The 1,080,084-nt window shown below is 43.4% G+C and overlaps 8 protein-coding genes across 43 annotated transcripts; 4 read left to right on the top strand and 4 right to left on the bottom strand.

Moving 5' to 3' along the window:
• Nucleotides 1–1,504: 1,504 nt before the first annotated feature.
• On the bottom strand, nt 1,505–73,928 carry NINJ2 (ninjurin 2). The gene is made up of 4 exons (XM_048829026.2): nt 73,787–73,928; nt 8,130–8,361; nt 6,220–6,400; nt 1,505–2,712 (listed from the first exon to the last, which is right to left on the bottom strand). Exons 1-3 carry the CDS (start codon nt 73,817–73,819, stop codon nt 6,243–6,245), a joined length of 423 nt encoding a protein of 140 aa, XP_048684983.1. The 5' UTR covers nt 73,820–73,928; the 3' UTR covers nt 1,505–2,712; nt 6,220–6,242.
• A 42,009-nt stretch (nt 73,929–115,937) lies between these two features.
• Nucleotides 115,938–287,882, top strand: WNK1 (WNK lysine deficient protein kinase 1). 17 transcript variants are annotated; one of them, XM_048828839.2, is made up of 32 exons: nt 115,941–117,527; nt 175,743–175,915; nt 186,833–187,053; nt 189,026–189,183; nt 212,707–212,795; nt 214,004–214,223; nt 214,497–214,833; nt 216,032–216,219; nt 225,306–225,383; nt 227,008–227,133; nt 228,155–228,628; nt 229,824–230,105; nt 230,253–230,306; nt 230,795–230,892; nt 234,350–234,512; nt 235,314–235,430; nt 243,268–243,441; nt 244,044–244,101; nt 244,261–244,401; nt 246,420–247,894; nt 250,682–250,765; nt 256,695–256,781; nt 257,936–258,005; nt 261,191–261,264; nt 262,364–263,040; nt 272,290–272,492; nt 277,055–277,249; nt 278,409–278,480; nt 281,194–281,235; nt 281,889–281,933; nt 284,250–284,437; nt 284,768–287,882. In XM_048828839.2, the coding sequence occupies exons 1-32, from the start codon at nt 116,751–116,753 to the stop codon at nt 285,080–285,082; spliced, it is 7,455 nt and encodes a 2,484-aa protein (XP_048684796.2). In that variant the 5' UTR covers nt 115,941–116,750; the 3' UTR covers nt 285,083–287,882. The 17 variants fall into 17 exon arrangements, with proteins under 17 accessions (XP_074978544.1, XP_048684796.2, XP_048684788.2 ...); XM_048828831.2 differs by having other exon boundaries at nt 278,409–278,501; XM_048828871.2 differs by lacking the exon at nt 250,682–250,765 and having other exon boundaries at nt 278,409–278,501.
• Nucleotides 282,077–329,367, bottom strand: RAD52 (RAD52 DNA repair protein). 7 transcript variants are annotated; one of them, XM_075122499.1, is made up of 12 exons: nt 329,023–329,367; nt 312,214–312,302; nt 308,590–308,691; nt 308,020–308,113; nt 298,349–298,416; nt 297,956–298,074; nt 297,775–297,850; nt 294,875–295,071; nt 293,842–293,975; nt 292,729–292,806; nt 291,809–292,048; nt 282,077–283,548 (listed from the first exon to the last, which is right to left on the bottom strand). In XM_075122499.1, exons 2-12 carry the CDS (start codon nt 312,298–312,300, stop codon nt 283,544–283,546), a joined length of 1,200 nt encoding a protein of 399 aa, XP_074978600.1. In that variant the 5' UTR covers nt 312,301–312,302; nt 329,023–329,367; the 3' UTR covers nt 282,077–283,543. The 7 variants fall into 7 exon arrangements, with proteins under 7 accessions (XP_074978600.1, XP_074978593.1, XP_048684935.1 ...); XM_075122492.1 differs by lacking the exon at nt 282,077–283,548 and adding an exon at nt 290,676–291,302; XM_048828978.2 differs by lacking the exon at nt 282,077–283,548 and adding an exon at nt 290,676–291,305 and having other exon boundaries at nt 329,023–329,365.
• Nucleotides 329,368–329,450: 83 nt separating this feature from the next.
• Nucleotides 329,451–867,550, top strand: ERC1 (ELKS/RAB6-interacting/CAST family member 1). 12 transcript variants are annotated; one of them, XM_048828736.2, is made up of 21 exons: nt 329,451–329,619; nt 352,332–353,167; nt 440,346–440,762; nt 459,655–459,729; nt 475,963–476,118; nt 478,026–478,109; nt 480,936–481,103; nt 497,165–497,332; nt 524,618–524,755; nt 526,294–526,434; nt 527,622–527,762; nt 538,796–538,831; nt 552,687–552,880; nt 582,868–582,879; nt 617,254–617,389; nt 646,487–646,618; nt 678,475–678,635; nt 780,753–780,897; nt 812,883–812,984; nt 827,495–827,683; nt 860,234–867,550. In XM_048828736.2, the coding sequence occupies exons 2-21, from the start codon at nt 352,499–352,501 to the stop codon at nt 860,369–860,371; spliced, it is 3,402 nt and encodes a 1,133-aa protein (XP_048684693.1). In that variant the 5' UTR covers nt 329,451–329,619; nt 352,332–352,498; the 3' UTR covers nt 860,372–867,550. The 12 variants fall into 12 exon arrangements, with proteins under 12 accessions (XP_048684693.1, XP_048684731.1, XP_048684750.1 ...); XM_048828778.2 differs by lacking the exon at nt 860,234–867,550 and adding an exon at nt 814,636–814,702 and having other exon boundaries at nt 329,452–329,619; nt 827,495–827,633; XM_048828774.2 differs by lacking the exon at nt 646,487–646,618.
• Nucleotides 867,551–876,720: 9,170 nt separating this feature from the next.
• LOC125626039 (uncharacterized) lies at nt 876,721–882,293 on the bottom strand. Its single transcript, XM_048828724.2, has 2 exons — nt 882,120–882,293; nt 876,721–879,996 (listed from the first exon to the last, which is right to left on the bottom strand). The coding sequence occupies exon 2, from the start codon at nt 878,055–878,057 to the stop codon at nt 877,344–877,346; it is 714 nt and encodes a 237-aa protein (XP_048684681.1). The 5' UTR covers nt 878,058–879,996; nt 882,120–882,293; the 3' UTR covers nt 876,721–877,343.
• A 15,507-nt stretch (nt 882,294–897,800) lies between these two features.
• WNT5B (Wnt family member 5B) lies at nt 897,801–997,092 on the top strand. Of its 2 annotated transcripts, none has more exons than XM_048828701.2 (5): nt 897,801–898,202; nt 976,982–977,130; nt 977,879–978,126; nt 987,604–987,896; nt 995,537–997,092. In XM_048828701.2, the coding sequence occupies exons 1-5, from the start codon at nt 898,197–898,199 to the stop codon at nt 995,993–995,995; spliced, it is 1,155 nt and encodes a 384-aa protein (XP_048684658.1). In that variant the 5' UTR covers nt 897,801–898,196; the 3' UTR covers nt 995,996–997,092. The 2 variants fall into 2 exon arrangements, with proteins under 2 accessions (XP_048684658.1, XP_048684668.1); XM_048828711.2 differs by having other exon boundaries at nt 897,802–898,079.
• Nucleotides 950,080–954,211, bottom strand: FBXL14 (F-box and leucine rich repeat protein 14). The gene has a single exon (XM_048828693.2). It carries the CDS (start codon nt 953,488–953,490, stop codon nt 952,288–952,290), a length of 1,203 nt encoding a protein of 400 aa, XP_048684650.1. The 5' UTR covers nt 953,491–954,211; the 3' UTR covers nt 950,080–952,287.
• A 10,096-nt stretch (nt 997,093–1,007,188) lies between the features above and the next one.
• On the top strand, nt 1,007,189–1,077,365 carry ADIPOR2 (adiponectin receptor 2). 2 transcript variants are annotated; one of them, XM_048828674.2, is made up of 8 exons: nt 1,007,189–1,007,370; nt 1,038,914–1,039,151; nt 1,064,178–1,064,297; nt 1,066,326–1,066,497; nt 1,069,702–1,069,888; nt 1,071,066–1,071,253; nt 1,073,273–1,073,466; nt 1,074,547–1,077,365. In XM_048828674.2, exons 2-8 carry the CDS (start codon nt 1,038,987–1,038,989, stop codon nt 1,074,676–1,074,678), a joined length of 1,158 nt encoding a protein of 385 aa, XP_048684631.1. In that variant the 5' UTR covers nt 1,007,189–1,007,370; nt 1,038,914–1,038,986; the 3' UTR covers nt 1,074,679–1,077,365. The 2 variants fall into 2 exon arrangements, with proteins under 2 accessions (XP_048684631.1, XP_048684638.1); XM_048828681.2 differs by lacking the exon at nt 1,007,189–1,007,370 and adding an exon at nt 1,053,863–1,053,983 and having other exon boundaries at nt 1,039,023–1,039,151.
• The last annotated feature ends 2,719 nt before the right edge of the window (nt 1,077,366–1,080,084 follow it).

The raw sequence follows: 1,080,084 nt of genomic DNA, 5'->3' as shown, positions 1-1,080,084 counted from the left end.
TGACAGTCATAATGATAGGCCAATCTCTGCCTCAGCCAGCAGGGGCCATCTCATGAAGTAAGGAGCAGGAGGGAACACAGAGCTTAGCCCAGTCTCTGAGCCAGACAATGGACAAACACTAGATCAGTTCTTCCATAGATATTGTTTATTTAAAAGGTTGTGGGTTTTTTTTTTAAAAAAAAAACCAACCTCCCTGCTGCCCATGGGAGTGCAAGCAGGTCATAACAGAGCTGAGGTCTGATACATAGAGGTGAGAAGGCAGCCAGGCGTGCCAATGCTTCTGGCTCCATGATCAGGAGGCGACAAAGTGCAGACCACCCTACTCACTGTGTGCAGGTCTCCTGCTCTGTCATGTTGGGTAATGGGAAGCAGGCCCCACACAAATATGCCTCACATGCAGCACTACATGGCTTGGCATCTCTGTGAGAGAGAGGAGGACATCCAAGTAAACTTTTGGTGATGGAGAGTCCCTCACCTCTTCCTCCTCTGCTGAGCAGGCTGCGGCCATGAGGGAATGGGTGGATTGGCACCTGAGAAAAGGAAATGAAGCTTGTCCCCTTTGCCTAAACCCGGTCAGGTCTGTAGTAGTTGAAAGCCATGACTTGATAGTTCCTTTGTGGACTGTGTGAAATAGCCTCACTCTAGCTGCTAGTGGGGAAATATCCACCTCATAGAATCATAGAATATCAGGGTTGGAAGGGACCCCAGAAGGTCATCTAGTCCAACCCCCTGCTCAAAGCAGGACCAATTCCCAGTTAAATCATCCCAGCCAGGGCTTTGTCAAGCCTGACCTTAAAAACCTCTAAGGAAGGAGATTCTACCACCTCCCTAGGTAAATCCTCATAAATCCTCACTGCTGCTAGCAGCTTCTTGGCTGGCTCTGTAGAGAGGTCAAGGAGTGAAATAAGCACAGAGAGCAAACAACCCTCTCACTTTTAGAGATGGTGCCTTCAGGATGTAGACGAGGCAGCTTTAGTTACCCCTGGGCAAAATAAACAAAGGTGGATGACAACAAAGTAATCACTAATATTATTGTGTGTATAATCTGAAGCAGGAAAATCGAAACAGTCGATCATGGCTACTACTAAGAAATACCCACCATAGGGCTTTCACCTATAGAAGAGCACTCAGAAGGATCAGTAGGCAATATCCTATAAGGCAAATTACTGGAGCATTGGGAATGTAATGATGCCCCTGCATTTCTACGGTCAGCTAAAGTCTCATTGAGATTCATGGGTGGAATATGCTATAGAAATGTCATTTGGCCCTGTCTCCAGGATGAAGCCAGTACCTTTGATTTAAATTGAAATTCGACAGAGTAGATTTCTGGAAGGGGATCTGAAAAGTCAAACACACAGAAGGTTGGCTCAGCTTGTGGGAGGTAAACAGTGACACCAGCCAAAGTCATGGCAGCAACAGACATATTAGTGGTATCCAGTATCTCTCAGAAGCTCTTCTGAGGAGAATATGTGAAAATCGTCATGCAATTGCCATTGCAACCATGTCAACCTTAGGAATTTTCTATCAGTTTATTGGATACACAGTATTTCACCCGTATTGAAATCTGGCTCTGCCTTTGAGTGAAAAATCATTTAATAAACAGGAAAACATAGTACTCAAGTATGCAAATAACTGACAAGTCAAAAATATCCAATTTTTGAGTGTGACACCAATAATCCAAAAATCAGGCTGCCAGAAAGAACCTGCTAATTCAGAGTGATTTGCAGATACACAACCTCAAAGCAGTAATTTTTAAAAAAAAGTAAAACCACTTTCCAATACAGTAGAATTCTCATCAGGACTAGTACGATAAAAATCATGTATTTAATAACATACCTGTTACTGATAACACCTTAAATTACAGTGTAACACTGAAAAAGGTTTTAAACCCAGTTTACTCTTGAACGTGTGTATGCTGTTTGTTTACTTTTTGCACCTAAGTTAATATGGACAAGTGAAGCTAGACTGGTCTGTTTCACTTTCTGTGTTTAGTTAGATTCAGTTCCTATTTCTCCTGCAGTACCCCTATGTTATCCATAGAGGATTTCTAACAAGGTCCTTGTGGTGGTATCTAAGCATAGTATCTATTTTCTGTGGGGTTTAGGTTTCCTGCACTGCAGAGGAATGTTTATTGGTTTTCAAAAAAGCATCTCATTTGATTTTTTTAAACAACCTTGAAAACATTTGTTTTCCTATTAGTCATTGTAACACTCACCCCACTCCTTCCCTCCCACAAAAACAATCAACCAACCTATATTTGCAACATAAGCTGTTTGATAGTGTTACTTTAAATATTGCCAGTTAGAAAATATCTGGACACGGTATGGTTACTTTTGCTTACCAAATAAATATAACTGAGCGTAGAACTCAGGCCCCTGTAGAAAATTAGTTAATATTGAATATGAGAAGCAGACAATTAAAATCAGAGAGAAGGTGCTGTTACCTATGCACAGGAGCATGTTTGGAAAATGCTTTTTTTGCAACTTTTTTGTGAAGCTCTCTAGAAATCACTGCACAACTTGCACCAGCTTTGAAAAATCAATGGCTATTTCACTCCTGCAAAGCTACCCAAACAACCTGCCTAAAATACTTGGCACACAATTGTTAAAGATTAATTCAGGAATTCTCTGTCTCCACTCAGCTGGTAGGTGTCTGCTGTCGTCAGTAAAAAAATTGAAGGAAGGGACCTAAAGCTCGTGCCACACACACAACCTGCAAGAAAAACAAAAGATGTAAGATAAGAATCCACTAGGTTCCTCACGTCAGCAAGTATTTCATAGAAGATTCATAAGCAGGATCCCAGCGCAGCTTTCCCTCTACCTGTGTTACTGCTCGCAATCCATTCCCTCCACACGTACACACACACACCATCTACAGGGCCATTCCTTGAAGAAAGCATGCCAGCATTGTAACATTTTTTCATTCTATTTGCTGTAAGTAGTTTCCTTAATTCGTACTGGAGCCCCCGTTAGGGCAACCACCTGCCCCTTATTTTAAGGGATGTCTCTTGACCCTTTTAAACATTGAAGGTTATGATAATTGCATTGTAAACCTGAAGACATTCGAAATGTACACTTGAGAGAAAATACATCTTATGCTAAGGGAAATGGTGGTTTCCCTAAAACATCCTTTAAAATAAAGCACTGTTCTCTTAGTTTTTATGTAGTTTTCCCTTATGTCCATCCAACAAAGGGAACCACCCTATCCCCATCACTTCTTGCACTGAATCATTCTAGTCCAGTGGGATGACTTCTGTTCTTGTAGTTAACATGCACATAAGCATTTGCAGGATCAGGGCTTATGGCAGCATTCAGAGGCCTTACAATGCTATTTTGTGCTTTTCAAGCTGAAGACTCTCAATGCATTCTATGAACCAGTCCTGACTGATTCCTATGGGAGGAAAACCCAGAGAGGGGAGTTAAAAATGTTGCATGGTTCCCTGTGTATTAATCTGTAGGGGTTGCTCTCTATCACACTCAAAGGTAATTGTCACCGCAACAAATATGACGTTCAGCCCCTAAACCCCACGTATCTCGCAAGATCCAAAGCCAGTGCCATCTTCATGGAAGCCATGTGCCTTTGCACTGAATCCAGGATCTCACCTCCCTCTCCAATCCAAATTTCCATGGGACTCTCCTGCTGGCCATTGCCCCAGCATCCTTGGTGAGTAGGGTGACCAGATGTCCTGTTTTTAAAGGGACAGTCCCATATTTAAGCCCTCCTGCAGGTGTCCAGATTTTTTATTAAAAACAGACAAATACTCCTGTATTTTCTGTCTCTCCCACTCCCCCCCCCACCCTCCCCCCCGCAACCCACAATCAGTACTGGCAGGTCCTGCTGGTGGCTGGATCCCTGCTCGCCAGCCGCTCGCCCACCAGTGGTGAGTATGGGGGTCCAGTGGCTGACGATCGGGGTGGGTGTGCGAGGCTTGTGGCGGGGTGAAGATGCAGTGTGCAGGTCTGACCACTCCCCCTGCTGGTCCATCAGCGCAGCCCCCGTTCTCGGCCAGCAGGACCCCACCCCCCATCCCGTTTCCGGCCGGCACTGGCTGCGTGCTGCGAGCTGCGAGGGTTGGTGAGTGTGGGCAAGTGCCAGAGGGGCATGGTGGCTGGTGAGTGTGGGCAGGTGCCAGAGGGCCGCAGTGACAGCTTACATGTTGCCACTGCTGCTCATCCATCCGCCCTTTACATGCTCCCCCTCTTGCTGTCCTCTCCCTGCTTTGCCCCTTGGCTCCCCTCCCAGCCCCACTGCTCCTCCATAACCCCCCTGGTGGGACATGTCCCACTCCCAGCACTGTGCAGAGAACCAGCCCCTGGTCAGAGCACTCAGCACACCAACAGCCTGCCTGTCAGGCTCCTTCCTTCCCCCACTGCCTCTGGCTGGGCCGGTGCCCGGGGAAAGCCCAAGACCTTTTGGCCCGGGGCAGTGGCCAGGGGGAGCCGAGCCCTGCATGTTGCAAAGCTCCGCACAGCGCTGGCATGGGGAAGCCTCTCTGCCCCTCAACTAAGCTCTGGAGTGGGAGGGGGGAAGTGATTTCCAGCCTGTTCACGCCTCAAATCTGCAGGCTCCGCAGCAGCCCCCAGGGCAGGGGCTTAGAACCCTCTTCACCCGCGTCTCCCCATCCCGCCCTGGGTCCTGCTCCCAGGGAGCGTGGCACTGCACCATCCCTTAGGCACCCTCCTCTGCTGAGCCACCTCTCTGGCCAGGTTCACTGAAGCAGTCAGGTTCCCCGGGCCCTGGTGCACAGTGCATCCTTAGGGCTTAATCCCTTCCTGCCCACACTGTAGCTGGGGGACAGGAGGTGGCTGGGTTATAGGGGTGGCCAGCCTGGAGGTGTTAGCTGCCTTTCAACACTATGTGGGCAGGAAGGGACAAGCTGCTTCCAGCCACATGGGAGGGGGGCAGGGGAAGAAGAGAAGAGCTCTGCAAAGACACAGACCAGGTCTTGCCTTCCCCTCCTCCTCCTCCTCCTCTTTCTCCCCTGCAGCTGGAAGCAGCTCGTGTCCCTTCCCTCCTGCACAGTGCTGAAAGGCTGCTGCTGGCCACATTCTGATTTGAACCCTATCAGAAATCTGGGAAGGAGGGGCAAGTGACCCGCCATGCCCCGCACCCACGTGTTGCCTTGGGAAGACACGGTGCCAGGTACCAGGAGACGTGGGTCCATCCCAGCCAGGCATGGAGGGTGGAGAGCGCTGGACAGGGAGAGGAGAGTCAGTCGGTCACCTCACCCTGTATGAGAGAGGTGTACGGGAGTTTGTGGGTCACCTCTCCCCGTGCATGTGTGTGTGTGGTAGGGATAGGGTTGGGTGTGTGTGTCACCCCTCTCCATGTGAACCATAAAGCCTTACAGATAAGAAGGTAAATAAAAATTATTCAGCTACACAGTATTGCTTCTTAACAGGGGCTCAGTCAACTTGATGTTAATTTGAACATTTGTATGACTGATTGCCACTGAAGTCCCTTGAATACAAGTAATTTTACCAGGTGTCCCATATTCAATACAGGCAAATATGGTCACCCTATTGGTGGGAACCATTCGGGCAAGAGCTACAAGCCATTAGCTGCCTCTCAGGCTTGAGATCCCACTCTAATTTAAAACTGTGATCCCTGGTTCGGATTTGATTTGCAAACCCAGTCATTTGTCTGGACACCTAGTCACATGACTCTCATCCAGGAATAAAAGTTAGAAATCAATTTCTTAAAATGGCCACCACCACATAGCAGTGGCCATTTTGAGGATCTCCCTCCCTACTGCCTCTCTTTCCTTCCACCACTCTTGCCAGCACTGGTCCCTCTTCTGATCTCTCCCACTGCCTGAATAGCTCTTGGCAGCCAGGTCCTTTCCCACATACACGCTACACCCTCCTTTCCACTGTCTGACTCCTCTCCCATAGTACCTATCACAATCCAGGTTGGGATTTGCTATCTGCTGGAAACCGACTGCTGCTATCAGCTATCTGATGAATCCCATAAATGTGGTCTCACGACATTCTAGCTTTAGAGATGGAGCAAGGACATTCCTTTTCCTGAGGGATCCTGTCACACAGCCCACGCGTCCCATGGGACAAAATTATGCACAAAGGGGCCATGTGTGTATGTGTAGGGCTGACCGCCACCTTTCTTTCCACAACAGCGCTGATGATTTCTAAGACCCTTTGACGGCAGAAGCAGTTGACCCTTCCAAAGGTGGGTGGTAGTGGACCCTCATCCCTTCATTACCTGATTCCCTTGCTCTCCAGGCCTCAGTAACGTCTCCTGGTAGGGTAGAGACCAGTCTTCTGCACACCAAAGCCAGTGATGAAGATGTTGAGAATGACGGTGATGAAGATCAGAGCCGTGGCAGCATTATTGAGCACATTCAGGTGCTGCTGCTTTGACACGTCGTTCAGGTTCAGCCGAGCTGAGACACAGCACAAAACCCAGGGAGAATTGAAAACTGGCTCAAAGTATCCCAGGGGAGAAAACTGGCTCAAAGTCCTGGTCAGACTGCTGAACACATGTGAGGTAGTGACAGCAAGTTGGCCCAGGGATTGGAGCTGGGAGGATGATTTTATTAACTCTACAGGGTTTGTGAGTGGCGGGGAAGAGGGCAGAACAGTGCAGGTTAACCAAGAGGGGCCTAGTTTTCTGAAGTGCACCCTCAGCTCCCGATGAAGTCAATCTGACAATCAGGCCCTATGTAAATAACAAGCTGTCTATAGTCCAGGCTCGTGCTCCATTTTCGTTCCTCACCGCGCTCAGCAGGAGCCCACACCAGGGCTGAGAATGACAGGCCTTTGTTTATAAGCTGAAGGGAGGCTCCAGGCCGGATGGGGTCTGTGGAGACTTTTGCCAAGTAAGACTATGTCTACGCTAGAAACACTACAGCAGCATAGCTCTCGCTGTGCTGCTGCAGCACTGTAGAGTAGACTCTTATTACCGTGACGGAAGGGCGGGGTCTCCTGTTGCTGTGGTAAATCTGCAATTTTTTCACACCCCTGAATGACCTAGCTGGGTCAACCTAACTTTCAAGCATAGCCCAGCCCAGAGGTGCAAAGGAAGGGCCTCAGGCAGACTTCTGCCAACAGCCTATTACATTTAGGGAGGGTGGGGAGGACAAGGCTCTTGGCATCATGGGAGGAGGCAATGGGAGGCTTTTAGACACATGATAGAGGCACTGGTGTGCTAGTCAAGGAGGGTCAGGAAAGGTTTCGGCAAGTGGTGGGGGCACTGGATGAGGTGGCAGTGGGAGGGGAAAGGTGCTTAGGGAGAGCTGGCTCCTGGAGCTCCTCCTTCAAAGTGTGTGGGTGGAGAAGGGGGCCAGAGCAGGTGTGGGAGGCCCTGGGGATGTGTGTGCTGACAGAGCAGGCACCCTGTCGTGAGGCAGAGTGCCCTCCCTCTGAGCCTGAGGGGGAGGAACTGCCCCATGCTCCTGGTGGGCAAAGCCAAGACAGCCCTGCCCCCTGTGCTGGAAGCAGGGCAGGACAAGCCGAGCCCTTCAGCTCAGTTGCTGTACCTTGCTGCTGAACTCTGGACCAGGGACCGAGCTGTGCAGTGCCCTGCCCCCGGAGGAGAGGAGAGGAGATGCTGGGATTACCATCCACCAATTACCCGGAGGAGCCTGAGGACCCGTGGGCTACGGAGCCATGCCAAGGATGGGTGGTAGGAAGTAGCCCAGGGGAACCAGACATTAGTCCGCTTGTGTTGCTGGGAAATGAGTCAGTGTGTTCTGGTGACTTCCCCGCTGGCGGGATCACCTGACACTGTTAGGGCCCTGGGCTGGGACCTGGTGGAGCAGTGTGGGCCTGGGTATTCCTACCCCCTGCTGCCAAACCCACCCCTGGGGAGGTGGCCTACTTACCTTAGGCTGGCAGGCCTGTGCCCTGTTTGTGGCCTGTGCCCTGTTTGTGGGGAGATGCAGAAACAATTGCCCATCCCTAGTACAGGGGTGCAGTGATGGGAAAGCAGAGGAGTGAAGGAGTGGTAAAGCTCGGGGCTAAGCTGGAGGAGGAAGAAATGCATTTGCTGGTAGATTCTCTAATTTGAAGGAAAAATAATGCTGGTCTTTGCACCAGCCACCCCATTCCTCTTTCCATGACCCTGATTGCTGCTGGCAGTGGAGGCAAACAGAAGCTCAGAAGATATCTTACCAATGATGATAAGAAGAATTCCAATCACCACCTGGAAGAAGAGAGAGATACTGATGAGCGATATCAGGGTGGCATAATACTGGAATGAAACCCCCTGCTCCAGCACCGCTTTGAGTTGTGTGACATTGGCCATGAACAGCGCCACATCCAGCATGCTTTCTGCCACACTCTTCTTAGTCGCATAGTGGTTGATGTTGATTGGATTGTCCCTCCTTGGGCCAGGATTCCCCACCTGGGTAGAAGGGAAAGTAACATCAGTAAGATTCCTAAGCAGACTGACCAATCCATTCTGGCTTGAGTATTAGTGTTATACCAACAAAATAAAAACCAGCAGGATCTTATTAAAGGGGAAAAGGCAAAATACCACATTTATTGTGAATACAGAAAGAATCATAGTAAGCAGGTTAGTTATAGCTATAACGTTCCAGTCAATCTCATATTTATTCACACATTCATACAAACATACACACACAGAGGTTCTGCAAGGTTGTTATCATAGTTACCAGCCTTAGAGTTGCTCATGCCAAGCCACTGGCCAGGTGGCCTGGACATGAGGAGGGAGCAGGGCCTCATCAGATGCACATCTGATGCTCCTGGAAGTTGGTTTGCAGAATCAGACCCCAAAGTTCTCACTTTCTAGAGTCCATTTTTATAGGAATTTCTTCCTATGCCCGTCTATGGGAATTGCTTCATCATGCTGTTGCTGAATCAATCAGCAGATGGCAGATTCCTGACGGCTCCGTGCTGCCAGATGTTATCTTGTTCTTTGGTTCTCCCATTCTTGAGGCTGTTGGGTGGATTCCAGTCTGCCCTCCGGGGGTCCTCTGGTTATTTCCACTTGACGCCTTCTTCAGCCGATGGACACTGCATTCTTAGGCTGGCACCTCCCTGATCATTCAGTTATTATTCACACCAAGCATCCATCCGCATACATCCTCTATTTCTATTTTAATCACAATTGTTAACAAAGCGAGATGAATGCAACAAAAGGGCGGGGAGTCCCTGGGTGCTGTTTCTGTTGTTTCAGAGTATTGCTTTGAGTCTCTCTCTGTGCGAGTAGTTGTTGTTACAAAGAATTGCTCTGAGAACAGACTCTGTCTTAGAATGTACTAATGCAATTAGCAGCTTGCAAGTTTCACACATAGAGGGAGAGAAACAGTACCAAAGACCAAGAGACCTCTTAACCAGTAATACCCTGGAATTCAAACCATGGGGAATCAAACTCATTTGTGACTTTAATACAGAACTTCTTTAATGTGATCCAACATTAGCCCCACCATGGGGGTAAATCTAGAAAGCTTTCAGAAGGCACATTCCATGAACGTTAAAGGCAGAAAATTTAAAACTGTTAAAATTTAAAACTTCATACACACACACACAATTGACCTGTGGATCTCATTGCCACAAGATAATTGTGGAGACCATGAATTTAGCAAGATTAGGAAAAAAAATTGGACATTTGTATGATTAATAAGAATAGCCAGTGTTAATCATATGGATTAACAAAACCCAGGAGTTATGAAAGAAGGGATAGTTAACCCTTATTCTTCAAGGCACAAAGCAACCTTACATTCATGGGGGATTAGGGAGCAATATTCTCCGTAGACAAGATACTCCAGGTCTGCCTACAGCAGGGTTCTTACACGTCTCTGAAGCATTTGGTGCTGGCTGCAGTCAGAGACAGGATACCAGACTCAATGGATTATGGGTCTGATCCAGTCTGGCAATTCCTATGTTCCTACTCTTGAAACAATTACACTCCACTCATCTGAACTGTCAGCTGTTTTAAAACACAGACAGGCAAGGTCTGTAGATGTATGTCAGCCTCTGCAGGGAGCAGCAGAGGCATGGAGTGATGGGTACACTTGTACATATACCAGATACTAGCCAAGCTCAGTCAGAGAAGTTGGGACTTGCAGTCTGTGAGCTGCAGCTTTGTAGTGGACATGAAGGCAGCTGTGGGATGGTGCATTTTAGGGCTTTCTGGGCCACGTTCAGCCTGCAGATTGCACCTTTGGCTACCCCTGACTTAACAAAGTACAGAGGAGAAGAGCCAGCTACTGTTACACCCAGTCAGCTCCTTCCTCTCCCTTGCCTTTGTCAGCCATCCTGACTGAATTCTGAGTTCTGCAGCTTGTTTAGACTCATTGCCCTGACCCACCTGGGCACTGGCCCAGGAGAGTGTGAGAGAAAAGCAGCAGGGAGAAAGAGATGATGATCTTTAATTAAATATTCACTGGCAGCATGGTGACAAGGTAGCAAATTCTCAAGTGAAGGAGAGAGCCAAGATCTTGAAGGATCGGATTATATCAGCAGAACACCATAGCAAAGTAAAGGAAAGATATAACTAGTTTAAATCTGTAGCATGCTGGGCTGCAGTTCTGGAAAACACAGGCTGTTTCTCACCCATATCCACCAGAGCCTTTAGAAAGCAGGAAAATCAGCCCCTTCATGATTTTCTGACTATGTGGCCTTACTGAACTCCCCATTTTGAGTTTACCACCTTATCTGAGCTTTTCCTCATAGACTCTCCCATTAGCTGACCCTTTAAGTTTATGGGAGAGAACCAGCTGCAGCCTGAAGGTGATAATTTTAGCTCCATGTGCTGTAGACTGTTGATCCCTCTCTCCTGGCAGGAGAGTACTCTTGTGACACAATAGGATATGTCTGTATCAGATTATGATCTCTTTTTGTGGAGATGTTGACTACTAAGCTAACCTTGTATGGGGGCAACCTGTCGTACTGTGTTCCAGCCAGCAGCCCAGCTCAGGAGAGTTGTTTTAACACCTCATTGAAGAACTGCACTAAGAGCCATCACACAGCAAGCTAGGGCCACTGATTTTGTTTGTCTCTCAATTATTGACCCACTCCCATGAAGCAATGTTTTTTCTACATGAGCCCACATGGGGTGGGGACACAAACCTGACTGCTGGATCTGTAACTACACCATCTGTCCACATGGCTCAGAGACAGAAGCTTTATTTAAGAGCAGGGCTCTTCTGCTCTGTGCAGGACAGAGGGGGGCCGACCATTGCCACGTTTAAGTACTGGCAGGAGACAGAGGGCAGGAGGGCCCCGTGCATGCTGAAAAACTGCTGACCCTTGGACTCAAAAGAAGGGGTGAGCTCCGACTAGTGGAGGGTGCATCTGAGGACTTTTGTTACGTCTAATGTTCTGTAACTCTCAAGTGCTTTAGGATTAAAGACTGTGGTTAAGAAATTCCTTTGCTAAGCCTGTGTTCCTTGCTTTCCTGCCACTTTGTTTCAGGAGGGGTTATTCTAGAAGCCCAGAGTGCCCACAGCCAGGTGGAGCTCAGAAGATACACTGCTTTCAAGGTCTAAAGCAGCTCGACAGTGGCGTCCCATGTCCCAAGGAAAGGCGTCTGACAAGCAGTCGGAGCCTGGGAGGATGCCCTGGAGTCCCAGAGCTAAAAACAGTGACTAGACTCTACCTGCATGTAGTTGAGCTGGAATTATGTGGGACACAGCGAGTGGGTCCACTCACAACAGGTTGGTGGCCATGCAGTGGGGTACTGAGGCAGAGTAAAGCAAGTCTATTTTGTTCCATTGATATGGTTTTCTCCTGTGGTTTTTCTCCCATTCTCAAGGAGGCAGCACATCATCCCAGTGGGATAACACTAGGCAGTGATAGCTTCTTTGTGGAATGAGTTAAGGATGTGAGAACAATGAAACTAAGCAAACAAGACAGTGCTTCTATCAAACAAGTGACTGGCACAAGTAGTCTTAACCATCTGTTCCCAGTCACTTACCCAGACACAAATAAAGCAAACTGGTGAGAGTTAAAGTTGGTTAAAGGAATCAAATACATACAGCAATTGCAAAGTCCATGACACTGCTATCCTTAGTGTAAAACTCTCTGTGATCTTGGACAAATTCCCTTTATTTTCCCTTACTTGTAAGTATGACCCAATGATATTATTTATTAAAGGGACAGACTTCAGTTGCTTGCGTCCAATGTTTAAGTTTCGTGTTTAAGAAAAGGGGAAAAAAAGGTTTTACAAAACCTCAGTCCTTCATTTAAAACAAATGCATTTTAAACGTAGGTTTGATTGACTTTTTTTTTATTGATGGTGTTAGAAATGAGAGCAGGGAAATGAGGGTGGGTGAGTTTAAATTGTGATTTTTTTGAGTTGAGAGTGTACTGTAGCAAACTATGAAGTCACAGTGAGAGCATATTCTCAATATGGCCACAAGAGAGTGCACCAAACCGCCTCTGCCTACCACTGTACTGTGCTGTACTGACATAGGCCAACTCCACTGCAAGAAAGGCTAGTAGAAAAATGTCTGTTTACACGGTTTTCAAAGGAAATTGGGGTTTTGATTAAACAAAATTTTTTTGTAAAAATTATCTGCTTTTCATGAAGACTATTTTTTTTGTCAAAATATTTTGGCCAAAGACTTCCTGGTTTTCAGCCAAAATCTTGAAAATGTACATAGAAAATTTCAGCAGAAGCAAAAGTTTTCTTTGTTGGAAATTTCCAGGAGAAGGAACACTTTTTTCAGACCAGCTCTTATTGCAAGTCTTCTTTTTATTACACTTGTGAGGAGAGACTAAAAGATACACTGGGACAGCATGAGACAGAAAAAGAAGGATGTGAATGATAATCCTCTTCACGAGAGTTTGCCGGCAGAGAGAATGTCTAGGGAGACACTGTATTATTGACCATCAGTTCCAAAGGAGTTGCTGTTGAATGCCAAATAAACCACACAGGGAGAGAGAGAGAGAGAGAGGTACTGCACACACAGGGAAAGAAGCAGAGACGTACATTTCACTCATAGATCCTGGCAGATAAACGTCTGAATGCAGATGAACACACATCAGCAAACATATGAAAACATGCATAGAGAACACCACACACAAATATTTGGCACTTCCGTAGCATTTTCCTGCTGACAAAAGTATTTTGTAAACACTTATTGACCAAGCTAAAAAAAATATAATAACCTTGAAACCTGTGAAAGTATCCTTATCTCCATTTTGCAAAGATGAAGAAATTGATGCAGAGATTAAAGGCCACATTTTCAAATACCCCCTCTATTTTTAGGTGCCCTATTTTAGACACTTATGGCCTGATTTTCAGAGATGCTTAGCACCTACAGCTCCAGACCACTTCATCTGGAGTTGGGGGTGTACGGTTCAGTAATTCTGAATATTGCCTCCAAAGTGAGTCACGTTTGGGCACTGAAAATAAGAAGCCACTTTAAAAAATGTTGGCCTGAATAACATGCCTAAATACACACAGGATCAGTGATAGTGTTGGGAACAAAATCTGGATACACCTGATTTCCCCTACTCTACTCTAGCCAGTAAACTATGCTTCCCACCATCCCTTTTCTAACCACTAAACCATGTTCCTCTCTGTGACGGGATAGTCTGGTCTCCTTAAGGGTAGTGTGGCATAGTGGTCAGACCACCCTGTCCCTTGGTGTGGCCCTTTAAGATTTTGAGGGGTCGGATATATAAAAGGACCTAGGAGATATCAAATAGACAAGATAGAGGTAATATCTTTATTGGATCAGCTTCTGCTGGTGGATTAGACAAACTTTCGAGCTACACAGAGCTCTTGTTCAGGTACAGAAAAATGGTAAAAGACAAAAATTGTTGTTGGTAGAGAGGAAGCTGTCCTGGGAACAAATAGTGTTTGGAAGGAAATCCCCCATTACTGTTTCTTTAAGAGCTGGGGACCAGAAGCCTTGCAGAAGTGAGCTGGGTAAGGTTCCCTTCTCTCTCAGCCAGTTGGGATGAGCTTTGGGAAGGGGCACTGCATATATGCTGTCTCTTCCCTTGTAACAGGATGAAGTCTGCCTGGTAAACCTTCTGAGACTGAGGACTAATTGGAAAAGAGAGGCCAGCTGAAGGAGAAGCTAGCCCCTCAGTATGCCAACATTTTTATGGATGACTTAGAACAATGCTTCCTTAGCTCTCGTCCCTTACACCCCTACTCTACTTGTGCTACATTGATGACATCTTCATCATCTGGACCCATGGGAAGGAAGCCTTTGAGGAATTCCACCAAGATTTCAACGATTTCCACCCTACCATCAACCTCAGCCTGGACCAGTCCACACAAGAGGTTCACTTCCTAGACACTACAGTGCTAATAAGTGATGGTCACATAAACACCACCCTATACTGGAAACCTACTGACCACTGTACTTACCTACATGCCTCCAGCTTTCATCCAGATCACATCACACGACCCATTGTCTACAGCCAAGCTCTAAGATACAACCGCATTTGCTCCGATCCCTCAGACAGAGGCAAACACCTACAGAATCTCTATCAAGCATTCTTACAACTACAATACCCACCTGCTGAAGTGAAGAAACAGATTGACAGAGCCAGAAGGGTACCGAGAAGTCACCTACTACAAGACAGGCCCAACAAATAAAGTAAAAGAACGCCACTAGCCATCACCTATAGCCCCCAACTAAAACCTCTCCAACGCATCATCGAGGATCTACAGCCTATCCTGAAGGCCGATCCCTTGCTCTCACAGACTTTGGGAGACAGGCCAAGCAACCTGTCGCTTACAGACAGCCCCCCAACCTGAAGCGCCAGCAACTACACACCACACAACAAAAACACCAACCCAGGAACCAAACCCTGCTACAAATCCCGGTGACAATTCTGTCCACATATCTATTCAAGGGACACAATCATAGGACCTAACCACATCAGCCACACCATCAAGGGCTCGTTCACCAGTACATCTATCTATGTGATATAAGCCATCATGTGTCAGCAATGCCCCTCTGCCATGTACATTGGCAAAACCCGACAGTCTCTACACAAAAGAATAAATGGACACAAATCTGACATCAGGAATCGTAACATTCAAAAACCAGTAGGAGAACACTTCAGTCTCTCTGGTCACTCAATAACAGACCTAAAAGTGGCAATTCTTCAACAAAAAAACTTCAAAAACAGACTTCAGTGTGAAGCTGCAGACCTGGAATTAATTAGCAAACTGGATACCATCCGATTAGGCCTGCATAGAGACTGGAAGTGGTTGGGTCATTACAAAACCGAACCTTTATTTCCCCAATACTAATTTCTCCATGCTGTTGTTACTCACACCTTCTTGTCAACTGTCTGTAATGGGCCAATCTCTTACCACTTCAAAAGTTATTTTTCCTCCTTTGGTATCCTGCTGTTAATTGATTTATTTTGTTAGACTGACCTCACACTTGGTAAAGCAACCCCCATCCTTTCATGTATTTATGTCTGCTCATGTTTTTTCACTCTATGCATCTGATGAAGTGGGTTCTAGCCCACGAAAGGTTATGCCCAAATAAATTTGTTAGTCTCTAAGGTGCCACAAGGACTCCTCGTTGTTTTTGCTGATAGAGATTAACACGGCTACCGCTCTGAAACCAGTGATTAAAATGTAGATTATAAATCCCTTTAGGTAGGGATTGTGCCTATTTCTGGGTTTTGAACAGCACAAACATATTGGCACTGTTTAGCAGGTCTTCAGGGCCCATTCCCTCCTCTTTCCTCTCTGCTGAGGCTTCTAGCAAGGAGGCCAACTGTAGTGGTTGGTTTTTGTAATATGACCACCTGTTCTTCTCACTAGGGGTCTGATCCAAAGTCCATTAAGTCAATGGAAACACTCCCATTGACTTCAGCAGGCATTGGATTAGGCCCAGGAACCAGGACAGAGATACCTTTCTGGTATGTAAAACCCCTGGGGGGCCTTAATCATGAACCCCTCTCAGAGAGTTCATATATCCCGGTGATGACGAGGTGCAGCCCTCCTGGAGTTAGGGCAGCCTAAATGTGAAGGAGCGGTCTTCGTAACCAGATGCTGAAAAAAGAACTCTGAAGCCAGAAAGGAACTTTCCAGCAAGCTGACAGCAGCCTGAGGGGCTAGAGCCAGCTCCTCTTCTGGAATGGGCGGTCAGGCAAGCGGCCTGCTGAGATGCCTATTTTTCTACTAAACCCTGTTCAGTTTCTCACACTCAGACCCCTTTATCTTCTTCACCTGTTACATCCTGTCTGACCCTTAGACTGTAAACTCTCTGAGGCAGGGAATGTCCTCTTCCTCTCTGTATTGCACCTAGCACAATAGGCCCTCCTCCTTGATTGGGGTTCCTAAGCACTGCTGTAATATAAAAAATGGGTCAGATTCTCAGCCAGTGTGCCAGCCGGTTGAAATCGATGGAGCCTCCATGATTTATACCAGCTGAGAGTCTGCCCAATAGCTCATCTGATTACCTCTTACTATATTGAAGATATCCAGGAACAGAAGATTAAAATGGAAACCTAACACCACACAAAGACAAGGAATTTAGCCTTTAAAATCTCCAGGGTAATGTCTGGAAAGGAATATTTAAGCACAGGCTGTCTCCTGGCTGTGGCTTGCAGAAGGGACCTCTGACTAGTTGGAACTCAGAAGAGCAGCCTGGGTGAGTAATGAAGTAACATAGCTGCACGTAGACTCTCACTCCTCCTCTTGCCCTTGCCCTCCGGCTGACACTGCAACAAGATTCCACTTCCCAGCTGTCTGGCTGGGTGCTCGCAGCTTGCAGAGACCTGCTTGTTGGCTCAAATGTGTGCTCTGCCTCTCTCCAACTCCTCTTATCTTTTTGTCTCAGTATCTGGCTTGCCCCATTGGCTTCCCTTTCTCTCCTCTCTCCCTTGATCTTGCATCGCCTTCCCTTGCTTGCTTCCTCACTTAGTACTTCCCTCTTTTCTCTTTCACCTCTCCTTCCACTGAGTTCTGACTTTCTCTTGTGCAGATCCATCCCCCTTTTTTCCCCTGCCTCCTGTCCATAGGTGCTCCTCCTTTCTTCCTCACACATAATGGCACTCTGCACTGCTGTGCTAGGATGTTCTCAGGTCCATTCAAATCTCAACTGCCATTATGTCTTTCTGTGCTATAGAGCAACATAAATAATGTATCACTCAAATAACTGTCCTATCAAATAAATAAATAAATATCTATATATCCATCTTCCTAGTTAAGTGTATTTACGATACTGAATTGAAGATGTCCAGGAATCAACTGGCAGGAAGCAGGATTGAGCTGCAATTAGAAGAAAGATAACTTTCCTTCCTAGGCTGTCAAGATGCCTTGAGGGGGGGGTGCTGGTGGGGAGCCTATTTCCATAATTCAGAGAAATTAATGAACTTGAAATCCAAGAATAGCATGGCTCCAGCAATCACTACTTGCTGATGGGGGGCGGGGTGAGGGGCGGTTGTTGAACAGAAGTAGTTGGGTGGAGGAGGAACCCCTTTTAATATGCGGAACACTGGGAGTGCACTGAAAAGGATTAGCTGGAACAACTATTAACAAAGCCAGGATGTACAGGCTAGATACTCCAGTAACTCCTATTTAGCACCCGAGGTAGATTTATCCTAGCGCTTGAAAGAGCAAGTAGAAACTAAAACCAGCCATCCAGCTTTGCGTGAGAAATTTAAAAGTAGGTTAGCAGAGAAAATGAGCCTATACAACAATGAAAAGCAGCCGGGAGGCACAACAATAACGATTGCATCATGCTTACGAAGCTAAAAATGTAAAGATGAATAAATCCCCTGGCCTGAATAGCTTACGCTCTGAAATATTCAGAAAAGGTGGGCCTGGGCTGCATAGATTGAAGACAAATCCAAAAGCAAAGTGTGTTCAAGCCCATCGTTTTAGTTACACCCACTAACTAGTGTCTATCTATCTGAAGCTTGGTTCCCCAAATCTGAAAGAAGTTCAGATTTGGGTGACTGCTGCTCGGGGTCAGGTCTATTTCTGATATTGAGAGAACACGGAGCTTCTCGTGGCTACTTCATTAGTTTGCTAAGGTATATTGAGAAAACATGGACAACATGGTGGACAGGGTACTGGGCTTCAAGTCAGGAGGTCTGGGTTTATTCTTGTCTCTTGTCACTTACTTGCTGTGTGGCAATTGTACTGCTCTGTGCCTTGGTTTCCCAACTTGTAAAATGAAATTAATGAGAATGACTCACCTTTATGAAGCCCTGTGAAATATATGGCTAAGAAGTGCTATATAAGTGCCAAGTATTATTTCTATGTGCTCATAAATGGACCAAATAATCTCTGACTTAAGCCCATTGAAGTCAGGAAAGTTACACAGGTGATTGATTTAGTCTTATGACTAAAGAGATCTTTGGATCTAAAAGGCCAGATCTACTCAATTCAATGGAGCTAGATCAACTTACACCAGCTGAGGAGCTGGCCCCGTGTCATTTAAAAGCAAAAAACAGGTGCTGTTGCCCATCTAGACTTTAATAAACCCTTGAACAATATGCAAATGGTTGGTGTGGGGGTGGGGTTGTTTTGGGCTTTTTGTTAGATATTGAATAAAGATAACAAGCTGGTTAAATGGGCAGGTAATTATAATTATCAATGAGTGGTAGTGTAGGGAAGCCCACGGTGGGCTACTTCTTTTCAGTGTGGTATTTAATAACACTTGTGCCTGCAGAGTGGCATTAAAAAATGGAAATGTCGTTAGCTTGAGCAGCAGACTGGATTGTTTTTGGAAAGAGATTTAAACATATTAGGGGAGTGGTCTAGCAAATGGCTACCGCATTTTTATGTGAGAAAATACACAGTGCTGCACAGCAATGGCTTTTCAACTAAGTTAGTATTAAAGACGTCCATTAAACCAGCCTGCTTGAGAGGCTGTCTCTGTTTCTAGATGTTTTGCTGTGGCAATAGTTATTGAAACTGTCTTGTCAAGACTGGAACTGCTGATCTCTCCATAATGTAGTCTGGAAAGGACAAGAAACACCATGCTTAGCAGGAGGCACATTTCTCCACTGTGTCCATGTGAGCACCTCCAGGTGCCCCAGAGTATACCTGAAACATCCTTCCGAGCAAGGCTTAAGACTTTGCTTGGTTTTGTCCTTATGTTGCTGAGTTTGTGTTGCCTTTTGTGGGGTCAACTTATTGCACATATGGGTACGTTCTGTTTATTATCTGAGCTAGGGTATTCCACCTATTCTGGGATTTATTTTGGCAAGCTGCCAATTTATTAATTATATTTTTAGTGGTGTGTGGCGTTTTTTGTTTTTGTTTGTTTTCTGAGTGGAAGGTTGGCCTTGTGGGTTAAGGCATTGGACTGAGACTTGAAAAATCAGGGATAAATTGTGGACTATCATAGAATTCCTGCAAGTCATTGGGCAAGTTACTTAAACTCTTCACCTCAGCCCTTCATCTGTAAAAGGGGATAATACTACTTTTGTTTATCTTGTCCATCTATATCAAGAGATTTTCAGGGCAGGGAATGTCTCCTACTTTATGTATGTACAGCAGCTTGCAGAGTAGGGGTCTGGTCTCAGTGGTAGCCTTAGATAATAAGGTGCAGATGAGATTGGAGGAATAGGGTTCTAAAAGTTTAACTTTCCTGTTAATAAGGATTACTACTTTACTCACACACAGCACTCATCATCCAAGGAGCTCAAAGCCTTTCCCATGTGACCATTATCCCCTCTTCTGTAGATGAGGAAACAAAGGAGCAGAGAGGTACAGTGATAGATTGTGGCAATTGGAAGTAGAACCGAGGCCTCCTGCCTCCCAGTCCTTGGCTATCAGCGCTGTTACTTCCCTGGGAGAAAGCAACTTGCCCAGCAATAAGAGGTGACATGGCCCCCATCAATGAAAAGTAAGTACGATTTTTATTTTCTCATTAATATAGCTGAGTGTAGCTAATGCACAAAGTAGGAGATCAAACCTTTATTAGCTACACTTGGGGCATTGATACTTCAAGGTCTGTCCCTAAGCTTTTTCACTGAGCAGAGATTCATTCATTTAAATTCCATTTCTTTTTTTGTGTGCCAGTGGACCAAGCAATTGTTTGGAAGCACATTGTTTAGGTGCTGCAAAGCAGGTCAGTCGATGACAAGGTTGTATCAAATACAGTATTTGAAACCAAATATGGGAAGGTATTATTCCATTGTGCAAGGCTTTGGTGAGATTTACTTTCAGTTACGGGTATCTTGGGTGTAATCAATGGGAGATTTGCAATTGAGGTCCGTGGGTGCAGGATTAGCCCTCAGGTTGGTCACATTCTGGACAAACTGTGAGGGGGTGACTGAGGTTGGAACTCAGGTGGCACAGGTAGGTGGCGAGGAGGGCCAGGGCTGGGCAGGGTTGAGGTGGTCATTGTTATCTTTACTCATATAATGCCTAGAGAAAACCACTGAGATTGGGACCCCATTGTGCTAGACCAGTGGTTTTCAACCTTTTTTTTTCCCTCTCATTTGCAGACCCCTAACAAAAGTAAAATGGAGTGCAGACCCCTTTTAAAATCTTACACATAGTCTGTGGACCCCCAGGGTCTGCAGACCACAGGTTGAATACCACTGTGCTAGACCTGTACAATCACCCTGTCAGAGAGAGTCCCTGGCTTGAAGAGCTCTGAGTCTAAATACACAAGACCAACAAAGGCAGGGAGAGAGGATTATATATTCCCAATCCTTAGATGGGGATCTGAGGCACAGACTTGCCTGAGGTCACATGGGAAGTGTCAATGGTAGAGCTCAGAGCTGAAGCCAGAATCTGAACAAGCTTTCTCTGAAACATACAGCTTTGCCTCACTTCCTTTAATCATCATCCTGAGTTCTAGTCCAGTTCCTTCAGCCCTTTCTCTCCAGCTTTCCCTTCTTTTCTCTGCATGCTTAATCCTCCATGACACAGGCTTTTCTGGGCAGAGATATTGTGCTAGGGATGAGATATCACCATTGAAATGCAGAGGTTTGCCCTGGAATTCAGCTGTTCAGAGAACTTACATTTCTGAACCAACTGGAAAATCCAGGTAGGGCCATCCCCCTTCTCTGAACTCTCACCCTGAATTGCAAAGCAAGATTGCTGATGCAGGGTTACCATGATACACTCATGCTGTTTCCTAGATTAGACTGCTCAAGCAGCAGGCATCTGTCATAACCAGGATGTGGACGGTCAGCCCTAGTGGTCAGAGCAGGAGTTAGGTACTGGGAGGTCAGAGTCCAGGGTAGGCCAAACAGGTGTCAGGCAGGGTCAGAAGTCAGATTCTAGGGTCTCCCATGACCAGGGTCTGGAACAGAGACAGGCAGGAAGTCTGTGTTGCCTCTCTGACAGCTCCCCTTCATGGCTTCCCTGTATAGATAGTGGTATCAGCCAATCAGGGAGGTGTCTGAGGCCACCACTCTGATCCTACTGGGCGGTATTTCCCGTAGAGCCCAGCTACACAGGATGCTCCCTTGGGAGCCCAGCCTAACCTTCTTTTGGCAAGGCGGAGGCATCGGTGGCCCTGAACCCCCATGGTTCCAGCCCTATAGGTTCTAACAATCTATCAGGAGGTCAGCCCTGGAGAACAGGGTGGCGAGAGAAAGGATTTTTCATGTTGAAATATTTTCCTTCCCATCCAGACAGAGAACCTACATAAGAGCAGCCGGGGCCTTGGATCAAAGTTCTGCAGCTGGACTAGCTTAGCTCTCCTTCCCAGGGAGTGAACACTTCCATCCACATAGAGCGATTACATCCAAGCAGGTCCTTACTATTCCACAAGAGGGCAGCAGGGCACAGAAACCTAGCAACACAATCCACCCGTTCACATCATGAGCCCTTCACTAGTCACCAATGACAGGATATTTCACTGCAGTTTCTTAACTTCTATCCATCCGCTTGTCCATGGGGAAAACTTGAGCTCAGCACAACTGAATATCATGCTTCTTCTATGTGGGTGTTAAACTTCAGGCATCTACGTCGGAAATATTTGATTCCAGTGTTCAGTGGTCACCTGTGAATACTTATATTGTAAGTTGGGATTGTACACTTCTTTATGATGAATAGTGAAGGCCAGGAAAGTGGTTTTTAAGGTGGGGGAGAGGGTATGGGGAAGGGTGTTCTGCTTGTTTTTCCTTAGCATTAGAAATGTCAGGTTTGGTCTTCTCTGGTTTTGCTGGTGGATTTCTTGTGTGGGTTGCAGAGTAGCTTGTGTTTAGAATATGGCACACACAGAAAGCACATCTCCTTCCAGTCTCCACCCCACCCCAATGACAATAGGAAAGCCAACTGTAGAAAACAGAGGGAACTAATATGAGACTCTATATAAGGAACACTGATGATAAAGTATAGTTTACATTATGAATTGAAGTGGTGTATGCATCAGAATGGAAATGGCTACTGGACAAGAATGTCTTATTTCTGAAAAATTATACAAGATTAAGACTTATACAGGCAAAGCACACCAGGTGATTTAGCCATACAACTCCTATTGAAATAATGGAAGTTGCATGGCTAAATCACTTAGCCAGCTTTGAATATCTTAACCTAAATTCAGACATCTTAAATTGTAACCCATCATTGTAGTTCTGACCATTATTGACTGTGCAATAGCTAGAATAGTGGGCAAAATGCCAGTACAAGTAAGTTGTAGGCTCAGATGATCTAATATTGCATTGATAAACAACATTTGTGTTCTTTTAGTCAAAATTAGATGAAGAAATTAAATTTAGACTGGCCAAGAGTTAACCAAATCACTGAAACATAGAGGAAGTGGGTACTTATGTTCAAATCAATGATGGTTAAGGGACATGGGACTAAATTGTTTTTCAAGGAAAGCCAGTTAAGATTTCTGCAAACCAGGCCAGTGCCTTACTCACTGAGTGGTGCTGGGAATCAGCAACTAAAGGTACTAGCTAGAAAAGGAAGGAATAGCTTCTGCTTTTTGTTCCTGGTTAGTGGGCTTCATCTTTTGTGTATGTACCTACAACAGGGTGGAATGAAAATTTTGTGAGGAACATTTGGTGACAATCATAACACATTCTAGAAGAGGACGGGCATTTATCCCTGTCTAGAGGTTGGTCCATGTGAGGTTTGTGTATTGTTTCCAGCTTAGTCTTTTTCTCAAGTGGTAGAAGCTCGCAGGTACAAACTTCACTATCAGATCAAGCAGGTTCAGTTAAAACATTTGATCCTTTATGGATCTAGGCTTGGCAAGCTGGTCAAATAATGTCTACAGACTAGTGAGCCAGCCACATATTTGACCACAGTCAAATATTCCAGCAAGAATGCCTTGATGTAGGGAGTGGCCTACCTTTCTGATTACATCATGGAATGGTTGTTAAATAAGATAATATCATTCTGAGGTGTATTAACAGACATGTCATATGTAAGACCTGGGAGGTAATTGTCCCACGATTTGGCACTGGTGAGGCCTCTGCTGGAGTACTGTGTCCAGTTTTGGGTACCACACTTTAAGCAAAATGTGGACAAACTGGAGAGAGTCCAGAGGAGAGCAACAAAAATGATAAAAGGTGTAGGAAACCTGACCTATGAGGAAAGGCTTTTTAAAAACAAACACACACTAGGTATGTTTAGTCTTGAGAGAAGACTGAAGGGGAACCTTAAACCAGCCCTTAACATATTTGATAACCATCCTCTTTATAACAATCTTCAATTATTTTCCACGTTGACTGAAGATAACCTGCAGTAAGGGAGATTTAGGTTAGGTATGTGACAGGGTCGGGCTAGATGGTTATAGGAGAGTAATAGAAGGCAGATATATTAGCCCCAGGCTAAGTAGGTCCCTTTTCCCTGGGTAAGGTAACGGGGAAGGTTCCAGAACAATCAGGAACCTTCTGGAGACAATTAAGACAGGCTGATTAGAACACCTGCAGCCAATCAAGAAGCTGCTAGAATCAATTAAGGAAGGCTAATCAGGGCACCTGGGTTTTAAAAAGGAGCTCACTTCAGTTTGTGGTGTGCATGTGAGGAGCTGGGAGCAAGAGGCACTAGGAGCTGAGAGTGAGAACGCGGACTGTTGGAGGATTGAGGTGTACAAGCATTATCAGACACCAGGAGGAAGGTCCTATGGTGAGGATAAAGAAGGTGCTGGGAGGAGGCCATGGGGAAGTAGCCCAGGGAGTTGTAGCTGTTGCACAGCTGTTCCAGGAGGCACTCTAGACAGCTGCATTCCACAGGGCCCTGGGCTGGAGCCCGGAGTAGAGGGCGGGCCCGGGTTCCCCCCAAATCCTCCCAACTCCTGGTCAGACACAGGAGGACTCAACCTGGACTGTGGGTTCAGAAAAGCGGCCAAGCTGAGGGCTGCCGTGATGTTCCAAGGCAAGCAAATCCGCCAATAAGTGCAAAACCTACCAAGGTAGAGCAGGAACTTTGTCACAGGTATTAGGAAAAACTTTCTAACTACAAGGATAGTTAAGCACTGGAATAGTTTTTCAGGGGAGGATGGAGGTTTCCATCGTTGGAGTTTTTTAAGAACAAGTTACACAAACACCTGTCAGGGATGGTCTAGGTTTTCTTGGTCCTGCCTCAGCACGGGGGGGGATGGATTAGATGGCCTCTTGAGGTCCCTTCCAGATCTACATTTCTATAATTCTTTTTATTTTACTTTTTTTAGAACTTAACTTCATTGTTTTGTATTTGAGTGTATTTGAGTTAAAATAACTCAGTTAAGTAACCTGTCTCTTATAATTAGGCATAAATATCTATCTAAGGTTAAACCTGTTAGAGTCCATAGTCTTATGTTGGTTTTTCATTTTTTTGTTGATGTTCTTATAAATTAGTCCTTTAAAATATTTGACTTGTTAATTGACTTGTTAATTGACCAATTATTTTGAACTGGTCAATGCCCAATCCTACATAGATAAATATTCCTAAAAATCAAAATTTGTTTCAATGTTTATGGGGAGAGGGGGGTCACCAAATTAGATTTGACACCAGCTAACCAGCAGGTGGTGCTAGGTAGTAAATCTAAACAATACACTTATGAATGCATTTGAAAGGATTATATTGAAACATAATCAGTTACCCTGTGCTGTGGCTAATGTACCAGCAGTTTCTCAGTGCATTATGGATTTAGATAAAATGACTAAAAGGGGTCGTATGTTATCTGGATAATATCCTAGTTCTGGGAGAAACCACAAGTGCATTTGTATAATTTGGAAGCTGCATTGAGCAGTCTACGTGATTATGGGGTGAATCTATGGTTGAAGAGTTCAGAAGGAAAATGTTAGTTTTTATTTCAACATATGTTATGTCCCTTATTTAGGATTCAGAATTGATGCTGTTGGGTTTTAAACAGTTGAAAATATAACATCTCTGAGCTAACACCGTGTGAACTTTCCTGATATCAGTGATCTATGAAAACAATTATGATGAGAATAAAATGAAACCTAGAATCCTGGAGTAAATTGTAACTAGAATATTAAACCTTGGTGGTAATTCCAGGAAGGCCAAAGCATTCTAATGATGTAATAATTCCAGTTTTGTTTCATTGGATGAAGGTACCACTCAGTAATTGTCCTGCTGGGAGAGTTCTCCATTTTGATCATGTAGGTTAAATTGGAGCTTCATAAATTTGTGGTGATTTTTCTAAGTGCTTTGTGGCTTTTTATACTATCCTTCCAAACACCACATTGTCCCTGATTTCTCCCTTCTTCCCCTGACTCCTTCCAAACACCGTCCTGGTAAAAACTTCCCCTTTTGTCTTCAAGCTAAGACCTCTGACCCTCATAGGCTTGTCTGATCTCTACCTGACAAACCTCATGGGCTACACTTCTTGCTTCCAAACCTAGTCCCTGTCAGTTTAGGGCTATATTGTCCCTAGTCACAGCTTGGGTGTACAGGAGCCTTTTCCCTTCTCACTACCACCTCTGAAAGGTCCATAATAGTAGCTTCCTGCTGGAGCCCCCAGGAGTGCAAATCACTCCAAAATGGGGGAAATGTGGGGGTCATGGCTGTGCCATCCCCTCTGCAGTGGTGCATCAGATAAGAAGGCAGCACTAGGAGCTGGGGGAGGGATTGTGCCTCAGGCATAGTCTCTCCCATCAGTGCAGTTCTATTTAGAGTAATATTAATTATCAGATTTTTGTAGTGTCTTAGGACCCAACTCAGCCTTGACCTAAACATCACTCAGCTTGATGATGATAAGGGTAGGAGCAATGGCAGCATTTCATCCCGCTGTCTCAGTTTTGGAAGCTATTCATCCTGCCCTGAATGTTCCAATCAAATTATTCAAAGGCAAATCTACTCCTGACCGGAGTCTGATGGAAGAAGGAACACACAGCATTTGCCAGTAACCCAGAACATACTTTATGGAGCTTGTGGATGGGAGAGCAAGGGAAGGGAATAGGCTGTGAAAGAGGCTCATTAGAGTCTCAGAAAAATGGGACTGTCTAGGTTTTGGTATTTTTAGTATGGCAGGTGCTCTGTGGAAACCTGAAGAGAAAGGAGTTAATTAATCCAGCATCCTGACTGACATTGGCAGGCTATTGAACACACTCACATGGCTAAAATCCAGTCCATTACAGCACTGTACAAACATCAGGCATGTGTTGAGAGGAAGGTACATATTGACTTCCTAGCTGGACTTCGCAGAGGCCTCTCTCTGATCGTTCCAGCAGGGTGTGTAAGAGAGCCATGCCTGTCATGCCACCCATCCTGAAATTCGTGGGACAGTGGTAAACGAGACCCATGAGAAATGGAGCTAACAGTGTAGAGTCCTTGGTGCAAGGAACAGTAGTTGATTTATCCATAGTACTTATTTTTAATTTTGTAATAGACAAATTGTTAATCTCCTCTCAACCACAAACTGTTCTCTTTAGCAATACAGCAGAGGGTTAAACTGGAGCTTGTGTACAACTGTCAATTACCTAGTCCTTTGGAAAGAGGCTGAGATTGGAAATGTGCAGTGAGATTCACACTGCTGGTGTATCTGAAGTTCAAAGGGAGACACTTTGCATCAGGCTAGCCCAGGCCGTATTTAAGCAAATTTGTTTTGAACGATGAGTCAGTTCCCGCAACACTAAATCAAAGACCCTGTTGGACACTGACCAGACTCAGTGCCTGACAATACTCCTACTGAAAGCTAGGAAAAAGTTCCATTGACTTCAGAGGGAGAACAGGATCAGGCATTTAATGGACAGTAGTGGTGAGCCCCTGCACACCCTGCTGACTTCAGTGGGATTTGTGAATACTGGTGCTTGTGTGATTCATAACATATTTGTGTAAATGGAAACATCTTCTAACAAAACATACACATTTTAATTATTTACTAGATGCTCTTGTGCCTTGTGACATATGAGGCAACCCAGTCTTTCCACCTTTACCTGTCTGAGGCCATATTTCTTGCTCTGTTATAACCTGTTCCCATGACAGCTGCATCTTTCTTAATGGTTTTCTTATGTCATCAATTGTCCTTCTTTCTGTCTTCCCACCAGAGCTTTTCACCTTCCCAGTCCAGAGCTAGGAATATAATTTTTTGACATCCATGCAACATGTCCAAACCACTTCAGCCTTCTTTCTCCAATCATTGTCTTTACGGTTTGCTGTCCAGTCCTTTTGTAACACATCAGCATCGGGTACTTTATCCCACCAGCAAATACAAAGTGTTCTTAACTTAATGCATCCCATCAGAGATGCTTGTAAACTGTTGTGGGTTACTAGCATTTGCCAAGTTTCAAAAGAATATAACAATGTGGGGTATCACAATAGCATTGTATAAATTTCTTGGTTCTTGTGTGAATCTCCTTATTTTGCCAGATATTTGCCAGTCTTAAAATGCCAGGCATTCTAATTAGGTCAGAGGAATAAATTAAGAAAATGAGGACAAATTTGACATTTGTGGAAGAGAACACAACTTCATGGAAGGCAGGAAAGTTGTACATGCTTAGACTAAGCTGGGATTTGGCATAATTATTTTAAAATTTTTCTAACACTTAAATTTCATTAAGGATATTTCCGATAACTGGTCCTCTGACAGCAGAAATATATTCTCTGTGGAAATTGCTGTGTCAGTGCATTGAGCAGCTCTTGAGGGAAACAGGCTGAGATCAGACAAATATGGACTCTAATATGGTCACATTATAATTTATGGTTGCTAGCCAAACTGTTCATTACAATGTGTAGGCTTTTCATAGCAACTGTGGATTGGAAAGCACTGACGCTAAAAGAATCTAGCTGGATGTTGAGATTCCTGGTGGTGTGCAGCACTGGAAGTTAAAAAAATAATCTTTAGAGTTGGGAAATGGGGGGTGGGAAGGAAGTAGAAGGAAATAAATATAGAATGGCCTGTCAACTTCACAGATTTGTTCTTCTGCATTTTAACTATAGTCTCCACTCTAACTAGAGATACTGCAATTCAGCTGTACTTCAACCTCTCTACTCTTCTCACTCACACACTCCAGGGTCTGGCAAGTGATGCAGATACACTGGATCTGAAAGGCTGAATGTCCTTCAGGAAATATCCTACAGGAGGCTCCAGGAAAAGGGGTGTTTTCAGGGCCTTACCTTAAGTAAAGCAGTCAGAAAAAGAGTTACTAGGTCTGATTCTTCTCACATGGCTTTTATGTCACTGCAACTCTCTTGATTTCAATGGAGTTACTCCTGATTTGCATTGTTGTAAATGAGATCTGAAATTAGCCTTGTCTTTAGGCATAATGGCATTTTAAATAGTAACAAACAGATGATTTGTTACATTTCGCTAGTGGGAATCTCTTCTGCATCCAACAGTCCCACCAGATTCACTGGTCTGTGAAGAAACAATGTAACTGAAAAATTCAGGAATAATTCTTCAGCCTCCAGTAAGAATATAGACTGCATTGCACAGCATCACTTCTCTGTTTATTTATACCAACCCTGAACCCTCATCTATGCTTAGAATGTCAGCCCACACTACAGCTATGGGACCACAGGACAAGCTCTTGGGGAGATGAAACAATGCCCATTTGGCATTCCTAGCATTATCTTGATGAGGCAGACGGGTCTATAAATTATTGCATGCAGTCGGATCCATGCTCCACTAGTGCAGTGGGAGGGACACATAATGCCTCTACTTCCATAATTGAAAATCTCAGTGCACACTCCAGACAACTAGGACCAGCATTCATACACTCAGACCCTGGGCCTAATCTAACATCCTAGGAGTCAGTGGAAAGGATGGTTGGGTTCACAGATCAGGGACCAGGTAAGAAGACACATCCCTCAGCCTCTTGAGTACAATAAACTCGACTAGCCAGTGTGCTGTCACCACAATTCAGACACACACAGTTCACTATTGTTTCACATTGATCTGCCTCTTTCCCAAGCCAGACCTGCATTGCCATTTTCAATGTTTATTCTGTAAAGGTAAACATTTAAAATGACAGACGTTTATTTACAGGTGTAAACAGAGAGACAGCTGTCTAAAAAAACCAGTCTGGTTAGTCAGCCTGTGTGGTCACAGGATGGAAGGAAATTGTTAAAGAAAATTGCATCTCAGGTGCAGTAATTAGCTGGGCAGTTGGCACCAAACAATGGAGGATTATGTAGAGCCTGGGGAATGTGGAGATAACTTTACCTTTCCAAACAGGAGGGCACTGAGTTCTGCTTTATTGCATAAGAAGTAGGTCAGGAGGAAGTAATCCTTCACTTCACATTCACCTCATAATTATTTCCCATGTAGAAAGCAGCACACTCCCCGTCTAGGGGAAAGATGAAAATTGCTTCTGGTTTCACCAGACAGCCTTTTGGAAAAAAGATCCTCCACTCGCTGAGAAACAACATGCATATTTTAATACCACAGTGAGCATCAGTGCCAACCATAACTGCCTCCAACATGACCTTTTAACTAGCATTTTCACTATTCTCACCATCCCCAGCAGAACTCAGCATCTGTATGAACATTACCACTGGCAAAGCCACAGCACTGCTCTCAACAAAAGCACCACACAAACATGCTGCATCACCTTCCCAGTTAGGAGGCAGACCAAAACAAGAAATACATAAACATTCCCCTTATGGAAACCAATAACCTTCTGTTAGTGGCACTACTGGAGAAACTATTTGTACCTAGCAGAAACCTACATAAAAGAAAAATGCGTTATTTTCCTCGCCTGCCCGGCAAGAAATCCAAAAAGAGAATTGTTTCAGAGTGGTAGCCGTTTTAGTCTGTATCAGCAAAAAGAACGAGGAGTACTTGTGTCACCTTAGAGACCAACAAATTTATTTGGGCATAAGCTTTCATGGGCTAGAACCCACTTCATCAGATGCATGGAGTGGAAAATACAGTAGGAAGATACAGATACAGAGAACATGAAAAGATTGGGGCTGCCTTACCAACTCTAATGAGACAAATCAAGAGAATTGTGTCTTAAAAGAAGTTACTTTCAACATGCATGTATGTCTGAGTTAAGGCTGCATGGTAGATTATGAAGCCTTGAGTGTGTTAAGTGTGCTGTAGAAGGAGGACAGTAATAAGTAAGAACTGATAAGTTTTATATTGGTGTAGGTAGACAAAAGTGTAGCTCTTGATCATAACTCTGTATTTCCTAGCTTGTCAGTGTTTGAGGGAAATGTTATGAAAGTAGCCCAGAGCACCCATAACTTACCTTAAACAAAACTTTTCTTTGAGACTTTCCCTAATTTTTAAAGAAATTGTAAATTGATGATGGGTGCGTGGGAGTCAATATAAAAAAGCAAACTGTCATCATTCTTTGTAAGCGATTATGTAGTGAATGAACATGGCAGCTGCAGTGCAAGTTCGACTATGGAGAAATGTAAACATTAGATTAAATGTGGCTATGTAAACTGAATCTGTTGTCATGTGTAAAAGAGATGGACTCTAAAGAAAGTCACCATTAGTTAAAGCTTTCTTTAGTTTTCAAACTGGTAACACTAAAGTCAATGTTGACACTAAAGTAAATGGGACCATTGGAATTTGATGAATCTGCCGCTGTGTATCTGCACAGGTGGCAGCCCATGAAGCACCATTATTATTAATATGGCAATTTCAAATTGGTGCAAATCTGTTATTAAATAAAAATCATTGTTCTCAAATTCTAAAATAGAAAAAATGTGGGTGTAAATGTAAATACAGTATTTACTGTAAAGGTCACACAAACTAGACCAGAAGTTTAGTGTGGAGTCTTCATGTGTATAATTTGCAAAAGGTTTCCAAAAATAGTGAGATACTAAAGACCCAATATTAAAAGCCATCTTTTCTTATTTCCAAAATACTTTACTCCTCTACAAATTCCAACTGCACAGAAAAATAAAAGCCCTCTTACAGTCTATTTCAGCTTTTTTCCTGTAGTAAAATATTTATCAGGTATCAATTTCCCTCCATGTTAGACACAATTCTGGCACAATCTTACAGGCTTTGTCTTCACTGCGCCAAAAAAAGGGGTCCCATTAAGATAGCTATTTCATCTTAGCTAGCAATGTAAAATCCGAGTGGAGATAAGGCACTGTAGCTTTTACCCTGACATAGCCAGTTGAGGTCAACCCCCAGTGAAGGGTATAGGGTTGACTTCAACTAGATATGTCAGGGTAAAAACTTTAGAGTCTTGTCTCCAAAGGGATTTTACATTGAGTTAGCTAAGATGAAATAGCTATTTTGATGAGAAACTTTTTTTTGTTGTTGTTCAGTGAAGACAAATCTAACTATAGGTTTCAGAGTAGCAGCCGTGTTAGTCTGTATTCGCAAAAAGAAAAGGAGTACTTGTGGCACTTTAGAGACTAACCAATTTAAATTTAAATTGGTTAGTCTCTAAGGTGCCACAGGTACTCCTTTTCTTTTTGCAAATCTAACTATGGTTTTGCTATTACTACACTATAATACTATTGGTAAGTACACACCCCAGCCCCAACACTCATTATACTGCCTGCAGTAGTAGTATAAAATATTTCTGGGATGAGTCAGTCAGTTGTTGAAACTCAGGATTGTTCTTTGCTTTCTGACCAAGTGTCTCACATGTGCATGTCACTATTAGCCAGACCATTCCACACACAGTGTCTCTCTCATATCGTTAACTTTCCCACCTACTCTCTTCTCCATGGGGAAGAACAACAGCCATTTCCCAGTGTAGCTATTTTCTCATGAGCAACAGTGCTCCGATAGAACAAAACAGCTATTTAGGCCCAGATCCTGGAAGTTAGGAGCCTAAATACCTAAATACCTTAGTCTCTTTGTCATTGGCCACGCTGTGGGCCCTGCTGGAATTCAGTAGCCTTCTGCTACAGTGCCAAAGACACCCAGTTGCTGCTTCACTACATTCATTCAAGGCCACAGCTGGGTGGTGAAACAGTGGAATCCCTTCTCTGCTGGCATGACAGAGGGGTGGCTGAGCCAAATTTGAGTGGCATTGTGACCCTGTGCACAACAATGCAACACCACTCAAATTTGGGGTGCCCGTGCAGGTAATTTGGTTCCTCTCTTTAGAAAAATTCTGGGTTTTGCCCCTGCTCACTGCATTCAGCCAGGGCCAGGATTCAGTAGCAAAGCAACAACAAGACAGTGACATCATCCATTTTTTAAATGTTCCGTGCTGCTTGCTTCAATGAACAAGATGTTCCAAATTTCTTTATAGATGATCTCGCTTTAGCAACCCATAGCCAGAACTTTTTCTGATAAAACTCTAATGCACCCATAGCTCATTAGGAACAACACCTGGTCAGTCATTGCCATTAATGACAGGAAGACCTCCAGAAGGTGTGATGGGTAAGCACTAAAATTTGGATGCTTTTCTGAGCCTTTCAGGTCTCTTTTCTCTAGCCTCACCTTTGTTCCAGCAACTGTATCACTAGACATAAGAAATTTTTGAATGATCTTATAACTAAGCAGAGTTGCTCTTGATTAATATGTGGATGGAAGGCAACCAGGGAATGCCGAGGGACATTGGTATTAATGATTCAGTTTGTGATGCCTTTGAGCCAGTACTGAACCTATGTCCCAGCCTAGTGTGAAAGAACGCTAGAAGCGCTGTATTTTTCTCTGAATGGTTAAAGCAAGGCCCTAATTTCCTGTGCTCATTATTCCAGTGCAGTTTTTTTAAGAGTTGGTGTGTTAACCACAGGGCCTTGGCCAAATTTCACTCAGGTACATTATTTACTTTATGCCTCAGTTATATCTGAAATTTCAGTAGGATGCTCTTAGTGCTTCAAAATGGTTGGTTCCCCAAAAACTAAAGAAATTTAGTGAAATTGATTGAGGAAAATAAATCTAGATAGAAAAATGTGAATGAACCCTGGGAGTTATTTAAGATGGCCAAAATGCTACACTTCCACAGTTGTGAAAGTAGCCAGCCCACCTGGTTAAACGGGGAACTGAAAATAGCCCTTCGAAACAAATATATACAACAAATGGGAAAAAGGGGGAAAAGGTGGTAATCAATAGAAAACTGAAAAGAAAAAAGAGAGAAACTTGGCAGCCATGGATTTTTCCCTAAGGACAGTAAGAAGGAGTTTTTAAGTACAGCAGGAACAAAAGAAATCCTAACAAATGTGTAGGCCCATTTCAAGAGGAAGATGGTAAGATTGTGAAGTGTTAAATAAATATTTCTGTTCTGTATTTGGAAAGAAGCAGGTTAATAGACTCATATGCCATGAGGATGATGAAGTACATTCCAGTTCATTAGTAACTGAAAAGCATGTTAGAAAGGTTCTACTTTAATCTATTTAAATCAGCAGACCCAGATAACCTGCACCCAAGAGTCCTAAAAGACTTGGTTTAGGAGATTGTTGGCTCTCTGATGTTAATTTTTAATAAGTCTTGAATATGAAGGAAACTCTAGATGAGTAGAAGACAAGTGGAATAACCTGTGTCATTTATAGGAGGGTTAGCCTGACCTCAGTCCTGGGCAAAATACGGGAAAATATGTTGTGAGATTCAATCAATAAAGAATTAAAGGATGGGAATATAATTAATGCTAATCAACATGGTTTTATGGAAAAGAGGGCTTGTCAAACAAACCTGATCTTATAATCTCATCAAAAAATAAATTTGGTTTATACATCTATGCAGTGACCTAACATACTTAGACTTTTGTAAGGTTTTTGACTTAGTACATGATACATAAAGTAAAAAATTCAATATAAATAAAGTATGTTAAATGAATAAAGAACTGCTTAACTGACAGATCTCAGATAGTAACCATCAAAGGGGATAGTAATCAAATAGGAGTGTTTTTAGTAGGATGCTACAGGGATCAGTTCTAGGCCCAATGCTATTCAAAATTTTCATCAATAAGCTGGAAATAGATATAAAATCACTGCTCATAAAATTTGTGGGTAGCACAAAGATTGGCAGTGGTAAATAATGACGAGACTGGGCAATCAGACAGTGCAATCTGGATCACTTCATAAGCTGGGTTCATTGAAATAAAATGCAAGGTCATATACCTAGGAACAAAGAATGTAGGCCAGAGCTATAAAATAAGGGACTGTATCCAGGAAAATAGTGACTATCTGAAAAGAATTTAGGGGTCAAAATGGATAATACAGTTCAACATGAGCTCCCAGTGCAGTGCTATAGCACAGTGGCTCTCACCCATTCCCGACTACTGTACCCCTTTCAGGAGTCTGGCTGGTCTTGCCTACCCCCAAGTTTCACCTCACTTAAAAACTACTTGCTTACAAAATCAGACATAAAAATACAAAGGTGTCACAGATTACGATTACTGAAAAATGGCTTACGTTCTCATTTTTACCATATAATTATAAAATAAATCAATTGGGACATAAATATTGTACTTACATTTCAGTGTATAATATATAGAGCAGTATAAACAAGTCATCGTATGAAATTTTGGTTTGTACTGACTTTGCTAGTGCTTTTTATGTAGACTGTGGTAAAACTAGGCAAATATCTAAGTGAGTTGATGTACACCCTGGAAGACCTCTGTGTACCTCGAGGGGTACCTGTACCTCTGGTTGAGAACCACTGCTATAGCATAAAGAGCTAATACGATCCTTAGATGTATAAACAGGGGAGTGGTGCATAGGAGTATGGAGGTGATTTTTACCTCTATGCGGCATTGGTGAGATGGATACTGGATATAATTCTAGCGTCAACATTTTAAGAAGGATGTTGAACAACTGGAGAGAATTCCAAGAAGAGCTTAAAAATTATTCAAGAACTGGAAAAAATTGACCCTCGCATTGAGAGACTTAAGGAGATCAATCTCTTTAGCTTATAAAAAAGATAATCAAGAGCTGATTTTGTTATGGTGTAGAAGTACCATCATGAGAAGAAAACATCAGGTACTAAAGGGCTCTTTAATCTAGTGGAGAAAGTCCTAACGGGACCCAAGGACTAGAACTTAAAACCAGACAAATTCAAATTAGTACTAAGAAATGTTAACAATAAGGATGATTAACCACTGGAACAAACTACCAAGGGAAGTGGTGGATTCTCTATCTCTTGATATCTTCATATCAAGACTGGATGCTTTTCTGGAAGATATGCTTTAGCCAAACCCAAGTTATTGGGCTCAATATAGGAGTAACTGTATGAAATTCTATTGCCCACTAGATATTGTCAGACTAGAGGATATAATGATCCCTTCTGGCCTTTTAACAAAAAAAATCTATGAATCTTCACTTTCTCTTCTAAACCCTTGAAAGGTGTTGGTGGGCACTGTTAAAACAGTGTTGCCTTCCACCCTAAAGATGCCACATTTCAGTGGCGGATGAAGCCATCCATCTAATATTAGAGGTGTGGTGTAGACTTAATTAGTTAGTTTTTTTCATTTTACCAACTAAACCAGTAGGTATATCAGGTTTTGTTTTTAACTATCTGGGGGCTGGACATGGCTGAGATGTAGGAGTAAGAGATTCCAGCATCAAGTGTGTTCATAGGTGGAACTGTCCTGTGACAAGATTGAAGAAACAAAGTCACTTTTCTTCCTATGCTGAACAAGGAGTTTTATTAGTATAAGGGAAACAGGATTCTTCCTAAAGCTTCTCTCTCTCTCTCTGCTTTGTGGTGATAGAGCTTCTGCCACAAACCTTCCCCATCCCCACTCCTGCAATTGAGTTAAAGAAACAGCACGTATATCCTCAGATTTCTGCCACACCCTCCCTCGCATGCATACCCCTTTTATTTTTCCTGTGTAAGCAATCTAACAAGACTTAATATTCAATAACATAAATCTAGATGAGTCACTGTCTTGACCACTCATCCAGATCTGTTTATCTTCTGGCACTGAGGATTGCTTTATCGATTCACCTAGATTATCAAATTCCAAAAGATGGAACTCCTGTTCAATAGGATTTAGCAAAACTCTTCTCAGATTGATTTTTCATCTCTTCACAACAGCTGGGTTGTGCAGTACCGTTGCCACTAGCATCACATAGCAGTCCAGCTGGGTTTGGAAACAGCAGAAAACTTCCCTTTTTTTCTGTACTGATTACCTTGATCAGTCCAACTACTGCTGAGACATTTGTAGACTTGGAAACACCACAACATGCCAGCACTGGGGTTATGGTCAATAGATTGGTTAAATACTTAGCAGTACACTCCTGGGCTTTTATGCCAGGTCCACAGAGAGTCTGTTCTAAGCAATTCATAAAGAGCTTGGCCTTTTGAAAACAGGTTAAGAATTGATTTGGTTTGTGTCGTACCAAATAAATATGCATCAGTTCCAAGCATTTTTTTAGGTGGATTTCCAATTATCACTTCGACTGTTATCATGGATCTGTTTGTACCCACTTTTTATCAATCACATCCTCCAACCATAATATTTGATTGTGTAGTATAAACTTTTCTTTAATTTTAGTCCAGCAACTTCAGTTACCTTCAGACCTTGTTGTAGCCTTATATTACGCTCTTCCTCCGACTTGCCATATGTTTAAAGTGTCATGCATGTAAACTCCCCATGCAAAGTTTCAGTGATGTTACTTTGGAAGAGTTCTGGTGTGTTTGATGCTCAGTGAAAGGTGTCAAAAGCTGTACCTTCAAAATAGCATTAGAAAAGTTGTCAGCTTGGCACTGTCAAGGGGGACCAGAATTTGCCAGAATCCACTAGCTGCACCTAGTGATAAGAATTACTGTTGTACCCATTATGTAGGAGTTTATTTTCCATGGCAGGAAGAACATACCTTTCCCTCCTTCCTGCTTCGCTGAACCTCTTTAGTTCTAGGCAGATATGGATGTCTGTTTTCTTTCATAACAGTCATTGTAGGGGGACAGAATGCTGTCAGCCCAGTGATGATCTCTATTCTTTGGAAGCTGCAGAGTTAGCATCTTCTGGGATGAGCTGAGCACATAGGACACAGACCCCACTCTCAGTTGAACCTGTACTAGTTTTTCTTTAAGAAGACTATTTTTACTAAATACTGTCCCAACTTCTTCTGTGCATTTTGAGAGGCCTATCTCAGTGGCTGAGGTTCAGTCTTGCCTGTTACTTGTGATGCAATGACAAAAGTGTCAAATACACACTCCTTGTCTTTTCACTTTATGAACTGTCCCAGGCAACTTATCTGTTCCACTGGGCTATTGAGCACTACAAGTTAGGGGTTGGGCTTGTCTTTCTATAAATCAGTTACTTTGCCCCCGGATCAATTTTAAATATGATAGTATTGCAAACCTTGAGATGAAGAGTCCAAGCCTATGTCATGAATGCCACTTTTGGACACAGGTTGCAGGAAATAGATCAGAGCAAGGTTCCATGTTGCCTGTTCCTTTGTGTAGGAGACATGTCCTTTCTGGTAATTTCTCTTACATTTCCTTCATGTGAGTCCACCTGCCTGGGCAGACTGCATCTGTCCTATCTATTCTAACATTATGTAAGTTCTTATACCATGCCTATCCCTATAGTATCTGAGCACCTTCTAGTAGGGCACTGAACAATGTGACTAACGTTTATCATGTGTATCTTCTCTGTATGCTTCCCTGCCACAATTGCTGCATTTTTGCCCATGGAATTTAGTCCTTTTAAGAGCCATAGGTTTTTTTAATGGTACTTCTCTTTTCCCCGAGGAAATTATTTCTTTGCTACTTCTTGGACCATAGTGCCACCCACTACTCTCTCTCGCTGGGTGACTTGCATTTTCACTAGCTCAGATGTCCATGCCACTGACAGCACCTGTTCCAGGGGGCACGCCAAAATTAACTATAATTTCCCTTAAAGTTCCTGGTTTAAAACTTCTACTATTGGACAACTGCTCACATGTTCTTTCTCACTGATGTCAAAGTTACAATGCACTACTTGCAGATATAGGACCCTCAGAAAGGTCCCACGCTTTCTCTGGGCCTCTGCATGCAATGGTAAAAGCATGCCAATTCGTGTATTATGTTCCTTTTTGGAATGAAATGTTCCTCAACCTTCTTAAGAACAATGTCTTAGCTATTCTTATCTGGTCCCTTAGTCAGGATGTCACAGGATACTCACCGCAGGTGGTACCTCCACCTGGCTGTTCTGGGGATTATCTCTCTTCCAGGTCCAGTGCCTCTCCTTGCGATCTCTCTCTCTGCGGCCCCTCCCTCTTCATGACTTGGTCTTCCAGACAGGTCACTAAGTGGCATCCCCTTCCAGGGTATAGAGTCTTAGTGGATCGGCTGTCTAGTAACATAGCCACATCAGTGGCTAGTCGGGGAACCTGGGCCCACCCATTATTAGGGATTCCAGCCAGGGACCATACAACACAAAGCCACGGGTCTGCTCAGTCTCCAACCTTGCTGCTCATTCCCTGGGCTGTCTCCTACCCACCTCCCACAGGCTTTTTTCTCACCCTTCTCTCTCTGCGTATGCCCATCCCTCAGGGCCAGGGTCCTGTTCTTTCCCTGGGTTCCCTCCTTCCCCCTCCAATGCACAGACTCTCTCACTACAGCCACTTCTGTTTCCAGCTTCCTGGCATCATACTTGCCTAGCCCACATCTGCTCAACTGAGCTTCATCTTTCAGTTAGGGGTTTGTTGTCCAGCCTAAGCCCCTTGTGTGGTCTATCTCACTAAGTGGCCTTTTCTCAGCTTCCTTAACCCTTTCAGGGAAGGTATGAGGCAAACACCCCATCACAGAAGGCAAATGACTTAAAATTATTTCCAGATTCACTGCCCGTTGCGTAAATTAATGAGCTGACCTACACGTCACTTCTCTGTGTGTTGAAGCTTCATCCACATTCAGGATGTGGTGACCTACTCCTTCTGCTCAGGCTGTATTACGGGTTTCTCACATTGAAAGGCTTGGGAAGGGCTGAACTCTGTCATGTACTTTTCTTGATATTCATGCTTGTTCAACATGAGCCCACTATGGACACAGTCATTTTGCAATTATCAAGAAGTGCTCTAGTTAAGTTTGTTTATGATAGCATCCATAATGTGATTTCTAGACATTCAAGAAAACATAGTCTCTGCCCCAAGGAACTCAGAGTCAGAGGACAGACAGGTAGGCAGAGAGAAGTTAAGGGAAGGAGAACAACAAAAAGAGTGTGGGTGTTTTTTTTTGTTTTTTTTTTTAAAGTCTGCTCTATCTCCTATAGGGAGCACGGTATAGTGGATCCTTAAGAGGTACTTATCTGTGGATAGGATAGAGGTTTTTCAGATGAGCTCAGGTAGGTTGTATCATGCATAGGGACCACATGGAAAAAGGCATGGAAGGGACTGTGTGAGAAGTTGACAAAACAGATAGATAAGGCAGGGAGTACTGGAAGAGCACAAGGGAACTGGTGGGGGAATCTGAAGCTTGACAAGCTGTGATAAGTTGGGAGGGGCAAAGTTATATAGAGCTTTGAAGGTGGTGACAAGAAGCTTACATCTGATGTGATAGTGGATGAAAAGCCAGTAAAGGAATTTGAAGAGGGAAGCAATGTGATTAACTCAATGGGCAGTGAGTAGAGCTCCGTGTCTGTCACGGAGGTTGTGGAAGTCACAGATTCCATGACTTTCCACAACATCCGTGACTTCTGTAGCAGTCAGTGTGGCTGATCCCAGGACCACCCAAGCAGCTGGCTCCAGGGCCAGCTGCTCAGGTGTTCCCCAGGGACAACCACACTGGCTGCTTCTGGAGTGGCTCTGCAACCAGCCACTAAAGTGCCCTGCAGCAAGCTGCACTGGCTGCTCCCCAGGGGTGGGGTGGGCCAGCTGCTCCCCCGGGCACCGCCAGAGCAGTGGTCCTGGGATGGGCCGGGCCAGCCGCTCCCCTGGGGACCGTCGGCAGTTGGTGCTGCTGGCCCTGGCCCCACTTTGCCCCCAGCAGCACCCCTCTCCAGGTGCCCCTCCAATAGGCCCTCCCGCCTCAAGATTTAGTCAGGGGAATTTATAGTATAAGTCATGGACACGTCACGGGCTGTGAATTTTTGTTTATTGCCCGGGACCTGTCCATGACTTTTACTAAAAATACCCGTGACTAAATGGTAGCCTTAGCAATGAGTTTAGTAGTAGCATTATATGTTTAGAAGGTTAGAGAGGAGGATGTTGTAGCAATGGAGGCTGGATAAAATGAGGGCCTGAAGGAGAGATTTGGCCGTGAAGAACGAAAAGGAAGAATCTTGGAAATATTGAAAAGAAAGAAGTGGCAGGATTTGGAAACTGAGTGGATGTGTGGCGGGAGTCAAAAATAGCCCTGATGTTGTAGACCTGAATGGTGGGGAGGATAGTGGTGGAGTAGAAGTTCAGTTTTGTCCACATTAATTTTAAGCTCATGACAAGACATCCAATAGGAGGTTTCAGAAATGGATTGAGGCACAAATATTGAATGGAAGGAGAGAGAGTTGAGTCATCAGCATAGAAATGGTAGCTGAAGTAAGCCATGTATCAAGGCTGAATCCTCACTCTGGCACTTTGAATGCAAAAGGTGAGGGCTCACAAGGATTTTAAAAATTAATACTGGCCACTCCAGGCTTGTATTACACTCCCAAGGTTACAGCTTTTCTCTGACCTTGGCTTGGTAAACGCTGCCACCACCCAAATGCAAAAACCCCCTTGAGCCCAGGAAGGAGCACTTGCGAATTCCTCCCTGTGGGGTACCCTCAAACCCTTTCACTCCCCACCCAGTTTTCTACCCAATGCCCTTTTGGAAAACCTGAAATTTCCCGTTGTCATTGAATCAATCAAAACATTTTAATTTTATTTTAACTGCAAAATATTAGCTCAAGACATATTGATACACAGAGTAGAATTTGCTCTGTGATTACTAGGAACAACCAGCCCAGTGGAACAAGTTCTCAGTGTGATTAACAGTTCTGGAACTGAAAATCCCATGAGGATAGATTAGAGCTGGTGGAAAAAATTGACAGTATTTTTCCATAAGAAAATGTTTTGGTTTTGACAAAAACTTCTTCCTGTGCGTACATGTAGATCTCAATAAAATTTTGTTTCGGGGGGAAAAAAATGAAACAAATATTTACCGTATATACTCGTTCATAAGCCGAATTTTTTTAGTAAAAAAAGGAAGCATCAGAGAAGGGGGTCGGCTTATGAAAAGGTATAGAGATGGGGCGAGGTGGGACACAGCTCCCACACCCCAACAGCGGGGCAGCACAGCCAGCAGAGCCAGAAGGGAAGAGGCGCGGCCAGAGTCTCTTCTCTTCTGGCCACGCTGCTCTCCCCCCCCAGCCTCCAAAGCAGCTGCAGCTCTGGGGCTGGCAGGCTGCAGCCACGCCGCCCAGCCTGCCGGAGCAACTCTGGCCAGGCTAGAGACATCTTCCCCTGGCCCACTCCAGGTAAGGTGGGAAGGGATGGGATGGGGAGAGTGTGGGGGTCCCGGGCTAGGAGTGGGGTGGGGAGGGGTTACACAGTGAGGGGTCATGTGGGGAGGTCCCGGTTAGGGGTGGGGTCATATGGGGTTGGTCACAGGGATTACTTCCCTGATCCCCAGCTTCTCTCACCCCCCGCCAACTTTTCCCACCAGTTGCTGTCCCAGCCCATCAGGGTAAGCCACTAGTGGGCCGGGACATTTTGTTTACTTTGTTTACCTTGAGTGTCCGCAGGCATGGAGGTAAACCTAACCATCTCGGCCCGCCGGCTGCTTATCCTGATGGGCCAGGAGCCAAAGTTTACCGAATCCTGAATTATAGGGTCGGCTTATGAATGGGTCATAAAAATTTTCCATTTTCACTTATTTATCTTGGGGTGGTCGGCTTATAAACGAACCGGCTTATGATTGAGTATATATGGTAAATAAGGTCAAGATTTTCCATTTTGACGCTTTTGAAATGTAACCTCTTGATTTTTCATTTCAAAACTACTTTTCATTTCTAAAATTTCTTCTTATAATATAAAAATAAAGTTAAAGCATTGAAACTGAAACAAGGTTTTGATTTTATTGAAATGAAATGTTTTGATTGACACACACCACCTTTTCCTGAAATTTCATTTCATGGAAAATTTCAAAATTATTTGTCTTCTTTCCAAGTGAGAACAAAACAAACGTTGAACTTCCCCAAAACAGAAATTCCAATTCCTGCACAGCTCTAGTATAGGATACTATTGTGTGACAGCTGCCATTTGAGCCGACTCTGGGGATTCAACTGGGTATCTCCAGAGGGGAAAGCATAAGTCTCTACAGTTTGAGTTTAAGAACCAGGCTCTCAAGCTGAAAAAAGCAGTAACAGACTTGCATCTTCTGTGGATCAAGCACAGAGGAAGATCGATAATACACACTGACCAGTTGTTTTTTTTCTCTAAGTGACAGGTAACAACACTTGTTCAATTTTTCATGAAAAACTCGTTCAGAACACTCTAAACTCCTGGAAAAAAATCCTCCTCCCCAAGAAATATGCCTCTGTCACTGCTGAGGCGGAAACTGGCAGTAGTGACAACAGCATACGTTTAAGAATGTGAACAATTGTCTTTTGTAGAGTATTTTGCCACCCTAAAACATGTTGCTATAACATCTGCTTTTGTTTTTGAAAACATGGTCAGCTAATGAAACAATTTGGCCTTTATGTAATGAACACAGAGTGTGAATATGTAAAACCACATCTGATAATGCTGACTTTTAGTGATGTAGAGAGCTGAATGGAAAAAGATAGGGGAGATCATTATTTGTTGTCTATAAATAACTTTACAGACTTATCTTAAAGCTGAGGCTGCTATCCAGTGTTGTGGTACAGAAAACGTGTAGTTCAGCAGTGTGAAACACTAGGGGGAATTGTTTTAGTTTTTTCTGGCCTCTTAACTTGTTAACATGTACCCATCCATAGAGCCCTGCAAATCTGTGGATATCTGTATACACGGATGCAAATGTGGAGCTCTGCGGACCAGTTCTGTGGATCGGATGTGGATACAAAATTTGTATCTGTGCAGGGCTCTATCCATTCATACAATACCTGGACATATATACAAAAAACTGCAAATACACAGAACTGGTTAATATCACACAAAATGGACTCCAATCTATTAAAATAAAAAACACACACAACTTGATAACTGCCCAGCAATCAGCTCCCACTCAGGTAAGAGCTCAAGTGATTAGTATCTCGCACCGTGAAGATAAAACAATTTGGGCCCCCATGGACTAGTTGCACATTACAGAACCAGGGGCTCTCTGTCAAAACAGCTCTGCTGTTGAATGCCCGAGACATTCAAACCTATAGAATGTTAGCAGAATCACCCAGCTGATCTGAATTATTGTGGCTATATACACAGGGTGAGAGGTGGCCTCTCTTACAGACAGAACGTAAACTATGCAGAACTTTAAAGATCACAGTCAACCATTTGAAATTATATCTAGAAGTGAATTGGAAACCAGGGAAGCTATTAGAAAGCAGGCCTTGTATGCTTGCTCTGGCTGACATGGGTAAGTAAGCCAGCATTCTGTACTCTCTGAAGCATCTAAGAAATTTGCAAGGGCATACCCTTTTGTAGAGCATATTGCAGGAATCTGTTGGAGAAATCATTGCACTGTAGAACTGGGGTCTGCATCAGAGAGAAATGGGATGCAACTACCTCGCCCAGTGCAGATGGAAAAGAGGCATTTCTGGCCACCAATTCTGCCTGGAAATTCAGGATCACTTGGATATAAAGGAATGGAACCATAAACAAAGCTAATATTACAGTCTAACACAAACAACTTCATATTCTCCATTATACATGCTTCATACTGCTGACACAACACAAAAGGCTCCAGTACCATTCCCATTCTCGCAATACAATGTAATACAGTACCCCTGGCTTGCAGATTTCTTTGTAAAAGGATGGACATGCCCCTTTATAACAGGAGTAGATACCACACCCACTATCCTCTCCTAATCCTTCTCCCTGCCTACCAGCAGCAGGTTTCTTTTTTCCTTGACAAAAAGTTTTGCTGCTTCAGCACCGAGTGGCGATAGGAGCTTCGATAAGAGAAAGCTAACAAAGAGACTGCACCATCCAGCTCTGATTTCAAAAATAAGGGGGGTGTCAGTCTGTGTATCCACCACATGCTGAAGGCATTTCAACCCAAACCATCTTACCTCCAGTGTCCTGACATGGAAGTTCAAGAGGAGAGGTAATAGGTGGGGCCTTTCAGGCAGCTGTTTAATTTGTCTAATTTCCACTTACACACCTGCCCTCACTCATACTACACCCCTGCTCATGCACTACATTCTGCCAATGCCTTTGGCCACACCAAGCCATTCCTTTCCTTTTACTCACATGTCTGTGTCATGTTCAGTAGAACTGAAGTCAGACAGCCCATGGAATGTTATTGAGGAGACACCCAGGAAACAAGGAATGTGGGGAGTTAGATTGGAAACAACTCAGCCATGTGGACAGAGCAGTCTACGAGCTTAATAAAGTTCCATTTGTTCAAATTAACCTCCATGCAGCTTCACTCTTTGCAAATGCAACCATCTCCACAATTGTTTCCTGCTGCCCAGTATTCCTGGAATCGCCTCTCTGTTTCACAACAAGCCACCTTGCGTGCCTCCTTCAAATCCCTCCTAAAAGCTCACATTTTTTAACACCCAGTATTTTCAGAAAGAAAATTGTGGAGCTACACGATAACTGCCAAACTTCAAAAATGCATATTAAAATAGCCTGTTACATCAATTCCCTTTGTCTAATTTAGGGATCAATGAGCATCCTTCGTTCCCATTGAAGCTATTAAGAATGCAGGGTGTTCATCACCTTGCATGACTGTGCCCTGAATTCGTAAACTCTTGGGGGCAGGAGACTTGTCTTCTTTCACCTAGGGTGCTTTGGAGATAAATACAGCTGTGGTGCTGTAGTAAATAACACATCAGTATAATTAATAACTACCTTCTGGATGCTCTGTGTAGGAGGAAAGACCAGAACCATTATTAAAGAGTATTACTGTCTGCTACTGTGAGCTACAAGGGAGTCAACAAAACGTCAGTGTAAATAGTATCCAAGCCTGCTCATGCAGCCAAAAGGACTGATATCAACACCTGACCTTGTTGGTCACTCAGAGATGCTGGGCAGCTATCAATCCTATCTCAGACTGAAAGGGGCCAAGAAAATCAGAGGACTCCAAATGATACTGAAGTTGTTTCATCACAACTTTCTTGATAGCCTTCCCCAAAAAAGGAAAGTCAGAACAATGTTTGCCAACTCTTCCCACATCAGGAGATGGGCTGTTGAGCTGGTCATCAAACAACTGTTTACCTGAGGCAAATCCCCTACCTATCCCATGGGAGTGGGAATTGGCAAACTCCACCACTAAGGGATCAGGAAAAAACCAGCAGTTCAGGATCACTCCAAGGTTCTGCAAGGTGGTCTGTACACTCCTAATATGTCCAATTTAACCCTGCCCTAGGACTCACAAATAAGTTGGACAGACACTAATCCATTTATGGAATACAAAACCTTTTACCTCTAAAGTCTCATGGAAATAACACTTTATTTTCACTCCTGTCTCAGCTCATGCTGAACTGAGTGTCTGTCTGGAGAAGCCTGAACTGAGAGAGCCCCAGTCATGCAGCCAAGTGTCTGAATTACAAGCAGTGCCAGAGACTCAGGTATGGTGATAGTCTGATTACCCACCTACCTTGAAGTAAATTGCATGAACTGAAAAGCAGGGTCCCTGTCAGCTGTTTCCCTGAACCTTGGAAATGAAATTTCAGATGAGTTTAGCAGGATTGTTTACAAATGTCAGCCTCCTAGCCTACATCTGGAATGTTTATTACTGCCTAGTCTTCTCCTGCCTTTCACAACAGGGACTGAAGAACCCAAGCCTATGTACGTCAGAGCCAATAAAAGCAAGGTGTTTAGGGTGACCAGACAGCAAATGTGAAAAATTGGGACGGGGGTGGAGGGTAATAGGAGCCTATATAAGAAAAAGACCCAAAAATCAGGACTGTCCCTATAAAAGCGGGACATCTGGTCACCCTAAAGGTGTCAGAATCAGGAGGTAAATCCGGTCTTGTTTGTATCAAGAGTCAATGAAGCCTGCTCTGCTGAGCAGAACTTGGTTTTGAGAAGGCTCAAGAATGAAGCAAAAAATCGATCCAGTTGAGGCCCTGAGTGCTATATTCAAACCATGGATGCGTTTGGCTGAAGACACTGAGGCACATAGGTACATTTTCTGAAATAGTCCAGACCACCGACTTTTACACTGAGAGACGCTTTAAAGCAGCAATTCAGTTTAAGAACCTGGAAGATGAAGGAATAATCTCCCTTTTTCTTTTAGTTAGCCTCTACATTACTAAATGAGAGACTGGAATATGATTTTGCTGGGATTATAAAGTGATCATTAATCCTCAAATGCAGATCACTAACCTGTTGCTCAAGCTCAGTTTGTTCTCTTTGTTAGTAGGGGATAGGCGTTCACTAAATTAGATTTGCCAAAGGTTACCATCAGATGGAGCTGGCTAGTAAAGTTCTCAGTCCCTTGTCACAAAGGTATTAAAAAGAATATGCCTATGTAACAGGTTATCCGTTGGTACAAGCAGAAAGTTTGAGGAACTAGGCTTGGTACAGGCCCATCTTTTATCTAAATAACTAATTATGGAAGAAATAAAGACCTGCACTTGTGTCACTTGGAAGTGGTATTAAGTGGACTACAAGTTTACAGGTTCAGAGTAAAGGGAATAAGTTGTTTCTTTTTTGAGACACTATAATTTAGGACACAATTGATGCTGAAGGAATTCACCCTCTTAAATTTGTAAATTGTTTGGGACAGATACTGTCTTTGTTCTGTGTTCGTTCAGCGCCTACCACAACAAGGACCTGGCTCACGACTTGGGGCTCCTAAGAGCTGTGGTAATACAAATAATTATAATAAAGTTAGCATCAATATTGTGCTGACCAATGTGACTGAGCTGAGCGTTTTTTGCAAACCACCACGGGAAAATTTATTTTGTGTGTATCTAACTGGTAAGGATTTGGGCAGATGTTTTATACAGCATGAAGAAAATAATCATGGGACAGTGTTCCCTCTCTCAGAAATGCTGTGGATCATTCACTGAATATGCTGTTGATCAGGACCCAATCCTGCAGGTGAGATGCTGAGTGCTTTCTGTGGCATCACAAACGACAAAAGCCATTTGGTGCAGATAAGCAGGCTTAGCCACTTGCACAGCTGTCAATACCTTTGGGCACATACTGTACCTGAAATCTTTGCTTGGGAGGTTTCCCCCGTTGAAGTAGAAGCTGTGATTGCTCACAGTGCCTGATGACAGAGAGAAGCCCAGTGAATATGAATCACACAGATGGATAAGATCTGAAAGGATTTATACCCAAATAAAGAGGCATTAGGTATAATGTATGGAGTAATGAGATTCCATGAACACGTGTATGGTAGAAAATATATCTTGATAACTGAGCATAAAATCTTTCTTATGATTCTAAGACAGGAAGCTGCAGAAACTTCTCTAGCGAATGACACAGACAGTGGTGACGGTCTGTTCTTTCTCCTGCTCTAATAGTTGAATTTAGCTTCTCACTAAAGCAGTTATTTGCTAATTCACTTCCAGACTGGCTATGTCTACACGACCATGTATATCGGTATAACTTATGTCGCTCAGGGTTGTGAATAAGCCACATGACTGCCCCATGAGTCACCTCTGGGCTGAGGAGCAGCAGCAGAGCCAGGAGCACCAGGGCAGCAGCGACCGAGCACCTCAGGGAGCATCTCATGGCAGCTGGGTTCAGCAGGCAGGGGCCAGCTCCAGTGGGCATTGCTGACGAGCGCTGGGCTTCTTTGTGGGAGAGGCAAGAGCACATTGGAGTGCAGCTTGGAGCTGTGCCATCCACCCTACCTGGGGCGTGCCTGGCCGTGCAGAGGCAGCCAGGCTCGGGAAGCAGGGCAGGGAGGACTGCTGGGCAGCCAGCCAGCACCCCAGCTCCCACAGCATGTAGAGCCAGGAGCCCGAGTGGGCTGGGCAGCTTCCAGTCCACCAGCTCCTGGCAGGAGGTGATGGTTTTCAAACTGTGAGGCCTGTGCTACAAGAAAGGCAGAAATCTGGGGGGGAGAGGAAACATATTTGCACCTTGGGCAGCTGCCCCACTCGCCCTGCCTCTGGTAACAGCCCTGACTGTTACTCCAAATGCCAAGAGAAAAAAAAGTTCAGTCATCCACATCAAAGCAATTAAACCATAAACAAAGTGAATAGTTTGACATCTGCCCAGCTCTGATTTTCATTCTCTCTGTTATTCATGTCTCAGACTGATTACCATGCCGTAGGCTTCAGCGTTATTACCATAATGCAATACAGAGAAATATCTCACATTGTGCAACTTCTTTTATGCAGACTCTGGATGGGGATTTCAAAAGTGGCTAAGTGATTTAGGGGCACAAGTCACAAGGCTCTGGCACTTTCTCATCAGCTCTTGCCATGTGAAATATGGTGAAACTGTGTTAAGAGACAGAAATAAGGACAGTGGTGAATGAGTAGAGAAAGCAAGAGGTAAGGGGCCAAATTCAGAGGGTAGTCTAAAGGCTTAAGCCACACTCCAGGATATTCAGTGTGCTATTGCAGTGTCCACATGGTATATTACTGTGTGGCAAGCTGGTTCACTGTAGCTTCACATTCTGGCTTGTAGTAAAGTGCTATGTAGACAAGCCGTGTGGTGTAATTTGTGCCCAGTGGCCTGAAAGAAGGTGTAACTGTACACTATCTTAGCCCTGGTCTACACTAGGACTTTAGGTCGAATTTAGCAGCGTTAAATCGATGTAAACCTGCACCCGTCCACACGATGAAGCCCTTTATTTCGACTTAAAGGGCTCTTAAAATCGATTTCCGTACTCCACCCCTGACAAGTGGATTAGTGCTTAAATCGGCCTTGCCGGGTCAAAGGTACTGTGGCGTACTGTGGACACAATTCGACAGTATTGGCCTCCGGGAGCTATCCCAGAGTGCTCCATTGTGACCGCTCTGGACAGCACTCTCAACTCAGATGCGCTGGCCAGGTAGACAGGAAAAGAACTGCGAACTTTTGAATCTTATTTCCTGTTTGGCCAGCGTGGCAAGCTGCAGGTGACCATGCAGAGCTCATCAGCAGAGGTGACCATGATGGAGTCCCAGAATCGCAAAAGAGCTCCAGCATGGACTGAACGGGAGGTACGGGATCTGATCGCTGTATGGAGAGAGGAATCCATGCTATCAGAACTCCGTTCCAGTTTTCGAAATGCCAAAACCTTTGTCAAAATCTCCCAGGGCATGAAGGACAGAGACCATAACAGGGATCCGAAGCAGAGCCGCGTGAAACTTAAGGAGCTGAGGCAAGCCTACCAGAAAACCAGAGGGGCGAACGGCCGCTCCGGGTCAGAGCCCCAAACATGCCGCTTCGAGGCTAGTGAAGATTAGAAAGAAAAAAACGCACTCGTGATGAAATGTTCTCTGAGCTCATGCTGTCCTCCCACACTGACAGAGCACAGACGAATGCATGGAGGCAAATAATGTCAGAGTGCAGGAAAGCACAAAATGACCGGGAGGAGAGGTGGCGGGCTGAAAAGAGTAAGTGGCGGGCTGAAGAGAGTAAGTGGCGGGCTGATGACAGGGCTGAAGCTCAAATGTTGCTGCAGCGTGATGAGAGGAGGCAGGATTCAATGCTGAGGCTGCTGGAGGACCAAACCAGTATGCTCCAGTGTATGGTTGAGCTGCAGCAAAGGCAGCTGGAGCACAGACTGCCACTACAGCCCCTGTGTAACCAACCGCCCTCCTCCCCAAGTTCCATACCCTCCACACCCAGACGCCCAAGAACGCGGTGGGGGGGCCACCGGCCAACCAGCCACTCCGCCACAGAGGATTGCCCAAAAAAAAAGAAGGCTGGCATTCAATAAATTTTAAAGTTGTAAACTTTTAAAGTGCTGTGTGGCATTTTCCTTCCCTCCTCCACCACCCCTCCTGGGCTACCTTGGTAGTCGTCCCCCTATTTGTGTGATGAATGAATAAAGAATGCATGAATGTGAAGCAACAATGACTTTATTGCCTCTGCAAGCAATGATTAAAGGGAGGAGGGGAAGATGGTTAGATTGCAGGGAAGTAGAGTGAACCAAGGGGCGGGGGGTTTCATCAAGGAGAAACAAAGAGAACTTTCACACCGTAGCCTGGCCAGTCATGCAACTGGTTTTCAAAGCTTCTCTGATGCGTACCGCGCCCTCCTGTGCTCTTCTAACCGCCCTGGTGTCTGGCTGCACGTAACCAGAAGCCAGGCGATTTGCCTCAACCTCCCACCCCGCCATAAACGTCTCCCCCTTACTCTCACAGATATTGTGGAGCACACAGCAAGCAGTAATAACAGTGGGAATATTGGTTTCGCTGACGTCTAAGCGAGTCAGTAAACTGCGCCAGCGCGCCTTTAAACATCCAAATGCACATTCTACCACCATTCTGCACTTGCTCAGCCTGTAGTTGAACAGCTACTGACTACTGTCCAGGCTGCCTGTGTACGGCTTCATGAGCCATGGCATTAAGGGGTAGGCTGGGTCCCCAAGGATACATATAGGCATTTCAACGTCCCCAACAGTTACTTTCTGGTCTGGGAATAAAGTCCCTTCCTGCAGCTTTTGAAACAGACCAGAGTTCCTGAAGATGTGAGCATCATGTACCTTTCCCGGCCATCCCACGTTGACGTTGGTGAAACGTCCCTTGTGATCCACCAGAGCTTGCAGCACTATTGAAAAGTACCCCTTGCGGTTTATGTACTCGCTGACTTGGTGCTCCGGTGCCAAGATAGGGATATGGGTTCTGTCTAGGGCCCCACCACAGTTAGGGAATCCCATTGCAGCAAAGCCATCCACTATGACCTTCACATTTCCCAGGGTCACTACCCTTGATATCAGCAGATCTTTGATTGCGTTTGGCTACTTGCATCACAGCAGCCCCAACAGTAGATTTGCCCACTCCAAATTGATTCCCTACTGACCGGTAGCTGTCTGGCGTTGCAAGCTTCCACAGGGCTAGCGCCACTCGCTTCTCAACTGTGAGGGCTGCTCTCATCTTGGTATTCATGCGCCTTAGGGCAGGGGAAAGCAAGTCACAAAGTTCCATGAAAGTGCCCTTACGCATGCGAAAGTTTTGCAGCCACTGGGAATCGTCCCAGACCTGCAACACTATGCGGTCCCACCAGTCTGTGCTTGTTTACCAAGCCCAGAATCGGCGTTCCACAGCACGAACCTGCCCCATTAGCACCATGATGCATGCATTGGCAGGGCCCATGCTTTCAGAGAAATCTGTGTCCATGTCCTGATCACTCACGTGACCACGCTGACGTCGCCTCCTCGCCCAGTATCACTCTGCCAGGTTCTGGTGCTGCATATACTGCTGGATAATGCGTGTGGTGTTTAATGTGCTCCTAATTGCCAAAGTGAGCTGAGCGGCCTCCATGCTTGCCTTGGTATGGCGTCCGCACAGAAAAAAGGCGCGGAACGATTGTTTGCCGTTGCTCTGATGCAGGGAGGGGCGACTGAGGACACGGCTTACAGGGTTGGCTTCAGGGAGCTAAAATCAACAAAGGGGGTGGCTTTACATCAAGGAGTATTTCAGGCAGGACTTCATGGAGGGTTCCAATAAGAAATGGTGCACCTAAGTTATTGTTCTTACTGGAACAAGGGGGTTAGTCTGGCCTCTGATTGATACATGGCTAGATTTACCTCACTGCACCTTCTCTGTGAGTGACTGCAGTGTGACCTAGAGGAATGAGTCCCCTAGACAGGGTAGGGGGGGAAGCAAATGAGTACAAAACAAATCTGGTCTATTTCTTGTTTTGATCCACTCCATCTATCTTTTACATCTTTGGCGGGCAGCAGACGGTGCAGAAGGACTGCATGCCATCCTCATCTCTTGCCTGCTCAGAAGAAGATGGTGCAATATGACTGCTATCCATCCTCATCTCATGCCTGCCCGGCAGAAGATGGTACAGTACGACTGCTAGCAATCTGTATTGCCTGCCTGCTCACCGTAAGACGGTTCAATAGGACTGACTGCAGGACTAAAGAGAATGACCTGGTCAAGTCACTCCAAATTTAGTCCCTGCGCCCATGTCTACCCAGGCGCTCCCGGCCGACGCGGCCAGGAGCACCTCGGACATGACGATGACGGCTACCAGTCATATTGCACTGTCCGCTGCCAGAAGGCAATGGGTTGCTGCTACTGTGTAGCAATGCAGTACCACGTCTGCCAGCACCCAGGAGACATACGGTGACGGTTATCTGAGCGGGCTCCATGCTTGCCGTGGTATGGCGTCTGCACAGGTAACTCAGGAAAAAAGGCACGAAACGATTGTCTGCCCTTGCTTTCACAGAGGGAACGGGGGCCTGACGATATTTACCCAGAACCACCCGCGACAATGTTTTAGCCCCATCAGGCATTGGGATCTCAACCCAGAATTCCAATGGGCAGCAGAGACTGTGGGAACTGTGGGATAGCTACCCACAGTGCAACACTCCGGAAGTTGACGCTTGCCTCGGTACTGTGGAAGCACTCTGCCGAGTTAATGCACTTAATGCACTTAGAGCATTTTCTGTGGGGACACACACACTCGAATATATAAAACCAATTTCTAAAAAACCAACTTCTATAAATTCGACCTAATTCCGTAGTGTAGACAAACTGTTAGACTACCTTAGACTCCCATGTGTATTTGGCCCAAGGTGACTAAGGTAGGATGGAGCAAATCCTTGGAAGGTTTTTAAAAACGGAGGGACATTTTGAATTGTATCTTGAAAGGGACAAGAAGCCAGTGGAGTTATGTGAAGGATGGCCCTGTTTCTTTGTTCTTGTGAAAAGGCAAGTAGCATAGGCTAGAGCTGCTTTCTAGTAGATATAGTCCTAAACTGAAAAGTTTGGGTCTGGATTCAAAGTCTGGGAGTACTTAGAGATAGGGTTTCAGTCTGGGCCTCTCTCTCTCCTTTCATATGGATATCTTTCAAAAACAGGTCACTGAATTCATCCCAGAAAACATATGTAAATCAGTGCATGCAGGCAACTGCAAGTGCAGTATACAAAAATGCACATTCAAAACCAGGTAGTTGTACATGCAAGCACCGAATGCCTCTCTAGTACATGCAATTTAATCTTTTGCTTGCGTGGTTACCTGATTACACACACGCACACACATTTTTGCATGTAACCACTTAGGCATCTGGGTTATTAAAAATATAAAATACTGGCCTATTAAGTTTACCCAAGTCTGCTGCGAAGAATGCTTACACGGCCTCCACACAAATACTAACATGGGGACCCTATCTCCTCTGACATCAGGTATACATAAAAGCCTACTCGACTCTACTCTGCCTTTCAACATCAGTGAATCTGTGGCATCTACCAAATTATCAACAGTCTCTATTCCCCTTTCTTCCAGAGCTTGTCATTAATTATTGTTTGTAAAAGCCGTTTTGGTTCTTAAATGAAAGGCACTACCTATGTGTAGAAAGTATTATTCTTATTGTTAGTTCAGTGCTTGTTGTTTGAACCTGATGTCCTGCCAAAAGGAACACCCTCTGAATCTTTCAACAACTGTTCCTGGGTATCCTCTATAAATTTACTGTTTTCTCATGTGTCCTCCAATTGAGCTCTCAAATTAGATCAATGTCAGCCCCCTTCCTTTTGTAGTTCAGGTGTCACATTTAGAGTTTAGCCTGTTTTTTTCCACTATCTTGCTTCTAGGGTTTTTTAAAAAATAAATACTTGTGCCAAATGGACTTAAAATGCTAACACTGATGTAAGTGAGTGGAAAATTCTGATTTGGTAGCATTTTGCATCCAATTTTGCACAAGTGTATAAGGGCAAACTGGTAGAGAAACAGGCCTATGATTTTACAGTGCACTCTAAATGCTGTGAAGAGGTTGAACACTAACGAACTGACCTGGGGAGGCTGATAAGTGTGCGATGGAAGCTGTGGCACAATACACCCGGATATCAGTGAGATCCCCCTGTCATCTCAGTGAGGACTTTGTTTTGCAGAGGTCACTTTTGTGGATATCACTTTCAGGGAACTTTTGGGCCATGCTGCCTGAGCGAGTATAGCCAATGAAAACTTAGTGCAAGGTGGGGGAAAGTCTGAGTTAAGGGAGCAAGTGCCTCTGAGCTGGGATGTCAAAGGGAATGCCTATCATCTAGAACATTATCATTACGTAATATGCAATTCCTTGAAGTCTGGAAAGCACTTAAATTTCAGTCACCAAGACAAGACAAGGAAGCAAACAGGAACACTCAGAAACTGGTATGCATTTGTTAATATATCTGATATCCATCCTCTATTGAGTCTGTATAGGGGGGTCAGTTGGAGGGGAGCATGTCAATGCTGATGCAAAACAAATGCCTCTGATCTCTGATGAATTTCAGAATCGGAACTCAAATTTTGCAGCAAAAGCTACTTATTAGAATGGGTTGAACAAAACTTTGGATCCAAACAACTTCTCCCATTTTTTGGGAGTAGGTGGGTGGGAAGGGAAGTGATAGGAAGTCTGAATCTGGAGCAGACATTTTGCCTCAGGGCTATCTCGAGATCCTCAAAGAAGTCAGGACTCCTGTGCTCCCATTGCTCAGTAGTACATCTAGTTAGATACACAAGTCCAGGCACAAAGGCAGGGTAGGCAAAGGTGGCAGTAATTCCACCACAGTGTGCTGTTTTGCAGTAATTCTCTTTGTCTCAGGGTCTTTACTTCTCACAGTGTTGTATGTCCTATAAGCTTTACTTCCCATAAATTGCACAGTGTCTCATGAAGCTGCTTTGTGCTGCCCTTCTCTTCCCCGCTCCCTGTCCCGCCCCCGCCAGTCAGTCTCCCAAGCTAAAAATGCATGCAATTAGGCATCCTTCCATCATGTTGTCTATGGGCATTCCTAAACATAGGAAACTTCTGCAGATATAATACTCCATCAGAGAAGGGGGTACGGGAAGAAGTTCCCTTCCCTCATTAAATTAGAATATTATTTCCAATAATCCATCTTCCTAAATCTACATTCCTCCATACATGCTGGACACCCCTGCTCGGGAAGATATTTATTTAGTAGAATTTTCACCCTTGTTGTCCTCTGTCCTTGAATTGGGCACCAAATGGTAATGTATTTGTTGATCCTTCTGAAGAAGTCAAGCATATTCTGAAAAAAATTATTCTAAATAATTCCTTCCAAAACCTATTTGAGGCTCTTAACTCTGCCAACCCTCTGTATTTAGCTGTTGTTAAAAGGTTTGCCCCATTCTTCTTCCTATACATCTCCCTATTTACAGTTTTTCAAACTTAGCATGTACCAACCTTCCTAATATCTTCACCCCTGAGAAACAGCAGCCCACATTCACCTAACATAGCCCTCTCTCTGTTCCCAGGCTACGGTATATTAGTGCTGACTAAAAGTGTAAGAGGTACCTCAGGTGAAAATCAGAACAGAGGCTGCTCAGTAACTAATCTAATAGTCCCAGAGTTTTTGGTCCAGAGAGACTATCGACAGAAGTCAGAAAGGTATATTCTCCCTCCTTAATGTATTCAGAGGAGAATAGGCCCCGTGGTATATACATTATACACCCGAGGGAATTCTGCACCAAAAAATACAAATGATGTGCACAATATTTCAAAATTCTGCAAATTTTATTTGTCATTAAATAAATGTGGCTCCAGCATGGCAGTGGGGAGCACAGGCCACTGGCTGCACTGAGGTGGGAGATCACCCTGAAGCCCTCACCTACCCCGGTACAGAGACTCGGCAGTGAGGCTGCACAGTGCAAGGGTTGGGCCTGCCCCAGAAACACCCTGGGGCCCTACCCCTTTGCGCCAGGTGTGGGTGGGCAGGCTCAGCCCAGCAGGATCCAAGTGGGCTTAGTGTGGTGGGATCTAGGTGTAGGGTCAGAGGTTTCTGTGTGGGGCAATTTGAGTGCGGGCGGCTCAGTGGGAGATCTGGATGTTCAGAGCACATTGGGGGGTTCTGGGTGCAAGGCCAATGGGACTCTGCAGAGGATCCTGATGAAGGTGGTTGGGGCTCATGAGAGGGGGCTGGGTGTGGGAATATGGGGCTCGGTGGGGAGTCTGTGGGGATCCAGGTGCTGGGGGAGTAGGGCTTGATGGAGTGGGTATCCAGGTGCAGCTGGTTGGGGATCAGTGGGGTGCCGGAGTCAGGGTGTAGGGGGCTCATTGTAGGGATCCCGGTGTAGGGGGGTAGGGCTTGTCAGGGTGAGCGTTCGATGGGCCTGCTTAACAGGGGAGCCCCAGCTGCTGCCGAGGGGACACCGCATGCCGGGCTCCCACTTCCCCCTGCTATTCCCCTATCCCCTTCCCTATTCCACCCCCTTCCTTCCCCACTGCCTCTTCCCCTCACGACCCCTTACCCAGCCCCACCATGGGCACTCACTGTTGCACAGAATAGAAACTGGGAAGGCTCCCAGCACACAGAAGGGGAGCTCGACTGGCCCTAGGACCCAGGAGGTGGCGGAACTGAGACACAGACAACCTCCTTCAGCTGGGCAGCTCTGTGCTTGCGGGATGGGGCGGGGGCAGTGGCATGTAACCCTCTGTGCCTCGCCTCTGTTTGGAGTGGAGAAATCACCCCCCAAAACTGTGCCCATAGTCGCCCTCCGTGGCTTCCCTGCCATTTTCTGTAGGGAAACACAGGAAATCGCAGGCGGGGGTGTTGTGTTTCTTGAGTGCACGCAGTCCTGCAGAATCCCTCCAGGAGTAACACAGATCTTCCCAGAAGAAAGCTGTGATCCGTAAATCCCAGATTCCTTTGTCTTTGTATTTTCCCTGTCCTAAGAAGGGCTTCCCTCCCGCAGGTGTCCTTCCTCAAGTAGTATCAGTGAATCTGCTTTAGAAGGTGGACAGGTAATAAGAAACTTTGTCTGGTTATCCCAGCAGAGTGTGTGCAGGGAACAGAGTCTGAAAACAGCTGAAGTGGTACACGGTGTACTGTGCTTCTCTAGCAGACTTACACTTTGGACATGTATAGTACCTTTCATTTGAAGATCACAAAGCTCTTTATAAGTACATACACACACACTTAGGGTATGTCTACCTTGGAATCAGAGGTGTGGTTTGCAGTTCATGTAGACATACCTGAGCTAGCTTTAATCTAGTTATCACTTCTGAAAATAGCCGCAAAGATGCGGCAGCACAGGCTGCCCAGAATCCTGGGTACCTACTGGTGCCGTGAGCCCATGCCAATGTCTGTGTGCCACTCCATCTTCCCTGTTATTGGTATGTGTGCTAGCTATTAAAGCTATCTTTAGGCATGTCTACCCAATCTGTCCTCTGATTGTAATGCAGACGTACCCAAACATGCACACAGTAAACTGAGGCACAAAAAAATTAAGTGACATCATCAATGGCAGAGTATGGAGCAGAACCTAGGGCTCATTGCTCCCACCTTATGTTTTAACTCCAAGATAATAGTCCAAAACCATTTTTACCAGTCTGAGTTTAGCATGTGCATTTTCCTTTTTAGTATGGCATTTAATATATTAAACAAAAGCAGAAGCTACTTTAGGGTGCAGGTACAATGATGTTGGACACATTATGAATAGATAGACTGGATACTGCTTACTCTTAGCCCAGTGAGAAACAAATTCTCGTCAGACAGGGAGAAAATAGAGGGGGTGAACAAGACAAGAAGGTGAATTACGCTCAGATAACAGTAAAGAGGGGTAGATTTCTCTCATATATGCCCAAGTGGTGATGCATCTCTTCTCTGCTTTTTGCCATTGGTTGTCATGGGAGTATTAGTCTGCTAGACAAACGCAGCCAAGTGGCTGAGTCAGCTTCTCCCACAGGAGATATAATGTTGCAGTGTATACATTGTGGGAATGAGCCAACAGGAAATGATTTAAAATGACCTGTTAAAATCAGCATTGCCCCACCCAAGCTGTAAACACCTGAACTCACCAACACATTGGTCTCACTCCCAGAGTTCTGAGACTGTTCCCCCACTCCTCGTCCCCAGCGAATCACTGTTTTGCCACTCAACTGGCCCGGAGAGTGAATCCAATAATGCAGACTGAGCTCAGTAGCTCTGAATTGCCCTTGGAGGTTCATTGCCAGAGATAGCTCAGAGGGCTGGTAATGGGTTGCAGAGCCATTGAACTCTGAACATCACCAGCTGAAAACTGATTCAAGTGAAAAGAAGAGGAGTACTTGTGGCACCTTAGAGTCTAAGGTGCCACGAGTACTCCTTTTCTTTTTGCGGATACAGACTAACACGGCTGCGACTCTGAAAGCTGTCATGATTCAAGTTGGTTGTCACCAAGAGCTGTTGCTATCTGTTCTTCAGTGGCCTTTGTGAAATGAGCCCAGCGCCTAGTAGTTATTAGGAGCTCCGTGTAAAGATACAGACATAGAACACTTCTGTAACAGTGTCCACAGCTCAGTTGGTGCTAACTGTCCCCTTTGTTGCAGCAGACTCAGACTAAATTAACCTCCCACTTTTGATAGAGTCACTCCAGCTCAGGCTAGTGGCAGATTGGCAGGGTATCATGGGGAAGTCTGTGCTGTCCCTATTCTGTGGATAGAGAATTTCAGTCTCCAGGTCTGCCCAGTCCTCATCCCATGTCCCTGTTTTGTCATTCGTTGCCCCCTATATTTAGTAGTTTCCTCATCCTGTGGCCCCTGCCTCCTCCGAGGGAGGTGGGCCTTTGGTTCTTGTAGGCTCACACCTGCCTTTCCCAGAAGAGACACTGATTGCACCCTAGCCCTGTTTTTTCATTCTTTGTCCCTGTATTCAGATAAGTTCTTAGGCCCTGCCCTCATTTGTGCAAGGGTTTTCCATTGTTCTGGTGGGCTTTGCCCACCATTCCCAGGATTTAAATAGGCTGGCAGTTTTCACAAGTACTCAATCTATTTCAGATGCACCAACTTCCCCAATTCCCAGGGGGGTGCTCATCCCCCACTCCATTCCAGGCCCCACTCCACCACAAGCCCCCACCATGCCTCTTGCCACCCTGCCCCGTTCTGCCCCCTCCCCTGCCTATTCTTGCTCCCGCTCCTCTCCTCCCCCCAGCGCCTCCTGAACACTGCTGAACAGCTGATCGGTTCTCGGTGGGTGGGAGGCGCTGGGAGGGAGGGGGAAGTGCTGATTGGTAGGGCCTGCCAGTGGGCGGGAAGCACTTGGGGGGAAGGGGAGGAGCTAATCAGTGGGGCTACCAGTGAGTGCTGAGCACCCACTCTGTTTTTCCTGTGGGTGCTCCAGCCCCGGAGAACCCATGGAGTTGGCGCTCATGATCCCCTTCACAATGTTTTTTAAAGGTTACGCTGCTCAGCCAGCTGAACAGCAAACACCAGAGGGAGAATGACAGTTTGTGAGAGCTCCAAATTCCTTAGAAATATATGTGGAGCCACCATGTCAAAGCAAGAGCCTTTTGATAAAGCTCACCAGTAAGACTGAAACTGTGTATGTTCCTCAAGCAACTTTTTCACGATTACATGCCAAAAATGGGGACTGCTTAAGGAATCAGCCCAGCATCAGCTCCCAAGAATCTAGCACATGAAGATAAAGACAGAGGTCAAAGCTAGTCTGATCCACAGAAAAAAAAAAAGTGGTGGTGTATTCTGTTTACTTGCAACGCATTAGTCAGTCACTAGCTGTTTCCCTGTGCTGTACAGAGTTCCAGAAAGGGTGTGGTTCCTGATCAACAAACCAGAAAGATCTGGAGTTCATGTGTGGAAATCCCTTTCTTTGTGCCTGTATTTCTAGCTTTTTCTTTATTAAATGCCTCCTGTTTAAGAAGGGCCATAGATTCCATGTAGAGTGACCAGAGAGCAAATGTGAAAAATCAGGACAGGGGGTGGGGGGTAATAGGATGCTCAGGGTTTAGCTGATCGCCATATTTGGAGTCGGGAAGGAATTTTCCCCCAGAGCAGATTGGCAGAGGCCCTGGGGTTTTTTTGCCTTCCTCTGCAGCGTGGGGCACGGGTCACTTGCTGGAGGATTCTCTGCATGAAGTCTTTAAACCATGATCATAGCACCTACAAGCCCCGGTCACAGACCAGGACCCCATTGTGCTAAGTTCTGTACAACAGAACAGACAGTTCCTGCCCCAGAGGGCTTACAGTCTAATGTATACGGCAAGAGACCACAGATGGGAGAGTACAAGGAAACAATCAGGCAATATCATCTAACCAAGTGTAACCAGGCTGCCTAAGCAGTACCCTCCTGTGGCCCATCACGGGGCAGCTCACCCAGCTGCAGATCCCCAATAGTTAAGTATCACTCCTTGCAGGCCCATTGCTATGGTGCTTTAGCCCTCTGTCTATGGCACACCTGAGTCTTATCTCTTAACTAAACTTAGGGCTGTCCCTAGCTATTTTCGTGCCCTACGCACCCCTCTCCCCCGCGGGGGGAGGGAGGGCTGTGTAGGGCCCCAGGCTTCCACGGAGGGGAGCGCGGGAGGGGTGGGGAGGCTTCCCCTAGGCCTCCGCTGGGGGGCTGTGTGGGGCCCAGCCCCATGCCTCAGGGTGGGGGCTGGCCCCAAGCCTCCGTTGGGAACGGGGACTGGCCACTTCCTGTGGGAAGCGGAGTGACCCGGCCCTAGCCTGCTCTGCTCCCTTGGCTCCCAGGCTTGGGGGAGAGGGGAAGCACCCCGCAGCACTCGCCGGTGGCACGGCTGGGAGCTAGGGGAACGGAGCAGGCTGGGGCCGGGTCACCCTACTTATCGATGCGTGCAGGGAGCCCGACTGCTTCTGGAGTCCTCAGGGGAATGGGGGTGGGGCTGGGGTGGAGCGGGGCAGAGCGGGGGCCCTGGGGAAGAGCCAGAGCAGGGGCTGGAGCAGGGCTTCCTGGTACCCTATGCAGCTGCGTGCTTTGTGTATGGGTAAGGACAGCCCTGCCTAAACTCATCAATTTTAAGGCCAGAAGGGACCAGCCTGATCATCTAGTCTGACCTCCTGTACATGGCAGGCCACAGAACCTCACCCACCCATGCTTGCAATGGGCTCATAATCTCCGGCTGAGTGACTGAAGTCCTCAGATCTTGATTTAAAGACCTCTTCTTGGATATTAGAGTCCAACATGAAAGGAAAACCAGTGAACTCAAAATCAGGCTAGTCTCGGGATTAGTGGGCAGGACCTCATCCTTCTACACAGAGCTTGTCTCAGTTAGTCCTTTTCTTATCAGTCTTCCTGAGCCTAGTTGTCGCATCCAGTGGGAGGCTTGTCCAGGTAGCAAAGCCTCCCAAAGCCTCAGGATCTTGGCTGGAACCAGGCTTCTTTCATCAAGGACGAAGCAGAGCTGTGCACTCCTTCCTGTTCAGCCCTGAGCTGAGCTAGGTCTCCTCCTTTTAACTCCCCTCTTCTTGCCTGACGTGTATTGCAGATGTAGCAGAGTTGGGCCAACAGACTCTCCTTAATCCTCTGGTGGCCAGAGTGAGCCTAGCTGCCTCATTAACCCCCTTGTTGCCCGTGTGGGGCCTCTCTGCCCCATCACAGCAAGAGAGACACGGGATGGGGGAAGGGGTAAAACACACAAGCAGAGTGAACAATGGGATGGTGGCAAATGTCATGTTAGTGCCACAATTATCAATTTTTTTTTGGCTGTGTCAGCTACATAGAAAGGGAAGGGAAGGAGGGTGAGAGAGACAGGGAAGGGGAGGAACAGGCAAGAGGGGCCGGTCACGTGGCGTGAAGCTGAGGTGAAGAGACTGTGAGGGAGAGGGAGGGGGGAGAAGGAGGAGGGTTGAAGCAAACAGCCAAATCAGCACAGGACCTCGACCCACCGCCCGAAGGGAGCCAGATGGTAAAATGATCAACAGTGAAATAAACGTAGTCAATTAAATAATCATCATTATGTTGTATCATCATTATGCCTTTTTAAATAGCTATCATTTCATCTGTCCGCAGACTTGGGAAGACGGGAGGGCACTGGTTATTCTTTGGAAGGTTTCCTTCCTTCCCAACTTGAGGCCTGATTCTCAGTTACACGAAGGCTTTGGAACTGCTCCCTGCAGAAACATGGTTAAGCATGAATCTGGCCACAGAAAAGGTGCAAGACACACCTCTGTGCCTTCCCAATTTACCTAGGCTATGTCTACACTACAGCTTGTGTCAGCATAACTTATGTCGTTCAGGGGTGTGAATAAACCGTCCCGCTGAGTGACATAAGTTACACTGACATAAGCACCAGTGTGGACAGCACTATGTCAGCAAGAGATCTTCTCCCGCCAACATGGCTACTGCCTCTCATGGAGGTGGTTTTATTAGGCCGACCAGACGTGTTGCAGTGGTGCAGCTGCCGTGCTTTATCTGTAGACAAAGCCCTAAGTTTGCTTCCTAGCTGACTGGTAAAGCTACAGGTAGCAGAAGAGTGATATGTTCAGCCTCTCATTGACATCTTCAATTAATATTTCACTTTAAGATTTGTGAGGTGCCCAGATACCATGGTGATGGATAAAAAAAAACAATAATTTTTTTCAAAAACTGGTGGTGTCACCAGGACCACCAAGTACTAATCAATCCGAGCCACGTGCCAAAGCTCCAACCAGATTGCCTAGTTGGTACTACTGCTTTATTTAAGAAAATCTATCACACTATAAGTTGTTTAAAACTCATGCCGAGGTGAGAGGAGACCTGTCTTCCATTTCTGGTTCTGCCACTGACTTTCTATGTGACCTTGGGCAAGTCATTTATCCATCTGGGCCTCAGTTTATCCATCAATAAAATAGGTCTAAAAAGACTTCCTACTTCATAAGGGAATTGTGAGGCTGAATTCATTGATGTTTGCAAAGAGCTTTGAGATCTTGGAATAGAAAGTGCTGTGGAAGAGTAAAGCATCACTGTGCTATTGCCTGTGAATAGGCATCCTTTCAATACAAAGACACAGTATACTGAGGGCACTTTCGCTTTCATTTCTGTTGAAGAAAAACTAGTCCTTCCAGAGGAATAAAGTTTGTGGTGAGTTTGGGCTCTTTAAAAAAAATGCTGTATTTGCAGTATCTGTGTGCAAAGTAAAAAACCTAAAAATATCTTTAAATGGCGAAACCAAAACCCAACAACTCTTTTTCATGCTGTGATCACTCAAAAACAGCTGATGGGAGTTCACAAAACTTTCCAGAATCAATTTACCTTTGAGCTGAGAATATGCATGAGAAATTTCAGCCCAAAGGGTTATTTTGGGGGAAACTTTATAAGTGCATGAATATAAGAGCTTAGGATAGAAATGCTTTTACAACCATAATTATAACATCACACAACTTCATTGTGTAATATGACAGGGAATTATGACTTGCCCAGTGTACAAGCTGCAATGAATTATAACTATAGCCATTAACACGCAAATCTCTTGCAGCATCCATGAGTGTATCCTTCTCCCAGGCAAAAAGAAACTAGTGTCAGATTTCTGTAGCTGTAGTTCAGACACTCCTTATTACATAGTCCCAGCCTGGGGAGTATCCAAAATGATAGAGCTGGTGAGTGCTATGAGGTATAGATGATTCAGGAACATCCCATCCTTCCAGAGATGTTTTTATACACATTTGACTCACAAGCCATATTTTCAGATGTGGACCCAATGGAATGCCACTAAAAACACCGCTGTACCCTTTGTACCAGCACAGATCCTGCACTTGTGGACATATCTCCATCTGTGCATGATGGTATACACACAGGCAGATTTTTGCAGGCACTTTGTATAATAATAGCTAGCCCTTTGGTAGTGCTTTTTAGCTAAGGATCTCAACATGCTTTACAAATATGAACTCTCAGGCTCCTCATAGGATATCAGGGTTAGAAGGGACCTCAGGAGGTCATCTAGACCAACCCCCTGCTCAAAGCAGGACCAATCCACAATTTTTGCCCTAAATGACCCCCTCAAGGATTGAACTCACAACCCTGGGTTTAGCAGGCAAATGCTCAAACCACTGAGCTATCCCTCCACCCACTTGCCTGCCTTACCTGTGAAGCGGGTAAGTGGTGTTATCACCATACAGACAGGAAAGCAAACCCTGACCAGTTTAAGCAGACAAGTTTGAAAATGTTGGCTTCAAGCTATGTCCCTACATCCATAATCAAGCACCCAAACAAGTGGCCTGATTTTTTAGAGTTTCTGAGCACCCTTGGCTTTCGCTGAAGACCATGAGAGCTGCAGGTTTGGTGTTCAGCTCCCTCTACTTCCTGAAAATCAGGTCCTTTATTTAGGTCCCTAAATAGCAATCTTGGGGCCTTGCTGTGTGGCTAAATTTGAAAATTCTAGTCCAGATTGTTTGCTGAAATTAACACAATGGGTCTGATTTTTTCTTCTTTTTTTCTTCTTCTTTTTTCTGCCTTTCTGCCATCATTAACACCTGCGCAAAGTGGGGATAAAATGCTACAGGATCAGAACGATAGCTCATGTCATCCACTTTGAACAGGTATGCGTTTAGGTCACGGAGAATGAGAGCCAACACCTCACTTGAAGTGGCAGGTGTAGAAACCACAACTTCTGAGAGACATCACCAATCTTCTGAGAGATTGTCTTACATCCCCTAGATCTAGTGGCTACTGCAGCAGATTTAGCCACTCTTTCAGAAGCCATGAAAATTGGATGGGCCCAGCTCCAGCAGGGAAGGAATCAAGATGCACAAAAGCTGGTACTGAGGGAAGAGACTTAGAGACTTGCTGTCCATCTAAATATGTATTTCTAGAGCACCCATCAGCATACTGTCTAGGCACCTGAGATCCGACTAAGGGTCGAGGACAAGAGCTAACACAGAGACTCGCACCAAAAATGAGACTGATTCTCAGTTGCACTAAGGTGACTTTACCCCATTCTAACAGTGTAAAGAGGTATTAAAGTGGATGTAAATGACACCTACTAGAAAAGGGGTCTTGGTGTAATTGAGAATCAGGCCTAGTAAAAGGCTTATGCACTCTCGGGGGCAGTTCGGGCATAAGAGTTTGGCTCACAGAAGAAGGACATGAAGAAAGATGAAGATAGTTAAATTCTTGTTTAAATTGTTGGGATGACAGGGTAGGTGATGATAATTATATATTATTTGTATTGTCATAGCACATAGATCCCTACTTGGGAAGATGAATGGGTACAGCCTCTCAATTCTTAGGAGCTGGGAGAATGTTCTCATTGGGGAAGGACATGGAAACCAATGTGAACTGTGATTCATAATCTGCTTTGGTTTTTAAGTTACAAAGGACACATTTACTCGCAAAAACCATCAACTCTGGGGAAGATTTGTTTTATTTTATTCTGAGATCACAATTCATCATCTTAGCTGGACGATCAGGAAATCAGCATAGCCTTGCTTAGGCTTATGATTATACGCTGAACAAAACCCATTCTTCACTCATACCAACTGGCACTGAATAATGAGGAGTCCAGTGGGGTTGCACCATAGGTCTCTGTATACGGCGCATGTGGCAGGGGCTGCATTGCGGGCTAGCAGGAGCATGGAGGAACTCTTAAGGGATACACTGAGGCTGGAGGAGAGCTGCTTTTCCATCTGGAAAAAAACAGAGAAGACTACACTCCATGCTGGTGCTGAGGGTGAGAGCCCCTAAAGGGGTCTTTACCACAGGATGGCCCTTAGTTCAGAGGCATGCAACTGTCCCTCTGATGTTAAGCAGAAATCAAGGGCTCATTCGCTGTTTGGCATTTGGACTGTCAGCCTTGTAGTGTTACTTCCTGTGAGCAGGTGGGGGAGTTCACAGGCCATGTGTTCTCCTCTGCCCCTTTTGAGGGAAGGGAGCTCCCAGGTGGCTTTGGACTGCCTCCCACTTACCGTGTGCTGAGGCGGAGTCTCTAAAACTAAACAATAAAATACCAGAGGTCACTGACCTACAAAAGCTGCCAAACAAACCAGGATGGGCTGGAGGGAAGAGCACGGGGAAAAGGGATGTTTTTGTCCCCAGGCGTATTTACTCCTCCTGTCAGCTGACCTTGTTTTTCTAAGCTGCCCCTCGTTCATGGTCTTGGTGCAGCTGTGCAGATGTGCTGCCTCTTTCTGCATGAAAATGGTGCCACTCAATTCAAAGGCCCTCGGCATCCCCATTCCTCTCCGCAAGAACCACATGAGTTTGTCTTGCCTCTTCAGCCACAGAGTCTCATCTCTCTTTCCATGAGTCTGCTGTTTTTGTGGTTCCCCCAACATTTTCATCCCCTTCCACTACCTCCTCCCCCACTCTTGTGAGTTTTAACGACAAAGAAAAACGCTTATACTTTATTCTTAAAACGCTTTCTTTCCCCAAACTCTCTGTGTCTCACCCTGCATGCCTCCAAACATTTCAGGGCCCCCCTCTCCATAGGAAGCACTGCTGACAAAGAATCATGTGCTTCCATCTCATTCAACCTATTGGCTGATTTTAGTATCAACACCCTATGCCACTACATCCACAAGCACTGCTTTTGGTCACCCGGGGGAATGTTGCAGCATTGGATTTGAGTTGTTGCTGGAATCCCCCTAACACAAGGCATTGTGATGACTCAGCTGCACCATTGTCCTCTTTAGGGACGGGCAAATTACTCCAGATTATTGTACAATAAACTCCCAGAACCTTTGCCTGTTTCTAGTTCCAGACTTGAACTAACTGTTTTTTGGTGGTTCTGAAATGTTCAGAAAAGGTTTTGTTCACTTCAGGATTCTGGCTGGGAAAGGAGGACTTGTGAGGCAGTGAAAAAGCCTGTTCTCAGAGTATTTCTATGGAAGCAGTTGATAGTATTTTTATATAATGAGCTCTGGCTGAGTGCTCAGAGCTGTACAAACATAGTACGAGCAGGATTGGGCTCATGGTCTGATACTGCAGAATAGGGACAGACTAAACTTCTGCTCTAGTTTGTCATCTTGTGTCCCATATTGGTTAGAGCTGACAAGGGATCTCGCACCAGTTGTGCAAAGGGTTCACAAAAACTCTTTGGTGCATTTCGTATATGTTTGTACAGTGCCTTGTATGATGAGGCCCTGACCTGGCTGAAGTCTCTAGGCAGTACTGCAATATAAATATTTAATAACCATAAAGAAGGGTGTTCTAAGAAGGCATCCACAATCTGCTGAGAGAGCCTGTTGTCGCATGAATTTCAGATTTAAGGGATTAAATTTATCCCTGAGGTAACGCCATTGATATCAGTAGAGTTACCATAAGGATGGATTTGGCACCTGAAGGCACTCTGAGAGACAGGTTACCTTTTAGAAACCTGCATAGATACAATGTTTGGATCTACATTCAAACCCTGTGAGGCTTGCTCATCACTACCCCTTTCCATTGCGTAGAGAGGGACACTGCTTATGCAACAGCTACAGCTGCTCAGTCCTCCACTCAGGCAGGCCAAGGGTCAGAATTCATTACCAGAATGGCTTAAGTTTAAGAATCTTCAGGATCTGTTTCCTCTCATTTGAGTAATTTTCAGCATGGCAAGTGACTTTTACAGGCACTGGAGGGAAAGTTCACTGTACCATTTGTGTTGAGTCATTGACTTTTTCCTCCTCTAATACTGGTGTCGGTAGTAGCAGGAATTATGCTAATCTTACCCATGAGTGAGGCCATGGATTATTCAAGATGTTGCTTGGCAGCACAGAGTAAACATAACATCTTATATTCATGTACAGTAGCACTCTCATCACAAAGTACTTTATAAACTAATCTTCAGACTTGACACAGGATTCACTCCATCCACCTCTAGGGTTAAGTGGAGTGGCTGTTTAACAGCACACAGTAGCCTTATACAACAGTTAAGAACTGGAAGTCAAGAGTCTGCAGTTTCTGCTGGAAACAGAGGCAGTTTAGGTAGGAGAACACAACTACCCCCGTTGCACTTTGACCAGAACAGCAGGGCCAGATCCTCAAGTCATGTAAATTAGCAAAACTCCATTGCTTTGAGTAGGGGCTATGCTGATTTACACCAGCTGAGGATCTGGCCCAATATATCTTTCAAAGAATGCTATGGATTCTATGATGCCCACAAATGATCAAAAGTCCCACCTACTGTATCATTAAACACCACTTCCTCCTGCAGTTAGGTATCCTTGAGGATCTCCCATCAAATTACAATGCCAGAACATCTCTGCTTAGCATGTGGGAGGAGACAAAACAAGAAGAGAATGTTGCTGCATTGATGCCTATCAGAAGATTAATTGGGGTAGTGCAGCACTGTCAATTTCCACATAATGTCAGGACACAGAGGGCCAGATTCTCTCCTGCACAGCAACCCACTCAGTGAGGGAGCCCATGTGCACAGCATATAAGAGGTGAAATACATCTAACAGGAGGGCATCTGGTTAGAAGGAGGGAGAACATGGTTTGATGGGGTCTCTGAATGTGGCATTTGGGGGAAGATCAGGTATCCAGTGATCCCTCTTCATGCACATTGTTTCAGGGAGAATTACAGACAGTCAGCAGGATTAATTCACTATTTAGTGTGTTCTGCATATAATTGGAGAATACCCATTAATATCCTCCACTCCCATATATATTTTCACATTTGTAACCCTATTGTGGTCCTGTGCTTCTGAAGGAGTAGCATGGATAAGACTCCTCAATATCATTCGTTAAATGTTGATACCTTTCTTTCACCAAACCTCCCTGAGGTGGAGCACCTGGGACCAAATTAATGCCAGTTGAAGGCCTCTGATTTTAAGTGGAGTTACACCATGGATGAATCTGGCCCCTAATCTCTGTGTGTGTATGCATACCTCATACTGCACAATGCTCTCAGCTTCTACATCTCCTTTACCACTGATCCAATTTCTTCAAGACACCTCCCCCCCAAAAAATACTGTGCTTGAAAAATTGCCATTGTGCCCCTCCCGTTCTAAGTAAAGTTGTCCACACCCAGGGAGAGAAATTGAGGGGGAGCAGGAGGAATTTGTAGGAGTGAGGAGAAATATCACAACATGATTTGAGAACAAAGAACAAATTAGTACTGCTGTAAAAAAATCTCATTCTGCACAGTGATGTGCTCGCACCACGTCTCCAAGCCATCTAGTGTCAGTGTGACAGGCAGCCTGGAGAATAGCCTCTGTAGTGCTGTGCAGAATCACAGTCCCCATGACTTGGGGAACAGACATAAGACCTTTCCCTTTCTCCAGTCTGATATCAGATTTCACATCTCTTGTTTTGCTGACTACATTAGAAGAGCTTTGTTTTCACAGTGAATTTTCTCCCTAACTCTCTACACTCCTCCCATCCCACCCTAGACTTTTTGTTATATACAGTCTGTTCTTATTCCTAAATTTCACAGTTTGAGTTAATGATATTTAATAGTTAAGAGGCTGGGGGCACGGGAGATCTCTTGGACTCTATTCCTATCTCTGTCATTGAATCGCTACCTCACAGTTTGATAAGTCACTTATGTGACTGAGTTTCTCCATCTGAAAAATAGGGATAATTGTTCCCTACCTTCCAAGGATATTATGAGGCTTACTTACTGTTTGTAAAGTACTTGGAATCTTCACATGAAAGGATCTGTATGAATGCAGAGTATCATTATGAAAATACAGTATTATAAATTCTTCCCAGTGCCCAAATGACATAATTGAAGCCCTCTGGGACAGGAACAGTGCTTGGACTATAAAATCACATTATCATATTTTTTGGAAATTGCTGAATGAGGGTAAAAGTTTCTGCAGCACTAGAAAGCACAAATTGGCTATTCCTGCAGAAGCAGCAGACAACTATGTACCCAGACAGAGAACTTGTAACCACAATGCTGCCTGAGGGCAAAACTTAAAGCCACAAAAACAAGAATAAACAGAAGTCTCATCCAGTTGTGAACAAACCCACTACATTCCGTCATCAGGCAGTATGAAAGTGAGATGTGGGAGAGAGAATTTATGATTTATGTGGGACTTTCCATTCATTTTGTGAATGTTTTAGAAAAGTCCCAGCTGTCAGGTTGATAGCCACTCATTAAAGTCATGCAAATTCTATTCATTTGCCTGTCTAAAATCTGTTTAATCTAGATTTAGTCAAACTATCATTTGGGAGTAAATTATGTAATGTATTTAACTCTTTTTTCTGGTTACAAATTGTTTATAAATCCATCCTGATTTCTGGAAATGTAGTTGATATTCACAAGTATTCACTGAACAGTTTATGCAAGCAAATTTCATCCTATGGGGTGGTGTCAGACTGCTCACTTCATCTGTTCATTCTTTGTTATTTATACTGTCTGATCAATCACTTAGTTTGCAAGGTATCATTTCTGCCCCATGCACTGGATGACTGGAACTTTTTAAGAAGAACAGCAATCTAAAAAACCGACAGAAGTGAACAGAGGACACTCATCTTCAAATATCATTGTTCCCATAGGAATATGAACAACATTCATTCTGTGAGCATCCCTTTGAACCCAAACCCATTCACACAGATATATATGAACAGCAAATAATAAGGTGGCAACTATAATCTCATTGAATGGCCAATCGGAATTGGAGCATATGTTCACTGATATTATCTTGTGGTATTCAACTAACTCTAATCTAATTCATTTTACCAATCTCTTAATTTCTAATGCACCCATCACTATGGTATCAAACACCAACTCTGAGGCAGGATGGGCTGTCTGGTGGCGGGTTTTGTTTTGTTTATGTCAATATCCCAAATGCTGTTTCAGCTCCCGGTTATCTCAGCTTGGAATTTGCCGTAACAGATCAGAAAACTGATCCACCTAGTCTGACTTCCTGTCAACAGCCAATACCAGATACTTTATAGAGAAAAATGAAGCTGCCATTGCGGGCAAAATCTGAAAGCCATAAATAGAGATGTTTGGGGTGAAAAATACGGACACACCTTCAAATTCGGGTTATAGTTTTATCTGTTTACTCAGGTTTTTGCTGAATGGGAGTGTATCAAGCTTGATATAGAGCATTTTTCATGTTGACAATGTCTCATTTTAGGATCTGTGTGCAGTTTGAAATTTTGTATGTGTGCCTAGAAGTGGGAGTTGAAAAATAAACACCATAGAAGTGCTCTGGACTTGGAGAGTTTTGGGGCAGGAGAGAGTAAGGAAATGGTAGCTACTTTGCTTGTTAGGAAAGCAGCTGTGGCTCCTATACTGGGACAGTCAGCAGGTATCCTTTTTAATGCACCTGATCAATTATACAGTGTTGTTTGGAGGCAGAAGGGTTAATCTTCCTGATGCTCATACACCATTAGCTGAAATAGGGGATTTGAAAGTGCTTCATGTAGCTTGCATAACTCCAAATGTTGTTATTGGTCATAAAATTATCCTGTCCCCTATTTAGTGCCAGCTACAATATTTAACTCTCTGACCTGCTCCAGGACACAGTGAATTCCACAGGCTGACTACATGCTGAGAGAAGAAGTATTTATTTTTATTCTGTTAACTTCATCTAGTGAGCTCTTGTTCTTGTATTATGGGACAGGCTAAAAAAGAGGAGACTGATCAGTTCTCACTAGAGCCTTCATAATCTTAAATACCTCCTCTATTGCAGGCTAAAGCATCGTAAGTTTTGCATTCTTTTCTCAAATGGAAAGCCTCTAAATGTGATGCAATATAAAAATTCTAGTTGGCAGTGAGCAGCCATTTGGGCACAGAATGCCTACAAAATAAAACCAAATGAAAGCAATAGAAATATACGTTAGAATTCTTGTCTGTTACTGTAATAGCATACAGTAGTTCTTTCAGATAAAGATTTATGCAGCAGCTGTGGGATTGCCCCAGAATGTGCAGTGCTTATACCTGCAGGGGCCTCCAGGGCTGTAGCTGTTGGACTTCAGAGTGGGCACCTGCACTCCATTAGCCAGAACAAAGAACCAAGGGGTACTGTCAAAAGTGCCTTTAATTAAAGAGTGTATTCACTATCTTTCCCTCACTCCTCTTTTTTCTCTCTTTCATCTCCTGCTTCCTTTGCTCTGCCTTAAGGACCCCTCTACTTCCTCACTTACATGATCCATAATGCTCTCTTTCCTTTGCCAGTATCATCCAGGAGGTTTCCTGATGACGAGTATGCAGGAACCTATGAATATTTGTGTAAGTTTTGTAAAGTCTGGTTTAGCAAAATCCCCATGAGGTGTCATTAGGAGAATCTCAAGAAAACATTCTGTCTTGTGGGATTTTGCAGAGAAGCAGATGATATCCTGCACTTGCCTGGTTCAGAAACAAACGTTCATTTTAGTTTTGAAATTCAAACCACCTCTCCCTTCTCAGTTACTCACATACTATCTCCCTTGACTGAAGCTACCCTTAACAGCCCTTCAGTCACACTAGAGATGGGCCCAAGCCACGAGGTCCAAATCTGAATGCAGAGCCAAACTTTTCTGAATCTCAGGAGTATTTGGATCCAGGGGGTTGTTTTGTCCTGTTATGGAGGCTGGGTTCATGCACAAAACTGAGATACAAATCTGAATTTTTCCCAAGTGTGGTATATTCATATGCAGGGGTTTTGGTTTGTCTTTAGTTTATATATCTTGACCTGTTTCCCATTACAACTGTTCCTGGTTTGCATACCTCTGCCTTCACCCTTTCTACCTTGTTTTAGGAAAGATCAGCCTTCTCTTTTTTGTGGTCAAACAGAGGCATCCGTAGCAGTATCCAGCTTCACCAGTTGTCAAAGCTACCTTTGAATACTTCTCAGTTTTTTCCTGTTGTGTCTGAGGACACCCATTCCAGCCCTTTAAGATCTTGCACTGCATCTCATTCCTCTGCTGAAGTGACCTTGTGAAGCTGCCTGCATCAGGCCCCTTCCCCAGTCAGTCACTCTCTTTGTTCTGCCATTCCATGTTAACAAATTCTGGGATTGTGGGAATGAGTCCTCTTTATTACTGCTTTGATGATTTCCATAACAACAGGCCCAATTCTTTGCATTATAGTCTCTAGCGATTTTGACTTAGATCTGAACTTCCCTAAGGTTTTGCTGTGTTCAGTTCTAAGATTTGGCTTAGGCCACTATAAAGATGGAGGCCAACTGCAAAGTTTGGATACTGGTTCAGACTTCCCAAATCTGGGAGTTGAGTCTAGGGCTATGCTTGGAGTAGTTCTAGAGAAGGGGCCAGCTGCCAGGTGCAGATCTGAATCTGAACTTTCCCAAGTTTGGCAAATGTTTCTGATCAGGGGGTTTGATTTCAATCTCTAATAACTTCTTTCTAAACCCTTGGAGAGTTGCCCTTTACTAAAGGACACACTGAGTCCAAAGAAACACCCTCCTTAAAAAACAAACACCTGCAAAGGAAACACATAGGACTGAAGGAGTTTTACCAATGGGTTTTGTTTCTCTATCAACTCCGCATAGGAAACCCTGGCTCATGCTTTCTCTCAGCATTTGCTGTATGTATTCTTTTCTTCCTCTCTAGACGGGGAGCACTTTCTGCCAAACACAGAAGGGCTTTGTGAGGAGGGGAACAGCTCAAACTCTTACAGCTAGTAAAGTTTGCACTGCCTCCCTCTCAGACCTGGACGCTACCGCCTCTGGTGTTTCACTCTTTCCACAAAAATAGTTCATTCTAGTAAGATCCTGCAGCTCTTCTTTCATCCTGTCTCCTTCACAATAAGGAGCTAATGAGCCCTTTCATTAGCAGAGTGTTGAGAAGAACGTGCAATCAGCTTCTCTCCAAAGGGAGCTGAAAATGTCAGCAAAGAGGTTTCAAAACAGTACCAAAACAGAGGAGTAAATGACAGGATTTGATATTGTCTCCCTCTACCCTCCCACTTCCCTCTTGGTAATTCCCCAAGATGGACTCACTTGAAGGTTGATGATTTCCCCTTCTGATGCCATCCTTTTGCCCTTAGGTCTCTTCGCAGCCCTCTGCAGACTGCACAGTAGGTTGGGACTCTGCAGTCCCAGGGATTCTATAATGATTCCTCTGGGTAGGAGAGCACAGCTGCTGAAACAGACCTGCTATTCATTGGCCTGATGTGAGACGCCCGTCTTGGCACAAACGTGCGGGGGAAGAAGGGGATGGCATACAAATTCTTTGTCTTCAAAATGCTGAATGGTCCATGGAATAAACATCCCTCTTAGATTCGCTATGACAGTTGTGTTCACTATGTATCTCTACTAACTCCCTTGGTCCAGCTGAGCCCTGTGAGATCACTCAGGCTGGAATTCTCTGATGCAGCTAGCGTACCATGAGGGTCATGGCACAGACAGTACAGAGCATTTAGCAACAATCCTGAACCCTCTCTGTAGCCACAGAGCCCCTCTGTTCAAATCAGGGCTATCATATGAAGATGGTTCGAAAACTAGTGGCTGAGAAGGTTCAGGCCAGAAAGTTATGTTCCTTCACTGTTGAACAGCATTTCAGCAAAGCTCTAGAGAAGGCGGAGGTGGAATTTCCATTCTAAACCCATTCTCAATTACTTCTCACTTTCTCAACCAAGAAAAACATCATTTAGATCTTGGAATTTCTATTCCTGGTATCAGCCCCAAATGAGGTTCTTTTTTGATTGGTAAGTGAGAAGTGACCAAAAGTTGATTTAGAATGGAAATGTACACAGCCAAAATCAAGTCACAGAGCATGAACACAATATAGGTGGGATCCTCAGCCAGTGAAAATCAGCATAGCCCCATTGACTTCAGAGGAACTATGAAATTTTACATCAACCAAGGTTCAGGTGGAGAGGTTTTGTCCTTTGAAGGACAACTTCACTGATCAGTTACAATGGCACAGAAAGTTATATTTTTTATAAAGATTATCTTGTTAAGAAGCATGCTATGTAGTATGTATGTAGTTAACCAGTGTTCATCACAGTTTCTGTATCTCCCGGTCTATGAAAGATCATAGAATCATAGAATATCAGGGTTGGAAGGGACCTCAGGAGGTCATCTAGTCCAACCTCCTGCTCAAAGCAGGACCAATCCCCAATTAAATCATCCCAGCCAGGGCTTTGTCAAGCCTGACCTTAAAAACTTCTAAGGAAGGAGATTCTACCACCTCCCTAGGTAACGCATTCCAGTGTTTCACCACCCTCCTAGTGAAAAAGTTTTTCCTAATATCCAACCTAAACCTCCCCCACTGCAACTTGAGACCATTACTCCTTGTCCTGTCCTCTTCTACCACTGAGAATAGTCTAGAACCATCCTCTCTGGAACCACCTCTCAGGTAGTTGAAAGCAGCTATCAAATCCCCCCTCATTCTTCTCTTCTGCAGACTAAACAATCCCAGTTCCCTCAGCCTCTCCTCATAAGTCATGTGTTCCAGACCCCTAATCATTTTTGTTGCCCTTCGCTGGACTCTCTCCAATTTATCCACATCCTTCTTGTAGTGTGGGGCCCAAAACTGGACACGGTACTCCAGATGAGGCCTCACCAATGTCGAATAGAGGGGGACGATCACGTCCCTCGATCTGCTCACTATGCCTCTACTTATACATCCCAAAATGCCATTGGCCTTCTTGGCAACAAGGGCACACTGCTGACTCATATCCAGCTTCTCGTCCACTGTCACCCCTACGTCCTTTTTCGCAGAACTTCTGCCTAGCCATTCGGTCCCTAGTCTGTAGCTGTGCATTGGGTTCTTCCGTCCTAAGTGCAGGACCCTACACTTATCCTTATTGAACCTCATCAGATTTCTTTTGGCCCAATCCTCCAATTTGTCTAGATCCCTCTGTATCCTATCCCTGCCCTCCAGCGTATCTACCACTCCTCCCAGTTTAGTATCATCCGCAAATTTGCTGAGAGTGCAATCCACACCATCCTCCAGATCATTTATGAAGATATTGAACAAAACCGGCCCCAGGACCGACCCCTGGGGCACTCCACTTGACACCGGCTGTCAACTAGACATGGAGATGCTGAAGTCTCTCTCAGTGGGAACTGCCACTGTACTGATACTTCCCAACAGAAGGCCTAATTTGACAATGATATTAACGCTTAGCCATTCTGTGGCACCATTTCAAAGCATTGATGAATTTAGCCTCACAATCTAACTTTTAAGTAAAAGTAAAAAACATTTTTGGTTCTCTTAAAAGGTGACTACTGTTTACATCAGTTTACATAAAAGACTTATCTAACAACCATTTTGAAAGTCACCTGTCCATCACATGCAATCATGCACAATTCATGAGCCTCATTAGCATGGAAATCAGTGACGATTACATTTATCCTGTGAGGCACGGGTTGGGGGTCAGATTGCAGGCTTCTGAGTCCTAATCTACATCAGACTGTCATGACAGCAGCTTCCCATTTGATATTTTTAATTCTACGTAAGAAGTTTTGAAAACAAAATGTAGAGGTTTGCTCTTCTTGTTATTTAGCGGTAGGGATTGAAATCTCTTTCTATATTGCCTACCTGTTTCCCTATAAGCATACTATTGCAGAGGCACTAATACAAAGAATTACCTGTTCTAAATTATTTTCCTTGAAGATGTCTATAATAAGATGCCGCAGCTCAGATTATATATAGATGCAGTCTGTTAATGAATAATTTATATGATTCTGGCATCCACCACATCTTTCAAACTTACTCCTGAGAGGAGTTCATGCTATGCTTGTTCTTTGTGAATAGGGTCTATCAGGAAAGACCCAGGAGTTCTTGCCAAAGTTTTGCTGTCCTTAGGTATCTTACCTATATCATGGTAGGCCCAAAATATCATTCTGTGGTAAGAAGTGGATGAAGTATCCAGTTATTTTTTTAGAAGACAACCAAAGACTAGTACTGAGCTAATTTCAGACAGGACCACAAGATATATAACAATGTGCCTTTTAAACCAGTTTCTCTCCAGCACTTATCTAAGTGTTATGCTGAAACTTTTGCTTTGCTCTCCAGGGAGATGTCCCAAAGAATAATACTCTTAAACTGTGTTTTCAAAATATCCAGAGAAATTAAGCAAGACCTACAGTAACTCCTGTGTCCTTCCAGACAAGCAAAGCTAAATCAAACCAGATTCCCTCTCCCACAATAGCATGAAAGAGTCTTTCTGCAGGAGCATATTAGTAATAATGACTCTATGCAGCTTCTCTGAGAGCATCTGGAGCCAAATGCATTAAAATGATACAACTTCAAACAGCAAAATGTCTCTTGGAGATTATTTTTGTATGTCATTTTAATAGTAAAGCTATGAGTCTAAACATGTAGGAAAATGGGTCTGTTTCCATTTAACTCTCAGAACTGCCAGGGGAAGATGAAATTCATCAAAGGAAAATCCCAGTGTAACAGAAAAGGTTTTCTGATCACTACTTCTGATTGCAAAGAAGAGTAAATATGGCTTTTTAAAATGCCTTTAATAATTCTTAGAGAGAAAGGTGGGTAAGGTGATATTTTTTATTGGACCAACTTCTGTTGGTGAAAAAGACAATCTCTTAAGCACCATGGCTTTTCTTCACAACCAACACGGCTACAACACTGCAAATGTTTAATAATTATTAACTATCATACAAGAATCTGCCATTGTCTTGGTCTGAAGGTGTAAATTAGGGCACATAAAATACTGCACAGAGTTTGAATGCACCAGAAAGACAAGAGATTTCCAGAGTTGGTTGCTGGTGTAACTAATGGTGATTGAACAGAGTAGAAGAGAGTAACTCTTATATGCACTTAAGGAGGCAGAAGGGAGTTTGATTGGAAAAGAGTCTCTAAAGAGAAGAGAGCAGTATGAGGTGACTATGGAGCTATTTGCCATTTGGGGCCAGATTGCACCCAGCTCTTGTGCTATGGGGTGAGAGGGTACAGGAGCCTCTTCCCTTTATTCTCCACTGCTCACACAGGGTCCAGGTACAAAGGGAGTTCTTGCACTTAAGGTGCTAGTACCACTCGTGGTGCTAGTCCTTGCAACAGGGCTGGGTAAGAAGGTGGCGGCATGACCCTGTTCCCTCAGCACCAGCCAGCAGAGATTGCTGGTTGGCAGGGGGGAGTCCATGCTGTCGTTAGGGAGGTACAGAAACATTCCCTGGGAGCTCTAAGATGCATCACGATGCTCCAGAGGGACCTTCAATCTTGGGCCTTGGTTAAGAGAACAGAAGTGTTTGTAGGGTGGTAGGTCTCAACCTTTTCCATACCGTGACCCCATGTTACAAGAGAAAATATTTTTGAGACTCTCCCTCCAACAGTTTTGGGGAACCTTTTCAATCTTGTCACAAAGAAAAGGAGGATGATCATGACCCATTTGTGACCCTCCCTGGGGCGTTGTAACCCCCAGACTGATAACCCATATTGTAGGGCATACTAGAGAGGCTAACATTATCAAAAGCACCTATGTGATTTTGGAGCCTAAGTCCCAGTTTCAAAGTTGACGTAGGCATTTAGGAGCCTATGTTCCATTGACTTTCAATGAGATGAAGGCTTCTAAGGGCTGGTCTATACTACAAAACCTCACACCCCTGAACAATGTAGTTAACCCAGCCTAAGCCCCTGGTGTAGACACCACTAGGTTGATGGAAGAATTCTTCCGTCAACCTAGCTACTGCCTTTTGCGGAGGCAGATTTCCTATAGTGATGGAAGAACTTCTTCCATTGCTATAATAAGAGCTTACAGTGCTGCCACTTCAGCATTTCTAGTGTAGACATAGCCTAAGTGTCTAAATATTACCTGTCAGGATCAGTTCCTCCTGTGGTGGCGATTGGGAATATAGAGTGTATTGTATTGACTGGCGGAAAACAAACTTATGGAGAGTTAGAAAAAAAACAACTTTTCTTATTAAGAGATTGATTTAATGTTTTAACTGAAACTAGAAGGACCAAGGATATATTTGAGTTCAGATCCATTCTGCAGGAAGTCCACCTAAAAGATATGCTCTAGTTCAAACAAATTAATTCAGGGAAGTCCTATGGCTTCAGACTAGATGCTCATAGTGGTCTCTTCTGGCTTTATAATCTATAAACTTTCCCTGCAGGCTACCAAGTGAAAACATGCTCAACCAATGAAAACAAGATAGAAGCACTGTATCAAAAGACTAAACTCTCATTGGCTGATCATACCCTAAGGCAGAACATTAGCATCCTACTCACCTACTTGCTCCAGATGAATGTTTTTTTAATAGACAAGTAAAATGTCATTAGCTTGTGTTCCTTAAGCAATTTCCAAGACCTGAAGGCTTTACAAATTAACCTGTTCAAGAATATTACATTACAGCACAGGTAGCCTGTGAAATGAAATTCTGCAGGGTTCACCTTTCAAAACTCCTGATGTTTAGGCTCTGGACTCAGTTCTCAACCTGGCTAGTAGGGGAGGGTGAGACTATGGGGCAGATCTTCAGCAGGAGTAAATCACTGTAGCTCCAATGAAGCCAATGGAACTATGCCAGTTTACACTAGCTGAGGATCTAGTCAGACTAGAGATGGATAGTGGTTGTGTGGGAGCAGGGAGGCCCTGGGTCCGATTTTCCTCTGAATGCACCTTGTGTAGTCATTCACACCCAGGAAGAATGAGTGTAAAAGGCTAGCAGCATGATTCTGATTTGGTGGCATTTTACAAAGGTGAAAATGGCAATGCAAGGTTCTAGGCAGTGGAGAAAGCAGCTCCTGTATGTGTAGATTAATAGTGGGAGTTCAGGCACAGTCTACAATTACAGTGAGGTTTGACTTAGAGTGAATTGCCTGCCCTTTAGAGAAAAACATTACTTCCAGACAGAAGACCCAGGATAGATACTAGACAAGAAAGAGATTGTTTCTGCATAATTAAATTTATTTTAATTTTGTGGTGAACTATAAACAGAGAGTGAGAATGCTGTGAGGGTGGGTCAGGCTACAAGAGATCAGCTCCCAATTATCAGATAAACCTCTTGTTACTAAATGGCTCCTGAAATTCCCAGAAAAACTTTGCAATCTTGTTTTGTTTTGGTTTTCAGCTAAAGAATTCAAAGAGGTGAAACTGTGATCAGTTGGGGCAGTAGATCTCAGTGAAGCCTCAATTTAAGGCTTTGATTCCAGACTGCTTATCATTTTTCCTAGACAATCACCTGCCCTGGGAAATGGGGATTAAGGAAGCTGAACCAGCCTCTGCCCCATGCTGGCATTAGAACCACAGCAGTGTCAGGAGAGGCTATCAACTCAAGAAATAGACAAAATGTTGTCACCCTGGTTACTTTGAGAAGAAGTGAGCAAAGCCTTCTGCTTGGATCAAGATGGAGCAATGCATGCTACGACCTGTAGACTCCACACACTGCATAGGCTTCCATAGGCTGCATATGTTCTGGAATTTATAGCTGAATGGTTTCAGCTGGCTCTTACTGATTCCAAATGACAATTAGGATTAGGAATATAGCAACAAGTCTTCTGGGCTACAGGTTTGTGGGGCTATGAGTTAATATGGTTACGGATTCTTCAGTTCAAACTGGGAGACCAGTCAAAGCAAATGGAGACCAGCAGAAATCAATAGAGACCAAATAAAGGATTCTAATCAATCTGATGGAAAATTTTAAAAGGCAAAATACTAATATGTGTCAAGGGAAGGGTGATTGCGATCTGCAAGATGCAGTCTTCAGTCTCCGAGCAAGTTGATATTATGGTCCCCAGTCAGAGTTAGGTGCCCTTGTGTTAGAAAAGAGAAGAAGATGAAGAAGCTAGGGAGCGAAGGAACCTGTAGATATGAATTATAAGACTAAAGGGAATGTTTCAGTTGTTCCCACACCTGTGATTTAGTTTCTTTCTGTGTTTATATTCAACCACAGAGTCTTCTTTTACATACCTGTTTCCCACCCCCAACTCTGGAGAGAGCCCACCTACTGCTACCTTATAGTTACCAGCAACTCAGCCTTTCAATAGCCATCATAAACCCTCCCTCTCTAACTCTCCAAACATTCAGAAGAACTTCTCCTTCAGTAGGATCTCTGAATCTAAAATCTCACTATCTTCAAAGGGATAAAATCATCCTTCATGTATCTCCATTGACCTTAATGCAGTTAGACCAGTTTACCCCAGATCTGACTCTGACCCTCGTAGTGTTTCCTACCCTGCTGTCACTATTGGAGAGCTGCCTAGCAGCCTCTTGTTCATATTCCGACCTATTCATGATGACGACAGCACCTCTTTTGTCAGCCTTTTTGATTATGATGTCAGAGTTGTTTCTGAGGCTGTGGATGGCATTGTGTTCTGCACGGCTGAGGTTATGGGGCAATAGATGTTGCTTTTCCACAATTTCAGCCCGTGCACGTCGGCGGAAGTACTCTATGTAGAAGTCCAGTCTGTTGTTTCGACCTTCAGAAGGAGTCTACCCAGAATCCTTCTTTTTGTAGTCTTGGTAGGAAGGTCTCTGTGGGTTAGTATGTCATTCAGAGGTGTGTTGGAAATATTCCTTGAGTTGGAGACATTGAAAATAGGATTCTAGGTCACCACAGAACTGTATCATGTTCGTGGGGGTGGAAGGGCAGAAGGAGAGATCCCGAGATAGGACAGATTCTTCTGCTGGGCTAAGAGTATAGTTGGATAGGTTAACAATATTGCTGGGTGGGTTAAGGGAACCACTGTTGTGGCCCCTTGTGGTATGTAGTAGTTTAGATAGTTTAGTGTGCTCTAATAAATTGGTTAGTCTCTAAGGTGCCACAAGTCCTCCTTTTCTTTTTGCGGATACAGACTAACACAGCTGCTACTCTGAAACCTGGAAAGAACAGATAATTGATTCCTTCTTTCAGACTCTCATGCTTCCTTCCGGTGTGCTCTCCTGAATGTGGGTTAGGAAAATGACAGGCACGGTAAGGAATTAACCCAACAATGAAGTTGCGTGGTAAACCTGAAAAAAAATTCATGGAATTCCCTTTGCTGAACTGACACGTCTTTCTTTATTCCCTTGTGTAATGTTTACTGAATGACAGGGTCTGGATGTCCCCTTCGGCAGCGTCAGAGGAATCAACACTCACACCAGATTAGTCTATCGGAGGTCTTGGCTTGCAGTCGGGCAACTGCTCCTGAATGAGGGCTGATCAACTCGTCAGTAGCTCAGGCTGTCCGGCCTAAGAGTTAGCGCTCACCCAACCTCAAGTGCAGAAACATGGGGTCACTGCCTTACCTCCTGGCAACACAACAGGACCAATGTCTGATTTCCCTGGGCTACTTCCTACCGGCATCTGTGGGGCCTGCTCCACGGGCTTGCCTTCTCTTCAGGCCAGCTCTCAAGAGTCATCACCCACCACAGCCAGTCATGGGCTCCCTGGAAAGGACATCTGGCCTGGCTTTCACTGAGCAGAAGGGCCCTGCTCTTATACTTCCTGCCCCAAACCTGCACTTTCTGCGAGGGGGACGGGGCAGGGTTAGCTGAGTCCAATAGGGTGATTTAACCCCCTCTGCACCAGAATGAGGCCACTCCGCCTCAGTACACCAGGTTAATGCCCCAGTTAAATATGTAAAAAACTTCAGTCTCCTCTATTCTCTCCCTTACCCGGCCTGACAAAATCCATAGATAAAACACAGAAATAAAAAATCTGATATATCAGCTGTGAAATCTGTAACCAATTAAGGATCCAGGAGCCAGTAACATAAAGCTTTTGTCTCAAAACCCCAATGTTTCTTACTGAACTTCTAGTCTTAGGGCCAAGGACTCTACTTATTGTTTAACTGATGCCCACTGCACTCAAAGTCAAATAACCTGAGACCCCAGGCAGGTTATACTTCTGTTTACAATATGTTAGATCCTGGCAATGTGGACATTAAGAGGATATCTTGAGGCAAGTGGGTATTATGTGGTAAGAGGAGAGTAAAAAGGCAGAGACACAAGTCTTTCTATACATCTCTGCACCTGGAACACTGCATTTAGTGCTAGACACCTCATTGCCAGAAAGATATTGACAAACTGCAGGCAACTCAGCGAAGAGTAACAAAAATGTATTGGGAAAGACTAGTTTATGAAGAAACATTTTAAAAGTTAAGTATGCAGTGCTTGGCTAAATGATTATTAATGGCCTGATCCAAAGCCCCTTGAAGTCAACTGAAAGACTCCCACTGATAACAGTGGGCTCTGGCTTTAGCCCTGAGTGAAGGGAGCTGGGAGAGAAAAATATTCTGCACATTTTGGAAGCATGTAAACATCAAGGTAGGAGGGGAATTTAGGGAGGTACACAGGGGTATAACTAGGAGCAAAGGAATCAAATTAAAGGAATACTCTGGCTGAATATCAGAAAACCTACCTAACAGTATGATTTATTAGGCTTTGCAACAGATCCTGGCTAGTAAGTGTGCAACAACAACAGGGAAAAATCCTACAAAGGGAGATAAGATGGGAAAACTTAATGTGGTTATTGGTATTATTTCTAACTTCTGTATTTGTTTGATCTTTTGCCATCCGATTCTGGGCTGAAGACAGAATTCTCAGTCTCGGGGATAGAAAAGGTTTCATCATGGTGAGCTATAAACACGCTGTCCCTTCTTGATAGGATCTGTGTGTCCCCAAATAGGGAACTAAAAGGATTTAATTTCTAGAATCTTCAAAAAGTTTCTCCAATACAACTGAGAAATTCCCACCTTTTAAAAACAATCTATTTATTAAATTGCCTAGTGTTACAAATGCTATGGTAAGGACAGGGCATAAAGCCAAGACAAAAAATAAGAAGAGCAGCTACATATAGCATTCAAAAAGTGATGGTATTGAAGACATTGCACTTAGGGCCTGTCAGTGGAAATACTCTCTTTTGGCTTCAGTAGGCTTCAGACAATCAAGTAACTGAATGTCAAATGTGTGTTTAACCTGCAGACAAACTTCATTTTTTTGCTGTAAATTACAAATCAAAAACTTATTCTTATCTGCCTGACAGGTACCTTGCATTTTGCAGTGCTTATGTGAAGCCTAGTAAAATGTTTTGGCTTTTGCATTGTCAGTTCCACAGCATTTATGACATTTGTTGAAGAAACTTTTTGAAGAGCCTTGCAATTAAAGTTTTGTAGTTCAGGATGGAGGAATTTCAGTCCCGACAGTGTGTGTTTTCTTCTGCTTATTTCTGAGGGCTTAATTCAAACACACACAGTTATTGTTGGAATCACTTTTCATTTGCACCGGTGTGAAATCTGAATCAGGCCCAGTGTGTGTTCATTTCTCATTTGTTGTCTTGGTTCTTGAGTACGTTTACTACAGTTGAACACAATGCTCCTAAAACACCAGATGTGCTTGTGAGTTGAGTGGATACTCCAAAGTGTCGGACCGGAAGGATTAGTGAAATGAAACATGGTCTTTTTTCCCCGGGTGGTCCCGTTTCTGATCTAACTCTCACCAGTTTTGCACTAGTATAACAACTCCATTTACTTCAGCAAAGTTATTTCTGATTTACACTGGGGGAACTGAGGGAATAACAATTAATATATACATATTTCTGTTATAGTAGCACTCAATTAGGATCAGAGACTCATTGTGCTAAGCATTGTACGAACACATACAAAGACAAGTGAAAAGTTAACAATATAAGAAACTGGCCCAGAGTTCTCTACATATATAAAAATTCATTCAAATTTTGTACAGTAAATTCTGGACTTCAGTTGCTTTTATGTTGCATTAACAATGATGCACTTGCTTTCTGGTTTAAGGGTATGAAGGGATTGATACTCCATTCATACCAAGGTAAACCAGGCATAATCCTATTGAAATCAATAGATACATAAGTATAAATCTGGTGTGAGATCAGAATCATCCCCTGTGTATCCAAAGATTTCTTGGAGGTGTTAGGGAGAATGAATTCAATACTGAAAAGTGCTGAGCACTCAGGTTCTGATCCAGCAAAGCACTTAAGCATGTGCTTAACTTTAAGTACATGAGTAGTCCCTTTGACTTCAATGAGGGCTAAATAATCCTTTTGCTGGATCAGGACCAGACTGCTCAGAACGTTGCATGATCGAGCCCAAAATGAATATGGAAGCCCAGGTGCATGTGCCTACATAGATTTGAGCACAAAATAACACATAAGCTCATCATAGCTGGATGGCCATGAAGATGTCTCTGGTTAAAAGACCTGAGGCACCCCAATTTCAGCTAGGAGTACCACACCATGGGAAGTGTGAGGACAGTCCCTGCAGGCATTACCAGTGCACATGTTCAGCACCTTTTGCAACCAGGTCTGGGACATGAATTCATGGAAACTAAAAACCAGAGAGCATCAACAGCAGTATTCATCTGTGTATCCCAAGTCAGAAATTATGTTTCTGACTGTAAGGACAAGCAGTTGTTAAAGCATTGTTTCTTTAATTAGTCTTCTGGGATGAGAAATTTTTAGAATAATTTCTTGTAGCACGGGGAATCATGCATAGAGCAGGCCTAGCTAAAGTATTGTGGGGCCAGATTTTGTTTTCATTTACTCTGGTGTAAATTTGAAGTAACTCACTTGGTTTCACTGGAGATTCTCCAAATTTACATGGGTGTAGCTGAAATCTGAATCTAGTCCAATGAATATCTTTAAGTAAGCCAAGTCCTGCTCTCCACTGCACCTGTGAAATCCCATCACAATTACTAAATGAGAGCAGAATTGGGTGCAGTCTGTCTGCATAGACACCTTTCACTGAGCATGCATGAAGAAAGCCACTTCTGGGTCAGTGTGATGACAGCCAGCTTGGCCAAGATACCAGGGATTGAACCAGGGACTTCTCGAATTAAAAACATGAGCTGCTACATCACAAGCTAAAGTAGCAAGGCTACTGAACTGGGGGCTATAACAGATTCATATCTCTGCAGATCAGCCCTGAGGGAGGACCTGTAACATATTACATCAGCATATCCATTCCTCTGTGTGTGTGCGTCTGGAGGTAAACTGAAAAAAAATTGCCATCAGTTTGGTCTGCCACACCAAATACAATGTATAAGCTCTCCTTGCTAGTCTACAGCCAGCAGATGACTGATTAAACCTATTCCCAGGATTGTGTAAATCATGCTGATATCACTGAGGGGAACTGGTACAAAATGAAAGAAATCTCCTGTCCTATCTGTTTTCAGTGGACCTGCAAATCCATCTTTAATGGTGCTACCAGTTGGGAGATGGGGTTACATCCCCCAAGGAAAATCTAGTGCCACAGAAAATGATGTTGGTATTTCAATAGATACTCTTGGGTATGAGTTAAGTGGTTAAAAACTAGAAGTATTTATTTTATTTACTGGCATGTACCCAATACTCTTTCTTGTTAGTCAAAATTGAGTTAATTCCCAGCAGGCTGTTTATTGGAAGGTCTCGTCTTTCAGGTCAGCATTGAAACTAGGGTCCTCACTATCTGTGACAATTAAGAATCCCAGGGACACTTTTTTTGAAGAGCAGGGGTATCATTTATGCTATTATCCTAACTAAATTCTAGATGGGTAATGAAATTCTGCCTGTCTAAAATTCCCTTTTAGTTTCACTTGGAAGATGGTATTCTCCACTTTCTGCCCAGAACAATTAAGTAGTATAGCTATGCCCTATTTAAAATACTACCTTTCATCCCAAAGATGGCTGAATTTCAGTGGTGAGTGAAAATCTCTTTGTATATAGAGTTAATATGCAATTGGTAAAGTTTATTAAGTGCGTTGAGCTCTTTGGATGAAAGGTACTATATACACACCAGTGATTATCTGGTAGAGCGCTTGTAGAATCTTTGGATGACAGGGGCAATAGAAATGTTAGGAGTGCTGAGAATCCAAGAACAGTCAGTCCTAGGCCTAGAGTAAGAAATCCTTAGAATGATTATTCATATTTCTCCTCTTTCTGTTTTATTTCTATATTTTTAAAATTATTATTTTCTTGAAAAAATAAAAGTAAAAAGAATGTGGTACTGTACTTGTGGAAAGTGCTAAATAGACAGCCCCAAAAAACTAAGTTCCCTCTTTATCTATAATATGGCTACAGAATGAGCAGTGGCAGCATAAATTTTCCTCCATGCTACCCTAACAATCTGCCTCATCCCTAACTTGAAGGGACCACCTCTAGGAATGAGAGAAGTTCAATGCCAAGTGCTCAAGTTTCTTGAACTCTGGTGCAGTGATGGTTTTGTGACATGGATGTTAAAGATGTCATAAGACCGCACACATGTATACTTCAAAAGTTCTAAGGGCCGTGTGATGCTGTATGCTAACCCCATACCGGGCAACACTAAGTTAATGAGTTACTGTGGGCTTAGGGGGCCCCACCGCACCACACCTGTGAGAGATGTCAGACTGGGAGGGAGGAGCTTAAAGAGAGAAAATGCAGCACAGTTGGTGGCAGACCAGAGAGGAGAGCAGACCTGAAAGAAGAAGGCTGGGGGGCCTGATGCTGAGCCACCTCTTATGAGACTATTTCTCCATTATTTGGGGGAGGTTGGTTGGGGCCATAGCTTAACAGAAGCCCTTTGAAGAAAGAGACCCTTAGTCGACCTGTGGAACAATTCATTTATGTTAATTTCTTTTTGTGGAAGGGGTGGACTGTCCAGGGCTCAGCTGGAGGATGGAGCCTCTTACAACTGGACAGATGTGGTAGAACACCCAGACACAGCAGAGCAGAGGCCTGAGTGAGTGCAGGGCCCAGCCCAGAGCCTGGGGGCACCCTGCAGAGGGAACACTGTGACAGGCCCGATCCACAGGGCACTGAAGTCAGGGGAAAGACTCCCATTGACTTGAATGGGCGTTGGATCAGGCCTTAGGTTGAATCATGCCCAACCTACAGCCCATGGGCCATACACAGCCCACCATTTCATAAGGCTCATGGCCTGCTTCAAACAGTATACTAATGGCCGGTTCATTAGTGTTTTGTCGTCATGTTTACATCATTTTAGTTTACACAAGTGTGTAAATACATAATACTGTACATAGAAACAACCTATCTAAATACATACGAAACAAGCTGAACTTAAAATATAACTCAATACAGGTGACTTTATATCTTACTACAATATGTAGAATCTATTTGGCCCACACAAGGTTGTGCTTAGGTTTATATTGCCCTCCTGTGTAATAGGGTTGGACACCACTGCCGCCACCCTATGTAATTAAAAGATCGAATTTCTGTGCTCCAAAATCTTCCATTCCCAGAGGCTGGTTACATGTGCCTAGGGTTGCCAACATTGTATTTCAAAAATAAGGGACTGTTTTCTTAGCACCCCATCCAACCCTTCCTACCAATATTAATTATTATTGGGAGGAGGGATGGGGCAGGTGTGCTAAGAAAACAGTCCCTTATTTTAATTATAATAAGCAGTACTCACCTACATTTGCCGGGGTATTTCTTGATGCTTTTTGCAGCACTCAGCAATTCCGAACCTTCTTGTACAGAGATAAAAAAATAAGGGACATCCTTTATAATAAGGGACTGTTGGCAACCCTACATGTGCCAACAGTCATATACTAGGTGATAAGCACCCTAGACATGCCAGTAAATAAAATAAATACTTCTTGTTTTTAACCACTTAACCTATTCTTAGTGAATTTCATACTTTGGAAGGTGCCAGATTGATAGCCCTGGACAATGGAGTCCTCTTTTCATCTACAGAACAGTTACACCACAAGCAACCCTAGAACCCAACTTCATACTGGTCCCTGATAGTATGTCTTAACCCTGAGCAGAGTTCAGAAGCCAGGCCCATTAAGTCTTTGACCTCTCTGCTGAGACTGACAACAAAGGTGTCAATTGCTTTTTGTGATATAGCTGTCACTAGTAACTGGACTGAGACCCCCAACTGGTTTCTCACAGACTAGTGCTGTAATGTATTATCATGACTGGGGCTCTGGAAATACTTTAGATAGATTAGATTAGACAGAAACCTACAAAAGACAGTTTAGAACATTAACAGTTTATTTTGGAATAAACTAGGAATTTTTCTAGCTAACCCTATCATTATGCTCGAAAAAATTTGTTCCCAAAGGAAAAATATTCTATTTTTTCATTTGCCCATTAAACAACATTGTTATCGTAGGACAGAAAAGCCTGAGTTGAAGATGCCAAGAAATATGATAATAGAGCCATTCCACACAAATATCACAGTTTCATAGAAATGCTAAGTACAACATTGACTATGTTAGACATCTGTGATCCTGTCACAGAGGTAGTCACTCTCTAGACTGTTCCAAGGTGTAGGTGTTACATAGAACACTATGACATAATCATAGTGTGACATAATGGCCAGCAACCATACGAAAGGGGGACTGGGAATGTTCATTCTGGCAGGACTGTCACTCATTTTGGTTCTAGAGTAACAGCCGTGTTAGTCTGTATTCGCAAAAAGAAAAGGAGTACTTGTGGCACCTTAGAGACTAACCAATTTATTTGAGCATAAGCTTTCGCGAGCTACAGATGCATCCGATGAAGTGAGCTGTAGCTCACGAAAGCTTATGCTCAAATAAATTGGTTAGTCTCTAAGGTGCCACAAGTACTCCTTTTCATTTTGGTTCTGTAACTCTGAAGTCGGGATAAAAAAAAAACACATTTAAAACCCCTCTGTACTTTATTCTGGATAAGTTTTGTTTTTTCTCTACATCAATATATGAACTATTTTTTCATGAACAGTCATTTGTTTCCTTGAACACTGTGCTTGAAAAATTCTCTGTCTGACAGCACAAAGATTCAGACTGATATGTCTTCCCATGAATCTGAAATTTTATTTTGATCACCTGTAAATACAGGCTTGGAGCCTTAAGCACCTCCCTACCTTGAGAGCGTCAAATCAAGCTGTTCTCCTCTAAAGGTTTCTGGCAGTGTGCTGGGCAATACTGGGCTGGCACAGAGGGATGTGGGCTGGAGAAGAGTGAGAAAAAGACTGGAATGGCCTTCTCTTTATCAGCAGCCAAGAAAAAGAGGATCCAGTGGTGGGCAGAGGAGTGCTCCTTCTCTTAACCAGCAGCTGAGATGGGACCATTTATCTTCCCCCCCACCAGTTAGGAGAGAGAAAAAAGCATTTAATCTTTCAGCAGACATGAAGCAGAGGTGGGGAGGAAGAAGGGAGAGTGACTTCCTACCCAGAAAAGGGAAGAGGAGAGAACCCTCCTCCCACTCAGCAGGCAATGGGAGGCAGAAACAGATCTCTCCTTCCATGGACAGCTGGCTGTGTGGCACGGAACAAGCCAGGTCTGCTTAGGAGTGGAATTTGCGGAGAACTGAAGTATACAAATGGACTTTTTTGGAAGCAGAGGAGAGAAAAGGGAAACTTCCATCACGCCTTGGATTATGGCACATGTGTAGGGCCCTACCAAATTCACGATCCGTGTTGGTCGATTTCACGGTCATAGGATTAAAGAAATCGTAAAGCTCATGATTTCAGCTATTTAAAACTGAAATTTCAGGGTGTTGTAATTGTAGGGATTCTGACCCTTACTTCTGCGCCGGTGCTCTGGGCAGCTGGGGAGCGACAGCTGCTAACCAGGAGCCCAGCTCTGAAAGTAGAGTCGCCACCAGCAGCAGCGCAGAAGTAAGGGTGGCCTGGTATGGTATCGCCACCCTTACTTCCGCACTGCTGCCCGCAGAGCTGGGCCCTCCGTCAGCAGCCGCCACTCTCCAGCCGTCCAGCTCTGACGGAAGCACAGAAGTAAGGGTCGCAATACCGTGACCCCCCCTAAAATAACCTTATGACCCCCCGCAATGCCCTTTTGGGTCAGGATCCCCAATTTGAGAAACGCTGGTCTCCTCCATGAAATCCGTATAGGATAGGGTAAAAGCACAGAAAAGACCAGATTTAACAGGGGGATACTAGATATCATGGTCCGTGACACGTTTTTCATGGCTGTGAATTTGGTAGGGCCCTACACATGTGTGTGCGTTTTTGTGTATGTAAAACTGAATCACTCTGGGCTTTAAACTATCCCTGATGCCTATATGTTAGAGTGCCAGGTTAAACAACAGAAAAACATTATGTAAGCGGGGGCATAGTCCAGCTATTGTGGGGAACTTTCCTGGCTTCTGCACTACCCCGGTGAAGTGGGCTAGTGAAAGGATCTGAGTCCTCGCTCCCACTTCCTTTACCCAGTGGCCTCCCTGCCCTTGAGGACTCCCCTTCCACTCTCCTGTCTGGCAGAGTCCTCGTAACCCCAACAAGGCTGGGCCCAGGATTCCTGGGTGGCTCGACCCCCAACCCTGCTGTGGTCACTCAGGACAGGGGCTAGGGTGTCCCCACTCCGGGGTACTCTCTCTGCACTGGCCACTTCTCTGACCCACTGACCATTACATACAAGTTAAAGCAAATGCAAGTTATTTAATCAACAATTAATTTGAAAAAGAATAAGGAATAAAGGGAAAGGTGAAAGGAAACACATCAACCCGCTCTGTGGGTGGGAACATCACAAACAGTGTCTCTGGAATGTCAGGGCAGTTCACAGCCTGTTCCTTGTAAGTCCCCAGGCCTCCTTCTCAGGCCCTGGCTGTGCTGCAGGGATTCTGTGGGTTGGACACTCGCTCTGGTGGTGGCCACACGCTCTCAGGCTCTCAGTGGTAGGACCCTTCTTTCCAGTGTCGCCCCTGCCCTGTCGGGGTTACGATCCAAGCCTGGCCTGCAGAGCCTCTTGGCTGAGGCGTCTCCCTGTGCTGGGCCTGCTGCCCAGGGTCCCCCTCGTTCTCCCCAGCTGCTCACTGCACCCAGCTCCGGACTGCTCCAGCCCCAGCTCCACCACTCTGTCTCAGCACTGCTGCTCTGCCTCCAGCTCCCTGGGCTGCTTCTTTGGCCCATCTGCCTCTGCTTGCTACAGCTCTGCTCTTGGGACAGGTCTGCTCTGCAGGCTGCTTCTGTCACTCTGCTCCCAGCACTGACCTGCTTCGTGGGCTGCTTTTCTGGCCCCTCTGACTCTGGTTGCTGCAGCTCTCCTCCCAGGGCAAGTCTGCTCTCTCTGGGCTGCGCCTCTGGCTTTGGGGCTGCTGCTCTGCTCCCAGGACAGGGTCTGCTCTCTCTGGGCTGCTTTTCTGGTCCCTGGATCTGGCCCAGCTCTGCTCCCCAGCTTAGCTTGAGCCCCTGCTTTCTCCTTAGCTAGGCCCCACTCTGACCCAGACAATTCCAGCTCACATGGAGGACGGGACCTCCCTGGCCTCGTGTCTCCCTGGTAGTCTGCCCGCCCTGTCATTCAGGCTGACCTGGAGCATTGGCCTCTCCCCATTGCTCCTAGGGACTGTCAGTCTCAGGGTCCTGATTCCCCATCAACCCTCCCCCCTTTTTAGTACTGGGAGCTAGCAACTAAAACACCCCCACGGAATGTTAGTAAGGGGGCAACAGTCCCCTTACAATTAGAAAACTGAACTGCAGAAACAGAAGCAGGAACTAAAATGTAGCACAGTTTTTTAGAAATAATCACATTACAATGTATATTTGTAGAACACCTTTCAAAATGTAAGATAACAAAAGCATTTTCAGAATCAGTGCCATTGAACCCTTGAAGTGCAGCCTCTTCTGGGATTGAGGGCAGCAGCCCGCTTGTGCACAGCATGTTGCACGATAAATGGGAAGGAGAAATTTTATTCAATCACATTTGGGCGAAACTCATCTTGTAAGAAAAGTGTAGAGTGGACTGGGCTTTAGTTTTGAAAGTCTGAAAGATCCCCACACAAAAAACTGCTGGGACGCTGTTTAGTTCAGACCTGGGTAGAGCCTGCCAGGAATGGATCTTGCTGTTCCACAGCTATGAAAACCTAAACACCAACAAACAAACAAAAACCCACTTCAAAAGCCCATTTATTATATTTAAATATTTTTGTTCATATTTTAAATGCCTTCTACTTTATACATGCATGATTCTCCTTTCCTATTGTCAATCAGGAATCACTCCAAAAAATTCAGTGGTGTTCAACTGGTGTAAAAGTAAATAAGAATCCTACATATTTTGCTTTTCCAGCAGCACTGGCATTTCCTATTCCTCCTTCATCCCTCCCCTTTTTCCACTCATCTACTATTTTATGTTATTCTTAAGTACACCAATAACAATACTGATCTCACTGTACAATAGGAAACCACAGGCAAAACTCTTCACTTATTTTTGTACTCTGTATGGAACCTTTAGCACAAAAGTTGGCAGCTGATCATGAGGAATCCCATTGGGGAGACCCCTCGAACACAGAGCTGCTTGTAGGGTCTGATCAAAAGCCCATTGGAGTCAATGAGAGTCTGTCATACTTGAGAGTACCATGATTGTGGGAGAGTTTCAGATTTTATGAGAAACTGTAATGAGCTAATTTTTCTTAAGAGATAAAAGCAATTTGCAGCTGGAGGGGTATATATATAGAATTCTGGAAAATTTAGATACAGCAAAGAATATTTTCACCCTTTGATAACAGAATGATAGAGTATTGTAACACATGCAGAAAACTAATAATGGAGCCAAATTCTTCTCACAGATATGTACATGCAAACCTAATTGGTTTATTCAGGAGAGATAATTTGGCACTTGAACCAGAAGAAGAGCTACAATGAAAACGATGGCCCAGCCTGCTGTGGGGTGCTATGTATTTCAAACATTGCCTGCAGAATTGCCAGAAAATATAGTGAAAAATCTTCAGAAATGCATTATGAACTTTATAGACAACAGTATACAAGACAAACTTAAAGGGTAAAATTCTATTCTCAGCTACACCTCAACAATACCATTGGCCTCAATGGAGGTTGCATCAGTGAAACTAAGGGCAAAACATACATCTTAAGCTAAAAGAAAATTGGGAGGGATTAGCTGATGAATAGCAAGGAGTGGGGGGTAGGGGGAATCCAAAGGACATGACCCCTGTTAAAATAATAGACAGAGCTACAGATACTGTACTTGGAAAGTGTTGAGTAACCAAAAATGAGAGTTGGTTGGTGGGCTGTTTTTTTCCTTTGTTTAGAAGCTATATAAGGGAGAAGGGAGAGCAGACAGATGTTTGAGTCATTGCTGATAATGAGTTGGTAAGTTTGAGGTAGGCACAGTAACTGTAACTCAATGAACCCTGTGAAAAGCAAAAAAGAGGATTTCCAGTTGGATTTTCCAGTTCCTTGAAATCAGATGAAGCAAGGATGGCACCATAATTATTCTCAAGTAGAAGCAAAGAATGGAATTGTCAGGGGGTGGGAGATGATCAAGAAAGATGGAATAATGTGATAAATATCAGGAGTAGTTAGAGTGGCAGAAGGGAAATTTCATGAAGTCACTATGCAAAATAGGTACTCTACCCTTGAAAAGGAAACATTAGCTAAGAACTAGCCAAAGACAGACAATAACCTACTCAGTGAACAAGAAAGAATGGCTGAAAGGGAGCCACCAGAAAGAAGCAAGAGGCAAGTGCTTCTGTTTACTGCATTGTGAATAATCTGGTCTGAAAGAAAAGGAGTACTTGTGGCACCTTAGAGACTAACCAATTTATTTGAGCATGAGCTTTCGTGAGCTACAGCTCACTTCAGAAGTGAGCTGTAGCTCACGAAAGCTCATGCTCAAATAAATTGGTTAGTCTCTAAGGTGCCACAAGTACTCCTTTTCTTTTTGCGAATACAGACTAACACGGCTGTTCCTCTGAAATCTGGTCTGAGACATCCATAACAAAAATAAAGAGAATATGGTGGACAGCACAATAACAAAGGCAAAGGAGATTGTAAAGAATACTGAGGAATTTCCATAAACTGGAGTCCACATGGGAGCAAATAACATAAGTGAAAGGAGATTTGATAAGATCAAAAATGACATCAGGGACCATCAAGAGAAATGAAACTTCGATTGACACAAATGATCTTTACAGAGAATCTTCTGATACTGAGTAAGAATAAAAGAGGAAGATTCATAATGAGGACCATTTCTGAAGACAGAAAGGGATTTGGGTTCCCTGAGCATTGGAATGCCCTCTGTGATGGCAGGTGATTGGATAGGGAAGTGATGAATCTTCTGATGATCTTTGATATTTACAAATATTCATTTTTTGGTGAACCAGTGATCACTTGAACAGGAGTGACCAATGAACAGTCACATTAACTTCAACTTTCTACTGATTCATAGAGCATGGTTTGTGAACTCCTATTGTAGTGGAATTGCAGTCCATAGTTTCCTCAACTGTTGTGGATACAGATCTGTCAGTGTATCTGACAGACCCATGAGTAGGGTCCACAGGGTCACCATTTCAGTGACTACGTAAAAAGGTGAAAGCACTATGCTATCAAGGGTGAAATTTAGCTGGTGCCATGAGGTCATTTCTTGGAGCTCTGTCAAACTGCGTTCCCTCTGAGAGGCTGTTGAACCACTGAGGATCTTTATGCTGATCACTGCTGCAAACTTCTTCCCAGGCCTACAAGATTATTTTTAGATGTAGTTTAACTCTGCTACTACTACGACCACTACTACAATATGTGAAGAAAGAGAGGAAAGGGGTAGAATGGAGTAAAATCGGAAGCGGCAGCTCCTCAGCTGTTTTAAATTAGCATAGCTCCACTGAAGTGAATATACATACTTGCTGAGTATTTGATCACAATCATCTAGCGTTGTTTGATAGGTTTTTATTTCAGAAGTGTAGAAAAGAATTCTCAGATGGGCCCAGCAACATGGGTAAAGGAGGGGAACAGAAAAGGAAACTGAATAGAAAAAAAAACAGAGAGGCTGCAAGAAGGTCCCAGGACCTTAACAGCTGAAGCTCTTAAACTCATTGAAAGTGGAGGATATCCTACCAATCAGACACCACTATCCCATGTGCTGAAGAGGAGCCTGCTGTCCTGGGGTCAGACTCTACCTGCACTTCAGCTGAAAAGTTGCAGCCCTAAAAGGAGGAGGCTATCCTGGCTAAAGAGGAAGGTCAGAAAACAACACCCTGCTGCCTGAAACAGATTCTCATGCCAGAGGCAACCATCACTTCCCTGAAAACTGAAAATATAGCCAACATTCTGGTGTCAGCCATTCCTTTACCCCAGAGAAACCCTCCTTGGTGCAACAATAATTTTTAATTCAGACAATTTTTTTCCTATGCCTCTAATAATTTCTGTGGCTCATCTCTGAATCCCTTCTCTTTCTGCTATATCTTTTTTTGAGATTAGGGCCGGTGACCAGAACTGAGCAGAGTGAGGACGCACCATCAATTTATATAATGACATTATAATATTTTCAGTATTATTTTCCATCTGATTCCCTTTGCATCCTAACATTTTGTTTGTATTTTTAATACCACAGTGCACTGAATGGCTTTCATTGAACTGTCCACAATTACTATAATTGCAAGAAAGAAGGTATAGAATGAGAATGGAAGAATGGGTCAAGTCAAACCCCAACAAAAGAAAGGCTGCCACCTGGCCTGAGGATGGCCCAGGGGATAGAGTAGAGGCATGGCTAACAGAGGCCTAAACCCCTTACAATTAGGTGGTGCCACCAGCAAACACCATCCATCACAAAGGACTCTGCCTTGTATGAGAAGGGACAGAAAGGGACACTCTTCCCACCACAAACCAGAGAAACAAGGGGGTCTGTGTTCACATAACCTTGCCTGGATTATACCACGATTACTCCACCTTCTGTTTCTGCTAGAGTCAAAAGGTGAACTGACTCTGGAAGAAAAATCTGAGGCTGGAGGTGCCTTCTCTGTCCATGATATTATTTTGCTATGTTTTATTTGACCCAGCATTTGGGAAAACAAAGTGGAGGTTTTCTGTAAGGACTGGAATGAGGAGTCCGGAAGGGTTACTACATCTCACCATCTGGAAATGCCAAGGGTGCTAGAGTCCAACACTGCTGCAAGTTTCACGAGATCTAATGGGAGACAGGAGGCCTTCTGCCAATGTTTTGCTTCTGCAGCAGCAAATGGAGAGAAAAATATAAACTGACATCCAGACCCAATGAGCTTGATTTCCTCTTGGGTCCCTGTGTTCCAGAGAGATGCAGCAGCAGAAAGTCTGCAGCTGCTGCTTCAGGAGGGAGCCTGAAGTTGGCTAGCACACTGCACCAAAAATGGACAGTGCTGGCCAGGGAGGGTCATGGCCAGGGTATACAGGGGACATGCTGAGTCAGAACATTCCATTCTGCTGATAGGGTCTTGTGGAGTCCTGGCTATAGTTTAAAAGTATGCTCTCCCAAGAGAACCTCTGGGACTTAATTTGCCCTAAGGCCCTAGGGCTACAAATTGCACCCCTGTGTGCCAGCAGGTATGAATCAGTCCAGTAACTGCTGTGGGCAACAGATTGAGCAGTGAATTAGGTGATGTTAGTCATCATTTTTCCAATTATCTACAATATGATGTTTGGTTATTTCATCATGCATGTGGGAAGGGGTGGAGACATGGAACACTTTTCTGACAGCATAATCACCAATTATTTTAATATACCTCTCTTGTTGACACTCATCAAAGCATTTAAGATAAGGTGTCATTTCCTCGAGTAGAACAACAAAATGACACCACAGATTTTATAAAAAACACTGAATACACAATAACCAAATCTGACAAACCAAGGCTCAGATAAGGATATAATCTGTAGGTTACTTTAGAGCAGAAGTACCATGTCCAAACAATCAGAATAATATGTGGAAGATGAACTGCTTGAGTAGATGGGGAGAGGGTGCAGGAGTCAGTGGTTCGGAAGAGGGAAGTCTGGAGCGTGTGAAGAGTACAAAGGAGGAGTTGTTAGACTGGAAGATACAGTACTTAACTGAAGCTGGTGGAGGAGATGCTATGTTGTTATGCTCAGCTGAGAACTTGGTGTTCCTTTCTCATGACATCATGAAATCTCTCAATCTTCTGCCTAATAAATTAAGGCAAACTTTTTATCACCGTCTGCCTGATATAGATCTCATGTTCCATGCACTATTTTAGATGTTATTAAAGTTGTTGTGTTCATTTGCAATACTATGACAAGCAAACTGTATAAATAGGAAAAAAAATAATACTGTAAATAAAAGTATTTGTGTTGGTTTAGGTCCCCTTCTTTCATCTGCAGCCTCAGTCTCTAAATTGAAAAGGAGTACTTGTGGCACCTTAGAGACTAACCAATTTATTTGAGCATGAGCTTTCGTGAGCCACAGCTCACAAGTGAGCTGTGGCTCATGAAAGCTCATGCTCAAATAAATTGGTTAGTCTCTAAGGTGCCACAAGTACTCCTTTTCTTTTTGCGAATACAGACTAACACGGCTGTTCCTCTGAAACCAGTCTCTAAATTGTCATTCTGCGTTCTGTAATCCGCCAGATGTCTCAGCACCCTCCTTCTCTCATTCCCTCTCCTGCAGCTTTAACTCCTTCCTTATCTCCCACTTCAGCTCCAGGAATATTTTATCCCTCAGCATCTTTTCTCCTTTCTCAGGTTGCTAAGAGACTGTGTGTTTGTCCTGCTTTGTCTCCTCAAATTGTCACTAGTGGGATGTGGAGACATCTTAGGGAGCCATTGACATTGTCTCCTTTTTTGCATTGGCATCATCGTATTTGCATCAGCGGGAGCTACTGGAAATTTAGAAGGAAAATAATTAAGGTTGCACTAGGGTTCTGAGTTGTCCCAGTCTTGTGAGTTTAGAATGAAGGTGCTTCTGCATAGATAAAGTGGTACAGGCTACATTAAATACAGTCCTTGGGAAAATACAAAATGTATTTTCCTAAATACCATCAGTGCTTTAAGGCAAAATGTTTCATTCTTACTTGGGGCACTTGGGGGGGGGGGGGAAGAGGGGGGAGGGGAAAAAGGAACCAAACTACTACAGTACAAAATAAATATACTTTCCTAAAAATACTTAGTCCAATGTTTGGGGCATTTTGTTGAAAGTTTGTACTCCTACAAAATCTGTACCAAGCCAGCTGAGTAAATTGAGCTGGTAACAGCAGGCCACTTACATATGATGGTGATTACTCCCCTCTTCTGTTCAGGAGTACCTTACACGTGCTACCAGTCTGTACAGATAAAATGATGATACAGTCTGATACCCTGGCATAGTATTCAGGACATCAATTTTAAAGGAATACAAAGAGAGGACAACCAGGTCTTAAATCTGGATATGTAGGATGGCTGTGGAATTGTCCACAATTACAATGTGAGAATGGAGGGGGAAAAATGAAATCCAAGATATACTTTTTCTGAATGAGGTACCTGTCCCAATACCATTCATTAGCAGTTATGAGCTCATTCCATTGGTAGTGTTAGGGCCACTAGGTTCTGTTTATAGGATTTAGTGCAAATAATAAGTATAGATTTTTAATAGGCTTCAATTATGTATGTCTCTTATTTAAGCTTTTTTTTAAACTCAGCAGAATGTGGACACTGTTTGGGGGTTGTCACCCAAAGCATGTCAAGTAAAGGTGCATCCACTCCCATCTCTTGGGAGACTATTCCACAGCCAGAAACATCAGTCAGAAAGCTCTTCCTGGTATTCTGTCTGCATACATTTTCCTTTTCTGAAAGTCATCCCAGTATTCCTGTTGCTTCTTTCTTGTATCACCCTATAATTAACTCCTCTCTTGGATGTTTACAACCCACTCCCCACCCTCACCATACACACCCCATTCAACTGCCAGGTGGTTGTCAGTGAAGGTATACTCTTTCTAGTCCATGTAGAATTAGGTGACACAAGTGATGATTTGATACAAACAAGAATGATTAGAGGGGCTGCAATAAAGATGAAATGGGTTGATTCAGGTGATCTTTACAAAGATCCTTCGTTGCCACATACAAGTGAGGAAAAGAGAAGATGGCTAATGGAAACTAACAAGTATTTATATTTGGTAATAATAATAATAAATAATACCTAGCTTTTTATATAGCACTTTTATCAGTAGATCTCACAGTGCTCAAAGGAGTTAAGTAGTGATCCCCCACACAAAAATAAAATAGCCACATGGTTGTTTACTTGGTCCTTCTTTGATGATCTGACAGTAAATCTGATCATTAATGAGTGACATATCATTTGTCATGTGGCATATTGAAAAGTGCAGTGATAGGACACTGACAATTCAAATGCAAGGAATAATGAGGCTTGTCAAGGGTGGGCTCCATTTTGAATTTTTGTGAGCGAAGCAGAGCTTTGTCTTGGAATTTTTCACTGCATACAAGAACTCCTGCAACGTCTGAGTGCAGAATTTACACAATCTCAGTCTTTCATGGTATGTCTGCCTCAGTTTATGCTGAATCTATCTGGCACTGAAGATCATTTCTTGGACCATGACAAACAGTGTTTCTTCAAAGAGGCTGTTCAGTACAGCAGAGGAGATCTATGTTGCAAATATGTTCCCAGGAACACAAGATGTTTTGGAAATGTAGTTTACCACTAATAAATTAGAGGTATTAATATTTGTGTCTGTTTACTGCAGATTTAAATTTTTCACCTGAAATTCACACCAAATAGCCAACATTATGATCTTGTATTGAAATCTGTTTAGCTACTGATGTTTGATTTCAGGGTTTTCAGGACTTTTAATATATTCCAAGAGTTTAAAACTGCATTGGCATACTTTGCTGTGTGTTTTAATCACAGCACTTGGAATCATGTCATTATGAACAACTTTTACTGATGTCACCTGTGTCCCCACAATGCATAGTGTTTTCCCAGTTGCCATGGTCTGCAGTTAACAGTTTGTGGAGAGAAGCAATTGAGGAGCATGGCCGTTTTTTTCAGAGAACTGCTTTAGGAAAGTTTATGTTTTACAAAATGTCCTCTCCAATGAAAGACAGGAGAGAGAACAGTCTGAGGGAAGAAGAAATGCTAAGAGAAAAAGTAAAATTCCTGACAACAGAGTTGTTAATAGCCAGAGAGGAAATCGGATCACTCCAAAAGAAAGAAGAGAAGAGGATGGAAAAGAAGGATCAGAAAGATTTGGAAGAGGATATGAGTCTGAAAAACTAAGTTCAATGCCTGCCATTGGAACTGGAGCTGATGATAACATTAAAAAATTTTAAATCAAGACCTCAGGCATAAAAACAAGAAACAGACAATGGGTCAAATTAACAGAATGATGGAAACTATCAAATATATGGAGTTGGAGTCACTAACTCAAAGAAAAACCAGCTGAATTATCACTTGGAGAAGGTGAACAGGGAAAAAGATGGGAAAGAATATGAAATGAAGCAGAAAGATCCAAAAATGGCTCTAAGATGGTGCAAGGCCCTGGTTCTCATGGGAGACTTCAATCACCCTGATATCTGCTGGGAGAGCAATACAGCACAGTTTTGCACAGACTGTGCACAGACAATCCAGGAAGTTTTTGGAAAGTGTAGGGGACAATTTCCTGGTACAAGTGCTAGAGGACCAACTAGGGGCAGAGCTCTTCTTGACCTGCTGCTCATAAACCAGGAAGAATTAGTAGGGGAAGCAAAAGTGGATGGGAACTTGGGAGGCAGTGACCATGAGATGGTCGAGTTCAGGATCCTGACACAGGGAAGAAAGGAGAGCAGCAGAATATGGACCCTGGACTTCCATAAGGAGAAAAGCAGACTTTGACTCCCTCAGGGAACTGATGGGCAGGATCCCCTGGGAGAATAACATGAGGGGGAAAGGAGTCCAGGAGAGCTGGCTGTATTTTAAAGAATCCTTATTGAGGTTACAGGGACAAACCATCCCGATGTGTAGAAAGAATAGTAAATATGGCAGGCAACCAGCTTGGCTTCACAGTGAAATCCTTGCTGATCTTAAACACAAAAAAGAAGCTTACAAGAAGTGGAAGATTGGACAAATGACCAGGGAGGAGTATAAAGATATTGCTCGGGCATGCAGGAGTGAAATCAGGAAGGCCAAATCACACCTGGAGTTGCAGCTAGCAAGAGATGTTAAGAGTAACAAGAAGGATTTCTTCAAGTATGTTAGCAACAAGAAGAAAGTCTAGGAAAGTGTGGGCCCCTTACTGAATGAGGGAGGCAACCTAGTGACAGAGGATGTGGAAAAAGTTAATGTACTCAATGCTTTTTTTGCCTCTGTCTTCACGAACAAGGTCAGCTCCCAGACTACTGCACTGGGCAGCACAGCATGGGGAGGAGGTGACCAGCCCTCTGTGGAGAAAGAAGTGGTTCGGGACTATTTAGAAAAGCTGGACAAGCACAAGTCCATGGGGCCGGATGCGCTGCATCCGAGAGTGCTAAAGGAGTTGGCGGACTTGATTGCAGAGCCATTGGTCATTATCTTTGAAAACTCATGGCAATCGGGGGAAGTCCTGGAAAAAGGCTAATGTAGTGCCCATCTTTAAGAAAGGGAAGAAGGAGGATCCTGGGAACTACAGGCCAGTCAGCCTCACCTCAATCCCTGGAAAAATCATGGAGCAGGTCCTCAAGGAATCAATTCTGAAGCACTTAGAGGAGAGGAAAGTTTTCAGGGATAGTCAGCATGGATTCACCAAGAGCAAGTCATGCCTGACTAATCTAATTGCCTTCTATGACGAGATAACTGGCTCTGTGGATGAGGGGAAAGCAGTGGATGTGTTGTTCCTTGACTTTAGCAAAGCTTTTGACACGATCTCCCACAGTATTCTTGCCAGCAAGTTAAAGAAGTATGGGCTGGATGAATGGACTATAAGGTGGATAGAAAGTTGGCTAGATTGTCGGGCTCAACGGGTAGTGATCAATGGCTCCATGTCTAGTTGGCAGCCGGTATCAAGTAGAGTGCCCCAAGGGTTGGTCCTCGGGCCGGTTTTGTTCAATATCTTCATAAATGATCTGGAGGATGATGTGGATTGCACCCTCAGCATGTTTGCAGATGACACTAAACTGGGAGGAGAGGTAGATACGCTGGAAGGTAGGGATAGGATACAGAGGGACCTAGACAAATTAGAGGATTGGGCCAAAAGAAATCTGATGAGGTTCAACTAGGACAAGTGCAGAGTCCTGCACTTAGGATGGAAGAATCCCATGCACCGCTACAGACTATGGACCGAATGGCTAGGCAGCAGTTCTGCAGAAAAGGACCTAGGGGTTACAGTGGATGAGAAGCTGGATATGAGTCAACAGTGTGCCCTTGTTGCCAAGAAGGCCAATGGCTTTTTGGGCTGTATAAGTAGGGGCATTGCCAGCAGATCGAGGGATGTGATCGTTCCCCTCTATTCGACATTGGTGAGGCCACATCTGGAGTACTGTGTCCAGTTTTGGGGCCCACACTACAAGAAGGATGTGGAAAAATTGGAAAACGTCCAGCGGAGGGCAACAAAAATGATTAGGGGGCTGGAACACATGACTTATGAGGAGAGGCTGAGGGAACTGGGATTGTTTAATCTGCGGAAGAGAAGAATGAGGGGGGATTTGATAGCTGCTTTCAACTACCTGAAAGGGGGTTCCAAAGAGGATGGATCTAGACTGTTCTCAGTGGTAGCAGATGACAGAAGAAGGAGTAATGGTCACAAGTTGCAGTGCGGGAGGCTTAGGTTGGATGTTAGGAAAAACTTTTTCACTAGGAGGGGTGGTGAAACACTGGAATGGGTTACCTAGGGAGGTGGTGGAATCTCCTTCCTTAGAGGTTTTCAAGGTCAGGCTTGACAAAGCCCTGGCTGGGATGATTTAGTTGTGGATTGGTCCTGCTTTGAGCAGGGGGTTGGACTAGGTGACCTCCTGAGGTCTCTTCCAACCCTTATATTCTATGATTCTATGATTCAAGGAGGTCTCAAGACTGAAATAGTGGAAGCCCTTGCAATGATCAGAAATGTGTTGGTGTCAGAGGACAAGACTATCCAGTCAGTGTCATGTCCACCACCAGAAGAAAAGGCTGCACACCCTGGTTCCACCACTGATCCCCCCTGGCTGAAGAGGAAAATGCCCAGCAACTCTCAACCACCACTCTCCCATTGTCTCAAGAGGAAGGCCACCATGCAGAGTTCAGATTCCTCCCACCTGCCAGCTAAAAAGAATGCCAACTTGTCAGGGTCCAGCTGTTTCAAAGAATGAGGCAGAAGATATCACTACATCAAGGAACATAGTATTGACAGTCTATACTTCACACTAAGTTATGTCAATAGTTGTATAATCCAAGGAAGACCTTATATTGAATTTACACTATTTCAATATTACATTTGTTCTAGAACAGTATGATTAAAAGTATTTTTATAAACTGCCACAACTGTGTAAAAGACTTTTATACTTCATACACTGGATTGCCTGGTTTATGATATTACTTGTATTAGTTCTCTCCTTCATTTGCTTCAGGGATCATTTTATTTTTTTGTGAAAGGAGTTAAAAAAGCATGGTAGAAAAGAGTATTAACATATATGTTATCAATGTTATAGCTCAATTTCCTTTAACTTGCACTGGTTTTACCCTGGTGTAAATAATTTATTTCATTTGAATTACTCCTAATTTATATTGGTGTAAGTAAGAGGAGAATCAGGTTATGTATATATATATATTGAGTGTGATTCTGCTGCTGCTATAGTAATAGTGGTCATTAAATTTTCCATGTGTGGTCTTTGGCCAGAGGAGTGTTTTTATGGAAATGTTGAGACAAATAGGACAAGTTGTTTCTGAGATAAGGACTGTAGAAAACAATAGGTGTTATTTCATTATTGAAAACACATCTACATTTTTTGTCACATTGTTTCTCAAAAATGGTTTGGCCTAGAAACTTCACATTTGTTTTAATCAAGTGTTCTTGATGAGATCTAGTGCACAACCATGGTTTGGAGAGGACAGAATGTTTTGTGATGAAGTTATTCACTAGCAATTTGCTACAGCCCTGAAAGTCTGTCAGTGGGCTGCCTAAGGGTTTGAAGCCCTGACGCCGGACTAACTAAATTAAGTTATACTAAGGGGCCAGTTAAGTTTGGGAACTGTGCCAAGGATCTAACTTATGTATGCACACCCTTGCAGATATCTCCTCCAGATCCCTTCTTTCGCACATTGATTCTTACGGCACTCAGAAGCGTTATAAGAACTCTGGAAGATATGAACTAGATTCTCTGCTGCATTCAGCTTACACAGCTTACACATTTCTGCATGCAGCAGAAAGCAGGATGTTCTCAGTGAGCCAGTTACAGCTCTTTGATTTTCCTGTCCAGCGTTGGGTGCCGGTTAGAGCGATCTATTCTAACCTATGCTAACAATCGGTCATTCTTAGGGGCTGGTTTACACTGCTGAGTTTTGCAGCACTATAGTTAAACCAAAGTAATGACACCAGTGCAAGCACACTGCACTACTGTAAAAAGTGACTTATACTGGTGCAATTGACGTGGGTTTCAAAGCTGCACTAGTGCAAGTTAATTTTTACACTGGTGAGGTATACCTACTGTAAGGGTTTGCTCCATTGCAAAAGTCACCATAACGGACCAGCCCTTAGGGACCACCCACCAGCCTGGGATTGCCAGAGTGCAGGATGTTCCAGCCTCCCTTTCTCCCCACTCCTGACACCCACCGTGCTATGCTTTTTCAAAGACTCACACAGACAGCAGGGAAAACTGATTAACTGACTCTGCAGCAGAAACAATTAAATTAACCAGACACAAACTTCTGTAAAGTGCACAAAATGAACAATATTTCTTCCAGTAACAGTGTTCTAAATGCTTTCTGAAGAGAAAAGAAGGAATGATCCAAGGAGCTCACTAAAGATCGATAAAACTGTCTTTGATCAAATGATCACATACTGTGTTTTCCATAGTATCCCTACCTCATTAAAGGCTTGTTCCTATCAATTACTGAGCACTGCTGTAAGGTGCTGAGTGCTTGTAACTCCCACTGGCTTCAATGGGAATTGAGACCACTCAGTTCCCCTCAGGCATGTTCAGCATCTTCTAGTATCACAGCCAGGATAGAAAGCGTAGAAACAGAGTCATGATTTTCCTTGGGCCAGTGCATCATGCATTTGAAGGACGTGGAGCAATGGTTTGTGCTGTGCGCTGGGCCTGTTCCTCCTCTGATTGAAATCAGTGGTATTTCTGAGCTACTCTACACAAGAAGCCCTACAGTCGTGCAGCTGCTGTGCTGCTGTAGCGCGTCTGCTGAAGATGCTCTGTGCTGATAGGAGAAAGCTCTCTCAACAGCATACTAACTCCACCTCCATGAGAGGTAGTAGCTATGTTGGTGGGAGAAGCTCTCCTGCCGACATAGTGCTGTCTACCCTGGCACTTAGATCACTGTAGCTTACATCACTCGGGGTGGCTTATTCACACCCCTGAGCGACATAAGTTATACCGACATAAGTGGTAGAATGTACAAGTCCTTTGTTTTACATTGATGTAGAGGGGAACAGGACTGAGCTCCCCATGGGAAATCCATTGATTTTCAGTAGCTGTAGTTGGAGGATGGCAAGAAAGCCAGGTTGAAGGTGCCATAGCACCATTAACAGATACAATAAAAGCACAGTATCATCCCCATGTGAAAAGCCATCACTTTTCACACCTTCCTCTATCCCAGGGTGGGCAAACTACGGCCCGGGGGCCGCATCCACCCTCCAGATGTTTTAATCTGGACCTTAAGCTCCCACCAGGGAGTGGGATCTGAGGCTTGCCCCATTCTTCATGGCTCCTGGAAGCAGCGGCATCTCCCCGCTCCAGCTCCTACGTGTAGGGGCAGCCAGGGGGCACCGCATGCTGCCCCTGCCCAGTCGCCACCGCACAGCTCCCATTGGCCAGGAACTATGGCCAGTGGGAGCTACAGGGGTGGTGCCTGCAGATGGGGCAGTGCGCAGAGCTGCCGGGCCGGGCCTCCACGTAGGGGGGAAAATGCCACTGCTTCTGGGAGCTGCTTGAGGTAAGCACCGCCTGGAGCCTGCACACCTGACCATCTCCCACGCCCCAACCTCCTGCCCCAGCCCTGATCCCTCTCCTGCCCTCCAAACCCCTATGTCCCAGCCCAGAGCATCCTCCTGCACCCCAACTCCCATCTCCAGCCCCACCCCAGAGCCCGCACCCTCAGCTGGAGCCCTCACCCCCTCTCATACCCCAACCCCCAATTCATGAACATTCATGGCCTGCCATACAATTTCCATACCCAGATTTGGCCCTCGGGCCAAAAAGTTTGCCCACCCCTGCTCTATCCCTTTTGTCTTGCACAGCTTCTCCTCTTCATTGAAACAGTGCCTCTGCCTTTCCCTTTCCCTTAGCTATATTATGATGCAGAAACACAGTCTTCTCTCAAGCCTAAGAGGCAATAAATCAATAAACAAACTAATTAAATAAATAAAACAATCTGATAAAGGAAGTAACTCATGCAATCACCACAGGGAAATAGAAGTGCAGAGTAAAAGGTTCATTTTGGCAAACACTCATGATCCCATAACAAACATTCACTATCCAGACTTGTAGCCTGTATAGATGGTGTTTCCTTGTGTTATATAGAAATGTGTTGCTGTAAGTAGGCCCAAAAATCTATTTTCCCAAAATAGGCTTGACAATAGTCAAACAAGGCTTGGAAAAATGAGTCAAGTAAAGTGAGCCAATGCAGAGGAAAATTAGAGCTAAGTGAGAGCATAACCTCAGGTCATGTTGTAAACATGTTTTGATCCTAGCTGGTTTTTACAGTGTTTTAAATAAAACATTAATATTTTGGAAAATGCTATCTATATTGATAATTATTGGTGTGACATTTATGCAGATGTTAATTAAGACTATGCTTAATGTTAAATAGCCAGTGAGACAGTATAAAATTTAATTATGAAAATATAGCTATGGTAAAAGGTGGATTTAATGTTAATTAATTAAGAGGCATTATTATAATTGATTATAAAAAGGGTAGCATGCTAACTTTAGATTAGGTACATAAAGGTACTGTTAGAGAAAGGATTATACCCATTCTTACTATCCTGGGTCTGGTAATCCCTAGGTGCATCATTTCATCTTAGAATGTGAATATAAATGCAGTGTATGGTTATGCTGCAATGGCTGTTTGTTTTAACTACTTTGTTTTAGATAAATTCTTTCATTTTATCACACGTTCATTCACAGTCCTCCACTAAATTAAACTAAATTATCTGTAGCCGCCCTAGAGGCTGGAATCTTAAAGAATTCACTTTGGCTTTATTCCTTATCTGTAAACTATTAATTGGGAATACATAAATCAAAGGTTACAGGCTGCTGCATTACCCCCATTCTTCTCCCTTCCCCCATGCCCCTCCCCAGCCACACACGCTACATAGAGAACCATGGCATGAAGATGAAACACATAATACACAGAGCAATCAACTATCATAAAAAGTGGAGGAGATACTGAATTTGATCAAGGTGGCTACCATTATGGTTTGGTAGCTCTGAAGTAGGACAGTAAAAATAATTTAACTTTATTTCAGGTAAGTATTATATCAGGTGGGGTTTTTTAAAATATTATTGTTTTCCCCTGTGGTTTGACCTCTGTTTCCTTGGAGGGACCATGTTTTTGTAGATATGTTGATAGATTAATAATAAAGAAAATGTTTGATTAAATATAAACCACCAGTAGCCAGCAATGCAGCCTTCAAAGAGATCCCGTCTAAAAATGGTTGTTAATGTAGCTGAAAATTGTATTTTGACAATCAAAGACTTTGGTTAGGAGCCACATGTGCATTGCTGCACCAGCTCTTTGAGAGCAATGTTGCTTTCAGGTAGCTGGGATATACGCTTACAAAGAACTTTGATCAGTTCTCTCTTCGCTCAACAGGAATGAGTGAGAGGGACAAGAGAGAGAGAATTAAACTTCTTCTTCCAGCAAACAAGACAAAGGAATGTGAAGGAAGCCGAGGCTCAGGGCTGGGCTTAGAGGCAGGCGAATCAGGCAAGTGCCTGAGGCGGCACGATGGGGTGTGTGTATGTCAGGCTCTGGGTGCTGTAAGGTGTTCAAAAGCTTAACAAGATGCCGAAGACGCTCCTTGCCTGGAGCGCCATTTGGTGTAGGGCTGACCCTACCTAGGCTTCAACTCAACCAGAAAGCACATGCTAAAGTACAATGTCCCTTGTCTGCACTACAGCATTAGAATGTGGTAGCTAACATATTCTTCACAACATCTTTTTATTCTAGTCAACACATACTCTCTACTGAAGTCCTACTCCTATGAAGCTTATAAACTTCATGTAAGGCCCAATTTTGCTGTCTCTCTCTGGTCCAGTGGAGCTCATAGTTTCTGCAGGTGTTCTAGCCATAGTGCACTCTGAGTTCCTTCAGAATTTATAAACTATGAAGGGCAAGAAAGGTGCTAGATAGGGGATTTCTTTAGAGTTTTAAGCCCTGCAGGACCATAAACTCTTGGGTTATCCAGGTTCCTCTGTGCCACAGGCAATGTTCCCTCTAATTTTTTACATCCATGTGCGGAATGAATTTTGTTATGTGCACCAATATGGAGGTGATGTGTGGTGTGGGTGGGGCCGAGGAGTTCGGACTGTGGGAGGGGGCGCAGGACTGAGGCAGAGGATTGGGGTGCAAGGGGGTGAGGGCTCTGGCTGGGGTGTGGGCTCTGGGGTGTGGCTGGGGATGAGGGGTTTGGGGTGCAGGTAGGGTTGCCAATTTTCTAATTCCAGAAAAACCAAACACACTTGCCCCGCCCACTGCCCCGCCCCTTCCCTGAGGCCCTGCCCCTGCCTGAGGCCTGATCATCTCTCCGTCCCCCATCCCTCCATTGCTTGCTCTCTCCCATCCTCTCTCATGTGTTCATTTTCACTGCAAGGCCCAAACAGGCATATTTATTTTTTTGACAGATGTATTATGCTAAGTTCAGGGTTTATTTGTTACAGGATGGTAGAGCTGGCAGCAAAATAGTCAAAAAGGGTAATTTTGAAAAAAATGAAATTTCACAAAGGTTTTCATGATTCCTTCCCGCCCCTCTTCCCATTTTTCGTAACCAGCTCCATATTTTATGTTTTTTGTTCACGAAAGTTATTGTCATTTTATGTGTGGAATTAGGACCACACATTATTACAGCTGCAATGGGTCCATTAAAGGCCCCTTCCTGAAGCCCAAATACAAATCCATAGAGCACAACCACAGAAATGCACACTTGTCCAAATACCTATAAAAATAAATCCGTAGAAACTGACTCCCCCACCTACATGCAGATACACACATATGCAGTCAGGTGGATGTGGGTGCAGGGGGGTTGGGATGGGGAGGGATGCAGTGATGGGCGGATGGGAGTGCGGGGAGGGGTTGGGACGGGGAGGAATGCAGTGATGGGGGGATGGGGTGCAGGAGGGTTGGACGGGGCGGGATGCTGTGAGGGACATGGGGGTGGCAGCTCTGGGAATGAAGAGGATGGGTGAGAGAGCGCTGTAAGGGGTACAGGGCTGGGATGGGTAGGTGAGGGGGGCAGGATGGGCTGGGATGGGGAGGGATGCAATGATGGGGGGATGGGGAAGACGGGGGATGGGAGAGATGCAATGAGGGGGATGGGGTGCAGGGGCGTTGGGATGGGGAGGGATGCAGTTATGGGTGTGTGGGGGAGGTGGGACGGGGAGGAATGCAGTGCGGGGGATGGGGGTGCAGCCCCATTCCCAGCACTCAGAGAAGGGGGTACACATTCCTCCAACTCCTGGGTGCCGCAGCTTGAGCCCAGCCACACGAGGAGCACGAGGAGAAGAGGGCTGGGCAGCAGCAGGAGAAGTGCGTGCCCGGCAACCCCTCAACAGCTGCCTGCTGAGCGCTCGCGAGTGGCGCTAGTTCTTTCCCTGCCCTGACCCAGCCAATGGGAGCTGTGCCTGTGGGTGGGGGGACGGGGCAGCAGGCAGACCGCCCCTGACAGCCCCTAAAGCTAGGAGCCAGACATGCTGGCTGCTTCCAGACCCAGGAGCCACGCAGGCCACAGAGTGGCGCAAGCAGGGATTCTGCCAGCCCTGCTATGGCGCTGCGAACTGGACATTCAACAGCCCGGTCAGCGGTGCTGATTGGAGCCGTCAGGGTTCCTTTTTGACCGGGTGTTCCAGTCTAAAACCAGACACCTGGTCACCCGCGGTGCAAGGGTGCTCAGGGCTAGGGCAGAGGGTTGGAGTGCAGAAGGGTGAGGGCTCTGGCGGGGAGTGTGGGCTCTGAGATGGGGCCCGGGATGAGGGTTTGGGGTGCAGGCTATGGCGGGGAGAGAGAACTCCCCCCAGCCCTCTCTCGTCTCAACAGCCCGGGGCCAGGGGAGAGTGCCTTTCCTTGCCGCAGCCCTGCACGCCCCCTACCTCTCTCCTTTCCAGGCCAGGTACCTGTGGCTGTGGGCCTGTGTGACCCTTGATAGCCTTCTGCGCAGCCGTGCAACTTAGAGGGAACTTAGGCCACAGGGAATTATTATGTTCCCAGGTGTCACAGTCCTGAAGGTTATCTTTGCTTCTGCAGTCTGTAAACCCTTCATAAGTCCCATGTAGGACACTGAAGACTTCATTAACACTGCCAGGGACCTTGGAGACTTAATTAAGTCCATCAGAGACCCTGGAGGCCTCTCAGAGCTTCCAATCAATATTTCTAAAATGAACCAGCCAACCTTCCAACAGGACTGTAAGGCCCTAATCCTCATTAAGGACAAAGAAATAAAATAAATGTGAAGATTTTCAATCAAGATGTCAATGAAATGTGATATACTGAACAAATTAAACTCTCCAGAAAGTGAAACTCTTACTCAAGTTCTTGTAGTTCTGAAATAAGTCCAAGTAACCTGTAGCTTTAAAAAAAACCAAATAAATAAATACTCTGACCGAAGCGTAGACGTGATAAAAGGCAAGAAGAAAGGAGTTGTTCTGAGGAAGTTGTGGTGGAAAGATTGTGTTGGTTACATTCTTAATTATGGAATGCTATCATAGCTCCATAATGTGCAATCAAACTTTGAGATAGTGGAAAGCACATTTTTAAATAAACTTCTAAATTATGCAGTAAAATCACAAGACGATTGTACTGTGTAAGGTATTGCATAAGTGGGAAAATATAATAACTGTTTCACATTAATATTGTGTCACATGGACAAGTCAGGAATGCCAATAACAAATGAAATCTGCATTATACAAAATGAAACAAAACAGAACAGCTTCTGGTTCAAGAGTCCCTGTCAACTTTAAAATCACATGCATATCGGAATTATTGTTATCTATTGTTGTTACAAGTAACAACAAGATGACTATCATTGGAACAGATTAGCGAAAAAATATATGTTTTTACTTTATGTATGTGACAGCACTTTGGGCCTAATCAAAAGCCCATTGAAGTCAATGGCAGTCTTTCCCTTGTATATAGTTTCTACATTATAGTTAGACTCTTCTGTTGTTTGTGTGGGTCTTTCCCACAGCAACAGGAGAGAAAAATACTATTAAAACATAGAGAAAACTGATTGTAAAACCACAAAAATTGGCAGAAGATCTTAATGACAGCTGAAGAACTTGAAAGTACTTTTAACTGAATTGTTTTAATTAGCTATATTTCAAGCTGATAGTGTCCCTTTACAGTTGATGGATTGTTGACAGGGACCTGATCCTACATCTTGAAGACAGGGAGGGTTTTATAATTGGCTGCCATGGGCCAGATTAACTGTCATGCTATGAGCCCATTTTGCTGGCCCCATTAGGCAAACGGACAGTAAAACTGGTAAATCTGGCCATCAAGGAATTCTCCCAGTATAGGAGGAATCTCCATATGGCATAAAGATGCCATAATGTCTCTGTGCTGCTTCCCCTGTTGCAGAGAGTTGGTAGGGTCCATGATTAGGAAAGAGGGAGTTGCTGGAGAGCAAACGTTGGGCCCATAGGCAGCCAGGTGCTACTTAGGTCAGCCCTGAAGCTGCATAACCTTCTAGAGGCCTAATGAGATGCCAGAAGAATCCAGGAAAGGGAAGGAGCAAAGGTAGTGCTAATCCTCCCCTCTGCTCTCACTCACCTCCGGGCCAAGTGGAACTTGGCTGGACATGAGAATGAAGCCCATTTGGGGCTGCACCAAGCCCTATCAGATGTACAGTATTATACACCATTTAATGCCAAATCCTATATCCTGCAGTTCTGTCAGCTAGAGAAACCAGAGTAAGTTGTAGGCTGGGGAATTTTGTTGGGTTCCATTGGGAAAAGAGTTCTCCCCATTCCAAGCCATGAAATGGCTGTTTCTGCAGCCTCAGGATTACATGGATCCATGTATGAACATAGCCAGTGGTTCTGCCCTCATCCTTTTGCTACCACATCCTGTCCTCTGATTTCCTGGCAGTAGGCAGAGCTAGCAGCCACAGAGAAGATGTTTGTGGGCCAAGGTTAGTGCAGGTACTGCTGCAGGCTGGTTGTGCTGCAAGAGGTGAAGCACCAAATACATCTGTTGTACATCATGTATATAGCAAGGGGCATGTCCCCGCATGCCACTTAATGCCTAGGAGGCATTTTATGCCTTTCAAAGGCAGAGCGCTACTCCCACTTCTTACCAATGGAGTTGCTAGTGAGAGGAGTTAGGAAATTTGGGAGTCAGTCCTGAAAATATTGGACTCAGGTGAGTAACCCTATTTGACTTTAGTGGGATTACTCATGAGTTTAAGCGTTTGCAGAATCAGACCCTTGGGATGACATGCTTATTTACATAATGCTCCCAGTTTCTGATTTGTCAGCCTCAGGCCCTTTTGTGTTTAGACTCTGTAAAGCTTAAAGTTCTCTGTGAAAGGGTTTCACTTAACTAACACTGGGAAAATATAATCACTGTGGGTGACATATATCCCGGAGCAGAGGGCCCAGACAAAGCCCTACACAACACGTAAGCCCCACTTAAACCCTGTGTTAAGACCAAGAGGTTTGATTTATCCCAATGCTATTTCAGCTTTATGTTCATAGAGTTACACTGGCATAAAACTGGAATAATGTAAAGATAAATCAGGATCAATGTTTTTTCCTCAGCACCCAGCCTGGATAACAGGTTGGGCTATGAATCTTTTTGGAAGGCAAGAAAGGAGGATTCTTGTCTCCCAGGCCATAGACCTGCAGCAGAACCATTCTTCAGCCACTGCTCCAGCCTAGTAGCTGGAATAGCTTGCAACCGTACTTCCCCGCTCACCCCTCCCTGAAGAGGAAAAGAACCAGAAGATCTGTATAGCTGTGGATCTTCCATCCATGTCCACTCTCTGTCCCAGGCTCCCAAACACAAACCTGAACCTGGAGCCCTCATAGATTGGTCTCCATGCTGTTCAGGGACAGGGATTACAAACTCTCTGTATGACCTTCCCAATCCTATTCCCTCTTTTGCACAGTGGAGCTGCACTTATTCCACTGCAAAAGGAGGGGCACTTTCTATACTTATAGGCAAATCCTGCCCCACCACCCATAAGGATCTATGTGGTGCAAGTACGACTTTACATGGGCCCTTTGCCATTAGTTGAATTTCATTATTTATGTATTTGTATTATTATTTTTATTATTAATAAGATATGTATATGGATATACAGAAAATAATGGGTGCTCCATTTGTAGTGCAGTATTACAATCAACATCTATAAAGACTGTATGTATGTGAGAGAATCACTGTCACATCAAGTTCAGTGTCATGTATTGTTCAGTGTTGTGGACCACCTGAAAGTCACTAGTGTTCTGTGTAGGCACAGAGATTCAATCAGGACCTCTCTGTGGGAGATGTAATTCACAATTTCCTAATATTAGCTGGTTTTAAACTTATTTTTAATGATGTATTTGAAATATATATGTTAATTTGTCCAATATAAAATCTATAGTTTATACAGAAAAATCTCCAAAAATATTTCTATTACAGTAATTTAAAAAATGCAGTTGCATAAAAGACTTGTCCAAACCCTTTTACTTTACTCATGAGAGTAGTCCCATTCACTTTAGTATATTGCTGTTCTGTGTAAGAAAAAAAGTTTGTTCTTGGTGTATTATACAAAGGATGAATACTTTATAAATAAAGCACATGAGTAGTTTCTACCAGTGTCTCTTACTCTCTGGAAGTTCCTGATCTGTGTGAATGTTCATGCTGGCTTCTCTTTCTATTCTGAGTATTATATCTTCCCCATTTGAACTATAATAACTGGGGTTGAGTCTCAAACTGTGACAGTTAGACTAATGATAATTTTTAAGGGTCAGATTTAAGAATGCTAGCCTTTTAGGATCTGCAAAATAATTGGGGGCACACTTTTTCACAACAGTTATTTGCTCCTGCAGTTTAGGTCGCTTATATGTGGTCACAAGTCCAAGTGACCTAAACTGTGACTACAAAATAAATAAATAATTGTGGGTGCAACACAGCTTCCACAATTATATGTGCCTATGGTTTTGTGGAAGCAAAATGGGAGACCTGCTAGAGGCCTGGTTAAAAATATGAAGCTAAATGCCTGATAATACATACAGCAAAAATTGTTCATTGTAGGAGGGGAACTTGCAACACCACTTTTAAGGGACTTAGGGCTTGATCATGCAAGGTGCTGAACACTTTGGCCCCGATCCAGCAAATGATGTGTTTAATGGTTAACTTCCCTCATAGTTGAAATCAAGCATATACCTAAATGCTGAGCTCATCTTGCAGGATTGAGCCCACAGGCAGATTAAAAATCATATATTTAAAATATATTGTACTTGTATGGTTACATGTAACACCTTGTTATGAAAATTGAATTTAAAATCTATCATACCCTTTGCTATTTATACTGTTTGTTTATCTTTTTCCATTGTGCTCAGCATGTACAAATGAAAATACACTGGTCAGTTTCACTTTTGTTTATACTCATTTTCTGTCTCAGGCATTAGTTGCTTGCTATGATGTGTGGGCTGGAGAAACTGCTTCAGAGTGGGAATTGTTACTAGTTGAAGGGCCTGTTCTGCATTGCTATGCCAATTCACACCAGCTGAGGAGCTAGCCCTGAATCCTTTTTGGTTAGATAAAAACTATTTTTCTTTTAATGTATAAAAACAAATCATGGAAACATTTTCATTGCTTTTAGATTTTGAAAAAGAACCCTGAGAGTTGGGGGCAGGTTTGAAAACAGTAGCATTCAATCTATTAAAGCATATAATTTATATTGCATTGTAGCCCTGAGTCGACTGAGTATGATGAGAGATTCCTTTCTTCTCCGAGAATTAATCCATATGTAATGATTCCCTCCCCTCTCTTCCTGCCCTGCCCCAGTCAGCACAGCTTCTACCACAGTATTGTGTGAGGAGCAGCCAGGCTCGAGCTGTAAGTAGCCCGCAAGAAGGAAACTACAATTCCCGTGATGCCGTGCATCAGCGCAGTGCGCGATGGGAGTTGTAGGTTAACTGCGTTTCTGTTCCCTCAGAGGAGGGATGAAAAAACTACCATTCCCAGGAAGCGCGGCGCTATAGCGCAGGCGCAGAACGGGGTCGGAGGAGGGGGCGTGCTCCACGGGGCTGTCTATGTCTGTCGGTTTCGGGCGCTAGTCGCCATTTAGCGCGGAGAATTAGCCGGGCCGGGCGCAGCGGTTCCTCCCCTCTACCCTCGCGAGGGAGACACCCGGGTTCCCCGGGCCGGGGCCTTGTGCAGGAGGAGGCGGCGGCTGCGGCAGCTTCGCGGGCGGCCCCGGTGAGAGACCCGCGAGGGGGGTTTCCGGCTCGCTGTGAGGCGCCGGCAGGCAGCGAGGGGGCCGGCCCCGCGGCGAGCGGTTACTTCCTACCGGGAGGAGGCCGAGGTCGCCATGGGCGCCGTGTGAGGCGAGAGCTCCCCCGAGTGACCGGGCCGCGCTTCTCCCCCCAGGCGGGGCGTGCCGGGCCTGCCCTCCCCTCTCGCGGCAGGGGTGTGCGGGGCCTGCGCCCCCGGCGCAGTCGCTTCCCGGCCTGGGCCTGCCCCGCTTCCTAGCCCGGGGGGGCCGGTCGCTTTTCCTCTCCGAGAGCAGCTGGGCTGTCCCGCTCCGGGCGGCCAGCGGCTGCTCCCGGCCCAGCACCTGCCTCGGGCTCCTCTCGACTTCTCCCCCCTAGTCCCGTGTCCTGGCCCCGCTGCTGTCGCTCCATGTCGGCCCCGCTGCACGGCTCCCCGCGGCAGGATGGATGTGGACGCTAAACAGGGACCCACCCCGCCGCTGGCTCAGCCGCCGCCGCCAAGCCCCGCTGTGAGGAGCCCTTGGGACCCTCCTCTGTTGCAGCCGCAGCCGGACGCGCTCCCTGCTCAGTGACACCTCCCACCCCGCATCCTCTCAGCAGCGCTACCCCGAGCCCCGCAGCACCATGTCGGAGGGCGCCGTAGGGAGCAGCAGCCTGGCCCCCCGCTTCCTGGCTCCCCCGCCGCCTCCGCCCAAGAACGGCTCTAGCTCGGACAGCTCCGTGGGGGAGAAGCTAGGAGCCGTCGCTGACCATGATGGCTCGGGGGCCGGAGGAGCAGGCGGCGAGGTGGGAGGCGGGGGCCGGAGCGAGGAATACCGGCGCCGCCGCCACACCATGGACAAGGACAGTCGTGGGGCTGCAGCCACCGAGCACCGCTTCTTCCGCCGTAGCGTGATCTGCGACTCCAATGCTACAGCTCTGGAGCTGCCTAGCTTGCAGCCCGCAGCACCCCCGGCCGTCGCCGCTCCCGGGAGTATCACCCCGCTGCTGGGCTCCCCTCCTGAGCCTGCTAGCCAGACCTCCTGCATCTCTGTCACCCACGTCCCCCTGCTACTGTTGCAGCAGCCGTCTCTGTCGCTTCCCCCCGAGGAACAACCCATTCAGGAGCCCGCTGCAGCAGAGGACACCGCCCCGCTACTGCCCAAAGGAGAGGCAGAGGAAGCCACCCCCCTACTCCCTATTAGCACGGTAGGCAGCGCGGCCACCGCCAGCCGGGAGCTCCAGGAGGGGCGGAACCGACAACAAGAGGATATCGAGGAGCTGGAGACCAAGGCGGTGGGCTTCTCTCTTGACGGCCGCTTCCTCAAATTCGATATTGAGATTGGAAGAGGCTCCTTCAAAACAGTCTACAAGGGGTTGGACACCGAGACTACGGTGGAAGTTGCCTGGTGTGAACTACAGGTAAAAGAGGTGCAAATTCCCCAAGCACAGTCACTCCCCTGCTGCCAGCCTCAAGAGAAGGGTAGGATCCTCAGATGACAGGTCAGCTGTCCTTAGGGATGGGGGACACAGTTTTCCCTAGGTGCCACCCAGCCAGCCATTCCTTGAATGGAGGGAGCAACTCCTCCCATGAGCTAGGCTGCCTGTTTGATTCCCTAAAGGCCTCTTCGCCCTTATGAGGTTGTCCAAGTGCTGAGTCTTCAGAATCAGTAACCTCTTTGAGTTTGCTGGAGCACTTAGCCTTCATGTCTTCTAAAGGTAATTTGGAGTGTTGCACAAAATCCTTTACCTGAGGGAGTCCAGATAAAGGGGTTCAAGCTATAAAATTAGCATTCACACTTGTTGAAGTCTAGTTCAAGTCTACCTCCAGCTAAAATATTTTTTTTTCAGAGGATTGGCATTTTACATTAATTTAAGAGAAATGTATATGGTAGGGGAAACACTTGCATGTGTAGCTTAGGTCATTTTACAGGAGATGCTCAAGAAATATGCTAGCAAAGTGCACATAATACAGAGGTAAACCAACCAATGTAAAATTAAATTTGAGCTGGTAATGTACTATGAATCAATCCCCAGTAGTTCAGCCTAAGTCCCATGGCTGCCTGTTGATACACTGGGAAGTAAATGCTTGCCTGTTGTAAAATTGTGAAGGCTAAAATTCAATCTTTCCAGGTAACTATCTGGTTAAACTGGTACAAAGACGTTGCCGTACCTGCCAGCTCTTCACTTCGACAGAGCTAAGGTTGTGCCGAACCCCAGTCTCATGATGGCAACAGCAGCAACTTCAGCTCCATGGCGAGTTGGAGCATGTATAACTGAATGAGAGGTTGCTGTGCAACAAGGTTAAGGGGGAGGGTAGAGCTTGGCCTACCAGTTACAAATAGCTGAAATAGGGGAATGGAGAGTCTCTGCTCTTGAAAAATTGGAGGGGGCAGAAGAAAGGCAGCAGTGGAAAATAATCTTTCCCATTGCTTCTGAGGGATCAAGTGCATGATCTCAGTGCTCTTTCCTGAATGGCTGCAGTATCTCATGTGCCAAAATTCTTTCTCCTCCACAGAGCAACTTACCTACTGTCACAGTAAAACTGAAAAATGACTGAGACCACTCTCAGCTTGTATTTGTAGCATGCATTCTGAAAGCAAATGACATCTCTGCCAGTGTTCTGGGTAGCTATGCATCACCACATACCTAATAGGTTTGTGGTAATAGCTTTGCAAGTTTTTTTTCTTTTTCTTTTCTCTTAAACAAATCATAAGACCTAGCAGTGTACTCAGGGTATTGTTGTTGTTAGTCCTGTCTATGTTTAATAGTTGATGCCCAGTCAGATGCTAGGCGCTACTTAACGCACCACTCAGACTGCGCATTGAAAATTTATCTGTTTTCTGTATGCAGTCTGATGTAATTTTGATTTGAAATCCTAACCTTATTCGCTGTTTAAAAGGCTCTTTGAGTTACTCTCAGATTCATCTTAATATTCAGGTATTGTTTATTGTCCTGAAATGATTGTCAGCTTGGTAGTGATAATTTCTGACTTCAGCAGATGATATGACAGTCAGAATGTACTAATGGTTTTGGGGTACTACAGGAACAAATTGGCTAATAGAAACATCACATACTTTTTATTTACAAATAAGTCTGTTCATAAAACAGACTTAACAGATTTTGAAGTTAAACATTCTTTTATCAGACACTTCAGAAATAACATAATTGTTGGAATAACAATGTAAAACAGGGGGAAGAAAATCTTTACAGAGTAAGAAAAGGGTGATAGCCCTCCAGCAAAACCTAACTGGAGTTCATGAGTGGTTTGTAGATTACATTATTACTTATATTTCACAGTTTGCAGTTTGAGTACCAACTGTGTGATAACTCCACAGGGTGAGTGACAAAGGTACAGGGCGTGAACAGAGAACTGTCCTGTAGGCAGTAGAAATAAATTAGCAACTACAGAAATGAGAGCCTGTGATGCATGGTACGTAGGATATTTTAAGGCCATGAATCTGCTGATTCCTCACTGCCTTCAGTTTTGACTGAAGAGGGACTCTGTAGTGATACTACACATTAACTTCAGTAATAATTATAGGAGGATGTCATTGCTGTTCTGTCACTTACATTGAAGTTTTCTTGGTCTGCTCACTTCACTCAGACTCAACTGTATGGCTTTGCAAGGATGAACTGACGCTTTATAAGGATCAACTGATTCAAGGAGTGTTGCAGAGAGGAGGAATTAGTGAACTCTATGCCAACCTCAGGTGGATTAATTTCTTTTGTGAGCACAAATGAGCTCTGATTCTTTTAGGTCTGTCTTGACTTTGTGACCAATTTATGTTTAAACTTTTCATCATTTTGGTGCTTTGATAAGTATTATTTGAAAATACAATAGCTACCTCTTGTCTATAGTTGAACCTAGTAAAGTTGGGGAAGAAATTCAAAGAATTAAATCTTACTTTTTCTTTTGAAAAGAACTCTGTCCAAAATGTTCAGTTTATTTCTAGATCTCAACACTAGCACTGCTATGTAATTTGGGAGCTGAAAGGGCATTCTAGACATAGGAGAGGTGATGAGCATGGCAGGTGTTCCTTTAGTTCAGGAGGTTTTTTTTTTGTATCCAGTTCTACCACAATAAGTCACATCTGAACTTGGTAAGAATTTACTTAAGCATAGCGTGTAGCCACAGACACCGTTTTCTGGCTGACGCTCGTTTGCATGATATAGCAGCCTAACCTGGTGTAAGTAAAACTTGCTATATACATGGTATCACACAATTTGAAAAGATGATAGAGGAATAAAACATCACAATTCTTATTTGGAAGGCACATGATGGGGGGGAAAAACTGCAAATGCAGTGTATGGAAGCCTACCAAAACTTCTATATGTATTTAACTTTTGAGTATACATTTAATGCCTAAGTTATCTGAATCATCTTTGCTGATAGGAAAGGCTAAACTGCCAATCTTTTTACTGTTTATCAAAATTGTTAAATATTTTTCATCATGAAGTGTTCAAATTATATAGCACTGAGGACACTCCTGCTAGAGCATTCAAGGATTTGGTGTATTACGCAGGCAAGCCTAGAATGGACTTGGCAGTAGAATGTCTGTTTAACTGTGGGGTTTCTAACTGGATGACACATCTGTCTTTGACTCTAAACTAGGAACCAGGTAGGGAGATCAAGGGTAAAATTTTTGGGAGTGTCTCATTTTTCAAAAGGAATGTAGATACTTAAATCCATTTTGAAAAATGACTTATTTTCCCAAGTCACTTTGGAAAATCTCACCATGTCTTTCAGAAGACTGGATGACTGCATGGTGGTGTACCTTGTGTTTGTCAGGCTGAGAATTGTAGCATAAATGGAAAAGTAAACTTATTTTTAGTTCTCCAAAAGCTACAGATGTGTAGCTTAATGGCAGTTCTCCCTTTTTTCAGGTAGGAAACGTGGGTGAAATTTCTGTTTTTTCTTTCCTTATACAGGGAAGTGGGAATCTGTGATCTGGAGGCTCTTGTAGTGATTCAATGGTAGACCACTATGCAGCCTTGTAGCATATTTTGGCTTTGCTCCAAATGCTTGGTTCTCACTTCTGCTATTCTTCTTCCACTGGTTACATGGGTTGAAGTGCATCTTCCATTGTCATAATTGGATGTGTCACAACCTCTTTCTAGATGCAGTTAGGGTCAGCACTCTAATAGACTTCATGATGTAGATGGCAAGCACAAAATCAGTTAAATATCTCCTTGTGAATGGAATGGCAGTGATTGAAAGAGGGGAAAATAGCTGTGTGTAACTCGTAACATGGCTGGTTAATCTGATAGTTAAGAATTGTTTTTCATTTTTGAACAGCCTCTTTTGGTTCTAGTGGCATTGCTACTAGGAAGAATACATGATGCCTTATTCTTTTTACATTAAACTTAACTCTGTTATTGAGTAACTGTAGGTCAGAGGAAGTCACAGTTGCAGTTGATTATTCATGTAAACTAAGTCTTAGGTGTGGTCTGTGAACGTCCAGGTAAGTCCCTTCTTTCCTCTCATTGAGTCAGTTTTGAGTGGGATTGTGTAGTCTACTTAAATTCATCAAATAACACAGACCTGCAGCATAACTGGTTTGAACTGAGAATCTTCCGAGTGATGTTGGATTGCTATGGGAATTGATCACTTGTGAAAGAGCACTAATACTGAGAAACATGAAAGTGCGGTGGGTGTTAGTTAATTTGCCAGTCTGTGCAGACTGGTTCATTCTCATGCTGTTGCTTGGACAGTTTAGGGTCACTGAATGTATTATGAGCCTCCATGATGTTCTGTCCTGAGCCAAATCTGGTGGATTACGGGGTAGGATGCCAGTAAGAGATGGGTTTTAGGTCTTACAGGGCGTGTCTTTCATCTGCTTTCATTGGATCATAGTAGAAGATGATTCTTGGAGAGAAATTGGTAGGCATTCAGAGCAGATGAACATACCACATGAGTGTGTTGGGTGACCATTTGAGAAAGCAGGACCTGTTTAGTTAGAAAACAGATCTCTTCATTCAACTTGAATTTGTCTCCTTGAGGCTTTTGATTATTTGAACATGCTTTACTTGAATGGTGTCCAACTTCTTTTCAGTCATGATAGTGAGAGGCCATGTTTCAGTCTCACGTTTCAGAATACGGACCACCAAAGCATTGTATATGCTTAGCCTCATCTCCCTACTTAGCAGGGTGGTCGGTTTCCAGAAGATGCTCTTAATGAGGTGCCCCACTACTGACTGTGCTTTTGCAATGCTTTCTCAATGCTGCCCATGTTACTGATGCCAAAGGCAAGGTTGATGAAATCACTGACAGTCTTGGGTGGCTGCCCATTAAGGTGCTTGAGCACTTGGTGTTCAGAGTAATCAACTGGAAGAATTTTGCTTTTACTCCAATTAATTTTTGGGCTGACTTTTGCCACTGCGCTTTCCCAGGACTTTAAATGCTGCTACTAGCTTGTCTGTTGATTCAACAGCTAGTGTTGTGTTGGTGAGGTTCTTATCAAGGCATATGTCAAAAGTGCATTTACTAAGTGTCTAATCAAGTGCATAGTCTATGATGACATTGAAATGTTCTGGGGCAGCAAAGCATCTTTGTCAAATTCCCAACCTAATTTGGAAAAAGGCAGTTCTTTTCCCATGTAAAAGAACACAATTTGAGGCGTCTCCATGTGGGAGATGGGACACTACAGAGGACAAGTATGTTGCTCCAAACTGAGGAACTATTCTGGAGATCAAGAATATCCAAAGTTATCGCTTCCAAAATTTGCTATTGATGATATTTATTCTCATGCTTTAGGTTTAAACCAGTCTCTAACTGCTAGAGATGGGGATGAGACTTACATAGGGGGCAGATGATCTCACATCTGCATACTGTGGGTTTCTTTCACCTTCATCTGAAGCATCTGATAATGGGTCATTATCAGAAACAGGATACTGGACGTAAATTGACTTTGATCTAGTACGGCAAGTCCTCCGTTACTGTGCCTATCTAGTATTACTTGTGTAGTTTTAACTAGATAGATACAAAAGAAATGAGGTTCACTGTCAAAGTAATAGCATTAAAGCACTAGAATTTTTTTTGGCAATCGTGTATAACTTGAGACAATTGCCCAATCAAGTATAGGAAAATGCTGAAGGACCTTACGATGGAGGTAATATACCCACTAAAGTTTAAGTATTGTCTTTTCATAAACTTGAATGCATATAACTGTGTGCAGCACTTATGAATGCAGCATGATCATGTGAAGACACACCACAGAGAGTGGCTAGATTTAACCCTTCCTCGAATAAGTCATTAACTGACTGGCTAGGGATGACTGGGAGGGAAGAGGAGGATCACCAGGACAATCCAAATTGGGTCATCCACCATCCTTGTGGACCTTTTACGTTGTCATCTGATCTAACCCTTAGCCTAGTGCCCCACCAAGTGGTTTTAAGGCATTCCAAGGTGTCTTGCCCAGAATTGTTGAGACACATGCTCTAAGGGGTGCAAGAAAAGGTGCACATTCATGGCATTCTTCATTCAGAACAGAGTGGGCATGCTGTTAAAGAAACATTCTGCAGCTAGCTAAAGATCTCTGGCTCACTCCAGACTGCATTATTGTCAAGGTTTCTTAGAAAATGCTCTTAAAATACTTGGATTTTTTTTTTAAGTGATCAAGGATTTTTCAGTAGAAGAAAACTTTGAGAATATTGGGGTGTAGGTGGGAGAGCTCTTATTAGACTTTCATTTGTAAGTTTGGACTGTAACTTAAAATTTCAAGTCTGAGCTTAAGCTTGCATTGATGTGTCTGAGCTTACCTGAAAAGTGGAAATTTAGCAGGCTGCAGAACATATATCCTTATTTTGAAGCCCATCTCCTGGTTAAAATGACCAGGTACTGCTGAGTGACACATAAGAGAACCTGGCATGTTAGCAGGCTTATGCTGGGAGGAAGGAATTGTTGTGGGGGAAAAAGCTAGTAATACTTTCCGTGCAGAAGGAGATATGGTGCCCTCTGCTGCTTGTTTAGTGCTGTTTTAAATGCCTGAACTTGGGATACTAGAGCCATCTAGTGATTCACAGGATAGGCTGCAGCAGTACAAGCTTGTTCCCTCTATTTTACCAGTAAGACTAAAAAGAGGTGGAAGGCCCACCAAGCCTCTTCAATTCTTGGCATGTCTGAGACAGCCAACACAATTTTTCTGTGCTGATTTATGATGTGGAAACTCTAATGGGAATAGTTCAAGAACCAACAGACTTATTTCAACTAGGTCAATGAGCAGTCAACAGACTGTGAAACTTTTGATAACTATCAAATTGAGTGCCTATTCTCCCAGTGCAGGGTAACTCCCATTGGCTGTGATGGGAGAATATGGCTCCTTAAGCCACTGATGCAGAAAGGAGAGATTCTGTCTCATGACTTTTCAACTCCCTCTTTATCTAAATGGCTGTACCAGTTCCTACTTTCGCTATACTAGTAGCTGAATATAGGTTGTGAATCTAATCTGCTTCTTTCCCTGCCAGATATACTTTTTTCATTTTTAGTTGTCTGCCTTGTTTCTCCCCCTGAACCCACACAGTGAATGACTGTGAAACGTGCCCATAATCTGTAGTATGCCTCTGTTCATTGGTAGTAGAGGGATAGGACCCTTGGTTTTTGAGTGTTTTGGCATAAGTTAGATAGAATAGTTGAGATGGGATGCATTTGGATGACAGACAATACCATGTGTGACAGATGACTGTAGTCTGGTATTGTTAATACAGCTGGTCAGACCAGACAGTCTTGCTTAGCCTTTAAATGTCTACTCAATTGGTATCAGTTACCCATGCTTGCATCTCTTTTTTTTTTTTTTTTTTTTGCCGGCTGATCTCTGTTATGGTGTTAACTGCCCTAGCAGGAGATGGATCATTTCTGCCTTACTGACTCTTTCTGGTGAGTTGCTTGGACCAATGCATATGAATCTTGAACGATATGAAAACATTGACTATTTCTCACCTTGTTAAGATGGTGGACACAAACTAGAGCATATGAGTATTACTATTAAAAGATGAAATCCAGGCGATTATCTTAAGGATTTAAACATCTGCATATGCTTATGTAACCTACATCTGTTAATAACAGCTTCTGTGTTACTGCTAGGATTTGGTTAAATGTTACAGAATGTCAGCATTTCTTTATTTTCCAGATGAGTTTTTAGAGTGGCTTTATTTCTTAAAGCCTTGATATATTTCACCAAACAACTATTTTTAGTTTTCTCTCCCCTGGTGCAACTGTTTACAATTTAACTTCAAGACACTGCCCACATTCCTTGGGGTAACAGCAATTTTTTTCTGAATAAACCTGTTTCATCAAGAGTTATGCATATATTGGAAGCATTAGCTTCTAAAATCCTGTAGGTACTCTATGCTGAAATGATCTGTGCTGTTTTCAGTTGGCTTGGACCCACTCAACATCAGATACTTTTAGGCAGGGGAAGGAACCGTGAGAAATGATGTCTAACTTGAGTTGAAGGGAGCAGTTGAGACTTACTGAATGCAGACCTCATTCTATCTCACTGTAGGTTAACTACATCAGAAATACTGGTGGGAAAACTGACTGAATTTATTAGAAATCTCCCATGTTGAGCTTCCAGCAATATTTTTCACTTCAGTATTGCACTCAGGATCTAGGCAAGTAGGGAGCTATTGTGTATAGAGTGGTCGTTGGAGGAAACCTAATGCTGGTTACATGCAGAAAATAGCATACAATTCACTGGTTTAGTGAGTTGTCAGATTTACCAGAAGCAAGTAGTGTGCTGGAAACTTAACAGCAAAAATTAAAGTAGCTGATGGCAGAGTGAGCTCTAGTTTCCTCTTCGCGCCTTTTTTTTTAGTGAAAAAACCACAAACATCCTTCACTTGCTTATTGATTCAGCTGCTAATCTGAAAATGGCTTGGCCTTTTCTAAGGTGTTTGCATCTGAAAATTTTACTGTGGACACTTGCATTTTTCATCTTGATGGAAACTACAGGCCAATTCAAATTTTATGATGAGATTTTGCTGTTCAGATACATAACAGGCTAAGGGAGCAACTCCTGACAGAAAAGCCCCACTGTCTTATGGGTGAACTTGGAAGAATGTAAGGTTATGAGAGAAAACTCAGATAGGAAATCTGGAATGGAATTCAGTATCTTTCTGGCAACTCCTGCAGCAGATCAGGTACTAGATGTATTGGTGTTTCTTCTCCACTGGGTTTTACTGGTGATGTCCAGAAGGGGGTCCTGATGCATGGGCAACTCAGGGCCTCCATATCATTTGCCCAGGCTTGTGCCCTGGAGACATACACAAAACACTATATTCCCCTTCATCAGAAAAAAAAATACATTACTATGGAATTTTTCTAGAGTGAGAGTGGTGAAAGGCCTGGTTCTGGAGTGCAAATGCATTCTAGGACTTGTCTGCACTAAAATTTCTGTGCTTCACATGGCTCAGCTGTAAATTAGTGGTCCCCATTGTTGATCTCTGGGTTGGTGTTGCCCTTTGTTGTGTGGACTGGCTCTGGGTTGCTCTATGCAACATGGTGTTTAAAACATCAGTTGCAGCCTGAAGCTTTAAGAGCTGTAGAAATTAATGTTCTAGAAAGAGTGCTCATTTTGAGACTACATTAACGAGTACAAGGGAACTCTTCATGTTTTCCAGCAAGGTCCACATGTGCCAGTTAGCGCAGGACACTCCAGTGAGCACTAAAACTTTCACTCCTCTAGTGTGGGTGAAAACATGGTGTAGATAAGCCCTAAGTCACTTTTCATATGGCATTGGACAGGGCAAAACTTAATGACTTGGTATGACAGATGACTTCCTTTATTGTCTATTTGGTAAGTTTTCAGTCTGCTGATCTTTGGAAGCTTCTTCCAAGGGCCTTAAATTGTAAATCTTTACTTGAGGGACTGTCTGGTGATCTTACTGTGTGTAGACCAGGCCTTACATGTGGGCACTATTGTAATGGCCTGTGATTTGAATTTTTCACAAAGCTTCTCAATTTCTAGTATACCAGAGCTAAAATAGTCTTTTTAGACTGCTTACAAAGTAAAGATGCTTTCAACCTTATTTGAGTACAGCAACTCTTGTTTAAAAAAACAAAAAACCACAGCTCTCTGCTTTTTTGGTACCTCTGCCAGATTAGTAACCTTCAAAGTGTCAAGCAGCTTCTATAGTTAAGAGAAGTGTGCTGTAATACTTTCCCAACATATATAAAGACAGACAAGAAGGAATATAAAGTGCCTGTCATGGACCAGGTATAGGCAATATTTAAAATACTGAGTGGGAAGAAAAGAAAACTGGTTCTCTTGCTGCACTCTCAATTTGACTGGCAAAGTGACTTATTTTTTTAGAGGCTTTAATGCATGTGATGGCACTTGCTTGAAATAGGACAAATGTCCAATCTTATAGCTAATGTTTCATTAAAACTAGGAAAATACATCATTCAAACAAATCTCATCTTTCCAGCCTGAGACTTTATTTGTCTTAAGCTTGGGGACTCATAGCAGTTGAAGCTCCTTTTATCCAAAGTGTAAAATAGAAGTGAGGTCTGCTGTCCAGATATTAGAGACCTGAAAATAAAACTAGTTATCACCCAGTGCTGCTGACTGTGCAATTCCTCATAAGAAACTTTGAAAGCTGATGAAGCATTTGAAAGAGAAAGTTGGAGAATTGCAAACAGTTCCACATTTTATATGGTCTTGTCTTTTTAAAAACAAAAAAACACTTACACTTTAAAATGTGTGAACCAGGATGGCATAAATCTGCCAGTAAATGTTCAAATGTGAAAATTGCTAGTCTACATGAAAATAAGTATCTGCTGCTTGTGCTCAAACTTCTAGACTAAAACTTCAATTTCAGATTCTGCTTCTCGCTTCAGTGACTCTCACAGATTTTGATTAAGTCACTTAATCTTGTCATGCCTGCATTTACCCATATAAAATCAGTCTCAGGCTTATTTGACTCACAAGGCTATTGTGGATTTAATATTTGTGAAAGACTTTGAACATGAGAAGCACTGCAGTTATACATGCACTCACAATTTCCAAAATGTGTGGTACCAGGGTCAGGCAAAGTTAATTAGAATATCTGGTGACTTACTGGATTATCCTGTTAATGTGTTTTGCCTCTGATCACATATTATAGAGCGAGCTGTATGGCTCATCTTTTGCACAAGGTGAGATTTAAAGCAATTATAATTAGATGTCTATGAAGCAGTTTATTTAATTGGGGAGAAAATGAAACACTTAGTCTTGCAGCAATATCCATGTATTGGTTAGTGCTAAATGACTAGAAAATTCGTAGAAAACTGCATGGTGGTTTTGACCTCTCTGAAACCTCTAAAGAGAACATGTTTGGTGTACTGATGAAGGACACAAGTGTTAAATAGAAACTCTTGTAGTTACAATTAAACTACTTAATGTTGCTCCCCCACATTTGGGTCAAGTGGAAAAATGGGGAGACTTTTCCAATCATAGAAAGTCTTACTTTGTACATTGTTTCCTCCAGCCAAATAATGGTACTTGACCTATCCCTTTTCTCTTGACAACTTGGGACAAAACAACTGCGATCTAGTGACTACTGGTTAAGGCACTGATTAACCATTACAGTGTTGCTGAATTTTAATGAACCCGTACATATGCTGGGTTTAAGACTTGGCAAGAAATTCTGGTTGGTGCTAGTAGGTTCCCACACTCCATGCTTCCCTACTTGAAGGGCTTATCTACCCTTAAAATGCTACAGCAGTGCAGCTACACTAGGGCAGTGCTTCAGTGAAGACAGTACTTATGCCGATGGGAGAGGTTCCCTGATTGGCTTATGTAATCCATCTCCCCTAGAGGCAGTAGCTAGGTCAAGGGAAGAATTTTCTAATCTAGCCAGGGCCCTGTTTGGACCTATATTCTTCGATGGCCAGTGACAAATTCTGCAAAGCAGTAGAATTACTTAGTTGTGGGAACTTTAATTTCAACTTGTAAAACTACAGTGGATAACTATTCTGTAGTTATTTGGACAGTAAAACTCACAATTAATATACATACATACATACACACACACACATATATTCACATCCCACTTAATAGTAAACTTTCTCAGATTAAATATCAAATTACAATAGTTATCTTGTTATGCTTTTAAAAACTTGTTGAAAATAAGTAACATTCTATTCACTTCAACTTTTTCTAACTTACTGCCAAATTCCAGTTGAAGCTCAAACAATGCATAATTGCATTGTGGAGGGCAATCACAGTGGACAAGGAAGATTTAGAAATAGGGGAGGGAACTAAGTGAGTGGCTTTTGTCTGCTGGATTGGTGGTGGTGTAGGGCTTTTTGTCGCTTGGGATGGGAATAGAATCTGAATATGAGGGATTTCAGCTTGTGTTTTGGGGGGAGGGAGTTAGATGACAGGTTTTTTTTTAATGTGCAGAAAGATTCCCCCCCCCTTCACCCTCTTTTGCATGAATCCCCTCCTTACTTTCTGTGATGATGGTGGGGGTAATGTTGGCCTGTAGGTATAGCATCTACTTCTACCCAGGAGAAAGATGCAGGAGAGATTTCTCTTCTGGTTTCTCACCTATTTCAAGCAACATGCTGCTTGCCTCCATCAAAAGTGTGAGCAAGGAAAGGTATCTGGATGGTGCCTGAAATAGTGCTTTGTCCCCAAGACTGCCCATCATGAATCTGCATTTAGTCCCTCCACAAGCCACTTGGCAGATCAGGGAATATTTTTTTCCTGTGGTGACCATTCTGTGGAAGAAAGTGGATTCTGCAGCCATGGAATTGTGGTATTCACAGAAGTTGTGACTACAGTTCACACCTGTATAGATGTCTTGACACTTAGATCTATGTGCTTCCAAATTTAAAACTACCAGCTGGTAATCTAATCCACAGTTGCATTTCAGTAGGCTGCTTCTTTCCCCAAGAATCTACTACTTATCCTTGCTTCTCCCCCCTCCTCACATTTTTTTCTAGGAACAGGGAAAAAAAAAATCCAAGTACTAGACTGGACTGTAGCTGAAAGGATATCGTATTTCAGATCTGCCTTCTCTTACTTTTCAGATGACCAAAACATAAGCAATAGCTGAATTTTCTCTTTTTGCGGGGGAGGAGGGAGAGGTCAATGGCAGTCAAACTCAGCAATTTCCTTTTCCAATTCCCTGAGTTTGGTGTGGAAGTAGCTGTAGTTTGCCATTTTGAATAGTCATACTCACGTCATTAGTATGGGATGGAAATATGTCAACTGTTTCAAATGTAAATATTCAGTGCAACAGCTGTAAGTAATCAAGCTCTAAGGTTAGTAGCTAAGGCATCACTTTCTAGGACTGCAGGCATTGCTTTAACAAAATTGGAGAAAATATTTGACAGTTCCAGAACTGTTTTGGTGAAATAAAACTAATGAGCAGCTTTTGTTACTGGCAAGACTCAATAACACACATTGTTTTTTGTTGGGGGCAGAGGGTGAAGTGGGCCCTCTTAGAACTGTGAGTTCCACCTTCCATCATTCCTCAGAAAATCCTCTCTTTTCGAGCCATAAGTCCTCATAGTGACCACGTCCTGTGGGCTGTTGGAGGATGAGAAGCCATTGATGCTGTTTCTAAAGCAGCCAGAGAGGTTGCTGTTAAGTAACTTAAACTCCTTCCCTGCCTCCCCGCTTTCAGAGTCTGTCACTATACTATTCTTAGTTTTGGGGATGGACTCTTCTGGCATTGTTCAGTCTCCCTCTTCAACTGAAAACTACTGATATAGCCCTAAATGAGTTACATTTAAGGAAAGACAGGGATGCCTGACTTTATTTAGTTGTAAATAGCAAGGAGCCACTTATCAACAAATCTTTTTTTAATGAGTCTACCTGACATTGATAAATGGAGGGGTCAACTTTTATTTTTCAGGTTAAGGAAGGTATCTGCTTCCCTCAGACTGTAAATGAGACTTAATTTATTCATTAGTTTTGGGAACAGGGTTTGGGAGACTGCAAATCGCCATTGGCCATGTGTTACATGCACTGCTGAACATAATGTGAAACTAAGTGCCATAAAAAGTTAAGTACCAAGTAAATGGTTGAAAAAAGCCTTTAATGGGAGAATGGCCATGGTCATTAATTTGGTAGAATAGTTCTTGTGAAGACAAATTTGTGAGGCTGTGGTTCTTGGCTAGTGAAGACTGAAATGATCAGAAAAATTAATTTAGTTCTTGCTTCTTTTGCTCTCCCTCCCTAGAATAGTAATGTGCTCATGCTAAAAGCTAGGGCGGGGGGTGGGGGGAGATGGGACTAATCCTGTTCCAGTTGAACTTACTAGCTGTCAGAATTTTGAAGTGAGCAAAAGAGCCAACCTTGTAAAGTTTCATCTGGCTGAAAGGGATACTCCTAAAGGTGCTCTTGAATGTATGGTTCTATAGCAGACTACCTTCTATAAATAAATCATGTGCAAGCATTAACCATAACTGGTTCCCTTTAGTTTGCCAGTATTCACTGGCTTGATAAGAAAAAGTTACCTATCTTACATGAACTATATAGTTTTTGGAGATGTTTTGTCCACATGGATTCCATTCTTGATGTGCATGCATCCTCTGTGTGTGAGATTGGATTCAGTTGGTCAGCAGTGTTCTTTGGGGCCCAAACCAGTGACCTCCCTATCTAAAGGCATGAAGGGCTCAACTCCTAATTTCCTTCACCAATACAGAATCCTAGAGGAGTAGAGCTACCTGGTTGTGGGATCTGATACGGATCTGATCTGGAAGATTCCCGTGAAGATTAGTGTCTCCTCAAAAGTGTGGACTGTGCTCCACGTAGTTGCCCTACAGATTTCAGAAATGGACTCATAGTTACAGGGGTAGTGGCACCTGTCCCCTTTTGTGGTCTCTGAGTGCACCCATTCAGGTGTCAGACCTCATGCCTTTACCTTCCTATGGTGGAATTCCATACTTACTCTTAGTCCAGTCCCTAGGCAATGATATCCTGTGTATTAGTTGTGCTTATCCATCTGACTGAGTTCTGACATCTGCAGTTCTTCAGAGTCTGTGACCAGTAGTGTTCAGTGACAAAACAGCCTTATTAAAATCAAAGTATTGTTTTTTGTTACTACGTTAAAATAATTTAAGATTTAAAAAGGATTTCAAACCCAGCCTCCTACCTAAAGGCTTGCCATCCCTGAGGCTAACCTAGGCGGGACTAACTTAAGACACCACAGCTGGTGGGTGCTTGTGTCTCCGCTTATTTCCTTTAACAGTTCCCTCATCACTTCATAGTAGTCCTTTTTAAACCTGCCACAGTTCTTTTGACCTCTGCTGTGCACAGATCTTTTCCTGTCCTGACGCTGTCACTTAACAAAATCAAATCTTTCTCAAGACAAGTGACTTTTCAACATTCTTTTCCTTCCTGCTTAGGCTTTCCTTAATCCCTATTCAACTACACCAATATATTCATACAGTAAAGCTTCCAATAACTAGGTTAGCAAAGAGCATTCATAAATTATTACAGAACAGCTCCCCATCTATCCTCCTCCTGTTCTTCCAGCAGGCTGTTGAGACCGCCTGAGATCAGGTGGAATGAGCTTTAATAGGTGGGTGGATCTAACCTGGCTAACTCCTAACACGTTCTTGTACAGTTGGAAGACCCGTATCTGCAAAGCCCATGCTCAGTCTAGGCATGTCCCTTGTATATCTTTTGTCCTGTTAAGGTAATTTCACAATGCCCTTACTACATCAAGTGTATGAAGTTTGTTTTCCGTGAGATTGTGTGAGGCTTGAAAGAAACTGGGAGGTAACTAATTGGTTCATATAGAACTCTGAAATAACCTTGGGAAGGAACTTGGGATGAAGCCTGAGAGTAACCCTGTCCTTCTGAAACACTGTAAAGGGGGCATGCCATGAGGGCCCAAATCTTCCCTATCTTTCAAGATGAGGTCATGGCTACTAACAGGCAGCTTTTATCTATAGGTGGTATAGGGAACAGGTTGTTAAGGACTCAAAGTGTGGGGACCCATCAACTCTAGCAGTTTGACGTCTACGAGGGAAGGGAGCTCCCAAACAGGGAAAATCATGGGTGGGCGATGTGCAGATACCGCTGCTAATGGACCCTTGTGGAATTAATAGAAAATCCATATTGTTGCAGGCTTAACAAATAGCCATTTCAGCAATATTGGACTATTGTCAAGGAAGACACTGGTGCTAAGATGCCTAAATAGAAAACCTCTTCTCTTTATAAAACTGAATCAGTTTAGTTGAGGCTTTACTGGTTCGGAGCACAATGTTCAGAACTTCACCTGAACACTTCTTTTGTGGGCTGCCAGTCAGCAACCGGGCTATCAGCTGTAAAGCAGCTGGGTCTGGGTGCAGGATTTCTGTTCTGTATAATTTGGCAGAGCAGATAATCAGGGCAGGCTGTTTTGAGAGGTTCACCACATCTGAATACCAAAACTCACTGTGCTGGGACTATCACCAGGACACATGGTATTCACCCAAGAGTTCTGAAGGAGCTCCAATAGGAAATTGAAGATGTAACAACTGTGATATGTAACCTATCCCTTAAATCAGAGACTCTACTAAATGACTGGAGGATAGCTAATATCTGAATTTTAAAAAAAGGGTCCAAAGGCAATTCTGATGATTACAGGTTGGTAAGCCTAACTTCAGAATTAGGAAAATTGTTTGAAACTGTAATAAAGATCAGACTTAGCAGACATGTCAATGAGCATGGTATGTTGGAAGAGTCAGCATGGCTTCTGTAAAGTGAAATCATGTCTCGCCAAGCTATTACGATTCTTTGAAGATGTCAACAGGTATGTGGACCGGGGGGGGGTCCAGTGGATATAGTATACTTGGACTTTCAGAAGGCCTTTGACAAGGTCCCTCACCAAAGGCTCTTAAGCAAAGTAAGCTGTCATGGGATAAGAAGGAGGGTACTCTCATGGATCAATACCTGGTTAAAAGATGGAAACAAAGGGCAGGAATAAATGGTTGGTTTTCACAATGGAGAGAGGTAAATAGCAGGGTCCCTCAAGGTTCTGTACAGGGGCCAGTGCTGTTCAACATATTGATAAATGATGTGGAAATGGGGATAAACAGTGAGGTGGCAAAGTTTGCAGATGATACAAAATTACTCAAGATAATTAGGTCCAAAGCAGACTGGGAAGTGGTATAGCTGGCTTCACAAAACTGGGTGATTGGGCAACAAAATGGCAGATGAAATTCAGTGTTAAGTGTAAAGCAATGCAAGTTGGAAAACGTAATCCAAACTATACGTACAAAATGATGGGGTATACAAAAGCTGTTACCCCTCAGGAAAGATTTGGAGTCATGGTTGATAGCTCTCTGAAAACATGAGCTCAATGTGCAGTGGCAGTCAAAACAGCTAACAGAAGGTTAGGAACTATTAGAGAAGGGGTAGATATTAAGAGCGTAAATATCATAATGCCTATATAAATCCATGGTATGCCCACACCTCCACTACTGTGTGCAGTTCTGGTCTCGCAATCTCAAAAAATATGTATTAGAATTGGAAAAGGTACATAGAGCAACAAAAAGGATTTAAGGCTATGGAACCGTTTCCATATGAGGAGAGATTAAAAAGACTGGGACTGTTCAGCTTAGAGAAGAGACTAAGGGGGAATACGATAGAGGTCTATAAAATCATGAATGGTGTGGAGAAAGTGAATAAGGAAGTATGATTCACCCCCTCACATACCACAAGAACCAGGGATCACCCAATGAAATTTAATAGGTTTAAAACAAACATAAGGAAGTACTACTTCACACAATGCACAGTCAGCCTGTGGAACTCATTGCCAGAGGATGTTGTGAAGCCCAAAAGTATAACTGGATTAAAAAAAGAATTAGGTAAGTGGACATAGGTCCATGATGGTCACAGGATGCAACCCCATGCTCTGGCTGTCCCTATACCTCTGAGTGCTAGAAGCCGAGATTTAGAACAGGACAATTATTGAGTGATCTCTCATCGTTTATTCCCTCTGAAGTGTCTGGCACAGGCCATTGTGGGAAGATAGGATACTGGCCCAGATGGACCATTGCCCTGACCCAGTATGCCATGTTCGTTCTTATATTGTGATAATGGACCCTGCATTTTGCCTCAAGATCTCCAGTGTCATGGGGATTATCAGGAAGGTGTTCATTAATCCCTGGCACCAGGGGATGAAAGAGGCATTGGATGGACAGTGAGCCTGGACGGGAAATCCTTCTGGAAGAGAATGCATGACTCTTTTTGTTCTGGCTTGTGGCAAATAAATCTATTGATGGGAAGCTCTGTTTATGAAAGATGTTCTGCACCACTGCGTCTTTGACCACACGGTTGTCTGAGATCTTGGAGAGTTATGAATACCTGCGAGATTCAGGGCCATCAGTATGATCCAGTGATGAATACATCAAGTATAGAGCCAAGTAACCTCCTGACATATCGAAGATGACTGGCTCCTTTTTCTCAGTCATAATACATAGCTGTAGTGTTATCAATCAGCATGTGCAGAGTAGGGATCCCTGGAGTAGAAGTAGGAATTTTTGCATGCCAGGAAGATGGAAAATGTCCCAGAATATTTATTTGCTGGGATGTTGTAGCTGTGTTGGTCCCAGGATATTAAAGAGACAAGGTGGATGAAGTATTATCTTTTATTGGACCAACTTCTGATGGTGAGACAAGCTTTCTAGCTACACAGTTTCCTCTGAGGGAGCCTGAAAGCTTGTCTCCTTCACCGACTGAAGTTGGTCCAATAAAAGAACATTTTATGTGCAGAAGTACTTCTTGAAGGGACCATAGCATCTGTCTGAAGGTGACCTAGATGAATCTCCCTTCCCTGAGTGGAGACTTCTGTCACCAGTCTCTTGATAGATAGGTGGAGTTTCAGAGAAATTAACTCCTTTTACCTACCTCAAGTGGATTTTTCTACCAGTTTAACAAGGAGAAGATTTCTTGCAGGACCATGACTATATATTGTTTGTTGGATAGGTACGCTCTGTGCAAGCATGGTTGAGGTCAGTGTAGGTGAAGGAGAATTCTGACATTATCACATAGATGCACGAGGCCATATGTTCCGTAAGTCTGAGGCATGCTCTTACTAATGTCTTTGGGGGAAGTTAGTGGTTGAGATCCTATAATTTGGAATCTTTCTTGTGGAAGATAAGTTTTCACTGACCTGACCTGGAATCTAACGTGGCTCCTATAAACACTGCTGTGAGTCAGTGTTTGTTCTGAATTTAAAGCCCAGTGTGGTGAAGAGCTTTAAGGTTATTGGGACAGAGTTCACCACTTGCTGAGGTGAACTTCCCAGATTGACCTGTCAATGGTATATGGTAGAGCTGGATGCTACGTCTCAAATGATCATCTAACTGCCAACCATTTGGTGACCACTCTGTTGTGAAAGGACCAAAGGGTGGGACCCCGTACTAGTTATTAGATGTTCCTACTAGGAACCTGAGGTATTTCCTAGGGCCAGATGTACAAATTATGAAAATAGGCATCTTGAAGGTTGAGAGCTGTGAACTGGTTTGAGGATCTAACAAGGGAATTAGGAAGCTAGAGTGATCATCCTAAACTTGAAATGATTGATAAATTTGAGATGTTGAAGGATTGGAATAGGACACCAACCCCTTTTCTTTGGAATGTGGGGGGAAAAAAAGGCTTGCCCTTGAACTTGAAGGGCTCTTTTTCTACTTCTCCAAGATGCAGGAGAAGAGTCCACCTTTTGCTTCAATAGTATCTCATGAGATGAGGTTCCAGAAATGGGACAGAACATGGGTGGTTCTGGGTAGGTATGGACTGGAATTGTAGGTAATACTTGTTGCTGACAATCTCTGACTCAACAGTTGGTGGTGGTCTTAGTCAAGGCTTCCTGTGGCAGGGGGAAGAGGCTTTTGTCAGAAGGGGGTGTAGGAAGGAGTATAGAGCCTCCAAACGTTTTTTTGAGGGGCTGTCAAGAGTTGTATGAAATCTGTTGAGAGGAAGACCTTGAGGTGCTGAAGAGGCAGTGGCTAGTTTTCTTTGGAACTTCTGTGTCCTCCCTCTGTGGGTTATCATAGTGTAGAGCAGAGGGATCTGAAGTAGGTTTGAATCTGGCTTGCTGTCTCCTTGGGGTTGAGGTATAGAAGTCCAGAGGATGCAGAATGGCTCTAGAATACTTTAATGAGCAGAGGGTCTCTTTGATTTTTGAGTTGAAGAGATGGAATCATCGAATGGAAAATCCTCTCTCAAGGTTTGGACCACTATGGATATTCCTGATGACTGGTGGTGATGCGAAGATCATCCTGGCTCCAATGAGGCTGTGGTGCATGCAGCTGTATCAGACTCCTCTAAAGCAGCCTGTAGGGAAATTGCCCCGCTGGATTTCAGTTCTTCCCTATGCATGAGACAGCTTGTCCCAGTGCATTCATATTTTGCAAGAAGCACCTGGTAGTTAGAAATACTCATCTGGAGGCTGGAAGAGGAGTAGACTCTTTTGCTAGACAGATCTAGCGTCCGGCAACTTTAATAGGCGGTGCTACTAGCTCTGAATACTCTAGTCACTTTAAGGGCCTCTAAACCATTTTACGCTCCACAGAATTGCAGAGAAGCAGGCAGACACTGGAAAGGTTGTCTCCATTGCTACAGCTAGTAAGAAGGAACAGAGGGGTGGAAGGACCTGCTCCACCATTTATGCTCTCAGGTATGAGGGCAACTAGGAGGGTGCAGGCATGCCTCAACAGACACTGCTGGTTACAATAATCCATTCTTGGCTAATGAGGTGCATGAACACTAAGAGTGTTCTAAGGGATACATGTGGACAAATACTTAAAGAATAATTGATACCTGTCATTGAAATAGAATTGGTGTCAAACACTTACAGGTGAACCATAGTACAAATGAGGTCATAAGGCCCTTGCATTAATGTTAAAATGGGTGAGGTAGGCAGAGACTCATAATTATGTCTAAAATCAGACTGTCAAAATGATTAGCAAGCTATATAATTGCAGCTCATTATGTGAAACTTCATCTTCTGCAGTGTTCCATCAGTATAAGTTCTGCTTTCTGTAATTTGGTCACCATGCTACAAAATCATGGTAGGCATGGTTCTCATAGAGAATTCTAAAGCCTTTTCTACAGTAGAAAAAGAACCCATTGCTTACAATGGCATGGTGCATATACTGTCTATCCTCAGTTATACTTGGACAGTATGGATGGCGTCCAGTACTACAGAAGCCATGCAAGTTTTAACCAAGGCACTGGAGAAGAGCAACAGTCCAAAATCAAGTCCTTGCTTTCTGAGAACTTAGAGTTGAGGATACAGTTATACCTATAGTCTCTCTTAAATTCTTGCTTAGTACAATTCTGCATAACTGTGCTTCAATGTCAAATCTTAAAAGATGCTGTTTCTACGAAAGAGCAATTTCATTTTTTTAGCGTTTAGAGTCAAGTGACATGGTTTGTTATACCTGCTCACTTTTATCTTACGCTTCTGAACTGAGGTGGGATAATGGAGATTAAATTGGCAGCATGAATGCACAATTTTACTGAAGGCATGGTCCAAAGTTGTTGAGGGGTTCTCAAGATGAACAGTTAATGTGAAGCAAGCTGGAGTGTAAATCTGCAATGCTCTAGTGTACCTCACAGTAACTGTCCGTGGGGATCCTGCTGTTTTTAGTGCACTAGTGCATTGATGAACTCCCATTTCAAAGTGGAGTGCATCAGTGTGCACTAGAGACCTTCTAATGTGCCATTGCAGGGTCCACACGGTGTGCAGCTTGATAGTGCACTGTAGATTTATAGTCCCAGCTTGCTGCACACAAATTAGTCATCTAGATAAGCCCTGATAAATCTCTTAGAAGCTGACTTTGGAAAAAAGTTGCTGCTGATGCTCTGGCTTGGTCCTGTAGTAGTCTCTATTCTTGGAGCTCTCTATTGCTGAACTTGTGTTGCTGGGAGTCTTGGAGCCATTATTCTAAGCCAAGCCTGTTAAGGTTGTCTGCCACTTTCCAGGATAAAGTCTTGTTTTCAGTTGCTTGTAAGGTTGCCAAACTTTAACCCTTTGAACTGAAACTTTCTGTTCAGGGTGTCTACATCTACATTCTCAGGCTGAATTGTTTTGAAGATTTTCGGTCAGAGTTCAGTCATTTTAAAAAGAGGATAGGGCAATTTTTTTTTTTTTTTTTTTTTTTACTGTTGTACTCCAGAGACCTTTGCCTTAGAAAAAGTCTAGCACCCCCATGCTGTGGAGCAGGGATTTAAAATCTAGTGGGTGGTGGGCTTTGTGTTAAGGATGTGCCTTTTGCTGGCCCTATAAAAAATCTGCCCAGATTTACCAAGTTAAAAATTTTGCATTTTAAAAATTGAAGTTCACTTGTACTCAGTAGAGACTTGCTAGAACTCCAAGATTCAGTCCTATACTGAAAACTTCACTGGAGTGGGTGGGTGGTGAGTGGGTTGTACCAATATCGTTAAAGCAGTATAACTCATGTTTAGACAGAGCCTTGGCTTAAGCTGTCTGAGATGTTCTTTGCAACCAGAACAGCTAAATACTTATTTTTTTCAAGTGAAAGCTGACATTTTTGAAGAGCAAGACAGTTGCCAGAGATGCCAGTATGGAGTGCCTGGCTGTTTCAGAGCCTTGATGTAATTAACTCTCCATTTTAGTTTCATGTTAAATGAAAATACTAATCTTCCAAAAAATGGTTCCATTGATGATTTGGGGACATGTGCTGCCTTCTAAATTGTACTGGGTAGTATATTAACGTAGTGTTCACCTCTGCCAGGTAGAGTGATTTCTTTTTCAAGTCTTACGCCAGAAGTGGTAGTATGTAAACTTGCTGTTGGGTTGCTATTCCCTTGCAGCTTCTTGACTTTCCTCTTCTTTTGTAGCAAGACAAAAAACAGCTTCAGCACATACCTTGCAACCTTAATTAACTTGTGTCACTCTAGCTGTTTTTATACATGACAAATGACTGTTGCTGTGCATCACTCCATAATTGACAAGTGATGATAGGGTTTATAGTGGAAAACAATTTCAAAGGCTGTCTCTTGTTGTTGACTTGATTTCAAAAGAGAACTGGTGTGACCAGGTTTCTAAAGCGAGCTGAAAAAACAAATTTGGTCATATGCATCCGTTAGGGGGTCTCTTGCATAGTTTGTCAGCAGGATTCGAACCCTTAAACTTTTAGATTCCCAGCATACACCTCTACTACTTGAGCTACAAGGCAGTAACTGTTAGCCTGTGTGGATAAGCCACTAGAGAGGATATAGTATGCCCTTTGTCATTGGGTTATATAATAACTTGACATAGCAGTAGAACGTTGGGTATGAGGGTTCCCTGGATTCTTATTTCTGTCTGTGCGTGGTTATGAGAGCTAGTGGTTAAATAGCATAGACAAGCATGACACTGTAACCTTGTTCTGAAAGGCATTGTCTGCTGTCTCACAAATCTGAATTCTGTTCTGAGCTATGCCAGAAGTGGACTTCTGAAACCTCTCATTTGCAGGAGGAGAATAATACTTTGCTACCTTTTTAGGGTAGAGATATGAGGCTTCACTTACCCAAAGCTATGAAAGTGCATAGAAATACATATGGCAGTCAGACTTGAGACTTGAAATGAAGGTATGACTGAGATCCCAGTTGTGACACTTATGGGGGCACCCATGGTTGAGGCACGTTATTACCACCTGCCTTTAGATTGAGGAAATCCTTGCCTATGCTTGCAGGGAGTGAAGTCCCCAATTCTACAAGCACTCCCTCCTAGGCCTTGCAGGCCCTTCTGTCTCTCTACAGGTTAATGATAGGCACAAGCCAACCCTTAAGCCCTCCAACCATTTCCCTGGACTATCAGGCCCCTGAATACTGATGCTCGCAGTATTCAAAGATTGGCTGCTTTCAAAGAACTGAGCACCTCAGTTTACCAGTTTCACTTCAGATCGCTGCTCTGCTTAACAGGCAGCACTTAGATATGTTTGTAATGAAATCAAATATCCGTTTATTTAACAAAGCATAAAAATGTAAGTAAAAGTGTTCGAAACAAATGGTTACATATGAAATAAAATCATAAAAGCATTCCCTAGCCTAGACCAGTGGTCCCCAACCTTTCTGTGGGAATAGCATATTCCTATTCCCAGAAGACTGTGGCGGGCACCAGATACCTCGCTGCTGAAATGCCACCAAGCAGTGGCAAGAAGCGTCGCCGCCAAAATGCCACCAAGAGACGGCAACACTTTTTGGCAGCATTTCGGCAGGCAGTTTTCTGGTGGCTGCGCGTGGTGGCATTTCAGCTGCGCAGTTGTCCTGTGGGCGTATACAACTGCCCTGGTGGGCACCATTGCACCCGTGGGCACCGCATTGGGGACCCCTGGCTTAGACTTAATTAACTAGCTACACTCATCTTGTAGGATGTGGGTTACCCAAAGTCCTTGCAGCACTTTTCAGCCAGGCTTCACTGTGATCCTCCTTTCATGAGACAAGTACTCTGTCAACTTGCTTCCCAGGTGAGGGATCCTCTGTGTTTTTCTTGTACGCACCCAGATATACCTTAACAATCCTCTTGTTTTTAAGTCATAAACAGCAATCCCCTGCTGTTTGTTTCATCCTGTGAATTTTCTCTCTTGTAGATCGCACAGTCTCTTCTTTTGACTGTGGTGCAGTACATACTCCTGGGGTGATTCTGCACCAAAAAATTAAAAAGTCTGCATATTTTATTTTGTCAAAATAACACAATATTATCACACCAGTTCAATTATTTTGGTAATTTTTATCAAAATACCTGTCAGCAAGTGTCTGTAACAATACAGATGACAAAAAAAGTGAATTCCTTACTAGGCATACTAATACAGAACTTTGAGTAATAAGTCATTTAAACTACAATACAGAAACTTATTTCCTATACCCCTCAGAAGCAGTGCAAAGGCTTGAGGGAGTCTGGGGAAATGGAGGAGCGGAGGGAGAGGGAAGTAATTGCTGGGAAGAAGCCTGGGAGTGAATCTCTGTAGGGTTGTTGGGTGTGGGTGTGGTGGTTTTTTTTTTTTTTGCTGGGGTGGGGGAGAAAAGGGATTGTTAGGGAGTTTGGGGAACCTCCCCCATGCAGACCCTGGCTGACCCTTAGCCTATCTCATTCAGTGAGGCACATTTGCCCTGTCCCCATGTGTCCCTGCACTCACTCCCATTCAGCCCCTGTCGCAGTCTGTGGCCCCTAAGCTGCCCCATGTTGCCATCCCCTGAAAGCCGTGCCACCTCCACTGGCCCCATGGACTGGGCGCTGTGAGGAATGCAGCCCCTTCTCCTCCCTTTCAGCGATTGGCTGCTCCCATGTGGGAGCATCTGCCCTCTGTTCTGCTGCCACAGTAGCCTCTGGTGGGCAACAAGTATAACTGCAGCACCTCTCTGGCAGAATGTATTTTCTGTGGAGAAAAAAAATTCTTTTGGGGACATGAATTCTGCATGTGCGCAGTGGCAGAGAATTCTCCCAGGAGTAAATATACAAATAGGCCTACATTTTGAGACCCACAATTCTCAAGTGGCCAGATGGAGAGAGAGATGTCTGCTGCCTCCTGAATGAAAAGAACATTTCTGAAGTATGTCACTTCCTTTTGGATTACTGGGTTTCACAATAGACACCATAGATTCATATTTGTATATGGATTACATGTGTGCACACTTGAGGCACTAGGTAGCAGTCATTCAGATAGAACACTTTATTAACATGCAATCTAGCACACTGAGCACCCCATTATTTTTCAGATTTCTGAAAAACAATATAGCCAGAAACAGCTCTTGAACTCTCTACACTGGTCAGACATATTTCACCCTGTAGAAATCTGTTATAAAGAACTTAAATTTTTATATCCTTTTAAAATTCATTCATTGTAAGCTTAGCTTAAAAAGCACAATCATGTTTGAAGCATTGATTAGATGTATTCAATCTGGCAGAGTATAGTGTGTGAATTGAAAAGGAGGAAGCTGTGTAGAGGGTGTGGTGACCGATTTTAATGTAAGCCTCCTGGACCATGACAGCCTCGAAGGTTATAGACTGAGTCTTGACAAAAGTCCTCCAAACTGTTCCTATTCAAGATATTGAAATATGAAATGGCATCAGACCAAGGACAGTGTGTGACTAAAGGACAATGTAATGACAAACAGGCTTTTCTGAATAACTGATTCATAGGTATTTTTCAACTCTGATTCCTGATTTCCTTTAAGACGTGTCAGTCCTCCTGCCGGGTTGTTCGTGATAATGTTCCCCAGTATTTCCCTGATTTTAAATAGATTCTTTCCACAGATGTATTAATTAACTTAAGTATTTAAATTGCATACAGTCAAACACTCTATGCCCCAAGTAACAACAGTTGTACAGTCTGTAATACCTAGTAATGATGAAACAAAGCTGATACTCAGGAAATATTTCCTATTTTTTTTCTAGTTGTTTGCTTTGGATCATTCCAAATTTCTTACGCCTTAATAGAGGCAAGGTAGATGAGGTAATACCTTTTATTGGTCCATTAAATAAAAAATTGGTCCAATAAAAGATATTACCTCACCTATCTTGTCTCTTTCATATCCTGGGACCAACATAACTACACCATCACTCCTTGATGTCTGTCCTTGATAAATTTACAGGGGACTGTCCTATGCTGCTTCCTTGGTGGTTCAGCCACACTGTACATATTTTAGCTCTCCAACACTTCCTGTAAAATAAATGATCAAATGCCTTTTAAGTTTTTCTCTGAACTCTGTCCAGCTTCTATCAAGGTACCTTCTCTTATGGTGTAGAAGGGGCTGTCCCTTTCCTGGTTTATTTGTAATCCAAAAATCTCTCCTTTTTCTGTATTGCATCTGAAGCTTGTTTATATGTATTAGAAGCATGTTCCCTTTATCTGCACTTTAGCAACTCTCTCTCTATATGTTGTCTTTGTGTGTAATCTGAGCATAATGTTAAAATCTTCAGGGTTGGGTTATGTAAACTCTAATACCTGGAAGCATGTATAGCATGCTTCATAAACTCTCTCTCTCCCTCCCTCCCCCGGCCTTTCCAAATACAGTGTGGCCCCCACATCTAAGATCATTTAATGTGCAACATTACAACCAATGCACAGATTTCCTCGCCTCCAGCTGTCTTGATTTCTTTCAGTCTGGCTTTTGAAGTTTCCACTCTGTAGGACCCACTCTCACTATGGTCTAATGACCTCTTCCTGGAGGAAACACAGAGCTTCTACTTCATTCACATCCTCCTTTGCTTCTCTGCTGTTTTTGATACTGGCAAACATCTCCTCCTCCGTGACATCTTATCCTCATGGGGCTTTCAAAGTACTGTCCTCTCCTGAGTCTCCTTCTAGCTCTGACTGTTCTTTCAGTGTCTTTAATGGTTTGTCATCCTCCTCTGCTCCCATGTTGTGTCAGGATTCCCCAGAGCTCTGTCCTTCACCCTTTGCTCTCTTCACATTACACTCCATCTCTAGATCATCTCATCAACTGAGTCACACCTAAATACTGCTCTGTTTGTGAAGGCAAACTAAGTCTTTCAGTTTTCTGCATATATTTCTTTGACGTCAGCATTACAGACTTATCACAATTCTCTCAAAAAACCTAGAAGGTCACCAGGTGGAAAACGGAGCCTGCTCCCCAGTTCATGTAGTATGAAAATACAAGGAGAGATGATTGGTTGATTGCCTCCCACTTTTTCACAGAAGGGGCTTTTTTCCCTGTTGAGTGCTGTCTTGCAGTTCTCATTTGCAGAATCTAGCCCAATAAATATGAACAGATTATGAAGCCTTTCAACTGAAATAACAGCAAGATTTGTATTAAAAGAAATAATCTTGAAGGAAAACACTGTATTCAAGTGTTCTGATCACCTAATTGCAAAGAATAAATGTTTATCTATTGTGAAGCTCCCATCCTGACATGTAGATTGAACTGGCCAGTTAACTGGCTCCCACTTGAATACATGGGAAAGAAGGGCACACATTGTATGGTAAGCTTTTAAATTAACTAAATGTTGAAAGACCTTGACTCTACAAACTCAATTCTTTTCTATGCTTTCAGATGAGAGATGAATTATCTAGCCCACTGTACATAAATGTTAATGGAAGCTTCTCTTAATTTTTCTGTTCTGTGTAAGGTCATCAACAGTTAATGACTTTTTTGTATGATCTTTCATTTAAAAAAAGAGCACAGTTAGCCTGAACATCATGCTTAGAAATGTTGGAGATACTGGAAATAATGATACGTTTCCATAAAAATCAGTCTATGGAAAATTTTGGACTACTTGGAGAGGTCTAACACATCACTGACACTTGTTTGTCTGTAATGTGAATATTTTGAAATTGCATGTTTGATTTGTTCCAAAACTTCAGGGAAGGTACTAGGCATCAGTGGGCACAGGCTTATTGATTTTGGTGCAGATCGAAACACTGGAAAAGAGTGATGCACAGGAAAATCAGTGCCCCTGACTACCAGGTGCTGCTGGCAGGGGAATCTCTGATGTCCTCTGGTGCTTACACATCAGAGGGAACAGCTTAATAAAAATAAGACATCCTTGCAGGCCAGCTTTGTAAAGGGGGATGGGAACCTGGAGTAGGAGGAGTCAAAAACAGGAATAGGGGAAGCATCAGGGGCTGGAGGGATGAGGCAGTGGTAAGGCGTGGTGTAGGTTAATTGAATCACTTCAAAATGATATGCAGTACAAACTCCAGAAAACTTTGCTGATAAGTCATCTGAGTCACAGATGTGATGAGACATTCTGGCTGGTCTCTGGACCATGCAATAAGGCCAGCAGGAATCCAATTAAAGTAGCATTTCAGTTCCAAAATCGGAGTGTAGCGCACATATTCCTGCATTTTGGAAATCCATCTTACCTCTATTTTCTGGGGATCAAATAGCCATTTTTAAGGAGAAAATAACCAACACACAGGGCTTTCTACACGGGGAAGCTATTGTGAAATAAAATAGGGTGCGAATTTAAAGCACAATAGCTATTCGGCACTAGCTCGCCAAATGGGCACTCTTATTCTATTTTGAGGGCTTGTCTACACTTAAAACACTGCAGCAGGTTTTTCATACTCCTGTGGGATATAGCTATACCAAAGTAAATACCTAGTGTTGACCAGGCCTAAGGATATCTTTGTAGGGTTTAGCTTAATCCACTTGAAGGTGGCCTGTGATTAAGTGGCAGTAATCTAAAGCCACTTTACTTCTGAGTGAGAGCATCCACATGGGGTTTAATGTGATTTAATTTGTGCATTGATTTCACACCTTTATTTGATTTGCTTGATTTTTACTTTCCTGAGGGTCCCTGTGGAGATGAATCCAAAGTGCAAAATAAGAGCATCCATATGGGAAGCTACTGAAGAATATTTGTTTATGTAAACACACCCTCAGCTGTGTAACTTCACTGTGATTGGGAACATCAAAATCCATGTAAAGATTGTCCTGTAACAAGCTAATGGCCTTTTGGGGTTAGTTTTAAAATGAACAGATCACGGTAGCTCTTTAAAACTTTTATTGCAAGGAAGCACAAACGCTGCTTGGGGAGGGGCAGTGGGAATAAAAATTGCTGAAGTCTAAGCAGTTTCTCATTCTCAGACAGGTCAGATTCCTGAGGATTTTGAGTGATTCCATAACAGGTCATGATGACATAATAAGGGGCATATTCATCTCCATTACTAGTCATGGGTAGAGGGCTGAAGATAATAATAAACTATATATATGAATTGATTGGGAGAAATTCTAAACATTCTTTAAAAGACTGGGTGGTTTGTATTACATTGAAATTACTGCTGTTCTAGAGATGAAAGCAGTTCTGTGTCTGCTGTTGTCTAGTTTCTAAATGTGCAAAAATATTTTTCACAGTAGCTACTTTTAGATAGTCATACGTAACTTGTTAGAAAACCAGACCCATCAATTTCTGCAGAATTAAAGCTTTCATTTCAGAAAATTAAGCTTCCAGCCTTGGTGATTGTGCAGGTAACCTACAAATGTAAACTAATACAGTGATTCTTCCTGAGACTGCAGATCGCTTTAGTGCGATGCTGTTGCTTGTAGTTCTGCCTAGTAGTTCATTGAAACTGACGTTTTCCCTATTACGTGTGTTATAACCCTGTAGGCAGCAGTGAATTGTCCATCTTGTTATAGCAGCACTTGTTTTAGGATGCTGCTTTGGTAAGTTGCGAATAGTGGCAGGCAGTAGTTTTTCAGAGGAAGACCACGCGGAGAGAGAAGCTAGGGAAGGGGCACTCTTCGTTTATGGGATCTAGTGGTAAGCTGTGGAAATGTAAATCAAAGCTGTCTGCTGGGCATGTGTGCAGTAGCGCTTGCGCAAAAATGACAGCTCAGCCTGTATGGGGGGCACCCCTCCCCACAACTGCCTCAGTGGTTTGCTGCCATAGCAAAGAGCTAAATGGAAGAACTACTCTTTATGTTCTTGAGCTAGTTAATCTGTCATCTTACTGTTAGTTTAGTTACTTAATCATAGTATAGTTGAAGTATTTTGGGCCACTGGGGTTATACCTAAGACTCTGCATCCAGAATCCTATAAGGGGTTCAAAAGGTGATTAACCTGCTCAACCTTCTTTCAAGAGACAGACCACATATTTGGTGTCTAATGTGCTTGGAACAAATAGCTTCCCCTTTACACCCCAGATGAGGAACGACAGATAGTTAAGACTGCAGGTGCTCTTGCCTTTGCTAAACCTTTAACCAGACCATCCTAGCATTCCTTCAGACTTTAAGGTACTCCTCTTTGCCAAGGTCTTTGCTACCATCTGTTAGGCACAAGATTAACTTCCCCAAGGCAAACACTTACTGGGGCTGAACCTTCTGTCTGGCACTGTCCAGCACCATCAAAACAGATTGCTGTAGTCAATGATCCCAGTGTGTATGCTTCCAGATTGTTTACCCGGAACAGGGTCATGAGAAGGAAGGAAGAGAAGAGAAGAGTATTCTGATCTGTGAAAGGAGTCCAAGGAGAAAAAAGGAGTCATTTGTTCTTTTATCTACTGATGCATATCACTTATGGAGACCTCTTACTGGTCTCAATACTGTCCTTGGTACACACCCTTCCTCTGTTTTGAGGCCTCGGTGCAGTCATTTGGACACCTCCCTTGTGCACATATCTCTAGCACAGTCTCTTTCCTCTCACAAATAGGGGTCTTCTATCAAAGGTTTTGGCTACACCTCTGTTTCCTGGCTCTGTGCAGCTGTATTCAGTGGTCTTGATTTGGTATGTCCTTGAGACATAATATCCCTTTAGAACCAAGTACACAATCTCTTGTGACTTGCTACAGAGAGCCTCGCTGACTCCCTTGCCTAAAGTTCTAGCTTCCTGGAAGGAATTTATGCAGGGCCCACTCCAGTTGTTCATGTGGCCTTAAATTCAGGAGTCAATGAATGTTCTGCTCCAATACTTTCAAAATTAGAATGGTGCTGAGTTCACTATCAGTGACTAATATTGACACCAATATCCCCTATTGGTGCCCAAGGCAGCTCCATCGATGCCTACAGTTTTCTTGGCACTGTCTCATCTCAGGCACAACACATCTGATTGTGCTCTTTGATGTAATGGAAAGGCAGACAGGACAGTCTCATTCCATATTCTCCCAGGACTACTCAGTCCCGCAGAGGACATTTGTGGTGTTCAGATGGGCTCTCTACCAGTATCAGTTGTGGTCACCAGTTCTTGTTACAACATCATGCAACTGATTCAGTATTCCAGAAGTAACAGGACGCCCCTAACTACTCCCTCAGAGGAGAATAGACTGGATGCTGTCGGAAGGGAAGTCTCTCTTCTTCTTTCACTTCTTTGAGCCTGTGAGTGGCAAATTCCTAAGATGTCATGTCCAGGTACAACTATGCAGCTAAGTTTGATCACTGAGGGTAGAACATCAGCCAGACATGCTCTGAGGGGAGCTAGTGACACCTTAAACTCTGCTGCCAGAACTCTGGCCAGCGGCTTAGCTCTAAAGAGATATTCATCGCTTAGATAATTAGGCCTTGTTCCTAATTGACACAAACTGGTAGAAGACCTCCCTTTTAACAATTCAGATGGCTTTAGGGAGAAAACTGATGAGATTTTGGTGAGAATTAATACCAAAAGAGGTATGGGCTAATCTCGAGGGCTTTCCCAGTCCTAGCCAACATCCTATTGATAGAACTCATGTGGCTGCAGCAGTATAGGTACACAAACCTTCAGCTGACCAGAGAACAGCTGTTCATCTTGCTCTGCACCCAGGCCTCCTTTCCCAGCAACAAAGGAGGATTCTTCATCTGAATCCAGAGGTGTGCTTCATCTGGTTATGTGGTCTAAGTTCCCTGGACCAATTTTATGTTCAGAGGGTTAAAGCAGTGCTGTTCCTTGAAAGTTCATTTAGTTGCTATTTCTGCTGATCACAATTTTTGTTAGACAATCCTTTATTCTCTGACCCTGCAGCCTTTAGATTACTTAGAGGGATGATGAATGCCTTTCTACTAGAGGACCTTCTCTAGCCTGGGTATTAAACCAAGTTTTTAATAATGTTGATGTGGCCCACACTGTGATCTCTTGTCTCAAGCTCTGTTAGAACACCTGTTTACCGAAACTTCCTTTTTAATAGCCAATATCTTTTGTTAAGAGGGTTAGTGAGAGTTCCGTGCTTTGATGGACAATCAACCTACAAAGTCCTATATTGAGACAGTTACCTTGAGACCTCACCCTAGTTTTTTGTCTATGTTGGTCTCAGATTTCCATTTGTCACAATATCTCCCTATATATTCCCCAGACCCAGTGTTCACCTGGGGATTTCTGCTTAATTTCCTCAAATGTGTAAAGACCCTATGGCTATGCTATTATCTGGACAAGGCTAATTCCTTAGGAAAAATCTGACAGATTTGTTGCCTGTAGGGCAAGGTGTAAGGAAGAACCTATTAAACACTTTTCCACTGGCTTAAGAAAGATTTCAACATTGCCATACTTGAGCAACAGCTGCCTTCGTTGCTTGTCTGAAAGGCATCCATGTTGTAGAGATTGTACTGCAGCAATGTGAAGTTTTGTTCATACTTTCACTAAGCATTATTGTTTTAGATTTGACATTCCACTGCAATGCTCAATATGTTAGTGATATTATGGTCTAATTTTTTGCCTAGAATTCCTTGTCTGCTATTCTCAAGGGGGGTTCTGCTTGCTAATCTCCATAACTGGTAATGCACAGTCTGACGCACTCGGTATGATTTTATAAAAATATGCTAATGAGTGTGAATATAATGTAACTGGAATATGCTTCATGCAAAAGGTCTCTTATAAGGTATCATTGCAAAGCTTATAATCTACTGAGTGTGGTCATCCTATTTGTATAAATGTATCACTCTTGTATCTGAAACTAGAAATATAAAATATAACTCTGAGGGCCTACTGTAATTATGCAATGTGTGGGCCATTAATGGCAGTTAGGAATCTTGATGGCTCCCATTAACCAGGACAATTGTCTGTAGATGGCTCTTTCACTTGTAAGTCTTCCTGTGTGTGTGTGCTGGCAAGTGAGTAACGAAGTCTTACAGTCACATGTGATCATGTCACCTGAACTGGAATCTATCTTTAACCTGGTGCTTTTCCACTGAGAAGGAGGGCTGGGAACCCAGAGGCACAAAGGATTCCTGCCTTATGCAAGAGATATATATAAGTGGGTGGAACAGAACAAACTGAAAGCGCCATCATGAGAGCTCCTCTAGCTACCACTTGAGCTGGAACAAGGGCTGTACCAGGGAAAAGGATTGTTCCCAGACTAGGAAGGCGTCCAGTCTGTGAAAGAAACATATCGAAACATCTCTGAGGGTGAGATTTTATCTGTATTCGGTTTTATTACTGTACAAGACTTAGACTTGCGTGTTTTATTTTATTTTGCTTGGTAATTCACTTTGTTCTGTCTATTACTAACTGGAACCACTTAAATCCTACTTTCTGTATTTAATAAAATCACTTTTTTTACTTAATGAACCCAGAGTATATATTAGTACCTGGGGGGGGGGGGCAAACACCTGTGCATATCTCTATCAGTGTTATAGAGGGCGAACAATTTGAGTTTATCCTATATAAGCTTTATACAGGGTAAAATGGATTTGTTTGGGGTTTGGACCCCACTGGGAGTTGGGTATCTGAGTGTTAAAGGCAGGAACATTTCTTAAGCTGCTTTCAGTTAAGTCTGCAGCTTTGGGGCACGTGGTTCAGACCCTGGGTCTGTGTTGGAGCAGACTGGCACGTCTGGTTCAACAAGACAGGGTGCTGGAGTCTCAAACTGCCAGGGAAAGCAGGGGCAGGAGGAGTCTTGCACATCATTTGGTAGCCGCAGGGGGTTTCTGTGATCCAACCCATCACACACAGAACCCCTCAAAGAGGGGTTATTTAGTAGTAGTTGTTCTTTGAGTGTCGTCTGTGCATTTACACTATCTACCTGCCTTCACCTCTGGAGTTGTTTGCATTTCTGGACTCTGTGGTCTAGGGAGAGGGGACCATGGTGGTTGGGGAAGGGCAGCGTGAGAGTGCACTCCCTTTATATAGACAGAGCTTATGTCTTCCTAGTATGAGTGCTTCTGCACTCCACAGTGCATTTGGCTTTGTTAGACAGTTCTGCCCCTGGATTCTATAGGTGCGAGATCCAATTATTGTGAATGCACACAGAGGCAGCTTTTTGAGAACAATAATTGCTAGTAAGTAAACCACTTTTTTTCTTTTAGTTGCACCTGCAAAAAGGTTCTAGAGAGGGGAGAAAGATTGGGACCACCTTCTATACCAACTAATATAGAGGGGTGGCACTTCAAATTTGAAGTCTCTTCTAATAATAAAAATAATGTAAGAGAGGTTCTGGGGCAGCACAGTTTTTATGGCAGTGGTTGGGTTTCTCTCTGCCTTAAGGTCTTGCTGGTTTCTCTGCCCCCTTGTTTCATATAATGCCTTGAGCCAGTAGGTTTATTTCTTTTAGTTATATTGTTCATACAGTACTCACGTTTGAGCCAAGCAAAAGAGATGTATTGAACATTGCTATGCTTGAACAACAGCTGCCTCTGTAGCTTGTTTGAGCCAAGCACCTTTCAGTTCTTCTGATGATGGAACAGTGTGTGCTGCAGCCATCAGTTTTCATGGGCCACCTTGTAGCTCAGCAGTGCAGGCTGTGTTCTGAAGCCAGAGACCTACGTGCTGGCCATTCCTGATATAGTGGCTTCTTCAATAATACATTTGTGTTCCATCCCTGTCCCCAAACTTTGTAATGGTCAATATTAAAATTAATGGCTGAGTTCAAGAACTGACAGCTTAGATAACTATCTTAGCGGTGTGTTTTCGATTTTACTTTCCAAATATGCGAGTGGAACCACAAAACTATTGGAGCCCCCCATTTCCATGGAGACCAGGGTCTGAGGAGATCACAACCTTGGGAGGCTCCCCATCCACCCAGCCCGGAGAGACCAGGGTCTGAGGAGACCCCATCCCTACAGGGACCCAACCTCAGAAGCTGCCTCCCCATGGGGAGGCTAGGCCCTGAGGATATCTGACCCTGGGAGCACCCCTTTCACCTGAGGAGCTTGCCCTGGGAGCACTGCTGGATCCAGAGATCTCCTCCCCTATGGAGACCAGGCCGTCAGTGGCGTTCCCTGCCCCAAGGACCCTGCCCTGGTGAAGACCCCAGTAGGTCCCCCAATCCTGAGCAGACCCCTGTTTCTGGATGGACCTAGATGTAGCTAGGGCCCACACTTTTTTCACTGTACTGAGGTCTGACTCTAAGAAAACCCTTCCCACCACCCAATAACATCGTGCTCCCAACCCTGTGTGAACCCCCATATCACTGGGACCTTCACCCTGCGGACTTGGTCCCAAAGAAGCACCCCCCCACCCCCCCGAGTCAGGATCATTCTGCCACCACAGGAGACTCTCACCGGTGTCAAGGCCAGCCTGCTCTCTAGCACTGCTGTGAGAAGACGGCTTTAACCTATCTTCTTTCCAGTGAGATCATTTCTTTCCCCTGATGGGCCCCATCTTAATATCCTCCTGGATGAGTTATGTTCCAGCTGACACTCAATCTCCAAATAAAGGGCTTCCCCTCTGCTCTCAGTGAGCTGGTTCTGGTGACCCTTCTGCCAATTACCAAATGGCTTTCAAAGGTGAGACTCCCAAGGCCTGGAAACCCCTTGGACACACTTCATTTCAGTCAGGACAATCCCACCCTTAGTGGTGCCTCCCTCCAGTGCAAGGCAGGAGAAAGCCAGCAGTTTGCCCGGGACAGGCAGTTGTCCAGCTCTAAGGAAACCCTTGCCAAACTTCAAGGTGGCATATTCCATGAGGAGAGACGCTTCCTCAAAAAATTTGGGACTTCTCTAAGGGGAGATCCCCTGGAAACCTATCTCCTTAGGGACCCTGGCAACCTCCTTTTCCTTAACCAGGCATCATCTGTAATAGTAATGAGCACATATATGTTGCTTCGATATGGCAATTTTGGTACCTGAAAAGATACTAGAACAAATTGTTAAACCATCAATTTGTAAGTAGCTAGGTTTATAAGGAATGGCCAGCATGGATTTGTCAAGAGCAAGTCATACCAAACCAACCTAATTTCCTTGTTTGACAGGGTTACTGGCCTAGTGGGGAAGCAGTAGACATGATATCTTGATTTTTAGTAAGACTTTTTTGGCATGATTCCACATGATATTCTCATAAGCAAACAAGTGGAAATGTAGTCTAGATGAAATTACTATAGGGTGTGTACACAACTAGTTGAAAGACTTCACTCAGTGGTTTGTTGTCAAACTGGGAGGTTGTATCTGAAAAGGTCAGTCCTGGGTCTAGTAGTAGTCAATATTTTCATTAATGGCTTGGATAATCAAGTGGAGAGAGTGCTTATAAAATTTGTGGATGACACTAAGCTGGGAGCTGTTGCAAGCCCTTTGGAGAGCAGGATTAGAATTCAAAATGCCCAAGACAAATTCAGAGAATTGGTCTGAAATAAACCCGGTAAAATTCAATAAAGACAAATGGAAAGTACTACACTTGGGAAGGAAAAATCTATCTCATAACTACAAAATGAGGAGTAATTGGCTAGGTGGTAATACTGCTGAAAGGTATCTGGGTGTTACAGTGAATGTAAGTCAACAGTGTGATACAGTTTTGAGGAAGACTACTATGCTGGAGTGTATTGACAGCTGTGTTTATATGCAAGACACTGGAGATAACTGTTCCACTCTGCTTGGCACTGGTGAGGCCTCTGCTTGAGTACTCTGTCCAGTCTTGTTTAGAAAGATGGGATTGGAGAGTCCAAAGGACAAAAGGTTTAGAAAACCTTACCTATGATGACAGGTTTCAGAGTAACAGCCTTGTTAGTCTGTATTCACAAAAAGAAAAGGAGTACTTGTGGCACCTTAGAGACTAACCAATTTATTTGAGCATAAGCTTTCGTGAGCTACAGCTCACTTCATCGGATGCATACTGTGGAAAGTGTAGAAGATCTTTTTATATACACACAAAGCATAAAAAAATACCACCTCCCACCCCACTCTCCTGCTGCTAATAGCTTATCTAAAGTGATCGCTCTCCTTACAATGTGTATGATAATAGAGTTGGGCCATTTCCAGCACAAATACAGGTTTTCTCAGGTTTTCATGCTTTGTGTGTATATAAAAAGATCTTCTACACTTTCCACAGTATTCATCCGATGAAGTGAGCTGTAGCTCATGAAAGCTTATGCTCAAATAAATTGGTTAGTCTCTAAGGTGCCACAAATACTTCTTTTCTTTTTACCTATGATGAAAGATTAAAAACACATGGCATATTTAGTCTTGAGAAAAGGTGGGGGGGGATCTGAAACAGTCTTCAAATTAAAGGCTGATACAAAGAGAACATGATCATATGTACACTGAAGGTAGGACAAGAAGTAATAGGCTTAATATGCAGAAAGGAAGATTTAGCTTAGATATTAGGAAGAAATATAAGTGTAGTTAAGGTCTGGAATAGGTTTCCAAGGGAGGCTGTGGAATTCCCATACCTTTTTAGGGATGGTCTAGGTTTACTTGGTCCTGTCTCAGTGCAGGGGGCTCTAGGGCTCAACTTGATGACCTCTCAAAGTCCCAGCCCTACATTTCTGTGATTTTTATCTTCAAAGAAGGTTCATATGCATATATCTTGGAAATGAACCTTGGGAGTATTGGGACATGGATTCTTCACCTGGGAATGGCAAGGAAACGGGAGGGTAGGAGAATTTGATCTGGAAGCTTGCACAGAGCCAAACTTTAGCAATAAAAAGTGAATGCTTTTTACTAGTTGTGCAGGTGTGACTTTTTTTGTGATTAGCAATACTGAATGGATATAATGTTTGTAAAAGTACAACATTACAAAACATGGGTACTTGTAAGTAAGGGGTTGACTATATGCTATGAACACTTAAGCATCTATAATGAAAAACCTGTCACATACATTTGGATCCACAGCTGTTGTTCAGCTGCTTTTAATTACTCTTTCATGCCTTGTCATCATGAAGGAGCTAATGCAGAGATCTTTGATCCATGTTTGAGCCTGTGGCTATATGGAAATTTTGGCTACGGAAGGCTCTTTTTTTCTGAAGAGTATTTGACAGATCCACCTGATACTTAGTAGAGTTAATTTCTGATGTGGCATTTAAAAAAAGCTAATGCAATTGTTTTGTGTATTTGGGCTTCCACTTCTTGGTTCCTCACAAGAGAGCTGAACGGTCTTTGACATTGAGTTCAGTGGACTCTTTGTTCAGACATTTGCTAATCTAGTTTTGTGGACTGTGTCGTTTTCTTCCCTGTAGTGCTACATTTTTATTCAGGATAAGTAACTTGCGGCCCACAAAGCCTCCACGCCATTAACAAACTCCATTTGAATTTCTGAGCTCTGGCTTGCTAGCCTGTCCCTCTGTGACCTCTTATTGACCTTGCCTAAAAGCCTTGGAAAGCATTTCTTTATCTACTGCAGAAACCCACTCAGAGCAACACTTGTTTCTACAGTGTAGCACTTCTTCCTCTGCATGTTAAGCAAGAAGACCCCCCCCCGCCCCTTCTCCCCACCAACAACCAACATCTCCTCTTCCTCCCCAGACGAGGCCATCATGCCTCCACCACCTACAACAGGAGACTATTTTAAAGGATTTCAGGAGCTGTTTAAAGGAATTGCCGATATGCTCCAAATACCTCTGGAAGAGGTTGCTGAGTCCCAGCACAAGTTGTGTAATATGTCCAACATGTTGGCCTCATGCAAAACTGCTTTTCTCATAAATAAAGCACTCATAGATCCTGCCAAGACCATCTGACAGACTACCGCAGCAATCCTTCCTACTTCTAAAATGGTGGATAAAAAGTATTCCATCCCATCGAAGGGCCTAGAATTTCTATTTTTCATAACTCCAACCAGTCTCACTGGTGGTAGAGATGGTCAACGAATGGGGCAGGCAACACCACTCAAGAACCATTCCATATGATAAAGAATGGAAAAGACTGGACCTCTTTGGCCACACGGCCTATTGGGAGTGACTTTGCAGTTCAGAATAGCCAGTTATGAATTGATGGCCAAATACAATCATATAAATTGTTCGTTTTTTGTCTTCAGAGATAAAGTTAATACTTTCAGACATTTTGGAGTAATTTAAGACAGTCATCTCTGAAGGCCATCTCCTTGAAGAACAGCTCTGCAGGAATCCTTAGATGCAGCAGACATGGTGGCAAGATCTATTGTGACTGCCTTAGCGATGCATTGTTTCACTTGTCTGGGTTCCCAAAGGAGGTACAATCCACCATAGAGGATCTTCTCTTTGAAAGCCCAGAATTATTCACGGGTAAGACGGAGTCCCTTCACACACTGAAAGACACTAGAGGGACTTCTTGATCTTTAGGAATCTACGCATCTGCACAAAAATGAAAACAAGTCAGATATTAACCAGCACAATGGTTAAAATGGGTGCCTTACACTCAGCCACAGAGGCAGTACAACGCCCAGGGTCAGAGGCAAAGACCCACAAAACGTAGGCCACTCCCATCTCAACCTTGTACGTTGCAACAGCCTCTCTCGAAACATCAAATTTGAGAGTTTGGTTGAGGGGGGCAAGAGACTTGTTTCAATTCCAGGTGCTGAAACCACTTTCTACCATCCGTCCCTTTACAGACTGTTTAACACCTTTCTGCCCAGCATGGCGAACTATTACTTTGGACAAATGGGTGCTGGAAATTCTCAACGCTGGTTACTCCATCCAGTTAACCTCCATTCCCCCACCATCCCTCTTCAGGGACCCCTCTCATGAGCACTTTTTAAAGACAGGAAGTACAGTAGAACCTCAAAGATACGAACACCAGAGTTATATACTTTATTGGTCAACTGAACAACATGTGGAACCGGAAATCCTCACTCAGGCAGTAGTGCAGATGACAAAAAAAAGGGGGGGGGAGGCGGCAAATACTGTATGGGGGGGTGCCAGTGCTCCAGGCCAGGGGGGATGGGGGTTGGGGCTTCTGACCCGTGGGAGCACTGGCCCTCATAGCTTTAGACCTGGGGGGAGCACTGGGGTTTGGGGCTTCGGCTCCACTATTGGTTTCAGCTCCATGGGGGGCACCGGGACTTTCGCTACAAAGGGAGCATAGGTTTCAGCCCCAGCGGTCCCTCTGTAACTAAAGCCCAGAGCCCTGGCTCCCCCCACTGAAGCCAGGGACGAAGCTGTGGGGAGTCCCGAGCCCTGGCGCCCCGTGCAGGGCTGAAGCCAGGAATGGAGCTGTGGGACTGAACCCCCAAGCTTCAGTGCTCCTCCCAGGTCTAAAGTGCTGAACCACAATGCTATGGAGGGTCAGAAGCCCTGTGGGGCCCTTCCTCCCCCACCCGCCTAGTTGCAGCCCTGATTCCCAGTGTGGCTGAAGTCCGTAACCGCCTCTTCAGAGTTATGGAACGTTTCAGAATTATGGACAACCTTCATTCCTGAGGTATCCGTAACTCTGAAGTTCTATTGTATACCATTTCCTGCAATTGGATGTGATAGAATCGGTACTGTTACAGCACAGAGGCAAGGACTCTTGTTCCCACTATTTCTTAACCCAGAAAAAGAGAGGAAGTTGGAGGCGCATTCTCTACTTAAGCAACCTCAACAAGTGCATCAAAACACAATGGTTCAGTATGGTTACTTTAGCAACCAGGGGACTGGTTTTCAGCCCTCGACCTTCAAGATGCATACTTTCACATCACCATACATCCATCACACAGGCGATTCCTCTGATATGTTTTGGGACAAGATCACTATGAGTACATGGTACTGCCATTTGGCCTCTCCACAGCCCCTGAGTATTTTCCAAAGTTCTAGCAGTGGCGGTGACCCACCTCCATGAAGAAGGTGTCGTGATATACCCATATTTAGATGATATTCCCCCCCCCCCCCGCAATGATACAAAGGACGTCTCGTTAGTTCGCTCAGGTGCCCATCTGAACGACATCAAAGAACAGGGCAGGTGGTGGTTTTCCTCGGAGTCAGTACTGCACATAAACATGTTGGAACTGCAAGCAGTTTGCAACACATTTTCACACTTCCTGTCTGTTAGGATCTGTATGGTTTGGTTTTGTTTCTGATCATGGGCAATGTTGCTTGCATATTTTACATAAACAGGGAGCAGTGAGGTCACATGCCCTCTGCACTGAGGCATTAAGACTGTGGAACTAGCACATCGATCACACGTCACCATATCAGCTTCCTATTTCCTGGACCACCAGAGCAGACATGTTAAGCAGAAAGTTCTCCCATGATCCTGAATGGGAAATAAATGCCTTGGTGATACAGGACCTATTCTGACAATGGAGCTTCCCAACCAGAGATCTGTATGCCACAATTCAGAACAGCAAATGTCCAAAATTTCCTCAAGAGTGGGGTTGAGGCCAGGATCCGTGGGCGAGGTCTTCCCCCTCAGATGGGACACATCTTTCCTTCCTACCCCGTTGTCCAGTATCATACAGAAGATCAAGACCAATCAATCCACAGTCATCTTAATAGCCCCCATATGGACCAGACAGATTTGGTTCTCATACCTGCAGCAGATGTCTGCATGCATGCCGTATGTTTCCCCCTTCTTCCACATATCCTGTCACAAGATGCAGGCTGGATCTTGCATCCGAACCTGGAGATACTCCACCTGAGGGCATGGCTTCTCCATGATTCCAAGGTGAGGAGATGACCTACTCAGAAGAGGTGAAGGATATCTTGTTAAACAGTAGGCAGTTGACTACATGCTCTACTTACCTCCACAAATGGAAGAGATTCCACACATGGTACCAGAACAAACAAATCAGAGCTACCATCTTCGCTCTACCACTAGTTCTGGACTATATACTTGAACTAAAAAAATCAGGTCTTTCATTGAGCTCAATTAGAGTACATCTTGGAGCTATCACAACCTTCCACCATAAAGCAGATGGCTCTTCAGTCTTCACCCATCCAATTACAAAACAATTCTTACAAAGTGTCTGGTACCTCTATCCTGAACTCAGAGTCCCAGTGCTTCCGTGGGATTTTAACTTAGTGCTTCATTCTCTTACCTGACCTCCATTCGAACCTTTTGTTACATGTTCACTATTATATCAGTGAATGTGGCCTTCCTTGTCACCATCACATCCACAAGATGCATGCGAACACTTGGGATTCCCATGGCATACCCCCCGTACATGATCTCCTTCAAGAACAAAGTCACTCTAAGACCACATCCTAAATTTCTACCTAAAGTACACTTAGTTCCACCTCAACCAACCCATCTATCTTTCTGCCTTCTTCCATATACAGGTAAGAAGCGGTACTCCATACTTGGATGTCAGAAGGGCACTAGTTTTTTATCTTGAATGGATTAAACCATTTAGGAAGGCTCCAAAGCTGTTCCTCTCTAATAAGGAGAGATTGAAAGGAGAAGCCATATCCAACCAGAGATTCTCCAAATGGATTTCAGAGTGCATTCACCTCTGCTACCATCAACACAAACTACAACCCCCAGTGGGGATTAGAACACATTCCACCAGGTTGGTCTCCACATTGATAGTCTTCCTTAATAAAATACCTATTATGGACTTATGTAAAGCAACCACTTTGGGATCAGCCCACATGTTCATTCAGCACTATGCAATTGAGCAAGACTCAACATTCAACCCTTTATTAGGCTTCATGGTCCTATAATTGATCACAGATCCCTCTCTGAAGCCCCTCCCTTCCATTGCGGGGCACTACTCTACAGTTTCCTGAAGTGGAGGACCCGCAGGGACATCACTTGGAGAAAAAAACCTTGTATAATAACTGAGGTTCCTCGATATTTCCCTGTAGGTGCACCATTACCTACTCTCCTCCCCTCTACTTTGGAGCTATCAGAAGGTCCTCTGTGGTAGAGAAGGAACAGGGGGTTGGGGGCGGGAGGGTTGGTCACACAGTACTAGTTAATCACCACTGACGGCGTGAGATGGGGAGAATGCATGTGTGGCCCAACTGGGCACTGCTGTAGAAATTCTCCGACTAGAGGCGCCGGAGTGCAGTTACTTGAAGTGGAGCACCATCGGGGGACACATTTTGAAGAACCTCAGTTACTGCAAAGGTGAGTAACCTTCTCTTCCTTACATCTACCTCTGCATAGTGTTAGGTGGTGGTTTTGCTTCTGTGCAGTAACTTCTTTTAGAAAAATATTGATTCCAATCTTGTGTGTGTGTATGTATATGGAATTCCTGAGGCAGCATATCAATGTGCACAAGACCAAAGATCTGGTGATTTCACAGAAAGCTTTAGATTAGCTCTGTTTTTGAGCTATTATTGTGTCAGTGTTGTGCAATGATTTTAGGGTGCAGGAGGAGGAACAGTTCTTTAAGGGGATCAACTGGGAACTGCTGGACAATTGAAAAATCCCAAGTCCTGGAAAAACTAAACTCTGAAAGTCAATGCATACTGCTGCAATTAACATTTTATTTATCAGGAGAAAAATTGGGAAGTCAATACCTGGCATGGTAAAGTATTGGAGTACTGTTGTGGGAGTAGGTATTTTTGTTCACCAGCTAGGACAGTTATCTGAATCAATTATGCAGGTTATCAAAAGTGAAGACCAAAAATTTAGAAGCGGTATTATTCATGAGTGGGAGGAGGTTGCGGGGAGGGATGTGATGCAGGGCTGAATAAGTTGGCCTAGTGCAGGGTGTCTCCTTTTAAATCGGTCTTACCAAAGACTGTGCCCTTAAATGGCATGTTGTCAGGGAGGCTTCCAACAGGCGGTCTTTTAGAGGAGCAATAGAACACAAGTGGCTATCACATAAACATTGACTGTAACAAATTCCAAGATAAGAACTATGCATAAGATTTCTACTTCACTCATGTTATAAACATGCAGCCAAGGGTAGCGTGAAATCTTTTACCTATAAAGGGTTAAGAAGTTGAGAAAACCTGGTTGGCACCTGACCAAAAGGACCAATAAGGGGAGAAGATACTTTCAAATCTGTGGGGGAAGGTTTTTGTTTTGTGCTCGGTGTTCTCTCCAAGACAAAGAGCGACCAAGCAAGTAATCCAGCTCCGACTGAATACTTCTAAAATTACAGAAATAGTAAGTAATAGCAAGGAAATGCGTTAGAAAATCTTTTGTTTTAGCTTGTGAATTTTCACTAGGCTAAGAGGGAGGTTTATTCCTGATTTTTGTTTTTGTTTTGTTTGTTTTTTGTAATTTTAAAGTTTTTTACTTAGAGGGGAATCCTGTGTTTTTTTGAATTTGATAACCCTGTAAAATTATTTTCCTGATTTTACAGAGGTGCTGCTTTTATTTTGTTTTTATAATAAAGGTCTCTTTTTAAGAACCTGATTGGTTTTTAGTGCCCTAAAAACACAAGGGTCTGGTCTGTGCTCACCTTGCTAACCTATTTGGTTGGTGTATTATTCTCAAGCCTCCCCAGGAAAGGGGGTGAAGGGGCTTGGGGGGATATTTTAAGGAAACTAACTCTAAGCATCCTCTTCCTGAATCTTTGTCTAACTCACTTGGTGGTGGCAGCAGTACCCATCCAAGGACAAGAAAGGATTTGTGCCTTCGGGAAGTTTTTAACCTGAGCTGGTAGAAATAAGATTAGGGGGTCTTTCATGCGGGTCCTCACATCTGTACTCTAGAGTTGAGAGTGGGGAGGGACCCCTGACAACTCAGAACTTGCTCATTTGGCATTTCATGAATATAGCAACTGACAGGAGCTTGGTCTCTAGCTGTCTACGTGAAGGCCCATTTGGGGTGCAGTTTTTCATTGAGGGAAATAACCTAGTGATATGTGAAAGGTGTATATAAAGAATTGGACCCTAAGTCTAAGCTCTCTCTTGACTTTGTGAAATGAGATGAACGAACTAAGGTTAAAAAAAGACCTAATGTGAACACTCTTTTGTTGTCCTGCTTTGTTCCCTCTATACTAGAACTTTCTTCTAATTGCTTTCTTCCTGCCAGTCCCCTGTGTTCCACAGCATTGTGTACAGGTGTCAAAAAAACCTGATGGTTTGGTTGTTACAAGCAAGTAGGCAGAAAACTGATAACAATTAAAAATTATTTGTAAGTCCTTCTATTGTATAAGAATTTTGCTGTGCATTATCCTGTTCACTGCTTCTGTGTTGGTTTTTGGTAGAGCAAAATGCAATGTGGCTGCAATATGTAGCTCTGTTTGAATAGCTGTCTGTCAGATGTAAACCAAGCTAGGCTTTACTGTAAGTGTAAACAATCACTTGTGTTAGAAGGCTTACTATTCTGTTTTAGTATTGACTATTACAAAAAGGGAAATACTGAACTCCGCCACTACCCAACCCTGAACCTCTCCAAATCATGTACTCAGAAGAAACGCTACAGAGAGATGCTGACATGTGGATTTTCCAGACAGAATGAACTGTTGAGTTGATTCAGAATGTGGCCCAGTCCACTGTAGTATTTCATGATCTAAAAGGCAGTGGTAACATACACATATTGGTTAAATGATATGTTTAGCAATCCCCTTTCCTTTCATTGTACATGAAGCTACCTATTGGGGATCTCAAATGTATTAACTGTCCCTAAAAACAGGAAAGCCAAATAAAACATATCAAGACCCAGCTGTAAATGTTCACTGGATGTGTGCATACTTTGGGCTGCCAAGAGGCAAGTATTTTTATGGGAACTTAAGCTACTGCATTATCTGTGTCAGTGCCTCATATAAGGTACCTTAGAGGGGAGGGTGATGGTTGTTTCAGTTAGTGTTTTCAATGTACGAACATAATACAAGAGGGAAAGGAGTTGGTGAGGCTATATCTTGCTTGGCATGGCTGACTAAAGTGGGTCTTTCAAATGTTTTACCAGTCATTGCACAATGTACAACAGCTCTGATACAGCCATCTGTCTCCCAACTGAAAGAAATTGCAATGGAAAATACATGGATAAATAGCATCTGCCAAGAAAAAAAAATTGAATGGTACTGAGCTGAACAATTGTTTCTCTTGCTGCGTGTCTCTGTTCCAGGACCCTGGCTCTACAGAAGTTCAAGTCATGTGCTGGGTAGCCTTGCTTTTTTGTTGTTCTGGCTTGTCAAAACAATTTAATGTAGGTGGAAAGGAATGAATGAAATGAACAGTGTAGGCTTGATGCATCTGCTCCAGTTTGTTCTGAAGGCAACCCTGTCGTTGGGATATGACACTGAGACCTTGGGGGTAGATATCAATTCAGGAAGAACAATGCTGTCCATTTTATGCAACACTAAATATACAGGCTGTCAAACCCTTCTCAATTTCACTTCCTAAAATGGATTTAACTGCTTGTTTGTCTTGCCTGTGTACCCCAATGGCTTGAAGATACCAAATGACTGCATTATTTCTTCTAAATTCTAGATTTTGATGTTTGCTTTATTCTGTCCTAAGTTGTCTTAGTTGTTTTTGCTCAAGTAAGTTTTTTCCATTTCAGTGAACGAGTCATTTTCCCCCACTTAAAGGGTGCTTATAGTGACAGTAGCATGGGTTTCTATTAACTCATTGAAGTGAAGGATGTCAAGTTTCCAGTCCTTTCTGTTTCTCCTTTCACTAAAATTGGATCTATACTGCTGAATTGAGTGCAAACACCTTTCAGTTGCTTTCCTCTTTTTGTGTGTGTGTGTGTGTTCTGGGTGCTTGACTTATTCCTTTACTTACCCTACTTGCAGTTGGTTAATGTTAACCTGCTGGCTTTTAAACATCTAGTCAGAATACCTGGAATTGCTAGTGACTCAGAGCAGTAGGTATGTGCTGAAATGATCACTTTAGATGCCTATTCAGATTTACAAAAATGCTAAATAGGGCTTCTGTCCATATAATTCAGGTGCCCTTGAAATCCCTTAACCCAAGTTCAGGAATTTATCTTAAACAACCTGCCACAAACAATCTGCTCTTCTCCCTCAGTTTCCCACCCTTAAGTACAATACTTCCCGTTTCAAATTTTGGGAGATAAAAGATGAGCTTTGTAACATGCCTTGACAGTCATCAAATATGTGGAATCTACAAAAAATGGAAATTTTTATGTTCAGTTAAGATAGGTAGAATTGGGGTAATGATTCTCCTGCAGTATAGGTTCTCAACCTAGAGATCATAACCCTGCCCTTCCCGTATTCTTGAAAGTGAGGGCATTCTAGCTCCATCTTGGCTAGATGGCAGGGGGAGGAGTCCTGATGTAGAAAAAGTTGAGAACCACTGTCTTAGAGAAGTTTCTTGTATGTCAATATTAGTGATTTTTGTTTAATTCTTTCATCTTGCCACTTTTCTTCATAGCTTTCATGCCTAATGGTACCTCTCTAACAGGATTGGCCACATCGGGGGTGGGGGATAGGTGGACTATTTCATGGATTCAATAAAGGTGTCCAATTGTTCAGCAACAGTGGCTATTAAGACTATTGCTTTTCCTGAAGTGGTATGTTTGTACAAGGAAGATTAGGGACCTTAAGATAGAGGCTGTCAGGTTTTCACAGACTCACCCCTGTCGACACTACAAACAAATGTGTAACTGCCTCACTTGGGTGTGGAAAATCCACACGCCTGAACAACGTAGTTATATCAACCTAACCACTGATCTGTAGACAGTGATATGTCGACGGGAGGGCTTCTCCTGTTGACATAGCTACAACCTGCTGGGGAGGTGAAGTACCTATACTGATGTTAGAAGCTCTCCCATTGGTGTAGGCAGTGTCTTCACTAAGCACTACATTGGCACAGCTGCACTGGTGCAGCTGTGCTGCTGTAAATGTAGACACTCCCTCAGACAGCTCAGTTTCGACAGAAGAGTGTCTAAAGGTGAATATGCGATGGGAGTTGCTGTAGCTCATCTTCACACACAAAGAAGTCTACTATAGAACTAATAGGTTTTAGGCTCTAGAAATGTAAAAAGGCTAATATTAAACTTGTGCCAGTTGTTACAGTATTAGGGGACTAATTTTTTAAAATACAAGTTATGCACAACTAAAGGCAGTTTGTTGCATGTGCAAATGACCAGTTTGGTACATAACTAGCCCTTTGGGAGTGTGCAAATACATGGTTTGGTAATATTTGCATGTGCACAAACTAAGCACACAATTGTGCATGTGCTCTTGAAAAATTAACCTCTAAATATCAACATGTTTCTGCTATAAGCCTGCATGGATATGTCTTAACAGTGAGGGGAATCTTAAGGCTTGTAGCAGTTATGGGTGTGATTATGGAGAGTGGAAGGGAAACTGTGACTAAAGCAGGTCTACACTACAGAGTTACATCAGTATAACTGGTTTCAGAGTAGCAGCCATCATAGCCCTGGTCTACACTAGGACTTTAGGTCGAATTTAGCAGCGTTAAATTGATGTAAACCTGCACCCGTCCACATGATGAAGCCCTTTATTTCGACTTAAAGGGCTCTTAAAATCGATTTCCTTACTTCACCCCTGACAAGTGGATTAGTGCTTAAATCGGCCTTGCTGGGTCGAATTTGGGGTACTGTGGACACAGTTCAACGGTATTGGCCTCCGGGAGCTATCCCAGAGTGCTCCATTGTGACCTCTCTGGACAGCACTCTCAACTCAGATGCACTGGCCAGGTAGACAGGAAAAGAACTGCGAACTTTTGAATCTCATTTCCTGTTTGGCCAGCGTGGCAAGCTGTAGGTGACCATGCAGAGCTCATCAGCAGAGGTGACCATGATGGAGTCCCAGAATTGCAAAAGAGCTCCAGCATGGACTGAACGGGAGGTACGGGATCTGATCGCTGTATGGGGAGAGGAATCCGTGCTATCAGAACTGCGTTCCAGTTTTTGAAATGCCAAAACCTTTGTCAAAATCTCCCAGGGCATGAAGGACAGAGGCCATAACAGGGACCCGAAGCAGTGCCGCGTTAAACTTAAGGAGCTGAGGCAAGCCTACCAGAAAACCAGAGAGGCGAATGGCCGCTCCGGGTCAGAGCCCCAAACATGCCGCTTCTATGATGAGCTGCATGCCATTTTAGGGGGTTCAGCCACCACTACCCCAGCCGTGTTGTTTGATACCTTCAATGGAGATGGAGGTAACACGGAAGCAGGTTTTGGGGACTAAGAAGATGATGATGAGGTTGTAGATAGCTCACAGCAAGCAACCGGAGAAACCGGTTTTCCCAACAGCCAGGAACTGTTTCTCACCCTGGACCTGGAGCCAGTACCCCCCCCGAACCCACCCAATGCTGCCTCCTGGACCCGGCAGGCAGAGAAGGGTCCTCCGGTGAGTGTACCTTTTTAAAATACTATACATGGTTTAAAAGCAAGCATGTGAAAGGATTACTTTGCCCTGGCATTTGTGGCTCTCCTGGATGTACTCCCAAAGCCTTTGCAAAAGGTTTCTGGGGAGGGCAGCCTTATTGCGTCCTCCATGGTAGGACACTTTACCACTCCAGGCCAGTAACACGTACTTGGGAATCATTGTACAACAAAGCATTGCAGTGTATGTTTGCTGGCGTTCAAACAACATCCGTTCTTTATCTCCCTGTTACCCTCAGGAGAGTGAGATATCATTCATGGTCACCTGGTTGAAATAGGGTGCTTTTCTTCAGGGGACACTCAAAGGAGCCCGTTCCTGCTGGGCTGTTTACCTGTGGCTGAACAGAAATGTTCCCCGCTGTTAGCCACGGGGGGGGGGAGAGGGTTGAGGGGGTAGCCACGCGGTAGGGGGAGGCAAAATGCGACCGTGTCATGTTGTATGTATGTAATGTTAACAGCAAGGTTTACCCTGAAAGAGTGTAGCCACTGTTTTATAAAATGTCTTTTTAAATACCGCTGTCCCTTTTTCTCCACCAGCTGCATGTGTTTCAATGATCACAGGATCTTCTCCTTCCCAGAGGCTAGTGAAGATTAGAAAGGAAAAAAAACGCACTTGTGATGAAATGTTCTCTGAGCTCATGCTGTCCTACCACACTGACCGAGCACAGACGAATGCGTGGAGTGCAGGAAAGCACAAAATGACCGGGAGGAGAGATGATGGGCTGAAGAGAGTAAGTGGCGGGCTGAAGAGAGGGCTGAAGCTCAAATGTGGCGGCAGCGTGATGAGAGGAGGCAGGATTCAATGCTGAGGCTGCTGGAGGACCAAACCAGTATGCTCCAGTGTATGGTTGAGCTGCAGCAAAGGCAGCTGGAGCACAGACTGCCACTACAGCCCCTGTGTAACCAACCGCCCTCCTCCCCAAGTTCCATAGCCTCCACACCCAGACGTGCAAGAACGCGGTGGGGGGGCCACCGGCCAACCAGCCACTCCGCCACAGAGGATTGCCCAAAAAAAAGAAGGCTGGCATTCAATAAATTTTAAAGTTGTAAACTTTGAAAGTGCTGTGTGGCATTTTCCTTCCCTCCTCCACCACCCCTCCTGGGCTACCTTGGTAGTCGTCCCCCTATTTGTGTGATGAATGAATAACGAATGCATGAATGTGAAGCAACAATGACTTTATTGCCTCTGCAAGCAATGATTAAAGGGAGGAGGGGAAGGTGGTTAGCTTGCAAGGAAGTAGAGTGAACCAAGGGGCGGGGGGTTTCATCAAGGAGAAACAAAGAGAACTTTCACACCGTAGCCTGGCCAGTCATGCAACTGGTTTTCAAAGCTTCTCTGATGCGTACCGCGCCCTCCTGTGCTCTTCTAACCGCCCTGGTGTCTGGCTGCGCGTAACCAGCAGCCAGGCGATTTGCCTCAACCTCCCACCCTGCCATAAACGTCTCCCCCTTACTCTTACAGATATTGTGGAGCACACAGCAAGCAGTAATAACAGTGGGAATATTGGTTTCGCTGAGGTCTAAGCGAGTCAGTAAACTGCACCAGCGCGCCTTTAAACGTCCAAATGCACATTCTACCACCATTCTGCACTTGCTCAGCTGTAGTTGAACAGCTCCTGACTACTGTCCAGGCTGCCTGTGTACGGCTTCATGAGCCATGGCATTAAGGGGTAGGCTGGGTCCCCAAGGATACATATAGGCATTTCAACGTCCCCAACAGTTACTTTCTGGTCTGGGAATAAAGTCCCTTTAACAGACCAGAGTTCCTGAAGATGCGAGCGTCATGTACCTTTCCCAGCCATCCCACGTTGATGTTGGTGAAACATCCCTTGTGATCCACCAGAGCTTGCAGCACTATTGAAAAGTACCCCTTGTGGTTTATGTACTCGCCAGCTTGGTGCTCCGGTGCCAAGATAGGGATATGGGTTCCGTCTATGGCTCCACCACAGTTAAGGAATCCCATTGCAGCAAAGACATCCACTATGACCTGCACATTTCCCAGGGTCACTACCCTTGATATCAGCAGATCTTTGATTGCGTTTGGCTACTTGCATCGCAGCAGCCCCAACAGTAGATTTGATTCCCAACTGACCGGTAGCTGTCTGGCGTTGCAAGCTTCCACAGGGCTATCGCCACTCGCTTAACTGTGAGGGCTGCTCTCACCTTGGTATTCATGCGCCTCAGGGCAGGGGAAAGCAAGTCACAAAGTTCCATGAAAGTGCCCTTACGCATGCGAAAGTTTTGCAGCCACTGGGAATCGTCCCAGACCCGCAACACTATGCGGTCCCACCAGTCTGTGCTTGTTTCCCGAGCCCAGAATTGGCGTTCCACAGCATGAACCTGCCCCATTAGCACCATGATGCATGCATTGGCAGGGCCCATGCTTTCAGAGAAATGTGTCCATGTCCTGATCACTCACGTGACCGCGCTGACGTCGCCTCCTCGCCCAGTATCGCTCTGCCAGGTTCTGGTGCTGCATATACTGCTGGATAATGCGTGTGGTGTTTAATGTGCTCCTAATTGCCAAAGTGAGCTGAGTGGCCTCCATGCTTGCCTTGGTATGGCATCCGCACAGAAAAAAGGCACGAAACGATTGTCTGCCCTTGCTTTCACGGAGGGAGGGAGGCAACGGGGGCCTGACGATATGTACCCAGAACCACCCATGACAATGTTTTAGCCCCATCAGAGTGCTCCATTGTGACTGCTCTGGACAGCACTCTCAACTCAGATGCACAATTGTTTGCCGTTGCTCTGACGCAGGGAGGGGCGACTGAGGACACGGCTTACAGGGTTGGCTTCAGGGAGCTAAAATCAACAAAGGGGGTGGCTTTACATCAAGGAGTATTTCAGGCAGGACTTCATGGAGGGTTCCAATAAGAAATGGTGCACCTAAGTTATTGTTCTTATTGGAACAATGAGGTTAGTCTGGCCTCTGATTGATACATGGCCAGATTTACCTTGTTGCACCTTCTCTGTGAGTGACTGCAGTGTGACCTAGAGGAATGAGTCCCCTAGATAGGGTAGGGGGGGAAGCAAATGAGTACAAAACAAATCTGGTCTATTTCTTGTTTTGATCCACTCCATCTATCTTTTACATCTTTGGCGGGCAGCAGACGGTGCAGAAGGACTGCAAGCCATCCACATCTCATGGCTGCTCGGCAGAAGACGGTGCAATACGACTGCTAGTTATCCTCATCTCTTGCCTGCCTGACAGAAGATGGTACAGTACAACTGCTAGCAATCCATATCGCCTGCCTGCTCACCATAAGACGGTTCAATAGGACTGACTGCAGGACTAAAGAGAATGACCTGGTCAAGTCACTCCAAACTTACTCCCTGCGCCCATGTCTGTCCAGGTGCTCCCGGCCGACGCAGCCAGGAGCACCTCGGACATGACGATGACGGCTACCAGTCATTTTGCACTGTCTGCTGCCAGAAGGCAATGGGTTGCTGCTACTGTGTAGCAATGCAGTACCGTGTCTGCCAGCACCCAGGAGACATACAGTGACGGTTATCTGAGCGGGCTCCATGCTTGCCGTGGTATGGCGTCTGCACAGGTAACTCAGGAAAAAAGGCGCGAAACAATTGTCTGCCCTTGCTTTCACGGAGGAAGGGAGGGAAGGAACGGGGGCCTGACGATATGTACCCAGAACCACCCGCGACAATGTTTTAGCCCCATCAGGCATTGGGATCTCAACCCAGAACTCCAATGGGCAGCGGAGACTGCGGGAACTGTGCGATAGCCACCCACAGTGCAACACTCCGGAAGTCGACGCTAGCCTCGGTACTGTGGAAGCACTCCGCCGAGTTAATGCACTTAGAGCATTTTCTGTGGGGATACACACACTCGAATATATAAAACCGATTTCTAAAAAACCGACTTCTATAAATTCGACCTGATTTCGTAGTGTAGACATAGGCTTAGTCTGTATTCACAAAAAGAAAAGGAGGACTTGTGGTACCTTAGAGTCTAACAAATTTATTTGAGCATAAGCTTTCGACTGAATGCATCCGATGAAGTGAGCTGTAGCTCACGAAAGCTTGTGCTCAAATAAATTTGTTAGTCTCTAAGGTGCCACAAGTCCTCCTTTTCTTTTTATCAGTATAACTATGTCACTTGGGTGTGAAAAATCCACATGCTTGAGTGATGCAGTTATACTGACCTAGCCCTCAGTGTAGACAGCACTAGGTCTGCAGGAGGGCTTTTCCTGTTGATATAGCTACTGTGTGTCATGGAGGTGAATTAGGTCCCGTTGGTGTAGTAGTCTTTACTGAAGTGCTACTAGCTGCACCGCTTCAGCATTTTAAGTGTAGACCTGCTCTAGAATAGTATTAAGGTAAAGTTGGTACTTACTGGTGGTTCAGTGGACAAGTGGTGTCTCCTCCCTCTGCCCTTTCCCCATATGTCTTTGAAGATAATATTGCATTAGAATACTGGAGCAGCAAAACTTAAGGCCTCCCCCTCTTTATTTTCCTTCCATTGTGAAAATACAACTACTTACCCCAGCTTGAAACTTGCTGGCATGCATTAAGTGTGCAAATGTGTCCCAAACTATTAGCACAGCATGACTTCTTAAGCAGATGCTTAATTACTCACTTCACTGCTTTTGCCATGACTTCCTGCCAGTGCTCAGTGTTGAGTGTCTGTCTTCAGCACAACAGTTATATCTATAGGGACATGACATCAGCATTGATGTAACCAGTGAGGACAAAATGGCTCAACTTATGCATGCCCATTATGGGTATGTATGTAACCAGGAGCAACATTAGTTAAATTCTCTTTTGAGCTTTGGTGGTAGTATTGCAATGATGTGAGGAAGTTGAATCATCTGAGTTTGGGATGAGATGTAAGGTATTTACAATATGAGAACTTAATATAATGGTCTAAAACTGATTTTAGCAAAGTTTGTAATAAAGCACTTTAGGTAGCATAAAGTTTATTTTTACAAATGCATTCTGATGAACACTATACACCTAGAAAATTATAGCATTGGGAATGCTTTAAGCCAATTTTAATAGAGAAACTCAAGACAGTAGTAGAGAGAAATAAGGTTATTTCCTGACTTAATCTTGAATGGTTTTGCTAAGTTTGTGGCTATAATTTTTTATTATAAACTTAAAAGCTTGATAGACTTTTTCAGTAATAAAAGCTGGTCTAAAGTACAGTCTAAATATTCACGTACTGAAACGAGTTTAGTTTGCAGATTGTCCAAAAACAAAAACAAATATTTATTGTGTAGTATCAACACAAGTACATATATATTATATAATTTTTCTTAAAAGTATCTATATTTGGAGTCAAGGCCGTGGAGCAGTGGCCAGGAACATGGTACACCTGATATTGAGAGCAGAGTGTCTCATATTGGAGATTTTATGTGCTGGCCCAAATATTGAGGGCTTCTGCCAGGAAGCATGTGTATATGATGCAGTTCTGCTGATACACGGATATGTTGATTGTGTGTTTAAAAATGTGATGCATTGCTTTTACTGTCATTCATTCATATTGTAGAAAGAAATGCTATTTAACCTTTAACTGGTCCTTACCTGGAGTCTTTACTGTCTCTTATTTTTAGGGAACAGAAAAGTCTTATTAGTTTCAGTCAGACTGCAAAATCAAATCTACACTTGAGACATACAGTGACATGAGACCTATAAACATACACTTGCCAAAGACACATATGCAGTAAGCATGTATGCTCTGTTTTTACTTGGAAAGTAACCATAATTGGCATACATTCATTCCTGAAATGGGAAGAATTAGAAATATTGAATGTTAAGTTACCTATAAGCCAAATAACTTGTCATGACCCTTCAGTCATATCACTTCATTCTTTTGTTTTACGATAATGCTCAAACAGGATTATAAAATATAATTCAGTATTTGAGATGCACATGTTTTAAAGTAGGCCATTGTGGCTGAGTAGTTTTTACAAAGTAGGTAATGGTGAGCTGTATATATAACTCTGGGTCGGCAACCTTTTAGAAGTGATGTGCCAAGTCTTCATTTATTCACTTTTAATTTAAGGTTTCGTGTGCCAATAATACATTTTAACGTTTTTTAGAAGGTCTCTTGCTATAAGTCTATATATTATATAACTAAACTATTGTATGTAAACAAGGTTTTCAAAATGTTTAAGAAGCGTCATTTAAAATTAAATTAAAATGCTGATCTTACACTGCTGGCCTGCTCAGCCTGCTGCCGGCATGGGGTTCCAGCTGGCAAGGGGCCGGCAGCCAGAACTCCAGACCAGCAGCGGGCTGAGCGGGGCTGGCGGCCGGTCTGGGGGTCCGTCCGCTGGCTCCTGCTGGCCCCGCTGCCGGTCTGGGGTCCCAGCCCTGTCCACAGAGAGTAGGTACCTACCTTCTCCCTGGTTCTAGCCATTCTCTTCTTCTCTCTGCACTGAGATGAGGATGGGAGTGTGCTGAGCACAGGGCTGGGGGTTGGGGTGCAGGGTCTGGCCAGGAGCTAGAATGAGGGAGGGGGCTCAGGGTTGGGGCAGGAGGTCTGGGTGTGGAGCGCTTACCTCGGCAGCTCCCATTTGGTGCTCAGGGTGTGGGTGGGGATGTGGGGGGTGCACGAGTCAGGGCATGGAGTGTGGGGGTGCAGGAGTCGGGGCTGGGTGTGTGTGTGTGGGGGGTGCAGGAGTCAGGGCAGGGGGCTGGGTGTGTGTGTGTGGGGGGGTGCAGGAGTCAGGGCAGGGGGCTGGGTGTGTGTGTGTGGGGGGGTGCAGGAGTCAGGGCAGGGGGCTGGGTGTGTGTGTGTGGGGGAGGTGCAGGAGTCAGGGCAGAGGGCTGGGTGTGTGTGTGTGTGGGGGAGGTGCAGGAGTCAGGGCAGAGGGCTGGGTGTGTGTGTGTGTGGGGGAGGTGCAGGAGTCAGGGCGGAGGGCTGGGGGTGTGTGTGTGGGGGGGGGGAGGTGCAGGAGTCAGGGCAGAGGGCTGTGTGTGTGTGGGGGGGAGGTGCAGGAGTCAGGGCAGAGGGCTGGGTGTGTGTGTGGGGGGGGGGGAGGTGCAGGAGTCAGGGCAGAGGGCTGGGGGTGTGTGTGTGTGGGGGAGGTGCAGGAGTCAGGGCAGAGGGCTGGGTGTGTGTGTGGGGGGGAGGTGCAGGAGTCAGGGCAGAGGGCTGGGGGCGTGTGTGGGGGGGTTGTGGGGGTGCTCCCAGCCCCCTGTCCTGAGTGGCTCACGACAGGGGGCTGGAGGGGATATGTCGATTCCACCCCCTTCCACAAGGTCCCCGGAGCAGAGAGCATGAGCGCTCTGTGGCTCCGCTTTTCCCTCTCCCCCTCCGTAGCAAGGGTTGTCAGCTGATCGGTGGCAGGGAGGGAGAGAAGGAGGGGCAGGAACCCAGCACACCGGGGGGACAAGGGAGAAGTTTGCCTGCCCTGCAAGGAGAGAGCAGGGGGGTGGAGAAGAGCGGGCTGGGCCAGGCAGGATTTTTAGTGGCACGCTGCTGTCTGCTGGGGTCCCTGACAGACAGCAGCGTGCCATTGAAAATTGGCTCACGTGCCGTGTTTGATTTTTTTTTTTCCTCATTTTCATCTGGAAAATCTTTACACTTCTTGCACTTGTCTTTAAATTATAATGTTCCATCTGGAAAATAGCCTCAGTTCCTCCATAACATAAGGCTTCAGTGGAGAGACTTTTTGAAATAGTTAAAGATCTCTAACTGAATAAAGGATAGTTTGGAGAGATTAGCATGGCTGTGGCTGTGTCTACACTACAAGTTACTTTGTTCACACTTCTGAGTGAAGTAAATTATACCAATCTACAGGTCTTCACCAGAAGCCCTACATTGGTGCATCTGCGCTGCTGTAGTATAGATATAGCCTGAATACTATTTGGAAGTCACATTTAGGGAATATCTACTTAACATTTTGGAGCGAGCCTCCTAGCCCAGGTTGATGGATTCAGGCTATTGGGGCTTGGACTAGTCCTCTAAAAGTAGCTGTAGAAACAATGTTTTGAAGTTGCGGCTCGCACTCTGAAGACCAACCTTCCTCCTGTAGGCTTCAGAGCCCGAGCTGCGACTTCAAAGTACTGTAGTGAATCCATCCTCGTAAGAGCTGGTAGTTAGGCTGATGCAAGAATTCTTCCATTAACATAGCAGTGTCTGTAATGGGGCTTAGGTTGGCATACTTTTTCTCACCCAAGAGAGAGGTCGAACTAGCTGTCAGTCAGGGGTGTTAACTAAGTTTTAGGTGTGGACCAATCATAAATCTCTAAATGTAGAGTTCAGTCCTATACTCTTGATATTGATCTGCTTGCAGCAGGGAAATACTAACATGTTTAGTCTGCATACAAAAGAGGCAATTCTGAAGCATATTTCTTAATGTTTGGGTATCCTTAAATGTATTGGACCACTGTATCTGCTTCCCGTAAGCAATAGTAGCTGTGAATCTGATTTTTGGCCAGGGGGTGGGGAGAATAACTGACTCGAGGATGAGTGAGCCCTAGTTTATACTACAAACCTATGATGGTATAACTACGTTGCTCGGGTGTAGAAGATACCGACCTAACCCCTGGTGTAGATAACTCTGTCGACAGGAGGACTTCTCCCATTGACATAGCTACTGACTCTTAGGGAGGTGGAGTACCTGTGCTGACAGGAAAAGCTCTCCTTTTGGCATAGGTAGTGTCTTCGCTATGTGTTACAGCAGCACAGCGTCACTGGTGCAGCTGCGCTGCCATAGTGCTGTAAGTGTAGACAAGCCCTAGGAATAATGACTCTCTAGAGAGCAATTGTATGGCATAAACTACTAAATCCGGTAAAAAGCTGGAGTAACAGAATGCATCTGCAGTTATATAGTGCATTTTTAAAAAAAAAAAAAACACGAAATATGCAGTTGAATGACAATTGGGTGGAGTGAATTGCTTGTAAGAGAATAAATCTGAGTGGACTTCAGAATCTTACTAATGTGCAAGAGTCCTGTCACGTTTTCAGCTTGCTGCCCTTCCCATGTTTAAAGTGGACTATTTTCGTATAGGTTTTTATATATAACCTTTTTATTTTTTTTGCTAGGATCGGAAGCTGTCAAAGTCAGAGCGACAGAGATTTAAAGAGGAAGCTGAAATGCTGAAAGGGCTCCAGCATCCTAATATTGTTCGGTTCTATGATTCCTGGGAGTCTACAGTGAAGGGAAAGAAATGTATTGTTCTTGTGACGGAACTTATGACATCTGGAACGTTGAAAACGTAAGTGAGCTCAAGCACAAGAGGGGTGTGTGATAATGATTAGCCATGAGATCAGAAAGTTGAAATAAAATGGAAACCAGTGTTTCTTTTCATAATATCGAAGGCCAAAGACCCATTGCTGGAAGGGAGGCAAACTAAAGCTTTCTCTGTAATCCTAAAATTACTGCTCAAGTTGGATGCTATTAGCCCCATAATTAGAGTAATTGGCCATCCTTTGAGGTAGTGAGATTGATAAATTGTCTCATACCACTTTCTAGTATACACAGGCAGAAAGTTATATTTAATTTCAAGGATTGAGGATACAAGCAGTGATCCTATTAGTCTCTTTTCTCCTGCTGATAATAGCTCATCTTCACTAATTAGCTTCTTACAGTTTGTATGGAAACTTCCAACTTCTGTGTGTGTGTGTGTATGTATATGTTCCATTCTATGCATCCGATGTAGTGGACTTCAGCCCACAAAAGCTTATGCACTAATAAATTTGTTAGTCTCTAAGGTGCCACAAGTACTCCTGTTCTTTTTGCGGATACAGACTAACATGGCTGCTACTCTGAAACCTATTAGTCTCTTTGTATCTCCCCCGCCCCCGTCTTACACTTAAAATGTAGTGGTGTTACAGCCATCTTTGTCCCAGGATATTAGAGACAAGGTGGGTGAGGTAATATCTTTTATTGGACCAACTTCTGTTGGCGAAAGACAAACTTTTGAGCTTGAACAGAACTCTTTGAGTTTCCTAGCCCTGAAGAAGAGCTCTATGTAAGCTGGGGGTGGGGGAGATACAAAGAGACTAATATGATCGCTGCTTGTATCCTCAATCCTTGAAATTAAAAACAAGACAATAAAAACAATTTTTTCTGCCTGTGTATACTAGAAAGTGGTTTGAGACAATTTATCAATCTCACTACCTCAAAGGATGGCCCATTACTCTAATTATGGGGCTAATAGCATCGAACTTGAGCAGTAATTTGGGGCAGGGACTGCTTCTTTTGTACAGTGCCATAGTCAGGCCCTGATATTTGATTGGGGTCTCTGGGTGCTACCGCAATACAAATAATGCCTAGAAGTAAGAAAAGTTATTTGAAAAGCTTTCTATTTAATGGAAAATTTATGGGGAATTTCTAAAGTCATTTCTGAAAGTAAGTGAATGTCTGAACTTCCAGACTGTAATTGAGCTCTCTGTGAAACTGTAAATCTGTTTTAAGCCTGAGCTGAAGTGAGCATTAGGAAATTGAGTTGCAAGGAAGCCCTCTAGTGGTGACTACAAGCTTACAGAGAACATTATACTTCAGTGCAGCTTTGCAACTTCCCTCGGTTTAGGCTAGACATAATTGGGTGTTCATTGAACATGTGCACAGTTTTTGCCTATTTGGAACTGGAAATCCTTAAAATTGTGGTGTGTGTGTGTGGCTTTTTTTTGGGGGGGGTGAGTGGGTAATAAAGAAGAGATTAAATAATTCATTTAATTGTCCTTTTAAGTCTTTAACAGGACTTGAATTCTAGTGAATAAATAGAGCTGGAAACAGTCTGTGTAAACAAGTTCATAATCCATTCAGTCAAAATACCCTGACGTGCTTGTTTTTGTGAGGTTTACTGATGGCCACAAATGAGCACAGAGCAGGAAAAATACCTTTTTTCAATGAGAATTCTAGATTATGTTCGTAGGGGAAGTGCTTATCCCTTGTGCTGCATCTGTTTCTCTGAAATGTTACAATCATGAATGCTTTTCTACCTGTGCCATGCCAAGGAACTGTTCAGGAAAGGGTTGTGTCTCTCATCTACCCCCGTCTCTCTTCTCTCCTCCTCCCCCCCCCCCCCCCCCCGGTGGTTCAGCCTTCAAACAAGGCTATGCTCTAGGTTTATTGTTATAGATCCTTAATGTAGACTAGTTGTTGGCCTGTTGGAAAGATTTGAGGTGGTTGTCACAGTTCAGGGCAGTTGCACCTGTATTTCCCTGCTGTGGTACAGCAAGGGCACCTGCTCCCGGCCCCTAAACTGTCCCTTTTCATGGGTGGAGACATGGCTTTCTCCCCCTCTGGACTGTGCTATTTCCAGGCTGAACACTTCCCTACCTTCGCTGTCTCATTCCCCAGTATAAGAGTGCTTTGCTTCTCTGCTCCAAGGTGGTACATAGTATACATGCCCAGAGTTTTAAATTACCAAACTGCTTTTATGAACAATCACATTTTTTCTCAAGGTAAAAGCATTACAGCGAAAACACTTTAAAAACAGTAAAAGAATCTACACATGTTAATAAGCTTACCAGACATCACCCCCTCACTCCAAGAAGGGCCCAGGGTGGTGATTAGTCCTTCAAATCCTGCCTCTCCCCCCAGTTTTTCATTTGGACACAAGTTGATCACATCTTCAGCTCAAACACACACCTAAGTCTTATGGGCAGGGCCGTCCTTACCCATATGCCAAGTACGCATCTGCGTGCTGCTCCAGCCCCTGCTCCAGCCCTTCCCCTGAGGACTGCGGCAGGGGTGTGGCCTGCCCTGTGTTCACCAGGAAGTGGAGCGATCTGGCCCCAGCTCGCTCCACTCTGCCGGCTTCCAGCCATGCCACGGGTGAGTGCTGAGGGCTGGTGTCCCCGTCGTCCGTCTCCCCCCCCCCCCCCCCCCCCCCGCCAAGGCTAGGAGCCAAGGGAGCAAAGCAGAGTGGAATGGGCTGGGGCTGGGTCGGTCCACTTCCTGCCGCCCTGTGAGTGTGGGGTCGGGCCTGCCCTCCACTCACCGGGTGGCAGGAAGTGGAGCGACCCGGCCCCAAACTGCTCAGCTGTCCCGTGCTGGGGGGGCACTTTTCCTCCCCTGCCCCACAACCTGCTCCTGCCCCCCAGGAAGGCCTGGGGTCAGCTGCCCACCCTCCCCTACGGTGGGGCTGCGTAGGGCACCAAAATGGCTAGGGACGACTCTGCTAATGGGGTTGCAGTGGGCCAAAGACCTTCCATCCTTCCCTAAGGATTGGGGCTCCCTAGGTTCTATCTGTCTGCTGGATCAGAGAGAAGGCTGAGAGTCCTTTTTAACTCAGGCTATTTAACTGAAAGTCCCTTCTTTCTGTTGATCCCTGGATAATCTAGTTTGATTAATCTATATGCGAGACTCTTTCCAGGTGGTAGCTCGGAGGAGGTGATACAACCTGAGTGAATTTGCTTAACTATCTCCTGCTGTTCTTAGTTCCTGGAAGGTTGTGGTCTCCCTCATGGAATTACATACAATCCATTGTTAGTACATAAATATTTGCATTTTTAATTAAAAAAACTCCTAAAATACTTAAACTTAATTCAGTTTTATATTAAAGTGGTGTCTCTAATAAATGAATGGCTCTGCAGAGCCTTTCTTGTGAGAAATACAGTTGAAGTCTTGACATAAAGCTCTGGATATGCACCCATGTTTCAAGTGTGTTAGGAGAGAATTTGGTGCATTCTATTTGTTTTTGCTATTGGGATTTGGGAATAAAGTTTGTGTTAGGTTGAGTTGTTGGAAGTTTTTTCAGATGGATGGAAGGGTTTTGGCACTTGAGGAATTGTGGGAGGCAGGAAAGGACTGGATGTTTATACTAAAACAAGTAAATAGTTAACAATGACACTTAAAGATAATTTAGGTTGCAGACATAATCCATTATGCTGAATGGGTCAATTAACATCTTTCCAATCTGCAGACTCAAGAAAAGGTAACACATTTTTTTACACTGTATAAGTCTGAACCGTTCTTGTTTGTCTTGTTCCAGGTTACACACATCCTAGTTGGTAGGCTATGCTGATTGCTAGTGATGCCAATATTTCTGCCTCTCTATTTTGTATCTTACACGTTTTTGAAATCAATCTCCCTTCTGGGATTTTACACATCCTTTCATCATTTGTTCGGGTTTGACAACAGTTTTCTGCCCCAGAATCTCTCCAGCCCATGAGTCTTCCCATTAACCTTCTGTTCCCACTGGGGATCAGATGAGTCTGAGCCCAGGACAGTACAACAGGACAAGCACACTAGTTCCTGAAGTGGGAGCCTATCTGCCACCGCACCGTGTGCCCCAGGCTGTGTAACTGCTTTCCTCTAAAATTCATTCACATAGTTGACTCTCTGGACAGAAGGAATAGAAAACTTTTAGGTGAAACATCTTAATCATCATTTTACTGGATCAGATTTGGAAACTTAAATGGACTGAGCTTCCGCATTGCCTAATGGGAAGATAACTCAGTCCTGGCTTACCTCAATTCATGGGTGGCGGGTACAATAAGCCAGGGGAGGCGCTGCCTCTCCTGGTGCTGCTGTGGCCACTGGACCCCTGGTTGTGGGGTTTGGTGGTGAAGTTTTTGCTTTATTATGCCCTATGCAGGTTCGGAGCGGCTGAGGAGGCACATACCGCCTCCTCAGCAGCCTTGAAACCTGCATGGGGCATATCAAAAACATCTTATGCAGATGCTTTTCCCCTGGCTAGTGGGCAGGTTGGGTCTGGGGAGGGGAGGCACCGCTGCAGCCAGCCCCAGGCTCCTCCAGGCATGGGAGGCTTGGCTCAGCTCGGCTCAGGGCTTCAGCCAGCTCAGCTAGGGCTCCTCCGGGCAGGGGAGACTCGGCTCAGGGCTTTGGCCAGTCATGCTGGGGCTCCTCTGCTTTGGCCAGTTGTGCCGGGGCTCCTCTGCTTGGGGGGGCACTGGGCTGCAGCTGGCCTGGGGCTCTTCTGGTCAGGTGTGGGGGTTGAAGGGGCTCGGGGCTTCGGCCAGCCCAGAGCTCCTCTGGGCTGGGGAGGGGGGCTCGGGGCTTCGGCCAGCCCAGAGCTCCTCTGGGCTGGGGAGGGGGGCTCGGGGCTTCGGCCAGCCCAGAGCTCCTCTGGGCTGGGGAGGGGGGCTCGGGGCTTCGGCCAGCCCAGAGCTCCTCTGGGCTGGGGAGGGGGGCTCGGGGCTTCGGCCAGCCCAGAGCTCCTCTGGGCTGGGGAGGGGGGCTCGGGGTTCCTGCGGCCGGAGGGCCGGGGGGTAATCCTGATGACCCTTTTGGTTTGGACTGTCATTTAGCTAAACTCCATGAGTAGGGCCTTACCAAATTCATGCTTCAGAGCCCAGTTGTGAAAGCAGCCGCTGCGAAGTTTCCTGGAGCTGGAGGAGGCTCCCGGAGGTGGAGGTAGGCCTGATCTCCCCATTGCTGCTGGGAGCACCCTAACCAGGGATCCTAATTGCTAGTCAGGGCTAGTGGTGGATTAACACATGGGGCCTGTGCCCAGGGGCCCCAGACAATTTGAAAAATGGGTGCCCAGCCCTGGCAGGAGCCATGGGGTGGAAGCTCCAAACCCCAGCAAGAGCTGCAGGGGCTGAAGCCCGAAGCTCAGGTGCCCTGAGTGGAGCCATGGGGGCTGAAACCCCAAGCTCTGGCAGGAGCCAGCAGGAGGGGCAGAAGCCTGGAGCCGGGCAGAAACTGTGGCGGGGTAGCAGCCCTCAGCCTGAGCACCCCAAGTCCCAGCTGGCGCCATGGGGGGTGGCAGCAACCCCAAATCTGGGCAGGAGCGGTGGGGGGGGACGGGGTGGAGCTGTGGGGCGTGGCAGCCCATAGCACAGGTCCCTGAGCTTGGGCAGGAGCTGCAGGTGTGGAAGCCCTGAGTCCCGGCTGGAGCCTGGGCACAAGGCATGTGGGGAGGGAGTGGAAGCCCCGGATCTCCAGCGCCCTGAGCCTGGGCAGGAGCTGTGACGGGGCGGGCGGTGGTGGCAGCAACCCTGAAGTTTGGGCATCCCAAGCCTTGGTGGTGGAGACGGCCCTGAGCTGGGCAGAAGCTGTGGGGGCTGGAGCTGCTGGGGGTGGCAGCCCTGAGCCCCGGCAGGTCTGTAGCCCTGGCAGGAGCTGCAGGGGTGTGTGGGAGAAGCAGTAGCCTGGGGCTGCAGCAGGCCTCAGCCCGGGTGTCCTGAGCCCAGTGCCCTGAGCACTTGCAGGAGCTGCGGGGGGCAGAAGCCCCCCACCCGGCGACCTGACCCACAGCAAGAGCCACAGGGGGTGGAAGCCCGGAGTCCAGTTCTGGGGCTGCTGCAACGCAGAAGTGAGGGTGGTACATCCTCACTTCTGCACTGCCTGTGGAGGTGGGTCTGGTCTTCCTCCGATAACAGCTGTGCAGGGGAAGGACAAGTCCTGTGCCTCCCCAGGCCGGCTGATTTCGGGAAGATCAGATTTGATGGGAAGGGCTTATTTGCAGTCCTTGACATGTTTTTCACAGTCATGAAATTGGTAGGTCCCTAGCCATGAGGGAGACTTACCAGTCTCACAACTTTATGCTGCTACCCATGATGGTAGTGTCTGAGTGTCTTCCACATTAAATTGCTATAGCAAGTTGCCTAGTGGACTTCATAGCCTTCTGCTCATTTCCTTTATCTGAATGTGGGAAAGTCTGCTTTATTGTAGGGCTGTACTCTGGTTTTTTTGAGAGGGATTGGGAAGCGGTCATCACAACCTATTTTGATTTTTTTTTCCTTAAAGTTTCTAATACAGCAAGAGAATAACTGTGTTTGTAGACTCTTATGGCTTTAATTTCATGTTACTTTTTAGGCCCTAATCCTGCTAAGGAATCTGCCTGTCCAAGTCCTAATGAATGTCAGGGTTGTCTGTAACTAAAATAAAACGTGTTTCCATATCTTTGGCAGAATTTGAAAGGGACGGTCAAATTTGTCTGTTAGTTTTGTTTTGTAAAGCAAGCCTATAACATTCTAAAGAAAGTGTTTTACTAAATAAATTCTAAATAAGTAGTTTATTAAATAAGACCTGCAGTGTTCACATGCATTCAAATGGGCTGCAAACAAAACTAAATTATCTGGTCTATTTTCATTGTGAAAGATTAGAGAAGTGTAAAGAGCATAAATATAATTCAGATTTAAAACTATTTTAGGTTTAATTTAAATTATCTAACAGGTCAGGATACTTAATGTGGCTTTTTAAAAACTAATGTTCATCTAAGAACTGCTTCTTAAAGCCAATGAAATGTTCATTGCTGTTTTTTAAAAGAGAGATGCAGTGTTGAGTTGGCTGAGCCATTTATAAGACAAAGATATTCAGTTTTCAAAACTATGTTTAGAAATGGTGTTCTCTTTTTCCGTTAACTGAATGGGGCTCACGTAGCTCAGAGGAAGGATTGCACTTTTATGTCAAAGACGAGACTTCCTACTGGTTCTCTCTTTAAACAAAATTTAACTGTTAAAAATAAATGATTGTGACGGGTTCCCCCCAGGGTGCCACCTGGAACTGGGGTATCACTGAGCCCCCCTGACCCACCAGCCTGGGCTCCCTTTACATTGTACTGCTGTGACAAGCTGCCTACATACAGGTAGGGACACACCCAGCTGCAGTTACATGCAGACGCTGTGATCTTCCCTGCTTGGGAAGACTCCAGCTAGGGAACTTCCCAGCTACTCAGGAACGCATCCCCTTTGGAGTGTAAACCCAAAATTATACGGTCTTGCGCTGCACAGGGAACTATACAGTGTAAGCTCATGAAATTTTCCCCCTTCCTCAATGTGAAGAGGAATACACAACAGCTTTCTGCCCCGAGTTAAGACTCCCACACACTGGTTTTAGACAAAGCAAAAACAAGTTTATTAACTACAAAAAATAGATTTTAGGTGATTATAAGGGATAGTAAACAGATCAAAGGAGCTTACCTAGCAACTAAACAAAATATGCCTAATACTCCGAACTTCAGATTCAAAAAGTTCCATGATCCAAATAGGATAATCATATTCAGTAAATCATAACCTTTTCAATGATACCTCACATGATTTATCTTGCATAAAATACATTGATTGTCATAATTATATTAAAATATCACTGAAGAATATGGGGTGCAGTATTCTGTGAAAAGGTCTAATACAGTTATGTGGCTTTTTCTGCTTGGGTTTTACTTTCAAAATATTGGGAATGTCCATTTTGGCCTTGTTGAGGGAGTCTCAGTGTAGCATAGACTCACACTTTAGTTGAAGGAGAGGATGCCCAGTTTTTACAAATATGACCGTTTTCCAGGAATGATAGTGCCAACAAAAACAAACCAAGTTCTAAACAGTCTGACTAAAATCCCTTCTCCTTTCAGTTGTTCAGCTTTCATTCATCTCTTGTGGTGATAGTTCTCTAGTTTCTACAGTCGTCATTTTTCCAGGCTAGACTATCTGACTTTCTAGTATAAAAATCAAGCAGTGAGGAGAAAATAACCTTTTCAGGTCCTTCATACACCATAAAGGGATTAAGACCATTCCCCCCCCCCCCCCCCCCTCCTTGCAGGTAGTCTTTTAAACGAATACTTAACAATGCACAGTTTGCAAATCTGACTTTCCATTTGTTCGGATTTGCTGCTGATGTCCGAAACAATGTAATTACTGTTAGGATAGCAGGTATTTGCCTGGTAACTAATGTTTGTTTTAAGATGCATTGTCTCCATTAGAAATGGACTAGAGTAACGTTTTCTTTTTCCTTTTAAAATGTTGTCTGTGCGAGGTTTAAAAGTGACGTGATTGGTAACTTATGACAGTGTTTTTGGAAACTTACATCAATCTTGCAGGGATGCAGGATGATATGAGCCCAGTTCCTTTAGGAGTGAGGAGCTGGCAATAGACCAGCATATTTGAGAATCAAGAATGTAATTGGAGATCCCAAAAGCTGAACTAGAGTGCAACTACCATTTGACCCTTGGAACAGGCATTAAAGAGATGAATGACTGTGTCAGTAGCAAAAAGTATTTTGGCCAAAATCATGAGTGGTAGCTGATATGAACCAGAGCCTCTTTCATTCTTTCTTCCTGGACTTGCTTTCTTTCTGCCCTTGTTCTCTCATTAAATTGTGCTCTGATTTCCCTCTGGATTTGGCTCCTGATTGCTTTTACAGAGCTGTTTTACAGCAGGATTATCACTAGGAGCTTGATTTCAAGGGCTTTCTTTGAACCAGAGGAATTGTAGTAATGGGAATTAATGTCTGTGAGCTTATGCAAGCACTGGTCCAAATGATTTAATCAAGACCAGTTCTTCTAATGAAGTGTATACACAGAAACCAGCACTCACATTGGTGGTCTGGGGTAAACATGATAATCCCAGTCTTGTAGCATCACATAGTACTGACCTCAGTGCTGGTCTTAGGAATTAGGACAACTGTCTTGGAGTGGTGCAGGAGACAGCTTTCTCAAGGATTGGTCCAAGACTGGAATAAACTAGGAACCATCACAAATGTCACCACCTTCCTCTGCATGTGCAAAGCACATTTCTTCAACCTTTCTTTCTCTAATATAAACACACAGCCACGTGTACGTTTTTAAAACTAAGAAAACCTTACACTGCATACACAATTCTCCTCCTAGGGAGAAGATGAGAACACCAACCCATGCATGACAGATGTTAGTCATATTACTTAATGCACTACTTGTTGGTGTTCAGAGACAATGGTGATGAGGTTGGTATAAAAACCTGTATAGAAGTGGACACAGATGAAGCCTGTTAACAAGCCTGGAAACAAAAGTTCCATCTCTGGCCTGACTCTTGTATTTAGACCTTTTTGAAACCCATGTCAGAGACCAGCAATAGAGTGTCAAGAAACTTGAGACTGTGCCATGTCTTCTCTGAAAGGTGGTTTGGATTTGTTGAATTTGTATTGTCCATTCAGTAGAGTGCATCCTTGGGACTAAAAGGTCCCTCCATCTTTCCAGTGTTCTGTAATGAGTCCAGATGGTGTTTTCAGTTGGGTTTTAAGTGATCAAATCCTTTCCTACATCTCTTGAGAGACCTTTGAGAACAGCTAACTTGATTAGTCAAGTTGAGGCAAGTTTGAACTGTACCCTAGGTCCCTGGCTGAGTTGCTTGGATTAATATTTCAATAGCTGAGTGGTTGCTGTGGTGACTTCATAGCAGTCACTCACTGCCCAACAAAACTTCTATTCATTCAGAATTTGACATTCTCCAGTGTTCTTTTCCTCTGCTGTGTCCAGGAAAAGGCATATTTATATAAGATAGTGGTCAGAACTAGCTACTTAAACACTACATTAGAGGAAAAATGAATGGTGGGCAGGGGGCGGGGGAGAATAGCTTTGCTGAGCCAGTGGTGCAGCATGGAAGATATCAATTTTAATAAGGAATAATTGGAAATAAAGGGTTTTAGAACCTGAATAAAAAAAAGTGAAACCTTCAGCTATCTGCATTTGAAGTCATATTGTGTCAAATCAGCAATTTTTACAACTATAGAATTGGAGTTCCATTTTATCCATCAGAACATTCAGCAGTTACCTCCTGGGTAGTAAACAAAATTAAACAGCAAAATGTAAAGTAACTAGATAGGCTAAGCCAGCTCTTAGGCTCACTAAAAATATGTACCTTATATGGAGGTTAGCTTGGCAACTTGCTTAAAGACTCTGGTCACATTGGGGCGTGTAGGCAGACTTAAAGTAGAAGGCAAAGCTGAGATTTGGTAGAGGACAGAACTAGCTATTTATGAATTCTTGAAATCTAACTAGTGTCTTTCCTCTTCTGAAAGTTTTAAAGAACTGCAGTCCTGCCTGTCAGCAGGACCAGACTAATGTAGCTGTCTAAAAGACAGCATGAAATCTATTTGAGTCACAGCTGTTGCTGTCCACCCTTGCCAAGGAGGGGAATGATGAGTGGATCTGCAGAGCCAGAGTCACCATTCCTGTCCTGCCTATCTCCAAAAACCTGCTTGCTGCTTCCATAGCTTATAGCTCTGCAGCCAATAGGGAGCGCTGACACTCTGTCATGGAATGGTACTGTTCCAGAGCATTCAGTACACTGAAAGTGGACCATTCAATGTAATAAGTAGGCCACGTATAAATTGTAGTATACTCTCTAGATTACTAGATTCAGTTCTGTACATTAGTTGTTTTTATATGTTAATAGAATTAATGGTGAAAACATAGCAAATGAACCTGAAATATATGTTCCCTTTTTTACTCTGTTCTTTTTCTCAGGTATTTGAAAAGGTTTAAAGTGATGAAAATCAAAGTACTAAGAAGTTGGTGCCGTCAGATATTGAAGGGCTTGCAGTTTCTGCACACACGCACTCCTCCCATTATCCACCGGGACCTAAAATGTGACAACATTTTCATCACTGGCCCCACTGGATCAGTCAAGATAGGAGACCTGGGTCTGGCAACCCTGAAACGAGCTTCCTTTGCCAAGAGTGTGATAGGTAAGCCTATATTGTTTTTGGAGGCTGGTAGACCCAGTCTACTTACTTGGAAACTTGACCCTCCCAGCAGAAATTTCACTCAAGTACTCTTCTTAAAGTACCTGATCTGAGCTCAGAAAAGTGATACTGGTTTTGCTTCGGAGTTGTGGGGCTCATTCTGCTGTACTGATTAAATATCTTTTTTGTTGCAGGGTTTTGATATCTGTGCTCCTAGTATTTGGTTACAATCTGTGGAAGCATTTTGGGAATATAGGCTTATTATGTTGCCCCCCAGGGCTTAGTTGAACACTGTTGATAAAACCACTGTAGCTGGATTATGGGGTATTAAACTGATTTAAATCTGAAATTGTATTTATTGCCAGTTTGTTTGATGGGTGCACACAAAGTAGTTTTGGTGACAGAGGTCTCCCTTTCTATCAATAATATATCTTGATACCTATCTTAGCATCTAGCCACATACCCAAATCTGCTAGGTTGTCAATCTAACATTGTAGAGTATCCTATTTTAGTTTGAGCTAGTTTGAAACTGACAAACTAAACATTGGATTATCCAGGAAAATTGGTTTTATCAACTTTTGTTCTTATAGTCTGCATTATATTCAGACTAACAAGGGAGCAAGGTGGTCCTTTTCAATGTGCTGCTAACACTGATTTAGTGTCAATATAGTTTATTAAAATACAGCAAACTTATATTGCTGAATGGTCCTATACCTGTTCTCCTGAATACACTGTTGACATAAGTTTGCAGATGTTTTGCATGCTGTCACTATTAAAATGTTTCCTGCTTCCTGACCAGGGTAGTATTTAAATATTGATAAAAGTGGAAAAATATACAATGGCAATATATAAAATTTCCTTACAAAACACGCCCGTACCATGTTAGTTTTCTGCTTTGAGCTTCAATCATATCACTTTGTGTTCTTGCTAACAATTGTTAGCCTATGGCTAATTGGATATAATTGACTTCTGGATTATGGGTTTTGGGGAAGGATTAGGGAAGCTAGGTTGACTGATCTTCAAACAGTCTTAAATCTGGTTAGTTTGCAGGAAATAGTTCACTGCTTAAATTCTTGCATCTCTGACTTGGAGGAGCCCTGATCATACAGTGCTATCTCTTCACTTGTGGAGAGTGTGCTGTGATTGAGGGTTAGGGGGCAGTGCATCTTCTGCAAACTATTTACATTGGGACTTGTTGAATCTCACGCTCTGTGCCTGTAACTCAATCTCTCTGTATTTCTAAGTATTTTTTTGCCTGTAGGATGTTCCTCACTATTGCCTGTATCTGCAGTAGGCCTATAAAATATACTGCAGGTGAGAAGGTAAGTATGTGAAGAAAAGGGCTCTGGTGAGTGGCCTTTGCAGAAAATTACTTTTATTCATTCCTTATGAAGCTCTATATCTGTAGTGACTGGGTTTTTCATTGCAAGGCCTTTTCTGAACAGTTCCACTTCAAAAAGTAAATGGAGTGTTACAGGTCAGAGACTAGCTGTGGGCTCTTACCAGTACTACTTTTTTGCAGCAGAGGGCGGATAGGTATGTGGAAACAAGCCTCATTGCCTCCTTTCTTACAGGGAGGAAAGGTAAGTGTGTCTAACTTTACCTAGTATTTGGTTTGCAGTCTTGCTAGTCTTTTACTTTTTTTCTCCATATGTCTTCAATTTGATCTTCATCTCCTGATCCAATTTTTATTGTAGCCAAAGTTTCCCATTTCTGCCCTTATGTTGAGTAACATATGTGAAAAGCAGTCAAAATATGGACCCTTTCATCTCATTTCTTACAAAGGCCTTGCAGTGGGACACCCGTGGGGTACATTGATGCAACAGAGTGACTAAGGGTTTCCTCCCTCTTCTTTTTGCCTCCACTTTCTCTTCTCTCACAGGTCTGCCCATCCACTTCCTCCTGCGGTGAGTAACGCCAGCAGCCTCTGCTCGCTTTGAGACATTTAGAGTCTGAATCGTTCTTTTAATTTAAGGTACCCCAGAGTTCATGGCACCCGAGATGTATGAGGAGAAATACGATGAATCCGTTGATGTATATGCTTTTGGGATGTGTATGCTTGAGATGGCCACGTCTGAATATCCTTATTCTGAGTGCCAAAATGCTGCGCAGATCTACCGTCGAGTAACCAGCGTAAGTCTCCCATACCTCCCTGCTGATTCGAGAGCTGGTGCTACTGCTAACAAAGGAAGCTGGATAGCTTCATACTGTGCAAGAAGTAAAAAAGGCAAGCTGACACATCTTTAGGTGAAAATGTAGAAGTTACTTTGCTTAGCCCAACCTACGGAAATGCTAGAAGTGTGTGAACAGTGCTCAAAGGAAAATCACTTACAGGACTTAATATGTTATTAGAAATCAGATCTTTAATACACAGTCTGTTGATATCCTACATTCAGGTAAAACTACATAACAAGGTACTATATCAAAGTAAAACTCACTCCAATATCACAGGATATTTTCTGACCCATTACAATTTTGTGCTTTTGCCTTGGAAGAGTAGTTTGAAACTTCCGTCTATGGAATAAACAAACTTGGGTCACAAATCTAGGAAACTCTGGATTAACTGACTGCCAATGCAGATCCTCATATGTTTATTTTTATGAGTCATTGTAAGTTAATACTTTACTGCATCCTAAATTGCCTTTGGCTACTTTGCTGTTCGGCCACTTTTCATAGTTACCCACTGGAAATCTTTTACATTATCAGCAGGTAAGTAGCTCACAGAATGAAGTGAAAAAAAGATGCCGAATGGAGTGCTTGTAAAAATGTCACTGGACCAAGCTAGGGAGGTTTTTGTTTTCCCTAGACATTCAGATGGTGATATTTGAATAGTCTGAGCCACCTGCCTTGGCACCAAATCAAGAGTGTAATTTTGAGTAGTTGGGAATGATAGGACCTCCAATTAAATCTGTGTCAGTGGTGGCTTTTTTTAAATATAATGTTGTGAAATAGTTGAAGGTCTCCTAATGAGGATGATACTGCTGTCTTGCAGCATGCTGGATAAGTAATCAGTCTTCAGAGCTAAATATTCAGAAAAATAAGAATGAGGTGGTGATAGTAACCCTCAGAATTGGAATTTCTGGCATCTATAACTTGTCTGTCTGTTTCTTGACTGATTTTTGAAAAAAAATTAACTTCCAGTTGGAAGTAGAGAACCTTGTTTGCCAACAGATGATTTCATTATCTACTGGTGGGAACCCAAGAAGTTTCCATATGTTTTCTTGTTAACCTTGTGGAATGGCTTTAGGGGTGACGATTTGTGAATGAAGTGCTTAGCTTTGGATGGAACACCAATACAGTCCATGTTCCTAATGCCTCACAATCTTAACAGGTGGATAGTGAGAAGACAAAATTGACTAGGAAATAATGTGCAGTATCTTTTTGATCTATATCATTTCAATTGCTCCTTCTCACCTGAAGTACCTAAGATTTATGAGGGCACTTCCAATTTGTCTTTTTTCCATCTGGCCTGTCATGTGGCCAGCAAGTGTTAATGTATGTCATATAGCAGTAACCCTCCCTCCTTCTCCTCCCCCCGCCAAGAGGGTTTGGTGTCCTTTTTTGAAGGATTGGTTTATTTGGAGACACTCACAAGACTGTGCCAATTAAGCAATGCAGGAGATACCAGAATTGTTTGATTTGCTTGGTCTTGTAGTAAAGTGGGGAGTGGGGGAAAAGTACCTTCATTGCATTCCCTTAGGTCCTAGCCAGAATACACATTGCCTTGGATGTGAGCCTGTGGGTGAGAAGATCTCCTGGATGACCTGCTCAGTGCAGAATGACCTGCTTCCTAAGGGAGATGGCTGCACATAAACACCCTCAAAGTGTACTGGCTAATATAGGGAACGTATGTGTTAAATGCAAAACTGTGGCTGTAGTTGTGGTTATGAACCACCTGGGTTTCTTTTTTGTACTGTCTTGCTAAGGGAGCCCTGACCTTTTTGTTCTCTTGGGTGGAGGCAATAGTCAGTAAGACCCTACATGTTTTCTGACACTAACTGTACAGCAGACTGCTTATGTTTATCTAAGACATTTCCAAGAGTGATTACCAAAACAAGTACTGCAGCAAATCCCCGAAAATGCGGAATTCCTGTTGTAGACCGAACCACCAAGAAATTCAATACCAAGTACTCTCTTATCAGTGGATACCCAAACACTGCAGTCCCAGACACTGCAGCACTGACATGGGATGCATTTACTATTCCTTGGAATTTCCACTGGGCTTCACATTCCTCCTCTGTCACTTACATTAATGCTCTAAGGGTATATCTGCACTGCAGTTTGAGGCTTCTGTTTTTGCTAGCTCCGATTGAGCTGGCATGGGTATGTCTACCTAAGATGGAAATTTCTTTAATCCTAATTACCTGGTGAAGATGGAGTTGGTAGGCAGACCTGCTAATGCTCACCCAATACCTAAGAATTTCTCCCCCCTTACATCAAGATTTTCCATAGCCAAACCAGGTGCCCTAGGTCTCTACCTGGTTCATAACAGAACACTGCTGCAGGAGTTTGGGATTTGCATTTGGGTGGCCCAAACGATGCTGTACCCATGAAAAATGCCTCTGTTGCTTTATATTAGAGGGTTTTTTTTTAAACTTGTGTGAGGATTTCCTGCCTAAGTTGGGATTCTGGTCTATCTTGAGTATCCTACTGAAATTTTCGGTCAATAGCCAGCTCAGCTCTTTTAGGATTTAAGTCTTTGTGCTAAACTTTTTAAGGCCTTATTAGTAGGGGACCTCTTATGCTAGTTATACTTTGAGTGGCATAACTTTGCCCTCTAGCTAGCTCTATATTGCCTCTAATTAGTTGGAAGAGGTTTTCCTCAATTTTGTGAACCTCCCTTTGAACCTCATCTCTGATTTGTGGTTCTTTTATCCACAAGGTAGTTTTTGAATAGCAATCAACTCAACCAGGAGCATGGGAGAGCTCTCTGCTCTTTCCAGTCTTCCTCCATCTTTAATCTTTAATGATGACAGGGTGCTTCTGTGCATCTGTCCTAGCTTTTACAGGAAAGCCTGTCCCCATTTCAGCTAACCACGATATTTCCTTGGGAGTTTTGGTCCCAATCTAGAACATGAAGGGAAAAGCCTGCTGCTACCCACTGGATTTCAAGAGCAGACCTCCTCTGTACTTAGATCAGAAATATTCAGGGGAATGGACAGTCATTTCCTTTCTCTTTTTCAGGGTTCAAAGAAAGACCTCGGGCAGCCAGATTCATTATGGATAAGGCTAAGCTTTTGTCACGGTTATTTTTAGTAAAAGTCACGGACAGGTCACTGGCAATAAACAAAACATTCACAGAAGCCATGATCTGTCTGACTTGCTGCTGCGGGTCCATGGTTTCCCCTGCCACCATGGTAGCTGGGAGCTGCGTGGTTCTCTCCCCCCAGTCCCTGCAACCCTGAGTAAGGCCACCTGAGGAGGCTGTTGCTTGTTGCTGGAACCCTGTCAGGGCCCCGCTGGCTGCCAACTCCAGTCCTGCAGTCCCAGGGGCTGAAGCAGAAAACGTCACGGGAGGTCTCTGGAAGTCACAGATTCTGTGATGTCTGACAAATGTAGACTTAATCATGGATAATTTAGTTTAATCAGATGCAGACTCTAGAAGGCCTACAAACCCTCAGAATTTCGCTGGCCAGTATCAATTAAAGCTCAGTCTGCCAGAGCCATGAATCATAGAATATCAGAGTTGGAAGGGACCTCAGGAGGTCATCTAATCCAACCCCCTGCTCAAAGCAGGACCAGTCCCCAATGTTTGCCCCAGATCCCTAAATGGCCCCCTCAAGGATTGAACTCACAATCCTGGGTTTAGCAGGCCAATGCTCAAACCACTGAGCTATCCCTCCCCCCCATCATCTGGGCTGGAGAGGGGAGATGGCAATAGACAAGCTTTGTAGAGCTGTAACCTGGTGTTCCCTGTGCTCTCACTCTCTCCATGCACAAATTATGCAGGTGGTTGTGGACCCAGCCCTTGCTTGCAGGATATTTAGAGCAGGGCTTCCCCGAGAAGCTTTCTTCATGGGGAGCAGCTGAAGGGTTTGGAGGTTTCTATTCCTCCTTCCCCTGCTCCTTTGCTCTCAAGCTCCCTCTTAAAGTTGAGCCTGGAATCTTTTGTTCTCCTTCCCTACTCTGGGTTTTCAGTTAGATAGTGCTTTCCAGAATCTAGTATGTGTATGCTGTCGGACTGATCTACAGCAAGGCATGTTCTCGTTTGCTGGGTAACTTGCTTTCTGTGGCTCAGTTGAAACAGAGCCATGGACTCTCATCCTACCAGGCTTTCCAAGTTCAAGCATTGTTAAGGAGATAGAGCGGGCAATTGGCAAGCATCACTCTGGAAAAGTGGAGGGGGGGAGCCCTCAAGGTGGGCAAATCCTTAATTGCTCAACATGTCAGAGCAAGTGAGGAGGAAGAGCCAAATCAAGCACCGAAAGCAAATTAGCTGGTAAGTGAGAATATACCTCTGACCCAGTGGACAAAATCACTTCAGATGGGGTTTTGTCTGTAACCCGCTTGGACAAGCGAGAGTATTAAATGAAAACTTGAACACCAACCCAAGTTGTACCCAGGCTACTGTTAGTTTCTCAGTTACCGTGTGCTACTGAGTGGACAGCAAGCATGCTTAGTTTGCTCTTCCAGCATATCTTTCTGGTTTTGCTTCTCCTTGGTTTAATTAGATCTCACTCCTACGTATCTAAGAATGCCAAGAAGAAAACAAATGCTCTGCTTGTGTAGCAGCTCTGTCAGTAATTCTTCTATGCCAGACTTCTGAACTAGTGGCTATGTTTAATTTTTAAAGACCATCTGCTTTGCCAGACCCGCAGTTGTCAAGTAATGAAAGAATTTCACACGTTGAAATGTATCAGACCTGGGTAGACCCTTTATGAACTTTAAACAAGAAATTATTTCAGCAGTGTGGTTCTCCTGTTTTGTTTAGGGTTTTTTTGCCTCCCAGATGTGGCATCCCTGGAGCTAAATCTCCATATCCGCTCTCAATCACTATTTTGGGCCTTTGCTTGCCTCTCATTTATCTCCTATGCTATATGCAAGATTGATTTAACTGAACCCAGTTTCTGACAGGGATGGTCTCTAAGGAAGTTTGATAGTCAAGATGTTGTGCCAGAATATCACTAAACTACTGCTAACCTTCTTTGCTTTTTCTTTTCCTCAAAGTTTTTTCATATAGTATTTGAGGAAAACAAACTGGACATATATCTGCCTCTTGTGGGCCTAAAGCTAGTTGCTAACGTGACATTCATTTCACCCTCAAAACTATTTCTTCCAAGCCCTAAAAAGTCCTGGCTGAGAACATACAGAAGTTCCTGTGATGGGTTCCCCTGCAAGGTGCAGCCTGGAACTGGGGTACCACTGAGCCCCTGGCCCACCAGCCTGGGCTCCCGCTCACACTGTACTGCCGTGACAAGCCACGGAGCCATCCAGCCTGCACTTTCACCAGCATACATACAGGTAGGGGGACACCCAACTGCAGTTACAAGCAAGCTCTATGACCAGCCCCTGCATGGGAAAGCTATACCCAGCTCCGAGGCATGCAACCCCTCTGGAGTATAATCCCAAAATTATACTGTCTTGCGCTGCACAGGGGACTGTACAGTATAAGCTCATAAAATTTGCCTCCTCCCTCAATGTGGAGAGGAATATCAACAGCCTTTTGCCCCTGAGTTATGATTCCCACACTGATTTTAGATAAAGCAAAAACAAGTTTATTAACTACAAAAGATAGATTTTAAGTGACTATAAGTGATAGCAAGCAGATCAAAGCAGATTACTTAGCAAATAAACAAAAAATGCAAACTAAACTTAATATCCTAAATAGGGTATGAATAGCAGATTCTCACCCTAAGAGATGATACAAGCAGGCTGTAGATTCTTTAGGGGCAAGCTGCACTTTACAGCTTGGAATCCCCAGGTGTGTGTTTCACAGGCTAAAAATCCCTTTAGCCTGGGTCCAGCACTTCCCCCAGTTCAGTCTTTTTTCCTCAGATGTTTCCAGGAGTCCTCTTGGGTGGGGAGTGAAGAACACCAGATGTCACTCCCCGCATTAAGCTTTTGCATATGGTAAGAACCCTTTGTTTCAAAGCTTAGTTCCCAGACCAGTCTGTGGAAAAACACTGACATCCCAAGATGGAGTCTAGAGACATGCAGTCACATCACAGGTCTTTGAAGAGTCATAGCAGCCATTACTTGGAGGCCATCTGTAGTGTTCTCAGGAAGGTTCCCCAGGTGGGAGATAAGCTTCTCTTAAGGCCTATTGTTTTTTTCCTAATGACTCATTGCCCTGAGTAGGCCCTTCCCCACTCACTATCTAGACTGAAAACATCTTGTCTCGTGTAACCTGTGTAACTAAATTTGAGATAGATATATAGTCAATATTCATAACTTCAGATACAAAAATGATACATGCATACAAACAGAATAATCATATTCAGCAAATCATAATCTTTCCAATGACATCTCACATGACTTGTCTTGCATAAAATACATTATGATGTCATAATTATATCACAATATCACTGTGAAGAATATGGGGTGCAGAGTCACAGTTCCTTTAAAGTAGATTGTGCTATAGTTAACTGTGCTGAATAATCGAGGAAGACGAGCTATCCTCCAAGATCTAGGTAAGTGCATGTATATCCTTCTGAAGAAATTCTAGAAATTATTTTGTTCCCACTAAGGCATGGGCTGTGCACCAGCTGCTGTTGCTGTGGAGACTTAGGTTGAGTTTTTTTGCAATGTTGTGGAGGAATGCCCTCTCGGGGCGAGGTTGGTTGAGGGGTGGAGAAATCCGTGTTAGCGTGCGTTACATTTGGGCACTTTTTGAAAAGTGAAATTAGTTTGGTCCCATCCTCGTCTCTAGTGGACACTCTGCCATGACATACAGCTTTCACACAATTCTGTACGGATGACACCATTCCCAATTTCTGTTTGGGAAGGTCTGGAACTGGAATAGGAATGCTGTGTGTCATTACTGAGCTTCTTTGGTAGAGAGAGAGACACAAGTGAAACAACTTGGATGGCACTTGGCGCTTTTGTTCTTGACCAAGAAAAAGTCAGCTTAATGCAAACTAAAATTCATTTAATCGCTTTAAATTAGAGATGGAAAGAAAAAGACTGGGATGAAATTAACTTCTGTTGTTGCATTGTGCTATATAGGCAGTAAGAATTAAAGGTGGAAGAAGCAGGAGCAGAAGTACCTAAGACACTAATTTGTGATCCTGTTGCACAGAAGTTATAGGAAAATTAGCCACCTTTTAAGAAGTGTGCACTGATTTTCCTTCAACTACAAACATGAGAGCTGTGCAGAAGCTGGAGTGACCTTGCAAAGGTATAAAGATCAGGAAAAATAACTTTGCAAGATGAAGGCTTAGTTTCTCTCCCACTCACCTCCCAATACATTTTTATTTGTGCAACCTGGTTCAGTGCAACAAGTAGAGTAACCCACATGCTACTTCAGAAGGGAACAGGACTCCTGGAGCTAGAATTGCAGGCATGCCAGCTTTTTATATCTTCTGTTGAAGTCTTTGCAAAATCTGAACTCCAAGTATTACTGAGAGTGGTAGCAGACTCTGTGTTTGTGAAAGAGAACTTGCAGCTGCTTAGAGGATTCAGTTACTTCTCAAAGGACACTCTGTCCTTGAGCTTCCTGCGTTGTTGTTCACCTTGAAAATTCATATGCCCTCAGCTAAGTGTTTTAGGTATTTGTCATCACATGTCCATTTTGTGTACTCCAGGTTTCATTAAGTTAGTCAGTGTTTTCATCTCTAAAGTGGCCTTACGAGTTTGGAAGGCTTCAGTATTCCATGTGGGAGACCAAGGGCTGATTGTGTAAGACTTGATTACATTTTATAGACAGCCTGTTGAAATGTTCATCACCAACTTGAAATAAAATAAAATCTGGTTTACAGACCTGAGTTCATGCTCTAGGATCCACTAATAGAAGAGTACTGTATGCATAGAAGACCAGGGGCTTTGTTCTGGTGTAGAGTCATAGGTCCTTGGTGCTATAACAGCTGGGTGGAGAAGGACCATGAAAGTAGGGACAGCAATGAAAAGTGGGCCATTTCCCTGGCTGGTGGGGAGCAGCATAGCTCCTTGGTTTGCGTTTGGTATTGTCAGTTCCAACTTAATGTCCTAGTTCCTCTAACAGTGGCCCATTTTTCTCTGGATAGATGAACATTGCCTAAACATGGATCATACTAGTGAAGTAAATTCTGGGTAGTGAAAATGAAGACTTGTCCCTGTGCTACACCTTGGTAGTGAAACTAATAGTGTGAATCATGTTTAAAATGAGTTTGACTAACAAGGTTTGGCTGCGTTAACTTTAGACAGTCAGTGTTAAACCTGGTTGTAAAACGCTTCTTAAAAATAGCTGTGGATGGTGTAAGTGGCCAGGCAAAGAAATGGTTTAAGCCGTTTTTAAGGCTATTTAAGTTGACTGATTCCGCTGACTGTTCAGGGTTTTCAAATCCAGTCCTGCGTGGTAGTGGTTTTGGAGTAGCTCACTGAATGGAGAGTAAAATTGACTCCCTAGGCCTACCATTAGATTATAAAATACTCCGTAGAGCACATAGGAGGTACATGGTTATATGTCTTCCTCTTTGTTTTCTACTCTTTACTAGACCCCTTTATTTTTTTTGTTGTGGTGGTGCCCCATGGCCCAGTCAAGATATGTGCCGTTACAAAAGCTCAGAGGGAAAGCTACTCCCTGAAGATGTGATGGGGAGGAAAAGGGCCAGTCACTTCTTTGAGTTGATTCTTTTCTGAAAAGCAACTGTAACACACAGATCTTTATAAGACTGCTTTTAATGACTCCAAGTGTACCCATGTTACAAGTCAAAATGTCTCATCAGTGCCTGGCCTGTAAACTCAGCCAGATGTCAAAGATTCAACTTGAGTTCTTTTTGGCTCATGTACCACAACTACTAGATTGCGTGGACCAATTTTGCCCTAAATTACACCAGTGCAGTACTACGAAAAATTACTTTACAGCAGCCAAAGCTGTGCTAAAAACCTCATATACCAGATAAGGTGCTTCCCTGTACAAAAGAGCATAAATCTGGAGATGGGATATGACCTATATGACCTACATGAGGGAAAACAAAACAAGAAGGGGCTTTGGATTGTGCTACATAAATAGTCATAGGGAGACTACTGAATTATTAAAAACTTGGGCTAAAATTTACTAATTAAGTGCCTAAAGCAAGATTCCTAAACCTATATTAAAGCAACTTTAAAGAAGTGGCCTGATTTTCAGAGTGCTGAGTAATCCAGGTTTCTTTGCACTTAATGGGAGTTTCAGGTGTCCAACACCTTTGAAAATCAGGCTGCTTTGAGGTAGGAGGCTAATTTTAGGCACGCATGTTCCAAAAATTTTGTTCATAAGCTGTGCAGCCCTTCTGTCTTCATAACAGAACTGCACAAGTGTGAGCCGGATATCTTCACTGTGGCTGCAAAGGTGTAAGTGAGGACAGTATTTGGCCCTGCAGTTGGAAGATAACGCTTCCAATGGGGTGAGCCAGAAGAAAAGGCAGCTTGGCTCTCTCAGTGCTAATAGAAATAAGTAATTAAATTGTTTTTGTTACTGGAATCACCAGAATGAGTACAGCTCCTCCTATAAGTTCTTGTTGTACTTCTGTAACATAATTAGTTTCTCCCACCAAGCCACACAATTTTCTGATAAATTCATAATGCTAAATATTCAGCCATATGGAAGTTGCAAGGCATAACTTCAGTTTGTAATTTACATAATGTCCTAATGCCAGTGCAAATAATGAATGTCATTCTCATAATCCTTGGTAACAGCCTTTATTGATGAGCGCTGCAAAATCATATATTCAGTAACTTCCAGATCAGATTAATATTTTTCTAAATTAACTCCTTAAAGCAGTTGAGATCAAACCAGTGTAATTCACACAGCAAATGTCTGTTTTATCCTAAGAGTAATATCTTTGGACTTGAAAAATCTGATGTTGCCAGTCTTTTGGTTTCATGTATCTTCTATGGCTCTACTATAAATAAACATCAAGTATAGACCGTTCAGTTTTTAAGAGATTGTTCATATTGTGGAGTAGAATGGGTATTTTCTGGTTTTTGAGCACCAAGTAATCTTATTCCCCAAATTAGTAAAATTTATAATTGAGAGAAACAAGAAAAGGTAAGCCAGATGTTAATAGTTGCCTCTTAATACCAATTCAGGGAAGTGTTTCCCACTGTTTGCCATTCCTTAGGAGACTCTACAGTTTAAAAACAAGCAAAACAATGACGATCATCTGTTTATTTTATTAAAGGAAAAGAGAAAAACGACACAGACAAGCAATAATAATTACTTCAGCTGCAATCCCTTCTGTGTGTCTGGTGAGCTCTTAATAGAGACTATACCTTTGAAAGTGGGCCCATTTCAGTTGGGTCAGTCTTCTTTTGGTGAGTTAAGACCAAAGTATATTTTTTCCCCAAATTGATAGTTAATCCTGTCTAAGGATTAAGTGGTCTACACTTAAAACTTAGGCTGAGATAGCTGTGTCGCTCAGGGATGTGAAAAACCTACACCCCTGAATTCTGTGGTTATGTTGACCTAACCCCTAGTGTAGATGCAGCTAGGTCAACGGAAGAATGCTTCTGTTGACCTAGCCCCCATTACTCAGGGAGGTTGTGTCCCTAGAGTGATGTGAGAAATCCCTTCCATCACTGTAGCCTGTGTCTACGCTGTGGAGTTATGTAGGCATAGCTGTGGTGCCATAGGTATGCTGCTGTAGTCCCCATAGTGTAGACATGGCCTCAGTGTATCATAGATCACTAAAACCACATATAGATGGGCGAAGGAGGGTTGGTAAATCCTGTTTGGTATAGCGTGGATAGACTGAACTGTTTATAAATAGGCAATGGTAAGTAGTCCTAATTAGGTCCTATGAAACTAAAGAAATTATTTAAATTCAGTTTCATGAACGAAGCTATTCAGGGAGCTGTCTTGAGACAGGGATGTTAGGATATAGATATTCAGGCCTGTCTGTAAAGGCCTATACTCTAAGAATTTAGGTGTATTCTTCTCACTTGGCTAGTGATAGAGGTATAAAAGAAAGAATCAAAACCACTGTCTGCCAGTGTAAGGGCCTTCTCTTACTGTGACAGTTTGTGGCCCTGTGCTTAGGCTCAGGCCTTTGGCTAAGCAGCAGAGGCAGCCATAAGCTGGGAAGCGACCGGTCACATCCTCACATTCCAAACTAGTCACATTGAAATAAGGTGCTATTGGGCTGTTAGGCACTATCAGGACAGGATTGTATTCCTATCACCTCCAGAGAAAGGGAAGTGCCTAGAAAATGTAAAAGGAAACTTAGTTTGATAGCATCCTGTCTGGCAAGAACTCACTTATCAATAGCTGGGATGTGAAATCCTCACTTCTGTATTGTTTTGTCATTATAGTTCCCACTTTGCTATTGTTTGTCTGTATAATCTCTGTCTGGTTCTCTGATTGTTCCTGTCTACTGTATAATTAATTTTGCTGGGTGTAAACTAATTAAGGTGGTGGGATATAATTGGTTACATAATCATGTTACAATATGTTAGGATTGGTTAGTTAAATTTCAGGAAAATGATTGGTTAAGGTATAGCTAAGCAGAACTCAAGTTTTACTATATAATCTGTAGTCAATGAGGAAGTGACTGGGTGTGGGTGGGGGTGGGCATGTGGGTGTGTGAGATGGGAACAGGGAATGGGGGTAAGAAAATTGGAATCATGTTTTGCTAAAGGGGGAAATGGGAACAGGGAATGGGAGTAAGGAAGTTGGAATCATGTTTGGCTAAGGGCAGGAATGGGAACAGGGACACAGGTGTAAGGCTTTGTGGTGTCAGAGCTGGGAAGGAGGATACTAAGGAAGGAAACTGGAATCATGCTTGCTGGAAGTTCACCCCAATAAACATCGAATTGTTTGCACCTTTGGACTTCGGGTATTGTTGCTCTCTGTTCATGCGAGAAGGACCAGGGAAGTAAGTGGGTGAAGGAATAAGCCCCCTAACAAGGGAAACAAATGAATATTAAGAATCTTACGTTCTAAATTTAAATCCCACTACTTACCTCTGTTTACTAAGGCCAGCTTGTTTCCTAACTAGGGATACATAAACCAATCATTAATTTTAAATAATCATGATTAACAGGAGAAACTGTTACTATCTTATTACAATCGCATTTCAAAATTAAAATCATTACAAACATTTTAAATCTAATCCCTTGGCAATGCTTTTACAAATTTCATCTTCCCCATGATGCTGAAGAAACCACTCTGAACTAGAAGGTTGTTGCTTCTTGATGCTGTCCTGGACTCCTTTTTGTTGCAGTTTGCTTTCTTTCAGAGATCAATAAAATTAGCTGTGAGGAGGCCTATATAGTTGAGGGATGGGAGCAGAGTATGCTGCTGGTTGGTAAATTCAGAGATATTTTGTATTCTTTCCTTGTTTCACTGAAGGAGGAAAACCCCCGTTCTGGAGTCTGACAAGATTAAAAAATTAGCTGCTGTCATACCTTCTGGGCTCAACACTTTGTGGGTTGATCATGGCAGCATCTTTAGCACAAAATATGCAATCTGTTAATACATACGCCACATGCTATAACTGCTCTTCTTGATGGTTATTTTACCTTTGTGGCAGGAAGTTCTCAAAACATCTTTAAAATTAGTTTTAACTTTTTCTTCTATTCAATCCATTTTCTGAGAGCCTTTGAGTTTCATCAGGGTTTAAAAGAAGTTGAAATTCTGCTTCAAATGGATCCAAACACGCTTATATTTTATATAAGGTTTTAGCTCCCAAAATAGTCTCTCTTTAAGAATTAAGTTTAATCATTAATTTTAAATAGTCATGTCAGTAGGCATTCTCTGAACAGGCTTGGGAGGGGTGATTCTTGTCTTTCTAAATTTGGTAAGGAAGTTGCTTAAGCATTGCCAAATAATGAATTCATTTTCCAATTAATATAAATATTCTGTACTTAGATGGCTTCTGTTATTAATAAACAATTGTAGCAAGGTCACCGGATTCTGTGTTGGTATATAAAAATCTTACCATTTGCACAGAAAGCTGCTACATTAAATGTTTGTGTTTAGAAATAACATTTTGAAAATACACATCTTGATGCCCTCTTAAGTATTCAAGGAATTGCAAGCTTTTCACCTTGAAGGGGAAACATAAATTGAGAGGTTACTAAGGTCTTCTACAAAACATTTCCAACTACCAACTATTTTACTTCCAGAATTCTTTTGTAAAAGGAAGGGGTTTGTGAAAAGGCCTATGGCTGTTGATAACTCAGTCCATCCCTAAACTTTCCTACAAGATATGTTATTTGAGATACAAATCTGGTATAGAGATGAGTTTTATCTTGTACCAGAGGGGTTTGGTCATTGATCAGACAGGTTATAGCTAACTGCAATTCAAGGAGTGATTGCAGCTTAGGTAAACGTACTTGCACTAGCTTTACCTGTGTTAGTATGGCTAAAATAGCAGTATAGATGTGATGGTTCTACAAGCATGCTGCGGACCCTGGGGACCTGCTTGGGTTGCTGAAGCCCATGCTACAACATTTACATCACTGTTTTTAGTCATGTGAGCACAGGTAAGTATGTCTGAACTGCAACTGCACCTGGGATTATAGTGTAGACATACTCACAATCTCGCTTGTCTGCTAACCTTTCTGACCAAAATGGTCCTGGGACTTAAGATCTGCTATTTGCAGTACATTCATATCTTGCAATTAAAATCTTCTCGCAAAACGTACCATGAAATAAAATAACACAGAAAATAAAGTAAAATAGAAGTTATAAAAACTGTATTTCAGAATCTGTGTAACCAGGTTTTATGGATTGTGGGGATGTGTTATTGATACCGTGGAAGTCTGTCATGTTGACGGAAAACTGAAATCCTAGAGATTTCTTAAAATTCAATCAAGGCAAATGCAAGTTTGTAATAACCAACATTATAATTATACTTTCTTTAACAGTTTTTGCACAAATTATTGAGGTTTTTATCTCCCACAATATTTTTTAAACTTTAGTAAAAGGAAAATCGCTATAGATGAATGTACATAGTCTCATCATCATAATCTTGTGTGATGGCTATTTATTACTTATTATGGTATTGATCCTGTTTGTTAAATATTGGTTGACCCTTTGAAGGTCAAGAAAGCAGCAAATAAAAGGGGGAAAGGGAAGGGGGGAGAGGATGTACATATCACTTTGTAGAAGCGTCCAGAGAAGAAAAGTTAATCCAGATGGTTGATTCTTGTGGCCTTTGCCTTAGGGAAGGAGGGTTTGGGGCTTTCCAGTGGCATGGACGAGGTCTTCTGAAGAGTCAGTGATAAGACGTGCTGTGGTGTCTGATGGAGGAAGGTTGATTTTACATGTTTTTTGGGGGAGGAGGTAAGCTAGTCTTCAATATAGATGCTGTTCTGCTTGCTGAAACTATCTCTGTCATAGTCTGCAGCATTTGAAATGTATTTGTATTGTGACAGATTTGAGTGGTAGCCATGTTAGTCTGTATAAGCTTTGTGGGCTAAAACCTCTGAAGTGGGTTTTAGCCCATGAAAGCTTATGCCCAAATAAATTTGTTAGTCTCTAAAGTGCCACAAGTACGCCTTGTTGTATTTTTATTGTAATCTTTGTGAAAGCCTATAGCAAGTGTTAAGAGGTAAGTAACTAAGTCTGACATCCTGTGGTCACTTTTTTTAAAGTAATAACTGTAAAATTCAAGTACGATTTGTTGCTGTTGCTCTTCTCCCCCAAAGCACTGGCATATGGAGTCTCTTTCAGGGCTCATTCCTATCGCAAGGTGTATTCTCATCTATATAGCCCCACTTTTACAGAGGTATAATATAAGGGTACAGAGATGTTGATGAGATTCAGTTCTGCTGATGTTTTTTTTATCTGGCATAGACTCCTATCTCTCATGCTTCACTGTGTGGGTAGTGGGGGAATTGAAGTGTCGGTGCTGAATTAAATCCCAGAAAGACTGAAGTCCTGTTAATAAGTAACTGTTTTGATGTGCTTATAAACTCTACTACCTTTTTCGCAATGAAGGTCACTTGCCCTGTAACACGTAGAAGAGTATTCAGCGTAGGACATACAGGGCTCATTACTGACTCTGGAGAGTCAAATAACAGCAATCACTAGAGCACACCATCTTCATTGCCTGCTAGTGAGAAGACTCCATCTGTTTGTCTTATGGGAGGCTTGATGATAACATGCATTCATCACCTCCATGCTGCAGTACTGCAACTTGTTCTACATTGGGTAGACAAAAAAAAATTTGTGAAGAAACTTCAAACTTCTGTGAAGTAGATTGAAGAAAGCATATGTTTGGGCTCCAGATGTCCTTGTGTTATAGGTTTGAGTTCAATGCTGTGATTTTTAGTTTTGGGATAAGTGCCCAGAGTACACTATGTGTACAATAGATAGCTGTATTTATAAATTTGTAAAAAAATAAAATCAGGTAAATCTGGATCACTAACAATTATTCAAGATATGAAGTTAAGCTGGCTATTTAATGTGGACCTGCAAGGATGCATTGTTAATGCATTGTTCTACCCTTGGTTTCAAACAAGTTTTATCATCCTACTCCATTTATGCCTATTGCCAAAAAATACAACTTGGCATGGCTGACCATCCATGCTGCGAAGTGTAGACATGGAATAGCAAAGGGCGCTGTAGGTCAGGATTAAGTTGCATTGGCAGAGATGTCCGGGGGTTTCATACTTAAAGAGCAGTTGGGGTGATGCAGGGCTCAAGTACGTTGACAAGGCTACATGGGGAAAGCTTTCAGAAACAGTGAGGAGACGGACACTTGTCCTTTTTTTTTTTTGGTAAATTGTGAATTTATGAAAGAATATCAAATTGTTGGCCGAGGAAGTACACTTCTTCACTTCTGTGAACAGTCAAATTAATTTGAAAATCTGCATTAGGATGTGCTTTGGCTTGGTCTTGGTAAGAAGGAATTCTAATTTTTTTAATCCAGGGTTTGAGGTAAATTTTGGAAAATTTTATATTGTAGTAGAAAGTAGAACCCTCATTTTATGCAGTATCTCATAGTGGTGGCTTTACTGTTTTAGATACTCATTTTGAATTCTTGTTGAAATAATGGAGTCAATGACGCTAACTTTCTTAAACTGTCTTTAATTTAGTCACTAAATCAAAAATACTGTAATTTTAGTACAGATCTAAACTGCAGCTTGTTCAGGTCACTTGTCTTTGACTGAATAAATAGCTAAAATGTCCCTTTTTCAAGTCAGTAAAGGGGAATGTGGGATGTGATTGGACCAGCTCAAGGATCAAGATTAAAATTGATCTGGGAGGTGAATTTCCACATGTAGATAGTAGTTTTCAGTACTCTTCAGTTGTGCACAAGGAAAAAGCAGAGCTGGAAGGGCAGCTTCTGGAAAGAGCCTTCTGAGTTTCATAAATTCTATTTGCTTAGGGTAAACTGGAGGGGGTGGGGAAAGGAAGAAATGGTTAAGTTTATTAGGCTTCCTGGGTTGGAGAAGTAACTAATAGCAGGTGTTGGTATTTTAGAGTATCATGGGGTAAACTAATTTAATTGCCTTGCATAGTTTTGCCTAGGGTGCTTTGGGGGATGAATTGGAGACTTGTTTTCCATTGGAATCATTGGCTGTGTTTGAATTCCTTAAACTAATGGTTTGTAGCAGCCCATATCTGGCTCAAACCAGCAGTTTAACAGCCTAGCAAAAAAATAATGGAGATTTTAATTACTTTGTTTGTGTAATTTGACTTTGTCACTGATTCTATTAGCCTCTGGACTGCATAAATCTGAACATTATGTTTGAGGAGAAGAGATTAAAGCAGTTACTGTAAAATTCCTTTTTAGGTTGTGTGCTTAAACTACTTTTTTCAAAGGAATAAAGCAAACACAGAATGTTGCGGTAGGGGGTTGAGAAGTTGGAATACTAAAGTGCACAGTGCAACTTGCATAGCATGCCAGAAAAATGCAGACAGAATTCCATGGAGCAGAATGAAATGGAACAAGGAATAAAAGAAATTCTATTCCTGTGAAATCAATTTCAGACTGTTTTGACTGCAAAAACAGGCATTTGTGTTCACTGAACAGCACTGCAGGAGTAACTACCTTAGCATGTCATACTTGCCAATGGGTTACTAAACTCCACGCTGTAGTATGTATCATAACAGCAAAAGCATTAAGCAAAAATGGGAGCTGATATTTGTGTGCAAAATGTCTGACTAACAAGGCTATGAGGAGCAGTCAGCACAGCAGTGTATTTCAGATGACCTTTTTACAATTTTCTCTTCAGTGATTGCCAGTAAATAGATCTTCAAGGAAGGTGTCCTAGAATGTGCTATCAAATGTCTCATTGTAACATAGAATTTGGATGTGCTTAATGTGCTATCGGAATGTGCTCCGATATTATGGTGATAAGCACAGTATAAAATCCTATACAGAATAGAATGCATTTATATAGTCAGTGAACCAGGATGTACCAAGAAGATTTTTGGGGTGAGGTGGTCTTCAGAGATTTAAGATAACCTTTTAAATGATGTGCAGTATGTCCTCATCGATTTGCTCACATCAGGCCTTAATTTGGTGGGGGAGGGAAGAGTAGGTGGAGATGGAAGGTTGCTTTTAATTTCACCTTAAAATAGTGGCTCTGCAGCTGTGAACAAAAGAGATTCACAGCGCTTGTTGTAGTAACTACTAGGGAATTGGTACAAGCCTTGTTCATCTTGGTATGGTCTCAGTACTTTTTTTGTCTAACATCTGTCATGTGACAGGTTTCAGAGTAGCAGCTGTGTTAGTCTGTAGTCGCAAAAAGAAAAGGAGTACTTGTGGCTCCTTAGAGACTAACCAATTTATTTGAGCATAAGCTTTTGTGAGCTACAGCTCACTTCATCAGATGCATAAAAGTGGAAAATGCAGTGAGGATGTTTTTGTACACACAGACCATAAAAAAAAGGATGTTTATCACTTCAAAAGGTTTTCTCTCCCCCCACCCCTATTACTTCTCCTGCTGGTAATAGCTTATGAGCTCTCCCAAGTTCTTAAATTACTAGAGTTGAATAGATGAATGATAAAGTACTTAGTTAGGTAATCTAGTACAGGATATGTGAGGCTGGGGGATGGAATTTAAGATGTATAGGCAAGGGAATAAAATGTATTAAGTATGGGAGTCACCTTAAGAATGATTGCAGCCGTAATATGTTACCTGTTCCTGTGGTAGACTGTTAGTGCTGGCCAGGAAGGATGCAGAATGTGTAAGGTGCTTTAATTATCAAGGAAATATTCTTTAACTGTTGAGAAAAAGGGCACTCCTGTTGAAGTAGGTATTGGATTGACTTGGTAGGCAGAAATATGTCCTGTATCACAGATCAGTGTCTGTTGCTTTCTTAATATATTAAATAGTGCCAACAAACTTTGGTCAGGTTGTTATACTGGACATTGACCCATTCCTTTCAGTTCAGTAGTATCTAATTTACTAGGGTGGGAGTTAAGCCAAACGTGGTTCTAGTTTATGTGCAATGTTAACTATTGCAGCAAACATGTGCAGAGAATGAGCAGACCATCTAGGCTGGAGGTGGGGCATAAAGCAAGCAAAGATCCCCACTCTGCTTGCCCCTGTAATGCCTTTGCTATTAGGGGAGGGGTGGAGGAGGAGGAGCACTTGAGTAAGCTTACCTGCTGTTGAGCATTTAGCGTTTCTGTTCTGGGGTCTGGAATGGAGCAAGCAGCCATCAGAACAGAGCTCTGATTTCTGCAAACTCATGTACAGGACTAAGGGAAGCACAAGTGGCGTGAAACAAGAAACCATGCTCCCCTTTAATTTTGATGTCTGCTTTCCTTCTGCTGTGCGCTAAGTCTATACCTAACAGACTCTCGTATTGGAATATTTTTTACCTTCATCCCATTTTTAGTGTCTGTCTGTCTGTCTCTGTCTCTCTCTCTCCTGATGGATTTTACAAAGAGAGAGATTTGTCCGGTGTTTGTCATCATTAATTCCCACTGTTGCTGCTGCTCTCACAAGGACAGTGCTAAAGAGGTGGGTAGGAATTTCTACTGTACTGGATAGGCACATGTAGCTCAAGTAAAGAATGTTGCAATTGCAGCAGGAGCCCTTCAGGAACAAGTCTGCTGGACTGGTCTGACTTAACATAAACTGTGCTTTGGTTCCAGTTAGTGGGAAACCTGATTTTGTATTTAGGAAAAGCTTAAATGTCTTATGTGGGGGGTAGGAGTTTTGGGAACAGCAAATACAATGGAATAATGAAAACTCAGGCTATTTCTCACCTTACTTTGTTTGTGCCTGGCATAGAGGTGATTTGTTCTCTTCTGAATAATTATAACAAAACTCTTATACTGTCATACAGATTGTTGCTGTACAGAAACTGAGGGTGAGTGAAGTTTGCAGCTCCTATGAACTTTTAAAATTGATCTTCAGGAATATCTTATTGAAAACATTTCTTTACATAGCTTATGGTTTTGCACAGATAACTTTTTGTTTGGTGCTTCAGTTGCAAGTAACAAAATAGTGCTAAGTAAGTTAAATATTATTCAAAATCCAAACAGAACCATCCTAATTCATGATATGTAATTTTTATCTATCCTGTTTGCACTACTTTTAGCTTAATTTGGTGTTAGAATCATTTAGCATTGACTATTTGCTCCATAAGAAAACATAAAAGTGACTTCTGAATTGGTAAGGGAAGATAATTAAGTATTTATTGCTACAATTTTCTAGATGTAATCTGAATCTGAACAAAGTGATACTAATCATGCAGAGTACAACAAGGTTGTTTCTCTTCTTGGTTTTCAAAACTATTTTGAAAGAATGTTCTGGAGTTTGTTCAGTTACCTATGTTAGCTTGTTTTGATTTGTTCAAGGACATTAGAGAAAGCTGCTGGATTTTAAAGCACCCTTTCTATTTGATTTGATAAATTCACAAATTTACTCTGAAAGATGTATAAAATATTCAACTAGTGATCTTGCTTTTGTTGTAAATGTGGATGCAGATTGTAAAACAAGAGTAGCGAACTTCATTTTTGACCAGTTAAAATATCCACTCTATCTGCCTCATCAAAGCCCTTCTAATTATACATCAGCTGGCTCTTGTGTTGATTTCTGAGCTAATCTCGATAGCTTCTGTATTACAGCTTGGTCTATTATGTGTTAATAGCTAAAGACCTGACTATTAGTGCCTGGGTATCATGTTTATAGGCACGTTAACAATGCACGGAAGTATTTAAATGCTCTGAGTGTACACCCAAAAGACTAATTTTTTGTATTAAACAGGTCTAGAACAGGTATCTGTAACAAGTATATGTCAGTTCCTTAAATCTGCCATTTGTAAGAGCCCATGATTCTTTGTAACAAACACCGGTAAACCACAAAAGTCGTGGCAGGTATTCAGTGCTGTTGTAACTGAACATTGCCACTCAGGAGTGGGAACCCATAGTTTCTAAAAAAATGCATTGGCTTGTCCTCACTGCTGATTCTTCCTAATGGGCTTGGAGAAGGCGAAGAGGTGGGAACTGTGCTTCTAAATACATGACACCATGCATACCCTCAACTAGTTAATATGAACTGCTTGAGCCAAGAAACTGATAAAGTATGTCCTTGAGTGTCTTCAGCTTTCTAGGGCCTGTTGAAAGAGAGTATAGTTGCACACAGGACACACCAAGGTCACTTGAAGCACAGGACCTCTTTCCTCATTTCTCCCTTGTTACAGTATGTTTAGAAATTATGTTGTGTGCAGTCAGGCCTTTGATTGAGAAGGAACTTCCTGACTGATTACAGCTTAAGGCAGTGGGTAATAGTAAAGGTACTTGAAATCTCTTAATGTTAAATATCCAGGAGTATTTTTCAGTTGTTAACCTGGTAACGTTTGTAGTTCTGGGACCCCCTTATTAACTTCCTCATCACTTACAAGATTGATGCAGTTACAAGGATGGAGCATAGAATAAAGTACCATGAACAGGAAACTCTTATTTATTTCCTTAAGCTTATGTTCAGCTGTGCCAGCCATTTTATATTTCATTTCTTTGCTTTTCTGAAATGAGATTTTCCCAAAGATCCTTAACTGACATCTTACCTCTGTTGCTGTTGTCGGTGATGTAAATTGGGGTATATGCAGGCTGTTGCTACTTTCAGGACTCTAGTAATTTATGATGCAGCTGGGAGTGCGCCTCTCAGCTCGGGTAGAGAGAGGCACACTAGCTCTGTTGGAGCTAGTGTGCTAAAAATAGCAGTGACTGTTGTGGCATGGGTGGTGGAACAGGATAGCTGCAGAGTATAAATCTGCCTGACACTCACTACCCCCCTCCCCCGAGTCTGTACTCGAATGATTAATCTGTGCCACAATGTCTGACTGCCATTGTCGTGTGTCCATCTATCTGGGCTGGGAGGCGCACTACCAGTTGCAGTGTAGACATAACCTTAGGAGCTCCCTGTGCTCGAAATACCTGATCTCTGGCTGGGAAACTGAGATATAAATTACACAATGGATCATGTAGCCAAAGTAACCACCTTAGAAGTTTGAATACCTGGCCTCAATTTAAGCTTGGAAAGTGACTATATTTAAAGAATTTAGCTTTGCTAATTGTTGGTACTTTAAGCAGTAAGATGATTAGAGATGAAAAAAGAACCAGGAATTTGGGGAGAAAGTTAAAGATTAAGATAATTTTAAGATCTATTGCAATGCAGTACAATCTTGCTAACGTCTTGCTGGAAAACTGGGAGATTATACGTGCCCGCGTTGCTGTATCAAGTTTACTTCTATCTTATCAGCTGGGCCATTGGCCTCTAATAAAGTTCTCATTTTCAAAAAAACTTTTAAAAAAGCATTCTTAATGTTCACTGAGAGGCCCTGCTCCACGGCTTACTTTTATCACACTATACTCTTCAACTCTATGAATCTTAGTTGCAGGGATCTGTAAGCTAGAGCAAAGTTTAGAGTAAGGAAACAGGCCCTCCAGAATAGAATCAACCAGATGTTTGGATTTTTTGTGTGAAATACATCCAGCATGCTTAATTTTTGGTTATTAAACACACCTCTCCATTTTGCTGGATGCATGAACAATGCATACTAAAACTACAACTAATAACAATAGAAGGCATTAGAAATCTGGACTCCAGTGCTTCCCTCTCACTCATTTATCCCTGTTGGAACCCACTTGTCCCTCGCCTGGGAGAGAAAATAGGCAGTGCAGCGTGCCTGGAAGGTCCTCAAACCAATAGAGGAAGGAATTTAGTGTAGGAAATCTACTGAAAATATCATGAAGTTAGCCCCCTTCCATTTAAATGAGGGACTGTTAGCCTGAATTTTAGTTCAGTGGCTCTCAACCTTTTCCCTATGACCTCCCTCCCATTACGCAGGGCAGAGTGGTATGTTGTAACCACTAGGTTGAGAACCTTTGCCCTAGCTGATATATCATACAGGGAGAATGTCTCTAGGTGCTCAGGACACCAAACCATGAAGGTTTGAAGTACCTCATATAGCCCTGTTCCTTGACTGCTACTTCAGGGCTGGCTCTGTGCTTGGTTTCATTGTGATCCGCCAGAGGTGCAGGCTGATACTTCGGGTATACAGATAGTGCAGTGATCGACACCATAAGTAACAGATCTGTTAGCTGAATTTAAGTTTATAGTTTACTTGGCTGCAAACTGAGACCTTAGATAACCAAAACTATGAATAAACAGAATTAGCTGCTTCCTCTTTCAATGTGTTGCCATCTTTAATATTAAGTTGAGATGAAGACTGAATAAAGTGAAGTTCTGTGGGCCCAATTCTGCTTTCCTTAATGTGTGCACAGCTCCCACCAAAATCAGTGGGGGTGTTGGTCACATGTAAATAAGGGAATTTAGCCCCATATATATCTGCACTGGCTTCCATGGGATCCTTATGGAAAAGGTGCTGTAAGAAGTGATTTTGCTTACTCTTTCTCAGGAGTATGCCCTTGTGTTGCTAAAACTCTGTGAAGTGTTGCCCGTTAGAGCTGCCTGTGTAATCTTAACATCTGTTTGTTCTGTCAGACTGTCCTGCTGCCTTTTCAGATTTATTTTTGACTGAGAGGCTGAGGAAAAGGGAAGTCCCCCCCCAATCAATCTCAGTCTAGGACACTGAGCAATTTACATAGCCATCCAGACAGATTGTCAATATAGCTGAATTCTTTCCTATATGATGAATCTAGGCCTAAATCTTTCTGCATGACCATAATTTGGAACAATTCGAGGAAGCAACAACTCTTTGCTGAGTGTATTCAGGTAATCATGTGGGTTAGTGCACTGGAGCTGCACAGAAGACGCTCCCTGCTGAGATGACATGTGACCCTCTAGCCAACAAATTCTTCTAAAGTTTAAAATGGCTGAGTAGCACATAACTGCTAAAGCCCTCAAACTACATAGGGGATGTCTGGTAGAGAAAAAGGACGAATCTGTTTTTGAAAGATCAGTAATAAATGATTGAGGAACAAGATATCCTGTGCCAGATTGATCTTTGTAGTTCACACCGGGGATATGAACTTGGCCCTGTATATACAGAATATGGGTCTGTGTTAATATGAAAGTGGTTTCTGCAATTCTTAAACTTCATTATAAATGAATTAGTGGGCTTCCTTGTTGCTGTATCCCCACTGGTACTTCTGTATGTTTCAGGGAGTCAAGCCAGCTAGCTTTGATAAAGTAGCAATTCCTGAAGTGAAGGAGATCATTGAGGGATGCATCCGACAAAACAAAGATGAAAGGTAAGCTCTCCTTCTATGGGTCCCAGACAGTTGTATTTCAGCACAGAATAAGGCACTGGAATAGTCCTATAAGGCTTCAGATACTATGTATTGGAAACTTTCCAGATAGTGTTGTACATATACTTCTGATAAAATGTTGAAGTCTTGAGAGCGGTCATGACTGACATGATGCTGAGTGTGATTTGGACTATTTTATACTGATCACATTGAGTTAGCTGATTTGATTATTCACAACTGTGTTCAAACCCAGTCACTCTTTGTAGTAGAGAACATTGATGCTTTATCTCACTGTGCCTGTACAGTTTGACATCACCATTTGTACTCAGCAGGGATGTATTGTTTGGAATATAATCTGCACCAGTGCTTCCCAAATAGCACTAAAGTTGAAGGCCTGAATTTAGGGCATAAGACCATAATTAAACCTAGGTAAAAGGAAGTGTGAAGTGGAGCATTATTCCTTTCATCAAATACCCATCTCCCTTCCACTTAGTCGCTGAGGCCTGGTGTCACTGGCATCTGCCAGTTGTGGGAAGGAAGATAGGTGAAGCTCTCTCCAGCATTGGTAATGTTACTACTTGTGCTGAGAGGGATGATGGAGATCGTTGGTCACTGATTCGTTGCCAGGGCTGTCAGAAATAAATACAGATCTCAAATGGAATGAGACAGTTGGGTAACCAGTGCGGAGATGACTGGTCGAGGGTTTGGAGACCATCTTGAATAGAATACGGACTAGTTTATTTAAATGGTAGTGTCCACTGTGCCCAATATGTGGAGTAACAGATGCATTATGGTACTTTAACCTTCAAAAAGCCATACAGTTTCAAGAGTTTTTATGACATGCTGTCCATTATTTTAAGTAATTAACATGATGTTGTGCTGCTAGGATTAGGTATTTGTAGTTGAGATGCAAGTGAATTTTAAGCCACTGACTGTTGCATGCTTTTGCATCATCTTGGGGTTAATCTTTGATTGCATCTTAAAAAGTTTCAAAAATTGGCACTGGAAAAGCAAAATTGAAACAGTGATTTAATCCCCCCTCCCACATCCCACAAAACAAACAGAGGAGTTAATGGGAGGAGTATGAAAAGCTGAGAGTAACCTTTTTGGGATCACCATTCAAGGAAGATGATGTTCCTTGCTGATTTTGTCAAAACCTAATTATTGTGTATCTTCTCTCCTTTTCCACTTCTCTACCCTGGTATGTGTAGATATGCTATCAAGGACCTTTTGAACCATGCTTTCTTCCAAGAAGAGACCGGTGTGCGGGTAGAACTAGCAGAGGAAGATGATGGAGAGAAGATTGCCATCAAGCTCTGGTTACGAATTGAGGATATCAAAAAGCTTAAGGGCAAATACAAGGACAATGAGGCAATAGAGTTTTCCTTTGACTTGGAGAGAGATGTCCCAGAGGATGTAGCACAAGAAATGGTAAGGGCTCTTGTGCCCTTTTGGGGCATTTGTAAGTGTTTTTAGATCAACTGACACACTTTCTTCTGAGGTTAGGGTGTAACCTGCCATCCTTTTATTGCCCTGGCTGATGTAAGGGGGTGAGGGATTGGTTGTGTTTGGAGCTAACCTTCAGAGGAGACGGGGAAGTTGAAGATTATACAGCAGAGCTGTACTTGTATTGCTGTGGCAAGATGTGATATTACCATTGCTTGGTAATATGACTTCTGTGAACATCCATGTGTCTTGCTTTAGGTGGAGTCAGGGTATGTCTGTGAAGGGGATCACAAGACAATGGCCAAAGCAATCAAGGACAGAGTGTCTCTGATCAAGCGAAAGCGAGAGCAGCGTCAGTTGGTGCGAGAAGAGCAGGAAAAAAGAAAGCAGGAAGAAATCAGTCAGAAGCAGCAGTTGGAGCAGCAGCTACAAACAAATGCTACCCAGGCAGGGGCAAAGCACCCTCCATCTGCCACTGGCATCACTGCCATCCCCACTACTTCAGCATCAGTGTCCACACAAGTAGAGCCTGAAGAGCCAGAGGCTGATCAGCACCAACAGCTGCAATATCAACAGCCCGGCATATCTGTTCTGTGTAAGTATATTGCCTCAGGCCATTCAGGATGTACTCCCACTTCCTTTAATTTTACTTTCCTTCCTTCTGGGGAGTCTTACTGATTTCCCTTTCAAGTGAAAAATCAGGTTACATGATGCTGATAATTCTGCCCACAGTGGGGTATCCAAAGTAATGAGTTGTTGCTTCATTTCTTGCTCTCATATCTGGAACTCTCTAGTAGTATATGATTGTAAGAGGAAGAGAAAATAGTGAGAAGCTAGTTGATCTCCCATCCATATATGCACTACTAAAATGAGAGAAACCTAAGTTACCATTTGCCCTATATAGGCACCTGGATATTAAGATTTTATTTTGGATATACTCAGACTTGAAAGATACACCTATGTGTGCAAGGCAATGAAGCTGTTCATCCTCTTTGAAAATAATAATACTAAAGAACCCCTAGTTACCAGAGAGGACCTGATAACATTTTCAAAAGAGCCGGTGAGGTCCAGAGCAAGGCAGAATTGAAGCAAATTTCTTACTTCCACATTTAGTTGGGAATAACTTTTTGATAACTCTGTCTAGGTAAAGGAGCTGTTGAAATGATTGTCAGTGGCTTTCCACGCTCATCTCCTGATACTACGGATCAATTTAGTTCAGAGTTGGAGATGGAGCGCTGAGACTGAATACTCAGGGTTATATCCATATATAGGCTTGCTATAGTGGAGGAAGAGAATCTTTGTTTTGGATCAGTTTTCCTCTTAATAATTAATAAAATATTTTAAAACTGCCAGTGTACTGTAGATGACACAATGAAAGTAAACCCTGCCCTGAAGACCTTAGTTCAATATAGGACATGTTGCGGAGCCTGGAGGAGGTGGGAAGACATCCTGTAATCAGGGCAGGTTGTGTGACTGACATTATTTACATGCAGTTACTAAAGTTTTTAGGGCCAAGATTTTCAGAAGGCTGCCTAAAGTTAGACTTCCAAATTCATACTTAAACACCTGAATAAATGGCCTGACTTTGACAGTGCAAAGTACTTGTAAGCTCTGACTTCACTTAGGAACTGCTGGGAGCTTAGCGCTTCGGAAAATCAAGCAACATATATTTCAGAGCCTAACTTTAGGCACCCATTTTTGAAAGTCTGGACTTTTAATATTCAAGCAAGACTAAAACTTGTGAGTCCACAGTACTGTTTTTGAAACTAAAGTCTTGTGGTCTTTATCTGCAGCTGATGGGGCTGTTGACAGCGGGCAGGGATCATCTGTTCATACTGAATCATGTGTGAGTAGCCAGCAAACTGTGTCCTATGGTTCCCAGCATGAACAGACTATTTCAACAGCTACAATCCAGGGGTACACAGCTTCAGTTGGCCAAGCGCAGTCTCAACAACATGGAGGATATCAGCTACCCACAGTGGTAAGCACAAACCTCAAAAGGCACACAGAACACTATGGATTATTTCATTCTGTTTGTCTGTTTTTGTTGCAAACTTTCCTCTTGCCTTTCAATCTGCAGTGTATATATTTAAGCTTGGAAGGATAAGATTTTTGTTGGTAAATGTTGATTTACCATACACGCAAATGATGAAAAAATATTTCCATAGATGATCAAAATTGACAGATAGGCAAACAAAGAAAAATGCTGCTTGAGAACTTGAGCCTGATTTAGGGATACTTACTTTGTACGTTTTGGCATGAGATATTGGCAGTTTGTGTTATAATAGTTATAAAGCTTAACTTTTTGAATCTCACATCTGTCTGCCATAATTTTCCACAACTCTGAAATTTAAATTGATAAAATTAATATTGAAAAGTGCTTAAGCCTATAGTTTTGCACAACTGACAATTTAAATCTATAATAAAAATGCTTAAAATATACATTGCTATTATGTCAAAATTTATATAAAAAAAATACAGCTTGAATTCTGCCAAGCCTGTGCATATTGTATGCAAATGCAGAATCTATCTGGGAGGTGAAACACTTCAGGCTGTATGCAGACCTTCTCAAATGCAGCACTTCACTTAGGATGAACAGGAAATAATCTGGGGTGTCCCGTCCCGTGTGTCGTGTCCCTCCCCCCCCCCCCCCCGCCCCGGCATGCATTTAGAGTAAAATGGGTGGATTAGTATCAGTCTTGACTGATGCAAACCTAAGCTGAGAGTATTATCTCACATTTAAGTCTATGCTTAGTCTCACTCAGGATAGCTGTGCTTCTGCTACACTTAACAGTAAGTGTGGAAGTTCCAAGCACCAAGAGTTCTTGAAAGGACAGACAGAGGTATTGGAATAACTTAATGAGAGCTGCTCTATAAATATGAACTTGCTACATGTATATTCTGTAAGGCTTTGATTACAGGTGTCACAGGTAAGAATTTTGAACCATTATAGAATGCTGCATGTAAGCACTCCAGATTGGAGAGATCCACGTTTGTGTGTTCCCATTTTATTTATAGCTTGTGTTGAGTTGCTTGTCAGTTGCCATGCATATTCCTTTCCCTGGAAAGTCTGCAAAGGCCACAAATACCTTTTCCACTATTCATCTGTTACCCTTTATTTGGCACCCCTTTTTTCCCCCCTTGATACATTTTCAATGCTGACTTTGTAGGAGCTCTTAAAAAAAAATCCTGCCTCTCACCGCTGTAGTATTTATATTTCCATTCAGCTGTCATTGCTGGCTCCTTCATTTGCAAACTCAGAGGCAAATAATGGTACCATATCTGGAGAATACAAAACCATTTTCTGTTGAGTCTTGGGAATCCTCAGGTTTCTGTTTTGGCATCTAATGCAGGGAATTTTATTGCAGTTGTTAGTGATGTCAGCCTTTCTCTTTGAAGAAACTTACCAATTGCATTGATGAATAAATGGCCTCTCCATCTTTTTCAAAGGCACTTAACCTGAAGGTTTGTGGCGCTGTTGATTCTTAATCAAATTAAGCTTCTAAGCTGTCTAAAGTAGTCCTTTGCTTACTCTCTTACTTTTCCATACTTCAATCCAAGGATGTGGCTATGATGAGAAAACATTCCAGTCTTGACATGCCTGGCTTCCAGATTGAATGGCTAGAGTAACAGTAGGGAACCCACTAACAATTCTTCTGAGCAGTCCAGATACTAATCTGAAAAATCTTGCTAAAATCAGTGGTAGGCCTCCAGAAAACCACCAATCTGGATTTTTCTGGATTTTTTTACATTCTGAGTTCAATTGTCTTTGAAGGCAAAGGGGCAGTTCATTGTGAGACATTTCAATGACTAGAGGAACAAATCTTGAAATTATGGGCTGGCTGCTATACTAACACTTCCATCTTTCCACTTCTTTCTTTTTTACAAGTATTTAATTGGGTCAGATTTTGACCTAATGGCTTCTGGGTTGTGTCAAAATCACAAAATCTTGGCTCTTTATTTAACAAAGCCATCTTCTAGAAAATGCAATAAATCTAATATTAAAGAAGCAATTTTTTCCAAATATTAAACTCTAACTTTTTGCTCCACAATTCACGTTGTGGATGATGCTTAATTTCTTAGGATAGATTTAGGACTTGATTCAGTCAAGTTATTACCATATCAGTCCAGTTATATGTATAGGAAGCTAAAATCCTTCATAGAAAATGAAATAGGTTTTGTGCAAGCAGAAAGACTGGAGAGACAAGTATCACTGACTCTGACGTACACGCCTTCCCCCAGTCAACCTAGTGTGGACATCTGAAGGCTGTGAATTAAGCACCGAGGGTCTTTCATGTATAGAGTTGCTTGGTACTGGAAATACTGTTTCAAAGCTTCCTGAAATGAGTGTACAGTGAGAAAATATCTCCTATCTGTCAGCCCTGCTCTTCGTGTGCACATACAAATTGCTTTTGGTAGGAGAATTAATGGAACACTCTTCACTGTTGAATAATCCAAGGCAAGCAAGTCCTCAGAGGTGCACACTTCCTGTTCCCTGTGTGCTGGCCTTCATTAAACTCTCTCATATCTCTTTGCATACATAGCAATCAGCATTAGTCTTATCATGTATGTGTGACTTTTTGTGTTAGCTCATTACAGTTGTCCAACTTTTCGTTTTTAAAGCATTCATGTCTTAATTTTGTTTTCCTCCTTAGCCTCAACGTGGTCGTAGCATGTCAGTTTGTGTCCCCCATCTTTCTGCTGTTCCCTCTCTGCCCTGCATCCCTCCCAGTATTCCTTCTACCCCACCACCAGCATTGTGTGCACCTCTTTCTCCTTCCTACCTTCGGACTGCCCCTGAGGAAACCTTTGCAGAAAAGCTTTCTAAAGTACTGGAGAATGTCCTGCCCATGCACTCTGCCTCTCCACGCAAGCACCGACGCTCCAGCCTGCCTTCCCTCTTTGTCACTCCTGTATGTGTTACTGTACGCCTCCTGGCACACAAAGATAAGTTACCATTAAATACATCCTGGTTTGGTTTAATAAAAGTAAAGAGGAGCAGATTTTTTTTTAAAATCCTATGCCCTATGCAACTAGAGTGCTGATCCCTTCTCTTTGGGAAGCACCATGCTTATCACAGGAGTGGTGGGTGAAATTCTGTGGCCTGCTTTGTGCAGGAGGTCAGACTAGATGATCATAATCGTCCCTTCTGACCTAAATATCTATGAATCTATGTAACAACCAATAAGAAATGTTGGCACCAAGTTCAATTAAAGTTTTAGGGAAAGGACTAAATGTATCACAGAAGATAAAGAGAGAATCTGCAATCTAGTCTGTCCCATAAGGTTAGTGCACCTGCTTCTGCTTTTAGGCAGTCAGTGACATTCTTTCAGGTCCTGGATAAAATTGTTAATGTCAAATATGACCAGGTATTAAAACTTATTAGTAGCAGCTGGTTTGCTCCAGAGGATTGTTTTAGTGGGGACAGTGACCTTTTAGATTTATAATGTTAAAACAAATCAGTAGGAGTAGCAAACAGTTCAGCATCCTTCTGTTTGATTCTGGAGGGAAGTTACAATTAAGTTTCCATTGATTCCTATATGAATATTGTGTTTTGAGGTGGAAAGACTGCTTCTGTTAGAGCAGATGTTAGATACTAAGGGCATGAATGGAAGGCTCTTTCTAGAGTAATTGATTCTGTTTGAAGTTAGAAGTGTGTTTGGCTTCAATTTATTCTTTAATTTGAGGAAATATTTCCTTTTAAGGGGAACTTTGGGAATATGGAATCAATTTCCAGAACACAGGAATAGAGTATAAAGGACATGTCCTTATACACTGTATTGTGCACTATGGGAGTTTGCTGCTGCTTTTCCAGAGGGGAAATTAAGTGATCTGTTTGATTCTTTGAGCTCACTATAATCAATCACAATGTCATGGAGAAATCAGTTGCTGATAGCTCTTGTAGAATCCTCCTAAAAGAGAGGCAATATTGCATCATGGCTCAATACGCTGGGGCAAAGTGAGATGAAAGCATCTCACTGAACATTTGGAAATAGATGCTCTTGATTGTTACCCTGCTGTTGAATTATCCTTGAACCAGATCTTCCTAACTGACTTGAACTTCTAGCCAATTGGAAGCAGTTCTTGGCAATTTCTTTGACTTCAATAGCCTGTAGTAGTTGTCAGTGATTGCACGGTTGCTGCTGTTCTCCCAAGAGGAATTAAATTAAATATGTAAGTACTGTTGGTGTAGAAAGTATGAGGTGCTAATGAAAATAAGTAGTGTCATATATAGTGAAAATGCATCATGTTACAAATTACAGTACAACCTTTCCTCACCCTTCATTTTGACCCTTGGGGAAAAAAGCCAGGATGAGCCTAACCTAACACTTAAATCAGAAAGTGTGTAACTTGCTTTTGAGAACGTCACTGCTGGTTTAGTACAGGTCTATTCAGATTGGAGATACAGGAGTAGTCAAGTCAATTCTAATGAGTGTTAATGGCTTGCCTATTGAGTACCACAAATAGGAAGGGCAGTTGAAAAAAACTGAGTCCAAAGATGATGCAACATAATGAGTGACTCTTAACAGATGGCTTAATCTTGCAACCTTAGGAGGGTCATTCCATTGCCTTTTAGCGTGTAACAAGTACTGAATGGTTTCTGAGAGGGTAACAAAAATATATCTTCATGGGAGATAATCTGAGTTAAGTAACCAAAAACTGAAGATCTCTTCTCCTCCCTTTCTTGCCTTTTTTGTGGACCTTGTAAACACAAAATCAAGAGATTGTTGCCTCACTGCTAGCTAATTCAGAATTTGTTCTTTAGGTATAACTTGCACACAGATCAGTAACTCAAAGGCTTAACTTAAAGCAGTTGCAGGTACCGTGAAAGTAAGTCTGTTTCATTCTTTCGTGAATGAGAAGAAGGGCGTTGTTATGGAAAAGCAGCTTCTAACAAAAGCAAATACTTCTATATGCTGTCATAAGCCCTGGATGGGATGATTTAGTTGGGGATTGGTCCTGCTTTGAGCAGGGGGTTGGACTAGATGACCTCCTGAGGTCCCTTCCAACCCTGATATTCTATGATTCATGTTCACCATGGATGTATTTAATGGATATTTCTTTTTTTGTAATTTCCAAAGCATTGTATGTGTTGTTGATCATGAACTTGGAGTAGTCACTCTATAAGGTTACTACACAGCTGCGTAGTGAGCTGTGCATGTTCATGTCCTTTCATTTCTAAATGTATGAATTACTTGTCTTGTTCATATCAATACAGCCTCAGTCTCTGGTGCATCCGTGTGGGGGAACACCAACGTTCCCAGATTCACAGATATTTTTCCCAACCATTCATGAACGGTCAGTGTCTTTCTCGCCACCACCTATCTGCCCGCCGAAGGTCACCATTTCTCAGCGGCGCAAGAGTACCTCCTTCTTGGAAGCCCAAACATGCCACTTCCAGCCCTTGCTGAAAACTGGCCAGAGTTTATTTCCACCTGGTGGTAGCCCCACAAATTGGACACCAGAGGCAGTCGTTATGCTGGGCACTACAGCTCATAGGGTCACTGGAGAGCCCCTACACGTTCAAGTCAGTTCAGCACCTCCTGAGGATGCTCACTATAGAATGCCTCAAGAAGCAGTTTACTTAGTGGGCATGCGCTACCAGCCACAGTTGCCAGAGCATTACGATACAGTAGCATATAATTCCTATGGGACTGAAGAGTACTTGAAACAGGTGCCTGAACAGAAGCAAGTGGTAGGTGGCCCTCTTCAGAACTCTGTTTATGACTACCAATCTGGGCAGACCTTCCTGCCAAGACATGTACAGAGCTTGAGGCTGGATTCTGGAATCAGCCCACTTTCACCATTGTCCAGTGTTTCATCTCCATTAAGTGCAGATTCCACACAGATGAAGTTTCACCAGGTATTTGTTCCTCATTCTGCACCTGCTGTGCTTACTCACAGTGGTGATGGCAGAACAAGCTGTGTTTTTGAGTTCCATGTACACACAGCAAATTCGGCTTCAGGAGAAGGGGGTATCTTACCTCAACGTATTTACAGAACCTGCCGGGGGTCGATGGATTTTAATCAGGAGGAGTCCACTCAGGCAACAGGGTTGCATGGTCGCCTCCAGCCTGTGACAGAGGAACAGTACAACTACCTTGTTCCCGAGCTAACAGTGCCCAGAACAGGATCTATCAGACACAGCTGGCCAGAGGGAAGTCCAGAATACTCAAGTGATTCATCACAGCTGACTTCCTCTGACACTGGTGATTTCCAGTCTCCTCCCCCGACAGGAGGGTCATCTACAGCTTTTGGTTCAGATGTCTCGTTGCCCATTGTCCCGTTGCCTCAGAAGGTATTTCAAGAATCACAGCTCTTCATCTGTTTCCAACAGGGAGCCTCAGCTCAGCAGGCCTTGTCTACCTCGCTTTCATTAGGACCACCTACACTCTACCCTCAGGTTACAGGAGCAACCATTCCAGAATTTCTCTGCTGTTTAAGTCCTCCTTTACACAATTAGGAGCCAGGTTTCCCTTCTTTCTTTCTCCTCCCTTCCCCACTCAAAGTTGTTCTAGATCTTGGAATTTAGAGGATATGTTCCCGCTATATCAGTAATATACTAGGATCTCAGTATCTTAAAAGGTCTCACCTAAATAAGTGAGACATCAACAGCTAATCATTATACCTTCAGCCCAGGCAAAATCTTGGTAGTTGGGGCCTTCTGATGTTTGTGGCAAATAGTCAGTACTCCTTATCATTATTTCCTAGCTGATGTTCAGCTCAGAGATGCAGGGGACTGAAATGCAGGGTTGGCTTTTCATCCTGAAGAGGTTATGAATTGGGTACAATAAGGTATGACTAATTCTGTGGGAAGAAATATGGTGACCAAAGAATCGTGCGTTCTTTGGTCATGCAGTCAGTGTCTTCAATTGAAGAATTTAATACTGTTTAACAATATACTATTCATACAATGAAGGATGGAAAAACTAAAATGCCAATTGATCTGTCCACTGTCCAGAAGCAGGTGTAACTCTTACTAGATTTCAAAGGGATTTCAGGGGATGAGGTGTGTCTGTAAATATGCACAGATCTGGGAATGTATTTATTGAAGGAGCGCTCTGAAGATTACTTAGGAAAGTTTATTTTCCAAGTTCACTATTTTGATAAATTAAAATGTAAACAAAAGCCAATTGCACAAATTGTCTGAGCTTGATATTCATATGGTATCACTTCCACATAATGGCAGAACCTGGGACTATTAAAAATAAAACAAACTTAAATGTTGTTGGAATTTACATATTTTATTGGTACATGTAGTACTTTCACTTGCAATAGCCAGGAGAGGAGAGGACCTAGCTAGAAGAAGACTTCTCTTCTCCCTCACTCTCCTCATTTCAGCAGTGAAGTTCGGACTTTCTTCACTGTTGCAGTTGCACGTGGAGCTAGCCCATTTTTTGGAGTGGAGGAGATGTTGTTTAGGAAGAAAAGGAGCTTTGTTATTCTGCAGTATATAGATGTAGAAAGGTCAGGAACCAGGGATTCAGTCTGAATGCTGTCCTCATGGGGTAGTGGAGACTGCTTTTCTTCCCACCCACTCAACACAAGTAGAGGATTGTGGTGATAGCTGTTTCAGAATGCAGCTTCTAAGCACTAATCTGTTGACAGTTGTTGCACTCGAAGGGAGCATAGTGAACCTTCACTGTAAGCAGAGTGAAGTGGAGTGAAAGTCTAGTGAAGTGCTTTGAAACAATGTGGGATTATACTACCCTATAAATATTGTTACATAGGAAACCACTTACTGAAGTTTGTTGTATGTTAAAGACTAAACAAATGGCTGGGAAGGTAGCCCAAAATAAGGAAGATAATCCATACATGAGATATTTTATTAAGAGCTCTTGACTAATGTGTTAAAATAGTGCATGATTTAGGACTTAGTGTGTCCTCATATTGAAGAGGTATTATCTTGGTATGTACCATTTAAATTGTAACAAATAGGCAAAGCCTTCAAGAAACTATTAAGAGTAAAAGAAAAAGCTTCCCTGGATGGTGGTATGCTTTCCAAGGTTTTTTCTTAAATCACAGGCTTTCCAAAAGTATTAATGGAAACAATATACTGCAGGTTTGTACACTGTCTAAGGGAAATCTTGTGGCTTTAATAATTTGAAGGAATAATATTTCATACAGTACTTTATGCAACTTTCTAAATGCACTAGACACTTTCTACTTTTTAGCCTTCCCACTGAAGAGTGACAAACTAAGAAAGAGAGCTGGGTGACTGTCGCTTTCTGGGCTGTACTAAGGTGTATAGTTACTGTATGTCCCAGTTTCTGATACAGAAAGATATTTAGTCAAGTGGGAACAAAACTGCTGAGGGGCTAGTTACCATACCGTTTCTTCAGTCTCTTCCACATTCACTTGTAATGTCATTCATCCATTCTTTTATTTGCTTATTTATTCAAAGATGTCTTTTTGTATTAGCTAGGACTCTGTGGACTGGAACCCTCTGTCTCTCCGACAGCTGATCCAACTGATAGGCTCTGAACATTTATTAGTGTTGAGAATCTGGAAATGATTTGGTTTGGATTTTTGACATGTCTTTCAAAGTGAGCCCAGGACACACACACACAGGCTTGATTTAATACTGGTCTAGAACTCTGTATCTTTCTTCAGCTGATGCTCAAGGATACAGATTTCATATCCTTTTTTCATTGTCTTTCTTTTACCCCTGGCCACCTAAGTGTGCTCACAGTATGTAAATGTAAAGTTTAATGCCTTCTGTTCCCGGCTATTGTACCAGGACAGCTTGACGCAGATCCTAAAGAAACACTGCGGAAGGATGAAACTGATAGACTGACTTGCCTAATGTGGAGGGCTGTTTTAGTTTTCACAGGTTGTTTTGTTTTTTTTTGTATTAGTTTTTCTGGAAAGCTTAACAAAATAGAGCTCATCACTTCCCCATAATGCTCTGCTCTGTTGAATATCTCCATATTAAACTTAAGCCATAGTATTGTTTAGGATTCACTAGAAATTTGTTCCAATTAGACCATCCTAGTCAGAAATTATAGATGCTTGTTGCAGAAATGCCCAGTATGATTCTACCCGTTTCCATTTTTTCCCCTGTAGACACAGGTGCAAGGCCAGTCAGCCTCAAGTAGTATATCGGTGGGAGTACCATCCCAGCCTACACAGACAAGTCAGCAGGTAAGAATAACTGTTCCTAAAGGCGGGACTGATGTGTAGTAAGTTTAACTTGCAGCTTGCAAATACAGACTAACACGGCTGCTACTCTGAAACTTGACTTCTTTGGACAGGCTTAATGCGAAGCAGCTATGCTTGGTGTAACTGTAGGATAATGTGAAATCACAGTCTTACTAGCTGTTTAATATACAGTAACTCCTCACTTAAAGTTGTCCCGGTTAATGTTGTTTCGTTATTTTGCTGATCAATTAGGGAACATGCTCATTGAAGGTTGCGTAGTGCTCCCTTATGACCTTGTTTGGCAGCCGCCTGTTTTGTCCACTGCTTGTAGGAAGAGCAGTCCGTAGCAGCTAGCTGGTGGGAGCTTGGAACCAGAGTGGACCGGCAGCCCCCCATCAGATCCCCTAAGTTCCCTGTGCGGCAGCTGCCCAGCAGGCTATCAATTGCTGGCAATTCAGCTGTCCCTCCCCGCACTGCCATGTGGTGCTCCTGCCCTCTGCCTTGCAGCTGCTCCCGGGAGCCTCCTGCTTGCTATGCGGGGGGAAGAAAAAGGGGGGCTAATGTCAGGGTGTCCCTCTGCTTACCCCTTCTCCATATAGAGCAGGGTGGGGACACGACAGGGCTCAGGATGGAGAGAGCTTGCTGGCTGCAGCTGCTGTCTCAACTTCCTGATGTACTTAAAAAGGCAATGTACTTAGAGTGGTGTTAGTGTACTTAAAGGGGCAATGTGCATCTCTCTCTCTCTCTCTTCCCCCCCCCCCCCACACACACAGGGTGTGTCTTTCTGTTTCTGTCTGTCTGCCATGCTGTCTCCCCTCCCTTCATTTGTGCTGCCTTGTAGAGTGTGAGGCTACATTAACAACAATGTGTTAACCCTTAAGGGCTCAGCCGAATGCTAGTTCCTCATTTAGCAGAAAGGCATTCCCTGGGAAATATCCCACCCTCTTCCACCCTCTAACTTCACCAACTCTACCAAGCTTCACAATCACCATTGCTGTGTACGGTATTAAATTGCTTGTTTTAAACTTTGTGTGTATGTATATATAATATAGTTTTTTGTCTCATGAAAAAAATTTCCCTGGAACCTAACTCCTCCCCCCCCCCAATTTACATTAATTCTTATGGGGAAATAGGATTTGCTTAACATCGTTTCCCTTAAAGTCGCATTTTTCAGGAACATAACTACAGTGTTAAGCGAGGAGTTACTGTACTTGTTCCCACATCTGTGTTTCTGATAGGTACACAACAGGGGTTCCACTCAGAAAAACTGTACATCTTCTCTTGACATCTTTGACATCTGCCTATTCTAGGTAGCCCTGTCTGATCGTCTGGCTTTCATGATATGAAATATTTTCTATGCTGAATAATATTCTGTTTGTTTTTACATTTACACTGATTCTATTAACAGGATGTGTTAGCTTCCATTGTAACTAGTGAAATATTAGGGCTCAGTGTTGGTGCCAGAGCTATTTTAATACTGCCGAATAACAGCTATCATATATGGTTATCTCCTGTATCTAATGAGAGAGTGAAAACCTAGGAAAAATCTACACAAATGCATCTAAATCTGAGGAATGTTTTTATCTGAAGAGAAATAATCTCTTGCCGTCTTTCCTCCTTGCAACAGAGTGCACAGCAGCTGGCTCCTTCCCAGCAGACAGGACAGTACCAGCTGCAGCAGTCATCAGTTTCCAGTGGATCTACCCCATCACAACCAGTTTCTCAGACTCCATTGATTATGCCGATGCCTCAGGTACCAGCTGGGACTCAAGTAGTTAAAGTTGGTCTTTTGCAAAGTTAGGAGATTTCTCTTCTCTTCCTTTGTTGGCTGCCTCTTTTATTGGTCTGCCTTCTTTCCTAATGGTTCAGAAAATACTGCTGGAGGTGACACGATTATCATACTATGTTTTAAAAAATTTGTGCCTGGAATCTTTCTTTGGAATATGTGGCAGAAGCTCAGTGGTTCAGTTGAGAAGTGACAGCACTTAAGGAGGCCTTTCTTACATAGAGATCTTTGTCACATTGTCTAAAATGTGACAAGACACAACTTTTGCCAAGATTAAAATAATGTCACTTGCACTTTGAGGAGTTTCATGTGGCATTGTTGACACTTTATGTAGGAGAAACCTTCTCCGTCCAAATTACATTTGTGTTCATAATCAAAAATTTGTTCTCCAGTTAATGAGCCATGTACACTGCCTCTTCTGAACTGTCCTCCTCTTTTCTACCAGCCTTCCTCCTTCACTCCTTGGCCAAAATGCTTCTGTTACTGAATGGTTTTATTTCAGATTGGCTCATGTTTTTTGATACCATGAATGTGAGCTTTGATAAATTAAAAGGGTTTTTGTTGCTTGTACGTTTGAACTTCTTTTCCAGTTGATTGCTGGCTTCAGTTGACATGACCTTTGCCATTCTCTGTATGCTGACAGTGGCAAGGGAGAGAGGATTGATTGTAGAATTAGAATGAGAGAGGACCAGAGTCCGTTTACATACATGTTGATGCTGCAGCAGTGTTCAGACCTTGCTGTTCCACCCCAACACAACGTACGTGTTGCAAAAGGTGGTTTAGAGATCCTCAGGAACGAATTGCAAAATGAGAACCCTTTGGAACAGCAATCCACTCTCCAGCCTCTCTACCAACTACTTTCCCCACTCCACTCTTAAAGGGTGTGATAACTTAAATAATTCTATTTTCTTTGACTCATACATTAAAAATCTGCTTTCTGCAACCCTGCTTCCTAAAAAGTCTATATCTATTTTCTTTGCATCCCCAGCTTCCTGTTTCCCAAGCAGTGCCGATCATCCAAGGCGAACCTCAGTTACCTGTTGCAGCACCTTCTCTCCCTCAACCATCAGTTGCCCCAACCATCCCCATTGGCTCTCATTTTCTCCCTATGGGACAGTCCTTGTCAACCTCCCTGCTCCCCCAATTCTCAGTCTCTCAGCTCCCCATAGCGGCACCTCATGCGTCAGTGGCTCAGCCAGGCTTCCAGTCTCTGCCTGTCTCTATGGCAGCTGGCATTAACCAGCCATTACTCACTCTGGCCACATCTGCTGCAGCAGCTGCTATCCCTGTAGGATCAACCATTGTCCCTAGCCAGCTTCCAGCTGTTCTACAGTCTGCGGCCCAGCTGCCCAGCCAGGTTCTCCCACAGCTCCTGCAGCCAGCTGTTCAGTCCATGGGATTACCAGCCAGCCTTGGACAAGCTGCTGAAACTGCACTTCCGGCTGGAGATGCTTTGTATCAGGTATTGTTGCAAGCCAGCAAGAGGTCTTCTCATCTTCTGTTCCTCTGGGGCACTAGACCTGATCTGCGTGCTGCAGATACTTGCCAATACCCAAATTTGGCTGGAGAGAGAACAAGCCACATTTTGTCCTTTTTTTTTTTTTAAAATGAACAGATGAGTTCTCTCATTGCACTTGTATGCAAGAGGGCATAGTTTCATGAAATTTTATTTTGTTTTTGGACACCTAACTATGGATTTATTGGCAATGGAATTTCTCTAAAAGAGCTAGTATTTTTTCTGCTATATGTGACAGCTATGAATTTGAAAATTGATAATATTTTATTACCCCTGCCAAAGACATCAAAATGTTGGTCTGTGTCCTGGAAAGACACTGTGTGGGGTGTCTGGCAATGCCAGTCTTTTGGCACAACTCATTGGGGGAAAATTGATATCTTAACAATAAACCAAACTGTGAGCCCTGGACATGAGTGAAGTATCAGATGCAAACATGGAATGTTGAGATGATGGACAGGAGCTAATCAGTGTCTGATTATTTAGAAGTTAAACATTTACTGCAGTCAGAGTGTAAAAGGGACAAACTGCGTAGTGATGGGAATATAGGTCCAACATATAATGTTTACCACTATTGTAATGTAATATATATTACATTGAAATGTGCTGTTCAACAGCAGATAATAGCAAGTACTATTTACTTGAGGTGTGTAGAAATGTTTGGCACTCAGGCCAGCCCACCTCCTGAGATTGGAAAGGGGAGAGAGATTGTAGGAACACTATTAGTTAAGAGAGATTACAAGCAGCAGTTGCGTATCCTGTCTGAGTAGTGGCCATTCAGCCTGCAAGCTCTTCAGATTTTCCCCCACTTCATGATTTCATGGATAACTATGGGGGAGTTGGAAGGTGAGGATTCATTTACCCACTAGGGACTTTGAAACTCTTCTCTTTTGTGAGAGCCCTGAGAGAGAATTTGCTGTTTATACTATATGATTGTTCTGGAGGTGAACTTGTTTACCTGGGTAGTCTGCTCTGTTCCTCTTGGAAAAATTATTTTTAGAGGTGCTTGAACATTCTGGAAGGATTTCAGGTTGGAACATGCCCCTGCAGCTTGACTTGCTATGTTTTCTTTTTTCAGCCTTTCTTGCTGATTTCCTAACTTCCCCTGAAATGCACTAACTCAGATTCCTCATTTCTGTCACAGGGCTTCCCACCTCGGCTGCCGCCGCAATACCCAGGAGACTCAAATGTTGCTCCCTCCTCTGCTGTGGCCCCTGTTTGCATACCTTCTGCAGTACTGTCCCCTCCCTTACCCACTGATGCATTGGCTCAGCCAGGCTATCTTGCTGCAATGGTGCAGCCTTATGTGGAACAGAACATTTTAGTTCCTCTGGGCGGTCTAGGAGGACAGGTTCAAGTGCCACAGCCTGCAGTGAGTTTAGCACAGCAGGTCTCATCTGCATCTTCACAGCAGGGAGCTTTAGAGGTAAATGTAATCTCTGGAAATTCTGTGTAAATTATAAATTTCAGGGCATGAACTACATTGCACTGTTTGTGGGGGAAATTAACCCCTTCTGTGATGGTATTCAGTTGGACATAATGAACTAATGTCTCAAATGACTTTTTCTTACAGCAGAATGTCATGCCAATGTGGGGACCTTGTTGCCATTGGCTGTTCTGTTGGGAAGTGAGTGTGCCCCCAGAGGCAAAAACCTGTTAACACTTCACTTCTTCTTGCTAGTGCTCTAGATCCTTTTTTGTCTTCTGAGAGACACTCTGCCATTGGTAGCCCTTGAGAATCTCTCTTATACATGTTCCCTGCAGCCTTGCTGTTGTTGGGGGGAGAGATTTGAATTGTCTGTGTGCTGCGTTGGCTTCCCTGTTGCACATTCTGCTAGTAAGACGCTGGCTGCATGGCAAGCTGTAGTATCACAATGTAGCAGGTGGGATGGCTGACCTCACCAGGCGCTCTGTATGAAACTTGCACTAGAGCCCTCTCCCTTGGGTGTCAGATTTGAGCTGACTAGACCCTGGTTGTTATAAATTATTCTGGAGAAATGGTGCTTTCTAGCTTCAAAGTTTGATTGGGGAAAAAAATATTAAAAGGTTGATTGTGGTGAGAAATGAAGATATAACTCATTGGCATGCTTGAAGAATGTTTGTTTTCTCTTCTAGGGTACTCAGGGGGCCTCACAGGCTGCTCCTTCAGAAACTGTACCACCAGCACAGCAACATCCTGCACTGACTACCCCATTGGTCTCCTCACTAGACAGGTAACCAGTGGGTTTTGCCAAGTTGAACTTGTTGGTTGAGAGGAGTTTCTTCCATTGGTGGCTCTCTGGCATCTGTTCTTTACTAGGGATATTTTCTACATAAACCTAGGAAAAAAATGGAAGTTATTTCCTCAAAGATTTCTCTTGAACTCCTACAAACCTCTTCTTTTTAATCAGGGCCTGGAGAAGGCACACAGATTGTGTGCAATGACCTGCTGTTACTGTGCCTCAGTGGGTCACAACTGAGAACACCAGATTCATGACAAACTGCTGAGAATTAGGGCAAACACCCCCCCCCCCAAACTGCTGGTTATTCTTCCATAAGATATACCAAACCATCAACAAAAATAAATTTGTCTCACTACATTGGCTAATGAGAAGTCAGAAATGGTCTCCTTAGGCATCCCAGCCTTTGTTCCAACACCCAGACACTAGACTTAATGATGAGTGGTTATTTAAAACCAATTTCATCAACCAAAGGGTTCTTCTTATTCCAAAGGACCAGCCACATACCCAGGTCAATATATAACTCAGATCTTACCAAATAATCACACTGTTGCCAATCTTTTAGTATCTAATAATTGCAAAGTTCTTGGATCAGGCTTGAAGCAGTGATGGCATAAAACTGCTGGCTTAAGTCAAGTCTCTGGTTCCTTCCAAAAGATTGGAAGGTCCTCAATCTCTTGGTTAGAAAGCTCCCATTAGTATAAGTCCATAGTCCAGAGATCAGAGTGGGAAAGAGGCCAAATGGAGATGTTTCTGGGGCCTTTTATACTTTCTGCCATATGATGGGTTTGCTGTCAGTACAGTCAGTGGGAAAAGTACAGGCACAAGATGGAGTCCAGTATCACGTGAGCTGGTCACATGCCCTTGCATGTTTCGATGAGTCATAGCAGGGGCCATTACCCATATTTTGCTTGGAAAGTTCACAGGAAAGTCTATCAGGTGGGGATAAGCTTCTTCCATGGCCCATTGGGTTCGTTGATGGACCATCAACTTGAATAGTCCATGCACAGTTTGCTGGCTAGACTGGATGTAAACTACCTTGTGGGAAGAAAAGGAGTACTTGTGGCACCTTGGAGACTAACAAATTTATTTGAGCATAAGCTTTCGTGAGCTACAGCTCACTTCATCGGATGCATTCAGTGGAAAATACAGTGGGGAGATTTATAAACACAGAGCATGAAACAATGGGTGTTACCATACACACTGTAATGAGAGTGATCAGGTAAGGTGAGCTATTACCAGCAGGAGAGTGGGGGAGGGGGACCTTTTGTAGGGATGATCAAGGTGGGCCATTTCCAGCAGTTGACAAGAACGTGTGAGGAACAGTGTGTGTGGGGTGGGGGTGGGGATAAACATGGGGAAATAGTTTTACCTTGTGTGATGACCCATCCACTCCCAGTCTTTATTCAAGCCTAAGTTAATTGTATTCAGTTTGCAAATTAATTCCAATTCAGCAGTCTCTTGTTGGAGTCTGTTTTTGAAGTTTTTTTGTTGAAGAATTGGCACTTTTAGGTCTGTAATCGAGTGACCAAAGAGATTGAAGTGTTCTCTGACTGGTTTATGAATGTTATAATTCTTAACATCTGATTTGTGTCCATTTATTCTTTTACGTCGAGACTGTCCAGTTTGGCCAATGGACATGGCAGAGGGGCATTGCTGGCACATGATGGCATATATCACATTGGTAGATGTGCAGGTGAACGAGCCTCTGATGGTGTGGCTGATGTGATTAGGCCCTATGATGGTGTCCCCTGAATAGATATGTGGACACAGCTGGCAAAGGGCTTTGTTGCAAGGATAGGTTCCTGGGTTACTGGTTGCTGGTGAATATTTGCTTCAGGTTGGGGGGCTGTCTGTAAGCAAGGACTGGCCTGTCTCCCAAGATCTGTGAGAGTGATGGGTCGTCCTTCAGGGTAGGTTGTAGATCCTTGATGATGCGTTGGAGAGGTTTTAGTTGGGGGCTGAAGGTGATGGCTAGTGGCGTTCTGTTGTTTTCTTTGTTGGGCCTGTCCTGTAGTAGGTAACTTCTGGGTACTCTTCTGGCTCTGTCAATCTGTTTCTTCACTTCTGCAGGTGGGTATTGTAGTTGTAAGAATGCTTGATAGAGATCTTGTAGGTGTTTGTCTCTGTCTGAGGGGTTGGAGCAAATGTGGTTGTATTGTAGAGCTTGGCTATAGACAATGGATCATGTGGTGTGGTCTGGATGAAAGCTGGAGGCATGTAGGTAGGCATAGTGGTCAGTAGGTTTCTGGTATAGGGTGGTGGTTGTGTGACCATCACTTACTAGCACTGTAGTGTCCAGGAAGTGGATCTCTTGTGTGGACTGGTCCAGGCTGAGGTTGATGGTGGGAAGGAAATAGTTGAAATCCTGGTGGAATTCCTCAAGGGCTTCTTTTCCATGGATCCAGATGATGAAGATGTCATCAATGTAGCGCAAGTAGAGTAGGGGCATTAGGGGATGAGAGCTGAGGAAGCATTGTTCTAGGTCAGCCAGAAAAATGTTGGCATACTGTGGGGCCATGCGGGTTGATTTGAAGGTATACATTGTCCCCAAATGTGAAATAGTTGTTATGGGTGTGGACAAAGTCACAAAATTCAGCCACCAGGTTAGCCGTGACATTATCGGGGATACTGTTCCTGACGGCTTGTAGTCCATCTTTGTGTGGAATGTTGGTGTAGAGAGCTTCTACATCCATAGTGGCCAGGATGGTGTTTTCAGGAAGATCACCGATGGATTGTAGTTTCCTCAGGAAGTCAGTGGTGTCTCAAAGATAGCTGGGAGTGCTGGTAGCGTAGGGCCTGAGGAGTGAGTCTACATAGCCAGACAATCCTGTTGTCAGGGTGCCAATGCCTGAGATGATGGGGCGTCCAGGATTCCCAGGTTTATGGTATACAGTCAATATTCATAACTTCAGAAATGAAAATATGTGCATACTAATAGGATAATCATATTCAGCAAATCATAACGTTTCCATTGACACCTCACATAACATACTTTGTACAAGATTTGTTGCAATTGTATAACAGTGGTAGCAACAATGATATACATGGTCATATCTTAATCAGATAACATCACACCAGATATGCCAATCTATTGTAATTACACATCAAGCAAGGGGATTACTCATTCCTGTGATACTCATACTTACTCAGGGGTTGAGCCTTGTAGAGCTTGATGCTTCATCCAGAAGATATATTTAAATGGATTACTTCACAAAAATATTTTATGGATCCCTTCCTTTCATGTGTGGTTACATATTTATTATTCAAGCAACCATTTGTGATTAAAGGATTATCCTCCTCAGACCCTGTCCTCACAAGAATAACCAATGGTGCTCTTAAGAGGCCACCCTCTCTTGGGTTAAGAGGGGAATTCAGTCATCACACTCTTAAGAAGTTCAAATATTTGTGAAAATTATTAAAACTTAAAATTAATTATTTTGGTTTTTAGTGCACATTCTGATGTTGCTTCAGGGATGAGTGATGGGAATGAGAATGTGCCAGGATCTAGTGGGAGACATGAAGGGAGGACCACCAAACGCCATTATCGGAAGTCTGTACGCAGCCGCTCTCGGCACGAGAAGACTGCTAGACCAAAACTGAGAATTCTTAATGTGAGTTATGGCTTACTTCAATGACTGTAGTAGTGGGTAATGTCTTTCTTGAGCTTTTCAGGATGGTGGGTAGGGAAGTTCTGTAAGAGGGGTATCCTTTGTTTCCTTTGTATCCTAAATTCTGATAACAGCCTCCCATGTGAAGTGGCTAGGCTTCACCCCCATCTTTTTTCTTGGTGCTGGACACTATATAGGGGTGTACAAAATATTCTTCCTGCTTTGGAGGTCAGATAGTGTTCCAAAGATGAGCAATTAGATATTCTGCAGAGCATTAAGCACAGCAGAACATGGTCATTCAGGGAGCACTGATGCCAGTAGTTGCTACAGAATATTTGCTTTGCCATTTGCCTTGCCCTCAGACTGTGTTGACTGGGCTGGAGTTCATTTAAGAAACCTCACCCTACCTTCACTATTACCATTAATGACTTTCCTGAAATGTTGGGGCAGACTTTTTGTACTGTTTCTTGACATAAGCAGGAAAGGTTTACACTGTCAGTCAGAGTTCTAGAGAAAGATGGTCTATGTTGAGCAAGAGGGCTTGAAGGGTGATGCAGTTGGGAATCCCTTAGAGGATCATTTGCCCTTCAGTGCATCTGATCTCTGTTTGAAAATGGAAAGTGAATGGCTCATGGAGGAGTACAGTACAGTTGGCCCTATTGGAGATCTCTTGTTGCTTTTGTGCACCTGGCCTTCCCGGGCTTTAGGAACAAGAGATGTCTGCACACTTGTGCTCAGTAGTTGTTTGTGATGTTCCATTGTGTTCCGCAGTTCAGGCTGGAAAGCATATTTCTTTTCTTTCAGGTTTCGAACAAGGGTGATCGTGTGGTTGAATGCCAACTAGAGACACACAATCGGAAAATGGTTACTTTCAAATTTGACTTGGACGGTGACAACCCGGAGGAAATAGCATCAATTATGGTGAGCTACGTCTCCAGTGCAGATGGAGAATTGACTGTGATCTTGTTAACTGTATTAGTTGTACAAATCACCTTAGATTAGAGTTCATCTAACCTGCCTTCTGGAATTACTACTATTCTTATGGCTTCCCTGTGCACTACAGTCTGTCTCCTCTTCCAGTCACGTTACTAATATTAGAAGCAAAATCTTTCCATAATAACTGAGTGGTAAAGAACAGTGTCCAAAGCCAACATGTTTGGTCCAGTATTTGCAAAACTAGTTCATCTGAGGATTTGGGTCAGCTTCTATCTTCAAACTTCAGTGTCTTCAAGTAAAACAGTTTTAACTTTCTACTCTAGGATTTTAAAAATCTCTTACTGCTTCTTGTGAGCTGAACTAATAAACACTAAACTCCATTTCTGGAAATACAATATAAAACAAACTCTTCCAAGTGCAGTTCCGTTCGTGTCACTGGGGAACTTAATTTTCTTCTTCAAGTAATGTCCCTATGGGAGCTCCAGTGTAGGTGTATCTGAGCCCCTGTGCCTCTATTCGAAGATTTTAGGTTGTAGTGTCCATTCTGCCCGCATATGTGCTTTTCTTCCCTCATGATCTGCCCAGAAGCTATCTTGTGCGGGCAAACTGCCCACAGTTCCTTCTTGACTGCCTTTGGCCTCAAATGGAGCAAGCAGGTGTCTGATCATTCTCTGCATCATTAGCATAAGTAGTAGTTTTAGTCCTTTTGTTTCCCTTAATGGTTAGTTTTCCAGGATTTAAAAAAAAAAGGGGGAAAACCCCTTCTATGTCATGTTTCCTGCCCTTTCTGGGGAACCCTCTGCCCGCCCCCTCCCAGAGGGCATTTAGTAGTTTAGGCTTTCTAACCTCTCCTTTTAATTAAAAAAACAAAAAACAAAACAACTCTTCTGCTCTCTTTGCTTTTGAAGGGTGATATCACTGTGTAAAGTGTCTGGGAGAATCGTATATCCACAAAAGTGCACCCTCTGCCAGCAGCTCAAGGCGAGGTCTCAAAAAAAGCCAAACCAGGATCTGAAGTTAAAACTCCTCCTGATGGAGAGAGCACTTCAGCCACCAGCTGACTCCAGTGCTAGATGTTATCCAGGACACATGTTGTCTCCGGAGCCTTCGACTTCCATTGGGGTAGAATTGTGGAAAAAACCAGCAGATTCCCTCCTTAAGGGCTCAAGAAAAAGGGCTCCAAGCCCCCAGACAGAGTCTTTGGCCAGCCAGAGGGGTTCCCCGGTGCGCTCAGCCACCTCTATACCAGTGGCTCCGAAGTGCGGTACCCAGAAGTATCAGGGTGTCTTCCCTATGAGCTTAGCTGCACTGCCTAAAGACACTGGAGCTGGGGTGGGCAAACTTTTTGGTCACATCTGGGTATAGAAATTGTATGGCGGGCCATGAGTGCCCACGAAATTGGGGGTTGGGGTGTGGGAGGGGGTCAGGGCTCTGGCTGAGGGTGCAGGCTCTGAGGTGGGGCCAGAAATGAGGAGTTCAGGGTGTGGGAGAGAGCTCTAAGCTGGGGCAGGGGGTTGGGGTGTGGGGGGAAGGCTGTGGGGTGGGGATTAGGAGTTTGGGGTGCATGAGGGTGCTCTAGGCTGGGACCAAGGGATTCGGAGGGCAGGAGGGGGATCAGGGCTGGGGCAGAGGGTTGGGGTGCTGGAGGATGCTCTGGGCTGGGACTGAGGGGTTTGGAGGGTGGGAGAGGGCTCTGGGCTGGGGCAGGGTGTTGGAGTGTTGGGGGAGGGCTCTGGCTGGGGTTGCAGGTTCTGGGGTGGGATTGGGGATGAGAGGTTTGGGGTGTAGGAGGCTGCTCGACTCCGCTGTGTGCTACCCCATCCCCAGGTATTGCCCCTGCAGCTCCCATTGGCTGCAGTTCCTGGCCAATGGGAGCTGCAGGGACCTCGCTTGGGGTGGGGGGCAGCGAGTGGAGCCCCCTGGCTGCCCCTACACATAGGAGCTGGAGGGGTGACTTGCTGCTGCTTCCGGGAGCCACACGGAGTGGCCCCCTACTCTGCTCCCCAGCCGGAGCAGCAGAGTAGGGCTATACCACTGCTTCCCCGAGCTACGTGGAGCAGCCCCCAACTCTGCTCCCCGGCTGGAGCTCTGGAGCTTGGCAAACCCCAGACCTTGCTCCCCAGCAGGAGCTTGAGGGCTGGATTAAAATGACTGGCGTGCTGGATCTGGCCCATGGGCCCTAGTTTGCCCACCCCTGCACCAGAGGCTCAGACTCCTAGGTAGTGGTACTGCCTCCTAAGGAGAAGGACAAAGTACATACTGCTTCCAAGTGAGTGATACCAAGTAAAGCATCGGTACTGATTGTGGCAAAGCTACTGTCCCTGGAGCGTTCTACACACAAGCAACCATCGGTACCTGCAAGTTACCACCGACACTCATCCATGGTACCAAGTGAGTCAGTGTAACTGCAAGAATTCCTGTACCCTAGAGATCTGGAGGTCACGGAATAAGCACAATCCCCATTAATTGGAACTGGAGCCTCATGCATGGAATCACTGGGGCCATTTACTGCCAGTGCTCCAGTCAGCACCACCCTTACCCTGTGATGAGTATGACAGTGACCAGGAGCATGTTATTTCCATGACCTCTCACTGTGGCATGCTGTCACAGTACTGGGGACCTCCTCAACTCCACCCTCATGCTGACCTGCAGTCTTGGTGTGGGCCTCCTTGTGCACTTTCACTACCCCTCACCCTGCCATATTGGGATCCAGGGGTGTTGTACAGATCCCACAGTTTGTTGACGTCCATGTCTCTCAGAGAGTTGGTGAGACTGTCTCCTGTAGCTTCACTATCTCTGGTCCCTGAACTGGAGGAAGAAGAAACTTTTGAAGGACAGGAGGAAAGGCTTGAAACGGAGGCTACCTCTCCAGCCAACTTCTCTTCATCTTCACCAGATAAGGCTTTAATGCCTTCCCCCATCACTAGCTGATGATTTTAAGATCTTACTAAGAGGGTGGTGGATGAGCTGCAAATTCCCCTTCAGGAGGTAGCAGATACACATCACGAGCTGGTAGATATTCTGCATACTTCCTCCTTCTCCAGAATCACCCTCCTGAGGTGAGGCGCTTCTGGATCCTGCCAAAGTCATCTGGCAGACACCAGTCTCCATTGCATCAACCTGCAAGAGAGCCGACAAGAAATATTACATCTCTCACAAAGAGGCAGACTTTCTGTTTCTTCATAGAATATCGGGGTTGGAAGGGACCTCAGGAGGTCATCTAGTCTAACCCCCTGCTCAAAGCAGGACCATTCCCCAACTAAATCATCCCAGCCAGGGCTTTGTCAAGCCTGACCTTGAAAACCTCTAAGGAAGGAGATTCCACCACCTCCCTAGGTAACCCATTCCAGTGTTTCACCACCCCTCCTAGTGAAAAAGTTTTTCCTAACATACAACCTAAACCTCCCGCACTGCAATTTGTGACCATTACTCCTTGTTCTGTCATCTGCTCCCACTGAGAACAGTCTAGATCCATCCTCTTTGGAACCCCCTTTCAGGTAGTTGAAAGCAGCTATCAAATCCCCCCTCATTCTTCTCTTCTGCAGATTAAACAATCCTAGTTCCCTCAGCCTCTCCTCATAAGTCATGTGTTCCAGCCCCCTAATCATTTTTGTTGCCCTCCGCTGGACATTTTCCAATTTTTCACATCCTTCTTTTAGTGTGGGGTCCAAAACTGGACACAGTACTCCAGATGAGGCCTCACCAATGTCGAATAGAGGGGAACGATCACGTCCCTCGATCTGCTGGCAATGCCCCTACTTATATATCCCAAAATGCCATTTGGCCTTCTTGGCAACAACGGTACACTGTTGACTCATATCCAGCTTCTTGTCCACTGTAACCCCTAGATCCTTCTCTGCAGAACTGCCTAGCCATTCGGTCCGTAGTCTGTAGCGGTGCATGGGATTCTTCCATCCTAAGTGCAGGACCCTGCACTTGTTCTTGTTGAACTTCATCAGATTTCTTTTGGGCCAATCCTCTAATTTGTCTAGGTCCCTCTGTGTCCTGTCTCTACCCTCCAGCGGATCTACCACTCCTCCCAGGTTTTAGTGTCATCTACAAACATCCTCAATCCAATATCCTCAACATCCTACATCCTCAACCCAATTCAATTGTAGTAGATGTGGTTAATGCACCTGGCAAGCAGCAACATGCCAAGTCGACCCCATATGATGGAGATTGGAAAAGGCTAGATCTCTTTGGAAGGAAGACATATTAGTCTGAGACATTGCAGCTCAGGGTAACAAATTGGTGATGGCCAAATATGATTTAATTATGGAAAAGTCAATGTGTTCATTGAACATTTATCAGAGGCACAAAAAGAGCACCTTCAGGTCATTGTCATAGAGGGTCAGTTAGTGGCCAGGACTAGGCTACAGACGGTGTTGGATGCAGCAGATACAGCAGCCTGGTAGGTCTCCATGGCAGTGATAATGAGGCAGGTGTCATGGTTACACCTTTCTGGGTTGCCCAAAGAGGTACAGACTATGGTTGAGGATCTCCCATTCAAAGGGCCCAAGCTCTTCATGGATATGACTGGCACCTCTCTCCATGCCTTGAAGGTTTCCCTAGGAATCTATACAGCGGGACAAAAGAGGAGCTATGGCTCTCAATCACAGTACAGGTCACGATCTTCTCAGTATCCACCCTCACAGTGCTATTACGAGCTGCAGTGCAAGAGGCCCAGGGTACCTCCCTCTTCACAGAAGCACTCAGACTTCAGAATTGGTGCATCCGACAGAGCATGCTTATCTCAGTCGTCTACCTACCTGGGATGCAGAATGTGACAACCAACAATCTAAGTCGGAACTTCGCTCACGACCACAATTGGAAACTGAACTCAGAGGTGCTTCATGTCTAAGGCTACAATTCAGTCACAGGTATTTTTAGTAAGTCTCATGGGCAAGACCCACACAATCATGGGCCTGTGATCTGTCCATGACTTTTACTAAAACTAGCCATGACTAAATCTTAAGGGGGTCACTGCTGTTGGGTGGAGGTGGGGGGGCAGTTGCATCTGGAGAGGCTGCTGCTGGGGGGCAGTTGCATCTGGAGAGGCTGCTGCTGGGGAAGGGAAAAGGGGGGGGGGGCAGCCCGGGGAAGCAGCTGCCAGCGGCCGACCAGACTGGCACCTCCGGCAGCGGCTCCGCTGGCCACCCAGGTGCTGCCCAGGGAAGCAGCTACTCTGGCTGCCAGCAGGGGGACCATTGCTTGGGCAGTCCCTGGAGCTGACTGCACGGGGCTGCCTGAGCAGTCTGTGGGGCTGCTCCAGCAGCAGCTGGGGGTGGCTGTCCCTGGGGCCACATGGTCAGCTGGTCTCAGAGCCAGCTACTTGGGTGGCTCTGGACTCAGCCACACTAACCTCCGCAGAAGTCACAGCGATAGTGGAAAGTTACAGAATCCGTGACTTCCGCGACCTCTGTGAAAACCACAGAGCCCTATTCATGACATTTTTACCCCTTGGGGGAACCCTGACTATAGATCTCTTCACTGCGTATTGGAACAAGATATGTCCTCATTATTGCTCCAGAGCAGGCCTGGGGAAACAGTTTGCGCTCATCCTCCCATGTGACAGGAACCTTTTATAGACCTTCCCCCATTTCCTCTACTGTCCAAGGTACGATGAGACAAAGCAAGACTTATTCCGATTGCCCCCTCCTGGCCAAGGCAAGTTTGGTTCCCTTATGTGGCATAGATGGCACTATGTTCTCCAGTTCCTCTTCAACCCATTCCTCACTTGCTCTCTCAAAACAACAGACAGCTCATTCACTCCAACTTGTAGATCCTCCGCTTCCAGGTGTGGCTCCTTCTTGGTTCCAGGATCTAGAGGTAGAATGCTCTGATGAAGTAAAAGACGTGTTATTACACAGCTGAAAATTGACCACTCGGCATACTTACCAGCAAAAATGGAAGTGATTCCAAATTTGTGGTGGTCTAAGCACATAGACCAAACATCTTCCTCCCACCCTCTCATCAAAACTCTGTTCCTTTAAGGTACATCTTATGACTATAACGGCCTTTCACTGTCAAGTAGACCAATACTCTGTTTGCTTACCCACTGACGTGTAGATTACTTAAGGGTGTTGGAAATCTCTTCCCACACATGAGACACCCACTCCAACCTGGGATCTTAATTTAGTTCTCTGAGCCTTGACTAGGCCTCCTTTTGAGCTCATGGTGACTTGCTCTTTCATGCCTGTCCGTGAGCAAATAGCCTCCCAGCTACTCAATGCTCAGTTGGACAGGTGTGTAGTAATATTTTTAAGGAAATATTGTTTTTTACTAACCTGCACAAAACACACACTAACCCTCCCGCCACTTAAAGAAATACATATACATTGATAATTGTAATACATTTACAGAAACTTTTCATTGTTGCAAATGTTTTGTATAACCCTTGTTACTCATTCATAGGTTTTTCTTGAGGTGGTAACAATATACATCAAAAATCTTTGAATGAGAGAGACACAATATTGTAAAAGGAAAATTCTTTCAAAGGTGTCATGAAATGTACACCTATAAGCTATTAAATTACACTATCCACATTATATACATTCAGCATACACCGGTTACCTCAGTTATTGTTTCCAAGGAAGTCTGAATTAATTCTTGTTGGTTTTGTCATGTAGAAAGTAAACTGATTGGTCAGGGTTATATATGCTGGATCCCATTTCATTTCGCAGCATCAAGGATAGAAGACTATTAAAGATTTTATCTCAAATCATTCTGTGGGAAATTGTCTTGGCATATCTTGAAAAACTAGTGCATACGGCTCATGAAATAGAACAGCATGGCATTGCCATCCCAGTAGTAATATCCATTCTCAGTCAGAGTGAAAAACAGATGACTGTTAAAAAGACACTTATCAGTCTTTGAACAGAAGAGTTTGTAGTGACTGGTTTTGCACAATTGAAATGTACAGCTGGTTTATGTGGCTAGTCACAGAATTAAGCTTGTGAAGTTATTTTCTCTCTTCTCTGGGAGATACGGGTTCAACTTAAACGTAGTTTGCTAGTGCAGAGCAACTTGGTTCATCACGATTGTTTGGCTCTGGTTACGAAAGACTCTGAACAGGCAGAGAAGAGAATTTAGAAGTTCATTTCCAGCACTTTGTGAGGAGATCGTGCACAGTACTTTCAAGTTTCAATGACCATAGTCCCTCATTCCTTTTACTGCAGCTAAACATTTGAGTTGTTTTGAGCACTTACACAATATTAATCAGTAGACGTAATAGGAATTAGTTTGACTGCCTGACTTCAATTATGCAATGATTTTGTAGCTGTGTTGGTCCCAGGATATTAGTCAAGGTGGGTGAGGTAATATCATCTTTTATTGAACCATCTTCTGTTAGTGAGAGACAAGCTTTAAGTCTATACAGACCTATTCTAAAGGTCTGGGAAACTGTGTGTAACAGCTAAATACAAGCTCGAACAGATAGTTCGACAGAAGTGGTAAATTTCAATTAAACAATTTATGCCAAGGAGAAATCCTGTGATGAAGTGACAGTAGCTTACCTAGATGAGTGAGACTTTTAGTGCTACTGTAATACAAATAGAGGACCAAATAAGAGTCCTGTTACACTTGAGGCTATAAAAATACAGACTATCCCTTTCCCTAAAGAGGTCACAGTCTAAATTAAAGCAAGATGCAACAAGTTGGTGTGACAAAAATGGCCAACGGAGAATAAGGGTAACACTGAAAGGAAGGCATAGTTGCATAGACAGAATCCATGTACAATATAGGTTTGAAGGGGTTTAAAAATATAAATAGACAAGGGACTTTAATGATGACAGTAATCCTTGTTGTTTTGTTTCATTTACAGGTGCAGAATGAATTTATTCTAGCAACTGAGAGAGATTCATTTGTAGAGCAGGTACGAGAGATCATTGAGAAAGCAGATGAAATGCTCAGTGAAGATGTCAGTGTGGAGCCAGAAGGCTATCAGGGCTTGGAGAGTATGCAGACGAAAGATGACTGCTTCTTTCCAGGGTCCCAGGTAAGTGGGGACCTGGTTGTTTCAGCCAGACTGTTTACAACCTCTGTTTTGAGTGCAGTGGAAGTGGTGGCATAAGTAGAGCTGGCCAGAAACTGGAATTCCCGGAAATTTCAGAATTTCAAAAAATTGCTCCAAAATGGAACAAAAATGAAATGGTTTAGAAAAAAAATAAGACCCCTTGTTTTGACATTTTTGTAGTGATTCCTCTGCTTCTCCAGTTGTCCAGCATCCTGGCAGCCCACCAGGCAGGGGAAAGGGGTTGCGAGGGCTTCCTGGACTGCCTTGGAGTTGGGACAACTACAACCTATGGGAGTCCTGGTTCCAGGGCAGTCTGCCCGGCAGGAAAGCAGATAGGTTTCCAAACTTTCCTGTCTTGGTAATTTAGATGTAATACTGACATGTTCCCATGGAACAGAGTTTTGAGGGGTGCGGGAGGGGTGAAGTGAGGTAGAACTAGATTAGATTGATAAAGTACTCAAATTCACAGTATTGCTTACAGTAGCAGTACACTGAATACCATAGTTATGCCACTGAACTTGTTTAAGCTTTTTTGGAAGACTGAGGTGCTTGAATGTAAATTATACTATTTTATCTTTTTGCAGAAATTGGAGGGAGAGTTCAAACAGCCAGATCCTGTATCTTTCATACCGCAGAGAACGGGTAAGCTTTATAGTACTTATCCAACAGTTTCCTACTACGGACTTTGGTCCAGCTGAGGAGCGCAACCTTTGTATGCTTGAGTGCATGATCTGGTAGGACATGCTGTGATGAGTGAGATGCAGCACATGGCTAAATACCTAACTTCTCTTTATTGTTTAGGTGTTCCTCCCAGCTCTTTCACCCAGGTTGTCCATTCTGCTGGAAGACGATTTATTGTCAGTCCTGTCCCAGAGAGTCGGTTAAGAGAACAGCAGTTTTTCACCTCTTCTATTCCTTCAGGAAAGGAACTTCTAGATATTGGTAAGTTACCTAAAGCTCTCTGGAGTTTTGACTGTTAATATTTGATACCAGCTACAAGTTGTTTAACCTGAGTGACCAGTTCTTGTCGTAGTTGTGTAAGTCCCAGGATATTAGAGAGACAAGATAAGTGAGGTAATATCTTTTATTGGACCAAATTCCATTGATGTGAGAGAAGCTTTTGAGCTTACACAGAGCTTTTCTTCAGGTCTGGGAAATGCACACAGTGCCTCTCAGTTAAATACAAGGTGGAACAGATTGTTTAGCATAAGTAGTTATCACACATTTCAAGGGACCGTTCAAGGTGAAGTGGCCCATTAGCATGCCTCCAATCATAGGGGGAAAAGGAAGCTCCCTTCTCCTCCACCCTCTTCTTGTGCAGAAAAGGGTTACTAGGATGATCTGAGCAATGGAAAACCTACCTTATGAGAGGAGACTCCAAGAACTTGGTTTGTTTAGCTTAACCAAAAGAAGGCTGAGGGGAGATATGATTGTTCTCTATAAATACATCAGAGGGATAAATACCAGGGAGGGAGCAGATTTATTTAAGTTATGCGCCAATGTGGACACAAGAACTAATTGATCTAAACTTGCCATCAACAAGTTTGGGCTTGAAATTAGGTGAAGGTCTCTAACCATCAGAGGAGTGAAGTTTTGGAACAGCCTTCCAGGGGCAGCAGTGCGGGCAAAAAACCTAGCTGGCTTCAAGACTGAGCCTGAAAAATTTATGGAGGGGATGGTATGATGATACTGCCTACAAAGGCATGTAGCCAATCTGTGACTGCTAATAGCAAATGTGACACTAGATGAGGAGGGCTCTGAGTTACCTGGGAAAGAATTCTCTGTAGTATCTGGCTGGTGGGTCTTGCCTACGTGCTCAGGATCTATCTGATTGCTATATATAGGATCAGGAAGGAATTTTCCCCCAGGTCAGATTGACAGAGACCCTGGGGGTTTTTCACCTTCCCCAGCAGCATGTGGCATGGGACACTTGCAAGTTTAAACTAGTGTAAATGGTAGATTCTCTGTAACTTGAAGTTCTTAAATCGTGATTTAAGGATTTCAGTAACTCAGCCAGAGGTTAGGGGTCTATCACAGGAGTTGTTGGGTGAGGTTCTGTGGCCTGCAATGTGCAGGAGGTCAGACTAGTTGATCATGATGGTCCCTTCTGACCTTAGTCTGAGTCTGTGAATGGTCCCTTGAAATCAGACATGCCAAACCCATGGAAAAAACACAGAAATTGGGCTTGTTTTTGGCTTAATTGGCTTGTGAGTTGCTTGTTCCTTTTTTAATCAGTTCCTGGAAAGCAGGGGCAATGGTGGGAGAAATTCAGGGGACCCACCACAGTCCCAGACTGCACGCCGGGGATCTAGTCACATAGTGTTAAGATTCTTAGGGATTGGCTTATTTTGGAATGGGATTAACTTGATTTTTGGTTTATTGTGAAAGTCGAGGTGCTTATTTACCATGTGAAAGTTGGCAGCTATTCTTGAAATGTATGTTAACTACTTAAGCTAACAATCTGTTCCACCTTGTATTCAGCTGTGACCCTGAGTACTTTTCCCAGACCTGAAGAAGAGCTCTGTGTAAACTCGAAAGCTTGTCTCTCTCAACAACAGAAGTTGGTCCAATAAAAGATATTACCTCACCCACCTTGACCAGTTCCTAACATTAGAAAAAAACCCACTGAAAATAAGGAACTGACTGCTGGTTAGAGCCAAAAATGCTTTTGGGCAGCATTATGCAAGATTTTCTTCCTCTAGATCTGTCTGTTAACTGATACTACCCATTGCTGTTCCAGTGCTAGTCTCCTATAGGGTTCACAGCACATCTTAAATTGTGATTTGCAGTATATCCCCTGGCTCTGTACTCCTAGGTCTCTTTTGAATAGCCGACGTAAAGCATGCTATAATGCACTATATTGGAATGGTGTTAATCTAGCAATGGTAGGTAAACCATGGTAAACTTCTCTAGGTGGCCTGACTGGATATATATATATATATATATTTTTTTCCCCCCAGTTACTTCCTCTCCATCACATGGTCCTGGGATGAACCTCTCTCATTCTGCATCATCACTCAGCCTGCAGCAAGCTTTCTCCGAGATCAGGCATGCTCAAATGACAGAAGGACCCAGTACAGCTCCTCCAGTTTTTAACCAAACTATGCCACCATTTCCACCTGTACTTTCTAACATAGTTGGAAGTCTACCATCTACATCAGTGGCTCCTCTCCCAGCATCTCCTCCCTCCACCACTGGTATTTCTCTTCCAGTAGCTCAATCTGTTGTTCCCCTGCCTACAGAAAAGGTGCCAGCTGGAGTTACACCAAGCACAGGTGTTTCAGGCTCCAGCTCTCCCACATCATCACAGTCTGGGCACCAATTAATTGGTGGAGTGACTTCCAGTGTGAGTGCACCTGCTTCTTTTTCATTAACTGTTACATCACAGTCTGCTCAACCACTGACTGAAGAAGCTGTCCCTAATATCAGCACACCTGCTTCTTTAATGTTGCCACCAACACAACAGATTCCTGTCATGGCTGGCCCCAGTGTTAGTGCACCAAGTGCTGTACCCCCACCTGTGACCTCTCCTTCTGCTCAACAGATTTCAAGTAGTATGGAGTCTGTGGCAGCTCCGCAAACATCTGTAGCCCCAACTATGGCTCATAATGTGACTTCACAAATGCCTCAGCTCAGCAGTAGTAGCTCCACCCCCAGTCTGGCAGAAACAGTTGTAAGTGTGCTACACTTGAAGCCTGAGGATGGGCAGTCAGTAGATAAAGCGCAGCTGTGCAGTGCAGCTGGCTTGTCCCTTCCTATCTCTGTACCATTGTCCTCTGCAGTGGCATCAAGTATATCTGGTTCAGTCCCTCAGCCTGCTGTGGTGCATCCTTTACTCATTCCGTCAGCAGTTGCGTCAACACCTGTCCTACCCCAGGCAGCAGCTGCAATCTCTACCCCCATAGTACCCCAGGTTCCTTTATCTGGCACCCTACCACTGACGCAGCCAGTTGCTAACTTGCCTGCAGTACAGCAGACCTTGATACACAGTCAACCTCAACCTGCTCCGCTACCCAATCAACCTCATACTCACTGTCTGGAGGCTGATGTTGACACTCAGCCCAAAGCTCCTGGCATCGATGACATAAAGACCTTGGAAGAAAAGCTACGATCTCTATTCAGTGAACATGGCAATGTTGGAGCAACGCATCCACCTGTATCTCTGGAGACATCACTGGTAATGGAGACTACAGTCATGCCTGGCGTACCAACCACTGCTGTTGCACCAACTAAACCTATGACAGCCACGACCAGCTCTTGTATACCACCAGTTAGTTTGCCCCTTGGACCAGCTGGCTTACCAGTGATGACACCAGTTGCCACACCTGGTCAAGTGGGCATTCCTGTCACCTATGTTCCAGCATCAGTCAGCATTGCAACAACAGCAGTGAAACCAGGGACTCCTCCTTCAAAGCCACCTCTTAGCAGGGTACCGGTAAGGAATCCAACACTCTTGTGAATGGTGTTAAGTATACGAGAGAATAACCTTTTGGAAAGGGCTCTTGTTCTGAAGCAAGGCTGAAACAGAATGTTTATCCAAACTGATTTGTACAGTGTATTAGTATATTATCTGTTTTTAGTGCAGGTACAGTATTGGCATGATTTTTTCCTCTCAAGCCAAGTACAGGCAGCCTGACTCAAGTTCCTCTTGACTTGATTAGCTCCTATAACAATCTTAGCTTAAGGTTTCCAGCCCTCCTTATTTCCATCTGAATGTCTCAAGCGCTCCTAAGGTCTGCAGGTTTCCATGACCCAAGTGGATCCCACAGCCCTGCTAGCTTCTGTCATCTGCTTCTACTTCCTTTCCTCCTCCCCCAGGTTACATATTCCTGCTCCCTGTCTCAGATTTGATAAAATGTACAGGTGCTGCTGAGGCCAGGAATCCATACTGGGCCCATGGTTTCTGCTGACTTGCCAAGGTCCATAGTAGATCTCTTGGTCTTCAACAAGGCTTCAGGAAGGTGAATCAGAGACTAGCTGTATGTCTACACTTCCAGCCAGAGGTATAATTTCCAACTCAAGGAGTCATACATGTGCTATCTCTGATCAACCGGGCACACTGAAATAATGTAGCCGTGGAGGGGAGGCGGGAGAGTAGGCTGAAGTTAGGGCTAGCCACCCCAAGTATGTGCCCATTCACCCCACCATCACTACCTCTTGCGCTGCTGTGCCTACACTCTGTTTTTATTGCACTAACTTGATCAGAACTAGCACAAGTATGTCTCCTTGAGCTGGAACTCTCACCCCCAGCTCAAAGTATAGGTGTGCTCTGGGGACGAAAAGTAAAGGTATAGAAGTAGAAGATTGTAGTGGGGCTGATGTGCAAAGGCTCAGGAGACTGATCATGTAGAGCTCTTAACCACCATAAACTTCCCGCTTCTTTCTGGCTTCCAATAATCTTCAGAGGTTTGGAATTTCACTTGGTGTCCTGTTCCCTGTCTCCTGTGTAGGGCACAAATATATTTTAAAACTTAGGTCTTAAAACACCCCAAAGCAAAAATTTCAGTATGCTGGACTGAAAGTACTTTTTTTTTTTTAAAGTTTCTAGCAATTGTATTACAGAATCACTCAAGCACCAATTGGGCCCAGGGTCTCCTTGTGCTTTTCTGTTGAAACACAAAGTAAGAGAATCGCCTGCCTTGATGTAATGATAAACAGCTTTACAAGAAAGTTGTAGAGGTAGTTGTTTGGTGTGTGAAGAACACTTAAAGCATAGGAATTTCAGATTAAACTAAAAAGGGAGCCAAGCATCTTACCAAAAAAAAAAAAAAGAGAGGCAAAAAGGCAACAAAAAAGAAGGATGGATACAATTTCAAATGGTTAAATTTAAATCCAAACAACTGAGTTCCTTGGATTTTTTTAATGTTGGTTTTGGAAAATTACATCTTTGTAAAGTTCTTTATTCTTAAATTAGTGATATGTACTTTAAAGCTTAACTTTAGCTTTATGAAGTTTGGCTGGGAGTAATTCATACAGTTAAGTAATATGAAAATGGAGTTCGGGGAGAGCACCCATTGCCTTCAAATGGTTAATGTAGCTTAAACAGTTGGTGCTGTAAAACACTACATGCATGCATATTCCAGTGGCTTACGTGTATCAGTTTCAAGAGTAAATGCACCTTGAATTTTCTTGTGAATTTGTATCAACTAGATTCTGCCCCAGTTAGTTCCCACTTGTTTAAAGACCGAAGAAGGGTTTATTCAACAAGGAACTGTCTATCATGGTTTGCTGCCATAAAAGGCTACCAGCCAAATATCATTAGGTTATTATGCCACTTACTGTGTGCGTTTCCTGAAATCAAGGAGACACATCTGCACTAGCTCTGATCAATCTAGTGTACTAGAAATAATAGAATGCAGGCAAAGTGATGCAAGAGGTGGGGGAGATCTGGACATAATTGAGGGGAGGAAAGCTGAAAAAAATCCATACAGAGCCTCTTAGTTGTTAGGTCCTCCCACATTTGTAACTATTTGAAATAACTAACTGGAATGTGCTGTCTGACTTTTGCTGTGAGACTTGTGTGCCTCGTTCTGCGCTTTCCAGTTGCTCTAACACTTTCCACATAACCTGGCTGGATTTTTTTTTTCCCCCTTACCAAGATGCATGTTCTGGTCATCTGCTTGGGCAGTCAGCAGCTTCAGGTAGCTGTTCATGATGGGTACAAAAATTGACACCGGGAGGTTAAAAATAATATATTTCTTAGTAGATGGAGACCTCCTCAGATAGTAAAAGCATTTCAGGTTCTTTATTAATTGCTTAGAGCAATTTACTACAATCACATGAATATTGCCACTCTTAAGCAGCAGTGGAATCTCAATATAGAGCTGTCAGGGAAATTGGGTAGGGGCCACATCCTCTTCTGGATTGCCCTGCTCAGTTGTCACTAAGCTTTCAGCTGGAAAATTATGATTGTAGCAGCAGTTCTCATGGATTTGCTATAAAGATGTCAAGATTCCTGGGTTTTTTTACAAATAAAAACAAAACCACTTGCCTCAGTCATAAACACAGATTGTTTCCCTGTGGACACTCAAAGAAAAAATGCAAGTGGATATCCTAGCTGCAATGAATTCCTTCTTGACAGTGTTCCTTGCTTCCATAGGAAGTCTCCACAGGGAAATTCTTAAAGGTTTCTACTAAGTGATATGACTTACTGTAACTTGCTGACTGCTCCTACTGTTGTTCTTTGTTTGATGGACTTGCATTTCCTGTTCATTATCCATAGGTGCTACCGGTAGGTTTTGAACTTCCAGCTGGCACTCCATCCAGCGAACAGCTGCCACCCTTTCCAGGACCTTCACTAACTCAGGTGCTACATGACTTGGCAGATTCTGTCTGCTACTTCTCCTTTCTCTTTCAAAGAGCATGTTACAATTAAACTCTCCATTGCATGGTCTTGGCTTCTTCACTTTCTCTTTTGACTGAGTAACCCCTTCTGTGTAGCAGTGACCAGAGTCACTCGTACACTGGAAAGGCAGCAAACTTACCCTTTGGATTACTGGACCTTAATGTTTGAACTCTGGGTGCAATGACTCAAGCTTATGCTTTTACTTCTGTTTTGAGCTTGAGGGAGAGCTTCATAAAAGCCCTTGTTTTACAGACAAGTATGTTCAGTGTTGCACAGTAGCTGTGTTTCAAAGTTGGTTATGTGCCAAATATGTCTTCATAACAGAGGATTTGCAAGGCAACAATAATCACTGGGTCTTTGAGTGCTAGTTACACCACCTGCAGAGCTCAAGGGGTGAGACTGAAGGTGGTGTATTCCATAAGATGTAGCTATTTCAAATGTTCATTTCATAAACTAAGTACAGAAACTTCTTTCATCAAATCCCAGTGTTGGCAGAAAACACAGTGGGAGTGGCCAGCCCTGAGGAGGACAGCGAGATAAAGCAAAACTAGTAAATTAATTTTCCCAGTGATTCCTCTTTCCTAATAAAATGCGCTTGATGAATTAGTTGTGTGTAAATGAAGAGTCATGAAACTTAACTTCAGAAGTATTACACCCACCTGTCCTATGATTAGAATAAAAAGAGTATCTGGTAGCAAAGTTCTAGCTCTGCAGAGAGCAACAAATATTGCAATACCCAACTAGCTGTTGAAAACCCAAGACTGCTGGCTATGAGAAATCAATGGGTTTTTAATAGTCTCCTTTTTCTAGTCTATCAGAGTTGGTGCAGTTCTATAAATCTTCTAATGCTGATTAAAGATTATAGTTTAAGCAAACTGTTGGGATATGCATTTGGCCACCTTCTGGTGTACAGATAGCTGAAAACTTCCAGGGAGACTGGTGGATGTTTTCCCTTTTCTGTGAACTTTTGAGGTTGTTACTTATTGCCTTAAAGACCAAGACACACCTTTCTGACTGACAGCTGCCACTTCCTTCTGTAAAATAGAAGGAAATTCATAGACGGGGTTACAGAACTCAAGAGAATATAGGGGAAAAAAGCAGTCAAGACCTGCAATGAAATAGAAAGATTTCTAGATATCTTAAATTGCTGTGCAATGAGGTAGTATGGAGAAAATTTAAGCACATCATTAAAGAAGAAACATACAATATATGATGAAAGAAAAGCTAAAAATAAAAGCAGTGAAGATGGAGACTTATAAACAGTCTGTATCCTGTTCTTAGTGTGTTTTAGAAACCGCATGTTTAGTGTCAAAAGGTTACTTACAGAATAAACACAAACTGGACTTTTCGTCCAGTGTACTTGCCTGTAAATGTAATCCCCAGTTCTCAGATTTAGATTTATAAAGAAGAAGGTATTATGTGTTAAAGCAGGCATCTGGTAATACCTGCTTTAAAGCTGCAAAACAATTTCAGTTATAAACTTAATGTTCTGTACACACAATTTTCTTAAGTACTCACTTTTTTAACTTAAATTTTCAATTTGTGGTTTGTGCCAAAGGTGGCCTAGTTTTGGAATATTTAAGCCAAATCCCTTCAGCCAAATTAGAGTTATGCCATGAAACAATACTGCATTTTTAAAGACATTGTTTAAAAAAAAATTAGGTTAGAAGTACTTTAAAAGTTATAGCCAAAATGTCTTGTGGGCTATTGCCAGTGGCTGGATGAGCAGGGAATAAAAATTAAATGAAAATTTACCTCTGCATATTCTCAGAGATACCAACTAAGACTTTTATTGGACCCTGATGGAAGCTTTGCCCATTGGCATCACAGTGTGTTCTCCCTTTTCCGCCTGACATGCTCAAGGGCTGTAGGTCTCGGGCTGTAGGTCTCAGGCTTCTTCTGAGGAAAGTAACACAAAATGGGCCCTTCTAACTCATCTTGTTCCCTTTCAAGCCATGTATTAGAGAGGAGCATGTACCCAACAAAGGGAATTTACTTTTCTGTGTGTCATGCTAGTTAAATAAATGTGATATAAATGCCAGTTCCTAACTGAAACCATTTAAATGTGCATATCAAGCATAAAGTCATAATCGTAAATAAGAAAAAAGTTTATACTACATAGCGCAAACTTAATATTAAATCCCTTGACACTGTGGTGTCATCTTAGCTGTTGCACTGTTTCTGAAAGCTGGGTTGACATACTGGAGGTTATATTTGTTCTTGCAAGATACCATGTGGGCAGGTTTTATGCTTCCAAATGCATGAAAAGGAGAATTACCCAAGTTCTAAAATTGTTTGTTTTCAAAGAGTAGTAGTAGTATGGTGGGGTATGAGCTGCTCCCTTACTAGTGGTCATACATTGCCCAGGGCTTTAACCATTGTCTTTGTAACCTTCCAGTCAGTTCCTTCTCGAATTGTGGTAAGCAAAAGAGCTCCCTTCATGAGCTGTGGTTATTCAGACACTGTTCTGGCTCTTCAGCTCATCCAATGACGCATTGTTTTGGAATTCTCTTAGTGTCCCTTCCTGACTCCCATTAAAGTCTACATTCCTTCCTTTTATTGTGATGTTGACATTTTATTTTCAGGAGTCAAGGCCTTTTGGCCCCCTCTAACTAGGGAGCACTGATAGGTCGCCAGAGACACCAGAAGATCCATGACCTATTCTAGTCTTTGTTTAGGCATTTACATACTTTGTTGTGTACATGGGCTTGCAGCACTTCGATGTCATGCATACAATTTTTTTTATGAAGACTTTTTGGTATTGGCTCCTTTTGTTTCCCCAAAGGACTATGGTTAAAGGTAGTCATGACTTATTGCCCAGGCTGGGAGTGCACATATTCCTTTCATCTAACAGGATGATCTAGAAGCTGTCAAAAGATCAATCTGTATCATCATCATCATCTGTATCATCACTGGGATCACTAGGGCTCATGATAAACTATCCAAAGTCACAGCTTGTCCCTAACAAACAAATGGAGCATATAGGAGTCCTGCTAAATACAGTTCAACTCAAAGCCTTCCTGCCCCATGTCAGGAAGAATCCAGGACACCACCAGTTCATCAGAAAGGATAAGCAATAACCAGCACCTGACAACTTGGACCATGGTAACAGTGCATTCATAATAGCCTGATAGAGAGAACTTGAGTGGATACCAAAATACTAATGGAAGCAAGCAATATAGGGGACATGTACTGCATTTTGCAGAAGAATGACTTCTCTGGCTTGGTGGTAGGCGGGGGATGGTACCTTCATTTAGGAAAGCATGTGTAAGTAGTAGTGAGTATGGATGCAGATTGAGGAATCCACGCAGGACTCCATATCCAGGGAATTTTGTTTTTTCATGAACAAGTGCTCCTCAGTGCTTCAGAAGAAGAGGAGCTCTGTGTGGTTAGAAAGCTTGTCTCTTTCACTAACAGAGGTTGGTCCAGTAAAAGATATTACTGCACGCACCATCTCTCTCTCTTTGTGATATGGCAGATATCCACAAACTACTGGTAATTCAGGGACTTTCCGATCAAATCTTCTTCCAGTGTGAGACAAAAGAAGGTGGATGTCTCTTCTGGACTGAGCAAGAAGTTGCTGGTATTCTGATGGCCCCATAAGATACTTAGCAAGCAATGCATTCTCCATCCAATTTTCTATGTAGGCTTTTATACCATGCTCATTACCCTAGTATCTGAGCACTTTCCAGTAGTGCATTAAGCTATGTGACTACACATCTATCATGTTCGATGTTTGATTTTTCTCTCATCTTGTCCCTAGAGGGAGAAATGCATGCAGTGGAGTGTCTAGTTCTGGTAGGATTTTTTATTTATTAAATAACTATACCTGTTCCTGTATATGCGCCTTGCACTTGGAGAAGATTGTGAGGTTTGTGATGGTCCGTAATTCCTGGGGGAATCTATTCCACAGTCTGGCCAACCTCCAGAAAAGGTTCTATTTCCCTCACAGACAAACTTTACTCTTCCTGAGCTCCACTGTGCCGGAGAAGCCAAGGTGTGAACTGCGGTCTTTTTAGGTATCCTGCAGCGTTCTGACGATAAGGACATGGAGCGCTTTGAAGATAAGGACGACTACCTTGAACTTGATTTGAAATTCTGTGGAAAGCCAGTGTAGAGAGTGGAGGGGCACGTGTGATGTACTCATGGCAACTTGTGTTACTGACGCAATGTGCTGCAAGGTTTTGTACTAGTTGGAGTTCCCTAAATGCACGAAGGTTTCATGCCTGGATATATTGCATTGTTGTAATCTAGCCAAGAGGTTTTGAAGGCATAAATAACTGAGGGCTGGGATGGGGTGGAGTCTCCCAGCCAGCTGGAGATGGTAGAAAATGTTACCCAAGTCTGTTGCGATGGGAGAACTCAGTGTTAGCAAGGAATTGGAGTATTCCTAGACTATGGACTGAATTGAATAATTGTGGATGTGAATCTTTAGTTGAAGGAGATTGTACCATGGCCACAAACTCCTCAAAATCTTCTTCTCTGGCCATCAGTAACACCCCTTTTGTTCTTCATCCAGTAGCTGATATTGTCCAAGCAGTAGGCCTTCTTGGTGGTAATGGTGTGATCACTTGTCGTGCTGTGGCAGTAGAGTCCCTGTTGTCTGACTAGTTCACCTAGTGGTTGCATGTAGATTGATCTTTGTGGAACTCTACAAATCAGAGGTCTAGTGGTGGAGATGCAGTTTTCCATCCCTACTTTCCAGGAAGGTCTCAAACTATTTTCGCACTGTAGTCTGTACCTTTGCCACCTCTCTGATCAGAGACAGCATTATTTCATGGTCAACAGCGTTGAACCCTGCAATGCGGTCCAAAAGAGAATGGACATCGGTCTTCCCTCCACTGACAGGAGAAGATCATCAGTGCCACTAAATTAGTTTCAGTTCTGCCTCATGGGCTGAATCCTGATAGTGCCAGGCATAGAATATTAGTTTGTTAGATGAACTTGTAATTTTTTTTGTTAGCTTCTTTATGAGCTTTCTCAGGAATGGGAGGGTGGATAATGCCATTGCTCAAAAGATTAGTGTCTATTACTGATGCATTGCATTTCTCATTGCTTATGATCTGGCTGGTTTATTTAGTCCAAGACAGGGCAGTCTCTGATGTCTGCCTCAGGAATGTTTCTCACTCAGATATGTGGTCCTCCATTCATATGTTTACAAAAATCTATTGCTTGGATCCTAGTCTCTGAGGGGAGAGATTCTTGATTGTCTTGCATAACCTGTTTCTGAACTAGAGTCCGAACTTTCTTGCCTTTTGAATTCTTTTATTTTGGATGTCCTCTTTAGAAGTCTCTTTTTAAGACACCACCTCAGGCTGTTGAAATGTTAAACCTGCTACTTCTGGAGATACCTCACCATTTTTTTTGAAGCAGCACCCTGTCCATGTACATAGTTGGCTTTGGTATAGCTCTTGTCTCCATTTGCAGTGTAACTGTTACCCTTTTATTTAGGGATAACCCTTGAGCTACTTTTACTCCTGCCCACATGGTATCTTCAGAAGAAGACAAATTAACCTGGTTTGGTGACGTGTGTATTGAGGAACGTTTGGGATGGCCCATGCCGTGAACCACTGCCCTTGGAAACAAAAAACATGAGAGTTCGGGGGCTCTTAAACATTCAGTCCGTTCTCAAGAATGAGAATCCAAACACACTATCTTCAGAAAAACAGAGCTACCACTTAACTTTTCCTTTCTATTTTTTGGTTTAAATGTGTAGCTTAATTTATTACCTGTATATGATGAAGGAAGCAGAGGTAATGGAGATATTGAAACTCTATTTTTTGCTATACAATTTTGCAACCTTAATATTAAGTAGCTTTCGATGTTAAATTTTGCCATGTGCATAGCTGGTGCCAAGGGACAGCTGCTTATTTTTTTCTTGTTGATTCAGTCCCAGCAGCCTCTAGAAGATCTGGATGCTCAGTTGAGAAGAACCCTCAGTCCAGAGACTGTCCCAGTGACATCTGCTCCTGCCTGTGTAAGTTTGTGGTGTTGGCGTTTAAAGCCTCTGGATAAGAGTGCTTCCTTAAGTTTATGCTCTTGGATCATTGCCCTCAGAAGCAGTGTGTCAAACTCTCTCTGGTCTTTGAAAATAAAAATGCTTTGATGCCTCAAAAGCTGGTGAGTGCTGTGCAGGGAAACATACTTGTATGACTTAAAAACTAATAACTCTTGTAGGCTTTTTAATAGATTTTCTGGCCTGTTGCTAGAGGTATCCTGCTAAAACAAACCTTCATTAAGAAACAGATTTTCTGAGGTTGGAACAATATAGGAGATCAGAATAAAGAATGACCTGTGACTGTCTTCTGAGTCTACAAGAAAGTATTCTGATGTACTTGGGGCAAAAGGTGCAGCTTGTGCTGGATTTTGTATTCCCTCATGGCTGGCTACCAAGTGATATGGTCCTTAAGGAGCTGTGCAGTAAGGGGTGGTTGCAAATTTTAAGATCTAATATGAAATTAAAACTTGTTAAGGATCTTAATCAGTGCTGTTTAGCAAATGGGAGTGGTGAACCTTGGCATGCACCCTAGTCATTTGGAAAGAGGTACTATATTCTGATGAATGTAGGCTCCTGTTACAGTAAATAAAAACTTGTCTACATGGGGAGGGGGGAACTGGAATACCTAGTGTGAAGTAGGTATTCTGCACTAACTCCCTGTGTGGACATACTTATTCCACACCAAGGGGTTGTCTACATGGGTACAGCCAGGAAAATTAATCTGAATTTAAAGGTATGAATTTAAAGCAAATTAGTTAAATCGCATTAAACCTCTGTGTGGACTGTCTCATTCAGAATGCAAGTAGCTTTAATTTAAATAGCTTTTGCCCTTTAAACTTGGACCCTTAGCTATTTCATACAGACTTCCCCATGTAGACAGTACTAAAACTCCCTCAAGTTATCTAAAGGAGGAGGAGCTCTGCTGAACCATTGAAGATAAAATTTGAAAACACAAACATATATCCTTACAGTTGGTAATGCAAGATTCACTGAGATTACTTGTTACTTTTGCCCAGGGTCATTCCTTTATCCTTAAGTAAGATGGAAAAATATTTAATATTGCAGGATGCTTTAGGTAGGCTTTGTGGTAAGGATCAATATAACAGCTAAAGGATTTTCTTTGGTTTTTATAGCCTGTGCCAGCAGTGGCTTCTACAATGGTTACTGGAGTGGTGTCTGCACCGGCACAGCCCCTGAGAGAAGGTATTTATACTGACACTTGCCACCTCAGTCTTCTGAGGAATGTGAATTGACTTGCTGAACAAGAGGATTTGATGTTAAATGGCTGTCCTAAAACTGCAGGCTTTAGTAGAGGAACTGGAAAGTCACTGGCTTTTGATGAACTAGACTAAAACTATCTTACTGCAGGTCAAGAGGTACAAGGGATATGCTAACTTATTTAATTTTTAAAACTCTCCAAAAATAAGCTAAATCAAGATTTACAAGGACTCTCCGCTAAACTTACTGCTAAGGAACAATATCCAGATTTGTGGAGTGAATGCCTCCTGTCTCCTATATTACACCTCTACCCTGATATAATGTGGTCCTCGAGAGCCAAAAAATCTTACCGTGTTATAGGTGAAACCGCGTTATATCGAACTTGCTTTTGGCCTCAAGCATTTCCATTATTAATAGTCACTTCCTGCCCCTGACTGACCACCTCAGAACCCCCGACCCATCCAATCCCCCCACTCTCTGTCCCCTGACTGCCCCAACCCCTATCCACACCCCTGCCCCCTGACAGGCCTCCCGGGATTCCCACGCCCTATCCAATGCCCCCATCCCCGGACCACCCCACCCCCAGAACTTCCGAACCATCCAACCCACCGCCGCTCCCTGTCCCCTGACTGTCCCCCGAGACCCTCTGCCCCTTATCCAACACCCTGGCCCGGCACCCTTAACATGCCACTCAGAGCAATGTGTCGGAGCCTGACACGCTGATCTGCTGGAGCGTGCAGTCCTGCCCCCCAGAGTGCTGCTTTACCACGTTATATCCAAATTCATGTTATATCAGGTCACCTTATATCAGGGTAGAGGTGTATATAGTCAGCAAGAGTGAGAAGACGATATTGCTAGTTTTGATCCTTCTGTGCCTTATCAACAGATCTTTAGGTATTTCCCTTCTTTACACTGTGCAAAGAAGTGGAAATCTTCATATGAGCAGTGTGCGGGAAAAAGATTTGCTTTCTGGTTTCATTTAGAGAAGTTGAGAAGCAGACCGTGGACTTTCCAATCCTAAATGTATATCCAGCTGCTAAACAATTAGTGATTGTACAGTTCTGTAAAGGTTCCAGAATGTTTCAGGTATAAAGCGCACACATTTCTGCCAAAAAAAAAAAAGGAAAAAAGATGCCGTAGCTAGCCAGCTCACACGCTGGCTTACACTAGCTTGATAATGTATTCACTTGTAGACCAAGAGGTTTTGTGGGGGCCTGGGAACATATATTTCTAACATGTTCTCCTGCCCAGTTTAGTTAAGCAAACTTTTCTTACCTTTTTATGAGAGGAGAGTGCTGCTGTACTGTTTAGAGTATTTCAAAACCAGTTAGGAGAGCTAACAATATTCTGAGAGATTTCCCTTCTGCAGCCAGTGTTTTATGGCAGACCTTCAAGATTTATTACAGTAGGAAAACAAAATCACATGTTGGGCTTCCTGCAATAGATTCCCCTGGAAAATTGCTTCCCTACCTGAGAATAAGTTTCCCACCCTGCTGAAGTTTAGTAGAATCATTTTAATTGGAACGCCATGTTGGACCTTCTGCCAAATAAGGATGACACAACAATTTTTAAAATTTTGAATGCCAGATCCACAGTTGCACAACTAGTGTGATGGGCAGTGGTTGTATGCCCCCAGACCAGAACCAGGCCAGCCTTTGTTAGAACTTAGCACACACTCATGGTGACCCAGTTGCATCCCAGCTGCACGTATTGCTGGAGTGCAGAGGTACTCAGTGCATGTCCTCCTTCCTCAGCCACAGCCCCCTGCATCACAGGCTGAGAGTAGTTGTGTAGAGCCATTATGGCCACCCAAGAATTTCTCCCTCACTAGAGGGACCTCTAGGTAGCTAGTTCCACAAGTCCAACAGTGCAGTGCAGCTGGAGTGCGGGGGCAGGGAGTCCAAGAATCTGGCCCTGAAAATCTACAATGAGAATCTTATACTGACTAAAAATGATTCTCAGCATTTGATTTTTTTCTTTTAATCTTATTTGTTCATTTCTGTATTAATATACTCATTCTAAATTTTATACTGGTTTAATGCTTGGGTAATCAACATTTGGCAGTAGATAAAAAATGCCTAAAGGAGCTGGCCTTAACTGAGTTTGCCACTATTGTCCCATTTAAACAGCAGTCTATATCATTCACTAGTAAGCTACATAACTTCCCTGAGTGACATGCCAGTTAAATATAATACATGTAACCTGGAAGTATAATTAAGTGCCATAATAAGATGAGTGGGATAACTATAGTGAAAACCAATTTGTCTTGAAATTGTAGCATGGCCCGGTGTACTACATAATGTTCCTATGGGTGCCGCACTTCAGGTGCGCATGTGCCTTTGATAGGAGCCTTTTGGTAGCAGTGTCAGGTCCACACATGCACCCAATTATCTTCATGCCCCATACCAAAGGTATGTAGGGCAGTGTCAGATGAAGCACCTCTTTCTACCCAAAGAGTCTCTAAGTGGATTTCTGGTTGTAGCAGCCTCATAGGAGGGGGGGATAATGTTCGGTCTTCTTCTAGGGTTATAGCCCATTCCACTAGGTTTCAGTTTGCTTCCCTCGCTCTGAGAGAGGTTCTCATTGAGGAAATATGCAAAGCTGCCACATGATCTTTGGTCTGTACCATCTCAAGACATTATGCCTTAGTACACACCTCCTAGGGGAGACACTGCCTTTGGGTCTGCAGTTCTGCAAAAAGTCTTAGACTAGGTTCTAAAGCATCCAGCTCCTTCAGGGAATACTGCTTGGGAGCTAAGTGAAGTTACTCCTGGATGAATTCTGTGCCACTGTGCAATGCAGAATTTGTACAAAATTTCATCCCCCCCCCCCCCCCCCCCGCCCTGCAGTATTGGTGCGTTAGAGCAGGGGGCTGCCGGACCTGGCCGAGACTGGCTCCCCAGCTTATATTGTGCAGGCAGGCTGCAGTTCCTGGGTTTGCCAGCTCTGCTTGGTCACATGATTCAGGTGGCCCCCCTCCCTCCATGGCAGCTGCTGGAGCTTGCAAGCTGCATCCCACAGGGACAGGCAGGAGCAACAACTGGGAGCTTTGGGGGCGGGGACCACTGCTTTCTGGGAGGGGAGACTGAGGATATGGGTGGGAGCCTGCCAGGGAGAAGTGTGACTGGAGCTGTTCTCTTCCCTGCCACCCTCCTTTTTCTCAATTTCAGCATCACAGGATGCAGAGAGCAGTGAAACAACTACCACTGCAGGAGCTGGAGTTTTGAAGATGGGACGATTTCAGGTAGGAAAATGTTACTTTGTAGATTTACTCTGTGACCAGGGCATTGATCCAGGAATCTCACTTTTTGTTATGGCAAAGCAGTAGGACCCAGATTTATCAAGGTATTTAGAATTGCTGCACTCAGCATTGTAATGCCCAGCTGATTTTGGAGCCTAAATCTCATTTTCAAAAATGGTTTAGGCACATAGGTGCCTAAAACCCATTGGCTGTCAATTGGATTTAGGCTTCTAAGTGCCTAAACCACTTTTGAAAATGAGATTTAGGTTCCTGAATCAGTTGGGCATTGCAATTCTGAGTGAAGCAGTGCCTAAATACCTTGAAAAATCTGGGCCGCCTTGATTGGTACCAGCTCCTGGCACACCATTTTACTGGGAGGAAGTGCCAATATTGAGTTTGATATGAGTTCAGCTTTCTATTCATGAACTCTACTCCCAGTCAGGGTTAACATCACACTTTATTGCAGCGATTTCTGGTTTGTGACCATGGCATTCTGTGACAACTGAAGCCTTGAAATAAGTTTTAACAATGTGTTGACTTTGCTGTTAGTAGTTCAGATCTTTAATGTTAGCTACATGATGGCTAATGTGACATTGGTGCACTCTGTTGTATCATTCTCTAAATCTGGTTGTGAAGGAATCTTACTGAAAGATGTAGTTCTTGGAAGAACAGATGTGGATGTGTATGAAACAAGTCGAGATGGCTTAGCTCAAGAACAGAGGATACATCTCTACCCTGATATAACGCAATCCGATATAACACGAATTCGGATATAATGCGGTAAAGCAGTGCTCTGGTGGGGCAGGGCAGTGCGCTCCAGTGGGGCAAAACAAGTTCAATATAACGCGGTTTCACCTATAAGGCAGTAAGATTTTTTTGGCTCCCAAGGACAGCGTTACATCGGGGTAGAAGTGTATTTAGCCTGCCTTTACCTCAAACTATGGGATGAGTGGATATGTGGCCAGGAAATGGAGACGGCAGCTTGCTTTGCTGTGCTCAAGGCAGCTGGTTAATTTTCCTGTTTGACATGTTTCTGACCATAGAGGTCAGCTAGAGCCTGTTTTATATTGCTGTGCTCACTTAGTGTTTCAATCACTTCTAGGTGTCTGTGGCAGTGGATAATGGACTGAGAGAGGGTGATGGTAAACCTGAAGAAACTAAGCCTGTGCATTTTGAGACAACCTCCTCTGATTTATCTTTGTCTGGCAGCAGTCCAGAGAGTACGCTTGTGAAGCAGACTTCCAGTGGGACAACAGAAGCTACCACTGGTACCTCCTTAGATGTGACAGATGGTGTTGTTTCACAGACATTTCCTGCCATACAATTGCCGTCAGAGGCTGGGCAGCCAACTAAGGTTGGGCGCTTTCAAGTGACAACAACAACGGACCAAGTGGGTCGCTTTTCTGTGTCCAGGACACAAGATGAGGTCACTTGTGTGGAGAAAGAACCCCCAATGACTCTTCCTCTTTCTGTGGATTCAGAACAAGTTTTTCCTCCATCCATGTCTCCAGAGAAAGAAGTGCCAGAATTGGTGGAGTCCAGGGAGTCTCCACTTATGAATGGGCCATCATCTGATCTGGAGGCCGCCTTCCTGAGTGGAGTGGCAAAGGAACTGGATGATGGCTCAGGTAGCCCAGACTCTCGTCAACCACTGGGTTCAAAAATCAGCCTCCCCATCCAAAGCTTTAGCAACTCATTGAATTCTTCCTACATGAGCAGCGACGAGTCAGATATTGAAGATGAAGACTTGAAATCAGAGCTACGCCGGTTGCGGGAAAAGTAAGATTTCTTCTTTGAGAATGTTGTTTGATGCGTGAACTGTAACAGTTGCTTATTGTGAATCTCTCCTCTGTACGGCAGGTCAGAGCTCTCATAAAGGAAGGAGGAAAAAGGACTGATTTTTAGAATGAGACTCTATTAAATATATTTTTCTGTAGTAATTGCCAGAGTTTTTTCACATAGGGTAAAATTAGTTTACTGATTAGATGAATGTGATGGTGGTTCTTCAAGGGATTGCTCCTAAAGAGTGTGTGTGCACCATGTGCACAGTCATTGGAAAGCTTTTACCCTAGCAGTGCCTGTTGGGTCGGCTGTGGAGCCCCCTGGAGTGGCACCTTCATGGAGCTCAATAGAGGACCCTGCGCGACCCAGTGCCGCCTCAGTTCCTTTTTACCGCCGGTGATGGTCGTTGGAACTGCAGTGACTTGCTTAGCAAGCTCTCCTCTTTCCCTAGCTTTCAGTTTAGTTAGTTCAGTTATTCCTATCCTTGTTCAGTTTAGTTTTAGTGTTTTTGGTTGTTACAGCAGATAGCGGTTGGTAGTGGGGGGTCTTCCCCTGCACCCCCACCACGTTCTCCGTTGGGACTCAGGGTATGCCTAAGTCCCAAGGGTTCAAACCCTGCAAGTCCTGCAACAAGACCATGCTAACGGGCAACCCCCACGACGCTTGCTTAAAGTGTATGGGGGAACCACACAAAGCGGACAAGTGCAGGATTTGTACAGGGTTTCACTCCAGAACAAAAAAAGGAGTGAGATTTTTGCCTCAAGCAGCTCCTTATGGAGGCGGCACTTAAACTGCAACCTACATCGGCACGGCAACTCCCGGCACCAAACTCATGGGTGCACAGCGCCCCAGTGGCAGTGGTAGAAGCGGCACTGTGGAAAGACTCTGGGAGAGATCTGTGGCATGGCTACTCACCGGTGCCGAAACCTGTGGGATTGAGCTGGCACCGGTCCCATTCCCTGATGCAGAAGTGGCACCAGAAGCAGGGGAGGAGAGGATCTCAGACTCAGAGACCCACCCCTTCGGAGCCGGCCAATGGGATATGTCCCAGAGTGGAGCACCCAGGGCCGTAGACTTTGGAGCCAGCACCGTCAATTTTGGTTCCGCAAGGGGGACCATCGAGTCTGGTGCTGTTGGACTCTCCGAGCTAGGTAATTGAGGAGGTGGAATTGCCATCCTCCCCAGACACCTTTGAGGCCGTGAGGGACCTCATCGCCATGATAGCACCGTGGTCCCCAGTCCTTCGAGCCAAGCCTCTGGTACCACAATGTGTGGTACTGTCTTGAGGCAAACCGGCGATGCTTCGTCCCTCAGCACCGCTGGTGGAATCCCTCGGCATGGCTCCAGGACATGCCAGTGCTCCTGATAGCGATACTGATCCCCGCTGCACAGAAGGTCCCGCTCCTGGCACTGGTTATCCCAGGCACTGCTCCTGGCCATCGCAGTCCTGGTCCCCATCTTTGGACTCAGAGACGGGGTCTAGATACTTAGAGCGGGGCTGCACCAGTCAAGCTGTGGAAAGCCTGAGGTGAGGGCAGGGCCATGGCCTGTGCAGTGGCAGAGCCCAGTGCAGTGGAAATTTTGGACCCTGTGTGTATACCACCAGGCCCAAAGTGCCCAGTCCAAGGGTTCCTATTTGGTGGCCTTTGAACCGTGGGTGCTGGAGGCATCCGCCAGTCACCCCACCCCTAGGAGTGCGACGGGTACCTCCTCGGCACCACCTCCCCTGGAACCAACCCCGGTTCCTAAGCCTGATCCAGGTGTGGTTGGCCCTGACAGAGGCAGGACACGAGGCCCCTGGAGACCAAGAGGGTCAGGAGGACCCTGTTCCTCCATTAGCCTCCTCGTCATCCTCCCTGGATGAGGCAGTTGCAGGCACCTCCATCTCTGGACCGCCCCCCCCATAGACAGTCGTACTCACCAGTACTTCCTTCACAGGGTGGCGTGAAATATGCAGGCCGAGGAGGTGGTGGAGACTGAGGACCCGATGGTCAACATCCTGGCCCCAGAAGGCCTGTCAAGGGTGGCTCGACCTCTCCTTAAGACTATACAGACCAATGCTAAGACAATTTGGCAGGCCTTGGCCTCCATCCCTCCCACTGCGAAGGGTGTGAAGAGGAAGTATTTTGTCCCATCTAAGGGGTAAGAATACCTCTTCACAAACCCACAGCCTTAGTCATTGGTTGTGGCTGCAGTAAATTATAAGGAGAGGCAGGGACAACAAGACCCAGGGCCTAAGACCAAGGATGCCAAGCGCCTAGATTTATTTGGGCGCAAAGTGTATTCTGTGTGGGGGTTGCAACTCAGGATTGCCAACCAGCAGGCAATTCTGAGTAGATACAGCTTCAATTCCTTAAACTTGAACAACGAGTTCCAGGAGCTGGTGCCAACAGAGTCCAGAGAGGAGTTTGGAGCAATAGTGGAGGAGGGCAAGGCGGTGGCATGGACCTCTTCACAGGCCTCACTGGACGCTGCACACTCAACGGCACGCACCTAGTTCTCTGGTATTGCCATGAGGTGTAGCTCATAGCTGCTGGCCTCGGGCCTTCTGCCCGAGGCTCAACAGACCATGTAGGACCTGCCTTTTGATGGGGCAGGTCTGTTTTCAGAGCAGACTGACTCTAGGCTGCATAGCCTGAAGTACTCCAGGGCTACCATGAAATCCTTGGGTATGTACACCCGGCAACCCAATGTAAAGATTTCAAGCCTTAGCAGCAGCTCTCCTATGCTCCTTGGCTGAGGCAGGACTTTTATAGAAGAGGGGACAGGAATGGCAGACACAAGCCTTCCCACCCCGCATCCGGGCAGGGGCAGGGCCTGACTAAACCATCATCTGGTTCAAAGCAGGCCTTTTAAAGGTGTGCCTGAGGACAGCGCACCAGCCACAATTCCGGATCCTTCCCAGTCTTTCTTGAATCATCTGTCCCACTTCTACCATGCTTGGGCCCAAATGACTTCAGGGTTCTCCGTACAGTAGAAGTGGGATCTTCCCTCCAATTCTGCTCCTACCCTCCCTTCAGGGACCATTCTCTTGAGCAACTCCTTATCCAGGAGATGTGGGTACTCCTCATCATGGGAGCGGTGGAGGAGGTTCCTCAGGAGCTATGGGGCAAAGGATTCTATTCCCGATACTTCCTAATCCCCGAAGCCAAGGGGGGTCTCAGACCCATTGTAGGTCAGTGAGGACTCAACAAGTTCGTGGTAAAGTTGAAGTTCCACATGTTCTTCCTGGGCACAATTATCCCTTCTCTGGATCCGGGAGACTGGTACGCCGCCCTTGACATGAAAGACGCGTACTTCCATATAGCTATTTGGCCTGCACACAGATGATTCCTACGATTCGTGGTTGAACACAAACATTGTCAATTTACGGTCCTTCCATTCGGCCTCTCAGTAGCCCCCAGAGTGTTCACTAAGTGCATGTCAGTCGTGGCTGCTTTCCTTCATTGGAGGTAGGTGCAGGTATCTCCCTACCTTGATGACTGGCTGCTTTGGGGCCGCACCAGGGGGCAGGTGGACTCTCACGTCCGATTGGTCAGATCCACATTCGAGAGACTGGGTCTCCTCCTCAACTTGAACAAGTCAACCTTGTCACTGACCCGAAGAATAGAATTCATTGGGGTGGTGTTAGACTTGGTTCAGGCAAGAGCACTTTTGCCAGAATCCTGATTCCAAGCCATGAGGAACCTCATTCAAGGCCTCAGGCAATACCCAACCGCTACAGCAAAGGGATGCTTGAGTCTCCTCGGCCACATGGCAGCCTGCACTTATGTGACCCGGCACGCCAGACTGAGGCTCAGACCTCTACAGGCATGGCTGCCTTCAGCCTATTGCCTGGGACGCAACAGCCTGAACTCAGTGGTTACAGTGCTGGGGCAGGTGCCAGAGTCCCTTCAGTGGTGGCTCGACCCTCAGATGGTGTGCGAAGGAGTCCCCTTCAACAGCCCTCCTTGTCCCTAGTAATGGATGCGTAAGCTCTGGGATGGGGTGTGCATTTGGGAGACCTCCAATAGCAGGGCCTTCGGTTGCAGGACTAGCTCTACATCCGTAACAACATCAAGGAGCTGAGGACAGTGCGACTAGCATGCCAGACCTTTCAGGCCCGACTACAAGGTCAGTGCGTAGCAGTTCTGACTGACAACACCACTGCTATGTTTTACATCAACAATTACATTACGTTACTTCCTATGTTGGGAAGCCCTCTGGCTGTGGGAGTTTTGCATAGCTCACTCCATTCACCTGGAAGCATCCTATCTACTAGGAGTTCAGAACGTACTGGCGGACCACCTCAGCAGGTCCCTCTGCAATCACGAGTGGTCCATCCGCCCGGATGTCATACTCTCCATCTTCCAAAGGTGGGGGTATCATCAGGTCGATCTGTTTGCCACCTGGAGCAACAGAAAGTGCCCGATGTTTGTGGAAGGAGCAGAACACAGCCCAGGCTCAATCACTGACACGTTCCTGCTACCCTGGGGAGGCTGCCTGCTCTATGCCTTTTCCCCCATTCCCTCATCTGTACAAGGTCCTACTTAAGGTCTGCAGGGACGGGGCAGAGATAATTCTGGTGACACCAACGTGGCCTCGACAACATTGGTACACCACGCTCCTGGAACTCAGGGGATGCCCTGATCCGTTACCTCTCCTACCCGACCCATCATTCAGGTCCACAGTCCTCTTCATCACCCCAACCTGCAGTCCCTCCACCTCATGGCTTGGAAGCTTCATGGACGAACCCCATGGTGCTTCTGTGCTCAGAATAGCTAAGGGAGGTCCTACTCGGCAGCAGGAAGCCCTCTACTACAGCCACATATCTAGCAAAGTGGAAAAGATTTACTTCTTGGTAAAAAGAAAAGGAGTACTTGTGGCACCTTAGAGACTAACCAATTTATTTGAGCATGAGCTTTCGTGAGCTACAGCTCACTTCATCGGATGCATACCGTGGAAACTGCAGCAGACATATACACACAGAGATCATGAAACAATACCTCCTCCCACTCCACTGTCCTGCTGGTAATAGCTTATCTAAAGTGATCATCAAGTTGGGCCATTTCCAGCACAAATCCAGGTTTTCTCACCCCCTCATCCCCCTCCAAAAACCACACACACAAACTCACTATCCTGCTGGTAATAGCTCATCCAAAGTGACCACTCTCCCTACAATGTGCATGGTAATCAAGGTGGGCCATGTCCAGCACAAATCCAGGCTTTCTCACCCCCCCCCCCTTTTTTTTCTTTTTTTTCCCCGGGGACGGACACACACGCACACAAACTCACTCTCCTGCTGGCAATAGCTCATCCAAACTGACCACTCTCCAAGTTTAAATCCAAGTTTAACCAGAACGTCGGGGGAGGGGGGGGGTAGGAAAAAACAAGGGGAAATAGGCTACCTTGCATAATGACTTAGCCACTCCCAGTCTCTATTTAAGTCTAAATTAATAGTATCCAATTTGCAAATGAATTCCAATTCAGCAGTTTCTCGCTGGAGTCTGGATTTGAAGTTTTTTTGTTTTAAGATAGCGACCTTCATGTATGTGATTGCGTGACCAGAGAGATTGAAGTGTTCTCCGACTGGTTTATGAATGTTATAATTCTTGACATCTGATTTGTGTCCATTTATTCTTTTACATAGAGACTGTCCAGTTTGACCAATGTAAATGGCAGAGGGGCATTGCTGGCACATGATGGCATATATCACATTGGTGGATGTGCAGGTGAACGAGCCTCTGATAGTGTGGCTGATGTTATTAGGCCCTGTGATGGTGTCCCCTGAATAGACATGTGGGCACAGTTGGCAACGGGCTTTGTTGCAAGGATAAGTTCCTGGGTTAGTGGTTCTGTTGTGTGGTATGTGGTTGTTGGTGAGTATTTGCTTCAGGTTGCGGGGCTGTCTGTAGGCAAGGACTGGCCTGTCTCCCAAGATTTGTGAGAGTGTTGGGTCATCCTTTAGGATAGGTTGTAGATCCTTAATAATGCGTTGAGGGGTTTTAGTTGGGGGCTGAAGGTGACGGCTAGTGGCGTTCTGTTATTTTCTTTGTTAGGCCTGTCCTGTAGTAGGTGACTTCTGGGAACTCTTCTGGCTCTGTCAATCTGTTTCTTCACTTCCGCAGGTGGGTATTGTAGTTGTAAGAAAGCTTGACAGAGATCTTGTAGGTGTTTGCCTCTGTCTGAGGGGTTGGAGCAAATGCGGTTGTATCGCAGAGCTTGGCTGTAGACGATGGATCGTGTGGTGTGGTCAGGGTGAAAGCTGGAGGCATGTAGGTAGGAATAGCAGTCAGTAGGTTTCCGGTATAGGGTGGTGCTTATGTGACCATTGTTTATTAGCACTGTAGTGTCCAGGAAGTGGATCTCTTGTGTGGACTGGACCAGGCTGAGGTTGATGGTGGGATGGAAGTTGTTGAAATCATGGTGGAATTCCTCAAGGGCTTCTTTTCCATGGGTCCAGATGATGAAGATGTCATCAATATAGCGCAAGTAGAGTAGGGGCTTTAGGGGACGAGAGCTGAGGAAGCGTTGTTCTAAATCAGCCATAAAAATGTTGGCATACTGTGGGGCCATGCGGGTACCCATAGCAGTGCCGCTGATCTGAAGGTATACATTGTCCCCAAATGTAAAATAGTTATGGGTAAGGACAAAGTCAAAGTTCAGCCACCAGGTTAGCCGTGACATTATCGGGGATAGTGTTCTTGACGGCTTGTAGTCCATCTTTGTGTGGAATGTTGGTGTAGAGGGCTTCTGCATCCATAGTGGCCAGGATGGTGTCATCAGGAAGATCACCGATGGATTGAAGTTTCCTCAGGAGAAGTCCAGCAGAAATCCAGGCTATGGCCCACCTTGATTACCATGCACATTGTAGGGAGAGTGGTCACTTTGGATGAGCTATTACCAGCAGGAGAGTGAGTTTGTGTATGTATGGGGGTGGGGGGGTGAGAGAGCCTGGATTTGTGCTGGAAATGGCCCACCTTGATTATCATGCACATTGTAGGGAGAGTTGTCACTTTGGATGGGCTATTACCAGCAGGAGAGTGAGTTTGTGGGGGGGGGGGGGCGGAGGGTGAGAACCTGGATTTGTGCTGGAAATGGCCCAACTTGATGATCACTTTAGATAAGCTATTACCAGCAGGACAGTGGAGTAGGAGGAGGTATTGTTTCATGATCTCTGTGTGTATATAATGTCTGCTGCAGTTTCCACGGTATGCATCCGATGAAGTGAGCTGTAGCTCACGAAAGCTCATGCTCAAATAAATTGGTTAGTCTCTAAGGTGCCACAAGTACTCCTTTTCTTTTTGCGAATACAGACGAACACGGCTGTTACTCTGAAACCTGTCATTACTTGTTGGTGTGACTAGCATAGTACACCCCCTCTTCAGGCACCTATGCCTCTTAGCTTAGAGTACCTTCTGCACCTGAAACAGCAAGGCTTGGCAGTGTCCTCCATAAAGGTACACTTTGCTGCTATCTTGGCTTTCCACCCAGGTGGAAAATGGTTGGTCGATTCCTCAAGGGTCTGGAATGGCAACATCCCCAGATCAGACAGCCTGTCCCTGTGTGGGACCTTCCTCTCCAGGCTAATCGGGGGGCCCCCATTTGAACCGCCGGCAACTTGTTTCCTTCTCTATCTGTTGTGGAAGGTAGCCTTTTTGGTCGCCATTACATCAGCAAGGAGGGTGTCTGAGTTAAAGGCCTTTACCGCAGACCCACTTTATGTGGTTTTCCACAGGTATAAGATGCAACTCAGACCTTACCCGTCCTTTCTTCCTAAGGTTGTGTCACACTTCCACACCAGTCAGGACATTTTCCTGCCTGCTTTTTATCCTAAGCCTCATGCCAGTAGCCATGAGCAGAGACTGCACTCCCTGGATGTTCGGTGAGCACGAGCCTTCTACATTGAGCACAGGAAGTCAAACCAGTTGTTCATAGCGGTGGCAGACTGGATGAAAGGACTCTGGTCTCATCTCAAAGAATATCTTCCTGGATCACGTCATGCATCCGTATGTGCTATGAGCTGGCAAAAATACCAGCCTTGGCTCTTACAGTACACTCCACAAGGGCTCAGGCTTCATCAGTGGTGTTCCTGGCCTAGGTCCTGATACAAGAAATCTGCAGGGCAGCAACTTGGTCCTTAGTACATACAATCACCTCTCATTACGCCATCATCCGGCATGCCAGAGATGATGCAGCTTTCAGCAGAGTGGTGCTCCAGTCAGCAATTCCATAACTCTGATCCCACTGCCTAGGTAGGGCTTCGGAGTCACCTAATTGAAATCGGTATGAACAATCACTTGAAGAAAAAATGGTTACTCATCTTCTTGTAACTGTTCTTTGAGATGTTGCTCATATCCATTCCAAACCCACCCGCCTTCCCCTCTGTCGGAATAACCGGCAAGAAGGAACTGAAGAGGTGCCTGGTCGGCAGAGTGGTATATCAAGCACCATAAAGGCGTCACTCCAGGGGGCTCCACAGCCGACCCGATGGGTGCTGCTAGGGGAAAAACTTTCCAATGACTGCACACAGCATGCACGCACCTAATTGGAATGGACATGAGCAACATATTTCGAAGAACTGTTACGAGAAAGTAACTGTATTTTTCTATACACACCCATACTTTTTATGCTCAGTTTTAACTGATACCTCTTGTGTATCACAAGTTGACACAGTCTGGTTCCAAAGTCTCCTTTGAAAATGGAACTTAGGTTCCTAAACTACCTAAGGGCACTTGAAAATGTTATCCTGAGCCCACAGGGATAGGGGTAAAGATGTCAGAGAAAACTGAGCTGCCTGAGTTCTTGTGTTATTTTCTAAGGTAGGCTAGACTTGTGCGTGCATGCGCGTGTGTGTGTATTTTTAAGGATAGCTGGCAGTTTTGGATCTTGTACATATAAAACATCAGAAGACGCTGAGACCATACCAAGCCTAGTGGAAATTTCAAAGCCCTCATGTCTGGGAAAGTGAGTGTGAATCTTGCCAGCCCTACAGTGTTTATGCTGAAGCTCCAGACCTTATTGATGATCTACCCTTGCTCCCCTTCCTGGCTTTATCATTGCTATGCTATAACAGGCAAACTGTACGTCAGAATTCTAGCCAATGTTACAATTTTTATAAGGGGAATGGAGCAAGTGATTTTTGTGTGTGTGTCATGGGCATCCAGCTTGTTAATTGTGGCCAAGATTTTCCACCCTCAGAAAGAAAGCAGTTCAATGGGGTGGGACAGGACTGTTAAGTTCTTATTCATGCTCTTAACTCTTTAGGCACTATAAAGAGATCCAGGAGCTGCAGAGTCGTCAGAAGCAAGAGATTGAATTGCTGTACACCAAACTGGGAAAGGTTCCCCCTGCAGTAATCATCCCCCCAGCTGCTCCTCTCTCAGGGAGGAGGAGGAGACCTACTAAAGGAAAAGGCAGCAAATCCAGTCGCAGCAGCTCCCAGGGTAATAAGAGCCCTCAGCTGCTAGGTAAGGCACCCTCAGGTTTCGGTACCAATGTGACACGCAGGGCAGATGGTTTATTAGTACCTTTTGATTCTGCCTTAACTCTTTTTACAATAGATCATGGGACACCCTCAACCCACAGATTGATGGGGTGGTTGGTTGAGGTGATCTCTTGCCTGTCTCTGAGGAATCTGACTCACTGAGAGTCTCATCTGGGTTTGTACATCTCACTGTTTTTGCACAGCATATGAGTCTTCTAAGTTCCTCTCAGTCTGGTCTTGAAGAATGGCCTTGTTCTTATAACCCTTACTAATGGTGTTTTGTAGTCTCACTGGCCACTTTGTTTTTTTTCGTAGGGTTGTCAAGTGATTAAAAAAATTAATCTTGATTAATCGCACTGTTAAACAATAATAGAATACCATTTATTTAAATAGTTTTGGATATTTTCTACATTTTCAAATGTTGATTTCAATTACAACACAGAATACAACGTGCTCACTTTTTACAGTGCTCACTTTATATTTATGGTTACAAATATTTGCACTGTAAAAAATCCAAAAGAAATAGTATTTTCAGTTCACCCAATACAAGTACTATAGTGCAATCTCTTTATCATGAAAATTACACTTACAAGAGTAGAATTGTCCAAAAAATAACTACATTCAAAAATAAAACAATATAAAAGTTAGAGCCTACAAGTCCACTCAGTCCTACTTCTTGTTTAGCCAACCACTCAGATAAACAAGTTTGTTTACATTTGCAGGAGATAATGCTGCCTGCTTCTTGTTTTCAATATCACCTGAAAGTGAGAATAGGCATTTGCATGGCACTTACGTAGCTGGCATTGCAAGATATTTATGTGCCAGATGCACTAACGATTCATGTCCCTTCATGCTTCAACCACTGTTCCCTAGGATATGCGTCCATGCTGATAACAGGTTCTGCTTAATAACCATCCAGAGCAGTGAAGACTGATGCATGTTCGTTTTCATCATCTGAGTCAGATGCCACCAGCAGTAAGGTTGATTTTCTTTTTTGGTTGTTCTGGTTCTGTAGTTTCTGCATCAGAGTGTTGCTCTTTTAAGACTTCTGAAAGCATGCTCTACACCTATTCCCTCTCAGGTTTTGGAAGGCACTTCAGATTCTAAAACCTTGGGTCCAGTGCTGTAGCTATCTTTAGAAATCTCACATTGGTACCTTCTTTGTGCTTTGTCAAATTTGCACCCAAGGTCATCACCCGAGACTGCTATAACATGAAATATATGGCAGAATGTTTGTAAAACAGAGTAGGAGACATTCGATTCTCTCCCCAAGGAGTTCAGTCACAAATTTAATTAATGCATTATTTTTTTAACGAGTATCATCAGGATGGAATGGTGGCCAAAGCATGAAGGAGCATATGAATGTTCAGCATAACTTGCATGTAAATACCTTGCAATGTTGGCTACAAAAGTGTCATGCGAACGCCTGTTCTCACTTTCAGGTGACGTAAATAAGAAGCTGGCAGCATTATCTCCCGCAAATGTAAACTTGTTTGTCTTAGTGATTGTCTGAACAAGAAGTAGGACTGAGTGAACTTTCAGGCTCTAAAGTTTTACACATTGTTTTGTGTTTGAGTGCAGTTATGTAAAAAAATCTACATTTGTAAGTTGCACTTACACGATAGAGATTGCACTACAGTACTTGCATGAGGTGAATTGAAAAATACTATTTCTTCGCCATTTTTACAATGCAAATATTTGTAATAAAAATAATATAAAGTGAGCACTGTACGCTTTGTATTCTGTTGTAATTGAAATCAATATATTTGAAAATTTAGAAAAAAATCCAAAAATATTTAATACATTTCAATTGGTATTCTATTGTTTAACAGTGCAATTTAAACTGTGATTAATCACAATTAATTTTTTAGCGTTAATCATGTGAGTTAACTGCGATTAATCGACAGCCCTAATTTTAAGATTAGAATTCAAATACATTGTCTTTCTTGGAAGAGCATTTTCAAAACCGTAGTTGCACTCTTAATTGATTTTTATAGGTATGCATTCTGTAGAGACCAGTCATAGTGCTTCTGCTGGCAAGAGCTGGGGATTCCAGTGTCAAAGGATGAATTCTAAAGCATAGGGAAACAGCCAGGCAAACTTATTTTTAGGAGGACCTCTTGATCCCTCCTGTTTAATTCCTGCTTGTTCTCGTCACATTTAAAGATGGACTTTCACAGTGGAGCTAAAGTTGCAGTAGACAACTGTACTTGGTGGTATTTCTGTTCCTTTGACTGCTGTTGCAGATGTCTTTTATTTTCTTTTAATAGGTGCTTAACAGCACAGCATCTCGTCTCGATGTTATAATCTCATTTTTGACATCAGTCTGCTGTGGAAGTGACTGCAGTGTCACAAATTAAGCATTTCATGTAATTACAGGATTAAATGAGGAAAAAGATGGATTATGAGGGAAGCCATTCTTATTAAAACACACAACAGTTTTCCTAACTAACAGTAGTCAGAGAAATAGGTCCATGAAAATCAAAGTTCCTTCCCCAGCACATGCGAAAATCCCTCTTAAAACCCCTTGAATGCCATTGAGCACATCAATATGGGAAGGCCAGCGTTGTGAATGGAAATATTTGTTGAAGTGGCTGTTATGTTCTGGCTGCAGAGTCCACAGGACACGGCAGGGCATGTATCTTCAGCAAGTGAATTTTCTTTCCACAAACTGCATCAGTGATCTTTGTGAAATGGGTTCGTGGTGCACCGAGCAATTTTAGCATTACTTGGCCTGCCTGTTAGTATCTCAGTACGAAGACTAAGGATTGAATGGAAGTTCAGTATCCATTGTCCATTTTACTGACAGAAGAGGTGCCTCCAGGTCAAGGTTGTAGTGCATTGGCAGGGTATTTTGGGAAAGCTTGCACTGTCTATATCTCTTTTGTGGATAAGTAGGATTTTTCAATCTCCAGTGCTGTCAGCTTCTCACATGATAACACCAAACTATTTTTTTTAAAAGATCAGATTTATAGATGACACTCCCAAAGACTTGTTTAAATATTTCACTATTCTAAGAATGAGATGCAAAAATCCCTGCTGTCATATCTTCTCTGGGGAGTGTTATGTGAGCGGTGTATTCTGATGTAAAGGGCTCACAGAACAGAAGATGAATCTCCATACCAATGAATGAGCTATGTCAGAGTTCCCTGCCCACTCTGAACTCTAGGGTACATATGTAGGGACCTGCATGAAAGACCCTCTAAGCTTATGTTCCACCAGCTTAGGTAAAAAACTTCCCCAAGGCACAAATTCCTTTCCTTGTCCTTGGACGGTATTGCTGCCACCACCAAGTGATTTAAACAAACATTCAGGGAGGGGCCACTTGGAGCCCTACCTCCTGCAAAATATCCCCCCAAACCCCTTCATCCCCTTTCCTGGGGAGGCTTGAGAATAATATATCAGTCAAGAGATTAACAAAGTGAGCACATACCAAATCCCTAGTTTTTAGGACACTTAAAATCAATCAGGTTCTTAAAGAAGAATTTTATAAAAAAAAAAAAGGAAAAGAATCACTCCTGCAAAATCAGGATGGAAGATAACTTTACAGGGTAAATAAAAAGATTGAAAACACAGAGGACTCCCCTCTGGACACTGCTTCCCAGTTACAAAACACAGGAATAAAACTTCCTCTTAATATAGGGAAAATTCACACACTAAAACAAAAGATAATCTAACACATTTCCTTGCTATTACTTACAATTTCTGTAATTTTAGATGTATCAGTTCAGGATCTTTTTAGGAGCTGGGTCTCTCTTTGTCCGGAGAGGGAACAAAACAAAAAGCACAAACAAAACCTCCCCCGCAGATTTGAAAGTACCTTCTTTCCCCCATTGGTCCTTCTGGTCAGGTGCCAACTAGGTTAATTGAACTGATGAACCCCTTACACATAAGTGATTCTGTACCTCTGGCCAGGAGGGATTTGATGTTACTGCATACATAAAGGTTGTTACCCTTCCCTTTATATTTATGACAAGCTAAAACTACTGTAAAGCAGTCTTTTTGCTTTCAAAACAAGATTCTCAGTAATAGACTGGCATCTGTCAAAGTAATGATACCTTTTCTCCTCATGCTCCGTCACCTGCACTGCTTAATTCTGCTCTTACGTGCAATGGATGAGCTATCTTGACACATAGTGAGGCAGAACAGGGCTGTAATTAGAGGCCTTTCTAAAAACCAGTTATTCCAAATTCCACTTCTGGCTCCTTTTTCAGCAATGGCAAAGTCACCTCTGTAGCCTTGGTAAGGCATGATAATCTAGATATAAGAATCCTTGTAAAAGGATAAAGGCCCTTTCCTTGGGTTTTCCTGCTGATCGTACAGTCTCAGCATTTCTCCCTTATCACTCCTACAAGTTCCTCCCAGTGATGGATTTTAGTTCTTATTTACTCACTGCAGATTTTTCCTGCTAAAACTCCCAAGCATTCATCAGCTCTAGACACACTTCCTTCTGTCCAATGGGAACAGTAGAAAAGCCTCTGAGGTGAAGTGGGGAAGCTGAATATCTATATTGTCCTGTGTCCTGATTCTTATTTCTTTTTATAGGTAACCTGTCTTCTCAGAGTGCCCCTTCAGTCTTGCCCCCCCAGCAGACCCTTCATCCTCCTGGAAACGTCCCAGAGACTGGACAAAACCATCTGTTACAGCCCCTTAAACCATCTCCTTCTAGTGAGAATCTCTACTCTGCCTTTACCAGTGATGGTGCTATTTCGGTACCAAGCCTTTCTGCACCAGGCCAAGGTAAGAACTTCTATGGAATTAATGCTAAGTCTTATACCAGGGAGTTCTCAGCCTCAAAATACAGTGGATTGACTTCAGGGTATGGCCTGTGCTTAGAGACTGATCAGGGTGTTAGTCTGTCTCTTTGTGAGGCCTAGCACACTATTTGCAGTTAGATTTCTAAGTTTTCAGGTTGGGAAAATTAGAGGTGAGGTAATAAAGGGGTAACATACTGCCCCTTCTGCTCTAATGGCAGCACTGAAAGGTTAGAAAAACCTGAAGAGGGTGAAAAAAACCCTTCAGAAAATGCAGCTAACTCTGCAGTTATATTGGCCAAAAAATTCTGGGGATAGGGATGTAAAATATGAGCACACAGTGGAAGGGGGTAGTTAATAGCACTCTTTTCCTTGTAGCCCTCAGACTGGGCTTTTATCCTTCTGCTAAGCTATTAGAGCTTTAACTAGTCTCTGGAAGGCTCTGCTTGGTATTAGGGGGCCTCCTTTCTTCCACTCATTAGGGATTGTTGGTCTATTTGTGTATTCCTTTATTCATTTCTGTGATTCACAATTGTTCGATTTTTCCCTATAAGCTATTTTACAAATATCTTATATTTGTAAATGTTCCCATGAGACTAGTTGAATGCAGCAGTGTCAAGAAGCTGCTGGTGTGTTTTGTCTGAATTACAGTTTGGAGTAAAATGTAGACATTGATAGAAAAAAAAGATCAACAAGCAAAAGAATGGAAGATGGAAAGCCGCTCCTTCAGAAACTTTTCATTCTGAGGATTCTCTTCCCCTTCTCCACTAACCTGTTTCGGAAATATTGGGGCTACTAATCTGTAACTTCCTGTGTCCTGAAGTTGTGCAGTGTCTTATGTAATTGAGAGAATGCCTTTGCCAGGATTTAGACTCACCTGTGGAGTGCAGCCTTATTCCTAATGGATTAGGTATTGGAAGGTAGCACTGTTTTAGTAAAAAAACAAACAAATTTGACCTAAGAGTGGAGGAAGAGTCCTTGTTCCTTGTACTGTGTACATATCCCCTACTCCATGTCTTGAGGCTTGTTCTTGTGTGCTGTGTTACTGCATTTCACCCATCCAACCTCAAGTTGCTAACATCTTGTAGTTGTGTTCTGTCTCTTCTCCTCTCCTTTCTCTGTTCTTCCCTCTTGTTTTATCACAGGCTGTGCGAAGTTTAACTGTGCATCTGAGCAGGTGACGTTCAAGCCTGGTGGCAGGAGGACCCGATTTCTGAGTACGCCCTGCTTGGCTCTTTGTGTGTAACACCTTTACTCCTTCGTCTTTGTTTTTTTTTTTCTGCTGCTTGGATCTGATGTCTCATGCAGCCCATTCTCTTCTGCCTCTTTGTATTCCCTCCACTTCATGGCTCTGCTTAACTGCTCTTAATACACCTTAGAAGTTTGGGTTCTCATGTTAAGTGTCCTGTTTAATATAGCCCTTAACAAGGGCCAAATAACTTAGATAAACTTTTAGGAAAACTTGTCTGTGGGAAATAGTGATCTTCAAGGAATTAGCAGAGAATATGGGGAGGGAATCACAAGGTATATGAATATATGGGCTTTTCCTTATGGTTTGACTTACGATTGTTACAGACAGTACTTGTTGACACCTGAAAGACTTCTGGGGAGAAAGTCTGCTTCTCCTCAGTAGCACTGACAAGGTGGCAGTGAGAGATGGCTGCCCATTCCAAATTATAGCAATGGGGGTATATGGTGTGTGCTGTCTTTCCTAATAGGACAAAGTAGCTGCCTTAATGAAAATGTTAAATTTGTATGGCTTCCTTCTACAACACATCTCCCTGTAGGGTGGGTAAATCTCTGCATGCTGTTCCCAGAAGTGCTCTGGGTAAATGCTGAGGTAATCAGAATTTCCTTTCTCATAATCACTGAGTAACTAGTGACTAAAACTGGCACTGTTTAAAGGTATTAGTCATGTGTGAAAGGAACACTAAGGCCAAATGATCACATTCCATATTAGTAGCCAAGGGAGCTGTGTTCAGAAAGGACTCTTCATATTGAGGACTGGAGCCGATTAAACATGCCATAGGTAGAGGGTTGTGGTGAGATGAAACTCCTCAAAACACCTCTTTCTTCCCACCCCACAAAAAATACTCCACATCCTTCTTATTTAAGGCCATTCCAGTTGTCCTAGCAAACTAGTTCAAGTTTAAAAGTGGAGGGGGCAGGGAGATAATAGGATGGGTTTTTGACCTATGAGCCTCAAACTTCTGATGTGGTTATTTGAAGTGTTTAAATGCATGGGCTAAGGCTTCAAAAACTATGCTTTTTTCCTGGGAGTGATACAAAATACCACTATGCTTCCAGTGTAGACAGGACCTTTGAATGCTGTGACACTCCTTCTCTTCTCCTCCTTCCCCCCCCACCCCCCACATCACTGGTACGTGAGAGCTGGAAGCCCTATGAAATGGTCTTCATTTGCCCCATTTCACACAACTTCCACAGACTTTCACATTTGTCCTCCTACAGCAAGCAGCAGCTCAGCTGGGCTAGGGATCTTTGTGGATGAACTCCAATGAACAAAGCAACAGTTACAGAGCAAGCCTTCTACAGAGACAGCTGCAATGGAACTGACTAAATTATCCTCTTTATATTGAGAGGAGGGTGAGAAGAGTTCTTAATTGTTGAGTTTTTCAGCAATACTTTAAACCCTGCCATAAACAAATTCCCAATATTGGGACTAAATGCACCATTAGTGCATAATTGCTTGTGTAACTTTTCTCCTCTCCCTGCTGCTTAGCCTCCAAACCACACAGCTTTAAAAGCTTTGAGCAGGTTGATTAAGGTATTGAAGGGATGTGTAAAGAATGTCCATTTGGATTTGCAAGTTTTATAGTTTCTTTTCCTGGAAGAAGTTAAATTCTTAGAAAATCTGGGAAAGCATATATTTTAGTCTTCCCTATGCCTTTTTTGGGAGGGTAATGTAAAGAACAGTAGGGGTGTCACTCTTTCACTCTCAGCCTCTGAGATTGGCATTGTGAGCTGGATGTACTCATCGTTACTGCTTTTTTACGTGTTAGTGTACCGCTAGCTTGTCACAACCTCAGTCCAGCTGTCAGTCCTCTTGAGGCAAACTATAAAGCCTCTCCTGAGAAGCAAGTACCATGCTGTGGTGGGATGGATTGTTTTCTCTTCTGAAATTTGACATTGGTGGATGGACTTTCTGAAAGGTTTATTGTAGCTGTCCTGTAAAAGTGGGTAATGCTTCCGATAGCGCAGCTTGGCTTGAATGCTCAGTTTGTTTACAGGTTGCTTGCTTCCTGGAATCTGATATGCTGCCTCAGCCACTTATGGAGGGTGGGGGAAAGACACCTAGTTAGAAACGGCAATGAAGAGGAAACAGTGCATTGATCAATAACATGCTTTTAACTATGCAGCTGGAGGAGCTGATTGGTACAGGCCTAGTAGGGGTATCTGTAACTGTTGCACTAACATTTTAGAAAAGATGCAAGGGGGATGTAGTAACAGATGGTGAGAGTACATGATCCACGCTTGGATCCTCTGAGTACCCCACAAATTCTCAGACCGATGAAAGCCATGAGGGACACTTCACCTTTCCAGATAGAGGTGGGAGATTTTTTTTTTTTTTTTGGCTGTTGCTCTTGTGGTAAACAGCCAGTGATTGAGATGTACCAGCTCTAAACATCAGCACATCCCTAACATTCTTAAGATACCACTAGATTTCAGAGAACTATTGGAGAACAAACATATTAGTCTCTTTTTGTGTGAGTACAAATGGTGAAACACTGTTTTGTGGTCTGGGTATTTCCATAGAACATCCCACTGGGCTCTCAATGTAACTGCAGCCAGTGGCAGTGTCCAGCTGTACAGTCTCCTCTTTCTCATTGGGCTTTGTGTGCTGTTTGCTGATATTAAACACTTCTCACTGTTTCTCTTATTTTAACAAATTACTCTTTCTTTGTGCTTCAGGGAAGATGGTGAAAAAAGTCTGTCCTTGCAACCAGCTCTGTAGTAATTATCTTATTTCTGTTATTTCTGGTCCCTGTTGATGAGGTTTCCCTCTGATCAGTGAAGCCTAACCTCTGTGAATCTGTCTCCAGCACAGCATCTGTCTCTGTCTCGGTTATCCCCTCTAACATGTGTTCCTTTGCTAACATGTTAATAGATTCTGGCTGCCTATTCATTTTTGCAGACTAGTGGGAAATTAACTGCTGCTCAGTACTGTAGAGGCTTGCAGGCCCTCAGCTTAGCTGTGGAACTCCTTGCTGATTGGTAATGATAGTGAACTGTGAAGTAGGATCAGTTGCACACAGCGCTGCTGAGGTGCTAAAATTACCCCTTTGTGCAGCAGGATTTGCTTGTAATGACTATGCTGAAGGGGTTTGCCTAGTCTTGTCTCCTGATTCCATTGCAGAGACTCCTTCAAGATCTTAAAGGGTAAGGATAAGCCATTAAATGGCTTCAACATGTGCCCCCAAAACAGGAATAGTTTAGATATGCCTAATCTAAGTGTGCTGGTATTATCTAAGATTATCTTTGAGGGTGGGTGCTCACGCTGGTTTCCAAGGGAGGAAATAAAAGGGGGCAGAGAATGAAAGCATGATGGAGTAATAGGCTGAGAGGAGAAGTCTGTTTTCATTTCAAATCCTTCATTATGTCACCAGACAAGAAACTGGGACGTTTGCTGTGGCTGAGCAGGACTGGAGAAGGTTGTTTCCATTGAATGCCATGAATCTAAGCACTCCCCTTTCAGACTCTTCTGGATGGCTCTAGATTTGGATTAGAGCAGAATAACCAACTTCTGAAATTTAAAATCCCTGAGAATGTTTAATAAGATGCTGTTGATAAGAAATGAGCCCTGTATTATTATTTATTAGTTCATGTTTTACAGCACAGGTTAATCCTACTCTGTCCCTGCTGTGAGGCTGAGACAGGTGCTCCTAAATTAACAAAATCACTTCGTAGACAACAGAAACTACTCAAAGGAAGCATTTCAAAATGTTTGTAAATCCCATTGCACATTTACAGAGGAATACGCACTCCGGTATCTCTTGACTAAATGTGCCTCTCTCTCCTAAACCTGTGTCTGTGGATTATCATGGATACATCAGGGTATGAGCTGTAATTCCAGACCAAAATGTAACTGGGTATACAATATATAAATGTATTGAGCAGGAGGGTGCAGATGACTGGCCATCAGGAAGGGGTTGAGAGGTGCTGTTCCTGCATGAACTCTTGACTATGGAATGTGGTGATCTTGCTGTCTGTTTTGGTACCTCCTCTTCAGTACCTTTTGCTTTGTCACTCTTGCCTGTTTATATGGGTTCCAACTTCACCCTTTCACTTGCTTTGCTGCCTTGTCAGATAATTGTTCCAGGTCTCTTTCATATTACACATGCTTGAAATTCTCATTGTTCGATCACATTTTCCTTAGCACACTACCCGGTATGGTCCTCTTACTCTGTTCCTTTTGAACTCCCACCACATATGTTTGTGAGAGGCCCTCTGTTCTCTTCCCCTTCATCTGTATTGCTGCATGGGGCTCCTTGCTCCTAATGATTACACCCCTATTATTAGGTACTATAGGTGGGGAGAGGGTTTCATGTTTTCTAGGCAGTGCTGGGAGAGGGGATAGCATTACTCACTCCAGTAGCACATTGCTCAGTTGCTACAGGTAATAAGTATGTTGTCTGTCTTTTTCAATATCGTAACAAGAGCCATTCCAGCCGAGATTTGGAGAGGTTGATGTTCTTTCCAGGTATGAGGGTCCTGAAGAGAGATGTCTAGGGAAGTGAGTAACAGAGAGCCACTTCATTTGTTTCAGTTGGTGGTTTTGGCTTCTAGCTTTGTTGAGTAGTGAGATGGTGATTTCGCTCATGAGGTTTTTGATGATTTTTGTCAGACATACCCGTTCAGCACACCTGGGTTATCCCAGATGCTGTCCCTGTTGTAACCTTAGTAGCAAGCCAGCGATAATTGTTGTGCAAGCCTCTTAACCCTGGTTGAGAGGCAGGTGTCCAAGGTATGCAGATACAGCACTGGTGAGCATCTTCCCTGTATTTTGAGGAAGAACGGTTCTTCTTTGAGTGCTGGACCCTATGTGCATTCCACTGGGGTAGACATGCACACCATGCGCCTGAGACTGGAGAGTTCTTGCGAGTAGTGTCCATTGAGTTGCACCTGTGCCTCAGCTCTCTTCATGATCTGCACCCTGTGTATAAGAGACTGGCAGACTGCCTGCCTGCCGCTCTGGTTCATTTTTACTGCTACAGGGCTGGAGCTGGAATCCTCCACAGTGTCCAGAGTTTCTCCTTTCTCTTCATCCTGTAAATATATTCAAAGTTACATTATTCTTAGGGTTTTTTTAAGTGTTTTTGAGAGTTATATTTAGCTAGTGTTTAGAATCCCCACCCTGGGGAAGCTTCTTGGCATGGGACGGGCTTACACCCAGACCTCTGCCTTTCATCCAGATGTTCTCTTCACGTAATCTGGGTTTCTGGTACATTCGGCATCCTGTGGAGTGGAGCTCATTGGGTTACAGAGCAGCCAACCTGTACTGCTGCTTACTCGGCGTTCTGTATCATATGGGCAGAGTTGGAAATGAACTGGGCGCAAACAGTAGCTGCTACTTACTCGTTTTTTAAAAAATGTGGTGCCAGGGGAAGGAAGCATTTGTTCATCACGAGTACTGCCGCTTAATATGAAACCCAGTCTTCCCTCCTCCCTCATTGCCAAAAGAGGAGCCTGGTGTGGGCAGCAGCCGCTCAATTCCTACACAGCTGCTGCTTGCAGCACTTCTTGGAAAACACACACATCTACAAAATACCTTTCTAATCTGAGAGACTAGCTAAATGAGGCCTTGTAAATTCCCCCTTCAACATGTCCAAGAATCGAAATGTAGAATTCATGTGCATGGCTTTTTAACTCTTGCTCCGTACTGTTCCACCATTGTCATGGTTCCTAAACTTCGTAGAAAACTAGCTGTAACCTGGCTCTTGATTCTGCTGTTGTCTTTGTACTTTTAGGGACCAGCAGCACTACCACAGTTGGGGGTACAGTGAACAGCCAGGCACCCCAATCTCAGCCTCCTGCCATAACTTCCAGCCGGAAGGGGACTTTCACAGATGACCTGCACAAGTTGGTAGACAACTGGGCCCGTGATGCTATGAACCTCTCAGGAAGGAGAGGTGGCAAGGGGCATAGCAACTATGAGGTAAGAGATTTCTCCCCTTTATTTCCCTCTTGAACATGCATGGATGGAGAGCTGTCACTGCTAACATAACTCGTTGTCTCAGTGTCAAAACACATATAAAGAAGAGTTTCCATGTAGCCAGGCCAAACTAGGGCTCTAGGAGGGAATGAGCCATAGCTTACATGTGGAAGGCTCCTACCACCTGTTCTGTCAGGCTCTAGAGCGAGGAAGATCATGGTATCTTTTGAGAAGCACCCATTTAACTCAGTTACATGGAAGGGGCTGTGGATGGAGGGGAACTGCTTCAGCCACACTTAAGTAACTTCTCTTTGGGGCTGGGTTTTCTTTCAGGGCCCTGGAATGGCAAGAAAGTTCTCAGCACCAGGCCAGCTATGTATTTCTATGTCGTCCTCCCTGGGTGCTACACCTATCTCTGCAGCATCAGCTACCTCTCTAGGTCACTTCACAAAGGCTATGTGCCCTCCACAGCAGTATGGTTACCCAACAGCGCCCTTTGCAGCTCCCTGGAGTGGGACAGGTAGTCCAGCACAACAACCCCTTGGTCAATTCCAGCCTGTAGGAGCTGCCTCTTTGCAAAGCTTCAACATCAGCAACTTGCAGAAATCCATCAGCAACCCCCCAGGCTCCAACCTGCGGACCACTTAGCCAGACCCAGACTCTGCTGTGTAGAACTTGGGACAGGAGATGGGGAGGGAATTAGGGCCCTGTATCAACTACTAGTGCTGCACTGAACTGGCTATTTCTGCCAGAATGGGAATGAGCTTCCCTTTTCCAACCATTGCTGTCAGCTCTCGGTAAGGAGAGTTTCCCCATTTCTGAAGGGGGAGGAGGGTGATGGGCATGAACACTCCTGCTCTTGTATAAGATGAGCAATGAAGATAGAAGTCACTGGATCAATGTGCTCTAACTGTAAAAGTACTTCGGTTTGAGTCTGAATCCACATGTGCTGAGATGGGAGAGTTTAGTCTTAGCATGAGGTTTTAACACACTTCTCATCTTCTCTGAAGAATCAAGGTCAGGAGAGAAGCTATCCAAATCTCCCTCTTCTCCCCAAACAATCATCCTTACCTCCTGAGTGGTAAGGCACATAAATGGACTTGCAGTGCAGCCCATGCTTGAGAGATAGGTCATTACTGCTTTAAGTAAAAGATATTAACAGCTTTGACTGCAGCATTAGAGCAATTTAAATTGTTTAAAAATAAATTTTAAAAAGTTCCCTGCGGACATGTACTTACCATCAGTTTTGATGTGGAAACACTGTGATATATAAATGTTGTTGGACAACAGTAGTTTAAAAATGAGTGGAAAATAGAGGGTTAAAAAAAGTTAAAAAGAAAAAATGGAAAAAAAGCTAGCTATATCCTATACTTATTGGAGACACTTTAACTTTTTCCTTTGTATTTTCATTGTATTAGATAAATGTGAATGTAAAATTGTATAAATTAATGTACTTGAATACTTGTCTGTTCTCCCAGTATGCTTGCTGGATATTTTAGTGCCTTGGACTTTTATTGCTTCTGCAGTTAGCATCACTTCCTCAGCAGGTCCCAGCTGGTCAGAGCAAGTTAAGGGAAGAATGGACTATTCTGTACCTAGTGACTGAGATACCAAAGGGTTAACTATATATAAAATCAGTTACAGTATGACTATATATATTATGTTAAATTGTGTATATATATAGTCACACTGTAACTTGGATAGGATAGGTGTTGGAAGGAGGGAGAGCCATTGAGGCTGAGGTTGGAACAGAGCTTTGGGTGGTGGGGAAACCTGTCCATGTTGACAGAGTAAGCAGTTGATGGCACAATGCTAGTGTAACAAGGGGTGATAGGCAGAAGTGATGGAGGGGGAAGAGGAAGCTCAAGTGAAACTAACAGATACTTCCTAGAGCCTTAAGAAGGCTGGATCAGAACAGAGGATGGGAAGAAAGTGCATATTTTGGAAAAGTTCAACTTTAATGGTGTTTTGACTATTAAGCTGTGACATGGAAAGTGGCTAGGTGAGGGTGTGTATGGAGGTGGAGCCATTACCCTTAGGGGGATGGAGTTATCTGCTGGGATTGCTTTTCTTACCCTTTTTTTATCCATTCGTGCTAGGAGTAGACTTTCCTGGTGCGATGTCCATTGCCGGCAATGGATGCACTCGAAACAGCCGGCATCAAGGAATTCCCTGTTTTAAGCATGCAGAGGACTTACGATTTTGTTCACTCTAAAGAATTTAAACTGGTACCAGGACCATAACTAACTGTGCCATCTTTTAGTAGCTGTATTGTACCTTCTACTTCTCAACTCATTTTCCCTTTTTCATACTGAAAAATACTGGTTCCCTGTTCAATGTAATAATACTGCAATCAACCAGTATTACTCTGTAGTGCTGCAACAAGCTGTGAAGGGTCAAAGTACTGCTTCCTGGTATTTGGGAGTAGCTCAGTGGTGTCCTGGAAGTGTCTGCACCAAGGAAATCTTACTCACATGAATTTTCTGTGAGCACTGCTCCCTTGTTGGGGGGTCTTACTAGGGAATTTATACTTTCTGTGGATGTTTTGCTCCTGTCTCTAAAAACAAATGCACAAGATGTGTTTCTTTCCCTTCACCTGGTTTTGATGTTTACAGCAGCTTTGTCAGCCAGGTTACCACTGGCATATATAGGGTGGAAATGAAGAGTCTGAGGTTGGAGACTAGTGGCAAGGTGGCTGGGTTCTAACAGTTTCTCAGTAGATTTTTTTTTTTAAAAAAATTCTTGGCAAATAACACAGGCGCTATAGAACCACAGAATGAGAGAAAAGATCTCACCGTTGTGTATGTGTGGTTGGAAGAGAATGTCTGCTGGTAAAATGAATCAGAAAGCCTCTGCTTTCTGGTTAAAATGACTGGAGAGGAGGCTCCTGAATACACCAAGTATGGGTAGGGAAAACAATGCTCTGTGTAATGGAGTAATTGTACGGCTGAAGCAGTAACAGGAGTCGGGCAACACTTCGTGGCAGAAGAACTGATCGGCTGAATGCAGCACATCGTTATTTAATTATTTTGATTTAATAGTTTGAGGTCGGTTTTTCACTTAATGTTATGCAAGAAGTGGTTTTATTTACCATTGATTTCCCTCCTGTGGATGAAATAACTGAAGTCTAGAGGAATAAACTAATGCTACTGAACTGTTAAATTATTTTGTGTTAATATTACACTTTGAGTACCTTTTTTCCACAAATCTGTTTCTGAATTACAAATGTTTTCTTTACATTATTTAACAATGTACACTGTAAAAAACAAAAATACACACAAATAAAATGAATTCAAACGTTAGGCTTCTGTGGCCGTAGTTAATTGTATGTTTTGCACTAAATCCAGGCATTGCGCTTCTTGTACGATTGCGCTTTGTGCTGCAGTTTGTTACCTTTGTAGAATATTTAATGAAATCATTCAAATAAACCAAACCTGCTTTTGTTGAACTGTGGGTTTTCATTTTCAGCTGGTTCCCACTTCTCCTTTCTCCTGTCACCTGGAGTATTTATTTAGCTGTAGATGGGCTCCTGTTACCTCGCCATTAGGGCAGTTTGCCACAGGAAAGTACTAAAACCCACTCTGAGACTAAACCTCTCAAAAGCAGTGATCAGTAATACTATCTGCCCTTTAACTGACCAAAGATTCTCCAAGTAGTATGGAACAATAAGTAGACACAGAAAATAGTTTCCACAAAATCTGAGTAAACTTTGAGGGGGCAAAGGCTAATTCATTTTTTTGACCTGCAGCAATGAGAATCTCTCTCCTGGTGTGGTTTTCTTAGGTTATACTCATTCATAACTTTTGAGAACTGGCAACTTTCCCAGTTTTCTGTAAATTGGATACTAGCTAATATCTAAAGGTTTTATGTTGCCTCTTGGTATTTCTATACCAAAGAGGAGTCTATATCTGCTGAAAAGAGGTTTTTCCCACATGCTCAGGGTCTAACTGATCCACCAAATTTAGTCAGGAAGGAATTTTCCCCGGGTCAGACTGGCAGAGATCCTGGGGGGCTTTTTGCCTTCCTCTGCAGCATGGGGCATGGGTCACTTGCAGATTCAAACTAGTGCAAAGGGTGGATTCTCTGTAACTTGGAAGTCTTTAAAACCAGGATTTGTGGACTTCAGTAACTTGGTTAGAGGTCTGTTATAGAAGTGGGTAGGTGAGGTTGTGTGGCTTGCAATGTGCAAGTGGTCAGACTAAATGATCATGATGGTCCCTTTTGACCTTAAAGTCTATGAATCTGAAAAATCTCCTTTCGGCAGTTGTTTTTGCTCTTCTTTCTCTGCTGTGCCCCTCCCCATCCTTCTCCCTAGAAACAGGATGTGCTTTCAGCAATGGGGAGAGAGGAAACTTACTGGAACAGAGCCCGGAATGATTCTATACCAAAAACTTCTGGCTACTGCCAAAAGGCATATGCTTTTTTTTCTTGTTCAAGGAGCCATTGTGGGAGCTAAGCTGACAATATGCTGACTCATTCGCAGTCTCACTGCAGTCGTCCTTGAGGCCCTGAGTTAGGTGGGCATTTCAGTGACTTGATCCAGAAGAGGCGTGGTTAATCAAGATTTGTCTTGTGGAGCGACTTTGGTTCTGGAAAGCTTTGGCTTTCTAAATATTCGTTTTTAACCATTAGTGTATTTCTTTTTAAAACTGCTTCTGTTTTGATTCATACCACCTCAAACTGTGGTCGTGTAAGAACTCAAATCAAGTAAGTGGAAGTCTTGTGAATACGTGCTGAAAGTCCTGTGAGGAGCAAGGTGTACAGGTAGTTCAGTGAGATGGGACACTTCCCTCCATATCTGCATCACAACACTGCCCCTGTATTGTGCCCAGGGTCAGACCACAGTTGCAGGAGCCTGGTCCTTACTCTGTTGAACTGCTATGACCACAATATTCCTTGGCTAATCTTGCGCTGCCTACATGTACCCTCTGCAAGTTCCCTTTCTAACAAAAGTGCTGTCTTATTTCAACAGTGTGGGTGTATGAACTCACTATTGTCAAATACTGAGATTTTTTCGTTATTGATAGGCATTCTCCTCCCAGAACTGTGGTGATCCCAGAAAGGCTGCAGTAGTGAACTGCTAAATAAGACTGGTCAACTTCAGCTGTACTTGGAGGGTTTTATGAATTCTCTGTAGACATACTGCTAACTACAAAAGCTCCAGAATTAGCTGAATTTTCTAGGAAGATGTGTTGGATGTGAGAGAGCTTCTGCCAGTAAAGTGTAGGCTACTGAGGACATTTACCTGTACTCACTCCTACAACTAGTTTCCTGCTGGAAACTTACTGCTTTTGAGAGGTAGGAAGTATATGTGTGGGAGAAAACCATGAGTATGTGTAGATGTTGAAAGGAGAAATGTGTAATGGGAGCAGCTGCAGGGCAGAGGAGCACAGAACACTCACTAAATCAGTCCAAATTAGTCACATATGCATTTTTCTACCTCATGTCATTTATGGTGTGCTTAACCTCCACTCCCACTGGCTCATTATAGCATTGTTCCTGTACTTGTATTGTTGCTGGACAAGTTACTGTTTCACATGTGACACCAATGTTACTATGAGACTGATGGAATTAAATGGACAGAAGAGCTGCTTCTTGCTTGGAACTTTAACTTCATCCCATTTAGGCTAGTGATATTCCTTTCCCATCCTTCAACTGGAATTGAAGCATCTGATCATTTTCACACTGTCACTTTAGGAGAGTAATCTTCCCTTTGAACTAAGCTAGACTGATTTTTGGTTTTAACCTGTACTTCCTCCTTACTCATTAGGTTGCTCTTTTTCATTTACCTCTTATTGGTCAAGTGCTAAGGCCCAGAATTAACCACAGCTGAACTTCCAGTGAGAATGAAGGTACAAGAGGGTAATAACCACCTTGCTTTATAGCTGTTTGTTGTCCCTGCTGCCCCCCTCTTAGAGGTGTAAACTCATTCCACTGACATTACTGCTGTCTAAATACAGTAGCTACTTTAGATTCTCTGATCAGTGTAGATCTTAGAATTTTAAAATGGGATTTGACACTTTGTGGTTAGTGACTGGGTTTTCAGTTTCTCACTTGTAAGGTTATGGTACAGACTTGCTTTCTTTTTCCTCAAGACAAGAGTAAGTTTTAACTGAGTTGCATTAAACCATGAGATGTTACTGTAACAGGAATATGTCCCCGGCCCAAATGACTGTTTTATCTTCCAAACATACATACTACTGTCCCCTTGCAGTTACAAATGAGATTATTCAACTAATGCTCTGATTTTGCACGTTTATTCACATTTTCTGTAAGAAAAAGTTTAATATAAAAACAAGTACCTAAAAAGAACTAGTCAACCTTAGTCCTTTATAACACATCCAGCCACATACTCTGTGTACAAGTCTCTGTTCAAATAATTCTTTCCAGGATCTGATCTTACTCAACGCTAGCCACATTAAAGGAAACTACTCCCTCTATGATGAAATGCAAAGTAGTAGGGCATCCTTCAGTTATCAGTAGAGAGTAGAGTTACATCTCATGTCATTCCAAAGGAGTTAAAATAAGCCTTGGCACTGGGCAAGCTCCCAAAGTGCGTGACTCATGAAGAAATGATGCATCAAACTTTCTAACCACAAGAGGGGACATCAAGCACATTAAAAGGGGCTAAAATAAGTAAAGAGTTATGACAGAAGATGGTCTATGATCAGCATTGCACGAAAGCCATGGATCTAATTAACTAGATTTTCCTTTGTGTTTAAACAGGTTCTTGAGATGTGCTTCTGAAAAGATGGTTATGGTCAAATTATCATGAGGAAACTAACATAATTCAGGTGCTGTCCTGTCTGTCAGGAGGGTTCCAGTTTCCTTTTCTTCATGCCTTGGCTCCTCCTGTATGGGCTGCACTCTGCTGAATAAGACAACAGGTCCTTCGTAGGCAAATTATTGTGCTTTTCTCTGCCTCCAAAACTTACCCATGTTTTTGTCAGTGCATTTTCTCTCTCTTAGATCTCCCCAGAAAATGGACTTGGCCATCCTTTGTGCCTTTCTGTCTTCCATTCTAGCCCTCAAGGAGCTTAAGTCTTATGTTCAGGTTCTGGTAAAAACAAACAAATCTCTCCCTCCCTTACCCACCCTCCTAAAAATTATAAGAGTGAAAAAGGAAGTGCTAGCTGGGATTTGAAAGTGTAAAGCAGTCTGTGTGGAAGGACAGCCACACAACTGAGTTCCATGCCAGGACAGTTACTTAGTCATTTTGCTGGAATGTGCTCAAAATGTTCAAACTTCATTAGGTGCCCTGCTAGTTTCACATGCTGCTACTCAGCACAATGCATGATCACTTCTACTTTCTTCTGTAGCTTCCTCCTGCCTACTCTTCACTGTCGCCACTTACACTCCTTTTACAGTACATACCTGGTGCACCTTGGTTGGAAGAGGGGCTGTACGGCCTGTGCCTAGGGGACACCTGCCATGGTGCAGCTCTCATTTGTGGTTTCTTATGGTTCATTGTTTGAGGGGTCTTGCTGCGAGTCGTCATGTGATAGTGTCCAAGAGGTGTTGCAGGAGCCTGGGCTGCTACAACTGCTTTTCGGTGGCTCTCTGTATCACTGAGAGCAGTGGTCTCCAGGGGGATGTCCCAAAGCTCAGGGTCATCTGGAACAATGCAAAGACAAACACAACAAAGAGGGAAGAGAATAGTGTGGCAGCCCAGCTCTTGTACCAGCCCCCCTTTTCCTCACTTGATGACCCCAGAGGGGTTAAACTAGAAAGGAGCTTGCTGTTTTCCTTTTGCCTGTTGATCTAACTCAAAATGAAAAATCACACTGCCCAAGAGAAGCAGACACTTCAAGGGTTCTGTCTTGCAGCTACAGGCAGTAAGATGGAAGGAGATGCAGCTGGGCTTTCTCTCTACTTTATACTTTCAGGTGTAAGGTTAAAGAATACAGGTGCAGCCCCAACAGACATTTCTTACTGAAAAGCATCTGATCTCACATGTATATGCACCAAGACTGGAATGTGTGTGAACCCTAATGGCTACAAGAAAAGGTTCCTAGAGGCAGGTTCCCTCTAGTGATCCTCTAATTGTAGGGGCTGTTAAACCCTCCTAGTGATGAAAGTGTGTGGCCATGAATCAGTTCACACCTCTGCCCATGTCTTTCTCTCCCTCCTTCCCTCCAAACTGCAACTACTTCCCCCTCTAAGGGTTCTTGTTGCCACTTCCTATTGCTGAAGTAAAGATGGTGCCCACACCCTTTCCCAATCCCTTCATTAACTCCTGCCTCCACCCTGTGAACTAACAATTTGCCAGCATTTAGCTGCCATTCTTTGCTGACCTGCAAAGAACTCCTCTTCTGCAGTTGGTTCCTGTTGTGCTGGAGTGCTGTGTTTCACCAGTGAGGGATGAGATGCTACTGGGCACAGGTAACAAAGGGAAGGTATTAGTGCTAGAAATGCAAAAGGACACCACCTAATTCTCTGGGGGTGAGGGGAGGGGGGAAGAGTCAGGTAAGATCAGGTTTCAGAGTAGCAGCCGTGTTAGTCTGTATCCGCAAAAAGAAAAGGAGGACTTGGGGCACCTTAGAGACTAACCAATTTATTAGAGCATAAGCTTTCGTGAGCTCACTTCATTGGAATGCAGCTGATGAAGTGAACTGTAGCTTATGAAAGCTTATGCTCAAATAAATGTTAGTCTTTAAGGTGCCACAAGTACTCCTGTTCTTAGGTAAGACCAGAAAGGCCACCAACACCTGATATCGGATACTAGCTGTCCTATAGCCACTCCTTACCCTTTGCTGGAAATGTGGGTATGGAGGTAAGGTAGGAGATGGTGTTTGGTAAGGCTTACTAGGGACACGGGAAACATCCTGAAATTTCTTGCACCATGAGCAGAGGTTTGGTTAGCTCAGTCTTTCCTACAGCAGCACTGCCTAATGTTTTCTAAGAGGCTATGGGTCAAGTTTGGTCACGTCCAGTTTGAGCCCACATCCCTGCCCTATAGGGAACAAGTATTAAAAACTTCAGCTTTCCTTTTTTATAGCTTTCTTCACTCAGACAAGAGCTGGTAAAATTAGGTAGCCAATGAGGGGTTAACCCTGTCAATCATGCTCATGCCCTGCACATAGCCTAACTCACTGGTGGGGGGGTGTTATGTCTACACTAGCACCTTTATTGGGCAGGTGATGAAAAAAACCACACCCCTGCCAGATATAAGTTAGACCAACAGAAGTGCCTGGGTGGACAGTGCTATGTTAGGCGGAGAGCATCATAGCTACTTTTGCTTGTTGGGGGTGGTTTAATTATGCCCAGGGAATATCTCTCTCCCATTGGCATAGAGCAGGTTCATAGGAGACCTTACAGCGGCGGGGCTGCAGTCGTACACCTGTGCTGCTGTAATGTAGACACAGCCTAGTTTGTTGGACTTGCAGATTCACAGTGGTGTCTCTTACTCTGTTTGCTGACTGGATTGGCTACTGTCAGCTGTTTTTTCTCCATTTGCTCCCGGAACTGCTGCTGAAGCTGCTTCTGCCGTAACTTCCGCTGGTAAGTGGCATCACTCCCACAGACTAAGGTGATGCTATGTCTGTCCCAAGAAATAAACACACAGTTGGATGGCGCTCCAGCTGCAGTTACACATTAGGAAGAGGGATGCTTAAAGCAATAGCATGCCAGGGAAAATACAATAGTAGTTAGCACTTCTATCACACCTTCCAAGAAGGGCCCTCCCCATCCCAACACGCTTTACAAGCATTAACTATTTACAACTTCAGAGGTGCTTGTGAGGCTTAAGTATTACCATTGCTTAGATGGATAAACTAAGGCACAGCTAGGCCCTGTCCAAGTTCATACAGGAAGTCTCTGGCTAGAACCCAGCTCTCCTGCCTGAATCATTTACACAAAACTATCCCATACTCCAGAGACTGATTTGAAGTTGGTATGAGACAGTATTTATCACACCTTGTAGAAGACTCTGCAATTTGAGGAGCTCAGTCCAATGAAAATATTGCATAGGTAGATGATTATTAGACACATTGTCTGGTTATGTGCAGCCAGAAGTAGAAATCTAACCCCCTTGGAACCTCTGGGTTCTCCTCCTGCCTGCTGCTGGACTCGTACTCTCTGGCATAGAGACCGTACTATGCACTTTGTAATGCAGCACTCCCTTAGGACTGAATGCCCCCTAAAAGCCTACTGACAGTCACTGGAGAAATGTATGGTATAATAGCTATGGATCAAATATAGAGTTGGTATTGTCTAAATTAAGGAGAGAACTGGCCGCAAGATCACTGACTCAGGGAGCTCCACTGAACATGACTCATTCATGCTCCTGCAGCTACAGCGATATGGAATTTTGGGAGTGATTGGGGGAGTTTGTACATTTTAAGTCCCAGGAGTGACCAGAATGTGGGCTGGATGCTCATTTATAGTACAATATAAATAAAAATAATTAAACTAAAAAAATATTCTCCAGTTACCACTCACCTGGAGCTGTTTTGCTGCTCCTGCTCAGCTGTGCTTAAGGAAGCCGCCTCCTGGCCAGGTTTGCATGGGGACATGCTCTCACAGTGCTGGGGTTGCCATGCACTCTGCTTCTGCAGACAGCTACTGTATCTAGCCTTCTCTATTGCAGGCTCAAAGTCTTGCCTTTTTGCTTTGGCCAAATCCAACTCAGGAGGCAGCTAGTATAAGAATGAATCACAATCCATTGACCAATTCCCCGTCCCCCATCAACTCAAAAGTTACAGAGACTCAAAGCATCTTATAATAACATTTCATGGTTTCAGAGTAGCAGCCATGTTAATCTCTAAGGTGCCACAAGTACTCCTTTTCTTTTTGCAGATACAGACTAACAAATTTATTTGAGCATAAGCTTTCGTGAGCTACAGCTCACTTCATCGGATGCATTCAATGAAGTGAGCCGTAGCTCACGAAAGCTTATGCTCAAATAAATTTGTTAGTCTTTAAGGTGCCACAAGTACTCCTTTTCTTATTTCATGGTTTGTCTCTCCCTCTCTAGCTGCTCTTAACCTAGGTTCTGGGGAGGTTTTGTCCTTTCCCATTTTCCAAGCACTGTTTGGGTTCTGAAGGGAGTTAATGTGGCTGTTTGCGGAGCACCATCACTAGCAGTGTCAGCACAGTGTTTGTTAGCTAGCACTGCCTCCATACAAACACAACAGAATTTTAAAATATAAAAGTAGTTGAATCTGGACAACCCCCACGGTATGGAGGCAGGCAAGGTAGTAAACACTATTACAATAATGTTCACTTTACATAAATGTGTGTACAGGCATGTATTAGATCTGGCCAGAGAATGGTCTTCACTCTCCAACCCAGGAGTAGAAATATACATCCCCACCCTTTAACTGAGCACACATTTGGGGAGGGAGGCTAGACAGAGCAACAGCGAGAGACACTGTACCACACAGCCTGGACTTCTAAGTGCAGAAATCTAAGAGAAGATGGCAATGTGCTACTGACACTAGCTTTGAGCAATTACCATACTTATCTCTGAACCACTATTAACCATGGCAAATAGCCTTCTTTAACAGAAAAGCCACAAAACGACTTATTCTAATGAAAACTGTTCCAGCAATAAACAGATTTCACATGTGAATCTCATTCTAATAATTAATATTCATTACAGAAAGTTAACTGATCCACCTATGGTGATGGATACCCTAGAAATTCTTACATAATAACAGTAGTGAAGAAATAACAGATGGGTGGGGATGCTGAGAAGGCATTAAGGGTTACAGTGGATGTGCCACTAAAAAGGGAAATGCCATATTCCATGTAAAAAAGTAAGATATTATTCTTCAGTGTTTAGCCTTGGTTAAGTTAAAAAGCTTAAGTCTAGCTTTGGGTACCACCCAAGACACAAACCAGAGAGTACCCTGAAGACAGCAACAAACTATAAGAGGTCTGGAAAATATCAGTCTGAGAAAAGATTGATTGAGATCTGGGCATGACCAGAATCTGGGAGAAAGACGAAAGACAATAGTTAAAGGGGAGTTCATGTAAGGAGTGCAAGGGCCTCCTCTCGTAATGAAGCACAAAGTTTAGTAGAACTCTAGCCTCAAATACTTTGCTTAAGGACTGGAGGTCAGATTTGTAGGGCCATGGCCCATTGGTTTCAACCAATCACTTCCCCCTCCAACTCTTCCATCATGTATTTTTGGTTTTAAACATTACAAAGATGTTACTCTAGCTGTCTCTGGCCTATCAAAACCAGCCAACCTTAAGATAATCAAAAGACAGCAGAGATCCCTCCTGCCCACACAAATTTGGGAGTTTGCAGTTTCCATATTAACTCCACAGGAAGCTGCAATACTGTGTTTCAGCCACCATGTGGTACTGAGTGAGATTATAAAACAGCACCTCCTAGCCCATCCACCTGATTCCAATATGGCACCCTCCAACAGGTACCAATGACTACTCCTCCTGGATCCTTCCCTAAGGTAAGCATGCCCAGGGCTCTACTTCTGTATATAAGACTCTCTAGTAAACTGGAACTAAAGTCCGTGGCAAACCCTTCTCATTAGACTGGAAATTCTATGGTAGCTTCAAGTATATCAAAAACTGGAGTGGTTTTATTATAGTAAATATAAAAATGAATAATATAATCAGTCCAGTAGACCAGTGCAGTGTAACATTGTTTATTTTTCTTAGTCCCTAAAGTTTCAGTTCTCTGTATGCTGAAGATTTCTGCACTGGTATTTTACAAGCCGTTGGGGAGAGCTGAAGCTTTCGACAGCTATGTAAGCTTTGTTTAGACTAGAGTTCCCACTGTTGCCTACAAATGTGAAGGTGGACTGAGGGCAGTAGCTGTGGGATACCATACGAAAAATTTCTAGTGTAAAAGAAGCTCTGCTGTACATAGCACACAGTACAGTGGTTTGAGTAATTTGGTTGATATGGGACTGGAAATAGTTCATCCCTGTCTACAGTAGTATTTAAACTATTATCAACAAGGGTGTTGCTGGACCCACTACTGGTAATGATACAGAATGGTCTGGTGCTCAGGTACCATTGTGAGGGGAATAGTATGACAACCTGACTAGAACAGAGTAAACAAGACTGGAGAGAGAGAAACAGCAATGGGCTTAAGCTTCAGAATGGCGTTATTTTGATGAACTACTGGGAAAATCTTTTACAAAGAACAGTTCAGACAACCGGCCTAGCAGCAATCGGAGGCTGTGGAATCATTGTCACTGAACACATTCATGGCTAGACACATTCACACACACGGCTAGCAAGTATGGTTTAAATATTATGGTTTCCATCCCTCTCGATACAGGGGGATGGAACCAATGACCTACTAAGTGTTCCTGGCAAACTAAATTACTCTGCTTTCTCCTTCTCCAAAGCCCCCCATATCGCACCTGACGAGGAAGTTTATTCACTGATCGCAGGTAGTCTTTGTCCAGAATGCAGTTCCCAAGAGCATTTCCAAAGCACCTGAGGGACAAGAGAGCTTGCCATGACTGAGAATTTAACGTTTTATTCTCACACCACTTGTGGAAATGTGCAAGTAGAAGGGCAACATACTGGTTCTCCACTTACTTGAGTGCCCTCTTCAGTCCATCCGTCACTGCTTCTTTCCTTGCCTTTTCTAGGGACAATGCCTTAGACTTCAGGCCCTCACTCACTCCGTAACCCACATCTTCATGGTACGATCCATCCTGTGGGGTGAGTTAAAAAAAATGCAGGGACTTTTGCCTTCATGCACCTGATTATAAGACTACATCTCTCTTATGTGGATTGTGTGTATTGAGTGGATTGGTATTTATTCCGTAGTAAGATCAGCTTTCCAGGGGCCCACAGAACTGTCTGGTTGGACACAGTAACACGGTGTGTTGCAGTCCGCTCCACACACACAGTAGTAGTGTCATTCATGGTTCTTAAGCAACGAGCAGTTCATCAACAGATGGAGCAAACAAAAATATATCCATTTACCTTGAGTTGGACTTTCACAAATGCACAAACTCCCACATAGAATTTGCCATTGTTGAGATCAACAAAATCTGGGAAGAGCAGGAAGGAGATGGAGTTATAATGGAGACCCAAACAGTATATCACAGGGTGAAATTTCTGTCTCATGCTCATCTTCCTAGGAAGCTTAAAAACTAAGCCCTGGTCTACACATAAAATTTAGATCAACCTACCTACCGTGCCCTGTGCACCACAGTTACACCCCCTGCGTACACATGGCTATGTCGGCAGAAGAACTCTTCAAAAACCCCTTCAAATGATGTAGGAAGCATCTGTGCGACGGCCCTATAGAGGCATAGTTGCAGTGCCACACCTGTGCTGCTATAGTGCCCATAGTATGGATATGCCCTCAGTGTGAACCACCTAGAACTTCTTTGCAAAAGTACCTGGTGTGAGGTTGGGGGGAAAAGTTTTAAAACCCTTCTCAGGCAACTAGAAAAATCAATACCACTGGAGAAATACCAAGTTTCTCTATTCTGATTGGCTGGTCACTCCACAGCATCTCTCTTTAAGAAAAGGGGCTCCAGATCCATGTGTTTGAAGCTTCATTTTGGTGTGCCCGTCTTTCATACGGAGTATAGATTTACAAATTAAACTTTTCCCTCCCAGAAAAAAAGGACAGTTTTAACAGACTGACCTTAATAAAAGCATGTCCTGATTTGATAATCTGAGTGCACTATTACAGGAGTTACACAAACAAATCATTTGATAAATGTATAACTGGTGACTTGTATATGCAATGGCTTATCTTGTAGGAATGAATTAAGCATGCAGTAATGATAACAGTCCCAGCTGAACTAATCCATCTCCTGTATTAGGATAAACTTCCAGTGTCTTTGAGTCTTTCAGATCAGCCGCCTTGCCTGACCCACCATTTATATTACAACCCACAACAGGTTAAACCAGGAGTTCTGACTCTCTATCCTCTATGGTGTGTTTTCAGTGTGACAGCAGGCAAGTGACTTAAGCTTTTGTGCCTCAACCTCTCCATCTGTAAAATGGGACTAGAGACATTAACTATCAGTAACTGTAGTTTGAGAAGAATGATGGTACACACCCAGATTCTTAAGCTATACATGAGCTTGGAAGTTTCTGGGTAGCAGTTTCTGTTGGAGATGAGCAAATGCTCACTCACTGACTGCTTGAGCCCAAGTGTATGAAAGGGACTGTGTCTCTAATCACCACTTGGTTCCTTCCTACCAGAAGGAACCTGATCACCTCTAGAAAAGGATGGGCCAGACTACTCTGGGCAACAAGATACTCAGAGCGCAATCCTTAAATATCCAATAGCAGAGAGGTTGAGTGATTGTTCACACTGATGCCACTCTTGGTGCATGTGTGTCCCACGCACATGAGATTAAATTATTTCAGCCAGCAGTGTCATTGGGGCTGCACGCATACCTGATGCCTGTGATCCCTCTGCTCACCCAAGGGCATAAATGGGAAAAACAGGCCCTACAGTCTCTATTCCATCTTACTGGCTGTAGCTGCAAGATGGGACATTTGGCAGTGTCCACTTCACCTGCATACTGTTTGATTCACCTTAGATTATTACAATTTAGTTTTCCACTGAATGCATCCGATGAAGTGAGCTGTAGCTCACGAAAGCTTATGGTCAAATAAATTTGTTAGTTTCTAAGGTGCCACAAGTACTCCTTTTCTTTTTGCGAATACAGACTAACACGGCTGCTACTCTGAAATTTAGTTTAGTGTTAGTTATGTTCATTAGTTGGTATAAATTGGTTCACGGCTCTTGATTTGCAAGATACCTATTTTCCATATCTCAATACATTCAGCTCACAGGAAATACCTCAAATTCCTGTTAGGAACATCCCGCTACTGACCCCGAGCCCTTGATTGCTCCCCCATCCAGCCTGCTCCTTTTGACACCCTCCTCCCCTGCCTGCAGCCTAGCGGGGAGGAGTGGTCGACCTGCTTCCCCTTTCCCCTCCTCTCTCTGGTTTTTCCCCCTCCCCCCTTGCTCATTATGGCGGGGAACAAGGCGGGTAGGGCCCCGCCGCCCCTCCCCCGCCTGCCACCCTGAGCCTCTACCTCTGCCACCGCAGCTGAACCACCTGCTACCGCCCCCGCTGGGGCACTGGCAGCGGTGGACACTGGGGTGACCTTCGCTGCTGCCACATCCGTCGCTCCTTCCGACTCTGGGGAAGCCCCACCAGCTGGCGGGAAGGGCCAGGGTAAAAAGAAGGGTAAGGGCCCCGCTAAAAAGACCAGTAAAAAGTCACGTGCTTGAGTCTTTCTATGGCAGAGGGTTTTCACCAAATTGTCTATCAGTTGTGCACTTAAACTAAGGAGACAAGAAATCCTGGTATAGCCTTATCTCAATGATTGGCTAAATTAAGAAATACCTGACAACAGGCAATCAGCTCCGTTTAAGCAATCCAAAAGTTCTTAGCTTTGCTAGGTCTCAAAGTCAAGAGAGAGAAATCTATTCGGACACAAAGCATAGAGTTCACAGGAGCAGTTAGGCTCTCAGTGATCTGGAGTCTATCGTCCTCAGGACAGATTCCAAAGGTTAACAAATCTTTGTCAATCAGTGTCAAATTCATCCAACACCAGCAATGAGGACACATCTCAGGCTTCTAGGTCACATGAGCTCACTTATGTCACATGACATGACAAACTCTACCTTCACTCCATGTAAGAGTGATTCAAATGAATACATCTACCCAACAGACATTGCATGGACATGATGATTACTCTCCCGCGAAGTCCTCTCTTTGTTAAAATGGAGGAAAGATCATCTTCAGGTATGCAATGGAGTAACCTTCTCCATACATCTATCTACAAAGATTCCAGTGAAAGATGCTTTTGTTCTTGAATGGGGGCTCATCTGGATCACATGCAAATTCAGGGACTATGATCCCTCAGGAAGCCTGCTTCCACATAACATCCTAGAGCCCACAGCAATCTGCCTGGCATGCAAGGATTTCCTGCCTCTTTTTCAGGAATCAATAATTCAAGTGCTGACATTATAGCAAAGCAATGCACTGTATCAGGCAAGGGAGAGCAAGACCATCTCCACTCTGTCAAGGAAGCCATAAGTTTATGAGAGTGGTGCATTATACACCAGGTCACACCAGTAGCTCTGCACCTTTCTGGCTTTCAAAACACACTGGCAGACCAGCTAAGCAGGAACTCTTTCAACAATAATGAGTGGCCTCTCTCAGACTCAGTCCTACAGAGCATCTTTTGCAAACTGGGATTCCCAAAAGTAGACCTGTTTGCAACAAACCACCATACCAAGTATTGCACATTCTGCTTGAAGGGATGTGAGGCCAGGCTCTCTGATGTACCTTCCTTCCTCATCTCTTAGACACTGGGGTTGATGTATGTGTTTCCATGACACCAAGTGTCCTGAGGAAATGAAGGCAGCACCCTGGGTGCATGATCATGATGGCTTTAGCACGGGCCAGGCAGTGCAGGGACAGGATGGGCTGGGCTCTTGTGGTCTGGGGGAGTCACTCCCTGCTCTCCCAGGTCTCCTCCACTGCCCTCCTCTTTCTCCCTATTCCCCCCACTCAAGCAGTACTAAGAAGGCCCCTGTCTCCTGCAGCTACACCCACTCCCTTTCTCCATCCTTGGGACTGAAAATCCTGATTCCCCAAATGAGCATGGCAGACATTGTTCATTCAGATAATCAGGATTTTCAGTTAACTGAAATTCGAATAAATAGACTTTACCTATACAAGGCATGACCAAAACAGAAGGAAAACAAACAGCAGTGCATCTCAGAACATGTCCCTGATTGCACTAGCAGTCTGTGTGCCATTCAGCCAACATGCGGTCTTTGGCATGGCTGCCACACATTGCCAATCCCTGCCAGCTATGAAAAGAATTAACATGATTTCACTGGAGAGTAAACACCCGAGGAGCCCTTTGGCCTGGGAAGGTTTGGACATTGCTTTGGCTGCCCACCCCCGACAATGTAATTGAATACCACTGACCTAGAGAATACTAAGTAATAGTCAACATGGACTTGTCATGAACAAATCATTCCAAATCAATGTAATTTTCCTTCTTTGAAAGGGTAACCACCATAGTGGATAGGTAGAAAGCAGTAAATAGGATATATCTGGACTTTAATAAGACTTTTGACACAGTCACACATGACATTCTTCTAACAAAACTGGGGAAATATGGTCTAGAGAACGTGAGTGCACAACCAGGTGAAAAAACGTATTAAAAGAATAGTTATCAAGGGTTTGCTGTCAAAACGGGAGGATTCATCAAGAGGGATCCTGAATAGGTCTTATGTCAGGTACTATTCAATATTATAATTAATTACTTGGATGATAGAGTAGAGAATATATTTATAAAATTTGCAAATGACACCAAGCTGGGAGGGTCTGATGGGGCATCTGCCCCACACTGGCAGAAAAGGGGTTAAAAGCAGCCCTAGGGAGGCAGCTGATCACAGAAGGGCTTATGGGAGCAGCTAATCAGGGCCAGGCTGGCCCATATAAGAAGGGCAGCAGAACAGAGCAGTTTCAGTCACTCCCTGGAGCTTGAGAAGGGTGGAGGACTGGCTGCCTTGCAGGCGGAGGGCAGCAAGCACCCTGGGCAGAGCAGTGCTGCAGGCAGAGACCCAGGAAACTAAAGACAGCTCCTGGCAGGCTGCAGGATCTGCAGACTGAGGTCCTGACACAAGGGCAAGGAGAGTGCTGGAGCCACTGAAGGAAGGGGCTAGACAGTGGACTGCAATTAGACCATGAACTGCAGTTTGCCACAGAAAGAAGCGGCTGGATCATGGACCCCAATTTGCCACCAGCAGGACAGTAGACTGCAGGTTCCCCCGGAAGGGGGGGGGGGGGGGGGGAGACAGAGTGTGGCACAACCAGAGGGCAATGTCATTGAAGAGGACACCACAGTCCTGGGAGCAATGTGGGTCCAGGAACAGAGGTGACAGCAGGCGAGACATCACCAGAAGAGGGCACAGCGCTAATTCCCTGGACAGCCAGCTGGAGGCGCCGCAGTGGTGAGTCGCACCCCGTCACAAAGGGGTTGCGAGCACATTGAAGGACAGGATCAGAATTCAAAAAGACCTTGACAAATTGGAGAATTGGTCTGAAATCAACAAGAGGAAATTCAATAAAGATAAGTGCAGAGCTCTGCACTTAGAAAGGAAAAAAAGCAAATGCACAAGTACAAACGGGGGAATAAGTGGTTAGGCAGTAGTATTGCAGAAAAGGATCTGGGGGCTATAATGGATCACAAATTGAATCTGACTCAAACATGATGCTGTTGTGGAAAAAGGCAAATGTTATTGTAGGATGTATTAACAGAAATGTTGTAGGTAAAATACAAGAGGTAATTGTTCCGCTCTACCTGACATTGGTGAGGCCACAGCTGGAGAACTGTGGCCACACTTTTGGGTTTCACGCTTTCAAAAAAAGTTGCGGACAGATTGGAGAGAGTCCAGAGGAGAGCAACAAACCTGATAAAAGGTTTAGAGCAGTGGTTTTCAAACTTTTTTTCTGGAGACCCAGTTGAAGAAAATTGTTGATGTCCACAACCCAACGGAGCTGGGGGATGAGGGGGGGTTTGGGAGGGGCTCAGGGCTGGGGCATAGGGTGGGGCCAGGAATGAAGGATTTAGGGTGTGTGAGGGGGCTCTGGGAAGGTGGTTGGGGTGCGAGAGGGTGTCAGGGCTCTGGGCTGGGAATGAGGGGTTTGGGGTACAGGAGAGGACTCCAGGTTCGGGGGGGGCCCAGGGCTGGGACAGGGGGTGCAGGCTCTGGGCTGGCGGTGCAGGTTTGGGGGGGGGCTCAGCGTTAGGGCAGGGGATTGGGGTGTGGAGTTGAGGCACGGGCTTACCTCTGGCAGCTCCCACTCAGCGGCGCAGCCGGGGTGCAGAGGCAGGCGGGAAGCAGTGGCCAGACCCGCGCTGCTTCCCACAGCTTCCACTGGCCAGGAACGGCGAACTGCGGCCACTGGGAGCTGTGGGCGGCCGTACAAATGTAAACAAACAGTCTGGTGGCCCACCACTGAGGTAGGGACTAGCCTGTTTTAGCTGGGCAGCACTTTTGATGGCAATTCTAGCAGCCCGGTCGGCAGTGCTGACTACAGCCACCACAACCCACTGTTTGAAAACCACTGGTTTAGAGACCAGGTTGAAAAGACAAGTTGAAAGGAGCGGGCTTGTTTAGCCAAGAGAAGAGAAGACTGAGTGGAGACAGTCTTTAAATACATAAGTGTGTTACAAAGAGGATGGTGATTGTTGTTCATAGTCACCAAGGGTAGGACAAGAAATAATTGGCTTAGCTAGCAGCAAGGGAGATTTAGGTTAGATATTAGGAAAAAACTTTCTAACTATAAGGATAGTTTACCCAGGGTGGTTGTGGAATCCCTGAGATTAGAAGGTTTTAAGAACAGGCAAAAGCCTGTCAGGGATGGTCTAGGTATATTTGATCCTGCCTCAGAGTGGGGAGATGGACTAGAAGACTTCTTGACATCCCTTCCAACCCTGCATTTCTACCATTTTTATGACTATCTCAACATCCCCATTCTATCCAGGGCCACACTGTAGTTTCCAGTCCTGTAGTGACTCATGCATGTTTTTCACCCAGTTGGGAAGCTCCCTTGTTCCTGAGACCTTAATGTAGTACTAGCAACGTACACGATTCCCCTTTTGAGTCCTCAGCAACCTGCTCTCTTTACCACATGTCAATGAGTAGTGCGTTTCTTGTGGCCATTACATCAGATAGGAGAGATTCAGGGCCCCCTGCGTATAGTGTACCAGTTACTCTTAGATCTCATCCGAAGTCCCCTCGGAGTTCCACATAAACCAGTCCATCCATTTCTTGGTTTTCCTTCCTAAACGTCACTCTATCCTGAGTGAGGAGAATATTCACACACCCAGTGTAAAGAGCACTGTCATTCTACCTAGGCAGAACAAGATCATTCAGGAACACACCCAGGGTATTTTTGGCATTTTCTGACAGGGTTAAGTGGCAATCTTTATTCATACAGACATTATCTGAATGGATTTCCGAGTACTTAAGAACCTGTTATGAGTAAGGGTAGGAAAGATCCACTCAGTCATATCAGAGCTCATTCCACTTGGACTTTGTTGCCTGTTTGAGGAAGGCTCCCATATCTGAAACATGTAATGCAGCTAGATGGAGCTCGATCCACATATTAGTCACTATTCCCTAGTATATGTTGGCAGGTCAGATGCCAGTCTTTGTAGGACTATCCTGGAGTGACTATTCATGTAGGACTCCTAATACCGCCTCCAAGGAAACAGAAACATTCTTGTTAGTCACTCTGAGTGGAATCCATGCAGACAATTGACAAACAACACATGGTTCCTTGAGCTACAGTAACAGTGGTTTTTCAAGATGTGTTGTCCATACAGATTACACAACCCACACTGCCTCCCTGCTACTTCATTCTCACACCTAAAGGATTCTGTACTGAAGAAGAAACTGAAGGGCAGTTGGGCTCACTCCACCCTTTTTGCCCTTTGGTGGGAGCAATGAGGGCCCCTAAAATGTAAACATGGCCTCAATGGACACCACTGGCACAAAATAATCTAATCTCATGTGTCAAGGGTGGAATCTATGTGGCCAGCACGTCTCGAAAAACCACAGTTACTGTAGGGACTATTGAGTAACTATTCTTTCCCTTGGGGTCTGTTATGGTTCAGTATCAACAAGTGACACTGTGTATCAAAGTATGGAGTGACATGAAAGGATCCCACTCTATTTCAATGTCATGAGAAACATCTAGCGCCAGCAGGATGCCAGTCCCTTAAATGTTGAAGATCCTCTAGACCAACACTTTTCTATCAATGTGCTTCTCAGATCTTTGCAACACCAAGTCAAAACTCTCCGGCTTTCTTATCAGAATTCATTACTGAGGAAGCGAGCACCAACCTTCCAATCACCAGGCTGAAATGTTGGTGCAGGTTAGGAGCTTCTCACTGTAATCCCTGCACCAGACTTAGACTTTCAAAGTGAATGTGCTGATCTTTCAGTACTGCACTCTGTTGTATGAACCTCAAGTGTCTTCTCCAACAGATGAACTTTGAGGTGGCTCTCCTTCTTCTTTCTAGTGTGAGGGGTGAAAATGATGCAGACCAAGCATCAATATGGATTTTGTCCTTTATTGAGGCATTTAAAAGCAATGCTCATGGTCACCATTGTCACACCGCACAATGCAGAGAGACTACAACTAGTCTTTTTACTGGCAACAGCCACAACATGAATGGTAAATGAAGAGAGACCACTAGGCCTGAACCATGTAACATGTACCAGACCTTAAGAACATAGGGGTCAGGGCCAATGGAGTCTGACCCCAAACAAACCTGCAATAGTTCCTCCTAACAATTAAGAGTGCAAACTTAACTGAAAGCTAAGGCTACCCTAACAAGCTCAAAGGAGAATAGACTGAAGAAAGCACTGGGGATACCACAGTGTTTCAACTTGCTGCTCCTGCAGTGTTCAGAAAGAACTCAGGGCAGTTAGGATTGGTCTTCTTTCTGCCATCTGCTCAATGCACAGCATCAAGCAGTGTGTGCATGGCTCAAATAGGCACTATTAGCCAAAACTTTCTGAGTTTGTGCACCTGGGTACAGGTATCCCAAATATGGGGACACACATGAGCAACTACCCAAAGAGTGTCTCAGGACCTGGATGCTGGTCACAAGGAGGTATTTTGCAGGAAGTTCCATAGGTGAAGTGGGGGATGCATAAGTTGAGATGTTTGTTGCAGGTAGCAGTTGCGTGTGGCCATGACAGTTGGCTCAGGGCCTAAGTTCCCCCTAAGCTGAGCAGCCGCCTATTAAGCGCTGCGCAAGTGCTCAGGGCTGCGGCAGGGAGAGATGCCTCTCCCCCAGCCCCAGAGCTGCTGCAGTGGGGAGAGGTGCCTCTCCCTTCCATCCCAGGTGCTGCTGCGGGGAGAGAGAGAGAGCTGGGGAGAGTCCTCTCTCCGTGCTGTAGCCCCAGGGCACCCCAGAACCCACACCCACAGCCGGAGCCCTCATCCCCCACCGCCCCAAGCCCCTCATCCTTGGCCCCACCCCAGAGCCTGCACTCCCAGTTCTCACGCCCCCGCACTCCAACCTTCTGCCCCAGCCCTGAGCCGCTGCCCCCCTCCACTCCGAACCCCTTGGCCCCGCCACATGGATTTTGTTGTGTGTCACACATCACCTCCATACTGGTGCACATAACAAAATTAATTCTGCACACACATAGGAAAAACTAGAGCTGCTAGCATTAAGCAGGTGGAAGAGTCCAGATGGAATGGTTTGGCTCAGTCATCCCCACTTAGCTGAATAAACTCATTTTCAGTAACTCAGAAGTGCCATTACATAAAGCTGAGCTACTGAACATAAACAGAGTTTTCTTTACATGCAGGACAGATACTGAAACACAGGTGTTTCACCATTATTCCATTTTGCTTTCTCCTAACTGTCAAGGAGCCTGTAGGCTCCAAAATTTCATCTGCATCTTTTACAGGGACTGTCATTTTAAAGGCATGTTTCCTGTTGTTTCAGCTGAACAGTTTACAGGAAAGATGGTTTCTCAAACAGGGACCACATTCTGCCACTACAGACCCTCAGTATGAAGCAACAGGAACATAAATTCTCAAAGCCTGGAAAAAGATACTCACCAACATTCTGCTGAGTGACCGAATGAGCCCAGCCATTGTAGCCAAACATCTCATTGGCCAGACTGATGACCCTGTGACCCTCAATATAACAAACCTGAAAAGAGGAAGAGTGAATTTTAAAAGGTCCTTTACAGTCATAGCTGTACTGCACTAAGAAACACTGTTCATTTCAAGAAACATTTGACTGCCTGTGTGCAAACAATGAAAAAAAGAACTTTTCCCTGCCAAGCCCAATCTCCAGAAGAAGATGGCACAACTGAGAGAGGTAGATTTAGCGAACACAAGAGAAAGGGGAAAAAAAACCCAAATAATTTACTCACAATACATAGCATTTATATAGTGATTTACATGTTCAAAGTACTGAACAATTAATTATTACTGCCCAACATCCTATGAAGTAGGTAAATATTATTTCCATTTAAAAGATGAAGAAACTGAAGGAGGAAGTTAAGTGACTTGCCAAAGGTGTCAAGAAATCAGTGGCTGAGCTAGGGACAGTTTCTTATAGTGAAGAATTCTCTGTCTTCCACTGCCTACCCACAAAGTTTCTGCATACACACTTGTTTGTACCTTCTGTCCTCCACCAGCCTGCCGGCTGCTGATGTACTCCGGACCCAGCCTCTGACGCAGGGCATTCTGGATGGCCAGGTATTCAGCTGCCGTATACCGGTACTTTAATAGAAACAGAGTCAGACAGCTTTAGTTTCTTCACTCTATTAGCTCCCCTGCACCTGTCTCATCCTATTTTTCTTTATTGCAGTCTTCCAGGAAAAGATGAGTATTCAACTCTCATGCTTCAGGATGTAAAGGATAGTCAAAGGGCTCAGGAAGGAATTTACCTTGCTCCATGGGGTAGGTGTATTATGCTGGGGTGATATTGCTTGCTCTTACAAGGAACTAGAATAGATGGATCAATGATCTGTGTTAAATTCTATACAACTGTTTTCCAATTCTCCCAAGCAGCAAACATCCCAATTACAAAGTGATAGAACTCAGCCAAGCACACCAGTTTGAAAGAGTACCCTTGCTCCCATCCCTATGAAATCCTACAGCAGTTGTAACATGTGCAAAGTCCAGTCCAGGCTGCAGGGGCATGAAGCATAGCGGGAATCTCTATCAGCACCACTCATATTAGTCAGAAGATCAACTAGGTGTCACTACTTATTGCACTGGAAGAAATGTTAGTTATCATCTATACACACTCTGCAAAAGATACAGATAGCATTAAGTATGTGTTCAGGAATGTGGAGTGAGTGTTCCTGTTCTGCACGGATATAGGTGTGTGTGAGGAAAATTCCAGCTCCAGTCTGAAGAGTAGTGTAGATGTCTCTCTCTACTCAACAGCACCACACTTCCACCTAACTAAGGAAGGGAGCTGGTCTTCTCCAAAGGGAATCTTGACTAATCCTCAATCTTGCTGCTCTATTCATCTGCAAAACAGAACTCAGAGTGAAATTTTAAGGGACCCTCAGAGCTGTGCTAATCCCCATCCTGCCAGGCAATATAATTCAAGCAAACAGCATGAAATTTAAACAAAAAAATTCTAATATACAATCATGAGGTTTTAACATTTATATTTCAATGTATTGTTCCATTTAACTTTTTTTAGGAATAACTGTCCATTTCTTTTTCTGGCAGTTACACAGAAATATACAACGTCAGGCAAAAGGGAAAGAGAGCATTGTGTACATATATATACAGACATCATATTCATTAGCTAACTGAAGAAATAATGACATGCATAGGAGAATTCACCATGCAAGGCCAAAGACAAACTCTGTCTATTGGTTTCTTCCAATGGCTGAATGAAAACAGCTACCTTCTCTCCACCAATAGAGGAGAATGCATGTTTTTATAAGCAAGCCTGGGGCATGTCATCCACTATTAAGATAAATTCAGTCTGTGATGGGGCGTACCTACCCTGCATTGGTTCAGAAAGGGTTAACCACACGCTGTGGGCTGAGGAAGCCACACCTCCATGCCCCTGCTGGGCATGCTTCAGATGAACCAGAGTATAAAAGGGAGTAGTATAAAAGGGACCAGTTGCGATGGATGGGCCTGGGTTCCCCTACCCCAGCTGCCCCGCTGGGATGAACTGCACTGCTGACTGTAGCCATTGGGCCATACTGCCCTGAGCTACAGGCCTGCTAGATAGACCCAGGCTATTAGGCCAAACTGCCCTGAACAACAGGACAGCCTTGTGGACTCTGGCCACTGGGCCGCACTGAAGGGCGGGCTGCATTGACTCTGACCACTGGGCCATGCTGCACACAGTGCATGTGACTAAGATGGGGCCCAGTGACGACCCTGAGACCTTTGTGACATTCAAACAGGTCGCCAGCCACAGTGGCCACCAGTACAGTGGGCTACCCTCCTGGCACTGTACTTAACTGGCCCAGCCCAAATCGCTTACCAGAACTTACACCCTCATCAGGCACTGCGATACAACAAAGTGAAGGCAGCCACCCTGGACCAGGCTGGTGTCAGTCCTGAGATGTACTGCCAACGACTCTACTGCAAATAGTCCCTGCCCAGGGCCAGGCCACAGCCCAGCAACTCTGGGACTACCGCTGGTGGTAACTGGAATCAGAGAAATGGACCAGAATCCAAGTGGTGGAGATGGTGGCACTGGAGCAGTTTACCCAGATCCTACCCGCTGGGGGAAGGAATGGGTGCAATGGCACTGTCCGGCAACCCTTGCTGAACTTGTCTTCTTATTGGAAGACCTCATGATCGCTGAGGGTCAGAGCAGCAAGCCTGTAGAGCAGGGAGCCCAGGAAACTGGGGTCATCCAGCCAAGTGGGGACCACAAAAGGCCAATGTAAGAACCTCTGCTGCCAACCCAGGCCACCAGCAACTATGACAAACCCTGACACAAGGTGACTGAGTGACCTTCCCGGGACAGACTAGCCTGAGGAGTCGCCGTATTATCACCATCCTAGGTCAGAAGGCACGAAATAACCACCGACCACTCCTTAAGAGGATGGCGAGAGCCATCCAAAAAGAACTGCAAACTAAGCTGTCCCTAAGGGTAGTAGAGGAATCTCAGAGAGAGTGGCGGAACCCAATAGTACTGGTCCCAAAGCTTGTTAGTGCCATCAGATTTTGTATCGATTTCAGGAAAGTTAATGCTATTTCCTGGACCGACACCTACCCAAAGCTTCAGGTAGATGAACTCCTCGTGTGGCTGGGTAGTGCTTAGTTCATCTCAACATCACATCTAACTAAGGGGTACTGGCGAATACCCCTGACACTGGCCTCCTGTGAGAAGGCTGCCTTCCCTACCCTGTTTGGCTTATACCAATTTATCATGATGCCGTTTGGGCAGCATGGAGCCGCAGCCACTTTTCAGTGACCAATGAACCAAATATTACAGCCACACAACCAAGATCTGGAAGCCAGTTGGGTTAAGGCTCCAGCAGACCCCCAGCTGACCACCGCTGCCGACAGAGGAGAGACAACAGAGGCCACAAGACTACCAGACTTGGAAGTAAGCGTAGGAAGCAACCCAGGGATCAGGACTAAGGTACTGGGTGACCAAGACTGATTGTGGAAGCACTGTTTCCTAGTCCTGGGTTGGGACCCAGTGGAGCAGGGTGGGCCTGGGTCCCCCTACGCTGGCTGCCCTACCAGTGGGGCAGCTGATGCCCAGAGGGGCGAACCGTGCAGCAGAATGCCTGCCCCACTGACCTTAGCCATTGGGCCATGTTGCTCTGAGCTACAGGGCTGCTAGAAAGACTCGGGCCATGAGGTCGAGCAGCCCTGAACAAAAGGACAGCCTTGGGGACTCTGGCCATTGGGCTACATTATCCTAGGGGCCAGAGCAGCTGTGGTGACATGGGAGGCCAAGCTACTTGGGCTGCTAAAATCTCTGCTTTGATCTCCCCACAACCCAGTGCCCCATAATGGGGTATACCTACTCCACGACACAGTCCAGTTCATCAGAGAAAGAAAAACATTCGTCCTGTCCTTTAAAAAATAATTCAAGGCCCTTTCTCCAAGTAATTCAGATAAAAGCTAGTAGTGTTGGAGAGACAGCTCTGCCACCAGCAGGGGAAAATGTAATGAGGATGAAGATTATCATGGTTATGACGACAGGTATGTTATGCATTAAAAACAATTAAGTGATTTGTGATATTTCCTGAAGTGCAAGAGGAAGACTTCCAGCTCTGTTCTAGATGAAGAGAGACTGACCTGCCCAAAGCACACAGCAGAGCTGCCACTGTTGGAACCAATCTTGCTGGTGTGGCTTCCATTGTTTGTCCCCTGACTTTCAGACATTCCTAAAGACAAAGGAAAGAAAACAAATCAAACACACTGAATCATCGTCATTGGCAAAAACAAAACCCAAAAAACACCTGAATAGAAAGCAACAGATACAATAGTCTCACTGAAGACTTTTAGGATTGTAGTCTAGAAGAGACTTAGTACGTAGTCCATCCCACTATAAGCATGCAGTAAAAAATCCCTTCATACAGGATGCATGAGATATTATATCAATATTTTACTTTGAATTCTAATGAGCAACCGCAGTTACAACAGAAATTCATTTTGTGATTAATTCATTTTTTGCTTCCCAAAAGCAAATCTAACAGATCCCAGCAACATAACCACTTTTCTTAAACATAATCTACAGTGTTATAACTTTGTTAACTTCTGGTAGAGATGGGCCTTTGCTACTTTTTCCCCCATCCATACCCTCAACCTGTTTTATCTCCCCCATTCATTGTTCCCCTCAGGGCTTTTTCCACATGGAAGTTATGGTGTGAATTTAAAACACAATATTTATTCTGCACTAACTCTCCATGTGGACACTGCAATTGCACTGAGAACCCCTTTGTCTGGTTTATCTTAGGGCCTGTCTACACTACAAAATTAAGTTGACTTTATCTAATTCAACCAAATTAATTAAGTTGATTGTGCATGGCCACACCATGCTCATTGTCTCAATGGAGTGCATCCTCACTAGCAGTGCCTGCATCAATGCACAAAGCAGTGCATTGTGGTTAGCTATCCCAAAGTGCAACTTGCTGCAGTGTGTTTTGGGAAGTTTGTGCAATGCTTCATGGGACCAAAACATTGTCGCAGGAGAGAATGGGAACATTGCGTCAGCATCCCATGATGCACTGGGCTCCCTCCCTCATATCAATGGCAAACAACCCAGTGGTTTTCGTGCCTTAAAATTGCCACGCATATGCCATAACCCCAGAAACATGGAGCCTGCTCGGTGTGAGCAACTCAAACACCTTGCGCCTTCTCCTGCAGAATTTCCAGAGCTGAAGTAGGGTCCGCCGTGCAGAACATAGCTATGTTCTGCTATCAGCCCTGTTGCAAGCCATTGAAAGAAACAATTCACAGTTGCTGCTGGCAGTCACAGACCAGCTGCACTCTATTGAGCGCCATTTCTGGTCCCATGAAACAAGCACTGACTGGTGGGACTGCATTGTTTTGCAGGTATGGGATGACGAATAGAGGCTGCAGAACTTTCGAATGCAGAAGGCCACCTTCCAGGAACTTTGTGCAGAGCTTTCCCCTTACCTGCAGTTCAGCAACACAAAAATGAGAGCTGCTCTGACAGTGGAGAGTTAGTGGGGATTGCGATTTGGATGCATGCAACGCCGGACAGTTACTGGTTAGTGGGGAATCAGTTTGGAGTAGGTAAATTAACCATGGAAGCTACTGTGCTCCAAGCGTACAGGGCCATTAATCGACTTCTGCTATGAAGGGTAGTGAGTCTGGGAAATGTGCAGGACATAGTGGATGGTTTTGCTGCAATGGGGTTCCTTAATTGCGATGGGGTGATAGATGGCACACATATCACCATCTTGGCACTAGACCACCTTGCCAAGGAGTACATAAACCAAAAGGGATACTTTTCAAAGTGTTGCAAGCGCTGGTGGATCACAAGTGCTGTTTCACCAATGTCAGCGTAGGATGGTCGGGGAAGGTTCATGACGAGTGCATCTTTAGGAACTTGGGTCTGTTCAAAAAGCTGCAATCTGGGATTTTCTTTCCAGACCACAAAACGTACACTGAAGATGTTGAGAAGCCTATAGTTATCCTGGGGAGCCCAGCCTAGCCCTTGCTCCCATGGCTTATGAAGCCATGCACTGGCCATCTGGACAGTAGTAAGGAACGGTTGAACTATAGGCTCAGCAAATGCAGAATGGCGGTTGAATGTGCCTTTGGTCATTTAAAAGGGCGCTGGAGAAGTTTACTAACAAAGTTGGACCTTAGTGAAGACAACATCCCCATGGTTATAGCTGTCTGCTGTGTGCTCCATAATATCTATGGGGAAAAAGAGGGGGAAAATTTTCTGCAGGGATGGGCACTTGAGACAGATGGCATGGCACCCATTTTTGAGCCGCCAGACACCAAGGCAATAAGAAGAGCCCAGCAAGGGGTGCTGCGAGGCTTTGAAAAGCTGTTTCAATAATGAGTCACAGTAATGTGAGCTGCTTGTCTACATTGTGCTTTCCCAAACCTTCACCTGGCTTGTATCACTGTCCCTGTAAAGCCAACCCCCTGCCCAAGCCCACTGCTTCTACTCAATAAAGAACATTTATTTCTCGAATCCATTTACTTTATTTAACAAACATAAGTAAAGAGGGAGAACAGAAAAAAAAGGTAACCTTGGGGAAAAGGGGTTGTAAAGTTGGAATGGGAGAAACATTTTCAGCTGTGTAATACAACACCACATTCCAGATCATCAAAGGTCTGTGAATGGGCACCTTCTGTGAGATCAGTCTCTTGAGGGTAAAAGAGGTGGAAAGGAAGGAGATGCTGCAAGACCCGGTCCTTATGCTGCTATGCTGTGTACTGCAACGATGCCAGCAGAATTAATTCAGAAGTTGCGTGGGAAAGTGCCCTACCATGGTGGAAGAAATAAGACTGCCCTGCCCAGAAACCTTCTGCAAAGGATCGCAGAGTACCTCCATGAAAGTTTCCTAAAGATATCCACGGAGGATTCCTGGGCTATCCCAGTCCACATAAACAGTCTTTTCTGGGGGCCACCCTTTGCATAGCTGGAGCGGCCTCTTGTAAGCAGAGAGCATCACCACCTCGCTTTTTCTTCACAGTAAACATGCAATAGCATCAAATGTGTGGGCCTGCTAAAGTTTAACTGGACTTTGATTGTATACTCACCAGAGGTGCCTTCCCTGGCATCATGGTCAGCCACAGTGATGTCCTGCAACCCACAGGGCTTTAGGGTTAAAAATATTTCCTGGCTCTCGGGGAGAATGGATCCATCGCTCGCCTGTCTCCCATTTTCCTCCTCCACCATATAATCCTCCTTGTTGTCCCTAGACTCTTACACCTGTGAGGTGTTGTCATAAATATAAAGGGAAGGGTAAACCCCTTTAAAATCCCTCCTGGCCAGAGGAAAACTCCTCTCACCTGTAAAGGGTTAAGAAGCCAAAGGTAACCTCGCTGGCACCTGACCAAAATGACCAATGAGGAGACAAGATACTTTCAAAAGCTGGGAGGAGGGAGAGAAACAAAGGGTCTGTCTATATGCTGTTTTTGCCGGGGATAGACCAGGAATGGAGTCTTAGAACTTTTAGTAAGTAATCTAGCTAGGTATGTGTTAGATTATGATTTCTTTAAATGGCTGAGAAAAGAATTGTGCTGAATAGAATAACTATTTCTGTCTGTGTATCTTTTTTGTAACTTAAGGTTTTGCCTAGAGGGGTTCTCTATGTTTTGAATCTAATTACCCTGTAAGGCATCTACCATCCTGATTTTACAGAGGGGATTTCTTTACTTTTATTTACTCCTATTTCTATTAAAAGTCTTCTTGTAAGAAAACTGAATGCTTTTTCATTGTTCTCAGATCCAAGGGTTTGGGTCTGTGGTCACCTATGCAAATTGGTGAGGCTCTTTATGCAACATTTCCCAGGAAAGGGGGGGGGGGTGCAAGTGTTGGGAGGATTGTTCATTGTTCTTAAGATCCAAGGGTCTGGGTCTGTAGTCACCTAGGCAAATTGGTGAGGCTTTTTACCAAACCTTGTCCAGGAAGTGGGGTGCAAGGTTTTGGGAAGTATTTGGGGGGAAAGACGTTTCCAAACAGCTCTTCCCCAGTAACCAGTATTTGTTTGGTGGTGGTAGCGGCCAATCCAAGCACAAAGGGTGGAATATTTTGTACCTTGGGGAAGTTTTGACCTAAGCTGGTAAAGATAAGCTTAGGAGGTTTTCATGCAGGTCCCCACATCTGTACCCTAGCGTTCAGAGTGGGGGAGGAACCTTGACAGGTGTCCACGTTGCTTGTGGGGGTGCTGAGAGAATCACATGCAGCTCATTGAAGAACTGGCATGTGTGGGGCTCAGCACCAGAGCAACTGTTCGCCTCCTTTGCCTTCTGGTACGCCTAGCGAAGTTATTTTATTTTCACACAGAACTGCTGCGTGTCCCCCCCCATTCCACGAGCGATCTTTGCACAGATGTTAGCTTTTCTTCTGATGGATCGGAGCTCTGCTTGCACAGACTCTTCTCCCCACACAGCAATGAGATCCACCACCTCCTGTGCAGAACAAGCAGAAGCACGTTTGGGGCGTGTAGTCTCTATGATCAGCTGTACTGAAGCTGGCATGCTCCCAATGCTGATCAAACAGGAAATGGAAAATCAAAAATTCCCAGGGTTTTAGCAGGGGAAGGGCTGTTTCCTGTGTACCTGGCTGCAGTGCAGCAGAATTGAAAATGATCTCCAGAGTGGTCACAGATGAGCTTTGTGGAACACCACCTGGAGGCCAATTAAGTTGAATTACACGACACTATATCTGAACTATCTCACAGCTGACCCATGAAAATTGAATTAAGGGCTACACCTCTTGCAAAGGTGGACTACAGAAGTCGACATTAGAGGCAATTTAGGTCAGCATAAAGGACCCGGTAGTGTAGACACATACATTAACAGGTCGACTTAAGGCGGCTTCCTTCGACCTAATTTTTTGGCTTATACCAGGGCCTTAGTCTACTTTAGAGAGGATTAAGCTAAGCCACAAAAAAAGCACTCTGAGGGCATGTCTACACAGAGCAGCAATCAGCACTACAGGAATGTGATTTCTAAAGCAGAATGTGTTGCGCACTAATTGGTCTGGGTGGGCTCTGCTGGTGCACACTAAAAGTCCCTTAGTGCACACTACTAGTCCGCTTTAGAAATCACATCCCCATAGTGTGCATTGCTGCACCACATAGACAAGCCCAAAGTCTTTGTTTCCAATTCTTTTGCCTTACTCATTGACTTCAACTGCTTTTCAAGCTCTTGACACATTTCAACCAAGAGATAGCCACATTTTTTTGTGGTGGGTGAAGTGACTCTTTCTATTCCAGCAGAATAGAAACCAGTTTGCACTTCATATATGTAGTTCCCTTGGTCTTCACTCATAAACAGGATTATTACACATGGGCTACCTTGAATACATCATCAGCTATTCTTAGTAGCAGCAGTTCTTTCTTTAGGAGGTCTCTTCACTTGTTGGAACAGGTGTGGCTACCCTAAGAAGTCCCATTTACAATCACCTTTCTTTGTAAGACTATTTGAATATTCTATATTTTATCAGCTTCTATCTTGACTAGCCATCACATCAGTAATATTCAGCACTTAATCCGCTATTAAGAGTAACTCCCTTTTGTTTACATTAGACTGAAAATATTAAGCTTATTTTATCCTTGTACAAAACCTAATGATTTTAAAAAATTCATTGAAATAGTTATTTTACTTCAACAGCCCCCTGCAGTCAGGATAGATAAAAATAAATCATTTTTAAAAGTCATTTTTATGTTTTAAAAGTAAACCTGGTTAAAATTAAATTTGACAACCTATGTTATGGCCTAAACTTATTATATTACAGTAATTTAAATTAAATACAAAAAAAAGTACATATTTGGTGCAAAATTTTTAAAGAAAGTTAGACAACTGAATTGGTGGAAATCACTGGTTAAGCACCTGGAACATAAGTTTGTTGCGGTGCTAAACCAGCTTTTGACAGCAGTATCCTCTTGTGCAGATCTTGACAGAGTATCTTCTTTTCAATTTATTCTACTAGTTCAATTCTAAATTAAGAAACCAACTGAAACTTGAAAAGGCAGGAAAGCCTGTTTTCCTCTTCAAATTTATGAATATAAATTAAGTGCGAGAGGATGAGATCTACTAGTTCTAAAAATCTTGAAGAGCCATAGGCCATATCTACAGTTACAGCAGCACATAGGATACAGGCACTACACATGTAGCTACATGCTGCAGTGAAAGGCAAGCTGCATCCACACTTGTCAGTTGTGTGTAGCTACATGCTGCAGTGGGGAAAGGCTCTTGCAGGAGGGAACTGCTAGAGCCTTTCACTGCAGTCTCAGCCATTCCCTGCTCCTGGAGCCTTTCACTGTGGGGGGATACTACACTGCTAAAAATAAGTGTAGAGGTCAGAAGCACTACTTAGGTCTGTAGAGAACCTATATAGGGTATATACCTTGGGGGTTCAGGAGCATAGCGCATGCTAATCTACTTGCTCAAGCCATCCCTCCTCATCTACACTACTAATTATTCCTGTGGTAGCTGATCATAAAGTGTCTGTACTCTACCCACCACTATAAGTGTAGATGTAACTACAGTGACTAGAAATAATCAGTACATTTCACTGAGTACTGATAAAACTTCCTTTGCTCAATAAATCTGTTAGTTTTAAATGCAAAAGATGTTTTGATAAATTTTTTTCCTTATGTTTCTAGCACATTTCAGGCTGTTTTATTTAATTAAATAAATACATAAAATAAAATGCAATTTTTGTGCATTTCATTGAATTTCCACCCAAATATAAATGGACACAAAAAATTAATCATCTACTAAATAAATAAATCATTCACTATTTTCCAAAATAAAGGTAAAATTTAAGAATCTTCATAAATATATATATAAAGCTGTATAACTGCTTAAATAAGTGTAGAAATATACTGTATCCTGCAGGTTAGCAAAAGGAAGCACCAAATTTAGTGTAAAGATTATATTTAGTTTAAATTAACATTTTAATGGCTACCAACATTTCTCTAGGAAAATAACTAAAGTTCAAATGCAAGCATGATTAAAACTGTTTATATCAAGGTTTCCTCTTGCTCACTTAAATAACAATTAAAATCACCGATTTAAATCATTTTGACTGAAATCAATCCATTCTGACCGAAGTACTGGAAATCCAATCTCAACAGCATCATGCTATTGCATATGAATCTGAGACCAGAAAACAAAGAGAGACAAAAATCTTGTTTCACTGCCCAAAATGAGAAATACAAAATGGTAAGAAATAAAACCTTTTTGATATACCTGAATGCAGTTTATTAACTCAGGTGAAGGTATTTAAAAAGATTATTCCCCATTTTGCCAATCTCCTTTAAACCTTCTCCCTTAATTACTGCCAATAATCATATAATACTTTGGAATTTTGTCTCTTCTTTTTATCACCCTAAGCTGCAACTGACCCAGAGGCCTGAGTTTCAGTCTTCATAAGGATTCCTGGCTTTATCAATTTTGCCTGCTGCCATACTGCTCCACGCTGTGATGTAATCATATTTCATAAATGATTCAGGGCTGTGAAACCTTTCGAACGCCTAAGTACTACACTCTTCCTACTGTGTTAGCACTGAACAAATAGCCAGCATGGTATTCTATGCTGTTGGATGTGCAGGCTTTTGGCTGAGACAGAAAACAGATACAAAAGGACAGGGTGGATTTGATTTTGCACGCATACCTGTCTTACCCACAGGTAGAGGAACTTCATTACAATATTCCCAAACTGGGTCTCTTTTACAGCCTGAGATTGTTATAGGTTTTCCCTTCTAGTGAGAGAATGGTATGGTAGATCTCAAATCAATGAAGGCTACACTCAGAAAGACCCCAAGACTTCTGGAATATGCTGCTCAAACAGTTTCACTTTTGTTTCTACTGCCTGTCCCTCCCTTCTCACATTTCTCTCCAGACTTCTTCTCCTTGTCCAAATCTATTCCGCCCCCAACAATCTTCTATTCATTGAACTTTTTGAAACTTTGCACTTTTAGAAAGAGGTAAGGGATTGACTCAGTGTACACAAATTTGCAGAGGGACAACAAGTTGAGGTCTGTTATTTCTCACCTCTACATATTATTTATTTAAAACCAATTTTTGCTGTTAACAAGCATGTTATCTCTGGAGACCCAAACCCACAGTTTGAGAACTGCAAACTAAGCATTTCTGATGATATCTTCTAGACTGAGCACTGAGTCCCACTGGGTAGATAAAGATTAACCTAAATAATCTATACAGAAGCCCGTGGAACTCCTTAAGATTGGGTCCCTAAACCATGAACTATTGGAACTCATTTGCAAAACTTTTCTTAAACATTCCATGAATAGTTTAAGAAAAGGAAAAGGACCTAGGGGTGACAGTGGACGAGAAGCTGGATATGAGTCAGCAGTGTGCCCTTGTTGCCAAGAAGGCCAATGGCATTTTGGGATGTATAAGTAGGGGCATAGCGAGCAGATCGAGGGACGTGATCGTTCCCCTCTATTCGACATTGGTGAGGCCTCATCTGGAGTACTGTGTCCAGTTTTGGGCCCCACACTTCAAGAAGGATGTGGATAAATTGGAGAGAGTCCAGCGAAGGGCAACAAAAATGATTAGGGGTCTGGAACACATGAGTTATGAGGAGAGGCTGAGGGAGCTGGGATTGTTTAGCCTGCAGAAGAGAAGAATGAGGGGGGATTTGATAGCTGCTTTCAACTACCTGAAAGGGGGTTCCAAAGAGGATGGCTCTAGACTGTTCTCAATGGTATCAGATGACAGAACGAGGAGTAATGGTCTCAAGCTGCAGTGGGGGAGGTTTAGATTGGATATTAGGAAAAACTTTTTCACTAAGAGGGTGGTGAAACACTGGAATGCGTTACCTAGGGAGGTGGTAGAATCTCCTTCCTTAGAGGTTTTTAAGGTCAGGCTTGACAAAGCCCTGGCTGGGATGATTTAACTGGGAATTGGTCCTGCTTCGAGCAGGGGGTTGGACTAGATGACCTTCTGGGGTCCCTTCCAACCCTTATATTCTATGATTCTATGAATATATTGTCTCATACTATAGAATTAGAATTTATAATCCCTATTCCATGATATCTTTGAGCTATAATGTATTTTAATTAAAATGATCTTTAGATAGCATTAAAAAGCATTTTATAAAAAAAATGATTTAAATTAAAAAACTGATTTTCAAAAATCATTGACTTTTATCCACCCTGCAAAACGATAGCATGGAAGAACTGGAGAGATACATATGTAAGCTCCTGGGGGCAGGGACCATCTCTTCATTATTCTGTGTTTGTACAGTACCAAACACAGTGGGGCCCTTATCTATCACTGAGGCTCCTAAATAGTACAACATACAAATAATAGACATTACAGGGAGCTCCTCAGTCATTCATGGTTAAAAAGGAACTATCTGAAATGTTTAAAAAAGCTCATTGTGTTTAACAGCCATTAGGAGCCTGGCTCACTCTGTGCTCTGCTTCTGCCATGTGAGGGTCCAACATTCTTCAGATGCTGAGGGAGTTCTGTTGGACTCACAGCAAGGCGCTAAAACCTAAGAGTGAGAATTAAGACAGACTATATTCAGAGAAGGGGCATTAGCTGTGGGTTCTTGAGCAAATACCAAATTGGGTAATTATACTGGGTCTATCTTAAATTCCACTTGCTGTTTTGGTTGGATACAGTTATTCTTCACTTGCCGTCCAAAACCAATGTATAGTTTTGATATACAATTTTAACTGCCATATTTCAATCCAGAGCAGAACACATTTCTGTAATAGATGAAGAGATTTTTCTATTTATAATATATGGTTTTCGAAAAGTCATTTTGAGATCTATTTGGTCGGAAGGGGAGATTACATATACTGTATACCTAAAAGGTCATCATCATGATATCAAACTCCTATGACGTTAAAAGGCTTTTCTTTTATTTAAGCAGAATACCTTGTTACAACAGCAGGAGAGCATTTAACAAATCATGCTGGTCAGCAGCAGCAGGAGTAAAAGTTTGAACAGTAACAGGTATTTCATGTTCATGATCTAGGCAAACAAAAGGATATACTATAGTTGCAAAGCCCCTAGATAGGCATGTTTTTACTGTTGAGGTGAATGTAGCATGTGTAAACAACTTAAACCTCTCGCTAGTTTGCCCAGAGTTTCCACGAATAGTGAGTGAAGACACTTTTTAGCAAAATGATTTTTTTAAATTGAAAGCAGTATTATGTCCTTTGACCTTCTATATGACATATACCAGTATAGGTAGTCTGAATTGCAAGGAAAGATACACCATAAAAACAAGTTCTGAGTAGGTTATGGGAGTCAGATCTCTCGTAGAATGAGAGGAAACTCAAAGTCCCATTCAAAAAGGTTAAATTATTCAATCACCGACAGTTAACAAACTGATCCAAATTCCAGCAGCCAAAAATCCTGACTATGCTACCAGTGCACATATATAATCTGGTTTGTATCCAAATGTAATTCTGACACTATCTTAGAAGCAGGTGCCAAAATCTTATAAGTGTGAAAGATGGTGTTGGTTTAGTCCACGGGTTGGCATCCTTTTTCAGAAGTGGTGTGCCGAGTCTTCATTTTTTCACTCTAATTTAAGGTTTTGCATGCCACTAATACATTTTAATGTTTTTAGAAGGTCTCTTTCTATAAGTCTATAATATATAACTAAACTATTGTTGTACGTAAAGTAAATAAGGTTTTTAAAATGTTTAAGAAGCTTCATTTAAAATTAAATTAAAATGCAGAGCCCCCAGACCAGTGGGCAGGACCCAGGCAGTGTGAGTGCCACTGAAAATCAGCTCGCGTGCAATAGATTGCCTACCCCTGGTTTAGTCTCTAACTCTGTTCTCATAGACAGCTCGCTTCCTCTCTGTGAGCCACATCCCAATTCCTGTGGACACAGTAATCTGGTTTGGAAAACCAGTTTCACTACTGCAGCAGAGTGTTTTCTGAACCCAATGGAGTGCAATACAGATGAAGTTCCACATTTTAGCACAGTTAGCTCAGAAGCATTTGAGAGTAACAAGTCTATACTTTTGAAATACCTGCTCTCTAACATTTTTCAAAGAGAGGGAAGTTTTATGAAAATGGGATCTATTAGAGACTCCTGGGGGTGCTGCAGTACCCCCTGGCTTGAAGTGGTTTCCATCATATACAGGGTTTAGAGTTTGGTTCAGGGTTTAGAGTTTGGTTCAATGGCTCTCAGCACCCCCACTATACAAATTGTTTTAGCACCACTATCTATTAATATCCCATCTGAAAATCAAATTTATTAGATGGGTGAAACAAGGCTTCCACTCCCAACGCAATTACAGGCCTCAATAGGATTTTTTCCAAAGTATCTTAGTCAGCTGAAACATTTTGAGAATTAGACACTGACAGCAATCATTGCAGTACACAAAGGTCTCTAATGTATGACACTGTGTGGGGGCAGGTACGTTGCCTAACTCACTTGAGTAGCGTTCAGAAAGCTGCTTTTTCCAGCGGTCACATCAACCATGTGAATCTAACCTACATGCCTATGCCTGTTTATTGTATTCCTCGACCTGATATCTGGACATCTAGGATCTACCAGTTGTCTCCTTTTGAGAATATAATTTCTATTATTTACAAGTAATTCTCTTCAAATTTGCCCTGTAATGGTCCCAGGCAGTTTTTTATCCTGACCTGAGCCGGCATGAAATTCCACAACCAAGTAGCCCATCTAGGTTCTTCTATAGTGCCTATTACTGTAGTACCTTAACACCCCATAAGCTTTTTAAAAATAAAATTCCCCTTCTTTATTCAATGTGTCAGAGTAATCTGCTTGTAAGTTGTTGTTTTTAAAAATAAAGTAATTGTTTTGAGAAGGCCAAATCAAAGAAACTAATTTTGAAAAGAGTTCTGAAAGTGGTGAGGTGAACATGGTTATTCTTATCTCTTGTGGTAATGAGTTCCACAGTTTTTAATCCAGCTGTTGAGAAAGTTCTCTCTGCGGTTCACAAGTTTCCCTGTAATGGTTATCAATTTCACTGTTCCAACTGAACACAGCTGTTGTGGGAAGTGATAGTCCAAGGGCCATACATTCACTATATATACACATGGCCTAAAACAAATTTTCATGCAATTTGTATTTCACAATACTCTATTTTCTTCCTCCCCAGCATGCTACCCATACTTTCTTCAGTATGCGATAAAAAGTTTCCTTCAGAGTAAGGCTATGGTTTGCTGAGTGAAAATCTCTTACATTCTTTCAATAACAATCATTCCATAGATCCCACCCAGAGCAAGCTAGTCAAATATGTGAGCTCAAAGAGGTACTTAGTTGGCTGGTACTGGAGACAATTCAGTGCATTCTGTTCTAAAATTCCTATTTAACCCACTTTTCTTATTTTTAGATAATCTACAATTATATAGGGTATTTCCTTCTACAGTATTTCCTTCCCACAGCATTTTACAGATAAACCAATATATAAACTATACAGAGATAGCTGCATTTCAGTGGTGGATAGAGCAATCTCTGAAGTGGAACATTGCACGTGTTTTTAACAGGGCACAAAAATACTGCATAACCGTTTAGGACAAACTGGGAATGACAGTATTGAACTGAAATTGCAGTGGAATTTAGATCGTGTATGTAAACTTTATAGGGGATTTTTTTTTATTACATGGTTTACCTGACACAAGTAACCTTTCAATTTGGTCACATCATCACAGTTTAAGTTTCACATTTGTAAAATGATGTAGAAGAAAATGACTTGTCCTGGAGAGCAGACCGTTATTGCGCACGCACTCGGTGTTTAAACATCTCATGAAAAATCTCAGAATAACTTTAATTTACATACCTCCTTTCTTTCAGAAGAATACCAAAGTGCTTTATAAACGCAGACTGAGATACCAGTTTTACACAAACCAATTCAGTCACCTCTAGAGTGAAAAACATAGCTGTGTAACAGAACATAGCAACACTGGATGATTGTTTGGGACTGGCAGTGAAGAATACAATATTCATGTGTAAGTGTCGTGGCAATTTAGTTTGGTAGAATTTAAATACCAGAATAGAAATTAATCCAGAAGTGTATCTGACATCCCTGCTTTCATAATATTAAAAGTAATATGAGGTCATTCAAGCCACAGGGACTTAAAAATGTAGTTGTTATATCAGGTACAAAGATAAAATTTCAAGCAGCAGGACAGTAAACCCTAAATGAAACTGGGGTAATAGTTCAGTAGTGACTACGCATCTCACTCTTTTGAGACTTAAATGTGCTTCTGTTCCACTCTAGCTTGTTGTTGTCTTTCTTTTCTGAAAATTATTTAAGTTAACAAATGTAGTCTTTAAACTTGAGGCTGTTAAAATACTTTAGTCCTGTACAAGACAGAGTACCCATTTCCTTCAGATTACTTTTCTCCCTGGGTTCCTGCTGACATGTATGGAAGCACATGTTGCAGGCTGCCATTCATGCACTGCTTTTCCTATTTTCTACAAGAGGAGAAGAGGCATGCTGTCTCAGGGTAAGTCTACACTTAAAACACTGCTTTGGCGCAACTGCCACTGCTATAGCACTTTAACAGAGACACTGTAAGTCGCCGGAAGAAAGCTCTTCCATCAGCTTAATTAATCCACCTCCTTAAGAGGCGGTAGTTATGTTGGTGGGAAAAGCGCTGTCTACACGGGGGGGAGGGGGGGAAGAATACGTGTTAGGTCAGTACAACTACAGCACTCAGGAGTATGGCTTTTTCATACCCCTGAGCGATGCAGTTATACCAATTGACAGGTTGCAGAGTAGCAGCCGTGTTAGTCTGTAGTCGCAAAAAGAAAAGGAGTACTTGTGGCACCTTAGAGACTAACCAATTTATTTGAGCATAAGCTTTTGTGAGCTACAGCTCACTTCATCGGATGCATTCAGTGGATAATACAGTGGGGAGATTTATATACATAGAGAACATGAAACAATGGGTGTTACCATACACACTGTAACAAGAGGGTGATCGCTTAAGGTGGGTAGCGGATAGAATACCCCAGGTCGGGGTTCCAGGGGTGTGTCTGTGCGGATTTGTTCTTGTGCTTTTTCAGGGAGTTTCTTGAGCAAATGGTGTAGTTCCTTTTGGTAACCCTCAGTGGAATCAGAGGGTAATGACTTGTAGAAAGTGGTGTTGGAGAGCTGCCTAGCAGCCTCTTGTTCATATTCTGACCTATTCATGATGACGACAGCACCTCCTTGGTCAGCCTTTTTGATTATGATGTCAGAGTTGTTTCTGAGGCTGTGGATGGCATTATGTTCTGCACGGCTGAGGTTATGGGGCAAGTGATGCTGCTTTTCCACAATTTCAGCCCGTGCACATTGGTGGAAGCACTCTATGTAGAACTCTGTTGTTTCGACCTTCAGGAGGAGTCCACCCAGAATCCTTCTTTTTGTAGTCTTGGTAGGAAGGTCTCTGTGGGTTAGTACGTTGTTCAGAGGTGTGTTGGAAATATTCTTTGAGTCGGACATGTTGAAAATAGGATTCTAGGTCACCACAGAACTGTATCATGTTCATGGAGGTGGAGGGGCAGCAGGAGAGGCCCCGAGATAGGACAGATTCTTCTGCTGGGCTAAGAGTATAGTTGGATAGATTAACAATATTGCTGGGTGGGTTAAGGGAACCACTGTTGTGGCCCTTGTGGCATGTAATAGAGAGTTTAGTGTCCTTTTTCTTTTGTAGAGAAGCCAAGTGTGTGTTGTAAATGGCTTGTCTAGTTTTTGTAAAGTCCAGCCACGAGGAAGTTTGTGTGGAAGGTTGGTATTTTATCGCTTCCTCAGCTCTTGTCCCCTAATGCCCCTACTCTACTTGCGCTACAGTGATAACATCTACATCATCTGGATCCATGGAAAAGAAGCCCTTGAGGAATTCCACCAGGATTTCAACAATTTCCATCCCACCATCAACCTCAGCCTGGACCAGTCCACACAAGAGATCCACTTCCTGGACACTATGGTGCTAATAAGCGATGGTCACAAACACCACCGTATACCGGAAACCTACTGACCGCTATTCCTACCTACATGCCTCCAGCTTTCATCCAGACCACACCACATGATCCATCGTCTACAGCCAAGCTCCACGATACAACCGCATTTGCTCCAACCCCTCAGACAGAGACAAACACCTACAAGATCTCTATCAAGCATTCTTACAACTACAATACCCACCAGCTGAAGTGAAGAAACAGATTGACAGAGCCAGAAGAGTACCCAGAAGTCACCTACTACAGGACAGGCCCAACAAAGAAAATAACAGAACGCCACTAGCTGTCACCTTCAGCCCCCAAATAAAACCTCTCCAACGCATCATCGAGGATCTACAACCTATCCTGAAGGACGACCCATCACTCTCACAGATCTCGGGACACAGGCCAGTCCTTGCTTACAGACAGCCCCCCAACCTGAAGCAAATACTCACCAGCAACCACACACCACACAACAGAACCACTAACCCAGGAACCTATCCTTCCAATAAAGCCCGTTGCCAACTGTGTCCACATATCTATTCAGGGCACACCATCATAGGGCCTAATCACATCAGACACACTACCAGAGGCTTGTTCACCTGCACATCTGCCAATGTGATATATGCCATCATGTGCCAGCAATGCCCCTCTGCCATGTACATTGGTCAAACTGGACAGTCTCTATGTAAAAGAATAAATGGACACAAATCAGACGTCAAGAATTATAACATTCACAAACCAGTCGGAGAACACTTCAATCTCTTTGGTCACTCGATTACAGACCTAAAAGTGCCAATTCTTCAACAAAAAAAACTTCAAAAACAGATTCCAACGAGAGACTGCTGAATTGGAATTAATTTGCAAACTGGATATAATTAACTTAGGCTTGAATAGAGACTGGGAGTGGAGGAGTCATTACACAAAGTAAACTATTTCCCCATGGTTATTCCCCCCCTCCATAGTTCCTCAGACGTTCTTGTCAACTGCTGGAAATGGCCCACCTTGATTATCACTACAAAAGGTTCTCCCCTTCCTCCCCCCCTACCCCCCTCCCGCTGGTAATAGCTCACCTTAAGTGATCACTCTCTTGTTACAGTGTGTATGGTAACACCCATTGTTTCATGTTCTCTATGTATATAAATCTCCCCACTGTATTTTCCACTGAATGCATCCGATGAAGCGAGCTGTAGCCCACGAAAGCTTATGCTCAAATAAATTGGTTAGTCTCTAAGGTGCCACAAGTACTCCTTTTCTTTTTGCGAATACAGACTAACACAGCTGTTACTCTGAAACCTATGATCACAAAAACACCAACCAATGCAGAGGTCTAGATCAGCCCATAGAGCCTGAAACAGTATCTCTGAAAGGTGTGAATTGCTCTATACCGCTCAGATGTTCAGGGATAGTAATTTAAATGCCCATAGTGTCAGTCATTTCATCCGCCTTGTAAAAAAGGAGCAGGAGGATCCTATATCTACACCAGCTACCGCAACACCCCACGTCGGGGTCACGAGGGGACTGGCCTTGGGAGACGCCCCCGCTCCTTCTGCTCTCCCAGTCGACGATCACGTTGATCTGAACGACCTCAGGCGAAGGCGTCTCATGTTGACAGCTCGTCGGGGGACGACGGCGGCGCTTAACCCTGTGGGCAGAGACACCGCCCCCCCATCACCACGCCCCCGCCCTTCCCCTCCGACTCCTCCCGAGCCTCTGCTCCCCCGCCTCTCCCATCCCGTGCGGGCGGGGAGGTGTCTCGTGGCCGCCCCCCGCCCCGGAGCGCGCGGAAAGTCGTTGCCGTGCCCGATGCGACACTAGCGCCCTTTCACCAACGAGGCCCCGCGTGCTCAGCCGAGAGCCGGCTTTGGAGTGGGGGCGGCGGCGTCCGCATCCCCCCGGCGCGATGCGGCAGGGCGCTGCCCCAGAGGGTCTACCAGCCAGTCACCGGGGGGGGGGGGAGGGAGTGGGGGCGGGAACGGCGCTTGTGCACCCACCGGGAGGCCACCTGAAGGGCGGGCACGACACGACCTCCCGCGCGGCTGGTCCCCCCCAATACCTGTGCGGGGGTGGGTGGGGGGGGGCGGGACTCCGCTCCTTCCTGCAGCAGCGCCTCTACCTTATGGACAACGTAGTGACGGCAAGCAGAAAAAGACAAACTTCCCGCCCACACCAGAGGCGCCAGGGGCGACGCTGAGCTCGTGACGGCGTTTTTGCAGCCACTTCGGCGCGCGCGCGCTAAGGGTCCAGCAGCAGCGGCCCCAGGGCGCAGCAGCTTCCTCGTCTCCCCAGCTCGCGCGGCGCCGGCAGCGCTCCAGCGGGCGAGGCCCGCGCAGGGGCAGAGCTTCGGCGCACAGCGTAGGGGGCGGGAGCTCGGCGTGTCGCGCGGCGGCGGCGGCGGCAGGAGGGCGGGGTTCGCAGGCTCGCGCCGGAGGCGGGACCGAGTGTCTCGAGCCGGGGCCGCGGGAGGGAGCCGAGCGTGAGGGAGAAGCGGGCGGGGAGGAGCCGAGTTTCAGTCTGGCTGGTGTCGCGGCCCCCTCGCTCCCCCTCCGTGGCTGACAGGCGGCAGCCGGAGCCCCCCGGGCGGGCAGCAGGTGAGAGAGGGGCCCCCGCGACCCGAGGGGAGCCTGGGCCGGGGCCTGCGGGGACCGGGAGCCGCCGGCTGCGGCTGAGGGGTAGGATGCGGCCGGGGATGCGAGGCTGAAGCTGAGGGGCGGCCTGGTACTGTAGGATCCGCCGCCAGCTCAGGTGGGTCTCGCCCCGGCAGTGGCCGAGACCCCTCCCTTTCCAGCCCCGCGCGCTCGGGCGGCCTGTCTGCAGGCTAGGAGAGCCGGGGGCGCTCGGGTGGGGCCGGGGGTGGCTGGCAGGGAGCGGGCTCTGCCTGGCCCCTTCTCTTCCTTGGTGCCGGGGGAGGCGCGGGGCCTGGGGCAGTCCTGCCGGCGCCTCGCACCCCCTGTAGCTCCTCGCACCCGTGTCTGGCTAGGGCGTTGTGTTTCTTCTGCCCTCGGGCACCTCTTCCCCCTGCGGGACAGCCCGGAGAAAGGAAACGGCAGGGATCGCATCGTAGCAACCTGCCTCTATTTCCTCCCGACGGAGACACAAGGGGGGTCTGTGTCTTCTCTGGTGACATTGCTCAGGGCTTGTGGGTGTAATAAATATATCTTGACTCTTTGATTTTTGTGACCATCACAGTAGCCCCCCCCCTCCGAATTTTGTATTCCAGTTATCCAACCCCAGTATTTGGATCTGCATTTACTGTAAAAAAAAAATTATTCTTAAATGGGGCAATAATATCTATTATATATCAGAGGGATAGCCCTTTTAGTCTGTATCCACAAAAACAACAAGGAGTCCCTTGGAACCTCTAACGACTAACAGATTTATTTGGGTGTAGGCTTTTGTGGGTAAAAAACCTACTTTGGATGCATGGAGTGAAAATTTCAGGTACAGGCATAAATATATATTGGTACATGAAGAGAATGGAGTTACCTTACAAGTGGATTAGCAGTGTTGAAGGTCAATTCAGTCAGGGTAGATGTGATCCAATCCCAATAATTGATGTGGAGGTGTCAATACCAAGAGAGGGAAAATTGCTTTTATAGTGAGCCAGCCAATCCCAGTCCCTATTCAAACCCAAATTGATGGTGTTAAATTTGCAAATTAATTGTAGCTCTGCAGTTTCTCTTTGATGTCTGTGTTTGAAGTTTTTTTGTTGAAGAATGGTTACTTTTAAATGTGTTACTGAATGTCATGTTATATATGGTATGAATGTCAGATATGTTGTTTGGCTTGAGGTATTTTTATCCAAATGCTGCAGAATCTAAAGTGTCATTACAAACTAATGAGTTTTTAATCTGTGGTGGCTGTAAATTAACCTTCTAAATGAAAAGTGAGTGTAAACTGATAGAGTGCTATGTTCCTGGGTCTGCAGACATCTTGAAACAATAGCTCTGGGAAAATGTGAATTTGCCTGCTCCCCATATCACTCTAACTAGGGTATTAAATCTAAAGCCTAATTATGAAACTACATGTTGTCATCAGCAAATTTTATCATGGATCATTTAATCATAGCCAATGGGGAATGGTGTGGGAGTAAAGCTGATGGTGTTAGGGAAAATTTGGCAGTGGCTTTAAGATAGCGTGTGTAGAGATAGAAAAAGAAAGCGGAGAGACCCACAAAAGACAAAGTGGTAGAGAAACAAAGTAAGGAGGATGGTGAAATAAGAGAAGAAGGAGACGTACCAATGCTGGTAAAGGTAAGAATATGTTTGTCATATTCTGTCCTTGATTATTTTGCAGGCCTCCCTTCGACGTCTGTGGTTGAATAATGGAAATGCATAGTTGTACACTTGTGCCCTGGCCAGCTCCAAAGAATGAATTTGACACCCCATAATGGTATTATCGCTTTGTCATTTAGCTCAGTACTGACTAGAGTTAGATGAGACTGTGGTTTAAAAAACCAAACAAACTAGCACCTTGACTATACTAATATGGCTAGGGCAGTAGTATAATAGTGAACATTATAAATAAATATAAATATACTGCAGTGAACATGGCCATTGGTGGCTAATCTATGATCACTTGTAGTGAGGGAGCTATTTGAAACTCAGCACACTGATAGTAATGGCACAGCCCAAAATCTTGGGATAGAGCATAGTTCTTGAATGCTACCAGAGTGGATAAAAATCAATGAATAAAAAAAAAAATCAGATTTTATTTAAATCAGATTTTTTGAAAAAAAGTTTTTTCCTCAAAAAGCATATCTTAAAGATAGATACATTATAGCTCAAAGATATCTCATCATGGAATAGGGATTATAAATTCTAATTCTATAGTATGAGACAATATATTCATGGAATGTTTAAGAAAAGATATGTAAATGAGTTCCAATAGCTCATGGATTAGGGACCCAATCTTATGGGGTTCCAGGGGCTTCTGTATAGATTATTTAGGTTAATCTTTCTCTCTACCCAATGGGACTCAGTGCTCAGTCTAGAAGATGAGCTCAGTGGTTTGAGCATTGCCCTGCTAAACTCAGGGTTGAGAGTTCAATCCTTGAGGGGGCCATTTAGGGTTCTGGGGCAGAAACTGGGGATTGGTCTTGCTTTGTGCAGGGAGTTGGACTAGATGACCTCCTGAGGTCCCTTTCAACCCTGATATTCTATGATCATTTGTTTCTCTCTTTATGGAAACCTTACAATACCATCAAAGATGCTTAGTTTTGCAGTTCTCAAACTGTGGATTTGTGTCTCCAGAAGTAACATACTTGTTAACAGCAAAAATGTTTTTAAATAAATATGTAGAGGTGAGAAATAACAGACCTCAACTCTGTTGTCCCTCTGCAAATTTGTGTACACACAGTCAATCTCTTACCTCTCTCTAAAAGTGCAAAGTTTCAAAAAGTTCAATGTTCGTTGGGTGCAGAATAGATCTGGACAAGGAGAAGAAGTCTGGAGATAAATGTGAGAAGTGAGGGACATATCCTTGTTTTGTTAAAATATTATATGTTTTCTGTTGAAGAAAACATGCAGAATACTTAACCTTGCTGTTTTAGTTAAATAAAACAATTTAAAAGTCTGTCTGGTGATGTTCTCCTCCTAATACAGCTTAGCAAGAAAGTCCTCTAAATATTAATGATTAACCTGTTGAATTGGAGATCGTTCACTTCCCAATGACTTCATAAATATCTGCTTCAGTTACCTTTGATAAATAAAATAACCAAACAATCGTTCATTTTCTGATATAGATGTAAATCTAATCTGAAAAGTTTTCAAAATAAATCAGTGTTTAAAAATGTATAGTGTGTACCTTCTAAAAATGAAACCTACATCTATCTCTGAGTTGTGAAGAATGTGTATTAAGGTTATAACAACCAACAAGAATGCACTTTTATGTAGAAAACCATGATTAAATCGAGTCTTCCTGACTAGTGATTTAAATCAAATCCACCCTGAATGCTATTTAATATGGTTGGATCTTTTCCATGTTGGCTGGCCAAAGTTTATTAAAACAAATTTAACTGGAACCAAGGCAGAATATAGACGTTAATAAGAGGCCCTGTTTATATTACAGGAGAAGTGTTATCCAGGAATGCTTTAAAATCTTTTTTAGATGAGAACTAGTACTGTTTCTCTGGCCATGTTATAAACGTTTATTAGGCCCTTATTTCATCAATAACTGGTTAGTGGCATGACTGGCTAAATGTTTACTAACTTGTGAATTTAATCATGGGCTACCCCTCAACTGGCCTCATCTGGCACGCAGTTGTTAGCCCAACACCACAACTAATAGTTTGCCTCAGATTTTAATAAGGGTAATGAGGAATTTAGAAGTAGTATCAGTGTGGCTAATTGGAATGAGGATATGGAGATAGAAATTACCATGTCTGAGGTGGAAGGCAAATGCAAACTGCTTGGGACCAAATCAGGGGGCCCGGATAATTTCCATTCAAGAATATCAGAGGACCAGGCGCATGAAATTGCAAACCCAAGAGCAAGGATTTTAATGAATCTGTAAACTCAGGAGTCATAACTTATTACTGGAGAATTGCTAAGATAGTACCTATTTTTAAGGGGGGGGGGCGGGAATTATCTGGGAAACTACAGGCTCGTTAGTTTAACCTCAGTTGTATGTAAGATCTTGGAATAGAGGTCCCCAAACTGCAGTGCGTCCCCCTAGGGGGCTGTGGAGGAATGTTTGGGGGGGCGCAGTGGGGCCAGGCCAGTGCCCACGGGAGGTAGGGAGGGAGTGCCACCTGGACCCTCCCTGCTTCCTGCTCTGCTCCGGTCCCACCCCTAGCCTGAGCTCCTGGCTGCAGCTCCATTCCCGGCCCAGGGCCAACGGTGGGAGTGGGTTGGGAGTGGAGCTGGGTCTGGTTGCTGACCCCCATTGCAGCCTGGCTGCGGCTCTGCTCCTGCCCCCAGCTTTGGCCCTTAGTCGCGGCTCCGGCCCCAGACCCACCTCCAGCTCTGGCACCAGCCTCGGCCCCCTTACCCATCTGCGACCCCCCCCACCCCTGAGCTGTGACCTCCCTCCCTGGCCCCGAGGGGGCACAGACAGTTGTAAGAGAGGGATGACCCTCAAAAGTTTGGGGACCACGGTCTTAGAACAAATTTTGAAAGAAAATACTTAAGGACATAGAGGTAAACAGAAATTGGAATAAAATGCAACATGGTTTTACAAAAGGTACATCTTGCCAAACCAACATTATCTCTTTCTTTGAGAAGATAACTGATTTTCTAGAAAAAGGAAAGGCAATAGATTAATCAACCTGGATTTCAATAAGGCATTTGATACAGTTCCACATGGGAAGTTATTAGTTAAATTGGGGAAGATGGGGATTAATACAAGAATTGAAAGGTGGATAAAGAACTGGTTGAAGGGGAGACTACAGCATATTATACTGAGAGGTGACCTGTCAGTCTGCATAGAAGTTACTAGTGGATTTCCTCAGGGATCGGTCTTGGAACCAATCTTGTTTTAACATTTTCATTAATGAACTTTGTGCACAAAGTGGGAATGTGCTAATAAAATTGGCAGATGACAAAAAATTGGGAGGTATTGCCAATCTGGAGGATGGGAATATCATACAAGAAAATCTGGATGACTTTGAAAACTGGAGTAATAGAAATGGGATGAAATTTAATAGTGCAAAGGTCATGCATTTAGGGACTACCAACAAGAATTTTTGCTATAAGATGGGGGCATATGAGTTGGAATTGGTGGATGAGGAGAAAGACCTGGGTGTATTGATAGATTGGAGCTCATAGTCGTCCTGCGAATGTGATGCGGCCATGAGAAAGACTAATGTAATCCTAGGATGCATTAGGTGAGATATTTCCAGTAGAAAAAGGGAGTGTTATTACCATTATACAAGGCACTGATGAGACCTCATCTTGAATACTGTGCAGTTCTGGTCTCCCATGTTTAAGAAGGATGAATTCAAACTGGAATAGGTGCAGAGGAAGGCTACTAGGATGATCAGAGGAATGGAAAACCTACCTTAGGAGAGGAGACTTAAGGAGCTTGCCTTGTTTAGCCTAACCAAACAAAGGCTAAGGGGAGATATGACTGCTCTCTATAAATATGTCAGAGGGATAAAAACCAGAAAGGAGGAAAAGTTATTTAAGTTAAAGAACAGTGTCGGCAAAAGAATAAATGGATATAATAAACTGGCCATCAGTAAGTTTAGGCTTGAAATTAGACGCAGGTCTCTAACCATCAGAGGAGTGAAGTTCTGGAACAGCAACCCAAGGGGAGAAGTGGGGGCAAAAAACCTAACTGGTTTCAAGACTGAGCTTGATAAGTGTATGGAGGGGATGGTATGTTGAGATTGTTTACACTGGCTTGTGGCCTGTCTGCAACTGCTAGTGGCAAATATCTCCAGCGGCTGGAGATGGGACGTAAGATGGGGAGGGCTCTGAGTTACTACAGTGAATTCTTTCCCAAGTGTCTGGCTAGTGGGTCTCACCAACTAGTTTAGGGTCTAACTGATTACCATACTTGGGGTTGGGAAGGAATTTTCCCCAGGTCAGATTGGCAGAGATCCTGGGGTGTTGGATTTTTTTTTGTTATTGTTGCCTTCCTCTGCAGCATGGGGCATGGGTCACTTGCTGGTTTGAACTAGAGTAAATGGTGGAGACTCTAACTTGAAGTCTTAAAAGCATGATTTGAGGATTTCAGTAACTCAGCTAGCAGTTATGGGCCTATTACAGGAGTGGGTGAGTGAGGTTCTGAGGGTTGTGATGTGCAGGAGGTCAGACTAGATGATCACGATGGTCCCTTCTGGACTTTAAGTAGGAGTCATTCCTGTAAGCAATCCAGTACTGGATTATCTCCCTGTGTGGATGAGCTTCCTTAATCATACCATTGTAACCAGTAAATTAAATCATCCCTTCTCCACTTACTGTGTGGGGTGAGGCATCCCACCCTGTACTTTCTTCACATATTGAGGGCATCACTCTGTCAATCTAACCCCTAGAGATTCTTTCCCTATATGTGAGCTATTCCAGAGCTCTTACGTAGCCGTTACCTGGAAGCTATGGGTAGATTTAAAGTATTTAACTTGTTTTGCTGGACAGCATATGTTCACTTTAGTATAGACACATGCAGCTATCCAGATCACAATAATTTCTACAGTGAAGACACTGAGACAGCAAAACCTTGTCCGATGGTGAGATTGAGACCTTGCTGACTCTTCTGGAGTGAAGGAGATTTAGTTTTTGCTAAACGTAAACAGAATGTGTTTCAGGGAAACCTCTAATCATTTTGCTGGAAGCAGGATTCAGCATACTGCTGACCAGTGATGAGAGGCTATAAAGAGCTTAACAAATAATATTGCTAACATATTATCAATGCTAGAAAACAATATTATTGCTCTTCTTGCAAGTATCTCATGTATCTATGGCTAAGACTGTTTCCTGGTACTGTAGTTGGCTTGTCACAGTGCAAATTCAGGAGGTGGCACATATGTTGCTCTGAACAAATGCCTTGTCTACACTAGTAAAAATCAGAGTTATAAATACCTACCTGTGTATATTTACTGGTGGTTAGCAATGGAGGAAGCAATAGTAAGAGCTTAGGCTTGTTTACCGCCATTGGCAACATGAAAAGGAGTACTTGTGGCACCTTAGAGACTAACCAATTTATTTGAGCAAAAGCTTTCGTGAGCTACAGCTCACATCCAAGTGAGCTGTAGCTCACGAAAGCTTATGCTCAAATAAATTGGTTAGTCTCTAAGGTGCCACAAGTACTCCTTTTCTTTTTGCGAATACAGACTAACACGGCTGTTACTCTGAAACCTGTCATTGGCAACATGGTTACAGTTATGATTCTACTGTTGTAGTGAAGAGTTAAGGGTCTACTTCCACCCAGAGAGAGAGAGAAACTGTATCATAATTGCTGAGGAAATATTTCTGTTACTGTGTGTGCACTATGAGAACGAGCTACATGTTGCTGCAAACTTCTAATCGTTGTCCTGATAAAATCCTGCTCTAAAGTTTACCAATCCATTTTGGTGATTAGAAGAGTGAGAATTATTTTAATCGGAGATAATATCACGGTTTGTTTTCATCCCTGTTTGACTTTCATTGTTTATTTGGGTTTTTTTGTTATTGCATCTGCTGTCTTTGATTTGTTGTCTTGTACATGTTAATTTTATATATCCCGTATTTCATGTTGGTTGGTGCTAAAACTGTGTTAGGGGCTTGACTTCTCCACCCACAACAGTCTGATTCTTAACTAGTGAGTAAGAAGACAGATGCCTCTGGAAGGAGAATTTAAATGACAACTCTAATTTGAATACATTCACCTGATTGTATTTGAGAATAAGCTGACAGTAATAAAATCACCAAGCTAGTGCTTTTGTCCAAGCCTGGAAAGGACACTGAGCACACAACAGTTTCAGCAAGGTAGGAAAGCAGTACTCAGTCTCCTTGTCTTAGCCTGGTATTAATGTATTTTAACAACTGAATTTACATAATGATGAAAACTTGCCTTATTTGTTGGGCACAGGGAAAAGATTATACATTCATTAAATAAGGTGGAGGTATGGTGTGGTCCAAGCTCCAGTTACCAAAAAAAGTTCCAGCCACAATGTGTGTAAAAACAGAATTATAGTGAGCCTTGTTTTGTTCTGAGCTGAATGTCTTTTGGACTAGAAAAGATTTAAACTAAAAAGGTTTTTTAAAAAAAAAACCTGAGCTGAGTGTAGCTTTTGTTTTTATAGTATATTTGATTATATAGTGTTTAAGAATAGTAAAAGGTCTAAAGAATGATGTCCGTTATTAGTAGAAACACCAATCTTTAAAGTGAAAATAGTATGTATCAGGTTATTCCTGATTACACCATATTTTATTGTTAATTCTAATAGATTTCATGATAGGGAATATGTATCTAACGCAAGGGTAGAGACCTGAACTGAGCTTTGAGGCAGAACGGGGCTCTGACTTTCATATTCAGAGGATTGTGGGTGGTGGGAGTATATTCTGATTTTAGAACAATGCCATTTTCTTCTCATTGCTGTCTTGCTTTAAGCTATGCTTTCCCGTGTGCTGATAAATGAAGGCTATAGGCCTCTCTCCCCATTTTTTCTTAGTATAAATATTCACGGATACAGTAACTAGTTTGAGGAAGTGTACAGCAACAAGGTGTAGCTGCTTTGTTTCTGCTATCTGCTAACAAAGACAAGTGACGAATTGGCAAATGGAAAGCAGAGCTGGATCCAGAAAGAGGAGATAAATCAGATTATCATATACTCCAGTTATTTCAGTGTGTGTGTGTGGAACATCTTACCTTTTATTCTTCTTTAATTAATCTGTCAAATTGGGAGACTGCCTAGGGTGACTGTCATTTGGGGTTACAAAACAAACACTTCTATCACAAGTGATAACACAATTGTACTCTTCCTCAGACTGTTAGGGTCAGAATTTGTTGTCCCTTCATGTTAATGAAGCAATTTTATGGCAAATCATGGTCATCTGGAGATCCTCTAACCAAATATTTCTTGAGAGATTTCTCTGGGGGAAATGAAAGAAATACAGTCACAAGTCAGATCCCTCCTCCTCACAGTGGTTTTTGTTGGTTGGCTGATGTTTCAGATAAGTGAATTTGAAAAAAAGAAATAACATTCAAATTAAAATAAAAACATAATTTATAAAAGAGATGTGGGAATTGGTGCCAAAGAATTGCATGTCTGGTAAAGATGGATCAATCTTAGTGTGGATGATTGCTATTTTTGTGTCTTCTTTCCTTCTTAATTTTCTTCATGCCTTTCATTCTCTCCTGTTGTCAGGGCCACAGGGATAACTAATATATTTGTTTTGAATGTGATAAATAAGTACAAATACCACTGATGTAACCCCTTGTTTATATAGTATTTTCAGCAAAGGTTGATTTGGAAACATTTCTCAAGACAAACTCCCTTTTTGTCCCTTTCCCAAATTTATTATTCATTAGTTCATTTTAACAAGGAGCAGTGATCCTTCCTCCCTTCTCAATTGAATTAACCCCCAAGATTCTAGAATATAGAAATAAGACAGATACTGTTAATTCTGTACTTGTGTGCTGTGCACAAGATAATAGCAGGTTTCAGAGTAACAGCTGTGTTAGTCTGTATTCGCAAAAAAAAAAAGGAGTACTTGTGGCACCTTAGAGACTAACCAATTTATTTGAGCATAAGCTTTCGTGAGCTACAGCTCACTTCATCGGATGCATACTGTGGAAAGTTTAGAAGACCTTATTATATACACACAAAGCATGCTTTGTGTGTATATAATAAGGTTTTCTAAACTTTCCCATAATAAGGTCGTCTTAACTTTCCACAGTATGCATCCGACGAAGTGAGCTGTAGCTCACGAAAGCTTATGCTTAAATAAATTGGTTAGTCTCTAAGGTGCCACAAGATAATAGCAGTTTTAGTCTCCTATTCATTTTGGTTGGGACATCTGTAAATTGTGAATTTTGTCTTTTTCTATGGCACTCAGTCACTATGTAGTGAACATTGCTATCTATAAAATGTCTGGAAGTTTTCACTTAAATGGAATTTTTAAAATATTTTTTGGGAAAATCCTTTCCCTGTTTTATTTCCTGACACTCCCTCCCCCCTTTGTTTTTAATTCCAGTATGTAGGCCACTTTCAGAATCGTTCCAGTGACTTCAGTTACATTTCTACCAGGCACCTAGTTCTGAATTGACTAAGATGGTATTGCTTTCCATGGGTCAGGTAATTCAATTCCCATGATTGGTAAAGGGGAATTTCCCTACCCACTAAGCAACACTGAATTAGCTCTTACACCTTCAGTGAGAATGAGAGGTGAAAGTATACATCTGTATGGTAGATATCACATCACTATGGTAGAGCAGATTGTGTGGCATCAGCTATCTTCTGTTACTTTTCTGTCAGGGACGTGAGTTATTTTCATTTTCTAAAGAAGCTATTAATAGTTTGACAAGATGCTGGCTAAGACAAAGAGGAGGCAGTTTCTCAAAGTGTGCCTTCTGGAGTGATTGAGTTACAATCAACACAGCAAAAGTTTTTAGTTTTTAGAGAGGGCATATGTTTTTAGGAAAGTGTTCTAATAAACTGAAATGCATAGGACAATACACTTTCAGTCCCTTTTATTTAGACTTAGCGCTTGTCTATACAAAAGTTTGGGAAAGAGAATCTAAATGAACTAAAGGTGTGAATTTAAAGTGGATTAGTTAAACCACATTAAATTCCTGTGTGGACACTGTCCTTCTGAATTTAAGGGGTTTAAACTGGGTTAAGTTAAATTTACCTGGTTTGAAAACAGTTGTGTACACGCGACACAATCTGTCACAAAAAGAAAAGGAGTACTTGTGGCACCTTAGAGACTAACCAATTTATTTGAGCATGAGCTTTCGTGAGCTACAGCTCACTTCATCGGATGCATACCGTGGAAACTGCAGCAGACATATTAACTTCACATTTATTGCAAACTCTGGAGTCCTTCTGCAAAGTGAACTAAGTTTGCTGCAAATTGTATTAGTTCTGTGTGTTTGTGTGGACACAATGCTGTTGTACACTATTTTGGCATGTGTCCAGCAACTATCGCACACTACGGTGCGAATGACAGTTACTGACCTTTCTCTTTATCTGCGTGCTCTCCTGTGCTTTGATATTAAGTTGCCAGGATGTCCCTGTCATAGTTGAGGGCAAAAGTACCTCTGTTTCCCCTCTGGTCCAGCAAGGACATGTACTTCTAGGCTTCTGGCTCCTCAACTGTTACCTCTCTTGGGTGGAGATCCATGTCTCTCTCCCTTCTAAATGTTTTTTTTCCAGGCTGCACAGTTCCCTGCGCACACTTATTCCCAGCTAGCCAGACTACTTAAACAGGCCAGTGTGTGTGTGCTTTGCTTTCTCTTCAGAGGCTATAAACATAACTGGCCACAATTAAGTTACCCACATAGCTCTTTATAAGCAAGCACATTTATTCTTTAGGAGAAAACATTAAAGAGAAAATATATTAAAAACAATAAAAGAACCTACATACATGCTAATAAGCTTGCCGGAGCTCACCCCCTCAGCTCTAGCAGGGACATGGGCAGGAGCCAGTCCTTTGGACCCTATAATGGGGTTTACTGTGGTTACAAGTTCATAACAGCCATAGCATAGAACAAATGCCCAGACTGCACAGCTCAGCCCATACCCTGTTTTTTTTTAATACAGCTTGGGACTTTGATCTCCAGCCTTTGGGAACAGGTGATCAGCAGAAAATGGTGCTCTCTTCAGGGCATAGATTCAAAAGTTTGGACTGCTAAATATCTGGTGGAAGGCATTTGGAGTCACCTCCCCCTAGATATTTCCCAGGAATTTCACTTTGCATACATTGTCCCAAAAAAATCATTCTTTGAATCATTGTTCAATATAGTCCTTTGGTTATCCTGACCCACAATAAATATAACCTTGGCATTTAATACAATGGACTCAAATATGTAAATAAACTTAGTTCAGTAAGGTTTTTCAAGGATACTTCAGGAAATGGCCACATTTGTCACAGTGCCCTCCACCATCTAAAAGCTGTCATAGGGCCAGATTTTGCCCATTTACTCCTGGATTCCACTGTGTCAGCATTGCTGTGATACCACAATAGAAGCCCCATAGCATGCTTTGCACAGCTGAATGGAGGTGTGCTGAGACAATGGTTCTCATCGCTATCTGAGATGAAGCATCAATACTGGAAGCTCTTGAGAACAGAACAAAAATAAAGATTTGTTTGTGGACATTGCAAAGCAGATGACTGGGGTGGCGAACAGTGCTGGATAAAGAGCAAGCAGCTCAGAAAGACGTATATTAAAATTAGCGATGGCAGAAAAATATCCAGCTGGGCATATATAGCCTGTCCAGTTCTGGAGGAACTGGACACGATTTTACGTAACTACGTAACCACCCAACACAAGAGTTTTGGAACCTGCTGCCTTTTCTCTTCTCCTCCTTCCTCACCTCCTCCTTCGCCCCCCCACCACGGATGACTAGCAAGACTACAAGGGAATAAGCACAAGGAGGCCAGTGAGGAGCTGTCCCCTAACTGTCAGTCTCCTGGGGACTGAGGTCCCAGGTAGAAAGCCAACCCGATTCCTGTCCTGCAGCAATGAGCCTGAATCCTAGCCAGAAATCGAGACCAGGACCCAAGAGGCAGATCATCTGGCAGGAACTATGGTGTGTAAGTGTGTAAATCTTTACAATTTATTATTATTGTGCTGCCATGCTAGATTCTGTTATGGGTGTCTCATGGCCTCAGCTATATTAGGTGGATGTGAGCTAAAATCCTTTGAGTCTCCAGTCCTGCCTCCCTTCTTTGCTCACACTGTCTGCTTGGCTCCCCTACAAGTGTTTCCAAGTTGGCAGCTGCTCCACCTGGTAATTTCCCTTTGTCATATGCTAAAGTATTGACTACTGACTATTTTGAATACCGTGGAGGGCAAATGCCCATCTACTTATTTTCCTTCTCAAATGCTCTTCCTCCCCTTTGCTCCCACCCTCCCCACAAAGCCTCCCCGAACAATTCCTGTTTGTCATCTCAAAATGGTGTCTGGCAGCATGGTGCAGCTGCAACCTCCATCGCACTCGCCTTCTGCAGCAGATTCAATGTGGGCAAAATTCACTGAGATGGTTACAGGAAAATTTTGGTTAGTATTCTCAGTTTACGTGTGGTACGCATGGATATTACATGCCTGTAAAGATACAAAAATTACTGCTCCCCGCTGAGGTACAAATGCCCTGTAACAAGCATTCTTATGGGGGAAGAATTGACTATCAATGCAGAATCCTATTTATTTTTCTCTGTACTTTCTGCAGGGGAGATAAAGCAGAATCTAAGACTAAGAAATTGCTCAATATTTGTCAGGATGTTATGGGGGATAGCCAAATGGTGACTTCCCCCTGGTAAAGCTCGCAACTCCTTTTTACTCCTGCAGCATTTCGGGGGGGGGGGGGGCGGCGGCATCTTAGTGAATAAACTTCACAGCATATCATGCTGACCTACCCTTTTTCTTTTTGAATAAGGCCATTCTTTGCCTCCTAGTCACTGGTCTCAGTGTAATGTCCTTGAGAGTCAGGACAGCCTAAAGGGGTTAATTACCCAGTTCGCATCCAGAAATGCTGCCCCCTGCTTGCCCTAGCCCATACCCATCCAATACCATGTAAGCACCTCCAAGGCACAACACAACTGCAAAGCCAGACAAGATACATAATTCCCATCCCCAGCCTCCAAGCCATAATGGCAAACCCAAACAGCATATATTGCACAAACACGTCAGTGCACCGAGCACTATCCTTACCATCTCAATATTGGTGGCCAGAGAGGTCGATCTCCCAAGAGATTGTGATAGTGGCCCAGGATAGTGTGGTAGTTGCCAGGGAATGTATTACCATGGCCAAAGAGAGTGGAAAAAAGAGGGAGATACAGTATTGAACTCATAGGTTCAATACTAAGCCAAAATGCTGTACTTAAAAGCATATTGCTGTTGGGGTAGCAGACACAGCTGTCCTGTAAACCAGGATTCAGCCATGTTCTTCAGCCCCTGGACAATACACAATACTAAAAATTATAGAAGATTAGGTTTGGAAGAGACCTCAGGCGGTCATCTAGTCCAACCCCCTACTCAAAGCAGGACCAACACCAACTAAATCCTCCCAGCCAGGGCTTTGTCAAGCCGGGCCTTAAAAACCTCTAAGGATGGAGATTCCACCACCTCCCTAGGTAACTCATTCCAGTGCTTTACCACCCCTCCTAGTGAAATAGTGTTTCCTAATATCCGACCTAGACCTCCCCCACTGCAATCTGAGACCATTGCTCCTTGTTCTGTCATCCGCCACCACTGAGAACAGCCTAGCTCCATCCTCTTTGGAACCCCCCTTCAGGTAGTTGAAGGCTGCTATCAAATCCCCCCTCACTCTTCTGCAGACTAAATAAGCCCAGTTTCCTCAACCTCTCCTCATAAGTCATGTGCTCCAGCCCCCTGATCATTTTCGTTGACCTCTGCTGGACTCTCCAATTTGTCCACAATACTCCAGATGTGGCCTCACCAGTGTCAAATAGAGGGGAATAATCACTTCCCTTGATCTGATGGCAGTGTTCCTACTAATGTAGCCTAATATGTCATTAGCCTTCTTGGCAACAAGGGCACACTGCTGACTCGTATCAAGCTTCTCATCCAATGTAATCCCCAGGTTCTTTTCTGCAGAACTACCACTTAGCCAGTTGGTCCCCAGCCTGTAGTGGTGCATGGGATTCTTCCGTCCTAAGTGCAGGACTCTGCACTTGTCCTTGTTGAACCTCATTAAATTTCTTTTGGCCCAATCCTCCAATTTGTCTAGATCACTCTGAACCCTATCCCTACCCTCCAGCGTATCTACCTCTCCTCCCAGCTTAGTGTCATCTGCAAACTTGCTGAGGGTGCAATTCATCCCATAATCCAGATCATTAATAAAGATGTTGAAGAAAACTGCCCCAGGACCAACCCCTGGGGCACTCTGGCTTGATACCGGCTGCCAACTAGACATCGAGCCGTTGAGCCAGACAATCTAGCCAGCTTTCTATCCACTTTATAGTCCATTCATCGAATCCATACTTTTTTAACTTGCTGGCAAGAATACTGTGGGAGACCATATCAAAACCTTTGCTAACATCAAGATATATCACGTCCACTGCTTTCCCCATATCCACAGAGCCAGTTATCTCCTCGTAGAAGGCAATCGGGTTGGTCAGGCATGATTTGGTGAATCCATGTTGACTGTTCCTGATCACCTTCCTCTCCTCTAAGTGCTTCAAATGGTTTCCTTGAGGACCTGCTCCATAATTTTTCCAGTGATTGAGGTGAGGCTGACCTGTCTGTAGTTCCCCAGGTTCTCCTCCTTCCCTTTTTAAAAGATGGGCACTGTATTTGCCTTTTTCCAATTGTCCAGGACCTCCCCTGGTTGCAGTGAGTTTTCAAAGATAATGGCCAATGCCTCTGCAGTCACATCAGCCAATTCCTTCAGCACCCTCGGATGCATTAGATCTGTACCCATGGACTTGTGCATGTCCAGCTTTTCTAAATGGTCCTTAACCTGTTCTTTCACCACTGAGGGCTGCTCACCTCCTCCCCATACTGTGTTGCCCAGGACAGAGGTGTGGGAGTTGACCTTGTCTGTGAAGGCTGAGGCAAAAAAAGCATTGAGTACTTCAGCTTTTTCCACATCACCTGTCACTAGGATGCCTCCCCCTTTCATTAAGGGTCCCACACTTTCCCTTTTTCTTTTTGGTAACATACCTGTAGAAACCATTCTTGTTACCCTTCACATACCTTGTTAGCCGCAACTCCAGTTGCGTTTTGGCCTTCCTGATTACACTCCTGCATACTTGACCAGGGAGGAGTATATGAATATTGCTCATCTGTCCAAGTTTCCACTTCTTGTAAGCTTCCTTTTTGTGTTTAAGCACACTGAAGATTTCACTGTTAAGCCAAGCTGGTCGCCTGCCATATTTGCTATTCTTTCTGCACATTGGGATGGCTTGTCCCTGCGCCCTCAATAAGTCGTCTTTCCCCCTCATATTAGCCTCCAGGGGGATCCTACCCATCAGTTCCCTAAGGTAGTCTATCTGGTTTTCTGAAGTCCAGGGTCCATATTTTGCTACTCTCCTTTCTTCCTTTTGTGAGGATTCTGAACTCAATCATCTCATGATCACTGCTGCCCATGTTGACCAGGAATACAAGTAGCTCCTCCCTGCTATTCCATAGCAGCCATGCTCCCAGCGGCCATTCCCTTCGCAGAGTGAACAGACAACAATTGCAGCTGGACGTGCAGCTCTTTTGAGCTCTCTAGCACCTCTGATAACTTTGAGCTGAATCATCCAACCTGTTAGCCAGGATATATTTATGGTGTATGGCACACCACATTAATATGTATTCAGGACTGACATTAACTACAACTGTGAATTGTATTTCTTTTCCCAGAATGCTGGTCATTCATGCTAAGGTATATCCCATAATACTGCAATAGCTGAACTTTTCTCTTGGCACAGGCAAATACAGAACTAGTCAGAAACAAAATGTATGAATAGTATGTCTTGGTACAGGTAGGTGCCTCCACACCCCAATAACCCCTGGAATGTGGTATCCAAAACAAAGGTAAGGGAGGTACAGGAAAAACAAGTACAGACTGGTGGGTGATGTATACCGTGCTCTCAAACTTGTAAGCAACTGTGCTGTACATATAGGTAATCCTAGATGCCTATTTTTGAAGCAGACCTTCCATGTAAGGTTAGTGCTGCGAGATCGCTTCCCAGAAAGCGTGGTATGTGTGTCTCCATTTCATGCTGTAATTCCTTGTTTTTGGCTAGTAAGCTGACTAAGTTTGGCAGTTGGTTTTCAGATATTTAAAATATCAAACCGTAACTGGTAATTGGCTATACCTAGTTAACAACCCCCAGAAGTACCATGAACAAGAAGAGGCGTTGGCAAGGCATATACTTGCCTGTCACTTTAACTGGTTTTCCAGGTTACTTCAACTTTCCTTCCCCCTATAATTTTAGAACATAAGAATGGCCATACTGGGTCAGACGAAAGGTCCATCCAGCCCAATATCCTGTCTACCGACAGTGGCCAATACCAGGTGCCCCAGAGGGAGTGAACCTAACAGGTAACGATTTAGTGATCTCTCTCCTGCCATCCATCTCCACCCTCTGACAAACGGAGGCTAGGGACACCATTCCTTACCCATCCTGGCTAATAGCCGTTAATGGACTTAACCTCCATGAATTTATCCAGTTCTGTTTTAGTTATATAGTTATAGTTCTAGCCTTCGCAACCTCCTCAGGCAAGGAGTTCCACATGTTGATTGTGCACTGAGTTCTGTGCTTTGTTCTGCCCTTTACTGCACAGTTGCACTTTCAGTTTTAGCTTCACTGTTTTAAAGGTTTGTTTACAGTTGTTAATTAATATATTTGTTTTAAAATATATTTTCATATTCAAAATTATTTTATTATTGGTTCAATTAAAAGGTAACGTTGCTATATTAGTTGGAATGTGTTTTGTTTTTTTTCCCCCTGTTTCCAATCTATTCTACTAACAGCACCACTTTCCTTTCAAACAACCAAATGCACACTCCCCTACTACTGTGTGTTTGCTGAGTTGGTAGAAAAAAATTCTTTCTGTCTAAGTGGCCTGAGAATGGTTTCATTAACCAGGGAAGGAGAGGTTAATTTGCATCTTCTAAGATAATTGGAACAACCTCCCCATTATTAATGTCCACAGTGATCCTGGGGGCAAATACAGTAACTCCTCACTTAAAGTCATCCTGGTTAACGTTGTTACATTGATGATCAATTAGAGAACATCGCCTTTAAAGTTGCGCAATGCTCCCTTATAATGTTGTTTGGCAGCTGCCTGCTTGGTCCACTGCTTACAGGAAGAGCAGCCCGTTGCAGCTAGCTGGTGGGGGCTTGGAACCAGGGTGGACCTGCAGCCCCCATCAGCTCCTCGCTCCCCTAAGTTCCCTGTGTTATGATTTCAACATCTGTAACTTGGCAAGTTCTTCTCCCGGCATGGGGTCTTTACCAGATAGTCATGGATGCTTCTTGATTGTCAACACCTCTGTGAGTTTTTATGTTGCCACTACAAAGGTATCCTCACAATCCGTGTGCAGCACTTCTGCTTACAGTGTCCTTCGACCTCAGCCCTCCTCTCCAGGGAGAGGAAGTGATCTCATCAGCCAGAGACCTGGCTTCCCCAGGGCTCTGCTAGCCCCCTCTCCTCCTTTAGATGCTTTTTAAGTATCTTCTCAGTTGATGGGATAATTAGCCCCTTAGCTCTGATTAGGTAATTAGGTCGCCTGTTCCCGAACATGGCTTTTCTGGGGGAGCTAGTTAGTGTCTAAAGGACCAGAGTGCTCGGTCAGCTGCTGGCTGTCAGCACTCTGTCACAACATTCCTTTTCTCTTTTCTGGGGGATGATGGGTCTTATGAGGGGTCCAGTCACTAGCTCTGTTTTTTCAGTACTTTCAGGCAGGACAACATTGATATTCTTGTGATCCCAGACTAGAAATGTGAACTTCTGTTCCAGGCCAGAGGAGGACAGCCATCTATGCTAAGGAGATATTTAGGCATCTATTGAGTGACCAACACATCTTGGAATGGAGGGGGCTCATGAGTTGCAGAGGTGGCCCTGAAAGTTTTCCCTGCCCTGGAAAGTACCTGAGCATCTGGACTTCCTACTACTTTAGAAGTATGCTTGTGTCACCAGCCAGCAATGGTTGAAAATTCATGGTAAAATCAGTAAGATGCTGATTTAGCATGGAGATGCAGTACAGCCTCCTCACTAGCATCTTGCATCTGTGCACAAACCTGACTGACTGCCAGCCATGGGGACTCCTAATACAGCCGGCCAGCCATCCTCTTCTCTAATTTGGACTCTCACACGGGTTTTGTTTGAACTCATAACAGCCAAGTTGTTTTGGGACTCAGTTTATAGGCATTCTGGGTGAATATGGGAGTGGCTGATTTATGAGGTGTGCTGTATTATTAGACTGCTGTTAGTTGTAGAGCCCAACCCATACTTCTAACAATCAGAGAGTAACAAGTAAAATATTTAGTAACTCCTTGTTTAACTTTTTTCCTCTTTTGTTGTGTCCATCCTGAATCCCACGTGGTGTGGGGAGGAAAAGTGGGGGGAATGCTAGAGGAATGGTGTGGCTTCCACCCTGAACAGAAGCACACCAGCACCCTGATTTGCATTAATAACTTAATAGGGTCATACGCTGGAAATCTATCCCATCCATATATCAATAAGAAACAACAGAGTGGCAGAAACTTACCGGGCTCTTGTTCTAGCGTTTGTTCCTGGTGCCTGTTCTGTAGTGGGCCCCTGCGCAGGGCTGTCCTCAAACAGCGCCTTCTACTACAGACCCAGGATTTGCTGTAGCTGCTCCAGCTGCATAGCTATTCAGTTATTGGCCTCAACACCAGTGTCACCTCTTGCCCTGCATCTGATGGCTGGTTGTCCTGTGGCATTGTCTGTGCCTAGGGGATCATAAGGGTGCCATTCTTGCTCAGCAGATTGTCAGGCATCACTGTGCTCCCACTGCTTGTTACAATTCCCAGTACCCCATCAAATTCTTTGTGAAAGGGACAGGAAGATGGGTATTTCAGAGGTGCTGTTAGAATCTTTGACTTTTCAGTAATTTGACTTCAGCCACTTGATTTGCTTTCTGCATTTTTCTGCGGTCTGATCAATTCCCAAAACCACCAGCTGCTCAAATATAGCTTTGTAGATCTGATCATTTCTTGTACTCTTAATGAAAATGAATATCTTTCTCGTTTTGTGCCAGAGGTTAACCAGAATCCATCTGTGTTCTGGCCAGCTAGCAATATGCTTGATGCAGGACTTTTTCTTAGAGTTGGCCATAGGTAGTACACACAAGGGTTAACCGTTTCCAAATGAGTGGTGGGTGTGGGTGTGTAAATGAAGGGTTAAATGCTGAGCAGCTACATTTGAACCAGGTGGTTTCTTCTGAAGTGAGTGGGAAGGTTTGTGATGGAAGGGCTGAGGAAAACAGCTCTAGAGAACTGTTGGATAGTGTTGGTGGAATCTCCAAACCTGAATCTGGTGACCTGAATTTGATCTGCATCCACATTGCAAACTGCTGGGCTTTGTCCCATGTCACAGCAGGACTTGGGCTCTGACCCACCTCCCTAGCAGGGTCTGCGGACCTGAGTTAGACTGGTTTCTGTGTCGATGGAAGGGTTTTTAAATTTTAAATCTGAGTCAGAGCCTGGGTTTAGTGTGCTATGTGGGCATACTCTTAAGTGGCCTTAATTAGGTATAGCTCAGATAAACCATATTAAGGCCATTTCAGTTCTGAATGAGCGGGTCCACACATATTTAGTGTGGTTTGATTAATCTGCTTTAAATTCACACCTTTAGTTAGTTTGGATTAATTTTCCTGAGGCCTCATGTGGACAAGCCCTCAATGAATGTGCTTCTTATACTGTTTTGGAAATAGTATAATCTGATTTGCATGCCCTTATCCAATGTGGCAGAGCAGGAATGAATAAACTAGTAGTCCAGACACTGAAGATGACTTAATCAAACTGATTTTTTGTCAAGTTCTTGTGCAAACAAATTGGCTACTTTGCTGTTTTATTTCAAGATCTAGAGCATAGTCTCTTGACAATTGACCAGCCTAATTTTATGACACTGTAGACTTTACTGTGAAAGGGAAGAATCCTCCTCTGATTCACATGGGAATAAGTGAACTAAGAAGGCTTTTCCATCTCTAATTCCTGACTTCAAAAAAAAAAAAAAATCCATGGGCTACCATGTTTTGGTTTTGGCACCCAAATAGCTTACTGTGTTATAAACTGCGTTCACTTTTTTTCTGTGCCTGAGCTTTTAGCCAGGATGGGCAGGAACGGTGTCCCTAGTCTCTGTTTGCCAGAAGCTGGGATTGCGTGACAGGGCGTGGATCACTTTATGATAACCTGTCTGTTCATTCCCTTTGGGGCACCTGCCATTGGCCACGGTTAGAGGACAGGATACTGGGCTTGATGGACCTTTAGTCTGACCCAGTATGGCCGTTCTTATGTTCTTTTAAAGTAAGCTTGAGCAATGCCAACTTAGTGCATCAGCCAACTGTTCAGATACATTGTGATCACTTGTTCAAGAAAGGGTTCAAGTGAACAAATACTTTCACACCTATTCACAATTTTGCTAGCAGTAGTTAGTGAACAGGACTTGAAAAACAGTCCATAGAGCAAGGTAAAAATTTCCTGTGCTATTGTCCCTTCTGAAATATAAAGGAAACAGCAGTATACTGTTTGTAAATTGTAATTTAACTTTCTATTTTTAAAATGTGATTCACTGCCTCTTGTTTTTTGTTGTTCCTTTTTCTGCCTTTAGTCCACTTTTTTCTTCTTTCCCTTAACAGTTCGTAGTTTATTTTCTTTGCATTGTTTTCAGTGTATGTTCCCTCTTTTTCTTCTCTTTACCTTTACCTTGTTATCTTTTCCCATATTAAGTTTTGTAACTCACCTATAATTTTTTCTCTTTCTATTTATCCAAGCATCTCCTTTAGTACCATATTCTCTCTCTTAACTTATCCCATCAGTCTCTTCCATCTGCTCAACCAGAAATATCACCTCATCACAAAACATATCTTCACTGATGGGACTTGGAAATTTAGTCAGACACATTGTAGCCAGAGGACCAAACATACTGGCCAAAAATAGGGTGGAAGGGGAAGGGAAGGGGCAGGGCAGTGTCCAGGTGAGAGTCATAGAATGGTAGGACTGGAAGGGACCTCACGAATTAGCTTGCCCGCACGTGATCTGCTTGGAAGGAGGAAGGTGCTGTCCTTGAGCCCTTCTCAGGTGCTCCATCTTTATCAGCCTCTGGCTAGTTGATGTGTAATAAACTTGGTCTGCTTTCCCTACATTTTCTGCAGTCTCCTCATATCTGCTGAAAAGAAAGACGGAACACTGTTGGCTTTATTCTCCCCTTTCCCTGAGTTGCTCCAAGGATGATGGTGGGGGATCTGCTTTCCTTATCATGCCTTGTTGTTTGTGGAGGGAGTCCTCACAGCATAATAGTTCTAGTGTGTGCATCTATTGCTGCTTAGAGCTTCACTGGCAGCAATGACTTGACTCTTGTCAGTGTCCCTGCTGACCACAGAGTTCTGAATGGCGGCAGTGTAGACTGATAAGACTCTCTCTGAGGAGTGACCGAGGCCCTGGAACTGTCTGCAAGTGAATTTAAAAAAACAGCACTGCATTAGTTTACACTAGGTTCATATTTGGAGGATCATTTTTACAGCCATGGGGTCTAGAGACTTTATTTTTAAATGAAATCTCAAGTTGCAGAAGCTGAGGCACTTGCCTGAGAAAGATTCATATTTGTTGAGTGGGTTCAAGTTTGTTTATGAAATTGAGTTTCCTGACAGAAGCTACAGTTTAGGGAGGGAGGGGAGCAATTTGAAAGGGGAAAAAGATTGTTCTTTTGGAGGTTAGACCATGCCCATAGCAAAATAAACGGTCTGAAAAATGATGGAGGCATCTCTTTTGGGTTTGTCATTTTACAGTGATGACAGCATAGAGAAAGAACCTATAACCATAAAACTCACTTTAAGTTTGATTATTGAGGTTTTGAAAAATTACATTTTTGACAGCTGTAACTAGTTGGAAGTATTATGGAGCAATTGGGAAGTAACTAATAGAGGACACTTTCCACTTGTGTGGGTCAAAGTGGAGATATATATATATTTTGAGATATTGGGTATTGAATGTGTGTTTTTTGTTTTTAATTGATACAGATACAATCTCGAACACCATGAGTACGTGACTTCAGAAATGGACAACTGGATCTATTATAAATTGTGATTGGCCTTAAGCTGACTTGCAACCATAGAAAAACCTCACAGTATCTCTCTCTCATTCCTGCTTGACACCTATATAGTCACCTTGCGCCACCAGTTCAATCATGTATGGAAGTGCTCGGTCAGTTGGTAAAGTTGAACCAAGCAGTCAGAGTCCTGGGCGTTCACCAAGGTTGCCAAGATCACCGCGCTTGGGTCATCGTCGAACCAACAGCACAGGTGGGAGCTCTGGAAGCAATGCTGGGGGTGGGAGTGGGAAAACACTTTCCATGGAAAATATTCAATCCTTAAATGCTGCCTATGCCACATCTGGCCCTATGTATCTAAGTGACCATGAGAATGTGGGTGCCGACACCCCTAAAAGCACCATGACTCTTGGCCGATCCGGGGGGCGGCTGCCTTATGGTGTTAGGATGACTGCTATGGGTAGCAGCCCCAATATTGCCAGTAGTGGGGTTGCCAGTGATACTATTGCATTTGGAGACCACCACCTCCCTCCAGTGAGCATGGCATCCACTGTGCCTCACTCACTGCGCCAGGCCAGGGATAACACTATAATGGATCTGCAGACACAGCTCAAAGAGGTGCTACGAGAAAATGATTTGTTACGCAAGGATGTGGAGGTGAAAGAAAGCAAGCTGAGCTCCTCCATGAACAGCATCAAGACCTTCTGGAGTCCTGAGCTAAAGAAGGAGAGAGCCTTAAGAAAAGATGAAGCTTCAAAAATCACCATTTGGAAGGAGCAGTATAGAGTGGTACAGGAAGAAAACCAGGTAAGTTATGCAAGGTCATTGTTGAACTTTGTGTGTGTGTGTGTGTGTGTGTGTGTGTGTAGGACTGAATCAGTGGGTTGTTTCTGTTTTACTCTTGGACTCTACATTGGATTCCACCTCTAAGTTAGTTAGGTAGAATGGGTTGGGGGCTTTCCCCAGGTAATGGAAGAAGTTTAAAAAAAAATAAGTATTTTCAAACCATAATGCTACTTGTTGAACAAAATTCTACGCTAGCAGAATACCAAGCCCTCTGAGCATGGGTCACCTGTTGTGCTGTTGGGTGTCATGTAGTATTTGGGTGTGGATTGATATTAACCAGTTAATTTATTTCCCTTTAAATATCAGGTTATTCTTAATTGATCTTTATTGATATTTCTGTAGTGCTTATTGCTGTAATATCTGAAGCATTTTATGTGTTTATGTGTGTTAAAAAAAGTATCAGTTCCTAACAGAGGGTACTGTTCAACTTCTGCTGAATATTGTCTAAGTGAAGCCAAAGTGTATTTGGTATCATTTTAGAAACTGGCTAAAAATTGCAGGTCTGGGGATTTCTGAAATGGTTCTGAATAGTTTGTCCTTGGCTATGCTTGCTGTTATACTTTATTCAGCACTTGTTCAGCTGCACCTGTTGTCAGCAACGGAGTACAACTTGTAGTATAGACTAGGTTGGAGTGCCTGACAAGATTAGATACATCATTTACCTCCAAGAAGTTAGCACTCAACTTTTAGCTTTAAGCTGGCTTCTTATCGGTAGTTTGTGCCTATTTGATTCCTTCTGCCATTGGTGTTTTATGACAAATATGTGATTTTTTTGTTTTTGTTTTGTTTTAGCGTGATAATGCAATCTGTCCATATTTACACAAACTAAATCAAACCATTTGGGCTGCAGCCATTTAACAACTGTTAACCTCTGATTTAGTAGGGCAGACTGGACCTTAAACTTTCTGTGCTGCAGTTTTACTCATTTGTAATGACTTGTCTAGCTATAAAGTGAATCAGCGGTAGAGAATTTTAGGAATCTAGATTTATCTTCTGGCACCCATAAAGATCAACTTTTCATTTAGGGGGTATTGGGGTTTGTTCTACTGGGCCAGAGGTGTTAACAAAAGCAATTCACTGTCTAGCATTAAACAGTTTTAAACATGGTTTGGGGTTTGGTATACAGAGGCCTCAGCCTGGTTAGTACTATGGTACACATATAATTCAAAATACTTTTGAACTTTTATTAAAGACACAGAAAAGGAAAAGCAGTTTGAAATGTAAAGTGTTAAATAAGGATTTCATTTTAACAGTATCTCCTGTTCCCTTTTCCTTTAGCTGGAAAGAGTTTTTAGAAGGAAATTTGCTTGACAGTCTCTAAGGCCTGGTCTACGCTGCAGGGAATAATTGATCTAAGTTACGCAACTTCAGCTACGTGACTAACGTAGCTGAAGTTGACATACTTAAACCTACTCACTGCGGTGTCTTCACTGCTGTGAGTCGACTGCTGCCGCTCCCCCGTCGACTCTGCCTGTGCCTCTCCCGGTGGTGGAGTACAGGAGTCGACAGGAGAGCGCTCGGGGGTCGATTTATCGCGTCTAGACTGGCTGCTCACCGATCAATTGCTGCCCGCCGATCCGGCGGGTAGTATAGACATACCCTTAGATAGACAAGGTGGGTAAGTAATATCTTTTATTGGGCTAACTTTTGTTGGTGAGGGAGTCAAGCTGTTTAGGCAATGGCTTTTAGCTGCCTCTTTCTGGTCATAGGTTTACAGTAGTGTCGTAAAATATACAGTCCTGGCTGACTAAGCTGGACTCTTGTTAGACGGAATGAAAAAGAAGAGAGATAGCAAAGTAAAGAAATAAGGTAGGGAAGGAAAAGGATATATAGGGTGGGGGGAGACAATCTCACATCCCAGATGGTGTTCAGGATTCAGCCAGAATTTGTGGAAGTGATAATGTCATTTGGTTCCCTTTCTCTGGCCCAGTCGGGTGCGGACACTTCTCAGGATGACGAAGGAATGGTTTCCCAGACCAGGGTGAAGATGGCAGCCATGACTGTGAAGGTCACTTCAGTAGCTGATTTTACTCCCACGGTCCTTTTTTTTTTTTTTTTTAAAGACCCCCAAAAGGGTTCCCCTCATTATTTTGTCCACCAATTAGGCCTCATTTCTGACATGATAATTTTGGTTAATTGGTTTTCAGTTTGACACTGTTCTTGTTTACCAGGCATGATCTTAATACAGTCCCAGAATTATATCTGTATGCCTGTTGATTTGTCCTAATTCAGTCTTCCTGTCTCCCTTTTGCAACTTTTCCCATCAGCAGGTTTATTATAGGTTATTGTGGCACTATGAACTTTCACTCACTTTTTACTGTTGAGCTTACAATTAAGGTTAATTGGTAGGCCTAATTATCACAACAAGTTATTACGGTTGAGGACTTTATAGTGAGCTCTCTAGTTAAAAAAATTCAGTATAGCTTCCCATCTAAACCCACACCAGCGAGACTAGCGGTATCTCCTTGGAATCTCATGTTAATTCTGAAGTCTTTGTTCCTCCTTTTGAGAAAATAACCTCCATCCCTTTTGATTGCTGTTCTTTATACCTTCTAGCTATTGCTTTAGCCAGTTGAGTTGGGGAACCATCCGTCTTCTCCTTTAAGAAAAACCTTTTTTTTCACATAGTAATCAGTCCTGTGTGCAGTCCCAGAGTTTACCCCTAATCTGGTTTGTTTTTTCACACCAATCAGGATATTTCCCTATTGAGTTTTCATCCATCTCACATCTTTTAAAGAAAATATTTGCTCTACTTCAGATGTGATTAGAGTCTCTTGAAGCTCTACTGGCATACACAGTCCTTTAGCCAATCCTTGTTTTAGCTTTGGGTATGGGGGAGAGTGCCACAAAAAATAAAGTGACTGGCACGTGTCTAAGATGCATTCTTTCTATTTCTAGGTCAGCATGGTTTAAAGTGAGTTATTTCAAGACTTGATGTTTCTGAACTTCCAGTCATTATGAAAATCTTGAAGGCAACATATAGCCTATGGCTGGCTTGTTCAGTAACTCAAATTCTTTGGAATGGAACAGTCAGATTATGCTATAAAGAACATGTGTAGAGATTAGAGAACACTAATTTTTCTACATAATTTCTCCCCTCCTTCCCCTCACCGGGACCCTAATTAAACACTTAAGGATATTGCCAGGACTCTTCTTTAGGCGCCCACTGTAATTATTGTCACAATGCTGGGATTGTATAACTTTGGTCCAAAAAAGGAAGGGTGCAATTTAAAAGCCAAGTGAAACATGCAATGAGATGTAGAAACTGGGAATGTTAATTAATAATTATAGTCAGCTAGCAGTATGCCCTAATTAAACTCTGCATTCATTATACTCTCTATAGCCTTCTGGAGTTGGTCATTTCACCCTTTATCAGGAAGATTAGTTTAATAGGATTAATCTGTAATTAAACAGATTTCTCTCTTTAGGCTCTGGACCAGGGATTTTTCTGTGATCTGTGCAGCTGGGATCTGTCCATTGCATTAATAACATTTGTTTAATTTGTTCCCGTTTACATTATCTTCCAGTAAGCTTGCAGGAGTTGGTTTGTTCGATGCCAACACTTGTATTTCAAGAGACCCTTTTTAATGAAGCTCTCAGATTCTGTGTAGGTAGGTGTAGGGCTTAAATTTTGTACAGAATCTAGTTAAGGATTCTAAATCCAGCTCTGCTTGTGGAGCCAAGACTGGCTGACTTATGCCATCTTTTTACTGTCATCTTGAGGTCTCCTTGCCCTTCCCACTATGAGTATATCTTTTTATTTTCATATGCATACCATATAGTCCCTGGATAGATTTTATTACAATGTTGATATCCTTTATTGACACCTCATCTTTCTTGAACATAAGGGATGGTTAAATTACCTTAGTTTTAGAAGATGTTTAAAAAAATAAAAAAAGCTATAATTCTATGGCCTTTAGAATTTTGTCAAACAGAATTGATCTTCTAATTTAAGATTTCCTTTTTTCTCCGATGCATCTATGCATCTGATGAAGTGGGCTGTAGCCCATGAAAGCTTATGCTCTAATAAATTTGTTAGTGTCTAAGGTGCCACAAGTACTCTTGTCCTTTTTTCTCTGACATAGTTTTGGTTAATAGCAATGCTGAATCTGTAAGGAATCTGATCATGCTGTAAGGAAGCATGATCATGTTGATCTTTATGAAATGTATATGTGGTTAGGTGGTCTTAGACCATTGCTGAATCTAGACAACATTTATAGAAAAGTTTAATAGTGAGTAGGTTGGATAGCATGCTGCCTCTCCTGGAACATTAGGGATCAATCAAATGGAGACATTAAGCAGATAATATGCTTGCAGTGAAAAAATAAGTTTTATTTAAAATGTTGTTTTTCCTTAAGCACCAAATTTGGAAAAGGCATGTAAATATGGATAGGTGGCTTTTTTTTTTTTTTTTTTTTTTGCTCTTTCTGTGCTACCCACATGCTTCTCTGAAGCTTCAAATCAGCTTCAAACTTTAGCTTTCAGGCTGGATGCACTGTCTGTCAGCGCAACCAAGATATTGAAGTGCACATGTGATCAACAGATGGTTTTTGAAGGGTCAGGCAATGCTTCTTAACTTCAATTAAATATTTGTATTGGTTACCAAAAGAGTAGAATTGCTATATTTTCTTGAACGATCAAATGTTTAAAATCTGAGCTTTTTGTCTCTTCAGCCTCCTGACTGCTGGCAGGCATGGTTTGTTCAAGTTGTGTGTGTGTGTGTTTTTGCAATAGTGTTGATATGCATGTGATACAGTACATGGTAAATATAATTTACCTTTTGACCACTTAGCCAGCACTCTGCCCACTAATACATCAGTACCTCTCTGTTGGGACCTTCCAAACTTTCACACCATAATAATACAAAAAAATCCCTCAACCTGACAAAACATTTCCTTCCTTCCTTCCCTTCCCATCCCATCAGATGTGGAATCTTCTCCATGCTGCAGTCTCTCAATGTCCTGAGACCCAGGGATGGTCCCTGTTCAATCCTGGATTAATGACAGATTTAAGGTTTAATATCTTAGAACACTGCAAGGATAGAAATGGGAGCTTTATATTATTTGGAAATGGGAGCTTCCCAGATTTCTGATGGGTTGTGTTTGCTTCTAGCTCTTGAAGGACCCAAGCAATCCATTCTTAAAATAATGGCATATTTATTCATAGAAGAGTTACTAGGACATTTTCAGAGGTTTGAAGTTTAGTAATTTTTTCTTTGAGATCTGTTCATTTGTACTCATGGTAACTGGGGCATTTAACATTACAGGTTAAGGGTTAGAAAAATAGTCCCAGTACAAATGTTTAAACATGAAAATATTTCTAGAATACTGTTATTTAAGCTTGTGGAACATACACTATTTCATCAAAATAAAGCCTTTATCTCCTGACTGAAAGCTTGAAAGAACAGCCAGGCACAAGTCCCATGTTAAGAGGTATTCTGATGTGTGTAAAAGACATTGGCTGCCTGATCCATCCCTTCTTCACTGTTGCTTATCTTCTGTGGTATAATTTCTTCCAGAGAGAGATTTTGGTAGCCATGTGCAGGGAAAAGAGGTTCTGTAGGGGAATTTGTCTGCTTTGTTACATATCAGGCATGTTCATTCAGTTGTTCAGTGTCTACCTTTTCCCATATATGGATGTAACATACCTGCTGCTTTTGTGAGTTAGTGGGATTGAAAAGCCATTTTTCGTCTGGAAGAAAGCTACGATTTCTATAGTGAACTCTAGGTAGGCAGAAGACAAAAATGAGAGCTAAATCTTTACTTCCGTAAAGAGAAATAGCCTGCCAGTTTGCTATTTACTTTAAGGTGTCTTCTGTTTTTTCTTTCATAGGAGAATATAGTTTCATTCACGTATTGTATGAACCCTGAGCCCACTGCAGGAGAGTAACAGCTGCAGAAACTCTGTTTGTGCTGTTGTGTGCCTATCAGTAGGTGGGCAATAACTGAAGTTCATAGATTTTAAGGTTAAAAAAAGACCACTGTGATCTTGTACGACCACCTGTGTAAAGAAAGCTATACGACTTTGAATCATTAGTTCTTGCTTCAAGTCAAATAGCTCTAGTTTAACTAGACCATATTTTTTAGAAAAACATCCAATCTTGACTTAAAGATTTCCAGTGATTGAGAATCTAACACAAGCCTTGGTATGTTCCAGCGATTAATTACCTTACAGTATAAAATGTGCATCCTATAAGTTCTTACAAAAGAAGAACTTATTACAAACTGCCAAGCTCCCTTTCCACATTTTTATTCCTTAGTCATCAGTCCCTTTCTTTCTTGAATCTAGGGTAATGATGCACCCCAAATCTGGTAGTCCAGCTATTCAGCCTCTCTAATGATCTGTAATGTCTATACTTGGCCACAAATCTTTTCTTTCAACGCAGCCACCAGCTTGCAATTCATACAGAAGAAGTCCCTTCTGACTTCTGGCAAGAAAACACATGACACATTCATTGCAGGTCACAATCATTGCTGGCTTTTATGTATTGAATATAGAATTTACCTTGGAAGAATGCTGCAGATCTTGGTTAGTTCTCATGCTGTTGCTTGGACAATCAAGAGGCCTCTGTACATATTATGCACCTCTATTATGTTCTGTCCTGAGCCAGGGGTCTGATGTTGTCCAACCATTATGTTTTAGATCATCCGGGGGGGGGGGGTCTTTTACATCTTGCTTTCATTGGGTCAGAGTCGAAGATGATTCTCACAGGCTTGTTGGTAGACATTTGGACCAGATGACCATACCACCTGTAGTTACTCTTCCATGAATTCTTATGGTAGGTTGTATGCCAGAGTTGCTAAAGCATTTAAAATTAGGTAGCAACTTTTCTCTTTGCTGGAAGCCAAAATGGTTTTCTCCAAGGTTAAAAAAGCCTTGAATGTTGAGGGAGGAATTTTTGGAGCTCATAGCAGAAACTTGTTTTTGGCATGGGATGACTCTTCTCTGTTTGAGGGAGCTAGAGTATTCTGATTACAAGAGTTGAAAACAACTTCTCAAAAATACCTTTTCAATGCAACTGGGCAGTAGTGGGCTATGTAAGATTTATGCTCCCACTTTGAGCCTGCTGTCATTAAGGGCATCTCTGATCTCTATCCTGGGGTGGAATAATAAGGTATCAGGTTCTGCAGTTTCAAAAACATCCTGCACTGAAATTTTTGTTTCCACAGTGACTTGTACATGTTCAGAATTACAGAATGTTTCTCCTGAAGGAATGTTTGGCTGCTGGAAAGAGTCTTTTTACTTTGATATATTGTCATTCAGTTGTTAGAGGCCCTGGATGTCTATGTGAGAGCTTAACCATGAGAATGTTTCTGAAGGGGCTTTCACCTTATTGAGGCAAACACTTCGAGAATGTAAAGAGCAGTCTAAAAAGTCTTTACATTTTCATCAGCTTCTCTATTCTTGGCTATGAGTTTTCATACCTTACTTCAATCTTTTTTTTTATAGATTAATTCGTGAATTATTGCAATATTTTTCTGCAATGTTCTTTGGATGTTTCTCTTAAGACTAGTCTTTAGTTGCACCCCTACCATTTGAAATAACCTCCATTTCTTATCATCTTGAAGTATGAGTATCCCTCAGTGCCTTTTAAAACCTAGTCTTTCGTTGATAGCCTCTAAAGGTTTTTTGTTACTAGTCCCTACTGCTGTGTTTAGCTGAGCTGTTAGTGGCATCCTTGTTCTGATTAACAGACTAACTGGCTGCACCAAATGGCTTTTTGGTTAATTTATTATTATAGTTCGTTAATATTTAGTCTGATTGCCATTGGTACATACTGTTGGATTGGTATTATAGTTCTTCCTCCTCCCTCTAGTTAGCTTTCTGTTCATTGATATCTACCTTGGCTTTTTCCATCCTGATGTCCCCTAGTCTTTTCTGTGGCATCTGTCTTTAAAATAATTAGTCACTTTGTGACAGTGTAAGGGGCTACCCTTGGAATTCCCTTCCACATAATTCTTCCTTTAGACCCAGGAACATGGCAGATGTTTGAGAACCGATCATTTTAAACTCTTTTCCAGCATTTGGAGCCTGAAATTATAAGTGTAAAATTCTTTTCCTTTTGTGGACAAATCAGTTTAATTTGGTTAAGTTTCTGAAGGGAACTTGCAGTTATTGGGGCCCTACCATGTTCCAGCAGTATCCAGTGATACAAAACAGTGAAATCAAAGAGATCATTTTCCAAAACAAAGTGTTCTTTGTACTCTACCCCAGTTGGTCCTACACCAATTGGCTGGTGCCCTGAGTTACTTTGAGCTACGAATGTATGGTATGCTTGCTTGGTCTGTCAAGTCCCAATCAGTTTTTACGTGACATACTGACTTCTTTGCATCTTGACTTGGGCATGAAGATCCCCTGGCAGCAGCCTCTGTCCCTAAGCTACACTGACAGAAGTGCGAAGATGGCTCTCTATTTCAACAGAGAAGAATGTTCATTCAGCTTCCGCTGCCACTACTCTGGACCACTTCTTCAGTCATCCAGCCCCTCATATTTTGACCTGACTCTACATCCATGTAAAGGGAGGCATGGTGGGGGAAACTATAGCTTTGGTCCCTTTCTTTGCTTTGCACCTCTTCCAAGGTCAAACCGGTGTATGTTGAAGAGAATGGAACAATGGTCTGCCAAGTTTCCTATCTTAAGAAAACTAGAGAAAAACAGGATTCAAGAAAAAGTGCTAATCACTTTTCCAAGATTCATTGTGCTCTGCCTCCTCATAAGAGAAGATGTCAGGAATGCCATTGGCTGTGGTTCTTAAACTCTAATTGAGGAAAGTAGTCCAATAAATTGTTGGCTCCCACAGGATGTTGCTGTCAGCCCTTATGAATGCCCTAGGGACAGTGGTATCTTGCATAGGTATTTTGCAGTGGTCCAAGCATTGAGACCCCTACAAACCTCTGTCCTATTTATTGTATAAGTCAACCCTGGTTTGAATGCTGATGCACTTTTTTCACTGGTAAAGAAAATTTCGTAGGAGGGCAAGCCATAAAGGATCCTGTGTGTGTCCACCATCATTGACACCATATAATGCTGGGGCGCCCGTGTTAAGAGCAGGTCAATTCAGGGAATGTGGTTGGGGACAGAAAATATCACAGTATTAATTAGGTGGAACTGAGTGATCATCTATGTGTCCTGTGCTTACTGGTGGACTTTCTCCCCAGTAGCACAGTGCTGATTATGATGGAAAATGCAATATCTTATGTCAACAAGTAGATAGGGATCAGGTCTGCCTCTCTACTGAAAAAAATGAGGTGAATAAAGAATTCATAGTGCACATTCAGCATAAATGAGAAAACATCAGAACTAGCTTGTTAAGCATGAGCAAGCTAGACCACAGAGAATGGCTCCTTCAACCAGAGGTCTTCCATCAGCTGGGAGTTTCCTTGGGAATGCCATTGCTGCGTTTACTCACATTATACCAAACAACAAAGTCCCCAAGTTTTTCTCGAGGAAAAGAGAACAAAGACAGTGGCTACTAATGCTCCCTTCCTAATTTGGCCAAACTCCATCCTGTATATGTTACCTCCTGTGCCCCTCATGTCCAGGATAATAAAGAATCAAGAAAGGTCTAGATTGGACAGCCTCGCTTTGGAGAGGGAATGTGTGAAGGGGACGCATTTTTAAAATAGGGTGATCAGTTCCATGCTGGTTTGCAGGAAGAATTTCCACCCAAGTTTGTGAAAGATTCTCGCATTGGTGCAATGAAGGAAGTACTTCCCCATTACCCAGACACTTCTAGGCTTCCTGCAAAATGCCTCAACCTTGATTTATCTCTTGGTCTGCTGACTGGTATACTCAGGGTGTAGATAGCAGCAGCAATTTTCTTTCAGCATCCTCGAGATTACGTAGGAGGATTTCATCACATCAGGACGTCAGGTTCCTTACGGTGACTGTGCTAACTACTCACCTAAGATTCTTAAAAGTCTGGTTTTGGATTTAAATCTGGTTTTGAATGCCTGCATGAGACAAAACACCTTTTAAAAGACTCCAGGAAATATCCTTTTTCTACTTTACCATCAAAGTATGCTGTTTTTTTCTTTAGGGTTTGGATGGTGTATGGTAAATAAGGCCTGGGGGCTACACATTAAAAAATGACATAAAATGAAATAATGAAAATCTGCCTATTCATTGAGCACTGTCTATCCTGTACATGGAATGAGGCGGGGTCCTGTGGAAAAAATAGTATGTATGTGGTCATATTAAAGACTGTATCATAATGCATGTGCTCAGAGGAGATAAATTAAGGTTGCACAGATCACTTCAGTTCTGGAATTTCCTAACTTCTGAGTGCTTGATTTTACAACCTGAATGTTCTTTTAAAGTGTGTAATATTAAACATAGCAGGATGGAGTCGGTGGAAATACATATGTTGTTTCCTCTGTGTGTTGCATCTGACTGAGTAAACATGAAAATTCTATACATGGCCCCTCCTGAAGATACTGTAACTGCAAGTCATCCTAAATGGGCAAAGGTTGCATGGGGAAGGATGGCAAAACCACCATATTTTTCTAGTAATCTTAAATAGATGAGAAGAAATCATGGTGGTGTTTGTCAATAGTCCCCTACTTTAGGCAACTGTCCCAGTTTTGCAGGCTGCTACTCAGTTTATACTAGTAAGCAAGCTCATGTTTTCCCTTCAATTTGTGAAAGTCATTAGGCAGAGAGTGGTGGAGGTCAAACTATTCAAGTGGGTATTCAATCCAACCTCCATACTGACCCTTGCTGTTCTGTTATCCTCCGTTTTAATGGATGTTTTAGCTCTCACTGAAGTTTGGGTGTTCTAAATCTTGGAAAGAAAAGGAGTACTTGTGGCACCTTAGAGACTAACCAATTTATTTGAGCATGAGCTTTCGTGAGCCACAGCTCACTTCATCAGATGTTTACCGTGGAAACTGCAGCAGACTTTATATACACACAGAAATCATGAAACAATACCTCCTCCCACCCCACTGTCCTGCTGGTAATAGCTTATCTAAAGTGATCAACAGGTGGGCCATTTCCAGCACAAATCCAGGTTTTCTCACCCTCCATCCCCCCACACAAATTCACTCTCCTGCTGGTGCTAGCCCATCCAAAGTGACAACTCTTTATTTTCTATTTTCTATTTCTATTTCCTATTTTCGACGTCTCCGTCTCAAGGAATATTTCCAAAATACCTCTGAACAACATACTAATCCACAGAGGTCTCCCTGCCAACACTACAGAAAGAGGGATTCTAGATGGACTCCTCCTGAAGGTCGAAACAGCAGACTGGACTTCTACATAGAGTGCTTCCGCCGTCGTGCACGGGCTGAAATTGTGGAAAAGCAGCATCACTTGCCCCATAACCTCAGCCATGCGGAACGCAATGCCATCCACAGCCTCAGAAACAACTCTGACATCATAATCAAAAAGGCTGACAAAGGAGGTGCTGTTGTCATCATGAATAGGTCGGAATATGAACAAGAGGCTGCTCGGCAGCTCTCCAACATGAGTTTCTACAAGCCATTACCCTATGATCCCACTGAGAGTTACCAAAAGCAACTACAGCATTTGCTCAAGAAACTTCCTGAAAAAGCACAAGATCAAATCCGCACAGACACACCCCTGGAAATCCGACCTGGGATATTCTATCTACTACCCAAGATCCATAAACCTGGAAATCCTGGGCGCCCCATCATCTCAGGCATTGGCACCCTGACAGCAGGATTGTCTGGCTATGTAGACTCCCTCCTCAGGCCCTACGCTACCAGCACTCCCAGCTACCTTCGAGACACCACTGACTTCCTGAGGAAACTTCAATCCATCGGTGATCTTCCTGATAACACCATCCTGGCTACTATGGATGTAGAAGCCCTCTACACCAACATTCCACACAAAGATGGACTACAGGCCGTCAAGAACACTATCCCCGATAATGTCACGGCTAACCTGGTGGCTGAACTTTGTGACTTTGTCCTTACCCATAACTATTTCACATTTGGGGACAATGTATACCTTCAGATCAGCGGCACTGCTATGGGTACCCGCATGGCCCCACAGTATGCCAACATTTTTATGGCTGATTTAGAACAACGCTTCCTCAGCTCTCGTCCCCTAAAGCCCCTACTCTACTTGCGCTATATTGATGACATCTTCATCATCTGGACCCATGGAAAAGAAGCCCTTGAGGAATTCCACCATGATTTCAACAATTTCCATCCCACCACCAACCTCAGCCTGGTCCAGTCCACACAAGAGATCCACTTCCTGGACACTACAGTGCTAATAAACAATGGCCACATAAACACCACCCTATACCGGAAACCTACTGACCGCTATTCCTACCTGCATGCCTCCAGCTTTCACCCTGACCACACCACACGATCCATCGTCTACAGCCAAGCTCTGCGATACAACCGCATTTGCTCCAACCCCTCAGACAGAGACAAACACCTACAAGATCTCTGTCAAGCTTTCTTACAACTACAATACCCACCTGCAGAAGTAAAGAAACAGATTGATAGAGCCAGAAGAGTTCCCAGAAGTTACCTACTACAGGACAGGCCTAACAAAGAAAATAACAGAACGCCACTAGCGGTCACCTTCAGCCCCCAACTAAAACCCCTCCAACGCATTATTAAGGATCTACAACCTATCCTAAAGGATGACCCTACACTCTCACAAGTCTTGGGAGACAGGCCAGTCCTTGCCTACAGACAGCCCCGCAACCTGAAGCAAATACTCACCAACAACCACATACCACACAACAGAACCACTAACCCAGGAACTTATCCTTGCAACAAAGCCCGTTGCCAATTGTGCCCACATATCTATTCAGGGGACACCATCACAGGGCCTAATAACATCAGCCACACTATCAGAGGCTCGTTCACCTGCACATCCACCAATGTGATATATGCCATCATGTGCCAGCAATGCCCCTCTGCCATGTACATTGGTCAAACTGGACAGTCTCTACGTAAAAGAATAAATGGACACAAATCAGATGTCAAGAATTATAACATTCATAAACCAGTCGGAGAACACTTCAATCTCTCTGGTCACGCAATCACAGACATGAAGGTCGCTCTCTTAAAACAAAAAAACTTCAAATCCAGACTCCAGCGAGAAACTGCTGAATTGGAATTCATTTGCAAATTGGATACTATTAATTTAGGCTTAAATAGAGACTGGGAGTGGCTAAGTCATTATGCAAGGTAGCCTGTTTCCTCTTGTTTTTTCCTACCCCCCCCCCCCAGATGTTCTGGTTTAACTTGGATTTAAACCTGGAGAGTGGTCAGTTTAGATGAGCTATTACCAGCAGGAGAGTGAGTTTGTGTGTGTATGGGGGTGGGGGGGATGTGAGAAAACCTTGATCTATGCAGGAAATAGCCCGACTTGATTATGTAAAGAGTTGTCACTTTGGATGGGCTAGCACCAGCAGGAGAGTGAATTTGTGTGGGGGGGTGGAGGGTGAGAAAACCTGGATTTGTGCTGGAAATGGCCCACCTGTTGATCACTTTAGATAAGCTATTACCAGCAGGACAGTGGGGTGGGAGGAGGTATTGTTTCATGATTTCTGTGTGTATATAAAGTCTGCTGCAGTTTCCACGGTAAACATCTGATGAAGTGAGCTGTGGCTCACGAAAGCTCATGCTCAAATAAATTGGTTAGTCTCTAAGGTGCCACAAGTACTCCTTTTCTTTTTGCGAATACAGACTAACACGGCTGTTCCTCTGAAACCTAAATCTTGGAGTCTTCAAGATTGTGCTACCCTAGAGATTGGAGCAGACCTAATTCCTATTGTGGCTTACTAAACACAGTACACAGAGGCTCAGCATAAGACTTTTGGCTAAGATGAAGTGCTGTACTAGTTTAATAGTGAATACGTCCAGGGGATTGTGTATTTGTATTGGGGTGGACTATGCAGTAGGTCATTTCCACAATCATGAATAAAATAGAAAAGGGAGAGGTGATTGCAGATGGGATGACAGGTAATGGCTAACTGAGTGTCAGTGGCAAAAGTATGAAGAAACATCACTGATACATGTAAGTATTTGAGTCCCATTGTTATAAATTGAAAGACTTTTGTGGCAATGTTAGGGATACATGAGCTCACATTTGCAGTAATAATAATATGAGGCCATATTTGGATATTACTAAAAGTTTCGTTGAAATGAAGAAGGTACAGCTGAAAAGCCAGATGAAATGCTACGCAGTCCCTAGAATCTTAATCAAAATGAGTAAGGAAATGAGATGGAACTTTATTTGCAGGGGAATAGGACAGAAAAGGCCTGATTAAGGTTTATGCAATTCTGGAGGGATTAGAAAAAAGAGAAAAATTCTCGTATTAATGCTAACTGTAGAAATGTATTTCTAAAGTAAAGGAAGGGTTAGGTAGCAAAATAATTTAGTTGATAGCTCTTAACTGTGAGAGTACTTAATATATGGAATAAATTACCAAAGATGCCAGTATCAGCAGCTAAACAAATATTTGAAGAAAGAAATCTTGTGACGTACTACTGTTGACTCAGCCAGCAGGAGGGATGGAAGAACTTGACAGTGTTTCTAGTTTTCTCCTGTCATAAAATTTCCAACATAAGCATTCTTTTCTTTTATTTCCTATATTTACCAGTTTTAGTTAGCTTAAGGAAATATTTGTGGCAGGCAGTGATCCACAGTGATGGAAACTCAAGAGTTGAAATCAGGATGCAGTGGTTTGTCCGCAGTTGGGTGTGAAAGGTTAGTTTGGCATCACATCCTTTGTGCTGCAAGGATAATTCTCTAGTTGTCCTCAGCCTTTGTCTTCTGTAAGTAGCAGAAAAATTGAAAAATGACAGTAGCATCACCAATACTTTCTTCTGACAGAGTGCCTGCTAGATATTTTTTGCAATCTGTGCTGTGATTTTCTGTAAAAGTTCAAAGCTACCTTAGATTGTGACCTCTTCCTGGCTATATTTTTGTAGGGTGGTTGGAGACTCACTTGTTCCTATTGAGTGCTTTGAGTCACCTTTTGTAGTGAGAGGAATACAGTAATGGACCTACCTACCATACTGCCTTCTAGGCCATTTAAAAATATTAATACTTAACACTTGCATTAGTGCCTTAGAGGATCCTACTGTGCTTTACAATTAACTCAGCCTCACAGACACCCCTGTGAGGCAGGTAACAGTGGTACAGATAGATTATATATAAACTCAGATGTATAAATGTGACCTGGTTATGATTTCAAAGTAAGTCCTTGACAGAGCTAAGAACAGAATCGGAGAGCTAGGAGTTGCAGGTCCCTGATCTACTACAACATAATTGTTTGTTGAAGTAGTGCTTAGAGGTCCTGTTGTGGTTTGGGGCCATTTTGCACTGGGTTCTGTGAAATCAATACTGCTTCCCCAAAATACTGATAAATAGCATAGATGGAGGAAGAAGGGACAGAAGAGAATCAGAGTATTCTAGCCTCTTGTGGTAGTCATGCGAAATACACAGGACTTGTCTACTCTTAAACTACTACAGTGGCACAGCTATAGCACTACAGCTGTGCCGCTGGAGCCCGTGAGTGTAGACACTACCTATGCCCATGGGAAGGGTTCTCCCATTGTCATAGGTAATCCACTTCCTGCAGAGGTAGTAGCTAGGTGGATGGAAGAATTCTTCCACTGATAGTGCTGTCGAACTAATTTTCTAGTGTAAACCAGCCCACATTGATGAAACCTTTTTTTGAGCTGTCTGGGAGCAACTGACACATACTGATATATTGAAGAGCACAACACTGAAAGGAGTCTTTACAGTTTAGACTTTTGTGAAGTGGTAGTGTATTTTAATGTAAATGAAAGAAATGTCTGTTGGGGAAGAAATCTGGCTTTATTACCCATAGCCAGGCAAATATTGTGAAAGCTTTTCTTATTTGTTTGAATTTTGGAATTAATTCGCCTCACTCATATTCAAGCCTTTTTGTGTGGGGTTCCCTTCCAATGAACATTTAAAACTGCATCAACAATAGCACAAGTGATCATCAAAAGGAATTTTTGAATTTTGGGCATTCAAATGTTTGCACAGAGCACATCTTAAGTGTACTAAAATAAGCATTGCATGAGAAACCTGACAAGTTATGCTGATGCAGTTATGGAATTAAAATACCATGAGACTTACTTGTCCAATTTCAAAAGAGCGTCTGAGCCCAAAATTAAAACTGCACATTTTTTTAAAAAAATGTAATGAAGAGTAAATCTGAGACAGACTGATGATCTCAAACTGTTCCTGGGTATCTCATGAACCAAGGTCAATAAAAATTGTTTTAAAATACCAAAAAAAATTTAAAATTTAAGTTGATTTCTTTATTTAAATATTTTTATTTACATGTTACTAATTATTTACTTCCCATTTTATAGTTTTACATTGCTAAAGTAGATGTATTTTACTTGCTACTTTAGTTTCCTAATTCAGTGGTATTTCAGATTTTACATAGAAATGTTTTCTATTAAGAAGGTTTACACTTAAAACACTCATCTATGCTATAAAAGGCAAGTTCAGGTCCCCATTAAAATTTGTTTTACGAGAACAACACAAACTCAAATAAAGAGATCTTCCTTGTCCTAGGGTCCACAAATCTGTTACAATGGGTGCCTCATGTTGCTTATGGCTGGGGGCAGAATCAGACCGATCAGTCCCCGGCAGCAGGGGAACAGTCCTCCCCTTGAAATTCCCTCTAGTTTTCCTGCCTCCACAATGACAGGCAGCCCAGCCAGAGACCTTCCCACTGCAGAGCTTTTTTGAGGAAAAAATCCAAACTTTATTTCAAATTTCTGACAAATAGTTCTAATGGGAGATATTTACCTGGAAGAATGGTCTCCACCCTATACAGGCCTTCCATAGACAGCCAAATCCAGGCAGGCATCACCTCAGCCTCCCTGCGCCCCCTCCCCCCCCGCTTTGGGCGTGAAAATTCTCAGATAACATCAGAATAACAAAAGTAAATAAAAAGTAGCTATTATCTGACACCCAGTGGTCACAGAGATGGACAGTATTGCAAATATAACACCACCAACCTCTTATATAGCATCGTCTGTGGATCTCCAAACATTTTACAAAGGAGATCAGTGCAGTTTGGCTAGGTTTAAAAGCAAGTCACTAGCAAACACCGGAGTAGCAAACAGCAGGGTTTCTCTCAGGGTTTGGCCTGAGAGGAGAGTGGTGATTTTTGTGTTCTGTTCTGGAGTGATTTGTTTCAGTGATTGGTTCCATGTGTGTGCCTTGATTCAATGCTTGCTGATATCCTTTATCAATGGGTGTCAGGGTTCCCTCCCCACTCTGAACTCTAGGGTACAGATGTGGGGATCCGCATGAGAGGCCCCCTAAGCTTATTTCTACCAGCTTATGTTAAAAACTCCCCAAGGCACAAATTTTCCCTTGTACCTTGGATTAGGTAACACTGCCACCACCAAGTGATTTAGAAAAACTCAGAGAAAGGACCACTTGGAGTTCCTACTCCCCTCTAATATCCCCCCAAGCCTCCACACCCCCTTTCCTGGGGAGGCTTGAGAATAAATGAGATGAGCACAGACCAGCCTTGGGTTTTTTTAGGACACTTAAAAAAAAAAACCCAATCAGATTCTAAAAGAAACAGAACTTTATTATAAAGAAAAAAGGTAAAAGAAGCACCTCTGTAAAATTAGAGGTTTCAGAGCAGCAGCCGTGTTAGTCTGTAGTCGCAAAAAGAAAAGGAGTACTTGTGGCACCTTAGAGACTAACAAATTTATTTGAGCATAAGCTTTTGTGAGCTACATCCGATGAAGTGAGCTGTAGCTCACAAAAGCTTATGCGCGAATAAATTTGTTAGTCTCTAAGGTGCCACAAGTACTACTTTTCTTTTTGTAAAATTAGAATGGAAGATAAAATTAGAATGGAAGATAAAATCAGGGCAATCAGATTAAAAAACACAGAGGATTTCCCTCTGGGCCAAACTTTTAAGTTACAAAAAGAAAACCAGGAATACACCTTCCATCAAAGATGACAATCGTGTCCCAGAGCAGAACCCCGTACTCTGCTTCAAGAAAGTGAAGGAGCTCTTGTTCACCAGTGGCATTGTTAAGAACTCCCACATCAGAGTTAGACATTCATCCCTAGAATCAACCAGAGTTGACAATGGAGGGAAAACAACAAACTCTGTCTCTACCCAACGAGCTATTATGGTTGCCACACCAGAGCTGTTATAGAGCCTACCGCTTTTGGAAGTTACCTTGCCTCCCTTCCACTACATTTGTACTACAATCTTACAGCTGACAAATGGCGACTGGACGACATGGGCCAGGGCTACTCTATCCACATCTTACCCCCTACCTAAGCCTCTTCCTTATCCCTCTCAGGGACCCTTATCTCAAGAATCTGTCACTAAGAGAAGTAGCCTTGTTACTTTAGCTAGAAGCTATAGAGGGTGAGTATAGGGGAAGAGGCTTCTATTCCCAATATATCTTTATCCCAAAGAAGAAAAGGGGTCTTCATTTAATCCTAGACCTGAAGAGACTGAACAAACACATACGCTGCCTGAGCTTCAGGATGGTTCGTGCTTACCTCCATCATTCTATTCCTTTTAGGCTTAAGAGTTGTTCATGGCTCTCCTTTTCGTAGTCGTACATCTGGACCAAGGGAAGTGTCAAGGTTCCTCCCCCACTCTGAACTCTAGGGTACAGATGTGGGGACCTGCATGAAAAAACCTCCTAAGCTTATCTTTACCAGCTTAGGTCAAAACTTCCCCAAGGTACAAAATATTCCCCCCATTGTCCTTGGACTGGCCGCTACCACCACCAAACTAATACTGGTTACTGGGGAAGAGCTGTTTGGACGCGTCTTTCCCCCCAAAATACTTCCCAAAACCTTGCACCCCACTTCCTGGACAAGGTTTGGTAAAAAGCCTCACCAATTTGCCTAGGTGACTACAGACGCAGACCCTTGGATCTTAAGAACAATGAACAATCCTCCCAACACTTGCACCCCCCCTTTCCTGGGAAATGTTGGATAAAAAGCCTCACCAATTTGCATAGGTGACCACAGACCCAAACCCTTGGATCTGAGAACAATGAAAAAGCATTCAGTTTTTTACAAGAAGACTTTTAATAAAAAATAGAAGTAAATAGAAATAAAGAAATCCCCCCTGTAAAATCAGGATGGTAGATATCTTACAGGGTAATTAGATTCAAAAACATAGAGAACCCCTCTAGGCAAAACCTTAAGTTACAAAAAAGATACACAGACAGAAATAGTTATTCTATTCAGCACAATGCTTTTCTCAGCCATTTAAAGAAATCATAATCTAACACATACCTAGCTAGATTACTTACTAAAAGTTCTAAGACTCCATTCCTGTTCTGTCCCTGGCAAGAGCAGCATACAGACAGACACAGACCCTTTGTTTCTCTCCCTCCTCCCAGCTTTTGAAAGTATCTTGTCTCCTCATTGGTCATTTTGGTCAGGTGCCAGTGAGGTTACCTTTAGCTTCTTAACCCTTTACAGGTGAGAGGATTTTTCCCCTGGCCAGGAGGGATTTCAAAGGGGTTTACCCTTCCCTTTATATTTATGACAGGAAGTATCTCAGATCATGTCCTGACCCCGTCATTGTCAGTGCAAGTTACTGCCATTTGGACTGTCACCTGCACTGAAGTTCTTTACAAAGTGCCTCGCTTTGGTGATGACACACCTGAAAATAGGGGGCATCCTTGTCTGCCTTTACCTGCGCAACTGGCTGCTTAGTGGCAGATCTCAGCAGGAGGTGGCAGAAAAATCTAGATCATGCCCTCTCCCTTATTGTCCTTCCTAGGCCTCCCAGTGAGCTACAAAAGTTTCACGTTGACCTCCAGTGGCCAGCCTTCTGTCAGCAGGGGAACTTGAGAGGTGTTCAAGTGTCCATCAGACTCATATTTCACCCTCTTTTTATACCCTATTGTTAGTATTACATAGCTTGTTCATAAAAAACAAACAAATGGCTGAGCAGAAGCTAAATTAAGTATGGTGTTTTCCAGCCTGTAGTGTGTAGCTTTTTGTCAGTTAACCAGCAGTATTTCACATAGCAATAGTTAACTATTGCCAGACTTTCTATCTTGCAAAACCGCATGCTTAGGAAAAAGCTCAAGTCAGGAGGGCACAGGGTCATGTGCACTCCTCATCGTCACTCACTTCCCCCTCCCCTCATGAACTGTTAGTTGTGCTATGGTTTCAGAAAGACCTTTCTAGCTGCTTTCAGCAATAAGCATAACAACTGGTATTCCAGTTGCGGTCGATGGTCTAGGCATGTTACTGGGTTATCAATATTTCCTCCTGACAATACGACAAGTTGAAACAGTCCTTGAAATACAACCAGAGAGACACCTCTTTGCAAGTGGTAGCTAGCACAAGTGCAGGTTGCTACGGGGAGGTCAGTAGTGGATCTCTATTGCTTCAGAGTTGTCTACAGGACTCTCAACCAGCCCTGTCTGGAATTAGACCCCCAGTTGGCACCAAGTTGGAAGCAAAAGAGTTGCCTATAATATCAAATGAGGTAACTGAACTTCGTCCAGAGAAGGTCTCCTGAAGGAGGTGTGCAAGAAGTGCAGGAAGAGATTTATTCCATTTCCAATTTCAGCAACCCATGGAAGTGCCAGGACATGAATGAAATCATCCATCAACTTCAGATTAGAATAATACAACCCACTCTCCGTCCTATTTCTAGTCTCAGAATTCAGGACAAACAGAGCAACCGCCTTCTAAAACATCTGAATAGGTTCCTAAAAGAGGTTTATCCACAAAACATTAAAATGTTACCCATCCCACAGACAATTCTTGTCTTTTATATATGATTGGCAGCTTTTTTCTTTTCCTAATTTCTGTCATTACCATTTTATCTGACATGCTTTTCCAGGGACTTGGTAGTATTAATACTGGCTTTTAAGGAAGAAGGAAATTCACTTTTTTCTCTACCTGGACAAATTTTCTGATCAGAATTCTGTACAGAAAGAGAGCGCTGGAAAACACATTGGTATAGTTCTTGGTGTATCTTTTGGATTGAGGAGAAATATACGTAGGCCTGGGCTGATAATGAGTACCATTTAGGTACAAAATCTCATCACAGAAGAACGATAACAAGACGAAGATGGACATAAAGGAAAACAAGTGGCATCATGGAAACAAAAATCCCGTTCTTTTTGTAGCCTACTGGGGAATGCTGATCTAATACTGTGGAACTCTGTACCTCAAAGCACACCCTGGAACCCCTATATTCACCCGTCATATAATTGATATCTTACATGGCATGATTTTTATGAAATATATCATATAAAAAGTCATGATCTGCTGAAACCCATTATTTTATCCAAATATGTATATCATTAGTGTGTATGAAGTTATGAGATTTTGCTGTATAGTTGTTACTGAAATATGTTGTAAGTTTGAGAGTGTCTAGTTCCCCAGTGACAACAAGAGTGGTGATCCACTTTCAGGAGAGTGTTAAGTTACCATTAATTAGGAGGGGAGTTGTAAACAAGGGATTTACAATTCTGTAAGAGAAGCACCACATAGTGGGGGATTGCTCAACCCTGTGGCTCAGCAAAGCTCTCCAGGACATGTCTGGGCTAGTTTCTTTCCAGGCACATGGACTGAGGACATAAAATAGGGGACTGTGGCATCATGCTTTTGTCTTTCTCCTCCCCCACCTATGCTGGAAGCAACAAGAATGCTGGGAAGACAAAGACTTGAACTGAGGAGACTGGTCCCAGGCTTAAAGGGGAAGTCTGTATTTTAAGAACTGTAATACCTAGTGGGTGGGGAAAAAACTGCTTGATCCAAATACTGTCTAGTCTAATAAGGTTTAAGATTTAGACTATGTGCTTACCTTTTATTTTCTTTGATAACTGTCTCTGACCTTTTGTGCCTACCACTTATCACTTAAAATCTCTCTCTTTGTGGTTCATAAATCTGTTTTACTTAAAACTGTGTGTTTTGGTTGAAGCACTTAGGAAATCTTAACTCAGTTTACAAAGGCTAGTATATGTCCTCTCCAGATTGAAGGAGGGCTGGACTGGGCAATGAACATACACTGGTCAGGCTTCTGACCAGAGGAAGATGGTATATTCTGGGGGCTTGGGAGATTTGCTGGGGCTTTTCTCTGTGTGCATGAATGCTTCCTGGGCCATGCACAAATCAATCTAGCTGGGACTCCACATGCTAATGTACTGAGTGATAACAGCACCTGGAGGGGTTTGCTGCTTGTCACTAGCAAAGCATTGTGAGAGACAGCCCAGGCCGAAGAGTTAAAAGGGCATAAAGGTGCCCCAGTTCCAGGTTGTACCCCAGGGATCCTGTGGCACATATACAGCCACATGAGATTTAACCAGTAATTCTGGTTATCTTCTCTACATTTCACCCAGTCTAAGGCCTGGTCTACTGCGGGGGGGTCGCGAGCTAAATCAGTCTAAGTTATTCAACTTCAACTACGAAAATAGCATAGCTGAAGTTGCCGTACTTAGAGCTACTTACTGCGGTGTGTTCACTGTGGTAGGTCGACTGCTGCCACTCCCCCGTCGACTCCGCCTATGCTTCTCGCTCCGGTGGAGTACCGGAGTCGACGGGAGAGTGCTTGGTGGTCGATTTATCATGTCTTCACTTGATGCAATAAATCGACCCCTGCTGGATCGATGGCTCCGGAGGTAAGTGTAGACATACCCTAAATCTGTTGGCAGAGATTTAGGTACAATTATATATTCTCTACTCTCTCAATCTGGAAACGCACAGAATCAGCCTTTTTTATTTTTAAGGGATCCTTCCAGTTTGGTTTTGGGCATGGATAACAGAAAGACCACACCAGTGAGTCACTGAGGTTTAGGAGTACTGGTCTTTCCATGGATAACACTTACTCTAGTCACAACTGTCAGTGTGTGGGGTTTTCATAAGTCAGCTAGGAAGAAGACTATCCGCTATATTCCAGAAAATTTCTCCTATTCTTAGCAGAGCAAAGTTTCCTGTTGCAAAGTGCATTGTCTACTGAGGGGGAAGATGGAACACCGAGACTTACGTGGCAGAAAATGGACTAAGCAAAGGGATCCTGCACCCAAAAATATCCGCATTCATTGTAAATCAGCTTGGTGTGCTGGTGATTGACCTCTTTGCATCTGGAAACAGTAAATAAAATGTCTGTGCTTACTGGAACATTTCCTTTCTTTTAAGTAGTGAGGTGGACAGATGTGGCAGACCCTGCATATAAATGGATCATCCAGTATAGATATAGAAATTGACAACTGAGGATTAGAGTTCATTGCCATTAAGGGGAATTTGCCATGGTTTGCAGTAGGAAATGTTGTGTTTTTGTGAGTTCATTTGCCAAAATAAATGTATTAATTTGTTAGAAGCAAAGCCCAGCCCCTCACTATGCCAGTTTGTCTTTTGGGGGGGCTGACCTGAAATCAAATGCTATACTTTGCATTTGTAAAACATCTTACATCTGAATCTCTAAAAGAGCTTTACAGATATAGATGAATTAAACATCAACATCCTGTGAGGTACATGTCATGCTATTATCTTTAGATAACGTCTTTGTACATCATTATTTACAGGTGAGTAAACTGGATCAGAGATTAAGTGATTTATCCAGATTAAGTGGTTAATTCAAAGTAATTATGGCAATCAGTAGAACTAAAGGAATCTTTTTGTCCCTTTCTCTAAACATTGGGCCAAAATATAGCCTTCTAGTATTAGGGCAGGTGGACATATTTTGCTCAGAGCTCTATACAAGTACTATTGAAGGACTTAGTGGGCCTGGTTGGTTGGAGTGTGGTCTTAAGAGTTCTGTAGAGGGTTTAATCTCTGCTTGTATGTAAAGGGCACTGTCTTTCTTCTCCTTCAATGTATTCCCAGAGTGTTTTCAGGTTTCATGGTTGCCATATTTACTACTTGGTCCTTGGGCAGTGCAGTCAGTTCAGTTTTTAGGTCCAAAAGCCATGGGTGAATAGAGGGGCACTATCTGTTTCTAGTGGCATGTCATTAACAATTACATTCTGTATGGGCTCCTATATAACTTCTTCACAGGAAGGACGAGGTCCTGTTGGATTCTCTCATATTGTTGCCTTCAGTCTGTGGATTTCATTTCCACTGAGCCAATGAATATTTCATAAATGGCATATAAAGCACTTATATTTTCATGAAGCATATAGCTGACTTTACTCCCTAAAGAGGGGTTCTTTTGACATACAGCGTTCATATATTGTCATTAGAGATAAAGGTGTGTGAGTTAATATGTTTTATTGGATCAACTTTTGTTGGTGAGAGAGACAAGCTTCTGAGCCACACAGAGCTCTTCTTCAGGCCTGAGAAAGGAAGAGCTCTGTGTGGCCCGAAAGTTGTGTCTCTCACAAACAGCAGTTGGTCCAATAAAACATACTATGTCACCCATCTTATGTTTCTAATATTCTGGGACCGACACAGCTACAACTACACTGCATATATGTATTTTCATTATTCTTTCCTGAAGAGAGACGCTGCAGCATTTATTTCTCAGTTCTCCCTTTCCAGTCTCGATGGTGCAAGTCCAGTGGTCAGTATCTCTGACTCTGGAAGTCTGTCCTGGATTACAATTTTGACTTTTGACTTCCTTGAAGCATAGGAAATTAACTTTTTTTTTCCTAAAGGATAGGTACGATATAGCTAGACAGTTGGAATTGAGGAGTAGAAAACAGTACAAATTGTGGAGAGACCCTAAATTAGCATAGTACATAACTATATTTAAGGTGTTGTGATTCTCCGGTCTTGATGGTAAGGTTTTCCTTTTTGGGGAGAATTGTACTGTTTCAGTGAATCACTTACTTTTTCTCATTTAAATTGTTGTAGCCTAAAAGCATCGTATCCTACCCTGAGACAAGACTTCCAGTCATGCCAGGCAGAGCAAGTCTGTAGTGGCATTGTAAAGGGGGCAGGATTTACTAAGGACTGCTAAAATCTTAACAGGTATGCACTGGCAATATTCAGAAATTATTTTTCACTCACTTATTTTTAATCTTCTTTCCCTCATCCAAGGAGGCCCCTAGTCCTCAGGTTAACATGCCAAGTTAAAAAATTAAAACAGTTTTGGCTGTTGTTTTTTTTGTGTGCAAACAATTACTATGGTTAGGATCTTTTATAATTGGAAAATTCATGTTTTCACTCTTCTGTACTTCAGAAATAGTCAAAGGAATTTTGCTCTACCTTAAAAATAAATCACCTTCTGACAGAGATCAAGCCCAGAAAATGTCCGCTTTAAAGAGGAACATATTGGAAAGGATTGTCTGTAAGGAAAATGTTATATAAATGGAAAATGTTTTGCCAGTATTTTTCTTCATACAGTGTTAAAAGTTGCATATAAAATAGAAATCAGGAATTCTAGGTTTTTATACCAGGCTTTTCATTTTTATTTTAACTGTGTGTACAGTCTTATCATTGAATTAATGGTGTTCACCTGTGTTTATATTCCTGTTTTTTTAAAGAAAAGTTGTATGTGTGGAAGGGGGTAGGGCTTAAGGGGAAGATAGATAAATGTGCACTTCCTGAAGAAAGTGTCTTGATATGAAGTCTGTATGCTGTAACTGCCCTATCAATACATTTACATTAAAAAAACTATTGAATGAAGATAAAGCTTGCAAAGTCAAGCATTCAGAAGTTAGCAAACACTAAATTTAAGGTTTCCAATGCAATTTTAATTCAACCTCTGTGTGCAAATGTATTGTGATGCAGTTTTTCAGGACATTATAATGTCCTATGTTTTCCCACAGGACTGGAGCCTCATTAAGTGTGCAAGATAGATGGTGCTCACTGAATGGGTAGCTTTTCAGTATTTTTTTATTATCATTCAGTGTGTGGTTGTGTGCCTTATTTTATCATGTACCATCCAAACCCTGAACTGAATACAGCCTGTTTCCTCATGGTTTACGGAAAATAGATCCTGTCCTCCTGCTTGTTTCAATGGTATTCAACATGGGTTTACGGAAAATAGATTCTGTCAAACTAACTTGATATCGTTTCTTGATGCAATTACAAGTTGGTTGATGAAGGTTAATAGTGTGCATAAAATATAGTTAGACTTCTTTAAGGTGTTTGTCTTGATGCTGCACAACATTTTGATTAAAAAAACTAGAACAATATAAAATTAATTTGGCATATATTAAATGGATTAAAAGCTGACTAATTGGTAGGTCTCCAAATTTAATTTTGAATTGGAAATTATCAGTAAGTGGCTGTGTTGCTAGTGGGGTCCCACAGTGTTAGGTTCTTGGCCCTATGCTATTTAACATTGTTATCAATGACCTGGAAGCAAATATTAAGAACATCATTGATAAAGTTTGCAGATGACTCTCAAATTAGGGGAGTGGAAACTAATGAAGAGGACAAGTCACTAATAGAGAGTGATCTGGCTTGCTTGGTAAGCTGAGCACAAGCAAAGAGTTTGCATTTTAATACAGGTAAAAGTGTACATCTAGGAACAAATAATGTAGGCCAGACTTACCGGATGGGAAGCAGTGCCTTTGAAAAAGATTTGGGGATCCCGATGGATAATCAGCAGAACATGAGCTCCCAGTGCAATGCTGTGGTCAAAAGGACTATGTGATACTTGGATGCATAAACAGAAGAATCTTGTGTAGGAGTAGAGAGATTTTTTATTTTATCTCTGTATTTGGCTGGAATACTGTGTCCAGTTCTGGTGTCTACAGTTCAAGATGGATATTGATAAACTGGAGGGGTTCAGAGAAGAGCCACCAGAATGACATAAAGGTTAGAAAACATGTAATGATAGACTCAAAGAGCTCAATCAATTTAGTATAACAAAGAAAAGGTTAAGGGGTGACTTGATCACAGTTGATGAGTACCTACACGGGGAATAAATATTTAATAACTGCCTCTTCAATCTCTCAGAGAAAGGTATAACACAAGCCAATGGCTGGAAGTTGAAGCTAGACAAATTCAGACTGGAAATAATGTGTAAATTTTTAAGTGAGAGTAATTAACCACTGGAACAATTTACCAAGGATCATGGTGTATTCTGTATCAGTGGCAATTTCTAAATCAATATTGGATGTTTTTCTAAAATATATGCTGTAGGAATTATTTTGGGGAAGTTCTATGGCCTGTGTTATACAGGAGGTCAGACTAGGTCACAATAGTGCTGTCTGGCCTGGGAATCTGATGCTATGACAACATGTTAAAATTTCCCCTTGAAAGGTTAAAGTTCCAAAATGTTCTATGAGCAGCTGAAAATGAGGTTTTTATAATGGAAATGTTAGCCAACCAGATCTAAGCATTATAAACATTATGTTGGTTCCACCAATGATTTCAAGGCATTTATGCTTAGATAGCAGTAGTGTCTTGTTAACTTGAACTGCACTGGTGTTTCCAAGAAATCATTGAGATTATATATTGGGGATGTGCTCCTCAACCATAATGGAGGCAAGGCCTCAAAGCTTTTAGGGATACTTCCTTGTTCTAATGGGGAAGAAAGGGATACCCTTACCAGTCACACATTTCAGATTTTCAAGGGTCTGGATGTTCTAATGCAGTTTGAAGTTCAAAGTCCTAGATGACCTGGGAAATTTGAACTGAATGTCTCACTTGTTGAGAGAGAAAATTAAACTACTGGGGGGAAACAAGCAAAATAATGGGGATGGAGAGGTGATTAGGAGGAAAGAGATAGCAAGAGTTACAGTTTCTGGGGATATTTAAATTATTCTTTGATTGCTTGCTCATGTTGATTCCATTTTAGGTGTGTGTGTGCACCCACGTGCGCAATTGCTGGGTATTTCTGCTTTAGCGATATCCGTAGGGCCAGCTGTGGTGCCCCCTGGAGTGGTGCTCCCATGTGGTGGTATAGCAGGGGCTGCTGACCCTGCACCTCCTCAGTACCTTCTTGTTGCCTGTGGTGATTAGTTGGAGCTCCTTTTCTTGAATAGCAAGGCGAGCAGTTTTATTCTTGTCCACAGCGGACTTAGGGCCTGTCATAAATATAAAGGGAAGGGTAAACCCCTTTGAAATCCCTCCTGGCCAGGGGAAAAATCCTCTCACCTGTAAAGGGTTAAGAAGCTAAAGGTAACCTCGCTGGCACCTAACCAAAATGACCAATGAGGAGACAAGATACTTTCAAAAGCTGGGAGGAGGGAGAGAAACAAAGGGTCTGTGTCTGTCTGTAGTCGTCTTGGCCGGGGATAGACCAGGAATGGAGTCTTAGAACTTTTAGTAAGTAATCTAGCTAGGTATGTGTTAGATTATGATTTCTTTAAATGGCTGAGAAAAGCATTGTGCTGAATAGAATAACTATTTCTGTCTGTGTATCTTTTTTGTAACTTAAGGTTTTGCCTAGAGGGGTTCTCTATGTTTTTGAATCTAATTACCCTGTAAGATATCTACCATCCTGATTTTACAGGGGGGATTTCTTCATTTCTATTTACTTCTATTTTTATTAAAAGTCTTCTTGTAAGAAAACTGAATGCTTTTTCATTGTTCTCAGATCCAAGGGTTTGGGTCTGTGGTCACCTATGCAAATTGGTGAGGCTTTTTATCCAACATTTCCCAGGAAAGGTGGGGTGCAAGTGTTGGGAGGATTGTTCATTGTTCTTAAGATCCAAGGGTCTGGGTCTGTAGTCACCTAGGCAAATTGGTGAGGCTTTTTACCAAACCTTGTCCAGGAAGTGGGGTGCAAGGTTTTGGGAAGTATTTTGGGGGGAAAGACGCGTCCAAACAGCTCTTCCCCAGTAACCAGTATTAGTTTGGTGGTGGTAGCGGCCAGTCCAAGGACAACGGGTGGAATATTTTGTACCTTGGGGAAGTTTTGACCTAAGCTGGTAAAGATAAGCTTAGGAGGTTTTTCATGCAGGTCCCCACATCTGTACCCTAGAGTTCAGAGTGGGGGAGGAACCTTGACAGGGCCTTTTGTAAATAGTTTGTTGATCAGGTTAGTTAAGTAGCTGTTAAGTATAGTCATTAGTTAGCAGTTAGAGTCCTGGCTGGGACTTCGCCCCAGGCAGGGCATACCTGGCTTCAAGTCATGTTTGACATGCAGCAGGCTGATGCCCATCAGGGATCTGCACGAAAATTTTCTCCAGTGTTTGGAAGAAAGCCACAGGAAGGACAAGTATCGGATCTGTAAAAACTTTTGCCCTCATACCCAGAAGGAGTGGGATATCCACTTGCGGGCTCTCCTAATGGAATCTGCTCTTCATCCTGCGCTGGAGTCCTCCACGGCCGACTCCTTCGGTGTGGAGTGCGCCACCAGTGCCAGACTTGACCCGGCACCACTCTTGTTCACCAGAGCCTAGGAAGTGAGGGAAGAAGACGAGCCCTTTGGCACCGAAGGACCGAGGGCCTACGTGCAAAGGACCTATGTCAGGCCATGTGCCCACTTTAGGGCTTCAAGGGGTGCCATGGTGGTTGGCCTCCCAAGCCCGGCCAGGGACCCATCCCGCACCTTGGGCAGTGGCAGGGGCTCCCAGCCCACAGTGAGGCCCTCAGGACCTGGGGCGGTTCTGGTGGCTAAAGAGCCTAGACCCATGTCGGGCAGTCCTCGATCCTCTCTAGGCCTCTGACTCACGTAGAGCAGAGTAGCCCAGCCGCTTCGGACCATGCCTGTCTGGATGCCCTCTGGTGCGCAGCGAATGTCTGGCGTCTTCGACCAGTCGGCACATGAGGCACAAGAAGGCAAAGGAAATGCCTTCTTTGCAGCGGCACCGAGGGAAACCAGGGGAAGAGACTAGACCCATGTCAGGCAGTCCTTGATCTCCTCCAGCCTCTAGGCCTTTGACTCACGTAGAGCTCTGCATGTGCCATGCCAAGGGACTGGGAGGGCTCCGCCCCTGGCACCGAAGAGCAAATCCACTGGAGTGCAGCAGCATAGACCGGACCGCAGGTGCAGGTCACCGGACCGCAGGTGCAGGTCTCCTTAGCCGGGCCCTCAGTCCCTGGCACTGTGCCCCAGCTCACTGGCCAGAAGACCTAGGTCCCCAATGAGATCCCCACCAACCAGGCATGGGATGCCTGCTTTGGGACTTTTGTCAGCAGCACGTCCATCTCGTAGCTGCTCACTTTCCAGAATGCTTTGGCGGATCACCTCAGCAGCACGTTCTCGTCTCGCCACGAGTGGTCCCTCCTTTCGGAGGTGGTCAGTTCCCTGTTCCACAGGTGGGGAGCTGCCCAGGTGGACCTATTCGTGTCCAGGCAGAACAGGAAATGCCATGTCTTCTGATTAGTTGGGGGCATGGACAGAGGATCCCTGTCGGATGCCTTTCTGCTCCCATGGTCGGGGGCCCTGATGTATGCCTTCCTTCCTCGCCGTTGTTACCCAGGGTCCTCACAAAGATCAAACAGAACAGGGCAAGGATGATCCTCATAGCACCGGCAGGTCCGCTAGCACTGGTTCAGCACCTTGCTGGACCTCTCAGTGGCAACACCATTCTGACTACGTCTCAGATTGGACCTGTTGTCCCAGAACCACGGCAGTCTGCTGCACCCCAACCTAGCAGCAGTACATCTGACGGCCTGCCTGCTGCGTGGCGGAACGCATAGGAACAGCAGTATTTGGCTGAGGTCCAGTGCGTCCTGCTGGGAAGTAGGAAGCCCTCCACCAGGGAGTCTTATCTGGCAAAGTGGAAGCGGTTCACCTGCTGGATTGCGGACAAGGGTGTATGTCCTGAATGAGCTTCTCTGCAGCTTATTCTTGACTACCTTCTGCATCTCAAGCTACAGGGCTTGTCCTTTTCATCAATCAAGGTCCATATAGTGGCCATCTCGGCCTTCCACTTGCTGTTGGGAGGGCAGGTTGGTGTTCGCTCAGGATATCATGGCCAGATTCCTTAAGGGACTAGAGCGTCTCACCCGCAGGTCAGGGATCCAGTCCCGCCGTGGGACTTGAATCTGGTACTATCGCAGCTCATGGGTTCCTTCCCGCCCCCCCCCCGCCCCTTTGAGCCTATAGCTTCCTGCTCTCTTCCTCCTTTCTTGGAAGGTTGCGTTCCTGGTTGCAGTGATGTCGGCCTGCTGAGTATCCGAGATTTGGGCACTCGCCTCAGAACTGCCGTACACGGTCTTCTACAAGGACAAGGTCCTGCTCAGACAGCACCCAGCATTTCTTCCCAAGGTCGTCTCTCCTTATCATTCAAGTCAGGACATTTACATACTGGTCTTCTTTTTGAAGCCAAATAAATCGGAGGAGGAGCGTAGTCTTCATGCCTTGGACGTCTGGAGGGTTCTGGACTTCTAGGTTGATAGAACCAGGTCTTTTCATAAGTCAAAGCAATTATTGTTCACCATGGCCGACAGGATGAAAGGTTGCTCCATATCCACTCAAATAATTTCTTCTTGGATCATGGGCTGCATTCGCTTCTGCTATGACCAAGCGAAAGTGGCACCTCCGGTGATGGTCACCGCCCACTCCACCAGGGCGCGGGCCTCCTCGGTAGCCTTTCTGGACCATGTGCCTATTCAGGACATCTGCAGAGCAGCCACCTGGTTGTCTGTCCATACCGTTACGTCCCACTGTGCGCTGACCCAGGAGGCTTGGGACAATGATGGCTTTGGCAGGGCAGTACTGTAAGCCACTAAACTGTGAACTCTGAGCCCACCTCCGTGGATACTGCTTGTGAGTCACCTAAAATGGAATTGACATGAGCAAGCACTCGAAGAAAAAATGGTTACCTACCTTTTCATAACTGTTGTTCTTAGAGAAGTGTTGCTCGTGTACATTCCATTCCCTGCCCTCCTATCCCGCTGTTGGAGTTGCTGGCAAGAAGGAACTGAGGGAGCGCGGGACCGGCGGTGCCTGATATACCGCCGCATGGGAGCACCACTCCATGGGGCACTGCAGCTGGCCCTACAGATACCGCTAAGGCAGAAATCTCCAGCAACTATGCACATAGGTGCGCACGCATCTAAAATGGAATAGACATGAGCAACGCATCTCGAAGAACAACAGTTATGAAAAGGTAGGTAACCATTTTTTAATCAAACTACACAGTCTTTGTTAGCGTAGTTTTTAATGTGTTTTGACTTTAACTTCAGAATTTTGTAACTGTTCCTTGTCCTGGCACTAGTAAATTATTTGATTTTTGCTCTGAATTTGTTCAGAACACAGCATTATTTGGGCAGAGAAGCAGACCATGATGGAACTTTTATGCTTTTTATATGAGGGAAACACCTTTATTTTTATATTGCAGTTTCCTATGAACCTTCAGTAGTTGGGTCTTTGAAAAATTGATTGAAAATAGCCTTTAGTTTCTGGAAATGATACTTCTTTTGAGAGAGCAGTAATCACTGATGTTTCCTCAGAGGATAGGAGCTGGAATTACTGCTCATTACCTACAGTGAGGTCTACCCATCTTAGGGGTTTGTCTACACTACAAAATTAGGTCGAATTTATAGAAGTCGATTTTTTAGAAATCGATTTTATACAGTCAATTGTGTGTGTCCCCACTTAAGACCATTAAGTAGGTGGAGTGCGTCCACAGCACTGAGGCTAGTGTCGACTTCCAGAGCGTTGCACTGTGGGTAGCTATCCCACAGTTCCCGCAGTCTCCACCGCCCATTAAAATTCTGGGTTGAGATCCCAATGCCTGATGGGGCAAAAACATTGTTGCGGGTGGTTCTGACATGTCGTCAGGCCCCTCTCTCCATGAAAGCAACAGCAGACAATTGTTTCGGGCCTTATTTCCTGGGTTAACTGTGCAGATGCCATACCACAGCAAGCATGGAGCCTGCTCAGCTCACCGTCACCATATGTGTCCTGGGTGTTGGCAGATGCGGTACTGCATTGCTACATAGCAGCAGCTCATTGCCTTGTGGCAGCAGATGGTGCAGTACAACTGGTAACTGCCATCGTCGTCTCCTGGGTGCTCTTGGCTGACCTCGGTGAGGTCGGTCGGGGGCGCCTGGGCATAAATGGGAGTGACTCCAGGTCATTCTTTCTAAAGTTTTGTCTCATGGAGATTGTCTGCCTGGAAACGATGATGGCTGCAGTTGTACTGCACCGTCTGCTGGCGAGCACCCAGGAGACGACAATGGCTAGCAGTCGTACTGCACCGTCTGCTGGCAGCCTACCCTTTGCTCCCCGCTCCCTCCCTCCGTGAAAGCAATGGCCGACAATAGTTTTGCGCCTTTTTCCGTGTGGGCGCCATATTGCTGTCAGCATAGTCATCCACCTGCCACTTCTGCTGCCACTGTGCTCTCCTCCAGATGCCATAGCACGGCAAGCATGAAGCTCGCTCAGATCACTGCGGCAGTTATGAGCGTTGTAAACACCATGCACGTTATCCAGCAGTATATGCAGAACCAGAACCTGCAAAAGCAGGTGAAGAGGCGATGGCAGCGTGGTGCTGAGAGTGATGAGGACATGAACAAACTTCTCTCAAAGTACGGGCCCTGGCAGTTTCAGACATCATGGTGGTAATGGGCAGGTTCATACTGTGGAATGCTGATTCTGGGCCTGGGAAAAAAGCACAGACTAGTGGGACCGTATAGTGTTGCAGGTCTGGGATGATTCCCAGTGGCTGCGAAACTTTCGCATGCGTAAGGGCAATTTCATGGAACTTTGACTTGTTTTCCCCTGTCCTGAAGCACAAGAATACCGAGATGAGAGCAGCCCTCACAGTTCACAAGCGATAGCCCTGTGGAAGCTTGCAATGTCAGACAGCTACCGGTCAGTTGGGAATGAATTTGGACTGGGCAAATCTACTGTGGGTGCTGCTGTGATGCAAATAGCCAACTCAATCACTGAGCTGCTGCTATCAAGGGTAGTGACTCTGAGAAATGTGCAGGTCATAGTGGTTGGCTTTGCTGCAGTGGGATTCCCTAACTGTGGTCTCTGCCCCTGGAGTCCTTCGGTGCCGCTGTGAAGAAGACGTTTTCTTTGCCTTGTGCCCTGTGGACGGGGAGCGGTGCTGACTGGTCAAAGGACTCCATCAGAATAGCCCGGAGCCTAATCTCTCAGTCCGAGGTTTAAACGACTTGCAAATCTTGCAACGATTGCTGATATGGGTTTCTCCCAAACAGCGTAAACAGTCTTTGTGCAGGTCACTCCGTGGCATAGATCGCCTACAAGTGTCGTAGGACTTAAAACCCAGGGCGTGGGTCATACCCTTGCCTGGGTACTCTAACTAACCGAACAGCTAACTAACTACAGGTACTAACGAACACTGAACGAACAAAAAGTTCTGGGGACAAGCTACAGCAAAGCTGGAGCAGAGTAGTTCCGACACACCTTCACTGGTGGCAAGAAGGAACTGAGGCTGGGGGGAGCATGCAGCTCCCCTTATACCGCGCCATGGAGGCGCCACTCCAGGGGTCACTGAGACGCTCCCCCTACGGGTACGGCTAGGGGAAAAAATTCCGGCACTGGTCCACGTGGTGAGCATGCACACCTATTGTGGAGTAGACATGAGCAACACATCTTGAAGAACACCAGTTATGGAAAAGGTAACTGGCTTTTCTCCGCTTGCTTGCTGTAAGCTATGTTCAACCTCCTCCTCCTCCTCATCTTCCTCATCCCCAAAATGCGCATCCCTTGAAGGAGTCAAAGCACCTGGGTGGGGTAGTGGTGGCTGCACCCCCTAGAATGGCATACAGCTCATCATAGAAGTGGCATGTCTGGGGCTCTGAGCCCGAGCGGCCGTTTGCCTCTCTGTTTTTTTCTGGTAGTCTTGCCTGAGCTCCTTTAAGTTTCACGCGGCACTGCTGCAGGTCCCTGTTACAGCCTCTGTCCTTCATGCCCTTGGAGATTTTTTTCAAATGTTTGGGCATTTCGTCTTTTGTAACTGAGTTCTGATAGCAAAGATTCCATACAGCAATCAGATCCAGTACCTTCCGTTCGGTCGATGCTGGAGCTCTTTTGTGATTCTGGGACTCCATCATGGTCACCTCTGCTGATGAGATCTGCACTCACCTGCAGCTTGCCATGCTGGCCAAACAGGAAATGAGATTCAAAAGTTTGCGGGCCTTTTCTTGTCTACCTGGCCAGTGCATCTGAGTTGAGAGCGCTGTCCAGAGTGGCCACAATGGAGCACTCTGGGATAGCTCCCGGAGGCCAATACTGTCGAATTACAACCACACTACTCCAAATTCGACCTGGCAAGGTCGATTTCAGCGCTAATCCCCTCGTCGGGGGAGGAGTACAGAAATCGATTTTAAGAGCCCTTTAAGTCAAAAAAATGGCTTTGTCGTGTGGACGGGTGCAGGGTTAAATCGATCTAATGCTGCTAAATTTGACCTAAACTCGTAGTGTAGACCAGGGCTTACTGTGGTGTGTCAGCTTATGAGTGACCCTCTGCCTCTTTAGCCAAAGCTCATAATCTTCTCAGGAAGCAGACCAACAAGTCAGCCTGCACTTTCTCCAGTTACTCCAGACTAAGGGGGATGCAGTTGACTTTGGTTGGTTGGCCCAGCAGCTGATTACCTTGGGTTTCCATTGATAAAAAGATCTAAAACCTTTGTTCCCTTATATAAATCGATATGCAAGAAGAACAGAAAGCAGCCAGGGGAGGAACTTGTGGTCAGACTCCCTGAATTCTGTTCCCTGGCCCAAAAATAAAATAAAATCCTAATGATTAGAAATAAGTACCAGAAAGTGTCTGTTATGTGAGGGTCCTCATTCTCTCTGCAAAAGGAAGAAGCATGGGATATTAAAAAATCACAACATATATCTCTTCCTCAGAATAAGAGGAATTAGATTGCTTTGGAAACCATGGAAGAGGAAACCCAGGAAAAGTTGTTTGAAGCTGTTTTGACCTGATGTTTGGCAAGCTAATTTCTAACTTTGGCCAGATTCCTGAAGTGGAAGAGGCCACACACCATACCCCTGCCAAAAGAAGTGTGGAAATCTCCAATAATAAAATAACCCAGACGTACCTTGCTCAAGAAACCTATATTAGTCCATTTGATGTTAGACAGTATTTCTGGGAGCAACCCATTTAGAATAAGACTTCCTATGCCAATCCGAAAGTTGTGCTCTTTCCATATCTAAAGTATACTGTCTCAATTTGCCCAAGGTTGATGTAGCAGTGTCCTCCCTGGTGAAAGTCTCACATTTGTGCTGAAAGCGATGGGAGGATGAGGTGGTAAAATTGTCAGTAATGATGCAGAAGAGATAGAAGTGTCCAATAATTGTTTATTTGGAACCAGGTCAGAACTACAGGTGATCTGGCTACATTATTGCTTTTCCTGTAAGATTTCTTATGGGGCCATCACCTTCTGATACCAACAGTGACAGTTTATGTGAATCAAGCTGAGGGGAGAAGCATGATTCCCCTTTCCTGAATATAAGTTCACCTATTATCCGTACACATTCAGGGTCAATTTGGAGAAATGTGCATTAAATTTTATGTATATAATATATATATTTTAATGCACATTTATCCAAATTGGAGTCTGCTCCCCCCCCCCCCCCCCCGGTGTCAGTAGAAATTGTCAGTCTCTGCTTTGTCAGGCCCACTTGATGGCTCCCATCAGAGAGGGTGCTTTCTCTCCTTCCATCCTCCTTCCCTGGCAGTTTTACCGTTTTCCCTATTAGAGGAAAAAAGAGGAGAGGAGAAAAAAGGAAGAAAAATGGCTAGAGAGCTTGGTGAATTTTAGGGAGAAAGATTTCAGCTTTTCTTTTTCTATTTCTCCTGTCTTTCTCCTTTCCTTCCTTCCTTCTCCCCCACCGCTCTCCTTCCATCCGAAAAACCCAACCATGAATCAGTTCTGACTCCCTTAAAACACCACCAGTAATCGCTTCAAACAGTAATTCTAAACCATACACACATACACATGCAGATCCCTCTGTTCGTTGTATATCTCTCCCCCATGTGCGCACACACACAGGCCCCTCATTTAATCCTGTCCCTCACCACACAGGACCCCCACTGATCTTGCTCCAGATACTTTTATGCAAGATGTGTGGTGGTACTGCTTCTTTCCTGGACCTTCTTGCCTTTCAGCTTCAATTGCTCTCGTCCTGGATTTGGTGGAGGGGTATGTGGGAGCAGAAGTAGGGCATTCTTTTGTCCCCACAGATCCAGAGTAGTGGGTGGTAGCAGCAACAGCCTGTTTAACTCCTCCCCTAAGTTACGGGGGTGTGGAGGGAGGCACAACAACAAAGTGCTGTGGAGGTGGCTGCAAGCTCCTGTTCCCTAGCGGCTTAGTGGGGAGGTTATTAGTTGCTACATGTGCTGATGGAATATGCTCTCTCAGCTCTGGTTTGGTGCATTTCCCCAAAAGGTAGGTACATTGGGAAGTGCAGCCAATCAGATTTTCCATAGACTGTGCATCTTCTCCAAACACATCCATGTCATGATCTGAAAATCTGTAGTCTGTGGGAAATCCTGTAGTGCTGTCAGGTCTGGCCTCTAACATACATATTTATCACCTGGAAAAACCAAGTTTTCACTGTTCTTCTCTGGACACAAATATTAAGAGGCCCTGGTTACTCTTAACTCCAACTTTGGCCAACAGGGTTACTTTATGCCGTCTCTTGTTGTGCAAATATCCAAGTCCTGATAACTGCATACTCTTCTTTTCCTCTCTCCTTCCACCTTCAGTATTACTAGACTGTACCAACCACTGCTCACTGACAGAGCAGCACTTCAAAAGGTATGGCTTGATGAGCTTCGCTTTGGCACCTGTCTCATTCCTTTGCAGCTGCTGGAATTTACAATCTGATTTTTTTTTCATTGTAGCTGTTATATATTAGTGACTGGATATTTTAACCTCAGTTTCCATACCTTAGTTTCACATGAGGTTTTGGACTATCAAATCTTCTGTTTTCTGGTTCTTTTGCAATGAAGTTTGGTGCATGCACTGCATTTTATCCCTCTTGGCTTCTAGGAGCCATTTATTTTCACACTAAATTCATTAGCCTCTGATTTCCTTTGTCATTTCCTTCAGATGATCCCATTACAGTTTTGTTCCAAAATGTCACTAACTTTCTCTAGTGAATGTGTCTGTGTCCTAAATTCTTATTTTTATTAGCACCTACATGTAGAGGGCTTTACATTTCAGAGCACTGAAAAATCACTAACTACTGTAATTTACCCTCAAAATACATCTACGAGGGAGGAATTTTTACAGATGGGAATAATACATTTAAAAACGTTAATCAGCATGTAATATATCTTTGAGAGTTGGTGGTGAGCCCTACTCTGTCTCAACACTCGTAAATTTTGTACCTGTCTTCCAAAACGTACCTAGCTACAGTCCGTGGCAAGGTACTGGAACTATTTGAGCACTGTTTACTCAAGCACTTATATTATTGCTAGCACCACTGCACCTGCACTGGTGCTGAAAAATGAGTAGAAAATTTATATTGTGCAGATACAGCCTTAAAAACTTACCACTATCAATACAACAGAGGAGTATACTGTTAGATTTTAGGGTATCCTTTTTTTGTTTCTTCAAGAGATAATGTTCATAACAGGTGTTATACAGTGAGCCATTTAAAGTTACTGTCTTTTCTCAATTTGGGTTTGATTCGACAGTGGGTTTTTGTTTTGTGTTTTTATTTTGTTTTGTTTTATAGACCTTAAATGTATCAAAACACTAGCAATAGGAACATTGCATATTTAGATTCTTCTTCGAGTGTTTGCTCATGTTGATTCCATTCTAGGTGTGCGCACGCCCACCTCCACGGTTATCGGAGGTTTTTGCCTTAGCAGTAAAGTTAGTGTCGGCTGTGGTGCCCCTTGAGTGCCACGCTCATGTGTTGTTATATCAGGTGCAGCAGGCCCTACGCCCTCTCACTTCCTTCTTACCACCAGTGATGGTTAGTCGGAGTGCCTTTCCTTGCATAGCAAGGGCTAGTGGTTTTGTCTCTTCTAACTTTGAGTCTTAGGACCTTGTAAATAGTTGTTTATAGTAGTTAGTGTTAAGCAATTGTTTAAGTGTAGTTAGACTCCCAGTGGGCACTTTGCCCCAGTCGGGGCAACAGTTGATGGCACTGGTGGCACTGGGCTCGGTGCATGCGACCCTCAGAGGTTAGGGCAGAGGAGACAGTGCCCCCCGCAAACCTCCTTGCCCCACGGGGGATGATGCCCCGGGGCCTTCCCCGGTGGTACAATCATCATCCTAATCCCCGGACGAGGCACTTGTGTGGGACCCCCAAGGGCCAGCCCACTGGACAATTTTAAAGAACACCAGGCCCTGCTTCAATGGGTGGCTGAGAGCTTGGGCCTAGAGGTGGAGGAGATGGCCAAGCAGGCGGATATCTTGTACAGTGTGCTCTCAGCCTCTACTCCTGCCCGTGTTGCACTACCAGTGCATGACGGGGTCCTAAAAATTGCCAAGGCCCTCTGGCAAACCCCATTGTCCATTCCTCCTACTTCCAAAAGGGCCGAAATGAAGGATTTTGTCCCGGCCAAAGGGTTCAAGTACCTTTATGCTCACCCATCTCCAGGCTCCCTGGTCATCTCTGCAGCCAACGAGAAGGATAAGCAGGGGCACACGAGTTCAGCTCCCAAAAATAGAGGCCAAAAAACTGGACCTTTTTGGTTGAAAAATTTATTTGACAGCCACCCTGCAATTCCTGGTGGCGAATCACCAGGCCCTCTTGGGCAGGTACAGTTTTAACTTATGGGACACCCTCTGTAAGTTAAAGGAGTCCCTCCCTCAAGGTTTGGCCCAGGAATTCGGCACCCTGGTAGAGGAGGGTACCGCTGCAGCAAGGTTCTTTCTCCAAATGGCGTGGGATGCAGCTGACTCAGCAGCGTGGGTGGTCGCTTCAGCAGTGGTCATGAGGTACAGCTCCTGGCCTCAGATCGCTGGCCTGTCCCAAGACATGCAGACCTCTATCCAGGACCTCCCATTCAATGGGAATGGCCTCTTTTCAGAACAGATGGATTCAAGGCTGCTTGCATTAAAGGACGCTCAGGCTACCCTTGTCAGCCTTATCAGGGGTCTGCAACGAGAAGGGATACAGACAAGAGTATTAGTTGTCACTGCCCTTCCTCCTCCCACTCACCCATGCAGCCCAGCCCGGGAAAGCATCCTGGGAGCCAGAAGTGCTCATTTTGAAGGTTTGCTCTAGAGCAACGTTCCAGTCAACTCCCCGGATCCACCTTGTTCTTTCCTTGACCGCCTTCGTTCCTCCCATTTGGCCTGGTCACGGGTTACCTCAGACTGCTGGGTGCTGACATAGTATCTTGGGGCTATACACTGAAATTTTCGGCCGCCCCTCCTTCCCGCTGCTCTTCACCATCCATCTTCAGGGACCCTTCTCACGAGCAACTCCTTGTTCAAGACATTGAGAACCTCTTGCACCTGGGCACGATGGGGGAGGTTCCTTGGGACATGAAAGGAAAGAGGTTCTATTCTCACTACTTCCTAATCCTGAAAGCAAAAGGGGGCCTCAGACCCATTCTGGACGTGCATCACCTCAGCAAGTCTCTCAGAAAGTTGAAGTCTCGCGTGGTTTCCCTGGCCTCCATCATCCCCCTCCCTGGATCTGGAAGACCAATATGCTGCCATCGAATTGAAGGATGCTTATTTCCATATTTCCATATTCCAGGGTCACAGGTATTTCCTCCATTTCATAGTGGGTGGACGCCATTTTCAATTCACGGCGCTGCCCTTTGACCTCTCATTGGCCCCAAGGGTGTTCACAAAATGTATGGCGCCAGTGGCTGCTTACCTAAGACATGAGGGGTCCAGGTCTTCCTGTATCTCAACGACTGACTCATCAACAGCAGATCCACCTGCCGCGACCTGGGCCTGTTAATAAACGAGGGAAAATCCACATTAACACTGGTCCAGCAAATAGAGTTCATTGGGGCAGTTCTCGACTCCATGCGAGACAGAGCCTTCCTTCCCGAAGTATGTTGTCAGGCCATGTCGGACCTCCTCTCCCATGTGAAGAACCACCCGCTCACAATGGCTCACACCTGCCTGCGGTTGTTGGGCCACATGCAGATACGTGGTCAGTCATGCCCGGCTCCGACCTCTGCAAGCGTAGCTGGCCTCAGTCTACATCCCCAACACGCATGATCTAAACTGGGTAATCTTGGTGCAGGATCACGTCCGGTCATCCCTGGATTGGTGGTTAAACCCCGGGTCAGTGTTGGAGGTAGTTCCCTTTGCGGTTGCGGCCCTGACGCTCACCTTGGTCTCCGAGGCTTCAGACCTGGGCTGGGGAGCTGAGCACCCAGGGCTGCTGGTTGCGGGAAGATCTGGCCCTCCATATCAATGTTAGGGAGCTCAGAGTGGTTTGCCTGGCCTACCAGGCTTTCTTGCCCCACCTGAAGGGCAAGGTGGTGCAGATCCTGATGAACAATACCGCCGCAGTGTAATATATCAACAGGCTCGGCGGAGCCAGGTGATGGGCCCTTTGCCAAGAAGCTCTCCGCCTTTGGGATTTTTGTGTGCAACATGCCATTCATCTGGTAGCCGTACACCTGCCCAGAACCAGGAATGTCTGAGCAGATCACCTCAGCAGGACCTTCTCAGCACTAGTGGTCACTCCATCCGGAGGCGGTCAGTATAATCTTAGAGATGGGGGAGTCCCCAGATGGACCTGTTCACGTCCAGACAGAAAAGGAGATGCCATGTGTTCTGTTCAATCTGGGGGATGGACGGGGCTCCCTATCAGACGTGTTTGTCATCCTGGGGTTGGGAGCTCTGATGTATGCCTTCCTGCCAGTGTCACTGATTCACAGGGTTGTTGTAAAGATCAAGTAGGACAGGGCGAAAATTATCCTAAAAGCCCCTGTGTGGCCTCACCAGCACTGGTTCGGCATGTTGCTGAACCTTTCAGTAGCTGCCTCGCTGCAGCTGCCCCTCTGGCTGGATCTGCTGTCCCAGAACCACAGCAGCCTTCTGCACCTGAACCTAGCAGCACTGCACTTGACAGTATGGCTACTGCATGGCTAAACCCGGACGAACGGGAAGGTTCGGCCCGTGTTCAGCAGGTCATGCTGGGTTGCAGGAAACCCTCCACTCGAGTGACTTATCTGGTCAAATGGAAAAGATTCACAGGATGGGCCTTGGAACAGCGTATCCAGGTCGAGCAGGCCTCACTGCAGGAGATCCTGGATTATCTGCTTCACCTCAGACTTCAAGATTTGTCCCTTTCATTGATCAAGGTCCACCTGGCTGCTATCTCGGCTTTCCGCCTTCCATTCTAAGGCAGGTCAATTAGCTCATGACATGATGGCCCGGTTTTTTAAAGGTCTCTACCCACACATCTGGGATCCCATCCCTCCCTGGGACCTGAATCTCGTGCTGTTGAGACTCATGGGACCTCCCTTCGAGACTCTGATTTCCTGCTGTCTCCTTCTCTTCTGGAAGGTTTCTTTCCTGGTTGTGATAATGTCGGCCTGCAGGGTGTCTGAGATCAGGGCGCTTACTTCAGAACCACCCTATACAGTCTTCTACCAGGATAAGGGTCCAGCTGCGACCACACCCAGTGTTTCTGCCCGAGGTAGTTTCCCAGTTTCATGTTGGCCAGGACATATACTTACCCATCTTCTTTCCAAAGCCTCAGATGTTAGATGAGGAGCGCAGGCTACACACCCTGGACATCAGGAGGGCGCTGGCCTTCTACATAGATAGAACAAAGCCATTCTGTAAGTCAGTGTGGTTGTTCGTTGCGGTGGCAGACAGGATAAAAGGTCACTCAGTGTCTGCTCATCGGATTTCGTCCTGGATCATGGCCTGCATCTGCTACTGTTATGAGCTGGCAAAGGTGCCTCCACTGGCGATAGTGACGGCGCACTTGAGTAGGGCACAAGCGTCGTTAGCGGCCTTCCTGGCACAGGTACCAGTCTAAGAGATCTGTAGTGGCGCTACCTGGTCATCTGTCCACACGTTTACGTGTCATTATGCGCTTATCCAGCAAGCTCAAGACGATGCTGGCTTTGGCAGTGCTGTGCTGCAAGACTGTGAACTCCGAGCCCACCTCCATGGATACTGCTTGTGAGTCACCTAGAATGGAATCAACATGAGCAAGTACTCGAAGAAAAAAGTTACCTACTTTTTCGTAACTGTTGTTCTTCGAGAGGTGTTGCTCATATCCATTTCATTACCTGCCTTCCTGCCCCTCTGTCAGAGTTGCCTGCAAGAAGGAACCAGGAGGGCATAGGGCCAGCGGCACCTGATATAACGACGCTTGAGCGTGGCACTCAAAGGGGCGCCACAGCCAACCCTACGGATACCGCTTTGGCAAAATATCCGGCTGTGCACGTGGATGCACACACACACCTAGAATGGAATGAACATGTGCAACACATTTAGAAGAACAACGATTATGAAAAGCTAGGTAGCCGTTTTTTACTGATTCAATCCACCTTGGTTGGGTAGTAGCAGAAAGTTATCTGATGACTGATTGTTCAGCAGCTTAAATTTGCTTAGTAACTAGTCTCAGTATAGTTACTAGTGGACAGGTGCCTATATAGCAAACTTGCAACTTTTGATAATTAAACTTACCCTTTAACTTTTAGATGTGGTTCTTCTAGAGCAGAGTTTTGTCATATTTGTCAAGGCCAATAAGGGGAAGTTTGACCTTCTGAGACTTATTCTTTGCCTTTTCTGTGGATAAATAGGAGATTTAAGTCTACAGGACTGTTGGAACCTTTCAGTTGCACTACATTTCTTTTTAAACAAAATCTTGCTTATTTGCTCTCAGAAGTTGCTCTTCATATTTGTTTCCTTCTCTCTGTTTTCCTAGTAGCAGGTGTTTGCAGCCCCAGCCAGCAAATGCTGACATCTTGATAAACTCCACTATGGTTTATAGGAATGTGCTTGTTTTGTCCCAAAGAGGTGGTGGTTTAAGGCAAATATTGATTTATTTTTAAAAAAAATGTGTACAGGTATTCATGCTTATTTCGTTTACAGCTTTCCCAGTGAAGAATCTTATTTTGATCTCTACATTTCTAGTAAAAAAAATTTTAAAAGTAACAAAACATAGTTTTAAGGTAACGTATCTTTCTGGTAGTTGGCACTGGAATCTCACTTTCATGCAGTACTGACTACTCAGTAGAGTGTACAGGTTTGGTGGGTGGAAAGGAGAGTGCTGAGTTGGGTCTTAGAGGATATGTCTACACTGCAATTAGATCCCTGCAGCTGGCCTATGTCAGCTGACTCAGGCTCGTGGGGCTGTAAAATTGTGGTGTAGACGTTATGGCTTGGGCTGGAGCCCAAGCTCTTGCACCCTCCCCCCTTCCGGGGTCTGAGAGCTCAGGCTCCAGTCTGAGCCTGAATGTCTACATTGAAATTTTACAGCCTCACAGCCTGTCCCCTCAAGCCTGAGTCAGTGGACAGAGGCCTGCCACAGGTGTTTAATTGGAGGGTATACATACCCATGGTTCCCTAGCAAGTGATTAGTGAATCATATTTAGCAGCTATCAATGCTGTTCTCTCCCTTTTTTAGTTCTGTTTCTGTGTTTAACTGTAAATTTTGGCTTGTTGCCTAAATCCTGGAAATTTTTCTGCTGAAATACTTAGTGACTGAACTCCTACAGGATCTGCTTCTAAAATACAGTGTTGGAGGCTTTTTGTCTGTCTGAGTCAAGCTATATGGAAAATAAATGGTTTCACTGTGGACAATGTTATTACTTCTGGTAGCATCAAGGAATGTGATGATTTGAGCAAGCAAACATGAAGAGGTAGAGTATTGAACTATATAAACGCTAGAGAAAACTTAAGTGAAAGTCTCCGAAAAGGCAGCTCAGGTCCCTCCTCCCCTTGGCAATAAAATACTGGAACATGTTATCAGCTTGACTTTATATGCTGCTTTTTTATTTGTTCTGTGTGAAGGAAAAGCAGTGTCAGTAGTTTAGTGTGTGTAAAGATTTTAGACTTAATTAAAACCTAATCTGCTGATGATTGAACCACCACCCTTCCCCCTACCTTCCTACCTGAGGCCGTGTCTACATTACAGTGCTACAGTAGTATAGCTCCAAGGCTGTAGCTAAGCTTCTGTAGCACTATAGTGCATATGCTTCCTACAGCAACAGAATGGGCTTTTCCATTGCTGTAGGTAATCTGTCTCTGAGCAGCAGTAGCTAGGTCAACAGAAGAATTTTCCATCAACCTAGCTGCATCTACACTGTGACTTAAGTTGTCTAAATACCCCGAGAGAATCTGCTTCAATACAGAAATAAAACCCACTCCAATGAAGCACCCCTAGTTGTCATCCGCCAACCCACACTGGAACCCATACAGGGTATCGTCAAACCACCACAACCCATACTCGATGGGGACCCCCCATGCTGAAAGAATTTTTTCGTGAACGCCCTCTTTTGGCCTTCAAACAATCCCCCAACCTCTCCAAGCTCATCATCAGAAGCAAGCTCCCCATAGACCAGGAAACACCAACTGAAAGCAGCACCAGACCCTGCCAGAACAACATGCAAAACCTGCAGACATATTTCCACTGCTACAATGATCAACACCTCCCGCAACACACATTTCAAGATCCAGGGGTCCTACATATGTCTATCACAACATGTGGTATATCTCATCCAGTGCACTAAATGCCCCAGTAAAAACTCTGTGGGTGAAACCAGACAATCACTAAGCTCTCAAATTAACTCTCACAGGAAAATGTAGCAAGAATTAGGAGCATAATGAAGGAGGTCAAGCCAGGCAAACATGGGCACATTGTAGTCCACTAGTGACTTAATCACCATTGTGTCTGAAGTATCAGTTGTCAAGGAAAGGTTTTGTTTCAGGCTTTGCAGAATCTAGAAAATTGCTACGTTGGGACTAGGAGCAATACAAAAATTCCTGGCTTTCAAAACTTATGCTTAGGAACAGCCAGTTTGAAGGTGTAAATACCTCTAGTCAGAACTTCAGAAAAATCAGATCAATATGCTTGAAGCTGCCATTGAGTATTTGGATTTAAGATTCACCAAGGTCTAGTAACCACTGTTAAAGTGGCTTCAATGCTTTGACACCATGTAGAACCCTAGTTATAGAGCAGTTAAAAAAAATGTGGATATTATGTAGTGTACAGAATAGACTGGTGATCTGTTAAATCAGGGGTGGGCAAACTTTTTGGCCCGAGGGTCACATCTGGGTGGGGAAATTGCATGCAGGGCCATGAATGTAGGGCCGGGGCATGGAATTGGGGTGTGCAGTGTGCAGGAAGGGGCTCAGGGCAAGGGGTTGGGGTGGAGGAGGGATGCAGGGTGTACGAGGGGGCTCAGGGCAGGGGGTTGGGGTGCAGGAGGGGTTCCGGGTGCGGGCTCTTGCCCGGCGCCACTTACCTGGAGTGGCTCTGAAGTGGCAGCGGAGCCACGCCGCTAAGGCAGGCTCCCTTCCTGGCCCCGCACCGCTCCTGGAAGCGGCCAGAGCCACGTTCCTGCGGCCTTGTTGGGGGGGAACAGAGCACTCCGCATGCTGCCCTCACCTGTGGGTTGAACACCTGAAGCTCCCATTGGCCAGGAACGGGAAACCGTGGCCGATGGGAGCTTCAGGTGTGGAACTCACAGGTGAGGGCAGCGCACGGAGCCCCCTGGCCCCGCCCAGGGCCAACGGGGATGTGGTGCCGGCTGCTTCCGGCAGCGGTGTGGGGCCCGCAGCACCACATTGCCGGGAAGGCAATCCTGTGGGCCAGCTCCAAAGCCCCAAGGGGCCGGTTCCGGCCCGTAGTGTGCCCACCCCTGTGTTAGATCAATTTACGTAGGCATTAAGTGAAGATCAGTGGTTGCCTCTAAAATTACACTTAAACGCTATCAAGTGACAATGAAAATGTATGTTTAACAAAACTTTTAGCCATACGCCACTTGCTTTTCAGAATATATTGTTCTTGGAAGAAGTACTGTTCTCATTGTGTTGCACTGCAGTTGTAGAATATAGATTTTTCCATAACAAACTTAATCAGAACAAGCCCCATGCATGTTCATATAGTAAAGCACACTCCAAGACTTGATGTATGGATGACCCAATAGTAGGTGTTTTCTAATTCCATCAGCCCCTTCTCTACAGACTTGGAGGAGGATCAGGAACAAAACCTATCTGTATACATAATATTGAGCACTCAGTAGCAACAACTGGCAATATGAATGGATGACTAGGTGAGTGCTGACTCTGTATGATCAGGTCAGATGGATTTCAGAATGGATGGATTTAACCATAAGGTTATGTAGGTATTCCAGTTTCCATTTGAATTTGAAATAAATGTATATAGCTTGAAATCTAATTCAGACTGCCTGACTGGCGGCAAAAGTGATACTTAGATTTGTCCTTGCTTTAATACAAGTGATAACATTAGACCTTGATAGTCTGACACACTAAAAGCAAGACCAATAAAATCAGAAACTCTGATATAATACTGCAAAACAGCAGAAAGAATACAGATAAATGTGTTCAGACAATCCAAATAACAAGAAAATTTGGCTGTCCTAAATTTTCTGGGTGCTGTCTTACTTTCTCAGGTAGATTAAAAGGAAAGATTTTTTGCTAAACAGCCACATTTGAAGTGTTAGCTGTCCATGGGCAAGTGTTCAAAATATTTCCCCTACTGTGTCTCCAGCCTAGCTAGATTCAGGAATGAGAAGTGCCTTAGTAGAAATGAGATGTGGGGGGATAAATTAGACTAGTATGGGTCATGGAGGAGTCTTGCAGCATACATAAGTTCTGCCTTGTTTTTGTGATTACTGTTAGCCTCTCCAATATGTGATAATCAAATGTATCTTCATTCTGTGTTTTCAAAGTAAAGACAGTGTCCTAGCTATCTTACCACTGAAATGTCAGTATGACAGGTTCCTTGCCATGTCTTCAGCTGACACCTGCAGTGCCAGACGGTCTTGGTAACATTATACTACAGAACACCTATATGCGAAGATGTTGGTAATCTTCTCAAGTCTCTTTCAGTTTAGTAGATTTGTCTTCTTAAATTCTGCTGATATAGCGTTAGCATTTTATGAATAACAGGTTTTGTCCTGTTGTTGAATTGCACGTGGGCATCAAGTTTGTGGTCTAATCTTGCACCATCAAAGTCCTTGTAAGTTTTACCACTGACTTCAATGGGAGCAGGAGCAGAATCAAATTTAACAACAGAACCTAAGATAACCTGTAATAACAGGAGGGTTGGTTACTATGCATATGTGGGTGTGGGAATATACAGTTGCTGTAATTTTGACAATGGAGTGTCTTATTGGGGAAACAGCTGTGGGCAGAAAAATCCTGCAGTCACAGTCAAGTAATTAATCTCAAAATCAGCTTGACTAAGAAATCCCACAATCAGTAACCCTAAATAACATCCTGCGAACACATTAATCTCTCCTGGTGAAGACATCTTGCCATTTGCTTTGGTGGAAAACTGGAATATTTCTTTTGGCAACTATTCCCTTTAAGTGAGCTAAATAAACAAGAATTTGAGTTGTTGAGGGGTTCAGGAGAAATAAGGCTTGTAATTCCTACTTCCAAGAAACATTCCTCTCATGCAACATCTGTTCTGCTAGGAGGATCAGAGGCTCACTGGTTTTGCAATACTATTTCCAAAATAAGGGTGCTCTAATAGTATTGTTGACCTTAATAGTTGCTTTGTACAGTGCCTATGAGTGGTGGTGGATGGCAAGATAGGAAGTTTTTGGGAGGGTTAAGAGAACTGAGTAGCAGTTGATGGGGAGAGTGAAGTGGTTTGTTTGAGATGGCTAGTTCATGCAGTATGTGTTTATTGCTAACACTGGTATGGAAGTTGGGGTCTCACTGAACCAGTAATAGCCTCCCTCATGGAAAACCCGGCACAAAACTCCTTCCCCACTTAAAGCAAGCTATGAATGTGGGGGAGGAAGAGAAGAGGGAATGTGCTGAGCCTCAGGGGTGTCTTCTCCCTTATGGTGGGTGGGGTCAGACCCTGCTCAGGATGAGCCTATATTTTGCACGTGCTTCTGCCAGCCAAGTGTCTAGTAATTCATGTTGTACAGGGTGGGATCTAAACACACGAAAAGGTTAATCCTCAGTTTGTAAGATTGTGTAGATACCTTGCAGCCAATTTATTCTTGCAAAAAGAACAGGAGTACTTGTGGCACCTTAGAGACTAACAAATTTATTAGAGAATAAGCTTTCGTGGCTACAGCCCACTTCATCGGATGCATAAATGGAACATATAGTAAGAAGATAATATATATACACATATAGAGATATGTTGGAAGTTGCCATACAAACTTGGAGAGGCTAATCAGTTAAGATGAGCTATTATCAGCAGGAGTGCACTGTACATTATAGGGTTGTTAGTCTTTCACATACTATTTTTTTTTTAATCTTCCTTTTTCCTTCCTCCTTAACAGCTAATGTAAAGAGATTGTAAAGTACAATAGCTCTCATTTCCAGTGAGTTTTAAAATAAACTACCCACAACTCCTCTATTATACTGATCTGGCTGCTACTTGAAAAATTTCTTACCTCTTTTGAAAAGCAGGTCAGGGGAAAAAGGGTTGGGACATGCTACGAAAAGCATAACATGTTACCTGTAGAAAAAGGAAAACTAGCCAGTGCATCTCAGCTCTCCTCGTTTGCTCCCTCATCCAGGTGTGCATGCATGTTCGCACTTACATGCCAGCTTTATCATTCTCATAGGTGTTCCAGTAAACTGATAATTTTTCCTCCTACCTTTTCCCTGTTGTGTAGTCCAACTTGCATTTTGCTAAGATGGTGTCAGCTCTCAAGTGTGTTGAGGTCAGCCAACGTTCCAGTAAAGATAAACAGAAAAAGAAATGAATCTGCCTGAGGGGAAGGGAGAAGAGTCCATTACAAAAGCAGGAGCCACTGCACTGAATGATGTAGCATTATTGATCTCTGGCAAAATCAGCAGCATTGCTGTGATTTGAAAGAGAGAAACCTTTTATAAACTGGATATTTTTTACAATAGAAGAAATTTTTTTTGCACTTCCCCAGATATTTATTGATTTGTTGGGACTTTACAAAGATTTTATATAGCAGATCCTTTTTGCTCTTAACTCCTCTCCTAATTAGAGCTTAATAAATGTTTAAATTTAAAAATAACTTAACAGGAAGGAAACTGACTCAGAAGATTTAATATTTAAGCTATGCCATCCCAATACATTCTGTAACGTGGGCATTCAAAGCTCTTGCTATTTTCAGGCAGAGCTGGGTAATCCTTTATGTGGGACTGCAGGTTTTTCTAACAGAGCACTCTGTGGGATAAAGCTTTGGTTTATAAACTGAACTGGGGTGGTGGTTATGAGCACAAGTAAACTCTGGGCAGTATTACTGTGCATATGGGATGTGAAGAGGATTTGGAATCCTAGCTGGAAATACTACATGAGTGTATGAGCAAGATTAAGAGATCTAGGTCTCTGGTTTTGTTACTTAAACATAAAGTATAAGTATTTGTGAAAAATAAAAGAAAATATTTGCTCTCACTTGAGGATACTTGCTTGAAATATGTTTATTAAACTGCTGTTCCTTGGTTTGTAACATGTTTATGTACAAACCTTTGCATAACATTGCATTTCTTTGGGGGTGACAATCATAGTAACACTTCTGTAGTTTTATTTGTGACAAAATAACATGGTTTCAGTGCAACAGCATTATCAGTAACTGAATCTGTATGCTCACAAGCTCTGAATTAGTTTTAACTTCTCAAAAGATCTACATGTAAGTGTGGACAGCTGAATAAAAACAACTGCTCATTGAACGGTAGTGATCAAAATGCAGTATTACATTTTATTACAGATACTATCAGTAAGTATTTTTAAAAAATTCTTTACTTTGTTTTGATTAAAACTGAAAGGATTTTAAAAATCCAAATTAATTTTCACTGTATTACTTTTAGTTTCTGCATTTCTTTCACCATGGAGAATGAGAACTGGTGGTGAATTTCACTTCTGTGCTTCTAGGTCATTTCTAATTGCAGCATCACTTGAAAGTAAAATTAATATTTGGGTTGCAAACATTGGGAAATGTTAGTTTAAAATATTCCCTGTAGAATTTTTAAAAATTAGATTTCAGAAAACTCTTCTGCTAAGCTTTATCAATCTTACTTCCCTCATCCGAAAGGAAAAAATAATATAGAAACTAGTCTAAAAGCCACAGAATGAAATGGCAATACATCCTCATTTTGAATACTAAGTCTACTCTTGGGGGAATTCTGTGCCGAAAAAATAAAAATTCTGCACAAAATATTTTAAAATTGTGCAGAATTTATTTGTCAAAATACCAAAATAATTGAAACTGGTGTGATTATATTGTGTTAATTTATTTCAAAATACCTATCAGCAAGTATGTCTGGAACAACACAGGCAATGAAAAAGATTCAGGAAATGTTTTTTGACAAATAGATTTGTTACTAAGCATATGAATACAGAACTTTGAGTAATTCATTTAAACTACAATACAAAACTGTATTTCCCACCCCCCTCAGAAGCAGTGCAAAGCCTTGGGGAAGTACAAGGTAACAAGGACCTGAGAGAGGGAATGAGCCTGGGAGTGAACCTGGTGGGTTGTTGGGTGCGGGTGGGAGAAATATGGAACGGGTTTTTTTGGGGGGTGGGGAGGGATTGTTAGGGAGGCTCCCCCATGCGGACCCTGGCTGACCTCTAGCCTTTACCATTCAGTCAGGCACATCTGCCCCTGTCCCCAGGTGTCCCTGTACCCACATGTGTCCTTGCACCCACTCCCCCCCATCCCCATGTGTCCCTGCACCTCCTCCTTCCTGTTCCCATGTGTCCTCATGCCCCCACTCAGCCACCCCCTTCTCCCATGTGGCCCTGCACCCACTCCCCCCATCCCCATATGTCCCTGTGCCTCCACTCAGCCACCCTCATCTCCCAGGTGGCCCTGCACCCTCTCCCTCCTGTACCCCCACTCAGCCACCCCCTTTCCCCATGTGGCCCTGCACCCCCCTCCCAGCTGCATGTGTCCCTGTGTCCCCTCAGCCAGACTCCCCAATCCCCATGTGTCCCTGCAGCCCTCCCCTATCCCCATGTGTCTCTGTGCCCCCACTCAGCCATCCCTCTCCCCAGTGGCCCTGTACCCCTTTCCCCCGTCCCCATATGGCCCTGTGCCTCCACTCCCATTTAGCCCTTGTCCCAGTCTGTCCTCCCCCAGTAGCTCTTATGAATTTGTCTGTGACCCCCGCCTCCCAGCATCCCCATGTGCCCCATGTTGTCTGTCCCCTCATATCCCCTGTCTCTTGACCTGGCCCCACTGGCAGGATGCTTCTTTCAGGAATGCAGCGTCTTCCCTATCACAGCTGGGGGAGGGCCCAGGAGCTGCTGCTCTGTTCTAGGGCCACAGTGGCCCATGGTGGGCAAAAGGCATAACTGCAGCAACTTTCTGACAGAGTTTATTTTCTGCTGGGAAAAAAAATTATGCACAGCACATGAATTGTGTACATGCAGTGGCACAGAATTCCCCCAGGAATATAAGTTGGGCAATTCGTTAGGAAGAAGTAACTCTTCTTCCCCACAAACCAAAAACTGGGTCTCAGATAAGGGTACAGTCATTAGAGATCTTTGGGTAGAGAGGCAGATTCTATAAAAATATATATTTTAGAACCTAGGACTGAGTAACATGTTAGGGAAAAGTAAAAGATATAAAGCAATTAATAGCCTAAACAAGGTGCATTTGGCAACTTTTGTTTATCATTCCTATAATAAAAAGAGAATTTATCATAGAATATTAGAATATTAGGGTTGGAAGGGACCTCAGGAGGTCATCTAGTCCAACCCCCTGCTCAAAGCAGGACCAATTCCCAATTTTTGCCCCAAATCCCTAAATGGCCCCCTCAAGGATTGAACTCACAACCCTGGGTTTAGCAGGCCAGTGCTCAAACCACTGAGCTATTGATGAACTTAAAAGGCTATTCTTTTAAAACTCAAATAAAATTATTAGAAAGCATATAACTTGTGAAGCTCATTGCTGCATAATATTTCAAAAGGTGAGCGGAAAAAAATCCCAAACTTAAATGTGGATTCATTTACATAACAGGGAAAATAAGCAAGATAAGCTAAAAATGATTCTCTCTTCCAGGCAGTACTGCAGTACAAATAATATTAGTGACTATAACTTAGAGATTGAAACTAAAACATGAGTTGAACAAGTTTCACAAGTAGAACATTAGCAATGATGAGTATAATCTATATAAGCAAGAGAAAGTGGGGTGGGAGGATGTCACTGGAAAGATCAGACTGAAGTGCTGCTCATTTCTCAGCTGCTACCTATTTATCATATGTATCTAGATCAGTTGTTTATTGTGTGAGATCTGTCAGGATCAAGATTCTTGTGCCACTCATCCGGAAGGATAAATGGGAAACCTCTCTAAGGATTTGCTGACAGTTAATAGTCTTAGGTAATTTGCATTCCTCCTTCCTAAAATTTCCCATTTCAGTTGGAGAATATAATTTCCATTTCTTAAAAAAATCTAAAAATCTGTTGTGCAGTGTTACTGGTGCAGGATGGCTGCAGTGTTATACTTATCCTTTTCAGTGGTGGATGGACCACTGTACTAAATAGACAAGATATTCTCTTGTACATTGAAAAATTTCGTAAGAGACTGGTGAATAGAGCAGCAAAAAGCAATTGTGTTGGAGAGGAATAGTAAATTAAAGATATACTGAAATTTTAAAAGTGGTAGCTATTGACTGTGGCTCTTAGCAAAAGTTTTACTGTATATAGTTTCTAGAACACTTTGGGGATTCTTGAGGATAAAAGGTACAGTATAAATCCTAGCCTGCTAATGTTTGTTAACTTATTAACAGTGAATACTGGAATGTAACAGAAAAGTTGTAAGTATTTGTGTCAAACCAGGATAATTCCTTTTACTAGTTGGAGATAGGAGATGTGTTGTTAATGCACTCCTAGAGCCTGTTAAGGTTCTCTGGAGCATGCTAGTTTCAGTACTACCTACTGCGAGGTGCATAGAGAAATGCTACTTCATACTGGTGCAGGGATTTGAGGGTTTTTACTCTGGTCCCAAACTCCCTGGTCATAACTGCAGTGAACGATAGAGACCAGCAGGCAGATTTAAATCCATTTGCAAGGATAAGGACTTCTAAACAGATGGACAGGAAGCTTTATACCTCCTCTTCCTTACAGATGTACATTGCTAATCAGTAGGCATTGCTTCCAAATATGACTTCGTGAACTGGACGGCTATGTCTAAGTTTGCAGATCAGCTGCCTGAAGCCTCAATGGAGGAGTTTCAAGCATTTATTACCGAAGGTTGCTCCTTGGCTAAGAGTTCTTTGCAGTCTGCGCTGGATGGTGCATTTACTTCAGCCAGAGTCATGGCCTTGGCAGTGAGCATGATGAGAATGGCCCCCTAGCTGCAGAATTGGGGCATTGCTCCCAATGTTCAACAGGCATAGAGGATTTGTCCTTTGATGGCAGAGTTGTTTTTCAGACAAGACAGATGAGCTTCTGCACTCCTTTAAGGACTGTAGGGCTACTGTACAGTGATTGGGGATGTGTATGCTGGCAGTGCAGAGGTCCTGCTACCGTGGATGTCGGCGGCAGCAGCAGCAGGATTATCTGCAGCTTTCCCCTCCCACTTGACAGCAGGACTACCCCAGAAAGGGGTATAAGTCCCAGAGGAGGAGGCAATTGCACCAATTGACATGCCTTCCCTTGGTGCTTCCCAAGGGCCCATTTTGACTCCTTAGTCCAGAGCACTTTTCCAGTCATTACTCCCTTTTCTGTCCTCTCTGTTTGGGGACAGGCTGGCTTGCTTTTACAGTGCTTGGAGTTGGATCTCCACTGACAGCTAGGTCCTAAGCACCATCAGATCAGGCTGTGCCATCCAGTTACTGTCTGTTCACCATGTCTCCCCTCACTTCTCCCGGTCCTGTTCAGGAACCCCTCTCTTGAGATACTGCTCCTTGAAGAGGTCTGCTCTCTACTGGCTTTGTGGAGGAGGTTCTGCCAGAACTCTGGGGTCAGGGCTTCTATTTCTGGTACATTCCCAAATCTAAGGGAGAGGAAAGACTCGTTCTTGACCTTTGCAGCCTTAACAAATATATCAGATACATATCATGTTCTGGGGTGCAATCTAGACCAGTGAGGGATTATGGGTGCCTTGCAACGCTCTGCTGTTGTAGCTCCCAATTTGGGCAGCTTACCAACAGCCAAGCAGCATGAAGGTCACACCTTGAATGTCTGTATATAGCAACAGTCCTGGTCCAGCAGCTCTAACCCCAGCAGCCTGTCAGCAACATATTAGCCACATTCTGGCTTCCAGCAGCCTTGGTTACTACCTGCAGGATGACCCCAAAAACATATGTTCTGTACTGTCCAGCCCTCTCCTGGGCAGTTCAGATATTAGGTCTATTGACTCTGTAAGGTGCCAGTATGCAACAGTTTGCTACTGTGAAGCAAGGAGATTCTTTTCCCCAAGAATCAGGCAGCACAGACAATATTGAAGAGGTTTATTCACGGCACCAGGAAGACTGATAAACAGCTTCAAAAATATGGTGTTACAGTTACCAATTATATACTTCTTTTATTAATTCATTTGCATTTATCTTGTACTTACAGAGACAAACGTTGTTTCTGAGAGAGAGAGAGAACACACTTAACATGATGATGACAGGAGCAGAACATACGCATAGAAACCATCCTGATTCCATCAATTATCTATGGCTACCCTTAAGGCAAAGGGGTGGAGTGGGAGTAGGATTGAGTGTTCACAGATATCCGGAGGGCTGTGGAGAGTTTGTACTTTTTTTTCTTACTGAGAGGCCAAGTTTCCGGGGGGGGACATCTGACCATTTAAGTTTTACAGCTGCCATTGTCCTTGGGCCTTTGGTATGCCTGCTTGTTAGTTATGTGGGTTTCTGCCTCAGCTGCTAACTGAATTTTTAACTCTTGCCTAGCACTACATTAACTGGAGTTACCCAAACAGCTCAATTTAAACACAACACTGGATATGTTTTGATTTTAAAATGTTAATTTAGCTACAAAGAGAGATTTTAAGTTAATTAAATGGTATTAAAGTCAGAAATGCTACAAGAGAAATAAAGATAAAATGCTTTCTTGTGGATAAAACTTACCTTGAACCAAGTCTAGTTTGTTAAAATCCTTACCACATGCTCCCAGCAACACTGCTGACCAAAATATCAAGACTGGATCCTCCTCCTCCTCCCCCCACACAGTTAAAGGGCTCGTTCCTTTGTCATCCTTGGTGAAAGAGCGTGAGAGATAGGGAGAGAAAAAGAGAGATGCTGGTGTGTTTTTGCCCTTCGCTTTTATAGTTGTCACCCTTTGAAATGCATTTTCCTGAGGGTTATCCTGGATAGTTCCTTCCCACTGTGAGGATGGAGAACATAGAGTCTTGAGGTGAAAGAGGTTCCATGTTGTTGCTTGCTAAAATGCGGTTGATCTGTTCCTGCCCCCCTTCATTGCCAAAGAATGGCCACTTGACTGTTGATTGTCAATCAACTTTGACACTTGGCTAGAGGCGTCATCTTGGTCTTTGTCTTTGATAAACAGACTTGTCTTGTCTGGTAAATACATTTTCAGTCATAATTTCAGCTTAGGTTTATAACTTTACATTTATTTCACCATGATATAGTTGACCAGCAAGGTATTAGTTTTCAGATGATACCTCACAAGGCAAATTTTGAACAAATATTGTTACAGTGGTGTATAGTGTCTGAATACAGGGGTGCATTCAGTCAGAACATGAGGTTCCAAATGGTCACTCGAGCAACTACTCTTCTTGCATTATCACAGAACGACTGATTTGCTGCTGTGGACCTTCTGGACACTTAATTTTCATGTGGTGATTTTGCCGAGCCACAGAAAATTCCTTCGGTTCATCGTAGCAAAGCACTACTCTCTGTATACAGTGCTTCCCTTTGGCCTCTAGGTTTTAAACAGTGCATGGTTGTAGTGATGGCATACCTCAGGAAGAAATGAATTCACTTTTTCCCATACCTGAATGACTAGTTACTGAGAGACAGCTCTAGAGGGAAGTCGTTTCCCATATTGACATTACATTGTGCTTGCTTGTCCTTCTGCTTCTTATCCTAAACACTAGAAAGTCAACTCTGGTTCCCACTCATAAAATCGAGTTAATTGGGGCCTTAATAGACTCTACAGGTTTGAGAAAAAAAAAAAGGAGTACTTGAAGCACCTTAGAGGCTAACCAATTTATTTGAGCATGAGCTTTCGTGAGCTACAGCTCACTTCATCGGATGAAGCTCATGCTCAAATAAATTGGTTAGTCTCTAAGGTGCCACAAGTACTCCTTTTCTTTTTGCGAATACAGACTAACACGGCTGTTACTCTGAATACAGGTTTGAGAGTGTTTTTGCCAACAACTTGTCACCTTTGCCTCAGTCTGCAGTCTCAGCCTTCCACGACAGCTCTGATTGCTTGAGGCTCTTGAGCAATGCATCCACTTGCATGCAGGTGGTCCAGTTTGCAAGACTGCAAGGTTCGCCCCCTTCAAATGTGGCTCAGGACAGTTTTCTGCCCAACTCTTCACCTTCCTTGAATGGATCGGTCCCTCTCCCTCCACTGGTCCTAGACTCCTTGCAGTGGTGGACATTTCCAGAGGATGTTTGTCAGGTCATTCCCTTTGTCCAGTCCTTACCAACCAGGACTGTTGTTACCAATACCTCCCTGATGCACATCTGGGGTCACTGAAAGTTCAAGGTATGTGGCTGGAGCAGGAGTCCTTTCTCCATATTAGAATTCTGGAGCTTGGGCCATCTACAATGCATGTCACACTTTCTGGACCATATTGGGGCTCAATGGTTTATATACTTATTGACAATACCATTGTGATGTATAGTATGTAACAGGCAAGGAGGAGCACACTTCAGGGTGCTCTGCCAAGAGGCAATCAGTTTGTGGCAGTTGTGTATCAAGGAGAGTATCGCTCTGATAGCTGACCACTAGCCTGTGATCCAGAATCGTCTCACGGACCATCTCAGCAGCAATTTTTTCCTGAACCTCGAGTTGTTTCTGAAGACTAGTCCTCTGGGTCATCTTCACAGCTTGGGGCATTCTGATGATCGACCTGTTTGCCACAAGGGAAAACAGGAAATGTCATCTGTTCTGCTCTTGAGGGGACCTCAGTCCAGGCTCCTTGTCCAACGTTTTCCATTTCAGCTGGCTATTGGCTCTCCTGTATGCTTTTCCTCCAATCATCCCACAGGTCATTCTCAAGCTGGAGGTGGATCGGCCAGGCTCATTCTCATTACTCAAGCATGGCTGAGGCAGTACTGATTCTCTGACTTTCTTGTGCTGTCAGTTCATAATGCCATCCCAACCTACTCACACAGTATCATGGTTGCACCTTGCAGCCCACACTCAGCTCCCTGCATCTCGTGGCATGGCTGGTTCGTGGCTAACTGAGGAGGAAGTGTGGTGTCCAGCAGCTGTTCAATAGGTCCTGCTTAACAGTTAATAGTCCTCTACTGGAATGGTCTATTCAGAGAAATGAAAGCGGATTTCAATGTGGTCACTGGTGCGCAGAATTCAACCGACACTGGCTTCTATCCAGGACATCTTGGAGTACTTGCTGCACCTTCCGTCACTGGGACTTGCGCTCAGCTCATTGCTGCCAGATGCGCTCTTAATGTCAGCATTTCATTCTCCCATTCAGAAAAGATTGGTTTTCTCCAGTACATTGGTAGCAAGATTCTTAAAAGGGCTTTTTTGTCTCCATTCTCTGGTCTGAGAGCTAGTTCCTCTGTGGGACACTAACACGGTTCTAGCGGTTTTAATAGGGCCTCCATTTGAGCCCCTGGCATCTTATCCCTTTCCACGTTTTTGTCAGAAAACTACATTCCTGGTAGCAATAACATCCACAAGAAGAATGTCTGAGTTGCAGGCTCTGATGGCAGAGGCTCCTTATGCACAATGCTCCAAGGACAAAGTGACTTTATGACTAGACCCCAAATTTTTGTCTAAAGTGGTTTTTCAGTTTCATTTAACCAGGCTGTATATTTACCTGGGTTCTTTAGTAAGCCATATTCATCTCTGGAGGAGCAGCGTCACCATATATTAAACATCAGGCAGTGTCAAGCCTTCTATCTGGACAGCACTAAATCAGTTCATGCTTTGGCTTGCCTGTTTGTGTCATATGAAGATTGTATGAACGGACAAGCAGTTTCTTCACAGGCGATCTCTAAAGGGATAACATTCTGTATGAACACTGCATATAAAATAGCTTCTGCTATGCCTCCTCAGCAGATGTGAGCTCATTCTATGAGTGTGCAAGCAACGTCATTAGCATTCCCCAGTGACGTCTCAGTATTAGACATTTGCAGGGCTGCTACATGGTTATCTGTACATATATTTATGATTTATTATGCCATTACTGGATCTTCCAGGGTGGATGCAAATTTTGGTAGGGCAGTCTTATAGTCGTTGTTTAGGTAGGCTCCGAGGTCCACCTCCTGGGGTAGGTACTGCTTGTGAGTCACCTAAATGCAATACAAAGCTGCATCTACTTGAAGAAGACAAAATGGTTATTTACTGTAACTGTGAATCTTTGAGATGTGATGCAGACATGTGTTCCAAGATCCACCCTCTGTCCTTTTTCGATTGGAGTCTAATCTCTGGGGGTGGGTCAGGCTGGTGCCGCCTCATATATCAAGGATGCTTTTTCCCCAGAAATTGATGAGAATTACATATTTTTTCCAATAAAAGAACCTCCTGTCAAACTTTGCAAGGCAAATACCTGGGTGTGTGGAATAACAAGGCCTCAACCTGGAAGACACTGATATTGTCTAGATTAGTCCGTGGCCCTACTGTAACTCAAGTTAACTCACATTAAATGGCAGTTAGTTAACTAACATGTATGTAAATACGAATACAGATACTTCACAAACATTGGTTCGAGGAAAAAAAATGTAAACCACAATCAATTAACTTGTTACAGTAGGGTCACAAACTTCAGTCTATATAAAACCTTGGATACAAACTAAAAGTGAGCTTTCTTCAAACTATTTTGAGTCTGATTTTCCATTTTGCTGAAAAATATGCTTTTCTTCTCCCCTTTTTTGCTTCTAGAGCGGTGTCTCTTTCCTGTTTGTTAGAAGTTGTGTATTCCTTTATCCAGCGCTTCCTCACTATGTCTTTATAGTTTTTTTACTCCTCCAGACTGTTGCCATTGATATGGGGAATTTCATCCTCGGTTTTTTTCCGTATTCTCCAAATTATTAGCCATTATTTGCATAGTGCAAACACAGAGTGAAATTTACTAAAAACAGACTTGATCAGCACTGAAACAGATGGCAACACCACCAGGACTGACAGCCTGGCACCGAAAGAGGACACTGTGAGAAGAATATTTTGATGACATCAGGCTCCACCAGAATTGCTCTTGTGATGAATTAAGGAATATTTTACCTTGCTAAAGCCCTGTGGCAAAACACCCACTACCATCTACATCACAGCACAAAAGGTGGAAAAGTGGTATCAGATCCTGCAGGAGGTGTTTGAATGTTTTTATGTCCATTCCAACCTGGGCTCCTTAGTCATCTCAACGGTGCAAGAAAAATCCAAATCCAACAAACGCACTCAAGAAGACAAAGACCTAAAGAAATCTGACTAGTTCAAGAGTAATGCCTATTTCTTTGGCTCCCTTTGACTATAGGGAGTAAATTGTCAAGTCCTTCTGGCCAAATATAATTTCCTGACTTGGGACAGTGTAACATCCTTTTGGACAAAGCTCCAACTCGACAGTAGTGACTCTTTAAGCAGCCATAGATGCTACAGACACTGTGGCCAGATCCATGGCTACAGTGGTGGCAATGTAAAGGGCCCTGTGGCTAGTGGTGTTGAACATTCTCAAGGAACTGCAAGCCACTACAGAGGATTTACCCTTTGAAGGGATGAGTTCAGCAAAAATGCAGACAAAGCTCTTCATTTCTTGAAGGACTCAAAGGCTACCTTGCACTTCTTAGGGATCTTTATTCCAGCCCCTTATCATAAACAATATTGCTTACAGCCCCGAACGAGACAGAAGAACCAGTCATATAATGCCAGACAGCCCAATTATTCTCCTAAGAAAAAAAACAAATACATCAGGAGATGCTGGTAGTCTTCCTTCTTGGTGACACTGTGTACCAGTGACATGCCAGCAAATTTGACAAAACTGTTGCGCATCACAGCATATCCGCTCCAGAGCATGTAAGCTTCCAAAGTCCTCACCCCCTTTCAGCAGGCGTAGCCTGTCATATCATTGAACAGATGGATGTTAGAGAGCATATCCAGTTTGACTCCATACACCCTAAGTACCTCTCTTCCCCTTTCCTCTTCAGGGTACCTTTTCACCCATTTTGCAGTTGACTAACAAAACTAAACTGGAGGTGGCCTTTCAGTATGAGATTGAGTGAGACTCAAACCCAAGATCTTAAGTGTTGTAGTTGAGCCCCTAACCACTCAGCTACTGCATGTCATAGAGGAAGTACTTCCAGAATATAGTAGAGGAAGGGCTTCAATTCCTGGTATTTTCTTATTATATTTCCTTATTCTGAAGGAGAAAGGGAGTCTTTGTACGATCCTAGACTAGAAAAGACTCAATAAATACATATAACATCTCTCATTCAAGATGGTAATGCTTGCCTCAGTCATTCCATCTCTTCAAGCTCGAAGTCTGGTTTGTGGCTTTCAGCTTGCAGGATGTGTACTTCCGTATAGCCATCCATTGGTCCACAGGAAGTACCTAAAATGCACACTATGGCCCAACCATTATCAAGGTACTGTTATTTGGACTCTCCATGGCAGTGAGATTTTTCATGAAATGCCTAAAGGTGGTGTCAGCACATTTAAGAAATCCACATCTTCCAGTACCTAGGTAATTAGCTGACCAGAGGCAGGTTCCAGTAGGGAGACTGTAACAGCCTTAGAGTACATCCTTTCTTTGCTCACCCAGCTAGGCCTCTTTGTGAACTATGAGAAAGTCTCTCTCCTTGTCACAGATGATAAAGTTCATAGGGACTATGAATGATGTCATCAGAAGCCTACTTCTTGGAGAACAGGGTTCCTGTCTCTTCAATCGATGATAAACCACCCAAAGTCAAGTATGACTACAACAGTGTTTATTTGCCAGGAACTAGTAGGCAAAATGTGGGTATTTGACACCATTTGTTCAAGTTCTCCTGCAGCCACTAAAACTCTGACTGAGGTCAGTGTATTGTCTGTCCAGACACCAAGTTTACAAGACAATCCCAGACCCACCTGAAGTCCTGTTAGTGTCTGGGCCCCAACAATAAATGAAAGGGAGTTCCATTCTTTGTTCCTTCTCTAACAGGGACACACATTATGGACACATCAGGAACAGGTTGGAGAGCCTGTCTAAACCATCTGTAGATGCAGGCCACCACATAAATGCCACATAAACATCTTATGGTCTTCAGTTACAAGACTGGCTTGTATGGCATTCCTGCCTGTTATTACAGTAATCCACAATGCAGATATTAATGAACAATAAATCATTAATTCAGTACATAAGCAAGGAGTTGTTTGTTCATCACCTCTCTGTAAGGAAGCCCTCAAGTGATGGACATAATGTCATCCCTATGTGATAATCCCACTGACTCTGTGCCTTCTAGGAGTCAGCAACTGCCTGGCAGACTTCATGAGCAAACATGCAGTAACCAATAACAAATGGCTGTTGTGGAGGTATTTTGCAGAGCTGATATTCAATCAGCAGATCTTTTTTGCCACCAAGGACAACACGAAATACTCAAAGCTTTGCTCCAGAAGAGTCATGAGCCCAGGTTCATTGTCAAATGCATTTCTACTACTTTGTACGCTCAGCCTCCTATATGATTGTTCACTGATTCCCTGGATTCCCAGAGTGATATCCAAGGTTAGATGGGACAAAGCCACATTGGTCCTTATAGCTCCTTATGGCCCAAGGCATTTTGGCTGTTAGACCTATTGCAGGTGTCCATTTGGCCTCCCATCTATTTTCCAGCCTGTCTAGACATGATATCTCAGAATCATGGTCAGATATTGCACCCAGACCTGGCATCATTGTATTAGATGGCATGGGATGATGGAGAGACTGCTCCCTACAGGTACAGGAAGTTTTCATGCAGAACAGAAACCGTACACAAGGAAGACCAACTCCTCAAAATGGAAAAGTTTCTCCATATGATCAGTCCAAGACCATCTGGACCCAGTAGAGGTTCCATTACAGAAGATCCTTGACTATATGCTGCACTTGAAGCATGCTGGCCTAGTATTTAACACTCTGAAGCTCCACCTTGCAGTGATGTCAGCATGTCATGTTGTGATGCAATTTGTCAAATGTTGCGCTCTTGACTTAGCGGTAGGGGAAATGCCAAGTTTGGGAGAAGAGTGTTTCAATCACTGTTTAACACATCTTGAAACTCCTCAGTCACACCATCTGATGAGGATACTGATTGTCAGGAACCTACTGTGGGATCCATACTGACACATACTCAAAGAAAGAAAGAATGGTTGCTTACATATAGTAACTGTGGTTATTCAAGATAATGTTGTTTTGTGTGGATCCCATAGCCCACTCTCTGTCCTTGCTTTTCACAGTCCTTGGCAACCACTAGCCTTCAATGGTGAGGGAAGGTTTGGGTTTCCCTGCCCTTTTATGCCCTTGCATTGGAGCATTAGGAGGCACAGGGCACGCATGTGGCCCCGATGGACACTGCTATTCTAAATACTCTAATTTGTCCAAGCTGCTTTCCTCTGATTACCCAAGGTAATCAACATTTAGCAAAGGGAAAATTCATAAGTTGAGAAAACAAAGATAAACTAATACTCCTTGCCTGGCTGTTACTTACAAGTTTGAAATAAGAGAGACTTGTTCAGAAAGATTTGGAGAACATGTTTTGATGTCCAATCCCTCTTAGTCCCAAGAGCGAACGGCCACAGAAAACAAAAACCAAAAACAATCCCCCCCCCCCCGATTTTAAAGTATCTTTTGTCCCCATTGGTTCCTTTGGTCAGGTGCCAACCAGGTTACCTGAACTTCTTAACCACTTACAGGTAAGGAGGAATTTAGGCTCTCTGTTCCTCTCCCACTGTCTCTACCATCTACTCCTTCCTTCGCTCTCTAAATGCTGTTCCATCAGCTAAGAACAACATTGCTTACAAAGGGCTTGTCTACACTGGCAAGTTTGGTCGCCAAAAACTGCCTTTTGGCAACAAAACAGGAAGAGCATACACACGACAATGGGACTTTTGTCGCAAAAAATGCCTAGTTTTGGCAACAAAAAACTTCCACCCCTACAAGAGACTTTTGTCTTTTCCCCTCCCTTTATTGTTGACAAAGAGCCAGTGTAGATGCTGCTGAGTGTTTTGTCCACAGAACTGGCTTCCGCCAGTATTCCACAATGCCAGCCCTGATTGCTCTGCTCAGTGTTTTGATCTTTGCTGCCCTGAAGGCATGCGCCCCTCCCCTTTCAAAGCTCCGGGAAGTATGTGTGTGCTGCTCCATTTGGGAAACAAAGAGCAAATCATTGGAATGCTCCTGTTCTGCCCTGCACTAGAAACACAGCAGCAGGCAGACTGCTGCTGCAGTGGGAGGGGGACAGACTGCAGTGCTGCTTTGCCACTCCTCAGCACGGAGAGCTCACAGAGCTCCTCATGATGCTGCTCTCGGCAGCTGAAGGGGCTGTGGAAGAACTTGGAGAGAATCCCAAGATATGCAGCGATCAGCTCTTCCTTCCCACAACACTGCTCTGTGAGATACATCCCCACGGTGCATTGTTTACCCTGTTGATGATAGTGTCCCCAAGGTGAACTTTATCTGTCGACAGAGGGAGCAAGCGTGAATGCTCTTGGGCGATTTTTGTTTTGTCGACTTTTGAGTGTCAACATAAGTTTTGTGAACAAAACTTGGTAGTGTAGACAAGCCCAAAGTGTCCACAGAGCAGTACACATTATGCCTTCAATCTCTTCTCATGCAGATTCCTATTCCAGCTCTGGAGGGAGGACGCTAGTCTGTATTACAGGATTTCAGCACAGTAGGGCATGGCTTCTAAGCCTGGCTAGGCATCTTAGGGGAAGAATTGGCTTGGAGACTGGATTTAACAGTAAAATGCACTCAGAAGCAGGAAACTGATGATACGTTTTATCTGCTGTGCTTTTTTCAGTGGTTTGTGCTTTTTTATCAGAAGCTCTGAATTTGATTGAATAGAGTTTCAATTTTTCAAGACTTTTTTTCAATTAAGTATTTTTAGGTGGAGTTAAAATAAATCCATAGTTTGCTGCTTTTCTGGAACAGTTGTTAAACTTGAATCCTAGGACAACTCTGACATTTGATGCTCATCTGCGAATAAAGAAATTATGTTAATCTGGTGTTTTACTTTTAAATACCAGTAGAATTGCAGGGAGAAAACAGTGTTGACTTGCTAATTAGTAATGATACAGATCCTTTCATATTGAGATTACTGATTCAAATCCAAGCCAGTCAATAGTGACCAAAAGTTTGCTCTCTAGTTTGATGCTCTGTGTCTGGTTCCCAACGGAAGAGTCCCTATGATCAGAAACACTCCTTAGTTGATACGCTTGTTAGAAGGCTAAGCGGAATCCAAGAACTGAATAAATATACAGTAAAACCTGCTTTAGTGACTAGCTCTGAAGAGAGACCACCTGTGACGAGTGACTACTTGCAGAGGCTATGGAATACCGCCACTCTGATGTGCAAACAGTTGAAGAGAGATGACCTCTTACAAGTAACCACTTTTGCTAACTCCCATGAGTGGTCGCTCTTGGCAGGTTTTACTGTAGACTGAACTACTCTTTCACCCTTGTGTAGATCAGAAGTTTTGGTTATATTTAACATTGATCTCTCTAACATGACTTGAACATGTCCTGTGCCCTAATGCAAAGATCCCTCAATAGTTTTTAAGCTATGCTACAAGTTGTCCTATATAGATATCTTCGGGTCCCCTAAGACGCACAAATAACCACAAATAAGATGAATTGTGCCAGCAAAGTTACGTTAGTGCCCATATGGCTGGCAGTCATTAGTGTATTACAGTAAATAAAACAATGTAGTCCTCCATGGGCTATTTATATTGCCTTAGTACACTACAAAAGTGGCCTCTCTAGCCATTTACCTAATCTCTGCTGTTTAGGAATCAGCCTGGCTGGAAGCCATCTACCTGCATAAATTTCCTAGCACTTACATACGAGTCCAGCTGGAAGCTGTTTCCCTGACTGACTAACTTGTTTGGTGACTGATCAGCAAATCGGTTCCTGATTGAGGTGTACTGTATCTATTTATATATTACATAGTCTTGATTTACCAAATTAAGCTTCATCACTATATATGCCCCACTACAGCCTATCTCTTTTAGGGGTTTGCATTAGTGTAACTAAATCAATATAGTTACATGGGTGCAATTTTTAATCAATGTAGACGAGGTCATAATAGCTCTGGTGTAGGACTATCAGTATAATTCAGTTATTTGGAGCAGGTCTATAAATGATCTTATCTGCTCTAGATCTACACTATCTGATGACCTGAGTTACAAGATAGATTTCACCTACTCAGTGGCAGATGTTAAGACTCAAATTGCCTTTTGGGCGAAGACATCTGTATATAGGACCTTGGGAAGAATCAAATCAAATGGAATATCTAGTCATCTCACGAGGCTGGACGTTAACAAGACTAGAGACTAGTGTTTTGAGAAAATCAAAGGTCAAAGGTGGCCTCGTATAAAGCTAAGGACAATAATATATCCAGGAGGGCAGTCATGCATTGTCTATTTTATGAGGAAATAAATCTCATTATGAGAGACGGTGTCCATTTAGTATTCTTGTGCTGAAACAACCATGACATGTAGGGTAATTGTGGTAAGGCAAGAAGATACCTCCCTTCGCAGTGAGTCCTCAGCCAATTCATGGCTGCATCCAAGATTCATGGAGCCAAAGGCCTCAAGACCAGTTTGGGAAGATATTATTCAGTATTTATATTGCAATAGCACCGAAGAGGCCCAATCGCAGACCAAGATCCCAGTGTGCTAGGTACTGTATACACACAGAACAAAGATGGTCCCTGCCCCAGAGATCTTAAAGTCTAACTAAAATGCATTCTGACCTACTCCAGGAGGTAAAGATTAATGAGGATGCCACCCAAACCTTGGTCCAGAGATAGAGGTAATTGGACACTGCCAGTGCCAGAGTGTAGTAAAGGACTTTCTAGCCAAGCTCTCTCCCCCTGATAAGAGACCATCTAAGGGTTCTCTACTGATATCTCAGGCTGGAGCTTTTAGGGGCAAAATAGGTCCATCTGGGTCCATTTGAATTTTGTGCACTACAGGGGAGTAGAACTTCTGGGAAGCCCATTCTTGTACCCTGGGCCAGTATCTTTCTTAAGGGACCCGTGTGGAGTTTGGAGACAATAAGCACAGACTCTTTTAGAGCTGGGAGATGGCTAGTGACAGTATTTTGGAACAAACTTTCAGTCCAATTTCATTCCTCACTCTGATACAGGATTATAGGGATGAACTCCTAGAATTGAAATGAATAAAATCAGCCAGTTTCCCTTGCATACCGTTGCAAAGTGCAGCACTGCAGATTAATCCATCAAAGACTAGGCCACTGACATGCTGATTCTTTTGGGCATGCACATGTATGTGCACACACACAAAGGAGGAATTTTTCTCCTTGCAAGCAGAAGGCCAGCTGCCCAAATCAGAGTCAGAGGCTCAAATAGTAAAATATATTTTAAAAAACAAAACACTGTGCCTTCCCCTCCTGCCCCGCCAAACAGATTCTTTCAGCTAGTGCATACTGAGTTTTGTGAAACTATGCTTACAATTAGGGCTGTCAATCGCAGTTAACTCTCGCGATTAACTCAAAAAAAGAATCACGATAAAAAAAATTACGATTAATCGTAGTTTTAATCTCACTGTTAAACGAATACTAATTGTAATTTATTAAATATTTTTGGATTTTTTTCTACATTTTAAAATATTGATTTCAATTATAACACAGTATACAAAATTGACAGTGCTCACTTTATATTATTTTTATTACAAATATCTGTACTGTAAAAATGGCGAGGTGAATGTATGAGATGAATTGAAAAATATGAAGTACTGTCGTGCAATCTCTCTATTGTGTAAGTGCAACTTACAAATGTAGGGTTTTTTGGTACATAACTGCACTCAAAAACAAAACAATGTAAAACTTCAGAGTGTACAAGTCCACTTAGTCCTACTTCTTGTTCAGCCACTTGCTAAGACAAACAAGTTTGTTTACTTTTACAGGACATAATGCTGCCCGCTTCTTATTTAAAGTGTCACCTGAAAGCGAGAACAGGCATTTACATGGCACTTTTATAGCCAGTATTGCAAGGTATTTATGTGCCAGTTGTGCTAAACATCCACATGCCCCTTCATGCTTCGGCCACCATTCCAGAGGACGTGCTTCCATCCTGATGACGCTTGTTAAAACAATAATGCGTTAATTAAATTTGTGACTGAACTACTTAGGGGAGAATTGTATGTCTTCTGTTCTGTTTTACCTGCATTCTGTCATATATTTTATGTTATAGCAGTCTCAGATGATGACCCAGCACATGTTGTTCATTTTAAGAACTCTTTCACTGCAGATTTGACAAAACACACAGAAGGTACCCGTGACGGGTTGGATCACAGAAAACCCCTTGGGAATTGCCAGCTGATGTGCTGAGACTCCCCTGAGCCTGTTTCCCCTGGCAGCCTGGGACTTCAGTGCCCTGCCTGGTTTGAGCCAGACCCAGTAGCCAACTGCAAACCCAGACCCAGGTCTGTACCATGTGCCCCAACAGCTGCAGGCTTAACTGAAAACAGCTTAAGAAGTGTTCCAGTCTCCAACACTCAGATGCCCAACTCCCGATGGTGTCCAAACCCCAAATACTTGTACAGCTTATACAGGATAAACTCATACATTTTTCACCCTCTATAACACTGATAGAGAGATATGCACAGCTGTTTGCCCCCCTGCCCCCAGGTATTAATACATACTCTGGGTTAATTAAAAGTAAAAAGTGATTTTATTAAATGTAAAAAGTAGGATTTAAGTGGTTCCAAGTAATAACAGACAGAACAAAGTGAATTACCAAGCAAAATAAAACACGCAAGTCTAAGCCTAGTACAGTAAGAAAACTGAATACAGATAAAACTTCACCCTCAGATGTTTCAGTAAGCTTCTATCACAGACTGGACGCCTGCCTAGTCTGGGCACAATCCTTTCCCCTGGTACAGCCCTTGTTCCAGGTCAGGTGGTTGCTAGGGGATTTCTCATGATTGCAGCCCCCTTTGTTCTGTTCCACCCCTTATATATCTTTTGCGTTAGGTGGGGATCCTTTGTCCCTCTCTGATTCTCACCCCTCCTTCTAAATGGAAAAGTTCCAGATTAAAGATGGATTCCAGTTCAGATGACATGATCACATGTCACTGTAAGACTTCAAGCCCTCATTTCCTTCCAGCCTGACTCACAGGAAGGTCTGCAAGCAAACAGAGCCATCCATAGTCAGTTGTCCTGGTTGATGGGAGCCATCAAGATTCCAAACCACCATTAATGGCCCACACTTTGCATAGCTACAATAGGACCTCAAAGTTATATTTCATATTTCTAGTTTCAGATACAAGAGTGATACATTTATACAGATAGGATGACCACACTCAGTAGATTATAAGCTTTGTAATGATACCTTACAAGAGATCTTTTGCATGAAGCATATTCCAGTTACATTATATTCACCTATTAGCACATTTTCATAAAATCATATAGAGTGCAATGTCACAATACCAATGTGAGATTTCTAAAGATAGCTACAGCACTCGACCCAAGGTTTAAGAATCTGAAGTGCCTTCTAAAATCTGACAGGGATGAGGTACAGAGCATGCTTTCAGAAGTCTTAAAAGAGCAACACACTGATGTGGAAACTACAGAACCTGAACCACCAAAAAAGAAAATCAACCTTTCTGCTGGTGATATCTCACTCAGATGATGGAAATGAATATGCATAGGTCCGCACTGCTTTGGATCGTTATTAGCATGGACGCATGTCCTCTGGAATGGTGGTTAAAGCATGAAGGGACATATGAATCTTTAGTGCATCTGGCACATAAATATCTTGCAACTCCGGCTACAACAGTGCCATGGGAATGCCTGTTCTCACTTTCAGGTGATACTTAAATAAGAAGAAGGCAGCATTATCTCCTGCAAATGTAAACATATTTGTTTGAGCGGTTGGCTAAACAAGAAGTAGAACTGAGTGGACTTGTAGGTTCTAAAGTTTTACATTGCTTTATTTTTGAATACAGTTTTTTTTACATAATTCTACATTTGTAAGTTCAACTTTCATGATAAAGAGATTGCACTACAGTACTTGTATTAGGTGAATTGAAAAATACTATTTTTTGTTTTTTTTACAGTGCAAATATTTGTAATCAAAAATAAAAAGTGAGCACTGTACACTTTGTATTCTGTGTTGTAATTTAAATCAGTATATTTGAAAATGTAGAAAAATATCCAAAATTATTTAAATAAATGGTATTCTATTCTTGTTTGAGTGCAGTTAATCACGATTAATTTTTTTAATTGCTTGACCGCCCTACTGAAAATATCTGACAACTGCCCTGAGCAAGCTATAGCTGTATATCCCTTCTCCTGCTCCCTGAGAAGTTGTCATGGAGGGATGGGGGTTTCTTGTCTCTTCTAAAAGCTGTGGGTTGTGATGCTCTAACTGTTGGGCTAATGTTTCTAGTTGCCACTGTGGGTGACCACACCCTAATATCCAGGTTATATAACCAGGTTCTGTTGCCCATTACCATCCCCCTCATCATCCTTTCCACCTTATTCCTCCAGTATCTGGCCATAGAGCGATGAGATGGACAGCAACCCAGATATGGAAGAACAAGCAGACAATAAGAGGCCTGTTGGCCCACCATTTTTCTTTATTTCTTCCTCCACTGGCCTCTCATTTCAGAAGGCCAGAAAGTTTCTCAGTGTGCGCCAGTCCAGATTGAACCTGTTATCACTACTGAAGCAAAATGTTGCCATCTCCCCTGATGGTCAGGGACTTGGTGATTTTAACTGAGGGAGATATTTTTACTTGAAAGAATGGTCTCCTCCTTGCACATGCCTTTCATAGGCAACTAAGATAATGCAGGAATCACTTCAACACCTTTTTTTTGGCATGAAAACTCTGAGGTGACATCAGGACAACCCCAATCAAACAACAAAATGCCTATGATTGGTCATTCACACCTTGAGTTCCTCTCGGTGCTTTCACAAGCAATGCTAACCTGCGCAGATGTTGGTCACTGGACTTTGTCCAGAAGGGGACTACTCTGTTGAGCAATGCAAAAATGACAGGAATAACTTTGTTCCATTATCAATCTCAAACAACCCATGAGAATGCTAGGGAATAAATCATCTCCCTGGCCTTTCAGCTGGCCAGTGGCACATTCCACTTCACCCACTGCAGATGTTGGAGGTTAGTCCAACTGTCTTCTACCTGGCTGCATTAGATATGACTTCATAACCCAGGGCAATAGTGGCTGTGCTGGGCCCCCAGAATGAAAATATGAATAAAGATTCTATTAATATCCTTATTTTTGTAATGGAATAGGTTTGTTGCTTGTCTGCTCCTGATCAATCAAGACTTTCTGATCACCCTCACATCAAACACTCCACCAGTGAGTGACTCAAGGAACACTCATGAAATCCAGGAAAAGCTTGGTTCTGAAATGGCAGCTCTTTGAGGCATTTGTGCTATATGTGTAGCCAGTTTGCTGAATTAAATTGGTTGGTTTGGAAGCCGCTTACCTTTCAGACCCACATTAGAAAAATTAACGATGTGGCTTCTACATACTTGGAGAATTAGGGGGTAGGTCCCAAGAATTTGGGGATTTCCAGGCTGGGATTGTAGAAATTTTGAGAGCTTGATTTCTCCTCTCTCAATCTCCATTGGGATCCAGGAGATCTTTCAGAGTGTAGTGTGCAATCATAGACAATTCCTTGCAGTTTGGAATGGTGTTGGGAACCTGCCTTAAGCTCAATATCGTAGACATATCCAGAGCTCTTTGATAGTGTATCAACAGGACTGTTTTCAGGTTGTGCCCATGTCTATTTGTGGCTATAGCTGGCTGTTCCAAAAGTAAAGCCTTTTCACCCCAGAAACTTTCAAAATGGATAACACATTGTGTCACACTGTCCTATGCTCCACTCCCGCTGACTGTCAAGGCTCCTTCCACCAAGGCTCAAGGCACATCTTCAGCCTTCTATTGCAACATCCCAATATCTGAAGTCTGCAGTGCTGCTTTGTGGAGCAACCAGCTCATGTTTGTCAAGCATTATGCAATGGACTTGGCTGCTGGATCAGTTGCAAGGTTCAAGTACTCGCGTCTGTTTGATGCAGCTGATATATCTCATGCTTACCAATCACCTACAATGGGATTCACACTGACACATACTTGAAGAAAGAACTGTTACTTACCCTACAATAACTATGGATCTTCAAGATATAGTCAGTGTGGATCTTAAGATCTACCCTACATCTCTGCTTTTGGAGTCCTCAGGTAACAGGGCTTCTGATTGTGAGGGATCTGAGTGAGGGTTGGGGACATGCCACCATTTATGCTCTAGTATGGGAGTATGAGATGACACAGGACACATGCATGGTGGCCCCAGTAGACATTGCTATTCAAAAGATCCAAGCTTGTGCACATGAGGTGCACACTCACCTACAGTGGGATCCAAACTGACTACAACATCTGAAAAGAAACCACAGTTTACTGTAGTGTAAGTAACCGTTCTTTTTTCCCTGTGTTCACATCTCTCATCTGGGATTATAGGCTAAACCTTCTGGCCAGCAGATGGAGCTAGATAGAAGGACTGGCCATTTATCATCTTATTCTGGGAATCTCATAGCTGTCTCAGCATGGAAAACGATCCAAGATCGCTGTCATTCCCTGGAGCAGAAAGAGAGTGAGTGACTAAGTATTAACTTTCCTCCCTTTTTTTTTTTTTTTTTTTAAAGAAGCAGACACTATAGTGTTTAACACTGTTTTTCAGCAGCTGTTGCCTCTTTCTTGTGTGAAGACTAGAAATTCTCCAAACATAAATGGAAGTCAAACCACAGGTAGTCCCATACCAGATTTGAATGTGAGAGAGAGCAGTCCTCAAGATTCTGAAGGTTGAGTCCTTGTAGCTGAGCAGGGCTCGATGATTTCTGCCACTAGTCTGGGAGCTCTCAAAAACTTTACTGTAGGGGTTCAGATTCCTGCAAGACTGCATCTGGTACTATGGTGATGAGCATGCTTCAGTAGAGACATCGGAGGGGCACAGGCCCACTATCCAAACCAAAAAGCCTTTAATAAATTCAAATATGTTGTGCAGAAGAGCAGTGGAAAGATGTTTTTTTCCTATGCCTTTTGTAAAAAAAGAGCTGTGCAGCAGTGAATCTTTCCACAAGCGAGATTATGAAGAGTGTAGTGTTCTGCAACCGTTGCAGGGACAGGCAATCTCTAGAAATGGTGTATCTCCTAATTTACTTCTTCCATGGACATTAGTCCCCTGAGTCCTTCAGTAATATAACTCCAAAAATCTGAATAAAATACTAATTCTTGTGGCACAGAAGAATCTGATTCTCCCAGTTAACTTTCTTCAAATTAAATTCTGTGTGCACTTCAGAAAAATATCCTTTCCCAAGTACCATTACTGTATTTGATTCTCTGGACTGGTTATTTGGCTGTTGAAAAATGGTATCTAAGGAAGGGTTACGCAATCTGTTCTTGAAGACTAGGCATACTTACACTTCTATGTCCCACATTTATAGGATCTGGACCTTCTTTCAAAATCGGTTCATAAAAAGGAAGATTAATCCTGAAAAGGTTATGGTCAGCCAAATTCTTTTTTATTGGACAGGATCATCAAAGACCTCGAGCTGAGCATCCTCCAAGCAAACTAAGCAGAAATTGTGAAGTGGTTTAGACATAAACTTCAGGGTTAAATGAAGAACCCTGTTCAGATGTTATAAAGTTCCCAGGATTGGCAAGTATTGTCAGATTCAAGAAAGGATCCTTTGTTCCCTTGTGGAAACTTAGCTTCATATGCAGGCTTTATTCGAACTTCTGTCTTGAGCCGCTTATCTATCAATTCTGCATGATTATCACTGTTCACCCAGACATACTAGTGAACTACAAGCTCTCTCAGCTAGAGACGTTTGTCCTTAAGTCCACATGAACAAATAATTTCAAGAAAAATTAAAGAATTTTTCTCAAGTTAAATTCATAATTTCATCTGAGCCAGGAAGTTGTTTTTGTTGTTGTTCTAGGCTAGAAACTCCTAAACATTGCTGAGATGTTGCAGTTCTGAAAGTGTATTTGAATAGGACTGAATGGTTTAGGAAGTTAGCTTGCTTTATTTGGTATCTCAAAGAATGTGTGGTATCCAAAATTTTACTTGCTTTGTGGAGGATTGTCCCTCCTTAGGTGGAGAATGTACTGAGATTCAGGGACGCTTACAAGAGCAAAGGCTTTAATGTTCTCAAAGGGGGAGGGGGGGAACCCCTTTAGCAAAAATGGGTGGTACTTTGATAAAGATTAAGGCTTGATTAGACCTATGTAGAACTACAACACGGAACACTGTTTGTACATATTTGTTATACAGAAAAATTACATTGAAAGAATCTTATTAGGGTTGCAAATTTGAGCACTCAAAAGGTAGGAATGACAGAATTAAGGTTGCCTCACAACTTGTAAGCATGCATTAGAATAAAGTCTTTAATTATGCAATCATATACTTTTTTTTAAAGGGCCTCTTCCTCATTCAGTACACACAGATGGTGCTCAGTTAATTAGCAGCTAGTCAGTATTTTAATTTCTCCTTATTTAGTATGTGGCTCTGTCAAGGTTCCTTCCCCACTCTGAACTCTAGGGTACAGATGTGGGGACCTGCATGAAAACTTCCTAAACTTACTTTTACCAGCTTAGGTTAAAACTTCCCCAAGGTACAAACTATTTTACCTTTTGCCCTTGGACTTTATCGCTGCCACCACCAAATGTCTAACAGGTATATAACTGGGAAAGAGCCTGTCTGCAAACGTCTTTCCCCCCAAAATCCTCCCACACCTACACCCCCTTTCCTGGGGAAGGTCTGATAAAAATTCTCACCAATTTGCATAGGTGAACACAGACCCAAACCCTTGGATCATAAGAACAATGAAAAAGCATTCAGATTCTTAAAAGAAGAATTTTAATAGAAGAAAAAGTAAAAAGAATCACCTCTATAAAATCAGGATGGTAAATACCTTACAGGGTAATCAGATTCAAAACATAGAGAATCCCTCTAGGCAAAACCTTAAGTTACAAAAAGACACAAAAACGGGAATCTACATCCCATTCAGCACAGCTTATTTTCTCAGTCATTTAAAGAAATCAGAATCTAACGCATATCTAGCTAGATTACTTACTAAGTTCTAAGACTCCGTTCCTGTTCTGTCCCCGGCAAAAGCATCACATAGACAGAGAGAGAGAGGCTTTGTTTCTCCCTCCCCCCAGCTTTTGAAAGTATCTTGTCTCCTCATTGTTCATTTTGGTCAGGTGCCAGCAAGGTTATCCTAGCTTCTTAACCCTTTACAGGTGAAAGGGTTTTTCCTCTGGCCAGGAGGGATTTTAAAGGTGTTTACCCTTCCCTTTATATTTATGACAGGCTCTGTGCCTTATTTTCTGAACATTATTCAAATCCTGCTCTGATAGAACTATTAATTTCCTCACAGGCTTTTCTACAATGCTCCTCACTATAGTCTGAGTACTTCACAAATATCAATAAATTTATCATCACAACACTATGTGAGGTGAAGGAGTTGTATCCCCATTTTACAGTTGGGGGAACTGCAGCACGGCGATTAAGGTCAAAAGTTTTCTTTCATTTTGGGTGCCCAACTTGAGAGCCCTAGAACCAGATTTTTCAGAGTATATAGAACTTTATATGTTCAAAGCACAGCTCCTGTAGATTTCAGTTGCAGCTATGGTTGCTCAGCACTTCTGCAAATTAGATCCCATCTTATCAGGTTGGGCACCCACAAAATGAAGAACACACAGTTAATGACAACCTACAAATAGTTTTGTTTTAGTGACTTGCCTAATATCCCATTGGAACTCTGTGGCAGAAGAATGGATAAAATCCAGTTCTCCAGGACAGCCTTCAGCTGCCTTAACCGTGAGACCATCCTTTCTTGTTTTGTAGTCCACTGCCTCATTTAATACACCTTCCAACTTCTATAACAAATAAGGTAGGATCCCACAGACAACAGCCTTCTTCATTCCACAATCTCGATCCACCACCAGAACAGGTCCATCACATGCACTAAATGAGACCAGGTCCTCTGGGAAACCATTTTTCTGTGATTTTGAAATTAAAAACTGCATCCCACAGATGCATGGGGTTTCATAAATATTTTCTGACATCATAGGAGTGATGAGACTCAGAAATCTTGGGTTCCATTTCATGCTTTGGAGAAGAATGTGGTCTAGTGGGCACAGATTTCTCTGTCCTTTCACTCCAAACTTGACCATATTTGCACTGCCATTCCAACCTGTCCCTGTGTCATTTCTGTGTCTTCCCCACCCCATCTTTTTTTCTCACAGTCCCATTCTCCTGGCTACTCAGTCACTGTCTCCAGTCCTCAGGCTTCTCATCCCAATCTCCTTGTCCAGCCAGTCCTAGTCTCCCACTTCGAGCTCACTGTCCAAGGCCAAACTCTGTCTTTCCTGCTCCCACACCCAGTCCCACTCTCTTTGCTCAATTAGATCCAGTCTCCCTTGAGCTTGACATCCAATCTGTCTCTCTCTTCTCCACCCTCCAGCTGGCTCCCAGTCCTTTTCTCTCCCCATGGGTTCTTCATTCAATCTTAGTCTCCTCCACCGCCTGCCTGGTTCATTGTTCCAGTCTCTTTGCCCAGCTACTTCTAGTTCTCTCTCAGCATCTAGCTCATCAGATCTTTCTCCCTTGTCCCCATTCCCTCCCCCCCCCATCAGTTCCTAGTCCCAGTCTTCTTGTCCATGCAGACCCAGTCTGCCCCCTGCCCTTCCTATAGCTCCTTGTCCAGTCTCAGTGTTCTCACCCTCAGCCAACTGGGTTCACAGCCTTCTTACCATCCAGTTTCCCTCACCATCTCCCAGTTGCAGCTTCTCCATCCAACCACTCCAAACCTCCCACTACCCTGGCTCCAAGTCCCAGTCTTCTTGCCCAGTTAGTCCCTGTCAGAGTTTTATCTCCCTCCTCTAGTCCCAGACTCCTTGTTCCAATCTACTCCTTTCTCTTCTTCCTGGTCTAGCTTTTGTCACCTCTACATTCGAATCAGGTGGCTTTCTCTTCCTTGTTGTCTTGGTGCCAGCAGACAGGATCATTGAGAGCACAGGAGAGAGTGGCTTTCTGCTCTCAGTTCCAGTGCCTGGACCCAGTCTGGCCCAGAGCAGCCATTACAGGGAAATTCCAGCTTCAGCCTTATGAACCTGGGCCTGAGGGAGCATGCTCAATTCCTGTATGGGGATGCAGGGCCGGCTCCAGCTTTTTTGCCACCCCAAGCGGCAAAGAAAAAAAAAAGAAAAAGAAAAACCTGATTGAGCTTCTGCCAAAAAGGAAGAGAGGGAATGGAGGACTCGCCACCGAATTTCCGCCAAAGACCCGGACATGCTGCCCCAATAACGCAGGGAGTGCCGCCCCTTTCTATTGCCCGCCCCAGGCACCTGCTTCCTTCGCTGGTGCCTGGAGCCGGCCCTGTGGGGATGGCACATGCACAGCTTGGTCAGTGCTAGGAGCTATGAGAGACTGCAGCACTCTCAGTGATGATGGAATCTTTGGAGACTGTAGCTGCTAAAAATCCAAGTGTCTACTAAGCATGTAGTAACTGGTTTTTTTAAAGGTGCATAAATTGGCCAAACCTATTCATACAGTTTAATTTTCAGAGGGATGGAAAAATGCACATCCTTGATGCAAAGGCACCCCCCTGCCAAATTTTAGATTCCTGATCCAAAGCATGGGGTCACTAGAGCTGTCAAAGAAAAGGTCTCAATTTTTTAACATGGGCAGAACAATGTATTTTTCCCACTCAACTGAACTGTTTCGACTAAAATTTTCCAAAAAACTTCAGCTGGAGGCAGACACCTGGCATGTGAAATTGCAGCCCAATTTCACATTTGCAAAGTTACAAGCAAATAAAAACAGGGTCTTATAACAAGAATTTTAAGGCAACCTTAATAATAGTGCTACCAGCCCTGCCTTGGGGGTGTGTGTGTGTGTGTGTACACACATACAAAAAATTACATTAAAAGTATTTGGTTGCAAAGTAAAGCGCTCGGAAGTTGGGAAATGCCAGAATTGAGGTTGTCTGTATATACTAAATTCGCTCCCTTGTCCACGTGCGTTGTTATATAATTTTGTGATCATATACTCTTTTTTTTTTTTCCCTACAGCCCTGTTCTTCTCCCCTCCCCCATTATTCAATGAACAGGGACAACACTCAGTTAATAAGCAGGTATCAATATGTTGATTTATCCTCATTGATTTGCAGACAGAATTATTCATTTGCTCATGGAGTTTTCTGTGATGATGATCACTATAGTATGAGTGCTTTACAAACAATGATTTTGTTTTCACAAAACCTCTGAGGTGAGTGGGTAGTATTAATCTTCAGTTTAAATGTGGAGAATTAGAGGTGCAGAGATTAAGGTCAAAAGTGTTTGCTAATTTTGAGTGCATAATTTCAGTTGCCTAGGGTTTGATTTTTTTCAGAGTATTTAGCATTTTATAGCAGATTATATGTTCAAAGCCCAGTTCCCAGTGACTTCAGATGCAGCTGTGCGAGTGTTCATTCTTAGAAATTGAAGAACACACAATTAGTGACCACCTGTGGAAAGTTTTGGTTTAATTGACTTGTCAAGCATCACTCTCTGGCAGAGGTAGGGAAAGAATCCAACTCTCCAGGGTAACATTCAGCTCCCTTTACCATAAGACCATTCTTTGTTTTCGTGCCATCCCTTATATATTCACTATACATCATCTAACTTCCGCAATAAATGAGGTCTTACAGTCAAGAGCCTCATTCACTACATAACCCTGATTCATTCCCAGAGCACAGTTCATCATGTGCTCTGTAAGAGGCAAGGGACCTATGGAAAATCATATGTGATCATCTTATTAAGGACTGTATTATAATGCATATTGACAAGGGGGCCCAATTAAGGTTGCCCAGGCAACTTTAATTCTGTAACTCACTAACTTTGTGTGCTTGATTTTGAACTGTTAATGTTCTTATAATGTAGTTTTTGTGAGTGATTTCTGAGGTTTTTAAAAAAGCAAACTGAAATAACCTGAATTCTATCATGTGGAAGCATACTGAACCTTACATGGGTCATCAGCAGGGTTAGAACCTTTAGATCCAGATCACAGCACTCTGAGCTAACTGAGTGACTGATAGCAGTAGTCAGTTGTCATCCTCTATGTGGTTCCTCCACTAGAGGAGGTTGACACACAACACTTTACCAATAATTTTCACAGGTATTTGCTGATTGCAGAGGAATGCAACTTGGATTTACTTCCAGGTTCTGGAGCAAGTGTGCTCTAAAGGGCATACATGCTTCTTCCCTATTTCTCCCTGAGCCTGACCCTGTCTGCCTATATCTTTTCCAGCCTATCCCTGTGTCAGTTCTTGTCTCCCTTTCCTTTGCCCCCAGACCTTGTCTGATCTTTAGCCTCCCCTCCCCTTCTTCTGGCTCCCTGTCCGTGTTCTTGCCTCTCTTCCCCCCCCCAGTTCCTTGTCACAGCTCCTAGTCTTCCCTCACAGACACCTTATCATAATTTACTTGTTCACCCCCTACTTCATGCCTCTAGCTTAGTTCAGCTCCTTACCCCTGTGCAATTCAGTCAATCGCATCCTTCTCTTTTATGGTATTGGGATACCAGCAGCAGGAACGTTCAGAACACACGAGACATTTTCCCTGTCCCTCAGTTCCTGTGCCTGGCAGCACAGTAACCCACCCCTCACCCATCATGAGCCTCAATTGTGGGGAAAATCCTGCTTAGTTCCTGCATCTCTGGGTCGGAGCATGCTCAGTACAGATAAAAATCTTCGGAGAATTTAGCTGCCAAATTCTAACCAGTCTATACTGAGCATGTATGCATTTAGATTTTTTTGAAAGGCTTATTTCTTGGCCCGATTTTAAAGGTTTTTTCATATTTTTGCACAACACAGAGTACTTGTCATCCTATGCTGTGTAATGCAACAGAAGGTATGGACCCACTTCAGGCCATAGATAGAAGAGCTGTTTTATCATATGGCTCAGATTATTCCAGTTGCCAGTGAAAGTGTGTATACTACCTTTTAAATTATGTAATGCCACCAAGAACACGAGTTTGCAAACATCTTTCCAAGATCCACTCTGCTTGGTATAGGAGAGATACCTGTTGGTAGTTGAGAGACACTCACACTCCATAGAAGGCATATTTTTTTTATTTCTCCTTACAGGTTGCCTTGGTAAGCCTTTGTATCCATCACGTAAGTGAATTGTTTTGTCCCTCCTGAAACCAAAGTTTCCCTGTTTTGTCCCCCCTGAAACTGAAAGCATCCAGTTCTGCGCAGAATGGAAGTTTAGGTTCAAGTCACAAGTCCAATCTTATTTCATAAGATATACTTGAAATTTCACCTGTATCAGTAGATTTAAAGCTGTTCCATGCACCCACCACTGGCACAGAAGATACTTCATCACAACTCTTGATGTTTTTAGTTAAAAAAATTAATCTGTTCAGGGAAATCTGTCTATAATAGCTTACCAAGAAATTAATCAAATAGAATCACATTTTAGATTTTATGTTTTCAGAAAGTCCTAGTGTTGAGGTTTCTCTTAGTAGAGTGAGAGTAGATACCTTTAGAAATTCAGACATGGAATGGTAGCTGGTACTGGCTAACTTAGAGTTATAAAAATAACTTTCCTTTGACTACTCTAGCATATTAGAGTGTTTGTGACTTCTGCCAGGAAGAACAAATTAATATATAACTTAGAAGCCCAGTGACCTGCTGAAAGTGTATTATGGTACAAAAGTGGTAGCCAAACAGAATTTTCAGGAAGCAGTTACTGGATCTGACAGCACTCAATTAAAATTTATTTGTTCTGCAGACTTTAAATTCTAAGAGTCAGATGTCTACATCTCAGTCTTGGTTTCTTTTGGACTACAGGAATATCAATTTGTTTACTCCTGTCTGTTCTTTTTTAGGATTTAAATTTACAGTGGGTGCTTTTTTCTACAGTTTCTTGTGGATGTGTGGTTGCTTCATGACACCCCCTTAAACCAGATGAGTCATTCATGAGAGTCTGGTTCAGCAGACAGATGTACTACCAACAATCTTAAGCTCTTTATCTATAGAATTTGTTTACCTCCTTGCTCTTCTGCTGTCTCAGAGATAAATCAGTGTAAGGTTTTTTAAATATACAAGTTAATTCGTTTGGCTCCCACTTAAATTAAATCCTGTTAGAATCATAGCTTTGCTTCCGAGCTAAGCTACACACTATAAAAATCACTTTGTCATTTCCATACAAATAAGGATCCTGGTGCCCCTGAGCCATCTTACAGTCGGCATGTAGTGTTTTTGGAATCAGCAAGTTCTGTTTCATCAAGGCCCTGCTGGACATCTGACATTAGCCCTTTTGTCAGTTTCTCTGCATGGGCTGCAGCTGAATGTCAGCAGGGACTCCCTTCAGATAGACAGGCTTTTGCCTTGAGTATGCATTCAGCAGAATCTGTATCTCAGAAATGTTGCCAAAATGAGAACACTTTGAGAATGAGAGAGAGAGAGAAAGACTTCCTTATTTTCTCTCATAATTTGCGATTGAGTTTTGCTTTAGTGGCCCTGGTTTCTCCTAATATTTGGAGCATGGTTGCTGCCCAGCTTTGTGTAGCTCATCCTTTTCCTGACGTTTGGAATACTCTCATTTCAGGGAAGACTTATAAAGATAGCTTTTTAGAGAGGACTTTTAGTTTTCATATGTGCTGAGATGCTGGCAGGAAAAGCAAATTCATGATCTCATGTAGATTCTGCCAATTTCTGTGACTACTAAGCAGCTGAGATAGGGAGAACTTGTGGTGGAATCCCTCTACTGGTAATGCTTATCTCCCTGTAAGACACCATACAGTCATTCCAACTTCTGTTCTCAGAGGCTTTCTTTAACCTTGTGTAACGGGGTTGGGGCACCTCCTTGTGGCCATGTCTGGGGATTAACTCCTTTCTAGTCTGATGCCCCCTTTCTGTTGGTTGCTCACACTGCATTCCCCCTCACTCTCCAGGACTCACAGTGCTCCTTCTTTGTGATTCAGCTCTTTGGAAGATCGATGCCCCTGAAGGGTAGGCCTATACAATGAAGTCCCACTGGATCACCTGTTTGTATGCTGTTCCAGACAGTCTTTCACTCCAAGGCTAGGTCCTGTGCCACTTTCCCAGCAGCTGGGAGGAAACCTGGAGTCGCCCACTACTATGTACTCCAGCCTAGGGACCCTATATCCAGCAACTATAGTCTGCTTGCTCCCAGACTCTGTTGTTGTTTCACTGGACTCCTTCCTTGCTCCCTTTTTTATCTTCTGTTCCACTACCCTTGGTTTGCTGACCCTCCCAGGGGACTACTTCCCCTATTTGACATCATGGCAGACACTGTAGCCCTGAACAAACCTCCCTTCTCCCAGGGAGCAACTACAGACTACTTCCCCTGCAGACCCTTTCTGTTCTCAGCTTCATCCTTTTATACAAGCCTAGCTTGCTCCCTTCCAGGTGAACTTCATCTTCCATTAGGCATTTTTGATTCCAGGCTGTGCTCCAAGTGCAGCATAAGAGGTTAATTGACCGAATTTAACCTGCTGTGTCTTGTGTGGGGTGGACATCCCATCACACCTTGATAAACCTAGTTTGCTATCATTTATATAGTATTTTTCTGTCCATTTTCCTTTTTCCCTTTAAGCTTTCTGTGCTCTATTGATCATAAAGGTACATGTACAAGCTACAGAGAGTACAAAGGTAACTCAGTCTTTCCCAGTACGTAGCATTTTGCATCTAGAGAGTTCATAGAGAGTAGCTTGGTCATTGAACAGAGCCGCAGAGAATCACAAAAAACTTGTGTGTCATCCTGGTGATGTACTGGCATCTACATGTCATTAATCTGTCACAGTAAATAATTAGTTGTGTCATATATTGACAATCATCGTGACACAGTATTATGTAACATTGGCATGGTTTTCCCCTTGCTGCTGGGATAGGCAAGGAACTCCTTCCTCCCTTCTGGCTGCTAAAAAGTCTTCCTCCTCATCTTCTTGACTGCTGGGAGGGGAAGGGGTGTGTCGCCTCTTTCTACCTTGACCTGACCTGGCTGCTGAGACAGAAGGAAAAAGATGTCTGTTGCTCTCTTTCTATTTTAGTCACACTTTCCTTCAACAGGAGGGAAGTCACACTAGGGCTTGCCACACCACCAGTTCATTTATCTCTGCTTTTGGAACTGCATTGAATACACTGAGCAACATAGTATGCTTTTGTGATAGTGCTTTTCTTTCTACAGGATTTTGATCAGACCCAGAGGTTCAGAGTTTTGTATGCCAGCACATCAAGAACTGAATGAGTTATATCAGCTTTGAGTTGACTATCCCGCTAAGACTTGCAGGGTAATCACTTGCATTTCCTCTCAAAGATTCTCTCTCTACCTTTTCATCTGCAGAGGGCTAACTCACTAAAGAGGGAATTCTTCATGTTCAGTGACATCTAAAGACACTGTCAAGTACTGTAGGTTTCAATTTTTACCTACTCTTAAAATTGAGATTTGTTAACAATATGTTAAAAACTACAGCATCTTCTTCATGGAAACTGAAAGTATTGAGTGTTAAAAATATTAAAGGCATTACAAAAATAGTCTTACATTTATTTTGAGATCATGTGAGACACTTGCAATGAGCTCTTTCAAGCTTGTGTGAGGTTTCAAATGAATTCAGGATCTGAAACTAGGCTTAGCTTTTCAGTGGCCAATATTAGGTGGATTTATAAATAATATGTTCCCTTTCTTTCCCAAGGAATTGCAGTGATTAAAGAATGCAGGCAGAGAAGTGGATGAGAAACAGTGGTAAAACTCAGTTTATGAGGGAAAGTGAGTATGTCCTATTTAAAATGTAGAAGAACAGTATGCCCACCCAAAGAACCACCTTATAGTTCATACCAATAGGGCACTGTTCCATTGGTATCAAAAACAGAAAAGCAGCCTATTAGCCAGCAGACAAAAGAACTCTAGAGAGCAATAATATACTGGGAAGAAGAGCGTATCAATTTTCCTGCATCTTAATTTACTGCTACACTGCATACTATCTTTTTTTTCTTCAGTTAAGTAGTTCAGAGTACGTAATTGTAAGCAGTAATTCATAAACCTATTGCTGATCTCTTATTTGCAAACTATTTAGCTCTTCTTTCTTCCTAGGAAACATACTTTGACTACATTTGCAAGTTACTGACCCTTCCACGGGGTACAGCATAACTCTGTTGTCCTCACCCATGAATCTGAAATGACAGGAATCCCATAAGTGCTGCTTCTATTAGCATCAACATTTTTCTCTTTAACTATTACCCTATTTGAACTACTTAAAATAGCTTTCAGTTTCTCAGCTCAGATGTTGATTGTTTGCGTCTGTGGAAAATCATTCATGTTGAATTTGGGGAGATGTTTTCCTGGGGTACAGCTTTGCCTGAGACATGATCCTACATCAATTAGATTATGAACATTCAAGTCTAGGAAGTTTGTTGTGGTGACTTCTTTTTAGTTAGGGTTATAAATAGCCTAAGACTGATTCTGTGGCAGTACAGGAAGCCACTCTGCTGTTCTAATGCATGTGGTGGCAATTCAGAGGAAGCTGCTTCTCCTGCCTTCCTGGAGGGAGGAAAGTGACAGAGTGGGGGCGAGGTCAGTGTAGATACATGTGAAATATGGATGTTAAGCAGACCATGCTCTGTGGTTGAAATGGGATGAGTATAGTTTCCCAAATAAAGATAAGTTCCATTTTGGTGTATAGACTGGCTACCTTAGGTATTTGCACTGAGCTTAGTGGAGCACTTTCCAATTGTTTGGTGCAAATTCTCTTGTTAGCAGTGCAGCCCCATTGGTATTGCAGTGGTGTAAATTAGGAGAATGTGAATGCATGAAATTTGTTTTTACAATTTAGTCTGCATGGATGAGTTGGATAAACTGTAGTAGTTTGGCTGCCCGCCTTCCTCCTCATTCACATAACATGCTTGCTGTTGCTCTTCTGAGCTTTAAAGTGTGGAGGTGTAATGACATTTTTGTCTGGAATGCAGCTTGGAGAAGTGACACTGGCAATTGTTTCAAAGAAGATTGAAAGCTAAAAGTGCTTTACAATTCCAGGTTGTGGTGTGCTCAGCGCATAAGTTTTCTTCCATTTTGCAAGTAAATGAGTGGGTAGAAATTCAGATTATCACATACACTTTACCTTACAGTACACAACAAATAATGATCCATATTCAGGAATACACCTGTGTGAGAGATCCAGAACCATCATTATAACTTAAGTACTATTTTCTGCTGAACTGAAACAGTAACTGTCAAGTATCATAAAATTACAAATAGAAGAAAAGGTCAAATAAGCCTCAAAAGCTTGAGATAACTCCCTTTGGGGGGGGATCCCAAATAACGGGGCTTGGAGTGTTTGAGCTCTCACATAGTGAGGAAAGTAGTACCGAAATAGTTGTTTACAGCCCCACAAACTGCCTTCATACATCAGTCCCTACAATACCAGTAGCTGTTAAAACTACAAAGATAGACTAAATTCATGTGTTTATGAAGTAGCAAATATCTCTTACTCCCTGTTCCCTTTTTCATAGGAATATGCAACAAACAAATTACTGGAGGAATCCTACAGTCTCCTTGATTACATCTCCTGTGCATTATACATCTTGCAGTGAAACTCACTTTCTGTATTTAACTTTCAAATAGAAGGTCGCTTCCCGGAGTGGTTTATTTGGATTTTATTTAGATTATAAACTGCTGGGCTATTTTGCCTTCTGTACATCAGCCAGCCAAGAGATGACACTCATGAAACCTGTCATTTCTAGTGCTTACACTATTGCTACCACTGGTTGCATCTGTGCTGTTTTTGGAAGTTGCTGTAATATAGGCACTTATTTTTCTAGTGTCGAATTCAATTCAGCTGGCCTGTTCAACGGCAAACTGAATGTTGTCAGTCCCTTTGCCTTTCCCAAGAAAAGAGGATAGTTTTGTGGTTGTCTCAGATTTGTCAGTCAGACCTCCTTTCTATTTTTACATCTTCTACAAACTTCCTGTCTTGCCTGGATATTATTTCATTCAGTGCCTTGTTTTTTTCTCTGTAAATGGAAATAATGCTTACCAGCTCACAGAGCAGGTACATCTACACAGCAAAACAAAAAAACAACTCTGAACCCCATGGAAGCAAGTCTCAGAGCTCGACTTGGATTCATGGTACTCACACTATGGGGCTAAAAATTACAGTGTAGACTTTCCCACTTGGGCTGGAGCCTGGACTCTGAGACATAGCTCCCTCACTGGATTTCAGAGTCCAGAACATCTACACTGCTATTTTTAGCCCCATAGCAGGAGCCCTACAAGCCTGAATCAGACCAGGCTTTGAGATTCTCTACCGTGTGTGTGTGTGTAGCTGCATTGTAATAGAGCGAATTGTTCTGCAGTCCTATGCTGACATCTTTTTAATAATAATGATTCTTGAGGGATGGGAAACAAAATGTAGAACTAACTTTTTTAAATAATTTGATATTGCTTGTTCATGATCTACCACAGTGTTTCCTCCCTCACTCTATTAGAAGGTCAGCACTAACAACCAGTGTCTCTTTACTCCTTGTTTGTTTGCTGATGTCCACAAGGAATTGCTCTACTTCTTGGACCTTTGATGCTGAAATGAGATGAACTGAGAATAACAGATTAGCGAAGTGTTCACTTATACTTTTCAGTATACTAATTTTTCCTGGTAATACTCTTCCATTCTGGACATTGACTTGCACAGGTGGGTGGAGATAGGGGAATTACATGTAAGAGGATCTTTCTCCGTCATTCAGGGCCTTACAATTTGCAGCTCAGTAACTCCCCAACCCCACACCCCCAAAGTTGGGGAAATTATAGTTATCTGCTGTCAAAAATGTTGAGTGTTGGCAGCTTTTGTGTATTCCTTCTGACTGATCGGTCAAGAGGATTCAAGCAGCCCATGTATTTACAATTTTTCACTAAGGAAGGGAATTCACTGATTTAGTTTTCTGCTTCCAGCACATGCAGATGACGATCCAGGCTCTCCAGGATGAGCTTCGGATCCAGCGGGACCTGAACCAGCTATTCCAGCAGGACAGCAGCAGTAGAGCCAGTGAACCATTTGTGGCAGAGCTGACAGAGGAGAACTTCCAACGACTTCATGCAGAGCATGAGCGCCAAGCCAAGGAACTTTTCCTGCTGCGCAAAACCTTAGAAGAGATGGAACTGCGCATTGAGACTCAGAAGCAGACCTTAAATGCCCGTGATGAGTCCATCAAAAAGCTGCTGGAGATGTTGCAGAGTAAAGGACTGTCTTCAAAAGCCACAGAGGAGGATCATGAGCGGACAAGACGGTTGGCTGAAGCAGAGATGCATGTCCACCACCTGGAGAGCCTGCTGGAACAGAAGGAGAAGGAAAACAATATGCTGAGAGAGGTGAGTGACTCAGACATTAGCTTATCTCAAAAATAATTCATTCCATGAGCGATCTTCCTGTCCCTGCTTTCCAGCGTTAATCTCTGCTAATTCATGCTTGTATACCTTCCATTCCTTTTCTGATATTCACCCTTTCACCACTGTGGGATCAGCATTTCCCATCATGGATAGGCTGCAGATTAAAAAATAATCTGATGGAGTTTGTCCCCTAAATTAAAACCTCTCAGTGGTTTCTCTTGTTTGTTTTTGTGTCCTGTCCCCCCGCCCCGTCCCCTCCCACCTCTTGTTTGCCTTTACTCCCCACATGAAGCTGTGGAAGTTCACTATCACGGGAATGTAACGTTCATTCAACTTTTTTTTTTTTTTTTTTTTTTTTAAATTGAGAGCAAACATCTACCTGTATTTGGGAAAGCACTGAGAGAAATCTTGGCAGCATTAATGGATGATCACTCTACAGTTTCCATGGAAACAGTTGACTTGCTGTGAAGGGTTTTTGTGATAAAAACATTAGCTACCTCAGATGCACAGCCAAAAAAGGTTATTTAAAGGAACACAGTTGCAAAAATTTATAACAAAACAGTACTTAGATATGTATTCTATATTGTGGACATATGATGACAAGCATTCTTAAGTATAAATCACCCACAACCAGTTATAATGAAATCTATACTAGTCCTTTAAACAGTACTTATCTATCTTAGAGAAATACATGAAAATCAGCAATGTGCATCCCTCAGTCTGCAGCCAGCGTCATTAAATTTCTTGTCACTGTATTTCCCCTATTACCTGTAGATAATGTAACAGGTAACTCTGAAAATGCTGGCATTTTCCTGTTGATACATGGATTCAACAAAGGCAAAGTTTTCCAAAAAGTTAGGGTTGCAGAATTATCATGATGGCACATAAAAATTTGGTAACTGAACATACAGTGACAAAGCTCTGTCCTTGCCTCCGTGGGTCCCATGTTTTCTGGTGGATTTCGCTAGCCTCAGAGGCTCACTGTGACCCTCCACATAACCCTTCTTTCTCTAGAGACAAGGGTCACAGTCTACTGAGCCATTTTCATCATAAGCCAGCAAGGGAGGTGAGGAGAAGTTATCCTTCCTTGCACAGTCTCTGTTGTCTCCCAGTCTCAGTGATTAATCAGGGGGCAAAGGTGGGGGTGGAGCCCAGGCCCACCCTCTACTCCAGGCTCCAGCCCAGGGATCCTAACAGTATCAGCTAAGGTAGCTGCCATTTTAGAAACATGACATGTACAATTCCCTGGGCTACTTCCCCCACAGCAGCCCTCACTTCCTCAAGCTCCACTTCACCCTTACCTCAGGGCCTCCTTCCTTGTGCCTGATATGGTGTGTACTACTCAGCCTCTCCAATAGCACAACTTCCTTCCACAGCTCCTGACATGCACACCCACCTGACTGACTGGGAGGCTTTTAACTAGTTTCAGCCAGCCCCTGATTGGCTTCAGGTGTCCCAATCAACCTAGCCTTCTCCCTGCCTTCTGGAAAGTTCTTAATTGGCCGCAGGTGTCTTAATTGACCGGGAGCAGCTTCCATTTCACTTAACCTGGTCTTATTGGGATTTGTTTAGCCTGGAGCTAATATATCTATCTCCCACTACTTTTCTATAGCCATCTGGCCTTGCCCCATCACAATACATATAACTAGGTTCATAATCTCAAATCAATGAAGGCTACACTCAGAAGGACCTCAAGACTTCTGGAATATGTTGCTCAAATAGTTTCACTTTTGTTTCTACTGCCTGTCCTTCCCTTCTCACATTTCTCTCCAGACTTCTTCTCCTTGTCCAGATCTGTTCCATCCCCAACAATCTTCTATTCATTGAACTTTTTGAAACTTTGCACTTTTAGAGAGAGGTAAGGGAGTGACTCAGTATACACAAATTTGCATATGGACAATAGGGTTGAGGTCTGTTATTTCTCATCTCTCTATATTATTTATTTAAAAACATTTTTGCTGTTAACAAGCATGTCATCTCTGGAGACAGAAATCCACAGTTTGAGAACTGCAAAATTAAGCATCTCTTAATTTTAATTATTATTCTAGACTGAGCACTGAGTCCTATTGGGTAGATAGAAAGATTAACCTAAATAATCTATACAGAAAATTGGGTCCCTAATCCATGAACTATTGGAACTTATTTACAAAATTTTTCTTAAACATTACATGAGTATATTGTCTCATACTATAGAATTAGAATTTATAATCCCTATTCCATGATGAGATATATTTGAGCTATAATGTATCTTAATTAAAACGATCTTTAGATGCTTTTTGAGGAAAAATCCTATTTTATAAAAAAAAATCCGATTTAAATAAAAAAAAAATCCGATTTTTAATTTTTTTTAAAAAGTGGTGTGACCGTGGGGGAAAGAGGGGGGATTTGTAAAGCTGTTCTAAGGAAGTTATAGGATTGCCACCTCACTTCTGTGCTGCCTTCAGAGCCCAGGTCTGAAGACAGCAGCTGCAGAGCTTCCTGGAGGTGAAGGTGAGTTTGATTTTGCCCTGCTGCTGGGAGCACCCCAGCCAGGGGCTCCTAGCTGCTCGTCCTGGCTGGCTGGGAGGGACAGGATTTGCTCTTCCCCTGCATGGCCACTCTTGACGGGATATGAGACCCAGCTCTGGGTACTTTCCCTGGCTGCAGGAAGCTCTGCAGCTGGGCAGCACCCCTGGAGCTTCCTGTAGCTGGAGGAGATTCCCGGAGGTGGGTCTGATCTCCCCTGTGCTCCTGGGAGTGCCCAACCTAGACCTCACCCACTGTAACTTGAGATCATTGCTCCTTGTTCTGTCATCTGCCACCACTGAGAACAGCCTAGCTCCATCGTCTTTGGAACCCACCTACAGGTAGTTGGTAATTGCTATCAAATTCCCCCTCACTCTTCTCTTCTGCAGACTAAATAAGCCCAGTTCCCTCAACCTCTTCTCATAAATCATGTGCCCCAGCCTCCTAATCATTTTCGTTGCCCTCTGCTGGACTCTCTCCAGCCATGTCCACTGTTTTCCCTATATCCACAAAGCCAGTTATCTCATCGTAGAAGGCAATCAGGTTGGTCAGGCATGACTTGCCCTTGGTGAATCAGTGTTGACTATTTTAATCACCTTCCTCTACTCCAAGTGCTTCCACCTGGATTCGTAGAGAACCTGCTCCATGATTTTTCTGGGTACTGAGGTGAAGCTGACCTGTCTGTAGTTCCTCTTATTCTCCATCTTCCCTGTTAAAAAGATGGGCACTATATTTGCCTTTTTCCAATTGCCATGAGTTTTCAAAGATAATGGCCAATGGCTCTGCAATCACATTAGCCAACTCCCTCAGCACCCTCGGATGCGTTGCATCCAGCCCCATGGACTTTTGTGTATCCAGCTTTTCTAAATTGTCCTTAACCTGTTCTTTCACCACTGAGGGCTGCTCCACTCCTCCCCATACTGTGGTGTCCAGTGAAGACTGAGGGGAAAAAAAAAAGCATTGAGTACTTCAACTTTTTCCACATCATCTGTCGCTAGGTTGCTTCCCCATTTCAGTAAGGTCTCACACTTTCCCTGACCACCTCCTGCTTGCTAACATACCTGTAGAAACCCTTCTTGTTACCCTTCACATCCCTTGCTAGCTGCAACTCCAGTTCAGCTTTGGCCTTCCTGTTTACACCCCTGCATGCTCAAAGAATATTTTTATACTTCTCCATAGTCATCTGTCCAAGTTTCCACTTCTTGTAAGCTTCCTTTTTGTGTTTAAGCTCACCAAAGATTTCTCTGTTAGGGCAAGCTGGTTGCCTGCCATATTTGTTGTTCTTTCTGCACATCGGGATGGTTTGTTCCTGCGCCCTCAGTAAGGCTTCTTTAAAATACATCCAACTCTCCTGGACTCCTTTCCCCTTCATATTAGCCTTCCAGAGGATCCTGCCCATCAGCTCCCTAAGGGAGTCAAAGATCAGACCCACCTCCACCTCCGGAAGCCTCCTCTGGCTGCAGGAAGCTCCAATGCTATTTCCCAGCCCTGGAGCTTCCTAGAGTAGAGGGAATTACCTGGCGGTGGGTCTGATCTCCCCCTGAGAATGGCCGTGTAGGGGAAGAACAAATCCTGTCCCTCCCCAGCCCAGCCGGGACTAGCAGCTACGAGCCTCCTGCTGGGGTGCTCACAGCAGCACAGGGGAGATTGGATTTCACGGAGAAGGACTTATTTCACGGTCCGTGACACGTTTTTCTCAGCTGTGAAATTGGTAGGGCCCTACTAATATATAATTGTCACTTCTAAATACTTATCAATCTTATACTTCTAGAATCCTAAAATTTAAATCTGTTTAGCATACAAAGATTATATGTGATATCACATGTTAATCTTGACATCACACAAGAAATGAATGATAAAATGAACTAGTAGGCTGCAATTGCTTAATGGAAAATAGGTCTTGTCAAACAGACCTTATTTCATTTTTTTTTTTTAATTTTTTTTTTTTGAGATTGCAAGTTTGGTTGGTAAAGGTGACTGTATAGATATAATATATCTCGTCTTTTGTAAGGCATTTGACTAGTTTCCACATGACATTCTGAGTAAAAAGTTAATACTGTATGGTACCAATGAAGTACACATTAAATGGGCGAAGGATTGGCTAACTGATAGATCTCAAAAAGTAGTTGTTAATGGGGAATTTTCATTGAATGGGAATGTTTCTAGTGGAGTTCCACAAGGATCTGTTTTAGGCCTGATATTATTTAACACTTTCATCAATGGTCTAGAAGAAAATATAACATCATTGCTGATAAAATTTATAAATGGCAAAAAGATTGGTGGAGTGGTAAATAGTAAGCATAGGGCAGTTATATAAAGCAAACTGGATCACGTAGTACGCCGGGCCCAATCAAATAGGCATTTTAGTACAACCCAATGCAATGTCATACATCTAGGAAAAAGATTTGCATTTAGTACAAATGCAAATCTCCAAGGTACCTTGGAGAGATGAGTACTCCTAAGCGTTTACTATTATTACTCTTGGATGAATTCTGCACCACTCTGTGGGTGCAGAATTCATATCATCCACAGATTTCTTTACTCCCTGCGAAAAATGGGGAAGCAAAGAAATCTTTGGGTGAGATGCATCCCTTCCCTGGCAGCCTAGGCGTGTCTGTTCGAGTGCCGGGAGCAGCCAGCGGAGATGTAAATCACCACAGGGGGTAGGGCTGGGCGTGTGTGCGTGGAGACACATTAATCACCACCAGGGGGCGGGGTTGGTTGGGCATGCATGGGCACAAGAGAGACTCTGTCCATCTAGCTCACCCAGAGTGGAGGGATAGGGCTTCTGGTTGTTCAGAGGTAGGTGTGAGGCAGGCTCTGTCCCCTCAGGCAGAAAAGAAATGTAGCAGCCTGCCTACATAGTTGTTAATGTTCCTATTCATCGATGAAGTGAGCTGTAGCTCACGAAAGCTTATGCTCAAATAAATTGGTTAGTCTCTAAGGTGCCATAAGTACTCCTTTTCTTTTTGCAGAAATTAATGTTGTGTATGCAGAATTTCCTCCCTCCCCCGAAATGGGATGCAGAGTTGCTGGCTGCCACTAGGGGCTGCTGCACCAGACAGAGCCCAGCTCACAAATAGAAAACACGGCTGGGGGGAGGGGGAGGGAACTGGCGGGTTCCCAGCAGCTGCAGTTCTTGGCAGGCCCTGAGGGAAGGCGATGGCGGTGCACAGGAAACTCCATACAAACCTGGGGCCCAGCATAAGGCTGTTTCTCCTTCTGGATCGCTGGGCAGGGAGGGGATACCAATGTCTGGGCTGGGTCGGAGAGGGTCTGTGGCTGGACTGTGTGGGGGGGCGCTGCAGCTGGGTTCTGGGTGCGGGGAGAGGGTGCAGGTGCTTGGGCTAGGGGGGCCCCTGCAGCTGGGCTCTGGGGGGGGGGACACAGCTGGCCTATGGGGGGGGGGTGTAGGTGACTGTGGTGGAGTGCCACACAGCTGGGCTCTGGAAGAGTGGGGGCAGAGAAATATATATTGTATGTGCTTTGTGGTCAAGTTGAAGTGGGGACCTTAACTTTTGCAAGTCCTGGATCTTCCCTCCACGCCCTCCCTACCCCCATTTTAACTATGTTGTATCAATGGATGTTTGGATTTAAAATTCCTATTTTAAAGGGGAAAAACTCCACCATACATAAGTGAGCATTTCAAGCAGTCACTTGAGTGATATGTACAAGAAATGTAACCGTGTCTCCAAAGTATGATTACTTTAACACCTGCGCGGCTTAAGTGCAATCTTAATGGCTCTGCTTCAGTGTTAATAGACAATTGAATTGATGTCTTGTAGTCAGCAGCAGAATGACTGGGCTGAGAAGGAGGTCAGGGTGTACATCTGCTTTACAGTGGCCTGTTTCAAATTTCCCAGGCTTTCAAGGCCACTGCACAATTTGGAACACCAAGTCCAACAGCTGTAGTATTTGAATTGAATGTGTTCTAATGACATATATAGACTATTGGGATGGGGGAGGAGTAAGTGGCTGAAGTCTCTCAACTGCTACCTCTTAACCTGTTCTTAAAATTGAAGATTCTACAAACTCTGCATATATGCACTAAATGCAATTTTAAATAGTCATAATAAATGTATATATAATTATATGTGGAGTTGATAGAACCACCAATAGTTAATGTTGCCTGACAGTTTCCATTACAGGACCCTGTTTTCATTTCCTTATGCCTTTGCCAAACTTTTCCAGAGGTCTGTCTTAAGCTGTTTTTAAGATTTAGCTAATACAGTTCTGTCATTTTTGAGAATGAGGTTGGAGAAAAATATGTTTTGCTTATGTTACCAAAAAACAAACATCCCCCTTCTGTCTCTTTTTGAGAAGTTCTTGCACCTCCACGATTTGAAGCAGGGATTTGAAATTTGGCAGGAGAGTTGCTCTTGTGTTTAGAGTGAGCCTTTTTCTGTCCTGGTGAAAATGTACTGAAATTTGGCCATATAATTAGCCTCTGAAAACATCTCAGTTCACACAGGGTTAAAAGAGAATTGTCAGAGTGGGGCATCTAAATTCTCCGATTTGGTCTTACTGAGCATGCTTAATCCCCTCACAGCTCCTGTATGCCAACCAGACTGTACATGTTCCATCCCACAGCTTGGGCATGGGGTGGTGCTGAGCAGGATTTCCCTGTAATTACTCCTCCTGATTACTGGAGGCCTCAGGGAGATTCTTCCATGTGCTCTCCTTCTGTTGGCATCTTGTCAGTCAGGAGGAGGAGGAGAAAGCATTTGATCAGAAAGCTGAGAGAAGTTTGTGGTGGGGATGAGGTTTTTTGTTTGTTTTTGGGGTGGATTTTTTTTTTTTTTGCATGAACCGATGGTGGAAAGGGAGGTAGCCCCAGGCATAGATTGCTGGCAACCAGCTACAGCAGATCCACCCAATGGCACCATTCGCAGAGCAGCTACTACAGATGGTACTCCCGCTCCTTTACACGGGACTCGTGGTCTCAGGCCTGGCACCGCTACTCATCCCCATCCTTGGATAGCGGTCATTCGTGCGTCAGCCCAGCCGCCCCTCAGAGCCGGCAGCCAGCGGACCAGATGAATCTGGCGGGGCAGCCTGCTCCAACAGTGCCGCAACACATGCAATGGCACCAGGCTTCCTGGCCAGCGGCCTAGTACCAGTGGACCCCACAGGCCCCGACGCAGACCCCGCAGGTGGCTCGCTTGGTAGCCAAGGCCTCAGACCATCAGCCTCCCTCACTCAGCCCCCCAGGAGGGGGTCAGTGGAGCGCTCCTCCCCGGCCCCTCATTCAGAAGGGGACCAGGCGCTGGGGACTGCAGCACCGGTGGGAACGCAAAGTGCCGCGCCTCCATCCTCATCCTCCCCAGATGAGGCCATCACGGTGCCCCCTCCTTCTGTTCCCCAGGAGGACACAAAAGCCCACCAGGAGCTCCTGAAAAGCCTCAATTTACAGACTCAAGAGGTGGAGGAGCCATCAGACTCCCTCTTTGATGTCCTCTGAGCCACAGAGCCGGCGAGGGTGGCCCTCCCCGTCTATGAAGGGGTAGTGAAAATCTCCACTGCCCTATGGCAGACCCCATCTTCCTTGCCCCCCATCTCTAAGAGGGCAGAGTGGAAGTATTTCATGCCCACCAAGGGGCACGAATATCTCTATACTCACCCTGCCCCTAGTTTCTTGGTGGTCGAAGCAGTCAACCACAAGGAGTGCCAAGGCCAGCCCACTCCCACCCCTAAGAATAAGGACTCGAGGAGGCTAGACTTGTTTGGTAGGAAGCTTTATTCTTCTTCAAGCTTTCAACTGAGGGTGGCAAACCACCAAGACCTTCTGGGCAGATATGATTTTAACTTATGGAGCTCAATGCCAACGTTTACATACTCCCTCCAGGAATGTGATAGGAAGGAGTATAAGGCCCTGGTGGAGGAGGGCACCGCTGCTGCCAGAGCAGCCCTTCAGGCAGCCTCGGACACAGTGGACACGGCAGCAAGAACCATGGCCTCTGCAGTGTCCATGAGGAGAGCATCATGGCTCCTGCTGTCCGGATTGTCCAGTGAGGCACAGAACTCCTTACAGGACCTGACGTTTGATGGCAAGGCCCTGTTTGCAGAACAAACGGACCTGAAGATACACGGTCTGAAGGACTTCCACACAACCTTAACGACTCTTGGCCCCTATGTCCCGGCCCCGGCCAGGACCAAATTCAAGCCTCAGCAGGTCCCCAGCCAAGATACCCACTCCCGGCATGAACCTTCTTACAGGAAATCTAGAACCTATAGGAAATGTCCACAGTGGCAGTCTCAGTCTGCCCTCCAGCCTGGCCCCTCTAAGAGCAAGCAGGCGGGTAAGCGCCCAGGGATGACTTACCAGTCTGCACCAGGAATCCGCCCACCTACCCTTCTCCAACCGTCTTTACACATTCCTCCCACAGTGGTCTCTGCCGTTCTCAGACCGCTGGGTCCTCAATACCATCTCCCAGGGCTATACTCTCCAATTTCTTCCTACCCCACCTACCCATCCCTCTTCAGGAACCCCTCTCACGAGAGCCTAGTCGAGGAAGAGGTGAGGTGGCTCCTTCACCGGGGAGCGGTGGAGGTGATGCCTGCGGAGTTCAGGTACAAAAGGTACTACTCCTGCTATTTCCTTATCCCGAAGGCCAAAGGGGGCCTCAGGTACATGGTAAAAGTCAAGTTCTACATGGTCTCCCTGGCCTCCATTATTTCCTCCCTGGATCCCAGAGACTGGTACGCTGCCCTCAATCTCCAAGACGCGTACTTCCACATTCACATATTCGGGGGCCACAGGCATTTCCTCCGCTTCACAGTAGGACAGGAACACTACCAGTTCACCGTCCACCCGTTTGGCCTCTTAGCGGCACCCAGAGTCTTCACAAAGTGTATGTCTTTGGTGGCGGCCTACCTCAGAAGTCGGGGTGGGTCCAGATCTTCCCCTATCTCAAAGACTGGTTGGTCAAAGGCAGCTCCAGATCGCAGGTACAGGACCATGTAACACTTCTCCTGTCCACATGCACCAGACTGAGGCTGTTGGTAAACAACATAAAATCTACATTAGTACTGGTACAATGAATAGAGCTCATTGGCACAATTCTTGATGCAACATCGGCCAGAGCTCCCCTCCGCTAGACAGTTTCGAAACCTTGAGGAATCTCATCCGGAGATCACGAGGTTTCCTGTGACAACTGCCAGGGCGTGCCTCCAGCTCCTGGGTCACATGGCAGCATGCACATATGTGGTATGCTATGCCAGACTCAGAATGCGACCCCTTCAGCTCTGGCTGGCCTCAACGTTCTCCCAGTCCAGAGACAGGCTGGACAAAGTCCTCATCGTGCCCAACGCTGTACTAGCCTCCCTCTGTTGGAGGACCACCCCGGAGAACGTGCTCCGAGGGGTCCCATTCAGGAGGTGCTCCCCAACCATAGAATTGGTGTCCGATGCATCAGACTTGGGGTGGGGAGCCCATGTGGGAGACCTCCAGACAGAGGTGAAAGTAAGCTGGTCCAGTCTGGTACGACGTACCGGACTGGCTTCCCCAGGCTGGCGATTTAAAGGGCCCAAGGCTCCCTGCAGTGGCTGGAGCCTTGGGCCCTTTAAATCACCTCCCAAGCACCGCTGCTGGAGCCCTGGGGTAGCGGTGGCAGGGCTCCAGCGGTGATTTAAAGGGCCCGGGGCTCTGGCCACTGCCGGGAGCCCCAGGCCCTTTAAATCACGGCCCGAGCCCTGCCGCCGCTACCCCAGGGCTCTGGCATCTGGGCTCGGACAGTGATTTAAAGGACCCAGGGCTCTGCTGTGGTAGCAGTGGCTGGAGCCCTGGGCCCTTTAAATCACCCCTGAGCCCCGAGGCTCCCAGCTGCCTCTGCAGCTGGAACTCCAGGGGTGATTTAAAGGCCCTGGGGCTCCCAGCCGCAGCCAGGAGCCCCGGGGCCTTTAAATCTTTAAAGTCCCCGCCTCTTCTGGTTGAGGCCACGCCGCCGCTCAGGACTCGGGTGTACAGGTAAGTCCTTTAAGTTACTTTCACCCCTGCCTCCAGACTCAAGGCTTGTGGTCTGTGCAGGAACTAGGCCTGCACATAAATGTCAAAGAGCTCTGAGCAGTCCATCTGGCCTGTGTGGCTTTTCGCTCGTGTGTTGCAGGCAGGGTAATCAAAGTTCTCACGGACAACACAGACTTGATTCTCTACATCAAGAGGCAAGGTGAAGCCCGCTCCACAGCCCTCTGCCAGGAAGCCCTTCGGCTGTGGGACTTCTGCATTGCTCACAATATCAACTTGGAAGCCCACCACTTTCTGGACATCCGGAATTCTCGAGCGAATCCCCTGAGCTGGGATTTCTCCTCCCAGCATGAGTGGTCGCTGCACCCGGGGGTGGCTCACATGATCTTCCAAACGTGGGGCACTCCCCAAGTGGACCTCTTTGTGACCAGGTTTTGTTCCAGGAGGGGCCTGGGCAAGGGCACGATTTCCAACGTCTTCCTTCTGTCCTGGTTGGGCCAGCTGCTATATGCCTTTCCCCCAATTCTGTTGATCAGCAAGGTCCTGGGGAAAAAGGCAAACAAAGCTCACATCCTCATGATTGCCCTGGCATGACCCAGACAACACTGGCATGGGACTCTGACGGACCTGTCCGTTGCACGCCCCCTTCTCTCCCCCCACCCCAAGCACACGGCCACTGCCAGCTCACCCAGACCTCCTCTCAGGAACAAGGTCACCTCCTCCACCCCAACCTTGCAGCCCTCGACGTCATGGCATGGTTGCTCAATGGTTAGACCAAGAGGAAAGGACCTGCTTGGAGGGCGTCTAGCGAGTCCTCCTGGAAAGCAGGAGGCCCTCCACGCATCAGGCCTACCTGGCAAAATGGTCAGGGTTCTCTTGATGGGCTGCTGATTGCAGCATCTCACCGGTGGCTGCTCCGCTCCAGCTAATACTGGATTACCCCTTCATCTCAGAGCCCAGGGTCTAGCACCCTTGTCTGACAAAGTGCATCTTGCAGCCATATCGGCCTTTCACCGCCTGTGCAAGGCCACACAGTATTTTTTCATGCCATGACCAGTCGATTCCTTAAGGACTTGAAGCGCTTTTTTCCTTATGTTAGGCCCCTTGTTCCACAGTGGGACCTGAACTTGGTTCTGGCCAGGCTGACAGGGCCTCCATTTGAGCTGCTTGCTACATGCTTCTGGTCCCACCTTTCATGGAAAGTAGCATTTCTTGTGGCAATCATGTATTCTAGGAGGGTCTCGGAGCTCCGGGCCCTGACCCCCATATACGGTGTTTCACAGAGATAAGGTCCAGCTCCGCCCACGCCCGTCGTTCTTCCCCAAGGTGTTCTCAGCCTATCATATAAGCCAGGACATTTTCCTTCCCCTACTCTGTCCAGAGCCACACGCGTCTAGTGATGAGCGCCATCTTCACATGCTAGATGTGAGACGGGCCCTGGGTTTTTACCTGGAACGGACAAGACCATTCAGAAAGTCTACATAGCTGTTTATTGCCACGGATGAAGGGTCGGCCAATCTCCACTCAGCGGCTCTTCAGGTGGATTACTTCATGTATCCATACTTGTTACGACCTGGCAGGAGTTCCCCCGCCACCAGTTGTAAGAGCGCACTCAACAAGGGCGCAAGCTTTATTGTCCGCCTTTCTTTTCTAGCTCACGTCTCTATACAGGATATTTGTAGAGCTGCAACATGGTCATCGGTGCACATGTTCACCTCACATTATGAGATCGTCTCCCAGACCAGGGAGGATGCCAGGTTTGGCAGGCAGTGCTCCGTCCTGAGTTTTCTGTGAATTCCTACCCACCTCCAACAGGTATAGCTTGGGAATCACCTACTATGGAATGCACATGAGCAATCACTCAAAGAAGAAAAGACAGTTACCTTTTCCGTAACTGGTGTTCTTTGAGATGTGTTGCTCATGTCCATTCCACATCCTGTCCTCCTTCCCCACTGTCAGAGTTTTCCAGCAAGAAGGAACCGCAGGTGGGGGGGAGCATGCAGCGCCCCTTTTACTGCGCCATGGTGGCGCCACTCCAGGGGTCGCTAGGGGCGCTCCCCTATGGGTACTGCTAAGGGAAAAATTTCCGGCACCGATGCACATGATGAGCATGCACACCTACTGTGGAATGGTCATGAACAACACATCTCGAAGAACACCAGTTACGGAAGAGGTAACTGTCTTTTTGTCTGAGGAAAAACATCCAAATATTTAATAAATTTCAATTGGTATTCTGTTTAACGGTGTGATTAATCACTATTAATTTTTTTGAGTTAATCGCGTGAGTTAACTGGGATTAAGCAACAGCCCTATTTTTTTCTAAAAGATATATGCTCTAGCTCAACCACAATTACTGGACTTGAAGCAGTAATTAATTCTATGGACTCTGTTATGCAGGAGGTCAGACTAGATGAACCCAATAGTCCCATCTATCTGATTTTGCATAAATCATTGTATGGAAAACCTCAGTACAATGTGTGTTCCATTCAGAACACAGTTTTCTTAAATTTATTTTTAGTTTGTGGAGTTAACATTTGTTAGAAGTATTATTAGGAATTAGTAAAAAGACATTCTGTTTGATTTTAGTAGGTACATATAGTACAATGACACAGTGGGTCACCGAGCTGGAGACTTAGTGCATCAGGAACTACAGCCATTTTACTCAGGAATGAGAGCATCCACAAGGGGGTTTACCATGCTTACTTATGCACAGGGACTTTATAGCTTTACTTGATTTACCGGAACTTTCCTGAGTGTCCCTGTATAAACAAGTCCTTTGAGCCTTGTGAGGCTCTGAGATGTACACATCTCACCTAGCTCTAATCTGTCCGGACTTCAGTAAAGCATCTGACATGGTACCTCATGGGAAATTATTAGTGAAGGTGGACAAGATAGGGATTAATACAGGAATTGTTAGGTGGGTAAGGATGAAATCAAACTGGAACAGGTACAGAGAAGGGGTACCAGAATAAGGGGAGTGGAGAGCCTGTTTTAGGAGAGGAGACTAAGAGAGCTTGGCTTGTGTTTAGCCTTAGCAGCATGAAGGCTAAGAGAGGCTGTGATTGCTCTCTCTAAATACATCACAGGGGTAAATACCATGGAAGGAAAAGAGCTATTTAAGATAAAGGACAAAGTTGACACAAATAGATATAAACTGGACATGACTAAATTTAGGCTGGAAATTAGAAGAAGGTTTCTATCCCTCAGAGGAGTGAGGGTCTGGAACAGTTTTCCCCTAGGAGTAGTGGGGGCAAACAACCTAACTATCATTTTAAGATGAAGCTTGATAAATTTTATGTACAGGATTATATGATGTGATTACTTTGTTCGAGGAAGTCCCTTCCAGTCCTATGCTCTTCAACCTTAATTTGTCCCCCTCTTGTGCATATGCATTATGATATAGTGTCTAATTACATGATCACATACTGTTTTTTTCCCCACAGGATGTCTCTGCCCCATTCGTTTATCAAGATGGATGGTACTTGGGTATGAGGCATCTGTTCAATATTTCTTTCTGTCTTCATCTCAGTGTGTGGTCCTATGTCTTGTTTACTGGTCACCATCCAACTCTGATCGTATATGAAATTATACATTTACATTGATGTTTTGTGGTGCTTGTCCACTGTAGCGTCTGAGTGCATCACAAATATTTAATGAATTTATCATCATAATGCCTGTGAAAGATAAGAACATTATCCCCATTTTATAGATGAGGAGACTAAGACAAATACAAAGGGAGTAGCCTGATGGCACACAGTGCAAATGGCAGAGCCAGAATTAAAATTCAAGACTTCCAGTCGTGGACTCATTCCACCAGACTATACTGCCTTACTAGCAGACGTGCTGAGCATTCAGAGCTTCCATTGACTTCATTTTGAGTTGTGAGTGCTCAGCACTTTGCAAGTTAGGCCTCAGGTGTCTCAGACTGGACAACCAGAAAATAAGGAACATGTAATTAGTGGCCACCAACCAAAATTTTGGCTTGTGAGTTGCCCAGTGTCCTATAAAAAATCAGTGGTAGAAGCAGGGTAAGAACAGATTTCTCCTGTGTGGCACTCCTCTCCCTTAATAGTAAATTCCAACTTCCTAGTATTATCAGTGGGGTGTAAACCATGAATCTTCAACACTGCAGGACATACTTCTACCATTTGAGCTACAGGACTTAGCCTTCTCCTGCTGGCTAACATAATTATCCTCTAAAAAGAAAAGGAGTACTTGTGGCACCTTAGAGACTAACAAATTTATTTGAGCATAAGCTTTCGTGAGCTACAGCTCACTTCATTGGATGCATTCCGTGGAAAATACAGTGGGGAGATTTATATACACAGAGAACATGAAACAATGGGTGTTACCATACACACTGTAACGAGAGTGATCACGTAAGGTGAGCTATTACCGCATGGCCCCACAATATGCCAACATTTTTATGGCTGACTTAGAACAACGCTTCCTCAGCTCTCGTCCCCTAATGCCCCTACTCTACTTGCGCTACATTGATGACATCTTCATCATCTGGATCCATGGAAAAGAAGCCCTTGAGGAATTCCACCATGATTTCAACAATTTCCATCCTACCATCAACCTCAGCCTGGACCAGTCCACACAAGAGATCCACTTCCTGGACACTACGGTGCTAATAAGCGATGGTCACATAAACACCACCCTATACCGGAAACCTACTGACCGCTATTCCTACCAACATGCCTCCAGCTTTCATCCAGACCACACCACACAATCCATTGTCTACAGCCAAGCTCTACGATACAACCTCATTTGCTCCAACCCCTCAGACAGAGACAAACTCCTAGAAGATCTCTATCAAGTATTCTTACAACTACAATACCCACCTGCTGAAGTGAAGAAACAGATTGACAGAGCCAGAAGAGTACCCAGAAGTCATCTACTACAGGACAGGCCCAACAAAGAAAATAACAGAACGCCACTAGCTGTCACCTTCAGCCCCCAACTAAAACCTCTCCAACGCATCATCGAGGATCTACAACCTATCCTGAAGGACGACCCATCACTCTTACAGATCTTGGGAGACAGGCCAGTCCTTGCTTACAGACAGCCCCCCAATGTGAAGCAAATACAACCACACATCACACAACAGAACCAGTAACCCAGGAACCTATCCTTGCAACAAAGCCCGTTGCCAACTGTGTCCATGTATCTATTCAGGGGACACCATCATAGGGCCTAATCATATCAGCCACACTATCAGAGGCTCATTCACCTGCACATCTACCAGTGTGATATATGCCATCATGTGCCAGCAGTGCCCCTCTGCCATGTACATTGGTCAAACTGGACAGTCTCTATGTAAAAGAATAAATGGACACAAATCAGACGTCAAGAATTATAACATTCACAAACCAGTCGGAGAACACTTCAGTCTCTTTGGTCACTCGATTACAGACCTAAAAGTGGCAATTCTTCAACAAAAAAACTTCAAAAACAGACTCCAAGGAATTGGAAATGCTGAAATGGAATTAATTTGCAAACTGAATACAATTAACTTAGGCTTGAATAAAGACTGGGAGTGGATGGGTCATTACACAAAGTAAAACTATTTCCCCATGTTTATTTCCCCCCCCCCCCCCTTCCTCAGACGTTCTTGTCAACTGCTGGAAATGGCTGACCTTGATTATCACTACAAAAGGCCCCCCCCGTCCCCCCCTGCTGGTAATAGCTCACCTTACCTTATCACTCTTGTTACAGTGTGTATGGTAATGCCCATTGTTTCATGTTCTCTGTGTATATAAATCTCCCCACTGTATTTTCCACAGAATGCATCCGATGAAGTGAGCTGTAGTTCATGAAAGCTTATGCTCAAACAAATGTGTTAGTTTCTAAGGTGCCATAAGTACTCCTTTTCTTTTTGCGGATACAGACTAACACGGCTGCTGCTCTGAAACCTATAATTATCCTCTGTGAACTATTTGTAGGAAATAGTATGTGATCAGTGTATCAGTGTTCCCTTTTAACAGACAGCATATCCAAGGACAAAGATAGGGCAGACTCTTTCCGTGAGTCAATGTGGTAAGACCATGGTATTTGGGTTTGATATATTAAAGAGCTGAGTTCTCTTCCCTTAACTATATAACCTCTCAGTGATTGCTTAATAAAGGACGTGAAAGGGTACAGAATTAACAACAGTCACCAGAATTGAAGTTTAGAACTTATGCTCTCCTGGTTCCCTATTATTAATTTATTATTTGCCTTTTCTCTGATCCATGGTTTCTTGCCACACCCCTGCGGGGGGAGGGTAGAGATGGTGCTCCTGGCCACTGTGGTGTCTTGGAGCCCAGCCTGTCTGTCTCTGTTGGTCCACTGCTGCAACAGCAGCATCTAGATTGAGTCTCTGCTCCTGGGGGGGTCTCAGTGCAGGCAATGCTGTAGCTGGGGCAGGGGAGCAAAATTAAACATTAATACTATACTCCAGAGATGGGAAATGGTGATTTTCAACACCTTATAGCTCAACAAAATCAGAGTGGAATTTTATAGGCTAAGCAAAAGGCTTCTCTATGCTGGTGGGAATTTTTCCTCTGCTAAAGAATGAAGTCCTATTGCAAATAATGTAGGTGTTAGAACTTCTCAAAAAAAGGTTGCAAGATTTAAAGATAAAGATTGCTATCGGCATCCCCTCAAAGAAGCTGCTTTTATGGTGCGTTATTTGTTTTCTGCCATTTAGTCATTGTTGTCTTTATTCCAGTTTTTATATTCTTGGGGCAGGGACCATTTTTGCATATTTGGAAAGTACCTAGCACATAGTGGGTACTTCTGGAATAAAAATAACATTCTGTACAATACAATTATTTGGCAGAGTCTCTGTATTTGCCCTTGGCTCTTCCAGGTCTCCCTCTTTCATTGAACATCTTGGAAAGATTTTTTTTCTTTTGTAACAAGTTACTGCATTTCCTCATAACAATAATACAGGAAACACTCATGTAAGTTGTGTGCCAGAGGCAGTTAGGGAAAATTCAGTTAGGGAGCCGCGATTGGCCAAACCTGCGGACACGGCAGATAAACAAACGGGCCCGGCCCACCAGGGGCTTTCCCTGAACAAGCGGTGGACCAGAGTTGAGAACCACTGGTCTAGAGATTGAGACATAAATTCCAGATTGCTAAATCTTGCTCTGACACAGGCTCCCATTGTGGTCTTTGTCAAATCAGTTCACCATTCTGCCTCAGTTACCCTATCAGCAATATAAGACCTACCTACCTGACAGAGTTTTAAATAATCTTTGCATATCTTTTGAAAGCACTATATAAATCAGCTTTGCAAATTCTGCTTGCTTGTTTATATGAAGGCAAGGAACCTTTTTGACTAGCAAATAAAATACAATCTTTTTCATTACCATTTTTATGGAAAGGCTGAGTGAATATTACTTTTTGTCTGGGCTGGGAAATGTTCATGACTTTAAGGCTTATACAAGTATTTATTTATTAGGTAAATTACAGTAACAATTTAGATTTGTGTACACTGCAGCACAGTGAACTTTGGGTATGGCATTGTTTTGGTTGCCTGCATTTCTCTCGTATTTAATATCATAGTGATACATACATGTAACATCTAAGGACCTGCTGTTCATTTTTGAAGATGAATACAGAGCAGAGGGACAGATAGATACACTATAACAGATCTGTTTTTTCTCCAGCTACCTATTTGTATCCTATAGCAACTTACAAAGTGGTGTAGAGCAGTTCAGCTTGCTGCCATTTGTATTCTCTAGGCAGCTCTGTGGAACACTCTAGCAACCAGAGTGCATGCCCTTTACATATCTAGAGAAATATCACACAGGTATTTGTCATCTTCCCCTTTGCACATTGTGAGCCTCTGGAGGAGCCTCTGTGAGCAATGTCATCCAATCATGTTTTTTCAGCTACTTTCAGCCTCTGTGTAGGGAGATCTTCATCATAGGTAACTAGGTGGTTGCTACTCTGGGGGTGGAAAATATGGAAAGGAGCATTATCAACACAGATGCTCACAACAGCGTGTTAAACATAAACCAGATTGCTGTTTTTATTAATCTTCTTTAATCGTTCTATCTTCTATGTAAAGACAATTGCCTTTCAAAAAACAGAGGATTCACTCACCAGCAAGGTAGTAGAGATTTTGAGTACGTCTGTTTTACAGTTTATTTTGGATATTTTTATTTTGGTAGTCAAAGACCAAGTTTCTATTGTGTCTGTGTAACTGGGCTAGAGTTCTGTTCACTAGACTGCAGCTTGTTGTCTATGATGTGAAAGGAAGATTGAAGGGCTGGGAACATCAGAAGGCTGTAGAAGGGTAGAATTCTGCTGCATTAGAAAGAGAGAAGATTCTGATAACTTTCCCTGGCACCCTGGAGTGGAGTGAAATATCATTGTTTTCACTCTTTCCTCCTTGTTCTTCTGTTATAGGAGATGCATCGTCGGTTTGAAAATGCCCCTGACTCAGCCAAGACAAAAGCTCTACAAACTGTTATTGAGATGAAGGTAAGAGAGTCCACATTGGCAGATGGGGGATCCTATTTTTTTTCAATGGAATATGGTGTCTTTCAGATAGCATAAAGCATGAGAAGTCTGATAACAGCAAATACAATGCATGGTCCAGTATTACTAATGAAAAAAAGCTTTGAGATTTTCATTGATCAGGCAGGTTAGAGAACTAGTTCATGGCATGATAGAAGTCTGCTTTTCATCTTCCTGGAATGTGATTTATAGTTTACAGCCAATAATCCATTGTATTATAAGGACAGTATGAGGAGATAAGTGGATGCTTTTAATGGTGGTGTGAATTCTTTCCCATCACAGTATTTTCTGAACTTTTGAAGGGGTATTGGTGATACACACAGTGCAAAACAACATTAGATATTCGCATTCCAAAACACCTTATGTGAAGCAGGTGATTCAGCCAGAAAGATTCATCAATAACACCTTTATCCTGAATTATAGCTAGATGCAGTTTTGTGGTTTGGTCTTTAAACTAGTGATGCAGGATTTAGAGCAACATAGACAACTTGTAGGAGCGTGACAAGGGGTAGGTACACCCTGTGATGGGGTGTCAGGTCACATGTGGTCAAAAGAAAGGTCAGAGGCGGTCCCACAACCGGTTAGGTCCTATGTTGATGACCCTTACTGTAAAATGTGGTCATATTGCCTAGTAACTGGAGTCAATGAAGTTGCACTTCCACACGGCGGCGGGGCCCAATGGCTAGAGTCAATAGAGTGACCCTTTCGTTCAGGGAAGAGTAACCGAATGGCTGGAGTCAATAAAGTGGCCCTTCCACTCAGGGTAGTGCGGCTTATTGGCTCATTGGGGTAGCGGGGTGCCACCAAGGGGGGTGTGGTGCCCAGGGTAGGGGGACTTGACAATCCTGCTACTACAGGTCCTCCCAGCTCCTCCGAGTCCCAGTGTAGGGCCCTGGCAGTGGTGAGGGGAGCTTACCACTGAGTCAGTGGGGTTACTCCCAAAACACTGTGACTGGTTCCCCAGTTCACTCATAGGAGGAAAGTTGAAGTCCCGTGGGCTGCTTCTTACCCTTTCTCCTTTGGCGAAGCTCAATGGTTTCCCTGGGTCTCTGGGGTCCTCAAGGGGTGTACCCTTCTGTTAGCGTGGTCTCTTCTCTGGGCTCATCAGGCAGACTGGTGTCTGTCTGGAACTCTGTGTGCTGTGGCTCTATAGTTGGGGCCTGTAGCCGCTCCCTGGTAAGAGTCTGTATCCTCCCCCTTCAGCAGCCTGCCCAGATTGAGCTGGGCTGCTTCCTTTTATACTCTGCCTTCAGGCTAAGCATGCCCACCAGAGTCGGAGGGGCAGGGCTTCCTCAGCCTGCAACAGTTAACCCTTTCAGGGCTGGTGCGGGGTAGGTACACCCCATCAGAGAGCCCAAGGACCACAAATGGATTGCATATATATTTACACAACTTCATGTAGTTGTATGCCAGATTGTATGTTCCATAATGTGCATGAAACGTGCAGTATAAATAAATATTTTCTCTTCCTACTCATCTTTGTATTCACACTCTTCCTTTTCACCACTTCCCACTCTTGTTCTCCAGTATTAACTTTCTCTGTAGCCATTTCTCTCTTTTCCATTTTGGAGTCTCCCAATACCTTCCCCATGCTTCCTAACAGGCTAGCCAGTTTTCCTTTTGAAAACATATCTGGTCTTTTCCCCTGTCTCTCTCAGATTGTTAGCTGCAGTGCATGCCTCAATAACCCCCTTTTTTACACTTTGAGATGTGCATGAATCAAATTCTATTGCATATATTATGCAAGAGATCAGACTGCATGATCATAGTCCCTTCTAGCCTTATCAATCTGTGCATCTAGCTGGGGAAAATAACAAGTAAAAGAAGTATGTGGTGAGCATAGGGTAGAAAGGTGGGTAGTGTCAAACCCTACAGTTTTTCTGGGGAATGAGTTTGCTAGTAGTCCTTGGAGAAACTGAGTAGGACAGACACGTCTGCTTTTAGAGGATGCATTTTATAAATGAATAGGTATGTGTGTAATAGTGAGCATAAGGGCTCTGTGTTCTGTGTGCATCAATTCCTTTTCAAGTGATTGCATGTGTCCATTCCATTTCAGGTGTGTGTGTGCATGTCATGTGCACTGTTGTCAGAGATTTTTCCCTCAGCTGTAACCCATTGAGACAGTGCATGTGCCCTCTGCTGCCTCGTGCTGCTGCACAATGGTATAAAGGGCACCCCCCAATGCCCCATAATTTCTTCTGACTACCCCATAATGGTTGTTGAAGTGTGTGATCTTGCTATTGCAAGTCTTTTCCTCATTTTGTGTTTTGTATATATTTGGTACTTGTTTTAGTACATTAGTAGCAATAATGTTAGGTACTGTAATTACAAAAGTAAGTTTCATTTTAAAGTGTTTTTTTTTTTTTTTTTAAACACTTCAGTTTCTGTTCCTGGGTGACTGGTGCTGGCGCATATCTAGATCATCGGGCTTCAAGCCCTGCCATTCTTGCAAAAAAAAACTATGCCCGTGAATGACCCACACTCCAGTTGCCTGAAGTGATTTTGGGATACTCACATTCACAATTGATGCCAAATTTGCAGGAGTTTTAAACCAAGTACCAAGAAGAGGCCAGGTTTAAGTTTCTGTGATGGAGGCAGTCCTGTGCACACCCTTGGAGCCTTCCCGCTCAGAGTAGGTACCAAACACATTGGAATCCATCAGAAGTGCGCCTCCTGGTCTTGCTGATCCTCCTGGCCATTCTCCCTCCTGGGTACTGAACAAGAGGCACCAGAAGATGGTGTCTAAGGACTCAATATCCGGGAGATCAAGGTCCCCTGGCTCAAATTCCAGCAGCAAGCGTGTGAACAAAGACTGTAGTGTGTGTTCAAGACCAAGGCACTCTCTGAAGCAGTCAACTGCTCAGGCAGGACTGTTGGCACTAGCCCTGGCCCTTTGAGACTGGCCAGTAAGTGACTCCTTCTAGTGCAACGGTGCTGCCCTTGATGTCTCAGCACTAAGACTTTCCCAGTACAGTTGACTTCAGAGCCTTATACAGTGGCTAGGGATCCTTCTGAGTCTCTTGGTACCAGTTTCATTGGCCATGCTAGAGACTTCTCGCCCAGCACAGGCAGTTGCTACTGTAGCCTTATTGGTGGCTTTGTCCTAGCATGTGCTACCGTGGACTCGCATGTGCCTTTTCATGCGGTGCTATCCAGAGGGAAGTCAGCTGTGTTCTCTCCAGGGCCACCTTTTCCAAGTTCCTGACATCAATCCCAACATCCAGGAACAATCCTCCACTTGGTCGGAGGAGGCTGATTCATCTTTTGATTCAGAGTTGGCTTATACATTTCACAGTAACATCATGTACCTCACCATTCTCCTTTGAGTGCCTACCACCCTTGGTATCCTCTAAAGCCTCTGTCATGGCCACCAATCGGGGACCCATGGCCAGGAAGAAATTGGACCGTGCCCTCTCAGTTCCTTCTTACCACCCGTGACAGTTGCTGGAATGACCCCTCTTGCTATAGCATTGCTTCTTTCCCAGTGGCTTGGACTTTCTCTCTTCATATTTTATATAGTTATTGTAGCTAGTGTATACAGTAATGTTAGTAGTTGTCCCCGTTGTCAAGGGACTTTTCGCCCCAGGGGCTGGGCATGCCTTGGTCCCTGGGGTTCAAGCCATGTGCCTCGTGCAGCAAGCGGATGCCATTTAGTTACCCTCACACTAGCCATCTAAAGTGTCTGGGGGAGTTCATGTTAAAGAGAAGTGCCAGATCTGCCGGGATTTCAAACCCCGCACGAGAAAGGATAGAGACATTCAGCTGAAGGCCATTCTTATGGAGGCAGCCCTCAAACCAGCCTCGGAGCTGAACTGCTCTGAATCGACACTGAGCACTTCGATACCTGTGCAAGAGCACTCCTTTGGCATTATGCTCTTCCCGGCACTGCTCTCCATCCCCAGTGCCAAGGAAGAGGCATAAAAAACAATGCACCAAGATAGGGTGTTCTCCAGTGCAGTGGAGAGACAAGTGGGGTGCAACCCCTGTCCCTCTTCAGGGACCTTTCTCAAGAGCAGATTCTCATCCAAGAGGTGGAAGCCCTCCTACATCTTGGGGCCATAGAGGAGGTTCCTCGAGATTTGAGAGGAAAGAGGTTTTACTCCCGATATTTCCTAATCCCAAAGGGGGGAGGTGGCTACGGCCCATCCTGGACCTGTGTCGCCTCAACATATATATCAAGAAACTGAGGTTCAGCATGGTCTCCCTGGCCTCTGACATTCCCTTCCTGGATCCAGGAGACTGCTGACCTCAACCTAAAGGATGCTTATTTCCACAACTCTCTCTTCCGCGATCACAGAGTATTTCTCAGGTTTGTAGTGGGTCAACGCAACTTCCAATTCACCACTCTTCCTTTTGGCTTATCGGCAGCCCCACAGGTCTTCACGAAGTGTATGGCAGTGGTAGCAGCCTTCTTCAGGTGTCAAGGTATGCAGGTCTACCCATATTATAGAAGAAGGTCTATCCATATCAGAGAAGAAGAAGATCAAAGGTCAGGCACATGTCCAACACAGCATCAGTACTGTATGGGCCACCTTCCAAGTGCTGGGTCTGTTGATAAATGAGCAGAAGTCAACCCTAGTCCTGGTTCAGAGAATAGAGTTCATCGGGCAGTGTTTGACTTGACCCAGGCCAAAGCTTACCTACTGGAAGCCCGATTTTGAGCTATGTCAAACCTGATTTCCAAGGTCACGGTCCACCCAATAATGACTGCTAGGGTCTGCCTTAAACTATTGGGACACATGGAAGCAAGTACATACATGGTGCAGTATGCAAGGCTGTGCCTCAGACCCTTCCAGATCTGTCTGGCATCAGTCTACTCCCCAAGCAGACCCCCCCCGGACTTAATACTCACTATTCCGCCTCCAGTCCGCACTTCGCTGACCTGGTGGAGAGACTTAGTATCTGTAATGGAAGGGGGTATCCCTTGCTGCCCCTTCAACGTCGGTAACCTTAGTCTTGGGTGCATCAGACTTGGGGTGGGGAGCCCATCTCAGCGGTCTCAGGACCCAGGGCGTCTGGTCCCAGGAAGAACTCTCCCTGCGTATAAACATAGGGGAACTCAGGGCGATACGCTTAGCTTGCCAGGTGTTCCTTCTCCAGATCTCGGGCAAAGTGTTGCAGGTCCTGACGGACAGCACTGCTTCACTGTTTTACATCAACAAGCAGGGAGGAGCTCTATCTTCAGCCCTGTGCCAGGACGCCCTCCAGCTGTGGGACTTCTGCGTGGAACACCCCATTCACTTCGAGGTGTCACATCTCCCGGGAGCCCAAAATGCGCTGTTGGGTTGCCTCAGCAGATTCTTTTCCTCTCACTACAAGTGGTCTCTTCACCTGGAAGTAGTCAGTGTCATCTTCCAGCGGTGGGGGCCTCCTCAGGTGAACCTGTCTGTCACCAGACAGAACAGGAAATGCCATCAGTTCTGTTCGCTGTGCAGGCTCAGCATGGTTCCCTATCCGATGCCTTCCTGCTCTTGTGGTCAGACTGCTACTGTACGCTTTTCCAGTGATCCCCTTGGTTCACAAGGTCCTCCTGAAAATCAAATGGGACAAGGCTAGGGTTGTCCGGATAGCACCAGCATGGCCATGCCAGCATTGGTTCATTATGCTTCTGGACCTTTCACTGGCAGCTCCACTCGTGCTCCCACTCTGCCTGGACTTGATTTCACAAGATCACGACCAGTTGCTTCACTCAGGCCTCACTTCTCTGCACCTGACAATGTTGTAGCTGCATGGCTGGACCCTGAAGAACAAGTCTGCTTGGATTAGGTTTTACAGATCTTGCTAGGTAGTAGAAAGCCTTCCACCAGGGCTACCTACCTGGCCAAGTGGAAACATTTCACTTGTTGGGCCTCTGAATGGAACCTTCTCCATCCCGTTCTTCTCTGCAGTCTATATTGGACACTCTACTCCATCTAAAGCATCAGGGTCTGGCTCTGTCAAGGGTTCACTTGGCAGCCATCTCAGCCTTGCACCCTCCAGTGAATGGCAGATCAGTGTTCTCCCATAAGAAGAGTCATGTTTCTCAAGGGGCTTGAAAGACTCTATCCTCAGGTTTGAAAACCGATCCCCCCCATGAGACTTAAATCTGGTCTGCTGATGCTCATGGGGCCTCCCTTTCATCTTTTATCATCATACTCCCTACTGCTTCTCTCTTGCAAGGTCACCTTCTTGGTGGTGATCACCTTGGCCAGAAGAGCCTCTTAGATCAAAGCCCTGATGTCAGAACTCCATTCTGTGGTATTTTTCAAGGACAAGGTCCAACTGCGCCCCCATCCCACCTTCCTACCAAAGATGGTGTTGCAATTCCACAACACCCAGGATGTTTTTCTACCTGTCTTCTTTCCAAAACCTCACAAAATCTCTGAGGAACGTCCTACATTGGATGTTAAACGGACCCTCGCCTTTTATATCAAGAGGATTAAGCCCTTCTGCAAGTCCACGCAACTCTTTGTAGCAATAGTGGAAAGGATGAGAGGACTACCTGTGTCATCCTAAAGGATATCGTCCTGAAAAATCACCTGTATCTGAGCTTTCTTCAAGCAAGCGAAGATTCTGCTTCTGGGCATTGTGATCACTCATTCCACAGGAGCCCAGACTTCATTTACAGCATTCCTCGTGCAGGTACCAATCCAGGACATCTTCAGAGCCCCAACCTGGAGATTGGTTCATACCTTTGCTTCCCACTATGCTATCATCCAACAGGCCCATGGTGATGCCTGTTTTGGGAGAGCAGTATTGCAGTCAACATGTCCATGAACTCTGAGCCCACCTCCGGGAAAACTGCTTGTGAGTCACCTAGTATGGAATGGATATGAGCAAGAATTGAAGAAGAAAAAATGGTTATTAACCTTTTGTAACTGCTGTTCTTTAAGATATGATACTCATGTCCATTCCATGATCAGCCCTTCTACCCCTCTGTTGGAGCTACTTGCAAGAAGGAACTGAGAGGGCGTGGGGCCAGTGGCGTCCTTTATACTGACGCATATGGACACAACTCCAGAGAGGGCTAATGGATACTACTTAGGGAAAAATTTCCAGCAACTGTGCAGGTGGCATGCACACAACTAGCATGGAATGGACATGAGCAACACATCTCAAAAAACAACAGTTACAAAAGGTTAGTAACTGGTTTTTAGAATTGGAAAATGTACAGAGAAGGGCAAAAGAAATGATTAGGGGTATGAAACACCTTCCATATGAGGAGAGATTAAAAAGACTGGGACTGTCCAGCTTGGAAAAGAGATGACTAAGGGGGGATATGATAGAGATTTATAAAATCATGAATGGTGTGGGAAAGTGTTTGTTATTTAAGCCTTTGTATAATGCAAGAACACAAGACGCCACCCAGTGAAAATAATAGGCAGCAGGTTTAAAACAAACATAAGGAAGAACTTCTTCTCACAATGCTCAGTCAACCTGTGGAATTCGTTGCCAGGAGATATTGTGAAGACAAGTGATATATCTGGGCTCAAAAAAGAATTAGATAAGTTAGTAAAGGATAGGTCCATCAATGGCTATTAGCGAAGATGCTCAGTGACGGAACCCCATGTTCTTGGTGTCCCTAAATCTCTGACTCCCAGAAGCTGGGACTGGATGATGGGATGAATCATTCAACAATTGCCCTGTTCTGTTCATTCCCTCTGAAGCATCTGGCACTGGCCACTGTCAGAAGAGAAGATACTGGGCTAGATGGCCTGTTGAGCTGATCCAGTATTACTCCTGGGGATTTCTGCACCACTGCGCATGCACAGAATTCATGTGTCCCCAATAATTTTATTTTTTTATTCAGAAAATACAATCTGCCCCAGAAGTGCTGCAGTTCTGTCTTTTGCCCATCAGAGGCCACTGTGGTGCCAGAATAGCCAACAGTAGGAATGCAGCAGGCTGTTCTGGTGCCACAGTAGCCTCTGATGGGCAAAAGGTAGAACTGCAGCACTTCTGGGGAAGATTGTATTTTCGGTGGGGGGGAAGGATTTTCTGTGTGTATGCAGTGGCACATATTTCCCCCAGAAGTAGAAGTTCATCACAGCACCTAGTCCATGGAGCCAGTTTAGGACAGAATATGGCACATGGGGCTGCTGGGGGTGGTCACAGACTGAGGTCTGGAATGGCTAGTGAGGGGGACAGACTGGGGCGTGGGCTCAGAAGTTAGTGGGATGACAGGATTGAGCCAGGGTCTGAATGGGAGTGGGGGTGCATGGCCACATGGGGAGGGAAGAGGAGGCTGCAGGGACTCATCAGGTTGGGGCGTGCGGGGACAGGGGCAGATGTGCCTGACTGAATGGGAGAGGTTTGGGATCAGCCAGGTCTGCATGGGTGAGGCTTCCCAAATACCTAACAATCCTGCCCCTCCCCCTCCCGCCCCCAAAAACCTGTGCCATACTTGTTATTAAAAAAAGTGCTTATATGCTATTTCATATAAATGTTCAATAAGTTTGTTCTTATAACTTAGCATAAGTTACTAACTTAGCATAAGTGATTAAAGTAGTTGAAGCTTTAGGCCGAGGTCAAGCTGACCTGAGAGGAATGCTGAAGAAGCAGCTGCTTACTTTTCTCAGATCCTGTGACAATCAGGGTATGTCTACACTACGGAATAAGGTCGAATTTATAGAAGTCGGTTTTTTAGAAATCGGTTTTATAAATTCGAGTGTGTGTGTCCCCACAGAAAATGCTCTAAGTGCATTAAGTGCATTAACTCGGCGGAGCGCTTCCACAGTACCGAGGCAAGCGTCGACTTCCGGAGCGTTGCACTGTGGGTAGCTATCCCACAGTTCCCGCAGTCTCCGCTGCCCATTGGAATTCTGGGTTGAGATCCCAATGCCTGATGGGGCTAAAACATTGTCGCGGGTGGTTCTGGGTACATATCGTCAGCCTCCCGTTCCCTCCCTCCCCCCGTGAAAGCAAGGGCAGACAATCATTTCGCGCCTTTTTTCCTGAGTTACCTGTGCAGACGCCATACCATGGCAAGCATGGAGCCCGCTCAGGTAACCGTCACCCTATGTCTCCTGGGTGCTGGCAGACGCGGTACGGCATTGCTACACAGTAGCAGCAACCCCTTGCCTTGTGGCAGCAGACGGTACAGTACGACTGGTAGCCGTCATCGTCATGTCTGAGGTGCTCCTGGTCGCCTCTGTGAGGTCGATCAGGAGCGCCTGGGCAGACATGGGCACAGGGACTAAATTTGGAGTGACTTGACCAGGTCATTCTCTTTAGTCCTGCAGTCAGTCCTATTGAACCGTCTTATGGTGAGCGGGCAGGCGATACGGACTGCTAGCAGTCGTGCTGTACCATCTTCTGCCGAGCAGTCATGAGATGTGGATGGCATGCAGTCCGTCTGCTGCCAGCCAAAGATGTAAAAGATAGATGGAGTGGGTCAAAACAAGAAATAGACCAGATTTGTTTTGTACTCATTTGCTTCCCCCCCCTCCCCTGTCTAGGGGACTCATTCTTCTAGATCACACTGCAGTCAAGGTGCAGCGAGGTAAATCTAGCCATGTATCAATCAGAGGCCAGGCTAACCTTCTTGCTCCAATAAGGACAATAACTTAGGTGCACCATTTCTTATTGGAACCCTCTGTGAAGTCCTGCCTGAAATACTCCTTGATGTAAAGCCACCCCCTTTGTTGATTTTAGCTCCCTGAAGCCAACCCTGTAAGCGCCCCTCCCAGCGTCAGAGCAATGGCAAACAATCGGGCATCTGAGAGTGCTGTCCAGAGCAGTCACAATGGAGCGCTCTGATGGGGCTAAAACATTGTCGCGGGTGGTTCTGGGTACGTGTCGTCAGGCCCCCGTTCCCTCCCTCCCTCCGTGAAAGCAAGGGCAGACAATCATTTCGCGCCTTTTTTCCTGAGTTACCTGTGCAGACGCCATACCACAGCAAGCATGGAGCCCGCTCAGGTAACCGTCACCCTATGTCTCCTGGGTGCTGGCAGACGCGGTACGGCTTTGCTGCACAGTAGCAGCAACCCCTTGCCTTCTGGCAGCAGACGGTGCAATACGATTGGTAGTCGTCCTCATCGTGTCCGAGGTGCTCCTGGCCGCGTCGGCTGGGAGCGCCTGGGCAGACATGGGCGCAGGGACTAAATTTGGAGTGACTTGACCAGGTCATTCTCTTTAGTCCTGCAGTCAGTCCTATTGAACCGTCTTATGGTGAGCAGGCAGGCGATACGGACTGCTAGCAGTCGTACTGTACCATCTTCTGCCAGGCAGGCAAGAGATGAGGATTGCTAGCAGTCGTATTGCACCATCTTCTGCCAGGCAGGCAAGAGATGGGGATGGCTAGCAGGCGTACTGTACCATCTTCTGCCGAGCAGCCATGAGATGTGGATGGCATGCAGTCCTTCTGCACCGTCTGCTGCCAGCCAAAGATGTAAAAGATAGATGGAGTGGGTCAAAACAAGAAATAGACCAGATTTGTTTTGTACTCATTTGCCTCCTCCCCTGTCTAGGGGACTCATTCCTCTAGGTCACACTGCAGTCACTCACAGAGAAGGTGCAGCGAGGTAAATCTAGCCATGTATCAATCAGAGGCCAGGCTAACCTCCTTGTTCCAATAACAACGATAACTTAGGTGCACCATTTCTTATTGGAACCCTCCGTGCAGTCCTGCCTGAAATACTCCTTGATGTACAGGCACCCCCTTTGTTGATTTTAGCTTCCTGAAGCCAACCCTGTAAGCCGTGTCGTCAGTCGCCCCTCCCTCCGTCAGAGCAACGGCAGACAATCGTTCCGCGCCTTTTTTCTGTGCGGACGCCATACCACGGCAAGCATGGAGCCCGCTCAGCTCACTTTGGCAATTAGGAGCACATTAACCACCACACGCATTATTCAGCAGTATATGCAGCACCAGAACATGGCAACGCGATACCGGGCGAGGAGGCGACGTCAGCGCGGTCCCGTGAGTGATCAGGACATGGACACAGATTTCTCTGAAAGCATGGGCCCTGACAATGCATGCATCATGGTGCTAATGGGGCAGGTTCATGCTGTGGAACGCCGATTCTGGGCTCGGGAAACAAGCACAGACTGGTGGGACCGCATAGTGTTGCAGGTCTGGGACGATTCCCAGTGGCTACGAAACTTTCGCATGCGTAAGGGCACTTTCATGGAACTTTGTGACTTGCTTTCCCCTGTCCTGAAGCGCATGAATACCAAGATGAGAGCAGCCCTCACAGTTGAGAAGCGAGTGGCGATAGCCCTGTGGAAGCTTGCAACGCCAGACAGCTACCGGTCAGTTGGGAATCAATTTGGAGTGGGCAAATCTACTGTGGGGGCTGCTGTGATGCAAGTAGCCCACGCAATCAAAGATCTGCTGATATCAAGGGTAGTGACCCTGGGAAATGTGCAGGTCATAGTGGATGGCTTTGCTGCAATGGGATTCCCTAACTGTGGTGGGGCCATAGATGGAACCCATATCCCTATCTTGGCACCGGAGCACCAAGCCGCCGAGTACATAAACCGCAAGGGGTACTTTTCGATAGTGCTGCAAGCTCTGGTGGATCACAAGGGACGTTTCACCAACATCAACGTGGGATGGCCGGGAAAGGTGCATGATGCTCGCATCTTCAGGAACTCTGGTCTGTTTCAAAAGCTGCAGGAAGGGACTTTATTCCCAGACCAGAAAATAACTGTTGGGGATGTTGAAATGCCTATATGTATCCTTGGGGACCCAGCCTACCCCTTAATGCCATGGCTCATGAAGCCGTACACAGGCAGCCTGGACAGTGGTCAGGAGCTGTTCAACTACAGGCTGAGCAAGTGCAGAATGGTGGTAGAATGTGCATTTGGACGTTTAAAGGCGCGCTGGCGCAGTTTATTGACTCGCTTAGACCTCAGCGAAACCAATATTCCCACTGTTATTACTGCTTGCTGTGTGCTCCACAATATCTGTGAGAGTAAGGGGGAGACGTTTATGGCGGGGTGGGAGGTTGAGGCAAATCGCCTAGCTGCTGGTTACGCGCAGCCAGACACCAGGGCGGTTAGAAGAGCACAGGAGGGCGCGGTACGCATCAGAGAAGCTTTGAAAAACAGTTTTATGACTGGCCAGGCTACGGTGTGAAAGTTCTGTTTGTTTCTCCTTGATGAACCCCCCCACCCCTTGGTTCACTCTACTTCCCTGTAAGCTAACCACCCTCCCCTCCTCCCTTTAATCATTGCTTGCAGAGCCAATAAAGTCATTGCTGCTTCACAGTCATGCATTCGTTATTCATTCATCACACAAATAGGGGGATGACTACCAAGGTATCCCAGGAGGGGTGGTGGAGGAGGGAAGGAAAATGCCACACAGCACTTTAAGCACAGCACTTTAAAAGTTTACAACTTTAAAATTTATTGAATGACAGCCTTCTTTTTTTTGGGCAATCCTCTGTGGGGGAGTGGCTGGTTGGCCGGAGGCCTCCCCACCGCGTTCTTGGGCGTCTGGGTGTGGAGGCTATGGAACTTGGGGAGGAGGGCGGTTGGTTACACAGGGGCTGCAGTGGCAGTCTGTGCTCCAGCTGCCTTTGCTGCAGCTCAACCATACACTGGAGCATACTGGTTTGGTCCTGCAGCAGCCTCAGCATTGAATCCTGCCTCCTCTCATCACGCTGCCGCCACCTTTGAGCTTCAGCCCTCTCTTCAGCCCGCCACTTACTCTCTTCAGCCCGCCACTTACTCTCTTCAGCCCTCCACCTCTCCTCCCGGTCATTTTGTGCTTTCCTGCACTCTGACATTATTTGCCTCCACGCATTCGTCTGTGCTCTGTCAGTGTGGGAGGACAGCATGAGCTCGGAGAACATTTCATCGCGAGTGCGTTTTTTTTTCTTTCTAAGCTTCACTAGCCTCTGGGAAGGAGAAGATCCTGTGATCATTGAAACACATGCAGCTGGTGGAGAAAAAAAAAGGGACAGCGGTATTTAAAAAGACACATTTTATAAAACAGTGGCTACACTCTTTCAGGGTAAACCTTGCTGTTAACATTACATACATAGCACATGTGCTTTCGTTACAAGGTCGCATTTTGCCTCCTCCCACCGTGTGATTTTGGTTGAATGCCAGCAAACATACACTGCAATGCTTTGTTCTACAGTGATTCCCCAGTACGTGTTGCTGTTAACATTACATACATAGCACATGTGCTTTCGTTACAAGGTCGCATTTTGCCTCCTCCCACCGCGTGATTTTGGTTGAATGCCAGCAAACATACACTGCAATGCTTTGTTCTACAGTGATTCCCCAGTACGTGTTGCTGGCCTGGAGTGGTAAAGTGTCCTACCATGAAGGACGAAATAAGGCTGCCCTCCCCAGAAACCTTTTGCAAAGGCAGAACCGCAAATGCCAGGGCAAAGTAATCCTTTCACATGCTTGCTTTTAAACCATGTATAGCATTTTAAAAGGTACACTCACCAGAGGTCCCTTCTCCGCCTGCTGAGTCCAGGAGGCAGCCTTGGGTGGGTTCGGGGGGTACTGGCTCCAGGTCTAGGGTGAGAAACAGTTCCTGGCTGTCGGGAAAACCGGTTTCTCCGCTTGCTTGCTGTGAGCTATCTACAACCTCCTCATCATCATCTTCTTCGTCCCCAAAACCTACTTCTGTATTGCCTCCATCTCCATTGAAGGAGTCAAACAACACGGCTGGGGTAGTGGTGGCTGAACCCCCTAAAATGGCATGCAGCTCATCATAGAAGCGGCATGTTTGGGGCTCTGACCCAGAGCGGCCGTTCGCCTCTCTGGTTTTCTGGTAGGCTTGCCTCAGCTCCTTCAGTTTCACGCGGCACTGCTTCGGGTCCCTGTTATGGCCTCTGTCCTTCATGCCCTGGGAGATTTTCAGAAAGGTTTTGGCATTTCGAAAACTGGAACGGAGTTCTGATAGCACGGATTCCTCTCCCCAAACAGCGATCAGATCCCGTACCTCCCGTTCAGTCCATGCTGGAGCTCTTTTGCGATTCTGGGACTCCATCATGGTCACCTCTGCTGATGAGCTCTGCATGGTCACCTGCAGCTTGCCACGCTGGCCAAACAGGAAATGAGATTCAAAAGTTCGCGGTTCTTTTCCTGTCTACCTGGCCAGTGCATCTGAGTTGAGAGCGCTGTCCAGAGCGGTCAGAATGGAGCACTCTGGGATAGCTCCCGGAGGCCAATACCATCGAATTGTGTCCACAGTACCCCAAATTCGAGCCGGCAACGTCGATTTAAGCGCTAATCCACTTGTCAGGGGTGGAGTAAGGAAATCGATTTTAAGAGCCCTTTAAGTCGAAATAAAGGGCTTCATTGTGTGGACGGGTGCAGGTTTAAATCGATTTAACGCTGCTAAATTCGACCTAAAGTCCTAGTGTAGACCAGGGCTCAGATTTCTAAAGGCTGTGAACTGATTATATCCCCAAGAGGATAGAGGATCCATGTCACTTAAATCTGCTGTTAATGAAGCTAATGAGTTCTCTGTTTGACCTGCTGGCTGCCTGTTCATTACTCCCTCTCTTAATGAAGGTAGCCTTTTTTTTGTCAATTATATCAGCCAGGAGAGTGGATGAATTACAAACTCTAGTGTCTGAATCTCCTTATGCTGTTTTCTAAAAGGACAAGCTGTACCTGTGCCCTCATCTAAAGTTCCTCACCAAAGTGGTGTCTCGGTTCCATATTAATCAAGCTATCTGTTTACCAGCTTTTTCCTCTAAACCTCATACTCATAAGGATGAGGAGAGTCTTCACATGTTAGATGTCAGGAGGAGACTAGGATAGTGTTGGTGTTTTACCTGGACAGGACTAAATCATTCCAATCATCTTCACAGTTGTTTGTGGCAGTTGCAAACTGGATGAAGGGCAGGTCCCGACTTTTCTCAAAGAAACTCATCCTGGATCTCCTCTTGTATACATTTGTGCTATGACTTGGCCAATGTAAACCCTCCAAAGAGAGTGTTAGCACATTCATCAAAAGCTCTAGAGGTTGCAAATGCCCTTCTTCCCCAAGTGCCTGTTCTGGACTTTGGCAAACTTGCATACCTTTGCCTCCTCTTATGATGTTTCTCAGCAATCTAGAGATGAAGCCAAGTTTGTTGGGTCGACCTTCAGTCTTTATTCAGGTAGACTCTGATCCTCCCCTCCAGATTGACCTGCTTGTGTGAATCACCTGAAGTGGAATAGACTTGTGCAATCACTCAAAGAAGAAACAGTTACTATCATGTTCTCTGAGACGTGTTGCATGTATCCATTCCACAATCCACTCTCCTTCCTCTCTCTACTGGAGTCTGTCTGGTAAGAAGGAACTGAGGGAGATTGGGCGCAGCTCTGTCCTTTATACCATCATGCAGTAGCAGAGGGCACATGCACCCACCCTGACAGGTACCGCTGAGGGAAAAATCTCTGACAGTTGTGCACTGGGCATGCACACACATGAAATGGAATGGACATATGCAACATATATTGAAGAACAACAGTTACAGAATAGGTTAACCATTTCTTCCTGTTATGTCTAACACCTGAGACAATAAACAATCAACAATAAATCAAGTAGATTGGAAGACCTCTATTTATTCTGTTACAGCATGAAAAAGACAACAGATTGGATTGTTTACTTGTAACATGTATGTATTTTTTTAACTGTGTAGAAATATTTGAAAAAGTATGTGTGAGGCTTGGACTAATTTAGCATCACTATATGTTCATCCACTCAGGAATAGATTGATATCAGTGCATCCATTCCGTGCTTTATGATGTTTATTGTGTTTCTCATTTGTCACGTAGACCACATCAGTAGAAGCTGAGACGAACTTGTTTCACAAGCTCTCTTTTCCCATACTTGTGGCACATCCATGGCTTAGGGTCACTATGAAACTGCTGTTTGTACTAATACTGTGCCATCATTATTTGTATTACTGTCACCATAATAATTTCTCTGGTGTATATATAACCTCAGGACTGCAAAGTGACTGTTTCACAGTCTCTTACTTAGTGTTCACTTCAGATGCCACCCATAGCAACAGCCTAGTTCACAGGCTTACACTCCTTTGCTTGCAGAATGGAGAGAACTGGAGAAAAGTGCCCTCTCAGGCAGTCAGTCTTAGTTGCTTAGAGATGATGTTTAAACAGGTGCAGAGTAATTACTCAGAGAATGTTTATTAAGGGGCAGTTACAACACTGGTGCACTCATATACATTGTTCCTCTTACAGTGTGTTAATGAGACGTTTAACTGCACGTTGGTTTCCCTCTCTTCTTACTCTTTTCAGGACTCAAAAATCTCCTCCATGGAACGTGGCCTCCGTGACTTGGAAGAGGAGATTCAGATGCTGAAGTCAAATGGAGCTCTAAGCACAGAAGAGCGTGAGGAGGAAATGAAGCAAATGGAGGTGTACCGTAGTCATTCCAAATTCATGAAAAACAAGGTAATTAGAGAGCAATGATAGTAGCATAATGAGTTCTGAGCCTTGGGGAACAGGTGGGAGAAGTACTCCTACTCATGTCATCGAATCAAGGGATAGATTTGGGACCTGCCCTGTACTGCGAGCATTGGGAGATAGGAGAGAGGAGGCATCTGCATTCTACTCTGAAATGACTGGACTAGCCTTAGAATATTTAACAAAGGAAAATGGAATGTTTAAGGAAAACTATAGAACTGTGGGCCAGATTCTGTCTTTAGATATACACTCACAGCTTCCATTGACTTAAGTGAGATTTGTCAATATCTTTGGTTCTTATCTAGTTCTTCTTATAGTTTGTGTAGACATGCCCTTAATTAACCTAAACACTTACTGCATGGCAAGCTGGGTTGTAGAGCTACAATTCTCTAACATGCCGCTTACTAACTGTGTGTGTGAACTCTGCTGATGCACACTAAAAGTTCCCTAGTGGGCATCAGCAAGGTCATATGGACAGTTAGTGTGTGGTATGTTGGAGAGCTGTAGATTGACACCCCAGCTTGCCGTGCAGTAAGTGTTTGTGTAGACATGCTCTTAGTTTAGCAGCCTTTTAAAAATACTTTATGGAGGGAGAAAAATATTTCTTCCCATTTGACCTGTTGGATCACTGTGACATGACCAAGAGATTTAGTGTTGTTTCAAGCCTGGGGTGAGCATGAACTGTAGTGAAGGAGTTTCTGTTGCACTGTCCTTCCGGTAGTGTTATCATAAAATGAACAGATTCTACTTCAGTAGTGGTGCCAAGATTTTTTCAAACTTATGAGTATGTTTGTGCTGCAAGGCAAGATGGCACTGAGAAACACAGGTACTTTGGCACAGAGCTTGGTATCAACACTGCTTGCTGGACTGTAGAGTTTAAGGTCACTTCCTATTTTGTTTCTACTGGATATTGTGGAGTGCTCACCACTGTATTTGTCCTTCAGTGAAATGATTTGTTTAAACAATATAGTTCTAACCTGTTGGAGAAAGTTAAACACAAGATTACAATACCCTAAAGCAGAAATATATGTGGTAATAAGACTTGTTAGTGCCTCCACCACTCCAGTACATTGACTCACCCCAGGGAAAACGCCTCTGTTTTTTAAATAGCGCTTTTTATCCTGTTGAGTTACCACTAGCAAATGAGGAGGAGGGGGGGAACATTTTAGGCATATGCAAAGGCCATTTGAATTACCAAGCTTTCGTACTACCTTACCATATCCAGTTATTTCCCCTTCACTGTGTTAGAAACTCACATCACATCATCCTCCCCATTTACAGACTTGATGAACCTATTTGCTTGTGATAAATTTCTGGATCTCTTCCATACATCACAGGCTCTTCTCTCCTGCTGACAACTTCCTCCCTACCCCTTGTTGATTTAACAGCCTTATCCCCCTTGTGGCTTATGACCAGCCACAATCCTGTTGTCTTCTCCTATCCCTCTGTCTTGTCTTGCTTAATAAATGTATATAGTTGTCCTTTTAATGATGTGCTTGTGTTAACATCAACAGCTGCTTCCTGGCATATTAGTCCAGTTTACACCTTTGAAGTAAATGATTTTTCTCTCACTATTTCTGTTTTAATTTTCTACTTGCTCCCAGTTTCAAAATGGTTGGGTAATATGCCCTAGATCTGAAATGTATAAACCAACTGTAACCATGTTTGTAGTGTTAATTTTTATAAGTATGGTGATGAAACTCTTGCCTGGGGACTTGTGAAAATAGAGGAACTTCAAACTCCTCTGATCATGACAGCAAGGATGAGGGAATGAGTGACCAGTCATGATCTTGCTGTGTAGTTCTTTGTCACGTTTCGTCACTATGATGGCTGAAATAGGTCAACTAGAAGACAACAAATGATAAACATTGAAAAGAATAACAATGTCGTGGCAGGTAGAGCAACTGAAGGAAGAACTAAGTGCCAAAGAGGTTCAAGGGGAGGAGCTGAAAAAAAGAGTGGCTGGTCTCCAGGCTGAGGTCTCTGCCGTAAGATTCATCTCTTTGTGTGCAGTGGCCATTCACTGGGTCTTTGCTAGGTCTGTGGCTTTCTGGTAGCTTACACTTTTCTTCTTTTACACTCTGCTAATTTACATGACAGTAGAACTAACCAGTTTGCTCTGCTCTGTATCTGCCTCTTGTTCACATCAGCTTGGCATCTGTAGCATCACTGTTCAAAACGCACTCTGAATACCTTATTTGTTGTCTTAAGTAGTATGATTCAACTTGATGGTTATTTGTTCTGTCATATTGGGGCAGATTTTCAAAAGTGCTCAGCACCCAAAATTGCAGTTAGATTTTTCAGAAGAGCTGCAGTTTTATTTAGGCACCAAAATGAGTGCATAGTTTTTTCTACAGCATGTGCTGAGCTCCTTTGAATATCTCTCCAAAGATGTAACAGTGGGAGCTGGTGGTGCTGAACACTTTTGAAAATATATCCTTGATGTAGTTGCCTAAATGAGATCTGTTCTCTTTTGAAAATCTGGCCCTATATCATTTCTGCAGTATATGTTTTTCCTTACTGGAAAGTACTGTGAATGCTCTGGGTGATCAGTGTGTGTTCAAGAGCAGAGAGATGTGAACACTTCAGGCTGCCTTCATTTCCTGTGCAGCTTTGATTGGTATGCAGTACATTCCTTCCTAAAGAGCTTGAGCATGATAGCTCGGGGGGCTCAAGGCTCTGAAATTTTGGATCTGGGGACAATGAATTTATGACATTTCCTGAGACTATTAATATTGCATATTATCTGTATGCAGGTAAAACGTCATCAAATTAAAATATCTGGGCTAAGAGAGTCTAAATTTCCTCTTCTTCAGGTGGAGCCAAAGTAAATTGTCTTTTTTCAAAAGCAAAACTGACCAGTGATTTTACTCTAATTTGTGTTGCCTCTGAATTGGAGAATGTAGTGCCATCTGAAGCTTACAAGGTTTTTTTGGTTGAGAGACAGTAAGAAAACTGAACTAGCCTGAAATTCTGTAATTCCTTTCCATTTCTTATGCTGTACCCAAGGTAATTAATGCATTTGGTTTTGGTTGTTATATAGGAACAAAAGTTTGAGAGGCTGACTGCAGAAACTGCTACAATTCACACTTAGGTGCCTCTCTGCTAAATGGAATGAGGAATCTTTTTATTGAAGTATTTTCTATCAGTAAAAAGAACTAATGTGTCTAGCATCTAGTGTAAGATGAACATTAAAGTCAGAATTAAGTTAATGACTTACCATTTAATAGTCCTCTAAATGAAATTCTCTTTAACTTCTCTCCAGTTTCTCCTTTAAAAAATGGAGAAAGAAATTTTAACCTGTCCCCAGTTTCTACACACCTACAGTCATCTCCCCTACACACCATTTTACTCCAGGACACACAGGTCTGAGGTGATGTGTTAGAAAAACTGCAGTAGATCCAAGAAAGAGGATTTTTAAAATATCCATTTATCAACAGGGTATTGTCAAGATATAAGGAAACTTGTCCACTTCCTTACTTTCATCTAAGGACTCAAAATATTATTTTTAAGACATCTGTATTGCCATTAACACCTCAGATTATTAAAATTGACATTTTTTAAAATATAGTTCATTCTTTTAAAAAAATAAGATTTATGCTTTTTTCATGTGTATTTCATTCAGTTTGGAAAACAAAATTGGACTGGTCAGTTTCATTTTAGTTTATAATCTGCTTCATTTTCTGGTTTGCATGAATTTAGCATGCTGTTGGGCTTGGGTTTCCAGCACTGCTGGGGAAGTTGTTTGTAAATAGTTCATGTTTGGCTTTATAAGGACCTGTTCCTCCTCCTTTGATCAAAATGTTAGGCCTAAATTAAATTGCCCTTTTTTAGGGGAGGAGGCAAAACCAGAAATTTCCAATTATAAGCCTGATTTATGTCAGTTTGTAGCCTCAACCAATCCCTCTCTTTAAGCATGTATTCTTGACTTCAGGTTTGGTTCCAAAGGTGTCCTGGGTGATGGTTGTTTTTAGTCTGAGGTTTTTAATCTTATCCCACTACTGTGCAGATGAAATTTTTCACTCATTATTCATTGAGATTCTCTGTCTCTTGAAACCATGGGAATTTTGCCACTGTCTTCAGTGAACTCTAAATCTGCATAGAGATTTTCATTGCATAGCAATTCCAAAAGCAGCTTTTTTAGTATGATTTGTTGTAATTTTAGTGTTAATAGTTTTACACTAGACTCAGACTCACTTTAAGAAAGATTCCCAAATAAAGGGATGTTTCTCATGTCAGGAAGGGTGAAATGCTAGTTTTACCAAATGTAAAAATGAAAGGTATGTTTCACTGACATTCTCTCTGGAGATGGGTTTGGATTGGTGCGCTGAAAGGGTGGCAGAAGAAACTAGTTCAAGTGACAAAAGGCAAACACCCATCAAAGAGATCACTCAGAGGTATACCCAAACATATCTAATCTCTTTAGGTGTTTACAATGCACTGTTACTACCTGAGCAATGTACATATCCAGTACAGTTCTGTTGCATCTTCATTAAAAGACTACCCCTGGTAAACAGTTGATTTTGGATTGTCCATTATAGGATAGCTGAATATGGGTTTCACTCTATTTAAATGCATACCTTTTACTAACTGAATGGGATTTACTTCCCCCTTTTTCCCCTGATGTTCTGTGGAGACCTTTCTGCTAGGCTTACAGGCAGCGAAAGACTTGTTCTTTAGAATATCATTTTCTTCTTTGGTAGTTTTATGAATGATCATTTTTTATTGCTGTGTTAAAGGTATAGATTGGTAACTATCGATCCTCTCTTCTTTTTCCTCTTCCCCATGTTCGTTTCCTTCTTCAGATTGGTCAGGTGAAACAGGAGCTGTCACGCAAAGACACTGAGCTGCTGGCCTTGCAGACAAAACTGGAGACCCTCACAAACCAGTTCTCTGACAGCAAGCAGCATATCGAGGTGCTGAAAGAATCCCTTACAGCTAAAGAACAGAGAGCTGCCATCCTGCAGACAGAGGTGAAATGGACACTTCTATATATGTGGACTATTTGGGACTTTGGAGGTGGGGAGGAAATCCAGAGAGGGTTGTGTGTTTTCTTTCTTGATTGTTTCCTGCCTCGGGACTGCAGGGCATTACAACCCTTCTCGCCTCTGGGACATTTTTGCTGCATTCCAGAATGTCCCATATTAGTGGCTGTGTTCAGTGTTGCTTGTACTGAACAAATCATTTCACCTATTAGAAATGTGGGATTCTGTAGGGAAGGACTTCTAGAAGAATGACAAGTGTGTGTACGTATGCATGTGTATACATGCTGTACTAATGTGCAATTAGCAATCCGTTCTTAGATACAGCTATCTTGGAATCTGCTATGGCTGGGCTGAGGGAAAGGGGAGGGGGTTTGCAATGGCTGATCATACAGCTAAAAAGAGAAGGTGGAGGAACTGAGAGCATTCTGGTGGCTGCCTTTGTGGTTTCTTTACCACCATCAGCACTTAGTGGAACTCCTGCACATAAGCTTTTGCTTGCATCTGAGACATGCGTGCCGTGCTTCAGAGAACAAACCACATATTCTGAAAATAGTTTTTTCTTAAATTTAGCAACTTCTGGGTTTGAGGACAAATCTTCTTTGAACTCTTGTTTTATATAGGGGAAAAGTGTACATCTGCACTTCTAAAGTTTAATGAACACTGGAATTAAACTGCTACTTCTGGAAATCCTTCAAGAACAGGCATAAATTGCTGTGACACTGTAGCATTTCAGTTGAGTAACTTGGATAAATACAGTGATGGGAAAGATCCAAAAGAGGGCGCCATTGTATCAGAAAAGGTTTTTCTGACATGCATGACAGAAAAAATCAGTAATAGGCAAAGAGTGGCTTGTGTTCAAAGTGGGGGCAGGTGTGTGTGAAAGAGTTGTAGGATAATGATGATACAAACATTCTGTATCACAGACTATGAAATGAGTTATATGTGCGATTTATTTTTTTCTTGATTAGGGATGTTTTTATTAGCTGTATCTGGTAAATGATTATGGCTATGATTGACACACACAGAGGAAAAGTTTTTTTACAGTGGATATTTGTGGGTACTCTGTAATAGCTTTTGTGAGAGATTGAAGCTGCAGAATCACAACTTTCCTATATGATAGGAACATGGTGGATTGATACAAATCAAATTGATATAAATCACTAATTGGAGTTGCCATTTAAATTAGCAAGCAAGAAACCTTGATTTAAATAATTGATTTTAATCTTGCTTAACATGTGTACTTTTTAGTTATCTCCGCCACCCCCTACCAGAAAAAAAGTTAATTCTCATTGGTTGGTATAACCATTAAATGCTGCCAATATGCAACTAAATATAGTCTTTACACTAAATTTGGTACTTTTTTTTTGCTATCCTCGGTGATACACTGTATGTATACATATTTATTTAAGCAATTATGTAGCTCAACGTAATTTTTTTTCAGATTCTTAATTTTTACATTTGTATTGTGTTAGAAAATGTTGAATGACTCATTTCTTATTTACTAGATTATAATTTTTTACTTGGGATTTCTGTCAGGCTGCATTTGGATAGAAATTGGATCTCAGCTAACAATGCACAAAGCTAGCATTTTCAATTTGTTTTAATTTAAATAAAATGACTTTAAATGTGCTGAATGCGTAAGGAAAACAAAACATGCTATAAAAACATAGTTTGCATTCAAAAAGCAACTAATATATTAAAAGAAGGAACTATTAACTATAGTTAGGGAATTGACCGTTGTGTCTCGTAACCCTGGGCCAGATTTTCAAAGATATTTAGTTGTCTAAAAATGCAGATAGATGCTTAGTGGGATTTTCAAAAGTGCTGAATTAGGTTAGCTGTCTTACTCCCATTGAAATCAATAGGAGTTAAGTGCCTAAACAGGATAAATACTTTTTAAAAATTGGTCCCATGTCCTTCAAGCTTTTAGAATTAATAGATCTCATCCTCTCCCACCTGTTTTTTATTCACAGATTGGAAGAGGAAAATAAACTCTTCTACTTTTTCAACTCCCAATTGCTTTCTCAGTTTTGAATGAACTAGTCCAAACAAAGAAAATATTATCTCTTCTAGCTAAACTGAAACCAACAGTCATAAAGGCAAAAGCCTTTTTTTTTTTTAAGCAAAAAAACCTTGAAGTACTTATATTTGGAAAAATGTGAATATCAACATGCATTGTGTAGTAAAGAATGAAAATAATATAGATTCTTACTTAATGCAGTACATGACTTTGTGTCATTTATAAAGCTTGAGTTGACCTCAAATTAAAGATGTTTTCCGTTGATTCAATATAAAAATAAAAAAGCAGAACCCTGAACTCATTAAAACTTGAGGAGGGCTCCTTTATGCAGCATATTTTTTCTAAATTGATCTAAATAAATTTACAGTAAGTCTAGGCCTTAACATATGTTGTCATAATTTCAAATTTAATATTAAACAGATGTATTTTAAAAATAAAATGTATTTAATTTAAATTTAAGAAATAATATTTTTTAAATAATTTTCTAAATTATTTTTATCCACGCTGATTAGGGAGAATATTTGTGTCTTAATTTAGTTGGGGCTTGTAACAGCAGTAATATTAAAGCTTTTGTCTTTTGATTTGGGGAATGATAACATTAAATTATCTCACCTGTAATATTAATCATTTAATGCTTGGAAATAACTTTCCTGTACTAGTATTCTCCAAGGCACCGTCTCATATAACATCAGTGTGCAATGCAAGAACAGATTTGGCTGTTTCTCTAAGCAATGAGCACCTTCCTTTTCTCAGGAGATTGAGAGATTATAGATTCAGCTCTGCGGTGCCAGAAACTTTAGCAACATTAGGATTTGAGGATGCTGTATAAAAACTTTTGTCTCTAGGCCGCTAGTTCAAACCCACTCCAAGGTGTTCTTGAGTGGAAGTTGTTACAATCTGATAGCTGTTTGGCCTACATAAAGAGATGATGATGATTCTCAGGTTGTTTCCCAGTATCCATGTAAGAAGAACATTGAAGTGAAAATCAAAGAATTACCCATTAGTGTTTCTATAAACCGTCTTCTTCCATACTTCTAGGGACAGTTGTTCCCTTTCCAACAACCACATTTGTCGCTAATTTGCACATTTGTAGACATTCTTCACAGAGTCGCCGAGGATTCAGTAGTCATGAACAGGTGATCACCTGAGATATACTTGTTCTCTAGATAAAAAGAGGACTTTAGTCTCATGACAATGAACCCAGCAACTTTCACCACCACTGAATTCACCAAAAGAGAAATTGGTAATGTGAGGAAGGTTAGAGGAGAGTTACCAGGTCTGACACTCTTCAGTATTAAAAAAATATCTAGGTCATTATTGGAACACGCTCTATTACTTTTCTGAAAGCTTGCTTGCTTTATTGTGCATAAAATTATAGAGTAGAGCGAACATAGGTTGATTAAAAATATTGACCTATGAGGGGTTTCCTGTGTTAGAGTTACTGTCACATCCTGTGGAGTGGGCTTTAACAGAACCTTTTGTTGATCTTAAAAGCCAATCATTTGGATAGCATTTTAGGAGTAGTTTTGGTTAACTTTGGCTGCTGTGCTTTTAGTTTGAGGTAGTGAATGTCCAGTGCAGATGATGGGTCAAAAGGAAATGAGAGAGAATTTCGTGACCCTTTAGTAGCTGGGGAGTAAAATACTTTTGGCCTCCAACTGGTAATACTGCAGTGACCAATCAGGAAATATAACTTGGTAGCTGTAGGAAACTAGAAGGAACTGTGGAAGAAATAAAATGTTAGCAAGGCACACTCTGCAACCGGTGATCCATTAAAACCAACTTTCGTAGGGAGAAGTAGTTTAAAGGTACTTTTAGATGAACATTTTTGTGGAAATGGCTTTCTCCCTGAGCCTCTGCCTTTTATTCTTCCATAAGAACAGAGTGCAGAGGTGATGCAGGATTCAGGCTTGATGGCCGAGAGATTAAACTTGGCACCTGCCTTATTAGAACTAAGAGTTACAGTGTCCTATTTTGGAGGAGTTTACCTTGAGGGCAAGTGGGTGGAGAGGCTACTATGGTTAACTTCTCAATTTGTAAATGAGCCTTTATAAATGGTGCTATGAATTTACAATATCTTTGTAAATAAAGAAAAAATCAATATTTACTTTAGTTAAAAGGTTCCATCAATATAAGGTTGTTCTTTTATCCTACTGAGCCCTTTTGTTTGGATCAGGGCTGCAAGGTATTCAACTTCAACGGGAAGTTAATTCGATATGTTGAAATATTGTGCATTACTTGTATATTCTATCCAAGTTGGCATGATTCTGTGACCTGAACCTATTCCATAGGGCAAGTGAGGAGATTCATATTCAGCAAAGAAACTAATACAGCCCCTAAGAAGTGTATTGTGTACACTGAATGTGTTAAATGAAAATATGAGTCTTTAAAGTCTTGTCCATGTTGGGGCTTGTAACAGTGTTTTGAAACTATGTTAATACACTGTTACACCAAAACACAGTTTCTGTGCATATTGGAATCTGTTTCAAACTATGGTGGGGGCGGGTTACGAGCCCTAGGTGGTAATCTGTATATAGGTTTGGAAGAATTTGTTTATCTGTAACTGTCAGTAAATATCAATTTCATTGTACACGTTCACACAGATGAAAAAATATTTCAGTGAATAACAGGGTGGATTTGATTTAAATAATTTCAATCACTAGTCAGGAAGACTCAGATTTCTTCATAAAAGTTCATTCTTGTTGTTATAACCTTAATACATATTCAGTTTGGAATGAATTAGTTCAAAGGAAGAAAATATTCTTTCTACACTGGCAGAAGAAGCTACTGCTGTTAAAAGTGAGATTATCACTTCAACAGTTCTGAATCCAAGTGCTTAAGTGACTTCCACCAGTTCACTGGTGTGACTTTCTTTAAAACATCATCAGCAAACATCTATTTCTTGAATGGTTCACCCTTAGCTCTGAAGTTTATTATAGTTGGCATTATGGGGGGATGATTGCTGGATGTACATGTTATAGCCAACTCCTCTTCTTCAGCAAAAAGAAAAGGAGTACTTGTGGCACCTTAGAGACTAACAAATTTATTTCAGCATAAGCTAACTTCAGCAGTTAGTTTGACCCTGGTACCGAATATTGAGAATATTTGTAAGAAAGTGAGCTGGAGATAGTGCTTATCCCATTCATTTTTAAAAAACAATAAAACAGTTATTTCCCTGCATTTTGTCTAAGGCTACAGAAATAGGCTTCAGGGTACTCAGCATGTGTTCAACATTTCTCATAAGCCCAATGTTGAGAACTTTGGCAGTGACAGTGCCATCTATTTTTGCATGATTTTGTTCACAAACTGTCATCAGATTCAGCCAGTTCTTGATATAGTGCTCAAAACAGTCCATTACTGAGTTCCATTGCACGTCTTGTGAGAGAGTTAGCTTAGTTCCTCCCACTTTTTTCAGAGCAGCTGCTGCAAAGTGGTTGTTATGGAAGTATTTTGCAATTTCAACAACATTAGCTGTTATTTCTGGAACACTGAAGTCTTTGTCTACAAGGTGCATCAAATGAGCACTGCAACCGTATGTTATTAGCTTGGGACTCTCTTCACTCTCTGCTAAATTTCTTCTCCTCTTGGATGCATTTGCAGCATTGCCTGTGACCGAGCTGCATACTAGACATTTGAATTTTTTTCACAGTTTGTTATAGCTTTTACTGCTACTACTTGTAAGTATTCTGCTGTGTGTGCATTTCCTGATGTATCAATTGTTTCTGTAGGGAAGACATTCCCTTCTTCTGTTGTCACACAAGCACATTCAACAGGATCATTGTGGACATTGCTCCACCCATCAAGACTCAGGTTAACAATTTCACCCTCTAGACCTTTTTGCACACTCCACAATTTCTCTTTCATACACTTTATTCAGCAGTTTGCCTGCCACATCTGCTCTGTTGGGTGGACTGTATCCTGGTCTTAATGACTGAACCATGTTAATGAAGTGTGGGTTCTCAATTATACGGGAAGGAGAGTTTGTTGCATAAAAAATCCGGGCAATTTTTTCATCAATTACCTCTTTTTATAATCTGCTGGTTCTTATCACAAACTTATCTTTGGTTGTTTCTGGATGATGGAGATTTTTTTTTCTTTTTGCTACAAGTGATATACTGTAGCTATGTGACATACATGATGTGACTGAAAAACTCTCATTAGCAGATAACTCTGAAACTATAGAAAATTATGGTGATCTTGAAGGTGGATAGTCTTCAGAATTCTGTATGTTGAGGATGGATTCTCCTAAACAAAATAAGTCAAGGCAGTTATTTAATTATTATTGCCATACTAAGGTGCCACAAGTACTCCTTTTCTTTTTGCTCATTTAATATTACTCATTGCATTCACTGACACTAAGTACTACTTTAAAGGTGAAATTGTAAAAGGAAGATCTGCCTATTTCAGCTGTTTATTTTTTATCACAACTGCATCTAAAATGATAGTACCATAGAGTAACAACTATATTTTTTGCTCAAACATGAGAATTCAAGAGTAGTCCAGAAAGAAGACAGGTAGTCCTTAAGAAAGAAGTCTGAAATAAAAAAGTTTACCAACCTGAAGATCTTGCATGTTCAGACATGTTGCTTTAATCATCTTCAACGCAGCTTTCTCCTGAGAAGGAGCACTTCTCATGGTGTTGTTTGATTTGGGCAACCAGGCCTTGCATTTCTTTGTTGCGCTGTTTGCATTTTACACACATGCCTGTCTTAGCCGCAGGTAGAGGAACTTCAGTAAAATACTCCCAAACTGGGTCTCTTTTACAGCCTGCTATCGTTATAGGTTTTCCCTTCTAGTGAGAGAATGGTATGGTAGATCTCAAATCAATGAAGGCTACACCCAGAAAGACCCCAAGACTTCTGGAATATGCTGCTCAAACAGTTTTTCACTTTTGTTTCTACTGCCTGTCCCTCCCTTCTCACATTTCTCTCCAGACTTCTTCTCCTTGTCCAGATCTGTTCCGTCCCCAACAATCTTCTATTCATTGAACTTTTTGAAACTTTGCTCTTTTAGAGAGAGGTAAGGGATTGACTCAGCGTACACAAATTTGCAGAGGGACAATAGCGTTGAGGTCTTTCTGTCTTTCGTTTCTCTTCCTTCCTTCCGTCTACATTTTTGCTGTTAACAATCATGTTAACTCTGGAGACACAAATCCAGTTTGAGAACTGCAAAGCTAAGCATCTTTGATGGTATCTTCTAGGCTGAGCACTGAGTCCCATTGGGTAGATAGAAAGATTAACCTAAATAATCTATACAGAAGCCCCTGGAACCCCAAAAGATTGGGTCCCTAATCCATGAACTATTGGAACTCATTTACAAATCTTTTCTTAAACATTCCATGAATATATTGTCTCATACTATAGCATTAGAATTTATAATCCCTATTCCATGATGAGATATCTTTGAGCTATAATGTTTCTTAATTAAAATCTTTAGATAAGTTTTTTCCTCAAAAAGCATTTTATCAAAAAAATCTGATTTAAATCAATAAAATGCATTTTTTTTTAAATCATTGATTTTTATCCACCCTGGTCAATAATAGGAAATTCACAGATAGGCAAAGTAAAAAGAATGCTGCTTAAGAGCTGGATTTAAGATGTTTGTACATTTTGACATGTGATGTTGACAAATTATGTTTTTAATGGTTGTAAAGCTTTAACTTTTTGAATCGCAATATCTACTGTCATTCAGTAATTATTGCCTGACACCCCGTCCATAATATCCTACCACTGTGAAAATTTAAATAACTAAAAAAAGGTTTAAAATAAAATAGATATTATCCAATAAAATTATAAAAAAAAAATTGAATTCTGCCAAGCCTATCTGTACAGCATGATTGTTTCATAAGTATTGCTTATCTTCGATAAAGCAGCAAGTCTTGCTCGTTACAGTTCTGTTCATAATTCGTTGACAAACATAGTTCGGTCTATGTTGGCCGGGGAAATAGTTTATCGCACCTCTAGCAAAAAGTATGTTTAATTATGATTTATTTGAAAGATGCTAAAACAGAGTAACCAGACATTGCTTTGATAACAGTTTTCAAATATAGTTTCATTTAGCAGTTTCATGCTTCAGCGGGCCTTTTCTACAGCAGAATAGAAGTATTGTGTTTGACTCTAGAAGCCAAATACAGCTTGCTTTTTCCCTTCACACACCCCTCAAACATCTTTGAACTCTGACTGCTGGCATAGACAAGACCAAACTGTGTTCAACACGCAATGAAAAATGAATAGTTAGCCCTTGTTAGAACCAGTTAGGGTGCATCTACATGAATAAAAGCTGGACATGTAATTCAGCACTTTAGTAGGTCCACTGGTGGCAACAAATTCTGTTGAAGCAGCATTAGACATTACAATGGTAAGTGTTGGTGCCTTGTGTACACTAGAACTTTTTCATTATCACCAGTGGAGTTGTACCAGTAAAGAAAGATAATTTAGAATTTTGCTATTATAGATAGGTCATAGGGTTTGGTTAGAAACTGTTAGGAGCTGTTCACACTTCCTGCATTGAGTGTTGATCAGGGGTTTGGCGTTATCTGCACAAGTGACTCACTAACTTATATTCAACCGTGGTTTGGGGAAGTGAGGGCAGGTAGGGGAGAGTCATTTAATATCACATATCAAATATGGCTTAATTTCTAGTGTAGACCTTGTAGATAGTTTCTTAAATGTGATTACAAAGTACCAGTTTCACAAAGAGATACTTCTCATTACTATACAACAAAGTTAACATTGCATAAAATTTTCAATAGTGCTTAAATATTTAGGGGGCTAAGTCCCATTAACCTTCAATGACACTTAGGCTTTGTCTACACTGGCACTTTCGTTGTTAAAACTTTTGTCGCTCAGGGATGTAAAAAAGCACACTTCCTCCGAGAGACAAAAATTTTAACGATGAAAAGCGCTGGTGCAGATAGCGCTTTGTCAGCGGGAGCCGTGCTCCTGCCAATGAAGCTACTGCCCCTCGTTGGAGGTAATTTTAATTTGTCGCTGGGAGATCTCTCTCCTGGTGACAAAGTGCAGCTACACTGCTTACCTTACAACGGTGCAGTTACAGCGGCACAGCCGCGCAGTTGTAAGGTGCGCAGTGTAGACATAGCCTTAGACTCTGAAGTGCCTATGTCACTTTTGAAAATGTAACTTATGTTCTTAAGTCACTTTGATGCATTTGAAAACTTTTATCAGTTTCCCCAAAATTTATAACCAGGTAATAGTCTCATGATCAAGCCTTTAACCTACCTACAGAGTCTCAGAAAATATAGTTTACTAAAACTCCCCCTCACAGTCATATAAATGTTATGTCATCTCTTGCATTTTTTCCATTTATATTCTTTCCCAGCAGAAGACACCGTATGCACAGGCGTACAAGCATTGGTGGAGTTATGGGTATTCTAGTTCCAGCTTCTTCTACAAGAAATTTCAGAATCAGAGTTCGTTCTGGTTTTGTCTATGACTATCCATACTAGGTAGTGAGATATACAACACTGCATCCTGCCACTGTATAAAATTTCCCCAAAACACAGGTGTTTGTATTGAACAAACAAACTTATAACAAGATAGGCATGAATCTTCAACAGACTAATTGTGTGTGTGCAAATGTCTGAGAAAAGTTGGTGATACCCTGTTGAGGAGAGGATTTTGGAGTCTGTTGTATTGGCTATGCGCCTTTCTGGGAAAGAGACTATGTGAAGTTTGAAAGTGAATACTGGCAACTGACCTATCCAGGATACTCCTGTGCCCTTGGAAGCTAGATGATTAATGCAGAAAGGTTGGAAAGCACATAATTGTATAAGAACCAGCAACCACCCTATTTCTCCATTAGTACTTTGCATGCCATACCATTAGTGCAACAGTCCCCAAACTTTTGAGGGTTGTGCCCCCACTTACCTCGTCTGCGCTGCCCCCCCCCCAAAAAGAAAAAAAAAAAAAAAAGCTGGGGCCAGGAGTGGTACTGCAGCTCCGGAGGGGAGGGATGTGGACAGGAATAAGGGGGCTGAAGCTTGGGGTGGTTCTGTGGCCGGGAATGGTGCCGCAGCCAGGGGCCGAGGCTGGGGGCAGGAGCAGAGCTGTAGCTAGGCTGCAGTGGGGACTGGCAGCCAGGCCTGCGGCTAACTGTGGCTCTGCTCCCAGCCTTGCCCCCAGCCTTTTCTCCGGGCTGGGAATAGGGCCAGTGGTCGAGGCTGAGGGCTGATGTGGGGCTGGGAGCGGAGTCATGCTGAGGTTGGGGACTGGGCCAGGGATGTGGCTGAGGGTGGGACCAGAGTAGAACTGGGGGTAAGGAGGGTCTGGGTGGCCCTCCTTGCCCCAGTGGGGGTTGGCCTGTGCCCCTCTACACCCCTCTACACCCCTCTAGAGGGGTATGCCCCACACTTGGGGGACCTCTGCACTCGTATTTAATTAAAGACATGACTGTCTGTTAATATGCAAATAGGCAGGTTAACCTTACGTTAAGGTAATACTGCATAAGGTGCAGAAATCAGGCTAGGGGTGGCAGAACCCAGGTGGTAGCTTTCACAGCCATTTCTGTGTGTGCAGAAGAAGCCTTGCACTGACTTCGTTGAAGTTGGCATCACCTGGCTGCCACAGACCTCAATTCTTGGCAGTCTGGGTGGATGCCATCCATAAACTGAGCTGGTGTGAATAAACAAGTGGATCATTTTGCCAAGAACAGTGGTAGGGTGATGACTGTGTGTCCTGCCAGCCTTTGAGGATTTTTCCTGAAAGTGTTTTCTGTGGTTCTCTAAGCAGGGACCTCACACAAAATAAACCAAGGAGTTCAATTTACTCCAAACCATAAGCCAATATAGAGTTCAAAGGGGTCAATCAGTCAGAAGATGGAAGGTCTTCTGAGGCGGAACCTTCACTTACACAAATCCACTGAAGTGAAGTACTAAGTGGGGTGTCTCATTTGATATATACCAACCATTTGAGGGGGCATGTGGCATTGCTTGTGAATGAAGGCTGTTAACCTGAGGATTAGAAGATTCTGAAACACAACGTATTTGATCTGTTTATGCAGGCTGAACACGAGGAGCTAGTAAAAATAGCAAAAACTGTGGCTTGTGAGATTCAGAAACAATCTTCAGCCACTTGGAAAAATAACTACTTTATAAAAAGAAAAGTAGTACTTGTGGCACCCTAGAGACTAACAAATTCATTTGAGCATAATCTTTTGTGAGCTACAGCTTACTGGGGGGGGTTGAGGGACTCAGTTTGTGGGGACCCTGGGACTTCCTGAGGGTTTGGGAGGTAGCTCACGAAAGCTTATGCTCAAATAAATTTGTTAGTCTCTCAGTTGCCACAAGTACTCTTTTTCTTTTTGCGGATACAGACTAACATGGCTGCTACTCTGAAACCTACTTTATCTATGGTATTTGTATGGTACGCATCACACTGGTATTCATTCACAATATATTTTGTGTCCCTAATAGTCTTACTTAATGGATAAGAAATTAGGAATGTGGTTTTAATGATGTGGAAGTGAGCAGGACGACTCAGGAAGTAGACAGCCAGGGCTGCAGTGCTGACTCAAAGACCTGGGTTGCTTTTTCCCAACAGGGGAGGGCTCACTGTTCCATATAGTAGAGATCAGACAAAACAGTGAAGGGTTTTCTTTGAGAGTTATACTATAGATGCTGTGGCTTTGACGAGTGTTTCCAGTTAGGAGAAAGAAATTAAGGAAATTGGACTGAGATACACAAAGCCTAAAGCATCTAACTTTCTGTTTGTTTAATTTCTTTCCCCATTTGGAGTTTGTCCACGTTTTCTTTTTACTTCACGTCTCTGTCAGCCTGAGCTGTGCAGAAGGGGCAAGGGATTCAATAAGCACCTTACTTACTCACCGTGACTGATGCCCTGTAATGGATTCAGCTAATGGGAACCAAATCTGATACTGTCAAATAGGATTAGCAGCCAAGCTGGCTGGTTTGAACTCTGCCTGAATGCCAAGCGGATAAGGGTCAGTGGGTTTCTTTTGGTATCTTGAGCAGCCTGTGTTGTCGGATTTCATATTCCACAATGGTCTTTGAGAGTGTTCTTTTGCTCTATGGTGGCCTTTTTCTACAGATTGAATTTATATTCAAAAGTCTAATTCCTTCTCCTGCCCCCCCCCTTTTTTTGTTTGCCTTGTGTGCTCTGTCTAGTTTAATAGGTGGAGAAGAGAAATAGAGGAAAAAACAGAGTCTTGTCAGTTTACAGTTCTTTGTGGATGCCATGGAAGTTCCATAACTTATTTTCCTTTGGGTGACACCATGGGAGGTGAAAGTGTGCTTATATGGCCAAATGATGGCCCACAAAGTTCTGGAATGTGGTCCTTTTTCCCCTTCACCTTCAGCATAAAGATATGTCCTGCAGAAAGACCCTCTTGTATTAAGGTGCTACATGCTGCCCATCTTTGACACTTCAGCTGCTGTTTAAACCAGAAACACTTTTGGAAATCTTCAGATAACCATAAGATTGTTTCCCCTCTTTTCACATATTGACGTGCACTAGTGAGAGATCCATGCTTATATTATCTCCAGGCTCAACTAATACAGTGTAGTGTAACTACAGATGATTGAACATGCAGCAGCCCATTTAGTACTGTTATTTACCATTTGTATCTCTGTATTTTGGGAATATTTCAAATGGGGGAAACTTTTCTTAAAATTGTGAGACCCTCCACTACCCAGAAGAAAACAACAATAATGGCATCTACACAGTAGAAAATTCTGAAATATTAATGTAAGATTATGATGTCAGATGAATGTCTGGTAAATGTAAAAGGGATATGTCTAAAAGATGTGGTAGAAGAGAAATGTATATATTACTTATTACACAATCAACCTGTGGATTTACTGAGGAGAGTCATGTACCGGAAATTGTGTCAAATCTCATATTTTAGGGCAGAATCATCCCCTTGTACAGTATTGCATTGCACAGTGGTGTATCTCATTGGAGGCTTAAAATTGTTGCTGCTGTTCTGAAGTATTGGGTAATGGCCACCATCAGTGACCAGTGAAAAACAAATGTCCTGATCTACAATGGAAAATCCTGTCTTCTGCCGTTCATATTTTTTTTAAACTTTTTGGTTTTGTAAGAACTGGGTTTTTAAATTTATTTTTAGGCAAGCAGAAGATATTCTGGTATATTCAAATTTTCTAGAACTTCAAAAATTTTAATTTTCAGTCATTTATTTTTCCTTACCTTGAACAAAATATTGCTTAAGCTACGGTTTTATGACCTTCAGAGGTACAGATCAGGTATTTTCAGTGAATATTTCAGGATATACATATAAAAGCCAATAACCAATGCCATGTGGGGTTAAAATCTGTGGGTTATGTTTTGATGTTTAAATATTAAGGCTGTCGATTTAATCACAGTTAACTCATGCGATTAACTCAAAAAAATTGATCGTGATTAATTTTTTTAATCGCGATTCATCACACTTTTTAACAATAGAATACCAATTGAAATTTATTAAATTTTTTTGATGTTTTTCTGCATTTTCAAATATATTGATTTCTATTACTACACAGAATACAAAGTGTACACTGCGCACTTTGTATTATTATTTTTATTACAAATATTTGCACATTAAAAATGATAAAAGAATAGTATTTTTCAGTTCACCTAATACAAGTACTGTAGTGCAATCTCTTTATCATGGCAATGTAACTTACAAATGTAGATTTTTTTTTTTTGTTATGTAACTGCACTCAAAAACAAAACAATGTAAAACTTTAGAGCCTACAAACCTACTCAGTCCTACTTCTTGTTCAGCCAATCACTAAGACAAACAAGTTTGTTCACATTTATGGGAGATAATGCTGCCTTGCTTCTTATTTACAATATCACCTGAAAGTAAGAACAGGCATTTGCATGGCACTTTTGTAACTGGCGTTGCAAGGTGTTTACATGCTAGATATGTTAAGCATTCATATGCCCCTTCATGCTTCCGCCACCGTTCCAGAGGACATGCTTCCATGCTGATGATGCTCGTTAAAAAAATAATGCGTTAATTAAATTTGTGGCTGTTCTCCTTGGGGGAGAACTGTATGTCTCCTGTTCTGTTTTACCCGCATTCTGCCATATATTTCATGTTATAGCAGTCTCGGATGATGACCCAGCACATGTTCGTTTTAAGAACATTTTCACTGCAGATTTGACAAAACACAAAGAAGATACTAATGAGAGATTTCTAAAGATAGCTACAGCATTTGACCCAAGGTTTAAGAATCTGAAGTGCCATCCAAAATTTGAGAGGGGTGAGGTGTGGAGCATGCTTTCAGAAGTCTTAAAAGAGCAACACCCTGATGCGGAAACTACAGAATCCGAACCACCAAAAAAAGAAAGTCAACTTTCTGCTGGTGGCATCTGACTCAGATGATCAAAATGAACCTGCATGGGTCCACTCTGTTTTGGATTGTTTTTGAGCAGAACCCATCATCAGCATGGATGCACGTCCTCTGGAAGGGTGGCTGAAGCATGAAGGGACATATGAATCTTTAGTGCATCTGGGATGCAACTATCTTGCAATGCCATGCAAATGCCTGTTCTCACTTTCAGGTGACGCTGTAAACAAGAAGCAGGCAGCATTATCTCCTGCAAATTGTAATTGTCAGGGTTCCTTCCCCACTCTGAACCCGGGGGTACAGATGTGGGGACCTGCATGCAAGACCCCCTAAGCTTATTTTTACCAGCTTAGGTTAAAAACTTTCCCAAGGCACAAATTCTACCTTGTCCTTCAACAGTATGCTGCTACCACCAAGTGATTTAGACAAAGAATCAGGGAAAGGACCACTTGGAGTTCCTGTTCCTCCAAATTATCCCCCCAAGCTCTTACACCTCCTTTCCTGGGGAGGCTTGAGACTAATATCCTAACCAGTTGGTTACAAAGTGAACACAGACCCAAATCCCTGGATCTTTGGACACTGGGAAAAAAAATCATTCAGTTCTTAAAAGAAGAATTTTATTTTTAAAAAAAGAAAAGGTAAAAATCCCCTCTGTAAAATCAGGTTGGAAGATAACTTTACAGGGTAACAAAAGATGCACAAAACACAGAGGAACCTCCTCGAGCCTTAGTTTCAAAGTTACAACAAAACAGGGATAAACCTCCCTCTAACAAAGGGAAAATTCACAAGTTGAAAACAAAAAGTAATCTAACGCACCTTGCCTTATTTACTTACTCTTTTTGTAATATCAGAGACTTGTACAGGATGGTTTATAGGAGAAGACTTTTTTTCACCTGATGCGTCTCTGCTTTCCCCAGAGAACACACCAACAAAGCCCTCCCCCTCCCCTGCCCCACAAAAGATTTGAAAGTATCTTCTTTCCCCATTGGTCCTTTTGGTCAGGTGCCAACCAGGTTATTTGAGGTTCTTAACCCCTTACAGGTAAGGAGGAATTCTAGGCTACCTTAGCTGTATGGTTATGACAGTAACCAAACTTGCTTGGCTGAAGTAGGACTGAGTGGACTTGTCGGCTCCAAAGTTTTACAATGTTTTATTTTTGAATGCAGTTATTTTTTGTACATAATTCTACATTTGTAAGTTCAACTTTTCATGATAGAGATTGTACTACAGTACTTGTAATAGGTGAATTGAAAAATAATTTTTTACAGTGCAAATGTTTGTAATCGTAAATAAATATAAAGTGAGCACTGTACACTTTGTATTCTATTGTAATTGAAATCAATATATTTGAAAATGTAGAAAACATCCAAAAATATTCAAATAAATGGTATCCTATTATTGTTTAACAATGCAGTTAATTATGATTAATGGCCATTAATTTTTTAATCGCTTGACGGCCCTATTAAATATTGATGTTTATATAGGCATCAGGTCTCCAAGTATTCTTAGTTTGATAAATCGTTCTTGAATAGTAACCATCTTTGCTGAGGCTGTTGGATTTCACAGTCTTAATGAAGTTTCCAGAATCTGTCTGGGGTTTGCCACCACTCATTTTATTGTGGAAGTTGTGTATTCCTTGTCTAATAACTCTTTCCTTTCCTATCTAACCCAGTCTTGCTTCTACATGTGTAAACTCAGGTGGATGCACTACGATTACGTCTGGAGGAAAAAGAGACAATGCTGAATAAGAAGACAAAGCAGATCCAGGAGATAGCAGAGGAGAAAGGGACTCAAGCAGGAGAGATACATGACCTCAAGGACATGCTGGATGTGAAAGAACGCAAGGTCAACGTTCTTCAGAAGAAGGTAAGTTTGCAGATGTACAAGGTTCTGTGTCCTCTGATATAGCCTCATTCCTGGTATAAAATATCCAAGGCTGCCAAAACGTCCCTTTGTTCCTTTATTTACGTTTTTGAGGTTAGTGGGTGAATTTGTTGATGTTATGGGAAGATTGTTCATGATAAACTTGTGAGCTTAGTCAAAGTTTTGAAGGGAAATTAAAAAACAGCCCAAAAGCAAAACAGAGCAAACACCAGTGTTAACCTTTCAGTGATCCTATATGTTGCTTGTGCTTCTACCTTACTGTTTGTAATGACTGAAGTATTTGTGTGGTGGACATGTCATCCTGAAAACTCATCCTTCCCCACCCATTGCCTTAATTGGGGTGGTGGGGGGGAGACTTTAGTAGTTCAAGAAAATGATTATGTGCCAGCTCAGCCAGTTTCTCTCACCTGGCCAACAGATTTTTATTTGCTTAAGCTATGAACTTTGAGGGCTCAAGACAATATTGAGTTCAGTTAGAGCTAACCTTGTACAAAAGGGGAAATTCATGTGGAGATTAAGCAATTTGACCAAGGTCACATACTAAATCAGTACTATTTATTAATAGAATCCAGGAATCCTAACTCCCAGTCCCCTGTTCTAACATTTAGGCCACATATCTTTTACTATGGACTTGGCTTTTTACTGAAAACTTATTACTTTTTGGGGATGTACACAAGTCTGATTTCAGTGAAGTTATACCAGGAGTGGCTTTGAACCATGTGTTTAAATGAGCCGTAGTGCATCATACTCAATACTGGTTGAGCTCCCTGTCATACTTTTTGACCAAGAAGCTTGGATATATAATAATTATTTAAAATGTTGCTAGACCATATATAGAGGTTGTGATAAATGAAGGGGAGGGGGGACAGCTCCCTTTTATGGACAGCCAGCCAGCCAGTTAGCTATAAAATTCCTCTTAGTTGCTGTTCTCTACTTGCTTTACCTGTAAAGGGTTAAAAAGTCCACAGGTAAAAGGAAGAGATAAGCACCTGACCAAAAGAGCCAATGGGGGGGCTAGAACTTTTTAAAATTAGGAAAAAACTTGCCCTTTGTCTGTCTGTCTGGTGTTCTCCAGGAGAACAGAGACAGGGCTGGAACTATGCTGTAAAAAGCTTTGGGCCAGGTATGAAAATCATCAGATCATACCTAGAAACTACTAATTTAAAAGCCCAGATATGTAAGTAGGTCATGAAATGTCTAGGAAGACGTGATTAGGTTTATCTCTTTTATTTCTTTATGGCTTGTGGACTCCACTGTGCTAACCCCAGGTGCTTTTGTTTTGCTTGTAACCTTTAAGCTGGACCTCAAGAAGCTATCATGATGCTTAATCCTTGTAATTGTTTTTTTAAAACCTAGGAAAAAGCCTAAGTTCCAGGGGTATTTTCTTTCTTTTTGTTTTTAATAAAATTTACCTTTTTTAAGAACAGGGTTGGATTTTTGTGTCCCTAAGAGGTTTATGCATATGTTTAATTAGCTGGTGGCAACAGCTGATTTCCATTATTTTCTTTCTCAGCTCTTCCCCAGAGCGTGGGTGAAAGCTTGAGGGTATCCCACAGCATGGAATTCCCAAGTGCGCCTTCCTGGGTTTTCAAGGAGTTTTTGCACTTGGGTGGTGGCAGCATCTACCCATCCAAGCTGTAACCTTGGGAGTTTAAATCAAGCCTGAAGTGGCCAGTATTAATTTTTAAAATCCCTGCGGACCCCCACCTTCGGGACTCAAAGTGCCAGAGTGGGGAATCCGCCTTGACAGAGGTTTATGAGGATGGCTTCAATCTTTAAGCTAATGGACTTGGCCCTCTAACGTGAATATCTTTATTTCCTGTACTATTTATTACATGTGGCAGATTTTTTAGCATTTCTTCTGAAGTGAAATTCATTTTCTGTCTTCATTTATACAAGTCAGAATTCTGCTGTTCGCAAGGATTGTCTGTCATATCTTTTAATGAAAGTTTGAATTGTCAGTTACAGAAAATGTGTACAGACTTTAGTCTGTTTTGTTTCTATCTGCGGTCTATTCATTTTTCTTTGCTGGCTTGATCTAGCCCCGCTACCCCCACCCCCTCACTAGCATTTACGACTGGCAATCCTGACGGAGTAGGCTTTAATCTGTATCTTCTAGTTGGATACACTATGAATATCAAAGGCCTTATGGCTCTACTCTAGTTTTAAACATCTCCTGATACAATGGCTGTTGCCAGTAAAACTGTTAATATTTCATGTTGTCTTGGCTGGTGTGATGCTGGAATCTTGTTTGAGATCTACCCATGTTATCTCGATATGGAACACAATAAGATCCTCTGAAAGGAAACTGGCAGAAGAACAAGTTTTCCCATTGTGCAGTGTTTCTAGATTTGCTTCTGTGGATATTAGGTGTGTCATCAGCAGCATCTGTCCGCTTCTGGTGGCAGTGAAGTGGAATTGGTGACATGTTGGATGAACTTGGTTGAACTAGGTGTTGTACAAGCATTTATTGTTTGTTCAACTTTTATTAAATGCTTCTCCCTCCCACCGGACATTTTCATTATAGAGAACTTCTTAGCTTGCACAGAAAAAATGATGACTAGGCAATATTTAAATTTGGAAATAATACCTGGAAACTAAGGGTCTTAAAGTTGAAAGAATCTGATTATTATTATAAGTAGTAGCAGTAGCAATACTGTAGCACAGAGGAAACCTGGTTATGGACCAGGATCCTATTGGGCTAGGCACTGTTTATCTAAATAATCCTTTAGGCAAAGTGATATGCTGTCTGTTAAAATTAAGAAATATCATCTCTAGCGGTAAAGTTGTCATAGCCAAGATGTTTTGGGGTAAATTATGCTGTTAGAGAATGATACTGTCAAGTATCTGTGGCCCAAAATTTGATCTGTTTTAAAACTGTTGGACAAAATCCTATGATTCTAAATAATTATTCTAGGTATTTGATCATCTGTTCAGATAACTAAAGAAATAGTTTTTTGGGGGATTCACAAAAATCTTTACTATGCTCTACCTACTCTCTTTGCAACAAAAGCTATCTAAAGCACTCCTTCTGAAGTTGTTGGATTCCTGCCTGGACTGGTTGGCATAGATAAATGTGTAGTGCGTTTTGTGCACTGCTAAGATCACTGCTGAGGCTGGTATATAAAAGAGGTAAACAAGGAACTATGCCTTCCAGTCATTCAAAAGATGGAAGAAAGAGGGATAGTGATGTTTACTAGCTGGCTAATGATAAAATCAAAAAGAGAAGATTAATTTTAATTCACCACTTTTAAGAGGGCTATTAATAATGCAGAATTTAAATAAGTATGAAAGTCCATTGGCATCACCACTTAAGTTGATATGCAACAAAACGTAATGTCTTGAATCTTTTCAGGCAAATCTCGTCTAGCTCACATTTCAGGTACTAGAATCACTCCACTTTGGAGTTCTTACAATTACAATGTTTTTGAGACAGCACCTTTATTTAATGCAATGTAAGGAGATATTATAAAATGTACTGAATATGGAGCCTGGAAAAGTGATGCACAGCTCTCTCTCCCTCTGTTTCACTGGCAGAAAATTAGTTTAACAGAACAGTCAATACCTTTGGAGGAGCCTTGTGTTTTCTTTTTCAATGAAAATAAATCTAGCAGAAAAGCTTATGCATTATGTTGGTTAGGGTCCACAGAAGGAGAGAATGATGTGGAGAGGACGAGCTGAGTATCACTAGCATTCACTCATTATCATCCTCCTTGCTACTTCAGCCTTGGAAGGTAGATGGGATCAGGAAGGAACAGAAAATTTTCAATACCAATAATTGAAGCAGTTTGAAAGAACCACCTCTGAGGCTACAGACACATGGCTATTACTGTGAGACTGTAAAGTATAATAACATGACAAACCTGTGCTTTTGTACATGTATCATTGAGCTGGTGACATTTCTAGTCAACATCATTATCTTGTTCATTATTATGATCTCTGAGAGTGCATAGATGGCATAGATGCCAGATGGCAGCAGGAGAGTGTTAGAAGGGAGCCTTATTCCCTGAGAGGGAAGAAAGTTTGCTATAAATTAATTAAAGCACCTGAAGCCAGTTAAAGCACCTGAAGCCAGTCACATGATAAACCGACCCCCCCCCCCCCCGCTTCAATCAGACAAGAGGAGGAGTTGAAGCAGAGTGGATTGGTGTTGAAGCAGAGCGGATTGGTGTTGGAGCAGAGAGCAGTTTGGAGGGAAGCAGAGGAGAGTTTGGAGAAGTGCTGCGGTGGGCTAAGAAGACCAAGACTCTAGGTAAAGGGACACCTGGTTTATGCAGAAGGAGGGCAGGAAGCCCCACAAGCTGAAGGGCAGGAGAGGGAAGTAGCCCAGGGGAAGGAACCGCTAGTTCTAGTGGTTTACCGCTATCCTAGGGGCCCTGAGCTGCGACACACATCTGTAGGGCCACGACATGGTCATCTATCCATACGTTCATGTCCCACTGTGTCTGAGGCAATGCTAGTTTTGGGGGGGCAGTGTTAGCTTATCCATGAACTTCGAGCACTCCTCCAAGGTACTGCTTGTGAGTCACTTAGCATAGATTCCAAATGAGCAAGCCTTCAAAGAAGAAAAAACGGTTACCTATCTTTCATAACTATTCTAGATGTGTTGCTCATGTCCAGTCCATGACCCATCCTCCTACTCTTCTGTTGGAGTTGATGGCAAGTAGGAACTGAGAGGGTGTGGGGCTGGCGATGCCCCTTATAAATGTGGGGCATCCAGGGGGTGCTAGGGCTGGTCCTACAGATACTGAACTTAAGGGGAAAAATCTCTGGCAACTGTGCACATGGGCACGCACACACCCTAGCATGGAATGGACACGAGCAACACATCTCAAAGAACTACAGTTTTGAAAGGTAGGTAACCATTTTTTTGCCTTCTTCATCAATGTCTCGTCCACCGCAGGCTGAGCCTCTGCCCGTACCAGAGGAGGAAGATGAGCAGGAGAACATTCCACCGCCACTCCACTTTTACTCTTCCTTCCTGATGAGGCTATCATGCCTACATCTCGTACTGCAGCTGATGACTAAACACTTTCAGGAGTTATTTTGTAGGATTGCAGGCCCTTTTCAGGTCCCTTTAGAGGGGGTGAAGGACTAACAACGTAAGCAGCTCAACATCCTGCATACGTTGTCCTCTTCTAAAATAGCCCCCTCTATCAACAAGGCCCTACTTGATCCTGCAAAAATACTCTGGCAGACCCCCGTGTCCATTCCACCAACTTACAAGCAGGTGGAAAAAAATATTATGTTCCTGCAAAGGACTTGGAATTTCTTTTTACTCACCCTACCCCAAATTCCTTAGTTGTCAATGCTGTGCAGGAAAAAGGACATCAATATCAATCTCATCAATACCCACCATGATAGAGACTGGAAACAACTTGAGCTTTCAGATGCAAAGTTTATTAGTCCGCGACTCTTCAGTTCTGCATTTCCAACTACAGCTAATGGCTAAATATAATTGTCAGCTACTCAAAAATACAAAAACTCTGCCACGACCTACCTGACGAAAGCCTATACATCTCTGGAAGCCTTTTGGGACTCTGGACATGGCTGCTCGTTCCATCACAACTGCCGTTGTTATAAGGCGGGCTTCATGGCTCCACCTCTCGGGCCTTCCTAAAAAGGTACAAACTACAGTAGAGGATCTACCCTTGGAAGGTCCCAAATTATTCGCGGAGCACACGGATAACTCCCTAGCTACTCTACGCTCTCTTGGCATTTACACACCAGTGTCGAAAAGACGACCAGGAAGTATCTTCCCCTGCGATCCCAACCACTGCAGTACACCCCACAGTGGCCCTATGATACTGAGAGCTGATGACAAAAGCCGCCTGCCATATGCAGACAGTGCTTCTCAAGGGGCCTCCAGCCCCTTCAATGCACCTCAAGCCAAGCAACAATTTTGAAGGTGTGGTCGAGGCCTGGAGAAGCCTCCCCATGCTCCAGTCATACCAACCATCTTTGACATCCCACCAGTTTGGCAAACGTTTAGCCCCCTTCCTTCTGTCATGGAGGCTAATACCTGAGACAGGTGGGTCCTCAAGATCATCAGGGAAGGATACTCCATCCCTTTCCTGTCCATTCTACCCCACCACCCTCCCTTCCTGTCCCTCTTCAGGGACCCTTCTCACGAACCCATTCTGCAACTGTGAGCCACAGAACTGGTCCCTTCCCAACACAGAGGACAGGGTTTCTACTCCCTTTATTTTCTGATCCAGAAGAAATCAGGCAGGTGGTGGCTGATCCTGGACCTTTGAAACCTCAACAAGTTCATCAAACTGCAACCCTTCAAAATGGTTACCTTCTCCACCATTATCCCAGCACTGGAACAGGCGGATTGGTTCTCGGCCCTCAACCTCCAAGATGTTGATTTCCTTATTACTATACCCCCTGACCACAGATGTTTTCTCCGGTTCACCATGGGCACTGATCGCTATAGTACAACGCACTGCCTTTTGGACTGTCAGTGGCCCCTTGTGTGTTCTTGAAGGTCCTGTGGTAGTCGTTGCCTATCCCTGCAAACTTTTTCTACTTAGACAACTGTCTTCTCAAAGTCCTGTCTGAAACTGATGCTCTTCACACCTTCCAGGTGACAATGAACCTCTTCATGGAGCTAGGCCTTTGTGTGAACTTGGAGAAATCTACTTTAACGCCAGTGCAACACCAGGAGTTCATCAGGGCACAGTTAGATGCCATATAAGCCAAAGCCTTCCTTCTATCACAGATTTTGGGCTATTGTCGACCTTGTATCCAAGGTACAAGCCTGCCCCCAGATCTCCATCAGAACATATCTCCCAGCTACTCGGCCACATGGCAGCAGCCACGTTCATGGTAAAGCACACGACTACACATACGATGCCTTCAAGTGTAGCAGCATACAGTATACGTCCCTCGCAGGCATAGCCTGCACAAATGCATATCCAAGCCAATGAGAGTAAAGGACTCACTACTCTGATTGAGACAGCCGAACATCATCTGTATCGGCATTCCTTTCCTGAAACTGTCACCTACCATGATTCTAACCACCGATGCCTGCTTCATCAGTTGTGGAGCGCACCTTCACGCTCAAATGGTGCAAGGAAGATGGTCCTTAACTGAATCTACCTTACATATCAACCTTCTAGAGCTATGTGTGGTCTGCAGTGCCTGCCGACACTTTTCTCCCACTGATCGCACACTGATCGCATCAGGGTCATGACGGCCAATGTGACCTGCATGTTTTACACAAACAGGCAAGGTGGAGTGAGGTCCCACTTGTTATGCTCGGAGACACTGAAATTATGGAACTGTACAAATACAACACTTATATCCTGTTTGTTATCATGGGGAGGGACTGTCATTTAGTAATTGTCAGAGTGTCTGTGACTTGGATCTGAGTTCTGCTCTCACTCAGCTTTGCCACTACTCCTTATGTTAACTTGAAAAAGTTACTCTAACAACCTGTAATACACATTTAGTGTACTTACCTATCTCCCAGGATGTGTTGAGGCCTAAAGTTGGAAAAGTGCCTTGCGGTTCTCATGTGAAAAGTGCTACAGAAGTAATAAGTTGTATATATTCACGTATTTTTGTTCTGTAGGGGAAACGACGATTTATGGCTGTTTTAGTAGTAGTAGTGCGAGGAACACCAGGAGATGGGAGTCCTGGTGCCACAGGTGAAGAACATGGAGCGCACCATCATCACTCGGAGAGCCAGAACCAAGCTGGAGAGGACCCTGAAGATGCCATCTGCTGCCAATTCGTGGAAAACCTGAAACAGAAGTCAGACCAGGGCAAGGCCTTTGAGGTAACATGCAAGTGGGCCACCAACAACCACTTCCTCCCTGGGGGCAGTTTCACCTGATTTGCCGGCTGGAGGTTCATGCACTGGGCCCGGCTCAACTGCTTCCCACTGAACGGAGCCGTCCACCATGGGAATCGGGACAAGCGATGCAGGAAGTGTGGCTATGCCAACTAGACACTACCCCACGTCTTGTGTAGCTGCAACCCCCATTCAAGAGCCTGGCAGCTGTGGCACAATGCCATCCAAGATTGACTGACTGGTCAGAGCCATCCCACCACCTGTGGGGAAGATAGCCGTGAACGCTGCCATCTCTGGAACCAGCAGCCAACTGCGACCAGACGTTGTCATCACCAACGAGGACCAGAAGATGATCATCATGGTGAACATCACTGTGCCCTTCGAAAACAGGACCCCGGCTTTCCACGATGCCTGATCTTGAAAGCTGGTGAAATACACCCCTCTGGCCGACATCCTGAGGGCTAGGGGCTACAAGGTCCAAACTCACGCTGCTAGTCGGAGCCCTGGGCGCATGGGACCCCGGTAATGAGCGAGTGCTGAAAGAATGTGAAGTCGGTCAATGCTACACTCAGCTGATGTGGCAACTCATGGTGTCGGATGCCATCAGGTGATCGAGGGACATCTACATAGAACACGTCACCGGACATCGGCAATATCAGGAGGAATGAGCTGGAGTGCCGATGAGAAGCGCGGTCAGGAAAGTAACTCAGATACTTTCCTGATGGATTGTTTTTTTTCTCTAAATGGACAACCTATCCTAAATTCTCAATTATTGAGGGACAGTCTTCACTCATTGATATATTTTGCTTTTCGCCACCAACTCTCTATAACTTTTTTCATGAGTAATGTAATCCGAATGCATGGATGCTAAATATCTAATCTGTATTCTTAAATTCGTTCACCTACGTTTGTGTTGTTGCTGATTATGCTCTGTGTATTTTATTACTTTAAAAGCAAACTTTGTAATTGTGGATAATCTAAGCACTGTACCTAGATGGACAGACACTCATTTCTCAACCTATGTATTATATAATTCTTTTAACATTAGCTTTGGAAAAAAATTATTTTCCCCTCTTATTTTCTAGGTACTCAGTTTCTAACTATTTACTTTGCAACTGATTTTCAGTAGACACTGCAGTGATGATTTGGGTGCTACAGTGCTTAGTGTAAAATGGAAAATAAATTTCTCAAACTACAGAAATAATGTAACGTATATATGTTCCCAAATTCGTTCCAAGCAGAGGCTACTAGTGAAGTAGGTTGTAGAGTTTTCTTTCCGTTTCCTGACACTGTGCTCTGAAGTGACCCCACAGTTTTAGTGATAGCTGATAGTTAACATAGAATGTGTATTCTAGAGTTCAGTATTTACAGTGTACCTATCTGTGTATCTCCTCCCTTCCCCCTTGTATTTTTTTATGTCTAGCGCATGAAACAGGACAATAGCAGCTGGCTGTGTATGCCTTACAATGGGATTAGTAAAGTTCCCCTCCTCCCTCAGGCTCTCCCCTGTGGTTTAATACAGTTTTATGTTGCAGTACTTTTCTTATCTTTGTAATAAATCATTGACTTAGAAAATGTAATTGAGTGTTTGAATCTGAGCCTCATTTAGAATCTATGTTAAAATTGTACTGGTTCCTGCTTGACTGATTCTAAATGAAAATGTAGATGAAAGTTTAATTTTTTATTAGCGTTCCCTTTGTATTCAGGCCCAAATCCTCTGTGCTTTCATTTTCTGCCTTCTTGATATCCTTCATCTATCCCGTACCTGGGCTCTTTTTTTTGCTTGCCTAACTCCTCTTTTATCTTTAGTACTCCTTTGGAAAACTTTCCTGCCCTTGGCCTCTTCTTAGCGCTGTCTGTGCCATAATGAGTTCGTATTGGAAAACTCGGGTGGTGGGGTGAAGTGCCATGCTCTGTGCATATCTGAGTTGAATTATTTTAGCATTTACTTATTTGTAGGGCAGTATTCATCCTCTGAATGGTGAGTGACATTAAAGGCAATGTAGGAAAAGAGCACTGCCATTCCTGTGTACACAGGACCAAAGTTGATGTGGAATCTAGGATATTTCCCTGGCAATAACAAACATTGGAACTCTATTCTTTGTTTCAGAGTAGCAGCCGTGTTAGTCTGTATTCGCAAAAAGAAAAGGAGTACTTGTGGCACCTTAGAGACTAACAAATTTATTTGAGCAAAAGCTTTCTCTTATGAAAGTGATGAAGTGAGCTGTAGCTCACAAAAGCTTATACTCAAATTTGTTAGTCTCTAAGGTGCCACAAGTACTCATTTTCTATTCTTTGCGTTTCTCCAAGTGAACAAGCTCAATTCACAGGTTAGTGTTTCTTTTCACTTCACACTTTTAAAAATGAAATAGCATAAATTTTATAATGCTCGTCCTTGATCATCATCTGAGCACCCTAGTCTCACCCTGCTTCATGCAGAATGATGAACAAAAGGGCTGAGCTTCCTTTTCCAGTTCCAGAGTTCACTCTTCCCTGTTAATATGGCTTCCACAAAATAGGGGTAATATCCACCATGTGGTGATTCTGACTTTACCTAGCTTCTCAAACTGGGAAAGGCCAAGAAAAAGACAAATAATATGTCAAAGACAAATAATAATGTGGCAAAGCTCTGCATCCTGGGATTTCTGTGTTTCTTTGCATCACACATGAACCCTCCTCACCAGTATAGTGTTTGCAGAGGCACTAGTGAGGTACAGTCATACATTTATCAAGGACCTGAGGGTCAGATAGACTGAGCTAATGTGAAATCAGATTGTCTTAAGGAATTTTATCCATTCTGTCTCCTATACGTGTCATATTTGCAAATGCCCCTATCCCATCCAGATTTAAAATAAAAACACAGAGGAAAAAATAGCCTCATTACTACATTGTACAAATTGAAAATCTGCTAGACACTTTACACAGGTACTGACTGAGCAGGAAAGGAGAGTGTCCTGTGTTATTGATTCTCTAAAATAACATTTAACTAACACCAAACTCTCATGAAATGGCAGTGCACGTGCATTTTTAACAGTACACACGCTTGTTTATTCACCAGATCACCTCCTTTCAGGATATATTGATCTTGGTAGAAATATTGTTCCTAGTTATTTTGTGGTGCTGCAGTGGTGTAATGTGGTTTTTCTACATTAAGCTAAGACAAAACAAGTCCATACACACACATTAGGATTCCAGAGTTTGACTCAGATATGGGTGCATGTCCCAAGTGAAACTACTTTCTAGCTCCATCATGCCATTTCCTACTGGCTGTAATGGGTGCCAGGAACATAACATTCAAAGACACAGTCACAATTAGCACTCACTAGCATCAGTAGGCAGCACTAATGGAGAACTAATCTAGTGCTATTCAGTGTGACTAGATTTGGATTTCAAGCCAAATGGATATTAATGAAAATTATAGTTTTAAGTATTATAATTTGTACTAGCATATAAAATAAATTATTGCAATGGTCTCAATGCTGATTCTCAGTATCTGGCAATTTAATTCCCACAAAGTGGGACAAACCTGAACTTATAAGTAGGGTTGTTGATTAATCACAGTTAACTCACACGATTAACTTAAAAAAAATTAATCACGATTTATCACACTGATAAACAGTAGAATGAATACCAATTGAAATTTATTAAATATTTTGGATGCTTTTCTACATTTTCAAATATTAGAATACAAAGTGTACACTGCTCACTTTATATTATGATTTTTATTAAAATATTTGCTCTGTAAAATGATAAAGCGTTTTTCAGTTCACTTCATGCAAGTATTATAATGCAATATCTTTATCATGAAAGTGCAATTTACAAATGTAGATTTTTTTGTTATATAATTGCACTCAAAAAAGCAAAACAATGTAAAACTTCAGAGCCTACAAGCCCACTCAGTCCTACTTCTTGTTCAGCCAATCGCTAAGACATACAAGTTTGTTTACATTTACAGGACATAATGCTGCCTGCTTCTTATTTACGTCACCTGAAAGGGAGAACAGACATCTACATGGCACTTTTGTAGCTGTCATTGCAAGAAATTTACGTGCCAGTTGTGCTAAACATTCGTATGACCCTTCATGCTTCATCCACCATTCCAGAGGACATGCTTCCATGCCTATGATGCTTGTTTAAAAAAATGCGTTAATTACATTTGTGATGGCACTCCTTGGGGGAGAATTGTATGTCTCCTACTCTGTTTTACCCATATTCTCCATATACCCAGTTCATGTTATAGCAGTCTCGGATGATGACCCAGCACATGTTGTTTGTTTTAAGAACAGTTTCACTTCAGATTTAACAAAAGGCAAAGAACGTACCAGTGTGAGATTTCTCAAGATAGCTTTAGCACTCGATCCAAGATTTAAGCATCTGAACTGCCTTCCAAAATCTGAGAGGGACGAGGTGTGGAGCATGCTTTCAAAAGTCTTAAAAGAGGAACACTCGGATGTGGAAACTATAGAACCCAAACCACCAAAAAAGAAAATCAACCTTCTGCTGGTGGCATCTGACTTAGATGATGAAAATGAATATGCGTCACTCCACACTGCTTTTGATCGTCATCGGCATGGACGCATGTCCTCTGGAATGGTGGATGAAGCATGAAGGGTCATACGAATGTTTAGCACAACTGTCACGTAAATTCCTTGCAATGACAGCTACAAAAGTGCCATGTAGATGCCTGTTCTCCCTTTCAGGTGACGTAAATAAGAAGCAGGCAGCATTATGTCCTGTAAATGTAAACAAACTTGTTTGTCTGAGTGATTGGCTGAACAAGAAGTAGGACTGAGTGGACATGCAGGCTGTAAAATTTTACATTGTTTTATTTTTGAGTGCAGTTATTTTTTTGTACATAATTCTACATTTATAAGTTCAACTTCCATGATAAAGAGATTGCACTGCATTATTTGTATTAGGTGAATTGAAAAATACTGTTTGTTTTTTAGTGTGCAAATATTTGTAATAAAAATAATAATATAAACTGAGCGCTGTACATTTTGTATTCTGTGTGGTAATTGAAATCAGTATATATGAAAATGTAGGAAATATCCAAAAATATTTAAATAAATGGTATTCTATTATTCCTTAACAGTGCGATTAATCACAGTTAATTTTTTTAATCGCTTGACAGCCCTACTGATAAGGTTAGTAATATACTAAAAACAAGAAAACAAAAAGGAGAAATCTGGGTACAATTTTCCAATCAAGAAGAATGCAGAGAGATGAGTTTAGATATTTAAAGCTGCAACATATTATTTTAATTTATTTGAGAGAATAGGCCTTAGCTCAGAAATTTGGGACAACTATATTTTCTTGTCAGACAACCGAATTTGAAGTCTTAGCTGCCTCTGGACAAATTAGAAAAACACCCTCCCCGCCCTCCAGCCCCCAGTCTAGTAAATGTTCTCATGGTACAAAAAAAAGAAGTTTAAAGATTAAAAAATCTGAAACAGAGAATATTTTTGTTCACGCATTGCACAATCAACCTGAGAAGTTCACTGCCAAAAATTATTGGTGAGGCAGAGAACTTAGTAAGATTCAGCATTCGATACCATAGTTTAAACATTCAAATTCAAATCATCATGTTTCAGGACATAAGCCATCCATTAACTTCCTGTGGTTTGAAAGAAGCACCCCACCTCTTCCCCTAATGTTTTACCTTCCTCTAAAGCTTCTGGTGTGCTTCTGGAAGCTTCTTGACCACTGTCAGAGATGGACACTGCACTAGATTTAGATAGATCATTGACCTGACCTGGTGTGGCAGTTCTCAAGTCTTATGATTGAACCTTGTCTGACTATTTTTTTTTTAATCTAATTTCTTTCTTTCTAGGTATTTAACTCATTCCCAGTTTGCATGTATTTTAAGCAAATGCTATGAAAGTCGCTGATGAAGTACTGTGGCAATACTCAAGGACATCTAGATTGGTGCCCCCCAAAATCCTGAACTTGTCAGATCAGAATGCAATTCCCAGTTTTGAAATCTCACTTCTTTTGTTAGTGGTGGTTTGGAGTACTCGAAAGGCTATTTAGATCCTTCTGAGGAAGAAATGCTTCTCAGTATCCCAAAACTGACGCCTCTGACTGATGGGACCTTGAAGAAGACACTAGTCATTTCTTTTGGTGGGATAGAAGGATTGTGGCTGTGCTGATAAAACACTGAGAATTTGGTTTTAAAATCCAAGAATGAGATCCTCTTGGGACAGAAATGCAGTGCTTTAAATTCTAATTTCACTTTGAAGTGGGAGATACCATAATTGCAATCCAGTTGTTTCAGTGCTTGTGTTGGGTCTTAGTGGGTCTGTTTGACTCCTCATTACACATTTATTAGAAGTGATAAGTATGCAGAGGAAAGTAGGGTATGAAGTAAACAAAGAGGAAAAAAAGTTCTTTAAAGAGGGATTTGTAAACTTAAATGAACTGTTCTTAAATTTGACATGAATTTGCTTGAAAAGTATCCTAACCTGTGAAAAGATGTAGAGTGGAGAATGACTTTTTGGATCCATGCCAGCTGTCTGTTAGCTGCAGCACCAAAGGCACGAAGTAATTAACCATCTGAAGAGGTCATTAAATCAAGCTTTGATGTAGCAGCTTCTCTTCTTTCTCCTTCTTTCTCTCTTCTCAAGTTGTGAGGGTCAGTCTTATAGAACAGATACCAAGGTGAGGTTAGCTTCAAGAACCAGACATGTATTGTATACTTACCTATATCATCTGCCAGTAATTGCTAGCCTTCTTGTTTATGCTCCTTTTCTTTGTTCTGTGAACTTTTTTAATACAATAACAGCTACATACATGTCTGAGTATAGGCTTTTCTGTAGAGAGTTCAGTCAGAAATTCTTGGCCAGTGAATGACCTGTAAGCTGTGTAGCTAAAATGCCTTACTTGTAAACTGAAATATTTTAGAACTTCATGCTAGTTTCATGGCAGTTTCTGTATATGTGGGATCGTAAGAGTGAAAAGGACACATTCATACCCCTGAAAATGCAAGAACAGATCCTCTTTCTGGTGCTATCAATATTCTTTGGAAACTAATTTTGATCTTAGAACAAAGGGCCAAGCAGCAGCAGCTGGGTATGCATTGTATGTGGTGTATTGTTGCATTGTGAAGCTTCCCCATATCAAACCCCTTTCCCCCTCTAACATCACCCTGGACCTTTTCTGTTTTCAAAAAGAAGTATATGCCAAACTTGTTAGAAGCTTTACTAGCATCCTGCTATGTTGGGTTTGTCAATGTCAAGGTAGTTCCAAAGTGCTCTGGAGATATCCAGTATTCCCTACGTAATACCTCAAAGGTGGTGGAATTTCAGGATGTTAGCAATGTCTTGAGAGACAGTGTTCTCTTCTAACCTGGAGAGGCAGTCTTGAGTAATGATTTTAATAAGACGCAGGTGCTTACTAGAATAGTAGTCAATTGTTTTTAAATATAGTACTTTGGCTGTCTTAAGTGCCTTTATATGATGCTCCTCTGGTTGGGCTTTTCTTGTAGGTTTATTTACTTTCTTTTGGACTTTCTGTTTTAAAACAAAATTCAAACGCATCTTTGGTAATGAACACCTTTAAAAATAAAGTGGGTGTGGTGGTAGAAGGAGAAGAGCTTGCTTCCGAGGGGAAAAAATAGGCAAAATTAAAATACAGTATCCCTGCCCAAATAGAATAAATGAGATGAATTGAACAAGCTTATCATTTTGTTTATGACCTACACTGAAGAATTGACCACTGCTATCTAGAGCAGATGACCCGGCCTGAGGGATTTGGAATGAGGGAAAGGAAAGATCAGGTATCTTCCATTCTAGTGCCTCAAATCCCAGATTGCTTTGCAAATTTAACTGGTGTATACAGGGATTATTTTTGTCTATCATGGAAGTGCAGTTATCCCTATGGTATAATTTGGCGGCTCTTTAATGGCACTCAGCACCAGCAGTTGGTATACAAAGTAAAGAAGCTTATTGAGCTTATTAAATCCAACTGAATCTTGCTATATAATCTAAACACTGTTTACCAAATTGGGGGTGGGGGAGGGGGAATTGCATAAGACCACCCAAATTTGAAAAAGTATTAAAAATCATGCTGCTTCAACAAGAGGATGTAAATTCCAGGGCCTGACAGTATGTGTTTTTCTCCTTATGGAAGGTACTTATCCCACTTTCTCTCTATGAAGTTACTTATACCACTGTAATCCTCCTGTACTCTGAGATGCATAGGGTGTCCTCCATTTCTGCCATTTATTTTGGTCTTGTGCTGGTTTGTTCAGGCATCAGATTGTCATGTTGATGGATCTGGTTTCTTTCTTTTTTGTTCTACATAATATTTCTCTACCTTGCCCCTCTTTTCAGGTGGTATTCATATTATCACTTGCTGTGGAAGTCATGATGGTGGCCTCTTTAAAGCATGTTGTAAATAGGTTCGTTGTTGTCTCCTTACCATATTTGATGCTTTAAATTGGTTTGTTCTACTTATAATTTCTGATGTTGCAAGAAATTCTTTCCAGTGATTCTGGATATCTTCCACAGATGTTTACTTTAGAATGAGTTGATCTTCTTAGCAATTTCTGTTGTAGATTTCCATGACTCTGCTCCATAAAGGAGGACAGATATGATTCTGGTGTTTGGCTCTGACACAAAAATATGAATTTTTAATCATGCTCCTTTTCCAAATCCTTTCAAGTTTATGGATATTGCTGCTTTTGATATCTGTTGCCTGATGTCTAGCATGGTGGCACCATCATTGCACATCTCACTCCCTAAATAGGTAAAAATGACATAACGCTCAAAGGTTACCTTGGGGCAGAGTTAGCCATATATTTTGTCTTCCCCTTGTTGATGAACAAACCAACTTGTTTTCCTCTTCTGCAAAAAAAACGGAGTTTTTCTTCCATTAAGGGATGTGTTGAACTAAGGACAAACATTGTCAGCAAAAGGAAGGTCATCCAATTGTGCTTTATCATTTGCCTTAAAATTCCTCAGTGCAATGTACAGAGATAAAATCAGCTCCCTTCTCATACTTACTTTACTCACCCTGTTTATACACCCAAGGATCTCATTAGCCCTTTTTGCTTCAGCATCCCACTGGGAGCGCTTGTTGAGTTTCCTGTCCATTATGACCTCTAAATCCTTTTCATAGTCACTGTTCTCCAGTATACAGTCCTCTATTCTGTAGATATAACTTCCATTCCTTGCTCCAAGATGCATAACTTTGCATTTGGCTGTATTAAAATGCATCTTGTTTGAATGGGCCCAGGTTTCCATGTGCTCCAAGTCGCTCTGTATGATTGACTGCCACTTTCCTCATCATTATTTTCCACTCCACCAATATGTATAATCTATAAATTTTATCACCAGTGATTTTATATTTATTTCCAGATCATGGATGAAAATATTGAATAGCATCAGGCCTAAAAGCAATCCCTATGGAACCTTGCTAGAAACACCCCCATTGACAGCTACTTCTTGAGATCTGCCCGTTACGTTATTAATACACTTCTTGTGTGCTTTATTGATATTTTATAGTGCTGATTTTTAAATCAGAAAGTCATGTGGTATTAAGTCAAACATCATACCAAAGTCTAAATATATTACATCTACGCAGATATCTTTATCAACCAAACTTGTGATCTCGTTTTTTTAAAAATTAAATCTGGTTTCTTTTAACAAGACTGATTTTCCATAAAACCATGTTGACTGTCATAAATTATATTTATATCCTTCAATTCTTTGATTGAATCCCTTATTACCTTTTCCGTTTTTATGCCTGTACTTGATGTCAGTTAGCCAGATGATCCCACTTGTCCTTTTTGAATATTGGCACTTTAGCACTCCTCCAGTCTTCTTGAATGTCCTGGGTATTCCATGATTTATTAAAAATTAACATCAGTGAGCCAGCGATTCCTCAACCAACTCTTTTAGGACTCTTGGGTGCAAGTTGTCCAGGCCTGCTGATTCAAAAATGTTTAGCCCTAGTAGATGATGATGATTAATATCCTGCTGAGTAATTAATGGATTGTGAAGTAGTTCTTCATCCTCATGTTTCAGTGCAGTGTTTCAGCAACTGTTCTTCTACATGAGAGTCCTGGAAGTAGCTTCTGTTTTGATCTTAATATTCATAAAGCAGTCAGAGTGATAGCTACGAAGTGACATAAGATACTCTCTGCCCACTTTACCTTCATACATTTAACATATTGTTTCTCCATTGCACTAGCCTCTGCCAGCCTAGGAGAGAAGGAATGAGTTAATCTTAAGTATTTGTTTTCAACTAAAAGATGCAATCTGTCAGTGAAACCCTAATTCTTTTTAATTATGGAGTGGCGATAGGTATTCCAGACCATAAATAAGACAGACCTTTTTTTGTTGTTGTTGTTGTTACATGCTCACCGCTTTCGGTATAAAAGCCCCAATAAAAGTTAGTGCAGCTTCAAATATGACATGTGTGGCCTGTGGGCAGTATACTGTTTTTTTATCACCGTATACTATTTTTTGTGGTCACTGGAACAAACAGTTTTCAAGATAGTGGCCATAGAAGACTGTTCAAACTGTGATTAAAACCTTTTTCAACACTTTTCTGCCATGTTTTAGCGACCAAACAGTCTGTCCAAAAGACTTCAGATGAGGTTGTGTAGGAAGACTTTGAAGTCTAGTGCACAAAACTATATATGAGAAGCTGGAAGCTACCAAAGTACTCTGTCTTTAATAATATCTAACTCTTACATAGTAGTTTTCAAAACTGTAGGTCCCAAAGTACTTTTCAAAGGAAGTAAATGCCATTATCCCCATTTTACAGATGATGACACTGAGGCACAGAGAGGTGATGTTACTTAAGCTCTGGACCAGCATTTAAGGATCTAGGGGACTTGTAAAACTTGGTAGCATTTCTAGTTTTCTTTTGGAATTTTGGTGTTGTCAAAGTTTTTACAAAGTTTTCCAGGCAGCTGTAAAGTCTCAGTGTACTCACAGATTACATTTCTGCATACAGTAAGGTCCAAAGGAGCAGGTTTCTTCTCCAAGAGACCTTAAGAGGTCTGTAGGAAGGGATCCTATGTTTGGTCAGAGGTCATGAGGGAAGGGAGCAGGAGACCTACAGTGGCTCTAGTGGCCAAAGATAGAGCAGAAACTGGGTGAGGTTTGCTGCAAGAGGCAGCATAAAGATTGTCACTTCCACTCACAATCAGAGCTTTCTGAATTCTGCAGGAAAGGTACCCTCCTCTGTGCAGATCTCTTAACCTTCTCAGGAGGCAAAAACAGTGAGGCCAAGTGAATATGTGGAGTTTAGGCAATCCACATGTGTTTGCATAATATCCAGAAATATGTTTGCTCCCTTCCTATCCCCATTTTTCTTCTCCCACACCCCACAACGTGTCCTCTGCATCCTTTTCCTCCTCCATGACTCCAGTATCCATCTTAAGATTTTCCCCTTATCCTTGATAGGTTTCTGGAGGTTAGTAGGTGTAAACATAGTTTTCCCTGGTCATATTGTTGGTTTCTGTGATTCCAAATCTTTGGGAGTCTGCCAAAGGATAGCACAGCCTCAGATTCTCATGTATGTATGTGTGTACCTTGAAGAAGAGGGCTTCTACCATTCTTTTGCTTTAAAAGCCAGCTGGGCTTCAGCCCTGCCTATTATAATCTGAAACGCAGGGAAATCTCCCCCTCAGTGGGAAAGATTTCCCTGTGCTGCCATGCAGCATAGTGAAAAGTTACACATTGTGGAGGGGCTTCATAGGGTTCTGCCTCTAAAAGTTGGGGTCTGCCAGTGAGCTCCACTTTCCTTCCACACTTCCCAGGAATAAGGGACTGGACTAGTAAACCCTTTCTATTGCCCCTTGCTGCTCCAAATCTCTTCTGAATCCCACCATCTCCCCTTCTCTTCCCTCCCCCCCCCACACGCTTCTTTCATAGCCTTGCTATAGTTAACCATAAGTCTGAATTTTCTGGCTTTCTAACGGTTTTTTAAAAAAAAACATCTAGAACATTCTTGTAAATGATTTTTTTGGCTATAAGTTATGGATATATATCTTAACTCAAGCTTTAATTACATTTTTCCCTACCCTCTAGTAATAAAAAATAAATCAGTCTTCCCCCAAGACTCTGAATTAACCCTGTCTTGACTAAAATGAGCCTGATGGAGTATGACTACTACTTTTTATGGGATTGAATCTGGTGAGCTGGCAGTTTGCAGTAGGTGCATCCGTGCCAGGGTCTCCGGGGCAAACAGCCTAATTAATAGCATTCATAATGTACCAGATGTTCCTTTTCTGTCAGAATATACAACAAAAGGGACAATTAAAGCATCTTGCAAGCAAACCAAGGGCTTGAGCAACCACTCCACCTCCTTCTAATTTTATTCTTTCAAATGAGGTCTTATTGGCAGCTGGTAATATTATGTCCAGGTTGATCTCTAGCCAACCTGTAGTACTACAATGAACAATCGTTTGACCCTGCAGGTTTGGAGACTTCATAGATTCTGTGAATATTGACTCAGATGCTGCCTCTTTCTAATTCCTGGGGTGATATTTTCCTTAGGTGTTTGCAAGAAATGGTCTAGTCTCCTTGCCCTTGGAATGCCAGCAATTAGGACCTTAAAGGCAAAGAATCGGATCCCCCTGACTAGGAATAAATCCCCTAGGTTGAAACATAGTGCCGGGCGACTGGCAATGTTGATAAAAAGCCAAACGAAAGATTTCAATATGTCTTTACCAATGAGGGACTTGGTATGCAGGGCAGATAATTCCAGCATGTACCTTATCAGTCAGCATCAATTTTTCATCAATTCCTGTCTTTTCCTTAAAGAAAAGGAGTACTTGTGGCACCTTAGAGACTAACCAATTTATTTGAGCATGAGCTTTCGTGAGCTACAGCTCACTTCATCAGATGATATAAAGTCTGCTGCAGTTTCCACGGTAAACATCTGATGAAGTGAGCTGTAGCTCACGAAAGCTCATGCTCAAATAAATTGGTTAGTCTCTAAGGTGCCACAAGTACTCCTTTTCTTTTTGCGAATACAGACTAACACGGCTGTTCCTCTGAAACCTGTCTTTTCCTTGGAAAATTAGAATTTACAACAGGAATAAAGGCCCTTGATAATCTAATGATAATGATATCTCTGTTCTCTTTTCAGCCTAGAAAATATAGGGTAGACATTTACATTCCTATGTTGAGAGGCCATTTTAGAGTAAACTTGTTACATGTGAAACTGTTTCTCATTTCAAATTGCTGATGCAAGCCTCCAACCCTTTGCATCTTCCAAGGAGGTGTATAGACCCCTGCATATTCTATTTCATTCTTTGTTGGGGACATGAAGCGTGGAGCATGTTTTGAGTACTTGGTTTGTTTCTGTTGGTTATATAGTAATTTGTTTCCCAAATATTTTTAGTGGGATGGAGAAGAAGGAAGATTAAAGCAAATATCCTTAATGTACATTGTGCAATCCTTTGATGGGAGTATGTTATGTTGCTTGTGGAGCCAGTAGGTAGAGAATGATGTAAATTTTTATTTTGTTGACCAGTGTGTGGGCAGAAACAAGGGATATTTTTGCCTAGTTTTTCTTGAGAATGTACAGTCTTGGAGAACCTGTAACTTTTGTTTCTGTATATGTCATTTCAGTTCAGGTTTTGGGGAAGATTAGAATAAAGATAATCAGACTTTCATTGAATACTATTTCAAAAAAGAAATTTGTTATTGAATGTGTGGAATTGGACCTGTTTCCCTCCATAAGCCCATCAAATGGCTATTTGCCATTTTAAAAGTATCTTTAAGGACGCATCCTTATTAGAGACCAGCCATTGTTTGACTCTGGAGAGAGCAGATCTGTTTGCAGCACACTTTCTTTGACGATGGATAGCTATTAACATGGTTTAAATATTTAATTTATTTTTTATTTATGGACTAGGACTCCATTGTGCTAGGCACTGTGTACAAACACAGAACTAAAGCCAGTCCCTGCCCCAAAGAGCTTATAATCTAAGAATAAGATAAGAAGTCGCAGATGTATACAGATAGACCGAAGGGGCAGTACAAGGAAACAATGAGACACCATTGGTCTACTTGATAGACACTGATTTAAATATATCTGTTATACCTACCAGGGATGAGTACCAGCTTCTTCATTTCCCAAAAATGTGAAAAAAATGCAGAATGGAAGAACAAAGTTATTTTTCAAGTCCTTTTGTATGTCCATTATGCTCTAGGAGTATGTGTGTGTTGTGCTTTGATGCCAGAAAGTTGGGGCACCCCCACCCATTTCTGGCTCCTTGTGAGCCTCACAGAGAGGGTATAAAGGACAGAGCAGCCCGACCCCTCCTTCAGTTCCTTTTTACCATCGGTGGTAGCTACTCAGTGTTGTGTGATCACAGCTTCACTCCTTGTGAACAAAGTTGTATTTCTTCTTTTATTCTTACCTAGTGGTAATGTTTTTCATCCACTGGATGGTTTTTCTTCCTTATTTTTATTTCATCACATTTCTCTATAGTTCATTTATTATTATTATTAATATTAATATTAATATTTTAGTCAGGTGAAACTTGCCTGATACTGGGAGAGCCTATGACAAGGTCCCTAGGTTTCATGGTGACATACATATGTGACCCCTCATGCGAGGCTCTATTGGCAGAGCAATGCAAGTTTGGCTCCAGTCAGTCAGTCACCCTCCGGTTTCCCATCTGGATAAGCTGGTATGTATCCAGGACAGGGTTTTTTTGTCTCTGATCTGGAGGATGAGCCAAGATGACGTGTGTCAGGGAGTTCCTGTCTCTCTCTCTCTCCCTTGCATGATCTTGGTAATGGTGGGAGCACATTTGGGTGATCTTCAAGCTCAAAGATTTGTGGGCCTCCCATAAGGCCAGATTGTGTATAAATGCTCTCGAGTTTTGTGCAATATTCTGTGCTTGTCAATAGTTCCTGCCTCACATTCAGGGCAAGACTGTCCAGGTGCTCACCAGCAGCACCACAACTATGTTTCATGCGAACAAACAAGGGGACACCAGATCAGACAGGAGGTAGTCGAGCTGTGGAACTTATGTGTTCAGAGCGCAGTCATTCTCAGGGCACCTGACCTGCCTGGTGTTCAAAATGGCCTGGTGGATCTCTTGAGCAGATACTTCAGTTTAGGCCACAAGTGATCTCTCAACACAGCCATCCTTGCTGTAGTGTTCTCTACAGGGGTTTGTACAATGGTGGATCTGTTTGTGACTTGGCAAAACAGGAAATGTTCCCATTTCTGTTCCAGGGTACGACATGGCCACAGGTCAATTTCAGGTACTTTCATGTTTCCATGGGCTATGTACCTCAGGTTTATTTTCAAGCGGAAAAAAGATTGAGGCAGAATGATCCTTATAACTGCAGCCTGACTGTGGCAGCTGGGGAGGGGGTGTCAAACTAGGAAACAAAGGACTCCTGCTTTATGCAAATCCTATTTAAGGGTGAGGAGTGGGGTATTCCAGGTCGTTAGTTCTCCCCTGCTACCCCACCCAAGATGATTGCTGGAAACAACTAAGACTGAACTGGGGGAAAGAACTGGACCCAGACTGGAAGGGTGTCTGGCTTGTGAAGAAAATTATTAGAACCACATTTAGGGTGAGAATTTACAAGTAACCAGTTTCTTTAGTGTATTAAGCTTAATTTGCGTGCTCTGTTTTATTTTTTTAGTAATCTGCCTTGCTCTGTCTGCTACCTTCTTAACTACTTAAAATACATCTGTTATAATTAATACATTTATTTCTAGTTTACAATATAACCCAGATTTCTAATGGTGGGGGGGGGAGAGAAGTTGTCCATACCCTCCTCCACACTGAGGGAATAGGTGAATTTCATATAATCTGGGGTTTGTACTCTAAGGGGGTGGACATCTGGGTGCTGTGGCAAGCCCGTTAAGGTGAGCCTTCTCAGAGCAGATCTGTCTCTCTGTAAAGCTGGGTGTGGTCCTGCCTGTGTGCTTGGCTGGAAAAGGCTGGGGAGCCTAGCCCAGCAAGACCAGGTAAAAGGGGGTCCAGGCTGACAGAATAGTCTGCCTCAGTGGAGTCCCAGCACACCAGGTGACATCCCAGTGGGTCCAACCTGTCACATTGTGTATTCAGGAATCCTTGCCCTTGTAACCACAAATCTGATAATTCAGAATCACAGGTGAGGGCTGTACCCGGATCCTGACATGCTGCACCTAACAACATGGTTCATCAGTGGTTAAATGGAGAGGTGGCACGCAACTCAATGGCAGTCCAGAATGTCCTCCTTGATAGTAGAAAACCTTCGTAAATTGAATGTTTTTCCATCTGGGCAACCTCCCATGATATGTCGCTTACTCAGTCCAGAATTATTTGAATCAAAGCTTATCTCTTCTATCTTAAGGAACCAGGTCTAGCCCTCTGCCAGTTCCATAAGGGTACATCTGGCTGCTATCTCAGCATTTCCTCCTGGTAGAACTGTTCTTATTAATCTTATTGAAACCTGTTTTCTGAAAGGTGTAGATAGATTGTTTCTACCTATTCAGGATCCAGTGCCAACTTGAGATTTAAAATTAGTGTTTTGTGCTTGTATGGACCTCTCCGTTTGAGCCTGTAGCTTCCTGTTCACTTCTGCATCTGTCAGCAAAGGTGTCAGTGGGCTAGGAGAGTGGGTGCGCTATGTGTACTTGTCCCAGTTTCACCATACACCATTTTCTACACACTAAGGGCTTGTCTGCTCTGCTGCTTAAGTCGATGCAACTTAAGTCCCTCAGGGGCGTGAAAAAGCCACCCCTCTGAGCGACATAAATTACATTGACTTAAAGCGGTGTCTATACTGTGCTATATCGGTGGGAGATGCTCTCCCGCTGACATAGCTTCCACCTCTTGTTGAGGGGGAGTAATTATGGCAACAGGAAAACAGTCTTCCATTGGCATAGCACGTTTTCACCAGACACGCTACAGTGGCGCAGCTGCATTTGTGCAGCTGTGCCTATGTAGCGCAGCAGCGTAGACTAACACTAAGCTTCTGTCTAAAACCAGAATATGCCACTATGTTTACCTGTTTACTTCATGCGGCGTCATGCTGACAAAGATGAACAAAGGCTGCACAGTCGATGTGCTTTGAGCTTTAGCTTTTTCCTGGACAGAACAAAGACCATTTGGGTTTTTCCAGCTATTTGTTTCCAATGAAGAATGAATGAGAGGTCAACCAGTTACAGCACAACTACTATCAGAGTGGATTATCAGCTGCATCATATGTGTTTTGCTGCCAAGGGCATAATGCCTCCTGAGAAACTGACAGCATGCTCTACTGGGGGTCATTCAGCTTCTGCAGCTTTTTGTGGAACATGTCCTTATTCTGGATATTTGTAGGGCAGCAATGTGCTTTTCCATCCACAATGCTTACTAGACACTAAGTACTTACTGCTTTACAAGGGAAGAAGGAAAGGTAGGGAAATAGTCATACAGTCCCTCTTCCAATGAGACTTGAAGCCCTACCACTTTGAGAACAACTTGGAAGTCAGCTACAGTGTAATGGACACATGCAACATATCTTAAACAACAACGGTTTTGAGAAGGTGAGTAACCATTTTTATTTTATTTTTTTGCCTACAAATACAAGGTTCATACTAAGTATAGTACTCAGTCACTTTCTGTAAATGCAGATAGATGGTTCTGCAGTAATGAGGGGGTGCAGTAGTCAAATGTTATAGTGTAGCTGAGATGTCACATGACCCTGGTCAGACTAAGCCGTGTATTACACATGCGAATGAACACATGCCTTTCAGTTTGTGTGCCTCCTTGGCCAGCTGGTTAACACATGTCTGTGTTTAGTTGCTTAGCTGTGCCTCTCCTGCAGTATCTTGCTCAGAGCAGAAAGCATCTGTGTGCACTGTCTGTCCAGCCTGTTGGAATCTTGCTTCCCAAAGTGTTTCCCCAGTAGAAGCAAACAGGAATCTAAGACAGGTTTCAGAGTAGCAGCCGTGTTAGTCTGTATCTGCAAAAAAGAAAAGGAGTACTTGTGGCACCTTAGAGACTAACAAATTTATTTGAGCATAAGCTTTCATAAGCTACAGCTCACTTCATCGAATGTATGCAGTGGAAAATACAGTTGGGAGATTTTATATTCACAGAGAACATGAAACAATGGGTGTTACCATACACACTGTAACAAGAGTGATCAGGTAAGGTGAGCTATTACCAGCAGAATAGTGGGGGCGGGGGACCTTTTGTAGTGATAATCAAGGTGATCCATTTCCAGCAGTTGACAAGAATGTGTGAGGAACTGTGGGGGCGGGAGGGGGAATAAACAAGGGGAAATAGTTTTACTTTGTAGTGTATTTTCATCACTAGCTATTTAAACAGTCGATATTTTGAGACAGCTGATGGATCTCTGAAAGCTCATGAGGTTGAAAGCAGCCACATGGACTACTGTATAGGATGTTACCTGGTTCAGCTGAGCTGCAACAGCATCTGTAAGAGCATATCAAGAGAAACTTTTCTTTCAGAACCTCTAAGAGTTCATTTTGAGGCTTATTCTGTTTTAACCCCCAGGTGTCACTAGTGCTACATGCAGATGCTAATAAGGACTTAATCTGTACAATGGAGTCTAAAGAAGGGGAAATCTTCAGTTTTCTCATACTTGTGTCTCCAGCAAGTTACATTATGTAACCTTTCATATCTGTGTGTCTCTCTTTAAAATATGTCCTCAGGTGACATGTATTGTGCTCACATTTAAAATTTAAGTATAAGCTTAGATGCTTACTGACTGTTAATACTTTAATTCCCCTAATTTAACATAAAAATGGTTTTCCTAGTATAGATGGTCTCATGGGCAAGGAGATCTGCTAGTTTTGTGTTTGAGGTGGGAGGACAATGATTGTGTAAACTTTTTTGCCCTAACTTCTAAACTTCCAGGTGCTGGAGTACATAGCCAAGAGCCTCCCATTTATGTTCAGAAAGAATTCTTGAACTACTCAGGGCTACTCACTAAATTATTCCCACTGATGTTCAGTTATTTGATATCTGTAGTGATGGTTCTTTGAACATCTCCTTTTGGAGTTTATTCCGTTTCCCAGTTACTTTGACAATATTTTCTTGAATATCAAAAGCGAACTTTTCCTTCCTTTCTTTCAGTACATTACACCTAATCTTACCATCTTCCAAGATTGCAAATAATTGCTTTCCTTCATTGACATTGTTACTTTGAAAGTATTTTTACACTGTGCTGTTGCTCAAAGTTCTCTTTCGTAGATATTAAAAATATTGCTCCCTGTCTCTCATGTGCTCTGTTCTTGTCCTCTAATTCTTGAATCATATTCTTTACCATTGATTGTATTTTCTGTTTTGATGTGGGATTCTGACAGATAAATCCCTGCATATGACTTTGAAACTGTGGGGTATTTCCCTTTGCTAAACACTGAATACTCATGTTGTTGTTTTAACAGCTGTATATTTCTTGTAGGAACATAGTATAAAGCTTTGTATACCATTAAACTTTTTCATTCATACTCTTCTTAATTGTCTTTTCTTAATTAAGATTGAAAATCTCCAGGAACAGTTAAGAGACAAGGAAAAACAGATGAGCAGTTTGAAGGATCGAGTAAAATCCCTGCAGGCTGACACCACCAACACTGACACTGCCTTGACCACACTGGAAGAAGCACTTGCAGAGAAAGTGAGTGTAAAGGGCACAAGTCCTTTAAATCCAAAATTCGTTCTTCTAATCATCTCTGTAAATCCAAACTTCTTCAGTACTGCCTTGAATTCTAGGTAACAGAAGAGATACCTTTACAGCACAGCTGGACATTTACTGTTCTCTAGGAGCTGGGGGAGTATGGGTCTCCATCTGGATGCTGTTGATCCAGTCAGAGCAGCTGCTATTAGGCGTAATGGATTTCTCACTAGAAGACATCTTAGGATATTTTGACTAGCCAGCCATGTGCTGTTGACAGGTCTAATCTGCATTAAGACAGCAGTACAGTTCTCAATACATATGCTAGGGATAGGACTTAGGGGGAGGGCTTTCTGTAGCATAAAGTCTTTACAGTGGAATGTTGTAGGGAGTTACGTCTCAAGCTGCTACCCCACTAATTAGGTCCATCATATAACTCTGTATGAAAAGAATTGCTGCTGCTTGTACTGTGCTAATATTGTATAGCCCTTTGTGGAGTATTGATTGAGCTGTCCTCTTTGTCTGCGGTGCATCTTTAGCACTGCTGCTGGAAGGCACATTCTAGGTTAGAGGCCCTGGATTCTTTGCCTTTTTATGTCAGGTTAATGTCTTATTTTTATTTTTTCTTCTCTCATATGTTTCGTAGGTTGTTTTTCGTTTTGTTTTTTAAGTTCACTATCTGAAACTTATGTTTTTGGTTCTCAAAACTAAATCACGCAGAACTCAGTGATCCTGACTTAACTACAACCCAGTCTCCTTTCTTTCTTGTCCTGTTGTTCTCATTGCATTTTTCATTCTTGCATAGCAGCGGATTGTTGACTGAAGAAACAGCTGGGACTGTTCTGTTCCTACAGGGGATCTCTTTAGCATTAGTGCATATTGTGTCTCAGTTCCTTCAGGGACAGGGCCATGGCTCCCTCAGTCTGTCAGACTCTGAATACAAAGCTTTGCTGGTGTGCTTGCTTGCAGTTGGGGCTTATTTTATAAATAGAATACTCACATCACTTCACCTTTCAACCTTGATGAGCATCTGTTGGCGCTTGGTGTACAGAATTGTTTTTATTGCCAATCCCATCCCCACATTGGTTTCATGTCTCACATCGTGTATATTGCATCTCTTTCTGTCTGAGGGGCTACAGACACATCTGCAAACTTTGGAAAAATAGGAATTGTATAAGTAAGTGTGCAATGCATGGTGCTTCTTGCTGCCAGGTGACCTGACTGAACTTTGTTTAGTCAGCAGCTGGATAAATGAGATAATACTATAATAATATTATTAAACATTCAGAGATTGGAGAGTTTGCATTAACAAGTAGCCTGGGTCGTCTTAATCATAAAACCAGCGAAGTTTCAAGATATTTTCTTTCCTCCTGAGGTCTGTTGGAGGAGAGTAGAGAGGATCAGCAACATTCTGCACACTTTCTCCCCTTAAACTAATAAGCAGAGATGTGGTATGATGTCTTATCAAAAATAAGCAAAATTTTACCTGTTAAGATGATTCAAAGGGATTTTCATCACAGGGTACTGTGTTCTTTTGTAAGGAGCGGACTATTGAGCGCCTGAAGGAGCAACGGGACAGGGACGAGCGAGAAAAACAAGAGGAGACTGACAACTACAAAAAAGATCTTAAGGACCTGAAGGAAAAAGTCAGCCTCTTGCAAGGAGATCTCTCCGAGAAAGAGGTTAACGTTGCCAAAATTAATCTTCTCTGTTGTTAGTTGTTTGCTGTGAAGGGTGTGTGTGGGGGGAAGAGTATGTTCTATAAACTTGATTCTGCAACACGTTTATGCACTGAAGATACACTTGTGTAGCACATTTCAATGTGTACATGTGTCAGAACTTTTTGTTGTCCCATTAAATGATGCGGTTTGACCCTTGGCATTCCCAGTGAAGTTGGAAGTTGGTAAAGTTGTTGGCAACACTAATGTGGATCTCAGTAATTCTGGAATAGAGCTAGTTAGTGTCTATTAAATATACTGAAGGGGATGGGAGAAAGAGGAAGGATTTATTGACCTTATGCTTTAGAAGTGCTGCAGATCAGTGACATGTGAAACTGCAATCAGTAGACAGGACGAGTAGCATCTTCTCAGCTCGCCGCAACATATATGCCATCTTCTCATTAAGTATATGGGGTAAAGAGCACAAGCAGCTAAAATCTGTGTGTATGGAAAATTCAGATAAAGGTGGTTCTTATAGATTTTGCTGTATCTTCTGCAACTTTATGCAAGTTATATTTCTAGCCCTTGTGGGTGTGAAGAGCCATCTTGCTGTTGATAAAATGGACTGCTGTGTCATGTCTGTAAAGCCAGACTAATTAATATAATTGCACTAGCAGAAGTATAAATTTCCTCCATTCATCTCCAGGGGTTATACACTCAAATGTACCTACAATTTTATTCTAAAACCCCAATTACTACAATTAAACAATGCAATTAAACCATGCAATTTTATATTTATATATATGAAAAGTTGGGAATTATGGAGAAAGTGAGATGGGGTTAGTGAGTTCCACACCCTGAGCACTACCACAGTAAAAACAGGATCATCTAGTCTATGATAAAGTGGTTGAATCCCTTAAAGGCAGCTGGTTTACTTATTTAAATACCTCTACTACTAAAATAATAATGCCATTTAAAAAAAAAACTTCAGTCATATCATTTCAACTGAATTTTAAGGGAGTTTTGACTAGGTTTTGTTCTTTACCCTGAGAATCTGAACTGAACCAAGCTGTCCTAGGTTATTTTCCAAAGCGGGAACCAGAAGTGTGGAAGTGGCAGGAAAACAAAGAAAAAAAAGAAATCTAAAGTCGTGGTATTGTGCCTAATGATCATTTACCCAATAGCAGCTGTGTTCTGCATGCTTGTTTTAGGCTTCCCTGTTGGATCTGAAGGAACATGCTTCATCTCTGGCTTCTTCAGGACTGAAGAAGGACTCCAGGCTCAAGACGCTAGAAATTGCATTGGAGCAGAAGAAGGAAGAGTGTCTGAAAATGGAAACTCAGCTGAAGAAGGTAAAAATTCATACTTGCTTCCCTGATTTACATGCATATAGGAAACTCTAGTGCAGTGTTAAACAGTCTCAGCTTTGCAATTCTTCCTTTTTCTACTGTACAAAATGAAGCAAACACAATCCTTTTGGTTAGCATCAACAAAGTATTGAGATACCATGGTGGGATTGTTCAGTTCTTTTATCCATAACCTGGGCTTCTTATTATACCCCCTACAGTGGGACAGCTGTATTCCAGAAATCCTGGAGGACCTCATCTATTTGCTTTCTGCTTCAGTTCTGTCTCTAAACCAAGCCTACCACCTTCAGATACTAGATCAATGTACCAATAATGATTATTGGGGAAATATTTAATATAGCTAAGAGCCCTATGTGATTGGTTATACAGATTCTTCTTCAAGTGCTTGCTCATGTCCATTCCAATGTAGGGGTGTGTGCACTGTGTGCACCTCCGCCAGAAAGTTTCCCCCTCAGTGGTATCCATTAGGTAGGGTCTGGTGCCCCCTGGACTGCGGTTTCTTTTCCCTGAATATAGTTAATAGATAGTGGTTAGTTGTACAGTTTTAGTGTTAGTTAGTGGTTAATAGAGTAGGATCCTGCTTACCGGGATTTCCCCTTCCCCGACACAAAGACATGCCTTGGTCTCCGGGGTTTCAGTTGTGTGAGGCTTGCCATAAGCCCATGACAATTAGTGACCCCCACTCTCCTTGCTTTAAGTTCTTGGGGGAGTCTCATCTGCGGGAGCGCTGCAGGATTTGTAAAGGGTTCAAACCTTGTACCAAAAAGGACGGGGACCAGAACTCAAGTTCCTTCTTATGGAGATGGCTCTCTGTCCCCCCACTTGGAACCAAATCATGCTGACTCTGCACTGAACACCTCTGCCTTGGTGAGAAGTGTACCGGCTTTTCTGAGAGACAGGCAGTGTAGCTCGGCCTCTCCAGCACTGAGGAAGGACTCCTTGTCTGTGTGCCAGGACTCTCAAAACTATCAGGGCTCTCTGGTGCAGAGGAGGTCTACGCCTCACAGGAGCACTTGGCACCGATCTCAGTCACCAGTGCCACAGAAGAAGCAAAGAAAAACGGACTGGGGGCACCCCCAACTCTAAGACTCATGAAACCAGCAGAGTGAGACCCGTGTTGGGCCATTCGGACTCAATCGTTGCCAGCTTAGTACTGTTGCCTCTGGCCCTTGAGTCTGGTACTGTTGGACTCTCCTCCAAGGTAGAGCCATCGGAGTGCAGCTCTAATGATTCCATCCACGCCAGGGGCGTTTGAGGCAGCAAGGGAGGACAGCGTTTGAGGACAGCAAGGTACTGTCCTCCCGGTACCGCCATCCCACACTAGGCATGAATCAGCTTCGGAAACGAGAGCGGCTATGGCACTGAGGCCCCAGGTGCCATCAAAGGGGAAAACTGGTGATGATGGGACAGGACCAGTCACCCCCCTTCCGGCACTGCTCTCAAGTACCAACCATTCTGTGGTCACTGAGGAATGACTCCTCGCAGTCAGATTCTGAGGTGGAATCCTACACCTCCTGCAGGAGCTGGCACTGGTCTGACTGCCAAAACCTGATGGCTGATGTGAGCCAAGAGTTCCCACCAGTGGCCTGGCCAGCACAGTGCAATAGCCTTTCTGGAATCTTTGGGCTTTCCATCCAGTCCAAGGGTCTCAGTTGCAGAGATTGTATTCCATCGCATCAGAGGATAGAGCTCCCCCACCACCTCCCTCAGTACGGGGATCAGGTCCTGGTACTGAGCCTGGCAATGAACTTCAGGACCCGGTACCACGGGATCCTTCAGGTGCCGAAGGACCTGGAACAAGGCCCTGTAACCATCATAACCTCTTCCTCCCCTGATGAGACGGTAGTGGGAACTTCAGTTGCTTCCACTCAGAACGACCACAGGGAACACCAGGAGTTCCTCAGGAGAGTAGCCCAGAACCTGGGGATCCAGGTGGAGGAAATCTCAGAAGCCTCCCATGCCCTGGTGGATATCTTGGCCCCTTCGGGCCCATCATGAATGGCTTTGCCTCTGAACGGTACCATTCTGGAACCTGTTAAGGCCCTGTGACAGACTCCAGCCTCCTTGCAACCCACGGAAAAGACGGTGGAGAAGAAGTATTTTGTACCCCTAAAGGTATTTGAATATTTATACACCCATCCTCCTCCAAGTATCGCTAGTGGTATCAGCAGCAAACAAATGAGAGAGGCAGGAACAGCAAGGGCCTCCCCCTAAGGCCAAGGACACCAAGGAGTTTGATCTCTTTGGCAGAAAGATCTACTCCACAGGGGAGGAGGGGCCTCCAACTTCGAATTGCCAAACAGGCACTCTTGAGACAGTGTCTGGATCCACCCTCCCCAAATATTGTGCATTGGGTGTCCCATTCTATCAGGGATGGGCCCACATCACCTCAGACTGTTGCATGCTATGCACGAAGAGACTGAGATACACCCTGCAGTACAGTTCTTCCCTTCTTTCCCACCCTCCCTCCCCATCCCTCTTCAGGGACCCTTCTCAAGAGCAGCTTCTACTCCAGGAAGTGCAAACTCTCTTGCAAGTGGGAATGGTAGAAGAGGTTTTCTCCGGAACTAAGGGGCAGGGAGGTTTACTACCCTTATTTCCTAATCCCGAAGGCCTATGGCAGTCTCAGACCCATCCTGGACCTGCGAAATCACAACAGATTCAGAAGAAGCTGAAGTTCTGCATGGTCTCCTTGGCCTCCATTATTCCCTCTCTGGATCCAGGGGACGGGTATACTGCCCTCAACTTGAAGGACGTCTATTTCCATATTTCAATCTTCCAAGGCCACAGAAGTTTCCTTCAATTTGTTGTGAACCAAGTACACTACCAATTCACTGTACTTCCATTCAGCCTGTCAGCAGCCCTTCATGTTTTCACAAAGTGCTTGGCAGTTGTCGCGGCTTTCCTAAGGAAACAGAAGGGTTCAGGTATATCCTTACTTCGACAACTGGCTGATCAGAGGGTCAGTCCAAGGCCCAGGTGGAGGTAGACATACTGCTAATACTGTCAACTTTCCTGAGGTTAGGCCTATTGGTAAACATGCAGAAATCAATGCTGTCCCCCATTCAAAGGTTAGACCTCATAGTGACAGTGCTGGACTCGTCCAAGCCAAAGCCTTTCTTCTGGAGGCCCAGTTCTGGGCCCTGCACTCGATCTTAGGGAGCTTCAGAAACCATTCCATCACAACAGCAAAAAGCTGCCTGAAACTCCGGGGGAATATGGCATCATGTACTTAGCGTGGTGAAACACACAAGGTTGCAACTCCGACCTCCTCAGGCCTGGCTAACATCAGTAAACCAACCAGGCCGGGACTTCTTGGACATGGTGGTCACACTTCCCCCTTCAGTGATCACCACCCTCCTATGGTGGATCGATCCGGAGACAGTATGCGTAGGTGTCCCATTCTCGAAACTGCAGCTGTCAATGTCTCTAGTCACCAAAGTTTCCACATTGGGTTGGGGGGCTCATCTGGGGGTTCTCAGAACCCAGGGCCTCTGGTCCCAGGCGGAGCTTTCACTACACATCAGCATGTGGGAGGTCAGGGCGGTGCACCTTCCCTGCCAGTCCCAGCTGGAAGGCAAATGTGTAGCGGTGTTTACAGACAATACAACGGCGATGTTCTGCAGACAGGGTAGAGACAGACAGGGTAGAGCATTCTGTCAACTCTGGGTAGAGCACTCTGTCAACAGACAGGGTAGAGTACTCTCCTCTCACCTATGCTAGGAGGCTCTCCATCTGTGGGACTTCTACATATCCCACTCAATCCACCTCGAAGCATCCTACCTCCCAGGGGCACAGAATGAGCTAGTGCAGCGGCTCTCAGACTGATGGTTGAGACCCCAAAGTGGGTTGTGACCCCGTTTTAATAGAGTCACCAGGGCTGGCATTAGACTTGCTGGGGCCTGGGGTCAAAGCCCAAGCCCCATCACCCCTGGCTAAAGCTGAAGCCTGAGGGCTTCAGCCCTGGATGACAGAGCTCAGGTTACAGGTCCCCTGCTTGGGGCTGAAGCCCCAGGCTTTGGCCTCCCCCAGCCCAGGGTGGTGGGACTTGGGCTTTGGCTTTGCCCCCCCATCTTCCCCCGCCTGGAGAGGTGGCGTCTCGGGCAGGCTTAGGCTTTGGTCACCCCTTCTGGGGTCATGTAGTAATTTTTGTTTTCAGAAGGGGGTTGCGGTACAATGAAGTTTGAGAACACCTGAGCTAGTGGATCACCTCAGCAGATCATTCTCCAATCACAAATGGTCTATCCGCCCAGACCTCGTGAAGGACATTTTCCAGAGGTGGGGAACTCCCTGGATAGATCTGTTCATGACCAGACACAACAAAGTGTCTGCAGTTCTGTTCTTGGCCTGGTCAATGCAGAAAGGGGTGTTGTCCACACAAGCATCAGTACCGTGTATTCTGGACTATTTGATGCACCTGAAGCAGCAAGGGCTATTGGTGTCTTCAATTAGGGTCCATCTGGCCGCAATTTCGGCTTTTCACCCATGGGTGAATGGCAGATCCATCTTTGCAAACTCACTCTGTAGTCGTTTTCTCAAGGGGCTGGACAGACTGTATCCCCAAGTGAGACAGCCGATCCCACGCTGGGACCTCAACATGGTATTGTCAAGGCTCACAGGTCTTCCATTCGAACTATTGGTAACATGCTGTCTACTCTACTTGTCCTGGAAGGTGGTCGTCTTGGTGGCCATTAACTTGGCCAGAAGGGTCTCAGAAATTAGGGCTCTTACTTCGGAACCCCCCCATACACAGTCTTCTTCAAGGACAAGGTCCAACTGCACCCTCACCCAGTCTTCCTCCCAAAGGTAGTGTCGCAATTCCACAATAACCAGGATGTTTTTCTTCTGATTTTCCACCCAAAGCTGCATGTCAACAGACAGGAACAGAGGCTCCATTCGCTAGATGTCAGGTGGGCTCTTGCCTTCATCATAGAAAGGACTAAATCATTTAGGAAGACTACTCAGCATTTCGTGGTGGTGGTCGCAGACAGGATGAAAGGTCTCTCAGTCTCAGCCAAGAGAATTTCATCATGGATCACCTCTTGTAGCACATGTAGACACAGTGTGGCAAAAGTCCCTGCTCCATTGCTGATGGCACACACCATGAGGGCGCAAGCATCTTCAGCGGCATTCATGGCACAAGTTCCAATCCAGGGTATCTGTAGAGTGCAACTTGGTCTTCAGTCCACACTTTTACAACTCACTATGCCGTCACTCAGCAGGCCAGAGACAATGCTGGATTTGGCAGAGCTGTGCAACAGTCTGTCCTTGAACTCTGAACCTTCCTACTGCGTCTTTTTGGGAGTCATCTACATTGGAATGGACATAAGCAAGCACTCAAAGAAGAAAGAACGGTCATTAACCTTCTGTAACTGTTCTTTGAGATGTGTTGCTCATATCCATTCCAAAACCAGCAAGAAGGAACTGAGAGGGCGGTGGGTCAGCAGGACTCTACCAGTGCTATGAGGGCATGACTCCAGGGGGCACCAGAGCTGACCTGACGGATACCACTGAGGGAAAAATCTTTCTGGTGGCTGTGCATGTGGCATGTGCACACCTACATTGGAATGGACATGAACAACACATCCTGAAGAACAAGAATTATGAAAGGTTAGTAATTGTTTTTGTTTACTGTCTAAAGAGACAGCAGTAATGGAGAAATTAGAGTTACACCACACTACTTATGCAGTAGTATTGCTGACTGCATGAGTATGCATGAAATAAAGCTATTCTTACTGCAAGAAAGATTGTGAGAATTAAGGTACGCAGATGAAGTGGTTGTTAATGTATTACTTTGTACTGCAATGTACCTACAGAAGTTACACTCTCAGCATATACGAGGGCACTTCACTTGGATGGAAAGAGTAAGGGAAATTGCTTAGCTCCAGTGAAACATTGTTAGCTAAAAGATGAAGATTGTTACTTTGCAGTGCCATGACAATACCTCTCTCTAATTCCCTCAGGAGCTGATTGTGCTCACTCACTCCATTTTAGAGATCCCTATGCTGGATAAGAAAGTCTATGCAATAGGGAGCCAAGAATGATACAAGGAGACATCGAGTCAGATCAGAAGCTAGATATTTTTGAAGTAATCCATTCTCATTTTCAGTAAATTTTAACAAGAACATCAGTTTGTCTGTGATCCTTTTCCTAAGGGTTAAGAATAGGAAAATAATTCAGGTGTAAATTGCATTCAAAATCTGCAATGGGTGACCTGAACTATGATAGGTACTTGTTTCTGAGGAGCGTTAATTTAGTTTATTGCACATAGAGGCAAATATATACTCATCTTCAAATTGAAGGAAATCTGTGACTTTCCATTCTGTTAGAATGGTAATAATTCTTTCTTGTATACATAGGGCAATTGTTGTTAATTGTATCCTGAGGGAAAGGGACTAAGCAGAGGAAGGAACTGAATAAGAGAAGAAAATGTGGCGGTGGGGAGGGGGAACTAAAGTGTGGGTAAACTTTTGGAATGTGCAGGTAAAATATTAAAACCTGTCATTGCACAATTAATGTGTGCTGTGTGATACCCTTCCACCATTATTCCTGGGGGAATTTCACGCCGTTGCGGCGCAGCAGAAAAATGCCACCATCCCATCTTTACTTTCTGCAGAAAATGGTTTCTGTGGGGAAGCAAAAAGAAGCTTCACCAGTGCTCACTCACCCCTCCACGGCAGCTCAGGCACGTCTGTTCGGGCAGCTGGGGAAGAGGCAAATCACTGTGGGGAGGATGGGCTGCGATGCCCCAGCTGCCCAGGAACATAAGTCCCATTTGGGTGCGGGGGGAGGAGGATGGAGGCAGCGTTCCCCCTTTTCTTCCCTGCACAATGCTGCCAGGTCTGGGTCAGAACAACACCCAGAAACTTCCCCTGGCTGCAGGAAGTTCTGCACCATGTGTGTGCGTGTGCGTGCACGTGTGTGCAAGTCAGGGAGGCTGGCTGAGGAGGTGGGGGAGCGTCCAGATGCACAGGGTTGGGTGGACAGGGGGAGCAGCTCCCATTACAGCAACTCCTCCCCGAGCCCCCCTACATCAGGAGCCCCCCACACCCAGAACTTCCGCACTGAGCCCCTCAAACCACTGCCCCGCCAAGCCTCACCCCCTGCATCGGCAGCCCCCCCACCCCACTGAGCTCCATCCAGCTGCACCTTAACCCCCCACCTCACCAAGCCTCATGCCCCCAGCTTCCCCCCTCCCCCCCAGCACTAACTACCTTCACCTGGACTCCTCTGCGGAGTCCCATTCCCCCTATACTCAGAACCCCCTACCAAGCCCCTGTGCATTCAGATTCCCCCTGCACTGAGCTGCCTGCACCCATTATTGCACCACACAGAACCCTTGTACTCTTGAGGGAATTCTGCACCAAAATTTTAAAATTCTGTGAAGTTCTGCACATTTTGTTAGTCAAAATAACAAAGTAACACAATAACAATATAATCACACCATTTTCAATTATTTTGGTAATTTATTTCAAAATACTTGTCAGCAAAAAATAATTGAAAATGCTGTGATAATATTGTGTTATTTTGACAAATAAAATATGCAGAATTTTAAAATGTGCACAGAATTTTTAATTTTTTGACTCAGGATTCCCCCAGGAGTACACCATGCATTCAGATATACCTCTCCCTCTGTATTCTAATGACCTGCTGCATGCTGAGGCTCTTGTGCAATTATTGACTATGAAAAGACCTCCCAGAGTTGTCTCTTGAGCTCTACTGAGCAAGGCCTGGAATGAATTTCTTCTCTGGGTGCTATTTTCAATACCTGATTCTGTTGTGGGTTTTCTGTGATCGTTTCTCTTTGTGCCATTGCATTCCTTTCATGCTGTGAAAAGAATTTCTGCTTTTCCTTCGAGGTGTTCCTAGCAGCTGGCCTATTTCCTTTCTTTCAGCAGGTTCTGAATGTTTATGTCAAAGAAGAGATTCCAATCAGGTGCCCAGATCTGCTTAAGTATAATCTTACCGAAGCTGTAATTGGGATAGTTTCCCTGTGAATGTATGAAAGAGCAACCTTAAATGAAAGTCTTCCACAGCCCCTAAATTCATGTCACAAATACTTATTGTTGCTCAAAAGATATAGCTGGCAGGCACTGCTATCGTACGTATTATAGTTATGGATACGTCCAAATATTTAATTAATATCCCCTCTCAGTTCCTCAAACTTGCTGAAATTTTCCATGTTTGGTCTTAATTCAGAGGTAAATCCTTTATAATTTAAGTAAAATCCATTTGATCCATTTTTGCCTCTTATAGAAAGGTGAAAAAATACCCTTTTAAAGTAAGTTTTTAAGATTTTTTTTCCCTGAAGTGCAATTCAAGTGGCTGTCAAAACAATTTGACATTTTCAGAGTGGATTAGCCTCTTTTAAATGTTCGTAAAACAATTAAAAATACATGAACCATATCTGACTGACAAACATTTAAAAACCAAATTTAATAAATCCACTTCAGTAACTTGTGCTAGTGTTGGGAGCTAAGATACTGTTTTAATTATCATGGCTAGTTAGTATTGCAGGTAAAGACTACATAGAAAATTTTCAATACTGAATTGAATTGGAGAAGGGGAGAAAGATCTTTTTGTAGTCACTAATAAAACTGTGAGGTCCTGAGCTACCGTTTCAGTAGCATAGGAATAAGAATTTGAGTAAATACAGGTACATTTGCATATAGAAGATATTGAGATCTTTAATGACATCTGTGGGAGTAGTGGTTCCCTTTTCTCCTCCACCTTTTGCTGAGATTAGAGCCACACTGGTCTTGTGCTGCATGAGAACTCCATATAAGTCAGTCTCTCTCTCTCTCTCCTCGTGGAGTTCCTAAACTGCACAGATCAAGGGAATCTCCTTTCAACACAACCCAATTGCAGTTTGAATAGTGATCTCTCTCTTGTCAAATTGTTTCCCTTAGTTATGTTTCCAATCCATAATTTAAACAGTTTCAAATAAGATGAAATATAGTGTCCTAAAAGTCATGACCATGGCAGCAAAGGTGAAACTGTTGGGCCATCAGGTGAAGGAGATTTAATCCTTTGTCAGTCCTTTTGAGAAATCTTTCGTTAATCTCTAAATTTTACATACTCCTTTAAGAAATCCACATAGTCACTACAGGCTTGCACTTCTGGTGTGGAAGGTATTTAACATTATAGTAAAATGGAGTAGTCTCTGTCACTAGAGTGCAAGCAGTGCTGCAAAGTTATTGATATCACTTGTATATTTTTCCTAGTTATGCAGTCCCCTGAACTCTGATTTTTAGGAGTCTGATTTTCATGGTTTCTATTTGTTTCCTTAACAGTTACTCTATTTCATCTGGATTCTTGTACTCTTTCTGGGTAGCAACAATAGTTAGCCAATCTGAATGCAGCTATTTTCATAATCACTGTATCCTTATTTTTCAGTAATGGTCTTGTGACTATACAGATCTCTGTATTCTGAACACTAATCCCTTTGCCGTCATTCACTCCTGTACTGAGAACTGTTGAGCTGTTTGCCAACAGTACGGACAAAAAAAAGTGGGAGGAAAAAGTAGTACAGGAGCTTCTGAATGCTGAAAGGACACCATGGTCTCTCTTGAGTTTGCATTCCAATGAGCTATGCTTATGGACCAGGTCTCCATTTTTGGTGTGATGAAAGAAGCTGAAGTGTCAGGGTAGGTGATAAGCCATATGGGGCCCTGGTCCAAAAGTTTCTCTTCAAAATTGTTTGCCTCTGCAGAGCTGTGCAATATCACCTTTAGGAAAATTTCATTTTCAAATATATATGCCTCCTTCCTGCTGGGGGATTGTTCAAGTGATAATCTTTTCCCCTTAGTTCTGAGTGTTCTCTTTTCCAGCTTCTCCTACTTGTTGCCTTTTTCCTCTAGTGTGAAGTGCTTTTTGTCTGCCTGGGGAGACCTAACAGCAATAAAATAGTCTCCAAGGAGGAGCGCATCCTCTCCTATAGTTGTTGTCAGTGCATATCTTCTCTGTCTACAGCCACTGAGCCAAGAGCTTTTTCTGCTCAGAGATAAGCCTATTTGGAAGGGGCCCACTGACCTTGGTGAAGATAAGAATCCTGCAGCAGCTGGTAGCAAAATTCCCCATCCAGAGCAGTTTTAGAGGCTCTGAACCAGAGGAGAATGCTAACATTGGCTCTGTGGCAGGAAAATCCCCTCCAGAGTTAGCAAGTCAATGCTTTGGGCATACTATTGAGAGTCTCTTCTGCTATGATGTCCTTGCTTCAGTTAAAGGATGTAATATCTTTCCAGGGAGAGAATATGTGAAGCCATAAATTCATGAAGTGTTCATCCAATTTGTGGGTTTCGTAGGATCTGACTCAGATGAGTCTGACTTGGTCTCTAGGGCTTTTCTCTTTGTGAAAAAGTGTTTCCTGTCATGACTTAGAAATCTTACAGATACACTTGTAGATTAGAAGAAAAGTGCTATATTTCATTCACAGCTGATTAATATTCAATTTTGGTAATAGTGATTCATTTATTAAAAAAGAAACAGGCCTAATGTGCTTGGTTCAGCAACCCAGGAAAGAAAGCTAGAGAATGGTTACCAGGGAAATCGGGCTTTCTGTAATTTTTCTTTTCCATCATCTATGTTCATCATTGTTTTGTTGTTCTTCAAGATAATTTCCTGAACCACTTACTTATTTGATAATTGATCTAAATGAGGCATTAGAAATAAAAGTGCTGCCCAATCTGTTAAGCTATTTGATGTGTTATCTGTAAGCCTGAATGCAGCATAAAACAGCAAAGTGTTTGAGGGTTGGGTAGAAACAGCTGGTAAGAGAGGGGGCATGAATTTTAGGATAAAGCCCTGAGTTCTGACCATGCCAAGGGTTAAGCGGTCAAATTCTATAATATTTCAAAGTTGTTAGGATTTATTACTAAACACCACAATTTTAAGTGCTGTAATAAATGAATGTGTTTACATCTGTCTTTAAATCGTTTTGTTGTTACACCTTTTTTTCTCTCTCACTCTTCCTTTTTCCCAATTTCCCCCTCTTTTTTCTATCTTTTTTCTCCCTTTAGCATCCTGAAGTTTTATTGACTCATCCATCCAAGCCAGTAAGTGCCCTGGCAAACAGGAGGGACATTGCCAGCCCCATTTGTTTTTGTATGTGTTGCATGAATATTCACTTGTGCCTTCATATTCCTGGATCAACACACACAATTTTTGGTGAGGTATTTTGGGAGTGTGTATAGAAAATAAGGGTGGGAGAAGGGATTTCAAATGCCTGAGCAGCTGTGCTCAAAATAACCTTGAAAGATGCTTGTACTTGTTTTGCAACTTTTGCTTAGCTTCACTTTCTATTTGGGCAGTTTGACGTAGTGCAACCCTTTTGTTTCCCCTCATGTCAGTTGCTTGTGGCATCCTGTAGCATTTCTGTCACTTTGCTGCCTGTGCATTGTCACTGCAAGATTGCAGTAGAATTTCCACACACGTAAGGCCTCTTGTGCAAAAAAAGCATTCTGGTTAATCACTCACATCAGTGCATTGAAAGATGATGATTAGCAACCTACCTCCTTACTGTAACGTAAAGTACTTGGATAACCATTGTTCCTGCTGATGCTATGTTGGTTTAGCTCTGGCCCCAATTATGGAAGCCCTCTACTTGAAGTTAGTGAGAGTTCTTTGCAGGGAAGGTTTGTGGAATAAGGTCTTCACATTGAAAATCACAATATCCAAGATGCTTTGCATCAGAGACTTTCCTTGTTTTTTTTTTATATTAATCATATTTTTAAACCTCTTAGAGAAGTGGGATCTCTACTGGTTTTGACAGCGTTTAGTGAAAATCTGTTTGTATTTGTGTATAAATACACATGAGAAGTATTTTGAGAGGTTTCGGGAGGTTATTCTTGGTGATTGTACACATATATCTTCCACTGCAGGTGTTTGCGATTTGGGTATGGGGGATACACTGGGATCCAATGAAAGCAAGGGTCAAGGTCACCTCCTCTGTTGAAGACAAGCTTTTGCCAGCAGTACCACCAGGCAGCTCTTGTGTCCCTTCTCTCCTCATGCTCTTAGACAAGGGCATAAAAAGGATATGTCCACCACCTCCTGCTCATTTCTTTCTCACCACCTGTGGGTAGAGTTGGAGCTACCTGTAGTATTTACTTTGACTCGTAGAGTTTAAGGTCAGAAGGTACCATTGTGATCGTCTAGTCTCACCTCCTGCACATTGCAGGCTACAGAACCTCACCCACTCCTGAAATAGCCCCATCACCTCTGGCTGAGTTACTGAAGTCCTCAAATCATGGTTTAAAGACTTCAGGTAACAGAATTCACTACTGACATTTGTTTAAACTGGCAAGTAATCTGTGCCCCATGCTGCAGAGGAAGGTGGAAAACCCCCATGGTCTCAGTCAATCTGAGCTGGGGGGAAATTCCTTCCTGACCCCAAATATGGAGATCAGTTAGACCTGAGCATGTGGGCAAGACCCACGAGGCGGATACCTGGGAAAGAATTCTCTGTAGTAACTCAGAGCCCTCCTCATCCAGTATCCCATCTCCAGCATTAGGGGATTTTTGCTACTGGCAGTCATTGATGGGCCACATGCTATCATAGACAGTTCCATCATACCATCCCTTCCATAAACTTTTCAAGCTCAGTCTTAAAGCCAGTTAGGTTTTCGCCCCCACTGCTCCCCTTGGAAGGCTGGTTAGAAACCTTTGTTTAATTTCGAGCCTAAACTTGTTGATGGCCAGGTTATAGCCATTTTGTTCTTGTGTCCACATTGACGCTTAACTTAAATAACTTCTCTCCCTCCCTGGTATTTATCCCTCTGATGCAGGGGTGAGCAAACTACGGCCCGCAGGTCAGATCCGGCCCATCAGGGTTTTGGATCCAGCCCATGGGATTGCCCCTGTGTGGTGCCGCAGGCCCTGCACCGCTCTCAGGAGTGGCCGGCACCGCGTTCCTGGGACCCCAGGGGGGCGGGGGCAGAGGGCTCTGTGCGTTGCCCTTGCCTCCAGGCACCGCCCCCTGCAGCTCCCATTGGCCGGGAATGGGGAACCACGGGCAGTGGGAGCTTCAGGGGAGGAACCTGGAGGTGTGGCAAGGGCAGCATGCGGAGCCCTGTGCCTCCCCCTCCCGCAGGGGATGCACAGGGACGTGGTGCTGGCCGCTTCCCGGAGCGGCACGACACAGCACGGCATGGGGCCAGGGAAGACATGCAGGGAGCCTGCCCTGGCCCTGGTGTGCGCCACTGCCACTCCAGAGCCCGAACTCCTCCTGCACCCCACCCCACAACTCACTGCCCTAAGCCCCCTGCCTGCACCTCGCACCCTTCCTGCACTCCAACTCCCTGCCCTAAGCCCTCTGCCTGCACCCCTCCTGCACTCCAACTCCCTGCCCTAAGCCCTCTGCCTGCACCCCTCCCGCACCCCAACTCCCTGCCCTGAGCTCCCCCCGCAATCTGCAATCCTGCCCTGAGCCCCCTCCTGCACTCCGCACCCCTTCTGCACCCCAACCCCCTTCCCTGGGCCCCCTCATACACTCCACACCCCTCCTTTGCCCCAATCCCTTGCCCTGAGCCCGTTCCTGCACACCGCATCCCCTCCCACACCCCACACTCCCTCCCGCACCCCAACCCCCTGCCCTGGTACTGCATACAATTTCCCTACCCAGATGTGGCCCTCGGCCCAAAAAGTTTGTCCACTCCTGCTCTGATGTATTTATAGAAAGTAATTATATCTCCCCTCAGCCTTCTTTGGTTAGGCTAAACAAGCCAAGCTCTGAGTCTCCTCTCATACAGTAGGTTTTCTATTCCTTGCATCATCCTAGTAGCCCTTCTCTGCACCTGTTCCAGTTTGAATTCATCTTTCTTAAATATGAGAGACCAATATCAAAATGAGGTCTCACCAGTGCCTTGTATAATGGTACTAACACTTCCTGTCTCTAACTGGAAATACCTTGCTTAATGCATTCTAGGATTCCATTAGCCTTTTTAACACTGTGATCAACTACTACATTCAGGTCTTTCTCCTCCTCTGTCACTTCCAACTGATGAGTCCCCAGTTTAAAGCAAGCATTCTTGTTGTTAGTCCCTAAATGCATGAACTTTCATTTTGCACTGTTAAATTTCATCCCATTTCCATTACTCCAGTTAACAAGGTCATCCAAATCTTCTTGTATGGTATTCTGATCCTCCTCCATATTGGCTATACCTCCCAATTTTGTGTCTCCAACTGCCCTTGATTCAAGGCACAAGTCTGGTGAGAAATAGTTACATGAGGAGAAACAAGCCAGTTCAAGCAGATATTGACATCTCTGATAGGGCCTCATGTTCCATGGCCACTGCAATTTCCATGAGGAAAACGATTTTCCAACAAAACAGATGAAACAGTTTAGGCCATATTCTTCAAAGAGAAGGTTAAGACCTCCTTGATCTTTCCAGCTGCCTTCATCTATGGGAGGCCCTTCTCACCAGACAGCTGCAATCTCCAGGCAGTCATTTTGACTAATTTGCTAACCATATCTCCTACCTGTGAAACATGCCGGTTCCTCTTCCACCCTGCTTGGGCAAACATCACATCTGGCAAGTGTGGCTCAGCACATTAAAAGAGGGATATATTATCCAATTCACCTCCCTCCCTCTTCCCAACCCCATTTTCCCCATCCCCTTTCAGGCCCCTATCTCATAAGACTCTATTACTTCAAGAAGTATAGTCTCTTTGGAAATTGGGAGTGATAGAAGAGATTCCTTACCAACACAGGGGGAAAGGCTTCTTTTCCCAGTTCAGGATGGTCACCCTTTGTCAGGGACTACATGTCTTGAACCTAGGTCCACAGGCCTCTTAAAAGTTAGGCAGTCTCAGCCTGCCACCCATTGACCAGGTAACAGCTGCTAGAATAGCAGCTGAACTCCAAAAGAGAACTCCAGTCCTGGGATCTGATTGCTGGAATCCTGGGGGTCCTGATTGGTCCCCAGCCTCTATCTAACCCAAGCACAGAAACAGAAAGCTGTCTATGCAGCTGGGTTCTCCCTATTTCAGGACTGTTGCTCCTTCACAATCTGCACAATGCTGCTGGTCTCTTGATAACCTGAGCCTGCCTGCCTGCCTCCTAACATCTGATGCCTGGTTTGCCCTCTGGCCTGTCTGATTCTGACCTCCAGGTTTCTGACTTTTGACTCCTGCTCTAACCAGGCCAAGTCATGATGTTACTTCCCCCTTTGTATCTTCCAACTTGCTGGAAAGATCTTTTGCTGTGACAAGACTCAAATAGTCTCCCTTGAGTATGTGCTATCTCTGAGAAGTTTCCATTGTTCACAGTTCCTGGAGTAATCCTTTTGAGTGTTTGTATTCTCCTCAATGAGCCATCAACGTTGTTTGGCCTTTTTATTGTTGTATCTGAAAGACTGCTTGTGGGTGTTCCCAACCTCACAACATGTTTCAGTGGTACATACATAGTGAAACTTCATATACAATGATAGCACATACAACTTAACAGAATATTAATGTTCTTTAAATATTAATTAAAGATTAAGACTTTTAAAATGATACCTCACAAGGTATTCTTTATACAAAATACATCATAATTCTATCACCGATGGTGAATATGGGGTGCAGAGTGTCTCTTTGGGGCACAGAGTGTTACAGTAACAAACCATTTTTTTCCTGATGTTTTATGAGGCACAGTTTTTCTGTCATTCTCCCTATTAAGAATTGACTGGATAGTAGAAACAAGTAGTAAATCTGGAAAAAAAGTTATTCTCACATGTTCAGACTTGGAGAAAGAGGTGTGTGGGGAATTCTGGAGAGAAGAACAATTGTTAAGCTACTTGGAGCACAAAACTCCCAATGACTACATTTATTAAAATGTATACTACATGCAAATAATAGACATTAATGAAATATTCTGACATCTTCCTTGCACAAAGATCAGGAAATTCATAATAAAATATGTCCTAAAAGAGATTCAGTTCCTGCGCCACTGTCAGCATGCAGAGTGGAAACCAGTCTTTTCCATTCCTCTTTGTCTTTTGCTGCTGCTTCCATTTGCTGTGTGGTGCTGAGATCAATTATTCTGCCTTCCATGCTAAGGGTGCTTCATTGTAGGGAGAGTGGTCACTTTGGATGAGCTATTACCAGCAGGAGAGTGAGTTTGTGTGTGTGGTTTTTGGAGGGGGGTGAGGGGGTGAGAGAACCTGGATTTGTGCAGGAAATGGCCCACCTTGATTATCATGCACATTGTGAAGAGAGTTGTCACTTTGGATGGGCTAGCACCAGCAGGAGAGTGAGTTTGTGTGGGGGGGGGCGGAGGGTGAGAAAACCTGGATTTGTGCTGGAAATGGCCCAACTTGATGATCACTTTAGATAAGCTATTACCAGCAGGACAGTGGGGTGGGAGGAAGTATTGTTTCATGATCTCTGTGTGTATATAAAGTCTGCTGCAGTTTCCACGGTATGCATCCGATGAAGTGAGCTGTAGCTCACGAAAGCTCATGCTCAAATAACTTGGTTAGTCTCTAAGTTGCCACAAGTACTCCTTTTCTTTTTGCGAATACAGACTAACATGGCTGTTACTCTGAAACCTGAATATAAAATGTGAAGGATAAAGTTATTTCATAAGAGATAACATTTCTTTCTCAGAGGTAGTATGTTATACAACTGAATTTGTTTTTGGAAAATTTCAGCCAAAATGGTTCGGTAGTTCCCAGAATGAAGATTGGAAAAAATATACATTGTTTTGCCCATGTTAAAAAATTCTGGCAACCTTTTCTTTTAAAAGCTCAGGTGATCCTATGCTTTTGGAGCAGGGACTTGAAATTTGGCAGAGGGTCGGCCTTTGTGTCAAGAATCTGCCTTGTCAGCCCTGTATTTATCCACTCAAATTTGGCCTTGTTATAAGCTTTTGAAAAATCACAGTTTACACATACTCAGTAGAGACTTCTTAGATCTTAGCAGCTAAATTCCCCTAAGATTCCGTCCACAATGAGTATGTTCCAGCTTGCTGCTGACAGAGACCTTCTCTGCAATTGAAGCTTTGGGCTGCTGCATTCTGGTTTAGGTCTGCGCTTCTGAATTGAGAGCAGGGACCATGTCTATCCCAATGGCCACCCTTCTGGGGCCAGGCAGCTGACTTATCCGGATGCAGAGGGGACAAGTGTCAGAACTGTGTGTGTCTGTGTGTTGGAGAGAGTAGATTAGGATAAGGTGCCAGGATGTAGGCAGAAACTGGGTTGGGAGGCTGGCAGTGGCAAGGACAGGGAAACTTTCACTGTGAGTTGGGGTGGGGCAGAAACTGGGGATTGGTAGGGCAAAGAGAATGGGAGCTGTTGGGGTGGACTGTGGCTGGCTAGACAAGAGGACAGAGAGACGGGATGGGCGAACTAGGAGGGAGACAGAGATTGAATGAGGAGCCAAGGACTGGGAGACTGGGACTGGCTGGACAAGGAGATTTGGAGACTAGGATCTGGGCTGGGGGACTGGGAAGGGCTGGGGGATTGGGACTCGGGGGGGAGAGGAGGCTTGGACTGTGGGGAGTGTAGTTGGGTGAGATTAGGACTGACTGAGCAAGAAGACTTGAATTTGGATGAGGAACGTGAGCAATGGAGACTGGGAGTGGCTTGATGAAGAGCATGGGACTGGGAGGAGGAGTCAGGAGTGGGGAAGAGGTACAGGACTGGAGAAACAGCAGGTTCAAGGTGATGGTAGAGAAGGGGTCTTGCGTCAGGGAATGGACAAAGGAATCTGTGCCACATAGAGCCCATTTCTCTCCAGAGCCTGTAACAGAATTCAAGATTCCTGAGTCTCATAATTCCTCTGATGTCAGCAAGTATCTGTGAAACTCACTTGCAAAGTCTGTCTCTCATCTCCCTCTTGATTTGGTCCACATAAAGGATGACCGCCTACTACAGCTATTAGTTAGCTCAAGTGGCAGAGATCTGCGTAGTGGATCTAAAGGTTCCAATCTTGCTAATAGTCATAGAGTTTAAGGCCAGAAGAGATCACCAGATCATCTAGTCTGATCTCCAGTATATCACAGGCCATCAACACTACCCAGTACGCACACACTAAACCCACCAGCTGAAATTAGACCAAAGTATTACAGCCTGCAGGAAACTAAACTGTTATGTCACAGATAGGGACTGAGGTCTGGTCTACACTAAAAGGTTAGTTTCACCCAGCTATGTCGCTGAGGGGAGTGAAAAATACACAGCCTTCGGCTTTATAATTAAGCCAATCTAACTCCTAATGTAGACAGCACTAGATCAATGGAAGAATTACTTTCAGGGAGGTGGATTACCTATGCTGATGGGAGAACCCCTCCATTGGCCTAGGTAGCGTCTACGCTGAAGCACTACAGCAATGTAGCTGCAGTGTTTCAAGTGTAAACAAGCCCTGAGGTGCACCACTTCTCGACGCTCTTGCAATGGCAAAGAATTGATTGAGAGATATATGCAGAAGATTCCAGCAAGTGGCCTGCACTCCATGCAGAGAGAGGTACTGGAAATTCTTAAGGCCAGATCTTTGCTATCTGGTATAGTTCTGGCTCTTAGTACTCCCATTGACTCATAAGTAGCAAGCACTAGGTTTGGTGCTTAGGTGTTTTGCATGATGAAGACCTTATTTGCAAGCTCTGTTAAGCAGGGATCTGTTTGCAAACTCCAAAGCCATGTGTTAAGGTGCTCCCTTTACTTAAGGGTCTTATAAAAACTTAATAAGCCTACTCTGAGTTTTTAAGTTGGTGACATACACACAATGAGAAACCAGGAGAACCTTAACCTTGTCTGTTTCTAAAGGGTCTATTGCACTTGCACAGCATGGGTCCTAAACACTCATTTAAAATACCCAACCAACCACTTGATGTTTTACTTCTCTTCGTATTTCAAGTGTTATATATATATATATATCTTCCTACTGTATTTTCCACTACATGCATCTAATGAAGTGGACTTTAGCCCACGAAAGCTTATGCTCAAATAAATTTGTTAGTCTCTAAGCTGCCACAAGTACTCCTCGTTCTTTTTGTTTGTGGTTTTGTTTGCTGTCTGTGTTGCTTTATTACTTATTTTTACTTTTCTATGTGTGTGAAGTATTAATCAAATTAAGAGTTGACATCCCATAGGAATTGTATAGGCCTGAGCGAATGCCCTTTACTCTCCTTTCCAGTATCAAAAAATATTGTATTAATATTTGCAATGAGAGCATGACTATTTCTAGTTGACTCAGATTTGTATAGCATCTTAAAGCTGAGCTATGTATGCAGATAACATGCATGCAAGAGGGATAGTTTTGGGAACTGCAAAAGTCGGTAGCATGCTAGTGTTTTGGAAGATGCTTCATTTTTTGAGAGCAGCTTTCCATGAAGACTTAGTGATCTATGGTAGGAGTAGGTTATTAAATTGGGCCTCTGGTGCATATTTTTTATGCTTACACTTAATGGCCATCGTTTTGTTTAAATAGCTGTTTTCACTATATCACATTTTGGTGTGTTTACTAGCTTGAGTTGTTAGAAAGGATGATAAAATACATGTACTCCAAGGGCAGTGTTCATTTTCTTTTTATTTGATTTCATATCAAACAGACATCTTAAGCAGTGCTCCTTGTTAATTATTCCTTGGTTTAATATTCTTTCTTTCTTTCTTTCTTTCTTTCTTTCTTTCTTTCTTTCTTTCTTTCATACCTATGAACTGTTTAAAAATATATATTTAGGTTTTTTGTTTGTACTGGTGGTGCACATCCGCACATTATCTCGATATTGGTGCTGTACATAACACAAAATTCATTCCGTACATGGATGGAAAATATTAGTGGGAACATTGGAGGCACTATACTTGGAGTATTTTGTGCAGTATTCAAATACCACATTGAAGAGCTATTTTTATTTTAAAAAATCAATGTAACAGCAGGAAAAGACGGTATACCAGAAATATATAGAATGTGCAACATGGCCAGGTTAACTTGGCAATAGAAATTTCAACTTTCTTGCATTTCACAGAATTATAGAATAGTAGAGTTGGAAGGGACATCAAGAGATTATCTAGTTCATACTCCTATGCTGAGGCAGGATCAAGTATACCTAGACCATTCCTGACCAGTGGTTTTCTAACCGATTCTTAAAAACCTTCAGTTATGGGGATTCTACAACCTCTCTTGGTGTAACCTCATATTTAACTATCCTTAGAGTTAGAATTTTTTTTCCTGCTATCTAACCTAAATCTCCCCTGCTGTGGGCTGACTAAGGTGATTACTTGTCCTAGTTTTAGTGGCTATGGAGAACAGTTGATCACCATCCTCTTTGTAACTGCCTTGAACATATTTTTGATATTCTTTTTTAATGGTCACTGTGCATCATTCCTTTTTTATTACATTTAAATGTAAAAACTGTCCAAAGAGGGCTAAAAAATGAAATTTCTTGTACTTAATGTTGATGTTTGAGTCTCAATTAATGTTTGAAGCTTGCACCTCCGTGAGATGATAGAGAATCAGATGATGAGAAGATGGAGTGGAAAGAGAGAAGTTTCTTCATCCTTGAAGTAAACAGCATGGGGGAGGAGTAAGACCTGGTCTGCACAAAGTTTTGTACTAATTCAACTATTTTGGTTAGGAGTCTGGATTTTTTTTTTTAATCAAAATAGTTAAATTAGTGCAAACCCTAGTGTGGACACAGTTATATCAGTATAAAGGTACTTATATTGGCGTAGCTTATTCCACTAAATTTATAACTCTTAAGGGTTGTACCACGTTAACTATACAGGTTTCAAACAGATATAGTTAAAGCAGTACAAAAAAGTTGTGTATTCAAGCCATAAATTTCAACTTTTGCCGCAGGTACCATCTTTGCCTGAAAACTCTGTTCTTCAAAGCTGGGTTTACAGGACACCAGCACAATGATTTATGTTGGCTCTTCCTTGGTAATAGAAGAAGACAGTTATTTTAAAGTTTAGAATTTGCCAAATATTACATCGAGCAAAAATTAGGGCAAAAGCATAAATTATTGGGATAAACAATATTTTAACACATAGGATTTTCTCCTGTTGATTGTTCCTGAAGTTAAAGCACTGGGGCTTCTTTTCAGTACTTTGCTATTTTCTTCACTGAGCTCTTTACAGTAGCCATAATGGAAATGAGCATACAGGAGCAGCTTGAGTGCAGCATATCCTGTGTCAGCTGAGTCATTGATAAGGCCTGGGAGGGAGAATGTACAGTGATCTATCCACCCAGAACAAAAGAAATATTTTTAGTTACTTTCAGTTTTTTATAATCTGGTCAGGGTTTTTTTCCTTCAAATTTGCTTGTGAATATGCTCCTCAGTGAAGATTATCTACATGCCATTTTAAAGCTATTTTTGACTCCTGTGTATGGGAGAAAATTTGTGGTAATTTTAGGAATTAGGAGAAAACGGTGTTTTTTATTGTTATCCTTGCATAACTCAGATAGCTATGTTCAAACTGCCCCTCTGTTCAACTTTTGTTCAAACTGCCCCTCCAAAACTCGCCATTGAACAGAGATGAAACATGGTTGATTTTAGTCCAAAAGCAATGTTCAAAAAAGTTTTATGTGTGAAAATGAGTCTATAAATGAAACTCTTTTTGCATTGTTTGTATTGTTTGCTATCGTACAGTTGTGATAATGTGAGTTAGATTGTGACAAATAGGCTATGAATTACACATTTAAAAAAGAGAGAGACTTGTGTTCTCATTAATACTTGATCATCCCTTTCTTTCAAGAATCTGAGTGCTTTATAACTCTGACTGTTATCCCGATTTTACCGATGAGAAAATCCAGACAAAGAAAGTTTAAATTACTTTTCTCATCTTTCACAGCAAGTCAATGTCCATAATAGAATCCTTATGTTATTTTCAGTCTCTAAATCTGACTACCGAACCATGCTGCTTCTGGTACCCAGGCACAATGGAAGAGCTGCCTTAATGCCTTTATTACTGTGTTCCATTGTACACTGAAGATTAAATTAGTGGATTATACCTTAATTGTACACTTTTTCCTTCTTTGTATATTATGGGAACGTATTGTTTGTATTTGAATTTCCTTTCTCAGTGTAAAAAATGTGCTGTTGAAGGGTGCCCATAGTGTTAAATTGGGATTATATCCAATTTCTGCTCTTCTACATCTTTATGCACGTTTGTGAAAAACCTAAATGCATTGGCTTTCTCTCTTGTATGATAACTGAATACAATAGGATTTAAGATATGGTGTCAACGTTCCTTCCCCACTCTGAACTCTAGGATACAGATGTGGGGACCTGCATGAAAGACCCCCTAAACTTATTCTTACCAGCTTAGGTTAAAACTTCCCCAAGGTAAAAACTTTTACCTTTTGTCCTTGGACCTTATGCTGCCACCACCAAGCGTGTTAAACAAAGAACAGGGAAAGAGCCCACTTGGAGATGTCTTCCCCCCAAAATATCCCCCCAAACCCTACACCCCCTTTCCTGGGGAAGGCTTGATAAAAATCCTCACCAATTTGCATAGGTGAGCACAGACCCAAACCCTTGGATCTTAAGAACAATGAAAAAGCAATCAGGTTCTTAAAAGAAGAATTTTAATTAAAGAAAAAGTAAAAGAATCACCTCTGTAAAATCAGGATGGTAAATACCTTACAGGTAATCAGATTCAAAACACAGAGAATCCCTCTAGGCAAAACATTAAGTTACAAAAAGACACAAAAACAGGAATATACATTCCATTCAGCACAACTATTTTACCAGCCATTTAAACAAAACAGAAATCTAATGCATATCTAGCTAGATTACTTACTAAGTTCTAAGACTCCATTCCTTTTCTGTTCCCGGCAAAAGCATCACACAGACAGACAGACCCTTTGTTTCCCCTTCCCCCCAGCTTTGAAAGTAACTTGTCTCCTCATTGGTCATTTTGGTCAGGCGCCAGCGAGGTTATCCTAGCTTCTTAACCCTTTACAGGTGAAAGGGTTTTGCCTCTGGCCAGGAGGGATTTTATAGTTCTGTATACAGAAAGGTGGTTACCCTTCCCTTTATATTTATGACACATGGTCATATAAAATGCATTGTCTGTGTAACCCACAAATTGGACCAAAGTCAGTCAGTAATTCAGAACCACAAACTGGTTTCCACTTTCCACAAGATCACATGCCATTTTTGTTGTGTGGTTGAGAGTATCTTACATACCAACATCATTTGTTATGTGTCTTTACCTGTAATGAATATAGTGTATAGTGTAAACAGCCCTCTAATTCTATCAGAACCAGACACGCTGACTTGTTCCGTTTTCTAAAATGGAAAATGTACTTCCTTCTTCTGTCGGTAGGGTCTCTTGGGTGATTGTCAAGATGTTTTTATTAACACAGAATAATATTAAATAGGAGAGTCCTCCTGACAATAGATCTCCATTAGCCGTTATAGCTTATTTGGGATTAGAGAGCTCAATAATCTGGCTAGCAGCCCAGTTTACATTTTTTCACATTTCCTGATTATCTGATTATGTATTTTGGATTACTTTAAAGGGTCTGGAGGAGCATTTGTTAAAACAAACATTTTGAGAGGTTGGAGATACAGCCATATTCAGTAGGGAAGAATTCAGGCTGTCTGTGGCAAAAAATCAGGCTTAACTCACTACTGTCTTATTTGTGATCTCTCCTAGGACGCATTGTTTATTGTACCTTTTATGTTTGTTCTATTAATGTATTATAATTGCTCCTTTTGGAAGCAGCAGATTCTAATACTGATATTTATATGCTGCTGTAGTTATAGCTTTGATTACATTTGAAAGTAGCTCTTGGACTCCCAGTATAGTGGGTTTAGGTTTGCCACACTTTGGGTCAAAATCATGGCACCTTGTAAATCTCCTTTCCACAGTAGTGGAAAGGGAATTGAAACATCAGCCATGTCATAGGTGTTAGTGTGCTCTGGTAGTCTTGGCTGGCAGAGCAGCTTTTGGGAAACTCTGATCCACTGGAGCATGTTTGACCAGACCTGAAACTGCTTTTACTTACATCAAGAACTGGTTTAGCCTCCGGGATCAAGGAGAAGTAGAAAGATCGCATAAATGTCCTCTCCACCTACTTCCCTCCAGATATGATGAAAACTGTTCTGTGTTAACTGGGTATTTAATCCTTGGTTTGTTAGTTTAAATTCCAGTATGTATATCCATTTCGCTTTATTTTTATCATGCTTGGGAACTATTGGATTCAAATACACTCTGTTAATACTCTAGTGACTTTTCAGTGGAACAAGGTTTAGTTCCAAATAAATTCATCGCACTGTTCCTGTACACAAAGCAGCGGAACTTTGCTGGGGTCACTTTGTCCTGAGCCTTCTCATTATAGTGTTTCTCTGTGCACTAAAGTGTGATTTCTAGGAGTCCTTGTACTTTCATCTCTCCACGTCCTAAATATACTCTCAAGCACATTCCTTTTTTATGAGTAAGTATAATTCTATCCCTTGATTTCTCCCTCCCCCCCACATCATTATCCCATTAACCTGCACTGTTTTTGTTCCTCATGAGGAGATCAGCTTCAGTTTTTATTTTTAAAGAGCATAGTTAATGCTGCTAACAGGTAGTGATGGGTGCACTGGAGTGTTATGGGTCAGATGCAGATTAGACTTCTGTTTGTCTAGATAGGTAGGATAGACTTGTGTTGGGGTGCTGAAAAGATGAGACTAAATAGGCATATTTGGAAAAAATAATTTTTGAAATTATTTATTTTATTTCTGAGCTTCCAGCATGGTGCAAATTGAATGTCAAAGCTCTCTTTAAAAACCCGTACAAAACATCTATTTCATTATTCATCTCCTATTAGCTATCCCACTGATGCAGTGTAACTTACAGGAACTTGGTGCCCATGATGTTTTCCATTTTAATGGATGCATTTATCATTTAGAAGTAGCTATTTGGGTACTTTGTGCCCTGCAATGATTGTGGATATATTATACATGTGTGAGAGATGGTTCTTGAACTGATTTCTTTGCAGGCTCATGAAGCTACACTGGAGGCCAAGGCCAGCCCAGAGCTGAATGACCGATTCCAGCAGCTGGAGCGAGAGGTGGCACTGTACCAGGAAGAAACCAGTAAGGCTCAAGCTGAAGTGGATCGTCTTCTGGAAATCCTGAAGGAGATGGAAAATGAGAAGAATGATAAAGATAAAAAGATAGCAGAACTTGAGAGGTGAGAGGGATATATGGGTGAAAGGGAGAATTGGGGCTGAAGAAAGTGGAAATTGATTATTCAATTTCTTCTTTTCTCAGTAATCCTTAAATGCCTGTGTTGGGAAAATCTGCTCTGGGTTTTGCTTCTTTGGTCCTTGACCTCAGTTTCTTAAACAAGTTTAAAGATGCCTGGCTGCAGTTCTCTGATTGGATGTTCAGAAAGTAGAGCTGATGCATCTGAACTATAAGGGAAAAGGAGATGGGAGGAAAAGTTGCTGAAATCGTTGTGGAAGAGAAATAAATGAAGTTTATGCTTCTAGTTAATAAACTGTTGAAATATGGCTGACCTCCAGCCCAGACTGGGCAAATAGACTTGTAGGGCCTGGAATGCTAATTGTTGCTGCAAGTCCCTTTGACAGATGCTGTGGAATTCCATGTACTCATAGAAACAGAGGTGAACTTCAGTTTACATGAAGCAGAGGGAACATTTGCTTTTGTCCAAACCATACTTAACTCCAGTACTTTTTTTCTCAATGATTTCTCTCTCTCTGCATTGGTGCCATGGTGCTTTATTTTTCTAAATCCTGTTCATTTTCTGGTTGAGGAATTATGTCGTACGGTGATGCCACTGGCCTTTAGGATCAGAATCACTAGCAATAGATTTCATAGAAGGCATGGAAACAGCTTCTGTCTCCTTAATGTAGTCTCTTCTCTCCCTCAGCAAAATGTCAGGATGGATACTCTTGAGGGAATTCTGCGCCACTGTGCATGTGCAGAATTTGTGTTCCCCACAGATTTCTTTGCTTCCCCGCAGAAAAATGACTTTCTGACAGGGAAGGAAAGGGAAGCCACAAGAGCAATCATGTGACCCTCCCCAGCAGCATGTTTCAGGTGCCCAGGGCAGCTGGCAGAGAGGTAAATCATTGTGGGGCAGGAGGCAGGACTGGGCAAGACCCAGCTGGTGGCTCCTATGCTGCGCTGGGATCAGAGCTGGGCTGGGGAGGATGGGACTTCTTCTTTTCCTGAACGGCATCTGGGGCCAGGTCAGACCCACCCCCAGATTTCTCCCCCGGCTGCAGGAAGCTCTGCAAACTCCCCCATCCCCTGCTTCCTGCACCAGTTGCTCCTCAGGTGCAGGGGGAGGGATCCCTCTACAGGAAGCTGTTCCCCCATCTGCCCAACCACTATGCATCCTGACTCCCTCAAACTCAGATTCTCCCACCGAGCCTCACCCCCCACACTCAGAACCCACCCCCACCCCCCGAGCCACACTCCCCCTGCACTTGGACCACTGTGGTGAGTCACATGCATCCAGATCCCCACCCCACTGAGCCCTAAACAGTTGAACCTGGATCCCCACCCCACTGAGCCACACTCTCCCAACATCTGGACCTCCCATTGAGCCCCCCCCCACACTCAGCCCTCCCCCACCGCCCCGGCTGAGCTGTATTCTTCCACACCCAGACACCCCCCCCCCCCCCGAGCCTCAACCACCTTCACCTGGACCCCCCTGCAGAGTACGATTACACCCAGAACCCACAACAAGCTGCTGTGCGTCCAGATCCTCCACTGAGCTGCCCGCAGCCAGATTGCCACACACAGAATCCTCTCAAACCACACCTGGATTCCCCCACATTAAGCCCCTCCACACTTGGATCCTGCCTTGCTGAGCCTGCCTGCCCACACCTGGTGCACCTGGCATGGAGGGAAAGGGCCCTGGGATATTTCTAGAGCAGGCCCAGTGCTTGCACTGTGTTAGGGTTGGGTGCAGCCTCACCGCTGAGTTCATGTCCCAGTGGGGAGCTGGTCAGTGATCTCCCACCTCTGTGCAGCCAGTGGCCTATGCTCCTCAGTGCCATGCTGGAGCCTCCACATTTATTTGACAAATAAAATTTGCAGAATTTTAATTTTTTTGGTGCAGAATTTTAAATATTTTGGCACAGAATGCCCTCAGGAGTAGATGTAAGATAAGTAGGCACAGCAATGTGTTACTTTCTGACTTTCGATTTTGTAATGTGCCAAGCACCTTTTGGGGCTTTTTAAGCTCTAGTATTGAAAATAACATATATTTTGTGTTTGCTTTGATATTCGCTTTTAAAAACAATTAGCCCGGGGCAACTAAATGGAAATTCTTATTTTTCACAAATGCCATGTGGCATGTTAAACACTTTTTTTTTTTATACTAGAGTGGCTTCTTTACGTTATCCCATCAGGATTTAACTGCATTGCATTCAGTGTCAGGAAAACTATACAAGTTGAGGAAGAGACCTGAGCAGAACTTTCATTTGTACCATCGCTAATGCCGCGACTGACGGGCCTTTCTAGATCTTCTTCATAGAATCATAGAATATCAGGGTTGGAAGGAACCTCAGGAGGTCATCTAGTCCAACCCCCTGCTCAAAGCAGGACCAGTCCCCAACTAAATCATCCCAGCCAGGGCTTTGTCAAGCCAGACCTTAAAAATATCTAAGGAAGGAGATTCCACCACCTCCCTAGGTAACGCATTCCAGTGTTTCACCACCCTCCTAGTGAAAAAGTTTTTCCTAATATCCAACCTAAACCTCCCCCACTGCGACTTGAGACCATGACTCCTTGTTCTGTCATCTGCTACCACTGAGAACAGTCTAGATCCATCCTCTTTGGAACCCCCTTTCAGGTAATTGAAAGCGGCTATCAAATCCCCCCTCATTCTTCTCTTCCTCAGACTAAACAATCCCAGTTCCCTCAGCCTCTCCTCATAAGTCATGTGTTCTAGTCCCCTAATCATTTTTGTTGCCCTCCGCTGGACTCTTTCCAATTTTTCCACATCCTTCTTGTAGCGTGGGGCCCAAAACTGGACACAGTACTCCAGATGAGGACTCACCAATGCCGAATAGAGGGGAACGATCACTTCCCTCGATCTGCTGGCAATACCCCTACCTATACATCCCAAAATGCCATTGGCCTTCTTGGCAACAAGGGCACACTGTTGACTCATATCCAGCTTCTATTCCACTGTAACCCCTAGGTCCTTTTCTGCAGAACTGCTGCCTAGCCATTCGGTCCCTAGTCTGTAGCGGTGCATGGGATTCTTCCGTCCTAAGTGCAGGACTCTGCACTTGTCCTTGTTGAACCTCATCAGATTTCTTTTGGCCCAATCCTCTAATTTGTCTAGGACCCTCTGTATCCTAACCCTACCCTCCAGCGTATCTACCTCTCCTCCCAGTTTAGTGCCATCTCCAAACTTGGTGAGGGTGCAATCCACACCATCGTCCAGATTATTTAAGAAGATATTGAACAAATATCTTCTTGCTGGTGTTACTAACTGTTATATGGGCTGGATGTTTTAGGGATGAACTCAAATTGTAGGATCTTCTGAAGGGCCTTGCACAACTTTGTATGGGTCTGTGCTGGTGGTAGGTCCATTCACCACTCCAGCTTCTGCTTTCTTTGTGTACTAGAGCTCATTACCCTGAATGTGCACATACATTTTATCCTCTTCTATGTCTGCCTCTATTCTGTGCACTCATGTTTTCGTCTTACAGTCTCCCCTTCTGTTATGGAGAAATGACTTGCATAAAAATTCCTCTGAATTCAATGGCAAAAACCTCAGCTATTGATTATATTATTCTGAAACTACTGAACTGGATGACTGTGCCAGCCCAGATCTTTGGGTGGCATTCATTCTTGTTCTACTGAAAATGAGTATTGAAGCAGTTCTACAGTCTTGTCAGTTACCTTTGGCTTCCACCTTTTCCCCTATGTTTTTAAATAGCAGCCTGAAATTTATTTTTCCAGGAGTGAAGTTTTATTTTTATTTTTTCCATAGGATCTTCTCTTTTACAAATCCAGAATTTTCTGTATCTGGGACGGCAGTTTGAGCAGATTAAATTGAGTAAATGCAGCCCCTTTTGGTCTGTTTTCCTTCCTTCCCAAACTATACAACCCTAGAGCTCTGTGACATACAATGTATTCAACAGGACATTTGGGCTGTAGGTCTAGAAACTAGGTCAATTGTGTGTGTGTTTATTGCTTAGACTCTTTTTTCCATGCACAAGAGTGATCTACTGTTAAAATCATTACCCTTCGTTTGGGAAAGACTTTGGAAATATGCACCTTTCCTTGTAACCTGATCCCCAAAAGAGACAGAGAAATAAGAAAGAAAACTGCATCATGTCTGTTTTTCAGCACTAGTTCTGAAGATTTATGATATGTTGTATTACAGGAGCACTTAGGGTACGTCTACACTGCAATTAGACACCTCGACTGGCCTGTGCCAGCTGACTTGGGCTCATGTGGTTTGGCCTATGGGGCTCTTTAATTGCTGTGTAGATGTTCAGGCTGCAGCCTGAGCTCTGGGACCCACTCACCTTGCAGGATCCTAGTGCCTGGGCTCCAGCCTGAGCCCATTCATCTTCACTGCAATTAAACATCCCTGCAAGCCCATGTCAGCTGGCATGGGCCAGCCGCAGCTTTTTAATTGCAGTGTAGACATATCCTTAGAAACCACAATCAGGATCAGGACTTCATTGCGCTAAGCAACATACAAATACGCAGACATGGCCTCTGGCCCAAGGAGCTTACGGTTTAAGACAAATATGAGAAATGGGACAAACCCTTGTTTCTGTTACAGTCTATTGCTGTAACAATCGTTCTCCAGCTCTTATATAGCTGGAGAACTACTTTATAAACGTCATTCCAAAGAGCTGCAAAATAATTATGGCATGATTTTGTGCTGCAGTGTTTGTTTCCTGCTGTCTTATACTCTTAAGTTAAAGTCTTCCCATATTGCTGAAAATGTAATATCAGAATGTTTGGAGATGACTCCATGATGATGATTTGGAATCCTGTGACTGATGAACGCTATCTACACTCCTCTCTGTTCCCTCTTTGCTCCTGTAGAGGGAAAAGTTGCTTCTTCTGTATTTATCTTGCCCTCCTTTTTGGTTGCTAGATGAAATGGTATAAGGTCATCATCCACCTTCTTATTCCTGGTGGTCTTGAAGGATGGGAAGATTGGTGTCAGTGGTCCTCTACAATGACTCAAGTATGTCAATAAAGGAAAGAGCACTCTTATGGTCAACACTTGAAGTATTCTGTCTAGGACCATGTAAATCAAGAGGAAATCAAATCAGACTCGTGTATTCTGAGAACTGTATATGGGGCCCAGAGAGTCTTATGGCTCTAGAGACACAAGCTGAATGTAATTGATCTGATCGGTTATCAAATTATCAATTATTGTGAGCAGATTTTTCCGATGGATCTATAATTTAATTTTTCTACAGCATGAAAAGAGTCGTAAGACTTTAGAACCTTATAATGAGGTTTTCTTCTTTGAGTGCTAGTTCTTACGTATATTCTGCTGCGGGTATTCATGCATTCTTCTTAGAGCAGTGCTCCGCTGTAGGTGTATTTGCACCCACTGCACCTTTAATTGGAGATTTTAGATAGCAGTGTCTGTTCGGCCCGGGCATACACCTCCTTCCCTCTTCTCCCTCCCCCCCGTGGTCTGCCTCAAGGCTATCTAGCACTGCGCGCGTGAACTTCCCTCAGTTCTTCTCGACCACCTTTGGCCTTGAACAGAACGAGTAGTCTCATCGTTCTTTGATAGTGTTAGTATAAGCAGTAGATAGTCTTGGAGTTTTTAGTTTCCTTCTAGTAGTTAGAGTTTCTGTTTTTTCATTCAATTTTTTTTCCCTTACATGTTTTCTCCCTCTATTTTGAGGGGGATCGTCCCACAGGGAAATTTAGTAATTTAGAGTTTGTTTCTTTCTTTATGGTTCTAGAAACAAAACAAAACCCAAACCTTTCACTTTTTCGTATCTTTTGGGGGTGGGGGGTCACTCTGCAGGCATACCCCTGGTTCTCCTGGTTTCAAGAGGTGTCTGTCCTGACCTTCCTCCGTCAAGTGGATGGATGCTCTGTATTCATTCACCCAATCGCACACAGATTCCTTAAGGGCATGGGAAACCTTCCTGCAAGTCAGACCATGCATGCCAATCTGGGACCTCAATCTAGTTTTGAGAGACCACCCTTCAAAGCCCCTGGCAACTTGCTCTCTGTTAACTTGTCCATGAAGACAGCATTTCTAGTGGTCATTACCTTAGCATGAAGGATAGGGGAAATAGCAGCGCTGATGGCATACAGTCGTTTTTAAAGACAGTTATGTTGAGCCGCTTCCCAAGTTCCTCCCTAAAGTAGCCTTCATCTTTCGTATGAATCAGCTAATTCACGAAAACCGCATTGTGATAACAGGGAGGCGATATTGCATATGCGAGATGTTAGGAGAGCTGTAGCATTTTATTTGGACAGGACTAAGGACTTTAGGAAGTCTCCTAAAACTCTTCCTTTCATTCGCAGAAAAATCAAAAGGTTCCACAATATCAGCTCAAAGACTCAAAATGGGTCTCCGGTTGTATTAATCACTGTTACCATGCGTGCAATCTGCTGCCTCGGTCGGGAATCCGCACACACTCCACAAGATCTGTGTCTACCTCAGTCATGTCTCTTAAAAATGTCCCCATCTCAGAAATTTGCAGGGTGGCAACCTGGGCCTCTGCCCATACATTCTCCAAGTATTCAGAATTCCTAGATTTTGAGGCCAACTTACCTCGGAGGGACAGACTCAATTTCAGGCCTTTATTTATGAAGGCAAGCTGCTGGTCAGAACCATGACTACAGTCTTCAGGGAGTTCCAGAACATTGTGGAGGACTTGCCCTTTAACAAGACTGACCTTTTCAATTAAATAGACTGATGAGTCTTTGCACTTGCTAAAGTATTCTAGGATAATCCTTCACTCCCTGGGTATATATGGTGTCCTCAAGGAGGAAATACCACAAACATCCCTACAAACCAAGGCCTATCCCTCAACCTTTTTACCACCAGCAAGCCTATGAACTGCCTCATAAAAGACAAAGTGCAGAAGCCACAATTTTCTGCACCTTCCACGCTGACCACATCAACCCAGCTTTACTCCCAGCCAGATGATACTTTCGATGGGATTCTTCTGAGTTGTGAACCACTATTGATGCCATCTTCACCCAATCCTCACATAACCTTTGATTGCCGTCTAGCAGTCTTTCACCACAACTGGAGTACAATAACAGGCAGGTGGGTTCGGGAGTTTGTTCATTCTGGCTACATCGTCGAGTTTCTCTCTCTGCCCCCTCCAAAACCTCTTCTCCGTCCCTCTTCAGGGACCTTTCTCATGCAGAGATTCTCCTCCAGGAGGTAGAATTTCTCCTCTATCAGGGAATATAGAGCAGGTACCTCTTCAACAACAAGGGAAAGGGTTCTATTTGAAATATGTCTCAGGTCCTAAAAAGAAGGGATCATGGAGACCTATTCTCAACCTGCGATGGCTCAGTGTTTTTATTTGTAAACAAAAATTCCATATGGCTCCACTGTTATCAATAACACCTTCCTTGGAAAAGGACCCGGAGTTCACAGTTCTCAATAGTAAAAATGCATACTTTCATGTGGGTATTCACCCTGCCCACAGAGGATTCTTCAGATTTATGGTGGCTCCCAAGCACTGTCAATACAGGGTGCTCCCATTTGGTCTTGCAAGCACACCCAGGGTCTTCACGAAAGTGTTTCTAGTAGTAGCAATGCAGTTCAGATGGAGCAGCTTCATTGTCTTCCCATATTTAGATGACTAGCATCTAACTGGCCCGACACTCCTAGAAGCCCTTGCATGAACCTCATTGCTGCTTCATCTTCTGTCATCCCTAGGAGTCTGTCTGAATGTGGAAAAGTCTATCCTGACCCTGACAGAGTATAGAATTGATAGGAGCAACCTTAGACTCAGGGTGAATGCTCATCTCCCAATGGATGGACAGACATGCCATTAACAACCTGATAGACCAGGTTATGCTCAATATCAGTTTGGGTTTGCCTTTCTCTCCAGGGACACCATGGCAGCATGTGCTTACATTCACAAGACTCCACTTCCATTGCCAGCAGGCTTGGCTCCGAACAGTATATACACCAAGTAAGCACAGCATGAACACCTTAGTGACAATTCCTACCAGGGTGAGGGCCTCACTAACTTGATGGAAAGATTCTGGACAAGTGTATGTAAGTGTTCCTTTCCTGTCCCCCAAACCTAATAAGACAATAATTAGAGATGCCGCCCTGTGAGACTGGGGAACCCAGATGGACAGTCACATGGTGGAGGGCATTTGGATACCCAAAGAGACCAGAATGCATGTAAATCTTCTGGAACTCTGGCAAGTCTGAGAGGCTCGCAAAGCATTCATACCATTCATCCAGTTTCACCATATACTCACAATATCGGACAGAATAAACATATTCTACATAAGTAATCAGAAAGAAACAAGATTTGTCTCCCTGTGTATAGAAGTGGTCACCCTATGGAACTAGTGTATCAAGAACCATATCATCCTATTGGCAGTGTACCTTCCAGGAACCCAGAATTTGTTGGCAGACAGCCTCAGCTGGCATTTCGCCATCTATCCTGAGTTGGAGTTACACATTTCAGTAGTGAATAGTGTTTTCACTCAGTGGAAAACCCCCACTGAGGACCTGTTTACCTCCCAGGCAAACAGGAAATGCAGCATATATTGCTCCAGAGGAGCTCAAGAAAATCATTCCAAAGGCAATGCTCTCCTACTACCTTGGACAGATCACTTCAGTTATGTCTTCCCTCCTGTCCCCCTGGTTCTATAGTAGGTTTGGCTGGACAAGGCACGAGTCATCCTAATCACTGCAAATGCCCAAGCAGTTCTTATTTCTAAGTCTTCTACAAATGGTGTCCAATCCACCTATCAGCATTTGATTATTCCTGGATCTCTTAACCTAGGAGAATGGCAGAGTCAAGCATCCTAACCTTGATGCACTTAATCTCATGGCTTGGTATTTGGATGGGCATCAAACTTAGAATGTTCCTGTTCTGAAGCCATGCAAACCATTCTTAATAAGAGCAAAAAGGACTCCATCAGGAAATATTATCTTGCCAAGTGCAAACATTTCTATGTCTGGGTTCAGCAAAACCATATTTCTCCAGAAACAGCAGACATTACTGCTATTTTGAATTATTTTTTTACTCTGAAGATGATGGGCCTTTCTTTTAGTTTGCTGTCTGTTCCCCTGGTGGCAATCAGTGTGTGTTACCTGCTTTGGATGGTTACTCCATCTTTACTCACCGAGGAACAGCCAATTTTTTTAAGGGTCTAATCAGAACCTTCCCACCAGTAAAAAAGCCACCCCCTCACTGGGACCTTAACTTAGTGTTTTCTGTGCTCACTAAGCCACCGTTTGAACTGCTAGCTACATATTGCGTGTCTCATATGTCCATGAATGTTGTCTTTCTTGTTATCATTGGCTCGGCCAGAAGGGTAGATGTATTCCGGGCCCTAAAGATTATACACAGTGTTACATAAGGACAAAGTCTTGCTACTGCTATACCCGAAATTCATTGCTAACATAGTTTTGGAATTTCACATAAACCAGTCAGTTCATTTACTTATGTTTTTTCTTAAGCCCCAAGCCTCTCCCAAGCAGAGGAGACTTCATTCTCTTGGCATATGACACGCATTTGCATTGCAGAGAACAAAATTGATCAGTAAGTCACCTAAACTGTTCATTACTGTAGCAGAATGAGTCCAAGGTCAAGCTATATCCTCTGAGGATCTTTAAATGGATCTCTGGTTGTATCCTACTCTGTTATCAGTTTTCACAGCTTCCTCACCCACACAGGGTAAGGGTTCATTCTGCAAGGTCAGAAGGGGCCTCACTATCATTACTCCAAGAGGTGCCCCTTCTTGATGTTTGCGGGACAGCTATGTCACGTTCCATCCACACATGCTTGAGACATTATGCTTTGGTCCAAGACTTCTTTGCTGACACATTTTTTGGGACAGAGGTTTTACAAACAAAACCACCTACATCCTTTCACCCTCCTCTCTGAGTACTGCTTGTCAGTCACCCACAGTGGAATACACAGGGACCAGCACTCGAACAACAAAGGGAAATTACTTACTTTTGCAACTGGAGTTCAAGATGTGTAGGTCCTTATCTGTATTCCAGTACCCGCCCTCCTTCCCCTATGCTTCAGTTATTGGCAAAATTCTCAGTAGAGATGGAACCAAAGAGGCAGTCTGTCTGCGTCGCCCTACCCCTCTCATTATACAGCACCAGGAGAGCAGGGGTGCACATGCAGCCCAACAGATTCTACTTGCAAGAATTCTCTGGTCTCAGGCATGTGGAACACATTCATGCCCACAGTGTAATACTCTTAGTTACTTAACTTTGAACCCAGTTACAAAGTTAAGTAACTTCCCTTCCTACAGCCTCATGTCAGTATGTCGCATGCTATTTGATTAGTGGTTTGTTGCCTCCCAGATAAGAGCAGCCTTTTCTCTTGTACCTCAACTGTTCTCACCTTCTCCCTCTCACCACAAAATTCTTCTTTGAAACTTTTCTTCCTCTGCCCTGAGTTTTCAGATAAGAGCAGAAGTAGTATCTGCTAAATGTATAGGTTGTTCCTGTTTTTGTCTTCCATGCTTGTTTGTGAAATGGTCTTGCACACTTAACTGATATCCATGTCACTGTCTGGTTTCTGTAGATTAGTGCTTGGTGCTTTAAAGCAGCCATTCCCAAACCGTGGTTCGCCGAGAATGGGCTGGTCAGATGTTGGCTTCTTCTGCTACTTTTACCGTTGTTCAAGCTCCTCAATGCAAAGAATAGCTTTATTGCCTGTTTGGAAAAAAAAAAAAAAGACAAACTAGTTGTCTTTGCTAGAAGCTGCTGCTCCATGGAGGTGGAGAAGAAACAAGTTTCATTCAGAGAACAAAACTATTAGTGCAGATGAGAACTTATAGCAATAAAGGATTGTCAGGAGCCCTGCAACACGTAGGGGGGTTTGTGTGGGACTTCCTGGGAACTTGTGTCGTATAAGTCTACTTTTACCTGCTGGGGTGGAGTGTTATGGCTAGCTGGCTGCTGCTGTTGAGGTTTGCTGTGATTATGCTTTCTTTGGATTAAAGAGGAACTAGTCTAGTTATGTCAAGTTCAACTCTAACCATTTGCATTCAAGTCATGTTGCAGTGGCTACAGACACAGTCTAAGGTTTGCTTCTATTTCTTAAGACTTAAACATAGCAAAACCTATTGCTTTTTATCCTTATTTTCTGCTCCTTTCCTTCCTCCACTTTTGGCCCAAACCTCTGTCGTACATACTGTCTCTACTAACTAAAACTCCGGTACTGGAAGCTGTCTCAGCAACTGCCTTGATAGAGGTCTGTATTGTCTCAAGCTTGAGTCTTCTCGTGACTGTCATCCTTCAAGAAACAGGCAGAATTAAAGTAGAAGCGAAAAAAAATTAAGGACGATATTGAGCATCAAAGTAATTGGAATGATTAAAATGTTTACACTACATCATTATGCTCACTTCTCAGTATCCATCCTCTGTCAAAGACAGGAAATATTAATAGCTATTCCCTTCCTGTCATGCATGCCAGCCTAAGCATAGTAGGTAGGTCCTCTTGGATAGCCAAAAGAAAGAGGTATAGTTGCCACCCCTTCAGTATTGCCACACACACACACACAGTCAAATTAATATCAGTCTGGTTCAGTGTTTCAGTGAAAACTGAGAAATTGTTCAGTGACCACATCTCTGGTAGTTTTCAGAATGACAGCCGTGTTAGTCTGTATTCGCAAAAAGAAAAGGAGTACTTGTGGCACCTTAGAGACTGACCAATTTATTTGAGCATGAGCTTTCGTGAGCTACAGCTCACTTCATGAAGTGAGCTGTAGCTCACGAAAAAGCTCATGCTCAAATAAATTGGTCAGTCTCTAAGGTGCCACAAGTACTCCATCTCTGGTAGTCTTATTCTTTCATAAAATAGTTTGAATTCCCTGAGATGCTTCATTCAGCCATTTGGATATTTCACTTCAGTACCAGGTTTGATGAGATTTCTGCAGATGGATTCTTCAAATGTATTCTGCATAGAGTTGGGGGGTTATTTTTGTAGCTACCATCGGGAACTGCATTCAGTGCTGAGGGAGCAGAAGGGTGAAGGGAAATTAAATCTCGATTGAATAAATAATCCTAGACTCTGCTAAAAAAAAAAGTGTCTACCATAGTGAATGAGTTCTCTCAAGATTTATGCCTTACTGTAAAAAATCTTGAATCGTTCCAGTTTCCCAGCAAATACACACACCTGTTCTCATTAATACTTTCACCATCATTTCGGGGAGTGGGTAATGAGGTGTGCATCTATAATATAATAATTCCATATATACATAATAGGTAACACTAAGTGCACTCAATATATATTACTTTTTAGAGAGGTAGGAGTACACATACACACCTCTCCAGTAAAAAAAAAAAAGTGTGTGCTGAAGGTATATAGTGTAACCTATTATATGAATATATAAGATGTACATGATATCTATATATATAATGCATATGGAAGCAATGATTGCAACTGCATATTTAAGGCTGAGTTGAGTTTTGCACTTTCACTATGTAGGAAAAACAATGTGTCCTCTCTCCTACTGAGGATGTAGTAGGCCACCATTTCTCCTAAAGGTAGTGTGGATTCACTTCCATTGGGAATAATGGAGGTCATTGTCCCTCTTTGTTAAGGGCAGCCTGTGTGGTGGGTCCTATTGAGAAAATGGGAGATGATGGCCATTTTGAAAGAGTTGTGGCTATATTGGTCCAGGATATTAGAAAGACAAGGTGGGTGAAGTTATATTTTTTATTGGACCAACTTCTGTTGGTGAAAGAGACAAGCTTTCGAGGTACACAGACCTGAAGAAGAGCTCGGTGTAGCTCAAAAGCTTTTCTTTTTCACCAACTGAAGTTGGTCCAATAAAAGAGATTACCTCACCAACCTTGTATATCATTTTGAAAGAGAACAGTTTGTGATGAATTTCTCTCAAGATTATTTAGGGTGCCATTCCTTGCTGAAAGAGAAACTTAATTTTGAAGAATAACTGCAAAAAACTACCCTTAACCCTAAATATTTCTTTTCAGATATACCCATTACACAAAGTTTATTTAACATGGGTAGGAGTAGCAATACAGGGTGATCAAGGGGAGATGGTAAAATATGGAAAATGGGATTGAAGGGAAGATTGGTTTGTGGGTCTACAGGAGTGGAAAGGGCAGAAGGGGTGGGGATTTGTGGTGTGTTTTTGGAGGACAGGAGGGAAAGAAAAAAAACTGAATTGTATGTTCCAGCTCCTTTATGCTGTTCCAGAGTGGTGTAAAGCAGATAGAGCTTACTGGTAAATCAGGCCCTAAAAGTTCATTTTTTAAATGGTTTTAGTTTGGTAGTACATATTTTTCTTCAAGTGCTTGCTCACGTTGATTCCATGTTAGGTGTGTGCGTGTCCACATGCACGGCTGCCGGAAATTTTTCCCTTAGTGGTATCGGTAGAACCAACTCTGGCGTGCCCTGGAGACCCGCACTCATGCACTGGTATATGGGGCGCCACCAGCCCTGCACCCTGTCAGTTCCTTTTTACCGCCCAAGACAGTTGCTTGAACGTCTCTTGCAATTTCAAGCTCCCTTGTGGCTTTATCTGTGGACTTTCCTGGACTTTTCTGTGTACAGTTTTTAGTGTTAGTAGTAATTGTGTTAGTTAGATAGAGGTCCCATCTGGGATGCCCAGGCCAGTGAGCAACCCGCATACAAGCTGCTTAAAGTGCCTCAGGGAAGCTCACATCAAGGAAAAGTACAGGATCTGCAAGGGCTTCAGGCCATGCACTCTTAAGGACAGGGATATTCATTTGAAGGCCCTGTTATTGGAAGCTACCCTTTGTCCGGGTTCGGAGCCGTGCTGCTCTGACTCATCAGCCTCAGTGCGCAGTGCTCCACTGGCATCAGGCTCTTCCCAACACTGTTCCTCTTCCCCGTACCGAAAAAGAGGCACAAAAAACAGTGCAGCGACAGGGGGCACTCCCCAGCACCACTGAGAGACATGTGGGGAATTCCTAACGAAGCACGACCTGTGCCAGGCTGCTCACCTTCCCCAGAGTTGCAGTTGGCAGCAGCTACGCCTCCTAGGAAACCCAGTCCTGTTCAGTACCCACCATCGACTCTTGGGAACTGTTGGGGCCCTCACACCTTCGAGCTCCTTTGATACCGGAGGCTTTTCAGGTGGCAAAGTGACCTCATGTCACTCCCGGTGGCACCCACTCACACTTAGAGACACTCGCCTGTCTGCAGAATCGGTGAAGGTGGTCACCTCAAGAGGGAAGTCTTCAGTGGGGCCTCCCTAGTGGGCTTCGACCCGGTGATTGTCCCCATCCCATCACCAGTCGCTGGATCCGTGGCATTGATCTCCAGCATCATGGGACCAGTCACTGGCTTCCCGGTCACCGGCCCCCTGGCACCGCTCCCCATTGCCAAACCATATGTCTCTGGCACCATGGCAGTGGTTACTGACTCCTCACCACCTGTCCTCAGTGTGGCACTGTTCTCCGTCTCCGCATCACAGCTGGCAGGAGATGGTAGTGACGCAAAGTCTTGGGAGGAAGCTACCCCTCCTGTCACAGCGCCGACACCAACCGTACACACTGGACTTTGCTGTGGGTCCGTCGACAGCTTGGCCGCCGGTGCAATGGCCTTATTGGACCCCGTGGGGGTTCCCACTGATGCCGGGACCGTATTCCCAGTCAGTGTTCTCAGTAGTCTGTGAGAGGTAGATCCCAATGCTAACTTGGCCACCACCACTGGAGACCGACTCGGAACCAGACCCCAATACTGAAACTCCAGCAGCCATGGTGCTGTTGACCCTGACTGTGGAGGAAGAGTCAGCCCCTCCCGCGGTGACAGCCTCTTCCTCGTTCTCTCCAGATAAGGCAGTCATGGGGCCCGCCAACATGCTGCCACCAGATGATTTTCAAGCCCACAAGGAGTTCCTCAAATGAATCACCTCGAACTTGGGTATGGAGGCATAGCAGCTTAAGGGGCCTATGGACAGCTTTTTTGATATGTTGGCTGTGGCACTCCCAGTGCATGACAGGGTACTCAACATGGTCAAGGCACTGTGGCAAATCCCATCTTCTCTGACCCTAACATCTAAATGGGCAGAGAGGAAGTACTGTGTCCCTGCTGAGGACAGGTACAGGTACTCCCACCCTCCCTCGGGGTCACTAGTGGTCTCTGCCACCAATGAATGAGACAGGCACGGACAAACAAGTGCAACTCCTAAAAATAAAGATGCTGAAAAGCTGGACTTATTTGGGAGAAATGTTTAATCGACGGCCAGCCTGCAACTGCGTATCTCCAACCAGCAAGCATTGCTGGGGAGATACAACTTCAATGTCTGGGACTCAGTGGCCAAATTTAAGGACTCCCTGCCTCAGGAGACGAGACATGAATTCTTGGCTGTTATGGGAGAGCACAGGCAGTGGCCAGGGCCTCTTTCCATGCCGCCTTGGACGCAACCGATTTGGCGGCAAGGTCGATGGCAGTTCATGGCTACAATCCTTGGGGTTCTTCCATAAGTTGCAGCAGCTGGTCCAGGCCCTTCCTTTCAAGGGCAATGCACTGTTCTCAGAACAAACTGACACCAGCCTATATGGTCTAAAAGATTCAAGGGCCACTCTGCGTTCCTTGAGCTTGTTCACGGTGCCGGCCTTCAGGATGCACTTCCAGCCACAGCCACCTCCTAGATTCTCGGGCCCATCTTGCTAAGATCCCTATAAGAAAAGGGACAGAGGTTATAAATGTCACGAACCCACTCCATCCTCCCCGGCTTCCTAGCTGGGCTCCGCAAGACACCCCGGTGGCTCGCGGTAGGCATTTTCAGGATGCGCCTGAGGATGGCGTACCGGACTTGCCTCAGGATCCATCCCACCATCTATTCCTGGACCGTTCGTCTCCTTTCCTTACTGCATTGTCCCACATTACCTCAGACCGTTGGGAGCTCAACACAGTAGCAGTTGAATACACCCTGCATTTCTCCTCCACGCCTCCCTCTCACCCACCAACCAACCCCCGTCCCTCTTCAGGGACCTTTCTCACAACTAACTTCTTGCCCAGGAGGTGGAAGCCCTTCTGCATCTGGGGGGCATAGAGGAAGTTCCTTGAGAGCTGAGGGGAAAGAGTTTTCATTCCCAATATTTCCTAATCCCGAAGGACAAAGCGGGCCTGAGGCCCATTCTGGACCTGTGTCAACTCAACAAATATCTCAAGAAGTTGAAGTTCCTTATGGTCTCTCTGGCCTCCATTACCGCCTCCTCAGATCCAGGAGACAAGTGCGCCGCCCTCGACTTAAGATACCTATTTCCATATCTCTGTTTTCCGTGGGCACAGGAGATTCCTCCGGTTTGTGGTGCGTCAATGCTGTTGCCAATTCACCACACTGCCCTTCAGTCTATAATCAGCTCTGAAAATTTTCATAAAGTGCATGGCAGTCATGGCAGCTTACCTGAGAAGTCAAGCCATGCAGATTTATCTGTACCTCAATAACTGGCTAATCAAGGACTGTTCGCAATCCCAGGTTCAGCACAGCATCAGTGTGGTACAGCTCAAAGTATTCTTTTCTCCCACCCTACACCCAACTCCCTGGTTCTTGAGGCCATTAACAAATGAAACAGGCAATATCAGGCCCGTTCAACACCATCTGACAAAGAGCTAAAAAGACTAGCTGTTCTGTGTTGTTCAACCAGTGCAATAACTATACAATTACAATGATTTCATTATGTGGTTTGGGGTCCTGTGTTGTTCAGCCAGACCATGAGAACAGCTAAATTGCCCAGGAAGAAGTCCACGTTCAGTAAGAAAGGACTGTCTTCTATGGTGACTTCCAGGGCAGTGACATCCTCAAAGTGACAGTTTTGACCCATTGGTCAAGGATCACAAACTCTCTCCTGGTCCGGATTCTATGCTGGACCTATCTACCCTCCACCATTATGGGATCATCTCTCCCATTTTCTACCTTCCTGGGAACTCATCACCATGGACAGGTCAATCCTAGGGGTGATATCTACAGGTTACTTCATCCAGTTCAGCTCTTTGCCACTCCACCACAACCCCTCCCCTTCCCTCTTCAGGGCCCCTTCTCCTGAGGGTGTCCTGAGACAATCAATATAATAAGTCCTAACATTAGGGGCAATCAAACCTGTTCCACTTGATTTCTTCAGAAAAGTTCTAGTCGAAAGACAAACGGGGCAGGGACCAAATCTGTACCTCAGGACTCTGGACACATTTGTCCACTCTTAATGGTGCAGAATGGTAATCCTAGCAGCGACAATTCCCTCTCTTGGTCCAGGAGATCAGTTTGTCTTCCTTGACCATCAGGTACTTATTTTCATATCTCCATGCTCCCCTCACACACGTTTCCTACATTTTGTATTGGGCAGGGATCACTATCAATATCACATCTTACCCTTAGACCTCTCCACCGTCCCAGGTATGATTACCAAAGCCCCCTCGGCTATGCTCTCAGGTTCTTCAAGCCTGGCAAAGAACTGTCTGCACCCACAAGAAGCGCAGTCTATCCAAGCAGGTGTCTGTACCTCAGAGAGTCCTTGATTGTCTAAACTGGTGGAAGGTATATGTGGGAGTTCTGTTCTTGCAGCTTACTCCCATGAGGATTATCACTACAGATGCTTCCCTGACAGGGTGGGATGCACTATTCCAGAAACCTCAGAGGACAGGGCAAATGAATCCCTCAGGAGGTGATCCTAAATATCAACATATTGGGGCTCAGAGCAGTTTGTTGCGCTTGCCAGTACTTCCTGCCTCACATCAGGGGCCACCCAACAACAGAGCAGCAATGTGTTATATTAATCATTAAGGAGGAGCAAGATCCCAGGTCTTATGCGTCAAATTCTTAAAACTATGGAACTGGTGCACATCACACTGCATACAGATCTCAGTGGTTTATCTACCAGGACTACAGAACACAATGGTGCACTACCTTAGCAGGCATTTTTGCGTTGACAGCAAATGGGAGCTAAACGACAAGATATTCCAAGAGATATGCCTTACCTGGGGTCATCTAGAGATAGATCTCTTTGCAGCACCATCCATTGCGAAGAGTAGATGATTCTGCTCAAGGGGAGGACGCAGAGCAACTCAATGGAAAATGCCCTAATCGTTCCATGGCCTTGCATGTTACTATATGGTTATCCCCCAACTCTTTTACTGCTCAAGGTCCTAAACAAATCAAAACAGGAAAAATTAGTAGCCATCCTCATAGCACCTTTATGCTGGATACAGGTGTGTCTCCCAGAGCAACTTTGCATATCTCTGTGACTGCTGCTCTTCCTTTCCCTGACAGCAAATTTCCTCCTCCGCCCCACCCTCTCAGCACTTGATCTCAAGGTATGGTTACTAGATGGCTCTCTAGTGTAGAAGAAGACTGCTCCCCAGTGGTACAAACAGTACTGCTTCATAATAGAAAACTCACAACAAGGAAAACTTACCTGCAGAAGTGGAAATGTTTCCAGACTTGGTGCAGCCACTGATTTATACTTCCTCTCAGGCTTGTCTAACACACGTTACCTGCTGCATTTAAAAACCACAGGTTTATTGCTGAGCTTCATTAAAGTTCCCCTATCTGCCCTCACAGCTTTTCACTCCCCCACTGAGGTGTTTTCAGTCTTCACCCACCTAACCATACTGAGGTATGTTTACAGGCCTGTTCAACCTCTTCCTTTCTGTTAAGGAACCAACTCTACCTCAGAACCTAAATTTAATCCTCAATGTGCTGAAGAAACACACATTTGAACCTATGGGTAATGGTTCCATCCTTCCTTTGTCCCTTAGCCATCACCTCAGCCAGGAGGGTAGGGGACCTTGGAGCATTGATGGTTGACCCAGGGTACATGGTGTTTTATCATGATAAAGTGACACTACATCCACGACCTTCCTGAAGTTTCTTCAGAATTCCACATTCATCATAAGATTTACCTCCTGATGTTTATCCCAAGCCTCACTCTTCCAGAGGAAAAAATGAGCCTTTTTACACTGGATGTAAGAAGAGCTCTTGCCTTTTACCTAGGCAGGACCAGGCCCTTTAGGGCTTTGCCTGGGTGTTTCATCTCCATTGCATAATGAATGAAAGGACATCCAATTTTCACCCAAAGACTGTCAAAATGGGTTGCAGGGTGCATCTTAACCGGTTAGGAAGCCGCCTCCGAGGGTGATTGTTCATTCCACCAGAGCTCACTCTACCTCAGTAGTCCTACTGAAAACCATTACTATCTCAGACATACACAGGGCAGCCAGGTCTTTGGTGCACATGTTTTGCCAGCACTACACTCTTGTGCTTGCTTCTAGAGCTGATGCAGTTTTCGATGATGATGTTCTTCAGTTCGTACTGAATTTGCCTCCTCGGCATCTTCACCATAATTGAGGTACTGCTCAGGAATCTGCTGAGTAGGGACTCTACTCAAAGGAGAAGAGGTTATTTACCTTGTGTCCCTATGGGTGCTCCACTACCCGCCCGCCTTCCCCTCTGCCTTGGCGTCTTTGAAGGGACTTTTGTGGTTGAGAAGAACTGGAGTGGTGGCAGGTCCACCCTGTCCCTATACACCCTTGCACTGGTGTAAGACCTGCGGTCCTTCGGATGCTGCTGACAAAAATCTCTGATGAAGAGTTCACAGGCACATGCACGTCCTGATGTGGAGCACCCACAGGGGGCACATCCCAAAGAAATACGGTTACTGTAGAAGGTAAGTAACTATTCCTTCATTCCTTCATTGCAAGTCTGTTTTGTGCACTGAATGAGACAAGGTTCCTTTTGGAAAAAATCATATATGATCGTGCAGGTAAGGACAGTATCTTAATGCTTACCACAAGGGGCTCCAATTAAGGTTGCACAGGCCACCTTTAATTCTGTCTTTTCCTAACTTTTGAGTACTTCATTTCATAATGTTGTTTAGATTTTAAGAAATCAAACAGAAAAAACAGAAATTCCAACATGTGGAATTATACTGGCCCCTACACCGGTCAACCATAGGACTGGGACCTTTAGACCAACAGTACAAACCATCCTATGAAATGAGCTGTAGCTTATGCTCAAATAAATTGGTTAGTCTCTAAGGTGCCACAAGTACTCCTTTTCTTAGTACAAACCCTGTACCACTAGAGCTAAGTAACTGTTCACAATAGTAGGCTGTGTTGTCTGCTATGTGGACCAACCACTAAAGGAGGATGAGACAAGTAAGTAGACAGTGAGGTTTCACACCTAAAGTTAACATAATATAAAGACGCAGGACTCTCCTGAGTTAAATTCCAGGTTCTGGAGGGAGTATACACTAGTGGGTTATAGACCCTCCATCCCCATGTGCCCCTAGCCTGTCACTGTCCCCACTTTCTGCTCCTATCCATCATAATATAAAGACGCAGGACTCTCCTGAGTTAAATTCCAGGTTCTGGAGGGAGTATACACTAGTGGGTTATAGACCCTCCATCCCCATGTGCCCCTAGCCTGTCACTGTCCCCACTTTCTGCTCCTATCCATCCTCTCCTGAGTTGCTGCCACTTTCTCCCCTGCTTTGTTCCCCTCATCCCTAGAACTATTGCTCTTGAAGCCTCTTCCTTGAATTCCTGCTCTGCTTCTATCCTTTGGCCCTGCTCTATCCCCTCTGCTCTTATCTCCCTCGTTCTAATCTCTCTGCTCCCCAGCTGCACCCCTGGCTTCTCTTTCCCAGTAACCCCTCTCTGTTCTTCACCCTCTCCTCCATACTGTCTTGAGCACCAACATTGAGAGGACAAGAACAAAAGTCTTCTTGTCTCAGTTCCAGTCCCTGGGCGGGAACATGCGCAGTCACTCTGTGGGGAGTGGCATATTTGCAGCCTGGGTATCATGTAGGAGCTGGGAAAGGATAAAGCATGCTCAGTGAAAATGAAATCTTAGGAAAACTAACTGCCAAACTCGTAATAAAGGGACAAGACATGAAAATTTATTTTATTGAACTAACTTCTGTTAGTAAGAGACAAGCTCTTTTTCAAGCCACACACAGCTCTTTTTCAGATTTGGGAAATGTAAACTCCCAACATCACAGCAGAATGCAAGGTGGGACAGATTGCTTAGCATACGTAGTTAGCACATATTATAAGGGACCATTCAAGGTAATGTGGCCCATTAACACCTCTGCAGCCAAAAAGAGGGGGTTAGTGGGTTACATATTGTTGTAATAAACCATAAATCCAGTGTGTCTGTTAAGTCCATGATTTTTAGTGTCTAGCAGAGTAATGAATTTAAGATCCCAGGCTCTTGTTTTGAAAGGGTCTTTCAGGTTTCCTTTGAGGATGGTCACTGATACGTTAGGCATAGAGTGATCACTTTGTGAAAGGTGTTCACCTACAGGTGATAGGATGTTTTTGTCTTTTATCATTTTCCTGTGTGAGTTCATTTGAGAGTGTAATGATTGTCTGGTTTCACCCACATAGTTGTTGTTGGGGCATTTAGTGCTCTGGGTGGGGTATACCATTTGTTATGATAGGCATGTGTAAAATCCATGGCTCTTGAAAGATGTGTTGTGGGGGGTATTGATCATCATAGGAGTGGACAGATGTGTACAAGTTTCTGTTGTTCTGGCAGGATCTGATGCTACTTTGAGTTGATGTGTCATGGTCTGCAGGGAGCTTGCTTCTGATGATGAGGTTGGAGGGTTGTTTGAAGGCCAGAAGTTGGGGTTCAAGAAAGATTTCTTTCAGGATGGGGTTCCCATTGAGTATGGGTCATAGTTGTTTCATGATACCCTGTATGGGTTCCAGTGTGGGGTACTAGGTGACAACTAGTGTTGTGCGGTCAGAGAGGGTTTTATTTCTGCATTGAAGCAGATTCTTTCAGGGTATTTGGGTGGCCCATTCCATGGTGGAATCTACTTCTCTGTTGGTGGTTTTGAAGGTAGTTTTAAGTGTGTTATGGTATATATCCTGGACTTTCTCTTCGGAGCATATTCTGTGGTATCTGAGTGCCTGGCTATAGGTAACTGATTTCTTGGTGTCTTAGGGGTGGTTACTGGATCCACGAAGGTAGGTGTGGTGATCAGGGGATTTCTTGTATGTGGTTGTCTATAGGGTTCCATTGTTGAAGCTGATAGTGATGTCCAGGAAACTGATGTTAGTGTGGCACTGTTCCAGAAAGAAGAGGCTGATGATTCTCTTTCTTTTTCGATAAGTTGTTCTAGTGTGAAAACTAATAAAGATGGGCTGGATTTCCTTTTAGCTATGATAGGATTGTCATAAATATAAAGGGAAGGGTAAACCCCTTTGAAATCCCTCCTGGCCAGGGGAAAGCTCCTCTCACCTGTAAAGGGTTAAGAAGCTAAAGGTAACCTCGCTGGCACCTGACCAAAATGACCAATGAGGAGACAAGATACTTTCAAAAGCTGGGAGGAGGGAGAGGAACAAAGGGTCAGTCTGTCTGTATGCTGCTCTTGCCAGAGACAGAACAGGAATGGAGTCTTAGAACTTTTAGTAAGTAATCTAGCTAGGTATGTGTTAGATTATGATTCCTTTAAATGGCTGAGAAAAGCATTGTGCTGAATAGAATAACTATTTCTGTCTGTGCATCTTTTTTGTAACTTAAGGTTTTGCCTAGAGGGGTTCTCTATGTTTTTGAATCTAATTACCCTGTAAGATATCTACCATCCTGATTTTACAGGGGGGATTTCTTTATTTCTATTTACTTCTATTTTTTATTAAAAGTCTTCTTGTAAAAACTGAATGCTTTTTCATTGTTCTCAGATCCAAGGGTTTGGGTCTGTGGTCACCTATGCAAATTGGTGAGGCTTTTTATCCAACATTTCCCAGGAAAGGGGGGGTGCAAGTGTTGGGAGGATTGTTCATTGTTCTTAAGATCCAAGGGTCTGGGTCTGTAGTCACCTAGGCAAATTGGTGAGGCTTTTTACCAAACCTTGTCCAGGAAGTGGGGTGCAAGGTTTTGGGCAGTATTTTGGGGGGAAAGACGCGTCCAAACAGCTCTTCCCCAGTAACCAGTATTAGTTTGGTGGTGGTAGCGGCCATTCCAAGGATAACGGGTGTAATATTTTGTACCTTGGGGAAGTTTTGACCTAAGCTGGTAAAGATAAGCTTAGGAGGTTTTTTCATGCAGGTCCCCACATCTGTACCCTAGAGTTCAGAGTGGGGGAGGAACCTTGACATGGTGGCACAGTGGTGGGATTAACCTGAAATCATCTGAGATCCAGTTGAGATTTTTTGAACTAGAAATACAGATTTTAAAAAGGAAATTTTTTTTTCTTTGGAAAGAAAGTCCAGAAAGCAGCTTTGAAACTGAAAGCAGCTTGGTTTCTCTCTGCTTTGTGGCCAAGCAGAGACAAAAGGGGATTATCTTGTGAATTGCAGGTTTTCTTTGCCTGGAGGCAGGGTACTTAACTCCAGCAGGGAAATTCACAGTCTTCCAACCCAGAGGGTTTTTTTTTCTTTTCTTCCTAAAAGTAAATAGGGGGGGTGTGCTCTACCCATTTGCCTGGAGACAAAAGTGGCAGGGTTTTTTTTTAGGATTTTGATTTTTTTTTGTTTGTTTGTTTTACAAGGAGCACAGGTTTGAAAAGAAATTTTTTTTTTTCCTTTGGGCTGCTGGTAAGCAGGTTTCCAAGTAGTTGGAGGTTTTTTGCTTTAATTTGGGCCCAGAGCAGAGACAAGGGAATTGTCTTTTTCTGTAGGCTGACAATCACTATCAGAGAATAGGTATTCTATTCCAGCACAGCAAAATTTTACAGCCAAGTTTTGTTTGTTTATTTCTAAACCTCGGGTGTAAAGTTAGTAAAAACAGAGAGGTTAGAATGGCAAAATCCGCGGCTCGACTACAGCTCGAATTAGCCAAATTTCAGGCTGAGGAAAGACAAAGGGAACATGAAAGTCAGATAGAACTCATGCAGCTGAAGAAGGAACAAGAAAGGGAGGCAGAACAACACCAAGAGGCTGCCCACAAGAGGGAAATGGAAGCAAGGGACAAAGAAATGGAAGCAAGGGCCAAAGAACTGGAGGAGAAGGAAAAAGAGAGGAAGCATGTGGAGGAGGTGGAGAAGATAAAGGCCCAGCAGAATATACCAACAAACCCTAGCAATCCTTCTCCAGGTACCACTTCCCATCCCAGAAAGTTCCCCACCTACAAGGCAGGTGATGATACTGAGGCCTTCTTAGAGAACTTCGAAAGGGCCTGCCTTGGGTACAACATCTCTACTGACCAATACATGGTAGAACTGAGGCCGCAGCTCAGTGGACCCTTAGCTGAGGTGGCAGCTGAAATGCCTAAAGAACACATGAACAAGTATGAACTGTTTAAATCCAAGGCGAGAGTCAGAATGGGGATAACACCCGAGCAGTCTCGTCGGAGGTTCAGAGCCCTAAGGTGGAAACCAGACATGTCATTTACCCGACATGCCTACCACATTGTGAAACATTGGGATGCCTGGATATCAGGAGCAAGTGTTGAATCTCCAGTAAATTTGCCCTTCCTAATGCAAATGGAACAATTCTTAGAGGGTGTTCCTGAGGAAATAGAAAGATACATCCTAGATGGGAAACCCAAAACTGTAATTGAGGCAGGAGAGATTGGAGCCAGATGGGTGGAGGTGGCAGAGAAGAAGAAAACTGGTCGCAGTTGGAGCGGAGAGCAGAAGGGACCACCCCAGACCACACCCTATTACCGGGGGCCGCCCAAAGCCCCACCTACCTCCCAAAGAACCCTCCAGACCCCTTATCGTCCCACCACCCCGTTCTCCAGCAACCCTCCTCGCCCCAGTGACCCGTCAGCTGGACGATGTTTTAAGTGTAACGAGCTGGGGCATGTGAAGGCCAACTGCCCCAAGAACCCCAACAGATTACAGTTCATTGCACCGGAATCACACCAGAGGTCCACAGGCCCAGATACCTCCCAGATACCCTTGGAGCGGAGGGAAACTGTGAGTGTGGGCGGGAAGAAGGTCACCGCGTGGAGGGACACCGGAGCACAAGTGTCAGCTATCCATGCTTCCTTAGTGGACCCCAATTTAATCAACCCAGAGATCCAAGTGACGATTCAACCCTTCAAGTCCAACTCTTTCAATTTGCCTACAGCCAAGTTGCCTGTCCAGTACAAGGGCTGGTCAGGAATGTGGACTTTTGCAGTCTATGATGATTATCCCATCCCCATGCTGTTGGGGGAAGACTTGGCCAATCATGTGAAGCAGGCCAAGAGGGTGGGAATGGTCACCCGCAGCCAGGCTAAACAAGCCGTGAGGCCTAGCTCTGTTCCAGAAACTTCTATCAGGACCCAGTCAGAGGTGATGGACCTGGACCCCAGGCCAATGTCTGCAACAGCAGTAGTGGATCCAGTCCCAGAGACCCAGACGGAACCAGTCCCAGAACCGGAACCAGCCGAACAACCAACACCAGACCCCGTGTCAACACTGAATCCAGTACTTGCAACCTCAACACCAGAGGGCCCCACCGAACCTGAACTGGCAGCAGCCGATAACCCGACCCAAGAGGCTCAGCCGGAGCCTGAATCCCAACATAGTGCACCAGCAGAGAGCGGTTCACAGTCAACAGAAACAGCTCCATCCCCTATATCGCTTCCAGAGGGACCAAGCCTAGGTCCACAATCCCATGAGGAACTGATGTCTCCAGCATCAAGGGAACAGTTCCAGACCGAACAGGAAGCAAATGAAAGCCTCCAGAGAGCTTGGACGGCGGCACGGAGCAACCCACCGCCTCTCAGCTCTTCTAATCGATCCAGGTTTGTTATAGAAAGAGGACTTTTATACAAGGAAACTCTTTCTGGTGGACACCAGGAAGACTGGCATCCTCAGAGACAGTTGGTAGTTCCAACTAAATACCGGGCCAAGCTCTTGAGCTTAGCCCACGATCACCCTAGTGGCCATGCTGGGGTGAACAGGACCAAAGACCGTTTGGGGGGGTCATTCCACTGGGAGGGAATGGGCAAGGATGTTTCTACCTATGTACAGTCTTGTGAGGTGTGCCAAAGAGTGGGAAAACCCCAAGACCAGGTCAAAGCCCCTCTACAACCCCTCCCCATCATTGAAGTTCCATTTCAGCGAGTAGCTGTGGATATTCTGGGTCCTTTTCCGAAAAAGACACCCAGAGGAAAGCAGTACATACTGACTTTCATGGATTTTGCCACCCGATGGCCGGAAGCAGTAGCTCTAAGCAACACCAGGGCTAAAAGTGTGTGCCAGGCACTAGCAGACATTTTTGCCAGGGTAGGTTGGCCCTCCGACATCCTCACAGATGCAGGAACTAATTTCCTGGCAGGAACTATGAAAAACCTTTGGGAAGCTCATGGGGTAAATCACTTGGTTGCCACTCCTTACCACCATCAAACAAATGGCATGGTGGAGAAGTTTAATGGAACTTTGGGGGCCATGATACGTAAATTCGTAAATGAGCACTCCAATGATTGGGACCTAGTGTTGCAGCAGTTGCTCTTTGCCTACAGAGCTGTACCACATCCCAGTTTAGGGTTTTCCCCATTTGAACTTGTATATGGCCGTGAGGTTAAGGGGCCATTGCAATTGGTAAAGCAGCAATGGGAGGGATTTACACCATCTCCAGGAACTAACATTCTGGACTTCGTAACCAACCTACAAAACACCCTCCGAACCTCTTTAGCCCTTGCTAGAGAAAACTTACAGGATGCTCAAAAAGAGCAAAAAGCCTGGTACGATAAACATGCCAGAGAGCGTTCCTTCAAAGTAGGAGACCAGGTCATGGTCTTAAAGGCGCTCCAGGCCCATAAAATGGAAGCATCGTGGGAAGGGCCATTCACGGTCCAGGAGCGCCTGGGAGCTGTTAATTATCTCATAGCATTCCCCACCTCCAACCGAAAGCCTAAGGTGTACCATATTAATTCTCTAAAGCCCTTTTATTCCAGAGAATTAAAGGTTTGTCAGTTTACAGCCCAGGGAGGAGACGACGCTGAGTGGCCTGAAGGTGTTTACTACGAAGGGAAATGTGCTGGTGGTGTGGAAGAGGTGAACCTCTCCATGACCCTTGGGCGTATGCAGCGACAGCAGATCCAGGAGCTGTGCACTAGCTACGCGCCAACGTTCTCAGCCACCCCAGGACTGACTGAACGGGCATACCACTCCATTGACACAGGTAATGCTCACCCAATTAGGGTCCACCCTTACCGGGTGTCTCCTCAAGCTAAAACTGCTATAGAACGGGAGATCCAGGATATGTTACAGATGGGGGTAATCCGCCCCTCTGAAAGTGCATGGGCATCTCCAGTGGTTCTAGTTCCCAAACCAGATGGGGAAATACGTTTTTGCGTGGACTACCGTAAGCTAAATGCTGTAACTCGCCCAGACAACTATCCAATGCCACGCACAGATGAACTATTAGAGAAACTGGGACGGGCCCAGTTCATCTCTACCTTGGACTTAACTAAGGGGTACTGGCAGGTACCGCTAGATGAATCTGCCAAGGAAAGGTCAGCCTTCATCACACATCTCGGGCTGTATGAATTTAATGTACTCCCTTTCGGGCTGCGAAATGCACCCGCCACTTTCCAAAGACTTGTAGATGGTCTCCTAGCGGGATTAGGAGAATATGCAGTTGCCTACCTTGACGATGTGGCCATATTTTCGGATTCCTGGGCAGACCACCTGGAACATCTACAAAAAGTCCTTGAGCGCATAAGGGAGGCAGGACTAACTGTTAAGGCTAAGAAGTGTCAAATAGGCCTAAACAGAGTGACTTACCTTGGACACCAGGTGGGTCAAGGAACTATCAGCCCCCTACAGGCCAAAGTGGATGCTATCCAAAAGTGGCCTGTCCCAAAGTCAAAGAAACAGGTTCAATCCTTCTTAGGCTTGGCTGGTTATTACAGACGATTTGTACCGCACTACAGCCAAATCGCTGCCCCACTGACAGACCTAACCAAAATGAAAAAGCCAAATGCTGTTCAGTGGACCGGAAAGTGTCAGAAGGCCTTTAACAAGCTTAAAGCGACACTCATGTCTGACCCTGTACTAAGGGCCCCAGACTTTGACAAACCGTTCCTAGTAACCACAGATGCATCCGAGCGTGGTGTGGGAGCAGTTTTAATGCAGAAAGGACCTGATCAAGAATTCCACCCTGTAGTGTTTCTCAGCAAAAAACTGTCTGAGAGGGAAAGCAACTGGTCAGTCACTGAAAAAGAATGTTATGCCATTGTCTACGCTCTGGAAAAGCTACGCCCATATGTTTGGGGACGGCGTTTCCACCTGCAAACCGACCATGCTGCACTAAAGTGGCTTCACACCGTCAAAGAAACTAACAAAAAACTTCTTCGGTGGAGTTTAGCTCTCCAAGATTTTGATTTCGACATCCAACACATCTCAGGAGCTTCTAACAAAGTGGCTGATGCACTCTCCCGTGAAAGTTTCCCAGAATCAACTGGTTAAAATCGTCCTTGAGATGTGGAAAATATTGTTAGTCTTTATGTACTTGGTAGTATGTTTAGAGATGCATGTGTCTTATTAACTCTGTTTTTCCTAGAGCTCCAGGAAGAAATCCCAGCCAGTGTTTCACCCTAGCTGAGATTTGGGGGGCGTGTCATAAATATAAAGGGAAGGGTAAACCCCTTTGAAATCCCTCCTGGCCAGGGGAAAGCTCCTCTCACCTGTAAAGGGTTAAGAAGCTAAAGGTAACCTCGCTGGCACCTGACCAAAATGACCAATGAGGAGACAAGATACTTTCAAAAGCTGGGAGGAGGGAGAGGAACAAAGGGTCAGTCTGTCTGTATGCTGCTCTTGCCAGAGACAGAACAGGAATGGAGTCTTAGAACTTTTAGTAAGTAATCTAGCTAGGTATGTGTTAGATTATGATTCCTTTAAATGGCTGAGAAAAGCATTGTGCTGAATAGAATAACTATTTCTGTCTGTGCATCTTTTTTGTAACTTAAGGTTTTGCCTAGAGGGGTTCTCTATGTTTTTGAATCTAATTACCCTGTAAGATATCTACCATCCTGATTTTACAGGGGGGATTTCTTTATTTCTATTTACTTCTATTTTTTATTAAAAGTCTTCTTGTAAAAACTGAATGCTTTTTCATTGTTCTCAGATCCAAGGGTTTGGGTCTGTGGTCACCTATGCAAATTGGTGAGGCTTTTTATCCAACATTTCCCAGGAAAGGGGGGGTGCAAGTGTTGGGAGGATTGTTCATTGTTCTTAAGATCCAAGGGTCTGGGTCTGTAGTCACCTAGGCAAATTGGTGAGGCTTTTTACCAAACCTTGTCCAGGAAGTGGGGTGCAAGGTTTTGGGCAGTATTTTGGGGGGAAAGACGCGTCCAAACAGCTCTTCCCCAGTAACCAGTATTAGTTTGGTGGTGGTAGCGGCCATTCCAAGGATAACGGGTGTAATATTTTGTACCTTGGGGAAGTTTTGACCTAAGCTGGTAAAGATAAGCTTAGGGGGTTTTTTCATGCAGGTCCCCACATCTGTACCCTAGAGTTCAGAGTGGGGGAGGAACCTTGACAAGGATAAACTATGACCTGCAGCCATATGCACTTAATTTTGTCATTCCATGCCTCTCAACAAACCTGGGTCATCGGCAGGGAATGTGGTTCCAGATAATGCATTTTTCTTACTCATTGAAAGAAAAGTAAAGCCTGAAAGAAAGGTAGACTAAAGAAACGTATCAGGGTTGTAGCGCCACCTTGTAGTTAAGATCCACACTTTAAAAAAAGGAAAAAAAAAAAAGTCCAGTTAACGTTCCTGAAGGAAGTTGGCTGGTGGTGTTCCAGTGCAATCCCAGAGGTATCTGAAATTGGTTCATTCCCCTGCCCCAAGAAACAATTTGTACCAGAGATAATGTGCCCTAGAGAAACTCATCTCTAAGTAGAGTGGTGTAATCTAATTATAATGTGTGTCTTGTTAACTGAAAGATGGCAAACCTTGGTGCACTTTGTTCTAGGAAGAACTTTGCTTGTGTGTGTGTTATTTTGTCTCTAATGCTGCACTGGTTGTTTTGTCCTGTTTTCTTGTGCTGTGTTACCTCTGAACAGGATTCTCATTAACCCTTTCTCTAACTTTCTCTTTCGCATCTCCTTCCTGGATTTGCTGTTCCCTTCAGCCTCACCTCAAGGTCAGTATCCACTTTTAAGAAAGATGTTTATTAGACTGCTGTGGGTTGATCTAAAATTGAGATCTAACAAAAGGCCAGAACCAACCACTTGAGGCATTAAAACAGAGAACCAGGAATCTGGTCCAATCTATGGAAGTGGGTGTGCTGGCTTTGAAAGGGAAAGAATGAATTTTAGAAGAGCACAAAACTTGAACAAATGACACAACTTTTTGTTTCCAAACCAGTATACGTCAAAGGGCATCACAAGATTTAAGTGTGCTTGGGGATATGGAGCATGGGGGAAGAAGATTGCTTGGTATTTAGGTCTTGAGGTCATGTGGTGGTGTACAGGAAAAATTGTTATAAAAGGCAAAAAAAGGCTGGAGTGAGACACTTAAGGTATATCTATACGTGCAGTATTGCAGTGGCACAGCCGTACCGATACAGCTGTGCTGCTGCAGCATGTCTGGTGAAGATGCTCTAAGCTGACGGAAGAGAGCTCTCCTGTTGGCATAAAAAAAACCCACCTCCGCAAGCAGCATAAGCTATGTTGGCGGGAGAAGCTCTCCTGCTGATGTAGCACTGTACACACAAACTCTTATGTCCGTGTAACTTATGTTGCTCAGGGATGTGAATAGTCCAGCTCCCTGAGCAACATAACTTTTGCTGACATAGGCTACAGTGTAAACACCTTAGTTCTGGTGCTGTTTGTTTTGTCTGGAACCTCAGGAAAAAAGATGTTTAATTGGTGATCATTGCTTCTGATTCATATTGAAGGTAATACTAATAGGTTAATATAAAACATCAACTATCCATGTTTTGGTAAAGGTTGGAGGCCCCCAACTTTGCATGTATAGCTGAGACCAGCCTGGATGATGCACCCAAACTGGTTCTGCAGTAGTTAATTCTATCTGAGTAATTAGTACACTCTGAATCCAAGAGGAGTTATCAACGATATGTATGACTGTGCTGTTTACATCCAACAGTAATTATGATGATCCCTTCTGACCTTAAAGTCTGAGTCTCCTGGCCTGAAATTAGATCCAATGGTGTATCTGTTTCTAGGCTGAAGTTAAATGGGGGCTATTATTGGTGTGCAGATTTCCCTTTTACACCCTAATGGTCCTCAGTACAGAGGAGTTTGGATATGTGAAGGTAGGTAGTGCTCAGTAACTTCAACACCCACATAGATCTATCTTCTAAGTGTGCACAATTATTTCATGGCTACCATAATGACAGTGGGGATTTCCCAGCTGGTTGCAGGCTCAGTACATACAGCTGGCCACATTCTAAATCATCTGGTATTTGGGAAAGGATTAGCAATTGGAGAGTTGAATATTACGCCCATGTCATGGATTGAACAGTGACTCCTGTGTTCTGAGGTTAGGGCACACAGCATACTGTTGGGACAAGGGACCTGCTTTCATTATCTGCTCCCAGGGACTCCGAATTAAACTTCAGTGATTCAAAAAGGCTGTGAAGGAGAGTACTGTATTGCTAACAGATGACAGTTATTGCTATAGTAATCCGTAGGCTTAGCCTTCCCTGGCTTCAACTTCACAAGTCTCCATGGTTTGCAGATGACCTGTGAATGAGGAGGTGAGAGGGAACATTGTAGAGAACTAATGGCAGAAGTCTCTTGGAGAACATGGTTGACTGAGTCATAAAGTTGTTTTGAATCCTGGTACCCTGGCCATGTGAGAGTCAAGGAAGTGGTTCTTTTCCTCCATTATAGCATCTGCAAAGTCTCAGTAGATTTTAAATATATCCAGAACAAAAGATAATCCTAACAATGGTTTAAACCCATTACTAAATGGAGATGGTAAAATTGACAGTTATGATGCAGAAAAGACAGACGTGTTCATTAAATATTTGCAGTCTGTATTTGGAAGGAAGTAGCATGATGTTAAACAATATCTACTAAGGATAAATATTTTTAAATCAGCAAGCCTAGATAACTTGCACCTAAGATTCCTAAAAAAGGTCTGCTTATGTTAATTTTTAATAAATCTTGGAATATTGGGGAAATTCCAGAAGACTGGGAAAGTGTTAATGTGCCAATATTCAAAAAGGACAAGTGAGATGACCTAGATAGCTATAGGCCAGTTACCCTGACATTAGTCTTTGGCAAAATAACAGAAAAACTGATACAGGATTCCGTTTTAAATGGTCAGAGTATAATTAATGCCAGTCAACATGGTTTTATGGAAGATAGGTGTTGTCAAACAAATCCGGTTTCATTTTTGAGGAGATTACAAGTTTGTTGATAAGGGTCACTGCATAGATGTAAAATACTTTTTTGTAAGGCATCTGACTTATCTCTCCACATTCTGGTTTTAAAATTGGCACTATCCAGTATCAGTGAAGCACATGTGAAATGGATTAAGAATTGGCTAACTGACAAATCTCAAAAATAGTTGTCAAAGAGGAATCCTCACCAGATTAGGCCTGAATAAAGACTGGAGTGGCTGGGTCACTACAAAAAATAATTTTCCCTCTGTTGATACTCACACCTTCTTGTCAACTGTTGGAAATGAGCCACATCCATCCTGATTGAATTGGCCTCGTTAGCACTGACCCCCCCCCCCCCCATTTGATAAAGCAACTCCCATCTCTTCATGTGCTGTATATTTATACCTGCTTACTGAAATTTTCACTCCATGCATCTGATGAAGTGGGTTATAGCCCACGAAAGCTTATGCCCAGACAAACTTCAGCCTCTAAGGTGCCACAAGGACTCCTCGTTGTATTTGCTGATACAGACTAACACAGCTACCACTCTGAAACCTGTTATCAGATGTGGGTGGTTCTAGAGGGGTACTCCAGGGACTAATTCTAGGTGAATGGTATTCAACAATTTTATTAATGATCTGGAAGTAAATATATAACTATTACTGATATAATTTGCAGATGACACAAAGATTGGTGTAGAGGTAAATAATGATGATGACAGGGTGTCCTACAGAGAAAATTTGGTAAGCTGGGCCCATTCAAACAAAATATGCTTTGATACGGTCAAATGCAAAATCATAAACATCGGGGAAGAAAGAACGCAGAGCATACCTACAGAATGAGGGACTGGAAAACAGTGACTGTAAAAAGGATTTAGAGGTCATAGTAGGCAAACAACTGAAAGTGAGTTCCCATTTCAGTGATCTGACCAAAATGGCTAACTCAATACTTGGAGGTATAAACTGGTGAGATGGAGTTGGCAGGTGAGTTTGCCTTTATTCTCATCAAGTGGGGCTTAGCTTACTGTAATAAATATAAAGACCCTGAGTTTTCAGCAGGTGTATTGGTTGATCTTTTATTGTCTCCTCAACAAAATGGCCCATGGTTTATAACCTTCGTCATGGTACTAACTTCTTGCCCTCTGGCTGACAAGGGGAGCGTGATATTTTACCTGACAGGAAGAACCATATCAATCACAGATTCTCCTATGTAAGTCATTGGAAAGAGGTAGTACAACCAAATAACTTTTTAAATGAAACATTTATATGAACAGTAATAACTATAGTTATATTGGATAGCATCAAAGATAATGAGGGATAGGATACTTTCATATTTCATGGCATAAATCATCTTGAGATTAGGAAGAAATTTTAGGTCGGGGTTTGGCTTCCATTGCATCTGTACAGGATCAAATACAGCAAGGCCCCAGTCCTACTTGGGGCCTGTGAGTATTCTCACAGTACAATTAAAAATAGTAACAATTCTGTGCCTAATAGTTTTCTAGAATTTTTTCTATTTAATCTTAAAGATCATCTTACTATTAATTAAGCATGACTACTCCATGGTCTGGTTACTAGCTGGTGACAAAAATCTTGGGAGTGATTGCTAAATATGAGGGGATAGTGAAATACATGAAAAGGAATTTCACAACAAAATCACATATTTACAATTTCCTGTTTAAAATATATTCTGACAATCATATGAGTTCAGTTAAATTAATTGGGGGTTAATTGAAGTCCCTTTAAGTCAGTTACACCAAAGATGAATATGGCTTTAGTTGTTTTTCATGTAATAGGATATGTGTGATTATTGTTCTCTACATAACTAAAATACTACTTTTAATGTGCTTTTTGCATGCAGTACAATCTAGAAGCAAATGGAAATCCATTTATCTGGATTTATCTGGACATATCTGAGGCCATGTAGTGAATCTGTGATTGAACCATATTAAAACTCATGACTCAATTCTGTGTTCATTCTTCTACATTCCACCTCTTGGCTACCAGAATTGATGAGAATTCATTGCTTCCATTCACTTCAGTTGCTGTTGTGAGCACTCAGCACTTCTGAAATCAGACTCCTTGTTTTTCAAGTTGTACACCGGAAAATGAGGAACACCGTGGCCATCTGTGAAAATTTCAGTGTAAATGACTTGACTAGCATCATGTCAGAAGGCTGTGGCAGAGACAGATAGAATTGAGTTATCCTGTGTGGTATTCACCTGTCTTAATCAGAAGGCCATCCTTGCTATTCTGTTGTTTCCCTCATTTGCTGTACATCTTCTAATGTTGAGACTGAATGAGGCAGAAATCCTACAGATAGCAGCCTTATTCACTACACAACCCTGATTCATTCCATGAATGAGTCAAGGGTCCTATGCGAAAAATAATAGTTGATCATTTAGTTAAAAACTGTATCATAATGTGTCTGTATAAGGGGGCCAAATTAAGGTTGCAAAGGCAACTTTAAACCTGACATTTCTTAATTTTTTCCTGCTCTTACAAGGATAACTTCATTGATGCTTGTGAAGAACTGAAATATTATGGTGGTGGAAGCCATATAAGTACAGAGAGAGAGTCATTTGCTAAAATGAGGTTTTCCTGTGGGGAGTGGGGGCTGATTGGAGCTAAATGAAGTTTGTTACAGAGTTGGGAAAGCCTTTTAAGAGTGATTCTTTCCATGTGAAGTTTCAGAGTAACAGCCATGTTAGTCTGTATTCGCAAAAAGAAAAGGAGTACTTGTGGCACCTTAGAGACTAACCAATTTATTTGAGCATGCTCAAATAAATTGGTTAGTCTCTAAGGTGCCACAAGTACTCCTTTTCTTTTTCCATGTGAAGTATTTTCGGTTTGCTAATTTGCCCCAAACTGTTAGGGCAAATTGGGATTATGGGATGGTTATGAGGGCTGGAGAGGTCTTTATTATATGTGATTATAATGTGTTTAAAATTATATCACCTAGAAAGTTTGACGGGTACAATAATAATTCAAAGTAAATAATAAAATAAACAGAAGCTCTGAAAATATTACTGGTTAAGCAAATTTACCACAGAATTTCATGCTGAGCTATTAAGACTTCCCGCTGGTGGTGGTAACTGTCCTAGTGGAGTTATCTAGTGCTTAACTGAGGGAGTGAGAATTACATTAACACCCTACAGTAGGAGGGAAATAATAAGAAACACATGGTTAAAATCAGTCATATCCTGTGATCCTTTCAATATCATAAAAGTCTAGAAAATAGCAACTGCCATATAGCGACAGATAGTGAACTATGGAAGGCCAGGCTAGCAAAATCTGGTGCTGTACTGGTCAGGTATATTTCAAGTTAGGATTGAAATATATTGGCATAGCTGAAGCAAGAAACCATAAAGCATAAGTACAAGGGAGATTTAAAAACAAACTAGTAGTTTCTACCTTAAAATTAGATAACCTATTAATGGCGAGGGAGGGGGAGGGAAAGCTTATCGCACTTCACCAAACTGAGCAATATGAAGTAATTGTGTACACCCTGAAGATTTGTGCCAGGATACAGTTTTAAAAGGATCTCAAATGTTAATGAAACAATTTAAACAGTTGTTTAAACAATTAAAAATATAAATAGAAGCTCTTTTTTCATCTATTTTAAAAGCAGAAACTAAGATATGACAGAGGAAAATTAATTTATCCTTCCAGACCAACAAGGCTAATATTGACCTATTGGTACTCAAGTCTGAAGTCCTGTTTTTGCATAGCAAAGGCTTTTTTCAAGGCCATTTTTATAATTGTTTTTTAATTCATCCGAGCACTCTTCATATTGCCTCTGGGTGCTGAGCAGTATTAAAATAAATAACCTAAAATACATGTTGACAAGTGTCAACTTTGTAAAACACCATTAAGCCAGCATAAAAGTGACTTGATTTTTCAGAAGTGCTGGGCAGTGTAAGATTCCTTTAACTGACGTCATTGAGAACTGATACAAAATTACGCAAGATGGTTAAGTCCAAAGCAGACTGCAAAGAGCTACAAAGGGATCTCACAAAACTGGGTGACTGGGCAATAAAATTGCAAATGAAATTCAGTGTAGATAAATGCAAAGTAATGCACATTGGGTAACATAATCCCAACTATACCGTTCTCAGCACAAACTCAAACTTAAGTACAATATCACCTTTTCAGGCAAGTAAACTAGGATCTTAAAAGCACAAGGTTTTCAGGAACTGTTTGCCCTCTAAAATAGAATATTAATTCCACTAGGAAACACTGAAGAGCACTCTATACCTTCTATAGCTAAGTGGGAAGGAACTGTTGGTGGATAGGTGATATAGGCCATTAGTCAGGTATACAATGTAGCTCCAAATAAGAGCCCATTGAAAGATGTCTGTATAAGTTGAGTGGCAATCTGAACAACTCCAGACTGCCATAACCTGGTAAAAGAAAATTTAAAATATAGTACCAGCTCAGAATAGAAGCTTCACTCTACCGCTCATCCCCAGTCCTAATACATGCTAAACGGTATATGACTAACTACTAAGTAATATTTATATCTAGAATCTTTCGACAAGAAGGACCACTATAGACAGTGACAGCAGTCAGTACTACATAAAAAGTGAAATAAACGTCGGGGGCTCAGAAGAATATCCACTAGGATATAAAACTCTAAGTAGTTACAGTTACAGGCACATTGTTGGACAGACCTCCACTTCACTGTGATGTTTTTATTGTAACATAAGCATCCTTGTGTCCTTCATAAGAAGGTGGGCACTTTTGGGTCATTTGAAAGGGAAGTGACTGGCCTTCTTCTCAACTTCATGCTGCACAATGGTGTTGGATATTTGCCTCATGAGGTAGTGATGAAAATGTCTACCACATCAAACCTGTAGTGACACCAACGTCAAGCAGGCTGTTTTTTGTCTCTGTTGTTGTGTTCAGCTCTAATAGCAAATGACTCCATGAATAGGATTTTGCTACTTAGCAAATACTTAGTATGTTTCCTTTCAGAGTAGCAGCCATGTTAGTCTGTATTCGCAAAAAAAAAAGGAGTACTTGTGGCACCTTAGAAACTAACCAATTTATTTGAGCATAAGCTTTCGTGAGCTACAGCTCACTTCATCGGATGCATGCTGTGGAAAATACAGAAGACGTTTTTATACACACAAACCATGAAAAAATGGGTGATTATCACTACAAAAGGTTTTCTCTCCCCCCACCCCACTCTCCTGCTGGTAATAGCTTATCTAAAGTGATCACTCTCCTTACATTGTGTATGATAATCAAGGTGGGCCATTTCCAGCACAAATCCAGGATTTAACAAGAACGTCGGGGGGGGGGGGGTAGGAAAAAACAAGGGGAAATAGGTTACCTTGCATAATGACTTAGCCACTCCCAGTCTCTAGTCAAGCCTAAGTTAATTGTATCCAATTTACTTATTTCATCAACTGAGCCTCTGAGATGGATTGGAAACTCCCACTGAGAGTGATTGGGGCTGCAACCACACCGCAAACCTGAGAGAGAGCCTGGAGGTAGAAAGAAGCCCGGGGTGGCTGGTGAGGTGCACTAGGAAGAGATGGCTGAGACACTCCATGCCTCTCTTCCTTAGCCCTTGGGTTGGAACCCAGTGAAGAGATAGGATCCAGGTTCCCTTACCTCTCTCCCCTTCCCCCACATCCATCTGGGGAACAACAGACCACAGTTTGACTGCAGGGCCTACTGACCATCAGCCCATCCCAGGACTTTGAGGGGTTGAAAAACTATCAAGCCATGGCCTGCCCACTGGGCCTTCTGGCCTCCATGGGAAACACACTAAAGAGCAGGAAAAGGCATTGGTCTCTCAAGAAACTAGCCTCCTGATATCCATCCTCTGTGTCCCTAAGTCCAGTATCCATATGCTTTTATCAATCATAGACCTACGGGACACCAAAGGATATGCAGCCGCATGTGAGCAAGCCAGCATACTCTGCCCCACCTTTTCTGCAGTTAGAGTCCCTTCCTTCCCAACCAGGTCAGTTAGAAAGACAGGAGGGAGAGAAGTGAAGAGAATCAACAAGCAAAGGGAAGAAACAATTGATCCTGGCACCAATTTAATCATTCTCCCTCCAATTAGTTATTCAGTATTTCTGTGCCTTTTTCCAAACAGACGTGCCAGGAACTAATGAAAGAACCACACCCAACATGGCAGTAGTGCAAGAGGAGTCACTCAAGCTGTTACCTTTCCAAGCCGGTAGACTCTCCACACCTATTAGTGAGAGATTGTTAGAGCCTGCAAAGGACTTGGGGCACATTCCAGCATCAATACATGTCAGTTCCAAGACCAAATTTAACCCAAGGGCTGTGACTACCTTTTTTCACATCTGGTACCAGGATCAATTATCACAGCAGCTGTCCAGGAAAGATCCAAGTATCAAAGGCCTTCTAAAACAAAAAAAAAAAGAACCCGAAGAGACTAGATCTGTTTCACAGAATAGTCTAGTCCTTTGTCAGTCTCCAGATGTGTATTGCCTACTACCAGGTGTTTCTGGCAAAATGTGACGGCTTGCACTGGGACAGATTGTCTTTATTTATAGAAAAGACTCACATAGGAGCACAGGGAAGAATTAAATAATGAAAAGGGCAACTTCTCTGCAGACTGTTTTGGATGCATCTAATACAGCTGCATGCACCACAGCCACAGGCTTCAATTATTGGGAATACCGAGGCAGGTCCAAACCACAATAGACGGTCTTCCATTCAAGACTCAACCTCTTCAACTCAAACACTAATGAGACCCTCTACCTGTTAAGACTCTAAAGCTACTTTGTTTTCTCTGGACTTGTCTCCTTGGGGCTGGAGCATACAGCAAGCCAGACCTCAACCCTCCTTAAAATGGTATCCCTCTCCTCCATGCCATTATAGCTCACAGAGAACATAACTCACTGAGAAAGAAGCAGAGGTTCAACAAAGAACAACCACTGCCTCTTCCTCAGCTCCAGCAAACTCAGTTGCTTTCTCTCAACACTGTTTCACAGCACAGCTGAGAGCCTGGAAGGCGGATCGCTACCAATTTCCCTCCGTTTTGGTAACAGCTGTTTTTTTTTTGTTGTTTTTGCAGGGGGGTGAGGGGGAATCTGGACTAGTATCACCGTGGACAAATGAGTCCAAGAGATAATGGAATTTGCATACAATTCCAGTCCCTTCCTGTTTTCTCTCCATCTTGTCTATCCCTCCTCAAGTACCACTCTCATGAGACACTGATGAATCAAGAAGTGGAGACTTGACTACATCTTGGAGCAGTGGAAGAGTTCAGGGACAAGGTGATTTATTCCCATTATTTGTTCATTCCGAAGAAGAAAGAGGGTTGGCATCCTGGTTCTTCAATATCTCCGCACTTTCATCCATGGTTTCAAATTCAAGGGAGTGGTATTGGCCTCAATAATTCCATTATTAGATCCTCAAGCCTGGTTTGCAGGTCCTGATCATCAAGAGGCCTATTTTCATATATTCATACATCTGGCTCACAGAAAATTCCTCATGGTCCTAATAGGAATATCTCCCCAGATCCTGCCCTTTCGCCTTTCCTCAGCACCAAGACCATTCACCAACTACTTTGCAGTCATAGCAGCTCACTTAAGACAACATGGGATTCAGATCTTTCCTTATCTGATTGCTCTGGGGAAGTTCTCTCAGTAAGTGACCAAAGCAGTTCAAGTAACATTAAAGGCTTTGCCCACACTGGGTCTGGAGGTCAGAAAAAAATCTACACTTATTCTGACTTATAGCATAAAGTTCATAGGAGCTATGTTAGATTACAGGCCAGTGACAGTTTCGCTTCCACAAGAAAGATTCCTAGCTACAGTGGACCTCATCAACCAACTTTAAATTTCCCCCAAAATCAATAAGAGCATACCTCAGACTTATGGAACATATGGCTTTGTGTACCTATGTGATGCTGTTTGTCGGATTTCATCTACACTCCATGGAAGCTTGGTTGAAATCAGTGTATCTACCCAGCAGACACTATGTGGACACGCTAATCTTGATCCTGCAAGAAGCCCCCTTGGTTAAACTGGTGGAAAGACCCACTTCAGGTGTGCAAGGGAGTACCTGCGTGCTACCCCTTCCTACCAAGATTCTGGTGACAGAGGCCTACATTTAAGGATTGTTGAGTTCATCTAGATCACCTTCGAACACCTATGGCCCCCTCAAGAATCTTGTCTGAATATAACTGTCCTGGAACTCAGATCCATCTGCCTGGCATGCAAAGCATTCCTTCCTCTACTCCAGGGATCCACATTCAGCAAGTGCTGATGGATAATACCACAGTTTTTCTTTTTGTCTGATGAGGAGCCAGGTCCTCCACTATGTCAGGAGGCCATTCAGCTCTTGTCAAGGTTCCTTCCCCACTCTGAACGCTAGGGTACAGATGTGGGGACCTGCATGAAAAACCTCCTAAGCTTATCTTTACCAGCTTAGGTCAAAACTTCCCCAAGGTACAAAATATTCCACCCTTTGTCCTTGGATTGGCTGCTACCACCACCAAACAAATACTGGTTACTGGGGAAGAGCTGTTTGGAAACATCTTTCCCCCCCAAATACTTCCCAAAACCTTGCACCCCACTTCCTGGACAAGGTTTGGTAAAAAGCCTCACCAATTTGCCTAGGTGACTACAGACCCAGACCCTTGGATCTTAAGAACAATGAAAAAAGCATTCAGTTTTCTTACAAGAAGACTTTTAATAGAAATAGAAGTAAAGAAATCACCTCTGTAAAATCAGGATGGTAGATACCTTACAGGGTAATTAGATTCAAAACACAGAGAATCCCTCTAGGCAAAAACTTAAGTTACAAAAAAGATACACAGACAGAAATAGTTATTCTATTCGGCACAATTCTTTTCTCAGCCATTTAAAGAAATCATAATCTAACACGTACCTAGCTAGATTACTTACTAAAAGTTCTAAGACTCCATTCCTGGTCTATCCCCGGCAAAGACAGCATATAGACAGACAGAGACCCTTTGTTTCTCTCCCTCCTCCCAGCTTTTGAAAGTATCTTGTCTCCTCATTGGTCATTTTGGTCAGGTGCCAGCGAGGTTACCTTTAGCTTCTTAACCCTTTACAGGTGAGAGGAGCTTTCCCCTGGCCAGGAGGGATTTCAAAGGGGTTTACCCTTCTCTTTATATTTATGACAGCTCTGTACGTGATGTATTCATCACTGGCCCTCTATCTCCCAGGCACTGAGAACTCTCTAATAGATCATCTCAGTAGAGTATTTGAATTTATTTCTATTCCATAAGGGTTCATCTAGCAGCAGTATCTGCACATCACCATCCTACCTGAAATATTGCATTTTCTTACCCTATAGTGGCACGATTCTTTAAGAGACTTATTAATGTTTTTTTCCTCAGTTTGAGAGCTCCATACTACTTAGGACCTTAACAGAGTATTAAGAGGGTTGATCGTTTCCTCTCTTACAACATGTAGCAACCTGTTTGTGATACCTCCTATCAATAAGTATTGTCTTGTTAGTGGCCATTACATCAGCTTGAAATATAGGGTAGATTTAGGCTTTCATGGTGGTCCCCCTTAAACTGTTTTTCATAAGGACAGGATTGCTGTTAGGCCTCATACCAAGTACTTACCCAAAATTGTTTCAGAATTTCATATAAAATAATATATTCATCTTCCAGTTTTCTTCCCCAAGCCTCACTCAACCATAGATGAAACTAAACTCAATACTCTTGATGTAGTACGGGTATTGTCATATTACCTTAATAGGAAAGAATTATTCAGAAACACACCTAGACTGTTTGTGGCCTTTGCTGATTGGGTTAAGGGTCACAGGCAGTGTCATCAGAGAGATTATCAAAATGGGCATCCACTTGTATAAGAACATGTTGTAAGCTAGACACATTAAAGCTCATTTCACTAGCGATTAGGCAGCCTCAGCTGCCTTTCAGAACTCTTTGCATATTTCTGAAATTTGTAGGGCAACTTCACAGAGATCAGTCCATACATCTGTGAGACAGTATTCTTTTATAGAGGTTTCCAGATTGGATGCCCATTTCAGCAGGGCTCTGGTGCAGTCATTGTTCAAGTAGGAATCCTGTTGCCTACCTCCAAAAAGACAGACAACTGTTTAATTACGAGGAGTGTAATTCTTGCAAGTAATCACTTACAGAAGAAAGAATAGTTACTTAACTGAGAGTAACTGTTATTTTCTGGAATGTGTTGCCTACATGACCTGCCCTCTTCCTCCACTTCTCGAGTCCTACTCCTCTGCAGTTCTGTTTTGGAAAAAGAACTGAGGGATGGTTGGGACTTCTCTGCCCTTCATGCCTTTTGGGTGGTGGTTGGGAGGAGGATATTTAGGGCACAGGTATGGCCCGGCCAGACACAGCTGGCCAAAAGAATCCAGTCTTGTATGTGTGCTAACATTTCTGTGGATAAGATTTGTTAATTTACATGCCCTGAGCTGGCTGGTTCTGCAACGGCAGACAAAAAACATTGCAAACCCACAAAAATAGTGGCTATTGTTTTTTAGTGTTTCACGTTTTGCAACTACTCTGGTAGACTTTCCTCTACACTTTAAATATCTATTTTTGACATTTCCATAGTGATAATTTTGTTAATATATGCCATATTCTGGGTGTATCCTACTTTAGCATAGCACCTTTCAGACTTCGTTTTAAAAATGTACTCTGCCCAAATTACATTTCATGTTTTAAAAATTAGATCTTTAAATTCTTATTTTATTTTTTAAAAAAAGATTATTTCATTGATTATAGCAAGTGTGATTTTCGGAGGGGAAAGAATCAAATAATTGAATACTCTCATTAAGGAAAAGAAACTATGCTATATTTTGACTTTTCTTTCCCGGCTAATGGGAGCTGTGTTAAAAGCAGATGCGTGTGATCTCAGATCACAAAAAACCCACTGAAACCTCAATAAAATGTCATTCATAAAGATTTAATTGCTTTTTAGAAAATACTTTTTTCAGCCAAAGTGTGCAGAAGCTTACAGGCCTTTCATAAATTGGACTCTGCTAATTCAATAGAAGTTAAAAGTTACTAAAGAATAGGTTTTTTCTTCAATCTATTTTCTGTTAGATTCTAAACATTATAGTAGAATCAGCGCTAAACAATTAATACAGTAGTTTAATCTCTGAAAACCTGATTTCAAATGTAACATCAGTTATGAAATGTGGCAGTTGATTGTTTATTTGTATCACGGAACCCACTTTCTGCTTAGTAGATGTTGAGGATTTGAGTAGCTAAGACTGCTGCAGATGAGGTTTAATATGTATTGGCAGAGCTGGTTGGGACAGGGAAGGGTTGCAGTTGCAAGACTATTTGCTGCAGCACAGGCAAAAGGTGCATTGTTGGAGCTGTTGGAGGGAAACTTTCACAGTGCCTGCTTTTAGTGTATTGAACCTGAGCCTATCTTTTTTCAAGTTTCTTGTCTTACCAAAATCTAAAAGTGAAGGTGTGTTTTGTTTACGTGGTTTTGTTGTTTTTAAAATAATGAAAAAAAAACTATTTTAATTCTTCAGATTTAAAATGTTAGTCCCCTAACAGATAATTCAGCTTTTAACTGGTTGGTTGAATACTCCCCTCCCCCCACCTATATGGGTATGTGTACATTGCAGTTGAGAGTGAGCCTGGGTAGACAAATTGATGCTAGTGTGCGAAAAAAATGGTGTGGACACTGCAGCTGTGGTGGCAACTTGGAATAGCTGTCCAAGCTCAGACCTTGGGGGTCAGGTGGCCTTTAGAACCTGACCCACTACCTGATTTGTAGTGTCCACACTGCCATTTTCAGTATGCTAGCTCGAGCCCTGCTACCACGAGTTTGTCTACCCTGGCTGGGAGGCTTGCTCTCAGCTGCAGTGCAGACTAACCCTATGAGGGATAATAAGATGTCCAATATTTGTCTTCACCAATGATTTTATCTAAGATGGTTACCAGACTGCATCGTGGGAGAGTAGCCTGACACTTCACCAAGTCTTGATCTGAGCAGGGAGGTAGAAGATGAATAATCTTTGTTAATCTGGAATAAAACAAATAGAGGGCTGACACTTCATGCTCTAGGTCATATGCCATCTATCCGTTTCATTCATAATAAAAGTTCAGCTTTCCCTTCATGTATATTCTTTGTATCTTTTTCTAAATCCATTGATCTAATGAGATTACATCTTCTCAATCCACACTGACGAAAACTATTTTATTAATGGTATGCTCCCTACTTATCTTTCCCTTGCATATTCTTTGTGCTTGTAAGCAGTCCAATGATAGCTATAAACAGCACCTCATAACAGCAGCCTCTGTAACATGAAGATGTTGAGGTTTTTAGTTTTATTTACATTACTTGATCTTACAACTATAAATTCAAAGAGCCCAGTACAAAGAGCCCAGTACAAGTATGTGAAAAAAAAATGCTAAAAATTGCTCCTGAGCTCTGGTTAGGTTATATATGGCAAGCTGTGGGAAGCAGACAGTGTTTCAAGTAACTAGAGTAGTTTGCATCCAATGAAGTGAGCTGTAGCTCACGAAAGCTTATGCTCAAATAAGCTTTTACTTCTGAAACCTGTCAAATAAATTGGTTAGTCTCTAAGGTGCCACAAGTACTCCTTTTCTTTTTGCGAATACAGACTAACATGGCTGTTACTCTGAAACCTAGAGTAGTTTGTTTACTCTTCCTAGAAGCCTCTTCCACCATGAGAGGTGAGGAAAAGGACAATATCATCCTTTAAGAGAAGATACTGTAGCATTCACTTCATTCCGTGTTCCTGCAGGAGAGCAGGACTAGAAGCATAGACTGAGTGTCAACTTCACAAACAGTTCTGAGACCAGCTATCTTTTTTATGCTCCAGCTGTAGGCAAAATGGAGTGCAGTCTCTTTTAGCCCTCTGTACAACTAACTGTAGCGCACCTTCGTGGCCCTTCACTGGTTGGTGCTTGCCAGTATCCCCTTATAGAGAAGGCCAAATATTATTGGTAACATGTTCCCACTCAGCCAAAATACTGTGTGGCCAGAGTTCAACTAAGATGGGTTTTCATCTATAAAATAGTTTGTGAATGTTTTTTATTTTCCCAAGAAAAAAAACGAGGAGTACTTGTGGCACCTTAGAGACTAACAAATGTATTTGAGCATAAGCTTCCGTGGGCTAAAACCCACTTCATCGGATGCATGCAGTGGAAAATACTGTAGGAAAATATATATACACAGAGAACATGTATTCCTATTGTATTTTCCACTGCATGCATCTGATGAAGTGGGTTTTAGCCCACGGAAGCTTATGCCCAAATACATTTGTTAGTCTCTAAGGTGCCACAAGTACTCCTCGTTTTTTTTTGCTGATGCAGACTAACACGGCTACCACTCTGAAACCTGTCACCATACCAGGCACTTTTTCCCCAAGGTAGCTTTAACCACTAGGATCTCTTTTCATGCTCAACTGTCTTCCCTGATCTTACCATAAATATGCTAACTATTTACAAATTTCTCTTGCTTTTAATTTTTAAATTCTGGCTGATCATTATATCTAGTGTTCTGGCTTCATTATTCCTTTTCCTTCAGCTAGTTCTGTTGTGGTAAAGGCTACAGGATTAACTAGGGAGGTGCTGGGTGGACTCTACCAGAAAGACTACGGCATCTTGTAGGTAATTCTTACCATGACATAGGGAAAGCATAGGACCTGTGTAAAGTTGCACAAGATGATCTGCTTCTGGAGTCTGACTTCTGCACCTGTGTTTTTAGTAAGCGGTGGTGATGAGTTTCTGTGATGTGATCACCTATTCTCTGGAAACAGGACTGAGTGTTTGAATAGCTTAACGTTTCTTTTATTCTTTGAGGGTAAGCTGTTTTACTTTTCAAAAACTGCCCTGATTCTCCTACCTTAGAGAGTAGACACTGGTAAAACAAAGCAGGAAAAGGAGATAAGATTTTGAACAGCAGAAAGATGGAGCAATAGGACCATGAAATACTTTTTTCCTCCCTTTCAGTGTAAAAACCTCTTCACAAGAGAGAGCTTCTCCTTAGGTTCTTATTGCAACATGTTCCAAAATATGCACGTTTTACCTGGTGTATCAGGGTTACAGGTCAAAAAAGCAAACATCGTTCTGGGATGTATTAACAGGAGTGTTGTAAGCAAGACACGAGATGTAATTCTTCCGCTCTACTCTGCGCTGATTAGGTCTCAACTGGAATATTGTGTCCAGTTCTGGGTGCCACATTTCAGGAAAGATGTGGACAAGTTGGAGAAAGTCCAAAGAAGAGCAACGAAAATCATTAAAGATCTAGAAAACATGACCTATGAGGGAAAATTGAAAAAATTGGGTTTAAGTCTGCGGAAGAGAAGACTGAGAGGGGACATAACAGTTTTCAAGTACGTAAAAGGTTGTTACAAGGAGGAGGGAGAAAAATTGTTTTCCTTAAGCACTGAGGATAGGACAAGAAGCAATGGGCTTAAATTGTAGCAAGGGAAGTTTAGGTTGGACATTAGGAAAAACTTCCTAACTGTCAGAGTGGTTAAGCACTGGAATAAAATGCCTAGGGAGGGTGTAGATTTCTATCATTGTAGATTTTTAAGAGCAGGTTAGACAAATACCTGTCAGGGATGATCTAGATCAGTGGTTCTCAAACTTTTTTTTCGCAGACCACTTGAAAATTGCTGTGGGTCTTGGTGAACCACTTAATGATTTTTCCAAATGTTGTTTGTACCATAAGCTAACTATTGTAAAGCACTTTGGATAAAAGTGCTATATAAAAAAAGCCAATAATAAACGTTTTTAGTTCTACAAATAAAAACACACAACTCATATTTTAATATCAGTAATATCTTACCTTTCTAATGCGATGGATGTGCCCTCTCTCCCCCACCATGGCAGCCCCCAAGCTGAGGCTAGGAACTTGCGGGGTCTCTCCTCCACCACAGCAGTCACAGAGCTGAGGCTGGGAAGGAGGGCAGTCTCTCCTCAGCAGCCACAGCCCTGGAGCTGGGGAAAGACACCTCTTTCTCTGGCCGCCGCAGCCCTGCATGTCCCAAATTTCCCCCACCCACTTCCTCTTCTCACCCCACTGCCCCCTCCCACCTATACCCTATTCCCCACAAGGCCACCACCTCACCTTACATGTGCGTTTTCTCCAGGGTCCAGGCACCTAATTAGTGGCTCCACTAATTAGGCTGGTGGCCTTCATTCTCTTATGTGCAGCCGCCCAGGTGCACACTGTTAAGGGGCTTATTCCTTCACCCACACTTCCCTGGTCCTTCTCGCATGAACAGAGAGTAACAATACCCAAAGTCCAGAGGTGCAAACAATTCGATGTTTATTGGGGTGAACTTCCAGCAAGCATGATTCCAATTTCCTTCCTTAGTATCCTCCTTCCCAGCTCTGACACCACAGAGCCTTACACCTGTGTCCCTGTTCCCATTCCTGCCCTTCGCCAAACATGATTCCAGTTTCCCCACCCCCATTCCCGTTTCCCCCTTTAGCAAAACATGATTCCAATTTTCTTACCCCCATTCCCTGTTCCCATTTCCCCCACACACACACACACCCCACCCCCTCACTTCCTGATTGACTCCAGACTATATAGTAAAACTTGAGTTCTGTTTAGCTATACCTTAACCAATCATTTTCCTGAAATTTAACTAACCAATCCTAACATATTGTAACATGATAATGTAACCAATTATATCCCACCACCTTAATTAGTTTACACCCAGCAAAATTAATTATACAGCAGACGGGAACGATCACAGAACCAGACAGAGATTATACAGACAAACAATAGCAAAGTGGGAACTATAATGACAAAACAATACAGAAGTGAGGATTTCACATCCCAGCTATTGATAAGTGAGTTCTTGCCAGACAGGATGCTATCAAACTAAGTTTCCTTTTACATTTTCTAGGCACTTTCCTTTCTCTGGAGGTGATAGGCACTATCAGGACAGGATTGTATTCCTAACAGCCCAATAGCACCTTCTTTCAATGTGACTAGTTTGGAATGTGAGGGATGTGACCAGTTGCTTCCCAGCTTATGGCTGCCTCTGCTGCTTAGCCAAAGGCCTTAGCCTAAGAACAGGGCCTCAGACTGTCACAGTAAGAGAGGGACCTTACACCAGCAGACAGTGATTTTGATTCTTTCTTTTATACCTCTATAACTAGCCAAGTGATAAGCATACACCTAAATTCTTAAAGTACAGGCCTTTGCAGACAGGCCTGAATATCTATATCCTAACACACACCTTAGAGGGAACTATCTGCAGACCACCTGAATGGAGCTCTTGGACCACAGTTTGAAAACCTCTGGTCTAGATAATACTTAGTCCTGCCTTGAGTGCAGGGGACTGGACTAGATGACCTCTTGAGGTCCCTTCTAGTCCTATGATTACACAAGGAAATCCAACTGTGTGCCACTCCAGCCTTGCCATCTTGTGCTATGCTCTCGTGTTAGCTCACATATATATTATACATATATAGTATATTATATATTATACATTATATATGTATTAGGACCACATATATAATACTTAGCTGGGAAGTGGTATTGGTGATTCAACAGATTGGACTCTTTCCTCTGAATTAGTACTGAACTAAATCAACCCCAAGGCCCCACTGTACTGCTGAAGATGCTGATTTTTTGCATAAATAATGAAATCTAATGTCAAGGTTCTGACCACTTGTGGTCATTCAAAATCTCATGCTTTTGTTTTTGTTTTTTTTATTAACAGGGCTGCTACTAGTGATATTCTGACCAACCTGATTAATTACATTCTGCCTGTGTTTCTTCTTAGTTTTGTTGATTAAGGGTGTTTTTCATTTTCTGTCCCTAAACTATTTTGTAGTGTTACGTTCTGTCAGACAGCTGCTCTGTCCCGTCCTACTGATGGAGGAAATCATCCCTCTGTGCATCTCCAGTCTGCAGAGGGTTTTGGGCACCCTACTGGATGAAAGGCTGTATAAATTTAAAATATTATATTATCTAATAACACATGGGTTCTATGCAAACCATTTAAACCAAGGTAATAGGTAATTGTGTAGAGGTTGGTGTTTTTTTGTAGTTTCTGCACCAGTGATTCAGTTGCTGAGCACATTCAGTTTGCAGTTTAATTAATGTCCAGGAATAAAGTGATCCTTTCTGAACTGAAACACATGCAGCTAGGCTGTCTGTCAAGAGTAGTAGTTTCAAGAACAGTGGATTGTCCTGTGGGTGGTGGTAATGCTACACCAATAAATGACTAGCTACATGCTGTATCTCTGGCACCATGTCTACCTCTTAAACTTCTCAGTGTAGTAGCATTTTTCCAAAATCTAAACCTAAATCTAATGAACAGGACCAACCCTTTGTTCTACTTATGCACAAAATCTGTCTTTTCCTGGGATCCTGGAACATACGGTTCTTTCATGAAATATAACCTGTGTGATTGCTTATTTTCTTAGATTTCAGGCAATGAAAGTGTGTTACTGTGCAATGTGCTGTAAATTTACAGTTTTGAATACATGGTTTTTAAAATATTTTTGTAGGGCTTTAAGCACATAAATATGTAGGAAAGATTTTTACAGCAAAGTATAAACAAAATTGAAATTTCATTCTGCATTCTTTTCAGTGTTAAGAAGATTGTCAACTTCTATTTAACAAACATGATTCCCGTCTAAAATAACTAAGATAAAGCCTTACGTCACTTTAACAAGTAGCATGAAAATTCTTATAAGAAAAAGAATAAGTTTCATACAGTTATTTCTATTGGTGTGCATTACTACTGAAGTTGGAAAAATTCAGATTAACATTAAAAATAAAAATAGAAGAGACTAAAAGTCCATCCACAGTTTACTGTGTGAAAGGGAACTGGTAAACAAAAGGAATAAATCTTAATTACATTTTTTTAAAAAATATATTTCGAAGAGTTTGCAGGTGATAAGACACAATTAGATTAGTCCTCTTTTTTTCAGATTGCTTAAGGATCCATATTAATTTGAAGATATTTTTTTCAATAAGTCTTTTCTGCAGATGGAGAAGAAGGACAGTCTAGTGGTTAGGATAACAAGCCTGGCAATCAGGAGACCTTTCCTGCTCCATCACAGACTTCCTGTGTGCCTTTGGGCAAGTCACTTAGACTCCCAGTGCCTCAGTTACCCATCTTTTTTTTTCTAATGGTGATAATAGCTTACTTCTGGGAGGATAAATGAAGATTTTGAAGAATTCAAATACTGTGGCAATGAGGGCCAAGAAGTATGACTGATGAATGGATTGATTAAAAAGAGAAGAGTGGTATTAATTACAATATTTTTATTTCTTGGATTTAAGCATGGGAATACTATGGCTCTTTTCAGAAGTTGATAGCTTCCTCTGTGGTGTCCATTTTTGGAACACTAGATGAAAGTTTTTCCATGATGTAAGTTTCAGGATCAGAGTTATTTAAGAAGGCCCAAAGTTGTATATTACATACTTCCCACTGGTCTTCTGGTCTTTCCACCCTTCTTTCTATTGCGTACCCTTTAAAAGCATGCTTAGCTCTTTCTGTAAATTAGGCCCTGTTTAAGTGACTTAAAAGTTGGGCATCCAAAAATTGAGGCAGCTAAAATCATTAGTCATTTTTTAAAATCTTGGGCTTTGTTTCTTTGATTTTGACTGTCCTTATCTTTCTCTAATAGATTGCGTTTTACCTGGAATTTAGTATGAGAAGTTGCTAACCAGGGTAGGTTTGGAGACCTTGGAAAAGATCTGTCACTTTTAGAAGTCTTAATGTTTTTAGGGAACCATATCATATTTCATAGTCTTGGTCTGGAAGCAGAAGCCTATTGTGACAAAGTTCCTCCTCTGCCTTGGTGGGTCCTGCACTTATTGGCGGATTTGCTCACCTCAGAGGTTCACGGCAGCCCTCAGTTTGGCCACTTTCGTGGCTCAAATCTGCCGTTCGCTCAGTTAGCTTCATCACTGGCCAGCATGGGGAAAAGGAAGAAGAACAATCCCCGCAGTCTCTGCTGATCCACCTGGTGGATCGGGAACAGGCCAGAAACCTTCCCCTCTGGTGGAACCCACAGTCCAGGTCAACTCTTCCGGTATCAAGTAGGGAGTTGGGGGCATGGGGGAACCCGGGCCCACCCTCTACTCCCGGTTCCAGCCCAGGGCCCTGTGGATTGCAGCTGTCTACAGTGGCTCCTGTAACAGCTGCGTGACAGCTACAACTCCCTGGGCTACTTCCCCATGGCCTCCTCCCAACACCTTCTTTATTCTCACCACAGGACCTTCCTCCTGATGTCTGATCATGCTTGTACTTCTCAGTCTTCCAGTAGTACGCCTTCTCATTCTCAGCTTCTTGCACCTCTTGCTCCCAGCTCCTCACACGCACACCACAAACTGAAGTTTTTTAAACCCAGGTGCCCTGATTAGCCTGCCTGTCTTAATTGATTCTGGCAGTTTCTTGATTGGCTGCAGGTGTTTTAGTCAGCCTGTCTGCCTTAACTGTTTCCAGAAAGTTCCTGATTGTTCTGGAACCTTTGCTGTTACCTTACTCAGGAAAAAGGGCCCTACTTAACCTGGGGTTAATATATCTGCCTTCTATCACTCTCCTGTAGCCACCTGGCCTGACCCTGTCACACTATCCATAGTTAAGACTGAAACTGTATTTCCAGTAAAAGTCCTGTTTCCCTCCCTAATACAATATGCTTTAAAAAAGCATATTTTTGCTTGTGTTGCCTTTAACCAAAGGATAATTTTATTGTCTGATTTGTGGGTAACTCAGATAAGCTTCTTTCTGAGATCTAGTTTAACTTTAACTCAGCATTTCCATACATTCAGATACTTGTCTTTCTTTAAATTTTTACCTTATGAAAATGTACTGGCTTTCCAATGTTTATTAAAATCTCTGCCATTCTTTTTTCCCCTAAACTCCACTTTAACAAAGATTTTTCTGTAGCAATTACCAGTTATTGTAAGTAATGTTCTACATCTTTTAGTCAAGTCCATCCATTCTTTAATTTATGGTGATTTTCTTGATGGTATTTAATCATTGGTGTGCCCAGTTGCAGCACACAGTACTGTTGGATTCCTATCAGGATAACTAGAGGAAGGTATTTAGTATCTGTCATATAGTATGTCCACATGGAAAATAGTCATAAAGCTACTACATTGTTGCCAATGAGAGTACAGTTCTCCTCTTTGCTATCTTTAATCTTTGAACATTCTTTCATTTCTAATAAACATGTTAGTAACACAGGTAGGGATTTTTTTAAAAACATGGCTAACCTGATGATAATCTTTAATATGATTGTTTTGTTTATATAATTACACACACAAAATTACACAAGAAGGACATTAAATGACGGAATTAAGGTTCTTGTGCAACTTTAATTCCCCCCCCCCCCCCACCCCCTTGTGCCTGTGCATTACGATACAGGTTTTAATTACATGATCACATGCTATTTTTTCCACAGGACCCCTGCCTCATTTAGGGTGCAAGATGGATGGTACTTCAAAGCAGCTAGCTATTCAATAATTTTTTTAGCCTTTTTAAATGTGTGGCCCCAGCCTTATTTATTGTACATTAGTAAAACCCTGTTCTGAAGACAGTTGTTGATTTCTTTATTGTCTTTTCTGTGGTATTCATCATTATGCTTCAAAATATTAATGAATATGCAGCACCCCTATGAGATGAAGCGATGGTAATACCCCCAATTTACAGATGGGGAATTCAGGCACAGAGATAAATTCAAAAGTTTCCAATAATTTTGTGTGCCTAATTTGAGATGACTAGACGTGATTCATCAGAGAATTTAGCATTATATAGCAGTTTATATGTTCAGAACACAGTTCCCAATGACATGAGTTGTAGATATGAGTGCTCAGCACTTCTGCAGATCAGACCGCAGGGTATCAAGTTTAGTACCCAGAAAATGACGCGCACAAAATTAGTGACCACTGTGGAAAGTCTGGTTTAAGTTACTTGCTTAGGATCACATAGGAACTCTGTGGCAGAGGCAAGGATAGAGTCCAGTTTTCCAGGGCTGCAATTCACCGAAAGACCATCCTTTGCCTTCCTGCATCCCCTGAATCCCTTGCTTCGTTCACTACACGCCTTCCAACTTCTGCAACAAATGATGCAGGTATCCTACAGGCAACATCCTACTTTATTACACAGTCCTGATTCATTCCCTGATCAGGTCCATCCTCTGCACTGAATGAAGAAAGTACTTAACTTTGCAACTTCAACCTTCTTCTAATGTAGGGTTTTTCATGTGATTTCCTACCATTTTTTTGTTTGTTTGCTTGTTTTTGTTAAGCAAGTGAAAAAACCCACTATTATATGAAACCACATTGATGCCCCTAAACTTGGGACCTGTAGATCCACAGCACAGTCCTCATCCACTTGGACTAAATGAGTAATTCTCAACAGTAGAAGACTGTCATTTTATGTGTTGACCAGCACTAGTAAGGGATGAAAATCACTTTTCCGGTGGGCTTCACAAGTATTTGCTGACAGGAGGGGAAATGTTGGGACGCAGGAATCCATGGTTTGATTCAGGTTCTGTAGGGTAGTGTATTCTGTTGGTTATAAACTCTTCTGCTGCCCCTCCTCCCCCAGCTTGTCCTTATCTCTCTCTGCTCCTATACTCTCCCCACCAGATCCTGCCCCTATTCCACCCCATTCCTTCTGCTTCTATCCTTCTTGGCTCCCGTCCTTGTCCCTGTTCCTCTCTCAAGCCCTGCCCTAAGTCATTTTGTACATACTAGGGTCCTTTAACTTAAAATAAATAAATAAAAAATAAATGAGAGATTGAAAAATGGTTAATAAGAAGAAAAGTACTTGTCACATCCCCCTGTCTGATCTCCAGGACCATGGTCTCCTCCAGCATCCCAATCTAGAGTCTTTCCACCTCACAGCATGAAAACTCTGTGGCTAAATCCCTTGACTGATGGGCCTCTCTTTGAGTCACTTGCAACATGCTTTCTTCTTGACCTTTCCTAGAAAGTAGTGTTGTTCTTCGAGTGATGGCTCGTGTATTCCACAATAGGTGTGCGTGCTCACCACGTACACCGGTGCTGGAATATTTTCCCAGAGCAGTACCCGTGCAGGGGAGCGCCCCCTGCAACCCCTGGAGTGGCATCTGCCTGGTGCGGCATAAGGGGAGCTGCATGCTCCCCCGACCCTCAGTTCCTCCTTGCCGCCAGTGAAGGTGCGTCGGAACTGCTCTGCTCCACTCCAGCTTTGCTGTAGCTCGTTCCCAGAACTGTTCGTTTGTTCAGTGTTAGTACCTGTAGTTAGTTAGCTGTTTAGTTAGTTTAGTCAGTGAGCCCGGGCCGGGCATGTCCCGCGCCCCAGGGTTTAAGTCGTAAGGCTCTTGTAGGCGTTCTATGCCAAGAAGTGACCCGCACGCAGACTGTTTGGGAGAAACCCATATCAGCGAAAGGTGCAAGATTTGCAAGTCGTTTAAGCCTCAGACCAAAAGAGAAAGGGACATTAGGCTCCGGGCCATCCTGATGGAGTCGGCGCTGACTCCGGCACGCCGCTCCGATCTGGTACCCAGTACCGTGGCATCGGTACGTGGCGACCCTCCAGTGCCATCGACCGGTCGGCACCGTTCCCCCTCCGCGGGGCACGCCAAGAGGGCCGGAAAGATTCCATCTTCGCAGTGGCACTGAGGGAAGTCTGGGACAGAGGCTAGGCCCATGTCAAGCAGTCCTTGAACCCCGCTGGGCCGCAGGTCTCTGACTCACGTTGAGCGGAGTAGCCCGGCCCGTTCAGAACAGGCCTCTCCGGATGCCTGGATGCCATCCACGCCTGAAGCCCTCAGGTGGCCCGAGACGTTATGTCCATGTCAGTGCCCGGAGTGCCACCAATGTTGGCCCCACACTCCAGAGGCAAGCCCTCCGCAGTCGCCTCTGGCCTGGTCTTGGTTGAGGGAACGTTCCCGATACCATTCACCGCTCAGTGACCACTCGGGGCAGAGTCCATGTGGATCGCCCTCGACACTGACCAGACTGGCTGGGTTCCATCCAGCTGGGACTCTCGGCACCGCTCATCCTCAAGGAGCAAATATCGATGGGACCGCAGCGGGCGTCACCAATGGTCCTCAGCGAGGACTCTGCAATTGGTTACGGCAGGGTCTTCGACACCGTTTGTGCTCAGACTCCTGCTCCAAGTCTCTGCCAAGACATCGCAGCCCCGGGCGTCAATCACTGGTGTCTCACCATTGTGGGTCCGCCCGTCGAGGCCATTCGCGGAGCAGCTGTTACCATTGGTACTGGTCCTCCACGTCGAGATTGTGGTCCCATGGCCATCGTAGATCCCAGCACCGCCACTCCTTCCTGTCCAGTGACAGCAGCAGATCTTACGTCAGCCCAGTCTCCAGTCGTAGCCGCCTCTCAATGGGCCAGGCCAGCCAACCCAAACAGCCAGCCCCGCAGGTGCCACAGCAGGTGCAGTGGCACCGAGCATCGTGGCTGGCCCAATTTTACCAGTGGGCACCGTGGCCTCCGGCGCAGCCCCCAGTGGGAGCCTGCTCAGTGGCCGGAGCTTTGGAGGCACCGTTGGCCTCCCTCTCCAGACCCCCAAGAAAGGAGTCGATGGGACGTACGTCCTCGGCCCGGAGTCCGACCAGGTGGTGGACCTGCTGGTGCTGGCCAACACCCAGAGCATCGCACCGGCCTCCTTGCCCCGCCCAGAGGAGTCGATTGCGGCCCCTCTGCCCTGCAGGAGGACTTTAGGGCCCACCAAGAACTCTTAAAGGGTGTGGCAGCAAGCCTCCACCTCCAAGCGGAGGAGATGGAGGAGCCCTCAGACTCCCTGTTTAACGTGTTATCCCCATTGGCACTGGATAGGGTGGCCTTGCCTGTCCATGAAGGGGTGGCTAAGATTTCAAATGCCCTGTGGCAAACACCGGACTCGTTGTCCCCGATCTCTAAAAAGGCGGAACGCAAGTACTTGTGACCCACTGAAGGGCATGAGTACTTATATACCCACCCGGCGCCCAACTCCCTGGTGATCGAGTTAGTCAACCACAGGGAATGGCAGGGTCAGTCAGCCCCGACCCCAAAGATCAAAGACTCTCGGAGACTGGACTCTTTCGGAAGGAAAGTTTATTCATCTTCAAGCTTCCAGTTACGAGTGGCAAACCATCACGCTCTCCTGGGTGGGTACGAATTCAGTCTGTGTTGCTCCTTGGCCAAGTTTGAGGACTACTTCCAGGAGTGCGACAGGAAGGAGTTCAAAGCGCTAGTGGAGGAAGGGGCAGCAGCCGCTAGGGCCTCTGCAGTGTCCATGAGACCGGTGTCATGGTTTCTTCTCTCTGGGCTGTCCAGCGAGGTACAGTCTTCCATACAGGATTTCCTGTTTGATGGGAAAGCTCTGTTTGCAGAGGAAACAGATACAAGACTGGGTGGCATGAAAGACTCCCGCACGACCCTCCAGACTCTGGGCCTCTATGTCCCGGCTGCAGCAAAACCTAAGTTCAAGCCGCAGCAGACTCCCACCCAGGCCGTCCTCCCGAAGTATGAGGCCGCCCATAAGAGGTAGCGGGACACTGAGAGACACCCTCAGAGGCAGTCTCGGCCTGCCCCCCAGCCTGGGTCCTCCAACGGCAAGCAGGCAGGGAAAAGGCATTTTGGATGGTGCGCTCAGGGTCACCCCTCCAGCCCTCACCAGGGATCCAATAAAGCTACCCTTCTCCAACCGGTTGTGTGCTTTCCCCCTGGAATGGTCGCGGATAACCTCAGACCGATGGGTCTTCAACACCATCTCCCGGAGTTACACCCTCCAGTTTACTTCCTCCCCTCCCAACCACTCACTACCCCTGTCCCTCTTGGGGGACCCCTCACACGAAGCTCTGCTCGAGCAGGAGGTGGGGCGGCTCCTAGGACTAGGAGCCATAGAGTTCATGGAGTTCATGGGCAAGGGGTATTACTGCCATTATTTCCTTATCCCGAAGGCCAAAGAGGAGCTCAGGCCCATCCTGGACCTGCAAGGTCTGAACCAGTACATGGTGAAACTCAAGTTCCTCATGGTCTCCCTGGCCTCCATCATCCCCTCCCTAGATCCCGGGGACTGGTACGCTGCCCTCGATCTACTGGACGTGTACTTCCACATCCACATATTTGAGGGGCACAGGCGCTTCCTCTATTTTATGGTGAGACAGAATCATTACCAATTCACGGTCCTCCCGTTTGGTCTGTCCACTGCCCCCAGTGTGTTCACAAAGTGCATGTCAGTGGTAGCGGTCTACCTCAGACAGCGGGGGGTCCAGATATTTCCCTATCTGGATGATTGGCTTGTCAAGGGCACCTCCCGGTCACAGGTGAGGGATCACGTGGCGCTCCTCCTGTCCACGTGCACCGCCTTGGTCCTGTTGGTAAACAACACCAAGTCCACATAAGTCCCAGTCCAACGCATAGAGTTTATCAGGGCACTCCTGGACGCAGTATCGGCCAGGGCTTTTCTCCCACCAGACAGATTCGAGACCCTGAAAGGTCTCATCGACTCGGTCACAAGGTTCCCAGTGACAACAGCCAGGGTTTGCCTGCAACTCTTGGGTCACATGTCGGCGTGCACATATGTGGTCCATCACGCCAGACTCAGGATGAGGCCCTTCCAGCTCTGGTTGGCCTCGAAGTTCTCCCAGGCCACAGACAGGATGGAGAAGGTCCTCACAATGCCAGACTGTGTGATCAGCTCCCTAAGGTGGTGGTCGTCCGCCCCAAACAACATGCTCCAAGGGGTCCTGTTCAGGGACAGGGCCCCGTCGTTGGAGCTGGTGTCCGATGCATTGGACCTGGGTTGGGGGCCCCACGTGGGGAACTCTTAGACTCAAGGCCTGTGGTCGGCTCAAGACCTGACCCTACATATAAACGTCAAGGAGCTCAGGGCAGTGCAGCTGGCATGAATGGCCTTCCGCTTGCACCTGGAGGGCAAGGTAGTCAGGGTCCTCATGGACAACACAGCCATGTTCTATATCAACAGGCAAGGTGGGGCCCGGTCCTCTGCCCTCTACCACAAAGCCCTCAGGCTGTGGGACTTCTGTATAGCCCACGACATCCACCTGAAGGCCTTCCACCTACCGGGCGCCCTGAACAAGAGGGTGGGTCGCTTGAGCAGGGACTTTTCCTAGCAACACGAGTGGTCCCTCCACCCAGAAGTGGCTCACCGGCTCTTCTGAAGGTGGGGAACTCCCCAGGTGGACCTATTCACGACTCGGCAGAACCGGCGATGCACCCGGTTCTGCTCTGGGGGGGCCTGGGGAGGGGCGCTCCGATGCCTTTCTCCTGTCCTGATCAGGCCGACTTCTCGACACCTTTCCCCGATTCCCTCTAATCAGCAGGGTCCTGGAGAAGATAAAGAGGGAAAAGGCCCGGGTCCTCCTGATTGCCTTGCCATGGCCCAGGCAGCATTGGTATGGGACCCTCACGGGCCTGGCAGTAGCTCTGCCGTGGCTGTTGCCACTCCACCCAGACCTGCTTTCTCAGAACCAGGGCCACCTCCTCCATCCCAACCTAGCGGTGCTTCACCTCACGGCGTGGCTGCTCAGTGGTTAGGTGGAGAGGAAAGCATGTGCTCAGAACAGGTTCAGCGCGTCATCCTCAAAAGTAGACGACTACTGGTGAGTAGACTCACCGCGCTTATTTGGCGAAGTGGTCGCGTTTCTCTAGGTGGGTGGCAGACCAAGGTGTCTCCCTGGTGGCCATCCCGATCCAGCTTATCCTTGATTCCCTCGTCCACCTGAGGGCCTGGTGCCCTCATCAGTCAAGGTGCACCTGGCAGCCATATCGGCCTTCCATCTGCCGGTGCAAGGGCACACGGTATTTTCCCATGCTATGACTGGCTGGTTCCTTAGGGGTTTGGACAGTCTTTTTACGTATTCTAGACCCCTGGTCCTGCAGTAGGACCTAAACCTGCTGTTGGCTCGTCTCACAGGATCCCCGTTTGAACCACTGGCCACGTGCTCCTGGTCTCATCTCTCATGGAAAGTGGCCTTCCTGGTTGCAGTCACGTCGGCCAGGCAAATCTCGGAGCTCAAGGCCCTAACCTCTGAGCTGCCATACACGGTTCCTAAGGACAAGGTCCAGCTCCGCCCACACCCCGCGTTCCTCCCAAATGTAGTCTCCGCCTACCACATGGGTCAGGACATTTTTCTACCAGTCCTCTGCCCCAAGCCTCACGCGTCCAATGAGGAGCACCATCTCCACACGCTCATAGACTTTTTAAGGTCAGATGGGACCATTATGATTGTCTCGTCTGACTTCCTGCACAATGCAGGCCACAGAATCTCACCCACCCACTCCTGCAATAAACCTCTCACCTATGTTTGAGCTACTGAAGTCCTCAAATCATGGTTTAAAGACTTCAGAGTGCAGAGAATCCTCCAGCAAGTGACACGTGCCCCACTCGGCAGGGGAAGGTGAAAAACCCCCAGGGCCTCTGCCAATCTGCCCTGGAGGAAAATTCCTTCCCAACCCTAAATATGGCCATCAGCTGAACTCATGTGGGCAAGACTCACCAGCCAGATACCCAGGAAATAATTCTTTGTAGTAACTCAGATCCCACCCCATCTAACATCCCATCACAGGCTAATTTCAAGTCTAAACATCCTGATGGCCAGTTTATATCCATTTGTTCTTCTGTACTATATTGGTACTGAGCTTAAATAATTCCTTTCCCTCCCTCGATGTTCGGTGGGCTCTGGCTTTCTACCTCAAGCGGACCAAGACATTCAGAAAGTCCTCGCAACTGTTCGTCGCCTCGACTGAGTGCGCGAGGGGCCAGCCGATTTCCACTCAACAGCTTTCCAATCGGATCACTTCGTGCATCCGCTCCTGTTATGAGCTGACGGGTATCCCCCCGCCACCCATTGTGAGGGCACACTTGACTTGGGCGCAGGCCTCGTCAGCTGCCTTCGTGACCCATGTCCCCATCCAGGACATTTGTAGGGCCGCCACACAGTCTTTGGTTCACACATTCACCTCGCACTATGTGATCATTTTCCAAACCAGGGATAACGCCGGGTTTGGCAGGGGTGTCCTCGGTCCTGGGGACTTGTGAAATCCTACCCACCTCCAACAGATGTAGCTTAGAATCACCTATTGTGGAATACACATGAGCAATCACTTGAAGAAGAAAAGACAGTTACCTTTTCTGTAACTGGTGTTCTTCGAGATGTGTTGCTCATGTCTATTCCACATCCCACTCTCCTTCCCCTCTGTCAGAGTTGTCTGGCAAGAAGGAACTGAGGATGGGGGGAGCGCGCAGCTCCTCTTATACCACACCAGACAAGCGCCACTCCAGGGGTTGCGGGGGGCCCTCCCCCCCAAGGGTACTGCTAGGGGAAAAACTTCTGGCACTGGTACACGTGGCGAGCACTCACACCTATTGTGGAATAGACATGAGCAACCCATCTTGAAGAACACCAGTTACAGAAAAGGTAACTGTCTTTTCTTGGTGGCTATAACTTCAGCCAGGAGGGTGTCTGAGCTTAAGGTCTTGACTTCTGAGCCCCCATATACCGTCTTCTATAAGGACAAGGTGCAGTTGCGGCCACGTCCGGCCTTTCTCCCAAAGGTAGTTTAATCATTCCATGCGAACCAGGACATTTTTCTTCCAGTGTTTTTTCCTAAGCCACACACTAGTAACAGAGAGTGAGTGCTCCACTCCCTGGATGTCAGGTGAGCTATTAACCTTCTACATTGAAAGAACAAAGTCATTTCAAAATCAACACAACTCTTCATTGCAATTGCAGAGCGAATGAATGGGCTTACAGTGTCGTCCCAAAGAATCTCTTCATGGATCATGGCCAGTATCAGGGTATGCTACGACCTGGCTAAGATACCTGCCCTCATGCTGATGGCACACTCTATGAGGGCACAGGCATCTTTGGCAGCGTTCCTGGTGCAAGTTCCCATTCAAGACCATCTGCAGGGCAGCGACATGGTCTTTGATCCACATCTTTACATTGCACTGTGGCGTTACACAGCAGGCCAGCCATGATGACAGATTTGGCAGAGCAATGCTGCAATCTGCGATCCACTGAACTCTGACCTCTCCTCCTAGGAGATTCTTGGGAGTCGTCTCTTTGGAATCAACATGAGGAAGCACTCGAAGATTATCTACCTTCTCGTAACTATTGCTTCAGTAAGTTCCTTAAGTATCCTAGGATAAATTTCATCAGGCCCTATCAACTTGAAGACATCTAACTCATCTAAGTATTCTTTAACTTGTTCTTTCCCTGTTTTGTCTTGCGTTCCTTCCTTTTGTTGTTAATATTAATTTTCTTGAGTATCTGGTGACAATTAACCTTTTTAGTGAAGACTGAAACAAAATAGGCATTAACCACCTCAGCCTGTTTGATGTCATCAGTTATTAGCTCTCCCCCCACACTAAGTAGAAGACCTACACTTTCCTTCATCTTACTCTTGCTCCAAATGTATTTAAAGAACTTCTTATTAGATTTTATGTCCCTTCTTAAACATAACTCATTTTGTGCCTTAGCCTTTCTGATTTCGTCCCTATATGGTTGTGCTGTTTGTTTGTCCTCCTCATTAGCAAGTGGTCTGTGTTTTCACTTTTTGTAGGATTCCTTTTTGATTTTCAGATCATTAAGGAGTTCCTGATGGAGCCATTCCTTTTGCTGTTTTTTCTATCTTTCCTTCAGATTGGAATAGTTGGCAGTTGCGCTTTTAATAATTTTATAGCTTAGATTTTCTTCCCACAGGATCTTACTGTGGGGAGAAAGTTCTCTGAGTTTGCTGAAGACTGCTTTTTTAATGTCCATTGTCCTTATTCTGCTTATGATCATCTGCGCTTCTGTTGGCGGGGTAAGAGTCAACGTGCATTTCATGTGAGCAATGAAAGAGGCTGCGTCACGTCCCCCACACCTTCCCAATTACTTCTTCACTTTTTCAAGTTATAGATTCCTTTGCCCAAGGCACATGTAACCTGTTTTGTTTTGTTTTTACAATAGTTGAACCATTACAGCCAAGTTCACTATAAATCCCTATCTCATTCAAGGTCTTCACTAGAGCCACATGATTTTTTCCATCAAAGATACAGTAGGATTGCCCTAGGCTGCACTTTTTGCAGGTTCCATAATTCTGGCTTGGATCAAGTGGTTTAAGGCATGGGAGTTGCATGGGCTCTCTCTAAATCTGCCTTTAGGAAGTACTTATGTTTGCCTTAGATTTTCTGGCTGACTGCTTCTTCAACATTCAGATGATCCTTTACATACACTATGGGAGCCAATTCATTAGCAAGTCTTGCTTTTTGGCTCAGATCCTGGGCAGCAAACGTCATGTCAAAAGTTCATTTAATCAGCTTGCTTTTCAGGAAAGACCTTTTTAATGGAGAGGATTTGGACTTCGCAAAAGATAATCTATTTTTTATTTTAATCAGTGGTGTGCCTTTATTTCTGTAGTTCAGAGTGCACCAGAAAATAGTGATAACAAGGAATATTTTTCTAATGGATAAATTTAGTTTCATCAGATTCATCAAATCAAATCCATATACCTATCCTTAATATAGGAATTGAATTAGAATACCCGTGTGAAACTGTGTGTGTTGGGATTATTTAACTATATTTTCTATAAATTAACTCTACTTTCTATCTTTATTTAACAGTACATAAATAACTCTGTGTTGTACAAGCTCAGTTCAGTGCTGACAAAGTATTTCAGAAAACTAATGTAATCTCTGAGCAAATCAGCTTTCAGAGTGGACTCAGTGCCCATTACCATGATGCAGCACTAGCCTAGAGCAATTTATCAATTATACTATTTGTGTACATGTAGTATCCCAAGTAGAATCAGCTGTAGTTTTTTGGAAAGGGCACTTACAGGTACACCAATGATTCTTTAATGTAATAAGCAAAGGACTTTCGCTTCCAAATTCCTCAAGACACCTCATCTTGGTCATCTTCCTCGATTGAGAAGAGCTAGAAGAGACTGTCTCTGGAGGCCATCAGCACTGTTCTTTTCTCTGTGATGAGAGTCTCTGCAAAGCAACACCACTGGAGTTTGCTATCTGTGCAGTTACTCCAGCCCCAACTGTCTCAGGGAGCAAAAACCATAGCCTAGGAATTGAACCCAAATTCTTTGTATGGCACTGCAGAGCCCTGACCAGTTATAAATCAGTTAATTTGTGTATTCTGCAAAGAGGTAATCTCTTTGCTGTGAGCTCTGAAGGAAATATCAAAGCAGCCAAAGTTGTTTGCAATCTATTCTAAATGTCTTTCTGAGATGCCTTCAGAAGAAACATTCTTCTCCTTCTGTGTGTGTCATGTTCCAAAAAGGAAGCTAGTTTATGATTTTTTTCTAAACATTAAATTAAAGAGTTCTCTATGCTAGTTGTATGATATTTGGGGGGAAAGCTTGGGACCAAAGAATCTGCCTTTTATTCCAGAGTCCAAACTTCAGATGTAATTATGGAGAAAAAGGCTGAGGAAGCAAAGCTGCTCTGTTTTATTTTGATTGGACCAAAAGTTTAGACTTAAGTTTTCTGTGGTCAGGAGACAGAGATTAAAGGGTCTGTAATTAGGTTCCATACTCCATGTGTCTTAATGCCCAGAAAGGCCAAACCCCTGCTGCGGGCAATGGTAATTGCCAGAACCATCAAGAATAATTCACAGATGCAAGTGAAAAAGGAAATTATGCACACTTTCTTGTCTCTGTAAGAGTGGGGTGGGGAATATACCACAAAATATCTGGTAAACAAGTAGAATTTGAGGTTGGAGAAAATAGTTTTACTGCTTGAAGCAGATGGCCTGGACCTTGCAGATGTTCCTCTATGTTTGAGTTGTGGGGATTTTTTTAATTACTCTTCCTCCCCCATTCCCTTGAATAAAGTACAATTGTGTACCCAAGGTAATATGGGTTTCTATATATGTGTATAATACACTGTGACGAGTCGCCAGAGAGCAGGTATGTCTTTGATCAACAACTCTTACAGATGTAGCAGTTTGAAGTTTTAGATTAATTGGGTGATGCAGTCTGAGATTACTCCAGGAACTTCCAGTCACTTCTTTTAATAGTGGTGCGTAAAACAAAGTGTTCTTTAAATGGAGTTTACAATTGAGTGTGGGTTGGAAGCTGGAGAGTTTGTGGGCTCCTGCAAGATGAGTGAGAATGTTTCTGGGCTTTCCACCATTCTTCGGTCCAGGTCACACAACAGCCAGGACTGACTGAGAACATATTCTGGATTGTGCTCTGAGTATTTGTTTTTCACTTCACAGGCAAGTCAAAGACCAAAATAAGAAGGTAGCAAACCTGAAGCACAAAGAGCAAGTGGAAAAAAAGAAGAGTGCACAGATGCTAGAAGAGGCCAGACGGAGGGAGGACAATCTCAATGACAGTTCCCAACAGCTTCAGGTAGCATAAAAATCTGAATTGAGAGGATATGGCTGATAACCAGTCTTCTCTCCTTTGTATTCGTGTGCACTTTTTCTCTCATCTTCCCCCCGCACCTGCTGCCTTGCTTTTCAACATGTTGCATAATAAAGGAATTGGTTTGTGTTTAAAAGAAGAGTTTTATTCCACAGCACTGTGGATAGCTGCCTCTGGCTTCTGCTGTTTAATTCATTTTTATGGTAAGTAAACAGGGATTCAATTGAAATGTAAAGTGGGTCGCTGGAATGGTTTTATCAAATGGGTATTAAGATTGGGATGTTGATTTCTGCATCATAGCTACTTCTAAGAACTTTTCTTTAGTTGCTTTGGGGTATTTTCCAAAAGGATTGAACCTTATTTTGCTGGATTTTCTTCATTAAATAAAGGATGAAAGACACGACAGCATCAGTAAGTATTCCTGTAGCAATGGAAATGTATTGTGGGTCATGTGAAGGATCACATGTTTTTTGTGATTACCAAGAGCTTCCAGTTGGCACCGAATCTTTCTCCACTCCTCATCAATTCCAGATGTACCCACTCGTCTGCTACATATTTTCCTCTACCCATTAAACTGTCAACGCACTGCTTTATCACCACCTATAAAGTCATCAGCCTCCCACAAAATGGTACAGACAAAATAAAGTTGGCAATTTGAAAGCAAGAGCAACGTTTCTCCGTTCACCGAACTTAGATACCAGCATCAGAAGTATTGTCAAACAGTGAATAATCAAGTGCTGTAATGTCACTCTTATAACTGCTACAGTGGAGTAAGGGTAGAGGATGAAGAGAGTTGTTCAAAAAACTTTCAAGTAAAATTGCTTTAGTATAGCAAAATGCAGCTTTTAAAAAATCATTTTCTTTTCCTTTCCCCATTGTAAGTATAACGTGGAAGTAGTCTGCCTTTTAAGTCGTATTCTAAAAGTTATGATTTCTAACTCTCTGTAGAGCAATCCTTTCTGTAAACATTTTGCTTGACTTTGCACAATTGGTCTAATCTTGACCAGGGGTATCTCATTATTCTCAGGTATTTGATATCATTCAACTAATAAAGACATAGGACATAATCCTAATTGTTCATTAGGAGATGAGTTCCCCAGTTAATTTAAATTAAGTTTTTTGCTCTATTCTCTGGGAGTCTGGTGGGGTGATTTCAACCCTTTCAGTACTTCAGAGAGAACTACAGAGACATGGGTCTGTCTCTGTGTACAACATTCTCAGCTGTGCCATCTTGTGGGTTTTCCATCAATGCCAGTCGTGTACAGAAAGTGCGCTCAAAGAGTTAACTTCCAAGTGCATGTAGTGATCTCATGACTAGACTTTTTAAAAGCCTTGGATATGGGAATTATACAGCTGCTAATGCATTCTGCGGGTACAGTGCTACAGAAATCCACAAGGTCCTAAGTATATGACAGCGTATGTTCGGAATACACAATCCTCTTTGTATTTGCAGTCTCTTAAACATTTTCCTTGAAGTGTTTTTTTTGTTTAGTTAGGTTTTTGAACTATGCTTATGTAAATATTTTAATTCTGAAAATGTGTGTATTTGACATCTGAGTTAATAATTTAGTAGATGGTGGTACTTATCAAGTTGTGCCATCCTAGGTAGGTTATCATTTCTGTAGTGCAATGGTTCCAGATTTCAAAAGTGCACTCTTTTTTCTCACTTTGTTCTTCCTTTTCATCACTATTTCCCTCCCATGCAAATGAAGCATATGGGGAAAGGTAGACTGAAATTTGTCCTTTTATTCTAGCTCATAGCTCCTTATTTACATGTTAAAGATGTTGGCTTATTCCTAGAAGTGATACGTTATACAATGTTTTCTGTAAAGCTACACAGTTCTGGACAGAAAATGGCATTCTGCTCACTGATGTGACACTTGATTTTTGTGCAGAATATTTTCCTCTGAAAATTCACCAACAAATTGTAATATGCTTGGTAATTGCCACACAAAGAGATTCACATACCTGTTACTTAGATTATTATGGATTTGTGCAGTATTAGGGGGAAGAGCTGTCCGGAGACAAGCTTTTGTTCAGAAATCAAGCATCAGGTCAAGGAAAAGTGTAATTTCTTTCCAGAATTGTCTAAAGAGTGTATAGCTATCCTTTTACAGAGAACTGGTTTGTCACTCATACTTTATATAGTCAGATGTGGCTTTGTAGATGTGGACTGGGACTCAGGAGACCTGGGTTTTGTTTCTGTCTCAGCCACTGGCCTGCTGGGCAGCCATGGTCAAGTTACATCACCTTCCTGTGGCCTCACTTTCCCCACTTTCTTAAGTGCTTTGAGATCTTCTGATGAAAAGTGCTATATAAGAGCTAGGTGGTGTTATGATTCCTTACTGTACTTATGGATCATTTATGTAGTAGAGGTGTCATGGAACACTTTATTTCTAAAAATATGTACAAATATGAATTAGCATATTTTTAGTATGAAAACTTACAGATTTAAAATTTGAATTGCAAATAAGTAACCAGCTGAAATCTATGAATTAGAATCTAGGAATAAGTAACCAGTTTTCTCTAATAAGGAAGGAAATTAAATGAATTGGATGACCTTTTTACTCTATTGCTATTATTTGAAAGGTTGGCTTTTCAATATTGATTTGAATTCCTATAATAGCACTAAAACAACTGAATAAAGAAAGAAACAAAACCTGAGATGGGGAATGCCACAGTATATAATTTTCTGGCATATTGTCTACTCCTTGTGATGATCCAGCCCTTTCATTTTGAGACAGATGACTGCAAGAACTTCTTGTACTGTACATCTTGCCAATGACTCTTGTAGCGTGTTATATTCTGCTTAATCAGGCATAAATAAATTTCAGATAAAAATATGCGTTGGCAGAAGCATATGAGAACTCAGGATTGGCATGGCATGAGCTGATGCACAAATCAGACTTTAAGATATGTACAGAAGTCTGAAAAGCATTAACTTTGCTTGGTTATGATCAGTGTCATTCTCACTTTAATGACTATAACCTCTCCACACCCAAAGCCTTAAAAAATGCACATTGCGGTGAAGTTATAAAATTTGATTGCTTATTTGACAAGGACAAAGGAGTCTTTTCCAGCTTGTGCGGGGTTCTTTTTGGTTTTTTTGCTATGATAGGTTGGTTGGTTTGAGAGTTTGTTGGGGTTTTGGGGGGGAAGGGGGGAGGTGATGTGGCTTTTTCAGGGTTTCTTTGTAATGGTCCCCAGCAATTAGCTATTCTAAATGTGTAAATTGCAGCACTCATGAAGGTCAATTGGATTAAGCAGAGGTAAGAAGTTTCATGAAAACCAGTCCCTGTGTTACCAGTGTGGAAGAAAACAAGTCTTCACTCTGCGTTTGTTAGAAACAAGTCAGAGACAGTTTATTACAAGCAATTGCAAGGGAAGACTGTGGTCGGACTGGGGGTCCCCTGACCTTAGGCAGATCTTCCCCCTACAAGCAGTGTTAGACCAGTATTTATACTTTCCGTTACATACATCAACGGCTAACAGTTATCCTTTGTTTATGCAAATTCCTTCCAGATGCTACCTTATCTCAAGGTTTCTGCTTACATCAGCATTCCATCTTTAAAACTAAAAGCAAGGATGAAAACAGCATCTCTTACAACTCTCGCGTTATTAGGGTTAGGGTTTCCTTTCGCTCTATCCTTAAATTGACTAAGACTCTACCCCCAGATCCTCCTTTTTCTCTTTTTCTGCTTCCACACCGGTATGCCAGCTTCCTGTCACCTGGATGTCAGCATATCATTTGGGTGGGCTAATTTATAGAGAGCCTCTCCCCATTCACAAAGGGCAAAGTGAACGTTTTCATTCGGAGATGGAAAAGGGTTTTAGATGTAAATAAAAATATCAGACTAAAGTAAAATATAGAGTGTTTAATGACAAGGGGTAGGTCCAATAAAACCCTTTCCTTTAGGATTGCTCTTTGCTTGCAGCTTGTCTCTCTAGGACTTCAGCATTTTGGTTTCCTGGAAGTAGAATCTGCCAAATACCACATTTCAGTTCCTTAGACATGGAAGCCTGTCTTTTCCTTAGTCTCTCAGGAACACTGTTTGCTAATTGATTAAAAAAAATTAAATCTGGGGGGAAATATATATATTTTATATGCAAACATTGTTGGGTTTGGGGTCAGGACACGCAAGCACCAATTTCAGATAATTTTGGTCTTGGTGGGTTTGGTTGGAATTAATAATAAGACATTATGAAATGCTTAAAAATATGATATCGTATTCCTAAACTGGCCATCTGCAATCCAGCCGAATAAACATGCTTTCAAGCACATATTCTGCTCCCCCTGTCTCTGTCCCTAACAGGCCTGTGGTTTCTTTCTTCCTTAGTCCAGTAACAAAGTATTCGTTTATAGAGAGAGCTCTGATGATGGAAATTTGGCATTTTGGGGAGCGCGGGTGGGGAGAGTGTGGGGGGAGGGGAGCCACCGGAAGAATGGAAACCATAACATCTCAATTCTGGTGAACTGGATAAACAGGTTTCTAAATTTGTCCCTCCCTTCTGGGCTCCCTTAAAACCACAGTTCTCCAGAGATCTGAGAGGTTAACGAGTGCCTGGTCTATAACTGGATGATAAAATAGGCTTCTGGTCTAAACAGAAAAGGGCAACATAAAAACTTTTGCTTCAAGGAACTGACAAATCAGCACAGACGCATTGGAAAACATCTGGACTCATGAGAGATGCCATCTTGTCTTGGAAAGGTGACATTTGGTGAAGTTTCATGAAATATTGAGTGGATATTCAAGAGCAGGGTCTGTTGGAGTTTTCAGGCAGAAGTAGGAGGATGCTGTCACTGTTTCAGTTCTAGCATCATCTTTGTTGCCTCCAGTGACTGTGGCTAAGCACCTGTGTATTGAAGTAACATCTAGCATAATAGGTTTCACAGTGGTAGCCGTGTTATTCTATATCAGCAAAAACAACGAGGGGTCCTTGTGGCACCTTAGAGACTAACATACTTATTTGGACATAAGTTTTCGTGGGCTAAAACCCACCTCATCAGATGCATGGAGTGAAAAATACAGTAAATAGTGTATATAATGTTACCGCACATGAAAAGATGGGAGTAGCCTTACCAAGTGTGGGGGGGGAAGGGGCTCAGTGCTAACAAGGCCAATTCAAACAGCGTGGAAATGGCCTCTTCTCAACAGTTGACAAGAAGGAGTGAACATCAACAGAGGGAAGTTTGTAGTGCTAAAGAGGCCAATTCAATCAAGGTGGACGTCGCCCATTCCCAACAGTTGACAAGAAGGTGTGAGTAACAACGGAGGGAAAATTACTTTTTGTAGTGCTGTAATATATATACTGCTTACTGAATTTTTCACTCCATACATCCAGCTTAATGAGTATATTACTCCCTCTATACATTTATATTTGTATAACTCCTGTATAATAACTTGAGCATTAGGGAAAGAATATATTCCTAAAAGAATTTTCAGTCTAAGCAGTTGTGCAGTTTTTGTTTGTTTTAATAGCCCTTGTACAGCAAATAGTAGGTCAGTAGCCACTTGACTGGGACCGAAGCAGATCTAGGGGAAATTGGTGGATGGCAGTTCAATCAGGATAAAGCTGTCAAGTTTGTTACTTCAGATTCAGTAATTTTAAGTATTATCATGAGGCCAAGTAATATATATGTGTGTAATGAATTCCATCAACTCAAGGATCTGAGAGCCAAAGTGGAATACATCTAGTCTTGAATTTCTAAAGTGAAAATTTAAATCCCAACTCTCAGTGATTTTTAAGGAATTTGTGAGGGAGAGTGGTAGAGCTTGTTGCCCCTATTCCTTTGAATAGGTAGCCCTAATCACACCAGTTAAAGAATGCAATGTCTTCTTTCAGGAATAGTTAGAGAAAGATAATCCTTCCTCATTTATCAATTAATTTACCTTTGGACGACATGGGTCTAGTTGTGGTGTTTACAGGGCACCAGAGCGTTATGCTAGAGGAGACTGAATAGTTGAGGACTGTTTTGTGAGGGAAGCAAAAATTTATTGTAAGAATGCTGGTTCTCTCCAGCAAGTTAGGTCACTTTATAGACAGGTGCTGGGAAGGAAGCTAATTACTTAGATGTTGCTATCAAGGTGCAAGGAAATGCAGGATAGGAGTCAAGGAAGGAATATTTAGGGTACAAAGTACCATAGAAAGCTGAAACTCAATACAGAAGTATTACTAGATACACACTTATGATCAGTCAGATAGAGAACTAGTGTGTTCCCATACATGGACAAGAAGACTTCAGAGAAGAAGAGTGAACGTTCATTAGGAACTTTTTGGGTTAGTGAAGTCTTGCACTGCTGGAAGGGGCTCAGTCTAAACTTTAAGCATGCCAGATTGCTACCAGTGAATACAGAGGTTTGGGGAATAATTTAAAACTAATCATTTAAAATTATTAATAAAACTAATAATTTAAAAAGCCATCAGATGCAGAGGGCAGTTCAGGCTGGACGGGAATACTAATATGGCTGTAGATGTGATGAGGAACAAAAGAATTTAACTTGTTTCCAGTCCAAAGGCAGTTGAGGATCAAGTGGTTCAGATTTCAGTTGAATGAACCTATTAACAATAGCTGTACTGTAATCAGAAAGACATTTATGCATTTCATTCATGAAATGAAAGCTTGAATACAATGCTGGAATGTTTGACTTGTCAAGGAGACCAGAATAATTGGTGTCATCAAGATGTGAACTAATTTTAAAAAATAAATTAACTAGAGAGAGGGGAAAGAGTTGCATTTATATACAAGGAAGACCATCATTTCATGGGTAAAATCTGTTTAGTCATAAATCACAGGTGCTAGACACACAAAAACTAAAAGTATTTTTTTACTTGGATTAGAATGATAAGGAGCATGATGTGTCAAAAGAGATGAAAAGTTTTAAAATATCCTGGAATAGTAAAATTGGAGGATTTGTAACTGCTGTAATTAACGGAATGGCATGTTGAGACATGGATTGTTAAAGCAAAATTATTGATATCATAAACAACTGCTTTTTGAGCAGTTTGTTTTAGAGCCTCATAGAGCAAGGTGGAGTTAATTTTGGTGGTGCATGTTGGAGTTCCACTGGGTAACAGTGAATACTGCACAGTTGTTAGATTTCATATTCACTAAAGGAGGAGTCTCCATTTTGGAAACGCAAGTGCAGTAAGTCACCAGGACTGGATGTTTTTCATCTAAAAGGAAAAGTGCAGAATAGTGGCAATACTGATGAAGCTTTTAGACCAATGTTTTATGGAATCCCTTCCATTCTGTTTTGGACTCCCTTTTCACATTTTTAAAATCTCCTTCAACATGAAAACCAACATGTTTAGTTTCAATCCAGGGAGAACTATTAAAATACTTGAAACTAACCACTCTAGCCATTTTTGGAATGATTTAACTTAGAAAATATAACTTTTTTGACTCTTAAAAAAATCAGCTTTTTGAGGATACCATAATGCAAATGTCTAGCTTTCAAATATTAAAACTTGTAGTGTACTTACTGTTTAATGGTATATAGTACAGAGGTTGGTTTGAAGAAATTTTGTTCAAAAATAAAATTTAAGATTTCCTTGCAAACTGACTATGCTTAGTCAGCTTTGAAAGCAAATCGGTAGTGCATCAAAGTCATCAGTTAACTGGTTATGCATCAGAGAATTGGATATAAGTCTGCAGTGGAGAAAGGATGATACAGCACCAGATGTTGTACAAATGTAATCTGTACAGCAGGTTTAGTCTCATCAACAACTGCAGTGAACTGCAAAGAATTTAATGTTCTGTAGACGTATCGATCTACTCTAGTAGACTGTAATTTCTAGTACAGAATACCCAATTACAATAGACACAGATTAGTGTTTTATGTTCACAGGTGCATTGCGAAAAATTAGCTCCTGCTTTTGCCATTCTCAAGCTTTCTGCCTGCAGGAGAGGAAGATCACTAACTCCTTTGCCAGTGGCCTATTGAAAAGCAGTAGATTATGTTCTTTTGGCTGCCTATCTCACTGTGAGGGATTGTTCATCTGTTGGGAATACAAAATGTATTGGAAATTGTTTCGGTGCCTTATTCCACATAGCACTTGGCGCATTGTTGTTTAAGCTTTTCAGCCTGAGAACTGAACATATTATTTCAAAAGGTTCCATCAGTACTTAGTCTCAGTCTCTGCCCTGTTCTGCTTCTTTTTCACTGCTCAGGTAGTGCAAAGGGAGTATTGTAAATGTGTAGCACCAAAAAAAATGGCTGCAGAGTGAAATTATTCATTGGACTAGTTGAGAACTAGTGCACAGAACCAAAAATTAGTATAAAGTGAAATATCAGATTGTTTTCATTTTGGATCTACGCTATAGACTTTGGCTCCAAGAAACTTAACATTCAACATTGGGAATGATGGACTCATAAGCTTTGATTTAAAAACAAAAGTTTCTGCCATTTTTCCTGCAGAAAGAGCACAAAATATAACTTGGTCTCAAGGAAGATCGTAAGGGGTGCCAACATGTCACCTCAGGCAAATCAAGGATGGGGTGGGGGACACATCTGGAGGTCCACAGGAAAGGAGGGAATCTTCCCAAACCCTTTGTTCTTACCTAATCCACCTTACTTGTGAACCTACTGGTGCTTGTCCATTTACCTAAGGAGGCTTCTGAGTGCAACTCTTCCAACCCTCCCCAACTCAAAATGCTTCCTTAAGTCTCATTTACATTTTTCAGTGTATCTTAATAGGAGCAGAATTAAGGCACTTTGGATGCCTTGCTTAAGAAGTGCAACCGTAACTCTGCCATTTCCTGGTTTTCTAACATTTGAGGGTTTTTTTAAAAACTAACTTTATTGTAATGCACATATTGAGTAGTTCGTGAAATATGACAGAAATATTATCTCCAGGCTTTTTGTCTGATAAATGTGTAAAAAGTCTGAGTATTTTTATTGTTGTTAATGTTTTGACATGCAATATTACAGATAATGAGGGTAAGCAAAAATTTTACACTTTTTAATGAAGAATGCTTTCCCAGGATCATAAAATAATGGTTATTTCTCATAAATACATGTATGAATGGTTTGGGTGTATTATTAAAGAGCACAGGTGTAGATTTTGCCTTCCTCTGAAGTATAGAAGGTATTACCTAATAACAGACTAGACAGACCTGTTGTCTGATTTGATAAGGCAGTTATATAAAAGTAGGATCTGTCACTTCTAGGTGACTGGTGTTTGTGGTATTAACTAGGTTGTTACAGGATTGCCTCCTGTTTTATTAGACCTAGAAGATAGTGCTCTAGAGAGAGGGTCCGTTACTATAACATTTACAAAGTCTAAGCTTGAGAGAACAGACTTGACATTTAGAAAGGGTAAGTGGATCCCTGACCGATGCTTATGCATCTGCTCCATTTGCTTTTACTCTGTAATTTGCTTAATAACAGGTTTAAATGCTATTTATATTTATAAAATATAAATATAAATATTTAGCATGTGCTGGGGAGACCAATTCACCTTGTGGAGTATCCTTAAAAAGCGTAATACTTAGGTACTTAATTCTGCCTTTTGGAATTGTGTAAAAACATTCTGCAGTATTTAAAACTCTTCCTGGAGTAATTTTGTGGGGGGTAAACCCTGCTTATTCCAGAAATAGGCAGCATCTCAAGTATCCCAGTACTTGATAACTGTACGCTGAGATTTTTATTAGGAGAAAGCCATTAAGAACCTTGACACCTTTTGACAGATGAAATAGGGCTCTCTGCGTCTTAGTATTGCTCTCTGATCAGTCAGAACTATTATTCTCTAGACACTCCCTCTGTTCTTAAACTTGACTGTAAAAGTGATAGTTGTTTGGGGAAGATGAGACCAGCTAGATGGACTCTGCTGTCTAGTTGGCAAGGAAATGCATTGGTGCCCGTTATAACAGGCAAGAGATTAAACACTGTGAAGATAATACTGCTGACTCTGCCAACAATCTCAACCACTAGTTATTCCTTGCAAGTGTGTGGGTTTTTTTAAGATTAGTATCTTAGTTCAAAACCCTTTGTTGAAAACTGTCAGAGAGATTAATGTGACTGTTGACAACATACTGTGACTGCTGTGAGAGAATTCTCCTGAGAATAGAAAACATTAAGGGCTAGGTTTAAGCAAAACAATAGAAATACTTTAAGGGAAAACCAGCTCTTTACATTTTGGTGTTTTGTTTCATAGGCTCAAAAGATGGTAATAAATTTGCATTTTACCATCTTCTGTTTTTTCTTTTTTTAAACCTTATTTCATTTGCTGTTTTGAAACCTCTCCCTGACTAGTCCCTTCTGGAGAATAAAAATATCCATTCTTCTGCCATGAATTCTGTACTTTCATTGCTGAAGAAAGCCGTTGCCCTGCTTTTCATTGGCTGTGGCTGTTGGGGGCGTGAGGGAGTGTTCATTGTGCAGCTCACATGAAGGTTGGAATTTACTCTTTTAAATCTTATTAAATAAATTGAAATAAATTATTTTGAGTTCCATTTTCTATGATGAGTGGTTCAGTATTTACTCTAAAGCTTTTAGCATTATTGGTTTGCCCGTGGTAATAAACCTAAACATTCCCTTTGTTGTGCTTTTACATTCTTTCTGTGCCTTGCTTATCAAGCTTTCCACACCGCTCCCCACAACTTCATTTTGTCCTTTTTTCAGAAATAATCCTATTCTACATCTTACCAGTGCTTTTCCTTTGTCACATGTTTGTTTTTATTAATATACAGTTAGTGTGGATTTCATAAATTACATTGTACATAGATTTTTTTTTACTGATGTGTTGAAGTATGCCAGATTGCAGTTGGTGAATCTGATATGTTTTTCTGTAATGCTTAGGAAAAATTACTTGAATAGGTGATCTGTGTTAGTGATTGGTCTAAAGCTGGTATTGTTTTTTATGAAGAAATTAATTGTGTAAAAATAGAACTGAAATCTGCATGTGTCTGTGATGGATATTTATTTGGAGATAAAGCTGCTAGTTGGTAGTTCCAGAGAAGGAGATATGTGGGTGGACTATAAGGTTGAGAAGGGGCACTATTGGGTATTCAGTAACATAACTGATTATTTCCTTGCTTATTAAACTTTATGTAGGCTATGTAGTCTAGCACCCCGTGTTCAAAATTATCAAAGCCTTTTGTGCGATTAAATATCTGTGTTCATAGCTCACATGGATTATTATCCAGTCTGTCTCACTGCAAAGACCGTTTGTCTTCCAAACCCCCTAATACACCCAGCTATGCTGCCATCCTTCCATTATGACTGTTCTGTAGAATCAGTTACTCACCTACCCCACTTCCCCATCATGACACCCTTCTGTACACAGCCTGAATTGTCCCAGTGTCTCTTCCATCCCCAGAGTAGCTCTCCCCTGGGTTGGTGAATGTTTTGAGAATTGAGACTGTTGGTGCATGGAGACAACAGGCTCTGAGTAGGGAGCTTAGGAGAGCAGGGTTGTGCATGAGGACATAGTGTGTGATAGCACTGTCTTCCATTTGTGCCCATCCCATCTCAAGCCCTACATCTCCCCTCATCAAATTCCTCATAAATCCTCACACAGCTATCATTCCCTAAACAAGGCCTTCTGAGTCCTGAGGTGGTGATATCTCATTGGAATGTTGAAATCTGATGGGGACCTGGAGGGTTATCATCTTTCAATGAAGCCTTTTCTGTAGAAGTTTGTCAGATTACCATACTTCCCAGAAGTGGAGTCAGAAATCTTGTCCTAAGAAAAAAATCACTTGACCAAAAAGGTCCGAATCTAAGATAATTCCTTAAAGAAATGGGATTCTAGATTTTTAAGAAAACTTCTAACCAAGAGGAAGAAATTTGTTAAATGTATATCTTACAGTAATGTTTTCATTGTGCATTTATTCAATATCACCTTTCAAAAGAAAAGGTAGGAAACATTTTTTAAAAATGAATATTGGTATTAGGTAAATACCAGATAAATTTTCGTGTATTCTCAAGTGATCTCTCCATCTTAGCTTCAGCCATTTTCAGTTCCAAAAGATTGTAATTCCAGCACATGGAGCAGGTGCTCTCAATGTCTTAGGGGAAAATATTAATATATAAATAAAAGTTTTCTTTTAAAAGAAAGTTTTGATTTAATGCTCAAATTGGCTATATATGGTAATGTCCTGTGTAATTTTACCGTGGTCCAAAGCATATGCACTAAAAGAAAAAAAACCAAGGAAATGTAAGGTCTCTTTCACACACACACTGTATCTTTCTCGCTCTCTCTCATATGGGGGCACTCATGTCCTTTTCAAAATAGATGGTGTTATTTGAAGAATCCCTTAGAGAAAGTTCTCATGGATTCATCCAGATGGAACAACCTATTTTTCTCCATCCAGCACTTTAGTCGGGGATGGATGAATGACCCTTATACTTAGCTGTGGGTGTGCATCCCAGCCAGTAAACAACCCTGCTAGCTCTTTTGTTCTTCTGGAGGCAGGAAGTATTTTACCCAACTTTTCAGGACCGAGATCAACCAAGATCCTCCTCCAATAACAGACGATGTAAATTTGCCACGTAAAAAATATAATATATTCTTCGTCAAGTGATTTTGCGTATATATGCTACTCTTCATGTCTGTGGGCCCACCGTATGGCCATCAGAAACTTTTTCCTCAGCAGTACCCATTGAGCAGCCGAATTCCCCCACTACCATGCACCACTGCATGAAGGTATAAAAGGCCGAGCTGCCCCTTGCCCACCTTAATTCCTTCTTACCCCCCTCGATGGTCATTCAAACCCTGTTTAATATCAGAACAGTTTTCTCAGCTTTTGTGTATAATAGCATATATAATATAGTTAGTCTGGTGATTAGTACAGTTAATAAGTTTTAGTTCTTCAAGTGCTTGTTCATGTCAATTCCAATCAGGTGTGTACGTGCATGGTAGGCGGAAGATTTTTCCCTAGCAGCATCCGTCAGGTTGGCCTGGGCGCCCCCTGGAGTCACATGGCAGTGAATAAATAGCCCTGCTGACCTGCACCCCCTCAGTTCCTTCTTACCGCCAGTGATGGTTAGCTGGAACTTCCCTATGCTCTTGTCTCGACAAGCGCATTTAGCAGTGTTCTTATATTGTTCTCCATTAGATCTCCATTGTTCTTTAATAGCTAGTAGTTCATTAGTGTTAGATAAGTTTCCTTTGGAGGTAATCCCCTCCTACGCTCCTGACGCTGGGGCATGCGGGATCTCCAGGCTTCAAAACCTGTGGCAAGTGTATGCCCAGAAGTGATCCTCAACCTCGTGAGAAGGCCATCAGAAGGATGGCTTAGGAGAAGGCCATCAGAAGGATCATTGTGCCATTTGTAAGACCTTTCGGCCCAGGACTTCAAAAGATAGAGAGCAGCGCCTGAAAGTCCTGTTGATGGAGGCAGCACTCCGCCCCCAGCCCGACCCTGGGTTGACAGACCCTGCGCCAAGTACCTCCTCCTCGGTGTGGAGCGTTCTGACACCGTCAGCACGGGCACTGGTGCCGGGTAATGATAAGGACTCATGGCACTGTCCCAGCTTCACTGGGCACTGTCCCAGAAGAAGAGGTCGGAGAGGGGTTGCTCTCTCCCTTATAGACCTAAGTAGCCTGCCACTGTTAGACCCAAGTCAGCCACACTAGTGCTGCTCCACCAGTGACGGTCACGCCAACTCCTGCCCATGTAGAGGAGTGATTGAGTCCGGTCCCCGCTTGCTTGCCGAGACCAAGCCGTGAGCTGCACCTCCCTTCGACACCGGAGGCGTTTGAGGCATCCCAAGAACTGCGTCACCTCACAAAACCGTTCTCTCCTCCCAGACAGGATAAGTCACCGGCACCGGTCGCTCCCCAGGCTCCTTCAAGGGGAAAGCCCGCTATGATGGCCCACCGATCTCAGACCCCACTGCGCCACTCCCCAGCATCGGAGCACACCCAATCATGACGATCCCTGAGCCCTCAACACAAAAGCACGGTGCCTAGAAATACCGCTCCCCCATGGTCATCATTTTCAGACACCTCGGAGTCAGAGTCAGGCTCCTATCGGTCTCAAAGGAGTAGGAGCGGATGGTCCACATCAACTCGGGACGGTATCCTTACCTGGCACAGCAGTGGACCACCTCAGCAGGTCATTTCAAGTCCACGAGTGGTCCCTTCACCCGGACGTCGCATTTTCAATCTTCCAGAGGTGGGGCTTTCCCCAGATAGACCTATTTGCCATGTGATACAACAGGAAGTACCAGCGGTTCCGATCCTTGCAGAATCACAGCCCAGGCTCCAGAGCAGATGCATTCCTCCTTCCATGGAGGGGCCATCTCCTTTACGCCCATACTGCTCATTCACAAGGTGGTACTCAAGATCCAGAGGGGACAAGCTCAGGTCATATTGATAGTACCAACCTGGCCCCATCAGCACTGGTACACATCTCTCCTAGACATGTCCGTGAAATCCCCAGTCACCCTTTCACTCCTCCCGGACCTTCTGATGCAAGATCATGGTCATCTTCAACATCATGTCACTTCACCTCGCGGCATGGAAGCTCCATGATTGAACCCGATGGAGCTTTTCTGTTCAGATCAGATTCGACTAGTCCTCCTTGGCAGCAGGAAACCCACCTACCTTGCCAAGTGGAAGAGATTTTCAATCTGGTCGGCGCAGCACCATTCATGCCCGACACTAGCCTCAGTGTCGCTCATTCTGGACTACCTCCTCCATCTGAAGCAGCAGGGGCTTTTGTTGTCCTCAATAAGAGTGGACTTAGCCACAATATTGGCCTTCCATCTGGGTGCAGGGGGCCGCTTGGTGTTTGCTAACCCTGTGGTAAGCCGATTTTTAAAAAGGCTCGACAGGCTGTACCCGAACGTCCGTCAGCTGGTCCCTACCTGGGACCTCAACCTGGTCCTCTCTAGACTCATGGGACCACCCTTTGAACTGTTGGCAACATGCTCCCTGCTCTACCTCTCTTATAAGGTGGCATTCCTGGTAGTGATAACCTTGGGCAGGAGGGTGTCTGAGCTCAAGGCCTTAACATCGGAGCCTCCTTACACATCAGCCAGGACATCTTCCTCCCAGTATTCTACCCTAAGCTGCACTCCACCGGCAAGGAGCAGAGACTTCACTCTCTGGATGTCCACAGGGTGCTAGCCTTTTATATGGAGAGAGCAAAGCCATTCAGAAAATCGCTCCAGTTATTCATGGCAGTGGCGGACAGACTGAAAGGTCAGCCAGTGTCATCACAACGCATTTCGTTGTGGATCATGTCCTGCATTCTTGAGTGCTAAAACCTGGTGGGGGTTCCCGCACCCCAAATCACTGCGCACTCTACCAGGGCGCAGGCTTCATCAACAGCATTCCTGGCACATATGCAGAGCAGCGACGTGGTCCTCCATTGACACTTTCACCACGCACTATGCGATTTCCCAGCAGGTCAGAGATGATGCAGCCTTCAGACGAGCAGTGCTCCAATCAGTGGAAGACTCCGACCCCACCTCCTGAATTTAGGCTTATGAGTCACCTGATTGGAATTGAACAAGCACTCAAAAAAGAAAAAACAGTTACTCACCTTCTCGTAACTGTTGTTCTTTGAAATGTGTTGTTCATGTCCATTCCAATACCCACCCTCCAACCCCTCTGTCTGAGTAACCGGCAAGAAGGAACTGAGGTGGTGGTGGGTCAGCAGGGCTCTATACTGAGCACCATGAAGGCACAACTCCAGGGGGCTCCCAGGCCAACCTGACCAATGCTGCTAGGGAAAAATCTTCCAGCTACCATGCATGTGCACGCACACACCTGATTGGAATGGACATGAACAACACATCTCGAAGAACAATAGTTACGAGAAGGTGAGTAACCATTTTTTCTTTAAACAACTTTTTTTCAGACTTCTTGTTTTGCCCATTTTTAGAGGTTTCTGCTTGTGGTACTGAGGCATGTCCCAGTCACCAGGGTTCAAGCCATGTACTCAAGATCTGTGTCAGTGAGCGACCTGCACAATAGCTGTCTGAAGTGCTTGAGTGAAGCACATGTAAAAGACCAGTGCTAGATTTGCAGGGTCAGGACTAGAATCAAGAAGGATAGGGAGGCTAGGCTGAAATGGCTGCTGCTGGTCGCCCTGGCCAGGGGAAGATCTCCATCCTCTCAGTCTGGTAAGAGAGGTGAGAAGGAGTTAAATAGAGTGCACATGAAACCTAAGTAGTACTTCTCCAAATCTGTGCCACCATTGGCTTCAGTGCCACCAAGAGCACCATTGAACACAATGCTGGCAGTGGCACTGTTATCTTTGGTACCGCAACAGGATACCATCTCAGTATTGACTACCCTGGAGGCATTTGCAGTGGCAAAAAATCTGCTCTACTCTTAGTGCTGGCATCTTCATCACTATAGGAGTCAGATCCCTCAGCACCACAGGGTCCTAGAGTCTGGGCTCCAGCCTGAGCCTGGAATTCTACACAGCAATGAAACAGCCTCGCAGCCTGAGCTATGGGCCAGCTTTGGATTTTTCTTGTCTGTGTAGACATACCTAGTGTCCTCATCTAGAAGGGCAGAGTCTGGTACCAGGCCTAATACTGAGCATCAAGAACAGGTCCTAAAGCTAGCACAGCAGCCAGTAAGAGTTTTTAGCCCCTCCAGTCTTGGCTTCCTCTTCATCCTCTGCAGATTAAGCTGTTTCATCTGGGACAACTTCACCCCTTTCTGATGATTTAAAAGTTGTTCAGGAGTAGTTAACAAGAGTGTCTGCAGACATGGGCATGCAAGTCAAGGACATCAGGAAGTCCTCACATCACCTGGTTGACAGCTTATCTGAGGGTTCCTCCAGGGTGGCTCTGCCAGTTAATGAGGCAGTAGTAGAGCCTATAAAGGCTCTATGGCAGACCCTATCTTCATTGCCTCCCAACTCAAAAAGGGCAGAAAGAAAATACTATGTACTCTCCGAGGTATTGAGTATCTTTATTATACTCACCCACCACCAGGACAGCAGCTAATGAGAGAGCAACATGGGAACCAGGCTGCCACCTCCAAATCAAAAGATGCTGAGAAGCTGGATTTATTTGTTAGGAAGATTTATTTGATGGAGGTTTGCAACTGTGTATTGTTAACCAACAGGCTCTGCTGGATTGGTACGATATTAATGTATGGGGTTCCATGGAGAAGTTCAGAGAGCTGCTTCAGAGAACTTGAGGCAGGGAGTTCTCTTCCCTGGTCAATGAGGGCAGACTAGTCGTGAGAACATCACTGCAAGTGGGGCTTGATGCAGCAGATTCAGCAGCTAGAACCAGGGCTTCCATGGTTGCCACGTTCAGATCATCCTGGTTGTAGCCTTCCCTAAGAAGTCCAGAATACTATCCAGGACTTGCTGATTGAGGTTCCTTCTCTATTCTTGGGCCAGACAGAAATCAAGCTCTTCCTAAGAACTCTAGAGCCACCTGGGAATTCTTAGGCTTGTACAAACCTGCCCCAGTCAGAAAGCACTATCAGTCCCAGAAGATGCACCAATATTCTCCTCTACCTCCTTGACAGGACCTTTCAAAAAAGAGATCCAAGGGTTATATGTGTAGGCCTCCCCCTCCTGCTATTTTGACTCCAGCTCTGTGCCCTTGACAAGACCTGGGAAATACATATTAGTCATTTTGATGTGCTGGTTGAGCTTACCATACCAGTCTCCATGTCTCCAGACCCAAACGTCCTCACCTTCACAAGCTATCTGTCCCATCTCCACAGTGCTTGGTCCCAAATTACTTCAAACCAATGGGTTTTGAGCACTGTGGAGGTGGGACATACTCTCCAGTTTGCTTCTGCCCCTCCTTCTCACTCTCCCTTCCCATCCTCCTTCGGGACCTCTCTCACAAGGAGCTCCTCATCTAAGAGGAGCAATCTCTTCTTTGGTTGGGAGCCACAGAACAGTCTCCTCATAGTCTAAGAGGGAAGGAGTTTTATTCCTGCTATTTCCTAATCCCAACAGCAAAGGAGCGGGGCAGAGGGGTCTCAGACCAATCTTAGATGTGTGTCAACTCAATAGGTTCTTGAAAAAGGTAAAGGTCTGGATGGTCACCCTAGCTTGTTGTTCTCTCTCTGGAGACTGGTATGCTGCCCTCGACTTAAAGGATGCCTACTTCCATGTGGCATTCAGTCAAGCTCACAGGAAATACCTCCAATTTCAGGTAAATCAAAATCAGCCTGTCATCAGTTTCTGGAGTCTTTACTTAAGTTATGGCAGTAGTAGCTGCATTCCTCCGAAGATTGGGAGTTGAGGTTTACCCCTGTCTGGACAACTGACTTGTTCCAGTCCAAACTAGAAGCACAGAGCAGTGTTGTCCTGATCCATTCAATTGCTGAATTTCTTGGAACTATAACACAGACAAATACTCTCCTCTCCCTGGTCCAGAAGATAGGGTTTATAAGTGCTATACTGGACTCATTTCAAACCAGGATCTTTCTTCCGGACTCCAGGTTCTAGGCAATGTGATCAATTGTTATATGTTTGAACTCTCACCTGGTCACAACAGCACAAAACTGTTAGAGGCTTTTGGGACATGTGACCTCTTGCACCTATGTGATCCAAGACACAAGACTACTCTGAATGGCTGGCTGGCATCAGTCTACTCGCCAAATCACGATCAGCTAGACTTGGTGGTGGGAGTGCCCTCCCATGTCCACACCTCCCTAGATTGGTGGACAAATCCAGCCAGTGTATGTATAGATATTCCATTTGCCCACCTGCAGCTGATGCTCACACTAATGACAGATGCGTCTGCTCTAGGATGGGGAGCCCACCTGGGTTCTCTACAGACTCAGGGTCTATGGCTTCAGAAGACTTAGACTTACATATCAATGTCAGAGAACTGAATGCTGTCAGACTGCTGTACTGAGTAGTTCTATTGCAGGTCAGGGGAAGCAGCCTGTTAGTCCTCACAAGACAACATGGTGGCAATGTTATATCTCAACAAGCAGCAGGGAGCCTGTTCTTCTCCACTCTGTCAAGAGAAGACTCTACTCTGGAAGTGCTGCCAACTCAATAGATCTAGAAGCATTTTGCCTGCTGGGGGTACAAAATGATCTAGCAGATCACCTGAGCAAATCGTTTGAGTCCCACCAGTGGTCTCTTCGTCCAGATGTGGCCAGATACATCTTCCAGCAGTGGGGGTTTCCCCAAGGAGACCTGTTTGCAACAAAGTCCAACAGAAATTGTTGGCAGTTCTGTTCCCTATGGGGTCACATGACAGATGTGTTTTTACTGTCATGATCAGGCTGACTCCTCTGTCCTTTTCCACCAATCCTGCTCATTCACACAGCATTATTGAAGATAAGACAGTACCATGCCAGAGTCATACTTATAGCCCCACCATAGGCCCATCAACACTGGTTGTCAACTCTCCTGGCACTGTCAGTGAAACCTCCAGTTTCACGTCCCCTAGACTTGGACCTAATTTCCCAAGATCACGGTCCCTTCATTTAACTGCAAGGATGCGCCATGGCTGGATACTAGAGAGCAGTCTTGCTCAAAAGAGGTTCAAGAGATCCTGCTAAATAGAAGAGGGCCTTCTACAAGAGCTAATTACCTCTCTAAATTGAGACATTTTTCCATGTGGTCTCGCTAGTATGGGGTGTCTCTGTCCATTCTTCAGTACAACATATCCTGAACTACTTATCGTAGCTGAAACACCAAGAGTTGGTTGGTCGTTCAGTCAGAGTACATCTGACAGCTGTTTCAACATTCCTCCCTAAAGTGGACAATCACTTTTTCCTCCAATGACATGTTCATAAGGTTTTTGAAAGGCTTAGTCAAATTATACCCTCAAGTACAATATTCTGTTCCCCTGTGGGATCTGAACTTAGTATCATCAAGTCTTACAGGTTCCCCGTTTGAACCACTGGCTACCTGCTCTCTGCTGCATATATCAATGAAGGTGGCATTTTTGGTGGCCATTATCTCAGTCACAAGAATAGGGGAGCTGCATTCCTCAATGTTTGGGCCTCCACGTACAAACTTTTTTAAGGACAAGGTTTACCTGTGTCCTTATCCAAAGTTCATCCCAAAGATGGTGTCATCTTTCCACATCAATCAGCCAGTTTATTTTCCCGTATCCTACCAAAGCCATATTCAAGCAGGGAAGAAGAGCATTTGCAAACCTTGGATGTCGGAAGAGTTCTAGCATTCTACCTGGACAGAACCAGGCACTTCCGTAAATCCTCCTAGCTGTTTGTAGCAGTGGCAGACAGAATAAAAGGACAATTAGTCTCTACTCAGAGAATTTCTTCCTGGAATGCCTCCTGTATACACATGTGCTATGATCTGGCTAATGTCACTCCGCCTAGCAAAGTTGCAGCTCATTTGACAAGGTTGCAATTGGCCTCATTAGCTTTTCTGGCACACATTCCAGTTGTGGACATTTGTAGAGCAGCAATGTGGTCCTCAGTCCACGCATTTTCCTCCCGCTATGCTGTGGCTCAAGACTGCAGTGACAATGCTAGAGTTGGACAAGTTGTTCTCCAGTCTTTACTGCAATAGGCTATGATCACATCTCCTGTTCTTATGGCTTGTGAGTCACCAAGAATGGAATGCACATGAGCAATCACTCGAAGAAGAAAAAACAATTACTAAACTATTCAGTAACTGTTGTTCCTCAAGATGTGTTGCACATGTCCATTCCAGAACCTACCTTCTTTGCCCTCTACATAGGAACTCTGGCAAGAAGGAACTGAAGGAGTCTAGGGGTATCTCTGTCCTTTGTATCTGCATGCAGAGGCATATAGCAGCAAGGGGACCCTCAAATGTCCCACTGAGTACCGCTGAGAGAAAAAGTATCTGATGTCCTTACTCTAGGCACACAAATCCAAAACTGGAATGGACATGTGCAACACATCTTGAAGAGCAGCGGTTTCTGAACTGGTTAGTAACTCTTTTATTCAAATTATCCAAATTCCCCTTATCCAAAAATTCTATTTACCTGAATCCACAGTGTGTCTCCATGTTGTCCTATGTTAGTTAAAATCACTTTAATTTATCTGAACTCCCTGTTATCCAAAACTTTCAGATATCCCTCAGACCATTTGGATCAACGGGAGTGTACGATCACGTGAGGCGGAAAATAAACATTTTTCTTTCTCCTCTTAATCCAGTCCACCTAAGTGTAGTGCAGAAAGGGAATGTTTTCAGAATTACAAGAGATTTTCTTTTGTCCATACTGATGTAATCTTGATAGCCCAGGTGAAGACATCTACATACATTTACATAATCTGGTGGTCATACAGCTGAAAATGTCTTTAAAAGAAACTTTCTCTCCAAATAATCTGGGAAATTCACCATGAATGACCAAAAAGAAAACCTTCTTAGTGTCTTCTGTTGGTCCTGTCCATCTTCTGGGTCATTTTCAGGACTTTTCATTATTCTAATATCTAAAAATCCAATTTTTAACTCTGCCTTCTCAGTGTTGTGCTCAGGTCCACAGTTCATATACAGGTTGGTATTCTGTATGAGTAAATCAACTGAGCAATGCAGCACCTATAAATCATTCGTTTTCTTCCTGAACAATTGGTCCTAATTTATTTGAGATTCTAATATTGCCTCCAAAGCAGGCAGCCGTGGCATTGAAGATCAGGAACATCTTTGAGTTCTATATCAAGAACAATAGATGGACCTTGGTGTCAGACATAAACTGCCAGGGAAGAGCTAGAGACCTGATCCAAAGCCCATTCAAGTTAATGGAAAGATGCTCATTGACTTGAATGGGCTTTGGATCAGTGCCTGAGAAAACAAATCTTAACTAAAATGTTATCAGAACCCTTTCAGTTATGGAGAAGCAGGATTTCTCTACCAAAGCAATGCAAGAAACTCACAATCTAATTATCCTATATTATTGTATCCCATCTTGTTTAATTAATGTAAATGTCTGCCTATCATTTTTGAAGAAAAAGCTATTTCATCTTATAATTATGCTCATGGTTACTAAACTATTGACCAGAGGCATGATACCTAGTTATTATGTAGTAAACCAAACCAAAAAAAGTCTTGATACTGTTTGATCTAATGTTCATTATTTTACACACTATGTATGACTGTATACATGTATGTGGTTTTTATTTTTAGAATCAAATGCATCTCTTGTCATGACTTCAGTTTTTAATAGTTGATCTGTGCACTGACTGAAAAAAGAGTTGAGAGAAGAAAGGACATCTTTTACTGTTTAAGAAAAAACATTTCCTTAGAATAATAAAAAAAAATCTGGTGTGTAACAGAATCCTGTCTGCACCCAAAACAGTTGCTTTTCTTGAAATTGGCTTCATTGATACATCTGTCTTCAGTTGTTTTTTTTCCCCCCAGCACGCATGAGGGTTGTTGGTAACTGAATTCTTACATGTCAAATGATTTTAATGAACTCTTACTGGGGTGGGAGAGGGAGGAGGAGGAATGCATAGGGTAAAGGTAATAAGGAATTACTGTCTCTTTACATTGAGGAAAATGAACAGAGGTTAGCATTAATATTCTTCTAACATGTTAGTCCTATCTGGTAAGTGGTGCTTGCTCTAAAGGAAGCAGCTCTTCAGTCTTAACAAATAAATCTGCTACTCTACTATAGTGAAGATTCAGAAAAAGACATGGAGTGTTGAAGGGGGAGGAGACTGCTTGTCTGGGGTGATTAATGTGAAACCCTTCGAAATAATCTTCTGTAGCTGAGAAACAAAGAGATTCGGTAAATTCAGCCGTTTAATTACTGTGTAAACACTTCTGTAGAATTACTGTACCAACAAGTATTTTTATTTTTAATTTAAGTAAGGGAGGATGGGAATGAACTTTTTTAGACATTTTTCCATGCCTGTTTCTTTGACTGCTCTTTCTTACTGAATGTTTGGATTGGAAGTGGGGCAGAAGAAGGTGTGTCTTACAACTACTGTGCTATATTAGTACAATGATGATGACAGGACTGACGTCAGGAAGCAGAGTTCAGAAGGGTGGGGGGGTCATCAGGGAAGTCACTTATGTGTTCAAGGTTCTTGTTAATATTTTGAAGTGCTGTTAGTTACATCTGTTGCTGCTTTTGCCTTAAACCCACAGGAATTTAGGAGTCTGAGTCACACTTCTGATTTATGGGTGATGAAATCTATTTACAGTAGTCTACCCTCACTTATCCCCCACAAAAACACAATTACGGAAGCCTTATTTGCTCATTTCAGAGCATTGTTACCAGCTGCAATCTCAGCAATGGCTGTCAGTCAATAGGTGAGGCAGTGACCCAGTGTGGTGGAACAGAATCAGGGCCCCTGTTGGCTTTAACAAATACAGAAGTGGTAATTTGCAGCAACTGAAGTGAAATGTTAAAGCTGTTGGCACCCTGTACGAACTACTAAATGGTAAACCTGGATGTTCGTATTGGCATGAAATTTTAGTCTGTCTAGGCTTTTACTCGTGAGAAATACCTTTATAATATCAATATACCATTCTGATTCAAGTTCGGGACACCAAACTTAAACTAACAGGAAAGAAGTGTCTAGGGCATGGTAGCTATATGAGAGAGAAACTGCCAATTTCTACTAGTCTTAACCTGTTCTTCCTTTTACTTTGATTCTGGGCCTTCTGTTTAACACTTATCTACAGCTACCTCTCTTTCTTTCTTTTCTTTTCTTTTTTCTTCCAGTTTCTAAGGTGCAATGAAATCCACTTTCAGGCTAATCCAGAGAGGGAAGCAAGGCATGTGAGGAGTACAGAATTTTATAATAGATCTGTTATTTCAGTTAGCATTGGTCAGGATCCTTCTTCATGGTTACGTACAACCTCTCTGTGCTTTAGACTGCTCTTGATGTTGAGTATGGCTGATTCGCTTTCACAGATAGTCTTTTTAAAAATTGTCACAACTTTGAGTCATATCACAGAAGATACCTAAGGACACAAACTCTGACGGAGTCAAAGGTTGACTCTGCGGATTTCCAAGACAATTGTTGGAGATTACTTGCATAATACTTTGAAACTTAGTTGCCACGATCCTTGAGGCTGCAGTAGTAATGTGCATCCTTCCATGGGTTTTGTTAAGAATTTTCCAAATGAGTTATCAAAACAGGGTGAATAAATTCTGGGAATGTGAAGAATAAAGTTGTGCTTGAGTTAATTTTAATTTTATTCTCAGTGGTGTTTTTTTCCCCTTGAACTCTAAAAGAATTAATTGGCTCACATTAGTTGTGCCATGGCCAAACGGTATTGTGACTGGATTATGTATACAATTAGTTTGTCTTTCTAGTATGCCTATTCTTTTGCAGTTTGTAAATTCCTGGTATTTTTCAATTTATATGTATTTTAGGGATAAGCATTTAGATGTAGTTGTATTTTGCTACTAGGATTACTTCTGTTTGATGTAATTTTACCCCAAAAGGGACTTTGACTTCATTGATGTTTCTCTGATCTCAGACTGGTGGGGCTTTATACTCTTCTGGAACTAGATATGGTTGCCTGTTGTTAATCAGTGTGCAAGCCATTAGAGGTCTACAGTTTTGTGTGTAATTCTTGCTGCTTTTCTGTGCTGGTTCTTTAAGTTCACAAACTTAGTTCAGTTGTTTTCCAGCAATGGAATTAGTTTCATCTGTATTTATTCCATCCACATTGCCCACTGTGGGTTTTTTAGCAATGCTTAACATGTGTGTCAGCTTCTGTGTAATTCATTCTTGGTGATAAAAACACGTTTCCCATCACATGCTTTGGCATGACATTTTACAGACATATACTATCTGAAAGTGGTGCGGGGGGATGTTTGTCCTCTCCCCCCGCTTTCTGTCTCACTGAGGTAGGTGGTTGTAGAGATTTTGTTCTGAGTAGTGCAGTAGTGGCTGTTCTCTTCTTTCCATGTTTCATTAACTTCTCCTGTCAAGCATTTTAAATTATGGGTCCTTTATTTTTATACTTTTAATTTCAAACATTTTCCTATTTATTTTATATATGTGTGCATGCACGTGCACTGACACTTTGAAGGAATTTCTCATCATAATTTTAACAGCATTTTCTGAATGGTGTTCTTAGAGTTAGGCAGAAACTATTGTCAATCTGCAAAAACTCTCAGGACTTCAGCTTATTGCAGGTCAAAATGCCAAATGATGCATTGTATAATTCAGGGAGAGGCACTGACAATTTATTGTTTTTATTTTATGTACCTGCAGTTTTGCCATCAATATCAAAATGTAGTGAATGCATTTACCAGACAGTTTTTTTCCCACTCCAATTCACTACTCCAGTGAATCAGTTAACTTGTCTGATGTATGAGCATCTGAAAAATCATGTGATTGTTATTTTTCTTCTACTACATTGAGCCATGCCCTGTATCTGATTTCCTTCATCCAAAGAGGTGTATTGGTCTTGCTTCTGATCATGTTGTAATGTTGTGACAATTCTGCTCCTATATACGACTGCTGTTTGATGCATGGCTGGTAGAAATATATCTTGAGTTTCCCAGGACATCCGTAGAATTAAAAATTGATATTTTTTCCACAAGGACACCATAAATCAGTGGAGTGATTCAGTAGGAAAAAGACAGTTGCAGTCAGTAATATCTTTTCCCCCTAGGGTTACTGAAAGTAAATTTTTTATGTAAATAGAAAGCAAAAATAAAAACAACCCACAATGGGGTTCAGCCTAAGACTGTGACCCTTGAATTGGGAACCTGACCTTCCGAAAGGCCTGCTCCCATCTCTGTCTTTTTCTCAACCCACCTTTTCTTTCTGTAAGAATGGCCTTGGGGAACATTTTACATATAATTTCTGTATATTGCAGTTTGCTCTACCATTTTGTAACTGTTCTGTTAGTATTGTTAGCATGGTGCAGAATACTGAGGTGGTAGATGTTTCTGCAGAGGACAAAAATGTTGATTTGTATCCATTTGTCACTTTGCTGAACTACTGAATATTACTCAAGTTTGTCATCAAAGCACCAAAAAGCTAATGTCACTCACCATTCAACTCAGATCCACTTTGAAAGTGAAAAACATTCTTATTTCTTCCTTCTTCAAGGGCAATGTCTAAATCTATTTGTGACCCCCATATATCAACTATTATGAAACTCAGAAACTCACACAAGATGACTTTTTCCTCCTCTGTTTGCATGTAGCTCTCTGGTGAAGGTTGGAGATTTCTCTCTTAGGTTTTTATAAATTGCCCAATCTTTGTGATATCTAGGTGCAAAACAGAAAACCTGCAAGAGAGATCCCCCCCCCCATAAAGGGCCCCATCTATCACTTGGGTTTGCTACTTACTACAGAACTGCTTTTTTTTCTTCTCTCCAGTTCCATGTTTTACATCTAGAAACAACTCAGACCAAAAAAAAATTTGATAGACCAAGGAGCAAGGAACAGAATAATTGATGCTGTGGTCTAACAAAAACTCACTGTGCTATGCTTTGGAATACCAGTGCTGTGTGGGTTTGTCAGGCTCTGCTACTCATTTCTGACATTGACATCGTTTTATAGGGACAGGTGAGAAGGCTCATGTGGAGTGACTATGAGTTAGAGGAAATTCCCATGACTTTTCTCAGCCCGTTTGTCTGAGAGACTGGAAGAACAAAGTTATAACTAAACTCTACTTACTGACTAGACTCTAGGTGGCTCATATGTTGAGGGTGAAGAGGGTGATTTATTGACAGTTGTTTGCGTGAATGCACACTGCATTTTCCAGTATTGCCTAGCACTCCAACATTTGCATAAATGTTTTCAGAGGTTGCTTGTATGTCTTAGTGACATTTTAGGGAAAGTAATTAAACACATGCTGTAGAAATGTTGCTGATAACATTAATATGCAAAATATCTTTCTCACATTTATTTCAAATAGCAGTTTCCAAGTAGACATAGCGGCAAATATTTTCACATGCAAGTCCCATAGCACTGTTCCAGTCTGTTCTGGCATCACCAATAGCTCTTATTTCTGTCCTCCAAAGTTTACTTTTCTGAATGGAGCAATTTACTAGGCTGGGTACCTGGAGCTCTTAAATGTTTGTCTGGCCACAGAAGAGCGTGTATGTGTAGATTTAACTTTATATTCCAACTTCCTTCTTATAAACCACTTTCCAGTTGCACACAGCTGTTTAGATGGGCCTTACCAGATCCTGTGCAGTGAAATGGAATGGACAGTCCCAAACTCTACAGCCTAACCAGGGAGAAGATTTGAAAGAGAGTAGTCAACAACATTGACGTAATGTAAAAAAGCTAATAAACATCTTTCAAGTCTGGCAGAATTAGCACTCTATGATGAGATTTTTTTGGGGACTCACAACTTCATTCTTTTTTGAGGGGAAGACTTTGAGTTGACTAATTGCAACCCCTAAGTAGTTTTGAGAACATTGGAAGATTTTCTCGGTGCATCAAAAGGACTCAACAAGGGGTGAAATCTTACTCATGCAGCATAAGTTTTTAATGTGAAAACCTGTCCATTAGTTTTGTGGGAAACTCTATTGTAACTGAACTGGCCATTGCCCCCCTGTAAATCCATTTCATTTACATTCTTCTTTGAACAACAAGCACTATAGGAAAGTATCTTGAATTCCCTTTTGAAAGCCAGCCACGTGTTGTAGCCTGCCCTACTGGCTGGACAAGTCCCATTGGATTGTCTCCACTTGGCACTGGTGCTAGAGATCTGCACAGCTCTCTTGGCAGGCTGATATACAGCTGTATTGGAACAGGATGATTAGAAGTGACAAGCTTGAGAGAGAACCAGCATCAATCTGCACTGCTCAGCTCTTGTGGGGGACACAGCCCAGTACCTTGGAGATGGGATGGGCATCTAGGAATAAGATCGTTCTTTAAACTCTAGTAACATTATCAGAATGGCAGATTCAGAACCAAACCTCTTTCCAAACCTCTTCAGAATCAATTGTTATTCTTCACACTTTGTGTGTTGTAAAATACTTCCAGAGAAACAGTGGCAGGATTTCAACACCAAGATCTGAAAGGAGAGAAAACAAAGGCATAGATTTGCCACTGCTTCTTCCCTCATTTCAGCTACTTATCAAATAGCAAGTGGGATGTGAGAAGCAAGATGTTCATATGAATGAGAGAGTATGATCCCTCCATTACAAGGCCTACTGCTGCAGCGAGTCTGACGTTCTTGTGGTTACTGTAAAATCAGATCTCTAATGCTTGTGATTACTGTGTGAGCTAACGTAGCCTGCAACACCAGAGATGCATGGAATGTGTCCCCAGCTTGCTTGTTTTAGTTGGTCATTTTTAAATCAGCGGCTGCTACACTTCAAGAAATCAAAGTATCCTGACCAGCCTAAAGTGGCTTGTTTTTCAATCTTGTGGCCAAGCCATCATTGCAAAGTCAGGGATGTGCGTTTACTGTCAGAAATATCTCTTATGAGCAGATTCTCTTGGTAAAAACTGGAGTTTAGTTCCCTTGGTACTACTTTTTCCAAATTACATTGTGTGTGTAAACAGGTAGTTTTTGATATTTCCTCCTGACCCTGTAGTGCACTTCAGTGGCCTTTGAATATATGCAGGACACCTAAACTTGCAGCTGTGAAGATATTCTTAATCAAAGAATGAAGTATATGGGGATATTACACTTCAGATGCCTGAAATCCAAACTGGACTTCCCACCAGAACTTCAAGTGGGTTTTTCATGCAACAGTATTTGATGAAAAACTGAAGCTAGTACAGACTGAAAACTGTTCAGACGTCTGTCCTGTTTTCTTGTTAGGTTAACATCTGCTTCAGAAAATAAAATATTTTTTTCCATCTGGACATGGTGAATTGCAAAACTGCAGTGCTATGTTTCCCTTCTACCACAACTGCCTGTGAGAGTGCATGAGGGAATCCAAATGCCTGCTATTGTCCCACCACTGCTGGCTATTAAGCTTCTTTGGAACTGCACACTAACCTTTTCTTTACAAACAACCCTCTCATACCTGTGCTGTCTGATCTGAAAGGATTGTGGTACCACAGTTGCAGAGGCAAGCACATCTGTCTTGCTTTGCTAGATTTTTCCTTCACTGTATTATCAATTCCTCCTCCTCCTTCCTTCACTTCATCTTTCCTTCCTTTTTTGCGAAGATATTTTGATGTGGAATTGCACCCTGGGAGGGAGAGCAGCTATTTAGTTGGCATAGCACTTGGTTGTTAATGGGCTCTGATTCTTATTTCCAAATTAGTCTACTTCACCTGGTCTCCCATCATTTTCCAGGATAACCTGCGTAAAAAGGATGATCGGATTGAAGAATTGGAAGAGGCGCTGAGAGAGAGTGTGCAGATAACTGCAGAGCGGGAAATGGTGCTAGCACAAGAGGAATCAGCCAGGACTAATGCTGAGAAACAGGTCTGCAATCTTATACAGTCACTGGTGTTGCTGTTGGGCACGTAAGAGGTACAGCCTGACAATAAAGTAGTAGTAATCATTCTTTGCCCTTGAATAGTACCTTGCCATCAGGAGATCCTAAAGCACTGTGCAGACATTAACTAATGGAGTCCATTTCTGTCCTTTCCTGAAACTAAATATGAGTGTGTGGTGTTCTGTGCTTTAAAAGAGAGGTTTGTGTGACATTTCTCTCTGACGTGTATACATCGAATATATATTCCTGTGTTAACATGTTCACACACACTGTACTATATATGCTGTATTATTATTAACTTGTATTACCTTATTACATAGGAACACTAGACATAGACACAAGACACCACTGTGCTAGGTGCTGTACAGACACAGAAGAAAAGGATGGTTCCTGTCATAAAGAGCTTACAATCTAAGTGTAGGACAAGGGACAATGAATGAGGAGTACAAAGGAACAATGATACATTAGTGGTCAGCATGATGGGCAATGGTCTCAGCACACCAGCATCTTAGCCATTGTCAAGTTTTTTTGTAGGCAAAATGGAAAAGGAGTTGTAAGGAGGATTTTGAAGGAAGAGTATGTGTTAGTTTTGTAGATGATTATGGGGAGCTCCTCCCAATCACAAGGGGCAGCATGGGAGAAAACATGAAGGTGTTTGATTGAAAATATAACAAATGGATGATAGAGACTGCTGTCGTGGACCGGAGTCGGGTGGGAGTCGACATCTTGGTATGAAAGATGATAGGTAGGGTGGGGATAGGCCATGAAGGGTCTTGAAAGAGAAGACAAGTCTCTTATATTTCGTGCAGTTGAGAAGGGGGGAATCCATGGGAGGGATGCAAAGTGAAGGGTGACATGGTTGTGTACACATGTCTTCAAGTCACCACAGCTTGATGAAATACATCGTAGAATATTCAAGGAGCTGACTGAGGAGATATCTGAGTCATTAGCAATTATCTTCGAAAAGTCATGGTAGATGGGAGAGATTCCAGAGGACTAGAAAGGGCAAATGTCCTTATTTCCCTTTTTATAGATTGGCAGTATAACACAGGAAATTACAGACCAGTCAGCTTAACTTCAGTACCCAGAAAGATAACGGAGCAAATAATTAAGCAATCAGTTTGCTAACACGTAGAAGATAATAAGCTGATAAGTAAGAGTCAGCATGGATTTGTCAAGAACAAATTGTGTCAAACCAACCTAATAGTTTTCTTTGACAGGGTAACAAGCCTTGAGGAGAGTGGTAAGCAGTAGATGTGGTATATCTTGAGTTTAGTAAGGCTTTTGATACTGTCTTGCATGACATTCTCATAAACAAATGAGGGAAATATAACCTAGATGGAGCTATTATAAGGTGGGTGCATAACTGATTGGAAAAGTGTTCCCAGAGAGTAGTAATTAGTGGCTCACAGTCAAGCTGGAAGGACATATCTAATGGGGTCCCGCAGGGATCAGTTCTGGGTCTGGTTCTATTAAATATTTTCATTGATGATTTAGATAATGGCATAGAGAGTACACTTATAAAGTTTGCAGACGATACCAAGCTGAGAGGGGTTGCAAATGCTTTGGAGGATAGGATTCAAATTCAGGATAATCCGGACAAACTGGAGAAATGGTCTGAAGTAAATAGGATGAAATTCAATAAGGACAAATGCAAAGTACTCCACTTAGGAAGGAACAATCAGTTGCACACATACAAAATGGGAAATGATTGCCTAGGAAGAAATACTGCAGAAAGGAATCTGGGGGTTGTAGTGGATCACAAGCTAAATATGAGTCAACAGTGTAACACTGTTGCAAAAAGAAAAGCAAACATCATTCTGAAATGTATTAACAGGACTGTTGTAAGCAAAACATGAGAAGTAATTCTTCTGCTCTACTCCACGCTGATTAGGCCTCAACTGGAGTATTGTGTCCAGTTCTTGGCGTCACATTTCAGGAAAGATGTGGACAAATTGGAGAAAGTCCAGAGAAGAGCAACAAAAATTATTAAAGGTCTAGAAAACATGACCTATGAGGGAAGATTGAAAAACCTGGATTTGTTTAGTCTGGAGAAGAGAAGATTGAGGGGGGGATATGATAACAGTTTTCAAGTACATAAAAGGTTGTTAAAAGGAGGAGGCAGAAAAATTGTTCTCCTTAACCTCTGAGGATAGGACAAGAAGCAATAGGCTTAAATTGCAGCAAGGGAAGTTTAGGTTGGACATTAGGAAAAACTTCCTAACTGTCAGAGTGGTTGAGCACTGGAATAAATTGCCTAGGGAGGTTGTGGAATCTCCATCATTGTAGAATTTTAAGAGCAGGTTAGATAAACACCTTTCAGGGATGGTCTAGATAATACTTATTGCTGCCCTGAGTGCAGGGGACTCGACTAAATGATGTCTCAAGGTCCGTTCCAGTTCTATGATTCTGTGATCAAAGCAGTGGACTAGGAAAATGATTTTGTGGCAGCATTCATAATGGGTATTTGTGGGGGGAAGGATGCAATTCCATTTATCAAGGTCAGTGAGAATGATGATGTAGTAATTGAGACACTAGATGATGAGAGCTGGCATAAGAGTTGTAACTCGGTGGATGGAGAGGAAGGCTGTTCCTTAGCTATGTTATACGGAAAGAATCTGTGAGATTTAGACATAGGGGAATCTGAGGACCTGGAGTGAGTCCACATTGAAGAAGACACTCAGATTGCTGGCATTAGTAAAAGGCAGGATAGTGGTGGTGTACATAGTAAATGAGAGAGGAGGTAGAGAGGCAGGGAAATTAAGAGCTCTGTGTTAGCCATGTTGAGTTGGAGCTGATGGCTAGACATCCATGAGATGTCAGAGAGAAGCCAAGATTTTAATTTGGACAGAAGGAGAGAGGTCTACATTAGAGTTAGATCTGTGAGTTGTCAGCGTAGAGACTGTAGTTGTATTTGTGTTTGCGAATGAGACTACCCAAAAGTGAGTTGTAGAGGGACAAGGAGATCTCTGTGGAACCCCCACAGAAAACTTGGGGGGGAATGAGTAGGATTGTCTGAAGGACATGCTGAAGGAGAGATTAGAGAGTTAGGAGGAGACCTAGGAGAGGACAAACACAGAGAATCCAAGGAAAGACAAGATTTCAAGAAGAACATAGTCAGTGTCAGTGCAGCTGACAATTCAAAGAGGATGTGGATGGAATATTGGTTCTGAGTTTGGCTAGGAAGAGGTCACTAGAGACCTTGGCAAGAGCAGTTTCAGTGGAGTGTCAGGGTGGAAGCAGGATCAGAGAGGGTCTAGAATGGAATTGAAGAGAGAAATGCCAGATAGCAATTGTAAACAGAACATTCAGTGACCTTACAGATGAAAGGGAGATGGGGCAGCAGTTGGAGAGACAAGTGGGGTCAGTGGTGCATTTTTTAAGATTGGAGAGACTGAAGTGTGATTTCATTGTGAGGAGAAAGAGTAAGAGGAGAAAGAGAGGTTAAGGGCAAGGGGATGACAGTGGGCATTAGGGAGATCTGGAGGTGGAATGGGGTCATTGGGGAGGGGTTACAGGAGGAGAGCAGATGAGAAACTTCTGCAACTATGAAAGGGAAGAAGGAGAGAAAAGTAGGAAAGGAGGGAAAGGCAAGCCGAGGGGAGAAGGTCACATAGTTTTATAATTTTCCTCTTCAAAGTAATCCAAGAGAGAAGTGAAGGGTTTGAGAACTAAGTCAAAGGTGGCAAAAAGGCAGTTGGGATTGCAAGTGTGGATTCATTTAAGTTGGGGAAGTAGAGTTGTTTAGTTAGGAAGATGTCAGTACTGAAAGAGGGGAAAATGGATTTTTAGTAGAGGACGTCAGTCTGGTCAAAGGAATTCCACCAGAGATGCTCTGCAGCACAAGAGCAGGAGCGGAGGAAGCAAAAGTTGGGAGTGAGTCAGGGCTGAGAGATGGTGGAGAGAACTTACAAATAGGAGAGAGGGGCAGAAGGGTGAAGGAAAGAGAAGCATGGAGAGAATCAACAACTATATCAAGTGAAGAGGGAGCTGAGCAAATGAGAAGCCATCAAGGCTGATGAACTTGAAGGCATGATGGGGGTTGCTGGCGGGCAATGCTAAAAGAGACGAGGTGTTGGCTGGAGAGGGGGAACTCAGCAACAGAGAGTACAGTGCTTGGTGAAAAACTCAAGTGAACACCTATTTTGGTGAATGGGAGAGTTGAACTAGGGCAGCAGGTCAAATGAAGACATGAAGGTGAAGAAATGTGCAGCCAAGGGGTTGGATGGGTCATTTCCACTAACAAGGAAATTAGTGACTGAGGACATGTGGGAGACTGAGAGAAGAAGAAGAGAGAGAGGCTGGAGCTGGAAGCAGAGGAGGGTTGATTGGGAGGAGTTGGATGGACAGTAGATGACAGCAACTTGGAAGAGAAGAGAAGAGTTGAATGCACTGCTGTTTAAAACAAGAAAAAGGGGAAGAGAGAGGAGTGGGAAGTGGCAGGAATGGGAGAGAAGACCAACATCCCAAGCAGAATCATATATCACAGCAGTGTTTTATTTCCAGCAAGGTTGCGAACTGTGGGGACCTTAACTAATGCTATCTTACTCACAGACAGTGTTAAGAGAAAACCAACCTTGTCACTCAGTGACTTTGCATAGCACCAAGTCAACGGCCCTGTCCTATTTTACCTGACAGTGTTTTGCTTCAGTATTTATTAAATGCAGTTGGATAATGGGGAGGGATGGCAAGTAGCCATTGTTCTAAGGTGGGAAGGGCATTTCCTTTCAGCTGTTTAACCTTCTCACATTCCCTCCTTCACTTTAAAAATGTCCTCACTGTTTCCAATTCTGTGGAGGTTTATATAAATTATGAAAAAATCTCTCTCTGAAAGTTGAGTTTTACAAGTCTGGATTCTGTTTTTGTTTTGAAAATTAATGACAGTTCTTTTATGTGTTGCAACTATGATAATACATTAGTGTCAGGATTAGATTGGAAAAAGTGTGATGTATGTTTTTGGTTTTTTAAAATGTTAATGTTGACCATACTGATTTTAATTTGCTTTTAATTGCATGCTTTTTCTTCCCTCTATTCTGCTCATCTTATTTTCTACCATTCTGCAACTCACTGCCTGCCTGAAGCTATTAAATGAAACAGTGCATAAGGCCAACCATTTTGGCTTTAAATGGTTCAAGGTATGAGGAAACCTCATTTACATACATCCCTCCCCCTTCTCTTTAATACTATTGTGTTAACCTCCAGTCCTGTCTAGCCATACTCTCTGCCATCTTGTGTGCTGTGCCTCTCTGCTGTACAGTAGTGCTCACTGTAGATATTTCTAAATGCCCTGTAAGTAAAAGTTATACTTACTTTGCAAGAATTATGCACTCCATTAACCTGCTCAGGAATACAGAATTCTCAGACTTGGTGCCTAGACAGTGGTCCCAAACCATACAAACCTTACACACACCAGAACAGTTGGGTGTAAATCAGACTTTTGATTCCATCACTGCCACTCCTGCTTAGATAAGAAAACTCAATCTGACAGCAGACTGACTGAGTGGGAAACAGAAAGAGACAGACTGATGGTTTCACCATTCTGAGTAATAGGATAATTCAGAAGTTTGAGGTCCTGATAATGGATCAGAGTAATGCAGGAAGATTTCAAGACAGATCTGATCTTTTTCCATATGCCAGAATCAGGAGTCTTGCTAACCTCACAACCTTGGCGAAAAGAGATTACATACCTTCCCTCCAATGAGAGAGGAAAGATGGTCCAATTATTAGGTATTAGTTTGGAACAGTTGGAGAGTCCATGCTGCAGTTCCTCACAGCTTCCTGCCTGGATCTCACCATCAGAGCCTTGCGCAGTTACAAAATTTGAATCTGCATCCAAGTGGCTATCAGCAAAAATCGTCCACGGATATAAAGTGGATACCCATGGATTTGCAGGGCTCTATGGATAAAGTCCTGCAGGATAGAGCCAGGGTGGATTTGATTTAAATCATTACTCAGGAAGATTTGATTTTATCATGGATTTCTTCATAAAAGTGCATTCGTAATACGTATTCTTCACAACTCAGAGATAGATGTAGGTTTCATTTTTAGAAGGTACACACTATACATTTTTAAAGTGATTTATTTTGAAAACTTTTCAAATTAGTTTTACAGCTATATCAGAAAATGAATGATTGGTTATTTCATTTACCAAAGGTAATTGAAGCAGATAGTTTACCTCCCAATGACTTAATAAATATCTCCAATTCAACAGGTTAATCATTAATATTTGGAGGATTTTCTTGCCATGCTGTATGAGGAGAACATCACCAGACAGACATTTAAATTGTTTTATTTAACTAAAACAACAACATTATGTATTCTGGATTTTTTTCTTCAACAGCAAACATATAATATTTTAACAAAACAAGCATACGAATTTTTGAATTTAGTTAAACATTCACGTTTTTTAAAACCAGGGGTTTTTTTTGTTAAAATTGTTTTTAACTAAAATAGTTAAATGAAATATAAAAAACAAAAATTAAATAGACTATGTCAGCCAGGTCAACATGAGAAATCTAAAATATTGGCTTCTGCAGCTAACTCAGTTATTTTCATCCTCATTTTCCTGTTTGTTCATAATCTGGAAAAGAAAAACAAGCTTTCGTGCTTTTTCAGGTCCCAAATGATTTCTCAATTTGGAATGAATTAGTCCAAAGGAAGAAAATATTCTTTCTACATTGGCAGAAGAAGCTACTGCTGTTAAAAGTGAGATTAAAAGTGATTCAACAGTCTCTGAATCCAAATGCTTAATTGACTTCCACCAGTTCACTGGTGTGACTTTCTTTAAAACATCAGCAAACATCTATTTCTTGAATGGTTCACCCTTAGCTCTGAAGTTTATAGTTGGCATTATGGAGGGATGATTGCTGGATGTCCATGTCCTAGCCAGCTTCTCTTCTTCAGCAATTAAGGTTTGACCCTGGTACCCAGTATTGAGAATATTTGCAAGAAAGTGAGTTGGAGATAGTGCTTGTCCCATTCATTTTTTTAATGCTTGTAATTTAACTCTCTCATTGCATATTTCTCTTTTTAAGATCTCACTCAGTTCCTTCCAGATTTCTACAGCATCAGCAATAAAACAGCTATTTCCCTGCAGTTTGTTCAAGGCTACAGAAATAGGCTTCAGGGTACTCAGCATGTGTTCAACATTTCTCTTAAGCCCAGTGTTAAGAACTTTGGCTGTGACAGTGCCATCTGTTTTTTCATGATTTTGTTCACAAACTGTCATAAGATTAGGCCAGTGCTTGATCTAGTGCTCAAACCAGTCCACTACTGAGTTCCATTGCACGTCTTGTGGGAAAGTTAGCTTGGTTCCTCCCACTTTTTTCAGAGCAGCTGCTGCAAAGTGGTTGTTATAGAAGTATTTTGCAATTTCAACAACATTAGCTGTTATTTCTGGAACACTGAAGTCTGTGTACAAGGTGCATCAAATGAGCACTGCAACCTTATGTTATTAGCTTGGGACTCTCTTCACTCTCCTCTAAATTCCTTCTCATCTTGGATACGTTTGCAGCATTCTCTGTGACCAAGCTGCGTACTAGACATTTGAATTTTTTTTCACAGTTTATTATAGCTTTTACTGCTACTACTTGTAAGTTTTCTGCTGTGTGTGCATTTCCTGATGTATCAATAGTTTCTGTAAGGAAAACATTTCTTTCTTCTGTTGTTACACAAGCACATACAACAGGATCATTGTGGACATTGCTCCACCCATCAAGACTCAGGTTAACAATTTCACCTTCTAGACCTCTTGCGCACTGCTCAATTTCTCTTTCATACACCTTATCCAGCAATTTGCCTGCCACATCTGCTCTGTTGGGTGGACTGTATCCTGGTCTTAATGACAGAACCATGTTAATGAAGTGTGGGTTCTCAATCATATGGAAAGTTTGTAGCATAAACAAACTGGGTAACTTTTTCATCAATTACCTCTTTTTGTAATCTGCTGGTTCTTATCACAAACTTATCTTTGGTTGTTTCTGGATGATGGAGATTTTCTTTTCTTTTTGCTACAGGTGATATACTGTGGCTGTGTGACCTACATGATGTGAGTGAAACACTCTCATTGGCAGATAACTCTGAAACTATAGAAAATGATAGTGATCTTGAAGGTGGATAGTCTTCAGAATCCTGTATGTTGAGGATGGGTTCTCCTAAACAAAATAAGTCAAGGCAGTTATTTAATTATTATTACTATACTGCTCATTTAGTATTACTCATTGCATTCACTGACACTAAGTACTACTTTAAAGGTGAAATTGTAAAATGAAGATCTGCCTATTTCAGCTATTTATTTTTTTATCACACTGCATCTGAAATGATAGTACCATAGAGTAACAACTATATTTTTTCTCAAACATGAGAATTCAAGAATAGTCCAGAAGGAAGACAGGCAGTCCTTAAGAAAGAAGTATGAAATAAAAAAGTTTACTAACGTGAAGATCCTGCATGTTCAGACATGTTTCTTTCATCATCTTCAACGCAGCTTCCTCCTGAGAAGGAGCACTTCTCATGATGTTGTTTCATTCAGGCAACCAGGGCTTACATTTCTTTGTTGTGCTGTTTGCATTTTGCGCACATGCCTGTCTTACCCACAGGTAGAGGAACTTCATTAAAATACTCCCAAACTAGGTCTTTTTTTACAGCCTGCTTCCATTATAGGTTTTCCCTTCAAGTGAGAGAATGGTATGGTAGATCTCAAATCAATGAAGGCTACACTCAGAAAGACCTCAAGACTTCTGGAATATGCTGCTCAAACAGTTTTTCACTTTTGTTTCTACTGCCTGTCCTTCCCTTCTCACATTTCTCTCCAGACTTCTTCTCCTTGTCCAGATCTGTTCTGTCCCCAACAATCTTCTATTCATTGAACATTTTGAAACTTTGCACTTTTGGAGAGAGGTAAGGGATTGACTCAGCGTACACAAATTTTCAGAGGGACAATAGGGTTGAGAGGTCTGTTATTTCTCATCTCTCTATATTATTTATTTAAAAACATTTTTGCTGTTAACAAGCATGTTATCTCTGGAGACACAAATCCACAGTTTGAGAACTGCAAAACTAAGCATCTCTGATGGTATCTTTTAGGCTGAGCACTGAGTCCCATTGGGTAGATAGAAAGATTAACATAAATAATCTATACAGAAGCCCCTGGAACCCCATAAGATTGGGTCCCTAATCCATGAACTATTGGAACTCATTTACAAAACTTTTCTTAAACATTACATGAATATATTGTCTCATACTGTAGAATTAAAATTTATAATCCCTATTCCATGATGAGATATCTTTGAGTTATAATGTATCTTAATTAAAACCATCTTTAGATCGGATTTTTTTGATAAAATGCTTTTTGAGGAAAAAACCTATTTAAATAAAAAAATCAGATTTATTTTTTTTTAAATCATTGAATTTGCATAGGCAAAAAATGCCCTGGTAGATCTCTTCCCACCTTCATGTTATAAGAACTGATATATTTGGCCTCTGTAGTTCATAACCTTATTGTTATAAATATAAAACTGGTTGGCAGGGAAATTTTTACTGAAGCTTTGGTGGCTGAATGACTTTAAAAGGGGGTATCAAAAATATAACTGGAGGGAGAATCCAGCTACCTCTTTGGAGAGGGAGAAAAGGTATAACATACTATTGTCAGGCCAAGGGGAGCCATCTAATTTACAGTTAATATAAGAACTAGAAGGTTTTTGAGGGACTTCCCCACCTGTCATTGATCAGGAAAACAATGCTGGAACCCCACAAATAAGAAGTTTGCTTAAATGTGGTTATTGCTAGCATGGCTTCAACAATAGTATGTATAGGGCCATAATTAAAGGCAGCATAGGCTGTGCATCTTCAAATATTGAAGTGTGGAGATAACTGACTCAACATGATATTGTAGCATCTCTCTAAACGAAAAGCACCCCAAAAAGTGGAGTGTTAGAATCACTGTGATAATACAGTTGGGGGCATTTTTCAGAATAATTAGTGAGTCAATGGTAAATTGGGTGCCCAAAAGACACATGCAGTAGCAAAATTTTCAAGAACATGCAGCAAAGTTGCTCATGTAAAATGAATTACTTCGCCTACAGATTTTCAGTTTTCCATTGCTACATTTGCAATTTCCTATGCAGTCACACATCTTTTATGCACGATATACAGGACCTTTTATTCCAATGCAAATAAGAGCTTAGAATTGAGAGAAGATTTCAAAAATACTTTCCAATTAGGCTGGTCAGACTTTAGCACTTATTGATGGAGGTCAGAAAAGCTTTTTGTTTCTTAGGAGCTACTGGAAGCATGTGCAAGAAGACCTTTTTTAACCAGAATAACAAAAATGATTCTCCCCCTCACCCCCCCAAAAAATACTTTAAGTGGTGGCCTCAAGGGTAGAAGAGTTTTACTTTCTTTTGCAGAGGCATAGGTAACTTACCGAAATCTGTGGTTCCACTGGTGAGTTCCTGGATGCAGTGGTTGAAAGGACTCCAACCCTCAGACATTGCCTGGAACTGGAAGAGTACTTGGAGAGGCTTTCTATGTTTCAGGACTGCAATCTGATGTTTCCCACTCTATATAGAGAAAACTGTATGAGCTTTACATTGGGTGAGGGATGAAGCCTGGAGAGAACACACACACAATGTCTGCAAAGATACCATCATGGACCTTAACATAAATAATTGAATTTAGTCTTGAGTTTGTATACATAATCTGCACCAAACCCACTGGAGCACTGTCATCTAAGGCTATGTCTACACTATGAGCTAAGGGTGTGATTCCCCTGCTCATGTATGCATATTCACGCTAGCCCAGTGCAGATATAAATGGCAGTGTAGTTGCAGTAGAACTGGTATCAGCAGCAGGGCCACAGTAAGTTCATATTCACCAGTTTTAGGCAAGTTTGTACTCAGTGCAGCTCAGCTGTGCCTCCATGGCTGCTATGCCTGCTACCGCCTCTGTACTGCTATTTATACTCGCACTGAATTAGCATGAGTATGTCTACTGTGACAAAGTTCCTCCTCTGCCTTGGTGGGTCCTGTGCTTATTGGCGGATTTGCTCAACTCAGAGATTCACGGCAGCCTTCAGTTTGGCCACTTTTGCTAGTGGCTCAAATCTGCCATTCACTCAGGTAACCTCATCGTTGGCCAGCATGGGGAAAAGAAAGGAGAACAATCCCCGCAGTCTCTGCTGATCCACCTAGTGGGTCGGGGGACAGGCCATTGACCTTCCCCTCTGGTGGAACCCACAGTCCAGGTCAGCTCCTCCTGTGTCCAATAGGGAGTTGGGAGGATTGGGGGGAACCTGAGCCCGCCTTCTACTCCAGGTTCCAACCCAGGGCCCTGTGGATCACAGCTGTCTACATTGTTTCTTGTAACAGCTGTGTGACTGCTAGAACTCCCTGGGCTACTTCCCCATGGCCTCCTCCCAACAACTTATTTATCCTCACCACAGGACCTTATTCCTGATGCCAGATAGCATTTGTACTCCTCAGTCCTCCAGCATCACTCGTCCTCACTCTCAGCTCCTTGCGTGCCCCTCACTGACTGAAGTGAGGTCCTTTTTAAACCAGGTGCCCTGATTAGCCTGCCTGTCTTAATTGATTCTAGCGGCTTCTTAATTGGCTCCAGGTGTCCTGATTAGCCTGTCTGCCTTAACTGGTTCCAGCAAGTTCCTGATTGTTCTGGAACCTCCCCTGTTACCTTACTAAGAGAAAAGGGACCTGTTTAATCTGGAGCTGATATATTTGCCTTCTATCACTCTCCTGTAGCCATCTGGCCTGACCCTGTCACACTACACAAGCAGGGGAATCACATTGCTAGCTTTTAAACATAGCCTAAGAGGAGTCAAAGGACAAGAACATTTTCTTCCTGCTCTAGAGAGGAGGAAACTACAAAGGATTGTCTCATCTGTAGCTTTTGCCCCATGGATAGAAGTATTCCTCTTTTTCTCCAAATAGGGGAACATTCCAAGACTCTCTTGATGGCCACATTTAAGGATTACCCAAAGAATTTTACTTTCAAAAGAAATCAGGATCCAAGTGAGTTCCAGACATGGAGTTTCACCCTATCAGAATTGCAGCCAGTTGTCTCCTAGCTAGTACAATACAAAGAAAAGAATGAGAAGTAGTCTACACGGTGCATAATGTGCTCTACCTGAGGTGTGATTTCTGAGATGCACTGGCATGTTGGTCCATGTAGACCCTTCTGGTGTGCTTTAAAGTAGTGCTGTTTAAAACAGTACTATGTTAAAGCATACTAAGAGATCTTTTTTGCATACCAGCAGGGTCTTCACAGAGCAGTTAATGTGCAACATGTTAACGCACCTTAGGAATCACAGCTCCATAGAGAGCATTACTTTACTGTGTAGATGAGCCCCGAGTTGATAAACCTTGTTAAGTCACAAGTAACATCAAACTGAAATAAATGCTTTTTGTAGGTTTAGGATTTTTTTTAAAGTGAGCTAAAGCAGTGAAGTCAATTTAAGATTCCTGAAAAATCCGCAACACTCTGGGGGAGCTCTGGTATCACTAGCTTTGCTTGAACAGCTAGCAGCCATCAGTGTCTGGAACCGAGAAGTTCAGGAGATGGAGCCCACCTCACAGGAACCCACCGACTCCTAGCTAAAACAGTGCAAATAATTGAGATAAAAGGAACCCTGAAAAGCATGGGAAATATCCCTTTATATTTTTTCCTTTTAATGAGGTCCTTTCTAAACATGCCTGCTAATGGGCCATTTAACACCTCAGTTATCAGCACCTGTTGATTTGATTGAGGAGTTAACCTCCTTAATTGTCAACAACTGAGCTAGTTAGAGTCTTCACATACAGCGGTGCAGCTGTGCTGCTGTAGCACTTTAGTGAAGACACTACAACACCGACAGGAGAAGCTCTCCCATCAGCTTAATTAATCCACCTCCCTGAGAGTCAGTAGTTATGTCCACAGGAGAACCTTTCATGTTGACATGGCACTGTCTACACAAGGGGTTGGGTCAGTATAACTAACTACGTCGCTCAGGGATGTGGATTTTTCACACCCCTGAGCAATGTAGTTATACCAATATAGGTCTAGTGTAGAACTGGCCTTAACCTCATCTATTGATGCATTAGTTGACTCCAGTGTCCATATCACCCAGAAAGGGGTCTGAGAAAAATGAGGCTCTCCTTCCTCAGAGGAAGACAATTACTTATTATTCAAATTCGCTGAGGGTTTTCAAAGGCTTTCAGAATTAAAATACTTGAGAAGAAAAAACACTTTTGAAACCTAGTCTGTTCCAGCTGCTCTTTCTAATCTTTGAATGCAGGACACCAATACATGAACATACTCATTCAACACCAGCATAAACTGTAAAAGTTAACAGTTGAGACATCTTGTTTTCTCTCAGAAAACTTACTTGAACATTCCACTACTGACTAACTTATAGTTTTTCCATATTTAATTGGAGGGAATATGACTTGTGCAATGCAGGAGAGTTGGCTTGCCATTGAATTACTGCTGGCAGAAACCCACTTCTAGTATAAGCCTTTTATTTAAAATCTAGTATTGATTCCTCTGTGGTAAATGATGGATCGTCTGTTACATGATGCTAAAGTTGATAACGCAACACTTTCAGAATGCTCCCATTTTGCCATCTAATTACAGTTCAATAGAATCAAGTGCTATTACAACCAATTTCAGTATTAGGAGCAATTCTTTAGATTAATATTATGTTCTGGCAAACACTATATTTAATATTTGCTCTATACTTTTCAGATTTTCATTAACTTGGGCCACTTAGAAACAAAAATAGACTTTTAGGCAATCTTCAAGAGTACTCTGCCTTACTTCTTATGAGGCATGGCACAAGAATAGTCACTTGGCTGTTTTTGTATTTGGTAGCTGCAGAGTAGTCTGGGGGAAAGAATTTAATCACTTGGTCTGCGATCCTACAACTGTATCCCTGTATCTATTTGGAGGCCCACTGAAGTCAATAGGTCTCTGTGCAATGTGAGCACAAGGATCTGCTAGTGAGCAGGTTGCACATTTGCAGGTTTGGGGCCACAGATAATATGATCTGTTATTTTCTTCCATATCTTTTGTCAATATTTTTAGAATGTATAGTACTTTTCTTTTTCTGGTAAAACTCTCCTCTTCTTAGTCACCTTGGTTGTTTTATCCTCCACAAAACTAGTCATATGGAACATATGTCACAACTTTTGATTGTATCACTAGTGGATTGTAGTCAGCTATTCTGTTTAATGTGGAAGACCAGAGGAATTGTGTCTTTATACTGCTAAATAGCTCCTCCTTCAGCAGTTACTGTTGTACACACAATAGGTTTGTTATGAACATCACACCAATCATCTACACTTGTACCCATGAAGTCACTCAGCAGACATTTTCTGAAAACATTCAGTCTTGCCATGAATCACTTTGAGGTGATTGCCAGCTACTGTAAATCCTGGTACTGGAGATTAACCTTGTCAAAGAATTTTAGCTTTATTGATTTGTGGAAGTTCAATATATCGATTGGAAAGAGATGGTGTTGGCAAATAGTGCATGGGCTGTTTTCTTGTCAGTCTTCTTTTTGAGTTTGTGGTGTTCTCATGGCAAGGAAGTTACTGTGACCCTGGACTGCAGATGAGCATTTTAATTATGAAAAATCTATGCAACAGTTGAATTTTTTCTAATAATTAGGAAACTAATAAAGACACAAGGACAAAACATCCACTTTGTCAATTTAACATTATGAAATTGGAAGAAAGTAAACTAGCAACATGTAAATAAAAGCAGATTTTTCATTTAAAAATATATTTTTTAAAATTATTCACTCTAGTTAGAGGTACTCTCAAACAGATGTGTACATGTAAATACAAAATGCAGTTTCCTTAGCTTGTCACTTTCTGTGCCTTTTTAGTATTGTTGCAAATATTTTAATCTGGGCTTTGTTTGTCACAGACAAGCTTCCCCTTCTCTTTGGAATCCTGTTTGTGGCCTCAGCAAATTGGCATGGAAATTGGTGCAATATTACAAACATTAGTATTATAATTTAGCTGAAGCATCAAATAAGAGACCCTGGGCTATGAGGGAGCAATGTTAAGGTTGCCACCCATCCCAAAACTTGCAGTACCTGGGTGCAATTTCATAGGTCTCACATTTGCACATACCTAGGTGGTAAATTATTTTGTCTTTCATTTATTCTGGGCCTTGCTGCATGAGAACATATCTTCTCAGAGTTATATCACAACTAGTTGTCACAAATTTGCAAGATGAGTATCTATTTCTTATAGCAAGGAGAGAAGGAGGTGGCAGCTCTAAGTCAACACCCATGCACAGAGGTCTTCAATCTGTAATACAATAGCTAGAAAACAGCCGTCCATACCAACTAGTCTCCCTAAGAAACCACAGTGGTGGATGGCCACATTGCACCCTGGAAACCATTGAGGTGGAGACGGTAGATGCTCAAGACAGACCAAGAGGACTAATGAGCCACTCTTGTGAACATCTAAATTACGTAAAATGTCACAAGGGAGTTGGTGTCAGGATTTTCTTAAAGATGTGAGTTACTATAGAGCCAAGTGTCCAAATGAACTTGTAGGGGTTGACCAATTGCTACCCCCTGTAAACAGATTCTGCAGGATTCAGTTGATTTGCCCCACATATCCTGGACTTTGCATAGTTTGCATAACCCAAGTGGAAATCTCTTTATTAGGAATAGGAAATTACCAATTCATTTCACATAAGCCACCAAGCAGATATCAGATAAAATAGTTTTCATTCATTATCAACAGGAATGGATTCAAACCAGTAACCTAAAGGTGAAACACTAAATCTTTTGCTTCTATCAGTTGCTAATCCCCTGGTTCATCCAGTACTCTGATCTACTTCTGAAGCTTTTCATTTTTGTTGGCTTACTAAGTATAGTATTAGAATGTTTGCATTTCAGATTGGGCCTTGATAATCACACCGTAGGTTGCTGTTTCAAAGCTAATGAGATGATAGCTTCTTTTTAACGATGGCTATTTTTAGAATCTTAAATCGGGCTGCCGCCCCCTAATACGGTGCTGTATTATCCAAATATTTATGACTTTATGGTGTGGTTATCTAGGAAAAAATAAACCCAGTCAGAACTATTAAGCAATCAATGACGCACATCAGAGGCCTGCACTGCTGCCACTTCAAAGAAAGTTGTGCCAGTTTTAATTTTTTGAAAGTCATTGAATTGATAGTGCCCCACTATGGTAAAAATCACTTTGTTTACATTCATTGCCTTTGAATATTAAGAGCAGCGGGCTTTAGAATTTATCCAGTGGTTGTAAGTGACAGGAACCCAGTTTTGTTCTCTCACGGGAACCAACTGTTAATGGAATCTCTCTCCTCCTACCAGCCCAAATAATCTTAAATAGTATTAGGACCTGATTTTGAAAATCTGAAGCATTCAAACATATAGCCGAAACTGCGGCCATTTTCTTCTAAAATATAGTGACCTAAAGTTAGACTTCTAAATTAGTGGCCTGATTTTAAATCTAACAATGACTTCTTTTAAAGATGTTTATGCTCAGCACCTCTGCAAATCAGGATACTTTAATTGGGGTGCTTAAATTCATGCACACAGATTTGCACACGTTGCTTCTATCTTTAACCCTATTAAACCTGGCCACTGCATGTATCTCTGCCCTGTGTTTACTGAAGAGGGTTTGATAAGGACATAGGAGGCTAAATTGTGGATTTTCTGGCAGTTAAGAGTTTACATCAATAGTGTGCTGTTTAAATATATTTTCTTGTGTTAATTCTTTCCTCCTCTGCCCTCTGTTTAAATTATTCTAATGAGATTCAGGACTCTTTCAGGGCTCATGTTACATCAGTAAGGAATGTTGAGATGTTATCAAGGCACCTAAAATTCTGTATCATATGTGTCCATGGCATAATTCATAGCATCAATTGACCAGGAAAAATTCTGATAACTTATTAGTGAACGAAAAAAAAAGACTCGCCCGGGATCTCTTCACTCATTTTCCTCCCATAATGCTGTCCACCACTTTCAGAGATTTCCTTTTGTGAATGCCCAGCCATTTAGATTCAGCTCCCTCAAGAACCCAGCGCTCAGTATTACACAGAAGGCGTCACTAAAGAGCAATGCAAGAGGAATTTCAGACCCAAATTCCATTTTGCCCCTTCTCCCAAAATAGTAGCTGCCATTAGACCACCAGACTGGCCCTTTGTAATCATTTCCTAATGCTTATTACCCTGGTTGCCTTTCCATATTGTAAGGGTAGAGAAATTAAACAAAATTAAAATGTGGTTATTATGCATTATCATCTAAAATTTATTTTAATCATAGATGTTCCAGACGTACAAAAGAAATTCAAACACCCTTTTTTACTCTGTACTCCTGTAACTGAAAGACAGTCAAAATACAAAATACTTTTCTTTTCAGATGTGTTGGATGTTGGGAAAAAATCTTTAATAGCATGAGCTCTTGTAAATTAAGTGAGTTCCTCTACCAGAGATATAGGTCACTGTGTATAGATGTTTATAATGGAAATGCAGGTGGACCACCTACCTACAGCAGTGCTCTATAAAATTAGAGACTTTGCCTGTAGGAATATGTCAGTATTTTGACTCCGATATGTAACAGATGGACAGTTTGCTTTTAATGAGTCCTTGGCCCTTCTTCAGTTATCTCTTACTGAGAAGTTTGATAAACCAAATTATTGGCGTTCAAGGCAGTAATCCAAGCTATGGCTGGAGGTGGAACTGCTGGAGCCAGATGGCTTCCCACTGATTTTTATAAGCAGTTTACATTCTCTTTGGCTGAACCTCTCCTGGATGTTTTCAGTGAAACTCCTTCTCATAAAATGCCGCCAAACCAAATTTGGTTTTAGAGTGCAAGTGTGTGTATATATCTGTACATGCACTCATATATTTCATTCATTTTCATTTAACTGGTTGATTATATGCCAGAAATGTAGTTCTGATTTTCTTTTGAAATATAAATGAATGAAGAATACCTCCAGGTATAGCAGCTGAAAATGGGTAAGACTTATGATATTACATACCCCTTTCCTGTCCTTTTCTTTGGGTTAGGAGAAGCCCTTTAGTGAGGTTAAATGACCATATGTTATATTCTTGCCAATCAATACTTGGTTTCTAGTAATTTTTTAGAAGCTTCATTGAATTGCTTTCACTCTTTCCCTAAAGCAAATGTTTAAACCAATTATAAAATGTCCCCATCAATTTATTCCTAGACTAGTCACTTGTCATTTGATTTATACTGATTTACACTTATTTCATTGTAAGTGGGATCTGATCTCTGTCATAGGCAACTGGAATAGGAGCGTCTTAAATTCCTTCTGTATGGGACAACATAGGTCTAATAGGCCAAAAAGTGGAAGTTATAATCTCTTCTGTCCTACATCTAGTCAATTGTATTTGATTTTCCTTACCCAAACAAAGAACAAAACAAAAAGAAAATCATCAATGATATAAAAACATATCCCAAAAGAGATGTTTTAGTAACTAGGTCTTTACCTTCCACTGTTGCACTGGGGGGGGGGGGAGGAGTGGGGAGAAGAGAAGCTTTCCTAGAGAACAGAGTCAGAGCCCTTTTAGATTTGGTGCTTGTGTAAAGCTGATACAGAGGGCAAAAGCAAGGGTGTTTGTTGGAGACTTTGTGTCATTGAGATAATTATAGCTTTTTGCCTAAAATATACATTTTCTTTCTGCCCCTGTACTGTTCTTTATTACTTTAGCTTTTTTTTAAGTAGGCAAAGACTGACAGGAATAGTCACTTCATGGCCAAAGAAGCTACATAGAGTGTTTCCTTGCCCCCACTTAAATTTGGTGGTCTTGGCCTCGTCAGCAAATGTTTTAATGCCAGATTTCTTGACTGAGCTGAAGTAGCTATGTCTCCCATCAGAATCAAGTGCACCTCTCACAAATCTCTCCATTTGTTTTTCACCACCAAATGTTATTTTCATTAGCTATCGTATTTGTCTGATGTTACATGCAGGTCAGTAGGAATGTAGATAAGCACCTCTGAATGTGATCCAGGGTTTGTCATATTATTGGTGTCATGATTGATAAGAGGTATAGTATGTTCTTCATCGCTCTGCAATGCAGAGGCAAGGACTTGTTTGTGGACTTCATCTTCATTACTTCTTCTTAGGCCCCTTCTTTCTCTCATGGCTTTTGTATATTCACTGAGGACATGTCTTGTGAGGGTCCATTTGACAAGGGCCGGCTTCTTTCTTGTGAGTCCTACAATCCTACTACTGCCTTTGAATCTTTGTTGACTCTCTGAGCCCATGTGACTCCAAATTCCATTGAAAGAACCAGGAGTCTGATGCATAGCAAATTCCCCAAATTCAAAGGCACTCTTTACTTCTTAAGGGAGATTTAACATATCAAGGACGTAGATTGGTATCCACTTGGCATAGCGAGGCCTGTTTGCAGTAAAGAAGTATGTAAGCATGGCACTTTTGTGTATTGTGACGGGGCAAGGCCAGATGGCTATAGAAAAGTAGTGGGAGATAGATATATTACCTCCAGGCTAAACAAATCCCTGGTACCAGGATAAGTGAAATGGCAGCTGCTCCAGGTCAGTTAAGACACCTGGGGCCAATTAAGAACTTTCCAGAAGGCAGGGAGAAGGCTAGGTTGATTGGGTCACCTGAAGCCAATCAGGGGCTGGCTGAAACTAGTTAAAAGCCTCCCAGTTATTCAGGTGGGTGTGCATGTCAGGAGTTGTGGGAGGAAGTTGCAATGTTGGAGAGACTGAGTAATACACACCATATCGGGCACAAGGAAGGAGGCACTGAGGTAAGGGTGAAGTGGAGCTTGAGGAAATGAGGGCTGCTGTGGGGGGATGTAGCCCAGGGAATTGTACATGTCATGTTTCTAAAAGGTCAGCTACCATAGCTGTTACTATTAGGGTCCCTGGGCTGGAGCCTGGAGTAGAGGGTAGGCCTGGGCTCCCCCCCCACCCCCACCTTTGCCCCCTGATTAATCACTGAGACTGGGAGACAACAGAGACTGTGCAAGGAAGGATAACTTCTCCTCACCTCCCTCGCTGGCATATGATGAAAATGGCTCAGTAGACTGTGACCCTTGTCTCTAGAGAGAGAAGGGTTACGTGGAGGGTCACAGTGAGTCTCTAAGGCTAGTAAAATCTGCCAGGAAACGTGGGACCCACGGAGGCAAGGACAGAGCTTTGTCACAGTATCTAGGTGACATTTCTAATGACCCTCTTGCTCTGCGTGGACATTTAGAAGTAGTATCTGCATAACCTGGAGAAAATGATCCCAGAACTTGAATGTGGAAGACTGGGCATCCCCCCATACCGTTCTCCAATAATGGAAGCATATGCTGTTAAAGCCTCATCAAACCCTTTAATTACATTTTGTAAGGATTCAGTGTCTTCAGACTCAAACACCTTTTGAGTGTCAGCCAATATTTGTAAGATAAATGCTGGAACTACATGAGTATACTCCTTCCTGCTCATACAATTTAACAAATGAATAAAGTTTCAGAGCACACAGAGCATCAAGTGCTAGAGTGAAGCCATATACAGCATGGTTAAATTGTTTACCAGCAAGCATATGATCTGCAGTACAAGCTGCATACATACTGGAATCAACAAAAAAAGCTAGCAATCCAGCGTCTCCCCAAAATTTCCCAATACATGCAGTAAAACAGCTCAGGGTATGAAAACCACCCATGTGGATCACATTGGTACCAAGTTTATTTGGGAGGTCCCATTCACTTTCTGAGCAACAGCATACAGCTGCTGATCCAGGGTCTGATCACCATGCTGCTGTCCTAAAGCTGCTGACGCTACCTTACATTTCAGAATTGTCATATAGACTGTGGCCATCTCAGCTAGTTTGGCATCCACAATGCTATCCATAACATCAACAAAACATTCAAATGACTTAAATTCCTGCTTTAGATTATTAGCAGCTTGGATAGCATCAGGTAATGTAAAACACTGCATAGAACAATGATAGACTTGCCTTCTCCATGCTTGAATGGAATGAAATTGCAGAACCATAGTGTTTTTCTAATCTTGCCTGTAATTTCCTACTGGAATATATTGAAGTTTCTATATCTGACGGTAAAAGAGCTTTATATCTTCATAGAACCTTGGACATGAGAAGAGTCTTCTTGTTGAACATAAGATCATTGTCCATCTCTTCAATCACCTGATAAAATGCAATATCATAAGCTGACTGTATTGTTGCATCATAACTAGATGGTTTTGCTTTAAGATTTGTTTTGCTCACAGAGGAAGAAAGGCATGTTGAGTGATAGACTGCATCCTTGACAATCAAGTCTTCCACAAGTACTCTGAGCAACATGTCATATCTTTGAAGTGCTGCCTCCCTTGGTTGCTTTCTCAAAGGTTTCTATTTTATGACGTTTCCTGCCTTTCTTGTGTGTTTTTCTCAAGCAAACAATGCAACAGGACTAATTGCTGGAGAACATGCTTGCTCTGGTGGCTATAGAAGCAGGTGAACATGATGCTCTCTGATCAGATTGTTTTCTTTCCTGGGTTCAGTACCACTTTGACAGGTGTCAAAATCAACTTGATATATGTCTGAAAGCAACCCCTGTTATAGAGTACCCTGTGATTGGTGGCACGTCATGTAAATCTCATCCAGTAGTTGCCAATATAATTAATCTCTCCTGGTTTCTGCTGCCAGCATCACAGAATTCTGTACAGCACTGGTGGCTTTTGACAGTTTTTCATTCTTTTGATTTAAGAAAGCATGATTGTTTGTCAAGACAAAGTTTGTGGAGAGTCTTTCTCTCTTGGATGTAAGAATTAGGGGGCTTGTATTCTCCATGTCTTAATATACTACTGTATCTTCTCTGTAGAAGTAAAATTCCCAAAGTATATTGTTACCATTACTGTCATTTCCACCATTTTTCATTTTGTACAAGTATACAGACTTGTGATAAATTAGATATAAATTAGATCTAAATGTTAGAATCAAAATTGCCATTTTTATTTGGTGAGCACTTTGGTTGAAGCCCAGTGTGAAGCTGTTTATTGTCATCGCTCACACTAACACTGACCTGTGCGTAAGTGTCACTGAATTAAAAAGCTAGTTTCTAGAATATTTCAAAACTAGAACTGCATGCAAAGGCAATTGCAAATTAAATACCTCACCATCAGGCAAATTATTTCCAGTAGAGACAAGGTGTTAGTACCATTATACAAGGCATTGGTGAGACCTCATCTGGAATACTTTGAGTTCTGATCTCCCATGTTTAAGAAAGATGAACTCAAACTGGAACAGGTGCAGGGAAGGGTTATTAGTATGATCAGAGGAATGGAAAACCTACCGTTATGAGAGGAGACTCAAAGAGCTTGGGCTGTTTAGCCTAACCAAAAGTAGGCTGAGAGGGGGATATGATTGCTCTCTGTAAATACATCAGAGGGATAAATAGGAGGGAGAGGAGTTATTTAAGTTAAGCACCAATGTGGACACAAGAACAAATGGATATAAACAGGCCATCAACAAATTTAGGCTTGAAATTAGATGAAGGTTTCTAACCATCAAAGGAGTGAAGTTCTGCAACAGCCTTCCAAAGGGAGCAGTGAGGGCAAAAAAACCTAACCAGCTTCAAGACTGAGCTTGATAAATTTACGGAGGGGATGTTATGATGAGACTGCCTACAATGGTATGTAGCCAGTCGGCAACTGCTAGCAGCAAGTATCTCCATCGGCTGGTGATGGGACACTAGATGGAGAGGGCTCTGAGTTACTACAGAAAATTCTTTCCCAGGTGTCTGAATGATGGGTCTTGCCCACATGCTCAGGGTCTAACTGATCACCATATTGCTACAGGAAGGAATTTTCCTCTGGGTCACATTGACAGTGATCCTAGGGGTTTCTCGCCTTCCTCTGCAGAATGGGGCATGGGTCACTTGCAGGTTTAATCTAGTGTAAATGGTGGATTCTCTGTAACTTGAAATCTTTAAATCATGATTTGAGGACTTCAGTAACTAAGCCAGAGGTTATGGGTCTATAACAGGAGTGAGTGGGCAATGGTCTGGGGCCTGCAACGTGCAGGAGGTCAGACTAGATGATCATGATGGTCCCCTCTGGCTTTAAAGTCTGAGTCATTGAGTCTAAAACCTTCTACCAGGCAGATTAAGTGCTAAATTGTACAATCAAAAGTTTACAAATGCAGAAGCATTACATTAGGATTCATGTGCATTTATATCTACCCAGTATGCAGTACAAACTGTGGGCAAGCAATCTATTGCTACTGGTACACAACCTTCAGTTTAAGATTTACCTAGTCAGCAAATTTCAACTTAAAATATAGAAAACTATTACAATCACATTTGTGATACTTTGACAATTAAGAGTATGCGATGTGAACACATTAAATGTTATATGTTGCAAAATATTGGTATTCACCATTTTTGCCATAGGAAAACGGCTTCATCATTTTTGGAAAAAAATACTTACCCATGCAAAACTCAGAAAAATCTTCTAATATGTTGTCATTTGGTAGCTTTGACCAATAAACCCCACTTCAAGGTGGGTCATAGTCATAGTCATGCTGCAGTGTTTCTAAAACTGCAGAAAATGACACTAGCTCATTTTGAGTACCATTGTTTCATCTCACCGAGAGGTGTATGGCAGCACTTGACAGCTCCACATCATACTTCATCTAAACTTAAGTAAAATAAGCTTTAAAATGATATATGATGTGTGTGTATTTTGGGTGGGTATGTTAAACTCCAAAAATATGATTTTTTTTTTTTGGAGAATGGCCACATGCCTTTAGTGGTTATCAGATCTTCATAATTGACAACCCAGTGGCCATAATCCCTTCACCAGCAAGTTTTCTAACACATATGTGGGTGTCGGGTTTGACAGGGCTGTCACTGAAGAAAAGCTCCATCTCACATGGTGGAGGCAGAATCCCAACTACATGCTTGTTTCATAGCCATACCCGCCAATGCAGCAGGACTTTCAGCAGTTCTGTTCAATTGAGGGCCTTCCTTGACTTCTCATAGCATGAGTGATTTTAACTTTTATTGATTGATGAAAATTATGCTTACTACTGGTTAATCTTTTTTTTTTTTTTTTTTTTAACCTTTTCTGAAGTTCTTGCATTCGCCTCTCCCAAGAAGTGATGACTGGACAGTTTTCCAAGTATCTGTGTGAGAGTTCAGAAAATTGTTTTCTCTATTCAGCACAATAGACAACACAGTTGAAAAATGTCTTGGATGTAGTCTTTGACAGCACCTAAAGCAACCCACTGCTTTCTTAAAGAAAATGGGTCTGTTGTGAAACCATAATTCATTCCCTCTTTATTTTGCAAAAAGGTTTATTAGCTTATGATTTAAGCAAACCATCTGATCCCGCTGGCACAGCACACTGTCAGGCCCAGTGTTTTTTTTTCCTTATAATATGTTTCTGAAGTTAGTTAAACATAGTTAAGAAGAGAGGGAAGAGCATCTTTGCAAGCAGACTGGCTAACCTAGTGAGGAGGGTTTTAAACTAGGTTCACTGGGGGAAGGAGACCACAGCCCTCAGGTAAGTGTGGAAGTGGGATACCGGGAGGAAGCAGGAGCGTGCGAGAGGGCAGATCTCCTGCCTCATACTGAGAAAGAGGGATGATCAGTGAGTTATCTCAAGTGCCTATACACAAATGCAAGAAGCCTGGGAAACAAGCAGGGAGAACTGGAAGTCCTGGCACAGTCAAGGAATTATGATGTGATTGGAGTAACAGAGACTTGGTGGGATAACTCACATGACTGGAGTATTGTCATGGATGGATATAAACTGTTCAGGAAGGACAGGCAGGGCAGAAAAGGTGGGGGAGTTGCACTGTATGTATGGGAGCAGTATGACTGCTCAGAGCTCAAGTATGAAACTGCAGAAAAACCTGAGTGTCTCTGGATTAAGTTTAGAAGTGTGAGCAACAAGGATGATGTCGTGGTGGGAGTCTGCTATAGACCACCGGACCAGGGGGATGAAGTAGACGAGGCTTTCTTCCGGCAACTCATGGAAGTTACTAGATCACAGGCCCTGGTTCTCATGGGAGACTTCAATCACCCTGATATCTGCTGGGAGAGCAATACAGCGGTGCACAGACAATCCAGGAAGTTTTTGGAAAGGGTAGGGGACAATTTCCTGGTGCAAGTGCTGGAGGAACCAACTAGGGGCAGAGCTCTTCTTGACCTGTTGCTCACAAACAGGGAAGAATTAGTAGGGGAAAATAAAGTGGATGGGAACCTGGGAGGCAGCGACCATCCGATGGTTGAGTTCAGGATCCTGACACAGGGAAGAAAGGAGAGCAGCAGAATACGGACCCTGGACTTCAGAAAAGCAGACTTTGACTCCCTCAGGGAACTGATGGGCAAGATCTCCTGGGAGAATAACATGAGGGGGAAAGGAGTCCAGGAGAGCTGGCTGTATTTTAAAGAATCTTTATTGAGCTTACAGGGACAAACCATCCCGATGTGTAGAAAGAATAGTAAATATGGCAGGCGACCAGCTTGGCTTAACAGTGAAATCCTTGCTGATCTTAAACACAAAAAAGAAGCTTACAAGAAGTGGAAGATTGGACAAATGACTAGGGAGGAGTATAAAAATATTGCTCGGGGTTGCAGGAGTGAAATCAGGAAGGCCAAATCACACCTGGAGTTGCAGCTAGCAAGAGATGTTAAGAGTAACAAGAAGGGTTTCTTCAGGTATGTTAGCAACAAGAAGAAAGTCAAGGAAAGTGTGGGCCCCTTACTGAATGAGGGAGGCAACCTAGTGACAGAGGATGTGGAAAAAGTTAATGTACTCAATGCTTTTTTTGCCTCTGTCTTCATGAACAAGGTCAGCTCCCAGACTACTGCACTGGGCAGCACAGAATGGGGAGGAGGTGACCAGCCCTCTGTGGAGAAAGAAGTGGTTTGGGACTATTTAGAAAAGCTGGACAAGCACAAGTCCATGGGGTCGGATGCGCTGCATCCGAGAGTGCTAAAGGAGTTGGCGGATGTGATTGCAGAGCCATTGGCCATTATTTTTGAAAACTCATGGTGATCCGGGGAAGTCCCGGACGACTGGAAAAAGGCTAATGTAGTGCCCATCTTTAAGAAAGGGAAGAAGGAGGATCCTGGGAACTACAGGCCAGTCAGCCTCACCTCAGTCCCTGGAAAAATTATGGAGCAGGTCCTCAAGGAATCAATTCTGAAGCACTTAGAGGAGAGGAAAGTGATCAGGAACAGTCAGCATGGATTCACCAAGGGCAAGTCATGCCTGACTAATCTAATTGCCTTCTATGACGAGATAACTGGCTCTGTGGATGAGGGGAAAGCGGTGGACATGTTGTTCCTTGACTTTAGCAAAGCTTTTGACACGGTCTCCCACAGTACTCTTGCCAGCAAGTTAAGGAAGTATGGGCTGGATGAATGGACTATAAGGTGGATAGAAAGTTGGCTAGATTGTCGGGCTCAACAGGTAGTGATCAATGGCTCCATGTCTAGTTGGCAGCCGGTATCAAGTAGAGTGCCACAAGGGTCAGTCCTCGGGCCGGTTTTGTTCAATATCTTCATAAATGATCTGGAGGATGGTGTTAATTGCACCCTCAGCAAGTTTGCAGATGACACTAAACTGGGAGGAGAGGTAGATACGCTGGAGGGTAGGGATAGGATACAGAGGGACCTAGACAAATTAGAGGATTGGGCCAAAAGAAATCTGATGAGGTTCAATAAGGACAAGTGCAGAGTCCTGCACTTAGGACGGAAGAATCCCATGCACCGCTACAGACTAGGGACCAAATGACTCGGCAGCAGTTCTGCAGAAAAGGACCTAGGGGTTACAGTGGACTAGAAGCTGGATATGAATCAACAGTGTGCCCTTGTTGCCAAGAAGGCCAATGGCTTTTTGGGATGTATACATAGGGGCATTGCCAGCAGATCGAGGGACGTGATCGTTCCCCTCTGTTCGGCATTGGTGAGGCCTCATCTGGAGTACTGTGTCCAGTTTTGGGCCCCACACTACAAGAAGGACATGGAAAAATTGGAAAGAGTCCAGCGAAGGGCAACAAAAATGATTAGGGGTCTGGAACACATGACTTATGAGGAGAGGCTGAGAGAACTGGGATTGTTTAGTCTGCAGAAGAGAAGAATGAGGCGGGATTTGATAGCTGCTTTCAACTACCTGAAAGGGGATTCCAAAGAGGATGGATCTAGACTGTTCTCAGTAGTAGCTGATGACAGAACAAGGAGTAATGGTCTCAAGTTGCAGTGGGGGAGGTTTAGGTTGGATATTAGGAAAAACTTTTTCACTAGGAGGGTGGTGAAACACTGGAATGCGTTACCTAGGGAGGTGGTGGAATCTCCTTCCTTAGATATTTTTAAGGTCAGGCTTGACAAAGCCCTGTCTGGGATGATTTAGTTGGGGATTGGTCCTGCTTTGAGCAGGGAGTTGGACTAGGTGACCTCCTGAGGTCCCTTCCAACCCTTATATTCTGTGATTCTAAGTCCCAGCCTCGGCCTGTGCTTTTTCCATGTCTTAACATCTGCTCTTGGAAAGCTTTCTGGGTCCCAAGTAAGTTTATGTGATCCAGGATTCTTTCCTTTCCCTCTGACTGTCTCCCATGCCCTCTCATCAGTTCAATTCAGTGAAAAGTAATGGCAGAAATGTATAGTGCCTATTTAATCTCAATTCTGTTTAAAAAAAAAAAATCCGGGGGGGTGGGGCAGCAGATCTGAAAGGACTAGGAGAGCATTCTCTGAGAGATATGAGAGAATGACAGATGGTGAGGAGGTTACTCTTTTCTTCCCTGGCAAATTTTTATCTCACTCCTGACTTCTGATTTGAAGTCCTTTTTGATTTGATGTGAGTTTTCTATTGTAAGTCAGAAGTGAAGGTTTATAACATCTTTTTTGTCTTGTGTCCCATGATGCTTTTCACATTAATCATATGGAAAAAGTGTATTACTCAATGTGATCAAATTCAGTCACTGAAAATATACCATGTCAGCCTGGAATTTTGGAAAATAAAAACTGTGCTGGATTTGCACAATGCTAATGCTAAGATTGTTGCTAATAGTGGGTACCTACCATCTGTATTCTCCCAAATTCCAACTCTTCTTATCCTGTCAATAGCATTTGAAATGAATATTGAACATTGATGTCTGTCCCATTGTCCTTTAAATCAAAAACTGAATTCTTTCCTTTTAAAGCAGCAAGATGATAAACCTGGCTCTTTTTAAGGATGCAATATTGCATATTAAAATTTAACTTCTCATGACGTGAAAAGCACTGTATCTGCTGTCCTGGCAATATACTACAAAGCAGGGATCTGAATTCAGGGCTCAAGCTCAGTCCCCTGCTCATGAGACGGCAGGATCTAAAAGCTGCGTGGACAACTCATCTGAGAAGGGAATGGCATATCTCATTTTCAAGTGACCTCTGAGACCTTTGGGTGTATGTCAATAGTCTAAAGAAGGAGCAAGATCTAGTCTTCAGCTAAATGGAGAAAGTTACCCCAATGCAAATTTGAGGGTAGATGTAAATGAAGCAAAAGAAAAATAAGAAGACTTCAGGAGAATCTTAGACAACCTGGAGGAAGGCAAATTGGACTCCATGAGTAAGAAGGTGGGGATGACTGAGAAAGCCAGTCCAGCTTCAGTGAAGAAAAATGTCTGTTTAGAAGCGAGGAAGACCCGTATAAACCTTGCTATATCCTGAGTTCACACCAAGTTCCTCAAAGTCCATGCTGTAAATATGCAGTATGCTGAATTGTCAGGTGGCTAAATTACATTAGTCAAGTACAGTTCTCCTAGCATTAATGTAAAAAAAATCTTTTGATGATGGATGTATATCACTGGCATAATTCTGAACATCAAATTTATCTTCAACATTTCCTGTTACATAAGTAACTGTATGAGATCTTATGGAAAAAAATCAAAAGTAGCATTAATTATGAATAAATAAATAAAATGACACACAAGTTGCCTACAATCAATGCTCCTGTGCCACTCGCTCCAGCACTGGCTCTTGGGATATGCAAGGACTTGGGTGCAGCAAAATTCATGAGTCACCATCTCACTAATATTGTTCTTTCCTGTTTAAGTTTAGTTGAAATATTCCCAATGAAATAACCAGAATGTGCATAATTGTGTGTATCTGAGAGAGTAGTATTATAAATGTATTCATCACTGTTTGTCACAGTTGTATCTTTTCTAAGAAAAAGCTGAACATAAAATCACGGGGTGACTGTCACTTCTCTTTCTGCACAATGAGAGATGGTGACAGTTCAGTGAACTAGTTCATTAGTACATTATAGTGGCCAGCTGTTGTCCACCTGCCTGAGGCATTAGGAGACCTAATTTTCTGTTTGCTTTTCATGACTACGGTAATTTAGCAAAAACATACAATTAAGGGAATTGCCAAATGGAATAGTTCAAAAAGATTAGCAAACTGCGATAATGGAAAGAATTCAATCCTTTCTGGTTACAAGAGTTTAGATCTTACTACTCTGCATGAGGAGCCTGGGCCCAGATATCAGCTGCTGGCATCAGTGTACCCTGTTAATAACCCAGATTCGTCATGGATGCTGCAGGCCTACATCAAGCCAGTCCTTGGTGTTAGTTTTGCAGACTTGTAATATGACTAGGAATGGATTGGTGGATGCTGAAAACCTTCTCCCCCTAATTAGGGAAAGGTTTGTTGCCACAAAGATTACATCTTGGCAAGTAGAAGACTGACATAAGCCCTTGTGCTTGTTGAAGTTGGCTATGCACTTGTTTAGTTGAGGTTACTTTTTGTTACTAAAAAGATGGTTTTGTGGTTGGCACACACCCTTTCCCCCTCCCCCAATTTAAAACAAAATGTTTACCCAGATCATTCCGGTTGTGGAACCATCCAATGGAAATGTCTGATACGCTATACACCTTGGCTTCCCTGCTTTTCCCTTTTTCTAGACGTTATCTTCAGTTTCCTTGCTGATGTTTCTTTCTGCTTTTCACCACTACTTACACACTTTTTATTTGCATTTTTTTTAACCACACTACTTTTTCCATTCTATGGAATTTTTCTCTGTCCAGTTTCAAGACAGAGCATCTGATCTGTTTTGCACAAAAATAATACTCTACCTCAGACAGGAAAAGTCTGGTTTGGATGAATAAAACTGGCTATTTTACATATGTTAACCAGTTTACAGTGAGTTTCATTTTAACTTTGTGTCACTTAAGGTTTCTTTCATTTTTGTGATCTCTGGGAGAACTCATTTCTGCACATCTTGAGCTAAGAACTGCAGTTTTTATTTGGAAATCAGGTTTATAATATAATGGTTAAGCTCTATGGTGAAAAATGAAACCTTTATCTTTAGAACTAAAATGTTTCTTGAGAATAAATGGTAAAAAAATGGAAATATTTTTTGCACTCAAATACATATGACTAGAGAGAGATGTGCATACCCTAGCCAAATGGGTCTACCTACATGTATGCATACTGAATTTTCTAGAAACCAGGTTGCTGTTCTTCATACAGTACATCTTTCAGTGCTTGCCTAGTCAGTATCAAGTCTGAATCACCCTTGTAAAGAGATGTTGGTGGGAGCTGAGTTTAATGTAACATTAGGAATTTATTTAAGGTGTGGAGAGGAGGTGTGGTCACTAGTTCAGTGTAATGCAGTTTTTTCAGGTTTAACCCAGAAAATATTGTTTACCTATAGGCAATATTAAGACCTGTATTCTTCCCATTGGAGACACATTTTAAAACACTCATGTCACTCCTTGCTGAGCCCTCCCTGAGGAGTTGGTTATGACTGGGGGGTTGTTTAGGGCATGCTAAATTGAAGAGTCTGGGTGCAAGAAATCTTCATGCCTCCTGAGATTATTGCAAAATTATTAAAATAATATCTGGTAATGTTTCTGTGTTAGAATACATTAGTACTTGAATGTTTAGTTGTGTTTTAACGCCTGTTAATTAACACAATCGTAAATTCTAGCTAAGGTCGGACCCAAACATTTTTTTCTAGTGCAGCCTTGGGTAAAACATGATTAGGAAGGAGATCTGTGTAATGTTTACACAAAAATTTACAATCATGTTAGTTCTGAATTTGAATCATTCCCACACTGTCAGACATCACATAGGGCAAGAACAAGCCTCCACCATCCTTGTCTATCCTGGGCTGATTTTCGCATATCCTCTTTGTTGTTAAGTCCCATAAGTTAGCCCTCTCTAATGACTGTTTGATGGAGGGGTTCTTTCATTTGGCCCCATTTATGTGTTCCTCCAGCTGCACAGTGGCACTCCTGCCAGACTGTCTAGCTTCATTCTTAACGCACATCCCACATATTTCTGTCTTCTTTTCCAGGTAACTTTGGAGGTGAGAATTTACTGAATTCCCTGAAAAACCTTGGCATTTATTATAAATTAATTCCATTTAATACCTGGTATTTTCCTCAGACATTTGCTTCTGCAGGCATTTAGACATCTTTCTATATCTTTGGTGGGATTTCCCGCTTTCACATATATATGTTAAGGCAGAAATAATATTTGAGTTGAAGATTTGCAGTTTGGTCTTTAAATTGTAGATTTTCAGTGACCAAATTGTGTGAATCGACATCTGCTAATTAACGTGTTAAAGCATAATTAAAAAGTCAAATGTAGGCCCAGCTTATGTATGCAGATCATACTTGCACCTTCTTTCCCTCCCTTTCTCTCCCTTATATGCAGTATACTGTACATCTTTATTTACATGCCTGTTTGCAGACTCTTGGCTCTAATCTCAGTTGTGATGTCCAGTAAATTTCTATTCATCATGTTGTATTGTTTTTCTGTTTTTCCTCTTCTCCTCCCCCTTACCTCCCACCTCAAAAAATAAACCAAAACAAAAAACTCTTAGGTAGAGGAGCTGATGATGGCCATGGAGAAAGTGAAGCAAGAACTGGAGTCCATGAAAGCAAAGCTGTCCTCTACCCAGCAGTCTTTAGCTGAGAAGGAGACCCATTTAACCAACCTACGAGCAGAGAGGAGGAAACATTTGGAGGAGGTTCTGGAGATGAAGTGAGTATTTATTTCCATTCCTTATGCCTGCACTGTATTGACATCCCCTCACTTCTCCTTTTACCTCTGCTTTTGATGATCTAAAGACAGTTACTAAATTGCACTTCTCTACAGAGAATTACCATTATCTGTGTTCTCACTCAGAGCTTCAAAGGAACCATCTGACCGGGAGCTGTGTACATGACTTAGGACAAAATTGAGTATTTTCCACTTGGAATGAAATATATATTTTCCTCCCTTGTCATCCATTTTCTTCCTATACTTTGGTGATATTATTTGCATTAGTGCCCAAAGGCCCTAAATCAGAATCATGGCCGCATTGTCCTATGTGCTATATGAATTCTCAGTAAGACATGGGCCCTACTTTGAAGAGCATACAGTCTAACTTAAGGCAAGGCACCAGTAAGTGTAGCAATCAGTAGAAAGGAAGGAAAGACAAGGATAAAAGTAAGTACCAAAGTAACAGTAATCTCCTGAATCAAAGCATAGCTGCTGTATTGCCAGATGAAGATTTTTTCAAGATGATGTGACTGGTTCATTGGCACTGCTGAAACCTAACTGAAGTTGAGTTTGAACTTGTGTATATTTTTCACTGCCACCCCTCACACAAGGAGTCTTCAATATGGCCAAGCATTGAAGTGTTGGGGAACAGTGAGCGATTAGATTTCTAAGACTTAAATACTTCCTAAATTTTGACCTCCCTTACAGATAAATGGTTATTTAGGGAGGCATGAATCCATTTAGCGCAATGACGGATAGCACTGCCAGCAGTTCATTAAAAACACTTTCAATTGTTTAACCAGCCCTGAAGAGAAGGAATATTTTTATTGGCAGGACTTGCAGTGGTTCCTCCACTGTGGTTTTTTGAGCCATTATTTATTTAGTTAACTTTTCTGTGTTAACCTCTTTCCTTTTTGAAAATAGAAAAGAAATTATAGAAAAACAGCTCTTACAAAATGGAAAGAGAGGTGGCTCGAGTCTTGAAGCTCTAACTTAAGAGCCCACACGCCCTGTCTTCATATTCAGCTACCTAATACAATCTGACCTAGATCTGGCACTAAGACACTGCAAGACTGTGGTGCTTAAAAAACATACTTTTTATTTTAATAAAACATTTATTGACTTATAAATTTCACTGCTTTGAGAGTTGATGCATTGGGGGATGGGAGGAATAGCTCTTAAGTTGATGTGGGAATCCAAAGCAACTTGAGATACATCCCATATCCAATCTTCTGGCAGCACTCTCTCCTGCCAAATTGCTGCGCCAAACCTTCTCGTTAAAATATATACAATACTCAGTATATCCTGAAATGTTCTTGGAATTGGGTAGCTGTAGTACATTTAACATACCACTCACTTCTTTTAAATGATGACCTATCTTAACTAGTTAGTTATTGTTGGAAAGTTATTGCATAGAGTGAAAGTGAGTCTTATGAACCAAATAAACTGGTAGATCCATTGTGACCTAAGAAGGGAGGAGTGGGGTAGAGAGAAAATTAATGCTGTCAACACATGGACAGAGAGATGGAAAAAGCATTAAAATTGTACATTGAAGTAGTTGAACATGCTGTAGACTTCTTTAGTGTTCCTTAAAGTTCTGTAAAGCTGACAAAGTCATCTAAACCTCAGTATGTTAGAATGCACCCTTACGATAAGCCTCTTTGTTACGGACAAGTCTCTACTGTTGTCTCCCAATCCATAAAATAGTACCTTACATTTATAAGAAAGAACTGCAGTTTACCCTTTCCTGTTCAACCTTCACAATCCACTGCTTTTGAAGAAAAAGAGTGTGACTGTTGAAAACTGAGAATGGAAAACTTAAAAATACTTCTCAGATAAACTAGAGGGTGTACTGCAGTTTGTAACTCATCTCTTTTGGCTTGAGTGGTTGAAGCAAGGCCACCTTTATTTTTAATTGCCATATTTTCTGAAGGGTTTTCTTGTTTGATATTATAGTGAATGTGCTACAGAAGTTTTGGAGTGTTTGTTCTATCCCCTCAAGTCATAGGTATAACTCATCTATAAAAATGTGCGCAGGACTAGACTGATGCATGAAATGTGAGACCAGAATCAGTTATTTTTAAATAGCTTTTGAAAAAGACTATCTTCCGCTGTTTTCAAGCTATGCCAAGAGTATTTTTAAATGTAATACTTCAGTATAGAATTTGTACTTCCTCAACTCAACTTTTATTGAGTCAATAGGAAGTTTTATACTATAATCCACCTGGTTTTGGTATTCTTAAGCACAAGCTATAGTTGTTTGCTGATTGTACAAGAATTCATTAAGGGATCTAAGTATGGATTTGAGTATGTGTGCCTCATACAGATGACTTAAATGCTAACTTTTGGCTATAGCGACAACCTTCAAAGTGGAAAGGATAAGTATGTTAGACAGTCTGTTACTGAGATAATACGCATTTACAAAATTGTTACCGAAAGTAGAAATTTTTTTTATTCAATGGACTATAGTAGTTTTGAGTGAGTCATTCTACACTATTGAGGGAATAATACAGTATGCTCATTAGAATACACCTCTACCACAATATGAACTGCTGCAAAGGTGGAATTCGAGTCTCTAGAGAAAATGATTCTCTCATATACCCTTGTTCATCTGACTCTGGGATTTATATTTTGTTTTTACTCATAGAGGAAGCTGGTATGGATTCCTATATTTAGGTTGCCTAACCTTTTCCATTACAAAAGGTACTAGTGACCTTTTTGAGAAACTCTGACACCTCTAGTGTTTGCAGCAGTGTTTGTCTTTAAAAATTGGCAGGGAGAAAGCCTTTGGGCCAGTGAAATGCCAATTTTTTGTCCTATTAAATTCTGTTCAGTCTTGGGTTATAAATTGTTGAAGATCGCAATTTCCCTTCTGTTCTGTGCATTGTCATCAATATTTTGGCAACATGCAAAAATAACTGAACACAAACAGTCTAATCTAAGGCTGGGCCCATGCCAATGCCAAAGCAGCAGCAGTGAGAACCCTGGTAACAGACAGCCATACTGCTGATGGAACAGCATTGGGACATCGGGGGGAAAAGAATTCAGACTAGACTCCCCTGGATTCAGCAAAAGGTCCCATTAGCCTCTCTTGTCCCATTCTCTGGGGGATTATATGGGGCAGGAGTTTCCCTCCACACACATACATCCCTACTGGAGGAAAGAGAGCCAAGGCAAGAGTTTCCCTCCTGCTGCCCTTCCAGATTCAGAACATGGCCTCAGCAGCCCATCTCCCACCCCATCCCACAAGATAACAGCTTTCTGCTGTAGGCAGTTAATGTATATAGTCCCGTAACTCAAGTGATGTAAAACTCTGTGATACAATGCCAAAATTTCTTATTTCAGGCCCTGATGATTATAATGGTTAATGGGGCAGTTGTTACAGCTGCACATAATAGAACATGTTTTTACTTTTTTCTTTAAAAAAATAAAAAAAACCCACATAGCTAACAACCACCTAGGGCATTATATACAAAATCTGTTCTGAAAGAACATCTTTTAGATCATAAAATCAAACACTGAAAAGTTCGGAAATGCCATTATTTAGGTTGCTCATGCAACCTTAGTTCAAGCCCCTTGTGTGTATGCATTATGATATTATCTTTAATTACACCAAATACATACTTTTTTTCCACAAAAAGAATAGGAGTACTTGTGTCACCTTAGAGACTAACAAATTTAGTAGAGCATAAGCTTTCGTGGGCTATAGCCCACTTCATCGGATGCATAGAATGGAACATATAATAATACACACACACACACACACACACGTTGGAAGTTGTGAGAGGCTAGTTAGATAAGTATCCTCACATCTTCTTGTCAACTGTCTAAATGGGCCATCTTGATTATCACTACAAAAGTTTTTTTCTCCTGTTGATAATAGCTCATCTTAACTAATTAGCCTCTCACAATTTGAATGGTAACTTCCAACTTATCTGTATGTATGTGTATATATATATATATATATCTTACTATATGTTCCATTCTAGGCATCCAATGAAGTGAGCTGTAGCTCACAAAAGCTTATGCTCAAATAAATGTGTTAGCCTCTAAGGTGCCACAAGTACTCGTTTTCTTTTTGCAGATACAGACTAACACGGCTGCTACTCTGAAACCTGTCATAATGCAGGTGAATGCACATGAGAGGACTCTCTTCTAGCCCTGCTGCAGAATTCCTGTGTGATGCTATGCAAGTCACTTAAACCAAAAATTTTGGCAGATGGCCACTAATTGTATGTGCTCATTTTCTAAGTACCCAGTTTGAGACACCTGGGACCTGGTTTGCAGAAGTGCTGAGCACTCACAACTGACACAAAAGTCAGTGGGAACTGTGTGTGCTCAGTATTTCTGTCAGTAAGGCAGTGTTGTCTGGAGGTCTGAGCGGGCTGGGAGTCAAGAAGGGCCTGAGTTCTAATTCTGGCGCTCTTACTGATTCATTGCGTAGCATCAGGCAAGTCTCTTGTCTTAGTTTCCCCATTTGAATATTATGATGATAATGATTTCTTATCTCACTGTGGAGATAAATTCATTAATATTTATGAGGCACTCTCACACTATGAATGACAAATGCTCTAGAAAAGAAATGAATAATTCTGTATTCACTGCAGCGTTTGGGTGGCATGGAGTAAATAAAGGTAGGTTCCACACAGAATAATGAGCCTCAAAGAAATATTGAACAGCAGCCTCATTACCCAAGCACTGTCCAGCCTGTCCACTGAATGTGGCAGGGGTCCTATGGAAAAATGTTATATAGTTCTGTAATTAAGGATATGATTCTGTCACGGAGATCACAGATTCCGTGATTTTCCAGGATCACCGTGACTTCTGGGACAGGGCTGAAGCAGCTGTCACCCCTGGGGCTGCCAGAGCAGTGGCCCCCAGAACGGCTGACTGGTGGCCAGGCTGAGGGCCGTGGAATAGTGGCCGCCAGAACAGCTGGCCTGTGGTCATCCCCAGGCCCGCCAGAGCAGTGTTCCCTGGAACAGCTGGCTAGCTGCCAGCCCTGGGGCCGCTATAGTGGAGGCGGAACAGCCAGAGCACCAGTCCCCAGCCAGTTGGTGCAGCAGCTGGGGTTGGGTCAGCCTGTCTGGGCCTAGAGCAGCAGCAGTCAGAAGCAGTGGCAGGGCTGGAGCAGCTGCAAGCCTTGGCACCACACTGTTTGCTCCTCTTCCCCCCTCCGCCCCAGGGTATTTTTTGTAAAAGTCAGGGACAGGTCATAGGCTTTTTTTTTTTTTTTTTTTGAATTTTTGTTTATTCCCATGACCTGTCCCTGACTTTTACTAAAAATACCAGTGACAGAATCTTAACCTTAATCATAATGCATATGCCTAAGGGAACAGAATTAAGGTCGTATAGGAAGGCTAAATTCTAGCATTTCTTAACTTTCAGGTAGTTGACTGCAACTTAAATGTTCTTCTTCAAGTGCTTGCACATGTCCATTCCACTGTAGGTGTGTATGTGTCCCGAGCACAGTCTCTGGAAATTTTTCCCTCAGTGGTACCTATCGGGTCCGTTCTGGCACCCTGGGGTGCTGTATGCTCATAGCACTGGAATAAAGGGCTCAGTTCCTTCTTACCATCCATGATGGTCACAAGAACTGCTGTCCTTGCTGCGGCAAACTGTTCTCAGTGGTCTTCATTGTTCTTCATTCCTTCATATTGTGTATAGTTGCAGTGTAAATAGGTATTTCTTTAGTTAGATAAGTTTAACTTAACTTGGCACTTCTCTGTCAGTTAGCAGAGTTTTGTCCATTTCCAGTGCCGAGGCATGCCTTGGTCTCCGGGCTTCAAGCCCTGTGCCTTCTGCAACAAGGATCAGTCTTTGAGCAACCTGCACTCTCGTTGCCTAAAGTGTTTGGGTGAGGCTCACATAGGGGATCACTGTCAGATCTGCCACAAGTTTAAGAGGACCAAGAGGCAAGGTTAAAGTTCCTATTGATGGAAGTGGCACTCAGATCTTCCTCCGAACCGAGCAGGTCGGACTCAGCACTGATTACCTCAGGATTCGTGCGGAGCACTTCTCTCGCCGTACAGGAGTCCCGGCACCATTCACCATTCCCGGTGCCAAGAAAGAAGCATAAGAAGCAGCTGGCAGAGCAGAGTGCTACCTAAGTCAAGCAACTCTTCTGCCTTGTCATCACAGGTGGCCCCATTTACCCTGGTCTGTTCTCGGGCCCGGTTGAGTCTGGTCCCGGATGAGCCATCAGCACCAGAGTAACAGCTCAGCACCAGCGCTTTCACAGTGCCGTCCACTCCAGAGGCGTTTGCCGTGGACAGAGACCTGCTTGCATTCTCAGTACCTCTGTCACTGGCAGTACAAGAGTTGGCCGCCTCGGTGCTAGTGGGCAGGACAGAGCACATCACCCCTAGCTGCCATCCAGTTCTGCACCCCATAGTACTGTCCAGAGGGAAATGGTCCTTGCTGGCCCTGGTGCAAGATTCCCCGCCCTGGCACCAATAGAAACCGCACCTCCATGGTCCCCAAAGGAGGCTCATCATCTGAGTCGGAGATTGGGTTGTACTCCTCTTGTCCAAGGAGTTGCCTTTGTTATCCCTCCAGTCAGCCCTACCCCTCTGTGGACCCGGACACAGGAGTACCATCAAGTGCTTGGCTCAGTGGTCACTAATCTATGCCAATCCTCTTGGAACCCGTGGCTCTTTTGGAACCTGTGGGGATTCCACTCAGGCCAGGACCCCACTCAACACGCTATTAGTCTGTGGCCTCTGAGAAAAAGGCACCTCCATCCCATTGGTACCAACCTCCATGATCCGGATCTGCCGGATCCTGTCCACACAGAAGATAAAGGAGGAGGGCCACCTGCCAGTGCAGGCCGCCTCCTTCCCAGACAAGGTGGTGTGGCAGGCATGTCACTCTCTCAAGATGACTTCAAAGCCCACCAGGTGCTGCTGAAGATGTTGGTTTCTTTCTTCGAACTTAAGCTTGCAAGGTGAGGTAGTAAAAGCATCCTCCCATAGCCTGGTCAACATCCTGGCCATTGCGGGCCCATCAAAAGTGGCCCTACCTCTCAATGAGGCCATTATGGATCCTGTGAAAGTCCTGTGGCAAACCCCCGCCTCCCTTCTCCACCACCTCAAAAAGAGCCCAAAGGTAGTACTTTGTGCCCGCCCAGGGTTATGAGTTCCTATATTCTCATCCCCACCCGGGGTCCCTAGTGGTCTCTGTGGCCAGTGAAAGGGAGAGGCAGGGCCTACAAGGAGTGACACCTAAAGCAAAAGACTCCAAAAACTGGATTGTTTTGGTAGAAAGGTTTATTCTACTGGTGGACTACAGCTCAGGATTGCCAACCAGCAGGTGTTGCTGGGCAGATGACTTCAGTGTGTGGGACTCCATGTTGAAGTTCAAAGACTCACTCCCCCAAGAGTCCAGGCAGGAGTTCCTCTCACTGGTGGAGAAGGGGAAGGTAATAATCAGAGCCTCCTTGCAGGCAGCCCTGAATGTGGTGGACTCGGCGCCCAGGTCCATGACCTCCACAGTCGCCACTCATAGGAGCTCATGGCTACAGTCCTCTGGTCTCCCGACAGAGGTCCAGCAATCCCTTCAGGACCTCCCCTTCAAAGGGGCTTTGCTCTTTTTGGAGCAGATGGATGTGACACTCCATGTGCTGAAGGTCTTCAGAGCTACCTTTAAGTCCCCGAAGGAGGCTCATGGGGACTATATAGCCCAGCAACTTTGAGAAAGTATGACAGGCCTCAGCAACCCTCCCGGTTCTCTGTTCCATCATCCCGTCAGGACTTTCAGAGGAGATAGAGCAGAGTTTTTTTAAGTGCAGATATCCACTCCCATCTGCCTCTGTGCAAGAATCTGCTCTGCCTAAACACCCAGGGGGCTTGAAACAGACCTTTTGATGGCATGCCTGAGGGCATTATACTAGTTCCTGTGCCAGATCCCAGGTCCCCTTTATTTTCAGGCCACCTGTCCCACTTCAGCACAGCGTGTTCTCATTTTACCACAGACTGTTGGGTACGGAACACCATAGAAGAGGGCTATATGCTCCAATTTATTTCTACCCACCTTCCTTCCCATCCCTCTTCAGGGACCCTTCTCATGAGGATCTTCTAGTCCAGGAGGTACAAGACCTCCTCCAAGTAGGAGCTGTGGAAGAGGTTCTACAGGATTTAAGAGGGGGGGAGTTTTACTACTGCTATTTCCTAATTCTGAAAGCCAAGGGCAGTCTCAGGCCTATTCTAGACCTGGGCTGACTCAACAGCTACTTCAAGATACTGAAGTTAAGCACGGTCCACTGGCTTCCATTATCCCCTCCCTGGATACCGGGGACTGGTATGCCACCATCAATTTAAAGGACACCAATCTTCACATTTCCATCTTCTAAGGCCACAAAAGGTATCTGAGGTTTGTCATGAACCAGGCCCACTACCAATTCGCAGTTCTCCCGTTCCGCCAGTCAGCAACCCCACAGGTGTTTACACAGTCATGGCGATAGCGGCAGACCTTTCTGAGAAGACGGTTGGGGTGCTAGTCTACCTGTACCTGGACAACTGACTGGTCCAAGGCTCAGGTAGAGTCCAGCATCCACCTCATACAGTTGACTTTCCAGGCCCTGGGACTGCTAATAGACAAGCAGAAGTCTATCCTCACTCCGGTGCAGAGGATAGAGTTTATCGGAGCAGTGCTCAACTCCACCCAGGCCCAGGCCTTCCTCCCAGAAGGCTGTTTTCACACTATCATGTCACTAACACCACATGTCAAGAACCACCCCATTACGGCAGCATATTTCTGTCTGAGACTTTTAGGTCACCTGGCCTCATGCACATATGTGGTGCAGGATGCAAGGCTGTGCCTCAGGCCCCTTCAGGCTTGGTTGGCCTCCGTTTACTTACCAAACCACTACCATCTAGACTCAATTTAGTCTAAGAATAAATAGAGGACTTCAGTCTTCAAATTGATTCCTTCTGTTAGTACTGAAAACTAAATTAACTGATTTTTTTAATAAAGTTTTTTGTTTTCATTTTTTTTTTTGGTGGGGTATGGGTTTGTTTGTTTAATGCATGCATTATGAATGGAGTGTGTTGGACTTGATTTTGGATTCTTTAGCATTTGTTCATTTAAGCAAACTCCACTTTAATATTTGAACATGAGTTTTTCTTGTTTTGAGTTTTTTCTATTAAGTTCCCATGGCATCTAAAGGATCATCTCTGTTTGGGTTATTTAAAGGTTTTTTAATTAGTGCAGTTACCTTGCTGATCTGATGAGGATTGATCTGTGTCATTTTTACATCTGATCCATGAGAATTAATCTCAGTCATTTTCTTGTTGGTTTCCATCTAAGTGAGCATGTGTGTGTGCGCGTGTGTAAGCTAGGAAGCTGATGAATAAATGTATTTGTGAACTTATGTACGTTATATATAATAAAATGATGTAATATACACACACATTATACCTTATTAACTTTAAAACCAGCTGGGATGTATATCTGATTACAAGATGTTTAGACACTTTGACCAAGGCTTGTTAGCTGCTCAAAAGCTGCCACTCTGCTTTAAGATTCTTGGAAATTAAAGATGCCAGTTTTATTGGTAACGGTCACTGTGAAAAGTATTCATTGTACTTTTCGCTTATATGCACTTTATTTCTCCAGAGCAATAGAGAAAATGAATTCTTTACTGCAGGAGAGGCTTGCAAGCGATCTACATATGTCAACAATTGTGGGTGTAGAATGCAGTCACTTCACATTCTCTTCCTATTCCATATAGCAATATTGTTTTAACATGACATCTAGAATGTGTAACTTCCAGTGCCAAGCAAAAATCCTCCATCCCAATATACTGGGATATACGTTAGATGGGCCACTTAGCACTTAATGCCCTGACAAGTCTTTACAAAACAATGGTAGCTATCACTTCATCTGTAATTACTTTGTTTAATTTTAAATAAGCCAGAATCCTACAAGGGGCTGTGTGTGTCTGTGAAAACTACTGTTTGGGACAGACTTGAATAACCATATCTACCTGCATCCATTTCTGGTTTCCCTCGTAGTTTTAGGGCTTGTCTACACTTGAAATGCTACAGCAGCACAGCTGCAGTAGCACGTCTGTGTAGACACTACCGACACCAACAGGAGGGGTTCTCCCATCAGTGTAGGTAATCCACCTCCCTAAGAGGTGGTAGCTTAGGTCAACAGAGGAATTCTTCCATAGACCTGGCACTGTCTACACTGAGGTTTAGGTCATCTTAACTACATCACACAGGGATGTGGATTTTTCACACTCCGAGCAATGTAGCTGGGTTGACATAACTTTTTAATGTAGACCAGGCCCTAGTTTTCTGACTGAAAATGTCTCTTATGGAAGGGAGGCCACTTGGTGAAAATGACACACACAGGATATTGCTACTGCATTTTGTCTCCTTTAATTTTCTAGTATAAAATGTATACACTGTTTTTTTCTTTGGAAGTTATTATCCTATTAGATTTTGACACTTGAACTGTAAACATTTTAATTGCAAAGTCCTGAAATATGAAAAGTTGTCCCTTTCCTAATTGCAGACAGCATGTTCATTGAGGTCAGATCAGTGGCAATATCATAATTGTGGAAATGCTGAGTCTCTCAGAATGAATTTCTCAGAATCATAGACAAACAAAGAATGTGTGTAGTGTTCACCTACTGTGTGTCTGTGTATATATACCCGGTGTGTAAGGATTTTGCATGTTTTCTGGCATTAGTGGTTTCTGGAGGTTACTTTTGCAACCCAAAAAAACCCAGTTCTGCAACCTAGTCTGAACTCCTCAATTCTCATTACTGTTATAAATGTGTTATTAAAAGGTCTCATTTGAAAACCCTATCTATATTTTTCCTTGTGTTTTTTGTTTGGGGGCTCTGACATTGTTTACTTCCATTGCTTTTGTACACTGTCTGTTAGATTCAGCCTCCAAGCACTCTCTAAAGATGCTCAACACAGTGTCATCACTGTGGACAGTTTACCACTTTGTCTCCAGTGAAATAAATATTGGCATATGGTGGAGAATGATTGTGGTGTTAATATCAACAGTAAGAGGTTCCTGGACCCTAGAACAGGTGAAATGATGATTAACCTGGTTGTGGCAATAGCACAAAACTCTCTTAATCGAATGATTTGACGTAAGCCAACTGTATTGTGAATTTTGGTCTCTAAAGTTCACAGTAAGGGTGATCTGTGAAGCAATTAAATGGTATCTGTAATGAATTGTGTAAGTACGGTTCCACCTCACATGTTCCTAGATAGAAAGAGGAAGCTATTTGTCTTTACCACATTTATCTTTAACTGCCAGAAAGTTATTCTTACCTTCTACAGATTGTTTTTGTTTGTTTGTTTTTATAGTTCACCTTCCTTTAAAAGGTTTTTGTTCCAAGTCTTCTTCAGATACTAAAATCCTGGCACTACGGCTCACAGTTCCATTCTGTCTCATGATAAACACCACCATATCTCATTATATCTTGAACTCCATGGTCGCTGAGAAAAGCCTTATAGAGAGAATACACTGTACTATCTAAATGAGCCATGACAAGCCTGGGAGCAAGACCGACTGCTGAAAAGTGCACCAGGTGGTGTTAAAGGGGTTTGTTCCACTCAGTAATTGCTCAGTTTGTTAATGTTGTAGGGAGGAGTTGGGAAAGGAGGTTCTTTCAGCCGTTAACTTCCTGAAAATTTAGTTACACTGTGCTCTTGTTTCCATGCTATTCCATTGAAGATTTTTTTTTCTGGATCTGTTTTCCAGGGGCTGAGTTCAGTGTGACTGATCCCTTCAGTAGCTCCTGGACCCAGGTTTCTAGAAAGACAATTCAATGTAACTTGACTGCTTTTAAGTCATAATATGAAAAGAGAGTGCACAACCTCTGCCTTGAGAATAAAAACCCTGTTGTAATATTTTAATCTGATTTTTATATTTATTTATTTGTTTGTTTATTTGTTTTAAGTGAGGGAAGATGACCTGGTCAGAAAGCTTCTTAGCTAGAATAGATGTCTGTGTTTCAGTTAGGTCTAGCCTACCTTGTGGTCTTTTTTCCTTTCATATTGTTACAGAATGCTCATAGAAATTCTCTTGAAAATTTTCATCTGTTGAAAAACATTTATGCATGTGTACAAAGAGCTGGAATATTATTGTGCACTGTTCCTGGAGATTTACATAGTGCTACTGTGCATGAACGATTGTCCCTCTTCTCCTTCCCTATCCTGGGAATCCATGTGTGCAGATGAGCTTTAGGGTAGGTGCAGTACTGCATAACATCTGGAAGGTCATTAGTGCCCAATCTCTCTTACTGCTCAGAACGGAGTTGGTTTGGCAAATCTTCACTTTTGTCACAGAAAGAGAGGAATTAGTTTTTCTGGAGGTGGTTAGTCAAATTGTTTTATGTTGGTTTATCAAAAGAATGAAAAAAAAGTCAGTGTTATTCTGAATGACATTGAATAACATAGATTGTATGTGACACAGTCCTAAAATAAGCCAATCTGCTCCTTTCTCCCTGTTTTTTCTGAATCTTCTTCATTTAGCACTGAACATTATTATACTCTCACAATCTCTGTAATCAGACACGTTAAGTAGTTCTGTTAGAAGTGAGGCATTTTTAATTATTTTCTTCACACACCTGTGCTTTTTGTTTTGTTTTCAAAACAGAAGTCATTTTTGGCTCTGTACTGATACTGATAGTATGTTCCCTAAACTGGACATTTCAGTCACATCATTGGCCCCAATGCCATCTATAATCCCGTAATATTTTGGTGTTTCCAGGGGTCTTGCTGAATCAAATCAAGCACTTTTGATTTTCTGTTGAAGTCAAAAGAATCATAGGTTCCTCTCTGTGTTTTTTTTCCTCCTTGATAAACGTGCACTGTAAATATTGGTTCGTATAAATCAACTCTTAGAGCACGGCATATTTCATTAAATACAGCCAAACTGTGGGTTACTTAAAGTTCCAAGTGAAAATATTATGGTATCTCATTGCATATATTGTAGATTTAATGTAGTGTGAACAATAGTAGCTTTGAGTCATTGTAAATCCCATGCGGACATCATCAACATGGTTCAAAATACAAGGAGAGAAATCCCAAAGGTTGTATGTGCTCATATGGCTGCTGTGCATATGTAAGTCATTCTTTCTTTCATTATTTTTAAAATAGCAATGTGGTATTTTGGAAGAGAAAGGGTATAAGGAAGAGCCTAACACCATCTGAGTTTTGGAGCTGGTCTGAAATTCCTTTTTCCATAGCTGTGGGGTCAGTTTGCAATAATAATAGAAATAACCTCTGAGCCAGGTGGTTTTCCCTTGAATCTTGGAGGATGAGTTGCAGCATCTCGACAGCAGATGCAGTGGCTAAAGTATTGGGGAGATCTTCCAAACTGTCCTCACTTCCCGTGACCTGTGCCCTCACTTTGCATGGGAATCTGGGGTATATCTCTGGGGGGAGTTTTGCCAACGGGAAAATCACTATTAGATAGATTTATTAAAACTAAAACAAACAAAAACCAAGCTACAGGTCCATGGAATATTTGAGAAATCTCCTTTTTAAATTTTCTTTTTTTTCCTGGTAGAGGTTACTTCAGGAGAGTGAGGCTTTTTGGGGTGGAATATCTGTATGTGAGAGCATGTGCCAGAGTTCAGTCCATGAGAGCTGATCAAACCAGATTATACAGGAACCATAAGAGAACACATTAGACACAATACAAAAAATCATCCTTTCACATACAAGCTGATTGCGTGCAAGATTCAATACAAGCCTTCTTCTCCCCCAATCCAATTTGTAGCAGTACACTATTATGTGAATTATAAAGATGGGGAGGTGTTATCTTTCATATTGTCCCACCAATAGAAGCAGGATACTATACTAGATTGTCCAATGGTCTGATACAGCATGACAACTCCTGTGTTCCTAAATCTGTTTTCCAGATGCGTTCTTCTAACATTCTGCATAGCTTATAGTTTTGGAATAAACCAGTAGCTGATTTTCTACCTAGCATGTAATTTACAGATGTATCGTAGAGGATCTGTGTCTAAAATTCATATTAAGATGTCTTTTTAATTTAGTCCCAACAAAATCAGTAAAACCTTTTTGAGCCACTTGATTCCTATGGTCACAGTTCTTTTTCTGTTGACACTGATTTTTGCTTGTAGAGGTCCTGAAACTTTGGGTTCGAGTATCAATCCACTTTGCAGGTAGTTTATATAAGAATAAGGGAAGTCCTTTTCATTGTGAAAGGTCCGAATTATTCAATCCATTGGTTCTAGAGATCTGCAGAACTTGCATATATGGAGGCACCCCATGTGCTTCTATCCCTCAATTGTTAACAGGTTTTAACATACATTTAGTTTTTGTGATCTTGTAAAAATGAAGAGGCCCTCTTTTGTTATTTGCAGGAGGCCTCCTATGACCTTGGGCTAGTTATGGACTCTACTAAGCAACATCAGAAAATTACGTAGTTCTAATAATAATAATAATAATAATATTTTGCACTTATAGAGTCCTTCATCTGAATATCTTAAGGTATTTTATAAAGGTGGGTAAATATTATTCTCATTCTACAAATGAGTAAGCTGAGACTAGAGAGGTAAAGTGACTCATCCACTCAAGGCCACATGGCAAGTCAGGAATAGGACCTCAGTTGCATTCCCCAATCAAGCTATTGCATTGTTGTCGGCTTCTAACACTTGGAGTAATTTCTCCAAACTGACTTGGTAAATGTGCTCCAGAAGTGTCTTGGAGGTTATATGTTCTAGATCAGTGGTTCTCAAAGCCGGTCCGCCGCTTGTTCAGGGAAAGCCCCTGGCGGGTCGGACCGGTTTGTTTACCTGCTGCGTGTGCAGGTTCAGCCGATCGTGGCTCCCACTGGCCGCGGTTTGCCGCTCCAGGCCAATGGGGGCTGCGGGAAGCAGCGCAGGCCAAAGGATGTGCTGGCTGCCCTTCCCGCAGCCCCCATTGGCCTAGAGCAGCGAACTGCGGCCAGTGGGAGCCACGATCGGCCGAATGTGCGGACGCGGCAGGTAAACAAACCAGTCCGACCCACCAGGGGCTTTCCCTGAACAAGCGGCGGACCGGCTTTGAGAACCACTGTTCTAGATCATTGGCTCCCAGGACTTGCCTTCCACCCCCCAGTTTTTACTGCATTAAGACTGGGTTGTTTGGTTCTAACAGTCTTTACAGTTTTCAGACCTTAAAATTAACATCTAAAAAGCTAAGAACAGAGTCCAAAAGAAGTGACTATTTAAGATTTTTTGAAGAATCCAGAATTCCCATTACAGTCACCGATACACGTCTATGCTAAACAATTATCTAAACTAACATGTTTACATTTTAATGGGCCCAATATGTCTAGGTGCCATATATAATACGCCACAGAATGCTTTTCAACATCTTCTGGTCATTCCTAGTTTGAAAATCATTTTGTTTCTGTTCAGTCACCTATTCAGTTATTCTCTCTGTGCAATCCACTTTTTGTTTTCTTTGAAAATAGAACCCTATCTTGTCCGAAAGAAGAAAGTATGTTGGATAGTGGGAGATAGGCATTGTGGTGCAGCCCATGCAGTAACCTCTGAATTGTAACAAAGTGAGCCCAGCTACAGGTTAGACGTGTCATGAATTAGGTTCTAATTGAATGCTATACGTTTCGCTACCTCTAGTGAACAATCACAGGAATGATTATATTATTGAAAAATATTTACTCATTTTTCTAAACTATATAATTTGGTGTTTTTTGTCTGAAGGGAAAGGTCAGATGGCCTCTTTTCACTACATTTGCCACAGGATTTATTTTCTTTTTAACAGGAATGCACTTCCTGCTGGTTGTAACTGTTGCTCTGTAGTGCTTCATCAGAAGCCCTGTCTTCATTAGACCACAGAAAGAAGCAGGGGCCTTGTAAGCCAAAGCATTTGTGCTCAAGAGTGTGACTATATATCTCATTCTGGTTTCCATCCTGCAGTTAGTGTTGCAAACTGCCCCTTATGCCCCACAGACTGATTAGCTTGACCTCTGGTCTCAACCAGCAGAGCTGCTTATGAAAAACAGCCAACATAGGAGGAAGAAGTGCTGGGATGACCCTGTGACCCTCTAGCCTCTGGGGATGGCAGTCAGTTTGAATATGTATACTCTGCACACAGAGAAGTTGTGTGATTGTTTACAGAAGTGATTTGCAATTATCATTTATTTATTGGTCCACTCCTGTTCATCACATCTGTCATAAGGCACTACTCTAGCTTTTTTTTTTTATTTTTTCCTTGAACTTTCTACCTGATCCACAGTTTGACTCAAGGCAAGTTTTATTTCTCCACCCTATAATCAGTGGCTATGTGCCTGTCCCTGGCTTACTATATTTCTCAAACTTTATAGCATTGCTGCTGCTTTTGTCTTGACTCTTCAGCTTTTCATTTGATTTCCGTTTGAAGAGGGGATATATTCTATTCTCTTGCCATCCCTCCACAACAAAATCCCTTTCTGCTTTAGCGCACAAATATTTTTCATCTTAGGTTGGAATTCCATTTATTTATATAATGCATATTTGTAATCCACATCCTTCTTTCACCCAAGAGGCAGTGCAGAATATGAATTTTCCCCAGCTTTGTAGGGTGTATACTTTCAAACAGATATTTAAGAAAATAAAAACTGTTGTACAAATAAGATACGTCTCTCACCCTCCTCCCACAAATTACATTCTCATACAGGCTCTTCTAAATCTTAGTTTCCATCTCTAGTAAATGTCCATATATACAATTCAGAATGCTCACATCCTCAGCTCTTTGCTCTAAAAAGAGAGCGGCAGTATGCATTGTTTCTTTGCTAAGTTGGTCTTTCAGACTTGCCTTGCCTTGGTGTTTGTGAGGTTCACAGTATTAATGAGGGCCTTGGCATAGAGATTGCAAAAAGAGATTAATTTAGCCAGTGGCACGTTAATTTAAAACAAAAACAAAACCAATTTTTGTGCATTGCCTTGATAAATGTGGAGCTGTTTTTGGACTACAGTTTCATAGCTGTTGTATCAAATGAGGCTTGAAACAAATTGGCAAACTAGAAGTGTCCAAAGTACAGTGGTGCAGTGTGCTTTCTCATTCCCAGCCCTCAAGATCCCAGCAAAGATTGCAAATTAAACAAACTCAAAATTAATCAGATCTACAATCAAATAAAATACAATCATTAAGGCTTTCGTAGACCACAAAGGGGCAATTGTGTAATTGTGAGAGAGGTGCTGGCGAGGGCTTTTTTTGTGCTCTAAAGGAAAATCAACAGCAAGGTGTCAAAGAGAAAAATGAAACCCTGCAGGTGAAGCTGTCCTTGGAGCCAAAAGAAACCAGCATTTTATGCAGAACTGCTAGTGAACGATTGGAGAACGAAAAGGGTGTTTGGCACTGAGCTTTAGAATGTGTCAGCTTTTCACTTGGCCCAAACAGAAAGAGGCTTTGGATTGCAGATACTGTTAATTGAGTAGCTCTGTACTTGTGAACAACCACTTCAAGCAGCCTCGCACTAACTCTTCGCCCCAGTGGTCTCAACCACCATAGTTTTCACCTCCTTTACAACATGTAGTGTGGGAGTAGCACTTCCTTAGTGTGGGAAATTGAGAAGTAAAGTACAGTCAACAGTGCCGAGAAACAGCCTGGCTGACAGGAGACTTTTTTATATTCTCCTCCCTCTTGGGAGATATGGTGGAGCAAATGAATCTCTGGTGTATGCGGATGCAACTCGATTGACTTAAGTGCAGCTATTTCCATTTATACCAGGATTGGATTTTATCCAGTATTCCTTTGCACAAACAGATGTATTCATTCATTATGCAACTCAGATAGACCTGAGAGAGAGAAGATCCTTCTGTGTACTGAAGCTGAGCCAGCGGGCCTTTAACCACAATTAACAAAGAGGTAGTTTTAGGTTCAAAATGCACTCTGGGATTATGGTCCCCTTCTCATGCCCTGTGATATGGATAGAGAGACAACGCTGAAGACTTTGTTTCCATAGAGGAAAGGCCATTATCCTTTTGTAGATCTCCTTTTCTGTATTTGAATACTCATCTATGTACAGTGCACATGTGGACATTTGTGTTTGTGTGAACATGTGTACTGTATGTGTTCTCTTTATTTTATAAATCAGTACAATTAACTCCCTGTAGTTTCTGGCAAGTTTCCATAAGAGGAAGGATTTCTAACTAAAGATGATATTTACACATATGTAGTACAGGAATAACAATGTATTTAATACTTTTCAGATGATAATTAGCCCCATGGAATGAAAGTGACCAGTGTTCTTTCAAAATTGCTCCACTTCCTGGTGTTCCTCATGCCTCATACAAATTTTCTTGTCAGGGGATGACCAATTGGAAAAGACTGCTATGAACATTAACTCCTACTGACTTGTAATCGTAGATTTTTCAGTCAAGCTCCCAAGCACCTTGTATATGTCAGTGACCTAGAAACTGAATGGTGAAGGACTAAAATTCATCTTCATTCAATGGTTATTTCTAAAAATAAAGCCTACTTATATGTGACAAGATCAATATTTCTGGCCACTATTTCTAAACCTACCCTAACTAGTGAAAAAACATGTGTCCTGTTTTCTCATCATTTCTTCATTCTCCCTTGACATTTTTCTTTTCCTTTTTACTGCTGTTTTTCTTCTTCTCCCAAACTTTCACTCTTTCTTCTCAAACTATATCCCCTTGTCTGCTTTCTTCCCCCACAAATCTGCGTATGCTACTTTCCAATATCAGGAAGTCTTTCCAGTTACTTCAGTGTGCTTTGAATCTGGCCCTAAGCTCTTTGACTCCTCTCCTCCCAGTGGGAAGGCTGATTCTAGCAGGTTCATGTGGAATCGTTTCTTTGTTTGATATGTTTTGTGTTTAATTTGCATATAATACAGAAATAGTTGAAGTAACAGAACAAAGTGAAGCACTTTGCAAAATAGAAACACAATCTAAGCATTCTTCGTGGAGCATGCACATCAAAGAGATAGGCTGGGGATAACTCATTCTGAATTACTCTGAAACCTGTCCTTCTGAATTTGTGTGTTTGCTCTTTCATCCATTGTTTTATTAAATGCCAGTTTTGCAAGACTAAAACTAAGTTGATTTGTGATCCATTCTGTTTCTCCAAAGAATATTAGCTTGATTGTGTGCAAGATGGAGCTGTAAGTTGTCAGTTAACATATGAGAGCTAGATTTGGAAAATGGGTGTCAAGTGAATTACCAAAATACGCATGTTGGAAGCTTAACAGCTTCGTGGCCCCTCTACTTTGTTTCTTCTCTCCTGCAAAGTTCATGCCAGCAGAAACACTTTACCTACTGTCTGCGTCTGCATAAAGTTCACTCTGATTGTATAAAATTGTCCAGCTAATTACACTCAGCAACAGGACTCTGAGATGAAATACTACTCTCTCTCTGCAACTCTCTGTAGCCTGTTTTCCCAAGGACAACTTTTATAGGAAGAAAAAAGAGGAATTGCATCGTCCAGTTGCAGCGTGGTGGTCAAACTACAAAATTGTCCTTCCATGCTACCTCCCACATACTAACTGTATCTTACCATGTGTAATTGCAGATATGTTTAGCATACACCTAGATTGCATTTTCCCATCTGCAACTCTGAATTTGGCCTCTGCGTGGGAGTTCTCAGTGGCTAAGAGGAGATGCTGTTATCCTCCAATCAAAGTTAACTGTAAATGGAATTCATTCTATTTCTGCCGTAGTTTGTGTGGCCAGTTCAAAACAAGAAGCAAGTTTCATGGCTTTCCAGAACTTTTTAACTGAAGGAATAAAAATCCAATTCTTCTTTGAGTGTTTGCTCATGTCCATTCCATATTAGGTGTGTGTGTTCGCCACATGAACTGGTGCCATAAGAGGGGGACGTCCCACCATCGCTCACCTGCGCAAAGCCGTCATGCCTCGGGACTAGAGAGGCAGGCGCAGCAGAGCCCTCTTTTGTCCCCGCACCAAGGGCACCGATCAAAGAATTCTGGGGCACGTGCCACCCGGCAAGATCTCTGGGACTGGCCCTGACCATCTCCAAGGGGCCGGTACCAATCACGGTACCGATCAGGGAGCAGAGACCGCCGATTGTACAGTCGTCATCGCCTGTCTCCTAGGAGAGGATTGCTATTCTCAGAAGGTTCCTCCCGACATCCAGCCCATAGTGGCTCCCAGTCCCGTTTGACATCCTGGTACTGGTCGAGCAGCATGAGGCATGGATCATGGGTGTCCCACACAGATCCACCGAACACCGTCGAGCTCCGAAACCCTGACCAAGATGCCCGACTCGCTCAGACAGGTCGGCTTTGGGTCGCAGCGACCGGTGCCCATTGGACAAGAGCCACCGCTCTACCTGTTCCTGGTCGCCTGGTACTGACTGCTCCACTTACAGCTCCAGCACAGAGCGATGTTCCCTGACTGCTGGACAAGCCCCAGTACCTATGGTGATGATGGCGTCGACAGCACCAAAACCGGTTCCATGGTCTCAAGCGCAGTGACTGGGGCCCTGGTACCCAGGGAACTCTTGCGGGTTCACCCAACCACCCCGGGCTGCTCAATCGGTGCCGGGAGCCTCAGAGAGGCCAGCAGCCTAGGTATTTTGTCCCCCTCCAGCGCTCGAGGCTTCAGGGGCTAAGACCCCATAGGTCCAGGAGAACCCAGGGGAGCAAGCTGTTACACCACCAATGGATCGTCCTCGTCATCACCAAACAAGGCTATCATGGGGCCCCGTCACCCAATTCCTCAGGATGACACCAAAGCGCAACAGGAACTTTTGAAGAGAGTTGCTTCTAACCTGGGGCTTCAGGCAGAGGAACTAGAAGAGCCCTTGGACTCTCTGTTTGATGTCCTCGGCTCCTGCCAGGGTGGTACTACCCCTTCATGAAGGGGTTTCCAAAAGCACTAATGCCCTGTGGCAGACCCCCTCTTCCTTGGCCCCTATCTCTAAGAGGGCCGAATGCAAGTACTTTGTGCCAACCAAGGGGCATGAGTACTTATACTCCCACCCTTCCCCCCAATTCCCTTGTGGTAGAGGCAGTTAGCCACAAAGAGAGGCAAGGGCAACCTGGCCTAAAAATAAAAACTCGAGGAGGCTGGATCTCTTTGGATGTCAGATTTATTAGTCTTTCAGCCTTCATCTGAGAGTGGCCAACCACCAAGCCCTCCTTGGCCAGTATGACTTCAATATGTGGCAAGCCATGGCCAAGTTTGAAGGGTCGCTGCTCCCTGAGGCTTCCAAAAAGGAGTTCTGAGCGATCCTCGATGAGGGCACGACTGTGGCCAGGGCGGCCTCCAGGCGGCATCGGATGCTGCTGCTGCCCGCACCATGGCTTTCATTATCTCCATGCAGCGAGCCTCCTGGCTGCTCCTCTCTGGCTTGTCCTCTGAGGCTCAGCGGTCAATGCAGGATTTACCCTTCGATGGCCGAGCCCTATTTGCAATGCAAATAGACAGCAAGTTGCATGGCCTCAAGGACTCCCGCAACACCCTGAAAACCCTGGGACTTTATGTCCTAGCCCTGGCATGTAAGTGGTTCAAACCACAGCACCCTCAAGGCCAGGGGAGCCAGCCCAGCAGGACCAGCCCCACAAATGAGCCAGGGGCTACAAGCAACTTCCAAGCCACCTGTCTCCACCCTCTGCCCAGTCAGGCTCGACCTGTGCCAAGCAAGGGGCTAAAGGGTCATTTTGAGGTTGCGCCCGCAGGCCACATACGGCATGTCAGACCATTTAATCTGGTCCTCAGCTCCCGCCAGGGAGCGGGGCTGGGGTTTGCCCCACTCCAGCGCTCCAGTTGGGGAGCGGGCTCAGGGGCTTACCCTGCTCTGCGCCTCTCCCAGGAAGCAGCCGGCATGACCTCCCTCTGACTCCTACATAGTATACGGAGGTGCGGCCAGGCGGCTCTACACACTGCCCCATCCCTGCAGGGGTGCCTGTGGTTGGGGCAATGCATAGAGCCGCCTGGCTGTGCCTCAGAGCCAGAGGGGGGACATGCTTCTGGGAGCTGCTTGCGGTAAGCACCGCCTAGAGCCTGCACCCCTGAGTCCCCCCGGCCACAACCCCGATCCCCCTCTTACCCTCCGAACCCCTCAATCCCAGCCCAGAGCCGCCTCTTGTACCCTAAGCCCCTCACCCCCAGCCAGAGCCTTCCCCCATGCCCCAACAGCCTGCCCCATTCCTGATCCCCCTCCTGCCCTCTGAACCCATTGGTCCCACCCCAGAGCACCCTCTTGCACCCCAAACCCCTTATCCCCAGCCCCACCCCAGAGACCTCACACCCTTCTCCAGTACCCCAACCCCTGCCCCAGCCCTGATCCCCCTCCTGCCCTCAAAAACCCCTCAGTCCCAGCCTGGATCCCCCACCTGTACCCCAAACCCCGCACCCCAACCCGGAGCCCCCTTCCGCACCCTGAACTCCTCAAGTTGCAGTGGAGGAGGTTTAGGTTGGATATTAGGAAAAACTTTTTCACTAGGAGGGTGGTGAAACACTGGAATGTGTTACCTAGGGAGGTGGTGGAATCTTCTTCCTTAGAATTTTTTAAGGTCAGGCTTGACAAAGCCCCGGCTGGGATGATTTAGTTGGGGATTGGTCCTGCTTTGAGCAGGGGGTTGGACTAGATGACCTCCTGAGGTCCCTTCCAACCCTGATATTCTATGATTTCTGGCCCCAACCCAAAGCCCACACCCCTAGCCGGAGCTCTCACCCCCTCCCACACCCCTACCCCCAATTTCGTGAGTATTCATGGCCCGCCATACAATTTCCATACCCCGATGTGGCCCTCAGGCCAGAAAGTTTGCCCACGCCTGTACCAGACTATTCCCCAGATCCATCTGTCCCAGTGTTCTCCAACTGCCTTTCCCTTTTCCTCCCTACTTGGAACACTATAACCTTGGACCAATGGGTCCTCAGCACAGTGGAACAGGGTTCCTTTCTGCACTCCCTTCCCTCCCCCCACCTCCCACCTAGCTTCCCTGTCCCTCTTCAGGGACCCCTCTCACAAGAGGTAAAGAGGTTACTACAGCTGCGTGCGGTGGAAGAAGTTCCTCTCGAGTACAGGAACAAGGGGTTCTATTCCCAGTACTTTTTAATCCCAAAGGCCAAGGGCGATCTATAGCCCATCCTGGACCTCAACAAGTACCTAAAGAAATTAAAGCTCTGCATGGTTCCCTGGCTACTGTTATCCGCTCCCTGGATCTGGGAGACTGGTATGCTGCCCTCGACTTGAAGGATGCCTACTTCCACATATCGATCTTTCAAGGACACAGACGCTTCCTCTGGTTTACAGTGGGGCCCCACCACTACCAGTTTGTAGTCCTCCCATTTGGCCTGGTGACAGCACTGAGAGTGTTTACCAGGTGCATGTCAGTGGTAGTGGCTTACCTCAGATGCTGGGGTATCCAGAGCTACCCATACCTCAACGACTGGCTGGTAAAGGGGAGTTCCAGGTCTCAAGTCCAAAGGGATGTTGTGGTGCTTCAAGCCACTTGCCACTCTCTGGACCTTCTGGTAAACAACAAAAAGTCAATGTTAGTGCCAGTGCAGAGGATAGAGTTCATTGGAGGAGTCCTTGACTTCACCTGCTCCAGGGTGTTCCTGCCACGTGCAGGTTTCACACTCTGACTAACCTCATTGTGGAAGTCTCTCTCTGACTACAGCCAGGGTCTGTCTACGTCTGCTGGGCCACATGGCACCCTGCATTTACGTGGTCCTCCATGCCAGGCTCCAGATGTGGTCCTTGCAGCAGTGGCTGAGGGCAGTCTATTCCCAGTCCCGAGACCCCCTGGAAAAGATCGTTACCATTCCCCAGGCAATACTTACCAGTGATGGTGGACTAACCACAGGACAGTCCTGGAAGGAGTTCCGTTCGACAACCCCCCTCATTCCGTCGACTTGGTGTCGGACGCCAGCAACCTCCAGACACAGAGGATGTGGTCCCCTGAGGAGGCTAAGTTGCACATAAACGTCAAAGAGCTATGAGCAGTTCAGCTGGCTTGCGGAGTCTTCCTGCTGCACCTGTCGGGCAAGGTGGTACAAGTCCTGACGGACAACACCGGCTCAATGTTCTACATCAACAGGCAAGGAGTGTGCTGGTCGGCTCTCTGTTAAGAGGCACTCCCATCTGTGAGACTTATGCATCAGCCATGAAATCTACCTGGAAGCATGTCACCTTCCCAATGTCAGGAATACAATGGCAGACGAGCTCAGCAGGGACTTCTCCTATCACCACGAGTGGTCGCTCCATCCAGAGGTAGTCTGCATGATCTTCCAAAGGTGGGGAACTCCCCAAGTGGACCTGTTTGCCCCCAGACAGAACAGGAAATGCCACCGGTTCTGTTCTCGGCAAGGTCTGAGCAAAAGCTTCCTCTCCGATACCTTTCTCCTGTCAGGGTCAGGGAGCCTGATGTACGCATTCCCTCCGATTTCACTAATCAGCAGGGTCCTGGCAAAGATCAAGACAGACAAAGCACAGGTTGTCGTGATCGCCCCGGCGTGGCCTCGCCAGCGTTGGTTCAGCATTGGTTCATGAGCCTGACAGCGGGCCCTCCCTGGCCCCTGCCCAACTGACCGGACCTGCTGTCACAGGACCATGGTCGGGTCCTGCACCCCAACCTCGAGTCCCTCCACCTCTCAGCATGGATGCTGTGTGGCTGAACCCAGAGGAGCAGACCAGTTTGGAAGGAGTCCAACAGCTGCTCTTGGGAAGTAATAGGGCCTCAACTAGACTGACTTATCTGGGCAAGTGGACAAGGTTTTCCTGCTGGGTGTCAAAGTGTGGCATCTCTCCGTCGCATTCTTCCATACAGGCTGTCCTGGACTACCCTGTTCAATTTGAGGAATCAGGGCCTGGCACACTCTTCCATTAGAGTGCATCTTGCAGCCATCTCTGCTTTTCACCCGCCGATCCAAGGACAGACCGTGTTTTCCAATGACATGACGGTCAGATTCTTGAGAGGGCTCGAGAGACTCTTCCCGCAGGTATGGGCTCCTGTCCTACGGTGGGATCTTAACTTGGTCCTCTCTAGACTCACCAGCCCATCCTTTGAGCTGCTGGGTTCCTGCTCCTTTTCCCACCTGTCATGGAAATGTTGTGTTCCTGGTGGTGGTGACGTCCGTAAGACGGGTCTCTGAAATGAAAGCCTTGACCTCAGAACTGCTGTATGCGGCCTTCTACAAAGACAAAGTTCAGCTGAAACCCTACTGGTCTTCCTGCCAAAGGTGGTATCCACCTTCCATATGAAACAGGACATCTTCGTCCTGGTTTTCTGTCCCAAACTGCACAAGACCAGTGAAGAGAGGCATCTTCATGCACTGAACATCCGAAAGGCCTTGGCTTTTTACTTAGAGAACTTACCAAACCTTTCCATAAATCAGCTCAGTTCTTCATCGCTGCAGCAGACAGGATGAAGGGCCTTCCCATGTCCTCACAGAGGATTTCCAATTGGATCACCTCATGCATAAGGACCTGTTATGACCTGGCAGGGGTTCCGCTGCCCCCAATTGTCAGAGCCCACTCAACGAGAGCTTGGGCATCTTAGGCAACTTTCCTGGTGCACATCCCTATCCAGGACATCTGCAGAGCCACAACGTGGTCCTCTGTTCACACGTTCACTGCTCATTATGACATCACTCAGCAAGCTAGGGACGACGCTGGGTTCGGCAGAGCTGTGTTGCAATCTATACTTCCGTGAACTCTTTCCCACCTCCAGGGGTACTGCTTTGGAGTCATCTAATATGGAATGGACATGAGGAAGCACTCGAAGAAGAAAAGACAGTTACCTTTTCTGTAACTGGTGTTCTTTGAGATGTGTTTCTCATGTCCATTCCACAACCCATCCTTCTTACCCATGGTCGGAGTTTCCAGCAAGAAGGAACTGAGGGTTTGGGGAGCCTGTGGCACCCCCTATACTGGGCTATGCGGGCACCACTCCAGAGGGCACCAGACCCTGTCCCCTACAGATATTTTTAAGGGAAAAACTTCCGGCACTGGTGCATGTGATGAGCACACACACCTAATATGGAATGGATATGAGCAACACATCTTGAAGAACACCAGTTACAGAAAAAGTAACTTTCTTCTTTCACCCATGTCTTTACAAGTCATACTGATACTGCTAGTTTGAATGTTAATCATAATTTCTGCTTTGAGGAAGAGTTAAAATATTCTTATGAAATAGTTCCAGTGACTAGCTTCTCAATCAGGCTTCTCCAGCAGTCAGTCACAGCCCATTATGATTGATAAATGGGCACCCAGCACCTGTAGTCAACAGGCATCAGCTTGCCAACCCAAGCTGTGATACGATAGCTTCTTCCCCAATGGTATTGAAGTATTTCTGCTTGGGGGAGAGAGTTTTTAAACTGTGCTGCCCTTTTATGTTTTTGGGTTTTGGTTTGCCTTCAAATTTAGTTATGATGCTTTGTACTTTATCGTCATCATCATCACTCCCATAACCGCATTGGTCCTTGGGGGCACCATCATTGATGAGGAATCAACCAATTGTCTCCACCCCTGATGATTGTGTGTCAGTGCTTGAGTCTCCGAAAAGTCCATATCTGTCCTCTCTTTTATGTTGTCAATCCATCTCTTCTTCTGTCAACTTCTTCTTCTCTTCCCCTGTACTGTCCCTTGGAGGATGATCTTGGATAGGCCAGATAATCTTGTTACATGGCTGTACCACTTCAGCTTGCACTTCTTCATGGTCATGAGGAGGTCTTCATATGACCCAGCACATTGGGTGATGATGTTGCAGACTTCTTCATAAGTGAAGTGGTCGAAGTAGGAAATGCCCAGGATTTTACGGAAGCATCTCATCTCTACCACCTGTATTTTCCATTCAAGTTCTGCCATAAGTGTCCATGTCTCGCACGGATACAGAAGAATTGAGATGGCCCATGCGTGCAGCAGTTTCAGTTTGGATTCCAGGGAGATGTTCTTATTCCTCCAAATTGGCTTTAGCTTTGCCGCTGCTGCTGCTGTTTGCGTAGTTCTTGCCTGAATTTCTGCCTTGGATCCTTCATCAGTGATGATTGCCCCCAAATACTTGAACTCTTTCACTGTCTCCAGCTCTTGTCCACTGACAGTGGTATGTGAGCTGATCCTATCATGTTTGTTTGTCATCAGCTTGGTTTTCTCTGAACTGATTTCCATGCCATATTTTGCAGTGGTTTCATCCAGTCATTTCACAAGGTTGGCAAGTTCATCTTTGCTGCCTGCCAGGCCATCAATGTCATCAGCGAACCGAATATTTGAGATTGTTCGCCCTCCAATGCTGACTGTGCATATGTGATCTTCTAAGGCATCAGTCATGCACTCCAAGTAGATGTTGAACAGAGTGACCGAAAGAAGGCACCCTTGCCGGACTCCAACAGTGGTGTGAAACCACTCTCCTGTTGTGCCGTTGACGAGAACTGCAGTGCTGGCCTTGGCATACAGTTGTTTAATGGTAAGAAGAAGCTTATGACCAACATTGTACTTCTTCATGGGTGCCCAGAGAGCTTCATGCCATACTCTGTCAAATGCCTTCTTGAAGTCAACAAAGACATGGTAGATATCCTACTGGTGTTGTAAATACTTCTCACATAGAACACACAGGTTGAAAATCTGTTCTGTGGTGGTTCTTCCACCACGAAAGCCAGCCTGTTCTTCAGCAATGATGTCTGCTTGTGGCTTCAATCTGTTCAATATGACTTTCAACATTACTTTGCTGGGATGGCTAATTAAGCTTATGGGCCGGTAATTTTGACACAATTGCAGGTTGCCTTTCTTTGGCAGAGTGATGATTAGTGACTGTGTGGAGGGCCACTCACCGGTCTGCCAGATCTTGTTGCAGATCTTGGTGAGTACATCTATTACTATTTCTCCTCCGAATTTCATTAATTCGGCTGGGATGTTGTCAATACCTGTAGCCTTTCTGTTCTTGAGTGATTTCACAACTGTCTCCACTTCTTCACATAGTATTGGAAAGTCATCCTCCTCTGTTGAATCTGGGCTGTCTAAGACACTAGGATCTCCATTTGTCTGGTGATTGTATAGATCAGAGTAGTAGTTTCTCCACCTATTGATGATGTCCCTTTCTTCTGCAAGACTGTTTCCTTCTTTGTCTTGAATTGTGTTAGCTTTGGTCCATCTTTCCTTCGTCAGATCTTTTACAGCCTGGAAGTCTCGTTTGCTATTTTTATTATAGATATGCTCTTCAGTTTTAGAGCATTGTTTTTCAACAATGCTTTGTACTTATGTAGTACTTTTCACCTAAGAGTCTCAAAGCACTTCACAAACATCAAGTTAAATAGTCCTCAAAACACTACTGTAAGGTAAATAGATATTGTACTAATTTATAGATGTGAAAACTGAAGCGCAGGACAATTAAGTGACTTCCCCAAAGTAGAGACAGAAATTAACTGGAGATCTTATAATTCCAAGTCATGTGTCTTAACCAAAAGGCCATTTGCACTGGTGAGTAGGTGTGCACTCCAGTTGTAATATTACAACTGTTCATTTCAGAAAGAGCAAAATGATTGGACTTCCAATGATTACAATCCTTGCTGTAAACATTGTATTAAAAGGAGGGTCACTTAGAAACTTTTTGTCTGTAGCTGTTTAACTCCAATTGAAGATTTAAATTTACAGGGAAGTGAGGTGAGTTCTTACCCCAGGTCTAGTTCATATTTCAGTGGAAACTTAAACAGGTTTTAAGGGTTTTATTACAGGCTTTCTTCCTATTCAAGAAAACAATGTTCTGATTAAGGCTGAATGAATTACTGGGGAACGTAGCCCCTGGGTTTAGTTTGACATCAAGAGCAAGTATCCTGTAAACGTTTGTTTTAGTTAATGTATGAGTTATGTAGCTTTCTGTTTGTAATAACTGGAAAGAAATAACAAGCAAAAGGAGGAGGGGATTCCAGACACTCCATAGTCTAGTGATTATTCAGTATTGCGCATCAAAATTCCCACAAACCTGACTGGAAATGTGTAGTAGTTTGAAGGGAAATCTCCAGATTGGACATGCAGTCATCAAGTTAGTATCCAGGTTGGTCCCTCCTGGCTTTAAAGTCTATGAGTCTACAATATATGGACGTTGCTGATCCTGCTATATGTGTCTGTATGTATAGTATATTTAAATGTACTGTTCGTTTTAAAGATTTTGCTGGTTCTAATGGTAGTTCCCATTTTAAAAATAAGATCATCTCTGGAAACAGTAGACCCTTTGAAACCAGTGGAACTTTTTTAAGGTCACCCTCTGTACCAGATGTGTTTGTCAATTTGCCTGAATATCTGGCTGAAAACATTCCTGGGAAAGCAAATCATGTAAGAAGACTTTGTAAAGTATTTTATTTAAAAATGTATGCTATGATACCACAGAAGCATGAAGAGCCCAGGGATTCTGAATTGTTAAATAAAAATGTCTGAATTCTGATAGCAATAGAGTCAGAGCTTGGTGTTACCCTTATTTGTCCTCAAGCAAACTTAGGGTATATCTATACTTACAGTGGCATGTAAAGTACAGACACTGCACATCCAGCTAGCATGGGTATAAATAGTAGTGTAGACAGTGAGGCTCGCTTAGGTGAGAAGAGTAAAATGCCCTACACTCCTGAAACCCCAGTATACATACCTTACGTGGCTGTCTACATGCCCAAGCAGTGCTTCTGACATCTACACGGCTATTTATATTTATAGCCGTGTAATGTCACACTGCTTCCCCCTTGCTGGAGCCTTTCCTTGCTGCAGTGAAAGGCTCTGGCGTCCGGGAGCTGCCAAACCTTTCTCTGCTGCCAGAGCCTTTCACTAACATGTAGCTACACACGTCAGTGACAAGTGTGGAAACAGCCTGCCTTTCACTGCTGTACGTAGCCACACCTATAATGCCTAATCCAGGGCCGGCTCTAGGCTTTTTGCAGCCCCAAGCAAAAAAAATCCCCGCCCCCAGTTCCACCCCTTCCCCAAATCCCTGGCTCCGCCTCCTCCCCTGGGCGTGCCGCATTTCCCCCCCCCCATTGCTTCCTGCACCTCCCCCGCCCCCAGCAACTCTCCACCCTAGCTCACCTCCGCTCTGCCTGCTCCCCTGAAACTGCTGCCGCTCCGCTTCTCCCTGTCCCTCTCAGGCGAGGGAGAGGCAGCGCATTCAGGGGAGCAGGCGGAGCAGAGGTGAGCGAGGGTGGGGGGGGAGCTCAGGAAGTAACGGGGGGGGTAGAGGAACCGCTTCCTGCCCTAGCTCACCTCCGCTCCACCACTGCTGCCTCCCCTGAGCGCGCCGCCGCTCGCTTCTCCCTCCCTCCCTCCCAGGCTTGCCATGCGAAACAGCTGTTTGGCATGCAGCAAGCCTGGGAGGGAGGGGGGAGAAGTGGAACGGCAGCAGCGCGCTCAGGGGGCAGGCGGAGGCGAGCTGGGGCGGCGGGGGCACGTTTCTAGGGGCGACATGGCCAGCGCTGGGATGCCGCCCCTAGAAATGTGCCTTCCCAAGCACCTGCTTGTTTTGATAGTGCCTAGAGCCGGCCCTGGCCTGCTCCCTACACACTGCCATAAGCAGTAGACATAGCAATAGGGATCAGTCCTGCAAAATGTTGAGTGTCCTCAATATCTGTTTAAATCAGTGGTAACTGAGAGAGTTCTGACTCTGGCAGGCTCTGTCTAAGAACTTCTTGTGATTTTTGCTCAAGTGAAAAGTTCTTCAGTGCTGTAAGCTGTGGGAGGACAACAAATCTCCATCTCCTGTGCCTTACAGTTTGCAATATTCAGACTGTAGAAATATTTCACATGCAACTGTTTAGACCTTGCTGATTAAATGTGCCAGCAAAGAGGTAGAAGAAATCCTCTTGAATGTGCTGCCCCAATTCAAGAGCTGTCTGCCTAGGAACATTTCCCACTGGTCCAAGCTTTACATTACAAGCTATTTTGTGTCCTGACTGTATGAATAAAGCAGCACACTTCGGAATGCAGGCAAGAACCAGAACAGGGCAAAGCTATACCCTGGGGAAGATTAAGGAATTGTACCCACTTACAAAGAGAAAAGAAAAAAAGTTTGCTGAGATTGAAGGGCTGCTGCTCTTCATTTCCAGCCTGCATAATAAAACAAAGCTTTAATTGGGATCCTGAATGGTTAATTATCTCCCCACACCACATAATCCCTTCATCCACTGCTTTCCCCCTTTTCACCAGAAGATCCCTCCTGCTGTTTTACCTGCTAAACTTAGTGCACTTGCCATACTGTTTTTCTCGTCATTAGTATATCAAAGGTGAGTCAGTGTTCCTGTTCTCTTCATGGTCTGACTTGTAACAATGAAGCTCTTGAGCAGCTTGTATGGTGCCTTTTTGGTGGTATATCTAGTATCCGTCAGTCATTCCTTGTTCTGAGTTGATTGGATTGATTGGACTGATTAGAGAGGGCAATTGGATGTAGGGGGTTAAAGAGCATCCATCTGTTCTGGATTTAGTGTTGCTTGACAGGAGGCAGAAAGGCCAGGAATTAGAGAGTGGCTTGTCTTTTTCACTGTTGGCAGCTGACAGGAACACTGATGAGGTGATAATGAACTAAAAAGTCTGCCTGGTTGGCCGGATGGGAAAGGGACCCAGACAGTGGGCAAGGTTCACCCCAGTTCTTGCCAAGATTTTCACTTTGTAATAGAATCCATCTAAAGCAAAGTTAACAGGTATACTTTCCTGGATGAACGTCAGAAATGTAATTTATCACCAGTGGATATTAGAGAAGTGTATATACTGTGTTACTCACAGCACTGCAGCCCTATAGAAGGTTCAGTTGCTGGCTACAGTCACCAAGCAGTGCAGTCAGATAGAGGCAGTGACAGAAATAGGGCCAGAACGTACAACTGTTTATCAAATACAAATATAAAATGGGAGTCTTCTTTAACATACCAAATTAAATTCTGCAGAACTTAGTTCTTGCAGCTGATGTTAATCCTGACTTCTGGCAACATTTGCTAGCTGTTCTTAACCGTAACATTCAGTCATAAAGGCTTCTCAGTTAGAGTTTTTGAATGAAAAAACTAGTTTTAAAGGCATTTTTTTCTTACTGTTTTTTTGCTATTGTTATTGTTTCACTATTATTCATGTTACACTTCCATCATCTACAATGACATATCACTTGTTCCTGTAGCTGCAGAGCCTTTCAGTTCTAATATAAGATAACCCCTTCTCCTTCCAGCTGATCATACACATAGGCTTTTGTAGTATATATGTACAAGCATAACATTATGAAAAAGTGCTGTAGGTTGGTGTGATAGCCCAAGTATTCCTTGTGTACACGCAGCAGACTTCTAAAATGAATATGCAGTGGAACCAAGACCCTTTTTCTTGTCTGACATATTCCTGTCAGATTTAATGACAGTTTGAGGTTTTACTGGCCTTCAGTAAGAGTCCACTGAGATTATGAACATGAAATCTTTAGTCTGTGGTGTTGGTTGGTTGGTTCGTTTGTTAAAAACAATTATAAGAGCTTCTGGATCTTGCACTATCCTTAGAGAGTAAACCTCTCTGAGCTTCATTTATGGGATTAGGAGGTTGCGCGGGGGAGATCATGAACACAAAATCCTCTGTAGCCGATTGAAACCTAGTGTTTCATTAAATAAATGCTTATTAACATTCCATTCTAAGGCCTGGTCTAAATACTCATTCTTCTTCGAGTATTTGCTCATGTCCATTCCACATTAGGTGCTTGTGCACCACATGCACAGTCACCAGAGATTTTTCCCTCCGTGTTACCTATCAGGCCAGCTCTAGCACCCTCTGGTACTGTGCGCTTATGCGCCGGTATAAGGGGCCCTGCCGGCCCCACACCTCTCCGTTCTTACTGCCCATGGCGGTTGCTAGAACAACTTCTCTTGCCTCAGCAAGACATTCAATCAATGGTGCTGTTATTTGCTCCTTTCTCGAGTTTAGGTATCTTCAGGTTTATTCTTTAGTAGTAGTGTATATAGTTAGACTCCCTCATTTAGCTTAGAGGGGCATCATCCGCCCCTGGGGCCAGGCATGCCCCGGTCTCTCGGCTTCAACCCCTGTGTCTCCTGCAGCAAGCCCATGTCGGTGAGCAACCCACACTCCAGTTGTCTGAAGTGTCTGAGGGAAACCCACATGTGAGAGTGTTGCCAGATCTGCCATCAGTTCAAGCCTCATACGAAAAAGGACAAGGAAGCTAAGGGCTATCCTGATGGAAGCCATGCTCAGACTAGTGTCAGAGCCACGATGGCTGGACTTGGCACTGAATACCTTGACATTGGTGTGGAGTGCTCCTCCGGCAGCACAGATTTCTCAGCATTTTTCGCCTTCACCGGTGCCAAGAAAGAAGCACAAGAAATAACAGTCCGAGAGGGGACGCTCCCCAGAACCGAGGAAGGACAAGCAAGGGGAGTCCAGCAGAGTGTGACCTGCATCATGCCATTCCTCCATCCCTGCTCTGTAAGTGGTACTGTCAACTCTGCCCTGTTCACAGAACCATCCACCAACACTGTGGGGACATTGTGGCACCAAGGGGATTGTGGTGCCGTCCACACAAGGCCTTTGCAGCAGCCAGGGAACTGATGACTCTCCTGGTACCGCCGACCCCAGCAGGGTAACTTCTGGCACTGGCAAGATAGTCACGCAAAAGGGAGCATTTTGCCCCAAGCTCTTATCTGGCACCAGGTCCTCAGGTATTGACCACTGGAAAATCGGCCCTGCTGATATCGACAAAGACTTCCCTTTTCTGGCAGTCATCCCTGAACCCTCGGCAATGGCCAGCGGAAGTGAGGGGTACCACACCCCCAGGGTGTCCACAGTCTGACTCAGTGTTGGGGGTGGAGTCCTGCACCCAATCAAGGGGCTATTACCAGTACCCGATATACATCCCACCAGATCCTTGTGCAGGTGCCTCCCCTGACGCAGAGGCCATTTTGGAATCCGTGGGGTTTTTCCCCGGGCCTGGGACTGCCTTCCAGCCATTTTACTCGGTGTTGTCCAAGAAAAGGTCCCTTCTGCCACACTGTCCAGCACCCAACTTGGACTCCAATACCAAGCCCGGTACTGACACTCAGGACTTAGGCCTGTGTGATGTGGTCCATACAGAAGAAGAGTCGGAAGGCCCCCTGCTGGTGCAGGCCGCCTCCTTCTCCCTAGACAAAGCTGTGTCAGGACCAAACAGCTCACACTACAAGATGACTTTAGAGCTCACCAGGAGCTATTGAAAAGGGTGGTTTCTAACCTGGGGCTAGAGGTGAAGGTTCTTAGAATACTCACACAACCTGATCAACATCTTGACCTCAGCGGCCGCATCGAAGATGGCCCTATCCCTCCATGAGCCATTATAGGTCCCTATAATCCAGTCAGGTCCCGATGAGGTTAGGGTTAGGGAAATGTCAGCTGTTCTGCTTGCCATGTGATGACCCCTTCGTCTCTGACCTCCACTTTAAAAAGAGCAGAGAAGAAGTACTTTGTTCCGCCAAGGGGTATGAATACCTATATTCTCACCCCCTTCCCATGTCCCTTGGGGTCACAGCGGCTAATGAAAGAGACAAGCAAGTGCTGCAAGGTGCGACCCCCCAGAGCCAAAGGACTCAAAGAAACTGGACGTATTTGGTGGAAAGATTTATTCTACTGGTGGGTTACAGCTTTGCATCTCCAACCAGCAGACCTTGCTTGGGAGGTGTGGAACTCAATGGCAAAGTTTAAAGACTCGCTTCCCCAGGTGTCCAGGCAAGAGTTCTCCACTCTGATGGAGGAAGAAAGACCATAGCCAGGCGACCCTAGACACAGCTTACACAGTGGCCAGAGCAATGGCATCGGCTGTGGTCATGAGAAGGTGCTCCTAGCTTCAAATCTTGGGGCTGACACCGGAGGTTCAACAATCCATTCAGGATTTTCCATTTGAGGGAACCTCCCTCTTCTCTGAACAGATGGATTTGAAACTCCATGGCCTGAAAGATTCCAGAGCTACCCTCAGATCCTGGGGCTTCTACTCCCCAGCACCTTTGAGGACGTATTTCAGATCTCAGCAACCACTCCACTTCTCAGCTCCACCACCTCACCAAGACCTGTTTTGAAAAAAGAGCAAAGGTTATAAGCATAGGCAACCGTCCACTTCCACCTCAGCCTTGTTACTAGGCTCACGCAGATATCCGGGAGGCCCCAAGCAGAACTTTCGAAGGGGCACCTGAGGGCATTACAGCAGTTCCTATACCGAATCTTGCCCCCCATCCCTTTGTTTTTAGACCTACTATCCTAGTTCAGCTTGGCGTGGTCCCTCATCACTTTGGACTGTTGGGTGCTGAGTACGGTACAGGAAGGTTACACCTTTCAGTTTTCTGCCAGCTCCCATCCCCATCTCTCTTCAGGGACCCTTCTCATGAGCAACTTCTAGTCCAGAAAGTGCAAGGTAGGGTAGGGGCTGTGGAGGAGGTGCCTCAGAACTTGAGAGGGAAAGGGTTTTACTCCCACTATTTCCTAATCCTGAAGGACAAAGGGGGTCTTTGACCCATCCTAGACCTGCATTGCCTCAACAGCTATCTCAAGAAGCTGGTGTTCAGCATGGTCTCCCTGTCCTCCATTATTCCCTCCCTAGATCCAGGGGATTGGTATGCCACCCTTGACTTGAAAGATGCCTATTTCCACATCTCCATCTTCCAGAGCCACAGAAGGTCTCAGGTTCATCATAAACCAAACCCACTACCAGTTCACCATCCTCTCCTTTGACCTGTCGGCAGCCCCTCTGGTTTTCACAAAATGCATGGTGGTGTTGGTCACCTTTCTCAGAAGGCAAGGCATTGAAGTCTACCTTTACCTCAACGAATGGCTGATCCGAGACCCAGGCCAGCATCAGTCTGGTCCAAGCTACCTCCCATGCCCTAGGCCTATTGATAAACAAGCAAAAGGCAACTCTCATCCCTGTCCAAAGGATATAGTTTATCAGTGCAGTGCTAGATTCTACCCAGGCCAGACCCTTCGTCCCAGGGGGTTGCTTCCAGACAATATCGGCTCTGGTATCCAAGGTCAAGGCCCACCCTGTCACAACACCCCTTTTTTGCCTCAAACATTTAGGTCACATGGCCATGTGCGCTTGTGGTACAGCACGCAAACTCTGCCTCAGACCACTTCAAGCTTGGCTGGTCTCGGTGTACTCACCAAGCCACTGCCACCTGGACTCAGTGCTTACAGTTCCTGCCCTGGTCCTCACCTCCCTCAACTGATGGGAGGGATCCCCGATCAGTGTGTGTGAGCATTCCCTTTTCACCCCAACCAGCAGTATCCCTAATTTCACACCTCAGAACTCAGGGCCTGTGGTCACAGGAAGAGCTCTCCTTGAACATAAACATCAGAGCACTCAGGGCAGTCCACTGAGCATGCCAGGTGTTCCTACCCCAGATCATGGGCAAAGTCGCCTGAGTGCTCACGGACAACACAACACGGTAGCCATGATTTACAGCAACAGACAGGGAGGAGTCTGCGGGACTTCTGCATGAAACACTCCATTCACCTCAAAGCTTTCCACCTTCCAGGAGCCAGAACACTCTGGCAGATCACCTCAGCAGGTCTTCCTCTTCTTACTGCGAGCAGTCCCTTCATCCCGAAGTAACCAGATCCATCTTCCAGAGGTGGAGGTTTCCCCATGTAGACCTGTTCTCAACCAAGCAGAACAGGAAATGTCAGCTGTTCTGCTTGCCATGTGATGACAGCATGGGCTTTCTTTCAGATGTGTTCATACTCCCATGGACAAAGCTTCTGTTCTACACATTTCCCCCTATTCCTCTGGTACACAAGGTCCTTCTGAAAGTCAAGCGAGACAAAGGGCTTGGCTACACTTGCAAGTTACAGCGCAATAAAGGAGCCCCGGGCACACTAGTTCACTAGCCGTCCACACTGGCAAGGCACATAGAGCGCTCTGACTCCGCGGCTACAGCGCTGCTGATACTCCACCTCAGCGTGTGGAATAACGTTTGCTGCTCCCCCGTTGGAGTGCCACGGCGCAAGTGTGAATGAGGTGTTGTATTACTGCGCTCTGATTGACCTCCAGAAACATCCCATAATCCCCTTAAGTAAAGAGGCCACTCTTGTCATTGTTTTGAACTCACTGTAGGAAGGTGGATATGCCCTTTCAAAGCTCCATATCTCAGCTGGCTGCTTATCTGCTCTGGGACAAAGGAACCATTACTGAGGAATGCTGCTTGCTTTGAGTGAGTGAGAGAGGTGGGGGTGGAGGTCTGCTGCTTTCTGAACTTACAAGACACCATGCTGACATGCTCTCATGCTCTCAGACCCACAAAAACCCACTCTCTCTCCCTCCACATACACACAACACACTCCCTGTCGCACTCCACCCCACCCCCCACATTTGAAAAGCACTTTGCAGCCACTTGCATACTGGGATAGCTATCACAATGCACTGCTCTTTGTGGCGTTGCAAGAGCTGCTAATGTGGCCATGCCAGTGCGCTTCCAGCTGAGAGTGTAAACGCTTGGCAGCATTTTCCCTGCTGCGGTCTCCAAAGGCTGGTTTAACTCTCAGCGCTCTACAACTGCAAGTGTAGCTATGCCCAAAGCAAGGGTTATTCTTATAGCCCCTACATGGCCGCACCAACATTGGTTTGGCACACTACTGGATCTGTCGCTAGCGACCCCACTGCCTCTCCCACCCCTCCTGGACCTGATCTTGCAAGATCACGGCTGTTTGCTCTGCACAAACCTCAAGACCCTCCACCTGATTGCGTGGAAGCTCCATGATTGAGTCCGGCAGAGCTGGCCTGATCGGAACAAGTCCACGAGGTCTTGCTAGGTAGTAGAAACCTGTCTACTAGAGCAACTTATCTAGCCAAGTAAAAGAAATTCTTGATGTGGTCTTCCCAAGAAGGCCTCTCACCAACTTGGTCACCCCTCCAGTCTGTGCTGGAATATCTGCTCCATTTGAAGCAGCAAGGCCGATCCATTTCATCGATCAAGGTGCATCTAGCAGTACTCTCAGCCTTCCACCCTTTGGTGGATGGTAGGTCAGTCTTCCATTCGCTTGCTTTAGGGTCTAAAGAGGCTTTAGCCTCAAATTCGTAAGCCTGGCCCTCCATGGGACCTAAACCTGGTCCTTTTGAGACTCTGACTTCATGCCCTCTGTTGTATCTCCCCGGAAGGTCACCTTCCTGGTGGCAGCTACCTCAACCAGGAGGGTCTCAGAAATCAGGGCCCTTATGTCAGAATCCTCATATATGAGGACACGGTTCCACAGTGTCCCCACCCAGTGTTCCTCCCAAAGGTGTTTTCACAGTTTCATAGTAATTAGTATATTTTCCTGCCCATTTTCTTTCCAAAACCGCACAAGAATATGACGGAGTAGCATCTCCATATACCGGATGTTAGAAACTCTCTAGCCTTCTGCTTTGAGAGAACCAAGCCATTTCATAAATCCTTGCTGCTCGTTATGGTACTAGCAGACAGGATGAAGGGTCTACCAGTTTTGACCCAGAGAATTTCTTCCTGAATCACTTCCTGCATTCACATGTGCTATGACCAGGCGGGCATTCCACCACCTGTCATCTTGACAGCACATTCAATGAGAGATCAGGCTTCATCAGCGGAGTTTCTAGCCCAGGTCCCCATTCAAAACATCTGCAGCGCAGCGACCTGGTCATACTTTCTTCTCCCAATATGCCATTACCCAGCAAGCTATGGATGATGCCAAGTTTGATAGAGCCGTATTGCAACCCTCAAGTCCATGAACTCTGAACCCACCTCCTCAGGTATTGCTTGGGAGTCACCTAAAATTGAATGGACATGAGCAAGCACTTGAGGAATTAAAAACGAGTACTAACTTTCCTGTAACTACTGTTGTTTGAGATGTGTTGCACATGTCCATGTCATGACCCATCCCCCTTCCCCTCTGTCGGAGCTTGCTGGCATAAAGAAACTGGGAGGGTTACAAGACCAGCCAGGCCCCTTATACTGGTGCATGAGCATGTGACACTAAAGGGCGCTAGAGCCGGTCCGACGGACACCACTGAGGGAAAAATATCCGGCAACGGTCTACACAGCACGTGTTCACCTAAGGTGGGATGGACATGAGCTACACATCTCGCAGAACAACAGTTACGGAAAGGTTAGTAACCATTTTGGGGTTTTTTTATACCAATTTAACTATTTTTGTTAGGTGTGTGATTTTTACTGAAAGAGTTAAATTGGTAAAATATGGGTGCAGGTATGTCCATATAAAAGTGCCTTATATTGGTATAGCTTATTTCTGTAAATTTATAGGAATAAGCTATACCTGTATAAGCACCTTTATACAGGTATAACTATGTCCACATTGGGAGGAGTTGCACCATTTTATCTGTATTGGCACACTTTTTGTGGATAGACAAGCCCTAACAGGAAAGGAATGATGTCTCCACCCAAAAGGAAACTTTCTTTTAATTTTGTGTGCTTTTATAAGTTAATTTTAGGTTATTGAAAGATGCCAGATTGATAGCCCTTGGTTTTGAAGTTGTAATTATCCACAGAACAGGTATAAAACGGGCAATGATAAATGAACAGTTCTCCTAATTGTCCCACCTGCTTGTCTCCATCATGATTGGGAAGGGAATACTCCTAAAGGTGAAAAGGGAATTCTATCTCACTGCTCATTCAGTCCTTTGCCTCTCTAACCCTCCAATCAGTGTCATGTGTGTTTGTAAGTTTGGTGTTGTTATGGACAGTTTTCTACTGTGATCTGGACTAAGTTAGTATTTCATGTGCACTTGAACAACCACATGATGGTGATGACTTTCTGTTATTTCCATATTTAAAACAGCAAAGCAAAAGAATCAGTTTCAAGCAATTGGCTTTGTTGTTAGAACTGGTCAAAACATGGAAAACAATGTTGTGATGCTGCACCCCATATTCTTCATAAAAATATTTTTATAGTATGAATATTGCATAACTAAGATATGTTTTCTTCAAGATGGGTTATGTGAGGTATCATTGGAAAGGTTACGTATGATTTGCGGAATGTGATTATCCAATTTGCATGTATCACATCAGTTAGGAATATTAACTATGTAACAATCACAACTGTGTGTGTACTTGAGGAATGCCCACCAGACAGTATGCTTCCTGGGTTGTTGCTTTGATGCTACAGGATCAGGTGATCATGTCACTTGGTACTAGACCCCCATCTTGGGCTTTCAGTGTTTTTCCAGTAAGAGGGAGTGGGAGGGGCAGACTGGGAAACAAAAAAATTCCCAGCGTATTATAAATTCTATTTAGGGCTGGAGAGTGAGTTAATCACACTTGCTTCACTGAATCCCTGCCCAGGATGTCTGCTGTAAACACCTAAGGATGATCTGGGGAGAAGGACTGGGACCCAGGCTGAGAAAGGTCAACCTGTGAAGGATATACCTGGAGATTTAAGTTGCAAGCAGTGCAGTTTACCTTCAAGAAACTTTGCAACCTTCATAAAACAACATATTAGGGTGCAAAATTACTATTTGTAACCAATTTCTTTAATGTATTAATCCGAGTTTGCATGTTTTGTTTTATTTGCTCAGTAATCTGCTTTGATTTGTTTGCTATCCCTTATAATCACTTAAAATTTACTCGTTGTAGTTAAACTTATTTTTTGTTTATTTCAAAACCTAGTTTGTGCAATTCATATCTGGGGTGGTAAAAAACTGTGCATATCTCCCTCCACATTAAGGGAAGGAGCAATTTTTATGAGCTTGCACTGTACAGATCTCTCTATACGGGGCAAGACAATATAATTTTGGGTTCATACTCCAGACTGTATGTGCACAGGAGTGCTGGGCATCCCCTAACTGAGTCCTCCCACAGAGAGCTGATCGCAGACTCTGTGTGATTCTACAGCTGGGTATGGACCTGCCTGCATGTGTGCTGGAAAGGGGCTTTGAGAGCCCGTCACAGCAACACAATGCAAGGGAAACCCAGGCTGATAGGACAGGCGGGCTCAGTGGGACACCAGCACATCCAGTGGCACCCCAAAAGGGGTCCAATCCGTCACAAATGTCACCAAAAATTGTAATTGTTATAGGCTTTGAAACAGAACAATTGTTAGTTAAATATTTTTCTAAAAGTTCAGATTTTTTGTAATTTCAGATGTTTGGGTTTTTCCCCTTTCTACTTTTTTTCCCCTTTTTTGCCACTGAGTATAATAAAATAATTGTTCATGCTGTGTGTAGGGTTGTGGTTTTTTTTTGTTTTTTTTTTGCTGTTCTGTTTCTTCTCAAAACGTCTACAACTTTTGAAAAGTTAGAATGACAGAGTTAGTTTCATTTTTCCATTCTATAACTTTTTCAAAGTTGGGGAAGTTTAAAAAAATTTAAGTGGCAACAGAAAGCAGAAAGGAATAAAGGGAAAGGATTTTTAAAAACAGAAACAAAAGCTTTTTGTAAAAGTTTGTTATAAAAAGCCAATTGTCATCAAAAAATGTGAATGAACAATTTCAAGCATGTCTGTTTGTGAATGAGATTGGATTGTTTGACAGGCTGAAAAGCTGCTGTATGTTGCAAACATTCTAATGAAGTCCATTTGGCAAGTCAGTGAGGCCCTTGTCTTCACAGCATTTTCAGAAATTCTCCTGTTATTGGCCTCACACAGTGCAACTCTACTAGTGCTATCCACAGTATGAATGAAACTGCTGAGCATGGGTGCAGCTTATGGGTATGTCTTCACTGCAAAATGTAGGTGTGTTGTAAACTTGAGTTTAAAAAACCAGGAAAAACAAAGCAACTTGGTTTATAACTTGGGTTAGCAGCTCAGTTTAAAGCCTATAGGGGAGCTGGGGTTGAACTGAAGCTGCTAACCTGAGTTAAAAGTTGAATTGCCATGTCTTCACTGCTGTTTTAATTTGTATTTAGCTAATCGTACTCTCATAGACTCTTTTTTTTTAGACTGGCTCCCTACTTCTTTTACCCTTTTCTTATTCTCTTATGTTAATTGCACCACTATCTCACCTGGATTACAATATCTATAGTTGACTAGTGATGCTAATTGCTACCAGGGAAATACCTGCAACTTTCTTTAATGTTTCATTTGTAGCCTACATATTTTGATGTAGGAAGTGAAGAAGTAGTCTTCAAAACTGATGGATGTGGGAGATTTAGTAAAGTAGAAAATATATGGAAATCATATCTGTGATCTCATAAACATAATACCTTTTATATAAGTGATTTTGGTGAGTGTGTAGTTGGCAAATAAATTAATATAACAGTGAGTACATCTGTTTTTATCATTCTTCCTATTCTGGTTTGCTTGTCTTGTCTTAAAACTTCCCATTGTTCTCCTATATTTAGTTTGAATGGAAAAGTGGTTTAAAATTACCTGATAATGAGTCCCATACAGTGGTTTCTGGTGTGTCCACTCAGATTAATTTTTCTCATATTCCTTACTTGCCTCTGTGGCCTCCCTCCAAAAAAATAACAGCACTAGTGTTGCAAATAGATGCTGATAATCTTTCAGCACAAAATTCTTTTTTATTCTTCTTTGCCCCCAGAAGCCTGTTCTCAAAAAAAAGAATATCTAAAACATTGCCAGCTATTGCCCCTGAGTTTTTCACAGAAAAGTCCTCTTTAATCAATGCAGCACTGTCAGAATTTTCCCCAGAATCATTTTGGACTCCAAGATCAAACACTGCTGGATTCATAGTTTTTCAAACATTTCATAATTAAATAGCAAGGACCTAATTTGTACTTTGAAACAAAGCAACAGTGATGGCTCCTCATGCATTCATGATTTGTTCCTGGTATTGCAATGCCTGGACCATAAATCATATCAGTATATCACAAGTGTGGGTGTTTGCCCTGAGGATGGGGAAATGGCTGTTGGGGCATGTATGTGTAGACTTCAGAATGATTCTGGCATCCTTTTGGTCACAGCATCCTGCATGGTTCTAGTCTCTTTCATCCCTCTTTCCTTGCAAAAGGGCAATAGGGAACCAAGCCCAGAAAGTGGGAGCTGCCCCATAGAGAAGCCCCAGAATTCATTTCCAAATTCCTTCCTGATTAGGCAGGACATGGTCTTAGAGACATTAAACATTTTGTCCTCAATCCAATACATTTCCCTCTCTTTCTTTCAGGGTTAGCTGGGTGTACAACAAACAAGTAGGGTCCTAATGTGAGAGTCAGAGAAACCACTTATTTAAGAAAAAATTAAGAAGAAAAACGGATGACTCAATTTAAGTGTTTGTCAGTGATCCAGGAGTTCATATTGATAGTATTGTCAAGCTTTCAGAGCCCCTTCATATTAAGCTTCCCATGACATATCTCAAGGAAGCCAGAATGCAGTTTTTAAACGTGATTATAGGTTGGAAAATGCCATGTGATTATCTGCCCAGAAATCTTTTTGTTAAACTATGCTCAAGAGAGAGTTTTTTTCAGAGTTGCTGATCTTGCCCAGTAACTATTTCAGTCTGGCTTAGTCCCTTTCTATTACTTAATGAATGCTTCCCTCCCCTTAGAAGGTTGGCATCAGAATCCAAGGTGACTGCCTTCCATAGACTGCACATTTATGTGAGGGCATATCTCATGGAATTGCATGTGAATGAAGGTGAAAGGCAGATTTCAGTGCAGGGGATATTTCATTTTATGTATGTGTACATAAAGATAGATACATTAAAGCTTCCTGGACTTTTTCCATTAATTTGTAGAAGTTTCTGCTGTTATGATCAAGTTTACTGGCATCACAGTTCATTATAACTGTGGTGAGCTAGACTGACCGCATCTCTTTTGGGGGTGGGGGAAAGAAAGTAGGAAAAAGTGTGTGAAAAAGAGAGGAATAGTGGTAAAACTTAAAATCAACTCTCACATCTTTCACATTCTATTATAAATACTGCTTATTTCCCGCCCTCCACTCTAACATAGGAGGATAGGCCAGTCCACTAGCTTCCCCCAGGTAAGGGTAATTCCACTTCTGGACCTTTGCTGCTTTGAAAACCAGTTCTGAATGCAAACTGCTTCTTTGTCCAACTTTATCCAACTTTGTCCAACTTTCATGTTGTAGCATGGAAACAATCTTGGTTAATGTGATAGTTTATCCCTTGCCAAAGAACAAAAACAAAAAATATTCTTGCAGATTGTTAAACCCTTTCTACAGCCTTTGACCCTTTGATCATATGATGATGTGGACAAGGCTGCATCCCTTATGTGGCTTCTCTCAAGATGCTGGGTTCATTATGGAAATGGAGGGCTCAAAGGGTGATTGTGGACACTTGCTCATCTTCACTTATATGATCTCCAGGGTTTCATGTTGTATGTTCCACTGCCTAACATGCATAGGACTGCTGGATGGGATCATACAGAGAGTACAGATCACAGCATCATCAGTAACATGATGGTACACAATTAACTACTTCCTCTTCGGGTTGACCTAATGTCTCAGCTATCAGACTCTAGCTGATGGTTTTTATTTGGCTGGCACAGAGCTGGTTGAAACACAACCACACGAGACTGAAATGATATTGTGAATAGGGGAAAGCTTTTAAATAAATTGCTGGTGGCTTGGGCATGTTCATTATTCAGGGACTTCAACCATCACTTAAACTATGTCTTTGCTTGGCAGCTGTGGTCAATGCAAGGTTGAGTTTAATCCCTGTTCCTACGTTTAGTCAGAATTAGGACAGTTCCCTTTTGTGGTTTTTTATTCCTCTAATTGCTTGGAAATTTATCCTTCTGGGAGAGTGAGGTCTGTGTTGCTCTACGGTTATATATAGCATTTGTCTGGTTGTTTTTTCTTAAATTGTTAATGGCTTATATTTGGTCATGACTATACAGTGCTTAGATATCTCACAGGTCTGTGATAAATAAATAAAACTGTTCTTTCTCTAGTCTTTTATGAAGAGATTGTCGGTACAAAGGGCTGTTTTTCCCACAGGAGAAAGGGAATGTTCATTCAAATGTACCAGTCTCTGTAGTAAATTAGTTATGCTCAAAAAGACCCTCTCTACATGTTGTTTATTTTTCTACTAATCTAGCCAGGCAGTGAAAATTATTAATACTGTTGTTATTTTTGCAGTACTGCCTGCGGACCTTCAACAGGGGTTAAGGGCCATTATACGAGGCACTGTGCAAACAACACAGTCTCTGCCCCAGAGTGCTTACAACTTGGATTAAGACAAAATGCAGCAAATGTATAAACAGACAGGCAAGGAAGATGGGTGAACAAGGGTCACAGTATAGACAGGTGCATTTACCAAAGTCTCAGTCAGTGGCTGGTCTGAAATTGAATTTCAGTGGCCTGCTCTGAGCAAGAGACTGTAACTTTCATTGGTCTATGTGGGGGTTGCCCTAATGTTTTATTATAAATTGATAGCCGTGGTAGGCTCTGGACCTGACACATTGAATATATTGGGAACAAAAACCTAGTTCAAATGCCAGAAGTTCAAAATCAAGCCTTTGGAATGCAATAATAGGAACTCAGCAAATACCTGGAACAATTTACCAAGGGTCATGGTGGATTCTCCATCACTGAAAATTTTTAAATCAAGACTGGATGTTTTTCTAAAAGATCTGCTCTAGGGTTTATTTTGGAGAATTTCTATGGCGTTTGTTATGCAGGAGGTCAGACTGTATTATCAGAATGGTCCCTTCCGGCCTGGGAATCTGTGAATCTCATGCCAAAAGATGAAAACCAAGATTACAGTTTCAGTCTTGTGTTACAAAGCAATTGCCAATAGAAACAGTTGTGTATGAGTTTTGCTATAATCTTTGCTCAGGATTGTATGGAGAGTGCTTTGGAGTTGGAAAGATTGCACCCAGGATAAAGAAAGGCATTGGGGTCTGAAAGGCTACGATTAGGAAAAATGTGCTGGAGCACATTGAGGAGGGATTCAGAAAGGTCATAGTTCATACTATACAACCTTGTTGTGTTACACAGTATAAACTTGTCAATATAAATAGTCCCTAAATGACATACAGAGGAAATTAACAGATGGGAAGAAAAATTAGGAGGTGTAGGCAAAAGGGGATGCAGATTCAGTGAGTTGGATAGATGCAAGAGGTGGTTGCAGACAACAGGAGCTGCAGAGCAGAAGTTTCCTGTACCAGTAGTGTGTGGAGGGACAGAGAAAACTGGTGCTAGATGATAAGAGGGTGCAGAAAAGGAGGTAGAGACAAAGTTCATGTATAGTAGGTTGATGTAAGTCCATAGAGGTATTGAAAACGCAGAAGACAACTTTGAACTAAAATTAATTGGGAGTCAGTGGTTTGAGGATGGAAGTGATGAGGTCACATTTGTTTTTGTGTGTGAAAAGGCAAACAGCAGTATTCGGCTCAATACTGAATTGAGGAATTCTGGAATTGGGGAAATGGGGCTTCATTCATAAGTTTGAGGATGATTTTTTTCTGAATACTTTGAAGTTTAATCTTATCTCCCTCCAAAGCTTCTCAACATTGTTGTGTACCATCAAGCCCCCAAAAAATTTCAGTTAAAATGATTGATTACAACTCAGGAAGACTGTTCCAGTTATAACAGTTGTTAGTAAAGAAACAAGGGAGACAGTATGGGGGATTTTGGGGAGAATGATTTCATATAGTTCTTCACCAGTGTTGAGCCAGAGTGATTTTTGTCCACCCTGAAAAAGTGGTGTCTGCTCTAGGTTTCCCTACACTGCGTGTCCGATGCTGACCCATTGCCTCTCTGTAGGTAGAATTTCCCGTTGCATTATTATTTTGATTTATCTGAGGTTTTTCCATTAATTTCAGGAAATAAGAGCCTGCCTTTAGTGATGTTTGTGAGCAAAGTCTGGTACCTGACATCCTGATATTTAAAATGTGATTGATTAGAGTTGTTGACTCACAGAAATCAACTTCACTCTTATTCTGTCTGATAGGGAATAGTGGAAGCTCAGCCAAAGCCAGAGCCTCCAGAGTAAGGGAGCAGCACATTAGCCCTGCATTTCCAGAGTGAATGGTTTCCCTTCTAAGGAGACTCTGGAAAATAGCTTAACAATTCCTGGGGGGAGTAAGTTATAAAACTTGAGAAGGAGATATTTAAATCCTATGAGCCAGCCAGCCAGCAGCAGTGGAATTGGCCATCAGAACTCATAAAAGTCTCAACCAATCTCTTTTATTGTCTTGGGGCTGAAGCAATGAGATATCTCAGTTTTTGCATGGTGAACTTTCCCCATCATGTCCTGTTTGCTACTGTTTATTTTTTTATGCAAAAAGTAATGAGTGCTTTATTTAAAAGAAGATCTCTTTAGAATATGTTGTGGGAAAGAGTATCGCAAAGGTCCCTCCACTTACTGAAGTTTCAGAATATGAGAGTAAATAAAATCTGAGACGCTACAACAGCTGATGAACTCACGCTTGGGCCCAGTCATAGATTTGCTCTCTTTTAACATCATTTTAAACTATGGAAGCTATGGGCAACATTTCAAATTTCTGTTCACTGCACTTCGGATACCCTAAGTTCAACCAGGAAAAAAGTCAAGAATACAAAGGAATTTTCATTGATGTGCTAGTTAAGAATCTGAAGTGTTTTGAAGATATTCCATCTCCACTGATAAGCTTTTTGTGAACCTGAATTTTACATCCTTTTACTGCTCAGATCTGATACTCTCCACTCATACTTTATGTTACAATAATTGGCATGGTAATAAGAAAAGGAGTACTTGTGGCACCTTAGAGACTAACAAATTTATTAGAGCATAAGCTTTCGTGAGCTACAGCTCACTTCATTGGATGCATGCAGTGGAAAATAAAGTGGGGAGATTTTATATACACAGAGAACATGAAACAATGGGTGTTACCATCCAGACTGTAACAAGAGTGATCAGGTAAGGTGAGCTATTACCAGCAGGAGAGCGGGAGCGGGGGAGGACGGAGGAGAATGACCTTTTGTCATGATAATCAAGATGGGCCATTTCCAGCAGTTGACAAGAACGTGTGAGGAACAGTAGGGGGGGGAATAAACAAGGGGAAATAGTTTTCCTTTGTGTAATGACACATCTACTCCCAGTCTTTATTCAAGCCTAAGTTAATTGTATCCAGTTTGCAAATTAATTCCAATTCAGCAGTCTCTTGTTGGAGTCTGTTTTTGAAGTTCAAATGGCCTTTGTTATGCAGGAGGTCAGACTAGATTATCACAGAGGGTTGGGGTGCAGGAAGGGTCTCAGGGATGGGGATTGGGATTGGGATGCAGCCTCCCACTGGGCAGCACTTACCTCCAGTGGCTCCTGGTCGACAGCAGGCGCAGCAAATCTAAGGCAGGCTCCGTGCCTACCCCGGCCCCTCACCGCTCCCGGAAGGGGCCAACGCGCCCCTGCGGCCCTGGGGTTGGGGGGTAGAGGGCATGTGGCTCTGCACGCTTGCCCCTCTCTGCAAGCACGACCCCCGCAGCTCTCCTGGCCAATGGGAGCTGCGGGGCCAGTGCGTGTAGGCAGGAGCAGCATGCAGAGGGAGATGCCTGCCCGCTGGGCTGCAGTGGCCACTTCCAGGAGCAGTGTGGGGTCGGGGTAGGCAGGGAGCCGCTGGAGATCACGATCAATTGGTTGATGACCACTGTCATAGACCATTGGTATTTGATTCATTTATCCTGTGCAGGCCTTCTTAAACTGGCACATGGGTTTAGGTCCAGGATGTCCAAAGAGTGCCCCATAAAAAGTAGCCTGTAACTTCTCTGTTCCATACAAAGTTGCAGTTCACAGAGATTACAGGTCCCAGCATGACACTGTCTTGATCTGATAAGCCTTCCACATGGATCAAGTTGCTGTATTGATGCTGACAACCATAATCTCTGCAGGCTACACTACTGTGTTAAAACAGCTGTTTTGTTCAAATTGAGTGTCATCATTGGGCTTCATTTGAGTTGCCAGTTTGGCCATCTGCTGGAAAATATTCAGCAACCTATAATTTAAATAGAACCCTAACAAATTTTAAATCTTAGCCATGATGTTGTACCACCAATTTCTGAAGTTGGGTATGATCCTATCTCAAGCAATTATAGTGATTGATTATGAAACTGTATACAGTAATCATAGTTGATACTTTTTCATTAGTGCTTCTTTCCCTTGTCTCAATCCTATTCCTTCTTTGTATAGCTGGATTCCCTTTTTTATTGAGTAACTGAGTCACACCTTTCTAGTTGCAGTTGCTCTAGTTTCAGAGTAGCAGCTGTGTTAGTCTGTATTCGCAAAAAGAAAAGGCGTACTAGTGGCACCTTAGAGACTACCCAATTTATTTGAGCATAAGCTTTCGTGAGCTACAGCTCACCTCATCGGATGCATCTGATGAAGTGAGCTGTAGCTCACGAAAGCTTATGCTCAAATAAATGGGGTAGTCTCTAAGGTACCACTAGTACTCCTTTTCTAGTTGCTGTACAGTATCTCCTCTCCTTACTAACCAAATGCCCTCTGGTTGTGTGTTTGGAAGGTTAGCCAGGCTGATTCATAATTTGACTGCACTTCAGTCTTTTGTTTCTTTAGTGGCATTGGCTCTGGCTTTTATCGGTGTTTGGTTTGCTAGATTGCAGCATTCCAAACCTACGTTTGTGGTATTTCATAATCTGCTTGTGACCTTTTCGGAGCAGGGTGGGGACAGCATATGCTATACAATTGTGGTCACTATGGTTTAAAATACAGCGGGGAACTTGGAGGTCCTAATCCATAGGAATTAGTCAGTAAAACAAAGTCTAATCCAGAAGAGAACTCTGGGGAACAGAATATTTCCAATGGGACTTCATTAGAGGTGATACATTTCTTTTAAGCACTGTAGAGAGCTAATTTTCAAGCTTAAACTCTGCTGTGAGGTACAGAGGAAACTTGCATGGAAAGTGTGCAAAGTCAGCCTGTTTCTTACCTGTTCTTAAATGTGAAACTATTTTCTGCTGTTTGGGTAAAGAAAACAATCTTTATGCCTCTTCTTGCAAGAGATGGCAGCATCTGATACTAGCATATTTAATAGCCAGATTATAAAGGTTATATGTGTAGTATCAAAGAAATAAATGCTAAAATAACATCTGATAGTAACAGTGACTAACAGAAAACAAGGGAATTTCTTTAATTATTGCTGGTAAAGATCCCCGGTTTAGGGATCTGCATACAGACTCCACACCATGTCTGGAACTCCCTAGAAAGCTTAGACCTGTTAGGTTCCCACAGACTGAGCACTGTATGTGAGGTGTTATAGGGAGTCATGGCTCCCAGAACTGTTAATTGTTCTCCAGACACTGAAGCAGCAAGCCAGAACTCCCTGTTGTCCTTCTTTTAATTTGTAAGCTATTTTTGTTAGGAATAGTTATTTATAGTTTTAATAGGTTTTTAGGTAAGTTACAGTCCAGATAAATTTGGTATTCCAGAATACTTCCATTCATAGGGAACAACAAAAATAGATCTGTTTGCAATATGGGAGAACTCCAATCCTGGAAAAAGGACAGAGTTCCAGTTCCCTGGCAGATGCCTTTTTATTAGGCCTTTTAGCAAAACTAATGACATGCTGTTTGTACCTCTGAAAGACCAATTCCTCCATTAGCTATCCCGGAAATATGCATTCTTTGTGGCAATAGCGTCAGCCAGGAGAGTTAGTGCAATCCAGGATTTAATGGCTTCTTCTTCAACGCTTAGCCAAGCAGTCGGCCATAGTGATCATTCGCCATTTGGTCCGTTCCTGTACGGCCGCAAGGGCTTGACGGCCTGAGAGTCCAACATCAGAACAGACTTGATGAACCCGTGTAATAGGGGGTTCTGTCTCTGAGCCGCTTCCATCCCTCACTTTAATAGCTGATCTTCCTTAATCTCCCATAAACACAAGGGGATATTGCATTCTCACCCCAAATGTATTCATAAAATGGTCACTAATTTTATCTGAATCAATCTGTTTGCCAGTTTTCTTTTCCAAGGGAGGCTAGGTTACCCACTTAAAATACAAAAAAGACCCTTAGAAATAATCATAATGGCATAAAATCATTTTGTAAATACCCCAGATTATTTGTGTTTACACCGATAGAGAACAGACTGTCTCCTCCCAGCACATTTCAAATTAGGTTAAGACTTGTTAGCAGATAATCCCAGTCCCTAATGGTATCAGTCACATTCTACCAGTTCCAAGCAGCTTCTAGGATATGTTTTTGAAATGTCTACTTGTAGAAACAAGTAGAGATACTGCTTGCAGGTCAGTACACATCTTTATTCAACACTACTCTCTCCATTGAGATCTGATGTTCAGTTTGGAAAAGCAGTCATTGTTTAAATATCCTCATTGTTCCCACCTCCTTGGAGATTTGTTACTTGCATAATTTGAGTTCTCCAAGGAGATTATCTGTGTGTGTGTATACACACACCTCACATTCCATCTTCCTTCTTCAGAATCTGCATTAGCTTCTGAGAGGATGGAAGGAACTAAGGGGTCTGTAGGAGACAAAGTTTCCTAATGTGTCTTCCCAGAGAGTGTTGTATTATTCAAAGCAGTGTCTTTGTGGCCCCCAAATGGTGGGAGCTTTCTGGTTCCTGGCTTGGTGTGAAGTATGCATTTGCATCCCAAGATTGTGGTTACTTGAACTCCAGTTACTGGTGAGTAATTCTTCTTAGCTGGCTCAAGGGCTTGGCTTAGGGATGAATGGGGTATTATACCTTCAGAGTGAGTGTGTGAATCCAGAGAACAATGACAGAACTGAGCTGCAGAGTTTGAACTTTCCTCTCAGACTACAAATTGTTCATCCAGAATAGAATTTAAGTTTGTTGGTGGGTAGGTGTGGAATATTTTGCACTGCCACAGAGTATAAACAGAGGATTTCAGTCCCAATGCTGTTAATTCAGTTCTTTTCACACACAATCCATTTTTAAGAAATTAGTAACAAAATATCCCACACCCTTGAAAAAAACAGAGAAGTGAAAGAAACATCTGATGGCTCCATTTCTCTCTTATACCACTGAAGGCAGAGAAATTGTTTCATCACATTATTCTGTTATTTTAATTTTTATTGATCTGAGTTACAACTTTAATGTTTTGTTTAAACATAGGGTTTTATCTTTTTCTCTTTTTTCTTAGTTATAAATGTTTTATAAAATACATATTATTTACTCTGCTGACCATGCGGGATAAGCCTGGATTGACCAGTTCTTCTACATTGTTGGGCAGTTCCTTAAGTATAATTAAATGGGATTGGAGAGGTATCATTTACCCAAGAGATGGCATAGCCCCCTGGAGTCATTCAGATCTATCAAGTATTAATGTAATTAGGAGGTGTACACTCCAGTGAAAACCTGCTCCAAACTGGATTCAACTGAAACTATTTTAGATATTTTTTAATGCAAAGATGTTGGTATGTATTCTGATATTCCACAATTATCATTTGCCAAAGGTGGTAATTATAATTGAAGCCATTTTGAGTTATAGAAAAGCAAAAAGGTCAACCTTTTTTATACTTTTTTTAAAAGCCGTGATATGAAAAACTGGCTGGGAGAGTCAGGAGGGAGCTAAGCATTCATGCACTACATTTCAGCCTGGAGTGAATTTTTACAACCAAATTCCAAACCCTTAAAACCATAGGACTTCAAGTAAGTGTTGACACAGCAGTAACCTGAGCAGTATGAATAGTGCCGCTTGAATACTGTGGATGTTCAGGAGCTGCGCCTTCTGATGGAAAGCACAGAAGTGCAGACAATGCACAGGGAAAGCTATTGTGAACCTGCTTCAGCAGGTCTTTGCTAAGGAGGTTTGTAAGGAACTAATATGGCTGTAGATGAATTCCATCTGCGTTGCCTTTCCTAACCATGCTGTGAAAGTAGGAAGTTGTAAGTCACAGACTAAATCTACAGCTCCTGCCTTCTGCCACTTTAAGGTTCTGTAAAGAGTTTCTTTAATTGCAAAATGGCTGAAGTCTTGCTCTGTTCTAATTTCCTTCCTTTTTCCTGAATGCTGGCTCCCTATATTGTCTCCTCCTGAGTCCTTAAGTTTTTACGTCAGCATTTGTGCAAGAAGTAGTTTTTCCAGAGTTCACATGCTCAGATGTCTGGGATCTGCACAGGCGCAGCGTGTTTAAAAAATCCTCTAGCTGATCTGACTTTGTGGTTTGAACAGAGTCTGTGTGGCCAATATTGCTGCCAGCACCTGAGGGAACCAGAGCTCTCTTTCCACAATACAAACACATAACAGATTAGATTGGAGACAAATTCTGCATCAAATGGAGGTCTCTAGAGCAGTTGTGCTCTGCCACAAGATAGGAAAAAGAAAAGGAGTACTTGTGGCACCTTAGAGACTAACCAATTTATTTGAGCATAAGCTTTCGTGAGCTACAGCTCACTTCATCGGATGGGGGGTGAGAAAACCTGGATTGGGTTTTCTCACCCCCCATCCGATGAAGTGAGCTGTAGCTCACGAAAGCTTATGCTCAAATAAATTGGTTATTCGCTAAGGTGCCACAAGTACTCCTTTTCTTTTTGCGAATACAGACTAACACGGCTGTTACTCTGAAAGATAGGAAAAGTCTCAGAAATTCTACCGAAGAGATTAACTCCTCTATAGCATTGAATGAAGAATATGGTGAAAGAGAGTCTTCCTCTCTACAATGTGGGGAATTGCCTCACTGTGTGAGCTCCATGCTCTGGGAGCAGCAGGACCAATCATTTTACTGATAAATTCAGTTCATCTGTTTGGTTCCTGAACTGCTTCACGTTTCCTGTGTTGGGAACATATATGGTATTGGTAACAATTACTTCCTGTTGCCTGCTTCATTCTCCTTCAAAGGGCACGAATTCTCTCTAAATTGGAGAATTAAAGACTCTCTCGAGTGTTGTAATGAAATAAAATCTCTACGTCTACAGGTCATCAGTCTTATTCTGTCCCTCATTCACCATCCACACAGTCCTCTCTTCAACCCCACCCCCCCACCCTCCACCAAACTAATCGACCTAGCACTGGGCGCTCTGAAATGTTTGCTAAGAAAACAGTGCTGTTTTGACAGACAGCAATTATAGCACCTGGGCTTAAGGCAGACTTTACAACTCTTCTGGGGATCTCTTATGAATAGTTACCATGAGGTCAGCACAGCCCTGTGCAAACAAGCTGTGTAACCAAACTGCACTCAAAGCCCCCTTCTTCTCCAACTACTCCCCAAAAAAGTGACTGACTGACATGGACGTTCCTTTTCCACTTACACTGATTCTGGAAGGATTCTCACTGTCTTTACTAAATTAGTGATGTGTAGGATTAGGGGAGAGACTCAGACCCTGGATCAGCAGGACTTGTTTGGATCTGTGCACTTACAGCTTGTTGGAGTGAAATCAGTTATTTCAGGTCTGTAAGGTCTCTTGAGGTGCAAATATGAGGATTGTTGGTGCTTTATGTAGAAAACCAAATGTAGGATATAAACTGAGATCCGTAATAACTTCTGTCTGCGCCCTTCTTGGAGGCAGATTGCCAGATCTCTTGTGTGGTGGTTCATTGCCCATCAAACATTTGCTGCATACTTCTTGGTAAAAAGGAAATTGGATTCCCACTAACCTTCTATGGTCTCTCAATCATATGCTGCCCTTTCTAACCTGTCTCTGGGAATCTGTTTCTTCTCACCAATTACCCTCTTCATACACACGTCTCTCCTATTTTCCTCCAGGCTTTACTGCTTTAGTTTCATTCGTTATATCACTTCTCATTGTGGGAAGCTTGGGCTGGGATAACTGAAATTTCCCCTTTAGGCAGCACTCTTCCACTATTACTTGGGCCTACACTAGGAAAAAACCTGGTCTTCTTTAGAGTGAGATAGCTAATATGAGTTAGCTTTCTTGTTGTAAAATTCTAGTGTAGGCAAGGGAAGTGGTAGTTTTAGGTTCATCCTGGCCAGCTACATCAAGGTAAAACTACTACTTGCCTTGTCTACACTAATATTTTACGAGATAGCGATCTTGTTTAAAACCAAAACAAAAAAAACCCTTTTCCTAGTTTAGACCTGGCAATGGAGAGTCGTCTTGGGCATCACTCTCCGTGAAATTTTCAGATATGTGAGAATAGATTATATTTAGTTTTAGCCCATGTTTTTTATTTCTTTTTTAAAAGTAGATTCCTAACTCTATTTTTAAATGAACTACCTCAAAGTCTTTCCACAGTGAGGTGTGCAGGACAGAAAGTGTGAATGGCTGACTTTTCTGTGAAGAAACTGTCTGTTCCAGTCAGGCTGTTATTACTTTTCTTCCCTCAGCATGACCTCTCCTTTGAGCATGCACTGGCCTCTGTCAGTATCTCAATGGGGAAGAGGGGCTTTCATACATCTTTGAATACACTGTTCTCTTTGCAGTGAGACGAGAAGGCGTTGATCTCTCTGAGGAACATAGCAGTAGCTCTGGAACCACATGAAAGTTAGCAGTGTTAATCCCCTTGCTATGGTTTGTGGTAAACTTCAGTTACCATATTACACCAAGGGTAAATGTTTAGTAGGACAAACTAGCCTTGGGATTAAAAAACTCCAGTCCACTTGGCTCTTGGCTGCAGCCTGAAAAGTATCTCCTTGAAAGAACTGGCAAACTTAGAATGCTATTTAGCCTTTCATGGAAACGCTGTCTGATATCCTTTCTGTTGTTACATACCTGAGTTCCAGGATCAAAGCACATTGAGTGGACGCCATGATTTACACAGGTCTGAAGTTATTAAATTTTAATAGGAGACTATATTCTAGATCAGTGGTGAGCCCATCCGGGTAATCCGCTGGTAGGCCGCGAGACAGTTTGTTTATGTTGATTGTCCACAGGCACGGCCGCCTGCAGCTCCCAGTGGCTGCAATTTGCTGTTCCCAGCCAATGGGAGCTGCGGGAAGCGGCATGGGCCGCAGGGATGTGCTGGAAGCTGCAGGTGGCTGTGCTGGCGAATGGTTAATGTAAACAAACTGTCTTGCTGCTCACCAGCGGATTACCCTGACGGGCTGCAGGTTGCCCCCCACTGGTCGAGATCCATCAGAAGGAGGCTGGGGAGATACTTCTCATTTGTAGAAATGAGAAAATAGTATTTCCTGTTGTTTCTCTTCTTTTTGTAATGTCATATTGAAGAGTTAGGGTTTTGTTAAACATATGTTAACATTAACGTTAAAACATTTTCTTGTAAAAGTGTGTGAGAGAGAAAGAAAGGTAGATAGTCTGCATTCCAGACAAGGCTCCAACCTTTCCCTCCCACTCCACCCTCGAGGCACTACTGTAGTCATGGCTAATATCCCTCAAGCAAAGGATTAGGTATGATATTTTTGAGAGTCTGTTGGTGCTGATTCTTAGTTTGACTAATGGATCACTTGTTAAGCAGTTAAAGGTACTCCCTTCTCATAGTGGCTTAGTTTGCTACATCTAGAAAAGGAGGTTTTTAAAGATGGAAAAAAACAGTTTTGTTCACATAATTAAAGACTGTACCATAATGGATATGCACAAGAGAGCCGAATTAAGGTTGCACAAACAACCTTAATTCTTCCATTTCCTAATTTTTGAGTGCTTGACTGCAACACTAATAATGCCCTTTCTGTTTTTTTTATGTGTAATATTTTATAAATTGTTGGAATGTTGACAATTCCTTTCACAGGTGATTCTTAGTGAATAGTTTAATAATTTCATTTTTTTAAAATGTTGCTCTCCTTATACAGTCTTCAGATGGAATCTTGGTCTCCCTGAAGTCAGTAGGAGTTTTCCCATTGATTTCAATGCAGACAGAATTTCACCCTTCATGTTTTCTGACTATTTAATTTTTATTTTTCTATCAACAAAAATCAGAAATTATCATAGAACTATTTGTTAAAATGTGTGGCTTTGCTACTTTCTGTTAGAATAGACACATCATTTTTATTACAATTCTTGAAAAGAAAAAGAAAACTCTAAAGTAGATCAATTTGTCCTTTCTTTCTTTGGTTAATTGAGCCTTCTAAGGCAGTGGTTTTCAAACTTTTTTTCTTGCGACCTAGTGGAAGAAAAACAACCCAAAATAATAATATCTTCTGACTAGAGTTTTCATAAAATCACAATAAAGGGCAATCAATACATGCTAGCTTTAACCACTTCACTTAAAGTAAAATTAGGCATCAGCGTTACTTGTAAAACACTTTTAAATACAAAATAAATACAGTAAAAAAAAGACTGTCAGGTTGAGTTTCACTTACTTAATTTGACGGGTGGGCCTGCCTATTTTTCATGATCTCATTCCAATCTGGATCACAAGATGAAAGGTGTGCTGTTGAGTCGGTTTCTTTCTTTAGTTTTTAACTTCTCAAAGTTAAAAATCCCAGTTCACGCACGAAGGTTGTTGTGAACTGTAGCAACAACAGAACACGAATCTGATTTAACAGTAGATATTCTTTGAAAACCCTTATCTAAAACAATGACAAATGTAATGACTTGTGGCATGTTTTGAGTGTTCCAGCGCAAGTGAGTTGTAGGAGCTCTTTTTCTTGCTTAGGCATCAAGTTTAGCTCCATTATTGAATCAGGATTTTTGAAAGCAAAAAGATCTTTCATCCAACACTTTTCCTTCAGATTTTCACACTCCTCTGCAGGGAAGTAGCGACTCAAATTTGTCAAGCAGAGCAGCAAGATGTAACTGTATGACACTTCTCATTTCATTCACCTTTTCTTCACTGCTACTGTGTTCACTCAGTGTGTTGTAACAGTGTTGGGAACACATATTAGCTCAGATGGTTACTTTTCAGTCAGGCTTGCAACAGAGCTAATGTCTTTTGTAATGCTTGTATCTGTTCACAGTGTCAAAATAAATCATTGCCTCTTCCTTGTAACTTCAAAATCAGTTTGTTAAAAATTGAGAAAATGTCAGCTAGATATGAAAACATTATTAACCAAATGTCATCGTCAAACACATTTGCCAAGTTAGACTGTTTCTCTACCAGAAAAATGTGAATCTCATTCCTGAGTTTGTACACCCTTGTAAGCACTCCGTGATAGCTACCATACTTCAGTGTGAAACAGTAAATGAGTATGCTCCTCTCCCATTTCTGAGCATAACACTTCAAAAAGCCTGCTGTGCAGTGAGCTTCCTTTAATTAAATTAACAGTTTTCCCTGCTTCCTACAGTACTGCCATAAGATTAGGGGAAATACCCTTGGACACCAAAGCTTCACGGTGAATGAAACAGTGTTCCAAACATCATCATTACCAGCTGCCTCTGATATTTTTTTCATAACTCCACTATTTCTACCTGTCATATTTGCTGCATCATCTCTTGTAATTCCTTTGCAATTAGCCCAGTCCAATTTGTATTTTCCAGCTACACAGTCATGCAGTGCTTTGAATATCTGTGCTCCTGTTGTATTTGTCGGTGAAGTCAGACAACACAGCAAATCTTCCATAAAGTCATCTTGCCATACATACCTCACATAAACTAAGAGTGTTGCACAATTTGAAATATCAATACTCTCATCAAGTTTGATAGCAAAATCCCCAGCTGACTGTAACCGAGTAATAAGGTGGGCTTCCAAATGCTCAGCGATATCACATGTTCACCAAGACATTGTGTTATCACCGAGAGGAATACTTCTCAATTTTTCATCAGACTCTAATTAAAAATTGTATGCACCATATCCAAAGATGCTGAAAGAATAAGTTTTTTGGCAACTGAATGGGCAATTTTCTCTTGTCATAGTCTGCAATCAAATATGATGCCAGTTGTGGCTTATCATTCAAAGTAGTTGGCCAACTAAGAACTTGCACTGATAACTTTAATTCTCATTGCTTCCTTCGAAAAGATTAAAGAGGCTTATCAACGAGTTCCCCATGTTTTGTTTCTAAATTTTTTTTTAACTCTGACGGTTTTAAATTCTCATTTGCAAGCACCTTACTGCAAATAACACACTGTGGCTTTGGATCTTCGTTTGCGTTAGCATAATTGATTAAACCATATCTCAAAAAGCATCACTATACTGCCTCATCCACAGTTTGTTTTCTCTTTAGTAGGTGGTTCAGACGAGGTCAACATGGCAGAATTCTATCCATTATTACTAGAACTTTTTGTTGCAGACAACGTATTTACACCTGTATTTTCATATGTAGATGAATTTGATGACTGTGTTTCCAGACTTTTTTCTTATTACAAAAGGATGCATTTTTCAGGATGAAGGTTTGATTAAGCCTCCCAACTCGACTCTCCACAGCATTAACAAAACTGACAGTGTGCGGAAAGCAGTCTTGTGAGGTGCTTACGTTCAAAACGGATACATTGTGTATGTGTGTAGTGTGTAAGAAAATGCTCTGCAAACAAATAAGTCTTACCAGAAATAAGTAAAACATCTGACATTTAAATGATTGTAATGTTGCACACAAAAAAGGTTTATTTGAATGACATGCTCCCTGATAGTTGAGCATGTCATACCTGTATCGTAACATCAGCCATAGGTCTGAAGGAAGCAGAGTAGATTTTCATTTTGTCCAACTCTAGTGGCCAGGTATAGCATGAGTACAAGAGGCCTCTCTTTGAAATAAATCGCTGTGATTCCCTGAGGGAATGCCACAAATGCAACCAGCACATGGCTAGCCCTTAACTGGGAGATTGCCACATACCCACAAAGGAAGACTGGTAACTCCTGCCCAAAAGGACTGTGAAATTTGAGTGGTTAGAGGGAGAGAACATAACATAAGAACATAAGAATGGCCATACTGGGTCAGACCAAAGGTCCATCCAGCCCAGTGTACTGTCTGCCAACAGTGGCTAATGTCAAGTGGCCCAGAGGGAGTGAACCTAACAGGTAATGATCAAGTGATCTCTCTCCTGTCATCCATTTCTACCCTCTGACAAACAGAGGCTAGGGACACCATTCCTTATCCATCCTGGCTAATAGCCATTAAGGGACTTAACTTCCATGAATTTATCCAGTTCTCTTTTAAACCCTGTTCTAGGCCTAGCCTTCACAACCTCCTCAGGCAAGGAGTTCCACTCGTTGACTCTGCGCTGTGTGAAGAAGAACTTCCTTTTATTTGTTTTAAACCTTCTGCCCATTAATTTCATTTGGTGGCCCCTAGTTCTTATATTATGGGAACAAGTAAATAACTTTTCCTTATTTACTTTCTCCACACCACTCATGATTTTATATACCTCTATCATATCCCCCCTTAGTCTCCTCTTTTCCAAGCTGAAAAGTCCTAGCCTCTTTAATCTCTCCTCATATGGGACCCATTCCAAACCCCTAATCATTTTAGTTTCCCTTTTCTGAACCTTTTCTAATGCCAGTATATCTTTTTTGAGATGAGGGGACCACATCTGTACGCAGTATTCAAAATGTGGGAATACCATGGGTTTATATAAGGGCAATAATTCTCCATCTTATTCTCTATCCCTTTTTTAATGATTCCTAACATCCTGCTTGCTATTTTGGCTGCTGAAGCACACTGTGGACGAATTCAGAGAACTATCCATGATGTCTCCAAGATCTTTTTCCTGATTAGTGGTAGCTAAATTAGCCCCCATCATATTGTATGTATAATTAGGGTTATTTTTTCCAATGTGCATTACTTTACATTTATCCACATTAAATTTCATTTGCCATTTTGTTGCCCAGTCACTTAGTTTTGTGAGATCTTTTTGAAGTTCTTCACAGTCTGCTTTGGTCTTAGAGGGATCTAGTGTTTACAGTAGGAGGTGTTTATTCCTTTGTTTCTTGGCTCAAATTGATTTGTTTGCCTGAAAACTTATAACATGGCTTTAGAGCCATATTACTCTGAGCTAAATATGAGAGCATTCAGGAATCTAGCAACACTATAAACTCTGTTACTGTTTGTTTTTATTTCCAGGTGTCAAAAAACAAAAGTATATAGCTGTTACAAATCAAAGGCTTGTACCCACGTGACCTTTATAACAATCATAACATCCACATTATAATCCAGGCTGCACAGCAAGTTCTCTAGATGTGCAAAATGCTCCAGCAAATATTCTGCTAACCTGCTCGTTATTAGAAAAACAAGTGAGTGACTTAGCCCTGGTCTACACTGAACAGTTAGGTCGACATAAGGCAGCTTATGTTGACCTAACTATGTCAGTGTACACAGTACAGCCTTGCTCTCACCTATGTAAGTGCCCTATTACACCAACATAACTCCACCTCCACAAGAGGCATAGGGCTTATGTTGGTGCAGTTAGGGCAACTCAGTGTCCATGTAGACACTAGGTTACTTACATAGGCTGTTGACTATCTTTTTCATCAATTTCATGCTGCGGCCCTGAAATTGACAAAGTCCTCCCCACTCCCAGCAGGCTGCTGCCCGGGCTCCCTGCTCCAAGCCAGACTGCCCCCACCGCGTTCCCGGTTGGCTACTCTCAGCCAGGCAGCTGCCCCACTCCCGGGGAGAGCAGGGAGGTGAGAGTCTGGGCAGCTGCCCCACTCCCGGTGGGAAGAGTGGAGTCGAGAGCCACAGGGGCTGCTGTGCTCCCAGGAGGGAGCAGGGAACCAAGAGATGGGGCAGCCAGGCTTTCAGTGAGAAGCAGAGAACGGAGGGCAGCTTGCAGGGAACCCATGGGGCAACCAGTCTCCCAGCAGGGAGCTGTGAGCGGAGCTGAGAACCTGGGCTCATAGCTCCCTACACTTACCCCCTTAGGTCAGTGGAAGCGCTCCTGGTGAGGATGTGCACCACCAACCAAAGGAGGGTAGTGTGGAAGTGAAACACCACAGTAATTACTGCAATGGCTGCAAGTTGACCTAATATAGGTTGTCTTAAATTTGTAATGTAGACATGCCCTAAGCCTTGGATTCCTCTGTTTTCTGAATGTTTTATTGCAAATAAATTTATGATACAGAACTAAAAAGGGAAAGAAAAATAACACATGGTGAATATTTATTTCTTGAGTGGAGAACTGGGGATGGGGATGGGATTTATACAGTAAGTTTACTCCACCGTCTTGTCGCCACAATAATTTGCTGCAGAACCAGGTCATTTCTGAAGCTGGTATTTAGTGTTAAATGCAACAGTCCTGGGGCAAATGCAGGCCAGCAGCAAGAGGCAATGGTGGGGCTGAGACCTATTGTTTCTTTAAGCAGTTCCAGGGCTGTCCAGGTGTCCTGATTTAAAGGCTGCTCCTTGAGACAGGAAATTGTATCTTGTTCTGAGGTTTACAGTAATAAACTACATAGTCCTGGGGGACAGTACAGACGGATCCATGAATTACTTTATGGGCTGGCTGTTTTGACCTCGGCCCTGTGATTTATTCGTGCCTTACCACGAGAGGAATGGCAAAAATGTAACCAGCACATGGTCTCCCACCCTGGATGAGCCTTTAACTAGGAATCTGCCATAAATCCATAAAGCAAGTTTGTTCAGGACCAACAGTTTCACTTGTCTTGCCCAAGAGATGTTTGCAGTGTATCTGTTGGGCATTTTGGGATAGCAGAATCCCTACATTTCCCAGGTGTTACACTATTTCCTTAATTTTCTGGCCTGTGTAGCTCCTTGAATTGCTTGTTTGAAAAAGAGAAGTGTCTCTGCAATCATATTACTCTTAGTAAAAGATATGGGATTTCGGTAACTGCCTCTTGCTATTTCGTTACGAATAATAACAACTGCATTCTAATAGTCCTTCCATCTCAGGATCTCAGAGTGCTTTATAAACATTAATGAATCCTTACAACCACCCTATAAACTAGGTAAGTAATATTAACCCTATGTACAAAGGCACAATAAGTTAAATGACTTGCCCTTGGTCACACTGGATCTTTTGGCAGTCAGGAATAGATCCCACTTCTCTTGAGTCTCATGTCTCTGTTTTAATCACTAGACTATGTTTCCTCTCTAATTTGTTTGTTTACATGGGCTGGAGTTAGCAGTTCTCATTTTTATAAGTCTAACGGCTTTTTGCTTTAATAGTCTTGGCTTCTTGGCTTTACCTATGAAGATTTATATGAATAGAACACCTTTATATTTCTCCATACTTACAGAAGTTCTTAGAATCTCAGGAAATGCTTTCACTTCTTTAGGAATTTTTCACTTCTTATTTTTTACTGACTTTCCTTCACTAGCAGCCAGAACACTTTCCCCTCCTTGTACATATGATATTATGGCAGTCACAGCATTGAGTTATCACTGGCCTGTGCAATATACCCACCTCTCCAGGGCAACCTCAGCATTGAAAGTTGCTGCCTGATTAATGTGAAATATCACACATATATTCATTCTCTCTCTCTTTCACTCTCGTTTCTGCCCACATTTGAATCTCTCTGGCAGCTAAGCAGTGCGGACCCACGTACCTATCCTTGCAATGAGTGTTTCCACCTAGCCATTTTTAATAGCTCAGAGAGAGTATGAGGTCTCACAGAAAGTCATATTATTCTTGCACTTAACAAGGAATGTCATTATGATGAAGAAAATAGTATTATCCTTAATGTGTCTCTTTCTTCTACTCCAGTGGTTTTCAACCTGTTATCCGCGGACCTGTGGAGGTCTGCAGACTATGTCTAAGGAGTCCACGAAAAGTTCTCCTTATCATAGAACTGCAGTCCCTGGACCCTTGGGGGTCTGCAGACTGTCTAAGATTTCCAAAGGGGTCTGCACCTCCATTTGAAATGTTTTAGGGGTATGTGGTTATATGTGTAGTTTAGACTGGATCTAAGTTAGAGTCACCTAACCAACTATGTGTCTACATCCTCCTTCTATAGCCGGGAGCTAGTTTAGTTTTTTTAAAGGTAGCACACCTGTCCAACTCAGAGGGCTTGATTTTCTCACTTGTTGAAATGTACTAGAGCATTAATAAATTTGCACACAGAAGAGTGTTTTCTCATGTAGGCTGTTCCTATGGGAGTTTCATATAGTTTGCTGCTACAGGAACAATACCACTTCAGACTTGGGTAGTATGTTAATCAGAATTTGTAGCAACCTGCAGGATCGGTAAGATCTGGTGGTTATAGTAAGAGGACTGGGGTTTGTTACTTCTGAATTCTATTCCAGGATCCATCACTAACTCAGTGACTTGTTCTGTGACCTTGAGCCTGTGTTTGTTGCCCACCTGTAAAATGGGTATAATATTGTGTACTTCATAGTATTGTTGCAGCTTCATTTGTTTGTAAAACACTTCGAGATTTGTGGATGAAAAGCTATATAGATGTGGAATTATTATGACCAACCCTGATCTGATAATGAAAGGCTGTCAAGAGTCATATCTCCATAGTTTAGATCAGGCTCACAGTGCTTGCTCTGGAGCAGTGTACACACGTTTTCCCTTCCCCCAGCTGTGTGTACAGCTTTCAGTTCCAGGCTCTTCCCATGAAGAGTGGTGAGCAGAAACTTGATAGTGATAAAAACAGAAAACATAATGATATTATGACCTTTACTTGATATAGCATGCACATTGCTTTAAATGAGACTTCTTGAAAGTTGTTTATCCTCAAAGTCCATGAGTGAGTCAAAACGTACTGCAGTGTTAATTCACACAAGTCTATACCTGCATTAAAGGACTGAGAATAGGTGCACAGCGGCCCAAAAAAGAGAGCTTACACTGGGCTGCCCACTCCTATTCCATCGCAGTTATATATCAATTATCTGCTAAGTATCCAATAATCATGAGGTGTGCAAGAGCAACCTTCATCTCAGGAAAGCTCTAGCAAGCAACTTTTGTAACTGCATTGCTAAACCTTGTATTCTCTAGTATCAGGGGATAGCCGTGTTAGTCTGTATCCACAAAAACAACAAGGAGTCCGGTGGCACCTTAAAGACTAACAGATTTATTTGGACATAAGCTTTTGTAGGTAAAAAAACACTTCTTTAGATGCATGGAGTGAAAATTACAGGTGCAGGCATTGTTATACTGACACATGGAGAGAAGGGGGTTACCTCGTGTCATAAATATAAAGGGAAGGGTAAACCCCTTTAAAATCCTGCCTGGCCAGAGGAAAAATCCTCTCACCTGTAAAGGGTTAAGAAGCTAGGATAACCTCACTGGCACCTGACCAAAATGACCAATGAGGAGACAAGATACTTTCAAAAGCTGGGAAGAGGGAGAACATCAAAGGGTCTGTGTCTGTCTGTGTGATGCTTTTGCCGGGGACAGAACAAGAATGGAGTCTTAGAACTTAGTAAGTAATCTAGCTAGATATGCGTTAGATTATGATTTCTTTAAATGGCTGAGAAAATAAGTTGTGCTGAATAGAATGAATATTCCTGTCTGTGTCTCTTTTTGTAACCTAAGGTTTTGCCTAGAGGGATTCTCTATGTTTTGAATCTAATTACCATGTAAGGTATTTACCATCCTGATTTTACAGAGGTGATTCTTTTTTACTTCTATTAAAAGTCTTCTTGTAAGAAAACTGAATGCTTTTTCATTGTTCTTAAAATCCAAGGGTTTGGGTCTGTGGTCACCTATGCAAATTGGTGAGGGTTTTTTTACCAAACCTTCCCCAGGAAGTGGGGTGCAAGGGTTGGGAGGATTTTGGGGGGAAAGACGTTTCCAAACAACGTTTTCCCAGTAACCCAGATAAACGTTTGGTGATGGTATTGGAAGTCCAAGGACAAAGGGTAAAATAGTTTGTACCTTGGGGAAGTTTTAACCTAAGCTGGTGAAAGTAATCTTGGGGAGTTTTCATGCAGGTCCCCACATCTGTACCCTAGAGTTCAGAGTGGGGAAGGAACCTTGACACCTCACAAGTGGAGAACCAGTGCTGACAGGGCCAATTCGATCAGGGTAGATGTAGTCCACTCCCAGTAATAGATGAGGAGGTATCAGTTCCAGGAGAGGCAAAGCTGCTTTTGTATTTTTGAGGTCTCTCCCACACCAGTGCATCAGTTTCTGAGGTGATGCTGGTGGAAGTAGTAGTGTTAATAGAGCACAGGCATTTTTACTATTGTCCTCCAGGGCCGTAGGATTAAATACTGGTAAAAAATGTCTGTGACGTGCCTACTTCAGTGCTTTCCATACTACTGTCACCAGTGATATTGTGTTGGTGGGAGATTTCTTGCAAAGTATTAGTGTAGACACAGCCCTAGATATTTAAGCAAACCTTTCACAACATGTATCTTGTTATAGAACAAACAAATTGGTTGTATATCACACATCTTTATCCACCAGTTAAATGTAAAGGTTGGAGTTTACTTGACACTCATATTTTGTGATATGATTGACTCATGTCCTTTGATAAAGCTTCATAAGTGGCTTGTTAGATTAACCTGAAACTTTCCAGCACACTGAAATTTCATCTGGGCAGAGACCACACGTGAGCCCCCGTCAGCCCAGCAGAAGCTGGAAAAAAAGTCAGAACTTGGAACTGAAAATAGTCTTTTAACTGTGGAGGCAGTAACTTGATAACCATGAGTGACCAGCAAACTGTTCTTGTGGTAGAACATGGCATTTTGTTGTAGATTTTTATTTTTGAACATATTGTGTGTGTTTCAAACAGATGAGAATCTTATGAAGCAGTAGTGTTACAAAGCAGTGGTTGGTCGAAGTCCTGGAGGGGGAGACTACTCAAGTGCTTTATGTGGACCCCAGCGGCACAGAGGCATCTATCTGTTTGGGAGTACCCAATCTATACATCAGCATCCAGCTGATCCTTAATCAACATCATGGTGGTTATGTATAATTGTGATGTATAGGAACCTGCAGTTCCAGTTAAAATCGGCAGGCTAGATATTTTTTTAATGTGGACACTTAAATCAAGAACTTGAAATCAAGGGCCCTTAAATAAAGGCATTCTTAGCTCTTAACTGTTTTGCTTTTTCTATGGGAGGAGCGCAGGGAGAAGTGAGAGAGATTATACAAACTAGAAATAAATTCAGAAAACTGTGAGACTAGAAGTAAGATACAAAATTTTAACTGTGAGGATAATTATCCATTGGCACAACCTACCTAGGGAGATTGGACACTTGAAGTAGTTAAATCAAGACACAGTATTGGATAACTTTCTGGAAGATAGAGTATAGTTCAAACAGAAGTTGCGTGCTTGAGGCAATAATTGCTTTGTTGGGTTCCATGGCCTGTGTTATGTTGAAGATCAGACTAAGAGGATCATAATGGTTTCTTTTGACTGTAAAATCTGTGAATATATAGCCCTGGAATTGTTCTATTTAATGTCACAGCAAATAGACCTGGAAGGCATTGGAAACGGATGGAAAAAAGCAGTAAGCCTTCTGAAGTGTGGTGTGGACAACATGAATTATCCATTTCAGACTAGGAAAGGTTATGTAAATACCAGAACAGTGGCAAAGTGCAGGGATTAGGTGCTTAAATAATCAATAATACTTTAAATGGGCAGCTAGATAAATGAAGGATTTCAGGAGTCGGAGCTATGGGCAGAGACAGAGGATGAAAGGTTGGGAAAAGACTTTAAATCCTGGAGATAGGTGTCCATTATTAGACTACATGGGTGCATAGCATTGAATTAACAGATATTACAAAACTTTTTAGGCTAAATATTTTCTCAGTGTACATTGAATATTACATGAACCTCAATGGAGTCATTTTTGTTACCTTTTTATTCCAGCAAGGAGGTAAATTCTTCCTGTCTGTGTCCCATCCAGTTCTTAGTCTTTCTGGAACAATTAATATAAAATGCTAATACCTATTTTCTATGTATAAGATTCATCATCTGTCCACCCCTTAGCCTTTTGTCAGTAGGGTTGGACTCATCTTATTCTCTCTTGGTCTGTGCCAGAGGTTAGTGTTTCTTAGAACTAATTTGCCAGGGATATACAATGGAGCTAGTCATTCTCAGAGACAGCCTCTTTAAGAGCTCACTAACACCCAACTTTGCTCTCAAGAAAGTTACTAAATGACAAATAATAGTTCTTCAAGTATATATCTGTGTGGATCCTTCTGAAGGTGCACATGAGACCAGGGGGTGGTTTTTTTTTAATAGCAGTGTCCATTGGGACCACTCATGTGCCTCATGCTCCCATACAAGGGCATAAAAGGCGGACGGCTGTGACCCTCCCTCAGTTCCCTCTTACCACCTATGGCAGAAAGACAGGACCTGGCTAGTGTCTGACCTGCTAGTTCTTAAGTCCAACTAAGCGTCTACAAATCCTTAAGGAAATCTTCAGAAGTACTTCTCTACAGACTGCTGTGAACTGTTTACATCTGTCTGAATGGAACTGTACCAGTCAGACACCCCTGCCCATGATCGTGCAGGGCTCCTTAGCATGGAAACTCAAAACATGTGGGCTTTAAGCCCTGTCCTTCACTTGGTAGACTAATTTCTCTGAAAGATGGACACAGCAGGTATCACTTCTGTTTGGGGGAATCTCCTATACTGAGCAGATGCTTAGACTACTTGTCATTATCCACAAGAACAAAAAAGTCACAAGACATGAGGCTAAAGCTCCACCTTTTGGAATGGTCCATGAGTAGACAAGCTCAAGAGTTCTGTTGGCAGAGAGGCCAGCTTCATCCAGCACCCCACTCAGCAGGCAAGTGACACCAAAGACTGAACAGACAAGGCGGCATTGAGAAATGACCCTGCACTGACACCAGTACCAGCAGCACCAGCAACAAAGCCATCCTAAACATCATTATCACCAAAGCCAGTGCCAACATCTTAGGCACTGAAGTCTGGTATTGAGCGGGGCTGCTCTGAACACAGAGCTAGAGACTCCAGACAGTGCTTAGTGTTCCCCCATAAGGACCAATAACATGAAGCCTCCAGAAAAAAATCCACCATGCCCCACATGGCATCAAGGGTTGGGGAGAAGGAACAGCCTACAACACAGCAGACTTCTGTGGCACAGACCTTGAAACCTATCCGTTGATATCAATGACACTGTAGATGATGAGCCCAGAAGAGAACCAAGACAGACACTGGAGCCAAAACACCTACTGGCACTGGTATTAAGAGCTCCATGTACTTTGGTGCAACCCTTGGACAAAGTCGTCTACTCCTCACCATCACCAATAGAAATTCTGCTTGTCTTCCAGTTGAAAGCCTTATTCTCTGAGTTTAGTGATTGACACTAAGGAGAGACTACCAGCTTACTCAACATGGCTCAGGCGTCACTGGCCCATCAGGAGTGGCACTGGACTGACCAATACCCAACAAACCAACCACATTCTTGCAGCATGCTATTGGGGCCCACAATCTCAAGCATCAAAAGCCAGTCTCCACTGCACTCAAGGAAGAGGTCAGTCTGCCAAACAGCAACCCTGGCTAGACCACCAGTGTGGAGAATGAGGGAGTTGTGTGAAATATCATTTATAAATATCATATGCCCTTCAGATAATCTGTTTTGATATTAACCTACCCAAATGCCAGGAGTTAAATCAAAGGATGCTGTAAATGGGGACACCCACAAGAAATGAAACAATTGCACAGATAAGACTCCTTGAGGAAACAGAATGGAACCATCAATTGGGAAATATCCCTGAATAGCAATTGGGGAATACCCCCAATTGGCTCCATCTTGGTGTACTGTTCCCAAGCCTGAGGCTAGGATCAGGGAGGATCCTAAACCACAAAGTTTTTTTTTTTTAAATGGTAGGTTAGTGTGAGTGGCCAGAGGCTACCTATGGTCTGTGAAAGGAGACAGACTGATGGAGAGACATAGAATCTCCTACAGCAGGACAAGCTGCTTCTCCCTGCCAGAATTGGAGTTAGCTGGGCTGAGGGGAGCTTACAGTAGCTAGCAAGGAAGGTCAAGGGTGTAAATAGAACCCCATGCATGTAGGCATTTTCTTATTTTTACCCTTTGCTATACATGGTTTGTACTTTTGAGGAATGAATGAATAATATTTTGTTCTGAAGATGGTGTTTCTGTATTACTTTTAGAGTATACTGTCACAGGATCCCAAAGGGAAATTATTACAGGTGCCAAAATCAAGTTGAGCCCGTGTCAGCAACACAGGATGGAAGCCAGCTCAGAGATCCACACTAAAGGTGGTTGGACTGAATGGTTCTGCCCAGAGTGAGGTTCAGGGAGCCAGGCTCATCACCCAGGGGGTGCACTTGAGAGAGACTAAAGAGATCTGAAGAGCAGTTTACTTTGCAGCCATGACAGAGAGTACCAGATCCAGGGACAGAGAAGCACCAGAGCCCTGAATCACGACCAGTGGATCTTTTGTCTTCATCATCTGATAAAGTGGTGACTTCAGTTCAGATACGGCTTTCGGGAACGAGGACTTGCAGCTGCTCTTCCCTGTCTGGAGGCAGCATATGATCACAGCTGAGTCACAGCAGGGCTGCCTGGTTGACCAATCTGCCTGATTGGTCAAGAAAGCCAGCAGTCCTTCTCTTAAGCACACATTGGGGCCCACAATAACAACTACTGATCAGTAACAACTGATCTCTGGCAGCTCAACACTAATGCCTGCAACTGTGATTGCTCCTGTGCCTGTTTTGTTCCCAGTCTTGTTCCAGGGCTGCCCCAATCTGCTTCAGACCTGCTTCCCTACTGACTTCCTGACTCCAGCTCTGATCCCTGGCTTCAGTTTCTGGCTCCGGTTCTGACCCCTAGTTCTTGCTCTTGACTCTTGCTGCAACCATTGGGCATGGCTCCTGCTCCAACCACTAGGCATGACTACCCATGTCATGGTTCGTGATGGTTTGAGCAGCCAAAAAAGACACAACCAGGCTATGCTGCCACAATGGGTTCTATGAAAGCCAACATCTCCATGACTGAGCTACTGGAGATTCTGCAGAGTCTACAGGCTCGGATTACAGCCCTGCAGGCATAGACTGCAGCTTTACAAGTGAACACCATACCCCCATGCTTCATCCCCCTGTGAACCAAAGCTCCTGCTGCCTGACAAGTTTGATGGTAACTGCAGAAAGTTACGCTCCTGCTGCATCCTCAAACATTCCCACTGACTGTGCCAGGGTGGGACTCATCCTTAGTCTGATCTCTGGGGAAGTGTTGGCCTGGACATCCCCTTTGCTTGAGAAGTCTAGTCATCTCCTGGGTCAGTTTGAGGAGTTTGTCCACACTGTCAGTGATCTTTGATGACCCGAACTCTATGCGCACAGCTGAGGCCACTCTCCAGGCCTTACAACAGGGAGCCCTGCTGGTAGCCAGCTATGCTGCTGACTTCGAGTGATTTGAGGTAGACAACAAATTGAACAAAGCTGCTCAGTATTACCACTTCTGCCTTGGCCTGAGTGATTATGTCAAGGATGAACTGGCGTGGGTAGACTCCCCTCACCCCTCCTCCAACCTGCCTGGCTGCATTTATCAACCTGTGTATTAAGATCAGTGACTGGTTATCAGGATGCTGCTGGGAAAGAAAGAGAACCATTCAATCCATGCCTCTCCATATGACCCTGGTCAGCCAGCCTTCATTGTCCCTCCACATACACCTAGTCTGAACCCATGAAGGTCGACATGGCCCATCATTGACTCTCTGACCCTGAGAAGGCCCAGTGCTGACCATCAGGCTTCTGTCTTTACTGTGGGGCGGGGGGGGGGGGTAGGGGGTTGGGGCACTTCATCTCCTCCTGCCTGGCAAAGGCCAGGTCTGCATCTTGGTTGGGAAACACCAGATCCTAGCCCCAGCAGAGGGGGTCCAGGCTGGGCTGACTGTCTTCCTCTCAAGATCGCATGTGGCCTCCACGCCTGTCCATCAGCACCCTGAAAGTAGCCCATCAGCATCCAACACACCTTCTGCTTCCGCTTTGTCTGCAACATTCTGTCATGTGAAAGGTCAAGGTGACACCACTAGTAGACTCCAGTACTTCCAGTTGTTTAATGGACTCATATTTTGCACATGGAATTCTGACAGCGCAAGGCCGTCCCTGACCTGGTCAAATCCATTGACAGTTCATCCTTTCCTCAGGTTCTGTCATGCATAAGACAAGTCACAACCCTTCAGGGACACCATGAAACCCTGCAATTTGGTCTGGTGTGTTCCCCACATTCTTTGGTCATCCTCGGAATCACCTGGCTTACCACTCATGTGCCATATATCCTCTGGAAGGCTGGTGAGGTTTGATTCTGGTCAACATTCTGCGTACAGTCTTGTCTCCCTGAACCCAGGTTCATATCAGAAGCTATTTGCAGCTTGGCCCTAAAGATGCACAATCCCTCTGGGGGCCCTGGAACAGTGGGGACATACTCTGTGAAATCCAGACATCAGCAACCCAAACAATACTGGCAAAATACCAGAACCTTGCAGACATTTTTGACAATGAAAGGGTGGGCATACTCCTAACCCACCTTCACTATAACTGTCCCATAGACCTCCAGCCAAGGGTCAAGATTCCATTTGGTCATATTTACTCTATCTTGAAGCCCAAGTTGGAGGCACTCAAAGAGTACAGTAAAGAGAACCTGAAAAAGAGATTAATCCACCAATCTACGTCCACATCAGGCATCCCAGTTTTCTTGGTCACTAAGAAGGATGGCTCCCTTGCATGGACTATTGATCTCTGAACTAGGATACTACTCGAAACAGATACCCTTTGCCACTCATTAATGAATGTCTCAAGAGACTTCATTCCACAAGGATTTTCACCAAGCTTCAGGGCCTACAACCTGGTCTGTATTCGGGGAGGGGATGAATGGAAGATGGCTTTCTGCACCCACTGTGGACCCTTCGAATACCTAGTGATGCTCCTGAGGCTATGCAGTGCATGCAGAATCTTTTAGCACTTTATCAATGGTATGTTTAGGGATAGGATGGACCAGTTTGTAGTGATCTATCTAGATGACATCCTTATCTTTTCTGAAAACCAGGTCCTTCATGACCAATATGTACACTGCAGTCTGGAGAGGTTCCACCGAAACCATCTCTATTGTAAATGAGAGAAAAGTGAATTTGATCATAGCACAGTCAAGTTCCTTGGGTACATAGTATCCTCTGACAGGTTAACTATGTATCCACTCAAAGTGTGTCATCTCTAAGTGGTCTACTCCAAGTGATGTTCCTGGGGTACAGTGGTCCCTTGGTTTCCCCAACTTCTATTGTCATCTCATCAAGGGTTTTTCCCGCCTGGTAGCTTGCATTACAGCACTGTTTCAGGAGGGGAGCTGATTCTTTTGGTCTCCTGATGCCCAGTCTGCCTTTGAACAGCTGAAGAAGCCTTTTACAACTGTCCCCATCCTTGTCCATCCTGACCATACCAAACTTTTCATCGTGGAGGTTGATGCATTGAACTTCACTACAGAAGCTGTGTTAGCCCAACAAGCAAGACCCCCAAACCAACTCCATGCTTGTTCTTTCTACTCGAGAAAACTAACCCCAACCAAGCTAAGACAAGGAGTTGCTTGCATTTAATTGACCAGAGAAACCTGGATTAACCAGAGAAACCTGGATCACCTTCTTACAGCCAGAAATGTAAACCAGTGCCAGATCTGTTGGCCCACTTTCTTTGCTTGATTTGATTTTGTTTTGAAATACCATGAGAAACAGGAAGGCAGATGCCCTTTCCCACAAAGATGAACTTGACAAGTCATGCATGACACCATGTTCCACCATCCTTAAGCCATCCAATTTCACCTTTGCAACAGTGCACAGGGACCTAATGTCACTCACTCAATCTCTACTGCCTCATGACCCCTTCACAACCCAGGCCTGCCAGACTTTGGGTGATGCAGACACCAAGTCTGGTTCAGAGTTTGTTAGACGATAGAATTCTCTGCCTTGGAAACTGCATTTATTTTCCAGACAGCCAACCTAGACTCAAGGTTCTTGAATGATGGCATGATTCATGGCTCACTGACCATTTTGGCTGACCGAAAACCAGGGACTTTGTTTTACAAAATTTCTGGTGGCTAGGTATACATTCATATGTCAGGAAATACACTGACTCCTGTAACCTGTGTTCGTGGACCAAGAACCCTAGTGGAAAGGTGTTCAGCCTCCTTCAGCCTCTACCCACCCCATCTCAGCACTGGTAGTGTCCCTTGTTTTCTCCCTGCTCCCGTAGATATACAGGGACCAGGAACAGATGGTATTCACCCAAGAGTTCTAAAGGAACGCAAATGTGAAATTGCAGAACTACTAACTGTAGTCTGTAACCTATCATTTAAATCAGCTTCTGTACCAGATGGCTGGAGGATAGCTAATGTGACACCAATTTTTAAAAAGGGCTCCAGAGGTGATCCTGGAAATTACAGGCCTGTAAGCCTGACTTCAGTAAAGGGCAAAGCATTCCGGGAGCTCTTTAGGAGCAGGGCTTGGGAGCGCAGCCTGGAGCTGGAGCGTGGAACAGCTCCAGAGCAGTGGAGCTGCAGGTTTTTGCCTGGAGCTGGAGTGGAGCCAGAGCACAGCTCCAAAGCCCTGTTTAGGAGGATTACTGAGACTGGAGATAAAGACATTAGGTCACATCAAGAAAATCCCATAAGCTATTTGACATCATCTCAGCTTCTGGTCCAGCCAGAATTGCCCTCCTCATAAATGAGGGACTACACAACCCCACTAAGTCCCTGTGGCCAACATCAATCACAAAAACATCCACAGAAAACAAGTTGAGAAGACATACCAAGTACTTCCTGTGGGGTGTGAGTACATCTACCCCAACCCAAGCGCATTAGTCTTGTTGGCCGTACAAGAAAAGTGGAAGTTTAGCGAAAGTATCCCAAAGGACAAAGACCTTAATGGGCAACTTGACCTTTCTGGGAGAAAGTCTTACTCCTCTGTTTTCTTACAGTGGTGTATGGCTAATAGCCAGGCCTTACTGGCCAAATATGACTTCCTGTCATAGAACAGTGCGACACCCTTCTTCACAAAAGTCCTGCATGAAAGGATAGAGGAGCTTAAAAACAATTAAGGATGATCAACTAGTGGCCAGCGCTGCCCTGGAGGCAGCCCTGGATGCCTCTGACACCAAGGCCAGGCCTATGGCTACTGTTGTGCCCATGTGCTGGCCAATTTGGATACAACCTTTCGGCATCCCACAAGAGATGCAAACCACGATCAAGGACTTGCCCTTTAGGGATCAGAGCTGTTCAGCAAGAGGACAGGCACTTGCTCGGCACTTGCTGAAAAATTCAAAGGCCACCCTTTTTGCTCTCCGGGGATTTACACCCCAATTCCATACCACAAGCCATTCTATCCTCAGCCCATCTGAGACATCAGATGCCACTTTACCAAGTATCATGTCAAAAAGCAACCAATAAGCAAATAGTCAAAAAAAGCAACCAAAAAGCAACCAAGCAATAGCCCTCTTTCTCCTCAACGATGCACCCCACTCCTATGACACATTAGCAAATAGGACAAGACTCGCTCTGAAGTGGCTTCTACCAATCTAGAAAGCATGTCCTTCAGAAGCCATTTCATCCTATTCCACCAAGCATGACCTTCCATGACATTGGACAGATGGATGTTAGAGATCATTACCATAGCTACCCCATCCAGTTCCACTCTTTATTCTCTACCCTTCTCATGAGAGCCATAGAGGAGGTTCCACCAGAATTCAGGTTAGAGGCTTCTACTCCCAGTATTTCCTCATTCTAAAGAAGAAAGGGCATCTTCGTCCTATCCTAGATCTGAGGAGACTAGACAAATAGACTTGCTATCTGAAGTTCAGGGTAGTAATGCTTTTTTTGCATAATTCTATCTCTGCATGCTCAAGACTGGCTCATGGCTCTTGACTTGCAGAATGCATACTTCCAGGTAGCCACTCATCCAGACCACAAGAAATACCTCTAATTCAGATGGAGCCGAACTGTTACCAATATAAGGTTCTGCCCTTCGGACTCTCCACTGTATCAAGAGTATTCACCAAATGCCTGGCAGTGGAGGCAGGGAATCCACATCTTCCTGTACCTAGATGACTAGCTGATCAAAGGCAGATCCAAGACTGCAGTAGCCTTAGCCTATGTCCTTTCCATGGTCTCTCACCTAGGATTTGTGTACAAAGCCTCCCTTATTCCATCACAGACAATAGAGTTCATGGGAGCTATAATCGACTCCTGTTCAGCTAGGGCCTACCTTCCAGAGGACAGGTTCCAGTCTCTCCATTTGGGGCAAACAACCTAAAGACCAAATCCCATGCTAGTGGACGTATGTATGCATTTTTCTGTAAATATATTCTGTTCCTTTTGAGCACTGAGCAGTTTGCCTACGTGGGTGATAGTTGTCAGTTTCTATTGCAAACTTTTTATTTTTGTAATTTATATGCATAGAAATTCTAATGCAGTGGTTCTCAACCTTTCCAGACTACTGTACCCCTTTCAGGAGTCTGATTTGTCTTGCGTACCCCCAAATTTCACCTCATTTAAAAACTACTTGTTTACAAAATCAGACATAAAAATACAGACATGTCAGAGCACACTATTACTGAAAAGTTGCTTACATTCTCATTTTTACCATATAATTATAAAATAAATCAATTGGAATATACTTACATTTGAGTGTATAATATGTAGAGCCGTATAAACAGATCATTGTCTATATAAAATTTTAGTTTGTACTGAGTCCAGTAGTGATTTTTATGTAGCCTGTTGTAAAACTAGGCAAATATCTAGGTGAGTTGATGTACCCCCTGGAAAACCTCTGAGTATCCCAGGGGTACATGTACCCATGGTTGAGAACCACTGTTCTAATGTACTCCCCATCTTTAAAATGGGAGTACTGATATTTCCTTTCTTTGTAAAGCACTTTGAGATCTACTGGTAAAAAATGGTGTATAAGAACTAGCTGGTATTATTACTGAGCCTGAGAAGTCATGACGTGCCAAGTGTTTTGCTTTTGTCTTAAAAGATTATGGTTAAGCCACACAGTCGCAAAGAAAGGAGAGCCTTATACCTGAACAGCCTATCTTCATTCAGAGATCTTGATATACTTTTGCCAGAGCCTCCAGTCCAGCACTGGCTTTGCTGTATGTGAGGGTGTTTCTGCTTTATCAGGCATTATGGGAATTTTTTTCTATGTTTTGTTCCTCCCCTCACCACCAGGTGCCCACATGTGAGCTGTTTCTGTTTAGGGTGGAGTTCCCATTTTAATCCCAGTTAAGGAATTTAAAATGGTGAAAATTTCTTAACTGTTTAGTTACAGTCTATGTAAGGTAATATTTTCCTCTAAAGTATCACCAGCAGTATTATCTGCATGATTTCCTCTATCTGACGAGCCCAATTATTGTTACCCTATTAAAAGTACTTTTATTGGGAAGGGTTGTTCCTTTTCCAGTTCCTCATAAATGAATTGAGCTATTCATTTGACTACGGTTCTCCTGATTAACTGAGGGTCTGATCTGTTTACAAAATGGACTTTATTAACAGGCTTATTCTTACTAACTTTATTGCCTACTATTCATTTAATTTAAATAGGCTTTCCTTTGAGGCAGGCAGGAAGCCAGTGTGGAGCTGAAAACTGGCAGATTAGCACTGGATTCGGAAGGATGGTCCTTCATTTCTAATTTTAGATCATTTTTGTCAATGACTTCGGTGAAAGCTGGGAGAGCTGAGCTTTTCTTCCTATTGAAATGGGCATGCATGCTTTCAATGCATTACAAAAACAGTTCCTAGACTAAAGTAATCTGGTTCTGTGTACCTTTGAACTTCCATCTACAGCAGAGGTGGGAAATCTACGGCCCACAGACCACATCCGGCCTGCAGGACCGTCCTGCCTGGCCCTTGAGCTCCCGGCTCCTCCCCCGCTGTTTCTGCCTCCCCCACAGCCTCAGCTCGCCGTTCCGCTAGTGCTCTGGGTGGCGGGGCTGTGAGCTCCTGCTGGACAGCATGGGTGAGAGAGCCGCCAGCCTGCCCTAGTGCGCTAAACTGCGCAGCGGCATGGCTGGCTCCTGCTGGGTGGTGCGGCTGCCAGTCCTGATGCTCTAAGCAACATGGTAAGGGAGCGGGGGGGTTGGATGTGCAGCAGGGAGTTCCGGGGGGCAGTCAGGGAACAGGGAGCAGGGGGGCTTGGATAGGGGGTAGTGTCCCGGGGGGGGGGGGCGATTGGGGTGGGGGGGTCACAGGAGGGGGCGGTCAGGGGACAAGGAGCTGGGGGGGTTGGATGGGTTGGGAGTTCTGAGGGGACCGGAAGTGGGATGGGGCCAGGCACAGCCTTTCCTATCCAGCCCTCCATACAGTTTCGGAAACCCAGTGTGGCCCTCAAGCCCACCCCTGATCTACAACCAAAGAATATATGGCAATTTGATTGTGTCCTAGAAAGGATTTTAGCAACTATGCTTCTGAAGGAAGAGCCTAGAGGTAAGAAGGCTGGCAAGAAGTATGCTCAGTACTGAGGAATATGAACAGAATCAGAATCCAAAACTTGCTTGAGACACCATGTTCTATAGCTCTAAAACCAAGATGGAAAGCCTTAAGGAAACCCAAGTTTGAAATACTGAAAATTGTAGTATATAAACTTTATAGAGCTATAATGAATATTCTGAATACCTTGAGGGAAAAAACACTGAAAAGCATTTATTGCCTATTAGTCTTAGTAGTGACAGATGGCTCTACCAGCTGTGTATCCATTTAGAGAGTTGGAAATAGTATATGGGGGAAAGTCCAAACATATTAATATCTTCTTTAGAGCAAGGATAGCTCAAGTAGCTCTGTTTCCTCCTTCTAAATTTAACATTCATCAGTTACACAGCTTCTGTGTACTAAGAGTGAAGGGACTGCCAATATGTGATCATAGCATTCTCTTTTTGAGAGGAGAAAACTTGTATTTCTTCTTTTGAGTGACTCTCCATATTCCCACTTACAGGTATTGGAGCACCTAGTGGTGCCCAGCAGTAGAACTTTCTCCTAGTAGTGTCTATGAAAGCACTCACACACACCCCTCGTTCCCTTTCCCTCAGGGTCTCCAAACGTTCTGAGGTTGAATCTGTATAAGGGGGTGCAGTGCCCTCTACCACCTCAGTTCCTTCCAATCACTGTGTCAGACGGAAGTGAACCTATCCAGTCTGTTTGGATCCAAGGATTTTCTCCATTCTTACTGTCTTGCTAATTGTTTGGTATAGTTTTAGTTTAGTGTTAAGTGGAGATAGTTAAACTAGTAGCTCAGCTCCAGGTTATGGCATCACCGAAGAGGAAGGAGAAGTCGGGATTCAAAAGATATGCTTTGTGCCCAGCCATCTTCGTGGCATTGAACAACCATGCTAGGTGCCTAAGTACTTGGGAGAGGGCTACTCTCCTAAATGTTCCATCTGCTGTACTTTCACAACCAGAATGCACAAGGAGAGGCAGAACAGGTTGCAGGTGCTTCTCCTTAAGGAGGCCCTGGAGACTAAACCCTCTAGGTGCGTATACTTGTTGGTTCCAGGATCTAAGGGATCAGTTTTGGCTCCTGTGACTTCCTCCAGAAAACTGCAGCAGCTTAAAGATTGCAGCAAATCAGAACTCTCACCAGATCTGTTTCCAGATCCTGCTGCTCAAGCAGTCAGGTCTTTGAAGGTAGCATTGATGGAGAAGGGTAGACCATCCATTATCGAACCGAGAGCCATTTTGTCAGCTCCAGCTGTGTCAGTCCTGAAGAGGAAGGCAAGGGAAAAGAAAGCCACTGCTAGCAGTGCCAGATATCGCACATCAGATTTGTCACATCCATCTAATTCTAGCAGGGCCTCAATGACTCCAAAACCAATGCTGGTTCCGGTTTCACCTTTCAGAACCAAAGAGGTGGATTTTAGTATTTCATCAGATCTTACGCCATCCAAGTCTTCAGCTCTGGCTTCGACTCCTGCTCTGGTTCCAAGTTCATCTTCAGATCCAACGAGGACTTTTACTTTGGAGGCTGATGTATACCATTTGGCTTCCATGCATTCCCTGAATCTAAGTGAGAAACAGAGAGTCTCAAGGAAGAGACAGTTTTCACCGGTTCCAAGGCTTGTGTCATCTTCATCTGAAAAAAAAAGAGAACACAGAAGATTCTTTCTGCTCATCCATCTATACTTCCTTCTCCTAAGACTCCTTAGGATCGCCACAAAGAGTTTTCTCTCTTATTTCTGTCCACCCTCCAGGTTTGTTGCTGTCTTTGGTGCATTCTGTCGTGGATCCATATCTAGAGGAGGATACAGTAGGAATAAAGAGACCTGTTTCTCCCCAGTTTGTGCCATCTTTTCCTAGGGAGACTGGCAGTCCTGGGCTCCAGGGCCTTATTGGGAGCTGCCATAGGAATATTTCAGTCAATCTCTTTATGGATGGAGAGGTGATATTTCATTTGTAAAGGATCTGGCAACAGAGAAATCCTCGGATCCAGTTCCCCTGGATCCATCTGCATCTCAGCAAGTGCTGCCTGATATTCTGTGTGAAGAACATGATGAGGAGATAGCTCCTCTTTTTGTACAAGAGTATGCTGACACAGACCACAATCCTGGTTTGTCACTGGATGAGCATGTCGGAGTGGCTTCTGCCTCTTCCCCTTCTGAGGATGCTCTGCAGTTTCTTGACTTGGTGTCCACATTGAATTTTACGTTAAGTAACTGTGGAGGAAACCTCCAATCTGGTGTTCGGCATTCTTGGGACAAACTCTGAGAGCAGGAAGTTGTTACCAATTCTCGATTGTGTGCTGCAGCCTGCTAAGTGTGTCTGGTTCACTTTTGCCTCCTGTCAGCCTATTTCCAAGAAAGCAGACAACTTATATCAAATATCCTTGGAGGAGTTTTTATATTTTCACATATACATTGTTCCTAATTCACTGGTCATGGCTACTGCCAGTAGGAAGTTGAAGTCTAGACAAGTACATTCCACTGCTGCTGATAGAGAAGGGAAGAAGATTGATTCCCGAAGTAAAAAGGTGTTCTATTCTTCCTTTCTTGGTATTAAGGTGGCAAATTGTCAAGCAGTTATGGCCTGGTATCAGTTCATCTTGTGGGGAAAAAATGTCATTGTACAGGATTTGATGGATGATAAGAGAAGACTGGCAAATAAGATCCTAATGAAGGGTCAAAAATGTGGCAATATGGAGGGTCAAAAATGTAACTTCATTTGATTTCTTAGACTCTTCTGCCAGAGCACTGGCTTCGGTCGTTAATCTGAGGAGTCATGCCTGGCTTCACTCCTCTTCTCTGGCTCTGGATACCAGAATTAAGGTAGAAGATCTCCCCTTCAAAGGGAATGGTCTTTTCAATGAAAAGATGGATGCGTTGCTGGGAAAACTGAAGGAGACAAGGTCAATGGCCCACTATTTGGGCTTGATTTCTTTTAGGAAAGATTTCTTTTTCTTCTACCCCTCCTTTCCATTATCAGAGATGGTATCCTCAGTCTGTCTTGTCAAATCAGACATCAACAACAGTACCAGTAGGCTTTCCAGAGGCAACACAAAAAGAGGTCTTTCAAATCAAGACCTAAAATCTAAACAGTCTGCTCCCTTCCTGTCATTTTCATCGAATATCAGGCCCTTAGATTTGATGTAAAGATAGAGAGTAAAGAACCAATCAGCAAGGATCCTTCCCTTCCTGTGTGAAGACAGCCTAACCCATTTTATCTGCAAGTGAAGGCTTATTACATCAGACAAATGGATCCTAGAAATTATATTATAAAGAAGAGCTATGCCATTTAGTTCAAGAAACTACCCCCATCCAATTCCCCCTACCCTTCCTTTTTTCAGGGAACCTTCTCACGAGGCCATTCTACTTTTAGATGAGCAGAAACTGCTTCTGATAGGGGCTGTTGAGAAGCTATCCAAACATCTAAGGGGTTGGGGGAGTTATTCAAGATACTTTCTGGTGCAGAAAAGGGATAGGATGGGGAGAGCCATCCAGATTTAGATTTAAGAAACCTGAACAAATACATTCAGAAGTTTTGGTTCTGTATGTTAACTCTGACTTCTATAATTTCTTCACTTTCAATTATGGATTGGTTCATGACTCTCTATTTAAAGGACACATATTTTTATATTTCTGTATGACACAGTCATCAAAAGTACATTTGTTTAATGGTGGCCAGACATCATTTCCAGTACAAGGTGCTTCCATTTGGCCTGTCCAAAGAGCACCAGGCGTATTTACAATGGTAGCGACTGATTTAAGAAAGTAGGGTATTTTTGTTCATCCATATTTGGACAATTGGCTATTGAAAATTGCTGTTAACGAGAATCTATGAAGCCACATCCCTTTTACAACCACCTTTTTTTCAGACCTGGAACTTCTTCTGAATATCAAGAAGTCAAATCTCTATCCAACTCAGAGAATTTTTATTGATAGTCTCCATATTAGACTCTGTAGCAGAAAAGGCCTTAATACCACAGGGCAGATTTTTTTAAAATAGTGCTGTATGTTTTAAATGATTGAATGTGTCAGATTCAGAGTGTACTGTAATTTTCATTCTGGGTTCCATGACAGCTACTACTTATGTGACTCCATTTGTACATCTCAGAATGAGGCTAATTAGATGTCTCAGATCTAAAAAGCAAATCTGGACAAGATTCAAATGTTAGCACGCCTTAAGACATTCTGGAGTCGTTGATATTGTGATCAGTGAGCAGATGTTCTCAGACGGGTTCAGTTTATCTCCACCATCAGTGAGAGTACCATCAGATGTGTTATACGAGTTGCGGGGGGCATCTGAGTCATTTTACTGTTTGAGGTCACAGAGTTTAATACTATGCCTCCACCAGGAAAGATTTTGAATTGATTTCTATGATGAGATTAGAACACGTGGTTATCCCAGTTTCACAGTGACATTAAAAGCTCCCCAAACTGCTGAACTGAAGTGTAGCTTTTCATATAATACCATCCATGCTATCAGACTTACTCTGCACATGAGTAAACTCAAAGATCATTCAAAGTAAAATAATACTCAAAGGATGGACTGCTAATATTCCTGTATGGAATCCGTGTTCTCTATCTCTCTCTCACACACATACACTGTATGTATGAACATGCACAGCGCTTACCCTTTGAAACACCATCAGTTCAGCACCGATTATATCCTGTTATAGTTGGGGATTGGTCCTGCTTTGAGCAGATGGTTGGACTAGATGACCTCCTGAGGTCACTCCAACCCTGATATTCTATATTCTATTCTATGTCATCATTCTAATTTTATCATTTATAAAGTGCCCCAGCATCGCAGTCACGAGCAGTGTTTTGTGGAATACAAAACCTCTTTTAGAAATCCTCTTTCCATTAATATTTACCAAAAGTCTTCCTCTTCTTTTTGAGATTTGTCATGACGGGAACTGGGGGAAGAATCTTTATAGTTTCCTGAAACCAAAGTGCTGCAGCAGGGCAATTTTAAAGACATCTTGATTCTATTAGGGTGTAGAGGTCAGAGGACGAACTTGGCTGGTCTGGTAGTTAAAGCATCGGTGGTGCAGTGAATAGATTATTTTTATGACTTCTCACTAGACTTCTGCTGCAAGCAACTCATTATTCAAGAATAAAGCATGTTAGACATGCAGTGCTGAGGATTTCTTAATAGTTTGGAAGGCCTATACCCCCTTTTTCAAAAGTATTCTGTGGTTCACCAGAGAGGAAGAATAGGAATAGAACAAGAATGGTGGTTATAGTACAGTAGGGGGTGAGCTGTGGTTTTGACTACAGTACACTCATTGCATTCACATCTTACGCTCTGGCATTTTCCACTAGTATTGTGTATTAATGACACATGGTAGTTGAATCTATTTGAGATGCAGTATATGCTACTTGCTTTTTCTTCCAGTAGAGGGGTTAGAAATACTTTAATAAATCTCAGTGTACTTGGTCACTCTAACCACTAAATCAGCCTCATCAAACGTGAGCATAAAAGCCTCATCTGTACTGTGTATTCCTTCTTTGAGGCTCTGGGATGCCACTTGTAGGTCATATAGTGAGGCCTACTATTGTCATTCTATTCCAGCAAGAGGGGCAATTCTATGAAATTTGATGTAGCCAATAATCTGAGAGATCTTGTGTTAAAAGTTCGATGCAAGAAGCCCTGCAATTTTCTGTCATGGCACATCCAAAGTTACCTGGCTCTCAACCATTTTGGACATCATAACAATTAATTTTGGGGTGTAATTTTCACAATATTTGCCTAATCTGGGCCCAAAATGGTTCAAAATAATTCAGATATATTAGTTATATTGAAAATGATTAGTGAACGCATCATACGTCTTATACATGGATGAAAACATGTTTAAAATGCTCAAAAATACCTTAGAGAGACAAGCTAGGTGAGGTAATATATTTTATTGGACCAACTTCTATTGGTGAGAGAGACAAGCTTTCGAGCTTACACACAGCTTTTCTTCAGATCGGGGCCCAGCTTGAAAACTTGTCTCTCTCATCAACAGAAGTTGGTCCAGTAAAAGATATTACCTCACCCACTTTGTGTCTCTGATGTCCTGGTATTGACACAGCTATAAAAACACTGCATTCAAAAAAAGCTTGCGTTTTATCTTTGAATTATGCATTAAATTGTTTATGAAACCCCAAATTTTCCCCAGTGATCATGCAAACAGAAAATGTGCAATAATCAGCCATATCTCTATTTTGGTAAAATTACTGGGGCAAAACATTACCCGACACCCTAATTTATTTATCGGCAATACTCATAGTTCAATATAGCTAATAATATGTTCCATTTTAACTCCAGGCAAAGTATGATGATAAATGCATGATATTTTACATCAATTTCTACCTAAATATTCATAATCACAGGTGTTTTCATAGCAAACGGCATATTTTCCTTAGTTTCAGCGTGGTAGAAAAATAGCACATAAAGTCTTTACATCTTATAGGGAGATTTTGATGTCTCAATTGGTAATACATTTAATTTCAAACAAAAAGAAGATAATTAGGAACACAATAAAAGGTGCTTGTACCTAGCACCACCACCATTTTCCTAGCAATAACAATTGATATTTATGGGATATTACAAGCACAACAATGAACGTGGTCATCTATGTGCATTTTCAGGAAGTGTCTAGGAGATAACAGTGAAGTCACTGCCATCACCCCCTTTTCTTTCCCCCCGCATCCAATGTGAAAGTATTGGTAAGTTAACCCAGTGATGAGCCACTTGCACCACATAAAAAGAGACAGTACTAAAGCTTGGAGACTGTGAACAGATGTATTCATGCAGAACCAATATGGCCATCCTAAGGATGGTGGCAAAGACCAAGAAATCCCTTGTCAATCGTGAGATTCACAGGAAATCCAGTTTTATAACTGGTTTGCATTGTTATATGCATCTAGCCTCAATCAAGAAGGAGTCTACTCAACCATTTGCACAGGTCACGTGAGATAAATACTGTGAAAGTGCTCAAACATGGTTGGACTTGTATGGTGATAAGCGATACATTGCTAAATCATTTCAACAGCACCTGTTCAGAGAATTTGATGACATCCTCAGGGTTCCACTCCATCAGCTAAAGGCGTTTTATAGACAAAAGGCGCTCAGAGAGTGCAAGAAAACGCAGTGCTCAGCAGTCAATATTACAGGGGAAACACGATGATGGACAATCTGCCTCTTCCAGCACCCATTCCACACCTTTGCCCAGCCCCAGGAAGACACTTTGGTCAAGTTGTGGCCTCCCTGTTCTAGCATCTGACTGATCCTTCCTGCCATCTGCATCATATTCAAGAAAAGAGAGTGATAGAGCACTGTGGCCCATAAATGCAAGAAAGATCAACTAGTCCAGGCAAAAATTGTAGATGAAGGAAAGTTAAAACGATCTGTAGAGCTGAAAGAAGATCAGAGTGGTGGTGTTCACATACAAGGACAAAATTGTTTGGTAGTTGATGTGCGGTACCATAAAACATGTTACAGAGACTACACAAGATTTTTGACAAAGTCAGCAGGGATAAGCCTACTTGTGCTGAGATGATGTACAGCAAAGCCTACAAGGTTTTCTGTGCCCCTATCATCTACCAGAGGTTCATTGTAGACCAGGAGGAGTTGTGAATAACCAGATTTACCCAGGCATGACTCCAGAAGTACACAAACAGAAAAATCTTGATAGCACAAGAATTCAGAATGATGAGACAGCCATCATGAGCATTCTGTGTACTATTGAATGTCTGATCAGTCCTTTTAATGTTCTTCAAAATGGACTGGTGTGTTTAAGTTCAGCTGTTGCTACCAGTAAGATTACAAACACCTTGTTTACTGCTCAAGAGAAAGGTGAAATTTTACTGATTGATAGACTTCTTGAACCAGTGGCTGCTTTCTGCTACTCCGGACATTTTTTCTCCCATCAAAAGCCAGAAATTGTAGACATTCAGTGATCAAGTCAAAACAAAAGCAAAAGTAGCTGGCAAACGTGATTCGTCATAATGACAAGAAACACTTTGTAAAGTTTCTTGTATTATGTCAGCGGTTCTCAACTCGTGGGCTGCATGCAGCCCAATTACCACACAGCTGCCACCCAGCTCAGCTGTGTGCTAAAGGCTGGCCCACTTACCGGGGTCTGCCAGGTTCCCAGCTGCCCAACACGGAGGACTGCCAGCCCACCCTGCGTGGTGGAGGTCCGGGGCAGCCGCCTGGCCCCACAAGCTCCAGGGTCTGGGGCAGCTGCGTGGCAGGGGATCCGGGATCAGGGCAGCTGGCTGGCCTCATGCGGCGGGGGTCCAGGATTGGGGCAGCTGGCCCCGTGACCTCCGGGGTGGGCAGCTGGCCACTCCCATGTTGTGGGGGTCCGGGGTTGGGGCTTCCTGCCGGCCCTGCAGAGTCTGGGGCAGCCATGTGTCAGGAGTCCGGAGCAGGTGGCTGATCCCGTATGGCGGAGTTCCAGGGTGCGGGTTGGGATCCAGGCTGCTGCTGCCCTGCCACCCACCCCTGCAGCCCAGGTAACACATTGTGGGCCACTGTATTAGGTCGAAGTAGGAAAATCTCAGAAATCTTGTCCTACTCTTCTGGAGCTGTTTCCTACTCTCTTGCTAGCTGACGGTACTCTGGCAAAAACCAGCAAATCAGCTCTACTCAGTCTTCTTCAATCCAAAGTTGGAGCCTGTCTTATTGACAATGTTCAAGAGAATGCAATAATCTTTGATGGAGCAGATGTCATCCAAGCACTACATGTTGTTCCTTCAGCATTTGGTGAACTTGCAGACACCATTTTAGTGTACATGATTAAGCTTGCAAGAAAGTAAAAGTGTACTTGTTTGGACTTTGTCCCAGATCCGTATCCTGATCTTAGCATTAAAAATATGGAACAATCATGCCAAGCAGCTAGTGGTTCCCAAACTAGACACACCTACAGAAAGGACCAGAAAACTCCCAGTCTGTGGAAGAAGTTTCTTTCTGATGGCAACAATAAGGAAGCACTTCAGAAATTCTGGTACATCATGTGGAGGGATGCAGATATGTAAGGTGTAAGCAAGCACATCACTCTCCACATAGCCGATGGAGAGGAATGACATTGCCTGGCTGTGCGGGAGGGTTCAGAGACAGTCACAACTGTTGATGAATTAAGATGTGACCATGAAGAATGTGACAGGTATATTTCTTCATGTGAAACATGCTGCCAGGGACTACCAGGCTATGATAATTAGGAGCCCTGTTATACATGTTGCAGACATAAACATTAGTCTTAAGTCACACTGTTGGTCAATTTGCATTTCTTGACTGGTGTCGGGAATTAAAGCCACATTATTGATTAATGTTTTGTAGGCATTGTATTGTGACTGCAAGCATGTAAAGTGTCAAACAGGGAGATTTTCCTGTCTTGCTGGTGGATTCTCCTACCCGGACTTGTGTAAGTGTCAGAAGTGCGAGAACATTGACAAAAAAGCTGCTGAACCTGTCATTCGCAATGACGACAAGTCCAACAAGAGTGACTCTGATTAATAGGATGCCATGATTTTCAGACTGGGAAATAAGAATCTATTTTATTCAGATTCATAGATATTAAGGTCAGAAGGGACCATTATGATCATCTAGTCTGATCTCCTGCACGATGCAGGCCACCGAATCTCACCCACCGACTCCTGCAATAAACCTCTCACCTACGTCTGAGCTATTGAAGTCCTCAAATCATGGTTTAAAGACTTCAAGCTGCAGAGAATCCTCCAGCAAGTGACCTGTGCCCCATGCTGCAGAAGAAGGTGAAAAAACCCAGGGCCTTTTCCAATCTACCGTGAAGGAAAATTCCTTCCCAACCCCAAATATGGTGATCAGCTGAACCCTGAGCATGTGGGCACGATTCACCAGCCAGATACCCAGGAAAGAATTCTCTGTAGTAACTCAGATCCCACCCCATCTAACATTCCATCGCAGGCCATTGGTCCTATTTACCATGAATAGTTAAAGATCAATTAATTGCCAAAATCATGTTATCCCATCATACCTTCTTATCAAACTTATACCAAACTTATTGAGTTTAATCTTAAAGCCAGATAGGTCTCTTGCCCCCACTGCTTCCCTTAGAAGGCTGTTCCAGAACTTCACTCCTCTGATGGTTAGAAACCTTCGTCTAATTTCAAGTCTAAACTTCCTGATGGCCAGTTTATATCCATTTGTTCTTGTGTTCACATTGATACTGAACTTAAATAATTCCTCTCCCTCTCTGGTATTTATTCCTCTGATATATTTATAGAGAGCAATCATATCTCCCCTCAGTCTTCTTTTGGTTAGGTTAAACAAGCCAAGCTTCTTGAGTCTCCTTTCATAAGACAGGTTTTCCATTCCTCGGATCATCATAGTACCCCTTCTCTGTACCTGTTTCAGTTTGAATTCAGCCTACTTAAATATGGGAGACCAGAACTGCACACAGTATTCCAGATGAGGTCTCACTAGTGTCTTGTATAATGGTACTAACACTTCCTTATCTCTACTGGAAATACCTCGCCTGATGCATCCCAAGACCGCATTAGATTTTTTCACGGCCATATCACATTGGCAGCTCATAGTCATCCTGTGGTCAACCAATACTCCGAGGTCCTTCTCCTCCTCCATTACTTCTAATTGACGTGTGCCCAGCTTATAACTAAAATTCTTGTTATTAATCCCTAAATTCATGACCTTGCACTTTTCACTATTAAATTTCATCCTATTACTATTACTCCAGTTTACAAGGTCATCCAGATCCTCCTGTATGATATCCCGGTCCTTCTCTAAATTGGCAATACCTCCCAGCTTTGTATCATCCACAGACTTTATTAGCACACTCCCACTTTTTGTGCCAAGGCAGTAATAAAAAGATTAAATAAGATTTGTCCCAAAACCGATCCCTGAGGAACTTCACTAGTAACCTCCCTCCAGCCTGACAGTTCACCTTTCAGTATGACCCTCTGTAGTCTCCCCTTTAACCAATTCCTTATTCACCTTTCAATTTTCATATTGATCCCCATCTTTTCCAATTTAACTAATAGTTCCCCATGTGGCACAGTATCAAACGCCTTACTGAAATCTAGGTAAATTAGATCCACTGCATTTCCTTTGTCTAAAAAATCTGTTTCCTTCTCAAAGAAGGAGATCAGGTTGGTTTGGCACAATCTACCTTTTGTAAAACCATGTTGTATTTTGTCCCAGTTACCATTGACCTCAATGTCCTTAACTACTTTCTCCTTCAAAAATTTTTCCAAGACCTTGCATACTACAGTTGTCAAACTAACAGGCCTGTAGTTACCCAGATCACTTTTTTTTTCCTTTCTTAAAAATAGGAACTATGTTAGCAATTCTCCAGTCATACGGTACAACTCCTGAGTTTACAGATTCATTAAAAATTCTTGCTAATGGGCTTGCAATTTCATGTGCCAATTCCTTTAATATTCTTGGATGAAGATTATCTGGGCCCCCCGATTTAGTCCATTAAGCTGTTCGAGTTTCGCTTCTACCTCAGATATGGTAATATCTACCTCCGTATCCTCATTCCCATTTGTCACACTACCATTATCCCTAAGATCCTCATTAAAGACTGAGGCAAAGTATTTGTTTAGATATTGGGGCATGGCTAGATTATCCTTAACCTCCACTCCATCCTCAGTGTTTAGCGGTCCCACTTCTTCTTTCTTTGTTTTCTTCTTATTTATATGGCTATAGAACCTTCTACTATTTAGTTCCCTTTGCAAGGTCCAACTCTACTTGACTTTTAGCCTTTCTCACTTTATCCCTACATGTTCTGACCTCAATAAGGTAGCTTTCCTTGCTGCTCCCTCCCATCTTCCACTCCCTGTATGCTTTCTGCTTTTTCTTAATCACCTCTCTGAGATGCTTGCCCATCCAGCTTGGTCGACAGCTCTTGCCTATGAATTTTTTCCCCTTTCTTGGGATGCAAGCTTCTGATAGTTTCTGCAACTTTGACTTGAAGTAATTCCAGGCCTCCCCCACCTTTAGATCCACAAGTTCTTCAGTCCAATCCATTTCCCTAACTAATTTCCTTAATTTTTTTAAGTTAGCCCTTTTGAAATCAAAAACCCTAGTCACAGATCTATTTTTGTTTATCCTTCCATTTAGTTTGAACTGAATTAGCTCATGATCACTCAAACCAAGGTTGTTCCCTACAACCATTTCTTCTGTGAGGTCCTCACTACTCACCAAAACCCAATCTAAAATGGCATCCCCTCTTGTCGGTTCAGCAACTACTTGGTGAAGGAATCCATCAGCTATAGCATCCAGGAAAATCTGAGTCCTATTATTATTACTAGCACTTGTCCTCCAGTCTATATATGGGAAGTTAAAGTCTCCCATGATCACACAAGTCCCATTAGTATTTACTTCATTAAAAACATTAAAGAGGTGTCTCTCCATATCCAAATCAAATCCCGGCGATCTATAGCACACCCCAAGCACTATCCCAGGGCAGGCTCTAGTAGTTTTCTTCCCCAGTGTGATTTTTGCCCCGACAGACTCTGTCTTATCCATTCCATCACTTCTTATTTCTTTACAGTCTACCTCATCATTGATATACAATGCTACTCCACCACCTTTGCCTTTATTTCTGCCTTTCCTAAACAGAACATACCCTTCAATACCTATTCTCCAGCCATGACTACTATTCCACCATGTTTCTGTTATCCCTATAATATCTGGTTTCAGAGGAACAGCCGTGTTAGTCTGTATTCGCAAAAAGAAAAGGAGTACTTGTGGCACCTTAGAGACTAACCAATTTATTTGAGCATGAGCTTTCGTGAGCTCACGAAAGCTCATGCTCAAATAAATTGGTTAGTCTCTAAGGTGCCACAAGTACTCCTTTTCTTTCTATAATATCTGGTTTCACTTCCTGCACCAGTAGCTCTAGTTCCTCCATTTTGTTACCTAGGCTCCTCGCATTAGTGTACAAACATCTTAATTTTTGCTGTTTGACTTCGCTCACATTCTTTACCCGATTAGGCACAGACTTTCTACGGCCAGTATCACCTATTGAACTGGTATCTACACTATCCTTCCTCCTTATGTCCATTCTTCTACCCACGGTTGTATCCTTTCTTACTTCGTTTTCTTCCCTCTCAATGTTAAAATCCGGCGTGGAGATTACCTGGACATCTCCCAACCATCTCCCCCAAATTCCTAGTTTAAATCTCTCTTAATCAGTTGTGCCTGCCTCCATCCTAGAAGTCTATTTCCTTCCCTACTCAGATGAAGTCCATCCTGAGAGAACTGTCCTCTGTCCATGAATGCCTCCCAGTGGCCATACATCCCAAAGCCCTCCTTATAGCACCACTGCCTGAGCCTGGTGATCATCATAATCTTGTCACACCGCTGTTGCCCTTCTCTAGGAACAGGCAGAATCCCACTGAAGATCACCTGAGCCTCGATTTCCTTAAGCGTCTTCCCCAGCCTGGCATAGTCTCCCTTGATCCATTCCAGAGAGAATCTACCGGTATCATTTGTTCCCACATGAAGGACGATCGGTGGATTCTTTCCGTTCCCTTTAGGATCCTCTTCAACCTCAGGTCCACATCCCATATCTTAGCACCTGGCAGACAGCACACCCTTCTATTCTCTGGATCAGCTCTGGTTACAGGCCTGTCCATCCTTCTCAGTAAGGAGTCCCCGATCACATAGACCTGCCTTTTCCTGGTGATGGTGCGATTCTCTGGTCTATCCCCTGTTCCCTCTGGCTGCAAGTTCTTTCCGTTCTTATTCTCCCTTGTAATCCTCTTCAACCCATCCTGTATCCTCCTGGGGCTCATATTTGGTGTAGTCTCCACTAACTTCCCCTTTTCCTATAGGACTAGCCGCTCTTCTCTTCATCCTTGCCCTTCCACCTTCAGTGACCACCTGCTGAGCCCCTTCTTCATTTTTCAACTCTTCAAACCTGTTCTTGAGCTCTATTTCTCCTCCACTAGCCCGTCTTTTCCTCTGCTGGTTGTCTTAGTCACATACTTCCACTGTCCATTTTCTTCACCCAGCAGTCTCCCCTCAGAGAATTAAGCACTACAGTGCCAACAGCAATATACATAATTCAAAGTGAACACTGGATTTGAATAAGAAAATAACATTTTGATTTATATCCATATTTGTCAATTCATACCAATCCAGATAAGATGTCACTTATAAATATTTGAGAAATAAATGCCATATACAAGGGAATTCTAATAAAAAGGTTTGTGTCGTACTCTTTTCAGTGCTGCTGCTGAGGAAAATATGCTGGTTGTCAAGGAAAATAGTAATATTTTAGGTATTTACATAGAAAAATGCATCAGATGTATTAAATTTATCATTTCATGTAGTTAGGCTGATGTCCAAACACTTCTCTTGAGGGTAAATGGTAACATAGTCCAACCTACAGTGAAAGCTGGGTATTGCCAAGTAAAACAAATTATGGGCATGGGGTAATACCTTGACCTATACTTTCTACCAAAAGATAGGCATGTTAATTTATTGCACATTACCTGTTAGACTGATGATTGAAATTATTGATGCATAAAACACCCCAGTAGCACAAGAATTTTTAAGTTTTTAGCACATTTTCTTGTCCATAAATACAAAAAAGAAATTTCACCCAAGTTGACTATTTGCAATATTTTTTTTGTATATGACTGCTGAGTTCCTCAGTATGCACTCCATGCATCTGATGAAGTGGGTTATAGCCCATGAAAGCTTATGCCCAAATAAATGTGTTAGTCTCTAAGGTGCCACAAGGACTCCTCTTTGTTTTTGCTGATACAGACTAACACGGATACCCCCTGAAGAGAGTAAGTAGTGTCCCTGTTGCTGGAATGAAACTCTTTTTGTAAGCACAGTAATTGGCATCATCACACAGCCTGTTGGTACCTTTACACTCACAGAATCTCTATCAAAACCATGCCCATTGCGGCTGCTCAAGCCCCCCTAATGACATCAGACTGAACCTATATAAGGAAGTGATGCCCAACTATCTCAGTTCCTTTCCCTCTGTTATGGAAAGTGTTAGGGAACCCTTCTGTGTCCAGTCTGCTTTGCAAACTTTACTAATTGCCCTCTTTTTGTAGTTCTGAGTGTTAGTATTAGTAGGATTTAGTCTTAAAATTGTACATAATTGATTTTTTTTTAAACAGCACCAAAAAAACCTGTCCCTTTGACTGAGGAATCCCTTAAGGCTTTGGTTTGGTTCTGAGGTTATGGTGGGAACCAAGCCACATGAGGGATTTAATCAGTGTACCACTTGTCCATTTATCTACTTAGAGTCAGACATCCACATTCAGTGCCTGGAGGAGGCATACTCGTTGGCACAGTTCTCTTTGTTGTGTGTTCATTCCTGTGACACTTCCCAGGAGTACCCAGCACCTTGCTACCCCCCTGCACTTAGCGTGAGGAAGTCTTGTCTGTGCCTGCTGCGGCTCCCTGAATCCACCAGCCTCTGGCAACACAAGCACTACCTTCCAGGCCTCCGCAGACCTCACCATCTCTGTATATGTTAGTGATAGGCACACTCCAACACCTGAATCTTCAATGTGTTCCTCTGAAATGCACAGCCCCTGTTTCATTGAACACTCACAGAACTCTATTTGCTACTCCAAAAGGAATACTATACACCAGCTTGTCAAATTCAGTTTCAGATCACCACTTTACTTAACACATAGCTAGCTAGCTAACTAGAGAGAGAGAGAGTGAAAACAGGAATAAGTTTATCATCAAAGAACATAGATCCAAAGATAGAAAATAAGGACATTGGAAACAAATGGTTACATATAAAACAAAATCATAAAACACTTTCTAGAGCCTAACCTTAACTAACAAAGCATTCCCCTATCTCTTATAAGATAGCTTTGCCCTGTATTTTCAACCAGGTTGGCTGAGATCCTTTCTGATAAGATCAGGCCCGCTGGTGGCTTGTCCTCACAGACTGAAGAATATCTGGGGGGGGTCATCTGCACCCCTGATATAGTTTTAAAAGTTTGTTTTACTCCTAAACAGGGTAACCCTTCTGTTTTTGTTTTTTCCTCCAGCCCCTGCAAACTGGTGATTAGCATTTTGCTGATTTTAAATGGGCATCCATTGTGAACCGTAGAATACTCAATTTGCACATGACCAAACATCCAATCTTAATTTTAAAATTGCCAGTGATGGAGAATCCACTATGAACCTTGGTAAATTGTTGGAACGGTTAATTATCCTCACTATTAAAAATGTATGCCTTACTTTCCATCTAAATTTGACTAGCTTCAACTTCTAACCATTGGATCTTGTTATACCTTTCTCTGCTAGATTGAAGAGCTTGTTATCAAATATTTATTTCCCATGTAAGTATTTATAGACTGTAATCAAGTCATCCCTTAATCTTCTCTTTCTTAAACTAAATAGATTGAGCTTCTTGAGTCTGTCACTATAAGGCATGTTTTCTAATCCTTTACTCATTCTCATGGTTCTTCTCTGAACCCTTTCCAATTTGTCCACAATTCAAGAAAGATGTTGATATCAGAACTGGACACAGTATTCCAGCAGTGGTCTCACCATTGCTAAAATAGAGAGATAAAATAACTTCACTACTCCTACTGAAGATTCCCCTGTTTATGCGTCCAAAGATCACATTCGCCCTTTTGGCCACAGCATCACCCTGGGATTCATCTTCAGCTGATTATCCACCATGACCCCAAAACTTTTTTAGAATCACTGCTTCCCAGGATAGAGTTTCCCATCCTCTAAGTATGGCTTATAGTCTTTGTTCCTAGATGTATACATTTACATTTATCCATATTAAAACATATATGGTTTGCTTGCACCCAGCTTACCAAACGATCCAGATTGCTCTTTACCGATGACCTATCCTCTTCATTATTTAGCGCACTCCCAATTTTTGTGTCATCTGCAAACTTTATCAGCTACCCTGTTTGCCAATCAGAGAATCACTTTGATGGATCTAATGGTGAACTCCACTTGACATAAGAGTTTACCAGTGTCCGGCAGACTCTGAAGTTTCAGCCCTACCAAAGAACAAAATTCTTTCTGGGGCACATGGGACCCCTGGCATTATCCTCCTATGTGACACCATATACATGGCTGCACATGAGACTCTTACAACATTGGATGGCCTAGTCCACCCACCAAATATGGACATCTTCAGAGAACTCTGATCATCCCTGAAGAGGCAGAACTCTTCATGGAACAGCAGAGATTGCATCTTTGCAGAGTTTTCTTTGACATTCCAACTCCTTCCACCTTAGCTCTTCTGCTGGGATGTCTCTGCGCGCCCCTTTGGGGGAGGGGAGCAACGGGTCTCCATGTGCTGCCTGGGGAGGGGGCAGCACGCGGAGACATCTTTCCCCCTCCCTCTCCCCCGCCAGGGACACACAGAGACATGCCAGCAGCCGTCCACTTCCGGGAGCAGCATGAGGCCACCAGCCATGGCATGCAGGCAGCTTGCCTGCCTGAGCCCTGCTGCACTGCCGGCCGGGACTCGGGGTCAGGTTGTCAGATGAGATTTCTCCTGCATTTTGGGGGGCCGCCCTTTGTTGGGGGTCCCGTACTATTTCATGGTAAATCCACTTCTGCAGATACTTTCAAAGCAGGATTGAATGTGTGTTAGAGAAATTCTGAAACAAGGATAGACAAGAAACTGTTCTTAACGAAAACATCTTAAACTCCTTCACTTTAGAGGTCATTTTTCTTCTTTTTCAAGTGGCAAATGGATATTTTTAGACAATTACCCTTAAGTTAGGGAATGAAAATTATGCTGGCCCAAGGTCTGGGACTTAATATAGCAATTTCTGGACATATGCCAAAAAACACTGCTATACCAAAGGAAAGTGACAGTGCTAAAGTCTGACATATCTCAAACTCTCAGGGCTAGAAATTCTGTGCACTATGTATAACTTGAAGTCTTAGCTTTTCATTTGTGAATAGCATTTGTTTCTGGTCCTGTTAGACAATGAGATCAAATTTTAAAATGATGTCATTCTGATTACTATCTTGTATTTCCATTATTTAGATTCTGATGTGATTTTTAGTTATTACTGTTTTGAACTACTAAACCTCATAAACCTAATGTTCTTCAGATATTAGCAGCTAAAATCGTGTCCAAAATTTGGGGTGGGGGGAAGGGAGGCAGAATGGAGGAGTGAAAAATAGTAGCAGTTATATATTTTAAGATTAGTCTCTGATGAAACACCCAGACTCTAAATGCCAGCAGACAAGTACAGATGCCTTCAGGACTAATTGACTTTTCTAAGCAACGCTAAGATTATTTTGATTCCTCCTTCATCGTTTGCTAGATTTTTGTTTCAATAAACTTACTTTACTTTACTTTACATTACTTAAACCATCTGTAGAGATTGCGTTTCACATAGTGAGAGAATACCATGCCTGTGTGGTTGCCTTTTTTCTTTTACCTGAGGCTCCAAATGTTTGGGAAGCAACAGTACACCTGATTCTGCTTATAGACATCAGTTTTTTGTTTCAGGGTAGCAGCTGTGTTAGTCTGTATTCGCAAAAAGAAAAGGAGGACTTGTGGCACCTTAGAGACTAACAAATTTATTTGAGCATAAGCTTTCGTGAGCTATACTCTAGACCCTCAGAGTTACGAATATCTTGGGAAAGGAGGCTGTTCGTAATTCTGAACAAAATGTTATGGTTGTTCTTTTAAAAGTTTACAACTGACCTAAAACTTTACTACGCAGAAGAAAAATTCTGCTTTTAACCATCTTAATTTAAATGAAACAAGCACAGAAACAAGTTTCCTTACCTGGTCGTATCTTTTTTTTAAAACTTTCCATTTATTTTTTATTAGTTTACATTTAACACTGTACTGTACTGTATTTGCTTTTATTTTTGTTGGTTTGTTTGTTTCTCTGCTGCTGCCTGGTTCCGTACTTCTGGTTCCAAATGAGGTGTGTGGTTGACTGGTCAGTTCATAACTCTGGTGTTCGTAACTCTGAGGTTCTATGATATATAGTTTCTGATGTTGGTGTAGTCTGGTTTAAGGTTTTATTAATTGTTTAGAGTTCGTTTTACTCATTGATGCTATTGTGAAGTACTGACTAGGTCTGTGATAGCAAATGGATCTGTCAGGAGACCAGTGTTTCAGAGATTCATAATTTATAATGCTAGAAGGGACCATTGTGACCATCTAATCTGATCTCTTGCATAACACAGGTCATAGGACTTCCCTGAATTAATTCCTGTTTGAACTAGAGCATATTAATAGAAAAACATCCAGTCATGATTTAAAAATTTCCAGTGATAGAGAAGCCACTACAACTCTTGGTAAATTGTTCCTGTTAATTACCCTGTTAAAAGTGTGCACCATCGTTTTAGTCTAAATTTGTATAGCTTTCAGCCATTGGATCTTTTTATCCGTTTGTCTGCTAGATTGAAGAGCCCTTTATTATCAAATGTTTGAGAGGTGCCTCTATTCAGTGATCTTTCTGACCTCCAGAGCACATGCTCACTAGGCTTGCCAGGCGTCCGGTTTTCAACTGGAATGCCTGGTCGAAAAGGGACCCTGGCAGCTCCGGTCAGCAATGCTGACTGGGCGGTTAAAAGTCCAGTCGGAGGTGCTGCAGGGCCAAGGCAGACTAGTCCCTACCTGTCCTGGCACTGCGCTGCGCCCCAGAAGTGTCCGGCAGGTCCGGCTCCTAGGCGCGGGGGCCACTGGCCTCTGCGCACTGCCCCTTCCCCGAGCACCAGCTTCGCATTCCCATTGGCCGGGAACCACGGCCAATGTGAGCTGGCGGTGGGGGCAGTGCCTGTGGGCAAGAGCAGCGCACGGAGCCTCCTGGCCCCTCTCTTTCCCCCCGCCTCCGGGTGCCTGACTTGCTGCTGGCTACTTCCGGGGTGCAGCATGGAGCCAGGACACGCAAGGAGCCTGCCTTAGCCTCGCTGCACCACTGACCGGGAGCTGCCTAAGGTAAGCCCGTGCCCCAGCTCTGAGCCCCTCCAAACCTCTCATCCCCGGCTCCACCCCAGACCCTTCACACCCAGCCAGAGCCCTCACCCCTCACACATACTTCACCTCAGCCCCCTGCCCCAGCCCAGAGCCCCCTCCCACATCCTGAACCCCCTCATCACTACTCCCAGCCCAGAGCCCATACTCCTTCCTACACCCCAACCCCCTGCCTCAGTCCGGAGCCCCCTCCCGTACCCTAAACCCCTCATTTCTGGCCCCACCCCAGACCCCTCACCCCCAGTTAGACCCCAGCCCCCCTGCTCCAGCCCAGTGAAAGTGAGTGAGGGTGGGAGAGAGTGAGCAGGAATGTAGTGAGTGGTGTGTGGGGCCGAAGGGAAGGGAATGGGAGGGGCTAGGGTGTTCGATTTTGTACAGTTAGAAAGTTGGCAACCCTATTGCTCACTGCCTTGTATGTAAGTCTTTTATCTCAAAAAGCCAGAAAGAAAAGATTCTTCATGTGTTATATTGCTTAGTCCTAATTTTACTTAGATTTACTATCCTTCTCCTCTCTTTAAATTTGCAACACCCATGTGCCAGGGGTGTCGCCAAAACAAGCTGCACTCTCCCAGTTGGAGGGTGGTCCTTTAGGAGCCTTTGTCTACACTACCACTTATGTCAGCAAAACTTATGTCACTCAGGGGTGTGAAAAAACACCCCTGGGCAGCATAAGTTACGCTGGTATAAGTGGTAGTGTGCACAGCGCTATGTCAGCAGGAGAGCTCTCTCCCATCAGCATAGAGTGGCTACATGAGAGATCTTACAGTGGCGCAGCTGCATCGATACAGCTGTGCCACTGTAAACTCTCTAGTGCAGACATAGCCCAAGAGTATAGTCTTTAGCTGTATGATGGTAAAACCTAAATACAGCCTTCAAGCCTGCACCTGGTACAGAGAGGGCTTCCATGTTATGTTGCAAAGACATCAGCACAGATTCTCCCCTACTGGTAGTATTTGCTGACTCTGATTGGACTGTATTGAGACAAGTCTGTTTCAGGCAGGAGGAGCTGCCTCAAAGGTGGCCTCTAACTCAGAAGCATGAAATCAGCGGAGACACTTTTACATACACTTCTTCAGATGACACTTGTAGAGCACATTTCCCTGTACCCTTCTCTTCAGCATCAAGGAAAGCTTGCAGTAGACATTGCCCTCCTCAGTCACAGGGACTCCTCTTCTATTGAATGTGTTGGCAAGCAGCAGTAAGGGAACATAATTTCTCTTTTAAAATCAGTATAAATAACCCATGATTTTCAGAGAATATCACTGCAATTAACTTAGAAACCTAATGATAGTTTGCATTCAAAGGGTGCTGTCTGCGCAATCATGACCTCCAGAAATGCTTTTCAATTAAAAAATTAAATTTCTGAATAGGTTAATTGGATCTTGAAACATTGACCAGACTCACCAGAAATTGTAACACATGCAGAGACCAAACATAGTCAACATCTAATAATTTTCTGCAATCTAGTATGGTAAAGGTAGTCCTGTGCATAAGTTATCATTGAAATAGTGTATAAACCAAGTTTGAAATCTCGACATCGCCACTTTTAATTTGAGGGGACAGAAAAACTTTAGAACACGTTTGAAAATCTACTAATTTTTCAAGGCCTCATTAATTTTTCATAGTGTTTGATGAGCATATTTTAATGAATCAAAATAAAATATATGTCTTGTTCAATTAATCTCATACTCCAGGTCAGTTCTCCTCTTAGTTGGAAAGACACATGGAACTTTATACAGCAGTTTTGTTTTTTTTTCAGAAAGTCTGTAGGCAAGTCAAAATCTAGATTACAATGGAAACTATGTTACCTCCTTAATGGTAGAATTACTACTTTGACTCCATCTGCAGCTTAAATTCAGGAGAATATAATATTCCAAATTGAATTTTGGCCAGGACACTAGAGTTGTCAACTCCTACTCTTATGCAATGTGCCGTGTGATTTTTAATCTATCAAATGAACCTCTTGCTGTACATTGCTTCAGTACTGACTCAGGGAAGAGGGCCACCTACAGGACAACAGTTTCTTCAGCAACAGGGATTTCCTTACAAGTACTGACCAGGCTCAACCCTACTTAGGTTAGAGTTCAGACTGAACTAGAAAAGTAAGGAGATATGATTGCAAGTAAACAATATAAAATAAACAAGAATTCACCTTTTTAACATATACAAGTATGCGCAACTGATACGTGTTCTGTAGATTTTTGAAACAGGATCATAGTCTTTGACTCCTAGCATCCACAAGATGCTCCTAAAGTGCAGGAGAATATGAGAGAGTTAGATGCTGTTGAGAAAGGGTAAAATTCTATGTCTAAATTATCACACAACTGTGATGGCAGGATCCTGCACTAGTTTTTTAGCTCATATGCAACTCCCTCTGAGCTGTCAAAGGTTTGCTCAGAGGACAAGCCTACATTTGTCTCAGTCACTCAATGTAGAGAGTTGACAAAAGCCCCTCATCATCCTGAATACTGACAGGGGAAGTCACAGGACAGCAAAAGCATCCTTGATATGGGAGGGTGCCCTTTTGCCAGCTCCCAGTTAACCCCTGTGCTTTCTGCCAGAGGCCTCTTCATCATCTCTCTGATAACAGAATAGGGCCTGTACTTCCCGTTATCTTCATTTGCTTCTGGGAATACTGTGCACTGCTAAAATGAGTTCAGCGAATTTGCCACAGGCCATTTTCCTCCTCAGATAGCTACATTAATAGCCAATATATTTTAAGAAGATGGAACACAATGGTCCACTCTGTTATATGTGTATATATCACACCAGTATATATTAGAAATAGAGAAAATCTGTTTAGAATTGTCTGAAGTACCCAAAAATGATACCTAAAACAATGCTGAGATGAGTCTAAGAAATTAGGAAGTTCTGAACAGGAACATAGCACATCACTCTTCTCCCATCCTATCTGGTTATCCATCTTACCTACTGTATCAATAGTCTTGATACACAGCAAAATAGGGTCTTTTATAATCCATTGCACAATTGACTTGTGTAGAGTAAGTCTCCCAGAGTTTGATACCACCTCGGTGAATGCCAAAGTTAATCATATCCCTAGAATCACACTCCCTACCACAGCATCCACTGTACAGATGTGTCCAGTTCTGCACTGTGATATTACCCAGGGTACAATCTGGACTGCTGAATAGCTGTCTCTCCTCCAACCTGAGATGTCTTTTACACTGCTTTACAGGTGAACAGCCAGTCCTGGCCAGTTAACACAATCTTCAGCATATAATTTGTTCCCAGCTAACAGCATTGAGTGCTACTAGCCACCCACCCATGAATTACACTGCAGAAGAACACCGGCAGATTCTCTAGTCCCAGACTGTACCCTCAGAAATTTGCATCTTGCATTTCCCAGCACACTACTGAACAATGCAGGCTCATATAAACCCCTCATATAAAGTCCATCATTTCATCAATGGAATATGATATGCACCAACCTTGTTATCCCAAATGTCGTTTCCCACACACTTTAATCCAAACACACATTGGTTTAGATAAAACAATAAAACAAGTTTATTAACTACAGAAAGATAGATTTTAAGTATTACAAGTAATGGGGCATAAAAGTCAGAATTGGTTACAAAGAAAATAAAAAGATAATACTCAAGCTAAATGACTAACTTAATAAGCTAAGTGAATTTAAAAGCGAAAGATTTTTCTCACCATAAGCTTACAGCAGTCTGTACTGGCTGAAAAGCCTGCCCAGCCATGATTCCCCCTTCCCACCCCTAAGTTCAGTTCTTTGAGAGTCATTGATGTCATGAGCAGACATGAAAAAGAATAGTGAAATCCAGCATTTTCCTCTCCTCTTCATAATTCAGTTTCTTTTGCTAGAAATATCCTTGCTGGGTCATGGTAACAAAATAGTCTCTTGTGGACGTGAGGTTTAAACTGTCCCTGTGATGGAATGTAAATTTCTTGATTACTCCTTCCCCCCTGCTGGAGAATGTCTGCTTAAGTAGGTGATAGCCCTTTAGCACCTGGCTGGGGTGTATGTGTGTCTTTGTCTCTGAAAAACTGATTTGGGCCTGCTTTTCTTAACCTTGGAGCCTGTTATAACAATGTTATACAGTAGAGTCTTGTAACTTTACATACAGTATTGCCACACATATTTTACCAGTACAATAATGTTCAGCAGATTATGATTTTTCAAATCAGACCTCAGAAGACATACTTTGTAAAAAATATATCCTAATCTTATAAAAGAGTGAACATGGAGTACAGGTTGCCAGAGACACCCCTTACTTTTTGAGGACACCAGTGTATTATTATATTCTTTTTTTTCCCCCAGACAAGAAGCTCTTCTAGCTGCCATCAGTGAAAAAGATGCCAATATTGCTCTGCTAGAACTTTCATCCTCTAAGAAGAAGACCCAAGATGAAGTGGCTGCACTGAAGCGAGAGAAGGACCGCCTGGTGCAACAGCTCAAGCAGCAGGTGGGAAGGGACAGAATCAGGCATGTGGGCTGGTGGTACGGGATTATTATCGTGGATTATATAACTTTATCAACTAAAAATATATTGCCTTGCTGTGTACTGGGATGGAACCAGGGATGCTTTCTGATCAGGGATTTCTCCACTTCCTCCTTAGAAGGCATCAGCGCTTTAGTGACAGTGGTTTTACACTTAACATTTAATATTGAAATAAAATATTTAATGTTCACATAGTAAAGTTCGTTTTTTGACTGTTTAATCAACATTAAATGAGTTTAGAAACTGATTTTACAATTTCATAGCATTCAACTTTACTGGTATAGTCATAAATACTGTCACTTTCCAGCAAGATGGCATTCTCCTAGCAAGAGACTCAAATGTAAAATGCATATACCCAGTTTGATCGTGGTGGAAAGTGCTTCTCAACATGTGAGCTTCCAGAGTGTCATACTGAACAATAATGGAGAGGGGTCGCTTTCTATTAAGGGAATGCATGTCTTTATACGACAACACTGGTCAGACTTGTGAATCCCTTTGCAAAACAGAGAGGGACTCTCGGGGGAGGAACTAATGTTGTATCCCTGATAGTATAGTGGGCCTGAATAGATCCATTGAACTGGCTATGGTAGAATGCAAATAGTGCCTTTCTTTTGACTTTGACAGAAAGCATTAGTTGTTTGTATAATTTCATAGCTGTTGATAATGTGTGTACAGATTGACTTTGCTTAAGAGAACACCATATACAGATTGTTTATATCTCCTCAAATCAGAAATTAATCCATAAGTGGATAAGCCCCAGTTTACATCCCAACACGCAATTCCTGAGCTCTTCAGCCATTCAGACTAAGCAAGACTTTCTTTTATTTAAAACTCTTTAGTGGAGAGACATAGATTCATCGAAGGAGGAAGGTACATTGGTTCAGAGAGATTTTGTAGCAGTTCTCTCTTTCAATTTTGCTCTCTGCCTCCCCCGCACTATATCATGTTCCCACCCACTCAAGTTGCTAGTGTGTTACTGTGAAAGAGAAGGTAGGAGTCCTGCCAAAAACATTTTGGTTCTTTAATTTGTGTGCACTAAAGCTTAGATGGGGGAGAGGCATTTTAGAAAGAAGATACGGCATCAGTGTTTTTTTTTTTTTAATTTAAAGCTTGTAGTCCCTGAATTGCAGGAATGTGCCTCAGTATAGAAACATTTCCTAGTGAAGCAGTCAGCATTGACCAAGCTTTCCAGTAAATGGAGCTGCCTGCTTAGGATTGGTTGTCAACTTCCATGAAGGGATTTCCTCTATCATCAGAAGCAAGGGAGGCAAATTGGAGGGCAAGGGTCACCAACTAATGTAGTCCCAATTTACTTGCTCCCAAAGTAGTTTGTCTCCTTGACTGGTTCATGGTGAAACAGTGGTTGGGAGGCTGCTTCAGATGAGGGGGCCAGGGCTGATGCAAGAAAATAGAGCTGAGGGTTGTCTAACAAAGTCCAGATGTGCTATCGTGAGTGCCAGCCAGTGTGTTCCAATTATAAGTCAGAGAGAAGCCCCTGCAGTGCGTGTCAAGCGGGCACCCGCACTGGAATTAATGTAAATCAAGAGAGCTTTGGCCTCCTTTAATGCAGTTCATCCACCAGCCATTTGTCCGAGAATGGCCTGTATTTCTGTGATTCATTTGCTTCTCAAACTAAGATTTAACAAGCAGCATACAATAATTATTGCAGCTTAAAGTCCTGGTCCACAGCTGTGAGTCGTAAATGGAAGGCATATGAGTATAGGCTGAATTTTTCTTCTCTGTTGGCTCAGACCATAGACCTTTGAGATTTCCTGGAATAAGATCTCTGGGGCAAGGTCTGTCATTTACTATATATGTACAGTGCCTAGCACCACAGAGCTCCAAGGCTGGTTGAGATCTCTAGGCACAATCACAGGTTAAATATTTAATAATAACAATGCTGTTGCTTGGGGGTTCCGATCCATGGGGTTTCTCAATTCAGGAGCATGGGAGCTCAGAGTCAGATTGTTATTCATGTGGAATTGTTTGAGAAGCATCATATATATTGGCGGTACTGTATAAATATTTAATAATAACTTTTACTCCCTTTTGATTACAGTGGTATCAATAGATTGGCTTAATAAATTGATAAAGGGATCTCAAACCTTTCATATCTCTGGTGGATGACTGGTTTGAAAGCAGTTCAGGTTGGTAGTGAACAGCTGTTGTAACCATCCCTTAGGTGCTTAAAACTAAGTATTCTGCAGTAATTATCTAAATCAGCGGTTCTCAAAGTGTGGTTCGGGAACCCAAAGTGGGTCGCGACTCCATTTTAGTGGGGTCGCCAGGACCAGCATTAGACTTGCTGGGACCTAGAGCTGAACCCCCACCCAAGGTGTCAGGGCTCAGGCTCCAGCCCCCTCCTGGGGGCATTTAGTAACTTTGTTGTCAGAAGGGGGTCGTGGTGCAATAAAGTTTGAGAACCCCTGATCTAAATTAACATATCAGCTTAAAACAATGACACTGGGGTGTTTTTGAGTATTACTGGATAATGCTGTAGCATGTTTTATAAAAGATCTGACCGGTGCTTGGCAATCATTTTATTCCATAATGGACAGAGAGATGTCAGTATCACAAAAACCACCACTACAATTTTCTAGGTGACACCTTTGTACTCTTATTGGTGATCTCAGGACAGGTGCCAAGGATTAAATGCATATGGTAAATGAACTCCCTCTCACCCCTGAACTTCTTCCTCCATGGGAGATCTGAGGCATATTTGCAAGGGTCAGACAGGATAAAAGAAGGCTTACACTGCTGCTTCATGTGCTGTGCCTGTCCAGTGGACAGATGGAGCATTATTAATCTGGCATCTTTCACCAGTATTCAGTACATTTTAATTATAAAAAGACACTAATTGTTGTGTTAAGTGGCATAATATTCACCAAAAGCATTACCGTTGTCCAGGAAGAATTAGTCACTTCCTGAGGTTTCCCACTATGTAGAAACGTACTCTCTGTGGGTATGATTTCTAAATCACTCTAACCTATCGGTCCATGTGGACTCTGCTGGTGCGCACTAAATGTTCCCTAGTGTACTTTCCAAAAAGCACTATGTTAAAGTACACCAGCAGGGTTTACATGGAACAATTAACATGCAACTTGTTAGTGTGCATTAGAAATCACACCCCTGTATAGCGCATTAACCCACTGTGTACACAAGCCCTGAGAGATCAGCAGTCAGGCACTACACAACACCAACAGTTAATCTCCGGAATAGCCAAAGAAGCATTTAACTTTTAAATAGAGAGGTTCTGAGTCATTTTGTCAGCTGTACACCTTCAGTCCCCTTCTTCTGCCTTTTCAGATGGGGTAATCTTTAACAGCAGACGTGGTCTTAGTTCCTTCAGTAACAAGAGGGCTCTGCCCTGTACTCCACACCCTCTGTGTACCTGTAATGATCTACAATGATGATACTGCAAGTAACCAACCTTTCAGTTATTGCTGTAATACATTTGCAATCACTAGCCCATAGCTAATTATAGACATCACAGTGATTTTATGATTTAGAGGAGGCTTTGGTCGCCAGGGTCCCTGACTTGCGGGTAATGAGAAGAGCAATTACTAGCCTCAGGCTGCCCAAAATTCAGCTTCTGTGGAGGTCTGTTTGACATTTGCAGAAGGTTTGAGTACATAAAATTAAAATCCCCCTGGCCTCCTGTATCTTCCTCCTCCCCTTCATACACAGAGCAGCATGAAATGAGGGGCCATTATTCACCACTCATGGCTCCACCACATAGAAATGAGCCATTTGTGGACAAGCAACACAACTGTAATAATAATACATTCTAACACTTACAGAGCATTTTACATGTCAGGATAGCCATCTAAGTGCTGAAACAAGCCTTTCTACACTACTTTATTCTTCCTCCCTACAAGGATTTGTCTGACTTCCCTCATGAGGCTATGGCATTGCAAAGATTTCATTGTTTCTCAAGTTAATTTCTTTCTTTGGGGAATGGGGGAGAGGGGAAATTTTTTCAACTCTAGAATAGCCTCCCCCCAAAATATTAGTTTTCCATAGTTACTTGTTTCCCTGGAAACCCAGCAGTTTGACACCTGACACAAACTCCTACTATGAACTTTTTCGAAATAAAGTTCCACTGGTAGAGGTATTTCTCTTTGTAATAGAAGAATGTAAAACTGGGTCAGAAGAGACTGATAGACAAGCAGTTTCCACTACCATGTAACCACATGAGAGTTTCCATACTTTTGGCAGGTTTTTATTAACACTCTCCCTAAGGAAACTGTACAGACCCTTTTAGAGTTGCAGATAGACCCTGTTTTGCCCTATCTGTCTAAGACCATGTCTGCTGTTAAAGATTACCCCATCAGAAGATTAATTCCCTTTTCAGCTGCCACAAAAAAAATTGATGGCAAGCACAAAATGCTGTTACTGTGATAACTGGTGCTCTTTGAGATCTCTGTGTATTCCTACTTGTGAGATGGTGCCCCCGCAATTGTGAATGCATGGAGGCAACTCTCAAACCATAGTTACAAGTAAGTAACCTTTCCTTCTAAAAATGGTAACATTATCACTGTTACCATGTATCCCAGTCAGTAGAACAGCAGGTAGGTCCGAGTGTAGAAAAGTTGGTGAGACTAAAACATCTTCAAAGTTCAAAAAGACCAAGCTACTGCTGACTTTGATTCAGGCCATATAATTGTGGCCCTGTCAAAGGATGGCGGTAGGTGATCTAGAAAGTACACTAGAATTTTTTAAATAAGTTGTTGCCATTGTTTTCCCTGCATGGAATAGAGAGAAGTTAAAATAAATGTTTAAAAATAAGTGACTCAGGAAATTTGGATCTGTTTGTTTAGATATTTACAGAACTTGTATATCAGATTTCCCACCATTTATTGGATAAAACTGAAAGGTCTCTATGGTTTCTGGATGACTGTTCAGCCTGTTCAGAGCCACAGCGAATGCACAGACTTATGTTCTCTTTATGAGAAAAATTTTAGGCAAAAGAGAAGTATTGTGAGAAATGTTGTTGGAGGCAACAGTATTGTTGCCCAACTGTAGTACAGTCACAGCCTCATCTTCATCTAGGGAGTAGCTTCAGTGTAAAGCGTTCTGTTCTTATACCACAACCATCACCAGGTATCCGAGCACGGCAGTACAGCTATTTCAAGATTTGAACTCACTCCTTTGACATATGAAAACATAGTCTTCGTAGCATCGTTTTAAGTGTCCTGACAGTGGAGCTGGCATAGGAGTGGGCAGACAGACATTGAGGGAAAGCACTGTATTTGTACACATCCCATTCAAGAAGCTATTGAAGTAGGAACATAAGAAAGTTCTGGCTGAAATGAGTGTAAATGGCTCTTATTCAGCACTGGCTGTCCAATTGGAGCATCGTGGCTTTTGTTGTAGGCCTGTAATCCACACAGATTATCAGTCATGGAGCTGCCTGTTTTGCCACTCTTTGCTCCTCAGTAATTGTTTCTGTCTAGCAGGGAGCCATGCTAGGAGCAGAACCAGGGAATCTGACAGTGGCTCAGCTGGCACGGTGAGCCAGATTGTACCATACCCTTGAACAGAGCTTACTGAAGAATAGCAAAACACACATTTACTAATGAAAAACAAACCACCCTCACTCACGTTTTCCAGGGTTGTTTTTTTTTCAATCACTTTTAGATCATTAGTTACCAGTGTTTATCAATGCTTATGATCTAGTCATGAACAGTACAGAAGAAATAAACAATTCTATTCTGATTGGGATGACATAATCAAATCTATACCCAGTGATGACAAACCGCATAATTCTATGGGACTTCAAGCCTCACTGTCTTTTCCAACTCTGGCATTAAAGTGTAATAAAGAACAATGGAATTGGAAAAATGAACAGCATGGTTTCCTCCTATTCGGTATATGTGCTGATCTCAAGCTTGTTATTATCAACAAAATCTTCAAGCAAGCCAATAAATATAAAACTTTGTGGATGAGTCCGAAATCAAAGTACTGGCACCTGATTGACTATGTCATTATGCAGCAAAGAGACATCAGGAACATGAAGATCACCAGAGCAGTAAGAAGAGCAAACTTTTGGACCCCCTACAGGATGATCAATGAATCAATGTTGCACAGATTAAACTGAAATTGAACATAGCAAACTTGAGACTTCCATTGTATCAATAAAACGGTGGGGAAACTTAGAAGAAAATTTGATAGCATTACATCGTCCTTAATGATGCGCTTGAAAAGTGGAATGTATTCAAATCTAGGTAAAAATAAAAGACAGCACCAGGATTAGTTTGATGAAAATGGTGGTGAAATCCAAAATGTACACAAGGAAAAGACAATGTGTTTATGTCTTGGCAAAACATCAGTGAGTCAACATCAAACAAAGACAAATTCAATTACCTGCAAGCCAAGGCTCAAAGACAGCTTTGTGTTCTACAGGGTAACTGATTGGAAAAGACAGAAGAAGAAATACAGCATTATGCCGATATTAACAACACACAGTTATTTTATAACTCACTGAAGACCATTTATGGTCCATCAAATTTTGTGCCAACTCCACTGAAGAGTTTAGATGTATTTACCTTCATCAAGGACAAGAGAGGCATCTGTGAAAGATGGGCACAGCACTTTACTGAGCTACTCTGCCATCTTTCTATTGTCAACCCACAGGTGCAGAGGAACCCAGGACCCACAGCATAAAGAAATCACCTAGCCACCTACCTTTTGAAGAAGTGCAAAAACAAATGAAGTCAGGTAAATCACCAGGCAAAGACAACATACCAGCTGAAATCTTCAAACTTGCAGGCCCCAACACTGTCAACCATCTATATGAAATTATTAAGACTATATGGGAAACTGAGAAAAGTCCCCAGGATTTCAAAGATACCTTTATTTTTGTAACTATAGTTGTAACAAATCTGACTGCAACAACTACCAGGGTACCTCCCTCCTATCTGTAGATGGTAAAATCCTTGCTTGTATTTTGCTCAATCAGCCTGTTGAAACAGTATCAGAGAAGTTTATGCCAGAGACCCAGTGTGGATTTAGATCAGTTTGGAGCATCACAGACATGATTTTTGTTGAGAGACAGATTCAGGAAAAATTAATTGAACAAAACATGGAATTATATGCTGTCTTTATTGACCTTTAAAAAAAAAAAAGGAAAAGAAAAGCATTTGACACTGAGCGGAAATGGCCTCTAAAAATTCTAGAAAAGCTTGGATGCCCCATCAAATTTGTTAACATCATACATGAAGTCCACGAAGACACGACTGGTCAAGTCCTCTCAAATGATGGCCTCTCTAAGCTATTCCCCATATCTAATAGGGTAAAACAAGACTGTGTGCTGGCATTGGTTCTCTTTGTTCTCTTCTTTGCAGTGGTTCTGAATTACACCACTGACAACCTTCAAAAGGATATTTACATAAGGTACAGAACTGATGGATAACTCTTCAGAAGTCCTTGAGAAACTCGTATGTGAAGCCCTTTTTGCAGATGATTGTGCTCTATTTAGTCATAGTGAAAGTAATCTACAGCTTATCCTTGATAGGCTCTCAGAGGCAACTAAACAGTTTGGACCCACTTTCAGCCTGGAAAATCCTGAAGTCCTGTTCTGACCAGTCCCATCAGCCACTATCACTGAACCAAACATCACCTTTGATGGTACAGAACTAAAGAATATCAATCACTTTACATACCTGGGCAATACCATCTCAACTGACAGTTCCCTTGGTCAAGAAAATGTCAAACAGAATGCAGAAGGCAAGCCAGGGTTTTGGAAGTCTTTGCCATAGGATACTCAACCAGCATATCTTCATACTGTTAACAAACCTGATGATATACAATGCAGCAATGATAACATTCCTTTTATATGGGTGTAAAACATGGCACACTGCATACACACCAAGCAATTTGAAAAATTTCACATGCAATGTCTTTGCTCTATTCTGAAGGTCCGCTGACAAAACAAACTGTCAAACATCAACATCCTTGAAAGAGCAGAAACAACCAGCATCGAGGCAATGATTATCACACCTCATCCTAGGTGGACAAGTCAAGTTGTCAGAAAGGGTGATTGTAGACTCCTGAAAAAAGTCCTATGGCAAGCTGAAACTCAGAAAATTCAGGAAGGGCAGTCAATGTAAATGCCTCGAAAACATCCTTAAGGAGACTCTCACCTCATAAATATTGATAACTTCAAAGACACAGCCAAGGGCAAACCTAAATATAGAGCAACTGTCAATAAAATTTGTAAACGTTTTGACAAAGATGCAAAAAACTGATATACAAAAGGGCCAAGCGCGATTGACAGTCTTCATTGGGAGCCTACACATTTCTGTGTGACATCTGTTTGCAACCTTGCTCCTCAGGCTACACAGCCACAAGAGAACACGAGAGATGCCACAATGCCATACAGCAACATTCAGTGCTGTGTCAAGGTAAATCGCTGCCATAGAAAAAACTATTGCTATGGAATTAACACTTACTCTCTCTCCTTTGCCCTCCTCGTTCCAGCATTACCCTTCTTCCTTTTATATTATTAAAATAAAACTGTGTACAGGTTAATTTCTTGCTGCCACTGACTTCAGGTCCCTTTACACCTACTCTCAGAGGAATATGCTGGCAAGCCAGGCATGTCATCTGTACTTCAGCTAGCAGTCAAGTCTGTTGTTTGTTATATTTCAGTAGTGATTCCATAGCTTTAGTTGAGGAAGCAGGTTCATTACCTCGCTGAGGTATTGAGGCTTAATAAATTGTTTGTAAAGTAATTTTATATCTTCAGATGAAAGATGTCATAGAAGTGCAAAGTAGTATTATTAGCTTTGTTTTCAGTTACTTGTAACTTTTTAAAAAAAATATTTTGGGGGCTGAAATTTCCCATGTTTGCTCTCAGCCCAAAGAAAAACTATTTTCGTTTATTACAGATATTGCTCTCATTCATTAAGATTTTTACATGGCTGCAGTATAATTTTAGAACAGCATTTTATTTCTTCAAAGCCCCATACAAATGCTAATTAATAAAATAATTCCTTACAACACCCAGTGCCACTTAGATATCTGTATATAGCTTATATAACACCCAGTGCCTCTTCTATAACATTTTTCATCACAAAGCCCTTTCTAAAGTGAAGTGTAAGTAACATCATCCCTAGTCTACAGATGGGGAAACTGAAGATACACAATGAATCAATGGAAGAGTCCAGATTAGAACTCAGGAGTTCCTGTCTCCCAGTCTGGTGCTGCTGCCGTTAGACCACACTGCCTCTCAGCTATAACCATCTTACTGGTTCTTGACAGCCCAAGAAGTAGTGCACTAAAAAGTCTATAATGGGAAAGAAACACAGATTTGGGGAAAGTGGTAGAGCCAAGAGCCTTGAAAATGAGCTTGGTTCTTCTAAGAGTTTATACAGATGACATGGAAATCTGAAGGTCATATTCTTCAGTGCCTAGCACAATGGAGTCCTGGTCCATGACTATGGTAATACAATAATAAATAATAATAATACTGTGAGATCAGTCATTTCAAATTGTAACTCTGTAGTTTGTAAATACATTCTGTTACTATCCTTGCACAAACCACACCTATTCTCTGCTATTCTCTTTTGGGGAAGGACCCCCATTTTTCATAGCCATGAATTTGGTAGGGCCCTATTTATAAAGAGGGCAAAAGACCAGGTGTCATTGTGCGGAAGATGTTCTCTTCTACCACTTTAGCCATGTGTATCTTGAATTATGAAGCTGTCATGGCAAGGTATCAATACCATCTATGGGGTAGGATGTTACCATTCCTTAATACTTTACCTCAGAAACAAAGAAGATTGGTGAATGCCTGCTCACAGAAGGACAGAATGTTACCAAGCATCATTTGAGAGCAGCATTTGATTCTTCAGCTGTTTCAGCTAGGGCAGTAGCTTCAGCCATTGCTTTAAGATGGCATTCATGACTCAGATGAGTAGGCTTACCCCATGAAATGAAGATGAGGATTGAAGATCTGCCTTTTGAAGGGGAAGGTCTGTTTAGCATGCAGATGGATGAAATACTAGAAATAATTTAAAATGTGAGATCTGTAGCTAGATGTCTAGGTTTCATTCCTGTGAATAAGAGAGAGTCTACGGCTGTAACTTTTAGGTGTCAAAGACAGCGTTCATCATCTTCTACATCAGCTCCTTAATAGAAAAAGTTACTGTCATCAGCCTCAATATCAAGCCTCTGAACATTAAAAGGAGAAGAAATTTTATAAGCCTTGTAGTAATAAGGTGAAGAATTCTTCTATATCGTCAACTGTGGTTCCTACAAGGTCTCAGATTTTACATAAGGCTATGGAGTTATAAACCGGTCTGGCTGGACAATTTGGGGACTGTTTGTCCCAATTTTATCAAAAATGGGAGTTAATAGTATCTGACAGGTGGATCCTGGAAGTTATTGCATGCGGCTATACAATTCAGCTCAAGACACTCCCCTCACCACAACCCCCTATGTCATCCCTGACCAGGGATCGAGCTCACCTTGGTTTACTAAGAGCAGAGGTTCAGTGTTTACCGAAGTTAAGAACAGTGGAGGTGGTACCACCAGATTAGAGAGGGAGAGGTTTTTATTTGTGTTATTTTTTTAATCTTAAAAAAGACTGGGGGTCTTCACCCTATTTTGGATTTAAGAAAATGAATAACTATATTAAAAAGTTTCATTTCCACATGTTATCTCTAACTTCTATCATCCCTTCTCTTTCCCTTCAGGATTGGTTTGCAGATCTAGATTTAAAAGACATATTTCCGTAAGACCTGGTCATTGAAGCTACCTGTGTTTCAGGATAGGAGAGGAACATTTTCAGTACACAGTCCTCTTTTTTGTTTGTCCCAATGTGTTCACAAAATGCCTATCTGTAGTAGCAGTATAGCTAAGAAAGCAGAGGATCTTTGAAAGACAAAGTAGTAGCGCACCTTTTCAGGTTATGGGGTATCTGATGATAGATCTGTGGGCATCCAGCAACAACAGGAAGTGTCAGAAATTTTTCTAGAGACCAGACAGCAATAGGGACTCAATATTAGATGCTTTTTAAATACACTTGCATCAGGGATTAATGTATACATTTCCCCCATTTCCAGTCATCCAGAGAGTGACAAACAAGATAACACAGGACAAAGCCAGTGTAATTTTAGTAGCGCCATCATGGGCCAGGCAGCAGTGGTATCCAGACTTAATGCACCTGTCAAGAGGACTAATAGAGCCTCTACTGCTAGTACAGGACTTGTTGAAAAAACACTGGATGGTTTATCATCCAGATCTTCAGTCTCTTCATCTAACAGCATGGGGAATAGGACTCTAGGGTTGTTAGAAAAAAGTTGTTCGCTAGATGTGCAAAATGTATTGTCGCATTCCAGGAAAGAGTCAACATAAAGATGTTATAGTCATAAATAGAAAATATTTTTATTGTGGCTTTTGATGTAGATCCATATGCAATACCAATTAGTTTCATTTTACAATATTTGTTATACCTTAAGAAATGAGCTCTCTCATTATCTTCAGTGAAGATTCATCTCGCAGCCATATCAGCCTACCATGTACCTGTGAACTGAAAAATCTATTTTTAGAAATAATATAGTTAAAATATTTTTAAAAGGTCTCAGTAATTTATACCCTCCAATAAGGCATCTATACCATCTTGGGATTTAAACATAGTGCTCTCGCAATTGATAAGACCTCACTCTGAGCCTTCGGGAAGCTGTAATTTGTTTTTTGTCTATTTAGACAGTGACTTTGATAGTCATTGCCTCTGCAAGGCATATAAAACAATGCCTACACTATAAATTACTTCGGTATAATTTATATTGCACAGGGGTGTGAATAATCCACACGGTTGAGTGGCATAAATTATACCAACTTAAGCACTGGTGTGGTCAGTGCTGTGTCGGCGGGAGAGCTTCTCCTGCCGACATAACTACTGCCTCTCACGGACGCAGAAGTTAGTAAGCCGACAAGAGAGCTCTCTCCCATTGACATAGAGCATCTTCACCAGAAGCACTAAAGGGGCGCAGCTCCGTCTGTACAGCTGCGCTGCTGTAGTGTAGACATAACCAAAGTGAATTACATGCATTAATGGCTGATCAGCCATTTAGTTTTTCACACATTTCTTGTACACATGCAGTGTTTTTACCTAAAAGGATCTCATATAAGCCAGTCTATAAAATTTTACCGGTGTTCTTTCCCAAACTTCATATTGAAGATGGGGAGGCTAAAATGCATACTCTGGATGTCAAAAGCCTTTAGCTTTTTATTTAGACAGGACTGGTTACGCAATTTTAGATAGTCCCCAAAGTTGTTTATCGCTTATGAAAGAAAGAACAATATGAAAGGAGAACTGCATGTAAGTACTTTATTCAATGTAATGGTCAGAGCATTCCATTAGTGTGAATATACAGAGTTTATCATGAAGAAACCTCAGTTATAGGTAAGTTTCAGAGTAGCAGCCGTGTTAGTCTGTATCCATAAAAAGAAAAGGAGTACTTGTGGCACCTTAGAGACTAACAAATTTATTAGAGCATAAGCTTTCATGAGCTACAGCTCACTTCATCGGATGCATACAGTGGAAAATACAGACATAGGTAAGTAACCTTTTTAATGGGTCAAATGAATTGTTTCATTTTTGACGATTTTTAAATGTCTTTGAATATTTTTTAAATAAAATTAAAAGAAATTTTGAAAGGAAAAGTCATTTCAAATTGAAAAATCAAAACATTTCATTTTAAAATGTCAAAATAAAATGTTCAGATTTTTTCTGAATTTTGTTTGGTTTTTTTCCAAAATTAACAATTTGGCAAAACCAACAAAAAAAAAATCATGAAACATTTAGGTGTTGCCATATCTGCATTTTTGGCAAAAAAACTTTGAGCCAAAAAATTTCACCTAGCTGTATGTATGAGCCCTAAAAATAGCTGGATGCAATTCCAAGAGGATCATGGATTATCATTGGAAAGTAAAGATGCCATACCAGAACACTGGGCACAGGGTTCCAAAAACATCAGCCCACCCTTCTACCACTCACTGTTTCATACTGGAGCCATAAAACAAGGCAGAAGGTCGGCAATTAAACATAGCTGGTTAAGAGGCATAACAAGCTTGTGACTTTAAAACTGTCTCTTAAACCAGTGATTCAGTAGCATGGGGCCTTACTGGCTAACAAAAGGAATAATATACCATCTTTAGCCATCAGTAATCTCCAACCATCTCCTGTCATGCTTTCTACATGCCTACATATAAACTAGGTCTGAATTCCAATTCAATAACATGTTGATGCCTTTATACCCGTTTAGGGGCTCAAACCATGTTTTTGAACATGCATATACATATAGCATCTTTCCATAGTATAAAGTACAGCTTTTTAATAGCATTTCCTAAGTAGAGTATCACAACACACATTACAGCAAGAAACTGTCATCATGGCAGGGTTGTCTCTATACTTAAAAAATAGGCAAGAGGCAAAGTGATCAAGGAGATTGACTTGGGAGACATGACAGAACTTTCTCTAGATTCTTGCTGAAGAAACAAAGGATAGAGAGAGAATAGTAGTTGGCTAGTGTGGAAGAGTGAAGTGAGAGTTATTTCTCCAGAAAATTGTGTGAGGAAAAGGGTTGGGAGGTAACGGTAATATCATCTTTAAATGAGACAGAAATGTAGTAGAAAAATGCAAAACTAAAAGACAGGGAGATTAGAAATCTGGGCAAGAAATAATAAAATGAGATTGAGTTGGGAAAAATACAAAGTAATACATATGGGGGAGAATTAACCAAAATACAGATATTCAGCAGGTTGCAGAAATCTGGAAATTAATTGTGAATTGGCAATGCAGTATGCCAGGCCTTCCCGCGCCCCACCCCCCACCCCCCAAGCCTGTTCAGTGTTGGGCTGTACATATGACAGGTATCAATCATGTCACAGAGCAAGGGAGTGATAGTTCTTCTTTGAGGCATGTCCCTGTGGGTGCTCCACTCCAGGTGATGGTGCGTCCCTTCCCCTTTGCTCGGAGAGTTTTAGTAGCAGTGCCTGTACAGGTTGCACGTGCGTGGTGCCTGTCTTGTGCGCCATTGGCACTTCATCTAGCATGTGCAACCCAGACCCCTCAGTTCCTTCTCAACCATCCCCGGCCTGAGACAGAGCTCAGCTGTCCCATTAAAAACCTTCGTTTCTACTGTTAGATAAGTTAGTGAGTTAGTGAGGGGGTCAATAAGCATGTGAACCAAGGGGATCCAGTGTACTTAGATTTTCAGAAAGCCTTTGACAAGGTCCCTCACCAAAGGCTCTTACGCAGAGTAAGCTGCCACAGGATAAGACAGAAGGTGCTCTCATGGATTGGTAACTGGTTAAAAGATAGGAAACAAAGGGTAGGTATAAATGGTCAGTTTTCAGAATGGAGAGAGGTAAACAGTGGTGTCCCGCAGGGGTCTGTTCTGGGACCAGTCCTATTCAACATATTCATAAATTATCTGGAAAAAGGAATAAACAGGGAGGTGGCAAAATTTGCAGATACAAAATTACTGAGGATAGTTAAGACCCAGGCAGATTGCGAAGAGCTAAAAAAGGATCTCTCAAAACTGTGTGATTGGGCAACAAAATGGCAGATGAAATTTAATGTTGATAAATGCAAAGTAATGCACATTGAAAAGCATAATCCCAACTATACATATAAAATGATGGTGTCTAAATTAGCTATTACCACTCAAGAAAGAAATCTTGGAGTCATTGGGGACAGTTCTCTGAAAACATCCATTCAATGTGCAGCGGCAGTCAAAAAAGTGAACAGAATGCTGGGAATAATTAAGAAAGCGATAGATAATAGAACAGAAAATATCATGTTGCCTCTATATAAATCCATGGTATGCCCATACCTTGAATACTGCATGCAGATGTGGTCACCCCACATCAAAAAAGTTATATTGGAATTGGAAAAGGTTCAGAAAAGGACAACAAAAATGATTAGGGGTATAGAACGGCTTCCGTATGAGGAAAGATTGATCAGGCTGGGACTTTTCAGTTTGGAAAAGAGACAGCTAAGGGGAGATATGATTGAGGTCTATAAAATCATGACTGGTATAGAGAAAGTAGATAAGGAAATGTTGTTTACTACTTCTCATAACACAAGAACTAGGGGTCACCAAATGAAATTATTAGGCAGCAGGTTTAAAACAAATAAAAGGAAGTATTTCTTCACCCAATGCACAGTCAACCTGTGGAACTCCTTGCCAGAGGACATTGTGAAGGCCAAGACCATAACAGGGTTCAAAAAAGAACTAGATAAATTCATGGAGGATAGGTCCATCAATGGCTATTAGTCAAGATGGGCAGGAATGGTGTTAAGTTAGATAAATGCCTGGTTCACCAGGATTTAAAAGATGCATGTGCAGAGAGGCAATGCCTGTGTTATTGGGCACACTCAATGTGTTTGTTGCCCGGGGAAGCTCACATTCCTCAGAAATGTGCCCTTTGTAACAAACGGGGGGTGGGGACACAGAGATAGAGACCTGAGGCTGAAACTCGTTTTGATGGAAAAGTTATTAAGACCAGCCTCCGACCCAGGGCAGGAAACCTCTTCCTGGCATAAGTCATAGTCTCTACCAAGGTCTCCAAAAAACAAAAAATTCACAAAAAACCATCCTCTTCGCCTCATAGAGAACAGAAAACAGTCCCCGACCAAATCACTCTCATCAGTGCCAGCAGCACCGCGACTCAACACTTATGACGCTCTGGGCACTTCTGGCACTGCTCACGTGGCGGCTGCTGCTGGAACCTAGAGCTCCAGTGTGGAGTCTAAGGGCTCTAAGCTGCCCGTCTCCACCACTACACTGTCGACAATGCTAAAGGAGTCTGCACCGACAACGGCTTTGATTACAGTGCCACAGCTAATGCTGCTAGTGCAACAGCGCCAACACAGACTGTACCAGCTCCGCACGCTGCACTTCCAATACAGTCGGCACCTCACTCTTTGGCACTGAAGCTCTTGGTGCTGCACCACTTTCTGCATCAGATGGATCTGTTCTCCTTGACTCAGTGGCAGCGAAAGCATCACTTCCACGAGACAGATTCAACATGATAAAGACATTCATATCCACAGTGAGGACAAGCCCACAGATTACAGCCCACACATGCCTCCAACTTCTGGGCCACATGGCAGCATGCACATTTGTGGTGAAACATGTGTGGTTACATATGCCCTGTCTGCAAGGATGGTTAGAAACCGTCTACAGACCAAACAAACGTATTAAACAGATGATTAATGATGCCTCCCAAAGTCAAGGAATCAATAACCTGCTGGACTCAACCACACAACGTGTTCTCGGGGATCCCATTTACACAGGATTCTCCATCACAGATGATAACAATGGATGCCTCCCTCATAGGGTGGGGAGCACACCTGCAACATCACACAATTCAGGGGTTATGGTCTGCAGTCAAGACAAGGCTACTCATAAACCTGCTAGAATTCCATGCTGTCCACAATGCCTGCCTCCACTTCCTACCGTTCACAAGGAACCAGAACAGAAGAGTAATGACCGACAACATTGCTTGCTTGTTCTACATAAACAGGCAAGGGGGAGCCCGATCACACTCATTATGCACCAATAACAAATGTAATTTTGTACTGGTGCTCAACAGAAGTCATGGATTCTCTTTCCTTAGGTGTATAACTTTCCCTTTCCACCCTGTTCTACTGAGATCAAAGACATTTCTTTACCAGGGGAAAGATGCTACCATGTGTTGTTTCTATAGGGGAGAAAATGTTGCGGGGGGGCGAGAGAGAGAGAGAGAGATCTACTGTCTTCTGCCTGCGTGGGAGACTAAGGATTCTGTTGCCATCTGCCATTTCCTTCCCTAAGTAGGGAACTTAAGCTTATACTACCACATGCCCCATGCAGGGTGGAGCTTTTCAAAATTTTTCCATTAGAACAGAAATACTGTACTCTACTCCTCTAGCATTGTTAGGAATTTTCTGTTGAAACAGAGTTTTGTCTAAAAATGCCAATTTGTTGAACCTGAAATGTTCTGCACAAATGAACATTCAATGAACCAGGCAGTGTTCCAGCAGAAACCTGCCTGCTTTCCTACCAGCTCACCTGGTGGGCTGCTGGAGACCCCAGGGTTCTAGGGTCTGTGACTCCAAGGTAGACCCACCTCATGGACTGTCCTGGTGCCAGGAAGCTCAGGGCATCTAGGATCGGCAGCTCCAATGTGCAGACAGACTGGGACCTGGACTTTTCAGGTTCCATAGTTCTGGGGCAGCTGTGTCACACAGATTGCCTCTGAGTTGGGAATCCTTTGGCTTCTAGGGTCCCTGGCTCAGCGGTAGCCCTTCTACGTGGAGGGCTTCTAGACTCCTGGTTGCATGACTCCAAGAGCAGGGTGAGTCAGCTACTCCAAGAGTCAGGCAGCCCAGGGAGCCAGCTGGCCCAGGAATAATCCATATGGAGGGGCTTCCCAGAGTTGTGGCCCCTCAAAGCCCTGGCACCTGCTATCTGGCAGTTTCATTGCTGCTATTCAGGGGTGGGCAGCAGTGAAACTGGCAAGAATCATGTTAATTTCAGAGTCCCAGGAAGCACCTTTCATTTTGGAAACACCATATGTTGGTGTTTCTGAAATCCCCTTTTTTTAAAATTTCCAGTTTGCAATTTTTTAAATTTTTTTTTTGTTCTGCATTGAAATGAACCCAAATTTTGAAACACTGAAATTTCCTGTGAACCAGAAGTTCTGCATTTAGGTCAGATCTAGATGCCTCTAAGTGGGTCTCTGTTGAAATAAATTACTCCTGAGAGGAGAAGGTGACATGATTCCTCAAATCCAGGGATATCAAGGTAGTGGGAGAGTTGCTTCCTCATTGCATTATTGAGTTAGGCTTCATTCCCTGGAGTTTCTTCAGCACCTAGAAATGGCTTTAGGAAGTAGGTCAAGATTAGATTTATAATGGAAAGCAAGCTTTAGTCTTAAATATCAAAAGTCTTCCTACTCTTGCTCATTACTGCTAATGGGGGTATCCAAAGCATGATTATCATATGGTCACAAGAAGATGCTTGGTCAGCTCTAACAAATTATTTCAAATATAGAGAAAATGACCTTTGGAGTAACATACTGCATGCCCTTCAATTGCTAATAGTCTAGAAGGAAGTTTACATCCTAACTTTCATAAATTTTGAATCCCCAAATGTATGATAAAATTATTATCACAATATTGATGTCTGAAGGAAACAGGAGGTCTCTTACCTTGAATCCACTATGAAGAACAGCCATTTTGCTAGTTTTCTGTGTCTTATTGTTTGACCTTAATTAATATATGACAGGACTTTACCCTTTACCAGCCTCCAGATGTCTCTTTTCTAGTACCTTCACAAACATTCATACAGATGTTTAACTGCCAACCCAAGCTGCATTTTATGCAAATATTTATCTACTAATGTTTGGGTAAAAAAAACAAAGGGAGCTAGCCCATTTGGGCCTGCTTATCTTCTCCATAAATTCTAAGGCATGAGTTGCCCAGGTATCTGTCTTATTTTACAACACAGATACTGCTAAGCTGTTCTTTTCTGTTCACAGGGAACTTGGAATTTATATACTTAATTTCACCATTTGTGCCCTGATTAATCTTTTTAACAAGTTAAAAACAAACCTTTTCCCAAATCAGCCTGTGACTCAGCTGTGGACTCTGATACTATGCCAGAGTGCCTCCCAGATTTTTGACAGATAAAACCATGGCTTTACTTCCATTACTAAACCAGAACACCAAATTTCTGCCAACTGCTTACATAAATGCTGGTTTAAAAAAATTGATATCCCATAAGAAAACACACATGTATGCATTGTTTAAAATTTGGAAGAGGTTTACTTGCTCTGTGGAGGTAATAAGTAATGTACCTTAATGTTTTGGGAAGATTTTTAAATCTATTTTGTGTGTCCCTTCAAGCCTCTTCTTAGTATCACAACTAAGAGGCAGCTTAGGTTTCAGTGAGTTCTGCTTGACTGGAATAAGAAGAGTCCAGAGGTTGAGAGCTGAGGGGAAATCTGGACTCAGACCAGTTTCTCTTTGTCCATCTGTTCTGTCTTTCTCCTCATCATTTCCAGATGTTTAAAAATACTTCTTCAAAATTTTGATATAACTCTTCCTTTCTTCTTCTCCACCCTTCCCAACCATCAAACCCTGCTTGTCCTTCCTATTGTCAGCCTGCTGCCTTTTATGATACTATGGGGATTTTATAAATCTTTTGACTTCCCTGATTCCTCTCAAGTCCTCTGGCTGCAAGTAAATCAGCGTAGGTTTTCTGCCCCTATCTTTTTGTTCCTTCATCCCTACTTTTTCCTCTGCTTCTGTCAGTGCTGCATGATTTGTGTCATTGCTTCACATAGGCTTACTGACCTCAGGCTGAGTAACTCATTAAGGATAAAACAGCAGAGGCAAGACTGAATGATTGATTTGATTTTTTTATCCCATGTTCCAAGGACCTCCTTTTTATGCGGGTGGCTCTACAGGACAGGTGGACTGTATAACCCAGAGCTTGCTCCATGACTATGTTATCATGTCCTTCAACGCTATGAGTGGGCTTCTAATTGACAAGAAAGGGTAATATCCTGCAGTTTGTAGGAAGAGCAGCAGATTGGGAGTAGATGAGCAAGATGGAACACTGGCTGATTTGCAGATACTTTAGAGAAAGCTCATGTGACCAAACTGACACCTGTCCCCACTCTTTTTATGTGAAAAATGAGAGAGATCTTCTTGGTAAAAATAAGTCAACACAAGCACAGTACAGAACTTGCATTTTTTTAAATCTTGCTACTTGGCATCATTACCCAAATGTTATGAAGGTTAGATATGAAAAAATAACCCTAGCAGGAAAAAAAAGTGTTGATATATAATAATAATAATCTGTGTTCATATACTGCATGAGGGAACCATGCAGATGGACAGGAATCTGTCTGTATACGACATGTGAGGGATAGTGCATGGACAGGAATTTTTTCTCTGTCTGTGGACCAGACACCGGGATAGTGTGGATGGATAGGAATTTTCTGTCTGTGGACCACACACAGGGGTGGTGTGGACAGACAGGAATTTTATGTCTGTGTGTTTGTATGTTGCATATGGGGCAGTGCTGTATTTAGCAGATGCCAGACCTTGCAATTTGCTGTACAAAGAAAATTCCTAACATTAATTTAGTTTAGTGTAGCAAAACTTCTCTTGTTGCTTAAGCAGACCATTTATTGTACTTCTCTCTCCAATAATGATCATAAAGGCTGTTGGCTAGATTAAAGTATGAAAGTGAGACAGAGAGCGAGAAGGCGGAAATTATACCTTTTTTTTTTTTTGCAGACAACTTTGAAAATTAATCTGTCAGAACTAAATCACAAGCACAAAGTTTTTAAATAATGTTGCTATCAATGCTGTTTATATCTTACAGCACAGACACACATTTATACACACACAGCTGGGCTCTGGGCTATTGCAGACAGCCTATGTTGAGATGACATTGAGCAGCTCACATCACTTTAGAATCTAGGAATTTGTGTCTATTGGCAACTTGTCCTCGCCAAGAACAGCTCATCGAGGAGGGTATACTACTCTCTACGGACTCTTTGAAGCCGCAGGCAAAGGCTATTGAAGTGCTGGGTCATATAACAACAAAAATGTGAGGCTAAAAATGTTCTGGTGAAACCTGGGGTGGGGGGCCATGTAATAGCTTACTGAAACTCACTAATGTTTAATGCCGTCTAAACGCACAAAATCTAAGGTTCCTCTCTGGCTAAGGAAAGATCCTTGTTGTTTATTAGAGAGGCACTGTCAAACTAGCATATGTTTTGAAACTTTCTAGCAATATCAACTAATATTGCTCTGTGTAAGGGTCTGCGAGCAATTCACATATATCGGGGTCACAACTTGCTTATAAAATTCCATTCTGAACTGAAACTTGTCTGAAAAATCAAAGACAAGAAGAACAGTTTGTCAAAAAATGAAATGTTGATGTTAGAGTGCTGTGATGATTACAGTCTTGATTATCTGTGTTGTAGTCTCCATGCTTTTGCAATGCAAACTATTCTTCTCTAACACCTTTCCCCACACTGCTTCTCATTCTAACAATACTCCTGATGTCATTAGATAATCCATAAAAAGCAAGTATGTCTTAAATCTGACTTTAAAACTACAGAGAACAGCTCTTTTCAGTACTAACCTAGGGTGAGAGTTCCAAATATAAACATGGTCATAGATTGTTTTCCTTTATTAACCATTAATATATTGCTAACTATTTTATTCATATTGAGAGTTAATGCAGACTCATAACTATAGTTACAACAAAGGTCTGTGATGACTTTACAATTTTGTAAATACTGCTTACTGCAGGAGTACACAGACAGCTGAACTGTATCTTTCAACTTCTGTCTGAGACTTTAAACTGTACTTCTCACCTTTCTCCTCAGTTGACAAAACACCCCATTTTTTGGATCCAAACTGCTTTCCCTCACTGTTTTTGTTTCTGTAATTTACTAATGCTAGAAAACCCAGATTAGGAAAACAAATTTGAAGAAAACTCCTCACACATCATTAATTTTTCTCTGCTCTTTAGATCTTCTTGCCATTTGGCTTTTTGAATCCCTCACTTTTGCTCTTCCATTCTCCTAAAGAAAAGAATAGTCATTCCAACAGTAGCAGATCTTTGAAAGATCTATGGTATAGCAGGTGAAATTCTTAGAGAATCAAAGTCTGATAGCCTAAAAGTAACGAAACTTGACCTGATGAGATACCATAATACTACAATCATCAGCCTGAGACAGGAATAGAAGATGCATCTCCTGGAGTCTGTGTGACAAGTAACGGCAATTAATCTAGTGTTTTAATACCACTTGATATCTCTTATCTAAATAAACTCTTCTCGATATTTTACCTGAAGTGGGGTTAATCTCTTGTGGACCATTTAAATAATCCAAGGAAATCCCTGACCAAAATAAACTTCAAAGTGAAGTTAAGGTTGCAAGAAAATATCAGTAATTTAGGGTTGAGAATTCTTTCAAGAACTTTGTAGTCAGTTCTCATGTATTCTGCAACTATGGAGTTTCATTCTTGCAACAACAAAAAAATGCGCTCCAGAATTTTGCAGACAGGCAGAAACAATGGCTGAGAGATTAAAACTGCCCCATTCATCTTAACAGCCTAAATTTCAGAGAAAACAACCTATGTCTACGCTACTGCGGTAAGTTGATCTACGGTATGCATCTCCAGCTACATGAATAACGTAGCCGGAGTCGACGTACCTTAGATCAAGTTACACGGGGTCTACACCGTGGGTGGTTTATGGGAGAAAATCTCCTGTCGACTTACCTTACTCGTCTCGTCGGGGGTAGAGTACAGAGAACGATTGGAGAGCGATCTACAGTCGATTTGGCGGGTCTTTACTAGACCCGCTAAATCGACCACCGGTGGATCGATCTCAGAGTGTTGATCCCTGCCATAGTGTAGACCTGCCCCCAGATGACATTCTGCAGCATCTTAAAAACTGAAAATGTGGAAGTGTAAAATAAATGGAATTTAATATCAAAATAACAGGGAGCTGTACTGATTACATTCATGTTCATATTTAAATCAGACAAAAATCTCCATTTGTACCATACCTGAAACTGTTGTAGAATTTTTCCATCAGAGAGCCACAAAATCTAGAGACCTTGCAGCAGAGTCCAGCTTGTTGTTGCGTACTCTCATCTAGATTATAGTTATCTTTTTTTCCTCTCTTTAGACAGGAAATTCAGAGTTATGGTTATACTTTCAAATGTTTGAGTTTCTTGTAAGTGTGGAAATTCAATGAAGATACCCAGTTTATCTTAACTCTGTATCTCTCCCCATGAAAATGAGAAAGGCAGACTATTTTATCAATTCCTTAAAAAAAATGTCATTTTGTCAGCAACCACAAAAACAAGAATGTTTCATCCTTATTTCGAGAGTGGTTGTGCCAGTTCTGGCCTTTTTCACAATCCACAGGGGGAAAAATTACTTTGGTTGGGCAAATAGCATAGAGGAGACAATAATTCCATACTCTTCATAAAGGCCTCCCATCTTACAACATGCTGAGAATTCGCTGTACTTCACAGGAGGTGATCAGTACTTCATAGGATTAGCTTATATGATTTGATTGGCCTGCCAGTTATCCTAGATGTAACTAGACAAAGTGCTAACATGTATCCATATTCAAACCTCCTGGGCCTAGATCTTGAAAAACACAGAAAAAGAACAAAACCATCACACTTAGTAAAGGAATCATGTATGTATGAAACCAGTGTTCTACCATGCACTTTTTTATACTCCAGCTTCAAAGAAACGAAGATGGGAAGATTGTATCACTCTGTGGCAGGTCTGGATTAAGGCAGTCCAATGCATTGGATGCACCATTATGTGGTGCATCTCTAGCTCCATCCGCACAGCCTTGCCCCTTCATGATGGTGATACTCCCCACACACACACACTATCACCACCTGGAATAAATGTGGCAAGGAGGCTCCCTGTTCTTTCCCACAGCAATAGAAATAGAGGCCCTTCTTGTCTTGAGGCAGCAGGAATGGGAGCAAGGGTCCCTTTTCATCGCTGAAGAGGCAGCAGTTTCAGGAGGGAGGCCCCCACAGTACTCCACAGCCAGGGTGCATCATCTTGAGTGCGCTGGGCTTGTGGCACTGCCCTCCTTCTGCCACACAGTCTTTTCATGGGAAATGTTGGCCTAGGCCCCCATTGAGATGCATGGGGAAGTTCACTCCTCTCAGAGCTATTGTTTAGGCCACGGGTTCTCAAACTGGGGGTCGGGACCGCTCAGGGCGTCGCGAGATTATTACATGGGGGGTCGCGAGCTGTCAGCTTCCATCCCAAACCCCGTTTTGCTCCAACATTTATAATGGTGTTAAATAAATAAAAATGTGTTTTTAATTTATAAAGGGGGTTGCATTCAGAGGCTTGCTATGTGAAAGGGGTCACCAGTACAGAAGTCTGAGAACCAGTGGTTTAGGCTGTCTAGACTCAGGAGGATGTCCCTGCATCGGTACACTCCAGGCATAATTACAAACTTTTCTTTGCAATCACATAGGCTAAAAAAAATTTTTTTAATGAAAGCTGAGTGCCTTAATCGAGGTGTCCCCTGTGGGGACAGAATTAAGGTAGTTGGTTACCTTTGCTTTCAGATGATTGAGGTTTTCAGAAGTGTAACCTTGTCTCTGAAACTGCTGCTTTTTAATGGCATCTTTTTAACTAATTAAAACATTTAATGCTTGTTACTGGTACGTATTCACGACTTTGGCTTCACCTCAAAGATATTTGTCCAGAAACCTTAAACTCTGCTTTGTAATATAAGTATAGCACCAACCTAATAAAATTTTATAGAAATGTTCATTTTCAGTCCTATCTTTTATTTTGTGTTTCTTTCATTTCTTTTACTCTACCAATAAATTATCCTCTTGTTTAGAAACAAAAATTGAAAATTTTAGCTTGAAGCAGCTACTGATTAGCATCTCAGAGAGAGAAACTTGAATTCTGACCAAGGGAGAAATACAGCCAGAAGCCTGCTATAGTTTGGGTTTCAGTTCTCTGGCATGGCAGCTACCATCTCCCTTCCCAGTGCCGCAAAATGGCTGGCAGGAGCCATAGCTGACATAAGGGGAGCTGTATGTTCTAAAATGTACTAAGTTTTGTTACAGCCTGGAAATAAATTAATTGCACCCTGGGATAAAGAACAGGAACTCCTTGACACCGAAACCAATATGCTTTTGGATACAGATAGTGGTATTTTTTTGCTCTCAGATGAGATCCCACATTGGCATGTGTCAAAACAGAATACAGAAGTTGAGTAAATTGTCAATATTAAATATCCAGTGGACATACAAGACATATATGAGAGGCTGTTCAGCTGAAGATATGTGGCAGTCTGGCCTCCCAGCATATTATTGAATGGCAGGTTCCTTGGAGGAACTTTGGAACAGAATCTCAGAAAATGCAGCGTCTATGGCGTTGCTATACCTAATACAAGGACGAATTTAGAGACTGTTTCCAAACTCTCACAACTTGAAACAATTTAAAGTATAACAGTTTGAACCAGATTTTGATTCAATACAAAATGTGTAATGAAGAGATTCATAAGAGAAAGTGAATTTACTAAAGACAATCAAATACCACACACCTTTCTTCTATTAAATATTACTCCTAATACTGAACTCACAAAAGCAGGAAAGTGTTACCCAGATATTATGTGGAAGATCCTCAGAATTTAAAATCAAATCCTAATCTTGCCAATCAGCAGCATAAGGAAGATTCAGGCAGGCAGATGAATTGGCATCGATCTCAAGCCATGAACTAATGTAATAAAAGTTTCTGAATGTGAGTTTACAGTGAAATTGGTCTGTATTTAGGCAATATTATAGGAAGCCTTTCCAAATGCTTCTAAGCTTCATGCAATAAAAGCCCAACATTCAAAACATTAAAATCAATCAAAAAGATCAAAACAGACCAAATATCCAACCACAGGAAAAACAGGAACCTGATTTAGAATCAAACCCCAAAAACCTTCAATGTAAGCCATCCTACCAGCAAAAGGAATCAATTCCCAACTGGTGCAAAAAATAGTGGAGAGGGAACAACAGATGGGAGAGAAAAAAAGTGGTGATGAGATTTAGCTGAAACTAATCAAGGCTGGGCCAATTTAAATAAATGTGTTTTGCCTGCTTTTAGGGCACCCTATACCAAGGGACACTGGTATTGCCTTTTCTGGTAGATAATTCCATAGTAGAGTAACCTCAGTCCTATCTATGGCCTGGGATTGAGATCAGACTTGTCCTGGCCAACTGTTCCTGCAAGGCAGGGGCACAGCGTGAGAGACCGTCACTCATGTATTTCAAGCCTAGATTATGAAGGCTTTTTTATATGCTAGTTTTAAGAAGGGTAAGTGTAACCGACTGTCTCACTCTTATCATAAGGATTAAATGCGCAACTCATTCTGCTTATTGTTACCATTTATTTCAGAATTTAACCTCTCCATCAGGTTTGGAAAATGCTCTGCAGGACCTTAAATATTTTAAATGTGAGGGTGAAGCATGTAAATCAGTTCACTCAGTCCCCTGGAATCTCTGCGGTAAAATCATGAGGGGAAGTTACACAAGGCATCACACTATATTATCCCTGCAAAGAAATCATGGGTAGAAAGGTGACTCACACAGGGATCGTCTTCTGCATGTGTCTGCGCTGGTGGATACAAGTAGGGAGATCCTGGGTGCATTTGTACAGGGCATTGCTGTCTCCATGTTGAATACCTGCAGGGACACCCTTGGGGCATTAACAATGAAAGTGTCCTTATTTTCAGAGATGCTGAACACCACACCTTCTGTTGAAGTTCACCACCTCTGAAAATCAGGCCTTTTTTTTATTAAGTCTGTGTATTATCCTTGCAATGGTGAGGAGGAGGATTTACACACGTTTTCTGCATGTCTGTGCATTCAGTGAAACCCGCAACTCTGACTAAAAGAAACGAAGTGGGAGAACAGCCTGTAGAAGATGACTCCTTTAACTCACTGAGAGACAGGCATACTGTCTCCACCACATATCCATTTGTCACAAGTATAGTCATTATATTAAGAGTGATGTAATCTGGGTCTTTTTTAAACTTTACATTAAAGGATTAACAAAGCTTGTTTAGGCTAGTTAGAAGAGCCAGGAACTCCACTAATCAGATGTTTTACCAAAACTGAGAGAATAGTCATTGATGTTATTTTTGCTAGTATGCTCTGTAATGGGAGAATAGATTTTATGAGTACCCCCATCCTGATACAAGTCTTTTGGGAACCTTTCTGTATATCTGATAGAAATAACTTAGTGCAATATGAATATGAACCAGACTGGCTGAATGCAGACAATGTGTAGCTTTTAGAGCTTTAGTTTTTCTCTTGCTCTCCCTAGTCTCTTAAGGTCCTCTCTGGAGAGAAATTGTGGTCTGTCCCTGAAGTTGAAATTTGAGTTCAAAACCTTGCCAGGTAAAGGTATTCTCCAGGCACTGGGCATCCTTCACAAATGTTAAAGAAAGCTATGTGTGGTCATGATACAATATAAATGTATTTAATTTTTTTATTTATACATTTATACAAACCATACCCTAAAATGTAGTATAGAGTTAAATACAATGTGTATCTAGAGCTAAATCAGTGGTTTTAGAATTGACCTGTGGAGTTCAGTGATCTAACACCTGTCAGTCTTCAGGTAGTGGTAGTCCTGGCTATTTGCTCCCCTGTGTAGGACTCCTGTAGAGTTTCTAAAGTGTTTCACCACTAAGTTCCATAATACATCTCTCTACACTCTGTGCATCTGCTCCATATCAGTCTTTGTTAAGGGTTAATTTAACTGTGATAAAATCTGTAAATAGACACCAGAATTTCGAGTGTTAGTGACACAAAAGGTGAGGAGAAGCAAACTACACAATGACCTGGAGAGTTTAAAGCAGGGAGAAATCCCATACTAATAAATGTGAAATCCTACATCAGGAGAGAGGTAATAAGTCACGCATATTTAAAAGAGGTGTCACCAAACAGCTACATCCATCATATTTTCTCCTTAATACTTTCCCATTATATGTAACCAACTGTTGTAATTTCAGTGGGAGAGATGTGGGATCAAAGTAGGGAGTTCAAAAAAGAGGCATTCCTACAGAGAATATCCTGTCTAACAAAGTAAAGTACAGTATGAAAAGATTTTAGAACCACTGGGTTAACTAAAACAAAGGAACAGAGACACAGAAATTAAGAGATACAGGCAAGGAAGAAAAGAGAGATTTTCAGATAAGATTTGAACTGAGAGGAAGAATCGGTGAGGAAGATGGATACTGGGTGGCTGTTCCAGATGTTGAGATGCAGAAGACCTGGTTCTTGTAACAAAAGTGGTGAGATTGTGGGAAGGAACAGAGCAGAGGCCAGTGTTGAATAAGTGGAGGGAGTAGGGAGGGAAGTAGTGACAAAGTAGCAGATTCATGGAGGCTTTTATGAACAGAGGACAAGATGAGTTTTTCCTGCTGGTATAGCTCATCATAGAAATGGATGAAATATAATTTTAAACCAAGAGACAAACCCAATGCCCTTTCAGAGGTCATACTTCAGAGACTCACAGCTGAGAGTCTGTGGAGGCCTGTTGAAGGCTTTGACACCCCTGTCGTGTGAAAAAGGATACCATAATTGAGACTTCATTTTTTTGATGGAGAGGATCTTATTTGATGATTATTATATAGGAATATCCTCTGTTGGTTTTCTCTTTTTTTCTTAAGTGATTGGTGGTGCACGGGGAAGGAATCTCTTACCTGAGGAAGCCTGTGGTATATCAGGTAAAACATCTGGGACAACTGAGAAACCTAGCATAGTCAGTTTCTAACTCAGAAGTGCTGTTTTATATCCATTTTTAGTCTTAGCTTTGAGCGGCACATGCACACAGCAGTTACCTGCCTAAAGAAAAGTTGGTCATAAACCAAAAATTTCGGTCTACAGTGCAGCTCTTGCGTGTGCAAGTTCTGAAAGCTAGCCCTGCAGTTTCCCGCCTGAGGCATTCCCCATGCCACAGATGTGTCTGCTTCACTCATTCCCTTCCCACAGGATATAGTGGTTAGACCACTGTGTTCACAGATTTTTTACAGTGGCGTAAGAATGCTTGCCATGGGGTCTGAGCAGAGGTACGCCACAACCCCATAAGGTGAGAAAGGAAGTGACTGTAGTAGCCCAATGACATAACAGTTAAGACTGCAGGATGTTGGAGATGGGGGGGGGGAGTTACTCACATGTTTCCCCATAGTATAGTAAGCTGTTTTTCCTCATAAACACTTCCAGCAGCTGTAAGGCTATGTTCTAGAAATTTCCATCCTTCTGCATATTCTGTAGCTGTAGGAGAGGAACGCAGTACAGTTATTCCAGGCGGTCAGCAGACTCCTAATTAGAAGTCCCCAATTAGTTTTCAGAAGTCCATAGAAGTTTTTTGTTTCCAAGCCCAATAGGCAGAGGCTTATAAAAATACTCCTTATTCTTCAGCATTATGCATGGAGTTGGGAATGGATTTAACATTCATTATTAGCCAAATGACTTTTCTTTGACTGACTTCTTTAACAAAAAACTTTCAGACTTGGAAAAAAAAAAAACCATTTCAAATGGTATCCTACCAATAGACTTTTGTTATTTCTATCTTGATATTTTTTGCTAAATTTTGAAGATATGTGTATTCCATCTCTTTAATGGCTGTCATCCAAAACTTCCAGTGAAATCAGAATGCTGAATTTGTAACATCTTCATGCTACACCTTGGATATCAGAACAAGGTTAAACCTTAACAGCAGAAGTATCAGAAAGCGAAGTTAGACTGTCAAAAATCCTTTTTGAAAACTTAAAAAAAACCAAAAGTAGAAATACAGAAAATGACTGACCGGGTGAACTGTTCTATATGTTACCTTCATCACAGAGGTGTTGCAAAAGTTAATTTGGGTTGGGATTTTCAAAGAAGCCTAAGGGAGTTAAGCTCCTAAATCAAATTGAAATGGAATGAGGATCTGAGTGCCTAACTCTTTTAGGTTCCTTTAAAAACCCTAGCCTTACAGTCTGTAAAATTCTCTGAACACAGTAAGTGCTGTATAATTGCTAAGTACTAGTAGTATATTTCCTACTGGATCATTGTGAAAGCCACTTGAAACCAAATCAGTAATGTGTATAATGTCTTCAGTCCCACTTCCCAGTTCTGTGAATGAGAGGCATTCTTTTCCAGTGTTTACCTCTGTATACCCTTCTTTTCCTATAATGGCACTAAGACAGTTTTTACAAGTGTTAGTGTGCATTGAAATTTGTCAACCATGTAATGCTTCTCAAAGTCATTGCTTTCAATGAGTGCTGCTGTATTGAAATTCATGTTAAGTATCTCTCAGTTCCCATAATGCATTCTTTCACACATGCTTCCTAGTTCATATAAATTATCTGAGAGACAGTTTTATTTATTTTATGATTTGTTATAAACAATCAAGATCAGATATTTTGAGTGTAATAGATAAGATTCTGATCTGTGCATCTACTTAAAAGGAAATCATTTTTAAAACGATTTAGTCTTAAATATAATAAAAACAACCAGAGAGAAATCTGCCATCTTGACAACTAATTAGTTATTTGTAAAGTGCTATGTAAGTGCAACTAGTATTAATATTGACTGATGAAGAGTAGGACTGATAATTCAGATCTTGTTTGCCTAAATGGAGAAAAGGGGCAGTACAATTCTGTAAGTTAAGTTGTTGTTTTTTTTTTTCAAGTGCAATTTAGTGGTAACCATTGTTAAATTAACCCAAAATCTGAGATTTAGAACTTGCCTACAACAACTTTGAAAGCCCTTGCTATTCGAATGCAGTCAAATGAAATCTGAATTCTCTATCCTAAAAAGGATCATTAGAGTGGCAGCTTCTACTGAGAAACTATTCAGTTATGGAGATAGTGAATCACTAACAGGTATTTCTCCAAACAGCTCTGAACATTCATTTAATGTATATTATTATTTAGTCAATCTTTAGTTATGTAATGTATAAAGACATACATAAAACTGTTGTATATCTTCTCTAATGTAGAATTCTCAAACTTTTTCATACTTTTGGGACCACATTTTAATAGAGCGCTTGTCTTAGGAACACCTCCCCTTGCATTTGCTTGTTGGGATAGTAATATTAGGTTAGTATTTAATGTATTTTTAACTGTCTCTCTTAAAGCAGGTCAGCAGCTGGAAACAAAGAGAGCAGGCACCATGTGATAAGCCAACTCTCCTCAGACTACCAGCAAGTGTTCCATGGATCTCAGTCTGAGAACCACTGACTAAATAAATCCCATACGAAACACTTTTACTTTTTCACTATTGCCTCAGCCTTACCTTAAGTGCAATTCAGGAAAGAGGAACATAGGAATTATCTTACTGGACCAGACTGAGGATACATCTGCTCCAGTATCGTGTCTTTGGCAGTGGCTAGTACCAGGTCAAGGACATTTTATCCTGTCTAATCTGACTGTGGGTGATGGTATTATTGATATACATAATATAACTTTTTTAAAAATTTTACTAAACCCTGGAGCTCAATATCATGTTGCCATGAGTTCCATATGTGATTTATGCTTTGTGTAAAAAATATAAAAAGTAATTCTTTTGATTCGTTTGTTTCCTTTTAATTTCACTGGACATACCTTGTTCTTGTATTATGAACTAGTAACTAGGAGTTCCCAACTGACTTCATGCAATTGTTATTTGATATATCTCTATTATGTTACCTCTAATTCATCTTCCCTCCAAAGTAATTATTTCTCATCTTTATAAACTCCCACATGACAAACTCTCTCTCTTAATTTTTCTTACCTTTCTTTGGATTTTTTCCATTTCTGCTATATCCTTTTTGAAAACTGAATTTGAGTGTTCAAATAGAGAGTGAACTTTTTCTGGTGCATTGGTTTATATTATGCCATTTATAATATCTTCAGTATTGATTTGTATCCCTTTATTAATATGGCTTCATAGTTTTTCTTTTTGACCAACACTTCGCATTTAACAGATGTTTTCATTGAGCTGTCCACATTGATGCCTTTTTCCTTAAACAGTTTAATCAAGTACTTAATTCCCCTGTACACACATGCACAGTGCAATCCTTATTAGTGCAACTCAGAGGATGAGAGAGTTAATTACAAAGCTAATTTAGCTGCACAGTGAAGTGAAGTAGCCTGTATATTCAAGCTAATTTTTACTTTTGCTCTGTGGCTACACTTAATCATTAGTATGTTGTGTATTTTGTACAAATATTGTGTACTTTAAATATCAGTGATTTTCATGGGCTTTGTCTAACATGCACAGTGTAGCACACAGTGTTATAAGATATATTTCCTTGGCTATTTCCCTCTGCCTTGTAGCACTTACATTTACTTTCAACTGAGTAAATTGAATTTCTCAATTTTTTTCCATCATAGACTCAGAATCGCATGAAGTTGATGGCAGATAACTATGAGGATGACCACCTCAAATCCTCATCCCATTCCAACCAAACCAACCACAAACCCTCTCCAGACCAGGTAATACTTCTCTCCTTTTCCCTTTTAAAATGACTTTTAACTACTGGGCCTGATTATTTTTGAGTCATATGTAGCTTTTCCCAACATGCATGAAGTCTCTAGGAACAAAAACGACATTCCAGAGTGAACTTAGAAGACAGAAATGTTTGCAGCTGTTTTGCTGGCTTTCTTGAAGACCCTTGCAAGATGCACAGATGCTCCCAAGTACTAAGTTGTTTTTAGTAGGGTGAAGAGGGGACAAAGGAATGTTAATATCTTGACTATGTCATGAAATGTAAGGTAGGAGCTGTCTCCTAGCACGTTCAGATTTCGGTAATACAAGTCACCTGTTCTGGAGTGCTTGGAGTGGTTTTATCATTCTTGCTGTAACTCATGTGAGAATAATCACCTCTAATAAGAGGGGTCTTGAATTGTTTCTCTCTGTGAATAGCAGGAAATCTTAGTCAGGATCAGCTTCTAGGTCTCTGGATTGTGTATGGGCAATTACTTGCATTTCCCAGAAGGAAATCCTAACCTGTATGCCAGACGAGCACAAGTTGTGCCCTCTGAAGCTCATGAACTGAAAAAAGATAAATTTACCATTTCTAAGGCATAGCAGAGCCTCATGTGTCATTTACTAAAATCAGCCATGTATTTGATATCTATCCCTTGGGTAACACAGAGACTGCCAACCTAATTACAAATTTCACATTGAAACCTCACGTGTTCCAGGTTAATTAAAAATTCAAAAACTGTAATTGCTCCCTAGACTGAGACATGGGAATAGCTAACCTTTCTCAATCCTCTGGCTGACCTGTAAGTAGCATTGATGGGTTCTAAAGGGAGCTGAATCTCATCCTGGTCTGCTGAAGAATGGGTCATTGTACCATGGCAGTTCTAAGGGGAATGAAAGTAGAAAATGGAGGAGCCTAAACACATACGCACACACCCCCAAAATCCCATATTTAAAAACTTCCTTTCATAGCTACACCAGACTCCCTCTGAAAATAATATTGTGAAAAAATGTTGAAGACATGGTGTTCATTGTTCTAGAGGGGATAAAAGTGATGCAAACAGAGGAATGAGTATAAAATTTTCTTTCTACTTAACCACCTTCCTGAGATTGTAAATGAAGAACCTCATGAATGAGTGGCTTGAGGCCTCCAGGACTTTCTTTGCAGGTGTCAGACCTATTTTCTTTGAGAGAAGGATTATCAATATTGAAGATCAAAACAGTGGTCTCCAAATCTCAATTTCCTTGGGAGTAGAAGAGTATCTGCTATTTTACACACTGAAGTGTTGTAGTGAAATAAGGACATTTTCCAAATTTGTATATGGCACCTGACTGAAAATGAAGGCACTGGTAATGTGAACAGGTTAAGAACCAAAAGACTTCTAAATATGATCTCGCAGTGGGAGACAGGTTACATTTTCAGTTTATGTAAACAAATTCTGAGTAACTGAGCAAAGTTTAAAAGAGAATTAAGAAAGCTGTTTCCAATGGTTCAAGTTATTGGAAAGCAGCAGAGCAGAGGACACAGGGAGTTGGAGGCCACTTTTTTCTACTACTAGTACTTTATAATTATGTCTGTGCTTTAAATACTAACCAACTCTTTATTTCATTCCCATGCTGCTCTGGGGCTTTTTCCCTTTGTCATCGCTCAACCAATAGGATGAGGAGGAGGGTATTTGGGCATAGCCAATCAGATGCTCTTAGTTCAGCCATTTTGTTCAGAACGGTGAGAATCAGCTTTCCTTACCAGTAGAAAAGTTTCCCACGGTCACTCTTGCATCTTGCTTCTGTGTGATTCATGAAATCCGGGTGTGTTTCCTTTCCCTTTCTCACGAGGTCTATGCATGTGGATGTTTCCTACTTACTTGTTGTGTTTTTTATTTCTTCTGTGTGTTAAGAATCAAGTTATTGTTTCATGACACTATGGGGAGAACTTTCCAGGGCATGTAATTGAATTTTTATGTGTATATGCAAAGCAACACCATGATTCATGTGAAAGAGAGTAGGAAATGTGTCCTCTACAATTTACCATTAACCTCATGGTGGAAAATGTTTCCGGTCAGACCCTTTTTGTTTTTTCACAAATCAATTTTCACTGTAGCCAAACCTTTTTCAAATCCTGGTCAGTAATGAATGAGCTCAGAGGTAATATTTCTACCTGGAGATTACATATTTTGAGTATGCTGAGCTCTGCTGCTGAGAACAATGCCAGGTAGATGACCCAAAGCACCAAGTTGCCCCAAATATGTATTAACTCAGAGGAGATGGCTGTTAATAATGACTACACAGAATAGGGGATTTTTAGAAAATTAATAGAAAAAATAAGACTCTCCAATTTCTCTCTACATTCCCCTGATTAATTGCCACATTACATATGTGTCATTGCACAGATCAAGTCATTCAGCTGGAAAATTTATTCCACCTGTGACAGTCAAACTTCAATTTCATGCCTTGGGATTTGAACTGAGGAAATCCTTTTATGGAAAAAAATGGATAATGTGATTAATTCACACTCCTTGGTGATCTCACACTCCTTTTGAGTCATGATTCTTGCAATGCTTGTGTGTTAGTGTCTGGTGTTAAGTGTGTAAAGCAATTAGAATGTGTGTAAAGCTCTTGCTGAAGAATGCCATTAAGGATTGAGAGATGAGGTAAGTTGATGGCAAAAAGGAAGAAAGCACTTTGAAGGTAGGAGTCATTCAAACTGATGTTCATTCCAAATTAAAAAGATGGTGTAGCAGATACTGATCAAAAGGTCTTTCCATTGACCACCCTGTGTACTGAGAAGGGGATAAAGCTTAGGAAAATGAGTGTGCTGAGTGTGTTTTTACCATTTTCACAGACTAGAAGTTTGCCAAATTAAGGCAGTTGTGGGTTGCCTGTCTGTTAAACACACACATGTTCTTCAGCTTCCATGCCACGGCAGAGAAGCAAAGAGGAAAAGCTACACAATATTATGAGGATAATGTGGTAGCTAGAGGCCTCTCCTTCCATGTGTCCCAACAGAGAAGACTCTGTCAACCACAAGCCCTTCATATATACCCCAGCAGGGGAAAGAGTGTGAGAGTAATAAGTGCCACCCGAGCCAGCAATCCCTAGTGTGATAACATTTTTAGCAGAGTGTTCCATGTATACTAGAAGGGGAGAGTGTGCCACAGCCCTTCCCACTTCTTATATGCTAAAAAGAGAAGGTTTGTTGGCCACAGAGTCCATTTTTTATTTTTGCAATTGTAAAATTTAGTTAATTTATTCAAGTTCATTAATGTAAGAGATTGATAGCATAGGAAGCCAGCTTTGTTTTTTCCAAGAAATTGTTCTAGCCATGGACATCTATACACTTCTGCTCAGTACTGAAGAAAAAGGACTTGTATACATGGTGCATTAGTCTGCTCTAGAGGGGCAAATTCTAGTGCACACTAGTGTGTTGTGCACTACATGCTTTGTGTGGACCCTGCTGGCGTGCACTAAGAATTCTACTGTGCATGCTGGTGTAGCCCCATTTCAAATAGTACCACGTTAATGCTCAGTAGGGAACTTTTAATGTTCACCAGCCACGTCCACATGGGCTAGTTCATGCATAACGCACTAGTGCACACTAGAATTTATGTCCCTGTAGTGCAGACTAATGCACTGTGTAGACAAACACATACTAGAGGCCATCAAAACATTTACCACACGTAACTCAATGTTTATACTGTAGCATCTGAACCTAACCCAAATTACTGGTAATGTTTAATTATACTTAACTCAATGCATGACAGCAGTATTGTATACATGCTCTCTTGAAACATAGCACTGCCTCTACCAGTATGTAGTATATCTACAGCTGTACTGTGTGCTCAGAGATTGCAAATCTAACAGACATGCTTTACCTATGAACACTGACAGTCTTCTCTGTAGCCTCACTGCCTTACCTTCTGGATTCTTTCCACGTATCCTTTCATTCCTCATAGGTGCTCTTATTCGTCTATTTTGGATACCCTTTTCTTCCTTTCTTAGAGTATGCTCATTTTTTATGAGCATCAACTCTGCCCCTTCATCCTTCTTAAGTGTTAAATTCTGCTAGCCATTGGCAAAGCGAGTGCCATAGTTGGTTTATTACTGCTCATTGTTACCAATAATAGTATGGTTTTATGTATGCTAACATAAGAGTGATTGGCTGAGTGGACTTGTAGGCTCTAAAGTTTTACATTGTTTTATTTTTGAATGCAGTTATTTTTTGGTACCTTATTCTACATTTGTAAGTTAAACTTTCATGATAGAGATTGCACTACAGTACCTGTATTAGGTGAATTGAAAAATACAATTTCTTTTGTTTTTTACAGTGCAAATATTTGTCACCAAAAATAAATATAAAGTAAGCACTGTACATTTTGCATTCTGTGTTCTAATTGAAATCAATATATTTGAAAATGTAGAAAACATCCAAAAATATTTTAAGTAAATGGTATTCTATTATTGTTTAACAGTGCAATTAATCGCAATTAATTTTTTAATCACACAGTTAATCACAATTAATTCTTTTAATCGCTTGACAGCCCTAGTATTATTGTTTTACAACATAACATTTCAGAGATCACGTGGTGTTGTGACCTCATTCCTACTTGATTCCCGAAGTTGCGCTGGACTTTCATTTGAATCAATCTGTTAATTTATCTTTTTTTTAAGACCCCACTCCTCTCCAGGAGATAAGAAATTCCATACCTTGGATATTTCAAGGGTCTCGTTATCCTAACTTGATGGAATAAAGGCCTTTTAGACTTTCTCTTCATCTTTTTATTGCCCTCTCATTTGCTTCTAAGGGTCAAGCCATCTTCTCTCAGAGAAGTTCAAAATAGATTATGTAGCGTATATCAATGTGCTATCATATGGTCTTCCAAATATTCAAGCTCACTCCACTAGAACATAAGCTGTGTCCTCTGCTTGCTTCAGGAACATTCCTGTATGCAAAAATTGCAAGGAAGCTATGTGGAATAAACATCTTACTTTTATTAAATACAATGTTTTTGACCTGGTTGCAAGATCAGATGCCAGATTTGGTAGGTCAGCGTTATAAAATTTTTCAGTTAGTGATAGTCAGTGCTCCTCAGTCCCACTTTCCACATGAGTTACTGTTTATCAGTCACTTTGAGTGGGGATCCGCACGGACACATACTCGAAGGAGAACAGTTACTTACCTTATAGCAACTGTGGTTCTTTGAGATGCTGTCATCCAGGTGTATTCCAACACGCACCTTCCATTCTCACTTTTTGTTGTCCTCCTTATCTGGGATTCTAAATTAGTGGGAGAACTGAGGGATGGCTGCATCTGGTCTGTCCTCTATACCTTTGGCAGGGGGACATGAGACATTTCTATTCCAAAGATTCTGATCTTGCACACATGAGATACATGGCACACCTACAGTGGGATCCATACAGATGACAACATCCTGACAAACCATGGTTACTATAATGTAAGAAACTGTTCTTTCCAAGCCTTGCCTGCCTGCTGGATTAATACTGCACCTTCTCTGCTATAACTCCATTGGCTCTGTTGAAAGCGTGTCCTAGTGACTTGACTACCGTGGTGTAGGTAGCAGTGCCATAGCAGTGAAGCGAATATTTACTTCTGTCCCAGTTTTTAGTAAGCAATTTATGAACCTGATAATTTTGTCTTGTGTTTTATTATCTACCATTCTGCTTAGAAGTCGTCTCCTTCCCACCTTCTGTCTGAGTTCATTGCCAACTTTATCATATAGTCCTTCAGCTTGACATGTCACATCTCTCATTCTTCTGTGCTGTTCTATTCCAGACTAACATAGATTCCATCCCTTGGAATGTCTTCTGCCCATTACCCTTCTCTCTAATTCACACATTTATTTCATTAACTTGTTTTTCACTCCATGCTAATTTGCTATCCTCAAGATGTCTTGTCTTTTATGTTTTATCAACAAGCACAGAATAACTGATCTTTCTTGATGCATCATTCCTCTTCTTCCTGATTTTGGGATGATGAGACTCAGATTTCCAGCTGGAATTTTGTAATCTGTAGGTCTAGGATGAATTAAATGATCACGATTGAAGTGTAGCCCGATTGTATCATCTTCCTATTACCCTCACATATCAAAGAAAAGCACAAATAGAGACATATTTTCTAAAACATTCAAAACAGATGGCTCATTTCTGTTGATAGAGATTTGGGCTTTTCAGCAAACCACTTGCAAGAAGGACTTCATTCATTTAAACCAAAGGAGATTGTTCCTTAAGTTCCTTGACTGTCTTGTTTCTTCTCTGTCTTACAGTTGGACAAGTTCTTCGGCTAGTGGTTTGGTTTCTTTACCAGCTGTGGTTTGTGAACCCAAACATCTTGGTTTCTTTCAGGCTTCTGCCATAACTGTTGTGGCTTATGGTACTGTGTTGAAGTCACTGGTCATTTTCCTATTCTTTCACCATCCAGAGCTCTTGTAGTTCTTGTCTGTCTGTTGGAGAACAGACATACAAGCCTAGAAGTTTCTGTGAACAATGAACGAATAGTTGTGACCGTTAAAAAGAATGGACTTATGCTCAGGTACCCATCTTACATCCATGAGATAGATACATGTATGGGAATAGCTGAAGAAAGGCAGGGTGCATTGCTCCCAATACTATTAGGATAGAAATTGGGAGAAGAGGAAATTACACAGAACATGAGACTAGCAATATGGGGAGCATTAATAAGAGAATGAAGTCATTTCCAATACTAACTGTGAAAATAGGTTTGTGAGGGGAGTTACTAAAATAAGAGCTGATAAGGGCATTCAGCCAGTCTAGAAGCTGTACTTTCCTGGCTGGTAAACACTGTAATTTCTGAGAGATGCACCAGGATTCAGTTCCAGCTCACAGTAGCCTGGCCCAGGCAATCAGACCACATCCCTCTGCTTAATATAACACAGGGATGAGCCATGTTACTTGGGATATTCATTTGAATGTATAGCTTGCAACCAAAGATGAGTCCAAGAGACCAGGGAGTCAGATATACAGTGGATTTCATGTGACATTGCTTGAAAAGGCTCATGAGGCAGGTGAAGTGTTAGAAGAGCACTGTGCACACAGACTATCAGAAGGAGGAGAGACAGATTCATCTCACCAATGGGCAGGAGAGTTGTAATTCCTCTGAACAGGAAAAGTACAGACTGTGTTCCCTGGCGGTTACTTAAGGAAGGGTTTCTATTTCTGATCAATACTATAACAGACTATAAGGGACAAAAGAATACAGAAACTGTGATAAGAGCACACACATCTACAGATCTCCAGAGTGCAAATGCAATGCAATTGTTATATTTGCAAGCAAAGGCTGTATCTGCTACTGCTCCCTCTTATTCCTTGTAATGGGAAGGAGGAATAGGTGAAATACCAGAACAGTAAAGAAAATTGATATTTAACATGGACTGTGAGGTGTGGTCTCTGGCTGCTCACAGTTACATATTAGAGAATCAGCTGCAGGAAAGTGTGTGATGGAAAGCACAGTCACCAACTGACTCTCCTATTTCTTTCTTATCCCCCTTTTCAAAGTCCCTCTCCATCATGCAAAAAGGATCCCACCAACATAAAATCTAATGAAGTGTGTAGGATCAGAACTTTCATTTGCCCCCAGGTTACACCCAGAAAACTTATGTGGGGAAGCAAGTATTTAAATCTGTGGTTTCACTGCACAATCTGCAAAGAGTTTTTTCAGGGTGGCTGTCCTACCATTTTCATTAGCCAGGGGGAACACTTTCACTCTTCTATGCCAGTACTGACACACACTAAATATCTCACAAGTATATCTATCCCCACCCCGCGGTTTGTTATGTGTTTTTTTGTTAGTTGTATTTAGTGTTGAAAAGTAGCCTTTTTAACTTGAAAACTGTTACAACTTAAAGGAACTAACAAAATGACATTTCCCAGACCAAGTAGTTCCTGACACATTGAATTGCAGTGTGGAGCTACAGCATCACTGAAATCATGTGGTTAGCCACCCCCATTCCTCTCTCTCTCAATCCTGTTTTGTTCCAGAACCATATTGCAGAGCTGCCAGATTCCAAGATGATTTGAGAAGAGAAAAAACAATAGACAAAAGGAAATATGTTTGAAGTTGCCATGATCTGATCTCATCTTGCCCTTAAGTCACTAACTTCTCTGCTTTTCCTCAGTTAAGAACGAGACAGACAATTAACAGTATGGAGCATTACAGAAAAGGGAGATCCGGACCACTTGTAATGTGTGCACTGTGATACTAGCATTTGCGGGAGGGGGTTCACTGTAAATGTTATGAATGCTCATGAAAGTGACAAGTTGACAGTAGAGTCAAATTCAGGCAGGTCTGGCTGTGTGCAAACAGCCCTCTAGCTCTACCAAAGCACCTCAGTCCTGAATTATAGATCTCCCTGCTCTTCTAGTAATAATACACACACACACACACACACACACACACAATTCTGTCAACGTGCCTCAGTTCTGACCTGTAGCAATCCCTTCTGTTCCAAACTTGGTTCCCCATTTAACTCAGGCAGTACTTCTCAATTTTCCCCTGTTGTTCAGATCCCCACAGCCTTTTGTACGTGGAGACTGCCAGTGGGGTTAAACAAGTAATAGATTTGTTATGTGGACAAACATCTGTGAAAAGCTAGGGGTTTCTAAAACACATTAAAAATCCTTAGCATAGCAACTCACTGCAAGTCTTTTTGATTCATCTTCTTCCTGGATTTTACTCTCTAAACAGGGAGAGTTGATGGAGAACGCAACTTTCCTTCTTTTGTGTTTTCCCTGTTTTTCCCCCCAAAGTCTGGATTTTTCCCAAGATGAAGGGAGTGAGCTCTGGAAAATGTTAATCTGTGGGATTTGTTCATGGTGTATAAAAATTTCAGAAAGAATGTTTTATACATATGATTTCCTGATTCACTCTGGCAGAAAGGATACTGAGAAAGGCAGCTCTGCCAAAGCAGCCAAGATCCCTTCCAACTCCTCGCATGGTTTTTTGTTCATTTGTTTTGGTTTTGTGAGGAGTGTGTGATAGAGGGTAGATTTGAACCCATTTTTCTCGTAAAAAAACAAATTTACAGGAAAGTGAACCTGCCCCTGAGCTTCAGTGATGCAGCCTCTCTGAAGAAACCAAGTGTCTCAATGCAGCAGCAGCTGAACTTAGGTCAGGCAGTGTGTTTTTGAGAGCTTTCTTCTGTTTCCATTTAAAATAATGAAAGGAAGACATCAGTGATAAATTGCTACGATTTGGGGAAAACTTTGCACTTCCTGTGCCAAATTCATGCCTTGTATAACTCCACTGAATTTAGCGGTGTCACTGTGGCTGGATTTGAACCCTTGCAGTGATTGCTGAACAAACTGGAATCCTCTGACTAAGGAGCAGGATTAATTTAGGCCCTCATGCAAATATTTCCAGACAATATCATTTTGTTTTCTTGCTTTTTCTCAACTCTTTCGATTGGAGAAAGAAAAACATTCTGGCTTGCATTTCAACAAATAGCCACAATCTCTCTTTCTGATAATATTAATATCAAATCACAGATGCATTTGTTTTCTCTGGGATTGCAGCCACCAGCTAAACTCTCCACCCATCCCCACCTCCCACTGCACTCTTTTTTTTTAGGTCTTTTTCCTTCTTACACGCTCGTTAACAAGCAGCTATGATTGTCAGATGCCTCAGATTTATAGACACTCATAGCCTCATCCCTGTCTGCTAGTGTTCAGTGATAGGTTTCAGGAGTACATTTGCTGTGCAGCATATTTGCATCCATTTGAAGCAAGGTTTGAACATCAGGGTGGCTGAAAATAATTTCCTATCCCTGCATACCTCTCTCAGAAATAGCTGATAGGTGGGGGAAGGCTGTCCTCAGAAGGCCAGCCTCAGCTTGGTTGCATTTCAGACATGCACTGTGTCAGATCTCTTCATTACTTTGGAACTCCTTTTATGGATTACATCCTTACAGGCTACTAAAAGAAACCATCAGGTGGGGATCAGTCCAAAACTCTGTAGTCCAGGATAGCAAACTGTATATAGTGTGTGTCATGAATGGTTTCACTCCTTGGAAAGCTCCTGTTCCCTCCATTCGTTTTCCTGTTTCTGCTCCACTAGGCTAAAAGATCAATTATATTTCTGATCTCACTTAATTTTATTTTGACCTCAAGAATATCTCCCAATTTCACTACCTTACCTTGGTTTCATTTATTTCTGTCCTTTTCGTACTTTGTGTTCCTTATTATAATGATTTTGTGTTTGAGTAAAACAGGACATGGGGAGGGGGACTCAGCCAAGTGCATAGAAAAGAAGCTATAGACCCTCCTTCATCCCAGTATGCTATCAGTTCAGTGAATTATTTGATTGTGAAACTGAAGGCTCATTATCTGCTTTGTTCCTTTACGGGTATTACAACGTTATCCACATTAAGTATGCACACACTCTTGATAGCAGGACTGCCATACTGCTGAAGGGTTACCCAAAGCAGTCCTGCCGATGCCAAACATGGATATAGCAGAGTGTGCTGACTTTGCAATGCCAGTGTGATTCCATTAATTTTTTCTGTTTCCTCCTTCCATACACACACAGTCATATACACACAGTTGCACAAAAAAGCATTACAGCATCTGATCAGCATGTCTGGTTCTGACAAGTGTGAGTGCAGTTACACCTACCTTAAAATATTTCTCATTTTCTACCCATTTATAGACAGTTACCATCACACTTGGCCCTTTCACACATCCTCCTACATATTTTGCATATTTATGTTTGACGTCTCTCAGGTAAACATTTGGACACCACAGTCTCCATATTTGAGGTATATTGGTTTCTCCCAGTAAAAGAAATAAGCAGACATTTGGATAGGTCTGTCCAACCACATTCAGTACAAATATCATGTCTTGTCTTATCCATGCTTCATGACTATCAAGTCTAAGACATGCTTTTACCAAAATAAAGCTATTAACTAATGTCACTATCATATAGGTTAACTGTGATATAGCAATAGCAACTCCACAGTAAAGGTAGCAGCAGCTATTGCATTCTAAGCCCTATTTTCACTCCTTTATATCTTTTGCAAAACTACATTTAGATTTAAATTTGTCTTGCTCACTCTGTCCAAAGTTAAAGCTTTCTGGAAACTTTCTGGACAAGTCATTTTTGAGTTGAATTTGCTTTGAAAGGCATTCCCACATTTCTTTGTCAGTTGATAACTTTAAAATGGTTTGCTCTTATTTCAGATTTTCAGGCATTTAATGTCTCCACTTTAACATTGTAGTGAATTTTTGTGGTATGTGGAGTAAATTTTCAACCTTAACTGTGCAATACTGTTTTGAGCTTGAGGATAAAGAATGAGTGTGTGTGTGTGTGTGTAAGAATTGTTAAACAGACTCTATTCTGTGCTCTGATGGAAATGGTCTAAGTGTATCATTACAGTTATTGTAAAATCTTTCCATGAAGAAGTTTGTGTGGAAGGTTGTTTTTTTAGGAGAGTATCCAGTTTTGAGAGCGCATTCTTAATCTTTCCCTGTTTGCTGCATAGGATGTTGATCAGGTGGTTTCACAGTTTCTTTGAGAGTGTGTGGCACACAATCTGAGCATAGTCTGTGTGATATGTTGATTGTAATGTATAGAATCAACATCCTATACAGAAAGCAGGGAAAGATTAAGAATGAGCTCTCAAAACTGGATACTCTCATAAAAAACCAACCTTCCACACAAACTTCCTCATGGATAGACATTACAGTTATTGAAGATTGGTTGTTTTGGAAAATATTTCCATGCCTCTAGGGAAGCCAGTTCATCCAGTGTTTCCCTAGAAAGCTCTACAGCTGAATGCAGAAATGTGACCTGGTTTATGAATCCAGTGCTGCTCTGCCTTTCCACTTAGCAAGTGCTCTTGCACCCTCTTGAGATAAGGTAGTGGCAGCTCTGCTGTGTGGGAAGCACAGTGCCTTTTGCTAAGTGGCCGGCTCAAATTAGATATGGGAGGAACGCAAAGATAAAGGCATTTCCTACTTGACTGGCAGGATTTAATGAGACCCAAGGGAGAGAAATGATGGCTCTGTGAACAGCTCTGGGAGCACTGTTAGTTAATAACTTTCACATGCCTCATATGGCTAATCTCCACAAATGGAGGGACACCTCTTCCCAAGGTAAGCAGATGAGGGGGACAGTCAGAAATGTACTCTACTTCGCAAGGGATCTTGTCCCTGAGAAATCAAGTTCAGTTTCCATACTAAAACCCATTATAATGATCAATCAGTTAGTTCCGTGACACTGACTTGTCAGCTTGAAATCCACACATCCCATGCATGCCTAATAGAATCTGTTATCTGAAAGAAAATACAAGGTAGTTAGGAAGTTTATTGATTAGTCACTTAATCATTAGACATTAGCTTGTTAATGTCCATATTTCTGTAAGTCATTATTTTACAGAAAATGATGTCTCCATTATACCTCAACTTGTAGATGAACAGAAGAGCAACAAAGATAGGGAAGACATCAAGAAAATCAGAGGCCTCAAGTCTGCCATTTTAGGAAATTCAATTAATCTCAGAAGTGGGTTTTTAGTAGGTAATAGTATGGAAGGTCTAAACTAGAAGAATTTGGGGGGAATGGAATGCTACTATGTCAGGTGTTCACTAAATAGACAAATTTGATGGATGTATAATGAACTGAAATTCAGTTGTATTTGGACATGGAAGTGAAACCTGAAGAATTGTGTTGCTACTGGAATATACCTTCCCACTTCTCTGTACAAGGGTGGATCAATCCTGTCCTGTTGTCACTTGCCGTGTTGACATACCACACCTATCAATTATACATACATATGTACACCTTTAGTGAATGGTACCCCCAAACTGGCAGATAGGGGTTCACCAGAACCTTATGTGCCCCATTCTATAGTTTGGTTAATGTCGTGTCATCTGAGTGCAAGAAGCAAATGCATAAATATGAGGTAAATATTCATCATTTTAGCTTTCCTGCTTTCTGGCCGGTCAAGTCATCCTAAAAAAGATTTCCTAGTCTCTAGTCGTCTTGTCCAGCCTCCCTCACCTGCATCTTTCTACTTCTCTGCTTGTCATCTAGGCCAGGGTTTCTCCCAGATTATTTCCTATGAAGTGTTATGATGCTGTTGATCCTAACCTTCTGCTGTAGGTTCCTGAGTGCTGCTGTGTCCACATCAGAAGAAGGATTTTGACACCCATTAACTACTTAGCTGTTGCTCTCAGCTCCTCTCACTCCACAGAACTTAATCCATTCAGTGTTGGAAACAAAAGAAGTGAGCCAGAACAGCCTTGTTAGAGGGGGTAGGATTCAATGTCTTTGTTGAAAGTAATACCAGCACCCTGTTTCTGTTGACTCAGAGATTATCAGGCTTCTCATTCATTAGCAGGGTCAGAGGTGTCCCATTGAAGAGACACCATGAGCCTGCTGACAAGCAACAGGTGCAGCCTCTGCCTTGTCTAAATGGGAACATTTTGACAGTTGGCAGCATTCTGGCAAGGCTTTGCAACTCTCACAGCTGGTACATGTCAGCAGATACAGATTCAGTACCTCATTTCTTTGAGAGGAGGTGCACAGCCTGGCCCTTCCACTTCCTCAATTTTTGATTGGCCACATTCCATAGAGCCAGAATTCTGCTTGTTTAAATTTTAAACATACCTTTGAAAAAACCTAGAACAGTTGAAACCAGTATTCTAGTCTGAGCACAGTGAAAGACTCTGCATTTATTCATCTGGTCTCCACTTCCTGGTAAATAGTGACTCTTCAGAGAAGAGACTGGATGATTCAAAGGACTGGAAGTAAGAGCATAGATTAGATTTAGATTAGATAAAATAAAATAGAACTTGTTAGAGCTCTTCATTTTTAGGCCATCACATTAAGTTTTGCTCAGGTAATGACTGAATGTCATCTCAAGACTGTTTGGTGGGCTATGTATTTGACATGGTGCGTAAGTCAAGTTTCTAATGTACAGGTGTCTGTATTTCAGAAACTTAACTTTTTAATTCATGCTAATTGGCATCGTTAGAAGAGATCCCTTCAGAAAAGGATTGATGCATGTGTGTAAAGCAACATGGGAGGAGAATTTGTTCTGCTGTTGCCTTTGCTGTGGACAGACAACCTGTTCTTTGGCTAATACCAAACTTTATTCTCCAGGTCTATCAATCTGGCACCTTTTAGCAACACAAAATTCACTTTAAAAAATTAAAGCAGGGAGTTATGATAATTGGAGTGTTGTTGTGCAATAAACACACTAAATCTATACAGTTAATACTGTTTCAGTTCTCAGCTTACATTCTCTCTACTTTTCATACTAACAAGCCAGCCAGCATCACCATGCCCTCCCAATTGCTGTGTTTCTTCCTGCTTTAGTCCAGTGTAATACATTTTATAGGACAGAAGGGTTTGGGGGATTTCATTCAGTATTCTTTCAGCTTTTACATATTATGGGACGTTAAGATTCATAACTTAGGGATTGGTTTTTGACTTCTCAGTGGCTTGGGTCTCAGACCGACCCTGACTATTCCTGTTTTCTTATCTCAGATAATTCAGCCCCTTTTAGAACTTGACCAGAATCGCAGCAAATTGAAGTTGTACATTGGACACCTGACAGCCCTCTGCCATGACCGTGACCCCCTGATTTTGCGTGGACTCACCCCACCTGCTTCCTACCACCTGGATGATGACCGAGCAGCTTGGGAGAAAGAGCTGCAGAAGATGACCCAGGAACAGGTGAGCCTGTCTACTGGTCTATCAGTGGTAGAACCTTTGAAGTGTTTTTACAGATCTTGTTGATGTGACAGAGACGCTGTGAAATGAATCCATGAGAGGTGAATGCAGCTAGAAAAGGCTCATTCTTCAGTTGATTGTGGGAGGATGACTTTTTAAAACAATAGCCATTTAACCTTTATTAGATACTGTACCTGTTTTACAGTAATTGTGCCAACTGAGGGCATGTTGCATTCACTAGCTGTTAGGCAATATAATTGCTCAATAGGAACCATTCTGAATCTGTTCACCTGTATGTTACCTAACTTTAATTCTGTAGGATGGAACGCTGTGAAACGTCACTACCCTTCACTTTTACCAATTAATAGATTTTAACCACCTTCTTAATAATATAACCTAATCACATGAATCTTAAATATTTTGTAGTTGGTAGCATACTTACATTGTAAAGTACAGAACAAATTTGTTCTTTGGAACCAGCATGTTACCTCATATATATGTACAGTGGTTAATGAAGGTATGTCTGATGACTAAGGCTAACTTTTAGGTACGGTATTTTTAGTAAAAGTCATGGACAGGCCATGGGCAATAAACAAAAAGTCACAACCTGTGACCTGTCCATGACTTTTACTAAAAATACCTGTGACTAAGTCTTACCTGCTGGGAGGGGGGGGGTGCTCCTGAAGACTGCTGCTGGAGGGAAGGGGGGGCGCGTGGGGGCGATGCTTCTGCTGTGGGGGCCAGCCCATGGCCCCCTGCCGCTGCTGGGGGGGCAGCCCATGGCCCCACTGCCGCTCTTAGCGGTGAGCAGCCCAGGCTCCCCCACCCCTTGCCGCGGTTGTGGGCAGGAGCGGCCTGAGACCCACACCACCAGCACTGGTCCCAGACCACTGCTCCAGGGCAGTGCTGGGGACCAGCTGCCTGGGGCTGCCATAGCAGCGGCTGGCCCCGCAGCTTCCCCAGCTTCTGGGGTGGCCTTGAGGTCAGCCACACCAGCGCTGCAAAATTCATGGAGGTCACAAAAAGTCACAGAAGCCATGACCTCCGTGAATGATTCACAACCTTACTGATGATCTCATTGCAACATGTGACTGTGTGGGTCTGCCAGGCAATATTGATGCTGGGCTCTGACGGGTTGACCTTTAGGCACAAAGGCCAAGATTGTTAAAAATTGATGCCTACAGTTAGGTTCCTAAATTCATAATTAAGCATCTAAAATGGGCTGCTGCATGCTCAGCAGTTTTGAAAATCAGGTCTCCTGCTTAAGAGCCAAAATATTTGGGAGCCTAACTTTAGACATCTATTTTTAAAATATTGACTTAATGCCTGATGTTCATGTCTGAGATTATGTGTTATTAAGACTCCATAGTGGTCCATGAACTTCCATACTTATATTTCTTTCTCCCAGCTCCAGACAATTTCTTACTGGACAATTCAATATTTCTTTCATCAGGGAATGTGAACTTGTGTTTTGAATTTTCTTTACTCAGTGAGTTGTGAGAATGAAAGTGAATGAAGGGATAAGGCTTGGGGTTGAAATTAAGCCATTATGTTGGAGCTTCCGGCATCTCATGGTCCCTTCTTAGAGTTAATGTTTACACAAAACTCTCTTTATCCAAGACCATCAAATTCTGCTTACTCAGACAGCTGGAGTAGATTATGCATATAGCCAGGAGAAAGAATGTACTCTGACATTTATACTATACATTCTTGTAGCAAACACACACCATGGGACAGATATGTGCAAACAGACATATGTTGTATAGTGATCACAGACTTTCTAGCTACCACTATATTGAAGTTAATTTTCAGTATATTTAGCTACAGATATATCACGACTCTATAATGTCATGTCTATGAAATACATGGAGAGTGTTATGCAGATAAACATGATCTCACGTTAAAGGGCTATAATGACATCATGAGACCTATGTAAGCAAGAAACAGAACAGAGGATCCATTTTGCTTGGTGTTTTGTGAAAGCCTGTATCATAATAGAATGGAATAAGGCATGTAATGCTGACAGGGTTAAAACCTTGCTATCTTGCCCAATATATGCAAACTTAAACTTACTATTAAGCATATATAAATCTATCTGATTTATCCTTTATGAATGTACATGTTCACACACTTGGAGTGGGATTTTTAAAAGTACTCGTCTAACTCCACTCATTGACTCCAATGGGACGAGCATTAAGCCATTGTTGAGCACTTCAAAAAATCCTACCCAGAATAGAGATACAAATCTGCCTGTTATTCTCTGCAGTAGAAATTAAAGCTGAGCTGGCACTTCCATTCTAAAATTCCTATTTTCAGATATGTCTAATTTTCTCATTAATTATATTTTGGACTTCAATTTCTCTGCTTAATCTCAACTTAGAAGTGAGTATTTTTTGGAAAGTTTATTGGAAGTATATTGAGGCATTTGTCAAATGAGCAAAAATTATTTTGGCCAGTGAAGACATGTATCAGATGCTTTTTTTAAATAGAGAACTCAAAAACAGGTTTGTTTTTAAATTTCAAACTTAGCACATACATATCCTTCAGTGAAGATTATTGTTTTGGCAATGTTTTGCGGGGAAATCTTGACATTGAAATAAGTCATAGACATTTAAAATAATATACTGATCATGCACATCCATGATCTATTAATTCATACATTATTTGGACTATTGCTTTAAGAAAAATGCAGCAAGCTCTGGACATCAAGTGTTTTTAAAAAGCGCAGATATTTGATGTGATGAAGTTGTTCTCATTGCCACAAGTAATTCTTTTCAGATTTACAGTTATGTGAGGTTGAAGCCTTATTTTATCTCTTGAAGAATCTCTTCCGATGGGCAGTTAGTCCTCATTGCACTTCTCTCCTCCTCAGACTTGCTACCTCCTCATTTTTTATATTTTTCATTTAAATGTTTTAAAGGAAATTATATATATCACCATCTGGCCAAGTCACTGTATGAACGGCAGTCTGTTGTGAGTGGACTCAAGAGCTCAAGTGCTTCCGAGTCAATTGGGTCTAAGTAGAGTCTAGTCATTGCTTCCAGTTCTGGGACACTAGGGCATCCTCCCAGGCCTAGAACTCTTTTCAGATGCCTTTGTTTGGGATGTGGACACCACTGTCCAGCTACCTTAGACTCCAGAACAAGTATCTGAGACCTCCTGAGCACCCCATTCACTTACACAAGCTGCCTCAGTCCCACCTAGGCTGTGGGCACTCAGGGCTTCTAGTTTAACCCCTCCAGAAACAACAGAGCAGGAAAACAAGGAACATAGGCTTAGCAAAGGAATTTCTTAAGCACAGTTACTTTATTCTTAGATCATTTGAGAGTTACAGATCTTCAGAAATAAAACAAGTGCTGAGACACTCCCTCCCCTAGACTGAGCTAACCCCTTCTTGTGAGTTTGTGGTTCATCAACATTTCAGTCTGAGCAGAGTTTCTCCTGCCCCCTGTCTCCTGACAGTCCTTTTTACATATGGTGATGACTAGTCCCCTGCACAGAGCAGAACCCCACTCTTAAATGGGGTCTCTGTCACTGTGTCCTGTGCTCAAGCTGAGATGCTGTTGATCCGAGTCCTGCTTGCACTCCTGCTCCTTCAGCAGGCCTTTCTGTAGAAAAAACATTGTTCCATGAGGGTGGGCCATTAGTTGAGAGACAATCTAGACTATAAGCTCTCTGGGCAGGAACCACTGTTTTGTGTGGTGTTGGTATAGCACCTAACACAGTAGGGTCTTGGTCCACATCTAGTAGTCGTAGGCACTACTGAAATGCAAATAATAAATCAACAATAAATCAATCAAAGTTGATGGCCCCAGATTGCAGTCTTGATGGCTTCTCAGTGATAGTCCTTCAACGATGTGTCAAACACCTTTTCTGGGGAAGGCAGGTAGCTGGAATGCAGCATAACAGATTTGCCCTGGAGCAAACCCAGACTTGTGCAGTCACAGTGCTAATATTTCCACACACAGTACAACATAGAGTTAATATCTTGATACCATTGCAAAATTCCTCTTCCTCTCTCCCAACTCTAACCATGACTCGCGCTCCCTCTTACTGCATCATACTGCAATTCCTCATCCTCACAACCCTTTGCTCTCATTTTTTATATTCTTCTTAGTAACTCTTCTGTTTAATTTTTAATGTTGCTGCTGTGTTGCACAAAATACATAAATCTATGAAACAAAATTCATCTCTGGTATAAGCATAGTATGTTAATTCCAGAAAAAAATTTGGCCCAGTTTGTTTTATCACTCCCTGACATGGGAATATGAATGCCATTTTTTGACTAAGGACTTGTCTTTATGAACAGTTAATGCTAAGAAAGCTGGGGTGTAAACCCCTACCTTGCACTAGTCTGCCACACACCAAAAATTCTATAATCCTGTTTCAAAGCAGGATTGATCAAATCATACTACAGAACTTCTTAGTGTGTAGCAGCAGGGTTCACACGGACAGTTAGTGCATGGTAGATTTACACCACAGCTTGCCATACTGGCGTGTAACTATTCATATGGACAAGCCCTAAGTTATCCACTTTCTTTATATATAATCAGAAATTTAGGGCTGGAATGGACCTATGGACCTTAGGAAGTCACAGGTCCAGCCCTCTGCACTGAGGGAGGATCAACCAAACCTGGGCCATCCCTGACAGGTTGTTTTCCTATCTGTTGTTTAAAACCTCCAGTGATGGGGATTCCATAATCTCCCTTGGAATCCTATTCTAGCTATCTTTATAGTTAGTTAGAAAGTTTTTCCTAATATCTAACATAAATCTCCCTTGCTGCAGATTAACCCAATTACTTCTCCTACATTGGACTTGGAGAACAATTGATCAACATCCTCATTATAACAGCCCTTAATATATTTTGAATACTGTTATCAGGGCCTTCTCCCCTGACTCTTCTTTTCTCAAGACTAACTATACCCAGGTTTTTTTCTTAAGCTTTCCTAAGATCAGGTTTTCTAAACCTTTTATTATTTTGGTTGCTCTCCTCTGGACTTAAAGTGTAGCACCCACAACTGGACACAGTGCTCCAGCTGAGGCCTCATCAATGCCAAGTAGAGCAGGACAGTTACCTCCCATGTCTTACATATGACACTCCTATTAATACACTGCAGAATGATATTAGCCTTTTTTGCAACTGCATCACACAGTTAACTGATATTCAATTTATGATCCATTGCAGCCCCCCGCTCCTTTTCAGCTGTATTATCACCTAGCCAGTTATTCCCCATTTTGTAGTTGCACACTAAGTTCCATCTAAGCTGCGTGGCTTCACAACAGCCTATTAAGTGCCATGCAGGCGCTCAAGGCTATGGCGGGGAAAGATTCCCCTCCCCCGGCCCAAACCCAGCCTGGGCCAGACCTGCCACAGCCGGGGAAGAGGTGCCTCTCCCATGGCTCCGCCCCAGCCCAGTCATGGCTGTGGAAGAAGCGCCTATCCCACGGCCCCAGCCCCAGAGCGGCCACAGCAGGGAGAGACGCTCCCCCCACCCCAGTGCTGCTGTGGGCAGAGAGCTGGGGGGAGTCCTCTCTCCCCGCCGTAGCCCCGGAGCAGCCTGAACCCCAAACTCCTCATCCCCGGCCCCACCCCAGGGCCCGCACCCCCTGCCTCAGCCCTGAGCTCCTCATCCCTGGCCCCATCCCGGAGATCTCTCCCCCAGCCATACCCCAACTGCGTGCCCCAGCCCTGACACTCCAAACCCCTTGGCCTCACCCCCACCACTTGAATTTTGTTATGTGCACCAATATGGACGTGATGTGTCACACATCACCTCCATATTGGTGGACATAACAAAATTCATTCCACACATGGGTGGGAAAAATTAGAGGGAACACTGGTTATGCTTTTTTTTTCCTTCTTAGGGGAAGTACTTTGCACTTGGCTTTATTGAACGTCATCTTGTTGATTTCATACCAGTTTTCTGATTTGTCAAGGTCTTTTTAAATTTTAATCGTGTTCTCCAAAATGCTTGCAACCCTTCCAGTTTGGTGTCATCCACAAATTGTATGAGTATACTCTCTATCTTATTATCCAAGTCATTAATAAAAATATTGAATAGTAGTGGACTCAGTATGCACCCCTACACGACAGCACTAGATATGTCCCCCTCTTTCCCCAGTTTGACAGCAAACCATTGATTAACTACTTCTTGAATAGTCTTTCAACTGATTTTGCACCCACTATGATGTTTCCTGAGGTACCCAGGATTATGAGCCACCTCGCTACCGCCTGCCTTTAGTGTAAGGAAGCCTTCGTGTGTCTGGTGTGGGTCAGTTCCCCAATTCCACTGGCCAGGGCAACACAAGCATTTCCTTCTAGGCCTCACAGGTCCTGCATTTACTCAACAGGTTAGCAATAGGCACATCCCAACCCTTGAGCCCTCCAAGCATCTCCTCAGCGTATCACAGATTTGCTGCTTCCAAAGAAACAGTTTGTGCCCGCTTATCATTTCCACCCCAGATCACTGCTCTGCTTAACACACAGCACTTAACACACAGCATTTATAGTGAAATCAGTGTCTGTTTATTTAACAAAGCATAGAGATTCAAATAGTAGCAAGCAGAAGTACTGGAAACAAAGAGGTATATATAAAACAAAATCATAAAGCCTAGACTTAATTAACAAGATGTCATGTCTTGTGGAATATTGCTCACCCAAAATCCCCACAGCATTTTACAGCCAAGCTGGCTGTGATCCTTTCATGAGACAAATGCTTAGTCAGCATGCCTCCCAGGCAAAGGATCCAGTGTCTTTTTTTGCCCCCCAAGATATACCAGTCCCATCCTTTCGTTTTATTCAGAAATAGGAAACCCCCTGCTGTTTTTCATTTTGTAGAATTCCTTTCTTGTAGATTTTGCAATCTCTCGTTTAGCAGCTGACTTGGAATGCAAATAGGCATACAGTGTGAGGTATACAGTATGCAGTACCCACATAGCCAGACAGGAAAATAAGTGTCTGTTATCTCCTACCTGAAAGGAACATTTCTAAGGTATGTCACCTTCTGGTGATCTGCCTTAACTCCAAGACCCTGAGAATAGGAGTTGGTGGATAAGGTTCTGTGGCCTGCAATGTACAGGAGGTCAGACTACATGATCATAATGGTCTCTTCTGGCCTTAAAATCTATAAATCCAACATAATTTTCAGTATAGATACATAACTCCTTAAATGTAATGAATACATACATTTTGCAATGATTGTGTTGACAAGTTAAAGAAGTATGGGCTGGATGAATGGATTATAAGGTGGATAGAAAGTTGGCTAGATTTCGGGCTCAATGGGTAGTGAGCAATGGCTCCATGTCTAGCTGGCAGCCGGTATCAAGTGGAGTGCCCCAAGAGTCAGTCCTCGGGCCGGTTTTGTTCAATATCTTCATAAATGATCTGGAGGATGGTGTGGATTGCACCCTCAGCAAGTTTGCAGGTGACACTAAACTGGGAGGAGAGGTAGATATGCTGGAGGGTAGGGATAGGATACAGAGGGACCTAGATAAATTAGAGGATTGGGCCAAAGGAAATCTGATGAGGTTCAACAAGGACAAGTGCAGAGTCCTGCACTTAGGACGGAAGAATCCCATGCACCGCTACAGACTAGGGACCGAATGGCTCGGCAGCAGTTCTGCAGAAAAGGACCTAGGGGTTACAGTGGACTAGAAGCTGGATATGAGTCAACAGTGTGCCCTTGTTGCCAAGAAGGCCAATGGCATTTTGGGATGTATAAGTAGGGGCATTGCCAGCAGATCGAGGGACGTGATCGTTCCCCTCTATTCGACATTGGTGAGGCCTCATCTGGCGTACTGTGTCCAGTTTTGGGCCCCACGCTACAAGAAGGATGTGGAAAAATTGGAAAGAGTCCAGCGGAGGGCAACAAAAATGATTAGGGGACTGGAACACATGACTTATGAGAAGAGGCTAAGGGAACTGGGATTGTTTAGTCTTCGGAAGAGAAGAATGAACGGGGATTTGATAGCTGCTTTCAACTACCTGAAAGGGGGTTCCAAAGAGGATGGATCTAGACTGTTCTCAGTGGTAGCAGATGACAGAATAAGGAGTAATGGTCTCAAATTGCAGTGGGGGAGGTTTAGGTTGGATATTAGGAAAAACTTTTTCACTAGGAGGGTGGTGAAACACTGGAATGCGTTACCTAGGGAGGTGGTGGAATCTCCTTCCTCAGAAGTTTTTAAGGTCAGGCTTGACAAAGCCCTGGCTGGGATGATTTAGTTGCGGATTGGTCCTGCTTTGAGGGGGGGGTTGGACTGGATGACCTCCTGAGGTCTCTTCCAACCCTGATATTCTATGATTCTATGACCTGTGAGCGACTGACTCTCTGTAGAGACCTTACATGCTATCCTTCAATGAACTATTATGCAAGTGTCCAACCCAGGTGATCCCTGTAAAATCCTGTGTATCTCCTTGCTCCCTGCCAGTTGGCACCAAGATGTCAGGATCCCAACACAGGCTGTCAATGCCAAGGGTCAGAGTAGGGACAAATCTGAGTCAAAAAGTAGCAAAGGAGTGGGTAGTCAGGTTCCAGGTCAGGCTGATACCCAGGGCCAGAGTCTGAGTCAGGTCTCCGGGTCCGAGTCAGAAGGTGAAGACCAGATCAAGCTAAGATCAAAACCAAGAGTTCAGGAGCAAGGAATGGACGTGGCAGGTACATTAAATATACACAGTTGCCTGGGCACTCCCTGGAATGTCCGTTAGTTTTATATAGGGCAGGGAACCAATCAGGAGTCAGGGGGCTGCTATCTCAGACCCCTTGAGGTGGGACTTCCTATGGTCTGTCTCTGCAGCAGGTCATGGGCAGTGAAGTGCATGCCAGTTACAGCTGCCACAGGTGGAAGCTTGGAGATGCCAACTGCCTAACAGCTCTGCAGGCCTGGGTTCTAGCCCCACAGGGCCTTACATTACCCCACACACACAAAGTGTCTGCTGCCGACCCAGGTCAAGGGCATGGAATTGTTTGGATGGGCTTCATGGAAGGCTGCCACAAGGCCCGGGGCATGGAATTGGGACATGTGCTCCCAGGATCGCTCTTATGGGCCATAGCCCTTCCAGTCCGCAAGGTACCAGAGGGAGCCATGTCCAGTTTTTGAGTCCAGTATCTCATGGACCTCATACCCATCATGTCCTTGGATCTGCACCAGAGGGAGTGGTGGCAGAGCCTGCTGAGCAAATTGGTTGTCGATGTAGGGTTTTAACAAGAATACGTGAAACACTGGTTATATTTTGAGGGATCTGGGTAACTGAAGCTTCACAGTCACTGAGTTGATTACCTGGCTGATGGGATATGGCCTGAGATATCAGTGGTCCAGTTTATGACATGGCCAGTTGCACTTTTTGGCCAACGGTGAATGCTGGACCTTCATGGCGCTGGCAGTCAGTATGCTGCTTATAGTCTTCCTTGGCCTTGTTCAAGGAGGCCTTGATAGCTTGAGTTCTTCTTGGACCTTGTGGATCTGCCGCACCCAGTCGGCAGCTGTGGGATTGGTGGAATTGACTGGTATGGTCAGATGAGGACAGAAGTGGAAGTGCATTTTGCGTACAACGCAGGCTCTATCAGTTATCCTGGTGGAAATTCATGAAGAAGCACAGGTATTGTTCTAACACTCATTCGGATTGACCATCAGTTTTTGGGTGATAGGCGATGGATGTGTAAGTGCTGTCTCCTAAGCAACTATAGGGTTTCATGCCAAAACTGTGACACAAACTATGGACCCCAATCAGTTGTGACTCACTCCAGAAGTCTATGGAGATAGATGACATGAGTCACCAGGAACTGAGCCATTTCTTCTGCAGAGGGCAGGTGTGCAGTGGGGACAAAGTGGACCATTTTTGTCAACTGGTTGACCACAGTGAGGACTACAGTGTGCCCATTAGACACAGGGAGCTCGACTGTGAAGTTCAGGGTAATGGCCACCCATTGTCTAGATGGGGTCTCAGAAGGCATTAGAGTTCCAAGGAGTTTTGAATGCAGTGGCTTGGTGTGGGCACATGTCTCGCAGGAATCAATGTATAAGTGGATTGTTGTGTGCATTTGGGATCCACCAGAAGGAGCGGTTGGCCACAAAGAGGGTCTCAAGGTGCCCCAGATGGCCTGCTAATGGCGAGTAATGACAGAGCTGCCGTACTTCTAACTGGGAAAGTCCTGGCAGAATGTACAAATGGCCCTTGACATAGAGCAAGCCAGCCTGGACCTGGTTTTACCCCAAACTAGCTGTCTCAAGTTTCTTGGGAGGGAGCTCCTCTTCTGTAGATGAGCAGATCATTGACATGAGGTCTTGGGGAATTGTGGCATCCAGTAAGTTCCGGGGCTTAAGAATGTGTGGGGACTCCATGTGCCGGGGGTGGGATCTTGTGGCTGATGGGATATTCCCCCTCTTCAAGACAAGGCACTGGCTGTCTTGTTCTATATCCCCCAATGGTACATGATTGTGAAATTGAAGCCTGTGAAGAACAGAGCCCAGCAAAGCTGCCTCTGTTTCAGTGCTTTAGCTTGGCAGAGGTACTTTAAGCTTTTAAGATCTGTGTATACCTGTACTGGGTCCCAAGGACCCTCCAGATAATGGTGCTGCTCTTTAAAGGCCGCTTTGATAGCTAGAAGCTCTTTATGTAGAATTTTGTAATTCTGTTCAGCTGGAGCGAGCTTCCACGCCTAGTAGGTGCAAGGGTGGAGGTGCTGTTGGGGACCATGTATTTGAAGAGAGTATAGCCCCACCTGCCACATTGGATGTATCTGTCTCAACGACAAAAGGTCGTGCCAGGTTGGGATGGAACTTGAATCGGGTCACTGGTAAAGGTCAATTTGACCCAGTCAAATACTTGTTTGGCCTCCAGAGACCAGGTAAAGGTAGATTTCTTTGGGGAAGATGCACTGTCATTGGGGTGATTTGGCCTGACAACCCAGAGATGAAGCACCTGTAAAAATAGTGAACCCCAGGAAGCATTGCAGCTCTTTGATATTGGGGGGGATGTGTTGTTCAGGATCCTCGGAAAAGATGAGGATATTATGCAGGTAGACTACAATGTACTGGTCTAGGACATCATGGAATAACTTTTTTACAAAGTGCTGGAATGTTGCAAATGGCATTACCAGGTATTCATAGTGGCCTTACTGTGTTCGAAAAGCTGTCTTCCATTCATCCCCAGTTTGAATTCGAACCAGGTTGTAGACCCATCCACAGGTTGAGTTTTGTGGCGGAATTCATTACAATTCTCCTGGAACACAGAGAGGAGACTGGACTTTAAGGTGCAAGTAGTGCTCACCATGCCTGGGACATGCCTCAGTGAGGAGTGGGGAGCATTATCTCAGGACTTGCCCAGGCCAACCCCTTATACCGGGGTCATGTTAGAGCTCCTGATGGGCAGCTGACAAGAGTATGGCCAGATCCCCCACAATAGAAACATAGCCTGAGGTGGCAACAGCACTGTTTTTCCTCAGGAGTCACATGGCAGCGGGTGCTATCCAGCTGCATGGATTTGGGGTTAAGGTTGGAGACAAGTACCAAGGGGCACCAGTCGAGTGGTAACACCAGAAGCCTTCCTTTCCTCTCATAATTTGCCAAGTCTATTGTCAATGCATATGAAAGATATCTAGGTTGGGCAGGCCTCCACATGAGCTAGCTCATCCTTAATCTCCTTGCGTAGTCCCCACCAAAACTGGTAGACCTGGGCCACTACATTCCACTCAGTGTTGGAAAGTAGTCACCAAAAGTAGGTGGTGTAGGAGGAGGTCAGTCCCTGCCCCTACTGCAGTTTGCAGTTTGCTAAGCAGACACAGTGGGGATCATCAAATATAGCAGAAAATACCCCAAGGAAGGCATCCCAGTTCAATCGTGTCTGGCTTGCTCGTTCAAGTAGGGGCAAGGCCCAGTCCAATGCATCTCCTGTCAGGAGGCTAACAATGAGTCCCACTTTTGCAGGGGGGGTAGAACTGGGGGAAGAGCAGAAACAGAAGGTGGCATTGGTGGTTAAACCCCTGGAACTTTTGGCAGTCCCCATTCAAATGTTCTGGGAGGGGGCCTGGCTCCAGTTACAGTGCAGTGTTCTCATTCTGCAGCCTGGTCACCTGTTCTCATAGCTCTGGTTATCTGTGGCATGCTGTGCCAGTTGGGCCCACACTGTCATGTTTTCTTCATGGAACTGGGTGGCTTGCCTGTGCAGAGCTTGGTTCTCTTCTGCGAGGTGCGATACTTGGTTCAAGACATGGGGAGCTCCTCCTGGGAGTCGTCCAATACCCTCTGGAGCATGCTGGCCAGTGAATGGCCCACTGCCTCCATACTGCCCTCGGGTAAGCCTTCAGCATGGCCTAGAGTGGTCTAGACAATCTATCAGGATCCCAGCACAGGCAGTCAAGACTAAGGGTCAGAGCACCAGCAAACCTGAGGCAGTGGAGTGCGTAGTCAGGTTCCAGGCCAGGGTCGATACTGAGAGTCTGAGTCAGGTTTCAGGGTCTAAGTCAGAAGGCAAAGTCCAGATCAAGTGAAGGTCAGAGTCAGGAATGGTCATGACAGCTATAGGATATCCATACTGTTGCCTGGACGCTTCCTGGAACTTCCCTTAGGTTTATATAGGGCGGAGAGCCAATCAGGAGCCATGGGGCTACTGTCTCTCAGACCCCTTGAGGTGGGACTTCCCATGATCTTTGTCCACAGTTGGGCTGTGGAGTACAAGCTTGTTGCAGCTCCTGGAGATGTCAGCTGCCTGGCAGCTCTGAGGCTTGGGGTCTTACATGGGGATCCTGTGGTCACACCTAGCTTATAGTAGTGTCATCTAGACCTCATTTCCCTAGTTTGCTTATGAGAATGTCATGTAGCACAGTGTCAAAAGCCTTACTAAAATCAAGATATATTTTATCTACAGTTTTTTTCCTATCCCCTAAGCTAGTAACTCTGTCAAAGAAGGAAATTAGTTTGCTGTGGCATAATTTGTTCTTGACAAATCCATGCTGGCTATTACTTATCAACCTATGATCCTCTAGGTGCTTACAAATGGATTGTTTAATAATTTGTTCCAGTATATTTCCAGGTATCAAAGTCAGGCTGACTGGTCTGTAATTCCCCAGGTTCTCTTTATTATGCTTTTTAAAGATAAGCTGTTTGCCCTTCTTCACTTCTCTGGGACCTCACTCATCCTCCATAAGTTCTCAAAGATAATTGCTAATGGTTCCGATGTTGCTTTAGCTACTTCCTTAAGTACCCTAGGGTGAATTTCATTAGGGCCTGCCGACTTGAATACATCTAATTTATATAATCTTTTACCTGTTCTTTCCCTATTTTGGCTTGCATTCCTTCCCCCTTGTTGAATATATGGTCACACTTAACTTTTTTATTAAAATAGACCTCAAACACCTCAGCCTTCTTAATGTCATCCGTTATTAGCTCCCTCCCTACTAAATAATACTAAATACTAAATGTTTCTCTTTCTGCTAATGTAGTTATAGAACCCGTTCTTATTGCCTTTTATTTCCCTTGCTAGGTGTAACTCACTTTGTGCCTTACCCTTTCTGATTTTGTCCCTACATACTTGTGCTATTCCTTGGTATTCATCATTAGCAAGTTGTCCAGGTTTCCACTTTTTGTAGGGTTGGTTTTTGATTTTCAGGTCATTAAAGAGTTCCATATATATACACTCACAGATGTGTGTCCAGTACATACACACACCAGTGGAAGATGTATTCTGTTGAAAGGGCGTTTTGTGGGGCAGTGAGCTCTATCCTGATTTCTAGCCAGAACATTTTTGCTCTGGTTTTCTTCTTTTGTGATGTTTGAACTTGTTTCCTTGAAATTTTGGCTCAAGGGCTGAATTATAGTCCAAAAAATTGAAGCAGCAGCTCAGCAGCTAAATTATAGGAGACTAACGGAAGACCTTGTCTACACATGGAGTTATTCCAGAATAGCTATTCCTGAATAACTCTCTATGTGGACACACTTATTCTGAACTAAGTATGCCTTGTTCCTGTTCCGCTTTGAAAATGGATTAAGCTAAACAGGAACAAAGCACTCTTGTTATTCAGGAATAGCTATTGTACTTTAAACTCACGTAAACCTTAATCCAAATTAACTTTAAAATACCAACAAACCCTAGCAATTCAGAAAGAACAGGCCTCTGAAGGTAAATGTGTCTATAACACAACCTAGATGTGGGGGTAGGTCCTCTGCCTTTGTAGACATATGTATTAGAAATACATCACACTGTACTCTCGCCCTGTATGGCTGCATAAACATAAATATCTGATCCTTCCACCTTTTTCCCTTAAAAGCTGTTAACCCATGCACAGGTAACTTTCCAGCTTGGAGGAAAATGCCACAGCCCATTCTACCCTCCCCTTGCTCAACTGGATTTTGTTTCAGGATCTGTGGGTCAAAATACAAACAAAGAATATTTTTCAAATTATGAAGCACTTTATTTATTTAAGTCTTAGTACTTTTATCTGCCTAACTGCATTTTCCCTTTGTATTTAAAGTATTCCCATGGGAGAAAGAGGGTTAGTTTTCCAGGTTCAGAGAAGACCCCAAGAGAGCAATCATTCACATCTTGGAATTTTAATGAGTTTTGTAAATTACTTCAAATCTGGTACATTAAATTCAGGCCTGTCCCCTCTAATATTCTCTTTAGGAGATAATGCTCCCCCAGTCCCAGTGTGAAAAAAATTAATCGTCTTGAATGTTAATAACACTAACGTGATTAGGTGAGCACGTTAAACTGAAAACCAGTAATGTTAAAGAACAAGGGAAAATGAAGCCACTCTCTTACCAATCAGATTTTTTTAATATAAATTGTTTAGAATTCTTTTATATATTATTACTTTTCTTGCTGTGATTTCAGTGCAGCAACTTCTGTTGGTCGAGGCTAGTCCTGGGTTGGTCGTAGCTGTGGGTAGAAGCTCTGTGCCTCATCATAGCTAGTGCTCCTAGTACCTTACTGGGTGAGGCTGGGACAAGAATGCTGTGAGCTTCTTTTGAGGCTAACACTCCTACACAACTTCCTGGGGCTTCTCCTGAGAGGAGAGACTAGAACAGAAGTAGCTATAAAGTTCCCATACAGCCAGCACATACACAGTGACCCGTGGAATCTGTTATATAAATAGATAGTGGAATAGTGTCTGTCAATATACCACATGCTTCAAAGCGGAAAGTGCTTGAGGCATTAGGTCCTGACCTGTAGAAATAGAAATTCCAGTTTGAATAATTATATTAACCTAGCATTTTTCATTGGATGTAATATTCTGGCATTATTATTTTTCTAGCATCAGATATACTATTCTATCATAACCGAGCATTCATGGGGTAATTGAATTACTGTCATAAATTTTATCTAAAAGCCTCAAATCCAACTAATAAACAGTGGCACCCCAGTATAGTGAAGAGGATATGTTTGGTTTTGTTTTACTCAAAACCTGAGATTCTAAAATGAAGGTGCTCATAAAAAGCAAGGTGATGTTATAAGTGGGAGAAGATTATTTTTACCTACCTGGTAAAAATAATCCCTTTATTTCTGCACTTGGGAGTTGTGGAATATAATCTCTTTGCCCCCTATGATTGCATAGGGCACTGATGGCTGTATACAAGGAAGAGAAGTCTTAGGAAAACACATCTTTGTTTGCCTTGGGAATCATTGTAGCAAGGCCTGGTCCCCTTCCCTTTCCATTGTGAATAGCTTCAGTAAGACCCAGAGCAGCCAAGGAGTCCTCTTTATCCCTCTCTTGCTCACCCACAGAAGAGGAGGAAAAGGAGGTGATATTTCTTCTTGGTCGCACCACTTACCACCTGCAATATCAGATAGATAGGAATTGTTGCATTCCTAGCGGCACAATTTGTGTCTTTAACATAATTTTTCCAGCAGCAAAGTTTCAGTATAACAGAATTCAGTTACTGTAAGTGAATTCCAGTTTTTTAACCAAAATATACTCTGCACTTACTATTTATAATGCCTTTCTTGCCATAGGATACCAAAGCACTTTATACATTAATTTAAGCTAACATCCCAACACTGCATATGTCATAAATACAAAGGGAAGGGTAAACACCTTTAAAATCCCTCCTGGCCAGAGGAAAAACCCTTTCATCTGTAAAGGGTTAAGAAGCTAGGATAACCTCGCTGGCACCTGACCAAAATGACCAATGAGGAGACCAGATACGTTCAAAAGCTTGGGGGAGGGAGAAACAAAGCCTCTCTCTCTCTGTCTGTGTGATGCTTTTGCCGGGAACAGAAAGGAGTGGAGTTTTAGAATTTAGTAATCTAGTAAGTAATCTAGCTAGATATGCGTTAGATTCTGTTTTCTTTAAATGGCTGAGAAAATAAGCTGTGCTGAATGGAATGTAGATTCCTGTTTTTGTGTCTTTTTGTAACTTAAGGTTTTGCCTAGAGGGATTCTCTATGTTTTGAATCTAATTACCCTGTAAGGTATTTACCATCCTGATTTTACAGAGGTGATCCTTTTACTTTTTCTTCTATTAAAATTCTTCTTTTAAGAATCTGATTGTTTTTTCATTGTTCTTAAGATCCAAGGGTTTGGCTCTATGTTCACCTGTGCAAATTGGTGAGGATTTTTATCAAACCCTCCCCAGGAAAGGGGGTGTAGAGTTTGGGAGGATTTTGTGGGGAAAGACGTTTCCAAACTGGCTCTTTCCCAGTTATATATCTGTTAGACGTTTGGTGGTGGCAGCGATAAAGTACAAGGGCAAAAGGTAAAATAGTTTGTACCTTGGGGAAGTTTTAACCTAAGCTGGTAAAAGTAAGCTTAGGAGGTTTTCATGCAGGTCCCCACATCTGTACCCTAGAGTTCAGAGTGGGGAAGGAACCTTGACAACATATATCCTTAATAAATTTTGAACATATAAAACAAATATATCTTAACATACGTCATGTGAAAAATAGAGAAAGCAAGAATAAACATAATTTATATATAGTTCCTATATAAACTACCCTTTCCTCATTCAGATCTTCCCTTAAGACTGACTTCTTCTTCTACAATAAATTAATGAACAAAGACTTTTAATTATTTTGTTTCTTTAAAAAAATCTTTATTCTACTCTACTTTGCACTCGCCCTTACTGAGCTACCACATTACTTTATCTAGTCTACCCTGTCATGCTTCTCTGCCCTCTTTCCTATTACCTTGTTATCTTCCTTCCGCCTACCCCCTGTTAAGTCATTTGCATTCTTCTTTAGGGAAGAGTACTGTATTTGAAGTCCTGGCCAACTTGTGGACTCTGTAAAAAAATTATTAGTAATAATAATTGCTCTAATTATTATTATACTTATTTGCAGAGTATAACCAGTATTTTCAAAATTCAAGGAAGAAGAATTAATATAGAGGTTATCTAATGTAATTAGCTATATTTAGCCGTACCTGCAAATTTAATTAAGGCTTTGGGCTTGGGCAGGTGGAGAGAACCTGTGATGATCTACTTCCTATTTCTTAAATACTAGTAGAAGATAGTTGTAAATATTAGTGATAAATTGATTCTAGCATAGATAAAACTAGGAGAGGGTGCAGCTGCTTTATTCCCATCCTTCCAACTCTCTTGATATGTAAGGTCATTGGGGTAGGATTATCTTTTATGCTTGTACAGTACTCAGCACAATGGGTCCCTGTCCTGGTAGTACCTCTGTAATTCAACTAATAAATAATAATTGCTCATTTTGCAAATCCAGTGAATGCCAAGTCTACACACATGACAATAGCATTTACACTCTGTGTGTAACTTACATCACCATTTAGGTCACTACAAGATTTGATTTTCTGGCTCTGAAATGTTTGCTGCTGCAGTTTGGGGGTAGTCTTGTTACTTGTATACCGAATCCATAAGTACGTTAAGCAAGTTTCCCAGTCAAGTGGGAAATTAACATATATATGATTTAGGAACACTCAATTTATTATTTATTGCTAACCTTTTTTTTTCTTCACTTTATTCTCCTCTGAAATACATTAATTGCTAAGAAAACAATGCTGTCGCTGGTATGGTCAGAGCTTAGTGATACACACAAGTGCAGTATAAATTCCATTTATATAATTTTTTCAAATGTATACATATACCATTTGTGAAATAAAGGATTTTCTGTGATTATATCATAGATTCTATTGTGTATATACACATACCAATTGGTTTTGAAGAGATGTACAAGTTGAAGTGTGCCTTTTGACTTTTTGGATAAGATATGGTGTGGTTTGATTTACATCTAATATGTCCTCTGTTGGGGGCAAATTGCCCAAATGGATCAATCAGATAGATCTTTTCATCTCTCATGTCTGTGATCCTAAACACATCTTCAACAACAAATACTATATGGCCTGATCCAAATACACCCAAACTCGGGAGGACAGTCCAGATCCAGATGCCAATATTGTGTCTGTCTCTCTCAATCCCTTTAGAAAAGTGGTTCTCAACCAGGGGTACGTGTACCCCTGGAGTACGCAGATGTCTTCCAGGGGGTACATCAACTTGTCTAAATATTTGCCTAGTTTTACAGCAGGTTACATAAAAAACACTAGTGAAGTCAGTACAAACTAAAATTTCTTACAGACAAAATGAGAACATAAGCAATATTTCAGTAATAGTGTGCTGTGACACTTTTTTATTTTTAAGCAAGTAGTTTTTAAGAGAGGTGAAACTTGGGGTATTCAAGACAAATCAGACTCCTGAAAGGGGTACAGTAATCTAGAAAGGCTGAGAACCACTGCTTTAGAATATCCTTTGGTTTTTTTCTTTTTCCTTTTTGCTGTAATTACTTGCCTACGCTCTATTTTACTTGTCCACAGCTCCTGCTCTCCTGTTTTGAATACAGCTCTCGTTTGTTTTTCTGCCTTCAGTGTTTATATAGGATTAGTAATGGGAGGGAAGTAACATCGTATTTACTGAGAGTCTAAAGGGAAAATTCCCCCATAAAAAACAAACTTTAATATTCTACAACAAAAGGTGTCTTATTGCAGGAGGGGCTGGGAAAGGGTCACCAACTTATCCACATGTCAGCACCACACCCACCCAACACCCATATAGTTGAGAAATACCTTGGAAGATGTTGCAAAGGTATCCTCTCGCTTAAGTGCCTGCCAACTTTCAAGGAGAGGTGGAGACAGGCACAGTGCAAACTAACCTCTTGGTGACTTGTTTGTTATTCAGTAATGGAATAAATGGGAAGCATTCCTAGAAGTAGTTCTGAAACCAGGTGGGGAGTAGAAGGGGAGAGAGTTTGAATCTGTTATGTATTATCTGAGGACACTGCTTCTCTACCCCAACCCAGACAGAGACTTCCCCTTCCTTCATGTGGAGATGAAATATAAATCATTGTGAAGCTGCTCGCTGAGGTCCTTGTTATTCATTCTCTTCCTGTGATATCTATTTTTTACCTGTCATCACCTACACCCACACATGGCCTTTTACACTAGCCTGTCCTTGGTCAATTCCATAAGGTAAGTGTGTAATTCTCATCATGTCCCAGGCTGAGGAAGAAAACAAAAAAGAGTGAACATTTACATGTTCTTGTGCTTCTTTATCACCACAGGAAAAGGTAAGGCTGGGCAAGGATAGCACTATTTCCTTCTGCATTCAATTCACAGGAGCTGGGAGCCCAGGGGTAAAATTTGATCAAGGTATAACAGACATTTCAGAGAATGTTTCCCCAAAGTTTGAGATTGCTAAACCTCTAGATTTATCTGGTTATAGCATGGAGGACTGGACATTCCTTGCTTATTAAGGAGTCTGGCTGAATGAGAGCTCAGCTACTCTGGTCCCAGCTGTTCCCAGGAGGTGTCACTAAAAGGAATGATATAGAAGTGCTGACTATGGGAAAGGTAACCAATCACTTATTAAAATAATCCTGTGATGCTGAAATCATGTAGAAAACACGTAACATTCTTGTCTTCAGCTTCTGAAGAAATCTGTGGTGATAATCTCGTATCCAGTACTTTTCTAACCTTCATGTTTGAACTGTCGTCCATTCAGCAGTCACCAGCCTTACACTGGCATGTATTTTTAAATATTTCACTGTCCTGTCCCGTCCCCGCCCTTTGCGACCTTGCTCGTGGACAGCTTGAATGGAACCATACAAGGTTTATGCCTCTTTTCTCCTAGGTTAATAGGTTCTCTTGAATTCTTGATAATTCTACTCAGAATATGATGATTTTTCTTTGAAATAGCAGAGAAATTGTTAATTTTCTCACATCAGGAATTGGATTTCTTCTTTTCCTAAGTGAATGTAGAGCTGGTGTAAACTGCTGGATTGAAAACACTGTAGACCGAAATCAGCTCTTTGTCACAGATCTGGTGTGCCAGAGGCAATGACAGGTGTTGGCTTTCCTACATAGTCCTCCAGAGGGCTACATAACCCTGACCTGGAGGAAACACTGCTAGGGATGAGAGGAGAATTCAGCTTTCATTCCTTCTGTTACTGTCTCTTTATAAAACGTCCTTTGCCTCCAGATAGTATGTATTATGGTGCTTAGCAGTTCTCAAGTGTTGGACACTAGTGATATTATTCGCATTCACTCCTTGGGGCCTCTGCAGAATATGTCAACTAAGTTGCCAATTTACAGGTATTGCCCTGAGGATGTGATTGCAGGTTTTATCTGCACCCCAGATAAATCACGTGCTAGTCTGGATAGGGTGTAGGATCCCAATATCATTCTGTGAAAACTCCAGTTCCTGAAGGTGTCTTATGTACAGGATTCTCACTCCTGTCGTCTTAGCTTCATAGCATGAGACTGATTGATTGAATTTCCCTACCTTGTAAGGGTTTTTGGTTTTTTTTTTTTACACTTGTGGGCAGCTGTAGCTAAGTAGAGTGCAACCTGAGCTCCTTCTCAATCATCACATGCCCCACCTTGCCAAGTATTAATCTTGTCCTCCAAAAGTTTCAGTTCCTTCTTATTTGCAGTTGACAAAGGAGCTCCTTGTAGGAACCTGGGCTTCATTAGCCATCACTAATGCTCTTCACTCAAGGATGCCTCATCAGGGATCCTTTTTCTTGTTGTAACCTTGTCTTTCAGTAAGGTCCAGTATAGCTGGTGAATTTTTTAGGCTTCCATCTTGGGTGCTTTAACAGAATTCTGTAATAGTTCTGCATCTTTTTGGTTAGTGCTTCAGTGCCTATTTCTCTCGTACTGCAGCACTCAGGCACTCAAGTGCACAGTACTTTTTTCAGCGTTTTTGTGTTCATGTTTTTTCTTTTGGTAAGCAAGTTCATCCTGCTACAGCATTGTTCTCAGTACACTGAAACCACAGTTTAGGTACTCTAACACCAAAGTTCATTGCATGCCTCAGCACCTTACCTTACAGTTAAGTTTTGGTGCTTGTTGTGTCGGTTGGTCTGGAGCTGATACACCTGGGCCTTTTTCTTTTATTCAGGTTGTGATATAGCAGGGCCAGAGAGCAGCAGGAAAGTGGTAGATGGGAGGTATATAAGCCCTAGGATGATCAAGGCCTTATTCCCTGTGGACTAGGGAAAGGTTACTACAGGGTAATTGGTTTCAGAGTGGTAGCCGTGTTAGTCTGTATCAGCAGAAAGAATGAGGAGTACTTGTGGCACCTTAGAGACTGCATGCATCTGATGAAGTGGGCTTTAGCCCACGAAAGTTTATGCTCAAATAAATGTGTTAGTCTCTAAGGCGCCACAAGTACTCCTCGTTCTTTCTACAGGGTAATTGGAGAACCTGGAGCCACTTAAGGCCCTGCCCAAGACTTAATTAAAAAAACCCTGCTTCAGTCAGACAGAGAAAGGGAAGGAGAGCTGATTAGCATTTGGAGGAGTATTACTGTTAGCCAGAGGACCAGGGGAAAGGAAACCCTGCTCAAGCAGAGCAGAGGGACTCCCCCCGGCACAGAGGACTGAGGGAAACCCTACCCAAGGGGAGAGAGGGTAAGCAGCTCATAAAGCTGAAGGAGCAGGGACCCAGAGTAGGTGAGCGGACCTGGGTCCCTTCCCCACTACCCTCTCTCCCCCACCGGGGCACTAGTGGAGCCCATAACACCCAAGAATAGGGGCAAGGGGTGGCACCCTGACCACACCAAGAAAAAGTGCGGGACCCACCACGGTAGTGTCAACCATTTGCAACAAGGTGTAGAATTCAAGGAAAAAAGATGACCACTCAGCAGCTTCAAACTTTGTTTTGTGAGGCAGGGTGAAAGAATATTGATTGTTTATTGTGGAATCTGTTAAGATCTATAAAGGTATCAGATACATTTGCAGATGTCTCCCAAGTGCTAGGTGGGAAGCATCTCCAACATTCCTTGAGGCACCTCGGGAAGACTTCATTATATCTGCCACAAGACCAGCAAGGAATGCGTCAAAGGCTAAACCTCCAAAGCTAAATCCTGGGTTGCCGAAGACCACTGAGTGCCAGGACTCTGTGCCACTGCACCCAAATCAACTCACACCTGCCTTTTGCCCCAGATAAGCTGAGCAGGATAGTTTCACTATCAAAGTATGACACCAGCAAGACTCAAGACTTCACTAAGCAATGGCTCCTCGACATATCTGGGGCCTTTGCACTTGACGCTGGTGGTAGTGGACTCTGGTTCATTGAAGCCTCCATGCATATGATCAAGGTAGGAGGCACGAAGGAATGGCAAGCAGCTCTCTGGTGTACCTCTGCCAAAGCCCCCAACTCCAGAAGGCTCTGTATTGGGCCTCTAGATTTTCTCCTTCCTGCTTTTAGATGCGTAAACCAGAGAGGGAGATGGCAATTCTAGTATATATTTGATGTGACTCAATCCCTTCTGATTCTCTGCAAGGTAGCACACAACGTCAGATTTGAGTCATTTGTCTGGCCCTGCATCAGTGGTTATAGGAACTTTTGGCACAGTGGGAGCTCTTTTTACACAAAGACTGACTCTTGCACCCTAAGATATGTGAGGCCAGTGCAGGAAACTCTTACCCTAATGCCAGTGCCTCTTGTGGTAAAGGTTTGAGCACAACTGGTATTGTTGCCTCCCAGAGCCTCACATTGGCTAGACCATTCCAGCTGCTTGAGTGTGGGCAGGTTGAGGATAAAGGATGGTAAGGATTGCTATTTGGACTCAAATAACAAGGAGGATCCTTCTGATGCCAAATTCTTTACTGTCGTCCTATGGAGGAGCATCAAGACAGTGACTGCACAGAAGAGTATCTGACCTTTCCCCAGTTCTTACAAACACTGTCGGATATAGCTGATTTTGAATGAAAACTGCTCCAGGAGTCTACATGACCTCAGTCAAAAGGTATGTGGATGAGGAATTTCCTCCTTCCACCAGTAAAATTGTCGTGCCTTTAGTCTCTTTTTTGAAAGAAAGTGGAGCAGATGCCTCACACAACTGCCCCAGTCTCATTAATTGCACTGTTAAATAATAATAGAATATCATTTATTTAAATATTTTTGGATATTTTCTATATTTTCAAATATATTGATTTCAGTTACAACACAGAAGATACAAAGTGTACAGTGCTCACTTTAAATTTATTTCTGATGACAAGTATTTGCACTGTAAAAAAAACAAATGGTATTTTTTCAATTCACCTAATACAAGTACTGTAGTGCAATCTCTTTATCGTTAAAGTTGATTTTACAAATGTAGAATTATGTACAAAAAAACTGCATTCAAAAATAAAACAATGTAAAATTTTAGAGCCTGCAAGTCACTCAGACCTACTTCTTGTTCAGCCAATTTCTCAGACAAACAAGTTTGTTTACATTTGCTGGAGATAATGCTGCCCACTTCTTGTTTACAATGTTACCTGAAAGTGAGAACAGGCGTTCTCATGGCACTGTTGTAGCCAGCGTCACAAGATATTTATGTGCCAGATGCACTAAGTATTCATATGTCCCTTTCTACTTCAACCACCATTCCAGAGGACATGCGTCCATGCTGATGACAGGTTCTGCTCGATAACAATCCAAAGCAGAGCAGACCGACACATGTTCACTTTCATTATCTGAGTCAGATGCCACCAGGAGAAGATTGATTTTCTCTTTTGGTGGTTCGTGTTCTGTAGTTTCCGCATCGGAGTGTTACACTTTTAAGACTTCCGAAAGCATGCTTCACACCTCATCCTTCTCAAATTGTGGAAGGCACTTCAGATGCTTAAACCTTGGGTCGAGTGCTGTAGCTATCCTTAGAAATCTCACATTGGTACCTTCTTTGCGTTTTGTGAAATCTGCAGTGAAATTGTTCTTAAAATGAACATGTGCTGGGTCATCATCTGAGACTGTTGTAACATGAAATATATGGCAGAATGTGGGTAAAACAGAGCAGGGGACATACAATTCTCCCCCAAGAAGTTCAGTCTCAAATTTAATTAATGCATTATTTTTTTAACACATGTCATCAGAATGGAAGCATGTCCTCTGGAATGGTGGCCGAAGCATGAAGGGGCATACGAATGTTTAGCATATCTGGCACGTAAATACCTTGCAATGCCGGCTACAAAAGTGCCATGCAAATGCCTGTTCTCACTTTCTGGTGACATTGTAAGTAAGAAGAGGGTAGCATTATCTCCTTTAAATGTAAACAAACTTGTTTGTCTTAGCGACTGGCTGAACAAGAAGTAGGACTGAGTGGACTTGTCGGCTCTAAAGTTTTACATTGTTTTGTTTTTGAGTGCAGTTATGTAACAAAAAAAAATCTACAGTTGTAAGTTGCACTTTCACGACAAAGATTGCATTACAGTACTTGTATGAGGTGAATTGAAAAATATTTCTTTTGTTTATCATTCTTACAGTGTAAATAGTTGTAATCAAAAATAATACACACCCAGATTTCAATTACAACACAGAATACAATATGTATATGAAAATGTAGAAAAACATCCAAAGTATTTAATAAATTTCAATTGGTATTCTAGTGTTTAACAGTGCGATTAATCACGATTAATTTTTTTTTAGTTAATCACGTGAGTTAACTGCTATTAATCGACAGCCCTACTACTTTCACACTCACATTTAAATAAGGATATATCTCATGCAAAGTATCAGATTTGTGCCTTGCCTTTTGAACAATGTGCTGCTAGGAAATGCTTGGCAGCAGTTGTGGCCTATGTGGACAGGCTGGGAATGCACACGTGCCCCTATATGGATGATTGGCTATTCAAGGACATAACTCAAAGGGTATTATAAAATCAATCCAGGTCACTACTGGATGCTTGGATCACTGATGTTCATAAGCTATTCAAAGTCCCAGCTTGTCTCTAGCCGACAATTATTTGTACATAGGAACCCTTCTAGATATGGCTCAACTCAAAGCCTTCCTGCCCAAATACAGGACCTAAGACATCCCCAGTCTGGTTAAAAAGCATAAGAAAGAACCAGCTGATGACAGCTTGGACCATGCTATGTATGTTGGGTTTTATGTAAGTTCCTATTGCATGCCTCCATATTAGGCGACCTCAGTTCACCCCGTGATCCCAGGAAAAGCCCACAAGGACTCATGCATCCCATCTGGCTTTGGATCTTTCTGAAACTGTGATAATTTAGGTGAAATCTGCAATTAGGAATGGGCTTCTGAACATTTAAATTGTAGTGTCTACAGATGCATCCTACCTAGGATAGAGAGCCCATATGGAGGAACCAGAAAAATTGGGTTCCCCAGGAACAGCATGTGAATATAAATATCTTGGAGATGATGGGAGTCCTGGACTTTGAGAAATGGTAGAGTCCCATGAGGTCATAGTTTAAAAGGACAATCAGATCCATCACAGTCTATATAGGCACACATGGAGATACCTGTTTGCACCTACTATGATAGGAGGCCCTCCAGGAGTTGGAGTGAGCTGTGTCCCACAGTCTGTTCCCTGTTCTCCATGTGCCTGGCCTGGAAGGAAAACAAAACAGCAGACAGACTGTCAATTTGTGGTAGATCCTCATGAGTGGTGTCTGGATCAGAGATGCTGGCAGATTAGATCTTTCCCAAGTAGGGAACACCAGCAGTAGATCTCTTCATGACTCATCTGAAGAAGAAGGTGCCAATTTTTTACTTCTGGCTGCATGAAAGATTTGGGTTTGTTTAGTCTGTAGAAGAGAAGGTTGATGGGGCACATGATGATAGTTTTCAAGTACATAAAAGGTTGTTACAAGGAGGAGGGTGAAAAATTGTTCTCCTTAACCTCTGATGATAGGACAAGAAGCAATGGGCTAAAATTGCAGCAAAGGAGGTTTAGGTTTGACATTAGAAAAAAACTTCCTAACTCTCAGGGTAGTTAAGCACTGGAACAAATTGCTTAGGGAGGCTGTGGAATCTCTGTCATTGGAAGTTTTTAAGAACAGATTAGATAAGCACCTGTCAGGAATGGCCTAGCTATTATTTAGTCCTGCTTTGAGTGCAGGGGACTAGACTAGATGACCTATTGAGGTCCCTTCCAGTCCTACACTTCTGTGATTCAAAGAAAAGATTTCACTAGCAAGAGATGACCTTGTCCACTGACTCTGGAAGGTGGCTTCTGTACACCTTTGTGTTAGTCCCATTGGTAGCAAAGTCCTGGCAAATCTCGGGAAAGAGCAGTTCAGTTATCCTAACAACCGTATGCTGGCCCATCCAGGCATGGTTTTCAGATCTGTTGTAAATGGCCAAAGCCAATCCTGTCAAGATTAGAATCAGGGCTCAGTGTGACATTCTATACCTTGGGGGAACCCCCATATTCCTCATTTTCATATAATCGTGATCTTACATATAAAGCATGCTTTGTAAGGTATCAGGAAAGGTTATGATCTGCTGAAAGTCATTTCTCTGTCCATATATGTGTATAATTAATGTATATAAAGTTATGAGAATTTTGTTGTATGGTGGTCACTAAAACATGCTGTAAATTGGGGAATCAGCCAGATATTAGCTCCCTGGAGGCAACAGCAAGGAAAGTAACCAACGCCCGGGTGGGGTGTCAAACAGCCCATCAACAGCCATTGTCCAGCAAGGGAGCTACAATGCAGTGACTCACCTGCATGAGGCCACACCAGGGGAATTGCTCAACCTTGCTTGGAGAGACTTAGCAGTGCCCCTCCTGACATGCATGGACTTGTGCTCCCCAAGAAAATGGACTGAGGGTATAAAACAGAGAAACTGGACACATACTGGGCCCTTCTCCTGTCTCCACCTTTGCTGCAAGCAAGATACTGAGAAGATAAGACTCCAACAGAGGAGATTGGCCCAGGTTTAAGGAACAAACCTGTATATTAAGGACTGCAATATCCAGTGGGATGAGAAAAACTGCTTAATCTAGATGTTGCCCAGTCTAATAGGGTTGAGAGTTTAAACTGCGTGCTTATATTTTATTTTAGTAACCACTCTGATTTTTTGCCTATCACTTAATATTACTTAAAATCTATCTTTGTAGTTAATAAATTTGTTTGTTAATTCTACCTGAAGCAATGCGTTTGGTTTGAAGCACGTCAGAGACTCCCCTTGGGATAACAAGCCTGGTACATATCAATTTCTTTGTTAAATTGATGAACTCCTGTAAGCTTGCAGCATCCAGCAGGCATAACTGGATGCTATAAGATGGAGGTTCCTAGGGTTGTGTCTGGAACTGGAGATATTGGCTAGTGTCATTCAATTGCACAATCCAAGCAGCCTACATGCCAGAGGCTGTGTGTGAACAGCCCAGGAGTGGGGGTTCTCACAGCAGAGCAGGGTAAGGCTGGCTCCCAGAGTCAAGGATTGGAGTGACCTAGCAGGTCACCAGTCCATATAACACCGGGGAGGGAACACCAGATCATCACCTTCAGAACAAGAGAATCTTGTTCCATTCCATCTTGGAAGCTCTCTCCCTGGTACCTTGGTTCCTGCCTGCAGTGTGATAAAATCAGACTCAAGTCAGACCCCTTTACTTGAACAACTCAGAAACTGCTGGAGTACCTTATTCATCTGTCTGCATCCATCTTAAAGACTAACTCAATCCAGATACATTTGATAGCTATTCTGATCTAATCATAGCCTAAGGTAGACCACTGTCTTTATATCCCATTATTAGCAGGTTCATGTGGGGCTTTTAAAGCCCACCTTCCATTATAAAACTTCTTCTGTTGTGGGATATCAGTATGGTCCTTACATAGGGGATGAAAGCTCCTTTTGAACTCTCTTCCTCTGGGTTAGAGTGTCTTACATAGAAGTAATTTTCCTGTTGACAGTGGTGTCAGCTCACAGAGTAAGAAAACTTCAGGCTCTGGTGAGTGATTTGCCTTTGTGACAAAGTCAGGTGGGACAACAGCAAGAGAGTGGTGGAAGGCAGGTATATTAGCTCTAGAATGATAAGGGCCCTTTTTCCTATAAACTGATAAGGGGTTACCCTAGGTCAATTAGGAACACCTGAATCCAATTAAGGGCTTCCTGAGGCCTTTAAAAACCCCTCCTCTGGTGAGAGAGGTGGAGAAAGAGACAAGCTGCTCCAAGGAGAGAGGCTGCTCTCCTTCCTAAAGGGGGGAACAACCAAAGCTGAGTGCCTGTTTAGGGAAGGACTGACACCCCGGGGCCAGCAATAGGACACCACCACCCCAGCAAGGGAGCAGGGAAAGGTATCCTCCTTTGTTTTGTGTTTGTAAAATGGTTTCTTTTTGTTTGCTAGAGGAGCACTCCTTGGGCCTGCTGTGAGGCCTACCTTGAAAATACTGATAAGGGAAGACAGACACTGTTCAGAGTGTGGTTGATTTACCCCAGGCCCCGCCTCTGCCAGAGGGGGAAGCGCTAAGTCCAGCAAGATAGAGTAAGTGCCTTGCCACACCTTATATCAGATTTTTCAAAGGATGAAGTGGTGCTATAGACTCATCTGATATTCTTCTCCAAGGTGATGATGAAGTTCCACCTTAATGAGCCTATTGGTTTACCAACACTTTTCTACGCTCGGGCCTCACGAAGATTGGCATCTTTCACTATACGCTTGATGATAGAAGGTCCTTGGGGTTCTGTTTGGCACAGACTAAAACCCATAGACAGTCCACTCAACTTTGCTTCTTTTGACACCAATTCATTGGACAGTCATATTACTAAGAGGACAGTGTCTAAGTGGATGTCTGATTACATTTCACATTGTTAAATCTGACTGCCCTGAAACTAGCTTTTTCAGTGCTCACTCAATTCAAGGCAAGGTTGTGCCACCACAACATTTTCAGAAATGTTTCCATCACAGACATCTGCAAAATAGCTATACAGACTTCTCTGCCCATGCTTATTTACAAAGCATTATTGCATGTATTCAGCGTTGTGGGGGAGGAATCTTGTTGTAGACTCTTCATGCTCCAAAACTAGTTTCCAAGGTAGAGAAGGCCAAACATCTCCAACCCACAGAATGATTTGCATTACTTCACGAAGTCCCGTATTTTCAGTTGGATTTTCTTTCTTTTGGCTGTGTGCTGTACATTGTTGTACATTGTTTTTGTTGAGTTTGCAAGGAATCTTAGTAACACATATGAATTTGTGTATACATTTAGATAAACCCTCCCTGTTCACACTGTTGGCATTGACCTTAATTATTGTTGCTCACTGGAGCTCTACTTTTATCTTTCTTTGAAGAGATTACTCTCCAGGAATGAGACTCCTGACACAAATAGCATGTTTAGCAAAGAGGAAATGATTTTATTTTTAATTCTGCTTCTCTGAAGATATCATCGTGCAGAATTCTCACTTGTCCGTCCACCTCCCCTCACAGATTGGCGGTTACCTCTTTTGAGGTGTTTTTTATTTTCTGTTGATCACCTTGAACTGTTTAATTCTTCCTGGAACCTTCACCCCACGCTCAGCTGGAGCATCTGACTGAAATGGCCAGAGGGCAGCATTTATACTCCATGTGGTGGTGCAAGACAACCAGTAGGGGTCCTGGCTCATGCATTCCCTTGATAACACTGTTTTCAAAAAGACCTTAGCTTGGGGAGTTCTGCTGGTCTTGCACTAAAGAGCCAAAATCCACGAATGGGAATCCTCAAGGAGGTTGTTTCTTCAAAGAAGCAGAATTATATATGTCATTTTCCCTTTTGATCTCTTTAAATTTCTCTTGCCCTCCCTCTCCCCCACCTCCATGCAACATAAACACTTCTGATTACTTGTCACCATGAAGACTTTACTTTGGCATATGGGGGAGTGGGCAGGGGAGTGAAGCCATGCCACCAAAGTCAGTATCAATGCTATTCTGTGAATTTGCCAGTAGTAGGTGCTTTACTGTAGTGTCTTTGGAGTGTAGTTGAGTTGCTAGAGTTTCACTAACTTGAGCAACTTAAGACATAAAGCAGCTCCTGAAGCCTAGTCTCTTGCCGTGCAATTTAGCACTGCTTCTAGGTGACTGTGCTGGTTCTTCCATCCCTGCTTGAGTACTGGACGTTTCCTAGCCTTTTCCATTCCATTAGAGCTGCCAGGCTATCATCCAGCTACTGAGGCCAAGTTAATCACATATCCAACATGTTTCTAAGCCATGCTGAGTTCCTTCTTAATTTCCTTTCTCGTTCCTTTCTCCTTTGAGAGCAGTTACAGAGTCCAGAGCATTCCCCTCTGTCTCCTCCACCCCACTTACCCAGCTCATGTCATTTTGAGAGTCATGATCAGGTTGCTTTTGCATTTGTGATTTTTGGCATAAGCCCCTCTCCAAAGTATACTACATAATCATAAACCTTACGAAAATGTTGTTGTAATATTTCTTTAATAGTATTAGAAACAGGAAATTCAGTGTTAGAAATCCTAAGTTTTGAAAGTATAGAGACATAGTAACAGCCAGCCCAAAGAACACTAACTTTGCCTTCAGAGCAAGGTACTGAGAAACATCAGAAATGCTGAGAGAACCTTATCCACCCATCACAAATGTTAGTCCTAACAACAAAAGAAAAATGTGAATGTCTTACACTTAATCATATAGTGGTTGCCTTCTTTATGACAATACTCAGGTCACAGATAAGAACATACTCTACCAATTCCTGGTTAGATATTTCGCATTGTGAAGGTAGTCATTTTCCTTTCTTCATTAAGATTCCACTCCTTGCACAAATGTCATTACACACACAACTAACTGGTGAGTCTACCTATAGAAACCTGTTAAACACATCATATGAAATGACAGCACTTACTTCAAAAGCACAATTTGGAGACTGTGCAATGAATAAGGCAAGGGTTTGAGAATCCATTATTCCTTCTAGCCAAATTCTGGTTGCAATTATAATAGTGTGAATGCAGAGTAATTGAACTGGAAACGTACAGTGGTGTAACTGAGAAAGTTTGGTCCTCATTGCACAGTCTGGACAAGGCATAGTGAACAAGACAGGAGATGTACTCTCTGAACAAAATAAGTATTTAATTGCCATAGAGAAAATAAAATTTTGGTTGACAGTGGCTGTACTGTGTGCAGCATTCCTGTTAATTTCTGTTTTAAGAAGTTTTTTTCCCATCTTTTCTATGCACTGTACACTGAATAAGGAAGGTGTTCTGCAGAAGTAATATCGTGGTATCATGTAATTTAAAGTCCACTCAAAGGGACAGAGTTAGGGTTATGCAAGCAATTGTAATTTTAGCTTTTTCTAACATTTGGGTACTTAACAAGGCCTCTTTGATATTCTCAGTTTTGTTTTGTTTTTTAATGAAATATGTAGTAAAGAGAAACACATTTTTGCTACACATATTCAACAAATTAAAACACTTCTGGGCTGGAAGCATGCACTGTGACAAATTTAAGAAAAATGTAAATTACAATAGCCACGTTATAAATCTTTTAAGCAAAGGGATTAAAACTGGCTTTGTAACTTACTTTCTTTGCTTGATTCCATTCTTGCTGTCACAACTCATGCCTGCAGGAGCCAAAAATACAGTAGAAGGCTGTGTGCTTCAGCTCCCAAGGTGGAGACTGTAGAAATTACAGAGACTTTATGGTTGGGGTCAGTGCATGACTCTCTTCTATTCCCACAGACTCTTACCTCTTTGCTCTGTGCCCCCAGTGACAGTTCTAAACATTCACAACTAACACCACAGATGTGGTTCCCTACCTCAACAGGGCCTCCTCTGGCTAACAGAGGATGGGTTAACTGGCTCTCATATTGACCTAAGGGCTTGTCTACATGGGAAAATTGACGGTAATAGCTGTTGTAGAATAAGCTGTTCCATGATAGCTCCCTGTGTGGACACTTTTCCAGAACAAAAATCACTTTATTCCAGAATAATTACTGCGCTCACAAATCACAGTGCTTAATCTGGAATAAAGTGACTTTTATCCTGAAATAGTGTATCCTCACAAGGGGATACAGGGAGATATTGCCTAATAGCTTATGCTGCAATAGCTATTCTGGTCTTTTTCCCTGTAGACAAGATGTGAGCATCACAATGCTAGTCTAGGGTGAAAAGCATAAAGCAGGTTGTGGGAAGCTCAGGCTCCTCGGGGCTCTAACAAGCCTGTGGAGAAGCAACCAGAGAAAAATATCAATGCTAGTAGTTCCCAGAATGTTACACTGCTTCTGGCTTCCTCTCTAAAGCTGATGCTCAAACCCAGATTGTGAGGTCTCTGAGGCAAGGACTGCATTTATGCAATTTCCTTATAATGCCAACTATGAAGGGGTCCTCAGGTGCTACCAAAATACAAATCATAATAATGGTCTAAAATGTGATTTTTTTTTTTCTTGCAGCTTCATGGTGAGTTAGAAAAGGGTGAGAAGGACAGCGCTGAGCTGCAGGAGTTTGCCAATGCCATCCTACAGCAGATAGCAGATCACTGTCCTGACATTCTGGAGCAAGTCGTCAACGCACTTGAGGAGTCGTCATGATCTCAGCTGCTAGCCTGAATAGAACAGAACACCTAGTGACCAAGCCCAGTCAGTCCAAGAAGTCATGAAAATGGAGAGAATTGTGAAAGAAGGACAAGGGAACAGGAAATTTTGGTGCACCTTTTACAAAGAAAGAAAGGAAAACTTTATAAATTACATGCTATCTTGGTTCTTCCAGTCTATGGTGACTGAATCGTGTCTGCATTCATCCTCTCACTGCCTTTCTACTTTGGTATCTGCCTCCCAGCTAACTTTCTCTTGTTGAGGCTTTTGGATACATCTGAGCAGAGACTTGCTGAATCCAGTGAGCGCAGAAGAGGGCTTTTGGACATGAGTGGCTATGATTTTTCCTTGAGGTAGTGAATGGGGGAGCACTTGTCTTTTGTTGCTGTTTTTTTCCCCATACAAACTGAAAGCCTGAATTTCTTAATACTAAAACTGAGAACAGTGATAAAGGCCAAGAGCTGATCACATCAGCTATCTCAGGATTTGCTGTCTGTCTCTAAATTAGTGATTTCTTATGAAAAGGGGAAAGTCTCCTTATGTGGTCCCACTGGTCACTTCCATGCAGTAACTGTGGGACAAGATAGGCATATGGGTGATTTCTGATTGGTGATTTCTGTTTATTTAGCCTCACTTTTGTTGTTCATTGGCTCTGAAGTACTGAGAATGGCTTTTTTTCAGAAGAATGTTTTCTTTAGTTGGCTTTCTTGGTCTGTCCTAGTTATTTTGCATCATAGTGTATCTCATCTGTATCTTGTAAATTCTTGTTTACAGAGAGCTTCCTTCCTTCAAACAGGCTCTGGGCAGCAGGGCAGCTCCTGGACTTGATTTTTCTCGCTTACTATTGATAATTTTTCAGGCAGTGGCTTCTGTGAATTCTAATTGCCAGGAGAGGAGTCCTACACATTGTCTACTTGAGAAAGTTGCAACAGTTGACTAAAAGTGTGATTTTTTTAAAAACCAATTTAGGTAAACTGGTAGAAGAGGCTATCTGATCACACTTACTTCAATTTAAATCAGGTTATTTTGGTTTATCTTAAGAATCGATTGAAGCTAAACTAAAATAAGCCCTTCTTAAATCAAAATAAGAGTATCTGCACCAGTGGTTCTCAAACTTCTGTACTGGTGACCCCTTTCACATAGCAAGCCTTTGAATGCGACCCCCCCCTTATAAATTAAAAACAATTTTTAATATATTTAACACCGTTATAAATGCTGGAGGCAAAGCAGGGTTTCGAGTGGAGGCTGACAGCTCATGACCCCCCATGTAATAACCTCGCAACCCCCTGAGGGGTCCCGACCCCCAGTTTGAGAACCCCGATCTACACTATGCTTTCCAGTGGTTTAAGTAATTTGGTTTAAAATCATACCATCAGTTAAACCAGTACAACTTTTGAATGTAGATGAGGCCTTAGTCATAGGCCCATCCACCCCTTACCCTTACTAAATCCCCTGCTGATAAGTGATGTGATCTCACATAGCTGATCTGTTTGTCCTTCTATTAGCAAATCAGAATCTGCATCATGGCTAGGATTCTGAATGTTCTTTCATGCACTTTGCACTAACGTTGAAGACATGGTTTTGTTGCAAGTTTTCAGTGAGCCTCTGTGAATATTCAAAGGACAGAACTTTTTGGCATCACCCTACATGCCCCTTAAAAGAATTATCCCCTTTTGAATTTTTGGTGCTCTCGTATTCCAGGTTAAGAAAACAGAGTTTTGTTACATTAAAAAAGAGGGTGGGAAGATTTGGAAGCCAGTATCATAGTGGAGAGATTGCTGGCTCTTCAGTTGCTTTCCCAGCAGGTCTGCATCAGTAGTCAATGTCTTTACTCCTGGTGTGTCGGCTCTAGCTCTGACTGATCTTTCAAAGTCTAGAAATATCTGATATTAAATGTCCGTAATCCAAGCCTTTAGGGCAGTCTCCCAATAGACCCCTTTCACCATTTGGAGCCTGCAATGTAATTTCCTCTCCCCCTCATTAAATTCTGAATCCACATCACAGAGCCCTTTCACTACCCAAAATGCTGTAGTCCCAGTCAGTTAACCCCATTTCCTTGTCTTTCAAGTCTGCAGATCAGTTTCCTTCACCCCTTTTTCCATTTTTGGGTTGACTGACCCCTCTGGATATGAAGATGATTTGCAAAGACTTGAGAGTCAACACTCATCCTGCGCTTATCTGAAAATAGCACTGAAAGTCAAGGCAAGAAAAGGCTTTTCACTGGCATTCCCATAAAATATAATGAATAGTTTTAAAGTAAACCATGTCTAAGCTCATTCTACCTTTCTCATTATGAAAGGACATAGTGGGTTATCCATTGCCAACAGCAAACCACTTAAAGGAATTCAAGCTTCTCCTCTTATTGGTATAAAAGGGAACGTCTTAGGGGGAACTGGATCAGTAATAGTGTCCCTTCCTGAGTTTCCTATGATGTTCACATTTATTTGTTTTGAGCCTTTGTTGCTTTGCAAATCAAGAAATACAGCTTTAGTTCTCACTGCCGTAATAGGCAGTGTCTGACGCTTTTTTGTCATTGAGTGGGAAAGGAGTGGGAACCTGACTGGTTGCAAGGGTGAAACAGCATGTACCGGAAGACATATAGACAGTGACTGTACATACCACTGAGCCATGCCTCATACCAGAGCCGCTCCCTTGGCCTTATTATTTGAGTCAGCACGTTTTGATAGAAACTGTTTTGAAATCTTTCCTCTTGCTTTCTCTTCATCACCCATAATTACTCACTTTAGGAATTTAATGCTGCCTATAAAACCATCACAGCCATCGTTGTAGCATCTTCCCACCACCACTGCTTCCTGACTGTCCCATTAGCTTATATGGTCAAATCTCCAGCTGTCCTTGTTCCCTGCTGTAAAATAATCCTCTTTCTGTGAGAAGCTGTGGAATTTTCCTTATCGATGGTTCAAATGACTCCTACTCGTAAACCTTTTACTGAGATGCTCCTTGATAGTGTTTCTGTGGAGGGGAGGGGAGTGAATAGTGGTCATTTGTGGCTATTACTTCAGTTCCCTTTGTTTATTGCACTGCCCATAAATCACAAGAAACCCCTGATTTTCCATGCTGGGACTTCTAGGGTCTTTAACACAGCTGCCACCATGTGGCTGCACTTCTGTACAACTGGAACTGCCTCAACAAAAGCATGTCAATCTCATGACAGTGGGTGCAAGGTTTGTGCAGTGAAAGCCACATAAATCCTACTGTTTGCACTCTACACTGCTTCCAGCATGTTCTTTGGACGGATTTGTCAAGCAGGGATAATTCTCACACTGGCCATTGGGTTTTTATCTTCAAGTAACACATCTGCTGTTTTTCTCCATCTGAAATATTGTGCCTTGCTGCATTTCCTTCCATTACCTACTGTAGTCTTGTTGGGCTCCTAGCCCTGCCACTGTGAACCTTGATCTAAGCCCTCAGTAAAGTGAGTGAGCCAGATCTTATCTGGGAACAGACTTGATCTGACTTGATCTCTAGTGAACTGTTACAGATAATCTCCTTTATCCTGCTTAGATAGAGATCATATCATGCTGAATAGCCCTTGGAGCTGTTTGATTCAGGGAGAGATGGCTGGCCATTAATTAATACTGAACATGACCCATCTCAACATTTTTTCTTTATGGAGTGCCATGTCATTAGCCTTAGGGTAACTCATGGATTTAGGTGACGTAGGATCCATCATGAGATGGCATATCATTCATGCACATGGTGGCGGGAGGGGAAGGGTGTCCTGGGGGGGGGGGTATCCCCACATGCATGTGTGCAGTCACCCTGTTGCCCAATCTATCACAGCTCTTTTAAACTTGTATTTCCCCATCTCAATTGCCAGGGAGACCTAGCCAGTATCCAGGAAATACAGCTCTACAATGCAGTATAGTATTCCTGGCAAATCCATTTGCCCTTTCTGTTTTCCTGCCCCAGAGTCCAGTTTCCAAGGAAAACCTTACAAAAAGAGTCTGTGGAATCTTGCTTATTCTTGTCACATTCATGGAGTTCCGCTTGCTATAAAATTATGATGGGGTTTTATTGGTTTAATAATTTTTTCTTTCAAGCTATTAAAGTGCTTATTTGCAGAGAAGCTGACAGGTTTAAGAACTGGAGAAACTCTCCATAATAGATTAAACAGGATATGTTATCAGGGTTTGAGTGTAGATACAAGTGGAGCTCCTCAAGCCCCACTTAGTCACGATCCCCAAGAATCCAAGATCATTTCCTTTGCACCAAATGTGGTTTAAAAACACTAATGAAACGGACACTGCAACACTAGAACGGCAAAAATAGTGACACTATTCGTGATTGGAGGAAGAATTGATGAGCTGCATGCCAGGTGAAACTCTAGACTTGTGGTATTGTCTCTTATGTGGACTACCTTTGGCCAGATCTCCCCCTAAGAAATGCCAAACCCTCTTTGCAAAATCCAAACTTCAGGTAATCTCAGGGGGTGGGGATGAAGGTTGTGAGATACAAGAATCTTTATGTGCCGTTTTCAGGTGTACTTCTGGACTAATACCTCCTCTAGCAATTTTGTGATACTTTGTGTCTCCTGTTATTTTGTACCAGGGAAGAATGGAGACCTCTTTTCAGAGGAGTGCTAATGTCAGAGACCCATCTCTGGCCTCACACACCCTCTTTTCTAAACCCAGTGGTATCTGTTTTTCCTCACCCTTATAGCTCCCACCCATAGCTGCTGCTAATGTTTGTGTTAGGAAATTCTCACATCTGATAAAGGGTAAAATGGAGCAGCCCCCACGCATCCCATTGTCACTCACTGCCATGAAGGTTTCCTTACAAAGGGTGGTGGGATAAAGAAACCTCTATTGATTCCAATATAAAGCAAAAGTTCTACTACATCACCAGTGTACATACTCCACAAGGACTTCAATGAACTAAAAAGGAAAGTAGTACAATCGTCTGGGATTAAAAGAAGCCCCCACTCAACTGAGCATCTGCACTGACCCAGACAGCGGAAACAGAAGGCTCTGGATAAATAACACTGCCCCAGTGAAGCTAGTGGAGTGGGAGGGTCAGGCAAAGAGCATTTTTGGACTGTGCTGAACTGACAAGATAAACTCTTCTCTGCCAATCTCATGGTCATGGCAGAGAATGTGTGTCAGGTTTTTTAAACAAAATAATGTTTTTAATGGGGTTTTTTTCCATGTAAGAAGAGGGAACCCTATGCTACAACAGATCCTTCTGAACTAAATGGCTGTGTCTGCAATTTTTTAAAAAAAGAAAACGGTTTCAAAACTTTTTAGTGTCAAATGCATAAACACAAGAATGCTGACTTTTTCCAGTGTGTGTGGCGAGTGCTGTAACCTTATCATCGGTATTTCCCCTGACTTTTTCAGGGTATTTTTTCCTGTTTTGTTTTCTGCTTGTCAATATTGTCTGTGTGGTCCTATGGTTTGGACAGTTACCAACAGTGCGTGTCTGTTGTCAGATTAAAAAAAAAAAGTGATAGAAGTAGAACTGAAAAAGATGTGTTTTTAAAAATATAATAATAAATGTAAATAAAAGGAATTCAAGTTATGACACAGCAAAGCTCTGACTCCTCCTCCTGGGTTTGTAAGGAAAACGATTTGTGTGGGCTCATGATTATAATCAATTGCCTTTAACAGGCTAGTGACATCAAAACTAGTTTGGTCTCTTAGGAAATCACCCCATACTGTATGTTCCCTCTCCCCCAGTTTTACACTGTACATACTAACCACAGAGTATAGAAATGGGAGGGGAAAATAGTGTTTTAGAAACTAGTCTTTACTAGTAAAGTTATCACCCATTGATACAAATGGATTGGATGCTTTGGGGCAAATTTTCAGACATTGGCACTTGAACTGTACCTATAAATTATGTGGGCATGTGCAAATGCATATTGGCTTCTACAGTTACCAGTTCACATAATGCAATGCTTATATTGCAGGTGCCTGTTTTTAAAACTGTATCCAGCATCTTTTGTGCAGCGTTAAAGGGCTTCCAGCCTTTTTCTGCTCCAGTTGTTTCAAAGATTGGACTATATAAAAAGACTCTGTCAACTTCAAACTGCATATTGGTAAACAGACACATTTCTGTATTCGTGTTGTTAGTGACACCTTAAGTTATTTTAAATGAATGTATTTTTTACAATTCTATTTTTCACTATGCTGTTTGTTTACTTTTTGCACTTTTTCTAGTTTGGACATTGAAAACTAAGGCAATCAGTTTCACTTTCATGTCCTGCAGTGTTTGGGTTTATTTGTTCAAAACCAACTGTTTCCATTAAAAATAAAAATCAGGGAACCATTTCTGTTAATAGGCTCTAGTCTTAGACTTTGTAAAAGCTTAACTCTATAAATCTAAATTTCAAGCCAAACACTGACCCTTTACTCTACTTTTGTCCATTCACCCAGCTCTCAATGGTTCCGATCAGGTCTCAATTTTAGTGAAGTGTATGTAATAACACTTTTGCTTTTATCTAGTAACCTCAGTATTTGGGAAGAGCATTTATTTCCGTTTGGCCTGTACCTGTGCCAGACTTGCAGAACTTAAGTTTTGAGTTCAGTAATTGTCTCTCTTAATATTTACTGATGTATTTGTTACAGTAATTCCTGGGGCTGCTATACTGATAAAGTGCTTATGGATTTCTGAAGGAGAATAACTCAGATGGGACCACAGCCAGGGGAACCATTTCTGTGCTGATCTAACATGCTGCTCCAAGGCCACTAAAACAGTATTAGTGTTTCTCTCTGATTGATTAAATGATGGATAGCACACCAGATTCTGCTTTACCAAATTGTTCCTGGGAGTAGCCCAGTGGATTGTCATAAGGAATAAAATTTGTGGGACACCCACTCTATAGCCAGGGATCCCTTATTTGCTTTGGAAGAGACATGTTGCACTTTAGTGGAGGAGGAGGTTGGCTTTGGATATAGAGTCTGGCATACTTGAGTTCCTTTTGGAAAAGCAGCAGCAGGAGACATTGATGTCTGTGATGCAAGTGTGCACGCTGCCTTCAACTTGTATGTGTTTTATTGCTGGAGTCATGTTGCTGACAGGATAATGAAATTGCAAAGAAAATTGTGTTATATTCAACTTTGCCTTGATAATATAAACACTTTTTGTTCATTTTTTCTTTTTTTTATTCACAAACTAAAGTCATCGAGAAATTATAAAATTATTTAAAAACTCTGTGCTGTCCCTTTCTTTCAGTCCCATTGTGTCTTGTGTAATGTTTTCTCCCCCAGATTTTGGATTAGGGAGGGGTCTTGTTTCCTACTGGGGATGCAGAATGTATCCAGAATGAGCTATTCTCTTTCTGTTGCTTCCATCCTTCCAAAGTAAGTTGACTTAAAGTATTGCTCCAGAGAGGGCCTGAATCCCAAGCGAACACCTTGCATTGAGACAATTTCAGAGCCATCTCCTGTGTGGTCACATGTCTGGAAGCACATCTTGTTCAAAACTAAAAAGTCATCATCCTATAGAATAAAATGCCCACAAGCACATCCCCTGTGCAAACTAAATTAAAGCTCTATCCCCAAGGCATCAGATACCCAACAACATGAGAATGGTGCTAGGTCCCACAAAGTGATCTATGCCAGGCCTCACAGAATGGAAAAAGTGGGTTCTACCGAGTGTCCTATTTCCAGCAGCATGTTATGGGCACAAGCAATTTCTGCCTGTGACTGTTTCATCACTGCCTTCAGAAATCCTCATTTTTCTGGAGTTTATAACCTTTCTAAAGAGAATTACCCATAGCTGCAACTGTGGGTCCCAAGTCCCCATGGGGATGAAATATCCCTTTTAAATGCCTCCCACCAGATCATTCCTACCTATGCTCTCACTTTGAGGAGGATGTTCCTCACCAAAGTGACAGAACACTGCTTCTAATGAATTTTTCTTTGGAAGAATGTTGCTTTCTGCTTTTATCCATCTACACTGCAGATTTTTCCACGAGTTTTTTTCTGGTTCTGTGCCTGCTTCTTTCTGTTGATTTGTCATCTCTTCAAGAGGCCCATAAGATCCTGAATTATTGTTTCTATGATGGTGACTTTCTCTGTGGGCCTGGTAGTTCCACTTCCTTTACCAATTGGATTTCAGTCACTTGGTTGTCAAACACAACACAGACCGTGTGGAAAAAGAATACCTAGAGATTAGGGGTTTCAAGTACTCTCTGTAATGAACAGTCCAGCAGCCTTTTGATTCTAAGGCCCTGTGTACACTACCGGGGTAAGTCGACCTAAGTTACATCAACTCCAGCTATATTATTCACGTAGCTGAAGTATTGACAGGTTTCAGAGGAACAGCCGTGTTAGTCTGTATTCGCAAAAAGAAAAGGAGTACTTGTGGCACCTTAGAGACTAACCAATTTATTTGAGCATGAGCTTTCGTGAGCTACAGCTCACTTCATCAGATGCATACCGTGGAAACTGCAGCAGACTTTATATACACACAGAGAATATGAAACAATACCTCCTCCCACCCCACTGTCCTGCTGGTAATAGCTTATCTAAAGTGATCAACAGGTGGATCACCTGTTGAGAAAACCTGGATTTGTGCTGGAAATGGCCCACCTGTTGATCACTTTAGATAAGCTATTACCAGCAGGACAGTGGGGTGGGAGGAGGTATTGTTTCATATTCTCTGTGTGTATATAAAGTCTGCTGCAGTTTCCACGGTATGCATCTGATGAAGTGAGCTGTAGCTCACGAAAGCTCATGCTCAAATAAATTGGTTAGTCTCTAAGGTGCCACAAGTACTCCTTTTCTTGTAGCTGAAGTAGTGTAACTTAGGTCAACTTACTGCAGTGTCTACACTGTGCTGCGTCAACGGGAGACACTCTCCCGTCAACTTACCTTATTTCTCTCATTCCGGTGGAGTACCTCGACCGGAGTGTGCTCTGCGGTCAATTTAGTGGATCTTCACTTCTAGACCCGCTAAATTGACCCCCGCTGAATCAATCACAGCAGCTTTGATCCCCAGTCAGTGTAAACATGGTCACATGACCTAAATCTGTTTTATGCTCACTTTAGTGTCTTGGGTTGAAAAGAGATCAGCTGAATGAAATCACATGCATTAAATTTAACCAATCTCTGTAAAACGAGATATCTGTAAGCTTGAAAATAATGCAAGTGCTATTTCTGAATATGTCTTTTCAAACACTAGGACAATTGAAAGTCACTGTGAGAGTACATCTTCAAGCAGACAGGAGCCATTAATTGCCAGAGTACAATTGAGCTAATGCACACACTCTCTAGTTGGTATGTTGAACTCCTGTATCCCTGCAGTCTGCCTTATGTTTTGGATGGCCCATAATAACAACATTGTTCATGCTCGTTATTGGGTTACATTTTATGTGTTGTGCAGTAAAACAGTACAAGGCATCCTGAATAAGATTTTGTGTTTACTGCTGTTATTGTGATTAAAAAAAACAAGCAAGACTTAAGTGAAAAGGCGAGATACTTTAGAATGCTCAACCCAGTGATCAAAGAAGCTTAAACTTTTTCTTACTCCTTCTTACAATATATTTCAAACGCAGGTTACAGTAGAGGCCCCTTTCCACATATACTAGCCATCCATATTCCCCTGAGACCTACACTTCTTATCTCTATGCAACACACACTTCTACTGACTCTCACTTGTGCTCTGCTACATACAATGGAAACCTCGCACCTGCAGCTTCTGATACAAGCGCATTGTCCTGTCATACAGGGGAAACGTCTCTGTAATGTAAGTAATGCAAATAACAGAAAGGCGGATTGACATAGTCCCCCATCCTATACAAAGTGCCAAAAGTTGGAGTATTTTAGAGCCCTATATAAAAGTGTGTGTATAAAGACTCAGTGTTAGCCAGAATCATGTTTAAATATGGTTCTTCCCTGCAAGATGTTACTAGTTTTTCCAATACCATTTTCCTAGTCAATGTAATCCAGGTCTCTCCAGTTTAAAATCATGTACTCTAGAATAGAACATGGTTTGTAAAATGGTAGATCTGGGAATCACAGAAACAGTGTTGAACCCATGTTAGCGTCTTACTGGGAAAAGAGACATATTTAATAAAAATAGTTTAGATTACCAATTTCCCTTTATACTAGATAAGCCCAAAGGACTTCTTCCAGTATACCAAACACCTATTGTAACTGATGGGGTGTGAAGCTCTAGGGTGCAGCAGCTGATATTGGGGTTTACTTAAGATATGGATGGTGGTAAATAAATGATCAGTAGCTAGTGTTTAACCATCAGAAATATTAAAACTGCTTTCAATTAGTCATTAACTAGACCTACTTTTAAGGATCAGAACTTACAACCACTTTGAATAAAACTATCATTTATTTTAATAGGAATTCTGCAAGTGTAGTGTCTACAGAACCAGCCCCTGAGAAAGTATAAGTAAGACATTTGATTTCTTTAGAAAAGGGGCAAGTTGCTGCTCTGACCCAAAAAACCTCTCCAGAAAAGATCTTCCAATTTGAACAAATCTTTCATTTTCTGTAACTGTGTGTTATTCTGGGGAGGCACAAGTTTGGGGATTTACAGGAACCCATTTAAATGCTATTATACAACACAGAGACTGTTTTTAACTTTATGAGTAAGCTATTTTCTTGTAGTGCTATGTATTGAAAATATATATATTTTTTTCAGTATATTATATCCGTCCAAACAGGCACTGTGCTCAACCCCTACTCTGCCCAGGGCACCGCCCCCCACCTCCACCCCTACCCCACCTTTTCCCTTCCTGCCCAGTTCCACCCCCTTCCTGCTCTTCCTCCCCCCGGTGCCTCCTGCAAGCCATGGAACAGCTGTTCGCAGCAAGCGGGAGGCGCTGGGAGCAAGGGGGAGGAGTTGATCAGCAGGGCCGCCAGCAGGCGGGAGGCACTGGGGGGTGGGAACAGGCTGCCGGTGTAATTTTTTTCTGCGGGTTCTCCAGCCCTGAAGCATCCACGGAGTTGGCGCCTGTGTATACACACACACTTATGTATCGTGATATTTTTATATAATACATAATGGCATTTTAAAAGCTACATTAAAATAATGTTAAGATTGCAGAATCAAACACTCAAAAGTTAGGAAATGCCAGAATTTAGGTTATTTGTACACCTTTAATTTGCCCCCTACCACCCCCCAGTGCACATATGTATGATACAGTCTTTAATTACATTCTAACTTTTTTTTCTTCCCCACAGAACCCCTGTCTCATTCAGGGCACAAGACGTATATGTTTTGTTCTCCCAAAAGTTAGTCACTGCACCCACAAACATTAATTTCTTCAAATAAGGAATTATACATAGATGCTGATTCTACTGTGAGATACACTTTTCCCTAGACTGCTAATATTCCATTCCAGGGCCTATAATCAATTGTCTCAATCCAGCATTAACATCCAAGATCTACACACAGAGCCTGATTCAAACCCCACTGAAATCAATAGGAATATTTCAGCTGACTTCAGTGGGCTTTGGATGAGGCCCTAAGTGGCTGGTGCTGCAAATGTTTCCTCACATGACTAATCACATTGAAATCATGGGACTGCTCCTGGAAGGAGGGACTAAAAGCACAGGTATGTGTTCGCAGGATCAGCTCCTCTGTTCTCCCACGTATAGAGCCCTGCACAGATATAAGGCCCCCAACCCTGTCCACTGGGCAGGCACCAGGCTCACCGGACGCTCCTTTCGCCACTGAGGTACCCAGTGGAGCCCTGCACCTCCGCAGATACCGATTTATATCCACAGATATCTGCATCCATGGATATAAAGTTGTATCGCAGAGCTCTACCCATGTACTGCCTTCAAGTAGAGTTCAGCCTCAATGAAATCCCTGACCTGGGTTCATATCTGAAATACCCAGCCCACAGCTGTTTCTAAATTGAGACAGATCTGACTACCTAGGAAGGCTCAGACTTCAAGCTGCAAGCCTGCCCTGGAGCTGGGGTTTTGGTCTAGCCCTTTATAAAAAGTTCATTCAGATCCAGAACGAAGTTTGGTTCAAACGCTTCTATCCTTTCAGTCATTCTTCCTTTAATCTGTCTATAAAACTCCTTTGGTTCCAGGGGCTGTGCTGTAGGACTCCAATGCAATCATTTTGCAGACACTGTAATTTAATGCCTTTCACATACCTAATTCTGAGCCCAGCCAAGCCTGCAGTTTATTTTTTGTTTAACATGCTTAGCTACTGCCCTTGACAGAGGTATCTGGCCCTTCTATACAAAACACTTGAGCAGGATGGCTAAAGCAATAAAACATCTATGATTGAATAGTGCCCTGGAGTATACCTCTCCTTCCACCTCCACTCCTGTGCTGAACACAGGCCTCCCTCAAGATTACAGTGGCCAGTGCTGAGCCCCATACATACTGACACTGCCCAGTGCACTGAGTACTTTGAACTTTAATTACACCCAGTTACACCTAGTGGCTTTGATAATTGAAATCTTCAGGTAGTTAATAAGAATCCTGGCTCCTTAAGTGGTTAAACATTAACCTTGATGGGGCAGCAAACACAGGGTCCAACATAGATTGTCTGAGATCTGTCACGAAGTCACTTTAAAAAAAAAACCAAAACCAGGAAGCGCCAATCTGGTACTAATACACTGGTGCATCTCCTCTATTTCTCCTTATTGACTAGAAAATTAGCTCTCTTTTTCAGCCAGAACCTTTTCAGAGAGCATATTAATCCTCCCATGCATACATACTGTGGATATGTATGCTGGCATCCAAAGTGCTACACAAGGATATGTAAGGATGTAGAGGAATTGTGATACATATGATTAAGGACTGTATGCAACAGCGGTAGAAGTTATTCATGCAGGTTTAACTTGGGCATATCATGAGTCTGAAATGATACCATGCAATTTGATTCACATAGTTTTTGTATGGTCTAGTATTTTCATAGTGTTGGTTATTTTTATTCAATCATTAAAATATAAGGAAACAAACTACAAAATTATTTTGGATATCTTGAACCATTGCCACTTTTGAAATTAGGGATACTTTATGCTGATACCCTTATTGCTGTAGATTAGTGTATTTTGGCTTTAGTTTTATTTACTCTATCCTAGCTGTGGAGATAACCATGTACAACTATTTACTCAGGAAGTCAGGGTGCAGCTGCAGCCAGAGGGAGCTTGAGAAGCTTGGAAACTCTACAGGGCTATGGCGTACCACAGCCAAAGAAAGGTGCGGTACTCAGCTCAGGAGAGTCAGGCCCTTTATGCATCTCTTGCAGTGGATGGGGATCAAACATGCACATAAAAAAACTGGCAAGTTACCTGATCCAAACAGATTCCCACCTAAGTATTATAAGCTATTGCCTAACAGGGCATCAAACCTCATTTTAGATACCTTCAGGTGACACCAAATAGAGACAATTTTATTGGGTCTGGAAAAAAATCTTGCTCTATCTGTTATCCTTTAAAAATGTAGCTTTGTGTTTGATTGTCATGGATAAAGGCCAGTGTTGTCTTTAATCAATACTGATTGTAAAATTCTGGCCAAATATTGGGCTCTAGGATTGGATTTCACTTTATCCTACTGATTTGTGGCAGATTTGTTTGATTAAAGCTTAATACTCAGTGGATGGTGTGGGTGGATTACTGGTTATCCTTTTGAAGAACAAAAATCTGATATCCCGGTTGCTGCTTTTTCACTCGATGTGATGCGGAAAAAGGGTTCAACAATATTGGATGGCCTTTTCTGTTCCATGATCTGCCTGCTTTGGGCTTTCAGGAGGAATTTATTTCTTGGGTGAATCTCTTAAACATCAATCTATTTGAATCGTTCTTAACCAACAGTATGTGTTCATGCCCCTTTCAGTTTTAGAAAAGGTACTTGGACATGATGGCCTCTCTTCTCATTTCTTAGCTGTAGCACTTTTAGCAATTATGATACAAAATTAAGTGAACAGCAAAAGTGTTAATAGGATTGTGCAGAATCTTTGGCTTTGTGCACATGATGTTTTTGCTTACCTTGTCTAACCTGAGTGTCTAGTCCCTATCTTTTAAAGATGCTCTGGCTTCTGGGGATTTAATTTAGGATAAACTGGAAGTCATGCTGTTATCTGGATTCTATACACAAAATTTGATTCCCACAATGGAGAATTGTATGGCAAATGGGATAAATAATACCTGCTGATCTATAACATATTGTTGTGGAGAACTTCTTTCCACTGATCAACAAGATTCAAAGGCTATCAGTAAATGGAAATTACGCTAACTTTCTCTGTGGAGATGAATTTATCCCCTTAAAAAGAATTCTCTGTTCACAGTCATCTGCTGTAATTACTACTACTTCATTACTATGGCCAAGATTTTCAAAACTAAGAGTCTAATGTTAGACTCCTGGTCTACAGTACGTGGTTATTTCGGAATTAGCCGAGTTAATTCAAAATAAAACTGATTCCATCCACATGACCAAACCGTTTTTTTTTCAATTTAAAGGGCTCTTTAATCTGATTTCTGTACTCCACCTCGGCAAGTGGAGTAACGCTAAAATTGAGATTGCAGTTCCAGATTACAGGTATGTGGACGCAATTCGACATTATTGGCCTCCGGGAACTATCCCAGAATGCTCCCTTGTGACCGCTGTGGACAACGCTCTCAACTCCGATGCACTAGCCAGGTAGGCAGTAAAAGCCCTAGGAACTTTTTAATTTAATTTCCTGTTTGGTCACCATCAGCACAGTCCACCATCACAGGCGACCATGCAGAGTCCACCATCACAAGAGACCACGCAGTCCCGGATTTGCAGACGAGCTCCAGCATGATCCAAACGGAAGGTACTGGATCTCACTGCATGTTGGGGAGATGAATCTGTTATGGCAGCACAACATTCCAAAAAAAGAAATGCAAATATGTACGCTAAAGTCTTCAGGGCCAGGACGGAAAGAGGCTACTCCAGGGACACAAAGCAGTGTCATACAAAAATCAAGCTCAGGCAAGCGTACCAAAAAGCCAGGGAGGCGAACGGGTGCTCTGGGTCACAGTTCTATACATGCCACTTCTACCGTGAGCTGCATCCAATAATGGGGAGTGATGCCACCACTACCCCACCACTGTCTGTTGACACCTGGCAAGGGGAGAGTTGCACGGAGCGAGGAGGATGAGTTATTGGAGGACGAAGAGGAGGAGGAGAACAGTGCACGGGCGGCAAGTAGGGAATCCATTTTCCCCCCTAGCCAGGAACTAGTCTTATCGTTGGAGCCAACAGCCTCCCCCCACTCCCAAGGCGGACTCCCAGACCATGACCCTGGAGAAGGCACTTCTGGTGAGTGAGTGAGAGCCTGATCGGAGCCACGCAGTGGGGGGTGGGGTGAAACCCAGCTGCGCTGAGCTGTTCGTGTTTAGTTTAAAGCTAAACTCATCCCTGCTCAGAGCCTCCTTGGAGCCATGTGATGGGTGCGGGCTGGGAGGGGGTGGGGGTGTTGTATGAAGCGATCATCCCAGAGGGCCTGCAGGCTCTCCTTTTATATGGCAAACCCACCAGGAATTGCCTGCTATGGGAAAGGGGGCCCGGACGTTTGAAAGCATTGAAATGAATGCGGAAGAAGCAGAACCCCGCGTGCCCCTAGGGCTTACCATGGCTGCCTGCAACTTGAATTCTGTTGCCCGGACGCGTGTCATGGCTTACTCACACCAAAGTGGCAGGCACTTCAGTTTAAGAGGCAAAATGCGACCTTGTACAGAAAGAACATGTGCTGTGTACTATGAATTGCCTGTTTCACTGAAAAAGAGTGTCCCCTTTGTTCTCTAAAATGTATCTTTTAAAATACTACCCTCCATTTTTCTCCTCCCGCAGGTGCAATGTTTCAACGCGGCCCCTGTCTACCCCGTCCCAGAGGCTGGTCCAGATTAGAAGGTGGAAAAAATGAACTTGGGACGACATGTTCGCCGAGCTCATGCAGTCCTCCCGCACTGATAGGGCCTAGCTGAATGTGTGGAGGCAAACAACTGCAGAGTCCTGTAAAGCGTTAAATGAACAAGAAGAGAGAAGGGACGCGCGTGATGAGAGCAGGTAGGATGCTATGGTCACGCTCATGGGGGAGCAAACTGACATGCTCCACTGTATGGTGGATCTAATGCGAGAAAGGCAACAAGACCACAGACTGTTGCTGCAGCCCCTGTATAACCGCTCTCCCTCCTCCCCCAGATGCCCAAGAACACGGGGGCGGAGGGAAGTTGCGGGGACCCACACAGTCAACCCCAGAGAATTGCACAAGCAGCAGAAAGCTGGCACATCCAAAATTTTGATTTGGTTTCTGGACTTGTCCTTCCCTCCTCCTCCTCCTCCACCCCTCTAGCCCAATACCCTCCCCTCCCCAGGTCTACCTTCTGATTTCTCTCAATGTGTTGTGCAACAAATAATAAAGAACAGTTTTTAAACAATTGTGACTTTATTTCCTTTCATATATATAGGGGCGGGTAACTTCAAGAGAAACGAACACAACTGTCACACCATACCCTGGCCAATCATGAAACTGGCTTTCAAAGCTTCTCTGATGCGCAGCTCGCCCTGCTGCACTCTTCTAATCATCCTGTTGTTTGGCTGTGCAAAATTGGCTGCCAGGCAAGTTGCCTCAACCTTCCACCCTGCCATAAACATCTCCCCCTTACTCTCACAGATATTGTGGAGCACACATCAAGCAGCAATTACAATTGGAATACTGGTTGTGCTGAGATCTAACCAAGTCAATAAACTGCGTCAGCGAGCTTTCAAATGTCCAAAAGCACATTCTACCACCATTCTGCACTTGCTCAGCCTATAGTTGAACTGCTCCTTACTGCTGTCCAAGGTGCCTGTGTACGGCTTCATGAGCCATGGCATTAAGGGGTAGGCTGGGTCCCTGAGGATAACTATAGGCATTTCAACATCCCCAATAGTAATTTTCTGATCTGGGAAGTAAGTCCCTTCCTGCAGCTGTTCAAATAGACCAGAGTTCCTGAAGACCTTTCCTGGTCATCCCACGCTGATGTCAGTGAACCGTCCCTTGTGATCCACTAGTGCTTGCAGCACCATGGAAAAGTACCCTTGTGGTTTACGTACTGGCCGCCCTTGTATTCCGGGGCCAAGATAAGGATATGAGTTCCCTCTATCGCCACGCCGCAGTTAGGTAACCCCAACGCATTAAAGCCATCCACAATGGTCTGCACATTTCCCAAAGTCACTACCCTTGATAGCAGCTGGTCAATGATTGCGTTGGCTACTTGCAGCACAGCAGCCCCCACAGTAGATTTGCCCACTCCAAACTGATTCCCAAATGACCGGTAGCTGTCGGGCGTTGCAAGCTTCCACAAGGCTATGGCCACTCGCTTCTCAACTGTGAGGGCTGCTCTCATTTTGGTGTCTTTGCACTTCAGGGCAGGGGACAGCAAGTCACAAAGTTCCATGGAAGTGGCCCTACACATACCACAGTTTTGCAGCCACTGGGAATCATCCCATACCTGCAACACCATGCAGTCCCACCAATCTGTGCTTGTTTCCCGGGCCCAGAATCGGCGTTCCACAGCATGAACCTGGCCCAACACCACCATGATCTCCCAATCGCCACATGCCGTGCTTCTAGGAACATCTGTGTCCATGTCCTCATCAGTATAGCGATCGCACTGTTGTCGCTTCTTCACCCGGTTTTGCAGGCATTGCACATACTGCTGCACAATGCACGAGGTATTTACAATAGTTAAAACTTCAGCAGAGATCTGAGCGAGCTCCATGCTTGCCGCGCTATGGCGCCTGCATGGGTAATCCTGGAAAAAGGGTGCGAAACATAGGAGAGCAGAGAGGCAGCAGAAGAGGTGCTGTTCGGTTCACAATAGCCGAAAAAAAGCATGAAATGGTTGTCTTCTGTAACTTTCACGGAGGCGGGAGCCCAGGACAGACAACATGGAGAAGCACAGTAGCACGGCAAGAGCAGGAGAGCAGAGTTGGCGGCAGGAGCTGTGCTGCTCGGTTCACGATGGCCAAGCAGAGTTGGCGGCAGAAGCGGTCGATGAGGAAGAGAAAGAGTAGATACTTATAGAGATTACATAGAAAGAGGAGAGGAAATACGAGGTGGATTCATAGCACCAGGAGAGAAGTGGTGCACCATACTGCACCGTCTGCTGAAAGCAGTATGGCATCTGCACGCCAAAAAGGCGTGAAACAATTGTCTGCCGTAGCTTTCACAGAGAGAGAAGCGACTGACGACACACACCCAGAAACACCCGCGAGAATGTTTTTGCCCCATCATGCACTGAGAGCTTAATCCAGAATTTCAATGGGTGGCAGGGACTGTGGGAACTGTCGGATAGCTACCCACAGTGCACCACTCTAACATTTGATGCTAGCCTCAGTACTGTGGATGCACTCCGCTGAATTCACGTGCTTTAGTGGGTACACACAAGACCAAATGTATAAAATCACTTCCAAAAATTCAAATAGAATAATTTCGAAATAATTTTGTACTGTAGACGTACCCTGAAGTACTAAGCACCCAGCAACTCCTATTGCTTACATTATACAAACATGATTTTTTAAATGTTTTTAAAAAACAGCCTCGATTTTTTTCCACCCATAATTATTTGTGGGTGTAAATAAGGACATGTCTGACTATCTGTCTTGTGAGCACAATCACCCACCTACATACTCTAATAATTACACATAAAGGAATGTCCAGGTGTGAAAAGGGCTTCTGGACTACGGAGCCTGCTGGATCCCCACCGGGTTACATGGTATAAGCATTTTGCCAGATAATAGATGTCAGAGGTGTAATGCACATAATGCAACATTAGTCCACACAACCTGGTGGTAATCCCAGCTAGGGATGTTGTCTCAAGGAGGATATTTAATGGACTATATTCACCCTTACCTTTTTGGGGACTTAATTCAGTACAGTCACAAATGGAGAAAGAGATGACTCTTGAGAACACAGGCAATACAAATATTTATGTTCATGAAATGGAGTAGGTTAATATGCTACTTGATATAGGCAAAGCAAAGGTTTCCTCTGTGTTAAGTGACAAAATGAAGGACTACCACCTCTTTTGAAAATTAATCTTAAATCCATATAGCAAATAAGAGGTCATCTGAGGTAACTCTGATCTCATCTTCTCTTTGTCTGTGTTTGCATGCAACGAAGTAGCGACAGGGGTGGGAGAAGAATGATGCTAACTTTCCCCATTTTCTGTTTTGTTGTTACAATCCCTTATTCAGTACTAAAATATTTCATATACTCATGTTACAGCTTTAAGCATGATATCTGGGCATGTTCAAGCATGACATTAATAGATCTTCAATTTTGTCATGGCAGAATGTATTATTATAGTGTTGTTCAGTTAGCCTATAACTGATTGTTTGTGTATGTATTTCAATTAGTAATTCAAAAATGTAATTCAACAAAATATTAATGAATATAAACAAAACTGCAAACCTGACTTTACTGCTATAATTTTGGATACTTAACCACTGCCCACATCCATGACAGTGCTTCCATAGTTAATTATTGTGTTTCTAATAGGAAAAGGCCAAGGGAGACTTAAAGAAAGAAAAGGGACATACCAAGTAAACATAATAAGAAATCAAGAGTGAGATCCTCACCCAATGTAAATGGGTGCAGCTGCAGCTCCACTGTCTTCAGAGAAGCTATGTCCATGTACACCAGCTGAGGTTCTCCTCCTAAAAATATAATGGTGTTTCAACATGCCCTACAGTTTTATTTGCCACTTGTTTGGGAATATTTACTTCATTCACTGAAGTCTGTCATTCATGAGCAATATATTCATCCCAACTTCATGCAATAAAATATATAGCATCCCACAGAATCACGTACACTTTCCCTATGTTTATAGGCATATAACATGGTGACTTTTTTGTAAAAAGTGCTGTATATAGGCCAAATCCTGAAAGGTGCCGAATAGAGTGTTGCCAATTTTTATGATATTTGTCATTCTTCTTCAAGCCCTAGCTCCTGGACCCATGAGATTATGTGAGAATCTCAGTTTTCATTTAATGTCTAGCCCTCTTTGTTTGTGAAACAAGCTTGAAAATATGACCAGAGTGAACTCAAAAGGCTCTGAAATCAGAAACAAATAAAAAACACCCATTTTTAAATCTATTGGTTTTAAGTCACTCATGATTTTTGCCCTCTATAGGTGTGCATGTGTATAATACATAATGCCAAGATTTTTTACATGACTGGTGATTTTGAGTGCTCAACTTTTGAAACCTCTTAAAGGGATCTAAAGGGTGGGTGCTTAGCACTTTCTGAAAATCAAGTTATCTGAAGTTGGGAACCCAAAGTCACTAGTCACTTACAAAGATCTTGGTCATATAGAATATTGAACATATACAACATTAAATTTAAATTCTGTATTTTTAAAATACTGATTTGATTCCAGTCATTATTATTACTATTATTTGTATGATCTAAGTGCCTGGGGCCACAGGACCCCACTGTGCTAGGTGCTGAACAAACACAAAACAAAAAAAACAGTCCCTGTTCCAAAGTGCATACAATCTAAGTATATTATAAGAGAAAATAGACAGACAAAGACAGTCCAACAGGGGAATTAAAAGAAAGTGAGACAATATTGCAGTATTGCCAAACTCAACAGATCAAAAAACCTGAGCCAGACCCCCAAAAATCATGAAATTGTCTCACACAGAGCAGGGATGGACGGGGAAGCTCAAAAATCAAAAGACAGACCAAAAACACAATATAATCTTAAAAATAAAATTTCCTGATTTTTGTGAGGGAGGAGAATCAATGTTGCCTACTCTCCCATATGTATAAGGTAAGGGGATTTGGGGACTCTAGTGCAGGAGCTCTTAGCTCCCATATCTCCTGCCCCATGCCCAGCAATTAATTCTGCCTCCCCCTCCCCCCAAATCAATCCTGTCCACCAGTTCTCATAGGCCACACAACCAGGGACATCACCTGGGTCATGTCCCAACCACTTTTAAGTAGGTACCTGGAAAAAAGGGTTGCTTTCTGGCTGGTTTTTGACTAGCCTGGGAGATATTTCTATTCGCTTGGTGGCTGCCAGTCAAGAGTTGTCATTTGCTGGGGTTTTGCTATGCACATGTGTACCCGCACACACAGCAATCCCATAACTTGTGGCCACAGCACTCCATTGGCTAGGAGTCCACAGCTGTACAGTTGCCACCTTTCTAATTGTTGGTAACCAGACTTCTGAGTCCTTGCTCTCACCCTGCCTCTTCCCCCCGAGGCCCCACCCTTGTCACTCACTCCTCTGGCCCCGTCCCCGGATCTTCTCAAGGAGCCTGCCTGCAGGTAAGAGGCAGCCCCAGATAAGCAAGGGCTGGTGCAGGTTAATGACCTGTTGCCTCCCCCATTCCAGTAACAGCTGGGCTTTTGGTTCGGGTGCAGTGTAGGTGCCTGGTTTGCGAAAAGGAGACCTGGCAGCCCTAAATGGCACCCAGACATAGAAGCCAAAAACCAGACTGTCCAAGTAAAACCCGGATGGGTGGCAACCCTACGTGGCTGCTGGTTCCTGCTCTGGGAGCGTCACCTGTTACAGGCTGGGTCCTTGCCTGCCAATGGCCGAACCCACAACGGCTCCTCTCAGCGCTGGGGAGCAGCTGCCAAGTGGGACAGACCCATCACCCGAGGGTGAGGCCCACCAGCAGAGAGGGGTAAGGTAAGGGCAGGAAAGGGGAAGCAGGGGCTCCTGGGAGGAGTTGGCAGGCGGGGGGGGTCCTATGATGGGGTGGATGGGGTCAGCACCTGAAGGGGGAAGCTCGGGAGGGGGAGGGGAGCATTCTAGGCCCACACTCACTGTAAATGGCGCCCTTCGGTCCCTGGTTCAGCCCCCCAGCCTCATCTCTGCTCCCCCGTCCAGGCTGGGGAGGGGACTGTTTCAGGGGCCCTTCTCCCCCTGACCCTCTGCAGACCCCAGTGCTACGGGGACGGCGGGACTCTCCAGCTCGCCTCCCCCTCCTGTGCCTTTGCCTTCGCCTTCGGGTGGCTGAGGAGGGAGAGAGAAAGAGACCGCGCACGCTCAGCCTCCAGCGGCTGTGATTGGTTGCGCTGCCTGAGGAGGCGGGCAAGAGGGAGGAAGACAGCCAATCAGAGGGCTCAAATCTGCACGAGGGCGGGCGCGCCAACCGTCCGTGCCAAACAGACTCAAGCTCGTCTTTAAAGTGGGAAAAGGGGCGAGCGGGAGCAACGCCAACGGTCTGCCTCGGGTCACGAGGGGCCGGGGCAGAACGCACGTGCCGCGTGACCTGAGGGCTGTCCGCAAAGAGCGCCGCGTGTCAGGGCCACGAGGGGACCCGCTAAACGCGGAGGTGAGGGGCAGGTGAGGCGCTGTGGGGGCTGTAGCTGCCCAGGCCGGGGGCGCCGCCACCGCGCTACACAGAGCTGGGTCGGCAGCGCTTTTACCTTGCAGCTCACGCTCCCGACACCCCTTTCGTGGGCTTCAGAGTCCGAGCTCAAGGCCAAACCCTCTACACAGCTGATTTTAGCGCGGCAGCCCCAGCCTGTCGCCTCAGGCTCAGAGGCTCGCTGCCTCGGCTGTGTAAATGTACCTCTGGGGGTCAGGGGAAGCATTGGTGCAAACAGCACAGCGTAGGGACAGGCAGAGCCCTTTCTGCAGGTTCACTGGAATGTCCTAAGGTGGAAAAGGGCCATCCTGTGGCTGCTGGCTGGAGTATGTGGTGGGCTGCTCTGCAGACTGCCCCCAACGCCACAGGGGGGAGGGGAGGCACCAACTGGACCCTAGTGCCCCCAGAGTCTCCCCTGCACAGGTCTGGGTCCACAGAGGATCTGAGAGGGGTAGTCTAATCCGAGCCCCGTTTTACCCCCTTCCCTCCTAGGGCAGCAGCCCCTGCTTTGGCGGCTTCTGCTCCTACCAGCTGGAGATTCTGCGCCCTCAATCAGAGCCCCCAGCAACTGATTCATTTATTTAATTAGAACTTTTCCCTGTGCTTTCATATACTCATCTCTATTACTGACCCATTCAAAATCTGAGAATTAGTCCTTTCATTAGAATTAATAGTTTTTTCCATGCATGAAGGGGCCCACAATGCATTTGGAGTGTCACTATCCCATATAAAACTGTTTAGTTGGTACCCAGGTATTTATACCACGCTCATCATAATATTTTACAAGAAAAATAAACCATTACTGCCAGATAGTTCCCTCATTTTGTGTCTGTGATTGGTAATCTGTGTAGTTATTAGCATTTGTTTTTCTCTGCATACCATATGTGCATTGGTGCTATTAATTTCTTTGTGTTAATCTGTCTATTATGTTTAGGAGACACAGTGTTTAAACAATTTAATTACATTCCCTTTGGCTTGCATTGTAAAGATATGGCTATCAAGCAAGGACGTTTAACTATGAAGGGTAGCTCCAAAGCAAAGACTGTATGGTAGGGTGGTTTGGTACAAAGGTTATAATGGCATGCATTTGGTGTGTGGAATTATTCATCAATGGTAAAGCCAATTACTATACAGACCATCCCAAATGAGTACCAATAAAATCTTTGTATCGTACCACACCAGTGAATAAGCTGTTTGTGCCACATATTTTATAGAAAATCTTTTTTTAGAAACATTGTAGAGGGTTGTATAACCACAAATTATTGATACTGTTTTCCATATTACTCTTCCTATAAACCCTTGGTGCAATGAGTCCTCCTGCAGAGGAGAGAGAAATTATCATTACTAAATTGTACACATCTCTCCCTCATGCCTGTGATAATATATAGAGAGAGGTTAGGTCTGGAAGTGTTGTCTAGAGGCACCCACCCTTATATAAGGACAGGAGTTCCTCTAACTTATTTTTGGAAACTTGTACACCAGTTTCTGAACCTTATGCAGGTATCCCTTAAACACATGGTGATGGTATGTCAGCAGCTTCTTATAGGAGATCACTCCATTGTCTGATTGAGTTTACTGTGGAAGTTTTGCCAATGTAACTTGGATTTTCTTTTTTCTAAACTCAGGTTTTTACTCCTGGTCTCATCCCATTTTACTTCCTTCCCTTCCCTTCTTTTTTTTTTTTTAAAAACTAGCTCTCCGATAGTTATAGACCATTGTTCTACCCCTAGCCCTGCCATGTCTTTTCCAAACATACCCACTTCTTTAAATGTCTCCTTACAGGACACCTCCTCTAACTTCTCTTTTCACCTTTTTTTTTTTTTTTGCCTTTGTTTACGCTCTTTACTTCAACTCTGGCCTTTATGAGGCCCAGAAATGAACACAGGAAATTATCTGTGGTCTTACTAACATGGAATAACAAGAAATTGTCAACTATCTGGGGCTGTCTACGAGAGGTGTAGATCCATCCCAGAGCACCATTTGCCTCTTTACAACAACGCTATCATGTCATGTTTGCATGTAATGTGCTTCCCGGTACTCTTTTCCCCAACACTCTATCTGCATCACTATGCTCTAGCTAATTTTCTTCCTCTGTGTATTTTGACCTGGTGACTTTTCTAGTATATTATTTACATTAACGGAAACTCAACCCATTAGTCTTTGCCCATTTTCTAAACTCTCCAGGTCCTCTGCCATTTTACTCCATGGTATTAACCACCCCTCCTACTTTTATCTCATCACCACATGTAATTAGTTTACTATTCACCTCGTATTCCAGGTCACTTTAATGAAAAAAAAGATTTGCATTACAATAATGTCCAGAGATTCCAAGAAATTCAGAGCTCCACAGTGCTGGGAACTGTACAGACACATTATAAAACACAATCCCTGCCTCAAAGTGAAGACAAGATGTTACCCTCATCCTCCCTCTGCTTGTGTGTAACAGTGATAGGAACATGTGAATTGGAGAAGATGGGGATTAATATGAGAATTGAAAGTTGGCTAAGGAACTGGTTAAAGGGGAGACTACAACAGGTCATACTGAAAGGGTGAAATGTCAGGCTCGAGGGAGGTTAGCAGTGGAGTTCTTCAGGGATCAGTCTTGGGATCAATCTTATTTAACATTTTTATTATTGACCTTGGCACAAAAAGTAGGAGTGTGCTAATCAAATCTGCGGATGACACAAAGTTGTGAGGTATTGCCAATACAGAGGAGGACCAGAATATCATACAAGATGAGCTGGATAACCTTGTAAACTGGAGTAATAGAAATGGGATGAAATGTAATAGTGCAAAGTCATGCATTTAGGGACTCTCATCAATAATTTTTGCCATAAGCTGGAGACTTACCAGTTGGAAGTGACAGAGGAGAAAGGCCTGGTTGACCACAGGATGACTATGAGCCACCAATGTGATGTGGTTGTGAAAAAGGCTAATGCAGTCCTAGGATGCATCAGGTGAGGATTTCCAGTAGAGATAGGGAAGTGTTCGTACCATTATACAAGGCATTGGTGAGACCTCATCTAGAATATTGTGTGCAGTTCTGGTCTCCTATGTTTAAGAAAGATGAATTCAAACTGGAGTAGTTGCAGAGAAGGGCTACTTGGATGATCCGAGGAATGGAAAACCTACCTTATGAGAGGAGACTCAAAGACCTTGGTTTGTTTAGCCTAACCAAAAGAAGGCTGAGGGGAGATATGACTGCTTTCTATAAATACATCAGAGGGATAAATACCAGGGAGGGAGAGGAGATCTTTAAGTTAAGCTCCAATGTGGACACAAGAACAAATCGATATAAGCTGTCCATCAATAAATTTAGGCTTGAAATTAGATGAAGGTTTCTAACCATCCAAGGAGTGAAGTTCTGGAATAGCTTTCAAGGGGAGCCGTGGAAGCAAAAAACCTAACTGCCTTCAAGACTGAGCTTGATAAATTTATGGATGGCATGGGATGATGAGACTGCCTACAGTGGCATGTAGCTGATCTGCGACAGCTAGTGGCCAGTGGTGGGAGTCTAGATGGGGAGGGCTCTGAGCTATTACAGAGAATTCTTTCCCAGGTGTCTGGCTGGTGGGTCTTGCCCACATGCTCAGGGGCTAACTGACTGCCACATTTGGGGTTGGGAAGGAATTTCCCCCCGGGTCAGATTGGCAGAGACCCTGGGGGGGTTTCGCCTTCCTCTGCAGCATAGGTCACTTGCAGGTTTAAACTATAGTAAATGGAGGATTCTCTGTAACTTGAAGTCTTTAAATCATGATTTGAGGACTTCAGTAATTCAGCCAGAGGGCTATGGGTCTATAACAAGAGTGGGTGGATAATGGTCTGTGGCCTGCAATGTGCAAGAGGTCAGACTAGGTGATCATGGTGGTCCCTTATGACCTTAAAGTGTATGAGTCTATGTGGGTACATAGATCAGGTTGGTGCACACACAGCAGCAACATTGCTGGGCGCTTTTTAAATGATAAGGACCAGAGGCTGCTTTGCACTGCTCCAGCTATTCAAAACAGCCTTCAAGTCAGTTTAACCAACTGCTTGGGAAATCCCCAGTAAAGGAGAATCTAAAGACTATATAGAGCCTGTGTACTCAAGGCCACACAGTGAATCTATGGCAGAGCTGGGGAGAATCCAGTTCTCCTGACACCCATCCCTGTACTTTAATGACTAATCCATGTGTCCTCCCTTAATATGAAGATATTAAACAGTATTAATTCTAATACAGATCTCACTCAGGACCTCCCCCTATACAGGCTTCTTGCAGAACATCCCCAGTCTACCAGGGATTTGGCCAATGGAAACCCCTGGAGACCCTGATTAATTACCTGTGCTTCTCTGTTTGACTGCTTTGTATCTATTCATTTCATTTATCTTGATGACACCTTATCAGTTTTTTAATTTATTGTTATTGCGAAAGGATGATATTTAATTGGCTTCTGACAGAATACAGCAAGAAGCGTCTCTTTCTTTAGCAAGTAAATTATAAGAGAACATTTAAGTGGGTAGAGAAAGAAATTAAAAAGAAAAGTTAGAAAAAGAAAAAATAAAGGAACTAAATAGGTTAAAAAATAGAGGAGAGGTGTAAATTCATCAGCTTCTCCCTAGGTTTCCCTATGTACAATCTTGTTGCTGCTATTAAAATAATTTGCAAAAGAACACCATGTGAACACAAACCTATATGCCTTCTCCCTATAGAGCAGTGCAGATTTGTACTAAATTGCACTGGCCTGTTCTACCTATTTCAACATGGAAGGAGAGTTGGGGCTGGCCTGTTCCATCTATTTCAACACGGAAGGAGAGTTGGGGCTTTTCCAGCTCTTACAAATAACTCTTAGATTCTTGTATGTGTTCATACTGAAGACTTTAGTGGACTTCCATCTCTTCATCAGCATCCCCCTACTCCACCAAAACCCATTGTGCAGTAGAATTCTTTCAAGTTGATTGGTGTAACCTATTTAATATATAGGAATTATAATAATTAATGATGATTCAAAATATGCAACAGAATAGAACAATAGTAGATAAAATTCACCATTGATAAGTTCAAAGTACGGTAATGCACATTGGAAAAAATAATCACCACTACACATAGATAATGATGGATTCTAAATTAGCTGTGACTACACAAGAAAGAGATCTTGAAGTCACAATAGATAGTTCTCTGAAAACTTCAGCTCAATACGCAACAGCAGTCAAAAAGGTTAACAATCTCAGGAACTGTAAGGAAAAGGAAAGAATATAAGACAGAAACTATTCATAATACCACTAGATAAATTCATGGTGTGCCCACACCTTGAATACTGTGTCCAGTTTTGGTTGCCCCATCTCAAAAAGGATATAGTGGAACTGGAAAAGGTTCAAAGAAGGGCAACAAAGATGCTGAAGCATATGGAACAGCTTCTAGATATGAACAGACTAAGAAGATTAGGGCTGTTTAGCTTAGAAAAGAAACAACTAAGGGGGAATATGATAGAGGTTGGGAGGAGGTGTATAAACCCTGCACTGACAGGAAAGGGGCTTGTGAGGCTGTATGTGATAAAGCAGCCCTGCCAGTCAAATATGGTAGGGAGGAGGGCTTTACAAGAAGGAAGCTGCATCCTGCAACAGGGAAGCCCTGATAAGTGAGCAGCTGGACCACTGGAGTGGCTCCTGAGACAGCAAAAGGACCTCTACTGCCAGAATCCAAACACACACCCCTGCCAGCTGTGTGAGGAGTCCAGCGAACCCCAGGGTTGAGCCAGTAAGGGAGAGACTGAGGCCTGGTCTACACTAGAAAATTAAATTGGTTTAATTACATCAGTCAGGGGTGTGAAAAATCCACAACCGAAGTGGCATTATTAAGCCGATCTAAATCCCCACATAGACAATGCTAGGTCGACGGAAGAATTCTTCTGTTGACCTACCTACCATCTCTTGGGGAGGTGGATTACATACGCTAATGAGAAAACCCCAACCGTTGGCATAGGTAGTGTCTACACTGAAGTGCTACAGCGGCACAGCTGTAGCGTTTTAAGTGTAGACATACCGTGACTTGGCTACCCAGCCATAAGGACTCCAACAAAATAAGGTGATGCCTTGGACATTTTTGCTTTTTATTGACTTTAGCAGGGGTTTGTTTTGTGCTGAAACTGAACTTTTGCTTGTCCCCCACCTGTAAGCTAAGCAGTCCCACAAGGGCAGAGCCCACTACAAGGATTAAGAGGCTGTGGCAACAAAAAAGAATGATCAGGGATGGTGTGGGCCCGCGGCTTAATGGAGAAGGTGAGCTGGTAACAGAAGATGATAAGAAGGCGGAGGTATTCAATTCCTACTTTGCTTCAGTCTTCCACAAAAAAGAATATGTGACTGAACAACTAGCGAAGTTATCAAAAACAATAAAGGAGAAAAGATGCAGATCACGATAAGTAAAGAACATGTCAGAGATCTCTCTAATTTGAATGAATTCAAGTCAGGAGGGCCTGATGGTATTCACCCCAGGGAGCTGAATGAATTAACTGAAGAAATCTTGGCACCACTGGCAATAATATTTGCAAACTCATGGATGACAGGAGAGGTCCTGGAAGATTGGAGAAGAGCTAAAGTAGTGCCCATCTTTAAAAAGGGGGGAAAGGAGGAGCCAGGGACCTATAGATCAGTTGATACCTGGAAAGCTACTAGAGCAAGGTATAAAACATCCAATTTACAAATACCTGGAGTATGAAGGGGTGATCACTAGCAGGTAGCATAGGTTTACAAAGAACAAATCATGCCAAACCAACTTGATTTCCTTCTTTGACAAAGTAACTGGTTTGTTGGATAGAGGGAATGTGGCAGACATAATAAACCTGGACTTTAGCAAGGCTTTTGAGACAGGCCCACATGTAATTCTCATAAACTGGAGAAAGGCGAGCTCAGTAGAACTACAATTAAGGAACATAACTGGTTAAACAACTGCGAACAAAAAGTAGCTATTAATGGAATGACATCAGATTGGAAGGAGGTCTCAAGTGGAGTTCCACAGCGATCTGTTCTGGGTCTGGTGTTATTTAACGTCTTTATTAATTACCTGGATGTAGGAATAGAGAGCATACTGATCAAATTTGCAGATGACACAACACTGGGGAGTTGTAAACACTTTAGAGGATAGAACTAAAATTCAAACGGATCTTGATAAATTGGAAAACTGGGCTATAGACAACAAAATCAAATTCAACAAAAACAAATGGAAGCTGCTACACTTACGGAAAAAAAACCAAATGCACAAGTACCGAATGGGGGATAACTGGCTTGGCAGCAGCACTGCTGAGAAGGATCTGGGAGTTATGGTGGATCACAACCTCAAGATGAGTCAACAATGCAATGCTGTCACAAAAAAAGCAAATGCAATTTTGGGTTGCATAAACAGAGGTATAGTATGCAAGTCTCAGGAGGTGATAGTACCGCTCTACTTGATGATGGTTAGGCCTCAGCTGGAGTACTGTGTCCAATTTTGGTCACCACTGTATAGAAAGAATGTAGAGAAACTGGAAAGGATCCAGAGATGAATGACAAAAATGATCAAAGAGATGGAATGCAAGCCACATGAGAAAATTCTGAAGGAACTGGGTATGTTTAGTTTGGAAAAGAGGAGATTAGGAGGGAATATGATCATGGTCTTCAAATACTTAAAAGGCTTCCATAAGAAAGATGGAGAAAAAATGTTCTCTCTTGTCACAGAGGGAAGGACAAGAGGCAATGGGTTCAAATTACCACATAGCAGATTTAGATTAAATCTCAGGAGAAACTTCCTAACTGTAAGAAAGTAGGACAATGAAACAAACTACCTAGGGAACTCCTTGAATCTCCTTCGCTGGAGGTTTTCAAAATGAGGCTGGATAGCCATCTGTCTTGGATGGTTTAGACACAACAAATCTGCATCTTGGCAGGGGGTTAGACTAGGTGACCCTTGTGGTCCCTTCTAACCCTATGGTTCCATGATTCTGTGATAACTGGGCATGCCGGGGGAAGGCACCCAGAGAGAATCTTTTTACAGGGGTGTATAAAATCATGAATGGTGTGGGAAAAGTAAATAGAGAAGCTATTAACCCTTTCCCACAATACAAAAACCAAGGGTCCCCCAATGACATTACTATTCAGGAGATTTAATACAAACAAACAAAAGTCCTTTTTTGCATAATTCACAAATAACTTGTGGAACTCATTGGCAAGGGCTATTGTGAAGGCCTAAAGTTTAACTGGGGTTCAAAAAAGAACTAGATAAATTCATAGAGGATAGGTCCATCAATGGCTGTTAGCCAAGATGATCAGGGATGCAGCCCAATGTTCAAGGCACCCCTAACCTGACTGCCAAAAGCCAGGACAGGAAGATGGGGCAAATCTCTCCAACTGCCCTGTTAAGTACACTCCCCCTGAAGCTCTGGTACTGGCTACTATCAGAGACATCTATCCTGGGCTAGATGGAATATTGGTCTGACTCATTATGTCAGTTCTTATGTTCTAATTTTGGAAGGGATATTAAACCTCCTGCTTTGGGACTTAAGCCAATCTCTAGCTGTTAGAGATAAGGATGAGACCTATGTGGAGAACAGATTGTTTCACATCTGCCTGCTACAAGGTTCTTACACCTTCCTCTGAAGCATCTGTTGCTGACCATTGTCAGAGAGAAGAAACTGGATTGGCAGGACCTTGGGTCTAATCCAGTATGGCAATTCTTATGTCCTGTCACCCAGTTGTCCTTGTTATCCTGAGATCTGTCTCTGAATGCAGGAAAGGGAGTGATCTGGGAAGCTTTTCCAGACTGTGGGGAGGGGTCTTTTGTTCCAGAGGGGAGTGAAAGCATCTCTGCCTCCACAATTTCAGTGTAACCCCCTGTTATGTGTTGGTCCTGAAGTTTTGGACCCCTATTATTTACCTGGCAATGTTTGCCTACTCCCACTTTCTAAGGCTGTGATACAGAAATACCCACTATGTCTCTTGTTAAAATCAGAGAGAAAGAGGATAGGTTTTTTGGACTAAGGTAGAAATCTGCCGGAATGATAATCTTTTATATGCCTTAGGGTCTGTGAGACCTCTGTGGCATCTGAGATGTGTCTGGCCCAGTCTGCCACGGGCGTCTCCACCAGTGAATTGAGCCCAAGAATCAATTGCAATAAAAAATGAGTGAGGAAACACTAGTTCCCTGTGTATGGACAACTCCATCGATCCGTTCTTGTCCTTCACTTGGCACTGAACCTGCAGTGTTCTCTGGAAATTTCTTTGTTTTACCCTTTCCATTTCAGTTGCCACATGACCTGGGGTTTCCTATTTGTGGTAGCGGAAGACTGTTGAACCCATAAACTCCATTGTAATGGTCACAGAGAGGAGCTTGTCTAATGGCTAAAGCACAGACCTGGGTATTGAGAGCTCTGCATGTTATTTCCAGCTTTGCTACAGGGTTAGTGTATGATGCTGGGCAAGTCAATAGCGAGACAACTTACTCTCCTGGATCTCATCTGGCTATGACAGAGTCTTTTAATCTTGAATTAATTTAAAAGGTTGCTAATGACTCTGTTTTCTAGGTGTTTGGTAATTACTTAACAATTGTGTTTTTCCCTTTGTTTGGTGATCAAGCAGAGAGGGGGGTGGGGCAGGACAAAGCTCCTGTACCCCATATGTCTTTATGGTGCTTCTGAACCAGGGTGGCCAAAGGGCAACTCAAGGCCCCAAGCAGCCTGTGGAGTCCTAATGTGCTTCCCACAACTGCCCTTCCCCTGTAACTGTCTGGTAAGGGCAAAGCAGATGGGCCATAGATTTTACAGCTGGTGAATGTAAACAACAAGCTGTCTCTCAAGGAAGATATGAGTGTGAACAAACACTATTGGTTGTGTTTCCATCTAGCTCCAAGTGCAAAACCTTATGCAAAATAGTTGTAAATCTCTGGATCCTGGCAAGTTGCCAACCTGGACTTTCCTGGGAACAGCCTGCTGAGGGAAATGTCTCCCAGTCCCAGGGAATCCTTCCAGGGAACAGAGTAGCACATCACCCAGAGGAGGAAAGAGAAAAGCCTCTATCTCTGGAAAAGTTATATGACATATAGCTGCAAAGATTTCTTGATAAGAAAGTTGCCGTGACCCTTCATGGTCTGTATTTCTAGAGGCTGGTGCTATCTGAAAAGGTGTGGATGCAACTGATACATATAGGTGAACTCTGAGCCAATTAAGTGCAACAGACAAAGCATATACTGTAGTTTATCTGATTCAAGTCCTGCCTGACCCATGGAGCCTCCATTTGGCCTCTGCTTCTCCTCACATCTGCCTTCCAGAATTCAGAACAGACTTTACCAGCCCTTGGTGACGATTGCCAAGAAGAATCCTTTTTCAATTGACAGTGGATGAGATTGTGTTTTAATGAGTAAGGTTACGCTTGGGGGCTGGAAAAGCCATTGTAAGTTCATACCAATTAGAACTACAAACAATTTAAATCTTCTAGTCCATTCCTTCCCACATGTCCTCAGGGACTTGTGCAGAAATGTTCCCTATAATATATTCTCCCATGCTCTACTTCTGTTCTTATGACTCAAGGGATGGAGCTTCCACTATGTCTTTGGGGAGCCTATTCCACAGCTTAATAGACGTCAACATTAGGAAATATTTCCAGGTATTTAACTGAAATTTACTTTTGTGGAGCACCACAAATTCCCAGGTCATGAGTTTTAAGCCTATGGGAAACTATCTGGTTCCCATGTGGAAAGCAGCTGAGAATATGTAGTATGCTAGGGGGCTGCAGGGGCAAGTAAAGAAGACGGGTGTGGGGCAGTGAAGGTTTTAATACCAGAGAGGCAAGGCAAGTCAGGTATCTTGTCTGGAATGAGTCCTGCTTTGGCAGGGAGCTGGACATATCTTTTCCAGCTCTGATTTCAATGATTCTGTAAGTCCCATCTTCTCTCTCATCCTTTGCTATTGGAAACTCTCACAGATCCTCACAACCTGCCCTTTTCACTTAACCTGCCTCCTGCTACCAGTCTCCAACCTAGAGAGAAGGGTGGATGGGAATTAAAAACAAAGCATCAGTCCCAGTAAAAGGAAGTGTAAAGAAAGGTACAAGTAAAATGTTAAATGTCTGAGTGGACATGGGCCTGAAATGGGGTTTGGTGAGGCTGGAGAGGGGGCATCTTATCAAACAGACGCTAAATTGACAGAGAAACTGCCCAAGAGATCAAAGCTCAAGAGGACCACAGAAATACCCCTCTGGGCCTAACTTTAGCTAAAAGTACTTTGGGGATGTGTTGCTTGCTCTCTGATGATAAGGTCTCAATCTCATATTTTTTAGCATCTTTGGATGTACAGATTATTAAAACAGAGTCTGTAGATTCATGCTGCATAAAGAGAGGGACTTACATTCAATATACTTTTTATATGTCTTTCTTTTATCAAGTGGGTCTAAGTGCCTCATTTCTTTCTGAACACAGATTGCTCAGAAGCCTCCCCTCCCTCTTTCTGCAGCTTAGGTCATTCTCATTCATGTTCGGGGCAAGGGGGCAGTGTCCATTCTCTTGGTGAAAGGGAAAGGGTGGTGTGGGGAAAACATGACTTTTATGGCATTTGGGAGAGAGGGAGAACAGAAAAACTGAACATGACTTGTACTTTTCCGGTGTACTGTAAGAGTTAAATCATTCACTACAAATGGTGTGATGCAGCAGGCTTCCTAATCCTGCTGATACAAAGCATAGATCTGTCGTGACACTGTCCTCTCTCATTATCACTCACATCCCAGTCTCTAGTCATGGGACAAAGTTCACTCTCCTCACAGTTTCAGTTTTGACTGGTGAGGCTTTTTAAACCAAGCAGCAGTCATCCCACTCTTTAGATGAGTTTGGACATCTTCCATGGATTTTACAGAAGTGGAAATCTCACTTGTGGCGAGGGCCCAAAGTAGCTGGTGAGGCTCCAGGTAGTAAGTGTACTTCCCCCTCCAAACCCCCCCCAAAAGTAGATCATATTTTTAAAGTACAAAAACTAGGATGTTATGGTCAGGGTATCACAGCAAAGCATTTTAGTGGGGGATAAGGGAGGTTTGTGGGCAGTGGAAAGACAAAGAGATACCCTCTTCCCCTTCCCCTTTCAGAATGAAAAACTGGGACACTTTACACTAAGGGGTTGGGTGGGAAAAAAACACATGTATCCCTCTATCACCCCCTATCATCTTCCCTACTGTGTCCACCACCCACACACATGCCTCACCAATTCATCCACATCTTCATTCATAACCACTCTCTTTCCCTGCACTCAGTCTTACCAGTCCTGACTGCTCCCTTCCCAGTTCAAAACCTCCCCAAACCTCCCCAGCTCTCTCCAACCTCCACCAACTCAGAACCTGCCCACTCATACACCCCTCTTCCTTCCAGGCTGAGAAGCCTGCCTCATTGCATCAACCTCTTCACAGCTCAGAACCACTCCCTCAGTGCCAATCTCTCTCCCACCCAGTACCCCCCAGGCCCAGAACATCACACCCTGTGCACAAACAAACACACAAAACTGTCCAGGCTCAGAACTCTTTCCTCTTGTACCTGACACACACCACTACCACCAGAATTAGAAACCTCCCCTACTTCTTATTAGATCTGAAGAAGCAGGAGCAGAGGCAGTGAGGAAGGGCTGTGGCAGTAGGGAGTGATATGCTCTCAATTAACTTCATACAAACCTGCATTCCCTTCTCCTTCTTCTACTGGATAGCCCATGTGCTGTATGGACTACAATGGCTGGCAACTACAAGAAACACGTGTACCCAGCCCTATATTTTGTCTCTGTAGGTAGCCTTACTGCAGCCTCTATATGTATTCGCAGCTCTGTGCCTTCTCCCTTTGCCCTCAAGTACTCCCCTAGTGGTAGCCAGGTGTACTGCAGCCTCCAGGGGTTTACAGAAGCACCACCCCCACCAGGAGTCCCTATGCAGTACATCAGCCACACTACACACTTATAGCATCAGTAATGGAGCTTTGGCCCAATAGCTCCTAGCAACCAGCTGCACCTGGACCTCCCCAGACCATGGTAGACAAGCAGCACAGTAGTTAGGTAGCACACGAAATGGTCCAGTACAAATTGATACCTCAGCGCTGCGAAGCACCCCTTCTCAGAAAGAGGATCCTTTGGAGCCAGTCCCAGTGTGTATTAGTGAACAAAATGCTCTGTGCCTTGCTCTCTGGAGACTGGATGCTCAACAGTTAAAGTTCTACAAACACACAGGGAACAACATCCCATCTCATAAAACACATTTAGCTCCAGGTGAGAAAAACTGGCACCCACCACTCACAGCAGACAGTGCAATTTGGAGGCGGTGTTTCCCTCTAATTAGTTGGCATTTGCCATAACAGCTATTATGTTTCTGGTTATAAAGTCCTGAGGACAATGGTTCTTTATTTCCTACCAAAAATAGTGAGTTACTATTTATTCCCAGCCACACCTCTGCTCTCTCTAATTCACATTGAAAGAAGGTATAACTGAGTGCGGTGATGGGAAACGTTTGATTATTTGGTCATAAATTAAGACAGCCAAAACCTTCAATTATTTTTTACTATATATCCTGCATTCAGATGTTTACCTATTTCTCTAAAAGTGCCCAGATAAATATTTCCTCTCTGAACATGAACAGAAGCTCAAAGCTGTTTGAAACCAGAGACTAATGGGCGGGTGTGTGCCTCAAATTACACTCGCTAAGCCAGACTCTGAGTTAGGTAAAAATGGTGTAAATAGAGTGATTCCAATGGGCCAGATTTATGCCTGGGGTAACTCCATTGCAGAGTTATTCTGGATTTCAACTGGTGTACCTGACATCAGAATCTAGCCCAATTCTTGTACCTTTGCACTTGTATGCTACCCCTGCTGTATTAGCAAGTTGGAATCCTAATATTGGAGCTCTGATGAGAGGATCCCAATATGCCAGACTGCAAATCCTGGTATTATTGCACTTGTGTGTAAGTGTCACTGAACACAGAGGCTGGGAATGTAAATTTTGCTACTAGTGTGCTGGTATGTAACCCTGAAGGCCAGATGTTGATCTCAGTTACACCAGTGTAAATCTGCTAAATTTGAAGCTCCTCCAAATTTATACTAGTATAAATGAAAACAGACTCTGGTCCCGAATATGGAAACTAATATCTAGAACCTATTGCACTGTGAATGTGAAGTCTGATATTCATACCTTTGAGTGTGAATCCTAATGCACTCTGAATGTGTATCCTATTAAGGCCGCCACCCCCCTCCCCTGGAGCACCAGCGGTGGTCTCAGCTGCACACTGGTACCCCTGCCCCAGGACAGCCATGGCCCCCCCAGAATCTCCTCTCCAAACTACCCAAGATTTAGTCCAGGATATATAGTACATAATCCAAAATGTCACTGGCCTATGGATCTGCATTCCCTAACCAGACTTCTTTGCATCTTGGAACATAAGAATAGCCATACTGGGTCAGACCAAAAGTCCATCTAACCCAGTAGCCTGTCTTCCAACAAAAACAATGAGGAGTCCTTGTGGCATCTTATTGATGAAGTGGGTTTTAGCCCACAAAAGCTTATGCCCAAATAAATTTGTTAGTCTCTAAGGTGCCACAAGGACTGTTGTTTTTGCTGATACAGACTAACATGAAACCTGAAACCACTCTGAAACCTGTCTTCCAAAAGTGGCCAATGCCAGGTGCCCCAGAGGGAATGAGGGAAGGTGTCTGTTTCACTAGAGGGTGTAGGGAGAAAGATGTCATGCCCTGGGCTCTGGAGAGGGGATGTACATTGGGAGGGATGTAGACATGCTTGGCTTCTTACAGGAAGTTTAAACCCCAATGGGGAGGTGTCTCTGTAAGGGAATGGAGGCCCAGGCAAGTGGGGGGCTCTGGGTGTGCCCCTCGGGGGCAGGGGGGTCCAGGATTGGGGACTGAATGTGTCCAGGAGATCTCGGTCTGTAGAGGATGTAGCCCCTGGGGGCGGGGGAATCCCAGGCTGGCGATGTAGTGGAATCCTGGGCTGTAGAGAAGGTATCCCCTGGGGCGAGGAGATCCCAGGCTCTGGGAGACGGGAGTCCCCGGGGATCCCAGGCTCTGTGTAGCTGCGCACCGCGCGAGGCGGGGCGGGCTCGGGGGCTGGCGCAGGGCGTGGGGGAGGCGGGGCGGAGGCTGCCGGAGCCCCCGGGATCTGCTTGCTGAGCTCCGGCCCCTGCACTCGGCATCGCAGCTGCCACAAACCGGCTGAAAGTTAAGTTCGGTCCCAGCCGCTGCAGGGAGAAGAGTCTGGGGCAGCCCCAGCGCGGCCAGGGCAGAGCGAGAGAGCGGGTCCCGGGGAGCAGCCCCCCTCCAGCGGCGCAGCTGAGCGAGGAGCCGGGCACTGGGGGCGCCAAAGTCTGCTGGGACAGGGGGGCTCGGCTGAGCCTCGGATTTAAAGACTAAAGGGCAGCGAGAGCCGGTGGGCCCCGGGGGCAGGTGCGTCTCCTCCTGGTCCCCTGACATTGCAGCGGCCGTCCCTGTGCCCGGGAACAGGACTCACCTGCTGCCTGCGGAGTCAGGGTTGGGAGCTGCAGCCTGACAGGGAGCCACCAGATGCCGGTAGGAGGCGGCTGGGCTGAGCAGGGGCGAGCGAGGGTTGGGATGGGGCTTGCCAGTGCTCCTGTTATGCTGGCCGGAGGGTGTCACAGACATGGGCAGACCCGGGGGCTCTGGGCTCAGCCACCCCCACCTCCTGACGCTTTCCTGGTGCCTTAATCCCCCTTCGCCCCGGGGAGGGGCAGGCTGGCTGGCTGGCCGTCAGCCCGCGTCCGGGGGCTCTGGCCGGCCCCTTCCCCTTCTCCGGCCCAGCCTCTTGGTGCCGAGCCCCAGGCACTGGGGCGGGCTGTAAATCCGAGGAGCAGTCCCAGGGCCGGGTGCCGCTGAGGGGGTGGGAGCGGGAACTCCGCCCGGCCGTCTGTCGGGCTGGGGGCACCGGGCAGGAGCGGGATCAGCAGAGGGAAAGGGGCAGGCAGCTGTTTCTGGGCCAAAAGCAGGTTGGATGGGGCTGGCGGGGGGGAAGCGGCCCCTCTCCCTGAGGCGGCAATGGTGGAGCCTTGCGCCGTTCCCCTCCTGGAACAAAGCTGGAGCTGCTGCTGGTGTGGGGGCAGGAAACCTCCCCCCGGCCCTGCCTGCTCCCTTAGCTTTGTTGTGTCCTCTCCAGCTCGCCGCCAACCCCGGCAGCAGGCAGGTGAGGGGCAGGGCTTCCCGGGCCCCGCGCTGCTGGCGGGAGGAGCTGCCCCTCGGGTGTGCTGCTGGGGAGTTGGATTTGTGGGTCGGGGTCTCTCGCTGAGGAGCGCGCTGCTCAGATCTGGCCCCGCGTCCCCAGCCTAGTTTGCCGTGGCCCAGACGCCCTGGGTGGGCGCGAAACTTTCTGTCACTTTGTGCTCTCCGAACTGGCGTCTGAACGTTGTGTTGGGAGCTGCGGGGTAACGGGAGCCGGCCGCGGCCCTGGAAAGGGCCTCCTCTGGTCTGAGCCCTCCCCGACTGAGTCTCTCGACTTGCGATTGCTCGAGGCATCTTCGAAAACTGGACACCAGGAGCAGGAAGGTGTCTGGCATTCTGGGAGGCCTGAACCTCCAGTGGGTGGTGTTGCTGTACATTTAAATCTGGGGGGAAAGGTACCAAACTGAGAGTCCTGGAGACTAAGGTCCTTTCTCCACAGCCGGGCTCTAGCACTACTGCCTTTCTCCCACCTTGTCTGTCAGTGTGCCCCTGTCCTGGTGAGAGAATTCCGATTCTGTGACTAATTCAATCATCGGCTCTCTGCTGGGACAGACGCATCAGATATAGTGGTTTTTATGCTCAGTATATTTGAATACCGGCACCTGGACTAAGGCTGCTGACTGATTTTACTAGGTTATAGCTTTCAGTTATGACAAAGGAGGTGGATTTGAATTGGTGACCTAGAAGTGGAAAGGCTGTATATGCCATTGCTTATCCTGCTGAGCAAGCCCATCCTCCTGTCAATGTCTGTTGGGCAGACTAAGTCCGCCTTGTGCCTATGTCATGGTTTATGCATGCAAGCATATAAACCCTGAGGTTGTGCTTTTGGGGGGCTTTTTGTTTGGGGTTGGGTTGTTGTTGGGTTGTTTTTTTTTTTTTTGTCTTCCTCTGCAGCTTGGGACACAGATCACTTGGTGGTTTGAACTAGAGTAAATGGTGGATTCTCTGTAACTTAATGTCTTTAAATCAGGATCTGAGAACTTCAGTAACTCAACCAGAGGTTATGCGCCTATTGCAGGAGTGGGTGGGTGAGGTTCTGTTGCCTTCAATGTGCAGGATGTCTGACTAGATGGTCACAATGGTCCCTTCTGACCTTAAAGTTTATGAGTCTGCATGGGAACACACACAAACTCCTGAATGAGAGGAAATTGACACCTGTGCACCCCCTCACTCTCCTCATAGAATCATAGGACTGGAAGGGACCTCAAGAGGTCATCTAGTTCGGTCCCCTGCACTCATGGCAGGACTAAGTATTATTTAGACCAGCCCTGACAGATGTTTGTCTAACTTGGTCTTAAAAATCTCCAATGATGGAGATTCCACAACCTCCCTAGGCAATTTATTCCAGTGCTTAACCACCCTGATAATTAGGAAGTTTTTTCTAACCTCCAACCTAAACCTCCCTTGCTGCAATTTAAGCCCATTGCTTCTTGTCCTATCCTCAGAGGTTAAGAAGAACAATTTTTCTCCCTCCTCCTTGTAAAAACCTTTTATGTACTTGAAAACTGTTATCATGTCCCCTCTCAGTCTTCTCTTTTCCAGACTGAACAAGCCCAATTTTTTCAGTCTTTCCTCATAGGTCATCTTTTCTAGACCTTTAATCATTTTTGTTGCTCTTCTCTGGACTTTCTCCAATTTGTCCACATCTTTCCTGAAATGTGTCTCCCAGAACTGGACCCAATACTCCAGTTGAGGTCTAATCAGCACAGAGTAGAGCAGAAGAATTACATAAGAACATAAGAATGGCCATACTGGGTCAAACCAAAGGTCCATCCAGCCCAGTATCCTGTCTACCGACAGTGGCTAATGCCAGGTGTCCCAGAGGGAGTGAACCTAACAGGTAATGATCAAGTGATCTCGCTCCTGCCATCCATCTCCACCGAGGCTAGGGCCACCATTCCTTACCCATCCTGACTAATAGCCATTAATGGACTTAACCTCCATGGATTTATCCAGTTCTCTTTTAAACCCTGTTATAGTCCTAGCCTTCACAACCTCCTCAGGCAAGGAGTTCCACAGGTTGAGTGAAGAAGAACTTCCTCTTATTTGTTTTAAACCTGCTACCCATTCATTTCATTTGGTGGCCCCTAGTTACTTCTCGTGTCTTCCTTACAACACTCCTGCTAATACATCCCAGAATGATGTACATCCATGCACACACCCTTTTTGTGTATACATTAGAATACAAACATACATATGTCTGTTCTTGCACACACATCAACATGATGACATCATCATGCATCAGTGTTCCCTTTCTCTCCTGCACCAGCTTCACAAGTGCACCAACACACGCTTTCTACAAGCACCATTGTACTGACAGCTTATGTGCTTGCGTGCACCAACATAGTCCCATCTCTTTCATGTATGCCAACACACATGCTCCCAAAACTATGCCCACTAGAACTCTCAATCTCTTGTGCATAAATATGTGTAATAGCTTTCATATGCCTGAGTACCAACACCCGTGTTTAGTCTTATCCTGACATTGTACAAGAACACTAATTCTCTTGTGCAATGTCACATGTTTATTTGCACAAAATCTCTTACTCCAAACTTGATTGAATGTGTACACAACACACTTGTTCCCCCACCTCTGCATAGAATTTGTGGGTGTGCACATGCACATACTTTTACACATGTACACCTCACTCCTTTCTCACATGCACACTAGCACTGGCATACACAGGCGTGTGCCCACACACTCCTCTTCTCTCCTAGGCTTGCAAGTGTGGATGCTCACACCTGCACCAACACACACATTCTCATGTGAACCAATTCTTTCTGTGTCACACAGAACAACACTGCACATACCAGTGTTCATGCTCCTACCTGCTCCAATTCTTCCTCTCTTGCTCACTCAAAGAACTCTTATATATGCCCGTCAACATGTTCCTTGCATGTGCCAACACACTTATGCTTACCAGTATAATCTATCTCCCCCCATCCAATGTATACATGGGTACATATGTTTTCTAACATATGCACTTGTGCACACATATACACTCTCTTTTGTGCTGGGACATACTCTTTTACACACATTGATCTCTCTCCCCCCTCCAGTTTCATATGAGCCTTGGTGAATAAATAATCTCAGGCATGCACATGTGCAGGGACACACAAGCTCTCTTTCCCTTTGCACATCTGTATAGGCATCCCCTTACTCTACCCAGTATGCATGGGTGCATGGACACTGGCAGTACCCTGTTCTTCATAGAATCATAGAATATCAGGTTTGGAAGGGACCTCAGGAGGTCATCTAGTCCAACCCCCTGCTCAAAAGCAGGACCCATCCCCAATTAAATCATCCCAGCCAGGGCTTTGTCAAGCCTGACCTTAAAAACTTCTAAGGAAGGAGATTCCACCACCTCCCTAGGCAGTTTACATTTATAGACTTTCTCACCCATGTGCACAGACAGTCTTGCTCTTACACTCTCTTCCTCATGCATGCACTTATTTATGCACACTGGCCATGCACTGGTCATCTGAAATGGCTGTCATATTGTCATAGCACTTTTTGCTTGCTGGCACATGTCCATCCTCTATCACATACATAAGTTTTGTTTTAAAAGGGGAGAGAAACAAAGTGCATGTCCTTTAGAAAAAAGAAAATAAAGACACAGGCCTGACTAAGTTTACAAAGTTCTGGAGGGGTTAATAAAGTAGAAGGGGATGGGAGGAAAAGAGAGAGGTTCTTTTTTACACTACTGTCCTAGTCATCATCTTATATGAAATAAGGTGGCATTTCTTTATATACCAAGCGTTGCCAATATATGGAATAAATTACCAAGTGTGGCAGAAACTAGTGTATGTTACAATTTATTTTTCTTCTTTTAAAGAAATTAGACAAGTATACAGAAGGAAAACCATTGTGAGGTCCAACTGCCAATTCAGAGTGTGAGGCAAAATTGGATAGGCAAGCTGGCCTCTCTCCATCTGTGGATTTCCTGTGCTCCCAGGCTCCATCTCACATGTGTGTTTTTATGCCCAGGAGTGTCAGCGAGGGATTCCTTCCTGTTGGAAAGTAGTTTCCCCCTAGCTCACTTTGTAGCTGTAATATTAGCACCCTCTTCTCTTTAAACATGCCCTGAATTCACCTTCTTTCTAAGATAAATATCATATGCGGTACTTAAAACTACAGTGTCTTCACGTTATTAATCCCCGCCTCAGTATTGACGTTGAAAGGATTTTACAGTCTAGTTCACTTCATTACTGCCAACTTCAAATATTTGAAAAATCTTAAATCAAGCCCCCAAAATGTGTGATTGCCTTAAAAATCATGTGCTTCTTTTAAATTGGGGTTCTTTTTATTTCCCTTCCGGGTTTTTGTTTTGTTTTTGTTTTTTGAGATTTTGGAGTGTGCAAAGAATATTTTCAAGGTTTTTTTCCTGAAACTGCAAGGTCTAAAAACTTACCTTTTACATGAAAGCTGAGATTCTCATGTAATTACTTGTCTACAGGAGCTGAGGCTCTTAGTAAAATGCCAAATATTGTGAGACGTCCAAAAATTCACAAGAGTTAGCAATTCTGTTACTCTTCACCTTTAATGCTCTTTCCATTTCACTCTGTATAAGAAGGCTGGTAAGTTTCACATTCTGTACAGTTCTTCTGCACTACTGTGATGCTGTTGGATTTGCAGAAATGCAGGAGAGCAAATCATCAGAAATAGCCTGTTTATTGAAATCAATATAAACATATTTCTATTAATTAGGATTTTTTCTATTTGTTTAAAGCAAAACTTAAGCGTAAGTTGAGTAACAGTGTCACTTAACCCATTTCAAAATAACTTGGGAACACACAACAAGCACTTCAGTAATCCTTTTAAAATCAGGATTCAAATAGCCAAAACTTTCAAGGCAGAACAATTTGTACTAACTGCAGCTCATATTTTTATTGAGAAGGGACATAAACTTGTTGATAAAAGGGATTCAGACTTTGCTGAAAAATTGGAGAAGGTGCAGAGAAGAGACACAAAAATGGTTTGTGGGCTGGAGAAAGTACTTTACAGTGAGAGACTTAAGGAGTTCAGTCTGTTTAGCTTATCAAACAGAAGATTAAGGGATGACTTGACTATGATGTATATGTACCTTCGTGGGGGGAAAATCGCAGGTACTATATTGCTATTTAATTTATCAGAGAAAGGCATCCCAAGAAACTATGGCTGGAAATTAAACACAGACATTCAGATTAGATTTAAGACACAAATTTTTAATGGTGAGGATGATTAACCATTGGAACAAACTACCAAGGGGGAAATGGTGGATTCTCCATTTCTTAAAATCTTCAGATCAAGACTGGATGCCTTTCTGAAGATATGCTTTAGCCAAACACAAGTTATTGGTCTCTACAGGAGTAACTGGATGAAATTCTATGGCCTGTATTTTACAGGAAATTAGACTAGATGATCTGATGGCCCCTTCTGACATCCCAATCTAGAAAACTTATGTGAACTTTTCTGTGTATAATGAGGTGGAGTGATGGGGCAGCCGGAAGCAGATTGTCATTATTTAGCACAGCAGTTTCACATTTCACAGAGTAGCTATATAAATCTTATATTTATAAAATACCTTTCATCCCAAAGTGCTTTCCAAGATGAAACTAATACATGCTACAAGCTATATATACATAGGGCTCACTTAATTTATCCTTGGAAGTGCAGCCACCTCTACAGTAAAACATGGTAGCTTTTTAACAGTCTAAACCACATTTAAACAACATTGACTATTTAAGGACAGGAATTGAAAAATACCATATCTGGTTGAAGCTATAGGAGAATTTAGATGAGGAGAATCTAATTATTTAGTTGGAATTTGGCTGGAATAAGAAGAATTTAAACCCTTACAAAAAGTATCACAAATAGCCAAGCCTCTAGTTTTACATCTCATCTGAAAGATGGCACCCACAGCAATGCAGGGCCTTAACTCCAGGTTGTGGTATCAGGTTTGAATTAAGCGGTAGAGGGGAAAGCACTGCCTACTGAATTGTCAGCATCACCTCCTACATCTCCTTGGATGGTTTTCTATAGGCACTTTGCTCTCAGCATTGCAGCTATGTTCAGACTGCAATTTCACACGGACACACCCCTGAAAAGCCTTTCCATTTAATATGAAAACCACGTGGAGGGGCTGGGAATGCCTAGAATAATGGGGAAGAAGTGCTCAGATTGTCAGTCTGTGCCATAACTTCATATTCGGTGATTCTCTAGGCTGCAGATTCTTACCCTTCAGTGGTTTTGCTGTGGGTGCTCCTCTTGGTACCCAGCAAAAGCAGATGGCTAGGTCTGTGTGAATCCCATCTCTTCTACTGTGTATGTTTACCTCTCTAAATATAACTCCTCAGCCAGTCTCATGCATCCCAGACTGACCTGTTCTCTTGTGGTTGAGCTGTGGGTCTGGCTCTTGCTGCAGTATTTCCTGGCTGCTTTGGGCTCATGGTTTGCAGCTCAGTCCCTCTCTCAAACAGATATAAGTTAGACACTCATTCTCTCTAGGACTTTGGGAAGCCAATTCTCCCTGTTCCTAGGTTTTATTTTTAAACCTGGAGGTTCAATGAGAAGCCTAACAGTTCTAAGGAGTGGAGGGTCCCTATTCCTACCCCACCCCCCTCCCATTGCTCACTCCTTCTCTGAATATATACAATATAGTGGGCTTCAGGAAACCTCTTGTCTGCCAGTTACAATCCACACAGTTTATGCTGCAACTCTGATCGTTCCCAGAGATCAGGCATGCTGAGGCAATCCTTAAAGGGACAGTGTCTCTCTTTAAACCTCTGTCAGAATCTCAGAGATGGGGTTGGCAGATATTTTCCACTTTATGCCTTTTCTATTTCTATTTTGTTTAGAGTTTGCTTCCTTTCAGTTTGCTGTAGTTTTTAATTTACTTGGGAAAACATTTATATACACCTCAGCCTTTGAAGAGCGGAGAAGAGAGGAGTGAAGTGGGGAAGGGAAGGACATAATTCACTGCTGTGTTGAATTAATTTGTTTTAAAATCCTATTCCAGAGACTAGCCCTGACAGTCCAACCCTGCAGCCCTTACATATCTAAAGAAGGACTGAAAGATGAAATCATTAGTGCCTTGCACACCCATGCAAGAGACTCTTGATTGATTTAGCCTACCACATGAAAGAAACGGTTTCATTCCTGGCACGGTAGACTAGAACTCCTTGAGCTAACCCAATGGCCTTGTGGTTAGTGCTGTTGTATTTGGAGTAGAGGTAATTAAGGTTGACGTTTCCAAAAGGGACTGTTGATTTTTGGGTGGTTCTAATTTTGAGTTGTCTGACTTAAGGCACTTTAAAAGGGCCTGATTTTCAGAGGTGAGGGGTCAACACTTTCTGAAAATCAGGTCCCTGTAAGTTATCCAAAATTGGTTCCCCAAAATTATTAGTCACTTTTGAAAATTTTAGCTGAAGAGTCTAAAGCAGTGGTTTTCAACTCGTGGTCTGCAGACTATGTCTAAGGGGTCCATGAAAGGTTGTCATGACCATAGAACAGTGGTTTTCAACCTGTGGTCCACGGACCTCCATTCAACATTTTTTAGGAGTCTTCAAATGAAAAAAGATTGAAAACTACTGGTCTAAAGGAGAATCAGAAAAACTGTTTGTCATTGAGAGAGATTAATTCAACTACACACAAGCAAGAATGCTGAAGTGATTTCTAATGAGGAGAGACTAGTTCAGATCAAAACTCTCAGAACTCTTGACTACATGACCCTCCTGCAAGGATATTCAATTAGAACAAACTGTCAGATCAGTAAGCAGATCAGTAGGCAGATCAGTAATCTGTGTCCAGACACTGTTGCATACAACGTTTAAAGGTGACCTAAAAAAGAAATAAAATGTGTTGCTCTCTGATGTATAAAAAAGAGCTGCTTGCTTTTTACCTTAAATCTAGAAGTGTCAAGACTTTCTTGGATTTGTTGGAGGCTTTTTAGTCTAAGATGTTTATTGCAAGTTGTTACATCTTAACTGAAGGGCTGAGAGATTGAATATTTAATAAAGTAATTGTTTTCCCAAGTGTTCTTTAGTTGTTGGGATTATGTAGGCATTAACAAAAGCAAACAGAAACCAGTGTTTTTAAACAGTCTGACTATAATTCTCTTTCTTTGTCAATTGTTTAACTTTTAGTATTAATTTCTTATGTGTTATGTCACAGTTTCACTAGTTCATAACCATAGCATCTTCAAGATAGACAAGATCTGACTTTTAAAGAAAAAAACAAGAGGATTTTCTTAGTTGGTCACAAAAGCATTCAGACCTTCTTCCTACATAATAGAATAGTGAAAGGATACAAACCCAAATTTGTCTTACTTGGAAGTTTGCTTTTAAAAGCAGTTTAATTATTTCATGGGTGTTATATACTACACTTCTAATTTTCTGAAATCTTGTTTTACACTCAACATAGAGAGTGGATACAATTAACAAATAACATTAAATTACATAGTATTTTTCTTTTACAAATTTAGCCAATCTAGCTGACCCACCCATTCATTCTAATCTTGCAGGATCTGGGCTTGGTACAATGTCATGGTTTTATTCAGTTACTATGCTGACATTTTCATTTTTGTGTCTTTTTTGGAAAGATTTGGAATGTCCCAACTAGATACTATCACTTCAGACTCTACACAACCTTGGGTTCTAACAACTTAAGTAAAGTTTTATGGTCAGCTATCAGGTTTAGTACATTCTACCATACAGGTGTTCATGGAATTTCATTATTCTGTACACTGCACCTTAAGGGCTATTAGTTGAGCATAAATACTAGTTCTTGTCAGGGCGTAGGATGTGTATACAATAGACTTCTCCCTGTCATTGTGTAATCCGAGTGAGATCACAGTTCCCACTCCAACGAGGAGGTCTCACAAACCAGCATTACAGGAAAAAAGTGGAGTCAGATGGTTCTTATACCTGTGCACCTGTGTCACATTCTTTTTGCCATTTCTACCTTTTAACAATTCGGTTAGATGTTTTAACAGTTTAGAGGAGTATAAGGTGACTTCAGCAATCACGTATTAATGCCAGGAAAGCTTGCAACTGGATAACTTTATTAAGTGCCGGTACTAGCTGTATAGGTTCCATTTTTTCTTTAACTGGATGGATTTCTTCAGTATCAACTCTGTGTCCTAAGAAAACTGCACTGTCCTGAAAAAAAGAGTCACTTGCTTGTCTTTACTGAGCTTCAGAATATTTTTGCACTACTGCTTCCAAATTATGTAAATACATTTCTGTGGTTCTTCATAACTAGAGTAACATTCAGAGAGCTTACTAACCACTTGCACTTTCTGGTCCATAATAAAAGCTCTGGTACATTAACTTGGCCCGAAGGGAACGTGTTAGACTAAGGCCTTGCCTTGACCAGAAAAATGATGATGAAGTTTAGGTCAGGCTTAGACAACATGAACTATCTAAACCCCACTTAAACGCAACCACTTGTCCTAGTGTAGATGCAGGGTAACACCTCCAGATAAGTTTTAGCAGGTTGAGTTAAGGCCTAGACTTGAGCTAAAGATGTTACCCTGAATCTGCACTAGGAGAAATGGCTAACATCCTACACTAGGAGAAATGGCTAACATCTTTAGCTCAAGTCTAGGCCTTAACTCAGCCTGATAAAACTGATCTGAAGGTGTTACCCTGCATCTACCCTAGCACAAGTGGTTGAGTTTAGGTGAGGTTTACAGAGATTTAGGGTTTCCAGCCCTCCCAGTTTTGCCAGGAGTCTCCTGGAACCAGGCTCTATCTCCCCGAGGCCACCGATGCCAAACCAGAAGATTTTAGGCCGCTAAAAGTCCAACGGTGCGGGGGGCTAAGGCAGGCTCCCTGCCTGCCCTGACCCCCCGGCACTCCTGGAGGTGGCCAGCACATTCCCCTGACCCCTGGGAGGAGAGGGAGTATCCGTGCGCTGCCCGTGCCCCAAGCACCGACTCCGCAGCTCCCATTAGCTGGGAACTACGGCCAATAGGAGCTGCGGCAGCAGTGCCTGCAGGTGCGGGCAGCACGTGGAGCCCCCTGTCCCCCGCAGGGGCCACAGGGACATGCTGGCCACTTCCAGGAGCAGCACGCGGAGGGGGCGATGCATGGAGCTCCCTGGCCCCACTTACCTCGAGCGGCTCCCAATTGGCAGTGCAGCAGGGCTAAGGCAGGCTGCCCTGGCAGCTCACGTTGGCTGCAGTTCCCTGCGGGACCTGGGAGCTCCAGAGTCAGTGCTCAGGGTGCTGGCAACGCGTGGAGACCCCTGCCCCCTAGGGATGTGCCGACTGCTTCTAGCACAGAACCTGGGCAGGCAGGGAGCCTGCCTTAACCCCACTGCGTCGCCAACTGGGAGCTGCCCAAGGTAAGCACCATCCGGCCAGAGCCCACACTCCTCACCCCCTCCCACACCCCAACCCTCTGCCCCACCCCTAAGCCCCCTCCTGTACCCAAACTCCCTCCCAGAGCCCGTACCTCCTCCCACACACCCCATCCCCTGCCCCAGGCCTGAGCCCCCTCCCGGGGCCTGCACGCAACATCCCCTCCCCCCACCCCTGCCCCAGGCCTGAGTCCCCCGCAAACACCCAAACTCCCTCCCAAAGCATGCACCCCAACCCCCCTGTCCCAGCCCAGAGTCCCTTCTCACACTCCAAATCTCTTGGCCCCAGCCCAGAGAAAGTGAATGAGGGTGGGGAAGAGGGAGGGAGGGGTGGGTGGAGTGAGCAGGGCGGGGCCTCGAAGAAGGGGCAGGGCCTTGGGGAAGGGAGGAGGGCAAGGGTGTTTGGGTTTGTGCGATTAGACAGTTGGGAACCCTAAAGAGATTCCATTTTCTGACCAGCTCTACGAAAGTGTATTCCCACTGGTTCTTCTGGTTGACTATTCCAATGGTTTTGTGTGTGATGACTTGTAATTCATTGCAAATTGAATTCTTGGTTGTGTCCACATGGTTGGTTTGGAGAGGCTGAGAAAAGTTAATTTTTCTTACTCTGCTTTGCGCATTCAAATTAATATCCAGAATTCTTACCTAAAATAAATTTTCCTTCTAAACTGTGGTTGTTAATTCACTATGCAGCTTCCTGCTGCATACTCCATATACAAATTAGATCTCTGCTATTCTTCCAATGTAGTTAGACATCTCATGTGGAAGCTGGGTGTTTTAAACCTATGATCTGAGACAATCTTTTGCTTGGCTGTTGTCCAAACAGACACTCTTGAAAACTACCATACATCTTCTAGCTAAGAAGACACATACACAAAAAAAACCCAAAACACCTTTGGTCCCACTACTGCCAGGAACTTTTTCTGCCAGGCCCTGTACCATTTGTTTCTAAAAACTCTTTCGGGTTCTCCCCAGAATTGCTAACACTCTGTTCTGAAGCTGCATCAAAGCACAATCCAGACCAACCTCTGAAACAAGTCATTTCTTTCTTTGTTTTGCATTGCTTTGTTCTCGCTCCTCTTCTAAAATGCAATTGGTCCAACTTTTTATCACCAACCTATTGTGTTTGGAGTAAAGACAACTGAAAATTCAGAGGCCAGATTCACAAACAATTGTGTGATATCTATTCATCTACACCAAAAGGACGCATGTTCTTGAAGGAGGAAAGACCAGTTCTCACAGAAATGTCCCCTGTGTATTTCTCTGGCAAGACTATTACAAACATTACATCATTGGAACAGACCAGTAAAGCTAGGTGAATATCTCAAACATTTCCACTAATACTTTCTAGAATTAAAAAAATTGAATTCAGGTTGATTGTTTTTGTACAATTTTGTATGTGATCTCCATTAATGTTTTAGCAAATGAGTTTACTGGCAGGAACATTCATAGAAACAGTACGTTATAAGCAAATAGACAGTGGTGATGGAATTTGTATTTTGAAGTTATAAATGCAAATATTTGCATCAGAAACCTGATTCCAAGAGTTGCATTGCTCCATTTGAGGAACAGAAACCATACCTGTCAACTGTGTGTTCAATCAAAGCTAATCAAGTAGCTGAATTTCACTTATCATGTACTGGCAACAAAATGTTCACAATCAATCTATATACCAGGAATTATTTGTAGGAATTCGCTGTCAAGTAATTTTGGATGGTAAAATTTGAGAAATTTGTAAATTGCTGTTGAAAAATTGCAAATTATTCACTCAGCTCTACGGATCAGTGATCTTAAGGCAGGGCACTGTTACCTAGCAATTTCTAAGGCCTGCTTAACTCTTAGATTTGTCATGTACACTAGAAGTTCCCTATTTTCCCATATGGAAGACCCTGATTCATTTCCCACCACAGTCTGGTCTTTTGTTCTAGGGCCATGACGGCAGCCCACATGGTCAGGGTTCTGTGATTAGTAACAAATCCTGGTTCATCTGGGCACATTGGATCATTCCAGACCAATGCTCACTTCTCACCCCTGGCTGGCTCGGGAGTAGATTTGACAAGCGGTGGAAAAGTTTGTGTTCAGCCTTCATGGTATAAAAGGTCACTGCAATCCAGGTCAGAAGGGAAGAGGAGGGAGACTAGGCTATCTCCATGGAAGACAGTCCCTCCCCCACAAAAATCCACTTTTATTGTCACAGGAAAGACTTGGTAAAGTTCTGTCTTTCTCAACAGTCCTTGTATAACCCATACCTGCTTGCAGTGGCACTCTGTCCCCTCTAGTTGTTCCTAGACATCTAGAGATTGATGAGTCTGCTACAGTCTTGGTTAAGAGGCAGGTGGCTTTTAGCTCATGCAGTAGAGATTCATATACTAAGCTTCAACGGTTCAATCCCACTCGCCAACAGCTGGGGTCTGTGGACGTTACACTTGCACTTGAGGTCTGATTGAGTTGCTAAAGCCCTTTGGCACAATGGCCATACTCATTTCCAAGCCCTGTCATAGCTTCTATTTGAGAACAAGGAGTGACAAGAAAAACTACTCTGCATTTACACTAAAACCTCTCCATTCAATCATGCCCTGCCTAGTCCTGCCTTGAATTGAAGAGTTCCCCTCAATGGGGTGGAGGGTTCCCTTAAACTTCAGTGAGGTCACTCATGTGAGTCAGAGTGGCAGGCTGGGGCCCTTAGTTTGGTGCCTTTGTTGAGTGGAGAGAGAGCGGCCTTGTTCACGCAGCAACAGAGACAGGTCTTGAGTGTTCCACGTGCCCCGACATCCAGATTCACTTCCAATAGATAATGGGTTATTTTCCAGATTGAACAATTTTAAACAAAAAGGGACTTTTTTTTTCTAATGTCTATTTTATTTTCAAATGACCAAGAAAAATTCTTGGTCATTTGAAAATAATGGTAAGGCTGTCAATCCAAAAATCTTAGGCTTTCTGATTCCCATTGTACTGTAGGTAGGAGCACTTTCCATAAAGGCAGGGCTGCACCTTCCTATATACAGAGAAAAACTACAATCTAAAACAGAGATTCCTCCAAACTGGAAAGCCCCTCTTATATTGCCCTCTCCTCCCTGCCTTTAACATGGTTTAAAGTATAAACTGTCACAATATAGGATTGCAGCTTCTTTATTCCTGCCCCGCCCCCCCCCCCCATCTTTACATTTGGGCTGATATGGAGAAAGGAAGAATGGTCCAGTAGTCGGAGAATTAGCCTGGGACTTGGGAACCCTGGGTTCGGTTCCCTGTGGAAACGTGAGCAAATCACTTAAGGACATTCAGTTCCCCATCTGTACAATGGGGATAATAGCACTTCCCCACCTCACCAGTGTGTTATGGGATAAATACATTTAAAAGAGTGTGAGGTGTTCAAATATTATGGACACAGGGACATCTAAGTAACTTAATTGGGGACTTCTGATGCAGTCCTCTCTCCACCCACTCTCCCCTCAAATCTTACAGGACTGCTGTAGATATAGGGCACTGTGAGGGGCAGGGGTCCCCTCAAGACCCCACATCAGGTCCTTGTACTTTCTCTCCCCCCCCAGGTCCCAGCTGACAACCAAGGGATTCTTGGAACAAACAGACAAAAAAGACAAGTCCTCTCCCCTCTTTCTTCCCTTATGGGAGAGGGGAGTCCATGGGAAATTGAAAAAAAGCAAGGGTCACCTGGAATTCAGGCACTATTCCCTGGTCAGCCCTTTGAACTTATAGAATCATAGAATCATAGAATATAAGGGTTGGAAGGGACCCCAGAAGGTCATCTAGTCCAACCCCCTGCTCGAAGCAGGACCAATTCCCAGTTAAATCATCCCAGCCAGGGCTTTGTCAAGCCTGACCTTAAAAACCTCTAAGGAAGGAGATTCTACCACCTCCCTAGGTAACGCATTCCGGTGTTTCACCACCCTCTTAGTGAAAAAGTTTTTCCTAATATCCAATCTAAACCTCCCCCACTGCAGCTTGAGACCATTACTCCTCGTTCTGTCATCTGCTACCATTGAGAACAGTCTAGAGCCATCCTTTTTGGAACCCCCTTTCAGGTAGTTGAAAGCAGCTATCAAATCCCCCCTCATTCTTCTCTTCTGCAGGCTAAACAATCCCAGCTCCCTCAGCCTCTCCTCATAACTCATGTGTTCCAGACCCCTAATCATTTTTGTTGCCCTTCGCTGGACTCTCTCCAATTTATCCACATCCTTCTTGAAGTGTGGGGCCCAAAACTGGACACAGTACTCCAGATGAGGCCTCACCAATGTCGAATAGAGGGGAACGATCACGTCCCTCGATCTGCTCGCTATGCCCCTACTTATACATCCCAAAATGCCATTGGCCTTCTTGGCAACAAGGGCACACTGCTGACTCATATCCAGCTTCTCGTCCACTGTCACCCCTAGGTACTTTTCCGCAGAACTGCTGCCTAGTCATTCGGTCCCTAGTCTGTAGCTGTGCATTGGGTTCTTCCGTCCTAAGTGCAGGACCCTGCACTTATCCTTATTGAACCTCATCAGATTTCTTTTGGCCCAATCCTCCAATTTGTCTAGGTCCTTCTGTATCCTATCCCTCCCCTCCAGCGTATCTACCACTCCTCCCAGTTTAGTATCATCCGCAAATTTGCTGAGAGTGCAATCCACACCATCCTCCAGATCATTTATGAAGATATTGAACAAAACCGGCCCCAGGACCGACCCTTGGGGCACTCCACTTGATACCGGCTGCCAACTAGACATGGAGCCATTGATAACTACCCGTTGAGCCCGACAATCTAGCCAGCTTTCTACCCACCTTATAGTGCATTCATCCAGCCCATACTTCCTTAACTTGCTGACAAGAATACTGTGGGAGACCGTGTCAAAAGCTTTGCTAAAGTCAAGAAACAATACATCCACTGCTTTCCCTTCATCCACAGAACCAGTAATCTCATCATAAAAGGCGATTAGATTAGTCGGGCATGACCTTCCCTTGGTGAATCCATGCTGGCTGTTCCTGATCACTTTCCTCTCATGCAAGTGCTTCAGGATTGATTCTTTGAGGACCTGCTCCATGATTTTTCCAGGGACTGAGGTGAGGCTGACTGGCCTGTAGTTCCCAGGATCCTCCTTCTTCCCTTTTTTAAAGATTGGCACTACATTAGCCTTTTTCCAGTCATCCGGGACTTCCCCCGTTCGCCACGAGTTTTCAAAGATAATGGCCAATGGCTCTGCAATCACAGCCGCCAATTCCTTCAGCACTCTCGGATGCAACTCGTCTGGCCCCATGGACTTGTGCACGTCCAGCTTTTCTAAATAGTCCCTAACCACCTCTATCTCCACAGAGGGCTGGCCATCTCTTCCCCATTTTGCGATGCCCAGCGCAGCAGTCTGGGAGCTGTTGGTCTACCCAGGGTCTACCCAGGGTCTACTGCCAGCCCCTCCTCATGGGGCATGTTGATGTGAGGCTGGGTAGTGCAGCTTCAGGAGCAGTGTTGTTGGTGTCTCCCTCTTGGCAGGCCTGTCCCAACTGTCCAAGGCAGGGCAACCGCCTCCCTGTTCACCATCCCTTCCTGTGGCAGGTTTTCCCTTTTAAGCTCCCCCTCCAGGCACAGCAAGCCTTGCAGGTGTGCCTGGTTGGTGTTGAGCAGGCCCAGAGGAGTTCCTTAGTCCCCGCTCTGTCTTAGTGAGGGTGTGCCCCTTCACAGGAACAAATCTGCTATATAGATCAATTAAAACTACTGCTTTCCAGGGTGTCCTCACAAGTCCTGGGTTCATTGGCTGACCTGAAGATGAATACTGCCTCGTGGTTCAAGTTCCTTGTTTTCTAAAACAAAACAAAACCAACTAACCAAACCAACAAAGAAAACCCCACCATACTGAACAGCAGAAGTAACAGACCTTTCTGCTAGATTCCTACCTTAGTTCTGCTCAACCATTTGTACCCCACGCTGCATTTTGGGAAGGGCGTTCATCAAGCTAAGTATATCTACCTTCTCCTTAAAATGCGGTGTGGGGCACAGCGTTGTTTGGTTGAGTTAATGTAGAACCTAAGGTGAGAAGCTAGCTTTAATTTTCAGCCTTGGGTTGGATTCACTGGTCAGTCGACTCACACAGGATTTTTAAGTTCAGATCAGCAGCTTGTCTTTGAAGAGGGACATAAAACCTACTTTTTAAATAAAAAAACAAACTAATTTTAGCTACAAAAATAAAATTGAGACAGCCATATTTTTCTTGCTTAACAACCAATAAGAACGAAGAGTTGTCTTTGGACAAGTCACCTTAGAAAAACAAAAGTTCATAGCTTAAACACATTGGCTCACTGGGTACAGAAGTTGGTACGATACTAAGTATAATTCTAGATAGAAAGAGCTGCAATCATGACAACAAACTCTCCTGGAGTCCTTGGATTTGCTGTTGTATTCGGACACAGAAATGTATATGTCTAAGAAATCCATAAAGACAGTCGATGAAGTGAAGTGGATTGTCAGCAAAAGATGTTTACAAATTTACACTTTTTAGGCCTGATTCTGATCTCTATTTCTTCTCTTTTTTAGCTGAGTGACTCATGATTGACACTGCTGTGAGAAGAGCATCAAGCTCTGTGTTTGGCTGTCTTGTTGGCACACACAATATGTTTAAAAATCAAACTATCCCATATACGGCTTTATTTTTATCCCAAGGTTCTGATGATGTGTAACCCACAAAACTGAAACTTTCCTTTGTGTTTCTACAGTGCCTAGTACACTGGGGGCCTCTGGATACTATTGCAATACCAATAATAAACTGGAGAACTCCTCACTAAAACAACACAAACCTATAAAACTAGATTTCTCTAGAAGGTGTCAGTTGTTAGAGCAGGGGACTGGGAATCAGGACTCCTGGGTTCTATTCCAAGTTCTCTGACCTTGGACAAATCTGTATACTTCATTTTTCCCATATGTAAAGCCTGCCTCATAACGGCAATGCAAATGAATGTCTGTGAGGTGGTGCAGAAAGTGCAGAGTATTATCATTATTATCTAGCTGGGTGCTGTTTATACTCTCTATAACATAGTGTTGTTGAGAGGAGAGGCTGTGACATTTTTCTTCAGCCCTTATCACAGACTGTGGCTATCCTGTCTCTTTGGCCATCCTGTCCTGTCCTCTTTGCTGCTGTTAGGGAGGGCAGCTAATGAATTAATAGTCTTTAGCAGACATTATTTTACAAACTGATCAGCTCTGTCTCTTGCATTTTCTGTTCTTTAGTTCTAAATAATAATGCTTAGCACTTTACATCTGGAAAGTGAAGTGAAAACTAATTAATCTTCACAACCCCTTTTAGTAGGTATTATCATTCATATTTTATAGATGGGGAAACCAAATCATAGAAAAGTTAAGTGACTTGCTCAAGGTCATATGCTGAAGCCTGGTCTACACTTAAAAATTAGATCATCCTAGTTACATCTCAGGGCTCTGAAAAATTTTGCGCCCAGTGCAATATTGTAAGATCAACCTAACCCATAGTGTAGCTTTGGCTAGGCAGATGGAAGAATTCTAGTGTTTCTTGGAAAAGTGGATTTACTACATTGAAAGACAAACCCTTTCCTTTGCTGTGGGAAGTGTCTACGCTATAGTGCTGCAGTGCAGAGGTGGCATATGGAGGGGCATGCGGGATCATGTGCCCCTCCTCCCATTGTTCGGTCATATAGTGTGGCCAGGTTCCCACCCTGTGGGACATCTGAGCCTGCAAACTGTGCCCAGCAGGGAGAGGCAGAAGGAACAGCTGGGAGCTACAGGGAGGGGCCACTACTTTCTGGGTGGTTTTTTGTGACTTGAGCTGTGCTGGGGTTGTGCCCCCCCCACACACACACACACTATCAGCAGGTACGGGTCATCTCAGCTGCAGCGGCAGAGCTGCGGTGACATAGCTGAGACACTGTAGTTCCCATAGTGTAGACATACACAGAGTCACTGGCAGAGGCGTACCTGGCTCCTCTGATTCCAGCAGTGAAAACTGAAATTAGCGGAATCAGTCAACACCTCTGGAACAATGGACATCTTATGTACAATCCCACAGCACCGAGTAATAGTGCTATAGTTAAGTATTAACTTTGGCAACAATCTGATGCTTTGTCCTGCCAATAAAGCTATTGACATGGAAACTAGCATCTGAGCCCTTGCCTGTCTGAAGGTAATTGGTGGGTTTTGGAGTTTTGGTCTTTAGATCAGGGTTCCAGCATATTGACACTGAGGTCATGGTTTGGGATCCAGGGAGAGACACACGGAGATGCACCACGAGGATAATCTCTTTTGGATTCTGAGACCCAAAACTATTGTTTCCCATCCTGGTCAGCCAGGCCCTTCCTCATGAGGGGATACAGAGTACCAGACAGTACAAAGGAGCAGTGTGGGCAGGAAAATCAGTGTGATCTACACCCACCCCCTCATCCTGACCCCCTATGCAAATATGCACAAAAAACAATGGGTAGATTTTTTAAAAGCCACTGCTCTTCTTTTCATTCCTACAGGGGCCTGTCAGTGGCCATGAGAATGGGTCATGCATACAGGGCAGCAGTTATAAGGCGCAACCTAAGATTAGGACAGCACTCCACTCAGCCATGAGAGCATTAGCAGCTGTCACCAAAGGATCTCTACCCAGGGCAACATGTAGCCTTCTGGTGAGTGGGGAGGAGGAATAAAACAAGAAAGAAGGTAACTGGGATTTAAAAGTAAAAGAGAAAATGGAGAGAAAAAGGAGTGATGTGGCAACTGATCTGGGGGCAGGGTGCAAGAGAATACAGGGGCCATCATTACTACACTCTTATACCAGTGGTGAATGTAGGATAAATACCCAGCCTGTGTGTGGCAGGGCAGGGTAGAGCACAGGAGGAGTTAACACAAAAAGTTGGGACCCACTGCTGTAAGCAGAGCTTTGGAGCGGAGCCCGCGGAGCAGCTCCGGAGCAGTGGAGCTGCAGGTTTTTGCCTGGAGCAAGAGCGGAACCAGAGCACAGCTCCAAAGCCCTGGCTGTAAGCTCTCTCCTCTCGGTACTAACTTCCCCGTCTATGTTTTGCTCCCCACTCCTCCTGCTCTGTCATCTCAGGCTATAATTCCCTAAATTAAGCAAGATGGGACTAGGTTAGTACTCCAGGTAGGAAACATCAAAGGAAAACCCACAGTCTGAGGAAGTGATGCATGAAATGCCCTTTTCTCTGTTAGCATTGAACCAATGTCCCAACAGGGAGCTAGGAGGTACTGTGCTGTTGGAGGGTGCCATCATTCACATGGGATGTAAAAATAGGGGCCTGACCAATTGTTGTCATTAAAGATGCCGGGGCACTTTTCACAAAAATAGGGTTGTTAATCCCTAATATCTTGCCCAAAATCCAATATGGGTAATTACACAGTCCCCCTAAACTCCTGTAGTTTCAAGTAAGTATTCTTCACTTCCTAATTTATTGTGTCATGTACTATTAAGCAGCTGCTGTGCTCCACCTCAGGAATAGCTGCATTACACCAGTGGGTAAAATGATCCTGACCTGTACAATTTGTAATGGAATTATCGAGTGCTTTGGGATCTTTAGATGGAAGGTGCTATTTAATGATCAGTGTTATAATGGTTTTATATACCCAGGGTTCACTATGTGAGAGCCGAAAGCTGGTAGCCTGTAACTGACCATTGCTCACACGCCATCTCCCAGCCCAGACAGGGCCAGGAGGGTTCTCAGTCTTCATCTGGGAGCCTCCCTAACTGTGTCTCAACTATCTGAGCATATGGAGACACAATCTACAGAGAACTGTAATAGGACATGCCTATCCACCCCACAAGTCTCCAAAAATGAGTATCTGTGATGTTCACTAATGAGTGGTTGTGGGACTTCACAGCTGGGACTGTTGCACTTATTTCTCAGCAGAGAATAAGGTTTGTGCCTTGCCGCTGTATTTCCTTTTCCTGGCATTGGCTGACATGGAACAGCAGGGCATTGTCTCTCTCGCAGTAGTGTGAACTGCAACGTGAAAGGGTCTGGTGCAATACCATGCTGCTCCATTTCTCCCTTTTTCTGTTGCCTGACCCTTAGATCTGCTCATCAGATGAAGAGAGGCCAATAGGGCATGGAGATGCACTGGATCTGTTCCGTTTAAGGACTAATGGGATCTGTGCCAGAGTAGGACACGTTTCTTCTGGCCATGCCATAGCAAAAAATAAAAAAAATTTAAAAAGTTGCAGAAATAGAAGGATTCAGGTACAAGTGACAAAAATGCTAAGAGGTATCGAGAGACTAAAAAGATTAAGAGTATGTAAATTAGAGAGAAGATGAGTAAGTGCGGACATGACAGAAGTACACCGATTAATGAGAAGTAAACCAGGCATTCCTGTATATATTTTTAAATAATACGAAGACAAGAGAACATTCAGTGAAACTGAAATGCAATAAATTTGACATAGGTAAAATTTAAATACTTTCTTACACAACACATAATTAACATGTGGAACTCATTGCTACTAGATGTCAGTGAGGTCAAGAACTTTAGTACGATTCAGAGAGGATTAGATATTTATATAGATAATAATATGATCCACAGTTATGAATTTTAGGCTATCTATTATAAGGAATATCAACACTTCTTCTTCAAGACATTTTCCCTAGTCTCCAGCTCTTGCTCGTTAAATTTCTTCCTCACCCCCACAAGCATGTAGTACCTTCCTCTGAAATGTCTGGTACTGGCCACTGTCAGAGACAGGATACCAGGCTAGAGAGATAATTGGTTTGATCTGGTATGCAAGTCTCTATGTTCTTAATTGGGGATGTGGTAATAGGATATTTTCTACCTCTAGGTGATCAGTACAAATCTGGCCCAGATCAGTAGTAACTGAAAGTTGCATATCACCTGAAGGCTGATTTGTGGTTTATGAGAAATAATTTCATGGTCTCAGTCTAGCCCCTAGTAGAAAATTGTCCAAATTGCCAAAACTACTGTACCACCATTGTCGGCATTAATTGCCCCCTTGCTGGCAATCTCAGCACTGTGACAAAGAACTAATTGAGGTGTGTGACAGAACCATACATTCATGCCCTACAAGTGATATCTGCAGATTGGAATTGAGAGAGCTTGTACTGTTGTTGCTAGCTCTGCACTTGTTCTCTTCATAAATACTGTACTTTATTCTCCAGGAATGCCAGTCTGACATCTTTGGTCATCAATAAGTCTCTATCCTTGAACCTGTAACAGTTGCACAGGGTACTGCCACTAACCCTACCTTTTGTTGTTAAGTTGTCTAAGCCGCTCCTCTTCCTCTCGTTTTATCACTTTAATATCAACAACAATTTCCCCTTGACACAGTGCCCATTTGGTGCTGCAGGCAGAGAAGCCTGAGCAATAGCACCGTGACATCAGAGGTAATTCAGCCAGTCATCACTCCCTCCCTCCACTAACGCTAATTCTGCTGCCTGCTTTGGTCATCTCTCCCCTTGACAGTGCCCATTTGGTACTGCAGCCAGACCAGGCAAAGGTAAATGAAGGGAGCCATAGTGAAAATCTCCAGCCTCACTACTACTGGGCCAGTAAAGCTCCTGATTTGAAGCAGCCCCTGCTGTTCCAATCCTGATCCCCTTTATCCCCCAACTCTGTCAAAGCCCCTCAGCCCTGACCTGTAGTTTCATATGCTGACTCATTTCAACCAATGGGATTGAAGTATGCAAATAAAACAGGAGGGAGGGCATGGTAACTGGTGGAGTTGCCTCTGACCTCATAATGCTTCTTTGCCAGTAGCTCCGAATGGGCAGTATGCGGAGATCAGGCTTTTCTGATTTTCTGGTTTTCTCATCTTCACCAAAATCAATCAAGTTCTTCCCACTGATGACTAGAATGTTCCCTGGAAGTTTGCAGTTGATTGGACGCAATCTTCAAAAAGTGCCATCAAGCTGAGTGTTAAGCCTTACTTTGCTTGGCCAAACAGTGCGTTATATTGTAACAAATCTGTGGTCACCTAAGGACTTCCCAAGTTCTCTTAGGTTGCATACCTTGCATACTTTGAACTTCATAGTGACAGATGGGATAGAACTCAAGTCTCCCTGTTCCAACAACCCAGGCCCTTACCAAATTAACTAAAGGAGAATGTCTGTTAGCAGTATAGGGCCTATGACACATAATAGAGCAAACTCAATTCCATCCAGTAGAGAGTACCCATACATATAAACATTATGTTTATTGCAGCTGTTCTGATCCAGCTGTCACTGTGAATACTAATCTTTTGGCCAAGCCCCTTCTTTTCAGTGGTTGCTCAGGTGATAATGCTTGTCAGGTCTGCTATCAAGGCCCAGTTCCCATCAACTGAATTGACATAAGAGAGACAAGGATAAAATGTTCCAAAAGATGCACCTGATTTGCAAATGGAGAATGAATAGGCGAAACTGAGCGGTTACACATGCAATTTGGGTGTGTGTATTTTAGCAGGTTGATTCAAACTGTGTGCAGTTGTGCAATTTGGATTGCAGGGGTCTCTGCTGGAATTTTATTTGCTTTCCACTCATGGGAGTGTGTAGCTTCTGAATTTTGCTACGCATCTCTGCCTAGATTGAACACAAAATCTCAAAGTGCTCCTCAGTCAAAGATGCCGGGTTTGACCTTGCTTTGTGTCTGTCCAGACTACAGGTTACAATGCAAAACTGTAGCTCAGTCCCATCTGTGCTGAGAAGGGTCACAAATCTTTCAGCAAACGTGGGCTGAGTTTGTGCCAAATCCCAGAATCAGTTGTTTTTTATGGTTTTTGGGAATCTTGTTGAAAGTGTCACATGGCTCCAAAATTTACCCGAGAGAGCAAACCTAGCATGTGATCACAGGTCTATGATGTTAGGGAAGAAGAGGACTTTTGTTGATCTAATTCCAGACTGCTGAGTTGTCAGTGTCAATTATCCCATTAATGTTCAACACCTTTACAGTACTTTGTATATGCAGGATTCATGAGCATCTGTATATCGAGGGGAAAACTCATGTCTGAAAGGAGGTGTGAAATAAGGCACCCTTGGATCATATAGATTTCAGAGTAGCAGCCATGTTAGTCTGTATCCGCAAAAAGAAAAGGAGGACTTGTGACACCTTAGAGACTAACAAATTTATTTGAGCATAAGCTTTTGTGAGCTATAGCCCACTTTAATGAAAGCTTATGCTCAAGTAAATTTGTTAGTCTCTTAGGTGCCACAAGTCCTCCTTTTCTTTTTTTGGATTATATAGAAAACAAAGACCAAAGGCTATAAAAATATTAAATGCAGAAAACTTTACAACTACCATTAAAAATATCTCTCATTTCCCTAATGCCTTTTATCCTGAAAAATCCCAGAATGGTTCACAAATATATATGCAATAGAAACACTTCACCCATCACTGAAGTGCCACCACCTCTGACTGAAACACAACAGCTATTGAACAGTGCAACAACTTAGGACAGAAAGGAGGAAAAAATACTGTCTCTAACAGAAATTTCAGGAAAAATGTAGCAAGGCCGAATGTAATTACTCATGTTGGCATTTGGCCAAGTTAACACTCCAATTCTTGTGAAAAGCAACATGTTGTCTTTAATGACCACAAGTGTGGTCAGGCTTTCATTTATCTCATCTGAAAGATAGCATCTCCAGCAGGTTAGCACTGTCTAGCATCATGATGGATCATTGATTCAGTACTGACTCAGAGGAGGAGTACTGCCCACTGAGTTACGCACATCACTTCCTGCAGAACCTGGATTTTCCTTGGAGTAATGACCAGCCTCACCACTGCCTAGCTGGTGAGACCAGATGAGATCATGACCTCTGAGGTGGTCTGGCTGCAGTTAAATATAGAGAGATACTGAAAAGCAGTTTTCATAGTAAATGTTGGAAGGTTTTTTTGAACGATTGGATCTTGGGTTACAGATCTCAAAAACAAGAAACCTTCTTTAACTGACTTAATAATAGTATAGTTTTTAAAGTACTTGTTTGGCCAGTGCTGACTACATGCTTACACAGCTACCCCTGGCCTGGGACGGATCTAAACCACAATGGCTAAGTATAGAGGCCTCTAAAATATTTTCATATATACAGTGCCTGAATACACAAACATAACCAGTCTCTCTTCTGCCTACAAGAGCAATATTTTCCACAGGATTGGTATTGACAGAGGTTTTCCCCTGTAGTTATAGTTATCTATTAAAATAAAAAGCCTCCAGAATTGCATCCCTCTGCTGAACCCGCCTTCACCCCACCTTGAATCCAATATAAGCAATGTCATCTCTTTCTGAGGAAAAATAAGACTTTTCATTCTGTGTCCAAATAGCTTGTTAAAAACACCACAGAGGAGGATTCAAACACCAGGACACTAGTGCCAGGATTCACAGCCCTAGCTTCTGAGAACAGCAGGATCTGTGCACTAAGGCACTAATTCTGGTAGTCACTCTCCTAGCCTGGAAGCATGATAGGATTCATGTACAATGCAACCAGAGCTGCAGTTCACCTCCAGTCTACACTAGAATCGCTACAGCTCTCCCGTTTACTCCACCTCCCCGAGCAGAGCAGGAGAGCTTCCTCCACCAACATAGCGCTGTCCATACTGGTGCTTAGGTTGATGTAATTTGTCACTCCGGGGAGGGGGTGGTTTTTCCATACCCTGGAGTAACTTAAGTTACACCAAAGTAACCGCTAGTGTGTACAGGCTCCTGTGGATGCAGTGAAATCCATACACCCTTGCAGAGAAAGTACATCTGTGTGCAACCCCTAGTTTGTGTGCAGCACTCTGAAGCCCATGGGTTCTATTTTGTAGTGAAAGTCTATCTCTTAGGGTTTTTCTACGCTACAAGGACTACAGCGGCAGAACGACACATCAGCACTGTAGCTACGCTGCGATAGCACTGTAGTATAGACATTTGTTAAAGCAACAGAAGCAGTTTTTCTGCTGCCATAGTAAATCTACTTCCTTGAGAAGTGGTAGCTAGATCGACAGAAGAATTCTTCCGTCAGTCTAGCAGTGTCTACAGTGCAGGGTAGGTCGACCTATGTTGCACAGAGCGTGAATTTTTTCACAGCCCCGAGTGATGTGGCTAGGTTGATCTAATATTTAGGTGTAGAGCTTTTTTAGACTTAGAACTTGCCTGACCCCTTTGAGATCTCTGTGTGCCTCCCTCTTTCTCTTTGACAGCACAGGCAGCTCCTTCTAAGCAGTTCACTGTTCTTTCTCTACAGTATTCCTCAAAGATGTTTCTGCTGTTACCCAACCTTGGGTCTGTTGTGTACCTATTTTTCTGTTGACATAATATATTCTTGTGTATATGATTTGTGGATTCTGTGCTGAGGTGAGCATGTGATTGTAGGCAGTGCATAGATATTGTGCTAGTGGGAATGACGTCACAATTTGACGGTGGATTGTGTCACACACAATTTGTGTGCTGGTAGGAATGCCAGTGTGACTGCACTCCCAGACTGTGCGCTTCAGGGAGCAACATCTGGTTTGTGAGACATGTATAGGTTTTATGTAGGAATAGGTGGTTCTCAGGTATCTATAGACTCTACCATTATTTCCATCAGGATTGTCCATTATGGCTACGGATCCTTTGCTGGCACAGAAGCAGTTCTGGGAATCTCCCAGCTTTTATGATAACAAGACCTTGCGTCCCTTTTTGGAATCAGTCAGTCTCTTTGTATGTTTGTGTCAGAGCTGAACATGAGAAACCTCTTATAACACAGAACCAGTCAAATAGGCTTAGTCTGTTTACACTTATTTGACTTGAATTGTATCTGAAAAGAAGATTTATCATCTTACATGTTCCCATTCAAAGGCCATTCTCTAGGAAAGCAGAGTACAGAAGGGATGGGGGGATGGAAAATTCATGCTTGCTAGAACCTGCCCTGGCATAGGGAATGACTTCTGAGAGATTTCCCATACCATGCCCCGGAAGTGGTGGTGATGATGATTACTAACACTTCTCACTTCCATGGTGACTTCCATCCAAAGATCTCAAGGTACTTTACAGACATTCATGAATTTAGCCTCACAACACCCCATAGGTTAGCTGTGGCATTCTCATTTTACATCTGAGGCACAGAGGGATGATGTGATTTACCTAAGATCATGCAGTGAGCCTTGAAAAGAGCACTCAGCAATTCTGAAAGTCAGGCTATAAGTCTCCTAGCTCCCAGTTCCCTCTTCTTACCACTAGACCACCCTTTTGCATAGTAGCAGAGGAGAGGCATACAGCATGTATATAGGGCATTCTATTGTAATTTCCTAGGGATAGCATTATTTCTGTTCTTCTCCCCTTCCTTTTATTTCACTCTGCTCAATCACGCTCTCCAGCTGCCTGCTCTGTTAGTGATGAGTGGGGCTCTGTGTCCGTCACGGAGCCAGCTGCTCAGGCAGCCCTGGGAACAGCCACACCGGCCACTGCTAGAACGGCTCTGCAGTCAGCCCCTTGAGCGGTCCTGCAGCCAGCCGCACCGGCCGCTGCTCTGGCAGCCTTGGGCTGCTAGCCCTAGAGACCGCTTGAGCAGCTGCCAATCCAGCTGGCCCTGGGGCTAATTCCCCCCCCCCAGCCCCCGGCGGTGGCTAGAGTGGCAGCAGGCTCCCCAGGACTCTCCCTTCGGCAGGGGCTGGAGCAGCAGCAGGCCCCCTGGGGTTCCTCACCTGCAGTGGGCCCCTGGCTTTCCCCCCACAGCGTGTCCCCCTCCCCCAAGATTCATTCATGGGTATTTTTAGTAAAAGTCATGGACAGGTCATGGAGGCCATGATTTTTTGTTTTTTGCCCCAACCTGTCCATGACTTTTATTAAAAATACTCATGATTAAATCGTAGCTTTAGTGATAAGACTGGAATTGAAGTAGTATCTTGGAAAAAATATAGTGATACTGTAAGCAGCAGGCTGGTATGTGTGTTTTAAAATTGCAACTGTCCAGCTTGCAACCAGTATGGGGTCCCTATTAAGGACTAGAAAGGGGTTTCCTCCTTCTAATTATTTTCTTGGGACATCGTATACATGTGAAATAATTGGCAAGTGCCCCATGAAGTCCAGAGGTCCATAATGTTAGTGCTGGGATAGGAGAGTTTTGTGAAATGGATACCAGAAACAGGGATGGCCTTAGTCATTGTGCCTGTCAGTCCCTGATTCTCTTCTATCCCACCTAGATCCCAGAGCTACAATAGATCCTGGAATCCTGATCCTGTGAACTCTTGAGTGCCTCTTGCAAGATGCCAAGTGCTCTCAATTCTCAGTGACTTCAATGGGAATTGAGGGTGCTCAGTATTTCACAGGATGGGCCCCTAGGTGGGAAGGACAGAATCATACCTCCAGTTGGTTCATGCTGGAACACATCAGCTAGATCATTGAGATGTTCGGACCAAACGGAAATGAAGCAGTTGGATTCTAGGATTTTAAAGGAACGTGTGGGACTGGGGTGAAGAGACTAGTTAATAAGCCTCTCCATTTCTCAACGATCATTCTCCTGAAGTGTCAAAGCATTTTACAAATAGTCAATTATTGGTCTTCTCAATACCCCTGTGACTGAGTGACTCTTAAATCACTGGAATCCTGGGCTCCAATCCTGTTGGGCCATTATTTATTTATTTATTTAAAATTTTAGGACTAGAAGGGACTTCATTAGGTCATCTAGTCCAGTCCCCTGCACTGAGAAAGGGTTAAATATTATCTTACTGATGGTCCCCAAAGTTTTTACCTCACGCTCCCCCTTACCTCTGTCCATGCCCTCCCTGGGGCCAGGAGCAGGACCATGGCTCAGGGAGCGGGCAACGTGGACAAGGGTAAGACAGCTGAGGCTGGGTCAGAAACCGGGGCAGGGGCCAGAAGTGGAGTTGGGTGGCACTCCCTCTCCGCCCCCCCAGGGGGGCTGGCCCAGGCCTCAGCCGCACACTCCCGAACAGTCCTCCCTGCCCCCCTAAGGGGGTGCATTCCACAATTTGGGGACCTCCGATCTAGACCATCCCTGACAGGTGTTTGTCTAACCTGTTCTTAAATACCTCTAATGACAGGGATTTCACAACCTCCCTAGGTAAAGTGTTCCAGTGCTTAACTACCTTTAGAGTTAGGAAGTTTTTCCAAATGTGTAGCCTAAACTTTCCTTGCTGCAATTTAAGCCCATTACTTCTTGTTCTGTCCTCAGTGGTTAAGGAGAACAATTTATCACCCTCCTCCTTATAACAACCTTTTATGCACTGGAACACTATTATCATGTCCCCCCTCAGTCGTCTCTTCTCCAGACTAAACAAACCCAATTTTTTCAATCTTTCTTCATTGGTCATATTTTCTAGACCTTTAATCACTTTTGTTGCTCTCCTCTGGATTTTCTCCAATTTGTCCACATCTTTGCTGAAATGTGCACCTAGAACTGGACACAATACTCCAACTGACACCTTATCAGTGTGGAGTAGAGTGGAAGAATTATTTCTTGTGTCTTGGTTACAACACTCCTGGTGATATATCCCAGAATGATGTTAGCTTTACACTGTTGACTCATATTTAGCTTGTAATCCACTGTAATATCCAGATCCCTTTCTGCAGTACTCCTTCCTGGGCAGTCATCTCCCATTTTGTATGTGTGAATGTTCCTTCCTACGTGGAGTACTTGACATTTGTCCTTATTGAATTTCATTCTATTTACTTCAGAGCATTTCTCCAGTTTTTCCAGATCATTTTGAATTCAAATTCTATACTTCAAAAGCACTTGCAACAAGTCCCACCTTGGTATCATTCACAAACTGTATAAGTGTACTCCCTATGCCATTATCCAAATCATTTATGAAGATACTGAATAGAACCAGACCCAAGACAGATCTCTGGGGACGTTACTTGATATACCCTTCCAGCTTGATTGTGACCCATTGATAAAAACATAGACAAAAAGGCCAGAAGGGACCATCATGATCATCTAGTTTGACCTCCTGCACATTGCAGCCCACAGAACGTTGCCTGTAATAGACCCATAACTGCTGACTGATTTACTGAAGTCCTCAAATCATAATTTAAAGTCTTCAAGTTACAGAGAATCCACCACTTACTCTAATTTAAACCTGCAAATGACTTGGGCCCCATGCTGCACAGAAAGTGGAAAACGTCCAGGTCTCAGCCAATCTGACCCAGGGGAAAATTCCTTCCCAACCCCAAATATAGCGATCAGTTAGGCCCTGAGCATGTGGGCAAGACCCATCAGCTAGACATCTGAGAAAGAATTCTCTATAGCAACTCAAAGCCCTCCCCACATAGTGTCCCATTACCAGCTGTTGGAGATATTTGCTACTAGCGGACGCAGATCTGCTACATGCCATTGTAGGCAGTCTCATCATACCATCCCCTCCATAAATGTATCAAGCTCAGTCTTGAAGCAGTTAGGTTTTTTGCCCGCACTGCTCTCTTTGGAAGGCTGTTCCAGAACTTCACTCCTCGGATGGTTAGAAAACTCCATGTAATTTCAAGCCTAAATTTGTTGATGGCCAGTTTATATTCATTTGTTCTTGTGTCCACATTGGCGCATAACTTAAATGACTCCTCTCCCTCCCTAGTATTTATCCCTCTGATGTATTTATAGAGAGCAATCATATCTCTCCTCAGCCTTCTTTTTGTTAGGCTAAACAAGTCAGGCTCTTTGAGTCTCCTCTCATAAGGTAGGTTCTCCATTCCTCTGATCATACTAATAACCCTTCCCTGCTCCTGTTTCAGTTTGAGTTCTTTTTCGTTAAACATGGGAGACCAGAATTGCATGCAGTATTCCAGATGAGGTCTCACTAGTGCCTTGTATAATGATACTAACACTTCCCTACTCTCTGAGTACACTTTCCCAACCTTGTGTACCTACCTTATAGTAGGTTTGTCTAGGCTATATTTTTCTAGGCATGTGAGACAGTATCAAAAGTCTCACTAAAGTCGAGATGAATCACTTCTACTGCTTCCCCCTTCCTGTATCCACAAGACTTTTTGCCCTGTCAAAGAAAGCTATTAGGTTGGTTTGACATGATTTGTTTTTGACATGATGTGTTTTGTGTTGACTGTTTCTCATCACCTTAGTTTGGAAGGCTCATAATAATATTTAGGGCACATTTATCTATATCACATTAAAAAAACCCTACTTTTACAATGCAGAGAGTAGTCTCTTCTCAAGATAGGTCCGGGACTGGAGTAGCCAGGGATGCTCCAAGTCAGGCCTGAGATACTTTGTTTGAGATTTGGAGTTCTGTTTGCTGATATAGAGAAGAGAGTCTCTGGCTATGTAGATGGAGAGCAGCCTTTACTTCATAATGGAGACTGTGAGGTGTACAGCACTATCTGCGGAGAGCAGAATGGATACAGAGAGAAGGATCTTGAAGAGTGGAGCAGTCCATATAAGGCTTTGGGATAGTAGGCCATGTAAAAGATTCACAGCTTAGAGACTAGAAAATAATGGTTTCCCTATTGTTGTTTTACCTGATGTCACTTTTTTTTTTAAGGGGAGCAGGTGGAATAAGAGGTGACTCTTTATCTAACTCCATGTTTCCAATAATAATGAATAAAACAAGTAGGTCAAAATTTTCAGTATGACTGCTGATTCTGAGTACCTCAATTTTTGAATGCCCAACTTGAGACACGTTAAAAGGGCTTGATTTTCAGAGGAGTTGAGTCACCCACCCTCTGAAATTCAGGCCCCTTTAAGGTAATTCAGGTAGGTCAGCCAAAATCTCTTGTTGCTTTTGATAATCTTGGCCATTAGCCCTTTTCATCTGTAGATCTCGTAACTCTTTAAAAACCAAGCAGATGTTGTTATCCCCATTTTACAGATGGTGAAACTGAGACACAGAGAAATTAAATGATTTGTCCAAGGTGTCACGGTTGTTATGTTTGCAGAGTCAGGAATAGAAAGAACCACCTCTCTTGAGTTCCAGTCCCATGCCCTATCCACTGGACCACTCTGCCTCCCAGTCCCTTTCTTTTAGTTCAGCAAGGCACACAGGGCTGGAATTGGTTCAGTTTCTGAAGCGCTTTGAACAACAGGTGTTCAGAACACTGCATCTCTTCACTGGTGAGGACTTCCCGGGGCAATGACACTGTGGTGGTTCTTTAGAACTGGAGTTCGGGATTGGTCCTGTGGGTACACAGAGATGAAACTGTGATTGAGATGGTTGGTGGTTTCTGCAGCTGCAGTGGTCAAGGCTTTTGGCTGGGTCTGTCTGAAAGTGGCACAGAGGAAAAAACAAAGAGAGGGAGGGAGGGTCATAAACACCCCCATTCTCTCCTGGTAATCCCTTAAAAATAATTGCAGACCCAAACCTCTGGCCTCCAGCAAATTTTCCACTCGATTAGAGGCTTTTGTGAGGCTGGGGAAAGGGACCCGCAGACTTGCACATTGTGCTGGTGCCCGAAACTTCCAGCTGGGATTTTTTCCATCAAAAGGGGATTTTAGTAAAACCATTATAAAGGGCTTAGTCACAGAAAAGCAGTTGAGCTGTGAGACAGGGGTAGATTAGCATTAACATGCTTGTTTTTGGCACTAAGGACAGGGATGCAAGTTACACCCAGCCACTCACATACAGCCTCCCTCTGTTTGAGTTCCTGGCAGGTGTGTGACCGAGATGTCATCCTAGTATATTGGGCATAGAAATATACTGAGATGGGGGTGGGGACTGGAAAGCTCAGACAGATTCTAATGCAGTGCTGTCCAGGTGACTAGAATGAAAGTTACTGGGATCTGGTTGCTGTTTGGTGAAATGAAATTAAGGGGGTTTCAGGACTTTTGCTTCTCAAAAAGCACCACTGGCACTAATGAAACACATTGTTAGCAATCTCAGGGGCCAAACTGTGTCTTGGCCTCTCACCTCTAGATGTGGTCCCTCCAAGTTCAGGCTAAGGGCTTGTCTTCGCTACGGGGCTAAATCAGCACTGCTGCAATCGATGCAGCATCAACTTAACAGGCCTGGTGAAGACGCTCGCCCATCAACTTCAGTACTCCACCTCAATGAGAGGCAGAAGCTATGTCAGTGGGAGCGCCTCTCCCGCCGATATAGCGTGGTGGAGACACCACCGTAAGTGGATGTAAACTACATCAACTTAAGTTACATAAGTTGTGTAACTTACATCAACTTACCGTGTAGTGTAGACATTGGTGAGGACAGTTTGCCAGTGCAGCTGACACTACTGCTTCCTACGCTCTACCAGACCTGTTCTGTAACTAGAAAACGTCAGTTTCCAGGCCTGTCTGGTCAGAAACTTTCACCAGCACTAAGTTCACTTTATGAGGGAAACTTATCAATCCACAATGACTGAAAACTTCCAAATATTGAATTTTTTTGCTACAGCAAATCATGCTACTAGGAGTGGAATAGCTTGGAGCAACTCTACAACTAGCATTCACATATTAGTCCACACAGTGACTCTTGATGGAAGGGGTTGGTATGGCAGTTGTTGGGAGCTTTCCTGCATGTCAGTGCTCCTCTGTCCTGTCCATCTTTTCCAGGTGCTATTTTATAGAGTCTGAAAAGGCAATGCAGCCTTTGCTACTTATGAGGTAGTAGTCACTGCACTGGGCTGGGAGTCTGGAGAGGTGGGTTCTATTCCTGGTTCTGCCACTAATCTCCTGTATGACCTGTCACTTCACCTCCATGCACCTCTGTTTACCATCAGTAAAACTGGAAAAATGATACGTCCCTTCCTTTGTAAAGGACTTTGATATCTGTGAATGAAATGAGCTATAAAGAGCTAATTAAATCCTGTGGTTCTCTCTCCCCTCCTCCTGACTGAAAAGGATGGTGTCAGCATAACTATTGCATAGAAGTTAAAAGATGTGAATGACCTTTTATTATTTCTTTCAATTCAAATGCAAAAGAGGACTTCCCTCGACATCTGTAGGCACCTTAATATTTACAGAACAGCCACCCCAGAAACATAGCAAAATCCACACAAAACAAAATTAAATGAACATAAACAATCACTGAAATGACAAGAATATAGCCTATTCCATTATAATTTCTATACCTCTCCAAAAGCCATTGCAAATAAATGGTCTTTGCAGCATGCTCTTAATGACAAAATATTTAGGCTATATGGGAGTGGCATTGGGGTAAGGATGCGGGATCCAGAATCTCTGCGTGCACACAGAGAACACCCCATCAGTAGCTCCCTCTTTTGTATAACAAAGGGGGTCTATCTCGGGCTCTCACCTGACTACGTCTGTGATGGTACGGCATGGGTAAAGATTTCAGAGTAACAGCCGTGTTAGTCTGTATTTGCAAAAAGAAAAGGAGTACTTGTGGCACCTTAGAGACTAACCAATTTATTTGAGCATAAGCTTTCGTGAGCTACAGCTCACTTCATCGGATGCATCACGAAAGCTTATGCTCAAATAAATTGGTTAGTCTCTAAGGTGCCACAAGTACTCCTTTTCTTTTTGAATGGGGAAAGAGGCAGTCTCAATCAGGCAAGTCCCAAACTGTTTAGGGCTTTTTAGTCAAAATCAATGTCACCTGAAACCCCACAGGCAACTAAAGTAGGCCATTGAACATAGGTATCATATGTGCTCAAGACAAGATACACAGCTTAATAAGCAGGCAGCTTCCTTCTATACCAGCTTCAGTTTCCAGCTGCATTCAAGGTATTACCCCCTATATGGGTCTTGTATTCACCAGGAAACAAAGGTGCATTCTCATCTTGAGTTAGCTAACATGATTTAAAAACCTAGTGAAGACAAGGCAGTCTGTAGTTTTCACATGAGCGATCAGGTTGAGTTAACACACCTCTTTTTTTTTTCCTAGTGAAGACTCAGCAACAGAGGGTATTGCAGTCATCTAATCTAGAAGTGACAAAGGTGTGGATAGCAGTAACCACATCCACATCTGAAAGAAAAGGTAGCGACCTCCAGGTCAGGCACAGGTGAAAAAATGCTGTCCTGGTTACTTGCTATAATGGGATCATTGAAAAGCAGTTAGGAAGCTAACACCATCCCTAAATTGTGAACATGGGTGACCAATGGCAATTGAACACTCTCAATCAAAGGGACCAGTATAATTTTTGCCATTACCTTTGACTATTTCCCCCAACCCACCATCATCACCTCAATCTTGTCTGGATCGAGCTTTAGCTAGCCAGCCCTCCTCTATGCTCCAGTCTTAAGGGGATGATCACATTGTTTGGGTCAAATGAGATGGAGATAAAGTTGGATGCTGTTCACATACAGAAAGCACCGCAGCCCATGCCTCCTTACTAACCCTCCTAATGGCCCCATATATACACTATAGAAAAGGGGTAACAGAATGGCCTCCTGTGGCTTCCTGCCTTTGGAAAGTGAAGCAACTGTCCGCAACTAACTGTTATGATCCCTGAGAGAAAAGAACAAGCCACAGAAGGGCAGCTCCATCCACTCCTGAGAGCATTCCCAAGCAAGTCAATGGCACCTCCTAACCAACAGTATCAAAGGCAGTTGATGAATCTAACAATATCAGCATGGATACCTGATCTTCATGCAATGCCAGAAGATCATTCACTAAAGCAATCAGCAGAGACTCCGTGCCAAAATCAGTTCTCTTCCCTGACCGATAAAGGTCAAGGAGATCTGAGGTCTCTAAATGTTCTGTGAATTTTCTTGCCACAGTCTTCTCAATAATCTTACTCAAGAATGAAAGCTTGGATGATAATTGGCCCAGCTCATCAACAGCAAGCAATGGTTTCTTGAACAAAGGCCGAACTAGTGCTTTTTCAAAGCAAAGAAAGGTGCTTACTGGTGGAAATAGTCATGGACCTAATATTTTCCCACTGGCCTTCTCCAGCCAGAATGGGCTTAGACCCAAATCACAGGTTGTGACACAAAATTCTCTCACCACTTCCAATATCTCAGTGAGCAACACTAGCTGAAATTCAAGCACAGATGATTTTATTATTTATCACCCCAAAAACATTGCTCTGCTCCCTGGATGCAGGTTGCTTGCTCTGAATCTGATCAGTTTTGTTTTGTCCAAAAAATAAAACATTTCCTCAAAGTTGGGGGAATTCAGGCCAGCCACCAAGCTATTGACAATCCCAAACTAATCTGCAGTCTGAGATTTTTCTGGGTGATATGGTGAAGGTCAAGAACCAGTTATTTGTCCACCGCACATCCAAACGTCAAAATCTTTGTATTATAGCTGATCAGCTTTGGCATGAAATTTCTGCTGCTGATGCCCTAAGCATCTTCCTTCTCACTTCATTTGTTGCAAGTCGTTAGTAAGCCTGTGAGGATGAAGCTGGAGAAAAGAATGTCTACTTTCTGTTCACTCAGTGGTGGATGAAAGTGTATTTTAAAATCCTATGAAATTCTTGATGGAGGGGTCTGTCAGAGGAACAACATTCTTCCCCTGGATATGTCCTGATTCCATTAACCTCCAAGAGTGGACCATCAAAACATGTCCCTGCCCTAGCAGGAGAGAGAGAATCCCCTACCTCAAATTGTAAAAGGCAATGGTCAGTCTATGATATATATGTGCCACCTTCACTTCATTAACCTCCAATCCTAATCCAGATACCAGATCAACCGTGTGCCCAGCTGTAGTAGTTGAGATGTCTGTTACCTGGGATAGTCCCCATGGTCACTCTGGTGGCCATGAAATCCTCTACATGGTTATTGAAATCACTTCAGTGATGCATTCAGTGACCCTAATGCCACAAAGTAAGAACATAAGAATGTTCATACTGGGTCAGACCAACAGTCCATCCAGCCCAGTATCCAGTCTCCCAACAATAGCCAGTGCCAGATGCTTCAAAGGGAATGAACAGAATAGAGCAATTTTTAAGTGATCCATGCCCTGTCATCCAGTCCTAGCTCCTGGCAGTTGGAGGTTTAAGGACACCTGGAGCATGGGTTTGCATCTCTGACCATCTTGGCAAATAGCCATTGATGGACATATCCTCCATAAACTTATCTAATTATTTTTTTAACCCAATTATACTTTTTGGCCTTCACGATATCCTCTGGCAACAAGTTTCATGGGTTGACTCTGCATTGTGTGAAGAACTACTTCCTTATGTTTCTTTTAAACCTGCAGCCTATTAATGTCATTGGGTGACCCTGGTTCTTCCGTTAGGTGAAGCGGTAACACTTACCTATTCACTTTCTCCACACCATTCATGATTTTATACACCTCTATCATATCCCCCATTAGGTGTCTTTTTTCCAAGTTGAACTGTAGCAGTCTTTTTAATCTCTCCTTCTGTGGAAGTTGTACCACATGCCTAATCATTTTTGTTGCCCTTCTCTGTACCTTTTCCAATTCTAATTTTTTTTTTTTTTGAGATGGGGCAATCAGAACATCAGGCATTATTCTAGGTGTGGGCACACCATGGATTTATATAGTGGCCTTAAGATATTTTCTGTCTATTTATTCCTTTCATACTGGTTCCTAACATTCTGTTAGCTATTTTGACTGCTGCTGCACACTGAGCAGATTTTTCAGAGAACTATCCACGACTCCAAGATCTTTCCTGAATAATAACAGCTAATTTAGACTCCACCATTTTGTATGTATAGTTGAGATTTTGTTTTCCGAAGTACATTACTTTGCACTTATCAACATTGAATTTTATCTGCCATTTTGTTACCCAGTCGCCCACTTCAGTGAGATCCCTTTGCAGTCAGCTTTGGACTTAACTGTCTTGAGTAATTTTATATTGTCTGCAGACTTTGCCACCTCATTGTTTACCCCCTTTTCCAGATCATTTATGCTGAACAGCACTGTCCCAGTATAGATCCTTGGGGGATCCCACTACTTACCTCTTCCATTGTGAAAACTGACCTTTTGTTCCTACCCTTGGTTTCCTATCTTCTAACCAATTACTGATCCATAAGAGGACCTTCTCTCTTATCCCATGACTCCTTACTTTGCTTAAGACTCTTTGTTGAGGGACCTTGTGAAAGGCTTTCTGAAAGTCCAAGTACACTCTCAACTGGCTCACCTTTGTCCACATGCTTGTTGACATCTTCAAAGAATTCTAATAGATTGCTGAAGCATGATTTCCCTTTACTTAACACCGTGTTGACTCTTCCCCAATATATTGTGTTCATCTATGTGTCTGAGAATTCTGTTCTTTACTATAGTTTCAACCAATTTGCCTGATACTAAAGTTAGGCTTACCAGTCTGTAATTGCCAGGATCACCTCTGGAGCCTTTTTTAAAAATTTGCTTTACATTAGTTATCATACAGTCATCTGGCACAGAGGCTGATTTAAGCAATAGGTTTCATACCACAGTTAGTAGTTCTGCAATTTCATATCGGAGTTACTTCAGAACTCTTGGTTGAATACCATCTGGTTCTGGTGACTTCTTATTGATTAATTAATCAATTTGTTCCAAAACCTCCTGTACTGACACCTCAATCTGGGACATTTCCTCAAATGTGTCACCTAAAAAAGAATGGCTCAGGTATGGGAATCTCCCTCACATCCTCTGCAATGAAGACCAGTGCAAAGAATTCATTTGGCTTCTCTGCAATAGCCTTGTCTTCCTTGAGTGCTTCTTTTGCACCTTGATCGTCCTCTGGCCCCAGTGACTGTTAGGCAGGCTTCTTGCTTCTGATGTACTTGAAAAAAATTGGCTATTAGTTTTTGTGTCTTTTGCTAGTTGATCAAATTCCTTCTTGGTCTTTTAAACTTGACTTGCCTGAGTTTATGCTCCTTTCTATTTTTCTCATTAGGGTTTGACTTCTAGTTTTTAAAGAATGACTTTTTCCTTTAACTGCCTCTTCTACTCCACTGTTAAGCCATGGTGGCATTTTTTTATTTGTTTGGAGTATACATTTAGTTTGAGCCTCTGTTACTGTGTTTTTAAATAGTCTCCATGCAGCTTGCAAGCAAGTGAGGAACGTAACTGGCTCATGCTGGGATTTTGCGGTACAGCAGGGTGATCAGTGAACACTAAAACAAGTCCTATCTTAAATCCATGCCAGGACACACATATAAGGTGCGGAGGCAAGTGATGTTTTAATCTATACACAAAGGGCACAACTACACCACCTCCTTGCTGATCCCCAATTTAGTTCATGATAACCTAAATACCTGACTGAAGACAACTGCACCAAAACCAGTCCAGGAGTGTATTCCAAACATGTTTCAGCTCTGTGTATAAAGTCAGGGAGAGCCTTATCTTGTATTAAACCATGGATGGCCAAAGTCTTGCCATTCACTTTGTATTAGTTGTAATAAACTGGATCCTTGTCCGCTGATGCCCATCCTTTTGAGAAACAACTATGATCCAAACCAAAGGGATTGAGAATGGAGAAGCTGTGCTCACAATGTTTAATCTTCTAAAAAGGCCTTTTTGTTTAGTCTCATCTTTTCCACTACTTCAGAGATTGAGGAACTTGAGTTCCCACAACCATACTCTCACCCCCTTCTTCTGGGCGTCTGTTTCCCCAGTGCACAGCAGTGTTGTTGGCCATCCAAAGATCATCAAAGGGATGCAGCTGCCAGGGCTGGGTACTCTAATAAGAACCTCCAGGGTGGGCTACAAAATCCTTCATTGAACAAACCCCACCTGACCAACCATCCTTGGCAGCCTCTTTTCAAAAAAAAAACACAAATCCCTTCTATATCTCAAGGCTACACAGATCTGAAAGTTCCAGTCATCCACACTCGCCAACAAAATAAATTGTTTCCCTTCTGCCACATACTTATCACGCCATTTACCTCTAGCCACAATTCTACTGCAGCTAAGATGTAGGGGGGAACATCAAAACTCATCCACCTGATAATTTACTCAAACTCCTCTAAGCCAACTCCCACTGAGACTGGGTAGAGAGAGGTTTTCAAAACCTCTTCACCCCTTCCTGACACTGTGGGCCTCTCTTGCTCACAAGATACACACCACTCACACCAACTCTCCTAAGTTTTAAGTTCTCACCTTCCAAAATGATAGGGAAATATCCGTACTCACAAAGCTATCCTACCTCTATACCTGTCTCAGTTACAAGATTCGATCGCCTTTCAAACTCAACCCTGCTCCAGCACCCATCCTTGAACACTGGCAAAAATGCTTATTTACTAGCCTCCCTCTCATGGAGACCTAAGTGATAAGTGAGAATACAAATATAAATGAGATCCCTCTTGTATCTATAACCTAGGGCTGCTAGTCTCTGGCCCCTGCAAGAAAGCCCCCTTCTCAGATAATATCTTCCACCATTCCAGAATAATTTCAGCACCCCATGTCCTCCCTCCCTATACCCATACTCCACAGATTCAAACATTCACTGTCTCTCTACTCCCAGTTTTAGTGCCAATCCTTTTGTGAAACAATTTCTTCATCCAATCAAAAAGTATGATCTGGCTCAGGTCCAGCTGGGACTGAGGTGGGGATCTGTCTTACAGTAGTTAGCCTCCTTGATGGAGTCCTGGTTGGTGGAAAGATCAGCCTGTAGTTCAGTGGTGGAATGGCTCTGGGTACTGGCTACTGGAGAGTGGGAAATTTCTTTGAAAGAGGGCAGGCCCGCTACATGGAGCATCTAGCCCACTTCAGGGCAGATCAGGATTGTTATATTTAATGGTTCATCTTGCCTCAGATGTCAGTACCTCCAGCCTCATGATCATTTTTGTTGCTCTTTGCTGAACTCCCTCCAGTTTATCAATATATGTCTAGTACTTTTGTCAGCAGAACTATATATGCAATATTCTAGATTAAAGCTCTGACAAACTATGGAGAGGGAGATTGTTTTTTCCTCATCTATGATGTGATGCCTGTACTTATCTCCAAATAGCTCTAGCACTATTTTGTATTGTGAACCTCACTTACCTAGGTGGACAGCAGAGGGCTTGGTCTTTCCTGTCTCTCTTTCCTTTCCATTCAAGCCTTTTTGTCAAACTCCAGGTGTGGGGCCAGTCCGGCGACTGGGATCACTGCATCATGGCGGGCTTGCCTCTGGACGGTACCAGTCTTGACAGTGCTGAAGGCTTGTCTCTAATGGCCAGGAGCTGAGCCGCAGTCATCTCAATGAGATCTCTTGCGGCCTCAAAAGTGTCTTGGGTGGAGGATGGCTCCAACACCTTCACCTGGCACTGCCCTGCCAGAGAGTCGCTGTGAGCCGGACTCAACGGTGCTTTCTGGGGCGCCGGAGTCGACAGCATGGACTCTTGCTGCCTGGGAGCCAGGTCCTTCCTCTGGTGTAGCAAAGCATCCCCTGGCAGTTCCGCAGCTCTCTGAGGAGAGCGCCATTTGTCAGCCTTTTTGTGCTTGTGGGGCACTGGAGAAGTAGAGCGGGGCCAGGCCACTGCTGCTTGTTGCGGTGCCGGGGATCACTGGTGCTGAGCATCTCTTGCGCTAGAGTCCTTCCTTGGCACCGATTCGTGGACCGATGCCGGAGTGCTCTGCACCAATGTGCTCAGGCCTTGGTGGTCAGGGGCCGCTGGATGGAGTGCGGCTTCCATGTGCAGCTGCTTTAAATGGAAATTCTGCTCCTTTTTAGTCCTGGGCTTGAAAGCCCTGCAGATCTTGCAATGCTTGGACTGATGCGCCTCCTCCAGAAACCTCAGGCAAGAGTTGTGGGGGTTGCTATTTGGCATGGGGCTTGTGGCATACACTGCACAACTTAAAGCCTCGGGCTCGTAGCATGCCCCAGAGCCCAAGAAAGGGTGAGGGGATAGGGATGATCTCGCTCACCAACCTCGATGCTAACTATACTAAACTACACTAACAACAACTACTATACAAGAAACAAAGAGAGAACTAGATAACTAAGCTAAGGGAGCACTTTCAAGGCAAGCAAGATGCAGTTCCAACGGCCGCCATGTGCGGTTAGAAGGAACTGATAGGGGGTCGGGTCGGCAGGTTAATTTATTGAGTCCAATAGGAGCCGACTTCCCCTCTTTCCCCTGGGTACTCAATCCCCCTCTGACCCTGGCCACGTCCCCATTCCACCCCTTCCATGAGGCCCTGCCACGCTCCCATTCCAACCCCTTCTCCAAAGTCCCCGCCCCAACTCTGCCCCCTCCCTGCCCCTATTCCAACTCCTTTCCCAAATCCCTGCTGCAGCCCCACCTCCTCCCCTGAGTGCCCCATGTTCCCGCTCCTCCCCCTCACCAGTTTGCTAATGCTGCCAAACAGCTGTTTGGCGGCAGCTGGGCGGGAAGCGCTGGGAGGTAGGCAGAGGAGTGGGGATGTGGTGTGCTCAGGGGAGGAGGAGGAGGTGGGCAGGGGGTGAGGGGAGCTTGGATGCCGGTGGGTGCAGAGCACCCACTAATTTTTCCCCATGAGTGCTCCAGCCCCAGAGCACCCACTGAGTCGGCACCTGTGTTGAGTGCCATGAAGGGACCACTCCAGGGAGCTCCCTAACCAACCCAACGGGAGCTAAGGGAAAAAGTTTCCAACGACTGTGCACGTGGCACGCGCACACCTGATTGGAATCGATGTGAACAAGCACTCAAAGAACACTTTGTTACTCACTTTTTCTACCATTCATGATTTCATAGACCTCTATCATATGCCCTGAGTAGTCCCTTTTTTTAAAACTAAACAATATCAGTCTTTTTAATCTCTCCTCATATAGAAGCTGTTCTATATCCCTAATCATTTTTGTTGTCCTTCTCTGCAGTTTTCCCAATTTTAATATACCTTTTTTGAGATGGGGTGACCAGAATTGCACACAATGTTCAAGGTGATATTTTATTATCTAGTCCTTATTGCTCAAATCCTTGTCCTTCCATTTATTAATCAGCCTGGAAGAGGTTCGGGGTCGGAGGGTCCCTGTGTGATTTCACCAGGGCTGTTTGCATCCCATACCCTGCAAATGCAGAGCTCCGGAGCTGGATGGAGATGCCTGTGTGTGTGTTCCTGTGTCCCCAGCCCTGCAAATATGGGGAGCTGGACTGGTGAGTGTGAGGGCCCAGGGCAGTCCCTGGGTGACCAGTCCTTGGGGATATGTGGGTCTATTACCGCAAATGCGGGGAGCTGGCCTAGGGAGAGTGTGAGGAGGAGGGGCTCTGAGGGATGCACTTTCTTGGCAGGAGGCAGGGTGTGGATTGGCGGGGATCTGGAGCCGGTAGCAGTCGGCCCCCAATTGGTGGGCAATGCTGCCGCCTAGTGCTGCGGAGTGGTCCGTGCGGGCAGAGCAAACCGGGACCGGGCTTCAGCGCCCGACAGTCGCTTTAGTAACCAGGGCCGACCCCGCGGCGGTGGTGCTGCGAGCAGGGGCCCCGGGGGCGAGGCGGCTCCTGGCTTTGTCCCTGTGGACCCCCAGCAACACCGCCAGCCACAGGGAGGGCCGGCAGCGGGTCTCCCCCCACGCACACTGGGGGACCAGGCGCTTTGCCCCGGGAGCTTCTCAGCACCGCGGGCTGCTCCGGCCCCCGCAGAGCGCTCCTGGCTAGGGCCGCGGGCAGCGCCCCCGCGCCCGGCCCGCCCCCCAGCGGGGTCTTCGCCTCTCCGGTGGGAGCCGCAGCGCGCTGCGGCCGTTCGCTTGTCAGCTCCGGAGCCCGGCAGCGTGGCGTGTGCTGCCAGCGCCCCCCTGCATGCATGAGTTGCCACCGCCCATCTTTGCACCCAGTGGGGTGTGCTGCCCTCGGGAGTCGGGGGAGACCGAGCCACCAGCCCCTGCGTGACAGATCTACGTTACGTAGCCCCTGCCTGGCTAACTTTTTCCTGAGGCCACAGAGGAGCCGCACTTCAGTGAGCACCACCGGCGCCTTTACCTCGCCTGCTATTTGACAGACTGGGGGCTGCAGTGTGGCTGTGGGGGAACAGGCTGCTCCGGCATCCTCCTGCTAGAAGGGAGCTGTGCACAGGCTTTAATGGGGCGAGACGTGTAGGTGCTCCCACTCTGAGCTGTGCGCCTGCACACAGATCCTAAACCCCGCCCACAGGGCAAAACACCGGGCACACGAAAATATGCACAGAAGCTCAACAATTTGCACAGAAAATTTTTTTGCGCATGTGGCCTGTCAAAAATTAGAGGGAACATGGGGTGCTACCAACTTTGTTATTTCTTAAAGAAGCTGAGCGGTGTAATAATGTAACCAGTAAATACATTGGCAATCGATTTTTTAGCAGGGCCAGTTCATAGCTAATAGTCAGGTGGATGGTGGGGAGGGGATATCAGAGAATGGGTTGAGGCTGCTTGCAATGTTTTGTTTCCAGGTATAAAAATGTGCCCCTTTGGTGCTTAATTCCCTTGTGCAATTACAAAAGCTCCAGCAATAATTAAGCTCAGTCTTCTGAATAAGGAGATGGGCTCAATGGTGGGTGGAATAAAGCCCCCATTTCTCAGCTGTGCCAGTGCTCTTACTGTCTCCTGCCACTGGCTGGAGCCTGCCCTTTACCCCCTGCCACCATCCCTGAGTCTGCCTCCTGCTACTAACCCCTGGCCCCCTAATCCTGGCCTTTACCTCCTGTCCTCCTTCCTCAGCCAGTTACTTAGTAAACTCTTATTGAATTTTCCCTACTCTTGCTTCTGTTGCCGTCTTGCCTTGTAACCCCCATCTCTGCTGTCAGAAGGAACAGGACTGGGTGGTTCTGAGGGAAGGAGCTGGTAGTTGCCATTCAATTGTACCATGCTAATAAGGACTGCCCCTGAACTCAGGACTAGGGCCAGAGTTGTGGGGAAGGGCTGTCTTAGAAATAGCTGCAGTCCAAGTATATTCACTTCTCTTCCAGCCAAAAAGTGTAGGGACCTATTAAGTATAAGCAAAGAGGCTATACAAGCAGGGAAGAACCCTCACCTTTTCTGTACTGGACAACCTACCAGAGAGATTCTGCACCAACAATTTGTGATCTAGAGCACAAGACTTTTGATCCATACTTTTATGGGCCCTGTGCCCATTGTAGTCCAAAGAGTGTGAGATTGACTCCAGTGCCCTTTTAAACACACAAGTTTAACACTATGGGGCAAGGGCTGCTGCAGTCAGCACTTCCAAGCTTGGAGGCATATGGGAGTAAAATTGGACACCTCCTTGGGCTAATTTGCTCCTTCCCCACCCTAATATCAGCTGTTTCAGTAACTGGCAGGGGGTGCTACTGTGAGGAATGGAAAGAAATTGGCGTGCAGAATTGGCTTAGTTGCTCTCTGGGTGCCAGCCAGGATTTCAGCTGGGAAAGCTGTTAGCTATCCTATGTCTCTCTCACTCTCCCTGCCTTGGTGCTTGAGGGAGAGTACTTCTCCCTGCTCCTCTCCCCCCAAATGAAATATTTCAGTGTAACATTCTTGATCCAAGTTGTTCTTGGACTGCATCTTCTTTACTTTGCCCCATTCTGTTTTGCTACAGTATTCAGGATAGTTATTAGAGAAATCAGATGAAGTAATTCTCTCTCCTCACTATTTCACAAGATCCATTCTTTCCCCCACTGTAAAAACAAACACACAGAGGGATTTGTAGCACATTTGTCACTTCAGCCAAATGGCAAAAGGTAACAGAAAGGGCAGAGCTTGTCCAGGTTTTTCTGTTGGGAAGACTATGAAGCAATAACTACATCTTCCAAATTAAAGCACATTCTGGGAGAGGAAAGATGGTTCCCTTGTGATGGGGCAAAAAGTGTCTTATAGAACCGCTCTTTCACATTTGGCAGGGGAATTTGCAAAAATGCACATACTTAGTCTGTCTCAACCAGGGGTGTTTAGAGATGAGTTTCAGAGTAACAGCCGTGTTAGTCTGTATTCGCAAAAAGAAAAGGAGTACTTGTGGCACCTTAGAGACTAACCAATTTATTTGAGCATGAGCTTTCGTGAGCTACAGCTCACTTTATCGGATGCATACTGTGGAAACTGCAGAAGATGAGTGTAACTGTCAAGGAAGGAGAGAGTGGGTGGGCTTTTATTGCTGCTTAATGCAAGTCATTTTAGTTTATCCCTCAAGGTAGCTATAAGTAAATATGGTTTGTTTGTATACTTCTGATAAAGCATGTTTCCCTACACTCTTACAAGTTAGGTGGAGACTTTGCAAGCTTCTTCAGGTACTCATGGTATTGTAAACGTTTAGACACCTTGCACTAAGGCAAAGAGAACCAACCTCAAACAGAAGGGACAGGGTTAAAAAAAAGAGGATAGGGAGAAATCATTTAATCTTCAAAATCACAGGTGGGGTAGCTCTGTGTAGAAAAATTAGAATCATGAAGAGGGAAGGGAATTGACCTACCATAGATCCTTTAGCAGAACAGCTCTGTCCTCGGGCCAGTAACCTTTTTCAGCAGGTAGGAGCTACATTTAAATATATATATAAAAATCTTTGGTAAATACTCACAGGAGAAATACAGTAGCCATATACCTCCGCTACTTCAGTTTAAATCTTCATTTAGATAGTGAAAGTAATTTGGTTTTTACTTAGGGATTGTCTACACTGGCAATTTACAGCACTGTAACTTTCTCGCTCAGGGGTGTGAAAAAACACCCCCGAGCGCAGCAAGTTTCAGCACTGTAACGTGCCAGTGTAGACAGTGCTGGTAGCTACGCCCCTCATGGAGATGGATTTCTTAGCTCTCCCAGCGCTGCGCTGCAACCACGTAAGCCCTGTTAAAGCACTGCCACAGCAGCGCTTTAGCGTTACCAGTGTAGACTAGCCCTTAGAAACCTCCCATTTGAAAATCTATGCTCAGAAGCTGGACAAGTGTGGCTGGCGTGAAAGCTTAGTGTTCGCTCACTAGTATTAGTCTCTTGCTTTCAAACTCACTGTAAACTTCATTTCCCCTTGTAAAGACAAGTCAGCTCTGGATTGGTTTGAAATCATTGCAATGCCACTTAAGGTTGAATTGGCATTTAGTTAATGTGTTTGGTAGATTTAATTAAAGAGGGGGAAAAAGCACTAGTGTCACTGCCAAATGTGGAAGGAATCTAAGTTCTGGCAGAGAAACCTGAAAAACTTTCTCTCACTCTTTATTTCATGCAGCTTAGTGCTGGGGAATTCAGCAGGAAGGACTCTATGGCTGGACACGACAGGGAGCATTATGCAATCATGCCAGCAGCACTGGCATAGTGCCTAGTAGATATCCTTAGGGGTCTTCAAATACAGCCTCAGCCATTCATTTCAGTTTATCGATTATCTTTTCTCCACAGATGGCAATATTAAAGAGCTGCTGGCCAAATAAGTGGGATTTATGGAAGAAGAGAGGGAGAAAACAAAAGAGCCCACTTTGCTTGAACCAGGCTGTGTTTGTAGTGAGACTTGTAGATTTAACAGAACACATACCTTTGAGTTGTTAGTAGCAGCTTGTGTTAACTTCTGTTTTCAATTCCAAAAACTCTTTAGATGACTTGGCCACCCACTTTTCCCCTTAACCCTTCTCTTTCCATGCATCACCATGTTCAAGAACAAGTTGTAGTACAATACAGAGTACCTTGCACTTACAGCATTTTTCATCCTAAAATCGTAGAGCCATTTATATTAAATCTCAACACCTCTGTAAAGCAATTATCCTCATTTATAGATGGGGAGACAAGGGGCCTAATCCAGTACGACAAGTACCCAAAATAGGGATTGTTGTATTGGGAGAACGTAAAATGGAACCCTAGTCAAGGCGACTCCTCTTGAGTACACATGTGCACGCTGACTCAAAATTGTATAGGGGAAACTCCATTATCACCTACCTTGGGGACACCAGCATGCAGGTCGTGCGCCCCACCCTCCTTGGGGAAAAACTGCAGGGAGGAATCAGCCAGTAGGGGCACTTGTAGAAGCAGCCAAAGCAGGGACCTTCAGACATTCAGAGAATTTTCTAGTTTTGATTAGACTTTTTCTGCTCTGTGCTGAGTGGCTGTTTGCTCCATCCTGCCTCTCCCTCAAGGTCTTTCGCTCATCTTCAAGCTGCATCAGCCAATCTTACCCTCTGTCTCCATCACTCTTCCACTTAGCTCATCCCCTCTTAACTAAACACACCCAAAGCCCTCCAGACAAACCCTGGAACTAACATGCCTTTTGCTGCCATCACATGGTGGACTCTGCTTGTGTGTTCATCCCTTCCCCCCATCCTGTGTCTGTCTTGTACGTTTAGATTAAAAGCTCTTCAAAGCAGGGACAGTACTGCTGTGTTTGTACGATGCCTCATTCTTAGTTGGTCCTTAGGCAGTGACATAACAAACATGATTAAAAATAATGACTGAAGTTAATTGGAGTTTTTCTGTTGACTTCAATTGTAAAGATTAGGATGACATGAATTGACTTCATAGAATCATATGAGATTAGGGTTGGAAGAGACCTCAGGTCATCTAGTTCAACCCCCCTGCTGAAAGCAGGACCAACACCAACTAAATCATCTCAGCCAGGGCTTTGTCAAGCCGGGCCTTAAAAACCTCTAAGAATGAAGATTCCACCACCTCCCTAGGTAACCCATTCCAGTGCTTCACCACCCTCCTAGTGAAGCAGTGTTTCCTAATATCCAACCTAGACCTCCCCCACAGCAATTTGAGACCATTGCTCCTTGTTCTGTCATCTGCCACCACTGAGAACAGCTGAGCTCCATCCTCTTTGGAACCCCCCTTCAGGTAGTTGAAGGTTGCTATCAAATCCCCCCATTACTCTTCTCTTCTGCAGACTAAACAAGCCCAGTTCCCTCAGCCTCTCCTCATAAGTCATGTGCCCCAGCCCCAGATCATTTTCTTTGCCCTCAGCAGGACTCTCTCCAATTTGTCCACATCCCTTCTGTAGTGGGGGCCCCAAAACTGGACACAATACTCCAGATGTGGACTCACCAGTGCCGAATAGAGGAGAATAATCACTTCCCTTGATCTGCTGGCAATACTCCTACTAATGCACCCCAATATGCCATTAGCCTTCTTGGCAACAAGGGCACAGTGCTGACTCATATCCAGCTTCTCATCCACTGTAATCCCTAGGTCCTTTTCTGCAGAACTGCCGTTTAGCCAGTCGGTCCCCAGCCTGTAGCGGTGCATGGGATTCTTCCATCCTAAGTGCAGGACTCTGCACTTGTCCATGTTGAACCTCATCAGATTTCTTTTGGTCCAATCCTCCAATTTGTCTAGGTCACTCTGAACCCTATCCCTACTCTCCAGCATATCTACCTCTCCCCCCCAGCTTAGTGTCATCTGCAAACTTGCTGAGGGTGCAATCCATCCCATCATCCAGATAATTAATAAAGATGTTAAACAAAACCAGCCCCAGGACCGACCCCTGGGGCACCTCCGCTTGATACCGGCTGCCAACTAGACATCGAGCCGTTGATCACTACCCATTGATAATCTAGCCAGCTTTCTATCTACCTTATAGTCCATTCATCCAATCCATGCTTTTTTAACTTGTTGGCAAGTATACTGTGATATCAAAAGCTTTGCTAAAGTCAAGATATATCACATCCACTGCTTTCCCCATATCCACAGAGCCAGTTATCTCATCACAGAAGGCAATCAGGTTGGTCAGGCATGACTTGCCCTTGTTGAATCCATGCTGACTGTTCCTGATCACCTTCCTCTCCTCCTTCCAGTTCACTTCAAAACAACATTTTTACTATTCTCTACCTCCGCTTCCAAATGAGTCATGTTTGATAAGAACTTTGCACTGACCCATCTCTCAGTTCAGAAGTGACTGGAGGGCGAAAATATTATTTCCTCTGTTACACTAGGGAATTATATATTGAGGAGAGTAATTAGTCATTGGTTAGTCTCCTCTGCCCCTTTACTAGCATCATCTCTTTTTTAGAAACCATCTCCTTACAAATAAACAGACATATTGCTCCAGCTCAGACCACTCCCAATAGTAAGACTTATGTTTATGACCAAGAGAGCATTGTCATTTCTGAGACTAGCCCATTTCAAGAGGGAACAATGTCTGCTGTTCCTAATACTACAGGACTTCAGGGAGGCTCTGGTTTTAGCACAATTTCCTAAAGATTTTGGGTTCTATTTAAATAATATGTTGGTCCACCTAGCTTGTTTCTGAGATGAAGTTATAAACAACGTTTTAGCCTCAGAGCCGTCCTGTTCCTGACTTTAGAAGGACTTCAGGACCACAGACAAGATGCATGCATATGCAATTTTGAGGTCTGCCTTAGTTCAGTTATCCACGTTAACGTGATTGAATGGGGCGAACAAAGCATCTATATACTACAGCTTGCTGTCTATATTTTTGTTAGAATCTGGTAAGCCTGTGACCTAGCGAGAGGTACAATTTACTATCCCTTGCAAGGACCATGGCTAGCTATATCAAATATTAAATATCTACTGGTAACTTGAACCTGGTCTGGAATTCCTATTGTTTACTGGGGTTCACACATCCTGTTTTCAGTCAAGAAAGTATTGTAATTTTTCTTTAAAAGGGAAGAAAAAGATCCAATACCTCTCTCCAAGTAAAGGAAGATGGATATAGTGTCAGGCTCAATTAGATCCAATTGTGATGGCTTTCCCCAAAGGGAACAATGCAGCTTTTGTGATGCACTCCCAACAGAAAGCTTGGTAGTTTTACAAAAATAATCCTGCAGCCATCTAGGTGCTGGCCCTCCTCCCTGGGGTGCAGAGGAGAACCCAGTGAAACTCCGCCGTCCTAGCAGGAAGTGGGATTTTTTTTAAAGTGTGTGGGTGGGTTTCTGCAGCATGAAAGAAGGAATTATGAATGCTCTAGTTTCAGTCAAAAATACATCAAAATATACAAGCCAGAAAGATTACAACTGGAGACAGCCATAACCTCTTTGCTAGGGCTATATTGTGGAGAGCTCATCTACCTGGGTGTAACTTGAGGGAAGCTGGCTAGGATAGAATAGTTTGGATGAAACAAAGTAGCCTGCTACAGCACTAGAAGTACTTAAAATGCAAATGTACAGGAACTCCAGACCATCCCCCACTGCCCCTCCTCTGCATGGAGGAAAGCAGCTTAAATACAGCCAGGCCTGGAGAGGAATGTTAAAAAGAGGGGAAGAATCACCCTCCTCCTTTCCATAGGGACCCTCACATGGCGAGATTCAGTATGCATGACTGAACAAGCAAGCAAGCAAGCAAGGACAGCTCCTCTTTTAACTTTCCTGAACAATGGCTTTGCTCCTTCCATCATTTCACATTCTCTCTAACCCCAACCCTTCTTTAAAATAAAAGGGGGGGGGGGGAGAAAGAGAGAGAAAGCCCTGCTGCAGTACTTAGAGGGGAGAAAAGCTTTGTTTCATGCCCAATAAACAGCTTAAGCCCCTATCTTGAACAACAATACAAACCTCACATCATAGAAGTCTAAAAGGGACCCTGTCAGGTTAGAAGTCATACGTTAAAAAGAAAGATTTCGATGGTATAAAAGGACATCTTAAGATTATTAGAACAATGTTAAAAATCCAATTTTTCCCATTTCCTCTTTACTTTTATCTCAGAGTGTACAATGAAAAAGTGAAACAGTATAGTCAGTTTTCTAGTTATTCACTTCCAAGTTCTCATGCACTAGCAAAAGACAGCAATTTTGTGTTGTTAATATTGCAGGAAAATTTTTGGGGTGTGGGGAAAGAGCAAAAAACCAGTTTTCATGGACTTTTAAATGAAACAGGAACATTGCCATGTGTCTTAAGTTTTTTAAAAACGTTTTCCCCCCTAAAGTGTCAAGTTTGATCTACTACACATCACTTTACCCCTATGTCCCTTCATAACAAATTTTATCAGTTGCAGTTTGCCCAACCCCAAAATGAACTGGTACCCCAACATTAATCTCTACTTTCACTCAGTTTATCTGAGAAAGTCAGCTGTTCTCATATACACTATTGGCCTTTCCAAAAGGAAGCAACGCTCTCTTGTACATTTCTAATTATTACATTACTCAACATCCTGCACAGGATTGACCAGACTCCCCATTTCCTTTTACTCAGACCAAGTCACTCACTAAGTCAAGAGCACAGGCGAAACCCTCAATAAGCACACCACGTTTCTTGCGACCAGTAGACAAGATACCTACCTTTAAAAAAACAAAAACAACACAGATACAGCTTTTTTTCAAAAACATACTTCATATTTCCTCTTTTATTATATAAATATCAGTTTAACCTTTTACTGTAAGAATATAAAATGTTTTAAGAGGATCTTTGTTTTTTTTATACAAATTCACAAACAGTACAATTAATCCATAGGGGTCTCTGGGTTTGCTTTAACACCATGGTCTGGCCTGTTATTGTTGAGGATTTGAGATTTTGAATTAAAAAAAATAAGTAAAGAAAAAAGGCCAACATTTGTTTCTTTAAAAATTCATCAATTATTCTTCCTCTTTAAAATAATAATTAAAAAAATCTAAAGAACCAGCTCCATTTTACTGACAGAACAGAGATAAGACAGATGAATTTCAGTCTCCTCCCCTTCACATCGCAGCCTCAGGCCCTGCAGGCCTGTTCTGCTCCTCTCCCCACTTACAAACAGGAAGCCTCACACAACAGTGCCTTTTTTTGTAGGTGATTTGGGAGGGAGAGGGGAATATTTGCATATATATATATATATATATATATATATATATATTTTAAGAAACTGAACTTGCATTTCACACATTTCAATACCCCAATCCTCAGTATGGATTCTCACATGTTACACATGTTTGTGCTAGAGGAATAAAAATGCAGAAGCACAGCTGGATCCCCAAGCCCCAATGGAGAGGGAGGGAGAGGCACAGTCAGAATGTGAAGGTGGGGCAAATTAGGGAAAGCTTTTTAAAAAAAAAAAAAAAAAAAGTTACAAACCCAAGGGGCATCTTTCCAGTCTAGGCACAAAAATGTTTCAGTCTCAAAATCTCTTTCTTGTAAGAATTCCAGGGCTTTAGAGAAAAAAGTAACAAATTAAAACGAGGTAGCCAGACATTATATATATATTTATATATATAGAATATATTCAGCAGAAAAAAAACGTACTTAATCCACAAGAACAGCAACTTCAAATGTCTTTAAAAATAAAACCATGGAAGAAAATGAATACTGAAGAAAGAAAGGATGAGAAAAAGGATGTAAGCAAGGGGAGGGTGGTGGTGGTGGTAAGAGGCTGTTTTGTAGTAATAATTTTTTGTATGCATTTCAAAATAAAACCACGTCACAGTATCTCAAATGAAAGCAAAAATGAAGCTGGAGATTCTTCCTTAAGTCCCTTGGGCAGATAGGAGCTGGTCATCCCCTCCGCCCCCAATCCAAAGGGGAAATGAATGTATGGCTGGATATGTCTTTATCCCCACTTCTAAGAAAGAGAAGGCAGGGAGGAAGAGAGAGAAAAATGAAAGGGAGGATGAATGACTAAGGTGACTCCATCCCTCCAATGCAGGTGGGACATTTGAAGAGACTGGGATCTGTCTCCTTCTCTGTTGGGAATGGGGTATGGGGAAAATGGTGTCTTCATCCCCAGTATGAGGAGGAGGGAGAAGTATTAGGAGTCTATCTTCATCCCCAGTGCAGAGAGATGGGGAAAAGAGTGGAGGGTCTAGGCACTCTCTCCAACCACAGTGCAGGGTGCAAAGGAATCATGTCCCTGTACTCAACTCGGGAGGGGAGGGGACCAGTGTAGCTCTCTCTATATTCAATGCACTGGAGAACTGGTGTGGTGGGAGATTGTATCCAACCACAGGGCAAAATGGGGTAGAAGTGAAGAGGGGGTGGGACTGGAAATAAATGGAATATGTATATCTGGGAAAGGCTATTTCTGTCACAATCCCCAGTTGGGATGGGGGAAAAAAGAATTGGAATGGTTTGACAAGGGGGTGTCTTTGTTTGTACCCAGCGCAGAAGGACTGGGGTCAGTGGATATGGAACATGCAGCTAATAAGCTTTTTTTTTTTTGGGGGGGGGGGGGGGGGAAGGTGGGTTTCCCATTTCCATTCCCACCCCCATTAGAGAAGGTCCCTATTCCCAAAACTGAGCAGGACTGGAGGTGAATAAGAATAGGGGGCTTTCTTCATCAATCCCTAGTGCATGAGGGGTTAGAATCAGAATTGGAGTGGGGAGGGGTATCTCCAGCCCCAGTGCATAAAATTGCAAGCCTCTATCCCCAATGCAGAGAAGGATGAGGAAAGGGGTAATGTATTCCCAATGGAAGGCTGGGGATGACATGGAAGAAATGAGGGTTCTCTCTCTTCCCTCTCCTGCCCCAGCCAGTGCAGAGGTGGGTAGGTGGCATGGAAGGGATGGGGTGGGCTCTCTCTATCCCTGCCTCCTTCCAGTGCTGGAGTAGGCAGGTAGCATGGGTCTGTGTGTGCGCCCCCCCCGCAGCAGTTAGTCAGTGAGTCCCTCCAGAGAGGATGGAGGTCTCCAGGTGCCCCCTCCTCTCACCTCACCTTCTCGCTCTCAGTCATTTGCCAAAGTCCCAGGTTAAGCACCTTGAGACAGGGCAGCTGCGTGATGCGCTCCAAGCCCCGCTTAGTGATGCGGGTGCAGCCATAGAGATCAATGCCTGTGAGCTGGCTGAGGTGCTCCGCAATGAGCTCCAGGCCCTTGTCAGTGATACGGACACACTGGCCAATGTTGAGCGTGCGGAGCCCGTGCATCTGGCGCACCATACGGTTGATGCCTTCATCGCTGATGTGGCAGGAGCAGAGGGAGAGGGAACGCAGCCCATCCAGGCCCTGTGCGATATAGGCTAGGCTCTGGTCCCCCACCTTGTCACAGAAGGAAACATCGAGGCCCGAAAGGCGCAGGCTGCCCATGGCCAGATGCATGATGCCTGTGTCGCTGATGTTGTCACACGAGCGCAGGTTGAGGCTGCGCAGGCTGCTCATGTGGGACAGGTGGAGCAGCCCCGCATCAGAAATGCCCCCACAAAAGCTGAGGTTGAGCTGGCGGAGGCGTCCCAGGCCTCGAGCCAGGTGCTTTAGTGAGAGGTCGCTGAGCTTCTGGCAGTCCTGCAGCGTGAGCTGCTCCAGGCCCAGACAGCCCTCAGCTGCACTGCGGGTCATGCCCGCCAGGTGCCCAATGCCCACGTCAGAGAGGTGGCGGCAGGAGCGCAGGTTGAGGCTCTTGAGGCGCTGCAAACCCCAGGCGATGAGTAGGAGGCCGGTGTTGGTGATGTTGCTGCAACCGCCCAGCTCCAGCACCTCGAGGCCCTTGAGGTACTGGGCGATGCGGCCCAGGCTGCTGTCGGTGATCTGTTTGCACAGGCTCAGGTTGAGCGCCCGCAGCGAGCCGATCTCCGCCACGAAGGCATGGCCCAGCCCGTTGTCGGTGAGGTTGTAGCAGCCGCTCAGGTTGAGGCTCTCGATCTCCGCCATGCCCTGGATCACGTAGCTCAGGCTGCGCCGCAGAGACAGGATCTGCACCCGCCGGATGCCCCGCGCCGCCAGGCTGGGGAAGAGCGAGGGGTTGGCGCGGCGCAGGTGCAGCTTGGCCTCCACGCCCCGCCACACGGAGCGGTGGTAGGCGGCGTCCCGCCAGGCCGTGCACACCTGCGCCGCGCGGCCCTTGTCCCGCACCTCCAGGTACCCGAAGATCATGGCCAGCAGCTCCGGGAACAGGCAGGAGATGTGCGTCTCCATCGCACAGCCAGGCCCGGCCGCCGCGCCCGCCGGATCCCCGCTGCTCGGCTCCTCCGGGCCCGGCCGGCCGCCGCGCCCGCCGGATCCCCGCTGCTCGGCTCCTCCGGGCCCGGCCGGCCGCCGCTTCCGCTGGGTCCCCGCTGCTCGGCTGTGGCTGCTGCCGGCTCCGGGGCCCTCACATCGCCGCCCCGTGTGACAGGCCGGGGGGACGCTGCTCGCGGAAGGGGCCCGGCCCGGCTCTGGGGCTCCGGCCGCCGCCTCTATCCCCGCCCCGGGCGGGCCGCGCTGCGGCCCCCGCGCTGCTGCAGCCGGTGCGGGCGGGCCGCCCCGTGCCGCATTGTGCCGCCTGCCCCGGGCGGGGGCTCCCGGAGGCGCCTCTCGGTCCCTGGTGCCGGCTCCGAGCCCCGCCGCCTCCTTTGTCTCCGAGCCGCCTTCCCAGCCCCGCAGCCCGGGGCCGCCCGCAGCCCGCTGCCCCGCGCGGGGGGAGAAGGGGCCGCGCCGCCGATCCCGACCCCGCCGCTCTGGGCCCAGGCTCCGCGCTGCCGCCGACGGGATCCGCCTGCTTCGCTCCTCCGCGCTGCGCTCGCCGCTGGGCCCAGGCGCCGCGCTCCGGCCGGGGGGAGGGGGAAGAGAAGGAGGCGGCGCTGGGCTGGGTCTGGCGACGGCTGAAGCCTTCTCCTCCCCCAGCGCAATGGTACGATCCGGAACACTCCGAGCCGTCACCCTGGAAACAGCGCGGCCCATTCTCTGCGCTCGCGGATTAACCCCTGCCGCGCCGCCACCGCCGCGCTGCCCCCCTCCCCGGGAGCTCCCGGCCGGGAATTCCCTTCCCCCACAGCCAGCCTCGACCTGGCGCCTCTTCCTCTCCCGAAGGAACCATCCCCCCGCCGCCAGCGGGCCGCAGCCCGAGTCCCCGCTCCCGCCCGGCCCAGCAGCAGCCGGACGAGGGGCCTGGACACGGTCACCCACCGAGCCGTGCGCTGCCCCGGCCTCAGCACCGCTCCCTGCCCTCCGCAAGTGTCTCCAGAGCCCCCGGAGAGCCCCCTCCGTCCCTCGCGCTGCAGGGCGGCATATCACCCCCCCCCCCATCCCCGCTGCCGCTCATCGCTGCCGGCAGGTTAAGGTCACAGCTTCCCACCCCCCCCCCCCAAGCCAGGAAACACCGTAGCCATATGTCTGGGGAACTTCAGCTCAGCCGTAAGGGCCCCGGCCGCCCTGGCTTTGTCTCGATTTGGGGGAACTAAAGCCCTGGTGTAGGCAGGGCAGCTTGTGTCTTCATAGGCCTGGGGCTCTGGGTTTCAACTCGACCAGCAAGCACGTGCTGAAGTACAGCCTGCCCTGTCTGCCCTAGAGTTGTTAGGGGAGGTGCTAGCTAACGTGGTCTTTAAAAAAAAACAACCCTTTTTCACCCTTGTCTAGGCCTAATTTCCCATGAAGCTCCCTAGGAGTCTGTGAGCTGAGAGATTTGGTTAATTGTGTATCAAGGTGACATTAAACAGCAAGGCTGGGCTAGTCCATTGGCTCCACACTAGGAAGTGAAACCAGGACAGAAAATTGTTTTCAGCAATGGGGCATGTGAACAAATATTGAAAGTGGTGTAAGTGCTAATGTAGACCAGGCACAGGTCATTAAAAGGCATTTCAAGTACAGAGTGCTTGAGACTTGTATTTGCCTGGTCTTAACAGCCTTTTGTGCATTAGTAAACATTGTACATGTTAACGGGGGTGCAGCTGCACTCATGTTAAAAGCAGCTTAAGTGCTAGTATAGGCCAGATAAAACTTTTCAAAACAGTTTCAGAAAACAGTATTGCCTTTTTCTATTGGAAAAGTACAACAAAATTCCCACTGGGTCAGGTGAACCTGGGGAAGCCTTAGGACTCATTTTTAACACTGTTTTGGTAACTTACTTTTTAGCACATTTAACTAAAACACTAACAAAACTGATCTGGTTACTGGAGCCTAGATTATACTACAGCTCCCATGAGCCTGGCTGAACTGATAGCACTAGTTTTAATTATTTTGTCCGTGTCCGGTGTAGAAAAGGAATTTAAACTGTTCTCAGTACTGATTCTGGGGAGATACTTGGTGAAAACCATTTCACCAATGGTTATTTCACCTAGCATAGACAAGTTGCAGTCATGAGTTAAGATTACTATGAGAACCATCACTGATGCATTTCCTGACTTAAGTGTTTACAGCCATAAATTGAGCATTATAGTTTTATTTCTGTTTCCCTCCGGTCTTTTTGTTTTTAGGTAAAAGGGGAGATTATAAGGCTAATATCTCTCTTGATTTGTGCAGTTCCAGGCTTGAATCTTAAATAACTGTGAATCTCCACAATGAAATAGCTGCAAAACACCCATACTCCTGTTGATAGTATAAATTATACATTATTCTGTAGTTCATTGATAGCATGTTAACTCTAAATTCAGAGAACATTTTGTACTGCACATGTGCTAAGCCATTTTTTAAAATCATGCATATAATGTTTGTTTGGATTCTTGCTGCATGTTTGCCAGGAAACTAGTTATTTGTGATGAATAGCCACCAGGAAATATATGGGCCCTGATCCTGCATTCTTATCCACTTACATGATTTCCTATATTAACTTGAGTGAGTTTCTGAATGGCCATGTGGGGTCTATTATAGCAGATCTTACTGCGTGTTTGGGATCTAAACTTGTAAAATTCAACCCATTTTTGTGGTTATTAGGTGGGGGAAAAAATCTTAGGCTCTCATTCTGCAATCTGCTCATCCTGGGGGGACCCTAACGTGAATGTGCAGCCCCACTGAAGTCAACTGGGCTCCTTACGGCGATTTCCTGTGTGGATCCGTCAGCAGGATCAGGTCCTTAGATTTTATCTATTTTACACAGGAAAGACTATTTTCTACCCTCTCCCTAATTATAAAATATCCTATGTGAATAGATTTTACTCTAAATAAATAAAATCTACTTTTCTGTTTAGACCAATCATAGAAAACCTCAGCCAAAAAGAGAGATTTTACATAAAGATGACAGCAAATGAAAATGGATTGTAATAGAAGTGCTGACACATTAACCTTTCCAAGTGCATATCATGGTATATAAACTATATGGGCCCAATCATGCAACCCTTATTTATAAGAATTGTTTTATTAAAGTCAGAGAAACAACTTGTATGAGATGTCTGCAGGATTGAGCTCTATGCACATTGGGCAAAAGATGAGAGATACGGAACATGGGATGGTAACATTACAGAATGTTGGGATAGTTGTGTTACTCATAAAATTGGCAAAGCTACAAGTGTCATCCTGAACAAATGCCCATATAACTTTTATACCTTTATACTATAGTGTATTCCATATATGCCACACTTGTTCCAGAAAAAACTGTCCTATAAATGTTTTTATGTATTTTAATTACTATTTTTCAATTCCTCTACCTTACAAATTAGAGTGGTAGAAAAAATGACCATTTAAGGCCTAAAAAATTACTTAAAACAGTATTTCTATCTGGTATTGGGGTGTCATGATTTTAATATAGGCCATCTGTGACTAGCAAAGGCTACAAACAGATGATGCATATTCTTGGAGAGCCTGAAATCTCTTTCTCCCATGGCATGCAACAAGAATCTTTAAATCCTGGTTGTCCACAGAGTATCAAAGCTTTTAAATCTCTCACCGGTCTAAAATTGACTAATTCTGGTCCTTGGACTGGTTGTAAAATTGAATCCCTGATCCACCATGGTAGAGGGGAAAAGAAAACATTTTTATAGTAGGTTATTATTTTATCTAAAGGATGGCTCTTTCGAACCACTCAGAGTTTTAAAATATCTGCATGCAAGTGGAATGGTCAAAATGCACAATAAATGCAATTTATCACATGGTTTCCTCTGTTTAACCCATAGTTGCAGAAATAAAGACATTCATGCCATGTTTATCCTGACCTCATGTGGTACAAATGTTTTTATCACATAGATGGCTAGCACCATCTCTTGATAAACTGCATTTATCAAAAACCTCATAGGCACTCAGACTGCTGATCTATCTCCTGGAACTATTTTTAGCATTCCAAACCCTTGAACAACTCCAAACAGCTACTATCTCTTTTTGAAAGGACTTGACAGATAAATGTTTCATTCCCCCCTCCAGCCCCCTTAAATTACACTGGTATTTGGTGCAGGCTGGACAGTTTTTATTGGTAGGTTGTTCAGGGTGATTTGCATAACTGGATTGTGGCTTCAGCACTTGTGAGTTATTCATGCTGATAAAACTGCACTGTCATGTATTCCGTAACTTATATCACATGTGTGGTCATGATATCCATGGACTTTTCTGCAGTTCTTGTCTTAGCCTGTCCCTATTTGTTTCCCTTGCCTCTTAATTCATAGTACAATATTCTCTCTCTCCTTCAGGCATGGTTCAAATGAAGCATATAGTAAAGATAGTGAATAAAGGTCCTGTCATAGGTTGTACTTTCACCTGTGGGGACGAAAGTGGGTGCCTCTCATCACAGACATCCTTCTCTAGCTTCAGGTGTCTCTGTAGAGCCAGTTTAAGGTGCAGAGTGTGATTCTCTGATCAAAGTTTTGGGGGAGAGGAAAGCAACCCTTTACTAGGCATTAAACAGTCCAAAAAAAGGTAAGAGCGAATCAAATAATGCGGCAGCCCACAAAACAAAATAATGCGGCTCCCCCAGCGGTTCCCCAAAAGATAAGAGGTCAGTAGTGTCTGTGAATGGGGTCTGGGCCCCTCACTCCCTTGTGTCCAATAGGACCCAGGCTGGGCACCCCACAAACAAAAGGGAAAACAAAGGGAAGAAGGTCCCTCTACATCTTCAGAGGGCCCAGGTGGCAGACGCTTTTCAGCAGCTTAGTGGGTAAGCAGCCCCTATTCTGTGGGGCTAGGGAGCTCTGGTTCTGCTTCCCTCTGAGTGCCATTCTGTGCCGGGCTTGGATTCTCCTTTCTAAGGAGACTTCCCTCTCCAGATTTGACAGGCCTCACAGGTACGCCAGGTTGGGCTGATCGTGCCCAGAGGAGCTCTTTGACCCCTTACTGATGTGTGGAAATGTGTCCTAGTACATATCCCTGTGCTCTTTCCCTGCTTCACTCCAAGTGATAGAGCTCCAACCAGGGATATGGAAAAATCCATCCTGAATTTAGCAACAGAAATTTCGCAGTTGATATTTTCCACTGAATGCATCCGATGAAGTGAGCTGTAGCTCATGAAAGCTTATGCTCAAATAAATGTGTTAATCTCTAAGGTGCCACAAGTCCTCCTTTTTGCGAATACAGACTAACACAGCTGCTACTCTGAAACCAGTTGATACTAGCTCTCTTGCCAGTGGGTGGTGGCTGCTGTGATTCCAAGGGAGTGAGGCACCTATTAAACTATTGGCAGCTATTAAAAAAATAATGTTCTTCTGACCCTTTTCTTCCTTTTGCTCTCTATCACGCTGATTGAACTCTAATCCAGCTCCAAAAGCAGGGATCGGCAACCTTTCAGAAGCGGTGTGCTGAGTCTTCATTTGTTCACTCTAATTTAAAGTTTCACGTGACAGTAATACATTTTAACATTTTTAGAGGGTCTCTTTCTATAAGTGTATAATGTATAACTAAACTATTGTTGTATGTAAAGTAAATAAGGTTTTTAAAATGTTAAGAAGCTTCATTTAAAATTAAATTAAAATGCAGAGGCCCCCGGACCGGTGGCCAAGACCCAGGCAGTGAGAGTGCCACTGAAAATCAGCTCGCGTGCCGCCTTCGGCACACATGCCATAGGTTGCCTACTCCTGTCCTAAAGCAATGTATTCCCCACCCCGCCTAGCTGACCCTAATCGAGCCCCTAAACTAAATTCCTGATAAGCTACATTCCCTCTGACCCATCTCCGTGTAATGAGGATGTTTCCATCTTCCTTGCTTCTCTTCTAACATTCTATTTCTCCTTCCTTCTTCCCTTCAGTCACCCAGCCCCAACTACTGTGCTCGGCAGCATGCCGATTCAAAGGGGCTAGCAGCTTTCCCCAAAATAGCAGAGAAACCTGCAGGAGGCGCTCTCTCTCTCTCTCTCTCTCTCACACACACACACACACTTGCAGCAGGTATAATAGGCCAGGGAAGGCCTTGCCTTTCCTGTCCCTGGCACCAACCTGCCGCCAGACACCCAGGCCGCAGTGGCCCCGGCCCTTCCCCGAGACCCCCACTGCCTTCTCCACTCCACACCCCCTTCCGTCCCCACTGCTCGCCATGTCCCTCCTCCTCAGGACGGAGGAGTGAGGAGGGACGCGGAGAGCCAGCGACCGGTGGACTGAGCAGGCTCAGTCGGGCGCTGGGGCCGGCAGCTCGGCGGGGGAGCAGAGCCTTTAGGGGCAGGAGGAGCTGGCGTTAGGGGGACGGCAGCTTGGCCTGACCTGACTCTGGCAGGGGGGCTGGCAGCTTGGCCTGGCAGGCATGGGGGGGCCAGCAGCTCGGCCCGGCACTGGGGGAGGCTGGCAGCTCGGCCCGGCCCAGCACTGGGGCCAGCCTGGTACTGGGGGAGGCTGGTGGCTCAGCCCACTCCAGTCCCGCACTGCGGGGGAGGGGAGGCAGCAGCTCAGCCCGATATGGCTGGGGTGGACCAGGGCTCCTCTGGTCGCAGGGGCCCCTCAGAATCAAGGCTTCTCCTTTTACAGCGGGGTTTGGGGGCTCTGGCGTATGTGGGGGCAGGGCCTTGGACAGTGGGGCGGAGCCGATGGATTTGCCTCCCCAAAGCAGGGGTTCACCCACCGCCTATGTGCATGCGCACACACACACATGTAGGAGTTGAGCTGAGTTTCTGTGATTAGTTGATGTTGACTTTCACTTTTCTGTCTCTTGAGATTTCTCCCCCTTGGATATTTGTTTTCTAAGTGTGGGACATTTCTGCAAGGCCTAGTGTACACTGAAGAAATTTCCCTCAATTTTAATTGGCTTGAAAAACCAGATAAGCCAAATTTAAAGCTGGCTGGAAATGTAGCATAGACCGCACTCCAGGTGGCCTAAGCTGTCTTTAGCAAACCAGTTTCAGAACCTTCTTCAGCAGTTTCCATCTGGAGTCTAGTCTATGCTATGGCTGCAAGTGGTTTTAAAGTTCATTTAGTTAAACTAGTTTTAAAATGAATTTTTGGGGTAATTTTCCCACGTAGACCAGGCCACGATGCTCCTGTAGCACTGTGACAGTTACAGCCAACGTTGTTCTAGTCACCAAGTCCTGACATGAACTAGCAAAGAGAAGGTGCCAACGTTTCATGGCACTGATATTTTCTGGAGGGTGTCTCTTGGAGACCATTTGCTACTCTTCCGTTTCATAGGCTAAGTTGACCCCATCCATACTGACAGGGGTGCTGAGAGCCATTAAAACAAACTGTAAACCCTGTATATGATGGAAACCACTTCAAGCCAGGGGTTCTGGCAGCACCCCCAGTACCCTTAGTTCCAACACCCATGTGCACTGACGAATTTTCCTACAGTTAGTAAGGTGGCAGAGGAGCTGCAGCTGGGTAAGATGGGGTTTCCTTTTCTTTCATCTCTGAAATGTTCAGCACAAATGATTCTGTAAAATACCTCTGTACTGTAATAAATAATTCCATGGCAGAGGTCTCCAGGATTAATAGAGATCTGTGCCCATGAATGCAACCAGGGTGAATATGTACTGCATATATATCAGAGCAGGGTCTGTCAGATGGGTGGATTACTTTTGGAATCTGCATTGTGCATCATTCCACTTGATCCTTTTCCTGGCCAGCTATTATAATAAAAATATATAATCAGACAATGTTTTTTGCGATTAAAACATCATGTTCCTCTTCTCTTGCAGACTTTTATTGTAAATATCAGATCACATTGAAGACTTCATGAAAGAAAACATACAGAGTGTGTGTGTGTAATACAGATAATACAGTTATGATATGTTAAGGGGCTAAAAATTAATAGTCTATATTACATTTTCTCAAATCTGTCTGAATTAAGCAATCTTGGTTTGCCATTTATTGACCTGTTTCAGTGTTGATAGCATCATTCAACATACGGGCACTGTGGATGTACAATAAGGCTTGGTGCAAAATTCAGACCTGCTATCTCAGTGCAAAGAGCAGGTTTAAATTTGGGCCTTTTTTGAAGGTAGTGGGGGACAAGGTTTGTTGTTAATAAGTGACCTTGAAAAAAAACATCACAATACTTCCAGGAGGCACAGGACTGAGAGCCAGGAGTTACATTGCCACCATGTTGGTATGTGACTAATGCTGCAGTAATACACAGGGATCAAGCCCCACATATAAATCAACAGACAGGACTGTGTGATGAACAAAAATATATGATCCAGGAAATTACAATTAAATGCCATGGTACACAGGGGATGCACTGCTTGTCTGCTACTGTGTGACAGGATGGTCTAGTGGTTAGAGCAAGGGACTGGGATCTAGGAGACTTGGGCCATGGTCATACGCAAGGCACTTCACTTCCTGTGTGTTATTTTCTCCATGTGTAAAAGGGGTCTTATGAGGCTTAATATGTTAATATTAGAGGGAGGGTATTAAAGTGGAGTATGAAATCCCAAACTGCAACACTGATAATTCATTGTAGTAGAAGCCACAGTAGGGTTGTGGCTGTATCTTTCTTTCATTCTTGGTACCAAAAAGGGATAAAGATGGGGGGAAATGGCTGACATAATAAGTATTAATGGCAATGTCTTGAAGAGTAAACAGAATGCTCATGTAGTAATCAACTTTATGGTTCAGCAAGGAGGATTGAATCCAAGACCTCCATTGCTAAAGCATAAGCTTCTGCTACTTGAGCTAAAAGAGTAGCAGATTTATATCTTCTGTGGACCAGTCACTAGAGGGGACGCATAACACACATCGAACAGAGCGTTACATGATTATACAATCTGTCCCTCCTTGGATGGGCTGCCACCTCCACCTAGTTCAGAATGTTACAGTAAAGGGCCAAACCCATCTCTGAAGTAACTCTAGTAGATTTAGTCCATGCAAGTGCAAATGCCTAGCCAAGCCCCTGGTCACCAGTAGTGGCAAGCCCTCGGAGGAGGGGACTGTGGCAAAGCAAAGTGTCCTCCACTTCCCCTCTGCCAGAGGACTTGCCTGCAGCCAGAGCAGCCCCAATATTGGACAGTACCAGCTGGGTTGGGGGCATGGGTGGTCCAGCTATCAGTAGAATTTAAAGTTGCTCCCCTCTGGCAGAATTCAAGGGAGTGCATGTACTAATACCAATGTCCGTCCTTCCTCAGGTGAATCCTTCCTGGTGCACATGGGACTACACTGGTACAGGAAGAAGTAATTCACACATCCCTGCATTAGCAAGGGTGAGGCTGGCCCATGGAAGGATTACATTTAACTCTAGGGATTTTAATGTGTGGTATTTTCCTGTCCCTGGACTACATGCAGTTGTTAATTTTAACTATTAACTACTCCCTCTCTGGAATAGAGCCATCAGTACATTTCCCAATAGTAAATCACATTCTAAAATTGGCAGTTCACTGGAATTTCATGAAGTTATGTCTCCTGTCCAATAAATATTGGCTTCAAACCATGTCTCAGAGGAAAGCTGAAAAATAGGGCTGTACAACTCTAGGAACTTACTGTGAAAATCAGTCACAATTCAAGCCCAATGTGAAGGAAGAGCAAATACAAACTCCCAAGTAAAATATACAAAATGCTGTCTTAAACTGACCATGGGGTTTATATTAGCATTTGCTAGGGGAAGCGTGGTTTGACACCTTGTTCATAAAAGCAATAGTTAGTCCAGAGGCTCCTGGTGTCAAATCTGCTAGGCTGTCAGAAATTCATCACTGCATTTCCTGAGAGGCCCTGCAACAGAGATAAGTGCCATTCAGAAACTGTATTCCCGATGCTTCCATTCTGTGGTATCTGGAGCCATCTTGGTGCTTGGATTTGAGCCGTAGAATATCCTGAAACATGCTGCTTATCTTTGTACATCAGAAGTCTTAGACATGCTGTTTGAAGATGTAGGTGTATGGGGGGGAGGTGGCTATGTAAATGGATATTGCACCAAATTTGTGTTCTTTAAGAAAAGGAGTACTTGTGGCACCTTAGAGACTAAGAAATTTATTTGAGCATAAGCTTTCGTGAGCTACAGCTCACTTCATTGGATGCATTCAATGGAAAATACAGTGGGGAGCCCCACTGTATTTTCCACTGAATGCATCCGATGAAGGAGCTGTAACTAACGAAAGCTTATGCTCAAATAAATTTCTTAGTCTCTAAGGTGCCACAAGTACTCCTTTTCTTTTTGCGAATACAGACTAACACAGCTGCTACTCTGAAACTTGTTCTTTAAGAGTACTTCAAATCATTTCCCATTTGATTTCTAAATGCAAAATACTCTTCTATTTACAGTACATTCATTTTATGTTAGATCATGTTTTTCCATAGGACAAGCCATTTTCATGTAAAATGAGAGCACAGCTTCCTTCAATCCCCGCCACTCCCAACTCCCAAAATGTGTGTGTGAAGGGAAGGGCAGATTAGAAATATTTGTTTCAGTTCAGTTTCTTTGTCTGCAAAATGACTGATTTGTGTGAAAAAGCAGATTTCTTTCCAATCTTTCACCCGTGAGCTCTTCCATTTCCTCCTAGCCTTGTTAGCAGTGGTGTTCAACCCCTATTGCCAGCACACCCCAGTGTATGTTCATCCTGGTCTTCCTGGAAGTAGTGAATCTTCTCTACTACTACTAAGATTATTCCTTAATACCCTGATGTAGAAAACACAATCACACTCTTTAGACACACTGAAACTTGTGAATATATTTGTGGAATGACTATGGGAACGTGAGACTAATAATAATGCTTTACATGTTTCTAGCACCTTTCATTTGAGCATTTCAAAGCTCTTTACAACCATTAGTGCTTCAAGCCTCACAGTACCCCTGGCAAATCAGCTTAGTATTATCCTCATTTACTTATGGTGAAAGAGAGGCACAGAGAATTTAGGGGCCTGATTTTAAGAATTGTTGAGCACATGCAGGTTGACTTCATATGGAGTTTTTGGGTATCCAGCACCTCTGAAAATCAGGCCCGAGTTGTCTCCAGCTGGACACCCAAAAATAGGGGCACTTGAAATCACTGGATATTTTTGAACATTTTAGCCTAATGCCCAGATCCTCACAGGTATTGAGGCAGCGAACTACTACTGCAATGAATATGAGTTAGGATCTTAAATATCTTGGAAGATCTGGCTGTAAGTGACTTTCCAAAAGTCACACGCTTAGTCTCTGGCAGGGCAAGGCCTATAGCACAGATCTCCTAGTCCCCCATCTGGTGTTTTAACCACAGGGCCAAGCCCCCGCTCTGTTTCAATGGAGACTAGAGAGCAATGGCATCTTCGCAAGTCAGTTGGCAACCAAACTGTATTTTACTTAGATTGGGTCACATGTTGCCATCTAATCCCCGCACTGAAAATGCCCAGCTTCCTGTTTTCCCCTGGGTTTCCCAGCAAGACATATTGAATATGCAGATGTGCAGGCGCACATGCATACACATGCTTTCCTGGAAGCAACCGCTCAGACTTTGTTCTGGATATTTGTTTTACCCTAACTTCTCTAATCCCCAAAGTGATATTAAACAGATTTTTTTGTTTAACCTTTGCATGAAACACTCTCTCTCTCTCTCTCTTTATGTTTAACACTATGTGGTTTTAGTTACATTTTGCTAAACGTCCAGAGAGCTGCCTGCAAGGAGCACCACATAAGTGAAAATATATCATGATTATTATGAGCAACACACAAATATATTCTCAATCACATCCCACATTTGCTTCCCCTAGAAGATGGTCTCGAACACACGCAGCCACAGTTCTCAAATATTTCCATGTAATAATAAATAACCATGTCAGTGCTGTGTACTTATACAGTGCTAGTCCCCAAGGACGTAAAAGTGTTTAGAAAGCTAGATAGTGTTATGGGGGAAATGAGGCACAGAGAAACTAACTGATTTGTCCAAGGTCAAAGAGCAAGACAATGCCATTGGGAATAGAACTTAGGACTCTTGACTGCCAGTCTCCGCGCTAACCAATAGGTACTTTGCTTCCCATGTAAGGAATCTGTGGGTGCAAACAAAAGTACCATGCTTGCCAGCTGAACCACACACAGGTAGCATCAGAGAGAGACTAAAAGACTTTCCATTCTAAAAAACAGGCTGCAACTTAAAGAAAGAAAAATCTCCACTAGTTGTAGTAATGTAAGAGCATATATCCTACATAGGAATTCTTGAATTCTCCAGCATACAATCCAAAGCACAAACTCATCCACTGACACAGATACAGGCTTGTTCTGAAGTACACTGGCACACAAACCACATGAACATACACACACATTATGAAACGCAACCCTCCTGCACAACAATAAGCATCTCTCCCTGCCCCTGCCAACAAATGACCTCTCCCCCCACTTATCTCCTGCCTCAAACCTACTTTATTTTCATGGGAGAACCATTTATTCCGATGGAAGAACATTAATCTTTATTTGGTCAACAAAGCCAGTTTGCATTCCAGATTAATAGTCATTCCACCCACAGAACTTCCCCTGTCCCTTTCCATCTATCATATTTAATATTTCATTAACCAAGAAGAACAGAAATGTACAAGATAATCATGGAAGAAATCTTCAATATTGTCAGTGACCTTTTGGATGACGTTATGAAATAACTGCCTTCCAAGATTTGATTTTTTTTAAATTATTAATCCATATTTGAGTTGTTACCCACTAAATTTTTGTGGGGGTATTTGCTTTTCCTCTAAGTTAAAGGTCATAATAAACAGTTTTATTAAGTTTGTGGAAAAAATTATCTCCCACAAGTTAATCCCTTGTGTTTGATAATTTTCTGCCTAGACATAATTCTGAATGGGGAATTAATAATAATAATAGATTGCATTTGTATAATGTCTTTCATAGAAGGATCTTGAAACATTTTACAAACTATTGTAACACCACTGTTGAAACAGATATCTCCATTTGGCAGATGGAGAAACTGAATCAAAGTCTCTATGAACTAGTGTGTCCCAAAATCCCACAGCATATCAGCAGACGTGCTAGGAATAAAATCTCAGGTCTTGGCTCAAAGGCCCCTGCTCTTACCACTAGACACACAGGGTCAGATCCTCAGCTGGTGTAAATCAGCATATTCAGTGGAGCTATGATTATTTACATGAGCTGAAGATCTCACCTTGTATCTAGTAGCTGAGACTGCCTGCACAACTGTAACTTGAGTGTCACAAACTAGGAAGTCTAATGATAGCGTCATTATACACCCAACACACACATTTCCATTTCATTGTGAATAAGAATTACTCAATAACACTTTCTTTTTTTCCACAAGCATGAGTATGACAGTGTGGTGAAATCTGAGGTGTGAAAATAACCAAGATTAATTTTGGACCAACACAATAAAAGAAATCTAAACAAGACATCCTTTTCTAACATCATTGCACCTAGTGAAGGAATTGCATGTATTTTAAGTCAGTACTCATGGACTGCAAAATGTAGGCACTATGGATCAGATTTTCAAGTGCTCAGCATCCACAGGCTAGGCCAGATTTTCCAAACAGTTCAGTTCTCACTTAGATATCCGCTTAGGCTAAATTTTCCAGAGGGTTCTGTACCTAGAAATTCCTGTTATAGCAGTTATCATCTGATTTTAAAAATTGCTCAGTACCCCTATGTGCAGAGCTGTTTGGAAAATCTGTCCACTTATCTTGGTGCCTAAACAGGAGCCTGAGATCTTTTGTGAGTCTGGCCCCAGTGCGGAATTAAGGGCAGAACTGCATCCTTAAAGTGTCCCTACGGTTAGATGACCAGTTCTGCCAAAACTTCATCTGAGTTCGCTGATGTAAAACAAATTTTCATTCCTCTTAGCCCTGCAGATCCAACACAGCTGTGGGGAGAGTGAGCTGCATTCTATTATGGTTCCTGCAACACCAGCAAAGCTGGCAGTTTACACCTCATGCTGATGGGAGAAATAGAAAGAGGATAGTTAGATGTTGAGCTTCTGAGTGTATTTACAGCTCTGGCAGTTAAAAAAAAAAACCTCATTTGACTAGAAAACTGAGCAAACTGGATCTGCCAGACACTGAGAAGGAAGAAATATGGGGGGAAGTGCACTGACATTTTTAGCAATTTTTTTAACTTAGCTTTGAATTTTCCTTTCCTTTGTGTCTTGAAGAATAGAAGTTTAGTGCCTGAGCTTCGGAGAAGGGTGTATCAGTTGCCACTGCAAAAACCTTAGATGTGAAATAGCAGGTACTTGTGTGCAGAGGTGCCTTTTTGTGAGAGTGAATTCAGGTTTCTGTACCCATGCCCACACGCCTTAGTGTTAGGTCTTGTCACATGACAAAATTGTACTGATTTAAATAAATCAATTGAGAAATCGATTGAATTAAATCAGTGCAACCCAATTGTGTGGACACTCTTATTTCAATTTAAGGGTTTGTCTATACATAAATTTGCACCAAAGTAACTTTATCAGTTTTAATTCACACTATGAGTGATTTTGGTGCAAATCTATTTATGAACACTCTATGGAATAAAAGTGCCCTGTTTCAGTTTGGCAAGCTCTAAATAGGGTAGTATTGCTCTGAAATAAGAGTGTCCAAACACTGACTTGCACAGAAATAAGTAATGGTATGAATTAAAATTGATTTGGTTATTTCAGTGCAAGTTTGTGTACAGACCTGTCCTAAGAGTGTCTCTTACGGATTTAGCTTAAGTTGTCTCCTTACCAATGTAAGCTAAATCAATACAAAACAGTCTTAAACCGAATAAGAGTGTTCACACAAATTGCACTGATTTTAACCACATAGATTTCTAAACTAATTAGTTACACTGGTAAAAAAAATTCATGAAGACAAGACCTTATTTATAGTGCTTTGGTATTTTCTATAAATTCTGTTTATACTAAAATCCTTATTAAGTATGTGGTGCAAATAGGGTTTTCTTTGCTTGGGAAATGGCCTGCCTAATAGTTACAGGAAATGTATGTAACTAGGTAAGATGAGATAACTATAACTTTAATTCCAGTGTATTTTCTTTATTACTTATGGGGCTGAGTGCTTTGTGTCAAAGCAGGAATATTGCCTAAGCAATGGAAGGATGATTGTGTGGCCAAAGGATGAAAATGGAAGACAGGAGATCTTGATTTTAGCCACAGTTCAGCAAAACGTTTAAGTACATGTTTAACTTTAAGTACATGATTTAGTGCTTTGCTGAATCAAGGTAATTATTTCTAGGTCTGCCACAGGCTTTCTGTATGACCTTAGGCAGGTCACACAACCTTTCTGTGCCTCAGTTTTCTGATCTGTAAGATGAGGGTGATAATACCTCACAGAGGTGTTGTGGGGATTACCTTCTTAATGCTAGTAAAGTTTTGCAACTATTATTATTATTTATTATTATTATTACAGGGAGTTTATGGAACTTCCTTCCTTCCTTCCTTAGAAGTTTTTAAGGTCAGGCTTGACAAAGCCCTGGCTGGGATGATTTAGTTGGGGATTGGTCCTGCTTTGAGCAGGGGGTTGTACTAGATGACCTCCTGAGGTCCCTTCCAACCTTGATATTCTATGATATTCTATTAACCATTTCTAAAGATTTTAAAGGACAGTGAGAGAAAAATTACATTGAAATAGAACTGATTTTGGCTTAATATTTTTCACGGTTATTGGTAGCTGTAGTCATGTGTCAGGAATTATTGGTAGTTGTTTAGTAAAAGAAACAAATGGGAGACAACTGATCCCTCTGACTAACACTTGCAGATAGTAACTCTTTGTTTTGAGCTTCTAAATGTTTCTGTAGGTTGTTTGCTCATGAGGAGCTTGAAGCCATATAACAACAGCATAACTCCGTACTTTGTATACTGTACACACTATGGTATTTCATGGAGTTAATACAAATTATGGAACAAAACTCAGTTGAGATATGTGAACAGAAACATGAGGTGCAGTTCTGTGAGATTCTGGGAAGTGTTCAATGTCGTCAGCACCTACTGACTTCAGTGGGAGTTAAAAGTGCTGAACACCTTACAGGATCAGGGTCAGAAAACACCACTTGAAGGTCATCCAGCACGTTCCTCTTGTCTGACCTGTTCTTGAATCTCTGCAGAGAAGATGCATCACCTTGGGGAAGCTATTTCACTGCCCAGTTGCTCCTACTGTTAAGAACTTTGCCCTAGCCTTATCTTAAATGGGGACTATTATACTTGCTTTCATGCCAAAATCTGAGTTTACATTTCCGTGTTCTCTTGCAAATATTGTGGCCATCACTAGCCCTCTAGCAGAGCAGGGAGCTGCATTCCTTACACAGCTTGAGGGACTGATGATATCATCAACTGTTGCAGGTGAAAAGAAAAGGAGTACTTGTAGCACCTTAGAGACTAACCAATTTATTTGAACTCAGGTGTTGGCAGGCAAGTAAAGGAAGAAAATATTTTCCATGTTGCTGTATTTCTAATGTAATGTGTTTTCCCTTTAAAATGTTTAATGCTCCAAATGCATTTAGCAATTGTGAAAGAACCAGCTATATTGCCTTGAGGACTGGACTCTTTTGTGCACAGAACACATGTAGCACTGGGTAGCGGCAGCAGCAGCAGTGAATGCTTCCCCAACCCTATCCTGTCTTACGTTTCAACCCTGACTTGAGGTATCTCCTGTTGGGTGAGAGGGGAGTTCTGAAGCCCTCTGAAGAGGGGTTAATTAGTGCAAATTGAGGTGGCGGTTATTGTGAGTGGAAATTGGATTGGGACACCAAACTTATCTCAAATCACCAAACAGCCAACAGATGATAATATTTGGCCTTTTAAAATGTATCATGTTTAGTCATTTTAGACTGTCCATAAACATTTTGTTACTGATTTACAATCTTAAATGATTTACTCATTTAAGTAGATGAAACTAAGAAGCTTGTGAGTCCATGTTTAAAGTTGATATGCTGCTCTCCCAGACAAAGTCCGAAGTGTGGGCAAAATGTGCCCCATCCAGCTCACATGTGTCTCGTCCAGTATTTCTGATTCAGGTCTTCTACTGGACCCAACATACAACTGTGGTCTAGAAGACTGAGCACAGAGATGGGAATTAGGTGACCAGGAACCTCACTCTCTGGGAAATACCTCGAATATAAGGGGTTCCCAGGATGGTGTACAGCTGCCAAAATGATGCTGTGATGTCTCCCCTTCCCAGCCCCTGACATTGAGGGCATGGCCAGAATTTACTGAGCTTCGCTTTTCTTAGGTAGTGGGCGGCTCTAGGAGAATGTTACAGTTACAGCAGCCCTGAAATTGCTTTAATTTAAGCAGGAGGATGGGCAGATCCCAAGCAGGACCAGGAACATGGTAAGAGCAAAGGTGTTTTAAAGCTACTTTGCCTGCCACCTGCCATCCTTATTCCTGTGAATGGCAAAGGAATGAAGGAACAGGCTATTGAGTTTAATCCTGACTTGCTGTGTGACCTTAGGCAAGTAAGTTAGCTGCTCTGTGCCTCAGTTTCCCCATTTGTAGGAAAAGATTTATCCACCTTTTTAAATGCTTTGAGGTCTGGGAAGAAGGTTAGTCAGTGTAAGTGTTAAGTGATTTTTTTATTACTGCTTTATTACCATCCACTTCTCTGGCTTCAGCATGGCTGATCCAGCCTATTATCTGGTCCTTTTTTGATTGCTTTTAACAAACATGTTTTCTCACTGTTCCCCTCCATTCTCTTTCCCTGGTTATGCACCTCAGAGACAGCTGTCACAGGGTCTGCTGAGACTGGCAGGTATATCTTGGCACTTTCTGGACTGTATCTGACCTTAATGACAGTGAGACTAAATAACACTGACCAGAGGAAGTATGGAAAAGCAGAAGGTTAAAGTAGCAGCAAGGTAACAAGGAAAGGAAATGTGGATGTGCCAGAGGGGCTGACAAGTTCTGAGATGCAGAAAAAGGTAGCATATGAGCACTTAAAAAGATAAAATACTACAGTGCACAAGTACCAAAGGAGACAAGAAGCAGTGTGAGCTGGAGGAATCTGGCAAGAATAATAGCCCCTTTCTCTGGAAATGGAGAGGTTGTGTGGAGAAGCAATTTAACAAGGCAGAGAACGCCACAAGACAGCCAGACATGGAGGATCTGTGTCTGGGAATATTTTCAACAGATTTTTATAATACCTTGGTAAAACCCCAGCTGGAGCTGAAATAATGCAATCAGCTCTGGTTGCTGTTCAGTTAATAATAATTAAAGAAAACACAAAACAACAAACTTAGCTTTTGAAAGATTTATAAAGGAGAATCCACTTAGGCCCAAGGAGTTGGAAGTTCAGTAATAATAGCTGAAGACTTCAACTTCAGCAACGTTGGATGAAGAGTACAGCCCAACATAAGGTGGAGGAATAAAAGGTGATTTAAAATTCTGGCTCGTGGAGATACTTTGGCCTTGGGAAACTTAAAAAAAACCGCTCCACTGGTTCTAACATCCGTTCAGCTGAATTGATGGCAGGAACAAGACTTGAGTCCTTAGCTAAAATGGCAGTAAAAATAAGTCTGGCTGCTGGAGCCTATGGCTCTAGGGCCACCTGTGGTGCCTCTCTTAACAGAACCTAGGAATCCTCTCTACAGACACAGAGCTCAGAGCACTCCTTATGGATACATGAAGTACTACTGCCAGACAATGGACCCCAGAGCTCCCCTTTTGGGCTAGCAGATGAGGCTCTTTTTCCCAGCAATGGAACCCTTGTTGCCTCTTGGTTTCCTGAGGCTCTGCTTACATGAATCTTTTTTTTTTTTCTCCTGATGAATAAGTGGGCTCATGCCTCTACTGGGAGGAAGGATCCATCTAGATAGCAGTAAATGTTCCTGGATGCGTTGGACATTGTGAGCAATTAGAAATAGGAATTGCTCCAGAGTCAAGTTGTGAGAATAAACAGGAGCTTGAAAGGAGCTCTGACTGCAAAGGGAGGAATGTGTGTCCAGTCCCGCCCAGTCTGGAGGAAACTGAACAAGAAGCAGGAATGATAATCACACAAGTTGCAGCAGAAAGAGACTTAAAACTTTTTTCAGTGCTTTGTTTACAACACTTGATAAAGTATCACACTGGGACCCGCCCCCTGCAAGTGAAAAGCAAGGATCAGAAGATTGTAGAGGTAGCTTTTCGGATTTGTCAGGTCTGATTTCAATGTCACCTGGGTCAGGATTCAACTTTTAGTATATCAAATCTTAGCAGATTTTCTTATGGACACCCTTCTTCTAGTTGCAATCATGCAACATCCCTCATGCAAATGCACCAAGAATAGGAAAGTGGTGATGGATCTTTGATAGATCATATTGAATGAAATAAGGCTACAATGTTCAAACTAGGATGCCTAAATTTAGGTCAAACCATATTTGGTCCCTCTGAAAATCAGGGCACTTTTGCGAGTACCTAAATATTAATATAGGGGCCAGCTTTAGAAATGCAGGTTTAAAAAATGTAGCACAAGATTCTTAAAGGAAGTTTGCGGTAAAGGCCCTAGGGACATCTTTAGAAGCAGATGGCAGTAAGGAAGTCAAATAGCACAATGTGACCTAACAGCTCTTTACAGACCACCACCCAACTTCTCTGCAGGCCACAGTTTGGGAGCTGCTTGCCTAGGCTGAGCTATTCAACAAAATCTCACCTGCTATTAGCACTTTAGCTGAGGCCATAAACACAATCACTAAAGAAGTTATCTGTGGGATCTGAAGAGGGAATCACTTTCACAATTCACATTTTAACTCCACAGAGATTACCACACTACAATGACAGTCATTAGCAGCAGAATCCACCTGGAATCCTGTTGCAGGGTTTCTTGCACTTTTCTCTGAAACATTTGGTGCTGTCCACTGTCGGTGACAGGATATTGGACTCTGGACCAGTGCTCTGATCCAGTATGGCAATTTCTATGTTCCTATGCTTCAAAATGAGATCACTGCTTTGCTTTGCTTTGCTTTGCTGTCAGCTACTACTCATTGAGATCCTGCTGGCAAATTGCAGGATATTTCACTGTGATATGTCACCATCAGCTCTGTTAAAACTTTTCTCAATTAACAATTATTTAATTAATAATAAGAAAAGGAGTACTTGTGGGAGCTTAGAGACTAACAAATTTATTTGCGCATAAGCTTTCATGAGCTACAGCTCACTTTTGAGCTGTAGCTCACGAAAGCTTATGCTCAAATAAATTTGTTAGTCTCTAAGCTCCCACAAGTACTCCTTTTCTTTTTGTGAATACAGACTAACACAGCTGCTACTTTGAAACCTTAATTAATAACGAATACTTTGTACATCTATTCAAAGACTTTACAAACTTTCATGAGTTAAGCCTCACAGTTCTACTGTGCAAAAGATTAAGCCACAGGCCCAAAGTCACAGATGAAGCCTGTGGTAAGCAGCTCCACGGTTGTGCCTTGGATTTCTATGGCTCCGCACACCTACACTTATTCACAGAGGTTCATACTACTCCATTCCCACATTCTTATCAGGAAGAATCAAGAGGATGGCTTGTGAGAAGCTGACAGCTTACTCCACTCCCAGATTCTTCTAGCACAGGGCTCTATAGGGAGTGCTGGCTGTGAGTAAACTGACAGTTACTCCTTTCCCAGCATGAGTCATTTATTTACTACAGCATGGTACAAATCCTTGTTTTTTTCCTTATCGGTCTTTTTTTTAAAGTTCTCCCCTCCTGTCTCTGTTGTTAAGGGGGGAGCTTCACTTACAATCGGCAGTCTCTCCTCCACTAAGGAACACGGGCTCATATACCTGAGGCTGTCTGGAAACCTTTGGGTGACATCACACCACCTCTGTGCAGATTCATCGTTTGTCATGGAAAAACCATCCACCCCCACACAACTTCCTTCCTCCCCAGGCTGGCAAAGAGAAACTGTCTGTTCTGCCATCACTGACAAAAACAGTCTTGAAAAACACCCCCACACCCACAGCCCCTCCAACACACACAAGTAGGAGGAGGGAAGAGGTATAAGATGTGAATAATCTAGTTCTGTTTTCTTCAGCCATGGATCCTACTGTGCTTGCCTCTCTTCAGCGATCTAGGTCACACAAGGCCTTTTTGTCCTGGGGCTAATTCTGGCGCTGGCAGTCTCACATCTGCCTGCCAGGTGAGACAGGTCACCAGCTGCAGGTAGAACACATCTGGACTGTGGAGGAAGCCAAGCCGGGTACAAACAAACACAACAACTTCACCGTAGCAGGCGATAGGAATTTGGGTTCAACCCCCCACCAAAAACCCTTGGGTGGAATGAACTGCTGAGTCTGGTGATTAATGGCCCTGCTGGTGTTTATGAGGCTGTATGAAAGGCAGGTAACTGGCAGAGCTTGGAACGTACATGTTTCTGGCACAACTTGACAGTCACTGGAGGGGAGCGGCAGGCTGACCTTTCAAACTCACTGCAGCAGAACCACCGCCACCTGGGCTCCTCTGGAGCGACGGCAGGCCGGGAGAGGAGGATGCCTGCGGGTGTCCTCCCCTGAAGCCGGGAAGGGGTAGAGAAGCGCGAATGGAGGGCGGGCTAGCTGGCTGAGACAGTGTGTGGAATGAGGCAGAGGGTGTCTGGGGTGGCGTGACCAGATTGCTGGTTTCCTCCCCGATGCGAGATGGCGGAGGGGGAGAGGGATTTGTTAGCAGGTCTGTTAGTGTGTTGGGGGGGTGAATGGGGGGCAGTGGGAGCGGCGAGCAGGGCCGATGAGCGGACAGGAGTGTGTGTGTGGGGGGGGTGTTTGCCTTGGCTACCTGGGGAGTGCGTTGAGCTGGGAGCGGGTGAGGATCTGTCTGGTTATTCTTGCCGCAGAGCTGCCTGGTGGGGTTGAGCAGGGGATGGCGAAGGATGTTTGGACAAGAGGAGCCTTTGAAGCTGTTCTCTCGCTCCTCTTCTCCGGACCGGCTCCCCTCCTCCCCCCTATAAAGTCATTAGGCTCTGGTGCCAGCCCTATCTCTGCTCCATCTCTATCTGCTCCAGCCAGTGCATTCACAGACCTCCTGCCCTGGGGGAACGGGATTGGGGGGTATTATATGGGGTCCTTTTGAAGGGGAGGACTATTTTCGGGAGGTGGGGGGGGACGACGACGACTGTTCATTTGCTGCTGTAGAGGCCAGATCATTTCCGAAGCGGCTCTGCATGACAAAGGGGAAGGAGCGAGTTTCTCCCTTTGATCTGCCCCCTGCCAACCCCACACACCTGCTTGTGCGCCCTCCCCCAGCAACAGAGAGCCGAGGAAGAAATACCGTGAGGAGGGGGCTGTCTCTAGATCTCCACCTCTCGGGCTGGGGCTAAGTAACTTGGAGAGACTCTCGGATTCAATGAGGTGGGCCGATAGAAAGAAGAGACAGTTGCGTGCCTGGGGCCAGGTGTATTGCCCCCGGGGTGCATTTCTGCATGGCTGGTGCCATGGGGTTGTCACTCTGTATTTATGGGGGTATTATCGCTGGAGGATATGAACGTCAAGGGGAGAGGCATCCTTGGGATGGGGGGGGGGAGCTTAGATATGGGTGCCCTTTAGGTGCTGTCCTGTCCATCCCGACCCCTCTCTGCAGAGCTTCACACTGAAGGTCAGTGAGTTTGGGCTGGGTGAAGGGATGCAGGTTTCCACTGTCAGATCGAGCTCTGCCCCATCCACTTCTGGAACAGAGGTTTAGCCAGCAGCCGGCTCCTTTGCAGTCAGCCTGGGTTGGGATCAGACCCTTTGCCCCAGTGACTCCTGTGTCTCAGAAGGAGCTTCATCAGGCCAGATCTTTCCCTCTGGGGTTATTACAACCCCCAGGCCTTCTGTTCGACCGCTGGAGGGGTCTTGCTTGAGGCAGGGAGGAGAAAGACCCGATGAAGAGGGGACTGCATGATCCACTCTTCTCCCACCGGCGTTAGCCCCATTAGCGGCTCTGTTTTGCCCTTTGCTTTGCAGGCTCTCCTAGTTGTCCTCATTCCTGGAAGATCTCTCGGCGGCTGGCTAGGTGGGGAGGGCTGGATTGCACCCTACTGAGCACGTAAAGAAGGGGTGGGGGTGTAACGGTAGCTATGTAAAAAACATGGGGCGGGGGGGGCTGCTGCTTTCCTTTCCTCTCCTCTTTCTTCTCTCCAGTGCACCCTCTCCCCGCTCACGCTGTCCCTTCCTGTTCTCTCTCCTCACACTCCCTTGCCCGTCCCTTTGCAGGGCTCTTCCCTCCCCGAGTGTCACTAGCTGACAAAGCCTGGAAGTGTTGTGCATTCCCAGGGACCCTGGCGTGCGGACCAATCAAAGGCAGATGGACACTCATAAAAGCCCTGCAGGTCCCTGAGTGCTGCCGGCCGGTCACTGGGGAAGGGAGCAGGGCGGGGGAGGGGTCTGCAGGCAGGGCCGGCTGTGCGCAAGGGGTCCCGCTCGGAGAGCTTTGGAGCAGAGAGAAGTGGGAGGGGGCGCCCGGCTTCCCCGGAGCAGGACCCTGATGTGATCCCCGCACGCCCGTTGGACTCAGGCCCCTCTCTGGGGGTTCTCTTCGTTTTGCAGGGAGCCTTGTCTTGGAGACTGTCGCTTCAAGGGCTCTTCCAAGGGCGCCGGAGCCGGGAAAAGCGCACTATGACTGGGACGAGCCTGCTGCTCACCCTCGCTCTCCTCTGCAGCTGCACCCAGCTCCTGGCGGACGCGAATTCCTGGTGGTGAGTCTCCAGTCACGCCTTTCCATTCGTTGCCCTCCTTTGGGGTGCGGGTGATTTTCCAGTGTCACGACCTCCCCCTGGGCTCTGTAGGGAAGCGGGACTTTGCAGCCCGCGAGGGGAGTCCGGGCTGCTCTTCCCCCGCGCTCCAGGGGCTTTGTGCCCATATTCGAGTGGAAATCGACGGGTTTCGTGGTTTTCTTGCTGTACCTGCAAGAAATCTCCAGACCCCCCCCCCCACACACACCTTGGAAAGAAACACGCGTCCCTTCCCCACCCATTCTGCTTGAGAGAATTTCAGGGATCTCGGATGATTGCTCCTCTGCGGTAAAGCCCATGCGAAAAGGATCGTTAAGGGTTTCCTATTAATTGTCCAACTCTCGACAAACCCCTCTCCTAGTCAGAGGAGAATTTCCCGAGTTGGAGTCAGCGCTTATTGGCAGTTCATGGAAACGGGTTCACTCCTTTTTGCAAAGCCTCAGCCCACCCCCTTCCCCATCCCGAGTGCCTCTCTATGTTTTAACTCAGGTTACAAACGCGCTGTGTTTGTTCCTGCCAAAGCCTTGGAAAAGATGAGCGTCCTGGAGAGCCCTATCAGAGATCTGCCCCCAGCCTCAGCCCTGGGCTGGCAGGAAGGTGCTGTCACGGACGCCCTCTTAGGCGTGGAGACACTTCGAGATCGGAACTCGCTGATTATTTTTTTGTCTCTCCCCCACCCTCTTTTTTTTTTTTGATGTTTTTCTCGTTCCAGGTCTTTGGCTATGAACCCAGTTCAGAGACCTGAGATGTACATTATAGGAGCCCAGCCTGTGTGCAGCCAGCTCCCCGGGCTCTCCCCAGGCCAGAGGAAACTCTGCCAGCTCTACCAGGAACACATGGTGTACATCGGAGAAGGGGCCAAAAATGCCATCAAGGAGTGTCAGTACCAGTTTCGGCAGAGGAGGTGGAACTGCAGCACAGTGGACAATGTCTCTGTCTTTGGCAGGGTAATGAAAATAGGTAAGGGGCCGGTCAGAGGTGGCAGCAGAGGGAGGATGGGGAGTGGGGGCCTGGGAGGCTGTTGCGTATACTCAGGGCGATGCAGATCAAGGCTGATCTGTTCAAATACACATTTGGACGCAGGGCCGCCCGTTAGCGCAGGCTCGAAACCCCCACTGAACGAAGTGATCTGGTTTCCTGCGATGCGCTGAGCAGGGAGCGCATAACCCGTCACGTCCGGCAAGGCCACCTCTCTCTGTCTGCGCTTGGCCGGGGGCACCGGCCTTGAGGGCCTCCCCTAGCCCATTGCACGCCTTAATGCGGAGCTGGGGTTTAGTTGGGGGGAGGTTTTGGATTGTGTTTATTGATTGAGGGGGTGGCGAGGGACGAAGACAAAAGCAGTACCCGCCGATCCAGGTTAACCTCTCCAGAGCCCCCCGGTTACAGGGGGCGCAGCCCTGCAAAGCGGGGAGAGGGGGACTCCCTGGCGTGGGGGCCCTTGTTTACCTGGGAGGGAGGTTGGGACAATTCCTACCCCGCCGGCGGTAAGAGGCGCATTGACGGGCCATTGCCGCTCTTGAATCGAGGTGTGACCGGCGACATTGTCCCCGCTCCTTTTGAAATGCAATCCTCCCATGGCAAGGCACTGAGAAATCCGGGCTCAGTTTGATGTGTCCGACCGCCGGGACAATAAAGAGAAGGTGTGAATGGTCGTAGGCCACCCCCCACCATCCCGCCCCTTTAGTCAGGACGCTTCCCACCCCCACCGCCACCGCCAATTATTTACTATTGAATGACCCAGGCAGCACTAACCCCCCCCCCCCCGAATTATGGGCTCAGGGATACCAGTTAATGGGGCATGGCGTGAATCCTCGGCCTTCAGCACCCACGGGAGAGGAGATTGCTAGCTAGGCTCCCTTGGACGCGGCAGGGGGAGCAATAAATGCAGCTTTAGCTTCTCCCTGCCGCCGAGAGCAGCCCGTGTGTCTCTGCTCTGAAGCAGGCCCTGGGAGCAGCAGGCTCCGACCCGCGGCTGCAGAGCGCAGGGGCTGCTAGCGGAGCTTTGCGTTTACAGACTCAGGTCGGACACCGCGCTGGAGGGTTGGTCACTGTCGCTGAGCCTGCAGATCGCCAACCCTGTCAAGCCCGGGCGGATTCTCTCTCGCCGTCCATCCCTGTCGCATTCCCCTGCCTCTTCCGGACACAGCCCTTCTGATTCCCCCTCCCTGACTCATACTTTCAGCCTCCCACACCGAGTGAGGGGATGTTGCCAAGGTCCAAAGTATATCTGGTGTAGCTAGAGACAGAGAGAGAGATGACAAATTCATGGAGGACAGGGCCATCAATAGCTATTAGCCAAGATGGTCAGGGTGACAACTGCATGCTCCAGGTGTCCCTAAATCTCCAACTCCCAGAAGCAGGGACTGGATGACAAGGGATGGGCATGGATCACTCAATAATTTTCCTGTTTTGGTCATTACCTCTGAAGCACCTGGCACTGGCCACTGTCAGAAGACTGGGCTAGATGGACCATTGGTCTGACCCAGTATGGCCGTTCTTATGTTCTTGAGTCACTGGGTGGGAAACAGGACAGGTGGAGGGACAGGAACCTAAAACATTAACATCTGCCCTCCAAAGAGTGAAAAGTGAATCCACCATGAAGGGACGCATTTGAGGATGGAGCTCTGTAAGACAATAACAGGAACTACCCCCCCGCCGCACCCCTTAGTTTGTATGGGCCCTTGGTGGGCATTGCTCAGCTAGATCCAAAGCCTGGGGTAAATTTTGGCTCCCAGAAGAAGTTACAGCAATTCCACAGGAACAAAGGCTCGGAAAGTGTCCCATGTAGAGACAGATTCCCTTCCCCTTCAGTACTTCTCCATCCATCACAGTCTTGTCCATGAGTTAAGAGACAAGTCCAAACCAGGGTGGGTAATCAGAGTGAATGAAAGGGAAGCAAGGGCCGGAGGTGAAGGAAAAGGGGGTCAAGGGATGAATAGAGGACACAGGGAGGGTGGGGGTTACTGGGGAGAAGGAGCCAAAATGGATAATGGAGAAGGGGTAGAAACAGAGAAAGGCCCTCTCTCCACCCTTTCAATTACAATGATCTTGGTAACTTTGCCCACTCTTTGGTTTTGGTGGTAAAACAGTGGTGGCCTGTGTGGGTGTGATGGTAGGTGTCTCTGATGTCTATGGTGTGTGTGGTGCTGGGTGTCTGATGCCAATATTGGTATAGATGTTTCTGGTAGTTATGGTATGGGTGGTGGTGGGTGTCTGTGGTAGAGAGGGTGTGTTTATGTGTGGTGGTGTGCATGTGTGTCTAGCGGTGTGTGTGGGGTGGTGGCTGGTGAGGACATAGTTTGTGATGTGTCCACCATTTAAAAACTTAACTTCTAATACAGATATTTGAACCCGTCCCTTCTGTACCTCGTTCCTGGTTCAATGGGAAGTATATTCTCACGAGGGAGCACACTCAGATACAAACTGAAAACTCTAGAATGGCAAGAAAAGTGATGTAGGTGTTGCACAAATTTACAGATCTATAAATCTGAGGTCTCTCTTGCACAGGACTGGGCTTCACAGTGTCATGAGTTTTATGATAATTCATCATTATTGTCTATTACTGAGGTCAGGTCTACGCTACAGTACACTTACATTAGCATAGTTGCACTAATGCAGCTGTGTGGCTGGAGCATGTCTGGTGAAGACGCTCTATGCCGAGGGGAGAGCGCGCTCCTGTTGGCATAATTACTCCACCTCTCACAGAGGTGGAAACTATGTTGGTGGGAGAGCATTTCCTCCTGACATAGCACTGGTGTGGTCAGCACTTAGGGTGCTGTAACTTGCATTGCTCAGGGTGTGTGTGTGTGTGTGTGTCTTTTTCACACCCCAGAGCTAGGTAAGTTAGATCGACTTAAGAGGGAGTGTGGATTTGCCCTTTGTCAGTGACAAGCTGCTACACCGGGTGACATTATTGCTGCTGCCTCTTTTCTCCTAGGCTCAGGCACAGTTCTTCTGAATTTATTTTTTTATTAAATGTCTTCTGTAATTTCCAATAATTTGAGGAAATATGTTTTTGATACTGGGGTAGAAATCAAGCCATTTCAATCTCTTCTGTAGCATGTTGGTGTAAAGTCATTCTTCTCCGAGTTTGTACTGTGCTTTTATCCCATTTGTAACCTGTAGGCTTCAATTCTGTTTTGCAGCCTGGTTCCTTTATGCTGTTCCCGTGGCATAAAGAAGCTGGAAACCAGAAGAATTTCCTCACTGGGGAATATCCGCAGTGGTGGCACAGAGCATGTCAGAGGGCATGGCTACACTGGAAACTTCAAAGCGCTGTCGTGGGAGTGCTCCCGCGGCAGCGCTTTGAAGTGTGAGTGCGGTCGTGCGCGAGCGCTGGGAGAGAGCTCTCCCAGCGCTCCTGGTAACCCACCTCCACGAGGGGACTAGCTCCGAGCGCTGGGAGCACGGCCCCCAGTGCTCGGAGCCAGTTTACACTAGCGCTTTAAAGCGCTCTGACTTGCTGCACTCAGGGGGGTGATTTCTCACACCCTGAGCCAGCAAGTTAGGGCGCTATAAAATGTAATTGTAGCAAGCCCAAAGTCTGGGGAGAGGAGAAGGGATAAGTAGGGGGAGAATGAGGGTCTGGCCAGAGTGCTCCAACAGTTCTGGTCTGTCAGCCAGCAATCAGGGCATAAATTAAAGACGCCTCACGCACTGCTCTAGGTTATGCTGGGGGCTGCCCATAAGCACCAAAATCCAAGAAGTGCATCTGTTATGTGAAAACAGCTTTTCCCCTCACCCTCGTAAGACAACACCAAGCACAGTTTGGCCACAGCTTAGAATGGTAGGCCCTAGTTTACGTTTACTTGAGCTATGTCTACACTAGAGAGCTTACATCAGCGCAGCTGTACTGATGCAGCTGTGGTGCTGTAAGATATCTTATATAGCCACTCTGCCCTTGACATAATTAATCCATCCCCAACAAGCAGCGGTAGCTATGTTGGCAGGAGAACCTCCCTCCGACATAGCACTGTGCACACTACTACTTATGCCAGCATAATTTATGTCACTCAGGAGGGTGACATAATTTATGTCACTCACACCTCTAAGCAACATAAGTTTTGCCAACATAAGTGGTAGTATAGGCTTAGCTTTGGTCTATGTTTAGTAAGTCTGCCTTAGTTTTGTATATTTTACAGTGGTAAGGCAGTCTGCTAGCATGCAGATTTTGTTCAGGGATGTGTAGCACTTTAACTGGTTGAGTTATATTTGTTTTTCTAAGTGACTGTGTTTCTTTGAGCATTGTTACAGGTTTTGGTCTAGTCTAGTCTCTGGTCTGGCAAAGAGCAATGTCTGATCACTGAGGTACAGAAATTACCCTTCAGAAATTGGTCCATGCACTGTAATAGAGATTTCATACATTCCTCAGGCTGTATTTCTTAAAGGGGAGGATAAAGAAACGTATAATGTAATGTAAAGAATTTTCTACTGGGAGTATCTTCTGAGAGGAAACCATATTCTGTTCCCACCCCAATCCAGTCATTCTCTCCTGACTGGGCTGTCCCAAGTTATCCAGTTTAGCCCTGTAATTTCTAGAGCTGGTTGAAAAATGATATGTTCCATGAAAAATGTCTGAGTTTTGAGTTGGTTTTCCTTCCTTTCTCCCCGCCTTTCTTTTCAGTGGTGACATGGAAAAAGGAAAGGGGGAGAAAAGGAAAAAGGGGTGAAAGGGAGAGAAAGGGAAAAACCAAAATAATTTTAATATTTAATATTTGTTATAGTAATTGTCAAAATTGGAAAATGTAAGAAAAACAAACATTTTCTGCAATAAAAAAACGACACTTTTTCATCATAAAAATTTAGAAATACACTTTTTAACCAGCTCTCATTATCTTTTTTGCCTCACTCTTCCACCAAGTTCAGGTCTGCCTCTCCTTCCTTTCCAGGCAATCCCCTTGAAAAGAGTTGCTGGGATTGGCTCACCTTTGAGTCCAGAAAGGAGAGTCTAAAGCTCAAGTTAGCATTTTCACAATTGATGCCTGCAGCCTGTCTTATCACATCCCAATATCCCCCTGGTTTATTCCCACCGCTTTGATTGTGCCGTGGACACTGGAGGGCAGTAGAGTCCACAGAGAAGATTCTGGAGCACTCCATTTGCTAATGTTACTCAGAAGACAGACCTTAAACACTTGGGGAAGCAGAGAGAACCTGGGAACAGAACATAGAGCAAATGCTGCATAGACAATCACAGTTCTTAGGTGGCCTTGGCATGCAGATGGAGAATGGGAGATATAAAAACAGGAGGCTTCAAATGCTGTGGGATTTATTGCATTAGTCCAAATAACATTTTCTGTAACCTCTGTTCATGTTTGCTCACTTTTAATGAAAATAACTTATTAAACATGTGACATGACTCCATGTCTGTGTGGAACAGGAGTAAATTTGGGTCTGAAATGAGGGATAGCCATTGTAATGAAGGGCACTTGAAAGGGGTGATATCAATGCACCTACATGTGTTCAGATACCACTGTGCCGCACCTTACAAAAACCTTGATAGAAAGATCTACATATTTGCTTTGTACTAGAGATAACTCTGGTCTAAACCTGATCGCAACTTCATGACTGATTTTGGGTGTACCAAAACTGTAGGTCCAAGCACCCCCAAACTTCAATTGGTTTGAAATCCAGATTTGAATTTTGCAATTTAGGTTTATGTCTACTTTATACTTTCAGGACATGGTTCTTAAATATACATCAGGTAGGTGTGCCCAGGGCACTGGTGCTGTCAGACTCCTCAGCTGAACATGCTGTAAAGCCTGGTCTACAGATTTTGTACCAGTATAATTATGTTAGTTAGAGGTGTGATTTTTTTTTTTTTACGGATATAGTTATACAGTAAAAGCTGTTTTATCCAGCATGTTGGGGGAATAGGGGGTGTGGGTAAGTGAAAAATGCTGGTTAACTAAGAGGGAGTGAATTTGCATGTGGGAGGGGGTGTGGGGCTGGGATGCGGGAGAGGCTGTGGTGTGTGGGTTCTAGGAGGGGGCTCGGGGCAGCGGGTTGGGGCGCGGGATCCCAGATCCAAGGGGCACTCACCTCGGGCAGCTCCCCGCAAGCGCTGACCTGTCCCAGCCGCTCCTAGGGGTTGGCCGCAGTTCCCAGCCAATGGGAGCTGTGGAGCTAGTTCTCAGGGCAGGACAGGGGCAGCATGCAGGGCCGCCTGCTGTGCCTCCTCCTAGGAGCAGCCAGGACAGGTCTCTGCTTGTGGGGAGCCGCCCGAGGTGAGTGCCCCCTGGATCCGGCACTGTGTGCCCCAACCCCGCTGCCCCGAGCCCCCTCCCACACCCAAACTCCTTTCCAGAGCTCGCGCTCCACACTCCCTCCTGCACCCCAATCCACTGCTGATCTCGCGCCAGCTGGACTATAAACTGGAATTTCAATGAAGATCAGAAATGCCAGTTTATAGAGCTTTCTGGTTGGTGAAATGCTGGAAGAAACAGCTTTCACTGTACCTGGTAAAACCCCTAGTGTGGATATAATTATAACTGATATAAAAGTGCCTTATATCAGTGTAGCTTATTCCCCTCTCTGTATAGGAATGAACTATACCTGTATATTAGAGAGACGAGGTGTGTGAGGTAATATGTTTTAGTGGACCAACAAGTGTTGGCGCTTACACAGAGCTCTTCTTCAATTCTGTGTAAGTTTGAAAACTTGTCTCTTTCACCAACAGAAGTTGGTCGTATACAAGATATTACCTCACCCACCTTGTCTCTCTAATATTCTGAGACCGACACGGCTACTATATATTGCAGTGTTGTTGTAGCCATGCTGGTCCCAGGTTATTAGAGAGACCTGAAGAAGAGCTCTGTGTAGCTCAAAAGCGTGTCTCTTTCACCAACAGAAGTTGGTCCAATAAAAGATATTACCTCGCCCACTTTCTCTCACTCCACTTGTATAAGCATTTTTATACTAGTATAACTGCGTCCACACTAACAGGGGTTGTACCACTTTAACTATACCAGTATGGATAAGGCTTAACTCAGATACATTACAGCGTGGATGCTGCACACAGCACACGTTCATTGTGGCATAAATATGCTGCAGCACGGCTGCTATACATTCATACAAATACTTATCTGATGGAGGGTGGACCTCTTTCACAGGTTATTTCACAGGTTAGTAGCTATTCCTCCTCTCCTTCTGAAACAAGGAAATCAATGCAATAACAGCAGTTGACATGCTATGTTGAACTAAGTAGAAAAACAAAAGCCAGACATAATAGCACATCTCACTTTGCCATAAGAAAAAGTGATTCTGTGAATCATTCCTACTCTCCCATAGTCCCCCAGAAAATGTCACAGATGACTGTACCACTGGGTTTCATGGGAGTTCTCTTTATATGGTATGTCCTCTCCTTGTTTGCATTTCACTAGAAAATTTCCCCAACAAACCACTCTATGCGAGGGTGGTACCCCTCACAGTGCTGCCTTTGTCTTGGATTGTTAACCACTAAACTGGTGATAAGTTGCTACTCTGTAAACTGGTGATAAGTTGCTAATAATGACAGTTTCTCAGGATGTGCAAATTGGAAAAAGAGGACACCCAAAGCACCAGCTCAGTCCTGCGGAGGAGGCCTGACGCATGATTTACAATGTATTCTTAAAATATCCATTTTTGGTGATACTCTCAGGGTATATCTCACTATAAGAACTACAATCGTAGTGCCATAGTGTAGACACTTGCTATAGTGATGGAAGGGGTTTTTCCATCGCTGTAGTAACTCCACCTCCTTAAGAGACTGTAGTTAGGTCAATGAAATAATTTTTCCATCCACCTAGTGGTGTCTACACTAGTTCTTAGGTGGACTTAGCTAAGGCTGGGTCTAGATTGCACTTTTGTCATTAAAACTTTTGTCAGTCAGGGGTGTGAAAAAAACACACCCCATACCAACAAAAGTTTTGATAAGAAAAAGTCCCGGTGTGGACAGCACTTTGTCAGTGGGAGATGCTCTCCCGTTGACAAAGCTACTGCCTTTCCTTAGAGGTGGTTTTATTTTGCTGGCAGGAGAGAGCAGTGTAGACATAGCCTATGTCTCTCGGCGTGAATTTTTCACATCCCTGAGCAATGTAGCTAGGGTGAACTAAGTTTTAGGTGTAGACCAGACCTAATTCAGCTGAGAAAATTAGTGGGCAGTTTGATATTGGGATTTGGTACTAGTACTTTGGATCTGTAACTCTTCATACTTAGGTTGCTGGTTCAAATGAAGCTCAGGTAATCATTCTCTGTATCACCTGAAGGCTGTTTGGTGACATACATGCAAGACTAGGAGTGTCTCAGTTCAGTTCCTTATTTTTATATTGAGTGCTGACATTCTTGTCCATGCAGTACAATACACAAATGGAGCTATGATCCATGCCCCAAGGCATTACAATCTAAACTGGACAGACAATACAGTTAAGATATATAATTTGAGCAGAGGAAGGTGGAAACCTCAAAGCAGGGAAGTTCCTAGAGGACAGGTATTCCTCACTTCCTCCGTTCCACTGACACTAAGACCTTGTCTAAACAAGAAAGTTATCGACCAGTTAATATAGGCCTTGTCTATATGGGAAAGTTTTAACAATAATACTGGTATGGTTATAGTTAGACTGGCATAGTTCCTTGTAAAAAGAAAAGGAGTACTTGTAGCACCTTAGAGACTAACCAATTTATTTGAGCCTGAGCTTTCGTGAGCTACAGCTCACTTCATCAGAAGTAGCTCACGAAAGCTCAGGCTCAAATAAATTGGTCAGTCTCTAAGGTGCCACAAGTACTCCTTTTCTTTTTGCGAATACAGACTAACACGGCTGTTACTCTGAAACCTGTCATAGTTCCTTGTGTGATGGATCCATGTGGGGGGAAGCTTGGGCTGTTGCTGTCTCTTCTGTAAATAGAGGACTTTCATTTCCACGGTGCTTAACTGGGCAAGCACTATTGGAATACAAATAATAAATAATAAAATTAATAATAACCTTTCACTGACAGCTTCTCCAGAAATACACCTCCTCTCAAAATGAGAGTATTAAATGTTTTATTTTTCACTGTGTATATCATTACCAGGAAACAACCTCAGGCCATAAAAGAGATCCCAGTCCCAGGCCAGGTATGTCAGAGAGCCAAGTTTGCTATTGGTACTGACTACACTAAAACTATTATAGTCAGAGTCTTGTGGATGGACTCCTTAAATACAAGCAAAGTGAGGAATGCAAACCTATGTTATGAACAGCTCCTATTTGAATTACCCTTCCTGTCCATCTCCTATCTGCCAGTGCAGAATTGTTCCTTACAATACATTATCCCATCCTTTTCTCAACCTAATTTTCAATGTCGTGTGCTATTGGGCTCACACCACTTTCCATTGCTGTACAGTTTATTCGGACTCCCCATGAGGTTGTTGTATTTATCAAAGGAGGTTTGTCTTCTGTTAATCTTCTCCTCCTCCTGCTCTCCCAGGTAGTCGAGAGACCGCCTTCACCTATGCCGTTAGTGCTGCAGGGGTGGTGAACGCCATCAGCCGTGCATGCCGCGAAGGAGAGCTTTCCACCTGTGGCTGCAGCCGGACAGCCCGTCCCAAGGACTTGCCCCGAGACTGGCTATGGGGTGGCTGTGGGGATAATGTGGAGTATGGCTACCGTTTCGCCAAGGAGTTTGTGGATGCCAGGGAGAGGGAGAAGAACTACGCGAAGGGGTCGGAGGAGCAGGCTCGCACACTCATGAATTTGCAGAACAACGAGGCTGGTCGTAGGGTAAGGTGGATGCTGGCCCTTTCCTTTTGGTTGGAGCAGAGGCAGATCAAGAACTCATTGTGTGTTTGGGTGTCAAGTCATTCATGGGTGGTGATGAGGAACAGTATTAGTCAGTCAACTGTGGGCCAGAGGATAAACCAGTAACTCCCTTGGTATGGTGCAGGGTCCTAGTTTCACCATTTCTTTGTGAATCCTACAGTCAAAATCAGTTTGGCACTTACAGTAGAACTTCAGAGTTATAGATGCCTTGCCTCGGGAATGGAGGTTGTCCGTAACTCTGAACAAGACGTTGCGGACTTCAGCCATGGGGGAGATGGGGCTGCAGCCGGAGGGTTGGATGGAGGGGTGAGGGTGTCAGGGTTCAGGGTTGGGGGGAGTGGGAGGTTGGGGCTTCTGACCCTAGGGGCTGCCAGGGCTCCCAGCAGGGGGCTCAGGGCTTCTGCTCCCTGGGAGTACCAGGGCTCAGGGCTTTAGACCTGGGGGAAGGGCTGGGGCCTGGGGCTTCAGCCCTGAGGCTCTGTTCCAGCTTCAGCCCTGTGGGGGGCACTGGGGATCAGGGCTTCAGCCCACAAGTCTGCTCCTGATTACTGCCGGGGGGCACTTGCTGCTTCATTCCTGGCTTCAGCCTTGTGGGGGTGTGTGTGTGCCGGGGTTTGGGGCATCAGCCCCACAACTTTGCTCCCAGTTTCAGCCAGGGGAGGCAGGTGTGCCACCAGGGCTCAGGGCTTTAGCTATGGGGAGAGCGCTGGGGCTGAAACGGCACTCCCCACATAGCTAAAGCCCCAAGCCCTCCCCCCTGCCCCGCCACTGAAACTAGGAGCGGAGCCCAATTAGGACTGAAGACCCAATCCCCGACATCCCCTGTGGGGCTGAAGCTGAGAATGGAGCCATGGGGCTGAAGCCCTGAGCCCCAGCACTCCCCCCGGCCTAAAGCCCTGAGCCCCAGAAGCCCCAAGCCCCCGCTCTGGAGCCCTGACCCCCACGACACTGCAGCTGCTGCGCCAACCCCCCAACGGCTGAAGCACTGAGACAGTACAGTATTTGCTTTTTTTCTGTCTGCTCTGCTGCCTGATTGAGGACTTTCTGGTTTCACAGGGTGTCCAGTAGAGAGGTAAGTCCGTAACCCTGGTGTTCGTATCTTTGAGGTTCTACTGGAGTTTTCTCTGGCCAGTAAGTGAATTAGGGCCAGTGCGGATCTCCAAAGGTGTGTCCAAAGCCTTTTGTGTGCTGGATGCCATGGACTCAGCCCTGTTAAATCAATTTTGTATTGCCCTGGCACATTTGGGGATTTGAGCCTCAGTCAGTTTTTCTTCCCAACACACAATCTTACTGGGGTTGCCAAAGTGGGACCTTGTTGGCAGGCGGGGCTGGGGGGGGGGGGCATTCCTGTGACACACTGAATTTTCTTTCACCTGTGTCATTCATAGATTCATAGAGTTTCAGGCCAGAAGGGACATTTAGATCATCCAGTCTGTCAGAGCATTACATTTCACCCAGTTATCCCTGTACTAAGCCCAATAACCTTTGGCTGACTGAAACATAACTTGTGTTTGGCTAATGCACGTCTTCCAGAAAGGCATCCAATCTTGATCTGGAGACATCAGAAGATTGAGAATCCACCACTTCCCTTGGTAATTTGTTCCAATGGTTAATAACCCTCACTGTTAAAATTTTGTGCTTTATTTCTAATTTGAGTTGACTGGCACTAATTGTATTCCTATTCTTTAATTCTCTATCAATGGAATTCTGTATCGATTTTTCCATTATTTTGCCTGGGACTAATGTCCAGTTACCCAGTTATAGCTGCACTGCTGTAAGGTCTCCTGTGTAGCCACTCTATGCTGACAGGAGAGAGCTCTCCCACTGCATAATTAAACCACCCCACTCCCTGAGCAGCCGTAGCTATGTCGGCAGGAGAGTGTCTCCCAGCAATATAGCACTATCCATACCAGCTTATAGTTACCCAGGTCATCCCACTTGCCCTTTTTGAATATTGGCATAACATTAGCTCTCTTCCAGTTTTCTGAAATTTCCCCAGTATTCCAAAGTTATTGAAAATGAACATCAGTGGGCCACAATTTGAGGACTTCAATAGCTCAGACATAGGTGAGGTTTTTCATGGGCGTGGGTGGGTGAGATTCTGTGGCCTGCATTGTCCAAGAGGTCAGACTAGATGATCATAATGGTCCCTTCTGACCTTAGTGTCTATGAACAGAGATTTCCTCAGCCAGCTTTAGGATTTTTGGGTGCAAGTTATTCAGGCTTGTTGATTTAAAAATGCTTAGTAGATGTTGTTCAGTATCCTCCTCAGTTACTAATGGATTAGAAGATACTTACCTATCCTGTGATATGTGTAAATCATCCTGCTTCTTTCCAAATACATATCAGAAATATTTATTAAACACTTCTGCCTTTTCATCATTATTAATAATTTTACTCTCTCTAGTTAGTAACAGGTCTATATCATTATGAGGATTTCTTTTGTTCCTGATATATTAAAAAAACTCATTATTGTCCTTAGCTGTACCAGACATGGATTTTTCCTTGATGTCTTAAGCTTCCCTTATCAATATTCTGCACTTCATAACTTCTAATTTATGTTGATTGCCATCTATTTCTCCCCTTTTCCATTTGTTATATATTGCTTTTTTATTTCTAATTGCTGCTTTCACTTTGCCACTGAACTTGGACAGTCTTTTAGCCAGAGTTGTTCTCTTTCTTGATTGTGGAATCATGATGTGTCATAAGCACAGATGTTAGCGTACTGCTATGGGCTTTTGCATTCCTGATCACTCCTTTTGGAAAACCAATTCTGAGGTAAAATTACAGTTGGTGAAAGGCAGCAGACTGACAGCTCTGGCACCTAACATTTCTTTATTCTTCGAAGAGCTGAGGAGCTTGGATTATAACTGCCCTTTCTTTGGAGAGGCTGCTGCAGTTTTTTCATTAAACAACCATGTAAATGTTTAATTATTCTCACTAGTATTAGGATCAAACATAGCAAATAGCAGCCAGTAGACTAGGGGTTCATCTAGACTACAATAATGCTATGTGAGGGGATCAAATGAGTAGACGTTTGTCTACAACATGGTTAAAATCCAGTTCTGTCTTGTCATGTGAACAGGAATCTAACTGTGTCACAACCTCAAACAGTGCTATAGCTTTGTACAGAGCTGGGTTGTATCATGGTTCAGGGACTTGGCTTAAAACAGTCAGGTCTTGTCTTCAGTACTAGACACAATCACATTTTAACTGTGTTTGGGTTGCTGTTTTGTACATGTTTATGGTTATGGCTGAATTTGTAGATAGTGCTTTAAGGGTTAGGAGATTTCATGGTCTGCAGCTAGCGGCTAGCCTGAACAAAGGCTTTACCCAGGGATATATTGCATTCTTCAAAAGTTGGAGTCTTTAAATCAAGACTAGGTGTCTTCCTAAAAGATATGCTGAAGATCAGCTACCTATTATTGGACCTGATATGGGAATCACTGGGTGAAATTCTATGGCCTGTGTTATGCAGGAGGTCAGACTAGATCATCCCTTCTGGTCTTAAATATAGAAAAGAGCATGATCTTACATCTCACTCTAATGCTATGACTACACTAGCACTTTTATTGGTAAAACTTTGACGGTCAGGGGTTTGTCGGTCAGGGGTGTGAAAAAAACACCCTCCTGACCGACATAAGTTTCACATACAAAAGTGCTGGTATGGATAGTGCTATATTGCTGGGAGACACTCTCCCGCCGACATAGCTACGGCTGCTCAGGGCGTGGGGTGGTTTAATTATGCAGTGGGAGAGCTCTCTCCTGTCAGCATAGAGTGGCTACACAGAAGACCTTACAGCAGTGCAGCTGCAGTGGTACAACTTTGCCACTGTGAAGTCTGTAGTGTAGACATAGCCTAAAAGCGACTGTGTTTGAGCTAAGAGATATATTTGGCTGGGCTGAATTCTAGTGATGAGGGGTTGCCACTAATTCCCATGAGTTTCTTCCTTGGAACAAGCATCTGACATGTTTCTTCCAAATGGAGGTGGTGTGGGAAGAGGTGAGATAACTAGGTGAAAAATTAAAACAAAAGTGTAGCCTCTAGGGACTGCTGTTGAATGTGAAGTCTGTCTCCAGGACAATGATCCATTAATATACTGCTCACTACAGTGAGTGACTGAAAGCTGCAGGTAAGCAGCCTAGAGGAGAATGACACAATCAGACCCAATGAGGCAGAAAGTCTCTCTCTCTCTCTCTCTCTCTCTCTCTCTCTCTCTCTCTCTCACACGCACACACACAGAGGTTTCTCCTTTCAAGGCTGGGAACTCCATTTCTAGCTGATGAAGCTGAACATGAACAATTAGAGAGCAAGAAGAATAGCTTCCTGTGCTTGAGCCTGGTGTACTGCCAATGCACAGAGTGGCAGTCCATGAAGTCCAGTCCATAGAGTCCAGCATGCCTCCCTACACCTGTGACTTACTCACACAGCGGTAAATCTCTATATTGTGCTAAGTTTTCACGTTAAGGGTTTTGTGCTTGGGAATATGAAGCAATATGGGATCATGGCATTCCATATATTTGTAAATAGAGACAGAAAGGAAGGGAAAGCTAACATGAGAGGGTCAGAAGGGTAGGGATCATATGAAAAAACACAGCATGGCTCACCTGGCCATATGCAGTACCCTTCTCTGAGGGACCAGTGGTCACTGGCAAGTGGCCTTCAAGTTCTACCCCCATTCTGATTTTCAGGTGAGAGTGTGATTTCTGTCTTCTGGTTTCTAGACAGAGTTTGAATTGAGGGGAGAAATTTTTTCCCTCTGGTTTCTGGGCTGAGTTTTGCCATATCATCCCATCTTGGTTCAGAGATAGAGTTCTTGTGCGAGAGAGTTCTCTCTAATGCTGGTTTGTGTGTGGAGCTCTGATGGTGGAGGGGGAATTTTCCCCTAGCCAGGTTAATGGGGAGGAGCTGGGGGGTCGGGGTGGGGATATGAAGAGAACAATGTTCTTTTCTGTTTCAGACATAGTCTTGACCCCATCACCTCTCCACTCCACTCTGGAGTTTCTGAGGTACTGGCTCCTGGCTTTATTGCCCTCGTTTGTTTGTCTTTGACTGTTATCTCAACATGTCCTTTCCTTCCATCAGTCTTTTTCTCCACTTGATCTCCATTTCCCTCTCTTATTCCCCTCATTTCTTATCTATCTCCCTGTCTCTCAGACTTTGGCAGTCTGTCCTTCCACACTGTTTACCCAGTCAACATACAGCAGGCCTCAATCATCAGTCACTTCATCCAGTGCCAGGTGAGGCTCGGAGGGGGCCATCTAATTAACCACATAGGAATTCTCCATTAATTCTCTTCCCATCCCCCTTCTTATGAGAGAGGAATCAGAAAGGAACTTGGGCTTGTGGAATGGGGGCTTTATACCTTTCCATTAAATGTACTTTCAGACTGATTCTGTGGCAGGGCTATTGATCAGACCCAGTCTTTACAGCTTCATGTGGGGTCTGTTATTCTTCACCTTGATCCTAGCTTAGCCAGTAAAGAACCTACAATTCCTCCCACCCTCTCTCCATCCCAGCAGCTAAGGGACAGAGAGAGGGAGAGTCATTTTGCGATAAATGCAGTGATGACTCCCACAGTTAATAAATGGGGGACTGTGTATCTAAGCAAAGTGGGACCAGGCTTACTTCTCCTTAGGGGCTTGTGAGTACTGGTAGCATACACATTCCACAGCATAATCATTACCCAGATGTTTTGAGAATCGGCCATTTAAACCCAAGTCAGAGTAAACGCTGAAGGTCCCATGACATTAACTGAAGGGGATCAAGTTGCAATGTTTTCCTAAAGGAACAAAGCCAAGGATTAGGAAGAAACAAACTACTTTATAAAAACATATGCAAGGGCAACAGAGGCATGAGTAGTTTGGGATTTGACCCAACAATAACCAAGAAGTGCTAACACAAATGTATAACAAGCAGGCAGGCAAGTCAGTTAGGATATAGGAAATGTCTGGTGCTCTGAAAATTCAAGTGTAGTTCAGTCTTGTACAGTACAGGGATTTTTAGGTAGCAATGTGGTTGGTGTTGCACAGTTATAGTCCAATCCAAGGCAAGTCCAGAGGTTTCAGATCTGTAGCTGTTATGTTACACTATGAAGGGCAATTACCAGTAAATCACACACAGAGGAATGGAACTAAAGCCCCACATCTCTGAGGGCTCAGAGCATTGTCTTCTTTGAGAGTTGGACTGGACCCCAAGGGATTTACCACTTGAGCTAAAGCAGAATCTCTACTAGCTGTCAGCCGTATTAGGCCTTAGGTGCCTTTTATACACCTAGTCACTAGTAGTTTTAGCAGCAGTCCTGTGGAATCTCTAAAGTAGTTGAGAGATTGGTTTCACTTATACAGTTCTGTTCAGTGTAACGAACAAACTCAACCTGTTTAGTTTTTTCACCACTGATTTTGAGTTTTTCTGTTCTTGTGGTTTTTTAATGTCTGTCTCTCTCCTTATTAGGATAAGAAGAAACATGACTCTTCTCCCTCACATCATCTCCACACATGCTTTTGAGAGATTAACACACACAGGGCTAAATTTTTCAAAAGCAATAATTAATTGTGGGTGTCCAACTTGAAATACTTTGAGCTGGATTTTCAGAGGTACTGTGCCCATTGATATCTGAAAATCAGGCTCAAAGTTGCTCAAGTTGTGCACTCCGAAAATGAAGCTCTGAAAACTAGTGGTTGTTTTTTAAATGTTTAAATTTTAGGCCAGCCATACCGTGACACTAGATGAGGAAACTGAAGCCTGGTCAACACTTAAAATGTAGATTGATATATCTACATTGCTTAGCGGTATGAAAAATTCATGCTGTAGCTATGCCAACCTTACTCCCAATGAAGAATGCTTCTGTTGACCTAGCTACTACCACTCAGGGAAGTGGATTATCTAATGACAGAAAAACCCCTTCTGTCGCTGTATGCTGCGTCTATACTATGGTTGAGTTTGGCTATGCCACCGTAGTCCCTGTTGTGTAGTCAAGCCCTGAGGGATTATTTTGGTGTAGAGGAATAACTCAGTGGTGCAAAAGTTGCACTTAGATTTGTAAATCCTATGCAGTTATTATTCTCAGTACACAGAATGGTGACACATTGAAGCAACATGAATTGTCCTTGGAGAGCGAATGCCTTGCTTGTACATGCTTGGTGTGAATCAGTTAATTTTTCACACCATTATTACAATCCCAGGTGTTCCTCTTTGACAGAGAGTGACTCCTCCAGAAATTGTATTTAGAGTGAACAAAGCTCTTGAATGGGGATAGAGGAAAGAGCCTGGGTGCATGGATTTATTTCAAGAAGATATGGATATAATGCTAGAACTATAGCATCATTGACCTGTTTTACCTATAGGAAATTTACAAGTTCTCAGGTGTTTTGTTGCATTGATTGCTATGGGCTTTGAGGGGACGTGGATGTAGTAAGTTAGTCCAGAAGACTGGGGAGCATTTCCAATAGCAGGATTGTGTCTGTTCTGGGGAGAGAGAGAACTGGGTGGATGGTCAGGATAAGTACGCAAGGAAGAGGAACTCAGCACAATTATGTCAGTTCCCAGTGCTATAGAGGTTAATGCGGCTCTTGTCTGATTCCATTTGCTCTTTCTGCAGGCTGTGTACAAGCTGGCAGATGTGGCTTGCAAGTGCCATGGCGTTTCAGGTTCCTGCAGCCTTAAGACCTGCTGGTTGCAGCTGGCAGACTTCCGCAAGGTGGGTGACCTGCTGAAGGAGAAGTATGACAGTGCAGCTGCCATGAGGATCAGTCGCAAAGGCAAGCTGGAGCTGGTAAACAACCGCTTCAACTCACCTACGCAGGAGGACCTGGTCTACATTGACCCCAGCCCTGACTATTGCCTGCGCAATGAGACCACTGGCTCACTGGGCACTCAGGGCCGGCTGTGTAACAAGACCTCAGAGGGCATGGATGGCTGTGAGCTGATGTGTTGTGGCCGGGGCTATGACCAATTCAAGAGCATCCAGGTAGAGCGCTGTCACTGCAAGTTCCACTGGTGCTGCTTTGTCAAGTGTAAAAAGTGCACAGAGATCGTCGACCAGTACGTCTGTAAATGAAAGAGCCACCAAAGCAACAAATCTATATTATATAAATCTATATAAATATATTTTATATTTGTATAAATAAATAGATGATAATAATTAAAGAAGCTTATTTAAGAGACATTTTGGTTTTGAAATTTTCCCATTGGACTGGATGGTTTGCCACTCTCTTTATTCAGCTGTGGAGCAAAGGGGGAATTTGCCTTCAGACCCTTCTCCCCCTGGATGTTATAATCAGAGTGAAGGGAGCCAAAGAGTTGCTCAAAAGGAACTCCCCTCATAGCCACCTCGCTCCAAAAGCAGGGGATTGATTCATGGTCAGATGGTCAAGGAGAAAAGTGGGTTCCCTTTGCTATCTCATGGTTTAAACTCAAAAGTTTATATGATATTGGACATCTGGAGTCACAATCAAACATGGGAGAGTCTTAGTTATTCATGTTCCAGCTTCCCAAGCCCTTTGGACAAGCAAAACGAGAGGATTTGGGCCCATTTTCTGCTCCCTATGAAGGAAGTGCTGGTGCTTTGTCAAACAAGAGGGAAAGTCACCCAGGTCTCGTGCTGAAAAATATGGATTAAAATACAAGGTACTATATAGAGTGCTTGGAATGAGGACAAAGCAGGGACTCCTGCACAGTGGTGGGGAGACCACCTGTTCCAAGTGAGGGAGGAAGGTGTGATCTTCAATTGGGAAGAACTACTGTATCCTGAGAGTTTAAAAGAAACTAGCGCCTAGCTCTTCTGAACCTCAAGGATCAATGAGAAAAATCTGCCAAAGCTCTATCTAGGCTGGTCTGTCAAGGAGATCCTTTTCCCCTCCGCTGTAACTCACTTTGTCTTTGCGGATTAGGAGCTGCTATCTGTCTCCTAGGCCTATTGGGCTCTTTGGAAAAGAAATATACTCCATGTGTGGAGTGTGTGAGAGAGCCATACATGCATGCAGGGGACTGGATGAACACTGCACCTTAGTCCTTACCATTGTTGCCATTTCTCCCCTTTGGAGTGGACACAAATGGTTACCTTGCCCAGCTCTTTTCAATCCTCCTCACCTCTGTCCCAGATGTACAGTTTCTCTTTACCATTAAATACCCCTCACTGAGGTTTCTTTCTCTCTCTCTTGCTTGTGTATGTGTGTGTTTTGTTTTATTCTGTTTTGTTATTTATTTCAGAATCCAGGGGGCCAAACTCTTCTCTGGTGTAAACCCACTGCAGTCATTGGAGCTGTACCAAGGATGACTGTTTCACCAGAATGTGGGCTAGATGTTCAAGGAGTGAGGTCCATTCTGCACCCTCTTGTGGTGATAACAGAGAATAATGAAATGGTGCTTGAGCAGAGGCCCATTAGCAAAATCTACTAATCTCTCTTAACTTTATTGCAATTATAACAGAATTCAATTAGTAAAATATGGATGGAACATATGCTGATCCTAGCACAGGACATTTCCTGCCCTTCATGGCATCTGCAGAGTTCATTTGCAGGCATAGAGGAATCAGAGAAGCGAACCTCAAAATGTAAACATTTACTAATATACTTCCCATTTTTTACTGACATTTTAAGTTTTTTATTGACAAATTATTGTTCAAATGAACAAAAAATGCCAATTCATGGACAAGATCCATAGTCCAGAAAACTAGATTTTTAAAACTTTACGACGTTTATTTCTGATTAAACATGGCAACTTTTACAGAACCCACTATTTCAACCATCAGAGAATCCTGCAAATGCATATTTCATATTTAAAGTATTGGAAGAGTCCAGAAATCCACAAGAAAGAAAAATTATGCTGAGTGATTAGTTTGCTTATTTTATGGATGTGTCCACTTTTTATTTTTGTAATCTAATATTTGTTTCTTATTCAACAGTCAATATATTTGTTGGCATTGCAGAGAGCAATTTCTTGGAATACAAAAGGTTGCCTAAATTTATTTTATTATATAAAAGCCAAAGCCAATGGTATAGTAATTCAAAGTAACAGAAATAATTTTCCATGCATGGAAAAATGTGAATACAGTGGCCTGACCCAACTCCAATTAAACCTCAATGGGAACTAGCCTGAGCCCAAGATCAGGTCAAATGTGTAAGCTATACAGTCAGGGGATACTATACATTCTCTGTTCAGTAATAAAACTCATTGTACATTGGATATATCTAAAAAAGATGTTTTCCTCCCCCTAAGGTCACCCCCATGTTCTGTCCCATCCTCACTGCATGAGTGCTGAAAGGTGTTACCTACTTGTATATGACACCCCACAGGCATTGCTAATATATCCAGTAATTCAAAGTCTTTTCACTTGGCTTTTACATTAAAGACCATACATGTAAGGGGCTCTTAACACATATTCTAGCATTGCACCACAGTAAATTTTGTGGGTGTAAATAATTGCAAGTGGAAGTGATGACAAGGGAAGAGGGAAATGCCAAGCCTCTCCAACTTTTAAGAGAAAGAAGCAAACAGGGAAGAAGTTGGAGGCTTCTGTTGAAGAGATATGGCGTGAGGTGCCCCATAATCCCCTTCTCCAACTAGAGTGTGGGAAATGTTCCATGGCTATGCCAGAAAGGATATATAGACTTGCCATCCTCCCCTTCAGGCAGGGGTGGCCAACCTGTGGCTCTGGAGCCACATGTGGCTCTTCAGAAGTTAATATACGGCTCCTTGTATAGGCAGCTGGAGCTACAGGCGCCAACTTTCCAATGTGCCGGGGGGTGCTCACTGCTCAACCTCTGGCTCTGCCACAGGCCCTGCCTCCACTCCACCCCTTCCCTGAGCCTGCCATGCCCTCGCTCCTGCCCCTTCCCCCCAGAGCTCCCAGCACCCCATGGAACAGCTGATCGGGAGGTGCGGGGAGGGAGGGGGAGGCGCTGATTGGCAGGGCTGCCGGTGGGCGGGAGGCACTGGGAGTGGGGGAGCAGGGGAGCTGATGGGGGGCTGCTGACATAGTACTGTGGCTCTTTGGCAATGTACATTGGTAAATTCTGGCTCGTTCTCCAGCTCAGGCTTGGCCACCCCTGCCCTAAAGTGTCAGGAGAGTAGCAGATGACTGGATTTCCTCCCTCATGAAGACAACAGCCAGTAGGGGGAGCCTGTTGATGGAGGGAGTTGTTTGAGGCTTATTGAAGGGCTTCTTCTATAGCAGGGGTGGGCAAACTTTTTGGCCCAAGGGCCACATCTGGGAATAGAAATTGTATGGTGGGCCATGAATGCTCACAAAATTGGGGTTGGGGTGTGGGGAGGGGGTGAAGAGTCTGGTTGGGGGTGTGGGCTTCGGAGTGGGGCCAGGAATGAGGAGTTCAGGGTGCAGGAGAGGGCTCCAGGCTGGGGTGTGGGGTGCAGTGGAGAGGACTTTGGCTGGTGGTGCGGGCTCTGGGGTGGGGCTGAGGAGTTTGGGGAGTAGGAGGCTGCTCTGGGCTGGGACCGAGGGGCTTGGAGGTTGGGAGGGGGATCAGAGCTGGGGTAGGGGGTTGAGGTGCGGGAAGGGGTGCAGGATCTGGCTGGGGGTGCGGGCTCTGGGGTGGGGCTGGGGATGAGGGGTTGGGGTGCAGGAGGGTGCTGCGGGCTAGGATTGAGGGGTTCAGAGGGCGGGAGGGGGATCAGGGCTGGGGTAGGGGATAGGGGCGTGAGGAGAGGCTCAGGAGTGCAGGTTCCGGGCAGCACTTACCTCAAGCGGCTCCCGGAACCAGCAGCATGTCCCTCCTCTGGCTCCTACGCTGAGGCGCAGCCAGGTGGCTGTGCACGCTGCTCCGTCCACAGGCACCGCCCCTGCAGCTCCCATTGGAGTGCCAGAGAGGGCCATTGGTGCGGGGCCTTTGGAGTGTGTAGGAGCCAGAGGGGGGCCATGCCTCTGCTTCCGGGAGCCACGTGGAGCAGCCCCCGACCCTGCTCTCCGGCTGGAGCGCTGGACGGGGGGCGATGCCACGGCTTCCAGGAGCCGTGTGGCGCAGCCCCCGACCTTGTGCTCTGGCTGTAGCGCCCGATCAGGGCAAGCCCCAGACCCCGCTCCCCAGCTGGAGCTCGAGGGCCAGCTTAAAAGGCTGGGAGGCCGGATCCGGCCTGCGGGCCGTAGTTTGCCCACCCCTGTTCTATAGGCTCAGAGAAGTATCCAAACGTTTGGAAGCTTCTCTGTACCCCAGTTATTTGGAGGCCTTGATCATTGAGAATTATATTAAAAATAACCTAACGTTCACAAGGATGTCTAATAAAAACCGACATCCTCCAGTTTTTCTGAACATTTTTCCTGGATTTTTTTCAAATGATCTGGCTTTGAGCTTTCCCAAAGTTTGGGGGGTTGGGATCCAGAAGTTTGGTTCAGCCCATCTCTAGCTAAAGGGCAATTTATGTGGCACCCTCACACAAAAGAACCTCCTTGGGATAGTAATAAGAATGTAAATCAGAGCAGATTTAGATTGGCTTGATGCGTGCAAAGCCAAGGAAGGGCAAACAGCAGATGAAAACCAAAGAGGAACTACTCCTTGCCAATGAGGGAGAAAGTAGTGGATTTTAAATTGCACATTGCACAGGATGGGGAGTCAAGACCTGGGTTCTATTTCCAGCACTGCCACTGACCTTAGACAAGTCACTTTACATCTTTGTACCTCAGTCTCCTCATATATAAAATGAGAGTAATGATACTTGCCTTACCCATAAAGCACTTTGAGATGTATGAATTAAGAATGCTAATAACTAATATTTACTATTATTAATTATTGTAGCCATACGGCATTGTGCTGTAACACTCAGAGCTCTAACAAAACAGCACAGAGGCAGGCTAGATTGGTACCTAGATGAGGGACATCAAAGAAACACTAAGGTGGTGTTGGGTATTCAGCAAGAAGCACTCTTTTTTCTGAGTCTGTATTGAACAAATGCCCTATACCAGCATGGTGTTAGTGGGAGATGCTGTTTTCTGAATGAAATGTGAAACTAATGACTTGATCATTCATGGTAATTAAATAGCTCATGGTAGCCTGTAAGATTAAAGATGTTAGTCTGGTTTCTGAGCCAAATACCTGATTGCCTAAATTCTGCTTGCAGTTCAAATGCATACGATAGTCTTCCCTTTCCACCCCTAAATCATTGTGTAGAATGTGCACCCCATGAAACTAATCTGTAGCCTGTGGACAAAGAAATATAGATAGCATTGCCAATTGCCATCTTCTGCCGGTGTACATACAGCATACCAAAGAAACCTCAGGGCTCCCATTTGGAGGAGGTTTGGTATCTTCCATCTAGTAGGCAGGTGCCTATCTGCATCTCTGAAGTGGCTATCCCAATGGTATCTACACACAGCTGTGTAGAATCACACACATTTTCTCCCTAAGCTTCTATTTAACTGCATTTTAGGATACAGATTATATTGAAGACTCTATATGAAATAAAGTTCCATTGTACTGTAAGTTGTAAAGGGAAATACTATATACATGGGCTGATCTGATGCATTCTACCTCAGGCAGGGCTGGAGAAGATGGCTCAGTGGGGTAAGCATCAGATTTTGGTAAACTTAAATTTCCTGAAACCAGAGGTTTGAATACTGACTTTCCCAAGGTCACAGTGAGTCAGTGACAGAGGTGAAAATAGGATCCCAGATTCCCGGTCACGTGCCATATCCACTGGACCGCAACCACCTCCCCCATCATTTTATCAGAGATGAACAAAACAAAATGCTTACAGCCACCAGAATACCCACCAGGAAAAACAGATCACAAGCATGTACTTTAAACCCAAGGATAAAAATAATTAAAAACAACATAAAAAATATGAAGATCACCCTAAAGCTTTATTGTCAAATCTCCATTTTGCAGACTTCTTCCTGCAGGGGACAAAGGTGTAGCTGTTGCCCTCCCGCTTCTCCCTCTCCCTTTTCAGATGACACAGGAGATCCACCACTCTCATCAGGAGAGCATGAGAGGGTGTGAAAGGCACACTGGCAGCCGCTAGAACAGAGGAAGGAAGACCAACAGCAGGAACAGTTTCTCTTTCCCTGTGGGAAGCAGAGGACAGCTACTTCTCCCCTTCTTCCCCAAAACTGGACAGCCATAAGAGGGACAGGTAGGGCTGTAAATTGTGTACTGTCATGGGGTACACTGGCTCCTTAAGATCTAGGGGGAAAGTGTGCAGGGCCATATTACCTCATTCCAAGGGGCTTGTTCAAAGACAAATGTGTGGGTCAAAAGACACAAGCACTGAGAGAGAAAAAATGGTTTTGGGAGGGAGTAGTTTGTGGGAGAAAACCCAGCCTGTTGAGTCTGTCAAGAACGCTTGAAGTGTGGGAGGTCAACGTTCCCATCTTCTCTCAACGAAATGGAATCTGGGAAATACAGATCCCCCTGGGGCTTCTGGGATTTGTAGGGCTCCACAGGAAGACATGCTGAGAAGGGGACAGCCTCTTGCTTGATAGCAGGAGTCTAGGAGAGTCCGGGTAGGGAGATTCTGCAGTGGCTTTCTCTTCTTTTTGCAAATAAATTCTAGCTGTTTATTATTTACTTTAGCCACCAGATCTCTGGGGAGAGTTTGGAATTTTACCAGGAGTCCCTGGGAGGAAGATATTTGAGTATGGGACCATTTTGTTTGTTTTAAATTTTATTACAAGACTTTCTGTCTGTTTGTTTGTTTGGACTTTGCCAGCAGATCTCTGGGAAGAGTCTTGATTGTACAGAGAAAGAAATGCCCCAGGGATGGGGCCATATTGCTTGGTTGTTTTTACATTCAACAGGCATGGCCTTCTGCAGACATCAGCCTGCCATACAACCCATCTGTGACAATACTTAGAAATGGATAGTCCTCATGTTCAATTGAAGCACTAGTTTCTCTGAGTACTCCCTCATCTGGATGCGCTGAAGTTGAGGGGTATGGTGAGTGATCACCTGCAGACTTCCTTTGATGTGAAGCAGCAGAAACAAGAACCAAATTCTCTATGCTATAAGCAACATTATCTTCCGATGATATTAAGGTCACAGGGCAGGACCTTTGCTTATGACCATAGGCGCTGGAACTAGGAGTGCTGGGGTTGCTACTGCACCCCCTGGCTTGAAGTGGTTTCCATTATATACAGGATTTAAAGTTTGATTCAATTGGCTCTCAGCACCCCCATTATACAAATTGTTCCAGCACCCCTGCTTCTGATCAGGATGAGAGGCACAATTAGAATAATATAGTAATGAATTCATAGCCACCTAGGACAATCACAACTGTCACTATGCTTCACACAGACCACACAGGTCCCTAGTACCTAAACTACAAGGGAATCTCCATTAGTTATTTAGTTTATATAGCCTATGACACACAGATGAATAGTTCTTAATCCCACCAGTAGGGAGCAGTGGTATACATACATATTAGTATGTTACAATACAATACACTCAGGGTGGGGCATGAAGGTAAAATTATTATTTTCTTTTTTAGACTGGGCTTGTACGTTAAATGAACTGTTAGTGTTTCTGTTTAATGTAGAGCCAGACTTCCATTTCTCCATCCACAATCGTAAATCTTGGCTCTGTGCTCACAGCACTGTCCAGAAAGAAACACTGGAGAGTTTTTAATCCAGTGACGAAACAATTGACTGGCTCTTTCATAGTCTCATCAATTCAATGAGGGCTAGATTATGACCTAATTTCTCATCTTGTTTAAGGGCGGCACAACTATGCCACCCTAGAAGCAGCTCTGGGGAGGAATTATGACTCAGAAAGGAATTGATCCTGGGGGAAGTAAATTACTGAAGTCTTTGACAGGGCATTCCCCAATCCCCAGCCCTTCTGTCCTTTTTCTTCCCTCTTCCTTGCAGGAAGGAAGCAGCAGCTTCTTTGCAGAGCCTGCTTTCTCTCCCTAACTAAGCACAGAACCATGACTGGGACAGGCCATGGCATTGCCACATAAGGACAAATGGCAGTCTTGTCCATAGAACCAAGAATGTGAGACGTGGAAGGCTGAATTTAATCTCATCATTCTTAGCCAATAAGAACTATTAATTTTCTCTTCCAGCAAATTAACATCTTTGGAAGTCTGGTATCCAGCATTATATTAACTCCAATACCATATTTAAAAAGAAAAACATAATTATTTGCTTCTAGGATACAGAATTTGCTTCAGTACAAATTGTAGCAAGTTGCCACCTCAGTATATAAAGGTAAGTAACCTGGAACACCAAGAACCTTTCTAAGAAAATAATTCTGAATAGGTTCCAAGAAGGAACAAATGCCCTGCACTAGAACCCCATACTTTTAGCACTGGTTTTTGTGGACTAGCTGGCTAATACATGTATTTTTCTTTGCTTATTTTAATTCCATTGGTGTTAATAATTCCTCTCCCTCCATAGTAAAACTTGTAGACAGTTATTATTTCTTTTCTTAAAATGTTATTTGATTAAGATAGACATAGTTAATTCTTTTAATCATTCCTCAAAAATCAGTCCCTGAGTTCTATTCCTTATTTTTCCTCCCCTGAATTTTATCCAATAATTCCTCCATCTAGCCCATAATTTTTTGGGTTAGTGCATATATTATAGAAAAACATCCAATCTTAATTTAAAGATGTCAAGTCATGGGGAATCCACTACACATCTCTTGGTAAATTGTTCCATCAGTTAATTACCCACACTGTTAAAAATGTGCCCCTGATTTCCATTTTGCAATTTCAACTTTCAGCCACTGGATCTTCTTATGCCTTTGTTAGATTAGAGCCTCACTACCATCAGAAAACTTCTCGTTTGGTACTTACAGCCTGCGATCAAGTCACTTCTTAACCTTCTCTTTGATAACTAAATAGTAGAGTTGGGCAGAGAAATGTAATGCCGTTTCACAGAGGATTTAGATCAGTGGTGGGCAACCTGCGGGGATTGATAGTGGGACTGAGCCTTTCACCTCTACAGGCCTGCTTCCCGCAGCTCCCATTGGCCGGGAACAGTGAACCGCAGCAAATGAGAGCTGTGGGTGGCCGTGCAAATGTAAACAAACTGTCTGGCAGCCTGACGGGTTGCATGTGGGCCGCAGGTTGCCCACCACTGATTTAGATATTTCAAAATGTGGTTTATTTAGACTTGGAATGAAAACAAAAATTTAAAAATTCTCCATGAAAGTGTATGAAGCCCCATACCTGGAGCAATCTGCATGGTGGTTTGCCCTGCAGCCACAGACCCTGGAAGCCCTGAGGTCCCCAACTGTGAGATAGTGGGCATGGTGGCTGCCCCAGAGCTAGGGACTCTGGAAGTCCTGGGCTGATGGGTAGCTGTGAGAATGGGAAGTAGTGAGGCCATTCAGAGAAAAGAGAGGTGGGATGTCAAGGAGACAGGTGGGAAAGCTGGCAGGAAAACAGCCAGGTTTCGAAATATGCCTGGAAGTTCTGTTGGAACTTCAAAACTATCTCTGTGAAGTTTTGATTTAGATGAATTGGCAAATTCCAATGAAAATATTTTTTTAGAATTTTTTCTGACCAGTTCTACTATATAAATTGATTTTAAATTTTTCATGGTAAGGCAGTTATTTGAGACCTTGAATCATTCTTGTACATCTATTTTGAACTATTTCCATACGGTAGTTGCTTCTTAAATTTTATTTGAGTTAACAGTGTGCCCTTGTTGCCAAGAAGGCCAGTGGCATTTGGGATGTATAAGTAGGGGCATTGCCAGCAGATGGAGGGACGTGATCGTTCCCCTCTATTCGACACTGGTGAGGCCTCATCTGGAGTACTGTGTCCGGTTTTGGGCCCCACACTACAAGAAGGATGTGGAAAAATTGGAAAGAGTCCAGCGGAGGGCAACAAAAATGATTAGGGGACTGGAACACATGACTTATGAGGAGAGGCTGAGGGAACTGGGGATGTTTAGTCTATGGAAGAGAAGAATGAGGGGGGATTTGATAGCTGCTTTCAAACTACCTGAAAGGGGGTTCCAAAGAGGATGGATCTAGACTGTTCTCAGTGGTAGCAGATGATAGAACAAGGAGTAATGGTCTCAAGTTGCAGTGGGGGAGATTTAGCTTGGATATTAGGAAAAACTTTTTCACTAGGAGAGTGGTGAAACACTGGAATGTGTTACCTAGGGAGGTGGTAGAATCTCCTTCCTTAGAAGTTTTTAAGGTCAGGCTTGACAAAGCCCTGGCTGGGATGATTTAATTGGGGATCGGTCCTGCTTTGAGCAGGGGGTTAGAATAGATGACCTCCTGAGGTCCCTTCCAACCCTGATATTATATGATTCTATGATCTAATTTTTAAATTATATTGTGAAACAGTATTTGTCTCACTGTCTGTATTTGCCTTTTTGATGTACTGTACTGTGTACATATGAACTTACCATCACAAGGGAAGTCTCATAAATATATTTTGATGTGTGGTGAATGTTGTACATATATGTACAAATATAATTGTGATAAAAGTTTAATGTATATGTTCCCCCTCCCTCAGAGTTTTGTATTTTAAAAATATGATTGGGTGTACTGTTGTGATAAGTTTTATATTATAACAGAGACTGTTATATTGGGAATCTTAAATTTTTAAATATATTTTTAAATAATGTGCACTATTTTTCTGTAAAATCTTTGTTGCTTTGGGCAAGATGCTGCAAACACTTTTGCATTTTGCTACCATTGTGGAGATTTTTTGGAGGAGAAAGGGACAGTGACCCCGCCCCACTTCCACGGGGGGGGGGGAAGCAGTGTTATGCAGAGACCCCCGCCCCGTCCCTAACTGCATTGTGACAAACTTATCCCCCACAGGGAGGACGTTGCCCCTCACAGGGTGTCTGAGAGACTTGCCCACTGGGATACCTCCCCCTTCGTGGCAGAGCAGCACCCCTCACAGGGACGGGGTGGCTGCCCCCGCAGAGGAAAGCAACGTGTGTGTCTGCGAGACAGCCTCTGGAAGCTCCCTGCCCCCCCCGCCGACTCAGGTTTCCAAAGCCTCCCGACGCGAGCTTCGCTCGCAAGACAGTAAGAGCCCGCTCGATCGTCACGAACTTCATTCAGCCAATCAAAGAGTGATGCCGGTCGCGCGGCTGTCACGAGCCTGAGCAAGGGATTGGGAATCATTACGCAAGTTACGCAACTGAACTAAAGGTCAGGGTGAAAGCGCACGAGCGCCGCGGCTCACAGCGCGCTGCGTGCACATGCGCATTCCTACGCCCCCAGCCCGGCGCGGACTAGTTTCTGACTACAGCCCCCAAGATACACTTGGGCAGCTCAGCCAACAGGCGTCCGTAGCGGCCTGCGCGTGTGCCGTGAGTAGGCATTGGCTGTGGCCGCCCGTGTGATGGTGACGCTCTGGGGCAAGCGCTAATAGCTAGGCAATAAGGCAGTCGAGCGAGCGGGCGGAGGCGGTGCCTGTTGCTGCACCGGCGGTCGCGGTGGCGGGGGAGGCGCTGTCACCGTAGGGCCTCCTGAGTGCGCGGACGGAGGCGGTAGCCGGAAGGGGGTAGGTAGCCGGAGGGGAGCCGGGGCCTGCGCGGGGGAGGGGCTCTGGGACGCGGCTCTTTCCCCGCAAGGGCAGGGGGCTCTGGGGGGCTCTTCCTCGTGTCGTTCCACCTGGGCTGGCTGGGCGTGAGCTCTGGTACTGGGTCCCTGGCCGCGGCCCCCGGCGGGTGGGAAGGCTCCGGGGCATCCTTCGCCCCACTCCGGTGAGGCCGGGCAGGGGATGCGGACCCTGGGAGGAGGGTTGGGGAGACTCCCAGTTCCCCGGCAAATATCTGAACGGATGCCAGCACGAGGGCAGGCGAGAAATCAAGTTGGAGTAATAGTGTTTGCTTACATCCATAAAGCACTTTGAGATCCTTGGCTGAAGAGTGCTTTATATGGATGAAGTATTGTAAGTGGGTCAAGAGCTCGTCTCATAGCCTCCTCTAAGCTATGAACTTTGTTGTCCGTCTGGTAGGGGGGGGTTCTACCTTCCTGATCCTTATAGGTGGAATAAAGCTCTTTTGAGTATGTAACATAAGAGGAGGTTTTTTAGTTTGCTTTCCCTTGGGAACCTGTCTACACTCCAGCATTAATGTTAGGTAGCTCAGCAGTTGAGGGAGACACTGAAACAAATCTCTGGAAACTTTCTGTGTGGGAGGAAAAACAGTCATTCTGGTAGAAGCTCAGTACTGCCAAATAAACAAAACCCAAACAGTCATGACTGAGACTTAAATTAGTTACTTTTTAAAAAATAAATTGTATTTTTTTTGCCATAATACTGTACAGAGATATAAAAGTGGTATTACTACACGCTTACAAGATATGTAATCAACCAAGTGCTCACCCATTATGTATAACAACACAATAAAAATGTAAAAGTTGAGAGGCTCACTGTTCCGTGTAGACCATAGAGGATACTATAGGTGTTTCAGGATATTTAAAGCATTGAGTAGTAATCCCATTTTGTCATGAACATTCCTAAATTTTATATGACAAAAAGGTGGAATTGATTCAGTGACTTCTTGGACGTGTCTCCATATTAGCTTAATATTTGTTGACATATAGCCATTACTCAATGTTAGATTATAATCTCTTTGACACATGTACTTTTGCCACCTTGCATCTGTAAACTGCCATGCACATTTGTCATTTCAGAAACTGTTCAGCATATTTATTCCTTATTTAAAATTGCACCTATTAGTGTAATTGTGGAGGTTTTTAGGTAAGTACCTAATTTTCTCTTCAAGGATCTAATTGTTAAAGTTGTCCTTATGGTATAATCCTCTTTTTAAGACTTGGAAATGAAGTCTTTACTTGGCATGTTTGACTGCAATAGGGTATGGAAGTAGAGGGGCTTCAGTGTCAGAGCACTTTAACATCTGAGGAAAATAATTATGGTCTCCACAGAAATCAGTCTTTGAAATTCTTAATTATGTACTGTGTAACTTTCCTCCCTTACCAAACACAGTCTATACAATTCTTCAGAACAGAAAAATTATTAACTTTTGTGTTGAGAAGTGCTGAATTGACAACTGGAAATTGCCTCCTGGGATTTCAGGTGGTGCACAGGCAGAAAGCAGAATAAGTTTCCCCACACCACCCTTCTGCATGCTTCAACTGTGTCTGGAAGGACTACTTTTTGGGGAGAAGGAAACTTTGTCACCCTGTCTCATTTGTTACTTGGCCAGCAGGGGTTCCAGTTAGTGCCAGTTGTGGTGATGGTTTTGTCGTGTGGACATGTTCTGTAGGGATTTTATTGATAAGTCATTTCATTTAGGCCTTGTCTACATCCTTACACTTTTTACCATATTTGTACACTTGCCAATGGTTCTGTTAACTGCATTCAGCCTAAAGATCACCTTAGTAGTCAGTGTGGAACAGGACAGTCCTGTTTAGCAGTATGTCAGTGATAGCTGATATGTTGAATATTATTTATTCTAATCTAACCTGTTAAACCAGGTTAGTAAATCAGATTGTAGACAAGAGTTCAGGCATGGTAAAATGTCATAGTATTTGATCTGGCCTCTGAAGGGTAACTATTGAGCTGGGCTGAATCTGAACCAGTCATGTAGAGGTGAAAGGCTCAGTCCCACTATCAATCCCAGCTCAGTCCAGGCCATCAAACTGAACTTTCCTAAGTGCAGTTAAAATGTGAGGTGAGGAGGGGAAGGGATTGTTTTATGGCAGACTGATATAGCAGCAAAAAGAAAAGGAGTACTTGTGGCACCTTAGAGACTAACCAATTTATTTGAGCATAAGCTTTATGCTCAAATAAATTGGTTAGTCTCTAAGGTGCCACAAGTACTCCTTTTCTTTTTGCAAATACAGACTAACGCAGCTGTTACTCTGAAACCTGATATAGCAGCAACTCTTATGGTGAATGTTTTTCTGTTAATGATCTGATTTGTTAATCAAGTGTGTTCTCATCAATGATAAAGGTGCTTTCCTAATTGAAAACCTCTCACTGTAAAATAACCAACCTCTTTAGTACACCAGTAATGTTTATGGCTCACTGGATCACTACATGGTCACCCTTGGAACATTAACTATCCTCACTGCTGAAACAGTTTAGTTAACCCTCATCAGGTCTTAAGGCCTGTCTAAACAATTTGACCATTTTTCTTCTAACTTCTCTCACCAGTGCTGTTCCATGATGAGTAGTAATGGTGGTGGTTCTAGTGTGGGCAGATGCTGATGCTCATTAGCATTTTAATAATTGTGGGTGAGATTCTTGCCCCCACTATGACCCCTGTACACTGGGTGTAAAGGACAAGACATCACAAGAAGTCCTTAAAAGCCTTTTGTACAGGTGCCTGAGTTGCCATTGATCAGGTAGTGAAGGGGTGGTTATCAGTAGCAACAGTTGGCAGTGGGCTCATAATGCTAGTGTCTTCTCTAAGACTTAGTGAAAACTGACCATAGAGAACCTTCAATTGAATATTTGAGGTGGTGAGTTTTCAGTGATCTTGCTTCATTCCAGCAGATTACAAAATAAAAAATGAGGCCCCTCTGATGGTCTCATCAGACCAGCACTTGTGCTGCTGTTTCAGACACTGCAACATTCATGTGTCCCAATGTACTAAGTATTAGAACACTACTAGATTTCTGAAAATCCATTTCAAGGTTATGTAGTTGTGTAATCATGCTGTGAAATATATGAAAGGAATAGACTTGCTTCTGCCTCTCCAGAGACCCTGTTTGTCAAGATTTTTCTGGTGTGGAGACAAAGAAATTTTGTGGGTCAAGTCTTCAGGGTTTGTATTAAGTAATGTACTTAATGAACCAAATGTCTAAGTAAAATTTACATTTTCAAATGGAAAGAAGTCATTTTTCAAAGGCTAATGTATTTATGATTTGAGAGTCTGGACTTTAGTCCTTCGGTGGGTAGCTGAGAAAAGAATCTGCTACACAGGAGAGAAGCAGTTATGAAAAACCCTTTGGGGAAAGTGTTTGGGGGAAAGACTGTATCACTTTAAATCTTTTCATTCTTTGATAGAGCTTTGGAAGTAAAACAAATTCAATTTTATAAACATTTTCCCCTTGCTTTCAGCAGGCGCACTGATTCGGTGTGGTTGTGCCCGGATGGTGGGTTAGTGGCTCTGTGTTTTTTTTTTAAAGCAATTAATTGGTCTTGATGAATAAGATTTATGAAAAAAAATCAGTTTGTAAAAAATAAGGGTGTGGTGGCAAAATTAGTTTTGCTTTTGGCCACCCATTCTTACTCGTTGAAATGGCTAGTTTCTAGAATCCCAATCCTCCCCCAACCCCACCACATTGACTTTTGAATAATAGAAGCCTCTGTTAGCTATCCGATCACATGGGTTCAGTACACAGCATCCTATTTTCAGAGCATAGTTTATTTGAAGCAAGAGGAGAACCTCTTCAAAGCCTTGCAATAAGATGTGTGGAAGGGTTGTGTCTACCCTCCACGTGGCAGCAACCGTGTGGTCGATCTGGAATCTGAGACTTGTGATTTTAATGTCAGAAGATCAATCACAAAAACTAGCTGGAGCATAAATGTTACAAGATATGTGCTTATTGGGCAAGCTATCTGAATTGTCTGATGTAGAAGTAAAAGCCCTAACTTAACCCAGTTCAGGCTAACAGGACAAACCTCCAGGTTTACTTTGAGGACAGGTGAAATGGAAAAAACCTATTTATTGTATTGCAAGATTGTGGTCAGTGTGAGATGTATTGCTGGCTGCCTTCTGGAAAGTATTCAGAGTAGCAGCCGTGTTAGTCTGTAGTCGCGAAAAGGAGGACTGGTGGCGCCTTAGAGACTAACCAATTTATTTGAGCATGAGCTTTCTTGAGCTACGGCTCACTTCATTGAATGCATCCAATGAAGTGAGCTGTAGCTCACGAAAGCTTATGCTCAAATAAATTGGTTAGTCTCTAAGGTGCCACAAGTACTCCTTTTCCTTCTGGAAAGTAGTTTCTTTTGCTAAGGCTGCTTTTCACTTTGGCCTGGTCTATGCTTAAAAGTTAGGTCAATGTAACTACAGCGTTCCAGGGTGTGAAAAAGTCACATCCCTGAGCACCACAGCTGTGCTGATGTAATCCACTGTGTGTATGTGGCTAGGTCAGTGGAATAATTCTTACAGGCGCTTAGAGGTGGATTACCTACAGTGATGGAAAAACCCTTCTGTTGTAGGAAGCATCTGTTCTGTGGCACTACAGCGGTGTAGCTGCAGCCTGTCACTGTACTGCTGCAGCCCCTGTAGTGTAGATATGGCCTTGGTTTGAGAGGTGATGAACCACTGAACTTAAACAGGGGAGTACTGGCAGAGTTAGGGAGCTCAGGAATTTCAATGAGCACTTTCAACATTGATACTTAACGTGTGCAAGGAAAAGTTTGTTTTTAACTCATATTTTTAGATTTCAGTTTTAATGATTTAATTTACTAGTCAGTTTTACTCCTTCTTGGCACACATGGTGCTGTTTTGTTTGAATTTCCAGCACTGCATGGAAACGTCTAAATCACTGTATGGGGGAAGAAGGGAGTGGCTAAAAACAATTTTTCACAGTCTAAATGTTGGACTCTAGACTTGGTGTCTAGTCAAACACTACTAAGTAAGTCAACATCTGGCATAGAGGTGAGACAACCATGGAATAAAGATGAGCAGATTAGATACAAGATGTTGTATGCATGGTGGCGTGTATTCATTGTAAGAGTTCCTTTTCTCTTTTCCACAATTACGGGTCTGTGTGTGCTGCTGTAATGAAACGTTCCTCATGGAGGAATAGTAGCCTCTTTCTTTCCAGTCCATCGGGCTCTTCCCAGTTTTCTGAGAGCTGTTTGAGACAACGTTCAGCAAAATAAAAGCACTTGAATGATGGGGAAACTTAGATGCTGACTGGCTGGTTATGGGGGTCATGTGACTTATAGTGCAGGAGTACTTGCAGAAACGCATCCTTACACCTATAGGTCAGTGCAGGGTTCCTGGCGTGAAGTTATGTCCATGTAGGGAAAACTTGCATTAGGATGGATTTCAGTATCATTACAGTACGCAGCTTTGGCCATGAAATTTAATGGAGTCCTCTGGGAATGTGACACTTGCTGTAACTCGCTATTAGCAGGGCTAATGAAGCCCTCTGAGAACAGAAGATAAAACCAGGCGCTGCTAACAGAAGGAAAAAGAGGGCTTTGGAGCGGCTGGAGTACTGGCCAAAAGTACCTGGCACCTGACTGTTACTGTAATACAAACAATTATAGCAGAGCAAAAGCTTTCTGTTTAAAGCTTGTCTCTAAGTGCTATAAAATCTGCATGTTTATTTGAATTGCTTTGAAATGTAGTGTGTCTCATGCAGGGTGTGGGGTCTGTTAGTGATCTAAATTTGGGGCCTTTTCACTAAGGGGATACGCTTGTGGGTTGGGGGGAAAGACAGCTTTTCTTAAAGTTCAGAGATTCTGGCAGTTTCTTTTTGCTCGCAGATTGAGATCAAACCAGGGCTCAGCTAATCACACTAGGGTGTCCCATGCTTTATGATTACCCCCAAATTACGTGTACCTTCTGAGGGAAATCAAATATAAATCTTAATTCAAAAAGATTTTGCTTTTCCAATTAAGCTGATCATAAGCCTCATGGTTATTTCTGTGTCTACTGAGCATGTGCAAAGAGGCTAACTCTCTGGATAACTACTTCTGCATCACAGGTCCTGAGTGGCTTCAAAGACATGTTGTGGTCATTAAATCCAAGCCTCATCTACTGAGGCAGAAATCCCCAGGGCAGAAATCTGAAATAAAAAAAACAGGCATGTTGCCCCAAACAGGCAGGCTGCCTCTATCAAAAGGAGATTTTTATTTTGGTCAGATGTAATCTGAGCACAACTGAACATTCAGAGGGCACAAACTATTTTTTTAAAATAAAATAAACTAGAAAAGGAAATACTGAGAGGAAAAGGTGATTAAGGGTGGAAGAATAGGTGGGAATAGGGAGAGAGGGGTTGAGGAGTAAGGAGATGGGACACTGGGAAGGGACATGGGAGTGAGTGATGGGGGGCCGGGAGTGCTTGTCAGGTCTCACATTCCTCTCCTGTTTGTGTGCCTTAATCTAGTGGCCCCAGCTCATTTGTAGGGGTGTAACCCCCCTTTTCCTCTTCAAGTGAGCCAGGTCTTACGGGGGCTTGCCTATCTGGAGGGTCTGAATCCCTCTACCTACCCCCTATGTGAGCTGGGATCTGTCCCACGAGTGGTTCCTGAGCCCTGGTCCCTCCCCCGTGTGGGTGCTGGGATCTTGCCCATCTTTGGGGATATGATTCTCTTCCCTGCTCCCCTCATGTGAGCCAGGGTCTGGGAGGGGCTTGCCTTTCTGTTGGTGTCTGAGCCCTTCTCCCCAACTCCCATCCCATGTGAGCCAGGATCTGGGTAAACCCTGCCCCTCTCTGGGGAGCTTAGAAAAGGCAAGCACCAAGAACACAGCTGAGACTGGGGTCAGGAGCTGAGAACAGATGTGCTTGACACATCAAAAATTCCAGCATGGGGAAAAGGGAACACCTATTGAAGTGATTCACTCATGTCACTTGTTTTGTAGCTATTGTTTCAGGCTATTTTAATCACCATGGGGGGTATTCTCTATCAGCTAAGAACATCTCATTGAGATGAATGGGACACCTCTCTGAGCCTGCAACTTGAAGTTTGAGATTCACCCTGGGCAGAAAACTGAGAATGAACTGAAAACGTTTTTGGGAAAAAGCAGCCTGTCACTGTGTAGTTTTGTTTTTTAATTTTGTAGAAATGTTATGAGTACTGTAAAATAGTCAGATGCTGAAACTGTCTTCAAAAAGAAAATAAATTACACATGGAAATGCTTACTGGGAGAGGAGACGTGATGAGCTGTACAAGAATGGCAGTAGGGGATGAGGTGTATGGGTATGCAGCAAGGAATGGGTGCATTATGGGAATGAGTGGTAGGAGAGGGAAGAGGGGTCAGAAGGCTCGGGGGAGGGGGTAGGGAGTAAGAGGAATGGGAGGGGAGAAGATCGGTGGGGGGGGTTGGAGAACGGAGAGTAGCAGAGGGAGTTGGGGATTTAGATGTGGTGGGGCCTGTCAGACCTGAATTTTCCCCTTCCCTATATGTGCTGGCGTCTGGAGGAGCCCTGCTTCTTTGCAGGCTCCCTGCCCACCATGTGTTCAGGTATCTGGGGAAACTCCACTCCTTTTGGGTGTCTTCCTGCTCTTCTATGTGAGCTGAGATCTGGGGTGGAGGGAATGAAGGTAACCCATTTAAACTAGGGCTGTCGCGTGATTAAAAAAATGAAGCGTGTGATTAAAAAAATACCATTTATTTAAATATTTGTGGATGTTTTCTACCTTTTCAAATATATTAATTTCAATTACAACACAGAATACAAAGTGTACAATTCTCACTTTATATTTCTGATTACAAATATTTGAACTGTAAAAGAAAACAAAAGAAATAGTATTTTCAATTAACCTAATACAAGTACTGAAGTGCAATCTCTTTATCGTGAAAGTTTGAACTTACAAATGTAGAATTATGTACAAAAAATAACTGCACTCAAACACAAAACAATGTAAAACTTTAGAGCCTACAAGTCCACTCAGTCCTATTTCTTCAGCCAATTGCTGAAAAAACAAGTTTGTGTACATTTGCAGGATATAATGCTGCCTGCTTGTTCACAATGTCACCTGACAGTGAGAACAGGCATGCACATGGCACTGTTGTAGCCGGTGTCACAAGATATTTACATGTCAGATGCGCTAAAGATTCATATGTCCTTTCCTGCTTCAACCACCATTCCAGAGGACATGCTTCCATGCTGATGACAGGTTTTGCTCGATAACAATCCAAAGCAGTTTAGACCGATGCATGTTCGTTTTCATCCTTTGAGTCAGATGCCACCAGCATTTTTGATGGTTTGGGGTCTGTAGTTTCCGCATCAGTGTTGCTCTTTTAAGACTTCTGAAAGCATGCTCCACATCTCGTCCCTCTCAAATTTTGGACGGCACTTCAGATTCTTAAACCTTGGGTCTAGTGCTGTAGCTATCTTTAGAAATCTGACATTGGTACCTTCTTTGCCTTTTGTCAAATCTGCAGTGAAGATGTTCTTAAAATGAACAGCATGTGCTGAGTCATCATCCGAGACTACTATAAAATGAAATATATGGCAGAATGCGGGTAAAACAGAACAGGAGACATACAATTCTTCCCCAAGGAGTTCAGTCACAAATTTAATTAACACATTATTTTTTTAATGAGCGTCGTCAGCATGGAAGCATGTCCTCTGGAATGGTGGTTGAAGCAGGAAAGGACATGAATCTTTACATGCCAGATGCACTAAGTACCTTGCAATGCCAGCTGCAAAAGTCCCATGTGAACGCCTATTCTCACTTTCTGGTGACATTGTAAATAAGAAGTGGGCAGCATTATCTCCCATAAATATAAACAAACTTGTTTGTTTTAGCAATTGGCTGAATAAGAAGTAAGACTGAATGGACTTGTAGGCTCTAAAGTTTTACATTGTTTTGTGTTTGAGTATAGTTATGTAACAAAAAACCTACATTTGTAAGTTGTGTTTTCATGATAGATTCCATTACAGTATTTGGATACGGTGAATTGACAAATACTATTCCTTTTTACAGTGCAAATATTTTTAATAAATATAAAGTGAGCACTGTACACTATATTCTGTGTTGTAATTGAAATAAATTTTCTGCATTTTCAAATATATTTAACAGTGCAGTTAAAACAGCAATTAATCACAACTATTTTTAATCTAGTTAATTTTGCGTTGATCACTTGAGTTAACAGCAAATTAACAGCGCTGCTTTTTACATATAGCCATATATACTTGTTCATGCAGACATGGGTATATTTCTTTTTCACCTATACCAAATTAATCTGTCTTCCCCACTCGTAAAACCAATTTTTTGCAATTTCTTTTGTCACCAAATTTTCCCCCTGGTATCCATTTCAAATTAACTTGTACTCTTCTCTAGTTTATCAGCTCTATCAAACTTGACATTGGTCTTCAAAGCTCAGCTATCAAGCTTTCCCCAGGTGGGAAACATTTCACTGATTCTCTGCTTGTGGTGTCATTTTTCCCTATCCTTCAGAGGACTGTGGGTTCTGCTCCCCTTTGCTTAAAGATGAGGCCATTTGTGGAGCCAGATACCCAGAGGTAGTGAAACGTAAGGCAAAGGACCCCTGAAACAGGATGGGAATGATAGCGTCTTACTTGCTCTGAGTGGAATGGTTTTTGTTTGTCCTGGTATAATGCAGCAATAGGGTAACACTGACTCTCTTGTTCAACTATTATATGTATTGATATCTGCTTCTTGCACAAATAAAATACTGTTATATGTGAACTGCAAGGTCTAAACTGAGACCTGATGTTTTAATTGTTTGTTCAAATGTGCACATTCATATAATTGGCTAGCAGATAAGTGATGTGATGTATGAGGGCATTATGGGACGCACCCTGGCTTGCTAAACTTTGATGTCACTTGTAATCCTGCTGATTTTGCTGAAGGAGTATGTGTTTGTGCTGTTTAGATTCATCTACATGAATTCTTTGGAGTGTTGCAGTGGGGCTTAGGGCACAGTTTCCAGTAATGAAGATCTGTACAGCTAAGTCAAAGCCTTTTGTTAGAATTCATGCTGCCTTCTATGGAACAGTCAATGAACGTGGAAGCTTTAAATCTAGGGAGCAGGAAAAGAAGCCCTTGCACTCCCTAGGTAGCTCTTAGGTTCTGTAGAATTAATATGCATTAACACATTTGAATCTAATCAGTAGATTCCTTTTGTTAGTGCCTGTTGGATTAGAATATTAGTAAAACTTCCTAGATCTAAGCCTTCCAATCTGAAAGTGGAGTTACTTCAGAAAACCAGTACATGAAAAATGTGGGCATGGCGAAGATTGGCTTTTATCTCAAGAATATTGGCAGGTTACAGTCTGAAAAGGAAAGTTATCTAGTTGCTGGAGCAAGAAGGCTGGTGGCTAAGAAATTTGAGTTTAACTTTTTTGTCACTCTCTGAACCAATTGTTTAGCTTGTTTGAACTGGTAACTGATGCATGTTTTTGACATGTAGGTCTACTACTGCAATGCACTTCATGGTGGGTTGCTTCAGGTGCAAACTGCATATCATATGTAATCCATGAATGTACTGGATCATACCAAGCTTCTAATGCTTTAAATACCATCTTGTTCTCTTGGTTTGGTGGAGTTCTTGGGCTTGGATTACACTAACTCCTCACTTTAGCATCCTGGTTAATGTTGTTTCATTGTTATGTTGCTGATCAATTAGGGAACATGCTCACTTAAAGTTGCACAATGTTCCCTTATAATGTTTGGTAGCCACCTGCTTTGTCCACTGCTTGCAGGAAGAGCAGCCTGTTGCAGCTAGCTGGGGAGGTGGCGGGGGCTTGGAACCAGGGTGGACCGGCAGCCCCCTATCAGCTCCTCGCTCCCTTAAGTTCCCTATGCAGCAGCCACCCAGCAGGCTATCAATTTGCCAACAGTTCAGCTGTCCTTCCCCCACCACTGCCATGTGCTGCTCCTGCCTTGGAGCTGCTCCCAGGAGACTTCTGCTTGCTATTTGGGGGGGGGGAGGGGGCAGGGGCAGGGAAGAGGGGTGCTAATGTCATGGTGTCCCCCTGCTTCTGCCCCCCTGCTTATCCCATCCATAGAGCGGGGGAAGACACGACAGGGCTCAGGATGGAGGGAAGGGACCGCAGCTGCTCTCTCAACTTTCTGATCTGTTTAAAAAGGCAATGTACTTAGTGGGGTCAGCGGTACTTAAAGGGACAATGCACATCTCTCTCACACAGGATGTGTGTCTATCACAATGTGTTAACCCTTGAGGGCTCAGCCAAATGCTAGTTCATCATTTAGCAGTAAGGCATTCCCTGGGAAATATCCCACCCTCTGACTTCACCACCTCAACCAAGCTTCACAATCATCATTGCTATGTACAGTCTTAAATTGTTTGTTTAAAACTTATACTGTCTCTCCCTCGTGTTTGTTTTTTTTTTTTTTTGATCTGGTGAAAAACATTTCTCTGGAACCTAACCCGCCCTGTTTACATTAATTCTTTATGGGGAAATTGGATTTGCTTAACATTGTTTTGCTTAAAGTCGCATTTTTCAGGAACATAACTACAACGTTAAGCAAGGAGTTACTGTACGTAGAACACGTTGCAGTGTCCTGGAGCTGTGAGAGAGAGGTTAAATTTAACCAGTTATCTCTACTCGGTTTCTTGCTGTTCTTTGGATCTTTGTTCCTTGGCTAAAGTATAGACTAGAGAATTATTATGAATTTTGAGGGTTATTAGCTAAAATAGTTTTGAAGACAATGGGAAATTCAGAGAGCAAAATAAAGATGTGAGAATGTCAAATTGAACTCAACATTGGTTATTGCAATTCAATTAATTCAAGGTTTTGTCTTGTTATAAAGACAAACTTCTATCCTAGTTTTATGCTGACTAGTCTGAGCCAGGTGCTTTCGGTATTAATATGGAACTATAGATCCTTAAATATGCATCCTTATTTACTTCCAGTCAAGCTTGTCTCCACTGGAATTATTAGATTGCTCATGTCAGTTGAAACAATTCTGAAGTAGCATTTAGAAATATAGTCAAGTTACTTAAATATCAATGTCAAAATTGCCTTGCCCAGGTGTTTCTCATAGCTAAGTTTTGCCTCTTGTACACACACAAATGTCCTACATTAATTCCAAAGTTTAATATGCCAATCATTATTTTGATATTTAAATTTCTCTGCAATTCCATCAGTTCAGTAAACTCTTATGCCACTTCAGTGAAACAGTGGTAAAATCCTTTAGCTTATGAGCCAATTTAAAACTTCTTCCCATCTGTCTAAAAAGCCATCAATTCTCTTGACCATAGTCTGTGTGATTTTATTTATTTTTTAGACTGAACTCTTTGAAACACTCAGGGTTTCTTGCAACTAACTTTTGCTGTAGGGAAGCACATTTTCTCCTGACAAGTAGTACTATGCTTAGTGTAAGTAGTTCCTGCAGATTCAGTGCTCTCAATTACTTACTGATTTAATATAACTCCTAGACAACTAAGACTTTACTTGTTAGTAAAACGTAGGTACACATCACAAGTTGTAGTCATTTAAAGGCTTTTAATTCAGGTACTTACAGTAAGCTAAATTCTGCTAACAAAATAAGTCATCACTTGGGTAAATAAGTAGCGAAATAACTTTTATAAGCATCAGTTGGAACTGGCACAAAGGTGAGTTCATGAGCTTCACAGTCTCAATGGCTGGTTTCTTGGGAGAGTTCATTTAGGATTTTAGGTGACTGAGGGAATTATGATAGCGCTGTTTTTAGTCTCTTAAAAGACAAAGTGAATAAGGTGCTAGTCAGCAACAAGGTGTTCTTGCTGGCTAGGCAGCAGCAGTCGCTCTGTCTCTCTTATCCAGATGTTCTGATTTCAGGGAGCAATGTGTTGAACAACACAGGGCATTTTGTACACTTTTTTTTGTTAGCGTTGCTTGGTTCCTCCTCTTAGCAAAGCTGACGTGGCCAGTCAGAAAGGGAAGTTTTTGGAAGATTTGAAATGTCCAGTCAGCATACAAGTTGTCCCTTATCATTTAATGAGAAAATAAGGCCTGTCCTTTATGGTTTCAGAGAAGTTTGCCTGGAATATTCCAGTATCTTTGTACAGAACCTCTTGTGCTATAGCATTTTATGAAAGACCTGTTGGGCCATTTTCAACAACAGCTGTCTTAGCTCTGATAAGGAGCCTACTTCTGCAAGTTCCTTTTGGCGGACCCCTTTGTGGAGTGGTTCTTTGGCTACAAACTTTGCATGACTCAACAGAAATATCCATTTTGAAGCTAGAACATAGCTGTTACATAGTCATTTTCTGGATGGTTCTTTGTTTAGTAGTTCATCCTGCACCAATGTAAAATTTGACTCATTTGCTTGATCCATGTCCAGTAGATATAAGAATTAATTAAATAATACAGAACAGCTGTCCATTCCTCTGTACCATATGTGATTATTTCCTACATTTTAGTGGTATAGGATAGTCACAGGAAGTGCCTTCTACTAGTTTTTCTTGAGAGAAGAATAAAATCAGTTGGGCAGTCAGCTGAGTCTTTTGCTTAGAACATAGGCAAAGTCACAGGCTCTTTTGGTGAATAGCATGAAGGACAGACAACTTGGCTTAAAGGTTTCGTTCTCCCTTCAGTATAGTGATAACAAGTCCAGCTGAATTTTTGGAATACTGAGAGTACAGAGGCTTTCCATCTTCAGTTGCCAGACTGCTGGAGTGAGAAACCTATTGTATGAACTTCAGATAGAGATGTGGCTGGTACTTATCAAACTACTACATTATTTGTGTTTTTTAGTGATCTCTTGTCACATCTGTTCCAATTCTCCCAGGCCCCTGCCCCTCTCCCCCTCCTCCCCGCTGGGCCCTGGAGTTTTTATAGCATGTCGAGCAGGGCCTCAGAGACAAAAGGTTGAGAACCTCTGCTCTAGAACCCTTCACTTTGACCTCCAACAGATCACAAAAAGCAATGCATGCCTCATATTCCTTAAATCTGACTGTCATACATTGCATATATTTAGGAAGTTGTTTTGCCTTACCAGTATTGAGCTTATCAGTAAACTCTTGTGCTAGTGTGAGTTGGTGTGCATATTGCTTTTTGGTATCTATTGGAGGTTGCAGTGAAAGCCTTATGAAGCGTGGGAGTGCTCTAGGCCAGTGTGTGTGGGTGGTTTTTTTTTTTTTTTTTTTTTTTTTTTAAAATGACCAGTCTGGATTGGTGCTGGTCCCTGAGATCTCCCTGACAGAGTTTAGGAATGCAGCAAGCTGGTCTCTGGTATCAAAGATTGCGAAACATTGCTCTGTGTAATGTTTTGAGTTGGTAGGGTGCATCCTGATTCAATTTTAGCTGTCACTAAGGTTTATTTCCTAGTTTTTTGAGTTGGGTTTGATGTTGACCTATCCACTGTGGTACAAAGTCACGTTGGGGGAGGAGATGATGACAGTGACTGACACATGAGATACCTGTATTTGAGTCATGCTATAATTTATAGATAATTGTGTCCTTGTTTTTTCCCATGGTGTCTTATTAAAAACAGATTTATTCATTCACACAGTCTGTTGCATGCAACCATACTACCCTCTCAGTGAGTCAACAGGGGTTGGAACTGGATTTTCAGACTCCCAGTTCAGATCTTAAAAACAGTAGAAGTAATTGCTAGCCTCTGTTTAGTCAGTCTCTATAAGATGTCTTGACCCATGCTTTCCTGGTGGGATTACACAACTGGACAGCAGTATCATAGTGGAGATTAGGAATCCTGGCTTCCCACAAAGCCAAGAGTAGAAGTGTCTTAGATTGAATGTGCTTTGGTTATCCCAACTACAGTACTGTCTGAAAAGTAGTGTGACTGAGTAGCTAAGGTTTGACCCTGCCATATCAGAGTCCTGAGTTCTAAACTTTACTTTCTCTGCAGAGACCTGGCATAATATATCTATGAGGTGCCAGTTCACTTATAAAGTTAGACCACCTTCTGAGTTGGAGTTCATGGCCTTTGTCAATAATAGTAGTGAGGTACATTGGATTATAATCTAGTTAGTAAAGATAAGGGTTGAAATCAGTCTCTTTCCAAGTTCAGGGAACTTCCCTTAGGCTACAGAGATATTTGATGGGGAAGTCCTCCCACTTACATATACCTCCCAGATTGAGTTTTTTTTTCTTGAGCAGCTGTTCCAGCATTACTGTTTCACTCAGTATAGTTTGACTTGTTACATTTTTTTATGGCAAAAAAGTGAAAAACCATGACACAAAGAAATAGGACCTAATGTAGAACTACTATTTTATTAATTGGCACAGAACATATCCCAGAGTGCTTTAGTTTCTTGGCAAAGAATGTCTGAAAACAGTTGAGGCAACCCATTTTGGAACTCTTTTTTTTTTTTTTTTTTTTTTGTAGCTTTGCTGAACACTTATATTTTCTGTATCAAATCAGTTTGCATTGGCATGAAAAATTCAAATACTGAAAACTGACATTGAGTCTTTTTTTGCCATTTTATTGAGACTCTTTTAAAATAAAAGTTTAAAACTCATGTTGAACTGAAAACTTCTGACTCAACCTTAACTCTAGAGTGGTAACCAGTAATTCCACAGTTACATATAATCTTCCTCATTATTACAACATAAATCATCCAGGAAACAACCCCCATCTGAAAAACAAAACTGAGCAAGTACAAATCAACTGTTTCTTCATTATGAAATAATTGTGAAGTATGTTTTAATACATAAACAACTATTATCAGTGCTTGAGTCACAGTGTTGCTCCAGATCCAGTTCCCTTAGCTACAACTGCTTGTCTGTACATGGGTCACGGGTTGTCTGACTGTCTAGGTAGTTTGTTCATTGAAAACTTTGCCTTTGTTCTAATCCACGTTTTGCAAAATTTAGCAAACAGATATAATTTGCAGCATTAGTCATTGACAGTGTTGAGGGTCAACAACATATCTCCATTTTGCTTTCATTCTCCCAGAGTCACATACTGTCCTGCAGCTGCTTATCAATCATACAGCTGAGCTCTCCCTACATTGTGTAGTCATGAAAAATCTGTGTGAACCTTGGCATTGGTGGGTATGTGATGGCAGTGTGGATACAAGTTGTCCATGTTAGGTGGAAATATAGTTCTTCTTTGCCTACTCTTGAAGTTCAGAGTTCTTGAATTCTGATATCATGCACTTTGTCTGGCCACCTTATGTAAATGTCCATGAACCTCCCATGACTATAGGCTGCATCACCATCCTGTCCTAGTAATGCAGGGGTGGGCAAACTACGGCTCTTGGGCAGTGTCAAGCCTGTCAGACCCTTTAATGTGGCCACTGAGCTCCCTCTGGAGAGTGGGGTAGGGGCTTGCCCTGCTCTGCATGCTTCCTACAAACAAAGGATTTTTCCATCAATGTAGTTAATCCACATCTGAGGTGTGGTAGCTAGGAAGATGGAAGAATTCTTAGAATTAGTTATTTTCTGTATAATAAAAATCAAGTTTTCTCAAGAACACTAGAATAAGCAGGGAAATTAGTATTACAAAATGGAAGAAATATTAGTTTTGTAAATTAAACAAGAAAAATCTGGTGTATCAACATGCTGAGTTCTATTAAAATAGAAGGAAGTACGAGAAAGGAATAAACTAGAAGTATGCTATTTTGGATAAAACATGAGCAGGTGGTCTGACCACATTAAAGGATTAAACTGGTGGAATAATGCCACTTTAAGCACCAATGCTGTAGTATGTCCAAGTCTGCATTGTTTCAAGTTAAGGATCGTTGATGTTTTGTTGTGCACCACACATTAATGCCACTGCAGTCTGAGTATCATCTAGCTACCTCTCCTCGTGTTCCTGCACAACTCCCATAAGCAATAGTTTATGCATAAGATTTTAAGAAGCCTTTTAGGATACCTCAGGGACACCAGGTGATTTCCCACAAGTAACATGCTGTCCATGTAATTTCCTAGTCCTTCTCTCAAAGAGGAGGAAAGACCGCTATTCAGTAAGCAATCCTACTATAGTGGACAGTGTTACAGCAGCACCCGTGGAGAAGCAGCAGAACAGCTGCTCATGTAATGATTAGGCGTGTGTGTGGACAAGATAGGCAGTAATTCAGAGACAGTTTTAAACAGTTGTGATCTGAAACTGTGCAGGAATCCTTGATTGAAGCCAGATGCCCATTGTGCATCATCCCCTTCAGAGCACCCAGATCTGCATTACCACAGGGGTGGGCAAATATTTTGGCCTGAGAGCCACATCTGGGTATGGAAATAGCATGGTGGGCCATGAATGCTCACAAAATGGGGGGTTAGGGTGCAGGGTGGGGGAGTGAGGGCTCTGGCTGGGGGTACAGGCTCTGGGGGTGAGGGGTTTGGGATGCAGGAGGGTGCTCCAGGCTGGGACCAAGGGGTTTAGAGAGAGGGAGGGGGATCAGAGCTGGGGCAGGGGATTGGGGTGCGGGAGGAGGTCAGGTGTGCAGGCTCCAGGCAGCGCTTACCTCAAGCAGCTCCCAGAAGCAGTGCCATGTTCCCCCTCCGGCTCCTATGTGGAGATGCAGCACCGGCCAGGCAGCTCAGCGTGCTGCCCCGTCCGCAGGCACTGCCCCTGCAGTGCCTATTAGCAACGGTTTTCAGGCCACTCCCTGTCATGGTGGCAGGGTGGCTGTTGCAGGCCCGGGATGCAGCTCTAACTCGTCAGTTAGCACCTCCCTGCAGTCCTCTCCCTCTCACTGGGGTGGGAAACTGGCGTCTGCCTCTATCACCCCTCCTGACCGGTCTTTGAGGTCCTGTGGGAGTAGTGGTCCTGTGGTGGGGCAGGCAGCTCAGCTGAGAGGCGTTTGACAGCTCTGCTTACCTGGTTGGCTGGGTGGCCTCGCTGCCCCCTATCACCAGCCTCCTGCCCACCCTGCCTGGAGTGGCTCCTGCTGCCCCATTCACTAAGCCTGGATATTAGTGCCTACTTGTTTGCCCACATGGCCTACTCACCCCATCTCTACGCTGTTGCCAGCCGACAGAGAACGGAGCTGGTGGGGCTATGGCTGTATAAGTAGCTGCCCAGGGACACACTACTCCCTGCAGCACAGCCCAACCTCCTGACACCCCCCCCCCCTGTCCCCACTGGGGAGGGCCCTGTGTTGGGGAGCAGGCATGGCTCAAGCCCCGGCTCATCTTCAGCCCATTTGACCTTTGTGGTCCAGTTAAGTGTCTGGTGGTCTGGATTTGGCCCACGGTTCGCCTGTTGACTACTCCAGCACTAATATAACTGTTCACACTGGGGGTTGTGCTGTTGTAACCATATTGATTTAAAAACAACCAAGAACACCCACCCTGACAAATAGTTATTCTAGTAAAAAAAGCTATATATACCAGGGTCTAACTACTGAGTGTTTAAAATATAGGGAAAATGACTTTTCAGCAGCTTATCCAATCAGTTATCTTTTCCTTGTTCATTCCGTGTTCCATGCCCTTGACCTTTGTCTAGTAGACAAACCCAAACTCCCACCCTTTGCACTTTGAACACATTAGGGATGACATGATTTTTTTGCATTGCTTCATTTCAGTTTATTCTGTTTCCTCAATATACTTGAGGAGCTGTCTTTTTCTCCTGTGTAATCTCTCTTCTAGAGGTAACAAATATTTAAATCTCCTATTTTTGCTCCTCCTGTTGTGGACTGCTCCAGAGTTTGGGCAGTATATTGCCACTTGCTTGAACTATAAATATTAGACCTTCTTTTCAGAATCTTATGGCTATTGGGTATGATTAGAGATGTTTGTGTTCCAATACGTATGGTTAGTGTGGACAGTACCACACAGTTCTACATCTGATCTGTTATAAGACTTACTACTGTACATGAGATCTTATTTCTGGCAGTAGGAATAAAGTTAGATACTTCTAACTGTACTGGAACAGAAATTTTGTTGAGTGGATGGATGCAAGGAGTTATACCCTCCTTCCCAAAGCCCTTACTGGATGGGAGATTGTGGAATAAAAGGGACAGATTGTGTATCATGTTTACTCTAACACTGACTTAAAATAAAGCTTTAAATATTGTGCCTATCTGCATTGAGGCACCTTCTTCTTTATCTTCCATTGCTATACTTGAGATGGGTATGAGCTGGAATTTGATTATCCTATGGAATAATCTAGAGAACTACAAGCAGGGCCTTCCTCACTGAGTGCTCACAACACTGAACTGCTCTTTGCTGAACCTAAGCTTAGCCAATACTCATCTGTGGCATCTGTTTAGGCAAGGCTGGGGCTGTTTTCTTCCTCCTTGAGTTTGTTGAGCAGTGAGTAAGGTAGGTTGGTTGACTTGCTTGGATTCTTCATGCTTGTTTGGATGATTTGATTGGTGATTCTAGATTTTGCCCATTATAAGACTACTTTATCTTTGTGAATTGCTCATACACCTCATCAGAACATCTTAAAAAATAAAAATTAACTAATAGGTTGTACAGTGTTTAGATTTTAAGTAGACAACATGATTGTGACTGACAGAGGGTTTGGAGGTAGACTGATAAATGCATGAAGTCCTGGAACTAGTTACTTTACTTGCTGCTTGTTAGCATAACTCCTTATATAGCAGAACAAGTAAGTTCTTGTGTGGTCAGTCGGCCAGCGTGTGTCTGTGTCTCTGTCTCAACAAGAACTTGTCCTCTGTGGCAGGACAGTGGAAGCTTCAAGTTATAAAGGATTAATTTAATGTTTTGTTTGGGAACCAGTTAACAGTAACACAATGGTCCTAGCTCTCATAATTAGATTTGTGCTGGTAAAATGCATTGTTGTCGCTGCAGCCAGTATTGCTTCTGAAGAGTGGGGCAGAGCAGAGAGGAGGTTTAAAAATATCAGCTGGCATTGCCTTTAAACTCTCAATTTCCCAACTCAAGTTAGGTTGGGAAATCAAATCTTCCTGAGATGGATTATATTCTTCTTCTCTGAAGAAAGCTAGTGTGCAAGTGGAAGAAGTGGTTCTGACTGAAGTGGCAGAGCCTTTAGGATCTTTCTGTCCAGTGGCAAAGTTGTTTAGACCAGAATGAATGTGGCCGTGTGAAAAGACAGTGTCTTCCAGTGAGGAAATGACTGATAAGCTTTAATGAATCAGAGGGAGCAGGTTTGCACTATGACAATTTTAGTTACCTCAGGTGTCCAGAGTGAATTGCTGGCACCTGCTTACATTAGTTGGAGGAAGAGGAGAGACCCATATGTATCCCCCCAGGGGAAACTCACCAGCTGCTGGCAACCCAGTTGCTTTGCTCCAGGTTTCAAGAGCCCTTCTCTTTCCCTCTGTAGGCTATTTGTACACCCCACTTTGTTAGGTGGAAGTATAGTATAGCCCTCAGTCACTTATCTTATGACGCATGCAATGTACACCAAACCTCTGCCTGCATGGAAGCAATGCACCCTCGTTCACTGGTTTCACCTCAGTTCAACACTCTCCTTAGCATAAAGCATTTAGACCGGTCTGTGGTAAAACCAGTTTGTAGTTTATTTAACAGACCCAAAGGTAGAAATAGAGATTCAAATACAAGGGTTTAGAAACATAGGGTTACAGGTAAAAGAAAAAATAAAATGTAATCTTTAGACTATACTTATTAACAAGTTACTTTCCTGTCTGGTAACTAACATTTCTCACCCACATGTTCAGTTCAGAAAGCTGGGATCCACCTTTCATGAGAGAACCCTGCTGGCAGAGTTTCTCCTCTATAATGGATAACAACTTGGGCCATTTCTTCTGCTCCTGTACATTTACAGGCTGCTTTAGTTCAGGGAGGCCCCTCTTCTGAGAATTCTTCTGAGGTTCATTTCAGGGTGGATTTGATTTAAATCAAATAGATTTGAATCATGATTCAAATCACTAGTCAGGAAGACTGTTTTAATCATGGTTTTCTACATAAAAGTGCATTCTTGTTGGTTGTTATAACCTTAATACATATTCTTCACAACTCGGAGATAGATGTAGGTTTCATTTTTAGAAGGCACACACTACATTTTTAAACAGTGATTTATTTTGAAAACTTTTCAGATTAGTTTTACAGCTATATCAGAAAATGAATGATTGTTTGGTTATTTGATTTACCAAAGGTAATTGAAGCAGATAGTTCACCTCCCAATGACTTCATAAATATCACCAGACAGACATTTAAATTGTTTTATTTAACTAAAACAGCATTAAATATTATTTTTTTTCTTCAACAGCAAACATATAATATTTTAACAAAACAAGCATGTGTCCCTCCCTTCTCACATTTATCTCCAGATTTCTTCTCCTTGTCCAGATCGATTCCATCCCCAACAATCTTCTATTCGTTGAACTTTTTGAAACTGCACTTTTAGAGAGGTAAGGGATTGACTCAGTATACACAAATTTGCAGAGGGACAATAGGGTTGAGAGGTCTTATTTCTCACCTCTCTATTTATTTAAGAACATTTTTGCTGTTAAGCATGTTACCTCTGGGGAGACAAATCCAGTTTGAGAACTGCAAACCTAAGCGTCTCTGATGGTATCTTCTAGACCAGGGATTTCAAACTCGAATCACCACGAGGGCCACATAAGGACGAGTACATTGGCCTGAGGGCCGCATCACTGACACCCCCGCCCCTGCTGCACCCGGCCCTGCACCCACTCCACCCGTTCCATCAGGCCCCGCTACTGCCCTGCCTCTTCACACCCCAACTCTGCCCCCTCCCTGCCCCTATTCTGACCCCTTCCCTGAATCCCTGCCCTGACTCTTCTCTGCCTCCTCCCCTGAGCATGTGGCTCCGTGCTCCTCCCCCCCTCCCTCCTGGAAAGTGTGAAGTGCTGCCAAACAGCTGTTTGGTGGTGGGAAGCGCCTGGAGGTAGGCAGAAGAACAGGGATGCGGCATGCTGTGGGGAGGGAGAGCGAGGTGGAAGGGAGCTTGGCAGCCTGCAGGAAATAACCTCACGGGCTGCATGTTTGAGACCCCTGTTCTATCTACCCAATGGGACTCATTGCTCAGTTTAGAAAGATTAACCTAAATAATCCATACAGAATCTCCTGGAACCCCATAAGATTGGGTCCCTAATCCATGAACCATTGGAACTCATTTACAAAACTTTTCTTAAACATTATATATATATATGTGTGTGTGTATATATGTGTGTGTGTGTGTGTGTGTGTGTGTGTATATATGTATATGTATATGTGTGTGTATATATATATATATATATATATATAAAAACCTGATTTCTTCTCCCCACCCCCCGCCCCAACTGGTGCTGGACTACAAAAAGAGGAAGAGAACCCCTTAGTTATCCATCACTTAGAGGAAATAGTTAACAGCACCCTCTGAATCATGGATCCTTTTGGCCTGAAGGGCAGGAGCTGTTGATCGCTTGCTATTAGTGAAAAACTGTTTTCAGTCAAAGATCTAGCTTGTTAGAATTCACTTTTAGGCACAAGAAAGCATGTAATATTTGTTTTTTGTAACCTATTCCGTCCTTTGTTAATAAACTTATTCTCCATTTTACTGAAAACTGTGTTAGTGCTGTTATGTTGAAGTAAAGGGTGAGTCTTCTGCTAATCTAAAAGGCTGGTCTGTGCTCTGTCTCTTTGGAGGCATCAAATTTAATAATTTCTGAGAGTATCCAGTGAGATGTCTCTGGGGAACTCAGGTTCACTTAGCTTGCTGGCAACCAGTTTAAGACTGGTGGAATCTTCGAGTTTTTTCTGGTGAACTCGACAGACTGGTGTGGCAGGGAGCTGACCGTCAGTCTAATCTCTAGCAAAGCTCACTCTTGTTCAGGCAGAGGGGTAACACACTGGCTTACAGTTCTAGATTACCAGAGGAGAGCATCACATCTAGTTACCTCAGCTACTATCAAAAGGGAGTCAAAGGTGGAGACTGAACTTTCCTCTTGCTCTAGAGCAGGGGTCTCAAACACGCAGCCAGCCCGCAGAGTTATTTCCTGCAGCCACCAAGCTCCCCTCACCTGCTGCCCCTCCTCTCCCCCAGCATGCCACGTCCCTGCTCCTCTGCCTACCTCCAGGCACTTCCTGCTGCCAAACAGCTGTTTGGCAGTGCTTAGCGCTTTCCAGGGGGGAGGAGTGGGGAGCTGCGTGCTCAGGGGAGAAGGCAGAGAAGAGGCGGGGCAGGGGTGGGGATTTGGGGAAGGGATTGGAATAGGGGCAGGGAGGGGGCAGAGTTGGGATGGGGACTTTGGGGAAGGGGTTGGAATGGGGGCAGGGGAGGGCAAGGCCTCTTGGAAGGGGTGAAGTGGGGGCGGGGCCAGGGGCACGGGGGGTGTGGGCTTTTGTATCTTTATATGAAAAGTGTCAGTGATGCGGCCCTTGGGCCAATGTACTAGTCCTCATGTGGCCCTCACGGTGGTTTGAGTGTGAGATCCCTGCTCTAGAGTAAGTTCCCATAGGCCCGGGTTGAGGCACATTGGTGAGACAGTGTGGGGGAAACTGGAACGTCTGTTTTCCATTTTTAACTTGTTCTGTGACAAAACTTTAGTCTGGGTCCAGTGTACAGCACAGTAAAACTGTTACAACAATCCTCCAATTTGTACTGTAAAGAGGATATTAATTTAGGCTTTCTGAAACTGACTAATCTTTGACATAAGATGCCAACAAAACTCTGAAGATCCAATTTGCCATACAATTTGCCCATCTGCCGGGGGGTTGGGGTAATGATATAGCTGGGTCCCCTCAGCTAGATGCACTTTTAGTGTAGACAGATCTGTGGTTTTTCCCTTTCTTTGGGTCTGAATGCTTCTGAATGTGCTTGATTGTCTGCCTGGGCAGCCTGCTGTGAATTGCTCAGCCAGCAGTGTCCGCTGACAGTTTGCAGGTTATAAGCAGCTGTTTGGACACACTGACCATTTACTGGAGGCAGAGCTCTTTATTTTGTAGATGTGCCTCTTTATTTGGGGGCGGAGAGGTGGGTGGGAGATAGACATGTTTTCATTTGTTCCAGATTGTTAAAAGTTACCTCCAAAGAATTTAACAATTGGTCTTGTACCATTTTTCCTTTGTAATGTAAAAAGAAAACTTAAGATTTTTAAAAGCTTTTTTTCTTGCTTGCTTTTACTTTTAAGTATTAAGAATATAGAGTCTGGTTTTGCTGTAGGACATCTAGGTGGGAGGCTTAGATGTAAAGATTCAACAATCTTGCCCCTTCATGTAAGGTACAAGAGCTCAGACTTCAGCTACAAAAGTTAGTAATTGAAATTAAACGTCAACAACAACACAAATTTAAGCAGACTGAAAATCACTTCCTTTCTTAATTGCTCAACTTCCACTCTCTTGGATCTAGTGTGGATTTGTATGCTCATGCTAAATTCTGCCAGTATAAGCTGCATCCGCACAGTAGCCTTTTGCTGGTACAGGAATGTTGGTCACAAATCACATCCCTGATCAATACAGGTATGCCAGAAAGAGTCCTAGGGTAGACCTGGCCTGCTTGGTAAATGGCTCTCCCTCACCCAAACTGAAATAGTTCTACCAGTACCAAAAATTATAACCAGGCCATGGATAACATAACAGGTGAGACCTTGCAAGAATGGGGCCAGTAAATTACTTGATATAGTATACTGGTATTCCAGCAAAGCGGTTGTAAGGCTGAAATAAGCAAAAGTGGCTGCCAGATTTCTACTGTATTAATAGCCCAAAGTCACTTAAAGTAGCCCAATCTGGGCAAGTTTTGGGCTAGTAGCCCAATAAATTATCTATCTATAGGCTGGGAATGCACCACCAAGGTGCATGGAGGGGACAGTACCCTGGGCAGAGGCACAAACATGAAGGGCAAGAAGCCAGCCTCTGTCCCAGGCTGGGTGGCAGTAGTGAGGGGTTTGCTGGGGTCTGGAAGACACCCACATATGGGGTTGGGGAGAGGGCGCTCGAGATAGCACATGAGTGTCTGGGTCCCCGCATGAGCCACTTGCAGCACAGACCGGACCGGGTGAGCTCACAAAGGGGTCCGAGCCACCAGTGCGGGGAAGGGGCAGCATCTTCCATCCTGCTGCAAATTTCACTCAAGGTATGGGGTGACATCCTGACAGCAGGGAGGTATCCAGAACAGCAGCTGCCTCCTCCCCTGCCTGAGCAGCTCCAAAGGCTTGTTTTGAGCTCTCTCTCCTCCCCTCCACCCAACACACAGGGCCGCTTTTGGGTGTCTCTACAGGGCATGGGCTAGGGGTACACTCTGCCTACCTGGGCACATGATGGGCAGGGGGACACCCCAACATCAGCCCCCACCCAGATCTGCCCCCGGCTGGGCTCTCGCCTGCGCAGCACAGCAGGAGGCTCCTGAGTAGCAAGGCCAGCGATGGCTCTGTGGCGGGATGGGGCAGCGCGGTAGCCACAGATGGCAAAGGGGCAGTGCAGGTGAGTGACCAATCACTTCGTTCCAGCAGCCACAGCTCTGTGCTCTCTCTCCCCCCCCCGCCCTCCTCCTCCCTGGGATAGACACAGCACAGGCAGTGCTCTCTCCTCTCTCCCTCCCCGGGGGGGACACACAGCACAGACTTTTTGTATGATCTTACACACCATAGCTATATCAACCCAAGTTTTAAGTATAGAGCAAGCTTAAGCCTGTGTTACTTGTTTTACTACCACTCCTTCATTGTTCCTCAATTGGTTAACTAGAAATCTAGAGCTCCCACTGCCAGGTGGACTCTGAAAGGAAATGTGTCTAAGCAGCTGGGGCTCAGGAGGCACTGGGTCCAGGCTTAACGTGGCCAGGTTGTGAGACCACACAGCCACAGAAGGATGCAAGTGTCTGCATCTGGGAGTGTGCCCAAGACCTCCCCAGAGCTAGGAACAGTGATTGATCACTACCCAGACTTAGTGCGGCTTAGCAGTAAGGATTCAGCAGTTGGATCCAGTTGCAGTCGACTGGTATCTGCCCAAAGAGGGGGCCCGAGACCAGGTAGTGACAGCTTATTTGTGCCAGTGTATGGGAATAAACTATATTGATTATAAACACCTTTGTCCGAATACTTGCATCCACACTAGACAGAATACTTGCATCCACAAATTTTAAGTCTGGTTAAACTGCTTAAGGGGTATGAAATATACTGCACAATTGTGTCCTGGTTACAGGAAGGCAACCATATATTGGGTAAAACTACTGCCAAAGATGACATGTTAGCTTACCATAGTTACTACTGGAGTATTAACCATGTTGTGTCTTTATATTCCATGAGTAGAGCCTGGCATGTCATTAACTGTGTAATAAACATGGCTAAATATTAGCATAGACAGGGTTTTAAAAGGTCCAATTAATCTTTGGAGGTCACATTTTTGTTGCTCTTTGACTGTAGACAGTTTTCTGAAGCTGGGTTAACTGTAGCAGGAGCTCATTAGTTTCTGTCTAGGTTCTTATATTGTGGCTATCACCATGGTTTCTGAATAAGTCACTAAGAAGGGTTTATCTCTCAGTGGTTGTATCATGGCAACTGCAAACCTTTTTCTTTAAATGGAATTTCAATGAGGAATGCAGCAAAACATTGTGGAGGCTCTAAACTTAAATTCTACAGTCTGTTCACAGTCATGTTCTCTCCTGTTGCTAATGTTAAGACACTTGGGTTTTTGGAAGATGTTTCTATGTGTTCTAATAAGACACTTATAATCTCCCTACTTTCTGTATCTGTCAGGCTTGGCAGTGACCATGTGCATTTTAATGCTCTAAAAAGGGGGGGCAATGTTTTAACTATGACCTACTGAACAGATGCTACTGATCATGCTTACTTTTCAGTTACTTAAATAGGTTCCCCACCCCTGCCCTACAGAAATATGTCCTGCAGGCCAGATCCGGCCCGTTGCTTAATTTCCTCCAGCCCACAGAGCAGGGTCGGGGCTCGCCCTGCTCCGCCTGCCCGGCGCTCCAGCCGGGGAGAAGGGTCGGGGCAAGACCAGTACCCTGACCCCATTCCCCGGCTGGAGCGCTGTGCAGGGGGTCAGAGCAGGTGGAGGCCTCCCAATTGGCTGGGGCTCCTGGGCACTCCCCCTTTGCCCAGTGGCTAATCCGCCACTGGGAGTAGGGCAAGCAAGCAGGCGGCCCAGTGGCAGCAGAGGAATGCTCAAAAAATGTAGGCCTTTCCCTTGGGGAGCCAGGCCTGGTGTGGGGCAGTGGGACGGGAGCCGTTGCTGCTGGAGAGCGGCAGCTCCTCTTGGAGCTGGGTATGCGCCTGGGGCCCCCCATTTGGCTGGGACTACTGGGTCCATCATTTCTCCCCCCTCTTCCCCTCCTGCTCCCCACCCCCCCCCCCACAAGGCTGGCTGGAGGGGTTGAGGGGGAGGTGGCCTCAATCCTTCCTGCCACCCCCCCCTCCACCATCATTGCTCACCCACCCGAAGTCGGGTCCCACCCAAGTGTCCTGTCTTGGCTATGCCATTGGGCCGCCCACCCCAGAGCCAGGAGAGGACAGCCCCTCTTGGTCCATTCTGGGGAGGAGGCCCCACCCTCCCGGGGATCCTGCAGTTGGCTCTGGACCCCCCAGAAATGTACTGACAAACAGGGGAACTCAGAAGAGCCACATGACAGCACCAGAGTATGGTAGGGCTGATTTACGGCAAGAACCGCATCACAGCGTTGGATCCAAAGACCGGGGTAGTCAATGGTATGGGCTTTGGATCAGACCCTTGCTTTATATTTGTGTGTGGCCCGCAGTTGTTTGTTTTTTTTCTCTGTGGGTCAATGCCCCTGATAGAAAAAAGGTTACCCACCACTGCTCTAGGGGTTCTCAACTACTCAGAGTGTGGACCATAACTTAATAAAACTCATTTGTCCTTCCTATTCATGACTGTAGCCCACTTTTTCCCATTTGTGATCAAATATTCATGTGGCAACTAGCAATTACTCACATGGAGAAGTCCGATTAGGAAAGTGAATTTTTAGCTGTCTCTATTGCAATAGATTTTAGTCAGTCTGTTTTTAATCTAATCAGTCTGTTTTTGCTCTTCCTTTCTCTGTTCTGTTTCTTACCTACAAAAGGGTAATAAGCACCATATAACCAGCTCTACAAAGATGAGAGTATGGGAACCTCTTATACCTAATCTTTTGAAACTTTATTGTGGACATAAAATCATAGAAATGTAGGACTGAAAGGGACTTCAAGAGGGTCATCTAGTCCATTCCCCTGTGCTGAGGCAGGATTGAGTATACAGAGACCATCCCTGACAAGTGTTTGTCTAACTTGCTCTTAAATCTCCAAATATTCTACAGTCTCCCTAAGAAACCTGTTCCAGTGCTGCTATCCTTTATATTTAGAAACTTTTTTTCCAAATATCTAACCTAAATTTCCCTTACTGCAAACTAAAGCTGATTACTACTTATCCTACCCTTGGTGAACATATAAAGAGGACAGTGATTAATTATCTTCTAACTTTTTACATACTTGAAGACTTATGTTCCTTCAGTCTTCACTTCTTTACACTAAACATCTCCAGTTCTTTCAACCTTTCCTCATACATCATATTTTCTAAACCTCTCCATTTTTGTTTCTGTCCTCTGGACTCTCCAGTTTGTTCAAATTCTTCTTAAAGTCTGGTGCCCAAAACTGGACACAATACTCCAGCTGAGGCCTCACCAGTGCTGAGTAGAACAGAACAGTTTCCTCCCATTTCTTACATGTGACACTCCATATTAATACATCCCAGAATGAAACTTGACTTTTTTGTGGCAGCATCACTCTGTTGACTCCTTCAGTTTGTGATCTTCCATAAGCCCAGATACATTTCAGCAGTATACTGGCTTGCCAGTAATTCCCCTTTTTGTAGTTGTGCATTTTGTTTTTCCCCTTCCTAAGTGTAGTACTTTGCATTGTTTTTAACTGACTTGCATCTTGCTGATTTCAGACCAGTTTTCCAATTTGTCAAGATAATTTTGAATTCTAATCCAATCCTCCAAAGTGCTTGCAAACCTTTTCACTTTATCAACTGCAGATTTTATAAGTGTACTCTATAACATCATTCAATTCCTTAATGCAGGGGTGCGCAAACTGCAGCCCATAGGCCGGATCTGGCCTGCCAGCCATTTTAAGCTGGCCCTTGAGCTCCTGCTGAGGAGCGGGGTCTGGGGCTTGCCCTGCTCCAGCACTCCGGCATTTCAGCCGGGGAGCAGGGTCGGGGGCCGCTCCATGTGGGTCCTGGAAGCCGCGGCATGGCCCCCATCCGGCTCCTGCATGCTCCAATCGCCCCCCTTTGATGCTTCAATGCACAGGAGTGGGAGAAGAGATATGCTGCTGCTGCTTCCCAGAGCCGCTTGAGGTAGTCACCACCCGGAGTCTGCACCCCTGAGTCTCTTCCCATGCCCCAGCCCTGATCCCACTCCCACCCTCCAAATCCCTCTATCTCAGTCCAGAGCACCCTCCTGCACCCCCAAATCCCTCATCTCCAGCCTCACCCCAGAGCCTGTACCCCAGCTGGAGCCTGTACCCCAACCCCTGCCCCAGCCCTGATCCCCCTCATGCCCTCTGAACCCTTCGGTCCCAGCCCAGAGCACCCTCCTATACTCCAAATTCCTCATCCCCCAACCCCATCCCGGAGTCTGCACCCTCAACCCCAATTTTGTGAGCATTCATGGCCTGCCATTCAATTTCTATTCCCAGATGTGACCACCGGGCCAAAAAGTTTGCCCACCCCTGCCTTAATGCAAACTTTGGGTAGTACCGGACCAACGACAGACCTGTGAAAGACATCACTTGATGTGTCCTTGTAGTTTGACAGCAAAACACCATTGTTAAATACTCTTAAAATACTCTGAAACCTCTTAAAATATAGTTTTTCAACCAGTTGTGCACTCACTTTATGGTAATTTAATCTAGACCCCATTTTCCTAGCTTGTTCAGGCAGTCTTTTGATTCTGTCATTTCCTAACACACCTGTGTCTTTGCAACCTTAAGGTTATTGTTTATGTAGTTGTTTTTGCTTGTAACTTACAAACTAATGTAGAATGCAGTATTGTAGCAGTGTTGGTCCCAGGATATTAGAGACACAAGGTGGGTGAGGTATTGTCTTTTATTGGACAACTTCTGTCTAACCAATTGATTCTTACTGTGGGCATGTCTACGCTTACCAGTAGATCGGCACTGCTGCAATCAATGCAGAGAGTGTTGATTTAGTGGGTCTGGTGAAGATTTGTGTATTTGTGCATTCCACCTCCCTGGGAAACATAAGGGAAGTCAATGGGAGACACTCTCCCGTCGACACAGTTCAGTGTAGCCACCGCGGTAAGTGGATCTGACTACGTTTGACTTCAGTTACGTTATTCATGTAACTGAAGTTGCGTAAGTTAGATCGATTTACCATGGTAGGGTAGACCAGCCCTATATCTGCTTGTGATTTGTAACTGTGTGTTTAAGTGCTTAGATGCTACTGTAGTGATTAGTAGTAGATATATACCTTCAATAGATTGTCTTGCGTAAAATGAAGATCTCTCTCTCTCTCTCTCAACTCATGGATCTCAGAATTATTTAAATGTTGTTGTCTTCTAGCATTCCTAACTGACCAATCACTGATTATGCTCCTTCCTGTTGTGCTAGACACTTCAAGATCCAGTGCAAAGTTGGTGTTGTAGAAGATGAGCAACTACTACCAGATAATACTCCCAGAATGAGGGAAGGCTAGGAGTCAGTTAATTTGAATCAAGAAATTTCCCACTACTTTAACACCATGAATGCGAGTTTCCCAAAATTTATTTGCAACAGCACATGAGTGTAAATTCACTTCAGGAATGGTTCTTAACAATCTTGAGGGGATAGAAAATGAGTCTTGGGGACCAGAAAGGAGCAACGACTCAGTCTTAGATTGGCTATGACAGAAGACATGCCACTTACTAGATTCTTTTTTGAAGATGTAGCCCACTCTTGCTCTATACTGGTACAGTTCCATTGATGGTAGTAAGTGTGGGTGTGCTACTGTAAATATGGCAGCAGGCACTCATACCATTGTTTTTGTCTAACAGATCTATAGGACGTGGTGGTAAAAACACCACTGGCTGCCTTAAACCCTAATGGAAAGACAATTACTACTACTGGCTTCAGAAAGGGAGTGCTACTGTAAGAAAGGGAGATTTCCCAAGAAGTCTAATGTAAACAGGAGCTGGCATTCAACTTCTTCATCCACTTGTAATGCAGCCTGCCATGTGCCAAGGAATACTCTAAAGATTATAGTGTCTTTGATGGTTGTCTAGTGTCTGTCTAAAAGTACAGATTTAGCTAGAAAGAATTTCCATAGTATCCATGTTGAGAATTTGTTTCAAAAACGGAAATCTTTATTAAACACATCTAGTTGTGAATTGACTGACTGTCATATCGGGGAACATAATAGCTAGTGCTTTTGATACGAACATTCCTTCTGCCTCCTTTAAAGGAAACCAGAGCAAGGAAAATGGTTAAGAATTACTGGTCATATGAGTAGAAATGGAAGTCTTCTCTAATAAGAGGTGCCACAGATAGTCCTGTAAGAGCATGGGTACCAACTAGATAAATCTCCTTGCATATAAGTGTCATATGCCTAACCAACTTTCTAGAATCTTTCAGACTTCAGCTAAGTAAACTCTGTTTGCTTTTTAGGGACAACACATTGTCTTCAAAACCTATCCCACAAGAGGGAGCAGAACCCTTCTGAGAAGGGCCCCAGTGTCTCATGAATGAACCAACGGATCTCGATAACACTGTTATTCCAGAGCCAGTCCTACGGCTCAGGAAAGGACACATGCCTGACAGTGCAGGACAGTTAAGCTATGATGATGACCACTCTGATGAGGGGCTCCTCTTAGAGGAGCCAGCTTTATCCTTGGACCTGCAAAAGGTAAGTTGGGTACCTTGAAACACTGCGAATGACTCTGGATAAATGAGGCTTGACTCTTAGATGCTGCATAATTGTTTTGGAATGTGTGAATTAAGGGCCAGATTTTTATAAGGTATTTAGGTCCTTTATAAATGGGATTGAAATGAGATTTAGGTACCAAGGTGCTTTTGAAAATCCCACTAGGTGCCTAAATACCTTTTAAAAATCTGGCCCGAAGAGCCTATAATCTTTGTTTTTAAAAAGTCTGTACTCATATAATGAAGCATAAACCTAACTGAAATATATAGTATACATGGGAAAGGAGGTGTGAGTGGGAAACAAAGGCAGTATGCTCTAAAAACAAACATATATGCAAACTTCCTACCCATCAAATACGTGGGACTAAGCTATATGCTTGGTCAACTGAATTGGTTCATGTTGGATGAGTGTCTTCATCATAAGCTAAAGGCCAGGAAGCTAATGGCCAGGAAGAAATATAACTGCAGCTCCTTTCTGTGCTTTAACAGCTCTGACTGCGAGGACTCCTGCTACTCTGTTGTCCTTGGAAGATGGGGACCACTTGGATAGTACTGTATAGAAAAATCAGCCTGTCCGTGGCACTGTGCCTTGCAGATGATGTCTGTAAACAGAAATGCTCTGGTTTGAGATGGGTGTGTACAGAAGCATCATTCAGTCTGCTGCTTGGCTACAAATTGGCTGTTAGTACAGACTTAACTGAAGAGGCTTACCGAATTCAGCTTAAAATATCCCTGCAACAAGGATGAAAAACAGCCAGTGCTCATTGCCCTTCTAAAGGATTGCAAATAAGCAAAGTCTGTTCACTATACAGAATTCTTTTAGCAATTATATACTTTCCTAGAAAGTATTTTGGGTATCACATGAGAACTTTTAGGACTCTGGTTCTATAATATAATAATATTCTGCCAGCTTGCCATTGTGTAGGTGGTCCTATAGACATCTGTTTGTCTTTACGCAGATGAAAGGTGTGTGGGGGGAGGGAAGTAGACTTACCTCCACAGCGTCAGCCAATGTCTAGTGTAAATGTTGCAGTGGTTACTGGTGGCATGTAGACTAATTTTTAGTGTTTAATTATTAGGGCTTCAGATTTGTCACAGCATTTTTATCAAAAATCATGGTGCAGTCACAGTAATTTTAGAAATGTCATAGGTTTAATGTGACTGCTCCATAATCGTTGATTTAAAAAACAAACCAAACAAAAAACCACAACCCAACAAATAAAATTCAGCTTTACCTCTTGAAAATCATAGCAGGCCAGCATTGGCTTCTTTTCCCCACCAAGGAGGCACCAACCATCTGTAGCAGCACCCTTCATCCAGGCACTGCAATCCTAATCCCAATCCAGGAGAAAAGGATGGAGTATGGGGGCTTGTGAGTGATCTTGCCCCACACTTACCCAGCAATGGCAATTCCTGTCCTGCAGGGTTGGGCCTGAGGTTTGAGAGCTAGCCTGACCCCCACTTGCCTCAGGCATGGTCAGTGGCAGCAGTCTCCTCAGAAGGCAGTTGGGCCAAACCTGAGCAATGCTGCTACCCCATGTTCCAGGAAAATAATGGCTATTTTACAGGCGGGGAACTGAATCACTGTAGGTTAAGTGACTTGCCAAAATATCTTAAATTGTTGGTAGAAGTTAGAATAAAATCATATAAAACCCACCATTCTTTACAGTGGGGAAAACATCTATTTAGCTTTATATAAGCTTATATTGAGCTTTCTTGGCTCAGCAGCACATATAATTTTCTCTTTTTAATGAGGTACTGCACAAACCTACGACCCTATATAAAAGTGCTTTTTTTCGAGGGACCTCTGTATATTCCCACTCATGGGATGTGCTGTCTGGTACAGTTCAGATGATGGACTCTTCTCATATTATAGCCTATTGGAGGACTCAGGTGCCCTTCTTACCCCTCCCTGTTGCATTCTTGGAAAGTTTTGAGGGAGAGTGTGTAAAAGGCACCATCTACCATGTTAATTCCATTCAGCTACAGCAGCAGACAGAGGTGAACCTCTTCATATCGATCAGACCCGTGTCTCTATAGAAATCTTTGCCTTACCAAGTATTGTTCTTAATGTTTTAGTGTTGGTTGGTTCCGATTTAGTTTTTTCTAAATCTTATTTTTAGCTTTGTATATTTAGTTCAGGTTTTGGTTCCAACTACTGGATTTATGGCAGATTCAAAAGTTAAAATATCTGACTTCACTAAATGAGCCTCTTGTCCAGTAGTCTTCCTAACATTCGGGGCCCATTACAAGGTGCTCTATCTGCAGCGCTCTTACCCCAAGGGCTTGCAAGGAGCCAGAACAGGATGCAAGTCTTATTCTTGCAGTGGAGCTCTGGCCACAAAACTTCCCATATCTGATGCATCTAAGGGGTCTGTATGTGAGGAAAAAGTCCATAGTTAGTGCCTAGTACTTCAGGGATAGAAGATGAAGAGCACTGTACAAAAAGTTCCAATTTCTTCCCCTGGATCAGGGTCCAAGAGTGAGGTACAGTTGGTTCGAGACTATTTGTGTCTGCCTCTGAATTTAGAGCTGAAGTGCAGGGATCCATTTACTTAGTTTTGATGTTTCCCTCTTGGTAACAGGGCCAACTTACATTTCATAATGACAGACATGTGAATTCTGGAGACCGTAAAAGATGGTTATGCCACTCAGTTTGATTCCCTTCCGCAACCCCTCCTTCCATCCCTATTCTGGAACCTGTATCTGAAAGAAGTGTACTTCCATATCTTTCACCAGGCACACAAATATCTTTTTTTCTGGTTGGGCAAGATCACTTCACTTCAGTACAAATTTTTATCTCTTGGTTTATCTGCTGCCTTCTGGGTATTTACAAAGTACCAGTCAGCAGTTGCCACTCATTAAGACACCAGGATATATTTATTAATCCTTATTTAAATCTCATCAGAAACCCTTTCCAAGGACATAGTTGACACATGTGCCTTTTGAAGAAATTAGTACTTTAAGACAGGGGCGGGCAAACTTTTTTTTTTTTTTTTTGGCCTGAGGGCCTCATCGGGTTTCAGAAATTGTATGGAGGGCCGGTTAGGGGAGGCTGTGCCTCCCCAAACAGCCAGGCATGGCCCGGCCCCATCCAACCCCCCTTCCCTTGCTGACTGCCCCCTGGGGACCCCTGACCCATCCAACCACTCCCCTCCTCCCCCCTCCCCAGCTTGCTGCCTGGAGCACTGGTGGCTGGCAGCACGGCTGCACCAGGACAGGCAGCCGCGCAGCACAGAGCACCAGATCAGGCTGGGCTCTGCTGCCCAGAGCATTGCGCCGCGCGGTGGTGTGGCGGCGGGGGTGACGGCCTCCCAGGCCAGGAGCTCAAGGGCCGGGCAAGATGGTCCCATGGGCCGTAGCTTGCCCACCTCTGATTTAAGATAATCAAGAGATCTCTATTGCTACATATGCAAAGGATTCCCTTTATAGGAGCAGTTCTTTATTCTCCAGAAGGCAGAGCCTTTCTTCCAGGAAGACTTCTGAAGCTTGGCTCTGCCATAACACTGCTTTGTCAAAATCCCACTTAAAAATTCTTTCTAGGTCTCACGTGCCTCATGGCTTCATTCACATTATACTCTGCTCAGGCTGAAGAGTCTGCAGCATTGTCTGGCATTTAATTACAAACCAAATACAGACAGCACGTTTGCATAGCTGATCATCTCAAGAAAGATATTTCTATGCTTGACGTGGTTAACATTCTGAGGGGTACCTTTCAACTCTCCATCAGAAACAATCACTTTGGGCACCTCCAATGTGGATGGGGAGTGTATTTCAACAGATTAATTCACTGTAATTCTCAAGGGGGAAAAAAAACTATATATAAATATCACAGGGCAAGAACAAGGTGTAGTATAAGTTGTTGGACAATATGACAGTGATGGATTACATCAGGAAACGGAGGGATTTGCACTTCTGACTTGCAAAGAGGCAGTTGTGCTGTGGGATTGGGTGTTAACATCCTTCTTGCCCTACATCTAGCATGTAAGGACAACAGCTTGGCAGATCAACTGAGGACAGTGATAATGGAACTTCACAAATAGTCATTAAAGAAATAGGTGATGAGATCTTCAACCTGGGAGCGGTACCAGAACACAGATTTGTTTCTGACTAGATGTAGTTGCACAAGTTCTGCTCAGAACAGGACAAAACAGTCTGTCCATATAACATGCCTTTTCCTAGACTGGGGGGGGCAAATTTTTTGACCAAGGGCCATGTCGAGGAATAGAAATTGCATGGCAGGCCATGAATGCTCACAAAATTGGGATGAGGGCTCTGGATGGGGGTGTGGGCTTTGGGGTGGGGCTGGGGATGAGGAGTTTAGGGTGTAGAAGGGTGCTCTGGGCTGGAACCAAGGGATTCAGAGGGGGATCAAGGCTGCGGCAGAGGTGCAGGAAGGGGTGGAGGTTCCAGCATGGGGTGCGGGCTCTGGGGTACAGGAGGGTGCTCCGTGTTGGGATCAAGGGGTTTGGAGAGCAGGAGGGGGATCGGGGCAGGGGGTTGGGGCATGGGGAGAGGCTCAGGGTTGTGGGCTCCAAGCGGTGCTTACCTCAAGAGGCTCCCGGAAGCAGTGGCATGTCCCTGCTCTGCCTCCTACACGAGGAGCGGCCCCCAATCCTCGGAGCGGGGCCATGCCGCGGCTTCAGAGAGCTGCATGGTGCAGTCACCGACCTGGCACCCCAGAGCGGGGCCGAGCTGTGTGGTGCGGCCGGCAGGCCTTAATTTGCCCATCCCTATCCTAGACTGTAGAAAGTCTTCTCTTCCTTTTCCACCCTTCCCTCTCATCCAGGAAGTGATAAAGAATAAAACAAAAGGAGCCAGAATAGTTTTGGTTTCCCTAGCACCAGGAAGGCAACAGTGTTTCTTTGATCTTCTTCACCTATTTAAGGGAGATCTGTGTCCCCAGATTTAACTTGACGGGAGGACAGAATTAATTACCTGGATGCTCTTGCTGAACTCCCCATTCTGCAAGGGGACAACATACCACCAAGAAACCATAACTCTACGTTAATATAGTTTTTTTTTTGTCATTGAATACAGTAAAAGTTTGTCATCTAGGATTTAATTGTCAGTTTACTGTACACAATAGCTCTATGAAACTTCATTTTGACTTTAGAGATAACTGGCTTGTCCATTCCAAAAGCACATTCTTCTCACTTGAGCTTGAGAACAGCTTTTAACTATCAAAAGTGTGGTGCTTAGACACTGCCAGACTACTCCATCCAGTAGAGATAAGTTACCCATGCACACTAGCCAAGTATAGTACTTTTACCAAGCCATTTTATAAGCCTGTTAATAGAGTAGGATTGGTAGTCTGCCATCATACTCTCTTAAGGCAGTTGCTTGCTCCTTGCGCCTCAGTACATACTCCTTGATTATGTGTTGGAGGATTAAGATAAAGTGCAGTAAGACCGTTTTGTAACTGACTTAGAGGGTCCATGTGAGTTTAGTGCTCTTTAACTTCACACCTTTAATTTGTCTAACTTTTCTGAATGTCCCCATATAGACATGCCCTAATAATACTCTTGCTGTTTACACACTCTTCTGTTGGGCTCCACAGACATTAGGCATAGCTACAGAATAAACTTCTTTCTTGAGTGTCCTCTGCATATTTCTTCTCCTGGGATATGTGCTGACTGGTGCTGTTGAGTGATGCAACCTTTTACCGGCAGTGTCCGTTAAAGCGCTCATTCACCCCCTCCGTATAAAAGGGGGAGTGGCAGTGGTTGCTGCCTCAGCCCCTTCCAGCTGCTGATCACAGATGGATGTGAGCCTTCTTTGGATTCAAGATCTTTAGCAGTTGTTGACCGTTAATGTCACATGATGGCGGATCCAAAGATATGTCCTGTGCTCTGCGGTTTTCATGGCCTCAGATTTCTGTTCTTGGCACCTAAAGTGCCTAGGAGAAGGTTTTACTCCCCTTTCTCATTGCACTGTATGTGGGACTTCCATGCCATGAGCTAGAAAGGAGAGGCAGAACAGACTCCAGGCTCTTCTCCTGCAAAAAGTCTTGTCAGTTAAAACTACCAGATCTGAGGTTTCTAAGGCTCCTGAAAAGAGAGATAAGAGGCCTGAATTGGCTCTGGGATCTTTGGCTTGAAGGGAGCCTTCTATTTCCAAACCATCAGCCTTGGCACTGAGCTCCAGATCCAAAAACACGAAGCATTTGGTAGCAAAACTCTTGGGCCCAGTTCCAAAAAGGATACTGTCTGTAACTGAAATAGGTTTGAACAATAGACCACTAGGCCTGAGGCCTCTGTAGAATTGGGGACCTTTGGTTCTGAAGGGAAAAAAAAAAAAAGTCGAAGAGTAAACATCTTTTGGTGTCTGGCACTTTTCTGGATTCAAATTGTGAGTATGTGGATACGTGACACTAGAGGTTGAGATATAAAAGAGCATAATTGGATCATCTTCAGTTGGTTCCTCAAGAATCTGAGTATTCCAGCAGCACTGATATACTCTTGTGGTTACCACGTAGGTACAAGTGGAACTGTATCCCTAGGATCCTCTCCGTCCTTCGCAAAGACCAGGGGAAAAAAAGTCATTTAGATAAAAATCTGGTATTACTCTTTCTCATGAGACACAAAGCTGATTCCTTACCATGTGAGTCATCAGTTGTTACCTCCATCTCCCAGGACCCCATCTGGGTCAACCAGGAAAACTTTATCATTTCTGTGGCTGTTGTGAATCCCTACATCAGTGGTATCCCCAATTTCCTTGTCAGATCTGGGTTCAGCTTCGTATTCAGAGGAAGACAGATACAACCATTTAGCCAGAGCCTCAGCATTCATTTGAGACAGACTACTGTAAATATATATGTACCCATCTCACTGTGATACTGGACTGGGCAAATCGGATTGAGTGACAAGTGCCTTCCTTACTGCACCTCGAGTCTTTACAAAATCCCTATCTGTAGTGGCAGCTTTTCTTAGATGACAAGGGATTTTTTGTTTTTTCTGTGTTTTAGATTATTGGCTCCTAAAAGCATCTTTTGAATGCTGTGTTGCAAAAGCTGGGATTTTTGATTAAACAAAAAGAAATACATGTTGATTCCATCATAAAATATCCTTTTCATAAGAGCGCTACTTGACACCAGAATGGCAAGGGCTTACCTCCCAGAGGACAAATTCCTGAAACTGAAATCTACCGTTCAGGCTCTACTTCAGAGTCCTCTCAGAAAGCAAGGTTCTTCCTCTCCTTACTGGGTCTTATTGCATCAACAACATGAGGGGCTCATCCTCTGTCTTGGATGAAATGAGACACATCACTGGTTGGCAAGAAACTTCAGACCTGTAGAATGCAACATGGATCTAATACTTATCATTCTAAAGAGAATCCAGAAAACTTTTATGGACCGGAAACATGTACTGAGAGGGAGTGATGTTCAACCATTCCTCTCCTTCTGCAATAACTATAGCAGGCATCTCGAAAACAGGCTGGGGTGCATACCTCACAAACTTTATTTCCAAGAGGTCTGTGGAATAAGCAAGAGTGTCCTCTTCATATCAATGTTCTGGAGTTGAGAGAAATTCCTTTGGCATTCAGATCATTCTTCTGTAGGTGCAAGGATCTCTGCTTTAAGCAGGCAGACAATATGATAGCAATGTATTATGTAAACAAACAAGTCCTCACAGCTTTGCAAGGGGGCAGTGCAGCTTTGGGATTGGTTTATACGTTGATATTTATTCAGTAGCTCTGCATGTGGCAGGGTGTCTCACTGGGTTAGCGGACCAGTTAAGCAAAGACTCTTTCCAGCTGCACAAATGGTCCTTGAAGGAGTGTTTGATCCTGCACATTTTTGCTCTTTGGGGTACTCCTAATAGAGACCTATTTGCCATAAGATTCAACACCAATATCAATACTGTTCAGGAGCAGGAACGAACACTGCCTCTTTAATAGAGGCATTCTTTGTTAATTGGGATACAGAGCTGATGTATGCTTTCCCACCATTCTCTAATGTTGATGGCTGTGAAGAAGATCAGACAGGACTCGGCAAGATGACTTATCTCCTCAGCATGGCTGAGATAGCAGTGATACACGGACTTGCCCCTTCTTTCCAAAGGGAATTACAGACACTTATCTGTCACCACATGTTCTCTCGCAGCAGCAAGTGAAAGTGTACCATCCAGATCAACTTTTTTGTTGCATCTGACTCTGTGGACAATAGGACTCGGAGTTAGAGATACCTTTCTCTGTAGACTTACAACACGTTTTACTTCACGCTAAAAGACAATCAACCGGGAAACTGGGAAATATAACCATTTAAAATGGGAAAGGTTTCCCCTGAGAAGTATCTGAGAAGGGTATTGATCTTATGTCAGTTCCTTTTTAGTCCATATTAAAGTATTTGATGTTTTTAAAGAATAATCATTTATCTATTGCACCAGTCAAGGTATATTTAACCTCAGTAGTGGCTTTTCATATACCAATAGATACTAATTCTATATTTTTGTCATGATATTAAGAAGTTTCTGAAAGATTTATTAAATCTTTATCCCTGGGTGAGAGCTTATCCTCTTATGGAAATTAAACTTAGTGCTAACACAGCTTATGGTTCCATCCTTTGAACCTTTATCTTGTTCTCTATTTTTAATATGGCAACTAAAATTACGTTTATTATAGCAACAACTTCAGCCCGGAGAGTTAGTGAACTTAATGGCTGACCATCCATTTACAATGTTTCATAAAGATAAAGTAGTTCTTAGTTCTCACTCAAAATTTATACCAAAAGTAATTTTGGATTTCCATGTAAGTCAATCCATTACTTTAACAGTGGTTCCAACCCCTCCCCCCCCCCCCCCCCACACACTCACATAAAAAGTGAGGTAAAGTTACATTGCTTGGATGCTAAAGGAGTGTTAGCTTTCTATTTAAATAGCAAGGATTTTAGAACTTCACGTAAACTGTTTGTTTCATATGCCTCATGATCTTCTCCCTGCTCTGCTGAGAGCACACTTTGCTGGAGCAGTGGCTGGCTGCTTCTACAACATGTTTGTGGCATGACCCACTAATGGAAGTTTGTAAAGTGGCCATGTGTAGTTCAGTACCTGTATTTACTAAACATTACATGTTTAGATATCACAACTAGAGAGGATGCCCAGTTTGGTACATCAGTTCTTTATTTAATTAGAACTCCTTGCCATCTTTTCCCTCCTATATATTACTGTTGATTAAACTGTCCCAAGAGTGTGACTGTGCAGAGGACACGGAAAGAAATGAAGCTTACTTGTAACCAAGGTTCTTCAAGATGGACTCTGCATATTCACATTCCTCGTCCTCCTTCCCCTCTTTTGCAGAGCCCTAGTTATTCCTGGGCTTGCATTAGCAGTGGAAGGAACTGATTTAGCAACTGCTGCCAGTGCCGTAATCAAGCATTTTAGTGCCCGGGGTGAGGAAACATATATGTGCTACCTAATGGTTTTTTCATCATTTTTTCCACCCCTGTGGCTTTGCACCTTGGGCAGCTGCCCTGCTTGCTCTACCCTGGTTACAGTCCAGACTGCTGCCACATCCACTCTTATATCCCTGTCCTCAGAACATATGTGAAAGCTGAGGAGAGGGACTGCGAGAGGATGCATGAACACTCAAATAGGCACTGCTAGTAGGAAGCTGCACTGTCAGTGTATCCAAGTGTGTGAATCTCTTATATGTAAGTAACCTTCATTTATTGCTGCAGTTGTGTGTGAACCTGTATTGTTTGTTCACTTTTGTCCTTCTCGTCCACACTCTATTATCCACACTTATTGCTCAGACTGCTGGTCTGCTTCTCTAAACTCTCCCTGCACCTGATGAGCATGCATACACACTTGCCACCTCACCCCTAGATGGAAATGATTCTGTCTAAACACCAGGACTGGTAGTACTCGGTCCTGATATAAATGTATTTTTAAATAGTCTAGCTAGGGAACTACTAGCTAGAAATGCACACTTCATACTGTTGGAAAGCTAGGATTATTTCTCCCAAATCATCACACACTCGTTCTTGCGACATAGCATCCATTTCCCCTGAAAGTACAGTATACTAAACCTCTTAGAAGTACAACATCCTGACTTTAAAAAGAAACCCAGTAGATTTTTCCTAAGGATTCTAACCTTTTGGTAGGTTTCAGAGGAACAGCCGTGTTAGTCTGTATTCAAAGTCTGCTGCAGTTTCCACGGTATACATCTGATGAAGTGAGCTGTAGCTCACGAAAGCTCATGCTCAAATAAATTGGTTAGTCTCTAAGGTGCCACAAGTACTCCTTTTCTTTTTGCGAATCTTTTGGTATTAAACTTGTTTTTTGTACCCTCAAGGCCTCTGCAGCTAACACTAAGACACCTGGCTTTACAAGTAAGTGACTATAAAAAGTACAAATAAGAATATTAAACTTCACATTTTCTGCAAAATTGACAATGTTAATGCATGATGGTTTAAAAGATTAATGGCAACCTACCTAACATGCTTATGAATAATACCAATAATACTTATTCCACAACACACCATGTATTAGGGATGTGTCCAATTTTTGTACTAAATACAAGAATTGATACATGTTCATGTTAAACAGTATTATAACCTTATTTGGATTTTTTTATACCTGAAGCTGCAATTAGTCCTCCATCTACCCCATAGCTTTTTCATTAATTATAGCAGTTGAGGACACATGTGCATTCATGAAATGCTTCCCCTTTCAAAGAACATTCATCTCCCCTAACCCCATCTAGCCTGCTGTAGCATTGTGGCAATATACAGTTGCACTCTCCACCTTTGTACTTTTTCTGTTTGCTTATGTGAAGTAGTGACCTGATATCTAAATCTTGTGGATGGTTAGTGACACTGAAGATAGTTCAGTTGTGGTGGGAGTGGGACTGAGCAAATCAAGGCTTTTCTTCAAGTCTCTCCCTCTTCTTCCTTCTTGCAATTTATCTTCTCTCTGTGGTTTAGATCTGTGTGTATGTGTTGGTAAAGCATTCTTCAGCAGGTGCTTCCTTCCTCCATCCCGTGCTGGATCACCTGGCTTCTCTCCTCCCCCCCCCTTCCTTTTTAGTTTCTGTATAATCTGGATTGTTTTTGTTCCCCTGCTGTATTTCAGGCAGAGATATCTCCTAAAGAAGTGCCTCTTACTGTGGCTTTGTTGAACCAATACAATCAAATGCATGTGACTTCTTTATAACCTGATGAATGGGCTTTTTATACAGCCCTAAAAACCTGTGCTTGACTCTTTCTGCTTTTGTATTTTAATTCTCCATTGACAGAAAGTGAACAAAAGAACCATTTTCTTTGCATTTATTCCAACCACCACAGTCTTTTGTACTGCTGAGTGATGTTTTCTTTCTTGTGGCTGAGCGGTACTGTGTAGTTGTAATGTGTGGCATAGAAGTGGCTCAGTGAAATGGGGACCCATTGCTCTGAAAGATTTGATAGCCTCTGATGGGGAAAATAATGCACTAGCACTTACTTCTGTAAGTGGGTAGAAGGAGACCTGGAGGATGTCCAGATGGAGCATGTCTCAAAGACTGGGGCTGTTACTTCTCAATGCAACTAGTCTGACCTTTTCGAAAAAGGTTGTGATGTCAGCATATTGTTAAGACTCTGCTCGGACTTAAAGCACAAAGTGGTTTAGGTGGTAAGGACGAGGTAAAGAATTGATTTTTAAAAAAGAGAGATTAAAACTTGAGTCTGAAGATGAGCAAAAGGTTTGGGATAATAAATCTCGGCAGAAGATTGGGATTGTATTTGCTGTAGACAGTTTGAGGAGGGGATCCAGTTTAAGCCTCCCAGTGCAAAACTTGGCACCAAGGACTTTAACGGCAAGCTGTTAGGTGGCAGTATTCATAATTTAATTGTGCCTTTTGGATTTTGTGTATTAAACATTTACATGCATCTATCTTGCTTTGTTCAAACAAGTTAATTATTTTTATACCCCTGCCTATTTTCTCTGGTGACTGGCATTTGGCTTATTGTTACAAACTGGTTTGCTGTATTCACCATGTTGTCTTTTATCGTGGATTGTAAGCTTTTTGGCCAGGGACTCTTGTTTGTACAATGCCTCGCCCAATGGGATTGTAGATGGTACTGCAGTATATGTAAATTGGAATATGTTTGACTATAACAGGGTAGCTAAGGATCTCTGATACACCCAGACCTTGTTGCCCTATATTTTCTTAGTTTCTTGCATTCTCCTATTCCTCTATTTTTATGTTTTACACACCAATGCTTGTCAGTAAAGGTAATTGTTTTAGGGAACAGGAAAGAGCAGTGGTTCTATCAAAGGATGCTTACTGGGACTCTCTTCTGCACATCTGAAATAATATAGCAACATCGGAGTTACAGTCTCCATTGGCTATTCCTGACGTACACAATGTACACTTTGTGCTGAGATTGTTACTGGCTGAAGCAAGTAACAAGCTCCGCTGTTTGTTAGGAAGTAATATCATAGGTTGTCCCAAAATTCTTTGCTGAGCACAATCTGCCCCAAACTCCTGTGGGCAGTGTCCCTTGTATGCTATGGACTCCTGGAGTATGGGGTGAGGACCTCATTTCTGGGCTCTACAGGCCAGGACTGCAGTTGGTGCAACCCTCTACTGAACAGTAAAAGAAAACAATTGCACATCCAGAGCTTACTTATAGGTTTTAAGCCTGTGGGTATGTGCTAAAGAGAGAGGAGCGTCCGTGATCTTATTTAGCCTTGAGGAGGCAGCACCCCACCCAGAAGGGCAGTAACATATGGCAAAGCCAGGGTTCTTTGCCCCTGCTTCTTTCCACCTATTACCCAAAAAGCTAGACTGAAACTTAGCAGGAAAAGCTGTAATGAGGGAGGTCTGCTTGCACTGTAGCTGGGTCAAACTCAAAGGCGTCTAGTTATTTGTCTGGAAGCTGCTTTGCAGGGGAGCGTTGGCACCCTGCTGTATTCTGTGTTCTCTGTGCCTGTCAGCTGGTTTTATAACAATCACATGCTGTGCTCTTGTGTAGCTAGGAGAGGGAGGAGGGGGTTTATTCAGCACTCGCTGGTACAAATGTTTTTCTGCACAAAGGTTAGATTCCACATAGCCATATGCCTTTGTTCTCATGGAGATCACATCTGCCTCACTTGGACAAATGTGGGGGAAGGGACTTGAGGCAACATTTCTAGCATCCCCGGTTATTGAAAGAGAGGCTACCTGTATGTTCCCTTTCACAAGCTACATAAAACTTCCTGCCTTAGGTTATTGCTGAGTCCTAAATACGCAGGACAAAACCACTTCCCAATTTAGTAAGGGTATGTCTACTCGGCCGACATTAAAGCGCTGCCACAGCAGTGCTTTAAAGTTGCTGTGTAGTCGCGGCTCCAGTGCTGGGAGAGAGCTCTCCCAGTGCTGTAAAACACCACCCCCATGAGGGGAATAGCTCCCAGTGCTCCAGCACTATCTCCATTGGCACGTTACAGCGCTGAAACTTGCATCGCTCAGGGTTGTGTTTTTTCACACCGCTGAGCGAGGAGTGTTTCAGCGCTGTAAGTGGCAGTGTAGACAAGCCTAAGTGTTTTCTCTGCAAGTTCAGTGTTAGGCAACTTGCCTTTGTCATACTGCTGCTTTGGGGTTTAGCATATCTACAAAAGCCATAGAGAAGGGTACGTGAGAACCTTCTGTGGCAGGTGCAGTTCTTCACAGCTCTTACATTCTTCCATTTGGGAAATGGTCCTTTCCCTGAGCAGATGCATATGTGGAGGGATCTCCGTGTTTGTCAGTACTGAACACTGGCACACAGATCAGTAGCTGGTCATGCACGTAGAGAAAACAAACCCTCTTTCATCCAGTGACAAAGGGAGTAATTACTTCTAACTAAAAAAGATATATTAAGATTGCAGAGGCCAAAATGAGTGACCCTACAACTTTTTTCCTCAACAAATGCTTGAATGTTGGTGCCTATTCCTTTAATCAGTGCCTGCAGGAAGTTATCCATGACCAGTTCTCCAAAACCATTTCAAAGTGTTCTTAAATTGTGTGTGGTTTTTTTAAAATGTGACAAGCAGAGGAAAAGTGCTAAATTCCAATAACTTGGAGGCATTCAGCACACATTGACCAGTAGCCAAGCTGCAAAGAGCTTTGCACAGTACTACTGAAGAATTCACTCTTTCTGGTCCTTGTGACAGCTATTCTTGCTGACTGCTGCTCTGAGCACCACCCTACTGGAGCCTGGATTGGACTGACTTACAGGGAGTTAGGCCTTGTCTACACTTGAAAGCTAATTCATATTAAAGTAGAATCTGTATTTACAGCACAATTTCAAGTGCAATTCTAGAATAACTAGAAAGGCAAGATTTTTTTTTTAGGAACATTGCACTTCTTTCAAAGCCACTTTTTACACCACAAAGGGCATAAGCTGAAGAAACTCTAAATGTACAATAGCCTTTAAGAAGGAAACCAATTAACATAATCTTCTGCCAAAAGCGGCCAATTGGTAAGTGTTATCACCAGCATTGGGATGTGGTGGCTTCACTCAGAATGAAACTAACTGTATTGGATGTCAAGGGACCACAAAGATGGTAGTATTTTTAATGTTGCTATCTTTAATGCCCTCCTTGGCCTAGCTCTACAGCACATAATGGACAATGCCTTCAAGTTATTGGAATCTATAACTTTTTGCATGCCACCTCCAAAAAGTATTGAATAACTTGAAAGTCAAACTTTACACTTTATCCATCTGTTATATACTCTGGCTTGTTTCTTTTCCAGTAAGTTGATGTATAAACATAAGAATGGCTATACTGGGTCAGCCCAAAGGTTCATCCAGCCCAGTATCCTGTCTGCCGACAGTGGCCAATGCCAGGTGCCCCAGAGGGAGTGAACCTAACAGGTAATGATCAAGTGATCTCTCTCCTGCCATCCATTTCCAGCCTCTGACAAACAGAGGCTAGGGACACCATTCCTTACCCATCCTGGCTAATAGCCATTAACAGAGTTAATCTCCATGAATTTATCCAGTTCTCTTTTAAATCCTGTTATAGTGAGACCTCCAAGTTCATGTCCTTGTTTTATGACTTGTCATATCAGCATTGAGTTTAATATGATCATAACGGTCCCATTTGCTCACAATCTAATCAACGTCCATCTTCCAGCATATATCCTAAAGAAAGGATCAAATGTCAATATGAAAATGCCATGTTCTACGTTATCTGACTGTAAAATAATGGTTAACCAAGACACACACACATGAATATGATCATGACTTACTGCCTTGCCCTCAAAACACTACTATACAGAGTGGTGCCTCTGTTTGCTTATATAAATTCAGCACCGTTATTATTATTGCTTATAATAAATTCAGCACCGTTTTTTCCGTAGCGTGATTCTAGACTGAACCTAGTCTTGGGACCCATATGATGCAAGCTTCAGGGCCCATGTGGGGTTTGGCATAACAAACAGTTCAGCTTTGAGACCTAGGAAGTCCAGAGCTCTAAAGTCTTCAACTACATAGATATGTACACTGCCAATTAGCCACATGAAGTCCCAAGGTAATCAAGTAATGGCTGTGCTCAGAAAGGAGTCTCATAATAGCAGGGTTCTAGTTCTTTTTGGCAGCTTTAAGAAGTGCACATGTTGGTAAATAAAAAACTTTGGTCTCCAGTACTCCTGTGGCTGCAGCAAAATATCATGAGTCTGGCCTGGCAGAAGCTCAGAAATAGATGTCTGATAACCTCAGAGGACATGCCACTGTAGGGTCTGAGCGCACGCACACGTACCTGAAGAGTCAGTGTCAGCCTTCTCTTCAGGAGTCTAATCCATGCCTTACCACTTCTCCTTTCTAGCTGGCTAGCATTACAGATCTGAAAGGGTGGTGGCAGTCAATGGATCTTTAGCTTGTTTTAAGTGGATTATAGTGTACTTGTTCAGTTGGCATCAGACTAACAAATGGATGTCCAGATGAGATTTTTCTAAAAGTGATGATGGGGAGGAAGGTATCACTAGCTAACAAATAAAATGTGAGCTGAAGTCTTCATTTCAGAATAGTTTAAACAGCCATTTATTTCAAGTGATCTCTTAGTTGGAGCTCATCAAAATTGAGTGGAAATAAAGAAATACTAATAACTCTCAGCCAACTATGTGTTGTGAATTAACTGCAGTGGAAAATTGAGACAATATCATTGCTGAACTCTTAAGAAAACAATGAAGGATTGCTAACTTTGACACAGTACAGGTAGCCAAGCATGTTAAATAATCATCTTGTGCTTAATACCAAACCTGCCATCCTGTATAGTACAGGAAGGAATGAATATCTTCCTTTTCCCCCATTTTCCATGTATAACCTGGGTTCAGTATAGGGAGAGGGTGTTTGCTTTTTTCTGAATCCAGAGGTATTTATTGCCAGATGCAGACCACTCATAGACCAATTTTCTGATCCACTCTGGGAAACTAAGAGTGGTTTTCTTTGGGGAGAGGGGGGGAATCTTAAACATAAGACTTTTAAAATAAAATTCTAAAAATCAAGCCTTTAATATTACAGGATAAAAATGGAAGAGGGTAGGTTTCAAAGATATTGGTATGCCGGGCTCATTCTAAATGCTTTCACATTCTCGGAAACTAATGCTGAGTACATCTCTAGAAGCTATTTTGTAGCTTGTTTAAAAAAAAAAGGTGTATGAAGTATTTATTACAGAAAGTCGCTTGATGACAAGCAGTTCCCACTGTAAACAAGATGTATGCTACAAAAATATGCCCATTGCAGGCAGTGGATGTCAGCAGTGAGTGTAGCTGAACTAGTATAGAGTATATCAGCATAGCTGTTAATTTAAAGCAGTTCTTAGGGCTGTGGAGAGACATGAGGTTATGGTGGATTTCAAACTGTGCAGGAGTTTGCAATTTTCTGCTGCTGTTTGTGTGCCAATCTGCCTTCTTCAAGCAATCTTTTGTGAGACCAGGTATTGCTATTCCTTTATGCTGCACTAGTAAGACTGCACCTTGAATGGTGTCCCCGTTTCTGAAAGATTCAAAGCAAAAGTGAAACTTCAAATGGGCTGGAATAAAAGTCTTCAAAAATTTACTAGGCAGACTAGCTAGAGAACAAAACTCATTTGCCAGATATAGATGCAAAATTAGGCAGGAGGTACCAGTGGGTCAGAAGCAGTATGCTAGTGAGAAGTCCAGTCATCTCCAGCTGTTGGGAGGGTCTTTTCTAGTAGGGTGCTCTCCCAGGAACTTGTGTTGCATAGGTTCTGGATAGCAGCTGTGAAACCTCCCCCTTATATTAACTAAAAACAAAAAAACTTGCAGATATTAATGACTTGAGCCACACATCCACCCATGCCACTAGCCTTCTTCAGTCTTTCCTACAGAAAGATTAAGATTGAAAATGGGTCCAGTGTCAAACTCAACATGGCATTACCCCAGACCCTGTTGTGGGAGACACTGTGTGATTTAATTATTAACCAATCTAAGTTATTACCCAATCACAATGTTTTTACTTTGTTATTAACCAACTGTAGTTGATGAAATAATACTTTTGGTCAGAATAACCAAGTAAATATAAATATATATGAAAATAGTAAATGAAACAATGAATTTACACCACTGTGGTTCTTTTGGATTATGCTGATTGCTAATTTGGCTCCTGAACCACTGAGATCTGAGTATTACCGGTTTAAATGATCTAAAATCTAAATAGGCAACCTTTCAGAAGGGGTGTGCCGAGTCTTAATTTATTCACTCTAAGGTTTCACGTGCAAGTAATACATTTTAACGTTTTTAGAAGGCCTCTCCATAAGTCTATATTATGTAACTAAATTATTATCTTCATAAATGATCTGGAGGATGGTGTGGATTGCACTCTCAGCAAATTTGCGGATGATACTAAACTGGGAGGAGTGGTAGATACGCTGGAGGGGAGGGATAGGATACAGAAAGACCTAGACAAATTGGAGGATTGGGCCAAAAGAAATCTGATGAGGTTCAATAAGGATAAGTGCAGGGTCCTGCACTTAGGACGGAAGAACCCAATGCACAGCTACAGACTAGGGACCGAATGGCTAGGCAGCAGTTCTGCGGAAAAGGACCTAGGGGTGACAGTGGACGAGAAGCTGGATATGAGTCAGCAGTGTGCCCTTGTTGCCAAGAAGGCCAGTGGCATTTTGGGATGTATAAGTAGGGGCATAGCGAGCAGATCGAGGGACGTGATCGTTCCCCTCTATTCGACATTGGTGAGGCCTCATCTGGAGTACTGTGTCCAGTTTTGGGCCCCACACTTCAAGAAGGATGTGGATAAATTGGAGAGAGTCCAGCGAAGGGCAACAAAAATGATTAGGGGACTGGAACACATGAGTTATGAGGAGAGGCTGAGGGAGCTGGGATTGTTTAGCCTGCAGAAGAGAAGAATGAGGGGGGATTTGATAGCTGCTTTCAACTATCTGAAAGGGGGTTCCAAAGAGGATGGCTCTAGACTGTTCTCAATGGTAGCAGATGACAGAACGAGGAGTAATGGTCTCAAGTTGCAGTGGGGGAGGTTTAGATTGGATATTAGGAAAAACTTTTTCACTAGGAGGGTGGTGAAACACTGGAATGCGTTACCTAGGGAGGTGGTAGAATCTCCTTCCTTAGAGGTTTTTAAGGTCAGGCTTGACAAAGCCCTGGCTGGGATGATTTAACTGGGAATTGGTCCTGCTTTGAGCAGGGGGTTGGACTAGATGACCTTCTGGGGTCCCTTCCAACCCTGATATTCTATGATTCTATGATTCTATTGTTGTATGTAAAGTAAACAAGGTTTTAAAAATGTTTAAGAAGCTTCATTTAAAATTAAATTAAAATGCAGATCTTATCAGTTTAGTGCAGTGGTTCTTAACCTGGGGTGCATGCACCCCCTGGAGGTGAGAGGTGCCCTTTCTGGGGGTGTGAGACATGCAAGATTTTTTTAGAAGGTAAATCACCAAAAACACAAATTAAGCACAGGCACATAAGTACAACTAATTTGTTTCATCAAATCTATGTATTAACATTATAAATTTAACAATTACTGTAATATACAAAATTTGTAAGTTTTCAAGCTAATTGTAGTGTAATTTTTGATACAGGGTGAGAGAACATATTTTGAGAACTCCAGACTGTCAGCAGGCTGAGCGGGGCCGGGTGTAGTGTATTAAATTGCTCCACATAGGGGTGTGCTACTTACAGCTGCCAGTCCTGGTGCTCCTCAAGTAGCACATTCCTACGGGGAGAAATTTCATGCACTACAGTGGCAGACAAAACCCCAGACCGGCGGCGGGCTGAGCCGCTTAGCCCGCCGCCGGTCTGGGGTTCTGTCCGCCGGCTTCTGCCAGCCTGGGTCCCAACCGCCAGCCCCGCTCAGCCTGCTGCCGGCCTGGGGTTCCGTTCACCCAGGCTGGCAGCGGGCTGAGCGGGGGCAACGGCTAGAACCCCGGCTGGCAGCAGTGTGCCAGTAAAAATCCGCTCGTGTGCCACAGGTTGCCAACCCCTGATTTAATGTTTGCTCATTGCAATGGCTGGCTTCCTCCCTTAGTGACTGCACCACCACTCCTAATTTCAGGGGCAGGTCATCACTCCGATCAGTGGAGTCTCTAGTTGCCATGTGGTTGTACAGCAGTATTCATATCTGGAATGGGCAATGCATAACGCTAGAAATCCATTCATCCCCCTCCTCACCGCCTCACATAATGCATTCTGTATAACAGGTGTATGACATGAGAAGCATCTATTTATAGTCCTTTCCTTCAACATTTTAACAGAACTCTGTGGAGAAGGGGGAAAGGGTAAAATTCTGAAGCTTGTGTATTTAAAATACAAAACTAACTGACTTTCTCTAAAAGCTCCTTTTGGGTTTGATACCAGTTGCCCTCTATGTTCTTCAGTTAAAACTGGAGACCTGAGACAGCATTTCCTGGCCCTGTGTCAGGGTGACATTACGTATTGCATTACCTAGCTAGTAATCTTCAAGGAATAATGGGAATTGTAGTCAGGCAGAAGTTGTGATGTCCTGTACTTAATTTCACACCAACTCATGCTTGTTCTTCCTCCCCTCATCTCCAAAGATATGTCTTAAGTTTTATATACACAACACCATTTAAAAAAAAAAATCAAACTCCTTCCTCTCTCATCTCTGCTTCCAACTCTACACAGCAGTGGGAAAGCTTTACCAAGGATAAATATCTAAATCAAATAGATAATTTCCCTTGTGAAATCAGTCAGACAATAGCATTCATAGAGAATTCCTGTAAAGCACAAACCAGCTTTTCTTACTATTTAAATTTTGATGAGAATTGAAAGCTTCTAAAAATGCCTCTTGTCTCTGGCAGGGTTGGGTTTCAAAGTGTGACTGTCTCTGGGTAAATCTTCTTTGCAATCAAGAGTTGCAGTTGCAGCATGTGGATATACTTGAGCTAGCTTTGATGTCCGCATGCAGTCTGCAAAGATGGTCCGTGGATATCCGCAGATTTGCAGGGCTCTCGATATAAAATTTGGATCCGCAGCCATCCAGGATCCACAAACGTAGTCCGGATGGCTGCGGCTTTTCAGGGCTTTATTGATCTAGCTGCTGTCTTGAGTAGTGAAGTCAGGACCGCATGGATGGTAGCTGCTTGAGTATGTATCTAGGGCAGGGGTGGGCAAACCTTCTGGCCCAAGGGCCACATCAGGGTTGTGCAATGGTATGGAGGGCTGGGTAGGGAAGGCTGTGCCTCCCCAAACAGCCTGGTCCCCTCCCACTTCTTCTCCCCTGACTGCCCCCCTCAGTGCCCCCAACCCATCCAACTTCCCCTACTCCTTGTCCCCTGACTGTCCCCTCCCGGGACCCCTGTTCCCTATCAACCCCCCCCTCCCTGTCCCCTGACCCCTATCCAACTGCCCTCTGCTCCTCGTCCCCTGACTGCCCCCTCCCGGGATCCCCGCCCCTGACTGCCCCCCGACTCCTATCCACACCCCCGCTCCCTGACAGGCCCCCCAGGACTCCCACTCCCAACCCTCCTTGTTCCCCATCCCCTGACCACAGTGCAGGACTGTCCCGTGGCCCATAGTTGGCCCACCTCTGATCTAGGGTCCCAGTCAGACAAGACTAGCCTGGGACCCTGGGTATGCTGCAGTCTCACATTGTGATTGCAGTGTGGACATACCCTCAGTGTTGGACACACTCTTCTTGTCCCCAGTAGAAATCCTAAACAAAGGGTCGCTACACCAGCCCTTAGAGTTGCATATGCATTTGTTCTGCCGGGCTACTGGGAAGTGTTGACTTTTGAGGGAATGTTCTTTATGTAAGTTATACCATTCTAAGGTGAAGCAAAGGATCCTCGCTGTTATGAGAGGCAGGTGTCGGTATCCTTCCTAGAGCTCTGGTGCTCTGTTTTCCCCTTGTCATGAATGATGGCTGTTGAATAATGCACCGCCTGGAAGCTAGTCTAGTGTCATGCTCCAGTGACATACTTCTACCTCTCTCTAACACTGGCAGTTCCTCATTCGTTCAGCCTAATGGGACATAGGAGAGCACAGGAGAGGGAGTTACTGTTTCTACATTTGAAATACATTTCAATATATACCTTAGTAAGAACCAAAGTATTTCATCGTTGTCTTAACCAGATACTTTATTTTGGGGGGAAAAATAAGAGTATTGAAAAACCTCCAAACTTTGGCTCACATTAAATATTAATGCCTTAATGTTTTCTTGAACATTAACTTTATAGCCTGATTGCAGGAAGGAAATGGAAAAACACTGTTGCTTGGCAGCAATTTGGTTTGTGTGCATGGTACCTAATGTTGCCATGTCTCAAGGTGCTTGCTGTCTCAGTTCCTCCTATCACTACTGTAAAGAGCTTGGTGTTGTTTTATTCATTTATTAGCATATCTCCAAAATGCAAGCAGAATTTGGAATGTAGTTCATAATTAAGTGTTCCTAAAATCCGCACAAATTAAAACTTTTTTCCTCTCATACTAGAAATAAAAAAGCCTGATGTTTTGGGCCTTAAAGTGTATCCCGAGGTTAAACAAATCTAGGCTCTGCTAGACAGTGAAGTAGGGGAATAATGGATTCCTTAATTTAAGATCATTCAGTCAAGATCCCTTGCTTCCAGCCCCTCTTGTTTTAAAAATGATAACGGTTAGTTTGAACACTTTATTTGATTCTGCTGTAGTCTGACAGGCCTTAGTTACATTAGGGAATCCCTCTCTGTCTGTTTAGCCCATGTCAGGTGTGCTGGAATTCAAATTCCAGTCCTACCTTTCTGTAAGGTCTGATCTTGGAAAGTGTACATTGTAACAAGGCTGACCTATGAAGGAGGCCTTATAGCATGCAGAGTATTGTAGTGCAAAGCAGATCCAAACCTTAAAGGAATTATTTAAAATAAATCTGGAACAAAAAATCCTAATGATAAAGAGGTGTCCTGTTACTGGGTGGAGATTGTAAAATTGTCGATGCTGAAAAGCAGAGATGTTTTTGTATTTGGAATGAAGCTGGATGTTGTATTTACTTTCAATTTCTATTCCAACAGTAGTAAGATGCTGTTTAATATTCTCCTTTCTTTAAAATATATTTTTTTTAAGTCTGGTCTGGATAACTTTCACACTGGAGTTCTAAGGATTGACTGAGGAGTTTTGCATCATTGATGTTAGATTTTAATAAACTTCGGCAAGTTCCAGAGGGAGACAGGAGTCACTGCTGTGCCAGTAGTTAAAGTAAACCAGGTTACTAGCTAACTGTAGGTCTGGAAGCCTGGCTTCGATCCTGAGCAAAATAATACAGTGGCTGTTACGAGACTATCACTGAAGAATAAAAGGACACAAATATAAATGTGACAATGTAATTTTATGAAAAACAGGTCTTGTCAAATGAACTGTGTCCAGTTTTGGTGTCAGTACAAGAAGGATGTTGAAAAAATGGAGAGTTTAGAAAAGAGCTACAAAATGAATCTAGGTCTAAGAAACACTCATTACAATAAAAGACTGAAGCTTAATTGTTTTAGCTTGTTGAAGAGGTTAAGAGGCAACATCATGGTCTAGAAGTACTTACACTGGGAGAAGACTCTTTAATCCTAGCTGTTTAACCTCAAAGACATAAGATCCAGTGGTTCAAAGTTGAAGCTAGAAATATTCAAACTGGAAATAAAGTACAAATTAACATTCAGGGTAATGAATCATTGGTACATTATATAAAGGGGATATGGCAGATTCTCTATATCTTGAAGGGACTAAATCAACATTGGAAGCTTCCTTAAGAGATGCAGTAGTTAACTACAAGTTATTGGGCTTGATGCAGGAATTACTAAGGTGTGAAGTTCTGTGGCTATCATACGTGAGGTCAGACTAGATCAGGGGTTCTCAAACTGAGGGTCAGGACCCCGCAAGGGGTTCTGAGGTTATTACATGGAGGTTCACGAGCTGTTAGCCTCCACCCCAAACTGCGCTTTGCCTCCAGCATTTATAATGGTGGTTAAATATATTAAAAAGTATTTTTAATTTATTAGAGGGGGTTGCACTCAGAGGCTTGCTATGTGAAAGGGGTCACCAGTACAAATGTTTGAGAACCACTGGACTAGATAATCATATTGGAACCATCTGGCCTCTAAATCTTTGACTTGGCCACTAGAACTCTTGGCAGCTTTCTAGAGCAGAGACTTGAAGGGCACAAAAGGCTTCACTTCTCTTCTTTTTCTCCTATTCAATATTGCTATAACTATTTCCTCCTGCTGCGTCCTCAAGATTTACTTTGGCAGCGGAAGTGTTGAGTCCCTGGTGGTATGGATCGCTTCTAATAAACAAAGCAGAATTTGTGACCTGTTTCTTTATTTCCTGAAATTGGAATGACTAAAGCGTGTCTTCACTTGCTTTGTCCTCTGCATTTTAATGTGCTGGAGAATGGGGGCCATGGAATTGTTGTAGCTAATGACTTTCTCTCTTGTGATTGATAAAACTCCTCCATCTATATTCCTGCCTTATAAAACAGGATTCTGGAGTTTCTTTTTTTCCATTTCCAGATCAAAATCCTGGCCTCTTTCTGCACAGTGGTTTCTTGTAACTAGTATTTGAACCTTTCCATTCAAAAGTGGTTTTTGGTTTAGTTGCTTTATACTCCACACCTGAACATGGCCATTATATGAACAACATACCCTCCTATCTCAATGTCTGTACTTTGACCTGTTAACCTTTTACCCCCAATCAGGGATATTGCAGATTATGTATTCCTTACGCCATCCAATCTTAAACCGAACTTCACACCCCTTGATAATCTGTACATTATTCCCTGATAACCAAAAACTTTTACGCTTAAACTATGTACCGTTCACTTTTTTAAACATCTTAATAAAATTTTTATACCACCATCTTCTACATACCTACATAAAAATAATATGCCTCTGTCCAACTTTTGATTTCCTGGTTTTACTACTGGAACATCTAGCAGGACCAGCAGAGATGAACAAATCAACACTTCATAGCACAGTGCAATAGGCATAATTTTCAGCTAAGCAGATTTGAGTGAAATGATAAAATTTACCTGAATTTGATTTGAAGTCATGTTTTATTTGGCTTGCAAATCTTGCATTGAAATTGACTGCAGCCTCACCCTGGCTTATCCTGGGCTACCAGAATTACAGATTTTTTTGTTTCAGAGTAACAGCCGTGTTAGTCTGTATTTGCAAAAAGAAAAGGAGTACTTGTGGCACCTTAGAGACTAACCAACTAATTTTTTTTGTGCCACCTTCCCGTGATTATTAAAGTGTTTAGTCCTAAAACAGATAAGAGATTGAAACTTTGTGTAGGAAGTAATCCTGCACTGGTAGGGGAATAGGCCACATCATTTTGTGGACTTTATAGCTGATGATTTTAATGAAATACACAACTTCACAGAATGTCACTGAATTTTCCAGACTGGTTTGTGCTTGGTATGACCATGGATAACACTTTCAAAAGCATCTGAGTCACTTTTCTGAAAATTTTACACCTTGTCTTGAATTTGAAATTTCAACTCAACGGTTGGCCCATGTTTGGTTTTGGTGTAAAACGGTGAAAAGCATAATCTTATGTCAGGTTTTTATATGAAATGTTTTTGGTTTTTCGCTTCCAGAGTTCTGAGGAATGCGACTGTAATGATGAACCAGCTCAGGAAGATGAAGGGTTTATGGGTATGTCCCCTCTCTTACAAGCCCACCATGCCATGGAGAAAATGGAAGAGTTTGTGTGTAAGGTAAGAGATTAAAGAAAACAAATCTATCCAGATGGTCACTTGAGCCTACTAGCTAAATGAAGCTAACAGGCCATGTTCCTGAAGTAAATTGTGTTGGCAATAAGCTGGGGAACAGCAGGTGCACAATGGAGTTGGTCGTTGACCGATTCTCTGTATATCGGCTAATGCTGATGCTGTGTGGGGTCCCAGGTATGCTATAACTGCACACACTAGAAAGCATGGAACAATAGGGATTACATTCTGAAATTATTTTAAAGCTGATATTGCAGCTAATGAGTCTCCTTTGGGAAACATCTGTGTGTTTGCAGGCGGAATAAAAGCACTCTGCTTCCAGTGTTTCTGGTTCAAGATGCTTTCATTTATCAGGACAGTTCTTTCCAGACTTCTGCAGACATGCAATTTTTTTTTGCTTCCATTGTAAAACAGACTGTCTGCTACCCAAATAGAAGAACAGGTTCTCCTAAAAGTCTATCCAAGCAAATCCATTGTGGACTATGTAGAGATTGCTGGCCTTGAATCTCAGTTCTGCTAAAGTTGTGGGGAATATATTGTATTGGTCTCTGGCTGATGCCCTAATTCTGGGTTTGGGTGGAGTGCTGTCTGTGGCACACTTATTACAGTGGATGTTACTAATGGCTTTTTGCCATTGGTAGAGGGGATCCTGGGAAATCAAGGTTCCATTTTCATACAGTGCTTTGAGCGTGTTTTGTTTTTAAACAGTTTTCTTCCTCTGCTTTCTCAAAAATGGGACACCCCCCCCGCCCACATTCTTGCTGCATGTGAAGCAAAACACAGCTAATTCTTCTGTAAAACAGAATCTTTAAGTGTCTTACCTGAGCTAGTTCCTTTGACTAATTTTTGAGCTGTCTGGTGGTGGTGGGGTCTAGAGAGGACTGGCGGTAGGAAGTGTCCCTTCAAAGGAAAACCAATCAGCAGCATTCCTGACATTGTTTTAGGCCCTCACTGTTAAAACAGAAATGAGAACCCAGCAGTTGAAATTAACAGTTGCAGGATTCCCTAACCTTTAATGCACGCATCTCTGCTCCTCTTATTGCTAAGTGAGCAAATCCCAAAGACGATTGCATCTGTGCCATGCCTGTATGTAGCTTTGCAATGCCAGCTGAGGAGCCATACTGAAGATGACCTGCATCTTGTTAGCTCTGTGCCACTGAAAAAGGAACTGACCAGTGATGTAGACCTGCTGTGTATGAGCAGCTGTGTGTGAGATTTTTGCAATGGGGACCTTCTACAGAAGTGGGCACATAAATATGTAGGAAGGAATACAAGAATTGGGAATGGTGTAGATCTACTGTTAGAGCATCAGAGTTCAGGTTCTTGCTGGTCCTCTACTTCTTGGGCTGGCAGTGCTGAAAAGGCATCAGGCTTAGCCATAGGGAAAAGAATACTCCTCACTTTACTTGAATGCCCCTCTATGCATTCTGGATAACTGAAATAGTACTGACCGTCCTATTAGATTGAACATTTAGACTGCATCTAACACTAGTGAGCATACAGTCAGTAACGATCTTGTGATGGGGAGATGGGACTGTGCTCAGGACTTTCTCTGTTAGAGATGAAGAGCCACATCTAGCTTTCCTCAATGAGGTGGATGGGAAGACACCCCCTCCCCCCCCCACCTCCCACCCCTCCCCAATACTGAATCATTACCACATAACTAACCATGCAAATTAAATCCACTTTTGGCCTTCGTTGAGCAGTTAAAATGAGCTTGGTTGTGTTCCTGTTTATTGAAGTGTTGAAGTATTTCACTTCCTGCACTGGTGGAAGCACTAGCTCAAGTTCAGACCATTAGTGTTGTGTAGAATAGGGACCAGTATGACTTAGGACTTGAGCACAAGATACGCCTGTCCCAAAGGAAACACTCTGCTCCCTAGACTTAGTACATTAATTTTGGATTACTTTCAAGCACTGACACTAACTCAGGATTTCCTGTTTTTCTCTTTGCCATGCCCACCATTTATGGGACTTTATTGGCTGAGATTCTAACCATGCACTCTTAACCTCCAGGTGTGGGAGGGCCGATGGCGGGTCATACCCCATGATGTTCTTCCTGACTGGCTAAAGGATAATGACTATCTGTTGCATGGACACAGACCACCTATGCCCTCCTTCCGCGCTTGCTTCAAGAGCATCTTCAGAATACACACAGAGACTGGCAACATCTGGACACATCTTCTAGGTATTTCCATTATGCTTTAAAGTGAATGAGCACTGTTAATGATCGAGGAGCATAGGCAGCTGGGGAAATATTTTTAGGGGGACTGAGCCAGCCCTGCACTCACTCCTTGGTGGCAGGTCCTGTTCTGTGGCCCCTCACTCTGACCTGTTGGCTCACTGCGCTCATACTGGAGGAGCCTGTTTAGTGTCACATAAGTGCATCTCTATCCAAATAGAGTCCCCCTCCCCCACGATGCCCTGCCTAACCTCCTACTTGGCCCTGGTGCTGCCAAACACAGGGCCTTAGGATCCTCATTTCCTGTGGGACTGTCGCCCCATCCCAGTGAACCTTCACAGGAAATGCCATTTAGGAGCCAGCATCCACTGTTGGGACTGAGGAATCTAGCTCCACCTCCCAGGAATCCAGTGTGCAGCCACATGTGAGGCTTTGCTTGCTGACTGGGTATGCATACAGACAGTGTGGTAGCTCCAAATAGTTTGGAGAAGTGAGAACTGAGACCCCTGTAGACCTAGCCACCTGCTACCGAAGTTTGAGTGGTGTGGAAGATCCTTTAGCCGGGGCAGAGTCATAGGTGCCATTATCCTTCCAGCATGACATGCTGGGTAGAGTTCCAGGTGTTCCTTGTTAAAATTCCCCCACCAAATGTTAGGGAGAGTTAAGGTGGTTTCCTTGTCTTTGGAGTTCAGCTCCTCTTGATACTGCTAACTCAGCACTGTGAGATCTTATCCTTGGGGCCCATAAGCATACATCCGAAGATCACTTATTGCCTTCAGAGTGCACAAAAGTTGCAACAAGTGTCAGGGGACTGCGGGGAGGGGTGGGGTGAATCTACTAGAAGGGCATTTCCTGGATCCCAGAGAAAGACATTCACCCTTTTCCTGTCCCCTTCTCCAATTACACAAATTGAAAGCGGTGCTGTGCTATTGACGTGTGCCTTTTTCAGGAGCAAAGAGTAAGTACGTATGCTATAAATGCTTAATATATTTTTGTATGCCAAGTGCTGTTGCTCTCCCTCGTTGTAGTTGAGACAGCATTTTTGCTAAAAGGGGAAACATGCTCTGTTAGCTTACCCTGTCCCTCACCTGTGCTCCTCTTCCACTGCAGTACGCAATCTTCCCCAATACCCAGGGCTTATCACAAGGTAAGCAGAAATACTTTGTGGGAGCTCTGTGTTAAAGTAGTGACACTGCATCACTGCATTTCAGTCGAGCAGAACTGGATGTAGCTGTTCTCAGACCTGTTTGTGCCGTTCTCCATTTTGCCTGAAAGGTACATACTCCCTTCCTTCCTCTCCTGCAGATGTGTGCTACTTTCCATTCCCTGCCAAACTAGGGGAAAGAGTCTGGCCGGAGGGTCAAACTTCCCTGGCAGTGCTGAGCATTTTCTGCTGTATACCCCTTTCTCATTGCCCAGGGCGCATTATCAAAGTGTGAGCAGAAGTTTAACTGACCACAAATTAGTTTTAAATTCACATTGCAGTGACTCTATCCCACTTAACCCTCCTGCCCAGCTTGGGAGGATAAAAACCCACTCTTACACTCTTCCAGCTGTTGAGTGAACAGCAGTATTCTTTGGCAAACAACTTAAGCTTTGAAATAAACACATCACAGCAGCAAACTGGGCTCTGTGTTGGGTTGCTGATCTGTGAAGCTGGGCTGAGCCACTGTTCCCAGGAGCTCAGAAAAGGTCTGTCTTAGATATGCCAGTGATTTTGAGTCAGTGGTGTCTTCACCTCGATCATAAGCATCCTTGTTCCTCCTTGCATGGTGGAAGCCACGCAAATAAGAAATGCTACTTTGTAGGGATTCAGGAGGGCTGGGGTGGTACCTGGTCTTTATCTGACTAGGCTGTGAAGAAGCCTGTCAATCACAGTGAGAAAGGGAGATGGTGGTTCTGGGTGATAGTGGGCTCTTCAATGAATACCACAATTTGGGGAATGTGGGAATATAATTCCTATGAGGACTAGGATTCATGATTTCCCAACCTTTACCTTGGAAATGGAGGAAGCAATGAATGGTATTGCATCTAACTTTAGGGTTTTCCTTAGCACTTAAATTAGCAATCAGGAACAAAATACAGATTGGGTACACTGCTGGTGTATTACCTGAGAAAATCTAGGGCACCCCGCCTATACCCTACTGAGGGCTCAAGGCATGACCCAGTCAATTTAGAGCACCCCCACCCTTTCCCTTCTGGGGGCTCGGGGCGTAAGGCTCAGGAAGAAACTCGGTCAATTTAAGTACCCACCCTTTCCCTCGGGACTCAAGGCTCTACGGGTCTGCGGAACCTTTTCCCAGTGAAAGAGCCTTACGCATCTATTTATTAGCAACACACACAGAATACAAATACCAAGCAAATATCTTATGTGCACCATTCCCAATGGATTGGGTGAATTTGTCTATGTCCAGTCAGGATCCACTCATCTGGGGGTTCCCGACAATGCCTCTGCACGTCGTGGTCATGCAGAGGGGTCTGAGTTCCAGCAGCTTGATGTTGAACTGCAGTCTGGAAATGGTTCCCAAAGAGCATTGTTTTTCATTTACATTGTATAGGTAAAACTAGCTCCCTCCTTCAAATCTTCTAAATCTATCACATTATCCCACACTCTTAAATAGCAAATTTTAAACAATTACGCACTGGCACCTGTGTCCTCTTTCATGCCCAAATTGTAACTTAATTGTGACCTTCTCTATTTGAGCAGATGGTCATCATAAAACACTGGTCAGAGCTTATCTTACCATTTGAGTCTTTCTGCATCCTCCTTAATTTCCAAGAGTCTTTACAACCTTGGTGGTGATAACTCTCGTTAGGGACATTCCTGAGGTGGGGGTGCTTTATCAGCAGCAGAACATTCCTTTTATTATCTTTTTCTTTCCAGTTTTGGTGATGAACTCCGAGTTTCACCCAAGGCTAGTTTAATATGCGGGGTGGGGGTTGATCTGATCTCAGGCCTACAGGTGAGTGGTGGTTGTGTGCTCAACCAGAGTGTGGATGCCTCCCCAAACAAGTGAAATCATGGTTTCTGTTCACGTGTGTACAAATTCAGTCTGAGGGTCAAACATATGACTGATCAGATCAGACCGCATGGAAGTGTAACATTGTCATTATGATTTTTGTTCAGTATTCCCCACGCCCGTAAACTTGGTCTAGTACAATACCTTTCAGGTTACATGAGTCTGATACCTCTGCCTTATCTTTACTTAGGTTGTGTGTTCTTCCTGTGTCTGGGAATCTTCTACATGTTCCGGCCAAACATGTCCTTTGTAGCACCTGTGCAGGAGAAGGTAGTTGTTGGACTGTTCTTCTTGGGAGCCATCCTTTGCCTCTCCTTCTCATGGCTCTTCCACACGGTTTACTGCCATTCAGAAGGTGTCTCCCGGCTCTTCTCCAAGTAAGTATCCAGAGTGGAATGCATGCTAGTTCGGAAATGGCTGGGCAGAATGGGGTGGGGAATCCTGGCTAGGGTTTGGGAGCCCCACTGTAACAGTGTGCCTAGCTATGTGGCCATGGAAACACTTTTTTGAATAGTAGTTGGTGGGTAGGGCTTGCATGCAGTTTCTTCGAGCCCAACATTCCATAGACCAAGGGTATAAATACCACTCTCTCTATCCCTTTGCTGGAGCAGTCTCAAAACCAACTTTTCCTTTTCACCATTGAGATGACTATACCTAAATATTTAACTATTACAGCTAAGATTCTAAAGTCTAAGAGTGTAACTTTTTTGCCTTTGTTCTTTTTTTTAACCTATTTTGGACCATCTTGGGCCTTGCTAGACATAGTGGATCTGTCACATAAAAAAGGGTTTAGGAGTATTTCTCTTGCCCTTGTTAAGCACCCTGCTTTGGCTGGACAATGAGGGCCCTTTGCTCTGGAAGGTCACTCAGCCAAGGGCTGTGAAGTCTGCAAGTCTACCACAAAAAGAGCTCAGAGGGACCAAAAGCCTCCCTCCTAAAGAACCTGTTTCTGCAAGAGGCCATGATAGTTCACGAGTCCTCTGTCAGGAAGCAAATAGTTCATGGGAATTGTGCATCTGGAATGTGGGGACCCTGTCTGCTCTGCACCTAGTAGATATAAAAACATCCTAGTTGATGATGTGAGTGGTTGTTTCCTAGGTGGTCACTGGGACCTTGGGTGGGCAGTCTATTTGCCATCCTGGTGTGGACTCGTCAAACAAGTCAGAACAAAGTGTCCAGAATTCTATCTGCTGCCTATTCCTTGCATCAAGAAAATGCTCCTGACTGTTTTTAGTCAATTCCTTCTTATCCCCAGAATAAAAACCTTGAGGTACTCTTAGGGGGGGTGGGCTATTTATACCCTGGGCCTGTGGAATGTTGGGCTATGGGGAGCAGCATACACCTACTGACCACTGCTCAAAAATGGTCTAATGACTGCCTGGCTAGGCAAGTCACCTCTGCGGGGCGGGGGTCTGTGGAAGTAATCATTCAGTGAACAAGATAAGTCATCTCATTTTACAGTGATCAATTGGCTCTTAGGATAAACAGTACATGGGGTGGTACAAGAACTACTGGGGTTGGCTTTCTTTGTCAACCTGTTTTATCCTGTTCTAGGCTGGATTACTCTGGCATCGCACTTCTCATCATGGGCAGCTTTGTTCCATGGCTGTACTACTCCTTCTATTGCAACCCTCAGCCCTGCTTCATCTACTTGATTGTGATTTGTGTCCTGGGCATTGCAGCCATAATAGTCTCCCAGTGGGACATGTTTGCAACCCCTGAGTACCGAGGGGTAAGAGCAGGTAAAAACCAAAATTTATTTTTTGCTTTTTTACTACAGTTGCTTCTTCCTACTGACTCATTACAAAAGCATACTCCTAGGAAAAGTCTGCATTGCCAAAGGATGTCCTAGTGTGTGGGAAACGCAACTAACGCATTCTTGGACAGTAAACTTGGCACATCTGCTATAAGAGAGGCATTGGTGTTAAGTTAGACCCTCTGGGTGCAGGAGTAGGGGGCAGCACATGGAATGGGAGAGGCAGATAACGGTATTTCCATCATTATTAAACAGCTCTCTCCCCTTTTAAAGGTGAGATACTAGCAGTCTGTGTCCGACTCCCATAGACTCGTCTTACGGCTGTCATCCATTAGGTTCACTAAACGTGGTAGTTAGCCTCCCTGCTGAGTGCAGCTGAGCAGTTAACATATAATCATAATCTTGTGGATATCTAGCTTTTCTCCCTTTGACTATGGTAGACAAGAATAGTTACTGTTGCCTTCACCAATCAAGAATAAGGAGTCTTTGGGTAACACAATTTAATGGTATACCAAGTTTCTCATGTTTCTTCATGTTGGGTTTTGTGTGTATACAAACCTGTGTGCACTCCAAGGTACTATTCCTTATATTCAGGAAAGGTCTGACTGTCCGGATACAGCAAGGAGTTCAGTCTCCTGAATATTAACTGTATGAGGGACGGAACTCCTTTCCAAAAAGACTTCTTATTCAGATCTTTAGGGTTTAATACTCTATGCTAGGACAATTTTGAAATCAGCCAAGCTGTGATCAGGCAAGTTACAGGGTCAGATAAGCCTCAGGTGCAATTTTTTCTGTGTTGTTCCTGGGGCGACCTGTATGCTATACTGTAAATAGTCTACATCAGGGGTGGGCAAACTTCGTGGCCCGAGGGCCACATCTGGGAATAGAAATTGTATGGCGGGCCATGAATGCTCACAAAATTGGGGTTGGGGTGTGGGAGGGGATGAGGGCTCTGGTTGGGGGTGCAGACTTTGGGATGGGGCTAGGGATGAGAAGTTTGGGGTATAGGAGGGTGCTCTGGGCTGGGACTGAGGGGTTCAGAGGGTGGGAGGGGGATCAGGGCTGGCGGAGGGGGTTGGGGTGCAGGCTCCAGCTGAGGGTATGGGCTCTGGGGTGGGGCTGCGGATGAGGGATTTGAGGTTTGGAGGGTGCTCTGGGCTGGGATTGAGGGGCTTGGAGGGCGGGAGGGGGATCGGGTTGGGGCATGGGGAGAGGCTTAGGGGTGCAGGCTCTGGGTGGTGCTTATCGCAAATGGCTCCCGGAAGCAGCAGCATGTCCCTTCTCTCGCTCCCGCACAGGGGTGCGGCCAGATGGCCCATTGGAGCACCGGAGGGGGCCATTGGAGCATGCAGGAGCCAGAGTGGGGCCATGCTGTGGTTTCCAGGAGCCGCGTGGAGAGGCCACCGCCCCTGCTCCCCAGCTTGAACACCATAGAGGGGCCATGCAGCTGCTTCCGCCAGCCACATGGAGCAGCCCCCGACCCTACTCCCTGGCTGAAATGTCAGAGTGCTGTAGCCGGGCAAGCCCCAGACCCCGCACCCCAGCAGGAGCTCGAGGACGGGCTTAAAATGGCTGGCAGGCCGGATCTGGACCACGGGCTGTAGTTTGCCCACCCCAGTCTACATCACTGGTCATTTCCTTTTTCTTGCATGTCATTCTCTACCATACTCTTTCAGTAGCAGAATATTTTATGGGATCTAGGCGCCCTCTATAGCCCAAGAATGTTAACACTCAAGTTGGTGCATAGATGGCTTATACAAAGAGGCACTAACTTTAAGCGAAATAACATTTAGTATGCCTAGAAGAACTGCTGACCAGTATCCATAGTGTATCAAGGGACTCTGTACTTTCTTGAGCACTTACTTTGTTATGGCATAAACTTGCTGCCATACTTGGGACCTCCAGCTTCAACAGCTTCCACCTTAAGTCTTTTGTGAATGTTAGGCTCTGCCTATTGCTGCTTTCTTTGTCCAAGCCTGACTCCACCATTTTCCTTACCTCCTAGGAGTATTTCTGGGTCTCGGCCTCAGTGGTGTTATCCCCACCCTGCACTTTGTCATCTCTGAGGGCCTTCTCAAGGCAGCCACAATGGGGCAGATAGGCTGGCTGGCACTCATGGCCTGTCTGTACATCACTGGTGCTGCGCTGTATGCTGCCCGTATACCAGAGAGATTCTTCCCGGGCAAGTGTGATATCTGGGTGAGTCTGCAAAGTAACTGGGTACTAAGATTGACACACAAGCTTGTTATGTTGAGGTCTGGTATTGCTATGCTTTTGTGTTTCTTTGATTGTGGCAACCAACTGTAACTGCTTTAAAAGCTGCTTTTGAGATTTCATAATTTGGGAACAGATTAGTGGATTTGATCATTGAAAAGTTGACACAATGCTGTTAGAAATCATTGAAATGCCTTTACAAAGGCTAGCTGTGGGACTGTACTTTGTCACTGAGGCTCTGTCATATGCATGACACTTTGCTTCTAGTCTCCTAGGGATACTTCAAATAGATGTACAGCATTTATGCAAACCCACTGCTCATGCTACTACCTCTTCCTTTAGCCTGGGAGGTATACTCAATATCACGTCCTCATGGTGTCCATTCTGCTGCACTGTAATCCCTCGCTTCCTGGGTTTTTATCCTGGATAGCCAGTGACTGAACTTCAGATTTTAGTATTAACTAAAACCTCAAACTACTTGTTGACTCATGTTCAGCCTGGTTCCCCTTATGGTGGGGGAGCAGACAGAACAACTGTGTTTTGAAAATCCACTTGATGACATTGCGTCCAGGACTAGAGCAGAGCTCCAGTACCTATTCACGTGTGTAAGATGGGACATATCAGTAATCCCAGCAGCTACAGTGTATCCCTATTGCGAGGCATTAAGAGTCTAAGGAAAAAAATACCCTGTACTGCTAAGCCTTTTTTGGCCTGGGAACTGGAAGCATGCTGGTGTGATATCTGCCAAAGACAGATATGAAGGAAAGGCATACAGCTTCATTTCAGATTTTAAGTGTGCAAGTGATCCTGGTGGCTGTGAAATCTGAAGCAGATTTCTTTTTCCCCCTGCTTCCAGTGAATACAGCTTGGAAGAGGGGGAGATGCTGTAGCCAGTGATAATACAGTGACTGGTACAATATGGGATCTTGAATAGCCCAGCAAGTAATCTTAAGCTGCTGCTGCTGTGCACTGCTATATGCTTCAGCCCAACACGTCTCTTTGGAAAGAGGTTGGTACTTGGATTCCGTGGGTCTCTGGCTGAACAGTAATGTCTTGTTTCCACAGTTCCACTCCCATCAGCTGTTTCACATCTTCGTAGTGGCTGGAGCTTTTGTGCACTTCCATGGTGTTTCAAACCTTCAGGAGTTCCGTTTCACAGTTGGGGGAGGCTGCACGGAGGAGGGAGACATGCAGTAAAACCTGCCTTCAGCCCAGGATCATAACCAAAACAGAGGATTGCAAGAGGCGTTGATGTTAACGGGCTAGTGACGTGAACACCTGAGAATCCAAGCCTCATGTGATGGGATATGGAAGCTACTTGGGATTTCTGACACAAGAAATTTATACCTCAAATGATGGAATGAGTCAATTTGAAGACCAGGAAATTCTTAAACCCTAACTTATTCTTGATCTACAGATTGAGCTATAGAGGACCGTGTCCAAATCGGCTTCTGTTCAATGCCATATTTATTTGTAGAAAATGGGAGGGATGGCTTAGCAGTTTTCTTTTTTAAATCTAGGCTAAGATTTATATCTTCTTTAGGGGCAGGGGAAGGAGCTGATTTTAGATGCTCTTTTGGGGAAAAAATTGTAAATAAGATTTCTAACTTTCTGTTTAAAATAAATTTATATAAATGTTTTAAACGGGGTGGGGGGGGAAAGGGGTTTTGTATAGATGCAACATGCAAGTACCACACACTGTTTCAATTTTGCACAAAAAGGTGACTGCAGGAGGATCAGATAAAATCCTTGGGAGTGAGGCATGATGGTCCTGCAGACTCTTCCCAGAAGCTGGCATGTACTGGGCAATATGGCATTCTGGTCAGTATTTGGAGTGGGCTCAGAACATGGCACATAAATGTTGGCAATGGCCTTTCTGCAAACAAAAGCCACTAGCTTTTTGGTTGCCATTCATGGATCTGCCATGTTTTGATATGATTATATGATGCTAATGGCACTTGTCAAAGAATAGAACAGCTGCTCAGGTGGGTAAGCATGTGAGGAGTAATGGGGGTGGGGAAGATAGGCTGGCACTGGAAGGAAGGAGCTGTGCACTCAGAGGAAGAATACTGTTTGGCTGCTTGCACACACTCGATTTTTTTTTATTGGATTTCTTCCTTATCCACAGAAGTCCTAATGTTTTCCAGTGTTAAATTTACTAAATTCCCTGTCCTGCAATAGACTCCCTGTCCTACTGTTGCCGCTGCTCCTGCTGGGGGAGCAGCTGACTTCCCCGGTATCATGGGCAGTGCTGTGCTGTGAAGCAGCCAGCAGAAAGCACTCAGATTTAATGGTTTCTCTTGACCTAATGCATCACCTTCATGTGTGTACAAAGCCCCATGGCCTACAGAATCTTGTGACTTTTAAATCTGCACTAAACCCTGCACAGTTCTCACTTCTCAGGTCCAGCCAATGTAATTTCCCAGCCCTGCTTAACCAATGGGATAGCTGGCTTTTTTTAATTTATTATTTTTATTTATTTTTTTAACCTGGAAGTAAAATTGAGACCATTTGGACTATTGTGGAGCCTCTGTATAGCAGGAAGCGCATAGTCTTCTCTCATTGGGTTGGTGTGGCTTCATCTCTGGAGCCTAGTCAGAAGCCAGAGAGAGAAGCAAATTGTTGGAGAATCTTCTGAGTCATGGGGCAAAACTGATTGTCAGATATATAGTTTGACACAGAAGTTTTATGTAATGGAGTAAGAGCCTAGTTGCTGGAAACTTAAGAGTTATTATCTCTCACATAGGATTAGTTAAACAGCTCCTAAAATGCTTTGGTTCACAAAGCAATAGGAAGGTAAAATTGTTCTAAATTTTTAAAGGGTGAAAATTCAAATTTGCAAGTGAAAAATGGGGATTGCAGAGATCTTACAAGTAAACATTCTTGGGAATCCAGGCTATTAATGAATGTTTCAAGCAGTTATCTTGTCTAATAGGATTGAATAGAAGTGGAAGACCTTGATTATCTTCAAGGTTCCTCACTGACTCTAAAGAGCAAGTATTTTCTCTCTTGCCTTTTGGTTAGTTATTTTCAGAAATTTTGAAATAAAGCTTAGCTGTAGAAAGAGGTGCTTTATTGGAGCCTGTGGGAGGCTTATAGGGATGTTTTTCTTCTTGGTTGGATCACCATAGTAGATGTCAATAGGATTGAAGGAAAGGCTTGTATTGTCTTGTGGGTTTGTGCAGTGCCTAACTGGAATACAGAGCAGTATTAACCAGGCACTTTTAATGGGAGGGTTTAATAAGCATAGGCAGGAGGTGTGCTTTGCTACTTGAGAAAGCAATGGTACATATCAGAACCAGACTTGTTCTGGAAAGCACTTTGGATACCTCTGTATTAATACCAGCAAAAGTGGCAGTCTCCATCCTGAATCACCCTACGCTCACTCCCTGAAGGAACATTGTAACTTGGCCCAACACAGCACAGAACTATTACAAAAACACACTTCACCTGCTATTCTTAACCCAGTCAATCTCTGTTTAGGAAGTTTTTGTGCTCCAATAAACTGCCTACCTGTGCACTCTCCTTCCCCTCTCCCTCCCCCCCCCCCCCCCCCCCCCCCCCCCCCCAGTAGCACTTGCTGAGAACTCTTCCCAGGTTGGCACCTGAATGCCTTACTCTCAGCGGTCAGAGGCTTGCTTGCTCTGTGTGCAGATTATTGCCATAGAATAGATAGGACCTACAGCTCTTTTCCTTCCTCATTAAATAGTGGCCTTGTTCAGTATTTTCTTTCTTTTTTAAATTGCTTACTGTTGGAAGCAACAAAGCACATTTTGGGATTTTTGATGGTTGGGGTCTCTGGTGATTGGTTCCATATAAGATGGGATCTCATGACTTGCTGTGTTCTTAACTTCTGCTAATAAAAGAACCAAATGGGATATTGACCAAGTTTAGCTCTTCTTTGCTTTGTATGATGTTTACAAGAATAAAACAATTTATTTTCTCCCTCCCCCAATGCTTCTGGCTGACCAATCAGCTTCTTATTAAGGGGTCTGATAGTCCAGATGTCAAACTGAGACCTGGAGAGTTCTCATTACTTGCTTGGAGCAGGGTTGGGGATGTACTGTGAACACTAGGACAGGACCTAGATGCTAGCAAATAGTTGCACAAGTGTTGCTAGATAGCATCCCTTTATCTATGGCTCAAGTGAGGGAAGTAAAAGTCTAGTCTGACTCGCTTATGAGTCTGAGATCAGTGCTATTTTATTTCTTTAAACTCTGCCTTAAGCAAGGTTGCCCATACACAGCAGATATTGTGTGCTCACCTGGATTAAGTCTTCATACTTTAATTGTGGCCTTCACCCACTGCTGTACTGATGGACCTTGAGTTTGACACCATAGGGATCAAGCTTGTCACTCATGCCTCTATGCCTAATACACCAAATTTAAGTTTTGTTCATGTATGTTGTATGATGGAAACATTGCTTTACTTCTAGGCCTCCTTAGACACTTTGCATTGTAGGTCCTGACTTGTCTCAAATTGTTTTAGAATAAGTTTTTTGTCTCGTCAACAGCTGGGCAAATCCTGTTTAAAACTATTTTATAAACTGGATCAGTCTAGCAAACAGGATTAGCAAACCATAAGCTTGTTTGTGATTCCAGGAGCATGAATGTTTCCAGAGATTAAAAATGGTTTGGCAGCTACTTACAAAGTTAAATGGCTCCGTTATCAAAAAGTCCGGTAGACACTTGCTCCCCCAGTGTTCTGTATGCTTCCTTTATTGTGTATCCTGTCTGCACTAGCAGGAGAACAGTTTTAAACACTGGCTGAGTAATTGTGGGCTAAGGGGACCTGTTGGCATCATTGCCATCGAGTCACTTTCCTATTGCCAAGCATCCCTTTCTAGGATAGACAATATCTGCACTAAATTTCTAGAGAAGCCTGTTTTGAAGTACTGCCCCAAGAGTCACTTGGATTTGACTGCTTTGGATTAGAAAATGAAACTTGGTCAGTGCTTTTTACTCTCGGAAGAACTTGGTGCATGGAGTATGAAGGTGGGTCAGAATGTGGTTTGGACTGTCACTAGTGTTAACACTTACTGCTTCACACAATGCAGTTAACATGTGAAACTTGTTGCTGAGGAATGCTGTGATGGCCAAAAGTACAACTGGGTTTAAAAAAAAGATGGCCAGGGATGGAAACCCAAGCTCCGGGTGTCTCAACTGCCAGAAATTGGGACTGAACAATAGGATGGATCACTCAGTAATTGCCCTGATCTGTTCATTCTCTCTGAAGAATCTAGCAGCAGCCACTGTTGGAAGACAGGATACTGAGCTGGATGGACAATCGGTCTGACCTAGTGTGGTCATTCTTATGTCATGTTCCAAAGGGCAGAGGGATGGGTATATTTCAGTCTCCCTGGGCAAGATTGCCTTTCTTTACCCTGTCCGTCTTCTCAGGCATCTGCTGGACTGGGAATTAGATGAGCCTTTGTGCTGCCATGGAGCCCAGCCAACCCTCTAGTCGTCCTTAACTTTACAGCTCCTTATTGTGCATAGAGTAGCAGAAAAGAACACTGCAGTAGCACTGAGTGAAAACTAATAACAAATATGTGTTAAATGCTACAAAGCGTATTTCCTTTCTAAACTGGGATTATTTTGCTATTTATAGTGCCTAGCACAATGGCATACTGACTGTAGTGGGGCCTCTAGGGCTACCATCATACAAATAAATGATGAAAGGAAATAGGGTCTAAGGCTTCCTTTGGGGAAAAAAGTGGAATTCATCTTCTAAATCAGTGAGGAGGTTACCTGCTGGAGGGTTGGGAACTGGGCACCAAGCTGGTGGGAAGCATGGATGCTGGAAGCTCTTGTGAAGGACAGTGAATGTTAGAAGCTGTTTTGATATTCCTGGAGCCACACTCCGGTGGAGAGATGTTCTGACTAACACTAAAAATTGGTCAACTCACTACAAATTGGTCATTTAGTGGTGCTGCCAAAATAACTTCATGCAACAAAATACAAAAGTTAAATAACATTTCTGTCTGGTACCTCTTTCTAGTAAATAAGTTTCACATGAGACCTCCAACTTTCCCAAGTGTTGAAAATATCAACAGGCACTGCTATTAGCAAAGCACCTTACCTGGGTTTGGTCAGAGGAGCTTTTATAGCCCCCATCATATGCTAGATGGGCATACAGTTGAACCAAAGACTGAGCCAACTGCCTCCCCGTTAATCTTCTGGTGGTGGGGGGGGAGGAGCACTCTTGTATATGTGGTCCCCTTCTTGGAATCCTGAGGTTTCCCACCAGCTTTACACTGATCCATTATTATTTCCCAGAGGGTCCATGGTACACTAGCATTTTGCCAAACAGAAGAAGGCTTGGTTCCTGCTCCACAAAGCCTACGTGCTTTTAAGTCAAACGGCTGCAACTCAGCTGAAAGGCTTCTGCTTTCATTTTCAGGACAATATCCCAAACACGTTACTGCAACCACCTAATGCTGTGAGGTAAGTCCAAGGCTAACTTTCCTAATTCTCAGTTTCTTCCCCCATAAACCATTTCCTAGTTAGAGCTAAGGAGCCATCCATGCCATGTTGTACTTGAGGGTTTAGTAATTCAGGTGGGAGTTCTGCCACAGGCAGAGCAATGTGAGCTAAGATTCTG

This window comes from Caretta caretta, chromosome 1 (genome assembly GCF_965140235.1).
Source record: "Caretta caretta isolate rCarCar2 chromosome 1, rCarCar1.hap1, whole genome shotgun sequence".
NCBI classification, from domain to species: Eukaryota; Metazoa; Chordata; order Testudines; family Cheloniidae; genus Caretta; species Caretta caretta.
This window is presented reverse-complemented; position numbering and strand designations above follow the sequence as displayed.

Coding starts and splice junctions, on each gene's coding strand:
- ADIPOR2 (XM_048828674.2), top strand. CDS start 1,038,987: ATGAATGAACCAACGGATCTCGATAACACTGTTATTCCAGAGCCAGTC. Junction 1,064,298..1,066,325: donor TGGAAGAGTTTGTGTGTAAG/GTAAGAGATTAA, acceptor CTTAACCTCCAG/GTGTGGGAGGGCCGATGGCG. Junction 1,069,889..1,071,065: donor GTCTCCCGGCTCTTCTCCAA/GTAAGTATCCAG, acceptor ATCCTGTTCTAG/GCTGGATTACTCTGGCATCG.
- ERC1 (XM_048828736.2), top strand. CDS start 352,499: ATGTATGGAAGTGCTCGGTCAGTTGGTAAAGTTGAACCAAGCAGTCAG. Junction 481,104..497,164: donor CTGCCATCCTGCAGACAGAG/GTGAAATGGACA, acceptor GTGTAAACTCAG/GTGGATGCACTACGATTACG. Junction 524,756..526,293: donor AAGAAGCACTTGCAGAGAAA/GTGAGTGTAAAG, acceptor TTCTTTTGTAAG/GAGCGGACTATTGAGCGCCT.
- RAD52 (XM_048828978.2), bottom strand. CDS start 312,300: ATGTCTGAAAGTCAGGGGACAAACAATGGAAGCCACACCAGCAAGATT. Junction 298,075..298,348: donor TTGTGAAAGTCCAACTCAAG/GTAAATGGATAT, acceptor CTCACCCCACAG/GATGGATCGTACCATGAAGA. Junction 291,306..291,808: donor TTCCAACCAAGGTGCACCAG/GTATGTACTGTA, acceptor TGTCTTATTCAG/CAGAGTGCAGCCCATACAGG.
- NINJ2 (XM_048829026.2), bottom strand. CDS start 73,819: ATGGCATCAGAAGGGGAAATCATCAACCTTCAA. Junction 8,362..73,786: donor GGGAAATCATCAACCTTCAA/GTGAGTCCATCT, acceptor CCTTCTACCCAG/GTGGGGAATCCTGGCCCAAG. Junction 6,401..8,129: donor AATTCTTCTTATCATCATTG/GTAAGATATCTT, acceptor GCTGTGTCTCAG/CTCGGCTGAACCTGAACGAC.
- FBXL14 (XM_048828693.2), bottom strand. CDS start 953,490: ATGGAGACGCACATCTCCTGCCTGTTCCCGGAGCTGCTGGCCATGATC.
- WNT5B (XM_048828701.2), top strand. Junction 977,131..977,878: donor GCGGACGCGAATTCCTGGTG/GTGAGTCTCCAG, acceptor TTCTCGTTCCAG/GTCTTTGGCTATGAACCCAG. Junction 978,127..987,603: donor TGGCAGGGTAATGAAAATAG/GTAAGGGGCCGG, acceptor CTGCTCTCCCAG/GTAGTCGAGAGACCGCCTTC.
- LOC125626039 (XM_048828724.2), bottom strand. CDS start 878,057: ATGGAGCTCGCTCAGATCTCTGCTGAAGTTTTAACTATTGTAAATACC.
- WNK1 (XM_075122443.1), top strand. CDS start 116,751: ATGTCGGAGGGCGCCGTAGGGAGCAGCAGCCTGGCCCCCCGCTTCCTG. Junction 234,513..235,313: donor CAAAACTGAGAATTCTTAAT/GTGAGTTATGGC, acceptor CTTTTCTTTCAG/GTTTCGAACAAGGGTGATCG. Junction 277,250..284,249: donor CCTTTCTGCACCAGGCCAAG/GTAAGAACTTCT, acceptor TTGTACTTTTAG/GGACCAGCAGCACTACCACA.